General features: G+C 42.1%; 2 protein-coding genes, 3 long non-coding RNA genes and 1 pseudogene across 14 annotated transcripts; 5 read left to right on the top strand and 1 right to left on the bottom strand.

Annotated features, from left to right (window-relative positions):
* Nucleotides 1-20,645: 20,645 nt before the first annotated feature.
* On the bottom strand, nt 20,646-37,307 carry LOC122470574. Its single transcript, XR_006293939.1, has 3 exons — nt 37,165-37,307; nt 27,254-27,380; nt 20,646-21,222 (listed from the first exon to the last, which is right to left on the bottom strand). It is a non-coding gene; the product is annotated as an uncharacterized LOC122470574 (long non-coding RNA).
* A 10,924-nt stretch (nt 37,308-48,231) lies between these two features.
* On the top strand, nt 48,232-49,984 carry LRRC30 (leucine rich repeat containing 30). The gene has a single exon (XM_043558325.1). The coding sequence runs from the start codon at nt 48,409-48,411 to the stop codon at nt 49,312-49,314; it is 906 nt and encodes a 301-aa protein (XP_043414260.1). The 5' UTR covers nt 48,232-48,408; the 3' UTR covers nt 49,315-49,984.
* Nucleotides 49,985-64,967: 14,983 nt separating this feature from the next.
* LOC122470039 lies at nt 64,968-67,481 on the top strand (annotated as a pseudogene).
* A 216,120-nt stretch (nt 67,482-283,601) lies between these two features.
* On the top strand, nt 283,602-306,162 carry LOC122470038. The gene is made up of 3 exons (XR_006293802.1): nt 283,602-283,730; nt 299,694-299,755; nt 304,970-306,162. It is a non-coding gene; the product is annotated as an uncharacterized LOC122470038 (long non-coding RNA).
* A 10,245-nt stretch (nt 306,163-316,407) lies between these two features.
* LOC122470037 lies at nt 316,408-327,188 on the top strand. Its single transcript, XR_006293801.1, has 3 exons — nt 316,408-316,682; nt 317,098-317,238; nt 327,118-327,188. It is a non-coding gene; the product is annotated as an uncharacterized LOC122470037 (long non-coding RNA).
* An 11,698-nt stretch (nt 327,189-338,886) lies between these two features.
* On the top strand, nt 338,887-1,136,989 carry PTPRM (protein tyrosine phosphatase receptor type M). Of its 10 annotated transcripts, XM_043558314.1 has the most exons (35): nt 338,887-339,484; nt 536,038-536,160; nt 638,652-638,923; nt 667,052-667,130; nt 688,209-688,324; nt 713,305-713,479; nt 719,361-719,654; nt 822,267-822,575; nt 831,272-831,381; nt 840,481-840,682; nt 843,685-843,787; nt 868,128-868,401; nt 869,480-869,516; nt 876,068-876,142; nt 906,068-906,200; nt 988,084-988,235; nt 991,972-992,046; nt 992,277-992,303; nt 996,404-996,415; nt 997,132-997,319; nt 1,035,000-1,035,087; nt 1,051,626-1,051,702; nt 1,054,448-1,054,484; nt 1,077,988-1,078,085; nt 1,105,191-1,105,307; nt 1,106,028-1,106,078; nt 1,110,362-1,110,516; nt 1,110,836-1,110,971; nt 1,112,929-1,113,078; nt 1,113,805-1,113,978; nt 1,114,990-1,115,121; nt 1,118,518-1,118,643; nt 1,120,583-1,120,746; nt 1,127,457-1,127,592; nt 1,136,241-1,136,989. In XM_043558314.1, exons 1-35 carry the CDS (start codon nt 339,412-339,414, stop codon nt 1,136,292-1,136,294), a joined length of 4,524 nt encoding a protein of 1,507 aa, XP_043414249.1. In that variant the 5' UTR covers nt 338,887-339,411; the 3' UTR covers nt 1,136,295-1,136,989. The 10 variants fall into 10 exon arrangements, with proteins under 10 accessions (XP_043414249.1, XP_043414253.1, XP_043414250.1 ...); XM_043558318.1 differs by lacking the exon at nt 876,068-876,142; XM_043558315.1 differs by lacking the exon at nt 992,277-992,303.
* The last annotated feature ends 16,444 nt before the right edge of the window (nt 1,136,990-1,153,433 follow it).

Here is a 1,153,433-nt window from a genome sequence, read left to right as displayed (position 1 = left end):
AAATACACTGACTGGAATCGTGAATTATCGGATTTATTTGTGTAAGGCTTTGCATTCCCGGAGGCCCCAGCATTGTGCCTAATGGTGGTAGAAGGGAGATAAGTCAAGGACGGACAGAGCCAGGATCTCCACTCGAGGGATGTGGTGGACACCACGTCAACCAAAGAAGACAAAATGGATGGGAGGAGGAACAGATTTAAGAAGGAACTGCATTTGGTGTGGACATGTTGAGTATTAGGTGCCTGCAGGCCATCTAGGGGGAGATGAATGGTAGGCATCTGGAAATGTGGATTTGCAAGTAAGACAAGAGATCGGGGAGGAGATGTAGATATATGAGTTGTCAACAGAGACGTGACAGTCATGGGGCTTGAGGGGCAAGGACCGAGGTCAGTTCCCGAGGGGGTGCCTGTTGCCGAGGAGGGAAGAAGAGAAATGAGCCTGCCATTGAAATGACAAGGATTACGTCTGGATATCTCAAAATAAAAAGTATTAAAAAATGAGGAAGTTCCTCACCTATCAAGAAAACGGACTTTTGAGTGTTCTAGACAACTGGTATACAAGCTTCTCTCCCTCTCAAATTTCTTTAAATACCCATGTGTGAAACAGATTCCCTAAAACATGAGAGTGTGCACAAGTGACCATGAATGTCCCGTACTGCATCGCATGAGAGCAGGGTCGTGCCCATGCTGACCCCCACCGTGTGCCCAGGGCCCAGTACCTGGTAGGTACTCAGTAATATTTGTCAAATGATAAAATGTTGCTGGAGTTAAGATATTGTTTCCTCCTTTCACTCATTCCAAACGTTCTACATTAAGGGCTTTATAGTCATGCTGAAAGCATTGTCTCATTCAAATTTTATCCTAATCTGGAATAAACTGCATTGAACACATGCAGAATAGAGTTTTTGACACTAAAGAGGACCTGACTCTTGGTGTCCCAGACCACCAACACTTTGCTCAGAGGCCACTAGATGGCGCTGCTTATCCATCCAGCAGGAGAAACCAGCTCTCCGTGGAGCTAGTTTCCCAACATCACATTCAAACGTGACAAGTGTGAACTCCTGTATGGAATCATAGAGCGATTCTGCCATTTAACTTGTCTTTGTAAACACTGTATCACTAACGAAAAAAACCCACTATCTCCAGATCGTGTGTAGCACACTCAGAACGTGCCCAACCATCAAAGCCCATCCTCACCTTGGGATCTTCTAAGGATTCCAGGAAAACAGTAGGAGCAAAAGGGCTCCTCTTCCCCTCCTAGAACTTCCTTCTCTTCCTTCTTTCCCATGTACTTCCTTCTTCCTCGCAACCCTATAGCTTTAAAGTAGCCAGAACCGCTGACCTCTTACTCCAGGGACCTACACCTTTCATTGGCTGCCTGCCGGACCCCACCTGCTAACACTTGCCCTAACTCTGGAAGTCCTCATCAGACACCTGGAGCTGAAGTTCAGCTCCTTCTCTCTACCACGTGGGAGTGGGGGGAGATCCTACCACTTCAAATCTTCTTTCAGATAAACATTGTTTGGCCAGTTGCCAAATGCAGTGTTTTATTTCAACTAGGCCAGGGATTAAATGGGTTTTGAGGAGCTCATGGAGAACACAGCCACCGATCCTAACAATCCTATCATTTAAGGAGCCAAAAATCTATAGGGGATGATTAACAGAGCTACAAAGGGATCACAACTAGTTAAGGAGGATTACATGTTGAGTGCTGCAATGGAGCTCTGAAGAAAACAGTGGGGCACAGGTGGTTCATTCTTGCCCATGGCGGAGGGCTGGAGGAGTCCCTACAGAGGAAGTGATCTTGAGCTTGAAATGCAGAGTTCGCTCAGCTGAGGGGGTGGGGAGGTGACCATCATGTGCAGCCCACTGAAACGTTCACAAAGCTTGAGTGTAGAGTGAGCGAGACTGTCCGACCCTAAGACTGGAAGGGACGGCTAAGGATGCACCATGAGGGACAATGAATGTGCCGCTGATGTTTAGACTTGAAACATTAAGCTATGAGGAGCCAACAAAGGTTTTCCAGGTCTGTTATGGGTTGAACTGTGTCTCCCCAAAAAGCTAGGAGGTCTTAACTTCAGTGCCTGTGCAGTTGGCCTTATTTGGAAGGAAGGTCATTGCAGATGTAATTGGTTATGGTAAGATGAGGTCATACTGGGGCAGAGTGGCCCCTATGCCAACAAGCCTCATAAGAGAAGAGACAGGCACATGGGGAACACCATGGGACAACAGGGGCAGGCACTGGAGTTATGGGACACCCAAGGGACAAGTTATGAGCCAAGGGACACCCAAGATGGTTGACATTCACCAGAGCTGTAAGAGGCAAGGCCTCTTACACATAAACCTCCAACACCTTGACTTTGGACTTCCGGCCTCCACAACTGTGAGACAACACAGTCCAGTTGTTTTTAAGCCCCTCAATCTGTGATACTTTGTTACGGCTGCTCTAGGAAAGCAATTCAAGGTCCTTTCTCTGCCCCTGCTTGCCTGGCATCCAGCCACCTGAGCCTGGCTTGGAAGGCACACCCTGACCCTCACCTCACCTCACCACACCCACAGCCCTTCCTACCCCTGCTTCAAGGACGGACTCAAAGCCTACCTCGTCACTGCCCCCTCCAGAGATCAGCAGCGTCACACGTCCCCAGCTGGGCCTGGTGTACCTGAAGAGCCCACAAGAGCACCTCAAGAGCCACACGGTCCTCATGGGACCACTGCCGCATCGGGGAGGGTGTTGATACTCCACCAGCAGCACCTATCCCTTTCCATCCGCCTAACCTCCCGCACCTGCTGCAGGGCATTACCCGGCCTGCCTCAGGCCTGAGTTCTGGGAAATTCTGATTGGACAAGAGGGACGTACACTTTGAGTCGTGAGGGTCTGGCCTTCCCAAGGTCTGAAAGCCAGACCGTTGTAATCCTTGAAAGTAATAGGGAAGGACTAGGGCATCTTTCAGGCCTTGGTCTCTACAGGTGTAGAAACAGTGGGGGAGAAAAAGAAAGTTCCTTTTTTCTTGTTCCTCACAAGGTCAGGTCCTCCAATAAACCAGGTAGACATACAGAATGTTTTCTCCCTACTGACTTGATTATCTTCGGTTTTTGAAGAGTTGGCATTTTAAATGATCCTAATGACACTGAATCTATCTTCATTATAAACTTTCCTCTTGGGGGCACAGAGTTGTCTACGGAAGAATTTTCTAAATTTCTTAATTAACCTGCAGTGACTTTATTTGGCCAAAGATTGTGCTCTGAAACCATTAGGAGATACTCTCTGCGATGCAATCTCAGAATAGTTAAAAACAGCAACAACAACGACAGCAAAACTACACCATAAAACAAAACAAAACAAAGAAACCTTATAACACTAAACCACTCATCAATGAAAGGTCAGAAAGACTAAGAAAATAGGCAACAACTAGATGAAGAATTGAAGCTGTAAGGTTGCAGAGATTAATGTTGATGTTCTGCACACATCACTTCCAAGGGAATGTTTGAAGATGAATGGTATTTTTTTTAACCTGCTTCAAATCTAATTTCTGATGATGAGGGTTTTACAAGCGAGCTGTAATTCATGAATATGTGGCTTTTTGCTATCTGCCTTACCTTTAAGAGAAAGTGGTTAATCCTTCCTCTAGACAGAGACTGTATCTCGAGTCTGATAGAATTAGCTGAGATGCAATTGGGAGGAAATTCATTATTTCCCCAGCTTCCTTTTTATTTAGTCCCTCCCAACACAGGAGGACTGTCCCAGAGATGAAGGGAACTTCAGGCTTTTTGCTCAGGTCCCTTGTAAGGCCCAAGTGGGAGCCGACAATATCTCCACATGGCCATAAACGGCATATCCAGTGGGCAGAATTAAGATACAATGGGTCAAGAGCATCCTATCTTTTGGCTTCAACTTTCCCTTTCCAGAATTTTCTTTGGGTCAAGTGGTACTGGGGAGACTGTGTGCATTTTGGGACCCAACTAAGGCAGAGTTGGGCTGTTCTGGGCTCAGGAGATAGAAGTCTGAGGTATTGGAGGAACCTCTGTGTTAGGCTGGTTTTGTGTCAGGCACTGGCCCTGGGTTGCTGGGACCATAGGTCCTGGGGCTGCCTGAGGCCCACAGAGCCTGTCTTGCTGAGCTTGGGGGATGCCCCAGTGCCCTGGCATCATCAGCCCCCACCGCCTACACTCACACACACATACCTTGGGCCTGGGCCTCTCTCCACTGCATGGCTTCTAGGTGCCTCTCCTCCTGGCCCCCATGGGAGGCCTCCTTGCTCTGCACCAAGCCCATGGCAAGCCTCCTGGGCAGACCACCTGGATCCTTGTCTGGAACCTCCGCCATGCTCCTACAATCTGGAGATTACCATGGTTAATGCTTTCCTGTGTATGCTCTTCTGGAACTTGCCCTCAGAAGGTCAGGGGTGGGTGGGGGGTAGGGAGCAACAGTTCTTTGCTTTCTGAGCTTCCATGACAGGGGTTATTAGGAGATGCCTTTTTGTTTCTTTCTAGATGTCTCTCTACTAGCCTCCCTCGGGATAAAGTGTGGTTCTCCCCGCTAGCTCATGTAACGAGGGCTGACATTTATTAAGTGCTCACTGGACAATGTATATTAACTCATTTAACCTTCACAGGTATTTTATCAAGTGATTTAATATTATCCCCTTTCTATGGATGAAGAAGTCCAGTAGCTCAGCCACCTCCCACCGTCCTCCAGGCTCATAAACCCAGGGGACTGCTCTAAGTCGTGCAGGTTTCCTTTCCGGTTCCGTGCTAAGCAGAGCTGGAGGCATTTGGAAACTCCTCTCTCAAGACAATAGTCTGGCTTTCGAGCCACTAATTTTGCTGGAGAAGGAGAGCCGCCCTCTGGAGCCTTTTGTGGGTGGGAAGGGAAAGTGCGTGTAAGTTTTGGGGGGAAATTAAAGCATCAGTTTAATATTTCCCAGGTTCAGAAAGCTTTGGGGGGAAAGATAAGTCCAAGTTGCATGTGGGGATATTTCGTTATTTTAAACGATACGGTCTTCTGGAGCCCAGGTCAGTTTTGGGGGAATCCTGTTGGTGCAGTACTGTAGACAATCAGATGCTGACTTCTCTGATACTCTGGCTAAGGAGGGGACAGCTCTTGGAAATCATTCAGCTAACATGACATATTGAGATCGGCACTCCACCACTGGCCCCAAACAAGAGGGTGCCCGGGAGGCAGGATCCTGGGACCCTCCCTGACATCTACCTTCTCGGAACAACTGAGAGTGGATAGTGTATGTGTGTGTGTGTGTGTGTGTGTGTGTGTGTGTATGTGTGTGTGCATGTGTGTGTGTGTGTGTGTGTGTGTGTTATGGCTGAGTTTTTACCACCAAAGGTTCACCCGTTGGGTCAAAAAGAAAATAAAATGGTAACACAACAGGGGCTGGGGACTTATCAGACCATCTGCAGCCCAAGGCCTGGAGGCCCAGTCAGGTGACTTTGGATTTGGGGAATGCGTGCAGAGTGAATTGCTGCCATACAGGATCCTGGGAGGAGAGGGCAGGAGGGAGTGAGACTGGAAGGGGCCTGGGGTCCCCAAGGTCAGCATGCATGCATATGGGTGCAAGGGACTCCCTCTTTTTCCTGAGGGAAATTAGGGGTTTTTTAATGCTTATTTTTTTAAAATTTTTTTAATGTTTATTTATTTTTGACAGAGAGAGAGAGAGAGAGCGCGCGCGCGTGCGCGCATGAGTGGGGGAGGGGCAGAGAGAGGGAAACACGGAATCTGAAGCAGGCTCCAGGCTCTGAGCTGTCAGCACAGAGCCCGATGCAGGGCTCAAACCCACGGACGGCGAGAAGGTGACCTGAGCCGAAGTTGGATGCTCAACCGACTGAGCCACCCAGGCGCCCCAGTGCTTATTTATTTTTGAGGGGGCGGGGCAGAGAGAGAGGGAGACACAGAATCCAAAGCAGCTCCAGGCTCTGAGCTGTCAGCACAGAGCCTGCCTGACACAGGGGCTGAACCCATGAACCATGAGACCATGACCTGAACCAAAGTCAGATGCTTAACTGCCTGAGCCACCCAGGTGCCCCTGGGAATTATCTTTTTAAAGAAGATAGCCTTTTACTGTTACAAAGCATGTATATACACACATATGTATGTTACAAAGCATATATATACACATACATATAGTATGTATATATTAGAAACCTATACATGTATATGTTTATGTTATGTTCTAACATATGTTAGAAAGCACATGTAAGCAGAAATTAGTAAATAAAATGCCAAGTTTACACCAATCCAGATTTCTACTGTTAATGTTTTAGGGTGTATCGTTTCTACAGATAGACATTTTTTACCCAAATGAGCTGGTTCTATCCATGTCATTTTGTGACCTGCTTTTTTTCCACCTCTCCATGGATTTTCACCTCATCCACCACTCTTCAGTATTCCAATTTCCCAGGTAGTACCCCAATGTCCTTCATAAGCAGTTCATCCTGACCCAGCCCCAAAGCGAGCATGCTCAGTGCACCTGGTTCTTAGGTTCTAGGAAGAGGCCCTGCCAGGGGTCCTGTAGAGCATCCCCCTAGGATGTGTCTGGGGGTCACTCCATGGGGATACTTTGCTCTTCACCCCTGGCATTTCCAGCAACTGAGAGCATGATATAAAGGCTTGGGAAACTCGGGTGCCTGGGTGACTCAGTTGGTTGAGTTCAACTTTGGCTCAGGTCATGATCTCATAGTGAGTTGGAGCCCCGCATAGGGCTCTGTGCTGACAGCTCAGAGCCTGGAGCCTGCTTCAGATTCTGTGTCCCTCTCTTGCTCTGCTCCTCCCCTGCTCATGCCGTCTGTCTCTCTCTCAAGAATAAATAAAACATTAAAAAAATTTTGAAATCTGTTGCTAGATTTTAGCATTGAATCGATACATTCTTGGGTCTTCCCTGATGGTCTGTGTATCCAGGCACACCTAAATCAAGGAAGGTCCCGGATCAACCCAGTCCTGCTGAATATGGTGAAAACCCCTCTCCTGTGGGAGATGACTTCCAAGTTCATCACCAGGCAGACTGTTACAGAGACGAAGGAACAGAAAGACTCCCCGTGGCTACATCAGTTTTACAGCCAGGACGAAAAGCAGGGAGAAAACAGACAGGGGTAGGTAGCGCCCCGAGGACGGGTGTGACTTGGGTGGAGAGCCTGCCGCCCCACTCCCGTCCCCCTGCTCCCACCACCCCACCACTCGCCTTTCTGGAGGGCCATTGTGGGAGTCGTGTGGTCCTGGGGCCAGAGCAGAGTTGGGGAGCGAACGCGCACTTGCTGCTGGACAGAGACACAGGGACTGCGTGCCGGGCAAAGCTGCGTGGGCAGAGGGTCTGTGGGGACGGGGCTTGCAACGGGGGCACAGTAAACCTCCTGAGCCCCGAGCCTCCTGAGTGCAAGGAGCCTGGAGAACGTGAGTGCCTGCCTGGCCCGGCCGCCTCTCCCGACAGTGCTTAGCACACACAGGCTTGCACGCTTCATTCACACCTGTGCCTCCTAAGCTGCTTGCTGCCACATTCAGTTTCATGGCTATTTGCTTGTTTCTCTTATTTTCTGTAGCTGAACTGAGTATCTTTAAATCATACAGCAAAGATGCCCTACAACTCCTAGACTGCCCTTCGAGCACATCTCCCCTCCCCACCCCTCCCAGGTTCACATCTCCCCCTCCCCCCACCCATCCCAGATCCACTTCCTCACCCCCACCCCGATCCACATCTTCTCCTCACCCCTCCCAGGTCCACATCTCTGACCCCACCCCTTCCAGGTCCACACCTCCACTCCCGCCCCACACACCTCCCAGGTCCACATCTCCTTCTCCCACCTCCCAGGTCCTTATGTTCTTATGGTTCTTATGTTCTAGGTAGAGGGCCTGCCAGGGGTCCTATAGAACATCCCCCCAGGATGTGTCTGGGGATCACTCCATGGGGATACTTTGCTCTTCACCCCTGGCATTTCCAGCAACTGAGAGCATGATACAAAGGCTTGGGAAACTCAAGGGCGCCTGGGTGGCTCAGTTGGTTAGGCATTCGACTTTGGCTCAAGTCATGATCTCATGGTTTATAGGTTTAAGCCCCGCATCGGGCTCTGTGCTGACAGCTCCCAGGTCCACATCCTCCCCCTCTGGAGCCCACCTGGACCACAGGCCCTCCCACTAGGCCTCCTTTGGTCCTGTCTGCCGAAAGCTCTCTTTCCTTCCTCCTTTTATAGGGAGCGCTCACCGGTACCTCCGGTGGCTCATACCTGCTGCCTTTTAAAGAAGGATAAACTAGTCCAAAGGAAGGCTGCTCATAGGAAAGACAGAGGCTGTCTGAACTCTGCCCTCTTATGAGAGCTCCTCCTCATTCCGCACTGAACGGGGCCACCGGCTTTGCTGGCTGAGTTTAACCCAGGTGGGGAACTGAGCTTGGGAGGAAACTGATGCTACCAATCAATGGGGCTAACAATGTCGAACTGATGAATCTTCTCTCTGCTTCAGGCAATCCTTCCTTAAAATGTCATACTAGAGCACTTCCGGAAGATTATAAAAATCTACAAGGAAACATTTCTTACCTAGAAGAAACTGTTGAGGGCCAACCCAACAGCCCGTCTCCTCCTTCCTGGTAGCAGGAGGCTGATGTGGCCTAGGCCGAGGAGGGCAGGGAGGGGCCCGGCGCCCCAGGTCTAAGCCGGCCCTGCCAGGCTCCCCGCAGTGGGCGGGGCTCGGCCACCGTTCTGGCAAAGGCCTGCAGTGTGGGCAGGGCCGCGGTGGGTTTGCGTGGAAGTTCGGGGAGTGGCTGTGTTGCCCGGGAAAAGGGACTTGGAGAAGGCAGTCTACCCCACTCCCAGTGCCCACACCGCAACACACCTCAGACACCACACACGCCATTTACGACACATACCACAGACACAACGCACTGCCCATGCGACCCACATATACATAACACGTGCCACACACAACGCGTGCGCACACCTACACAAAGCACACAACGCGTATACGCGTCTATACACTAGCACAACATAGACCACACAGAGCCTCCATGTGCGTACGTCTAGGTACACATCACACACACACACACACACACACACACACACACATCGCACATACACAGACGCACATGCAAACTCCCCTTCTTCCTGCTCTTGGATGCTGTCAGGTGAGTCTGTGTCTGCAGGCTTGGCGACCCTGGTGCAACCATGAGGAAGCAGTCCACGAAAGCACAAAGAAGCCACCCCTGGGTCCGGAACCTATTGATCTTCTGAATTGGACAAATTCTGCACCCCCCTGTCTCCAGACTTCCTATTCTGTAAAAGAATACATCTCTGTTTCCTAAGCAATTTTTTCATCATGTATTCTGCTCTTTGCAGCTGAAATCAGCCTAACATATTAGCGGACCAGATTATAAATCTGTAGGACTGTGTCTTACACGTTATTCAATCCTCTGCAGCTCCTGGTGGATGGTCTTTTACAGATCGGATGCTAAGGGGATGTTGGAGGAGTAGGTAAGTGAGTGAAACGGGGGTCTTGACGCAGGGCAGGGGGAAGAGGGCACATCCTGTGCACCAGGCCCGGGGGGAAATATTCCTAGTGAGTATACAGTCGCTGGCATAAATGCTTTACATTTACTGATTTATTTGATCGTCACAAAAACGGGGTGAGACAGGTGCTATCATTGCCACCCCCATTTGATACAGGGGGAAACTGAGGTGTGGAGAGTGGAAGTGACTTTGCAGAGATCACACAGCAAAGGATGTGGTTGCAGGGCTGGGACCAGGGTGAGGCAAGGGAGGCTTTGCTCACCTTGGAGCAAAATGAAAGGAAACGTCCCAAACGCTTAGGAATCAGGACAGACCACGGTTAATGCCATATTTTCAAAATAAAAATGAATGTACAAAGTCAGGATGAACAAAATATTAAAATCGTAAATAAAGGTGGGGTTCAACCCTGCACTTGTACAACCTGGTCTCACTCTCCTCACCCTGATCTCGGCTCTGAAATAAAACATTATGTGCAGAACGAAGCGGCCCTCCTGGGGGCCATAGTTTGTTGATATGATTTTTAAATTAAAAAATTTCTAAGCTTTTAAATGTTTTTATTTATTTTAGGGAGAGTATGAGCGGAGGAGGGGTGGAGAGAGATGGGGACAGAAGATCTGAAGCCGGCAAGGCACTGACAGCACAGAGACCGATGTGGGGCTCAAACTCATGAACCGCGAGATCATGACCTGAGCCGAAGTCGGATGCTCCACTGACTGAGCCAGGTGCCCCGATATGATTTGTTTCAAATACTGCATGGAGATACTATCTATCTTCATTGCTGAGTTTTTTGATTACCCCTTAAATTTTGTGCCCAATTTGAGTGCCCCACTCTTCTCACCCCAGTGCTGGCCTCAAGGCCAGGATTTGAACACGAATAGCCTGGCCCTAACCTTGTGTTTTCAAGCACTGGTTTCACCTTTCTCTAAAGGAGTTGTGGGAAAGAGAGTCGGGTCATCCTCGAGGTGGTTCTTACTGTCCCAGAAGGTGGTTCTTACTGTCCCACAAGACTTTGGGAGGTGAGGGACACATACATTCATTTGCCCATGCTAATTGGAAAAAAATACCTCTACACCGCCTACACTATGTTCATTAAAAAACAAAAAACAAAAAACAACTTTTTAAACTAGGCTCATTTTTTTTTTTTCAACGTTTATTTATTTTTGGGACAGAGAGAGACAGAGCATGAACGGGGGAGGGGCAGAGAGAGAGGGAGACACAGAATTGGAAACAGGCTCCAGGCTCTGAGCCATCATCCCAGAGCCCGACGTGGGGCTCGAACTCACGGACCGCGAGATCGTGACCTGGCTGAAGTCGGACGCTTAACCGACTGCGCCACCCAGGCGCCCCAACTAGGCTCATTTTTAAGATGCGGAAACAGACCCGGTGACATGTGGAGTAATTCGCCTCAGTTTACACTGCTGGTAAGTGGATGGATGGGCCAGGGTTTGATCCCAGGATTCTGCTTCCAGAGCAAAGATCTTCCTATGGCCCCTTGGCGTTTCTGCATAGATGGTAAGCATATTTAGTATAGTCAACTGAAACTAGACAAATGTAGGCCTGGAACAAAGATTTCAGCCTGAAAAGAAGCCAGAGGTACATGAGGGGGTAAACTGAGGCACAGGTGGAGGCGGCGTGGGTATGGGAGTGGAGGAGTAAGGGGCTGGCAGAGGAAAAGAGAATGCATTTTTTAAATGCTTATTTATTTTATTTTAAGAGAGAGGGCGAGAGCTGGGGCGGGGCAGAGAGAGGGAACGAGGGAGAGAGAGAGAATCGCAAGCAGACTCCATGCTGTCAGCACAGAGCCCAATGTGGGGCTCGAACTCACTAATCGCGAGATCATGACCCGAGCTGAAACCAAGAGTGGGACACTGGCTGAGCCACCCAGGCGCCCCCAGAATGCGTTTTCCAGGGCACGCCTGAGGGATGTGGGGAGAGGAGAGGGCAAATTGCAGGGGAGGTCTTGGAAGAAAGCTCTCATTAGCACAGTGCTGTAGAGCTGACTGTAAAACGCCATGTCTCAAGAACCACCCTATGAAGTACCCAGAAGAGCTACCGTAGTCGGGAAACTGGAGACTGCATGTTAAAGGACTTGCTTGCCCAAGGTCACGTGCTCTCAGTTGGGATGCCAGGGCCTGCCGGGAGCGGGCCCCAGTGCTCTTCCGCCTGTGCTGCTCTTCCTATGGGCTCAGGTGACTGCACTGGGGAAGGAGCTCGGTTGGAAATAATGTGCCCATCACAAGCTCGGTCGGGGACCAACATGACAGGCCATTGAGGAAAGAAGGAATAGTGCCGCAGACAGTGATGAATCCCAAATCAGGTGAAGACACCCCCCACCATGTCCTGTGACTTCCTAGAGCAGCTAGAAACCTCTCCTATTTGATCTGTTACTCCCATTTGTGTGCGAATCTGGAATGTCTACAAATGCTGATGTTCTTGGAACGGCTGAGGAGAGACTGAGATAACGTGAATAGCAAGAGCTTTCTATCTCGCAGGCACTCGCCCCAAATCCCTTACAGCGCAGGCACAGAGCCAGGGCGCACGGGCAGAACCACACGCACGTGCCCGTACCGGGGTGCACGCCATACAGGCAGTCCTCAGATTGAGACGCGGAGTCACCCCCCACACACGGCAGCACGGCTCGCTGTCAGCATTAATGTGACAGCACTACTCCACTGTCTTCCTTGAGGTAAGTTTACTCTTCCAGAAAACTCTTGCCCAGAAAGTTGCAAATTACTTGGTCTTTCCAGAACCTTCCTGAAACACCCATCAGCCTTTCGATAGAAAGCATCACAGATAGTTTACACCCCTAAGACTCTGTCAACCCCTGCTTCAAAATCATTGCCTTGCTGTGCCCCCTAGTCCTACCCGTGGACGTTATTGTTCTTACCTCCTCCTAATCAAGGCCCCTGAAGTTGAAAATCAACCTTAGACCAGACCTCAGAATCTTGATGAAGATTCCTGGCATTGGCCTCCTCCCTGAGTCTCCTCCCTTTGCACAATAAGGGTAAACACAGCTTTGTTTGCTTATCAGCAGATTATTTGGGTGATATTTTCAGGGAGCTGGAATTTGACAACAAAGTAAAGAGAAAAAGAGGTGTAAGAGAAGAGGGACAGCGGGGACATTCGTTAGGGACAAGTAGGGACATTCCAGGGCTCAGCACCCATGTAGTACATGAGCCTTGCGTGGTGAGCCTTATGGTGTTCAGCTACATGGTATTCCGGGGTGAAATTCGCTACCCTCGTGCCCCCTGTGTCGGCAGCTTGCAAACTTGGTTCCCAACCCCCAAGTAGAAGGGAAGGGTACATTTGCTAAAGAATCTTTCATTGCCCTTTGAGGAAAAGCTTCAATGTGTCAGATTCCACAACCCATGTCTTTCCCTTCCCAAGATGGTGTCCCGGTTCGCCAAGCTCACTGAGCCCTTAGGGCTGCAGCCAGGGTCCCCACCGCCTCTCAGCAAGGGCCACTCCTCACTTACTGGCCACTTGAGCCAGGCCTGGGGCTGCCCCCTGCTGGCCTTGCCTCTGTCCAAGAGGCAAGAGGTCTGACTGTGACCCCCATGTGCTCCCCTGCAGGGGGTACACTCAGCCGGCTTACCTGCCACGTCCAGATTTCTCCCTCACAGCAGCCACTGTGCACCCAGGGGGTCCTCTGACATGTGAGCGACCTTCTGTGCCTTCCATGAGGCCCGCACACGTGTGAGTGACCTCCCAGTCACTTGTCCTTCCATGCCCAACTTTGCTACTTGTTGCATGCAAACTAGACACGTTGGATCAAGGACTCTGAGGTGTTTTCCGCCCAGAATCCTACACGGGCTGTAGCGCGGAAGACCTGCTCTCCATGTCCCTTCGACCTATTCGCAGTTCACCTTTGTCCGTAACATCAGCCAAGAGGAGGAAGTCAACTGCTGTAACCGAACAGCACGGGCTGGGGGACTTAGCCAACAGAAATATCTTGTCTCACAGTTCCGGAGGCTGGAAGTTGGAGACCAAGGTGTTAATAGGGTCGGTTTCTTTTGAGGCCTCTCTCCCTGGCTTGTACAGGACTGTCTTCTCCCTGTATCTTTACATGGTCTTTCCTCTGTGCCAGTCTGTGTCCTGAGGGGGACAGACGGAGCACGAGTGGGGGAGGGGCAGAGAGAAAGGGAGACACAAAATCCGAAGCAGGCTCCAGTCAGCCCAGAGCCCAACGTGGGGCTTGAACTCACGGACTGGGAAATCATGACCTGAGCTGAGGTCGGGCGCTTAACCAACTGAGCCACCCAGGTGCCTCCCCCCTCCTCGTCCTGAACTCTACTTCTTATAAAAACCCCACTCACACTGGATTAGAGCCCACCCACATGACCTCATTTTGCCTTAATTACCTCTTTAAAGGTCCTGTCTCCAAATACAGTCACGGTCCGAGGTACTGGGGGTTAGGATTTCCACATATGAAATTTGGGGCCATGGGGAGGTGAGGGAACACACAATTTAGTTCATCAGGGAGCCCTTCTTCTCTGTTTCCCACGTGCTCCATTCAGTTCCCTGCGCAATTCCCACGGGCCAGAAGCCCCAGTTATGTGCTTCCTTTTCCTTTCTAGGTGGGAGTTTTCTTATTTTTCCCTTTCTGATATACCTTCTCCCCTTCTAAAATGGCAAAATGCTACTATGGGACAGTTTCCAAGGGGAAGAAATGAGAAATCCGTTAGTTTAATATTTTCAAAGTATTATCTTCCTTACCTTTATGTGGAGGTTATGAATAAGCCTGGCAAACTGGGAAGGAGGTTGATAAAACTGACTTGCATCAATCCGGGCACCTGAGAGCCCACATGCCTCAAGAAAGGAAGGGTCTGCACAATGGGCTCACCAGCCTTTACACCCCGGGGAAGAAAGACCCCCGTACCATCTGAGAGAGTTTGCTCTCTGACTCTGTAACCATTTGGACCCCAGTAAAAGGCAAAACCATAAGAGAAGAAAGAAGTCTTTTACCCAACTGGAGAGGCTCCCTGGGGCTCTGAGATTCCAGAACAAAGGGAGGACTTCTAAATGGGGCCAAGATTCTGAGGGCAAAATGGGTTTAGCAAGCTAACAAACATTCAGATCTTGGTGATGATAGGATCTCTTTCGTACCCTCAAGCTATGAGGCGTAGGAATATCCAGATTCTTTGAATTTGATCGAGAAAGAAAAAAAAAGTTGAAAAGAAAAGAGGGCCTGGTTAATTGACAACATTTTCATGGCCGTTTGTTCTTCAATAAGCAGTTTTGAGACCACTTAGCAAGTAACTTTTTACCTCCAATCCTTTTCAACTTGAATGAAATGTGTTTCTTGTGTGGAATTTTTATAAGTTTACTTTCTGTATTAGAGGGGTTGTCAGTATTTGATGATGAGCCTGGAGCCAGCTGAACATTCTTTAGAAGTTTTCAAGGTATCTGATTGAGTTTATCAGCTTCTTTTTTCATAGCTTCTTTACTGCCTCTCCGAGTGATTAGAGAGTTCTTTCAAAATTGTGCCAAGCTTGAAGTGATAATGAAACACTGCTAATCAAAAAGTGGTTGTACAGTCATGGACGGTAGGATTGCTGGTTTACCAAGTAATGAAGGACCAACAGCGCCGCCTGGTGGAATAACACGGGTACTAAGTGTTTATGCCAGCTAAGAGGAACTCCATAAAATCAGCACAAATTCAGCGTTAAGCCTCGTTTTATTGCAGATTTTCACAAGGGCAATCAAAAACTGTAAGTGAAAATTCTAATAATCTGTTAAGAAGAAGTTAAAAAGTATATAGATTCCTATTTTTGTAACTCAAAGAATGTATAATATCATGCATTTGTTGAAATAGTCTTGAGCCTGAAAACACAGATAAACGCGACTCTAATGATACCAGAACAAGCCTTCATCTTAGCTTATCAAAACATAATCACAGTGATTTATCAAGAGCAGATATTGCTATTCTGTCGGTAAGACCAAAATATTTTGACTGCATTTTCATGAGAAGTTAATAAATATGGTTAAGTACTGCCACTAATACATTTGGGAAAAATTCTAAACTGCCAAGAAAGGAACACATATTTATTTATTTTTTTTTCAGAATTTTCTCCCAAGTGTGAACAATGCTTAGTAGAGATTGGTGATATTCATTATTGTCTTTCCTAGTTGCCTCATTCAGCTAAATGGAAAATTATTCTGCATGATTTTAAGTTAATGTACAATGAGAGAGAAGAGATTCCCAGAAGATTTGGAAAATTAAATGAAAGAGACCCACAGGCCAAAGTTACACAGACCCACAAATTGCATAGAGAAATCAAATCCATAAGATTTGATAATCTAATGGAAAAGGCTTGACAGAAGAGAAATCTTCTTGAAGAAATCACTTCATTCGGACTCTCCTGGTCATTGAATATGAGCCTGTATTCGTGATATTTGTTCACAGTCTAATTGCATTCACTTAACAGGTTAGAGGCAAGCTATTATCAAATGAGATTTTAAAATGTAAGCCATAAAGACTTGGTTAACATTTAATATAAACCCATCCCTTTTTTTTTTTTTTTTGCATTTAATAAAATGAACAAAGAGACAATCAAGCTTTGAGCCAGGAAGTGAAACGTTCAAAGTTGTTTGTACTTTCGGGCAGAAAGTCCAAATCTGTTGATTCATGATCAGCTACAGAGTTTTTTGATATCAACACCTAGAAAAATGAGTTTCAGGGAAACCAGTTTCCACGAACAGAACCTGATGGGTCAAAAACCAGTATCTCTATGTGTGTGTAATTTCTGGAATGGGATCTAAACTTGAAGTCCTGGTTTTGTCCAGCAGTGGTTATCTGGGCCCATCTATCCCATCCAGGCCTCTTCAAGCACACCTGTCCCAACCACGGAAGTGCCAGGACAGAAGCTGAGCTCACTCCTCCCTGCTCAGGATGTAGGAGATCCTATCTCCCAGTTGCCTGCTTTTAAAATGCTCTGTACCTCCTTAATGACCTTGGTTTTTCGATTCTGGTTTTTTTTCCCTCCCTATGTATATGCTCTCAAACACTTAGCTATGAGGACAAAAAGAAAAAAAAAGTGTATTTTCCAACAGTGGCATCTTTTCAATCACTGTCGATGAGACTATGTTGACACAATATGACAATTGTTAAGGATAAGGTGAAAAGACCTAGAGAGTCTGTGATTTTGTGATTCCAACAGTCAGGGAGCAGATACCCTGACCAACTGTTCTACTTAAATATGCTAAATATGCTAGGCTACGAAATCGGGAGGGCATATTGATATGCCTGCAAGCAGTTAAGGCAAACACACAGGCCAAAAGCAAAGTGAAGCTGGAACCTGAGATAGAAAGTAGACAGGAAGCAGGTTTTAGCCTCAAGGACATTTGCCAAACCTTGCGCCTTGGTCTTTGGTTTTCAAGGCTGGTCCAAGAAGAAAAATCTAACAGGGGACCCCCTTGTATATTTTTTTTGGTGCCACAAAAGTAGTGTTATATTTTTTAAAAGGAATATGTATAATTACACACATTCACACACACATATGTGACTTTAGGGAATGACTGATTTGATAATCTCAGACTACACGTATATTAAATCTTCTGCAGTTGAACATTGTGATTCCATTAGCTGTCAATTCCACAGAAACAGTCAAATTTGTTTTACAGTGATGAATAACCCTACTCATTATTATTGCTTGTTAATTTTATTTTTTTATTTTTTAAAATTTACATCCAAATTAGTTAGCAGGAGACCCCCTTGTATTGAGTTGGAACCTCAAACAGTTACCCACTTGGTGTTGGTGTGGCCTAAAGACACTGACCCCCTACCCCCAGGGCAAGGTCAACGGATCAATTTGAATCCTTGAGCTAGAGAGGGGGAGCAAATCTTCCCGAAAAATGCTCACCACCAGGTGGCCTTATGCAGGTTTGCACCTTGGTGCTCCGGAATTTCTGGAACCATGATTTGGTTTGCAGTCACCCAGGGTTGTCAGGGGCCTCAGATAACTGGGAAAAGCAGACCAAAGTGATCTCTGAAAACATTTACCTTCAAGTGACCTCTAAGAATTCCCTCAAAGAAAATTCCAGAAAATATGACGTCAACCTTAAAAATCACAAAACACACAAGGAGTCACGGCTCCACTATCGAGAGCTGGCAAAAACAAAGACGGCAGAACTAGATGGCAGGTATTGGAATTATCAGATACAGAACGTAACATAAAAATGTTTAATGTTTTAAAGAAAGAAACATGAGAGCTTAAAATAGTAATAAATAAAGCAGTTTTAAAAGTAACTGAATAATTTCTGGACAAGATCTGCATAATAATTGACATGAAAACAGTTGACTGGTTTAGCAGCAGTTGTTACCTAAAAGACAATCAGCAAAATGAAAGCTAATTCTGAAGATATTATCCAGAGTGTGGCACCTAAGACCAGCACCTAATGGCAAATCTGACAGGTTAAATAAAGACACAGTGGCTAGAGACAAAAGGTCCACTAAGTGAATGTGTCAAAGGTAATATTTGAAGAGAGAATAGCTGTGGATTTCTCAAAGCTGATAAAAAGAAATCTTCGGTTCACAGACTAAATCCAACAATTTCCAAATACAATTACAAGAAAAAGAAAAAGCCGTGCACGTTTCATTGTATCATCGTGAGACAAACAGACCTTTGAAAAACCTAGAGAGAAAACACGAAGTAACGACAATTGCATGACAGTTCTTCTGAGATCTGATTTTCCCATGGGCAACAGTGGGAGATTGAGGACACGCTATAGTATTTTTAGCGTGCTTAGAGAAAGTAGATGTCCACGTAGAATTGTATTCTTGGCAAAACCTCTCTTTCAGAAGTGAATGTAAAGAAAAATCATTTTCAGAGCAATATAAACCTTTGTTAAGGACATTCGGAAGGATGGATTTCATGAAAAGGAAAGTGACCCCAAATGTAGATCTGAGATACAATGAAGGGCTGCTGAGAAAAGGTAATGTATGCAAGCCCTGGCTGTCAAAACTGATAGCAATAGATCCTGTAGGATGACACAAAAACAAGGGGAAAATGCACTACCAAAGGAATCATCAAAATTACAGAGTTTCAAATTCCTCGTCTCATTTAAGAAAACCATAAAGATATCCACTGACTCTAAACTTGGTTAAGTTAAATAATATATCAAAATGTCTGGGGTGACTATTATGCCAACCATGTGTCAGAGGCTCCGATGTTTGTATTTTTCAGTCCAGACCTCTGCCCGGCACTCCAGATGCATATATCAGACTGCTTATGTGACATCTCCACTTGCATGTCTATTGGACAACCCAGATTTACCCTCATCTGCAACCCCCGCGAGCCCCCCAAACAAACCCTGTCCTGCTTGTAAGCTTTCCCATGTCGTGATTGCAACGGCATGCTTCCACTTGCTCGATACAAAAACATCTTTTTCGGTTTATCGGGATGACTGAGTGACTCTATCCTAAAACTATTTCCGGACCACCTCGTGTACTTCCTGCCGCTAACATCCTGCTCTGACCCAGCATCGCTTCTCACCTGGATTACTGCCATCGGCCTCTGTCTCCCCACCTCTGCCACTGGCGCTTTAGATTCTGTTTCTCTTATAACATCAGGGTAATCCTTTCAAAATAAGTCAGATCATAACAACTCTCTGCTCAAAAACCTGAAATGGCTTCTCATTTCAACCTAGAGTGAAAGCCAAAGGCTTCGTGACAGTCCTTACAAAAACCCACGTGTGACCTCCTACCCTGCTCCCCCAGCTCCTCTCTCCCCCCCCCCGCCTTTTTTAATGTTTATTTATTTTTGAGAGAGAACACAAGTGTGAGAGGGTCAGAGAGAGGGAGACACAGATTCTGAAACAGGCTCCAGGCTCTGAGCTGTCAGCACAGAGCCCGACGTGGGTCTCGAACCCACGAGCTGTGAGATCATGACCTGAGCCAAAGATGGACACTCAACAGACTGAGCCAGCCAGGTGCCCCTTGCTCCTCCCTTCCTTTGCTGCTCTGACTTCATCTTCTGTCTGCCCCACTGGCTCCCTACTCTTCCCGGAGTGCCAGGCACACTCCTGCCTTCTACAGTGCACTGGGAGTTTCCTCTGCCTTGAATGCTCCTTTCTCAGACATCTGCGGGACTAATCCCTCACTGTCTTCAATAGTTGCTCATGTGTTCCCTTCTCCATGAGACCCACCCTATTTGATATTGCAAATCCGTCCCCATTCCTGCCATCCTGCACTCCTGACCTTATTGCCCTGCTCCATTTTTTCCCTTTTCTCTAGTATTTATCACTTCTAACATACTATTTAATTTGATTATTTATTGTATCTACTGTTTATCGTTTCTCTTTTTGAGGGAAAGAGGAGGGGTCCCCTTGAACTCTAAGTCACTGCCACTGTAAGTGGCTGTAAGTCACTCTTTTTGAGAGAAGAGAGAGAGAGAGTGACTGGGGGAGAGACAGAGGGAAAGGGGGACAGAGAATCCCATGTGGGCTTTGTGCCGATGGCAGGGAGCCTGATGCAGGGCTCGAACTCACGAACTGTGAGATGATGACCTGAGCTGATACCGGATGCTGTACTGACTGAGCCACCCACACACCCCTATTGTTTTTCTTTTGATTTCTCTCTCACATGCCCTGAAATACAAGATTCATAAGAATAGGAACCTTCTCTCCTTCCTTGTGTACCAGTCTACCCAAGCATCTATGACCTGGCAAGTTACCCGGTGGTGTGAGCCCAACTGTGCTCCTGAGGAGACTGCACCCTTGGCAATCACCCCTTCTCAGTTAAAGAGTGCTGCACTCTCTATCCACAGTCCCGATGGCAAGACAGGACTTGAGGATCCCTCGAGTTCCACACGGTGTCCTTCCTGCCCCACTGGGTAAGAGCAGCTCTGGTTCCACTGGGTAATCAGGTGATTCCTCTGCCTGCCTGTGTGTCCCCCAGGACAAGGAGCCCAAAGGGGACCCCTGCTCTGTCTCTCAGAGCATGTGTTTACACAAGCACAACATGCGTCATCCACAAGGACACAATTTTGAACAAAAAAGGTCACAGCAAAATACATGTAGTATGATTCCAATTTTATGTGTTTAAAAACAGTTTATTATATATATGTACAATGTAATATATATGTAATATATATATTTATATATATAAATTTATGTAATATATATAATACATACAATAAAAAGGTATTTGGCAATGTGAACATATATAATAAAATTATGTAGAAAGCATGGGAATTATCAGTCGAAAATGAAAAATCACCGTTCCCTCTAAGTGAAGAGCGAAGACAATGGGACACACACCGGACTTCAAAGGTCATGGTAATGAGCCATTTCTTAATCTAACACTGTGGGCACATAGTTAGAACTATGTCCATATTCTTTTCCCTTACACGTCTTTGTGTCTGTTCATTTATTGTTGAGTTACCCAGGTGGGAAGTTTTATATGACATAGAAAGTTGTGTAAAATACAATAGTGCCCTCAAGGAACTTGCTGTCTAGTGAGGGAAATGGACATGCCCTTCGGTGATTATAGTACAAAGCAGAGATTGAAAAGGAAATAGGAATGTTGCAAATAACATGAGGCCAGAGAGCTAAATGGAGCACATTAAATGGCCAGAGAAGGTTCGTAAAAGGAGCGGCACTGGAGATGGAGCTTGGAGGAAGAGTTCATGGTGATTCCAGGTGAGTCCTGGCGACGAGACCCCTGCACAGCACAGCGCTGGAAGTCATGTGGAATGGGCAGAGGAGAGAGCAGACAGGATTCCAGCTGAAAACACATGGAAGGGATAGACATTTGTCTAGTTCTCAGATTTTGACTGTAACCGTTTAGGGTAGGAAATAGAAAATAAAAGCACCAATTGTGAATGGTAATTTATACACTTTTTTTTTATTTCTTAGCAAGATTCTATGGGAAAGACAACATTGTTCTATCCTTACACATCCCGTGGAGCAAGTAACCTGCCTTTAGATGCAACTTGAAAGCTGGTGCTCAGGTGAAGGTCTCTCACGTGGCTGGTGAGGCCATGGAAGGTTATGCTTTCTGTGTGCTTTCCAACCTTACAGTGCAGAGCTTCGCACCGCAGGAGCGACCCATGTCCTCCAACGGCTATCAGGTGTATTTTAGATAAAAGAAAAAGTCAAAGATATGTGTGGAAGGAAAACATATCCCAAGTAACAACGAGATTGTCACTAGGAATTTGGGAGTGTGTCATTTACAAAGAAAACTCTTTCATGGACTCCTGCTTTTCTTGGGAATTACATGTGCTCTGCGATGCAGTTCTCAGTCCGGAAGCTTCCACGGATCTGCAGTGATTACCCAGCATGATCGGGAAACTGGCCCATAACTCACTCGGGTTGGCTGGAGTGTGATGTGCTTTGCATTTTGTGATCGAGAATCCTTTCAAACGATCACTTGTAGCTTTGGTTTTATTCTAATTCTGGTAACACATTAAAGCGTCATGATTTGGGGGATTTACTGGTTGAATATGGGCCGATAGAAACCGAGTCTCTACTAGGCCAATTGCAGTGTTTCCCATGAGACTTGGCTACTACACAGAGCAGGTATTGTGATTCGTCCAATAATCGGAAAACCTGAATTGTAACTTTGGATCTATCGCTGCTTAGGCATGGGCACTCAAACAAAACACCTCGCCTCTCTGAGATCAGAATCGTTTTCTAAATAATGGAAAGAGCACCACTCAGCCTCCCAACTCCACAGGGTCCTTATGAAAAATCAGAAAATCAAAGTGGTATTTGTTTGAAAACTACAAGGTTCCGCACACACACAGAAAGATGAATAGTGTCTTTCCTAATAAAGCAATTTAGAAAATGAATTAACTTTTTCAGTTTTATTAATGTAAAGTGATATGAAATAAATGTTCATGTTTCAAAGACAACTTGATAAATTTTGGCATTATATGTATACATACACACACACCATATACATACATCCCCCAAACTTTCTTCATACCCCTTGGTAATCTTTCTTGTTCCTCTCTGCCACCACAGCACTAGGTAATCAATAGTGTACTTTCTGTCACAATAGATTGTATATTCAGGGATTGTGTATAAACGAGATCATAAAGTATGTACATTTATGTGTGTGTGGCTTCTTTCACTCAGCATCATTATTTTCAGACACTTCTATCTTGTTATGGATCCCTAGTTTGTTACTTTTTATTGCTGAGAATTATTTTTATTGCTATGCATTATTCCATTACATGCAGGTAGTACAATTAGCTTCTCTGTACACTTATTGGTGGACGTTCGGGTTCCCAGCTTTTGGCTGTTATGAATAAATCTCCCATGAATATTCAAGTATAAATCTCTGTGTAGACATACGTACTCACTTACCTACACACGAGTAGAATACCTAGGAGTAGAATGACTAGATTATGGGGTAAGTGTGTGTTTAAGTTTTTAAGAAACCGCCCAGGTGTTTTGCAAAATGTTTACACCATTTTACAGTTCCACCAACAGTATATGAGAGTTAAAGTTGTTCCTTGTGCATGCCAACAGTCAGCATGGTTAGTCTTCTGAAATTCAGCAATTCCAGTAGATGTACCGTGGTATCTTATTGTGGCTTGGATTTCCATTTCCCTGATGACTAACGATGTTGCACATATTTTCACGTGCTCATTTACTATGTGCATATCTTTTTGGTGAAATGCCCCAACATTTGCCCATATTTTCCTGGGTTGTTTGTTTTCTTATTACTGAATTCTAATTCAGTAATTATGTAATTCAGTATTATGTAATCTGAGTACAAGTCCTTTATTGGATATGTGATTTGCAAATATTTTCTCCCAGTTCATAGCTTGTCTTTTTATTCTTTTTTTAAAAAAAAGTTTATGTGTTTATTTTGAAAGAGAGAGAGAGAGTGTGTGTGTGTGTGTGTGTGTAATCAGGGGAGGGGAAGAAAGAGAGATGAGGAGAGAGAATCCCAAACAGGCTCTGTGCTCTCAGCGCAGAGCCCGGCACAGGGCTTGATCTCATGAACTGTGAGATCGTGACCTGAGCCGACAATGGATACTTAACCGACTGAGCCACTCAGTTGCCCCTTTCTATTCTTGTAATAGTGTCTTCCAAAGGGTAGATATTCTTCCTTTTTATGGAGATTATTTTATCAGTTTTTTTTTTAATTTTAGGAGTTGTGTTTTGGTGTTATCTAAGAAGTCTTTGCCTTACACAAGATCACGGAGATTTTCTCTTATGTTTTCTTCCACAAGTTTTATAGTTTTACATTTTACATTTGAGTCTATGATGCATTTTTATATATGATGTGAGGTTTGGATAGAGATTTTTTTTTCTCTTTTCTTTTCTTCTTCCTCCTCCTCTTCTTGTTCTTCTTTTGTGTTGTTCCAGCATCATTCGTTGAAAAGATTGTCCTTTCGCCATTAAATTGCACCTTCATAAAAAAATCAGTTGGATATATGTGTTTATATTTGAAATATTTCTGGACTCTCTGTCTTTTCGTGTGTCTGGTGGCCATCTGTATATCTTCTTTGGAGAAATGTCTGTTCATGTCTTCTACCCATTTTTTAAAGGAAATAATCAACAAAACTAAAAGACAGCCTACTGAACGGGCGAAGACATTTGCAAATGACATATCCAGTAAAGGGTCAGCATCCAAAATATGTAAAGAAATTGGGGCACCTGGGTGGCTCAGTCGGTTAAGTGTCTGACTCTTGATTTTGTGAGACTGAACTCCACATTGCACACTGTGCTGGGTGTGGAGCCTGCTTAAGATTCTCTTTCCCTCTCCCTCGGCCCCTCCCCTGCTTGTGCGCACTCTCTCTCTCTCTTTCTCAAAAAGAAGATAAAAATATATAAAGAACTTATACAACTCAACACCAAAACAAAACAAAACAAAACAAATAAGCAGGTCTCATTTTAAAGTGTTTTTCACCACTGAGGCAATACCTTATGAATACTCAATATGAGTATTCTATAATACCTCTATATGAGGTCATGTAAGCTACAAGGTTTTTCCACTCTGGAACACAAACTCTTGCTGGTCCTGTGTGATTTGATAACAGTTGTTCCTGAAAGGGCGGGCCTACCCCAGCCAACTCCATCTTGTTCTGTGTCCTTCACCTAGACCACGCCTCCTCCCCTTGAGTAACCTCCCGCTCACCAGTTCAAACTTCCTGAGCAAAAGACGCCCAGCGACCTGCGTAAGAGGACTCCAACCCTTCCCCAGCCAATCAGCTGAGGCCACAGCCATTACCTCACCAACTGCCCCTAGACCCCTATAAAACCCTTGTGCTTTTGAAACTCGCTCTCTCTCCCCGGTATCTCACCGCTGCGTCGGGGATTGAGCTCGAGCTAGCTCGAATAAAAGCTCTTTTGCTTTTGCATCGGACTCGGCTCCCTGGTGGTCTTTGGGGATCACGAATTCTGGGCATAACAGTTCCTGGTCTTGGGTCGATTTATCACGTGCATACACTGGTCAGTCTTCAGTTGCAGACTGGAGGGGGCCATTTCAGAACCCCAGAACTCTCGGTATATAGCTCCCACCTCTCTAGTTTTTTGCTTCGTAAACTCCAGCCCCTTTGGTCTCCCCGTACTCCCAGCATCATCTCCTGAACTCAGCAAGACTGCCCGGCTATTCCTGGTTGCCTGTCTCTCCAGCAAATGAGAAGGCAATGGTGTGGGTTACCGTGTTTGTTTCTCTTATCTCAGGACTCGTCATCCTGCCTCAATGTCCCACGCCTGAAAACCAGTGCTTACATATTTTGTCCCGTTTTTCAGACATCCCATTTTGACTAGAAGTGAAAATCTCAAATGTACTATTGATACTAACTTTGATTTCCATGATTCTGTCTTTCCTGCTTGCCTTTCAGCTTCCATGTTAGGATTTCATGAAGCCAAAGCCTTATTAAACAGGAATCCGGGGCTTGGAGGAAAGAAGGAACAGGGGGTTAATAAAGTTAAAGACAAAAATAATGCAACACACCTTCACTGGGCTCCTTCTATCTTTGAGGCACTGTGCCTGGAGGCACGCAGGTATTAGACGTTTGCATAAGCCACAGTCCCCCACAGGGACTTCTAGAAAGACTTCAGGATTTCTCTGTGAAATGGAGGATACGCCTACCCATTGCTTTTGTTCTTTGCTTCTCCCTCCATTCATGTCCCAAGCCTCCTATAAAAAATATTTCTTCAACCAGACAGCCTGTGTTTGCTGCTTGCACGTTGTGGGTATCTGTGATCTTTTCCTAGTTGCTATGGGTTTCCTAAGGCTGCCTGCTCAACCATTCAGCCTGATTTGAGAAGAAACGATAAAGCCATTAGTTGCATCCACTTAGGGATGATCTTACAAAACCTGACTCTTGTCCTCATCTCAGTTCAATTATGTGTTGTGTTTTCCTGAATTTGCTGATGCTTTATTTATGTTGGGCACGCGGGCAGCTGTGCTGGCCTTGTTAGAGCGGTCTGCGCCCTTGCAGGAGCATTCTGTTCTGCTACATTTGTGTCACACATTTGCTACACAATGAAAAGCTGAAGCGGGGAGGTTCAAGGAAATGTCAGCCTGGGATGGGTGTGAAGCTCCGGCTGTGCTCTTCCATCTTCTGGAGGAAACGTTACTTTAAATTGATTTGTCATTTGCAAAACCACAGTCCTAATAAATATTTCATTAGAAGGTACTACCAGCTTTTACAGGACACTGGCAATCTCTGCAGGCTCCAAAGCTGATATGAGTTACTTCTTAGACTTTTGCTCATTTTTTGAACTGCCAGTGGAATCGAATGGCACCTTCTTACTAGAAGTCTAGCCAAAGAAAGGGCTATATATTCCCCGTAGGCATAGGCATGATGCCACTCATGCCATCCCGTGTGAAAGGGAAACCCAGGAAGTTGCTTGGAAGGAGTAGAAGAACCTTCTAGAAGGAACCTTGTAGAACTCCTCTTAGAAAGGAGTGAGAACCTACTAAGTATATGGACCAAAGACACAGAGAAGAAAATTCCTTCCTTCCCCACCTGTTCACACTGGGCTACCATTCGGACTCGATCTTTAATTGCATTCCTTTTATTTGTGTACCTTGTCTGTCTCTTCCTTGAGGCTGAAACAAGAATATGTGGCATGGTGTGACTGGTGGGGTGCCGGAGCCGTGGCTCGCACACACAGCATTGCTCAAGGGCAACCCACGTGGCATCCTCTCATCTGTCTGCACATACCGTCTCCTCCCCTGAGCCAACCCAGACACCCATTTCAGCTCTTCTTCAAGTTCAGGTGCCAAGTGCTCTCTCAGCTATAGAGCTGCCTCAGAGTTGCCTCTCATCCTTCTACCAACCCATATCAGCCTCTCTGCCTTCTCTCCCCTCACTTCTTAGAGGGAGTTTCGAATTCCTTTCTCTTCTAATCTGGAAAGGTGGACAGGACTTCAGCACTATACCAGCAACTGCCTTCCAGATTTGCACACCCAAACTTATTACTGTTACTCCCCTAAACTATGAGCTGTCCAGGTAACAGATTCCAACTTCTTTGGAAGGGATTTTGATGGCCATTCTTTGTAACATATTCTTTCATTTTGCATCTCACTTCTAACCAGGAAGACTCTCAAAGTAGTATTTTCCAACACATACAGTGATTCCAACAGAATTCTGATGGGATAAATCTCCATCCCTTGACATCAGAGTACAAAGTATCGGGGCAGATCACTAAGAGATGGAACCATCAGACAAGGTTACAAAGAGAAGGTAGGAGTGGAGTTGGACCTTGACACAAGAGTAGACTTAGGGTGAAGATAAAAAGGGAGACCATTACAATCTATTTTCTAACTTCTAAGTTATTCTTACGTTAACTCTTCCTAAATAAAAGCACGTCAGAAAGAGCAGGATATTCTCATCACATTCTTCACCGAAGCTGGCTGTGATGATTTCTTAGTCATTTGGGAAGATGCCGAATCTTCACTCCAGAGGAGATCTGGAACAGAACATGGGGGAGAGGGCATGGAGACATGGGTGTGTGTCCTGTGATGGTGGCCATGTGGTAAAGGCAGTCATACTAACATGCATGTAACATAGGCAAAAGTGAATTAATATGACCTGGGGTTGTAAGGCATAAGAGTCCCAAGCTGAGATATATATGTCTTTATAAATCAGGTATCAATTTCCTGAAATAAAATTCACCAATTGTTAGTGAATTTGATAAATGTAATTTGTCATGTAACCACCACTATGATCATGATATAAAATATTGCCAGAACCCAAAATTATTCCTTTGTGTCTCCTAACAGTCCATCTTCCTGCACACTCTGGGCCCCAGCAATCACTGATCTGCTTTCTATCACTATGGCCTTGCCTTCTAGATAAATGGAATCACACAGTATGTAGTCTTCTGGGGAGATATGAGTCAGAAAGAAAGGGAAAATTCTTGAAGTAGCAGGCAGAGCTCTCTGCTTTGTATGATCAGGGTAGGCTCCAGGCATCATGTTTACAACTGGAGGGTCCAACCTTTGCCAAACACTTGTTCTACACAGGAGGAAATGCACAGAGACCGACAGTGACCTACCCATGGTCATAAAGAAATCTGTGGGGAAAACACAGAGCAAACAACCAAGTCACAATTTCTTTTAGAATTTGACAAAAGTATTCTTTAAAAAAAATGTCACATTTATTTTGAGAGAGAGAGAGAGAGAGAGAGAGAGAACGAGCAGGCAAGGGGCAGAGAGAGAAGGAGATGCAGAATCCAAAGCAGGCTGAGCTGTCAGCACAGAGCCTGACGCGGGACCTCAACCTACGGACTGTGAGATTGTGACCTGAGCCAAAGCCGGACAGTTAACCGACTGAGCCACCCATGCGCCCCCAAAATTATTCTTAATTTCACCTTAAAAAAGTAAATGCTCTACAGTAAATATCCAAGCCACCTAAGACAAGCTATTTGATTTCTCCGTCTTGGTCTCCTTGTTGGTCAAATAGAAGATAATTGTATTTAAACAAAGAGTTTGTGGGGATTAAAATAGGTAAAAATGCAAAGGTCCCGGCTCAGAGTAAACAAGTTGATGTGAGTTATTCTGTTATTAATCATTGTTACTATTCAAATATTGCAACCATCCCAGATCTTTCCAGTTTCTAGAACATGACATATTCTCTCATTTCAAGTTCGTCTCACATGACTTTGTCAGGAAAGCTCTGTCTCAGGCCCTCACCTGGCTTAATTCCTTAGATCAGCTTTACTGCCAACAGAACCCTCCCTTAACCTTGTCAAACCAAGTTAAATATGCCTGTTACTTCTCCTACCATATAGTAGAGTCACATTATATATGGGAACCAAATCGTATTTGCTTTTGCAAGGCAAAAATTACGTAAGTATAGCCAAATACCACGTACAACTACATACACACCCACACTCACACACATGCTTACACACTCACATACTTGCACTGGCTCACTCATACTCAGACATATACACACACACTTTAATAAGTTACCCTAAATATGTCCAACACGACTGAGTTTTCCTGCAGCATTGGTACGGCGATACAAGAACACAGGAATCAAACACACGAGTTCAAAGCATGGGGGCCAGCTAGTTACCAAGCAGTACCCTCCTTTCCCCCGGCACAAGTGTCCTGAAATTTATTCCAGGGCATTCAAGTCCAGCTGAGGCAAACAGCTCCCACCCCACTCCAACTTAGCACATTAACCAGGCACATGAGGTCATCTGAAATTTGTGTTTAATGGACTTCTCCCACAGGGAATGCCAAGAGATATAAAAAGCCCAGATCATTTTGAATCAGGAGGAAATTGTTTTCTGTTTATTAAATCGTACTGGGATAACCAGATAGCTATTTGGGGGAAAAAAAAATACCAACTTGGATTCTTACCTCCCACCTAACATAAAATAAATTTCAGTGGAATCCAAAATGTGAAGGTTTCAAAAGTTAAAACTGAAACCCAAATGCACTAATATTTTAGAAGGAAATAAGTGGAAAAATTCTGTGGGAGAAGGAGAAGGAAATCATACCAACAAAATAGGATCCAGGACATGGAACCCACAAAAGAAAAGACTGCTCTAACATGCTACCGATCTAGAGAGACATGTCATTTCTCATGAACTCTTGTACCGCTGCTTTGATCTTCTCCTTCCATTTCTTCTATCCCAAGTAGTTTCACACTAAAAGAATATTTGCTTCTTGGGGGTTCTCAAGGCACAAGAGGTCAAAGATGGAGAGCATCTTAGTAACCTAAGGTTACACAGGTCTCATGGTGCCCCTGATCTTGTAAACAATCAAACAGTACAAATTAGACCACTGTTCAAAGGATTTGTTTTATCAGTTTTATTGAGATATAATTGACATATAGCATGGCATAAGGTTATGGTGTGCGGTGTGTTGATTGGATACGCTTATATATTGAAAAATGATTACCACCGTAGCGTTAACTAAAACCTACATCACATCACGTAATTACCGTTTCTTTTTTGTGGTAAGAACATTTAAGGTCTACCGCCTTAGCAACTTTTGAGTCTATAATACAGTATTGTTGACTATAATCATCAGGCTTTATAATAGATCCCCAGAACTTATTCATCTTACAACTGGAAATTTGTACACTTCGACCACATCTTCCAATTTCCCCCACACCCAGCCCCTGCTGACCAATATTCTAGTCTCTGTTTCTATGAGTTTGGCTTTTTTAGATTTCACTATAAGTGCTATCACACAGGATTTGTCCTTCAGTGTCTGACTTATTTCACTTAGCATAATGGCCTCAAGGTCCTTCCATGTGGTTGCAAATGGCACGATTCCCTTCTTGGTCACGGCATATCTTCTTCATCCATTCATCTGTCAATGGACACCTAGGTTGTCTCCATATTTTGGCTATTGCGAATAATGCTTCAATGAACATGGGCGTGCAGATATCTCTTCAAGATCCTGTTCTCGGTTTCTTTGGATAAATACCCAGAAGTGGAATTACTGGATCCTATGGTGGTTCTATTTTAATTTCTGAGGGACCACCACCCTGTTTTCCATAGTAGCTGCACCAGTTTATCTTCCTACCAACAGCGCATGAGGGTTCCCTATTCTGCACGCCCTTGCCAACACTTGTTACCTCTTGTCTTTTTGGTACAAGCCATTCTGACAGGTGTGAGGTGATAGCTCATTGTGGTTTTGATTTGCATTTCCCTGATCGTTGGTGAGGTTTGTTTGAGGACATCTAGCCTCCATTGTTTAATTTATGACCTGTACTCCCGTGAAATTCATCTACTTAACATGCTGAAGTCCACACAGATGCTCTTTTCCTTGGTTAGCGCTGCTTTGCCCTCTTTGCCATCATTCTGATCTCCAGCCTTGTCCCATCAGCCACTATTTATTTATGCTCTTCCTTCCTCGTCTCCATTTCATAGATTTGTTGAAATACTGGCTTTGACTTCTGACCTCTGTTGCATACCCACAAAGCCCTTAACTGTTTCTTTTTAAAAGCTAGTGAGGAGTATTAAAAATAATATTACCAAATAATGACATAAAATAGAAAACAAATACCAAAAGCAGTCAGGTAAACCAAACCACAAAAACTTTCGATCCAAACCAAAACAGATCATGGCAGGTAATTTCTAAAACACAATAACAACCTTTACTTGACTGCTTGGGTCTTAATAAGACTACAAAGTTGGCAGGGGCGGGGAGGGGGGCAGGGAGAGGAGGGACATTAGGATGGGGATTGGGGGAACCGGAGGGGACCCAACTGAAAATGTGAACATTCCTGTTCAAGGGAAGATCTGTGGGTTTGGGGAGAGTAGCCTAAGAAGGGGCAGGGAGAGGAGAACCTTCCCGGTGGGGGTGGGGTTGGGAAGGGTGTGGTCACTGGAGGAACTAGATGGCGCCCTGGAGAGAGCCAGGGGAGAAGGAGGAGGGGCATGCAAGGTCCAGCCTGGGGAAGGACTTTTGTCTTTATTCTCAGGGCACAGTTGAGGTTTCGTGGCCTGAGTAGCCTTGTGATGAGCGCGTCTGAGCTGCAAATGCACGTTCACATTTCATTCCAGCTGCCACAACACACTGTGCCCATCACTCCCACACCCCTGCAGCAAAGTGCCAGCATCTTTTCTATATGAACAAAAGAGCATACGCATAGGTGAGCGCACACCCATATGCGCCCGGCCCAGAAAATTACAGGGCGCCAACTTGTAACATGTCTCAAGAAATTCCATACTTGCCCTGGTACCCAATATTCAGATGAAAATATCCATATTAGAAGCAAGGATTGACACGTCCATGTCTGTATCTCCATCTTTTCCCCTTTAGGACTGCAGTTACCTATAGAAAGTCACGGAGTAATGCTTCATCACTGCCACAATGTCCAGTCTAAGAAGATAAGGAGGTCTTTCCACTTAAACTAACCAGGTAATAAATCTCCAACTTGAAGAATGTACCCAATCAAATGATATGAATACAGCTTTATATTCCTAATTCCATTTTATGAATTCCCCAATTATACCGTACGGAGGTCCACTAGACCCTGCTGTGTGCTGAAAAGTGAGGTTGAGAGGGAAGACTCTAGAGCGGACGGTAGAGATGAGCCAGGCGGGTCTCTGATCCTACAACTTTCACAGCGTGGGCCAGAATGGCATCCGATGCTAGATGCCATGGAGTAACCCAGTGCATGGACCACGAGCGTCTCCAGACTCCCGTCTGCTTGGCCCCATGACCAGCTCAGCCTTGCATCTCCTTTGCCTTTTAATCCTCAGGACCAAATTCTGTTAGTTCCACGGGGAAGAGAAATCTTAATTTCTTTGGCTAATAAGCTTAGTTAACGTTTTGAGGGCAGTTAAGCATACGGCAGGCCTTGTACTAAGCATTGCGTGTGTGCTAACTCCCTTAACCGTCACACTGGCTTGACAGGTGGCTTTGCCATCTTCATTTCACACAGGGGGAAGCCAAGGCTGAGAAAGAGTAAATAAGTTGCCTAATGTGCTATTGGACAAAAAAATGGTAGAACCAGGATTAACATCCAGTTTTGTCAAGTGCCCAAGTCATTTCTCTTTACTAATGAATGTATACTAACCTGGTCAAATCCACCTAAGCATTTGTTAACTGGCTATATAGCAAGGATCAGAATGATGAATTTCTGAAAAAGTGCATTAATTAATGGTAATAATAAAAACTTAAATCTGTGTGGTGAAGTATGGTTTATAATGCGTGACCACACCTGTTATCCCACTGAACCATTTCCATAACCTTCTGATGTAGACGGCATATGTCTCTACTTGAGGTTCAGAAGCTGAGCGAGAAGGCGAGTTCCCTGGGCAATCAATGGAAAAGATGCTTCTGAAAGCCAAGTTTCCCCACTGCAAGTTGAGTTTTTTTAATCCAGCGCCCAATGTCATGAAAATATCCATATTTGACGTACCCAAATGTGTCAACATTTCCTCCAGCGCCTTCTGTGTGCAGTAGGGAGGTCACCAGGCTCCACACTGACACTCAGTGTTCTGCAGGCCACCCAAATTCTCCTCTTCCTCCCTCAGAGCTCATCCTAATTGTATGGAGAGTAGGCAGCTATTCTCTTCATGGGTCGATCTCAGAGGCACAAGGCAGGCCACACTGGTGACCAGAATAATTCTACCTACTGACTAAAGCCTAGAAGTCAATCATTTACAGTCTCAGTCCTGTTATTTTGAGGATTTGATTCTGGCTTAAAATATAACGTCCCCAAGAAAGGTAGTACTTCAACGTGTTTTCAGGAAAGGGCCATGTAGGAGAGCGGGTTGTTGTTGAGCCTGGAGTCAGGACACCGGGATTCAAGTTCAGCCTGTGCTTTGCCGTTGGCAGGGATCTGGGGGCATCCCTCGATGGAGCCAGATCTCTATCCAATTATCTACAGATTCAGAGGCAGTAAACCAGAGACCTGGGATTCCCCACAGCTTTAGCATGATAGATTTTTCAGCTTTGTTGTATGTCCTTTGTTGACGTTTAGACCTTTCAACTGTTTTGAATTATGAGATTCAAATCAACAGTGGAAGAGTACAGACTCCTGTTGATGACATACTTTAGGGAGTCTTTAGTGTCTACTGGTTAAAAATAATTTGCTTGGCTCTAAAAAGATAGTTGTGAAACTTTCTGGCAGGACTTTACATGGAAGGGCCTGACTATGGCTAGCCCATTTCAAGTGACACTTGTTGAAGTTGCTGAAAACAAAATCTTCCTTGAATACCCTTCCAGAAAAAGGTGATGCTGCGTCAACTCAATCCTGAGAGCTGTCACTCTCCTGCAATCATGTTCAAGAGGATCACCTTCCCAAACGCTTCCCAGCTCTTCACCTCAGCAGTCACTAAACCCCATGTTCTTTTCATAGTTTCTTTTTTTTTTAATTTTCTTTTAATGTTTATTTATTTTTGAAAGAGAGGGAGAGAGACAGAGTGTGAGCTGGGGTGGGGCAGAGAGAAGAGGGAGATACAGAATCCAAAGCAGGCTCCAGGCTCCTAGCTGTCAGCACAGAGCTGGATGTAGGGCTCGAACCCATGAACCGTGAGATCATGACCTGAGCTGAAGTTGGACACTTCTTCAGTGTCCCTGAGTCACCCAGGTGCCCCTCATATTTTCTCCATGTACTTTCTTTATTCTTTCCATTTTTTCCCCCTCTCTGTCCATCTATTTTCCATTCTATTCACTTTTGCTGTCTATTCTACTCTTTGGAAAAATGCCTAGAGCTCAATGTCTTACAGACTTTCGGTAAACAGAAGAGTTTTATTGTGTAATTGGGGCTAATCTAGCTCCTCGATAGATCTGCTGACTCTGTTAAACCTGCAAAATGTCATTCCTGGGATTATGGTGAATCCTGTAATTAGTTAATAAAAATTACTACACTGCAGAAAGTCTATTCAACCTTCCAGCTGCAAAAGCCCTCCCCCATCACCCCATCTTCCTCCTGGCTGTGGCTCAAGGGCAGTGTCCGTACCTCGGTGCCTCCCCCATAGCAGACGCCAAAGGGTTCATATGTAGCAGTAATGCTGGATTGAATAAGAGACTGACAGGCACATACTGGTACTTCATGTAAATACACAGAAACAGATTGGAAAGGGAAGAGGAAGGCAAGGTGAAGCAGATTCTCTTTCTTTCTTTCATCGAGTTTTTAATTTGTATTCCCGTTCGTTAACATAGTGTTATATTAGTTTCAGGTGTACAATATACTGATTCCACATTCACTTTCTTTGATGCTGACTGACTGATTTTCCTGATGTGCTTCCTGTTGTCCATTATACCCGCCCCGATTTCATTTAGATAAGCCCCCTCTGTGTTTTCATATGGGAACGGAGAAGCCAGACACTGAAAATGAGAGCAGCTGTCATTTATGGGCATGTCCTACGAGCCAGACTCTGAGCTGAGGCTCGCCCAGTCCTTACAGAAATTCTCTAATTTGCAGAGAGAACCTAAGGCCCCCAGTGCAGGACCATTCTGTCATTGGCAAAGCCGTTTCTCTTCTGCTTTTTTGGAAGGGAAGTAATTTTTTTTTGAATTGGGAATCAATTTATAGGGCGGTTATTCTCAATGGTGAGGAAGAAAACACAGGCATTTGTATGTATTTCAAAAGAATCAGGGTTTGGGAAAGAGCATAAAAGAAACAGAAATGTAATTCCCAAGCTACTGCAAGAAAAACACTAGACTCCCCAGACTGGAAAGAAAACGTTTCCAATGATATGTAGAGAACATCCCCCCATTCCCCCACTACCATCCCTAGAACCTCCCATTTCCACACACCCCCCCCCCCCTTTCTGACTAAAAGTCCATTCAACATTTTGAGGACAAACATGGCGGCAGGGTAGGAGGAGTGGGGGATGGGAGGGTAAACGAGAAAGGAGGGGCTCACACAGTGATGGCAAGTCACGGTTAATAGCAGGGTTGTTTCATAGCAGGACATGTGGGAATTTGTCTGGGACCTGAGTGAAGAAATGATGCAAGTTGTTGCCCTGGTGAACAACGTCCTTCACGTGACAATCTAAGGTGCAGCTTCCCTTGCTGTTGGGGCTCCGGCATCTTCCCACGGAGGTGGCGCTCTCTGGGTCTGCTGTTAAACCCTTCCCACCTTCCCGAGATGTTACCTGGAAGCTTTTCTACTTAGCGATACACTTTCCTTACTTAGCAAATTAATCCTTCCAGATTGCAGAGGAGAACTATGGCCCCAGTTCTGACTCTCGTACAACAGCTTCCTTCCCCCTCCCACACATCCTCCTCCTCCTCCTCCTCCTCCTCTGGGCTCTGTGGACTCACTTTTCAAATCTTTTCCCTTTTCAAATGGGCGCTTGTCTTGAAATGCGCTTGGAACAGCACAAGTGTCAGTCAGGTTGGCCCCGGGTCACCTCGTCCCTCACCCCGCACACTGCCTTTCAAGCTTCTCCCTCCGCTCATGGGGACAAAGTAGCTCTTGTGAGATCCTGGATATCATGTACTTGAGTGCAAAATGCACCAGATGAGGCACCGGGAGCCCCAAGGTTTTGACTCAGCTTTACCTCTACTGACCTGTTTGACCCTGAGGGAGTCACTCAGTGTCTCTAATCCCCAGGCTCCTCAGTTTAGACGGATGGTCCTCAGAGTTCTGCCAGCTCTAGAATCCTCCTCCTCTGGGGCGCCTGGGTGGCTCAGTCGGTTGAGCGTCTGACTGTTGGGTTGGGCTCAGGTCATGATCTCACAGTTCATGAGTTTTTACACAGTTGATTTTTTAAAAGCCGCAATGAGAACACATCACTAGTGCCTCTGAGGCACTCTGGGCAAGGGAGGGAAGTCTAAGCTGTGCCAGCCTCACAGTCAACTCACCTCTACCTGAGAGTTCACCAGTAAGAGAATGCCTCAGGTGAGAACAGAGATATGGCTCTTCTAAGATCACAGGTTCGGGGCGCCTGGGTGTCTCAGTTGGTTGGGCGGCTGACTTCGGCTCAGGTCATGATCTCGCGGTCCGTGAGTTCGAGCCCCGCGTCGGGCTCTGTGCTGACTAGCTCAGAGCCTGGAGCCTGTTTCGGATTCTGTGTCTCCCCCTCTCTCTGACCCTCCCCCGTTCATGCTCTGTCTCTCTCTGTCTCCAAAATAAATAAACGTTAACAAAAAAAATTTAAGATCACAGGTTCATGCACATGGAACCAGAAGCCTCTGAAATAAGATGTGGCTCTATATCTGAGGATTTCAAATGCTTACAAAACAGAAAGACATTTGGGAGGCATAGGAACCATCCTAGACTTACTCTTCTTTGCTTCTCGAAGGGCAAATACATTGACAGGGATGTGAACCTGACCGAAAAGCCAAAAAGCCAAGAAGCAAAACAAGACAAAAACCTGCTCCAATTTGCTGAACAGCAGAACAAATTGAATCCAAATACACACACTTTTATACAGCCACAACCCACGGCAAAGTTTGATTTCTTTCCCTTTCAAAAAAACAAGAAAAAACATGTTTTGCTTTCTTTCCCATAATGTTTTCATCAATTTCGTTTTGGAATTTTCAAAAGCTCTCTAGGTATAGTATGCATGATTTTCAGCCAAACTGAGCTGCAATAATAATAATAATAATAATAATAATTTTCTCATTTTCTTGTAACTAAACTTCAATCTGTCTCATGCCCTCATAGCTGCCCGGAAACTGAAAACTCACGCAAACTCATCCATATAAATGCAATTTAAGTCAGTGATTTTGTAGTAATTTTTGGTTTAAACTCAATCAAATTAAAAAAAAAATGTTTCCTCCCCACCCCTCAGTTGGTTCTGAACTGGATGTGGGACTTACCACCCATTGGAGAACAAGAAGCTGGAGGCACCATAAGAATGTTCTGAAGGAAAGGGACAGAGCAGCAAGAAAACTGAAAGCAGTTTCATTCCCAGGACGGAAGGCTGCCGGGACTGCTCGTTCTCTCCAGAAGGACATCACACGGGCTCCAGGCCTGGGATAAGAATGTTTTGTCTGGTGCCAGATGTACTCATGACCCAGTATGGAATATATTGCAGGTGCACGGCCTGTCAAGATGCCAAATACTATGTTGTACGTGCTCGCTGTTATCAGGTAATTTGCAAAAATAAAAGAGGCTTGAGCCAGGGGACCGATGCTTCGGCTCCTGGAGAGTCCTAGCCCCCTGGTTTCCAATTCTTTCGTCACCAAACCTTTAGGACCTGTCTCTCTGCAACCACCTAACTGCCTCTCAGGGCAATGAGACAGGCAGCTGGGGAACCTGCTGGCTACTCTTCCAGCATCTGGACTGGCTGGTGATCCCATCAATTCTCAGCACCCCTAGCAAGCCCCACCCTCAGGAACTCGTGGCAGGCTGCACAGGAATTTGCAAAGGCTCCAATCCGTGCAATGTGGGCCTTGATGTGGGGCCAGCCTGGTGAGCGTGAGAAAAAGGCCTACGTGCCTGAGTGGAGCTTGCAAGGGGGCAAGCACGGGAGACAAGACTATGCTACCACGGGAAACGTGTTAATGTAGACATAGAGTTTACTCTAGAGTTAGATGTGATGTATAACGGCAAAAATTATACAGCATTTGCAATATTTAAGACTTCTTTCTATTCTTTTAAATTATTTTATTTTATTAAAAAATTTTAATGTTTATTTTTGGGAGAGAGATAGAGACAGAATGCAAATGGGGGAGGGGCAGAGAGAGAAGGAGACACAGAATCCAAAGCAGGCTCCAGGCTCTGAGCTGTCAGCACAGATCCTGTCACGGGGCTCGAACTCACGAACCGTGAGATCATGACCGGAGCCGAAGTTGGACGCTCAACTGACTGAGCCACCCAGGGGCCCCCAGAGAGATATTTTTTTAATGTTTTGTTTATTTTTGAGACAGCGAAAAATAGAGCATGAGTGGGGGAGGGGCAGAGAGAGAGAGAGAGAGAGACACAGAATCTGCAACGGGCTCCAGGCTCTGAGCTGTCAGCACAGAGCCCAATGCCGGGGCTCAAACTCATGAACTGCAAGATCATGACCTGAGCCGAAGTTGAGCCACCCAGGCACCCCTATTCTTTTTAATTATTTTAAAGAGATATTTAGAATCTATTACGATATTAAGTCATTAAATCTTGCAAATACCTAGATGCATGCTCATTCGACCCTTGGGGACTGATAGCCAAAGCCACGTATTTATTTTTTGTTTTTAAGTATGACACCAGAGCAATGACGTCCTCTTCAAACTTACATTGAGCAGAATCATCATTATACAAAACAGGTCTTTAACTCTCAAGTCAAATAACTCTTTAAAGGTGATTTATTTTGAGAAAAGCGACACTCAGGGGTGCACTTCCCATTTCTTTTCTGTGATACTCAGTCTCCCTACCTTCTCTCTGCCCCACCTGCCGCTGCTCCTCCCACCTGATTGTATCCACACCTCTATTCCAAAGTGCTGGCAGGTTCTCCTGCTGGAGCCTCCTCTCGCCTGGCCCCACCATGGCCAAACCAGGCTCCTGCCTCCCCTGAACCTTTCTGCACCTTCCCATCCCTCACAGAGCTTCTTTGTCCTTCTGTCTCTTCCCAGCAAAACAGATTTCTGCTACAGCCCTCGTAACCATGCATAGAAATATTGTGTTACATTGAGAGTAGGAATTCAATAGGAACTGAGGGGACTTGGCTTTGATTTTGCTGTTCCCCCAGTGGCTTTCCCTTCTTTGTGTTCCTAGGACCTCACACCCAGCCTGGTACCCAGCAAGCACTTCATTAATGCTTGTCCAATGAATGAAGGGATTGCTGTGGCATGAACACACTTGGGCTTGACCCGGATTACTTTGAGCCAGCCAGAGTGAAGTTTTCAGTTGAGCCAGACCCTTTTTCCTCGCCTGCTTATTCCAGGACAATTTCACTGTCTCGTTCATGGTTTTTTTTTTTAATTTTTAAAAGTTTTTTTCTTTAAGTTTATTTATTTACTTATTTACTTATTTATTTGAGAGAGCAGGGGAGGGGAAGAGAGAGGGAGAGAGAGAGAGAGAGAGAGAGAGGAGAGAGAGAATCCCAAGCAGGCTCCATGCTGTCAGTGCAGAGCCTGATGCAGGACTCCATCCCACGAACTGTGAGATCATGACCTGGGCCGAAATCAAGAGTCAGACACTGAAGTGACTGAGCCACCCAGGAGCCCCTGTCTCATTCATTTATGAGAGTTATTACAATTGGCAACAGTGCTGACTTGAATTTTCCTTCATGACTAAAAAAGGTATTATTAATTGTTGAAAGGAGCTGATAGGTGTATGGGGATTTGTTGTGCTTTTATACAATAACAGATTTTTAAAGCATTATTATTACCCAGTTATAACATGAGTAGAATCAGAGAAAAAAAAAAAACCTTCATCCACATGCCTGACACTGTAACAAATCAGTTTCTACTCTTTCCTGCTTTCTTTCAATTCGCCCCATGTGCTTATGTAATTTGTATACAGTTGCCATCATTTATGTATATGTTTCTAAGCTAAGAGGCATCTTAACTCCCTTTCTTTCAGCTTCTGCTCACTTAAAAGGTGCCTATAAGACAACGATGTCCATGATGGCACTGGCGGTGATGGCTGTCCCTTAATGGAGTTCCAGCCCTGGGTCGTTACTGCTTATGTTCTATGTCTGATCCGAGAACAGACTCAGCAAAGCTGCAAACTTGTCTAGAGTCACAAAACCAGTGGAACAGTAATAATACTTGTCATCATGAATGCTCAGCAGTTACTTTACTCTATGCCCAGCCCTGGCTAAGCAGTTTACCTGCTTTATTCCATTGAATCCTCAAAGCAATGCCACATTATTATTATCCCCTTCCCCCAGAGGAGGAAACTGAAGTTTAGAGAGCCTAAGTCAACAGCCCAGATCACACCACTAGAAAATGGTAGAGCTGGGAATTGATCCTAAGCTCTCGGACTGCAAAGCCCGACTTGTAACCAAGGATTTGAAACTGGATGTGGACTCCCTCAGACTCAGGGCTTCCTCCCCTTAATATTCTACCTTATCATCTTGACAGGGAGGGAGGTTCCTTCCTGCTAACCATTTAAGCAAAATCTGAAGCGAGAACAGTAATAGGTAGTTGGGGGAGGGTATTTTTTTTTTAATGTTTATTCATTTATTTTGAGAGAGAGCGAGAAGGCGAATGCACAAGTGGGGGAGGGACAGAGAGGAGAGACAGAGCCCCAAACAGGCTCTGGACCACCAGCATAGAGCCCAGTGCGAGGCTTGAGCTCATGAACCATGAGATTGTGACCTGAACTGAAATCAAGAGTTGGATGCTTAACTGACTTTGCCACCCAGGCACCCCAGTAGTTTTTTTTTTTAATGTTTATTTATTTATTTTGAGAGAGACAGAGAGACAGAGAGAGAGAGAGAGAGAGAGAGAGAACACACACACATGCACGAGCAGGGGAGTAGAAGAAAGGGAGAGATAATTCCAAGCTTGGAATAGGTCAAGCCTGATGTAGGGCTTGATCTCAGGGAACCGTGAGATCATGACCTGAGTTGAAACCAAGAGTTGGACGCTTAACCGACCGAACCACTCAGGCTCCCTGAGTTGGAGGAGTTTTTAAATAAGATTTTAAGGGAATAATTTGTCAAACACATAAGTTAAATGCACATCACACATATTTTAAAATTCCTATTGGAGAAGCATGTATCTCAGATTGGACTGAATGGTTCACTTGACTGAATGTAGTCTCTCTGCTTCTCATTTTTTTAAGCCATTTTTCAATGTATTAATCTTAAAATGCCACAATAATTTGAAACTTCTTAAAAGGAGACTTGATCTTTAATGAGCTCTGCTACTCTGGTCTGAGGGTATTATATAGCATCTCACTGCTCTTAAATTCATGACCTTGCTTTCTGATACAAACTGAACGTGCAGAATGCTGATTTGGTGTTTGATTACTCCCTCGACTTTTAATCAAAACAGCTTTTTATTTCCTCTTTCCTTCAGTGCCGTTTAAGCATGAAGTGTGCTTTGATGATCAGGCACAAATGAGCAGGAGTATAAAAGCCTTCGCTGTCACTCAGCTTCCGGGAGGACAGACGACGGGAAGACTCTGGGAAGACTCAGCCAGGAGAACGGGGGGGTTAGCTCGGGGGAGGGGTTTCCTGAGAGGAAACGGTGTGCAATAACAAAATGCATCTCTTTGTGCAAACAGCCTTTTTGAAAACCCAATTTTCGTTTGTTGGGATGGTTTAATGAAATGCAGCTGGCCAGCGAAGGCAGACTCCGTGTTTTCTGAGAGTGGCACAGGGAGTGATTCCTGTGACAGGCTGGAGCTGTTGATGCTCGGGTTGCAGGGTGAAGTGGCCCTGCTGTGAGCTCTCTGTTCCTGCATGGATGATGTTAGCAATGGAATTCTGTAGAACTAGAAGTTGGACACCGGTTGATAACCAAGGCGGGTTTTATCTGCGTTTCTGGTCATGTGGGCCACATAGTAGGAGAGAGGCAGTAACCCTCTCAACATAGAGTGGGCTCAATTCATAAATGAGAAGCCTTAGTGGGGGAGGAGCCACGATTCACTGAATAGGTCAGTGGCCTCCATTGGCCAGTCTCCTGCACTCAAGGGGAGCAAACAATGGCGGATACGATTTACAAGCACAGTTATGGTCCAGGTGAGGAGACTGGCACAGAAGCTGATGATTCCCACAGGGGCAGGTTTCTCAGGCTCACAATTATTGAAATTTGGCGCCAAATAACTCTCTGCTGTGGGTGTCAGCAGCATCCCTGGCCTCTGCCCACGAGACGCCAGTGGCACCCCCACCAACCCCAGGGTTGACAACCGAGCCCATCCCCAGACATGGCCAAGTGTCCTCTGAGGGGCTAAACTGCCCCATGAGAACCGCAGCCGTAGGAGGTGGTGAGTACTGTGTGTGATAAGGGACAGTTCAGGACACTCTAGGAAGGGAGGAAGGATGTCCAGGCAGCCTTGGAGTTAAGGGGGGACACCATGAAAGCTCCCTCGAGGAGGTGACACTGTGCGTGGTGTGAAGCATGAGTGGTGTCAGCCTGTGAAATAATGGAGCAGCATAACAAAGGAACGGCATCCTGAAACGCAGAGGGTACGCGGGGCAGTTGCTACCTCAGTATTGCCGGCAAGTCAAGTGTGTGTGTTGGGGGTGGATGGTAGGACATGAGACTGTGATGGGGGCACGTGGGTGACTCTGGCCCACAAGAGAGTCTGTGGGCATGGGTGTGTCATTGGAAGGCCTGTAAGCAGTGGGTTGGTAGGAACTGACTTCTAGAACATTCTGGCCATGATGCCCAGGATGAGTTACGGTGGGCTCTTGAATGCACCAGGTGCTGTGCTGCTCATTTCACTTGCTCCATTCGGTCCTCACAACAGGCCAGGGAAGAGGAAGCACGATTATCCCATTTCTAGACAAGGACGTCGAAGGGCCGGGCCTCCCCACTCAATGCCGTGCATCTTGCGGGAGGGCAGGACCAGGACCTTCCCTGAGCAGGCATGGCGGCCTTCTCTGAAAGATGAAATGGGCCTGGCTTGTCTGACAGATTTTTGTTTGTCACGTGCTGTGATGGAGGTGACATCAGGGCTTCTGGGATCAGCCCATGCACACGGAAGGTGGGGGAAATCCTCCCAGAGACCCGTTAGGCAGACAAATGTCAAAATATAGTCACAGAGAAGCAACGAAAACCAAGCAGGACAACTAAGTGCCTTGTGCATTCTTTTTTTTTCTCACATCAAACTTCTGTCAGGCCTCAAATGTTTGTTCATTTCAGTGAGCATTTATTGGGCACCTACTGCGTCCTCAGAATTGTTTCAGGGCTCTAGGGGAGACAAGGAACTTGAAACCTGAAGACAAAGGCTTTTGCAACAGAAGCTTTACTTGGAGAGAAAAGCAGCTCAATTTGGATGCGCCTGAGAACCTCCCCTTGAATTTCTTGCTCTCTAGGAAAGCCTATTCTCTGGGAAGAGCCGATTGCTGAAAAGCTTGGTTATGGGAAGTCTCCAGGAGATGAAAGGGACCAGGCTCGCTCTGTCCTGAAGTTCCCCACACTTGAACCCCTGGAGAAAGTGGTGGAATTGGCCATCTTCCCCCAAGCTCCGTCAGGCCTCCATTCACGGGCTATGCATGGAGCCACGTACTATGCATCTTGTGTGTATCAAGGCATTTAATTCCCATAGCAACCTTGCAGGTACTAGGACTGTCTCCACTTCACATATGGAGACAGGGAAATACAGATAAGCTAAGTAGTCTGCCCAAGGTCACATGGCCTTCCAGTAATAAACTCAGGATTAAAACCCAAGGCGGTCAGCCACGGCAACCAGGGCTTATGACATTGACCGCAGGGCTGTGCTGCCTCCTACTGAGCTCGCTATGGGTTGGAAGGCTGGGGCATGTTCTAATCAGAATAATAACAGGCCACTTGACTAAGGAGAAAACTGTGCAGGGGCGAGCTGGATATGTGCATGGTAGAAAGAGAACAGAATTTAGATCAGACAACCCAGGTGTTGATGGTAACTGATACTAACTAGATTTGTTGAATGTGAGCTAACCCCACCAAAGCACAGCTGTCTCATATTGAACATGGGGTTAGCAATATCCACCTCTCTAGTCTTCTAAATATTGATAGACTATGTAACAGTGTCTAAAACAGCTCCTGACACTGTGGGAAATACCCTGGAAATATAAGGTGAGTGAAAGATAGAGGTATTTCTTGGATACAGGTTTGATTGGCCTTGAAAAGAGTGTGAAATTCATGAACAAGAGCATAATAAAAGTCAAGCACAGGGAGAATGTTCAGTAAATGGATCTAGAGGTGTGTGTGTGTGTGTGTGTGTGTGCGTGCATTGGGGGCAGTATATGCATATAATAGCTGCCATTTATACTGAGGTCTTACCATGCACCATCACTGTCCTGTGGGTCATAAACCATTAATAACCACGAATTAGGGTGTTGTGTTTTCTATGTAGGGTTTCCCCATTACGTGCATGTTGCAGAGGCTTCACCATGGACTGTTTGGAGACACGGTGGTTTAACACAGCCTCTCCGCGGATGTCCGCAAAACCTAGCAACAGGCTGTGCGGGATGAGGAAGTGTCGGGCTCAGGAAGCACTGCTCAAATTTGCTCTGCCTCCCTGTCCTACTTCGCAGGCTCTCCTGTACTTTTGCTCGCCTGGGTTGTACTCCTCAATAAATCATTAGCCCCATGGCTTTGGCCTCAAGCACTGCCTCTGAGGATACCTGATGAAGACAGCTGATTTCTCTCTCTCTCTCTCTTTTTGGTAAAAGAAAATAGATTGAGGTAGATATGCATGGGGAAAAGATCTACATTTACATATGCAAGATGTGAACCGGGATTGTCCACACTTTTTTACATTTTCTATTTTAAAATTTAAATGAGCAAAATGGTTATTTTAATACACTATTTAAACACACACATTACTTTCTTCCAAAATTAATGGACGTGATGTGTAGACATAAGCTTAAGAGCCACAGTGAGGATAAAAAGAATTGTTTTCAGTAGATATTCCATTAGTGTGAATTCAGAGGGAGCTTTGGATACTTTCATAACCTGCTATTTTATATTCTTATCACTTCAATTTTATTTTATTTAAAATTAAAGAAATAATAGGGGCGCCTGGGTGGCTCAGTCTGTTCAGCATCTGACTTCGGCTCAGGTCATGATCTCAAGGTTCGTGAGTTCGAGTTCTGCATTGGGCTCTGTGCTGACAGCTCAGAGCTTGGAGCCTGCTTCAGATTCTGTGTCTCCCTCTCTCTCTGCCCCTCCCTCAATCATGCTCTGTCTCTCTGTCTCTCTCTCCCTCAAAAATAAACATTAAAAAAACTTTTTAAATAAAAAAATTAAAGAAATAATAAACGTTGACTTTCATATGTCGGAAGAAGAATCAATAGGAATATACAAAAATGTAGTAAACACATTGGGCATACTAAACCATTTCAATTATTCTGTAACTTTCTTAGGTGCCAAAGATGATCACATGACTTACAATGATCTGGAATTTCAAAAATCTGTTCGACAAAGAAAGCTTCATTCTGAGATTTATCCCAAGGTGAAATTCATTCGGAGAGTCTTGGAATGCCTCTTTTGGCCAAAGTCGGATATGTGGGCTACATAGGGAGCCCTAAAGCCAACAGCGTGCCCCATTACTGGTTTTTCTCCAGGGACCATTATTAATGCAAGCAAAATAAAAGCTACCTTGGATTTGGCATGCTTTCACCAGAAAAGAGGTTAATGTCTTTCACTTCCCTAGGGTGGTCTGCTTTGCATGAGAATCCCACTCACATAGTGGGTTGGAGCTCTGGGAAATCCTTCCCCCCTGTCCCACCCCCGCAGTGGTCCATTTCATAGATGAGGACACTGCCCAGAGACAATGACCATCCTAGAGGTGAACCATTCTCTGACCGGATAACCACAGCTAACTAAGTGGGCAGTATCTACATTTCAAAAACTTAGAAGAAACAGCTATTCGCATAGCTCATTCATTTGATATATACAAACGTTGCTAGAGAATGACCAAACTATTTTTGGAAGGGATTAAATCCCTTATGCCAAAGTCTTCTGGAATGACATTTAACTTTGCTTTTCCTGCTTGTGCTAGTGGTAGAGTGATAAGGGTTAACACTTAACTATGTAGTTATTTCTATGCATGTAGAAATTTCTATGCATATAGTTATTTCTATGCATGCATCTCTTTACCCATGTTCCCTCCAGCCCTACTTTCTACTAATTTGAAAACAAAAATCCATATCCTGGCCATAGTTATTCCATCTTTCTACAGGGCTAAGCTGAGAGTCTTCTGACAGTTCCAGCCTGGGCTGTGGAGTTGGATTAACTGGGTGTGAATTCTGGTTCTGCCATTGACCAGATACTTGAATGTGGACAAGTGAGTTGATTGTGCATAAGTAAGTTGACCTCTTTCTATCCTCCTGTCCTCTCCTGTAAAATTGCCACGATTTTAACATTCAACCTCCTTGTACACTGCCTAGTTTCATGCCTTTCACATAGTGAATGTTTGATAAACGTTGGCTATTGATACATGCTCAAAAAGTATTTACTGGAAAAAGAACATGTTAAGAGGAAAGAGGGAGAATCACCGCAAAGAAGAAAGCTGTTGATTCTTGCCCCCTATTTGGGGGGATCTAACATAATTTCTCATGCTTTTGGAAGGAAAGAGGAAAAGAGGATGCATACCTAACTTTTTTTTTTTTAAATAGCAGAACCCAGTTGTCAGATAAAATTTACATATATAAAGCATATATACGTATGTTCCAAAAACTTAGGGTACAAATTTAGCCACATTGCTTTCCTCCCACTGCCCCAATTAATAGCTAGAACCTTCAAGTACTCCATCAAAAAAAGTCCAAAGTACCCACCTTTGCCCAAGAATCCCAGGGGTTTGTTTGGTCAGTGCCAAGTGGAGGGAGAAATGGCGTTGCATTGTTTCACATCTCCTGCTGTTCCTCCTGCCCAGACATTGGCCCCTGCGTGGATGGACCCACAGATTCCCCAGGTGGTGTCCAGCCAGGGCCCAGCTCCAGCTCCTGGCTTAGTGGTCACAGCTCTGAGAACATGGTCATGGGACCAGCATCGCTCTGCAGGACACACAACTGCTGTTGCCGAAGGCTGCCAGCAAAAGCCACACGCTTCCGGCCCAAGCCAGCCTTCGCTACAGACGGCCAGCCCTTTTCTCAGAACCTGGGTCCTCACCCTTGATATCGCTTCTCTCCATAATCACCACCTATTTTTAGGATTTTTCACGTATACAAATGTGTCTGCCTCCTCCTCCACCATTTGCCAGGGCTGCCGTAACTAAGCACAACAGATGGGGTGGCTTAGACAACAGAAGTTTATTTTCTCATCATTCTGGAGGCTACAAGTCTCAGGTCAAGATGTCAGCAGGATTGGTTGCTTTGGAGGCCTTTGTCCTTGGCTTGCAGATGGCTGTCTCTTTCTTGTGTCCTCACATGGCCCTGTCTCCAAATACAGGCACATCTGAGGTACGTGGGGTTAGGACTTCACTATTTGAAATTTGAGAGAACACAGTTCAGCCCACGATGCCAGTAATTAACTGTATACTCAGAGGTATAAGTTAACTTTTAATTCAGGAAAGTGTTGAGGGAGGGACGAAGGGAGAGAAAGAGGGGAGAGAGAGAGAGGGAGATATTGATTGATTGATTGATTCATTGATTCATTAGTTGACTGGCTTGCTCCAGGGAGACTCTCTACCCTGTTCAATAGGCACCCTGTCTAACCCCACTAAGACAGCCTCAGTGGCTGTTCAAACATGGAACGTGTACCCTACTAAACCCAGACGCCCATAGTGAAACAGATGACTGCAGAGCATCTCTGGTTGAAATGAGCATGGGGGGGGGTTCCTGGGCCCCTTCACTCTCTCCTCCCTGAGTCACCTCTGACAAGCACTGTGCAGAAACCCTTGGCCCGGAAGACTGCAGGTGCCCAGGTTCTTCCCTTTACTTTTTCACAACTGCACAATTCATCAAAGTTTGAAACGGGCGTGCATGATATTATCCAACGATCCTTCGCCTTGGAAACATAACTCCAGCCACTAGCATTCATGAAGCTCACTGTCACTCTGAAGGGGTCCGGACATGTTCCCGAGACCATGCACACAGTCTGGCACTTGCACGGCCTGCTTTATTTTTCCACTTTGCTTCTTTTTGGGGATGGGCTGCTTTATCGCCAGCTGAGGTTTGATACCCAAGAAAAGCTGTGAGGGAGAAGTTAGATGCAGCCTCCCTGTGACCTCTTTGCACACACCAGGCCAATAAAACTCGGGCCGAATGACAGTGACAGCTGCCTTGTGGCATTCAGAGGGAATCGAGCGGTTCAGTTCCGCAGTCTCAGGGACAAGTATATCATTACAGCCCGGGTGCTCAGAGAGAAGCCACCTAAACCCACCATCGGGGACAGGCCACGGCGGGGCGTCTCGGGCATCTGCGAGGCCCCAGCGAGACCCCTCTGTGGGCTCCCTGCCTGCGACAGCTCGGCTTTTGGCAGCTGGGGGACACAATCCCAGCCTTGGGGCATCAGAGGCCAGGGGGCAAAAAGGAGATGGGGGCCAAGCCGTCAAGTGCTCGCTGCAAGGACAAGGGCCCCAGGAGGATGGTGTTCCCACGCGGGAGGCAGCAATTCTCCCCGTGGGACGACACCCTCCTCTCGGGGAAGGACCCCCGGTCTCTGCTGAAGCGGGGCATGCGCCACGTCAGCTTCAGCCTGGTCACCAAGGGAATGACAGACATCCCTGACTTTCTGTGGGGTTTGTCTGAGGTGCAGAAACTCAATCTGTCTCACAACCAGCTCAGGGCTCTCCCGCCCGAGGTGGGGAAGCTGAGTCGCCTGGTGGTCCTGAACTTATGCGGGAACCGCCTGCGGAGCCTGCCTCGAGAAATCGGCCTCCTCAAGAGCCTGAAGGTCCTGTTCGTGAACATGAACTGCCTGACCGAGCTGCCGGCCGAGCTGAGCGCCTGCAGGAGCCTGGAGGTCCTGAGCCTGTCGCACAACTGCCTCTCCCAGCTCCCCGCCAGCTTCGCCGACCTCTCCAGGCTGAGGAAGCTGAACCTCAGCAACAACTATTTTGCTCACATCCCCCTCTGCGTGTTTGCGCTCAAGGAGCTGGATTTCCTGCACGTGGGCTCCAATCGCCTGGAAAACATCGCCGAGAGCATCCAGTGCCTGGTGGGCCTGCAGATCTTCATCGCGGAGAGCAACAACATCCACGCCTTCCCGCGCTCGCTCTGCCTGCTCACCAGCCTGGAGCTGCTGAACCTGAACAACAATGACATCCAGACCCTCCCGGACGAGCTCTACCTGCTGTGGAGGCTGGGGCGGATTGCCTGGAATCCCATGGACAAAGGGCTCCACATCTCGCACAACCCGCTATCCAAGCCTCTGCCGGATCTGGTGGAGGGGGGCCTGGAGATGCTCTTCAGTTACCTGAAGGACAAAAAGCACAGCTGACTGGGCCCCGGGGGCACAGCCGGCCGTCAGCGCGCGGACACCTGTCAGCTGGGTACTTCTCCGGGCTCAGCTTTCTCCTCTTACTGCTCACGTTGGTCGAAAGGCATTGCACAGCCGTTCTACGGAGGTGTGTGCTTTGCCCTGTGCATGTGCCTAAGGAGCCCCGTGATGGCGTGTTCATCCCATCCTGAACCTAAGTGGAAACAGGCCTTTGGTTTTCTCCAAGGAGAAACCACTCTGATTCTCCCGAGGAGCAGTGGCACTCAGTCCTTGGAATAGTAGACGGCAGGTCTGATTCAACGGAATTCAGAAGTCAGATATTTGCTAAGTATGTGCTGTGGGCCAAGTGTGGCATGAGACGTTGACACCATTTGGTTTCAACCCTTGAACTGGCGTCCTGCAGCCAGGGAACAGCAGCAAGGCACACTCGTGCGTCAGCCTTGATCAAGCATTACGGGGGACCAAAGAGGCAGCTGGAGCCCCGCTCTCCTGGCAATGACGGGGTCGGGCACAGCTTTCCCCGCACCTTCTAGGGGGAAACAGCATAAGAAATGTGTCTCTAAAATGATTGTAGAGTAACAATCAAGCTGCTCATGTTCACGTCTGCTGGTGAGTGACAGGAATAGCGCGATGGCTTTCAGATAATAAATACAAACCCAATTTTAACGTACAGTTTTAACCTTCTTTCCCAGTCCCCCGGCAGCCACTGTCGTATCCCTGAGCTTTTGTAGAGATGCCAGCCGATGGTTAACTTATCCAATTCTACTTTCTCTTCTCCTCCCTTATTGGATTTGCCCCCTCAGGGCTGAGCTAATGACTGGGGGGGGGGGGGAGGGGAATGCCCAGACGGCATCAAGGAGGGGGTAAAGCATAGGAAAAGTCACACACATAAGTCATTACCCTCTTCACATTCATAGGAGGGTAATATTGGCCACTTAGCTTTTACATACGACTTAAAAAATTGAGTTTGGCGATGCATAAAAGCTCTTTGGACAAAAAGCTCTTGTACAAATATTAAGTATGTTTTGCTTCCAATTCTAAGAGTACACAGCTGTTAGTTAAAGACAGACATTAGGATGAACAATTACAGAATTCCTGCCCCAAGGGTCATTGGATCTTACTGCTGTCACAGCACCCCAGAGCCCCCTGAGACATTACTGTTTATTCAGAGTTAAAGAAATTCTAATGAAAAGGTGGTAGTGAAGAAAGTATGGTCCCTTCCTATCGGTGGAGAGCCAATGGCTCAAGTTTCGGGCCGATTTGTCTACAGAACATCGCACACAATATCGAGACTTAGGATTTGGGGTTGCTGCCAAGACTTGTCTGACTTCTTAATACCCTTAGTTTAATTTAGTTAAAATTGTACATATTTTTTTAAACTTTTAATTGATTTATTTATTTTGAGAGACACGGAGACAGAGAGGGAAAGCATGCACGAGGAGGGGAGGGGCAGAGAGAGAGGGAGAGACAGAGAATCACAAGCAGGCTCCTTGCTGTCAGCACAGAGCTTGATGCGGGGCCCGAACTCCCAAACCGTGAGATCATGACCTGAGCCAAAACTAAGAGTTGGACGCTTGAGTGACTGAGCCACACAGGCGCCGCAGTTAAGCTTCTGTTTCTTAGCACTTTCTGTAGGCTGGACACTGGGCTGGGAGTTCGAGAGGACTTTTTCTACCAAGGAGCTCAGGGTCTGGTGAAACAGACAGACCCACGTGAGTTTCTACAACATGCGGCAGGTTGTGAGCCCTGCTGAACGGATATGAAAGCAAAGGCCACAGTAAGGTTGACATACTGGACGGTGTAGGCTAGACTGAGCGCCGAAGCCTCAGTAACCAAAGAACGGTGACCAAAGGACCTGACTGGGATGAGCCAGGCACACTCTCCGTTCACTGCAGTCATCTCGGCCCAATCCCGTCCCCCATCCCCCACCTGGGAAAGAGTGGCAAAGCGCTGGGGCAGCTGGTAGTACCCTCTCAGGTCCTGAGCTCAGGCAGGTTTAGTGTGGAGCTGCTCAAAGGGAGTCCACAGAATTTATTCATAGGAAAAGTGATTTTCCCAATAGACTCCAAAGTCAATTTTCCCATCCATAAAAAGGGAAGCCAGCTCCCACGGTTATCATCAGATACCGTAGTTCCATTAGCACATTTGTGCATGAGCTCCTCTGCTGAGCCACTGCAAACAGATCTTACCCGTGTCACTGGGAGGCAGCTGAAGAGGTCCTCTCTAAACTCCCCCTCCTGCAGCACCGAGATCTGAGTGTCCCTGCCAGGCGCACACAGGCGCACTCCGGTAGCCTCGCCCACGTTAGCTTGCCGAGCCAAGGCTATTTAAAGACTTCAGTGGAATTCTTCCTTGACCTCATGACTCAGTGGGACATTGTGGGGCGAGCCTTCCTCCGCAGGGCAGAGCTGGGCAGATCGCTCACTGAAGCTCTTTGGCTGGAGCATAGACAGCTGTCAGACAAACACCCGCAGGTGCCAGGATCACGGCCGTTGCTGTCGGCTGCTGCAGAACCACAGGCTCCCACTGAATCCGCACGACCTTGCGTTGGGAAGGGAGGCAGGCCGGGACAGTGGCTCTGCGCTTTTCCTGCTGAACCATCCTTTTATTTCCTTTCCTCGCTTTTTCGGTCACTTGATCCCACAGTAACTCTACTCCAGGGAAAGAACGGAACCCTATTTTGAAGGTGACCCAAGAGCTGATTACACCTTCTTATAAGAAAAACCTGGTATCGATTTGGTTGTCAGCTGCCATTGGTACCTTTCACAAGTATAGTAGCAAGGAGCTTTTGGGTTTTTGGTTTTTTGTTAACGCTCCGGAGGAGCATGAGGGGAGCATGAGGAAATCATGAAAGTCAGAGTAGTTGCCCAATATGCTTTAGGTATTGATTCTTTGTGAATGCTCCTTTTTATTGATAAAGGGGAGTGCTGAGCAGAAAAACCTGGTGAACGTGCTTAGTTATTCAAAGCACTAACGTGGAGGGAATTTCATACAACCTTCAGTGTCTTTGCTGTCAAATTCTGCAGTTTGCTGACTGACTGTGAAAACTTCTTGCTTATCTTTTGTAGTTCTAATATTGCCACATTCAAATAACTCCCAGGTATTTCTAAGGCTTTAGCAATCAAAGCACTGAGGACGGCTGTACCGGCTGCAAAGTGTATTTAGCCAAAGAATACGCACTAATTGGGTGCTTGATGTGGGGCGCTGGCGGCTCGCATTCCCGATGATATTGTGGTTTTCATGTCACTTGGCTCTCGGTACGGTGCGATCTCATTGGTGTGTTCAGAAACACCTTTTGAAGCTGGTACAGACGACAAGCATACAATTAAGAAAAAATCCTATGTTCACGCGAAAGTAAGACGACTTTGAAAAGACACATCTGTTGGAGGAATAATACTGCTAAATGCAGAAAACAGCTGCATATTCGAAGGAAAAATGAAGCCATTTCTCAGCTTGTTGACTTAATAAATGGTTAATAGAAGAAATGTGCTCCATTCTTGGGCTTTAGTTAATAGACTGCCTTTTCTGTAGTCACCTAAGATAGAGTGACTTTGGAACGGTGCACCTGTATTTCACAATGAAGTCGGGCTGGCCTTGGAAAGGGAAGGAGGGAATGCTGTTATTATTTGCAGGGACACATCAGCGTATACCCCTTTCTTGCGGTAATGGATTATTGCCTTTTAAGATTCCATTTCATATGCCTCAAAGCACATACTGAATATGCATTTTGGTAGCTATGCATTAAAAACAGAGGAAATTTAAAGGACTGTGGGCTGGGTCACTGGAAAACACAGGTGGGTATCAGCATCCTGAGATTACCAGGTGCATGAGGCTGGGCTGGGGTGTTTCTCTTCAGTAATATAAACGGGCTAGGGAGACTATGGACTGAGATTCTGTTACAAATGATGAGCAATAGTTCAGAAATGGTCTCAAAACTTAAAAAAGGCAGAAATTCAACCTACTAGATTTAACTAACATGAAGGTCCTACTCGATTGTTCCATCAGTATCTACTTAAGTATCTATGTGTGCTCTATCTTATTACATCACCAAAGAATTATTTTCAGATATACTTGAGAAACAACATACCGAGCCTACACGGAATGTGCAACTAAGTAGCAGTACCCAGTAATTGTGATTCAGCCAAGAACACCTAAATACAACACCTTCATATATTTTAAGAAAACAAAATAAAATTCAGAGAACATGAAAGCTTATTATAAACAATAATGGGAACAATCTTGACCTTGTTGAGAAAAGAACTTTTACAAGTGTTCCTTTTAAGTTACCTGTCAAGTTATGCGTTGAATCCAAAGCATTACTAATTAAAAAAAAAAAAAGGACAGCATAGTAATAAAAGGGAAGCAGAGAGGGCTCATAATGAATTTGTAAGAGCTTGGGCGTCATTAGGCAAACATCACTGAAAGCTATTAGCATGAAGCTTGCTATGCAGATTTTTAAAGTAGTGTCAAAGGAATCTACTTGCAAGGAGAGAGCTTATTTTCTGCGGCTTCTGGACTCACTCCTTATTTCAGCACAAGACAGAAAATTAAAAAAATGAACTGGAGTCCATCCCCAAAGTGTCAAAGTATTTCCTGACGTTCTAGAGAGAAACATACACTGTGAAAACCACAAGACTGTTGGCTTCCATCGTACAAGATGGGGCTGCCAACGGCACATTGTATCATCGTCCATGTTCTTTGATCTCTGGAGTGTCCCAGAAGCCAGTGTGCTGGGACATGCCACTTGGGAGAAGCCTGTGTCCCTCTGTCTCCTGAATGTTACGCCGATCACTCTTTCGCACGCACCCGGGGAGAGGTCCTGAAGGGGGATAGGCAAAACTCTGCACTGAAAGTTGGACGCGTCAATTGCACGGCATTTACTGAGCATCTCTGTGTCCTGAGACTGTGCAGGTGTTGGGGACGTGAGAAGGGAACAAGATCCCCACCCTCCAGGGACTCCCATGTCCAGGGGCTCAGAAGATGAGGCTGAGCTAAATAAACAGCTAAATCCTGAGAGGACCGTTTCCTTAATAGGTGCGTAAGTGAGTGCAAAGGCATGTGGGTGAGATTATAGGAGGGGCAGAGGTGTGATGTGATTGATCCAGTGTTTTGTTTTGCTTTTTCTTGATAGAAAATTTGTGAATCTCACAATCCCACAGAGGTCTGCTTTGTAACCCTTTTGTGGCATATTTTTCTCTACCCGAATCTAAGATGTGGGGCAGCCACATGGCAGGAGAGAGGGCAAATCATGAGAATGGCAGCACCATGTGCCATGGGTTCCAGAGATACTCCCAGGCCTCTCCCTGACTTCATTATGGGCAAAAGTCTTTCCTGAGGGTTCTGGAAGGACCCAGGTGGGCAGTGGTCCTCAACACGGATTACTCGTCAGAAGCCCCCATGGGACTTCAAAAAAGAAAGCCTCAATTTTAGAGATTCCGATATAGTTGGCTTAAGTGGGGCCTGAGTTTCTTATTCTTTTTAAAGCTCAGTAGATAATTCTGTCCCTGACTCTATGCTGAGAAATGCTGATATAGGCTCTTACCTACACAGTGTGATGTGGGCCTGTTAAGCCAATCGTGGAGCCTACCCACGGAAAGAGGCCAGTAAGAGGTGAGAGATCTCTGAACCTGGCGGGAAGCCATGCTGGTACACTGTGATGGGATTCATCTGGGCACTTGTTAAACATTTAGAATCCCAGGTCCCTTTGGTATGCCTTCAGATTCAGGGGGTCTAGGGCAGGGCCTGCTGGGTGTGGGTCTGACAAGCACTCTAGGTGGTTCCTCTCACATGGCAGACTGGAGAAAGCCTGGGCTAGCAGAACGTGCCCCACTGGAAAATGGGAAAAGTTCTGTGATTCCAGACTCAGCTAGGACTTGGGCACTGCTGATTTTCCTGACTGACTCTGCCACCAGACTTCGCACTCTTTGCTGACTTTTATCTTTGCATCCGGGATATAGAAGATACTCGATAATGGTGTATCGCATGAATGAATGAGTGAAAAAGAAAGTGAACCAGGTACACACAGACGATTTGACTTCTCTGGGCCTCAGTTTTCTATAGAGTGAAACAGTTAAATTTATTTTAAAGTGAATCACTTTAAGCTTCCTTCAGTTTTAAAATTCTGATTGTATTTTTTTTTTTTTTGCTTTGTCTTCCCTCATCTAATGCCTCAGTGAATAGATGGCCAAGCTTATTATCATTGTGCAGCACCATAGAAAATACCATTTAATTCTGATTCTAGTTTGCAGACCTCTGAACTGTCTGGATTCCATCTCTAATTTTTATTGGATTGGAGGCTCAGAACAAATAGTTCTGTTTGGCTTTGTTGTTTAGTTGATTTACAATTCCTCCTGTTTTTCTGGAAGACAAAACTATCTGTTTTCCATTAAAAAAAAAAAAAAAGGTCATCAGATCTGATTCAGTAACATGATTTGGGCACCTAGCTGAAATCTTTCCTCTTTGAAAAAAAAAGCGTATGTGTTCCAAAGTGTGAGTTGAACTCCTGTGACAAAATTCATGCTTCTTACAGCACTTCTCTGTCCACACGTGTAGATGAGTTGAACTTGAAATTTGGTATACATTTTCAAAAGCAACTTCTGCAAATGAACCCATATAAGGCTGCAAGATAGCTCTCCCCTAGGTTTCTCTGATTCTTGGTAATGGTCCTCTCTCTGCTTCTGCTGCTTTGGTCAAAGCAACAAATTGATAATATCTATATTGTGGAAATTGGAAATTAACAACCGGAATTTATTTTGGACTAACCTTGCTTGTAAGATGGTAAGTTACGATTACGTTTGATAAGAATTCTTAAATAATTTTGTTGCCATATGTACTTAGAGACTTCAAAGCATAGTTCTGGTATTATTCTCCTGGGCCAACATAGAGAAGACAAGGCTGGGGAATGTTTTCCTTCTGGAAATCACAGAAATACTCTAAACAAAGAATCTAGCCAAGAGGGATACAAGTCTTCATTATGTTTTCTTATTTTATACTTTCTTATTGTCATGATTTAAAATGTCTACTGTAAATAACTAGAAATCTGTTTAATCTCCCAGAAATGTATATAATATGTTTGTTATAGAAAACTTTCATTGTTCATCTGACCATGTAATATGCTGGCTCTAGAAAATTGAGTTTAATCACTTAGTTTGTAAATGACCTTTCCAGGCTGTTATTATTAATTCACTACTGCAAATAGCATTTTAGTTGACCCTCTCCTGTGGCTGAAAGAGGAAACTACGCTTCTGATTGGTCAGAATGAACAGATGCAGGAGAGCCTGGGTGGCTCAGTCAGTTGAGCATCTAACTTTGGCTCATGTCTCATGAGTTCAAGTCCCGCATCAGGCTCTCTGCTGTCAGCATAGAGCCCGCTTCAGATCCTCTGTCCCCCTCTCTCTCTGCCTCTCCCCTGCTTGTGCTCTCTCAAAAATAAATAAACAGTTAAAACAAATAATGAACAGATGCATTTTTTATGCCACATGAGGCCGGGTCCTTCATAGTCATCATCCATTGTGCAAAGACCAAGGATGAATTTGATGAAACCACAAGGCGTATGTGCAGTAAAGTGTTGACTCAGCAGGTGTCGGGTGTTCAAACTCTGCACATTTCAAAGAAAAGCCTGGCCTTTGACCAGGTCCTGGGAAATAACCTCTAAGCCCTTGCAGTCCCCTGTTCCGATGAGTGTCTTTGTGTGTATCTGGGCCACACCAGATAGTCTACGCTCACAGTATGATTTACGGTGCCGTCCTTGGTGACATGGTGTCAGTGTAACCTCTGGAGAGGCCAGAGACAGAGGAGCTAAGTCAGCCACAGGGGAGCTCCTCGCCTACATGACAACTCCCACTAAAAATCAAGCAGTCACCAAGGCTCAGGTGAGCTCTCCTGGTTGCAGATACTCTGTCCATGTCACACACCATTGCCAGGAGAATTAAAGCACTGTCAAACAACTCCATTGGAGAGGACAGCGGGGAGCTTGTGCCTGGTCTCTCCTGGACTCTGCCATATGCTTCCTTATCTTGGTTGATCACAAGTCAAAATCATAACCATGAGTGTGGCAGGTACATCTCTCTGGCAGAGAACTCACTTCTTTGATTGTTCTCCCTTTTTATGGGGAAATCTTGAGCACAATCATCAGACCGCTTTGGTGCCTGACACAAGCAGGAGTTGTCTAAGAAAGCCAGCCACAGAGCACCAAAAATCCTTGCCCATCATGGATTTTCCACAAGGATGAACCTCACCAGTCCCAGGGAAGGCAGCCTAGCATACCATTCCCTCCTCCAGAAAAAGGTCCCACTAACTCGTTGTCCGGGCCAGCCGGAGGGAGCTCCCACATAATTTTTAAACATTCTTGCTCCTCAAACAACTCTTTGTCGAGATATTAGGCATATCACAATATCCTCGCAAGTGGAATAATGCTACTGTGTTAGGAGGTCATTTGTAGGTCGATCTCAGTTATCCAGCATAGAGCTGAGATCCCAGAGTTAATATCAGACATTTTATTCATTTATTCATAGGCGAGAGCTTTAACCATCAGATAATGAATGAGTGCATGCACGTGCACATTCACACACACATGCTATGTTAGACAATGATAAATGTATGGAGAAAGACAAAGCAGTGAGAAGGAATAGGGCTGGAGAGGTGTTTGTTAGCACATTGTCAGGCAAGTTGCAGAGAAAATCATGTTGGAACAGAGACTGTAGACAGTAAGGCAGGTGGGTATTTCAGGAGAAAATATCCCAGACAGGAGAAAAAGCATGTGGAAAGGAGAGTGTGCCCAGCGTGTCCATGAATGAAGTGGGGGCCAGGAGAACCCTGAGGTCATACTGCTGGATGGACGGCTCATGGAAGGCTTTAGCCCATTGGAAGATCTTCGGCTTTTGCTCTGAGTGAGGTGGGAAGCCATTGAAGGTTTTAAGTGGAGAAACACATACTAACTTAACATTTTAGAGGCGTTACTTTGCTGGATTGAGAATACACCAAGGGGGAAGAGTACAGATTAATTTTAATTTTTTTAAACATGTGTTTATTGCTGAGAGACAGAGCATGAGCAGGGGAGGGGCAGAGAGAGAGGGAGTCACAAACTCTAGAGTCAGAACAAACAAAACTCAAAATTCATCTAATCTAAACTTCTTCCTCCGCACATCTTTTTTTTTAAAACATTTTTTATTTTTGAGAGAGAGAGAGAGAGAGAGAGAGAGAGACAGAATGAGCAGGGCAGGGGCAGAGAGAAAGGAGTCAAGGATCCAAGGTGGGTTCTGTGCTGACAGCAGAGAGCCTGATGCAGGGCTGGAACTCATGAACTGTGAAATCATGACCTGAGCTGACGTCAGACACTTAACTGAGCCACCTAGGCGCTCCTCCCCATGCATCTTGTAAGAAACATTTGTACTCAAACACACCCAGGACCTGGGGGCTCACCCATATGTATACAGTCCAGTCCATTGATTTCCTGATATTTTTCTCTTAAATATGATCCTTGCACCTTGTTCTCTATCTCAGTAAATGGCACCTCCATCCACGAGCAACCTGAGACTCATTCTACCCATGTGGCTCTCTTAATCCTCTTATCGAATCTACTACCCAGTGCTGAGATTCCACCCCCAATCCCTTTGTCCAATATCTGCTACTATCCTTCCGTCCACGCTATCGTCACGCCTCATTCTGACCTCCCTCTTTCCTTCCCTTGGCCCCCTTTTCATCCATCCACCACTCAAGCACTAAGAGGGATAACTGGATCATGGTAGGCCCCTGCTTAGTCTTTTAATATGCATTTTCAATACAATCCAAACCCTTAATATGATCTACAAGGTCCTGCAAACTTTAGCTCCAACTATTTCTTCAGACTCATTGCCTACCCCTCTATTCTCTCACGAATGGGCACCCATTCTGGCCTTCTTTAGCTCTGGAAGGTGCGAAACACTGCCCTATCTTAGGGCTTTCAAACACACTGTTCCCTCCCTGGGGAATGATCTTGCCTGTTTACTCACCCTTCAGACTTTAGCTCAAATACACTCAGAAAAGCTTTCTCTGCCCCTTTTCTTCATGATTTTTTCTTCATAGTGCTCACCACAATTGAAATTCTGTGCATGTGTGCGTGCGATCACATGCACATATAATGTGTATATGTAATTACGTGTATATACGCCCTGATGTATAATGTATATAATATCTGTATATAGTATCTCCCACCTCAGGACAATGGGAAGCATATTTGTCTCGTTTAATTGCTGCGTTACCCCACATACAACTTCCTTCCTGGCCCACACTAAGTACTTAGTACATTGTACAGAATGTATTCATGTGCAATTATTAGAAATCATTAATTTGGAAATTGTGTCTTAGTTGAAATTTGTTTTATCAACCAAATGGTGTATGTGTATCCCTGATTAGGAACTGCCTTTTCGTATAAAACAAAGTTACGCTCATTAAAAAATATCATACTTGAGAAGTAAAAAATAAACATATGAAGTGCTCATCACTTATTTAGGTTAACTTTAACATTAGCAGTGCATGCATAATTAAACTCACAGTCATGAGTTAAATAAATAAATGATTAGCTTGGGGACAGAACGGCCACCGTCGGCAGTATCATCTCTGTTACTGTTTGTTTGACAGAGGACATTATCCCGTTGCTGTAGTTTAGCTACATATGTTTTTTAGCTGGTGGTACGTGGAATAAATAATAATAAAGATTAAATACGATGATAACCCAGCATAAGTAACGTTCATTGAGTACTTACCACAAGTCAGGTCTATTTAATTCTGACAAGATCTCTATCTATTGGTAAGTACTCTTACTACACCATTTTACAGGATGGAGTCTTGGGAAGCAGAAATTACTTGTCAATCTAGTAATTAAAGGAGCCGGTCATTGACTCCAAGGGTGTCTGGTGCCAGTCACTTTGCTCACAACTATTGTACTATGTTGTGTCTCAGGTACCTTGACCTGATCTCCCATCAGGATGGCATCGGGTTTGTGACAGCAACGGACCCCCTTCCTTTGCACGTAAATATCTCCCCTTAACAGCACACACCAGGGTTCTTAATTCACAACTTTGTAAGGAAAGATTGGAGTGAAGAGAGCTATGTGGTTTACTGAAGGTTAAATTTAGCTTGTAACCTGCGTGTGTATTTAAGAAAGAGATCACTAATATTCGAGCATGTCCATGATAGTTTTTGGTATTGCTATGAATTTCCCTAATATGGCTGTGCTGAGTCCTCATTTAGGAACTGACCTACATTGAGTAACTACGGAGTGATGTATCTCTCCTGATTAATTCCTACAACAACCCTGTTAGTTGGTTACTTTCCATTAATGAGGGAAGTGGGGCACAGAGTGTGCCCACGGTCACGTGTCAGAAGCGGCAAGCCTGGAGGAAGCTGCCTCTCCTAGCCTAGGCTGTGACTCGGGGTGAATGCTACCATAGGGAAGTGTCAAGATCCACTTGAACAGGAGGTGTCACTTAAGGCCATCAAGGCCATTTCCGCCCTTGTGGAGAGAATTGGAAGTCAATGTGAGTCGAAGCCAGAGAAAGTAAGAGAAAGGAGGGTTGGGTGGGAGCAGAGGAAACCAGAGTCAGGCTGGACTTCACAAGCTTCCAGCACGGTGCCAGGGGTGGGTAAAGGTCTCTAAGGAGCTGGGACAGGCAGGCTGAACCCTGCCTGAACTCATTCCCCAGCCATCCAGCCAGGAGCCTTTGGGGGCAATCTCCATGTTGCTTCTGGGAAGTCACCCTCCTTTGACATCCTGTTTCCTCTTTTCTCACCTGCACTGTCCCTGCTGTCACTGTTAGAGAGGCCCCTTCTTGTAACAAAACCAGTGTGCTCCTCCAAGATAGCTGTTAACAGTTGTGCCCTCATGGCCAACCGTTAAATCCTCCAAGGACAGAATTTACACTTCAGCCGTATGGAGCACATCCCCCCAGTCACATTTCTCCCGGCAATGATCTTTGAGTTCTGGGGGTCGATGTCCAAACTCGTACCACCCAGGAGTCAGGGTGTCTTCCCTGATGTGTGTCTTCCTCCCTAGGCTCCGGCGTGTCCACGGCTCTTGTGACCACATTCCCAGACTTCCTCGGTATTTGCTGGGAAGTGAATTCTCATCTGGGGTGCATGCTGTCATTGTCCAGGCAGCCTGTCTCCTCTCCCCACAAGCATCTTCCATGTGAGTCTTTGGGCTGAGGCTGGAAGCTGTCTCCCCAGGCTGAATGCCGACAGGGACAACGCTTCCAGACCTCACTCCAGGCTGGACAGGACGGTTAACTGCATGAAGCCTGCTGCATCCCCGAGCCGCAGAGCTCCAAACACGCCGACCTATCCCGATACAAAGTCTGTCGTTTCCAATTCAAGCATTATGGAAGTATTTTACTGATTGCTTTTTCCAATAAATGAATACAAATATTTTTACACTCTGGTTTCAGTTGTAGCAAGTCTTACAATGTTTGGCTGTGAAAATCGAAGACAGTTTAAGGCATGTTTTAGACATCAACTCAGCCCTTCAATAATGCGTTCGATACCTCTAAAAGTGACAGCAAATCAAGGATGAAATGAAACAGTAAACAGAGCGAAGGCAGATTTCACATATGGTGGCAGCTCTGTCATTTCAAGCCTCAGACGGAACGCTGGATCAAAATGCCGAATGTGATGGATGATGCTCGCACGTCCCAGATGGGTTGCTTTGGCTGCTGACATAGAGCATGCTTTTTGCACTATGTGTTCTAAGTCAGAAGAAAAAAATATTAATGTAGGGCCAAGTTTAGTCTCATCCCATGGGGACTTCCGCGGCCCGGGATGTTCTCGCGAGAGGTGCAAATCCAGGCATGCTTTTCCGTGCTCTGCCCCTCTCTGGGGGAGAACAACAGAGAACAGGAAAGAGGTCACAGCTCCACCGGGGTGCAGGGGCACGGGGGCGCCTGCCGCAAGCATCTCATGTGCCAGCCCCAACTCTCAGAGGCTGATTCTGCCCCTTCCTGCCTCCTAACAGCTGCGCTCAGCCATCTCAACCCCAAGGCACTGTCCTCTAGGGCTCGCCTCCATCCTGTTTCCTTAAGGTCTCCATGAGTTAGAGGTTCACTTCTCTGTGCACTGCTGTCTCCCCCGGTTCCATATCTGCCTCTGGCTTCCATTCAGACTCCTCTGAAGTTATTTTGCTCTGCTGGGTGCTTTTTTTTCTTTTTAGTGTTTATTTACTTTTGAGAGAGAGAGAGAGATTGTGTGCATGCAAGCAGAGGACGGGCAGAGAGAGAGGGACAGAGGATCTGAAGCAGGCTCTGCCTTGACAGCAGTCAGCCTGTCGTGAGGCTCGAACTCACGAACCCTGAGATCATGACCTGAGCTGAAGTTAGATGGCCGGGTGCCCCTGCTGGGTGCTTTTGTTGTCGAGGTCCAAGTTAGCCACTGCCTTCTCTGATCCCAGGACTCTCCCGGGGATCCCATTTCCTCTTTTCTGAGATGTCCATAGTTCTGGGATAATATGTCCCCACAGGCTGCACCTTTGAAATGCTGTTCTGGGATTCCTTGTTACGTGGTTGAAGGGGATTAGTGTCACTCACTTCTTATTCTCTTGCTGTGCTTCTAATTTCAAGAGTCATGGGGTAGAACCACCTGTCTTCCACTATATTAATCAATATAGTTAGACACAGCTAATCCCTCTACTGTACTGGGATATCACCCAGGGGTATCCCAGCCCCTCCAGGACTGACATCACAGCATCGCCTTAGCACAGTTGTAGGTACGAGCCTGTGAGATACACTTGTCAAAAGATGGCACCTAGCTGAGTGGCCAGATCCTTCTATGCCTTGTCTTGGTGACAGTAACTCTGTGGCATTGTGAACGCCATATGGCAATGTGTGAATTACCTGGCAGAGCCCCCTACTGCCTAAAATAGTTCTAGCACGTGGTCACTAGGGTCAGTTGCCACAGAGACTGTATTATAGGAGGGACTTTCCAAGTCCGTCAAAAAGCTGGAATTCCTACTGTGAGATGAAGGAAAGCATCTCCTCTTAATTCCTTTTAAACTAAATCAGGGTCAGTAAATTATGGCCTATGCATCACATCTAGCTCACTGCCTACTTGTGTAAATAAAGTTTTATTGGAACACAGCCCCACTCGTTCCTTTGTATATTGTCTCTGGCTGCATTCACCTTACAACAGCAGAGTTGAGTCATTGCAATATAGACCCCTGGGCTGTGCCATTGAGGTTTGTTCCTTTGGGAACACTGGACTCCCTCCATGTTGTGAATACATTCACAGGATGTGATCTTTACTTCAGTAGAATTTGGTTGCTATGGTAGTTGTGAAGAAGATTAATCTGTCCCAAAGAGACAGACATCCATCTATCAACTATCCAGCGGTGGCTTGAGGAAAGAAGCTAATCAACTTCTGAGTTTTCCATTTGCCTGCACTTCTAAGGTTAATAACCACGGTGCTCCAGAACTGGTGCTCTGAATTCTATACAGAACTGAGATGATCTTTTTCCACTGTCTATTTGGTCCTACAGGTGTATTTTGTTTTATCGTGCTTCCCTTTACTGTGCCGCACAGATATTGCATATTTTTCTTTATAAACTAAAGGTTTGTGGCAACCCCACGTCGAGCAACTCTATCAACACCAGTTTTCCAACAGCCTTTGCTCACTTCATGTCTCTGTGTCACATTTTTGAAACTTGCACAATATTTCGAAATTGCCATCATTATTATATTTGTTACGGTGCTCTGTGATCAGCGATCTGTGATATTACTATTGTAATTGTTGTGGGTACCACGAACCACACCTATATAAGAACATGAACTTAAGGGTGCTTGGGTTGTTCAGTCAGTTGATTATCTGACTTCGGCTCAGGTCATGATCTCACGGTCTATGAGTTCGAGCCCCGTGTTGGGCTCCGTGCTGACAGCTCGGAGCCTAGAGCCTGCTTTGGATTCTGTGTTTCCCTCTCTCTCTCTGCCACTCCCCCACTCATGCTCTGTCTCTCTCTCTTTCTCTCTCTTTCAAAAATAAACATTTAGGGGCGCCTGGGTGGCGCAGTCGGTTAAGCATCCGACTTCAACCAGGTCACGATCTCGCGGTCCGTGAGTTCGAGCCCCGCGTCGGGCTCTGGGCTGATGGCTCAGAGCCTGGAGCCTGTTTCCCATTCTGTGTCTCCCTCTCTCTCTGCTCCTCCCCCGTTCATGCTCTGTCTCTCTCTGTCCCAAAAATAAATAAAAATGTTAAAAAAAAAATAAATAAAAAAAATAAACATTTAAAAAATAAAAATAGGGGCGCCTGGGTGGTGCAGTCGGTTAAGTGTCCGACTTCAGCCAGGTCACAATCTCGCGGTCCGTGAGTTCCAGCCTCGCGTCAGGCTCTGGGCTGATGGCTCAGAGCCTGGAGCCTGTTTCTGATTCTGTGTCTCCCTCTCTCTCTGCCCCTCCCCCATTCATGCTCTGTCTCTCTCTGTCCCAAAAATAAACATTGAAAAAAAAATTAAAAATAAAATAAAATGAAATAATAATAATAAGAAGAAGAAGAAGAACATGAACTTAATCAATAAATGTTATGTGTGCTCTGACTGCTCCACCGACCTGCTGGTTTCTGTTTCCCTCCCTCTCCTCAGGCCTCCCTATTCCCTAAGGCACAACAATATTGAAATTAGGCCAGTTAATAACCCTAAAATGGCCTCTAAGTGTTCAAATAAGAGGAAGAGTCACACGGTCTCTCATTGTAAGTCAAAATGAGCTTAGGTGAGGAAGTCATGTCAAAAACTGAGAATGGCTGAAAGTTGGCCACTTGTGCCAAACAGTTTAGTCAAGTTGTGAAGGCAAAGGAAAAGTTCTGGAAGGAAATTAAAAGTGCTACTCCAGTGAACACATGAGTGATAAGAACGTGAAACAGACTTACTACTGATATGGATAAAGTTTGAGTGGTCTGGATAGAAACTCAAACCAGCGACGACATTCCCTTGAGCCAAAGGCTAATCCGGAGCAGCCCCTGACTCTCTTCAAATCTGGGAAGGCTGAGAGAGGTGAGGAAACTGCAGAAGAAAAGTTGGAAGCTGACAGAGGTTGGTTTGTGAGGATTAAGGAAAGAGGCCATTCACGTAACATCAAAGTACACGGGGAAGCAGCCAGTGCCGATGTAGAAGCTGCAGCAAATCATCCAGAAGGTCTGGCTTAGATCATTCATAAAGGTGGCTACACTCAACAACACATTTTCAGTGAGGAAGAAACAATCTTCTATTGAAAGAAGATGCCATCTAGGACTTTCAGAGTTAGACAGGAGAGAGAAGTCAAAGCCTGGCTTCAAAGCTTCAAAGGACAGGCTGAATGTCTTGTTAGTTGCTAATTCAGCTGGTGACTTTAAGTTGAAGTCAGTGCTCATTACCATTCTGGAAATCCTAGGGCCCTTAAGTATTATGCTAAATCTACTCTGCCTGTGCTCTCCAAACAGAACAACAGTGCCTGGATGACAGCACATTTGTTTACAGGATGGTTTACTGAATATTTTAAGCCCACTCTTGAGACCTACTGCTCAGGAAAAAAGATTCCTTTAAAAATGTTACTGTTTATTGACAGTGTACCTGGTCACCCAAGAGCTCTGATGGAGATGTTTGAGATGAATGTTTTCATGCCTGCGAACACATCTATTCTGCAGCCCATGGATCATTTTGGCTTTCAAGTCTTGTTATTTAAGAAACACATTCTGGGGGCGCCTGGGTGGCTCAGTCGGTTGAGCGTCTGACTTCGGCTCAGGTCACGATCTCACGGTCCGTGAGTTTGAGCCCTGCGTCAGGCTCTGGGCTGATGGCTCAGAGCCCGGAGCCTGCTTCCGATTCTGTGTCTCCCTCTCTCTTTGCCCCTCCCCTGTTCATGCTCTGTCTCTCTCTGTCTCAAAAATAAATAAACATTTTAAAAAATTAAAAAAAAAAAAAGAAACACATTCTGCAAGGCTATAACTGCCATAGACGGATTGCCTCTGATAGATCTGGGCAAAGTCAATTGAAAACATTCTGGAAAGGGTTCACCATTCTAGACGCCATTAAGAAGATTTGTGGTTCATGGAAAGAGGTCAAAATATCAACATTGCCAGGAGTTTGGAAGAAGTTGATTCCAACTCTTATGGATGACCTTGAGGGCTTCAAGACTTCAGTAGAGGGGCGCCTGGGTGGCGCAGTCGGTTAAGTGTCCGACTTCAGCCAGGTCACGATCTCGCGGTCCGGGAGTTCGAGCCCCGCGTCAGGCTCTGGGCTGATGGCTCAGAGCCTGGAGCCTGTTTCCGATTCTGTGTCTCCCTCTCTCTCTGCCCCTCCCCCATTCATGCTCTGTCTCTCTCTGTCCCAAAAATAAATAAACGTTGGAAAAAAAAAATTAAAAAAAAAAAAAAGACTTCAGTAGAGGAAGTCACTGCAGATGTGGTAGAAATAGCAAGAGACCTAGCATTAGAAGTGGAGCCTGCAGATGGGACTCACTGCTGTGATCTCGTGATAATACCTTACAAATACATGAGGAGTTGCTTCTGATGGGTGAGCAAGGAAAGTTGTTTCTTGTGATGGAAGCTACTCCTAGTAAAGCTGCTGTGAAGATTGTTGAAATGACAACAAAGGACTTAGAATATTCCACAAACTTAGTTTTTAAAGCAGCAGCGTTTGAGAGGATCGACTCCAATCCTGAAAGAAATTCTACCCTGAGTAAAATGCTATCAAACAGCATTGCATGGTGCAGAGAAATTGCTCATCAGAAAAAGAGCCAATCAGTGTGGCAAGCTTCAGTGCTGTCTTATTTTAAGAAATTGCCACAGCCACGCCTGCCTTCATCAACCACCACCCTGATGAGTCAGCAGCCATCAGCGTGAAGGCAGGACCCTCCACCATCAAAAAGATTGCAACTCGCCGAAAGCCCAGATGATGGTTAGCCTTTCTTAGTAATGAAGTATTTTTTTAATTAAGGTATGTACATTGTTTTTTAGACATAATGTTATTGTACACTTAATAACTACAGTATAGTATAAAATAACTTTAATAGGCACTGGAGAACCTACGAATTCATTTGTCTCACTCTACTTTTATTTGCAGTAGCCTGGAACTGAACCCACAATATCTCTGAAGTGGGTTTCTACTTGTCCTGCCATCTACAAATTTCTTCTTTCCTTTCTTGCTTTCTTTCTATTTATTTATCCCCCCCCTCATTTCACTTTCCCCGCTACTAGTTGGGAAGTCCCGAAATACATTTTTTTCCTAATTAATATTTGTTGAAGTCTAAAGTAAATCTATGTCTCTACTGTCTTATACAAGGTCTTCAAAATAATTCTGATGACCTCTGTCCCCGCTTATTATGCACTGTTACTCACATTTTGTATTTTAGTACCCACGTGCATTTTGCATTTTAATCTCTTTTTAAAATAAATCACGTAAGACATTTAAATTATTTTTAATGCAGCCTATGGTTTAGTTTTGTCCCAATATTTAGCTTTTTTTTTTTTTTTCATCATTCTATTGTCTAGCTCAGATTTCCCATCTGGGAATCACATTTTTTCTTTAACTAATGTGCATCCTTTCAAATTTCCTTTGGTTAGAGTATGCTAATCATTATTGGAAAATGCTATTACTTTTTATTTATCTAAAGATATCTTTGGGACAATTGGGTGGATATTTTGGGGGGCATCTGGGTGGCTCAGTAGGTTAATAGTCGGACTCTTGATTTTGGCTCAGGTCATGATCCCAGGGTAATGGGATCAAGCCCTGCATCAGACTCCACACTCAGTTTGGAGCCTGCTTGGGATTTTCTCTCTCTCTCTCTCTCTCTCTCTCTCTGCTCCTCTCCCCTGCTTCTACTCTGTCAATCTCTCTCTCAAAAAACATTTTTTTTTAATCTTGGTTTTTTTCCTCATTATTGGATGACATTTTTTGCCAGGTCTATCTCTAGGCTGATTGTCATTTTCTCTTAGCATGGAGTCTATTTTCCACTGTGTCTTGTCTTCCATTGTTTTGTTTTGTTTTGTTCTGAAAAGTCAGATGTCGGTATAATTGCTGTTTCATTTTTTTTTTAAGGCAATTCATCTTTTATCTGTGACTGTTTTCATGAAATGCTTTTCTTTGCATCTGTTCTTGGACACTTTCATTATGATGAAAATTTAGAGTTTTTATTTCCTAGGCTTGGTTGGGATTCACTAGCTTCTTCAATCTGTGAATCGATGTTTTTCCTCAGTTCTAGGTAATTCTCAGCAGTTGTAAGATTGCCTCTCTCTATTCCAGCCACTCTTTCTGAAACTCCAGTTCAGAGTTTGTTAGATTTTTCACACTCCATCATAGTCTTAACCTTGTTTTCTTATTCTTCATCACTTTTTCTCACTAGGCTGAATTCTAGACAATTTCTTTAGATGTATCTCCTACTTAATGAGTTTTTCTTCAGCTAAGTCTCGGTTACTTAAACAACATTCAATGCTTTTTTAATTTCAATTGTTATATTTTTAATTTCTAGATATACTACTTGGTTCTTAGTCCAATCTCCTAGATCTTTCTTTCTAATATTTTCCTTATTACTATTTTTGATCCTTTTTCTTTCCATGTCACTTAACATATTAAACATACTTATTTAAAAAAATTTTTTTAACATTTATTCATTTTTGAAAGGCAGAGAGAGACAGAGCACGAATGGGGGAGGGGCAGAGAGAGGGGGAGACACAGAATCGGAAGCAGGCTCCAGGCTCGGAGCTGTCAGCCCAGAGCCTGACGCGGGGCTCGAACTCACGGACCGCGAGATCATGACCTGAGCCGAAGTCGGCCACTTAACTGACTGAGCCACCCAGGCTCCCCTAAACATACTTATTTCTATAATCTGATCATTTTAATATCTAAGGTCTTATTCCAGTTCTGCTAGCTTTTTGCCAAAGGCAACAGAAATGATCATCATTGTTGTGATTTTTGACTGTGAAGCTTTATCTGAAGGAACTGGAGGAATCCCTTGAAACCTAGGGTGAAGGTGGGGAAGAGATTCCTCCAGAAAGGATCTGCATTTGCTTTTGTTGGTTCTTGCTGGCCTTGCCTGCCTGAGATGGCTTTGTGCTAATGAATACAACTGAAGCTTCACTACCCAATTTGGGGCTGCATACCTGCTGGTAGGAGTATTTTTCAATACCCTACCCAAATCTGTAGGACAGGATATTTCTATAGCTATACCCTGGAGAAAGGATTATGGGTTGACTCCCAGTTCACCCTTATCTTGAGGGTTAGCCGTTTGGTTGGATTTGACATGTCTTGCAGGGCGGTGGGCAGACTTCTTTCTCCCTTTGGGCAGACCCCGGGCTTTGCCTCCTTTTCTCTTGCCCTAAAAACTATGGAGATTTAAGCTCAGGTTCATCTAGGTTTGGCAAATGCTTTGGTTTTAAATACCTGCCTCAGTGATTCCCTCCCATCTCTGAATTCCCACTTCCCAGGTCTCTGCGGCACATACAATTTTTTCTTGAGTATGACACCCAGAATTTGTATTTGTTTTACATGGGATCATCACTCAGGTTTGGCCGTGGATACTTGAGACAAAAGCCCGGAATTGAGGCCTTATGGAAATGTCAGCTGACATCTGCAGCTTTCAAGTGACTTCATGTGTGTATGACATACATTGTAAAGACAAATGTTTTTGGTAAATTTCATCAATTAAGCCTTAATAAAATGTTTATTGTATTTGTTCTGATTGTATTTTTAGGTGCTCATTACAGACACTAAATGCGCTGGAAAAGTATCAGTGAGAAACTTAGCATTACCCCCTTCATCTCACCATCTAGAAGTCACCACGGTTCATGTTTTGTTAAATCCATTTTTTAAAAATTTAATTTATTTATTTTTGAGAGAGAGAGAGCATGAGCAGGGGAGAGGCAGAGAGACAGAGACAGAGACAGAGAGACAGAGACAGAGAAACAGAGAATTCCAAGCAGGCTCCATGCCGTCAGAGTGGAGCCCAATGTGGTGCCCAAACCCATGAAACCGCGAGATCATGACCTGAGCCAAAATCAAGAGTCAGACACTTAACGGACTGAGCCACCCAGGTGCCCCTTAATCTACTTTTATCCAGCTTTTGGTATGCTATGCTGTCTTTAAATAGTTGAGAACACATTGTTTTAAATGCATTTGTTTAACTGGAAGGCGATCATTCTTTTTTGAGATATAAGTCACAGGACACCATTATTTCTCTCCTTGTCTATTCTGAGGTCATAGTGGATCAGTTAACTGCTTGTAAGATATACTACATTGTTTGGCGTAATCTATCCTGGCGGATCTAATCAAAAGAATCCACTCAGGAAACCATGAGGGAACAGTAATTGAAGAAACAGTGGAGGGAGGGGTGGTAAGGCATCCGGCTTTACCTTGCAGAAGGAATAAGACCATGCAGCAGGGGCAAGGCCATGTTTTACATGCTGTTGCAAGCTGTGTCTGAGCTCCATTTAGCAGAAAGGGTTGTATGATTGCACCTGGGACTGAAAGGATCCTTTGTACTTTACAAATAAAAATGCCTCAATATAACAATGCAGTCACAATTACAGAAGTTTCACATTAGCTCAGACCTCTGTGGGCCTGTCTCTGAGATACAGATAGAATTGTGTCCACGTCATGCCCCATGCAAAGACCTGAGCAAGCCCATCTTGACTCGCTGTAGTAGATAAGGGCTTTTTATCCAAGTTACTGAAAAAAGAAAAAAACTCTGAAAAGGACAAATATCCACAATTTATCTGAAATAATTTGATCTATAACCATGCCTTCCTCCTCACTGAAGTCTGGAAAAGGGCCTCCCAGAGTGAACATAGACCCAATTTCTTAATGGGTGGAGGTGTAAGGGGTACAGAAGACAGTGGAATTGGATTCCAACAGAAAATCCCAAGGTCATAGATGTGAGCAAGGCCACGGAAACCCTGAACACCTTCCTTAGACCTCAATGAGCACAAAAGATGGTGTCGTTTTGTAATTCCTTCAGCCAGAAGTCTTAGGTGAATATACACGGACTCTGTGGAGCCAAACGAAGGACGACAGTCATTACGCTTTACTGAGGGGGTGTAGGACCTCCTTCCATGACAAAAAAGCGCAGTCTCTGGTGTCACAAAGATCTGAGTCCAAATGTCAGGCCAGTGGCTTCCTGACTGGGTGAACTCACAAGAGGGATTTAACATCTCATCCGCAACGTAGTGATGGTAAGATCCATCATTGCAGGGTTGCTGGAAGGATTGAAAATGATCTCTCTAATGAACCTGGCACGAGATAAAAGGCAGAGATTTCACCTGGCTGTGTAATTCCATGAGTTCTGGGACCATTCCTTGATCATTATAGCTTCGAAAGTAGCTAACATGAGTAGGTGTTCTGTAAACAGTCATCAAATGAATGGGCAAAGCATTCAGGTGTAGAACTAATTGATCTTGGTCAAAGGTGTGTTACCACCTTATCAAGAAGCTTTCACTGGGACCAACCTTGTTGATGCTTTCTGACTGGGGTGTCCCGACAGCTGCAAGGATGAAAGTTGTCCGTTTTCTGCGCCCCGCAGCCTCAGACATCTGGACCTTATGGCCATGCTTATTGCCTGAGACCTGACTCTGTCCGAAGGAGACCAGATGTCTGGTCCATACCAGCTCTGATGTACCCTCCCCTCCCTTTGCCCCTTCCCATTGACTTCTCAACCCGTCCATCTGATCCATCACCTCCCACATACCGCTTGTGGGAAAGAAGAACCAGATGGAAGCAAAAGGGAAGAAACGTATTTGCAGGTATGGCAGAGGAGGACATTGAAAGTTGAGCCCCACTGCGAGAAACGATCAAATAGTTTTACCAGGAGGCAGATTTAATAAATTATAGCAGTGAGTCAGTAGCGTGATGTCAGACAAATGAAATATTTAACACGATGTAATAATCCCTCCAGTAATGTTAGAATGTTTGCATTTGTTAATCTAAAGCACTCCCTGATGAGACAGCTGGATGGTGAACATGCTGGAAGACTTCTGTCTAAATCATGGCATCCCCTAGAGTCAGAGGAGGGATGTCCTCTTTCCAGGCCTGCCAGGGTGGTGGGATTTATCCCTCAATGTGGCATACTGTCTTCTAATTAATGAATAATGAGTTGAAGGACACCTAGAAAATTACTCTCCTGCTCTCTCCCCTGTGAACAGAATTTGTACATGTCTCTTGCACACGCCCTTCTCAGGTGGGGAGGCTGGTCAAGGACCTCTGCTTACCTCTCACCCTGTAATTTGGTATCTGCTGTGAATGGAGGAGACATACAATAAGTATTCCCCAGCCTGGTGGTCAGTTTTCTTGTCCACAAAACGGACCTGCTGAGGCTTAGTCAACATTCAGGTTTCTACTTAATGGCATAAAAGAAAAAAAAAAAAAGAAAAAGAAGAAGAAAAAGAAAAAAAGAAGCCTTTATTTAGAATTCCCAGGCTCTAAATGTCCATCAACTGATGAATGGATAAAGAAATTGTGGTTTATATACACAATGGAGTACTACATGGCAATGAGAAAGAACGAAATATGGCCCTTTGTAGCAACGTGGATGGAACTGGAGAGCGTGATGCTAAGTGAAATAAGCCATACAGAGAAAGACAGATACCATATGTTTTCACTCTTCTGTGGATCCTGAGAAACTTAACAGAAACCCATGGGGGAGGGGAAGGAAAAAAAAAAAGAGGTTAGAGTGGGAGAGAGCCAAAGCATAAGAGACTCTTAAAAACTGAGAACAAACTGAGGGTTGATGGGGGGTGGGAGGGAGGGGAGGGTGGGTGATGGGTATTGAGGAGGGCACCTTTTGGGATGAGCACTGGGTGTTGTATGGAAATCAATTTGACAATAAATTTCATATATTGAAAAAAAAAAAAAGAATTCCCAGGCTCACATAAAATAGAGTTGTTATTTCAAGACCAAACTGCTTAGATAATCAACTCACGGCACTGTTATTAATTTACGTATTAAGTAGTTGGTATCCATTTCTGGATTACTTTCATTTGTTAATTAAACAGTACCTCTAAGGGAGACAAAGACAATTGAATTGTCACTATGTCCCGGCGGCCCCCTTCGCTGACTGAGAAGTCTTTCCACAACACAATTGCAAACTCACCAAGGGCCAGATTACTGCATGTGACAGGGACAGGTGTTGCTCCAGCCACCCGTCAGTCACTGTAGGATTCCTCTGCCCGGCCCTCCCCACCTCTGCTCTGAGAGCAACACTTACGTCTCCCACTTGCAAAGGAAAACCAGGGATGTGGCTTTTGGCACAAACGATACATTGATGACTTCTTTTAAGCCTCAGTTGGTCAATGCAGTTAGGTCATGAAAATTATCTAATTAGCCAGACCCAGGGAGCATATACCTCCCTGTGTGGTCGTTCAAGAGAGCTGTATCTGTGGTATTTCTGGTTGATAGAAGTAGAGGATGCCAATTATACAGTTTGGGGCAGTGGCCAAATATCCATCAAAGGCTGGACAATAATCGGCTCTATTATTTGCAAGCAAAGCGGGTTTGGTCACAGCTTCCAGAAGTCAAAGGCTACCAATTTTACTGGCTGCATCCCCGAAATGTTTCTATTTAGACAAAGAGCTGGCAAGGACCATATTCCCTTACTTTGCAGAAGTGGCTAAAACAGCTGTTTTAAGACGTTCTTCTGGAATGGCAGACAATGACAAACTCTCAGCTGCCCTGTGGCTTCTGGGACGCTCAAGGCATGCTGGAATTGGGAAGGCTGTAGAGCGAGCACATATATATGTAGTTATTCCCTGGGACACTTGCTTGTTTGTGTATCTGTTGGTTGATTGCAAGATCCCCGGAGAAGATAAAGAAGGCTTCTTGGTAACAGTGTATCTTAGGAAAATTCTGATAACGTTATGCACAGAATTCTGGAACATTTTTACTTCTGATGCACAATTTATCCCTGATTCAACTACCCAGAACCACTATTGTTCCTTTGGGAGTGAAGGGCAGTGTTTCCCTGTTTATTATGCTACAATTTCTCAAACTCTCCCTTCCTGTATAACAAGGTGCCCGGCTCCGTTTCTGAACCCTCAGCCCCGTGACCTTATTCTCCATCTTTTATTGGTTTCCCCTTTAGATCTCAAGTATTTGATCTCTTCCCAACTGCATCTCAACAATGGAAAACAATTAGGGAATGTTCTAAAAGGAAAAGTGAGAAGTTTGATATATTTCCAAGTAGTGACATACTACTGGTAACAGGGAGAGGAAAAGGTCAATCAATATTCATTTCTGGTTTGAGAAGGATGAAGCTTGATTGTTTGAGAGGATCGTGTCTCCCATAGGTACAGGATTCACTGGGTTCTTCTCCTTAACAGCTGGTGTATGGAAGTGAGCCCGAGGGGCAGGGAAGCAATGGGGCATCCCTGGTTTGCTCCAGTAAGCCAATCAGAAAGAACTGTTACCAGATCCAGAATCCTGGGATACCCCCAAAGCTCTTTATTAACAGAGTCATCCCCAAACGCCAGCAGAGGAGTGTTCCCCGAGCTCTTTGGGACCGCAGATCTCCCGAAGGCACATCATATCCCATCATCTCCCAAGCCTCCCTGCTCCCCAAAGATATTGGGGGAAGTCAAGGATCAGGGCGCTGTTACTGGAGGTCACGTTTGATAGGTTTCCTTCTGTTGGGAGATTTCTGGGACAAGGAGAGAATACGGTCATCATTCCTATCCTTTTGGTTGGCTGGACCCCAACGGAGAGGACACTCAGCAAAGCTGGCACTTCTACTCTGTACGAGGCTGTTAGGTGCTGTCAAGTGTTTCTCCGCCATGCCATCACGATTTGGCTGTGAATAAATGCCAGAGCTAAGAGTTTGCACTTAGGATCTGTTGCTCCCAAAGTCCCTGTCTTTCCAGTAATGGGCTGAGCCTGACATGTCAAGGATCCAGGTCCCGAGGACACAGCACATGGTGAAAGAGATATTGGCCACCATTTGGGGTTTCAAGTCAATTCCTCAGAAGGGTTTATGGCTGACTTGGGGGGGTTGTCTCACGCCCATGGACAGACCCAAAACCTCTTGAGGTGAGGTCCCCCCCACCTTCCACAGGGGCAGGCATGGGGTGGGGGTGGGGGCACAGGGAGCCCTGGCCTCAGCCAGGGAAGGAAGCAGCGTTCTAGGAGCTAAAGCCCACTGGACAGGCCACACATGTTATCTTTTTTTAAGTATCCAGAAAGTTCAGGGCACCTGGGTAGATCAGTCGGTTGAGCATCCGGCTCTTGATTCCGGCTCAGGTCGAGATCTCACGGTTTGTGAGATCCAGCCCCATGTCAGGCTCCACACTGTCAGCTTGGGATTCTCTCTCTCCCCCTCTCTCTCTGCCCCTATCTCGTTCACTCGCTCTTGTTCTTGTTCTCTCAAAATAAATAAATAAACATTAAAAAAAAGTATCCAGAAGTTTCAATAAGAACAGGCAGTAAAGCCCGGATTTCTGAGTAGTTCATTGTCACAATTAATTCTCTCACCAGGTGAAATAGTGTGAATGCTTTTTGCTACTTCATTTAATCCCCCTCCTCACCTAACACCCAGAAGGTTTGAATGACCCCCATTATGCAAGGGGATAAAAGGAATCTTGAAGTTGTTGCAGGTAGATGCTAGCCCTAGAACAATGAGTGTTCCAGACAGCCCAGGGCCCCCCAGGGTAGGCCTTTCGGTGGGGTCATGGGGTGGGTGTCAGGGACAGCATTTGATGAGGGTGCTGATAATGATGGGGTGGGGGGGATCTTCTCACTAACCAAGTATTCTGCTCGCTGAATGTCATCCTGGACTCCCTCGAGGGATCCGGAACAAGAGAAGCAGAGCACGAGGTTCCCCCTGGATTTTCTCTCCAAGGAGGTGCCCCAGCCACAGATAGACCAGGATGAAATACTCTGGGTTTTTTTTAAGTTTATTAAGTTTATTTATTTCTTTTGAGAGAGAGAGAGAGAGAGAGAGAGAGAGAGAGAGAGAGAGAGAATGAGAGCAGGCAAGGGGCAGAGAGAGAGAGAATCCCAAGCAGTCTCTGCACTGTCAGTCCAGAGCCCCACGTGGGGCTTGAACCCACCGACAGTGAGATCATCACCTGAGCCGAAACCAAGAGTCAGATGCTGAACCGACTAAGCCACCCAGGAGCCCTCCAGGATGAAATATTCTTATGGGGCAGTGAGCACTTTATGACATCCCTATCATTCATTCCTTTGGTCTGTTTATTGATCAGACACTTAAAACTTTCAATGTTTAGTCTTCTTGGAGCTGGTCAGTGATGCAGTAATTTTTATACTGGGGGAGGGAAATGCAAAGAAGGTTTTCTCATTGTAAAAGGTCATCTGATTCCATCTGCCTAAGGTCCCATTAAAATAATGATCAATTGATAAGAAAAGGATATATTCACAACCCCCTCTTGCCAGAATTTGGAAAGACTTTCCACAATCTGTAGCACTAATGTGATTCAGTGGAGAAGGTGGTAGCTGGCCCATCCCAGTGGGGCCCCCAGGAATGAGCCATCCTGCTGCCTGGGACAATGTAGCGTCCCTTTCATCCCTCCCACAGTCGGCCCTGGTTCAGACACTCTGCATCTGTACCAAACAGTTAAGTGTAATGCCTTGACCCTCTCGATGGTACTTTTTGACACAATCAAAAATCTGTCTTCCTCCTCCCCAAAGAAGTACTTCTGTTCTTAGATCGGGTCAGGAAATTCTGGGGCATCTGAGGGAGAAAGCCACATTCTGGAGAGAGAGAGAGAGCACAGATAAGGCGCAGTTTAACCACAAATTAAAGATGACAGAGTCGGGGCGATCCTTGTGGTAACGCATCCTGAGGGCTGTTGCTTTTTAGGTTCTCACATTTTACAAAAGGTCAGAACGTCAGGCAGTGAGGATAGGAAACATAGAGTAGATGCAAACCCCATAGACAGTGGAGAAGAATGTGCATGTCCCCTGCTCTTACGGGGTAAAGAGGGGACAGGGCACGCAGCATGTTCATTCTCCTTCTCTTGTGTTGGTGGGAGCTCTGTGTTCTTGGACAAGGAAACAGGAAAAGGAGAGAATGCCTTTGAAAAAACCTTGCGGACCAAAGGCAGTGAACCTCATGCCAAAATTTCACTGGAAGAAATGTCTTTCTAAGCCACTAAAACATTTTAAAGAAAAATTATCATCCTTCCTAGGATGAAAACCTACGTGGTCTTCTTGAAAGCAGAACAAAATGTCAAAGGGAGAGGAACCAATATGGACCCAAGACAGAATGTAAAGGAAAGGACGATAATGAAAGAAGGAAATATTACTATTACAGAGAACTAAAAATTCAAGGTTGTATTAATCCACTTGGATACAGTCAAGAGCAGAAGTGGCACCTTGGAAACAGGTCAGGAGTGAGGAAGACAAACCTGAGATGTTCTCCCAGAACCAAGAGAAAAGGGAATCATGCATAAAAACTGGGACCAATGCAGACTGGCAGGTAAAAAGGAAGGGCAGTGTGGGGGTCAAGAGCATGAGCCTCAGGGTCACAGACATGCCCTTGGAGCTCAGCCCCAGCGCTTACTGTGTGTGTGGACAGGGACTCATCTTTCATCTGCCAAACAGTGATGACAAGGGCTTCTACTCAGCACTGTGCTGGGGATACCACACCAATGTGTGTAAAAAATCAGCATGAAAACGGTACATGTGAGCACTCAGTGTGGTTAAAAGGAGAGAGAGGCAGGGGAGGAAAGTCATGGTTGTTTCCCACAGAAAAGACCAAGTGGGACACATGGAATAATCATCAAAGACATAGTGGGGGGAGTGGAGGATAATTCTACTGAGTCTGAGCTGAAAAGAGGTCCTGAGTGTGATTTAAAAGAGATCACCAAATGAAGGCATCAATAATATGAGATGTCATTATAACATTTCTGAATTGCTAGGCTTAGGGAACAAAATGCAACAAGCATTCAGGCAGAAAAAAATAGGTTACCCATGAAAGTTCAGAAATTAGGATGGCCTCAGACAATCATTAAATACCAGAATCTGATGATAGAAGGTCGGCCATTTTGAAGGTAGGCAATTGCAAACCCAATATATACATCCTGTGGAGTTACTTTTCATATGAAGACAACAGAAAGAGATTTCTGAATATTTAAAGTTTAGGAAATAGGCATTAATGAACTACTGCTTTATTTTTTTTATTTTTTTAACGATTATTCATTTTTGAGAGATGGAGAGAGACAGAGCATGGGTGGGGGAAGGGCAGAGAGAGAGGGAGACACAGAATCTGAAGCAGGTTCCAGGCTCTGAGCTGTCAGCACAGAGCCCGATGCGAGGCTCAAACCCATGGACCGTAAGATCATGACCTGAGCTGAAGTTGGACGCTTAACAGACTGAACCGCCCAGGCGCCCCAAAGATCTACTGCTTTAGATGTCCTCTGGCCAACCAAGAAATTAACTACTATATTGTGATATAAAAAAACTAATAATGAACCATGAAATCTGTTACATAGAGAATAGAATCTATACATTTGTTATAAATGTAGCTTGAAAGCATTCTGGAAATTTCTAATTTAATGTAGAATTATATTTGATAGAAAGGTAATAATTTAATAAGAGTGAACTGGTCTAAAATCCCAGATTTAATTAATAAACTCTGGGATATAGGAGGTGATACTGAATTAAAGCAATGCTAAATACATCATCTTATATGGGATATGGGGTTCAGAAAAGCTGCCATGTCACTGTTTTGCTCTGGAACTTAGGGAAGTACACATAAAGTAATACTTTGATAGCTTAAAAGAAAGCCCTTGTTAGATTTAAAATAGGGTATGACTTCCAGATCTTTGGAAATAATGTAAGCAGGCAAAACCCAGTGTATTAACAAAAAACTGAAAACACAAGACTAAGCAAAAAGCCATACAAAACAGTAAACTTTTAAACATGAGGGAAGATATGCAGAACTTAATCTATAGACACAGTGCAGTTCTAACCTTACTACGTGTGTGCACCTGTGTGGGTGGAGGTCAGGCTAACATTTGTTAGTTTCTAGAAGAACATACATTGTTTTTGCATTTAGAGAAAACCAATAATATAAGAAGAACAAAAACAACAAAAGAAAAAGTGGGCCAAGATGTAGACAGGCACCCAGGACGTGGCCAGGCCAAAGCCTTGGTCACCTGGAGGTGGCCGATGGGTGCAGGGTTTTTGCAAAGGGCTTCGTGAGTGGGCAGGTCTGTTACCACCAGCCTCTGCTCCCAGCTTCTCATTTCTTTGTCAGAGAGCTTGGACTCAGGTCTTTGCTCCTGTAGATTTAAATTGTATATAAGATGCTGACTTAACTTCTATTCTTCCAATGATATGTATGCCTTAATAGGTATACGATTTAAATGAATAACTTTCTAACGGTGGGCATCCAGGAAACAGAAAAAAACACTTGCGTGGAGCACCCTGCTTAACCCTCTGAACCCGGGCTCACCTACCCATTTGGTGCAGCAGGCACTGTGCTTGAGCCCACTAAAGCTTAGGGGCCCGTGGAAATGTTTAAATTGTGACTTCTTTTAAAAGCAGAAGCGAATCTGAATATAATAACAAACATATAATAACGGATCCAGCCAGTATGACTTTTGTCTTTTTACCAGCACAAACGTACAATATTATTTTAAATATTTTTTTATGGCGGAAGAGGCACTTGGAGGCAAAAATGTCCAGGGTTCCTGGAAGTCATCATGCAGGCCTGTCACGAAATCACAGCACCCTGAGTTCACTGCACCCCTGAACTCACAGCTCCCCTCGGCTCATAGATCACTAAACTCATGGCACCCTGAGCTCACGGCACTCAGCTCCTAGCATCTGTGAACCCACAGCACGCCTGAAATCACAGCACTCTTGGGCTGACTGCAGCTCTGGAGTCTATACACTTTAATTTGAAAGGCTACAGTTACTAGAAGGTAAGAAGCACTCGTCCAAAGGATGTGTTCAATAATGTGAGACACACAATTTGGCAGGAAGTGAAGAGTTAGGAAGGTGTATATGGCTTAACATGTTTCATTTTTTTTTTAATTTTTTTTTCAACGTTTATTTATTTTTGGGACAGAGAGAGACAGAGCATGAACGGGGGAGGGGCAGAGAGAGAGGGAGACACAGAATCGGAAACAGGCTCCAGGCTCCGAGCCATCAGCCCAAAGCCTGACGCGGGGCTCGAACTCACAGACCGCGAGATCGTGACCTGGCTGAAGTCGGACGCTTAACCGACTGCGCCACCCAGGCGCCCCTTAACATGTTTCATTTTTATAAATACACCATGCAGGGGCGCCTGGGTGGCTCAGTCGGTTGAGCGTCTGACTTCGCTCAGGTCACTATCTCACAGTCCATGAGTTCGAGCCCCGCATTGGGCTCTGTGCTGACGGCTCAGAGCCTGGAGCCTGCTTCAGATTCTGTGTCTCCCTCTCTCTCTGGCCCTCCCCCGTTCATGCTCTGTCTCTCTCTGTCTCAAAAATAAATAAATGTTAAAAAAATTTTTTTTTAAATAAATAAATAAATACACCATGCATAGCAGTTACGGCACCGACTAAATTAACACGCGTCATTTTGTATAAGCCAGAAACATCTGGGTTTACTTAAAATGGAAAAAGGAAGCCGGGATTAAAAAAAAAAACCCAACATATATATTGACATAGATCTGTTTGACCATTAGTCCTGGCTTGGCAAATAATTATTGAACAAGTAGGCTTCTAGTCACCGAGGATTCAGTAGCGAATGAGACCAAGTCTTCCCCTCACGGACCTCACCTCCTCCAGGGACAGAGACAGAGCCGACAAGAAAAGAAATGCCTAACAGTGGTGCGTTCATGGGAGTTCATTATGTTATTTTGCTGTATCTCCACTATATATTATTCCATATAGTATTAACAACTATGAAGAAAAATAAAGCCAGGTTAATGGTGTAGATAGTAATTCAGCGTGGAGGGGTTGCAGAAGGGGGCAATTTTCGACAAAGTATTCGGAGAAGACGAGGCCACATCTTTTTTGCTCTTTCTCTCCCACAGTGCTGAGGACCAAGTGGGAGGCACTATAGGCTCTGCAGATAATTTCACCAAGTCCGTGTTATCACTGTCATGAAACTATCTATTAGGACTGACACACTTTGATATTCCTTAATAATTATTTGAGAGTTACCTTAAGGTACATTTCTGTCACCCAGAAAGCCTCCAATTATCATGGTAATGAAAATGTTTTATCAGCGTAGACGCTAATTTGACTTTATTGGCTTCTATTGCAAATGAGGTAGACGCATACGTGGAAGGGGAATTCTGGTTAACGGTGAGTCAGCTCGTGTCGTGCGTAGCAATGCTGGTGTTCGATGTTAGGAAATTGGGTCATAAGAAAATATACTTGACCCTAAAATTTCACTGAACATTGTCCAGTCATGGACGATTCAGAAGCACCTTGTGGCGGGTCTCTGTGAATACGACTGGACTCCAGTCATGTGCCAGGGAGTAGAGCATCATGATGAATTACACGGTAGACAGCAGAGAGAGGACATGAACGCATGTGGACCATAAGGGGGAATTCTATTGGTGGTAGGACAGGGGATGAATCCCGTTATCTACCAAAGTTGCGAAATCAGTTCCCCGGGAAATAAAAATGAAGCGGTAAAAAAGTTGAAAAGAGAAAACACAAGGCCTACTTTCTTACCACGGTATCAAGTTATCCTGGGGGTTATATACATCATTGACTTTGTAAGCAGGATTGTGGCTACCATGGTCCCCTCCTTATGCCTTCCTGAGCCATGGCGCAGAGGGGCTGAGCTGGCAGGAAAACGAAGAGGCAGGGCCCCTTCTGACTGTGGATATCTGAGATCACCCGTCCTGATCACATGATAGTGAGGTGACCTTGTCCTGACGCCGCCCCAGTCTTCGGTGTTTCCTTCTGACCCCTTGACTTGATCGCTGTTGCCGATACTTTTTGTTATCTCTAGTTCACCCATGCCAGACGCATCCCCTCACACACATGCACCCTCCAAAACTGTTTCAGGAAAGAACTTGATTTAAAACCCTTTGCTCTTTGGAGTGACACAGGTGAGTCTGTGTTTTCTTGTTTTCTGGGGTATTTGCATTTCAATCCTCACCTTTCATTTTGTTTAGAAGAGCTATGGTCTCTTGTTAAAAAGTTTTTGGAAACTAATTGGGAAAGGTGGTCTTTTTTCCTCAACCTGGGAGGGGGTAACAAATAATATTCATCACCCATCCCCACTACACACTTTCAAAGCTCTTTCATAGGCACCGCCTACGAAATGGCCTAAGATGGCATCTACAAGGTGTCAACCACTTCCCCTACTTTGGAGGCTCTTGTAAAAACTATTCTGAGATCCCTCCTTGTTTCCAGCATCCTATGGGTCACTGATTCCATGGAACAGGTTCCCGTGACCGTATTCTATCTAATCCACAACTCAAACTACTTATTTGCATGCATGAACTGTTCAGTTTCAATTTCATCTGCCAAAGACCTGGATGCTGGAGAATAGGAAACCACCCCCCCCCCCCCCCCCCCCCCCCCCCCGCCACACACACACCCCAGCATCCCTCTGGACACGTGGTAAGTCCACCTGCTCTTAGCAGGGCCAAAAACTCTTGTGGAAACTATGACTTGGGCAGTCACGCAAATAAGCCTTCACATCACGTTGACATAGAATGTTTTGTCCACAATTGTACAACTTTGGGCATCTGTCCCCTTCAAAATACCCACGACGGCCAGGTCTGGCAATGGACAGCAGGTGGCGCTCTCGACTTAGGATTCCAGCTCCTAAGCAAGGCAGAAACAAGGGGAAATTTCAGGTGCGTTTGAAAATTTATTTATATATTTTTTTGTCTGCCAAGCCAGAAATGTACTCCATTTTCTTTAATCAGGTTTATTTGCTTCCTACTGTGTTACTTCAATTGGGTAATAGTCAACCTGACATTTCCCCTGGCTATGTTCTTTCCTAGAACAGAGTATGAGGTTTGAGATTTACCAGTTTGGGAGTTGTGAGTGCAGGTCTGGCATAGACAGAAATGCTGTATGCACGTGGAAAGCTGGTTGTCCCTGCTAATAGCTCCAAGTGGCTTTGTGCAGACACCTCCTTGGCCAGGGACATGTTTACCTTGGGGGTAGAGATTGCTGCTTGTCCCTGTCTGAGGCAAGGGAGCCCAGAGGAGGGAGCTGGGAAAAGAGTTTTCCCAGAAACCTGGTGGGGTTGGGGTGACTGACAGGCAAGAAAGCATCCTGGGAACATTTCCCAGGGGTACCCCCTTGGCTTTCCAGGGAAGCACTTTTGTTCACTCCCACCAAGCATGCATCAGCATAGCCTTTGGTCAATTACAGAACAGCACTTAGGAGCACTGGTTCATTCATTCATTCATTCATTCATTCACTCATTCAGCAAATGCAAGAACTCCTATATTCCAAAAGTGCTACTTGGTCATAGCATCAACCAGCGTCTAGTCAGGAGACAGAAACACCAGTTATTTTAAAAGAGAAAATGCACGGGGCGCCTGGGTGGCGCAGTCGGTTAAGCGTCCGACTTCAGCCAGGTCACGATCTCGCAGTCCGGGAGTTCGAGCCCCGCGTCAGGCTCTGGGCTGATGGCTCAGAGCCTGGAGCCTGTTTCCGATTCTGTGTCTCCCTCTCTCTCTGCCCCTCCCCCGTTCATGCTCTGTCTCTCTCTGTCCCGAAAATAAAAAATAAACGTTGAAAAAAAAAAAGAAAAAAAAATTAAAAGAGAAAATGTAATATAAAAAGTTGTAAACTATCCATAAGGGCGTTAACAAGATAACTAAACAGACAAAGGGAGAAGAGCAGACATCAGAGGTGGCGGCTGCTAGCCCGGTGGCTGCAGTATCCCCCCGAAGGCTCAGAGGCACCCCGTGAAGTGTCTAAGTCTTTGGGGAGAAAATTCTGCTCGGTTGATGCTGGTCTCTGAGCTGATGTGAGGAGGGTGGTTCTGCAAGTGTTATAAGAACCAAAAACTGGATTCAGCCACTGAGACAGAGAGGAATTGCCATCCTGGGAGGAAGTGTTGCTGGGGAACACTCAGAGGAAGGGGGAGCAGACAGGAGCCTCCACTACCTCTTTGCCAGCTCGCTGTCTCTCTAGCGCCTCCCACTGGCAGAGCCTGGTGGGAGCAGGGACACTTGCATTCCCAGAATCTGCCCGACTGGACAGGGTGTAGACACAACAGCTGAGCCACTGGCACACACATAGAACTTCATTCCCCCACCCCATGGACTCACCAGACGTGAGCAGGAAGTACCAAGGACCGAGGTATTGGTTCTCTGTCCTGGGGCTCCAGTCCAGTGGGGAGAATGTGGTCAGTTGACTCATTTCTTTTTACTGCTCCAATGTGACATAAAAGTTCACAAAAAGTAGCATAGCTTATGAACTTTTTTTTGTTTGGAGATTCAAGTAAAATTCCCTCCACCCCGCCCCCACCATTACCTCCTTGTGTTTTTTAGCATGGTTTCACTTTTCATGAAAATTGGATACAAGAGTCGGAAAAGTATGTCAAAATGTCATCGCCGGTCTTTTGTTAAACAGAAATGGAAATGCTGAATTGAATTAATGCACTTTTTAAAAAAATTTTTTTTCAATGTTTATTCATTTTTGAGAGAGAGAGAGAGAGTGAACAGGGGAGGAGCAGAGAGAGAGGGAGACAGAATCCGAAGCAGGCTCCAGGCTCTGAGCTGTCAGCACAGAGCCCGACACGGGGCTCGAACTCACAAGCTGTGACATCATGACCTGAGCTGAAGTCAGACGCTTAACCGACTGAACCACCCAGGCGCCCCTGAATTAATGCACTTTTAAACTAGACGGAGCTACTACATCTTCAAGGGCTTTCATTATGATGGTAACGTCTCTGTTGTCAGATCTAATAAATTTGACAAACATTGGCATTCCCATTCTTTGTTAGGATGTTGACTTATGCAATATATTTTTAATCAAGAAAAGTAGAGGAAAAAAAGGAAAAGAAAAGTAGAGGTGGAAGGGACTAGGGAGGTTTGGGTCCAAAGGAGAGAAAATAGAAGTGGGTGGAGAATCATTTTGAAGACTATTTGCTCACTGATGTTCATCTAGGAAATGCATTTATTTAGGACAATAAGCACTAATCAGAACTGTGCAGTGGCTGGAAGTTAGGAAGGCAGGTGGTTGGTGAAGGAAAGATACTAAACTAGAAATACTTAAGGTGGAGGTTGGACTGAGTAATATCTCTGAACAATACGTCTCCTCCTATGGTTTTTCTCAAGTTTCACAGGCCAGAAACTTGGAAACTACATTTCCCCTTCTCCCTTGCAAGAAGTATTCTCCATACGCTTTAAGTTCCACCAACGAGATGAGCTCACATGATATTTGGAAAGTGGAAGGGTGACAGGAGCCATTTCTTGTCTACCGTTGGAAGTCATGGTTGTGGTGTTGCCAGACATGAGTTATTAGCAGCTTCAGCCCGGACATCTTTTTGGCCTCCTACCTATGGAGGATCCTCTATGACACCAGCAGCAGTTGTCTGTGGGTTCTTTTTTTTTTCTTAATGTATATTTATTCTTTGAGAGAGAGAGAGAGTGGGGGAGGGGCAGAGAAAGAGAGGGAGACACAGAATCCGAAGCAGGCTCCAGGCTCAGAGCTGTCAGCACAGAGCCTGATGTGGGGCTCGAACCCACAAGCTGTGAGATCATGACCTGAGCCGAAGTCAGCCACCCAGGCGCCCCAAGTTGTCTGTGGGTTCTTGACTCGGGGCCACATCTGAGAGCAATGACTCTGACAGCAAACCCGATAGGTGTGGTGGCCCCGGATTTTCTCTCCCTTGGATTCCACTGGTTTTATAAGCACCAACTTCCCTCTATCTGATCCCTTCCTGCTTGACCTCCTAGAGGGGTCTCTGCTGCCTGAGCAAACACATACTGGTTCAGAGGTGTGGGGGGAGTACCGGCCCATCATTAGGCACATTCTACCATACAGTCATTTTCCCCCAATAAGTTCATCTTATTTCACCATGTTCACCAGCTGGGCAACTTTCAAGAGGCTCAAGAGATTATATTCTCTACATTTCTTCCTAACCAAAATTAGGTTCAGACAAATCTGATAGATTCAGAAACCTCTTGGCCCTGGTACAGAAATAAAATATCCTTCTGGTATCTTTAATACCCAGGGGACGGCTGAGGTGACTGGGAAGAAGAAATAAGTGCCTTTTTCTGCGGGTGTGAGCCAGGCAATCCACGTCAGAGGCAAGGAGAGGGTGTTTTTTGCCTGCAGATGACATTAACTGAGAGTCACTTTTTATGCAGTAGATCTGACTCAAGTCCTTTATGAAATGTGAAATTTAATATTCACCCTTGGAATGAAGATTCATCTCTTTAAAAGCTGTTCACTATCTCACTCGAGGTGTTAGTACTCACATGGGATGGATTGAGATGGTTACATCAATTCTGTCTTCCCAGGGGCTCTTGATCTGTAGGAAGAGAATTTAGTCTCGGAAACTTTAAATTGTTTTGAACAGTACTTGTCGCAAATGTATTTCTTCTCTTTTCTCTATTCCCACTCTTTATCTTTTAAAAAAGGTTTTAATCTGTCTTAAATATGCATCATTTTATGAGTTTAGAAGAATAACATTATTTTATAAACTGCAGACGGTTGTATGCGTGTTTTAGTATCATTTCCCATTCACAATTTCATGAACAAGTTCTTCCCTTGTAAATACTGAAAAGTAAAAGGGCCCGTGAGCATCATTCACAGTAACAGTCTGGATGGAGGCCACCTAGTCTATCCGGTCATGGCATTTCTGGAGCAAGGACCATACTGAACCATGCAGATCAAATCTTCAAGGCTATGGTCTTTTCATTTGGGTAATATAGTTGGTGTCAGAGCTGAGAGGTACTGACTGATAATACTTAGTGTCTGTTCTTCTTTCTTTCTTTTTGTTTTTGTTTAAGTGTTTTTATTTATCTGGGAGGAGGGGATAGGACAGAGAGAGAGGAGACACAGAATCAGAAACAGGCCCCAGGCTCTGAGCTGTCAGCACAGAGCCTAATGCGGGGCTCGAACCCATGAACCATGAGATCACGGCCTGAGCCGAAGTCAGTGCTTAGCCAACTGAGCCACTCAGGCAGCTTTCTGCTCTTCTTTTCTTGGGTGTTATCACCAGGTTATCTTATCAGTTGACCTCGATAATACTGTGAGGTAGTTAGAGCAGTTAGTAGCATGCCCCCATTTGACCACATGGGAGATGCACTTTTCCCTGTAGCTGTGAGAGCTCGGTGATTCAGCTTGGTGAAAAGTCAGAGTTAGTGCAGGGTCTGCTCTAGGGTGGGTGACATACTCACTGCCATGACCAATCACTGGGTGTGGCGCTGGTGCTGTGATTCTCCGGCCAGGCTATCTGGAACCATGATTGGTGTACCCGCCAGGAACAGGAACCGAGGCAAAGGAGTTTTCCAAAGGAAGGGGCTGCTGTTGACATCCACATCGAGCGTGGTTTTCCTGAAGCATCAACGCACTGGTGCAGCAGAATTCTTCCCGCTCATGAAGGAGATGACGAAGAGAAGGAATTATTTGACCCCACATGGATACACCCCTCTGCGCCGCTCCCTACTGGCAAAATTCTGCCAGGGTGAGTAGTGGAAGTCAGTTCAGAAGCCATCCTCTTTGACAGAAACACGTAGAGAGGCATCCAACGTGACCATTTCAGCCCTTGGTATTATGCCTGATTGAAGCCAACGCTATCTGTCACTCAGTTTCAGGAACATCTGACACACCTTTTCATGCTGAGAGCTAATTGCCCTATTTTCAAACCTGGAACTGTCCCTCTTGTGATATTTTTCCAATCTCAGTGATATATTTGTCTAGCCAGCAAGCACTGCCAAAGCCATAGCTATTCTGGAGAGGAGTCAGGGTAGGTAGCAGGGGAATTATTCCGCAACACAGTAAACAAAAGGCAATTCTCTCTGAATCAAAAGTTCCAAAGCAATAGCATACTTTCCTTAATAACACATATATACTAATAAAAATGGTTTGCTATCCATTTTTAATCTTCATGAAATGAATACACTCAATCTTGGAAGTTATACAGAAACTGCTTACTACAAATAATGCAACGAATACATTACAAAAGTAATTAAGTGAGAACCCCAGTGAAGTGAAGCGGTATTCTATACCAATGCTTCTTCAGAGCCAGATAGAAAAACAAAATATTCACAGGTGAGACACAAGAAATAGAGAAATAAAGAGCAAGACAATAGGTGCCTAAAAATGAATAAAATTCATTGTAGAACATGGAGCTAGATGCCACACTTCTCTACACCTCAAAATACCATTTTTATTACCAAGGAATGAGACACAATAGGTAATCATCTTAACCTGTACTTTGTTAATTTATTAGTAATAGTTACTGATTGCTTGCTATGTTTAAAACATCCTTTGGGCAAGAAGTATAAAGAATACAAAAAAAAAAAAGTATGAAGCATGAATCCCTGTCCTCAAGGAGAATAGAGTCTAGTCGAGAAGTAAGATTGTGTCAAGTGCACACGTAATTATAAAATTAAGTGAGGTGGGTTCTGTGTCCTATGAATAGACACCATTTCCCCCTGGAATTTAGGAGAAAAAGAAATGAAGGTATGCCTTTTTTGGAGGGGCCAATTGGCCCTGGCCTCTAAATGGGGATTCCATTAATGGAGATATGAAGGGACTGCAGAGGAGGGTATGCACAGGAAAAAGCACGGTGGTGTATGACAAACAACTGAGTATAAAGAAGGAGAAAATTCAGGTGGGAAGTTAAGGAAGAAGGAGGTAGAAAGGGAGATGGTAAAATTGTGGGAGCCTGAATGTTAGGATGATTTTCAAACTTACTCAAGAGGGAGAAGGGGTCCATTGGAATTGTTTGAGAAGGAAAGTGGTATCATCAGTGTAGTGATTTAGGAAAATTATTCTTGGTCATACAGAAGGACATTGTCATTGGAAGGGAAGAGTCTGGACCATGGGAAGTGGTTAGCAAACTGATTTGAACTTGGAGGTTGTGTTAGTTTGCTAGGACTGCCATAAAAAATTACCCACAGACTGGGGGGCTTAAACAACAGATATTTATTTTCTCTCAGTTTTGGAGACTGGAAGTCTGAGGTCATGGCATCAGCAGAGTTGGTTTCTTCTGAAGCCTTTCTTCTTGGCTTGTAGATGGTCGTCTTCTCCCTCTGTCTTCATGTGCTCTTTCCTCTGTGTGTCTGTGTCCTTATCTCTTCTTATGAGGAAGAGTCATATTGGGTTAGGGCCGTCCTAATGACCTCATTTTACCTTAATTATCCCTTTAGAGGCCCTTCTTCCAAAAAGTCACATTCTTCAGGAATGGAAGTATGGACTTCACCATATGAATTTGCGGAGGGAGTACTCAATTCAGCTCATAACATAGGCAACAGGGGCTAGAACTGGGATGGCTTCCTTTGGCACAGAGAAGGAGAAATAAATGTAGAGCCCAGAGGAAAGTAGAACTAATAACTCTGGATGAGAGGTTGGGTGTGTGCAGAAGGAAGAAGGATGCTTGGTAGAGATTGCTTTTTCTAAAAGATAAGGGCTGGAAGGAAAGGAAGAAAATGAATAAGGATAGTGACCACAGATAAAAACTTTGTTTTTTGTGTAGAGCAGAGTTCAGCACATTTGGAGACAAAGGGGGAGAAGAGGGGAGACAAAGAAGCCAAAGATGATGTAGGGAGACATAGCAGAGAGATTAACACAAGCAAAAGAGAATTAGCTCCAGACACTTTAGAGGTTATCTTTTCCTTTTAGTTACAAGAGAAAATGGAGACAGCACAGATCATTCCAGAGATCCATTAAATGTAGAGGATGGACAACAAGGGAACTCACAACTAGTGGTCTAACTTTTTTTGGTAAAGCTCAAGGCAAAATGTTCTGAAAACATCTGTATCAGTGAATAAACTCAGGTTTTATGTTTGACAGTCAGATATAAGCTGTTGGAGTACCAGCTCTGCTATGAGACCGTGAGATCTCCCTTACCTGTTTGCCTCTCTCTACAACAGAAATGCTACCTCTCCTGAGTACAACTAAGATACGTGTTTACAAACATCTTGCAAACTGGAGAATTCTCTAAAATCATTGGCTGTTATCATTATTTTATGTATTTATTATGTGAATGTGAAGACTACCCACAGATTCTTTAGAACCATCCTGGATCCAAGTGGATTTCAACCTTTGGATGTCCTGGGGCCCCCTCCTCGGGCCAGACTAGGCTGAAATAGACTCACTCTCCACATATGCTGGGCAGGCCCAGAACTGGGCTGGAGGCCACTTTTGACTATTGGACCTTGAACCTGATGCTTTCCTAACACGACGTACTGAAACGTCTCACCACAGCGTCCAAAGTAATTTAATGCCCATACGGTGAGATTTAACATGAAGCTAGCTGCTGGCACTTCATAAATTACTTCAGTGTCTTGCATTTTTATATACCAGTGTGTCATATTCCCTTTTAATCTAATATATCACTTCAGGATACAATGTCACTCTCAAATTTTTGAAATATTATAGAAAAGGTTCTTCACTTCTTTGGTTCATATCGATGACTTATTATTTAAAAATTGCCAGTATTACTCTAGAATTGATGAACAGGTTGGCTTCCAAAAGCTCTGTTTGAAGTCAGCTGTTTTTCCCAAGATGCAAGAATTCTTATTGTAGGAACAATATACATATTGGTTAGGTTTCTGGGTCAACCTGCAGAAATCTATTTAGCACGAGAAGAAATGGGATATCACAGCCTTACACCATCCTTTCCAAAGCAAGTAGAAGCTTCTTTCTCAGACACACACATCTCATTCTTCCCAGTTAGGTCATGTGTCCACTTTTAAACACTTTCTCTGGGATGGGATGTGCTCATTGACTTCAGCCGCTCAGGAGGCAGGTAGAGTAAGGTCTCCCTGGACCTAGCAGACTAGGCGCAAGGGCCGATAACTCAATTAAAAAGGAAAAGGAAGGGAGGATGGAGGCTGGATGGCTAAGAACAGCACTCCTATTCACCACTCAAGTTCTCGAGAAACAAGCAAGAAAATGCAATGTCTTCTCTCCATTTTCTTTAGAAGACCAGCCTCGAAACCTCTAACTTCCTCCTTCCTGTGTCCTGCTCTTCAGCACACTCAGGCTTTCACTGGGGCCACACTGAAACCCATGTTTTGAAGACTATTGCAGAATAAGCCATCCAGTTCCCCCGAGTTCTTCACACCATGCGTTCCTCTCTCCCATGATCCTCCACACTGGTGTTACTCTTGCCAGTTGACTGCAAGAAGGAGCTTGATAGATTAAGACATGCTGGACTGATAGGACAATGACTCAGATATTTGTGTTTTTAGAATACATGATTATTTCTACCCCCAATGCTCCAATTAATCACAGATTGGTGAAATTTCGGGCCCTGTAACCAGAAAGAAATAATCAAGGGAGGACTAACTGGAAGTAGAGATGACAAGCAGACCAGCAGGCCTGGGTGTCTTCCTCCACATACACCTGCCTTATTGTGCCTTCTATTTATGCGACCTTCACTTCCCCCAATTCTGGGTCCACTCACAGTGTCAAAGTTCTTAGGAGACATCTAAGAACCTGCATGACAGTGGCAGCAGGGTAAGGGTGTGTCACGTTTGATATAAGTTATGAACTCTGTCCGCATTCATTCATCAAGTAAAGGCCACTGCGTGGAGTTATAGATGAGTTACTGGATAGACACATGACAAATGATAGATACAATATACACTGTACTCCATTAGCTTTAAGTCATCATCCATTATAAGAAGCACTATTATTTCACATAACACCAAAAAAAAGGGAAAAATACTGCCAATCCCAGGAGCCATCAGTGTTAAAAAGGGGAAAAATGTGCATTCTAGAATTCATGGAATACAGTAGGCACATCCTTTCCAAAATTAGATTATTTTGTAACTAACTGCAGTTGGAAATAAGTAGGTAAGAGTCAGGCCAGGAAGGTGTCAAAAGAAGTTCTCATGGCAATTCAGGAGTAGCCCTGCAGATGAAGATTTGAGGAGTTAGTTTTCCTTTTTTATCAAAAGTCCAAGCAGATCTTCCCATTCCTGGGCCTTTTTGACTATCCATTCAAAAACCCATTAATAGCATCTGAGCACATGCTGCATAGAAGTCCTTGTGCTAGGGCCTGTGGGGGGCACAAAGAAATATAAAAGATAGTAAAAGCCCTTATAACTTAGCTGTTTGTAACTTAGCTGAGAAGAGAAATCACACAGGATAACAATAAAAACTTAAGAATCAGAACAGGTAGTCATATTGTATTCCAATATGGAGGGCCTGGCACCACAGCAGGGTCTTTGGACTTGAATTTGGCCTTGTGATAAGGCAGGATCTGGAGAATGGTGGTGGGTGTTCTGTGCTCCACCAGCAGAGGAAGAGCACAGCGCTCAGATACGGAAACTCATCAGAGACCCCCCCTCTGGAGTCAGTGGGCTGCTTTACCCACTCCCCCGCCCCCCCTCCATCAGGGAACCCACCTAGATGAACAAAGGAGTAGTTTGATTTAGTTTTCTCTGCCTACACCAAGCTTCTCTCTGCAATCATCTGGCTGAAGAATCTCAGTGTGGATCTTCTGATTCAATTCTTAGCCATGCATCCTGGCTGACTAAATTCTCTTTATGCTCTAATCATCCATATCATGGAACCTACTGGTAGAGCTGTTATGTGGTCAGATTGGAAGCTACCAAATGGTACTCTGAGAGCACTTGCTCAAGGGGCCAGGACTCTTAAAACGCCACCATTGATGACAACTCCCTCCTAAGACTCCGAGGATCAAGGACAAGGATTAGCAAATTGAGATCTGAGGAATATTTATGTTGCCTAGGTCTGTGGCCAAATCCCAGTGCAGAGCTCTAATAGGGCTGGGCTGGATCCTGGTAAACACTCATTTGTCCAGGACTGAGGTCTACGTAGCCAGTTTTCTCTCTAGCCTAAACCTCAATTTCAGATTTTACTGCTTCAAAAGACAGGGCAAATATATACATTTCTGACAGATAAGAACTGGAACAGAGAGTTTGCATTTCCTAATAAAAGCTTATTCCTATCTTCAAGCTCAACCCACCTTAAGAAGTGGCTTTATCCACTGGGCCAGCAGGTTTCCTTCTTGACAGTGAAGTCAAGGGCACAGAGATGCCTCTCCCCTAGAGAGTCCCGGGAGTGACCCTCATTTCTAACACCCAAATGAGAATACACGGACTGGCCAAGGAATAAAACTAAAATCACATAAGGTGCTCTTTCAAATGAATATCATTTATTGAAAAGAATAAATGATTTAAAAATCGAGGCACTACAAAGACCAGGGAAAGAGGTAAAATAGTTTGTAAATTTTCATATATGTAAGCAATCAGAATGTTTCAGGTTAAGATAAAATAGAAAACTCTTTTCTTCAGAAACAAATTGGGGAGGGGAAGAGCTGAGACCTCCCAAAATACCAGAATTACTACAATAGCTCAGTACTTGGCTTTGTCCTTTGGGCCATGCAAATATGGACAACTGGGTCAGCCCCTAGCTTGAAATGCCTCCTCTCTGCCCTTTGTGCTCTCCCTATCACGTACAGCCCTCATCCCCCACTATTATGACTCAGCATCTCTGCTTTGTCTACAATGTTAAATAGTGAAAGGTCCCAGAGAATTCCTGACTTACTCTTTGTTTTAAACCCATCAACCAATTCTAGAAAATAAGGCTACCCATCATGTCATTCTATGGTAACAACAAATTATGGGTTCTTAGTCCTTAAAAAAAAAAAAAGATTCTAGCCAAAATTTTATTTTCCTGCTACATTAAAAACAAACAAACAAACAAATAAAACAAACGAACAAAAACAGAACCAGCAAGACTTGCATTTTTCTGCACAAAGTTTCTGGATAGCTCCAAGCTCTGCCCACTAGAAAATGCACCAAATCCCCAGCTTAGGATGGGTATGTCTGATCAGCACTGCCCTCCTTGAGGGCTGAGTGCAGGAACTTAGCGGGAGCTAGATGCCTGAGTGGTTTTCTTCTTCTCTGAAGCCAAGTGCCAATCTCAAAGCCGCTGGACAAGGGAAGGGAAGAGTCATACTTTCTCTGAGCTTTCCACCTATGCCTTTATTTCCCAGCACGCGTTCTCTGACTTCCACCCGCCCGCCCATTTCCCACCATTGCTCAGCCCCTGCTTTCCCCACAGCCTTTCATCCTGATGCTTCTTGCTTTGGCTGACTGCATACCCACGTCCACCATAGTCAGGTCAGAGGGTCATGAAAAGACTACACGTAATGGTCTTACGACGCACGTGCACGTGCAGGCACACACACACAAACATACACATACACACAAAAATACGATTTAAAAAAACATCATTAGGGATGCTTCCTTTCAGAAGCAAATTCCTGGCTCTCCCCCGTGGCATTTCTGTTTGAGTTTACAGCGGATGGTGTTACAATCAAATGCTATAAATAAGAGTCTCCAACTAAATGACACCTGCTAGAAAGTTACTTCTTTATGGGTTTCAGAATGCAGGTTGGGGGGGGGGGGGGGTGGAAACGACGAAAGACAGATTCGAGCTCTTCAAACATCATTCTATTGATTTATGTATGAAAAAATATGGAATCTGTCAAGGCAAACAGCACTATGTTAAATGTAAAATGTAATACGAGCTGTGGTGGCCACTGCTGCCAATACATATATTTCAGGAAGTCAATTTACTTTTAAATGGAATTTTAACATTGGTGAAAGGAGTCACACTGAATCCCTTATTTATATGAAAACTGCCTTCAGCAGAGAAGAACAAAGCATGTGTTCCCGCAGTCCACCGGGACAGCAGAGTGAGCAAACTTCAGGAGACAGATTTGTTTTCTCAATTGTTTCTTTACATCTAGATGCAGTGGACAAAGAGAAGGGGGTGGGAAAGGGGGTGGGGGGACAGGGAAGGTCCGCCTCACAGGCCCGCCAGCGTCCCAGATCCGGGGGGTCTATGACGGGTGCTTTTGGCTGGAGCTTTTCTCCAGCACAGCGTGAGTGGCCCCCTCTGTGGGACTTGGGGAGCTGTTTTTCTCAGGGCATTTGGAAGAAGGTGATGGCTATAGAAGCCACATTGCCTTGCGGAAGGACATCAGTTCTCTAAATCAACTCTGCATGAGAGCTGTGTGATCACACGCCCATCGCTTCACCTCTCTGGGCTCAGTTTCCATTGAGTGGAGGCAGCATAACCCACGTTTTGGGGATTTGGGGAGAATTAAACGAGAAGACAAGAGGCACAGGTCCCAGTAGAACTGGTAGAAAAAAGGACTACTTCCCTTCTCTCTTCTTTCTTCCCCTGGGTGAAGTGAAGAGTTATGTCTTGCTCAAAGTCCCAGAGGAAGGTGGATGAGGCCCACCCATCTTTCTGATTCACAGGCCTCTCCCTTCCTCAGAGGCAGGAACCTAAGAGGGACTGAGACTGGTTAGCACCAATGACTCAGGTGAACTGGTTAAATCTACTCACTCAGTTAAGCGGGGGCACCCGTTTGTGCCGGCACAGGGAAATTTAAGAGCTTAAGTAAAAGTGTACGAATAGTAAGCCAGGAAATCTCTGTGCCCGGGCTGAAGATTACCTAAGTAAATAGCAATTCTGATGATTGCATATTTTCAGCATCACGAAAGGATCCTCTCCCTAGGCAGGAACAGCAAGTCCTGTCTCTCCTCTGCCTTGTGGAGCAGGGGGGTGTCCTGTGTGGAAGATTATAGAACAACCTCTTCAAGAACCATCATGGAGCAAGAAGGGAGTTTAAGCTTGCCTGTCTGGTTCCCATCTGATGCCTGGTCCCAGCATCCCATGGGCTGCGGTGAGGGTTCCTGAGCTGTGTTCACATGCACCGGTCTGTCCTGAGGCCCTAGGATCTCACAGGAGAAAGCCATTCTTTCTGGTAGCCAGCTTTGGCTCCCTGACTCCTTTGGAAATGACATGAAAATGGAGTTTTATTAATATTATAATGTACAAGATAATCCACGTGAGTTAACAAGAATCCACACAGCTCATTTTGGTCCTAATTAGAATCTGGAAATAAATTCTCCACTGTGAAATCCGTATCATTTAATCATCGAGTTATGTATCCAGTCCACATTAGTGCCCAAATTGTGGTGCCTTTAATATAAACATCAATATAGAACGGATTACATGCTTTTAGTTTGAGATCATGAACAGTGATACGTGCTTTCGGAAAGATTATAAAGAAATCACTTCAGCATCCCAGATGTCCCCCAGCCCTTGCTCCGTCACCCATGTAGGTTTTGGTGAGATAAACACAAGGAAAATGGGCCTCTGCCTCCCATCATCCCAAAGCAGCTTTGACACATATATGACTATGGTTCCTCTCTCTCTCTCTCTCTCTCTCTCTCTCTCTCTCTCTCTCTCGGCATAAAAGGCAAAAAGGCAAAACAGACCCCCAAATAATTCATTTCAGACAATACACATCTATCAGAATCACAGGGAATGTAGGATCCATTCTATCTGTCGGGGTTTTTTTTCCTTCCTTTGTAGATTGCATGTGCCTTGGTATATATTGTATTATAAGCTGATTAATTTTCTCCATTTTGGTTCTAAGACATTTAATTCAATGCGTTGTTTTGAATTTCAAAGCTCGGTCTTTGTGGACGGGCAAAAACTTTGAGTTTTCACAACAGACTTCTTCTGGGCTATTATTTTCTGTCTTAATCACGGTGAAAGAAACTTCATGCCATGCCCTCTCCAACCCCACTTTCTCTCTGCCCTTAGCAAATCTGAACTTGAGTCTGGAAAGACTGAAACTCAAAATCCAAACTAATGGAGATGCAGGAATGAGTGTGGTGCTGTCACTCTTCTTATATGTACTTCCCATAACCCAGCACTTATCCTGTCAAGAGAGGGACCCTCTGTTGCCGGCCCCTGAGAAGATTCCTTCCTTCGTGAGTGGTACTTGGTCTGTATCTCTCAGCTCTGTACCTACTAGTGGAGCCACTAGTCACTTAACCTTTCTCAGCCCCAATTCTCTCATCTCAAAAATGGTAATATAATTAATTGCACCTATCTTATAGGGTTGTTATAAGAATTAAATGAGGAATTCATGGAACATGCCTAACATCATGCCAGGTACATGGCAAACATTCTTACATTCTTGTCCCCTTGAAGGTCCCTCCTCCAACTGAGTCATTAGGATTCTTCTCTGCATCTTTTGCCCTCCTCCCCCACCACTGATTCCCACTCCAGTCTCAGGGTTGGGGTTTGAGAGTCTGGGCTGGCTGAGGGAGCAAGGGTCACTCCTTCCAAGAAAAAGATGATCTACCACAAGCAACAGCCAGTCATGAAACCAGAACAGAAGCCCCAGGTGACAGGCTAGGCAGAGAGAATGCCCAGAGATACAGCAGGTTGTGTGGCCTGGGGACCCGAGACCAAGAGGAGTGAGACAATCCCAGAGCAAGAAGGTTTGAGTGGAGGGCAGGAAGCAGAACCTGGAGAGATTTCCAGAGCAGCTGATGTCATCTGGGGGAGCCTGACATATGGGCTGGGAAGGGGGAAGAAGCCATGCTAAGTAGGTATGCAATGGTATCTCGCTGTGATTTTGATTTGCGTTTCCCTGATGATGTTTAGCATTTTTCATGTGCTTATTGGCCATTTTATATCTTCTTGAAATGTCTTTTCAAATCCTTTGCCCATTTTTAAATTGGGTCGTCTTTTTATGTTTATGAGTATTTTTATACTTACAAGTCCCTTATCAGATACATGATTTACAAGTATTTTCGCTCATCCTGTGAATTGTGTTTTCACTTTCTTGATGGTATGATTTGAAGCCAAAAGTTTTAAATTTTAATTTGTTTATATTTTCTTTTGCTGCTCATGCTTTTGGAGTCATGTCTAAGTAACTGTTGTCTAATGCAAGGACACAGTGATTTATGCCTATGTTTTCTTCCATGAGTTTCATAATTTGGGCTATTAAAATTAAGTCTATGATCCATTTAAAAAAATGTTTAATGCTTGTTTATTTTTGAGAGAGAGACAGAGTGCAAGCGGGGGAGGGGCAGAGAGAGAGGGAGACACAGAATCTGAAACAGGCTCCAGCCTCTGAGCTGTCAGCACAGAGCCCCACACAGGGGTCATTCATGTACCATGACATCATGACTTGAGCTGACGTGCACACTTAACCTACTGAGCCACCCAGGTGCCCCAAGTCTATGATCCATTTTGAATTCAACTTTGTAGTAGTGGTCCCCCCTTCATTCTTTGGTGTTCTTGTTGAACCTTGTTGAAAATCAATTGACCGTGAATAGGCAGGTTTATTTCTAGACTTTGAATTCTACTTCATTTACCTTCATGTCTGTCTATTGTTGTGCCAGTATCACACATCTTCGTTTCTGCAACTTTGTAGTAAGTTTGAAATTGGGCAATGTGAGTCTTCAACTTTGTTCTTCTTTTTCAAGATTGCTTTGGTAATTCTGGGTTCCTTGCATTTCCATATGAATTTTAGGAGCAGCTTATCAATTTCTGCAGGAAGGCAGTTGGAATTATGATTGAGATGGCTTGTATCCGTAGGTCATTTTGAGAAGTATTGCCATCTTCTCAAAATTAAGTCTTCCAATTCATAAACATGGGGCATCTTTCTATTTATTTAGCTATACTTGAATTTCTCTGAATAATGTAGTTTTCCATTTATGTATAAGTCCTGCACTTCTTTAAAGATGTATTCTTTTTGATGCAATGGTGAATGAGATTTTCTTAATTTTACTTTTGAATTGTTTATTGCTAGCATCTAGAAATAGTTGATTTTTTTGTATTGGTCTTATATCCTGCAATCTTGCTAAATATATTTATTAGCGTTAATAGATTTTTTGTGGATTCTTTAGGATTTTCTATACACAAGATCACGTCACCAGTGAATACAGATAGTTTTACTTCTTTTTTTCCAATCTTGATGTTTCTTTCTTGTTCTTACCTAATTTCCCTGGATAGAACCTCAAATATAATGCCAAATAGAAGGGGTGAGAGTGGACATTCATATCATGTTCCTAATCTTAGGGAGGAAGCATTTAGTATAATCATCATGGTTATGATTTCATAATTTTGTTAGCTATGGGTTTTATCAAGTTGAAGAGGTTCTCTTATGTTCTTAATTGGTTGATGTTTTTAATGGGAAAGGATATTGGATTTTGTAAAAATGTTTCCTCTGAATATATTGAGATAATAATGTATTTTATTGTCCTTTATTAATATGATGCATTACACTGATTGATTTTTGTATGGTGAACAAACTTGTATTCCTAGGATAAATTTCGCTTGGTCATAGTGTATAATCCTTTTTAATATGTTGCTAAATAAGATTTGCTAGTATTTTGTTGGGGATTTTGCATCTCTATTGTATGATATACTGGTTTATAGTTGTTTTTTTTTTCTTGTGATGTCTGTGTCTGGTTTGAGTTATACTGTGTCTGGTTTGAGTTAAGGGATGTATTGGGAAATGCCCCTCCTCTTCTATTTTTTGGAAGAGTTTGTGAAGGAGTGGTATCTGTTCTTTTTTAAATGTTTGGTAGAGTTCAACAGTAAAGCCATCTAGTATGCTATTTTCTTTATGGGAAAATTTTTGATTACCCATTCAGTCTTTTTACTTGTTATAGACCTATTCACATCTGTTTCTTCTTAAATCTCGTTTGGTAGTTTGTCCTCTTAGGAATTTTTATTTATTTATTTATTTATTTTTTATTTATTTATTTATTTTTTATTTACTTATTTTATTTATTTATTTTTTTATTTCAATCAAGTAATAAATTAATTAATGTTAAGTAGGCTTCATACCCAACACAGAGCCCCATGTGGGGCTTTAACTAGCAACTGTGAGATCAAGACCTGAGCTGAGAACAAGAGACAGACTCTTAACAGACCGAGCCACCCAGGCACCCCTCTAGGATTTTTTTAATTTAATGTAGGATACCTAATTTGTTGATTACTATTGCTCATAGGATTCCCTTATAACTGGTTTTATTTCCATAAGGTTGATGGTGATATCTCATTTTTCATTTCTGATTTTAACATTTTGAGTCTTCTCTCCTTTTTTGTCATTCTAACTGAAGTTGTGCCGATTTTGTTGATTGTTTTTCAAAGAACTAACTTTTAGTGTCAATGATTCATTCTACTGATTTTCTATTCTTCCTTTAATTTATTTTCAGTCTAATCTTTATTTCCTCCTGTCTGTTTGATTTGGATTTAGGTGACTCTTATTTTTATGTTTATTAAAGTATAAGGTTAGGTTAATGATCTGGTGATTCTTTGTTTTTAATATAGATATTTGCAGCTATAAATTTCCCTCTTAGCACTTCACTGAATTCAACAAATTTTCATATATTGTGTTTTCATTTTCATTCAACTTAAAGTATTTTCTAATTAATTTCTGCTGTGATTTCTTCTTTGACCCGTCCATTATTAAGGATCATGTTATTTAATTTCCACATATCCATGCATTCTCCAAATTTCCTTCTATGAATGACTTCTAATTTTATTCCATTGTTGGAGAACTCAATTTATGATTCCAATAGTTTTCAATTTATTGAGGCCTCTTTTTTAGCCTGTAATATGGTCTGTCCTAGGTAATGTTTTATGTGCACTTGGCAACAATGTGGAATTCTGCTTTTGTTGGGTGAAGTAGTAATATATTTGTTAGTCTAGTTGGTTTAGAGTGTTTTTCAAGTCTCCTATTTCTTTGTTGATCTTCTCCCAAGTTGTTCTGTCCACTATTGAAAATAGGGCATTGAAATCTCAAACTATTATTGCTGAATTGTTTATTTATCTCTTCAGCTCTGCTAGTTTTGTTTCATGTATTTTGGGGCTTGTTGTTAGTTGGATATGTGTTTATAATTGTTCTACCTTCCTGATGAATTGACATTTTTATTATTATAAAATGTCTTCCTTTTTCTCTATATCATAGTTTTTGTCTTAAAGTCTACTTTGCCTGACAGTAGCTCCAGCTCTCTTCTGTGTACTGTTTTATGGCATATTTTTCCAGCTTTTTACCTCTCAAATTCAGCATTTGTGGTTTCAAATTTAAAGTGTGTCTCTTGGAGATCATATACAGTTAGATGAGGTTTTTATTTCCATTTTGCCAATCTTTGCTATTTGATTGAAGTGTTTCTGCCATTTACATTTAATATAATTACTATAAAATAAGATTATGTCTGTCATTTTGATATTTGGCTTCTGTGTGTTTATGTCTTTTTAATCCTCCATTACTGCCTTCTTTTGTGTTAAATAGACATTTTCTAGTGGTATCATTTTGATTCCCTTGCTGTCTAGTTTACTAGATACTTTTGAATTATTTTGTTAGTGGTTGCACAGCATAGCTCAAACTAATACTAACTTAATTTCAATAGTACACAAAATATGCTCCGATATAGCTCCATTCCTTTCCCTCCTACTTGTTATTATTGTCAAACAAATTACATCTTTATACTACCTTATAAACCAATTCATGCATTTTTATAAATATTGACTTAAGTAGTTTTCTTTTACATCAGAAAGGAGAAAAAAGAGTTACAAACAAAAATACATTTATACTGTCTTTAAAATTTTTTTTAACGTTTATTTATTTTTAAGAGATACAGAGACAGAGTGAGAGTGGGAGAAGGGCAGAGAGAGAAGGAGACACAGAATCCGAAGCAGGCTCCAGGCTCCGAGCTGTCAACACAGAGCTCTACGTGGGCCTCAAACTCGGGAACGGCGAGATCATGACCTGAGCCAAAGTTGGATGCTTAACCGACTGAGCCACCCAGGTGCCCCTATACTGTCTTTTATATTTAACTATATTTTGAGGCTTACCAATGTTTTTTATTTCTTTGCATAGATTTGATTTTCTCTCTAGTGTTCTTTTATTTTAGTTTGTAAAATTCCTTTAGTATTTCTTGCAAAGGAGGTCAACTGGAGACAAATGTTCTGTTTTTGTTTTCTGAGAATGTCTTAACTTCTCGTTTGTTTTTAAATGATAGTTTTCCTGGACCTAGAATTCTTGGTTAACAGTTTTTTTCTCTTCAGTACCCGAGTATATCATTTCATTGACTTTTGGTCTCCATGGTTTCCAGAGAGAAGTCAGCTTTTAAACTTCTAAAAATCCCTTGTATGTGATGAATCATTTCTCTCCCACTGCATTCAAGATTCTCTCTCTTTTTTTTTTACAACTGTGGCAAAATATACATAACGTACGATTTATCATTTTAACCATTTTTTAAGTGTATAGTTCTGTGGCATTAAGTGCATTCACATTGCTGTGCAACCATCACCATCATACATCTACAGAACTTTTCATCTTCCTAAACTGAAATTCTGTACCCATTAAATAATAATTCCCAACTTCCCATCTCCTCAGCCCATGGAAACCTCCATTCTACTTTCTGTCTCTATAACATTGACTATTCCAGGTACCTCATGTAAATGGACATAATATTTGTCATTTTTTGTCTGGCTGGTTTCACTTAGCATAATGTTCTCAAGGCTTGCCCATGCTATTGCATGTGTCGGAATTTCATTCCTTTTAAAGCTAAAAAAATTTTCCATTGTTTATATATACATCTTGTTTATCCATTCATTCATCAATGGACATTTAGATTGCTTCCACCTTTTGGCTACTGTGAATAGTGCTGATATGAATATTGGTATCATGCCTTGGCTTGTGATAGTTAGACTATACTGTGACCAGGTGTGGATCTCTTTGTGTTCATTCTGCATGAAATTTATTAAAATTCTTGAATGTGTAGATTGTTGTTTTTTTATCAAGTTTGGGAAGTTTTCAGTCATTATTTCTGCAAATATTCTTTCTGCCCTTTTCTCTCCTATCCTTCTGGGGCTTCCATTATGCATGTGTTGGTACACTTGATGGTGTCTGACAGGTCTGTGAGGCTATTCATTTATCTTCATTCTTTTTTTCTTTCTGTTTCTCAGACTGAATAATCTCAATTCACTTGTCTTTTTTTTTTTTAATTTTTTTTTTCAACGTTTATTTATTTTTGGGACAGAGAGAGACAGAGCATGAACGGGGGAGGGGCAGAGAGAGGAGGAGACACAGAATCGGAAACAGGCTCCAGGCTCCGAGCCATCAGCCCAGAGCCTGACGCGGGGCTCGAACTCATGGACAGCGAGATCGTGACCTGGCTGAAGTCGGACGCTTAACCGACTGCGCCACCCAGGCGCCCCAGTTCACTTGTCTTTAAATTCATTGATTATTTCTCCTGTCAGTTCAAATCTACTATTGAATAAAATCATGGATTTTTCATTTAATTATTTTACTTTTTAATCCCAGAATTTCTATTGAGTTCTTTTTATCATTTTTTCTCTTTAGTGATAGTCTATATTTGGTGAGACATCAATGTCATAAATTCCTTTAATTCTTTAAACATGGGTTCCTTTAGTTTTTTGAACCTATTTATACTAACTGATTTAAAGTATTTTTCTAGTAAGTCTGTTGCCTGGACTTCCCCAAGTAAAATTTGTATTGGCTGCTTTTTTTCACCTCTGTGAGAGCCATACCTTTTAATTTATCTACCTGTCTCACTTATGTTGTAATTGGTGTTGTTGAAAATAAGACATTTAAAATAGTATAATGTGGCAACTCTAAAGATCAGACCCCTCTCTCTTTTCCAGGTGTTGTTGCTGCTGCTGTTGCTGTTTGTTTGCCTAGTGACTTTCCTGGATTAATTCTATAAAATTTGTATTCTCTGTTGTGTGTTGCCACTGAATTCTTTGCTTGGTTAACTTAGTTTTTTAGCTAATGATTGGATAGAGATTTTCTTGAACGTCTTGAACCAATATGTTTCCTCAGCTTTAACTGAAGGACTCTATGTACATGTTGAGACATGGCTTCAAAGATCCAGTGTTTACAACTGTGCTTTAGCCTTTACTTCCTGCTTGTCTAGAGCCTCAAGGTGAGTCAGAGGTGAGAGTTTAAAACCTTCTACTTTTTATGGGCAGGCACATAGCCCTCATATGTGTATCGTCTTTTAGACACCACAAAATTTGCTGGAACTTTTCAAAGCCCACCACAGACCTCCCATACTCAGTTCTTTTTAATTTTTTTTTTTTGTCAGCTTCTTGTTAACCCAGAGTGCTAACAATGCTACAGGAAGTTGCAATGTTAAACAGTTGCTTTTAATTGTTTTCAACAACTTACCTGAAGATAGTGCTGTTCATACACATGGAATTCTGAGTCAGATAAAATAAAGTCAAGCAATGAGAATGGGGTTTTTCAGTGACTGGCCAAATAGGTCAAATAGTAATAACTCTCTAAGGATGGGGCTTCGAGGGATCTCCACATCTGATCTGCCTCCTCTAGTGGCTGCTAGGGTGCTGATTTTGCAGCTATCATAGTTGTGAGGCTGTTGGTCTTTAATATTATCATGATGGTAGTGAGAGGGGGATAGGATGAAGGCAAGTAAAAACGCTACAAATCTTTATGTTCTCACTTAGATTTAGTTTTCTTGAATAAACTCTCTTCAGGCTGTCGTGAGCCTCTGGTTAATTTCCAGAATTCTTTTTTTTTTTAATGTTCTTATTTATTTTTGAGAGAGAGTGCATGCAGGGGGCAGAGAGAGACAGAGACTGAGGATCTGAAGCCAACTCCGCACTGTCAACACAGAGCCTGATGCGAGGCTTGAACTCACAGACGGAATTGTGAGATCATGACCTGAATCAAAGTCAGAGGCTTCACTGACTGAGCCACCCAGGTACCCCTTTTAAAAATTTTTTAAGTTCATTTGTTTGAAAGAGAGAAAGAGGGAGAGCATGAGTGGGGTAGGAGCAGAGAGAGAGAGGGAAGAGAGAGAATCCCAAGCAGGCTCTTCACTGCCAGCACAGAGCCCGATGTGAGACTCGAACTCATGAACATGACATCATGACCTGAGCCAAAATCAAGAGCTGGATGCTGGACGCCCAATCGACTGAGCCACCCAGGCACCCCTCCAGAATTCTGATAAAGTTGATTTTTGGCAGTTATTGCAAGTGTTCTCATTATTTTTTTGGAGGAGTGGATTTATAGGAGTCCTTATCCTACGGCCCTGAAGAATTGAATCCTGTGATGTTAGCAGAAGTCAAGCACGTAGAGAAGGCAATTAAGAGTGTTCCAGGAAGTAGGGCTGGCAGCACACAAGACTATGATCCATGAAGAGCCGTTTGGTATGGTTGAAAACAGGGGGTTTCCTTAGGAAAGCTTTGGGAAAATGAGAGTGAGAATTCAGGCAGTGGCCAAAATACAAGTGCTTTCTATCCAGATTATTTACCTCTGGTTTTTAAAATTTAGGATTTTTAGATCATAATAGGGAAAAGCTGCAGTTTCAGAATAATTATTCCTTTGTTAGCTATATATCTCCAGTTGCCTAACCGTTCCTCAGCCCTTGGGCTCTATACATTACAACCTGACACCTGCCTATGTTCTCTTCCTCAGGAACAAGGGAGCACTATGTAGACCTGGGCCCCACAGCCTTGGGCTGACCCCTGGGAGGAGTCTGATCCTCACGCCTTGCCTCAGAATGCCATTTCTGCCTGAAACCAGAGTGTGCTTTCTCTGGGCAAACATAAAGATGTTGTATTAGGTATACTGATGGAAGCAACAAGATTACAAACAGAAAAATAAGGAGCCATCGGTGTATGAGACCTGGAAGAAGCTACTTCTATATTAGGCCTTTCCCTTCCTGTTATTTTCTTCCCATGAGTTCTAAAAATTCTTAATTTGATAGCATGACCACTCCACGGTCTGGCCTTCACCCTCCAGCAACAAGCCACAGTCCAGATGAGCAGATTTTTGACAAGGGGCATTTCACCTGAGACATGTAAGCTGTGAAGAGAACCTTGTGTGGGGATCAAATCTGGCTCAAATCGGTCTGATCCACCCCTGTGAGCAAGTTACTCCCACCCTTCCCATCTGGTATTACAGCTCCCTCTCTTATCAGATAGCAATGATGACCCCGGCCCCTTTCTGACCTAATGCAGACTTTTAAAAAATGACTTGGGATCACAAAGCTTTCAGCTCTTTGACAAAATGTTCCCACTTAAAGACAAGGCTCTCGCCTCATCCCTGCAAGGATGGTTTCTGGCTTAACAAAGATTTATAAATATCATGAGTTCCGGCTCTGGACTCTGCAGCTCTGTCCTGACCTTCTGGAGGGGAAGGAATGCCCTGTTATTAAGACTTCAGTCCAGGGGGCGCCTGGGTGGTGCAGTGGGTTAAGCGTCCGACTTCAGCCAGGTCACGATCTCGCGGTCCGTGAGTTCGAGCCCCGCGTCAGGCTCTGGGCTGATGGCTCGGAGCCTAGAGCCTGTTTCCGATTCTGTGTCTCCCTCTCTCTCCGCCCCTCCCCCGTTCATGCTCTGTCTCTCTCTGTCCCAAAAATAAAAAACGTTGAAAAAAAAAAATTAAAAAAAAAAAAAAAAAAGACTTCAGTCCAGACGGGGGGAGGGGGCCGGCTGCGGCAGGTGGTAGGAAAGGACAGAGGTGGGGGAAGTGGCCCCAGCACTGCTGCCCTGGTGCTCCAACACTTACACCACACAGACCAGGCTTGTATTCTAGAACTAGATGCAGCCCTTTAGAACCACATGGGAGAAATGCAATCTCCTTTTATTTTTTCCATGAGAAAATAGCCCATGTCTAAAAAGAAAATTCCTGCTTAAATTTTGCTTAACCCTCAAGGAAGCTGTCTAGGAGGGCGGCTCATTAGCCCGGCCCCATGAGCTGCCAGCACCGCTAGGCAGAGTGCCATGAGCAGGTCTGCATTCTGTGTGGTGCACAGGTGGGGCGTGGGGGACGGCTTTGAGGGGGCTGTGCTCCAAGCCAAGGCGGGTCAACCGGGATGCTGCTGGATTGACCTGGGCTGTGAACACAGCACGGAGAGGAAGGAGCATGCCGCGTTTAGGAGGTTTACTTGACCGACTTCGTGATTTCTGGGTGTGGGGCACAGTGGGAGGAGGGAACCAAGGATGGCCCCTGGGCTCTGCTTTGACTAACCGGGTGTTGGTCCCATTTACTGAGACAGGGAACAAGCCCGAGGAGGAAGGTGATCTTGGTTTAGGCTATGCGGAAGCTGGTATTTCTTGCATATTCAAGTGCCTGGGTTCTACAAGCAGATAGATAGATATAGATATAGGTATAGATCTATAAAGAGAGAGGGAAAGAACAAAGGGTATTTGGTATTTGTATTGTTTTTCTTTTCTTTTTTTTTTTTAATTAAAAAAATTTAACGTTTATTTATTTTTGAGAGAGAGAGAGAGAGAGAGAGAGAGAGAGCACCCACAGGGGAAGGGCAAAGAGAGAGAGGGAGACACGGAATCTGAAGCAGGTTCCAGGCTCTGAGCTGTTGGCACAGAGCCTGATGCAGGACTTGAACTCACAAACAGAGATCATGACCTGAGCCGAAGCTTAACCAACTGAGCCCCCCAGGCTCCCCATCTTTTCTTTCTTTTCTTTTTGTTTTTGTCTGTTTTGTTTCATTTTGTTTTTTAGAATAATCATCATAACAGCTAAGCCTTGTAGAGCTATTTTCTACAGGTCAGTCACTATTTTAAGTACTTCATACATATATAAACGCACGTGGGCCTCACCATGTGATACAGTTCATACTAGCATCTTGAGAGGCTGTGGGAAGACAGCCAGGACAGAGGAAGAAGTTGAGAGCTTAGTGAGGCCAAGTGGACAAGGAGGTGGAATGTAAAAGCAGATAGAGAGGGTGGCAAGGAGAACTTATCTGCAGAGACTTAATAAAAGAAAAATGTCTGTGTGTTTACATATATGAAGACTTGCCTTATGGTTGGCATGTCCCTGTCAAAAAAGGGACAACAAGGGAGGTGGGGTTGGGTGAAGGGCTTGCAGAGAGTGCTGAGATATGGGACAGCCTCTGAGGACAGAGAGGGAGATGCTGAGCAGGAGACCATGTGTTTGCAGTGGCCCCCTCTGGAAGAGCCTGGGGGTGCAGAGGGAAGAGACCATGGGTTGTCAAGCCCAGATTCTATTTCTCACTCTCCTTACTAATAGAGCCCTGCTCTGCTTAGAGAGGCAATGTGACTAGCAAAAGCACTTAGATGAATCAGCCTCCCTTATCCAGGGGTGGCCTATGACTGACCAATGAGATTTAAGCTCAAATCCCTGGGTGGTCCTTTTAAGAAAGGGCTTTTTACAAATTTGTTTGTGAGCACACCCAACTTGCACATGCCCTTTGCCCTATATCCTTCTCCTTTTCCTGCCTGGGATGCAGTCACAGTGCTGGATGTAGAGCAGCCATGTTGTGACCAAGAGGCAACGAGCATGAGGGCAAAAGCCCCATGTTAACAATGACTGAATGAGGGAGAAAGAGCCTGTTGGGAGCACTGTTCATGTGCATATCAGTCCTGTAGATTTCTTCTATGGAGGAAAAAGTGAAACCTGTGTTTAATTAAGCCACTGATGTCAGATTCTATTACATACAACTAAAGGCAATCTCAGCTGGTATGATAGGGAAAGCAGGTGGTGGACTTGATGTAAGAATGGTTATATAATCAGCCATGGAGTCTAGGCTGGAGAAGGAAGGAATGAAGAGGAAAATGGCCAATGGCACACAGGGGTCCACATGTTTAGTATGAGAAGGCTGAGGCCCCATGGGAGGATGAGAATTTGGACCTGAGTGTTGATTTCTGATGTGAGTTGTGACAGGTATGACAAGACCCCAGACAGATGGAGAAGAGACACAGGTCACTGAGGAGCTGTGGAAGCCAGAACCCACTCCCAGCAGGGCTCACAATGGGTGACCTTCTCAGGGATGCCTGAGACATTCAATCAAGATCAAAGCCATCTTGTTCCTCCTTTCAAAACTTGCTGGGTTTGTAATAACCTCATCTTGGTCCCCGAGGACGTCATTTGGCTCTGTTCTTAGCCTTCCGTTACACTTCTTTCTTTCCCCCTTCAAAGATAATTCTGGTAGCAAAGGTGTTAATGGACACTTTCCAGAAACTGTTAAGGCTCTGTCAGTAATGTCTCCGGTAGGACTGCAAATACAAAACTACAGGCTCCAAAATACAGTAGCCTGGTAATAAATCATCATATCCTCTTTTCCAAAGAAAATGCCTCTTCCAGGAGACATAGCCACTTTTGGTTGTTCACAAAATGATGAATGGCCCCATGCTAAGACAGCCATTACATAAACCAAGACAGATCTTGATGCATAATCGAGGGAGAGATTAGTGAGTTACCAGCCCCTGGTTAGTGAATGCCAGCCCCTCCTCTCTGAGCTCTGCCCTGGAGACCTCAGCCCTCATGCCCCACTTGCACTGAACTGCCCCTTCCCTGCATGCCCTCCTTACCGTCAGCCCGCTCTTTGCTGTTCCCACAGCGTTATGAAGAGGCTAACTTGTAACCCAAACATTTATGTTCTGACAGCAGCTCCCTGTGTTTCTGTCTGCAGGGTCTCTATGGCAGTCTCGAGAATCTTCTGAAATCTCTCTTCAGACTCATTAGCTGGAAAGTGATAAAGCTCTAAGCCATAAGACTGGATGATTTGTTACCTCGGAAAACATTTCATTTTAATTCTCTAAGAAATTGCTCAGGGTGAATCTTGGAAGGGGGGGGGGTGGTTAGAGTGAAAACTGGTTGAATCTTTTCATACTCAAAACCACTTGCTGTTAAAATCATTGACTACATTTTTTTTTGGAATGCTTGACTGATTGCATGCACCCTTCTCTAGAAATATTGACGGATTCTCAGGCTGTGTTGGTTCCCCAAGCACACATAACACATAATCCTTGGCAAAATTACTAAAGGAATCATTTATATGGGCTGGAAGACTGCAGCTCTGCCTGGAGAATTGCATTATTTCTTATCTCAACGACACTGCTGTCACTTTCCAAGTGGGCCTGCTGCATGGCTCCCTAGAGACCTCCCCCTGCAAGGTTGTGAGGCCGACTGCAGCCACCTCCCCAGATGGGCTGTGCATCAAGGGCGAGATGCAGAACAGACGCCCCGGTGTTCCTTCCCCTCCAGAGAATGCTTGCTCTGCCCCAGGGGACACCGAGGCCACATGGACTCTGATACGACACTTAAGCAACAGAGAAATGGCTCACAGGGCAGGTTCAGGACTGGTGCAGGCCTGGCTTTGGTTGAATTAGTTAGCTTCTGTCTGAGCCTGACATCCACATCTAGAATACTGTTACCTACCTCATTTGATTCATAGGAGGATGAAATCCAATCAGGCAGCTGAAGAGCCAAAAACAGTGCCTAGCACGTCATAAGCGATCCATAAACAGTCACTGTCATCCTGGCACTTAATGACCAAGTTCTCTGCAAAGCTAAGACAGTCTTGCTCCTGCAGCAAACTGGAAAAACATTTGTTCCTAACGTGCACCCGAATCCTGGCTAGCTGGAAAACCAGTGATTCTCAACCACATTATGTATCTAAAGCAGGGAAAGGAAAGAGAGAAGGAGATCTCTCAGATTTATAACACAAACAAGCAGAAACGAACCTCAACTGATTGTTCTTGAGGTTGGGGGTTTCCTAAGAAGGAACCCCATCTCCAATGTGTGTGTTGTGGTGTGTGTGTGTGTGTGTGTGTGTGATGTGTCCCAGAGAGGGTACTGCTGGGAGATTTCTATGTTAATTAAAGAAAACATGGATTTAAAATTTGAGCAACATATATACAATGGAAACATTTTATAGCCCACTGCTCTGGATTTTTTTTTTTTTTCCAACAGGTATCTATTAAACATCCAATCAACCTTCCGAATACTTTCCAGAATAGGAAGGAAATACTTCCCCTGCTTGCTGTGTTCCTTTTTGGCCTGGCCTCCATGGGCACCGAGCAGAAGGCTCTGCTCACAGAAGAGTGTTGTTTGGAAAAGACCTATCAGATATTTACTGAGCACACACTGTGGGCACGGTATGACAGCAAACAGGAGACAGTGTCTACCCTGGTGGAGACAGATGTAGTGGAGAAGACAGATGCTAAGTAAACACTAAATAATGTAATTTAAGATGGTAATAGGTGTGCCTGATGAAGGGCATAAAGAGAAGTCACAGAGCAATTCCTGTATGAGGTAGGAGTGGTTGTTTTTAAATAAGACAGATGGTGATGGCCTGTCTGAAAAAGACAATTATAATCATGGTAATAGATGGGCAATGGGAAGATCCAAGGCAGAGAGAATAGCGTTGAACATTTAGGATAATTTTGGTTATAGGCAAAAATTTCTTCTCACCCATGCCCGGGTGGCTCAGTGGGTTGAGCATCTATCTGACTGTTGATTTCGGCTCCGGTCATGATCTCATGGTGATGAGATCAAGCCCTGCGTCTGGCTCCATGCTGAGTGTGGAGCTTGCTTAGGATTCTCTTCCTCCCTCCCTCTGCCCCGCACATGCTCGCTCTCTCTCTCTGGCTCTCTCTCTCTGTCTCTCTCTCAAAAAAAATCTCAGAAAAAAAATGTCTTCAGTAATAAGGAAATCTCTCACATAACAGCAAGTCTAGAGACATTCCCAACACTGGGGATGGTTGATTCAGCGGTTTAACAATATGATGAGATCCTTTCCCTCGTGTTCAGCATGGATTTCATCCCCAGCCTGCCATCCCATAGGACTGTAAAAACAGCTGCCAGCAGCCTTATCCATCTCTTCCATTGGCTCTCTTAGAAGTGAGGACCTTCTTCCCAGATGTCCCTCTGCTGAATTCCCCTCCCTTCTCATTAATCCAATTTGGTTTAGGCTTGTCTGATCTGATCCAATCCCTGACAAGGGGAATACAATTACCAAGAATGGTCTGGAATGATCCCCTGGAGAACCAATGTAGGAGAATTGAGGCAGTCTCTGCTCTAGGCAAAAGAACACTTAGCAAGTTTGTGTTTAAAGAAGCCCGGTGAGCTGAGGGGGAAGGGAGGAGAGGTGAATTTAGAGGGCAGATCCTTTAGGAATTTGTAGGGGAAGCTATCTCAGGGTTTATGCAGTGAGGTGATAAAATCTCATTTGCATTTAAAAACAAGAGGATGCTTAACACTCATTCCCCTGGCTGGGACAGAAGAAAAACAGCCTGGAGGGGGAGAGGAGGTAGGGGCCAGAATGTGCTGCTTGATATTTCCCTGTTAGGTGCAAGGAAAAAGGTGGGTTTAACACAGGCTGGAAAAGGAGAAAATCTTCCAACTTCTCCAAAGAGGGAAGAAGTACTGAGTTAAAGAATGACACCATCATCTCCTAAACTAGGTAACCTGTAACATCAACCTAAAGCCATAATGAAGAATAACAACCTCAAGTTTTGCCAAAGTCACGAAGCCACAATTGTTCTTGGTAGACAACTGGCCCAGGACATCCATCCACATCAAAAAGGCTGATAGTCAAACCAAAGAGTTCTGGAAAGTGATGTGAAGCACATGAAGCACGTACCAAATGCCCTCAGTTTGGACCAGGAAAAGATGCTAGAATATAACAGCCATCTGAGATGCCAGCCAGTCTTCCTGCTCTGAATCAATGAGGATCTGAGTATCCATTCCATTATCCTATGTGGACACAGTCCTTCCGTGTCCTAAGTAGGCATCATATGGTGGTTTATGCACCTGGTTGAGGATCAGAGACACCTGGGAAATTGTCCAAAATCCAACTTCCCAGGCTAGACCCCAGATGTAGAGAATCCAAATCTTCGCAGGTGAGCTCAGGGATCTTTAACAAGGATCCCAAGTGATTCTGATGGTTGGTTAGAAGTGGGAGCCCTTGCACCACCAGGGAACATTCTAGAGGAACTGTGGTCAAGAAGTCTGGCAGGGGAGGCTGTGAGACTGGAGGGCTAGAGAGATCAGGTACTGAACTGCACTGTCTACATTTAACTTAAACTCCTATTAGCCTGTTTCTGTTTTGCATCCTTTTCAGCTCTCAATTCTATGATAATGGGATTCCCTATGGAAGTAGAAATATTTGCATTACTCTATGCATGCTGGACTCCATGACAGAACACAAAAGCACCAAAAGAATTTTATAAGTCCAGTGGAAATAGGAGCGAATAAAGTCAGTGGGATAGTTTAAAACTGTGCCCCAAAGGGTTAATGAAGTTAAAACTAGCAGAAAGTTTAAAGCTGGTTTTTCAGAGGATGATTTCCCCCTCATCAGCTATCATGTCTTTTCAGACCGTACTAACAAATCTGCTAGTTGGCTCTGCAGAAGCCTGGGCTCAAGGTCAACTGATGTGGTTCCAGCCCATGAACAAGCAAAGCCCTGAGTTCCTTACTGGAGATTGATGGAGCCCAAGAAACCATCCAGTTTATACCAGTTCCCAGAGCATGCCCAGAGCCCGTTGCTTGACAGGTACCTCGGCCTCATAATAAGTGTTCTAATCTCCACCCAGGGAGGAACCCAAGCAGCATTCACATAACACAGGAGACGTGTATAGGCAAATTTTCTAAGTCTGTGTGCACAACCTTCTGGCAGCCTTTACCTGGGATGACAAAACTCCCCTTTCTGAAAATTCAGCCTAACCCTACATAACAGGAACCCACTCGCTCCTGCCCAGGGAGTCCTGGCTTTGAAAGTTATTCCTCGTAATCTTCGCTGCGGATAAAGTTCCTTTGGTGCAACAACTCCTGCTGGTGTCTGCCTGTAACTCACCAAGGAGAGGACTCACGTTCCTTTGGTTACAGTTTCAGGCACTCCTGATAAGGTGCTAGCTCTATAGTCAAGGTGTGAAGTGGATGCTCACAGGCATTATGCCCCAGAGGAAGGTGTCCCCTGCATCCTTGACATCATAAAAATGTCCAACACGTATTTGAAGGAGGACCCAGTTTTCGCCTTATCTACCTCCATTTTGATCTCACTCTGTACTTTATAACTGAGGAAGTTCCTCTTTCCAGCCTATTTTTCAACTCAGGCAAAAGACCCCGCCTCAAAACATCCCGGGAAGGAGACTGTGTGGTTCACCCCAAGACAATGATCGACCTGACCTTTACTGCCCAGTTGCACATGCCCACCGACCTGTGTCCCGCATTTTCCTGATACAAACCTGAAAGTATTTTCAGCACTTTGGAGACAGGCTTTACAACACTAGTCTGCTGTCTTCCCCGTGTGGGCCTCATTGAAATAAAATCTTGTTCCACAACCACTCATCATTCTGAGACCAAACCTGGTCCACTTGGGACCCCAGGGCCCAGGTGCCTTTGCACCTTGTGCCCTGGTTACATTTTTTCTGGGCAAGCAACTCTTCCCTTTAAACCTAATAATGACTGCAACACGGTGCTGTGCTAGGAGCTGGACTTGTGATCTAATCCCCTATAATAATCCCAGGAGATAGGGTTATCCCATTTCGTGGAGAAGAAAATGAGTCTCCTAAAGTTAATTGGCTTACCCAAAGTCACACAACAGAGGAGGATTCCAGCACAGCTGGTCTCAAGCCTCTAACCCTTGACCACGGACACCCCTACCCCTCCACCCACTGCCTCCTGGGTGGTGGAGCCAGGACAAGCCCAGACCCTTAATGCCAGCTCCAGGGTGATGGGGGTGATCAGTGTCCTGAGCTAGCTGCATATCTGAGGCCCTGAGAATTAGCTTGTAGTGGCATCAGGATGTCCATCTGATCTCGGGAACTGTAGGAGAGGCTCCCTTTCCTTGAAGCGCCCCCTGTGGTTTGGTGCTGGGTATTTCTCCCTTCTCCACTTTCGCCACCTGCTCAGAGCTCTGAGGGCTGACCTTCTGGGGGCTGTAGGTTTGGGCCAGTGGGCGGCAGAGGCAGGAGACTGGAGAGTGGGAGGAAAGTGAGCTCAAGGGGCCCTTCTTTTCTCGGTTCTTTTACCAAAGGCCCAGTTCCTGCGGGCCAGCCCATTCCTGCAGCTGCCAGTCCCTCTGCAGGCTGGGGCCCACTCCCTCCTGTGACCCTTAGGCCTGAGGGTGGCGCTCCTGTCTGCTGTTGCTGGTCCCAGGTGCCTCAGCACCTCTTCCTGGTTTCCTGAAATTGGGCTCTCTATTGTAAATCATCTGGTCAGGGAAGTCCCCTGAGTCCCCATTTAGAGTGTGATGCCTCTTTCCCGGCAAAATGCTGACAGATACGAACCTATATTCTGGATGCCTTCAGGAGGAGGCTGGCAACTCCCAGGGGACCATTTCCCTGTCCTGGCAACCTAGTGCAGTTGCAGTGCATTCTGGGAAGGGCTGGGCATGAGTGTGTACCAGTGTGAGCGTGTGAGCAGGGGTGTCGGCATGGGTGTGCAAGTGTGAGTGTGTGTGTGCATAAGCAAGCATGAGTACATGTGTGGGTATGAGTGTGCGAGTGTGTGGGACTGTGTGTACAAGTGTGTGGGAATGTATGTGAGCCAGCATGAGAGTGTGTGTGAGTGTGTGGGTGTGTCCACACACTCCCACAGCAGTAAGTTGGTAGGATTTCCAGGCAGTCCTGTCAAGCCCCATACCCCCTCATGGCCTGCCCAAGCCGTTGTGGGGCCACACCCTCCAGGGCTACTCCCACCAACTGGAAACCCTCTCCTCTGCCTCCCATGGCTCCCCAGTGGTGGTCCCTTGAGGCCTGTACCTGCTCCTTTAATAACCGTGACCAACCCTGGCTGATCACTCTGTTCCGGATAATCTGCTCGGGGACTCTCTGTACATGTCATTCTACCTCACTAGCAAGGTAATATGGTGGCTGTCATCTCTGCCAACCAAGCACGCCTTCTTCCTGCAGCCCCCTAACTCTGAATAGGGCACCCTGGCAGCATGTGGGATCATCAAATTATGTCACAGCCCTGATCCATGTTTGGTTCAGGGCTAACCTTGGGGCCCAAGCTAGCCTGATGACAGCCTCCCTCCAGGCACTTGTGACTGGTGCCGGCAGGACCCCTCTGTTCTGCCTCTCGGACCCACAGCTGGTAGGGGTGTGAGCTCTCTGTGCCTTGGCCCCGCCAGTGTGCAAGGTGCAGTAGGAGAGAACAGGGAGACATAAAGAGGGAGCAGGAAGGCCAGAGATTCAAGCCCTGGTTCATGTGTCCCCAGCTCTACCTCTGCCTTATAGCATGTGAGACAATGCCCCCATTTCTGCTTAAGCAAACTTGAACAGAGGAAGGGAACCCAACTAGTACATGGAGCTGTTATTATTTTGTCCATTTTGCAGATGAAACCACTCAAGCTCAGAGAGACCAAGTATTTGCCAAAGGCCCCACTCTGATGTGGGTCAGAGCCAGACTGGGACCTGGTGTTTGCTCACAGCCCCTGCTCTCAACACCATGGCCTTCTAACCCTCCTGGGGACAGCTCTCAGCTTCTGTCCCAGCAAATCATGTCTGCTCTGTAGGAAAATTATACCATCTTGGAAAACTGGTGAATAAAATAACAGAGGCATAGAAGTGGGGGCAGGGGTGATAGGGATCTATGGTAGGAAAGAGGAATCTGCCAGCACCCTGCATCTCAGATGACATGGCTTACAGGAGGCAAGATACACCGGGCTCCTTAAAATTTCCTGCAAAGCTTTTCTCTAAGCGGTGTGTGTTGGGGCTTCTATGGGCTTGAAAGGCAGCGAAGCACCATGCTGACCTCCCTTGATCATTTCTCTGTATGCTGAGCACTCTTCACCAGAGGAAGGAAGATGGGACCCAGCGCTCTGCCGTGGCCCCATTTGTATCATACCCTGTGAACACAAAGTGAGTGAAGAAGTAAAAGAAAAAAAGCTGGGTTTTAGACCCCAGAGCCCTTGAAAAGGCAACAAAAAGATTTAGATTATTTTCATTTTCTCAAAAATAAAAAAACTCACCACCAGTGTTTAAAATGCCATACAAAGGTGGTTTTAAATCCATCCATCAGCAGCTGTAAAAATCATGTTGGTTCACTCCAGAAAAACTGAAGGAGAATAAAATCTCCCCAAAGAAGGGATGATTTGCTTGCTCTCTATATAGACTGTTTGCTATGGCATTTAACACCTGCAAATATTTCTACTACTGAGCATTGCTGAGGTCAGATTGGATAAAACATGTTTAGATGCAATCGGGTCAATTTGTATTCAGAAGGCCTTCCAGGAGAAGCCCTGCTTGTTGTCCTGAGGCTGAAGCATTCCAGGGAAATGTGATGGGCCCAGGTTTGGATTTGTGGGTTTACTAGGCATTCATGCTGAGCAGAGGGGAATCTACTGTGTGTTTACGCCATCCTGACTTCCTGCGACGTGAAGAGAATCTAGGAAAATCTGCACAACGTCTGCTTAAGCGCATAGCAAAAATGGACTCATGCATAAGGGGGAATTTTTTGTGTCTTTTGTAGTTTTCTTAGCATACCCTGCCAAGCATTCTCTGTTCCCCACCATCATGGTGGCTTAGGAACCCATGGCTTAGGAACCCATTTGCTTGGCTTTTCCCCAACCTTAATTGCTACTTGACTTCATCCACCCAGATAGTAAAGTTGACAGGAGTGGCAGGGTCTGGGGCCTAGTATGGAAGAGTATAGTGCCCTTTATTAGTGTCTGAGTTCCTAATCTTTTTGTGCCTTCCTTTCCCCATCTATGAGGTAATGAAAGTTAACAAGGCTGCTATGAAGATTGATGGAACTAATCAAGATGAAGCAATTAGGTGCTTGGGTCATGATTAACAACCAGTAAAGGTAATTGATAATATTACTATTTTTCTCAAAGGCCATTTTTATTATTTCCCACTTTTGCTTCAAAAACTTGTCATCATTTCAAGGTCTTCATTCAGCTGTATCATATTCCAAGCTATACCACTATCTCTAAATGTCCTCGACCTAATTTTTCACTTCTGTCTTAATTTGCATCCTGGAGGCCTACTGACGTCTATATGCCCTCATTCAACGTTTACAGAAATCCCAGTTTGTGCCCAGCGCTGTGCTAGGTGAGGTGAAATAAAATGAGTCACAGTATCTTTTTCTCCCTGGAGATAACAAAGGTCTCCCCCACTGTTCTGCTTTATTAAAAGTCACTGGTGGTCTCTGTTTCTCATTTCTGATTGATACAGTGGTCTGGAGCTGCTCTCCAGTGTAGAAAGAGATGTGCTGTGGATTATAATGGTGAAAATAAGTGAATGGATAGAAGAATTGAAGGACTGTAGCTCAGTGGATACGTCATGCCCTGTGCACGTATTCATTTCTCAAGATGGCCAGAGAATGTGACATAGGAGTTTTGGTGTTGAAGTTTAATTTGGCATTCAACTGAAGTTTACAAAGAAGCCATGATCCATAGAGGTGCATTGACTGCGTATCAAGGTTGTGGCCTTGGGTCTCGACCAGTGATCCCGGGGAAGGATGGAGGTGGCAGACCTGTCCCCTCAGGGTACATAGCACTCAGCACATGGCACTAGCTACACCTTCATGTGTCCGTCTCCCGATTAGCCTCTGGGCCCCATAAGTACAGGGCCACTGTCCTATTGACTGTGATGCTTGCAGCACGGTAAAACTAACCTTATGGACACAGAAAAGGTTGAACACACCCATTCATCTCAGAGAAACACTGCCGGCTCCTATGAAGGACAAAGGAAGTATCATTTCCTCAAAAAGATTCCATGAGACAGCCAGGTCACGATCTCGCGGTCTGCGAGTTCGAGCCCCGCGTCAGGCTCTGGGCTGATGGCTCAGAGCTTGGAGCCTGTTTCCGATTCTGTGTCTCCCTCTCTCTCTGCCCCTCCCCCGTTCATGCTCTGTCTCTCTCTGTCCCAAAAATAAATAAACTTTGAAAAAAAAATTAAAAAAAAAAAAAGATTCCATGAGAAAATAGAGCCGCCATGTTTGTTTCTTCCATCTGCTCAAGGATGGAATATGGGATTTGCCACTCACGCAAGCAAGGAACACAAACTTACATCTAACCCAATGCCTCTACAATGGAATGGGAACACCTAAGACATACAACATGATCACTGGGTGAGAGAAGAAAGGATCAGGATTTTCTATTTAACTTAACATCAGCTGTTAAACATGTATATTTTATAATGTTCATAATCTTTTACCACAATGGGACATGTAAATAATATAGAATATATGTGTATCTATTGAGGATGCTTAACATTTATTATGGAGGCAGGTATGATACAAATGTTTGGGAAGTGTGGATCTGAATATTTATATTCAACATCTGAATTGTATGAAGGAGTATTAATAAGCATCTAAATACATGTATGATGTCAGTTGTGATTTGCCAATGGTTCTTTCCAGTCTCTGGGCAATTTCCTCTTCCTAAGATGGGTAAACATGAATTCTCTAGGTGAACAGGTAGGTGAGGAGGTGGAAGATGGACCTACAGGAGGTTCCTGCATGAGTGCCAGGGATTCTCAGAACCCTTTGAAACTACACAGAACAGGGGCGCCTGGGTGGCGCAGTCAGTTAAGCGTCCGACTTCAGCCAGGTCACGATCTCGCGGTCCGGGAGTTCGAGCCCCGCGTCGGGCTCTGGGCTGATGGCTCAGAGCCTGGAGCCTGTTTCCGATTCTGTGTCTCCCTCTCTCTCTGCCCCTCCCCCGTTCATGCTCTGTCTTTCTCTGTCCCAAAAATAAATAAACGTTGAAAAAAAAAAAAATTTAGAAACTACACAGAACATACCCCTAGAAGATTAAAAACCACTGGTGAAATAAATATTGGGGGAAACTTTTAGGGAAGTTTTTACCAGCTAATGTAATCAAATGTGCTTAAAGGCATTTTATTCTCCAGGTAATATTTATTGATTATGATGACCATTCATGTAGCAAGATTGTGCCATTGCAGGACAATTGGAACAGAAAAGCAGCCCCCTGAACTGGAGATTTTTATATGAGGGAGAAATAGGAACAACACGAAAACGATTGGGGAATTGTGTTTTCTCTTTGCCATAAATGCAATTCAATCCTAAATCACAGGTTGTAATGTTTAACACTGATCGGCATTTCTTTAGCATTTATTTCTGACATTATTTTACTTTAAGAACCTTGGCCAAAGATGATATGCTTTCAATTCATTTATTTATTCAGCATAGCAAATGGAGTCGAGGGCCTAGCAGGGTTTCTCACTCACAATGGGTTATCTTAAAATACCTGTCCCAGTGAATGCCTCCCGTCCCCTGGCTCAAGGAGCCTTATATGGAGGGCCTACTGCATGAACGTGATCCGTATTCCCGGATACCGGTGTGGGTCAAAGGGCTGGGGAATCTTCTACTCAGTCCCGAGTGCCTTGTCTCCCTCCCTGTTAAAATTTCAGCAGCAAAAAACCTCACACACCACGATAAAGCCATCACGATGATGAACAATGGTCTTAATTGGTATTAAAGGATATTTATGTTGGGATGACTAAGTTAAAACCCCTAACTGATTGGAGCACTTGAGTAATAGAATCCACGGAGTCCCATTAGTATTACATTGACATATTAGCTTATCTTTGTACTTGATGGCAAGAGGATACGGATGAGAGCCTTGTACTGTAGCACATCCAGGGTAAGATTTCTGACCTTAGATTTATGTTATCTAAAGCAACAAACCCAGCTGCCTACTTCACGGTCTGAATTACAGATTTTCCATTTAGCTGGACAACATGAATCTGCAGCCACGATTATGTCTACAATTACAACTCCCTTGAGTGCCCATAGCATTCTAATGCACTTGTTTATTTTAGCCTCTGGCTTTCCCTTCAAGTAAAAGCGCCTGCTTCCTCACCCCTGGAAGGTGCCGTACCTCATTTCTTGACACTCAGCAGAGCTGTGACTGGACAGATGCCTGTGGTACTCTTGGGAGTGACTTCCTCTGCTGTTGTGCTCATCGCTGCCTTTCTCTCTTGAAAGGAGACTTTCTTTCATCATAACTTTTCAGTCTTAGAAATAATGTGCTCAATACTCCCCCTCCGTTCAGGGAATGCACTTTCTCAGAGCAGAGCAGAGCAGAGAGGAGCTTTTTAAATTTAGTAAGTATTAGCTGAGCCCTGCATTGCTTTGGGCACTAATGACTCCTACTCAGTCTTTAGAATCATGGTGTGTATGACCAGCAATGTGTCTGCTCCAAGGTTTTCCTCCCAAACTTTCCCTCCAGTCCTGTAAGTTTGAGATATAATCTGCATCCTACATCCAGTCTCTAGTTCTGAGTCCTTTCTTTTTCCAAAATAAAAATATGACCCAGTTATGCATGTGGTTTTATGATCTTCTTTTTAAAAATGTAAAAATTAAAAAAGTTTTTAATGTTTATTTTTGAGGAAGAGAGAGCACACGAGTGAGGAAAGAGCAGAGAGAGAGAGGGAGACTCAGAATCTGAAGCAGAATCTGAATCTGAGCTGCCAGCACAGAGCCCGACATGGGGCTCGAACCCAGGAATTGTGAGATTATGACCTGAGCCAAAGTCAGACACTTAACTGACTGAGCCATGGAGGCTCCCCACAAAATGTAAAAATTCTAACTGCAGTGGTGCTACATCTTTATTTTGAAAGTTTATATATCGCCTAAATATATGAAGTTAAGTCTTCAAAGAGTATTTCCAGACTATTTGCAATGTAGATATAAACACAAGCATTAAAATATAAATACACTCTTCAAAAGTCAAAATGAAATTGTAATATACATCTTTTTCTGGAAATTGGTATTTATTTTCTTATTTAGCACACTGCGGATATTTTCCCCATCAGCAAATTACACCTACATCATTGTGGATGCACAGATCAGATATAGAATCATTTATTTAACACATCTTTCATTGTTTGATATTAGAATGTTTCCTATATTTTGCCATCATAAATAATAGTAGGATGAGCATCCTTTTAGTTGAATCTTTTATTCCTTTTTGCTATGGGAAATGTGAAACATACAAAACTAAGGATGATAGTATAACGAAACCTCACATATACATTTCCAAGTTTCAAAATTATCAATAGCTTGTCAGCCTTGTTTCATTTATCTTCCTTCTACCAACACACACACACACACACACACACACACACACACCCCTCTCTTTTTTTTCCTGGAGTACATAAAACAGATCTAACACTTCCTAAATTCTTTTGAAGAGATGTATAAGAAAAGACCACCAGATAAGACTGCCTTCCTTCCTCCCCTCTGTCTTGCCCACCTCTTTGAAGGGTGCTGGGCGGGGGGAAGCTGAGTGTGTATCCTTGCTTTTCTTATAAAATTAAAGCAGCAGGTGTGTTGTGCATTGACACAAACTGTGGAATCAGAAAGATGTATGTTCCACTCTTGGTTTCCTCACTCACTGGCTTCTTGAATTTAACCAAGTTACTTAGAATTCTGAGCCCAAAGATTGGAATTATAATAACTAGCTCACAAGATTGTATTGGGAAATGAATGTGATCATAAATGTGAGCAAAAAACCAAGTGCAGTGATAGGCTTGAACAAGAAAGTGTGCAATCAGTGTTAATCCCTTTCCCTTAGGAAAGCAGGTCAAGCAGAGGCTCTGGGCACCTGAGCCTTGACCAGAAGACCGTGACTCTGCAGCACCAGCATGTGTCCTCACTTGTCACCAAGCCATGAAAATATTGAGTGTCTGTATAGTAAAGCCATGCCACACCATCAGTGTGACTGTGATATCATCAGTCCATGCCAAATGGGGAAGTTAACTACGAATGACTCCAAAGGCAGTTCGTCTGACAAAACTATAGTTGGTTAAATTGCATCACCCATGATTGCAGTTCCTTGGTTGAGCACCACCCGGATATTAACTCCTGCTCTGCACCCTGTGAGTCTTGGCAAGTCGTGTCACATCTCTGGACCCAGTGTCCTCACCTGTGGAACGAGGGCACTGGATTCTGCCATCCTTGAGCGTAGCCCAGTGAGGAAAACACATCTAGAACCTGAAAATGCCTGATCTCCAAGCTGGCTTGAGCCTGATTATACAATGGAATAGTCACACACCTGTTTATGTATTTTGGGTTGTGTGGTTGAAAGCACAGTCTTTAGTCAGCCAACCTATGTTTAAGATTCGTTATTCACTAACTCAGTGACTCAGAGAAATTCTTCCTCTCACTAAGCTTCTGCTCCCTCAACTGGAATATAGACACAATAATGCCTGCATCACAGGGTTCTTCATTTATTTATTTGTGTACTCAGTTAATTCATTGAATGAACTAAATGCAACTGTCCTAGTTGCTGAAAGGACAGTAGTGAACAGAAGAACCAAAGTCCCTGCCTGTGTTCTTGTGGGGATGCAGAGATCAGATGTCACTTTTTTTTTAATTTTTAAACAATTATTTATTTATTTTGAGAGAGAGAGAGAGCAGAGGAGGGGGTGAAGAAGAGGGAGAGAGAATCCCAAGCAGGCAGGCTCCATGCTGTCAACATAGAGCCCAATGCAGGGCTCAGTCTTGCAAACATGAGATCATGACATGAGCTGAAATCAAGAGTCAGACGCTTACCCAACTGAGCTGCCTAGGTCACCCATGTCTTTTATATAACTTATCATTCATTTAGATGTTTTAAAAATCCTAAGCTATTATAGATGTGTTTGGGGGTAGAGAAGCAAACAAAAATCAATGGTAAAATAAGTAATAAGTTAGATGGAGATAAATACTAGGGAAAATATAAAGTGGGAGGGAGGAGATATGGAGTAACAAAGGAGCAGTGAGAGAGTGAGAGAAGAGACAGTGTTGCAGGTAGCCAGAGGTAGCCAGGTAAGACCTCACCAAAAAGTTGACATTTGAGTAAAATCCCAGAGGAGATGAGGGAGCAAGCCATTGGGATATCAGGAGGAAGAGAATTCTGGAATGAGCAAACAGTAAGTACAAAGGCAGGACCATGCCCAGAATGTTTTATGAATGAAAAGGAAACCAGCATGGCAGGAACAGAGTGAGTGAGGGGGCTACAGCTGGGCAGGTAATGGGGGGCAGTTGATGTGCGCCCTTTAATACCATTGTAAAGACTTTGCCTATTATTCTCCCTGTGTCTGGAAGGCTTTACCAGGTTCCAAGCAGAGGCATGATATGGTCTAACTTAGCATTTTTCAAAGTTTGGTATAAGGACTCTTGGGAGTTCCTGAGACCTTTCCAGAGACCCTCTCGAATTCAAAATATTTTCATAGTAATGCAAGAGATAATTTGTCCTTTTCATTCTCATCTTCTCATCAGTATACAGTGGACTTTTTTAGAGGCTACATGACAGAACCAAGTGAAAGTAGGAGCAGGTAGGAGAATCCATTTACTTTTATATTCCATTAAGATAGACATTAATGAGATTGGCAGAATATACTTTCAAAATGTATACTGTTACTTTTCTCACTTTATTTTAGGAAAGAGTTACTTTTCATAAAATTATTTTACTTATGGTAACATGCAACAGGTTTATTATTATTTTTAAATGAATTATTTTAAGTTTTCAGCGTTAGTTTATAAAACGGTAAATATATATAGCACACCCATCAAAAGGTTTTTGTTGGTTTTTGTCCATTGTTTCTAAGGACATAAAGTGTTTTGAGACCAAATGTATGAGAACCACTGGTCTAAAACATGTTTGAACAGTACACCACGTGTTGAGTGGAGATTGGTGGAGCAGTATTGAGAATAGTATGGTGGGTTGACTAGGATGGGGGGGCAGGTAGAGAAACGGAGAAGTGTTTAGATTCTGGATATATTTTGAAGGTGAAACTGACAAACTTCTGATGGACCTTATGCAGATTTGAAAGAAAGAGTCAACAAGTACTTCTTGGTTTTGATCTGATCAACCAAAAGGACAGAATTGTCACTCACTGCAGTGAAGAGGACAGAGGGAAGCAGGCTTCAGGGGGTAGGTTGGGAAGGAGTTGGGGGAGGTCAGGAACTCCATGTTGGACATGATTAATTTTAGATTTATGTAGATAGAGATTTCTTTTTTTTTTTAAGTTTTGTTTATTTATTTTGAGAGAGAGTGAGTGAGGGAGGGAGGAGCAGAGAGACAGAGAGAGAGAGAGAGAGAGAGAGAGAGAGAGAATCCCAAGCAGGCTCTATGCTGCCAGCACAGATCCCAATGTGGGGCTCAAACCCACAAGCCATGAGATCGACCTGAGCCAAAACCAAGAGTCAGATGCTTAATTGACTGAGCCACTCAGGTGCCCGAAATTTCAAGTAGGTAGATGTACATGTAAGTCTGAGGTTCCAGAGAGGGATCCAGCCTAGAGATATAAATTTGGGGTGTTACCAGCATACAGATTAATTTAAAGTCACACAACTGGCTAAGTGCTCTCTGGGATAGACACGGATCTATGTCTATAGTATGGATAGACAAAGGGAGGCATCCAAAGATGCTGCAACATACAGAGATAGGAGAGAAGAGAAAATAATTACAAAGGGGGCTGAGAAGGAATGGGAGAGAGAGAAGGGCTGTGGATTCCAGGTGTGTCAAGAAGGGAAAGTGGGCCATAACCTTGAGCAGTGAGTACTGACTTGGAAGTTCACAACTATGGATTATGGGTGCCTTTGATGAGAGCAGTTTCTGCAGGTGGGTTGGGTGACTGGAGTCAGAAGGTGGAAGAATGGGGGAGGTGAGGACGGACAATTCTGTGGAGTCTGCTGTTATGGGAAGGAGAGAAGTCAGGGGGTGGTGGAGGGAAAGCACAGACCAGAGAGGGCTTTTAATTTATTTTTTTGTTTGATATTGAAGGGCGAAAGGTATATTCACTTTCCTGATGAGGTAAAAGAAGTAGAAACACAGGTTTTGACGAGACCAGAAAGAGTCTGGAGGATGTTAATTTTAATTACAGGAGGGAATTCTTAGAAAGGGAGGGGATGGGGTGTGGTGAGAGGTGCAGTAGCTGACCTCGTCCAGAGCTCCAGGAGGGAGAGAGAGAACAGACACAGGTGCAGGGGAATGGACGGTGTACAAATTCCATTCTCTCCCTTCTATTTCCTCAGAGAAATCAGAAGCAAGTGCATCAATGAGAGTACAGATATGGTAGAGGGTGATTCTTAAAGAAAGAATATGTGAGATAGTTATCTTGGTAATTGTAAGACCACATGATATTCTTTTGTGCTGGGCAAATGTTTGATGCTATTTATTCTTAACTGGAGACGTGGGAAGGCAACGCTATTTTTCACTGTGTCTTATGCGTCCCCAGCATAAAGGGATTATTATTCTCTACAGGTCATATGCACACATTCAGCAGTATTTGTCTTCCTATTGACACCTTTCCAGATTTCCCATTGTACTCTTCAGGTCTATAGACGTGTTGAGAGACAGTGCTTTATAATGTGTGCGCTAATGTAATTTTGATGACAGATGATGAGAAATGGGTTTTCTAAGGTTCCATACCTCTGGCCCATAGTTACCCATCAAAGAGCCTGGTGGAATGAGATAAATTAAGTTGCTCTATGCAATGTCATTTGGTTTATGAAGGAAGTGACTGGAAAAGGCCACCTTGTGTGTACCTTCAGAGCTGTGGTACCTGTGGACGGAGGAGTGCCAAGAAAGGAGGGTAAGGAGGATATTAAGCCATGTGTTCTCTTTCCAGTCAATTTCTCTATTAAGTCCCAAGGGCCTTCCTCCAGCCCAGGCAGCTAGCAATAATTCATCACTGTCTTCGGAGGAAGTTGCCTTGCAGAATCAAACAAAGGCAGTAAATTCTTGGATTTTAAGTTCTAGAGACTTCTCTTTCCATGTCCCTCCTTCAAGCTTGGGAAGAGGGAAAGAGAGAGGCGAACACTGGCTGCTTCCCCCTCTGGCCCACATGGAAACGAGGACCCAGGGACAAATGGAGATCACACCAGCAGGAGATGGCAGCCATAGATCAGGAATGTGGCAAGATGGGTTCAGACCAGGAGAGTCCGTCTCGGGCTCAGAAAAGCCAGGGAGAGCTTTCACAAGTTTCCTGTGTCTTTACAGATGCCTATGGTCAGGACAAGAAAGATGCAGAGTGGAGACGGCCTGTTAGAGGGGATGATAGAACTCCAGTGGATGCCTGTAGGGATCACGCCATCAGAGTACCAGAGAGGACACTGCATGATATAGCGACTACCAGCAAAATGCAAGTCAAGTCCCAGCATCTACTACGGCTCCCTCCTAATGGATATCACAGTCCTGTGCAAATACCCCTCTACTGAGTGAGCAACCCTGAACTGAACTGACTGAATCCAAGCCTCCGGATGACCAAGTCTCTTCATTACAAAATTAATCAGGTTACAGAAAAGGAGAGAAATCAATACTTCTTCCCGCCTGCTTCACTTCTCTTTTGTTCTTCTTGCAAAGTGGAAATATTCTTTGAAGAAAGAACACATTAAGTCACTAACATCTTAGTATGAATCAGCCTGTGACAGTGGTTCTCACACATGGGAGACTTTGCTCCCGGGGGACATCTGGCAATGCCTGGAGACATTTTCGATTGTCACAGCTCGGGGACAGGGGTTGGTTCCTACTGATAGATATCTAGTGAGAAGAGACCAGGGCGGCTGCTGAACATGCTTCAGTGCACAGGCAAGATCTCTACCACAAAGAATGATCCTTCCCCAAATGTCAATAGTGCTGAGGCTTTGAAGCTCTTAATTTCTTTACTGAATCAAAAGATAGGTTCATCATAAAATGACTGAATTCCTCAGGGATGAAGGTAGTGCAGATGGACAAAGGATATAAACTCAGAAAGAGAGAGAGATAAATTTTAGTCCACTCCAGATTTTGGTGAGTGTGAGTTTCAGCACAGTAAGTTCTTATATCTAACCAAGAGAAGCAAGAAGTTCATGGCTAATTGCACCCTACTTTCAATAGTACACAAAACAAATACTCAAGCTACCGCCAGGCGCATGATACAATAGGCCTGCTAAAAATTTGTTTCATCCCCACCTGGCATGCACAACAAATACTTTGTCTGTTAAATTTGTCCAGAGTCAGGCTTTGTTAGACTTACAGATTAGTGAAATTCTATTCTTGGAGGTTAGGGAGTTCCTTCCAATAGTCAAAGGTGAGATACACTTTATGGCTCTTTCTCATTTACCTCTACATGCTGCTCAGATTCTGAGGGAGTTGATTGATTACTTTTCCTCTAAAAAGCCCGGTTTCATTGTAGCTCCAGGCAGAAAGAAATGACTCCTGCACACACATGGCCTTTCCCATGCCTTGCTTCAGCCCTCTGGTCTTCCAGAACCTGCAGCGGCCTCCAAATGGGCTTCCTGCACCCAAGAACACGAGGCTAGGAAGCAATCTCCACACCCACAGAGCTTGGTGTCTCTCCTTATGTAGTTGCAAAACAATCTGGTACAAGTGAAACCTTTTTGACAATGGAGAAATTTACATGGGTCAGAGGTCACCAATCTAACATTCTTTTCCATCCCCCCTTACAGCATTCTGCACTCATGAGCTGGTCATTCTTGTCCTGGTTTTCATGATTCTGTCATTTTGGTCTAACTGAATGCTCCCTTTTGGTCTTCCTGACCTCTTCCTCTTCCTCCTGCTATTCCCACTTTTGGTCCTGATCCTCATCCTTTCCTTCACTCTCTAGAACCCACCGGAACCTCTTGGCCTCCACCACCTCTTCCTGGCAGATAATTCCTGGATGATTGTCTGCATTCTGAATTCTCTCTTGAGGTCGAGGCCTGAATTTTCAGCTGTTTACTGGTCATATGACTCCCTCTGCCCAGTTTCATCAGATAAAATGAGGATAATAATAGTGCCTACCTCATAGGTTTATCATGAAGAATAAATGAGTTAATACTTGGCATAGAGTTAGCATTCAGAACATGTTGGCCATTATTATCACTCTTCTCTTTTCCCAGTAAGAAACCCTAACACTGCCTTAAACTTATATACACAACCAGACTTATGTTCTTCCAAAACCTTTTTATTTTTCTCTGTCCACCCTTCCAGGCACTCAACTCAACATAACCTTTAACTAGGGTGATCGCACCATTTATTGTCTAAACTGGTACACTTGTAAAGAGAGTGTTATTCATAATTATACCAGAGTGACAGGCTGAAGCCACAACTGTCCCTGGGAAACTATAGGGGTGTGTGGGTCTTCTGTCTCTAAACCTCTTCTCTCCCCACTAGTGGGGACTTAATCCAGATCACCACTCCCTCTAATTTGGATTAGTACACTATTCTCCTCACAGAGCTCCCTCTTTCCTACCTCTCCCCTTCCATTTTATCCTGTGTGTCCTTCCCTTTCAAAACTTTCAATGTTTTCTAATGTCTTAAAGAATAGGACATTGGGGGGCTCAGTCAGTTAAGCATCAAACTTTGGCTCAGGTCATGATCTCGTGGTTATGAGTTCGAGCCCCGCGACCAGCTCTGTGCTGACAGCTCAGAGCCTGGAGCCTGCTTCAGATTCTGTCTCCCTCTCTCTCTGCCCCTCCCCTACTCTCTCTCTCTCTCCCTCCCTCTAAAATATAAATAAGCATTAAAAAATTAAAAATAAGTTAAAAAAAGAATAGGGCATAAATTACTTAGCTTAGAGTTCAAGGCTTTCTGGGATCTCAGCCAACACTTATGACCTTGTTGCTTAGAACGAGGCCAATCAAATAGCACCATCCACTAGTGGCCCATAGATCCATCCTGAACTTCCCCTTCCCTTTCCATGCCTTTGCTCTGGAATGTTCCTCTCCTCCCCTTCCTGAAGCCATGCCTTATCCACCCTCAGAACTCATCTCCCCCAGGTTCTCCACAAAGCCCTCCTACAAGCATTTAGCATGTAAAGGGGTCTGATTTCCTAGCTACAGGTAACTGTCTCTTCTCGGAGCTGAAAGGATACTTAATTTATATCTCTTTTGTGGCACTTATCCCCTCCCAATTATGATTATCTAGATTCATGCATTTATCTCCCCTTAATAAGCCATAAATTCCTTCAGAACAAGGAGGTGAATTCCATTTATCCAAGGAACTTGGCGCTTGACAGATGCTCATCAGATAGTTGTTGACTATGTGATACTTCCATAGGTTTTTTTGAATATTTTGTATTGCCTGCTTGTAAAAGTACAGTTACTCAATTTCCTTAGTGGTTTTGTCATTAGGTAGTTCCCACAGACTGCAGTCCCCAGAAAAGCAATTAAAGGTCTCGTCCCCTTTTTTTACCTTAGGGGGCGGGGGTAAGGGAGCATGGCCTATGAGGTGCTTCGAGAACACTGGAAAGAGAATCTCACTGATATTTATTTAAGTAAATTGTCCTGAGGTAGTGACAGTTTTGTTGGCAGATAGGCAACTGAGGCTTGGGAAGTATAATATGGCTTTGCACAGCTGTGCCCACCACACCCGGGGAGCTATTGCTGAGGCTCTGAAAGGTTTTCTCATCCGCCCCCTCCCTTTTACCTCAGAGGAAAACTTGATGGCACCGAGAGGTGAGAGGACTCCCCCAGGGTCACAGAGAATGTGTGACAGCGAGAACCCCTGGCTCCTGCCCTAGATCGTTTGTATCTTTAAAGACCAACATTCAGGTAAAAGAGATGAGTCACTGCTTTGCATCGATGTGAAGCAGAAAGAAAACATTTGGAAACTATATAATCTCTGTAAATGAATGACTGTTCCTCAAGCACAGCTGTGACTGGCACGGTTGGTCTGAGAAGACAGGGGCCCGCTGGCACGTGCTGGACTGGCTGGCTGGTCACTTCCCGTGGGTCACAAACAGGAGTGGGGGGATTGCTTACCGCAGGCTAGGCACAGAGCAGAGTGTTTTTTCCTCACACAACTCACAAGCTCCCTGTTGGAAGAGATTAAGTACTTGCCCAAAGTCAGGCAGCTGGTAAGAGGGGATTTGGGGTATGAACCCAGGCAACCTAATTTTAATAGCCAGTATGCCATCTGCACTGAGAAGCTGGAGAGAAAGTTGCTGACCGTGCAGGCCCGGGCCCACGGCCCAAGAGGAGAGCCTGGCTAGGCCTAAGCAGCAAGCACACTCACCTCTCTGAAGTGCATTGAGGTATAGGCACACTCCCTCCAGAAGCTTCTTCCTTTTGTTCACAGTATGTCATTTCTGCACATACCCACAGATAAGCAGGGCCAGCCAGTTGTGAAACTGGGACACTCCTCAAATTGTTTCTAGCCTTGCTTTTCTCTCAGTACCATCTTCTTCTAACCTATACCAGGTGACCATTGTTCTTCTACATTTTAAAGTCTCTTCTGTCACAGCTATTAAGACCTGATATCATTTTATACTGCTTGCCTGAAATGTATTCACACTTTCGTGTAACCTCTCCCGGGGATTTTGCGTATTTGAGCTTTCTTGCTATCCCAGCAGAATGACTGGTGTAACTCCCCTGAAATGAGTCCTCGGCAACATTCAGGCCTGAGGGGAGATATTTGGGTGGTCATGGAGCCCTCCAGTTAGCCCTAAAATTATCCTCTGCCTAAGGCTTGCCCTGAAGGTAAACCCACTTTCCTTGCTGGCACACCTGGGGGCTAGGGCTGGGACCTGGGAGACGAGAGCCTGGACCGCCTCTCAGCACCATTAAAGCAGGGCAACCATGGATCCTTCCAGCACAGGGAGAAGGCACAGCACAAGCAAGTGTCCGTCTTCACTTCCCATGTTACATTTGTCTCCCTGAGCAGTGGTAGCAATGATCATAGACTAGTGATTCCGTTTATTAAGTACCTATTGTGTGTTGGGCACTATCCTCAGTCTGTGATGTACCTTATCTCCAAAGCTGTAACGCTTGAGTGTTTGTACTTGGGTATCAGTTATTATATAACTTAAATATTTGCTACGAGAATAAGTGAAAAAGTATGTGTATGTGTAAATACTTGGCACAGGGACTATTATATAAGAAGTGTTCTAGGGGCATCTGGGTGGCTCTGTCAGTTAAGCACCCGACTTTGGTTCAGATCATGATCTCACAGTTTGTGGGCTTGAATCCCGCATTGGGATCTGTGTTGACAGCTCACAGCCTGGAGCCTGCTTCGGATTCTGTCTCTCAATCTCTCTCTCTGCCCCTCCCTGACTCATGCTCTGTCTGTCTCAAAAGTAAATAAAACGTTAAAAAAAAAAAAAGGGGTTTGTAAGTATTAGCCTTTCCGAGTAGGTGTTGATATCTCCATTTTGTAAGTTTGGAACCCAGGGCAGAGAAGTCAAGTGTCCAAGATTATATAGCTAGAAAGTAGAGAAGTTAGGATTTGAACCCGTAAATATCTGATTTTCTCTACTACTGATATTGACCATGTCCATTTGGTATATTGTTAAGCGGTTCATTGGTTGGATCTCTTGTACCATCTCAGATGAGGAATTTTCCCTTCTATTCTGATAAGGCAATATGGTAGCTGTGTTGCCATAAAAAACACTTGTATTTTCACAATAGTAATTTCACCTTTCAAAATCTTGAGATCATATTTCGAAGACCATTCATGCAAAAAACTGAACCACAAGCCCTGTTCATTCCCAAGTCAGAGCTCTTGCACATGGTAGGAGTTAAAGGAATGGAAAGTGATGCATTTGAGGGGAGTCATCCTGGTGGTCTATATGTGCACAGAGAACAACCTATAAATTGCAAGGACAGGGTCACCTTGAAGCCCACCCAAGAAGCTACAAAAGCTATTATAGTCACTTTAGTACAAAAAAGGCTTTAGAAGGTGTTCTGATTACTGTAACCCAAGGACAACTGAGTCAGGCCCATTCCGTTTCAAGTAAGTGGTGGTACTTGCTCTATTTTTATTAGTAAAGTTTGCATAAGGCTATCTAACTACCTCTCTTCTAACCTGTTCATCAATATCACACTATCCCAGAGGAGGACTCTTACAGTCATATAGAGATATGAGTCCGCAGTCCCTGCCACTTTTGTTATGGGAGTTGCAGCCATTAATTCACTGTGGTATACTCTAATGCACAGCTGTGGCTGGTGATTGTAAAATAATATTACTTTTCACAGTTAACTCATGACCCTCTCAGTAGGCATATGCTCAAAATAAGTATCAGTGCAGCTATATTATTTACAGCTTACACGGCTTTGATATGTCTTTGTTCATCTTGTTTTCCAGATAGCATTGACTCTGCTGAGTACAGGAGTACCTCCAGAGACAAATGCGAGGCACTCAAATCCTGTTTTCCAACTCAGTTGCAAAGGGATATTACAGCTCATGTTATCTCCCTGAGAACATGTTCAGGCCAGACAGTATTTTGCAAGATTTGGGCTTAAGAATTTCTGGAATCATCCAAGGAAGTGCTTCTAGAATTATATGTGTTTATATATCAGTTTTTAAAATAACTTATAATCTATTGCATACCGATACTTATTTTAAATACAATAAAAATGACTTACTAGAAAAATTAAACGAAAAAGGACATAAAAGCATAAGCTCCAAATTTAAAATATTAGATTGAGCAGAAATAAAATAACTCTGTCAGATTGCTACAAATATTTCTGAATGCTTACTCTCAATTTCTGGACTGGCCTCCTCATGGATCAGAGACAAATTACCGACAGGTCCCTTCCTCACACTGCAATTGAGTATATTGGTATGTGTTGGGCAATGGACCATGATGCTTCCCAAGAACCACCCCCTACCCTGCTCCGATCTGACATCCAATTGTGCTGTGTCTATCTTAAGACCCAGCCCAAGTGTAGACTATCACTTCACATTGAGCAGAGCAGTGGAGGACAAGTTCTCCTTCTGTGGCTGAACAGCCTTCAGCTCTTAAATGATGACCCTGATTGTATCAGTATGTGGTTCAAGAGCACGGCTGACTGTATCTACTCTGTTCATGAACACACAAATCACGGCTTTCCTATCTGGTCCCATAAGAAGGAATGCCTTGCTGCTCTGATTAATTATGCATCAGTTAATTAATTTGTTGGCTTTAGTGAATTGAATCAATTATTTAAAATGGCTTTTAATTGTTAATATATGCATTTTAGCAAAAGACAAAAGCTGTTAATAGAATTCAACATGAAAACCTCCCAGGACAGGAGATGGCCTTGTAAAAATCATTAAAGTTTCCCGAACGTTTTCATGACTTCTGAAAAGCCAATGTGTCTGAGGCAAAATGGGATCCTATTCAAGGGTCCTTTTAGAAGTAGTTAGGGGCACCTGGATGGCTCAGTCATTTGAGCGACCGACTTCGGCTCAGGTCATGATCTCACGGCTCGTGAGTTCGAGCCCTGCGTCGGGCTCTGTGCTGACAACTTGGAGCCTGGAGCCTGCTTTGGATTCTGGGTCTCCCTCTCTATCTACCCCTAACCCACTTGCATTCTGTCTCTGTCTCTCTCAAAAATAAATAAATATTTTAAAAAATAAAAAAAAAAGAAGTAGTCAACAAGGTGTGAGAATTTATCGAAAGATCATTGTCGTCCACAGAACCATTGCTAAGCTCCTGCACTTAAGTGTCTCAGGAAAACCAAAAGGCTCCATGAGAGCAGAGTTACCTCTATTCGATGGTGTCAGTCCCATCTAGAGCCCAGTGTCGTGTAGCTGAGGTGTGCACTAAATGTCTGTTAATGACAAGAGTGGCCTGGAGGAGTCTGGATTCTCTCTGACTTCAGGGAAGAAGACAAGTGAGAGAGTGGAGTCTGGACAACACTGGGCTAAGGGTGGGGACAGAAGAGTTTCCTCCTGTGACATCAGGTCTTGTCATCTAGTTTAGAAGTCTGGAACCCGGAAACCAATGGCAGAAGACATCCGTATAGCTCTGCGGCTTCCTGGGGAGGGACATACATCCCTCTCCTACTTCTGCTCCTGGGTTTTCTCCATGGGAATGAGAGGAAGAGGTCATTAGGAAAGTCAAAGAAGGGGTTTGAAGCAGTTGGCAGTCCCCTTCCTGAAAGACCTCCAGCAGCAGCCGCAGGGAAACTCTTCAGTGATGAGCCAAAGTAGCTCCTTGACTAAACTTCGTAGACGGCAATAGTTTTTTACTGGAAATTCAGAGCTGATCCATAAATAAGTCTTATTTACTAGACTTATTCCTGCTTTTGAAAACCTCTGTTCCAGATGTCCAAAGAAGGTAATCAGGAGAATAAAATTGAGTAAGTGTATTTTCTAAACTATTTTATTTTATGAATTCATTTAACTGCCCAAACATTTGAAAGCCCCCACTCATGGGAGCGGGTCATATGCTAAGTGCTGGGTTAAAAACAGAGAACTGTCTGTGCTTTCAATGAGATGAGTCTCTGGTAACAGATATTTGGAGCAATAAATACTACAAAGAGGCAAATAGTGGGAACTGTACTAACGTATCAAAATTAAACCAGGCTAGCAGAGTCATGGAGTTTTCATAGAGGGGATGAGTTTGGAAGGACAGGGTAGGAGCAATTAGCTAAGCAAAAAATCAGGTCAGAGTAGGAAGGCGTTGGACAGAGAAAGAACGTGAAGATGTGTGAAATCCCGGCACCAAGTCTATGGAGTTTTTCGGGATCAGAGTACAGCTTGGGTGGATGTCCAGACTGGATCCCACAGGTGATGAGAAGCCCTTGAATGGTATTACGATGAAGAGTGGCATGGTTTATGTCTGTGTTTAGAAAGATCATTGCAGCAGCAGTGTGGAAATGGATTGGAGAGAGGTGAAGACAGCAGAGAGATAAACTAGGACCCAGCTGAAGCAATTCAGGAAAACAAGTAATAAGAACCTCAAATAACTGACTTGTGAGGCTTAGGATGGAGACTTGGGAGTGGTAGGCTGTGGGCGGATGCTGTCATATGCCACCCAAATGTTCTGTCAATGAAGGACTTGCTGCCCTGGTTACTGGAAATGCTGTGAGCAGATCGTCTCCAGCTGCCAATCCTTCAGAGATGGTGGAGGTTGCCCAGAGCCCCTTGCCTGAGGCCACTTCCCATCCAGGTCTATCCAATGACTGAGTGAAGCAAGGGCATAAGGGCTTGGCCAGCTTGGTCCAGTTTGGGGTCACTCTCAGGGCTGTTCTGTATCCAGGGCTCCCTGCGGAATCATCCAAGGTGGCGTGAAGCTTGACTTCTCCCTCTGTCTGCTCCTGCTTCATTCCCCTCCCTTCCACGGGGCTGTTCCCAGGAACCCAGCCGACACACTAAACTCCATCTGAGTCCGCTTTCTGCAGAACCCACACTGTGACTTGATTCATAGAAAAGGCAGAGAAAAAAGTCGAGGACAATTCCAAGACTTGTAGCCTAGTTCTCTCAGATAGGATATAAAGGAAGAAGAAGAATTTTGGAAGGGAAGTGATGTATCCAGCCCAAGTGACAGCTGTCTTAACTGGTGACACCACAATTTTTGGGTGTCCTTGGCTTGAAACCCTAGACTCTTAGCTCTTCCCTTTAAACCCAATTGTCAGTAAGTCCTAGCAATTATTTTCTTCATATGCACCTGTGATTCAAGTCTTCTACTTTATTGCTAATTCTTACTTCCAGCTATTCCAAGTGCCATTTTATGTCTGAACTGTCACATTAGCCTTTGAATAGAACTTCTTGACTGCTGTCCCTGAGCCCTTGATTCTAACCAGCTTTCCTAAAGCACCATTTTCAGTGTGCCACTTTCTAGCTTAACCTGCCTAACATTTAGGGCCATGTAATAGATATTGGTAAATTTATTGTTCCAGCTCACTCAATTTGATTCTACTCAAGAGACCATGCTTGAGCTCCTGCTACAACCCAGGGATGATACAAGGAGCTTGGGGGACCCAGTATGAATAAGACATAGTACCTGCCTTATACAAATTTTCAGTTTAGTAGAAGAGGCTAACAAATAATAGTGAAAATGTGATGAAAGACCAATTGAGACAGAGGTTTTTATAGAATACAAAGTAGAAAGGACTTATTTCTGTCAAAACTCTTTCTGATGTGCTATCATCTGGCTTTACCCTGCCTATCCAATCTAATTTTCCTACTCCCCCAAGTTGGTGGATCCCACTTCCTGTGGGTGGTGATCCTTGACTTCAGATATTCATGTCCTATGGCCTATCCTTGGCTCCCCTTCCCAGCATACACATGTTGGAGAGGGCAACTTTCTCAAACCAGCAGGTTACTGTGGATATGATGAAGTGTAATTTCTGGAACTAGGTGTTAAGACATCATACTTTTTGTGAATGAAATATATGATGCACTAGCTTTCAAGACACTGGGCATTAGCCATAAAGGAAAAGTCAACCTAAATTCTATACCTAATGAAAATATCTTTTAAAAATGAAGACAAAACAAAGAAACTTTTAGACACACAAAAGCTGAAAAAATCCATCACCCTGGGAGACCCAAACTATAAGAATTAAGGAAGTTCTTCAGACAGAGGGAAAATAATGCCAGATGGAAATCTGGATCTACTCAATGGAATGAGGAACACCAGAAATGGTAATGATGAAATGTGTGATCATTTTTCTTATTATTTAAACATGTTTAAAATATACTTGAATTTTAAGCAAATATCATAACAATGTGTTGTAGGTTTTATAACATGTAAAGGTAAAATAGTGAGAGCAACAGCACAAAGGCAGGCAGGGGTCATTGGAATACAAATCATGGCTCTTATAATACATGTATTATGGACTGAATATTTGTGTCCCCCTGAAATTCATATGTTGAGACCTTAAGCCCTCCTTCCTTTCCACCATGGGGGAGCACAACAAGAAGGCCATTGGCAAATCAGGAAGAGTGTCCTTACTAGACACCGGCTACACTAACATCTTGATCTTGGACTTCCCAGGCTCCATAATTGTGAGAAATAAGTGTTTGTTGCTTCAGCCCACCTCGTCTATAAGGAATCCTGGTTATAGAAGCCCAAATGATCTACAACAAAATGTGAAGTAGTGTAAAGTCACCTGAAGGCCAAGGAGGATAGGATAATGATGTATACTCTAAGCCCTAGAACAACCACCCAAATAACAAAATAAGGAGTTAGGGCTAATAATCCAACAAAGGAGATAAAATGGAATAATAAAAATATTTTTATTTTTATATATTTTAACCCAAAAGAAGTCATAAGAAACAGAAAAAGGGAAAAAAGGAAAAAAGGAAAAAACAAAAGACAAATAGAAAACAAACAGCAAGATGATGGACATAGACCTAAAGACATCCATATGCACAGTAAACATTCATGGTCTAAATGCCTCACTTGGAAGGCTACAATTGCCAGATTGGATTAAAAAAAGTGAGACACAACTATATGCTGGTTACAAGAAACACAATTTAAATATAAACAAGTAGATTAAAAATAAATAAAAGAAAAAATATTTCCCATGCTAGCATTAATCAAAAGAAATTTGTAGTACCTATATTAATTTCAGACGAAGTAGATTTCAGAACAAAGAATATTACCAAGGATAAAAAAGGTCATTTCATATTGATAAAGGGGTCAAACATCAATAAGACAATCTTCAATATGCACCTTATAATAGACCTTCAAAGTACATGAAGCAACAACTGTTAAAAGTACAAGGAGGGAAAAACAAATCCACAATTGCAGTCAAAGATTTCAGTATCCCTCTTTCAGTAATTGATAGAACAATTAAATAAAAAATCAGTAAGAACACAAAAGACTTGAATACAATCATGAACCAACTTTACCCACCTGACATTAATTGAAAATAGATGTATATCTAAAGATAAAACCTAAAGCTATAGAAATTCTAGAAGAGAGGAAAAAAACTAGACTTGAGTGAGACAAATATTCCCCATATATGACACCTAAAGCATGAACCATGAAAAAACAAATTGATTAATTAGCCTTTACTACAACTGAATTCTGCTCTTCGAATGACACAGTTTACAGAATGAAACACGAAGCCACAGATGGAGAGAAAATATTTGCAAAGCATGTCTGACAAAGGACTTGCATCCAGAAAATATAAGAAACCTTCCAAGCAATAATAAGAAAACTAACAACCCATAAAAAAATCAGCAAAAGATTTAAGGGAACATGTTATCATTAGTCATTGTAGAAATGCAAGTTAGAACTTCAGTGATATGCCACTACACAACCACTGAATGACAAAAATGAGAAGAGATTGAACATATTGAAGAAGATATGGAGAAACTAGAAATCTCATTCACTGCTTGTAAGAATGTAAAATGATACAAGCATTTTGGAAAGCAGTTTTGACTTCTTAAAAAGGTATCCATATACCTGGTGTAGGACCCAGCCATTCCACACCTAGATATTTACCCAAGAGAAAGAAAGCATACACCCTCCATAGAATTGTATACCAATGTTCATCTGTAGCTTTATTTATTAAATTTTTAAAAAAATTTTTAATGTTTATTTTTTAGAGAGAGAGACAAAGTGTGAGCAGGGGAGGAGCAGACAGAGAGGGAGACATAGAATCTTAAGCAGTGTCCAGGCTCTCAGCTTTCAGCACAGAGCCCACTCAGAGCCCAACACAGGGCTCGAACTCACAAACCACAAGATTCATGACCTGAGCCAAAATCAGACACTTAACTGACTGAGCCACCCAGGTGCCCCTGTTCTTTGTAGCTTTATATGCAAAAGCCCAAACCACTAAATGACCCTATGTGTCCATCAACTGGTGAATGGATAAACAAAACAACAGTATATTTCTACAATGTAATACTACTCAGCAACAAAAAAGGAAGGAACCATTGATATACCAACAATATGGACAAATCTCAAAGTAGTTATGTTGAATAAAAAAAACAGGCGAAAAAGCACATATTGTTTGATTCTACTTACATAAAATTATAAGAACTGCCAACTAATTTATAGTGAAAGAAAGCAGATCAGGGGCAACTGGGTGGCTCAGTTGGTTAAGCATCTGACTCCAGCTGAGGTCATGATCTCATGGCTCCTGAGTTTGAGCCCTGCGTTGGGCTCTGTGCTGACAGCTTGGAGCCTGGAGCCTGCTTAATGTTCATGTCTCCTTGCTCTCTGCCCCTCCCCCACTCATGCTGTCTGTCTCTGTCTCTCAAAAATAAATAAACATTTAAAAAATTTTTAAAAAAGACAGATCAATGGTTGGATGCAGGCAGTGGGGGGTGGGCAGGCTCAACGAGGCCCAAGGATACTCTAGGGAAGGAGGGATATGCTTACTGTCTTTATCATGGCATATGTTTCACTAACAGATACATATGTCAAAACATCAAATATTACACTTTAAATATGTATATTTTATTGTATATGAGTTATACCTGAATAAGGTGGTTTGAGAAGATAAATTGTGAAACTCACTAATGATATTATAATTTTAAAGAAATTTGACCTGACTATGTGAGCAGCCTCCCTAAGAAACACCTAAGCGACTATTCCAGTCTTTCTCTGCCAGAAAGTGTGGCAGCGCCGAGGGGCTGGCATCAGGACTTTTTGCCCCGTTAGATCACACACCTGCCAGACCCCAGTGCCCTGACTAGGACTGCAGTAGCAGAACTGGCCCTTGTTCACAACCTTTCAACCTTCAGCCCAGCATGCAGAGCCATCTTTCTCTGGATGTTGCAGGTTAGCACTGGTGACTGCGGAATTTCCCCAGAAAGCCCACATCGTTGTAACAGCTGGGCTGGGCTTCAACGGGTCCAGAGAGCCCCTTTTCTGCCCGCCCTGCAGACACACGGTTGTTCTCCTTTACTGCTATGTTCAACCCTCCTGGCATCCAGCCACCACTCTGTCATTCTAATGATGCCAAGCGCCATACTGGATCACTGCCAGATACCGACAAGCTCTTCAAGGAAGGGTTATGAGCTGTGTCCTACCCATCTTGTACTCCTAGCACCAAACGTAGTTCTTGGCTCAAGGTCGGCAGTGAATAAATGTTTATTTTATGAACGAATGAACAGATGAATGTTTACCATGAAGAAGACACATTTCAAGGTAATTCGAATGTAATAGTATCCACAGTATGAACAGGTTATGATCTAAATCTTAATTCTTCAGAAAGTTACTTAGGGGTGCCTGAGTGGCTCAGTTGGTTGAGTGTCTGACTCTCGTGTTCTCTTGGTCATGAGATCGAGCCCTGCATCAGGGTCCACGCAGGGCATGGAGCCTACTTGGGATTCTCTCTCTCCCTCTCTCTCTACTCCTCCCCCGCTCAAACTCCTATCCTCAAAAAAAAAAAAAAATAGTTATTTAGAATTAGTAACATATTTGCCTACATCATGATGAGAGCTAACATTTACCACATGTCCACTACGGTAGGCACCTTTCTAAGCACTTGCCTCATGCATTATCTCACAGAATCTTCAAAAGCACCTGTATTCATTTGCTAGGGCTGCTGTAACAAAGTACCACACGCTGGGTGGCTTAAACAACAGATACTTATTTGTGCACCACTCTGGAGGCTAGAAGTCCAAGATCAAGGTGTAGGCAGAGACCGTTTCTTCTGAGGCCTCTCTCCTTGGCCGGCAGATCGCAATCAGCTCCCTGTGTCTTCACATAGACTTCCCTCCGTGCGTGTCTCTGTTCTGATTTCCTCTTCTTATAAGGACACCAGTTATATGGAATTAGGGCCCACCCATAGGAGCTCATTTTACTCAACTACCCCATTAAAGGCCCTCTCTCCAAATACAGTCACATTCTGAGATCCTGGGAGTTATGACTTCAACATAAGAATTCTGAGAAGACATAATTCAGCCCATAATAGTCCCTATGAGTTCCATTACAATTATTGTTCTTATTTTACTGAAGAGAAAAACTGAGGCAAAGAGCAGTTGAATTGTTTAAGTTTACACCCTTAACAAATGTCAGAGCCAGGAAATTAACTGAGGTGGTCTGACTCCTCCAGAACCACATTCTTAATAATTATGCTGTACGGACTCACCATTGATCCCAATGTTCTCACTGGTGGACAGATTCACAGGCTAGCCTCAACAGCCTAATTTATCACAGTTGGAATGGACACAGTTGGACTACTACTCAGGGTATTCCAAAGACCTGAGTGCTGGGGGCCTTAAGGCATAAAAAGGAGAAGTGGAAATTGGCAGGCAGCCCTCGGGGCTCCTTAAGCATAGCTCTGGGGTGTTGGTAGGGTGAGAAGTAGCCAGGACCTTTGGTGGCCACAGCCCTGTGACAATGTCAGGGGCAGAGAATTAATGGCTGTTTCTATGCAAAGGCCTCTTATTAGCCAAGCGGTTTAATTCTGAGACTGCCTATATTTACAAAAGAGACAAAATGAATAGAGCAGAAGGCATAATTAATATGCCACTGGGATCTTGAAATAATATGTGGATTGTTTTAGGGCTTTTAATTTACTTTAACTTTCTTAATGTACTGTATGTAATATACTACATAGATATATGCAATATAATTTTAAATCACTGGAGGCTTTCTTTTCTGATAGGAATTAATTTCACAGCACAGCAATATTTCTTAGACTAAATCTCTCAGACAGCAGACAGCATGGATTCCTTTTCTCCTCCACTTAAAATGCACTCAGGAGGGGCGCCTGGGTGGCGCAGTCGGTTAAGCGTCCGACTTCAGCCAGGTCACGATCTCGCGGTCCGTGAGTTCGAGCCCCGCGTCGGGCTCTGGGCTGATGGCTCAGAGCCCGGAGCCTGTTTCCGATTCTGTGTCTCCCTCTCTCTCTGCCCCTCCCCCGTTCATGCTCTGTCTCTCTCTGTCCCAAAAATAAATAAAAAACGTTGAAAAAAAAAATGCACTCAGGAACCTGTCTATTTCTCAAAACCATTTTTTCCTGGCTAGTTTGAACCCTATGCAACATTTAGGTTTGCCAATCCCAACTTTTTTTTCATCTCTATCATGACGTAATGCATGTTCTGGAAGGTATTTATGAAAGAGCCAATACAAAAGCTAGGATGTCAAGGCATATCCCCCATCCATGCAGTTTCACTTAAATATTTGGGCATGATTCTAGGCATTGGAAATGTAGCCTTCACATGTAGCCACGAGCTTTCCTCTGGCTGAGGCTGACTTTCAGTGCTATACCGCAGCTAAAGACAGGCCTCTGACCTAACTCTCCAGCGTGCAGAGCTCTTGGCCACTGATGAATGTGTTCCCCAGGGGAAACGCCCAATGCAGGGTCCGCTGAGGAGAACATCTAGAATATGAGAAATTGTGAGTCACTGGGAAAGCTCTCTGGTCAGCGCTGGTCTAGCATCTGGCTTCTTCAAGCCCAAGGGTCCTAGGTTGGTGGATTTTAGCCTAGGTGCCCGGGCAGGCCACAACCAAGAGGCAGACAGATGAGCTGGTTTATTTCTCCACCAGAAGGAAGAGTTTCATTCCATGTAAACAACCCAAATAAAGTGGAACTTTCAAGTTCTCAGTACAGCGTTCATTCCAAAAGAACACTGATCACATAGCAAAAGAAGCAATTAAAAGCAATTTTAACATCCTAATACATTTTCAAAGAGGACCAAGAAGGGATTTCACTCATAAAATTTGAGCAAAGTTGTTACAAATCCTCTTCACCATGTATCCCCCCCAGTAGCCCCACTCTACAGCACAGCAGCTGCCTCACTTGACTTCTCAAGCTCCTGCCAGAGGAGGGGTGGAGGCAACGAGCTACATTTACGCTTCCAGTCTAGCCTGAAAGGTACCCTCAAATGCAGGCTGGCTTGATTCAGAGCAGAAGCCTCCAAATTCAGTGCCTTCCTCTTGTTCTGGGACATCTCTGCTGGGTTCCCAGCCTGGGTCCCCTGGAGGTGTGGGTCCCACCCATGCCCTGCACAGCCCCTCCTATGGAGCCCCACTCTTGCTGACCTTCTCTCCTTGTCAAGAGAGTGAAATCACCGGAGGCTTTATTTCCTGAAAGTAATTAATTTCACAGCACGGCAATGTTTCTTAGGCTCAATCTCTCAGGACGCAGACAGCATGGATTCCCACGTGGTCAGAAACTCTCCATGGGTCCCCTGACCACCACACCCCACATACCCCAGGATGGGTAAAGGCAACAGAACTCAATTCCCTTGTGCCCACATTTGCAATCACATCTCTTCAGGAGCACCTCCTTTCTCTGTTTTCTGAGAAATCTAGGGACAGCAGGATGGACTCCTCCCTCCCTGCCCTCCTTTCCCCTCCCTCCACCCTTTTCTGCCTCCCCTCCTTCCTTACACAGTAATGAAGTTTGCTTAATTGGAAGTTGGTTTCGACTTTCAATTACCACATCTCTAATGTCTAATTTCATCCCCGTGGGCCATGTCACATGTTGGGCATCTTCCTGGGATACTGGCATTGTCAACGTGAGAGTTTGGTCTTTGTTGCATTATTTATAGTGACCATTGCTGTGTGCATCTCACTGCTTCCTTCTAGATTTATTTCTCTTTTTGAAGATGTATATCCTTCATCTTTGTAGCTTAGAAGTTATCTTGCCCTTGTTCTTGAGTGATAATTTAGTTCTGTGTGGAATTCTAGGTTGACAGTGTCTTCCTTGAGCATATGGATGACATTGTCTCCATACAGTCCCTACTATATCTGATGGCAAAAGTATGCTCTCAATCTAGCTGTTATCCCTTTGTGGGTTTAGGTTTTTTCCCACCTCTCTGGTATCTTCTAATAATTTCTCTTTTTCTTGATGATCTGCAGTTATATTTTGATTATCCTTATATAGGATACTTATATCCTTATACAGGATACTGTACCTTATACAGTATTCTGTGTTCTTTTTGTTTGAAGAATTGTCTATCTCTTTATTCTGAAAATCCTCAGGCATTAGGTCTTTGAATATTGGCCCTCCACCACTCCCCTCTTCTTCCCCGATAAGTAATTCCCCCACTTCTGGAATTACTTATCGATATATGGTGGTGCTTCTCTCTCACACATCCCAACGTTTTTCCTTTTTATTTCATCTCTTAATCTCCTTGTGTTTATTCTGGGTGGATTCCTCAACATTTAATTCATTGTATTACATCTTCTTTTCTGTTGTGTCTTACGTAGACTTGATGGCATTTGTTGAGTTTTTCTTTTCCATTTTGGTAACTATGTGTTTCACTTCCTGGATCCTAATTGGTGCTTTTCCATATCTACTTACTGGTGACTACTATCTGTCAGCATTTGTATTTTTTTAAAAAAAGTTTCTCCTTTTTATACCGAAGATACTACCATACTTACTTTAAATTCTTTCAGATTTCTGGGGCACCTGGGTAGCTCAGTCAGTTGAGTATCTGACTCCTGTTTTGGGCTCAGGTCATGATCTCATGGTTTTTGAGTTCAGGTCCTGTGTCAGGCTCTATGCTGGCAGCACAGAACCTGCTGGGGTTTCTTTATCTCCCCCTCTCTCTGCCCCTCCCCAGCTCATGCTTTATCTCTCACTCTCAAAATAAATAAACATTAAAAAAATTCTTTCATGGGAATGCAAGCTGGTGCAACCACTCTGGAAAACAGTGTGGAGTTTCCTCAAAAAACTAAAAATAGAACTACCCTACGACCCAGAAGTTGCATTACTAGGTATTTATTCAAGGGATACAGGTGTGCTGTTTCGAAGGGACACATGCACCCCCATGTTTATAGCAGCACTATCAACAATAGCCAAAGTATGGAAAGAGCCCAAATGTCCACTGATGGATGAATGGATAAAGAAGATGTGGTATGTATGTATGTATGTATGTATGTATGTATGTATACACACACACACAAACACACACACACACACACAATGGAGTATTACTCGGCAATCAAAAAGAATGAAATCTTGCCAGTTGCAACTACGTGGATGGAACTGGAGGATATTATGCTAAGTGAAATTAGTCAGAGAAAGACAAGTATCATATGACTTCACTCATATGAGGACTTTAAGAGACAAAACAGATGAACATAAGGGAAGGGAAACAAAAATAATATAAAAACGGAGGGGGACAAAGCAGAAGAGATTCATAAATATGGAGAACAAACTGAGGGTTACTGGAAGGGTTGTGGGAGGGGGGATGGGCTAAATGGTAAGGGGCACTAAGGAATCTACTTCTGAAATCATTGTTGCACTATATGCTAACTAATTTGGATGTAAATTTTTAAAAATAAAAAATAAAATTTAAATTTAAAAAAAGTCTTTTAGATTTCTCTATTATTTTCATTTCTTCAGGAATGAATTCTCCAGTTGTTGAGATTTGGGGCTTCCTTTTGTAACTTTAATTTTACTCATCTGTTTTGGAATGTTGAGTATGAGTTCTCCTCTTGTATCCTCTCCTCATGTCTAACATTGAGGTTGCCACTTCCCAACACTGCCCACTGCCTAGTTATAATTAAGTCTTATGCTGACAGCTTGAGCCCTTACGTGCAAACCTAATCCCTTTGCCAATATGTAGTTGAATATTGGAGAGCTGTTGCTGTTTCTTTTCTTCTCCCTAAGCAAAAAGCTAGTTTCCACCACAGCTCCTCGCTGGAACTCATTTCAGCCTATGTTCTTCAACAGGGAGCCCTGGAGCATCCTTGCCTGTTTGTGAGGGGGAACCCCTTTCTCCCTTTGGGGATGAGCTCCTGACCACCTCTGCCTATTCTGCTCCTGGTTTCTAGCAGGCCTGAGACTTCGTCCCTGCCAATGGTTCTGTGTTCCCACTTTATTCCTAGGTTATGTAGATGATTATGCTGTTTCTTGAGGACTGAGGTTGTTGTTGATTTTTTTCAGTTGATCCTTTACCAAAGTAAGCAAATGTGCTCTTAAAATTACTTTATTTCTTTTACTGTTAATTTTTTTTAACATTTATTCATTTTTGAGAGGCAGAGTGTGAGTAGGGGAGGGGCAGAGAGAGAGAGAGGGAGACAGAACCTGAAGCAGGCTCCAGACTCTGAGCTGTCAGCACAGAGGCTTGAACTCACAGATCAGGAGATCATGACCCAGGCTGAAGTTGGACGCTTCAGCCACCCAGATGCCCCCAAATTATTTTATTTCTTATAGCTTTTGCATTTGAGGTGAAATGTTGGTTTCTGCAGGAACTTGCTCCGTCTTCTTGACCACCTCCCCACTGATTCAGGCCCTGTCCTCCTCTCTAACAAGACATTCCAATGAATGAATTGGAGCTCAATTCTGCATCATTCCCATAGAGAGTATATTCTTCCATTTATTTGAATTTTAATCCTCATCATTCGGCTCTGCCTGAAACTAAAGGAAAGCTGGCCCATGGGGAGAAGATGGGAGCAGGAGCAGTGTGGAGGCAACAGACTCAGGCTGTGGCATGCCCTGATGCCAAGTGACATCTAAGCTCAGGTTTGAGTGTAAATGTGTTGTAGGCTTTTTAGGTTGTCTTCCAGTGCTGAGTCGGCATCAATGGGAAGATATGTCTATGGGTCCATCTTCTTCCTTTTCTTGGCTTGTCCCTTCTATTCCTTCGTGTCTGTCAAAATACATCATTTTGGAGGATTCAGCCTCTCTTCTCCCTGTGGTCCTTCTCTTCCTCCATGCCACCAAGCCTTAATTAGATCTTCCCTCTCACCCCTAAACCTGCAATCTATAACTTTGTAAGCCAAGATTACTTTTGCATCAAGCTCTGCCACACCACGACACCTGGTAATGTTGAAAACCTGCTTCCAGACCTTGTCAAAAGCCAGGGAACTGGTAGGGTTAGGAAGCCTCATTGAAAACCTTTGTATCTTAATAAGAATGAATGACAGGGGCGCCTGGGTGGCACAGTCGGTTAAGCGTCTGACTTCAGCCAGGTCACGATCTCGCGGTCCGTGAGTTCGAGCCCCGCGTCGGGCTCTGGGCTGATGGCTCAGAGCCTGGAGCCTGTTTCCGATTCTGTGTCTCCCTCTCTCTCTGCCCCTCACCCGTTCATGCTCTGTCTCTCTCTGTCCCAAAAATAAATAAACGTTGAAAAAAAAATTAAAAAAAAAATAAATAAGAATGAATGACATTATGTGTATGAAGGTCAAAGATAAATATTCTTTGATTGATTGCATTAAAAATGTTAACTTGATACTAATTACAGATATTTGAAACTAACAAGGAAAGAAAGAAGAAGATTAAAGTTTTGATTCATTGGTTTGTTTTTGTTTTTTTTTATGGGCTTCCCACCAATTGCGCCTACCTACTGCATAACACAAAAATAACCATGTATTTCACTGAATGTGCCATATTAACTTTATCATAAGTTTCATTTCATTCCTAAAATTAAAGGAGTATTTATTATGATTTCTACTATGCTGCACTATATATGCATAATATAAATGTATAAACATTTATACATGTATAAATATATATATAATATATTTTACATGTATATATACATGTATGTATACATATATAAAATATATATACATACATGTTTGCTATAGTTTGTCATATATGTATCGGGTGTTCTGATAGTGCCGTTGTATTCTCTGCTCAAAACTATAAACATTTAGAAGAAAAAGAATTTTCCAGTGGCTCATTAACAGCTAATCTGATAAACTAATTTTAGCAATGGACCAAATAGTTCATGGTGGTTAAGGACTTGCCACACCCAGATAATAAACTGCATTTTAATAAAAACCCTCCAGCTGCTTATCTAAAGATTGAGCAGGAGAAGAAATTTAATTATCTATGTTAGGCTACCTTGAAGAAATTTTGTAGGATTTTTCAGTACACTTCAAGCCATGCTGCAAAGACAATTCAGACATATTTCCCTATTCATATGGATCTCGTGCTTGTCCTAAGGAAAGCAATGATTACAGCATGCCAGTGAAGGTTGCGATAAAAAAGTAGCCTTTTCAATTTTTATGTTTTGCAACTTGATAGGTGAAAAATGGAAATGAAGCCTCAATGCTTTTACCTTGCATATCTTTAATGCAATTCAACATTTTATTTTAAAAAAATTTTTTTTAATGTTTATTTATTTTTGAGGCAGAGAGAAACAGAGCATGAACAGGGGAGGGTCAGAGAGAGAGGGAGACACAGAATCCGAAACACGCTCCAGGCTCTGAGCGGTCAGCACAGAGCCTGACGCGGGGCTCGAACTCACAGACCGCGAGATCATGACCTGTGCTGAAGTCGGAGCCATAACCGACTGAGCCACCCAGGCGCCCTAGAATTCAACATTTTAATATGTCTTTGGCCATCTATGTTTCGTTTTATAAATTCTCATCTCATATTCCTTGTCTGTTGTTTTTACAGGCGTTTGCCTTTGGGGGCGCCTGGGTGGCTCAGTCGGTTAAGCATTCAACTCTTGGTTTTGGCTCAGGTCATGATCTCATGGTTGTGAGATGGAGCCCCAGGTAGGGGCTCCATGCTGGGTGTGGAGCCTGCCTGAGGTTCTCTCTCTCTCCTTCTCCCTGCCCCTCCCCCAGTTGTGCTCTCTCTATCTCTCTCTCGCTCTTTCTCTCATAATACATAGAATAAACTTTTTAAAAAGGGGTGCTTGTCTTCTTTTGGACTTATAAAAGCTCTTTGTATGGTAAAGGTTATTATGATATTTTAATCAATGGATAAAATCATATCATAGATGTGATATAGGTATAAATCAAATCATAGATATAAATAAAGAGGCTTCATTTTCTTATTTTATAATAACACAAGTTTCTACTTTTGTCGGTTTGCAAGGGTGGAAATTGGCTACAACTGAATGTAATACTCTCTTCATCCTGAACGTGGCCTTCCAGTGTTGAATGAGCTACCTCCCCCAAAGGACTGCACATGGCGTTGTTCTTCCTCCTCTTTGATATTTAAAATTTTTATAATTTGGCCAAGATAAAAAGACTAGAAAAGAAAACAGATCAGGTTGCCACAATGAATCACCCACAAGAGATTTTTCTGCTGCGTGACTGGCATTATATTTGCATCAAGTGAGAGGTTAGGGCATGTGAAGTGTTTGATTCATCAGCAAAAACAATTTCCAAATGTCGTATTTATGCTGTCTTTAACTGTTAGCCAAATATGTAACGCAGCAGGACCCCGCACTTTGAAGAAACCATTCTAAGGGAATCTTAGAATCCTTCCCCAGTCCCATGGACCCTTTGCCCTTTCCGTTCCTATGCTAAATTAGTCTTTGTCATCCATCTTTGTCTTATTTGTTGGGGAATACTTCACACATCAAAAGCCCACGGGGACAAATTCAGCAAATATCAATTTGTCCCTGTTCAACTGAACCGATGAATATCACAAATGCACTGGGAACTCCTTGTATTGTTCTTCATCCCAAATATCCTGTCCCCTCCCCACCCAGTGGTAACAGCAATCCTGGATTTGGCACCTAGTGATCCCATACTTGACCAGACTTTTGTTACGTGTGCACATACCTTTAAACGATATACAGAACTAACTGGTTTGCTTATTCTTTGAAGGGTATGTAAACAATACAATCGAATATGTCACTTTTATACTCAACATTATGTTGTTGAGATTTATCCGTATGGCTGCTTATAGCTCCAGTTCATTACCGTCGCTGCTGTATAGTATTCCATTACGACTTCCCACTCAACTCGCTGGCCTGGAAACTTGTCTCCCACATTAATTTTCCTTTATAAAGCCAGGAGATGTTCAGCGTCCCCCATTCATTTCCACCCTCATGATTTCAGACCATTTCAAGAGAGGAAACACCTCCTCCAATGTTAACCTTTCAAAAATACTGTTCAATGCCTACGGGTTTTGTTGCAATTATTTTACCCTTTTGCTTTATCTGCTTTTACCTCCTCCTTGTCCTCTATCGTGGAGGTAGCGATGAAATGGAAACTGTTTTTTCTGGAAGCCCAAAGTCTTATCACTGTTCCCTCATTCGTATACAGCTGAGTGTTTAGCTACCATCAGGGCTGTAGAGTTCCCAGGCTGATTCATACTTTACTCTGACTCCAGCAACTCTGGCATCTGGCCCTTGACCTCATGACTTGCTTCCATCAGACACAAAGTTATGAAGTGTCTACAGTTTGTCATCGGGAACACAAGCCTGAGTTTTGGACTCTTTCTCTCATTTAAAATTTAAAGGAGTTTTGCTTCTTATCACGAATGAAAGGCTTTGTTTAATGTTTTAGTTTCTGTCACAGAACTTCAGTCTTCTGCAAACAAGAGTCGGGGGCGGAGCGGTGGCGGTCGGGTCTTTGGCGGGGTATCATTGCTCCTTGAAAAGTGCAAGGGTGTTGGAATCAGAGAAAGCCAACTCCCATCCCACCTTGAGGCACGCTCGCTCTCAGTAGCAAGTTACTTACCCTCTCTCAGACTACATCTCATTTAAAAAGTAAACTTCCTTTCAGGATCTTACAGGATTAAGTATATTACATATGCAGAAAGCAGGCACCTAGAGCAGAATAAATAACTAAAGATTTGTTCATTTTCTCATTTCCTTTCTCCTGGGCTTATTCTCCTTGGAGTTCTGTTCACATACAGATAAGACCTGACTTCCTCTTCTCCCAAGTATCCAGAGGGGCTGGGAGCTAAATACGCTTGCGTCCTCATACCTCTCTTTAGAAAGGGCCTCTCTTGTTTCTTAAACTTTAACTAGAAAAATTATAATAAAAACTAAAGGAAAGATAATTCACTGTTTAGACTCAGTCCTGTATTATACCTCATGACAGAGACAACAGAAAACAATCACTCCAATGCCAAGCGTCTGAAGTCGTCTATAACGGCTCAGACTTGGACTTCAGGGTGCACCCGTCAGCCTCCTCTCCCTAAATGGCTTTAGGCTCTCTGGAAAACCATGGCGTCTGGTCCTCCTGCTTCTAACCCTGTCCCAGCTCTTAACCAAAGATCCAGACATGTGTCCATTTCCTTCATGTTGCGCCTTATCTGGGTCAATGCCCAGCTTATTATCGCTCATATTTACAACACTGCACCTGCTTGTTCCTCCAGTCAGGTTCCAGAGATGCAGTTCTCCCTAAGACTATTTAAGAAATTTTGTATATCTGAGAACATTAAGAGGATTTGTCGGTTTGTTTGTAAGTGAAGTCAACTTAAACCAGCCGAGGGGAAACCAGCATGGGCTGGGGCTTTACTGGGTCCTATAACTCTTAAGGCCAAAGGGTATGTGGAATCAGATGTGGCTGAATCCAGGGTCCCAACTATATACTTAGACCAGGCCCTCCACACCCTCTGTGTGTGAGTCTGTCTGTCTAACTTAGCTTTGCTTCCCATCGCCTGTTGTCCTCATTCTTCCCTGCCACCGACGGGTGTTGAGAAAGTGGCTGTTGTCAGCTCAAGCCTGTTCCTTTCAGTTCATAATCCTATAGAAACTGAAACCAGCCCTGATTGAATTAACATGAATTCAAGAACTCATCACAGACAATCCCACCAGAGCCATTAGGGGTTGAGATAAAGAGGGTCTAGAATAGAAAGAAGGTACTGGGTGGATGAAAAGCACCAGATAGCTTAGGGCCCAAGGCACTCAAGGTTCTATACTCTGAAAAAATAACGATAGCAATAAAAGGCAGCATAAGTGAGCATCTGAAATCGGGCCCAATGAACTTTCCTGAGCCCCTTTTCTCAGTACCTATCAGGATGGACGATGTTATTAGTGTTCAGTGAGGTTACTATTCTCCTTTCCTGGATGTCGGGGAAGAGCCCACTGCCCGCCTCCTTGAATGAACTATGGCCACTTGGTTTACTTGGAGTAAGGAAATAGGAAAAGTGCTGTGGGCCGCTCACGAGGGGGAGTACTCAGGATTCAGTGTGCAATTTCCCACATTTTCTTCCAGGGCAGCCACAATCAGGAAGGAATTCTTATGGTTAGAAGAAGGAATTAAAAGATCAAAACGGGCAGGGGGAGGAGCCATGATGGCAGAACAGCTTGGAAGGTGTCTTGTGTCCATGAAATACAGCCAGACCAACACTAAACCATCCTGCACACCTAGAAAACCGATCTGAGGATTAACGCAACAATCTGCACCACCTGAACCACAGAATTCAGCAGGTATGCGGCGCAGAGAAGTGAACTGGGGGAGAGAGAAGCCGCAAAGGGCAGGGAGCTGCTTTTTTGTGCAGAGAGAGGATGGAGATGGGGGGTGGGGGAATATGGGAAAAGCACCCCCCCCAAAAAAAAACAGCTGGAGAGAAAGTGGAAAAGTGGAAACAGCCACAGGGACTGAACTAAAAAGGGAGAAAGCAGAAAGGAGAGGGTTTAAATTCCATTAAGACCATAGACAGGGGGAGGGCAGAGTCTGAAACTCCGCAGCTCCATACCTGGTGGTGCTCTGGTAAGACGGGCGAATCCACAGGAGCAGAGTGGAGTCCGGGGTTCTTCAGGCCACACGGGGAGAGGCGGTTCCCCTGCTGGGAGGACACCTGGTGGAGGCTGTGTGGGTCCCCCAAAGGCAAGGCCCCAGTGGACCTGGGAGAACAACCACATTCGCTGGTGCTGGAACAAGGTCGTTAAGGGTGAAGCCTGGTGCCAGATGTGCCTTGTGATTTTCCATAGTCCCTGAAACGCTGCTGCTACGCTGTCTCACGAACTTTTTCCGGGGCGGGCTGGCACCCGGCCGCAGTCTCTGGGCGTCCGCAGCAGCACGGCCCGCGAACTTTCCTGGGAGCGGCGGGCACCCGGCCATTGCTCCGTGAGACCCTCCCGCAGATGGGCAGATTAGGTCAAAGCCGCAGTCTCTCTGAAGTAAGGGGCCGGGAAAAACAGCCATATTGGAGACAAAACTCAGGAGGGAGGTGTTGCCTGGGGCTTGGTCACGGACCGTGTAAAAGCAAGGAGTGGACGGAAGGCGAAGATAAAGGACGGGTGCACGACTGCTGGTCGGGGAGAACAGAGCTCCAATATTAGAGGCTGGAGAGCTGGGTGACGCATTTTCACCGCTCCCGCGCATGCGCATACGCACCTACACCCGCCACAGCAATCCACCCCAGTAGGCTAGTGGCGCCATCTAGTGGAGAACGGAGCCATTACGCTAAGTCCCACTTAACTGGGCCAGACTGGCTCTTCAGGAACACAAATCTCTCTGCCTGCTTAGTTTACAGACTATAAAGTGCTTCATAGTTTGACTTCTAGGGGAAAACGAAGTAATTTCAGTAGCATTTCAGTCTGTTCGCCGGTCCATCTATTCAATTTTCTTTCTTTCTTTTCTTTCTCTTTTCCTCTTTTTTGTTTCTTTTCTTTTTCTCGAATACAGAAGGAGAAAATTTTCATTTTTATTAAAAATATTTTTCTTTAATTTTTTTCTACTGTTTTCTTTTTTCTTTAATTAATTTTTCTTTAATTAATTTTCTACTTTTGTGTAAATTTTTTCAAATTCTATTTTACATCCATCATTTCATTTTAGTCTACTTCAGTGTATTCATTTTTTGAAATTCTCAAACGATTTCCTTTTTTTTCTTTTTTTCCTTTCCCCTTTTTTCTCTATCAAGCCCCTTTTAACACCCAGACCAAAACACACCTAGGATCTAGCATCATGTATTTGATTTTTTTGTGTGTGTATGTTTTTAATTTTTTAATTTGGATTTTTTTTAATTTTCATTTTTTTACTCATTAATTCCTTTTATCCCTTCAAAATGATGAAATGAAGGAATTCACCCCAAAATAAAGAGCAGGAAGAAAGGACAGCCAGAGATTTAACCAACACAGATACAAGCAAGATGTCTGAACCAGAATTTAGAATCACAATAATAAGAATACTAGCTGGGGTTGAAAATAGATTAGAATTCCTTTCTGTGGAGATAAAAGAAGTAAAACTAGTCAGGATGAAATAAAAATAACTGAGCTGCAATCTCAAGTGGATGCCACAGCAGCAAGGATGGTTGAGGCAGAACAGAGAATCAGTGATATAGAGAACAAACTTATGAAGAATAATGAAGCAGAAAAAAAGAGGGAGATTAAGGCAAAAGAGCACAATTTAAGAATTAGAGAAATTAGTCACTCATTAAAAAGGAACAACATCAGACTCATAGGGGTCCCAGAAGAGGAAGAGAGAGAAAACAGGGGTAGAAGGGTTATGTGAGCAAATCATAGTAAAAAACTTTCCTAACCTGGGGAAAGACACAGACATCAAAATTCAGGAACCACAGAGGACCCCCATTAGATTCAAAAATACCGACCATCAACAAGGCATACCATAGTCAAATTCACAAAATATTCACGCAAGGAGAGAATCATGAAAGCAGCAAGGGAAAAAAAGTCCTTAACCTACAAGGGAAGACAGATCAGGTTTACAGCAGACTTATCCACAGAAAGTGGTAGGCCAGAATGGAGTGGCAGGATATATTCAATGTGCTGAATCAGAAAAATATGCAGCCAAGAATTTTTTACACAACAAGGCTGTCATTCAAAATAGAAGGAAAGATAAAAAGTTTCCCAGACAAACAAAAATTAAAGGAGTTTGTGACCACTAAACCAGCCCTGCAAGAAATTTTAAGGGGGACTCTCTGAGGGGAGAAAAGATGAAAAAAACAAACAAATAAATAAATAAATACCAAAAGCAACAAAGACTAGAAAGGACCAGAGAACACCACCAGAAACTTCAAATCTACAAACAACATAATGGCAATAAATTCATATCTTTCAGTACTCACTCTAAACGTCAATGGACTCAATGCTCCAATCAAAAGACATAGGGTAACAGAATGGATAAGAAAACAAGATCCATCTATATGCTGTGTACAAGAGACCCACTTTAGACCTAAAGACACCTTCAGATTGAAAATAAGGGGATGGAGAACCATCTATCATGCTAATGGTCAACAAAAGAAAGCTGGGGTAGTCATGCTTATATCAGACAATCTAGACTTTAAAATAAAGACTGTATCAAGAGATGCAGAAGGGCATTATATCATAATCAAGGGGTCTATCCACCAAGAAGACCTAACAGTTGTAAACATTTATGCGCCAAATGTGAGAGCACCCAAATATATGAATCAATTAATCACAAACATAAAGAAACTCATTGATAGTAACACCATAATAGTAGGGGACTTCAACACCCCACTCACAGCAATGGACAGATCATCTAATCAAAAAATCAAGGAAACAATGGCTTTGAATGACACACTGGACCAGATGGACTTAACAGATATACTCAGAACATTTCATCCTAAAGCAGCAGAATATACATTCTTCTCCAGTGCACATGGAATGTTCTCCAGAATAGACCACATACTGGGACACAAATCAGCCCTCAACAAGTACAAAAAGATCAAGATCATACTGTGCATATTTTCAGACCACAACGCTATTGAAACTCGAAATCAACCACAAGAAAAAATTTGGAAAGGTAACAAATACTTGGAGACTAAAGAACATTCTACTAAAGGATGAATGGGCTAACCAAGAAGTTAAAGAGGAAATTAAAAAGTTCATGGAAACCAATGAAAATGATAAGACTACAACCCAAAACCTCTGGGACACAGGAAAGGCAGTCATAGGAAGAAAGTATATAGCAATCTAGGCCTTCCTTCAAAAGGAAGAAAGATCTCAGATCCACAACCTAACCTTATGCCTTAAGGAGCTGGAAAAAAAACAGCAAATAAAACCCAAAGCCAGCAGAAGACAGGAAATATAAAGATTAGAGCAGAAATTAATGCTATCAAAACAACAACAACAAAAACAACAAAAACAGTAGAACAGATCAATGAAACCAGAAGCTGGTTCTTTGAAAGAATTAACAAAATTGATAAACCACTAGCCAGTTTTATCAAGAAGAAAAAGGAAATGACCCAAATAAATAAAATAAAATCAAGAATGAAAGAGGAGAGATCACAACCAACACAGCAGAAATACAAACAATAATAAGAGAATATTATGAGCAATTATATGCCAATAAAATGGGCAATCTGGAAGAAATGGACAAATTCCTAGAAACATATACATTATCAAAACTGAAACAGGAAAAAAATAGAAAATTTGAACACACCCATAACCAGTAAATCGAATTAGTAACCAAAAATCTCCCAAAAAACAAGAGTCCAGGGCCAGATGGCTTTTCAGGGCAATTCTACCAAACATTTAAGGAAGAGTTAACACCTGTTCTCTTGAAGCTATTCCAAAGAATAGAAATGGAAGGAAATCTTCCAAACTCTTTCTATGAAGCCAGCATTACCTTGATTCCAAAACTAGACAGAGACCCCACTAAAAAGGAGAGCTATAGACCAATTTCCCTGATGAACATGGATGCAAAAATCCTCAACAAGATATTAGCCAACTGGATCCAACAATACATTAAAAAAATTATTCACCACGACCAAGTGGGATTTATACCTGGGACGTAGGGCTGGTTCAATATCCACAAAACAATCAATGTGATTCATCACATCAATAAAAGAAAGGACAAGAACCATATGATACTCTCAATAGATGCAGAGAAAGCATCTGACAAAATACAGCATCCTTTCTTGATAAAAACCCTCAGGAAAGTAGGGATAGAGGATCATACCTTGAGATCATAAAAGCCATATACAAAAGACCCAAGGCTAATATCATCCTCAATGGGGAAAAACTGAGAACTTTCCCCAAAGGTCAGGAACAAGACAGGGATGTCCACTCTTGCCACTGTTATTCAACATATATTGGAAGTCTTAGCCTCTGCAATCAGAGAACACAAAGAAATAAAAGGCATCCAGATCAGCCAGGAGGAGGTCAAACTTTCACTCTTTGCAGATGACATGATACTTTGTATGGAAAACCCAAAAGATTCCACCAAAAAACTGCAAGAACGGATTCATGAATTCAGCAAAGTTGCAGGATATAAAATCAATGCACAGAAATCGGTTGCATTCCTATATACCAACAATGAAGCAACATAAAGAGAAATCAAGGAGTCAATCCCATTCCCAATTGCACAAAAACCCATACAATACCTAAGAATAAATCTAACCAAAGAGGTAAAAAATCTATACACTGAAAACTATAGAAAGCTTATGAAAGAAATTGAAGAAGACACAAAAAAATGGAAAAAGATTCCATGCTCCTGAATAGGAAGAACAAATATGGTTAAAATTTCGATACTACCCAAAGCAATCTACATATTGAATACAATCCGTATCAAAATAACACCAGCATTCTTCACAGAGCTAGAACAAATAATCCTAAAATTTGTATGGAACCAGAAAAGACCCTGAATAGCCAAAGCAATCCTGAAAAAGAAAACCAAAGCAGGAGGCATCACAATCCCGGACTTCAAGCTATACTACAAAGCTATAATCATCAGGACAGTATGGTACTGGCACAAGAACAGACACTCAGATCAATGGAACAGAATACAGAACCCAGAAATTGACCCACAAACATATGGCCAACTAATCTTTGATAAACCAGGAAAGAATATCCAATGGAATAAAGATAGTCTCTTCAGCAAGTGGTGCTGGGAAAACTGGACTGTGACCTGCAGAAGAATGAACCTGGACCACTTTCTTACACCATTCACAAAAATAAACTCAAAATGAACGAACGATTTCAATGTAAGACAGGAAGCCATCAAAATCCTCAGGGAGAAAGCAGGCAAAAACCTCTTTGATCTTGGCCGCAGCAACTTCTTACTCAACACGTTTCCAGAGGCAAGGAAAACAAAGGCAAAAATGAACTATTGGGACCTCATCCAAATAAAAAGATTTTGCACAGCAAAGGAAACAATCAGCAAAAGTAAAAGGCAACCAACAGAATGGGAGAAGATATTTGCAAACGACATATCAGACAAAGGGTTAGTATCCAAAATCTATACAGAACTTATCAAACTCAACGCACAAAAAACAAAGAATCCAGTGAAGAAATGGGAAAAAGACATGCATAGACACTTCTCCAAAGAAGACATCCAGATGGCCAACCAACATATGAAAAAATGTTCAACATCACTCATCAGGGAAATATAAGTCAAAACCACAATGAGATACCACCTTACACCTGTCAGAATGGCTAACAGTAACAACTCAGGCAACAACAGATGTTGGCAAGGATGCGGAGAAAGAGGATCTCTTTTGCACTGCTGGTGGGAATGCAAGCTGGTGCAACCACTCTGGAACATAGTCTGGAGGTTTCTCAAAAAATTAAAAATAGAACTACCCTACGACCCAGCAATTGCACTACTAGGTATTTATCCAAGGGATACAGGTGTGCTGTTTTGAAGGGACACGTGCACCCCAATGTTTATATCAGCACTATCAACAACAGCCAAAGTATGGAAAGAGCCCAAGTGTCCATCAATGGATGAATGGATAAAGAAGATGTGGTATATACACATACATATATATATATATATATATACACACACACACACACACACACACACAATGGGGTATTATATTACTCGGCAATCCAAAAGAATGAAATCTTGCCATTTGCAATTACTTGGATAGAACTGGAGGGTATTATGCTAAGCAAAATTAGTCAGTCAGAGAAAGACGAATATCATATGACTTCACTCATATGAGGACCTTAAGACACAGACCAGATGAACATAAGGGAAGGGAAGCAAAAATAATATAAAAACAGAGAGGGGGGCAAAAGATAAGAGACTCTTAAATATGGAGAACAAACAGAGGGTTACTGGAGGGGTTGGGGGGGGGATGGGCTAAATGAGTAAGGGGCATTAAGGAATCTACTCCTGAAATCATTGTTGCACTATGTGCCAATTTGGATATAAATTTTAAAAATAAAATAAAATAAATAAATAAATAAATAAATAAATAAATAAAGTTATGTTTAAAGTACATGAAAAAAAAAGAGAGAGAGAGAGATCAAAATGGGCTGAAATTAGAGGTCACTGAAAGAAGAATGGTGCCCCAGATCGTTTTCCAGATCACAATGGGATCTGGAGTAAGAAAGAGACCTTTGTGTCTCAAGCCATTAAGACTTGGAGGCTGTTGCTGTAAACATTACCTATGTATCCTGAGTGTTGAAAAACTAGGTTCTACCTTTTAAAATAGTTCTGTGGACTTGAACCCTTCACTTGCTTCCTCTGAATATAAATGTAAATTTACAAACTAGTTAAGATCATTGCAGAGCGTTAGCTAACTCTTAGGGAGAGCGACCGTCTGAAATCATGTCCAGGGTGGCAGAGACTGGCTGGACACTCATCAGTACCATTTACTTGTCCTGGCGCTCAAGAAAACATTTCCTAGCCTGACTGGCAGGGGGGCTGGGAGTGTGTGACTGAGTTCTGGCTGATGGAATGTGGGCAGAACAGTATCCTTACCTTCCAGGCTAGTCAAAGAATATCATGAGTGTCCTTTCTTGCTTTCTTCTCTCTTTCCCATTCGTGAGGCCCAGATATAAGGACTTAGTAACCCAATCTGTGGATTATCATTTAAGGAGAAACTGGAAGGTGCTGTCCTTGAAAATCACCTAACCCACACGGTAAAACCTCACCTACCCTAAATAATGCTCCAAGTAAGAACTGTGTCAAAGCACTGGACCCCCAAGTGTGAGAAGGTAGGCCGGGAGTTTCCATGATTAAAGTGAGGAGCGTGCAGCCGCCATTGTAGTCTGAGGGCCTGAGAGAGGACCAATATTCCAAACCCCTGGCTTTGATTCAATGATGAATGAACTCAACGGAGTGGATACCAACTTTGAGCAAGGCCCTCCAAAATCAAAATGGAGCACACTCCCAAACTAGTACCTCCAAATTTGGTGTTGGCTTGCCTGTTTTGCTTGGGCTTCGAGGAGCACCTGTATTCATCTGGTCTGTGCTCAGAGGACTGTCCAGAGTGTTCTTTCTCCTGAGGGAGGTTCTTTCCATGATCCAGACTGAGCCACAGCCAGCAAAGAAGTGTGGGCCCTGCCCTCTCTGCTACCCGCCCATCCACTCTCATTCAATATACCCATTTCTCTTTCTCTCCCCTTCGTCGTGCCTGGATGCAGTAATCAACGATTATAATAGTATTAAACAATATTTTATTTTATTAATGTATTATTATGTTTTTAATGTTTATTTATTTTGGGAGGGGGAGAGGCAGAGATAGAGGGAGACACGGAATCCAAAGCAGGCTCCAGTCTCTGAGCACTCAGCACAGAACCTGATGCAGGTCTTGAACCCATGAACTGTGAGATCATGACCTGGGCCGAAGTCGGACGCTTAACTGACTGAGCCACCCAGGTGCCCCCAAAGTATTAAACGATATTTTAAAAGGCCTTTGATCAGGTTCTAGATTTACCCTTAAATACCCCTGGGGAGAACACACCTGTTACAAAGGAAAGTTTAAAAGCTTTAATTAGGGTTTTGAAGTTCAAACCTAAGACGTGCTATATATATCCACTGGGGATTTCACCCGCATGTGTCCAAATACAAAACGTCTGCGTGTTCCAATATACCATGTTACAGTTGAAACAGGACTTGCCTTTAGGTCAGTATGCATCAGATGTCGTGCTATGTGCTTCACATGATGGGCTGGCTGTTATTAACACCAGGGAAATTCCTTCCCAAGTGACACAATCAGTCCTTGATCTGTAGCCTGAGTTCAGAGTCACTTGTAACTGCCCTGTGCTACTATTTGCTTCTCTGCTGTCCAGATTTTGTTTCTCTCAGAGTTGATGAAAGCCACCAAGACCAGAAGGCTTTCCTCCTACAAACTGACCCCAGGTGCGGCAGGGTGGTCGGCTGGACAGGCAGTGCCAGTGTCGAGGGTAACACAAGATGTGATGGGGAAGCAGGGATGGAAAGCATGAATGAGACAGAAACAACCCAGAAGCGCTTGAATCCGCGATTATTCCACTTCTGCGAGGGTAGCATTCAAGAATAATGAAGCATGCCTCTCATCGGGTTTATTGCAGAATCAGTAATTTAGTAAACACAAAACAAAGCTGCTGAAAGATGACTTTAAAGCAGTTTGTTTCATGGGGCATAAAGGGTGATTTGGGGGCAGGCATGAAAACTGTTATCCTGAAGCAATGATAGACGTAAGTGACCTCAGAGAGGCTCAAGTTAGCAGCGGACTTTGCCCAAGAAGCTTGAGGTGTGGAGGGCACAGTCTATTCTTTTCGACCACAATGCTCCTTTGCCCTTTTCCGCACTGGAAGAGAAGGAAAAACATCTAGAGCTACTCCTTACGTCTGCATTCCTCTGCCTGCTGCGTTGGGGGTTATTATAAGGACAATAGAGCAACACCCCACAGCTGTGCTGTGGTTGAGCAAGCAGTGTTCAGACTTCCGGGACAAGAGAGACACTGAGTTAAAGATCTCATCACACGAACCGCTAACAAGTACTGACCTTGGTCTCCATGTGAGGCTTGCTGCAAAGTGCTTTCCAGCGTGATGTCACGTAAGCCCCGCCACCACCCTCAAGGGTGGGCGCTTTGATTGTCCGCATCCCACAGATAGGGAAATGGTAGGTCAGCTCCTAAGTGGCAAAGAGGGGGCCTGAGACATGTCGTTTGAGCCTAAACACAGAGCCACAGGCCCGGGCTGCAGGGACCGGGTGCCAGGTTGTCAGGCCAGAGGGCCCTGCCCTCCCTGTGCTGTGTTGGAGCAGGCCTCTCCATGGCCCAGCGTGGCCTCGGTCTTTCATCTGTGGGTCCTCTGGGGAGATTAGGTTAGCCCCCAGGTAGGAATGGCAGCGACCCAAGAAGGGCACGACCTAACAGGCTGTGGTGCTACTGGGCCACATGCCATGGCACTCAGCCCCCTCATTTCAGCTGCTGCTGTGGGTGATGGGTTTTGTTTTTTTCTTTTTCGATGCTGTTGGTGGGGCCATTGTATCGTTCCCCTCCTCCATGCTCAGGGTTTTCTCCAAAGAACAAGGCAGCCCAGAAGTGGGGGGCGGGTGGTGGGAGGTTGAGGCAGCCTTTACCCAACAAGATAGGAAATCAGTGAGCAGAAAGAAGGAAATAGAAGGAAGATTCTGTAGCATGTTCTGTATGTTCCTTAGTAGATCCCTGGGAGACCAACCCATTACCCGCAGGTTAGGCACCTCGACAGTGGTCACCGTGCAGCTTTCATTTGCCCCCACAGTACTCTCCCCACTTCTTAATCCTGTTCCTGACATCACCCAACAAACTCCCTGCACCCCAGCTAAGCCCAGAGGTACTAAGGATACAGCCGTTCCACGGTCACAAACACAGTGAAGAAATCACAAGAATGGGGTCCAACCTGCTCCCTGCACAGTCGCCTCCAGGACCCCACGCAACCCCTGCAGCCGCTCTGCAGGTGGGTCCCCTGAACATACATGCTAAGATGGAGTGTGGAGGACACGATGTGGATTGTGAATGGGCATCTGTGAAAGGAAGGGCAGAGCAGGACTGGGGACCAGTGTAATTCAGCCCCTCCAAAGCCTGGCTCCAGCCAGCAGGCTCTGCAGCAAACAATTGAGTCGTCCTGCATTGGACCTTTACCCCCCCAGGCTCTCTGAGTCATGGGAAGGGCATGACCTTGGATGTGGGGCTGTCTGCCACTGGGAAGCAAATTCTTCCCAGAGCGGGGACCTGGTGGCCATCTCCCCATCTGCCACACTGCAGGATGGTGTTGTTTACTCGTGGACTGGTCTGTACCCCGAAGTGCAGGGAGAGAATGAGGGCAGTGACTTAATGCTGTTTTGTCTTCAACAACCAGCACATTGCCTGAGCCAAGGGGACGGCCAATAGCTCTTAAAGGATTTAATATTAAATATCAATGAATGAAAAAGCTCCTAGTACATTCTTCATTTTGCAGGAAGAAAGAGCTTCAGCCCAGAATGATGAAGTGACCTGCCCAAGGTCACACAGCATGGGGGGGGGGGGCGGGGGTGCTGAACAGCCTCTAATGCACATATTTGATTCCAATTCCCTTGCTCCCTTTCACTGCTCCCAGACACCTGGACCAATAATATAATATGTTTTCTCATTTTGATTCTCTGCTGGACACAAACAGCCAGGCAGATTTACAGCCATATTAAAAATAATAATGAAGGGAAAATCCAGAACCACTAACTCCTATGAGCCCCAGGGCTGGAAGACACAATGATAAGGCTCCATACCCAGAAAGGAGGAGGAGGGGAGAGGGTGAGTTCAACGTCGCCATGTGTGTGTTGAATGGAGCCAATCGCCATATTTCTTGAAAGGTGATCTCAAGCTCTACTTTTAAAACAGGCTGCTCTAGATCAAGTCTACATACTTACATATGATCTTGCCTCTGGGCTGATGAAATGATGCACTTTCTCCGCCACCTTCCCAAGCCTGGGGAGGTATATTCAAAGGAGGGCAGGTCCTTTGGGACAAAGTTATAGCAGGGGTAGGGATCAAGAAGGCTGGTGTGTTCATCCACTGGAGTGCTCCAGTATGGGGCTCCATGCCGAGGCACAGGGATGTGCTTTCGCGGTGTCCCAACCATTTAGAGATGGAACCCATGCTGTTGTACGGACTCTGTCTCTCACAGACTCTGCTGGAGCCCAAACCCCAAACACTGCCTTATCAAGCCACCAGCTGCCATTCCAGGGGAATCTGGTGATTAGTTCCTAAGTTTGGCCATCTGCAGGATGTAAGAAGAATAGAAGGAAGCTGGGGTCTTGGCAGCCACATTTATAATTAGCAATGTGATGATTTTCAGGGTGCTCTCTGAATGGAACTTAAATATTCGTGCAGCACCACCGCATTGTGATCGGGCGCTTGATAATTACAGCGGTTTGTATAGAGCCAAGCACCTATTCCTACAAAATAGCTGCCCTGTATGACTTGCTCATCAAATTTAGCTACGTTACCATGACAGGCAGGCAGGAAAGCTCGTAAGTCAGTGGCATGAAAGGGCACTTGGCGTATTTTCCACGCTGACATCTTATGTCCCTTATATTTATGCACTTGTTCTTCTGTGTCACCGGTCAAACTCCATTTCCCTGAAATATTTCTGAATCTTGGAGGCAGGTTTGGGGGGGGGGGGAGGTGGGGGAAGAAGCTGGAGTAAAGCTGGATCCTTTTATCTCTCTGGGAAGCAACCCTCAGAGAAGTTTGCAAGCCTTAGACACCACGCTGCGTAGAGGCCATGGGCTACCTGTCGGGTCTCTTCACATACCAGTCCTAAAAAAGACGGCATTTGGAAACAAGTCCACCGGGGTCAAAAGGAGGCCTGTGAGGCCATTACAGTGTCTCTCATGGCCAGCCTTGTCCCTGGCTGTGCAGGACGCATCGACAGGTTCTCATTTTGTCCCTGTTAAGGCATTTTCAGACAGGCGTTGGGTGCGGCTTCCACTGAGGCCAGGGAGACGCAGGTAGGCTGTGAGAACACCTTTGTAGCGATGCGTTGATCTAGGTGTCCGGCGAGGCTGTGAAGATGACAGATAATCACACACAGGCACACAAATGCAGGCACACCTTCTCCTTTAATGAGGAGATGCAAGGAAGCATTAAGGTCAGTGAGAGCGTGGAGAATCTCAGGGTGTGGAGGGAGGAGGGGGACAAAAAGGGGAGGAGACTGGCTAGCAGAAACTCCATCCTCCTCCAGAGGGAGTGTCCAGCTCACTCCAGGGAAACCTGAGGGTCAAGTTCGCACCTGCCCTGGGCTGTGCTCCCAGCCCTTGTCTGTGCATCAGGAGACCCTCCTGTCTGCTTCCCCTTGGAGGGCTTTCCACCTGGGCTCCCTCATCCACCTCATTAATGTCACGTAAATATCACACTGACCACTTTCTCCACGTGATTTGTTCTGCAGCAAACACTGCAAAGGAGTCAATTAAAGCTGAACTGAGGTGGGAAAGGCCCGGGCAGACAGGCAGCTAAACAGCAAATTGTTGTCACGGGGGAGTTGGGGGAGGGGGAAGCAGCGTACCCCACGCTGTGCCACCCGGAAATGCTGGCCTTTGGGTGCCAGCGGGGCCTGGTAGCTGCTGCCAGGCCAGCCTCCATCAGGGCACAGCAACACCCCCCAGAAAAGTGACCCAGCGCCGACTCTGGTGGGAGTGCATCCCGACAACAGGGAAAAGTCATGGACTTTCGGGAAAAGACGTCATTTTCTCCCAGCAGCTGGGGTATGTGTGCGGGGTGGGGGGAGGGATTCAGATAGACAGGCACAGCCAGACATGGCCAGCGTTTAGAACAAACATCTTATGGGTTGTTTAAATTAGAGACAGTCACAGATAAAGACATATTTCATCCAGCTGTTTGCTCAGGACTTAGCCCTAATTCTATCTCAAACGCTGTTCATTGTTTAAAGTCTTTATATTCAGAAGTTGTTCCCAAGCTTATCTGCTGGGGAAGAAGCAGAATGCTGATAGCATTTGTGAGCTGTGTTGGCTGGGCTGGGTCTCAGGAAAAGAATGAGATCAATGCTGGAGTGGGAGGGCGCCACCCCCACCCCCCACCCCAACTCAGTGACCGGATTTAGTGCAGAGGCGAGACCTCGAGCGACCCTGCAACTCCAGGCTGCCCCCACGGTCCCGCTGAGCCAGGGGCCAGGGAAGCTGCGACCACCAAGGCCTTTTCCGGAGCCAGGTCCTGGCACTGAGGCCAGGTGGAGGAAGAGGAAGAGGAGTGGTTTCCCGTCTCTGCGTATCTCTCCCAAAGTAGGGCCTGCTGGCCCCGGGGGCAGGAAAAAGATGGCCTTCTCTGATAGGAATGCTGTTTAATTGTTTGGAACAATAGATTAGAGTCTTGGTAAAGGCATTATTTGAACTCAACTATTTTGTCGCGTTATGAGAAGGGTTATTATGTGATCCTGATCTGATTAGTGTGGAACTGAGCTAAGTGATAGATGAAGCAATTGCTTTTCTGCAACACCGAAATTACAACCAGCTTGGATTTAATCTTCGCAGGCATTTGCTGGGATTTCTGAAACAGTTGAGGTCAAAGTGCAAGATAATATATTAAGAAGAGAGGGATAAAATAAATTTGTGGACGAGAACCTCATCCCTCTATATCCGCAAAACAGCTCGCATAGGAAGGGCCCCAGCAGCCCACAGGTGTATGCAAGCAGAACACATTGCCTGCTGAGCCAGGCCAAAAAGCTGAACAGGAAGACAAATGTGGGAGTAAGAACGTAGCTGTAGAAGGGGCCCGGGAGTGAGAGCAGTCCTTCATTTTTCCAAATGAGGAAACAGAGGTGAAAGGTCTGGCCCCAAGGCCACCAAGCTTATCCAGGCCCAGCCAGGTCCCAGGCCCACTTCTCACTCACAGTACTGTGTTCAGGGAAAAGTCGAGGAACAGGGGTTCTTGAAGGCTGGTTCTGTTCCCAGGGTTGTGCCTCATTGGTGTGGGCGAGCTTGGTGAAAGAGAGGAGGTGGGGGGGGGGGGACTGAATCGGTGGTCCAATTGTGAAGGTTCATTGGAGGTGAAGACGAGGAGATCAACTGGAAGAGAGTGAGGATAAGGAACGAAGTCAGGAGAGGTCAGAGAGGGCACAGGGCTGGGAGGAGGGGGCTGGCAGCATGCTGGTTCATAGTGGGTCGCCTGAGGTTATCACCTGAGTGACAGGCCTAGATTCTATCCCGTCACGTATGGCCACGGTGAGGGCACTGTAGCCCATCATGAAACAGCATCATTTAACCTCTTTGTAAAAGACTGTTGGAGATGTGAAGCAAATCCAGTTGTTAAAGTAAAAAACAAATTACCTACTATTCCTATATAAATTGCATACCTGTCTGAAGGGGCACCTGAAGGGCCCAGGAGCTGATCTGTGAGGTGGAGAATGATTAGGGGATTATTCTTCTTCCCCTAGGAAAAAAACATTTGCTCAACAGAAGCCAGCTGAATATGTGTTTATGCCCCATGAATATTCATGATGGATAAATCCTAGCTGAGATAGGTATGTGAAATCAGTCTCCAACGATGACAGAACTCTAAAGTGGAAGGTCTCAAACTCCCATGCCTACCTGGAACTAGGCAGAAATAATAATAAGTAGAAAACAGGCTTATTTCATAAGGAGTCTATTTTGGTTATCAATTGCCGCATAGCAAACCACACCCAGGGCTTAAAGACTTAAAGTGATGGTTTATTATTATCTCTCCTATTTCCATGGGTTGACTTGACTCAAAGTCCCGGGATGTTACTTCCTTCCTTATTTTACTGGTCAAGCAAATCACTAAGTTCAGCCTCAGATTCAACGACACTATCTTTGTTTCTTACTCTCTGCATGCTTGCATCTGAACTTCTTTTCTTGATGTCCAATCTCTCTCTCTCTCTCTCTCTCTCTCTCTCTCTCTCTCTTCAAGCTTGCATTCACCAGCCAGGCACCACTCTATGAAGACAACTAGCTCCCAGGACCCCCTGTTCCTCAGCTTGCTTTTACTTTTCTGTGAGCATCGTACTGGGATCAGAAAAACTGAGTCTGTGGCCAGATTGGGCTGTAGATCATCGGGGTGGCCTCCCAGCAAGACATTTCACCTGGGTTTGCTCATCTGTAAACCCCAACCGTTGTCAAGGGTTGACAGGTCATGTGACAGAAAAGCCTTCGGGAAGACAATGCCACAGAGGCCATCTTTGGCGAAACAATCCACCGCGGGGTCTTAAATTGTATTCTTTCCAAGTGAATTCACCTTGCTTTGCACATCAACTGCATCGACGTATTTTGTACAAATAAGAACTGTACTCTTTTCTTGAGATACACAACCTCCGTGTCTAGTTTCTTCTTTTCCTTCTTTTGATAGAGAGGTAGTTCAATAAATATTCCACTTTTTTCTTCAACACATCTAGGATAAAAAAAATGACAGAGCAAACACAACGACAAACGGCAAATAAAACGATTACAGGGAGATTCTAGGGAGTAGTAGGGACTGTGGTGAAGTGACGTGTGCGTGTCCCCCCTACCAGAGCGGTGGGCACTCAGCTGTGGCTGATTATTATCGGGTGAGAAAGAGCGTTGATTATATTGCCTATAATTTACTCTGAAACACTTCAGCACATTCTGCGTGATACATATGTGTATACAATTTAATTTCAATCTATGCCTTAGGTGCAGTTAGTTAACATTTGAAGTGCCCTTCAAATTAGAAATCCGTACTCCAGGGCTGGTTAGTTACCATTTGAAAGACCCTAATCAGAGGTCTATATTCCAGACACAAACACTTCAAGTATTGCTATTCGAGTCCGCACCACATGGTTCACGAATAATCCTAAGGCGACTCTACCTCCTGGTGTCGCTGGTTTACAGCTGATGTTCGGGCATGATTGCACACGGTGCGTGTTCCCATCTTGGCCTCTGCAACTCCAGGATCCCATCAGCACCACTGATTCAGGGGCCCCGTTTGCATGACCATATCCCCTGTGGTCATACCTGGCCTGCAAATGAGAGCAACTCTAGAGCTTTCCGCAGATGCAGGCACTCCCTTCATACTTCTCAATGCCATGGTGAAGGGAGTGTCTTCCGACCCTCCTGCAGTAGCTGTGGGTATGGGCTGATGTGCAGCTCACATGTGGTAAATCCAGTTCCAAATTCCTCTCTCTCTAAATCCTTGGATTCCCTCTTCTACATTATGCCAGGGATACTCTGGCATCTCAACTTCATTAAATGTAGGCCACTGTTGAGTCCCAGCTTCAGTTCACCAAAGAAGTCCATTGTTAAAGCCACCTCCAAAGGCAGGAACCAACACATGAAATCCAAAAACCAGTAAATGTGCCGATAGCAATGGGTCTGTTTCTGTCTGCTGTTATATTCCTCCCTGCCTAGCCTATTGTCCTCGGAATGCACTCTCACATTTTTTCCTCAGGTTTCCATGGATATACATTAGAAGAGTATTGCAATCCTTTTGGCGTATAACCTATTTCTCCCTGGGCCATACTATGTGCCATACGGCTTACTAGCATTGCATCTCCCATTACTAAACACACAGTAATTTGTATAGGAAAAGTTTAATATAAAGAATCAGTCACAGGAGACTAGGACAACGGGAATTGGTGAGAGTTAAGGAAAATTCCAAAGAACTGCAGAATTGCAGGTATTTGGTGCAGCCCTGACCCTAAGGCTGAGATATAGCACCCAGGAAAGAGACATAGCCTCTCACGTCCCAGGCTTGAGTTCCAGGCCTCCTTGAAGGAAAGGATGTGGCAGTGGTTCACTGATGTCTGAGCAAGCAATCACTGTGGTGCCATGTCAATGGAACTTGCTGGAATTCTGCACATGCTGGGGGAAGCTGTCCATGAGGAGCTGTTTTGCCTCAGAACTTTGCTACATGCTGGGAGGGGATTCTTTAGGGCAGCCACGCACAGAGAGGTGACTCCCCGGTGACACTCAACTACACAGTTGCTCAAGGCAACTTGGGGGAAGTTGCTGGCCACTGGGCATTGCTGGCCACCATGTGCCACTGACCCAGCTTCTGGAGAAATTCCATGTGCAAAACCCTGGAGAGGACACGCCTTCCTCCCCCAGTGTCCCTCCAGCGTTATGTACTGACAAAGCATCACCACACCACAGCTGACTAAGGAGAAACATTCACAAGGTTCACCTGTATTCTAGAAAAGCAGGCAGGGAAGGATGGATTTGAAGACAAGTTTCAATAAACTGAGAAATGGAACAATCACTTTCACCCTTGCAAGAGTCCTAGTTTAGACAGTAAATTTTGTTATTACCCTGATCTTATTATTATTATTATTATTTCTTACAAATAATGTCTTATAAATGTAATGAGTAAATTGTATACATGCTCTCCCGTCCTTCCGTGAATGGGCTTACAGACTCTCACAAGCCCTATAGCCCAACATTTTAGGGGTAATACCTTCTGTCTGCATCTGTTTGATTCTTTGCCTCATAATTTATTGAGTTACAATCTTGCCTAAGCTCATCAGAAGGGGAGGTGAATCTACTATTAGAATACTGTGTCATTTTGGTCTCAGAGTGCCTCAGAGAAAAGAGTTGGAACCTCGTGCATGCTCACTAATCAATGTTTACATTTTACAGCTTAGTTTTGCTTACCATAGGGTCCAGGGTCATCAAATCTTCCAGATTTAAAAAAAAAAAATTTTAACGTTTATCTATTTTTGAGACAGAGAGAGACAGAGCATGAACAGGGGAGGGTCAGAGAGAGAGGGAGACACAGAATCCGAAACAGTCTCCAGGCTCTGAGCCATCAGCACAGAGCCCGACACGGGGCTCGAACTCACGGACCACGAGATCATGACCTGAGCCAAAGTCAGATGCTTAACCGACTGAGCCACCCAGGCACCCCAAATCTTCCAGATTTTAAAGAAACACCACAAAGCTGGATTTTTGTGCATATCTCCAAGTTGGTAAACATTGGCAAGTGAATTCAGCCCATGTTGTTAGCTGAATAAAATCCACATCGGTATAACCACATGTAGTTTACTTAACCTCTCTGTGGTTCCATTTCTTTATCCATCAGATGAGGCTAATAATAATACTACTTCATAGGGCTCTTATGACAAACATGAGTATATATTTAACATTCAACAGGGACTAGGCAATGATAAGCACTATGTGCGTTGACAATTAAAAAATAAATACTCAAATCTCCTCCAGTCGCATATCCAGGAGTTGCCCACTTTTGACCTGTCCTTCCCAGGTTTCCATGTTGCTCATTCACATCGTTCCATCAGCCTGACCTAGCTGATCTATGGAGGGGGCAGAAGAAAGACTTGCGATAAAAAATACAGTGAAGGAAGCGACTTTTCCAATGAGCTGGAAAAGTGTACACACGGGAAGGAATCTTCAGAACTCACTCTTCCCAATATGACTGCCTTCTCTTCCCTTCTGTTGTTCCTCTGTCACGAGGCTAAACGCAAATATGTGCACTGCCACGGCCAGACACTCAGAGTTGACTCAGTCCAGTTCTGGGCACAGGGTAGGTGCTCAATGAAAGTGTTGACTTATCTGGACATAGTAAACACATATGCTCATGCGAGCTCAAATGCCAGATGCTTCATCTGGAAACCGTCTTCCCCTGGTAGAAATGTCGGCCCAACCCTTTGGCATTAAAGCCCCAGAAATCAGTTTAGTATTTCTATTTGAGCCTGGCCCACTGGTTAAAACCTTGAAGCTCTAATCAAGGCTTTTAATCTTTCCTCCATAGCAGCCGGAGTGGTTACCTTAGGAACAGAAAGGTCGGAACCTTGAGCACAGGCAGAAGACTGTGGCTTCTTTAGAAGCCTTATTACTTCTCCCTTTTCTCATTCCTTTTGTCTCTGAGAACTGAAGAAAGGTAGGAAGAGGTAAGAGAGAGAAAAAGCAGATTTGCTACAAGGACGTTTGGTATTAGTGAAGAAAGCAATTATCAGAGGAGGCAGGACATCTCTGAGCAAGGCTTTTGGCTCTTCTTAAAAAAAGGTTTGTTTATTTATTGAGAGAGAGAGAGAGAGAGAGAGAGAGAGAGAGAACGTAGAAAAAGGGTAGAGGAAGAGGGAGAGAGAGAGAATCCCAAGCAGGCTCCCTGCTGTCAGAGCAGAGTCTGACATGGGGCTCGATCTCATGACCTGAGAGATCATGATCTGAGCTGAAATCAAGAGTGAGATGTTTAACCAATTGAGCCACTCAGGCGCCCCAAGGCTTTTGGCTCTTAACAAGATGGGTAGGCAGTAGGACTAGTCAACCTCTTGGGGGAAGCCATGCATGGAGTGGCTCCATCGTCTCAAAGCCTTTGTGTGCTCACACGGGTATAGCTGTGATATGGGCAGTGGTCACCAGAAGACTAGAATACCTGCTATGTCTTCTCCAGCTTCCCATGGGGTGACTCCACCCCCACCCCCCATGCCCCAGGATTGCAGGCAGTTTTCCTCCGGGCACGGTTTCAGGCCCCAAATTATGCATAACATTTTGAGCCAATGACTTTCTCCGCTAACATATTTGGTAGCAAACAGAAATACAGGTCTCACTTCTAATCTTCATACTCAATAGTCAATCCTTACATGCTTGCACAGCATTCCTGAACCAGAGGCAAAGTCAATCAAAAGGGGTTTTGGCTAGGGACAGGGAGGGATCTCTTATGAAAGGGAGGCCTTTTCCTAAAAACCTTCCTGCCACCACTGACCCCCAATCTTGAAAGGACCCAAGAAGCCTTTTATTCACAAGACACAACTGGCCTTCTAGTTCCAGATCCTCAGAGGAAAAGTGATCATTTCCCGGAAAGGAAAGGATCCCTGCAATTCAGTCCCTCCAGTGCGTTAATAATACAAATCCAGTGGGACCATTTCATTCACGTTGGAGAAAATTCCCAGGAGAAAGCATTCATAATATCAAATTTTAACTCAGTGTCAACTCTACAAAGCATGTTGATGCAAAGCCTGGATTTTAAGTCAGTCTGCCTGGAGTTGCATGATGGCTCTACCACGTTTTAATAGTGAATAAACTCCCCTCTTCTATACCTTGGTCCCGTATCTTTGGAATAAAGACATTAATAGTACCTCCAATATAAGATTCTGGCGATAATTACATGAAACAACAGACGTACAAACATAAGCTTAGGGCAGTGCCTGGCACACAGCAGGTGCTCCTTAAGTGTTGCCTATCGCTATTGTTGCTGCCACAGCTCCCATTTTCTATTTTTTATTTGAGTAAGGTGAACCGGTTTGCATAGGGCATAAAACTGTGGGTCTATATAGAGGTATTGGCTTGAGCAGCAAAATACGGAGTTTAAAGTAAAATAGAAAAGATAGAGGAAAGGGACCTATAATACCGTTGAAAACCCCTGAACTGGATTCAAAAGATGCATGCATGTTTTTAGAGAACAAATATGTTGACTGGGTGCTTAAAACTGGGAATTTCGAGCTATGCTGGGAATGAAAAGATGAACAAAATGCAGGGTCTGCTTCCCTCCAGAAGCTCATCACCTCATATGGAGATTCACGGGTAAATGGGCCATTAAAGCACAGCACAATATGCCATTGCTATTATGTGGTATAAAATGGGAGGTGCCAGCTTGTGAACAATGATATCTCAGCTCCTTTCAGGTTGGGGGCGGTGCTCAGCTGTAGGAGGGCATCAGGGAAAGTTCTCACTTGTAGGAAGTTCCTCCCTCTATCTCTAAGTCTATGATGGATTTTATCTCTGGTTCAGGAATGCTGTGTAAGCATTGTATGAGCAGTATCCTGGAAACGTATTTTGAACAATCTTTGAGCAGAAGGAGCTTCTTAAAGGAAATGGCATCTAAGCCACAAATCGAAGGTGAATTTGAATTAGGCGTAGAGTGGGGAAGATTTTTCTGAGCAGGGAAAGAAATCTATGCAGATGGCCAACAAGAGACAGGGTGGTTTAAGGAACTGTGAGTGGTTCAGTATGGTCAGGTGGTTGGAGCTACAAGGATTAATGAGAAGAATCAGACGACCAAGGGTTTCCTTTTTTTTTTTTTTAATTAAAAATTTTTCTTTTAATTTGAGAGAGAGAGAGAGAGAGAATGCATGAGCAGGAGAAAGGGGCAGAGGGAGACAGAGAACCTTAAGGAGACTCCACACTCAGCACAGAGCCTGACATGGGACTCTATCCCACGACCCTGGGATCATGAGCTGAGCCGAAATCGAGTGGTTACTCAGCAGACTGAGCCCTTGAGGCACCCTCCACCCAGGGTCTTCTAAGCCATGTCATATAGCTTGACTCTTGTTTGAAAGTGGTAGGGACCCAACGAAGGTGGTGTGACATTTAAATGTCACTTTATTGCTCTGGGAGAATGGATGTGAGGCGCCAGACGGAGGCCTCCTGCAGCAGTCCACGTTAGCGGAGAATGGTAGCCTGCCACATGGTGATGGAGTCAGAATGGAGAATGATGGAGTGATCTGAGAGGATGTTTATAAGGCAGAACCAAAAAGACCTGGCAACTTAATGGAGATGGACTGGGAGCAAAGGAAAACGAATGGCTAAGGCAGGCAGCCTTAGGTAGCCTTGGCAGATGAGCAGATGGCTTTCTCAAATAAGGAAAAAGAAAGAACAGACTTGGAGGGAAACAATATGGGTTTCGAGGATGTTCTACAAGCGCTTATGGACATCCAAGGAGAGATGAGCCATTGGATATATGACTCTGAAGTGCGAGAGTTCTGAGAAACACACACACACACACACACACACACACGCATCTTGGCTTTGTTCCCATGGCTCCATGAAATGTTGTCATCAAGGCCATTGGGAGAAATCAGTTGGGATTTCGATTGTTGGGTGAGTACCTCTTCCTTCCAAAACCACTTCTTCAAAGGGACTATGGTGGTCCAGAGGATGGATAGTCTTTCTCAGGGATCCGGTTTCTTATCCCCATACCCATCTGATGGACAGCCCCATAGTTCGTAAAGCTATCACCCCACAACTAGTCACTGTTCAAAGCAGAGAACTGCCCTTCTGGGACAGGATGGGGACACCACCAGTGCCCAGTGGTGACGCGTTTCGGCAGTAGGTGACCCCACGTGGGACAGACACCCCCCCTCAGTCCTGGCCGCTCCTTCTTTGTCTTTAAGGGATGAATCAGCTCCAGTAGAGCTTCCCCGTATGATCCCCCATAACTGCAGCCCGGGCTGATTAGCTTCCTCAGCCAGCATTAAAGCATGTTAAATGTTTGAGGGAATGATCTCTTTGCTGCTTAAAGCTCACTCCCACCAAGCACGCTCCAGGAGTCCAGGGGAAAAAGAAGTCCCTTGCCATCCACCAGATGTGTTTATTGCAGGAGGAAGAGAAGCCTAAGCAATTCTCCCCAAGTGGTCAGAATCTTAACAAGGGTGGTAATTCCCTTCACATTCGGATCCGGCATTAACCGCATCCATAAACTAAATCTAAAAGCAGCAGAAATATAATAAAAAGATATTTATGGAGGCAATGTATGAGAGGTAATAGTGAAGAGACTCCCTCCCCCTCGTCAGTCCAGGGCTCTGTGGTCCTGAATAACTGGCAACCCTCCATCCTCGTAAACTCCAAGCACTGCTGAGTTCCCAGCACATGGCCTGCTCCTCCGGGCCGTGGGTTCCTCACAGAAAGGCCCAGCATGCATTCATTGCATTGAAACAGAAAATGAAAGAGGTCTTTTGCTTTCGTCCTAAAGCAGAAAGCTGCCCCGAGTTTATGGGAAATTACCATTGTTGTGGGTGTTCTAAAGTTTTCATTTAATTAAAGAGCAAAAATTTCAGATCCGCTCATGGGGCGGTGGGGGGGGGGTGGCGGAGGGCATGCCCATGCCAAAAGGACGGCCACCCGCTGTGAGGCATGCGAAGCCAGAGGCTTGGAGGTGAGGGTGTTGTCTGGGGGGCAGCAACGGTTTCTGAACGAAATCCTGGAGAACAGTTGATGGTGAGGAAGAGCAGGGCGCTGGCAGAAGTGGGGGAGAAAGGAACACAATGCTTTACGTTCAAATTACACCTTTTGTTCCAGATTTCAAAGCTCTGCACGTTATCAATGAAACCTGGAGCATCATCCGAGGTCAGCATCCTCACCCCATTTCACAGATGGGCACGGAGGCCCTGTGAGTGACAAGAGCAGCCACACCAGCCGGAGAGCTCTGAATAGAACATCTCCTCCCCCTCCCCGGACGAAGACTGCTTCCCTCTCTTCTGAGTGAGTTGGAGCCAAAACCTCAGACTGGAACAGGAGCAAAGTCAACTCAGCCTTTCCTCCCTTTCCTGCTTCGGAGGGGGCTGGGGCTCACCCCAGGGCTCCTGCTTCTGCTGGGCTGAAGGGGTCCTTGGAACCAGACCTCGGAGAGTCAGGGCTCCCATCTGCTCTTTGTGGACATTTAATATCTCGGGGTGATTTCCGCAGAGAACAGTTTATTCCAGACCCAGGCTGGATGCTCCTTTCACAGATGTGCAGGGGCTGTGTGCTCTCTGTGTTCCTGGCCATTACTCTCCCACCCTCGAAGAGACTCGGATGAGAAGCAGATCAGGTGGCTTCTGTGGGTCGGTGGCTTAGAAATGATGAGGGGGTGGCAGAAACACAAAGTAGGATCCTCATCTTGAATCCCGCACCGGTGCCAGCTGGTAATTTGCTTCTGTGGAACTTTGGTTTCAGAGAGGACGATTCCATTTGAAAAGGACTTGGTGTTTTCCCATCGTGCTGATGAAATTGACTTCCCTGGATGGTGGGACGCCTGCAAATTTGAAAACAGGAAAGCATTTTGCTTTGCTGCAATTCACTTTTTGGTTAAATAGTATTCAAAGAGGTAGGGAGTTAAAACTCATTTTGTCATTTTCCAGTCCTGAGGGAAAAAAGAAAAGAAAGAAAGGGGTAGCAAAATATGTAAAATAATGCAATAGTAAGAGCCCAAATGCTGGTCTTGGCTACCTCCCATTTTCTAAGGAAACTTCAAGCAGCCACTTAATAAACCCAGAGTCTAAAATAGACTCTGATTTTGACACTGTCAATTTGTGTGGAAAGTGATGAGAAACAGAAATCATAGCAAAGCTATTAGGGCAGTAATTATAGAAACATTTGAAGTTCTGTAAGAATGATTCAGAAGCCCTGTAAGGAGTCTTGGGCGGCTGTCCACTGCCGTGCTGGAGGCTGTTGGATCATCAGTGTTTTTCCCTCTTTGTCTTTTGTTTTCCAAACATAGAGGTCAAATGCAGAGCAGCAAAGCAGGCAAAAAACACATGTTTCAGTTTGGGGGGGGGGGGATCCTATCCCCTGCTTGTCTCTCTCCTTCCTGCCCCCCCTTTGTCGATTTCCCTCTTACTCTCTGTAAATTTTACCTCCCCCTCCCACCTTTCAGTCATTCCTGTCTTCAGATATTTGCCTTTCTTCTTGATTTACTAACATAGTATATATCTCAGCTTTTCTCTGGACTGATGATGTTCTGGCTAAATAAAATATAGATGTAGATAGAGATATAGATATATAGATTGATATATCTATAACTATGTATAGATTGATATACTTGTAACTATAATATCTACTGATATAGATATTATATAGATATAGATAACTATATATACATTGATATATCTATAACTATATCTATATCAATAGATCTATATCTATAGATCTCTATATCTCTATAGATCTCTATATCTCTAGATCTCTATAGATCTCTATATCTATAGATCTCTATAGATCTCTATATCTATAGATCTATTGATATAGATATTATAGTTATAGATATATCAATCTATATATCCATATCTCTATCTATATCTCTATATAAATGTACACTGGGATGTTATGATGTCTCTCTAAAGCCAGCAGAATTTTTCTCCATCTTAGAAGATATAGAGACATATAGGGAGAAACGCATCTGCAGACTGCTGGCACATCAGGGAGCATCACTTCAAGATTTCAGCTGTGATAAAAATCGCAAAACAATAACACTGTGTGGACCTTGCCTCCCAAGCTGTTATAACCTGAAGAACAGAGGCACCGACAACAAAGCTGCTGGGCTCCTTCACAACCACCACACACTGGACTCTCCAAACGATGCGTCTGGAATGAAATGAATTAACAAGTAAATAGGAAGGCCGAGGATGGTGGGAGGGATTGAGAATGAAAGCTTCCAAAGGCATATCTACACTTGGTTGAGACTCTTGGTCTCGAGATAGGACATGATGCTTCTGCACGAAGATCTTTCACAGAATAGCAGTGTCTGTGATGCACATGTAGATGAGAAGGGCCTGATGGAAACAGTTCCAGGACCTTGTCAAGCCTCTAGGAGAGGAATTCGCAGACTGTGCCCTTACTTTGGGCATGCCACAAATAATCTCCGGGACAAAGATTCAAGTGCAATTAGCTTATCTGGGATGGTACCCAGGAAGCACCTATAGGACAGGAAGCAGGACAGAAAGGAAAGGTAGCAAACAGAGGGCAACGTAGTTCCCACAGTGGGTGCCTTGGACTCCACCTTGCTGTGGAAATGCAGGAACCAGGGTAGAAAATGCACTTCTATCTAGGGGCACCTAGGTGGCTCAGTCGGTTGAGCTCCGGCTTCGGCTCAGGTCATGATCTCACAGTTCGTGGGTTCAAGCCACACATCAGGCTCTGCGCTGATAGCTCAGAGCCTGGAGCCTGCTTCAGAGTCTGTGTCTCCCTCTGTCTCTCTGCCCCTCCCCTGCTTGTGCTCTGCCTCTGTCTCTCCAAAATAAACGTTAAAAAAAAATTTTTTTTAATAAAAAAAAGAAAGAAAGAAAATGCACTTGTGGATGCACCCAATAGGCTCCAAGGGCTCCAAGGACATATGTATCCCATGACACTTTGGCTTCTATTCTGGATGAACAAAGGTCACTCTGGAGGTCAGTGAATGCCTTTAGGACAAGATGTGTAGCTGCAGGCAGCTGGAAGCCCTGCCCACCCAAGTTTTGAGGGTGGTAGGTGTGGGCGGGGCACTGGCAGCCCTGCCACAGCCTGAGATTGTCCCTCGTAATTTCTAATTTCTTTGTTACAACAACGTATTAAATAAAATCTAGAGTCACGTGGCTCTTTGGTTGGCAATGATTGTAAATGGTGATCCCAAATTGTGGAGATGGGGAATACTCAGAATTTATAAGATTTAGTCACTGGGGCGCCTCGGTGGCTCAGTCAGCTAAACTTCCGACTTTGACTTAGGTCGCGATCTCACGGTAGGTGAGTTCAAGCCCCGAGTCAGGCTCTCTGCTGCCAGCACAGAGCCTGCTTCAGTTCCGCTGTCCACCTCTCTCTTTCTCTGTCCCTCCCCTACTTGCACTCTCACTCTCTCAATAAATAAATAAATTAATTAAAAAAAAAGAAGATTTAGTGGTTGAATGGTCCATGGAGGGAAGAGCCTCACCTGAGAGGGGCTTTGAGTATAAGTGTTCCTGTTCCTGTGCATTATTCCATAGGTCCTACAGAAAAAGAGCCACTGACCAATTGCATGTACATTCATTCTTGTGCATCCCTTTCTTCTCAACACACTTTGAACCGGTATTTGGCGAATAGTTAAGTGTATCCAATAAATGATTGGTAAGTGAATCAATGAATGAGTACTGAGTCATATCTCTCTAATGAAAAGCCTAGTCCTTGACAATTTGGCGGTGACTTACCTGGAGGTTTATGGTAATTTGGTATAACCAGGGTGACATAGGATAGCAACAACCATTAGCATTGGGCTATTATGTCCATCAGTCACGAGGACAAGCCTGTGAGGGTGGGGGTAATGTTGACCTTGCTCACCATTGACTTTCTAGGGTCTTGCAATCAGGTTTGTTGGATGAAATGAATGAATGAATGAATGAATGAACAACCGATGTGAAGTCACAGGATGGTTTGGGTGCCAAGAGTGCAGATGTGGGAGTTAGGTTGCCTGGGTTCAAATCCCACCTCTGTCCCTTCCTAGCTCCATGATTTTGAGCAGAGTATTTAAATTCTTGGCGCCTTACTTTCCCCTTCTATAAATGAAGTCAACTGTAGTATCTATCCCACAGGACTGTTGTAAGGATTAAATTATTTAATGCATTTAAAGCATTTAGAACAGTGTCTGGAGAATAGTAAGCCTCATAAGAAGTTGGCTGTTATTATGGAAGATCAGAGTCTCCTGAACACCAAGAATTATTTTCCCAAAAATGAAAGTATGACCAATGTGGCCATTGCCTTAATAAATTCTAAGTCCTACTTTTATCGTCTGCAGAACTTTGAGATTTCAGAGCAGAACCCTAGGCAAATGAGTTTCTGCAACTTCAAAACATTTGAAAAATGCAACCCTTATCAAAATCCCAATGGGTTTTTTTCGGAAATAGGAAAAATCCATTCCAAAAGTCATACAAATTTTAAGGGACCCTGAGTAGCCAAGACAATTTTGAAAAAGAACAAAGTTGGGGCCTCACATTTCCTGATTTTAAAACTTATTACAAGCTTACAGTAATCAAAGCTGTGTGGTGCTGGCATAAAGACAGACAGTCCAATGGAATAAAATGGAGAACCCAGAAATAAATCCTTTCGTATATGGTCAAATGATTTTTGAGGAAGGTGTCATTCAATGGGGGAAAGGATGGTCTTTTCAAGAAATGCTGTTGGCAAAACTAGATATCCACATGTAGAAGAACAAAGTTGGTCCCTTACCTTATGCCATATATAAAAATTAACTCAAAATGGATCAAACACGTAAACATGAGAGCTAAAGTTATAAAACTCTTAGAAGAAAATGTAGGAGAAAAGCTTCAAATATTGAATTTCACAGTCATTTCTTGGATATGACACCAAAAGCACAGTCAACAAAAGTAAAATGTAATACATTGGACTATATCTAAATTAAGAACATCTATGCCTCAAAGGTAGCAATCAACAGTGAAAAGGCAACCTGTGGAAAGGGAGGAAATATTTACAAATCATACATGTGATAAGAGACTAATATACAGAATATATAAAGAACTCCTACAACAAACAGCAACAACAAAAACTCAAATAACTTAATTTAAAAGTGGGCAAATAACTTGAACAGACATTTCTCCAAAAAAGATACACAGATGGTCAATAAATACCTGAAAAGATGCTTGACATTATTAGTAATTAGCAAGTGCAAACCCAAACCTCAATGAGATGCCACCTCATACCCATTAGGATGATTACCATCAAAAATTAAAAAAGACAGAAACTAACAAGGTTTGGGGAGAATGTAGAGAAAATGAAACCCTTATGCGCTGCTGGTGGGAATGTAAAATGGTATGGGAAACAATATGGCAGATCCTCAAAAAAACCCAAAAAAACCAAAAAAAACTAAACATAGAATTATCATATGATCCATAAATTCCAGTTCTGAGTAGATACCCCAAGTAATTGAAAACATTCTTGAAGAGATTATCTGTACAACTATGTTCATAGCATTATTCACAATACTGAAAAGGTAGAAGTAACCCAACTATCCATTGATTGGTGAATGGATAAACAAAATGTAGTCTACATGCACAACAGATTATTATTCAGCCTTAAAAAGGAAGGAAAGGGGGCGCCTGGGTGGCTCAGTCGGTTAAGCGTCCAACTTCAACTCAGGTCACAATCTCCGGGTCCGTGAGCTCGAGCGCCGCATTGGGCTCTGGGCTGCCGGCTCAGAGCCTGGAGCCTGCTTCCGATTCTGTGTCTCCCTCTCTCTCTGCCCCTCCCCCGTTCATGCTCTGTCTCTCTCTGTCTCAAAAATAAATAAACGTTAAAAAAAATTTTTTTTTTAAAAAAAGGAAGGAAAGTCTAACTCATGCTACAACATGGATGAGTCTGGAGGACACTGTACTAAGCGAAATAAGCCAGTCACAAAAAGATGAATACTTTATGATTCCATTTATATGAGGTACCTAGAGAGGTCAAATTCAGAGACAGAAGGTAGAAGGGCGGGTGCCAGGGGCCAAAGGCAGTGGGGAATTGGGAGTTGTTATTTAATGGGACTAGAGTTTAAGTTTGGGAAGATGAAGAAAGTTCTAGAGATTATTTGTACAGTGATACGTATATACTTAACCCTATGGAGCTGTTCAGTTAAAAATGGTTAAGGTGATAAGCTTTATGTTATGTGTTTTTTATTTAAAAACTTTAAAACACACACAAAACTGAAAAATACAGGGATAGAAAGCTGGACCAGGTATCAGGAGATTTGAGTCCCTATCCTGACTTTGCTTAGTGCATACCTTAGCTAAAACATGTGAGAAGCAGTATTAGAAAAGCATTTGGAACATTTTTTTAAAAGATGGTATTGTTATTAACGATCATCAGCATAATTACATTATTAAAACACTGTACTATCAAGACAAATGTTTTTTTTCCTTGACGGATTTTAGGCAAAAACAGATGATAGAGAAGCTATCCTGTTGGTTCAGATTAACACCCTAATAGAAGAAAGAGGGCAAACCTGAAAATGGCAGTAATTTACTTAAAAGGAATTTTAAAAGCAAAAAATAATAATAATAGCAGTAAATCTGTGACACAGACTTCATTTGCTATTAGGAGTGAATTTGGATGGGTCTTGGAACCTTCTACCATAAATCAAAACTAATTTGAGTTTGGATGGTTTTCTTTTTCATATGGTGTATTTAACTCTTATCAGATGGATATATGGCCAAATAAGTAATGACATGTGCACAGTAAATTAAGCTAAAGTCATTTTCTTCCTTTAGGGATTTAATGTGGGTAAAGCATCATACAGGGATGATTTCTTCAGACACTCACCCCTGTCAGAGACTGCGGGAGACCCGAGTTATTAACATAGCATAAAAGAAGGAATTTGGTCCTTTTACCCACGTGCTCCCCCTGAGCCCTGTTAAGTGGACTCCAGTGTGCCCCTATGTAATGGGCTTGTTGCTAGGTAACAGACACAGGGACCCCAGAAAGCATTTCCTCGGGGCTGTATATATTTTCTACTGAAGCCCCGGCTTCTGCAGTCTGTTTCCATTACTCATTGTCTCTGTCGCTCTTCTTCCCATTTGTTTTTGTTTACAGATCCCAATTTAACAAATGAGTTCATACATCTTAGGCCATTAAACAGCTGTGTAAAATAGAGACCCGACTTTAATGGTACTGGTTTACTCCAACAGGTAATTTAATAAAGAGCATTTGGCCACTGGTATTTGGCCCCGCTTTGTTCAAAGAAAAGTGTTAGGAAAAGCATGCAACCATATTAAAATGTTTCATTACAATGGAAGGCAATACAAACCAAATACGGGTTTGACTGACCAAATAAATAAATAAATAAATAAATAAATAAATAAATAAAATAGCTATTTCAGAGCACAAATGTTTGGGGGCAAGTGGAAATATTTGAAAATGTATCAGGCATTAAATAATATTCAGGAATATTGTTCATATGTTAGATGTGGAAATTGCATCGTGGTTATGTAGGAGAATGTCATTTTCTGGAAGATGGTGCTAACGGTACAAAATCCCATAATATCTGCAAACTGCTTTAAAATGATTCCGCAAAAAATATAGATGAAGCAAGTATGACAAAATATCAACAATTATTAGATCCGGATGGTGTGATACACGGATGTTCATTGCCCTAGTCTTTATATTTTTAGATGTTTGGAATGTTTTTTATATAAGCAATTCATAATAAAAACAAACAAACAGACCCCCAGCTACCACGGGTGGAAGATCGTGTGACGTGGAAGGTCCATTTTTTTTTCTGCTCCTGAAAAGAATGAGACGAATTGTAAAGGTGGTGGAGTAGCAATCTAGTAGGAAAGGGCTGGGGGAGGCTGGGAGAGAAAAGTTGCAGGCTAAGGACCGCATGAAGTGAAGGGGCCACTAAAAAATCCCCAGTGTTGAGCGAACAATGACTTTGGCATTGCATTTGAAAACGTTCATGTTTCTGAAATATAACTCCCTCCTCTATGAAACACAGCCATTCAGCAAGTTGTGCTCTACTCAAAATGACTTGTGAGGGTGAAAAATGAGTCCAGTGTCAACTTCTATGTTGTAGAGTCAATGGGGCTGCCCACAGACTTGCCCATTTCCATGGAAGCTGGAGCCAGGGGTGATCATGAGAATCAAGATCCTTGAGAATTCATGGAAACCTTTGGAAAGGGTTTGAACTTCTACGGAGAATGGAATCTGACTTGACGCAATCTCATCTAAATCTTAGGGGCTCAGCTTGCGTTGGGGCAATAAAACTGAATCTTTCCTGAAGTCTCAGAAAATTGAAATAAAGTGCTATATTGGGGCATCTGTGTGGTTCAGTCAGTTAAGCGTCTGACTCTTGAATTTGGCTCAAGTCACGATCCCAGGGTCATGGGATCAAGCCCTGCATTGGACTCCTTGCTAAGCGTGGAGCCTGCTTGAGATTCTCTCTCTCTCTCTCTCTCTCTCTCTCTCTCTCTCTCTCTCCCTCTCTCTCTCTCCCTCTCTCTTTCTCTCTGCCCTCCCCACCCCCACTTGGGTGCTCTTTCTCCCTCTTAAAAAATAAAAATAAATAACAAAGAATTATATTATCCCATTTGTAACAATGTAGAACGTACATTAATTTATCAATTCATCAGACCATAAAAATAAATATTTTTATTTATATATTTTTATAATATATAATATATGAAATATATAAATATTTATATTTAAATATAAATTATACACACACACACACACACACACACACACACACACACATATATATATGATGATGCCACCGGGGTGGGCCTGAGCAACAGGAGGACTGAGTTATTAACTAACATGGGGAAGACCATGGGAAGAACAGGACTGGGGAGAATAGAAGATCAGCATCTGGATGTATTAAGTGTGAGGTACTATTTGACATCTAGGGGCAATGTTCACAAGGTGGATGGACATATGAGTCAGGCATTTATGGGGGAAGTCTGGGGTAGAAACATAAATTTGGAGTGTGTGTGTGTCTGTGTGTGTGTGTGTGTGCGCGCGTGTGTTTGATTATAACTATTTTAAAGGTACCCAGGATTTGTTTAAATCAGGTATGGTGAGACATGCAGGTGTGGAAATGACTATCACGAAGGAAGAAATTTGTTATACTCACAACTCTCTAGAATCAGGAGGCACAGCACCATGGGGAAGAACCAAGCTGAGATGGAGGCACAGAGAGAGAGAGAGAGAGACAGAGAGAGAAATTGCAGGCAAGAACCTTTGTTGTGGGGGCGTCTGGGTGGCTCAGTCAGATAAATGTCCAACTTCAGCTCAGGTCACAATCTCACGGTATGTGGGTTGAAGCCCTGTGTAGGGCTCTGTGCTGACAGCTTGGAGCCGGGAGCCTGCTTCGGATTCTGTGTCTCCCTCTCTCTCTCTGCACTCTCTTGCTCCCTCTCAAAAATAGATACACACTAAAAAATTTTTTTTAAATAAAAAATAAATTTAAAAAAAAGAACACTTATTGTGATTTTCATGGAAAGGGATGGATAAGACAGGGTAAGCAGGGTAAGATAGCACCAGCTAGTTGGAATTATTTCAGCAGGCTCCGAGCATGGGAGCTGTAGCTGTAGGTCTGGGCACCTGCCCCTGGGATGATTAGGGTGGGTGGATAGTGGCTCTGGATTGGTTAGTTTGTATTAAAAGGCAAGCTCATGGGCAGGCGAATTGTTTACTATCTCTAGGACTTGGCTAGCCATGAGAGGAGCAGACCCTTCGGGGCCAGCAAGGTCCTAGATGTCAAAGCAGCAGCATGCAGAAAATAAAAACCATGATTATTATTAACAACATTTAAAGTCCTGAGAGTGGAAAAGATCACAAAGGGTTGGATCCCTGGGCACGCTGCACAAGAGGTCAGCAAGATGAAAAGGGTCTAGCTAAGAACACTGATAAAAGAGAAAAAAAGAAGCCAGCAGAGAGTTTGACGAGAAACCAGCAGAATGTGGTATCCAAAAGTCAAGTGAATAGTTTCTAGGAGGAGGGAGTGAGAAACTGTGCCAAACGCTTCTGATAGTCCAAGTAAACAGGGGGGGTCATTGACATTTGCAAGGGCAGTTCTGGTGTAGCAGTGAGGACAAAAGCTCAAATGAATCAGATTAAGAGAGAATAGGAGGGAGGGAGGGAGACAGAGTATCTGTCACTCTTTTGTGGTGTTTTTCTGTAAAGGAACACAGAAATGAAGTAGAGCCTGGAGTGGGGTCAATAGAAATTCCTTTCTTTCTTTCTTTTTTTAAAAAAAAATTTTTTTTTCAACGTTTATTTATTTTTGGGACAGAGAGAGACAGAGCATGAACGGGGGAGGGGCAGAGAGAGAGGGAGACACAGAATCGGAAACAGGCTCCAGGCTCTGAGCCATCAGCCCAGAGCCTGACGCGGGGCTCGAACTCACGGACCGTGAGATCGTGACCTGGCTGAAGTCGGATGCTTAACCGACTGCGCCACCCAGGCGCCCCCTTTCTCTTTCTTTCTTTCTTTCTTTCTTTCTTTCTTTCTTTCTTTCTTTCTTTCTTTTCTTCCTTTCTTCTTTTTTTTCTTTCTCTCTCTCTTTCTCTTTTTTTCTTTCATTCTGTTTCTTTTCTTTGTCTTTCTTTCTTTCTTTCTTTCTTTCTTTCTTTCTTTCTTTCTTTCTTTCATATGGGAAGGAAAACTGCATGTGATTAAAGGAACAGGAGAAGGAAGATCCTGGCGCTTTGCCCCCACATAGATAAGAGAGGCCCAAGAGGAGGGTCCAGCCTTGGATGGGAGCATGGACAGTTTAGCGGTAGGGACAGGGTAAGGAGGGGCACACAGGCCAGCTGGCGGCCACTATGAAGATGCGGTATGCTTCTTGTGGCTTCTGCTTTCTCAGTGTCACCATGATTAGCTGGAAGCTTGTTCTTTTCCCTGATGCTGATTTGATGGTCTTCCTTAACTGCATGGGATTCATTTGGAGTGAGACAGATATCCCATCTCCTTTCTTTATTGTTGGCATGGCATTGTAAAAGAAAGAAATTGAAAGGAAGAAATGCAGACCTAGAAATACAGCAACATAAACTAGACAAGTATAATCCTGATTAAACTGCTCATACATCTTGTGAACAAGTGTATGTGGGAAGAGAAAGATCTGGATGTGATAACCATAAACATTTTAATGCTTCTTGCCATAAGCCAAAAGTTAGTTACTTCCCAGAATATTCTAAAGGTAAAATGGGAGAAAAAAAAACCCAAAAAATAAAAAACTGTGGATTCAGCACTTGACTACATCAGGAAAAGCTTAACAGCCTCCCAGGGAGTTCCTAAGAAGTGGTTTAGGAGGAAGATACACATGCACACATACCCTCTGTACTTAACATGCTTAACCTCTCAAATCCCTGACAGATCACAGTCTTAGGAATTACGTTCCTGGGACGGGGATGACTTTATTCAGGCAGCTTATGCTTTTGACCTTGCAGTTGTTATGTGCCAGTCACAATGACATGTCCTCTGCTTTCCTCTTATAAATAAAGGCAATTTACTCATCAGCTGTCAAACAGTGCCCAAAGACACCTATTTTTTTTTTCTTTTTTCCCCGTGTTTGTAATGGGATCCTCTAAGTAGGTGGGGTAGAATTCATGGAGATGATGGGATTCAGAGCCTATGAGAAATCCTAATGTGCTCCCACTGCCTGTAAAGATAATCTTTGAGAGCTGCCTGTCCAGTGCTGCAGGTGCATCTGGCCACATGCCCTGGGCACCGTGGGCCATGGTGCTACCTGCTGATTTTCCCAGAGATCTTTGGGGGAAGGTGGGCCTCATCAGTGCTGTTCTCCATCCAACTCACCCAACCAAGGGTCTACGGGCAGTGACACGGGCGACAGCTTTCCTCATCCTTTGAATCCCCCACCACTTCCAAGAACTTACCTGCTTTTCAGATGCTCTGTGAGCATTTCTTCCCTTCCCTCGTGTGAATATTTGACATTCAAATTCTAATTGACTCACCTGGGTCTTACAAGTCATTTAACCTTTAATTAACCCATTTGCTGCCCAGGAGGCAGCCATTTTCAAGCCAAAGTTTCTCACCTGGATCATGCCTGTCTCGTGCAGAGACAAATCACAGTTAGCCCTATCACCAGCAGAGATCTAGCAGACACAGGTTTTATTTGTACAGAAGGCCCCTCTGTTCTCTTTCTGCTGGTCACAACTCTTCTTTTTCCAGGCGTCCTTCTCCATGACAAAAATGTATCAGAGTTTAGAAAAAGAAGGTTCCCGCATCTGGAGTCCTCTGAGGTCCTGATTTAAACCACGGGTAGACTTTACTGTCTCCCCTTTCTTCCCTTGGAAACAGAATCCACAGTGTGCAGCAGGGAAGGGAGTTGTTAGTATTTTCCAATGGGGATAGCCAACATTGTTTCCTGGTTCTCCTTTTCTGGGTGTGGATTACAGATCAATTTTTATTCAGGCACAGAAACTCTTGATTTATGTCACTAATAAGTATGTGCGTTGTGTTGCAGCCAGTGTGAACTGCTCAGAATACGTGATGTGCCGGTTGTAAATTGATGACCATATATTGTAGATCATGGGGAGCTTGGAAGGAGGAGACAACAGTGTGACTCAAATTCATGTTATATAGCCTGGCCTTGGTATGCAAATCCCAGTTTGAGTGGTCAGGGTTTCTTAGGGTAATCCAAGTTACTGGGCACATCATCTCCATCCATTTTTTGATTTCACTAAGAACACACAGACCCTTTTTCACTTTGTCATGAGTCTTGCTTATGAATCAAACTCCATATTAAGAACCCTGATCTCACAAATGAGGAATTGCTCCATTATCTGCCAGTCTTATGGGGAAACAAAGGTGCCAGGGCATTAAGAGGGAAACTTCAAACACCACATGAATAAACTTGGACTTCCTACAGGCGGGTACAATGCCTGTCCCCCAGCTCCAAAGAAAAACGTGTCATTTCCACATGAGAAATAACAAAGGCACCTGGAAATCCAGCAAAGCCCCAGCACATGGACGTTATTCTCTTCCTCCAGCCTTTTTTCGTAGTTCGCTTGCTTTCGCTAATCAAGATCTCACAGGAACGTGTTAATGGTTCAGTCTTGTTAATTGCTTCATCGGGCTGCTTTTCAGAAGAATTTGCAACAGTCCTTGAAATGGAACACAATTAATGGAAAGTCACAAGAAACATTAACGAGGTTGAGATGCCTTGGCATCCATACTGAAATTCTGAGACCCCCTGGAACTTCAGGTTTGTCCAGACAGCACAGTAATAGAGCTTTGCACGAAGAATGGCATGAGATGAGCGCTTGCGGGCTCCCATAAGCTGTAGGAGAGGTGGTCCTTGAAGTGCTTACAGGCTGGCCTTTGCATGATTGCTAGAGTTGTCTTGGAGTGATTTTTAAAGTTTATATCAATGACAGTTTTCCCCAGAAAACAGGCGGCATTGCAAGCCTGGTTGTCCTTTCACACTGTGCGCCCAATAGAGACGATCCCACCTTTTCTCAAGTTCTGAATCCTGAGGTTAAATAGCACAATAAAATACAAGCGTGGCACTCCACCAGGACTGTCAGCTGAGATAGAAAACCTGATTAGCAGCAAATTTGGCACCTGAGACTTCTGTAAATGGGATGAATTGCCAAAGGCGTGTCTCGCTGAGAGAACATTGCCTTTCCATTCGGTTACAGCAGAAGTATGTGTTGCTAGATATGGAGCATTAATTGTTTTCTTGGGAAGCTGCAGTCTAAATATAATTTTTAGTACGTGCCTTTGTAAGAGACATTTTATGTAGCTGGATCTATAGATCATAGTTCACTATTTTATTAAACGCTCAAACTTTTAAAGAAATTGTGCCATGTTTACAAATTATCTGTACTAGCAAAAACCATACAGGGCATGCTTAGGTTAATTACTACCAGAAAGATTCTGGAGGTCTTGACATATTTTCAATTTCAATAAGAAAAACTCCACATTGCTAGGAGTGTTATGCCAATAACTAATTTCTTTAGATGAAAATATATTGCTACGTAACACTCAGCTGTCAAGATGGATGGTTTGAGTCTGTAACGACACGGCTTACTTAGAAAAGTAGGAATTTTGCATGAAAAGTTCTGGAAGACACGAACAAGGTCAACTAACTCATTCCCCCGACTCTGTTTATCACCATAGCGACTATATCTCAAACGTTTATGTTTCTCGTTTCCTTATAAAGTGAAATACGAGGCCAAGGTGATTACCACATCTGGTAAAGGATAGCAATGGAGTTCACAATTAAAAGTGTAGCACTAAGTGTATCTGATACAGCATTTTTGTCACTGCTCTTAAAAAATGACACACTTTGTCACCTACCTTCCCTGAGACTTAAGGTCTGCTACAGATGTGTCAGGGGCCATTACAGGACGCAGCTGGGGAGAGCACACAAATTGTCCCTGGGTCTCCCGCTTGTCATTTTCAAAAGAGCAGCTCCACATTTATCTCCCCAGGATATCTCCCCCTCTTAATCCCAGAGTTTAAGAAAGACGTGTTGTGCTATTTAAAAGAGTTCGAAAACAACTGGGTTATTTTCATCTATTTAATACCAATTAGACATTAAAGGATATAACAGGAAAAATATTTTCAAACAAGGAAACCTATTCATGACATATTGTTAAATTCAAAACCAGTAAAAAAAAAGAAGTGTGATCATCATAAGTCCTTTTCGCAAATATGCTCACATTTACACACACACGCAGAAAGGTGATAAGGCAAAAAATCTAAGAGTGAGAGCTGAGTATTAGGGAGAAGAGAATTTGTATTTTATTATGTTTTCTGTTCAGTGTTTCTGTAGCTTTTTGTTTTGAAAGAATTCTAGATTCACAGGAAGTTGCAAAAATAGTACAGAGAGGTCCTTTACCCCAATGTTGACATCAATAGAAACATAGTGATAGCAACAATATCAAAGCCAGGAAATTAACATTGGTACAACCCACAGACCTTATTCAGATGTCTCCAATTTTGCATGTATGTGTGCACTCTCTGTCCCTTAAAGTTTTCTTTGCTCTAAAGTCTGTTTCATCTCATGTTAATTTCCTCTCCTGCCTAGGATACTTTAACATGTCCTCTATATATATTGAGAACAACATGAGACACTGTTATAATTTTTTGCTTCAGTCGTCTAACATAATTTAGAGAATTTGAGAGAAGTATAATTTGTAATATTTACCCTCCTGTTTATGTTTTCTACTCTTCTTTCTTCTTTCTTCTTGTTCCACGGTCCTGTCTTTTATCATTTCCTTTTTGTTCAAAGAAGCTTTGAAAGAAAAAAGTTTTGCCAGAGGTCTGCTCTCCCTTAGCCACAACCTCAGTGCTCTGCACAATTTTGTACTCTGTCCTCCTCTGCAACGTATCAGCTGCCATCTTGGAACAGTGATGGAAACTAGGGATAGCCAAGGTCTGCAGCGGGGATATGAAGACACCTCAAAGCACTCCACTGCTTCCTGACCTACATCAGATTAGGACCAAGAACAAAGGGCTTTCTCTTCAGGGTGGTGTCAGTATTAATGCCAAAGATAACCCTCTGTATAAAAATGACAGCTCCAAAAGCCACCAGCTGCTCTGTCCAGGGAGCAGTCAATAGTGATATGAGGAAATTAGGTATTTATTAGATCTCAGAAGATCCAAGTTCCAAGTCCTGTTCTGACACAGTGCGTGATCTTGTGTGACCTCATTGAGTCCGCATCTTCCCATCTTTAAAATGGAAACAATGAGTATCTATTTATGTGGTTGTTACGAGCTGAACTTGGTCAGTATTTCAAGACCCTAATTTCTCTATCTGTAAAATGGAGTTAATTATGCCCACCCATCCTAACCCGCTTTGGGTGAGTTCTCCAAAGGGAACACTTTGGATCATAGAACTCCGGACAAATGAGAAACAGCGTTATGGTCTTTAGTCCTCATGCCAACTTTTCCAGAGTCGGGGTCCTCAGGTGATCATTTTTAGGTAGGTTCATCAAACTGATCCAGTAAGGGGCCTGCAGTTAATATTTTGGGCTGGGTGGGTTACAACTATTCAACTCTGCTGTTGTAGCATGAAAGCAGTCATAGACAATACATAAATGAATGAGTATGGCTGTTTTCCAGTATAACTTTATTCATTCATACTCACTGAAATTTGAATTTCATACAGTGTTCACAGGTCATAAAATGTTATTTCTCATTTGATTTCTTTTTGAACATTCAAAAACTGCAACAACAAAAAAACTCCTAGGGGGAAAGTCATACGAAAGCAGGTGGAAGACTGGGTCGGCCCATGGGCCATAGTTTGCTAATCTCTGTTCTAAAGGAATTCCCCTGTTACTGATCAGATCTCTAGAATAGCAAAGTCTCTCTCAAGGGTCATTTAAAGATATGGACATGAAAATTGGGAATTCCAATGACTTCATGGGAAGAACAGTTTTAGAACTTGTACAAAGGGGTCATTTGGGGCAAAGGAATATTGAGCAATCGTTGATTACACATTTGAAGGTATTGATTAAATAGCATTCCTAGGGCCAAGCATAATGGATGAAAGAAGGATGTTCACTGAAATCCCATCTGTCAGAAAGTAGGAGAAATAGGATCTCAATTGCTTTTAGGAGAAAAATATCTTTGGGCAGGAACCTCAAGTAAGTCACTAGGAACATGCTTTTATGCATTGTTAAAAGAATACTGTCATTGAATCATTTGATATCAACCTGGATTATTTTGGCTGAAGACACTAGTCATTGACCAGAATCTTTTCTAAGCCTGCACACTTGAAATTTTTGTTTTGTTTTGTTTTCTATTTATTTTTGTTTGGTTGGTTGGCCAGTTGTTTTATAGCCACTACTGAATGCATTCTGCTGCAATTTTCAATAAGAGCCCTGGTTTTTTGAGGCCTCTTAATACCTTTGTTAGGAAAAAAAAAAAATAGCGTGTTAGTATAAAACCAAAATAAAAAGTAGATTAAAAAAACGCATATCTGCATTTGCATCTCCTCAGATTTCAATCATTGCAATGTGTTATTTTTTTATTCTTCATTTATTTTGCTTTGTTTCAAGAAGTCATTGTGAAATAAACCCCATCTGTTAGAAAACTACCTTAAGTCTCTCCGTCTGTACTCCATACCTGCTCTTCTCAGTGGCCCATGGAGCAATGAGTGCTTTTGTGCTTTGGGGTAAGCTGAAGGCCACAAAGCTTGCTGACATCCACAGTGAGCTCCGTGGTCATAAATCCACTGGATGTTTTCAGTCCTCATTTTTGCATGGCCTGTCTCCTGTATTTTCCAGTCTGGGCCACTCCCTCCTTTTCCGGCTTCCATGAGGCCATACCTTTTTCTCAATCCCTTTCGCCCACTCACTGCCCATCACCCAGCTATTAATGTAGGAGTTCCTCAAGGCTGGGCTTTCCCCTTCACTGTATATCCAGTCTCTACTCTGGGGCCATCTCATCAATAACTTTGACATTAGTAGCAGCTCTCCACCAATGACCCACAGCTCTATAGGTCTTCGGGCAAGACCTCTCTTCTTTGCCCCAGACCTAGCAATCTGATCTATTCTGTGTCTCTCTTTGGATTCTCAAAAGTGTCTCAAATTCATTCTAAGACTGAATGAATGACGAAATCTATCACCACTACTGCAACCTCTATCTTCTTGCGGTCACCTCTCGCAGTGAACAGCATGAGCACCCATCCTCCAGGGCAGGCCAGAAACGTAGGAGTTCTCTTTGAAGAGCTCCTTTTCTTATGTTCCTCCAAATCTAAGCTGTTATGGAGGACCATGGACCTTACATTCTAAATGCCACTCAATCCAGCATCTCCTCCCCATTTCCACGGCTACGAGGGAGTAGCACCCTACCATGCACCCCATGCTGGCCTCTCATGAGCATGCTTGTTCTTCCCTAGTCCATTCCCCAAATGCCGACAAAAACTATCTCTAAAAATGCACACCCGTTCCTTTCAATGCCCCCTGCAACATGCATACACACGCAGCAACCACCAGAAAGAACCATTCAGTAGTTTCTTGTTGCCCTCGCTCTGGACTAAATTCCTTCATTTGGTTTTAGCTCTGCACAATCTGGTCCTTGCCTACGTCACCAGGCTCTTCTCTGCTAATGTTGCTCCTACCTCTGTCCTTGACACATGCTGGGCTCTCAGGGTACACTTCCTTACTCCCTTCTTTACCCACTTACTTGCTTCTCCTCCTCGTTCTCATGGTCTTAGTTCAAACAGCAACATTGCAGTGGAATCTCTCCTGATTTCCCAGTTTAGGTCTTAGACAGCTCTCTCTCTCTCTCTATTTTTTTTTCTCGGCAGTTATTATGTTTGTGATTACACGCTGATTTGTGTAATCATTTGGTCAATTTCTATTCCTTCATCAGACTGTAAGCTCCAAGAGAACAGAGACACGGTAGCTTCGCTCACCATTGTATCCAAAGAGGCATGGTGCCTGGCATGCGGAAGGCTCTGGGGAAGCGTCCCATGAAAAGAAGGAGGGAGAAGGGGAAGAGGGGAGAGTAGGAGTGAAGGTAATGAGGGAGGGAAGGAGACAGAGAGGGAGCAGAGTAAAATAAAGAACAAATCATCCCTAGAAATGGTGTTCAGGGAACCACACCATCACCCAAACTCCATATAAAATCCCTTTTTTGGGGGCGCCTGGGTGGCTCAGTCAGTTGAGCGTCTGACTTCAGCTCAGGTCACGATCTCGCAGTCCATGAGTTCAAGCCCTGCGTCGGGCTCTGGGCTGATGGCTCAGAGCCTGAGGCCTGCTTCCGATTCTGTGTCTCCCTCTCTCTCTGCCCCTCCCCCGTTCATGCTTTGTCTCTCTCTGTCTCAAAAATAAATAAACGTTAAGAAAAATTTTTTTTTAATCCCTTTTTTGTACTACAAAGAGGAGCGGCACATGCCCGCATGTCCACTGTGGAAACCCTCCCCACCTGGGCCCCGCAGGCTTAGAGAGGTTTGTCCCTTTCACCGTGAAAAGCTCCATCTACTAGGACTATGCTCATGGCATTTCTCAGCCCTTTCATTGTGTCACTCTGGTGGAGACAGAAAGTACAAGACTTGTACCCCTTTACAGCAAACCTGGTGTCCCTGAGATTCTGGAAAGACAGAAGATGAATAGACGTGTCACGACTTCTCACCAGGAGAGTCATCTTGAGGCCTAAGGGAAGTTCTTATTAGAAAATGTCAGGCAGCAGAGAGATGGAATGATTTACTGTACGTGAAAAATGCTGAGGAAATCCTCCAACAAGAGCCTTTGCAAGAATTATTTAGAATTGGAAGATAAAAAATACATATTCTGGAGGGAAAATAATTTTTTTAGTACCTGGTAAACAAAATTTGCTATTGCACTTTGATAATAGTCTTGGTAGCCCCCTTTCTAGGAAGATTTGCTATAAACTGTGGACCTGAATATATGCATGAGGCCAGAGGCCTTGAGATAGCAGGTGCAACATCTCCTCTTTGTCTTGATCAGGGTTTAGGACTCAGGGTTGAAAAATTGAATTCATTTTCTGGCCTTATAAATATTAAAATGCAGTTTTTAATAGAACCTGAGATCTCCTTCATCCGCGTCCCTCTCCAATTGGTCTGTGTGTTTCTACATGAAGGATTGTCCCTGGTTTCTTCCATGAAGACTAGAGAGGCAGTCCCGAAGGCGGTACACAAGTTCACACAAAATAAGTGCTTCTGGGAAAAGGGAGGTTTAAAGTTAGAGAATCTTAGGAAAGCAGGATTAGGAATCTTAGGAAAGCTGCGTGTGTAGGTTTGAGACACTCAGGGAGACATCGGGGCCAAAAGAGGCTGAAAGTGAGACGAAGGAAGCCAGAACGTGACAGGCATGAAGGGAGATGCTCTCCTCACCAGCCTGCTTGTCGTGGTTTGTTTTATTAAGACAAAAACAAAACAAAACAAAACAAAACAAAACAAAAACAAAACCCCACGGTTTTAGGTTCAGAGCAAAATTGAGCAGAAGGTACAGCAATTTCTCGGGGCGCCTGGGTGGCTCAGTCGTTTAAGCTCCGACTTCAGCTCAGGTCATGATCTCACGGTTTGTGGGATCGAGGCCCGCATCGGGCTCTGTGGTGACAGCTCAGAGCCTGGAGCCTGCTTCGGATTTTGTGTCTCCCTCTCTCTCTGTCCCTCCCCTGCTCATGCTCTGTCTCTCTCTCTCTCTCAAAAATAAATAAACATTTTTTTTTAAAGTTAAAAAAAAAGGGGGCGCCTGGGTGGCGCAGTCGGTTAAGCGTCCGACTTCAGCCAGGTCACGATCTCGCGGTCCGTGAGTTCGAGCCCCGCGTCGGGCTCTGGGCTGATGGCTCAGAGCCTGGAGCCTGTTTCGGATTCTGTGTCTCCCTCTCTCTCTGCCCCTCCCTCATTCATGCTCTGTCTCTCTCTGTCCCAAAAATAAATAAACGTTGAAAAAAAAAATTAAAAAAAAAAAAAGTTAAAAAAAAGAAGGTGCAGCAATTTCTCATATAACTTCCCACCCCGTCCCCTCCCCACATACACAGCCTCTCTCATTATCAACATCCCCCACCAGAGTGGTGCACGTGTTACACACGATGAACATACATGGACCCATTATCACTTCACGTCAGGGTTCGCTCCCAGAGTCGCACATTCAGTCTATGGGTTTGGACAAACGTATGCCATGCATCCACCCTATAACGTTTACACTACCCTAACCATCTCTGTGCCCCACTATACACCCTTTTCCCAGACCTGGCCTTTTCTTCCTCTAATCAAAACTAGAGCCCCAACGTTGATCTAATTAACCACACATGAGAGAGAGAGTAAACTTGGTTTGTCCCCTACAAAAATAGGTCCTCTAGAGATTTTTTTTTTCTTCTTTTGAGGTTGAAGGATAAAGCAACTTAATGCCAAACAACTTACTAGTTCATGTGTTGAATTTTCCAGTTAATCATATCTCTTTGGGAAAGGAAGGCATGCCAAGCGGCTCCTGGTCGCTGGCCTTTTTCAATAGGAATCAAGGCTGGAACGTGCCTTTGCTTTCATCCTCTTAGCAGAAATTTAGTAATTATTTGTGACTACATCTAAAGCCCCGAATAGATTTCATCTCCTTTTTTAGTTGATGCCAGAAAGCTGAAATATGGAGCTCTTGCTGCCAATCGTGTCTTATGTTTTCAGAATTATCCAAAGATGTAAGTCCATGATATTATGAACTTCCGAACGCAGAGTTTTGTCTGTAGTTAGTTTTCATTATTAATTTAACAAATGGGAACCACTGGAAGCAAGACTGCAATCATGTGTTGTTGCCCTGATTTGCTAAGTGACTACTCTTTAAAGCATTAATTGAAAGATAATAATTGTATTTTAAAACTAACAATCAGCCAAATGGGGTTCATTCCTAAAGTGCCAAATGCAAAGGTGTTCAGTATAATAGAAACCATTAGTACAATTCATCATGTTAGAGACAAAAGACAGAAATGACCTGTTAACAGATGCCAAGAAGCCAGCTCCTAAATTCTTCCTTTTCTGAAACATTGTGGTTACACGTACACATATAAAAATTAGAAACAGCAAGCATAATGGTAAGAAAAAAACACCCTTTGAATTACAGTGAGAATCAATTTAGGATTTGCAGATTTCTTTTGACATTAACTTAAACATGCTGACAAAGGGGCACCTGGGTGGCTCAGTCGGTTGAGCGTCCGACTTCGGCTCAGGTCATGATCTCACGGTTTGTGGGTTCGAGCCCCACGTCGGGCTCTGTGCTGACAGCTCGGAGCCTGGAGCCTGCTTCAGATTCTGTGTGTCTCTCTCTCTGACCCTTCCCCGTTCATGCTCTGTCTCTCTCTGTCTCAAAAATAAATAAACATTAAAAAAAAAAACATGCTGACAAAAAAAATGAAATAAGAGGTATTAACAATGGAAAGAAGGAAGCAAAACTGTTGTTATTTTTTGATGACACACTTTTACATATTGAAAACCTGGGATCAACGTATGAACAAAAATTGGGAAGAATAAGAAACCTTGTAAGGTGCTGACTTACAAAAAAATATTGAAAAATAAGATATTAAAAGGAATGATGTCAATTCTCCCTAACTTAATCTCTAAATTCAATATGTATAATTCCCGTATACTTCCAAACAGGATGACATCATTGAACAAGATGTTTCCTTATTTTAGCCGAAAAAATAAACGCATGAAGTTAACCATAAAACGTCTGAAAATAAGAGGTAGTGGTTAGCCAGGATATGTGGGAATATAGTGTATTGCCTAGTTGACATCGGTATTAATGGGAGAATATTTGATTATACGGTAAAGAAAAACGATATATATCCAATAAACACATGAAAAAAGTTCAAAGTCAGTACTAACGAAGCGGATACAAATTAAAACAGTTGATGGGAGTGTAACGTGATACAATTTTCTAAAGGCACTTTAACAAGATAACCTCAAGGTGTTTCGATCACTATCATACTTCCCCAGAAGCCTCATGGAGGAAAAGTACTGTCACATCAGCTTGGTGTGGTCCCTGACTACTCCCTGTGCAACATGCAGCATCCAATCTGAAAGGAAGTCATGTTACTTCTACCTTCCAATTATACCCAGAATCGTCCCACGTCCCACCACTGCCTCCTCTTCCACACTGGTCCAGGTACTATGATATATCACCTGAATTATTGTGATACCCTTCTGGCGGATCACTGTGTTTTATGAAGTTACACACATGCTTCCATATTTATTTTCAGCACTATGACCAGGAGGATTCTTTTAAAGGACAAATCAGATCACACTGTTCCCTTTCTCTATACTCTGAAGCATCTTAGCTCACCAAGATGGAAAAAAAAAAAAAATTGAGTCCTTAAAATGGCCTATAAGGCCCTCAAGACCTGGTAACCAACCCCAGTTCATCCAGCTCAGCCTCTGTGACCTTACATCTCCTTACACTCACCTGCTTACTCATTTTGTTCCAGCCAAATTGGCCTGGTCACTGCTCCTCGAGCAGGCTGCGCAGGTGCTCACCTCAGGCCCTTTGCACTGGCTGTGCCTCTGCCTGGAAACTGTGTGGTTCCCCCTCAAGTCTTTCTAGTCTCTGCTTAAATGTCACCAGCTCAGTGAGGCTTATCCTGGTCACTCCCCACTTTCCCACACCTCTTCAACCTGTTCTGTATTTTTTTTTGACACCTATGTATCATTTTCTAACTGACGAATCCATTTTCAATCTGTGTTGATTATAGTCTGTCTCCACTGGATTATAAATTTCATAACGCCAGAGATTTTTGCTTTGTTCACATAGATCTGGCCCTAGCACACAAGCAGCTACTCAGGAATATTTGTTGCATGAATTGCTGAACAATGTTTGCCAGAAGCCTTCCTGCCTGGTAAGGTGTAAATAAAGCACTATAATAATCAGATGGAACTCCTAGAAGCATGGTGCTATCTGACAGGCTCCAGGAAAGCTGGGGAAGGCACGAAGGAAATGGTTGATGTTTTCCTCATCAGTTCTAGGTAGTTATCTGTCATGTCTTCCAAAAGATTCTCTGGCTGATTACACACTCACACCAACCTCCTACCTATAATAATAATAATAATAATAATAATAATAATAATACAATCAGAACTATAACATGCAATTAGTCCCTTACATTTATATCCCTTTTCACAACTCACTATGATTTTACACTATCTTACAGGATCCTAATGAGAATTTGTAAGTTATGTAGGCAAGGTAGAGGGCAACTATGTGATGGATTAAAAATACTACTTTATACCTTGAGTCTACTTCTAGTTTTTGATTACTATTATCATCTTTGTTTTGGATTCACTGGATAAGAGGTTAAATTATACTGAAAGGATATTATGTAAGGTAAAAATGGTTGATGATGCTTCAGAAATTCTCCAGAACAAATGGATAATGGTGGAGAGCTTTGTATTTGTCATTTTTGCCACAGATAATTTGTTCAAAGCTGAGAATTTATATTTGATTTCAAAGCTACTTAAAAACTCCAAAGAAGATTATTTTTTGACTTATTTTGAAAGCCCACTTTCTGAAAGCAGCCACAAACTCATGAAAGTTTTACAGAAACCTTAAAGATGATTAGAAGTCTGAGAAGGCTTGACTTGTAAGTGGCCCCATGGGTTTGGAGAGGCTACGTCAGGGGCCAGGCTGAAGGGGGAAGCAGAGAGGGAGAGTGGGGGGCTTTTTGTTCCATAGAGACCACCGCTGACAGACCTGCCAGCCCCCTGGAGTTCTGAGGCTGTCCTTACAAGCTTCAAAATAAGCATAAGTGTCGCCATTTTGTTTTATTCTCTAGATGTCCTACAACAGGGGAGGACGTCTCCTATTTGCTAAATTTGCTAAAATTTATGAGGCTATTTCTCAAAAAAGGCTTTCAGGTAGACTTTCTGAATTTTCCTCAGCATGGGAGATTAAAGTTAGAAGACCAATTTACTCATTTTTATTTCTGAGTCTAATGCATTAGCAAACTAATCTCAGGATTGTGAGTTTACGGTTGCGAGTTTATGGAACAGCAAAAGCAATTGGATTAAAATGGATCCTGGTATTTTAATCATTCAAACATTTGAACCCAGTTGGTGCCTCTAATCCCCTTGGTCACCAAGGAATGTGCACCTTGTAAGTAAAAGCTACTTTTGGCAAAGAACTATTTTCAGATCTATATGTATTTGATCTTTGATAAGAGGAGAGATGGGGAATTTGGAAATGGGGCACGGAGAAGGTAGAAATGAATTATGTTTTCAAGAAACATTTGAAGTGGCAAACTTGGGAGGAAATTATCCTGGTTCAGGCCAAAGATGTGAAATGTCAGTGTGTGCACATGAGGTGTGTGGATGTGTGTGTGTGTGTGCGTGTGCTGAGAGTATTATCAATGAAAAACTGGTGTTTTATTTGTTTAACCTTCAGAATCAACTGATTAATCACAAATGATCTGTTGAGAATCTCTGAGAAAAATATTTGCCATTAATTACCACATGCTTAACATTTAACAGAACTCACAACCTAACTGTATATAATGTTAGAAAAATAAAGGTAGCCAAATTCCAACTTGATGAATTGGATGATGTTCGAGTGTCTTCCTGTGGCCTACTGGACACTGGGCATGGCATGGCTGAACTGGAGCCACCCTCACAGTGAGCCATCGCAGTTGGAGATGTACCTATACCCACACATGCCCTGGTCATTTTCAGCTTAGATTCTAGTTCAGCCATGGAACTTTCACAAATGGAGTTCTAAAGGTTCTCCAAACCTCCAGAGTGTTTATCTAGCTGAGACCACCCTGCATAACACAAGAACATAAAGGGACCCTGCTGGAGAGGGCTAGGCAGAGGTTGAACAATACAGATGGGGGTAATAAGTTAAGGATATATTTTGTAGTGCATATCCAAGCCAAAACTTCAGATAAGTTCATTGGAATGTCAAGGAAATGCATAGGCATACATAGTCATGAGGGCTTTAAGACAAGAAGAGGCCATTCCCAACAGACAAGAAATAGTCTTTTCTGGAACCTGAGGTGCTGGTGGCACACAGAAGGATGGAAGAACTTATATGGGACCACAGCAATGACACTGAAGCCACAAAGACCCATGATCTCTGGGTTATGGGCACAGAACCAGGGTTCCAAGGAACCCAGTTTGAAATCCCTTTTTTTTTAGATAATCTCTGAAGTTCCTCTGGCTGTCTCTGCACTGTGAGACTTTAAATAGTACTTTCTGGTTATTAAACACAGTTCTTTTTTTTTTTTTTATTTTTTTTTTCAACGTTTTTTATTTATTTTTTGGGACAGAGAGAGACAGAGCATGAACGGGGGAGGGGCAGAGAGAGAGGGAGACACAGAATCGGAAACAGGCTCCAGGCTCCGAGCCATCAGCCCAGAGCCTGACGCGGGGCTCGAACTCACGGACCGCGAGATCGTGACCTGGCTGAAGTCGGACGCTTAACCGACTGTGCCACCCAGGCGCCCCTAAACACAGTTCTTAAATTTATGTTACAATTTACAAAGGAACAGCATCTAAATGAATGACTCGCCCTTTATATCTCTAATGTTTCCCCATAAAACATGGAACCCAGGCTCCACTGACGTACCTGCATATTTACTTAATGGCTATCAAAATTCAATCCAGATGACAAAAAACAAATACTTGTTAGCCTCTGCATCTTGGAGGCTATAAAACAAAGAGAGTTGAGGGGTTCATGGCTTTTGAAAAAACTTATTTTCACAGCCGTTGTAATAGTGCTTCCATACACAATAAATATCCCCATGATAAACCACGACTACATATGTTGCCTCCTTTAATCCCCAGACAGCTGGATAAGGTAGGTGATGATATGTTTCCCCTGTTACAGATGTTTAGTATGAGGCACCAAGGAGTGGAGTCACTTGCCAGAGGCCCACAGCTGGAAAGGACAAGAGCTTGATACTGAGCCCAGACCATGTGACCGCATATCGAGCGGCTGCCTTCCTGCATCGTTCACCCCCTTGCCTTACAGTCTGATTTCCCAAACTCAGAAATGTCTCCTGAGGCTTGAAATCTTTAACACAGACAAGTGTTAAAACAAGTTCCAAATGTCTTGTCAATGCTAATTTCCACCCAAAATGTATGTCCTCCTATACTTGTGTGTTTCAACAACCGAGAACATAACTTTCCAGTATACTTCAGAACATTTGGATAAATAAATTATGGATTCTCAAGAAGATTAGCAATGTGCCTTTTATGTGCCGTATGCTAGTCTAGAGGCTGGGCCTACAAGGGTAAATTGTTCCCTGATTTTGAAGAATATAGTTGTGGAGATGGAGGCTGAACATGCCATGTCAGCACCATGTGCCAGGTGCTGTGACAGCAGTTTGCACAAGGTGCAATGGTCTCACAGAAGGAGGTACCAAACCCAGGTGTTGAAAGGAGAGGCGGCATTAAAGTTGAGCATCAGAGTACGGTAGGAACAGGTCAGGATGAAGAAGGAAAACACTTGGAGGGGGCGGTGTGGCTGAATAAGGAGGTTCTTGAAGGAAACACCATAAAGAAAAGGTCCCAAGCAGGAAAAGCCAAGGTTTTGGCTGGAAATGATGAAGATGTGGACGTTGCTGGAGCTTAAAGGGTTTTCAGGTATCATCCTAAGTGTTAAATCCTCACAGGTGCCTTTCCAACCACCAAGCCATTTAAGTCAGTTTGTTACGGAAACTGGTCTGGATCACCCGGCAGAAGAACCAAGCGGCACTCGGAGATCTTGGAAGGCAGGAGGTTTATTTTACACCGGTGGGCTCAGAGGAGATCATTCTCCAGAGGGCTGAGACCAGAGCATAAACAGAAGGAACAATTTATAGTCTGTTACTCCCACATTCCTCATTTGTTTCGCGACAAGCAGGGTGGGAAGAAGAACCCAGAAGGGGAGTCTTCAGGCAGGGACTCAGTTTCCCTATCAGTACTGTTGGCCATCTTATAACAGATTTTTCCCTATCATGTTCCCCTCCTATTCCATGTCAGAACATCGTTTTCAGCTCTTTGTGATGTACAAATTTCCATGTGTTTGTGCATCAGCTTTATTTCCCTCCCTCTGGACTGTGAAATGTATGATGGCAGAGACCAGTTTGTTTTGGTGCCCTATGGGAAGCCCATGCCCACCTCGGCCCCTGTATGCAGCAGGTATCTGCTAAATACTGGGCCGTTCTGCAACCGGACAGGCAGTTGAAGAGGTTGGCAGGTAGAACTGCTTCCAGCCTGAGACATTAGCAAGAAGACAGAGAGAGGGGTCAATGCCATGACACATGGTAACCTGAACCTTGGGTATGGCCACTAGAGAACATGGCTGGAAACTCTGTCTCAATCTCAGTTTGTGAGATCCTCAACAGCTGCTGGGAGGATGGTTTTCTCTGAGATCGTGCAACATCTGAATGTGCATTCATCTGTGAAGTTGCACAAAGGTGAAATCCATACTCAGGTATGGCCCTGAATTAAGACCCAGCTGCACAGAATGCAGAGCACACTTGCAATCTCTGTCCTTGGTGAGCTGATGTCCACCAAGGATAAATCAATGTCATGTACCAAGTCATGATGCACTGAATGTCAAACTCCCCAACTCAAGAATCTCTTTACTTTGAGCCAAATATTAGTAAAATGGCTATCTTTATGAAAAGTAAGCCATGAACACACATAACTCTATTCAAAAATAAATGAATACCAGCATTCTTTGCAGAGCTAGATCAGACAAGCCTAAAATTGCTTTGGAACCACAAAAGACCCATAATAACCAGAACAAACTGGAAAAAGAAAAACAAAAGGGGAGGCGTCATGATTCTAGTGTTCAAGCTATATTACAAAACTGTAGTCATCAAGACAGTGTCTACTAGCAAAAAACAGACACATAGATCAGTGGAACAGAACTAAAAACCCAGAAATGGACCCACAGAAGTAACGGAAGTAACAGACTATATTGTCAACTCATATTTGACAAAGCAGGAAAGACTATCCAATGGAAAAAAGACAGACTCTTCAACAAATGGTGTTGGGAAAACTGGGTGGTGACATGCAGAAGAATGAACCTGGACCACTTTCTTACACCATCCACAAAAACAAATTCAAAATGGATGAAATACTTCAATGTGAGAAAGGAAACCATCAAAATCCTAGAGGAGGACACAGGCAGCAACCTCTTTGACCTCGGATGGAGCAACTTCTTATTAGACACATCACCAAAAGCAAGGGAGACAAAAGCAAACATGAACTATTGGGACTTCATCAAGATAAAAAGCACACCGAAGGAAGCAGTCTACGAAATTAAAATGCAGCCTACAGAATGAGAGAAGACATTTGCAAACAACATATCTGATAAAGGGATAGTATCCAATATCTATAAAGAACTTATCGAACTCAGCACCCCCCAAAAAAAACAACAAAGAACCCAGTTAAGAAATGGGCAGAAGACATGAACAGACACTTTTCCAAAGAAGACATCCAGATGGCTAACAAACACGAAAAGATGCTCAACATCACTCATCATCAGGGAAATACAAATCAAAACCATAATGAGACAGCACTTCACACCTGTCAGAATGGCTAAAATTAACCACACAAGAAACAACAGGTGTTAGGGTGTGGAGAAAGGGAAACCCTCTTGCACTGCTGGAGGGAATGCAAACTGGTGTAGCCGCTCTGGAGAATGGTATGAAAGTTCCTTAAAAAAACTAAAAATAGAACCACCCTATTATCTAGCAATTATACTATCAGGTATTTACCCAAAAGATATAAAATACAGAGTTTAAGGGGTACATGCACCCCAATGTTTATAGCAGCACTGTCAACAATGGCCAAACTATGGAGAGAGACCAAATGTCCATTAATGGATAATGAAGATATGGTGTGTATATGTATATATACAATGGAATATTCTCAGCCATCAAAATAATGAAATCTTGCCATTTGCAAGGACATGGATGGAGCTAGAATGTATTATGCTAAGTGAAATAAGTCAGAGAAAGACAAATATCACATGATTTCACTCATATATGGAATTTAAGACAATACAGATGAATATATAGGAAGGGATGGGAAAAGAGAAAAAAGGGAAATAAACCACAAGAGACTCTGAATGATAGAGAACTAAGGGGTTGATGGAGGGAGGTGGGTGGGGGATGGGCTAGATGGGTGATGGGTATTATGGAGGGCACTTGTTGTGATGAGCACTAGGCATTGTATGTAAGTGATGAATCACTGAATTCTACTCCTGAAACCAATGTCGCATTGTATATGCACAAACTAAAATGTAAAAAATAAATAAGCAAAATTATTTTTTAAGAAATGAATGACAATACTTTATCCGAAGACAGAATTTATGAAACTTCCAGGTGAGTGAAGAGTGGCCTGGAGCAAAGCCCCCTTGCCTGGAGGAGAAGCCCTGAAATCCTGGTTCCACCCTCTCTGTGACTCTGGACAAGTTGCGTCACCTGCTGGCCTCATTTTCTCATCCATAAATCAAGTGATGGGTTCAGCTGAACTTTCTGGCCTTTGTAGATGTAATCAACACCTTACGAGTACAAAGGCTTTTCTCACATTTTACTTCTGAGCTCGCAATAGTTTTGTAAAACGTCATAATCTGAGATCACGTCATTTGGTAATATCATATGAAATTTACTGTTTGCAATTCTGCCGAAGTACAGTGTGATCATATAGGCAGCACCCTTGTATTGGAGCTTGTCCGTCCTTTATGAAACACTAAATTCTACACCTTTGTGCTCTCAGCCATCTCTTAAAATCACTGGCAAAATGTAGTTAACGCTCAGACACACAAGTCTGAGCTTATAAAAGAACTCATAAAAAACATGCTGAAATAATTCCAAAATGAAATATAAAATTGCTCCTAACTCCTGAGAAAAGAGAGGCCCAAGGCCCGAGCTTTCGAAATGTCCCTACTCTCCCGTGCAAGTGTATTCCCACACACGTCTGCACACCCCATCGTACGTTTCCTAAGGATGGAGACTTTCCCCTGTGTCCTTGAGCCAGCTCCCTCCTGCCTCTGCAGAGACCTTGCTTTATTATTTATCCCACTCTCCCTCCTGATGTATCTTCATCTTTATCAACTGTCTGTCGAACAGTTCCCTCTACTCAATCTATAAACATCCCAGCTCTCACTTTCTGAATATGCTGTATTTCATCAATTCTAAGACATACATTTTTCACATTTAACATCTCTGAAATCAGAATGTTTCTTACAATGAAGGACTCTTACAGTTCTTAAGAAGGATTTTTTTTTTCTTTCTTGGAACATAAAATGGGGGTGCGCCTTACAACTGATGACATTTTAAATCGGATGCTCAAAGCCCTTCTTGGTCCCCTCATAACACCTGCCTTGGGTTAGGCTCTTTGAGACGGTCTTTTGGGTATCCTTTGGATATCTTAGTTAATGAGGATTTAGTATAAGGCGCCATAGACAGAGGAAATAATCCCAGCAGTGCGCCAGCCAGGAGCACTGGAAGGTTGTGGCTCATTGGCGAACAGCAGGTACTCTAATGATTCAAGACAGCGCAGATGGTCCAGAAGCAGCCCTGGTGCCAGCTCATGATTCAGCTGCCCTGTCTCTTCTTCTAGAAAGTCGGCCTCACATTCAAGATCCCTAAGAGTAAAGATAAAATTAGTTCGGCCAGTCACTACCTGTGCCGTCAGGAAGACCCTTTTGCCAGGCTAATGACAGCTTGTATAGATTAGACACCCACCCATTCCAGATTGAATTAGGTGTGGCCAGAAGAGAGACAAGAGGCGGCACCCTACAGATATGTAACTGCTCAGAAGAAGCTGTGGGTTAGGACATGTTCAGAAGCTAACAGGTTTATCTACACACGTCCCTCTAGTTTATACTCTGTTTTCAGATTCCCTTTTCATTCCCAGTTTTTAAAAAGAGTGGTCTAAACTTGCTGGTCCCAGCTCCAGTCTTCAACCTGATTCAATCAGGTTTCCCTCCCAATACCTCTGCACAAACTGCTCTGGTTGTGCTGGTCCTCAACCTGACCCTGTGTTTGATTTTCCCAAGGAAACTGGTCTCTATCGTACCAGTCACTGGGGCTGCCGCAGACGCCAAGGTAATCCTATTGATGGCCCCCTGGGACCCCCTTCCTCAGGCTATACACCCATCCACTATGGATTCCCCACACTGACTGCTAAGGGCTCAGAGCAAAGTTCGCTCCAGAGAACAGCCCTGAGCTGATGGGAACGCACAGGTGACCCCTGGCTGATGCTGTGGGGGCTGGTCATGCTCCAGAGTGTCATATGGGGTCAGGTTGAGGCCAGATGCTAACTAACCCCTCATCTACCCTTTGTTGCTTCCCCTGCTGGTCCTTTGCCCCTCACTTCTTATAGGTTTTCTCTAAAAACAATCCTTCAATAAATCACAAGCCCAAGAATCTCCACCTCAGGCTGTTGCGAGAGAATCAACTAAGACACCTCGTGCCTTGCAAATCTCTGCTGCATGGACTTCCTTGTTTCTGAGTTCCCCTCCTGCCCCATGTCCCTTAATCCTTAGTGTCTCTTATAGTGGCAGGCTCAACCCTCCCCTTCTCTCACACCACAGCAGTGGTCCCCAAACCAGCAGACCTGACCCCCTATAGCAACCATTTCATATCACTGCCTTTACTATCCTGAAGCAAAGTTCATAGATAACATCACTGCCTTCTACAAGTCCCATTTGCTGATAAGTGCAACTGTGTGTGTGTGTATGTGTGTGCATATAAGCATAAGTAAATGTCAAATGAGATCTGAATGTAAACATATGACTTGAATGTAAATGTAATTTTATCAGTTCCTTATCAAAATTCAGAAAATACTTTGGGGGCACCTGGGTGACTCAGTCAGTTAAGCCTCTGACTTCAGCTCAGGCCATGATCTCACTGAGTTCGAGCTCCGTATCGGGCTCTCCGCTGCCAGTGCAGAGCCTGCTTCTGATTTTCTATCTCCCTCTCTCTGCCCCTGCCCTGCTCTCTCTCTCTCCCAAAAATCAACAAACACTTAAAATTTTTTTTAGAGATTCAGAAAATATTTTTTTAGAAAATGCTTTGAAATATGAGAAACCAAAATGTAAATTAGAAGTTAAAAATAGTATGGTAGTGGGGCGCCTGGGTGGCTTAGTCGGTTAAGCATCCAACTTCAGCTCAGGTCGTGATCTCGCGGTCTGTGAGTTCCAGCCCCGCGTCGGGCTCTGTGCTGACAGCTCGGAGACTGAAGCCTGCTTCGGATTCTGTGTCTCCCTCTCTCTCTGCCCCTCCCCTGTTCATGGTCTGTCTTTCTCTGTCTCAAAAATAAAATAAGACATTAAAAAAAAAAATCAATAGTATAGTAGTGAAGAACAAGAGCTCTGGAACCAGACTGCCAGGGTTTGAATTCCATAAATTTTATTTTAATAGTTGTGTGGTCTTACGCAAGTTGCTTAACGTTTCTGCACCTCGATTTCCTGTTTACCTACTTGAAAGAGCTTTGTAAGAAGCAAATTAAAAAAAAAAACATTTATGGGGCGCCTCGGTGGATCAGTAGGTTAAGTGTCCAACTTTGGCTCAGGTTATGTTCTCACTATTCGTGAGTTCGAGCCCCACATTGGGCTCTGTGCTGTCAGCACAGAGCCTGCTTTGGATCCTCTGTTCCCCTCTCTTTTTGCCTCTCTCTCTCTCAAAAGTAAATAAACACTAAAAAACAAAAACAACATATTTACGTATGCCTGGCATAATGTGAGTTTCAATGTATGTTTTGACACCAAATCATATTTTCTTTTGTTTTAGCAATGTTGACAACCTCTTATTTTTTTTAAGATTTTATTTTACTTATTTATTTATTTTTTTTCAACGTTTATTTTTTTTTTTTTTTGGGACAGAGAGAGACAGAGCATGAACGGGGGAGGGGCAGAGAGAGAGGGAGACACAGAATCGGAAACAGGCTCCAGGCTCTGAGCCATCAGCCCAGAGCCCAACGCAGGGCTCGAACTCACGGACCGCGAGATCGTGACCTGGCTGAAGTCGGACGCTTAACCGACTGCGCCACCCAGGCGCCCCAAGATTTTATTTTTAAGTAATCTCTCCACCTAACATGGGGCTCAAACTCACAACCTGGAGATCAAGAGTCACATGCTCTACCAATGGAGCCAGCCAGGTGCCCCAATAACCTCCTCTTTTTCCACAACAAGGCCGGATGGTAAATAGTTCAGGCTTTGTGGACCATATACAATCTCTGTCATACGTTTTCTTTTTTTTTTTTTTTTTTTTTTTTTACTACTATCCTTTAGAAATGGAAAAGTTGGCTGTGAGCCTTAGCCTGGTGACTCTGTTTCAGTTAAAGACCACACATAGGTAACACGCAAAGAAAAGATTCCACGTGCACTGTGCACGCACCCTTTTCATTCTTGTCAAACCTGTACAAACAGTTAAATGTAAAGAAAAGTAAGGAGAGAAACATGATACTCATGTACTCTTCATCCAGTAATATAAATGTTAAGTTATGGATATTTACTTTGCTTTTCCTCTTTTCCTGACCACACGGAGCAATACTCACAAGTTACTGTGTACCCTCCCCATCTGTGGCAAGTCACCAAAATCGGTGACGTTTTCTTCTTGGACCTGAGGTTAAATACAGTCCCCAGACTTCCATGCAGTTAGGTGTGAGCACGTGACTGCATTCTGGACACTGGAACCTGGGTGTCGGTGATTATGTCACTTCGAGGCCCAGGTCGTGACTTGAAGATGTGCCTTGCACATGGTCCTTTTCCCTACCTGTCACCTGAAGATGAAGGGACCAAGAGCCACAAGATGGAAACGGCCAGTGTTCTTGAATGGCCGTGAGGAACTAGGAATAACAGCAGTAGATTGTGACATTAACTAGAATAAATAAACATTGATTGTGTTAAAGCCATCAAAATTTCAGGGCTTATCTGTTAGAGCAGCTGGCCTTCTGTGAATTTCAACATGATCCATGGTTTCATAATTTTACTAAATGTGCATTTATCCATATATATAATATATGGCACCATTTTATGTTTCAAACATTTAAACAAATGGCAAAAAAAATAGTATGTAGCATTCTACAGTTTGCTTTTTTTTTTTTTTCGCTCAACAGTATGTCTTTAACATCCATCCCCATGGGTAAACACTCATATTTTATCAAAGTCAGTTTATCAAACTCAGTTTAAATAAGCTCTCTTAAGTCTATAAAAAAGAATTGCAATGTTTTAATTAATACTAAAAACGATAATGTGTTCAAATCTCCAAAAGGCTTTATTTTTTTTTTAATGTTTCTATTTATTTTTGAGAGACAGAGCGCGAGTGGGGGAGGGGCAGAGAGAGGGAGACTCAAAATCTGAAGCAGACTCGAACTCACAAATCGTGAGATCATGACCTGAGCCAAAGCAGGACACTTAACCGACTGAGCCACCCAGGCGCCCCTCCGAAAGGTTTTAAATTGTTTTCAGCTAGCCTGGGATAAGCCCTCAGTCAGCTCTTGAAGTCCATTGGCAAGGTCACTTGTTTTATGTTGCATTCCCCCATATCTTCTTTTACATCCTTTCCCCCAAACCCTGCTGGTTAAAGAAGACAAGCAGAGCCGTGAGGAGCTGGGCAGAGAGACAGGAAGAGCCAGCGTTTGGAGGCAGAAGCATGGATTCAAACTCCAAGCACCAGCCAGTTCTGTGACCTGGGGTATGTTGCCTGACCACTCAGCCACTCAATATATATTCCTCTCTAAATTCAGGGCATACAGTGAACATTCACCAAATGGCACCACTCTAGCCCCCTTAGCAGAAAAATGTGATTCTATTACACGTAGTTAATATAAAACTACCACTCTGGGCACACAGGCTTACCGAAGGCAGCCACGCTGAGTACCCTGACAGACTGTTTCCTGGGTCTTTCCTCCATGTCTCTCCATCGTGCATTCATTTGGTGTCCCCTGGGATCCATTTGCAGCTACTGAATATTACGGGGTTTGGTTTTCAACTGGGAAGCAAAAATTAAAAATTTCAAACGCTTGGCCAGTTTGCGATTTTTTTCCGAGGGGATATTAAAAAATCATGTCTCCTGTTAGTGAATTTTCGGAGTGGTGCGTGGGACCCAGGTCCCTGGGCCTCACTGCTGCCCTGAATCAGTGACACACCTTAATTGTGCCTCTGAAGAATCCTTATTGACTTGAACCCAACCTCTTATTACAAATGCCTCGCGCATGGTTTTTCTTTCTCAGTGATGAGCGCTTTTTCTACTTTCCTTCTCCAGGTTAAATCTCTAAGTTCCTCCTATAACATTTTCATCCCTCTTTACACCTCCAGATGTGAGAGTCTGATTCCGATTTGTTGTCAACTGAGATGTCGCTGAAATGTTAGCACCTGTTCTTACTCTGTTCGGTATTAGTGGTCTCTTAAAACCAGATCTGTACATCAAAACTCTGTTGTTTTTTTGTTTTGTTTTGGTTTTCTGAGTTTTTTTTTTTCAGAGGGGGTTAGGAACACATAATTTTATTATTAAAAACAAAACAAAACATCATTTCACAGTCCTACCACTAATGGCACGGATTTTGGCCTTGACCAGGTCCTTCGAGTCCAAAGACATGCTATTTCCTCCAGGCTCCACTCCTTCCCTGAGCAATGCTCTACGGTTCCCAAAGGGGCATTTGCTCATGTCCACAGTGTGATATGTTTATTCCCATAATAAAAGAATAAGCTTTTATTCAAGCTAGCAGGATCATGGAATTTAAAAGTGGGTGGCGTCTCTAGAAGTCAAAGACCGAAATGTCAACCCAGCAAGTTTCCTATTAATGAGGCTTTTACATCATTCCTTATTGACTATGAGCTTTACATATATGGTATTGTCTTAATAACTTCACGAGGTAGGTAATATTCTCCCCTAAGGATGAGGAAACAGTTTGAGTAAAGGCAACATGTGTGCCCAAGGTCAGATAGGTAGCAGAGTTTGATGCGTATCCACGTGCGTCTGACTCCAGAGTTCTCAACCCCATTCTGCCTCTCTTAAACACCGGCACACACAACACAGTGCCGTGTTAGGACGTTTGCCACAGTCTGTAACATTTGTCCCCTTTCCGATCTCCATTCCACTCTCAGGCACATCCCTACTTACTTTCCTTCTTTATGTACACAGCTGAAATATACGTATGGGGGAATTACATACAATATTACCTTATATTATGGAAATATACAAGATCAAAGGGAAAACTAAACCACCGCACAAAGAATCAGTGATAATCCCAGAGGAAGGGCTTCAGAGAGAGAAAAATCTAGCTTGTTTGCCTAATTTCTGATCACTTAATTACTTACTGTCCTGGATTCTCATGTGTCATACTTATAAATAGGACAGCTTCTACAGAGAAAGACAACAGGTGAGCGAGGACAGAAGGAAAGACGTCTTGGGGGGGACAGAAGGGATGGGTGCCCTGGTCAGTATATGCCAGGTGAGTGAGACCCTCTTGCTGGCCCAGCCCATTCCAGCACTGTTTCGGCGTGTGGGCAGCATCTGTCCCAGAGGAAATTCTGTTATTTAAGGACCCAACAGACCGAGCAAAAGGCCTAATTGGTCTGACTTACTCTTCCCCATGTGCAAGTCCACCCATTCCATTTAATGTCTTAAACCTGTAATTCTTTCCTTTTGTATCACAGGAGCAGCACCATACAATTTCCATGGCATTTCAAGAGAAATATTTCAGTCTTTGCGCTGCTTTGACTCTGTGCCTTCCACGCCAGCCCAATCCAAGATTCAAGAGATAGTATCAGGTTTAGGAGCATCAGGTTGCATGAAAATAGGGCACTACATTTAGACGTTGTCCCCGGAGACGCTGGAGAGGGATGTGAAATGGCATGCCTAAAGATAGACGTTAATTGACGAACTTGAGATAGTTGACCAGGACTGTAGATTAATTATCTGGTGTGAGGGAGAAAGGGAGACTACTGGATAGCTGGGTATTTTTAGATATCAGGTCAAATGGAAAATAAGTAAAGGAAAGTAGTAAGCTCTTAAAAGTTATTTCTTTTTTGTTCCTATAGACTGGGGTGGACACTCTGGTCAGCAAAGAGGTAAAAAGATAGGGCTCCTTCCTTCTCACATCAATGGAGATAAGTTTCCAGTCCTTTCCAGGGTAGGAAAGGGAAGAGTCTTGAATTAAATTCACCTTTCTCACACCCGTCTTACAGTTTTCAATGTACTGATACTCAGAAATCATTCATTTCCCATGTCACGGAGATAGGTGGTTTTCCTCTCTTAAAACTACCTACGATAATCTTTTTTTAAAGTTCTTTTTATTTATTTTGAGAGAGGGAGGGAGAGAGAAAGAGAGAGTATGAGTGGAGGAGGGGCAGAGAGAGAGAGAGGGAGAGAGAGAATTCCAAGCAGGCTCTGCCATGTCAGTGCAAAGCCAGACTTGGGGCTCGATGCCACAAACCGAGAGATCATGACCTGAGCTGAAACCAAGACTCAGGCATTTAACCAACTGAGCTCCGTGGGTGCCCCCTACCTTAGGATAATCTTACAAACAGTAATAGAGTCTATTTTACTCATTACATAACAAGAGAAATAATAAGATGGAAGCTTTTCTCAGAGGATCCCTAGCACAGTTTTCTTAAACTTAACTTTATGAATAAAGTATACATGTACAAAAACGGAGTCTGTCTAAATGTGTAATTCCACGAGTTTTGGTGGTTATGTACACCTGAGAAGCCACCATCACAAGGAAGATACAGACCATTTCTGTCACCTCCAAAAGATTCTTCCTGCCCCTTTCTTGTTTCTCCCTCCCTCCCCCAACAGCCAAACACAGCCGCTTGTTTCCCCCACAATTATTTTTAAGCCAGGCATTGGTACCCACTTCCGGTGAGGAGTACAAAATGGACACAGGGCCATAAAGAACTTTGGGGATTATTGTGAAAGGCTTCTAGTGCCTACGTCGTTCACAAGTGCTGATTCAGTAAAGGTTGGGGAGAGCTCCAGATACTTTGTGTTTTCATAATGCCGGGTTGGACAGATAGGGCAGAAGTCAAGCAGTAGCTCTGGGCATCTGAGGAAAGAGCTACTGTGGGGAGACCAGACACACCCTCTTTTCTCTCTGATACACCAGTCAATGCAAATTTGATAGCTGCATGTGTTAGCATAAGTGTGTGTTCTAGGGGGTGGGGAAGAACGCTGGGCTACGTCAGGTGGTTTCTACCCGTGTGGTTTCAGATAAGTGATTCCACTTTCCCAGTCTCTTTCACTTTACCAGTAAAGTGAGGAGGTAAGGACCGAACGATCTCTAAACATTCCTGTGTCATTCTCTCCCTAGAAAGTCATATCCCAGCAATGGAACTTCTGCCCCGGTGTATACCACCTGTACATACATTGTATAGGCCTTCGATAAATATCCCAGAGAACAGATACTGTGTCTTTTTAATTTTCCTAATGCTAAGTCAGACAGACAGGGCCAGTTTGTAGACCCAGAGAACAATCACTACTCTTAAGCACCTTGAAACTATTTCTAGATAAATTGTTGTAAACCTTTTCAATGGTTGGGATGATGGTGATAGGATAAAGCAGCTTACTAAGAGGACATTCCCCCAGATTTTGTAAAATAATTTTGATCGACAAATCCATGTTCCATTGTCAACAAGGCCTTTAAAACACCAGTGACTGTGGATTGTTATAAGTCAATTTAAGCAATTGGAATGAACGCAGAGAATGGAAATTTTGCTTAAGAAATATTTGTTAGCATTCCTTATGTCTTGGAGAAATTCTCCCTTAACTGGGGCTGCCTGGGACAAGCATTAGTTCAATTGTCTTTCTTGGCTCTTTTTAACCTTTATTTTAATGATTCTATCACTATGACCTTGCTTTGAAAATTAAGAGGAAAATGCATAAAAAGTAAACAACATTAATGTCTCTGTATCTTGTTGAAAATCCTATTTTTTCCTGAAGGAAGTATTATGTTTACTTTTTCTGTAAGGCTGCAATATTTTAACTCTGCTGCTGGGTCACTGTTATTTCAAGAGGCTTTGAAACCAATTAATACCAAAAAAAATTACAATTCTCTAAGACTTATTTTAGCAACTAGAAGAAAAATATATAAAATAGATTTAAACCCTTTCAGAATATCCAACAGCAAACAGATGACCCATAGAAGCAATTGTAATACTGTTTCAAGAGAGTATATAACTAAAGGTACAACTAAAGTTATAGCACCTGTTTTCTCTTAATAAGAAAAAATATTCAGAGAAGGGGCGATTCAAACTTGAAAAGCACTTTTCTGCCTTTTCAGAGATATCCCTACATTATTTTTTAATTCTTGCAGTTTCTAACTTTGGAGACGTAAATCTTGCAAATGTACAACTCGACTGGGGGCTTCTGACCCAGTCTGTGAATTATATCACTTTTGTCTTCTCTTTATGGTTATCCTCTGCTATCTCACATGAAAACTCAAGGAAGTCCACTTTGCCACTCACTGTTATAAAATATTTAATGGAATGAAACTTGAATCTTTTAACTGTGATGAAATTCGTGGATTTTTGGCAGCAACTTTAATGGAGCCAAAAGAAGACACAGGAATTTTTCAGAGCCTCAGTCTAAATCAAATCTAAATGACATATATATTTTTAAATTTTAAATCATTCAGCAAACTGATGACAATGACAAAAATCTATTTTAATGGCAAAGTTAAATATTTTCTTTTAAATTTTTTTTAACATTTATTCATTTTTGAGAGACAGAGCATGAGCGGGGAAGGGGCAGAGAGAGGAGACACAGAATCTGAAGCAGGATCCAAGCTCTGAGCTGTCAGCACGGAGCCTGACATGGGGCTCGAACCCACGAACCATGAGATCATGACCTGAGCGAAGCTGGACACTTAACCAACTGAGCCACCCAGGCGCCCCAAAGTTGAATATTTTCTAACATCATTTTGGAACATGAAAATAATTTCTGAACCTCAACGAAAATGATACTCGTTTGATTTACACATCATTTATACAAATCTACAGATTTTATTTTGTTATTATCTCATTTAAAAGTTCATGGATATATCATCCTTTAAAGCTAACTCTATGGTTTTATTTTTAAAGAGTCATATTGGTGTAAATTATGCTCATGTCACAAAGTTGTATATTAATTCAGAGACTCAAACAGGTATGTGTAATGTATGTGTGTATATGGATATAATGTAATGTTGCTATATATATATATATATATATATATATATATACCCCCTACATAGAGCTTATAGAGTTTCATACAAAGACATTTTAATGGTGTATATACATTCTTTTGTGTGCTTTTTGAAATCTCTCCCTGGTGGTAGGCAGAACTATTTCTCCAGGACTGTGGAGTATATTGGAAATTTTTGGTTAAATTCTTACTTGTCCATCAATTCATTTTAGAGGAGCTCAATTTCTTTCAAATCCTGAGTTTATAAGCCTCTGCTAATTTGCATAGCTGTTCATGCAATCTTAAATGTGAAAAAGATTAACAGTAGTGAATTGGAACTTACTGGAAGAGGGGTCAGCAACTTTGGTTGGTTCATTACCCACGGGATGTGGGAAGGCGATGTCTCAGGTGTCGGGTCTCTAACTCACACCTCTTATCGCTGTGATTTGTTGGAGGCAGACAATGGGCTCAGCCCGCACCAGCCAGCATGCTCCAAGTCCGGGAGCAGAAACACCAACAATGCCTTTATTCACGGCTTCCACACACTAAGTAGGGGCAAAGACACACTAAAGGTCAAGAGGGGCTGTAGCTATCAAGACAGATGGGCTCGAGTGCCACACTGAAGCCAAAAACTTGTAGCCGCCACAACAGCAGTGATCAGGACGGATCATCTCACTGGCGGGGCCTTCCTGCCCTGCCGCGACAGTCTCTGTGCTGTGGGGCCACGGCGAGCGGCGTTGAAGACTGTAAGGTTCTAGACACAATCTCAGTCCATCAGGTCCTTGGCCATGGGGGATGAATATTTGAAGCGATATTATTTTAAGCTTGGGAGTCGCAGTTGGTTAAGCGTTGGACTCTTGATTTCGGCTGGGGTCATGATCTCACGGTTCGTGAGATCGAGCCCGAGTCAAGTTCTACACTGACAGTGAGGAGCCTGCTTGGGATTCTCTCTCTCTCCTCTCTCTGACGATCCTCTCTCCCTCTCCCTCTCTCTCTCTCTCTCTCTCTCTCTCGCTTTCTCAAAACAAATAAATAAATAAACTTTAGAATTAATGTCAAGAAAGAGCAGGGATTCATTACACATCAGGAAACTTATCCTGAGGTGGTCACCTCCTCTGAACAGTGTGCCTGGACAAACAGAATTTCAGCCTCCTGGAAACCATGTTCCATCCATGATGACGCAAATCGATTAGATTCTTTGTAGAACTGTTTATTGACTCTATGCTATAAAATGTGAATATTTATTGAGTACTCAGTATAAAGTGCGATCTCCATGAGCTTTTTTTTTTTTTTGCGGGGGGGGGGGCAGGGTGTATGATTTGCACAACACCTGGCCTGTCACTGGCGTTCAGTAAATTCGTGTTGAATGAGTGATCGTTTGAAACACTGTCTATGGTCTCTAATACTTTACATACATTATTTTGCTTAAATTTCAACAAGTCAAATTACACAGATATTACATACACCCCAGTTTACAGATGTGAAAACTCGTCACAGAGAAGTTAATTTGCCCAAGATCCTACAACCAGAGACGAGAGCCTTAGAATTCAAGCCCTAGAAGAGTGTTTGCGGAGTAGGGACTCACAAACATAGGTACATCGGCTCTCATCTTAGTAAGTCATATGTGATATTTATTTTATACCAAAACATAACCAACCTTATTCTGCCCCCGATATTTCATGACTAGACTGGTTTCTCTGTATCTGGAATGTTTACTATAAATGTTCTGACCCATCAGAAATATCGCCTTTCAGGTATGCCTTTCTTCTCTGCCTGCCCTTTTAACTGTCTTTGTCTGGGTCTCCAGTGAAGTTTGAATTGACCAATGTGAGGAAGTTAGCTTATAAAAGGCAAGTAATGACAGACTTCAGAGACGGCCAAATTTTCCACGCTGTGGGGAGTCCTTACTCTTACCTGGATCACAGACTTGTACTAATGACAGAAGATGAGTCACTTTTCTTTCAGAGTCTTTGAATGGGGCTGGCTCTGAAGGCGAATGCTAGATTGGAAGCCCTGGAGAAACAAGTTTCTTCCGTTTGTTCTCACATGGGGACCGTGTGGCCGGGGCCACAGTCTGTTACAACTAATGAGCCCAAACCCTACCCGGGAGTGCTCACTGGAAGAAAGGGCGAATGGCCGGGGCTCCCATGGCTGCTTCCTCCTGAGCCTGTGGTGGCGGACAATAGCTTTTGTATCACCAGGCACTTGAATTAGGAGCTGGACTGAGACCATACGGGCAGCAGAGTGGCTATAAAGCAATGTGATTACTTCTGGCTATGATAGGACTGGGCCATGTGAGCCACAAGTGATAAACTCTATAACCCATGAGTGCTTCTCAATTTTATCCATTTTCCATATGAGGGTATGATTAGCTTTTAAAAATTGTTTTCTTAAAGGATTACCTTCACATGAAGATTGTCTTCTTCAAAAGTTTTATAACAGTCTCATTTGCAGTAAACTTCATTTATGTTCTGGGAGTGAGGCTTGGATTTGCAAGCAAAATAACGCAGAGTACCAAAGAAGGAAAGGATTATAATCTACCTCCAGGGCTTTTTATTTATTTATTTTTTTAATATGAAATTTATCGTCAAATTGGTTTTCATACAACACCCAGTGCTCATCCCAACAGGTGCCGTCCTCAATGCCCATCACCCACCTTCCCCTCCCTCCCACCCCCTATCAACCCTCAGTTTGTTCTCAGTTTTTAAGAGTCTCTTATGCTTTGGCTCTCTCCCTCTCAGGGCTTTTTAAAGTAATAGTCAAGATATACAGAAAGAGGAACAGGTTATTTTCACCTACAGAATTCATGCCCCACTGGAAACAATATGAACCGGGCACTCACACCAGCAAGAGCTATTTGTATTTTGGACATGTCCAATGCATAGAGATTAGAGAAGAAAAATGTATTACAATTTACCAATCCATAACCATTAAAACAAAGTACTCTGTCTGAAAGTCAGCCTGAACTATTCTCCTCTATCTTATTTCACCCAACGGTCAAAAAATTCAGGAGAGTAATTTAGAAAGTTAAGCTAGAGAAGGGCTAAGGTTTATTCATGGCCTCATGAAATAAATATTACAGGATACAGGGACAAAGAATCATGTGTGAGCTCTAATCAAGATGTGATTGTTGGTGGACCCGAGAGGATAGGCTGTCTTGAAAAGGCAGTATTAGATGTGTGGGGGGCACCTGAGTGGTTTTCTGAGGAGAGGGTCCATAACTTCATCAGGCTTGCCTGGACGGTTATAATATATTAGCTTAGGAATCATTGCTCTAGTGACGTGTTGAATCTTTCATGCTATGACAACACTTACCTGTGAGGCATCTGGCTGGGATGTCTGAATGTGATGTTTAGATTCTAGCAGTGCCTCCAACTTCTTCCAGTAAGAGTCAGACCTGGAACCGGGGTGACCTACACCGTGGGAGTAAAATAATCCCAGACAAGGCAACGCAAGTAAACTTCTCAGGGCGTTGTTAAGCCCACAGAAGAAAAATGGTTGCGGCCCTAAAAAAAGTTGATTTCGCTCACTTGATGAGCAGGTCCCCCTCAGAGGTATCTCCAGGTGTCATTCTGACCCTGTCCTGCACACTAGAGCAAAGCAGAGGAGGGTGAGAATTAATTTTTTTCTCTCGGCACTACCCTCGCTCTTCCTGGTCCCCACTCCTGTGACCCCTCTGTCTATGGATGAATGGACACACCAAATGTGTATCTATACAACGAACTTTAAAAGGAAGGTACCTCTGAGACATGCTGCAACGTAGATGACCATGGCAGACATTATGCCAAAAGTAGTAAGTCAGACATAAAAAGACAGATGCTGTATGGTTCCACGTATATGAGGCATCTAAAATAGTCAAAATTATAGGGACAGCAAGGAGAAGGGTGGTTACCAGGGGGTGGAGGGAGAGGGGAATGGGGAATTACTGCTTAATAGGCACAGTTTCAGTTGCACAAGGCGAAAAGAGTTCTGGAAATGGATGGGAATTATGGCGGCACAACTCTGTGAACGGACTTCCTACCACTGAACTGCAGACTTAAAACAGTCAAGATGGCAAATTTTATTGTCTTGTGGATTTTATCACACATCCACACGGAATTGGAAAAACAAACAAAAAACGAAACCGTGGGGCCACCTGAAAACCATCACATCAGAACTCCAGAGGACAGGGCCTCTACATTTTGTTAAAGCTCCCCGACACGATCATGACATACAACTAAGGTTGCAAAGTACTGGTTGAGAGCAGGATTTCTCAGCGTGGCACTATTACCATGCTGGATCCAATAATTCTTTGTTGTGGAGGAAGCAGGCTGTCCTGTGCGTGGAGGATATTGAACAGCATCCCCGGTTTGTGCCCGCTTGATATTCGAAGAACCCTCCCTCTACCGCCACCGGGTTGTGACAATCAAAACTGTCAGGCAATGCTAAATGCCCACTCGGAGGGGCATGGGCTGAGGCATAAAATCCCGTGGCTGAGAAAGAGAAAAGTTAGTATTGCTAAAGGGGCAAGTAATTTCTCAGTTCTTGCCTGGACTCTGCACTTTGAGAGGGAAAATTTTTGTCCCCTGAGACTGGGTTCCTAGTGGACCAGTGGACCTTCTTTGGTTGTACAAGCACCCAAGTCTGCTCCCCTTCTGCAGTATAGTGTACAGGGAAGGTTCAGGGCAGGACTAAGAGATCTGACAGAACAAGTATTCTCACATTTTCCCGGGAGAATGAGGGTTGTTTTGTTTTGTTGCGATTTGCTTTGTCTGCGTTAAAAGCTGGGAATGTGACTTTTTCTTTTTTCTGGTTCAACTTTCACTTGGGATTAAAAGGCCTCAGGATTAGCAGATCATTAAAACATGGAGAAGGTAAAAGGCAATGTGTGTGTGTGTGTGTGTGTGTGTGTGTGTGTGAGGGAGGGGGAGAGAGAGAGAGAAAATTTGGGGGTACACATCAGTTAATTCTTCTGAAAATAATCTCACCATATATCGTAGCATTTATTTAATTTAAAAAAAATGTAATGTTTATTTTTTAGAGACGGAGAGAGATAGAGTGTTAGCAGGGAAGGGGCAGAGAGAGAGGGAGACACAGAATCTTGAAGCATCCATGCAGGCATATAATTCATGTCCATGCAGGCAATAATTTTGATTATTTTAGATGCCTCATGAAGCATCCACGAAGGATCCATGCTCCGAGCTGTCAGCACAGAGCCTGACCTAGGGCCCGAACCCACGAACGGCGAAATCATGACCTGAGCTGAAGTCAGATGCTTAACTGACTGAGCCACCCAGGCACCCCATATATATCATAGTATTTAATCCTCACTAAAACACCATAAGGAAAATACTTATAATTTGACAGAAGAGAAACGGAGGCTCACAGATACTAAATAGCATGTAAATATATCGCATCTAAACGATTGAAAGGTGCTAGATGGTGTATCTGGAGCTCAACCCAGATCTGTCAGATTCCAAAGCCTGCTGTTTCATTCATCATAGCACGCTGCAGTGGTTCCCTTTATCCAGGAACTTTTCATCCACGGTCTGGACAGTGTGTTGGCATCTCGTCTGCCTGTCCCACTACCATTTGCTTCACCAACGTGGAGATGTAACACCCATTAAAACAGATTCGCTACCGAGGCATGGCCAACAGGCAGCTTCCAGGGAAGGGCCTTGACTGCATGCACACAGAGGAGCAGTGGCCATTAGCTCTACAGGGATCGGATGGTATTTTCTGCTTAGAACCTATAGCCAATCTGATAGACAGATCTTGCAAGGGCACAGGCATCAGTGACCGTGACCGTGCATCCATTTTGTATCCCCCAAAGCGTCCCAGCATCTGATGGCACACACAGGACTCTAACGGAACCGAGCAGCCATCTATCATTTAATCCATCCATTTGGCAGTACTTTCTCCTCCAAGAGCAAAAAGACCATCTTAGGTGTGTGTGCGAGTTGCTGACACTGAGAGTAAACCGTCCCCGTGAGAGCTCTGGAGCACCCTGAGACCCACCCGTCTGGAGCAAAAGCACCACATTTGCAGACGCCTGTGGTTTGCCTAATTACATTTTCACAAACCCTCAGAAACCAGTGAGCGCTTCAGCTGCACCTCGTGCGTAGTCTAATGAGGTTTCTGAACCTGATGTTATGAAATTGTCACAGGTTATTTGTCAGGAAGCGGCTGCCTCATGAATCTAGCAGACTTAAAATTCGGGGTGCCCACATTTTAATAACAATTCTTTGCAATTGTAAAAATACCACAGGACTTCAATTACATGCAACAAGCAAGTATTCTCTGAGCGTTGATTTCAAACTCACCTGAGTTTCTCAGGTCTGTTTGTTCCCTTGAGCACCCTGGAGGGATTGAAAAGAGACAGCCACTGCTACCCACGTCCTTAAATTTGAGAAAGAAAGCATGGTTTCCTAATGAAAATAGAGATCTTAACTTGAAATGAATTGATCAATATTGATTTCCTTTCCTTGTAGATGGATTAACTACCCTATGCTCTGAGGTTTGCCCTTTCCACAAATTATTGTATTCTTATCATGGTCACTGCATTCATTCCTTTTAAAGTGTATTTAATGTAAGTATCATCAGCCCTTGGTTATTAAGGGATTGATGATCTGGTGGGTGGATTATTCTTGCCCTTGGCTGGCGGGTTATGTTTCCTCCTTTCTTTCTTTTTTGGGCTCCTTGCTTCGCAACCCCGCTGTTGCTAATTATGAGTTCTCTACACCAACTGGAGCGTTGCCACAGCATCACCTGTCTGCCCAGGCTCAATAACACCCCTGTGGCCAGGGGAGCCTCCCATCAGCGATGCCTCCAGACCTCATCTCAGAGCCAGGGACCGCAGTATTGGCACCTCTTCCCCACTAGCGGGTGGGGTTTGGAAATAAACTTGTGTCATGCTTTGTCCTAAGACCACACTGCCTGGGGTTTTTGAACATTCGCTGTTTACAAAGCCCTCAGTGCAGAACTTCTCCAGTCTTTGTGGGGGAAGGGTATCTCATTGTCCATACTCCTTCTACAGGAATCTCCTGGGTACTCAGTGCTTTGCTGTCCTGCTCTAGGGATAGCCCAGCCTGTATGCCAGAGGATAATTAAGTTAAATTAGTAATACATGTTCACTATACAGAATTTGGAAAATGCAGGAATAAACACACACACGAAATCAGTGTAATGGCATGACCCGGCGATAACCCCAGTTTTCAATCTCTGTATATATGCCTATGTCTATTTTATGAAAAGGGATTGTATCATAATACTGTTTTATTAACTGATTTTTAATTAACATATCTTATTATTATTTTCACATGACGTGAAACACGATGCCAGGTGACTGCTAAGTTGTGCATCATGTGACGGTATCCTTACATCCTTAACACATCTCCTACCGCAGCCTGCTTAGGCTGATTTCTTTTTTTATTACAAAGAGCGTGCAATATAAAAAAATTATCAAGGATGTTTGTGCACGTCTAGTTATTTCCCAACGATGTATTTCCAGAAGGGGAATTGCTGCATGAAAAAGTAAGTACATTTTAAATGAGGGCTCTCTTCTTGACCTGATTCAACCAGTCCTGCTTCCCAGGCCTGGGTGTTCCTCGTCCTGTGTTTGCAGCTCTGATGCTCAGACTCCCCTCAGCAGAATTACATGCAGATTCCTGGATGCCCCACCCCCATCACAGGCATTACACAGGAACAGGACGGCCGTGAGCCCACCACCCAGCCTCACACAGTCACCCTGTTGGGTTAAAAGTACTGGGGATTTGTTTCGATCAGGTAGAACTGGACATAAGACACAGAAATGATCTGTCATGAAGGAAAAGTTTCAACTCCCAGATGCCTGGAGCCAGCACACACACTGAGCCAGGCAGGGCCACATGAGAAGTACCAGGTCCATCAGGAGACAGAAATGAAGAGGGGAGAGAGTGACCTAGAGCCTGTGTGGGGTTTTCCAGGAAGGGAATGGGCAAGGCAGAGTAGGTAGACTGAGTCAACTTACAGTTGGAGAGTTTGAATAATTCCAACGGGCTCTGGGCTATGCAGGGGTGATTTCTAGTTTTCTGGTCCTGGAGTAACTCAGGGCAGGGGCGATATGATCACGACCTCCTTTGGAAATAGGGAAATAGTTGTTTACTAGAATTGAATGAGAATTTTGCCTACCTCTCCAGACCTGATTACACCCCCACGCCCCCAAATTTCCTAGCCACTGGCACCAGGGCTTGGCTTCTAGCAATGCCCACCAAGGTCTCCTGACACCCACAAGGGGCCCCAACGAAGCCTTCCTCTGGCAGAACAGCCATGACTCGGCTGGATTCACCTCTGTGTCAGTTCTCCCCCCCATTAGGTGCAAAAAAGCTAAACTAGCCAAGCCCAAAGCACGTTTGCTTCAGTCCTGTGCTCCATATAGAGAGGTCTCCTGGGGTAGGAGCTGAAATTCTTGGCAAGATAATATTTATGAATTAGCTGTGAATTTCAAATATCCCTGCATCCATATCACTTCATTAGTAGGGAATCAAAAATTCTAATTATGGAGTAAATGTTTTTTCAAAAGGGAGAGAAAAAGAATTTTCGCCATAATCTTTGTTATTTCTCTTGTATAGGAAAATCTAAAATTGGACCGAAAGGAAACGGGACTATGAGCTTTCAGCATTCTCCCTGTGACTGGATTATACTACATATTATTATTTCTATTCATAGTTTACATTGCTTTTGTAGAGCTGTTATTACTGGAAACAAAAACACAACAATAACCCTTTGAAATCTTTTCCAGCAAGTTCTCGAAATAGGTAGGCATCTTCCCATCTCATTTCAATTCTTTTCTGAGAGGTCAGCTAATTTTACCTATTAAAACCATTGATATTTAAATCCACTATTTTCTTTACTGTTTAGTTACTTGCCAGGAAATTGTCAAATCTCATCTTGAGCACTTAGGTGAAAATGTCCTTAATCTGTTGTCCAGGAGGCAACTGTTCTCTGTCATCCCACTGGGGAGATGGCGGCACCTTTGCCCTCATCGTGGGCAGCCCCTGTTCTTCCGGCCTCACCTGCGTCCCTCCAGGTGTGTGAGGGAACTGAAAATTTCCTGTGTAATTGGCCTGTGGCCTCTGTGCCCTTCCTCAGCGCGACAGCCCCAGGCCTGGGAGAGACATCAATAATAGCACAGCTGCAGGGAAGTTTGCTCCTCATTAGCCTTTGCAGAGCTGCGGGGCTCAAGCACCAGCCCTTTCCATGGACTGGCAACAGGTGAACTGACCTCACAGCCTGCAGCAACCTTGGCGCTTTGATAGAACTCCTCGAGCCCGTTCTCGGTGCTCACATACGTGCCAGGCCGTCCTGGCATTTCAGTGGCATAGACCACATAGGCATGGCTTTCCTCTCGAAGGCCCTAGACATCTACTTGCTCCGTTCCAGGCATGAGGGCTGGGTGCTGGGCTGGAGCCATCCCCGTGGCTCCCCTCCCACCCCCTGCATGTAAATCAGCGCCCCCACCCCCCACCCCGCCGGGAGCAGCGGCGCAGCAGACTCGTTTTTAAGCAGTCTCTTGAAGCTGGGTTTGATGTAGCAATGTCCTTGTCAGAGATGGGTTTCTCTTGTCCCTTTGTATATCAGTGAAAAAAATCCTCCAACAGTAGCCCCGAGAAAAGCTTTTCTTTCCCCTCGCCCCTGCCAATGTTCCTGCGGATCGCGGATATTTCTTCTGAGGCCTGCCGCAGCTCACGGGGGCCCTCGCAGCCAGCCGGCTCTCTCTGTTCCTTTGATGGCCACGTGAATGTAGATTCCTGTCTATTTCAGCTGCGCTTCCTCCCTCCCTCATTTAGACGGTTTCTAAAATGTTAACTGCTGAACTCCAGCCAGCATGAAGCCGTTTCATTCCGCTTCAGCCAGACCCCAAATACTAAAGCTCCTGCAAAGACATTCAAGCCGTGTTTTAGAAACAAGAGAAAGAAACACAAGTTTTAGAACACTTTGCGGGAGCGAAATTTCGAGCGTGGCAACGTCAGGTTTCACTCGCGTTTAGAACAGGCTGCGAGATAATACAAACTGGATTCAACTACAGAAAATGGTACAAAAAGTCGCAGACATGTCATTATTCAGTGTTTTTAAAACGGCATGGAGAGGGCTTTTAGCAGGATTTCCCCCTGCTTATAAAATGTGTACGCTCACGCCAAGAGGAAAAATGTAAGAGCAGATTACATCTTCTGTCTGATGTGACAGTCCCTTTCTTTACTGCCTTCGTGCTCTTTGGCTCCGCAAACACCAGCAACATCATGTCAACTGCTTGTTCTACAGTGAAGAATGCTCCGCACAGATCTCACTTGTAAACAGGTAATCAATCTCCCATGTGGGCAAAAAGGGGGTGACCTCCCAAATCTATACAAGCTTGTTTCTCTGTCTCCTTTGAAAGAATCTGTGTACTCAAATCTCCGGTGCTTGTCTGCAGCGTGCGTGGAAAGACATGCACATGGAAACGGAACATATATGATCCAAACATGTTGTGATAAAACCAAGTGATATTCGGGGGACTGAGCCCCGGCAGGAAGGAGGGAGAAAGCTCTTCCTGGGGAAGTGGTTTGAGGAAACATGTTGCTTCCTGTCCTGTGGTTTGGGAGCAAAACCTGGATTGCGGGAGGAAGCCTCCTTTTTTGGAGCTCGCTTGTCTGTCGGTCTTGCAGTGCAGAATAATTTCTGTTATTTGCTTTTTGGGGAACGGAGCATCAAAGGCTGGGACACGTGGCTTTTTGCAGGCGTCTCTGGAAGGGAGGGATTGGCCAGGGCTCTTTCCTTCTTTGTCATCTTTGCTACCCAGCCAGGATGGCGCACAAATCCTTTCTGATCTTAAATCCTTATTATTTTATATTTTGGTTGGACTCTGGCTAGTTTCTGTACTCCCAAGGAAACAGCTCTAAGGAAGTATGTATCCATGCCTCCAGGAAGTAAAGCAGGAACTTGCATTTTGGACAAAGGGTTTGAATATGAAAACAAAAAGAGAAACAAAACGCAAACATATATTTTCTAAAGCTACGTGGTTGTGATGATCTCCATTATTGTAGCATATTCCACTTGTTTTCTTTGTCTCTATACGGTACTAATAATAAGTGTGTTAGAGAATGGTGTCACTTTTTAAGATTGACTTAAAATTTTTCAAATTTAACAAATGATCAACATTTAAGTAATTGGATGAAACTAGTGGTACGAATGTTGTCAGATGGAAAGCATGTAGTTAAATAAACATGGTTTTTTCTAGGCAGTTTAGTAAAGGGCATTATTTCTAACCCAGGAAATTGTAGCCATTCACATTTCATGGCCATATCGCTGTGCACAGTTAGCTCTCTGGCCTAGTGCATATTATAGCGTGCCCAGTTAGTGAGTTGGACTCTTCAGAGCTTGGAAATGAACATTCTCAGGGTGCCTGGGTGGCTCAGTCGTTTGAGGATCCAGCTTGGTTTCAACTCAGGTCATGATCTCGTGGTGAGTTCAAGCCCGGCGTTGGGCTCTATGCTGACAGCGTGGAGCCTGCTTGGGATTCTCTCTCTCTCTCTCTCCCTCTCTCTCTCTGCCCCTCCCCTGCTCACATGCTTTCTGTCTCTCTCAAAATAAGTAAGCATTAAAAAGAAATGTTTAAATGCTGTTTTAAACGGCAGCTTTGCTTGGCTGAACATGGAGCCCCCATCAGGGCCTGGAGACAAGCTCAGAGGGCATCAAGGTACAATTTGCAGCAAGAGTTAAGAGCTTCAATTATGTACCAATTATACTTCAATAAGAAAAATGATAACAGAATGATAACAGAATAGAAATATGTAAAGGCTAAATGATGTTTGACTTACAAGAACGAACACCTGGAAGCTGGGATAATTTTAAGTTCTTAAGCTCACAGAAATCAAACTGAAATCATCCAGTTGTTTATTTGAAGGTGTAATCGTATCAGCGTAGTTTGTTACAGTTTTTAAAATTCAGCAAGTCTTCTTTTGTGTGTTGTCAAAACAACCGGAATAACAAACAGTACTACACAGTTAAGTGTCTTATGTCTTCTGTGTGTTTGTATCATTTTGTTGTGTTCTTACAGGTGTGGGCAGAGCACATACACCCAGAATACAGTTTGTTCTAATGATGTAATTTTCTAGCTTTTTTTTTTAATGTTTATTGATTTTTGAGAGAGAGAGAGAGAGAGGCAGGGGGTGGGGGGTGGGGGGGGTGGGAAAGAGACAGAGACACAGAATCCAAAGCAGACTCCAGGCTCTGAGCTGTCAGCACAGAGCCCGATGTGGGGTTCAGACTCACGAGCCATGAGATCAGGACCTGAGCCAAAGTCAGACGCTTAACCGACTGAGCCACCCAGGCGCCCCCTAATGATTTAATTTTAATTTTATTTTTTATAATTGTTTTTGATGTTTATTTACTTTTGGAGAAAGAGAGACAGAGCATGAGCGGGGAAGGGGCAGAGAGAGAGGGAGACACAGAATCTGAAACGGGCTCCAGGCTCTCAGCTGTCAGCACAGAGCCCGATGCGGGGCTCGAACTCACAGACCTTGAGATCACGACCTGAGCTGAAGTCGGTCGCTTAACCGACTGAGCCACCAAAGCGCCCCTAATGATTTAATTTTAAAAAGAAGAGTTTCAGAATGTTCGGCAACGGTAGGATAGACTTTCACTTACCAACTTCATGTCACCCGTCAGCCCCCTTTCTTGTTTCCTGACTTGGTCTAAATTTGGAATGGTATAAAGACAAAGGAGAGAAACAAAAGCAGTGTGTCTAATAATGGGATTGTATTTTGACAAGTTAATTCTCCATAGACATCTGGGCTGCCAGTCTACCTGCTACCTTGGCTTCATTTCACAATACACTCTTAAGAGCTACTTACCAGGAACATCCTTTTTGAAGACAAAACAGAGTGTCATCTTCCATCAGAAGAAGGAAATACCTGCCTCTCAAAGATGCTCTCTGTGTGGACAAAGTAGCTACATCCCGTGTTTGAAATATCAGACGGGATTAGGAAATTAATAACTTCTTAGCCACACAAGAGACAATGTGATTGGGAACGGCTTCACAATGCTTAATTTTCGGCGGCCTAAATGGAATTTAAACTGCATGCAATAAATCAGTGACACCTTTGATTCATTATAGATAATCAAGAGGAAGCTCCTCTGATTATCAGTGCTAACGGATTCATAGCTCCTCATTTTCTTCAAATGCCACGATCGGTCAAAAGACGGGACTGGCCAGTGGCGGAGCTGGGGACAAGCGTTAGCTGGTGGGTCACGGCTACCGTTAGTCAAGCGTCCAGTGGGATCCAGGTGCTTCAGATCGATTTGCTGCAGCTCAACGGGGTGGTGGTCATAACCCCCAAAGCGTGGACTGACTACGTTTGAGGCAGGATGACCTGGCCTGTTATTCACCTTCTCTGTGAAATGAGGGTGACGATGGTACCTACCTCCTAGGCTTTGATGAAACCTGTCCACTCAGCCTAGGGCCTCGCACAGTCTGCTCTCAGAATAAGTAATCTAGTCACCACAGAAGGGGAAACTGCAGTTCAGAGGGACTAAGGCACTTCCGAAAACTGCTCAGGCAGTAGTCAGCAGAGTTTAGACGGAATCCAATCCTTTCTGAGCCCAAAGCCAGAGCTCTGAACCCCTGGAGCCTTGCTCCCTGAGGGCTGCGGGCCCGTTCTCATCTTTTTCAGGTATTCACACCACTGCTTTCCAGACTCAGTGCGCCTTCTCCTTGAGAAAGAACTTGATGGAAACTCCTGCAGATAGAGGCCAGCGATTTTCATATTGGGGGCAGGCAGCCTCTTCTTTGGGGGTTAGGTTTTAGGTTGCTGGGGTTTTTTTCTCCCCGAAGAAGCTCTAAATTATTACACTTGGAGCTGGACTGTCTTTTCCACATAGAAACCTAGCTTTTGTGTTTGTCTGGTTCTGTTTGTTTTGACCAATGCGGGCATGAACTAAGCAGTGTGCCATCTCTCTCAAAAATAAATAAACATTAAAAAAAAAAAAAAAGCTAACAGACGGGCCAGGCCTCGGCCCTAAATGAGAACACACAGCCCCTGTATCAGAAAGACCATGGACAAGGTCACCTGCTAACAGGCTTTCCGAATATGAGACTTATCTCTGGAGAGAGTCAGCACAAACAGGGGGTCTGCAAGCTGGCAGTTCCCTGGGCGTGAGATTAGTACCCTGAATGGAACAGCCTCACCTTTCCCACGAATTCATTTCCTCTTCTTGGCCTTGACTGGAAGCATCAGGAGCTCCAATCATGGAGAAGGAAGATTTCCAAGGCCATGATTATAATGTCCTTGACATGGAGAGAGGTTTCTGGTTCTTTCCCTTTGAAGGTCAGTCCCGTTGGTTTATTTACTCATTGGACTCATAGATGGGTCAGCCTGATGGCAAGTCCTGTAAAGAAAGATATAGGAAGGTTGCAAAGAAAACATTAGTTCAACACACTAGACTCTTATTGAGCTCCTGCCCTGCGTAGAGCGAGAGCTAAGAACAGAGGTGCCCGAGTGAGGAAGCTCATGAGGGACTTACATCAATACATCCGGGGAGAGAAGGGGTCAGATGTCGTGAGAAATAAGCGAGAAAGAATTTTGCAAAGTGTTTTTCAAAAGTGTCTGAATTTATAAGGAGAGATGGCTTCTGACTGGAGCGGTCGTAGGGAGGAAGAACTGGAAACAGGTTCCTGGAGAGATGGCAGGTGATGAGACGGGCCACAGGGGCCCTAAGCCCAGCCTGAAGATCACTGCTCCCAGGAGCAGACCACCTGCTGCCATCTGATTGCAAGCTAGGGCCCAGACACCTCCCCACCCACCCTCGTGCAGGCCCATCCTCCACATCACAGAGAGACCCCGGTAGACACTGACCCTGGGGCCTTCCTAGGGCACATCCCTAGAAACCCCTTCATCCTACCTGTGGAGTCCTTTCTGCAGGCTCCTATAGACCTTTACTGAAAGGTAGCTTTTCCTGCAATGTTATTTTTGCCTTTAAAAGTTCAAGGCTCTGCTAAGCTTCCCGCTCATTTTCCTCCGGGAAGCTGCACAGAATAGCATAAATACTTTTCCTCATCTACTCTAAGATACTTCTCCACCTCCTCCCATGTTCATGTATTCACATCTCCAAAAGCAGGACGTGCCTAGGTTGATAGCAGTTTTACAATTCGAACTCGGCAACTTTTAAAATCAGTGGTACGTGTCGCTCCTCATCAGGGAAATACAAATCAAAACCACACTCAGATTATCACCTCACGCCGGTCAGAGTGGCTAAAGTGAACAAATCAGGAGACTATAGATGCTGGTGAGGATGTGGAGAAACGGGAACCCTCTTGCACTGTTGGGGGGAATGCAAACTGGTGCAGCCGCTCTGGAAAACAGTGTGGAGGTGCCTCAAAAAATTAAGAATAGATCTACCCTATGACCCAGCAGTAGCACTGCTAGGAATTTACCCAAGGGATACAGGAGTGCTGATGCAGAGGGGCACTTGTACCCCAATGTTTATAGCAGCACTTTCAACAACAGCCAAATTATGGAAAGAGCCTAAATGCCCATCAACTGATGAATGGATAAAGAAATTGTGGTTTATATACACAATGGAATACTACTTGGCAATGAGAAAGAATGAAATCTGGCCTTTTGTAGCAACGTGGATGGAACTGGAGAGTGTGATACTAAGTGAAATAAGCCATACAGAGAAAGACAGATACCATATGTTTTCATTCTTATGTGGATCCTGAGAAACTTAACAGAAGACCATGGGGGAGGGGAAGGGGAAAAAACAGTTAGAGAGGGAGAGAGCCAAACCATAAGAGACTCTTAAAAACTGAGAATAAACTGAGGGTTGATGGGGGGTGGGAGGGAGGGGAGGGTGGGTGATGGGCATTGAGGAGGGCACCTGTTGGGAGGAGCACTGGGCGTTGTATGGAAACCAACGTGACAATAAATTTCATATTAAAAAATAAATAAAATCAGTGGTACGTAGGATAATGGCACATTCTACAATTAGCGGCATCTTCGATTTAATCAAATACAGCCCATCTGTAGATGCAAAGTAGTGCCTGGGCACAGGGGCAGCACCCCGTATCCCTGGGACAGAGCATCCAGACCCGAACATAGCTGTGGAGTCAGGGAGCTGTGCTGCCTCCCCCACCCCCCACCCAAAGATACGAGAACCTCTGCATGGCAACCAATATTTCCTCTTGTTTCCAGAGCAATCGTGAGCATGCGAGTCAAAAGACTTTCGCAGCTCTCATCATACAAAGGGGGAAGGCTGCAGTCTAGACATAGACGATAATTACTATTATTATTTAAAGTCACTGAACCTCCTGACTTGCAGAAAAGAGCAAAGAGGCTCATATATGTCAAAAGCCCTATTATGGTCCCCAGTAAACACCCCCCTGCTTCATGTGACATCTATTCCACCCTTTGTGAGAGGTGCTGATAAAGAAGCTACCAGAATCTCATAGAAGTTTGTGGTTGATATAACCCGAAGACAGTATTTCTTTAGTAAGCTTTTTTTTTTTTTTAAGTGCTCTCAATTTAGTTTACTCTAAGGTCAATTGAAGTCTTGAAATGACCGTGCAAGGCAGCCCAGCATGCTGACACGAACAAAGAACTTGTCAGTATTTCATTACATTTGTGCAATTGTCAACAGATCCCACATAATGCCCCTGCTTTTGTAGTTTAAGAAATACAACATATGATTCCTACTTAGATCTACGTTGGTCAGGGCACAACGTTTGGAAAACAACCATAAGACTGTGGCAGCGTATATAAACATTGCAAACTGCTTTTGAAAACAATTCGGCTTCCAACATTTTCCATTTAGCTGCTTTTAAGCGTGTTGATCAATGTGTTTTCTCTTCTTGCTGACATCTGTCTCCTTCTGCTTCTCTCAACTGCAAACGTAGCTCCCTTCATGGGAGGACTGAGGATCCCGGGTGGAGGTCTGTGAGACCCCCGAGTGGAGCTGGTTCCCATCATACCATTTGGCTCATTTCTGCCATGGCATCTCTTCCCAGCCATGGCTGACCCCACTGGTCTCCCCCTGAAGGGAAGGCCACCCTCATCTCCCCAGGGCCATCCAAATCTACAATGACACATAAGTCCATCTTTGGGGACTACACAGTAGTCGTACTCCCGCCAGGGTGCTCTGGTTCTGATACTGAGGTTCGACTTGGCCCAAGTCCCAGGGCTCTTACCCCACCTCCCACTCTTATACGTGGATGCTGGGTTCCTGGTGAGCTGTCTCATTGCCTCTGACTCCTGAAAGGACCTTGTCTTTCCCACCTCCCCTTCCAAGGCCTGAATCTCTCTTTCCTGAGCCCCAGCTGGGTGGTGGAGACCGCTCCCTCATACAGACCTGCTCGATGCCGTTGACTTTGCTGCCTCACCTCCTTGAGGATGACGTGCCCTGCGTCCCGCTGTTACTGTTTTTCTCTGCTTCTTGGGGCCCTTTGTTGTGTTGTGTATGTCATCTCAAACCAGAGTCCTTTCGACTGGGCACTGCATTTCCTTCAGTTGCCACCAATATTACAGCAACTCTGTGGATGCATGCTAACCTGCTATATCTATGCTTTTTTTTTTTTTTTTTTTTGGTAGCACCTGGTGCTGGGTCTGTCCTTCGGCCCCTGTCCCCAGTCTTCTCATCAGCAGTGTGGGTCAGACCAAGGGTAGCCAGAATGCATTGATGGCAAAAGGAGGAAACTGAGGCAGGTGTGTGCGTGCTGTATGAGGGAGCTGACAGAAGATCAAGCTAGATGGGCAAGACCATCCCATGAAAGGAAGGCAAGATCAAAGTAGGCCCCATTCTAGAGGGTTGGAGCAACAGATACGCACCCAAGGGACGCAATTACTGAAAAGAAGGCTACGAGGTACCATTTTGTTGGACACTTAGCAAGAAACCTGTCATAGAAACCAAAATGTCAGATCAGAAAAGGATCAACCCCTCTGTTCAACACATTCTGAACCTCATGAGTTCTTTGACCAAGGCCTTCTTATGCTGTGCCATCAGTAAGAGGTGGCGTTTGCCCCAGGAGCTGAGAAAGCGACTATCTGAAACACCACACTGGTGTCCGCTTTTGCTCTGGTCTAGTAATTCCCAGCTTGCATTCCACAGAACAGTACCTTCATGAGATGATGTAGGTGCTCCAACTGAACTCATTTCTGTGCAGATGTCTGGGAAATGCTGTATGCCCATCAGTCGTGTGGTGTTTGTGTAGTCTCTCTGCCTGATTATGACATTGCCCGCCCATCACTTCAGGTGACCTCCAGGGGTGTGGTTCCTTATGGTCTATGATTTAAGGGTTTCTAGAATCTGGAATCCCGTTCACATTCACGTCTTATGAGTTTCTAATTTCAGGTATCAATTTGTGTCCCCACAATGTTACAGAAGTGTAACATTTTGATTTCTTTGATTTCCTATTTGAAATGGTAACTACGTCGTAGCCTGTTGATGAGCGTGTAAATGGGTAAACCACTCCGGAGAGCGATTTGGTGGTATTTAGTGAATTTGAAAATGCCTATAACATTTTGCCATGGACGGAATTGTGTCTCCAACCACTTCCAAATTCATATGTTGAGGCTCTAACCCCTAATGTGATTGTAGCTGGAGATAGGGTCTTCGGGAGGTGACTGACCATGGCCTTCTAAGAGAAAAACAGGGAGCCTGAGAGATCTCTCTCATGTGAAAACACAGCAAGAAGGTGGCTATCTGCAAGGCAGGAAAAGAGCTCTGAACGGAAAGTGACCATGCTGGCCTGATCTCCTAATTCCGGTCTCCAGAACTGCGAGAAAATAAATTTCCACTGTTTGGGCCTCTCCCAGTCTGCAGTATTTTATTATGACAGGCTGAGCAGACTAAGACACCTCTAATATAGAAACTCAGAAATTCAAGAAATCCAAGGAGTCGTGTCAAAATGGAAATTCAACTAATTATTCATAAATAAAGGAATAAAGGAATAAATTGTCTTACACTAATACAGTATCATCCCATAAAGCAGTAAGACATAGCTAATCTCCTAATCTGCAGGTATTCTGTGACTATATTATGGAGTGAAAAAGTCACGTTGCACATGAACATGTCAAATATGATAGCATTTGTAAAAACTTTGGAAACACAAAGCATTTTAAATATATAAATATGCTTATGTGGTGGAATACAAAACTGTGGTGGAAAGGATATTCACCAACTTTGAAACAGCGATTCACTCTGAGACGGGAGGGAAATGAGAAAGGTAAGGGTATCATGAAGGCCCTCAGGTGTATTTGTATTCTGTTTAGTTTTTAATACGTGGGTTAATCCATCCCTGTTTCCTCCCATCTACTCTTGAGCTCAATTCAATCCATATTTTGCCCTGACCACAACACTGAAACAGCTCTTGTGAAGATATCCGATCACTTCTGTGTTGACATTTCTGTTTGAATTTTACTTGGCTTCAGCAGGATTGACTCCTCCCTTCTTTTTACACATTTAAAAAAAATGTTTATTTATTTTTGAGCGAGAGAGACAGAGTGTGAGCAGGGGAGGGGCAGACAGAGAGGGAGACAACAGAATCCGAAGCAGGCTCCAGGCTCTGAGCTGTCAGCACAGAGCCCAATGCGGGGCTCAAACTCATGAAACACGAGATCATGACGTGAGCTCAAGTTGGATGCCTAACCGACTGAGTCACCTAGGCTCCCCAAACCCCTCCCTTCTTGATATCATTCTGTCACTTGACTTCTGATATTACTTGATTCTTTTTCAAGCTTCCGTCTTAGCCCCTCAGCCAACAGTAGAATGCCCATTCATCATTCCTGGCTTTCTTCTACTTTACCTAGCATGTATCTCCAAGTATTCTCATGCCATCTACATGTTAATGCCTCCCCAAGGCATACGTCTTTCCTGGAGCTCTTCACTCGTATCTGCTATCAACCTGACATTCTGACTTGGGTGTTTACTAAGTATCTCAAACTTAATGTATTTTGAACTGAACTTCAGGAAGAGCAGGCACCCCCAAACCTCTTTATCTCCTGGTGTTCTTGATCTCATACGTGCCCCTATGTCATTCCATTCTTCATGTCGAGGGGTCGTACTTGATTCCTCTCTTCAACTCACTCCACCAATGCATCACCAAGTCTGGTTGGCACCACCTTAACTTTTCCCCGTCTCCACCATTTCTTGCCTGGATTGCGTTAGTCAACCCTCCACTGGTTATCTCTGCTTTCCCTCTTGCTTGCTTGCCACTCTCCACAAGCAGATTAAGGAATAATTTTTGTTTATGACTGTCTGTGGATATTAAATATTTCGTAATAACATTCTGTAATGTAAAACCAACAGCAACCCCCAAACCCCCACATCTATACCCATATACCCACAGAGCAGCTTAAAAGATAGAATATTTCAAATGAGTGAAAGCCTTTGGATAGTCCTCCCTCATTTTTCTCCCTTTCCTCACCATCAAAGGTAAGCGTTCAGCTGAATTTTGTGTTTGTCATTCACATATAGTTCTATATATTGTCATCTTTGTCTTTGATTTTCTTTTCTTTTTCTTTTTTTTTAGAGAGAGAGAGAGAGAGAGAGAGAAAGCATGCAAGTGGGGGAGAGGGGCAGAGGGAGAGAGGGAGAATCTCAAGTAGGTTCCACACTGAGTGCTGTGGGGCTCAATCCCACAACCCCAGGATCATGACCTGAGCCTAAACCTACTGAGCCACCCAGGCTTCCTGTGTTTGATTTTCTTTTTTTTTCTTTTTTAAAAAATTTTTTTTTTCAACGTTTATTTATTTTTGGGACAGAGAGAGACAGAGCATGAATGGGGGAGGGGCAGAGAGAGAGGGAGACACAGAATCGGAAACAGGCTCCAGGCTCTGAGCCATCAGCCCAGAGCCTGACGCAGGGCTCGAACTCACGGACCGCGAGATCGTGACCTGGCTGAAGTCGGACGCTTAACCAACTGCGCCACCCAGGCGCCCCCTGTGTTTGATTTTCTAAACAACTTTTTTTTTTTTTGTATATTTTGGGACGCCTTGGTGGCTCAGTGGGTTAAGCGTCCGACTTCAGCTTAGGCCATGATCTCACGGTTTGTGAGTTCAAGCCCTGCATTGGGCTCTGTGCTGACAGCTCAGAGCCTGGAGCCTGCTTCGGAATGTGTGTCTCCCATTCTCTCTTCCCCTTCCCCCACTCATGCTCTGTCTCTCTCTCTCTCTCAGAAATAAAATAAACATTAAATAAAACTTTTTTAAAAATTGTATATATTTAAACTTTATTTATGAGTATCATATTAGCTATATTTTTCTACAGTTTCTTCTTTCCACAGTATGCTTATGAGATTAAGCCATTTTGACATTTTGATACTGATGACTCTTATTTATTCATTTTTTACCACTGTATAGCATTCCAAATATATAAGATAATTTATCCATTTTTCTGTGGATATTCGTTTCTTTTACATTATTTCAAACAATCCTATCTATTGCTATTGACTGAATGTCTCGCCCAATATCCATATGTGGAAAGCTAATCCCCAAGGTGATGCTATTTGGAGGTGGGGCCTTTGGTAGATGACTAGGTCTTAAGGGTGGAGTCATCATGAATGTGATTAATGTTCTTTTAAAAAAGACCCCAGGGAGCTCCCCGTCCCTTCTTCCATGTAAAGATACAGCAAGAAGTCAGTGTCTGCAACCAGAAAAGGTCTCACCAGAACCTGACCGGGCAGGCACCCTGTTCTCCAACTTCCGGCCTCCAGAACTGTGAAAAATAAGTACCTGTTTACAAGCCACAATGTCTAGGATGCTTTGTTACAGTGGCCCAAACATTCTCTCCTGCTTTCTTATGTCAGCCAAACCTGAGGCACCTGCTGTGAACATACTTAAGATTTTCCCTGCATCACATGCGAGAATTTATCCAAGGTACATCTTCTATGGTGGAATTTCTGGATTGAAGAGAATCAAAATCTTTAGCTTTTCTTGATCTTACCAAACAATTCTCCACAATACGTTTCCCCAATTTATTATCCCCCAGCAGCGTGTGAGTTCCTATTGCTCTATATCCTTTCCAACACTTTATATTGTAAGTCTAATAATTTTTAACAGTCGGATGGGTGTGAAGTAGTTTCTTGTACCTTTTTAAATCTAAGTACCAGTCACAGGGAAGCATCTTTTCCCTGCTTATTAACTTCTGTTTTCCTTTTCATATCTTCAACCCATTTTTCTATTGACTTTTTTCCTTCCTGTTGATTTTTAGGAAAAATATTTCTATATTCTACATACTCATCACCGGTTGGTTTTGTGGTTGTAGACTCATTTTTTAAATTGTTTTTTGATAATGGATTTTTTAAAAATTTTAATGCGGTGCGATTTATACATCTTCTCTGTTATGATTTGCTTTTCGTGTCTTGTTTAAGAAAGCCTGCCCTTCCCTGGCCTTTTGCCAAATGTAAATCATATCACATTGATGTCCTGCTCAAAATCCCCCACTGACCACCCTCACCATGAATATGAAGTCCAATTTCCCTCCTTGCCTACTTCTCTGACGTTGCCGCCCCACCGCTCCCTTGCTCCCTCCTTGCTGCCTTCTCTTTGCTCCTCAAACATGGCAAGCCCATTCCCGTTTCTCCCTTCTTTTTACTTCCGGTTGCCTCCATGGATCTCTGCCTGCCAAGGAACATGGCTGGTTTCTTGTTATCACTTGGGCCTCAGTTTGGAGATCACCTCAGGGAGACCCCCTTTGACCCAAGGGTCTAAAGCTCCTCTGCCATCTCCTTCTAGAACATTCCTCCCATTTTATGTTTTCTACAGCACTGTTGCAGTATGAAATCACCATGTGTATTTATCTCCGTGGTGAGTTGTCTGTCGGCTCCGCTGGTAGGTGAGCGTCTATACCACAGGGGCTTTGTCATCTGCTCCCCTCTGTACCTTCAATCACAGTGCAGTGACTAACATACTCAAATCTCTGGAGAACTACGTGTCAGTGAGTAAATAAACAGAGAAGACATGTGAGAAATCCTTACCAAAAAAATTGGGAAAGCAGGGGTCTGTAGAAGTGATAGATGATAGATATGAGGTACTGACCAAGAGACCCAAGATATGTGTAACTCTTACTTCTGAAGAACATGCCAGGATAAATTGAACAAAAGCAATGAAAGATATAATGAATTTTTAAAAAGTGTTTCTGAAGAAAAGGAGGAGATGAATCTTCCTGTATCCTAGTCTATTCTTAACACAGCTGCCGGAATGTTCCTTTTACAGCACAAGGCAGATCAGGTTCTTCTTTGACTCAAAATCCTGCAGTGGCTTTCATGTCACTCATGTCAAACTAACCCCAGGGTCCTGTGAGATAGAGCCTCCAGGACTCTCTAACATCCCCTCTCTCTCCTCCCCTCCCCTCTTTGCCACTGCCACCAGGAAGGCCTCCTTGATGCTTCCCCTCCACTCTCCCTCTCCCTCTGCTTGGCCTGTCATCCTCCAGGATAACAACATGGCTCTCACCTCCATCTCCTTCAAGTCTTAGCTCAAATGTGGCTTTCCAGTCAGGCCTACCTGAACCAACCTATTTAAAATTGCAGCCCACCTCTATCCTGCAGGCCCTTTACACTCTTCCAGAGCACTGATGCCCCTTCAAAACACTATTATACCCTCCTTATATTATGTTTACTGATCGGCTTTCTCCATGAGAATATCATCTCTGTAAGGATGTGCGTGTGTGTGTGTGTGTGTGTGTGTGTGTGTCTGTTTTGTTCACTGACATATCCACAGCACACAGTAGGTGCTTAATATCTACTTGCTGAATGAATGCATTCATTCATTCAACAAACCTGCATCCTGGGGGAAAAAATGATACAGAATAGACAACACTGAGACACATTTTGATAAGTTTACAGAACCCCAATTTCAAAAAGAATCCTATGGAGATCCAGGCAGGAGAAGAAAACACATTACGGGGGAGGAGGAGAGAAGAGGAACATCGGCTTTTTCCCCCACCATCAGTGCCAGCAGAGTGGGCAATGCCTACTGCATTCTGAAGCAGAGAGAGCACGGCACCCGTATTGTACAAGAAGCCATGTTGTTCTTTGTGTATAAAGGCAGTGCACTCTCTCAACCAGCCAAGAACCCACAGGAACTGGAACGGCCTGGCCATCACTTTCTTTTCTTTCTTTTTAAAAAACATATCTAATTGGCTTCATTAAACGATTCATGAATTGGGCAGCATCCCATCTAGCGAGTAGAGTGGTGCTCCAAGGACTTGTACAAAATGGAAGGTTTTTATAGAAGGAGGGTGGGGCAAGGAAGCTATTAGCAAAAGGAAAGGACTGTTTCGGACAAGGCTGCTTTCTCTTAAGGGAAAGGCAAGGGGTCTGATCATGCCGATGACCTCATCTTTCGTGGGGGGCAGATGGAGAGGACCCAAGTGGCAGAGTCATTGGCATTGGTTGAAAAATTCCTGACCGATCAATTAAGACCACATTTCTGAGGGAGGTCCAGACTGCAATTAGCTGATATATAAGCCCTGGCTTGAGAAGTCAGTCTCAGTGACACCGTTTTGGGCCTGTCAGCCACCACTGTCTGAACTAGTCTGTTGAGAATTGCACGTAGGAAGGAAAGACCACATTGTTTGCTCGGTGATGTCTCTGTTCCCTTAGAGTGGTTGTATGGTTGTATCACTCTAGCCTGGGACTCCAGGGCTATCATTTATTGAGTGAGTGATTGCTATGGGTCAGCACGTTTCACTGGGACTTCCTACCCAATGAAAACCTCACACTCTCATTTATGAGAAAGATAGCCCCATTTGATACATGAGAAACCCAAAGCAGAGAGGGGTGAAGCTATCCCCCCAGGGTATGCAGTAGCAGAGCCAGGATTCAGTGCTACATAGCATTATCAAAACTAACCTTGTACCCACCAAACTTTGGGGTGGACACTACCTTCTGGCCTCCTCATAAAGCTGAGACCCCCATCGTGCAAAAATAGATTCCAAATATCTACTTCTTCAATTTCAAACTGCTCAAGAAAATGTAAGAAAGCAGAATCCCTTCCCAGAAATAATACAGAGAGGATTAGGACTTTCCATCCAGAAAAGAAAATACGAACACAGGACCTCATGAACATAATTTTAAATTTTTTTTAACGTTTATTTATTTTTGAGACAGAGAGAGACAGAACATGAATGGGGGAGGGGCAGAGAGAGAGGGAGACACAGAATCGGAAGCAGGCTCCAGGCTCTGAGCCATCAGCCCAGAGCCCCGACGCAGGGCTCGAACTCACGGACCGCGAGATCGTGACGTGAGCTGAAGTCGGACGCTCAACCGACTGAGCCACCCAGGCGCCCCTCATGAACATAATTTTAAATGTTGTGAGTGTCGTAGATAAAGTTGATGCACGTTAAAACTTGAGAACAAATGAGATACAGTGATATAGTCAGTTATAGTCAAGAATACTATATTTTAAACTTCAAAGTACCTAAAAGACTAAATCTTAAGTATTCCTACCACACACACACACACACACACACACACACACACACACACACACAAAACAGCAAATAATTCTGTGACCTGATAAAGGTGCTACTAATGCTATGGTGGGAATCGTACCAAATCAACATGTTGTGCACTGTAAACTTACACACTGGTAAATGTCAATTCTATTTCAACGTAAAACAAGAAAGAGGGGCGGTACTCAACAGTTCATGATAAACCTGTATAACCCTTACCCCAAAAGTGAGAGTGGCAGGAAATATATATAGGGGCAAGCTCTTTGGACAAATTGAGGAAACTATTGCCCTAACTGACTATTTCCCAGATGCGTGTGAAATTCTCAGCAGGAGGACTTTGCAGTCAGAAAGACCTGTACTAAATATTCTTATTTAATACATCTTTTCCCTCACCCCACGTGCTTGCTGTTAAAAGAGAGCAATAATTTCTTTCACTCTCCTCTCATGACTGACTTCATTTAATTTATAAGGAATTATTTATTTACATCGTTTCTGTCGCTAGTTGATAAAGAAATATTGCATCTTTTAGGAAATGGTTGGGAGCCCAGACAACAAAACAATAAAGAAAACAGAAATATAGCAGAAATGAAATAGAAGTAATTAGACTTGAATCTGACATCCCTTTCTTTAGCTAACACAATACGTTAGTACAAAAGGGAGAGGAATGGTTTTTCATTCACTTTAATATTTACGATCATTATGAAAAATCACGTAATTATATTTAGGGAAATCCCTGGTTTCAGCCAGTGTATAAAAAAGGTTTTTACCTGAGCTGCATTACACTGGTCCATTTCTGAGCAAGTCATTTTTCTGCACGACAAAAAATATTTTTGAAAAAAAAAAAGGTTACAAGCATTTTAAATTTATATATTTTCAAATAATGATGCAATATTTGCCACTATTCCCAAATATTCTCTCATTACTTCTGCATCACCAAACAATATCCTTTTGGGAGTTAAGATTTCAGAAATTACTGGTACGTTCTGGAGCAACTTGTCATTTGTTGCCCTTTAAACACATTTTGTTGTTGAGTAAGACACTATGGAATTTGGTTTATTTTTACTTCCCTTAACTGGAACTGTATTATGAAATGAGGTTTGCTTATTACCTCTTACCATTATTTTTTGTTAACTTAAAATTTTGGAAACTATTATTTAAAATATTATTTTTAAATTTCTGAAAAATTGTAAGCTTATGAATTGTAGTGTAAGCAGCCTGACAAAAATGAAATAGGAGGTATTATTTCTCAGCTGAGGAACTCCACGTCTCATGCCTGAGAAGGACAAAGGGAAACAAGGAGGAAGCTGAGCCTGGAGCTCAGAGCCGCCATTGTGGACCCTAGCCGGCTCTTGTCAAGCTCCTCAATCCCAGATTGATCTCCTCATCTCCTCTCTCCAAGCATAGCCATCAGGATGGGTACAGCAGAAGCAGCCCTTTTTGAGGGCTTGAAGGGCTCTGAGGGCCCTATGACCCATGACCAGTGCAGATGTTTGGACCAATTAAGGCATCTCACTCATGTGCCCCAACATTTCTCATTCCCCATCATCCTTGCAACACAAGGGGCCTAGAGTCAGAGCAGGAATAAGCTAAGTTTTGTGGCCACCTCATGGTGCTCTAGAGCTGCACTCTCTGATAAAGTAGCCACTAGCCACTGTGGTTTTTCAAATTTAAAGTAATTAAATATAGATAAAACTCAGTTCCTCAGTCTTACTATTCCACATACTCTATGGTCATACGGGGCTAGTGGCTGCCATATTGAATAGTATCAAGTAGCTCCACGCAGAAGATCATAGAAGAGCAGGTCATCCCAGTCATTGCAGAAAGTCCTCCTCGTGGACAGAAAGTATTATATGTCCTACAGCTGATGATTTTGGGTAAGGAGTGCTGCTAGGTTGGTCTCAATGGAAGAAAGCCCTATCTGTTCTGACTCTGTCACCAATCTGGCTGTGGATTGGGCTGTGGATCTCCTTACTTAATGCTTTCTGGAACTAGATTTTGGTTCATGATAGAAAAAGGGCAGCCTCACATGGCACATGGGTCCTAGATCACTTGTTTCTGCATTGGCTTTGTATAGCATTAGTTTTATTGAACTGTGGTTTTGTATCATGTCTTCCACTTATGCAAGGACAATCATATAAAATTCAATACTGCATTCATTTCAGGGATATTTTTTAATATTTAAAAATTATATTACATAATTTTATCTTTATGAGACCCAATGGGGAAGTTTCTCTCCGGCCTCAGGACCAGGACAAAATGTGCTCCTCGTGAACAGCTAGTGGGCATTTAGGTTTTAAAACAATGTGAAGATTGTAACTAATGTCATTTTCCTTTTTGTTTCACTGCAAGGAGGCTCAAAGCAGTAACATTATAAGCAGTTAGGTTGCATTTGATGGTATTCATTCCTCTTTCCTAGTTGTATCTCTAATAAAAGCTCTTTTCAAACCATCAAAATATTTGGGGGAATGAATAGGAATTGGAATAAATTATTTTGTTAGGTGGGGGAAATAAATGTTTAGAACCTCCAAGCCCTCAAATACATAAGCATATGTATATGTATATTTGAAATATGTATATTTGAAATATGTATATTTGAAAGGCATAACCCAAAGTCCATGCTAAGAGAATCCATCTGTTGGGAAGATAGCCTTACAAAACTGTGTTGTAAGCAGACTTGACCTTAGATTTGGAAGTTTGATAGATACATATTTCTGGAATATAGCAAAAACCGAAAAGAAATTAGCGTGCCTGAATTTATAAACTCCAATGTTCTGAAGACTGAAAAGTGAAAATATATCACTTTGGTTTTAAGCAGAGGGTTTTGTTGTTCTTGTTAAAAAATGTTTTTGAATGCTTCTAAAACTGTTGCATTAAAAGAGTTCTCACCCTTCTTGCACTAAGCATGATCTAAGAATACACTACTTATTCCTAAATTAAGGCATAAAAAACAATACTGGATATTATTTTTATTAAACATCTGAGAGTCTTTTCGTATTTATAACAGAAATGAATGATCGCTAATATATCTGTGTCTTCTTAATCGTTGTGCCAAGTAACAGAGGATTAAATAATAATAAAGGATGTTTACTGAGAATTTAGTATGTGCCATGCGTTCTAGATTAGTGAAGTATGGGTAAGGTGCCACTTATGCTCTCATTATACAATAAATAGATGAAATGTGGGGGCTAACTTCCCCGGGGCCACAGCCCCTCAGTAATAGATGGGACTCCTGTCTGAGACTGACTGCTTAGCTATGACTCCATGTAGTCGGCAGCAGAGTGTAAATGACCTGACTACAAGTTAAAGGTGGAGTTGAGAAAATCTCAGAGAGAGAATCCCATTCTCACCAACCTTATACCCAGAAAACCCTTCTGAGGTCCTTCTCCACTGCCTAGAATGAATGAGAGTGAACCAAAGGCACGCACACAAAGACCCAGGACAGGGGAGCCTGGGTGGCTCAGTGGGTTGAGAGTCGGACTTCAGCTCAGGTCATTGTCTCTCAGTTCATGGGTTTGTGCCCTGGGTCGGGCTCTGTGCTGACAGCTCAGAGCCTGGAGCCTGCTTCGGATTCTGTGTCTCCCTCTCTCTGCCCCTCCCCCACTCATGCTCTGTTTGTCTGTCTGTCTCTCTCAAAACTAATAAACATTTTAAAAAACTAAAAAAAAAAAAAAAAAAAAAAAAGACCCAGGACAGATGGCTACCCAAATAACTAGAAGAAACATTTCTGACCTGGCTTCTTATCATCTACTGTTGAAAAGAGAACAAATGTGTTTTCCCTTACACGTGATTAATTTGTTTATCGCATATGTAATAATAATCATTCTGATTATCCAAGTATTCTGACACGAGATAGTTGCAACCCTGAGCAGGCTCAGTTCTCCTATCTCTCCACTTCCAATTCTATTTAACGTGGACGGATAAAAGGATTTCTTATCAAAGTACCTTAGTATTTGATGGTGAATGCAACAAACAAATGCTGAACCGCTTTTGTTTCCAGCTTAAAAGGCAAGAAATTTTCCAGGGAAACTTCTATCCACATGTAAAGGCCTAATCCAAGTGCAGCTTCTACAACATAATTAAGAAATCATTTTTGGGGGCAACTTTTTATCATTCAAAAATAATTAAATGCTAACAACTGCCTGGACATCTCTCTACCGATTGTGGTCCACTTCATCTTTGAAGATGCCTCAGTTATCCACTGAATAAACACAGGCATGTTCATTTTCAGGTGACCCATCTTCCTTTTCAAGTTGAGTAGAAGTGGTTGGGGTGTTAGTCAATTTTTCTATCTGTGTACCAGTATCATACGATCTTAATTACCATCGTTTTGTAAGACGTCCTTGCTAATCTAATGGAAAAGTCAATACCCCATTCCCACTCCAGTCTCTTTTAGTGTTCCTCTACTGTTCTTGGGACTTTACCCTTCCATACATATTTTATTTTCTTAAGGATAGCAAAATTGACTAACAGAACGAAAGTGCCTAGAAATAGCCTCAAATGTATAGAAACTGATATATGGCAGTATTGCAGATCACTGGAGAAAGAATGGGCAATTCAATAAATGGTTATCCATATGGGGGAAAAAAAGTGGATGGGGTAGGGGGAGGATGGGTCAGATCCTTTTTAATTCAGTGTTTGGGAACTAGAGCATCTCAGCCTGAAGGGGGATCTGTGGGCTGCTCCAAACTGCAATGCAGCCCGAGGGGATGGGACCACCTCTTCGAGAGGGAAGGATGCCAGGCTGGACTCGCCCAAGCCCTGAGTGCTGGCAGCTGCCTCTTACCGTATAAAGGTTCTTGCTGGCCTGCAGGACCGCCGGGTAAGCAGCCCCGGAGGAGCTATAATTCAAGCATGTTTATGATACTATCCAGCTCTCTTGGGATCTTCCCCCACCGTATTTAGACTTTGGCTTCTATAATTCATTCCAAGTGAAAGCCGAGCAATTGCCTGCATTTTGGTCTGAGATTACATTTGCTGTTATAAATCTCGGTGATCCATTATTGTCTGTAAATATATAGATAACTAGTTTAGATACATGTATTTGATTAACATCTGCTGGGCTCCCTTCACGTCTGTTACTTTAGCATTCCCTCGTGAAAGTGAAGGAAAATAGTGTTCCCTGGGCTCCCTTCTCTCTCTTGCTCTCCGGGGGGGGGGGGGAAGAACTTGTCTTTAGTTGACCAGCTACCAGCTACCAGCCGATGTAATTCCCAAACCCCTTATCAACCAACTACCTCCCACCTCACCCTACACCTCATTGCTCAAAGACAGGTGTGCTGAAGCATACCCTGAACTTCCCATGCATTCCAGCTTTGCAAAGTCTGGCAGTTTTGCCATAGAGCAAGGCATGATTGAGTGATGAGCCAACGTTAACAAGAAATACTTCCAGGGGGAACTCGTATGGGTCCTAAGAGGACCCTCTCAGAGAGTTTGCTATAGAAGGGCCCTCGGCAGACTTGGATGGCTCTTCCCATCCAAGCAGGCAGATCAAAAGCAAAATGATCAAACAGAGTCTTAACAAAGACATTGCGCCCGAGTGTGGTGAAGTGTGAATTTTGGAGCTCTGCTTATGTTCCAACTCCTTGGGGAGTCAGGTACAAAGGCAAATTTTATTGCAGTAATGAAAAAAGCCATTGATTTACATGATACTGGAAGTGCATCTAGCCAGATGAAAGAACTCAAACAAAACAAGAACTAACACGCTCTCCCCCCTATCTCCTCACTCCTCCTCCTTTCGGGAATGTGAGTTTGGGAGAAAACCCAAAATTATGATTTGCGCATAAGGCTGATAGCACCGGGCAAACATCAGATGCTGCCTGGTCCCACCCCTGGATTCATCCTGCTGGTCATCAGTAGGGACAGAGTGGCAGGAGGAAGGCCTCTTGCCAACTCTAGCTGTCCTGTCTCGCCCTGGTCCTATGTTCCATTTTTGACAATTACCTGGATAAAGATATAATAGGCATGGAGAGTGTAAATTTCCTGCTTTCCTTGCCTGGCATCTGAATCCCCTTCTTATGTTAGGGGAATTGCTTCCATAACAAGCCCTGATGGGAGGCAGAGCTCACCTCCAATACTAGGTCCTGAAAGTACCAGATACTAGCATTCCCATCTTGGGTGCAGGTAGGTAAGCTAGGCCGAGCCACTCAGGCTAATGCACCCCTAGTTTTGAGCCAGAGCATGGGAACTCAGAGAAGTGACAGAGGCAAATCCTTTCTGGTGGCAGGAGATGGGCCGTGGCAGCAGCCTCTGGGTTTCTGGGCAGCACTGGCACACCACGGGGCCTGTGTCCACGATCCAAGGCCACGGGCCAGGCAGGCTGGGCCATCCAGGCATAAGAACAGTGACATCCTCCATAGTCGGGTTTTGCCCCCTGGTTTGTGACGGCATCTTTCCTGGTGCTAAGACTACTCTTTCTCTGCCATGGCCCCAGGTTCTGTGGCCTTCCCAGTGAACCTGTGAGCCACCCTCCATCTTGGCAATCAACCATTTCTCTACTTACCTCAGCCAGAGTTGACTTTGTTGCTCGCAACATTGGCTGGTAGCATGCTTTTTAAATCTGCCAAAGGCATGAAGCTGGAAGGAGAGCAATCTATTGGATGACAGAATGAAGATTAAAAAGATCGTCGGGACTGAAACCTAAAAGGGTGATCTCAAACAGGAATAAATGCATGTGCCCTAACGTTGGACCCAAGAGCCAACTCTGAGATCAGATTTGAGCAGTACTTCTCTGGCCTGAGTTGGAAAATACACTTTCAGGAAACAAAGGGACCCCCTTCAGGGTTGATCTTAGTTGTTTTGTTTTGTTTTGTTTTGTTTTGTTTTGTTTTGTTTTGTTATTGCGTTGCTACTCAAATATAAAGAAACATAAAATTAGGTATGAAGTCCTTATGATCATGGCTCGTTTACAGTTATGAAACCAAAACAAATTTACAAATTAATTACAAGGAGAACTACAAAAGCAATAACATTCAAATTAACATCATTAATTTCATGCGAGAGATGATGATGTTTTGCTGAAACTGGATCATTGCTCACCACATGGCTCTGGTACCAACTGCTGTGGCACAGGGGGTTTCAAAATGGGGGAGGCCTGTCTGCAGGCTTCTAAGCCAGGAATCCACTGAGCCCAGGGCATCCTCATATTCATCACATTTCTTCGTCTTCCTAATTTTCGACAAGGGTGTTCTGTCCGTAGAGCTGGGCTTTTATCTTGCTGCTCTGACTTGCACTGAAATTCCTTCTTCCCTCAAATGAATCCCTCCTTAACTGAGTCTTAATGCCCTGGGATGGCACTCATTGGCCCATCATGAAGTCAATGTTGGCTCCTGATCAAACCAACCGAGGCCAGGAGACAAGATCCAGTGGTGCTAAGACGATGGCCGCCTCAGCATTCAGAAGGATGGGGAGGGGGGGTTGCAATACAGAGCTGGACACCAACTTCAGAGAGTAATATGCCACAGAGAAGTCCTACATTTTTACTCTAGAACTAATGCCACGGGAATTCTGATACGTGGCCATTAGGAGACATGCATGAGGATCTTCGCTGAAGCATTGTTTGTGGGGGCAGGGTGTTGGAGGTGACCTGGTTCCCGTTGCTGGGAAGGCAATTCACAGCAGACATGCACCATGGTCAGTTAGAATCAATGGAAGTCCACGCATCAATGGAAGTCCTGCTCACCAACAAATGAGACAAAAGCCATTTGAGGGCCAATGATAATGATGTCCCTGAACATTAATGCTTAATGAGTGTTTACATCACCAATCTGTGCCCAAGGTAAAAAAGAAGAAAAAAAAAAAAAAAACGAAGGGAAAGAAGAGAAGAAGAGGAAGAAGGAGGAGGTAAGAAGGAAGAAAGAGTTCTGGATACTCCAGGTATCTGCGACACATACAAATTACAGAGATTCTTTCTAAAATCTTATTTCACAGAACAAGAAAAAGTATTTTCAAAGTTTCCATTAGCAATTCTGGCTTTAAAAGGCAACAGGAATATTGTTTGAACCCTAACTAGGAACAGCTATTTAGTGTAAAAGATGTAGCCTGACTGCGAAGAAGTTACCATGGATGGATAGATAAAGATTGGGAGAGTGTCAAACTTTTCAGATTAAAACACTTTTTCTTGATTAATAAAAATTACATTTAAATCCCGCCCCCCCCATAAAAAGAACAGCTATTTGGACTTTAGCAGTGCCTATCAAAAGCCTGCCTAACTTCCCACAAATCTACATCTTAAAAAGTAACCCAGCTGTTACTCTTTGATGTGTCCAAATGCAAGTCTACCAACCCTGATTTGAACATAATGAACATGAAGCTATGGTTTATTGCATAATAAGTTCACACACAGCTTTATCTTTTCAAACCCGAATAGGCTGTGCTATTTCAGTTACATCTGAGAGAGACACTCTAGTCATGATTCATGAAAACATTTCATTAACTGATGGTAGATCTTGTCGCTTCGGGGGGGGGGGGGGGCGGGGGGGAGGGGGAGACTGAGACATGCACTCCTGACCTGAAAATCCTTCCGTCCAGATGGAGTGACATACCAAGTTGTCACAATGGGTGGCTAGTAAGAGATGCTAAAAAAGTGACATTTCTTTCTAACCAGACATCAAACACATATTCAATAAGGAAATGACGTCCACAGTCATCTTGGGATCGATGAAAATCCTTTAAGACTTTGCAGAGAAGTTTTAAAAATAATGGCTTTGTGTACACAAGAATCACCCCTGGTTGATACTTAATGCCAACGCATAAAAATAAGCTTGTTATGGTTTGGCACTGAATCGAGGTTTCATCTTAAATTAAATCATAGCGATAAGGTTCCTATTCTCAATATGCAAATAAATTGTAGGACATCTTTCAGCTGCATGCAACAGCTACTGTCTTAAAACTATCTTCTGTGAGGTCCCATACGAGGTAAAGTCCCCATTTATGTAACTATCTGTCATATTATTCACGATATAAATAGTTTGCTTCAATATCTATGTGCTGTTCCAATGTCCCAGTTCCTTGCAATTAGGCAGAACCAGTTTTTCTGGTCAAAAGGCTGTGAGTAGGAGTGATGAGAGTCACATCTGATCTAAGGAACTTAAGACCTGTTGTATGGAGCTCACCTGTGAGTCATTAGAGCATCTGTCAGCCTGGGTCTCTGAGAAACCATGACGGGCAAGCTCCTCACTGGGTAAGGAGGGTGGATGAGAAAGAAACCCCTGTTCTGTTAAGACACCGAGATATGAGGGATATTTGATTATTGCAGCATAACCTGGTCTATACTGACTAATATTCAAATTGAATGGCTTAATTAACAAATAACCTAATTTATCCCATCTTGGGAGAAACAAAACAAAATTTAAAAGATAACTGGCATTGGAAAGTTAAGCGACAATTTTTTAAAAAATACAGAAGAGGGGGCCCTGAGTGGCCCAGTTGGTTCAGCATCCAACTCTTGATTTCGACTCAGGTCATGATCTCACAGTTCGTGGGTTTGAGCCCTGCATGAGACTCCCCACTGACAGTAAGGAGCCTGCTTGGGATTCTCTCTCTCTCTCTCTCTCTCTCTCTCTCTCTCTCTGCCCCTCCTTTGCTCTCTCTCTCTCTCTCACTCTCAAAAATAAATAAATTTTAAATAATACAGAAGAAAAAATTCTTGAGGTGACTAAGTGAACAGTGAGTGAGTAAGGGCTCCAAGTTCAAAAGAGGTGTCACTGGGCTGCAGGGCTGGAGTAAGATTAATAAAATAAGGTGGGCTTTAAGGTAAGCCTTGTACTTTAGGCCAAATTTGGAGAGGCTGGAGCAAGAATGTGAGTAAGGATCTGCAGGTAAGCGTGGACCTTCAGGGGCCCCTCAGTGGCTCGGTAGGTTGAGCATCTGACTTCGGCTCAGGTCATGATATTATGGTTCATGAGCTCGAGCCCCACGTTGGGCTCTGTGCTGACAGCTCAGAGCCTGGAGCCTGCTTCAGATTCTGTGTTTCCCTCTCTCTGCCTCCCCCCACTCATACTCTGTCTCTCTCTCCCTCAAAACTAATTAAACATTTAAAAAATTAAAAAAAAACAAACGGACCTGCAGTAGTCCAAAGAGAGCTTCTGTTAGAAGAATAACTGGAAATAATGTTTGAAGAGATTTTAATATCATAATGTGAAGCCCACTGAAAACTGAGCTAAGGATTTTGTACTTATATTAAAGGCAACAGAGAATATTTGGCTTTTCGAATATTAAGCTGAAAACAGAGACAGAGTGAGAGAGAGAGAGAAGCTAGATACTTTTCCTATTTCAACGGTAAGTGAAAAATAGGAGCTTAAACTGACATTAACGTTCAGGGCAGATGTGAGGACTGGACTGGACTCCCACCTAGAAGTTGGGAGAAGGTTCCCTGGGGTTATGGTAATGAAAATAGAAGGCAAGACAGGACATGAAAGTCATCATGAAGAATCTATAGATATTAGTGACTTAGCAGATGCAAGAAGAAGGGTGACTATCAAGTCATTCATTCATTCATTCATTCATTCATTTATTCATCATCAAATACATAGTCAGTACCCCCCACAAGCCAGACACTATTCCTTGGAGGGAATGTGGGGTTTACAGGACAATTTAATGAGAAATATGATAGTATTCTTTTATACTGATAGGCGTGGTCTGCTAGAGGAGGAAATTTGACAGCACAAGAGTAAGAAGAAATAATTACAGCAGAAAACTCCTTGAATAGGTAGAAGGCAATAGGATCCAGAGAACTACTGGAGGTCGTGTTAAAGAAGACAATTTTATCTTATAATTTGAGGGATTATTTCAGTTTTATTTGTTTCCTGTGTCGAGTTAATAAAGGAGTCTCTGAATGTTATCTCTACTTTCTATTTTTGACTAAGCTGAATTTGTATCTATGCTTCTTGTTGGCAAGTATGATGAAAAAATTTAATGTTTTAAATGCTTTAGAATGCCTGTTTTAGAATAGTGGTGGGGAGATGATGTGGGAGAGTGAAGAACACTTTTCAGGGATATCAACGTCCTTTGATTGGTGATATACAGAAATTGGATGATTGATCTAGTTGTCTAGTGGAGTGCTTCCGAGGAAGCCAAAACATTGCTTTACACATACCACACCACCTTAAAAAACCTCAGTCGGGGAGGGTGGGTGATGGGTATTGAGGAGGGCACCTTTTGGGATGAGCACTGGGTGTTGTATGGAAACCAATTTGACAATAAAGTTCATATATTGAAAAAAAAAACACCTCAGTCACTGTCAGTATGTAATGGTTTTGTTTTAATTGTGAAACCCCTCAGTTTATCTACCAATGCCTCTTCCAGTCTTAGTTGTACAACTTGGGACATATTCCAATTTCCTCATTTGTAAGATGGGGGTAGTAATACTTCCCTGACCAAAGGTAGGTGCTCACCGAATGCAATATTAGGCCAGCTGTTATCGACTTATAGGACATTCATTCCAACTCTTTCCCATCGGGGAGAAACCATGTTGTTTTGATAGTACTAATTCTACTTCTATCTCTCTCTCTTTTAGGAAGAAAGCATCTGGAAGTCACCTTGAATCCATAAGGGGAGTCAATCTTAAGATAAAGCTGAGAAAGACCGAAGAGAGGTAGGAAGGAACCAGATCTATGATGACACGTTTGAGTTACTAGGATCAAGCCAACATTTAAGTCAGTTATAAGAATTAATTTTCATTGTTTCAGCCCATATGAGTTGGATTTTCTATTACCTATGTCTTGAGGGAAATAAAGAAACAAATACAGACTCAAAGTATACAGTAAGATTTTGTCATTTACCAACAGCTGAATGCCAGAGGGCAGGAGGAAGCCTTCTCCAGGCAGACCCAAGGAGACCATTACCCTCTATTTCCTCGACTGGATGTTAGATTAGAAGTCTATATTCACAAGTATGGCGGGAGGTGAGTAGTGGTGAAGGGCAATAGGTTTTTTCGGTCATAGTAACTCCTAAGAATAGCTCATTATGGCAAAGGGTCATAACATAGCAAAGTGTGTGATTTTGAATAGAAGGCAATCAACTTGGAGAGCTCGTTATACAATGCTGATGAACACCCTGGGCAAAGGAATCATAATTCTGTCCAAGAAGTTTAACACCCAAGGCTCTTCGTGTGTTCAGGCTTTAACCTTTTCTCAAACTACGTGATGCCTAACTCTGTCTGTTATTGGGATGATAATAACAATAAAAGGTTCTAATTGATACACAGAATAAAGTCCAAACTCATTCATCCATCTTCCCTGTGACAGTCACTGGGAAGGATGCTGGGGGAAAATAATGAGCAAGATGAGAATGTCTCTGTTCTCATGGAGCTTACGCTGCAGTGGAAGACACAGACATTTACATTCAAAGACTTACAAATCCAGGAATCATACACACAAACAAAATATCAGACCAGTGGGAGAGCTATAAAGGAAAGACATATGCTGTGATAGCACCTAAGTGGTGAGTGACAGCCCTAATGTTCCCTGACACGCTCTCCTATGAATGGTGGTAGTGGCTTGTTACCCATGCTTTGTCTCTTATCCTTCACCAACTATTTGAGTAACTTGTCACTGATGATTTCATTAACTGTTAACGTCGTTATTGGATTGTCAGTAGGAACCTTCAGGTAAATCATGAGTAAGTCAATTTAACTACCTGTGAGCAACTCTTTTTTTTCCCCCCTTGAGAGGGTTAATGTCTAATAGCACTTGGTTAATTTTTATTTATTCAGTGGTTAAAATATGGAAGTATTGGTAAGCGATGAAGAAACAGGCCTACTTCTGCAAAATCAGAGAAGACGTAAACTGATGCAACCAGTTTCAAGGACTATTTGGCAATAGCAAAATTATGTGTGTGTATAAACTTCAAATGTATATTTTGTAACACAAAATTTCCATTTCTAGGACACTCCCCTACACAAATATTGATGGGTGTACACAAAGGTTCTTGTATACAGGTGCCCATTGCATCATTGCCTTTAGCAGCTAGGTATTAAGCACAACTGAAATGCCCATCTATATAGAAACAGGTAATTTATAGAACATCTATATGGTAAAATACTGTGTAGTTTTTAAAAAGAATGACAATTTTTGTAGAGGGATATAGATCTCCATGGAATATTGGGTAAGAAGAGCAAATCATAGAACTATATCTTGTGAGTTTTCATCTTTGTAAAAAGTAACTAGAAGCATGTTTATCTGTGCATGTATATATGTAAGAAAGACCCGTGAAGATAACAGCTACCTCTAGGATGGGAGGATGTTAAGGGAACCTTAATTTTTCACTGCAACCTTCAGATGTTTTACACTACTACTAAAAGATTTCTTTAAACACTGGAAAACAATAGTTACTTGCTTAAGCATGTTCTGGGGGTTCTGGAGGCTCTAGCCAGCATAATAAAAAAAATTTAAAGCAATTAAATATACAAACATTAAAAAAGAAGGCAAAGACCTGTACATTTGTGATAAAATGAACATCAATTGGCAATTTTATTTTTATTTATTTAAAACATTTTATTTATTTTTGAGACGGAGAGAGACAGAGCATGAATGGGGGAGGGTCAGAGAGAGAGGGAGACACAGAATCTGAAACAGACTCCAGGTTCTGAGCTTTAGTACAGAGCCCGACAGGGGGCTCGAACTCACGGACCGCGAGATGGTGACCTGAGTTGAAGTCGGATGCTTAACCGACTGAGCCACCCAGGTGCCCCTCAATTGGCAATTTTAATGGAATCAATGGGAAAGTAGTTCAATGGTAGCCACTTACTAAACACCCACCCACACACACACACACACGTAAGTAAACCATGAGTATGCATATATGCACACATAATCACATTATGCATATAATCATATATGCACACATACTTTATATATGCATATATACTCATACATATAATCATATACGCACGCATACATGCATGATCACACACTAATGCAAAACTTTTAAAATCTATTGGCCAGAAGAGTAAGGAAGAGAGGTGGAACCAGGCTTGCAATCCTGCCCAATACACCCGAAACCACACTGAAAGTCAGTAAATCCCTGAAAAGTCTCACAAATGTCTCCAGATCTAGAGAGAAGGAAACAGTATCATAAATCTTTTTTTTTTTTTTTTGACTGAAGAATTACTAGAACACCTGCTGGGATGAAATTGGCAGATGTGGAGCAGACATGGGAGGACATGGGACAATGCTAATCCTCAGCCTGATACATAGTAGGGGAAAGTCCTAAATCTGAAACATGGTTTTTTAATAGCATAATGATGCTGAATGGTTAGCATCATTACTTTTCTGAATTCCAGAGAAAAATTTTCTAAAACAATGTATGTTGAGACAAGGACATATTTATAGAAAAGCTAACGATTCTTTGCGGGTTCACTGCAGTTCCTTTGTTCTATTATATTCAGGTAAAATTTGTTAGTGTCAGGCGTTGTGAGGGGTGAAGATAGGAGTTAGAGTCAAAAAGAATTTTTTCAGTTTAAGGCTTTATTGGGAACTAAGGTTCGGGGCGACGTTCCGTGACTCAAGGAGGGAGTCAGAGAAGTCGCGCCAGGGTATGGTGGGATAGGGTTTTTAAGCTGTAGCAGTTCCGGGTTTAGGCTCCGGGTGGGTCTTTCTCTCGTGCCACGTTGTGCTGTCACTCGGTAATTGGTTGACCTTCAGTTCGTTCTGGAGAGCCGCTCAGGGCTTTCCCTTGGATTGTGCTGGCGCTCCGTGATTGGTTTACCTTCAGTTTGTTCCGCGCGCTGGCGAGAGGGCCGCCCCCTTCCAGGGACATCCTAACATTCCAACCTCTTATTGGTGATAATGGGCGATGGATCTGATCTGGCTGCTTCCTGCGGTGTAAGGGCGAGGCCATAGTATGTGGGGTCTGAGGTTGGAATGCGGGAATAGGGCCGGACCACCATCTGATGAAATGCGACCTGGGAAACTTCATGAATTCGTTTCCGTAGGAAACGGAGAAAACAAGGTAAGAACATATTATACAGATAGCAACTAGTGGGGTGACTATGGGGAGGAGCCAAGTTAAGAGGGGTGATTGCCACCAGGAGGTTAGGGGGTCTGAGGATCCTGGGCAGGTGGATAGAGTTTTTTGGATTTCCTTTAGGTGTTCTATGTTGGTTTCAACTAAGCCTGATTCATTGAGGTAGTAGCAACATTCTTCCCTCAGGAACAGGCATGTTCCCCCTTTTTCTGCTGTTAGATCTCGGGCTCCTCGGTTTTGTAGAGTGACCTGTGATAGGGAGTTGATCTTCCTTTGTAAGGCAGATAGGGAGGTTGCTGAGGCTTCTATTGCGATTTGGAGCCTGTCTGACAGGTCCCTGGAGGAGGTAATGGAGTGTGCGAGGGAGCCGGTCCCAACCTCGGCAGCCAATAGGGACGTGGCTAGGGACAGTCCGACCATTAGTGGGAGGAAAACGGCTCGTTTTTGGAGACGGAATTCGAGGAGTTGATGGAGTTCTTCCTGTCCGTATAGGGTGAGTTGGGGGATAATGGTGACTAGGAGACAGGTAAAAGCATTTTGGGGCATTTGTTTATAAGCTGTGCCATTACACCAATAGAATCCCCCTGGGGGAGGGTGGTGGCTAGGCATAGGCAGGGGGGAGGGGCAAGTTGGGGAGGCATGAGAGGAGTAGCATATTGGGTGAGACGTGTCGCTTTGAGGGGTCTCAGTGAGGATGGGAATCTGTAGAGAGATTTGACTTCTGGGGTGGTTGATGGAGTTAGTGGTGTTGGGAAAGGGGGTGGGTAATGGGACGGCTATTACTGGATCCCGCTGAAGGGATGCACAAAGAAAGCAGTGTGACAGGTTGGTTAAGCCTGAGTGGTTAAGCAGGATCGCTCCTTGTCTGATTAATGTAAGCCATGAGAAGGGATGTTGTGCAGGGGGTGTCTGTAGTTGTGTGTTGAGCTGGTCTTCTTGGTCCGTGATTACTTGGGTAAGATCTTTAAGGTTGGAGAGGGAAGGAGACATAGAGGGCTCATAAGTTCGATAGATGGTTAAAGAGGAGATGGGGTTAGAGAAATGGCCGTTCTGATACAGTTTGCCCTTTATTCCGGTTTGCCAGCGGGTATCCCATGGATCAGGGACAGTAAGGGTAAAGTTGCCATTTTTTAAGCAGAAGCGGACTGTCCTTGGTCCTGTGAAGCAGTATAGGTTGAGCCAGTGTATGTTACAATAGTGATAGGGGCATCCTCCATATTGGTTGGGGGAGGTTTGGGAGCATATATTGTCGGTTCGGTCATATAAAAAGCAAATGGTGGGAGTAATCCGCGTAGAGGCTTGGAGGGTGTTGAAAGAGGGGAATTTAAAGGTGACTTGATTTAGGCACCCAACAATGGGGCAAGGGGTAGAGGATATGATAGAGGTGTGTCCATTAAAAGTTTCGGATAGGTAAAAAAAACCCACCTATAGGAGGGTTGTGAGGGCATAAGGGGGATGATATTAACAAGGAGTAACAAGAGAAGTATCATCATGATATATAAGTATGGTTAGTAAAAAGGTAAAGGAGATTTTGACGGGGGAGAAATTGGAGAGTTCCCTGAAGCCAACAGTCGGAGACCCAGGAGAGAAATAAGGGGAGGGTGATGGGGTCGGATGAGTGGGAGAGTTGTAGCTCGTGTAATATTGTGAGTGTGAAGGTGGAAAACCGAGGGGAAGAATCTGTCATGAAGGGGCCTGTCGGGTTAGAGGGTGAGGGGGCCGGTTGGTTGGGAGGTCCACGACTCTTCTGGTATAGAGGGTAAAGGGGGGGCCCGTTTGAGGTCGGAGGTGTGAACCCACGGGGTGTGGCCCAATAATTTAGCAGCCGTGGGGGTTGTGAGTATGACTGTGTAGGGACCCTCCCGCCAGGGGGGCAAGGGTTGGTTTTTGTCTTACTCGAAGGAGCACTGAGTCTCCTGGGTTTACAGGTAGTGAGGGAGAGGAGAGATCGATGGGAGCTGGTAGAGTGAGGTCAGCGTACTGGCGAATCAGGTGTCGGAGCAGGCTGAGGTAAGGGAGATAGGCAGCCAAAGGAGGAGGATCTTTTGGTAGGGGTTGGGGTAACAGGAAGGGTCACCCGTATAGGAGTTCAAATGGGCTGAGGCCTGTGGGTCCTCGGGGAGCGGCTCAGAGTCGGGTGAGTGCTATAGGTAGGAGTTGAGGCCAAGAAAGCCGAGTCTCTATGGGGAGTTTAGTGAGATGGTCTTTTATGAGGCCATTGGCCCTTTCAACCTTACCCGAGGACTGGGGGTGGTGTGGTAAGTGGAGTTTCCAAGTGATATCCAAAGCTTTGGAGACCTGTTGGGTGACTGCTGAGATGAAAGCGGGCCCGTTGTCAGACTGTATCCTTCTCGGTAGACCAAAGCAGGGAATGATGTCCTTGAGTAGAATCTCAGCCACTGTGGAGGCCCCTTCAGATGAGGTGGGGAAGGCTTCTATCCACCCTGTAAAGGTGTCAATTATAGTAAGGAGATAGCGTAATTTTTTGTTTTGGCATGTGAGTGAAATCTAGTTGCCAGTCTTCGCCCGGGAGATGGCCCCGCATCTGATGAGTGGGGCCTGGGCGCCTCATTCTCCCTTGGGGACTGACTGCGGCGCATGTGGTGCATTGTTGGTGTGTTTTGGCTATCAGCTGTCGTAGGTGGGGGTGGTACATAATGGGCTCAAGGAAGCAGAAGGTGGCCTCCGGCCCAATGTGTAGGGTTTTGTGGATTTTTGTTAGTAGGGAAGGGACTAGACTATTTGGGAGGGCCAGTCGGGGGCCCAGCATGATCCAGCCTGCGTTGGTGTGGGCATCGGGATGGGCCATGTATTGTTTTTGTTCATCTGGGGTGTAATCGGGAGTTGTAGCTTCGGTGAGGATGCCCATAGGAACTGGGTCGAGAGAGAGAGAGCTGTTTGTCTGGCAGTGTTGTCTGCCTTGTGAATTCCTATAGCTATCTCTGTGGTTAGGGGTTGATGGCCCTTGCAGTGGACAATGGCCACTTCCTGTGAGAGTTTGAGGGCCTCAAGGAGTTTCGCCATGAGTGGCCCGTTGATGACGGGGGTACCCTTCGTTGTGAGGAATCCTCTTTCTTCCCATAAGTGGGAGTGTGTGTGTGCAATAAGGAAAGCGTATTTTGAGTCTGTGTATATTGTGACCCTTTTGTTTCTGGACAATTGGGGAGCCCTAATGAGGGCTGTGAGTTCAGCCTTCTGGGATGTGGTTCCTGTGGGTAGTGTCTGGGTCTCTAGAGTTTGGTTTAATGTAACTACAGCATACGTTGCTCGTCGGTGGCCCTTGCAGTCAACTAGTGAGCTGCCGTCTACAAATAGAGTGAGATCAGGGGAAGTGAGGGGAAGGGCCTTTAAGTTAGATGAAGGTTTGGAGAGAATATCTATAAGTTCAGTGCAGGAGTGGAAGGGTGGCTGTGAAGTGTCTTTAGGGTTGATTTGTGGAAGCAGCGTGGCAGGATTGAGTCTGGGGGAGAGTTGGAGAGATATTTCAGGATTTTCAATAAAGAGCAGACGGAACAATTGTACACGTGATGGGGAGAGGTGTGCCAGGGCCTTATGTGTAAGGAGATCAGATAGACGGTGCGATGAAAGTACCATTAGGGGGCAGTGTAGGGTGAGTTTGAGTGCGTCTTGGGTTAGGGTGGCTGCTGCTGCAAGTGCTCTGAGGCAGGGTTGCCACCCCCTGATGGTAGGGTCCAGTTGTTTAGAAAGGTAGACGACAGCTTGTAACTTAGGGCCACACGGTTGGGTTAGGAGCCCTGTTGCAATTCCAGCCCTCTCATCTGTGTATAAGAGGAAAGGCTTTGAAACATTAGGGAGGGAAAGGACCGGTTGAGTGACTAGAGATGTGACCAGCCGTTGAAAGGCCCTTGGAACCGATCCCGGGCTGGAGAGTGGGCCTTGGGGGGTTTCTTTGGCTGCTTTGTATAGGGGAGCTGCGTGTATAGCAAAGTTAGGGATCCAGTGTCAGAAGAAGCCTACTAGACCCAGGAAGGAGAGGATTTCGTCTGCATTGGTAGGTGGGGACAGGGTCTGGAGGGCTTGGAGGCGATCTTGGGTTAGGGCCTTGGTAGTAGGTGTGAGTGAGACTCCCAGGAATGTGACTGCAGTAGTACAGATTTGGGCTTTGTGTGGGGAGACTTGATACCCCAGGTTAGCCAAGAAATTTAGGATTTGGACTGGATCTTGTTTGGTGTGGTAGAAAGAGGTTCCACATAATAGAAGGTCATCTACGTACTGTAGTGGAGTACAGTGACTGGAGAGTGGGGCTTTGAGGCGATCCCTGGCCAAAGCCTGCCCAAAGAGATGGGGACTATCATGAAATCCTTGGGGAAGTACCGTCCATGTGAGTTGGCAGGCCAGAGAAGTGACTGGATCTTGCCATGTGAAGGCGAAGAGGAATTGGGATTCAGGATGTAAGGGAATGGTGAAAAAGGCATCTTTGAGATCAAGCATTGTAAAATGGGTCGTGGATGGGGGGATTTGGGAGAGGAGGGTATATGGGTTTGGCACTACTGGATGGATGGGAATTACAGCTTCATTGCTTATTCGGAGGTCTCGAACTAGTCTATATGAGCCATTTGGCTTTTGTACAGGCAAGATTGGGGTGTTGCAGGGGGAATGACATGGGATTAGGAGGCCCTCCTTGAGTAGGGGATCGATGATGGGCTTCAGGCCTAGTCGGTGGGTGTGGGAGATTGAGTATTGGGGTCTAGACAGGAATTGTGATGGATTTTTGAGTCTAATGAGGACAGGTTGGTGATGGGTGGCGATTGTTGGGGTGGATGTATCCCATACGATTGGGTCTATTGGGAGGTCTGGGTGTGGGTTAAGGCTGTGGTCTGTGTCGTCCGTGATAACAGCCAGTAGGAGATGAGTGGGGGAGGGAGAGGAGCAAATAGCTGGTAAATGTATAGAGGCTCCTAATTTACGGAGGATGTCTCGGCCTAACAGGGGGATGGGGCAGGAGGGGATGACTAGGAAGGAGTGGGAGAAGTGGAGGCCATCCAGGCAGCAGGTGAGTACCGGTGTGCATGGGGGAATGGAGGGGGTGCCATTTATGCCCATGACCGAAATGGAGGATGGCGTGGTGGGGCTGGAATAGCTCGGCAGGACGGAATAGGTAGCCCCCGTGCCCAACAGAAAGGAGATGGACTTACCCGCTACCTGGAGTTTTACCCTGGGCTCAGCGTGGGTCACCAGAGTTACTGAGTCTGGGCCTCGTCAGTTGTCATCCTCCATCTCCAGCAGTTGGAAGGCAGAGTCCAATCCGGGTGAAGCCTCGTCACGTGGAGGCATTGCGAGTCTGTCGTCCCTTGGGTTAGGACAATCGGATTTCCAGTGGCCCATTTGTTGGCACAATGGGCATGGACTGGTAGGCTTTTTGGGATGGGGACACTGACGAGACCAATGGCCTTCTTGGCCACATTTAAAACAAGGCCCCAGGGGGGGCCGTGGTCCAGAGGGCTTTACTGCGGCTGGCCTCAGGGCAGCTACCAAGGCTTGGGTTTGTAATTGTACCTTTTGTTGGAGACGGGCCTGTCGCTGTTGTTCTTGAGCTTCCTCTCGGCCATTAAAAACTTTAAAAGCCATCTTTACCAGGTCGGCCATAGGGGTTTGAAGTCTGTCTTCGGTCCTTGTTAGTTTTCTTCGAATATCAGGGGCTGATTGGGAAATAAAATAGGTGGCCAATACTGTGGCCCCGGTGGGGGTGACAGGGTCTAGTCTGATATATTGGGTAAGTGCCTCTGTGAGCCGGCTAAGGAGGGCTGCGGGGCTTTCATGGGGGTCTTGTATTATTAAAGTTTGTTAAAATTTACTGATTTGTTTGAGGTTGCCCTCATGTCTGCTAGTAGGCATTGGATCATCTGGTCCCGGCGCCGGTGACCATTGCCTGCATGTTGGTGGTTCCAACTGGGATCGGCCGCCGGGACCGCATCGGCTCCTACGGGCATAGTGGGGTTGGTCATGTGGGTTTGGTCTGCATGCTCTCTGGCTGCGGCCTGGATGCGCTTCCTCTCCTCAGGGGTGAGGGTAGAGGTGAGGATCACATGAATGTCATGCCATGTGAGACTGTAGGCTTGGGCGGGGGATTGGAATTCCTTAATGTATTGGGTGGGGTCTGCTGAGAATGACCCTAGTCGCTTTTCAATGGCAGACAAGTCTTGGAGGGAGAAGGGGACGTCAACGCGGACCAGGCCTTCAGGTCCTGCCACCTCACGGAGAAGTAAGATGGCCGCTGGGGGTAAGATGGCCGCTGGGGGTAAGATGGCCGCTGGGGTCTGTTCGCTGGGAGGGGCCTGAGCACGAGTTCGGGATGATATGGGAGGCGAGGGCGGGACGGCTGGAAGTTTGGGGTATGGAGGGGGGCGAGGGCCGGTGGGTGGCGTGGCTAGATCCTCTAAGGGGTGGGAGATCGGGGAAGTTGGTGAGGTGGGGTTATCGGGAGTTTGTGGGCGGGCAAGGAGCACACATGCAGAGGGGCAGGAGGAACATAGGTGGGGGCGAGACCTGAGGTCCCAAAAGGCCATAACATAGGGTATTTCTCCCCATTTTCCCAGCCGATGGCAGAAATTGTCCAGATCGGTTAAGATTTCGTATTGTAAAGACCCCTCAGGTGGCCATTGAGAATCATTATCTAATTTGTACTGAGGCCAGACTACAGTGCAAAGGCGGACGAGTCGGTTACGACGAGGTTCGCCTTGTAAGCCTAGGAGCCGGAAGTTTTTTAGCAGACATTGGAGGGGGGTAAGAGATCGAGGCGGTTTAGACTCGTTACTCCCCATTGGTGTGGCAAGGCGAGGCGTCCCTCGCGTTGCGATAAGGGGCCTTGCGGTGTGCGGAGGAGAGGAGACTGACTTGCGAGATGTCTCTCGTGGGTGTCAGCCATAGCTGGATTGGGGGAAGGAGGGGTCTGTCCTACTTACCGGCTCCTGTAGGCTCTTGAGAGTAGGGTGGTTGGCATCTGGCTTGGTGAGGAGGGGGGAGTTCAGCCAAGGGAGGCGAGCTACCACCTCCTCCCGGGTTTCGGCACCAAATGTTAGTGTCAGGCGTTGTGCGGGGTAAAGACAGGAGTTAGAGTCAAAAAGAATTTTTGCAGTTTAAGGCTTTATTGGGTACTAAGTTTCCGGGTGAGGTTCCGTGACTCAAGGAGGGAGTCAGAGAAATCGTGCCCGGGTATGGTGGGGTAGGGTTTTTAAGCTGTAGCAGTTCCGGGTTTAGGCTCGGGTGGGTCTTTCTCGCGTGCCATGTTGTGCTGTTGCTCAGTAATTGGTTGACCTTCAGTTCTTCTGGAGGGCCGATGGGAGCTTTCCTTTGGATTGTGCTGGCGCTCAGTGATTGGTTGACCTTCAGTTTCTTCCGGCGCCCTGGCGATGTTTCTTCCTGCGCACTGGTGAGAGGGCCGTCCCCTTCCAGGGACATACTAACAAAATTAAGAGTACTATTTGTATTAAAAACATTTTTTTCCAACTGCCCACCATTCTGAGCACATGCATGGACAGGTGTCTACAACAATGTTCACTGAATGGCATTCAGCAGTACTTTTAGGACTTGAGATAGCATTTTACGTTTCACCTTCATACTTTTCCCACATTATTTGAGTTGTTTATAATGATCGTGTGTCACTTATACACAATTAGTGCAATCAGTAAAAGAAAAATTTCCTCTCTCTTTGAGCGCAGTACACTTTGGGTTTTCTCTCCTCTTACAAAAAATATATATATTGGTCTGGTCTATTTTACAAGCCCCCTATAATCATTTTGTAAAGTCACATTACGTTCTTTTTTTTTTTCTTCTTACATAATTTCAATTATCAATTACTATAGTACACTGCTGAGAGATAGTATACTTTCTAGATAAGATGAGTAGATAAGAGGACAGACTCTGGGGCCTGACTGCCTGTGTCCACTGGACTTACTCTGACCTTGGGCACGTACTTCGTTTCTTCGATTTCCTATTTGCTATGAACAATATCTACCTCACAAAATTAAGGAAGTCTCCCTGTGCAGAGGAAACGTTCACAACAGTTCTCTGTGTTTACCATTGTAATGCTTTCTCTATTTTATTTTTATTTTAATAATATAAGCAAAATACGTTCACTTTAGAAAAGAAGTAAATCTCAACTAAGCAAAAAGGACAAAAAAAAAAAGATTTCAATCCCTTTACCTAGAAATAATTATATCTCATTGTGGTACTTTATGTATTTACTTATACCTTTATCTTAGTTTCCTTGTGTTGTGATTCAGGAAAAAAGAAAAACTAGAAAGTACTTTTTCTTTCACATTTTCTTCAGGAAATTACCTTTTGACTAGGTATTAAAGGCACACAGTCGAAAAGTCAAAAGGTACAACAGGGTCTGTCTACACTGGAAGGTAAGTCTCCCTCCATCTCCAGCCACCACCCAGTTCTCCTCTCCAGAGGGAACAGATATGAATGAATGAATAAGTGAGTGAATGAATGAATACACTTTTTTGCTTCTAATACTTTCCTAATGGATTTTTTTAATGTTTATTTATTTATTTTGAAAGAGAGAAAGAGAGAGAGAGAGAGAATGAACAGGGGAGGGGCAGAGAAAGAGGGAGAGAGAGAATCCTAAGCAGGCTCCATGTATCAGCGCAAAGCCCTACGCACAGCTCAATCCCAGAAACCATGAGATTGTGACCCGATCTGAAATTAAGAGTTAGCTGTTCTACCAACTGAACCACCCAGGTGCCCCGTCCTAATGGATTTTTAAAATTGAAGTATAATTAACATACTTCAGGTTTCAGGTGCACATCATAGTGATTAGATATTTTCATACATTACAAAATGGTCTTCACAATAAGTCTAGTTACCATCTGTCACCATCTGTCACAAAATTACTACAATATTATTAACTACTTGCCCTGTGTTGTGAATTTCATCCCATGACTTACTTTATAACTGAAAATTTGTACCTCTCAAGCCCCTTCACCTATTTTGCCCAGCCCCACAACTCTTTCCCCCTTTCTGGTAACCACCAGTTTGTTCTCTGGGTCTATGAGTTTGTTTCTGTTTTGGTTGGTTTGTTTTGTTTTTTGTAAATTCCATATGTAAGTGAAATCATATGGTATTTGTCTTTCTCTGTCTGACTGATTTCACTTAGTGGAACACCCTCTAGGTCCATAAATGTTGTTGCAAATAGAAAGATTTCATTCTTTTTTATGGCTGAGTAATTTTCCTTTATATACATAGAATATATATCATGTATATATTGTAATATATAATATATATATGGCTTCCATGTCTTGGCGATTATAAATAATGCTGCAATAAACATAGAGGTACATCTATCTCTTCAAACTGGTGTTTTCATTTTCATTTGGCTAAATACCCAGAAGTGGAATTGTTGAATCATATGACATTTCTATTTTTAATTTTTTGAGGAACCTCCACACTATTTTCCAAAGTGTCTGCACTGACTTATATTCCCACCACCAGAGCACAAGTGTTCTTCTTTCTCTACATCCTTGTCAACCCTTGTTATTTCTTATCTTTTTGTTTCTAGCCATTCTGATGGGTGTAAGGTGATGTCTCAGTGGTTTTGATTTGCTTTTCCCTGATGATGAGTGATGTTGAGCAGCTTTCCATGTGTCTGTTAGCCATCTGGATGTCTTCTTTGACAAAATGTCTGTTCAAGTCTTCTGCACAATTTTAATCAGGTTGTTCATTTTTTTTATAGTAAGTTGTATAAATTCTTTATGTATTTTGAATATTAGTCTTTATTGGATGTATGATTTGCAAATATCTTCTCCCATTTGGTAGGCAGAAATTTGTTGTTGTTGATGGTTTCCTTCGCTGTGCCTAATGAATTTTTTTTTTTTTTTCAACGTTTATTTATTTTTGGGACAGAGAGAGACAGAGCATGAATGGGGGAGGGGCAGAGAGAGAGGGAGACACAGAATCGGAAACAGGCTCCAGGCTCTGAGCCATCAGCCCAGAGCCTGACGCGGGGCTCGAACTCACGGACCGCGAGATCGTGACCTGGCTGAAGTCGGACGCTTAACCGACTGCGCCACCCAGGCGCCCCAATTTTTTTTTTAATCACACTCATTTCTTCATGGAGAGGGCAGAGGAAGCAGTTTCATTTACCCACGGTCAACCACAGTCCAGAAGCAGAGGATCCTCCTTCTGACATATCACCAGGTCAATAGCAGCCTAACGCTGTGTCACACGCCCACATCATTCACCTCACTTCCTGTCATCATGAAGGCATGTTGTCATCTCACATCATCACAAGAAGAAGGATGAACACAGGACAATAAGTTATTTTGAAAGAGAGAGAGGACCACATTCACATATTATTGTTGTATATTGTTATAGTTGCTCTGTTTTACATTGTTGTGGTTAACCTCTTACTGCGCCTAATCTATAAATTAAACTTTATCATAGATATGTACAATTAACCCTTGAACAATGCCAGCTTGACCTATGTGGGTCCACTTATACACAGATTTTTTTTTCAGTAAATACAGTCCAGTACATATAAATGTATTTTCTCTTCCTTCTGAATGTCTTAATCCCATTTTCTTTTTTCTAGCTTACTTTGTTATAGGAATACAGTAAATAATATGTATAAAATAGACAACGTGTGTTAAGACCTTTATGTTGTTGGCAAGGCTTCCAGTCAAGAGTAGGCTATTCCTAGTTAAGTTTTTGGGGAGTCTAAAGTTATATGCAGATTTCCAACTGTGCAGGGGTCAGCCTTCCTGATCCCCCATGTTGGTGAAGGGTCAACTGAATGGGGTTTGGTACCATCTGCAGTTTCAGTCGTCTCCTGGAGGTCAAGGGATGGACCCCCTGCAGCTAAGCATGACTACTATATCTGACCAGTTCTTTTCCTTTGCCTTCTCATGAATCTTTGAGAAATTCAGGAGAGATCTTTGGCTTCCCCAGGCACAGTCTAAAAAGGAGTGGCTGCTCGCTCTAGCCTGGGGCCTTCCCAGATCATCCCTCCCTTATGATGTGGGGGAGATTGCTAGCCACAAATCTCCTCCACGTCCTCTCCAGACAGGATTTCAGGGTGGCACAGCCAGTGAACCCTCCTCCCCTCAAAGATACAAAGTTCTGAATCCATTGTTCTTTTATCAACCCTTAATGTGGAGTTTCTTTCTTATTGTAAGTGTAATAAATGCTCATTCATTTAAAAAACTGGCAGAAAACATATCACAATATGAAAAATAAAAATAAATGTTTGAATATGTGTAAATTCTACCATTTATAGAATTGGGGTTCATTTTTAAATATTAATACGGCTACTGAGCCACTAATTGAAGAGATACTAAAGCAAACAAAACAGGAGAGTTTACACCACATCTCAAAGTCACAATACAAAGAAGGGGGCGGTGAAAATGTCTTAAATGAGAATAGCCATTATTTTAGTCATTTTAATAAGCAAGATTCTAATGTGATATTTGGGCTAACTCAAGATTCCCTTACCCTGCGTCCTTTCTTGACCAGGATGGAAGTATTTGAGAGTGATAAATATACTCCTTGAGGGTTGAATTTTAAAGCACATCAGCTGTGCCAAATAATTATCATATGTGAAGCCTAGTCTCATTGCATTGTTGGCATGTGGTTTGCTGAGCTCCTTTGTAGAAGTTAGACAAGATGCTTGCCCCGCCTTTCTTTCTTTGACTCAGCCTCTTTCTATTAGACAAATCAGAAACTAAGATTGTCACTTCACAGAGAGAGGGAAGACAAGGAAGTCAAGCCGCCAGGGTAATTCAGATTCTGTGTGAGGACCGTGACTACGTGTGGCTAGGGCTGGTTTTCCAAACAACTCAGTCGTCTTTTACAGCTACTCTAACTTAATAGCTCAATCAAGATAAAATGTTGTGAACATTTATAATAACAAGCCGGCCTCACTTATTTTTTGGAGTCAGATAACTCTTATTTGTTCACTATAAACAACTATTTTTTAAATCCGTGTTTATGTTATGCATAATAATGACCTGAACGCTTTCACATCGTTTCAAATGAAATGTTCTGGGTTTTCTCCCAACCAGTCCAAAATAGTGAGATTTTTACTGCATCCAGTATTCCAGGAATTTGCCTTTTTTTTCCTTGTAGTTCTTATATACATTTTTAATTACACACGCTATGTGTCCATTGTAGGGGAAAAAATGGGAAAAATAGCTATGTTTTAAAATATTTATAAGATTTGGAGGTCTGAACTTGAGCCAGAGGTGAGAAATAAAGTGAAGATATCTAACAGAGATATTTTTTTTTTATTAAAATTTTTTTTTTCAACGTTTATTTATTTATTTTTTTGGAACAGAGAGAGACAGAGCATGAACGGGGGAGGGGCAGAGAGAGAGGGAGACACAGAATCGGAAACAGGCTCCAGGCTCTGAGCCATCAGCCCAGAGCCTGACGCGGGGCTCGAACTCACCGACTGCGAGAGACTGCGAGATCCGTGACCTGGCTGAAGTCGGACGCTTAACTGACTGCGCCACCCAGGCACCCCTCTAACAGAGATATTAAAATGAAATTTGAGTTAATTTACCAAGACTTAGGTATTTAGAATGCACAGATTTATCAGACACCTTTATTTTACTTTAAAATGATTTAATGTAGGGGCGGCTGGCTGGCTCCGTCAGTGGAGCCTATGACTCTTGATCTCGGGGTTGTGAGTTCAAGCCCCATGGGTGGCATGGAGTTACTTAAAATTTTTAAAAATATCAATAAATAATATGATTTCATGTTGACTGTTATCATCAAAGTTGCTACTATTTTTTTTCCTCTACTAACCAAATAAAGATGTTGACTAATTCATCCCATAGGCTGAACTATACCCAGTTAGTCAGAAGCAAGTGATTTTTAATTCCATTTATAAAATATGCAAGGGAAAACATTCCTACTTTGCCCAAATAATCTGTTACTGTATTTCCTTCCTGCCCTGAATAGCTCTACCATGAAGAAGCTTTTCATTACAGTTCATTTAAATCTCTTAAGCCACATCTTCACCCCATTTCTTGCGGGAATCAAATGTATTTGAATCTATTGCCTGTGACTTTCATTTCTGTCTGGGCATTTGTCTCAGTTTCTGGACTATTTTGGCTTTTCCTTGCCTGTAATCCACTTGTGTTTATTTGTTTGACAGAAACGACTGTTGGAGTCGTGTGCTTGTAAACACATAACCACAAATTCTACTTCCAAGCCCAATTTCTGAAATTGCTGGTAAAAATTTGTAAAACCTTGTAAAAATTCCACAAGAAATACACAAATACATTCTTACCATAGAAGATACACTTCCTCTCACCACATTGATTTCCTAAGCCATTTACTGTCTATACTTTCCACCCACTTCCTACACATTGTCAGCCTGTTTTGATTTTTTCCCCCCTAAGACTTAAGCAGGATTTATTTTCTCTGTCTGTATAACAGTAGAATACAGATCTATAGAATCAAAATACAGTTCATCATCAGTAGATAAAAGGTTTTTATGTCCTCCCATGGAGGCTGGATACACACATCTAGTAGCTGTTATTTGACCCAGCCATGCTGAGTCATACCAATGGTCCACTGTCTTCAGTGTCCAGTCTCTGATAATTGAACCAGGACTCAGACAGAAGAGGTTGGTAGATATCCTTAGCAAAACCCCACCTTAGCCCCCCACCCCTCAAAAAGCGTGATTTAGCTTCAATTACTCTTCACTTCATTTAAATAGTGTTTCTCTCCATTAACTAGCTGAGTGACTTTGGGAACATCACCTAACCTCAGGGGCCTCATTTTATTATGTACAAATAGGGACACTTGGGTGGCTCAGTCAGCTAAGCATCTGACTTTGGCTCAGGTCATGATCTCACAGTTTGTGAGTTTGAGCCCCGCATTGGGCTCAGAGCCTGGAGCCTGCTTCAGATTCTTTGTCTCCCCCTCTCTCTGCCCTTTCCCCACTCATGCTCTGTCTCTCTCAAAAAGTAAAGAAACATTAAAAAAAATTTTATTATGTATAAAAAAATCAGGTAGTCATAGGATGCCATTTCTAAATTTTCTCCCTGCTTCTAAAATTCTTTTATGTCCTTTACTTATCTCAAATGAGAGGCTAAAAATAAGATAATGATATTGGTAACAATAACTCATAAAAACATAGCATGTATTTTTCCCTAAGGAATTTTCACTTTGTTTCCCTATTGAAAATATTGATCAAGAGATCTTGACATCAACAATCTAGAAATGATTCCTATGCTGGGGTCGGAGTGAACCAAGGAGTCTGAGAGGACAAGTCACTGAGAGGACAACAACCAAGGGGCAGACTGGATTCCAGTTTGAGAAGAGAAGCAAAAGTTCGAAGTCAAGAAAAATTTGTCAAAAGTCAAATTCCGCAGAGGAGGCGAGGCCATAAAAGGGAGAGAAAGTCACGTTTCAAAAATGAGCAGAAATAGACTGGGTATCAGAGTGGGAATAAAGATAGTGTCATGGTGGACCATATGAGGCTTTTCACATTCTATACTGGTTATCTATTGCTATATAACAAATTACCCTAAAATTAGCTGCTTGAAACAACAAACATTTACCTTCTCATATGCCTTCTCAGGGTCAGGGAGCTGAAATGACTTAGCTGGATTTTGTGGCTCAGGGTCTCTCATGAGGTTGCAATCAAACTGTTGTCTAGGACTACAGTCTCTGAATTCTCTGAATTCTTGACCAGGGCCAGAGGATCCGCTTCCAGGCTCACTCACATGGCATTGGCGGGTGGCTTCCTCTCCACCTGGGCTTCTCCATGGGGTTTCTTACAACAGGATTCCCCCAAGCCAAGTGATCTGAGTCAATGCCCAGTCAGAGGGCAAGAAAGAGATCAAAATGAAACAGTAGTGTCTTAATAATGTAATGTCAGAAATGGCAGACAATCACTTCCGCCATATTGTTCTGGTCACAAACACCAACCCCAGTACAACAGAAAGAGAACCACATGGGGGTGTGAAGGCCAGGATCGCTGGGACCATCTTAAGGGTTGGCTGCCAGAAGTTCCATGCTGCAGCCTATCTGTTTGGGGATAGCTTTTTATGGTGTCAAGGGAGAAAAACTCAGAGTGGACTTAATATATGAACAAAAGCTTCACAGTGTTAGGAGCTAAGCTCAGGCTCAAAGGTAACCAATGCTAGGGGCTGCCAAATGAGGGGAGGTGGATAGGGCTATAGGCATGAAAAGAGCTAACAGAATACAGTAGAAGTTGTCAAACTTCTTGTGGAAAGGTCTGGATAGAAAAGATTCCAAGCTTCATGGGCCCTACAGTCTCTGGTGGCAATTACTCAACTTTGTGTTTGTAGTGTGAAAGCAGCCATAAACAACGTATAAAGGGATGAGTGCGGATGTGTTCCAATAAAACTTTCTTTGAGGACACTGAAATTTGAATTTCATTTAATTTTCATGTGTCACAAATATTATTATTTAGATTCTTTTTAATCATTTAAAACTGTAAAAGTCATTCTTAACCCATATGTCCTACCAAAAGAGACCGTGAGCCAGATTTGGCCAGTGGCCCTTGGTTTGTGGATCCAGAATGAATGTAGGCTAAGTAAGACCTGACTGAAACATGAGTAATATGGCAAAGTGCTATTTTTCGATAAAAGTTTTAATCCTAGTAATATGCTGAATACCTAATGTGCCGCCTCAAGTAGTTCAAACTCAAAATATGTAAGATCCCCTAAAAATGTTCATTAGCGCCCTTAAACTCCTGCGGTTTTAGTTAGTAATGTTGGAGGAAATGGAACCAAAACCGGACATGGAGGAGACCAAGGTTTAATTAAAAACTCATCTCATCTGTTTTGTTCATTTGTTTTCTTTCTGAAATTCCATACAAAACAAACAAAGACACAAACAAACAGAAAAAACAAAGACAAGCAAAAACCCAGACTCTTAAATACAGAGAACAAAGTGGTAGTTACCAGAGAGGGAGTGGGGCGATGGGGGATGGGTGAAGTAGGTAAAAGGAATTAAGAGTACACTTACCGTAATAAGCCCTGAGTAACGTATAGAATTGTTCGATCACTATATTGTACACCCAAAACTAACATAACACTGTATGTTAATTATACTTCAATAAAAAAGAAAAAAACATCACATCATCTTTTAAAAATGAAAATCCAGTAACTGCTATGTAAATATTTCATTTGATCACATTTATTTGTTGCAAATCTTTTCCCCATATTTTAATAAAATAATTAAAAATAATTTAAGAAATAATTAGAGTGATGTATGCAATTTAAGCCAAATTTATTTCCCTAGGATAAGCAAAGAGTCGTAGGAATTTGAGATCAAGAACTAATCTCTAAAGCACTGAATTTTTGAAACCAATGTGATTCCCAAACAATAGACACTTTGAATTCATGAACCAATGATAACAGGATAACAGGACCATTCACTGAACATTTCCAAGTGTGCTATGATGGCTTAGGAGAAAGTTAGTGCTAATGTCTGAACTCTTGCTCTTCTGAATTTTATTTTATCTTTTATAAATATGAGGAATACAATAGGAAAAGCTATCATGCATATTATTTGAATTTTCCAAATTGGAAGAAGAAATTGAATTGGTCTGTTTCCTTTGATGATTACTTAGATTTCATTTTGAAAACATGCTGAATGCAGGTCCCTTTAATACAATAATAGACAATTAACCATCTGCTGGGTAGTATCTTCCTAACGACCAATGGCCTCAGAGCACGGAGCCCTCTCGACCATTCCCAGGGCAACTCATCTGAGAAGAAAAGACCTTGAACTGGCTAAATTGCCACAAAACTATGCCATCCCATTTCTCAGTCTCCCTCATTCATTCTTCCCTCCTTGATCCATCCATTCAAACAACTACTGTTGCTTTCCCAGCCCTGGGCTCCACATAAGAGAGCTTCTCTCCAGTGCAAATCTGACCTAATCTCAGCAAGGCTACAGAGCCCTCATCTCTAATAAGACTTTTCTCACTTATGTAGTCAGAGAAACTCAATTCATCTGTTTGCTTTGATGTCACCTATAATAAAAGTCAGTGCCTTCTTCATTGACTTAATCTTTGTTGTTTTTAAATGTTCCTAGTCAAAACTAGGAAAAGCCCAATAGCACATTCTTATACTGATTCATAAATGAACCTAGTATTTATATGCCTAACCTGGTACATATCTGCCTACCAACTAATAAACTGTAGCATTAAATTAGGGGGAGAAACAGAAACAGGAAAAAAAAATCTTTTTAAAAAAAAAAGATTTTATTTTTAAGTAATCTCTCTACCCAATGTGGGGCTTAAACTGACAACCCCAAGATCAAGAGTCACATGCTCTACTGACTGAGCCTGCCAGGCGGCCCCAGAAACAGTACTTTAACAATTCTTTTACCCTAATCAGGGTGTCGCGTAATAAAAAAAAAAAAAAAAAAAAAAAAAAAATACGTCTCAGTTAGCTGGACAGCATTCTTAGTTCAGAGAATCTGTGCTTTTAAGTGGACAAAAGGACTGTCTGGGTATGCTGCCTGGTACTATTCTCACTTCTCACATCCAGCGAGCCAGCGTGATATGTCAAAGACGTGAGAAAACGTGCCGAGCTAGAATTGAGGACTCTGCTCTTAAAATTGTACAAGCATTGTCAGTTATCAGAAGGAGTTATTTTAGTTGGAGAGGCTATTGGAATGCCCTAAGGAAATCTTCTGATTCTTTGTTGATTTAATTTGGTCAGGAGATACACTGCTCTGTGAACCACTGACTCGACTTCATTCTTACGAGGTGGGGCAATTAGTTAGAAAGAAAAGAAATGTACTCTTTGAACGAAAGACCATGAAAAGGGGCACTCCCTTGCTCGAACTCCTAACAATCCATTAGAGATCAAATAAAAGTTGGCATCTTTTATGATATCGGAGCGGGGATGGGGTGTGAGAAGACAAACACCTCTGGGTCATCGCTGCCTACGAGGCCCTCCATTTTCCCACGCGAGCCTGTGCAGCCATTAGCCCAATGTCCTCCAGCTCATTCCTCTTTCTGCCACATTCTGACCTCTGGAAAATTAGGTCCGTTAATACTTTGGGACATTTGTCCTAATGATAGTTCTGAACTGATTTAGATAAGAAAGAATGCATATAATTTTAAACAATTTCTTTTATCATGCATGATGTATTTATCCATCGTCATAACTGAATGAGAGGAAGAAAGGGCGTTCGTCATCAAGTGAGGAAAGAAATATTTTCACCATTAGCAAAAAGCTGTATATTTGGTAAGCACCTAACTGCATATCAAAGAGACTTACACGTCTTGTTTCTTGTCTTTGAGGAGCTGCCCATTCTGAGAGGAAATCATGTAAATGAAACAGGAACTTTGGCATAAAGGTAATAAACCAATTCATGAATATGCAGTGCCTTATTTACATCAACTCCAAGTCAAAAATGATTTAAAGATAGGGATTATGAATAGCAGTCTATCTGGGGTAGGACTGGGGAGCTTGGGGGTACAATTTCAATTCTAGTCAAGAGGGAGAAGTTTTAAACTCTTTATAATCAATACAGAATTTTCCTTGACTGTGTACCTAAAACAGCAAACTATGATTCGAAATGATGACCTGAGAAAAGGGTCATCATAGTTTTCTTCTTCTTTTTTTTTTTTTTTCAACGTTTATTTATTTTTGGGACAGAGGGAGACAGAGCATGAACGGGGGAGGGGCAGAGAGAGAGGGAGACACAGAATCAGAAACAGGCTCCAGGCTCTGAGCCATCAGCCCAGAGCCCGACGCGGGGCTCGAACTCCCGGACCGTGAGATCATGACCTGGCTGAAGTCGGACGCTTAACCGACGGCGCCACCCAGGTGCCCCCATCATAGTTTCTTCTTAGAGTCAAAGAGAAGACAGAGTCCCCTTCTTTTGCTCAGAGAGGGCCTACTCTTGCACCTGGGGAACTCACCTGTGTGTACTCACAGACCCGAGGCTGAAAGTCTGAGGCTTTCAGTGTCTTAGACTGGATTTGGGCACAGTAGTTTACTCTGGGGGTGACCCTCAGAAGCAGAAGTGAGGGGAAAAAAGTGGTGAAGACAGGAGGAGCAAGCCACTATGGTGTGTGCTATTGATTGCTTCTCTGGACTTTTAAGGCTCAGCCTTATTGTAGGAAATGCCCTGAAGCCCCATGCGGAAAGTAACTCTAAGTCATAGCACCCAAAGATGGGAGGCTGGTCTATTCATTTACGACAAAGAAGCCAAGAATACACAATAGAAATGATAGTCTCTTCAATAAATGGTGTTGGGAGCACGGAGCCTGCCTTGGATCCTCTGTCCCCCTATCTACCTTCCCCTCCCCTGCTTATGCTCTCTTTCTCTCTCAAAACCAAATAAATGTCAAAAAAAAGTTAGGGCTGCCTGGGTGGCTCAGTTGGTTGAGCATCCAGCTTCCGCTCAGGTCATGATCTCGCAGTTCACGAGTTTGAGCCCCATGCTTCCATGCTTCATCTGGAGCCTGCTTCAGATTCCGTGTCTTCCTCTCTCTCTCTGCCCCTTCCCCACTTGTGCTCTGTCTCTCTGTCCCTCAAAAAATAAATAAGCATTAAAAAATGATGCTGGGAAAACTGAAGGGCCACATGCAAAAAGCCGAAACTGGACCATCTTACACCATACACAGAAATAAACTCAAAATGAATTACAGACTTGAACGTTAAGACCTGAAACCATGAAATTTCCAGAAGAAAACATAGGGGGTAAACTCCTTGACATGGATCTTGGAAATGATCTTAAGAATTTGACACCAGGGGCACCTGGGTGGCGCAGTCGGTTAAGCGTCCGACTTCAGCCAGGTCATGATCTCGCGGTCCGTGAGTTCGAGCCCCGCGTCAGGCTCTGGGCTGATGGCTCAGAGCCTGGAGCCTGTTTCGGATTCTGTGTCTCCCTCTCTCTCTGCCCCTCCCCCGTTCATGCTCTGTCTCTCTCTGTCCCAAAAATAAATAAACGTTGAAAAAAAAAATTTTTTTTAAAGAATTTGACACCAAAAGCCAAAACAACAACAACAACAACAAAAAAAGGATTACTTCAAACTAAAAAGCTTCTGCATAGCAAATTTACTTATCAACAAAATGAAAGGCAAACTACTGAATAGGAGAAAATATTTGCAAATCATATATCTGATAAGGGGTTACTATTCAAAATGCATATAGCACTCATACAACTCAATAGTCAAAAAGCAAAACAAAACAAAATAAAACCCAAATAATTCAACTGAGGAAGTGAATAGATGTTTTCCAAAGAAGACATACAGATGGCCAACAGACACAAGAAAAGATGCTCAACATCACTAATCACCGGGGAAATGCAAATCAAAATGACAGTATTACTTCATACCTGTTAGAATGGCTACAGCCAAAAACAAGAGATAATAAGAGTTGGAGAAAGTGGAGCCCAGGGGCACTGTTGGTGGGGATGTAAACTGAGGCAGTCACTATGGAAAACAGTATGAAGGTTTCTCAAAGAAATTAAAAATAGAACTATCAAATGATGCAGGAGTTCACTTCTGGGTATATACCTGAAGGAAATGAAAACAGAGCCTCAAAGAGATATCTGCACTCCTGTGTTCATTGCAGTGTTATTTACGATAGCCAAGATATGGAAATAACCTAAGAATCTATCAATGGAGGAATAATGAAGATGTCACACACACACACACACACACACACACACACACACATATACAGATAGTGGAATATTATGCAGCCATAAAAAGGAGGAAATTCATTTGCAACAACATGGATGGGCCTTGAGAGCATTATGCTAAATGAAATGTCAGAGAAAGATAAATATGGCATGATCTCACAAATACATGAACCTTAAAAAAATAAATATAGAAACAGATTGGTGGTGGCCGGAAATGGGCAGGGGTTTGGGGGGAAGGTGAGAGAAATGGATGAAAGTGGGAAAAAGGTACAAACTTCCAATTATAAGATAAATAAGTCCTGGGCATGTAACGTATAGCCTGGTGGCTATAGTTAACAATACTGTATTGCGTATTTGAAAGTTGCTAAGAGAATCAATCTTAAAAATTTTTTATCACAAGAAAAAAAAAGTGTATGTTCGGTGATGGATGTTAAACTTATTGTGGTAATCATTTCACTACCTGTGAAATCAAATCATTGTGCTGTATCTCAAATCATTATGTTGTAAATCTAAAACCACTATAATGTTACATGTCCTTTATATCTCAATAAAAGTTGAAGAAAAGCAAACATAGGAGGCTGGGCATTATCAATTAGGGTCTATCTGCTGTTACTCTGGGGTGGCTTCTGAAGGCATGAAATCCCTCGAGTTTTCCAGCTACGACGTCCCCACCCGAGTGAGCTCGCGCAGCTTCAGAGAGAGTTCTGAGGTAGAGAGAGTTCTAAAAGGTGCTTGAGACAGGACCCTGCAGCATAGATCGAACTGTCCACCGCTCCTGTGGCGAGAATCGGAGGCAAGAGGTGGGGTATGATAACGAGCACCACTCATGTCTGCTGGCCAATCTCTTGCAGCTGTCAGATCTCGTCATGTCCACAGTGGACCCACTGAGTCGGACGTGCCCATCCTGGAGCACTTACGTGATGCCCCCGTGAATTCCCTGAATTCCAGATATGCGTCTCCCTGTCACATTGCAGCAGCAACAAGGAGCTTTTCATGATAATCAGAACTGATTTCTCCTGCCGGTACGGGAACTCCTTCCTTGCCTGGTAGTCTCCCATCTTGAGACCAAAATGCCCAGGCCGCCGACTTGCTACAGTTTAGCTTCCGTGGAAGCTTTACTGTGTTCAGGTCAAAGCAATCATCTGGAACCAGAATTTTCAATCCATTAGAACTTAGAGTCACAGGACTGATGGGTGCTGATGGTGATGGTGAGAAGGGCAATCCTACTTTTTATCCCTTCGTCCCTGGACCCATGAAGTCTGGCTATTAGAGACACAGCTCTCTGCACCAGCCAGCAGTTCCATCCTGAAGGACAGAATCCCCAAGCTCATGCCTTTTTGAAACCTTGAATAAGCCATCCCAACATTCTTACTGCTTCCAGGTAATGGGAGAACCCACTGTATGGGTGGGACAATGGGTGCCCTTTGCCATACTTCCTTTGCCATAAAATGGGTCTTTCGGTGCAAGACAATGTTAATCTGGGGTCCCATGCCTATAAATGAAGCACTCTGTAAGCACTCAGACCACTGCACTCACAGATGTGCGGCAGGTGTGGAATGCAAACCCATATCCAGGATTGCTGTCAGTTCCGATAGGGACAGATCACTCCTCCTTCCAGAACGGACTGTGTCCAGTGTAATTTACTTGCCATCAAGTGGCTGGCCATTCAAACATATCAAAAATAGAGCTCCTGATATTCTCCCTCAAACCTGCTTTTCCTTGATGTTCCCGTCGTAATTTATGGCAACTCTATCCTTATGGTTGTTCAGGCTAAAAACTTTGGGAACACTCTGGACTCCTCTCTTTTTCTCACATTCTACTGCTGATGTGCTAGCAAATCATGTTGGCTCAGCTTTCAGAATATATCCAGAATATGGCTTCTCCTTCCCCATTTTTACCTCCCACTCCAAATTTACCTCTGTCAACTTTTATCTGGATTATTGGAATAGTCCTTAACTGGTCTTCCTGCTTCTGTTTCTAGCCCCACGAAGTCTATTCTCAACCTGTCATCTCAACCCAATCAACCCTGTTAAAACACAATCATATGTCATTCCTCAGTTCAAAACTTTCCAACGGCTCCCAGTCTCAATCAGAGAAAAAGTCAAAGTCCTTACAAGGGCCCATGTATCCCTTACGTGATCTGAGTCTCTGTGGCAGACAGACTCCCAGGGGTCCCCATGCCTTTGTGTGTCCATGCCTTTGTGTGATCCCCTCCCTTTGACTGTTGGTGGGAGCTGTGACTGGCTTCCCCCCAACAGAATACAGCAAAGGTGTCAGATGTCACTCCCGTGATTACATTTATGTAACTTTATGTAGCACTCCTCTGCTAGCAGACTCTCTCACTCTCCTGCTGGCCTTAAATAAGCAAGCTGCCATGTTGTGACCTGTCTATAGAGTAGGCCATCTGGTAGAGAATTCTATGCAGCTTCCAAAACTGAGAGTGGGCTCTGCTGAGGCCCAACAAGAAACCCCTACAGCTCTCAGTCTTACAGCTGCAAGGGAATGAATTCCAACAACCTGAGTGAGCTTGAAAGTGGATCCCTCCCTAGTTGAGTCTCCAGATGAGAACACGGCCCCACTGCCACCTTGACTAGAGCCTTGTGAGACCTCAGCAGAGGACGTTAGGCTGAGAATGGACTCCTGGCCCAAGAAAACTGTAAGCTAATAAATGGGTGTTGTTTTGAGCCTCAAAGTCTGTGGTCATTTGTTAGCAACAGGTAACAAACATAGTCCTGTTAACTTTTCTGAACACATCCCCTCCTACTGTCCCCATCATACACTCTGCTTGAGCTACTTAGGCTTCTTCGTTGTGTCTCTCATGAGCCAGGTACATGCCCATCACAAGACCTTTGCATGTGAAGTGTTCCTCAGCTTGGGATGTTCTTCCCTAAGATGTACACATAGCTCTTTGTCCTCACACCCTTCTTGTTTTCACATAAAAGCCATCTTCTCAGTAGGCCAGCTTATCTAAAACTTTACAACCTTCCCTCATCCCGTAACTCCCTTCCCTACTTTATGTTTTCTCCTTGGAATTCATCTGTAACTCCATGCTATACCTTACTCTATACTTTAATGCTTTATCCTACTTACTGTTTTTTCTCTCTCCCTAGAACGATAGCTCCACGAGGACTGGGATCTTTGTGGTTTTGCTGTATTCACCCCACAGCGAATCCAGTGTGTGTGGCGGTGTGATTCCTTTCTGCCACGCTAACTCGCTCTGCAGCAGGTACAGATTTAGAACATATCTGGGTTTAGCCAGGGTTGGCGTATGATGAGAAGACAGAAGGGCAGCAGGGCAGACAGGCCGGTGTGTTTTCTGAGGAGCGGTGACGAGCGACAAGGTCAAGCGTAGGAGGGAAGGAGGGACATTCAGGAAGTGGTGTGTAATTTGAGGTTTCATTAAAATCCGGGAATTCCTGGGCTGGGATTACTAGATATGCAGGAGACTAGGAGGTGATGTTTGGAGAGGTGGCGTTTGAAACTGAGATGGTGGAAATGCGCTGGGTAATAACAAGGTCTAGGACGTGGCTTCGTGATGGGGTGGCTGAGATGAGGTGGAATAAGAGATCAGTGGCTGCGAAAGAGTCAGGAACCGAGAGACCAGTGCGTTGGGTGGATGGTGTCTGAAATTCTGAAGTCTCCAAGAATGGTGAGAGGGGTGAGAGAGAAGTGACTTAAGTGCTCAAGCCACTGAAGAATAAGGCACATAACAGAGAGACTGGCAATTTACAGCTGTGATTTAGGACAACTGCAAGAGGGAGAAACCACCTTCGCCTGAAAGCTGAGGCAAACAGGAGTCCTGTGGGGGGTAGCCAGGTTTTTGTTAGATCAGGGATTGGAAAGCTACCACCCTTGGGCCAAGTCCGGCCTGCCCCTGGCTTTGTACATAAAGTTTTATTGGAACACTTTGTTGACGTATTTTCTCCGACTGCTTTTGCACTAGAATGGCAAAGTTAAGTAGTTGCAACAAAGACTGTATGGCCCGCAAAGCCTAAAATAGGTACTTCCTGGCCCTACACAGGAAATGTTTGAGTTAGAGCAAGAAGAGGAATGGAATGTTCTGGTACACTAGGACTTTGTTGATAATGGACTATGAATTTCAAAGGGAACTTTGGGAATGATTTAGGAGGAGGGAGAAAGGTGGAAGATGAGGTCAGATGAGGGCATTTTAGGGCAACCTGGCCAGTGATGGTGATCTTGAGGCTTAGGCTTCGGATGGTGACTGAGGCAGCCAGGGAGGTGAGAAGGTGCGATGAGCTGGGTCTCCAGCACACCCCAGGCTGGGGACCTCCCATGCATGGAGGTGCTGAAGCAGCTCTGGGAGCCTGCAGCCACTGAAGACCTTGGAAGCTTGATTTGCCTTCGGCTGATGCTTGGGAGCCCGCAGCAGTAAACATCTCTGGGATCTGGGCTTGCTAGCATCTGATCTGGGGTCATCCCGCACGGCACAGGCACTACCAAATTCCTGAACGTGTTCCTGGAACACAGAGGAAGGGGTGGAAGGAAGGAGAGAGGGAAAGAGAGAGAGAGAGAGAGAGCGTGCAAGCAAAGCAGGCAGGCAAACCAACAAGCCATATAAATAAAAGTTAAAATGACAACTCTGGGTTACATCTATTAGTTCTAGAAATTCATAAGCCAGATCAAATGCTAGCTGGCATGGATTTCATATTAAAAAGTCTCTTTATGACCTGAGACAATCAAAGTAAGGAATCTTATTATCATCAGTGCTAGGACCTCTTCCAGGACCTAAAAGATCCATGGCTCAGTGACAGCAAGATACAACGTGCATCTTACTCTCCTTTAATCTATTATCCCTCTAATCAACTACCTGGAGCCCTAGACAGTGATTAGGGTGCTCTTTTAAAACCTACCCAGACTCTTAACTGTGTCAGAACTCTTGCAGGATAAATGAGTAACACATGGCCGCTGGCTAGCCCTGGCAGAACTGCTTTCCCGCTGTTAACTACAACTTCTACCTGTCTCAGCCACAGGCAACCTTTCCCACCTTCCATCCGAATAATGAAGGGAGAAGGCATTGCTTCTGTGTCAGCCCCATTGCGCGGAGAAGACCACGCTCTACTGCTTTGAGTCCTCTTTTCTGGCTTCCCATGAGGATGCACGGTTTTGTTACACGCCCCCCCCCCCCCCCCCCGAGAAACTTAACCCAAATTCCCAGTAGGGAACCGCCAATTCTAGAAGATTCCACCAGTTAATGACTGCATTTTAAAACATTTCCGTCTTCATAAGAGTACAACGGCCCCCTCCCTTCCCTCACAGTCCCGGAGCTGTCTGCTGGATTCACACACTGTTAAATATTTCTCAGCTTTGCTGCCTTTAGCAAAGGTTTCTCCCCTACAAACTTGCTCAGAGCAAAGGGCCACTCAGCCAGGAAAAATAAAAACAAGATTCTGGAAAGATTTAATAGAAATTTTCAGCCGGGTTGATCGGGTTTCGTCATAGAATGCCTGACATTCCTCAGGGAAACCTAATTTAAAGGCAGAGAGTGAAGTCACTCTGAGAGCCGCAAGTTCTGAGAGCCAAAAATGACATCTAAAAATCATATTTGTAAATGTACCCAGAGGCTATGGCGTGATGGGCACCCATAGGAGCAGGGCCCTAGGCATCTGCCTGTGCCTCCGGCTGCTTATGTTGATTGACCAGAAATAGCAACAGCAAGTTTTCACCTAGGTTTCTACCATCATTCCCCCCAGCTACAAATGTTACTCCCAACCCAAGGATCAAAGTGATTTCTCTTACAGGGAACGTCTTCCATCCCCTTCATGGGCAAGTCCACATTTTGCTACAGTGCACGGTCTGTTCTCTTTGGAGCCAATGAATTTCTGTTATTCTTACAGCGGCCGTCTCCTGTGTTATTATATTTACTTTTCTTTGCTTCCTCATGTCTGTGTGCTTTCTCTATCTTTCCTGCCCATCCCTACCCGTTCCTTTGGGCCTGTTCCTACCTAGGAGAGGAGCAATTAATTCTAACAGAATGTGTAATATTCTAGGGAGAGGAAACGGGAAACAGGATAATATAGTCACTTGGTATGTTCTGAGACCTATGAGCAGTTTACTGTGGCTGAAGCAAAGGATATGTGCAACATGGGTCAGACTGTGAACCTTTATCCTACAGGCAGAGGTCAGTCATGACAGATTCCCTGCCAGTGACATAACTAGGTCGATACTGTAGAATAATCTCTGTATTAACGAGGTCTCTAATAGTTATTTGTGGTTGCATATTAACAAATCATTCCAAGATGTAGAGACTGAACATAACAAAAAATTTGCTATTTTATAGTTTCCGTGGGTGAGGAATCCAGCCCAGCCTGACTGAATGCCTCTCTTCAGAGTCTCTCCCAAGTCTGCAATCAAGGGGTCAGCCAGGATGGCAGCCTTCTCAAGGCTCAACGAGGGGAGGATCCAATTCCAAGGTAACTCAAGTGGTTGTTTGGAGGACTCAATTCCTCACTGGCTGGCTATTGCTTGGGGGCCTACCTTAGTTCCTTGACACTTCTATTTGGGTTTTTCTATGGGATACCCACTTTCTGTGGGTTTCTCCACAGAGTGCCTCAAAATATGGCAGCTGGCTCCATCAGCATGAGAAACTGAGAGAACAAGTAAGACTTGTTCTCTTTTTGCAACCTAATCTCAGAAGGGATGTCATGTTATTTTTGATGTGTTCTGTTCATCAGTAGGAAGTCACTAGGTCTAAACTCTCCTCAAAGGGAAAGGATTACACAAGGACATGAACACCAAGAGGTGGAAATCACTGGAACTCATAAAAAAAAAAAAAAGAAGGGAACCAGGAGACCATAGTGTCCAGAATCCAAGAAGAAGATTTCAAAAAGTAGGAAGTTATACATAGCATAGAGGTGTCAATGCTCTCTAGCCAAAGCCTGCCAGGAACCTACTTGTAGTCAAACAAATTGGGTGTATTACTTGTTGCAGGAGGGAAGGCACACACCCTGGGGAACCATTGGTTGTCTCAGCAAAATGTTGTTAGAAGCTATATTGGATCTGGACTTCGGATGAATGATTGGGGTGGGGGGAGTCTAAGGAAGCAGGGGCTCACTGTGGACTGATTGCTGTCAGAGAGTAGGGTCAATTCTATGATCGTATATCTCAACAAGTCTTATCTACAGGGAGGAAGAACTAGAAGGAGGATAAAGTTGTAATCGGTCAAGAAGCCATCACTCATTTTGGCTGAGAAAGGGGATGGTTGGCATTTTGTGGTGGCACAGTTACCTTGCTATTGTCTCTTCTGCAAATTATGACGTGGCCTTGTTGGGGCTCATTTTACCATGGTCTGAGGGTGGCCTTGTATGAGGTTACTGTTCTCTAAGACCATTTATGTCCAATAGGAGGATAACATGACCTGGCCATGAGTGCCCAGCCAGCTTCAGAATGTCAGGGGAAGACAAGCAGTGGTTAAGAACATGGCTCTGGAACCAGACTGCCCGGATTCAAGTCTGGACTTCACTGCTTACTAGCTCTGTGACCCGGGTCCATTGGTAAACCTCCTCCGTGTACTTTAATTTTCCCCCCTTAGAGTAGAAACTGTAATAGTGTCTATCTCATTAGCTTGTTACAAGGAGACATGAATTAATATACATGTAAAATATTTAGAACAAAACGGGCATGTGACAACTATCTCCATGCTGATTATCATTATCATCCATGACCCTTGAAGGAGCAATGTTGTTAGAATAGTAGAAGGCAGAAGCCAGACTGCCATGATCAAAGATAAATGGTAGTTGATGGAGTAAGGTCATCATGTGCCAGACAGCCCTTCAAGAGGAATCATGACAGGAAGATCTGGAAATCGTGCAGAAAGGGGAAGGAAATTGGTTTATCCAAGGTCAGTATAGAATAGTGCCTCTCAAAGAGTGTTAGAAATGCAAAATCTTGTGCCCTCCAGGGGATTCTTTTATTTCAATACCTTTGCGGAAGTATAACTGACATAAAGTAAATCGCACCCATTTAAAATCTAAAATTTGGTAAGTTTTGACATAGGCACGCGTCATCAAACCATTACCAGATCGATCAATAATGAACATCTTCATCACCCCTTGGTACTCCCTCCCTTCTGTCCCCCGGCCCCCCATCACTATCCCCCCGTGGTTCTGATGCTGACATGTGAGAACCACAGGGGATGTGAAACAAATTCCGTTATGAAAAGGACCTAGAGTTATGGCTCAAAAAATAGTAATAAAGATGAAATCCTAACAGTGAGGAAAGGAAGGAAATGGGAGACACGTGTTGAGATCAGAGTCTGGGAAAGGCAGAGGAGGCCTGCCAGCCCCAAGGCTGCGAACAGGGCGTTTGCTGAGCTCTTTCACTGGACCAGGAGCGCAGGGAGCAGTGAGGCCATTCAAGGAGCTTTTCAAAGGCCACCACTCATGCGCTTCTGCTAGGAGAGTGTTTCAACTCCAGGTCTCCGATCATGGCACACCCCTGCTTGAAACCATTCAGTGGATTCTCTTTTCAACAAGGTGCAGTAAAAACAAATAAACAAACAACAACAAAACTTCAGCCTGACTTTCAAGACTTCATGCAATCTGGCTCCCTGCCTTCCAATGCTGTGTTTCCCTTTTCCACTCCAGTTTGCTCCGATATTGTCCCATGAGTTTGCTTCCTGTTCTGCAATATGCTTCCTCCTTTTCTTCCTTCAGAGAGTGTGTCCTCCTCCTCCCGAGTGTCCACCACCCACCCATGTGAACCCGGCTGTGTCCCTAAGCCTCCTCTGATGGTGCACCTGGGATGAATCTCTCTTTGCTCTGAATGTTTCTAAGATGGTCTTGTTGAGAGTGGCAGATTCCAAAAGGCTAGGACTGTGTGCACCTTATCATTGTCCCCTAGCCCCTGGCCTGCTGCCTTGAACACACTCGCTGAATATTTGCTGATGAGTGAATGGATGAACCCATGAATTTGCCTGGAACTGTCTGTCTTTCGTGTATATGATGGTGTCAGTACACCAGGATTTTTCACCCTTGGCACATTTGACATCTTCGGTCAGATAATTCCCTGTGGTGAGGGCTGTTCTATATGTTGTTGGATGTTTAGCAACATCTCTGGCCTCTACTCACTAGGTGCCAGTGGCACTACCTTCCCAGTGTGACAACCAGAAATGTTTTCAGACATTGCCTCGGGGGGCTGGAGGGGGAAGGTAGAGCATGACCCTGGTTGAGATACTTGAACATTAACTTCCCAGGTTTTCGTGTAAAATATTTGTTATAAAAGGATAGTGGCAGTGACCTAATTGGGGTCAAGGAAAGAAGGAAAATGTTTGACACTTGGAACCCTTCCTAAGTCATAAGAAGTCCCCTACGCTTTTCTAAGTGGCTTTCTCCCCATTTCCCCATCCCCTCCCCACCCCCGTCCTTTCCTACTACCTGGCGCTTTATTCTACTGGACTGTCCATCACTTCCTGTGAACAGCAAAGGAAAATACATCACGAACCAGAGTAGTGCAGCTTTAAGAATGGAAAGGCTTCAAGTTGGTATTTTGAAATAGGGTACCCATTAGGTTTCTCAAACTGAACTATGCAGGTACCACTCACTTTATCTCCTCATGATGCCTGCTGTGCATGATCTACAACCATCTGTTCTCAGGAACTGAAGATGGTAAATCACTTCCCCACATTTGTTAGGAGACAAAACGTTCCCCATCTTGACTTCATGTGGACAAGTTCTGAAAGTGACAAAGTCAGGAAACACTGATTCATGCTCCGTCTCCCAGAGCTAATCTAGATCTCTACAATCTTAAGTATTTCCCCCTCCGTCTCGTAGACCCAGTCTTAGTTTTAATACAGTCATTTCCGTCCTTATTATAACCTGATACACGGTGTTCATTTTGCAAGTCTAAGTCAATGGACTAACTATTCGCTCAATGGGCTAGTAAAACGGAGGAATGGTCTGTTACCCCACGCCTCTGTCTGATTGCTCCAAGTCTAAATGTACCTCCGACTAGCAATACTCACTGCCCCCACTGTTTTGCCCTCCCCAGCTGCAGGCAGGCTGCTGCTGATCTCCTTTGGTGCCTCTTCTTCCCACTTCTCCCCTTTCTTCTTTACTCTCGATCTATTTCACGCTGACATTCTCCTTTGATCCATGTATGCTTTATAGACCCTTTGTCTCTGTTCTTGTACTCAACTTCTGTCTGTGTTATGTGCTTCAATTTCAAATCACCAGGAACATAAGCTGCATATCACTGTTTTCCTCCTTTAGTTACAAAAGCAAAGAGAAAATAACAAGGAACTCATCTTTCTCCCTGAGTGAAGCCTCATTCATGCAGTTAGTCAGTGGGTCTGTTGCTCAACACCAGCTGGAGTGAACACTGGACACGATCATCTTAATGAGGGAATTTCTGATGCAAATGAAAAGCATATGCTTGCGGGAAATAGCCTGGAAAAAACATGGCAAGATACCCATCAGTAGGAAAATCAAACTTAGTAACAGTATTCTCGTTGTTTTGATATCATGACAATACTCAGCTTTCCACAGAATCCTAGAATTTGTCCTTGAGACGATGACTTTGGAGTTCTCACTCCAAATGGGAAATATCTTTGATTTGGGTCATTCATAAGCAGTGAGAGATTCAGCTAGCTGAAGTCAGAACAGCTCTTCGGCAAGAATGCCCCTAGAAGGCAGCCTCATGGTGAAGGATTCTGCCGTTCTTTGCAGGTCACTGTGTCTGTATCTTTCTGTTTCTCCCATTGTTGTGAGGAGCATCCAGGGCTGTAGAAGGCATAAACTATCCGAAATGAAGAAATGAACACATAACCAGAAATGTGAGTGTACATATAAGAGCGCCTTAACAAATGTCACAGACCAGCTTGGAGAGCAATGATCCACTATTCGTTCCTAGAAAAGCATTAAGCTCTTTCCCACTAGCCCTATTCTCTTTTGAACTCTTTTATCAACTTGTCACTGTCCCTAATTACATATGCAGCCTGCAGAACCTAGAACGAATGATCGTCCAGGCTCTTACTTGTTCCAACGACCAGAAAAGTCTTTTCAAAACAAAAAACACTTATTTATCTCTTCAAACCCCAGGGAAAACTGAGAGTTTGACAGCCAAGCAAGCTTAAAAGGCAAATGTGCTTCGCCTAAGAGGGAAAGGTGATGGCACGTTTCGCACATGCGGAAACACAGACTGAAGCCTATCAGAGAACCGGAAGTAAAACTTGAAGACTTAATATTAATGCCTCCTGAGTAGATCTTCATAACATGACCTCAGTATTTCATTTGATATGAATTTCCTGAATAACAAATATATCCAGCTTCATATTGCAATTCAAAATTTATTTTCCAAACCCAAATAGAAATAATCTTTAATATCCATGCTATTATCTTTCAATAAAAATAAAGATATTTTTCCTTATGCATTTGTTGATCAGAACATTTTAAAACCTAGCTGATTTTTTAAAAATGTATAATTTCATGATATAATATAAAAGCAGTGTCGGTAAAAAATACCTCATCTTTATTATTACATTGACATTTTTCTTCATGAAGAGAAGTAAGATAAAGCCAATACTATTTTAGCCTTCCTCCCTTATGAACTCAATGAATTCATAAAGATAAATACCATAAACAAACATTAGTGATCATGCAGTATATATTACAAGGGATTTCATTTTGATCTGACAGGAGGTTTGGTTTTGCAATATTTTAAAAATTATTATAAAATTTCAGAGGTTTTTTGTTTTTAATTTTAGCTTTTCAGCTGATATAATATTTTCTTTCTCTATTATTCATGAGCTTCCTTCCTTTCTTCTTTTTTTATTCTCTGAACTACACTTGTTTTCTGAGACTGGATCTCTACCAACCATGTATAAATCTACTTTCTATGTTTCTCCCCATTCTCAATTGTAATGGATCCTTGAATTGTAGCCCTTTGGGAAATAAGATTCAACGGTCCATAATCTCAGGTAGTCTTCATGATATTCTGAAGTAAACACATGACAAATTGTCAAATCTGGAGGTGAGAAAGGGAATACTTGCAATAGCCCCATTTGAGCTGTTATAGACTTCAAAGTGTTTTGCAGGAATCCAAAGATACCCCCACCACGGAATGCCAGTGATGTGATTTTACATGAGCTGTACCATTGCTCAGAGCTATGGCTTCCTCACATAATAATGGGACCCCACGTTTATGCAGAAAGTGGATATGAGGACTAGAGCATGAGTAGAACTTGAAACCACCCAGCCAGAGTAGGAAAACTGTATCAGCAGTTCGAATACACCAAAGTACAAACTTTAGATGTTGGTATAACGTCAGCAGAAACCTGAACTGGTGGGAAAGAAGTGGCATTAATTGTACTGTTGGAAAAAAAGAATCTGGTGACACTGGAGTAAGCAAAAGGCACTTATGGAGTGTTATTATGGTTCACAAAGATTCTTGAGAATTTGCCATTATGAATAAATGACCAACCAGCATTGCTTTTGAGAGGACCCAGGAACTACAGTGAGTCATTATTTATTTAAAAATACCCCCAGGAGTTGGGTAAAATGAAAAGGATAAGAGGATCGTGAGGATTCTGGACCACAGGAAAAAGATAGTATTAAATCAGCTCTCCTCATCATCTGTTGCCGTGTTCTTGATTCTACCTGGTATAAAGGAGGAAGCTGATCCCTAGTGGCATCACAGGAAAATAAGGTATGATCAAAAAAGTCTTTATAAAGCAGTTAGTAATTACAAAACACTAAAATAAAAGTTGTTGGCTAGAAGAGGCTTCCAAGATCCTTTCTGTCTTTTGTGAGGAAACAGGGGTAAAGGGAAGGCTAACTATCATTTATTAAACACTTACCATGAAAAGACAACCATTTAAAGCCTCTGCAAATGGTCCTAAGGGCAAAGAGCAAATGAACAAAACATCGATGCAAGAAAATCTATGAAACTTTGCTAAGAAAGATGAGAGTCTGTGCTGTGTGAACCAAGAGTCTTCTCCCTTCCGTCTCCCTGCTTAGCAAGGCGACTTCACTCTAGTCTGCTGCAGCCAAGAGTGCAGGGCTGTCTCTCCCGGAAGCTCCCAGTAGGAGAGTTTTCTTACCAAGAGGAGCAGAACCTCAGTATTTCTCATTCCCCATCCTCTCACTGCCTGCTGCTGAGGCTAGATCCTAGACAAGTGTGGTCAGGAAGTAGGGATTCCCTTCCTGTTCACAGCTCTAACCCATGGGATGGAAGCTGTATCTTAGTCACAGCTCACTGAGAATTCTGAAGCCCTGATAGCTCTTGCTTCACCTTGTGGCTCCATGAAAGAAGAAACAAGCCAAGAGAAGTTCAGGCCGCTGCCCCTCTCTGCACACTTCTCAGTTCACCCAGCACTCAGCTCCTGGAGCAGCAGAATCAGAGAGAAGATTGTCGTAATCCCCACTTCAAGTTTCAGAACCCTATTTTAGAGATTTTACGTAGGGGGGAGAAAAGGAGGCTGTAAAACCCATATGTCTCAATCTCTTCCTAAATATATTGACTTCATTTGCAACAAAGATGGAAAAGTTTAAACCAAAACTGCTCCCAAGAACAGTGGAAGTTGTAGTAAAAGACACTGGAAAGAAGATTCAAACTACTAGCAAAATTGTTATGCCATAGGACATTGTTGAAAGCACGATAGCAATGAATCAGCAATTACTAAAGGTAAACAACTGGGTGTGGTCAGGGAAAGGGGTAATAGAGCCTTATCAAAACCACTGCAATTCTAGTGTCAGTTTATAAATTAAGATGTATATGGTAAACCCTGGAGCAACTCCTGAAACTCAAGAAATATAGTGACAAATGAAAGTGCTACACTACAAAATGAAAGGAAGCAGTAGAGGAGGGCTAGAGGAAGAAAAAGACACAAAACATAAAAACAAAAAAAAAAAATGGCAGACATGAATCCATTTATATCAATAATAATGTTAAATGTAAATGGATTAAAGAATCCAATCAGAAGTCAGAGATTGCCAGACTCAGTTTTAAAAAGTATGATCAGGAGCACCTGGGTGGCTCAGTCAGTTAAGTGCCTGACTCACGGTTCATGGGTTTGAACCCTGTATAGGGCTCTGTGCTGACAGCTCAGAGCCTGGAGCCTCCTTCGGATTCTGTACCTTCCTCTCTCTCTACCCCTCCCTTGCTCATGCTCTGTCTCTCTCTGTCTCTCAAAAATAAATGTTAAAACAAAATTTTAAAAAAAATTAAAAAGCATGATCAAACTATATGTTAACCATAAGATATAAATTTTAGTTTAGTTTAGTTTAGTTATTTTGAGAGAGAGAAAGAGTGAGCATGAGCAGGGGAGGGCAGAGAGAGGAAGAAAGAGACTCCAAAGCAGGATCTGCACTGTCAGCACAGAGGCTGACATGGAGCTTGATCTCACAAAGTGCAAGATCATGACCTGAGCCAAAATCAAGAGTTGGACTGACTAAGTCACCCGGGTGCCCCTAGGATGTACATTTTAGACTCAAAGATACAAATAAATTGAAGTAAAAGGATAGAAAAAGAAATACCATGCAAAAAACAATCACAAGAAAGATGGAGTGACAATACTGAGCAATTAACTTTAAAATAAGAACAATGTTGCTAGAGATAAACATGGACATTTTATAATGATATGTATGAATCAGGAAGAAATATAAATTATATATATATATATATACATATATATATATATATATACATATATATATATATATATGCACCTAAAACAGAGACCCAAAATATGTGAACCAACAATTGACATAATTGAAAAAACAGACAATTCAACAGCAATAGTTGGAGATTTTAATATCTTACTTTCAATAATGGATAGGAAATTAGACTGAAGATCAACAAGGAGATAGAAGACTTGAACATGTCTTGTTCATGTCAAGAAATCTTGAACAAGACTTCTTTATAGAATACTATAAACTAACTAGACCTAATGGACATTTTTCATAATCCCACCCAATAACAACAAAATATGCATTCTTCTCAAGTGCACATAAGATATTCTCTAAGATAAACTATATGCTAGGCTATAAAACAGGTATTGTAATCATTTGGGACATAAGATTCAACAGTTCACAATCTCAGATAGTATTCTGAAGTAAAAACAAGGCAAATTGAAGGATAGAAATAATACAAAGTATATAAATGTAATAAAATGCAAAGAATCACAATCCAATCACAATCCAATCACAATGAAATAATATTGAAAGTAATAGCAGGAAAATATTAGGGAAACTCACAAATATGTGGAAATTAAGCAACACACTTCTAAATAACCAATGGGCCAAAGAAGAAATCACAAGGAAAATCAGAAAACACTTTGAGATTAATGGAAATGGAGATACAACATATCAGAACTAACAGAATGCATCTAGAGCACAGTTTAAAGGGAAATTTATAGTTGTAAATGCTTATAGTAAAAAAGAAAACAGATTTCAAATCATAACCTTAACCTTCACCTTAAGACACTGGGAAAAAAAAGAGAAAACTAAAGCAAAGAGGAAATAATAGAAATTAAAACAGAAATTAACAAAATGGAGAGTAGAAAAACAAAGGGGAAAATCAATGAAAGCAAAAAGCTGGTTCTTTGAAAAGGTTAACAAAATTGTCAAACATTTAGGTAGATTAACCAAGAAAAAAAAAAGCAAGCACTCAAATTATTAGAATCAGAAATAAAAGAGAAGACACTACTATTGACCTTACAGAATTGTTTTAATGGATCATAAAGTAATACTATGAATGGTAGTATGGCAACAAATTAGATAAACCAACTAAATTTGGACAAATTTGGACAAATTCCTTGAAAGATACAAACTACTCAAACTGACTTTAAAAAAAGATAGACAATTTGAGTAAACCTATTGCAAGTGAAGGGATTTAATTGATAATTAAATACTACCCACAAAGAAAGGCTCATACCCAGCAGCAACCTCACGGCTGAATTCTACCAAACATTTAAAGAGTTATTATGAATTCTCAACAAACTCTTCTCAAAAGTAGAGAACACTTCCCAAATCATATTATGAGGCCAATATTACCTGATACCAAAACCAAGCTAAGGAATCACAGGAAAACAAAAAACCTATATGTCTTATGAATATGGACACAAAAAATCCTAGCAAACTGAATACAGCAGCACATAAAAAGAATTATACACCATGACCAAGTGGAATTTAACCCAAGGATGTGAGGTTGATTTAACATCTGAAAATCAGTTGACATGATCCATCGTATCAATAAAAATTAAAAACTCACATGATCATGTCAATAGTTGCAGAAAAAGCATTTGACAGAAATTCAACACCATTTTATAATAAAAATACTTGATAAACTAGGAATAGAAGGAAATTTTCTCAACATGATAAAGACCATATATGAAAAACCCACATCATACTTAATGGTGAAAGATTGGATCTTTTCTCCTATGTCAGTAATAGGATGAGATGTCTGCTCTCGCCACTTCTATTCAACATTATACCTGAAATTCTCATTAGGTAAGAGAAAGAAAGAAATAATCTAGATTGAAAAGGAAGACATAAACTGTCTTTACTTGGAGTCAACATAATCTTGTATACAAAAAACAAATCCTAAGAAATCCACTAAAAAACACAATAAAACAAAAAAACAGTGAAATGGTTCTGCAAGGTTTCAGGATTCAAGAGCAATATACAAACATTGATTGTATTTCTGTTCACTTAACCAATCTGAAATGAAACGAAGAAAACAATTCCACTTATAACAGCGTTATAAAAAAATATTTAGGGATAAATGTAACAAAAGAAAAGCAAGAGTTATATTCTGAAAACTATAAAATGTTGTTGAAAGAAATTAAAAATCTAAATACATGGACAAACACCCTGTGTTCATGGATTGGAAGACAATATTGTCAGATGACAACTCTCCTCAAACTGATCTGCAAATTCAGTGCAATCCCAATCAGAATCTCAGGTGACTTCTTAGTAGAAATTGACAAGATGATTCTAAAATTGATATGGAATTGCAAGAGACTCAGAATAGCAAAACAAACAAACAAACAAACAAAAACCTGGAAAAAGAAAAACAAATTAAGAAGGCTCACACTTTCCAATTTCAAAACTTACTACAAGGCAACGTTAATCAAGCTAGTATGGTACTAACACAGGAGTAAACACATAGATTAACGGGGTAAAAATGAGAGTCTAGAAGTAAACCCATACATTTGTTGTCAATTGATTTTCAACAAGGGTGCCAAGATAATCTGATGAGGAAAAAGATGTCTTTTTACAAATGATGCTAGGGACACTGGATACTCATATAAAAAGGATGAAATTGGACCTTTACATCACACCATATATAGGGATTAACTCAAAATGGATCAAAAGACTAATTGTAAGAGTTAAAACTATAAAACTCTCAGAAGAAAACATAGGGACAGATCTTCATGACCTTAGATTGGCAGACAATTCTTAGATATGACACCAAAAGCATGAGCAACAAACAAAAACATAAATCAATTGGGCTTCATCAAATACAAAAAGTTTCGTGCTTCAAAGGATTTTATCAAAACAGTGAAAAGAAAACCAACAAAATGGAAGAAAATATTTACAAAGTATATATCTGATAAAGAACTTATATCCAGGATATATGATTAATCCTTATAATTCAATAACAAAAAGACAAATAACCCTATTTAAAAATGGACAAAGTATCTGAATGGACATTTCTTCAAGGAAGAATGGCCAATAAGCACATAGAAAGATATTTGATGTATTGATCATCAGAGAAATGCAAATTAAGAGTACATACAATGAGAGACCCCTCTGAACCCACTAAAATGGCTGGAATCAAAAGTCAGATAACAAGTGGTGACAAGGATGTGAAGATATTGGAGCTGTGGGGGAGGAAAAATTTTTCTCTCCCCTTGTAGATTCTTTTGGCTGGCCTATTAATTAAATTGTCACAAGACCAATTAACAGAGGAGAAAAACAAATTGTAAGTATGGGAGCCTCACATAGACATTAGGGGTTCAAAGACAATGAGGCAATTAAGGCTTATAGGCCAATCTGAGCTAAGGAGAAGGGTAAAGAGGTCTGGGGCTTCAAAGGCAAGGAAGACAATTCACAGGAAGATGGGAAGGGCAAATGTTTGGCAAACAAATATTTGCCGTGCCCTGCAGAGACAATGGGACACAGAAAGGAATTTAACAAACAGGCCCTATGGAGCTCCTCCAGCTTAAGGTACCCTTTTTTTTTCTTTTTTAATGTTTATTTATTTTTTAGAAGGAGAGAGAGACAGAGCACGAGTGGGGGAGGAGCAGAGAGAAGGAGACACAGAATCTGAAACAGGCTCTAGGCTGCGAGCTATCAGTACAGAGCCTGAGGTGGGGCTCGAACCCACAAACCATGAGCTCATGACCTGAGCTGAAGTCAGATGCTTAATATACTAAGGCACCCCTAGCATATGCTCTTTGCAGTTACCTGTGGTGATAGCTCTCTTCCTGAACAAAGCCCTCTATCTAAATTCTCTTAGGCAATTAAAAGGGAGGTTAAAAGCTCTTCCTGAGCCCTTTGGGCCTTGATTGTCTTCTGCTCAAAATAATCCACATGCCAAAGTGGCACATTCTTGGGCGACTTCTTCCAAACCCCTTAAGAACGTTTGCATATTGCCAGTGAGAATGTGAAGGGGTGCGACCTTTTTGGAAAGTGGCTAGGCAGTTTTTTCAATTATTCAACGTAGAGTTCGTGTATGACCCAGTCATCCCACTCCTTAGGTATATATCTAAGAGAAATAAAGCATATGTCCACAAAAAAACTTTTACACAGTGTTTATGGTAGTGTTACTCATCACAGCCAAGAGGTAGAAACAGCCCAACATTTGAATGGATACATGGAGAACAGTTAAACAACATGTGGTATATCCATACAATGAAATATTCTTTTGCCTGATTAAAGTACCCATACGTGCTGTAATTTAGGTGCATCTTGATTAAAGTATGCTAAGTGGAAGAACACAGAGACACAAAAAAGACCACATATTACATGATTCCATTCTTTTTTTTTTTTTAATTTTTTTTTTCAACGTTTATTTATTTTTTGGGACAGAGAGAGACAGAGCATGAACGGGGGAGGGGCAGAGAGAGAGGGAGACACAGAATCGGAAACAGGCTCCAGGCTCTGAGCCATCAGCCCAGAGCCCGACGCGGGGCTCGAACTCACGGACCGCGAGATCGTGACCTGGCTGAAGTCGGACGCTTAACCGACTGCGCCACCCAGGCGCCCCTTACATGATTCCATTCTTAAGAAATGACCAGAACAGGAAGATCTGTAGGCACAGGCAGTAGATTAGGTATTGCTGAGGACAGAGCGTAAGGATAAGAGAATACATGAGCTGGGAAGGGGCAGAGAGAGAGGGAGACACAGAATCCGAAGCAGGCTCCAGGCTCCAAGCTGTCAGCATAGAGCCTGACACGGAGCTCGAACACACGAACTGTGAGATCGTGACCTGGGCCAAAGTCAGACTCTTAACCAACTGAGCCACCCAGGCGCCCCTACACTAACAATTTGTGCCTAACAGTATCTCATTTCTAGGTTCCCATTTCTCAGGTGAGGAAAGGGAGGCTTAATATGTTTAAGTCTGAAAGTCACACTGTGAGGAAGTAGAAGAGAGGCCAGTAAAACAGGAAAACTGACTCCCAGTTCACTGTTGGAATTGATATTTACTGGATTTGATTATGAAGTGAAGTTAACTGCTTTTGCCTGTATTATACCATTTAACTCTTGAAAAACCTGCTTTCCTCATTTTAGTAATAGGGAAACTGATATCCACAGAAAGTATGTAAACTGGCAAAATTTCAAAGCCGTTCTTTTTACTGAAATTGCCATGCTTTATTCCAGCTCATCAGAGCAAAACGTCACCTGCCTCCATGACAGTTAGCAGAAAGTGGCTGAGACCCAAATATACCAACCCTCTGAGCATAATGTTCATATTAAATGACAACTTTTAATTACCTGCAAAAGAAAGAATAGATCCAAGCCTAGAAAAAAAAAATACACCTTATACAGTTAAAGCGATGTCATCAGTGACATCATTTTATTTATTTAGTCAATTTACTTATTTATGAGTTTTGGTCTCAGCTTGATAGGCCACATAAGTGCAAAGGCCACGCTCCTAAAAGCCACAGTTTTCAAATGACTAATGTGATGCTAGAGTCACGTGTGTTAAGCCTGCTTTCTATCACCACTTATTTATTTAGCTGAATTACAGATCACTTCAAAAGTCCACTAAGGGTGAAATAATCCCGTATTGGGAATGAGGGAATTGTACAAAATCAGTACTTCTAAAGAGAATAAAATGCTTTCTAAGAAGATTTGTCTTCCGAGAGTTTTGAAATTCAGGCCTACCGAGCCAACACGCATCTGCCAGCAGGACCCACCAGGTCAGCATCCTTGCAGCTTTCTAGAGTTTTCCTAAGAAGGGCCCAAAGAACGATAAGCAGGGCCTAAGGCTTCGAAAATAAGTGGGTGATGGGCAACAGGAAACTACTTCTGGGATAGGAGGAAGGATATGCAGCAGGGGCTTCTTCATCAGATTATACTCCCTCCTCCCTCCCCAGCCTGAGAAATGAACAAAGAGGCTGACAGAGCTGAATCCTCTAGGAAGAGGACAGAAAATCTGCATGGAACAGCAGAGAAGCTGCAAACTCTACTTGGTTTTGCTTAAAGCAGGTCTTAGGCAAGAATTCTTATTGTCCCAGGGTTATGTTCAAGGTATAAAAGCATTGGTTTCTGTGTAAAGATAAAATATCCTCTGTTTCTATAGAAGAGTGTAAAAACTATATTTAAGGGCCACCAGTCAGGAAAATCTTTTTGTGACACCATGGGTGGCCTGCAAAAGTGGATTTCGTGGGAGCAGCCTTCCTCGTATGCAAAATATTTTTTTACATCATTGCCTCAACAAGGTACTTATTCTCTTTAAGATTCTTGGAATGCCAAATGCAATACAATCTTTTGAGAAGAGGCGAGAAAAACCTCAGGAGAGCTGATTAAATACCTGTGCAAGTATTGTCTGAGAGATATAGGGTCATTGGGCATTTTCCCAGAAAAGTCAGTCCTCCCACTGCTGGCTCGTCAGATTCCCAACCTTAGACTTTTAGAGAATTCCAACTAATGCAAGTGTAAAAAAATCTTTAAGACCCTAAAAGCTTTCAGAAAAAAGTGACAGCCTGTTAAAGTTAAGCAAAACTCAAATAAAGGCCTAGGTTATCTGTTCTCAGTGTGTTGGTAACAGAAGCAATCAGCTTTTCTAAAACAAAGAGATGCCTGCTTCATTAGAGCCCATACAAAATGCCTTTCCCGAGCATGTCTTCTCTTGGCTTCAGCTTCCAGCCGCAATCTTGAATAACTTTGAAGATGTGCAAGGGAGTGTTTCAGGTATCCATTACTCTTGGTGGGAAAGGAAGGCCTGAAAATAGACAAGGAAAGTCTGCTTGGCTTCTTCCCTCCCTCTCCCAGCTCTGTCGCTGTTTTCTGCAAATGCTTTACCATAGCTTATCTAGACAGGAGCTGACACGGGCCACTGATTCACTCTGGGTTGAAAAAGTGACCTCTTGAGGATAGTAATCTCTTTAGTCTGTGATTGTAGAATTGTGACTCACTCTTTCTGTAACACCAAAAAAAAAAAAAAAAAAAAGTCAACTTAGAAACAAACATATGTGAAAGTTGTCAGTAATAAACTTCAAAGGTGGTCAGTTTTGTTTTTGTTTTTCTTTTTTTTAAATTTATAGCATTAGATGGATGAACATAGTGTGATGTAACTTCCAGCTAATTGTCATTGTCCTCCCAACTCATCCTAGCTTCGGCTTTGGCTTCCTCTTTCTGGTTGGACAAAGATTAGAGTGAGGGTAGGATCATGTTCCCAGGTCGCTTGTCCACATTTCCTGACATTCTTTGGCCTTATGGACCCATGGAGGGACTTCCATCAGAGTTGGGCTCCTGGCCTCTCCCACCTTCACCTCCATGGGAAGACGTCACACCTCGCTGGATAGCTTGAGGGAAAGATTGACATGCTCAGGTCAGGCCCCTCTGGACGCCCTTCAGGGTCTGCCTGTCCACTGAATGGGTTAACCTGCACCTTCACATCCCAGGCTGCTCTGCTTCTTTGGGGGAGGCCAAGAGCATGGGAGGGACCTGTGGTTGGCGGGTGCTTGAGTGAGTTTAATTTTGGGGTTTAGAGTTAAGAAGCCTGTTGTAGGCACACATCTAAGTGGCATCCCCATAGCCCCTTAACCCCTCCAATCCAGTATTTATTTGTGATAATACTGATTTTTTTAAATCTCCTGCCACAGTCAGATCCATAGAGACAGGAAGTAGAATGGTGGCGGCTAAGGCCTGTGCCTGAGGGCGAATATGAAGTTATTGTTTAATGGATATGTGGTTTTGGGTTTGCAGGATGAAATGGATTCTAGAGATGGCTGATTGTAATGGCTACACAACAAAATGAATGCACTTAGGTAGGTAAATTTTATGTTATGTGTATTTTGTGTTATGTTATGTATTTTGTTATGTTTATGTTATGTTATATATTTTAACACAGTAAAATAAATGGAAAAAACAAGTTCCTTCCAGTTTCTTTGCCTATGTCCCCCAGGACTGGACACATGATACACTTAACTTTCAGTGACTTACAGGAACCAGAAGCTGGAAATGTTACAAAGGACACTTCATCCCCCTTTGATGAGGGGACTTCTATTCTTTTTTTAAGTTATTTTTATTCTATGAGGGGACTTCTCCCCACTTTCTCACCCACTCCTTTCCTTGAGAGGAAAGATGACTTTCCCTGCTAGGCGAGCTCTCACTCACCCTCAGATCCAGCTGGCCTGGAGAAGGCTCCTGTGGAAGTCTTTCCATCTCTACAGGAGATGTTTCAGGGTGTCCAGATTTTCCTTGAACTGGATGGGTTACTTGAATTCTAAAATGAAATATCAGGAAGCCAATTGCATTGTCTATTATGCTGCATTCTTCAACCTAGCTTTTTTTTTTCTTTTAATTTTTTTGTTACATTTATTTATTTTCGAGAGACAGAGCGTGAGCAGGGGAGGGGCAGAGAGAGAGGGAGACACAGAATCAGAAGCAGGCTTCAGACTCTGAGCTGTCAGCACAGGGCTCGACGCGGGGCTCAAACCCATGAACCCTGAGATCATGACCTGAGCCGAAGTCGGACACTTAACTGATTGAGCCACCCAGGCGTCCCTCTTCAACCTAGCTTTTACGAATTTGTTCATTAGCCAAATATTCATTGACTACTTAGGTGTCCCAACTCTTCTGAGCACTTGGGACAGAGTGATGAAGCTATTATTTTTATCTCTATCTGTCCAGTTCCTGGGTATTAATGCTTCATTAGGGAAGGAAAACAAAACTGGGGAAGGAAAGAAAAATGTTCAATGCATTATGTATTGAACCCCTTAAGCCTCTACAATTAACATATTCTTTGTTTAATGTAGAATTGATTAATATTTGTTTATTCAATATATATTGAGTCCCTGTGATAAGTAAGTCACTGAGATGAACAACAGTCTTTGTGAAGCTCCAAGTCTAGTAGGGAAAAAAGAAACACCAGCGAGTACATTCAATACATTGTAACTGATGGATAGTGTGGTATGAGCAGAAACAGGACTGTAATTAGCATATTCTTATTTTAAGTAGTTCAATATGGAATACATATCAAATTCTCAATATACCCTTAACTGAAAGCAGTAATCCCCACCACCTTCTTTTTAAAATTCTGGCAAATGCGAGAAATAAGAAATTTAGAAAGGAAGACTAAGGGTAACAGCAAAAACAACAACAAAACCCCAAAAGCTTTACCTAAAATTAGGACAGAATCAGATATTATCATGCTTAGAGGTTAGTGCAAACAGGAATCAACACAAAATGGGTACGATTAGCCATCTGCAGGAATCATGGCAGGAATAAGCCACCCAAGAGATGATTCACAAATGTATTGCTAGCAATTCAAGGGTGTTTTCTACATATCACCAGGGGTCTTAGCATGCTTCCCTAAAAGGGAAGCCATCAATTTAAAATGTAACTAGTAGAAGATTAGTAGTAATTTAAGAAATCGCAAACTGTCATAAGGAAATGATAGAGGATTTGGATGACAGATAAAAAGTATGAAAATGAATAGTACAGTAGAATTTGTCAGTGTGTCCTCACAATCTCTAGGGAAGGAATCTTGCTGATTCTAAAGGCTAGTAAGGGATATCTTAGCAATATTCCTAGGACCGAGGAGAGCAATTTGTCTCATTTGGTAGTTGGATAACCCCTAATTGCAGCTGAGTCTGTTCTTTATTCTATGTTCACTAATTAACTTGCTGATCCAACTGTTGGCCAAGCACAAACTCCCATTGAACTGGCCCAGTAGTCAGGCACAAATGACTACTAATGGTCATCCTGTTAGATATTATCCTCAAGGTAAATTAATGAATGGATATGCTCATGGCTAAACCACTTAGTGAGTTGGATTTAGGGGACTCACTAAGACTCTAGAGCCTGCTCATCTTAGATCACTAATAAAATTAATGTACCTTCTACATGTGTTGCTCTCATTCAGATTCAGGGATATTAGCCATGAGACATAAACAACTAGTATGTCTGTCTGTCTGTCATTCTTTTCCTAATCCCCTCAACTTTGTTCATTTTCCATCCACTCAGGCCTGAAATCATAAAAACTTTCTTTGAATTATCTCCATCATAGTCTAACAATAATCCCATCCAATTAATTTTTCCTTCTTATTCTTCCTTTCACCTAAGTCTGGGCCTTGAAGATATCACAATTATGTGGTGACAAAGTATTTCCAAGTACAAATTGATGTGATTACACACGCCCCACTCCTATTCCACCTAAGTCACTCATTTACTCCCTAAGAGCCCCCCCTCCAGATGAGCGTTAGACAGGCACCCATTGCCACTGTGGACTTAATGCAGAACCAGCAAAAGTGGAAAGTCATTATTCTTAATTTCAAAATCTTAGAGGTGATACTGATAGATTCAATCCACATGTGTGACTTTCCCACCTAGTCTAAAGAAAGATTCTCCAAGCTGGAAAAGAGGGCAATCAAGGGAGGGGCTGCCAGAAAAAAAGAAATAAATACAAGTATAAGAGTGGTGCCCTGCTTCTGCCCCCTCACGACGAGGCCTGAGAGAGGACACTGCCAATCCTCTTATTTATGTTTGGGGACCCATGCAAAGAAAGTTGTTCTGTTGGAGTAGGGCTGGGAGATAGCAGACAGTAAGAGTGGGGACAAATTCCCCTCTTCCTCCTCTCATGCTGCCATCATTAAGAAGAACCTGCCAAGTGATAATGGTAACATGGATGCATTTAGATGCTAGCCGGAGACAGTCTACCTAGTGTCATGAGCTGGAGTGGTGTGGATGGTATCGGAAATCTCCCATGGCCCTCTAGTTCTGAACACTGAGATCGTCTAAGACAGGGACCTGCAAAGGTCCTCACCATCTGAATAAGGGCACATCTCAGAAGGAAGATTCTGTGTGGACAGTCTCTGCTCCCAGTGTCTGTCCCATGCCTATGTAGAGGACCACAAGATGAGTGAAATCATGAACAGGCTTCACCATAGTGTGGAGAAAGTTAAATGGAACATCTCTTTTGTCTACCTTCCCACTCCTTTCACCCTATCTTGAAATGATGGAGTTAAACACCCTGAAAAAAAAAACACAGAATAAGACTTGTTTTACCTGGAAGTGACTCGAGTAAATTTTATCCAGCAAGAAAAATGGAGCTGAGCTCCAGAAATTAAAATGAATTATAGAAAATGAAGACAGTTATGGGTCTTGTTTTTGTTGTTGCACACTTGACTAAGACCTTTAGAATTTGTACCTGCTACTTTCATATTACTAAAATATCTTTTTAATAAGTTCCCTGCCTCTATCTTACATACCACTGTCAAATTAATCTTCCTAAATGCCTACTTTAACAGCGCACTTGATGACTTCCTATTGCTTTCAGGATGAAGTCCAAGCTCTTCATCCCTGAGGCATTGTGAAAGGCCCCACACCATCTGCTCCCCAACTACTTTTGAACATTTTACCTCCTGCCATTTTCAGTAGGAATCCTCTGTTCCCAGAAAGCCATCCCTCTGACTTCCAGCCTCAATGCCTTTGTTCAACATCTTCTCTTACCACCTTCATCACATCTAAAGTGTTCTCCCTGCTTCTTTTATAGAAATCTCAACTTACTTCATAATTTGCTTAAAAAATTGTTTTTACAGTCCATCCTTGCAGTTTTCTGAACACACCTATCCATTTGCATTCCACTACATGGTAAGAAAAGTAGTGATGAGTTGCCAGGGGAAATGAGAGGAATCCCTCAAGATGGGGTTGTCAGAGAATGCTTCCTAGAAAGTGTGCATATATGTTGGGTCATAAAGGCAGGTAAAATTTATATATATAGGGATGGCAAAGATGGGGGGAAAGCAGTCTGTAGGAAGAGATAAAATTATAGGCAAAGATATTTTCCATACATTTGGGGATTGTTGAGTGGTTGAATCAAGCACGAGCTTGATTTTCTTAACTCCTAAAAGTTAAGTTATTTTCTTAACTCCTAAAATATTTATTGTCCGTTCCACAAGTTTTGTATGTAACTGATATCTCTGTCTATACCATATCACTTCTATCTATATACCACATTTTGTAGGTTATGTATCAACCTACCTATTGGAATGTCCAGGTACACATACATGACTTGTCTCCAAGTAGGAAAACATTGCTTGGCATGTTTGGGATGTCTTATCACAGATAATTTCTGATGAGTATCACCACCTTAACCAATGATAATACATGAAAAGTAAAGGAAACTTAGAATCTGTGTCTGAGCACTGACCTCTCAGTAGCACTAATTGTCATTTATTTCTCATTTAGAATTTCTAGGAAATAAAATATCTAAGGTGTCAGCTGTATAGATAGTCAGAATTAACAATGATAATTACAGAATCTGGAGGTAATAAAAGCAACTAGAGAGAAGATAGTGGACATGGAAGAGAGAACAAGATGATCCAACATGAGGATAACTGGTTATGTAGATACAGAAAACTGAAACAAACAAAACAAAATAAGATGGTGCAAGCATATAGCAAAGATTTTTCTAAGTGAATTATTCGATAGAACTTGTGATGCACAATATCACTGCTGACAGAGTCAGTTCTTCTGGGAAGAATGTTGGGCTCCTAACATTACAAATTGAAGAATTGAAACTTTTTCCCCCCATGGAAAAAATAAATACTGGCTAAATTCTTTTAGGTTTAGTTCAAGTAACTTTTGAGTTGAATGAGCTTTTGTAGGCTGATTTAGGTGCAGAATCAATGTTTTTAGAATAGTTTCTATGTGGAAATATGTTCTGAGTGTCAAAGTCCTTAGAAATAGACTTCTAAAACATAAGTCACTTTTTCATTTGGAAGCTATCTATATTTCTTTTGTAATGGCTTCAGAGCCTAGCAGAAAATTATACTTAGAACAGGAATCTAGTAAATACCTGTTGGGGAAAAAAAAATGAATGTATGCAGGTGCTTAATTCTGAATTCACTGGGTGAGACTAGTAATGGTTTGTGTACTGGATGGGAAATGCTCACATTCTTCAAATGATAATTATGAGAAATCACAAGCACAAAATACCTACTACACACTAAAAATTATAATAAATCTTATCATAACAGGTCAGAAATAATTGTCTCCTCTTGGAAGCCACTGATGGGACAAAACTTTGACATGGATCTGCAGAGTGAAAGGAATGATTCAGAGGACTTTGGAAGTAAAATGCATCTGGGAATCCACAACCTTTGTTTCATTTATTTATTCATTCATTTGTATACATTTATGTATATTCTTTCATCTATTTATCCAGCCTATGTATTAGTTTTCTACCACGACAGTAACCAATATCACAAATTTAGTATTTTAATATAACACACATATAGTACCTTACAATTATGTAGGTTAGGAGTACAGGTGAAAATCAAAGTATCAGCTGGCTAGGATCTCCCAGCTCATGTGGAAACTCAGAAAAGAATCTTGTAAATTTATAAACCCATTCAGGTTGTTGCCAGAATCCAATTCCTTACAGATGTAGAGTGAGGTTTTCACTTTCTTTCTCACGGCCAGCTGGAGATTTCCCTTAGCTCCTAGATATCTGTCTCTGATCCTTGCTTATGGCCTTCTACATATAGGAACCAACAACTGGACTGTCATCCTTCTCATACTTGGAATCTCTCCGACTTCCTGTTACCAGGATAATTCAGGAAATGGTCCACACCATCTTAGGGTTCATAATCTGCATTATATCTGCAAAGTCCCTGTGAATGTAACACATTCACATCCAACTTCTCGGAGGACCATTCTGCTTACCAAAGCCAACAGTAATTATTGTTGCTATGGACCTTTTCCATTTTCAATAAATTCTATCTCAATGAATGGAGGAGGAGGGCTGCTCAGTAACCTTGTCGAAGCCCTGCCAAGAAGTGACCTCTTAGCCACAGGTTTCATGAACAACCTCACATTTTAGCCATTAAAAAAACAAAACAAAACAAAAAACAAAACTCATTTCCAACCCTGAACTATGTTAGTAGTTTTCTACTGGTTATTTAAAAAATTATCAAAGTGTGTTTTTTAGCTTATAGAATCATAAATAGCCGACAGAAATTGCACACAAATATATAATAAGGATATGACTTGTGTAACTAATTTATTGCTAAATCTTCTACCTTGTGGGGAAGTGGGGATTCTCATACACTGCTACTGAAAGGTAAATTTCTGGAGTGTGATTTGGCAACATATAGAAAAGCCCCCAAATATGTATAGTCTTTAACACATAAATTGTCATTCCAGGAATTTCTCTGAAAGAAATAACAATAGAGGGGCACCTGGCTGTCTCAGTCAGTAGAATGTGTGACTCTTGATCTCAGGGTCTTGAGTTCAAGCCCCATACTGGGTGTAGAGATTACTTAAAAGATAAAAAATCTTAAAAACATATATTTAAAAAAAAGAAATAACAGCAGCTATGGATAAAGCTTTCACTACAAATATAGTCAAATGAACATATATGAATGTAAAGTAAAAAAATAACGATATAAATATATATGAAAATGGTTACAAATTATGCTTCTTCCATACAATGAAATGATGTCTTATGACAAAACTCGTTGACAGGTTTGGAGATCTGACTTCACAGGGAACCTGTGTCCCCAAATCAGGCCAAACCTGGGAGAGCCCTAGATAGGGCCCAAATTTTTCCTTGCCCAATAAACAAAAGAAGAAATATCTACATGGTGAATCTGGGCCAAGTTCTAGTATAAATCAAGAAGCATAATTTCCCTTATCCCTGGTGGGACATAGTTGTGGTGAAAGACCTTGGACCGTAACAGGTCTTGAAAACTCCAGAACATCACAGGCAACCTGCCCAAGTTTCCTGAGGGAGAAGCCAGACCGGGAGAGACTTTGTCGTCATGATTCCTACAAGGACCAACAATTGAGAACCTGGCAGGTAGGAGTTTAATTCTATGCAAGCTCCCTGGAACTTTTAGATGCAATCCTAGGGCAGGGAAAAATCATGAATTGACTGAGATTAGTTTCTGCTGCCAGTAGAATGAGAAATAAAAATTAAGGTGAATTATGGAAAATAAATTGCATTTCTTGCATATCTGAGATTTCTACACACAATACATGAACAGACAAAGACTGGAAGTAGATATTCTATAACAGTGATAGTAGCTATCACTCTAGGTGTTATCATTATGAGTGATGTTGACTTTATTGTTTGGAATTTTCATTTGTTAAAATAATGGAATATGTGTGGGTCTCAAATGTGGAAGAAATAATATAATTCTTTATTTTCTCATATACTCTAATAGAAGCATCAGCCCTATCTAGCACGGGCTTTACCTCAAATAGTCTGGAGCAACCCCCATGTTGAATGAAGCTTCTGAGCCTTATGCTACATAAATGTGTATATGTGTGTGTGTGTAGAGGAGGGCCCCCCATCATCATGCAGTTTTCTGTCCACGCTGTTTCCATGTGTGTCATCCATTGTCACCCACCCCATAGTTACTAGAATTAAAAAAAAACACACAAAAAACTTCTTTTTCCCAAAAAATTAAAGTTTATTTATTTTGAGAGAGAGACAGAAAGCATGAGCGGGTGACAGGCAGAGACAGAGGGAGAGAGAGAATCCCAAGCAGGCTCTGCACTGTCAGTGTGGAGCCGAATGTAGGGCTTGAACTCACAAAATGTGAGATCATGACCTGAGTCGAAACCAAGAGCTGGATGCTTAACTAACTGAGCCACGCAGGCACCCCTTCTTATAACCCTTTTTATTTCTGTAAGGACAGCAATGATGTCCCTTTTTTCATTACTAATTTTGGTAGTTTAAGTCTTTCTTTCTTTCTTTCTTTCTTTCTTTCTTTCTTTCTTTCTTTCTTTTCTTCTTCCTTCCTTCCTTTTTTTTGTCAGTCTTGATAAAGGTTAGTCAATGTATTGATCTTTTCAAAAAAGTAACTATTGATTTGTTGATTTTCACAATTATTCTTCTACATTCTATTTCATTCATTTCTGTGCTAATCTTTATTATTTTCTTCCTTGTATTTGTTTTGGGTATAGTTTTTTCTTCTTTTTCCAGTTTCTTAAGGTGAAAACTTAGGTCATTGATTTGAAGTCTTTCTTTTGTTTCAAATATAGGTGTTTACAGCTATAAATTTCTCTTTAAGCACTGTTTTGACTATATGCCATAAGTTCGATGTTAACTTAAATCAAGTTACTTTTAACACTAACTCAGTTTCAATAAAATTGAGAGAAACTGGCTCAAATATATCTGTATTCCTTTTCCCTTCCTTTGTGCTATAATTGGCATATAAATTACATCTTTATGCATTATAAATCCAGCAACACAATTTTGTAAATATTGTTTATGGAGTTGTTTTTTGAATCAGATAGAAGAAAAGAGTTACAAAAAATACACTTATACTGCCTCTTATATTTACCTATACAATTACACTTACTCACGCTCTTTATTTCTTCATGTGGATTCAAATAAATGTTGAGTGCCTTTCCACTTCAGCCTGTATGGCATCCTTTATTATTTCTTGCAGGGCAGGAAGTTGTCTACTAGCAACAAATTTTCGGTTTTTGTTTGTCTGAAGATATGTTAATTTCACCTTCATTTTTGATGCATAGTGTTGCTGGATATAAGACTGCATTGACAATCTTTTTCTATCAGCACATAAATATATTTTCCAAGGGCTTTCTGGTTTCTATAGTTTCTGATGAGAAGACAGCCCTTAATCGCATTGAGGATCCGTCGTACATTATGAGTCATTTTTCTCTGGCTCTTTTTGAGATTCTCACGTTTGTCTTTGTCTTTCAACAATTTGACCAGGTATCTATGTATAGAGCTCCTTGAATTTACCAAGTCTGAATTTACTGAGCTTTATTGATGTGAAGGTTGGCTTTTAAATCAAACTTTGGAAATTTTCAGCGATTATTTCTTCAAATATTCTTTTTGCCCCCTTTCTCTTTCTTCTCTTTCTGAGATTCTTATTATGCATTGTAGTACATTTCTTGCTGTATCACAGGTCTCTGAAGTTCTGTTAACTTTTCTGCCTTCTATTTTTTCTCTGTCCCTCAGACTGTACAATATCAATAGACATATCTTCAGGTTCACTGATTTTTCTTCCAGTTCAAATTTGCTGTAGAAACCCTCTAATGAATTTTTGATTTTATTTGTTGTATTTTTAAACTCCAGGGTTTCTATTTGGTTCTTTTGATAATTTATTTGTATTGTTAGTCTCTATGTACTGACACATAGTTGTCATACATTACATTAATTCTTTAGATTTTGTTTCCTTTAGTTCTTTGAACATACTTACTGTAACTGATTTAAAGTCTTTGTCTAGTAAGGCCAACATCTAGGCCCTCTTAGGGGCAGTCCTGTTGACTGCTTTATTTTCTATGTACAGCCACACCTTCCTGTTTCTTTTCCTGTTTTATAATTTTTTATCAACACCTGCACATTTTATATACTATAATCTGGTAACTCTGGAAATAAGCTATCCCCCCCACTCCCAGCAGAATTTCATGTTGTTACAAAGTGTTTTTTGTTGTACTTGTCATTGTTGTTTTTTCTACTTGTTTGTTTAATGACTTTCCTGGACTAATTCTGTATTCCTTGTGGGGCACAGCCACTGAAATCTCTGCTCAATTAGTTTAGTGCTCAGGTGATGTTGGTCAGAGACTTTCTCAGCCAATTGGCTTGAAACAATTGGTTTGAACCAACAGATTTTCCACCCTTTCATGAGGGACTCTGTGTGTGTGTGTGTGTGTGTGTGTGTGTGTGTGTGTGTGTTGGGAACACCTCCACCAATCTGCCTTAGCCTTGTTCTTCTGCTTATGCAAAGCCTCAAGAACCACAGGCTAGAGACTACCATTCTCTCAGATGTTTGGTAGACATGCTCACAGCCCTACCCCTGTGTGTGGCCTTCAACATCCCCAAGGGCATGACAAAGTGTTTCAAAGCCCCTTTGGACATCTCATTCCCCAGAACGGTCTTTTCACTTTTTTGCCACCTCTTGTCTGCCCCAACTATGAAGTATCACAGCTTCAAGTAGAGGTGATATTAGACAATTACTGATGGTTATTTTTGAAAATTGCTCTTGGGGTTCTGTGTCAGGTAAAATAATGGCAACACCCTGTGAACAGGGCTTTTCCAGGAAGCTGAGAGACAAGTCAAAAAAGGAGAAAACTATGAGAATAGGGCTTTATGAGGGGCTTCAAATCCAGTGTGCTTCCCCTGGGGTCTATAAGGCAGCTCGTTTTTGAGGTTATTGTGGAGTTGGGGAGATGAAAGAACAACACAGTTCAGCTTTTGAATTTAAAGTCTGACCGTGTATACCCTGACACACACACACACACACACACACACACACCCCGTTTATGTTTCCAACATTGACATCAGAAAAATACAAAGACAGATAGTGACTTAAATATCCCTATCCATTTGTTAAGGCCTACCTCAAGTGACCCCTTTTGGTTTTCTCATCAATTCTGTCTTCCCTCTGCTAATTTAAATTCTCCTTCCTTTTGCTTGGTCATGCCCTTTTCATATCACTTTTCAACCTGTGTTACTCTTATTTGTATGTGTCTTCCCAGTATTTGCACATATTGTAGGAACGAAAAAGAAAGGAGCAAATGGACACAATCACCTCCAAAAAGTGATAACATTCAATAATAAGGCAAGAGGAAACCCTTCGGATTTTATTTATTTGTTTATTTCTTTATCTATTTATTTTGATGATAATGCTTTTACAGTTTTAAAAAGATAACAGCTCTGTCTCGATGAAGAAACCATATGGTAAGAAGACCGCTCAGTAGTAGAGGGTTGGTTATAAGCATTCCTGGAAATGAGGCCTAATTTAGGTATGCCTACTATGTAAAGACTCACTCCTAGCCAGTTGGACAAAGGGAGAAAAGAAAAGGAGGTAAAGAAGTGTGGACAGGGAAAAACGAAAAACCTGAAGCGTGATTAAGTAGATCTATAGGTGGTACATTGGTGGTCCTCCCTGTTACTCATCGGCAGAACAGGCCTTGACAGTGTGTGCATCCTAAAGGAGGCATCATTCTGCAGTCAAGGGCACCCATATGGGTTATAGACTCAGCTCCTGGGAAGAAACAAAGGCCCTCTGTAAGGCCAGTCTTAGAACTCCGAGCCTATTTCGGTAACAAAGAATTTCACCTAAAATTACAAAAGATGACTTAATATGGAAGTGTGTCTTTTATAGATGTGGTATATGTGGAAGCCAAGTTTAGTCTCTTTTGATATTTAAACTGAATAGAAGTTTCTCTTTGGAACCATGCCACACTTGGAGCTTTATCTCCATGCTGCAGTGAACTCTTATTTCACATTAGAGGTCTACTGGTTTGCAGCCCGATCGAATGGAAAGGAATAGATTCTGAGTCAGAATATAAAGGATGTAAGAACAATATAAAAAAATGGCCAAAGTGGGTTAAAAATTCTGTGCCGTTCTCTTCAAGTCTAAGTCTTTTAGTTTTGATTAAAAAGATCACAGAGAATGAATTACTTAGATCCCTTCCTAAGGGGCTTGCTAGCTTAGAGACCACACTGATAAAACCAGGAAGATTAACTACACTCCATTTCTGATATGTGGCCCAGATTCCCTTTGGGTGAATGATGGAGTCAGGCTTTGGTTACAAAGATCACTGATTAAGATTTTTCAGGTGTGGACAGGTAAGAATAAGCAAGAATAATGTACATGATGTATCTAATTGTGATCTTTCTTTATGTATGTAACTCTATGAAAATAATGATATAAATATGTATACTCATTTATATTAATTTATTGGAATAAAAGTGGGAAAACATTAAAAAATACTCACACCAAGGCAGAGTAAATTTTATAATCATCAAACTTTGATCAATACATTTAATAGAAATTTATTTTTCTCATCATGACTAAATAGAAAATAAACTTTCCAATCAGTTTGAGTTTCCATTTTTGCTCAGAACCTTTCAGGGCACCTGGGTGGCTTCTGACTGTTGATTTCAGCTCAGGTCATGATCATGGTTTGTGAGTTCAAGCCCCGAATTGGGCTCTGCCCTCATAGTGTGGAGCCTGCTTGGGATTCTGTCTCTGCCTTTCTCTCTGTCTCTGTCTCTGTCAAAAATAAATAAATTTAAAAATAAAAAAAAGTTTTCAATTCTGCTCAGTCATTACATACACTGGAAGACTTTAGAGCAATAGGATATAAACAGTTGTCACTTTGGGGGCACATGGGTGACTCAGTCAGTTAAGCATCTGACTTCAGCTCAGTTCATGATCTCACAGTTTGTGGGTTTGAGCCCCACATCGGGCTCCGTGCTGACGGCTCAGAGCCTGGAGCCTGCTTCAGATTCTGTGTCTCCCTCCCTCTCTGCCCCTCCCTTGCTCGGGCTCTGTCTCTCTGTCTCTCTCAAAAATGAATAAACTTAAAAAAAATTTTTTTAAATAAATAAAAAGAAAAAAAATTGTCATTTTGGTCCATTGTGCCTTCAAGTAACAAAGCCTATTTTATCTGCTAACTTTAATTACTGTGCATGGTTTCTTATCTGTGCTTGCCACTGGCTAATCTTGTCCTTCTTGTCATGGTCTCAGATGACACTGGCTGACATTCAGAAGACATTGGATATCTTCTCTTCTAGGGCTTGGAATTTTTCTACCCAGCTAAGAAGGCAACAACCCCAAGATCCCTCCATGGAAATGGTACTGTCCTTCTACTTGGCTTGCTTACTTGATAACCTATGAGTGTATCACTTATTCACTGGAAACGGACTTAACCATGGCAATTGCTTTGTTAAATCCTAAGTTCCCATATTTTACAATCATTCACAGTGCTTTACAGAATCCCTTTTTATCTAAGGGAGTTTTGCCCTGCCCTTTTCCCCTTTGAACCATATTTGTATTATTTAACCTTAGAGATAACATACTTATGAATATTCTACCCTCTCAAACTCACATTCACTTGTGAATTCCAGACACTTTGGGCTACGGTTGGAATGTCTCTATGTCCATGATATTAATTCCTCACCATTCAAAGGGCTCTTTCATCTCAGTCTCAACTGGGCTGTTAGCAGTAAAGTCAGACTCTTAGAAGAGCCAAGTGAAAATGTAAATTGGTGTTCTTTTAGTTAACATCATTCTTGCTTCCCATTGATGTAAGCCTTCCATCTGGGTACTAGAATACAACAGTTTTTGGTGAGGACTGGAAGTGAGTCAAAAAGATGGCCTGTTGGCCAAACGATGAAAAAAAAAAAAAAGATGATTGGGAAAATGGGTATAAATTTCTAAGGTAGTGTCTCCCCTCCCACCAAAAAAATAAATGCTGCAAATGTTAGTTAAGTAAGGGACAATTGCATTTATTGTATGAGTATAAAACTTTATAATACTTTATTGTTAAAAGTGCAAACCATAATCTGAGCTCTCAGTAAGCCATAATCACTGCTCACAGATCACCCACAACAAATATAATAATGATGAAAAAGTTTGAGGTATGAGAACTACCAAAACGTGACACAGACACACAAAGTGAGCAAATGCTATCCCGGCAAAAAAATGCTGCAAACAGACTTGCTGGAGGCAGGGTTCCCACAAGCCTTCAGTCTGTAACAAACACAATGTCTGCAAAGCATAGAAAGGCAAAGCACAAGAAATGAGGTATGCCTGTTTTTCATATTGTGAATATATTTGTTAAATATGAAAATGTTAGGGACTATGCTTAGGGAAAAAGAAGAAATTGAAAACTGCTCATAAAAGAAAATCGCTCACAATCCCGTCACTTGTAAAATTTGGGGTGCTGGCCTATTTATTTCCAGGATGCATGGTATTCACAGTTGAAACATCGTGATACTCAACAGGGTGCAAATTATAAATATTAGGTAGATAACATTTCTCATTAAGGAGTTTCTAGCTTCCATTATTTGAATTTTAGCAAACATTTAAATTATGTCTATAAAAGTCTTCTTTCTGTATTCCACCTCTGTGTCTCCCTAAGTCCCTAAAGCCCAGTAAAATGTAGTCATTTTAGATATGGTTTATGTTTGAAATGATGACGGCTCTGAATACAAACAGATATTCATCAGCTAACAGTGGTTGGCAATCAAATGCTTATGAGGGCCTGGCAATTAATTCCTAAAATTTCCTGGGCAAAGATGTAGTAATACGAACCCCCAAACTTGCCCAAGCTGGCCACAATTTCCCCAAATGGCCCAAGGGCAAATTCAGAGTTGCCATAGTATTGCCCACTAGGGGAGACACTGGCTCACAGGCAGAGGAACAAATGAACGCAGGGGCTAATCTGTGCCCTAAGTGAGGACATCTCTTCCCCATGGATCAAACAATGCCAGTTTTCCTCTGCCCTCCAGCAAAATTACACAAAAGGAAATTATGCCTGACTTATCCACAAGAGTTTTTGAGAGTAAATAATGAAAAGGCTAAGGGAAAATTAATAGATTCAGTTAATTTAAACCTTCAAAATAAAATCTGGCTGTTTCAAAAGAAAGGCAAATGAGCCATCTCGGGTTGGGGAGACTGATATTCCGTCCTAGCAAAGAAATTTCGTTAGCGTTGAAAACAGTTTGGGAATAAATAAGCTGGCAGAGCTCTGCATGGTTCAGCACTGAAACTGATCTTACTTTAAATTTTACAAAGTTTCAAAAAGGTGGAAATATGGTAAAATGTCTAAAGGCGCACTTGACATCAGGCTCTCCTATGAATCAACTTGCTAAGCCAAATGGAAATGAGAGGTAGATCTTTTGAAGCTGAAATGAGTCATTGGGAGAGCTTCAGTCTGGGTGAGGAAGGACAAATTATAGGAATAGTGACCTAAACTGTGCTGCTCAGGTTACAGATTTATCAGGGAGCTCTATTAGCATCTTATTTCGTGCTGTGCACCCTGTTAGATGTTTTCACACATTATTTTAAAAATAATTCTCAAAATAGATCCTGCACAATTATGTATTCTCATTTTACATATAAAGAAATTGGGATTAGGACAGTGTAAGTCATGTAGCCAAGGTCAGAGAGCTAATAAGAGGCCCAGCCATCCTTGAACTGTCTTCATAGGCCTGTCAGTTTTAATCCCCAAAGAGGTGTGGAAAGTATCATAGACTTCACACCACATACTCTGGAACAAGCTCCTACTCTAGCAAACACTGTTGATACAGTTTTTTAGACACAATCTGAGGGAATATTTGAAAGCAAATAAATCTTAATCTTAATATCATAGTATTTTTCTATATGGAGTATAATATGTGTGATCGTAATGTACATCTCTTCCAAAAAAGATACGTTGGAGCTGGAGAAGTTCTAGTGATTGGCAGGAAAAACAAATCTGCTCTTAGGAAGTGATGTCTGTTCAACTAAGTGTATCTGTGATTGTATGCTGCTTAACAACATAATCACAGCAACAAAACAAGTTCAAGGGCACTGTTATAATAGTCTTTCATATAAATATTAATTTGCACCTCTTTCTGTCTTCTCTTTTCAAACATGAAATGGATATCTGCTGTTTTTGGCCTCCTTTCCCCAACCAGTGTCTATTTGCAGATATGCTTTGCTTTTGAGCAGTCTTCCCCTCCTCCTGCACTTGGAGTTCATTTGCCCATGTTCTAAGAACAAAAGGGATGACCCGGACTGACTTGTCCATTCTCAGTGATTGGCTCCATTTGTCGTGTGACTCAGGATGGTCAAATCAAAGTGAACCTGTTGTATTAGTTTCCTGCATCCGCTCTAAAGGATTCCCACAAACCTGGTGAAAACAACAGAAAACTCACTCACAGTTCCTCTGAAATCTATCTCACTAAGGCCAAAATTAAGGTGTCAGCTGGGCAATGCTCTCTCTGGAGGCTCTAGGGGAGAATCTGCTCCTTGCCTCTTCCAGCTTCTGGCGGCTGCCGACATTCCTAGACGTGTGGTCACATCACTTCCATTTCTACCTCCATGGTCACATTACTTTTCCTCTTCTGTGTGTGCAAAGTCTCCCTCTACCTTCTTCTTATAAGGACACTTGCGATTGCATTTAAAGTGCACCTGGAAAATTCAGGGTAATTTCCCATGTCAAGATTCGTGGGACACCTGGGTGGCTCAGTTGGCTAAGTATCCATGTCTTGATTTCAGCTCAGGTCATGAATTCACAGTCATGGTATTGAGCCTGGCATCAGGCTCCACAATGAGCGTGGAGCCTTCTTGGGATGCTCTCTTTCCCTCTCTCTCTGCTCCTCCCCCACTTGCTTGTGTGTGTGTGTGTGTGTGTGTGTGTGTGCACTCTCTCAAAAAAAAAAAAAAGAAAGAAATTTTATTTATTAAAAAAAATTTTTTTTTTACATTTATTTATTTTTGAGAAAAAGAGTGAGACAGTGTGAGTGGGGAAGGGGCAGAGAAAGGAGGAGACACAGAATCTGAAGCAGGCTCCAGGCTCTGAGCAAGCGGTCAGCACAGAGCCTGATGCTGGGCTCGAACCCACGAACTGTGAGATCATGACCTGAGCCGAAGTCGGACGCTCAACTGACTGAGCCACCCAGGCACCCCAAGAAATTTTAACATAATCATATCTGCAAAGACTTTTTTCCCATTATAAAATAGTATTTCCTGGTCTCAGGAATTACGACCTTTTATCTTTGGGTGGCCATTGTTCAGCCTACTACAGCTGGGCAGAAGTAATGAAAGGAAACGTCATTTTTATTCTGGACTCAGGCGCTGAGTGTATGATCCTGCAGACATATTGCCACCAAAGGAATACCTGCCTGAGAAGGACCAGAAGGAGAAAGTGGAGCCCAATACAGAAGGAGTGGGGACCTAACGATATACTTTCAGGTGTCTCTCAGGGTCTCAGGTAGGCCAGCCTCTCGACATCAAGTTATTTGAGCTAGTAAATTCCCTTTTTGCTTAAGCCAGATTTTTTTAAATTTTGCCTAGAGAAGGACTAGCATAAATTACATCTCCACTATTAAAGTGTATCTTCCAGAAAAATACCTCGCATTAAGCCCATTTCGTAATCACAGGGGATTGGAAAATTTCTACTTAAACCCAATATTTTGGAATACATGTGCATGCCTTTTAGGAACACTGACTCTGAGTCGAAGGTAGAATCAGGTTGTTCCTGAGTGCTGTCGGGTTTTGTTTTTGTTTTTGTTTTTTTTTTACTTTTTCCATTGTTCAGAAATGCTTCTTATTCTCTCCTTTCATGCTGTTTTTCTTTCCACATCACCTGACTCCCACTCGATTTCTTTTCCTTTCTCACTTCAAAGGTTTCCTAATTGAAATGTGCGGAAGCAATTGAAATGTGGTACCTCAGTGAATTACTGTCAGACACCGTAACCTTTCGACCAGCTAGAATCTTGTCGTGAGAGGAGACCGTGTACGTTGGTGAAAGTTTAGAAGAAAGAATCGTAAGTAATTTCACACTGGTAAAGTTCTATAGGATAAGAAGATAATTTTTTTTTTTTAATTTTTTTTCAATGTTTTTTATTTATTTTTGGGACAGAGAGAGACAGAGCATGAACGGGGGAGGGGCAGAGAGAGAGGGAGACACAGAATCGGAAACAGGCTCCAGGCTCCGAGCCATCAGCCCAGAGCCCGACGCGGGGCTCGAACTCACGGACCGCGAGATCGTGACCTGGCTGAAGTCGGACGCCCAACCGACTGCGCCACCCAATCGCCCCAAGAAGATAATTTTTAAAAAATTAAAAAATTATCCATCAATGACTTAATTTACCTTTTGTATTTGTTCTACCTATTGACAATATTTGTGATATAAAATATTCTGAGCATATATGGTTAAATATATGATGCGGGGACAGAGATTTGGAATAATGTGAAGCAATATAGCTTTCAAGATTTAATTTTTAGAAGATGGCCTTTAAAAACTTACTTCCAGCATTTCTATTGACAAGATGGAGGAATCTGGGCTAGGCAGGTAGACGTGTGGCAGGTTTGTGACCAGGTGAAAACTAGATTAAGGGGGCTCACCACCAATGTTTATCCAGAGGGGGGTCGCTAGGCTGTTTTTCATTTGATGTGTTGATTAATAACTTAAATCAGGCTAGAATGGTATATTTGTCAAGTTCAAGTGTGACATGTGTTAGGGTCAGGCGTAAGGCAGGGTAAAGATAGGAGTCAGAGGCTAAAAAATTTTAGCAGTCAAAGGCTTTATTTGGGAACTAAGGTCTCGGGCGAGGTTCCGTGACTCAGGGAGAGAGAGAGAGAGAGGAGTCAGGGAAGTCGCCCCCAGGTATGGTGGGGTGGGGTTTTTAAGCTGCAGCAGTTCCGGGTTTAGGTCTGGGTGGGCCTTTTTCGTGTCAGGTCATGCTGTCCCTGGGTGATTGGTTGACCTCCAGTTCGTTCTGGCACGCTACTAGGGGCTTTTCATTGGTTTGCTCTGGCAAGATGGCCGTCCCCTCTACTGTGGTTCCAAGGACATCCTAACAACATGAACTGGGAGAAACAAAGATTATATATTGAATGACCGAATCCAAAATGAAACCGACAAGCTGGATCTTGAACTAAATCTAATGAAACCAATTTGAAGTGGCCTCTATTGTAGATTAACATTTAACTTCACAAACCCAAGATGAGGAAACTATGGACTAACAGCACTTTCTTAAAAAACAAACAAACAAACAACTTAATTTTGGTTAATTTCTTGATCGACATGAGCCAAAAATGTGAAAAAGTTACCACGAGAGTTAACTGAATCATGGTTCTTGGACAGATCAACAGAGTCCAGGCCTGCAGGAAGGACCTTGGACCTCATCTCTAGTGTGGTCACTGTACTTGCAGTGAGACTCAAGTAAATGATGTTTGGTCCAAAAAAACAGTGACCTGGTGATGAACGTCAGGAAACCATGCCATTTGAGGCAGTACTGAAAGAACAAGGATGTTTAGTGAGAAAAATTAGAATTCTCAAATCTTAAAGTGTGTTTTCAAAATTTTAAACTATACGGGTTTCCAGGCCCCGTTCTCAGAAATTTGGATTCAGTAGTGAGGTGAGAGCCTTCACGAATCTTTTCAAACCTCTCCCAGGCAACAATCAGACAGATTAATTATTAAAACTCAGATTCTAGGACTTCCAGAGTATCTTCCAACTTCCTTTATGCTCCTAAGAATTTTCGCTTCCTGAACTGTACATGTCCTTAAAAATATTCCTTACAATGGATTTCTCCTTAAATATACATAATGTGTTTACTTTTTGCCAAATACCAAGTTAGATTCCAGGGGATTGCTACAGTTTCTCACACCCTGCCCGTACCCCCAAGCCTCTACTCACTTGAGGAACTTTAGAAAATTCCACACCCAGCAAGCAGCCCTGGAGACTGAAAATACAAGGTGGGGCCTGAGAATCTTGTCATTTCCGGGAAGCTTCAATGATACATAGAATGTCACATTCAGTGAGCCCTTTCATTTGCTAAAGAACTTTGTCTTTTGTAAATGGACAGGTTTTATTTCAGGCCCTGCTTAGGTATGAACAAAGGCTAAAAGGTTAACCAACACCATTTGGTTAATGAGTTACAGTTCTTTTTTTTTTTTTTTTTCATTTTTTTAAATGTTTATTTTATTTTTGAGAGTGAGAGAGAGCTTGAGCGGGGGAGGGGCAGAGAGAGAGGGGGAGACACAGAATCCAAAGCAGGCTCCAGGCTCTGAGCTGTCAGCACAGAGCCCGAAGCGGGGCTGGAACTCACCAACTGCAAGATCATGACCTGAGCCCAAGCTCAACCAACTGAGCCACCCAGGCGGCCCAAATCAGTTCCACCTTTTCATATGTGGTGGGTGTCCACCGACCCTCTACACATCTGCATGTGGCACAGAAGGGTCTGGGGGATCAGATCTATTATTTGTGCCCTTTAGTTGGTCCTCAGGATTTCACATGTGTCAACCCCATTACTGCTGATGTGAGTTATGTGCACTCAGCTAGGGAAGAGATCCTTGATAATTGTGGGATTCTGTGTTTGAAAAGCAAAGTCACATTTACTGTTTCAGACTTTTGTGAAGCCTTCCTGGCAGCCTTATTAATTTGCTCTTATTTTGGTAATCACTGTTCTTTCGTCTGAGTGGTTATTTTAAAATGGGAAAGGAACCTAAATTAGTATTTTACATCTTAAGACATACATTTGCATCCGTCATAAACTTTAATTTATACTTTGGCCAAATAATTTTAACAGTTGCTATAAAATCAGTTATTTAATAATAGTTTTTACTACCATATTGAATGCAGCAGGAGACAAGCTTAATAGCCTCGTGTCCACAACAAATTTCTAGCTATTATTCGTACATCCCACATGCCTTTGACAACTCCACGGACTAGTCAAATTCCCACTGATTGCATTATTTGAATCTTGCTAAAAACCAGTTTACCATGTGCACACAGTTTTTTAGTGACTACATCTGTTTTCCAACCTCAATTTCTTTTGCTTTCTCAGAGTTACATCATTATAAAAACTACTGTTATTTTCAATAGAATAATTTTCCATAATCATATATGTGCCCCTTAATAGGACATCTGGAATTCAATTCTAAAGCACAAAGAGGATAATGTGCGTAAATGAAATACACTTAACATTTATATTTATATTAGTAAACATAAGAGAAGATTTCTTCCAGGGGGTTAAAATTAAAAAAGCACACTTTAGACACATGCCAGGACAGTTCAGTCGGAAATTTTACATTGGGCAATTTAAGAAAAAAAAAAAAAGTAAAATAAGAAAGTATAACAGTGTAAGACTAACCTGATCTCTGTTTTTGGCAACTGGCTCTTTAAAATTATGTTCATTTGCTCAAAAGCATAAATACAATTTAAAGTGACTTATCCAAACCTGAGATGACTTTATCTGAATTTAAGAAACTCGAAAATTACTAAATCCAATTAAGGGACATACTCAACTTATCTAATTCGTATCTTCCAGAACACATAACACACAGTGCAGTTCTTGACATGTGGAGACAGAGTACAATATATGAAGGAATAAATGTAAGAACTTGTCAAAAAGTTAAGACTTTTTGAACTTGGACTGTAGGTTTAGCTGACATTCTTTTTTTTTCATTGAGACAATGACCCTTTAGTTTTTAATTTATTTAATTCAATACGTACTGATTGAATACTCATTATAGGTGTTTAGGATACAGCAGAGACTTACTGTTTTTCCTAGGATTATTCATTAATTGGCTAATTAATATTGAAGTGTAGTTGACACACAATGCCACATTAGCTTCAAGTGCACAACACAGTGACCCAACAACACATGTCATTCCATGCCCACCACAAGTGTCACCATCATCCACCCTCAATTTATTATATTTCCTAGGCTGTACTTTTCATCTCCACAACTTACTTATTTTATTACTGGAAGTTTGTGTCTCTTAGTGCCCTTCCCCTGTTTTACGCATCCCCTCCCCAACCATGCCTGCCCCTCTGGCAACCACCAGTTTGTTCTCCCTATTTATGAGTCTGTTTCTCTTTGTTCATTTTTTAGATTCCACATATAAGTGAAATCATATGCTCTTTGTCCTTCTCTGTCTGACTTATTTCACTTAGCATAATACCCTCTAGGTTCTTCATGTTGTCCCAAATGACAAGCTCTCATTTTTTTTTATGGCTGAGTAATATTCTATAGTATATATATACAGCACATCTTCTTTATCTACTCTTCTGTCAGTGGATACTTGTGTTGCTTCCATATGTTGGCTATTTTAAAAAATGCTGCGGTAAATATAAGGGTGTATATATCTTTTTTTTAAAATGTTTTTATTTATTTTTGAGACAGAGAGAGACAGAGCATGAGCAGGGGAGGGGCAGAGAGAGAGGGAGACACAGAATCCAAAGCAGGCTCCAGGCTCTGAGCCGTCAGCACAGAGCCCGACGTGGGGCTCGAACTCACAGACTGTGAGATCATGACCTGAGCCGAAGTTGGACGCTTAACCGACTTAGCCACCCAGGCACCCCTATATCTTTTTGAGTTAGAGTTTTCATTTTCTTCGGATAAACACCCAATAGTGGAAATACTGGATTATATGGTATTTCTGTTTTTAATTTTTTGAGGAATCTCCATACTGTTTTTTCACAGTGGCTGTATTAATCTACATTCCCACCAATGGTGCCTGAGGGTTCCTTTTTCTCCACATCCTCTCCAACACTTGTTATTTCTTCTCTTTTTGATTCCAGCCATTCTGACAGGTGTAAGGTGATATCTCATTGTGGTTTCGATCTGCATTTCTCTGAGGACTAGTGATATTGAGCATCTTTTCATGTATCTTTTGGCATTTGTATATCTTCTTTGAAAAAAAAAAGTCTATTCAGATCCTCTACCCATTTTCACCCAGATTATTAGTGGGTTTTTTTGGTGTTATTTATATATTTTGGATACTAACCCCTTATCAGATACATCATTTACAAATATCTTCTCCCATTCAGTAGGTTACCTTTTTATTTTGTTAATGGTTTCCTTTGCTGTGCTTTTTATTTTGGTATAGTCCCACTAGTTTCTCTTTGTCTTTGTTTCCCTTGCCTGAAAAGACATATCAGAAACATGTTGCTAAGGCCAATGTCAAGCTGGCATCAATTCTTGACAAATGAAATGCTTTTCAGTCTTTGAAAATTTGCAATGCCTCAAAATAGTGCGTGGAAACAAATGAAGACCAACCAAATGAGAATCAAGGGTATTTATTAAGATCTTGCTGTAGCAAGAATGGCAGGTACCATCACTTGTGTTTGCCCAGGACGCAAAGGCGGGTAGAGGACAGGGAAAGCTTTATGGTGGGAAGAAGACATGGCTTCAGGTTTGCCCTGCTTGGAGAATCATGGCATGGGGGAGCCATAAGCAGACTAACTAGAAGAGAGGCATCCTTTGTGATTGGTTAGGAGTGCGAATTTGGCTTTCACTGGTTGGTCCTAGTTGGAAGCAGGAATAAAAACTAGAACAGCTGTCAGTTATTAACCAAGTTCTGGCCATTTGGAGCCAATTGTTATATGGGGTAACAGTCTGATTTTCTACAAGGCTGAATTATAGCAGGTTGGCTCCCTGGGCTGGTTACTGTAGGTCATGGGTTGGTTTCCTAGACTGGCTGCTGCAGGTTGTGGGTCAGAGTTCTGTTTTTATATTTGGTCTGGCCACTGCCCATTTGTAAATTCAGTGTCTCAAATGCTTAGAAATGGGGCAAATTGTATATTCCAATGAACAAGAACAAATTAGGGTTGAGAAACTATAATGTTTTCCCCTATAACAAAAATATAGTTCGGCAATTTAGCTTTTTAAGGAATTGAGTTTATAGTTGTGTTATAGTTCCATATGCACAAAATCTATAATGATGAGCACATTATGGCAACACACACACACACACACCCACGCACACTTCCTATTCTTAGGGGCAATTGCGTTCAACTCTTGGCCATTTCTTTTGATATTGATCTTCACATATCTAAATATCATGTTTTCATACTGCTAATTTAAGACTTTGCTATTGAGTGTCCACCTTGGAAGATAAACATTCAGCTCTCTGTCATCATTACCTCTCACAACCACCACCCCTTTACCCCTACACGGTGGAACCACTACACTTCTATGCTCCCATTCTCTCAACACATTTATGTCCTCATTTTGGTCAGATAAGTGTTCATTGTTCTGATCATCTAATTTCTATCGCTAGTTTATTCCAAACCCTATCTACCAATATCTAAATCTCCTCTCAGTATGTTTAAAGACATTATTCTATTAATTTCATCTTCTTGGAGACACCTCTTACGGACCTGCTGACTCCATCCAGTCTTCCTTGGTCTTCCTCACAGCTGTCATCCTGAGATCTCCCTACATTATAATCCTGAGAATTCTCTTTCTTGTGTTGAACCTCGTGTATCGCAAATGCTATGCCCTTTTGATGCTTGGTTTGCTGTCAGTAGTTTCCTTAGAAGGAGTTTATTGTTCTGAAACTTTGCATATTTGAACAAGTTTTAGTTTCACCCTCACACTTCATTGTGGTATGGCCAGGAACGCAATTCCAGACAGGAAATAATTCCCTTGCGGAATTTTGACAGCTTTGTTCTATTGTTTTCTAGCCTTTTGAGTGCTTTCTGAGAGGTTGAAGTCATTCTGTTTCACAATCCATTTCCTGAAGCCATTTTTTCCTTCTCTGGAAGCTTGTGGTATCTGTTCTTTGTCTCACTGTTCTGGAATTGCACCACCATGTGCCTTGGTCTAGGTCCATTTTCCTCCATTATGCTTGGCACTCAAAGGGCTCTTTGAATCTGGAGAGCTGTGTCCTTCATTTCTGAGAAACTTTCTGGCTTTATTTGCCGAGGATTTCTTTCCCACAGTTTTCTCTTTTCTTTCCCTTTGGAACTTCATTTTCTGGATGATAAATGTTCCTCACCTAATACATTTCCTTTATTTCATCTCTTTGTCTTTCTGTCGTTCTTCCATAGGAATTAAATCTGTTCTCCTTTCACAAGTGAGTTCATCAGCTTTATTTCCCATCCTTCTTATTGAATCTTTAATTTCGGCTATTGTAGTTTTAATTTCCAGGAATTCATTTTTGTCCTCTGGATATTCCTTTTATACGGTAGCATCCTGTTCTTATTTGAAAGAGGCTCTATCTCATTGCTCTAAGAATGTTCGCAGTCGCTTCTTTTTAAGTTTTCATGTCTTTCTCCGATAACTGGTGTTGGTGTTTTCTGTTTATTATTGTTTTCTGTTAATATCATGTTTCATATTAGAGATTTTCCTCAGCTTTCTGGTAGTCTCTGGTTCTCTGCTCATATTTAAAAGCGAGCATTCGATTCACTGCTTTGTGGGCCTTTAGTTGCAGTGGGGGTGGGGGGTGGGGGGGTAGTCTCAGCCTTGTAACAAATGTGCTCCTTTGTTGCGTGGTGGAAAGCTTTCCCCCTACCCCCTTTCATCACGAAACCTGAAAACGGCTCTGCAGCACCATCTGGATGACTTGGCCAAACTAAATCTCCCATCCAAGTACTAACCAGGCCCGACCCTGCTTAGCTTCCGAGATCAGACGAGATCGGGCGCGTTCAGGGTGGTATGGCCGTCGACTGGCCAAACTAAATCTCATGAATCTTCCTCACCTTTTTTTTTTTTTACCTTAATATTTAAATAAATTTTAGTTATTTTCAGCCAAAAAAAAAAAAATGGGGCATTTGATTCCCCCTTAGTGCCTCTGGGAAAGGATTTTTAACATCAGTACATGTGCTGTGGGTCCTGGGGTGGCCTCACAGCCCTCCGCTCAGCAACAGGGTCTTGCTAATTGGGTTGTCACTGGATGAAAGTGCTTGGGATTTAAAAGTTATTATCCCCTGGCTTTGCCCAACCTCAGTGACTTACTTGCAAGACTGACAGTGAAATGAACCGCATAAATCCTGGGGGGAAAATAAATAAATAAAAGTGGGGCATTATTTTATGATTGCAAACTGTACCTCAGTAGAGCTCTAAACTGGCAAAAGAAAAAGAAGGGGGGTTATGAAGCTGACAGGAAGTTCCAAGAACGCGGGTGAAGCTTGTCACCTTTAGTTAGCTACTGTATGGTTTCATTGTGGGAACCCCAAAGTCAGAATAACCCCAGGAATTATCTCTTGGTCTGGTCAGAGTCCTCAAAGAATCCTCCCACCTTCTATCTGGAGAGTAAAAGCCTGGTTGTCCATGTTCTGGAAGCTGAATGGGAAAAATGGGTTTCAAAATACATGCCCTACACTGCCGCATAAGCTCTGTCTTCAACATGGTAATTCCCACCCTCAGCTGTACCTGATGTCCCCAAGCAGTGCAGATGCTGACTGTCATGACTTTGCCAGAGCGTTAACCTCTAGCCTTTAGCCAGAGCAGATCAGCTGGCTACGTGAGGAAGGGATGACGAGGGTAGGTGGCTGTCAGCTCCATTTAAACCAATTTAACCAATCCTTCTGTTTGCCGCCCACTTTACCCCACTTCCTGAAGCCATTGGGTCTTTAGTGGTACAGATTGGGGTGCTTCTTGGGTTTCTCAAATGCCAGCTTACGATTTGTTTTCCCTTGTCCCGCTGGCTAAGTTGCCGGCCTTCTTCCTGCTTCCCCACTTTCAAAATTTACTTGCCATTGCTTGTTCTCCCATTTATTGTCTTTGTGGCTTCATCCCATTTTCTTTCCCTCTTGCCTATGTCTATTATGATTATCATTATTTGGGACTTTCGGGAAGAGGCAAAAGTAAAAGTGTGAGTTTGATCTAACAGCTTTGACCCAAAGCACTGATAAATTTGTTGGCCTTTCTGCTCTCAATATCTTTTCCTATAAAAAGGAAATGAGATATAGGCTCGTGATACCATTTATAAGATACAATAATTTTCATCTGTATACCACTTTACACCATATAAAGTTTTCACGTGAATCTCACTTCATTCGCCTGATACTTTCATGAGTCAGTTAAGGTGGATATTGTTGGTCCTCTTATCTAAATGGAAACCTAGGATTGGGGCTCCTGGGTGGCTCAGTCGGTTGATTCGGCTTGATTCCGGCTCAGGTCATGACATCGTGGTTTGTGGGATCGAACCCCACATTGGGCTCTGTGCTGACTGTGTGGAGACTGCTTGGGATTCTCTCTCTCTCTCTCTCTCTCTCTCTCTCCCCCTCTCCCCCCCCACCTCTCTGCCCCTCCCCTTACTCACACTCTCTCTGTTTCTCTCTCAAAATAAAAATAAACATTAAAAAAAAAAACCCAGAAACCTAGGATGGTGGAGGTGCACGTGCCCAGGGGTCACCCTGCCAGCAAGAGGTGGCATTAGATGCAGAGCTTCTGTGTGCCACAGGGCCTAATGGAGCTGTTTGAATGAACAGAGGACAAGGAGAGCAAGGGAGCACCAGAGTTATTCTGGAAGCTGAAAATGTCCACATAATTTGACAAAAATGACAGTATTTGACAAAAATAAGAGATCCCCAGCTTCTGTCAAGCCAACAGCTTAAAAAATTCCAGGTAAATCGATGGTTAGGGAAACAGAATGAAACCTGGAAATTTAATCAAGATTTCAAGACACCCAATTGGATTCCCTGGTGAGGATTGCATATGACATAAGCCGTTGTCTACGCACAAAGCCTTATTTCTTAAGGTTAAATACTGATTTCCTTATCTTAGTTGTCCTCTGGGAATCTTAGTACCTTCATGACCATTCTTCTATATTAAAGTAGCACCGAAACCTGAAGTGAACAGACAACATCAACTAGGATCTCTCTTTTCTGCTGAGGAAAAAATACAGGTAACTTTGGAATCTATCATCCTTTGTCGCTTTCTAATTCTGCTATTTTTTATCTTCAGCCCCTTATTCAATCAACTAGCAAAGACCCATGGAGTACCCCGGTGGGGGCCCCAAAGAAGATGCAAAGAAGGGGCACCTGGGTGGCGCAGTCGGTTAAGCCTCCGACTTCAGCCAGGTCACGATCTCGCGGTCCGTGAGTTCGAGCCCCGCGTCGGGCTCTGGGCTGACGGCTCAGAGCCTGGAGCCTGTTTCCGATTCTGTGTCTCCCTCCCTCTCTGCCCCTCCCCCGTTCATGCTCTGTCTCTCTCTGTCCCAAAAATAAAAAAAAAATAAACGTTGAAAAAAAAAAATTAAAAAAAAAAAAAAAAAGATGCAAAGAAGAAAAACACAATCTTTGCCCTGAAGGAGTCGTCATCTTTTGAGGAAACAAAACATCATGTCATAGTTCTACTGTAGTGAGCTCAAGCTCTCAAACCCAATAAAATATGGGATATTCACATCCTGTCAAAATTTGTTATTCAAAACCATTCATTCATTCATTCATTCATTCACTCACTCAACAAAATTGAAGTACTTTCCTGGGTAGCTACTCAGTGACTATGGCCGACCCACTTAGATTAGTGCCATGTTAAATTTGGGGCGTCTCTGCTCTCAGAGCAGAGCTGTGGCAGGAAGGGGTTGGCTCTCCACCTCCTGTTCTCTTTGACATGAATTTTCACAGTATATCTTCCTCCTCTCTGAGGTGACACCATTCTGCCCTCTTAGTAGGGTTTGTAGTGGTGTGGCAAGGAGAAAAGGCAAGGAGAAAACTCTGCTTATTGGGAGTATAAAGAATATCATCCCTCTAGCCTTGCCAAATGAATGAAGGATTTTGAAGGAAACAAACAACGTGCTACGTAAAAAGATAAGAGGAGAGACCTGTATTTATTGGGGTGGTTAGAGAATTGTTTTCCACAGAGAAGGCGGTAACTGGAACCTGAAGGCTCAGGTAAAACCAACCATATAAAAGTACGGTTCCCGGGCAGAAAGAACCATAAAATAATTCTGAAGGAATAGTATAAGTCATGTCCTTGAAGTTGTTAATTAGGATAGATGTGCAGGTGGGGCATGAGCTGGGACTTTTGGGTGGTATTAGGGGTCAGTCCACTCAACAACCATTCCCAAACATTCTACCCTGCCTTCCTCCACCAGAGAGCCTGGAAAACTCAAAGCTAAAATTCCCAGCCACCATGGAAGTGAGGGCTGGCCATATAACACCATTTTTACTGACAGGCTATAGGAGGAAGTCATTTAGGGGGCCCGCCCTTCCCAAATAAAATCCAAAAGTCCACAAGAAGAAGTCATCTGATCTGGCGCCTTTCCTTTCTTTCTGCCTGGAATGCAGAGGGGGCTACTTATGTTTTGCAAGGCTGAGAATGAGCAGTAAAGACAGGAGGAATCTGGGTCCTCGATGGCATGGTGATGTGGCTGTACCACCGGAGCTGTCTACCCCCATGTGAGAAACTATACAATGGCAACTTATTTTATTAGCATTTTCTAAGAGGTTGACTTGAATTTATAGTTAATCCTCTTAAGAGCTTAAAAAAGTGAGCACCATTGTTATTCCAGCTTTCAGATGAGCACACTGAACCACAGAAAGGTTGAAAAATGTACCCAAGATACTCAGTGAGTGCAGAAGTTGGACTTGACCTCAGGCAGTGTGCTACTCAAACCTCTACCTTTAGCCATTGTTCTATATGCCAGTGTTGGCTGGGTTCTCTGTTACCTACCGATGATTGCAATCCTGACTCTATTATCTTTGAGGAAGAGATGACACTTAGACGGAAGCTTTTAGATCATCGTATAAACAAAGATGGGTACAGCAGCCAAAGAATGGCAAGTTAGACAACAGTTTGATGATGAATTTATTTATTTATTTATTTATTTATTTATTTATTTATTTATTTTCGATAATGAATTTATGGTAGGAAAAGAGCCACAGATGAAGATGGAAATGCAACAGAGTGGTCAGGAAAAGGACCTCAGGAAATCAGAATATTTGCCTACAAATCGCAGCACTGCCAGTTAGTAGCTGAACAACCGTGGTCTACTCGTATTGTCTTATCTGCATGAGATCTAAGTCATTCTATGTTTAAAAAAATTTTTTTTAAACATTTTTTATTTATTTTTGAGAGACAGAGACCGAGTGCCAGCAGGGATGGGGTAGAGCTCGAGGGAGACACAGAATCTGAAGCAGCTTCAGGCTCTGAGCTATTTTTAGCACCGAGCCCAACGTGGGCTTGAACTCATAAACCTCGAGATCAGAAGTTGGATGGATGTTTAACAGACTGAGCCACTCAGGTGCCCCTAAGTCATTCTGTTAAAAAAAAAATTTTTTTTTTTAAATATTTATTTTTGAGAGAGAGACAGAGTGAGCAGGGGAGGAGCAGAGAGAGAGGGAGACAGAGAATCTGAAGCAGGCTCCAGGCTCTGAGCTGTCAGCACCAAGCCAGTCACGAACTCAAGAGCTCAAAGTCACGAACTCCAAGATCATGACCTGAGCTGAGGTTGGACGCTCAACTGACTGAGCCACCCAGGCACCCCTAATCATTCCATTTCTAATGCTCAGCTTCCTCATCTCCACAACAGGCATAACAAACATACATGTGTTTCAGAGTTTCGATGCCCTGGCAAAATACTTTTTCCATAGTAAGCCTCCAGTAAATGTTAGCCCCCAAATCACACTGAAATAAGTTTGAATGTTTTCCTCTAAGGCTTGTCTCAACTTGACAGTAATGACGGTCTAGAAATCTTCAATTCAAATGCAACATTTGGAAACTTTAAAATATCTAAGATGAAGAGAAAGAAAAGATGATCTTTTCTTTGATGTTCGCAGTGAAATGTTTTTTTCATATTCTACGGGAAACTCAGCCTTGTTACAGATCACAGGGCCTAGGACTCCATTGTTGCAATAATTTAATCTGAGGTAGGACTGACAACGTAGCGTAACATTTCTTAATAGTATTAGTCAAGCAGAGCTTTAAGGAACATACCTATTGACTTCAAAGGATTTGTTTTAAAGAAAGCGAAATAAAAAGGAAATAAGAATCCACGGGGACAGGACACAGGACCATGATTGCCACCCCAAGTTTTGGAAAATCTCACTAACCTCCAAACTGTGTTCTGAGAAAAACAGTTGTTTTATACAAAGGCACAAGAACTAATATAACACATTAGTTCAAAGCCTCTGGGGGAAAAAAAAAGAGGGACACAAAGTCACTCTCTCCTTTAACGAACCCCCACGTGGAAAGTAGCTGCTGCGGGTGAGCTGGTGCCTGTGCCTTTGAACTGACCATGATTCAGAGAGCAAAGTGTCATTTCACGCTCTCCGAGTGAGCTAGCAGACCTCTGAAACTTCTCAGCTCCGAGAAGAGATTACAGAAAGCATTTTCTTCCAGGACTTCTTGACTTACACATAAGAAGTAGAGTGACTGTCGAGTGACCACCAGGGGACTTCGATGAAATCTTTGCAGATCAGTTTCCTTCTTTCTTTGTCTGTTTCCATATCTAAGGAACCAGCCTGACAACCACCCCTGATGTGTGGGTGAGAGGGTGGTTACTGTGTTTGTAATGTTGTCTGTGCCGCCGGTCTGTAGAGCCCAGCTACCAGACAGGAAAAAGCCAGCGGCTGGCTCCCTTGTCCTGGAGGGAGGGGCAGGGCTGACAGGCTATTCTGGTCAGAGGAGTGCTTTGTGGGCAGACAGTTGTCTCCCCTCAAGCAGGATGCAGGACCTGAAGGAAAGGGTACCGCATGACCTGTTTCCCCAGAGTGTGCCTCAGGGTAAAGTAGCTCTAGTGTCCTGCCCGCACAGGGCAGGAAAGTCGCCCTGAGCTGTGTCCCACACCGTATACAAAACAACCCGCAGAGGCCACAGAGACCAGACTGTCCCAGGGATTCTCCAGCGGGCCCCTTCCTGTATCTGCTATTCCTGGGACCTCCAGGTTGGCCCTGGCTGTAAAAATGCTATCTTCTAGGGGCGCCTGGGTGGCTCAGTCGGTTGAGCGGCCGACTTCGGCTCAGGTCATGATCTCACGGTCCATGAGTTCAAGCCCCGCGTCGGGCTCTGTGCTGACAGCTCGGAGCCTGGAGCCTGTTTCGGATTCTGTGTCTCCCTCTCTCTGACCCTCCCCCGTTCATGCTCTGTCTCTCTCTGTCTCAAAAATAAATAAACGTTAAAAAAAAAATGCTATCTTCTAGAACATTGAGACGGCCATGGAGGGCCCACCTCTCTACGGACCCCATGACAAAGGAGGGAGGAGTTTGTCGAGAACATCAACCTGCCGACCTCTTGACATAAAATAGTGAAAAGGTAAACGTTCCAATCAGAAATAGGTTAAAAAAAAATATGACTTATTTGCAAATCGTGAACTTTTGGCTTCGGGTGGTAAAACAGAGTAGAAGGGCTACCAACGAGACTTGAAGCCCAGTCACGGAGGGCCCCGTTTATAAAGGATGTTTGTGCACACTGACATTCACTCCCTTACAGTGCAGTAGGGTAGTCAGGACAGAAACTGTTCTCATTTTGCGGATAAGCACACAGGAAGGGCCTGCCATGATACACGGAGTAGTTTTATTGCACATAGTCAGCTCTTGGATCTATCAGCTAGGAAGCTCAAAGAAGACTCTGAGAAGCAGGGACAGGAATATCTGTTGAAGGTCTTCCCAGCTAACTGGTCTCTGGGCCTGGTTAGATGCTTCTACCCTATCTCCACCTGCACAGAACCCCAGCATAGAACTCCCTGCCTACTAGACTCTCTTTAGTATTTGATCTTAAAAGTCAGTGGTTATTAACAACATCTTATACGTCACTAATAAGGCGGCAGGACTGTATTAAACACTTCACATTATTATACCATTGAATTCTTATAACTCTGCGAAATGGGCACAATTATTACCTTCATTTTACCGATAAGGAAGCGGAAACACAGAGAGGTTAAATGACTTGCTCAATGTCACACAGACTAACAGGGTGAGGGTTAAGATTTTTAAAAAGAATATGCAAATGTACTGCCCCAGTATCAACATTTCAGGAGGTTAATTTATATTCCGAGGGTATTGTGGGCAAAGCAAAGAATGAAAACCTATTACTTCTCCCCTTTTAATTAGGCCATGAGAAGGAATTCCTGGGGCATCTAAAAATTCATCCCAGTGATTTAAGCCTTTATACAAAAGTGGCTTTGAACTATGCTTGGATGAGCTTTGCCTTTTGTCAGTGACAGGTTCTGACCTCAGGTGGGATATAAACAGCTACAAAAAAGGGCACCTGCCCTTGTTCTTTTTTCTTCTGTTCAGGTGAGAACAGGGCTTCACTGGTGAAAGTTTAAATGACCTGGTTTCTTCTGACCCCTGCGAAAAACTAATGATTTTCATCCTATTCTCTCCAGTTTCGGGTACAGCAGCACCCCCCCCCCCCCGGCCCCTTATCTTCTGGGAATGGGAATACCTTCCAAGAACCCCCAGTGCATGCCTGAAGCCACAGTTGGTCCTGAACCCTACGTATGCCATGTTTTTTTTTTTTTTCCCTGTGTATACATACCTATGTTAAAAATTCCATTTATAGGGGTGCCTGGGTGGTTCAGCCAGTTGGGCTTCTGACTCTTGGTTTCAGCTCAGGTCATGATCTCACGGTTTTGTGGGTTCGAGCCCCACGTCAGGCTGTGTGCTGGCAGCATGGAGCCTTTGGATTCTCTCCTCTCTCTGCTCCTGCCTTGCTCATGCTGTCACTGTGTCTCTCAGAATAAGTAAATAGACTTCAAAAAATTTTAAAAATCCATTTATAAATTAGGCGTAGTGAGAGATCAACAACAAAACCCAATAATAGCAGGGAACAACTATAACAATATACTGTCATAAAAGTTATGTGAATGTGGTCTCTGTCTCAAAGTATCTTTTTAAAAAATATTTTTAATGTTTATTTATTTTTGAGAGAGAGAGAGAAAGAGAGAGTGCACAAGTGAGGGAGGGACAGAGGGAAAGGGAGACACAGAATCTGAAGCAGGCTCCAGGCTCTGAGCCGTCAGCATAGAGCCCGACATGGGGCTCCAACTCACAGACTGTGAAATCATGACCTAAGCCGAAGTGGGACGCTTAACCGACTGAGCCACCCAGGCGCCCCTCTCAAAATGCCTTATGGTGCCACCCTTCTTGTGATGCTGTGAGATGAGAAAATGCCTGCGTGACGGAATGAAGTGAGGAAAGGGCATGGGAATGTGGTGCAGTGTTAGGCTGCTACTGACCATCTGACCGTATGTCAGAAGAAGGATCATCTGCTTCTGCTGGGGCCGTGGGGTGGGGGTGGGGGGGTTTGACCGCGACAACTGGAATGATGGAGAGAAACCAGGGATAAGGGGGGACTTCTGTATATACATTCATAAGTGAGCACACCTGCGAAGTGAAGTCCCGGGTGAAAAGTTGTGTCTGCTCCTCTCCCGTCTGAAAAGAAGTAGAGTGTGTGCAGTACAGGGCTCTGCAATGTGATGCTCACTTCAAGCCTTGTTTAACCAGAGATCAATGCAATAAGTGATCAGGGTCAGTGCCTCCGAGTTCACACAGAGCTTTCACATGTAATACCATTTCTAGGAGCCAGGAGACAGAAAGTAATTTAAATTAAAATCACGCAGGTGGGCCTCCATGAAAGTGGACTCCAAATTCTGAGCTGCTTTCTCCTTCTCTGAGTCCCTCTCTTCCACCTTCCTTCCCTCCGTCCATTCTTCCTCCCTTCCTTCTTCCATCCCTCCCTCTTTCCTTCCTTTCATTTTTTTTTTTCAAGGACATGCTATCTTTGATCAATGAAAGAGAACACAGCACACCATTGTGGAAACCTATACAAGCATGCTTATTTACATTTCCTATTATTTCAAATACTTTCATAATCTAAATGCATCTCTAAAAATGGGAATTAATCATTGTAGTAAAGCCCACAAATGAGAATATGAGTAATAGAAACAATGTCAGTCTTCTCCTTTTCTGTGAGGTCTGATAGCCCCAATTAAGTGACCCTGGGGAGTATTTAAATGATTCTGTCCAGGATTTTTGGCCAGTGTGGCCACTTTGGATGGATTAGGAACTTTCTGCATGTGGTTGACCTCCAAATTCAGCATAACATTTCAGATAGGTAGGCATGAGTTGGGACCAGATAAGTTTTCTTTTTTTTAATATACATCTTGACTTTGGTGCGTTTGGACACGTCTCATGTTATCGCTGCTAAAGACATCATCTGTGTAAGGATGGTTGGCCGTTCTCCCTGCAGACCCGGCAAAGTGAGCTCCTGCCCCGAGATGTGTACCTCACAGGGCCCTGAGTATCACAACGTGTACGAATGAATTTATTAAGGGACACATGGTCACCTCGGTCACTAGGGATCTGGTGCTCAGTGCTGAGAGAGCATAAAACAAAACCCTAAACATCCAATCTCAAAATGAACTTCTGTTCAGATCCCAGAAAAACTTCACAACTGTGTCCCAGGCCTTGAAACAGCACTGTGAAGGTTTTTGGTGTGCCCTAACGTGGCAGATGGACATTCCTAGTGGTGGAGACATTTAGTTAAAAGTCAAATTAATTCCAAATCAAGTCCTTTCTTTCAGATAGCAAGTATATTCGTCTAAAATAATGAGTAGCATTTCCAGGGAGTGCCAACCATCAATTTTCTTGCTTCTTTTCATGTTCTAATCCACGGTTCTGGAAAGACTCACACATTAGCATAGTATTTGCAAATAGTTGAACATGGTGATTGAGGAACGTGTCGCAAAACTAAATAGTATCGCTATTAAAATGGTAGATATGTAGTTATAACATATGTGAAACATGATACTGATTCTTTACATTGACAAATGGGGGATGTTGAATGCTAGAATTGCCACAAGTTTTCCATTTTAGTAAGAAATTTAATAAGGTATAATTGCATTTTTTTTTTTAATTTTTTTTTTCAACGTTTATTTATTTTTGGGACAGAGAGAGACAGAGCATGAACGGGGGAGGGGCAGAGAGAGAGGGAGACACAGAATTGGAAACAGGCTCCAGGCTCCGAGCCATCAGCCCAGAGCCTGACGCGGGGCTCGAACTCCCAGACCGCGAGATCGTGACCTGGCTGAAGTCGGACGCTTAACCGACTGCGCCACCCAGGCGCCCCTATAATTGCATTTTTAAATATGAAGTAAAAATTTTAAGCTTTTCCTGATAAATTTTTATTTAAATATCAGCATTCTGATCGGCATCTGTAGTTTGTATTTTAATTCTCATAACTTTGAGCCATTTGGAAGAAAAGAACTTTCAACAATTACACGACAGTAATTTTATTTTTCTGATTTGGAAATTTTAATTTACACTTTTGATGAAAATATATACTCAAATTTTGTATAATTCAAATACACTAATCTTTTAGCATTGTTGTCTAATAGGCCTTTCTGTGAATGAAAATGTTCTATAGCGGTGCTATCCAATTCAGTGGCCACTAGCCATATGTGGCCACTGAGCACTTGTGTCACTGAAGAACAAAACCGAGATGTGGCTAGGTTCTACATACAGAACAGCATAGTATCAGATCATTGCTGACACTGGAACACAACTTATGTGACAATCCTTTTGTTTGTTTTTTAATGTTTATTTATTTTTTAAAGAGAGAGAGAGAGAGAGTACAAGTAGGGGAAAGTCAGAGAGAGAGGGGGAGACACAGAATTCGAAGCAGGCTCCAGGCTCCAAGCTGTCAGCACAGAGCCCGACACCGGGCTTGAACTCACGGGCTGCGAGATCATGACCTGAGCCTAAGTGGGACACTTATCCAACTGAGCCACCCAAGTGCCCCTGTCACAATCTTGATTATAGCAACATATTAGTGATTTTACTAAAATAAAGGGGAAAATCAATTTTATAAGGTAAATATATAATAATGTATGAATCACCTATGCTTTTACCACTTATCCAATCACCAGAAAATCTAGATATACACAATGACATATTTAGATGTCTTTGATAATCATTTTGCTGACTTTTGTCATATAAAAACTATAGATTTTCTTATCTTTCAATACTGTTGTTGAATTTGTCAGGATAGGAAGATACGACATATATATAATTACGTGCTAGCTAGATTAATAGCTTTACAATATTTAGTATGATGTGTCTCCATTTATACTTTTGCTCCAAGCCCAGGAATATTAGGGGCTGGCTTGAAAGCCCTAACTCTAGACCAGCCGTTCTGCAAATGTCACTACAGTCCCCAGAGAGCTGTGAGTATCCTGTGGCTTGACTAAAATAAAAAATCTCTCCTGCTGAAAAAAGTGAAAGCAAATGTCCCACTGGGAGGATTCCTACAGCATCCCTTCCTCGGGGAAAATCTAATCCATTCATTTCCAACAGAGGCCTTCTATTTGGGCTCAAAGTTGCTTTGGCGGGTTACCTATCCCTAAGAGGGAGCAAATAACCTGTTGTCAAGAATTGGAAAGGGAAGGAGCGGCTGGTGTAAAACCCCTGTCAGCTGTTTGCCATGTGGATTGCAGGCTAATAAGGATAGAATCAGAGTATCATTGTAATGTTTAGGAAACAGACATAATGGAACTTCACTGACCCTCCCACTAAGCTTTAAGGAACAGGAAGAAGGGACAGGGTGTCCTCAGGTTACCAGGGTAGAAGCAGCTGGAATCTCTGCAGGGTTTTCTCTCTTCTGGTACAAGGAAAAGTTGTAAGTGCAGCTGCCTTCCAATCCACCACCAAGCCATCTTCCACATTTCTTGCCCCTTGGGGGTGTTCCACTCTGAGGCTGTTCCACACTTTCCTCCTGAGGTCTCCAGGCGGTTGAGGCCCACTTGCCCACAGTAGTACCCTGCTCATTAATACACTGGCATTGGCTTATTTTACTTTATTTTTCCCTCTTGTCTCACTTTCCAATTCCTTTTGGACTGCTTCCTGGGATGAGTTTCCCAGTAGGTACCACTTGTACGTACATCCTTACCTCCAAGGTCTGTTTCTGGGGGAGCCCAGCCTAAGGAAGGACAACCTCCAGCATGCACCAGAGTGCCTGGCATACAGTATGGCCTTAATAGATATTTGCAGAAAGAATTAACATAGTTTGCAAATGAAATCCTACACGAATATTAACTTCACCCACTTTAAAGAAGTTACTCAGAAGGAAAGCAACTAGATCAGCTTTTACCTCCTTATTTGGAAGCTCCACGTATCTACTAGCAGAAAAGTTCCATTGGAAAGCACATTACCATTCAAAACCGGCAAATTTGGGCTCCCTCACATGCACACATGACCTCAATACACAGAAAGCCCAGGTTGCAGACTGGGCCATCCTCACTTGCTGATCCTCTGAGGTATGCGACTCCCTTCTTTGATACTTCACCGTTCATTTTGCAATAAAGATAAGGCTCAACAAGTGCCTATTCGTGAGAGGTAGCAAGATGATGTGAAGTCACATTAAGAAGTAAATGATTAACACAGAGCCTTTTAAAGAGCACTCCTGATAAGGATCCACTAAGTGGAGTTCCTGAAGAAAGGGGAGTTTTGGGTTGGGATACCAAAAGCAAAAGTCCTCTCCTCCCTAAATCTGCCCCGAAGAGGTCCTTGACTGTCGATGGGGTCCATGGGAGGTCAAGTGGACGTCTGCATGGGGTCGATGTACTTTTGGGGCCTTTATAAACACGCACCAGGTGGAAGCAGCGCAGGGGCGCTCCGAGGCGCACCTGCCTCATGGGTTTGCCTTTTTGCCAGTGTCATTGCCCTTGCTAGAACACCGCGTTACTTTCCTTAGTTACTTTGGTTTCTAATGCAACCTCGTCCCAAGCCCCTTTACTGCGTTTACTTAGCAAGGAGTGGCGTCTCCAGCTGCTTGGTGCTGCTGGCTCAGCGTGCTTGTTCTGAGGGAGATACAAGAACCACATTCCCCCCGCTCCCCTTGGTAATGTTACAAAGCGAACCTCTTGACTGAAAAACCGAAAGCTTTGGGATTGATAAAATAGTCATCCCAGGCACAAAATGGTGAGTGAAATATTCCAAGACATGGTGTGATTAATTTACCCACGCCTCCTCCTCACCCGTTCCCAAACACTCTGCACCTCCATCAGAAACCACGAGTTATGTCCAAAGCCTCGTTTCGGCGAGACCCCCGCCTTCGGTGCATCGCCCGCGGCTCGCTCCGGCCCACGCGGGGCTGCCTAGCGGCTGCGGGGGCTCCAGGGACGGGCGCGCGTGTCCCGCGAGGCGGGCCGGGCTGGCTGGCGCGCGGCAGGCTCGCGGCGCTCGCGGCTCCCGCTCCGCGCCCAGAGCCCGCCAACTTCCCTCCGTCCGCGGCCCTTCGGAGCCTCCCGGATCTGCCGGCTCGCTCATCTTCCCCCCCGCGGCGGCCGGGAGCGCGGGCCCTGCGACGCCGGGGCGCAGCCGGCCCCGTTCGGCAACACTGCTGCCGTCCGGCCCCGGGCGGCGGGGACGGAGCTTGCCTCGCCGCGCCCGCGGGGCCGCAGGCCGCTAGTCCCGCCCGCCGCTCGCACAAACTACTAGCGGCTCACGACCCGGGACAAACTTCTGGCTGAGGCGCAACCCTCGCACAGTCGGTCACCCTTCCGGAAGCCAGGCACAGAGCACAAGACGCGGCTGGGGAGAGGAGGGAGAGAGAGAGAGGGTGGAAACAGTGTCGTCGCTCCTCTCCGCGCGGGTGACGCTGCACCGGCGGCGGCGGCGGCCGCCCCCAGCCGAGCTCCCTCCCGGAGGCGCCGCGGCCGCCGAGCGCAGGGGCGCGGGCCGGCGGGGCTGGGCGCTCACGCCCTCTAGCGGGCCGCGGCGGCGCCGGGCGGCCGTGACGTGGGCGCTCCCTTCAGCCGGCCTGCGGGGCACCGCCAGTCAGTCGGGGAGCAAGAGCCCCGCGCGGAGCCGGCGCGGGCTCGGCCATCCGCGCACCGCCGCCCCCGGCGCTGGGCTCGTGGCTGGCGGCGGAGAGGGGGCGGGCAGGACGCACGCGCCCACCGCCACGGCCGCGGCCGGCGCCTCAGGTCCCGAGCAGGGGAAGCGGAGCGGCGGCGGGTGCAGGCGCCGGAACGGAGGGCGGATTTTGGCTCCGCGGGCGCGCCCTCCGCTCCCTCTCGCAGCCGCGCTGGACGCCGAGTGGGGCAGGCGGCGGCGGAGGAGGACCCAGGACCCCGACCCCCGGAGCCGCTAGAGTTCGGACTTCTGCAACTGTTGGCACTTCGGGGCTCCGGCTCTGTTTTTGGCTGTTTACCTTTCTCTTCTGGCTGCCTGGAAACCCAAGCTCCCGTCCGCCCTCCGCCCTCGCGCGCCCACCCAGCGCCGCCTGGGAGCGGCCCGGCGCACACTCGGCAACATGAGGAGACTTGGGACTTGCCTGGCGACTTTGGCCGGACTTTTGCTAACTGCGGCAGGGGAGACATTTTCAGGTAAGCGGGACCGTTTGTGCCGCCGCCGGGGACGCGCGGGCCGGAGCGGGGGCCCGGGACGCCGGCAGCTCCCGGCGGGGAGAGCCCGAGGCGGGCGGCGGGTCCGGGTTGGGGGCGCGGTGGGCAGACACAGCTGCTGCCCGTTAGCCGGCGCTGGGCGAGGGGCCGGCGGGGATCGCAGGCATCGGCGATTCGGACGGCCGGAGAGAGCGTGCCCCGAGCACTAGCCTCGAAGCGGGGACCCCCTTCTCGCCCTCACCCCTCCGGGGCCTGGGCTCGTGCTCTGGCGAACCGCTGCCACTGCGAGTCCCTGGCCGGCTCGTAAAAGAACAGCAGAAAACTTTGCTTGAAGTTCGGCGCTGCAGCCCGGGGCCGCCGGGCGTGGGCGCTGCGCGATCCCTACGACCCGGAGCAGCGGCCGGGCCTGATTGCCGGTCCCCGGCTGCGCCCGTGGCGATCGTCCAGACCCGGTAGCAGCTCCGGTGGTGGCGACCGCCCGGCGCCCTGCGGTCCCTGCTGCCGCCCCCCAAGCCCCTCTCGGCCGGTGACCCCTGGCTCATCCAGGCGGTTGCGCAGCAGCTCCGGAGAGCCTAGGCGGGCGTTCCTCGTCGGTCCCAGCGGGAGGACCCGGCAGCCCGGGAGGGAGAGGCCAGGATCCCAGGCCCCGGGCCAACGCGGCCTTGCGCCCTCAGGGCCCCATCTACCCGCCTCCGGCCCCCAGCGGAGCGCTGAGGCCAGTGGCAACTTGTTAACCCAGCCGCGCCGCCGAGGGTCCCAGGTGGGAAGGAAAGGGACTGTGCGTGCAAGTGTGTGTGTGAGTGTGCGCGCGCGTGGGTCTCCTAGCGCGGCCGGGGGCGTGCCGAGCCGGGAGGGGCCCCTCGCCGAGAGGACCTGTAGACTCCAGGCGTGTGTGTATGTGTGGGAGGGGGGGGGGGTGGTCAGGCGTGGGGCCCAACGCCGCGCAGTGTTAGGGGGTTTATCTCTAGGTTGCCATCAATACCTGGAGCACACACGTGGGTGGATGGGCCAGACTCGTGCACATTTGCACACTTTCTCATGTGTATTAGTTTCATTAAGGTCCACGTACAATGGTGGCGCTGGGCTTCTTGTTTTTAGTTAAATAAAAACCCCGCTATTTGAGCGTAAACTTGGGTTGCATAATAGGTTTGTATCATTATTAGGGAGGAATGAATAAGTTGGACCTTTTAAAAGAATTTTTGGTGAAGGAGCTTTTCACTGACAGTAAAACGCGTATTCTAACCATCGGAGAGGTTTGGCTGTCTAGTCTGTGGAAACGTACAGTTTTACTTTTTTTGGAGTCCTGGGTTCACAGAGGCACAGACGCCTGTGTCCCGTGTGTTGCTGAGCTACAGGACCCTTGACCACAGTTGGCCGGAGAGATGAGAATGAGATCGTGGTTGGCAGATTGCTCTGTGGTGTGAAATCCAAACTGTCAACTTCAATAAAGAAGTACCCTTTCCCTAAGTTTAATATTTCCTTAACTGTCTAGTAATTGCACGTGCTCCAGAGGGCTTAAAATGATACACTGCTGTCTGATATAAAATTGATGCAGATTTTGGCCTTATTAGCGAATTATGGAGTTAGACTCACCAGTTTTAGAGCCTTGTAACTCATTAGTGTTAGAAGCCAAATATGAGGGCCTTAGTGATGGTTTTCTCCTTATTAAGATTCATAAGTCCCTGCCTGGGATTTGTTAAAAGTTAAGCCTGTCGAATAGCGTTTGGGTGGATTTTTAAGTTGTGTGCAAGGGGATGGAAACAAATATTTATGTAGCTTATTTCAAGCCTCACTCATTCATCATTAAAAAAGGACTTCAGCATTAGATAGTACTGGCCTGTGTCCTTGTTAAGGCTGATTTAAACTGTCAAACCCCAAGAAACTTTGACTAAAATTTAGCCATATTTTTTTTTCAGAGGAAATAATATCATTCTGTTTGTGGGTGTGCTTACCTTTTGTTTGGAAAGCCAGAGTTATTCTAGTGTGTTAATGGCTAAAGGGGAAAGGAAGGGCAATATCCGAGAGACTGCTTGGAAATGTTGAAATTCTAAATATTTGAAGTTGGTAAATTTTGTGTGTGCGGCGATCAGGTATGTTGCCATGCATTATGGTTTTTTCTCTCCACTTTGCATATTAGGTAGTATAGGCATGAGGCACTTAATGCTTTGGAAAAGTGAGTTTCTTTGTGTATGCTGGGAAAGTTATGAGCGACAATGATTCTTATTTCTTTTTAGGATTCTTCTGGAAATTGTAATAATTGGCTGCTTTTTTCCCCTGACACACCTTATGTGATAATCGGTTTTAGAGGTAGAGGAGATAGATTGTAAGCTCCTTGAAGGCAAAGTCAGTATTTTTTTCCTTCTTGGTTCCCCATAAAACCCTTAACATGAAGCCTTAGATCTAATAGGCAATCACAATTTTTAGACTAGAACACTAATGTGAACGCTGACCATTTGCAAATAGTCGCTTTGTATCTGAATTAACTGACACAGAAGGGAGGGAGAGGAATGATTGTAGGAAGTTAGACTTGACTGACATTTCTCTGCCTTTGAAATGAGTATTTTCCAGAAGGGGTTCTCCTTAGCTCACCCAATGGCTTAAATGACGAGATTTTGTGTGAATGGTGGCGGGTTTTTTGTGTGACTAAGATTTATACACACGGGACGTTGCTCTTCCCTTTCTGCAGTGCTCATAATCTCGTGTCCTCTTCAGGAAGGACTGGAATTTATATATTTATTAATTAATCATTTCTAGAGGCGGACTATAGGAAATTTGGAGTCCAGAGATCAGAAATAGAATGCTAAACTTACTGGAAGAAAAAAAGAATTCAGTGTGTGGTTCATGTGGGCTTTATGTACTATAAACATGCCATTTAAAAAATGGTTTTCCATCTTTACAATTTCTAATTTGTTAATATTCTTGGAATTTCTAATGCCAGTATTCTTGTTGGAGGCTCACTTTCCTGCCCTCTAGGCTTTTAATGGTCATTAAAAATAACTTGTTGGGGCGCCTGGGTGGCTCAGTTGGTTAAGCGTCCGACTTCGGCCTGGGTCATTCGGCCTGGGTCATGATCTCACAGTTTGTGAGATCGAGCCCTGCATCAGGCTCTGTGCTGACAGCTTGGAGCCTGGAGCCTGCTTTGGATTCTGTGTCTCTCTCTCTCTCTCTGCACCTCCCAGCTCATGCTTGCACTGTCTCTGTCAAAAATAAATAAACTTAAAAAAAAAAAAACTATTGTAAAAAGGAACACAAGTCAGCCTCAAGAAAGTTAAGTCATTTTACTTTTGTTTGAAATTCTCCTTTTTCATGTGAGAAGCCAAATAGCTGGCAGGTCATTCTTCTTTGACCCAATTTCTTAAAAGCCGAATTGTAATATATTTAATACAACAGAGTATTTAGTTTTACATTATAATGGGACTGGTGTGTTAAGTTCTCTTAAAACTCTGGTTTGCAGAGATAGAAATACAAGCAGATCTGGCCCTTTGTTTCTACCACAGTGTTTGGAATAAATTAAACCTTACCATATCCTTGTGAATTTGGGACTCTTGTGGAAAAGTTTATTTTAAAAATACTCTTTAAAGGCTATTTGTGGGAAAAACAGCCGACATCTGAATAAAAAGTCTATAGTTTAGTCGGCAGTCCTGTACCAATGTTTCATTTCTTAGTTTTGGACTTCGGTGAGGGTTATGTCAGATGTAAACATTAGGAGAGGCAGGTGAAGCGTTGTACTTGGAAGCTGTACTATCTTTTGCAGCTTTCTTGTAAGTCTAAGCTTATTTTAAAATACAAAATATTAAGGTACACTTTATAAAGAGTGGGAGTAGATTTGTTGAGCATTGTGACTTATTTTTCTTTTTCAGGTAACTATAGTCATGACACTTTATATTTTTATGGTGCTTTAACTAGATTGATAATTCACGTGATGGAAATACTTCAAATTTAGATCAGTGAGCATGAAAGAAATATGCGTAGAAAATTACTATAACATTTTTAGTGTTACGTGTATGTAAAGAAGTATTTACTGCTTGAGCGTAATAAATTGTGCCGATCTGGAAAATTACAGGTTTTAGTCTTTCATGTTTCCAATGGGTTATTATACAGTTTTTCAGAAGTGAAGTTACTTACATATCATGATGTATGGGTAAGTATGTATATAGCTTGAGTAATAATGAAAGTTCTGAAAGAACTTTCCTTAATGGACAAATAATCCAATTTGTGTCTTCAGATTATATAAACACTGGATGAAAGAAGCAAAGCCTTTACTTTTGGCAAAAGTTGGTTTTAGAATTTAAATATTTCTGTGGCAATTCTGTAAAAGTTGATGGCTTATTCAAATTTTTCCATGATGGTTCCATAACAATTTTAGTAACATTCCAAGAACCGATAGGTTGTATGTGTCTGTTTTGGTAGAGGAATCGTGTTTTGGATTCAGTATTGTTTCCTTTCAGTTTTCATTTCAGGTTTTATCAAGTTTTCTAGAATGAGCATGTATTATCTGAATCTCCTAAGACTTAGCTTTCAGCGAGGGGTCAGGCACGTTGATAAGTAGTTACATATTTGTTCAGCAGTATAATATTTTTCTTGAGGGTGGTGTCTACAATCCCAGGCTTTTTACTTTAATTTTGAGCTTCTTGGCTTTGAAGACCAACTTTCCCACCAACTTTCTTACAGTTTCGTCTCTCAGTTGCTTATTATCTCCACGAACGTAACACATTAATAAGCTCATTTTGTAAGTGAGCAAAGGTTTCATTACTAATGGGTTTCAGACTCAGTAGTGAAACATTTAAAAAGATCCAAAATAATAGAAGCCTCCCATCATAAGAGGGTGCAGCTTCTCGGGTTCCTAAAATCTTGCTGTGGTTTCCAGTGTAGTGGCCAGAAAGCCCGAGCTTCTTCTGTGGCTCTGAAAAACCCAACAGAAAAGTAAGTAGGGGCTGGTGTTGGGCGGGGAGCAGGAAAGCGTTAGTCACCAACCTTGGGAGTCTGTAGTGCCCCCGCCATTGAGTAGAAGTGTGTAAGAGACAAATGAAAGAAGAAAACGGGCATGAGAAGAAAAGTGTTGTGTGCTCAGGCATCAGTGACATTAGTTCTGGAGGTCCTAGCAGAGGAGGGTCCCTGCCCTTACACCCTCCTTGCTCTTAAGGATGGAACTTGTGGAAAGGAAAGGAAAGGTAATCAAAAGAGTGACAGGTAGGTCGTTCTTACATCCTGCACCTCAGCAGCTTTAGGTGGCCTTGGGGAGGGCCTGGGGGTATTGAGCCAAGTGTTGATGGCAAGCCGAGTTTAAATCTGCACTTCTTAAAACTTGGTGTGCCCCAGGAGCACCTGCGGTGGCCCTTCTCAGTGTTAATTTCTAGGGCTGAGCTATGGCGATTGTAAGGTGGAAGGTTCATGGAAGGTCTCACAGCATCTCACCACGTAATCCTGGTTTGTGGCCACGTTTTGGGACATGTTGATCTAAAAAAGCAGTTCTTAAAGTGCTGTCCTTGGACCAGCAGCGTGAGAGCATCCCTTTGGAACTTGTGAAACATGCCCGACTCTTGGCCCCACCCAGACCTGCTGAATCTGAAACCGGAGGAGGGTTTCAGGCTGCTGTCTGTGTTGCAGGAAGCCTTTGAGAGCGTTCAGATGCTTGTAAGAACTACTTTTCCCGAAGAGCCAGGATCCTCCTTTTGCAACGTCAGCCTACCTTGACAAGAGTTGAAAGAGAACCATGGGTAAAAATAGAAGTCACGTTCATGCACTTATTGGCCTCCTGATGAACACAGCCAAAATTATGAACAGACTGACGTGACTGCGCTATGATTCTCAGCCTCTTAGGTGAAACCGCCAGTGTGACATTTCAAATGATAGTCTTATCAGGGGAAGATCTTGGAGCCAGCCGGTTGTTAAAACTTAAATGAAAAAGTTTTCTGTAATTTTACTTACCCCAACATAAAGTTTTAATTAAAACTTGTGGTAATGATTAGCCACTGGAAATTTTTCTGGGTGGATATTGTGTATAGAAGGTATTTGTTGGTTTGTTGTAATAAGTGCACAGCCCAGTGTGTCTGTAAAATAATGCCTTTCGTTCAAGTAAATATTGAGCACTTCCTGTTTGTAAAGCCCCTTGACAGGGGAGCATTGGGAGGGGTGGTAGTGGGCAAAGATAAGAAACATACAGTTATGATGCTTTGTCCATTTATGAGAAGTTTCCAAACCCACTGAAATAGAATAGAAACAGTTCTGTCTTTGGAGAGCACTGGAAATTAATGTACGTGAAATCTGGAGTTTCAATGTGGAAATCAAAGGAAACTGTGCCTTTGGAAATGAACTCAACTTCCAGATAGAAAAAGGGTTTTCATTACCCTTCTCTTCAGGGTACCGCCAGTGCACATCCGAAAATAGAGCTGATTTCTGTTTTCCGCAAAAGACAGACATCGCCGTCTCTGTCATTTAACACCCCAGGTAACTAAAAGCGCTCGGCACGTTACTTAACAGATTTATCTTGACAATGTTGTCACCAGACTTTCCGAGAATCAAGGTGCCGAGTGCTCCCCACAAGGCGGGCTGGCCTCCTGCTTCCTGCTCCTCCTGCTTGTGATCCGGAGCTGATCACTAGGTGTAGCTACATCCTTAGACCCACCTGCCTGAGCCGGGAGAGGCCCAGACTTACCCACCTGAGGCTTCCTGCTCTCATTTACTTACAGCTGAAGGAAGGATGCTGTTTAGTGCATCTTCCTCTGCCTGTCCGCGCGTCTTACTCTTTTCTGTAAGCTTAAACTCTTTCACGGAAGTTTTGGTTCCAGTAGTTGTAATCTTTAGTTTGTTGTGGTGCAGCCCTCACCCAAAGGCAACTTTAAACTGGTCTGTGATCTTCTTTCTCGTTTGTGTCTTTTGCTGTATCATATGTTGCTGCTATTCTATATATAGCAGCGGGGCTAGAAGAAGTAGTGTATGTCTGCCAAGTAAGAGTTCATCTTCACCTGTGGCTGTGCTCCATCAGGCCTTTGAGCAGTAGCCCAGAAAGAGGCAGTGGGGGGGGGGGGGGGTGTAGAGCCAGGGGCAGGTGTGTATCATCGGTGGGAAGTGGCTGTGGGCTGTTGCTTACTTAGCCTGCGAGAGATTACTTCTGTGGCATTGCGGTTTAGGTTTATAGTTGGGGAAGTCCTTACAGTTTGCACTGGAAATCTGATCCAGTTAATTTTCCTGCTTACCACGCGGAAGACTAATGAGTCATTAAACACTTTTTATATGAAGCGCAAGTGTTGGAAGCAAGAGGAAGGCGGAGGATAGGATGGAAGGCAGGGTCACTCACTTTATATCTGGGGCTGATGGGGGGGGCTGTGACCTCGAAGGCCAGAGAGCAGTGATTGCAGCATGTGAGGGAGAAGATGAATGAGAGCAGAGTTGTCAGGGACTTGTCAGAACAGATGAGTTTTTGGCATCTCCCTTGGAGGAAAAGGCCACCGTTTAACAGAGTGATTTATTTCAAAATGCAACAGCCTAAGCAGAAGCAAAGCATTTACTTTTTATGGGCGGCAAAGCATAAAAGCTTATAGAGCATCAGTTTGTTTTCAGATGGGTGAATATTCATTTTGATCTCTTTCCTAGTCAATATGCAGAAAGCAGATTTATTGCACTGAAGGAGGAGAATGTGTTTTAGTTTGCATCACCATGGAAGGCAGAGACCCCATTCCTTCTCCCCAGCTTCTAGCTGTGGAATCCAAGCAGGTTCACAGGAAGGCTGCTGACAGCAGGTGACAGGGAACTGGACCACACCCAATTGGCAGTCGGTGTTCCATGGATCCTGTTAGATCTCTTTTCTCAGTTGGAGTGTCTTGAGCTACTTTAAATCATGTCCCAACCACATGCTTGAGATGAACTCATTGTACATTCTCTGGATACAAAATTATAAAGTAGCCTAAAGCATTACCTTTAAAATAAATTATACTGATAATATATAAAATAAAAATCAAATCACTGAGCAATGTTTAGCATGTATTAATGTGTATCAATCACTTAATATATTTGTGGAATGAATATGGAAATGAATTAAATTCTCTTGGGGGAGAAAAATATAAAATGACTTATACTTACTACATGTTTTTTTTTTTTTTTCCCCTATCAAGTTTAGCTTTTTTGAGCATCTGGCATAACTTTAATAATAGGCCCAGGCTATGGATTTTGTGTTTGGTACCCTTAGCAATTTATAGGCATGTAGATAGTATTTAGTTACTAAGTTTAGAGGAGAAAGTGTTACTTTTTGTTACCTGAATATATGAAAGTTAAACTGTAATTTTATCATGTATAATATAAATGTATTAATCAGGTACTGTTCTACAGCAGAAGTTTGCTAAAAATGGAATTTATCATATGGTAGGTTTATCGTGACTCTAGGAGGATTTGATTTTAGTCACTGGTAAATTAAAAGAACCGTGGTCTCACCAGTAAGAAGGTTCCATAACAGGGTGTCATGTATATTATCTCTGCTGGTTTTATTTCTGGTACCGAATGAAATTAATTATACTTAGAGCCCACTTTTGCACATTAACATCCAGCTCATCCTCAGTAGAGCCGGCATGCTCTGGTTCCTTTTTCATTCGGTATGGTATACACTCAGGTGATGAAACTTCATAAAACGAGGTCACCTTGACAACAGTCTCATAAACTGTGTTCTCTGCTTCCTTGACTTTTGAAATCTAGACCACTGAATATGGTGTGAGATCTCCACAATTATCCACTGGCATTATGGCCTGTGTGTGTGTTATGGGAGTTCTTGCCCTATTTTCTCAGTCAGTTACCATTTTCGTCCTATTTGTCTGGGTTTTCAGGGAGCCCCTCCTTGTCTTCCAGCAGGGGGTCACTGTGCAAGCATGTCCTGTGTTGCTGACCCTCAGAAGGTTTGGAGTGGGGGGGGGTGTGGGGGGCCTGCCTGGCCGTGGAGGGCCTTTGACAGCTGGAGGATGTTGAGGCTTTGACGTCAGCTATGGGTTCCTTGGGATTTGGAAAGAAGGGCAGTTCTCCCTCCCCCCCGGCCCGACAGATCAGGTGTTCCTGATTTTGGAACAAGGCTTCTGAATTGCCTTGTGGCCTTGGGTATGCTGTTGAATTTTTCTGAGTCTTAGTTTTCTTTCTGGAAAAGTACCTTGCAGGATTATCATAAAGACTAACCAATGCCATGACATTAGGAGGGCTCTTGAGGTGACAGGGTTGTGTCTGTTTAGTCATGAGGAAGAGAGGAGATTGGTCAGTTTTGCAACGTCCATGTCCATTGTGGGTTTAACCATGTGAACCCACTGTTCTTGTAAGTCAGAAACGGTCGACTATTGACAGTTTCATATAGTTCAAACTAATAGGTTCCCTTTCTGGGCCCAAGGGGTTGATAGTGGTCATACCTGGAAGCTGTAAAAGTGACATGTATGTCAGTGTGGTTATACACATACATATGTTATAAATACTTGGCCAATATTGTGTTTTAAAAGGGAAAAAAAGCTGAAAGTAGCAAAGTGATCACCTCGAATTGGAACCATGCAAAGCCAACACTACTCAATAGCATGGAAGGTGGTACTCCACCTGTGTTCAAGTCACATGAGGCTCCTAGACTCATATTCCTGGCCCCACAGACCCACTGAGTCAGAATCTGTGGAACGGGGCCACAGAAACTGGTGGAGAAACATCTCAGATAATCTTGATGCTTGTAAAAGTCGAAAGACTACTAGTAAGAAAACAGCAGTGGCTCACAGACCATGCCCTTTGGAGAACTTTTCACATCTTCTCCAGTTAGTGTTAAGAAATCATCTAAAGATCATCACGTGGATTTTTAGACCAAATTATCAATTGACTGAAGAGTATTTCTTTTATGAAGCAGAGGCTTTCTGGTGTCAGAAGAAAACATGAATTATGAAACAAGGCATTTTATAGAAACTTGGCTGTTTTGTACCCTTCTTTCAACTTGGTGACCTCTAGTAAATGTGCTGTCAGTCTGGAATTTTTAGGATATAATAAAAGAATAAAGACATTTCAGGGTAATCAGAACACAGTGACTTTACATCTTCAGATTTGCAGCTCTGAGCCGCATTTTGAGATGACTCACTCATAGAAGAGAATGAGACAAGATGGCATTGGGAATAATATTTTCCAGCACTTATTCCTTTATATCATGTTCATTGAAACATGGACACTGTAGAATAATTGGTCTTAGGGGCCCCATAAGGGGGCCAAAAGCTTGGCATTTTGATTGTAGTAGTTCCTAAAAGACTCACAAACCTCAAAATGGGAATACCAGTCTGCTAAAGGCACTTGAAATTTCTACCAGCTCATCATTTTGACCAAGGAAGAAAGGTGCTTGTTGAAATGTCATGTCTGGGAGAGGTGGCTCATTAAGTCATCTTAATATGACATCCCCAACTAGCTGTCACCTTGATAAGTTGACATCCTTAGATGTCAGATTTCTTACTCGTTAAATGAAGACATTCGATTCAAGGATCTATAAGGTCTCTCCAATCACTTAGACTATGAGGATTGTCATCTTAGTTCACATTAATTTGTCAGATAGCATGGTGTTAAAAGAGTGAGACCTGGATCAATGGGGTATTTTTGGTAGATGAGGATGGGAGAAATGTCTAGAACATTGGGTCCAATCTAAAAGAGTATCTGATACAGCATGAAGTTGCTTGTTAGAAGGAAGTTGGAGGAATGTCTGAATGATTTTAGATGCTTCCCACATTTGCTGTAGCTGCCTCTGCACAAATGAAGCTCATTCTTTTCCTCCATGCAGAGAATGTATTTGCCATTCATAGGTGCCATCAAAGGCTTTGCTGCAAGCAGACTGAAGTCTGTGATTTTCTACTTAAATTGTGGCAACAGATATAAGCCTCATTTCGGGGGCTTGGAATTGATAGTAATAAGTGATAGTCGTGTATTGAGCACTAATTATGTGCTAGGTACCGTGTCGAGAGAATATGATATTTTCAAACCCATTGCTGCACAGTAGCTAATAAAAGCTTGGCTGAGAGCAGGGATGAGAGCTTTGGGAGGTAAAGCCGTCTCCGTTTCTAACAGAGCGGGTCATCTGGGCATAGAGTATGTGCACCATACATCCTCCCTCCCCATACACACAGGTGCAGAGTGGCCTTTTCCTGATTTACGCTTTGATTTGATGCTACCTATCTGTAGCGAGGTGTGCTCTATGCAAAAGTGTTTCTGATGGAATGTCGTTTCAACATGTTCTGATGTTTCAGGACATGCTGTGGAATCTTTATAATGGCCTTCTGGGGAGATTTCCTCCTGGGTCTTAGTTCCAGGAAAAGGTGTGACTCTTCTGTGCACTTAGTTTCTTCTTGTGGACATAGAATTGTATAACCCATCAAGTTTTCCTCTTTATGTTGGCTGTTAGAAAGCCAGATTCAAATGTGTGTTCTGTGATGGTAAGGACATTTTTGAATGGGAAAACCTCAGTTAAAGCTGGCCTTCTTCGGGGCGCCTGGGTGGCTCGGTCGGTTTGAGCGTCCGACTTCGGCTCGGGTCATGATCTCACGGTCCGTGGGTTCGAGCCCCGCGTCGGGCTCTGTGCTGACAGCTCGGGGCCTGGAGCCTGTTTCGGATTCTGTGTCTCCCTCTCTCTCTGCCCCTCCCCTGTTCATGCTCTGCCTCTCTCTGTCTCAAAAGTAAATAAACGTTAAAAAAAAAAAAAAGCCGGCCTTCATCAAACGGGGAATTTGTTGGCCCTCGTGACAGAGAAGGCTGTGTGAAGGCTCAACACAGCCATTGGGGTTCTGAGCCTTCTTCTGTAAACATCTTTCCTCTTTATATGGTGTTTCTAAGGGGTTATAGGCTGAATCCTCCAGCTCTAAGCCTAGTGGGAAGAGAGATTCTGTACCCCCAAAGTACAGACCACTTCTGCTAGTGGGCTCACTGAGTCAGCTCATATCACCTGTTTCCACTTTAACTTCATGCTCTGCTTGACCTGCCCACTGGACCAGGCATGTGGCCAACTCACATGGATCACACAGACCAAGAGTGAGGAAATGGAAGTTTCTCCATGGAGAAATGGGTTCTGTGACCAGTTGAAGAGAGTGGATGCTGGGTGGGCAAAAAGCAGTAAAATGCCCAGAGTGACATTCTGTGCAATAGAACCTTGTATCCGATTTCTTTTTCTGACCTGATACTTAATCTCCTGTTCACTTTTCTTACTTCATTCTAATGTATCTTGCTGTATTTTATGTGCCATTATAAATGCACTAAATCTTTGGAACTAAGTGATGGTAACAAAGTAAATGAGTTCCTAATCTTAACGTCAGGGTCAGTTCAAATGCAGCTTTGGTGTGTGTGCATTTCTTTTACTTCCTAGTGACACCATAGAACACATTCAAAGCTCACTCACTGAAGAACACAGGTAGGAAGATGGTAGGGGTGGTTATTATAGCCCAGTGTAGTACTTCTCCAACTTATTTTTTAAAGCATCAGAATATTCCCATTAAGCAAAATTTTACATAGGTGGAAAAGCATAACAATATTTTGGTTACACAAAATTTTATATGAGAAGATTAAAACAAAAGATTCCCCAACTTGGGAAGCAAGGTATAAAGGGTGGTTATTGCTGTGTAACAAAGCTCCCCAAAACTTGGTAGCTTAAAGCAACAAGTTTTCTGTTTGTTTTTTTTTTTTTCTGTTTTTTATGTTTTATGGGGGGAAAGTCTGGTGGGCTAAACTGGGATTGGTATACTTTATGTAAATGTCTTTACTTAGGTGACCTTGGCTGGGCTCTCTTGCTGTTTTGGGGTTGGTTGACTGTAGGTTGCTGTAGGGTAGCCTTGGCTGAAGCAACTGCCCTCTCCTCCTTTATTTTCCAGCATGCAGAGTTTCCAAAGAGAGTGGAAATGTGCCAAGGCCTTTTGGCTTATGCTTGGGAAGGGCACGTTGTCCGTTTTACCTTGTTCTTCTGGTCAAAGCCAGGCCAGCCTAGAGCAAGGGTCGGGAAATAGACCTCAATCGTTGGTGTATGGGGCTGCAGGACCACATTGTAAATAGGGTGGATACAAGGAGAGGTGGAGAATTAGGCCCCACATAGGGTCTGCCAGGCCCCAGTGCCTGTGCTTTGAGATGCCTCTGCTTTGTAGAGCATAGTTGGGAAATCACTGGCAGCATGAGAAAAAAGGAATTTAAGACTGAAAGATCTGTATTCAGGGTCCACCCTGACACTGTCATCTGAAAGGGAAGCTGTTTAATCCCAGTGAACTCAGTTCCTTGTCTGTAATTAGGGTCATTCAGTGGCATTCTGATTCATAGGTTTGCCTCTAAGATCAAATATGATAATGGGCTGTATAAAAAGAAACTTTTACAAACTGTTGTACCTCGGGGTATTCTGAAGGTGATCATAGACCGATTAAGCCTGAGTTCTCATCCTGGCTGTGTCATTTACCAGTTGTGAAAGTCACAGTGCCTCTCGGAGCCAGTTTCTTTATCTGTAAAGAGGGGATGACATCTGCCTCCTTGGTCAGCCTTTGGAAAACATAGTGCCTGGTCTGTAAAGAGCTGTTGTCATTGTCCTTAGAGCCCTAGGACCACAGAATAACCTTCAGGCATTGTCTTGTGTGTTTCCTTTCTGTCTGCAAACCCCAAAGGGTGTGGTTCCCCCAGCTCCAGGTTTTCTTCCATTTGTAATCCAACTCATAAAGCAGCTATTTCCTCTGGCTTCCCAAGGGCCAGGGCAAAGAAAATAGGAACATCGCATGCCACCTACGTGGGGGTCCTTTACATGTTGTTTGCTACCAAAGCAGTCCTCTAAGGTGCAAATGGTGGCACTGTCATACTGTGGTTTACGGAACTGCGGCCCTAACATGTGTTAAGGTGGATACAGCACTGTGGACCCCAAAGGGCTCCATTCCTCCAGTGCCTCTTAAGACCAAACCTTGTGCTCTTCTCCTCGCCTGCTGGGCCCAAAGCACGTGGCATAATTTCCAAGTGTGCTTAACCTGTTTGGTACAGTTTCTCATTTTGATCTTAAAAACAATTGTGAAGTTGGCTTAGCTTGCAGTGCACTGTGGCTATTTTTCAGCCCTCTGAAATAGTAAATTAGAAGAAAAAGTACTTGGCTCCTAAGTAACTGGAATGAAACCAATTGATTAGAGACACTATCCATATTTTTCACCAGCAGAGGAGGGCAGAATGTTGTCTTCTCTGGGGTTTCAAATCCTCTGAATTATGTTTTTATAATTTTTTTTGTGTTTTGTGGGGAGGAGTGTTAAATCCTTTGTAAATCTCTCATCTGTGTGTGTTAGCAGTCTCAGGGGCAAAGTGCCACTAAGGTCAGCGACAATTTATTTTTAGACCTTTCCCTGCAAGTGGAGGTGGGCCGGCCTTTGGAGATTGATGTTAATTACTTTCTGTGGAACAAATTGCATTTTCTTTTGAGGTTGGACAAAGACAAAAGAAGCAAGTAGATCCATATTTGAAGGACCTTTTTTTTTTAATCTGAGAGAGACAGAATGTGAGTGCGGCGGGGGCAGAGAGAGAGGGAGAGAGAGAGAGAATCCCAAGCAGGCTCTGCACTATCAGCACAGAGCCCGATGAGGGGCTCAAACTCAGGAACCATGAAATCATGACCTGAGCTGAAGTGAGATGCTTAATGGACTGAACCACCCAGGCACCCCAGTATTTGAAAGATGTAAAAGCATCTAATGAGTTGGGTCTTACTGTAGTCACCATGAGAAAGAACTCTTTGGTATATAATATTTTACAATGATATGTGCATTGCTTAAATCACTTTTTTTTTCAACATTGTTAGAGATAATTACACCAAAATAGAGTTACTAAGTATTAAAAGAATATTAGCATCCTTCACAGTGATTTAAAAAAGTTTTGGGGCGCCTGGGTGGCTCAGTCAGTTAAGCATCCAACTTGGGCTCACGGTTCATGGGTTTGAGTCCTGCGTCCAGCTCTTTGCCGACAACTCAGAGCCTGGAGCCTGCTTCAGGTTCTCTGTCTCCCTCTCTCTCTCTGCCCCTCCCCCACTCATGCTCTGGCCTTTTCTGATTCTCTCATAAATGAATAAACATTAAAAAAATTCTGAAAATATTAAACAATTCTGGATTTAGATTTTTCACCAAAATCATTTGTGAAATGATGATGACTGTAACAGATGCATATTTATTTCATTTTATTCTTACTTTGGGCAGCTCTCTGAGCAGCTGGAGGTGAAACGAGGTGGTGTGGTCATTGTCAAGGATGAGAGAGATCCTGGGAACGGACCTCGAGGCTCTAATGTTGGCTCCTGCTCTCGTGTGGCATGTGATTTGGGTCTGGTCTCCTAATTGTGACTCAAGTCACAGTAGAATAAAATGGATATTAAAATAACTGCTTAGGGGCGCCTGGGTGGCTCAGTCGGTTGAGCATCCGACTTCGGCTCAGGTCATGATCTCGCAGTTTGTGGGTTCGAGTCCCGCGTCGGGCTCTGTGCTGACAACTCAGAGCCTGGAGCCTGTTTCAGATTCTGTGTCTCCCTCTCTCTCTGACCCTCCCTCGTTCATGCCCTGTCTCTCTCTGTCTCAAAAATAATAAACAATAAAAAAAAAACTGCTTAAAGTGCCTACAGAGATTGCGAGGATCCAATGAAATAATTTAAAAACCTGCTTTCTCACCCGTGAAGTCCTGGCCACGGCCAGCTGCCTTTGCCAGACACACCCTTGTTTGGCTTTGTTTCCGAGTTTCCGCTGGAGTTGGGACGCTGTGTGGGGCTGACCTGTGTTCCTCCCCCTGCCCCTGTGGCCCTCCTGCTAGGCCTGCTTTTGGTGAAACAGAAAAGCTACCAGCCACCAGGTGATTGTTCTCTGTCTCTTTATAAATGGGAAATTGCTATTAAGTTGGCTTTTTGTTTTTTCCTCCTGGGATGCTTTCGGAATGCATATTGTTTTTTCTGTGCTGGACCCAAGGTTATTCTTTCATGCTTCAGTTCTATAGATTAAAATCAAGCACGGGGTGAAAAATCCTCAAAGACTGGAGGTATTTGCAGGGCACATTCTTTTCCAAAGAATAACTACGATATATAAATAATTACCTAGGACTAAGAGTGAGTATGAGGCAGGATGAAGTCTTCCTACCATAGCAAGTGGCTGTGCCTTCTGTGCCAGAGGACTGATGGGTGAGCTCCGTGTTGGGGCCCTGGGATATGCTAGGTACTGAGGATATGAGCATGTCCAAGATGAGGGTTGGCTCACAGGAACTTACGGGAAAGCTCGAGGGGCACACAGGCAAGTTGAAGGCAGGCCTGGCAAGGGAGCTCACAGCTGAGCGTGCAGAAAGAAGAAAGGACCTTGAGCAAGAGCTTTCCAGTGGTCAGCTCACACGGTCCAGGGTTGCAGGTTTCCAGTGGAAACCAGGCACTGCCCCAGAGGCCTGCGGGCACTATTCAGGGTACTGTTCAGAGGGATGGGAGAGGGGTGACCTCTAAGTATTGTCTTTAAAGGTTTTCAAGTTTTTTTTCTCTTAGGTGGGACACCTCCTAAGCAGGTGGTTTTTTTGTTTTTAATTGAAGTGTAATTGACATACAATATTTCATTAGTTTCAGGTATACAATGTTTAGCGATTTGACATTTATATACATTATGCAGTGATGACCATAATAAGTCTAGTTATCGCCTGCAGATGAGTTTTTGAGGTAGTGGAGATGCAGAAGGGGAGAGGCCTGGGAAATTGGAAAGAGGAACAGGCTTCATAGTTGTTGTTTTTTGTTTTTTCTTTGAATTAGAAGATCATGTTGTTGGTGACTTGGCATCTTTCCCTTCAGTCTCCATGCAGTAGATCTTATTTGCTGCTGTATTTAAGGATGAGCTTGTATAGGATGAGAATTTGGCCAGAAGTAGGAAAAGTGTGGGGTGTTGGGGGAAAATTTGGCTTGTTATTCCCATGCCTGATGTCATGGCCCCAGGCTTTCTCTTTTTCTTGTTCCCCGTCCTCCATATTCATCTCGTATAGTAGGTGGGTTTTAAGAGACAGTGGTGAACTAAACAGGTATCTATATCCCACTGCACCGTCACCACTCCTACTGTATTGGAATTATCAGAGGACAGGTACTTGGCATCCTACTTCTCCTCTGAAGGGTGTGGGCAGGACAGTGACTATTGACAGAAAGAAATGGTAAGTGAAAGTTTAACCACTACCATGTCTGTGTCAGGCATTGGTTGGTGCTCTATGTACTTCATTTCTACTCAGCACAGCAGTACTTAAGGGTAGAAGTATTAGAACAAAAGGAAAAGTAATGCTTATTGACTAAATGTCTAGGCATTATTTTATGTACTTTTTTTTATAAGTATTACCTAATTTAATACTGATAACCACCTAAATTACCCCCATTTTACAAACCAGGAAATAAACTCAGAGGCTAAGCAAAGTGCCCGAGCTCAGACAAACTGCAAGGGCAAAGCTGGAGCCTGAACCTGAAGCTGCTAAGCCACAGTGACCGCCAGTTCTTTGTATCAGACACAGTTAGAAGCACTCTGCACACACCATGAACTTGAAATGCTTCTTTTCATGACCCAGGGTTGAAGGATGGATGCTCCAGATGAACAGGGCATTAGGCCCTGAATTGCAGAGTGAACGGACAGAGGAAAATGCCAACTCTTGGGACACTTAGGCTGGCCCCAAGTGGGAGGATGACTCAAAACAGAGTCAACAGATGGGTTTACTCATTATGGAGACTATGTTAAAACATAGCCAACAGAACTGTTAGAGTCAGGAACAAAAGAAGGGATAGGTACTGCTTACTGAGATCTTGGTCTAGAGAAATGATTTCCTTGAGCGAGGAGCCGATGCTGGTAAGTTCCAAGATCTGTGGGCCACTGACCCTGGGTAGTCTTCTAACTTCACGCTTGTGTCTCCAGTCAAGTGACTTAAAGAAATTGGACAATTCCTTGAAAATTGATAAGTTCACATCTGAAATTTTTCATCATAAATTTATACAATTGAGAAGGAGGGAATTTAGGCTCTATGGTAAATATTGACATTTTAATATAAAACAACAATCTTTTAAAGCATCCTTCAGAAACAGCATCAGAATACCAAAGAGATTTGATTCTCTCCATTGTCCATTTAAAAATACATGAACAAGCTTGTATTTAATTGAGAGACATTTTACATGCTTAATTTTTCTTCTTTAACTGCTATTTACATTTTATTTCCCCACAGAATCTTATCCTATTACAACGTGTTTAAGCTTGAGAGTCTTTTAGTGATTGCTTATCAAACTTCTCTGCAACAAAAATGTGTATAAATTGAGATTTTAATTCTGTCTTTAATTTTATGGGACCATAAAGCAGTAAGTGCTAAATTTTATCTAGTTGAATTGTCACTCTCAAATTATTTGGATACAATTGAATCATGGTTGAAATTTATTGGAATAGTATTTTAGATACCAGCTGGGTTTTAAAAAACAGTTAATGTAGCTGTGGATAGACATTATTTACCATTAAATGGGGTTAAACCTAAATTCTATTTTCAGTTTTCATTTTTATAAATCTGTGTTGAGAATTCTTTCATATAAATAGGTAGAAAGGACTAGAGAATTGCTCTACCTGTTCCACTTTGAATTCTTTTCAAGTTATATGCCAAGATCCCCATTGAGTTATAGCATTAGAAATTATTTGTAATGACCAGTGTGATTACTTTCATTCTTGACCATATTCAAAGCAAAAAATTGGAAACCAACTATTCAGTAAGGGATTTTTTTTCCAGTTATGCACCTTCTCCTTTGCTGGTGAGTAATCCAAGCACACTGCCTAAACCAAGATTTATCACTACCTATTAATTACACCTGTTATTTTTATTTAAAAAAAATTTTTTTTTTAACTTTTTATTTATTTTTGAGACAGAGACAGAGCATGAACAGGGGAGGGTCAGAGAGAGGGAGACACAGAATCTGAAACAGGCTCCAGGCTCTGAGCTGTCAGCACAGAGCCCGACGCGGGGCTCGAACTCACGGACCGAGAGATCATGACCTGAGCTGAAGTCGGACGCTGAGCCGACTGAGCCACCCAGGTGCCCCATACCTGTTATTTTTAACCTAAAGCCACCTTGTTTAACCCAGAAATACAGAACTATCCAGAAATGTTTTGAAAATAAAAATTAATATAAATTTTAACGTATTTTAGCCAATGTATGCTTTAAATATACATATACATACACTTACATACCTTATGTACATAGACATATATATATATATATTTAAATACACATATACATATATACATATATACACACACATTTTTGTCAAACCTTAGAGGTGAAGATTTAGGCTAATCACTAAGTGAAAAATATATATTATATGATTTGGTTTGCACAGCGGTCCTCATCAAAGCTGTCAGTCACATCAGCTTTACTTTTTATGAGAAAAGGTCTTAGTTTTTAATTTCAAATAAGTGTTAATTTGCATTTTGAGGAAAAATTTAAAAAACAGTAAAAAGAAATATGACAGGTTATTAAAAGCAGTTTAGTCAAGTTTAAAATGATGCAGATTCAATGGAGTTAATTATATTTTATAGTAGGTATGTTGCTTGAACCATGGCAAATCTATTCTGTTTCACATTAACTTACAGGAATGTAATATCATGGGCACCTAAAATTATAAGGTATTACAGAGTGAGGATTATAATGAAGACACCTGCTGGTTTTCTGGTAAATATGTGTGAAGGTCTGTATTGAACTTCGTGTTTGACTTCTGGGAACAATTAAATAAGAATCACGGACATACTTCCAGAAATAACTATATCAGTTTCTAAAGAGCGCAGAATCCAACTTTTCTTATGTCTTTAATAAAAGAAATGCTACTCAAAGTAAATGGGCACAGCAGCAGATTGACCTAGGACATTTTTGTTAACGTGCGATAGAGAATATTAAATATTTTATAAGATGAAGGTTGATTTTCATTGGACACATTACCCATAAATGAATGTTTGATAAAGTGGATTTTAATTATATTACTGTAAAGTGCACACTGAATCTAAAGTAAGCCTCACGTATTTTTAGTTATGAATTTTGTCCTGTAGAATGTGAACATTTTGGAAAGCAGTGCCATTCTTTTTAAAAGAATCCGTGTCAGTACATCCGTATTTTCAGTTGTTGGATGCTTCTTTTATTTCCAGCTGATGTCATGTTTGAGTGTGAGTGTATATGCTAAAAAAAGAATCATTACATTTAGGTACATTTAAAAGTGATTTTGGGGCATTTAATATTTACCAATGTCATCCTTCTTATAATTTCACCAATTCTTCAGCTGTGAAATGAGTTCTTTACGGTCAAGGGAAGGAAGATGTGTGGTTGTTAACTTGTGTAATATATCTGATTTTATAACATTCCACAAGGGCTAAAATATTCTATCTCTAGTACATTGTTTCGCCCTTAAATGAAATATGGATATGACAGGGAAAGGCACGAAGCCCCACAGTGAGTGTCTGGTGTTTGATTAATCATTAAAGAATGCTTCCTTGAGAGCAATAGCTCACGTTGTATCTTTGATGCCATGGATGTTTTTTACACTCTCGGGGCACGCCTTCCTTTTGTAAGGTGTGAGGTCTGTTGGGAAAGGGCAGACAGGAAAAGAGAACCTATCTGAAGCTAGGATGGAAATTGGTGCCCTTTTCCCTTCCTGTGGCTCCTGTGTGGCTCTGTTGGGACTTTTACACTGACCTTGGAACTGAGTGGACCCCTATGGCCAGGGGTCTGTAGCCTTTTTCTTTCCAGATAGAGACCTACATTAAAAAAGAAAAAAAGTTAATTTTTTAGAGCAGTTTTAGGTTCCCGGCCAAATTATGAAGAGGAAGGTACCAGAGATTTCCCATACGCCCCTACCCCCACGCATGCATAGCCTCTCTCATAATCAACATCCCCCACCACTTGGTACATTTGTTACAATCGATGAACCTGTACTGACAGTTTATTATCACTCAAGGTCCATAGTGTATATTAGAGTTCCCTCTTAGTGTTGTACATTCTGTGGGTTGGACAAATGTATAATGACATCTATCCACCATTAGAGTGTCATGCAGAGTGTTTTTACTGCCCTAAAAATCCTCTGTGCCCAGCTTGTTTAACTCTCCCTTCTCCCCCAACACAAAAAGGCAGAAAGCAAGCTGGTAAACAATGCTTTATAATAACTCAGTTCTGGTTTTGAATCAGTCTGTGACTTTGACAAATATCTTATGTCTCTCTGCCTCAACTACCCCTTCTGAAGTCGAAACAGGTCATTAGGACTTAAAAATAATTTAGATGTTAGGAATCATTAATAATGATATGAAAACTGGGGTGCCTGGGTGGCTCAGTCGGTTAAGCATCCCACTTTGGCTCAGGTCATGTTCTCACAGTCCGTAGGTTTGAGCCCTGCATCCGGCTCTGACAGCTTAGAGCCTGGAGCCTGCTTCAGATTCTGTGTCTCCCTCTCTTTTTGCCCCTCTCCCGCTCACACTCTGTCTCTCGCACTCTCAAAAATAAATAAACAATAAAAAAAAAAAAATAATCCTATGAAAACCAGGCAATGGAATAAACTCCTCATTTGCCCTGAAGGAATCAATGGACCTGAAAGAATCTTGCAAAAAAACAAAAACAAAAAAAACCAAAACAACAACAACAAAAACAAAACACAAGAAAACAAGAAAATTTGTTTCCCGTTATGTAACTCAGTCTTCCAGACGATCGGTACTTTCCAGCTGAATTCTTACCTTGTTTCAGGAAGCAGAATCTGAGGAAACAAGCAGCACAGAGAGTTGTAGAGATGCTTAAAATGGTCTCCAAGGCACTTTATTATTTGAGATTTTCTGTACACTCGGTGTGGTCTTTCTGATGGTTTCTTTAATGGGAAGTGGGTGACAATTATCTTATTACATGGATCTTGAAGCACAGGTTAAATGGTTTCTTTAGGCCCCAGAGAAAGCCAGAGCTCAGGTTCCCCTGTGAGTTCTAAAGCGAGGCAATCTTTTGTAATGTACTACTTAGGAAAATGATGAAGCACATTATTATCCCTTTACTAATATTCAGTGACATTTCTCCTTTAAATTTCTTTCAGACAGTACAACACTAGCACCTTGTGAGCATTTGAGCAATTGTCATACATAAGGATATTTAGAATGTGCTTTGAGTGGGACTGAAAAAGATGGCAAGATGGTGGGTTGTTATCCAAGGTCAGCCCACTGGCCTGCAGTTGTGTCCAGAGTGACGGGTCATCTGTAGTAGAGCGTGCATACCTGGAGTGTGGAAAGATGATGCCTTGGGATGCAGAAAACATGGAGCCTTTTAAAAATATGATAAATCCATACTAAGGAAATAAAAGTGGGCATGCAGAGAATCCCCTGCATGCAGAGATATCTATATTATCTACGGTAGCGAAAAATGGGAAAAACCTGAGTATCCAACAAGAGAGAGTGAGTGGAGTAAGTCATGGTGTCTTCATGTCATAGAATGCCATACAGCCACCAAGAATGATGACAAAGAGTATTTAAGGACGTCAGATGATCACAATATGGTGACATGGGAGAAAAACGAGTGACAAAAATCATGTGTATAGGAGGATGCCAATTTAATGAATGTTTAATGAATGTTTATTAAAAAAATCTATGGAAATGTGTAAAATACAAGCCAAAATATTAATAGTAGTTATTTTTGGATAGCAGATTTATTGATATTTTTGCTTTATTTTAATTTTTCTACATTTGCCAGATTTCCTTCTGTGTGTTCGTATATCCAATCTTATGTATGATGAGAGAAAGTGACTTACAATAGTTGTTGTGTGAGAGTTGAATCCATGGGTATTTAACTCACTAAAGCACTGTGATGATTTTGTGAGAGTGATGATCATCCCCCACTTCTAGAAACTGAACAGGAAAAGAGGAAAGTTCTCAGGTTGGCACAATTTACCTCCATTCGTCTTTGCTCTGAGAGGTATAAAACACAAAACACATAAATGTAGATGTGAAAACGCTTGTGCCACAGTGTGATTTTTTAAAAACAGCTTGTACCCTTAGCCAGTTGTCTTCTAATCCTCATTTGGCTGGCTCTTCCTCTGGAATTGTTTCTTTGCTAGAGTGTTAATGGATTGGTTAATTTGTGAGCAACACTCCTAATTGTATTAAATCTCTACAACCTTATTAAGCATTTGTGCAGAATTAGATCAGAGAGCTTAGGGAAGCAGCGTGCCAGTGGTTGAGGGAAGGGAGGGAAGGAGGGAGGGCTGAGGGACGCTAACAAGTGTATCTGTGCTCTGAGCACCCCCCCCTAAAAAATAAAACAACACAGATTGAAAACCCCACTGCTGAAAGTTTGGAAGTATTCTAAAGCACATAAAACAGCTTTCTTGCTGTATGTTTAAACACCATTAATGACAGAGAGAGAGAAATAGACACTGAGAAAGGGAGAGCCAACTTGTTTTCATTTAGATCTGTTAGGATGTACTTTGGGGGAAAAGAAATGATCAAGAATTAACAAAAATCTCAAGGGAGCTAGATTTAAATTCTGGTGGCCTGTGTTTATATTTAGACACCAGGCCACAGGTATTTGTGCTTAGAGAGAGAAACAATGTCAGAAAATATAGTTGTACCATGTCTGTTTTGAAAACTAAAGATAATAGCCTGAAACGTACTGAGTTTTAAAAACCACTGCTGGCTGCTGCTTTCTTCTGCAAGTAGGGTGCATGAATTCAGCCCCGCCGCGCCCCCCGCGCCCCCCCGCCCCCCGCCCACGAGTGCTTACTGTACCTTCCAGCAGTGAGGATGGAGAGTGGATGAGGAAGCATTAACACTGACCTCTGGGGGCTCTGTGTATCCCATTGCTTATATGTACTTACGGGTGTTTCTTTCCCAGAAATGTTTACAGTTTATTACTCAGCATTATTGCAACCATAATGGAACTGGAAGTGAAGAATTTTAGCAGCCTGTTGTTTGATTTAAAGTTACTGATTCCTAGGGTGCCTGGGTGGCTCATTCGTTGAAGCATCTGACTTTGGCTCAGGTCATGATCTCGTGGTTCTTGACCGTCCAACTTCAGCTCAGGTCATGATCTCACCATTTGTGGGTTCGAGCCCTGCATCGGGGTCTGTGCTGACAGCTCAGAGCCTGGAGCCTGCTTCGGATTCTGTGTCTCCCTCTCTCTCTGCTCCTCCCCTGCTCACACTCTGTTTCTTTCTCTGTCAAAAATAAACATTAAAAAAAAAAATTAAAGTTACTGATTCCTTATATTGTGTATGTTAGCACTTTTGGAGTAAGAACTACTGATAGACCATTAAGGATAAAAAACTATTCAAGCCCTGAAGCACTCAGAATTTTTACTTTCTTAATAGTTCTGCTATACCTCGCTAAGATTGTCTTTTTTGTTGTCATTGTTTTAGATCATACAGTTCCATGGGTTTTAAGAGGCACCTGGGAAATAGAAAAATAAAGGCTGTAATTAATTTTTGAGCTTTTTACACAATTGTGTTTGTGCAAGCAACGTGGGCCTGAAGGGTCGGTAAGATAGGAGGGAAAGAGCGGAGTAGGTGATAATTGCCTTCTCTACTCTCGGAGAGCTTCACTTCATCATGGATTCCACATGCCGCATCGGGCAATTTGTGGAGGTATCCCAAGGTGTCCCCCAACTTTCCTGTCCTCTTCTGAGCAGGGTCTGCTGTTTTTGCTGCCTTGAATGCTGTGTGGGTGGCCCTGCCCCTTATTGCCACAGGCACAGACCAGTGTGGTAGCCTGGCCCTGCTTCTCTCCTCTTGTAATGTCCCACCTGTTGTGGTGTTTCCTGCTCCCAAGCTGGCAGGCTGCTGCCCCCCCTGAGGTGGGGAGCCCCACCCCCAGTTCCTGGCTCACAGGGGCCTTCACTGGGTCAGACACCTCACAGGCCCCTTCACTGGGGCTGTTGGTGAATTAGCCTGACCTTTATAGTCAATGGGGGCCTAGAATGGGGGAGTCTAAAGATTGGAGTACGTGGTATAAAACAGGGCTTCAGTTAATAAGTAAAAGGTGGTAAAATGTGTGTGTTTGTGGGGGGCAAAGGGAATTGAAGTGAGATAAAATTGCCCTTTGCTTTGGAACCTTCTAGATGGCTCTCCATATTTGTGAGAGGTGAGAGAGGAATATGGCTTCTATCATCACCCGGACTTGACCATTTTCTAGACAGATGCGGCAGGTTCCTTCTCCGTGCAGGTTTTCTAGGTCCTTGTAATGATGTAAACACATTTCATATAATTTTTCAGCCAGTTAAGTAGATAGGATGCTTCCTGGAATAAAATCTGTGGCAAGGAAAGTGGCAACTGACTGCTTAGTTAATAATTGCTGGCGTGGAGTGTTCTGTTACTTTGCTTTTCTCCCCTTAATTGGTTGAGTATTAATAAACTCATGGTTTGTTTCAAGGGCACAGCTAGTTTTTAATGGTCTTACAGAAATTTCGGGAAGAAAGCTAAGGAATTAACATAATAAATAATTATTGCTTCCAGAGTTTTTTGTTGTTAAGATAATAAAATGTTAAAAAGCAAGCCACTTGAGCAGAAACTAATTGCCCTGACAGGCACCACACAGGCGGCATTCACAGCGAAGCAGCCCTTCCCTCAATGTCAGCCAGATTTGCGTCCCACGTAAACGTTTCCTCACATTATAGAAATGTACTTTTCCTATCAACAGCGGAGAATGAAACTCCAGGCTTCTAATTGATCTTGGCTGACGTTAGATTTCGTGCCCAAGTTGAAGGCAAGAGGCAGAGGGTCTCCCCACCCCCCACCGCCATGTACATGACCACAGGCAAATCTCTCCATTAATGTCAAATTGCATCTGTGTGTCTCATTGTCGCTGCCACATGTCAGTCATTAATGCATTAGCAATCACTTAAGTCCACTTTCTACCCACTCGTTCCCTGCTGGAGGAAACCACATTGCAGGAATTTTACTTTGCAAGCCTTTCACCTTGAACCTTTGTATTAATGACATAAAGAGCTTACTCAGATACAGTGCTTTACACATAATAACTTGCTTGTGCCTGTTCTACTGGTTGTGAATCTTAACAGCTTGGCGAGGAAGGCCATATACTCACAAATCTTGGAGATCAAGATTCAGAAAACCTACCTAGGTACCTATGTAGCTTATCTAGGGATTCGTGGTAAGTGAGAGTGGAGCTGGGATTTGAACACAGACCTTCTTCAGTCGGGTGTACTAATCTTTTTCCTTTTTCCAGAGCTCTTTGAGGATAGCATTAAGTCTTAACTTTGTCTCTCTCTCTCTCTCTCTTTTTTTAGGGCAAGCCTTAAAGTTTTTTTTTAAACGTTTACTTATTTTTGAGAGACAGAGATAGAACATGAGTGGGAGGGCAGGGCAGAGAGAGAGGGAGACACAGAATCTGACAGGCTCGAGGTCATCAGCACAGTTCGACACGGGGCTCGAACTCTCAAACCGTGAGGTCATGACCTGAGCCAAAGTCAGCCCTTTAACCAGCTGAGCTACCCAGGTGCGTGCCCCATTAACTTCATCTCTCTGTAACACCCCTCCCACCTTTTCCTCAGTTTTTTACTTTAGGTGGATGTTAGGGAATCAGTAGACATTTTAATTTTTTAACTTTATTTTTGTAATTTACATCCAAGTTAGCATGTAGTGCCACAATGGTTTCAGGACTAGATTCCTTAATGCCCCTTACCCATTTAGCCTGTCCCCCCTCCCACAACCCCTCCAGTAACCCTCTGTTTGTTCTTCATATTTAAGAGTCTCTTATGTTTTGTCCCCCTCCCTGTTTTTATATCCTTTTTGTTTCCCTTCCCTTATGTTTATCTGTTTTGTCTCTTAAAGTCCTCCTATGAGTGAAGTCATATGATTTTTGTCTTTCTCTGACTAATTTCACTTAGCATGATACCCTCCAGTTCCATCCATGTATTTGCAAATGGCAAGATTTCATTCTTTTTGATTGCCGAGTAATACTCCATTTTGTGTGTGTGTGCGTGTGTGTGTGTGTGTGTGTGTGTGTGTGTGTGTGTATCACATTTTTATTCATTCATCCATCGATGAAAATTTGGCCTCTTTCCATACTTTGGCTATTGTTGATAGTGCTGCTGTAAACATTGGGGGGTGCATGTGCCCCTTCAAAACGGCACACCTGTATCCCTTGGATAAATACCTAGTAGTGCAATTGCTGGGTCATAGGGTAGTTCTATTTTTAATTTTTTGAGTATGGAGATACTGTTTTCCAGAGTGGCTGCACCAGTTTACATTCCCACCAGCAGTGCAAAAGAGATCCAGTAGACATTTTTGATTGGCAAAAGAAAAAAAAAATCAAATGTATAGAAGAAAGAGTAAACCCAGTTTCATTTAAATTACTTGAAGCGAGGCATAAAAGGGTAAGAGAAATACTAAAACAAGAGTATAAAAGAAAGGTGTATATACCATTAGATCCCGGTTTTAAGCTACCTGTCAGTTACGGGAAGAGGGAAAAAGAATTCCTATTTGCCACTCCTAGGTTTCCTCTGAAGGCTCTATGTCAGCAGGTTGAATGATGTGATGGGGGATGTTCTGCCCATGAACAGTTTTGGTGTCTTTGTAGCCGCAAAGTACATGCAGCTGTTTTGTTTTTTTTTTTTTCCATCTGACCTCCAAATTGAAAGAAAACCTCCAAACTGAAACAGCTCAGTGAAGGCAACTCTATGGGAGTGAAGATGCTATATAGCTACTTTGATTTAAGGACAGAAATCAGTGTCCACACCTAGCAGGGGGAAAAAAGTGCTTGTTTCTCACATTGTCATCCTTGAAGCCCACTTCTCTGAACCGAATTTTGACAGTCCCGGGCACAGCAGTCCTGTCACGGTGCCTTGGAGTTCTAGGGTCTTTCCACTGTCTGAATGGCTTGTTCAAGGACATCAGCCAGGCTGGACGTGGGCGGGAGCCAGGGTTCTCTTCAGGCGCAGCCAGGACTTGGTTGTGATCCCAGAGCTCCCCATGGGTGATGATGGCAGAGATGGTTTTTGCCTGGAGGATTTTGGAGCAGGTGGTGCCCTGGCAGTCACCATGGCTGTAGGAAAGCCTCAGGAAGATGCCCATCAAGTGTTGAAACCTAAGCAACGTTGGTGCCTTCCTGATGCGCCTCTGAGGAGGAAATTGGCTGCCAAGAGCCCCTTTAGGAGTGAAACAGATTGACCTGAGTATGGAATGGCATTTTTATTGGGTACTTAAGTGTCTGTCAAGCCGTGATTTCTGTTCTGGTCTAGTTAATGTTCATCCGCTTTTGGGGGGACAGTAATTAAGGGAAGGAACATCAGTTCATGATAGCCTCATCTTGGGAAAATGCGGCCTTGCAAGGGAGGCTTGGCACGTCAGATACATTTTATACAGTCTCAGGTGGTTACATTAATAGAAGAATGTGCTGGTAGCACAGACACTTAAGTAACAATGTGGCTCTGTCCCCCTTTTTAATATGTATACTGTCAGTAGCAGATGGAGATCTTTTCCTGGATTATTTTATGACTCCTTCTGGTCCGTATTCAGGTCTTTGTCTTGCTCTGCCGTTCATCTGTGAAAATTTGGATTTGGTGTACGTCTTCTGTCCCGAGGCCCCTTGAGGCTGAAGCACAGTATAGTCTTCACATCAATATAAGAATAAAACATTTCTGAAGTTTTGCAGTTTTTGTTTTTTCCTTTTCCCCCCAAATTAATTCTGTCCTAAAAAATTAATCCCACGAGATTGGTAATAGCACTCACATTTTAGAAATAGGGAAATATGGTTAGGCCTGGCGTGGCTAGTAACTAGCATATCCCAGGATGTGAACACTGGCTTTTAGGGTCCACATTCAGTCTTCTTCCCATGGCTCCACAGGGGCACCCATCTGGAATAGGAGTATGTGATTCATTTAAAAACAACAGCAACAAACCCAATTGTTTGTATTTTAGAGTGTGTGAGCTGGGGGAGAGGGGTAGGGAGGGAGGGAGAGAGAGGGAGAGAGAGAGAAAATGAATGAATGAATGAATGAATGAATGAGTGAATCTTAAGCAGGCTTCACTCTCGGCACAGAGCCCAAGGCGGGGCTCGATCCTACAACCCTGGGATCGTGACCTGAGCCGAAATCAAGAGCCGAACACTCAACCGACTCGGCCCTCAGGTGTCCTGGAATATGTGATTCTTCATGCCTGTTTTGGAGGTGGTCTGAGCAAGAGAGTAGTATGTTTCTTTGAATGAAGCTAATCTAACTCGTGAGAAAATTGAGACTTAATTATCCTTATGTTTTAATGAGCAATCTGTCTTCTCATACCCAGAACTCCATGGCTTTTACTTACCTTTCCTTTTAGTCCATGAATGCTAATACTTGCTAAGTATTGGGGATTAAAGGGTGAGCAGACAGGCCTGGCCAGTGGAGGGGGGCACACAAGTGTAGGTCAAATGCCATAGCAAGATGATTGCTACAGAGAACGTCACACAGGAAACTGGGAGCTTATAAAATGGGAAAGGCTTGAGCTAATCAGGGAAGGCTTCATTGAAAAAGTGACTTTTGCGATGATTATTCTTATTGCCATAATGAGAATGCATCAAAGAAAATATCACAGAAAAATTTCCCCCAGTTGTCTGTTTGATAGAGACTAGGAGAATAAATACATGGTAAAATGCCAAAATGAACTTTTTTTACTTTTAAAAGGATTAAAGATATTGAAATGGAGACCTAAAAGTGAACACGGCAAATTGAAATGTAATAAATTAGTTTTAGAGTTACTTAAAAAATATATATATATTATATGTTCTTTCTAGGTTTCTCGTTATTGAATGCATTTTCAGTGAATATTTAGCCCCAAATTGGGACTAAATATATAAACTTGATTAATGTGGGTGAGTTTGTTAAAAAAAAAAAACCAAAAAACTACTGGTAAATGTTGCTCGGTTAAAATCTCATTTGCCATTTTTAGACAATGACCTAATTTATTTTGGAGGTAACTGCTAGATTACTGTGTTTTTTTCTATCCATAAACTGTTTTCAAGGTGTTATGTCCTCTCGCCAATTAAGTAGGAGGGTGTTCCTTAATCAGTCCAGTGAAGGTTCTTGCCATTCAGGTGCCTAGTTTATAATTTAGTTGTTTAAGTTAAACTTGGTCATTCGGTGTCCCCAATGGATATGGGGCCTGTCAGACACTCATTTCTCTGATAAGTGAGTTTCATAAGTTACAGCATTGTGTAGCTTACTTTTTATCCCTAAAACCTCTTTAGCAGAAATGCCTTGTACAGATAACCTTTTAAATGAATTTGGGCATCTATTTTGAATTCAAATCTTCTAGGAAGATTTTAGTAGAAACACTTCTTTACAGTTTATTTTTTACTCTTTATTTATTGTATAGTTTCTTCCTTAAGCTCATTTTTTAAAAAAGTGTTATTTATTTTTTTTTCATGGAGACAGTTTGGAGAATAGTAACGATATAATTTTTTTTTCAACGTTTATTTATTTTTGGGACAGAGAGAGACAGAGCATGAACGGGGGAGGGGCAGAGAGAGAGGGAGACACAGAATCGGAAACAGGCTCCAGGCTCTGAGCCATCAGCCCAGAGCCTGACGCGGGCTCGAACTCCCGGACCGCGAGATCGTGACCTGGCTGAAGTCGGACGCTTAACCGACTGCGCCACCCAGGCGCCCCTAGAATAGTAACAATATAAAGAAGAAAAGTAAGTTTATCATGCTGCCACTCATCATTACTATACTTCAGTCTATTTCCTGTTTATTTGTAATTCATGCGTGTTTAAAAAACTGTAAGTCCTGTATATAGAATTCCATCTTTTTCTTTCTTAAACTTAGTCTTAAATTGTTACCTTAAATTAAATTAACCGTAAATAATCTTAAACTGTATTTTCCTTCATCCATAAAATGTAAGAAGACAATTGAGAGCATATTTCCTTGGCTGCCTAATCCTCCTTGCTAGAGAAGAACATGCTTGTGACACAGTTTTTTTGTGAGCTGAATATTGTTTCCAAGCTACAGATATTACGTATAATGGTAACTTGTGCTGTGGTTAACATTTTTGTACACATGTCTACTCTTTGCACGTGACTTATTTTTTACATGGGATAGTGACCATTAATGTATTCATAGATTTCTTGACACACTGTCCTCCAGAAAGGTTGTCTGCCCTTCTCTTTACAGCCCCAAAACACCCCAGAAGTATTTTAGTCTTTGCCAAATGTTTGCCAAAAGATGGTGTTCTTTGGAAATGTATTTGAAAAAAATATTGGTAAGTTTTATTGGCCACTTGTGTTTATTTATTGACTTGTCCTTTGGTTTTTTTTCTACTGGTGTCATCATCTTATTGTTTTGTTAAAATTCTTTCTGGAATGTCACTTACCTTTCTCTACAAAGTACATTTGGCCCTTGAACAACTTGGGTTCGAACTGTGTGGGGTTACTTATACACAGAGTTTTTGATGAATACCGTTCAGTACTGTAAATGTATTTTCTTTTGCTTATGATTTCCTTATTAACAATTTTTCTCTATCCTCCTTTGTTGTAAGAATATAGTATATAGTACATGTAATACACACAATATCTGTTACTCAACTTGTTTACGCTATTAGCAAGGCTTGTAGTTAAGTTGTTGGGATGTTGAAAGTTATACATGATTCTCGACTGCCTGGGAGGGGGTCAGCACCCCACGTCTCCTGTTGTTAGAGTCAACTGTATTTTCCCCTGTTTTTTTCATTTATCTTTTAATTCATAGCATTTTCTTTTCTTTCTTTTTTTAAGTTTTATTTGTTTTGAGAGAGAGAGAGACTTGAGAGTTGGGGAGGGGCAGAGGGGGAGGGAGAGAAAGAGAATCCCAAGCAGGCTCCAGCACGGAGCCCAACGTGGGGCTCAAACTCCTGAAACTGTGAGACGATGCCCTGAGCTAAAACCAAGAGTCGGATGCTTAACTGACTGAGCCACCCAGGTGCCCTGGATTCATAGCTTTTCTTAACACAGAGAAACTGAACTGTGTGCATGTGTGGTCAAGGGAGGGTGAAGAACTGCTTTGTGGTCAGTAGCAGAGGCCTGGGGTCACTGATGGAGAGGCGTGAAGTGGGCTGGCAGGAAGCTGTCTTTCCTTTCTTGGCCATTTCCTCCATCTCAGATGTGGATGCTAATCATTTCTTCATCCCTCCTATGATTATTGTAATTGGAGGTAATTTTTGTCCCAAATGGGCAGACTAATGAGTTACTCTAGTCGGTTGTTAGGCTTTTTTGGTAGGACAATGCAGGTAGGATGAAATTAGATGCAGGGCACTGGCTGCTGTCATAACCCAGAGGTCATCTGAAGTTTCTTAGAGGGTTAGTTATTTTTTTGTGCTCACGTTTCCGGCTTCCTCTCCCAGTCCTTTCTCTGCTACACTGCAGTGGCCAGACAGGAAGGGGAGGACCATCAGTGGATTACAGTGTGTCCGGTGGGCCTAGATGATGCATAATTCAAGTTTCTAGTATTAGCCTGTATTACAGATGTTTTATAAAATGCTGGTTTAGATATACATAAGCACTAGATTTTCTGGAAAGATTTCAGAAACCACACTATTTAAAAAAGAATGCAGATTTGCAAAGAATAAAAAGGTGTTGATGGGAGAAAAGTTTCTTACCTAAAACTGTCCAGATATGGCTACTTTAGGATTATGTGTCAAGAATATTTATAATAAACACATACCAGTATTAATACATACCGAAATGCTCAAAACCTGGAACCATGCATTGCATTTCTCAAAATGGGGTATTTTACATTTTGAAGATGGCCTTTATACAAGGAGTCCTTTTGAAATTAACAAGAAACTTTAGATATCATTAGATCAGACTCTTCAATGAGACAAAGGCTCCTCTTTTTAAAAATTCTACTTATATAAAACTAAAACAAAATTAAATCCTTTTGAACTTGATCAGAATATATAGATTGGTTGGCATTTCTTGTGTTTGAGCCCAGAATTACCCAGAAAAATCTTTGGTTTCCCAAAATTCAAAATGTTTATTATTGACAGCTAAGTAATATCTTCTGGTAAACAGTGTGGTTCCGAATTATGATCTTATGTTTAACTAACTGAAGTCTGTGTTAAGTGCTTGTGATTGTATTTGAACTTACACATACTCTCATAGGAATGAACACAAAGCATAATTCTGAAGTTAAGATAAATGTGTGTGGTATTCATTAGATTATCTCTACTGATCATGTCTACGTGTGTTTATGGATCATCCACTATATGCTCAATTCGGTTGCTTAGTTCTTTGGGGTGAGTCGGGAAGAAATTAGGTACTCAGAATTTTCCAGAATTAAGTAACATTATCTTTTAAGCGGATATAAAATAGTGCTAATCTTGTGTCCTTTTATAACAGGGTTCCCAGCCATTGTTGAGTTTTGCTGTATTAATAGCATTGTTGATGTCAGCACTTTCTTGGGAGAAGTGTTTTTTGCTTATTCAACCTTTGCCTCGTGTTAGATTTTTTTTCTGCTAAACATTGTGTTATCTTAGTGGTTTTGTTGTTGTTGTTGATGATGATGATGATGAATGGCTTTTTGGCCTGAAAATCCAATTTTGAATGTTTTCTTTCTTCTTTCTTTCTTTGGTTTTGTTTTCTTTTGTTTTGTTTTAAAGCAGCATAGAAGAGTAAATAAGCAACCATGTGTCCCTTGGCACAGTAGCTAATTTAATGTGATTTATACATACTTACTTAGCAGTAAAGTCTTATTCCTTAAGGATATAAACCTTATATTCCTTGTAGGGACACTTGATTTGTTGGAACTCTGTACATGTTAAAGTGTTCCCAAATTTTAGACTAAATAAAAATATTCTGCTCGTTCTAATTTTTGCCATTCCAAAATGCACTGGCCTTCCATACCTTGTGTAGTTTAATCAAGTGTTTAGAGTTTCTTGGTTGCAACCTGAGGAGTTTAACTCAGCTATTGTTGAGGGAGGTCATTCTGCTGCTGCTGTTAAGTTTTGTTAAGAGCTGTTGAGGAAAAAAGAACTTTGATGCCTTAATTAGCAAATTAGATGTACTCATTGTGTTTTGTTTTGAGATCTAGCTAAGATACATTTATTTATTTATTTATGTATGTATGTATGTATGTATGTATGTATTAACTTGTCTTATTTTTTATTTTTTTAAATTTACATCCAAATTAGTTAGCATATAGTGCAACAATGATTTCAGGAGTAGATTCCTTAGTGCCCCTTCCCCATTTAGCCCATCCACCCTTCCATACCCTCTCCAGCAACCCTGTGTTTGTTCTCCATATTTAAGAGTCTCTTATGTTTTGTCTCCCTCGATGTTTTTATATTATTTTATTTTTATTTTTTTAATTTTCCATTTTTTAAAATTTACATCTAAATTAGCACATAGTGCAACAATGATTTCAGAAGTAGATTCCTTGATGTCCTTTACCCATTTAGCACATCCCCCCTCCCACAGCTCCTCCAGTTTGGTCTCCATATTTATGAGTCTCTTCTGTTTTGTCCCCCTCCCCATTTTTATATTACTTTTTGTTTCCCTTCCCTTATGTTCATCTGTTTTGTCTCTTAAAGTCCTCGTATGAGTGAAGTCATATGATTTTTGTCTTTCTCTGACTAATTTCACTTAGCATAATACCCTCCAGTTTCATCCACGTAGTTGCAAATGCCAAGATTTCATTCTTTTTGATTGCCGAGTAATACTCCATTGTATATACATACCACATCTTCTTTAAAAAAAAATTTTTTTTTTTTCAACGTTTATTTATTTTTGGGACAGAGAGAGACAGAGCATGAACGGGGGAGGGGCAGAGAGAGGGGGAGACACAGAATCGGAAACAGGCTCCAGGCTCTGAGCCATCAGCCCAGAGCCTGATGCGGGGCTCGAACTCACGGACCGCGAGATCGTGACCTGGCTGAAGTCGGACGCTCAATCGACTGCGCCACCCAGGCGCCCCCACATCTTCTTTATCCATTCATCCATTGATGGACATTTGGGCTCTTTCCATGCTTTGGCTATTGTTGATAGTGCTGCTATAAACATTGGGGTGCATGTGTCCCTTTGAAACAGCACACCCATATCCCTTGGATAAATGCCTAGTAGTGTAGTTGCTGGGTCATAGGGTAGTTCTATTTTTAATTTTTTGAGGAACCTCCAGACTGTTTTCCAGAGTGGCTGCAACAGTTTGCATTCCCACTAGCAGTGCAAAAGAGATCCTCTTTGTCCGCATCCTCACCAACATCTGTTGTTGCCTGAGTTGTTAATGTTAGCCATTCTGACAGGTGTGAGGTGGTATCTCATTGTGGTTTTGATTTGTATTTCCCTGATGATGAGTGAAGTGGAGCATTTTTTCATGTGTCGGTTGGCCATCTGGATGTCGTCTTTGGGGAAGTGTCTATTCATGTCTTTTGCCCATTTCTTCACTGGATTATTTATTTTTTGGGTGTTGAGTTTGAGAAGTTCTTTATAGATTTTGGATACTAACCTCTTATCTGATATGTCGTTGGCAAATATCTTCTCCCAATCTGTCGGTTGCCTTTTAGTTTTGCTGATTGTTTCCTTTGCCGTGCAGAAGCTTTTTATTTTGATGAGGTCCCAGTAGTTCATTTTTGCTTTTGTTTCGCTTGCCTCCGGAGACATGTTGAGTAAGAAATTGCTGCGGGCAAGATCAAAGAGGTTTTTGCCTGATTTCTCCTTGAGGATTTTGATGGCTTCCTGTCTTACATTGAGGTCTTTCATCCACTTTGAGTTTATTTTTATGCATGGTGTAAGAAAGTGGTCCAGGTTCATTTTTATGCATGTCCCCATCCATTTTTTCCCAGCATCACTTGCTGAAGAGACTGTCTTTATTCCATTGGATATTCTTTCCTGCTTCATTAAAGATTAGTTGACCATATGTTTGTGGGCCCATTTCTGGGTTCTCTATTCTGTTCCATTGATCTGAGTGTCTGTTCTTGTGCCAGTACCAAGATACATATTTTTAATTGCCACAGGGCAGTGTTCAAACTTGAAATAAAAAAAAAATGGCTCTACTCCTAGGCAGATCGAATGTGTAATTAAGAGCTGACGTGTTATAGAGCGTAGATTGTACTAGGAGAATTAATGCAAGCCTACTTAGTCTCAAATGATTCTGCAGTTTGTACAACTGCAAGTTTAATAAGCAGTGCAATATGGAAATTCCACTGTTTAATAAGGGCCCTTCTATCCTGTGCCTGGACCATGGCTACAGTGGTCCCATTTGCCACAGTTGAGTTTCTCCAACCTTAGGGTTCACAGTATCCTCTGGTGGGGGTGGGGATAGCTGAAGCACGGAGAGCTGGGTCATGCTGAACAGTTTTGATTCAGGATGCTGGAATGGGACCTAGAAATCTGCAATTAAAAAGAAAAAGCATTTCAGGTGCTCTTAAAGCCCTCTTAAGAGAAAGCAAAGGCCTTTTTGTGATCCAAGGTTGGTTTGGCCTCCTTTCCCATCACCTTTGGTGAATTTCACAGGGCACTCCGAAAGATGGCTGTGCTGTTCCTGATGTGCCTTTGGCTTCCACCTCTCAGCCTGTTCTCTCACCCAAGTTCTGGTGTGAGGTCCACACCACCTCCCTCCTGGCCATCACCTCCCCGTCCACAGTCTAATTTCATGTCACTGCTTCTCTGTACTGTACTTTTCTCCCAAGATACACCATACCTGGGTGTGACATCAGCCACCCTCTCATCTGTGTTCACATTGTGCTTTAGTCACATCTCCTGTCCCCTTTGACATTTGTCGCAGTGGCTAAAAGCAGGACTTCGGGGCTTGAGTGCCTGGGTTTAAAACCTGGTTCCTCCCTTCTAGCTGTTTGATGAAGGGTAAGTCACTTAACCTCTCTGGCCCTTAGACTCCTCCCATGCATTGTGGGAGAATAGTGGCCACGTCACTGTCCATGGCGAGGATCAAATGAAATAATGAGTATGTAGGACTCAGGACATGGACTGTTAAGTAAGAAGCATGCAGCAAAGGTCACGCATTGTCTTCCTGATGGTCTCTAATGTTATTTCAAATGCAAATACCGTTCCTGGCTTGACCACGGTCAGACCTTAGCAGCCTGTGGCTGTAGAACACGTGTCTTCAGGACCCCCTTGGAGCCTCTCTAAAGGACATTAATTCCCTTGTTCCTAAAGCAGTCTCCGTGCCAAGCCCTGCCCTTCCTCTGGGCTCATAAGCTGCAGGGCTGAGCACCTGTGGCAGCTGCCGGCCAGGTACACTGTGTCTACACCCAGGACGCTCCTCCTGCTCCCCTGACATGTGCCTGCAGCTTCCACAAGCTGCACTTGACTCTCCTGGGGCCTCCTGGTGCTGCCTCAGAGAAAACTGTACCTCCATCTGCAGTGAGCACGGCTTGCCTAGGAATGAGCTCATCCCAGGAACCAGAGCCTAACTGCACATCTGGAAAAGGCAGTAGTTGTCCACAGGAGGGGAGCTGTGAAGAGCCCCTCTGCATCGACAGAGCCTCTACTCCTGAGTTACGTGGCTCTGCCTTGCAAGGGAACAGATGTCACATTCTTCCCTCTTCGAAAAAACTGCCCAAAGTGGCCAAATGATCATTTTCCAGGACTGTAGAGGTTGTACATGGTTTCACAGATCTTGGGCCCACACTGCAATCAGCTCTTCCTCCCCCTTGGCATTTTCTGCAAGAAGTATAATTCTCATTGTGGAAATTTCTCTTCCCCCCTTTTACTAATTGCTAAACAAATCACTGTGTATTCTTGGGTGTGTTAGTTTCCTGAGGCTCTTGTGACAAATTCCCACAAATTTGGTGATTTGAGACAACAGAAACTTATTCTCTTTGTTCTGGAGGCCAGAGGTCTGAGTTCGAGGTGGCTGCCTCAATTCAGCAGGGTCACGCTCCTTCCAGAGGCCCTGGAGGACGGGCTGTTTCATCCAGGCCTGTCCCCTCGCTCTGTGCTGTGACAGTCCTTGGCTTGGCATCGCTCCTGTCCCTGCCCCTGCCTCTTCACCCGGCCTCCTCTTCTGTGTTTCTTCTTTCCTGCAAATCGCTCTTAAGGACCTTCATTATTGGATATAGGGCCCACCAGAGCAATCTAGTTACGTTTCCATCTCAAGATCTTTAATTATATCAGAAAAGACCCTTTTTTTCAAGCAAGGCAATATTTACAAGGTCCAGGGTTTAGGATTTGCTATCTTTGGGTGGCCATTAATCAGCCTAGAACATACCGGGTGATAAGTGTTGACATGATCACGTGTTGTTGCATTATACCAGTTTCCTAAGCTATTTGTAATTTTGGTAATCTGGTTGCTGCCCTGAAATTTTCACAGTTGAGGGAGAGAGAATTATAACAGTTACAGAAACAGAAGAGTTTTTGAGCCCTTGCCGTGTTGTGCCAAGTACTGTGATATGCACCAGCTTACACTGCCCTGGGAGAAAGGTTTTACCAGTATCCCTGTTTTCCCTGATGAGGTGACAGACATGTGGGTTGGTTCAGTAACTTGCTAACGTCTGCTTTTCTAGTTGGTAGCAGAGACAGCAGTATACTCCTGGTGGCCACCGTCAGAGTTTGCTTTCAAAGACTGTCGGAGCTGCATAGAGGTGGCTGCACGTCAGGGCTGGGGAGAGGGGCTTCATGTCCTAGTTTCCACCATTAATATGGCGATATGACCACGAGCAAGTTACTCTACCTTTAGGAACTTGATTTTCAGTCTTCCCCAGTAAAAGGACTTTGAAGAGGGAACTAATAAAGGGGGAAAAAAATCAAAAGAAATCCAGTGAGAAGCTTTGGAGAAAGGCTTTATTGGCTCAGGTTGAGCTGAACATTAGATGTTTGGGTTATCTGGGAAATTTGTGACAAAGCTTCTGCAAAAAGCACTGTATAAACTATTAGGCACTGTATAAATGTTAAATGATACTATTATTCAGTTAGCCCCATTTCCCCTTGTGCCGTGACCTTGGCACCTTCAAATGAACTTGTTGGAATAAAAAAATGCTTGTTAATGCTTCAGTGGGTTTAAATATATACGTCAATATTTGACATTAAACACATGAGGAGAAAATGATAAGGTATTAGGAGAATATTTAAGAACGATTTCTTTGGAATGATTTTTATAATCTTTGTTGACTTTTAACTTTATGGTAAAGAAATAACTGGAGTTTCCCTTAACTGTAGAATTCGTTTAGTCTCAATCCACCACAAAACTCCGAAAATACCTTCTTGCTGCTCCAATATATAGGAGAATCGCTTGGCATCTTTCTGGATGTGTCTGGTTGACTATTGAGATAACTTTTGCTGGGGGCTCCTGCCTGTTAACATCTGCCAGGCCTTTGGCTGTCTGGCACTGGCTTTTCCTCCCAGCCTTGATGGGAATCAGTGAGCTCTGGAGAGTCTGCTGGACGGGCCCTGAGCAGGGCAGAGCCTCGGAGTTCCCTCTCCCTCCCTGCTTGGCTGTAGGATGGTCTGTATGAAATCTACCCATTCTCTCTGTTCCTCCGGCTCTATTTATTTCTACTGCCCGTTAGTAGCTTCGGCTTTAAAATGGACAAACCTCCTGCTCCCCTGGTTCAGAGTCAGTGGTTTTTATCCTTTAAGGGATCTTGCTGGGAAACACACAGTGGCCTGTTGAGTTTCTGCCGAGCCCGCGGGCTCACAATGAAGCATTGATCCCCGTGGCTGAGCGGCACGCACACTTGTGCAGCTCAGTGCGAGCTCCGGGCAGAAAGTACCGTCAGTGGGTGTTTAGATCTGACACGTTGGCTTTTGTTTCTGGCTAAACCAGGGGCTTGCTTCCCCTTCACCCCCACGCTTTATGATGTGGTGGCTAGCTGCCGTAGAGATTTTCGATGCCAATATAACCATTTATGAAATCATCATCCGATGCGCTGATTGTTTTTTTCCCTCATCCAATAAGTGATTTCCGGTTGATGTATTGATCAGTGTAGTTGCTGTGAATTGAGCCCGATCCATTTCTTCTCTTTTTTGAGATTACTAAAATTGCCTCTCTGTTGGGGAGGTGGGGCGGGGGGGGGGGGGGGAACCGAAAAATGATCCAGGTTGCCAATGAGTTGTTCCAATTCTTTTCATGCCGAGCAAGTCGCCATGCTAAATTTGGGACCTCAGGAGACAGATTTAGGATCCGGAGAGTTAAGAGTGAGACATGGTAGCTGCCTGGCCGCATGCCAGATACCAAGAGGTAAGGCTGGATGGAGGTTCCTGAAGGGGTCTGGGCATAGCTGCTGCTCTGTTAGAACAGAACGAACAAAACCACCCCAACTTGATTCAAGTGGCATGTGTGCTAAAATCTAGAAAACCAAGATTCTCTGGTGTGGGAAATCCCTCGGAGTGCCCGGCTTTAGAGGTAGCACCTGGAAATACTCGTTTCAATTCACATTATTCTGAAGTAGGCTCCTTAGGGGCCACAGGGGGAAATTTGCAAGTGGTGTTTGTTTAGGGAGATGTGAGGTGTTGATGGGGATGCCAAATGCATGAATATTGAAGGAATGTGTGCACTCGGGAGGAGGAAATAAAAGGATTTAAAAATTTTATTTTGACATCACCATCCTGTGAAATGCGTGGTCTGGCAGTAACTGTAAATGAAGATAGAGGCAGTAGAGGGTTTGGTTCCTGTAAGATGCCCAAGCGGCGGCTGGTTCACCTGTTGCCACATACATTTCCCTGGGAATATGGGGCGGGGGGATGGCAGCTTAGCAAGCAGGCACAGCTTCCTTCAGCTGTAGTTGGGAGACACATATTTCTTCCACGTTTGTTTTGGTTGGAATGATAAAACAGTCCTAATAGTCTCATACTTCTCGGTGGAAATACCCAGTAACACACACTACCCAGGAATGTAAATTTTCAGTGTTCAATTTACATTACATTAAAGCTTTCCTAGGCCCCTAACATAGAGTTTTGGCTTTTCTCTTTGGGTGCTGACACTTTGGTGCAATTTGGACTATTGAGAAAAACTTCCAGTGCAACACAGATTAATTTTTAATGTGATCAGCTAAGTCATTTTTTACTCACTACAATATTAATAAATATTATGTAGCCAAAAGGCTTGTGCTTATATAAAATTTCAGTGGTAATGTCTCAGAAATTAGCTATATTCATCACCTTCTCATTTATTTTTTATTTTTTGGAAATCAGCAAAAATGTCACATATACCACCCTCCCCCACACGCCTTATTTTCGTAGTGTGCTTCGTAGCAAAAAGTCTTAGAAAAAGAGGAGATGTTTTTCTTCGTCGCACATCAATGTTGTTTTCTCCAGTAGAATCCTAAGGGAGGCTGGGTGATGGTTTGTCTTTTCAAGACTTTGCCGTGGATCGAGCCAAATCTTAGTGGTTCTTCTAAGGATTAGTTCCTCGGTTACTCTGCAGAAGTCAGTTGTGTGGACTGTATTGAGGTTAACGTTGCATATATCTCATTCTGATGTCCTCTCTCCTGGACAGCTTCAGTTTTGCATAGGTTGTGACGTATGAGCCATCGTGTATCAGCTCTTTTGGGGAAGGGTCCACTGTGTTGCCAGCCCAGCTCCCCAGGGCTTACCTGGCTACAGACAGAGGGATCATGTGAGCTCAGTCGGTGTTTTGGGTCTGGTTCTCATCCTGGGACGAGCCTTTGCAGAACAGAATAGATAGGGTTTGGAACCAGGGGAGTGCTCCTGGGGATGAGCAAGGCCCGGGAAGTGAGGAAGGCAGGAAGTGCTTCTGGAGCCCCCGGAACAGTCATTCTCTTCACCTGTCCTCTGGATGGAGCAAGGCAGGGAGGGGGTGGGCCCTTAGTGCCTCCCATGACTGCAGGGTGGCCACCTTGCTACCTGCTACCTGCCCTTGCTACCTACCTTGCCACCTTCCTAGCCTTGTTGCTACCTAGCTACTTGCCCTCTCTCTGGACTGAGACTGAGACTGTCCCTAAAATTCTCAAGGATATAATGGCCTGCACTGGATGTTTCGGAGAAGGCTCTTCTGGGTAATGGTGTTGGGGCTGGAGAATTCAGTGGTTGCCATCCCTGGTTCCTGCACACAGTTGATTTAGGGGGCCTTTTGGGTCCACACAGCTTCAGAAAGAAGAGGCCCTTTCTCCGTGGTTGCCTCGGGGTCCATCACCCACCTTCCTTGAAGGACACAGATCAGCCCCACTCTTTTTTTCTTTTTCCCCTTTTTTGAATTGTTGAGTTCACCCAAGGGTTACAATTCCTATGCATCCTTCAGGCACACAGTCATGCATACCACACGCTAGCAGAGTGTGGTAATATTTTACAGTACCTACTTTGTGGACACGGGCAAGTTTGTATTGGTTTAGAGCATGAATTGGCTATTTGGATGCTCCTCCCCTTCCATATCTTTCTAGTTCCTAAGCTTTTTCTCTAGACCCAGACCCTGGCTTTAGTTGAGGGATGGGTGTTTTGTTTTTATTTTTTTAAAGCTTATGTATTTATTTTGAGAGAGAGAGAGGAGAGAGAGAGGAGACAGAGAATCCCAAGCAGGCTCTGCGTTGTCAACGCAGGGCCTGACGTGGGGCTCGAACTCACAAACCACAAGACCATGATCTGAGCTGAAGTGAAGAGTTGGGTGCTTAACCCACTGAGCCATCCAGGTGCCCCTGTTTTGTTTTTAAGATTTTCAGTCTGCCCCAGGGATGCTGGAGGAAGCTCCCTTGTTAGTTTCTGATCCCTGGATTCCCTCAGAAGCAGATTTTTCTGACCTTGGCCTTGGTGTCTCTGCATACTCCCTTCACCCCCTTTTGATTGAAACTTCTCTGCTGGAGGTCCCCTAACCTGCCAGCTCATCCAGTGACTCTCTGAGTTTAACTTCAACTCTGTCCCTCACCTCCCTTTCTGCTGCTCGCAGACACTCAGGTGGCTTCCCTTGGGGGTTCCTAACCCACACCTGGAGTTTTCCACTTGGACTTCACCAGGGGCCTCTGGCAGGTGGAGAGGGGGCTGAGTGTGTACCAGCCCTCGGTGCAGTGTTGCACAGGTGCCGTTGCATTCAGTGTTCACACCAACTCCTGAGGGGAGACGCTGCCATTCCCACCACTGTATGGCTGCAGAAACTGAGGTTTGGAGCTACAAGGAGTGCGGATCCCTTACTCGCATTTCCTACAGAAATTCTCGCTGCAACCAGTTGATGCTTCCTTTCTTTGCTCATTGCATGTGGAAGAGCCTGGGGATAAATTGTGGTGAGAGTGATGGGCTCCGGTGTGCTGAGCTGTCTCCTCTGGGTGCATCTTCCAGTTGGGGAAGGCAGCCTGTGGTGGGGCATAGGCCACAGCTTACTCTCTGGAGCCAGATTTCTGGTCCCCCGAATTGTTGTGTGGTGTCATGCAAATTGTCCAACCTCTCTGTGCCTCACAATTAGGGATAGTGGTTAAATAAATGAAGCATTTGAATACTATCCTAATAGTCTCCTACCAGAAAGTGAGCAAACATCCCTTCTGCATGTACCAGCTTGATCTGGTAGAGGATAGGGTTGTGGGGCCTTCTCTGTGATCGCCTCTGGGCTGTGAAGTTTCAAGTTGCTGACTGCCTGCTGAATGCTAAGAGGTCACTTTCCTAAAATAGGAATCCCAGATGCCATAGGTAAGCTGCCTGTTCCTCTCCCAGCAGTCCTCAGAGAACTGGTCATCCCCTCTACATATAGCAGAGTCCTGAAGATGCCACAGCAGCGCCCCCACCCACCCCCGCCACAACCTCAAACGTGATTTTCTTCTGCCCGCAGTCTGATATTTAATCCCGAATGGCCTGAGGGTAGAAGGGTGGAAAGCAGCTTAGTAACTGGCTTATTTCCCTGCTAGCCTTACCGGCTGCCCATATGCTGGCCTTTTAGGGACATGGGACCCTCTTGCTCTGCAGGATCTCTCTCCCACCTGTTCCAGTAATGAATGAAACCATCAAGCCTTGCACAGAGCTCCTGAGACAGGCATCACATCAGCTGATACTCACATCAAAGGAATGAGCCTCCCCTTTGCTTCTGAGTAGTATGTTTTAGAGACGGCAGGGTAGGAGGACCATGAGAATATTGAGATAAAATGGAAGTGAGAGGCAGGGATAGTCCGGAGAGACGAAGAATCATTTTTCCTGATTCAAGTTTTATTTCAGGCTGGCATGCTTCTGCACACTCCCGACATCATACCCATTTAAATACAGCTTGTTTCAGATAAGAAAGGTTTCTACTTTTTTTTTTTTTTTACATTCCATTTTTATGAAAGATTTTAGAGTTCTAGGCAAAAGGCGCCCTTGTTGATTTGTGAGATTACATTAAGAAACTGCTGTGCTGGTTATCTGATTTTTTTTCCCCCCCATTGAAGCTCCACAGTGATCTCTGGAATTAATGTCAATGAGCTTTTGAGGTTTCTAAAATGAGAGTGGGAAGGACCTGGCTCTTTGTCATCCCCGATTAGGTGACTGAAGTTGGTGTGTGGTTATCTGGAGTCCAAATTTCCTTTGGATTTTCCACGTAACCCCTTAAGCTTTGGGAACAAAGCACTAAATTTTCCCCTGTGGGGCTGTTCCCATTTTTGTGGCCCGTTCTTGAGCCAGTGCAGGTTTGGGGATGAACTGAAGCAGTTGCATTCAGCTGCTTTCAACTATCTTGGAGGAGGTGAAAAATTGCAGTAATGTTATCTGCTCTGAAACAGCTTTGAAAACTTTTAGATGAACTCCCTTGGGAACCAGGGTATAGGGGTGTGGGAGTGGGGGTGGTCTGATTAAAGAGGAGCCTCTCCCAGTTAGAACAGATGTAAGATGTAAAGAAAGAGAGCAACTCCAGTAACATCTGGAAAATGCTGAAGTGCAGACTCGTCCCCATGCACCCTGGAAAGTCGGCCTATCAGAAGCAGTGGAGACAGATGTCAAGGTTAGCTGTCTGGGATGCCCTTTGTCATTCCTGTTCTCTCCCCCAGGGTATGTTTATGCTATTATTAAATGATTACACACATACTTGTTCATTCCTTCTTAGCGTATATTTTCTGGCTAATGCCGTTGAAAGCTAAAAATAAGTCTGTGGTCCTTAGAGTTCCTGAGATTTTTCTGCCCCACTCTCTTCTAAGATTTTGGTCTTCCAGAAATGTAGTGAATGTTGACCTCACGTCCTTTTTTCCACTTGGTGTAAATGATGAGAGATTCTTGATGATGAAATGGACTTCTCAGCTCACGAAGAAGCCACAACCTGTGTGGGGACCGGTGCCCAAGTAGGTCCTGGGTGATGCGTTGCCTCCTACTGCTGCCATTGGCTGCCGGTTACCTTGGGCTACTGTCTCCCCTTGCGGAGACTCAGCATAGTCTGGTAGAATGATGGCGGAATAGCAGTGCAGGCCAAAAAACTGCCCCCCCCCCTTCAATAGTGGAGGATGTGCTATCTTCAGTTTTATGTGGAAGCTCAGGTTAGAAAAATGTGTGTACATGGAACTAGTAGTCATTCTGTGTCACCTTCCCTCCGTTCTTATCGTGGTCCCTCAGGCCCTACCTCCGGTTGAAGGAAAACCCAATTTTTGATCTTTTGGAATCAGAGGTCCCCCCTCCCTCCCGCCCCAACCCCGGGGGATTTCTGGGATTTCTAATTATCACCCAGATGTGGCCATTAGCCTTCAATTAGGGAAAATACTTCCTCACAAGTAGAAAAGTAGTTCAGGGGCATTTCTAGTGGTTTGGGGGGAAACTGGCCTCACCAGATGGTGAGAATTTTACTAAGAATGACTTAGCAGGATACTTCCCATGGTGCTTGTAGGAGAATGATGACGACTTTGTTTCCCTGGGGAGGCCCTACACAAATGGCTTACACTTCTTTGTTAGTATTGGGGGTTGGGAGACATTTTCATGCAAGTGATGATTACAGACATCAACAGGGAGACCCCTTAGAGGGACATAGGGGGACGTGGAAGGCGTGAGACACATTCTGTAGGACAGTTGGAAACCTTGATAAGGTAGATGGTCATTTTAGGGAGTGTCTCATAAAGACTCCTTGAACTGAAGAATTTCTTATACTAACCTAGAAATTAGGGCAAACTGACAAGTTTGATAGAAATTATGGGGCTTTGCACAGTCGTTCTAAATGGGGTTCCCAAGCTTGAGTTCCTGTGATAGGTCTCTGTGAAAGTTCAACATGATTTGTAAACTTTATATTGATGCTCTAAAAGTGTATTTTATCAGTGGTAAAGTCTTGAAGTCTTTCTAGTTTTTTAGGTCAGTGTTTCTCAAGCCAGGGTTCCCAAGAACCCTTTAGTAGGACATTTTTTGGGTCCTTGATATCTTCAGAAGGTTTCTAAACCTTCTTCAAATTTCAGAAGCACTGACTTTGAGGGATATTGAGGTAACTAATGCCACAGATTACGTGGATTTCTCTCATATCTGTTTGGAATTGCTTCTTTCTTTCTTTCTTTCTTTCTTTCTTTCTTTCTTTCTTTCTTTCTTTCTTTCTTTGTCTCTTTTTTTCAGGAGACAGAAAGTAAAGGGAACTAATGTGCACTGTGTGTGTGTGTGTGTGTATGTGTGTGTGTGTGTCTCAGTCACAGAATGATCTACTCTGTGCTACAATTTACTTTTGCTTTTTGTTCTGAGGAAATGTCCAAAACATATATGGAATCTATAGTTGAAGTGCTGGTCAGATTGCAGGGACCTTAAGGACAGGCGATCCTTATGCTGCTTGGAAAGTCCTCACTGACTCCCTTTGCACTGCATTGGATAATTTATGTCTGGGTTCTGGCCTTTAATCTTTCTGGTCCATTGCACTTTCCACTATTTCCCAGCTTCTCTAAACCGTGCCTGTCAGGCCTGTCCCACAAAACCACCTTGATTCTGTCTACCTTGGAACCTTGGTTTCTATCAAACCCCTCATTTAAAATGTCTCCTCTTCCATCCAAATCCCGACCATACCTTGACGTTTGTACCAACCCGTAGCTCTGTGATGAGTGGGAGAGAGGCTACGATGTAATCGTCACGTTCATGCCAGGTCCTGCAGAATTGGATACACGAGGAGGAGATGCTCATACGACCCTTCTTGTGGCCCTCACTCATTTCCATTGTCCCTTCCGTTGTGACCTCGGGTGTGTGGTATGGACGAGGCTGGACCACCTCAAAAATGCTTAATAAAATAACATGCAACTAGTTAATTGGGTTAACAAATTAGAATTTACTCAGCTCAACTGGGAGGTTCCCTTCAAGTGTGTTTGCCTCTCAGACTCCCGCCCTGCCGCCATATCTGTCCTCAAGAGAGCAGGCCCTGGATGGTGACAGACGTTGCTTTCCCATCTGGCTAAGGAAACCGGCGTCCTCTCTGTGACGTTACCTTTTTTGCTAGTGGTGGCCACTATAATATTTATGCTCTTTAGGGGAGCTGTCATCCCAAATACGTAAGAAAGTAACTTTACTTATGGCCTCAAGGGACAATTAAGGAGTCTCAAAGTTGGGTCTATAATATAATCTATATCTAATGTATATATTGGATCTCTATATAAAAATCTATAAATTAAATAATTAAGTGTATAAATATTGGGTCTATATGTAATCTATAAATTAAGATAAACTCTTAAGGGTTAGACACAGTTTAACCCTTAATTATATATTGTCCTACTCACTTCTGTTTCATTCAGGAGGCACTCAATAAACAATGCTTGCAGCTGATGCTGACCTAGCCACCTTGTGTCTTCCAGGAGGTTGAATCTCCCCCGAGAGCTGGGACCATGTTGCCCGTGCAGTTATTGATTAGGAAATAAATGCTTGGTTGCTTTCAGTGTAACAAAGAGGTGACCCTATTTGATTAATCTCCTGGGATGGACGATTACCATTGTCAGCTCCCACAGGGCTAACCCATAATTTTTTCACTTGAAGCAGGTAGATAAATTGTAGTGTTGCTTAGGTGGAACAGGCCCTGTGGAGTGGAAATCTGAATTTTCCCTGGTAACATTGATAGCTTTATTTGGATTGCTGCATGGTTGTTGGAAAAAAGAAGGCAACGCATGTGTGCTTTCGTGGGAGTCTGCTGGACCCAGCTCTCCAGCGGTGAAAGCAGCAGTGGAGAAAAACCTCTACCCGTCCTAGAAAAGTTTAGGGTAAGATGCAGAACCAGAGAATGTGTGTTCAGTAGATCCAAATCAAACCTCCTAATTGTGCAAATGATTTAAGGGTTATTGCGGAAATTTACGTAAACTGCCGACTCAGCGTAAAACAGCACAAACATGAGGCAAAACTGGCGTTGCCATAGTAATAAAGTACACACAGGGTAATGAGCCTGTGGGATATGCAAGGCGATAGTTAAAACACATCTGGAATGCTGGTTTCAGAAACAGAAAAAGATGCTGGAAGTTTGATTCTGTGTGATCAAAGATCATTTCAAAGCTAAGGAACTGAAGGAATATTAAAGAACCCGGGATGTTCGCGTTTGAGGTGATTAGGGCTTCTTGTAAGCTTAGAAGTAGGGAGCGCATGGTAAGTGATCCTAAAAAGAACAAAATAGCTTGTTGTTACTCTGAAGGGTTGTCTTCCTTCCTGTTTAGAGAAAATTGGATCACTTATCGGCAATTGATCCGGTTAATAATCTGAATTTTATCAGACCCAGCCAAATCATCCGGATGAATTTTTCCTGCCTTCCCCTGCCTAGTGTGAAAGACTAGTTCAGTATACCTCTCATTTTTCATTTAGAAATTGTCAGCTGCTGTTGACAAACAGATAATGAGCTTGACACAGGATCAATATTGCATCAGTCGCGTTTATCCCATAATGTGGCGTCTGCATGCATGGGAACACATAGATAAACTCATTTTAACAACTGTTTTTAGAAGTTCATTCAAATATTTAAGAGGGTTGATCAGTTTTTCACTGTTTTGCACTTTGTGATGAGGCGAGTTGAGGCTTTAACTCAAACACTACTTGTCCACCCGCCCTTGCCAACACACAGCATTATAATAAAATTAACACATTGCCTATTTCTCCATTTTAAAATTTCAGGTTGATGTTCCAGGAGGGTAACACTGAGTATTTTAGGGAATGTTATGTTCAAAATTCCTCGTTGCTTAACTCTAATAATTTTTCAGTGTGGGCAATTGGTTTGATGTCACTTTAAAGAAAAAAACAACCTCCTCATTTTAAATACACCTAATTATCATTTCATTGCAACAGTAGAAATAATTTGGGAACTCGAAGGGGGAAAGATTCACCCATGCTCTTATCACTAATAGAAGTGCAGCGATCGTGAGTTATTTTCGTTCTGGTTTTGTTTTTTGTTTTTGTTTTTTTTTTTTTTGGGAGCACAGTTTGTTTCGCATACTCCGTTCTTCCCTTTTATTTGTTCTTCATGTGCCTGTTCAACACTTACCGAGTGGAAGTCAAATGCAGAGAGGTGACCCTGGCCCTGCTGGTTGTCTGTGACTGTCCCTTCACATATAGACAGAGTGACTGTCTTGGCTTTGAGGGTCAGGAGCTGGTACAGGGGGAGAGAGGCCAGCCCTTCTAATGTGCAAGGGTGAGGGGCCAAAAATGTAAGACCGCTCGGGAACAGGTGGCCCTCCCCCAAGGCATCGTCACTGCTGAAGGGTGCTCTGAAGGATTCTGTTTCCTGTGGCGGTGCTCTTGGGAGATTTGTTTGCATCAAGTAATCTTGACTTGTAACCATTTCACTGTATGCCTAAAATGCCACCTGTGTATTGATATTTTCCATGTGTATGTTTTCTGTGAAAACCTTGCAGCTGTAAAACCTAATTGGCATAGCCAGGCCTCACCGTCAAACCAGGTCAGCCAAATATGACTTCGCTTTCTTCGGAGAAGTTCTGACTTTGTTTTTTTTCACATCACAGATGCCTCTGTCCACGCTCTCAGGTGTGCATTCTGATTCTGAAATAGAAAAGGAGCCTGGGGACTCTGTGAGCACATTCTGCCCCCTCCGTCTCTGATGTTCTCTTTCCTTTGAGCTCCAGTGACATCCCACAGGTGGCATGGGGGGGGGGGCGGTGATGAGGAGACAGGCACCGCTGTAAGTTGAGGGTGCAGGAGAGCCTGTTTTGGGGAGCAGTTGGGTTGCAGTGAGAGAAGGTACGAGCAGAGTGGGGGGAAGGGGGTGGGGGAGTGCAGACCATGGGCAGACGTGGCGGAGATAGGCCAGCATTAGGAAGGGCTCATCTGAAACGGATTCCCTTGTCCAGCTCAGAGTATCTTTCAGAAAGGCTTTGACTGCTCCCCTTCCTGCGAAGCAGAGGGACCTTCCTTTGAAGGATCTCTGCACTCCTCTGATAAACAAAACTCTCCACAGGTTGCTTATTTGAGGAGCAGGAAGTAGTTTGAGACGACCTGATCCTTTTAGAATCAGCCTTTATTCTTCAAGCCTCGTCCCTTTATTTCAGCTAGCATTGGAAAACTGCAGTTCATTGAAGACCTGCCGTTAAATGTACTAGAAAAGTCTCTTTCCTTAAGAAGCTTCTAGTCGGTGAAATTGCTTACAGCACAAATTAAAATCCACCAACAGCACCGCCACAGTAAAAAGTAAGAGGACACTCAGAATTTTCCAGGTGGGCATTTTATTTTTTTTATTTTAATGTTTTTTAAATTTATTTTTGAGACACAGAGAGACAGAGCATGAGCAGGGGAGGGGCAGAGAGAGAGGGAGACACAGAATCCGAAGCAGGCTCTAGGCTCTGAGCTGTCAGCACAGAGCCCGACGCAGGGCTCGAACCCACAGAGTGTGAGATCGTGACCTGAGCTGAAGTCGGACGCCCAATCGACTGAGCCACCCAGGTGCCCCTCCAGGTGGGCATTTTAAAGAGGAGTCTCTGATGTGTGTGGCTGCAGGAGGGACAGCAGTGTTCCCTGGGGGAAGGTGATGAAGGGGCAGGCCTGTGTCCAAAGCAGGAAGGAATTTTCTTGCAGCGCATTCCATCGGTGGAATGGGCCGGTTTCTCTCATACGTTATGTGGGATGTGGTAACAGGTTTTACATGAGAAAAAAGTTGATTGTTGTCATGAGAGACGTGTTTGAAACAGGCCTGAAAGGGTTGCTTTACTGAAGTCCTGGGTGCCGGATGTGCACCTTGACCCTCTAAGATTGTGATGGTTTACAGAATATCCCAAACACACTCCCCCATGGAGCCCTGGTGTCCCTTGGGACGCACTCCGGAGTGTGCCGGAGTGACAGATGGACAGGTGCCTGCTGCCAGTTGCCGTCCACGGGCAAGCCTTGTGGGCCCTCGTGTTGTGTGCATGGAGGGGGTGAGCCCGGGAGCCTTTTCTTTAAAAAAAAATTTTTTTTTGTTACTTATTTCTGATAGAGACAGAGCACAAGTGGGGGAGGGGCAGAGAGGAGACCCAGAATCCGAAGCGGGCTCTGGGCTCTGAGCCAGCAGCACAGAGCCCAACACCGGGCTCGAACTCAAGGACTGTGAGATCATGACCTGAGCCGAAGTCGGTCGGACGTTTGACCGACTGAGCCACACAGGCGCCCCCCTGGAGCCTTTTCTTAAAGCCAGGCGTGTGCTTTGATGAAACAGGCAGCCAAAGGAAGACTTTATGTAACAGAATGAAGCAGGGTTTTGGACCGAGGCCCAAACCGTGTCACCATTTGCATCTTGCCATCTCAATGCAGTGAGGCTTGGCGGAAGTAGAGCCTCCGTGCTGGACCCGAAGAGCCATGTCTCACATCCGAGGGGACGAGGAAGAGAGCAGAAGGCCCGCGCCTGCCGTCTTGTCCGGCGCAGCCAGAGGATGAAGGAGCGGGGCCAGTTCTCTCTTCTTTGCAGGAAGCTTTCCCTTACAAGTCCCTGGCAGGAAGGGACTTCGTGAAACCCTCCGGGGATTCCTGTGTAGGGCTGTGGCTTCTGCTACAGGCCTGCCTAGTAACACCCTTCCTCGCACGGTACATATCCACGGGCCTGACCCACGCTAACAGCCCCAGAGCCTCGGGGATTGTTTGCTGATGTCTTTTGGTTATCTAGACTCTGGCTGAGTTCAGCTGAAGAACCACCTTCGATTCTGGTTCTCAGGAAGGCCCCGTGAGGCTCTGCAGAGCTTCAGGTCCCCTCCCCGCATGCCAGCCTGAGCAGTGTGTGGGTGGCGGGTCCCTCCCACCTCGGGTCCCCTTTCCTCTTTTCTCCGGTCCCGGGGCTGGCCTCCTGGACGTGCTCTAGAGCCAGTGGCCAGTTTGTGCTTGGTCTCCTCCCGCTGTCCCCTCCTGCCTGCCGTCCCAGGACAGCAGAGCTGCTGGTGGCTTCTGGGGAGAGAGAGGACTTACGGGAGGCCCAAGGCGACCCGCCCGTTCTCACCACTCACATGGCCAAGTTGTTCCCCGTGTCTCTTGTTTGTCTGGCCTGCTTTCCTGGCCGGTGCCCAAGATGTGGATTTCTTAGTGTTTCCACATGTGAGTGGCTGGGCTGTCCTGGGCTGTCTGACTTTGTTCTCGCCATCGGCACCTTCTTGATCAAAAGAAGTGCAGAGAGGGAGGTTCGGTATTCACAAAAAGCAGATGGGAACTTAATGTATTTGAGTAGATGCTTTAGAAATAGTTCACAGCTGAATGGGGCCTCTCTCCAGTGTAAGTAGGACTCTGTCCCACATCAGGTGGGACTGGTTTGAAAGGCACCCAGCCGTGTCGGTGGGCGTGTGGAGGTTATGGTTCCTGGCACAGGTCTTCAAAGGGGGATGTTACAGTTTTCAGGTGAGTTTGGAAAAGGAAATGTGGGAACCTTGAAGTGATGGGACACATATTTTTATTTGTAGGTTGAAAAATTAGAATCCTCTACCTTCAAGTCCTTGCTTAAATGTCACCTTTTCCCTGAAGCCTCCCTGGATTCTTCCTGACTCGAACGAATATTGCTTTGCTCGATGATTTTCCAGTGCCCCAAAACATATGACCACTGCACACTGCAGAACTTACTGCTTTTGTTTAAATGACTTTCTGCTCCATGAGTCTGTAAGCTCTTCGAAGGCATAACTTCCCTTTTTCCGTTCTGTTTCCCTGGAGAAAAATTAGACACTCAACAAAGATTTATTGAATGGAATCAAAATCTATCAGATAGTATTTCTCTTTCTGTTTTGCGGAAAAAGATGTAGTTTTCCTGAGTAAATTTAGAAGTTGTTTGCTTACATGCAAAAAGAGAGGCCTTAATCAGAAAACTAATTTTAAAGAGGGTTTGCATCGAGCTTGAGCACTGGGAATAGACAGAAATACATAATATGTATTTCACTATAAGCCTTTCGTGAGAAGACAATAATCGTTAACCACATGAGTTAGTGTGGCGGAATGTCTGGGAAGTGGGAGGTTCAGGAATGCTGCCTCGTTGAATAAATTGTGAACATTTCTGGTTTCAATTTGGTTTACCTACTCTTGGTCTGCAAGATCTGGAACGCCGCCCTGGACTTTTGGTTCTGTGTGAATTGGCTCGGAGGAGGAGGAATGTTAGAAGTAGCTGCAGGAATTATGAGTTTCAGGGATCACGAGAAGTCAGTGGACTGGAATCTGTGTTCCAAGATGTTGCCTTGAGTCTGACTGGTTGCTGACAGCCCTGCACTGGAAATATTCTTCCACTGCTAATAAAAATGTTTTATTTTCACATGCAGCTTGCTAATAATGTAGCCCCAAATCCTAAAACAAATCACAACCTCTCCCTGCTCCCCCTCCTCCTGCCACAGAACAAAACAAAACAAAACAAAAACAACCCACAAGAGCTTTCTGGAAGTGATTACTTAATAGTTCACATTTCATAGACAGTTGAGCAAAACACTACGGTAAAGAAAATGTTATCTTTCTTTCCCTGAGGGAAGAGAGGCGGGCTAACAAGTTTAAATATAGAAGGGTATTGCCATCAAGTATGTTTTCATGCCTCTGTCTTTCCCTTCCCTTTTCCCATTACTGCCCCTTCTCTTTTCCTGATTTATTGACTATTCATGCTACTTGAATAATGCATGTTTAGGGTTTCCCCCCCACCTTCACTCTGATTTAACACATTTTTAGAACCTCTGTTTAACATATTAATAAAATTAGCTTTAGTAGGAGTCCTAAATCTGGGCTGTAACACCTAGATTGAGTGATCAGGTTGGCTAGGGAGTGTGCCTGGGGCATTGGTGTTTTTGCTTTTGATTATCCTTCTCAGGTTCTTTTACCTGAAAACACATCCTCTTTGCTGGCACCTGTCAAGTGCACTGTGCCCACGCACGGACCTTCACCCCTTCGCTTCTGTACAGCATGTTGGATAGCAAAGAGTCAACAGGAGAGGATCGGCTAGCTTGGAGAAGGCGTGTTTCCTAGCGGAAAGATCAATTCTCAGCGACAAGGATAATACAGTTTAAATAATGACAATCGTAGCTCTTTAACTTCAGAAGCTCATTTACCTTCTCAGTTAGTTTAGTTTGGCCTAATGTTCGAATTAGTTTGCCACATTAAAATAGATTAAGGGAGAAGAGTCCCCAAATGTGGTAAATCAGTAGGAAAAACCAGATTAGGATTAAAAATATATCTTGAATAATGAGGTGACCTTATCAAATAGGAAGTCTCTGTAGTTAGGATATTATTGACAAAGTCTCAGGTTTTTATTAGGGTGCTTCTGAATCTTTTGGTCAGGAATAATAAGCACTCACTTCATATTTTCATTGCCCTTAATAGCAAAGCTAGAAGGTGCCCTTCTGTAGTAAAATGCTAAACTGTTAGAAGCAAACCCAATATAAAAGGCTGTAAAAGAAAAACGAAGTTATGATGTGTATTTGATTGTTGACCTACAGAATACCTGGAAGTAAAAAACACAAAAGTACTTGCTCTAACATGATTTGAAAATGCTCTCTTTTTCACACTAATATGTATGGACTTCTGAAGGGTGCCTTCCAGTTGTTGCCTGGGCAACAGGTGTGTCCTAACATAAGCCATCTTTAAAGCACCAGTCAAGAATAGAGGATGGAGACACCTAAGTGGCTCAGCCAGTTGAGCGTCCGACTCTTGATTTTGGCTCAGGTCATGATCTCGCAGTTGCTGGGCTCGAGTTCAAGCCCCGCATTGGGCTCTGCACTGACGGTGTGGAGACTGCTTGGGGTTCTGTTTCCCTCTCTGCCCCTTCCCCACACACATGCGCACACTCTCGCGCGCGCTCTCTCTCTCTCTTTCTCTCAAAAATAGGCATTAAAATAAAAAGAATAACGGAAGTACGTTTAGAGAAAATAGTGTCCCGGTGTCATAAGAGGTATACGGAGGTTTGCACAGAAGGAACCATTATTAAATAGACAATGTGTCATTACTGTTTTTTTTTTTTTAAGTCAAGAGCCCAGGAGGTACCAATATGTTTTACTTCACAACAGAAGAAATATGGAAGCTATTCCTCCAAATGACTGACAAAAGAAACTGATTTTGTGGGGAGTGGTACCAAGGTAACGTCTCCAGTAGAGAAGAGCTTGGTTAGCGGGTCCCAAAATGTAGGAACATAACTTGGGAGATTCATCATTGGTGGTTCAGTTGATAATCTTGTTCCAAGGTTTTCCATGAAGGAACTGTTATCTTGATGCGTGCACACGTGTGTTGGTGGGTCATGATCATGGTGAAGGAAGCATTGGACATTACAGAGCAGATGTACCGGTTTTCCAAATAGCTCTCTACTGAAGCAGGTAGGTTGGTTCTGAGAAGTTTTACAAGCACATAAATTACCAAAGGCTGAAAACAAAACAACGTGAAAAAACCAATCCAAAAATCAATCCCAAACCTTTATACTCCACATCAATGATGTCTCAAAATCAGACAGTAAGGATGTCAGTTCTACAACATCTCTTTTCATTTTTCTTTTCATAGTTTAGTGTAACCTTTGATTTACATTCAAACTAAATGTTTGGTGCCAGCTAAAACAAACGGACCTGGAACTGTTCATTTTGAATCCCTTCAGAAAAGCTCGTGTAAGGCATCGTTGTGATCAGACGTCACCCCTGTGCCATTAAAATGGATGCTCCCCAAAATACGGTAGCTGGCTAACCAGCTCCATAGACCTTGTTAAGCCTTTTCCGTTCTGCAGAGGCAATGGCTCTGCAATACAGAAGTGATTGCATTAAATCCTTGGCTGGCAATTTTGTGTGGGATTGGGTATTGAAATGCAGCAAAGCAAATAATGAAGGCATATGTTTACCTATAATTCTTTTTACCTTGGGAGAAGGATTAAATAGGAACAGTTTGGTTGTTGTCAAATTCTTAACAGTTGCTTTCAAGCATGAAACAGTCCCTCGGCTCTCGGAGGATTTACTTAGCAGTTTGAATAGAGAGGTCTTTACCGCTAATGGAACTGAGATGGCAGGCTTAAGCAATGGGGTGCTTTATAGCGTCTTTAGCCACTTGAGAAGATGTAACATCAAATAGCGGCAACCATCCTGGTCTCCATTGGTGTTTAGGAAGTTGTGCAAAATTGGTGAATAAATAATTCAGGGTTGCATGAATGTCTGGATGCCAAAAGTGTTGAGAGTATCTAAAAGCTTGATTCACGGAAGGTTTAGTTCTGGGAGAAGCTCAGCGCCTGCTTGAGCTTGGCCCCAGGGAACATTTACAGACGATGACATTTTCTAAGGAAGAAAGAATTTTCACTTGGGATTGACTTAGCTTTGTAAAGAAACATTTCACTGGGGACTCCAATCCTGGAAAAGTGTTATTCATAAAAAAAGAATATTTTATTTTCAGTACAGATGGTTGGCAGTTACTGCTTGTGTTTGTATGCATGTGTGTGTGTGTTTAAAATACAAGATAGCGACGATTACTTGGAGTCTTAAGTAACTGTTTAAGCTCTGTGCTATTTAAGGGTTAGCTTTCAGAAAACAGTTGTTGAAGAGGTGGGAGAGAGTCACCGTTTGTCTAGTGGTAGCCAGTCAAAGCTTCTGCCTCGCACTCTCTAGTCATTCTGTTCCCCAGCCAGGGACCATGGTGGCGACGTTTCTCGAATATATTTTCTACTGAACAGGTGGAAAGCAGGTCTTGGGGACCTCCTGGAAGCATGGATGTTCACAGATATTCTGACGCGCTCTCTTGGCCTGGAAGACTGTATTTTCTGTCCATTTGACCATATGTGGCCATGTGACTGACTGGCCAATTCAATGTCAACTTCTGGGCAGAAGCACTAAGAGCCAGTGTGCGTTTCACCATTCCCTATGCCCGCTGCTATGGCATCTTACCCTACATTGGCTCTAGGGTGAGGGTGACTTGGAAAGAGCCCCCAGCCGACCTGCAGTGAGCATGGAGTATGGACGAGAAGTGACCCCTGGTATTTTGTGATTGTTACTGCACTGGAACTCAGCCTACCCTGACTAACATACACCACAAGGTACTAGATTCTTCTTGAGGACGAGACGGGGCTCAAGGGCCCGTTAGTATTTCAATGGCAGTGAGTAAAGCAAGGCCCGTGCTGACATGTTGAGTGGTAAGTGAGGAACAGACAAACCTTGCTTCCTGCACAAGAACAGCTTCCATGGGGGGAATTGGCCTTTCTCTTTAGTTTCTTTTTTTTTCCCCCTGTCATGGGTCACCTCCAACGATCTTGTTCTTCTTCTTCCCTCTACCAGTTGGAGGAGAAGACCCCCAGTGAACTCTCACGGGACTGTGCCTGAGCTTTGTCAGTCTGTGATGTGCTGTCCAGTGGAATCTGACGGGGCACAGATTGCCGAGATAGGCCTGGCTGACGTGTCCCCTGGGGGCTGCACTGCGGCTGTGCCCCAGATAAATAGGGTGGTTACAGAGAGGCAAGCCCAAGAGGGGCTGGCAGCCCACGAGCTGGGGGCATGAGAGAGAGCAGGCCCCCCACCTCAGTATTGAGTAGGAGGGCGCGCTCCCAGTGGTGGGTGAGGCCCTTAGCGAAAGCTGGACGCTTTGCCCTGAGCGAGTCAAGAGTTAAATGCTTGACGAGGCCTGGCTTTGTGTGTGTCTGTGTGTGTTGAGAGAGAGAAAAAGAGAGCAAAAAAAAAAAAAAAAGGGTTGTTGAAACAAGCCTAAGTTCGGCCAACTTCTTCTCTGAACCCCAAATCCCTCCAAGATATTTTTTCCAGGCATAAGAGGAAAAATCATTTTGTAAAACTTTCCATTTCTGATTTTTCTGTGATTCTGGGCAGTCACTTGTATAAAATTTTTATACCTTTAACATTTTTTTTTTAAATCCTCAGTATGTTAGGCTTGCTTATTTTTAATGCTATTTGAATTTCTGGAAATTATTGTTTTTCCATTTTTCTTTTTGATGTAAGGGGATCTTTTATTGGGGTGTTATTTTACAATTTAGGGACTTTAAAATGGTTTTGCTTTTAGTGTAAATCTTAACTTTTTTGGAAAAATGTATATTTCGTCAAAAGTCACTTTGTATTTTTAACCTTTTTCGTGACTGTATGAATCCTGTATTGTTGGTCTAGGAAAAACTAGAAGATGCCAGAAAGTATCAACAATAAAATAAAACATAATCGAATGACTCAAAGAAGCAGGATTAACAGTTTGTATTTTTTCTGGATTTGTGTGTGTGTGTGTGTGTGTGTGTGTGTGTGTGTCTATCCATGTGTGCTCCCGTGCACAATAGTGAATATGTTATGGATGCGATTTTTGCAGCTTATTTTTTTCAGAGGTGAAGTCATCACTACTTTTCCATGCTGAGAAATCATTCTGGAAAATATTATTAAATTTTTTTTAAGGTTTATTTATTTACATTAGAGAAAGAGGTAGGGGGAAGGTGGGGCAGAAGAGGGAGAGAGAGAATCCCAAGCAGGCTCTGTGCTGTCAGTGTTCTCAGTCTCACAAATCGTGAGATCGTGACCTGAGCTGAAATCAGGAGTCAGACGCTCAACAGACTGAGCCACCTGGGCGCCCTGAAAATACGATGTTTAATAACTGCATGTGACTTTAATAATATTCTGCAGCTTATGTATTCTCCCTTCTTTTAGTATTGGGCATTTGGGTTGTTAGCAGTATTTCACTATCAACAGTGCTACATCGAGGGTCTTTGTTTCCATGTTTTTGTGAGGCTTAAGAGTTTAGGTAAGAGACAATTAAGGCCTAGAGTAATAAAAATAGCTCCTATTTGTAAGTTCCTCACAGCCAACACGCACTAGACCCTTTATGGGCCTCAGGGACAACGATACGAAGTGAATGGCATTGTTTCTCCCAAAGACACAGTCAGACCAATCCAGTGCCCACAGATGGTAGGCCACAGACATGCACCCAGGACTTCCCAGGTGAGGCCCCAACTCTTCAGTGCTCCTCTGTCTCCGCTTGGGCATGCCTGGGGAACAGGGGGACCGAGAGGCGAGAGAAGAGTGATGAGGATTTTATGGGAAATGTCATGATTAAACAAAAACCTGCCAATGTTGGAAGATCTGAAACCAGCTCAGACATGAATGTACTGGAAAGTATCCTACCAACCCTCCTTCCCCAGCTTCTGGCATTTCAGATTAAAAAAACAAGGCCTTGTGATTTTTCTGAGACCACACAAGTATTTATAGGTGTGAGCAGGACCATACCCTCTCCCATTGGTCTCCCACATTCTTCCCTTGCACTGCCCGAGACTCTCTGGGCCCTAAAGAATGACGAGCTAGGAGTCCTAACTGTCTATTCATGAGGAGGTCAGATTGCATCTTGCAAGGGACTTTTGCCCATGTTCCCAGTTTGAAAGCAGCCAGTATCTATTGAAGTACAAGGGTAGCAGTACTGTTGACCTGCTAGGTTGGAATCCCAGCTCTGACATTTCCCAGCTGTGTGGCTTGGGCAAGTTACTGACTTCTCTGTGCCTCCATTTCCTCTTCTGTAAAGTGGAGACAAGAATAGTATCTACTACACAGGGTTATTTTGACGATGACACGAGAGAGCGTATGCAGGGCTCCTAGAACTGGCCAGTGCCCAGTGAGCACTGTGTGCAGGTGAACGGCTGCTGTCTGAGGAACCAGCCATGATGATGCCTGTGCCATAACCTCCTTTGGCTAAGATTTTCTTTTCTTTAAAAAAATTTTTTTTAATGTTTATTTATTTTCGAGAGAGTGAGAGCGAGAAGGAGGGTGAGCAGGAGTGGGGGAGGAGCAAAGAGAGAGGGAGATAAAACTCAAAGCAGGCTCCAGGCTCTGAGCTGTCAGCACAGAGCCTGATGCGGGGCTCGAACTCATAAACTGTGAGATTATGACCTGAGCTGAAGTCAGGCGCTTAACTGACTGAGCCACCCAGGTGCCCCATTCGGCTGAGATTTTCAAGGGTCTAGATGGAATCTTTTTTTTTTTGCCTCTAAAAAAATTTATAGAAACTTTATAGGAGCTTGCAATATACCTATAGCTGCCATTAAGAGTATATATTTAAGGGGAGTAATGAGGTAAAAGTGTGTGAAAAAAGCTTTAGAAGGCTAAGAAAACTCCCAAGTTCAAATATCTTTTTAAGCAGGCAGTAGAATGTAATCTCAACTATGTTTCCTTTGTTTCCTTATTTGCAAGTTATTGGGAAAAAAATTAAAAACAACCTAATAGCATGTCCAGAAGTCAGAGAATTTCAGATTTCCTGATTTGTTTTCACCTACTATTTTCCAGCTCTTATCACAGTGAATGCAAATAGATGTTTTTATTTATTTTTTTTAATGTTTATTCTTAGAGAGAGAGAGAGCTAGAGCGCATGAGTCAGGAAGGGGCAGAGAGAGAGGGAGACACAGATTCTGAAGCAGGCTCCAGGCTCTGAGCTGTTATGACAGCACAGAGCCCGACGCGGGGCTCAAAGTCACAGACCGGGAGATGATGACCTGAGCCAAAGTTGGACGCTTAACCGACTGAGCCACCCAGGTGCCCCCAAATAGATGTTTTTAAAAGTCCCACACTACTTAAATTGGTTTTGCTATTTTTGTCTTAACAATGAAGAAGGAATAGGGCCTAATACTTGCCCTGTGGTGAAAGTATATTGTGAGGTAAGAGAATAGAAAATCCAGCTTCCATTATTACTTTTTGTGCCTTCTTGAATGAAAACATTGGGAAGTAGCAGAGGTTCCACAATCATCAAGATGCACTTAGTCTGTCCTTGTCAGTCACCGGAGAGGTTATGGTGAGGCCACAATGGTCAGTGTGAAGGTCACTGGCAGTCACAGGCCTGGGTTTGAAACCCATATCCACAAGTGTGCAGCTGAGGGACCTGGGACAGGTCACCTCCATGCCTCTCAGCTTCATCTTGTCTTTCTTTTCTTTTCTTCTCTCATTTTTTTTTCCCCCGTAACGTAGAGAAAATACTTCGTACTGCAAAGATTGAACGGGTTAATATTTGTGAGATAGCTTAACGCAGAGGCTCCCCTGATTTCACACCCTTTTTACTCTGATAATGTTCACTAGGGGTAGCCAAAGGAAAGGCTGCACATAGATCAAGCTTAATTCTTATCAGGACTGTGTCCTAGATTTGTTTTTAAAAATAGATTATTTTCTGATACTGGCTGATCAGCTGCTATTACATAGGAAATGGCATGCCCTCTGTGGGACAAGCACTCCTCTTTGGGAAAGATCTTTGTTCCCTCCTCCATTTAAAAGGTTTAATCTTTGGACTCTGGCAGGGTCCATACAGGCCTGACATGCAGACTTCAGGTGGAGAGAAAAGTATGTTTCACTGTCTTGTACATAGCGACCTAAAAACCGCTATCAGAATTGTCTTCGGGGAGTTCACCTGTCGATCTGTGGGTGGATGGCCAGAAGCACATGTTGGGGCCAGAATTTGCTCAGAGAATGGGAGCAAGCACAGAGGTAACTACTACTAGCACAACCCCCACAGGACCCCCATCCCTGTAATGAAGCTGGTGACTTCATGAACAGAAGAGGCCCGCTAGTCATGAAGTTGTGGCATGCTCGCTCAGGGTCTAAGCCTGACCTTTACTTGTTACGTGTTACTGCAGCTTTCACACGTGGGTTATACTTGTGAGGTTTTGGACAAGCTCTTGTCTCAGTCTGATTATATCTCCCATTAGGAAGGCTGCCCCTTACTTGGGGTAGGCCTCATAACTCTGTGTTGGTGGCTTAGTGTCCTTCTTGTCTACAGAGGAAATTCCCTGGTCTCCTCCTATTCTGGTGGCTCCAAGATGATGCACAATAAAATGGTGGTGGAATTAGGATTCCTTTTGGAAGCTGTTGTCTCCATCTGATGCTGTTTGTGCCCACCTCCTGACCCCACTCACTGATTGGTGAGTCACTCCGTCCTCACTTTGGGCAGGATGTGTTCTCTTTTCAGGTTTTGAACACCAAACATCACGGTGCTCTTGGGCCTCAGACATTGGCCTCTCCCTCGTCAGCGTCATGGCTCCCTCCCTGGAAGACTTGGTTAAGCCAAGAAGCTGAGCAGGATAGTCGCTTACATTTCACTAATGTGGGCCGGGTGTCCTGTCCTAGGCCATCCTGTCTTTGGCCTCCTAGCCCCTGGAGGGAGATTCTGTCTGCCTAGAGCACTGGCCTCTTCCACTGCACAGCCATCTGTTGGATGATGGTCTTTGTCTTAGTGTTTTAGGGCTGTACTGTGGGCTTTGGGGTATCATGCTTCTGTGGACATCTTCAGGAGACAGATAACCCAAGGGGCCTGTGGTGATGTTCAGTCCACTCCAGCAAGTATCTAGGAAGTACCCGCTCCCTGCCCAGCCCCATGCTAGATCCTAAGGTAATATGAAGATGGGGCCTCTGGTGTGTACCAGGGGCACCAGAGTCCAGGTACTTGGGCCATGCTTACCTTAAATGCTATTCTAAATAGTTCAGGTGGGAAGTTTTTGTGGTATGGAGTAGAACTGAACGTGAGCCCAGTTATTTTCCCTCTGAAAGGACCAGCAAGGTGACCAACAGAACAGATTAGTTAGGAAGCAGGTTGTTTGTGGCCATGCTTGAGCAGAGTTCTGTTTATTCCTAATAAGGGGCCCTATGGAAACGGAAATCCTAGTCTGGGTAGCTCTCCTTTTGAAAACAAAAAAGCCATCTTATTTTTCCTAAAATAGTTTGGAGAATTTTCAAATGGCCATATGATAAATGTACTAAATATACTTAGTATATATTTCGGTAGTGATATAAAAAAATATATATGTTGGGATACATATTCTATGAGCCACTATTAGGTTTCTGTATACCAGATTGGATTTTCTTAAGTGTCTGAGGCAGTTGCTGTTTTTCACCTTAGTATTAAAACATGAAGATAATTCAGAAACAAAAAATGTTAAGTAGTTTAATGATTCGATTTAAAATTAATGCAACCGATTTAATGTATTTCCGCTATTCCCTAGTGTCCCGTTGCTGCATGGTGGATACTGTCTTGGAAATGAGATTTGAAAAAGATAATATAGCTTTCTGAGCATTGCAAATAAGGTACAGAATCTTGATTCTAAATCATATATTTCTTATTCTATTTTATTTAAACGCATGAGACATTTGAATCACTGTACGATACGTCAAAACCATTAGTTGCCATTTTAAGCGTCACTTAAACAATATAATTTAAACTAAAAGGACACTACATTAGAATTCTTTTCCATCTTCCGTCTATTGTTTTTTTCAGCTATCTTCAAAATTACATATTTCTTCTTTTAAATTCTGCTTTTGCCCACGACTGTTAATGGTTCAGTCATTCAAGAAACAATTGAATGCCCACTCTGTGTCAGGTGCAGTTCTGAAAGCTAGCAGTGCTAAACAAAATTGACGTAAGCCCTGTCTTCAGGGAGCTCACATTCTATTTATGTACGTTTCTGTGTGACAGGCAGCAGGCTCAGTGCTTTCCTTGCATGAGCTATTTTAATCTTTATATTGACCCAAAGAGGAAGGCACTGCTGCCATTTCAATTTAACGTATGAGGAAGCTGAGACTTGGTGCGGTTTGCAATCTTGAGCCTCATAAGTGACGGGCTAGGTTTCTAGCATGTGTCTGTTTTCCCCACTGCTGGTTTCATGACCAATGTGTGGTTGAGAGAGACCTTTTGAACCTCTGAGTTAGCTTCCATGGGAAGATGACCTGGAACCATTTTAATTTGGCTTTAGGAACTATACTTAAAAATGGGGGTAGGGACACCTGGGTGGCTCAGTCAGTTAAGTGTCCAACGTCGGCTCAGGCCATGATCTCACGGTTCTGTGGGTTCGAGCCCCGCATCAGGCTTTGTGCTGACAGTTCAGAGCCTGGAGCCTGCTTCTGATTCTGTGTCTCCCTCTCTCTCTGCCCCTCCCCCGCTCGCACTCTGCGTCTCTCTCTAACAAAAATGAATAGACGTTAAAAAAATAAATAAAAATGGGAGTAGACTACGGACTCTGGGCTGTAATGTGCCAGTGAGTTCATCAGTTGGATCAAGTGTACCACTCTGGTGGGGGATGTTGATATGGGAGAGGTTATCTATGTATGGAGGCAGAGGGGATACATGGGAAATCTCTGAAACTTCCCTGCAATTTTGCTATGAAACTAAAAGTGCTCTAACAATTTAAAGTCTTTAAAAAAAATAGTAGCTGCATGGAAGCAGCTTCACAAGGAAACCATCAAGATGGTGGAGTGCTAGCATGTCCTAGGAGGAGATTTTAAGGAATTATTGAACTAGACCAATGGGTAGAAGGTTCAAGGAGGCAGGTTTCAGGCCAACATAAGGAAGAGCTGTCTAACCTGTCCATAGGAGGAGTGGCTTGCCTCATTAATGGTGATCTTGGCCCCCTGGATGTGGTCAGGAGGAGTCAAGTGTTTCCAGGGATAATTGTTCATATCAGGTCCCTGTACCTGCTCAATAGAATCACATGGCTGTTGTTGAAAACTTGTATTCTGGCTACTCTGAGATGTTTGGGTTCCTTAGGTTTAGGGTAGGGCCCGATCATCTGAAATTTTTTTTTAATGTTTATTTATTTTGATGGGCGGGAGGAGAGTGCAGAAACAGGGGAAGGGCAGTGAGAGAAGGAGGGAGAGAGAGAATCCCAAGCAGGCTCTACAATGTCAGTACAAAGCCTGATGCGGGGCTTGAACCCATGAACTGTGAGATCGTGACCTGAGCCGAAATCAAGAGTTGGACGCTTAACCAGCTGAGCCGCCCAGGTGCCCCCTGATCATCCGTATTCTTAATCAGCATAACAGATGATCCATTTGTGGGGTAAGGAGTGGTGGTGGTGGTGGTGCTGTAGCAAAGGGCACTGATGTATGAGAGCCCTTTTTTGGGGAGAGTGTATGGAATATTTTAGAAACTAAAAGGCCAGCCTGTCTGTAACACAGAGAGAATAGGGTGAGCTGTATCAGAAATTGTGGTGATGTAGGGGGGAGCCCAGAAGTGGGGGAGTCTGCTGAGCCATGTGAAATATCTCAGGCATAATTGGAAACGACTTGCGCCAAGAGCAACATAGGCTAACAAGATTATACGTGTGTGTGTGTGTGTGTGTGTGTGTGTGTGTGTGTGTGTGAATGTGAACATTCACACACACAAATACACAATGTTTTTAAAGATCACTCAGGCTGTGAAGAGAATGGATTTAGAAGTGTGGTGGAGAGGGCAACGGTGGACTGTGGTAGATAGGTTCATGGGCGATGTCAGTATTCTAGGTGAGTGACAATGGAGCTAAAATCAGCAGGGTTTGGTGATAGATTGGATAACATCGGTGAGGGAAAGGGGAGAATTCAGGGTGGAGGGAGATGCCATGTACTCACTGAGGGAACACCAGAGGAAGACCAGCGCCGTGGGAATGTTTTGAATGCATGGAAGTCGAGGTGTGGGAGACAGCCAATCTGAGATGGCCACTGGGAACTCAGGAGGGGAGCCCAGGTGACTGAAGCCAGGGGTGGATGAAATGTCTAAGGAGCAAGAAGAGTGGTAGAAGAGGATCCAGGGAGAGGTATAGACCCTCCTGACGTTGGACACCTGGTGGAGGAAGAGGAAATACAGGAAGTCCAGGGAAGAGAGGACGTTCCAAGATGGCGAGGTGGTCCAGTCAGGAGGGAAGACGGGGCTTGAGAAGAACAGCCTTTGGCCACTGGCCTGGAGCGGCCAGGAATTTTGCGGTGCTGGAGGCTGTAGTCAGCTGCAGGGGCGAGGGACCCACAGCAATGGCAGATGATTCTCCTGAGAGGTGGGGTTGCAAGGAGCAGCGGAGAAGTAGGACAGTTGCTCGGAGGAAATGTGGAAGGGAGTTTTGAGACATTTAAAAAAGTGGAACAGACTTGTAACTTGTTGGCTGATTTATTTTAGAATTGCATGTGAGGGGATGAGAGAAAAAAATTTGGAGTGATGCTTTTCAAGTTTCGTCTTTGTTATTTTAAAACTGTTTTCTATCGTGAACTCTGGAGAAATCCTTGAGAGGATGATGGATTTCCATGGCCAGTCTCTTAACACAAGTGACCCTTGTGGAGGGACTTTTTCGAGACTGAGGCTTTGTTTTTCTCTCCTTGAGATAAGATAAAAACACTGTTAATGCCACATTTTGTTTTATCTAGGAAGGGGAGGATGGTTCCAGATGTATGCTGCAGCACTAATATGAGCCAGTGGTTTTGTGGCGGGGCCCGAGGTCAGCCCACTTTACGTGCTGCGTGGAGGTGGGAGCCCACATCCAGGACCTGATTTTCCTCTTTAATTGGGTATCACATTAAATTTGGGAGCCTCAGGGACCACCATTCAGAACCATTTTCCCTCATACCGATTTGCATTTCTGGTCTACAAGTCCATGTCCCATTTCATTTAAAACAAATGTAAGTCTTTAATTAAGAAGGTTTTAAAGTCATGAGATTACAAAGTAATCTTGAATCCAATCCTCTGGAATTTTAACCAAATCACCCCATATCTTTAAGCTCAGAGGCCTTTCAGCTTTAAATTGAAACTGAATCCCACCGAGAAAATATAACCCAGTCTCATCAGAACCTGTGCTAATTTCCTTCTTTGTTTTTACCCTTCCTTTCTTAAATAATCAATAAACTTGATTTTCTACAGCAGTGATTCTCAACTTTAGTAACTGTGATTCGATATATCTCTTCCTACTAACTTGGCTGTAATTGCACATTTGTATTCAAATGGACAGGGAATTAACTAACACAAAGCTGACTTTGAAATTTCATAATACACCAGGGGATTCGTTGGGGTGCTTTGGAGGATTATCGAGTCCAGTTTGGGAGTTAGATAATGGTCCAGAGATATGGAACCATTTCCTAAGCCGATGGGTGATTTCCCTGACACCTTTCCCTGGACTTTTCCTGGGGATTGTTCTGGTTCCGCATACCCATCAGGGGTGAGGTAGTAATAGTAGCTGTGGATCTTAATGACATTTTCCCCAATTTTATTAAGGTGTAATTGACAAATAAGCATTGCGTATACTTAGAGCATACATATATATGCGCATTCTATATACATGTTCATCGTGAAATGATTACCACAATCAAGCTAATTATAATACATCTATCACCTCACATAGTTCCTATTTATTTTTTTGTGTGGTGAGAATGTTTAAAATCTATTCTCAATGAAGTCCAAGTGTGCCATGCAGTATTATGAATTATAGTCATCATGCTGTGCGTTAGATGTCTGTAACTTACGCATCTTTCCTAACTGAAATTTTGTACCCTTTGACTCATACATCTCCATTTCCACCCCCCCCCCCCCCTCCAGCTTTTGGCAACCACCATTGTCCTCTCTGCCTCTGTGAGTTTGCCTTTTTCAGATTCCACATATAAGTGAGATCATGCAGTCTTTTGTCTTTCCGTGCCTGGCTTATTTCACTTAGGATAATGTCCTCCAGGTTCTGGATGTTAATGAAATTTGATTGTTAATATATCCTGTGCTGATTGTGCTCACTCCAGTTACACAAAGTCACAAGGTGCATTTGGTAAAAACCCAAATGTCAAATGCGAATCTATCAGCTTACGATGAGAATGCGGTATATAGCATTCTCTGAAAGGCACATCGTACCCAGATCTAAACAACCTAAGGGGAAGCCAAGTCAGAAGGTTGGTTGTGTATAACATGGAGGCATAATGTCAATGGCCAGTTGTCATCAAACTATCTGACTAGCGTATCCATTTCCACTGTAGTGACGCACTTATGGAAGGAACCAGACCATGGTGTTTTCTGCATCCGTGGCTGTTCTGTTTTTCTAGCAGTGCTCCACTAGACATCTTATATGCAAAGGCGTGAAGTGATAGCCTTATTTTATAGAAGAGCCAAGTGAAGCTCAGGGAGGTTGTCTAATTGGCTTAAAAGTTGCACTGATGGAGCACCTGGGTGGCTTAGTCCGTTATGTGTCTGACTCTTGATTTCGGCTCAGGTCATGATCTCATGGTCATGAGATCGAGCCCCACGTTGGGCTGTGCACTGCGCATGGAATCTGCTTAAGATCCTCTCTCTGTCTCTGCCTCACTCACACACTCTGTCTCTCTCAAAAAAAAATTTTTTTTGACGATAACAGTGGTTATAATTATAACTGGATCTCATGTTTAATTCCAGTGGCTGTGTTTCTACTCACTGTGCTCATACCGTTAACATTTGGGTGGCCCTTAGGTCTTAAGTGGCACAAATCTAAGAAACACCCATGTGTCAGCGCTGGATGGCCTTTTCGTGACCAAAGCATCTGGTTCACTTTGCTGAGGCATTTCTAAGACGGGGTGGCCACATCTGTTCTAATTAGGGACGTGTGAAATCTAGCCATCAACTCTGTCTGAAGTCTGGATGGGGTGAATACAGCAGATAAATGGTCTTGGGCAAATTATCCGGATTTAAGGATGGTATTTGGGAAGGAGTTGTAGAGATGAAAGAGAGTTTTAATGGTCTCTCACCACAGCTATGTGCTGTTTACTGTTGGAATTAGCGTGACTGATTAGTACAGTGCTCTGAAAAGCTGTGAAAGCATCTAAAAAAATTCAGCAATTGCCTTGGTGCCCTAAATAGTCTTATGTCAGCAATTAGCATTAACAGTCTTTCATTAATCCATCAGATTTCTGATGCTGCACATCCCAAAGCAGGAGATAATAGAGAATCCTCAGGATTAGCCATCGATGCATCACACTACAGTGTGTCATTACAGCGGTGGTGTTGAGACAGCACTTGGAAGCAGAAAAATGGGGGAGGCAGTCATTCTCTGAAAGCAGCAGCGCGTTCCTTTTCTTCATTCAGTTCCGAGTGCGACATAACATGGCGATGACTAAGCAGTAGTCTGTATGGTGAACTCTTACACTCTGTGCAGGTGAGTGGGCTTCTTGTTGTCTTCATGAGACATTCTTGTAAAAACAAGACATTCCAAGTGCCTCCTGGAAAGAGCAGTATTGCTGCTAAATGCAGAGCGGCTCAGATGGTGCCACTATTACTTGCTGACACGGGCTTTCTGTCACGTATTTCACGAACATGTTCTATTTTAGCGGCATCGTCCACGTTCTCGTTCTTACTTTCATCCCCTTTTGGTGGACTGTGTATGAGAATAACTCGGCAAGTATTCTACCTCTTTTCTGGTTTCTTGAGTCCCCACCCTTGTTCCTGGCATGGCGCTTTACCTTCTACTTGACTTTCCTTTTCTTGTCAACTCTCCCCCGCCTCCCTTCGCTCTGCTCAGAACTGCTCGTATCGTGCCCTGTTTGTTCCTGCGTCTCAGCCTCCATCAAAGCTGAGTAGAGCGTGTGGGCATTGGAGTTTGACAAATCCGACCTGCTGTATATCGTGCTGGCAGAGTGAGCAGACGCCACGCACGTGGAACTCTGGATTCTCCCATCTTTCTTTCTAGATGGTTGTCCTGCTTCTCTCTCATCTCGGTAAATGACGATGCCCTTCGTCTGGTTCGCAGGCTAAATAAGCAGGTTGCAGTCATCCTTGTTTCCTTTGTTTCTCTCATACCCACCTTCAACCTGTTAGCAAATCCAGTTGACTGTACCTTTGGAATGTTCCCAACCACCTCCCCTGCCGTTAGGTGGGTCTTCTTGGTGTGATTCTTCTTCTGGATTATTACATTACTCACTGACCTTCTGGTTTCCATGTTGCCCCCATGATGGTCTTAGATACTTTCGAAACGTGAATCCATTTATGGAACCTTCGATGACTTCCCATTTCACTTGGCAAATTACAGAATCCTTGTCAAGGCTCCATAGGAGCCATATGACCTGCTCCCAGCACTTCCCTGATTTCATCTCTGAGGCTTAGCCCTCAATCCCTTCTCTGTCACATGGCCCTACTACCTTGCACACCCTCACACACTCGTCCTTCGAGCCTGTTCTTGCTGTTCCCTGCCTGGAATCCACATCCTCCACTTTCCCCAATTCCTTCTGGCCAAATGTCAACCCATATTAAAATACTACCCTCATACATCAAATTACTGTGTTGTTATTTATTTTTTAGGTGTCTGTCCTCCATGAGAATGTTTGTTCCATAAAGAACAGCATTTTATTCCCATTTTGTTTGCTGCTACATCTGTCTCTACTGTCCCCCTCCCCGTGTGTCCCCTCTCCAGTTTGAGAGATGCAGACCAGTAAAACAGAGTTCCAACTCCTTATGGTGGCATTCAGTCTTCTCCACAGGGCCTGGTTCCCTATTTAATTCAGGCCATTACTGTTAGGACATCCACAGGAACCCTCATTATACCTGAAGGTTCACCTGCCCCCAGGTTTGCTCGTCTGCCTTTGCCTTGAGTGAGGACAGCAGATGCAGGAAAGTTCTCTCCTCATTTTTACCTGTGAATGGCTTATCCCTTATCTTTAAGGCTGAACTCACTTGCCACCCATTGAAAAATGTCTTAGATTCTTCCCGATAAAAATGTCTCTCTCTCGTTCCTCTGAATTTGGCTGCCACTTACATAGCATAGATCACATTGGGCCTTGCATAAGCTGTTTTGAACCTTTCTTCTCATTATCCTTGAAAACTCCTTGATGATGGATTTATTTTCATTTCCTTTTTGATTGTTGTATTCCTGCTTATCACCTTATACGCTGTGTTTATCCAGCTTACTTACTGAAACAGCTCCAAGTTCATATTTCAAATGATCTCAATTAGTGTGGGAATTGTATGAATTATTTACTTGAACAAGAAATAACATGCATATAATAAATTGGAATGTGTTATTTTCATACTAAATGCCTCTAAGATAATAAACAATGAATTATTAATGTGCACACAGGCATATGTCTTATTCTATTTTTTTGTTTTTAAAATGTAAAAAAAAAAGCTAAATTGGTCTTAATAGGGTCCTATTAGGGTGTTTTTAGGATTTCAGGGAAAATGAGTATTTTTAATTAAAACAGAATCAGTAATTAAAAAGAAAAAAATTTTACATTGCATTGAGCCCTCTAAAATTTTGCCATGTATGTATTTGAAACGTATGCTCCTAACGAATATTGGAGTGGGGCCCCTGGCTGGCTCAGTCGGTTAAGCGTCCAACTTCATCTCAGGTCAGGATCTCACAGTTTGTGGGTCAAGCCCCACATTGGGCTCTGTGCTGACAGCTCGGAGCCTGGAGCCTGTTTCAGATTCTGTGTCTCCCTCCCTCTCTGCCCCTCCCGCAATTGCCCTCTGTCTCTGTCTCTCTCTCTCTCTGTCTCAAAGGTAAATAAAACATTAAAAAATTTTTAAGAAAGAATATTGGAGTGAATGTTGTATACATGTTAGAGTTTTAAATATGTTTTACAAATTGTAGAAATATAAAATGGACTTCTGTTTATCTTAAGATCAACATTTATTTATGTTCCAATAGTTAACGTTATTCTGACTTTAATGTCTAAGGCAATTTGACAGTGCAGGGCTCAAATCTTATTTTCTTCCTGTCTGTTGTTTCCCCCCACACCCCTTGCTCCAGATAAGTAGTACTTCATGATTTAATGCACTAATATTTTGTGTAAAGGGCTTAGCATGGTACTCTATGCTTAATACATAGTAAACACTTAAGAAAAGTTAGCTTTTATTATTCATAAAGAACTGACCTTCCCTTTTCGGACACCTTCTTGACTTGTCATTCATCATACATTGCCTTATGTCATACTTATTTTTATATGTCTTTTCTAGCTAACTATATTTTAAGATTGTAGAGAATTTTGTACATTGTAAGGGATTGATAAATTATTTATCCACTGAATAAATAATGAACTTGTGAACATTCTTTTAAAATGTAAGTAGCTTTGATTGTTTGATGTTCCATAACATTGAGCCCAAACATGGTGGAAATGCTACAGCACAGACAAGTTAATTCCTAAATGATCCCAGAAAAGCCACTGGAGACAGAAGGAGCCCCTGGGGACTAACCAGAAGTCACATTTGCCTGTCTATGGCTTCCTTGCTGAGGCAGTTCTACTAAATTAACAGGGGATATATTACAGTGTTCAGAGACCTCTAAGGCACCGTAAAACCCATAGAATGCCCACTTCAACTAAATTTGATAGAGTTACCCATTTGGTTAAGATTAGTTACTCAGTTTATTTATGGTTAATGACTCATTTGGTTTCCATTTGTTAGAGAGAGGTAGGAAAGGCAATGGAGAGAATGTTGGGGACTGTGCACAGCAGACAAGTGCTTCTATTTTCTGACTGTGTAGTCACACGAGAAAGAGGGCCTTTCAAAAGCTTTTGCCTGGTGCCTCGCATTTAGGATGAGAGCAGTTGGTCTTTAAGAGCTGGGACCTTGCTTGTGACAGGTTCTGCTTTGTGGTAAAGTCTGCAGGACTTGGAATATAGTAGGACTTGGAATAGAGTAGGCATTCAAGGAATATTTGGATGGCTGGGTGACAGGTGGAGGAAGTTGTCCCACACTTTGGAGATGGCTCAATTTTAAGCCTCATTTGGATCTCCCAAGGCCCTGTGTTTTGCCGGAAGGTTAAATCATTTTCAGATCAATGAATGGAATTGATCATTACATCATCATTGTATGATACCATTTACTTTCAAACAAAACAAGTCTTCCTTGTCATGATTATATTCATTTTATTTATTCCCTCAATGATGCTAAAACTGTGTGTGTCTCAGAGAGTTGGAGGTCATTCTTCTGGGCAATGGTGGGACTAACCTACATGAGATGCATTTTCTTGAGATGCTTACAGCCTCGGAGGAGACGAGGGCTGCTCACATCGGCGTCCCGATGGGACAGAAGGCCTGCTACCTGCTGAGGGCCTTAGGAGGAGGGAGGCATGATGTACAGCTGGAGAAATCCGAAGAACTTCAGAGAACTTGCTTTTTGAACAAGGCTTTGAAGGAGACTTTGGATGTAAAGAAATGGATGAGGTCGGAGATTTATGGAAAGGGCATTGCGGTGAGAGATAGTCGCAGGCATAGTAGTTAGTAACTGTGTGATCATGTCTATGAAGTTATGGGATTAAAGGTTTCATGTATTTGCTTATGTGTATGTATGGAAGGAAACGATGTGCTTTGTCAAATTGAAGATAAATTTGATTCTCCCCCTTTTATTTTCTTTTGATATAGGACATATTTCAGAATGAAAATTTTGTTTAGTTTTTTTTTTGTACTTTTACTATTTTATTTTTTTTAAGTATTGGGGTTGTTGGTAATCAAAATAAAAAAGGAAACATAATCTCCTGTTGTGCTATGTTGGACAAATGTTATGTTGGGCAATGTCCCTGATAGAGGTGAGGAAGTTGAAATTTACTGTTTATGAGTACGCACCACCTCTTGTCCTCATTCACTTACTCATTCATTCATCAAATATTTATTAAGCACCTGCTGTGTGTCAGGCACTATCTAGAGCTTGCCTGCCTTATAGTACGTTTTATATTCTTTTTCTTTATTCTACTCCATTAACCTTTCCTTCGGGAGTATAGTAGATTCTTAATAATCATCAAATAAGTGCATATTGAGAAGTCTCAGAAGGGAATTAGGACATTGATGAACCAGATGGACTTGTTGAAAATGCCATTACAGTTTTGGGACTGGAGTGCAAATATTAAGTACTGTGTTTCATAGAGCTTTGCTAGAAGGGAATGCATTCACTGCTTTTGCTTTGCATTAATTTAGCACGAGTCCATAAGTGAAGCAGAGCAGTGTTCAAAAATATAGTTTTGTGTTTTGACCCAGCCTCACCATCGAATGGGGTTTTGGTAGTTATTTAACCATGAAGGACTTTTTTGTTGTTGGTGGTGTTTTTTTTGTTTTTAACCAGGAGAACAGATATTTAAAGTTCTTTACATATTTCTTAATGCTAAAATGTCTTTACCCCATTTTAGCTCTTCTCTGATTTGAAGATAAGTGGAAAACAAGTCAGTCAACCAAACAGAAAACTAAATATTGATTAGTTAAAACCTCACAGGATATGTGTTCCTTCTACTCTACCCCTAAACACCCAGTTAATCACATTCATTGCAGAGACCCAGCAAAGCCGGATTAGTCAAACAAGGTCCAGAGTAAAATGTCTCGTGAAGAGCATTATATCTATAAGCGGAAACTCTTTTGGAAGACAGAAGTTGCAGGTTAATAATTTTGGCTTTATGTGATTAATCTAATCGCTTCATTTAAAAATTTATGCTTAATAGTTTGGGCTAGGGCTTGAGCTTCTTGGAATTGGAGAAAGACTGTGTGTGCGTACAATTAACAGTTTCAAAGTCTGTTAAAGAGAACTATATATGTTTCTGCCTGCCCTGTGTTATATAAAGTTCTCAGAGGCGTTATGATTTCCTAAACATTGTCCCAATGATATGTGTTTGCCAGCATCCACCTTTTGTGTCTATTCCAGTCTTTTAATGATTTTAAGTTCATTTTTATTGGTTGACAATGTTATGTAGATTGTCCTTGGAGGCAACATCACGAAGTGCTACATTACAGTATTAAGTTATTTAAATTAGAATTGTAGTTTTAATCCATTTGTTATGTGAGTATTATTAGGTTGATTCTTATGTTAATTTTAGATTTATTAACAGATATGCTTGTGTCTGCCAATTATTAATTTTTTTCTTGATTCAGCAATAATTTGTGTAGTCCAAAATGCATATGCATTTCTCATAGTCTTTTAGAAAATGATTTTCTTTAGATTTAATCACTTGGTACAAGACATATTTCATTAATAACACTTCTATAGTTAATTAAATATGAAACTCTTCTATAGGCAATGATCGTTATAAACTCTTTTCTCACAGCAGAAAAGTTGATCTTCTTAAATAAAGTTAACCATGTTTGTTTCTCTAAAACTGTAGTATTTTACCTTGTATTAAGTTTTCTTGGTTTCCAGGTGATGCATTTAAACTAGGTATCTCATTTCCACTTTTTAATACCTTTTTTTTTTTTTTAGCATTTATTTTTTTTTTTTTGAGAGACCCAGAGGGGCAGAGCATGAGCAGAGGATGGGGAGGGAGGGAGGGAGGGGGGGAGAGAGAGAGAGAGAGAGAGAGAGAGAGAGAGAGAGAGAGAGAGACACACACACACACACACACACACACACACACACACACACACACACACACAGAATTTGAAGCAGGCTCCAGGCTCTGAGCTGTTTGTTAGCACAGAGCCAGATGCAGGGCTCGACTCACGAACTGCGAGACCGTGGCCTGAGCTGAAGTCAGACGCACAACCGACTTAGCCATCCAGGTGCCCCTTATTTCCACTTTTAAAGCATTTTTTTCTGATTTGATCGACTTTTACTGTTCTAAATGCTTTTTGTTCTTACGTATGTTGAGCAAGCAGATATACTGTCCTTATGTTTTGAAACATGCTGTTTCTTGCTATTTCCATCGACTCATTTCCTGTGAACAAATAGAATGGCTTTACATAAGTTTTCTTGTCCAGCAAGAATATATCTGTGCTTGCCAACTTACCCTGAGAAGGCTGCTACACCTTAACAGGCAGAGTAGGGAAACAGCCTTGTTACTCTGCTTTATTTTACTTGTAACCAAATACAAGCTACTAAGTCGTTCAAAGGAAGTGAATAACTAGTCTTTTCCGGGTAATTTATTTGGTGTGAATAGTGGTGACAGAGGTGGTCTGTAGTGAAGCATGGATGATAGAATGGAGTAATAGTTGGCCGGGACAGATATTGCCCTAAGAAAAGGAGAATGATACTTAAAAGAAGTTTACTCTATTTTAGAAGGTCAAAAAAAATGTCATACGCTTTATTGTATCGACAAGTAGCACTTGGGGTCTATCTTCTGCGTCAGCACAGGCAGGCAGTTTGAAAACCAGAACTTGCTACAGAAAGCAACTTTTCCCCCTGTCCACCTGAAGGACTAATTAATTACAAATATCTATACTAGTCCAAAGTATCAGATAATTACATAATTTGAAACACATAATTACCTGAAAGGAGCTTTAGAGATGATCTCATTGGGAGGAGTTTTGGGAGAATGAAGAAAAGTAGAGGTTCAAGAAAGCTTAATTACACAGATTGTCATGTATTAGGATGCTTTCAGTTGCAAGGACAGAATCTCCAGTTGAAACTAGCTTAAGCAAACTTTAAAATAAAAAGGAGGCATTGATTTATGTGACTGAGAAGCCGAGAAGTGGGTTTGGGGCCTAAGCAGCATTGCCAGGATGCATGCTTCCATTCATGCAGGTGTTTGCTCAATCCCCTCAATGACAAAAGGACATTACAAACTAGTACACAATTGTGCATCTTCTTTGTGTTTCCTACACCAGGTCCCTGAGCCAGTTGTGAATTTTGTTAAGAGTGGCAATGGAGCCTGTTCAGATTAGCCATCCCAATAAGAAAGGAGTGCAGTTTTCTCCTAATATTGTGGCTGTATTTAAAATAGCAGGAAACAACCTGATTTTCCTGCCTTGGGTCATGTGCAGCTCTCCTAGCCCATTGCTGTGGCTGGGTGTTCAGTATCACACTTTAAGGTCATGGCCCCATGCCTGAGGATGTGATGGGGAGGGGGGGGACATGTGGTGACAGCTCCACTGGAACCACATGGAAGGGGACAAGCAGGTCTCTGGAAAAGGAATCAAGTGACCTAGAATAATCGTACAGTTGCTGGTGGAGTCTGGCCTTTGGACTTCCAAGGTAGCGTCATTTCCATCAAAACCTTAATACATTGATCTAGGGTGGATGGATGGATTAGAAGGATACCTAACCCTTAGTTGAGAAGATTGTCTACTTTTTCTCACCCAGAAGCGTGGGTTCCGAAGCCTTGACTTTAAGCCAATAGAAGTGTATAGCTACAGACTTTTGGAGGTCAGGGCATTTATAAAACAAATTTGTTGTCGGGGTGCCTGGGTGGCTCAGTCGGGTAAGCGTCCAACTTCAGCTCAGGTCATGATCTCATGGGTCGTGGGTTCGAGCCCCGCGTCGGGCTCTGTGCTGACAGCTCAGAGCCTGGAGCCCGTTTCCGATTCTGTGTCTCCCTCTCTCTCTGCCCCTCCCCTGCTTGTGCGCGCTCTCTCTCTCTCTCAAAAATAAACATTAAAAAATTAAAAAAAATTCATTGTCAATAATGGGATAAGTGTAGACCAGATTAAAGCATAAATCTATTGAAACGGTTAGAAGTTATATGTGTGTGTGTGTTTTAACGAGAATGAAATAACTTCTGAGAGCATGTAAATCATGATCTGTTCCACATGAAGTTTTCTTTAGCCTCTCCCTCCTCGTCTCAGAGCAAACCTGACCATGGCTCTGTGTGTCCCACCTGGGGCTGTGGTCCTGGCCCTTTCACGGAACACATCCTTACTTGCTCCGGCCAATGCATGCCTTCCTTTTCTGGGGGCCTGTTGTCATCGTCTGGACCACTTTCTGTTCATTTCAGTAGATGCTCTTTTTTCCCTTGCCAGATTTTAAGTGCCTTGAGAGCAGGGCCCATCTTGAGGTTTTCTGTGTTCCTGTTTTCCCAAGGATAGTGCTGAGTATGAAGTAGGAGGTTCGTGAATATTTGTTGCATTTTTTATTTGATTTGCTGTTGGAAGCATCTTTACATTCAAGGGCCTATGCTAGGCTTAATTATATTTAACTAGTTCTTCATTTCCTTAGTCATATAAAAGTTCCTATGCTATTAACCCACAGAGAAATATGAATTGCATGGGAGAGAGGTTGCCTAAGTATAATAGATAGGTAAGTTTCCTCTCAGCCAGTAGATTTTGTCTTTTTATATTAAATAGTAAGTAGGTACGTGCTTATTATGTGTATGTATTGAAGTTTTACATTTGATTTTTCCTAATTATCCTTGGTGAGTTTTTATAAATACGATCATAAATGTTCCATAGTATCAGGAAAGAAAGGAAGAGACCAGAAAAGGTTTATTTCATTCAAAATTGCATAAGATATCAAGATATGATTGCTGTCACATAACAGAATGTTTCTCTCACTTGATACTATGTTCATATCTTCCAGATATTAATGCCAAAAAATGTATATCCTTTAATTATACCCCATATGTAAAACCAGAGGGATAGCATGAATCCTAAGAAGAAGGTAATTACCCAACCCTGTATTTCTGTATTAGATGGATAACTGTAATCACTACTCTTTCTTACAGGATTTGTTATGATACTGAGAACATAATGATTAATCAAAGGTAACTATAGAATGGAAGACTTTTACTTATAGGCTTTGATTAGAATCTGAGAACAGGGCAGTAAAAAATAGGTGAAAATTTTATTGAATACTGACTGTGGGTCCAGTACTGTGCCTTATATAGATTCTGATTCATCTTCCCTTCTGTCCATGAAGTGAGTACTATTACAGATAATACTCCACTTTAGAGATGAGGAAACTAGGGCTTTGGTAGGTCAGTAAATCATCTAAGGCGGGTCCAGGTCTGACCACATGCCGTTGGGTACCATGGGGTGTGGAGGATACACGCTGGAGCACTGTCTACATGAGATGCATATGGAAGGGCAGACGTCTGACTTCCCAGCCACCCGTTCGTTCTTCTGCCTGCAGAAGAATGTCCATGGCAGACATTTCCCCAAATATCCTAGAACTTAAAAGCAAGTAGCTGTATGAGGCTTATTGACTTATGGTTCTGCGAAAAAAAGAAAATTGGACATTTGTTTCGGAGAAAAATTGTACCAAAGTAGAGAGTGCCTTTAAATTGTATCGACTTTCAAGAAGTGTTTTAGGCAGGGAGAGGTACCCGTTTTTTTGTTTTTGTTTTTCCCCGAGAAATGCTCCACAGTGTTGTGCCCTGGGAGGAATGGAATATACATTAACCTCCTTCCAGAGAACTTATTTGTTCCCTTTTAGAGACAAGATCAGGTCTTAAAAGTTGGGCAGACTTCACATCTAATTATTCTACTGTTGTTACAATTCCCTATCCTAGTCCTAAACCCCTTAGAGCTTTTATTACAGTGGTTGGTGGCATTAGCCTGTCAACAGCTGGATGAGACAGAAGTTGGAAAATGGACTTTTCGAGGTCAGGAAGCTAAGCAACCAGAAGAACCAATTTGTCAACTTAAATCATCTTGGGAATGGAAAAAGTTATTCCACAGAGTGGGAAATAAAAGACAGCAATGAGCTTCTGTTTTGGTTTTTTTTTTTCCTTCTTTTTCCAGTTTGTACATTTTTGTTCATAGCAGCATCAAGTCTGGATAACAGAGTGTTTAAATGTTGACTTTATTTGTGAGAGTCCCTGGTATGTGGTCATTGTATGTGCTAATGTGAACATTTATTATGAAAACTGGGTGATTTTTGCCCTTCTGGCTTAATTACCTGTGGCCACATCATCTTGCCAACATTTGAAAGCAAAAGGGACTTGAGACTTCAGGCATAGCCTCTCATTCCACTGTTTTATTTCTTAACAATAACAACAACAAACCTTCCTTCTTTGTATTATCTATCTTCTGTTATTGAGATACTGATTTTTTTCCATATCTGGGATGACAACATGTGGGGAATGAACTTCACTTGCTGATTTGATAAAACTTACTCTTTCACAATATTTTGGAATATATTTAATATAGTATCCTATAAAATTTAAATAGAGGCTTCTCTTAAAATAGATATTCTTTAGGCTTTGTTGTAAGAGCAAAGTCAGATTCCTTTTTGAAACCATGAGATGGGGGTGATCATGACACGAAAACTCATGTCCTCTCACGGGGTATTGGCAGGGTGTTCCCTTTCCATTACTCGTGCTTTTTTTCCCCTTTAGTATAATACTTTGTAAAATGAAACTTTATATATTGGCATGGCACGAGGTAAAAGGCATTATTGGAAAACCTCTGTTTCTTTACATGATTCAAAGCTACATTTCTTTATTTTTAGTGTGAATCCATATTTTTCAGGTTATTTCAACGAACTGAAATCCAAATTACAGTTTCTTTAAATAGTAAAGCAAATATGCAATTTTAAAATAATCTGAGCATTTTTTTTGGCAGCTCAAAGAAAAGTTTTACATTTTCGTCAGATTATCTCTTTGTCTGCCATTGCATCTGTATATCTAAGCAAAATTCATGAATGGATAATCTATGGATTAGTTTCAAAATATCATTCTATTATGAAAACAATTTAATATTGATAAGATCAAGTTAAAAAAAAGTTAAAAGCCAAGAAAGCTTGTAGTAACCATAAATATGCAGCACCAATTTAAATGTAATAATTGCACAGGAATTTGTTTTTAGACAAATTTCCTGCACACAAGTATAACTTATTGTAATAATAATGTTTTTCTCTTATAAGTTTCATATAATTGAAATGCCATAAATAGAATATTTTGTGACACTTTGGGGTTTTTACTAAAGATGCTCTGAGATCACTTCTTTTGCAAAGTAATGAATGAGCTTTAAAAATAAATAACCCTGTTACTTGTGTTTATAGATTTCGATAGTTATATACTAGATTATCCTTTCTTAGAGTGAAGTACCCTTGTATTCATTTTATTTCCAAATCAGAAAATCTTTATTTACTATGAAAACATTTAAAAATAACACAGTTGACCAACTAATACTCTCTCTTACTTCAGTAAAACTTCCTAAATAATGTCCACTCTGGGCCATGTACATAGCATTGTATATCTAGAAGAATCAGCTGTATATGTTCTCAATCCTGTTTATGCCAATTGTGTTTGCAATTTAATTAATTGGCAAAATTACCCTGTCAAGGAAGTTGATGAAAGTTGAGTCGGGGATGGAGAGAGAGTTGACCTACAAACATTTAGATGGATTTTTTTGGGAAACACTAAAGGCAAGCTGCTTTAGAAAAAGAAAAAAAAATGCTATTGCACTAAGGTAAGCAAGTCAGCTGAAAAAAATTAGAAAAAGGATTGGCGGGAATCTAAACTGGAAATCTGAGAAGGAGCATTCATGGTTGAGGTCAGTGCAAGAGAGAGGAGTGGGGAACTCTGATCAGCAGATCCATACTCCGAGAAAAGACTGGCCATACATGAGATTAGAGAATTATATGCATTTATAGCGTTCAAGTTTGAAATACATTGTTTAATTAATTTATAATTTTTTTAAATCTCGTTTTGAAACTGCTTTCCAATTAACTAAAAGAACTAATCATTCCTTTGGGTTGAACAAGAGGCTTTCCACACTAATGATTGTCTATTAAATATCCAGTATACGTTTGCTTTCTTTCAGTTAATGTGTCCACGTAAAACTTTTGTCAACTCTTTTAAACTGGTGTGTATCTTCTGTCACATTACGGTGGTTAAGTAGAAAAAAGATTTTGTTACTCCCTAAAACTCTTCAAATACTTACATGATTAAACTTTGGAGTAGTTTTGCAGAAAGGTTCTGTTTTCAAGTGAAACCCAGAAAGTATTTAATTAAAATGAAAGCCAGTTTTTTAATCTAATTCTGTAAAATCTAATGTTAAGTCAGCAGCCTCATTTGCCACTATTTGTTAGGGAGTAGTTCAGTGTCACGTGCACTTGCATGCCTATGATTCAATTGTGTTTCAGTTCTAATTGTGTAACCATGTCCACAATTCAAGGAGAATCCTTAGTGTTGAGAAATGAAATTGACCTGTGACCCACCTATTTTATCAAAGTGGTTAAGCTTTGCTTTTCGTTTGATTGGATCATGTCTAGTCATTAAAAAATAAAAGATACTTTGAGAGGGCCTATGAAGTAAAAGTTAAAGCCATGTTAGTGGTAGAATGCTGAAATACATCTTGGTTGTTATAAAGCTTTAAAAGCACAAATGCTAATACCAGCTGTATAGTCTCAAAGGCAATAAATGCATGAGATTTCTTCTGTGCCGCTAAGGAATCCTGCTCATTTTGGCTGTCAGTACAATAATAATTCAATATACAACATAGATAAAGACCATCCCACAGTGCTGTTCTGTTCTGGATTTATAACGCCTGCGGAAATTAAAAGAAAAAGTCCATTTAGTGAGCGACATTGTAGAGGAATAGACTGTTTAGCTGCCCAGATAAGCCGGAGAGGGCAGTGTCTCTTTTGTGAATTTGCTAAGATCCAGAGCCTGGCCTTTGGTCTTTGGAGAAGCAGATGCCAGGTTTTCTCATTTCACCAGGATTGAGTCTTACCCAAACTAGAGTCATACTGGTATTTCATTATTTATACAGAACTGGGCACTCACAGCCTTTAACCAGGACAGCCTTTCTTTGTTGGTGAGCTCTGTGGGGAACCCTTTTTAAATCACACTGTTCTCGGTGGGCCTGGAAGCAGGGAATGGAACGTACTGGAAGGCTTAGGTTTCTTTTGTAAACATACGCCCAGCTTTTAAACTGGGGTCAAATTAACGTTGACAGTAATGCATTCTTGTCCCCTCCTGCATCCTACACTTGCTGATAAGCTGTGCAGGCCCGAGTCCTTTCCTTACAGAGCTTGCCGTCTGGGGGAAGCCATCTTGAATACATCCCGAGACAGTGAGCGTGTGAGATGCAGGGATCAAACCATGTCTGGGGGCCTTGAGGACCTGACAGCCATCTGAGACCAGAAAGAAATGAGGGCTTACTCGCATGGAATGAAGGGCAAAGAGCATAGGAGGGAGAGAAACCCTGTGTACAGAGGCCGTGAGTTGGGGAGAGAGGGAGCTCCAAGGGGGAGCCAGGGGGCTTCAGAGCCAGCATCCACTGTCCACCTGGGTGACCCTGGCCCTGCCTCACTGCCTGCTGGGTTACCCCACTTCCTCCATGGCTGTCCCCTGTGCCCGAGTGAGGACTGCCATCTTCCTTCTGCTGTCACTTTCACTAGAGGGGATCCCATTCAGCGATGTTGGTGGCCACAGTCGTCAGTGACACGGTCATTGTTTTTTCACACCCGGATCTCCTCTGCATAGAACTTGGCTGTGAGTGGGAATCTGAAGCGGGAGGCAGGTTTCAGCAGCTCTATCGTGGTTCTGAGAAGTGTCTCCCTGTTCTGATGAGGGAGGTGGCACTGCTGTCTTCAGCCTCCCTGTAAGATCCTTATTTTTTGTTTCTTTTTAACGTTTATTTGTTTTTGAGACAGAGAAAGACAGAGCATGAACGGGGGAGGGTCAGAGAGAGGGAGACACAGAATCTAAAACAGGCTCCAGGCTCCGAGCTATCAGCACAGAGCCCGACGCGGGGCTTGAACTCACAGACCACGAGATCGTGACCTGAGCCTAAGTCGGCCGCTCAACCGACTGAGCCACCCAGGCGCCCCTGTTTCTTTTTTTTTTAATTTTATGTTTTTCATAGTAATAAGTTTACTTGTTAATCCTCATCCCCTATTCCCGCCCCCCCCCCCCCCCCCCATTTCTGGGAACCATCAGTTCTCTATAGTTAAGAGTCTGTTTTCTGGTTTACCTGTCTGATTGTTTTGTTTTGTTTTGTTTTGTTTTTTCCTTCTATGTTCATCTCTTTTGTTTCTTAAATTCCACATATGAGTGAAGTCATATGGTATTTGTCCTTTTCTGACTGACTTATTTCGTTTAGCATTATACTCTGTAGCAAGATTGCAAATGGCAAGATTTCATTCTTTTTTATGGCTGAATAATATCCCATTCTTTTTTATGGCACATCTTCTTTATCCATTCATTAGTCGATAGACACTTGGGATGCTCCCATAGTTTGGCTATTTTAAATAATGAGGTAGTGTTTTTATACTTTTTGGGTAAATAATAATGCAGTTACTAGACTGTAGGGTAGTTCCAACGTTCATTTCTTGAGGAAGCCTCTTGGAGCCTGTCTCTTATTACATTGGAATCTGGCAAGTGGTGATTAAGGACACTGGCTTCTTTGACTTTGAAGTCAAAGTGTGGTGATAGAGGTGGTCATATAGAATAGACCAGGTGTTTTCAAACTTCAGAGTGCACCACAATTACTAGGAGGACTTGTTAAAACACAGATTCCTGGGCCTACCCCTAAACCCCCATTAGGGGGCCACAGATTCCTGGGCTTACCCCCTATTAGGGTAGGACTTAATAATTTACATTTCTAACAGGTTCTTAGGTGGTGGTGGTTGTCTCTGGCCCACACTTAGAGAACCATTGGCATAGATAGGTATGTCCGAATGTTTTGTAAGCTAATTCGATGATACTCTTGGAATAAAAGGTGGAGTTCAATCTCCTTAAATTAGCCCTATACATTTTTTTCTATAAATAAAGGGATAAAAATGTTTAAAACATATCATTCACTGTGTCTGAAGGCAGTAAGTGTTTTGTTTGCTGAAATTCTTAATGAAAAAAAAAAAAAAAACAAACAACATCTTGATTGTGTATTTAGTCCCTTGCTGAAATGGCATAGACATTACAGATTTTCCCCAAACTGTAATTTATTGTGGTTTTTGGCAGGAAAACTTAAAAATTAATAGGAAGCTTAGAGGTCTTAGTTTAAAAATCTTTAATTTTTGGATTAAAGATCTTTAACAGTTTATCTGAAATGGGCAATGATATTTTTCTTTACCCTTGTCTGTGACTGACCCATATATGCTCATTACCAAACAGAAGCTCTTTGTGTATAGTACTACAGTGATAAAGAGATCCATGATCCAGACAAGACTAAAACACCTGACAACATCCCATTTATTCATTCAACATTTGAACCATAAAAAGTTGAAGGAACTTTATAAACAACACTTGGGTCTTTTCAGTAAGTGGTACTGAAAAAATCAGACATCCACATGCCAAAAAACGAATCTAGACACTGACTTTATACCTTTCATAGTAATGAACTCACTGTGGGTCATAGACCTAAATGTAAAATGCAAAACTGTAAAACTCCTAGAAGATCCCAGTGGAGAAAATGTAGGTGACCTTGGATTTGGTGATACCTTTTTAGATACAATAACAGAAGAACGATCCATGAAATGAAAGGTTGATAAGTTGGTCTTCTTTTCAAATTAAAAACTTCTGTTCTGCAGAACAACATTCTTTTAAGAGAATGAAAAGACAAGCTACAGGCTAGGGGCAGGTATTTGCAAAACACGTATCTGATAAAGGACTAGCATCCAAAGTATACAAAGAACTCTAAAAACTCAACCATAAGAAAACAAACAATCCAGTGGAAATTGACACCTGACCATGGAAGATACTAAGATGGAAAATGAGTATTTGAAAAGATGCTTGGACCATATAATATGTCACTAGGGGATTGCAAATTAAAACAGCAGAGGTACCATCACACGCCTATCGGAATGGCTCAGGTACAAAATAATGCCAAAGGCTATCAGGGTTGTGGAACAACAGGAAATCTCCTACGTTGCTGGCAGGAATGCAAAATGGTGCAACCACTGTGGAAGCCAGTCTGGCAGTTCCTTACAAAGCTGAACAGTCGTATCAAATGACTCCACCGTTGTGCCCCTCGGCGTGAGTTGGCAACTTACGGCCGTACAAACTCATGCATGACTGTTCATACCAGCTTTATTATTCATAATTGCTGAATTATGGAAATTGGAAACAACCAAGGTATCCTTCAGTAGATGAATGGATAAAGAAGCTGTTGTGATTTATATAACATAATACTATTCAGCAATAAATGCATGTTCCTTAAGTGCATATTACTCTACGTTCCATATAATTCCAATTATTTGACATTCTGGAAGAGGCAACCTTATAGAGGCAGTAAAACAATTAATATTACCTTATGTCCATTAAGACAATGACTATCCAAAAAAATAAAAACAAATCAAAATAAAATAGCAAGTGTTGGTAAGGATGTGAAGAAATTGGAGCCCTTGTGCACTATTATTGGTGTGGATATAAAATGGTGTGACTACTATGAAAAACAGTATGGAGGTTCCTCAAAAAGCTAAAAGTAGAATTACTATATGATGCAGGAATCCCACTTCTGGGTATATACCTAAAAGAGTTGATTAGGGTGTTGAAGAGATATTTGTACACTATTGTTCATAGCAGCATTATTCAAAATACATAAAAAGGTAGAAGCAACTCAAGTGACCATTGATAGATGAATGGGTAAACAGATTGGTATATACATAAGATGAAATATTCAGTTTTAAAAAAGGAAGGAAATTCTAACACATGCTGCAACATGGATAGACCTTGAAAACATTATACTAGGTGAAATAAACCAGACACAAAAAGAAAAATACTGTATAATTCCACCTATATGAGAGACGTAGAGTAGTCAGATTCATAGAGAAAAAAGGTAGAATAGTGAGGCTCCTGAGTGGCTTGGTTAAGCATCTGACTTTGATTTCAGCTCAGGTCATGATCCCAGGGTCATGAGGTCAAGCCTTTCATGAGGTCACGCCAATTATGTATATTTGATCATAATTTAAACAAAGACAAAAAAAGATCAGTGGTTACTAGGGGTTGGGAATGGGGGGAGAAATGACTGGGGATTTTTAGGGCAGTGAGACTGTCCTAATGGTGGATGTATGACATTATGCATGTGACAAAACCCACAGACCTGTGTAACACAAAGTGAATGCTAGGGTTAACTATGGACTCAGTTAATAATAGTGTATCAGTATGAGTTCCTCAGTTGTAACAAATGTACCACACCAGTGCAAGGTGTAATAATGGGGGGAAACTCAGGGTGGAGGACTGGAGAGGAAACAGATACATATTCTCTGTATTTTCTGCTCAATCTGTAACCCTAAACCTGCTGTAAAAAGTAAAGTCTATTAATTAAAACAGCAATAAACACACTGAAAAAAAATCATGTGGGCCTAAAGAACAAAATAGTACAATTAGGCTAGTTTTTGAAATAACTCACATACTGGAAGTAATCTGAGTAAAACCAGCTACCTGAGATAATTGAATCATTAATATGGGGTATTATTAAATACACTCCCTTCTCGTTTCCCTTCCCCACCAGCCCCATTACCACATTGAAGAATTCAGTGCTACAGTGGAAAGAGAACAAATTCTTTGTTTTGTTAGCAGAAGTGCTAATCAGGAACATGATTGATGAAAATACCTTAACATACATTAAGAACCTTTTTGGAGGTGTACTCATTCTGTTCTCTGGCCATTTGGTCATCTGCCTTCTCCCTGCCCACCCCCCACCCCCAGATGATTGGGTTCTTCTGTATTCCTTTGTCTCTGAGAGAAGGAGGAAAAGGTTTTGGTTTTTTCCTGTTTCCTTAGTCAGGGAGGGGATTCCCTTGTGAAAGAAGTTTTCTCTTCTGTCCAACACTTTTTCTCCTTGTGAGGGGAGTAGTCTGATTGTGGTAGCAACAGCTTTATCTTGTGGGGCATCTTGTGGTCTTGCCCCGGGCTTTGACTACTCCCCAGAGAATGTGGACTGTCCTAACTCCGTGTTCCTTCCATTTCCATTGGGAATCTTTCTGCTTCTTACTGGCCCGACTTTTTCTGTCACAGGGTGGCCTGTCCGTCCGTCCTTCCTTCCTTCCTTCCTTCCTTCCTTCCTTCCTTCCTTCTTTTCTTTTCTTTTCTTTTCTTTTCTTTTCTTTTCTTTTCTTTTCTTTTCTTTAATGTTTATTTTTGAGAGAGAGAGAGAGAGAGAGAGAGAGAGAGAGAGAGAGAGGGAGGGAGAGAATATGAGCAGGAAGGACAGGGGCAGACAGAGAGGGAGACACAGAACGTGAAGCAGGCTCCAGGCCCTGAGCTGTCAACACAGAGCCCGATGCGGGGCTTGAACCCACGAACCGTGAGATCATGACCTGAGCCGAAGTAGGATGCTTAACTGACTGAGTTACCCAGACGCCCCTACGGGGTGGCCCTTTCTGCCAAAAGTTTGATTTTTAACCTTTTTTTAAAAACTACCTTATTGTTGTAAATTTTGTTTATTTTTGAAACATAGATTTTATGGATGATTCTGGAAGCCTTCAATTTCCATTCCTCTTGTTTCATATAAATCATATAACAGAGAGGTTCTTGTTGTTGTTTTAAAACAAGAGCTGACTAGTTAATTGATGAATTCTTAACATTAGGATTCTTAATCGAACAAAAGATTTCTAGGAGATAGTTGCGTCCCTGTCCATTTACCGTTCCATTAAAAGATGCTGAAAATTACCCTTCTTACCCTCTGAGCGTCTCCCAAATTGTCGGCTCGGTTTGAAGGCCAGGGTCCTTGTGCGCTATTTCTGGATCTCCCATTGACAGCATCCAGATGATAGTGAAACCCACAAACTGACAGTTTAGGGCAGGCATGCTGTTGCCGTAGGCAGTCAGAGAAGGCAGCCCTCTCCATCCTTCCGACTTAGGACATTCATTCCTCCTGAGGTGGCTTGTCCTTTCTGGTGATGGATTGAGGGAGACAGGCAGCACATGGGCAGACAAACACCCCGCCTGGGCATTTGGTGCCATTTAACAGTTTCTTCCTGCTCTTGACATTTTCATTTCCCTCTTTCACCCCGCTCATCACTAACTGTTTGCATCTTCTTTTCTTTACACAGCAGTAATACAGAATGACAGAATACACATATGAGCTCCGTTACTCATTTCATATGCTAGGTTCTGGTCAGATTACATAGTGGGTTTTACATGAGCTTGGCCATGACAGGAGCATTACAGTTTTAATTATATGCTGGCCTTGTGCAGGGTATCCTTCACGATGGACTGAAATTTTCATGAAGCAATCCTGCTCAAAAAAGCAGCCATGAAACAAAAAGGTGTTGCATTTGTGTTTTGTTCACGCCAGCTTGGGCTTGCGTGTTTATCAGGAAGCCTCTTTTCCCAGGAAAGAACAATGACGATTTTTAGTCGTATTCCTTTGGGAAGAGGACCCTGATGGCTGCTGTTTATCCTTGAATGCTGTACTGAGCTGCGGGGTGACTCAAATGTAGCTACACAGGATTTGCCTCTTTATCTCCAGAACGATTCCTAGGAGGCCTGAGTGTCTATTTAAAACTTTGAGACCTTCTGAAAAAGGTAGCTTTCTTTCTTAAACATATACACTTAAAAAGTACATCAGCTTAGTGCAGAGGATGGCAGAAATGCTCAGTGATTTAGGCAGATGTTTTTCAGGGATTTATGTTTCAGACTTGGATTGAATCAATGGGCCTCTCGACTTCCCTATTTCTTTAAAAATTTTTTTAATGTTTATTTATTTTGAGAGAGAGAGGAATAGAGAGCCAACAGGGAAGGGGCAGAGAGAGAGGGAGGGAGAGAATCCCAGGCAGGCTCCAGGATGTCAGCATGGAGCCCGACTGGGGCTCAAATCCACGAACTGTGAGATCATGACCGGAGCCGAGATCAAGAGTCAGACGCTTAACCAACTGAGCCACCCAGGCACCCCAATCTACTTCCTTATTTCTGACATCCCCATCACCAGTTTTAGTAGGATTGCACACTTACTGTTGTCTTGAGTGCTTGTTTTCTCCTCCTTGTAAAGACTTTGTATTGGTAGGATGGGAGGTTGGACCTGAAGTATGAGAAGACTTACAGGGAAAGTGGAGCACATAGTGTCTTACTCATTGTGGGTCCTCAGTTTCTTATTTGATTCACTTAACAAAGAGCTGAAGGCATGAGAATGTGCTGTTTATCTCATGTGAAGTTTTCCTCTAAATAGATGGAACAGTGAGTATCCACAGAAGCTGTATCTTCTCTCTCTTTTGGCTACCTTGCTTTGGTTTCCAGAAGTTTTTGCATTGGTTACCTCTCTGGCTTTGTCTCCTTCCCTTCTTATTCTCTGTGCTTCGGTTACCATGATGACATTTCTAGTCTTTAACCCTCTAATTTTGTGTCTGCCTCAGGGCCTTTGTATTTCCTGTGTTTCTGCTTGGAGCTTTGCCTATAGCTCTTCAGATGGCCAGTGTTTCTATACACAAATCTCCATTCAAATGGCACTTGGTTGCTAATGAGGTGACCTTATTTAAAGGTGACCTTATTTAAAATTGCAAGTACACACATACATACTTCCTATCCCCTCCTTTGCTTTACTTTTTCCACAGCCTCTTTTCCATCTTACGTATTAAATATTTTCTTTATTTTGTTTGTCTCTTGGTAGAATGTGAGTCCACGAATTCAGGTATCTCTGCTCTTTCCCTTCTCCAAACTGACTTCTGAATTCTCAGGGTCTAGAACAATGCTTGGCACTGAGGAAACTAATAAATATTTATTGACTGAGTGAATACATGGTGGCCCTCCCTGACCGCCCTGTCTACAGCATCATTTCCCTTACCTCCATGTGTTTTCTGCCTATGACCTGAAGTTTCTTGTTTATTTGTTTCCTTACCTGTCACCTGTCTCTCCTTCCTCTAAGTGGAGAGAAATTTCCAAGTGAGGAAGGGCCTTGGTTACTTAGCTGACATTCCAGAACCTACAGTAGTGCTTGGCAGTCAGTAGCTACTCAGTAAATGGCAGGCAGGTCACCGATCGGTTATTCTTCCTGTTCTCCCATCTTCCTCGTGTGGCACTTTCACGTCCGTTCTTCACAGAGCAGCCTTGTGGAATAATCTTTTTCACATTTGGGACGCGTGGATTTTTTTCTGACCTTGTAGTACTCTGTGGACAGTGAAAACCCAGGTGTGGATAGGCGAGTGGAGACGCCCTGTACCAAAGAAAATGACTCAGTCTTTGCAGACTGGCTTATTCTCAGGAAGAAGCCTTAGATTGTTCCAGAAGGTCAATGATTTTGACTCTTTTGCCTCATTTAAAAAAAATTTTTTTTTCAACGTTTATTTATTTTTGGGACAGAGAGAGACAGAGCATGAATGGGGGAGGGGCAGAGAGAGAGGGAGACACAGAATCGGAAACAGGCTCCAGGCTCTGAGCCATCAGCCCAGAGCCCTACGCGGGGCTCAAACCCACGGACTGCGAGATCGTGACCTGAGCTGAAGTCGGACGCTTAACCGACTGCGCCACCCAGGCGCCCCTCTTTTGCCTCATTTTAAAGTTGTCTGTCATGTTTCCTCATTTTGTGGGGTTCAGAGGGGTCTTTAGACAGCGTGGCTGGAAGAGTTTTTTCTCCATCCAGCTTTCTAAAGGGTGCCAGTAGACCCCAGAAGGTGCTGCACTTGGATGCAAGAGAGCAGATAACAGAGAGCCCATAGAAGGGAGGCTTATAAGGAGAAGCCCCAGAGCTTTCGCAGGGATGTCCAGGGACAGGCAGAATTCTTTTTTTTTTTTTTTTCTTTCTTTTTACTGTTTATTTTTGAGGGAGAGAGAGACAGTGTGAGTAGGGGAGGGGCAGAGAGAGAGGTAGACAGAGAATCTGAAGCAGGCTCCAGGCTCTGGGATGTCAGCACAGAGCCGAATGCAGGGCTTGAACTCATGAACTGCAAGATCATGACCTGAGCTGAAGTCAGATGCTTAACTGACTCAGCCACCCAGGTGCCCCAGTTCAGGCAGAATTCTTAAGCACAATGTTAGATTTATCCAAACACCTGGAAACCTAACCTTTCCAGGTACACAGCTCAAGGAGAGCCTGAGTTCTGTCCTACCCTTGAGGAGAGCCTGCTGGCTTTGCTGAGACCACAGAAGAGTCATTTTCTAACATGCCCAAGTCAGCTTCATGGTGGGATGAATCACTGGGGGGGGCAACAGGAGAAAATCTGTACAGGAAAACAGACGGTCTTTGCACAGGGCAGAGGCACGAGGAGGCAAAGGGAGAGATCTGTTCCAGAAACGATTGATGCTTTTGCAATGGTTTTATTTTTAAAAAGCTGTTTTTCTTTTCATGAGAAATGAAAAGATGTGGCACCAATGTGGCTTTTCGAAGCTCTCATTACAGATGTGGTTCAGTTTCTGAATTCCTCCAAGAGAAAAGAAGACCCGAGATTGGCAGTTGGTTCTGTCTCTTGCATCAGCTTCATCTGTGGGCCATTCATGACGCTCATGTGGGATTCTTGCCAACGAGTTTGCTGCTCTAAAGATCTTGGCCTGGACTGAGTTCTCAGTAGGGAAAGGTCGGGAAGAGTCCTTGGAAAGGCAGTGACAACGAATGTGCCAAGAAGAGGGAGAAATGTGTCTCTCGCCAGTTTCCAGGCTAGTAAATGGAAACATAACCCATACTTGGTCAGAAGAATGTCTTTCACCCAACCATTCATGAGAATGAAGTCATGGATAGAATTGAGCTGGGTGGTCCAGAAAGATCCCATAATCCTGTGGAAAGGTGAGCGTGTTCCTACTGCAGATTTGTAGCTCCTGCTACATGGAAAACCACTTACACTGCCACCATCTGGTACTCCTGGTAGACTCCTGCTGTCCACCTTCTTTGTTCTAGTTGGATAAATACTGAGTGGCGTCTGAGGATGAGGGGCAATGTGGCGTCATGGAAAACGCGTGAATAATGCTCATTACTGTCGTTAATGGTTTTGTTATCAAGTGGCAATATATACTTTGCCAAGCATGTTAACGTATATAATCTTAATAAAAGGTTAATGCTAAGGACCATGTCTTATTCATGTTTTCACTTCCTTTAATGGCCAGGAATACTTTGCATTTGGTAGACGTGTTTGCAAAATAAATGCATTATGTCCTCTGCTCCTCCCTGCGAGACTGTGCAACGGGCAGGGTGATCACAGGCCAGGACGCTGTATTCTGGGGGGTAAGTGAATGGTGAGCGTGAGGAAAGGCAGTGTGGTCTGCGGGGTGCTGACCTGGTGCCCTCTTCCCAGAACCACCACGCCACTAATGGCCATGGGGAAGGACCACAGCCTTCCCAGGCACACTGGCCATCAGTAGGCATGCACTGCACACCTTCCAACTACTCCTCCCTCAGTGTTTTAAGCTAGTAAAGTTTTCCTGTACTGGTCACCTGCTTATGCATGGCCCCATCTAAAGATAAAATTTGCTCAGAATGGGATCTCAGTTCATTGAGCAAGCAAGTATTTACCGGGCAACTGCTAGGTGTGAGGCACTGCTCTAGGTACTGGGGACACAGCCGTGAGGAATACACTCTCAAAATCACTTCCTTCACAGAGCATGTGTGTGCATACCTGTGGCAGGGGCAGGAGTCAGGAGGTAGACAGCCAAACGAGAGTGTTCCAGTTAGCTTTTGCTGCACAACTGTCACCCTCAGACTCAGTAACTAAAAAGCGTAACAGCCATTTCTCTTGCTCTGGAATCTGCAGTTTGGGCGGGGGCCCTTGGGGAAGGCTCGTCTCGGCTTCAGGGGGCATCTGTTGGGGCAGTTCACATGAAGGCTGCAGCAGGCCCAAGGCATAATGAAAACCAGGAGCCCCTTGTTGGAAGAACAGAAAAAAAGGGCTGTTAAAGGTATTAAAATACAGAACATTTTTTCCTCCTTTCTCTGGACTCTTTCTGAACATGTCATGGTGTTCTCTATTTGCTTTGTGATGATGAGTTTCCTCGGACTTGGGAATACTTGCTGAGCAGTGCAAACCCTCACCAGCAGCTGGGGGCCTTGCCTTGTCACTCAGCACATGCAGCCCACCAGCTTCCAGCTCTGGGATGGGTGCCTCATGTCCCAGCCCAGGGTGGGGAAGTCAAGGCAGGCTTTCCCCCTTCTCTTGGGCCCACCGATCGCAACCTGTGGTGCACTGGTGGTGCTCAGGGGAGTTTAGCCTCCATGCAGGATATGCTTGGTCCCTGGATTGAGGGTGGAAGAGGGCTTGTCCGCATCAAGTCACTTGTCATAGCCACCACGGCCGCCAGCTCAGGATGGGGATGGCTTCTGCCGTGCTGTACCTTGAAACATCACAGGATGCCCTCCCTGTGTTTGCACCCAGACCCCTGCCTGGGGCACAGGAGGCAGCGGTCACTGGGTGGGAGTGGGCAGGGGAGCCAGTGGTTGGGGAAATGGGCAACCGTGAACCTGTCCCACAGATGAAGGACCCCAAAGGGGTCAAGGCTCCAGGTCCCCAGCTCATGTTCCATTGTCCCATCAGGTTTCACATGCAGAATACAGATTCAAAAGTAAAATTGTTAGGAAGTTCAAGACTGAGCCCAGAGCGTTAAACCCCAAGTGCAAGCCCTGGTGAGCGCAGGTCCCTGTGTGACTGTGTGGGCACCACATCCACAGGCTTGGGCCCCAGTAGGTGCTTTCAGGTGACTCACTCCTGGTGGATGAGTTGGTGCTGGCTCTCAGCTGGACTTTCTCCATATGAGCCTTCTTCATGTGGCTTGGCCTTCTTTGCAGCATGGTGGCTGGAATCCAAGAACAAGTATCCCAAGAGAGCCGGGCGGAAGCTACATTGCATTTTATGGTCTAGTTTTGGAAATCACAGAGAGCCGCTTCTACCACACTGTGTTAGTGGAGGCCATCGCAAAGGCCCACCCAGGTTCAAGGGAGAGCATATAGACTCCACCTCTTGATAGGGGAATGCCAGGGTTCTACAGGAACATGTGGGTCTGGATGTATTGTTGGAGCTGTATTTTTAGAAGACAACCTGCCACAGTAAGATTGTATGTGAGATGGGGAGAAATGCTGTGGAAAAAAAATAGTAAGGCAGAGAAAGGCAGCAAAGGAGCATTGGTGGGGGTGGGTGGTTTGTACCAGTAAATAGTGTGGTCAGGTAAGGCCTCCCTGACCTTTGAACAAAGTTAGAGATGGATCCATGTAGATTGTCTGGGGAAAGAATATGCCAGACAGAAGAGAGAGCCTGGCTAGGGTGAATTATGAAAGCAGAGAGGCAGAATCAAAGTGAGGGTGGAGGAGAGTAGCAGGAGGGGGGTTCAGAAATGGAACAGGGACAAATCATTTCCAGTCTTGTAGGACATTGTATGGCTTTTACTTGCACATGGGAAGCCATTGAAGAGTTTTGAGCCATGGTGTCATATGGTCTGACTTACTTTTTAAAAGAACCACTCTGTCAGTCTGGCTGCTTTTTATAGACTAGACTGTACCGGGACAAAGGTGGAAACAGAGTGACCCATTAGGAAACTATTGAAATGTTCAATGCAAGAGTTGATAGTTGCTTGAATTAGCTGGTAACAATGGAGGTAAAAAGGAGTGATCCATCTCTGGATATATATTTAAAGGTAGAAACAGTAGAACTTGGTGACAAATGGCTGATTTCACTTAGGAGTAGACGAGGTCAAGAGTGACTCCATTGTCTGGCGTGAGCAGGTAGATTGATGTTGTTGCCATTAACTGAGCTGTGGAAGACCATGGGAAGAACAGGTTTGGGAGATGATGTGTGATGGGGAATATTAAGAGTTTGGCTTGGGCATTTCAAATTTGACAGGTCAAACAGGTATTTAAGTGGAGACACTGAGTATGCAATTAGACCTATAGGCTGGTGTCTGTGAGAGAGGTCTAAGTTGGAGATAAAAATTTTGTAGCTTCACCAAGATAGCAATAAGAGAGTGAATGTATTTCCTGGGAGGAGTCCCCTCATGCATGTAGCTACTTTGCCATTGAAGGTGGATTTTCTTTTTACCTTTAAATTTTTTTTTAATGTTTATTTTTGAGAGAGAGAGTGAGACAGAATGTGAGAGGGGAAGGGCCAGAGAGAGGGAGACACAGAATCCGAAGCAGGCTCCAGGCTCTGAGCTGTCAGCACAGAGCCTGACGCGGGGCTTGAACTCGTGGACCTCAAACTCATGGACCGCGAGATCATGACCTGAGCTGAAGTCGGACTCCCAACCGACTGAGCCACCCAGGGTTCCCTCTTTTTACCTTTAGACTGATGAGTAAGTAGGTGCTATTATCACCTTTCCTCAACCTCTATGTTTGGATAGAAAAGACTTTCAGTCAGCCAGCTAATTTTCCCAACTAATTTTCCAACTAATTGTTGGTGTTCCCATGTATGTATGTATATGTATTACATTCTCAGAATCTCAACCAATGAGCTTTCCTTTGAGATATTGGACATTTATGAATTTATTTTAGCTGATCTAGATTTTTAAGATGTTTAGAGTTTCATTTTAATAGTTATTTGTTTGCATTTTATTTACTAACTTGTACATTTGATCAGACATACTATGTAGAACTTGGCTTCTGCCTTAATAGTGTTTCAAAGTCGGGAGACCAAATTATCCCTCCTGCTGTCTTCCAGCAATCTGCTTCTTTTTGAAGGTATCATAATTTAAAAGTGCATTGAAATTAGGATCGTTGTAGTTTTTCCTTGGATGTGTATGCTTAGCCTTCCCATACTCGAATCAGGGTTTTATAGAGCAGATATATTTAACTTTTGCTAATAATCTGTGAACATAGGTGGCAAATATTCTATTAGATTCAAACAATGAGGTTAATTGATGGAAATGGTGTGTTTTGATCTTAGGAGAAAGACATGCCATAAGATATTTCAAATATATATCATTAAGATACATTTCATTAAATCAAGAGTGTTTTGATTTAAAACACCTGAAGAGGCAAAGCTACTAATGAAAGTTTGCTTAAAAAATGCCTATTCCTGGATTCAACTTTCCTTTTGTCTCTCTTTCACCCTTTGCCCCTGAGTATATATATTCCCTTCCTCCCCTTTGATTTCTTGTTTCTTTTCCCTTTCTTTACCTTCTGGTCCCTTCCCTTCCCAGAACAAAAACTGGATTCTTGCTTGCACGGGGGAAATGGAAAAGTAGATGGGAGGGAAAACCCAAGCGAGACCAATAATACTGCTCCTATCTGTATTGCCTGTGCCTTCCCCTGTAACTACCCGAACAGGCTAGGGTTACCAGGGTGTGTTCTTGCTAGGATAAACACTGGGGCAGCCTTGCGCTTTGGTCAATAATTCTATTTTAGTTTAATTAAGGGAGAGGCTCCTGTGCCCACATAATCTTCAGAACACTTTGTCCTAGCTCTCAGGATTGTCATACAGATTTAATTCCATCATCTGTAGTTCTAGGCTGAATCTTCTGGATACCCAGCAGATGGTTTTTCTCTGGTCCTACACTCATCCATCTTATATCTTGGGAATGTGGTCTTCAGACCAGGGCCCTGGTGTTTTGGACTAAGCCTTCTTGTTTTTATTTATCTTCCTCAACCAACTCCCCCCCCCCCCCCCCCCCCCCACCAGTATAACCAATATAAACAATTTGCATGGCGGTTTTCTAAAGGCTGCTAAACCTTATTGTATTTGGAGATTCCAAGGCAATTGGTAGACTTTTTGAGGGAGTGGGTGGGTGTTGGGGGGGGGGGGGTAGGTGAGAAGTATTCAGAGCAAGTCAAAAGCCAGGGACTAATTATTTTATTTTAGGGGTGGCCTGAGAGACTCCTAGGGGAAATGAGTCCGCCGTTCCAGGCCACAGTTCAGGTACACACTAATTGTTTTGTTATTGAAGCACATTTTAGTAAACAATACCAGGGGCCAACTCTATTAATATGCTCAGCTGAGAGGGAATTTAGCAGCCACTTGACTGATAATGATGCCGAGCATTTTCAGGTGTTAGAATTTCATTAAGACTCTGTGTTGTCTCTCACCGTACCATTTACATTTGGTGTCAGGTATTTCAAATTAATCACGAGCATAATTAATAGTTGTCGTAATTAGATTACCATTTTGTGATGCTCTGTAACGTAACAGAGTATGTGAAGGAGAAAAGAGAAAGACCACTCAGTATTCTTCTCTATGGGAAACTTATCTAAAAACAGGTCACCTCTGAGGATTAATGTATTGGTGTTTCATTCCACCTGGGCTTATTGTCACAGCTAAAAATGGAGACAATTTTAATGGGAAGTGGAACTCTCTGAGGTCCTTTCATCCCAAGCCGCCAAGACTGAATTGTTTTAGGAGGACATTATTATAACAATGGTTTTAGTAGGTTACTTTTGATAGCTGTAGAGAAACCAGGAAGCACATATATGGTTTCACCTTCCTGATAAGCTTAATTGAGCTAAGGATTAGTGTGCATAATCTAACCAAAAGGAGGAAATTTGGTATTTTAGAACTTTAATGAATTCTCGAACATATTTCAGACAATTTTAAATAGCTTTTCGAATATCTCTTGTTAACCTAAAGAGACACTTAGTTAACTATCCCTAGACTAATAGGAAAAGGACATTTGCATGGAAGTCACTTTTCAGCCATAGTTTACCCTAGAATGATTTCGAATGATTGTATAATGAGGGCAAAAAGTTGCAGGGCTACAGATAAACTGCATGCTACTTAATAAATTATTCATGTTAGCCCAAAGGTATAATTATTCAGTGAAATGAGAACTAAGAAAATTAGTTCTGTATTAATGTTTATTTATACAGATAATTTTTTTTTTCTTTACATGGTCACATTTTCCTGCTAGAGGTAATCTAAAGGCAATCCACACAAAATGTTTAATCTGGTTGGAATTCCCAGGGTCATTTGTGTTCATCTTTTTCTAATTCTATTGTTGTTATCATTTGTTTGCCTTTAGAGAAAATTTTTGTTTCCTAAAAAAGGGAAAATAAAACTGTCCTTAAAGCATCCTTTTTTTTTTTTTTTTTTTAATGTTTGTGTATTGTTAAGAGAGAGGGAGAAAGAGAGAGAGAGCATGACTTGGGGAGGGCTAGAGAGAGAGAGGGAGACACGGAATCCAAAGCAGGCTCCCAGCCCTGAGCTGTCAGCACAGAGCCTGACGCGGGGCTCGAATTCACCAACTGTGAGTCAGAACGACACCATTTTCTGTCCTGGGCAAGATGAGCTTTCCGCCACGTCTCCCACTCTATGGCTCTCCTCCCTCAGACCAGATCAGAAAGCATGATTCTTATTTTTCGTTGTCTTAGTTGCTGGTATTTGGCTTCTAATTGCCACAGTACTTAACACATTTTAGTTGAATAGTCTGCTTCTACTACCCTTGACCCCTCCAACATCCAGAATAATAGACAGGGTGGTTGGTTCAGAGAGGACTCAGAGCAAATCATTCTTTTGCTTAGACTCTTCCGGCAGATTCGCATCTCAGAATGAAAACTGAAGTCCTCCCAGTGGCTCCCAAATCCTGCCTGGTCTGTCCCTGTTCCCTCTGTGCCCTGTCACTCAGCCTCCCACCCAGCTGACAGCTGCCACACTGGCCTCCTTTCCATATGTGGACATGTCAGCCGCACTTCCCCACATGGCTGTCTCTAACTAACCCCCCCCCCCACCCCCACGTATGCGCCCTCCACTCGCTTCCTTATGTTTAGAGGGCTTTGTGTAAACCCCACCTTCTGAGCCCCTCAGTATAGCTACTGCACCCTCAGTCCTAAGCCTTCCTGATCTTTAACCCACTCTGCGTCTTTTCTGCTTACCATTCATTAGCTTCTAGAAGTCTACATAATTAACTCTTGTTACATTCCTTGTTCATTACCTGTCTACCTGCTTAAACAGAGGATCTCCGTCTCTCTCGTTTGATCGTTTTTGCCAGATGTCTTAGAACAATGCCTGGCACACATTAGGAGCTCTGCTCTTTAAGTATTTGTTGGATTAATGAATGTATGTGTATCCTGAAACTCTTCCATGAAAATGCCACGTCTGCTGCCCCCAACGTATTTTGGAGAGTGCCCAAGCACCATGTCGTGAGTGCCCTATGACCTACAGGAGTTTCTAGTTGTAGAAATCTCGGGAAGCCAGGGCAGGAAGATGGGAAGCAATGGAAGCAGTGGACAGCTTGAGTAGGCTTAGTGCTAGAATTTAGCATAGCCCATTTCCCCACCCCTTTGTGGTGACTAATCCCATGGAAAGAAGGCCTCTGGCCGCAGTCCCGTAGGATGAGAACCACACGTGTAGCTTGGGTGTTGCGTGGGTGGCCTGATTTGTGCCAGTGTCCTGTTTGCATTCAACCTGAGAGAATTTCATGAATTCCTCAGGTGTCTGCCATTCCCATACCTGTTTGGATCCCAGCGTTTGTAGAGCAGTGATGATTGCCATAGCTCCCCTGATCTATGAAGTCTGTGCTTGCTTCCCAGAACACTGGATCACTGTTTGCCTAGAAAGTTTCCCAGCAGGAAGCAGCAAAGTGGAGGACATTTTTGCAAGAGTTAAATGTCAGAAATGAGGCTGAAGGAGAGGAGCTGAATCTTTTGTTCCAGTAAAACCTTCCTGATGGACAGCTGTGCTGTTTCTTCCCGCTGCAACACCTACAGGAGAGTTAGGGAGACCATGCACGTTATCTTATACCTTCTTTGAATCTAATAGATGGTTGAATTGTCTCATTGACTACTTCAACATTAGTCTATAAAACCCACACTGTCCAGTAGAAATATAATGTGAACCACAATTAAAAGGTAACATTTTCTAGTAGTCACATTTAAAAAAGTTAAAAGCTTTACTATAGTTTAATCATATATTTTAATGTTTTATTTAACCTGAATGTCCAAAATATGATAATTTGAAACTGTCATCATTATAAAATTAATTAATGTTAACTAAGCTTTCAAAATGTGGTGTGTATTTTATATTTGTATCTCAGTGTGGACTAGCCACCCTTCAGGTATCAAGAGACATGTGTGGCTGGAGGCTATTATATTGGATGGTGTACCTGTAAAGAGTTTGTGATAAGGGGCGCCTGGATGGCTCAGTCACTTGGGCGTCTGACTTCGGCTCAGGTCATAATCTCATGGCTTGTGGGTTCCAGCCCCGTGTCGGGCTCTGTGCCAACGGCTTGGAGCCTGGAGCCTGCTTCAGATTCTTTGTCTCCCTCTCTCTCTGCCCCTCTCCTACTCATGCTCTGTCTCTGTCTCTCTCAAAAATAAATAAACATTAAAAAATAATTTAAAAAAAAGTTTGCGATAAGATAAATAGCTTGCTATGTATAGATTTTTCTCTCACTCTCCCACTTTCTCTCTTTAAAAACTTCGCTCAAACTATATTTTCAGCCTCTGAAAAGAATTATGTTGTAGCATGCTTGATGTTATGAAGTCAAACTGTGGAACAGAGAAGATGTGTATTTCTCTGTAGCTGATCATGAACATAGTTATTAGCAATTGTCTTTCACCTTAATCGATTGGTGAATCAAGCAGCAAAGATATATCCAGTAGAAGCAGAGAAAGCAAGAACTGTGATCTATAAAAGCATTCGTGTAACATTCATGTAGCAGTCTGGTCTGTGTTTCTGTTTGGGTACATGAGACTTTAAAGAGGTCTGGCTGAAGAAATCATGTGCTATTCTTTGCATATGGCAATATCGTTATCATTTCAAGACTGAGCTGAAGCTTGTATAGAATAGTTCTATCTTGGACCTCTTCCAAGGAATTTTAGCTATTAAGCACCCTAAATGAATTCTGAAGATTGTATTCTAAGGATGCGTCGTGGTATGAGGAGTAACTTGATTGGTTATTGTAATACACACTGCGAATCCTACGGTGATCTTGAGAAAGACGATGAAGAAGGGAAATCTTCCATCAGGAATAAGGACATTACATATTTGCTCTCAATCTTCTGAGAAAACCAAAGGGGATGCCCTTTAGATTTAAAACAAAACATCTGTTGCTCGAAGATGTTAAAATGCAATAGAAAATCTTCAGTGTTGGAGTGGATCTCTGGGTCTTAGCTCCCTATTACATCAGGTCCTCTAGTTGGTTCTCTTCTGTAATCACTTTGCCCCTACTTGTGCTGTTTGCCTCTCCCCACCCCCGATTCAGAGAGACAGGTAATTATATACACACTAGCTAAATGTCTGGTAGAATCTCCGGGAAAAACTGAGTTGACTTGCGTGGAACTGAATTTAAAACCACTTGATGGAATATTGCTTCAGTCTCTGAACACTTGTCAGGTTGCATTTCCTGCCTTGCCTCCATTAGCAGGACATGTGCTTTGGTCCTGAGAGAGCTGCTTTGCCCAGACCTCCCCGCCCCCCCCCCCCAACCTCGCCCCTTCCTTCTGACTATGTAACTCTGGCTTCTGAGGGGTCATAATTTAGCAGCTCTTCATTTTGTCGCTCTCAATTAGAAAAAAATATATGATAGCCTATCTGAATCTTTTTATACCTAGACAACTGTCTTTGTACAAAATAAATGTTTACATTATGAAATAGAGGAATGTTTCACTGTTGTGTAAATGAGGTATATCATAATATGGAATATATAGCAATTATTTCTAAAGTATTCTCCCAAAAGAAAGTAATGGGTTTAGAGAAACTCAGTGACCATTTCTAAGTGAATGCTATGTGGTTGGCCGTTGTGCTAGATCATGGTTTTACATTTGAGGTTGTACTAGCTGAGTGGAAGATAAAGCTAGACATTTGAAAGTCCTTATGATTGCTGTAGTTTAATTTTGTTCTGATTTTAAAAAAAGGAACAAATAAATATAAAACTTACAACATAAATGGAGACAGGCTTAGAATTTTATATTGGCTGGTATTCCAAAATACACAAATAGGGGAGATTGTAAAAGCTTCATTCGTACCTGGCAAGGTGAAGAGAGGAAGGTCGTCATCTGTAATCATCACTGTTAAGTTTTAGATGTAATTTCTCAGGGAAGAACCTACCCTCCTTAAAGCACTCAGCCTGAATTTATTCAGGATTAAGTTAAATGAAAGTTAATCCATGGCATTGGTAAGGATCATAATTTTCCAAGCATATCTTTCAAGAATCCATTTTTTAAAATGAAGTTCAGGTTCAATAAGTATTGGAATCTGTGGTCACTGAAATGGGGGGAGCCTTTTCTCATGGGGAGTGTTATTAAGTAGAAAGCAAAATGTATATTTATGACTTGCGTATAAGGTAACATAGTAAAATATAGCAAAAATAATTTGTCTTTTAGAAATGAGTTCAGGCTTTGGAAATATTCTGGATATTCAGAATTGAAGGCTAAGCATTTTTTTTTTTCATGATTTGATCAACTTAATAAGACTTTTGGGATAGTTAGGATTTGGTTGGCTTTACTAAAAAATGCTTATTTGGCCTTAGTTTAAACTGTTTAAAAATTAAACAAAGACTTAGTTAAAGATGGTGGAGCAGAGGCATTTTTATTCCATTTTTCTGTGTGAAGCTCCCAAAAGGAACAAAGAGAATAGAAAAACAAATAAGAAAATACTGTCTCCTGCTAAATAGCTACAACCCCCAGTCACAACCTATAAGGAATATCTGCCAAATGTGGCAAAATTTGGACCAAAGAAGAGAAGCTGGTGTGAGCTTACATAATCCTCAAATTTTGGGCAGGATACAGATTTCTCAAAGACTCGGGCCTATACAATTAAATGGCTTCACTAAAATGATAAGATAGGAGAGGTGGGACTCTTGAGGTAGCAGCTTTGTTGAAGCTGATTGAGGAGAAGAGCCAATAGGTAGCATTAGGCACGTTGTACACTGAACAATTCTAGGGACTCCATTAACATCAAAGTCTAGGTGAAGCGAGTCTGTTGGGGTGAGTGCCCAAACTGCGTGCCTACTTTGGTCACCATGGTGCCCATGTGTCACCTTAATGTGTAGTATCCTAAAAGTGGGGGGCTGCTCAGTGTGAGGCTGGAAGAGGGGTCAGGTAGTGGTGGTCATGAGATCACCACACAGAGAGCCTGTGACGTGAGGGGCTTCTCTCTAATTTACAATGACTCTTGCCTAAGCTGAAGAGAGTCCTGTCGAAAGCTTGAGTATGAAGTACTCCCAGGGTACAAAGATGTTGTTAGCAGAGGGGGAGAGATTGTTGGAAGTCCATTCTGGATTTGAATCTTGCTCCTCTTTTCTGTTACTGTTTGGCAAGCTGGTTGTCTTCATCTCAGCACAGATGCTTTCTGGTTAGTACCACACGTTGGCAAGAGAGTACAAACTTGTAGAAGAAAGGACCACAGACAAAGGCAGAGGAGGAGTATATATCAGAAGGCAAATTATCTCGCAAACAGAAGACACTAGTCCTAGTGTCTGACTCCTAGTCCTTCTTGGTCTCAAGGAAGAATAATAACTGGGTTTTCTACAAAACAAACAAAACATTTAAGGAAAAGATACCTAGAATGAAAGAAAGGAGACAGACACTGAGCTGATCAGCCTTGGTAAAGAAATGAGAGAGAAAAATTAAACCATTTGAAAGATGAAAGTCACATTAGAAACCACAAAACATAATAAACACCAGTAAAATCAAGGGATATACTGGTCAGACTTGAGAGCCTCCCACCAAAAAACAAAACAAAAAAAACAAAACACAAAAAGTAAAGGAAAAAGCTGAGATAAAAATGATTTCCCTGAAGATAAAACACTGAAAGACAAAAGATCACATATTCACATATTTGCTTATTTTTCAAAGGTGAATAAAAATGGGAACAAAAAATATCCAAAGGCACAATAAGAGAAGATGTCACTGGTAAAAAAGAAGGATTGTATGTGGAAGCCAGAAGGGCACGCTGTTTCCCAGGAAAAAACCTAGGAAACATGGGTGAGAACAAACGTACCTCTGAGTGGTCAAGGACATTATGGGGAGCAGGACTGGGGAGACTGCTGGCATTGGCATCACTGAGGGCTGTGGTGAAAGCGGTACCAGGTACCAGGAGGACAGTTTGGCAGAAGCTGGAATAAGCTGGGGGGAGTAGGGAGCTGAAGGTGAGGAAGCAGAGAAGAACATAGGCCCATCTTTTAAGAAATTCATCATGAAGGAAAAGCGAATATGAATGTACCTACAAGGGACGTGGGATTGAGGGAGGGTGTTTTAAGATGGGAGAGGCTTGCAAATATTTAAATACTCTTAGAGGACAGAGGAAAGCGGTTTTCAGCTTTGCACACGGGAGGCATGTGGAATCTTCCAAAAAATACTGATGTTGGGTCACACCCACAGAGGTTCCCCTGTGATTGGTATGGGGCATGGCTGACCTTGGGGTTAAAAAAAAATGTTTATTTATTTTTGACAGAAAGAGAGCCAGCGAGCAAGAGCCAGGGAAGGGCAAAGAGAAAGGGAGACCGAAGATCTGAGGCAGGCTCTGAGCTGGCCGTGCAGAGCCCGACATGGGGCTCAAACTCATGATCATGACGTGAGCAGAAAGAAGTCTGACACTTAACCAGCTGAGCCACCCAGGCGTCCCTGATGTTGAGATCTTTAAAAGCTGCCCAGGTGATTCTAAGGAGTAGCTGAATTTGAAAACTATTCTCATGAAAGTTGAAACAGCGTCCCAAGAAGATGGGAGGGAAATTGATCCTAAGCTTGGTAGAGGAATTATCCCCAAATAAGAGTCGAATTTCCTCTTCTATTGTGGCTGCAGGAAATGGTGGAAGCCCTTTCAGTCAGATGGGAGCTAATGGGATTTCAGCTCTGGCTTCTGTTTTCTCTGTGAAGGGGCGGAAGGTGGGGAAGCATGCTGGGAGGAAGATGGGAAGGTTCTGAGGGGAGGAACAAATGTGCAGCAGTGGTATGGAGAACAGGAGAGAACACGGGGGGGGGGGGGGGGGGGGGGGGCGGGGCACCCAAACCCTTGGCCAACAGTGTTGAGAGGCTGAAGTTCGAGGTCATAGACTTACACAGGCACTTCCTTCTCTTTCCTAGGCACACGTAAGGCAGAACACAGATGATGGAGCAGTAAGTTTTCTAGCAAAGAGTAGAGAAGTTAGTTACTCGGGAGGTTTTATAATTTTCTGCATAACATAGAGCATCAGACACCGGTGGAAGTAAAATAAATAAAGAAAAACAATGCATTAGATTAAATTCCGTCTAAATGCCCTTCAGGAGGCTTTTCATTCTGTTTCTGTGGATACCACAGAAATGAAGGAAAACATCATTTTGATCACTTAAATGGAAAGAAATGACTTTTCGTTCTAGTGGTTCAGAAACACAAGTAGGAAGTGCTGAAGGTCCTTACCTTCTCCCTAGAGTGACGCTTTCGTTCTAGAACCTAGTGTGTAGTTTGCAGTAGAGAGCGTGTTGGAACTATAGTAATTAAGTGTTGAAACAATGTGCACACTCAAGCTGTAGCTAGAAATTCGCTTTTAGTGAACTTGGCAGAAGACATAAACTAAATCAGTTTTAATAAAACCATCTTGCTTTGTAAATACCACAAATTGAAATGTGTTCTTGTTAGGTGTTGCTGGCGGGGTCCTTAGAGTACAGATTTTTATTTTACCTTAAGGCCTTCATTCTTTTAGTGTTTCAAAACACTATTTCAGTTGTGCAGGTAGTTTGCATTTTAAATCATCTCACATAACTTGCTAGAAGTTGTCCTCGATGCTGAGGACATTGTGACATTTTAAAGGAAAACCGAAAAACACTGGATGTGTGAGTGCCCTCATCCACAGACCATACTGAAAGAACACTGGGGCTGACGTTCATGAAGAGCCCATGGAGAGCCCCATGCATTATGAAGAAAATAAAAGTGTACATAAAAATTAAATCCGGAGCATACAGTCTGAAACATCTCTGGAAGTTTACTGATGTCACAGCTTCTTTTCATTCCACTGTTGAGGACAGAATGAACATTGACTGCTTGGACATGTTTGCAGAACAGTTTCCTGATCCTCTTATCACTTGGTGAAGAATATAGATACTGTTTACCCTGTGTCTGACCCTTCTCCACATGCTAACTTTTGCAGATACCCAGGATTACACGAAACTCGGCGGGTGATGGAAAAAAACTTTTGTTTACTCTTACATTCACTAGATTTTTTTAAATTGTGAAATTGCTATCGACGTGAGGCATCAAGGGAGGAAGACATAATTCAGACTTGGCTCATGTTCTCAAGAAGTGTAGTGTAAGCTTCTAGAAGCCCAGGGAAGCAGGGACATTTTCTTTGGCTTACTTTTTCAGTGTTTCCATAGCATTCTTGGCTGTTAGAAAACCGAAATCATTTATTGCTGGGATTGTTGGAAAAATTCTCGTGTCTCCTGATTATCTTCTTTAGTGACAGGTTAGTAGACAGATAACCTCTTAGTTACCTCAGAACCTGGCATTAAGAAAATAAAAGTTTGGGGGCTCCTGGATGGCTCAGTTTGTTGAATGTCCTACTTTGGCTCAGGTCATGATCTTGCGGTCTGTTGAGTTTGAGCCTCATGTTGGGCTCCCTACTGTCAACACAGAGCCTGCTTCAGATTCTCTGTCTCCCTCTCTCTCCCTCTCTCTCTGCTCCTCCCCTGCTTATGCTCTCTCTCTCTCTCTCTCTCAAAAATAAATAAAAAATTAAAAAGAGAAAGAAAATAGAAGTTTGGTGCCTGCTCACAGTTCCATCTGTGGGGCCATAGTCTTCCCTGTGTTCTGTGTTTTGGTGAATTTGAAATTCATATCTCATCCTTGTGCCTTAGCCCAGACTTACACTGTATCTAGTTTGCAAAGGTCAGCTATAAAGGATTAATATGTAGCCGAAATCAGCATTACTGGCTTTCATATCTAGAGTGTCATCTTCCCACCCCTCATGAAAATTTTATGTCTCAAAATAGTTGATGTCCCATCTGGGCAAGTTTTCCATCAGCTGGAGGGTGATTCTAGCCTTGTGTGTGTGTGTGTGTGTGTGTGTGTGTGTGTGTGTATATATGTATGTGTGTGTAGGGTTAGAATGTTAGGAGGATCCCCCCAAATCTAAAGATTTAACTGCGTAATTCTTACTGACAAGTGTTTTACAGACTTGAATGTGGCCAATTATTTAAAACAATATGAATGAGATGATTTTTGTTAAGTCCTGAGAATATGAAAATATTTTTTAAAAAGTGCTTTTTTAGTTCTTTGACAGACACTTAAAGGTCCTTGAACTGATTATTATTATTATTATTATTATTTTTGGGCTTTGCACAGTTTTGCCTGTGAATTCACTGATAAGTCAAGTGTAGGGACAGCTGTAGAAATGATTCAGGAATTTAATTTGGAATTTAATGACTGGCATTTTCTCTTTACTTAAAAAGCTGATACTTTTCTAGACAGACTACATTTAATATCCTATTCATCCCAAATACTGTCCTCTTTTACTATGATCTTTCTCTTTCCAGTTTGATAAACCAGTTGTGTAAAACCCGCATGTTGTTTCTAGAATTGCCCCAAGGCAGCCAATGATTACACATTCCTTACAGTTTGTAAAACCCCACCGGATTCTTCCCCCAAGACAGGCTTTTGGAATTGTTTGGAAGCTAATAAGTTCCCTTGTGCAAGGGAACTACTTTACTTTTTCAGCAGGAATGTTGGACGCTTGCAACCAAAAATGACTAGTGGTTACTGGCTTAAGAGTTGTGTGTTTAGGCAGGTATAGCAAAACAGTAAGTTTTAAGATCTACGTGTAGGGATGGGACCCACCAGAACTTACCTTGAGCAAGACAAGCAGGGTCCACCCCAGTTGAAAAGGGAGTTGATGAGAGGCGTGCCTTTTTTAGAAGGCCTTTCTCTCTGGTTGATTAATATCTCTCTCCACCCCCCCCCCCCCCACCCGACACTAATTCCATTAAGACAGAGGCTGCTCTGTTTCTGATCACCATGTGGCAGAGTTCCTGGGACATGTGACTTGGCTCATTTCTTGGAGTAAAACGCAAAGTCCTCTGCTGCATGAGCAGGCCCACTGCCTGCCTCATGCCTACTCTTTGAGCACCATGGTCTTCTTTGGGAGTCCTCTGCTGCCATTTCTCCTGCCTGAAATGCTCTGCTCCCTCTTCTGCTCAAATGCAGAGAGGACAGCCCCACCTCCCATATAAAACAAAACAGCTCCTTCTCCCATCAATCGACATTCCCTGTGCCCTACTCTGACTTATTTTTCTCTGAGGGGGCTTATCACTCAACCTATTACGTATCTGTCTCTTTACTGTGCGTCCAGCCCAAGCAGAACGTGACCTCCAAACAGATAGGGTCCATGTGTACTTGGTTATTAGCTGAAGGAGAGAATGAGGGAGTCGAGGTTCTCAGTGTGGATTTGGGGAATGGACAACTGAGTGAGGAGGAAGTGGTACTTATGGCACATGAGTGGGGAAGGACTTCAGACATTGTCCCTTAGAAAGCAGGTGGTGATTGTGCTGGGTGGAGGAAGATTCCCATCCCTGAAGAGGGGTCCTCTTGAGGAAAAGGGGTGGTTAGCCAGTCATGGTTCAATGGTCATGGGCAAGGTGACTGTACATCTTTTTTCTTGGGAGAATCTTGGCCTACACCTATTTTTCTAGCAATATTTCATAGCACCCTTTTTCATCCTCAGAAGTTTTCCTTGTTGGATTATAAGATACACAGATGTTCCCTGACTTATGATGGTTCCACTTATGATTTTTTTTTTTACTTTATGATGGTGTGAAAGTGATACATATTCAGTAGAAACTGTACCTTGAATTTGGAACTTTGATCTTTCCCCAGGCTATCTGTATGCAGGATGACATTTTCGTGTGCTGGGCAGTGGCAGGGAACCTCGGCTCCCAGTTAGCCATGCTATCGTGAGGATAAACAACCGATACACCTACCACTCTTCTGTACCCATACATCCATTCTGTTTGTCACTTTCAGTTCAGTGTTCAGTTAATTACAGCGGATGTTCAATGCTTTATTATAAAATAGACTTTGTGCCAGATGATTGTGCCCAACTAAAGGCTAATGTAGGTGTTCTGAGCACATTTAAGGTGGGCTAGGCTGATCTGTGATGTTCAGTAGGTTATGTGTTTTACATGCATTTTTTTTTTTTTTTAACCTATGCTATTAACAACTTAAGATGGGTTTATTGGGATGTTAGCACATCGTAAATCAAGGAAGATCTATATGGGTCATCTTACTTGAGAGATTTGATTGCATTCAGGGATGCGGTTCTGTAGATGAGAACACAAAAGTGGGAAGCAGTAAGAGAAGCAACACTGGGGACACAAGCAGGTTTCATCCTTGACTGAAGAAGGCCCTGGGGGAGTGACAAGGTTTTCCTTCAAAGAACCACTGAGCCTGTGCAGTTCTGGACCAGCAAATACTATCACGTTGTCTGTGAGGTCCTGTAGAAGTCGAGTCAGCAGTGACTCAAGAACAGTAGTGATCTGAGTTGATTCTAGCTGTCCACGTGGTCCATGCAAGCCAACCACCCCCAACCCCCCAACCCTCTCACTCCCCCGCCCCCTGCCATCCTGAAAGCCCCCACCCTGGCCAGCTTTTACCTCTAGGAGACTGGAATAATTTGGTGGTGGTGGTAGCCTGCTGATAGGAAGACTGTGCCATTAAATGAAGAAACTAACAGTATGATTAGGGGTACATCCTGAATTTGGTGAACAGTCGATACCAGGAAGTTATTTAAAAAGAATATCACAGGGGCGCCTGGGTGGTACAGTCGGTTAAGCGTCCGACTTCAGCCAGGTCACCATCTCGCGGTCCGTGAGTTCGAGCCCCGCGTCAGGCTCTGGGCTGATGGCTCAGAGCCTGGAGCCTGCTTCCGATTCTGTGTCTCCCTCTCTCTCTGCCCCTCCCCCATTCATGCTCTGTCTGTCTCTGTCTCAAAAATAAATAAACGTTGAAAAAAAAAATTAAAAAAAAAAAAAGAATATCACATGGGCAACATTTTTGTAGGTAGCAGTTAATATTTAACTAAAACATTATATTGTATATGTCCCCATATAGTGTATGCAGTGTATCAATCTAAACTTTATCCTAAACCTTTCAACTCTTCTGATTTTTATTACAAAATAATTTAGACTTGCTATTAAAACAGTTAAGTCATCTTTCTCTTTAAAACTCAGTTTTTTGAGGTTTTCAGTGTGAACACTTGGGCTTATATCTCTTTACATATTTTCTGTGCTTAGGCAAAAGTATATAAAAATGTACATATATAAAGAACACTTCTCTGTTTTATTTCAAAGATATGGAATTATGTCACACCCAATACTTATCAAAGTCTTTTTCACTTAACATTTCAGAACATCTTTGCAGGTCAATACATATCGATCTCCTCCATTCTTTTTTAATTGTAGCTTAATATTCTATATATGGATATATCATCATTGATTCAATCATGTCCCTGTGATGTACTTTCAAGCTATTTCTTTGCTGCTATGAATACTTTTTAAACAAAAGATACCTATCTGTATCTGCCCTTAAATGCTGATGCTTTTATTTCTATGGACTAGACTCCTGAGAGCAGGATTGCTGAGTCAGAGAGTATGTGCATTTTAAATTTTAACTGCCATCACCAGGTACTTCCCCAAAGGATGTATAATTCATCCTCCCAGTAGCAATAGGGGTCATACCTGTTTTTTCCTACTTTTGCCAGCAGTAGATGCTCACATTTTTTTATTTTTTCTAATCCTTCAGGTAAAAACTAAGATTATCTTTACTTTTGCTCTTTATTTTTGAGTATGTATTTTATCATATAGTCAAGTGTTGCTTTCTGTATCTCCAAGATGACTGCATTAGACTTTATCAGCCGGAAATGATATGGTCACATATCATAACAGACATTTCACCAAAGAAGATACACAGATGGGAAATAAACATATGAAAAGATGCTTAACATCATATGTCATCAGGGAAATGTAAATGAAAATAACAGTGAGATGCCACTGTATACCTATTAAAATGGTCAAAATCCAAAAGTCTAACAGCATCAAATGCTGATGAGAATGTAGAGTAACAGGAACTCCCATTCAGTGCACATGGGAAAGCAAAATGGTACTGGTACTTTGGAAGACAATTTGGTGGTTTCTTACAAAACTAAATATACTCTTACTGTACCATCTAGCAATCACACCCCTTGTGAAAGGATTTGAAAACTTAGGTCCACATAAAAACCTGTGCTTGGATGTTTATAGCAGCTTTATTCATAATTGCCAAAACTTAGAAGTAACCAAGATGTCCTTCAGTAGATGAGTGCATAAATAAACTATGGTGCATCCAGACAGTGGATTATTATTCAGAGCTAAAAAGAAATGAACTATCAAGCCATGAAGTGACAGGTGGGAAACTTAAATATATATTACTAAATGAAAGAAGCCAATCTAAAAACGCTATATTACTATATGGTTCCAACTATATGACATTCTGCTAAAGGCAAAACTATGGAGGGATCATAGTATTTCCCAGAGTTGGAGGGTGGAGGGAGGGATGGATAGGCAGAACACAGAGGATTTTTAGGTCAGTGAAAATATTCTTCATGATATTACAATGATGGATACATATTATTATACTTTGCCCAAACCCATAGAATTTACAACACCCGAGAGTGAATTGTAATGTAACCTATAGACTTTGGGTGATTATGATTTGTCAGTGTGGGTTCATCCTGGAGAAAATATGTAGCACTCTGGCAGGGTATGTTAATAATATGCATATGTGTGGCATCAGGAAATATATGGGAGATTTTTGTACCTTCCTCTCAATTTTGCTGTAAACCTAAAATTGCTCTAAAAAAATAAAATCTTTGATTAAAAACACATGGAGAACTGTGATCCATTAATTTGTCATGTAATTTTTAACTTAATAGTTAACTCTGACAATGGGCTTTATTTACCCATTATTGACGTGTAATTTAGTGGAAGCTATGCATTCTAAATATTTCAAATGTAAAGGAATCAAATGTGATGAAGAGGAAGAGGTTAATGAGCCATGCTATGGTGGAATTTCTATCCTTTAAACCAAAGGCAACTATGTGAATAGCAGCTTGCTTACAGCAGCGTGCTATATTCAAGGTGGCGGGTTTCTGTCTCCAAGGGCCTTGTTGTATTGTGAAAACTTCATCGATTGACGCTTGAATTGTTGCCGCACAACAAATATAATATATTGTTGTCTGGTAGTGATGAAGGGAATTGTGTTACTGCACATCATGCTTGTGAGGGATGACATTTTCGAGGAGACATAGGAAAAATATTCCTACATGTTAGAACTGTTGTATACTTCCTCTGTCCAAATGCAGATAGACAAGGGACTAATACATTGGGAAATGCTTCTTTACGGTGTTACCTGGGAAACTGGGCATTTTTTGCTCGCGTAGAGAAAAATGAACAAATATCTATGGTCTTACAGCTTTATGGTATAAGTACTCCTTGAAAATAATGGATTGTATCCTTCTTTTTGGTCCTCATAACTTGTGCCAGCCATGACCTCACCTGACTATGTGCCGTGCAAGGTGTCACTCTTTCTTCTTTTACCCCCGCAGAATTCCATGTCTGCTCTGGGTGGCTGGTTCAGCATTTGGCTCAAACCATAGTGAACCCTCCCAGCCCCTGGGAGGTAATCATTTCCCCTGTTCTTAAGTGGTTGCAGACATACTTGAATCTTGGATTCCAACATGGAATGTTTGGGTCAAGGGGAAATACGAGTGAACTGAATGCAGAGGTCATCTTTCAGCTCAGAGGAAAGAGGACACTGTGCTTAGGAAATCTTTAACTTTATTAAGGTTAACATGCATAGAAAAGCAGTAATTTGTCTTGAGGTTTTTCCCCCTTTTTGTAATGTAGTTCTTCTTAAAATGTGCATCTCAGAATTGGCTCAATAATGATGGATAACCTTAATGAGTCCTTCTTATCAACTGTTATGCATTATCTCATTTAATCCTCAGATAATTCTGAGAAGGTTCTCAGGTTATCCTTTTTGTTGTTGAAGAAATTGAGATTTAGTGGTGTTTAAAGTATCTCACCAATAGGGCAGTCCAAGATGGTGGCATGGGGAGACTCTGAACTCACTTCTTCCCCTAGACACAGAATCTACATCTACATATACAGCAGCTCCTCCTGAAGAAGAACCAAGGGCTAATTGAATAGCTTCTGCATAACAAATGACAGAGGGACCACATAGAGAAGAGTAGGAAAGATGGTGAAATGTTAATAATGATAATGATGGGAACCCTACCCCTGACACGGCAACCTTTGGTAAGGAGGAATATCACTGAAGGGCTTACTGCAGACTTGCCCAGCCTGGGGCATAGAGAAAAAACAGTGGCGTAAAGGGCAACTAGAATTTAAGTGAAGGAAATCCAGTAACTCTTCAGTATTTGCCAAATTGGAGAGTAACTGCTGGAACTGTCTCTGGGGTTAAAGGCTCTGGTGAGTGCCATTTTTTATGTTCCCTCTCCACCTTGATAGCGCCAATGGGAACAGGGTCCAGGTGTTCTAGCTAGCCTGTTAGGACAACCCCAGTGCACCCAAGGCCCCCAGGCTCTGTCTGCTCCAGTTCCAGCCATCCTGAGGCAGCCTCAGGCAGCAGGTTCTGAGACCTTACCCCTCACTGTCACCTGCATGGCTTGTGTCCAATACCATTCCAGTTGGACTGCCAAAACCACCAGGAACATGCAGTGTATACAGGGGATGCTCCTGTATAAGGCCCCAACTTCAAGACTGGGAGAGGTAGCTTATTCATAGCAACAAACACAGAAAGTCAAACAAAGTGAAGAAACAGGAATATATTTCAAATGAAAGAACAAGAAAAAAACCCCAGGCCAAAAAACCCCTAATGAAATGGAGATAAGTAATCTATCTGATAAAGAGTTCAAAGCCATGGTCATAAAGATGCTCACCAAACTTGGGAGAAAAATGGAGGAAAATGAAAAAAAACACAGTGAGAACTTAAAGAGAAAATATAAGAGCGAGACTTAAGAGATGAAGTATACAATAACTAGAATGAAAAATACACTAGAGGGAATCAGCAGTAGGTTAGATAATACAGAAGAATGGATCAGCAACCTTCATGACAGAATAACAGAAATGATCCAATCCAGAACAGCAAAAATAAAAAAGAAATTAAAAACATGAGGGTAGTTTAAGGTACCTCTAGAACAACATCAGGTGTACTAACATTCACATTATTGGGATCCCAGAAAGAGAAGAGAGAAAGGGGGCAGAACATTTATTTGAAGAAATAATGGCTGAAAACTTCCCTAACCTGGGGAAGGAATTGCAGAGAGCCCCAAACAAGATTAACCCTAAGAAATCCACACCAAGACATATTATAATTAAAATGACATAAATTAAAGAGAAAGAGAGAACCTTAAAAGCAGCAAGAGAAAAATAGTCACATACATGGGAAACACTGTAAGACTATCAGCTGATTTTTAAGAAGAAACTTTCCAGGCCAGAAGGGAGTGGCAGGATATTTATAGCACTGAAAAGGAAAAACTTAGAACCAAGAATACTCTACCCAACAAGATTATCATTCACATTTGGAGGAGAGATAAAGAGTTTGCCAGACAAACAAAACTAGAAGGAATTCATCACCACTAGATTAGCCTTACAGAAAACACAAAATAAACAAAAATGTTAAATTGTCTTCTTTAAGCAGAAAAACAAGGGCCATTACTAGAAATAAGAAAATATATGAAAGAAGAAAATCTCAGTGGTAAAGGAAAATATATAGTAAGGCAGGGATTAGCCACTTAAAAAGCTAATACGAAGGTTAAAAGACAAAAATAGTGAAATCAACTATAACTTACCTAAAAGTAGGTAAGGGGTACACAAAATAAAAAGATATAGGGTGCCTGCATAGCTCAGTTGGTTAAGTGTCCTACTGTTGGTGTTGGCTCAGGTCATGATCTCATGGTTGCGAGTTCAAGCCCCACATCAGGCTCTGCACTGACAATGTGGAGCCTGCTTGGGCTTCTGTCTCTCTCTTTCTCTCTCTCTGTCTCTCTTTCTCTTCCTCTCTCTTTGGCCCTCCCCCACTCATGCTCTGTTTCTCTCTCAAAAGGAGGTGTAATGTATGACATCACAAACAAAACAAGACAATGGAGTAGAAATGTAATGTTTTTAGAATATATTTGAAGTTAGGTGACTTATCAGCTTAAAATAGACTGCTGTCTGTCTATCTATCTAGATAGACAGTAACTTCAGGGTAACCACAAACCAAAATCCTATAATACTTACACAACTGCTTTACACCATAAAAAGAAATAAATTCAAAATGGATAAAGAACTTATAGGCAGTGAGCTCTTTGACATCAGTGGCGTATTTATATTTATGTGTGTGTGGGTATGTGTGTGTATATACATATACAAATATATGTATATATATATTTTATTCTTTGGACCAGTTTCCTCAGGCTCAGCCATGGGCAACAGAAGCTAAAATAAACAAATGGGTTTACATCAAACTAAAAAGCTTTTGCACAGTAAAGGAAACTATCAACAAAACAAAAAGGCAACCTACTGAATAGGAGAAGATATTTGCAAATTGGATATCTGATAGGGATTAATACCCAAAGTATTTTAATAACCTGTACAACTTAACATAAAAAACCCCAAACAACTCAATTAAAACATCAGCACCGGACTTGGATTATTTCCATAGAAAACATACAGATGGCTTTGGAGGGGTAGGGGTTGGTATAATTGGTGGAAGGGATTAAGAGGTATGAACTTCCAGTTATAAAATAAATAAGTCATGAGGATGTAGTATAGCATAGGGAATGCAGTCAATAATATTGTAATAATTTTGTATAGTGACAGATGGCAACCACACTTATGGGGATCATTTTGTAATGGGTAAAAATATCAAATCACTATGATATACACCTAAAACTAATAGGATATTGTATATCAATTATACTTCAATAAAAAATGAAAGTAGCTTGCCACAGTTAATCACCACTAGAAAGTAGAGGGTCTGTCTGCCTACAAAGCCCCCATTTTATAGGACTTTGCGGAAAGCATTTTTTCTTAATGAGCAAGTTTGCAATTATTGGTTAATGGGCAAGTGGAGCCTATTGGCATGTGCCATCACGTTTTCTCCTTATAATTTTGTTTTTAGCATCAATTTGATGCCTCTCTCTCTGCTCAGTAACTCTCTCACCTACTGTGTTTGGAAATTAAAATAGTGTTATATTCTTAAAAAGAAATCTTATTCACATCCAGAAGTGCTCCCAAACGCACTACTGGTTTACCTACTAAATATTGTTAATTTTCATTGCCTTCCAGATGTCTGGAACCACTTCACTAGCCACGTTACCTGCTTGATTGTTGGTAACTTTTCTTTTAATAACAACTCTGAAGTTTTTACATTCATTTAACAGTAATTTTACATTTTTAATTAGGTACTAAAAACGTGGTCCTCTCATACGTATGGCTGGAGGTGAGTATATTTCTGGTTTACGTGGGCATATGTACAGATGGAGGACCCTAGAAGAGAAGACCCTAGAAGTCTCTTCTTGTTGTTCATCATGCACTGGCAATGGCCGTAGAGGGGAGTGCGTAAAAATAACAGAGCAAAACGTTAATCAGAACTGGTATTTGTAATTGTGCCTGACACCTAGTGAGCGCTATGTAAGTGCTTTGTGAGTGTTAATTTATTTCACCTCTACCATCTTATGAGTGGTACTGTGATCCCCATTTTCCAGAAATTATATACCATTCTCAAGACCACTCAACTAGGAAGGGCTGGGATTCCAATGCAGTTGGTCAGATTCATGAGTTCCAGTTCATAACTCATAGGTTGGATTTTAGCCTTATCCTGGTTCACATGTATTTAAATATTCTGGCTGGAGAGTATCTCCGGTAGAGCTATATCAAGGGAATACCTAAGAAGATACATGAAATACCTTTATAAAGTGGCATTAAAAGCATACTAACTGGCAGTTTTTTAAAAAGTTTATTTAATTATTTTGAGAGAAAGAGCGCAAGAGTGCATAAGAGAGTGAGGGAGATAGAGAATCCCAAGCAGGCTCTGCATTGTCAGCACAGAGCCCGATGTGGGGCTTGAACTCAAAAGCTGTGAGATCATGATCTGAGCTGAAGTCAGATGTTTAACCAACTGAGCCACCTAGGTGCCCCTAAGTGGCAATTTCATTTAGAATCATTGAGCTGTGGGGGTGTATGTCATCAGCATTACAAAGTTTCCTGAAAAAACAGGAATAAAGAAAAGCTTGTAGCATCTTAAATTTTACTCAGTTTTGTTCCCTGACTTTTATTAGGCTGGACTTGATTTATCCCAGCTTTCTCAGGATATGGGACAATTGTTATATGACTAGTACACTGTCTTTTTGGCTTGCATGTGACAGTAGAAAGTATTTAACCAGCTCTGTTTGTAAGGTGCCAAAAGACAAAACCATAAAACACCCATGGTGGTGTAATTGTAGGGTTGATGAGCTCTATGACCTCTTCAAGTCACTTCTCAAATGCATCTTACAAATCAAACATTATTTTTAAGAAATCACAAATACTTTTTTCACAAATAATTTGCTCAGGGGATTAGTTGGGCGATTGTTTAGGAGTTTTAATTTTAAGTAGTACCTTTGTGAAGATATCTTTTCCTTCTGTCTCAGGGTTTGTGAGGTGTGAGTGTTGTTGGCCAGGGGGCCTTGGGACTGAAGCCTCCTCTTGGGTTTCTTTAGTGTCCTTGTGATTTAGTTTCCTGCAGTAGTTTTTGGGTGAGCATAATTTGGGATGCATTTAACCTTCAAAATCCAGTTTGGAGAACACTTTGTTTCTTGTGTGCTTTCACCTCCTGTTCTGTAGCTTTGAACTTCTATGCAACCTAATATTTGTGGGGCCAACTTTCTTTTTCTGTGAAATGAGGATGCACCCTCTGCCGTTAGGACTATCCTGCAAATTCATTGAAGACCGCTTGTGACATCCCCTGCACTGAATTGTCACTCGTTAATTGTGGCTGTCCTTTCCCTTCCATCTTCCCCTTTGGTGACTTATTGGGCATGGGAGGTTGGTAGAGGATCTTATTGGGCATGGGAGGTTGGCAAAGGAAGTTGGAGGATAATTGCCCAAAGACACGTCCTTTTCTCTGGGAAAACACCAGAGGCCCTGGTACGAGAAGTAATTTCAGCTGACCAAGAGTTTCCTGATTGAGAGATCTATTCACTTTCTATTGTTGCATGACAAGTGGCCATAGATGTAGCAGATTAAGACAACATGTACTGACTGAGTAGCTCACATTTCTAGAAGTCAGAAGGCTGGGCTGGCTTTGTATGCTTGGGGCACCACAAGGCCAAAATCAAGGTGTCCCTGGCTGAGTGCTTATCTGGAGGCTGTGGGGAAGAATTCACTTCTATGTTCATTGCTGGTAGAGCCCAGTTGCTTGTGGCTATGGTCTGAGGACCCCATATCCTTGCTGGTGTTCAGCAGGAGGTTGTTCTCAGCTTGTCTAAAGCTATCTGCATCCTTCTCATGGCCCCTCCATCTTTAGGGCCAGCAAGGGTGCATCCAGTCAAATCTTTCTGAGTTCCCCCTTTGGCTACCAGCCTGAGACAGCTCCCACTTTTGAGAGCTCAAGATTAGATCAGCCCTGGAGGTGAGAATGTCTCACTCTTAAGGTACACTATGCCATATAATAATACGGCATAAACACGTCACCATAATTATAAGTATGCACATAATGATAAGCATAATAATGAAGAAATCACAGGAGTGGTATGCCATTTTCACAAGTCTACAAGGTATGGAATCTAGGGGTGCATTTTTAGAAATCCACCCACCATAAGGGGTATCTCAGAATGCCTCCAAGTGCTCCTAGCTCTGTCTGAACCCTGCTGGAACAAGCCTGTGTGGCCCAGCAAGCATCTTCTATCAGTAGGACTGGCTAATTTCATTTGACTTTAAGGGGTTTGTGGGCAGAATTTTCAGCTAAAGTATGATCGTTATCTTGATGCCTCCAAGGGCATTAGAGATCCCTAACAATGATTGTGACGGTATTAGAAGAAGAGAGAGTATTGTTCAAGTCTTTCCAAACTGTTTATATCCAGACTCTTAATGTGTTTTATAGGTGAGACAGAGATATATTATAGGTCAGTTCACTGCTCGCTTTATTGTGCGAATGAGTCTGCGGAACTAGGTCACTTGTGGTTTTTACCAATATAATTGAGATAATAATAGGTCATAAGTTGGAAGGCCCATTATATAAACAGGCAAATGTAGCATTACTGTGTTGATCAGTTACCAAGTCCTGAGGCAACTTGGCAACAGCAAAGCCCTTAGAAGCAGTTCTCCTAAGGCTATTGATTTTTTTTAATTTACCTCCTAAGACCTCCTCAGGGCCACCGAGCAAGGTCAGGCAATAATTCATCTCTTGGAGGGGCACCTGATGGCTAAAATCGAGTCAGCATCCATTACTTTATCATAGAGATAATCTCACAAAAGAGCACCTGTATTAGAATTCTTTGGTTGCAAGCAATAAACTTGGACCACAGTTAATTTAAAGCAGAAAAGGAATTTATTGTAAGGACATCGGGAAGCTCACAGAATCCAGTGGCAGGCCAAAAAGCTGGGCTCAAGATGATGGCTGTCAGGAGCAATCCAGAGTAGTTTTAGGGAGCAAGATTTATTACCTAACTACTGCCCTGTCTTTTCAGGGCATTGCTGCAGACAACAAGATGGAGTCCTTTTCTCTCTCTAGGCACCACACTAATCAAGACTCAAAGCACTGAAGAGAATGTTCCATGGACCTTTCTCCAGAAAGGCAGGGACTCCAAGTCTGCTCCCACTGATGGAGGGAGGCATACCTTAAAGGGACTCAGGGTGCAGTTACGAGGCATGAAGGGAGGAGATGCTGGGGAGAAATCCTAAAACAAAAAGTAGACCTTTTACTCAAATCTTTTTTCTTAAAATGCCTTCTCAAAAACTATTCTAAAAAAATTTTTGAGTAGTGATTAAAAAACACACACTTCTGCCTTAAACAAGACAGCCTTTTATTGCTACACAATTGCTGTCTTAAATCATAAAAACCCAAAAGCCCCCAAAAGCTAATGTTAAATTAGAATATTTCAGGCAAATTCCTTTATTTGCATAATATCAATGAAATCCTTTGACTAGGTGGATAAGAAAGGACCATTTAGCATATGACAATGAAAACCTGTGGCAAAAAACCCCACAAAATCTGCAAGCAAATAACACAGAAGCAAAAAATCAGTGTTTGTTGTCCTGGAGTCATGTTAACTGATTATTTATTTGTAAAATGAATACAAACTACAAAAATAATCCCCGTTCTATTTGTTGCCTGATAATAGCTTTTAAAATGAACAACATTTGTGTCTAACATAAAAAACCCTCTGTGTCTGACAATTTATGGGTAAGTGATCATGTTGTAATAGCATTGTATCAAAAGCTGCTTTTCTTTATAAACCCTTATATTTAATCCCTCCAACCAGCCAACAAGCTACATGCTTCCTAGGGAATTAATTTAAGATTGAAGATAAAAAAAAGAGGCCAAAGTTAATGACATCAAAGAGAAAGCTCCTGAAAGAAGTAATAGTTTCAAAGATTTTGACTGTTTTATGAAACAAATATAAGCTGCTATAGGCAGAAATGGTGTAAAAATAAGGTTATTGCTTCTGACTTATTCAAAATGATTTTTTCTAGTTTATAGCCTCAACTAATCTTGTGATAAATGTTTTAAAGTAAAATTTTAATGTGTGCATTGGGAATGCACAAACTGACCAGTTTTGCTATTATATTGCAAAAACTTTTAAATATTGATAATGTAATTTTGACAAGAGCAAATCATTACTTTTGATAGCATAAAATTTTTATACTTGAAGTATGAAATTTCTAAATGGATAAATAGCCAAGAGAGGGTTCATTGGTGAGTTAGATAAAACCCAAGATTTAATTGTGTTCTGACGAGGAAATAAAATAATGGCAAAAAACTACCAATGTAAATTAAAAAAAAATCACTTTGGTGAATGTTCTGTATTTTAAATAAAAGCCTTTCCATGTAATGACTTATACCTATCGTGTAATTGAAGCCGCACATTATTTACACATTTAATTTTATTTTGATTTACTCTAATTTATCTGATATCAGCAGCCTGTTAGATGATAATTTAAAAATCCGCTGCTACCGTAATTGCTTTAGGAAACCTTCCTAATGATAATTTTATTCCCTAGAATAATTTAACTTTCCATTTAAAATGCACATCTAAACACGATAAAGTATGTATTGGCAACAGAAGATGTTTATGTTCATGTAGAATGATAATTTCCATTAAGGACAACAAGCAATACTATGCTTCATATTTTATGGGAATGGAGGTGGACTAAAACTACTTTTTATTACATGTACGTTCTATGTTTGTATGTAGCATAACAAAGGAACTATAAGATTTTAAAACATTAAAAGAAATTCCCTAGAAGGGTGTTCGTGGAGGCACTCTCATATTATGACATCATATTTTATCAGCCCTTGCATATACTCCAGCTAAAGCTACTTCCCCAGCCTGGTAGCACTTTTGAAGACCTGTGTCTGGTTCTTTCCTGAAAAGATGGACAGAACTGGTTCTTTCTCAGAAGCCATGATGCCACGTTTCCAAATCTGTGCCCCACACCTGAGAGACGCTACCCTCTCTGGCCCATAACAATGGCTCCCCCGCAGGGTGCTTTATTCCACAGAGAGGAAATGCTAGAGAAATCCTTGAATGTACCATCACTAGAAAGAAGGTGAGGGAATGATGGAGACTCTCCAAAGGAAAAATGGTGATGGAAATACAGAGATACCCCTTCCAGAAGATCTCTGGGGATGCTTTCCCTCAAGCTTCTGAGGCTGCTGAGTGTCTTCTGCCAATCATTGAAGGCTTGACACTTCTAGCTTAGTTCCTGCAAATGTTGATTGCAGGGTGTTGGGGAAAAATAAATCCCAGATGATGGCATTCAGGAGAATCCCAGTGTTCATGTGTGATGAAGCAATGTGAGTTGTAGAGGAAGGTTGAGAAGACTTTATGCCTGAGGTATCAACTGAAGCAGATGCTTCCAGACTTAAGGGAAGACAGCAGTCCAAACACTTTCAAGCCATGAGGATTTGTTGTAGGGTGATAACAGTTGCCCCTTGGGCATCTTTCCCTGTGCTTTTTACTTGTATTGGAGCACCAGGGCAGGCAATAATCATTGGAGGGAATTGCTCACAAGAACTGTGACTTTCATACATGTATTCAAGTGGTGCCAACTCATGTTGATGGAACCCAACCAAAGGCAGAGCCCACGTAGGTTGCCCCCTGAGCATGGTAGAAGGGTAGAGAAGGTGGGGGGTAGGTTTAGTAGACAGTGGAGAATATGGAGCACAGACTGTATGCAAAAGTGGGAAGTGTGCAAATTTACCTACTATTCCATGTTATGATGAATAGTTTAAAGCATGATGAATTATACATGAAGTTTACAGATAATATTTAGTTTATAAAACCTCAATCTTGTTTCTCATTCTTCTGCATGTGGGTGGGTAAACAGAGGAATTCATTGTATGGTATTTTTCTTGACACTCCAAAGCACTTCCAGAGGTGTAAGGATACTGAAAACACAGAATCTAAACACAGGGGTGGAAGTCTGTCGATACTCCTCTCTGTAGAGAAGAGGAGTGGTTACTTACCTAACCATGGAGACACTGAACCATGATAACTTTTCATCTTCCTTTTCTGGCATCATATATATATATACATATATATATATATATATATATATATATATATATATACACACACACACACACACACACACACATATACGTATGTATACATATATATTCATATACATGCATATACATATATATATGTGTACATATATATATATTTTTTAAATAATTTATTTTCAAGTTAGCTAACATACAGTGTATGCAGTGTGCTCTTGGCTTCGGGAGTAGATTCCCGCGATTCATCACTTACGTACAATACCCAGTGCTCATCCCAACAAGGGCCTTCCTCAATGACCATCACCCACTTTCCCACCCCCTTCCACCCTCATTTTGTTCTCTGTATTTAAGATCTCTTATGGGCATTATATTTTTAAAAGATAGGAAGTTACTAGAATTTGTGCCATCAGAGGCTTTATAAATGAAAAGGAATTTTGTAAACAAACTAGGACCATAACATGAAGTTTTGAGTGGAGAACTGAAGCCTTTGAGGGGGAGATAGATATAAACCCCATATCTGGGGCTCAAGATGATGCTACCTACCTCTCCTCTTTTTGTGTGGTGACCCTGATTGTTTGCTTTGTATCTTGTTCATCTGTAGAGTATTTCTTGCCTCTAGTATTCCTGGGCATATTGCTAACTCAGCATTTTCACATATTGCTCAGAATATTCTGGATTACTTCAAATTTCACAGGTGCTCTAGAGAAGCATTTTTAATTTGAGAAACAAGATAGCAAGTGTGCCCAACATAGCGCAAGGGAGAAACGTTCTTAGGAAAATTATTTAGCTATTATAAGAAAACAACTCAGGACATGATAGAATGGTATTAAAGTTCTAGAAGAACATTTTTGTCATGCAGAATAACTCCTGAATAATAAAATTTTATATGTGTCTTTTAAATATGCGATAATAAAAATATGACCCTTAGAATATGTTACAAAGGTAACAAAGCTAGTGAGGAATTATGCAGGAAAGTCTTGTACTGCATGTGGAGTGAATCAAAAATACTAATACCATATGCTAATAAATATAGTTACTGTTTTAGGAGTAAAGACTATTACAGAAGATGGGGACCATATGTTATCTTTATCCTAAAAAGAAAATGTTATAAAATATGTTTTTAATTTAACTCAAATATAATTTGTGTGCTAAATCTGATATTGAAGCTAAGTAGAGAAATTTTAAAGGAAAATGCTTATGCTGTTCAGCTTCTTAAATCGTGGTAATCTGAAGATGAATTCTTGCATTGCATTAATTTGGGTAATTGTAGGTAAAAGTAGAGTGTGTTCAACATCTGAGATCTAGGAGTTCTCTTCCTTTGCTGCAGAGAGATGTAAAATATATTAAAGGGCACAAACTTGTGCCATACATGTTGGATAAGTTGTTAAATAATTGTTTAAAAAAAGGTGTGTGTGTGTGTGTGTGTTTGAGTGTGTGTGTTTTATCAAAGCGAGGCTGATGTGGTTTCCTTGGAGGCTATTTTGACTTTCATCTTCAGTCAAAGCAAGTGCAGTAATAGTGTTTGTACTTTTAATACTTTCCTTACAGTCCACTTGTATCAGAATTTTCTTGATAATTGTAAACACACAGTGAGGGAGTCATATATTATCTTGATCTCATTTTACTTCCCTTGGGAGGTCCAGGTGAGTAGAGGTCACATATTAAGTGCACTGAGGGTCATAATCATCTAATTCATATATTGCAGATGGTGAATGGGGGAAAAAGTTTCTGGAGAAAAATATAAAACACTGAAACTCCCTTTCTAAATTGTTCATGCCGTTGTATTTTTTTGAAATATAATTGACATCAATATCCTGTTAGTTTCAGGTGTATATCATAGTGATTTAATGTTTTATACACTGTGAAATGATCCCCACTGTAAGTCTTGTTACCATCTATCACCATACAAGATTATTGTAATGTTATTGACTATATTTCCCATGCTGTAAATTACATTCCTGTGACTTATTTATTTCGTGACTGGAATTTTGTACCTCTTAATCCCTTTCACCTATTTTGCCCATCTCCAAACTCCCTACCCACCTTGGTAACAAATAGTTTGTGTCCTGCATCTATGAGCCTGCATCTATGAGCCTGTCTCTATGAGCCTGCATCTATGAGCCTGTATAGTTTAATTAATTTATTTTTGTCTTGTTTTTTAGATTGCTCATATAAAGTAAAGTCATGTGAACCTGTTTTTTTCTTATTTATTTCACTTAGCACGATACCCTCTATGTCCATCCTAGAGGCAAGATGGCAAGATTTCATTATTTTCTTATGACTAATATTCCACTATGTATATATTTATATACATTACATCTTCTTTATCCATTTATCACACTTAGGTTGCTTCCATGTCTTAGCTATTGTAAATAATGCTTCAATTAACAGAGGCACATAATATTTCTTCAAATTGATGTTTTTATCTTCTTTAGATAAATACCCAGAATTGGAGTTGCTGGATCATATGGTAGTTATATTTTAAATTTTTTTTGAGGAAACTGCATACTACTTTTCATAGTGACTGTATCAGTTGACATTCACCAACAGTATACGAAGGTTCTATTTTTTCCACATCCTTACTAACACTTGTTTTTTTCATGTTGTTTTGATAATAGCCAATCTAATAGGTGTGAGGTGGTGATTTCTCATTGTAGTTTTGATTTGCATTTTCCTGATAACGAGTGATATTGAGCATCTTTTCATGTGTCTTTTGGCCACCTGTATGTCTTCTTTGGAAAAATGTCTATTCAAGTCTTTGGCCCATTTTTAAATCTAATTGCTTGTTTCTTTGATATTTAATTATGTATGTTTTTTTTATATACCTTGATATTAACCCCTTATCTGATGCATGATTTACAGATATCTTCTTCTATTCATCAGGTTGCCTTTTTGTTTTGTTGGTAGTTTCCATCACTGTACAAAAGCTGTGATAGAAAAAAAGCTGTTTGATATAATCCCATTTGTTTATTTTAGTGTTTGTTGCCCTTGCATGAGGAAACTGGTCCAAAAAGATATTGCTAAGATTGATGTCAAAGAATTTACTGCTTGTGTTTTCTTCTAATATTATGGTTTCAAGTCTTATATTCAGGTCTTTAATCCATTTTGAATATTTACATTTGTATATGCTATAAGATAGGGGTCCAGTTCTTTTGCATGTAGCTGTTCAGTTTTCTCAACATTATTTATTAAAGAGACTATCTCCCCCATCATATATTCTTGCCTCCTTTGTCAAAGATTAATTGACCAAATATGTATGGGTTTACTTCTGGGCGCTCTGTTCTATTCCATTGATCTATGTGTCTGTTTTTGTGCCGTTGCCATACTGTTTTGATTACTATAGATTTATAGTGTAGATTGAAATCAGGGAGCATGATGTCTTCAACTTTGTTATTTTTTCCTCAAGATTGCTTTGGTTATTTGGGGTCTTTTGTGGTCCCATACATTTTAGGATTCTTTGTTTTCTTTCTCTGAAAAATGCCATTGGTATTTTGATGGGGATTGCAATGAATATATAGGTTGCTTTGGGAAGTATGGAGATTTTGACAGCATTAATTCTTCCAGTCCATGATCATGGAATATCTTTCCACTTACTTGTGTTGTCTCCAGTTTCTTTCAAGAATATTGTATAGTTTTCAGAGTACAGGTCTTTTACCTCCTTGGTTGAATTTATTCCTGGGTATTTTATTCCCTTTGATGCAGGTAGAATGGGAGTTTGAAAATTTCTGTAGCTGATAGCTCATTATTATGGTATGGAAACATGAGCAATTTCTCTATGTTAATGTTGTATCCTGTGACTTTAGTCAATTTATTTATTAGTTTTAATAGCTGTTTGGTAGAGTATTTAGGATTTTCTATATGTAGTATGTCATATGCAAATAGAGTTTTACTTCTTCCTTTCCAATCTGGGTGCCTCTTATTTATTTTTCTTGCTTAATTGCTGTGGCTAGGACTTACAGTACTATATTTAATAAAAATGGTAAAAGTGGGCATCCTTATCTTGTTCCTGATCTTAGAGAAAAGGCTTTGAGTTTTACCGTGGAGTATGATGTGAACTATCATGCTGTCCTCTTCTTTAAGTATAAAACACTGGTTTATAATTCTCAGATAGTATGAATAAAATATCACGATAATAGTAACTTTCCTAATCATAGGTAAGTAATAAATGTGGTGTAGATTTTCACCTAAGTATGTTTGCTAGAATCAGGCTTCAATGAGCCAATATGTTATTAAATTAACGTGTGTGTGTGTGTGTGTGTGTGTGTGTGTGTGTGTGTGTGTATGGTAAACTTCTGGGAGAACTAATCATTGAAAAATAATAGATTTTTAAAAGAGAATGGCAGAATGAAAGAGAATCGGTATAATTTTTAGAGGGAGAAAAATCGTTTCTCCAATTCATTCCAGTGATGGACCCAGCATGGCTGAGTTCACTCAGACTTTCAGTGGGAATCAGAAAGTGCTTACATTCAGCTCTCTCTGTTCTTGCTCATCAGAGACTGACCAGTTTCCACTTTTTATTCTTATTATAGTCTTACTTGAATAATTCATAAGCACCAGTTATGAAATGACATAACCCTAAAACGACACAATCGAAGGTATAAGTTGATAATATCCTGAGATATTTTGCAACTGAAACCACAAATTAATAATATCCTGCGATTTTTTTTTTAGGTTTACTTGCTAACAAGTGAATGTTTTCTTTAGTGTTGAATGTTCATTCTATTCTATTTTTAGATTTAAAATACACATTTTCAAAAATTACAAATGCTGTATAACTTAAATTGATTTTAAATCTTTGAAGATAATTTTGTTTTTCTGTTATACTTTGATATAAATTTAATAAGCATATAATATTCAATAAATTACCACTGTAAGAGGTTTGATCTAAAGTAACCAAACTTTTTGTGTATGAAGCTGAAATTAGTTTCTCAGTCTAGTCCGCATTCAACACTGACTAAACAGCTATTTCCTCAGTGCTTATAATTGGCAGCCTATTTTGTTAGGTACCATGAGGGATAAAGAATGAATTGGACTGATATTCTGTTCTTTTGTAGCTTACACCTAGCATGTGAGATAGATTAAGTAGTAAGATTTTATAATTTAAAGTAATAAATTCCAGAAAAGAGTTAAAGATGCATTCACTCACTGAACACACCTAATGAGAATTTATTAGGTGTAAGCACTGTACTAGACATACAGTAATCATATAAAAGGCTATATAAAAGGTTTTGAGAAAATGAGACATGATGGGTGACCTTAGGCGAGCTCATCCCTCAGCGCCTGCGTAGGGAGTGTAGGAAAGGAAAGGTGCCAAATTCCACGGTGCACGGATTGCAGTAGCCAATTACATGGGCAAGATAGCTGGGATGGGAGGAACGCAGAGGACAAGGAAGTTGTTAAGTATGCTTGGGGTAGGAAATGCCTAAAGAAGGCCTGGACAGGTATTCAGAAAAGTTGCTTAGGGTCACGTTTTGGAAGAAAGAAGGGGGAAATAACCATAGTAAGGAATTCAGACTTTAAAGGCAATGAGGAGCTACTGGAAGCTTTTAAGCAGTGACTCAATCTGAGTAAGATCAATCTGAAAACAGGTTGGACCATGGAATTGGTGCATTGAGGAGAAGTTAAACAAGAGGGAGCTGAGTGGTACGTGTACCTGAGCTCTGGGCAGAATGACCTCTGACCATGAAAGATTAGAGTCCCGCTGCTGGAAAGAGGTCTCACGCCCAACCATATGCCCCGCTCTCCCCCCCCCCCCTCCCCGCTGCTGCAGTGCCACAGATCCACCTGGCCCTTCGACCTACGGCAGCAACCTTCTCCCACTCCGCTTATCCTTCTCTTTGAGGCAGCTTTTTGGACTTTTTTCCCCACCCAGGAAAACTGCTAGTCTCCTCCTACAGGGGAAATGCTCCACAAACACTTATAAAATCCAAATCCTCCCTCCTCTGGCTCTCCTTACCACCTCCCACACCCTTTTTCATTGACTTGATCTTAGATCTGAAAATAACCAGGCAGATCTGTTCATTTTGTGGATTATTTCTCTGGGCAGGTCTTCTGGAGTTATTGGTCAGTCCCTTGGGACTTTGTGATTTCCTGGTTTGTAACTATGTGTCACCCGGCTGGACGGCGTGGAGAACATTTATGTTAACTTATGTTTGGGCTACCTGACAGCACAGGGATGCTGTGCTGGGATGCCACCACCAGCGGTATGACTGTCCTTTGCAGACTGCAAAGCCTTTTCTCATAAATTATCCCCTTTGATTCTTCCAACAACCTACCTCTGGGGCAGGTGATGCTACTGAGCTTAGTTGAGAGTTGACACAGCTACTGTGAGAGATCGTGACATGCCAGAGGGTTGACGGTAAGTGATGAGGTGGCAGTTTTTTGTACAGAGTGAAGAACCTGAGAGGTCATGACACAGAACTTACGGAGCAGGAGCACTGAAATACAAGCACACTTTCATTGCATTTCTAAGCACCAGACTTTGTGCTAAGCAAATGACTTATGTGCTCACCTAAGCTTCACAACAGTCCATATTGTAGAGATAAGGAAACAATTTGTCCTGGGTTAAAAGGTGTCAGCGCCTCACCTAGCCCTCCCACAGTGCAGCCAACAATTCCAGTGCAGCGTGGCGCTTCACCCCATGCTCCGTGACCACACACTGCTGTGTGTTGTTTCCGTGTAGTGGCGAGGAGCGAAGGGGACTGGCACAGACCAGCAGCCGTGTTGTGTGGTGTCCGTACCTGAGCGAGTTGAGTGAGCAATACACACGTGAACTTGACATTTAACAATGATCTGCTGAAAACTTCATAGGCAAATGTCAGAAAAGAAGCAAGCAGTGAGACCTGCTGCATGAATTTACTTTCTTTGTCAGTTGACGTTCCTGGCTTTATTCTTTTTTTTAAAAAATTTTTTAATGTTTATTTAGTTTTAAGAGAGAGAGCGACAGACAGAATGCGAGCAGGGGAGGGGCAGAGAGAGAGGGAGACACAGAATCCGAAGCAGGCTCCCAGGCTCTGAGCTGTCAGCACAGAGCCCGAAGCGGGGCTCGAACTCACGAACCGTGAGATCATGACTTGAGCCAAAGTCAGACACTCAACCGACTGAGCCACCCAGGCACCCCCTGGCTTGATTCTTATGTATTTCACTCATTAAAGTTGTAATTAGTAGTAAATCTATTTTAATTTTTTTAAAAATAATTTTCATAGTTCATATCAGTGCTTTATACTCAGTGCATTTACTGAATAATGTACATTCCTAAAAAGGGCTTATTAAAAAAAGGGGGCTTATTTACCTTGAAGCTGATAAATGTATTATCTTTTATCATTGCAGCACAGCGAGCCCAATTAAATCATTGTCAAATAGCTCTACTTAGCTATCTTTCACATTCAGGTATCTTAACTTAGGCATATGTACCGTATGAAGAGATGATTGTATTGATACTTCGTTTGATGGTCATGGATGAGCAGAAATCAGAGAAGGATCCATATGCCACTTGGGTACAATCAAGATCTCTTTTATTAATAGCTTTAGAAATTAATGTCATTCAGTAGCAAATCCTGAACTGTGATAGGTGAACTCTCTATGACATAAGCTCCCAGAGGTCAGACATCTCTGTTATGATTCCTATCCAGAAAGCACATGGAAGTAGATACAGATTCACAGTGGCCTTCAGGTCACAGGTGGCTCCCAGCATGGAGCAGAAGGCTGCATTTCTATAATTAACTTGTTGTTTGGAGTGGTTTCTGTAGAAAAATTGTACTTAAAAAAATTTTTTTAACGTTTATTTATTATTGAGAGACAGAGAGAGAGCATGAGCAGGGGAGGGGCCTAGAGATAGGGAGACACACAGAATGTGAAGCAGGCTCCAGGCTCCCAGCTGTCAGCACAGAGCCTGACGCGGGGCTCGAACTCACAGACCGTGAGATCATGACCTGAGCTGAAGTTGGACACTCAACTGACTGAGCCACCCAGGTGCCCCGAAAAATTTTACTTTAAACCATGGTTGGGTTCCGAGGGCAGCTCCAGAGCTCATATTTAACGACTGTGTATTCTTCCATATTAGTATTATTTATATATTATATAATATTATATATTATTTATATTATGACATTTGGTGCATTATTTTATACCTGCTTTTCTTTGTATTGGTTACTGGGCTCAGAGTTCCCTATGAGCAGGGACAGTTTGTCTCAGAAAGTGCTCAGGCCTATTCCTGACACATATGATTCATTATGATTTTTTTTTTTTTTGAACTGATTGCAAGTCTGGCATTTTATAAGTTCCAGTGCACTACATGTATAAATGTTTTCAAGAGAGAAATCTATTCAGAATTCAAGTCTGGAAGCCACACAGTACTCCTGGAATAGGTGAATTGAGATTATCTCCAAGAAATATAGTTCAGTATTTTAAAATTACCGTTGTTACCTAAGCTTCATTAATTCTGACTACCTTGATAAACCCTTCAGGAGAGGCCTAACATTTCTTCAGCTGCACTGTGATCAGAAATGAAGGGTTAGTACTGAGCTTTAGGACAGGCTTTGTTTAAATCTGTATTTCTTTTCTAATCCAAAGGGAAATTAAGTTATGATTATATGTTGGGTTCTTTGTTTTCTGGAATTTTAATGGAATGTGAATAATGCTATTTACGATAGATCTCAAAAGCCTGGCCCTATGACCCAGAAAAATACTTACCTTTTTTTCACTTTGGGATGGGTATTTCCTAGATGCCATCTGAATTAAGTAATTTTAAAAGGTAATTGTTTAGTATAGATGTTTTGATTGTACATTTTTGTATTTTAAGACCTTTAATTACTTTGGCCGTATTTGGGAAAATATGAAAATCAGGGTGCTTTTATATTTGGAAATATTGGAAGCAAAAATTTAAACAAATTTTGTGTTGAACATATGGGAACAATATGGAAGTTTTTGAACAGTGCCTTAAATAAGAACTTGAATTGGGTTATATGCTTATATTTTGAAATTTAAGTCTCTATTGGACTGGACCCCTTTCTGACTGCAAGCCCCTGGAAGAGAGATCCTGTCTTAAGTTTCCTTTTTATCCAAAATGACTTTCACAGAGCCAGGCACATAATAGGATGTTTGTAATAACATAATTTGATGTTTGTAGAATGAACAAATTATGAAAAACTGACTCAGGCTTGTTAAACTCTACATTAAGTATTATTTTGCCTTCTCTCTCTGGGAAACTATACTTCATGCAGTTCCAACGTTATATCAAAATCTCTGATACTACCTTTGATTAAGCCTAAGAAGTATTAAATAGCTTTAAAAAGTCAGAGTGTAGATAGCAGAATGTTTTAATCGGAGCAGAAAATGTATTTCTATAATGGCATTATTAAGGACCACCAGCATATTCATTTTGAATCATTATGTGGAAACAATTGGGTAATTAGAAACTTTTAAGTGATTGGGAAGCCAGCCATGATTATCCTTGGATTTCATGGATGAGTGCCACTAGTCATAAAGTCCTAGCTTTCTCTAGTATTGCTGGTGAAAACCAAATTATCTTCGGTTTTCTAATCATGCTGGGAGCATGCTATCCTTGTGTCCACCTGAAGACATGAATTACCTGGTAATTGAGGAAAAATGCCATGATCCTCTAGAAGTGACATTATTGCATAGTATATATGCATGAGAGAATGGGGTGAGAGAAGGTAGATTTTTCCTTCCTCCGTTAACTTTTCAGCAAGAAAGAGAGTTGGAGAACAAAATCATGAACGTTACAGAGGAATATGAAGAATAATGATTTCCTGGAATTGGTTTGCTTACACTTGGGGAGTAGTTTTTCTGGGGCCTTGAGTTCACACCAGTGTTTTATCAAGTATGCATTGCCCAGAACGAGTACAAATACTGTCGGGGCTCACTCTGAAGATGACTGTGTGGTGGGCTGACATGGGCTGCAGACCAGCTTGCCTTGACCTTGCTTCTTGTATTCTGCTGTGAGGGAAACTTACATGAATTTACACGTGACTTACATGAATGCGGGGTTTTTGTTGTTGTTTTATGAATGTGTTTCCATTACTGTTTTAATAGCTAACACTGGAGGGGTTACTACTTGCTGAGCACCCCATCTGCACGATCTGTTCCAATTCCTGCCCATCCTTTGAAGGCAGGAGCTTCATCTTCCACTTTGACATACACCTCAGTTGTTGGGAGTATCTCGTCTACAGTCCCACAGCCAATATGTGGCAGAACTAAGATTGGAAACTAGGCAGTCAGATCCCAGAGACTAAACCGTCCTACTGTTTTCTCATGACCTCCTGTTTTAGGACTGTTAAAAGGCTAATGAACAGAAATAAACAGAAACACACACGGCACATTGGTAGCCAGCACTATATCTGTAACATTTAACTTAATCCACTCCTTCTCCCAAAAAAACATTGACTCTCCACCATGTGTGATGTTGTGTGGAAAACATGAAGACGAATCCCCCACAGGCTCTTTGTTCAGGGAAGGAGTAGGGTATAATAGAGGCAATCTAGAAAATCACTAAAGAACTCTAATTCAAAGTGGAAAATACATGCTTTTTAAAGGCTATAATGAGAGAGTAATTGTGCTTATGGACAATCCAGAAAGGTGTTGTGGAGGAAGTGGAATTTGCACTGGATTCTGGAAGGCCAGGTGGGCTGTCACAGATGCAGCCTAGGGCTGTGGGGTGCAGGGTGGGCCTACAGAAGGTGGGACAAGTATGAATAAATACAGGGAAGGGAGAGATGGGACTGGTATTTTCAGAAGTGGGAAGTGTAGCTTGAAGTGTAGTGCATTGTAGAGAGAGATTTGGTAGTACCGGTCTTAGAAAGCCACAGGACCCCAGGTTGGCGTTCAGAGGCAGCGCAGTATCACAGAAAGCCTTGGCGTTGATTTGTTTTAGGCGTGGCTGGTCCCCGCTGTGCCAGTCTCGTGATTGAGACTCGTGATCGAGATCGAGAGTAGCCCAAGTGATCCCGGAAGCCTGATAGCTTGCTTCTGGGGGGTCCAGTATTCCCGGGGCTTGTAATGACCCCTCTGTTTATATCATTTTCCCTTTCTGTTGTCAACTTCCCTTAAATTTGAGGACTCCCCAGCCCCAGAACATAGGAAGGATGTGTGTTCTAGTCTTAATAATTCCATGTGTCGCATGTTTCTGTAGTCACTTTCCATTCTGTGAAATACGAGAAAAGGATGGTCGTTAATGACAGTTGTTCCTCATGATGGAGACTGCTTTGGGAGACACTTAACTTTGATTTTGATTAGGTGTGAACAGTTAATAGTGGCAAGCATGGGAAACTCCTTTCCATAACAGTATTAAATATAAGGAGAAGGAACAGGATATAAGAATGTGTTCATGAAATGTTACATGGATGTGGTAAGTTTTAAAGGTCAGAATGTATACGTTTAAGACAGTATTTTAAAAACTGAGGTTAAAGAACAGCTTTAGAGAGGGGTGCCTGGGTGGCTCAAGTAGTTGAGCGACTGATTCTCGATCTCGGCTTGGGTCATGATCTCACGGTTCTTGGGTTCAAGCCCCGCATCTGGCTCTGCGCTGATGATGTGGAGCCTGCTTGGGATTCTGTCTCTCCTTCTCTCTGACCCTCAGCCGCTTCTGGTCTCTCTGTCTCTCTCAAAGTACATACATACATATATGCATACATACATAACTTTAAAAAATAGCTTAAAGAAAAAGAAATCGCTGCAAAGCTTTATTGAAGGCCTATGGAGAGTAGCCCTGTGCTGAGTTTTTCTCAGGCTTTGTCTCATGCAATTCTGACAGTAGCCCTGAGCTGGAAGGGCTGTCGTTAGCCCCATTTTGCAGATGGGAAAACAGAAGCTTAGAGTTTGGTTGACTTGACCAATGTGCTGGAAGTGCTAACATGTGGCAGAGATGGGGCTTGAACCCAAGGTAACCTTCCTCCAGAAGCTGCTGTTCTCTAGCTAACCTTCCCTATAGATGGACAGTCAGAGCTGCTCATCACAGCAGTAAAATCCTCTAGCAAAGCATACAAACCAAAAATGAGTCCCAGGTCCTTGAGTTATTCCTGGTATAAAAAGGTAATTTTTAGGGGTGCCTGGATGGCTCAGTTGGTTAAGTGTCTGACTCTTGGTTTCGGCTCAGGTCATGATCTCACGGTTCGTGAGTTCGAGCCCCACATTGGGTTCCGTGTTGTCAGTGCAAAGCCTGCTTGGGATTCTCTCTCTCCCTGTCTCTCTCTGCACCTCTCTCACTTGTTCTCTTTGTCTCTCTCAAAATGAATAAATAAACTGAAAGACAAAGGTAATATTTTTAAATGTTTATGTATTTTGGAGAGAGAGAGAGAGAGAGAGACAGACAGACAGACAGACAGACCATGAGTGTGGGAGGGGCAGAGAGAGAGGGAGACCCAGAATCAGAAGCAGGCTCCAGGCTCTGAGCTGTCATCACAGAGCCCAGTGTGGCGCTCCAGCTCGCAAACGGCGAGATCATGACCTGAAGTCAGATGCTTCCCCTTAAGTCTGAGCCACCCGGGCACCACCCCCCAAAAAAGCTAATTTTTAAATGTCAGATTGATTTTGATAACACTTTGCCCCTTACTGTCGTTGGCCATGTTTACATAAGTGCAGTGATGCATTGGGCATGGTTCCCGATAGGCTGCCACACAGTCTTTTGTGCTACGCCACCATGCACCAGTCGATGGCACTTAATGCTTAGAGGGGCCGTGCGAGGGCTGGTGGGTGGGTACCCTGCCTTGCGGTCGCCTCTGAAAGTTTTGAGTGCAATCAGCAGTCCATGCTACTCAGGAGGTTTAGGACAGTTTACTTGAGGTTTCTGCACATCATTGTGTAAGTTTTAAGCTTTAAAAATGTCCTTGTCTGTCTTTGACATACCTAGACAGAGGTGTCTGATGCCATGCTGCTTAGTAAGGTAGTTCAGGTGGTGTGGCTCACAATTTGTGGCCAACCTCCCATCTGAATGCAGTTTTCTCTTTATACTATCTTCAGTGAAGCTAATGGGCTTTGACAGGAGTATTGACACTCCCCCCATGATGGTTTGAGGATAAGTAGATAAAATTTTTGCTTAAACTCCTTAATGTAAAATTAGTTCATTATAAAAGTTCCTTTCTCTGTGCCTCAGTGACACTGACAGCCTTATTAATACTTTTCAATATTCTAATGTCAGCAGCCATTTAATATCAATTTAATCATTTTAATGGTTAATGTTGGCTTTTTAGCATGATCATTTAAATGTCCCAAAAGATTGGGTTTATTATTCCTCACCAAGTAGATTCATTTTAAAGTCAAGAAAATCACATTACTTACAACATCAGACATACCTTTTCAGGGATTTTTCTTTAAATCATTCTAATTTATTGTTCTGACACTGAGTTATAGATCTATTTTGACTTACTTCATTTCTTAATAGGATCACAAAAAGGCTTTTTTTGCAAATTAAGCCATCAGAAAATGAAAACAATCTCATGTTCCCCCCCCGCCCCGATTCTAGCAATACTCTTAAAAGTTTAGCACACAGTATCTCAATTTAAGTTTTCCTAGGAACAGGTTTGCAAAGTAGATATCTTTTCATGTACAATAGCCTGTTTTACCTGTGCCACAGATAATTGTTGGAATCACGTTTATCACTTTACTGACATATTTTGATGCACTAATTCATAGGAATGTGTAAATGTTTCATTATTATAGATGTTCAAGTGTGCTATGTAAGAATCATCAAGGGGTGCCTGGGTGGCTCAGTCGGTTGGGCGACCGACTTCGGCTCAGGTCATGATCTCGCAGTCGTGAGTTCGAGCCCTGCATCGGGCTCTGTGCTGACACCTCAGAGCCTGGAACCTGTTTCAGATTCTGTGTCTCCCTCTCTCTCTGCCCCTCCCCTGTTCATGCTCTGTCTCTGTCTCAAAAATAAATAAACGTTAAAAAAAAAATTAAAAAAAAAAAGAATCATCAAAAACTTCTAATGGCATGTGTGTTTTCATAGTTACCAGTTCACACTGGTCATCCTATCGCTGGGTCTTTGTTTATGCACGTTTCTATGCAGAACCCATTCATGGGGCTGTCTTTACTGTGCAGGCTTTATACTTGCAGATGATCCATAGAAACACAAACAAGGAATTGTAACAGCGGTATTTCATTCCTAAAGCTGAATGATGGCAGGCATAATGACTGTGACTAACATCTGGAGTGGTTTATTAAAGGGAAACCTGCCAAGATTGTTAGCATATACCAAACAGCACTATCCATATGTGCCATTTCATCACTATTGAACGTTGGGGTGTGTTAGTATGAAGGGAAAATGAATTCAATCTAGCAAAGTATCACTACTAACACATTATCTTTCCAGAGCCGATTTTGGTTTAGCTCGTCGGAGCAGTTTGCCAGAGATTTTTAAGATCCTGACCATCACTCATCTGGAGGGTTTCTAAACATACAGGTACTTGGTTACTTGATCTTGCCAGAATTAAAATGTACCCCTTCATTGAACTCCTGCTGAGTTCTTGTTCTATAAATGTCCTCCAAATTCTAAAAAGAATGAAAGATTATCATTTACAAATACATAAAATTAGCAGATATTGAGGACCTACTACATGTTCAGTCTTATTGGAAGCTTGGTACACACACTGAAGGAGTTTAATAGGGACCTTGTCCAGGGGGGTCAAGGAAGAGCACTGTGGTGCCATTGCCAAATTTCTTGGAGTCATACTGACTTCCTCTTCGCTTTTTTCATTATCGCGTAGCTCTGTAGCTGAATAGAGGGTATTAAGTCAGTGGGTTGGTCCTTATCAAACTATAAAAGGTTCAGTTCTTATGAATACTATACTTCTAATAATCTGGCGAGTCAGTTTTATTTAAATAATAATCTAGGGAGGCTACCCTAATCTGGCGTGGTAATATCCTCATTAGGCCTAGTAGAGGGTATTAAGGCCATCTACATTCTGTCCGTGGGAATGGAGGGAGACGACGCAGATCTTCAAGAATCGTATTTGGATAGTTTTTCTTAGAATGGAGAAAACATTGTTCCCCAGAAAGGGTTTCCCCTTTGTTCCAATCACTGCTGGGTGCTGCCGAAGCCCGGAAGAGAAGGGAGCGAGAACATCACCATCTTTTGGTTCCATCGTAATCGGGGTGATTGTGTTAGTAAATAAGATGTGCAGATAGTTCATGAGTTGTATGGTGGAGGTGCTCGCAAGTATGGAGGGAGCACTGTGGGAGAGACGAGTGGTTTAATGTGCTCGTTGGACAAACTTAGTCTCTCGCAAAATCTCATCACCTCTCCTTGAAACGAGCACAGCAAACGCCCTCCCAAACCACCCATGTGGTCTGTCATTCCCTCACCCTGTGCAGCTACTCTTTACAGTTTGCATTGAATAGGAGTTCCTCTCCCCACAGAAGTCCTGCTGCTGCTCTCACCTCCCCACCCTCCCCCCCGTCTGGCTCTCTTCTCTAGAACCCTACGGCTGCAGCCCCAGGGCAGCCCCTTTCCTAGCTGGGACTTTGAAGTCGGCTCTAACTGGTCTTTTGCTATCGGTCTCCCTTTGCCCCATGCCATCTGCCATCTTGCTGTCATTCATGCAGTGCGTATGTCATCCCTTCCATAAACACCAGACTTCTTGGGAAGACCCCATGGCCTTCTTCCATTCTTCCCACATTCTCACAGCAGGCTGTGATGTTCACTCTTCTGAGGCTTTCACTCTGCCTTTTATTCTACGCAAAGGGCTCTTCCCCCTTTGTCCTGTGGATTCCTTGTCAGCCTTCAAAAGGAAGGTCAGGCCTTCACATTTTCGCTTCTAAGTGATGGAGCTTCCTCCTTCAGGGTCTCGTGCCCCTTCGATACCCCAGGGATGCACATCTCCCATAGCATTTCAACTTTCTGTCTCCTCCGTATTCTGTGAGCTGCTCGAGGGTAGGGATTTGTCTTAGTCAGCTGTGCATTCCCAGGGCCTCACACACTGTAGGTGTACAACCGGTGTTTTGGAGTAAACCTGACTGAGGTGCTAGTTGAACGTGCCCTTGAAGGAGTAAAATTTGTCAGTGAGGAATACAGATTAATATGCATTCACCATTAGACAAATTCAGGCGGATACCTCACTTTTAAAAATGTGTCTTAGCAGCATAGACATCCTGGAGGGATATTGAAAGGCCTGCATGAAGCCTGCAGGGAGAGATGGGGCATTTGCCACTGTTGTGTTTCTGTGACATTACAAGTCTATGTCTTAAATGTGTGCGGTTTTAAATAATCAGTTACATAGCAGTGTTGATTTGAAGCTTTTAACCCATTTCTTAGATATTTGGCTTATTTGATTTCCAGTCATTCTTATTTCTGAATTGCGATTTTGCAGCTTTAGAAGGTACCAATCACCAGTGCCTTAGTGGCTCCCATGTGTGTGCACATGTGCACGCCCACATGCACAACACACATATGCACAACATACATCTGTAGCTGGAGAAGGTTGCTAAGGTCCTCTGATCCCATATGTCTCCCTGAAGACAGGTACACCATTGGTAAATATGCACAATTGAAGAGGTACCAACTTGGGAATTACAGCCTCTGGTAATGTGAGTGTCTGCAGTTGTTGTGGGCATTTCGCCATTCCTAATACTGGCCATCTTTTCTGTCTTCTTTTCTTGCTTTCTGCTGCTTCCTTTCCCACCTTTTCTCTTCCTCTGCTCTTGCCTTTGCTTGTCCTTGCTAGTGACTTCCCCCACCCCCTCTAACACGCACATACTGTTTATTGCTTCCTGGTGAGCTCCTAGTTGAGAAGACTCCTGGTAAGCCGACAAGTCAGGCCAGAAATGATGCTATGACACAATCTTATATGCAGGAGGACTTTAGGAGGCTCACTTATTGAGGCTCAAAATTGTGGAATGTACAAATGTGTCCAGAGGACTGACTCAAGACCGTGTCTACCACTGAATTTTTGTTCTTGAGGTAGGTGGGTGGAAGGGAGTTTATTTGCAAGCTGAACATTTATTGTTCATTTGTATTCCTTCTTTTTTTTTCTTTTTTTAAAAAAAAAATTTTTTTTTTCAACGTTTATTTATTTTTGGGACAGAGAGAGACAGAGCATGAACGGGGGAGGGGCAGAGAGAGAGGGAGACACAGAATCGGAAACAGGCTCCAGCCTCTGAGCCATTAGCCCAGAGCCCGACGCGGGGCTCGAACTCACGGACCGCGAGATCGTGACCTGGCTGAAGTCGGACGCTTAACCGACTGCGCCATCCAGGCGCCCCTGTATTCCTTCTTTTTAATATCATTTGCCCATTTTCTGTGTGTCTGCTTTTGTTTTACTAACAGAAAAAGCATTAGGATTCCTGACAAACAACTATTTACTTGGCGTATCCCTTGTATCTGTAAGTAGCTAGGTACATGAGATGGCTGGAGCAAGGTGTTGCTGGGGAGAGTTGAGAATAAAATAGGGATCTTTGAATTTCTGAGCATCCTGCTTTGTTGATGTTTAGAAGTCAACTTCAGAGCTGAGGTGGAAAATATCTCTATATTGTTTTTCCTGTTTCTACTGAATATTAATAGCATGAGTCCACCCTTCCTCTTAAATGGCCCTGGAGGTAACATTTTGTTTACTTGGTGTTTTATTTTGTTTTGTGTTGGTTTGGTTTTGCATTGCTTTTTTCTGTAATCGCTTTCCAGAGACATACATTCTGGATCAAATTACTCATTATCCTAATCCCAGGATTTTCCTGTTTTACCTAGTTCTATGCAGTAAATCTTATAATTCATACAAATACCTTATCCATCCAGCATGATGGTAGAAGGAAAGATATTATAACGTCAGTAAAATTTTCTTGGATGATTGAAACTTATTAAATACAAAATTTTACATTTTAACTATTTTATGATAATATTGCTGAAAATATATTACCTATATCAGACTACTAACATCTTAGTACCATCATTATTTTCTGGTAGGTTTATATCCAGGAGTAGGATTAATGAGTCATACAGTATGCATGTGCTAAGCTTCAGTAGACACAATAAAATAGTTTTCCAATGTTAATGTGTCAATGTCCAGTCCTTCAAGAGTGTTAGAGTGTTTTGGTTTTTCCACATGCTCACCAATACTTGGTCTGTCATTTTTATTTTATACATTCTGGTGACTGTGGGGTATTGTCATGTTGTGATGCTGGCTTACAATTTCTTGATGACTGAGGAAGTTTATCACCTTTTAATGTATAATTAGCCATTTTAACCATTTGAGTATCTTTGTATGAAGGGTCTGTTCAAGTCTTTTGCCCATATTTCCTTTGGATATCCTGTCTTCTAAATACTACTTTGTAGTAGTTTTTCTAAATTCTCTAAGTGCTGTATTGGATATATTTAATGAAAATATATTTTTTCATTTGCTGTGTTTCATCCTTACTCTCTTAATGATGTCTTTTGATAACCAGAAGCTTTTGATTTTTAAAGTCTAATTATTAAAGTTGTTTCTTTAATAGTTAACATTTTCAGTGGCCTCTTTAAAATTTTTCTTGCCTGTACAAAAGTCACTAAGATATTCTCCTATGTTTTCCTTTAAATATGTTATTATCTTTCACATTTATATTTTAGTTCTTATAGAATTGATTTTTGTGAATTGAGTGAGGGAAAGTCAATCTACCTTTCTTCCATATCCAGTTGACACAGCACCATTTATTGAAACAAGACAATCCTTTTCCCCATTACACTGAAGTGTCATTGTGATAAATCACTCTATTGTGTTGCTTTCATTGTGGAATACTATAAGGACTTGTAGAATTTTGTACCTTTCACAAGTTTGTTTATGAAAATCTGTATGTTACGATATGCCATCAGAGGGAGTTGATGTGGAAGGTCCCTTATATTTCCTTGCTAATAGAAAAAAATAAAAATATTTTATAAAGATAAATATTTGTCTGAGATTGAAAATAAGGAAAGAAGGAATCTTGATGGTGAAAATAATCTACATGACTGATAAAGATAACTAGACCAGATAAACCCTTTATATGCTGGAGGCTTTTTTGTTTTTAACTGTTTGTTTATTTTTGAGAGAGAGAGAGAGCGCGAGCGCACAAGTGGGGGAGGAGCAGAGAGAGAGAGGGAGACCCAGAGTCTGAAGCAGGCTCCAGGCTCCGAGCTGTCAGCACAGAACCTAATGTGGGACTTGAACCCAAGAACTATGATATCACGACCTGATCTGAAGGTGGACGCTGAACCGACTGAGCCACCCAGGCACCCCTATGTGTTCGAGTTTCAATGTCTGACAGAACCAAGTGAATATGAGCAAGAATTAGGCTTCCTGCATAAACTGAACAGCCTGGAAAGGGTGGCAAAATTCTACCTGCTGGCTAAAGGATGAAGCATAGAAACTGAAGTCTTAAGACAACAGATGTAAACAAGACAAGTTATGGGGATTAGATATTCTAGATTGTGCAATACATGCATTTGAAATGGAATTCTTCTTCTAATGACTCTGGGGAAGCCCTGAACTAAGAAACCCATATGAAATCTAACTAAGTACTCTTTTGTGACATTGAGCTGAGGTAAAAGTGACCATGGGATCATTCCATAGGAATGCTTCTCAGGACTGTAAGAGAAAATAATTTGTAATTAAGATGGTAAAACTATACAAAGCTTTTCAGGTAGAAATGGAGAATGTTAAGGGCTTTCAAAGAGAATGGGCAGATTATTGGCAAAGGAATAGAAGAGTGACTATAGATTGAATAATAATAGATTATACCAGACACTGGAATTGAAAGTGCTAAGAGAAAATGTGTTAACCTATAATTTTATACCCAGCTAAATTATCACTCAGACTTAAGGATGAAATTAATACATTTTTGACTTGAACAGGAATACAAGATAATTAAAAAAATACAAATAGGGAATGAAAACAAATAATTAATGTTACTCATAATTACAGAGATAAATATTAAAATAACAATTTTTTACCTACTCAGTCCATCAAACTGAGATAGAGAAGAATCATGTTGACAAGGCTCTAGAGACATTTAACTGCCTCACACTTCACTGATAAGTTTACATTGCTACATTTTTTAGAGAACAAGACAGCAAAGACCTTAAATTGTACAAGATCTTTTAACCTGCAGTTTTACTTTAGGAATATATTCTAAGGAAGTCATTTAAATCATATTTATTTAGCTACATAGTTTTCATACCAGTGTTCTTAAGAGTTCAGGGTTGAAAATAAATGTCCAACATGGGATGATTATTAAATCTGTAATAACAGAATACTGTATAATCACTAAAACCAACATTTCAGTGATATGGCAACTGATATAAAAATACATTAAAATAAATACACTAAATGAAAAAACTATAAAATGTTAATAGCATGATCTCTTTTTAAAAATGCATATAATTTACACCTAAAATATTTGAAGATACATCAATATGTCAACATGTATATTTACTTCTATATGTAGCTCAAAAGTTTTTTTTTAACATTTATTTTTTATTTTTGAGAGAGAGAGAGAGAGAGAGAGAGAGAGAGAGAGAGAGAAAGCATGAGTGGGGGAGGGGTAGAGGGAGAGGGAGACACAGAATCCAAAGTGGGCTCCAGGCTCTGAGCTGTCAGCATAGAGCCTGACGTGGGACACAAACTCACCAACCTGTGACATCATGACCTGAGTTGACATCGGACACTTAACCGACTGAGCCACCCAGGTGCCTTATCACTCAAAGTTTTAACAGTGGTTGTACTTTGGTTTTTAGTATTGTGTAGTTTTAAAACAGTCTTCATTTGTCTCTGTTTTAATAATTTTTCAGAGTTAGATAATTTTGTAGAAGGAAAAGAAGAAAGAAATTTCACTTTGGAGGAAACACACAGAAAACATCGTGAGCATTATAATGTAATACTTAACATACACAGCAGCTTCATAGAACTGGTGATCATCAGAGTCCAATGAGCTGTGGCCAGTTCATAGTTTTTTCATTGATTATAAGGATTAAGATGAAGTTATTTCTGCATTTTAAATTCCAGTAAATAATTTTAATTTTTTAAATTAAAATTTCTTTGGGGTGCCTGGGTGGCTCAGTCAGTTGAATTGTCTGACTTCAGCTCAGGTCATGATCTCATGGTTCGTGGGTTCGAGCCCTGTGTCGGGCTCTGTGCTGACAGCTCAGAGCCTGAAACCTGCTTCAGCTTCTGTGTCTCCCTCTCTCTCTGCTCCTCCCCTGTTCACACTCTGTCTCTCTCTCAAAGATAAATAAAGATTGAATAATTTTTTACATTAAAATTTCTTTAAAAACTCAAAGGATAAAGGGACACCGTATTATTTAACATACAGAGAATGTATGAATATTATTTTTCTTATTTTGTTCAGTAGTTCTCTTCACGATTCTCTACTCCTGTAATTGTTTTTATACATTTTATTTTTCTGTCTAGATAGCCAAGGGACATTACTTTGGGCTCAGATCATCTGCGAATGACACATAGTGATCATCTGTTACAGGCAAGAGGGTGTGAGAGATGTCAAGAATAAGGCAATAATGAGGGTTTGTGTGTGCCAAAACTTTTTCATTGAGATTTAAAAATAGCTTAAGAGAGGTGCCTTTTCAAATAGAAGATAACTTTAAAAGGATTGGAAGCCAAGATTCTGATACGGAAGAACAGACTGTCCCAGTGGAACACAATGCAAACTATACCCTTGTTCTTGCCAAAAGGAAAGTTGCTTCCACCTATGTAAAAGAGATTATCCTGAAAATAGATACTGCACATACTGAGAATTTTGAGAGTACCGGGGATGAGACATGAGTGGAAACAGAAAAAAATTGTATGAATTATTAGCCATCTAGCTTTTAAACTTTTCCTAGGAAATTTTTGAGGCTAGCCATGTAAAAATCCTTCAAGATTTGGGAGTGGGGGAGGAAGGAAGTTGAACAAAGACAAAAAATTTGACCTTTACAGCAGCGAGTTTTAAATCATTGATATTTGGTGACTCTAGATGCCTGAATTCCTTTTGGAGATAATTGTGGAATCAGTTTTAAAAACGTACCTCATATCTGAGACAGCATTTGTAAGCTCATTATAGAAGAATATAAAGCATTATTAGTTACTTGAGGCCCTTTCCTTTTAACTTTGTATTATGCAACTTAAAATCATGAAGGAAAGAAAAAAATATTAATCACCTGCAGGCTCTTTTTAAATGACTTAAGGGAACTTTTCCCCTGGGTCTTTAAGCAAAATGTAAATGAACATCCAGTGGCAGTTACCTAAAAATGTATTGTGTAATTCTTTACAAGATGTGTCCCACATTCTCTTGTGTTAGCTGTGGTTTAGAGAGAGAACAGAACAGGTGGAGTTCATACTTTAAAAAAAAATTTTTTTTAACGTTTATTTATTTTTGAGAGAGAGAGAGACAGAGCATGAGTGGGACACCCAGAATCCGAAGCAGGCTCTAGGCTCTGAGCTGACAACACAGAGCCTGACACGGGGTGCGAACCCACGAACCGTGAGATCATGGCCTGAGCCGAAGTCTGACGCTTAACCCACTGAGCCACCCAGGTGCCCCAGGTGGAGTTCAAACTTGATTGGGAAAGCCAAAACTATTTCTGGCTCTACCAATAACTGGATGTGTGGCTTAGAAAATCATTTAATCTCCTTGAGTTCAATTTTTCTGTCTATTATATGAGTGGGTTGAATGTATTAGCAGGTGATCTTCAAAGTCCTTGCTACTACAGTATTCTATTTGTGTGTTCAGACACAATGATTCCAAAAGTTGATACTCTATCTGTTGACTTTTCCAGCATTCTAGCAAGAATTACTTTAGCACTAGAATATTGCAGAATCTGCTATTTAAAAGTGTTTTCGATTATTTATACTCAACTGCTTTATTCAGCTCGTGATTTGGCTTTCAGAAAGCATACAGAAAGGTTTTTAAAGAAAATGAATATCGGACTACAGAAATATACATTAAACAGGGGATTAAGAATATATATTTTTGGTAGTATATCTGACTTTTACAATATCATATTGAAAGCCTTAATTGTAACCAAATAATGTTTTCCAGTCTGTGTTTAACTATACATCAACTCAGTGGACGATTCATAAAGAGTATAATTGACAGCTGGTAAAACCCTTGCAAAAATGAATCAGCTTTTAACTCATATTAAATTATCCTTTTCTAAAAGACTGAAAACTATAATCAAGTTCTTTCTGTGTAATTTGCTATAGATTACTACTTTAAGAAAATAACATCCTTTGTTAAGAAGGCTTTTCTATTATTGGCTTATGGTGTCCCCTACTCCCACTGAATTAAAGCTTTCAACCTGCTGCTAGATGCCCTGAGCTTCTCACCTGAACATTTTTACAATGAGAGCATAATGAATGTTGAAACTGGCATAGATTATTTAAAATAGCCTTAGATTAGCTCTCTATTGCTGCTCTTGACCTACCCAGAAAGAAAAGAAACAAGTCCTTTAGTACAGAGATGGAATTGTTGTCAAATGCTTTAAAGCTTAAATTGTACAGATGAAGCCTGTAGCTTCCCATTGTTGCTTTCTGTTTATTTCTTGGGTTCACTTATTAGATGAGCAAATATGAATACTCTGACAATTATAATTTACTCATTGTGTATTATAAACAGCAGAAAACAATGTAATAATTGGTATATGGAAGGAGCAGGAGCTTAAAATTGCTCATTTATGCATTTATCAAAAATAATACTAAACTTTATGGGTGAACATCCTGTAGATAGAGTGTTAAAAATGCAGCCAAGGTTTCTGCCTTCACAGAGACTTTGGGATTTTGGTCAAGACGTTTATTTATTTTATTTTATTTTTTTATTTTTTATTAAAAAAATTTTTTTTTTCAATGTTTTTTATTTTATTTTTGGGACAGAGAGAGACAGAGCATGAACGGGGGAGGGGCAGAGAGAGAGGGAGACACAGAATCGGAAACAGGCTCCAGGCTCTGAGCCATCAGCCCAGAGCCCGACGCGGGGCTCGAACTCACGGACCGCGAGATCGTGACCTGGCTGAAGTCGGACGCTTAACCGACTGCGCCACCCAGGCGCCCCAAGACGTTTATTTTTATTCTCTTTATAGATGCTGAGGGCTTTTAACAAAATTCAGCACCTGTTCCTGACTTTACAAAAACATTAAGAAAAAAAAACACCCACAACTCAATAAAATAGGAAGTGGTAGACCATTCTGTGTTAGTTAAACATTAGCTAAAATATTTAGATCAACATCTTTATTAAAATTGAAATGTGAGAATCATTCCCAGTAGCCCCCAAACAAGACGAGGATTACAGCATCGTTCACTCTGTTTAACTTTATATTGGGGGGATTAGTCAATGAAATCAGACAGGAAAGATAATTAGAGGCGTAAGAATTGTACAAGAAGGAATGAAGACTATTTCTTTGCAGGTGATACCCGGAAAATCCAAAAGAATCAATGAGGAAACTAACACAAACAATAAAGAATTCAGGAAGGTACCAGGATATAAGATTAGCTTACGAAAATCAAACATTAACTGACCAGAAGGTAAAATGATAGAGAATATCCTATTTATGACAGCAACAACAATAACAAGGAAATAAAATACTTGGTAGAAAAATTAGGTGTGTGTGTGTGTGTGTGTGTGTGTGTGTGTACACACACACACAAATCTATATAAGGAAAACTGCAAAACTGTCTTGGAAGGTTTAAAGTGGACTTGAGCAACAAATAGGTAGTCATAACTGTGTTCTTGGATTTGATTAGTCAACGTGATAAAGATGTCATTTATCTTTAGGTTAATCCATTTAATGCAATCAGTAAAAGTGATGGATTTTTACTTTGAGCTTAACAATTTGATTCTCATGTTCATACAGAAAGTAAACATGCGAGAATATTTAGAAAAACATGAAAGAAGAATCACGGGGGAGGGGTTGCTTTTTCTTGCTATTCGCATATCCTCAGGAAGGAAATAGTGCCATGCTAATGCATCAGGTGGCCCTTAGGGGGAAAAAATCCAGAAATAGACCCAAGGGCATACAGAAATCCAGTACAATGAAAGTAGCTTCTCCAACCAGTGGGAAAAGATAGAGTATAAAAAAATAGATTTTATTTACTGTTTTCATTTTTAATAGTGGTAAAATATACATACAATTTACCATCTTAGCCATTTTTATATATACAATTCAGTAATGTAAAGTATATTCACATTGTTGTGCAACCAATCTCTAGAACTCCTGTCATCTTGCAAAATTGAAACTCTATACCTATTAAGCAACATCTCCTCATCCCCCCAACCCCAGCCCCTGTAACCACCATTTTTCTTTTTTATCTCTATGAATTTGACTACTCTGGGTACATTATATAAGTGGAATCATTGAGTATTTGTCCTTTCATAACTGGCTTACTTCACTTAGCATAATGGCCTCAAGGTTCATCCATGTTATAGCATGTATGAGAATTTCCTTTCCTTTTAAAGACGAATGGTATTTTATTGTATGTATAGACCACATTTTGTTTATACATCCATCTTTGGACCCTTGGGTTGCTTCTACCTTTTGGCTATTGTGAATAATGCTGCAATGAACATGGGTGCAAAACATTTATTTGAGACCCTGATTTCAGTTTTTTGGGGGTGTATACCTAGAAGTGGAATTGAAGGATCATATAGTAATTCTATTTTTATTTTTTTGAGGACCCATCATATTGTTTTAAGCAACAGTCACTCTTGTCCCTCTTGTCAAAAATCATTTGATTCTATATGTGAAAGTTGATTTCTGGGCTGTTTATTCTATTCCATTGTTGTATAGACCTTATTTTTTTGTGTAGTTTAGGTTTATAGAAATAATTGAACAAAAAGTACAGAGAGTGCCCATATATCCTCTCTCCCCCTAGTTTCCCGTTTTTCACATTTTATATCAGTGTGGTACATTTGTTGTAATTGGTGAGCCAATATGATAGATTACTATTAACTTAAGTCCATTGTTCACATTAAGATCCACACTTTGTGTTGTACATTTTATAGGTTGTGACAAATGTACAATGACGTGGGTCCTGCATAGTAGTAGCCTATAGAATAATGGTTTATCTGCCCTAAAAATCTCCTGTGCTGTACCTATTAATCCCTCCCTTGCTTGCCTCCCCACTGGCAATCACTCATTTTTGTCATCTCCATGGTGTTTCCATTTTTAGAATGTCGTGTAGTTGGAATCATCTAGCATATAGCCTCTTCAAATTGGCTTGTTTCATTTAGCAGTATATGCATTTGAAGTTCTTCCACATCTTTTGGTGGTTTGATAGTTCATTTCTTTTTATTGGAAAAGATAGAGTTTTAATAAGTGGTGTTGTGACAAATGGATAATCATCTAGAATACATAGAATAGGGTTCATATTACACAGCATACAGCAGAATACATTTCAGTTGGATCAGGGATCTAATTGTAGGGAAAATTTAAAAAAGGAAAAAGAAAGAAAAATCAAGGGGAAAAAATGAAGCCGGACAAATACTAAGATGAAACATGGGTGAATTCATTTACAAATTGTATATAAGGAAAGCCTTTCTATGACTCAGAAGCCAGATGGAGTAAAAGAAAAGATTGATAAATTTATAACAACATAAAAAAATTAAAAATTTGCATGATAAAAACCACTATAAGCAAAATCAAAAGAGAAATGACACACTGGGAAAGAAATACTTGCAACATGTCAGAAATAAAGGAACAGTCTCCATCATATTAAAGAATTTTTTTTAAAAGTCAAAGAAGAGACCAAAACTCAGGAGATAAATGGATAAAAGACATGAACAAGACAGTTCATGTAAATGGTTATGGAAATGGCTTGTGCCTATGTGAAGATGTTCAAGTTCACTCAGAAAAAGAGAAATGCAAATTAAAGCAACATTTACACTGAAATACCATTTCTTATCCAATAGACTGGCAAAAATTCAAAATCTTGAACAAATTCTATCAGTGGAGCTGAGCTAAAACAGGCTCTGGTGTGAGTGCAAGATGGTGCCCACTTTGCGGAGAGAAATTTGCTAAAGTCTAAGAGAATCGCATTCCTGGCTCTGTCCTTGCTCCTTCCCTCCTGCCCACTTATGTTATAATATACTGTGGAATTCCCCCTCCCCTCACCCTTGGACTTTGTTGGTTTCCTCTACCTACTGTCATGGCAGGCTGGATGGAAATGCCTGGGAATTAATATTCTCTGGGACAGGCTGTCAACCGGTGTGTCCCGAGCACTGATGTAATTCCTCAGGTGAGATTATTTTGCAGCCTGTTCTATGCACCATTTCCCAGCATTTCCCTTCAGGATTAAGCACCTGTCTCTGCTAGGACAGCAGGCTCAACAGAGCATCCCTGCTTGCCTGCATTTGTTTCCTGGTCACAAGGTCTGCTTCTGAAGAACCCAAAGAAAGACTGTATTACGTACGTGCAGCTGCCCTTGGACCCAGCAATCCCAGGCCTTAGAGTTCACCCTGAAAATGAATCTCCTCAAAGTGAAACAACATACACTCAAGATTACTCACTATGGCATTATTTGTATTAACAAATTAAATGTCCAACCCTGGAAGTCTGACTGAATGAACCACGGTACATATATGAAATGGAATATTCTGGAGTCATTAGAAGTAAAGCTGAAGGTCTCTCTGGACTGCTATGGAGTGGTTTTCAGGAAATATAGATGAGGGAAAAGAAAAAGTAAAGAGAATATGTAGATTATGCTACCTTTTATGCAAGAAAGATGTGTATTTGCTGACTTTTGTAGAAAAAGTACAAATAAAAAAAAGTGGAACAATGTTTCTCAAGACATGGGCATGAGGCAACAAAGGACAGTGATCCCTGACAGGACTGAACACTGGAGGCAAGCCTTCTCATGGTCTCTCCTGACTTATGGGGAGAATTTCCAGACCACAGTGCAGGGAAGGGCAGTCTGGAACCCGGTGGAGTCCTTGAGGAGACAGGGATAGGAGTCTGCAGAGACCAAGGTGGCTGGTGTTCATAGCACAGAGCATTGGACAGGAGAGAGGCCACCCAGAGAGGGCACCCTGAAGATACACAGTGTGCCCTTCCACTCTGCATCAGCCCAGTGCGTGCAGGTGAGGAAACTTGTCAAGTCTGGTAAAGGAACCATCAGGAAGGATTGGTAGGAACAGTGCCTAGGTGCCCACACAGCGCCGGGAGCAGTGCTTGTCCTCCTCAACCAGACAGAGAAACCTTCTGGACTTAGAAGTGGGGAAACATTAAACCTAGACTGAGGTCCATTTTATTTTTATTTTATTTTATTTTTAAAAATTTTTTTTCAACGTTTATTTATTTTTTGGGACAGAGAGAGACAGAGCATGAACGGGGGAGGGGCAGAGAGAGAGGGAGACACAGAATCGGAAACAGGCTCCAGGCTCTGAGCCATCAGCCCAGAGCCTGACGCGGGGCTCGAACTCACGGACCGCGAGATCGTGACCTGGCTGAAGTCGGACGCTTAACCGACTGCGCCACCCAGGCGCCCCATTTTTTTTAAATTTTTTTTTTCAACGTTTATTTATTTTTTGGGACAGAGAGAGACAGAGCATGAACGGGGGAGGGGCAGAGAGAGAGGGAGACACAGAATCGGAAACAACTGAGGTCCATTTTAGACACATTTAACACAAATCATTAATGCAAGAAACTCTTTCCAGAACAAATTATGGAAGGGTATAGGAGTGTTTATGTAGTTTTGATTTTGGAAAGATGTAATGTTTTAAATATTCAAATTCAAAGTTAAGTTCAAAGGAATAATAAGAGTGAACCAGAAAATTAAGATCAGACAAATGAACCTGATGATGACATAAACACACAAAAGGTGAATTTGAAAGTGAAAATTATTTAACTTTGGGATCCAAATGCTATATTTCTCTACAGGAAAAACCACCTAACTGCAAAGAGATCTTGAACGCTCCTTAGTGGTATTGATGTACTCTAGTAATGTCCTCTTTTAAAAAATATGCATTTTTTTGTACATATGTGTACAAAATATATATATTTTTTTATAAACTCCTGGAGTTTATGAAAAGTGTGACTCTTCAGAGTCAGGTATTGTTCCTTGCACATAGCTGTTACTCAGTACCTATCTGTTGAATGGATATATCCATGTGTGTGTGTGTGTGTGTGTGTGTATGTATGTATGTATGTGTATGTGTATATATACATGTACATATATACATATACACATACGTGTGTATATATTTGTTGTTGTTAAGGAGCTATTATGTTAGGAATTACAGATAAAATGACAATCATGATAGTTTCTATTGTTGGAGAAGTGTGGCTTTAACTTTTTTTCCCACTTAAATTTAAAAAAAAAAAATAGTGGAAATACTGACCCAGTAAAGCAGAATTTAAATTAGACCAAGCCGACAAGAAACCTGCCCCTCTGCATGTCGTGACTGTTGTAAAAGGGACTTGGATTCACTTACGTCATCATTACACCTGTTGATGCTGGTACATTGCATTATCCCTGTCACAGGTTTTTTTGATAATGATTTTGATCAATGACTTGATCTTGACTGTAACAATTTTTCAGAATCCAGCTGTGCACTTTTATTATATTTGAACTCCATTATGGGTACACAGTATTTATTCAATCCCCCATGGCCAGAGCACATACACTGAGGTCAAGTTAACAGTAAGAGTGAAGGCAGCTGTTTAATGTGAAGACAGAGAGACTAGCAAAAATAAAGAAAGTGGTATTAAATGTTTGTTGGCTGTTCCTGGTATATACATATATTTGAAGTAAACTTAAAAATTTTTAGGGTAATGGGACTCTAGCTCTTATTTTAAACTACTTACTGCTATTGTAGTGTTATTGAAGAGTAAGTGTTGAATTAAAATATTCGGTTCTTATTCATTACATTGACTGGTAGTATTTTAGAGTTGCCTTTCACTCTAGATTTAAACAGATCCAGATGATTTTTCTCAGTTGTGGGCATTCTCTGGTAGCTACTTCGGAAGTTTACTCAGCTCCTCTCTGAACTTGCTGTCTTTAGCAGTGAGATAGACCGTTCTGATTATTGACTACATCTAAATGATGGACTGTCATACTTCATTCTGTCTCATTCTTCTGAGCATTGATATTTAGGTCTGCTTTCTGAAATGATACAGACTGTCATTTCTTTCTTTTCTTTCTTTTTTTTAAAAACAGCTTTATTGACATATAATTCACACACCATACAATTTACTGATTTTAAAGTATACAATTCATTGGTTTTTGTATATAGAAAGACTTGTAAAACCATCACTATGATCTTATTTTAGAGCATTTTCATCACCCATTAGCAGTGAAACCCCATTTCCACCCCTCAACCTCAGTCCTCGGCAATTACTAATGTACTTTGCTTATTTCGGACATTTCATGTAAATGGAATCCTATAATACACAGTCTTTTGTGACTCCTTTCTTTTACTTAGTATAATGTTTTCTAGTTTCATCCATATTGTAGTATATATCAGTATTTTATTCCTTTTTATGGCTTAAAAATTCCTTGTGTGGATATGCCACATTTTATATATCCATTTATCAATTGATAGACTTCTGGGTTATTCTCTCTTTTTGGCTCTTCATGAATAATATTGCTATGAATACTGGCATATAAGATTTTGTATGCATGTATGTTTTCATTTCTCTCAGTTATTTGCCTAGAAGCAGAATTTCTTGGTCCTGTGATAACTCTGTGTTTATATTTTTAAAAAAATGCCCAACTTTTCCAAAGAAACTGCACCATTTTCACTCCCACCTTCAGGGCATGAGGGCTCCATTTTCTCCACATCTTCTCCAGTGCTTGTTATTGTCCATCTTTTTGATTTTTGCTATCCTAATGGGTGAGAAGTGGTACTCACTGTGCATTTGAGTTGCATTTCCCACAGCTAATAATGTTGAGTGTCTTTTCATGTACTTGTTAGCCATTTGTATATCTTTTTTTAAAACATGCATTTATTTTGCGAAAGAACGGGAAAGTGTGCTCACAAGCAGGGGAGGGACATAGAGAGAGGGAGACAGAGGACATGAAGTGGGCTATGCACTGACAGCAAAGAGCCCAATGTGGGGCTTGAACTCAGGAACTGTGAGATCATGACCTGAGCTGAAGTTGAACGCTTAACTGACTGAGCCACCCAGGCACCCCTGTATATCCTTTGAGAATTGTCTCTTCAGATCTTTTGCCCATTTTTACTTGGGTTGTTTATTTCTTCTTGAGTTTTAAGAGTTCTTTATGTATTCTGGATATCAGTCTCTTATTAGATACGTGATTTGAAAATATTTTCTCCCATTCTGTGGGCTGTTGAGAGTACCATTTTGTTTTTAATTTTTTAGCCCTCATAGCCCTTCAAATACTTAAAGATTACTAATCTGTGACTTGCACAGTGCTGACACCTAAAAGGTTTCAGCTGAGGCTTATGAGTAAATCATGTATCTTCACTTCCCTTGTCAGCCCTCTCACCACACTAAATGTACTTCATTTCCTCAGTTGAGTCTCAGAATCCTGCCATCTCTCACGAAGCATGGGGATAGTAGCCATTCTCTGGAAGTCTGCTAATTTGTCCTTGTCCCTGACTGAAGAGTGATGCTCTGAGCCAGATTTCTAATTTTTTTATTGTTTTTTTTAATTGTTCTTTTATTTTTTGAGAGAGAGACAGAGAGCAAGCTGGGGAGGGACAGAGAGAGAGAGAGAGAGAGAGAGAGAGAGAGAGAGAGGGAGAGAGAATCTGAAGCGGGTTCCAGGCTCTAAGCTGTTAGCGCAGAGCCTCATGTGGGGCTTGAACTCCTGAACTGTGAGATCATGACCTTGGCGAAGTCAGATGCTTAACTGACTGAGCCACCCAGGTGTCCTAGCTGAACCAGATTTCTAATGCAGCATCACTGGTGAAGGTACACTGGGACCATGACCTCCTTTGAAGCTGACACCACTTTTCTATTTCTGTTTTCTATTTTCTACTTTTTAATGCAACTCTGTTATTATTATTATTATTATTATTATTATTATTATTATTGCAAATAAATGAGCTGTAATAGTCTACCTTGAAATAGCAGATCTACAGGATGCAAAGCTATGCCTTTAGGTTAAGAAGAATCAGTATATGAGTAACGAACAGAGGGCATCAGCCTTGGTTGCATTTCATATGACAAGACCTGGGTTTTTCAGTTAACCCATTAGCTATAATCTATTGGTAGGACAAAGCTTTGCTTTGGTTTTATTTTGTTTTGTTGTTGGTGGTTTTATTTTTAATGAAGAGCTTCATATCAGCTAGAGCTATCAAAAATGGAATGAGTTATTTGAAAAATACAGAGTTCGCTGTTGTTGACAGTATGTGAGCAGAGGCTGGATACACATTGACCAGGGATATGATAGAATGGACTCTTGAACAGAAGGGACTATGAACTGAGTAACTTTTAAGACAAGCCTCTTTCTCCTCTAATTCTGTTACATATCAAAGATACTTATGAGAAAGTTCAATTCGTTTTGTGTTTGTGTGAATTCTGAGATTGTATTTTCAATTTATTTTTTCATCGGACACTTTTAGCCTCAAAAAATTGCTTTTATTTTCCTTCTAAAATCTTTAGGCTTATAAGGAAGATATTCTGTCTTTGGTACTAATCCTTAATGAATTTACGTGTATACTCAGATAAATTTTGCTTAGTTGGGTATTCTTACTTTTTTTTTGTTAAGTTTCACAGCTGTATTTAGTATAGTCTTTTGAGAGACAGCCAAGTAGCTGATTTTTTTTGTAGCAAGCCAATAGCATGTCAAATTTGAATTTATGTTGGAAAGCTGTTTTGCAGGCACAGAAGTCCAAATAAACAGCCAAATTACCATTTCTCCCCAATTTGGATGTGGGAAAGTGAGTATGTGTTTGGCTTTTATTTCTAGAATAACTTGAGAATGGATAAATAGGTTTTCCTGTGTGCTGTTAAACATTTGCAATTCTGCAGCAAACCCAAATGTGAGAAATTTAACCCCAAAGAATTATGTTAAGTGGTTGAAAAATACCTATTACTTAAGTTCGTCTACTGTGTGCCAAGTGTTTTACAAATGCTGTCTTTTACAAATGTAATCCTTGAAATAGCACTGTAGGCATTAGAATCATTTCGGTTATGGGCGCTTAAATCAAGGGCATCAGGTTAGGGTAGTTTGGTCAAGGTCACAGTATCAGTAAGCATGAGTGACTATTGGGGATTAGAATCCAAAGACCGGTGTCTTTTGTTTTGAGACTTCTCCACATTCTTCCAGTTTCAGTTCATAATAGGAGGTGATCTTTAACATTCAGTATTTTGATATTTAAAAATATTACTTCTGAATTATATTACAGTATTTCAGTGGGTTTAATTATTCTGGTTTTTTTTTCATGACTATTTAGCATCCAGAATAGCAGCATTTCTCTATTTCAGTTGATGGAAACAGGAATAATTTTTCTGTACCCTGAACTGCTTCTGAATGCCACCTCAATTTAAATGTATATTCATAGGTAAAAAAAAAACCAAAGGATCATCAAGAAACTACCTATTGATTGTTTTTGAAAGATAATTTCCCTTCAGGTTTCTATATGGGGTATTCTTGAATGGGATGCCTTAACCTTTGTTGTACAGCAGAGAAATGGAGGAACTTAATATGGCTTAACTTTTCCTCAGAGGACTTTGCAAGGATGCTTGTGTGTCCCTGATTCTAAGAAGTAGATGATCAACACAGGGTAGGTTACAGAATTATGCTCGAGGCTAGGCCCTGGGTGTACTGTTATCTGTAATTAAGTTCATTATCTGAATAATTACAATTATTCTTTAATTTTCTGCTATAAGCAGAACTTCTATTGTACTTGAAAAGAAGTACAATAGTAAGTAAGTCTGAAGGAAAAGCAAACAGTAAAAAAGTTTCAAAAGAATATGGTCAAGGTGCAGTTCCCGCCAGAAGCAAGTTGTACCATACATTGAAGTAAAGCAATTAAAAATGACCTTGGGACTCTTAGTTTTACTTTCCCTACTGTTTGTTCTAAAACTGTTCTAGGTGTTTTCTCCTTATTGTCCCAAAGCACACATTTGAATTTGTTATTTAAATTATTATCCCAAGCAGCTGCTTTGATTTTTTTTAGATAACCTGTAACTTTGCAGGTTTTTAAAACCTCTAATCATAAAGAGTCATATAAAGCTCATCTTATTTTATATCCTAGTCTCTTTTTTATCTTAATGATAAAATAGTGAACTAAAATCAAGCTTTGGACCTTGAAGTTATCTCTTGTGTACTTAGTGAAAAATAGATACTCTAAACATACTTTAATGCTTATATGAAATGCCTGTCAAGTGTCAAATATTTATGGAAGAATATTCTGCTTTGACTGTAAATCTTTACTATGCCTACAGCCTCACTATAACATTAGGTTAAAGTTTGTGTGTGTGTGTGTGTGTGTGTATACATACATACATACATACATACATACATAGCTGTGGAGGGTCCCATTATTATAAATATTTGGCATTTATGTAGTAAGATCTGTTTTGTAAGGACCAAAAAAGTCGACTCAGTATTATGCTGAAACACGTAACTTTAAGGATTATTCCCAGGTTTTTGAGAGTATGTCACCACGGGATGATCGATGCTAGAAATTAACCATGTCATGGTCACATTTCTTCTGTTGAGCATTTATTTAAAAATTTTTTAATGTTTATTTATTTTGAGATTGAGAGAGTGGAGGGAAGGGCAGAGAGAGAGGGAGGGAGAGAGAGAATCCTAAGCAGACTCCATTGTGTCAGCACAGAGCCCAGTGTGGGGCTCGATCTCACAAACTGTAAGATCATGACCTGAACAGAAACCAAGAATCGGATGCTTAACTGACTGAGTCACCTAGGTGCCCCCTCTGTTGAGCACTGAAAACAATTTTTTTTTAGAAATTTGGTACATAAATTATTTTCTTGAGCTGTTTGAGTATTAAACTGCCAGTCATTTCTATGTTAGTTCCTACATTACCTTCCCACATTATAAATTCATGTTTTTATATGGCAGAGAAGTGTCTGTATTCCCTTACACCATGCAAATTTGAAATGTAAATGTGCTTAGTACCTACCAACTAAATAAACACCTGTATTGTTACTGAAAGTCCAAATGATTATTTTTTGGATTATATACTATTTAGTTCTATAGTCCCCTTCCTTTAAATTTAGACCAGGTAATTACAAGTCACTTATCTGTTATTGTTGTATTACTCAGGAAACATAAAGTGCAAAATTTCTGTACCCGTACCTCATAGTAAATTCTTTCCCTAAAGGTGAATAATCATGGAATGAGAAACATTTTTTTTTTTTTTTTGCCCTTGGGGGCAGGGCTAGGGTTGCTTGGAAAGCTTACTTAGAAGTTCAAAATCCTGCCAATGTGTTGAGACAGTTTCGCTTCACTGACATCTTGATTGCACTTCACATCACACAAAATACCGAGGGACTGATTCTGTAAGGTTTCTGGCCTTCCCCTTTATCATAATTGTGTTGTGTCACATTGGTCTGATGGAGATAGATTCAGAACAGTTGTTGATTGGAAGCTCTTGATGAAGACAGGGAGTTCAAACATAGGCTCTGCCTGGAGATTCAGCTGCGAACATCACTCATCTATCATAATTTAACAAATGGAAAAGATCAAGACAACCTGCCATCCATCATATCTATTTAACTGTACTCCAGAGTGGATTAAATTGTATTTAACAACTTTTATCTTACAGGATTTACACACTCCGAAAGGGACTAACACTTCTTCATCATGGTTTTGCTTTCTGTTTTATCACTGGGAGAGTTTGAAATTTGTTCCAAAACATTCAAAATCTAGTAAATTCTTTTCAAAGTCTTTATGGCCCTCAATTTTTCCCCCAATTCTGTTTTCAACAGAGTATCAATTTAGTAGAACAGCGATCAAAATGCATTCTTAGGCTACAATGGTATAAAAATAGTCACTTATTCTTAAATAGCATTGCTCTGAATTGGAATAAGCTTGGTTGGTATTGCAAGTATTAATTTGGAGCCCTTAAAGAAACTTGAAGAGGTATCATTTCAGGACCACAGAGAGCTAGAGTTTAAAGAGCACCTAATGATCTCATCCAGTGCCTTTAGTTCACAGTTAAGAAGACTGGGAGGTAAATAGTGTCACAGGCTTGTCTAGATCATCTGCAGTAGTGCTGGGATATGGATGCAGATTTTCCAGTTTCCAGGGATAGATTTTCTTTTCATCCCCCACCCCCCATACATCTTCATTTATTGAGTCTACATGGATTCTGTGAACCTCAAGTCTTATCGGTATCCTTGGGGATTTAAGGGTGAGCAGAAGGAGGATCGTGGTGAGAAGTAGTATAACTGACTAAAAACTTGGTGCCATGAACGTTGAGTTAAAGAGGAAAGATGTGGGGTAAAGAAAGGGAAGGGAGAAAACTCCTTGTTCTTGATTCTGTCCAGCTTATCTAATTAACACTTGTGAGCCGATGAAAAATTTATAGACTTTGCTAATGGAATTGTTGTGTGTTGGCCTCTTGGAGGATTTCTACATTTGCAGAGGCAAAGACCAAATACTTAAGTGTTCCTTTTAAAGAACAAGCAAATCCAATAAGAAAACGTTTTCTAACATCTTGATGGAAATTATTGGTAGAAAACATTGTTTTAGTTAGGATTGGATCTAACTCAAGGTGATGGAAAACACAAAATAAGCATGATGTGAGCAAATACAACTATATTTTATCTTTTAAGTGAAAGGAATGCAGAAATAAGTAGACCGTGCCTGGTATGGCAGCCTCCTCCGTTCTCTTCCCTCTACGAGCCTAACATGGCAACTCAGGGCTCAAGATGACTGCTCAGGCTCCAGTCATCACATGCAAATTTTAGGTAGCATGAAGGAGTAGGTCATGAGGAAGAGAAGCAGGGAGAGCGGGAAAGGGCCAATGTGAGGCAGGTTATAAGTTGATTTCTGGGAGCAGCCACATAATACTTCCACTTATATTCATTTTCATTAGTCAGAACCAATATAAGAATACGTTCTCCTGCGAGGAGGACCGGAAAATTTAGACTGGTTTTGGAAAATTCTAGGTGACCAGAAGTCCGGCTCCATCAGGATTGCGTTACTGTACTCGGTTTTGGTAAATTATAATATTTGAATTTGGCAGTTCGGTCTGCCATTTTTTTTTTTTTTATTGGCTTAAGTTTAGAGTGCCATGTGGAGACTTTGCCATTGGTGTCCAGTGGTGCCATTTAAAGTTCTCCATCTCACATTCTGTCTATAGAGTCCATGTTCAGAGGCAATTCATTCTCCCTTGGCCAGTCCATCTTTGTTTCATGAGCCTAAAAAATGAAAAGTACTTTGTAAATGCCCAAGAACCTTCTATCAAGGCTTTTTGGGGAACACATGTATTTATTTTTCAGTTGTCTTTGATTGTCTCTTACTTGAAATGAGTGGTACAACTCAATGAAAAGTCAGACCCTGGGAAGGATTTCTATGTCCATGCCCTCCCAGTAGTAACAGCCCATCACTAATAGACCTATATGCATACAAGGTACAGGGCTATCGACATAGAGGAAGAGTCTCTTTGAAGCTTTGATTTGTTGTAAAGTATATTTGCAGACTTCTTTTCTCCCCAGCTAGACCCTTGGTTCTTCTTCCTCTGGCCTCATGCACCACCTTCTGAATGCCTTCTTCAGCCTCCCCCATAGGCTTCACCTTGCTATATCCTTGAGAGAGGAGGTTCAGAGCAGCTCAAACCAGTAGGGGACAATTGCTTCTTTAATCTGCCTCATCTACAGAAACTCGTGGGGAACATATACACAGTGTGTACTCTTGGGTCCCATATCTGAACCACTGAATTAGAATCTCCGGGTATAAAGCTTGTAGGTTAGTTTCCAAAGCTTTTCCAGGGCTCCTTAGGCAGCCAGCTTCCTGCTGTGTGTTTAGGGACCTTTGCGCTACAACAAAGGCATTAGACATAAACCTCCTCCCCCAAAAGAAAAATGCTATCCACAGTAAACATTGATACCTATGAAAGGCTTGAAATTCCCAATCCTGTGTTCCACACTTCTATCCAAACCCAAATGAAGCACAGTCCAGCTGATGGGCTCAGAGGAGAAATGATTAGTATTGATGTCAGGCACCATGGACAAGGACACAACGTGGGTGCCCCAAATTGGCATGTGTGGGGGCAGCATGGTTTGGGGAGGTATTGGGAAAGGAGTTAATAGGAAAAGAAGAAACAAGGTAGTACATTGTTTCTGTACAAATTTATTGAGTTTGCAGTAGAAATACATCCCATTCACCCATTCGCTTTAAATTAGGCTTTGGCTTATCTCATAAATCTGGAATATGTTTATATAATTGTGATTTTATGTATACTTAAGAGTTTAATTTTATAGTTAAGTTGCTAATAGCATTCTACTAAATCAGGAGTATTGTGTATTTCTGTAAACAGATAAAAATTTGGGGGGCAAGGGCACACAAACCTGGATTCTAGTAGAGTTGATCCTTGAAATTTATCAGAGTTGTACTTTTTTTCTTAAGAATTAAAACAGACTCCAGATGCACTGTATCTGTGAATTAGAAAAGGGAAGAAAATGGGATGGCATTCTCCTACTGCTTGAAAAAGCCTTGCTGGTATCAGTGTTTTAGGAGGTATTGTGACATTGCTCAAGTTCAATTAAAAATAGTCTATGGTCGCCCCATTGGCATACTGGGGAAAAAAAAAACACCTTAATTCTCTGAAGACTGATGGTTCCAAACTCATTAGAACATAAGATTACCTGTCTTCCTCTGGGTATTTATTTTTGCTTCAGCTTGAGCTCCTGTCTTAGCTGCATTGCCACTTTATAGCACGGACAGCTCATGTTCCATGGCAAGGGCCACAAACCCAGAGGACTCCTCAGGCAAGAGACAAGTGACATTAGTGAGTGAAGCACGCCAGATGTAAGAGGGGCCACCCCTGCTCAGTATATAGGTCTAGGTTTGCCAGATCTTCTGAGTTTTCATAAAAGCCCCACATGTGGCATTTTTAAACTGAAATTTCCTGATCTCTCTGTGCTGACAAGTAATTCAAATGAAATGTAATAAAGAGCACTGGGTATTCAACACGTTGTGAGCAAAGTCAGACCTGAATGTGGCCTTTAGGCCACCCCTTTACTTTTTCTCTGTCCTGTGGTGGAAAGTTTAATTTGACCCCCCAGATTAGATAAGACTCCAGAACTCATATTCAGCCAATATACAGCTAATGTCTAAAATGGTACCATATCTGTGGATTTGTTGATAAGGAGCTGCAACCTGTTGCTCCTGGGGAGCTTTGTATGTGATTGACATGGGGTCCTGTACCAGCCCCTTGTGGGTCCAGCCTGTCCCGGATAATTTCTCTTCCCTCACCCCCATCCAGTGTACCCTTTAGGCCAATGTAGACCCAGGTGGGGGGATGTGGCATTTCCAGTGGGTTGATGATTAGATGCACTGAAAAGCAGATACTTGGTGCCCAATAGGCCCTTTGCTTCCCCAGCCCCAGGTGATGGCTGTTGGCATACCCCAGTGTAGCCCTTTGTGGCCTGTTGTGGGCGCTGTGGCTTCCCCAGTGACCATGCTCATCAACAATTCAGAGTTCTCATAAAAAGCTTTCTCAGTGTATTTTGCCTTTCATTTAGAATAATCTTTTCCCTTGGATACATATTTCTGGTTTTCATCCCTTTATATTAATGATGCTTTTCTCTTGATTTGTAGACCATTTTCCTTTTGCTGTCTCCTCAACCTTATGATAATGTGGGGAATGCACACTTCTGCTTAGAATGTTCTTCTTGCTTCTACCACCTATGCTGGTGTAGTCAGTTCTGCTTTGATTTTCTACAACTATGAAGTAATGTCTTCTTCCTTGAATTTTTTTTTTTTTTAATTTATTTTTGGGACAGAGAGAGACAGAGCATGAACCGGGGAGGGGCAGAGAGAGAGGGAGACACAGAATCGGAAACAGGCTCCAGGCTCTGAGCCATCAGCCCAGAGCCCGACGCGGGGCTCGAACTCTCGGACCGCGAGATCGTGACCTGGCTGAAGTCGGACGCTTAACCGACTGTGCCACCCAGGCGCCCCATTCTTCCTTGAATTTTTAAAGGAAGAGGGTTCATCTGAATGTCTCAGAGAATTTATTACTCTATATTGCCTGTCCTGTATTGACACTTAGGAGAAAGTCTTTGGTCTTTCCTAAATTCTAAGGCTGTCCTGTCGAATATGTTAGCTGCTACATTTGGTATTCAACTTTAAATGAATAAAAAGTAAAATTAAAAATTCACTTCCTCAGTGACACTAGCCACATTTCAAGTGCTCCCTAGCCACATGTGGCTGGTGAATCCAGTGTTGGGACAGTTTGGAACACTATCATCTTCAGAGAAGTTTCGATAGAAACAAGGCCGCTCTCAACTCTTTGAGAGCTTTGTCTGGTTTTCTCCACCCCACCCTCAGCTCCAGCCATGAAGTATCATGTCTGCGGCCATCCCTCTTTTTACTGGGGTTGCAGGGGAAGCAGTGTGGGGTGTTGCTAAGTGTGTAGACTGGTGTTGAACTACCTGGCTTTGTGAACTGAAGCGAGGTGCTAACCTCTCGTAGCCTCACTTTCTTCATTGGGAAATGGAAATACTCATAATACATAGAATGCGTTGTGTTGTCTTGAATACAAAATGAGATGCTTCATGAAAAGCTCTTAGCCTAGCGGTGGCCATATAGTAGGTGTTCTGTGACTGTTTTTTGCATACAGGACGTGTTCAGTGGGCATGACTCCCAAGAGCTCATACCTCCCCATTTTGGCCATGCTCAAGCAGCAGCAAGGTGGGCAGCCATCTGCTCTGCAGCCGAGGGGTGGCATCAGTTTTACTGAAGAGGGGGAGACCCCGTTCTACCTGCTGCCGTGCCTGCCTTACTCCAAAGCGAACGTTTGTCACTGCCACAGAACCAGGTCTCCCAGACCAGAGCATTTTAAAACACTGACAACAAGAAATTAATTCTGCCGTGCACCATTTCCTTTGTGCTTTTTAATAAAACATCGTATTTGTCGGTCACTAATACTTTCAGTTAATGAAAACACACAAAAATGGCCCTGTGTTTCCTGTATGGCTTCTGTGAAGCGCTCAAGGTGGTCATTTTTGACCAGAATGTTATAACTCTTAATAAGTGGCTTGACCTTTGAGGCCTGGGAAACTAAATCTTAAGGGGTTTTCATCTCACCAAGGTGCCTGTGCCTCTGATGAGATTGGTTTCATCTTTCAGGGCTCTACTTTGAAAGAAACCGTGAATTCCTTTAGTATAAATGAAACCTTATCCCTGGCTTCCCCTGAACAGATGCAGGGGAAATCAGCCTCTCAGTCCTGTAATTGCTTTCATCAGTTCTCAAAGGCAACAGCCAAATTACAGATCCCAGGGGAGGAAGTTTTCCTGCAGGGAAGTTCCTGTTTACTGGAATGGCTGTGCCCCCATTTGTCAAGAGCTATTGTTATTCTGATGTGCCACATTCTATTCTTCCCTGCTCTATAAAAAAAAAACATGACATCCTTTACAGCCTGATGACTTATGTCATTAACACATTATTCCCCTCTGTAGCTTCCTAGAGTTTGAAGGAAGACCAGATATGGGCGTGTAGGAAGCGATGGAAGGATGTTTTCCAATACCTAAAACTAAAGGTGATCAACTTGGAAGTTTCTGGAAGAAGGTGATACGTGATAGCACATGTGAATCCTACATACAGTTTTCATCTGTCCATTTTTAAAGCATTATGTACATTTAAAATGGCAGAATGTAAGTTGCAGTGAGTGAGAAATAAGTTGGATATTTCTAACAACTTCAAAAAATAATCAGAATTGTGGGTAAATGGATGTAAAAATGGGCTTTGAGGGGCGCCTGGGTGGCGCAGTCGGTTAAGCGTCCGACGTCAGCCAGGTCACGATCTCGCGGTCTGGGAGTTCGAGCCCCGCGTCGGGCTCTGGGCTGATGGCTCAGAGCCTGGAGCCTGTTTCCGATCCTGTGTCTCCCTCTCTCTCTGCCCCTCCCCCATTCATGCTCTGTCTCTCTCTGTCCCAAAAATAAATAAACGTTGAAAAAAAATTAAAAAAAAAAAATGGGCTTTGAATTTATGTTCTTATGTGGTGCCTAAGGTCCTGGGATTTTCCCACTGATTGTGTAAAATGGTTGAGTGCCTGGATTTTTCCTGTCCAGCGATGAGTCTTTCCATTCATCGGTCATCTGTAGCCGGGGCACAGGGGTGCAAGAGCACCTGACTGTGGGGTTCCAAACAGACCAAGTTCAGCTACTCGCTGCTGACAAAATCCACAGGCAGAGAAATGAGTGGTGGTAGAACAAGAAAGGAATTTATTTCCGTGAGGCCAACATCAGGAAGGCAGCAGACTAGCGTCTCAAAGGCTGTCTCCAAAGTGCCGAAAGTACTTCCAGATTTATATAAGTGAAATGTGGACAGAGGTGGGTGGGCACAGGCAGGTAGGGAGTGAAGGTCTGTCAAATCGGTCATTGTCTTAAGATCAATTACACATGGTCTGCTGGCTCAGCAGCCCCTATTACAGGAGGGGTTAGTATAGGTTCCCTTCAGGGGATGTTTGCCCACAGGGTCTTTTGCTGAGTTAAGAGATAATCTGGACAGAAGAATTTTATCAGTTAGAAAGTACAGACTGAGGTCCAGATGGAGGTACTGGAAGACCTCTTTCACATCCATTCACCCAACTCTCTGCTTATCATTTGTGTTTAAGATACTGTATTAGGAGATTAGATGTATAAAAAGATGCATATTTGGGAAACAAAGTTTGATCTTTTTTAAAGAACTGCTTTGGAAAACAGACTCAAATATAGAGAACAAACAGATGGTTACCAGAGGGGAGGAGGTAGGATGGGGATTAAGAAGAATACGTGTGTCGGGGCGCCTGGGTGGCTCAGTCTGTTGAGCATTTGACTTCGGCTCAGGTCATGATCTCACGGTTCCTGAGTTCGAGCCCTTCATAGGGCTCTGTGCTAACAGCTCAAGGGCCTGGAGCCTGCTTTGGATTCTGTGTCTCCCTCTCTCTGCCCCTCCCCTGCTCACACTCTGTCTTTCTCTCAAAAATAAATAAAGATTAAAAAAAAAAAGAGTACATGTATCATGATGAGCACCGAGTGATGTATAGAATTGTTGAATCATTTTATTGTACACCTGAAACTAATATAACACTGTATGTTAATTATACTTGAATTAAAAAACAACTATTAAAAAAATAAAGAGCTGCTTTGGTTTGAAGGAGACCCTGGGATTCTGTGTAGCAGATCTGAGTTTAAGCACTGAACAAGACTCTGAGGCATAATTGAATTTTTTTAAAATATAATTTATTGTCAAATTGGCCTATATACAACACGCAGTGCTCATCCCAACAGGTGCCCTCCTCAATGCCCATCACCCACTTTCCCCTCTCCCCCACCCCCATCAACCCTCAGTTTGTTCTCTGTATTTAAGAGTCTCTTGTGGTTTGCCTCCCTCCCTCTCCATTTGTAACTATTTTTTTTTCCTTTCGCTTCCCCCACGGTCTTCTGTTAAGTTTCTCAAGATCCACATATGAGTGAAAACATATGATATCTTTCTCTGACTGACTTATTTCACTTAGCACAATACCCTCCAGTTCCATCCATGTTGCTGCAAATGGCATGATTTTATTCTTTCTCATTGCCAAGTAGAATTCTATCAGATGGGAGTGTAAAAAATAGATAGAGATAGATTATGGTAAGCTTAAAATTATAAAACTGTTAATAATTTGTGCTGAAAGTACAAATTTAACCAGAAAATTAGAAATTAATTTGTATATGGGGTGCCTGGGTGACTCAAGTCAGTTAGGTGTCTGACTCGGCTCAGGTCATGATCTCACGGTTCGTGAGTTCAAGCCCTGCGTCGGGCTCTGTGCTGACAGCTCAGAGCCTGGAGCCTGCTTCAGGTTCGGTGTCTCTCCCTCTCTTTGCCCCTCCCATGCTCATGTTCTATCTCTGTCTCTCTCAATAATAAATTAAAAAAAAACATTAAAAAATATTGAATTATTACCTACTACATACTAGGCAATGTTCTAGGCCTTTGGGATATATTTTAATAGGGGAAACAAAGTAGAAACATAAACATTACAAATAAGCCAACTATGTAGATCTAAGTTCTATGGGAGGAAACAGACCTGTGTGAAAGGACTGAGGGAACAGGACGAGAAATAGGGAGCAGACTACAGGACTTCACTTTTACATAAGACTATCCAAAGTACAGTTGATAATTACTCCACCTCACTCCCCCTCTATTCATCATAAGGACATGCTTTACAGACTAATTGAGCCTTTTTTTCACCCGCAAATTCAGTTTCCTGACACCTTTAAATGCTTCAAACAAAAACCTCAGCACTCAGGATTACAATGTACAGGAAAACAAATAGACTAATTATTCCTTTGCAACAGAATCTGGTATCCTCCACACTGTGGCCTTTATGAGCCCAAAAGCTGCAGAGAAATATGGTTCGATTTTTCAAACCTGATTTAACTTATTTTTTTAAACAAAGCCTTTTAAAGAAGCTCTACTGAGTAATTCTTGAAAATATATAGTCTAGCTTAGGCTTTAAAAAGGATTTCCCCAGTCAGTCTAAATAACATAAATCCAAGTGTGATGCTTTCTCCCTAATTGCAGAAAAATCTAAGTCAGAAGCCTGATTTCATGGTAATCATTGCCATTTGTTTGATGAATTTTACAGTTATTTCAGAATACCCACGAAGCCTCTCAGATAAGAACACACTAAGCCCAGAATAAGAGCTATTGAATAATGTATTCCTGCTTTTATGTAAACAAAAGTATATTAATTTTGATAGCTTCTATGGATATTCTTAATCTACAACTTAAAAGAGGAACCTACATTTCTATATAAACGAGTTTACAAACCAGAACGTATGTAATAATTTATAGTACGTATAAATTCCCTTTTTGTTTGATGTCCAAAATATTTAAGGGAAAATTCACTGACATTAGCCAGCTGCACATTTAATCCTATAGAGGGAAAGCCCTGTCCACCTCCTAAATAAGGCAGGAGTTCTGTTTGTCTAGTTCGTTTAAATACTGGATTTTAGCCAGCCTTTCCCTTTTTATTTTATGAATATAATATTATTCAAAATTCATCATGTAATTGTCTCTATTTCTACCACTCTGGTACTCACAGCAATCACTCAGTAAATATTTAGGAACAAATTGACAACTCAATGACATTAGTTAGGACAGAAGAATTTCTTAGACTGATGTCAAAGATTCCATTTAAAAATGCAGTGGAGGGGCACCTAGGTGGCTCAGTCAGTTGAGCTTCTGACTCTTGATTTTGGCTCAGGTCATGATCCCAGGGTCGTGGGACTGAGTCCTGTGTCATCCTCACTCTTGCTCTCTTCCTGCCCCTCTCCCCCAACTTGCTCGCTCTCTCTAAAATAAAATAATAAAAAATAGATAAATAAAAATGCAATGGAGCTAAATATAAGAATATTTACAGTCATTTATGTAGTATGATGCATTGCACCAAACCATTTTTTACATGCATTATTCCATGATATCTTCACAATGGGGTAGTATGTTTGATAAGACAGGTATTACAATTCCCATTGTTGTCGGTGATAAAAATTAGGCAAGGAATACTTAAGTGACAATTCGTGGTCACACAGGAGGTAATACTGAATTGGATATTTGTACTCTTTTCCTTTCTCCTCTGAACCACTTAAGAACTAAGCACTGGACTCTAATCATTCCAACCTAGATTTTAATGATTACAGTTAAGGAACATGTTGGTTAACATTTTTGCCCCTCTCTTTGCTCATCAGTCAAATGGGAATATGATCACTGGTTTCACCGCATTGTCATCAGAATTATATCAGAAAAATCACATATAGCATTGTGACTGGTATCCAGGTAGTAAGCACATCTTCTATATAAATCTGTGCAACTTAATTTCTAATTTTTTTAATCTTTATTCATTTTTGAGAGAGAGAGAGAGAGAGTAAGTGGGGGACAGGCAGAGAGAGAAGGAGACACAGAATCCGAAGCAGGCTCCAGGCTCTGAGCTGTCAGCACAGAGCCCAGTGCAGGGCTCGAACTCACGGAGCATTAGATCAGGACCTGAGCTGAAGTCGGCTGCTTAACAGACTGAGCCACCCAGGTGCCCCTAATTCAATATTTTTTGAATGAATAAATGAACCAATCGCTAGGGTCTTTATCTTCACAGTCCTCAGTTTATCTGTCAAAAAAATGAGGACAATATTGGCCACCTCCAGACATTTTCCCAGAGAAACTATGAGGATAGCTCTGATCGTAGACAGTACCTTAGTTTCAACTGAAATGTGATGGTATCTCAAAATGTCATTTGTTTGAAGTTCGAATTTACTTTGCCATAGGAAAAAAACAAAACCCAATGTATTTAGATTCTGAACTCCAGTAGAAAGAGCATCAGGAGGGTGGGATTTTGAAGTCAGAAGACTAGCTCAGAACCCCACGATGCCATTTTCTGAGTTTCTTTATTGCTTAAGTCATATTAAGGATCAAATCAGAGAAAGTACAATAAGTAAGTAGTGGTTAAGAGACTCAGCTCTATGGGGCAGCTGGGTGGCTCAGTCAGTTGAGCATCCAGCTTCGGCTCTGGTTCTGATCTCACAGTTGGTGGGTTCAATCCTGGTGTCAGGCTCTGTGCTGAAAGCTCAGAGTCTGGAGCCTGCTTCAGATTCTGTGTCTTTCTTTCTGCCCCTCCCTTGTTCGTGCGCGGTCTCTGTTTATTTATAAGTTTATAAATAAACTCATAAAAAAAAGAGAGAGAGACTCAGCTCTGAAGTTCTACTAAACTGTTCTCAAATCCTGACTTAGTCTTTTGGTAGCTGATGAGCCTGGGTAAATTATCAGAACTGTTTAAACATTCATCTTCTCTGATAGAAAATGTCAGTAATAAGTAGTACTTTCTATAATTGTTGTAAGGATGGAAATAAAAGTTTATCACCCCATAAGTTAGTGGCAATAGAACTAAATTGTTTTAGGCCAACCCTTTTGCTAAGAACAATTAGAGAACTGGACTATATATATATATATATATATATATATATATATATATATATACAGCTATCTTTTTGGCATTAACAAAGGTCTGCTAAAGAGTAGTTGTATGATTCAGGAGGCCTAGATCTGTGAGCCCAGCATTTAGGGCCACTTTTCTCCTCAAGACTGAGTGTCACAGACTCTCAGACTATGCTTTCGTAATTGACAATAGATATTAAAGAGTATAGCTTACAGGAGACTGACAGTTGGGATAGGGCAACTAGATTGAAACTCAGGGCCTGCCAAAGAAAAGGTAAATACACCAGGCTTTGAGATCCCAAAAGCTACATCCTAGGTGTTAGGGTGAGTAGGAAGTAGACCAGCTCAAAATCTTTTTGTTTTAAATGTTTTTTAATGCTTATTTATTTTTGAGAAAGAGTGCGAGCTGAGGACGGGCAGAGAGAGAGGGAGACCCAGAATCTGAAGTGGGCTCCAGGCTCTGAGCTGTCAGCACAGTGCCGGATGCAGGGCTCGAACTCACAAACCACAAGATCATGACCTGAGCTAAAGTCAGACACTTAACGGACTGAGCCACCCAGGCGCCCCAGCTCAAGTCCTCTTAATCTTAATCCAGGTGGTCTGGAATGGCTAGTACCCCAAACCTATCTTCCGTCAGAAGCCCATCAGAAATAAGCAGGCATATGAAGAGATGGCAAACCGATGACCGAAAACCAAGAGCAAATAAAGACAGTAGAAACAGATCTACAGGGTATCTCAAATCAAAATAGGAGTTGAGGTATATGTGTTTTAAAAGAATTATGATTTTATATGTTAGAAGAATTAAAAGACAAGTTTCAGAACTGACATCAGTTACACAAGATTCTAAAGTTGAAAAGGGTAATAGCTAAAATTAAAAACCCAGTAGATTAAATACATGAATGAAAAAGTAGTTAAAAGACAGAATAAAATAGCCAGACTGATGAAAAGAGAGACAAAAGATAAAAGATACAGAAAAGAACCTAAGAGATATATGGACGTGGTGGATACATATGACTTAGATGGAACTAGAGGCCCAGAAAAAGCGGAAAGAAGAATGGAATAGAAGCAACGTCTGAAGAGATGATGCTTGGGAATTTCCCAAATTGGTAAAAGATATCTCATAAAGATTGGGGGAAATTACCTCAACAAGGTAAACACAAGGGACACTATATCTAGGGGCATCAAGGTCAAATTGCTGAAAATCAAAGACAAAGAGACAATGCTAGAAGCAGCCAGAGGAAGAAAGACATAAGATCTTCAAAGAAGCAACAATAAGAATTTGAGTTGATTTCTCAACAGAAACAGTGGCATCCAGAAGACGGTGACATGATATTTTTGAAATCCTGAAATAATTCTGCCAATCTAGAGTTCTGTATTCAGTGATGACAGGCTTCAAAAGCGAGGGCATAATTCAGATATTTTCAGACATAAATTTTTATCAGCTCACTACATTCTTTAGACCCTAAAATGGGTCCACAGAGCAGTATTTTAAATCGTAGAATCTCACCACCACATACTGTGGTCTTTGCGTAAAACAGTGTGCCGAGTTCCAACTTGGGATACCTAGAACACTTCTTCCCTCTGCCTTTTCACCCCATTATAGCCTTGACAGTAGGGCAAGGCTCCCTCCCCACATTTCTGGTGAATGTCTAATGGCTATTTCCATGGAGAGCTTGTTCTAGCAAGGGAGTGAGAAGGGGGGTGGAAAGGCATTAGGGGCTGTATATGCGTCTTCAAGGGACAGAGAGAAGATCATGAAAACCTCTGTGACTCCAGGGTCTCTTACAGGCATGAACCCTCAATTGAAATAGTCACATGTGGCTAGTAGTTCTGAATTGAATGGCCCCACTCCACACAGTGGCTATGTGTGGAAATGCTGTGCACAAATTCCACTTAGTTGTCTTTAGGGGAGGGAAGTGCCCTTATCTCCCCTCCATCCTCCTTCATGGACTGTGAATGTGCTGGGTGGGGCCCCGTCCCAACAGTGCAGATCTAGACTATCCCTTCAGACTGTGAAATCACAGGCTGGAGGGAATTCAGCGTCTCTGGGGACATTATAGAGCACAGTTCCCATATCAACCCTAGGCTACTCACACAGACTTCATCTGTTTGGGAAGGAAATATTCTGGGGTCTTGTTTAACCCACTGCCATTTGGATTTCCTGCCCTTTTTGATGAATCAAATCCTAATTGATACAAGGAGGCAAAAGCCAAGTATAGCTTCCCAGCCTCATTAGTGATGGTGATAGCTTAATATTTTATGCCACCCGAAATCCTTGCTGTCACCATTAAAATGAACCCCCTTCCAAACAGGAGGCAGAGTTCTTGACCTCAAGACCCCTAGCCTTCTGTTCCCATGATTGGAGAGGGTGCCATTAAGGATGTCCCTTTCTTCCCCCCCCGTCAGAATTAACCTCCAACTTTGATGAGACATCTTGGAAACTTCTGTTCAGTGAAAAGTTTAAAGCAATTTGCCTGTGTTTCACTCTAGGATAGTTTTAGAATTCCTCCGTTGATATTTCCTGATTATAGCCTAAGTGGTCTATGTTTGCTCAGGGTGAGACCGCTTGCATCTGAGGAGCAATCTTACTTTGTGTGACATGCTTTGAAGGTCTACTAGCTGCTGTAAGGTTTGCCTTTGGGGTTACCTTGCCCAGATGGCCTTGTTAAGAACCAGGGAGCTCTTCAGGAACAGGACTGGGATATGGCCAAGTGAACCACTGTTTGAAGGGGGTCCACGGGAGGGGGCAGAACAGTTCTTTTCTCCCTTACCCCCATTAAAGCACCATTTTAGCTGGCAGGATCACCACCCACTGTTTTTGTTGACAGCACTACTCAAGCTGTGTGTGCTAAAAACCACCATTTTTTTTGTCAAGCTGTTTTGACAGGGATTCGGTCTTTAAATAGTAATTGCTCATTAATTGCATTTCCCCCTACAATCCACAACCTGCCTGGTCTCCTTGTATACTTTGGCATATCCAGAGATGTAAGCCAATAATAATTTTATTTTAACTGAGATTCTGGGTGTGTTTGAAGAAAATTCCTTGGGACCACGTGGGAAATGCATGTCTTGCCTGCGGTAGGACTTGGAGCCCTATTTAAGTGTAATTACAGTCTGACCCCATTTGCTCCTAATAGCCTGAGCTGTCGTAATGGGCTGGCATATGGTTTGTGCTTACAGGGTCACAGGCAGGAAGATGGGGCTTGCTGGGAGAGTCACTTACTTTAACGATGATTTACCTGAAGCTCGTGCTTTGTGGTTTATAAAGCATAGATATATAGTCTCAGTCTCCATGTTAGGGATATTAACAACAGTGATGACGACGATAACAACCACCACCACCACCACCACCACCATGAAAACCTTTGCAGAAATCCCTAAGGTTAAACGATCCTGTTTTTAAGTGAAGCTGTTTGTCTGGTGAGGCCAGATCTGTCTGTGCTTGGTCAAGCACTGAAAAATTTCATTTAAAGCAAGTCGGATAAGAGCCTCTGTTTGCAGATGGCTTAAGAAGGCTGGTATCTAGTGTTTTAATGTCAATTAATGTCGGTTAACTGCTGCTTTTTTGACTTCTTAAGCAAGGTTCGTGTTCCCTTTAGCTTTTAAGACCTGGTATTCGACTTGATAAGGGTTTCCACATAAATCCCCCAATACATAATCTCTTTCAAGGTTTTGCCAAGAAAATTGGAATTACAGGATAGTTTTGTGACCAAAGGATATTTTTTCTCTGTTATCATTTTAATAACTGTAAAAGGAAATACCATGGGGATGCATTTAGTTCTGATAGGCTAAATTTAAATTTATATCTTTTGTTTGCTTTTAAATTCTGTTGTTTTATTTTTTTAATTTTTTAAAAATGTTTATTTTTTATTTTGAGAGAGACTGAGAGAGAGAGAGAATCCCAAGCAGGCTCTGGACCGATGCAGGGCTCGAACTCAGGAGCCGTGAGATCATGACCTGACCTGAAATCCAGAGTTGGACCCTTAACTGACTGAACCACCCAGGTGCCCCTGTTGTTTTGCCCCCCCAACTTTTTAAAAAAAAAATTCAAATGATTTCTAAGCCTCTTAGTGAAATGAGCTTGTTACAGTCTATTTTTTAACAGACCATCTTTTACATGCCAAATCTAACTCCAAAACATTTGGTGGATTTAAGCATTTCTTCATTTTGAAGCTGCCCGTGTGCTCATTGGTGATGGCTCCTCTCTCTTTTGTTCTGGTTCATACTGTGCAGCTCCTGATGGAGTACTATTTGTCACATCAGTCTCTGCTCAGGTGTCCAAAATGGCTTGTCCCTGGCCATTACAGTAAATACAACTTTTCTGTTTGACATGTAGGACCCCCCCCCTAGTACCCTAACACCTGACATTCTTACCTCAACTGTGCCACACCCTCATTTTATCCTACCCACCTCTTGGTCACTTCTGGAACAGTTCTTTTCTCCACAAATCCGGATAAAATGTGTGCCATGACCAGTTTATCTCAATCCGATTTCTTCATTTTTGGACAAGTACATGTCCACCTAGAATTACCTCCTTCACAGTCTCTGCTCGCAATAAAGCTGAACTCCAGCTGAACTCCCAGCATAACTGAACCTTTTGGTGTCCAGGGTTGAGCATGCACAGCCAGAAGTGATCAAGATAGAAGCAAGTCCCTTTGGGATAGAAACAAAGATAGTTTTTTCTTGGTTCTTAGGGTGGAGCAGAGTTTGCCAGCCTGTGTACCCCAAAGGGTTCGGGGTGTAACTTTCCCTGCAGAAGGACAGAGAGTGAGATGTATATATATTTGTTTTCTGTATGTGCTGTGACGTGAGGAAGACAGGGTGCCCTACGGTCAAGACCAATATCAGTCTGTCCCCAGCTAACCTACTGAGCCTGTATGTATGTATCCTATTGGTTCTGTTTCTCTGGAGAACTCTGACTATATGGCAATTTATTATATGGAATTGGCTCACATGATTATGGAGGCTGACACATCCCATGATTTGTCACCAATAAGCTGGAGACACAGGAGAATTGGTGGTGTAGTCCTGAGTACCAGAGGCTAATGATGTAAGTCTCAGTCCAAGGGCAGGAGAAGGCTCATATTTCAGCTCATGCAGGGAGCCAGAGAGAGCAAGTTTTCCATTCTTCCACCTTCTTGTTCTATTCAGGCCCTCAATGGATTGGATGATGCCCATCCATTCTGGGGAAAGCCGTCTGCATTACTCAGTCAACTGATTCAAATGCTAGTTTCTACTGGAAACGCCATCACAGATGTACCCAGATGGAATGTGTAGCCAAATATCTGGGTGACTCGTGATCCAGACAAGTTGACACAAGATAAACCATCATAGCCACTATGGCTGCCTCCAGAGGGGAACAATCAGGAGGGAGGTGGTGTTCTCTCCCTTCTTTGAACTCCTTTGGTGTGGATTATCCTTTGCCCAGAGCATCACCTCTGTTTTATTTTGTTTCTTCACAGGATCATGAATCTCTCAAACAGAGACCTTTAAAGAAAAGGCAAGTCTAGTTCACTAGGCGGTAGGTTCTCGCTATTAACCATTGAGCTCCATGAGGGCAGATACTGCTTCCATTGTGTTTACCACCATATCGCAGAGTACACAGCCCAGCACATACCAGGGGCCTGTGCATATTTGTAGAATGAATGACTTTTCCATCTGGTATTTACCAAGCCTAATAGCATCTTTTTTTGGATTGTTTTCCTCCCTCCAGTTCCCCCTCCAACACACACACACACACACACACACACACACACACACACTCACACACACTCAAATGAATTCAATGTTTTTGGTGTCGACTCCTATTGAAAATCTCATCTTGTAAGGATTAGCCAAGTTTCCTGCCTTAGTTAGTAAACGCAGTTGAATTCTGCTGAATGCATTTTTGTATTTTCTGAATCTTGTAAGATTTGTGGTGTGACTTTGACGCCACTTATGCTTGGACTATGAGACATTCTAGGAAAGTACATATGATAGGCCATGAATACTTCTTTAGAAAAAATATTTCTGTGATTTCTACAAGTGGGAAACATGAAGGTAATGGTTGATTTTAGGATTTATTAATGTTGGACGTGAACTTATGAGCCATGGAAACAGCACTCTAGAAAACTACCTTCTCAGCTCAGATTTCTTTTGGTTTCTTAGTTGTGGCCACTTGGCAAAGAATGTGTTTTCTCAGTTCATTAGTTACTTTGATGGATGCTCTTGGCTTAAAATCTATTTTGCTTATTATTTTTTTGTTGGGGGGGAGTAAATAGTCTTAAATTTCTAACTGCTATTTAAAGGAAAAAGCCATGGGGCACTTGGGTGGCTCAGACAGTTGAGCATCTGACTCTTGATTTTGGCTCCGGTCATGATCCCAGGGACTGGGATCGAGCCCCACGTTGGGCTCCACACTAAGCGTGGAGCCTGCTTGGGTCTCTCTCTCTCTCGCTCTCGCTCTCGCTCTCCCTATACCCTCTGCCCTGCTTGTGTTCTCTCTCTCTCTCTCTCTCCATAAATAAGTAAATGACCAAGACATAGAAGAATAGATTACAAATCTTTGGGTGAGTAGAGTACCTAAGCCAGTTTGGAAGGGGATACAGATATTTTTCTAGACATATAAATTTGATTGAAGCCGTTTGGAAAAATCAGTAATTTTGTAAAACATCTCTTGAGAGGTAACCAGTGATCTCTGTATCCCATCCTGTATTTGTGAGGGGAAAAATTTTTGAGGTGGTTAAGTTTTGAAGGCAGGCACATCTTGTTTTGATGCTAGTTACTGTTAACTTGCTTATCTAATCTCAAGAAGCTTATCTCTGCGAGCTGTAGTTTGCTCATCAGTTACATGAGCACAATAATTCCTGGTAAGGTTGTTGAGTGTGAATACTAAGTATGGTATGATAAGTAAGGGCTACATAGTAGGTGATCAGTTAAGTATCAGATTTTCTTGTCATTCCGTATATGTAATGTATCCAGGGTTTGAATCAACAAAATGAGCCATTTCATAAACGACTGCAGAGTAGCTTTGCCATACTACCTTTGAGAAGTTTCAAATGGTTAAATTTGCTTCTTTTTAAAAATGCCATTTTTTATTCTTGTTCCTATCATTTGGTTTTGGCCCTCTTTGCTAATGTTTTTGGTGGAATCATACCATTTTCTGTTGGCTTAATTTATAACTCTATTTTCTTTTTGGCTGTATGCATACTATTTCATTTCGGGACCCATTACACTGTTGGATTTTTGGCTTCACTCACCTTTTTCCCCCTTTCTCCTCTTTGGCCCATCTCCTCCTATTTCATTTTGGCATCGCTGACATAACCGTTCACGCGTATGCTGTCATTCTGCCCAACACATCTTTAATGGTGCAGTATTCCTTTTTATTCTTTTTTTATTTTTCAAAATGACAAGCTTGTATTTCAAGTGTGTGAAAATGCTCTAGAACTTCTTGTTGAATATAGATTAGTTGACATTTTAAATGTTAACCACTGTTGTAGAGTTGGGTTTTAGTTTTCTGTTTCTTCTCTGCCCTTTTCGTCATGTACCTCCTAGTTTCTGTCATCAACAAAGGATTATTGAGAATCCTTGAGTTTGTAGCCCTGTGCTGGATCTTGCATGGAGCAAGTGTAAAGAGACCCTGTACAGTCACCCTCCATTCCGTGTGTTCTTATTTTATGAAGAATTTCAGAGAATACGAATTGTCATCTTCGAGGTGCTTGAATCTAAAACAAACATGGACGCGTAGTCCAAGCAAATATTTGAATGAAGGTATGTGTTAACAGTAAACAAGTAGATACGAGCATCATTTACTGTAGACCAGACTTCTGGCTCCCAAGACGTTACCTGCCTTCAGTGTCTTCATTTTCTCTCACTGTTGAGGTGTCAGGCTCCCTTCCACATCACCTCGAATAATTGCTAGGCAGTTGTGCCACTTGGAAATGAGGTAACAGGTCCTTTAATTGGACTGGCAGTTGCACTGCTTGTGATGGCATCTTTCTAGCACTGCTGCTTTATTCTCTTCATGATCTGTTCTCTTGAGAGATAAGCAGCAGGGGGTAGATAGCAAGGGTTGGGGGGATCTCCGGACAAGTCGGATACAGGACCCACCTCCCTGTGAAGGGGCCAAAGGGAGATGGGGAGTCCCTCTGTCTTCTCTCTAGTAGCTGGAATGTGGTTCAGTGACCACATGCAGCCAACGAGGAGCTTAAATGCAGGAAATGTGAACTTTAAGGCAATGACCAGTGGGACCAGTGAGTGATGATTCACTGTGTGGCTTTTGCAGAGCAGAGTAACATGAGAGTCCAGTATTCCTGAGCAGACTGACTCTCTCTCTGTCTCTCTCTCTCTGTCTCTCTCTCTGTCTCTCTCTCCTCCCTAGATCCCTGCAAAGCATGTTTCTCCAATCTACCATTTATTATTTACCCTTCTGATGAATTGCTCTTCTATTTAGATTACCCAGGCTTCATGATATTTGGAGCCAAGAATCTGAACATAATCATCAGACAAATCAAACAACTAGTGTAGTAGAGGGACATGTCCCCACTACAGGAAGGGGTAGAATGAACAGGGGCATCTGGGTGGCTCAGTCCATTGAGCGTCTGACTTCGGCTGAGGTGGTGATCTTACGGTTCGTCAATTTGAGCCCTGCGTCGGGCTCTGCGCTGACAGCTCAAAGCCTGGAGCCTGCTTCAGATTCTGTGTCTCCTTCTCTCTCTGCCCCTGTCTGCCCCTGCTTGTGTTCCCTCTCTCTCTCTCTCAAAACTAACTAACTAAGCAAACAAACATTAAAAACAACAAAAGAAGAATGATCAGTGAAAATTGGACTGACAATAAAAGGACCAGCCAGAAGGAGCCAAGGTGGATCTATTAGTGGTGAGAATGGAAAGTTGTGGCTGAACATCAGAGAACTTAGCAAAGAAACAAACAAGTATGGTTTTCATCTCCTAGGTCCTTCGAGGAGCTGGATGTTGTAGTCTGTTCCGTCCACATGGTTCTTTTCATAGTGAGAAGAAGGACCAGAAATGAGAGGAATAAAGAAATGGCAACACACCCTTTTAGGGCACGGACAAGGATCGTCTGCCCCCTGCAGCAAGGGGAACGTGTCTGGTCCACACGGGGGAGTAATTGGAATGCTTAGTAGCTGATTGAATTTGGGTCCAAAGCAAAAATAGGATGTGAAGACAGTGCAAGAGTTTTGTGCCCTGTATGTCACTTGGCTTTTAAACTGAGGCGAAATAAAATGAGATGAGAACAGTCTGCCCTCATTTCTTCGTTTTCTTTAATACTGTTGGTCCAGCGTGTGACCGGACCTTTTATATAGAAAGTCCTGCCTTCAAAAAGTGATGCGATACAATTAATTATGTTTGCGCTCTTCTACATATTTCTTTTTTTTATTTTGTGGTCCCTTTTCAATTGTCTGCTGCTCTCTATGTGGGAGGCAAGAGTAAGAGGCAAGGTAGGAGTTTCAAGAACATGCAGTTTTGCTCTGATCGTAGCCTTTTCAACACAAGCCTTGCCCTCCCTCTGGACTTTCATTTGGGCAACTTTGTTCCAGTTTGGATTCTTCGTAAGGTCCATCTTCATTTCCTCTGTTCCTATCAGATCCCTATGCTTCCTTGAACTTCTTGACCAAACACCATTGTTTTCTTCCTGCTGGGTGGAACAGTAGATGCTGTTCCAGTTTCAGTATTAATTTCCTTTCTGGTATGGTACTTCTGAGCTGGAGTGCATTAGCATTTCTTTTCAATTTTGAAGGGAGATTTGATCTCTCAGCACCCTGCTTCAGTGTCTACGCTTTAGTGATGGTTCACTGTGGCTGCTTTACTTGTAAGGGCAGGTTTCTGATGTAAATGGGAAAGCAAACAAGCAGTTAATTTTGCATGCCCCTGTATTTTGCCGTAAACATGCCTACCTCAGTGTATTGCTTCTCTAAGCGCTCCTGCTTAACATGCTTCAGTTTGTAAAGGATCGATTTGTTCGGCAGAATTATTGGTAGTTGATGGTGGGAGTGAATTTTCTCTGGTATCTACTTGAAATAAATCTCACTTCTCTTTTGCCTTCCCTTCATTAACTCCATATTGTTGCCATCAAGTCTTTATTTAATAGGTATGTAAAGGATCTTCGGTGGTGTTAAGATGTCAACGCTGTTTGGGGATAAAATTCAAGGATGACATCCAACGTGTCCGTTGTAGTAAAGATGCAATTTACTTATGTAGTAAATGCGGAAGGAGCATCCATGGAATAGTCACTTTACTGTAATTGTGTACAACAATTTTACTGTAAGGAAAGCCTGCGTCTTGCCATTATCCACTTCTTCACTGTAAGCAAGTCAGATCAGTATTCTGACCTCTTCCCTCCTCTGTAACATGGGATGCCTTTTTTGCCCTCCTTCGTCACCAGGCTGCTGTGGGTGACCATATGGGAGCGTGAATGTCGCGATGTGATAATCTCATTCCCGGCACTATCCTGCTCTGGTTTGCCTTTGCAGCCTAATTCAGCCCTTCTTCATATTATTCATGCTGAAATGAGCTTTGATTCCATGCCTTCTTATGGTGTATGTTTCTCCCCTTCTCCCCTTTGTGTTGATGCTCTCTCAAATCTCTGTCTGTCTGCCCCCTCAAAACTTGACCAGTCCTCCCAGCCACACCTGAAATGCCTTCTCCCCTGTGAATTCACCCTTTTTCTTCCTAATCTGAAATAGTCTCTTAGTAATCTCTGATACCACGTGTCCTCATCACAGGGCTGAACTAGAGTTGGTTACATATGTGTTGCTAAGTATACTAAAATTGAGGATTGGGACCCTCTGTTCCTTTTTCTTTTTTCTTTCCTTTTCTTTCTTTCTTTCTTTCTTTCTTTCTTTCTTTCTTTCTTTCTTTCTTTCTTTCTTTCTTTCTTTCTTTCTTTCTTTCTTTCTTTCTTTCTCTTTTCTTTCAAACATCTTTTACTACACTGAACAGTGTATGGGTCCTGACTTACTGGGTGGTGACCGGAGTGCTTTTGATAAATCAGGCAGCCCCCACCATTGTCTGCCTCATTCTCCTCATTGCATAACGCTTTGGAGGATTTCCAGTTTCTTTTCGGCATTGCCCTTGGACATGGCTCAGGTATAGCAGTGTAAGTCGCATACTACAAGTAGCTAAGGAGCAGCCACCCTGGATGGCCAGGCATCGCTTCTGCATTAAGCCCAGGGTGCTCACCATGTAGTCTGTGAGACCACTGAACCCCATACTGAGTGAGAAGAGGGACGATCTCATTCATGGGAGAATTATGAGCTGATAACACAGGAACAGAGAGGACACCTAGTCCATTCTGCGGCAATGGGTCTTATGGACAGGTGAACAAGAGTTTTCTGGGCAGTTGGCCAGGAAGTGGATTGCAGATGTACACAAGAGCCCAGGAGCCTGGTGTGCATGGAAGTGGGGGTGGCTGTGAGCGGAGCGTGCAGAGCAGGTGTGGATGCTGGTGGAGATGCCCTTTGGTCAGGGGGAGATGACAGAGGCTGGGCTCCTCAGGAGATAGGTAAGCGAGTGCTGGGGAGGATCTGTTTCAGAACCAGTTGATAACATGAGAGGAGAGGAAAGTGACCAGAGTAGAGGACGGGACTTGTCTTCAACCAGCAACAGAATCACCAGGAAGCACCTAAATAGAGCCCCAGCCTCTCCCTCAGCAATCGCTTCCATAGGTCTAGGGCAGGGCTCAAGACCTGTGTTTTAAGAAATAATCTGGTGATTCTGATATAGGTAGTCATCGAACTGCCTTTCGAGTAAATGAATTGTTCTTAAGAACTTTGTAAACTCAAGGAATTATAAAATTTGCGTGCGCGCGCACACACACACACACACACACACACACACACACACACACACACACGTTCTGGAGGACAGATCATGAATAGCTTTGTTCAGATTCTCAAAAGGATCCATAAACTCCCAAACGTTTAAGAATCACCGAGCTAGGAGGAAAGCTTATGTGCTTTTCTTAACCTGGTACAAAATGAGAACAATGCTATGGCAGAGATACTAGAGATCAGTACCCCTTAAAAAAATGTTTTGTGATACAGGTATAGTTGGTATTTTCAGGAGCCCTACCGTAAACACATGGGGAAAAGTGCAGACTTGCCCAATTTGCAAATTGGGACTTATGTTTGGATTAATATCTCAGTGTCTCAAGAAGATAGTGTTTGGTCGATCCAGAGATTTAACAGTTTATCTGTAATAAGGTTTTTTTTCAAAAGACTTTTTTTTTCTGACCTAATTAAATCTTCTGGTTTCCCCTGGGTTTTATTTTTTAATTTTGAAGTTAGCAGTATATAAAGTTCAGTATAATGAAGGTCTTTATTGAGAATTATTAGTAATGGTGCCAACTTTGCTCTCCTGTGGTTAAAGTCCTATCTGCATTTCTAAGATAAACATCTTTTTGAAATTTATGGAGCATATGAGAAAAAATGGATACTGATGCACTTGGATTTTACTGTTCGCCCAAGCTTTGTGTCAGTAAGGCGTGCTGCTAAAAATGTTGCCCTCTCCCTCATTTCCTCCTAAACCAGTGGTGAGTTGGGAATATTGTTTATCCTGCCAAGATCAGTACTGCAAAGGGGCGCAATGACTCTGGCGGGGGGCTCTGATCAGAGATATGCTTCCCAGCGAGGGCTGAGGCTGGGCAAGGCACTGGTAACTACAGCTTATTCTTAGCAGTGTGGTTTGGGTCCCAGAGCCCACATTTGATCATTGGCTTAAATATTACAGAGATAAAGTTGGAAGAGATAAACTGTGAACTTTCCTCTAGGCAAATTTCTGCCGCTATGAAGGGTTACTAATTCTTAAGCCTAGTCAATATTATATTGATCCACAAAGTTTTTTCTCAATTTACGGGGTACCCAGTGTTAGGTTAGATGTTGTTAAACGTATGTGTCCAATATGGCCAAAGGCCAACAACAATAAGCTTACTGAAGGAGAGTCCCCTAAGAAAGATCCAGGCTAGGTTTAACCAAGTGTAAAATTAGACACTCAGATGCTTAAAACCAACTATATACTGACACTTTGATTAATCCCAGCAACCATGGCTTCTTATAACAAGCGTCTTATAAAAAATAATAATAAATTAAAAAAGACCTTCCTGAGGGGCACCGGGGTGGCTCAGTTGGTTGAGCGACTTCAGCTCTGGTCATGATCTCACGGTCTGTGAGTTCAAGCCCTGCATCGGGCTCTGTGCTGACAGCTCAGAGCCTGGAGCCTGCTTGATATTCTGTGTCCTGCCTTCTCTCTGTTCCTTTCCCCGCTTGTGCTCTGTCTCAAAAATAAATAAACCCCCCCAAAAATTAAAAAAAATCTTCCTGAGAAGCAGAGTTTTCTAGTGTCTTGGCTTTATATTACAGTTAGGCCAATGAATAGTTTCTCCATATTATGGAGTCACTGAATTTGATATTAGCTTTTTTTGAACCTGTTCCCCTTTGACTTTTCCTGTGTTTAATGCCCTTAAGTGATCTCTACCAAATTGGAATATTTAACATCTAGTTATTTGTATGTGTGGATTGTTTGCATGGGCCCGAACATGGTCTAAATAAATATTTTTATTGGAGTAGATGTGGTTACAGGGCTGGTGGTGTGAATCCATTCCCGTATAGCTTTTGTTTGAGTTTTAGATTTTGAGCCTCTTTCTTATAGACTTTGAAAAAAACATAAACTGATTCAGATACTTTAAAAAATATTTTTTAATGTTTATTTATTCTTGAGGGAGAGAGACAGAGTGTGAGTGGGGGAGGGGCAGAGAGAGAGGGAGACACAGAATCCGAAGCAGGCTCTAGGCTCTGAGCTGTCAGCACAGAGCCTTACGTGGGGCTCGAACTCACGAGCCGCGAGATCATTACCTGAGCCACCTAGGTGTTCCTTGATTCAGATACTTTTAGACATGAGTAAGCAGCTGCTGAGGAGTGGGGCAGGTTGAGAAGAACTTCTGTTAGATATTCTAATATCCTCCTGACAGATGGGATGTAGATCTTTTTGGGGTTGATTCGGTTGTCAGTGATCCCCCCCCCCCCCACATCAGTTCCAGCTCACACAGATTTGAGAAGAGCAGGTGCCTGGTCCTGTGAATTTGTGTTCTCTGCTTTTCCTAGGCCGGGAACCTGGCCAGTCATCATGTAGATGTTCATACCTTTTTACTTCTTCACCACCTCTACCTTGAACCTTCTCTTCTCTCTTTAAAGTTGAGCTCTGCTATCCTTTTTGCCTATATTGTGTAACATTATTTTTCTTAGGTTTTATATTATAATCAGACCCCTTCCCAACCACATACCTAGATACACACCAACAGATTTTAACCTCCATCATGTTCCTGATAAAGAAGTATTAGATTTAGGAGAAGGGAGAAAAAAAATAATAGAATGTATAATCTTAGAATTTGAAAATCTTACCTTAGAGATCATTTAAATCTGAAGTTGTCAAATACTGTTAAATATTAACTTTTTATGGTACAGTTCTCTTATTGCCCATGGAACACCAACATTTAAAGTAAAGGAATGTTGAATATATCAGGTTGAAGCAGGGTTTTAGGAAGGCCGGCTGTGGACTCACCTTTGCAATCTAAGGGAGTCTAAGGGTTCTGAGAGGCACACTGAAGAACCAATGATCTGGTTTATCTGTGCTATTTTATATAGATCAGAAGTGAGGACCAGAAAGGAAAGAGAGCCAATATTTACTGATTTACTGGACAGATAATAAGGAGGATACGTAACTGGATAGGTTGGTAGGTAGGCAAATAGATGGTATAGATGTGTATATGTATAAACACGCACATATATACAAAGCTTAATTCTTATAATATTCCAGAAAGTAGATGGTGTTACATATGAACCGAGGAGGAAAGCTTCTAAATGGATAGGGTTGTTACTTACCTCAGGTCTTTTTGGTGGTTAATCTACATTCTGCCCATTGTATCTCCACATTGCCGGCTGGTTGCCTTGCTCAAAACCACACACAGGCCAGGGCAGGACTGGGACCCAGACATTCTGCTTCCTGGTCCAGGGTTATTTCCTCAGACCACTTGTTGTCTTTGGTCAGTGGCAAAATAATACCTGCTAAAAAGGGAAATAGAATATTGAGTAAATAAAAAATGTTAGAAAGGCGCTTCAATTGTTTTGTCCTTCAGAAGGGTTAATATTCTTAGTTCCCTATATTTTAGCAACTAATTGGTCACATAAAATGACTGGAAGGAAAGCTGATTCATAGCCATTTTTGCATTACGTAAGTGTTGCTCTTAGCTTAGAGAATGCAGCTTCCTAGTTTAAAAACTGATACAATGAACTATTCTTCAAAGTTTACTTTCATCATGGCCTGCGAATTGAAGTTTGATATTGAGTCCTTATTCACTACTGTTACATTTCATAAGTGTGAAAGATATATGGCATGTAATCATTAGCATTCTTTTTATGTTTGAAACATAAAATCAAAAACAACCGACTGAGGCATTAAACCAGAGTTCCAGTATGATACACAGAAAATCCGTATGCTTTTTGTTGACTTATGCTGAGGTCTGCCAAATAACAGCCTTATTATGCAGATTCTCAGAATAACAGGCCATGGATATTTTAGATTCTCACATCTAGTTGCTGACTCTCTGGTTTTCTTTTTATCTGGACCATTTAGGGACAGGAGGCCTTCAGGATGAGTTTTTGGTCTTTCTCTTGGCTCCTGTAGCATTTTTCATATTTCTCCTTTTTAACAACTTCCTGTCCCCCAAGTTGCCTTCCCTGAGGACAAGAGCTTCTTTTTCATCCGCTTTGTACTTGTTTTTAACACCCTCTCCCTTCCTCTCTTCCTCTGCCTGGCACATGAGTCGTCTGTTGAGAGGAATTGGGCTGACAGGGAGGGAGGGAGTGGGGAGAGAAGGAGATGCCATGAGTAAGATCAAAAAGTCAAGAAAGAGCTCTAGAATCAGAATTTCTTCTTCCCCTGGTGTAGTGAGAATGTTGAGTGAATAGAATCCATTAGTATTTTTTTTCTTCAGTGTTCCTTTCCAATAAAAATACAGCGGTAAATGGTTTTTGTGCTTACCTTTGTTATAGAAAACTCCACAAAAATTCCGTTAAATCCAGCAGGTATTTAATGAGTATCAGGCATCTCTCTAGGACTGAGGATACAGAGGTGAAGAGAACATTGCCCAGACCCACGGAGCTCAGAACACAGCAGAGACAACAAACTTGCCCACAGTCGTGTTGCCATGTGGGGTAATGAAGATACCTAGAAGACTTACATATTTTGCAGTCATGGTACATTGGAAGGAGTGCTTGATTTTATCTGTGAAAAGGAATCCGAAACAGGTACCCGGGAGAGGTAGCATCTGAGCTGGCATTTGAAAAGCGAAGAGGAGTGTGCCAGCCAGACTCTGGAATGGGTGCAGAGATGGTGTCCCAGACATGCGACATGTGGGCAACACGGTCCTTAGAGTGAATCTACAGATGGTCAGAAATTACTGGAGCATACTATTACAGGGAAATGGTGGCAAAAAATGAAGATAAAGAAGTACACACACACACACACACACACACACACACTTCAAATCCAGGAAATCTCATATGTCACCTGATAACATTTGAATAGTATCCCATGGGCAGTCAGGGGCCCATGAATAATTTTAAGTAGGGAGAGACCATTTTTTGGCTGTGTGTTTTATACAAGGTCAGCTTGCTGGTCATGTGTGGGATATACCGGGACAGGTTAGAGTCTAAATGTGAGGGGATGAGTCAAGGTCAGTGAGGACATGAGCTGAAACTAAGGTTGCAGTATGATGGGAGTAGCGGAATTGGCAAGAAAGAGATCTGAGAAGGTGTTTGGGGTGGGGGGGTAAGGTATTGGGCAGAGAGGTGGTTGAGTCACATTCTTGGCTTGAACCTCTGATTTGTGGTGACATCAGCCCCCATAGGCGGTATCCACAAAAAGATGTCTGGCACCTTAATTTCCTGTTTCAGCCAGCACATACCAAACTTGGCCATGGCTTTCTTTGAGGTACATCATCTTGTTAACAGTGACTATGCTTTCAAGTGCCCCACCGAGTTCAACCTGCACCGTTTCCCTAGGAGATAAGTAATAAATTGTTCAGAAGAGTCATATCTTCTGTAGGACATAAATCCTCAGGGAGTTGCCTAAGGTCAGAATTTACCCTCGAAAATCCTATAGGGAACTTCTGAGTTGAAGACTGTTGTACTCTTTCTCAGTAAGCCTAACAGAGCCAGTCTCCAACCTTTGCCACGGGAATAGATGCTGTTTCCTCACTTGAGCACCAAATTGGAGGAGACTTGGAATTTGGACTCCTGTTGTATCAAAAAATGCAAATCTTTGGACAGGAGAATTATGCCAAACCCATTGTGATGTGCCCTCTAAGAAAGACATGAGGAATGAAGGAACAGTGGCTGGCAGGTGGGGTCGGGGGTGCCAGTTCCTAGTTCTTTCTTCACACTCATTGGCATATGAGTGTTAGGCCCTTGAACTAAATAGAAAACTTCTCTATTTAAATACCCCCATTTTCATCATTGACACCATACACATTAATTGCTCCCACGATGTGAGATTTGCATCTCCCTTTTTCATACATAGAGTATGACACACAGTCTGTGACTTGTCTGAAGCTAGAACAAGTAGTTGACAGATCCAGGGCTTAATGTATCCTGGGTCTCAGATTCCAATTAAATAGAGTCAGTCTTACAAGTTACCAATTTTGTTTTAGAATAATTACTCCTAATGATAGGAAATTGGAATGCATGTTTTGCCAAGAGGATATAGGAAATTATATTTACTTTTTCCTTATAATTTGATTCTACCCAATGAGCGTGATATGTAGAAAAAAATGTTCATTGAGGGAAATGTTTAGTTGAGTTTAGGTTAATCAGCATCCAGTGAAAATAAACAATTGGTTGCCTGTTTTAAGCTGAATAACATGGCTTGGCTATAGTGCATTTGGGTGAATTCAGGAATTTATTTTATCGGCTTTCCCAGATAATGATTTTGTGCTAATAAAATCATCAAGAGATGGATTTATAAATCATACTAAACTGGCAGGAACGCTACTGGGCATAAAATGAAACGCTGTTTTTTTATTAATTTCCTGGGTTTCTCTGACCAACAACCAGGATCATTTTCTACTTAGGATATCTGCTTCTGTTGAGCAGTTACACTTAGGAGAAAAAATTACAGATCGGGGGTTTCTTAGCATGAAATTAGAGCATGGAATTCAGCACTTTGATCAAGCAGTGTTACTCTGTTGCCCTTATTCACCTGAGAGATATTTATGACTAAAAGGAGTTATTTAGAGCAGTGATCTCCAAAAGGCTTTCTCTCCACCCTTTGAGGTGTATAGTACAATCCCTTGGTGCATGGAAGAAAATATTTGAACTTCAATTTATATTTACTTTGTAGTTTGCACTTGAAAAGGTCAGTTATGTGTGTGTCCATAATAATCTACATTATATAATTTATAAATAGGAAAACATAGGATGGTTGTGCCTTTTTAAAAAACTGATAATACCTTCTTAAAAATGTTTGAAGCCACTGATCTGAATCAGTTTTCTAAAAATGGGCCAATGATTAGATTATTCTGGGAATTTTTTTAAAAGTGCCGATTCCCAGGGCTGCTCCCAGAAGAGTCTGGTTAAATAGGTCGGTCTGGAACAGTGGTTATCAGACATTAGTAGGCACCAGAATCACCTGGAGGTCTGGCTTGTTAAAACACAAGACTCCAGGGGCACCTGGGTGGCTCATTTGGTTAAGCATCAGACTCTTGGTTTCAGCTCAGGTCAGGAACTCATGGTTTCATGGGTTCAAGCCCCAGAGCTCTGTGCTGGCAGTGTGGAGCCTGCTTGGGATTCTCTGTCTGTCTCTCTCCCTCTCTCCCTCCCTCTCCTTCTTCCTCTCCCTCTCCTTCTCCTTCTTCCTCTCCCTCTCCTTCTCCTTCTTCCTCTCCCTCTCCTTCCTCTCCCTCTCTCTCCCTCCCTCTCTCTCTTCCCCTCCCACACTCATGCTGTCTCTTTCGAAATAAATAAATACACTTAAAAACAAAAAATCACAGGACTCCACCCCAAAGTTTCTCATTTAGTAGGTTGGGGGCAGGGCCTAAGAATCTGCATTTCTAACAGGATCCCGGGTGGTACTGCTGGTCCAGGGGCCACTCTGAGAACCATTGCTCCAGTGTGGGACTCAGGACCCATGCAACTCCAAAGATGAAGTGATAAATACTGGTCTAGATTTGACCGTCTTCTCCCCTAGATGGTTCCTGCAGATACCCTATCATTTTGTTCTTTCTTTCTTTCTTTCTTTCTTTCTTTCTTTCTTTCTTTCTTTCTTTCTTTCTTCTTTCTTTCTCTTTCCTCTTACTGCTGTTGCTATGATAGAGGCAGACAGCTGTTTTTCACACTATAGTTTTCAATATTGGTGTGGACAGTAAGAGGACCAGTGTTAGATTCAGGTAAACTTGGATTCATAGGGAGTGGTTTAATTAAATCCTGTAGCAACTCTATAAAGTTATTCATTGATAAGTGGGAAACTGAGACAGATCCCTAATGATTTGGATGCGTCTATACAATATTTGGGAATAGAAATGATACTGGTACCCATTGGGGTAAAAAAAAAGATTTTAAGATCAATAAGAAAAATGCTTGGTTGTTTGTTGTGATCAGGCCTTTTTAAAAATTAGGAATCAATAGATGGATATGAAATGAAGTATACAGTAAGTATAATAAGCCATAGACACTTTAAGAACAAGACAGCTCATTTCCTTTGAATTATATAAAATATATCCATTGGCAAATAGCACTTTTTACAATAGAGCTTAGCATTAGCCATTTAAATGCCTGTGCAACGTGTAAAAACTACTTGCTGGATTAAATTATGTAGAAGAGCATTTCTATAATGCTTAGTGTCTGATTCACTAACCGTCACCGGGGCACTCAAAGTTTAAGAGGCTTTATATACTTGTATTGTTTGGCAGGCAATTAAATGTAGATGTCACTGGGATTGATTTATAAGAAGAAAGCAGTGGCTTCACTATGTTGCTGCAGGTTTGTTTCTTTAACTCTTAAAACAATTATGTATATTACAGCTCACTTTCTGTTTATCGTTTGAAGTGTATTAATTTCTAGCCATTTACCTGACAGTTTTAAATTTGAAATAAGTGGATAGGACCACCTGAGACTACACGTATTTTAGGAAAATAGAACATATAACATTAATTTTCTTTGTGGGGTGCATTAGCACTAGTTTTTGATTCGCCCGCTCTGTAGAGAGACCCATTTAATACTTTATGCATTTGGTAAAGGCTGCCTTAAATGGGGTCATTCTGTATTTAGAACAAATGAGAAAAATGTTCCAGAAATCTCCTCAAGGAGTATTGCCGTCTTTCACAAAATAACTTTAAATGGACTGTAATTATACAAGAACTTGATTGCTAGACTATATGAGTCAATTTAACCTGTTAAAGGCAGAACAATTCAAAATGTGTGTATATCTTAGAAGTAAGTTTATGAAATTAACATTTGATTGTCCTCTACTGGCTTCTTAGAGGAGCTTATTTGCAATGCAGTTCATGCAACAATCATTATATAAATATTACACATTGTTTACTTATTGAGGTGCATTCAGAGTAAAAATGTGCAGATTGGAAAGAATATGACCTTTGGACTCAGACATTGGGTGAACTGCTGGCCTTACATTGAACTCTGTGTGACTTTGGGCAAGATAATTGACCACTCCAAACTCCCATTTGTAAAAACTGGGATGTATCAATGAATTTCCAGGCAGGAGACAGAAACCACACAGTAATTTGAACAGGAAGAGTCTCATATAAAGAATAATTAAGTAGGGGCACCTGGGTGGCTCAGTTGGTTGAGTGCCAGACTCTTGATTTCCGTTCAGGTCATGATCTCACGGTTCATGAGATCCAGCCCTGAATCGGGCTCTGAGTGGACAGTATGGAGCCTGCTTGGGATTCTTTCTCTCTCCTCCTCTCTCTCTGCTTCTCTCCTGCCTATGCTCTCTCTCTCTCTCTCAAAAAATAAATAAGTTTTTTAAAAAAAGAATAGTTAACTATAACAGTGGATTGGAATATAGGAGATTGGCTAGTACGAAGTAAAGTGAGCCTTAAGAATAAAGGAATAGTAGATACGAGAGGCAGGCACTGGTCCAGGGAAGTAAGAGAGGAGTCAAGGAGGAGATCCTTCTAGAGCTGATATCCAGGGCTCAGTGGATGGTAGGGAAGTTGCTGTGGGGCCACACGGATGAAACCTGGAAAAAATGGGTCCTCTAGAGTAGCAGGGGAAGCTGTTCATGGGGGCATTCTTCTGGGGGGGCACTCCCCTCAGAACTGCAGCAGGGTGCTGGGGTAAGTTCCTATCTGCAGGGTACTGCCCACCACCGTACACCAGTCGAGCTGGACACTGGGAAACCTCCTGCATCGTGGGCCTGGTGCTGGAGAAACCTTGTGTGCTGAGGGGCCTTCCCTGGAGCCCTGCAAGCACCCCCCCCCCCCCGCTGCCCCGCCTTCCTCTCAGAGTGCCTCTTCAGAACCCTCTACTGTTAAAGCTCTCTGTCTTACCCACAGGGATAGGAATGTAGTTAGAGAGCTTGGATATAGTTCTGCAGAGCAAGAGATGAGAAGTGAATTTAGAACTGAGAGGTATTAGATTGATAGCTGGCATAAAGGATATCAATGCTTGCCTTTAGGGGTTTTAAGATTAAGTAATACATGTAAACATATGCATGGTTTTGTTACGTAACAGTTTCTTTGAATTGAGACAAATGTCTCCTAGTGATTGTGCAGAGCAAATGAGATAATGACTTCAAGCAAAATAAATAGTCCTAGGTAATGGTTCTCCTTCCCAAACTTTAAGGACGCCAGGTAGCAACCTTTGAAGACCTTGAAGTCAGGTTAGTAGATCTGGACCAGCCTTTTACAAAACCAGATAGAACAGAGATGATATGTATCAATGTACCTCAGAGATAAATTTGGTTTGCAAAATGTACATGTATGTGTGCTGGGTCAACATGTCACGACCCATGTGGGTCACTGTGTATAGAATTGTGGAATCATTATATTGTACATGTGAAACTAATATAATACTGTATGCTAACTATACTTCAATTATAAAATACTGCTCTAAACGATGGGCACTAACTCTTGTCAATTCGTTTTCTTTTGTCTGCTCTCCAGGCCTGGCACTTTTGTAGGACATAGGTGGTCATATGAGAGATCTTTTGAGGTTTCCTTTGGGGAAAAAGTGGACCATCCTCTCCTTTATAGCTTATGTCTTAATGATATCATACTATTCTTGGATCTACTGAGTAATTCTTTATTACTCCAAAGGAAAGAAGAAAGATAAATTCCCTTCAATATGTAAACACAGTATTTTATTTTCATAGATCAAGAATGACCTTTATAGACAACTAGTCTTGCTATCTAATTATTGCCCCCCAAAGAGTTCGACTTTTCTAAAGCAAAAACCATAATTTGTGGAGACTTAATTAACATTTAACCAACTTACAGTTTTCAGCCATAATAAAAAACGAACATGTTCACTGATTTAGTCATATTTGTAGCTTATTCATCTTGGAATACACCAGGATGGGGCTGGATGCTTTGTGGGGGCTATACTGAGATTGTTTTCATTGATTAAGTGGATATTACCTTGTGCTTCTTTTAAATGTGTCCAGCCAAAATTGTTGCAACCAAATTCTGCATAGAATTTTGGGGAATTCATTACCCATTTGTCTAAAAAGCATTTATTGGGTGCCTACCATGTGCCAGTTCTAGAGATTACCAAGATGACTAAGAGTTACAACCAAAATTACTTTTCAGCAGAATTCCTACTGCCTATAGGCTTTCATGGACCTTTCTTTTAGAGAGAGAGAGAGAGAGAGAGAGAGAGAGAGAGAGAAGGAGGGAAAGATCTGGGAGAGCTCGAGAAGAAGAGGAAGGAACAGAGAGGGGGGAAGGGACAGAGAGGGGAAGGGAGAGGGAGAGAGGAAGAGGGAGATGGAGAGAGAGACAGAGTGTGAATGATGACAACCGACACCCCACCTGGCTTGCATCACCTTTCCTCCATCTTGTACATGACTTTTGGTTTAGTACTGATTTCCCTCTGCAAAAGGAAAATGATTTAATTTGATCTGATAGAGGAATATGGTCCAGCCATGAGCTTTTGGGCATTAGTCCAAGTAAAGACAGTTCCCGGGAGACCTTGGCAAGTCCCTTGCTGGCCACATCCTCCTACATTCCTGTACAGAAACCGTGTTTCTCTGAAAATCGAGGATATTTATTTTTGGAAGAGCTTCATTTCATTGCATTTTGGGAGACGTTGCTTCCTTATCACATTCTTCATTGGCCCCAGAGCATTTACTTGAAAAATCTATCAGCTCTCTCTTCTTTGCTCTTACATGGCTCCACGGAGGAGCCCACAGGAATGTGCCTGCGTGAATGCTCACGGCTCTTCACCTTCCAAGGACACACACTTCTTAATTTCCAATTAAATATTCCAGTTATTTGCAATGAAATGAATCCATGAGGGTCATTGTTATAAGAAGGACTTCAGAACTAATGATAAACAGGTACTGGTTGAACATGCCTGACCGCATGATACACATTTGCTCTCTTATTGAATCACCAGAAATGCCATGTGAAAGATGTGTCATCTGCATTTTATAGGTGGAGAAACCAGGATTCAGAGATTTCTCTAAGTGATTTGTCTACAGTCACAAATCTAGTAGTGTAAGAAGAGGGATGGGCCAGATGTTTGACCCCGTTTGCTTCCCCACTGCACAGAGCTGCCTTGAAAACCAAGATTTAATTGTTGTCTCCTTAATTGATTAGTTTAATTCAGATGTAAACACCTTAATCTCATCTCATTTTAGCTCAATAAACTACCTTTGCTATTTTTAGGGTCTCAAATCTGTTGGATGAGGCCAGTGGTGGCTCTGAAAATTGGTGTGTGGGGGGATATATCTTGGGGCAATAGGAAATTCATACTGTATCCCATTTTCCAATGGTTTGATAATCGTACATGGGTCCAGAAAGAACCATATCATACATTTTATGTTTCCTTTCAAGTGATAAAAACAGCTTTATGTAATGGGAAAGTATATCTGTGCACCAGGTTTTTGTATCAGCCTTTGGGGTTTGCTATCAGCCATGCATGCTTTTGCCTTTATATTTGGTTATATCTTCAGTGCCAATGGTGGTTTTGTAAACCAGGTCTTTAACCAGCTTCGAGTTGTTTTGTGGATGCCGATAGCTATGTTTCACTGTTCAAGATTGCACTGCAGGACTTTCATCAAAGTGCTATCTGTGTTTCCATGGGGGGGACCCGTTTCTGTCAAAATTCATGGTGGTTTCTTTCTGTCTGAATATTATTAGTGTTACTGCTGTGTGAGCTTATTCCTACGGTACCGAAGCTATTTTCTACATCAGAATTAGGGTTTGCTACCAAGGGAAAATATTTCTCCTAGATGTTTGCATAGTCTTCTAACATTTCTTACCCCAAATTGGAAAGTTGTTAGTATTATGTGCTTTTAACCAAATCCACTTTGTTTCTGAACTTGTTAAAGCTGAGTAGGAGGGAAGTATAAATTACCAGTTGTTGTCAAGGTGAAATATTAAGTTAGTGCTGTATCTTTGTAATGAGTTTCTGTTTTCAGTGGAATGTTTAATTGACCAGTTCTGTGAAAGTTTCACAGAAGACAGTTTCCAGGGTCACTAATTTCACTGTCATGCCTGAAGCTAACAACTAAGACAAAGCTAGAAAGCTGGGAGAGACCTAAAGCAGTCTGAGGTCCCTTGACTCTGCCCTGTTTAACATTTTTTGATCAGTGATTTGGAGGCAGACATAGAACGTGTGCTTATCAAGTTTGCAGATAATCCCAGTCTAGGTAGGATGACTAATACCTGAATGGTAAAATCAGGATTCTAAAAGCTCTTAACAGGCTGGAGTGAGGCATGGAAAACAATGAGATGGGATTTAGTAAGGATCCATGTACAGCCCTGAGTTCAAATTCGGGAAGTCTTATTGCAAGAGAGGGGAAATAGCTCAACAGCAGTGGTATGAAAAAAACATATGGGACTTTAGGCTTGCAGAAGCTCGGAATGGACCGCCACTCTGCCTTGACTGTTGAAAGAGCATGAGGTCCAGGGAAGCAGCCAGTTGAATTCTGGCTCCAGTACTGGGAGTCATTGTTCTGGATGAGTGCTGATAACCCTGGGACTAGCCAGAGAACACCGGCCAGGGCAGTGAAAATCTGAAAGCCTTCTGGTAGGAGGAACTGAGGGGAGCAAAACATGTTTTGCCTGGAGAAGTGAAGACTTAGAACATGACAGCTCTTTTCAAATAATCAGCTTTCCTGTGTGAGAGCGGAGACCTTTTTTCCTATTTCTTCACAGGGTACAGCTAAGATCAATGAGTATACATTTGAAGAAGCAGAGTTTGGGCCTTTTTAAAGGGGGGGGGGTTGTCTACAAGGTAGGGATGCTTTTCTAAATTTCCTGAGTGCCTCACCGGTTCAAAGCTGTCGATCTGTCTAGAAGCCTGTAGACTTGACATAAGCATTTGGATGGAAGTTGGCCCCAGGTGACCTCTAACATGTGTCTTTACCTCTGAGTTTGTACAATTGCTATTTTATTTATCGTCTTGCTGCCAGACATAGTATTATTGCACTGCAGACATAGTGCAATAATGTTCTTATTTTTGTGTTGTCTTGACCAGAGCCCTAATTCTCCTCATTGGCAAGTAATTGTAAGTAATACTTTTAATGAATATAACTAATAACGTTATATAATGGACATTAGAATTTTTATAGTAATTAATATGACCAGTAAAATCACTCCCTTTTGCAACGTGAAACATTGGTGAAAAGATTTGATACCGTACCAATTCAAAGTAACAGGAGACATTGAAGAGGATGTGGGTGGGACTGAAAATCATCAGTGTGCCCCACGATGCTGAAAGAGCTGAACTGCTTTGTAAAATTGCATTTGCTTTTATTCTTTCTTTCTTTAAGTAGCTTCATTTCTAGCACCAGAAGTAAGCAGATGTTTACCGCATGGTTAGTTTTGAACTTATTCTTGCCGTTAAAAAGCGTGTGGACTGTAAGCAAATTTATAATCTGTTTTACTTTTGAGGCCTCAAATCTCCAAAGTGTTAAAGTGAAACCTCTTTTTACCTTAGGTTTAGAATAATCCTTAGAGAGTATGTTTTGCAAGCTATGTTCATGGTCTCTACTGTATTTTTTCCCCCTGACATTGTGCCAGTATTGCGGTGAAAGCCTTTCTCTTTTCATTTTTTTTGGACACATCATGATGTGTTTTTATTGAAAACACATTGAAATGCCTAGGGCAACCCTATTAAAGTTTTGAACATAAGATCAATTATTCCAAATTCCTGCAAATCTGGAAAACATGAATTATAAATTTGCTCAGGTCTAAACTTTCAATTGGATTATATGAACACTGGATTTTTTGGAGGGGGAACAGTACAGTGTAGCAGTACTGGCAAGGCATGGTTAATATTCTCGATTAACAGTCAGCACTTAGGGCACAGTAGGGTCAAGTTCCATTGTACCTGAGCACAAAGGTCAAATCAAATTTGGTTCAGTATCAAGTAGGTTTACAGTGACCTGCAATCATCATAGCTTGTTCCGGAGGTCCGTTTGGTGCTCACATCGCTTTTCATTCTTTTACATTTTAGGTGGTTGCCTCTTTGATGAGCCACATAGTGCATGTGGATATAGTCAGGCCGAAGATGATGACTTCAACTGGGAGCAGGTGAACACCTTGACCAAACCAACTTCTGATCCGTGGATGCCCTCAGGTTTGCATGTAGTTTTAAATTTTCTTTTTTAAAACTGAGAAATTAAATTTTCTTTTTAAAATCAAAGCTTCACAGGAGTCTTAATCACAGTAAATATTCCTTGGGTGTTGGTGGAATGAGTGGGGATGTTGGTCTTTGAGTGTGGCACTTCAAGGTGATTAACTGGTACATTCCCATTGTACCATAGTCCAATTAAGAGGACCAGTGATGATGTACAAAGAGTTTACCTTTGTATCTCTTCCTTTCAAATTTAATTAAAGTTTATTTCCTTTATCTTTGGGTGCACCTGAGCTAGATTAATGGGAATTCCCCAGTTGATCCTTTTCCAAGAAGTAGATATGGGAAATAGATGGATGCCTCTTCTGGCAAATGTATCTAGTGGATGGAACTCTAGCTGGGAAATCCAAACAACAAAGTCTCCTTCACAAATGGGAGACCTTGGGGAATAACTTAAATCTTGTCGCCTCAGGGGCTCACTTGGCACCAAAGATAAAATGGTGATGCACACATGTGGATACTTTTTCTCTAGAAGAAGTGCTTAATAAATTTTCCCATGAGTGAAAGACATTTGTTCCATGGAACACTAACAAGAATTCAACTTCCTGTTTTGAAGGAAGAGTAGCGAGTTGGTGATGAGTGAATGTTAATCACATTGAACTTGATCATTTTAATGACCACCCTTTTCAGGTGGTGTGTTGGACATCCTTCTAAAAGGTTAGATTTGCTGATTTATGTTACAAAGGGGTGATGAGTATGCTGGATTCAGGATTCAAAATGCAAAACATTGTTCTGATTTGGATTTTAGATAAAACACATTTTTGAACTCTTGGTAACTGTAAAGTTCTTCAGTAATACACCCCGATGTAGCAATAATTGCATTGAGTAGGTCATCTTATAAAGGTAGATTTTCAACAGGAAGTAGAGTTTCATGTTGTTCTTCATTACGCAGTAACAGGATGCCCACCATGTTCTTGCCCTCTCCTTTGCACGTTTAACTTCTTATAACTTCAAAGAACGGGACACTGAGCTCCTCAGCTCTACGGCTTTGCTGGACTTCAAATGATTCTAGCTCTTGGTTATGTCCCCTCCGCTGACATTCTCCTTTCCTGTGTCTCTTTTTCTCTTGTACGTGTGTATGCTTTTGAATATGACTTGTGTTTGAAACAGTGGTACTTGATTTGTTTTTACAAATTTCAGCTTTTGCTCTCATGCTGGCCAGTGAGTGGGGAGACAGCACTTCTTGTGCAGGGATGGCCTTCCCTAAACAGGCTTTTCACCCCAGAAGGCCTTTTGGGCATTGCCTGTTCTCTCTTGAGGATCTGGCCTGTGTCCAGAGAGTTGGGGGATGGCTGAGGCCATGAGAGGGTGCTCAGATTTAGTCCTGGGAGAGTTCTCCACAAGAGTGACTCGGGCTTTTCTCATTATCTTCTAATATGGTTTTAAAAAAAGTTGTAATTTTTCACATTAGGCAGTAGAGGTAATTATTGTGGTCCTTTAGTTTGAAGATGGTCTTGGAAAAATTGACTTTTACAAAGGAACCCCAATATTGCAGTATCTCTTTCAGCCTTCACTGGTTCTGTTTTTGTTACATGATGACCTACACCTTTCTATAAAGGGAGGGAGAGGTATCATTTCTTGCCATCATCTTGTCCTTCAGTTCTTTCTGATTTCCCACAGTAGAATCTCAGGCCAAGATGTCCAAGTTCTAAATGTAGAAAAGATGGGTTTCTAGCCTAGGCCATTATAAAAATGGTAATAAAGATCAAAGACCAGTTGTATCCTGGAACAATTGGTTGGATAAATGAAAGAACAAAGAGGAAGCAACTTTGCAAACTTCTGGCTTTTGAAAGCTCTTCTGCCTTTGGAAGAATGAAATGGGGGCATTTATACATTCTGCTTGAATTTATTCTGCTTCCACTGACTAATGGAATACTTAGTCCTTTGTCACTTGGGATCTCTGAAGGTTATGCCTTCCAACTTGTTTGTCAGTTCCATCTGATTTTTGATAGTTACAAATGTGTGCCCTCAACGGCCATCCCCAAACAGAGTGCAGGTCACTGTGGCGATACTTGGGTGGTTGGGTGTCTGCGGGCCTCTGACAATGTCAGTGGGCATGGGTCCAGATGAGATTTTTGAACATTGGTAGTTGTTCCATCAGGCTAACTAAATTTTTGCTATAACATAGGATGGTATTTTTTCCCTCCTGTTCATTAAATGAACTTTAGCCATTAAAAAAAAAATTCCTTTGAGCACTTTGAGTATATGCTAATCATGATGCTGATTACTGTGGGGGATGAGAGATTATAAGAAATGAGTCTTTCTCTCTAGGAACCTAGGTGGTTGGGAAAGAGAGTTACAAAAATACAATTAGGGAACAATCTAATTGTATTTTTATATAATTGAGTGTTGTATAGACTCGCAGCGTTTTAAGAGCAGCAAGCCCTTATGGACTGGTGCTCCGCTGACCTATCTGCCTAAGGTGAGAAGTTAAATTCTTAATGAAATTTTATCGTTAGAAATTAGGAAACATCATCTTACAAACTTTGCATATAGTGTCCTAAGGTATGGATTTTAAAACAGAGTTTCCCATGTGTTTAGACGTTACAGCCATGACCTGCTTTAAATGCTATTTAAGTTGCAAGGGTTTTCTTCTCCTCCTTTTGCTTTAGTGTGTATAACATGACTTATCTATTTCAAAAACAAATTCCAAGGCTGGCTCTCTTACACTAAAACAAAATTAGTTTTATGAATTTGTCAGTGTAAATGGGTGGCAAAATCAGATACAATCAAAGCTTCCTGAGGGTTAATTTCTTTAAACCTTTGACTCAAAATATTATTGGGCTGGGGGCACCTGGGTGGCTCGGTCGGTTAAGCATCTGACTTGCTTTCGGCCCAGGTCACGATCTCATGGTTCCTGAGTTCAAGCTCCATGTCACGCTCTGCACTGACAGTGCGGAGCCTGCTTGAGATTCTCTCTCCCTCTCTCTCTGCCTTTACCCCCTCCTACTTGCTCTCTATTTCTGTCTCAAAACAAATAACAATAAACTTTCAAAAAAAAAAAGATTAAAAAAATATTATTGGGTTTTTTCTCACATGTGTATCTGCGTGTGTTCCCTCGTGCATAGCCTGGTTCTGCGATGCCTTAGATCGGAGGTTGGCCATACTATGTCCCACAGGCCAGATCCAGCCTCCTGCCAATTTTTGCATGGCTCGAAGGCTGAGAATGGTTTTTATTTTTTTCAATAGCTGAAAAAAAGATCAAGATAATAATAATATTTTGTGACATGTGAAATTCAAATTTCCGCATCCATAAACAAAGTTTTACTGGCACACAGCCTTGCCTACTTGTTACATATAGCGTGTGACTGGTTTCAAGCGACAATGGCAGAGCCCAGAACGGACACTGTGACAGACACTGACTGTAGGGCTCACGAAGCCTAGATGTTTACTGTCTGTCTGGTCCATTATGGAAGAATTTTGCTGACCCCTGTCTCAGACCATTTTGACATCAGCCTCTAATTGTTGCTTTGGACTCAGTTTATATTGTTACTGTTTTCTGTGTTCCTGTTATAATTATTCACAACCAAGTACTATTTCACATTTTCTTTTACTTTCAGATGATATAGTTTCCAAATATTGGGCCATTAGAATCAGTCAGAAAAAAACCTAACATGATGAGGGGTTTTCTCTATCTTTCTTGTAGATTTGCTTTCTGTTTAAAACCGTTGAGATTTTCTTTATTGTTTAATCTCATCATCCTTGTGGGCCTATTGTGATTCTAATAAGCAAATAATCCATCAAGCTGATTTTTAAAATTATGACCACAAAAGGCTACAATTTGTACTTTACATTTGCTCTAGTTAAAATTTTACTTTTTCTGGGTCTTTTTTTGACATTGATACTCCAGTGTATGTAGGGTTTGTTTCTCTGTATCTTCACATGTGAGGTTATTTTTAGCCATATTAAAAAAAAAATTTAAATACAGTCTGGAGCTTTATATAAGCTGACTTGATAACTACTCTAAGGCTGTGCCATTGGTCCTGGAAATACATATTTAGGGCAAATAAATACCAAATGCCATTTAACATTTTTATATTTGAAGCTAATGTTTACGTTACAGATTATACTTTTGCAGCTAGCTCTGAGCCAATTTGTTTGATGGTGAAACTATGCCACTCATAGGTTCTCTTTACTGGTGAGTGTGAGGTTCATTTCCTATGGATTGGTCTCCACTGGCAATGGGCAACTTTCTTCAACTTTATCATAAGGATTACTGCTTTGAGTGCAAGAACCTTTGATTCAGTAACCAAATAATAACCTGGTACATTTTGTTAGCCCTGTTGTATTCTGTCACTCTCTGTACTGTGGCACATTGTATTATCAGAATAGATTAAGACGTATTGATTAAGAAGTGTTTTTTTCATATAAAAATGCCTGCACAGTTTGACAGTATTTGATGCATTTATATTTTATTAAAGGATAATAGTTGCACCTTCATGCTCCAGTTCTATAAAATGGATATTTAACAAGTTCTATATCTGATGTCTAAGAAAATGCAACTTTATTTCATATAAAGCATTAAAACAACCAATCTATCCGTAATATTAAAAATGTAATCGTAGCTTGTAAACATGGCCATTTGATACTAATAATATTGATGTTTATTTATACCTGACTTGGTCCCTTTAAGAAATCATAACTCTAGGGGCACCTGGGTGGCTAATTCGGTTAAGTATCTGACTCTTGGTTTCTGCTCAGGTCATGATGTCCTGGCTTTGCGGGTTCAAGCCCTGAATCGGGCTCTGTGCTGATGGTGTGTAGCCTGCTTGGGATTCTCTCTCTCTCCCTCTCTCTCTCCCTCTCCCTCTCCTTCTCTCTCTCTTTCTCTTTCTCTGCCCCTCCCCTGCTCTCACTGTCTCCGTCTCTATCAAAATAAATAAATAAACTTAAGAAAAACCATAACTCTACCAGGGCTGTAATTAAGTGAATTTGGTTTCCAGTGCCAGGAAAACTTGACACATTTTCCAGGTGGTGTAGCACGTGACCAGGGGAAGCTCATATAGCCTTCCACACTTAGTTTATATATTGCACACTGGGAATGGTGGTGTTTCTGATCTTCGTGGAGATGCTGTGACTAAGGATTGCATCATTCCTGCGGGTGCCCCTGTGAAAGGCAGAGAGACGGAAGTGCCGGACGGAGGGGCAGTATGCACTTCTAGTGTGATGACCCAGAAAATAGAAAAAATGACTACATCTGTTTATGTGGAGTCAGTTTCACATTTGGGAAAGATGACGGATTAACAGACAAAGGAAGTGAAGTTTCCTCTTTGGGTGCATTCGTCAGGCATATTTACCTCTTGCTAGGGAAGACTTCCGCACGTATCCATACTTCAGGGCTTATGCAAGGTTTAGTGAGTGATGAAGAGGAGACTGTGGGGTTGAAAAGGCATTTTTCCTCCTTAAATTTCAGTGTGTATCTAGTGAGTGGTATTTTTGGCACAGAATATTCAGACAGTTGTCTAATTATCTCATTCATTCTTTGAGTCTGTCAACATTCAACAAATATTTACTTAACACCTGCGATGTGCTAGGCATTGTTATTCACCACGTCGGGATTCATCACTCAGCAAGCCAAGTAAAGACCCCTCCCTGGTGTCCCTTTCAGCCTCAGTCTGGTAAGATCCTTCTTGGATTGCTCAAAGATTATATCCTATAAGACCACGTTTTCCCTCATTTATCAATGACTTTCTGGAATTGAATACTTAAAAGGTAATACAAAATTCAGTTCATCAGACTCGGCACACTATATAGCATCAAATTTAGCTTTCTTGTATACTTTGTCCCTTAGGAAAAAAAAACAAAAGCAAAAAAAAAAAAAATCTGTATTGGAGGCAAGGGGCAGGCAGTACCCTCTGATCATTCTCCTTTATCAAACAAAGAAATCACATACCTGTGAATGACTCAGCAGTTGACAAAGTTTGTTTCCTTGCTGTCTGTCTTTGATCCTCATGATGACCTTGGAAGATCCAGAAGCATTTATCTCTATTTTATACCTTAGGAGACTGCAGTTCAGAGAAGGCATTTTTGCTTATTTGTTTTTATTTTTTTAAAGTTTATTTATTTTTGAGAGAGAGAAAGCCCAAGTTGAGAGAGAGAGGGGGAGAGAGAATCTCAAGCAGTCTCCACACTGTCAACACAGCCCGTTGCGGGGCTCGGACCCACAAACTGTGGGATCATGACCCGAGCTGAATTCGGACACTTAACATACTGAGCCCTCCGGGCGCCCCTGAAGTTCAGGGAAGTTAAACCTGCTGCAGGCTTACAGATCAGAGAGCCAGCCCCCAGTTTTGCTCTCCCACGCACTGTGGAGCAGTCTTCCCACATGAGCACATGCATCTAGTGAGGGGATAGATGGTCTTCATCCCAGATGGAAACTTTCTGGATCTTCTGAAAATGGACATGAAGGCCTATCCAGTGTGAGGGCTGCCAGCCACACCGGGTCAGATGTCACTTCCGTCACTTTGTAGTTCCTGACCTTGGACACGTTCTTAAGCTCTCAATTTCCCAGCCTCCTCATTTGTAAACTCGTAGTAATATGTGTTTGTAGAGTGACTGCCACGGGCCTGGCTGTCTGAGCTGGAGCTGCAGGACAGCTGTCCCCTTACTGATTGCATCCTGTGGAGGACGAAGGCAGGAGCTAATAAATAGAGACACACAATGATGTGGGTATGTGCTAAGGGCTGGAGAGAAAAGCTACTCCAGGATCAGGGTCTTCCAATTGATGGGAGCAGCTGACAGGACCAGCCTCTCTGCGGGGGCTGATCTGGAAGCAGAGACTGGGATCCTTTTGAGGACAAGGAGAACATGGAGGCTGAGCGATCTGGGCAGAGAGAAGAGCAGGAGCCATGACTGGGGGCAGAGGTGAGCTCTGCTGGATGGAGCGGGGTGGTCAGTCTTACAGGATCCGGAAGGCCGTGGAAAGGTGTTTAGAACCTGCTTCGTAGGGTTGTTGACCAGGTGAGACAAGATGACCCACTTTACGAACTTAGTCTCATATCTGGCCTAGCACGACATGTAAGAAATTTCCTTGTTTTATGATAAGTAATTCTTCAGGAGCAATTTGGTATGAATTCATCCCATAGCTTAATTTGGATTTCTGAGCAAAGTGGGCAATCAGACCAAGTTTTTATTTTCTTTTCTAAATGGTATCGAATAAGAAGCAGTAGATACACACCTTCATATAATCTTTTTTTTTTTTTTTTTTGAGAGAGAGAGAGAGAGAGAGAGAGAGAGAGAGAGAGAGAGAGAGAGAGAAAATCTTAAGCAGGCTCCACAGCCGGCACAGAGCCTGACACCGGGCTTGATCTCATAACCGTGAGATCATGACCTGAGCTGAAATCAAGAGTCAGATGCTTAAGCAACTGAGCCCCCCTGCCCCCTGCCCCCATATAATTTTTGACTGAATTAAAAAAGCAAGCTGAAAGAAATCCATTAAAATATTGTCAGTATTTATTTCAGGATGGGCGGATGGGGGTAATTGCCTTACGTTTCTAATTTTTTTTAGGGGTGGTCATTGAAGTGGCATCCTTTGAGTTGATTCTGAATATTTCCAGTCACAGAACTCAGAAAATAAAAACAGTTTTGCTGTCCTTGGGAACCTGATTCAAATGCCCCATAGAGAGGTGCCTGCCTGCCATCCAGATGTAAGATAGTCAATGATGGACACTCCTTCCTACATTTTACTCAGATTGCCTTGGTGAAGCTTGGGGTGGGTTTCCGGTGAGCTTTTTTTTTTTTTTTTTAAGTTTTTTTAATGTTTGTTTATTTTTGAGAGACAGAGAGAAACAGAACATGAGTGGGGGAGGGGCAGAGAGAGGGGGAGACACACAAGCTGAAGCAGGCTCCAGGCTCAGAGCCGTCAGCACAGAGACCAATACGGCGCTCGAACTCACGGACTACAAAGTCATGACCTGGGCTGAAGTCAGACACTTCAACCGAGTGAGCCACCCAAGGCACCCAGTTAGCTTTTAAACAGTAAATGATGAGACACAGTGAGAGAAATTGGACCGGACTTGTATTCTCGCAGTAGTTTCTAAATTATAAAATTTAGAAAAAATGACTTTAGAATGTAATAAAAAAATACCCCTTTCAGATCAGTGATCTGAATGGAGGGTTCTTAGTTAAATAGGATGGGGTTCTGGGTAGCCTCACCTTAACATGGGTGCAAACAACATAAAATTTACCATGTCAACCATTTTTAAGGGTTCCTTGGCATTAAGTACACTCACCTTGTTGTACAACTATCTCCTCCCTCCATTGCCAGAACCTTTTTTTTTTTTTCTTCATCTTTCCAAACCAAGACTCTGCACCCATTAAACACTCCCTCCCCATTCCCTCCTCTGCCCAGGCCCTGGCTACCACTATACTTCCTGTCTCTGAATTTGACTACTTCGGGTCCCTCATATAATTGGAATCATATAGTATTTGTCCTTTTGTGTCTTGGCTTACGTTGCTTGAGGTACTGTTTTCAGTGATTCTGTTTTTATACTCATAGACTTTCAAGTTCAGAGCGGTCTTTTTTTTTTTTCTAAGTGTCTTGATTTTTTTTTTTATTTTTTTTTTTACGTTTATTTATTTTTGAGACAGAGAGAGACAGAGCATGAACAGGGGAGGGTCAGAGAGAGAGGGAGACACAGAATCCAAAACAGGCTCCAGGCTCTGAGCACAGAGCCCGATGCGGGGCTCGAACCCATGGACTGCGAGATCATGACCTGAGCCGAAGTCAGACGCCCAACCGACTGAGCCACCCAGGCGCCCCTAAGTGTCTTGATCTTTAATGAGCGTTTCATGAGGGCCAGGGGCCATTGCATTATGTATGATCGCTAATTTCAATCATTTATATTCAGTGTTCAACAAATGTCCTCTTTTAAATTTGTTCTAAATTCTTGTCTTGGCTGATTGGAAACTGCTACAAAACCAAGAACAGTGGCTAGCTATTTTTTTTTTTTTAATATTTGCTGAAAAAGATACAAAGGAACCTGTATTTATAAATATGTGTTTTCAAAATACCTTTACTTCTTGCTTGATTTCCCATAAAATTGTACAAGACGACATCCTAAGAGTTATGTGAAGCTGAGTAATGGAATGAATAGGCAGGCCAGTCATGAGAGGTATTGTAAATCTCTCAGAATCTGGGGGCGTCTGGGCGGCTCATTCGGTTAAGTGACTTGACTTTGGCTCAGGTCATGGTCTCGTGGTGAGTTCCAGCCCCACCTCGGGCTCCGTGCTGACAGCTCGGAGCCTGGAGCCTGCTTCCGATTCTGTGTCTCCCTCTCTCTCTGCCCCTCCCCTGCTCATGCTCTGTCTCTCAAAAGTAAATAAACATTTACAAAAAAATGCAAAAACAATCTCTCAGAATCTGAGTAGAGGAGGGATTCAAGAAGTGAGGTTCACATGGGGCAGCAGTGCGATGGGGCAGTTACTACAGCCAGCCTGAGAAAGTCATAGCGAGGAGGTGGTCATCTGTCACGCATCGTGTGTTCTGTGTGCAAGGCCCCCTGGAGCTGGGCACAGCCGAATTGTTGGAAAAGAGCTCCGCTCTGGCAGAAGAGCCAAAAGGCGGGCCAGGGGGCTTTGATGTGAGACTCTGGGACCCTGTAGGTCTTTGGAGCACACATTCCTCACTGGCCTGCAGGGGGTGGTGGGGTAGGGCTGGGCTGATTTGCAAAGGGTTTCTCTAGAGACCTGAGAGCCTGAGGCCTGAGGGAGACTGGCCACTGGGTCTGGGGCTGCCAAGCAGCCGCTCTGCTTTACGGAGGGCGGGAACTTTGGGTCATATGGGTTGGGTGTGGGCCCCTGATATACTAGCTTGCATAGCCACTGGTAGGTTAAGGTTGCCCTTGTGCAGCACAGTGTGTGGGGGGGGGGAGCGAGAGGCTTGGAAATTCTGTGTGGCCCAACCACCCTGGTTCCCCCCAGTCTCCTCTTGCTTATGGAGTCACAGACACAGGCTCCCGTGAAGTGCCTCCGAGACCTTCCATGATCGAAGGAATCAAATAGAGGAATAAATTCTCATTTTTTTAAAAAGTGTATTTATGTATTTTGAGAGAGAGGCGGGAAGGGGAAGAGAGAAAGGGGGAGAGAGAATCCCAAGCAATCTCCGCTCTGTCAACACAGGGCCCAATGCGGCTCACAGTTCGTGAGATCGTGACCTGAGCCGAAACCAAGAGTCAGAAGCTTAACAGACTGAGCCAGCCAGGTGCCCCGAAGAGATGAATACACTTAAATAAGAAATGGTTGAGCCTGAATTATTCCTTTTACCTGAAGACCAGGAAGAAATGGAAGGCCTCTTTTGGAGCCACAGCTGTGTCTGAGGCCCTGAGCTGTATGTTCTGGGCCCTGAGGGTACAGCTGTGAACAATGCCCAGTGCTCCAGGAGGCGTCGAAGTGGCGTGGCCAGTGCTCTGGTGGGGCCGGGCCGCTGCCCAGACAGAGCCTGGTGGGTGAGGGCGAGCAGAAGGCCCCCAGGAGGAGGTGCTCCGAGAGGGGCCATGAGAGCATGAGGAGTGAGGCCAGAGCAGGTGGGCATGCTAGGCGGAAGGAACATCCTGTGCTGAGGCAGTGAGTGGAGTTTGGGCAGCAAATGCACTCAGGAGGCTGCTCAGGAAGCTTCAGAGCATCAGGGAACAACCAACATCATAGCCTGGAGGGAGAAAGGCACTCAAAGGCTGTCCCGAGCTGGTGAAGATGCGAAGCAGAGAGGCAGTTTGTTGATTGTTGAATGTGCGTGTGCACACGTGTGTGTGTTGGTAGAGTGTGCAAATGTGGGAACATGTTAACAGTCGTTAAGTCTGTGTCCTGTGTATGTAAGTATTTACTGTACTACTTTTTCAACCGTTCTGCAGTTTTCTAAGGGAAGATTGCTGTATATGTGGAGACACAAGGGGCATCGGCGTGAAGTACCCCAACTCGGTGCCATGCCAAAGCCATCATTGTACAGATGCAATTTAGGCAGAATGCTGTCCTGTCAAATCACATTGAAGATATTTATATTTGTATTTTAGAAAACTAAGTTGACCCATGTCTTCCCTTTCGGAGCTTATCAGGATGATTCCTTGGTCTCTATTGGAGAGGTTTAGAGGAGCCGATGCACTGATTGAGAGTGACTAACTTCAGGGATGTAATTTTAGGACTCTCTAAAATAGGACACACGCTCTATGCTGTGGTCTTATGCCTCAGTGAGTGTACTAAGTATAAAGATCTTTATCCTATTGGTAGATATTTTGGTGGCTAGCTGAAACTTTGCAAGAAGATGCACAAGGAATTATTAATTTTATTTTTGGACACATGCCTGCATTCATTTGTATCCTGTCCATAATATAGGGCTGAATACAGAAAAAAATCATACAGCATTTTCTTGGCAAATTCCATGAAATGATTGTGCAGATCATTATTTTAAATAAGTGGCCTTTAATGCTTAGTTGGCTGATACTTTATTCTGGAGATTGTGATAAATTGTATCTTAAAGTGATATTTAAAAGCTTAATGGTTGACAGAGAAATAAATATGGCTATTTAATTCATTGTCTGCTGGACAATCATGATACCTCTCTCTGGTGGGTGGACAGATTGAGACAACTGATAATGTCTGAATCGGCTGTGTGGGGTAGCACACGACTATAGCAGTAGTCTTAAATAGGACATCACTGGAAATGAGTCTTTCAAATGGCCCGTCCTTATTCATATGCTTTAGGTTGTCTGATATGGGTTTGTTTCTTAATTTTATTTTCCCTCGCTCCTTTTAGGGAACTTGAAAGAGACATCTTTTGTATTTACTCCATTACCCATAGACAACTTACAAAATACTGGAATCCTTGGCATCAGACTTGGAGACATAGACGGGGTTCGATTCAGTGCATTTTAAAGCAGACACCAGTGACGTTTCTGGTAGTCATTCTGGGAAATTATGAAATACCTCTTATAGCCATTCCTTTTCATGCTGTTTTCTCCTTCCATCTCTGTTGACTGTGATGCTCATCCTGTTAAACACACATCTTGTGGAAATGGAAATGGAGTCACCTCCCCAGTTGTGCTTTATAAACACAACGTGCCTTAGTTCCTCCTGATGGTCCTGGCTCACTGTGGAGTGACAGGCTGCAATTTGCCAGCAGGTCAGCGACTGAGCTGATGACAAGTGACCTTTCTAACACTGCAATCAATGCTTGTTATTTGGAAAACAAAATGATACAGTTTGTATTTTTCAGGAGATGGGTCATTGGGTCAGCCCACCATTGACATGTGGATTTGTTACTTGGGCTGGGTGAGTCAGTTCAGACAGGAATGTTAATTTATTTGAATTGATCTTGGTCTTGCTCTTATGAAACAGTGTTGGGCATTTGTTAGTGGCACGGATTCTTAAAAATAATTGGTTTTACACATCAGTCAAAGACTTTTGGAAAGCCTGTTTTACACAATGGCATCGTATACCAGCTCAGGCAAGTATACCATAATATGTTTTGTTTGGATTTGATGTTTCTTGGTTGTCTTGAAAGAAAATCTTAAATATGTGAACTCATATGTGTCATATTTAAATACTCTTTCTCCATGTGTTTCCTGAAACGTGTTTCATGAGGCCCCATCAGTACACAGTCGTGAGGCTGAATAATTTCGGGAAAAGATGCTGGGAAGGTATTAGCTGCCCGAAGAGATAGCCTTGTGGTAGTGTTGTTGAATAACTGCTTTCGGCTTTCACCCTCTAGATACATGGGAGGGTTGTGTGTTTCTGTCCCCTTTGATTTAGATGTGGCTACACCTGATTTGGCTGGTGAAATGTGAGTAGAAGTGACATGTGTCACTTTCAGGCAGAGCTTCAGCAGCCAGTATGAGACTCCCCATGTTCTCTTTGCTTTATCCTGCCTTGCTAATTGTGGAAGCATTGGGATGCTTTTAGCCTGGGTGCCTGAGGGAGGAAATGTAGCAGTGACTTCTCCTCCCCACATATACGTGCACGCACACACTCACTCAGCTGACTCCAGGGGGCATGTGCCTGAGGGAGACAGAAACTTCTTTGTGTTCTGCCACTGAGATTTTGGAGTTGTGTGTTGAGTGGTTCTCAACCTCTCTGGTCTTAGGGACCCTTGACATTCTTACATAATATATTTTTTTTAATTTTTTTTTTCAACGTTTATTTATTTTTGGGACAGAGAGAGACAGAGCATGAATGGGGGAGGGGCAGAGAGAGAGGGAGACACAGAATCGGAAACAGGCTCCAGGCTCCGAGCCATCAGCCCAGAGCCTGACGCGGGGCTCGAACTCACGGAGCGCGAGACCATGACCTGGCTGAAGTCGGACGCTTAACCGACTGCGCCACCCAGGTGCCCCCTTACATAATATTTTTTTGAAGTATTTAAAGAGCTTTTGTTCATGTGGGTATTTTCTGTTTATATTTTTTGGATTAGAGATTAAAGCTGGATTAGAAATTTTGACAGCAGTGCATAAGCATACATTCCGTTAGCCATCGGAGCAGTGATGGACATGTGTTAGTAATTGAGAACGAAATGAGGATAATGAAGTCAAATAATGTCATATTATTATTGTGAAAGCTGCTTTGACCTTGTGGATTCCTTGGGAGGATCTCAGGGATTTCAGGGTCCCTGGAAGACACTTTGAGAATCATTGGCCTAGACCATCTTAAGTGAAATGCCTACCTTGGCAATTTAGAATTAAAGGCTCAGAGGACTCTGGGAGGAAAACAAGAAGGGAAAATGATTGTGGAAATATTGCCAAAAAGATATCTCTGAGTGTTAAAACTCACTTTTTCTTTTTGAATAAAGACAGTATAAATACTTCATCCTTATTACTGCAAGGCATTTATTCGTTATACCAAAAAATACCCATTTAAAATAAAATACTCCCCCCGCCCCCAAATCACATTGTACAAAGCCACGTAACTGTGAGTCTTACAAGTTCTCTGAAGGTCTAGTTTCTGAAATGTCATGCTCTAGAAAAATTTGAAAGTAGGATTAATATTCATATATTTGAAATTGTTTGGGTGGAGGCATTCTGGACCACAGAAGGTTGGATAAAGTGAATTATTTAAACTTAATTGTATGTAGGGAAGTTATATAAAATCATTGGTAATGCTACTTCTGAGATTTGTAACTGTGGAACTGTCATATTTATTGTCATGATAAAATAATTTCAACTCCTTTTATTATGAAATGTGCAGTGACAAAGTGATATCAAGATGGCTGAACATTATTCAGGGATACTTGGAAATTGTGCTTGATAGAAACTACATATGAACTGATAACAAATCCTGCAGGTGAACCTACCAGTCATATATCTCCCTGATATCAGTACCCACATTTATGTAAGATAACACATTTATTTCCAAAGATATGAGTTCTCACAGCATTTGCTAATATTTAAAAGGCATGATAGATAAACATTTTCTGAGTTGAGTGTTAACATAGCCACGGGAATAGTTATCAGGGGAGTTCGGTGATCTTTATAGATTTGTTCATCTATTATAGATAGTTAATACTTAAGCTTTAGGAAGAAGACAGAAACAGATGACCTTACTGGCTCTTTCTAGCCCTAGGACCTTTTCTTGTTCGAGTAAATACTCGTGAAGCACCTGCTGTGGGCAGGCACTGTTTTTGTATCCTAGAAGATCAAGACCATCATGGATGACCTAAGAGCAAGGAGGCGATGTTCTTTTTTATTTTTTATTTTTTATTTTTTTAAATTTACATCCAAGTTAGTTAGCATATAGTGCAACAATGATTTCAGGGTAGATTCCTTAATGCCCCTTACCCATTTAGCCCATTCCCCCTCCCACAACCCCTCCAGTAACCCTCTGTTTGTTCTCCATATTTAAGAGTCTCGTATGTTTTGTCCCCCTCCCTGTTTTTATATTCTTTTTGCTTCCCTTCCCTTGTGTTCCTATGTTCTGTCCCTTAAAGTCCTCATATGAGTGAAGTCATATGCTATTTGTCTTTCTCTGACTGACTACTTTCGCTTAGCATAATACCCTCTAGTTCCATCCACATAGTTGCAAATGGCAAGATTTCATTCTTTTTGATTGCCGAGTAATAGTCCATTGCATATATATACCACATCTTCTTTATCCATTCATCCATCGATGGACATTTGGGCTCTTTCCATACTTTGGCTATTGTTGATAGTGCTGCTATAAACATGGGGGTGCATGTGCCCCTTTGAAAAAGCATACCTGTATCCCTTGGATAAATGCTTAGTAGTGCAATTGCTGGGTCGTAGGGTAGTTCTATTTTTAATTTTTTGAGGAACCTCCATACTGTTTTCCAGAGTGGCTGCACCAGTTTGCATTCCCACCAGCAGTGCAAAAGAGATCAAGGAGGCGATGGTTTACTTGAAAGACCAAGTATTAAAATAGAATAAAGCACTGACCAGAAGAAAAGAAAATTAAATTTCTGAAGTGGCAAAGACTCACTAAGGATTAATTTCATCTACTAATTGCCTACCCGTTATCGTGCCTTCTGAAGCCTGGGACTCTAGAAAGTCCCTATTCTTTGGAGTCCCCCACAGGCTGGGAACACTTCAACAAGGCTTCCTGAGAAGATTTGATAGATGTAATCAAGAGCCGGAAGTGGCCATCTGCCCACTTGTTGTAGCTGGCATCCATAGCCGCCCCCATTAGGTTGAAGATGCAGGCTTCTTCCTTCAGTAGAATTGTATGAAGGGAGGGGCTGCCTTCACTGAGCCCTTCACAGAGAGGATGTCTTTATTAAATGCCTGCATTTGGCTCATGCCTTGTTTTCCCTGCCACTGAAAAGAGAAATGGCATGTTGTTTCAATTCAACCTTTAAGTAACAGAAGTATATAGTTGTGATTGGTGTGACCAGTCACACTTTCTTGCGCCTGCCACAGGATGTATTTTCTTTTCTTATTTAATTTGTCTGATAAGATTTTCAGTAAGCATTTTCAAGTCAAGTCACACATCTAATTTGGGTAATTCCTTATGTCCTCCAGCAGATGGAGACGTGTAATTCGTTGCTTTTTTAATTGGATGGGCTGCTCTTGCCCCAGGTGACATTGCTCCACTTCTCTACTTAAGTATGCAGGGTCAGATTTTGCAAATGAGCTAATGAATACGCCCTCTGCACTTCTCTTCCTCCCCTCCTTTGGCCCGGTTAAGAGTTCTTATTTATTTTTGCATTTCATAAGATCTTTATCATTACTGACCTTCCCCAGTGGCCTTTAATGACATGTCCATGGCAAAGCAAAGAGCAGAGAGCCCCCAGAGCTTCCGGGGAGCAGATTTAAATCCTCTGTGATCCTTTCACACCACAGCCTACCCCGTGTTTTGATTCAGAGTAAATCCCAGAGGTCAGATCTTTTTTCAGGCAGCAGGGTAAACTTTGGTTCCAGATTTTCTGAGGGCAGCGTAGAGGGTAGAGAGAGGCTGTCCTCATTTGCCTCTACATACCCACTCGCCCAAAGAGAGGAATTTTGAAACAGTGTTAGTTTCAAGGGATCTTCTGATTTAAGTGATTTTTTTTCCTCTTTCTTCCTTAATTAACTTACCCGTTTAGTTCAGGTGGGTCAAAGAAGAGATCTCTAAGACTTCATTCTTGACAAATTCAGCAAAACCTTTCAAAAATATATTAATTATCTTGAAGCCCTTTAGAGTCTCCATTTGTTGCATTTCCTGCCTTTCTTGCTATTTCTACTAATAATGGGGGAAATTACTGTTTTTCAAGTTCTAAGACCGGTACTTTCTAACTTGATGAACATTCTTCCAATTCATTAACAAAAAAGAAAGGTAACACCCTGAGGGAATTCATAGGATAGCTGCTCACCCTTAAGAAATGGCAATGAAAATTGGTTCCCAAAAAATAAACACAGAAAACAACTCACCAACCAACCGAACGATAATTAAAAAAACCCCAACAAAACCCAATTGTGACCAAAAAGCATTGTTCTTTAAGGAGCTAGTACTTTATCATATTTTTGTGATATTAGGCTTTCTCTGTAATTTGAAGATGCAGTTTATAAATAGGTTGTTTTCCAAGCTAAGTAATTAATTACATTCATGGGAGACATTTTCACTTACTTTGTAAGTCTTTGTAAGAGCAAATGAAATGATTATTCCACAAATGTCTATTGACTTATTGAATGAATTCTGAGAATAGGATACATCCAAACTCAATAGGTCCTGTGATCTAGATCCTTATTTTGAGATTAAAGAGCTTTCTAAAGAAAATGAAGCTCTTTGTTTTTTGCTAAGAATTCATTGAGGACAAAAAATGTACTAGACATTGGGACAAATACATCCCCAAATTTCAGTGCCTTAACACTGTAGACCCCGATTTTCCATTCGTGTAGCAGTCTAGGGTGGTTCCAGGTCGGAAGTCTCCAGGCTGGGAATGCCCCTCCTCACAGACGTCCCTGTTGCAAAGGACACTGCCATCTTTAGCATGTGTTCTCCAGGATTACCCTCAAGTGCACATCTTGGTGGCAAAGGAGAAAGTCCGTGGAGGATTGATGTGGGAGGCTGCTGTGGACCAGATTCAGAAGTAGAGAGAACAAAGTCATGTGCAGGTTGCAGGGAGTAGAATTTGGTTGGATGCCCCGGAGGAAGAAGAAAAGAACATTTAGTGACTGGCTCGCGGCCTCTGCCATTCTTGTCCTTAGAGGATTTTATTTAACAAAAGCCCAAAGTCCTGGTGAATTATTACAAGAGAAAATTACTTGAAATTGAAAATAATGATGATTTTTTTCTTTAACATGAAAGCCATCTTTAAAAATCCAGTTAATTGACCAAAATAAGTTTTGAGAATTCACTTTAATTTGTGGTGTGCTGATATAAAAGCCAAGGAAGAATTAATCTGTAACTCGTAGATATTGTACACCTAGAGCCTTTCCTAAGCTTTCTGTCACTAAACCATGCCCTAATATTTCTATAAAACAGATATTCTTTTACCTTAACTCTGAGAAAATAATTTTCCAGATATAGCCAAGATATATGAGCATATATTGCTACTTAATTCAGTAAAGTAAATATCATTGAATAAATGTCAGCTTTTCCAGGGAAATCACTGCATATAACCTCTCTGGATAATATATTTATCAAAAAATCAATACTAAGGGTAAACAGATTTTTAATACATCTTAAGGAGCTTCCTAATAAACCAGAATGCCAACCCATAATTTAAAGCTATTGATACCAATAGGTATTTACAGATGACATCATCATAATTTGTATAGATTATTCTTCATGGTGGTCTGATGCAATATATTAAACTCAGTTTTAACCTTGGGCCTGGGAGAAGTGGTTTATTGTAGAGGCATGTGAAGACCACTCTGGCTTCTCTTTCTAGGTAGGAAAACTCTAGAGGGTGAAGAGCACACAGCACTTATACTGTCTTCCATTCTGTTTTGTTCTGTTCAGTGCTGTGTGGTTTGGCTTCTCCTACTGTCCCTCTGACATCCGTGCTCATCTTTCTGGGGCTCATACCTCTCATTATATGAAACATGTATTTCTCAAACTTCTGGTGCCTACTGATTATATGGCTGACACGTAATACATATTTTTAAAGAAAGATAAATTGCAAATTTTAAAATAAATTTTGAAAGGTCGTATTTTAAATTGAGAAAAATAAAAACAGTTTCTTTCCCAAGAGAGAATTTTTTAACATTATTTTCAAGATATCTACATTGCTGGACCTTGAGATTTCACCCTGCAGGCTATACAAGGACGACGTTAAAGGAACATCCACAACTAAAAGATGGAAATTTGGATATTTTAACTTGGAGATGATAATAAATAGGCTCCCACACCACAATTTGGCTGTATTAAGCTTTAGAAAATATTTGTTTTATTCTACTGAAATATTAGGCTTGAGTTTCCATTCTGTTCCATTCTGTTATTTGCCCAATAGGAAAATTACTGTTAGCTTATTACTTCAAGCTTTCTGACTTTAGCACCTTCTAACTGTGTGACCTTGTTGAAATTACTTGGCCTCTGTGAACCTCAGTTTTTTCATCTGTAAAATGTAGAAATGAAAACTCATGTCATAATGTTGTTGTAAGAATTAAACATGAGAGGGGTGCATGGGTGGCTCTGTCAGTTGAGCACCCGATTTCGGCTCAGGTCATGATCTCACGTTCATGGGTTCAAGACCCATGTTGGGCCCTGTGCTGACAGCTCAGAGCCTGGAGCTGCTTTGGATTCTGTGTCTCCCTCTCTGTCTCTGTCCCTCCCCTGCTCATTTTCTTGTCTCTCAAAAAATAAAAATAAAACATTAAAAAAATTAAAAAAAGAAACGTGAGAGAATATGTACAGAGCTTAGAACAATGTCTAGTGCAGAGTTCAGTTACTCATTTTCTTCTTTCATGGAGGATGCTTTTGTTGTTGTGCCTCAAGATCAGGCAGATTTCCTTTTATGTTTTCTTTTAAAAGTTTTAGACTTACTTTCCTCCTAAATATCTTACACTTAAGTTTAGTATGTATGAAGGGTAATAATGGTGTGAGGTAAGGGTCTATGTGGATTATGATTATGATTATTTGCACATGTAAATCCAAGAGTCCCAGTCCCATTTGTTGAAAAGACCATCTGTTATAAATTTAGTTTTTCCCCCAAATCCATGCGTTGAAGGCCTAACCCCCAGATGTAACTGTACTTGGAGATTAGGTCTTTAAAGAGGTGATTAGGTTAATATGAGGCCCGTTAGGGTGAGCTTTAGTCCAATGTGACTGGTGGTCTGGAAAGAAGAGGAAAATATACCGGCGATGTGAGTACACAGAGGAAAGGCCATATGAAGATATGTGAGAAGATACAGTGAGAAGAGAGCTATTTGCAAGCCAGGGAGAGGACTCAGAATAAAGCACCCTGCTGCACCTTCATGTTAGACATCCAAATCCTGGAACAATGAGAAAGTACATTTTTGCTGTGGTATTTTTTTGTGGAAGCTATGTGTGTTGTTGTTGTTGTTGTTTTTGTTTGTTGTTTTTTTTTTTATGGCAGCATTAGCAAACTAATATACCATTCTTTCTCCGTCGAATTATCTTGGTACCTATGTGGGTTTATTTTTATCTCCCAGTTGTAGAGTGAGGAGCTGTTCAAAATATTGAATGTGTTGCTGAAATACACAACTTGAGTTGGCCATATGAACTCACAGACCACCTTTCTTGACATTGTCTGTGACCATCTCAGACATTTCATTGCAGCAAGCGATTCTCTTTCTCTTTCTCCACGCATAGTGTGCTGGAAATTTAGCTAAAGTGCGGTCATTTCTCCATTTGTTTCTTTTATTCAATAGTGAATATCAGGAGGCTTATGATTTGAGTCCACCTGAGTGTGGGAAGTGTCATGGCGTGAGGGTGGAGGGACAGGCAGGACAGGAGGGCCATCGGCCCAAGCCTCACACTTAGACTCTCAACACTATCCTCAAAAAAGGATAAGCGTTCAGACACAGAGACACAAGGTGGAAAGTAGAATGTGTTGATCATATGGCCAAGTCTGTGTCTCACTGCTGGATCACACTGCGTATGATGTACCAGAAGTTAGTATTTTTGATCTATTTTATTGTATGATGAATAGTGTAACTCTATTGCATTATAATATTTTGAGTCTTTAAAGTGTTCCTATGTTAAATATTTAAAACAACACCCTTTAAAGTTGTATGTTGGCATCTCTGCATTTTTAATGTGCCAGCGATTTCAAAAATAGCATTGGCATGAGACTCCTTGACCCCCAGTTGCCCTGTGCCAACTGTTGCCCAGGAATAAATCAGGGTGTGGGGTGGTAGCCAGGTGCGGCTCTGAGCTCCTCTGTTGGAAGCCTGGCTAGAGCTCCAGTAGGGTGACCTCAGAGCACTTTTCCAAGTCTCCATCATGCCTTTCAAACATGAAGCGAAATGCTCTACTCCTGTCAAAACACCAAAAATGTAGGGCAGTTCTCCCTTCTACCCCACGTGTTCTAAGAGCTGATTCACAGACTACATTCAGTGGTTCTCTCCTGGGAGATGCTGTGGAAAGCAATTGTCATTTTCTATTGTATGACTTTGATTTTCTGTTGCCATTGTATTTTGTTATTAGATTGGTGGCCAGCAGTGTCATTTGATGCAGGAATTCTGCCAGGAGACTCTTCTGCTTTCTCTCTGCACATAATATGGTTCATCAACCTTGCAGCTGGCTTCAGGAGGCTCTCAAAGTGTGATTTGTACATGTATTTTTTGTTCCCTTTGAGAACAGTTTTGAATGGTGCCTCTGTAATTGAGAGTCTTCCCTTTCTTTCATGACAACATTCTTTAGGTTTGTAGAGGGAATTAATGTGCTTGTTTTTGGAAAATCCCTACTGGATTACCCAGAGTTGCCACTTTGAAAATGTTGCCAACTTTTTGTTGAGCCACTGTTTGTGAAAGTTTTGGGACGGTCTGTTTACTGAGAACTGGGGCAAATGCATTGCACACAGGACCAGTTGAGTCTACGTTGACATACTTCCCATCTTTCCCCCTATTTGCACTTGATCTATATTGGCAAACTGTATGATACCATCACTCTTTTAGGTGCTCTGGTACCAGTACATACTAACTTGTGTTGTATATTTGCATTGTGGGTTTTTATTTTTATTTTTTTAATGTTTAATTATTTTTAAGAGAGAGTGAGACAGACAGACAGAATCTGAAGTAGGTTCCAGCACAGAGCCTGATGTATATTTGCATTGTGGGTTTTTATTTTTATTTTTTTAATGTTTAATTATTTTTAAGAGAGAGTGAGACAAACAGACAGACAGACAGAATCTGAAGTAGGTTCCAGCACAGAGCCTGATGTGGGGCTCAAACTCACAAACTGTAAGATCATGACTTGAGCTGAAGTCGGATGCTTAACCGACTGAGCCACCCAGGCGCCCCGCATTGTGTTTTCTTTTTCCACCAAGATATTATTATTTTGAACTGTCAAATTTGCTACTACTTTTGTCATTACTTTTCATTTTAATCAACCACTTCTGAAAACTGAATTTGTGATTACAAATTCGAGCTAAAGCGCCACCCAGTAGTAAGAAAGATGTTAGACTTAACAGGTGCAATTAGTAGCAAGACAATGGTATAAATGCACATCAACCACCGTGACCTGCGAACCTCGCTGAACGTGGCAGAGATGAGCCAGCTTAGTGCTTGTGGGTGACAGGTGCATGTGATCATCATTCAAGTCACAGGCTGTGTGTGGATCAGGTCCCTCTGAGTTGAGAGGGAAGAGGAACATACGCATGCATAACCTTTTAGATTTAGCAAAAAGGCTTCCATGCCTGCGTGTACCTTGACTACATGGCTCAGGAAGGGCAGATGGGAGCTGACTAATCTAGGTGAAGGGAAGTCAGAGCTCACTTCACTTACCCCTGGAGGTCTCAGCAAGGACAGTGGGTAGGGTCACCGGCCAAATGGAGTGTTTCTGATACACTGGATCATTCCTAGGAGAGAGGGTCAGACCAAAGGCCATTGCCTCTCATGGGGCTAATGGGTGTAGTTAGTTACTCTTATTTCAGCAGAGCCTAGGCGTCTCTGGTGCTGTCGTCAACCTCCTGTCAAGTCAAAGTATCCAAAGCTAAACTTCTATTATCACCATAACCTGTGATCACAGGTTTCCACCTGGTGACCATCTCCAGGGGTCTTTGTTACAGAGCCTGAGGATGCCACCCTCAAGGGGAATGTTCTTGTGCTCCCCTGCTGGGTACACCTGTATAGCGTGTATATAACTTTTAGGAGCCAGACAGTGATTAGTATCCTAACAGGATGACTGTGAACAACATCCTTATTCTTCTATTTCAAATCTGTGGAATGTGTGTAAATAAAATGGCTTCAGCCCCCTTTCCTCTGCAATTGCCATATTGCCCGGGGACCCCTTTGGTGGACCACCCACTGGAGATCACCAGATAGAGTTAAATGTTTTATGAGGCTGACTGTGAAGGAGACAGTTGCCACCACTCATCTCTGTTTCTTTTCCGCGGAGTCACTAGGCTTCTAGGTCTCTAAAAAGAAGATGGAAATGCCTTCTATTCTAGTAGAGTGTTGGGTGTGGGCTTGAAAATCAGTGCAGGTGGCCTCCGCCCTCTTTGCTGTCCTGAACCACTTGCCGGTGCCTGGCCTTGCTTGTCTCCAGTACCTTTGCTGCTCAAGACACGCTCCTCCCCTGATGTCCCTCTGGTGTTTGCTCCCCGTGCTGTGTGCTTCTGCTGCTTCCTGCTGAAATTTCTGGGGTACTGCTCTTCTTTCGCTCGTGTGTAGTGCTCTCTCCCTAAGACCCAGGGTGTGCCCCCACTCAGAGCAGTCCCATCTTTGGCCTTTAGGTTTGTTTGTTTAACATGCAGTGGCCCTCTGTAATTGAAGATGACAGCTTTGAGAAGAATTAATTATGCAGATTGTGCGCTGTGGCTTAACAGCTACTTAGATGCATGTGAACTATTGTAGGTTTTTAGGCTATTGTCTGGTGCCTTGGAAAGTACTTAATTGAGCATAACCCTCACTTTTCTCTGGTCTTCCCATCTGTGGGAACACCATCAAGGAGAGCGCATGTGATCCCAGGAGCAGCAGAAACCCTGGGAACTAAGCCCCCAGAAGCAAGCTTTTTCCTGGCCCCAGAAGCCTGTCTTTTTCCTGGCAAGGGCCTGGTGGCTTCAGCGGTGGTCTGGGCAGTCCAGAGGGTTCTTTAGCCACAGTCTTGGAAGGCGCTAATCTCAAGTTCAAGGTGTATTGCTGCTGTCACTGTAGCTGCCCCTGCCGCTGACCCTTCCTTCACACTGAGGAATCTTAGCTCTGCCTCTGGGATTTGATTTTGGTCTTGATTTGCCTTCAGATGTCCTATGCGCCTTTTATTAAAGCAGAGGAGGATCTCCCATTCAATTTAAGACTCAAATTAGACTCGTCCTATTGTCTGCTGGTTATAGTTAGCCTAGGCTTAGAACTCCCTTGAGTGACAGAAGTGCGTGAGTTTGTGATGTGCTGTCTTAGCATAAGAGGGCAAATAAAATACCCACGAAGATTGATAGTTTAAAAAAAATCAGAGATTGATTGCACAACAATGTGGATGTATTTAACACCACTGAACTGTATACTTAAAAATGGCTAAGATGGTAAATTTCATGTATGTATAATTTATCACAATTAAAAATCTTAATTATGTAAAAAAATCATCTCAAAGTCTTTTCCAGGCTTTCAGTGATTAGGGATGAATTAGAATCCAGAAACATACTTATTAATCTTCTCAGTAGGCTAAAATCTGCTTCTCTAAGCCCAGGCAACCAATATGCATTTTAACAGTTCAATTTTTCTACCATTTGCTCATAATAATTTTGATATTTTTTGTTAGTAAGAATTTATGAAATAATACAGTATTTCATAAATATTGTTCTTTTATCATCAGTAAGCTTTTGGCCTCTAGTTATAAATATTTAGGATATATTTTTCTTTGCAATCAGACGTCTATTTTTAGTAGCCTACTAGACAGATACTTCAGACTCGGGATGTTCAATATTGCATTTATGTTTATGGCTTGATTTTGCCAATCTCTAGTAAATTTACCAAAAACGCCTCCTGCTCAAGAAAACAAAGTGTTAAAAGTGAATATTTCAAGTACCCATTTTGGAGTTGGATTTATAAAATTAGTGGAATGTGAGTGAACCATAGAGCATTTGGCAATATTTTGTTTTAATAGGCATGTTTAAAGAACTTCCTTGCTTTTGCTTAAGTTCTAGTATTTTTTAAAAAATTTTTACTGTGTTAAAATATATTCACAGTGTTGCACAACCATCACAACTTTATAGTTCCAGAACATTCTCAATACCCCAGATGGAAACACTGTTTATTGTCACTTTGCATCCTCCTCCCCAAACCCCCACCTACCCCTGCCCCTGGAAACCACTTATTTCCTTTCTGTCACTAACGATTCGCCTATTCTGGCCATTTCACACAAATAGATAATATTACTTTTGAAACAAAATTTAAATTAGTCTTAACATAGTTAAACCTGTTCTCTATTGTGTGTGTGTGTGTGTGTGTGTGTGTGTTATGTGATTGTGATATTTAAAAAAAAATCTTTTTTTTTGTTAAGTTTATTTATTTTGAGAGAGACAGAGATAGCACAAATGGGGGAGGGGCAGAGAGAGAGGGAGACAGAGAATCCCGGACAGGCTCTTCACTGTCAGCATGGCTCCTGATGCGGGGCTCAAACCTATGAAACCGTGAGATCATGACCTGAGCCGAAACCAAGAGTCGATGTTTAACTGACGGAGCCCCAATGATATTTTTAAAAAATCTTAATGTCTAGCAGCCTTGGGTTGGCTATACTCTTTAGGAGGCATTCCTATGTTAGAAGACTCTAAAGCCATTAAAGGAGGCTGTAGATATCTACTTACTGACATTAAAACTGCATATAATATGAACTAAGGGAAAAATCAGATTACAAAATTATGTGGTGTGATTGCATTCTATAAAATGACAGGACCAAAGACAGCATCTAGAAGGATATAACCAGGGTATTGACAATGATAGCTGAAGTAGATAGTTTGAGTTTTCTTTATGACCTTTCCATAGGTCCTTATTTTTTGATTTGTGTGAACATTGACTTAAATGAGAAATAATGGCTTATCTGTTACCTTAATCAGCACTAAAATGATGAGTGTAAGACTTCTTAGTATTTTAAAAATCTAACCAAAGCATGTTAATGTTCTTTTAATCAATTACACTAGACACAAATTCATTGCCCATACAATTTTGAAAATGAAAATATTGCAAGTGCATTAGTATTGGATCCTTTAGCCTATCATCACAGAATGCAGTTGTGGCAAAATCAGTGTTTGAATTTTTAAAAATGTTTTTAAGAGAGCTCTATAGATTAGCTCAACTAATGTAATTCCCAGAAAAGGGCAGACAACTCAACCAAGCGGTAAAATAAAGGAGTTAGACGAGATATTTCAAAGCCCTTTCATCCTGCAGTTAAGTGGTATAGTGATTTTAGTGCTCATGTTACCCGTTCTTGTAGCTGTAAAAAAAGAGCATCTAAATATATGCCTTGTGCAGTAGTCATAAACCTGGCAAAATGATTGAATTAAAAGAAAGACTAGCCTATTAAATGATCCCTTTATGTTATTGTGATGGAGAATGCAACATCTTTTCAGAGACATATTTAAGATGAAATCATCAGTTTTAGTCTAGAACTGCTCATGTCCATTATTTGTCTTTAAGCTTATGATAGATGTTCTCAGACCCTCTACACATCAGGGTATAAAAGAAATTATAACCGTGTCTTAGACTAGTTTAAATTGCCATGTTCTAATGTGAATCGTTTTCATTATATAATACTTGGCAATCATTAGTAAGATCGGACATATTTCAGGCTTTTCATAGCTTCACATTCTGTGCCTCTGGTTTGCCTTTCTAAACACCTGCACTTCAGACAGTTTTTGACCATGTGTTTCCCATGATACATGATGATCATTCATGGTTATTTTATGTGTATTTTAACCACTTCCAATTTCTAAGGAAATTCAAGGAAAACTACACAGTATTTGATATGACTGGGTGTAGGATCTTCCATATTTATGTGCTTCGTTGAAGTTTTGGTTTTTGTAAAGCATTTCTATCGTGAACTATAACACACATACCAGAAAGTGAGTAAAATATGAGTGTACAATTAAATAGTTTTGATGCTGACATCTGCTTAATCATTACCCAGGTCAAGAAGCAGAACACTGTCCATATCAAAGAAGCCCCCAGGGTTCAATCAAATGACATCCTGAAGCAGGGAGACCCATTGGGGTCGGGGGCGCGGGACTGGGATGTTTCCGCAGAAGCTGAGTCAGGTGCCGGGTGAGGGGGCGCGGCCGGCAGACCCCAGACTCAGGTTCACGCCAGGGCTCAGAAGGCGGCGGTCTTGCCTCAAGGAGGAGCTTATGAAGCGGGGGTGAGTGTGGCTATAGCCCTGAAGGCCCTCGCTCCGCATTACCACCACCGTTCCGTTTAAGGGGCTGCACAGCATGTTTGGGAAGGACCGGGGACTCTAGTCTGATGTGGCTTCTCTCTACCCCACCAGCTTCTTGAGCAGTTGCAGGCCGGGCACCTAAACTGTTTCCTTGTTTGGGAAATAGAATTAACTGTCTTCCGGATTGCGTGGTGTTGTAGTGGGGATTCAGGGACGGGATCAGAAAAAACAGCCCTGTGTTGGGTGGTCCCTGAACCTAGTTGTTTGCTAGGTCTGGCACGTTGCAAGTACTGGGCGCTTAGGGCGCGCCTTACAAAGTCGAAATTGAAGGTAGAGAAGGATGTACTTCAGTGTTGGTTGAGCACCTGCCACGCGTTTATATATTCTGTGAGGACCATTCTCATCACCACTTCAGGGCGGCATGGGGTGGGGAAATGGTGCATCAGCATTTGTGGGGTGGCCCCTGCAGGAATTCGTATTCGTGCTTCCTCAGTTCAGATCTGCTGGTCTTTCTGGGCTTCTCCAGGCAGAACTTAAAGCTTTTCCTGGGAGCACCCTTGGCACCTTCCTTACAATTCTTACTCCATTGGATGTAATTTGAGCGTAGGAACAGTTACCTTTGTACATCCAAGGCCTACACTTGTGCTTTCTGTGGTCACTCCCCAGACTTTGTTATAAGAAGGGCACTGGGGAGATCCAGGAACGCAAGAGACATGGACTTTCTCAGGTCTGGAATCGTGGTCCTTCATGGAATAAAAGCATCTTGTCACAGGGTAGAGAGTGCTGGAGTGGGAGGCAGGGCACTGATTTTTAAGTTTGGTTTTGCCACTGTCTTTACAAACCTGGGCAAGGCCAGATTTGTCTTCACCTGGAAGGGTCATCTGAGCCCTTCAGATTTCTAGTGTCTTCTGGAAGTGTTAGGAAATTGTTCTGATTCTTGGGTCTTGGGAGGTGCTTTGGGCAGGAAGTAGTCCTTTCCTCGCTTTCCACTTATCCTTACTTGCTTTTCCTCCTTTGATGGAATATTTGCACTTCTATTACACGCTATGTCAGATTGGAGTTACTTGGTTTCACTCACATTGAGTCTCTGGGATGGAGCTTTACCATTAGCCTTCCAAAAGGATGTTTTATTGCCTTTAATGCTCGATTCTGGTAAAAGTTTAAGAATTTGGTCCTGAGCGCTTGGGTGACTCAGTCGGTTAAGCATCCAACTTTGGATCAGGTCGTGATCTTGGGGTTCGTGAGTTTGAGCCCCACCTCGGGCTCTGTGCTGACAGCTCAGAGCCTGGCACCTGCTTGGGATTCTGTGTCTCCCTCTCTCTGCCCTTCCCGTACTCATACTTTGTCTCTGTCTCTTAATAATAAGCGTTTAGAAATTAAAAAGGAAATTAAACAGAAGCCCCCAATTACCCCTTCCCCACTATAGTGCTTTCCTCCCCCCCAGATGTAACCAATACCTTTTGTTTTATATTAATAACTTCATTGCTTTTATAAAAATAATTTTCACACTTACTCATATGCCATACCCAATTTTAGTTTCACCGGCTTTTGAACTTGGTCAAAATGGAATCATACTCTCTGTATTAGCTTGCATCTTCATTCTTTTTCTCAGTATTGTTCAAACTTCATGATTGTTGTGTGTAACTGCGTTAATTCCCTTACATTGCATAGTGTGTGACTGTACCTCATTCTGCTTGTCTGTTTTACTCCTCCTGGACCTTTGGGCTTTTTTTCTGTTTTCAGGCTGCCATGAAACAGTGCTGCCATGAATATTCTCATGTATATGTGCTAATGAACAAAAGAACACGGATACTGAAATTAAGTATACAGGATGTGTGACTTTTTCTTAATTTCATGACTGACACACTTTTTTTCAGCATGACTGTATGAATACACCCTCTCAGTAACAACCTATGAGAGTTCCTCTTGGGCCACATCTTTCTAATGGTGGATATTGTCCATTTAAATCGTCAGCTTTAATGACCAAGATGATAGGTATGCAACAGAATTTTACTGTGGTTAAAATTTGTATTTCCCTTATTACCGGTCACATTCACAATTTTGTACTTGCAGCCATTTGGCGTTCCTCTTTTGTGAATCTCTTTTCTCACTGGTTTATACTATTTTCCTAAATATTCTGTGTAAATCCTCTGTTAGTTGTGTGTTAGCCATCTCCTCTCATTCTATGGCTTTTCACTCTCTTCATGGTGTCCTTTAGTGAATAGAAGTCTTTCCTTAGTCAAACTTACTCATTCTTTCTTTCATAAGGAAAAAGACGTTTTGTGTACTATTTAAGAAATCCTTCGGTATAACAAGGTCTATAGGATATTCTTCTATATTATGTTTAAAAACATGTATTTATTTTGTTCTTTTGTTGTTTAATCTACATAGACTTTATTTTTGTGCATGATTTGAGGTAAGGGTCAAATTCTATTGTTTCCTCCCTTCCTCTCTCTTTCTCTTCTTTCCTTCCTGCTGGCTTCCAATATCGAAACCCACTTTCTCCAACACCATTATTTAAAAGACCATTCTTTCTTCTCTGTTCTGCACTGCTACCTTTGTCATAAATTAACATCAGAGTGTAACTATCCACATATCTGTAGTTGTGTATCCAGGCTTTCTATTCTGTTCCACTGGTCAGCTTGTCCATTCCTGTACCAATGACTATAGGCTTGACTCCTATGATTGTGTGCTGTGTTTTCATATCTGCTGGACCAAGTCCTACTTTGTCTTTTTTCAAGTACTTTAAGGATATTTTAGATACCACTGGCATTTCCATTCATATTTTAATACCAGCTTGTCAAGTTCTACAAAAATACTTGTTGAGATTTTGATTGGAGTTGTGTGAAATCTATAGATCAGTTTGGGAGAGATTTATTGTCTCAAATAAATAATTTCTTTTAATCAAAAAGCATGATGTGATATCTTCACTTAATTAGGTCTTCTTATTTTTGCTCAGTGGAGTTTTATAATAACCTTGGAGAGACCTTGAACAGTTTTGGCTAGAGTTGTTCTTGGTACCTGATATTTTTTTTTGATGTTGTTATAAATGTTATATTTAAAACTTTTACTTTTTAACTGTTGCTGGCACATAGAAATATATTTCTTTTCCATATGTTGACCTGGTGTCTATCTCCTTTGTTAAATTCACTTATTAATTCTAGAAGTTTTTCTGTATATTCTTTTGGATTTTCTATATACATAGCATCCTTATCTCATTCCTGATCTTAAAAAGGAAGGATTGCAATGTATCTTTATTAATCCATGATTAAATCAGTGGTGTTTGTGAAGACTCCCCTAGTGCTGTCCTCATCTGTGATTGGGGAACATTCCATGGAAGTAGCTGTGAATGTGGGATGATGCTACCCTGCCCCAAATCTCTTAAGGAGTATGGGATATTTGGACTTGTGCTTTTTACAAATCTGAGTCTAACCTAATCCCAAACTGATAAATTCACCCCAGTTATCCCAAATCCTTAAAATTAATTGTGCATCCTATTACTATGACGATAAGCTATTTAAATCCCAAATTGAAAGCATTAAATATCCCTCCCCCCGCAAATTCCAGCAGTTACTTTCTGTAAGCAGGTGAACCCAAGATCATAAACCACATTTATATGGCATTGTCCAGTAGAACTTTCTGTGATGGTGGAATTGTTTTATGTCTAGCCACTAGCCACATATGGCTGCTGAGCACTTGAAACTTGGCTAGTGCAACTGGAGAACTGATTGTTTTTTTCATTAATTAAAATTTAAATTTAGATAGCCAGATGTAGCTAATGGTAACTATGGGACTGTGCAGAAGAGAACACACATTTAGAAATACTGTTTTTCTTCTCTTAAATTTGGCAGCTTTTGGCCAGAAAAAACTTCTTATTTCTCCCGCTCTCATCTTTCTGAGACTTTCTTTTACCTTCTCCAGCTTTAGGCAGCTTTTAAGCCTCCTTTTTTGGCCTTGTTTCCTGAGGATCCTTGCAGTGGGTAGCATGTCCTGGCCACGCATTTCTTTTTCTTACTCGGCTTATTTGGGATCCTGCTGCTTCCTCATGGTATTACCTGCAAAAGGGATTAAGTGTGCTGTCTCTGTCCTTAGGGCCACTGGATTAGGGAATTGTGTTATTCACCCAGTAAAGTATTTCAGAATTTTCAAAGGGCATGGGGACGGTGGAGATGAGCTCACATCACCTGGGTGAATCATTGAAGCTACAAAGGTTGGACATAGCATTGGCCACTGAGGATTACCACTGAGATGATAGGGACGAAGGGGCAAACTCAGTGCAAGAGAGACCCCGTATATTCTTTAGCAGCAGCATCAGAGTTCATCATTTCTGCCTGGTTTTCTGACATTTGTATATAACAGCCCACTGCTATTATCACAGATGTACAGCATTTAATATATATCGCAATTTGAAAAGATTCGTGGACTAATCTGAGCACTTGGTGACCACTGATGTCACTTTTGAAACCAACCTCCCAGTACATTGCATTTGTCAGTAATCAGAAAGCTGGTCTGTTTGAATTCTAGAGAAAATACTACATCTCTTCATTGATTCATTCCTTGATTACATCATTTGCTCAAATAATTATTGAAAAGCTATCATGTATCAGGCACTCTACTAGGCAGTGTATATTCAAGAGTAAACAAATGCTCAAGGGAATTACAATTTATTGAGGGATATAGACAAGTACGGGGGTAATTCCAGTTGTTTACTGGCAGTTAGAATTATGGAAAACCAGTGACGGGAATACCAGGTGTTACGGAGGCACAGAAGAAGGATACCTAATAGCGGGTTGTTTAGACAGTGCTTCAGAAAGGAAGGGGTGTCTAATTTGAGACTGGAAGGGTGGTAAAGATTTACAGTGAGAGAGTGTGGGGAAGCAGAATGTTCTAGACAGATAAATTAGTTTCCCGTTGTTGCTATAACAAATTACTGCAAATTCTGTAAATTAAAAAAGGAAAAATTATCTTCTAGTTCTGGAGGCTGGAAGTCCAGGAATGGATCTCACTGGGATAAAATCAAGGGTCAGCAGCCCTGCATTCCTTCTTGGAGGTTCTAGAGGAGAATCTGTTTCCTCGCTTTTTCTAGCTTCTCAAGGCTGCCTGCTTTTTTTGGGGGGGGGAGGGGTGTGGGGGGGCTTGTGGGTCTTCTTCTGTCTTCAAAGTTAGCAGCCTAGCATTTTTGCATACCTAACTCTGACTTCCTGTCTGCCCTGCCACTTGTAAGAAAGGACTCCTGTGATTACCTTGGGCCTTTCCGATCATCCAGGATCACCTCCCTATGTCTTGGCCAGTTGATTAGCAACCTTAATTCCATCTGCAACCTCAATTCCCATTTTCCATGTAATTTAAATATTCCCACAGTCTGGGGGTTAGGGGACTAGGGGATCTGGGGATTAGGGCATGGACATTATTGGAGGTGAGGGGAAGGTGTTATTCTATTATAGGAAAGAAAAGAACATGGCATATTTGAAGAGCCAAAAGAAAGTCAGAATGACTAAAAGCTTACTTACCTCTGTGAGGGAGCAAATAACAAGAGAAAGGACTGGAGAAGAAAGTCATGAAACATGATTGAATTTCACCCTAAGGAAAATGAGGAACCATTAAAGAGTGACATAATCAGACTTGAGTGGTTGAAAACTTTATCTGTCTACACGCGGAGCCTCTTAACTCATACATAACACATGCCTACTTCATGGACTATAAATTGAAACTAATTAATTTAAAATTATCAAAGCTTAATCTGAAATCTGAAATAGTAGAAAAAATGTGTATTATCAGAACACTGAAACCACAGTTCTGAAAAGGCAAGATGACAGTCTCTTCAAAACACTGATCAGTATTCGGATCAGGACTTTTTCATCTAGTGAATATTCAACACAGGTGGACCCAAAGTACACAGGAAGATTACTGAGTTAAGTAAGTGAAATTTCCAAGGATACTTCTTCAGGCATAGCTGGGTCCAGGAGCTCAAATAACACCATTCCTGCTCCCCTCTGTGTTGGCTTCCTCATCCATCAGAGTAGGCTCTTGCCTTGTGGAGACAAGAAGTCTAATGAGAGCTCCAGGCTGTAACGCCACTGGATCAGTCACCACAACACTAAGGGTTGGCCAAGGATTCAGGTGAAAGTTCTAGAATTGAGTCTCATTGGAGCACTTCGAGTTCTGTGCTCATTCCTGAACTAATCACTCTGGCCTGGAAGATGTGAAATATGAACTGAGCAGACCAGGTAAACAGTTGTCTTCTCTGATATTTAGGCAATGGTATTTAGAAAGTTTGCTTCTGAAAGTAACAGTATGTTTTGAGAGTTGTGCTGAGCTTTGTAACCAAATTTCGATTAAAACTGCTCAGATGGGCGCCTCGTCTAAATGTCTCTGTCACATGTTATCATCAGTATGGCTCCGAAATCTATTATATTTTTGCTAGTGTCTGATTGCTCTGTATAGCTGGACATGGATTTGAGATCTTAAGAAAGATGTACATGTCTGTGTTCTGCAGAATTATGATTTAAAATCAGCACAAAGGCGTTTGGTAATTGACATCATTTGCCTGACTTTGAAAATGGAAATATTTAATTAAACTTCATACAAAAATGAAATAAAATCATGCTTTTATTTTAGATCACTTTCTTCCCTTAAGCAACTGACTGTCTCTTTCAGTCTCTGTCAGCAGATTTAATCTCACTTCCAGTAAATCCTTTTCAGTCACATTATCTTCATTTAAATACAGATGTGCTTTAGGATGATTCCCATGTTCTTTATACGTCGAGCATGTAATGACATCCAGCTCCCAGCATTTCTGTCATTTGTGCTTTAACATTTGTAAATGGGCTATCTCTACTTTGTTAAGGGCGCAATTTTATATTGAGCAAATGGGAAATATATTAGAGTGTGGTTATTTCTCTGATTGGTTTTCTTTATGTTAAAAGTGACAGAAACGCTTGAAATCGCTCTCCGTCTTTATTATCTTCTGTTCTCAGGCACTGCCATTCCCGACTCAGTCTTCACCAACGTTTCTATGAAGATGACTTAGAAAAACATATCTCCAAATCTGACACCATCCTCCACATCCAGCTTTGTTCTTAACATTTATCTGTGGGTACCACTTTTGTATAAACCTAACATCTCTAAAACTGACCTCCTTCTCTCCGATTTTGCTGTCGAACTCGCTCTGTCGAAATCCCCGAGGCTCGCCGTTTTTTCCTTCAGTTTCTGTTCATTTCTTTCCAGAATGAATGTTACCGACCTATTCAGTTTCTCATAAGATTTCTGAACCTCCTCAGTAATGTGAACTACTTCCGTCTCTGTTTCTTTCACTTCAATCTTGGTACGATTGAGATAAAAACTTTCTTAAAAACTGTTAAAGTTCAAGGAGTTTTGAGAATTGAAAGGCGCTTTTGCCAGCAGGTTTAGAAGCAATTTTTCTTACTTTTCTAACCCTTGGGGATTGAGTTGTTTGTTTGATACTTATTTGTTCTATGTGCGGCTGGCTGTCTTATCTTTCAGTGTGGACTGTAAGTTCTCAGAGGGCAGAAAGCATAGTTAATGCTTTGTGGTGTAACGTATGTACAGAACCAAGTACTGATCTTTGTAAAAGGTTGATGCTCAGTAAATTTCATAATAATATTATAAAAGAGAGTTTTGATGGGGTGCCTGGGTGGCTCAGTTGGTTAAGTGTCCGACTTCGGCTCAGGTCATGATCTCACGACTCGTGAGTTTGAGCCCCATGTAGGGCTCTGTGCTGACAGTGTGGAACCTGAAGCCTGCTTCAGATTCTGTCTCTCTCTCTCTCTGCCCCTCCCCTGTGTCTGTCTGTCTGTCTTCTCTCTCTCAAAACTAAATAAACACCAAAAAATAAAAATAAAAAAAATAAAAGAGAGTTTTGAGGTTAGTTGAGAGACTTGTCTTTCTTCAAGATGGCAGAACCAGTTGATGGGAGTAGCCTTCTCCACTCCTAAAGCAAAGGAAGTTCTAGAAATACATGAAATTTTTCATATTCAGAAGATTTTAAAAATACATTCTCAAGGTTAGTCTTGGAAAAGTGGTATCTTAGGTGCTGTGAATGAAGAGAAGAGCCACAGCATTGAACTGCAAGGGAGGACTTGAGCAGATGTGTGCTTTAGGGTCTAGAATTTTCGGTGGAAGCTTCAGATTTAGGAAATGGACTTAGACATGGGCAGGGAAGTCCCAGTGGAAAAACCCTTAACTCAATCCATGCTGGAAATTGGACCCCCACATTGTCCTTTCATGTTTGGTGAGCAAAGTTTTCATGATATGGAAGCTCCAAGCTCAGGAATGAACATGAAATTTGGTCTGCAAATCAGTGAACCTGTAGAACCCCAGCAGGGATACCTCTATAACCTAAGAACTCCATGGGACCTCCATGGGGAAAACAAATTCTTAATTATTGCAAGCTCACAGGTGAATATCATAAACATATCTGAAAATCCACTGTCATGAGGTATAGCCAGCAGGTACAACAAATAAGATCAAACTAATCAATTATATAAAGAGCTCACCAAACTCCATACCCGAAACACAAATAATCCAGTAAGAAATGGGCAGACAACATGAATAGGCACTTCTCTAAAGAAGACATCCAGATAGCCAACAGGCACATGAAAAGATGGTCAACGTTGCTCCTCATCAGGGAAACACAAATCAAAACCACACTCAGATATCACCTCATGCCAGCCAGAGTGGCTAAAATGAACAAAACAGGAGACTGTAGATGCTGGAGAGGATGTGGAGAAACAGGAACCCTCTTGCACTGTTGGGGGGAATGCAAACTGGTGCAGCTGCTCTGGAAAACAGTGTGGAGGCTCCTCAGAAAATTAAAAATAGATCTACCATATGACCCAGCAGTAGCACTGCTAGGAATTTACCCAAGGGATACAGGAGTACTGATGCATAGGGGCACTTGTACCCCAATGTTTATAGCAGCACTCTCAACAATAGCTAAATTATGGAAAGAGCCTAAATGTCCATCAACTGATGAATGGATAAAGAAATTGTGGTTTATATACACAATGGAAAACTATGTGGCAATGAGAAAGAATGAAATGTGGCCTTTTGTAGCAACATGGATGGAACTGGAGAGTGTTATGCTAAGTGAAATAAGTCATACAAGAAGGACAGAGTGCATAGGTTTTCACTCCTGTGTAGATCCTGAGAAACTTAACAGAAGACCATGGGGGAGGGTAAGAAAAAAAAAATGGTTAGAGAGGGAGGGAGCCAAAACATAAGAGACTCCTAGAAACTGAGAACAAACTGAGGGTTGATGGGGGGTGGGAGGGAGGGGTGGGTAGGTGATGGGTATTGAGGGCACCTGTTGGGATGAGCACTGGGTGTTGTATGGAAACCAATTTGACAATAAATTTCATAATAAAAAAAAACTAATCAATTACAGATAATAAACACTAAAGGAATACAATCTGTGAGGCACAATGAAAGTGTTTAAACAGAAATCACAGGCTACTTTGGGGAAGGATAATCTAGAAATAAAGATAGAGCCATTTAGTTTTTAAGAATCCTCAATATATTGGTTCAAGAATGGGCCAAACACAGCAAGGAGAAGATTAGCATACAGGAGATGGGTCTGAGGCCCCATCACTGTTGATTTGTGTAGAGCTGGGCTGTGACCAGACACTGTGGCTGCTCAATCCATAGATGGCGCTGCTCAGGGTTAATCATTCTTCACTCGTTTGCCCCCTTTTCGGTGGGCATGGGTCACAGGTCCGGAACTCCATGCTTCATTGCTTTTTTTTTTTGCCCCCTTTCCTTTAAGTTAAGGAGATCTTATGTTTGTTTACTTGTGTCTGTGGAGGTGCAAGTGGTAACCCTTGTTCACGAGGAATGGGGCTACCACGTTGGTAAGACGATATGGTACGTAAAATTGTTCCAGTGATTGAGGGGAGAGCACCTACGTGAACAGGGTTGCCTTCTGGAGGATGGAACACTTCTTTCTTCTTCTTTTCTCCTTTTCCCCAGCTGCAGTGTTCTCTGCCAGGTATTTATTGTCCTCACGACCCCCCTCCCTCCCCCTCCCACCCCGCTTGAGATAGCTGCAAGTGGAATGTAACCCACCGTGGATACCTGGGCAGTGCTCCTTCTTCTGGGAGGTCTTGCTTTGGGAGGCATGCGCATCACGAGATAAGCAATTTTCTTTCTGTATTCCCAGCTTTTTCTCCTTTGATAAACCTGCTTCCAAGTATTCATATTTTTTCCCACAGATTCCAGTTTTCAGAGTCAAAATTGTGAGTGGTGTCATTATTTTTCTTGTGGTGCTGACATAGAGTAGATTTTTTTTAAAAACCTGCTGAAATGTCTTCTTTAGGAAAGATGATTTCCTTTTATCCTGACTATGGAATGTTGGTAGCAGAAATGGGAAACAGAACACTTGGAGCGCCTGGAGAGCTCCGTCGGTTGGGCGTCCGACTTCAGCTCAGGTCATGATCTCATGGTTCGTGGGTTCAAGCTCCGCGTTGGGCTCCGTGCTCACAGCTCAGAGCCTGGAGCCTGTTTCAGATTCTGTGTGTGTCTCTTTCTCTACTCCTCCCCCTTCCCTGCTCATGCTTCGTCTCTATGTCTCTCTCAAAAATAAACATTAAAAAAATTTTACAAAAAGAAATGGGAAACAGAAAAATTAAACTTTTTATAAGTTTACTTGACTAAAGTTAACCTAACGTTAATACATGGTATTAGGCGGTCATATGACTCTTTCATTGGCACCTTAAAAGCATCAACAACACCACATGATAACTATAGGTTTTTAAAAAGCTTGTTTGCTACCCATCCACATATCCATGTGTCTGTTCTCCCCTCCTGTGTTATGTATTGCACCATCAAGGATTTTTTGATGTCTAATTAAATTATGACTCAAACATCAGAAAGGCACCTGAAAAATAAAAAGTTAATCTGTGCCTGCAAAGTGGTTGCTTGCATTTCTTCTTTGCCATTGTAATCTTATTTTTGTCATATTTAAAACCCAAGAAGCTTCTTGTACAAATGAGTGCACCACCATGTTGATAAATGAAAAAATAAATATAGCGTAATCTGCTAGGACCGATCATTGATTTTTGGTGGTTTTATGTGTTTGAGGAAATAGGCATATATGAATATATGTAATGTTTTACTTTATTTTTATACTTGATTCTGTGGGTAGAGTCTATGCAGTTTTACCATTTATTACATGGGTGTAGGGTATGCCTCACATGATTACTCTGGAGGCACAGACGTAGCCTTTTATTTACTTATTTTTGCTCTCAGATTCTTAACATTATTTTCCAAGCTTGAAAATAAAGTAGTAAATCTTTGCAGTTATCCCAGGAAAAGACACGTTTTCCTGTGTCCCATTGTCTTAGGCATGTTAATAAAATTCTGCCGTCTGTCTGTCATTGCGGGTTGGGAGGAGCTTCTGTGAACATACTGAAGGCATTTCCCAAACCTCACATGTGACAGTATTTCTTTCTTTCTCTCTGTTTCATCAAATCTGTGATCTAGAAACAAAATTGACAGAGTAGAATTTAATTTCCCCTTCTTATGACTTCACACACTCTTTTGAAGAAACAGAGAAGTGTGATAAAGTGGCTGAAAAGCTGTCAGCCGAAGGCAGAGAGGGGCAGTGGGGGTGGGGGTGCCGGCCTTGGTGGACCCCTGTCCTTGACCGCAGAGACGCAGTTGCGTGACGGGGTTGGTGGGGTGGGGGACAGATTTTACTCCTCAGGAGACTCTGGGCGATGGTTCTCTGGGCGATGGTTCTCTGGGCGATGGTTCCTGGACAAAGTCTGTGTCTTACTTCGTTGAAATGGATGAAGCAAACCACATACAAAAGCTTAGTCTGCATCTTTTAAGGCAGTTCTACCTTTATGAGGTTTACAGCAAAGAGTTGTGCTAAGTTTTAAATTCTTCACTGGAGTCAGGTAGAAAGTGAACCTGAATTTGGTGACGTCCTTTAGACTTTTTCCTGCTGTGCTCAGTCTTACTGTTTGAGGAAGGACCAAGGTTGAATTGTTGAAATTGCATGGGCAGTATTGGAAGATTTCAGCTACCCTTGAAGAAAGTTTTTGGATGTACAATTAAGCTCTGAATATGAGAAATGAAGAATTTTTTGAATAACTAACATTTGGTTAGCTTTTTCTAGTATTCCATTATAACTGTCTCCTGAATTTCCTCCAAAATGTAAATCTCTAATGTACTATAAATTAAAAGGGAATAGACTGAGAAGGAAGATATTCACCTCTAATTTGTAGTATTTTTCCTGATTGGAAGGAATAGAAGCAATACAGAGAATCCCAGACTTAAATAATAAATGTATGTATATAATATAATTATAATAGTGACCAATTAGAGTCCCCTGATCTAAGTCTGCTGTGGTGCTAAGTTTTCATGTGCAGTAGACTCTTAGTAATCATTGCCCATGTTGGACAGTTAGGGACCCTAGACTTAAGAAGAGGCGCGAAAGCTGGTGTCAGCCCGCGGAACTGGCAGGTGTTCTGTGGGCACTGATGAAGCACTCAGCAAGTTTGCCCTTTCTCTTCCTTCCCACTCCCTTCTGTGGACAGCTGCTGGCCCTGCTCTGTGCACACCTGCTCTCAGCCTCATTGTTGCCCTTCCTGGGTTGGGGCAGGGTGCACAGAGAGGGGTAACCCTGTACCTGCAGCTCCTCTGTCTTTATTGTGGCCACTGCTCTCCCATGGTTACTAGGCCCTGTCTTCTTTATATATATATATAATGTTTATTTATTTTTGAGAGAGAGAGACAGACAGATGGAGCGCGAGCCGAGGAGGTACAGAGAGAGAGAGGGAGACAGAATCCAAAGCAGAATCCTGTGCATTGGCTTTGCACAGGATGCTGGGAAGACTCAAAAATCAATGTCTGCATGATGGTTGCAACCAGGTTGGGGCTGCAGTGTATGAGCGGGGCACCGAAGGGAGGGGCCCAGGGTCTGGCTTCTCTACAATGATGTTATACCAGCCAGACAGGCATCTGGGAGCTTCATGTGGAAGGTACAGTGGGTCAGTCAGGATCTGTATCCTGAACACTTGAAAGAGTTTATGTAAGCAGGGTGATTTTGCACATCTGTGGTAGAGAGGTCCCAGATAGCTTCATCTCATGGATTCCTTTTTGCAAAATTTATATCCAGCTTATGTCTTTGGGCTGAATGTGAACCCTGGTTCTGTAACCTTTTGTATGATAGTTCATGTCCGTCAAGGCCCTTGCCCCACTGATTCCTAATCAAGAAAAAGTAAATCGAATCCAGTTTCAGTTTAATGTATTTTCATTACTAAACCTAGCTCTGTGATGCCATTATTAGAAAAATGAGATATTGTTGAGTGACTGTCACTTACTCCTCCAGTCCCCAGCTCCTCTGTGGCCAACTCACTTTCTTTAAGGCTTGCTTTTTCCCTTATTTGAGCTTTTCAGGTGACTTTGAACAGTTTTTAAATTATGTCAATAAGGCTGTAGGTTCTATTGGGTCTATTTTGTGCTGTTATTGGCCCCCGCTTTTTTTTTTTTTTTTATCTTTCCCCTTCCATAAGCAGGAGTATTTCTTATAAGCTGCTTTTCTTTTTCCAGCCCAGGTACCTAGAAACAGCCCCATTAGTGTATGTGGGACTGAAAGAGAAGAACGCTCATTCACAGTGGGAAGTGAGACTCTTAAATCTTAAGCTCCATGGGTTTAGTTCAGGAGGGGCATAATCTGTCCCAGGCATCTCCTGCAACTATTTATAAAAAGGTGTACTCTTTCCTTAGGGGATGGAATATGATGGACTGTCACAGCACTGTATGAAAATAAGACTCTACAAAGTAGTATTGGAGAGCTGTGTATGCAGTCCAGAATTTAAAAGTTCCAGCTGCCAACTTTACCCCTGAATGTAGAAAACCAGGACTTGGAAAAGATTTTTTTTTTTTTCATTTACAGTGATACTTATTCAAAGTACATCTGCTTACGAAGGAGGAGTTGGGTGTCGATGGTCTAGCCCTTTGGAGAGTGAGCCCTAAGTACCACTACATGGTGTGTAAAGGGGGTGTGAAATGATAAGGAGTGGCAGGAGCACAGGGATGTGTAGTAAAACTTGTCAGTCTGAGGTGGGACTAGAGCAGAGAGAAGGGCATTGCTCTGTTGTTGCTTGTTTACAGTGTTTCTGTAGAGTGCAACTAACACTGCTTTAGCCACCTCTCCTGTTAGACATTGTGCTGATGAATTAACCCCTGTGACTTATATATGACTGCAGATTATGTTCATTTTGGTGAGGTTTCCCTTCAAGAGGGCCTTTTAGAGAATTTCCTGTTAAGATAAACATATGCCAAGACTCCATTCCTATAGTCTTGCTTGAGAATGAAAGTAGGAGAGAATAAGGACCAGTGAGGATGAGGCAACAGAGAGAGAAGGAGAGAGAGAAAAAGAGAGGAATGTGAATTAGAATACAGTAGAAACACATTAGCATGTGATGACTTCAAAGTGGAATATTGCAGCAGAAACTTTACAGAGATTGACAAAGGTAAAAAGCTTGGATTCAGTAGCCAGTAAGACCATTTCTCAAAGATAGAATCAGTCGTTCATTTCTGGGCTCTCCTTCCATGCTGTAGTTTAAATACAACATTTTTGGTAGCCACACATCAAATATTCAGGTGTTTAAGACAGAGGACCTGGCTCCAGGGAGCTTCTTATCCAGATATGAGCCATTGTTCCCTTAATCCTGTTTGGAATTTCATGAGCCCTCTTGACTGAGGACATGTGCCTTCAACTCTGCACGTTTTTCTTCTATTATTTCGTTGGTCTTTTCTGTTACTTTCTCTGTTTTCTTTCAAAATTCATACTGGATGTTATCACTAATGCTGACAAGTATAGAACAGAGTGCCAAGTGAATGATATGTATAGTTTCCTTTTTGATTTCTTCTTTAACCATGGGTTATTTTTTAAAAAAATTTTTAATGTTTATTTTTGAGACAGAGACAGAGCATGAATGGGGGAGGGTCAGAGAGAGAGGGAGACAGAATCCAAAGCAGGCTCCAGGCTCTGAGCTGTCAGCACAGACCCCGATGTGGGGCTCGAAATCACGGACCGTGAGATCATGACTTGAGCCAAAGTCGGACGCTTAACCGACTGAGCCACCCAAGCGCCCCGAACCATGGGTTATTTTTGAAGTGTGTTAGTGTGATAGAAACATACAAATATTTGGAGATTTTCCTTATATTTTTATGTTATTAGTTAAAAATTTAACTCCACCGTGGTCAGAAAAAATTGTCAGTATTATTTGAGTCCTTTTTACATGTATTGAAGTTTATTTCTAGTCCAGAATATGTACTGCCTTGGAAAATGCATTTGGAAAGAATATGTATTTTGCTGTTTGGATATAATGTTCTATAAATGAAAATTAGGTCAAGTTGCTTAATAATGGTTTTCAAATCTTATCTTTACTGATTTTCTGTCTACCTGTTCTGTTAATTACTGAGCAAGAGATATTGAAATCCCTGATTATAATTGTGGATTTGTTTATTTCTTCTTGTAGTTCTGTCATTTTTTTCTTTATATATGTGGAAGCTCTATTATGGTGTGCACAAATGTTTCAAATTTTTATATTCTCTCGGTGAGTTGGTCATTTTATAATTGTGAAATGACTTTCTTTATCCTTAGTAATATTTCATATTTTGAAATCTATCTTGTAGCCATCCCATAGGTGCATGTTTTTTCCACCATTTTACTTTTAGCCTACCTGTATCTTTGTATTCGAAGTGCCTTTCTTGTAGGCACCATAGGGTTGGCACCATATAGTATACAGTCTTTTAATCGGCATATTTAGACCATTTACATGTAATGTAATTATTGATATGGCTAGGCTTAAATCTGTGATCTTGTTATTTGTATTATGTTTATCATATCTGTTTTTGTTGATTTTCCTGTCTTGTTCTGCCTTCTTTTATATTATTTTTTTACAATTCTATTTTATCTTCTTTGAAGCTTCTTAGCCATAACTATAATAGTACTCATATAGTATATGAATTTAACATCACAGGCTGCCTTCAAGTGACCTTATACCACCTTAAGTACAGTGTAAGAGCCTTCAATAGTGAATTTCCATTTCTTGACACCGAGTCTTTATACTGTCATCATCGTACATTTTCTTTTACATATTTTATAAACCCCACAAATACCTTGTTTTACCTGTAACTTTATACAGTTTCTTACTTTATATAATCTTTTATTTTGAAGAGATTTAAAATGATAAGTAAAAAATGTTATGTATTCTGGTGTTCTTCATTCCTGTGTATAGAACCATATTCCCATCTGGTATCTTTTTTTTTCTGCCTAGAGTACTGTATTCACTTATTACAGTGTGTATTCATGGGTAATGAGTTATTTCAGCTTTCATATGTCTGAAAATGTCTTTATTTTACCTTCATTATTTTTTAAAGATGTTTTTGCTGGATATAGAATTCTAGTTTGACAGTTTTACTCTCAATATTTTAAAGATGCTGTTGCACTTTCTCTTGTGCCATGTTTGATGGGAAATCAGCTTTCATCTTGACCTTTGGTTCTCTACTGTAAATATTATATATTTTTTTCTCCTCTGGCTGCTTTTAAGATTTTTATGTTTATCACTATTTTGTTACAATTTGTTGATGATGTACCTTGACATAGTTGATGATTATTTTTGTCAGATTTCTTGTGCTTGAGCTTCATGAGCTTGTTGGATCTGTGCGTTTACAGTTTTCATCAGACTTGGAAACTTTTTCTATTATTCCTTGAAATAGTTTTTCTCTCTGCTCTTCTTTCTCTTTTTCCTTGGGAATACCAATTATATATTTATTATGCCTTTTGTGTTCTGTTGCCATGTCTTCAAGTTCACTCATCTTCTATTCTGAAATGTCTAATTCATAGTTATTCCAACCCAGTGTAGTGTCCATCTCATACATTGTGAGTTTCATCTCTAGAATTTCTTCTTTTTTTTAATGTCTTCCATGTCTCTACTTAACTTTTTAAACACATAGAATATAGTTATAATAAGTATTTTAATGTCCTTGTCTACTAGTTCTAGTATCTAAGTTTTGGGTTCATATGAGTTGAGTAATTTATCACCTCATGATGGGTCCTATTTTCCTGTTCTTTGGATACTTGATAACTTGATTGAATGCCAGACACCGTGAACCTTACATTGTTAGGTACTAGATATATTTGTACTCCTATAAATATTGCTGTGCTTTGTTATGGGATATGTTAAGTTATTTGGCAACAATTTGATTTTTTAAATGATGTTTTTAATGTTTATTTTTGAGAAAGAGAGAGAGAGACAAAGCACGAGTTGAGGGGGGGGCAGAGAGAGAGGGAGGGAGACACAGAATCTGGAGCAGGCTCCAGGCTTTGAGCTGTTAGCACAGAGCCCGACATGTTACTTGAACTCATGAACCATGAGATCGTGACCTGAGCTGAAGTTGGATCCTTAACCGACTGAGCCACCCAGGTGCCCCAGCAATTTGATTTTTTAAAATCTTGCCCTTAAGACTTGTTAGGCAGAACTGGAGCAGTGTGCTGTCTAGGGTTAATTATTCTACATTAGTAAGGCAAGAACCTCCTGAGTCTGGACAATGCTCTGTGAATTAAGAGGTTTTTCAGAATGGCCAGGGGGAACATGCACTATTCTGGGACCAGTATGGACGTCGTCAGCTCTAATCCTTTTGGATAATTCATTTTCCATACTTGGGTTGTTTCCTTATGGGTTTGTGTTGACAAGTGTTCAACTAAAATACTCGAAGAGAATGTGGATCCCCAGAGCTTACTCTCTTTCTGTGCAGCTCTCTTTTCTCTGATACTTTGTCTTACGAACTCTAGCCACCTTGACCTCTCTGAACTCTCTCTGCTCAGTCCCTTCAGTCCAGGGAATCTGCTAGGCTCTGCCTGAATTCCTTCTACCTGCGTACATACTGGAGTCTCTCTCAAGGGAATAAATTGGGGTAATTTTAGACTTCATCTCATTTGCTTCCCATCTTTCAACCATAGTTGTCCTTGATTCCCTGGAGTCTTATGTCTTATAAGCTGTTGTTTTGTATATTTTGTATACATTTTATTTGTTTCACATGAGATGGTTAATTTGGACCCCATTACTTCATCTCTGTGGCAAGTGGAGTTCCTTCCGTTTGTAGTGTTTTTCAGATTTTGAACATGGAACCCTTTTTCCAAAGAGTCTTTAATTGGACTAGCATTGCCATTAGAAAATGCCACTGTAGTAAGAGAGAAGGTTATTTCCTGTTAAGTAAGCAATATTTCTCTGGAGTGGTAATCCTTAGAAGCTGGAGTCTCAGTGTTAGCATAAAGAGTTGACATAAAGATTCTCCAGTCTAGTTGTCTTCAAACTAGAGAAAGGTTTTTAAACAATAATGTACTTCCTTTGTGCATTTATAAATTGGCATGCAAAGTTTTTCATCATAAGTTGCAATACGGGTAATGGATGTAATTCCAATAAATTATAAAATTGATGTCAGATAAAATGTTATAATTATTCTTTTAGATATATCACCTGGAATCTAAATACCATAGTAATTTTAAACCCATTATTTTCATTTTAAATCATGAAGTTCTCTTTTAACACCGAAAATTTTACATCATTCTTCTTTCTTGTTGCCATCATATTTTTATTCCACTTTCCCCACCGAATTTGTTTTAAATTATGTGTGTTTGCTTCTGTAACACATTTATAGATCATCCTCCTTTATTTGTATCTAAAATAAACATAAAAATTAAATTAACGTTGTAAAATAATTTCTCATGACATTCAAGTTCTATGTTTTAAAACCCAATTCTTCCGGATTCAGTTGTCATTACAATGATCTGTAGCACACAATTGATCCAAACAACATAAATATATAAAGGACTGATAAATAACATTTCAGCATAATGACTGAAATTTTATTTGATATGCATCATCTCTTTGAGAAGAGAGGGTCTTTTATTTTTTCTAGTTAGTCTTTTTACCTGGACAATAATTGCTTATTGATGGAATACAACCAGGCCAATAGATCGTATTGATAATCCAAGGTAAATTTAACATTACAGACACATGCAGTGGTAACTCCTGAAATATTCACATATTGTATGAAATAAGTGGGTATAAATATAATGACATATCACTTCCATACATCATGCATTTGAAGTTTTGTAAATTTCGGAGGCAACTGTAATTTTTGCATGGGGGGTGGGTATACAGTGGCAGTTGGTACCATGTTGGGCTACTTTTGTATTGCTCTTTGGTAGTAATTGACAGTTTGACCACTATATGCACCTAAAACTCACACAATAGCTAAAATGTAAGCTACGGCTTTTATTGCAACAAAAGGATTCCTAGCTTTGTGAAGGATTTTAAATGACTCAATTTACAAAATGATTTCTCTGCTGTTTTTCATATCTACTCTGTGATATAATGCATACCTCTGTAGGGATGCACTTTGGCTGTTCTGTTGTCCTGTAACAGTATGATGGATAGAACCATCTCTGGTAGGATGATTGGGGTCACACTGTAAAATTGGACTTGTCTTTGCACCATGTGATTCTTAGAAGTCATGGAATTCGAGCACAGGTCCAGGGCAACCTGTCACGCGCTTCTCTGAGCGGCGTTAATCTCCCTGCTGGTGTTCACTTGGAATGAGTTGCAGGGAAGCCGGCAGGGACTGAGGCTACTGACCTCTCTATCTGAACGCTTAAGGATGAAAAAGGCTTCAAGCTGGAAAGGAATGGTCTACCGAGCAGATGTTACAGGTGGAAAATGGTGTCTGTTCTTAACCTCATACTGGCAGGTCAGATTGGCCTAGGAATTTTACAAGTTCTTTCCCCCTTCCTGCAGGATGAAATTAGTTTACTTTTATCTTGGCCAACGCCCTCTTGGGAGGAAGTTTTCATCTAATGTTGTCAGGGAAAGATGTAACTTAATTTCTGGGGGCATAGGATTCTGTACAACAGCACTGTTTCTCCTAAACTAACTTGGGTTTTTTTTTTTTTTTGAGAGACTCGGGGTGAAAAGTAGTTTAGATATTGCTTCTCAATGAGAGCTTTAAAGTTTATCTAACCGCGTTCACTTTCTTCATTCCGTCCTTGGAGAGCGATTTTGACTCCTTCCTAAGGTAAAATTCATCCCTCCCTTCTTTGTGCCTCATCTTCCCAGGCACAGACTGACATTTTAGTGCCTAGGACACTTAATTGAACTGTAATGTATCTTGGGGACTCTGGGGTTTTATTTATCTTTGCATCTACCATAGAGCTTGGCACATAGTGGATTCTGGGAGCGAATAAATGAAGAGGCCCTAAGCACCTCTGAATCCTTGCTTGCACTTTGTAGGTGTGATACCTTGGGGGCAGTTACCTACCTCTCTGGAGCAGGTTTCTCCACCTCACAATGGAAATAATAATCATAAACTCTGCACACAAGAGTTGTGGTCAAAATGAAATGTCCAAGAAGCACTTACTCCGTGTGTGTGCCTGTGAATGCCCTTAACATGAACTGCCATCCTTAGTGTTAGGGATGGTGTTGAGGGTGGGAATGCACGCGACTATGGTCCTGACTTCTGTGCCAGGTACGCAGAGAGTGAGTCGGCTCCTGCCACGGGGAATTCACAGTCCAGGAGAGTGACACATGGTACTCGTGGGGGAATCACAGCTGGTGGAAGGGTTTTATTAGGAGCCCAGGAAGACTGAGGAGCAAAAGGCTTATTTCTTTTTAAGGTTAGGGTTAAGAAAGTTTCTCTGGAGAGATCAGGCCTGGGCAGTGATCTGAGGAAAGAATATCAAAGTTTTCTAGACGGTCAGTGAGGCAGAGCAGAGATCATAAGCTTGAGGGATTTCAAGTGGTTTAGCGATTTAGGGGGTGACATTGGAAAGGGGAGATGGGGCGCACCTGGGTGGCTCAGTCAGTTAAGCGTCCTGACTTCAGCTCAGGTCACAGTTCGTGAGCTCGAGCCATGTGTCGGGTTCTGCACTGACAGTGTGGAGCCTACTTGGCATTCTCTCTCTCCCACCTCTCTCTCTGCCCCATCCCGACTCATCCTTTCTCTCTCTGTGTCCCACAAAATAAATAAATAAACTTAAAAAAAAAAGGAAAGGGGAGAAGGGAGGAAAGAGGGAAGCAAGCCCCTCCACAAAAGGCAGCCAGGAGCCGCAGAAGAGTTTTATGAAGTGTGGTAGTTCATGGTCAGATATTAATTTATGAAAAATTAATACCAGATGAGCCCCCAACTCTGTTGGTGAAATATATTGCTGATTTATACTTGCTGTTGCACCTTAAACTAGCATGAGGCAGTACAGGATCTTCCTGGAGAAAAAGTGGGTGGATCTCCTTTGGTATGTCCACTACCTTTTCCCCCCACATTAGCCACATCCACCCGGATGAGCTCCCTGCTGTGTTTCCTGAGCCCTGACTATGCAGGATCCGCTCCAGGAAAAAATGAAATGTGTCTGGATTCTAGCTACTTCAGTTCACTCCTGTCAGTTGGTGTCACCAGCCAAACCCAAAGTAGTTATGTTAAAATGCGGCCTTAGAATTGAGACAGGAAGCCCCAAAGCTGCTCACTATACAGTTAAACGTGCTTCGCTTTTATTTTTGTGCGATTCCTGGGGGAAGAATACTTAGAGTCTGTCTGCAACAGATACTGATCTTGAATGTAGAGGAAATTATGATGACAGAGCCCCAGGTCTCCTGCTAGAAACTGGCCCCTGTAAGGCATCCCCCAGAACTCTTGCCCTGGGAAGCCCCACTGAGCAGAAACCTTCCCCTCAAAGACTCCAGTCTTCTCATGCTGCCAGGCTGCTGATCCGCTGTGCATAGCCTCTTCCATCTGTGGTTCTTGCTGCAGGTTCCCTGTGGCCTGGGGGGAAGGGCAAATGCTTTCCCCTTGGCTCCTCTGTCTTGGGTATTGGTTTGCCCTTCCTGTTGTTTCTTGGTGGCACGGAGACCAGGCTGCCATTTACAACGTGACTTTGCCGGAGGTTCTGCTTCAGTGGAGGGATGTGCAGCATGGGGGGCATGTAGCAGGTCAAGACCTACTCGTGGCGGGCTCCTGCTGGCTCTAGCCTGCCTTTAGTGACAGTGGCCAGCTTCCCTCCCACAACCACGAGCCCTCCAGGAATCAGCTTACCTCCTCCCGATCCCGACTGAGGGGATTATTGACTCTAGAAAAGAGAAGGTCTTCTATCTCTACATTTCCTGCTAGGACTGATCTCAGTCTATGCGATGGGCAGAAAACCCATGCAGTAGTAACCGCCTTCTCCCCTGGGACCGTGGTCTGACTTTGTGGCCCCAGCAGGGCAATTCCATGATAACTCAGCTATGGACAAACTACCTACAGTCTAGATTCTTTGGAGTTCAACAACACAGTATTGAATGCAGTATTCACAGTCTATGTGAAATATACAACAGTCTAGCTACAAGTTGGACTTTTCTTTTTCATACTGTATCACTTAGAATTTAGGAAAAATGCCATATGACATACAAAGAAGGCCTTCTTGTTATTCAGTGGGTTAATGTGTTAAAGCAGCCTATGTGAGGTGGCTGTGTAAAGCAGTCCTTTCCTTATTTATGGGACAGATGGATAGAGATGAGATGGAGTGTTAGCATTTCATAAATGTATCTGTTTGAGATGGGATTCTACTTGTATTTCCTTTCTTCATCAAGTAATTTGTTTCACTTATATTTAATGGTAACACCCTATCCATATGATCATATTTAAACTATATTTTCTCTATGGATTTTAATATAATTTTTTTTATCCCCATCCAGTTTCATTGTAGGCATATATATCTAGAGCTATTGAGGCAAACAGACAAACAAACAAAAAAGAGTGCTTCAGAATGCCTGTCCTGGGCTATAATACGGAAGTATTCTCTTCTTTCATTGAGATGGGTTTGAGTCATAATAATCTCTAGCTATAACATTTTGACTTCTAGGTACGCTTGGGTGGCTCAGTCAGTTAAGCATCTGACTTTGGCTCAGGTCGTGATCTCATGGTTCATGGGTTCGATACCCACATTGAACTCTGTGCTGACAGCTCGGAGCCTGGAGCCTGCTTCAGATTCTGTGTCTCCCTCTCTCTCTTCCCCTCCCCCGCTCATGCTCTGTCTCTCAAAAATAAAGAATAAAAATTAGAAAAATTAAAAAAAAAAAAAAGAAACCCTAACACTTTGATTTATAGTGACCAAAAAAAGCAATGTTAGTAATTGTGTTTGACTTAACAGTTTCCGTTCTGAATGCTACTTTATATGCTATGTACTTACAGAACTATATCTATAATTTTGCCAATAGATAGGTTAGCCGAAGAATGTTGCCTGTGACATAAAGGCATACACAAGTAAGTATTTCTAGGTGAGGGTAAGTAGCTGAAGCTGATGATTTTTTTTTTTTAATTTTTTTTTTTCAACATTTATTTATTTTTGGGACAGAGCGAGACAGAGCATGAACGGGGGAGGGGCAGAGAGAGAGGGAGACACAGAATCGGAAACAGGCTCCAGGCTCCGAGCCATCAGCCCAGAGCCTGATGCGGGGCTCGAACTCACGGACCGCGAGATCGTGACCTGGCTGAAGTCGGACGCTTAACCGACTGCGCCACCCAGGCGCCCCTGAAGCTGATGATTTGATGTGGTCTATGGGCGAGATAGAATCGTCACCTCCAGCTTATCTTTTATTGTCATGTTTTAAAAAAATGAACAAAGTCTTCATGGGATGCCTTTTGTCATTACCCTTACATCTAAGTCTCTCAAGGCTATGAACCTCAAACTGTCAATTGTAACGGCCTCAAATCCCTTTTGCACTGAAGAAGGATGTAAATAAATAAAATGGCCAAATCCAACTCCATCTCTTAATTTTCAGGCCCCGCCTGCTGAAATGCTCGGCCTCCTGAGGCTTCCCTGACATTGCACTCTTGAGCTTGTGTTTTGGCATCCTTCTCAAGTCTCTTCAGGCTCCTTTTCCCTCACCTGCCCTCAGCACATAGAAGTTTCCAGAACTCGTGGGGGCTCCTGGGTGGCTCAGTCGGTTAAGCGTCCAGTTTAGGCTCAGGTCATGATCTCGCGGTTTGTGAGTTCGAGCCCTGCATCAGGCTCTGTTCTGACAGTTTGGAGCCTGGAGCCTGCTTCTGATTCTGTGTCTCCCTATCGCTCTGCTCCTCTGTATCTCTCTCTCTTTCTCTCTCTCTCTCAAAAATAAACAAACATTAAAAAAAATAAAAATAAATAAAAAAGAATTTTCCAGAACTTGTATCCTAGGTTGTTTTCACACCACCTCTCACACTCTTTCCTGCAGCAGTTCTGTGCTGTGGTCCAGACTTGACTTGACAGAGACAGTTGTGTGTGTGTGTCTCTGGGCCGTCCTGTTGCAACGTAGATTGTCTAGCTGCATCTCTGGCTTTAAGCCACCAGATGCATGCAGATGCATAACCCCCAAGGTAATCAAGAAATTCTGTAGACTTTGTCCAATGTCCACTGGGTGATAAAACGGCCCCTGGCTAAGGACCACTGTCCTCTGTCCCTCACATTTGTAGTATCCATTCCATTTTTGATACCTTATTCAGGCTTTGATATTTTGACGGGAGCACCCAAAGCTCCCCTGCACAGAACCACGCTTGCCTCCCTTCTCTGCAAAGACATAGAATGGAGGAAGATTACAGGGTAGTGTTTACCCACTTGAAGACAGTATGGAAACTTCATGAATACAGACTAAGAAAACAGAAGGATCTCCTGTAGGAGCAGAAGAAGGGTAATGACTGTGTTTCACATACATTCAGTTCCATGGACAGAAGGGTGCTGCTATGGAAAGTCTGTGTCCCTCCTACCCCCAGACTCATATGCTGCTACTATAATCCACAGTGATGGTATTTGGAGATGGGGCTTTGGGAGGTAATTAGGTTTAGATGAGGTCATGAAGGTAGAGCCCCCGTGATGGGATTAGTGCACTTATAAGGAGATGAAGGGAGCAGAACTCACCACACCCCCCTACTGCCATGTGAGAATATAGGAGGAAAGTGTCCCTCTGCAAACTAGGAAGAAGACCTCCCCAGGAACTAAATTGGCCAGCATCTTGATCTTGGACTTCCCAGCCTTCAGAACTGTAAGAAATAAATGCCTGTTGTTTAAGTCACCCAGTCTATGGTATTTGTGTGACAGCAGCCTGAGCTGACTAAGACAGATGTCCATGGGGGTGGCCCCCAGCAGGCTATTGTAAATTCAGGCTTGGAGCAAAGGGGCCCTGAGCCCAGACCCCCCAGTCAGGCCTGCTGGCTGATCATTTTGTATTGGCTTCACCCACTGGTCTGCAGGAGAGTCTCAGCAGTAAATGTCCCCGAGCCCTCCCTCTATGACATCTGCCATCCACACTCGTGACCACTTCCATGTCACCCATCAGACAAATTCCTGTCTTCGTGTACGTGTCACAGTGGTTCCCCATTCTGCTTCCCTGAGGTCAGGCCATAGCTATTCTCCTATGAGCATGACCTAGACCCTGCTGTGGGTTGGCCCCACTTTCCTGTGCAGCACTTACGTGCACAATGTCAGTTTACAGAATAAGCTCTCTAGAGGAAGTATGATTTCTCACTGATGTGTAAGGCATTGCCAGTCTGGAGGACTGCTCACCAGTCACGGTGGAAACATATGAACAACCATGGTGGTCTGATGGTCCTTCCTAACCAGTCCAACAGCAGTTGGAAGCTGTTGCAGTTTTTTGGTGGTGATTATTTTGTTTTGATTTTTGCCCAATAGCATTCTCTTTATTTCAGAGAAGAGATTCTTTAGTACTTTTTAAAAAAAAGTTTACTTTATCGTTTGTTTTTTCTGCATAATTCTCAGGGTTTCTTCTCATTTCCTTTTTTCCCCTTTCCTTTCAGTAACTAGTAAGACCAGTCCTGTTAGCAAGGTACAGGTTTTTTTGTTTTTTTTAATCTTATTTTTGAGAGAGACCGAGACACAGACAGAGACAGGGTACGAGCGGAGGAGGAACAGAGAGAGAGGGAGACATAGAATCCGAAGCAGGCTTCAGGCTCCGAGCTGTCAGCACAGAGCCCAACGCAGGGCTCGAACTCACAAACCGCACGGTCATGACCTGAGCTGAAGTCGGATGCGTATCCGACTGAGCCACCCAGGCGCCCCTCAAGGTACATTTTAAAATTCACTTGTACGTTATATTTTCCTTAACTAAAGTTAACAGCTTTGCCTTGCTATTTATTATAAAACAAAACACAACCTCAGATGTGGATCTCCCTGTCTCTTGGGAGGTGGTGAAAGGAGAAAGACCTCATTCTATCAGCATGTTTTGCCCAAACTGGCTGAGAACATGTTAGGTACCTGCTTTCAGGTGAACGGACCCCGGCCCAGGAGCTTTTGGGGAGGACTATGCTACTGAAGCAGGCTCTGGTTGCCTGCTGGGGCTCCTGGGTGAAACAGATCGCTACTGTGCTTTCCAGACTTGAGTTTTTCTTCATGGAGTATTGCCAAATGCTTAAACGTGTCTGTCTGTCTGTTTGAAAGATACAGAGATATTGATCTTCTCTTGCTTCAGTTGATATAAGGCTTAGTGCCATTTCACATGCAGTGGTTAGCAGTACTGCTGGGAGCAGGGGTCTCTGCCCAGCTATTAAAAGAGGAAATTGGCTAGGAGGGGGTGGCAAAGAGACAGATACTGAAATAAATGGCTTTTCTTTTCTAATTTCGTTGTGGTTTATCCCGAACAGAATAGGAACCGATTGCTAAAGCCCTGGTTCCCAAACTGTGTGCCAAGGCATCGTGGAGCACTGCAACAAATATAAAGGGGTATGGTGGGATGTTTACATTGTCACGAGAAACACAATAAGATCAGTTGGACACCATGCAAACAAGGTAGTTCTTTTGGCCAAAGGGTACCATGAAAAGGAAATCATGGAAATACCAAGAGCACCACAAACTGAGAAATCTTGGGAACCATGGAGGCCCCGAGGCCCTTTAGAGCCAGGTGTTGAGAGGGATGGCAGAGTGATCGGAAGGAGGATGAGGGAAGAGGAGAAAATGCAGATATGGAAGTTGAGTAATTGGGTCAAAATGACTCTAATTTAAAAGGCTTTCTGGTTGGCTGGTGACCACTGATAGGTATAGTGGTCTGGACTGGAGCCTCTTTACGCTCTGTCTGCTGTGTCTGAAACCTGATACTTCTGTCCCTGCTGGTCACTGCTACCCTAAACCCCTCAGACCAAGCACTTCACCTCTTTATTCTTAGCCCAACATTTGTTCACTCACTAAGTATTTATTAGCTACTACCTATGTGGGGCGATAACAGTAAGCGCGGAACAGATGGGAATCCCTGATGTCTTGAAGCTTCCATTTTTCTGGGATAATATTTAATAGGATGTTATTGGTGCTTACCATGAGCCAGGCATTGTTCTAAAAGATTTGCATACACTAACTCATTTAATCCTCACAAAACTCGTTTCAAAAGTATAATTACTGTTGCCATTTACACGTGGGTGACGTAAGGGTGACTCTCAGACCGCTTTGCCCCTCTTACTCATTGGACTCCATCGTCACTAACTTGGTGGCAGCCAGGCTAAACAACAGCATCGAGAACCAGAATGAAACCTGGTCCATCAACCTGTTCACATGTATCACCGTGGGATGCTCGGTATTGCCTTACAGCAAACTATACACTTTACACTGGCCCGAAAACGTTCTGAGTGTATCCTCCTCTGCATGTGTGACACTTACAGTTCACACTTAATGGAAGCTGCATTATTAAAATATTAAGCCTCTTCGTGGGCACGTCCCCTGTTCATGTGCCTTTCTAGGGCTTACTCTAAACACAGCATTCTGGGGTGGACGTAAAACCCACATCCAAGCTTCTACCCAAGCTTCTACTTCTGATCAGAACGATGAGTGTCTTACTTGTCAGTTGTTACCTGGTGAAGTCCAGCGCCGTGACTCCAGAAACATAAACTGGACGTTCTACAATGGTTTCTTTCCATATGTTGCTGCGCTCAGTCAGTTATTCCCTTGAAAAGCAGAAGTCAGCAGAAACTAAGAATTTAAGGAGGTTGGAGAGTTGATGGTGACATCAAATGAGATTTCCATGAAACAAACAAAGCTCAGGCTGTTGTTCTCTTTCCCATAATGAAAATGTGACTTGCTCCTCTTTGAAAATACAGAAAGTTTTATGGCAAAATAGGAGTAACTCCAACCATGTCATCCAAAGAAAACATCCAAACATTACTTTTGGCATATTTTCTTTTACTTTTTTTTTTTTTTTCTCAGCCATGATATGCTTCCTTTAATAAAAGCTTATTGCGCATTGACTGTATGCAGGGCATCATGGTTGCATTTGGGTGCATAAGCATGTGTTCCCCATTAATATAGATATAAAGAAATGCAAATTATTAAAACAAACAGACCCAATCTTAAAAACAAACAAACCCAATACTTCTCCTCAACCACACACCCCCCTCCTTTTTTCCTCACAGCCATGAATGTGATTTCATTAAAGATAGCTATGGCTTATAGCCCTTCTCAAATTTTCATTGAAATTCACCTAATGCCAGAGGCAAAAGGAAACGTGTCGTGTCTTTACCCCTTTGCTATAATACTTCCTATAGCTGTGCTCTGGCTACCAAATCTCTGTCCTCTAGAGCGAATTATTTGAGTTTAGGGACTATGGCTTATCCATCTCTTTACCCTTGGAAAGTGGTAAGTGTTGAACAATAAATATATGCATCTCCTTTCTGCTAGAGCCTTGCCCTAGGGCATCAGTGGTCTTGGTTGGGCACAATCAGTGAATACGAAGGAGCACGTAAACTGTTATGACAGAAACCAAAGGGGGAACCAACCCCTCACTGAGCCTCCAGGGAATCTGCATGCCTTCTTATCAGGGCCCATCTGCATGGTTGTACATGTGCCCATGGCAGCGCATGCTTATCCATAACAGACACATGTGTCCTGAGATTATCAGGAAATGTGGTTTCCTTCTGATTGTGGATACTGATTGCGGATCAGTCACCTGCCAACAGATCAATAGACATAATCCACTTGTGTTATACAGGGTGCTTTTCCAGATGCGTCAGGGTTATAGAGAGGAGCCTGATAGATTCTATGACCACAGGCCATTTATAATCCAGAGCAGTGTGACAATGGCTGGCACATCCTGGCAGATGATCTGAATCATTTGGGAAGTCTTAAGAAAATTGTGCTTGTGGAAGTATGTGTATGTGTCTATAACATTTACACTTGATCCCACTTCATGCTTACTTAAATCAAATAGGTGCAGGGATCTGGAATTTTAAAGCTTCTCTCGTGGTTGTAATGAGCAACAAGGTTTAGGGACTACTGAGTTAGAATCCTTAACACCAAGAAAATTTTGTGACAGGGGAAATTGAAACCTGAAACAAACCTGCAACAAAACTGTAAAGCCCTTAGAGCAGGGCCGTGTCAGATGTTTACTCATATGTGTAGCATCTGGCCTGGATCCCCTCCTGTAGCTGGCAAGGCACTTCATTCATGAGTTCTTTGGAGCTGGGTTGAGGGTGATAGAAGTGTATCGTGCCATACATGTGGTGGGGAAGATGCTATGTTGTTGTAGGCTGAAATAAGAAATAAGCAGGATGATGGGAGTGAAAAGATTATTCCAGCGCAATGGAGAAATAGTGCTGTGGAAGCCATCTAGGAACCGGCCGTTCTGGTACTATAGTTGATCTAATACGTGCTCCTTGCGGTTCGTGTTTTGAAAAGATAAATGAAGTAACAGGCACGAAGAATATTTGTAAAAGGAACAACAATTACGTAAATGAATGATGGAATTCTAGGAGTACTGCAATAAGGAAGCACTTTTCTTCTCTTTTCTGTCTGGCTCCAGTAAATTCCAGCAATCCTCATTCAGTGCTGCGCAGTCCCACGATACCAAAGACGTGCGTGGACTGTCAAGGCCAAACTGTATTTTGAAATCAAACTGAAATAACTTTCATATTATCTGCATTTGGATTATCTGTACCATTTTTATTATAAATAATGAAAACCTGAATATAGGTGATGATAATAATAGCGATATCTTTGCAATGATGTGTATGGTTCAAAGCTCTTCTGTGTGGAGAGGAACAAACAAAATAATATATATAAATGTTAGACAGCTTTGTGAATAATATTTTCAGGACATCTGAAAACATGAGTACATAATAATTATATATTTGCCTGCCTTAGAATTCAAGATGACACTCTCTTCACATTCAAGATAACAATAGATGCATATTTTATTTCGAGGAAAATGCTAGTATATTCCACCTTAGCTAATGAAGGTATTTGTATTCCAGAGGTGGGTGGCCAAAACTAGATTTCTAATGTAAAGTGGCATTTTTATAGTGTAGGTGTGTAGATACATAGAATATCAATTGAAAAATTATATGTATAAGTAGCCAAAACACATGTTTGTATTATGTTATTGAAATGTTAAAATGTTGGCTGTGAGATCACTCTTAAAGACATGTCAGTGTGACACGTAAATCTCAAACTCATAAAGGATCTACGAGAGCATTTGCAAGACCCTTGAGTATATGTAATTGCGGGTCTTATGACACGGACGTCTTTCAGTGGGTCATAGAGAGGAAGAGTAGAGACTTCCATGTGGTACTTATAAATTCTTTTTTTAAAAATTTTTAGTGGAACTAGATTGCTCCTTCTTGGGAGAGAACTACCCAGCCATCATTCTTTCCCCCTTGAGAATTCATATTGATCTTCTTTCTGTTTATTTATCTTTGTATTTATCTCTTCTGTCTTCATTTTGGTGTGGGACATTTTGAGTATTGATTATCTTTATTATTTACGTTCAGGTGGTAATTAAATAATCATTTAACAAATACTGTCTCGTACCTTGTAGAATGGATGTTCTGGTTATTCTGGACCTAAATGGGATGCCTCCATTTTTTTCAAATGTTGTGAGTTAAATCTCGTAACATAGTTTGATCTGCTTTATGGATCTGATAAGTGTAATGGTACAGAATGTAGCAAATGATGTGTTTTGCTTCCCTGTATCCATTTCCCTTCTTTTCGGTAACGCAACCCACATGTCCTTTGGCCCCCAACTGTCTTACTGCTGACCGTGTACTTCTAGTGGGGCTCCGCTCCAGCTGCAGTAGTGGGACATGTCACACAGGGCTGGCCACAGCCTCAGTTTCCCCCAGCCATAAAGGTCGCTTGAGACGTGGGAATCCAACTTCAGTATTGCAAGTCAGTGTAACCGTATCTCGACAACTACCACTTATTTAGAGACAGAGTTCATTCGGTTAGAGTGAATCATGAGGCTTATGTCATAGTTGTTGGAAGACAGGCTGTTTCCCACATAGTTGTGGGAGAACTGGAAGTGGAACCAGTGGAATCCTTGAGTAGGTAAGATATAGGCCCATTGTGCTTGCCAGTTGTTCTGACTGAGACTAGAACAGAGATTTCAGCCGGAGGCGTCATTTGAAGTGTTTGAGTCCTTTTCACCCAGCATCTGGGAGCATTTTTATCCTTGCATCTGTTCGTTACATGAACCTATGTATTGATTTGGGTTCTGTCACTCCTGAGCAGAGTAGACACTGCATTTTGTTTGTTTTTCAGGTAAGGTGTGGAGTATATCCTGAATCTTTCAGCTCTCTACTTAAAAATTTCAACGACAGCGATAGGATTTGTAAGGGATTGACTTGATTGTTCCAGAATAGTGTTTAGGCAAAATTGTGGGATGAGGTGGGGGAGAGTTTAAGTTTCTTGAAGGTTCTAGAAAATAACAATCTTCAATCTTACTGCACTTACTTTTGAGGAAAATACATATCCCTTTCATTTTCAACAAGGGCTGGATTGCAGTGGTCAACTATTGATTATCTGTTCTAGGAAGTGGGGCTGTGGTCTTAAATATTGCCAAAGGTTATTTATATTTTACTTTATAATAAAACCCTTGGGGAGCAACTCTGCCCTCCTTCTCGTGCCGGTCTTATACCAACACAAAAGTGTATTTATTTTTTGAACATACCAATTAACATTCCAGGCAGGATTGCTGATTGGCAGAAGAAGGCTTCCTGAGTTTTGAATTTTGTCCTGTACAATTTACAAGGAAAAAAGAAATTTACATGTGATTAGTCAAGAAATAAGTTATATTACTTGTTAGAGGGCATGTGCATATATAGTCATCAAGCAAATCCTTCCTTTGAAGGTGTATCTTGAAGCTTTTGGGAAAGACATTTGGGGTCTAGGAGAATCACTTCGTAGGTCTACCTCCAAAAGTCAACAGGGAAAATAATCTGCATTTTTCACTGTTCTGGCAGAGTCTAGGCTGGAAAAGCCATTGGCAATGTGTCCATTCTTTCCAGGCATGATTCAGCTTTCCGTTCAGACTTCAGAGCTTGCTGCAGCAAGAAATTGACAAATGGTCAGAAATATGCCTTCAGTGACGAGCCTCTGTGATGTGTTTTGTTCAAACGATGAATTGGCTTTATGTAGAGTAAAAGCCATTAGAAACATATGGTACAACAGTTGGCTGCAGAATTTGTTTGTTTTGTTGTAATTCCAGAAGCTGCTACTGTTTGGCTTTGACATGCCCTTGAAAATTCAAGATGCTTTGGTCAATGTGTTCGTTGCATTAAACTTCATATAAATTTTATTGGAACTTCTGCTGTGTAAGACAGGCTTCACTTCTTTGTTTTTAATTTCATGTTGATCTGAGGTGAAAGGACAAGATCCAGTTTGTAAAGTACAAGGAAAGTAATTGGAGAAGCTACATGCAGAAATCAGGCTTGTTATTTTATAGTCACATGGCATTAGTTTAAGTTTCTTGAGTGAAAAAGCCGATCATATAGAAGGGATTTCTATCAGTGCTGAAGCTCAGGTTGAATTGTAAGTGATCATAATATAACTCAGACTGTGTAATTCAGAAAGACCTAGGGATTATTCTGGAGCCTCTCTTCTGCTTAATGCTTCTTTACAAGAACAGAATAGTTGTATTTTTAACTTTAGGTCAGTCAGATTAGGATACTTGGGCTGAAGTCATTGCTTAACGAGAGGCCTGGTCAGCACTCGATTATTCAGAGAGCAATTTGCAGATTATCTGGCACCAGAGTTGGTTGAAATACTCTGACAGGAATATAATCATGAAAAGAAAGTGACTTAATGCTCTTGATGCCGTGAATGGCCTTTGCTGGGTGATTTGAGAATTCTAAGGATGCCAAATTGAACCTTAGATTCAGAAAGTTTGAAAAATGAGCCCCTTGGCTTGGGAGTGAGAGATGGGGTTAGAAAAATAAAACTATTTTAAAGTGTAAGTTATACACTTTGAAATTCCTATCCTGTGAGCATAGAAGGATATTTGCACTGCATTGTTTTTGTTTTTTTCTCTCTTTACTACCCTAGGTCAATTTAAACTATTTCTGATGTTACCGGAGTATGTACTATTTAATCTTTGTAGAACCCGAGGAAGAGTCACCGTAATAAGTATTTGACACATTTAAGTGCCGACACTTTGGGCTTACCTTTAAGACCCCCCCACTTTTCCCTCAAATGAATGGTGTCCTCTCCTAATGTTCAAAATGGAGTTATGATAAACATAAATTGGCTTTTCTTGCTGAGTCCTAATTCAGAGAGTGAGTTGCTGTGACAAGCGTGAATGTAGGGTCTAGTTTCCGAGCAGATGAGGGCACCCAGGGCTGAAGAGGATGATGATCTGGTCCTGCTTCCTCAGAGACGTCCAGCAGAAATGTCCCTTTCTTTTTTCCTTTAGAGGCACTTTCACATAAAGATGGGGTGAAGCATGAGGCTACTGATCCCCTGGTTTGCGAGAGTAATTTGTAAGTAATAACCAAGGGACACAGGGGTGCTCTTTATAATTATGTTAAGAACAATGGGTATAAACCAGGGCTGACCAGGCCATGCCATGGTTATCCCAGTACTAATTAGCATGCATTGAGCCTTTGTGATCTGCCCAGCATTGTGCTAGGGACCTATGGGTATTATCTCACTGAACCCCAGTGACAAACCCAATCAGGTAGGTACTATATTTTATCTCTGTGATGGTTAATGTGGTATGCCAACTTGGCTAGACCCGGGTACCCAGTTGTTTGGTTGAACTCAGGCCTAGATGTTGCTCTGAAGGTATTTTTAGATGTGATTCACGTTTAAATCAGAGGACTTCCAATAAGGATTAGCAGTTAAATCAGTGGAATTTGAGTAAAGCAGATAACCTTTCATAAGATGGGTGGGCGTCATCCCATCAATTGAAGGTTTTAAAAGACTGAGTTTTAGGGCCCCGTGTGGCTTAGTCCAGTGAGCTTATGACTTCAGCTCAGGTCATGATCTCTGGGTTCATGAGGTTGAGCCTAGCTTCGGGCTGTCTGCTGTCAGTACAGAGCCTGCTTCGGATCCTCTCTCTCCCTCTCTCTCTGCCTCTCCCCCGCTCATACTCGGGCGCACGTGCGTGCTCACTCACTCTCTCTCTCTCTCAAAAATAAACAAACATTAAAATTAAATAGTAGTAAAAGACTGGAGTTTCTTGAAGAAGGAATTTACTTCAAGACTGTAACCTAGAAACCTTGCCTGAGTTTCCAGCCTGCTGCCATGTGGAATTTGGACTTGCTGTCCTTAGCAATTGCCTGAGACAATTCCTTAAAATCTCTGTCTCTCTGACATACTCTATCATATAACTGATATGTAGTATTGGTTTCGCTTCTCTAGAGAACCCTGACTCCTGCAATCCTGATTTACAGGTGAAACAAAGGCACAGGGAGGTTAATTAACTTATCGAGAGGCAAGTCGCACAGCTCATAAATGGAAAAGATGAGATTTTGAATCTAGGTTTTTGGATTCCAGGGCTCAAGCTCTTTACCCTTAAGCCCTGTTGCCTCTTAAAAACATAAACGAAACAACAAAAACCCGAATGTGGTTTTTGTTTCACTTGGCCTTCCCTCCTTCTGATATTCTTCATTGTTACTGACAGTTTTTTCCTGCTAAGTAAAGAGCATCAATCCAAGCCTTGGTGATAGTTTTGTATTGGTATGACCCTTGGGCATTGGTACTTCTGGTCTAGACTATGCCTTCTTCAGTTGCTGTCCTGCAAAGTTTGGTCTGGGCCTATGAAAGAATATCCCTGTGCGTTTTTTGAATTTATGATAAGTGTTTGAGCAGAAGACTTCCTCCACACCCATCAATAGATTGTCCCTGTCATCATTAATTTGTGCTAATTCAGACATAGGCTGGCATTTTTTAAGCCTGTGAGAATGAGGAGCTCTCTGAAATTAATACCATGCTAGGCATAAAAAATACTGAAACTTTTATTTTTATATTACATTGAGAGGTACATTTTCATATGCAATTTACAATCAACATTCATAGTTTGAGTCACAGGAATATGCGTGGCTCAAAACAACAATCGTTATTATCTTTCAGAGGTTCTGTGTGTCAGGAATTCAGGCAGGGCACAGTAGGAATGGCTGATCTCTGCTCCGCAATGTCTGGGGCTTCAGTGGGGGGTCTCAAAGGCCAGGGCCTGGAATCAGCTGTAGGTTTGCTCACTCACGTGACTAGCAGTCGATGGTGGTCAGCTGGGGACCTTGCTGTGGCTGCTGGCTAGGGCACCCACGTATGGCCTCCTTACATGACCTGGGATTCCTCACCACATGGTGACGAGGTTGGACAGGCGAGCATCTTTTGGGGGGAAAGGTGGGGACTGCACTGTGCTTTATCACGTCACACAGAATCACTTCCACCACAGCTGCAAAGGCCTTCCAAATTGAAATGGAGGGAACATAGACCCCACCTTTCAGCAGAGGTGTGTCAACATCACCTTTTAGGAAGAGTGCGTGAAACAGGATATAAACTGGTGTAGCCGTCGTTGGAAAATGCAGTCTGCCCAGCATCCTCTGACCATAACCATCCCTATCACGTCCCTCCCACATGCAAAGTACACTCACCTCCACTGCCAGGAACTAAAATCTCATTTCATAAAAGCATAGGCTCCAAGTCCAAGATCTCACCCTCTAAATCAGGCTCAGGTGCAGAGGAACCGCCTCTGGTGAGGTTTCGTATAGCTCCTCAAATCCAGATCTCTTCAGACTGAAGATCTGTGAACTAAGAAGACAAGTTATCTGCATCCCCTCCCACCCTCAACATGCAACAGTGGGCAGCCATGGGGGAACTGCCATAGAGGGCCTTCTGTTGAAAAAGGGCTGGAAGGAAAAACACACAGGAGTTGCCAATTCACAGAAATTCAGAAACACAGCCTGGCGTGCCATGCAGCTCCTTGATTAGGACTCAGTCCTACCATCTAGAAATGATTCTCCGTGACTTTTGGCTTCTGTCTCAGTCATTCTTCCTCTTCCATAAGAAGTGGCCAACTTTTTGGAGTATGTTTCCCAACCTGATATCTGCTTGGAGTAGATGGAGTATTCAGTGGTCTCTTTTTCATTAGAACTGTCTCTATTTTAATCTGAGCTGTCAGCGTTTCTATCAGTCCTATTTTCTTAAAAAAAAACCTGGTGGGTTTCCACTGAATTTAATTAAGGTCCACTTATTTGGAGGAAAAAACACACCCATCACTTTGAGATAAGCCCTCGAGCTTCTGATGAGGAATGTCACCCTCCGGACATTTAGAGACGGGTGGCACTCTGAAATGGACAGGATCCGTGAGGCATGCCATTAAGAGCCTTAGCCTCTTGTAGAATGGCACAGTTCTCTGCGGCCCTGGATTACTCTCTCTGAGCTTCTATTTAAGGACAGGTGCACCCTTGGCTTCATTACTGAAAGTTGTTTGCTGGGTGGAATTCATTATCGTCCATCCTAGAAGAGCATTATCCTAGAAAAGTGTGAGCTTCGGAAATTGCTCTTTCTTGAAACCGCAATTAGAATGTGACCAGCCATGTTCAGAATTGTTGTAGGACCTTGCACTGTGTACGTCTCAGATGAATGTGCAGTACTTCTGTGAACTTTATGAAAACATGACAAATGCCCAGACCTGGATGCTTTCACCTACGTTAGGTGGTATATTCCATCATTTTTTTATGAAATGATGGACTTTGGCTTGTATTCTCACTCATGTGTAAAGCATCTCATCTTCTCATGACCACACGGGTCCTGCGGGATTTTCTTATCAACGCTTTTCTTTGGTGAAAAATTTTCAGTACCCTATAACCTAAATATCTATGGGATAAATGAAATAGCCTGATTAGCAATATCTTTCTATTGCTCTTGATTTCTCTTTTTTACAGTTGTAAGCAAAACTCTCTTTTCCTGGAAATTTGGCTGGACCTTTTTATTTTTTTTTTAATTTTTTTTTCAATGTTTATTTATTTTTGGGGGGACAGAGAGAGACAGAGCATGAACGGGGGAGGGGCAGAGAGAGAAGGGACACAGAATCAGAAACAGGCTCCAGGCTCTGAGCCATCAGCCCAGAGCCCGACGCGGGGCTCGAACTCACGGACCGTGAGATCGTGACCTGGCTGAAGTCGGACGCTTAACCGACTGCGCCACCCAGGCGCCCCTGGCTGGACCTTTTTATATCTGCCCCTCATCTTTCAATAGTGGAAATTTAGAAACAAAAGTTTCTTTTCCTTCTTTCTAGAATCCCTGTGGTGTTCCCAGTGTCTGTAGACACGGCCTACTGTTGCAGACTGGGCTCCTTGGGATCCATATTAGCGTGCCGCATATCCCTTAAGAGGTGCTGTTGGGATCAGAGTCTGGGGAAGGGAAAGGAAAAAGCAGCTTTACTTCTCTCCCTGCCCAGTCCTGCAATGCATTCTCAGCAGAGGTCTCAGCGGACCCCGTCTGAAGCTCTGAAGCCTCAGCCAAACCCATCTTTAACCGCTGAAGCTCTCATGGCCTTTCAGAGTGGTCCTGAATTGGGGGCAAGGAGGCTGAATCTTTATACCCTAGTGTTGACCAGTCATTGGATGTGGGTCACCTTGGACAAGGTAACTCTTCTCCATCCAAGACAGTATTAGAGGCCAACAGCTAATGGCCAGCAGTGTTCAGTATTCAGTCCTAGGGGTGAGGAGGGATCTGGGCAGCCTATCCGTGCCTACTATACACACTTGAAACAGAATGAGGTGGGGGAAGGCCAGATGAATTATTTGTATTTGGTAGTCGTAGATCTCTCATGAGATAGAACACATGATCTGTTCAATGTTGATTTGTTTGGTTTTAGTACTAAATCAAGAATTATTCTTACATCATTGTGCAGCAAAGAAAACAATGACTTACTTTCCACAGGAATTATAGGTAATGGGAAGCACCTTTGATGGTCTCCCATCATTCCTACAACTAGTAAAAACTGTTTTCTCTAGGATGTTAGGGTATCATTATAGCAACAAACAGTCTATGCTGTGCCCTCTTCCTTATCTGGGACCACGGGACCCCCACCCCCCACCCCACGCGTCTACATACATAGCAATAACTGGTGTGTAACGTGATTATAATGCTTAGTTACAGTGTTGCTATTACTGGTTTCTGTGTCCTTGTCCCACAGTGGATTGGAAGGCTTGGGCCATGTTTTATTAACCTTGTCTCATCTGCCTAGCCAGGTGCCCAGCACTCGAAGGCACTCACAAATGCTTCCTGACTGAATCCTGCATGCTGTAGCTGCCATAAGGCATTGTCTTACTTTCCATCTTGCCTTTGAAACTCCACTCAGCCATTCTGAGTAGTTGCTGTCTGCTCCTAATTCTAATCCCTAATCTTACAGGGGTTTCTGGGCCTGTAGCTGATGTTGGTTCCTCTTCTGAACACTTGCCTTTTCCCTTATTTCAACTCTATTTCCGCTGCTCTCTAATATATCTGGAATTAATCTGCCTTCTCTGTGCAATCTCTCTACCAATTTCAGAGTCTCACTTTATTTTCATGGACAGAACACCAAGCAGGTCGATGAGTCTCAGAAGGATTTAATTTGTAGCTATTTATCTAGTTGTTGCTTCTTGACTGGCAGAGTGGTATTTAGTGTTGGATGTAGAAGGGTGTTCCAGTCTCCTTGCTTGATTGTAGTTTCCCAATCTCAAATCTAGCTTAATCCTAAAGGGGAATTTATTGGCTTATATAGTTGAGAGTGGGGGAGGTAGAGAATGGCCTCAGGCACAGTTGGATTCAGAAGCTCAAACAATGCCAGCCAGGCTCTCTCTCCTTTTCTGTAGCTCAGTTCAACTCCCCCGATGCTGTGGCTTTATTCTCTGGCAGAGTTTCTCTCTGTGGTATGAGAGACGACTAATGATGACCTCAAGCTTATCTCTGTAAAACTCAAGATTGAAAAACGAAAGGGGCCACCTTTCTTCCTCTTGGCGTTCATATGACACATTTCATGGAGAGGATCACATACCCAAATCGAAACAATGCCCTCAGTGTTACTAGGCAATGGAGAATTCTTATTTGCCAGCCTGAGGCATCTGGTCATCTTGATGGACAGACTGACACAGACCATGTGCATTTGGAGAGTCTTCTCCAAGGAGGGCATGATGGGCAAACACACGTGTCGTCTGTCACCAAAGAGGGAGAGTGGCTAGTCACATAGAGAGAGTTCTTTCATGCAAGAAATGGACAAAGTGAAAATAGACAAGCGTTTCATATCACAAGTCCCTCACGTTGATGACTTAATGAATCAGGATTTCAAATACATTACTTTTCAAAAATTGTAGCCATGGGTTTCCCTCGCTTGTATTTTTACATTTACCTCTTTTTACAGGAGTTTGTCTACTCCTTGCACCCCCTCCCCACTTGGCACCGTGCCCCGCCTATACGAGGTACCACATAGTCATCTGCTGGATACACTGGACTGGGGATCAAGTTTTAATTTGCATCCGTACTTAAATAAGTAGACTCTTTCAGAGTCAGACTGGCCTGGCAGCTCTGAGAGATTGTATGTTTCTGTGGTCAGATGAACCATTGAGAAAAATGCTTGATGTAGTTTCATCATGCGGGTTGTCATGATGCTGATCACCTTTTCTTCTTCAGTCACGGCAAACCTCCATATTTTGCATGGAAAAAAGATGCAGTTTACTGTTATTGAATGCCTTTGTTTTCACTAAGTTCTGAATTCCAAGGAGTTGCTTAAAAACAAAAAATAAAGAGGATAAACCCACTGCTTCTGAAATGAAATATTTTCGTTTTCGTTTAAAACGGTGATAATTTGTTATATGAAGTAGCACAATACCTTCTGGAAGTTATATCGCTTTCATTGTAAATGTGGCAAATTTCCTTACAGATAAACTCTCAAGTATATTTCAGCCTCAGTTCTGGTTTAGGAATTTGAAAGTTCTCAGTTCTTTTCCTCTCCAGTGTCACAGGGGAGCATATGGCTGATTTGGCTGGTTCTTAGGTGGCATCTGCCTCATTAATATGTATATATACATTCTTTGTAGAATATATTGCACCCAGAATGATTCTGACTTTCCCTCTTACTGGGAAATAGATTTTCCTCCAGTGGCCGACTGTGATGTTTTGCTCATTTCACTTTGGGTGAAATCCATATGTCTGTGATTGTGGGCAGAAAGTCTCGTCGATTTCAGTGGGGATCCAAAGTGTTTCAGGTTATCAAAAAAGTGCTCCTCTCATAAAAAGTCTGATGTGTGTTTTAATGATGTTCTCCCTGTGCCTCCCTCATGCACCCCATGCTCGTTCCTGCCCTTGCCATCTTTATTAAGCAAAGAGAAGGAATCCTAGATTTGTCTGTTTTAGAGCTGTAGACATGAAAAGCACAGTTGAAACTATTCAGATCTGGTAAATCTCTAAAAATGTAAAAATCTAGCTCCAATTCTTGAGTAGGAAATGAGGGAAGATGCTGACTGATGCATTCCTCTGGGCCGCCTGTCACCAACGACAAGGTGGGTTTCGAGCTTTTAGTCTGTATCTCAGTTTAAATGAAATGAATGGAATTGGGCTGTTAATGTGTTCCTTTGTGGCTAAGAAATGTAGACTTTTTGAAAACACCTTAAAATAGTGAAGTACAGGTGGAAACTGTGGGGGAATAACTTAAAAGAACAGAGAGGCCAGGCTGCAGAAATCGCAATGCAATGTGACTTTACTCAGCAAAAGGGAGCCATCAGAAGTAGCCAACTTAAGAGAGAAACTTCCAGTAAAAACCAAGGAACTGCCTTTACAAATGCATCGTATGAAAGAAAGATGCTACTTATGTTAATATTTGTTTTAATAATAATAATTGTAAGTTTGCTGATGTCTCTTCAGTTTTTACTACATATGATGGAATGTACTTTCTTAAATATTTCCAAGTGCTTTCTTTATATCCTCACAGCTACCTGTGTTCCAGGGAGTAAAATCATCCCTATTTGGCAAATAGTGAAATGGATATACACTTTCAGTAACTTCTCCAGGGCCTGAGGTTTGATCCCAGGCAATCTGCATGTGTGTGAGTAGTTCACATACCCTTGCATCATCTGGAATAAGGTCTTGCATTATATATGCCTGTTTACAACAGTTTGTCGCAAGGTGTATTTTAAAAGATACGCAGTTTGGGAGAAAATGAAGTGAGAACTTAAGATTCTGGCCTTTGTTCTTGAGCTTTTAAGTGACAGTGTAGGAATTCTATTTCCAACAGTGGCAGTCAGCTTGTTTGGCCCGTTCTTCATCTAGAACAGCTGGACACTCTGGAAGGATTGAAGGATATTCATTTGAAAGCATTGATATTTGTAAAAAAAAAAAAAAATTTTTTTTTAAAACATTTATTCATTTTTGAAAGGCAGAGAGAGACAGAGCGCCAGTGGGGGAGGGGCATAGAGAGAGGGAGACACAGAAACAGAAACAGAAGCCGGCTCCAGGCTCCGAGCTGTCAGCACAGGGCCCGACGCGGGGCTCGAACTCACAGAGCGTGAGATCATGGCCTGAGCCAAAGTTGGCCGCTTAACCGACTGAGCCACCCAGGCGCCACGAAAGCGTTGAGATTTGTAAGACCGCAAGGATTTGTGGGGCTGACATTCCAGGGAAGGTGCCCCCAAAAGGTGAGCCTAGTATTTGGTGCCACTTTCCTCATTCAGGCATTTGTGGAATTAAAAATGTCATCTGGAGGCTGAGGAGTAGATTGGAGCCTGTGGAAAACTAAGAAGCTTTGGAATTCAGGTCCTGCCTGATAAACAGCCCGGCTTTGAGCCTGATAAACAGCAAAATAGGTTTCGCTGAGAGAATAGGGATGAACCTGAAGAAGGCTAGTTTTCAGGGTGACTGCAGTCTTGGAATGATATAATCTGTTCCTAAACCATCCATCTGCCAGAAGCAAAAGTAAATGCTCTCTGGAGAAAGGGACCATCCACTGGACTCTCAAATTTTCTCTGTAATCTGTCGTTTACAGTGCTATTCAATTAAAAATAGGTACCCCAAAACGTAGGATTCAACTAGAAATCAATATGGCAGGAATCATAGAGGTAGAAACCATTGGGTAACCTAGATATTAGGGTTATTTAACTTAAATATGGCATTAATCAAAGGACTTTAATACTGATTAAATTATTGAGGGACTTGAATGGCAGTATGGAAAAATGTCAGAGAACTGATTCTATAAAAAGCCCATCACATGGGGATTCTACCCTGAAAATTTATAAATAATTTTATAATACATTTTATAAATTTATAAATAATTGTATAAATTTTATAGATAAAATTTAATCTTATAAATTTATAAATAATTTTATAAATTTTATAAATAAAGTTTAATTTTATAAATAAATTTATAAAATTCATAATAAAAACCCAGTGGGCTGATTTAACAGAAGATCGTTCATAGCCGAAAGAACCAATGACCCAAAATTTGGACAGAGAAAATATTTAGCCTGGAGTTCAGAGAAGAAAAAAGGGAAGGAAACACAAGACATGGCAAATAGAAGGTCTAGTATGCATCATTGGATCCCAGAAAGGACGGACACAAACAGGGGCAAAAATAATATTTAAGTAGGTAACAACAGAAGTTTTTCCAAGACTGACAAACAACATCAAGCCACAAATGTAGAATTACAAACCTAGCATGAGAAATGCTAAGAAAATTTAAGCACATGTTAGTCAAACTGCTAAAAACCAAAGACAAGAAAAGGTCTTTAAAGCAGCCAGAGAAGAAAGATGCGTCCGTTTCAAAAGAGCAGTAGTAGAACTGACAGCTGCCTCCCAACAGAAATGAGAAGAGCTAAAAGTCCGTGAAATGGCACCTGTAAGGTACTGAGAGAAAATGTCTACAAACATGAAATTCTCCTTCTAAGGAAGGTGAAACCAAGTTATTTTTATGCAAAGCATAGAATGCAAAGCAAGGAAATTAGTTAGCAGCACAATGGCACTAAAGGTATGCTAAGGGAGAGGAGGGTTCTTTAGGCAAAAGAAAAATGATCCTAGGTGAAGCAGGAAGGTGCACAAAGCAATGAGGAATCATGGCAAGGGTAAATGTGAGCTTAAATCTGAGTAAAAACGGATGTGAAAAACAAAATAATTGTACCTTTCTGGGTCTCACCTAGAGATTTAAAATGCATGGCGGCTACAGCATATAAGTCAGGAAAAATACAATGGAATTAGAAGTATTTTAAACTTCTGGCATTTTTGGGAAGTGGTGTCAGTACAAATTGATGTTGAGCCTCAGTAGTTCAGGGCGCCATATTGTAATCTCTGGGGTAATCATGAAAAGCATAGAGAAAAAAATATGTAAATAAAAGCTACCAGACTGGACACTCCAATAATAAAAACCCTAAATCCAGAAAGGGGAAATGAAAGGGAGAAAAAGGAACAAAGAACACATGGCTCAATGAAAGTTCAAGCCCCCAAACAGTTCAAATCATATTAATCTGCACAAAGTAGTTCTCTGCCAAGGCAAAGTTTGTCAGCTTGGATAAAAAGGACAGGGGTAAGAAGAAGCCTATTTGCCACTTACAAATGCTATATGTTACATAAAAAGGTAAAGAAAGGGTGAAAATAAATGTGCATCCTCTAAACCAAAGAAAAGCTGACGTACTAACCTGAAATCAGAAAACAAGTTGACTTAAGGCAAGAGGCATTAGTAGCAATAGGAAATTCCACGGTGATGGAAGATTGAACGTAACCAGGAAATAGAACCCTTTTAAATGTTATCTACCTAGTAGCTCAACTTCAAAATTTATGAAAGCGTATTACCTAGTCTTCTGGCAGCTTGACTGTAAAGAATAGGATTTGTCCAAGGCAGAGCAGATAGCTGGCTGGGCATTGGGAGATACTGACACTGACTCCATCTTTATGAAGCTTTAAGTCCGTGTCATTGGACTTGGGACACCTAGGGCTAGTTGTCTGTCACCTCGGGTGTGTAGCTGAGGAAATGGGACATAGGGCTTGATGTAAGGTGAGAGAACAGACTTGGCCCGCTTCTCCCAGGGGTCGAACTTGGTGCTCCACGGGCCACACCCGGGATTGCCAGGTAACGTCCAGAATTGGTAGTCTGACTGTTTGCTTTTGTGCGTTAGTGGAAATGTTACTAGACGTACATTGGCTCCAGAAGTAGCTGGATAAAATGAAAGAATCCAGGAGGAGTGAGAAGCCCACCTTCCCTATTATTTGGTGTTTCGCAGTGCATCAGAAATGTGAATGTAAAGAAAATCACAGTAGGTTTTTGAATCTCTTCTTCATTTTGTTTCCCATGTTCCTGTTAATCATTGCCTAAAGAAAGCATCCTCATTGACTAGAAATGATGGAGGCATGTGTGTGCCTTTGGAAGGGAAATATAGAAATTGAAAAAAAAAAGTATTCTTGAAAGAGCTTAAAATAATATTCTTTACCAAGCTGATTCTCATTAGAACTGCTGTTGTCCACCAAGATAAACAGCTTCAATCAGGGAGCAGTTTTTTCTAATCAGGTTTACAGCTTTGAACTTCAATGAAAACTGATTTTCTAAATTGTCAGTCAGTGGGATTACGTTTTCAGTCTGGTTGTCTCTTCGTTCAAAGAAGCCTGGCTAATGAGAGCAGGTGTTGGAGAGAAAATGAGCCATAAAATTATCTTTCTCTATCTGTTGGACCTAGACTGCTGAATTGGCTATTTGTTGAGATGCATTTCAGGATTTCCCCCTGAAGTTCTACAGAACAGAAATTTGAAGCAATATTAGTTTTTATATACCATAAGAGAATGAAAGAAAATAATTCCTTTAGCTAAAGGAGATGATAGATGTAGTTGCTTTTTAAAGAAATCGTCTACCATTTTCCAGTAAATGTCATTCTTTTTTTTACCATGTGACCTCTGGTATTCTTATTACTGAAATATAGGAGAAATAAGAGCATATTAGGGAAAGAATTCTATGAACTTCCAGTTCTGGTCTCGTACCTCTTTTTATCCAATCTCGGCTAAAGCAGAAATAATGAGGATCCGGTATGTTACTCCTTTACATTTCTGCAAAGGTCCCTCTTAACTTTTGTAGGAATCAAGTGAATTTTCTATGTAAAATCTTGACAGGTCTTGTCCAAAAAATGTAGTGTGGAAAATGTAATGGAGCCTAATTTCATTTTACTTGAAACTCCATCACGGAAGGAAAATTTGTGGTATGAGACACTGGCCACTACTTGAAAATTCAGGTACCACACCAGAACTGTTCTTTTGCTTGCCTCCCAAACTTAAAATACTACTTAAAGATGAATCTAATATCTAGGAGTACACATAACGAGTTTCTTAGCATTTGGTCATGTCTGAGGCATGGAGTTAAAGGTTTAAGAGAGTGAAAGACTTTTTAGTTTTACTTTTACACTTTAGAAGTGTTAGAATTTTGTACCCTGATGTGTTATTTTTAAGAAGGGGTTTTTGGGGCTCTTGGGTGGCTCAGTTGGTTAAGCAACTGACTCTTTTTTTTTTAAAATTTAATTTACATCCCAAGTGAGTTAGCTTATAGTCCAACAATGATTTCAGGGGTAAATTCTTTAATGCCCCTTACCCAGTTAGCTCACCCCCACTCCCACAACCCCTCCAGTAACTCTCTGTTCTCCATATTTAAGAGTCTCTTAGGTTTTGTCCCCTTCCCTGTTTTTATATTATTTTTGCTTCCCTTCCCTTGTGTTTGTCTGTTCTGTAAGCATCTGACTCTTGGTTTCAGCTCAGGTCATGGTCACCCTGTTCGTGGGTTTGAGCCCCATGTTGAGCTCCATGGTGGCAGTGCGGAGCCTGCTTGGGATTCTGTCTCTCCCTCTCTCTCTGCCCCTCCTGTGTGTGCACTGTCTCTCTCAAAATAAATAAATTAAAAAAAAAAAGATTGGATTCTTAATGACTGAGACATTTTTGGTATAAACATTATATAAGGAGTGTGGAAGAGAAGCTTCATTTTCTTTTACTTTGTTCAGAAGACCAGATTTTGATCTTTATTGGACAGATTTGTTTCCTGGGAAATAAGTTTCACCAGGGAACCATTTTACATACATATACCTGGAGGGTAGGTAGTAATATAATATCCCCTGTCTTCAGGCATTAGCCCACCCCCCAACCTTGTAGACAGATGACGACTTTATGTTGAAAAGTTGCCGGGGGGAAAATTTATGGCTTTATTTGCTGTGAGGATATTCTTACATATATATATACATATATATCATATATATGTATATATATATATGTAAGATATATATGTATATCTTACATATATATACATTTAATGTATATGTATATATATGTATACACACACACACACACACACACACACACATACATATATTTTAACAGACTCATGCTACAATGTTCATTTCCTTTCTCTCTCCCCAGTGGAGAAAATTATTAGCCTCTATGTACATGGCCTCTTAAGTTGTTAAAATGCCGTATATCAGGGTCTTCGCTTAAAGTTCAGCTGTACTGCCTCTTCTCTCCTGAAATCTCTGATTGCAATTAAAATATAAGCATAAGGAGTGATGTCACCAAGAAGGCAAAATACCTCATTCCTGACTTCCCCCCTCCCCCCCCCATAAGAAGAGCAACTAACAACTGTTCAAGGACAAGGCACCAATGAGAGAATCTGAGAACACAGGGGTGAGACTGGAGCACCTTGCACCACAGAGACCAAGACAGGCTGCATTAGAAGAATAAGAGCGGCAGCTACACATTCATCATATTGCTCCTTCCCCAGGACAATGAGCACCACGCACAGAAGTCTCCCCTGAGCCTGAGGCTTCTCTAGTGAGAAGAAAGAACTCAGCGAGACAATCAGCCCCCTGCCAGCATTGTAGAAGCATCTACTCTGATCTGGCCCCACAGGAATTGCAGGGGAACCTGGGGGGCTCAACCACTGGTATCTGACTGTGATAAAGAAGTGGGGGGGTGCTGTGCTACCACCAGCATACAGATCATGGCACACCAAGTTCATACCTGTAGGGCCCCAGTGGTAGTTCTAACCAACAAATTTGTTCACCTAGCAGAAGCAAATCAGGAGTGCGTTGCGACCAGGGAACTTATTGGGGTATAGATCTGTCTTATTTGGATCTCCAGTGATGAGTTTTGCTGGCCCTAGAGCTTGGTTGCCCATGCGCATGCCAAGGGCTGAATCATAGCCCCACCCCCTGTGAAGGGGCTGGTGACAACTTCTAGAAACTGTGTGGCCTGGCCCAGTGGTGCTTGAGCCAATAGGCAGGAAGGCAGAGCTGATCTCCAGAACAAAGATTGTGCTGGGTGCAGAGGCTTACCCTACAATGCAAAGGAAGGGGTAGCCAAGGCTTAGGGTAGCTCCTAGTCCTTCCCAACAGGAAATTGAGAATTGGGAAATTGAGAGTGGTTCAGGGCAGACCCCTCTCCTTCTGGCCCAGTCAGGGGGGGGCTGAGACAGAGCACCACCTGCTGTGGGTCCCAGGCCCACCTGACCAGAAGGGCTATTGAAAACCCTATGCAGCCTGTGGCATTTGGGCAGGGAGAAGCTCGGGCACAGCCAGTAGTTCGTGGGGCAAAGCTGTGGCCCTGTTTGGTCGGAGAACTTAGGCTGGTGGTCTGTTTGACTTAAGACAGACACAAAGAGCTTCAGTAGCTTTAGAGTTGCTTTTCCTGCTGCACTTGGGCAGGGAATCTAATTTGTATACCTGTTCCTCTCTGAATATACCCAGTCTCACCAGGAAGCCTAACCAGAGTACAGGAGAAGCTGTGTAGCCCGTTCAAGAGCCCTACTACAATGTGTACTGACACTTGAACAGGCAGCATAGTTTGTGGCTTGCCCCATCCACAGAGCAAAACCAGTGGCCTCACCTGGCCAGCAAATTCATATACTCTGGTCTGATTCAGGTCCCCACTGAACTATACAGCCCCTGGGGCCTGGTCTGCCACTCTGCCAGGGCAGGGAAGCTAATTCCTGGCTCCATGTATTACTAAATGGAGTAGCCAGTCCCAACCAACTAGTAAGCCTGACCAGAAACTCCGGGCATTGTAGCCTCACTTGGGAAGGGCACTAAGCCAACCGTCCTGTCCAGCTGTTCTCAGCCTGCAGCACATCCCCCTATTCCCATCCTTAGAGCTCAGACAGTTGCCTCACCCAAAACTAGACCATAAAATAGCAGGTCCCACCTGCCCAGGGACTTTACCAGCAGACACACTCAGAAACCCAGGCTGAGCTGACTGGTGAAGAACTGTCTCTGCCAAAGAAAAACTATAAAGTCTGGAAGATGAACCTGATTACCCAAAGCACAGATACCAATGTAAAGAATCAAAGATCACAAAAAAATTAGGTAAAAACGGTATCACTAAAGGAAACTAATAAAGCTCCAATAACTGACCTTAAAGAAATGGAGATCTATGAACTGTCAGACAAAGACTTCAGAATAATCCCCTGGAGGAAGTTTAGTGAACTACAAGAAAACAGACATAGACAATGAAATTAAATTAGGGGAAAGACACATGAAGAAAATAAGAAGTTTGGTCAGCAGATAGCAACCATGAAAAGCAAACAAAAATCTTACAGTTAAAAAGGAAAACAATAACTGAACTGGGGAATTCAATGGAGAATTTCAAAAGTAGACTTCACCTTGCAGAAGAGAGAACCAGTGACTGGAGGACACGACATTTTAAATTACAAATATGAGGAGCAAAAAGAAAAAAGAAACAAAAAGAATGAAGAAAGCCTATAGGAATTTCAGGACACAATGCAGAGGAATAATATTTGCAATACTAGAATTCCAGATGGAAACAAAAACATGAACTTGAAAAGGTATATGCAGTCCCATGTTCATAGCAGCATTATCTACAATAGCCAAGATATGAAAGTGACCTAAGTGTCCATCACCATCAATGGATGAATGGATAAAGAGGTTGTGGTACAATGGAATATTACTCAGCAATAAGAAAAAAAACAGGGAAATTATACCATTTGCAACAGCATGGGTGGAACTTGAAGGCATTTTGCTAAGTGAAAAAAGTCAGATGCAGACAAATACTGTATGATCTCACTTCTGTGTGGAATCTGAAAAAAAAACCACTAAAAACAAACTCAAGAAAAAGAGATCAAACTTGTGGTTACCTGAGGCAGAGGGTAGGGGGAAGAGGAAATGGAGAAAGGTGGTTGAAAGATACAAACTTGGGGTGTGAGACAAATACTAGGGATGAAATACACAGAATGATGACTGTAGCTAACACTGTTGTGTGATGTATGGGAAAGTTGGTAAGAGTGAATATTAAAGTTCTCATCACAAGGGAAAAAATAGTTCAGCTGTACTGAGCAGTGTCCCAGACATTATGTGATGTGTGTAGCAAACAGTGATTAATGAGACATGGTGTCATACAGTGTTGTTGGCATGGGACTGAGGTTTTTGTGGCTTCGGAAACATTGCCTGATCCACATCTGTACTTAGCACGCCCCTGTCTTAGGGGATTCCTTCCCACCTACCAAGCTTCTCCCTGCCCCTTTTCTTTCATCCCTTCCATGCTTAGGGCATGGGACCCACATAAAGATGGAAGGTGACCAGCCATGATACAATAGACACAAAGACTCAAAAACCAACTTGCCCTTGGATCCCATCTCTATCCCTTTGTGGCTGAATAATTTGGGGCAATGTTCTTCTCACTAAATCTTACAATATCATTTGTGAGATAGAAATAATACCAAAACTCACCTTGCAGCGTCTTCTGACTATGTGAGTTTTTTTGGTCTGTAAACAAGAATGGATCAGCTTCTTAGTAACTGAGCTCCCAAAAGACTTGTATCAAGTTGAATTCCAATTTATTATTTTGCAATGAAAAAAAAGATAACCATCCTCTGGCTAGCACATTAACTACCTGGAGGGACATTTGGGTAATCTAGCAAACACAGAATCAGAGTAAGAATTAATGGCATAATTCAGATGTTTAACGTTGCCTGGGAATGTGGCTGAAAGCGTCATCCTCACAGTGAGTAGGGCACAATGGAACAGTCACAGACTTGGGAATCCGATATACCTGGATGTGGGTACTCCTGGCCTTGGTGAACCAGAGTAAGTTATTCATCAGTTCTCAGCTTCTGCAAAAGGGGTGTAATACCGCCCATTGGCTTGGTTTAATTATTAAATCGTTCAATGTGTATAAAGCCCTACAGGTGCTACACATCCTCATCCCCCTTTCAAATATTGAGTCATAGTGGATACATGATTAGCGAAGTTAATATAATCCAATATTCTGGATTCCCTTTTACTTTCCACAGGAATGGAAAAGTTTCCTGGTCCCTGCTCTGTTCTTATTTGTGTCTGTTTATATCATGCTGGTCTTGAAAACAATATGTTTGTCCTGATAACAAAGGTTTACCAAGAAAACATCATCATATGTTATACATACACACTCAGAGGTATGTGATACAGCAGTAGTAATGAGTCTAAAAGTGGAAATTAATAAGTCTGTTAAGTAATGCCCATTAAGTATTGGACCAATTTAGAAAGTCATTCAAGTGTCATTTATCTGTCCAAACTGCAGCCAGCTGTTACATTTTCAGGGGAGCAAGGGCAATATCTATTCCTGCATAGGCAACACTTATCTCAAACAAGTCTGACATGTAAGTAACTCACACAGAGGAGCATTATCTCCAGCAGACCTCCCCTTCCTTGCCTTTGCTCCTAAGGCCACTTTTTGGAAAACCTGTGGGTCCAGATACTTTCACAGTTCTCTCCTCTTTCTTTCCTTTTCACTTTTCAAGCTCAGATGCCCTCTCTTTTAAGAAACCCTTCTTCTGTAGAGAGAACGAGTTTATGGCTTCTCTGTGCTCTGAGAGAACCATGGGAGGCCTCCGTGGTGAGTGAGTGGAGGCACATGGCAGGCAGGTTGACAGATGGCAGTTCTTAACAGGTAGGCTGGGCCCCGTTTGAAGGGTCCTTTGTGCCACGATAAAGATGTTGGGCTTTATCTCACAAGCAGCTGGGAGACCAGGTTTTTAAGCCTTGCAATAAAGTAACCAGATGCAGTGTTTAAAAATTGTGTTAAAATAAGCAGCCCAGGAGACATTGGCACTGTGATCTAATAGGTGTGCTAATAGGTAGTCTTGCTGTACAGCTGGGACAGCAACTTCAGGGAATCTGCATGTAGGAAAATGTTCATGCAAGGGCTGAAAATTATAGGAAAGAATTATTACAGGGGGCACCCGGGTGGCTCAGTTGGTAAAGTGTCCGACTCTTGATTTTGGCTCAGGTCATGGTCTCATAGTTTGTGGGCTCGAGGCCCACGTCAGACTCTGCTGACAGCGTGGAGCCTGCTTGGGATTCTCTCTCTCTCCCTCTCTCTCTCCCCCTCTCCCCGCTTGCACACTGTCCCTCAAAATAAATAAACATTATATAAAAAAAAGAAGTATTGCAACAAATGCACAATTAATTTGCTGAAAGAGGAATGAGGTTCTATGTGTGTTTGCATTTCACTTTGGGGTACCTGTGGCTGGAAACATGGGCCTTTGGCAGGAAAGCTCCGTCTCCCCCATTTGGTCTTCAGGCAGGTGACCTCACTGCCCGCTCTCCTCTGGGCTGTTCATCCTCCTCCTGGGACTCCGTCACATTACCTTTCAAATAGTAGGCCTACTCTTTGGCTTGCATATAGCTGCTTCCACAGTCGACTTGTGTGCGTCAATATAGCACTAAAACAATGCCCTTGAACACAGACATTGGGGGTGTGGGCAGGAGTCGAGCTAAGATTACATCATACTGTGCATTCTTTAAAGCTGCAGACAGAAATAGAGAAGCAGATGACAGGATCCTCACAAACGTGGAGCAGAGAGAAGGGGCTTACTTATTTTAATCTCTCTCTCTCTCTGTCTTTTGTAAAACTGCTTCTAGAAGAGAAAGAGAGGGTGAATCTTCCATTTGACTCTTTCTGACTTTTCACGTTATAGGGCTTCTTCTCCTTGGTTCTTAGTACTCCAAATATTAAATCAAATCCCATTAGGCTTAGTTCATCTTAGAGTTTATTATGAATTTGATGTCGGCTTTACTTTTCTTATCAAATATGGTAAATAAAGATGAGGTACAAGAGAAGGTCACAGTACAGATTATGTCACCAATGCCAGTTTGACCTGTGACACTTAGCAACTGCAAAATTAAGACCTTGTGGTGGCCTGTTTTTATTATGGTGATGGGAGTTACCAATATAACATGATCTTATCTATTTATTTATAATTTTTTTTAACTTTATTTATTTTTGAGGTGGGGGGGTAGGGTGCAGACACACACGCGCGCGCGCACACACACACACACACACACACACACACACACACACACACAGAGAATCCAAAGCAGGTTCTAGGCTCTGAGCTGTCAGCACAGAGCCTGACGGAGGGCTCGAACTCATGGACCTCAAGATCATGACCTGAGCCAAAGTCGGGTGCTTAACCGACTGAACCACCCAGGTACCCCTGATCTAGTTTATTTTAATAAAAGTGTTGATACATGTAAAATACTTAGCACAATGCCTAGAAATGTTTTAGAGGGAAATCGTGGTGTAAGAAAAGGAACTATAGTTATTATAATGGGGAATCACGCGATCCTTGTAGGCTAGCTTCATGCATTCCACACACTAGATAAAGCTTGTGACATGGTTAGCTAGGCACCTGCGAGGTGCTAGATGGTGTGTTGAGATGCGGAGGATACCTCTGAACAAGTCCTCCTGGAGCTGACATTCCAGTGGACAAGTGGCCAATCAATCTTCAATCAAGAGAGGAACAATTTGGGATTTAATTTACTTGTGCTAATCATGTGACTACTTTAAAATACTGCATCATTTGATTAGAGAAGGGAGTCCCTGGGGTATATAATTGCTGAAGCCCTCTCCAAAGTGCAGGAAATGTGAAATCCGGGCTTCCAGGTGAGATTTGAACAGTTTCACCTAACTCACAACTGGAATAGCACTAATCAAGGGAGAACACCTCCACTGAGGTTCCATGTCCTGTGTAAGCCTCTGCAGTGCGAATTCTAAATGGTTCATGTGTGGGTATTTAATAAAAACTGAAGCTGAAGCCAAATGTTTATTTTTTTATGTTTTATTTATTTATATTTGAGAGAGAGAGAGAGAGAGAGCAAGCATACACATGAGTGGGGGAGGGAGGGAGGGAGGGAGGGAGGGAGAGAGAGAGAGAGAGAGAGAGAGAGAGAGAGAATCTGAAGCAGCCTTCAGGCTCTGAGCTATCAGCACAGAGCCCGACATGGGGCTCGAACCCACAAACATGAGATGATGACCTGAGCCGAAGTCAGATGCTTAACTGACTGAGCCACCCAGGCGCCCCTGAAGCCAAATGTTTAATGTCTACATTAGATATGCATCTATGTACAGGTATTTGATATGTATGTTAATGTACACGTTGTGCTGGACCCGGGCTTTGCCATCTTCCAGGCACCTCCTGGTCCCACTTTTCTGATACACTTCACTGATATCCCTCCAGGGAGATTGCCTGGTATCTGCTGCATTCTCTAGACACAGAGGACAGATTCTACCTGATGCTTCATAGTGGCAGCCATGCCATCATGGTGACTCCCTGGGCCAGCCTGGCCTGCTACCATGCCTGTCCGATGTCACTCGTGATCATGAGCCACCACTTTTACCTCACGCATCTGGGCTTGCCCGTGCCTCTAAGGTTCAATGTTCCCTGTGACCCACTGATGCTCCCTGCACCCCTGAGTCTCATAGTAGATGCCACTTCTGCAGTGGGCGTCAGCCACAAGAGGAGCAGGGGACCAATTCGAAATATGGGGGCTTGGTGCCCATCAGGCAGATGTTGACCATTGGAGGAGACCAGAGCTAGGGAGGAAATTCTCTCCCCATGACAGGCTGTCTTCTGCAGATTCAGGGGTTTTTACAGCTATTGAGCCTGTGGAGCGCGTGCAAACTGTCTAGGCCCGTGACCAGCCAGCTCCCTTCTCTTGCTCTCCCCCCTGCCTTTCCCTCTCACTCCTGCCTTCCTCACTGCCTTCCCATACAAGCCAGCAAGCCTTCTAAGGCCCTGTGTTTGGGGACCTCAGGCTGAAGTAGAGGTGGAGGACCAGTGGGTTGGGGGGTTCATATTTGAGAAAGCTTGTGGAGAATTTTCTCATCTTTGTTGAACTGTATTTCTACCAGATTTCTTCATTTTTCCTCTTTTAATTTGGGAGGGATAAAACAGATTCAGATAAACAGACGGGTTTATGTGGTCAGGTCTGTCTCCTTCAGCCATGGATTCTAGGCAGAGACCCGGTACATACGATTTGGGAAACCCTGCCGCTAAAATCAGAGAATGCCTGGCTTTGCCACATGAGAATCACCAGCTCAGCCTCTCCCCTCACTGTTTTGGCTTGTCCGTGTTGTCCTTCTAGAATACTCGTGTGTAGCAGAAACAAGGTTTACTTACCTTGCAGGGAAATTATTTGAGATATATATTAAAGAGGAATAATTTTATTTCACACGTAAGGATTTGCACCAAATTTACCCCAGGATTGTGATGCCCTTCAGCACAGTAAGCCTACTGTTGACTGGATCTCAACTTGTCAGTCTTTATTTTATAGGCCATCACCTGCCCTCTGGTTCCTGCCCTTTGGTTACTGCCCCTGCCATTTCCAAGGAGGTATACCAATCAGTGCTCTCAGTTGCCTCCCACTGGATTCCTTATTCTTGTGATTCTCTAGGTCAGATGGCAAACACAACTTTTAAACAGAGATGGAGGCAAACTAAAATACAGAGAACAAACTGAGGGTTGATAGGGGTGGGGAGTTGTGGGGCAGAGAAAATGGGAGATGGGCATTGAGGAGGGCACTTGTTGGGATGAGCACTGGGTGTGGTAGGTAAGTGATGAATCACAGGAATCTATTCTTGAAGCCAAGACTACATGGTATACATTGTATGTTAGGTAATGTGACAATAAATTATTTAAAAAAAAAGTCTTCCTCTGAGAGGTGCCTGGTGGCTCAGTCAGTTAAGCATCCAACTCCTGATTTCGGCTTGGATCATGATCTCACATGGGTTTGAGCCCTGTGTGGGGTTTCTGTGCTTACAGTGTGGAGCCTGCTTGGGATTCATATTCTCTCTCTCTCTCTCTCTCTCTCTCTCTCTCTCTCTCTCTGTCTCTCTCTGTCTCTCTCTCAAAATGAATAAAATAAACTTAAAAAAAAGTCCTCCTCTGAGAAAGAAGCCATTTCTGATCTGACCTCCTACCTACCCCATCCCTCCTACTAACCCTGTATATTTGTCCTACCCCTTTGTGCTTACCCTGAACATCCTACATGCATGCCATATTCCTAGTATGCCTCAAACACATCTGCATTTTGCTACAGGATGACACAGGGCTCCCTGAGACCCAGGGTCTCATCCCAGTCTGCAGTGAATCTGGCTCCTCGCTCAATGTCTAGACCATTAGTAAATGCATTCAGAGTGACTGAATATATGATTTCTCGGCCTCTCAGCCTTCCCTGCAAGGTTTTCTTTTTTTAACTGGAAGTTGGAAGTTCAGTAAGTGCCCTAAAATTTTTTCTGCTTTGTGCTTTTAAGTTTCTAAGTAAACAGAATCATGATTAAAACGAAACACACTCAGTATTTATAGTAATGTGAAAACTAAGTGAGGCTAACCATTTTTCACTGAGGATTTTCATGTCTTTAATATTTGAATGCAGTCTGGCTTATTGCAGCAGGCTTTCGCAAGTGACAGTGTAATATTTTAAAATATTTATACTTGCACCTAATAAGCATTTTCCACAGCTTATTTTGGAAAAATTGAAATGAGCTTCAAACTACAAAATATACGCAGAGCGACTCTAAAAATCGTCACACGTTGAAGGCTTCTGTTTAACTCCTGTGTGGAGGGAATAGTGGATTCTCCTTCTGAGGATGTGGTCTGTTTTGGGAGGTCAAGACTCAGCTGGGCATACAGATCTAGTTTGTGTGTGTGTGTGTGTGTGTGTGTGTGTGTGTGTGTGTGTATCTGTATCCGTGTTAGTGAGAGAGAGAGAACCTTCATATATCCAGGAAGCTCAAGTGTTGTTGGAGACAGCAGTACCTACCAGGAAAAAACAAACCAAAAAACAAAGCAGACAGGAATTTGTAGGCTGTATGTCTGATTGAATACTGGGGAGAAAAAACTCTCCTCCAGGTTTATATTATGTTTAGGGGCCTGAAATGCTATCTTTTTGGAAAACATCTTTAAAGTGCAGATGGTCTTGAGGGAAGGGGAATCACAAAGAGGTGAACGCTTAGAACATGAGTTTATAATTGCTTCTATGCTGTGGACAGCCTCAGCAGCTGGTGAGCCCCTTCTCACAGTTCCGAATGCATCAAATAAATCTGTATGGTTACAATGGAACCAATTAAATTGGAATGAACGAATCCAAATCCTTAAAAACATCCTGTGGTATAATAAGAATGGCTTTATATATCATTGCACTGATCTGAATACACCTATCAACTCTGGTAATTTCAAAGTAGTATAACTACTTTGGTCCTATGATAGGAGAAATCTCCATGCTTTTCTATCTGATGATAAAGTCACAGTGCTGCTAATATGATTATGGTTTATTGCCTATACTATGTTTAAAGGAAATGCCAAAATCAGAAGGTATTTAATATTAAAATGTAATTTTGTTCTCATGCAAGTGCAAGGACCCTCTGAATTTTAGCCACAGGCTCCTCCCAAGGATGACTCTGATTTTAGTTGAAGAAATTTTTTTAAGTTTATTTATTTTGAGAGAGAGAGAGAGAGAGAGAGAGAGAGAGAGAGAGAGAGAGAGAACGAACATGGGGGAGGGGCAGAGAGAAAGGAGAGAGAGAGAGAGTCCCAAGCAGGCTCCACACTGTCAGCTCAGAGCCCAATGAAGGGTTCGAATTCACAAATAGTGAGATCTTGACCTGAGCCAAAGTCGGGCACTTAACCGACTGAGTCGCCCAGGTGCCCCTAGTTGAAGAAATTCTTAAGTAAATGAATGGAGGGACATGGAGGTGGAGGGTAGGAGATGTAAAATGGGGTGAGGAAGGTGAACTTGACACTTCTGTTGGGCTTCGTTGTGTTAAGACTATCAATGCTATCCCTGTGCTCTTGAAGAAGCTAAGTGCAGTTCCTCAGTAATGGGACCAAGTCTCTGGATCATTGCACCTTCATTTGCATTTAAGAGGAAATCACCCCCCTTTCATTGATACAGAATCATGTTATCCCCATCAGCAGGTCTCCCTATGCAGCCTGCTGGGGTAAATTACCTGGGGATTAGAGAGGCAGACCCTATGACCTCTCTTAAGTCGATTAGGTTTCAGAAATCACCGGAGAAACTTTGGCCAGAAAAAAATGCAACATGTACATACCTGTTCATTTCTATGGAGGAGGGAGGGAAATTTCTATAGAAACTCTGTAGAGCTTCCCATAGTCATACTTACCTTTCCGCCATTAGGTTTGGATGGGAAAAATTTGGCGATAGCATTAGTCATCAGAATCTCACCACCCTTTCACTTCAGTGCTTGCCTTTTTTTTTTTTTTAAGGTATAAAAAGGTAATATAAATTACAGGTTTGATTTAATTGACCTCAGTTTGGTGGCTTCATGTGGGTAGATAAATGATGAGGATTTACATGTTTTAGATTTTAAGCTTCCTTAGGAAAGAAATGATCTTGTTGGTCCTAAAGTAGCCCATAAGTGGCAGGGATTAAACCAAAGGCTTTTTTAGGAGTGCTGATTTCTCTGAGCATGTTCTAATGCAAACATTTATTGGATGCTTTCTGTGGTTTAAGTGCAGCCAACAGTTTGGTTATCCTACCACGGGTAACATTTCATGGTTACAGATCTAGAATCTCTTTTAGTTCAAATCTCACAGATACCTGATAGAATCAGTGAGTGGCCTGGAGGGCATCTGTTTATCCGTTCAGGGTTTCTGTTTTGGTATCCTCCCTAGGACTTAATTTTTCGCGTTGCTGATAAATAACTTGGTGCTTTTCATTTCACTGCCTGTGAATGACTATAAAGTCAGATAGATCATTTTAAATATAAAACCAACAGAGTGATTTTTATTTGAATGTATTATAAAACCATTTAAGTTGGGTTTTTTTTTTTTTTTTTTTTTTCTGAAGCATTTTTAAGTATTCTTTCCTTTAGTTCAGTTTTCTCCTCTGGGTGTGGGAAGTCATTCTGCCTAATGAAAAGGTTTAAAGATGCTCTCTAAAATGCTCTCCGAAAGAACTGCCTCTCTGGCAGTTAACTCTCACGGGGGTAAAGTACCTTTCAAACCCCTCACAGTGATGTTTAGTTTGAAAGTATCTGACCTGTTTGTGTGCCAGGTGGGAGTTCAACTCCCTGGAAGACCACTTAAGGCAGCAATGCAGCTCTTGAAAGAAGTTTTATAAAAGCAAAGCACCAAGGTGTAAAGAACAAAGCGTTTAATGTGAGCCACTACTACTTCTGGAAGAGCTCAGTTGCTGTCCTGGAAAGACACACTGTGATTTCTAAAACCACTGCAGAAATGCTGCTCCTCGTGGGGTCAAAAATCGCATCTTGATTTCAGTTGTTGAATGCTGGTTAATCCTTGCACAGTCTGCACAGCCAAGAAAGTGAATTGCAAGGATCCTTCCATCTTTCAAGATAAGGAAGACTGTTATTTCTGTTTTTGTGGTGCTTTAAAATTTCCCGGTGACGGTCCAGTTTAGTTCTTAAACGACCCTGACCATAATGCTCAAGTTACATTAGCCATTCTTTTCTGTAGCGGCTTCTCTACTGCTTAGTACTTGGAGTGTATCTCTGACATACACTTGTGACTTGGCATTCGGATTATTTGCTTATGTGGCTGCCTACTCTTTTAGACTTGACGCTTCCAAAGGGCCATGGACATGTCTTCCTCATACTCAGTATCAGTGCCAGTTATCTGTAGGGGCCTCACAAATGTTTGTTGAATGAACTAACGCAGAGCCCCTATACCATTTTCTTTCCTCCAGTGCTCTGGCTAACTGTACATCCAGGGAGACTCAGCTCGCTCGTGAGAGCCATCAGTAACACCCACCTCTCTGAGTTCACTTTACACCCCTTTTCTCTGTGCCCCGAATGATTGTTGGAATAGCTCCATCACTCCTGACACCATTGCCAGACCTAATTCTTGGCCCACCCTGCTGGACTTAAGAATGGGGCTTCAGTCATTACTCAACTTTGAATTCCATGATGCCTACTACAGTGCCTTGCACGTAGTAGTTACTCAGGACATGTTTATAGATTTCAGAAGTGAAAGAAGATAAGCTTGTAATTATAGACTGGTAAGACCTTGAACGCCTTCCTCAGAAATTCAGAAGAGAATTGAGGTACTTGCAAAATGCCGAAAGTGTGGTGTTTCTTCTTAGCATGTTAATTATATACATGACAAACAGGAAAAATTAAAGAAAAAAATATTCCTACTGGAATTCCTACTGGATTGATTTTAAAATACATCCATTTCAGGGCACTTGGGTGGCTCAGTTGGTTAAGCGTCTGACTTCAGCTCAGGTCATGATCTCACGGTTCGTGGGTTCGAGGCCCGCTGTGCTGACCGCTGACAGCCCGGATCCTGCTTCGGATTCTGTGTCGCCCGCTTTCTCTGCCCCTCCCCCACTCACACTCTGTCTCTTTCTCAATAATAAATAAAACATTAAACAAGAAATTAAAATAAATCCATTGAATTTTTGTTTCTAATGTATTCCAGAAGTTAATTCAGCAGCTAACAGAGTGCGTTCCTTATACCAGGTAATACGCAAGGTTGGGGATATAGAAGTATAAAATGTGCTATTTTCCTTTTTGTCAGGTAGAATTCAGTTGTCAGCATAATATGGAATCTGTTCATCTACCTCATTTGGGCTGAGAATCATACTGGAAACCCTCAGCTTCTTAGCCTCTCGGTATCCACTCACACATAAAAAATCTTTGGTTGTAACTTTTTTTTTTTTTTTAAATTTTTTTTTTTCAATGTTTATTTATTTTTGGGACAGAGAGAGACAGAGCACGAATGGGGGAGGGGCAGAGAGAGAGGGAGACACAGAATCGGAAACAGGCTCCAGGCTCTGAGCCATCAGCCCAGAGCCCGACGCGGGGCTCAAACTCACGGACCGCGAGATCGTGACCTGGCTGAAGTCGGACGCTTAACCGACTGCGCCACCCAGGCGCCCCTTTGGTTGTAACTTTTATCCTTCCCCTTCTCCAATATCATTGGTCTACTACTCCTAATATTTCACCTATATGTTAACATAAAAAAGTTATAGTATTGTGCACTTACACTCATTTCACTTTGTAATTCTATTCAGTGTGTCTATGTCTGCGTGGTCTGTTTCTTCATCTGGATTAAGAGCAATGCCTGTGTGAGTTATTCACAAAAATATTGGTTAAGTGAAAGAGACCTTGGTCTTGAATACAAATACCTAAGATAATCATCATTTCTTTCCATGTCATTAGCAGCACCCCGTGAATGTGTGACTTGTACAGTGATAAATGCTGGGGATGATTCTCATGGTGACTTTTGACATAACACGTGAATGGGGGACTCTTTGTTGAAGAAGACGATGGAGTGTACTTAGGACCATCAAGTACCTCTAGGATTCTGACCCCCCCAGACTCTTTCCGCACTTAGCAGATGATGTTTGCCTTCTCTAGGGTTGTGTAAAAGAAGGAAAGTGGACATCTGTTTCGAATGATTTGACCTTAAATCACACTTTTAAGTAAAGCCACGTGAGTGTTATTGTATCCTTTTATTGCATTAGGAAGCAACAAGAATAAACAGTACCCTCTGGGTTTCTGAAGAGCTCCAGGGGTTGATCTCATTGTTTATACTATATTAAATGTCTTATTTAAAATTCATATTTTCCAGTAAACCTTGGTAGTTTTCAAAGAAATAGATTTTATTCTTATATCCTTATTTTGCATTTGGTGCTTACCTCTTTGGTTACTTGAGAAAAAAATAACAGAACTAGTTTTGGCTCCAAACTGTCACCTTAAGCATGGTGGGTTTTAATTTCTGTTCTTAAGTAAGAGAATAGCTCCTGTGGTTTGAGAGTCAACTCATTTTATGTTTTAAAAGTTACAATTCGAAGCTGAAGCTAACCCTAGTAGCTTCTAGTGTATTTTGAAGTTGTTGTTCCTCTATTTGTAATTTTCTCCAGAGAGCAGGCACCACAGATATTTGGTTACCTGACTTTGCTACGTGCTATGAAATCTTGCATACATGTTGGGTTAAAAACATCAGCCCTAGAATCAGACTGATTGGATTAAAATCCTGATTTTTCTGTGCGGCCTGGGGAAGATTTTAGCCCTTCTGAATGTAAAATAATGATAATACTCTCCTCAATGCATTGTTGAGGGAATCAAATAAAAGAACAGGTATGGAGAACTCAGTAGAGTGAGTGACACATAGCACACATGCGGTAGAGATTCAGAGACAACAGCGGTTCTAGTGGGAAGACGAAGTCAGGATCGCTGTCTCACTTAGAACAGAGAAGGCCAGGAAACCGCTTCCTCTGGGCTCAAACCCTCTGTGCCATTAGCCAGTCTACTGTTAGTCTGAAGTAACAGGGCCACTTTATGTAAACCACTGACCATTATTATTAATAAATAAAACATTCCTATTGTCACGTCTGGAACAATTGTTTAGTATTTATATCCAATAAATCAAAACATTGGAAAATTAGGGGTGCCTGGGTGGCCTAGTCGGTTAAGTGTCCAATTTTGGCTCAGGTCATGATCTCGTGGTTCGTGGGTTCGAGTCCTGCATTGGGCTCCACGCTGACAGCTCAGAGCCTGGAGACTGCTCAGGATTCTGTGTCTCTGTCTCTTTCTGCCCCTTCCCCACACACGCTCTTTCTCTCTCAAAAATAAATAAATATTTAAAAATTTTTAAAAAAATTTTAAAAAGTATAATTCCATTTGGCCAGCAGCTTGGGCCAGCAGGATCCTATTCTACAGAAATTAATTCATATGGATGACTATTGGAGTATACTTTGTAGCAGTGGTTACTAAAAACATGGAGCAGGGTCCATATGTCCATATTGGCCTAAAGAGCGGCCCGTGTTATATTATTGACTAAAGGACAAAGCCAACTGCAGGGGAACATGTCAGGTTACTATCTTTGAAAAACATAGGAAAAGGCTAAAGAAAATACTCGCCTCCGGTATGTAAATATACGTTTGTATGTATAAAATAGAGTTTTGAAGGAAATACACCATTGCCTTAGTGGGATAAGTGTGTGGCCATTTAAGATACTGTGAGCTTTTCCTTTTAAACTTTTTTTTTATCGTTTAAAACTTTCAAGATGAAAATGTTCATAATACACAGGGCAGAAATCATATTTCTGTGTAGTCCTTACCTAGATTCAACCAGCTTTGTTAGCTTTTGCTGCATAATACACTGTCTCCAAACTTGGTATCTTAAAATAATACCCGTACCTGACGATTCTGTGGGTCAACAATTTGGGCTTGGCGCGGTTGAGTGGTTCTGCTGATCTGGGGGCTGTGCGTGGCTGTTCTTGGCTGGGCTCCTTTATGCATCAGCAGTAAGCTGTAAGGTTAACTGGGACCTGGGTGGGAAAACGTATGTCTGCTTCCAGGGTCCCTCTCCTCCAGCAGGCTTGCCGGGACTTTGTTCACCTGGTAGTGAGCAAGTTTTCCTTTTCCCTTAGATCCTTAAGTTTCTCAGAATTGGACTTTACTTCTTTATACACACACACACACGTATATACACACACAATGTATATGCACATACTATATATATACTACATATGATATATAGATGCATTGACTCAAGGGGATATAATGTTCTTCCTAAAATTATCTAACTTAAAATAAAAAAAGATAAAAAAAAAAAAAAACTAAGGTACTGATTCATAAACTGAGAGGCAACATGGTACCATGCTCAAGAGCACAGAGTTTGAATCACTTTGCTTTGGGTCACATCTCACATCTACCATTTGACTACTGCATGACCTTGAACAAGTTACTTAACCTCTGTACACCTCAGCTATCTTATCTTCAGAGTTAATGTATGTACAGCACTTAGAAGAATGCCTGGTACATAGTAAATAGTATATGTATGTTAGCTCTTATTACTCCTATTAATAGCCAATATATATACCCACGTAACTATTTGAAAGTTAATAATTAATTTCGTAAATGCGATCGACCGCTTCTGCAATCACCATTAATTATTGTAGGTAGCATTTTACTCTTGTAATAAAAAAATGTACATTTATAACTCAGTGGACTTGGTAAAACGTTAACATTTAATCACATTAGATTTTTCACCTTGAAATGTTAACATTTAATCACATTAGATTTTTCACCTTGAGTTAAATCTGGAATGACTATGTATATTTGAAAATTAATGTTTAGATATTGAAAATAAATCCGAATGCCATAGCGGGTTTGTATTGCTGACCTTGTTATGTTGAACAGATATGGATGGTGGGGGACTGAGGAATCACGCGGTTGTTGATACGTGTAACTACAGGGGTGCCAGCAATTACCTTGAAGTAGGCCTTCAGCTGTCTCATCTTCCTAAGCTAAGGCCAGATACATTGGGATGAAAACTGGAAGCAAGGCCAGATTTTGGCACATGCCTGCTATGCGCCAGGCGCTCTGCTCAGAAGGATTCTATGTGAATTATCTCATTGAATCACTGAACAGCTTCTTTGAAATGGGTACAGTTTTATCCTTACTTCCTAGACTACGAAACTGAGGCATAGTGGAGTTAGCTAACTTGCTCAGTGGCATCGAGGACATGGCTGAGTCAAGATCCAAGTGTAGGCTCTGTGGCTGCAGAGCTCAGTTCTTCCCACCGAGCTCAGGGAGCCCCTGTGTGCTGTCCTGCACGATATGAGCACTTCACCCACACTGGCCCACCTGGCCCTCAGAACATCTTCCTTTTTTACATCATACATGAGTCATCTCAGGTTTAGAGTACTTTCCATAAGGTCACGTAAGGCTAAGTAAGATGTGTAGGTGAGATTTCTCTTCTAGCCTGATCTTAGAGGGGCAAAGAGCACGACTCTCTTTGCAGTCTTTCCTGTTGGAATTTTATAATAAATGACAGTGTTTCCTTTCTGAACACCTGCAGGGGCTTCACCCGAACCTTACAAACGTTTGGTTTTGAAAGTTTTATATGTCCAAGACGCCTACGTTTAAAATTATGTCTGACATTTGCTTTAATTTAAGTTTCTTGATTTAATCGTGAGGATGACTGTTTTCCCAAGACATCTCTTCACTAATTATATTTTTGCTAATGCAAGTTGCCTTTTCATATCGTTTGCTATTTATTTATTGGTATCTTGATGTTGTGTCTGATTAATTGATCCCACAGATTCCTTAAATTCCAGGCTTCTATTTAGATCATTTATAAATTCGATATTCTATCAGCCGTTTAATGTGGAGGTCAATTTCATTTCCTCTACTGACTAACCTTGTCCAGTTTTGATAACTCCTTCTCTCTGCCCTCTGATCAGGCAGTGCGTGTCACTGCTTGGCTCTGGCTTCTGACCAGAAACATCTTGAGCAAAATCTTTGGTTTCTTCTTCCGGATGATGGGGAATTCTCAATCATCAATGCTAACAGAACCCTTGGAGTGTTTTGCAGAAATATTTTCTACGGCAAACAATGGTTTAGCTAACTTCTTCTGAGCACCCCTAGCAGGTTTCTGTTAAATCAAAAATGTCAAAGGTGATGAATTTTTAAAACAGTTAAGTTTGGTTCATATTTAATAGAGAAGCTAACTGTAGCATTTCTTCTTAAAGCAAGACCGTTTAGCTGCTAGCCTGTCACCAGATACACATGTGAAGAAAAAGTTGTCTCAAAATCAACAGTAATTTAGGGGCAAAAAACAAGCAGAAGCTTACATTGTGATGATTTGTGTCATTCTGAGATTTAGAACAAAAATGAACTGGTTTCTAAAGATGTCAATCAATAAAAAACATGACGAATGGGGAATTCAGCAGTCTCTTAAGAAAGTTCTCAACGGTAAGTATACCTGTCACTTCTCCATTGTACTTGTGGCTCATTTTCTAAGATACAGTCATTAGCGTCGGCAGCTAGTAAAAAGGTTGTGTTTGCTTTACTCTGTGTTTGTTTTTTACTTACAAATTATAAAGCACTCACATAGTATTTTCCAGCTAAGTCGCTGAAGCCGTTTGGATGACATACTGTAACATGAATTAGTTCTCAATAAAACTTCACTCTTCTTACGAAAAGAGACCACATTCCTCCTCTGGATGGAACCCCCAGGGTTTCTTCCATTTCCCATGAGCCTCTTCCTCCCTGCTTTGCCTCGTATGGTAACTGTGTCTCAAAACTCTTGTTTGACAGTTCTAAGTCCACCTATCTTAGAGACCCTTGGGGTTATGGTTATGTAGATATTGGTAAGTTTAATGGATCAGATTTGTTAATTCTGTGGGATTTTGTTTGTCTGTGCTAACTACAGAATATCTAAAATATTTTAGATTACAGCTAAGCTGTGAGGTTCTTGCTGGAGGAATTGTTATTGTTATTGTTCATAGTCCTCAAAATGCCCAGTCTATAGTGGGCGCTCATGTGTATCCCACTATGGCTGAAAGTGACCAGGTCAGACCAGATCAGTATTTTTATGAATAATCAATCATAATAATACCCATTCATTATGCTGTGAATCACTTAACTGACAATTGTATATCTTTTGGGTATTTAAAATAAATATCTTGAAGGGGGGCCTGGGCGGCTCAGTCGGTTAAGCGTCCGACTTCAGCTCAGGTCATGGTCTTGTGGTTCGTGAGTTCAAGCCCATGTTGGGCTCTGTGCTGACAGCTGGGAGCCTGCAGCCCACTTCGGATTTTGCATCTCCCTCCCTCTCTGCCCCTCCCCCACTCACACTCTATCTCTCTCAAAACTAAAATAAAACATTAAAAGAATAATTAAAAAAATAAAATAAATATCTTGAAGCAAGTGTTCTATGCACATTTTCACTATATGCTATGCTTGTAATTCAAGAGCATGCTATGCTTTAGCTATGCTTATTGTTAACTTTATAGCACCTAGATTGATGTGGGATTCCCTTGGGGCGGGGGGGGGGGCGATAGAGAGGGCCATGTGCTAGCCGGTCTGACTCGTAAGAAGGCCCCTGCCACACGAGCCTGTCACCTCCTCTCCCAGCGAGAGCACTGCTGGACTCCAGGGAGGGGAAGAAGTAGGGCAGTCGGTCCGCCGGTTTGCTGGGACTTCCCTGTCGTCGGATGTTACTTCCTTACCATCTTTCCGTATTTTCACCAGCCCATGCGGTCCGTGGCAAAAATTCGTGCGGCTAACAAATGGTTTGCCATTTGTAATACTTGAGAATCCAAGAGAAAGGCAAGGCGAGAGAGGGCAAAATAGAAAGGCGGCTATGACATTTGGTGAAAAGACAATTATTTTTCAATTAAAAGCTTATTCTCCAGTAGTTGCGAGATAAGTATTTCACGTTTGTACCAGGATGGAGTCTTTGAAAGGGACACAGAAGAGGCAGGAGCTGAAGAACGCTGCTTGGCATCCGGTCCATAGACTATGGATGTGGCTGCGGCTGTGGTTTCTTCAGGCCGAAATGGGTGCTAATAAGTATTTTTCAAGTGACGGTGGCACCTCCCCACAGAGGCTTTGTTCCCTTTGAGCTTTGCTCCCTGAGTTCATTTACTTCTCCACAGGCTTTCAACTTCCTTATTTCACGAGGTTTCTCACCGGAAAAGACATATTCTTTACAACCATTGTTAGTACTGGGTGAGGGAGCAGGAGGGGGATGTCAGCTGGTATTTTGATATTTGAAGGACGAGGTCAAATTAAAAACCGCAAATGAAAACTGAAAAGCTGCCTTACGAAGGAGGCGGAGCTTTGAGATCTTGTTGAGATCTTGTTGGTTTTGGTTATTGGGAGAAGAGTTGTGTGCGGTGTGACCTTGAAGCGTCCGCACGCCTTGAAATCAGCTGTGGGCTGCACCCAGCATTCATTTACTCATGTACATTGCAGAGTGAAGCAGAGGAGGACAGGAAAGATGAGTATAATACACACACACGATAAGAAAGACAGTGACACACATTTCTTCGTGGAAGTTTTGTGTGTGTGTGTGTGTGTGTGTGTGTGTGTGTAGGTAAACGTATGTAGGCACACGTAGCATCAGATGCAGTGTATTTGGTACTATGATGAGTCAATATGCTTGAAGAATATTGGCTTTAGAGCATTGCATTTAGCGCTTGAATGTAAAAAATTCAGATGCCCTTTAGCTCAATCAGATGCTGTTGGCGGACCCTTTGGCAAGTTCACTGTTCTCTGTGTTGCTGCGGGTGTTTACTGTTGTGAGGATTTAATGTGGTGGAATACACGTAGCACCTGGCCTAGGCACTGGGTGGCACATTTTATGTCCCTGCATTCTCCCGTTCTCCTTAAGAACCGCCAAAATATGTTCTTGGAGGCGTTCTCTTCCTCTCCTCCTTGCCTCAAAGCTGGCTCTTTTCTCAATTCAGCCTTAGGGTGTCTTTCCATTTCCCATGATCCTGTTTGTCTGTTCGCTTCTCCACTTGCTTCTCCTTCTCCCTTTGTGTTTTCTTCTACCAATGTCTTTCATAGCCAAAGGGCTGGGCTTGATCGCCTTTATCTTTGAGTTAAGAGACCAGAAAATTTTCTTTTTCTTCCATTCTCTCAGGTTGTCTGTTCTCAGTCTTTTTCTTCCCTGTTGAGAATAAAATGTACACTTTGGTACTTGGGTACCCAGAATGTTATACCGTTCAAACTTTAAGCCTATGCCACTTGATGGGTCTACACATCAGAGCTAGGCCATGTAGTGTTCCTGCCCATGACCAATATGGAAATTGAGAGTAAGTCTTTAGAAAATTTTATAGGAATTTGACAGAGTGATTTCACATTTATTTAACCCAGCAACAAATTTGGGTTTGCATTTTGCATGTTTTTTATTTCTTCTTTTTTAGAAAACCATATTTATTGCATTTTAGATACATTTGATCTGAGGTGCATCAGGTATTTTTAAAAAAATGACCCTTCGTCATGGGTTATTTGAGAAGCACTGCTCTAGATAACTGAATTGTTACAACTGGTATGTATACTAGGTCGGAAGAAGATAATGAGATAATGGTCTTGTAAACTAGAGTCAGTATGTGTACTAGCAAAGGTGGAACTTGTAAACTTCCTATTTAGCTTTTGGATTTTAAGCCTATAAATTTGAAGATATCCTAGAGAAAAAAAAAAAATGAAGACAAAACAGCCAGAGGAAGAGAGAGGCCAATGGTCTGTGTCCTTTTACTAAAATTAAGAGGTTTAAGAAGTGAATCTTATAATGGCTTTTAAGTTTGCAAGAGCGGACAGTTTTTCTTTCTTGCCTTCATTGGGGAAGAAAGATTTTTCTCCTGCCCTTCAAGTGTTTTTTTGGCTGGCCTAAGAACTAAATTGACATGAGACAGATTAGCAGGAGAAAATAAAACTTAATTACATGTGCACGGGGGGTTCCATATGAATTTGAGGGTCACAGGCAGTCAGGAAACTGAGGCTTATATGCTCTCCAGAGCTGAGGAGACAGGGGTAGGCATGTGAGAAGTCAAAGGGAAGAAAGACAATTCACAGGAAGATGAATGTTTGCGGGGTCATGCAGAAACAATGAGACATAGTGAGGAATTTTAAGAAATGGACTTTTCTAAGGGCTTCCCTTTCTACCATACCTACTTCATATTATAGTATAACCATCTGTGGTGATGGCTCCCTTACTGGAGAAGCTCATCTATCTAAATTCTTTTAGGCAATTAGAGGGAAGTTCAGAGTCTCTTCCTGAGCCTTCCATTTCTTAAAAATAATCAGCCAAAAATAATCCATATGTCATAGGGACACACTTTGTGGTGGCAAGTTTTGCTCCTCCACAGAACCATCTAGGTTCTTTGGCTGGTCTAATAATTAGATTAATATAAAACAGATTAACAGGAGAAAACCAACAGAACTTTAATATCGTGTATACTTCCTTTGTACATGGGAGAGACCCTTGAAAGGAAATGGCTGAAGCCATCGTCTTAAATACTATCTTCAGCTAAAGTCCGAGGATGTTGGAGGTGGCAAGTCTGGGAAGGAAAAGCATAGTCAACAAGGGTAAGGTTGTTATGTAAAATGTTAAGTCTTTGCCTTCTTCATTGACAAGAGTTTCTAGAAATTTTGTCATCCCCTTCTTCTTGATACAGAAAGGGACACACTGTTACAAATGGACCTTCCCCTTGTAAGTGTCTTTTGCACCAGGGTAACTCCTACTCAGTTTTGAGAGCTTCCCCCTGTGTGCTGTTTCTTAAGAAGAACCAGCTCAAAATAATTCCCATGCCAAAGAGACACATTTTAAGGGGGAAAATCTGCTCCCTATCAGGTTCATAAAACACTGCTTCTCTGCCAGCCAAAGTATTTAATAACACACGTAATTCTCTTCCTGCTGGACGACGGAAACCGCTCCCTTTTTGTTGACGCACAAAGTTTCTGAAACGTAAGAGAATTCACAGGGCTTCCTCAGCCTTTAAAACTCTAGAGCCTCTACTACACCAATGCAAATTTTAATGATGGGGTAGAAAGGAATAACTAATTATATGTAGCTTTTGCTGCTGTCACAAACAATGATGGAAGATAGTCCAATCAAAAGCATTTGCCGGTGGTTGTGATTAAGCTAAATTTAATTCACCCAAGGATTCAAGAATATTGTATGTTCTCATAACAGAGTTTTCCTTTTCAGAGAAACCAAAATCCTTACTCTTAAAGACTTTCAAAGCGTGCTTTAAAAACTGCCCCTTTTGAAGCTGGCTCCCTTATGTGGAACTCTTTCCATTTGCAGGCGATGTTATATTCTCTGCTTCCACACTTGTGACTTAAGGGTGTTTTGTTATTCGAACACAAACAGAACTCCTATGCTAATTTGAATTCTGATTTCTTTTATTTATTTGCCCAGTTGGAGTGTTTTTTGTAGGGGAAAAAATGAGGTAAGAAAGTACCTACAGAGGGAGACCCAATTAGTCTTTGAAAATGCATTTCCTCACAGTCAAAACATTGAAGCAGGAGGTGAAAATTAAACATTCAGCCATAGAGGGATATTTTTCGAAACAGGCTTAATAGCCTAAAATTGAATATAAATGCTCTGGATCCTTTAAACGTGGGCGAGTTGACTTGACTTTCATATATGATAGGTGATAAATTCCAACACTTAAAAGGCATCTCATCCCTCCCGCCTGCCATTTTCTGTATGTACAAGTGTGAAATTACCCCTAGGATTCTGGGTTTTCCAGATTGTGCTAAACCTGAGTGTTGGTACTTTCTTCAGTAGATTCAGAAGACAATAGGGCAGCACTGTCAGGAAATGCTTGTGTTGCTAAAATGTTATCTTCTCTACTTCATTCTTTTTGATCACCGAGTAATATTCTATTGTACAATTACACCACATCTTTTTTATCTACTCATCAGTCTGTGGACATTTGAGCTCTTTCCATAATTGAGCTATTGTTGATAACGCTGCTATAAACATCGGGGTACATGTGTCCCTTTGCATCAACAATTTTGTGTTCTTTGGATAGATACCTAGTAGTGCAATTGCTGGGTCGTAGGGTATTTTTAATTTTTTGAGAAACTTCCATACTGTTTTCCAGAGTGGCTACACCAGTTTGCATTCCCACCAACAGTGCAAAAGTGTTCCCCTTTCTCTGCATCCTCGCTGGCATCTGTTGTTTCCTGAGTTGTTGATTTTAGCCATTCTGACAGGTATGAGATAGTATCTTACTGTGGTTTTGATTGGTATTTCCCTGATGATGAGTGATGTTGAGCATCCTTTCGTGTGTCTGTTAGCCATCTGTATGTCTTCTTCGGAAAAGTATCTATTCATGTCTTTTACCCATTTCTTCAGTGGATTATGTTTTATGGGTATTGAGCTTGATAAGTTCTTTATAGATTTTGGATGCTGACCCTTTATCTGATACATCATTTGCAAATATCTTCTCCCATTCCGTTGGTTGCCTTTTAGTTTTGCTGATTGTTTCCTTTCCTGTGCAGAAGAAGCTTTTTATCTTGATGAGGTCCCATTAGTTCATTTTTGCTTTTGTTTCCCTTGCCTCTGGAGACCTGTCCAGTAAGAAGTTGCTGTGGCCAAGGTCAAAGAGGTTGCTGCCTGTGTTCTCCTCTGGGATTTTGATGGTTTTGGGTCTCATATTTAGGTGTTTCATCCATTTTGAGTTTATTTTTGTATATGGTGTAAGAAAGTGGTCCAGTTTCACTCTTCTGCATGTCGCTGTCCAGTTTTCCCAGTAACATTTGCTGAAGAGACTTTTTTCCATTGGATACTCTTTCCTGCTTTGTCGAAGATTAGTTTGCCATACATTTGTGGGTCCATTTTGGGGTTCTGTATTCTGTTCCATTGGTCTGTGTGTCTGTTCTTGTGCCAGTACTATACTGCTTGATGATTACAGCTTTGTAATACAGCTTGAAGTCTGGAACTGTGGTGCCTCCAGCTTTGGTTTTCTTTTCCAACTTCACTTTGGCTATTTGGGGTCTTTTGTGGGTCCACACAAATTTCAGGATTGTTTGTTCTAGCTCTGTGAAGAATGCTGGTGTTATTTTGATAGGGATTGCAGAGAATGTGTAATTTGCTTTGGGTGGTATAGACATTTTAACAATATTTGTTCTTTCCATCCGTGAGCATGGAATGTTTCGCCATTTCTTTGTGTCTTCTTTAATTTCTTGCATAAGATTTCTAATCTTACCTCTTCGATTAGGTTTATTCCTAGGAATCTGATGGTTTTTGGTGCAGTTGTAAATGGGATTGATTTTGCTTTATGCTGTTTCATTATTGGTGTATAGAAATGCAACCAATTTCTGTATGTTGATTTTATGTCCTGAGATTTCGGTGTATTTATGTATCAGTTCTAGCAGTTTTTTGGTGGAGTCTTCCGGGTTTCCCGCATAGAGCATCATGTCATCTTTGAAGAGTGAAAGTTGACTTCTTCTTTGCTGATTTGGATACCTCTTATTTCTTTTTGTGGTCCGATTGTCTTCTTCATCAGTCAGTGTTATTTCCTTTTCAAACTCAAGATGGGAGCAGAAGCTTCACAGTTTCTTCTTTTGCTCTTTGCAGATTTATCAAAAGCTTCACAGAGTGGAGAATGGCTCTTGAAACCACTGAACTTCTTGCCATTTCTTCCCCTGAGTGAAGGCACTTGTGTGGGGTTGTAGCTCTGTTTAAAGGTCATCATGGAGGCCTTTATTTAGATCCCTCTAAAACCTTAATATCCTGCAGAAAGTCACACAGGAATCCAAAGGACTTCTGTGTTACATGGATGTCATTCCTCTATTTGCTAATCCTGTTTGAGCTCATCTGCACTACAGAAGTACACTGTGTAACAAAACACACTATTTTCTGGCTCAGAAAGATTAAAAAGAAGAAAGGGATATGAAAGTTAGGATCATTTGAGTATTTGTAACTTAAAACACCTGAATTTCACCTTGACCTCAAGTTAAAAAGTTCTATATACATTAGACAGCTCCAAAAGCTGACTGAACATTTTGTGCTGGAATGGAGTATGATGGGAGATGGGCTGCACAGCGAGGAAGATAGTAATTTGGGGGATTCCAGGTGAGTCCCTGAACGCTAATGGTAGAAAATTATCCAGTTTATACCAACATGTAAAAAGAGAGACTTCTCTGTTTCAGCTTCATCCAGGCATACAAACTAGATGTTGCAGGATACGGAGGCACACACACTTTTGCCATTCTTTGCCTGTTGCCATGTTTACCACCCATGGCCACCCAAATTTCACTGATGGTAACTCTGCAAGCAACAATTTTCTTGGCGGTGTGGCAGTACTAAAGGTTTGAGTGATTCAGCATTGGCCTTAAGGCCAGGTCACGGTCAGCCCTGTCAGTAGAAATATACACAGCAACTGTGTTGCAGGCAACAGAGCCCGGCGTGATAAAATATGGAATCAATCTGCTTCTATTTATTAGAGGAGAAAAGTACGATTTTTAACTTATGTTATAAACCCCAACAGCCAGCTTTAGATTTGTGATGGGGTTGGTCAGCCCTGCGTATTTTGAAGATATTTTTTTGTACATTTTGTAGAATATAGCTAACCCAGATCATTTCAATGATATTCTCTTGCCACTTGTTCCTTTTCTGCGCCCCCAACTCATTCTTAAATCACATTTGCAGCTCTTCCTTAATACTGGAATGTATGTTCCATAGATAACCCTTCCCTTGTGGCCTGGCTTTCATATTTCCAGGTGCGTAACATTCATCTCCTGAAAAATTGCTCTGTTTTCAAAGAGCGACTATAATTTTCCTTCACTGTCGTGAAGGGGTTTGTTTTCTTCATATATGCTCAAACGGCACATGAAGAAACATGGGCTTATTGGAGAGTAACAGGGTGAATAATGGGTTGGAAACTCAGAGGCTCAAAGTTTTGGTTTGGCCACTAACTCATCCTGAAACCTGGATAAAACTACTTCCTAATCTCTCTGTCACTCAGTTTCTGTTTATCATTAATACCATTAACCCTACCTAACTCCCTTTATGGGGTGGCGAGGTTAGGGTAACAGCCATCAGCAACCATTGTCCAATATTGATCCCTTAACTAGCCTATTAATTTATAAAAGATATATCTACATGTATGTTTTTTATTCAGTCCTTAAAATAATTCTCTTGGAAAGGTGGTCTTCTCCATTTGCTGTTTAGGAAATCACAGCTTGTAGACAAGATAAAAATTTCACACTTTCTCTAGTAGTGGATGTATGTTTATAGATATCTGCTGGGTATATATTAAAGTAAACCCACACAAACATACAAACACACATCTTCTTGAAAATTATGATTCACAGGGAAGTTTTTAAAAGGTATACTCAATGGGGGAGTGGGGGTGGGGAGGGTGGGAATAGTCTCCTTACTCAGTAGAAATCATGAGTCCAGTCACACGTGACTAGTATTTCTTTTTTCATCCTTATGCTCCAGATTTAGGTGTTCTTTCCCCTCAGAGTTTCAATACAGTTTTCCTCTCTGCCTAAAAGCCTTTATAATGCCCTGTTTTCCCTTTTATCTTGGAACATTTTGCTTTTATTTTTCTTTATGTACTATAAAATATTCATATAATTATTTTAATTGCCATTTCTGTTGACCTTAGACATGGGGAGGGCCAAGTGACACAGTTGATGCCAGGGTATCTGAATAGCTTGAATCCATGCGGAAACTCTTCAGCAGTCATGGGCAGGCTAGTGCTGTATATATAAAGGTATGAATTGCTCATGGAGATGTCTGAGAATGACCATCCTCCGATTGCAATGATGATTACATCTGTATGCTCAGTCATACCAGTCATGAAAACACCGCCCCCATCAAGGAGTCAGCTGTTACAGCAACGGGGCAGGGGTGGTGGTGTTGAACTGGAAGAGAGTTACATTGATGGCAAGGAGTGTCACAGGGCCAGTAAAGTTTTCTAAGATTCCGCAAATCGGACCAATCTGCTTCTGTAGGTTGCACTAGAATATTAAAGTGGCTGCAATCACCAAATGGTGGCACCATTCTAGAATAGCATTGTCCTGTAGCACCTTCTGAGATGGTGGAAAAGCTCAGTATCTATGCTTCCCAACGTGGTAGCAACCAGCCAGATGTGCAGGTTCAGCACTTGAAACGTGGCTAGTGTGGCCAAGGATCTAAGCTTTTAATATTATGGAATTTAAGTTAATTTTAATGTAAATAGCCATCTGTGGCTAGTGACTACCAGATGATCAGTGCAGGTCAGCGAATTAATGCCTAGTTTTGTTACTTAGAAGGCTAACTGCAGTAACTTCAAGGAAACTTCCCATTCACTCATCATTTTTTTGTTGTTGTTTGTTTTAAATGTTTATTTTTGAGAGGGAGAGACAGGGAGAGACAGAGCGCGAGCAGGGGAGGGGCTGAGAGAGAGGGAGACACAGAATCTGAAGCAGGCTCCAGGCTCGGAGCTGTTAGCATGAAGCCTGATGTGGGGCTTGAACTCACAAATTATGTGATCATGACCTGAGCTGAAGTCTGCTGCTTAACCTACTGAGCCACCCAGGTGCCCCACCCACCGCCATTCATGGATCTTGAGACTGCTTTAGGGTGAAAGATATGAAAGGGATGGGACTCTCAAAGCGTAAGTAACACACATGGCATCGCAGTGTCAACCCATGTAAATGACAGTGGCTTGGAGAAATGGCCAGAAAGTAGTATTTCAGGTTGTAACTCTCCTTTGATTTTCTTTTTGCAGGTTCTTTCATGTTGGTGAACACATCTGGGAGACCTGAGGGGCAGAGGGCCCACCTTCTCTTACCTCAGCTCAAAGAAAATGACACCCACTGTATTGATTTTCACTATTTTGTATCCAGCAAGAGTAATGCTGCTCCTGGGTTACTCAATGTCTACGTGAAGGTCAACAACGGAGCTTTGGGGAATCCTATCTGGAATATATCTGGAGACCCTACCCGCACATGGAACAGGGCAGAACTGGCCATTAGTACTTTCTGGCCGAATTTTTATCAGGTATGCTCTTTGTTTGCATTTCCTGTTTTGATGCATCTTCTGAAATAGTTTTTTTTTTTTTTTTTATATTCATATAAACAAAGAATGTATAAGAAGTGTAGGTATTTTTTACACCAATGTTAGGAAAGCTTGTGCTATTTGATAAGGGAGTGTATTCAGTCTTTGTACATGACCTTGAAAAATGAGTAAAAAAACACCTTTCAACTTTGTTTATGCAGATATTTTAAGAAACTAAAAGTAAAATCAAGGCAAAAAAGTGGTTTTTAGTAGCCTGCAGCAGGGCAGGAAGCACTATCTGCAAGCACTATATTAAGCTAGCCATATCTGACCCATGGAGACGTAGCACTTGATTCTAGAAGAGGAAGCCCTATTGCTCATGAGTTACTGGCAGGAGCAAATGAGTCATTGAGAAGTGAGCCTCATGGGCCAGCTAGCAAGGGGCAGCTTCCTGTTCCCATCCCTGTAAGCAACAGGAAGAAGATAACGTGTGTAGGCTCAGTCCTGTCATGGAGCAGCTGCTGTCCTGTTATTTGGGATGTTCTGTTAAGACCCACATTACCCACTTGGAATTCTCAGTTAAAGTAAGTACATGGTGGAGGCAGAGACAGTTAAAAAGTGGTACCAAAGTGGACCTGATGTCATGTCCCTGCTGTCAGAGAGTGACTTGTGTCACAAGAGCATCCTGACTCAGGATTAAAGGTGGGAAATTAGTGACAAGGACATTGGTGCTCCTTTTTTTTCCCCCCTTTTGTCCATAGCACCTTCAAAAAATAACTTGGGGTTCCTGGGCAGCTCAATCAGTTGAGCATCCGAATTGGGCTCAGGTCATGATCTTGCAGTTCTTGAGTTTGAGCTCCGCGAGCCTAGAGCCTGCTTCAGATTCTGTGTCTCCCTCTCTCTCTCTGCCCCTCCCTTGCTTGCACTCTGTCTCTCAAAAGTGAATAAACATTAACAAATTTTTTAAAAATAACTTGATATTGAGAACGCTCAATTTCACGCTAAGAAGATTCATTAAGAGGATTGAGATATTTTGCTTTTCTCTTTCTTAATTCCTTTGGCTTGCTCAAGAGCCAGCTGGAACATGTATCCAAGGTCCTCTCTCATATTTAATTGAGGTGCTTGGCTAGACTCAGGGAAGGGAAAACTGAGTCCTCTCCAGGTCTGCTTGTCTTCCGAATGGCTTTCAATGTTGTGCCTAATGTGTCTCTGTACCCTTTACCTACAATAATTTCTAGAATTTAATGAATGATAAATAAATGTGTTTTGAGTAGTATGCATGTAAATTGTTAAATAGTACACAGGTAAATTGTTAAAAATCTTTTAAAAGGACACTTAAGCAATACATTATAAAAGTTAAAAATTTAGATAGATCTGGGGCACCTGGGTAGCTCAATCAGTTAAACATCTGACTTGGCTCAGGTCGTGATCTCATGGTTCGTGAGTTCGAACCCCGTGTCGGGCTCTGCGCTGACAGTTCAGAGCCTGGAATCTGCTTCAGATTCTATGTCTCCCTCTCTCTCTGCCCCTCCCCCACTCACACTCTGTCTCTCTCTCTTTCTTGCTCTCAAAAATAAACATTAAAGAAAAAAATTAAAACACAATTTAGAAAGATCTAAATTTGGCAATCTACTGTTAGGAATTCATCCGAAGGAAATAACAGAGAATGGTTGCAAATTATTAATTACAAGAATACTCATGGAAGTTTATTTATAATAATGAAAAATCAGAAACAGTATTATTTCCAACATTAGATGGTTAGTTAATTTATGTTGCCTCAATACTAAAATGCATTTTGCAACAATTAAGAATAATGTTATGGAAAACCATATAGTGACCTATTTAAGCCTATGTTGTTAAGTGGGAAAAGTAGTATAAAACAGTAAGTTTCACAGTTTAAATTTTATATATTATATATTTTTTAATTTTAAAAATACATAATAAAATATATATATTTATATGTTATATACTTATTTATATATTCTATATAATACTTATATATATGTTTATATAAATACATATATATAATTATACATATATAAAATAAAGACTAAAGTATATGCTGAAATAAATATATTAAAAAGTGGTATCTCCTTGGCTAGTAGGGTAACAGGTGATTTGAACTTTTTTTCTTTCTACCATCTGTCATATTCTAAATTTTCTTCAATGTATATTTTACTGCCTTTATTTATAAAACCCCAAAGAATAAAATATACTTTTTCTTCCATAGGGAAAATATCCTATTTAACAAATAAAATTTAGTTTATAAATATATTAGCAATCAGTCATATAATTAACAAAATATGGCCTCTGGGACAAAGTTTCTTCTTGCATAGTATTAAAATCGAAACAGAGTGGGGGGCTCAGTCCGTTAAGCATCCAAGTTTGTCTCAGGTCATAATCTCATAGTTCATGAGTTCAAGCCCCATGTTGGGCTCTGCACTGACAGCTTAGGGTCTAGAGCTTGCTTCAGATTCTGTCTCCCTCTTTCTCTGTCCCTCCCCTACTTGTGCTCTCTCTTTCTCTCTCAAAGATGAATACATAAACATTTAAAAAATTATTAACAAATAAATACATAAAATGGAAGCAGAGGAAGTGGGTTTGGCTAAGCTAGGCTTCAAAAGACTTTTTATATAATGGACTAGGCTAAGAGGCTACATGTGGTTAGAAATTTCTTTTGTAGGAGACCTTCCCAAAGTAGAGAAGGTATAGGTCTGTGATGTTCCCACTGCCTCCCTGGAACCTGCACTAGTTTCTGACTTAGTCTCCAGGCATCTGCTGGACTGGGGCCAGAAGACAATCTTCCAGGCAAGACCAGAAGGTATTCTGCTCATCTGTGCTCTGGTCTTCTTCTCTTTCATGTCAGCACTGCCACCCAGAATCTCTAGGAGTGAACTCTCTTAGGCCCCTGACAGCCTCCAGAATCTAATGCATTGCTATAGTTTTGATATGGGCTGCAATGCATATATTAAAGTTTTATTTTGTCTTTATCTAAGCTTGGGCAGCTATGACAAATATAGACTGGGTGCCGCCAATGATAGACATTCTTTTCTCAGAGTTGCGGGGCCTGGAAGTCCTGTAGGATTCTCATGGATTCAGTTCCTGGAGAGGGCCCTTTTCCTGCCTTATAGATGGTGCCTTCTTGTCTTCTCATGGTGTGCTCAGTGGCCTTTCCTCTGTGTGTGCATCTGGAGAGAAAGAGCTCTTGTCTCCCTTATTCTTATTAGGACACTAATTATTGGGGCTCCACCTTCATGACCTCATCTAAACCTAATTACCTCTCTAAGGCTCCATGTCCAAATGCCATCATGTTGGGATCAGGGCTTCAACATATGAAATGGTGGGACGGGGGTAGACACAACATTCAGTCCATAACAGCCTTGGTGTACCTAGCTCAGACAGTTGGAATTAAAGGAATTATTGAGTGTAATGGTCTTAGAAGATCAGCCTTTAAAAAAGGATTATGGAACTATAGTGAAAGTGAGGTGGTCCTATATATATCAGGCCACTGTGATTTTCAATGGATTCTTCCTTTCTTGAGTTCTTTTAAGTAAAATACGTCACCTCCCCAATTGTGAACCTCTGACCCCACCCCCCAAGTCTATCTACTTTCCACTGTCACCTCTCTTACATTACTGAGCAGTACCTAACATAGCAAATCCAATCAGAACCTAATTCTCACTCTAGCTCTTTGGTTCACTGGTTGATTCATCAGGAATAGCTTTCTGCTTTGGATTTAAAAGTGGACTGGTAGTGGTGCCCAGGTGGCTCCATCAGTTGAGCATCTGACTCTTGATTTTGACTTAGGTCATGATCCCAGAGCCATGGGATCAAGCCCTGCATCAGGCTCTGCACTGAGCATGGAGCTTGCTTAAGATTTTCTCTTCCTCTCCATCTGCCCCTCTCCCCTGCTTGCTCTCTAAAATTAAAAAAAATAAAATACATTTAAAAGTGGATTTGTAAAGATTTTTTTTAATGTTTATTTTTGAGAGACAGAGACAGAGAGAGAGAGACAGAGAACTAGTGGGGGAGGGGCAGAGAGAGAGGGAGACACAGAATCCAAAGCAGGCTCCAGTCTCTGAGCTGTCAACACAGAGCCTGATGCAGGGCTCCAACTCATGAACCAGGAGATCATGACCTGAGCTGAAGTCAGATGCTCAACCGACTGAGCCACCCAGGTGCCCCTGTAAAGGTTCTTTAATACGGCATTGCTAACTTTTTAAGAATCAGCTGATCAACATCTGTAAAGGGTTTAGAGCCACTGAAAGTACACTTGTTGATTTAATTTCTAAGCACTCCAACCAAGCATCAGTTTTTAAAGTTTTAAAGGCATAGTGAAAGTAGTACTTCCTTCATATTTCTCCTTTATCTGCTGGGCAGTAAACACACTGGAATCATTACTCTGATAGCAACACAAGCTATCCGGTAAGTGGTACTCTGTAGGTGATCCAAGAGAGATATCAGCAGGAAACTTCCCAAACACAGAGCATTAGGCCTTACAATCACCCTGTGAGACCTGAATGATGTTTCCCAGTTGAGACGAGAAAGACAAACTGTGTAACAAAGGTGAATAAGAAGGAAAACACCTACCAAATCCTTTTTCCACCCCTGGTGGCCCAAGGTGTCAGCTTAACTGGAGACGATCAGAAAAAAACTAGAGAAAGAAGCTGTCCGTGCTGGCAGCATTGCCCAGAGGAGGAGCTTCCTGGCACATTATGGCCCCAGTCCACTGGACAGCACACATTCATTAAGGAGATGGCTGTCATACCCTGATGCTCTTAAAAATGGGAATCATGCATCAGCCCATCTGCTTTTGGACTAATTTCCCAGATATATTTATCTATAAGAAGTTCTGTGCTGGTCTGAGGTTGTGAGTATGCTCTGTGGGACTATAGTTGACCCTTGAATGACATGGAGGTTAGGGACGCCAACCTCCCATGCACTGGAAAATTCATGTATAACTTTTGACTCCTTCAAAACTTCTCTAATAACCAGTTCTTGATCAGAAGCCTTACCAATAATGTAAACAGTTGATTGGCATGTATTTGGCATGTTATATGTATTATAAGCTCTATTCTTACAATACAATAAGCTAGAGAAAATGTTATTAAGAAAATAATAAAGGTTTCAGGTCTCACATTTAGGTCTTTAATCCATTTTGAGGGGTTTTTTGTATATGGTATTAGAAAGTGGACCAGTTTTACTTACTTATTTTTGCATGTAGCTTTCCAGCTTTCCTGGCACCGTTGGTTAAAAAGACTTTCACCATTATATATTCTTCCCTACTTTGTTGTAGATTAATTGACCATATAGGCATGGTTTATTTCTGGACTTTCTATCCCATTCCATTCATCTCTGTCTCTGTTTCTGTGCCAGTACCATACTGTTTTCGTTACTATAGCTTTGTAATACAGCTTGAAATCTGGGATTGTGGTACCTCCAGCTTTGATCTTTCTCAAGATTGCTTTGTGGGGTCTTTTGTGGTCCCATATGAATTTTAGTATTATTTGTATTAGTTTTGTGAAAAATGCTGCTGGTACTTTGGTAAGGACTGCATAAGTCCTTTGATAAGGACTGCATTGATCTGTAGACTGCTTTGGGTAATAAGGACATTTTAACAATATTAATTCCAACAATCCATGAGCATGGGATATCTTTCCATTTGTTTGGGGCATCTTCAGTTTTTTTCATCAGTGTCTTCTAGTTTTCAGAGTGCATGATTTCACTTTAGAAAGGAAGTATGTTGGTAGTGCTGTTTCATAGTTATTGAAAAAAATGCAGGTGTAAGCAGACTCACACAGGTCATACCTGTGTTGTTCAGGGGTCAACTGTATTATGTTTTTAATCGCAAAGTATGAGAAATATTTTTCTGATGTCATGTACATGCATGTGTCTGACAGTTTGCTTATGTACATGGTTTGTAAGAGTCAGTATCCAAATAATGCATTCTTAGGGTACAGATAGGCCATTTCTGGGCCCAAAAGGTGAGGACAAGATAGTACCCTATCTTTTCTGAAGAAAGGGGTACCCCCTGAGAGACCCTCTCTCAGTGCACAGGGACTCAGCTTTCCCCAGACATCATTTCCATGTTAGAGAATTTAGGCTGCAGGAATACGTTACAGAGATCTAAAACGTTAGTATAAAGTGAACAGATACTTGAAATGTTAGCATATTAAAATATTTTATATTCCTACAGCACTTTATTTCTAAAAGTTGCTTTTTTCCCACTGTATTAAGCAGTTTTGATATAATGAGTTAAGATCGATGAATTAACTTTTAAAGGAATTTCATAGTGCTTAGGAATGGGCAGCATCATGGAGTGTAGTAAAAGAACGTATGCTTTGGGTCAAACAGAACTGCATTTGAGTATCAGCCCTGTTTACTTGTAAGTTTGGGCAAGTGACTTAAACTTTTAGAACCTCACTAATGATGAGACTCAATATAAAGACTGTGCAGGGAGTGAAGATGAATGGAAGAGCACATTGAGGATGTGCTAGCCTTTCCATAAATGGTGGTAGTTTGTTGAGATTAAGAATTGTGGTAGACAGAAAAACGGAAACAGCTAATATGTGAGTGCTTTCTCCCTGCTAAGTCACTCCTTACATGTGTTAAGTGGAATGGCAGAAGGTACTCAAAGAAGAAGGGTTACAGGAACAAATCCTTCCATGAAACTAGGTGAAATAAAATGAACCAGGTTTCTTTCCCCCAGAACATTCCAGAACTTGCTGTCATACAAAAATGCAAGGTGAGGCTTCCTGAGTGTTCCTGGTATCAGCCTGCTCTGGAATCTGTCCCATGCTCCAGATGACCATCTTGGGGACTGCTCCACTGGGCTCCTTCCCTCTGTCCCGTCCTTTACTCTCCTTGTTGTCAAGAATGCCCGTTTCTCACGGGGCTTTGGCCACACCCTACTAGTCATTTCTCACCTTGGTCAGAGTCTGAGTTTCGGGGAGGTTTTCGCTAAAACTAGACACAGCTGCCCTTTTTCCTTTTGCTAAACAGGATATTTCCGTGGGCATCCCTTGCTTTCCTAGTCTTTCCCCTAACATTATCTTTACTAGGTGTGTACAGAGTTTCAAAATGTTTCCTAGCAAAGTGTTCTCACCATAGTGCTCATTCCATGTGCCTTTTCCTATTTATAGGAGAGTAGCATTCTACAGGTACAGATCACAATGGTAAGCTGCATGGAATACAGCTAATTGTAGGTTAATTGCTGTTCATGAAAACATGAATTGTCAAGTATTTGGTGATTAACACATATTTAATTTCTTAATTACTGTTTGTCCTCATTGCTGCTACTTGCAACGTGCTCCTGTGTTGGGTGGCAGCAGGTAAGGACTGCCGGCTACCTGCTTTCATGAGGGCACCTGGGCTGGAGGACCACTTCCTTTGATTTAGACATTGACTTCCTGCCATGTTAAGAATAGTATTGTCCTCTCACAAGCACCCTCTTGCTTTATTGTGCTAATGAAAAAAACAGAGAGAGAGAGAGAGAGAGAAGGGGGTGGGGAAGGATTTCCCTTTGATTCTGTATCTTTCTCTTCTGTCTTCTCTTTCCCACCCTTCAAATTTCTGGAGGCTATGTATTGATTTCTCGGGGTTCCTAACCCCTGCCTGCACCCAGAGATGCCTGGGGAATCACCTACTCACCACCTTCTCCCTACTTTTAGAATACAGTGATAATGAATCCAGTCAGAGGCAACGAAAGCAGTGATCTTTAAGACAAATGGTTGCTTTGAAGAGAGAAAAAAAAAAGCATAAATGGCTTTGAAGTCCCCTTCCCCATGCCTCTCAATAAAGGGGTTGGGGTGGGGGCAGGTGGGTGGTGACAAGAGGTAATGTGGTGACCAAGTCAGAATGATGACAGTCCTACTGTTTGTCTAGAGCCTCCCAGTTAAAACAAATTCTGAGATATACTGAAGGGTCCTGGGAGAAGATGATGCATGGATTCCATCTAAGACCAGCTCTAAATTCTCTGTGCAGTGAGGACACAAAGTATCTTGCACTTTGGGAGAGGCTAATCCAAGATTGGCCCTTTACCAGTCAGACATCTTTCCTGGTAAATGAGGAGCTGAGGGAGTAGGAATGACTGGATCATTTCATCTTTTTCACACTGAACTCCAACCTCTGTTTCCTACCCAGCTGCCTTGGATTACTTGCTGTGTTTGCCTTCAGCCCGCTTATTTTGCTAGAAAGTCGCAGAAAGCGACTCTGAGTAGCATCGGCTCTATCTACGTTTATTGCACATGTTACTCATCGATCTGTCACAGACACTAACTCAGGAAATGGGTGAGCGCTGGAGCACTGCTGTGGCCAGCTGCTCTATCCCAGGAAACCCCGAAGGGGCTGGACAAATTGAGAGCATAGTCCCTGGCTGGGTTTGCCAGCGCTGTTGCCCGACAAACTTGGATAAACTACTTATGAGAGAAGCCAATAACTCAAGAGACAAAGACTTGGAAAAGAGAAAGGGAGAAATTTAGTTCTGGGGAAGTGGCAGGCTCAAACCTTAACAACGCACCTATCTGCTCACAAGACGGACACCTAGAGTTTTACAGGGAGGAAATCTGGGGCTACATGCAAGAGAGCAGGGAAAGAGCATGTGATCACGGGTGGGGGTCGGTATGTGTTCAGTGTGTGATCGTGGCGGCCAAGGAAGGGGACAGGTGGGAGGTGGTTTTCTAGCATTCTGCTACTATCAAGGTTTTTCTGGTCTGGCAGTTGGAATATTCCAGTCATTGCAAAATGTTTTCGTCAGTGCCTCAAAAAAGTTTGATAAGAAATAAGAAGAGTAGGGTAGACCAAAAGAAGTCGATTCTGGGGAAGATGGTGGAGTAGGAGGATTCTAAGCTCACCATGTCGTATGGGTACAGCTAAATAAAACCTAAATTAGTGGAAATAACCCAGAAAATGACTTGACAACTGGCAGAACAGGCTCTCCATAGCTAACTGTGGAGAACACATCAAAAACAGAGTTCTCCAAATTGGCTCCGGTCTCCCATAAGCACCCTTGCACAAACCTTGCTAGCACCGTTTGCCCCACCCTTGCATTCTCCTGTGGGCTCTTGCATTCTCCCTCTAACCTGCCCTTGGCAGGAGTCCATCCTAAGCAATGCTGTAAGCATGGCATTGTGCAGGTAGCCCTGGCAGGGGCTCATGCCACTCCAAAGTGATTCCTGACCTGGGGAGAGGGGAAGATAACCAGACACACACCAATTCAACCGTGGCCCCAGCAGTGGGCCAAGGGCAGACGTGGTTTGACTGCAGGTCCTGCCCACCAATGAAATCCTTTCAGGGGACAGTGCAGGGGAGAACACCTTGGCATTTGGTACAACTGTAGCTCTGGCAAACATCTGGTCTGACCCGACTCAAGTCCGAGGAGGCCCCAGACTGGCCCCTTAACAAAGCAGACACCAAACCCTGCCCACAGCAGGCAAAGAAAGCCATTGCAGATGACTGGACTGAAAACAAACGCAGCTCAGTCACAACAGTAGGGCACACGCAACACAAATAGGAGACGTTCCTAATGTGCCAAGTTCTGGTGAACAGGGGATATTGCACTGAAGAGCACTACAGGGCTTCTTTTTTATAAAGCCACTATTTTCAAGAACAGGAGACATAGCTGACTTTCTGAAAACAGACACAGAGTTGGACAAAATGAGGAGTCAGAGAAACATCTCCCAAATGAAAGAATAGGACAAAATTGCAAGACAGCTAAATGAAATGGAGATAAGTGGTATGCCTGATAGAGAAAATTTCAAGTAATGATCTTAAAGATAATCACTGGGTATACTCTCTCTTTGAGAAAGGAGTGGTGACATTTAGTAAGACCCTCAACAAGGGGATAGAAAATATAAAAAAGAACCAATCAGAGATGAAGAAATCAATAACTGAAATTAAAAATATGCTAGAAGGAATAAATGGCAGACTAGAGGAAGCAGAAGAACACATCAGTGAGCTGGAATGGAAGGCAATCAAACTGAACAGGAGAAAGAAAATAGATAAAAAATGAGACTAGGATTCTGTGCTCTTGGATTGGAAGAATTAATATTGTTAAAATGTCCATATTGCCCTCAGCAATCTACAGATTTAATGCAGTCCCTATCAAAATGGCAACAGCATTTTTCAGAACTAGAACAAACAATCATAAAATTTGTGTGGAACTACAAAAGACCCCAAACAGCCAAAGCAATCTTGAAAAAGAAAACCAAAGCTGGAGTTATCATAATCCCAGATTTCAAGTTATGCTACAAAGCTGTAGTAATCAAAACAGTATGGTACTGGCACAAAAATAGACACATCGATCAATAGAAAAGAATAGAAATCCCAGAAAAAAAAAAAACAACCCATGATTATATGGTCAGTTAATCTTTGACAAAGGAGGCAAGAATATGCAATAGGAAAAAAGTCTCTTCAGCAAATGGTGTTGGGAAAACTGGACAGCTACATGCAAAAAAATGAAACTGGACCACTTTCTTAATTTTTTTTTCAACGTTTTTTATTTATTTTTGGGACAGAGAGAGACAGAGCATGAATGGGGGAGGGGCAGAGAGAGAGGGAGACACAGCATAGGAAACAGGCTCCAGGCTCCGAGCCATCAGCCCAGAACCTGACGCGGGGCTCGAACTCACAGACCGCGAGATCGTGACCTGGCTGAAGTCGGACGCTTAACCGACTGCGCCACCCAGGCGCCCCTGGACCACTTTCTTACACCAGTCACAAAAATAAATTCAAAATGGATTAAGGACCTAAATGTGAGACCTAAAACCATAAAAGTCGTAGAAGAGAGCACAATGATTTCTCTTCCATTGGCCATAAAAACATTTTTTTAGATCTGTCTCCCCAGGCAAAGGAAACAAAAGCAAAAATAAACTAAATAAAATCTTGCACAGCAAAGGAAAGAAACAACAACAACAAAAATAAACCCAAAGACAATCTACTGAATAGGGAGAAGATAATTGCAAGTGATATATCCAATAAGAGGTTAATATCAGAAATATATTAAAAACTTACACAACTCTCTCTCTCTCTCTCTCTCTCTCTCTCTCTCTCTCTCTCTCTCTCACACACACACACACACACACACACACACACACCAAATAATCTAATTAAAAAATAAACAAGGGGCACCTGGGTGGCTCAGTCAGTTAAGCATCTGACTCTTGGTTTCAGCTCAGGTCACGATCTCACTCATGGGTTTGAGCCCCACATTAGGCTCTGTGGTAAGTGTGGAGTCTGCTTGGGATTCTCTCTCTGTCCTTCCCCTACCCTGCTCCCTTTTTCTCTCTCTCTCTCTCAAAATAAATAAACTTTTTAAAAAAATGAGCAGGAGACATGAAGAGACGTTCCTCCAAAGAAGATATTCAGATAGCCAACAGACATATGAAAAGATGCTCAACATCACCACCATCCATCAGGGAAATGCAAATCAGACCCACCTGTCAGAATGGCTAAGATCAAAAACACAAGAAACAACGAGTGTTGGCGATGATGTGGAAAAAAAGGAACCCTCGTGCACTGTTGGTGGAAATATAGATTGATATAGTCACTGTAGAGAACAGTATGTAGTTTCCTTAAAAAATTAAAAATAGAATGACCATACAGTCCAGTAATTCCACTGCCAGGTATTTACACAAAAGAAACAAAAAACTAATTCATAAAGATATATGCACCTCTATGTTTATTGCAGCATTATTTACAATAGCCAAGATACAGAAGCAACCCAAGTGTCCATCCATTGATGAATGGATAAAGAAGATGTGGCATGCATATGTAAATATATATATATATATATATATATATATATATCTCCAATAAGAGGTTAATATCCAAAACCTATTTAAAAAAAAAAGTATACAACCCAACACACACAAAAAACAAATAATCTAATTAAAAAATAAACAGATGGGGCACTTGGGTGACTCAGTTAAGCATCTGATTCTTGGTTTCAGCTCAGGTCATGATCTCACTTGTGGGTTTGAGCCCTGCATTAGGCTCTGCGCTAAGTGTGGGAAGTATATGTATATGTATATGTATATGTATATGTATATGTATATGTATATGTGTATATATATACACACACACACACACATACATACTGGAATATTACTTATCCTTCAAAAAATGAAATCTTGCTATTTGCAACAACATGGGTGAATCAAGAGGGTATAACGCTAAGCAAAGTAAAGTAAGTCAGAGAAAGACAAATACCATATGATTTCATTAATATGTCGAATTGGTATTCATTTAATTAAAAAAGCAGACTCTTAACTATAGAGAACAAACTGGTGGTTGCCAAAGGAGGAGTCAGTGTAGGGATGGGTGCAATAGGTGAGGAGAATGAAGAGGTACACTTAACATGAGTAATATATCAGATCTTTGAATCACTCACTATAATGTACACCTGAAACTAATATAACAATGTATGTTAATTATACTGGAATCAAAAAATAATATAAATTAAAAAAAATAAGAACAGTGGGATTCAGTTAGAGCATGAGTCAGGAGGTCTGTTTCTGGGTTTAACTGTTGGGATCTAAAGTTAAGCAAGAGGGCTTGCTCACAGATCTCCACTGTCAATATTTCCTTCCATTTTTATGGGAGTATGACCGCCATTCTCCAACTGGCTACTTCCTGCCGGATAGGGGAGATGAAGTGTTTTTGGTTTTGGTTTTGTTTTTGTTTCAGTGGAAGAAATGTACCTGTTTCTGTGTTAATTGTTTCTGACTCATTAAAGAGTGTGAATTGAAAGAATGTAGCAATAGGTACACATCACAGGAAGTCTGAATCCCAAATAGAACCCTGCTATTTGAGAGTACAGTGGTCAAGCCCATTTTGATTATTTCTTTGAGGACAGATTCTACACCTGTCGGTATCCATGAAAATCAACGTGAAAAACAATCTCTGATTCTTTCGCCTATTCCATCCAAGGAAAGGGTGTGCTGGCCCATGGTTATTGTAACCATGTACCTTGCTGTCTAATTTTCTTGATGCTTGTTTCCACCTCTGATGAAGCATTAATATAGGCACAGCAAGATGGATGAACAATGACATAAATTCCCCCTTGCTCAGCTAGGATATACAGTTATCCAGGATGACTTTAGTACGGGAATCTGATGATTTATGATCATTAGCCATGGTGGTTAGAATCTGAGACAAGTCGTAAAGCACATGATGATGCACAGCAACCTTCCCCCCACCTGCCACCATGGCAACAATGTATAGCCAAGGAAGTATTCATCTCCATCAGGGATGTTGCCTGGGAGGTCATGATCTAGTCTGGTAAATACCTGTGGGGAACTGGCCCAATGCTTAAGTTTCTTGAGCAGGATGAAAGGAGAAGGCAGTCACCAAAGTGGCCAGAAGATAATGTATAGTGGTAGAAGAATTTGTAACACAGTCCATGGCCCAGGGGACTCCATTTAATTTTCAAATAAAAACAAATCCAGCCAGAGCACGATGACAAAAGGTGGGAGAATCGGCTCACCCAAAGGGCAACTTGTCCCATCCAGCCTCTGCCCAGCCGACCCTGGCTGTGAATGTCATCCATAGCTGGAAAAGAAACACAGCGTTGTTTACACATAGGGAGTTGGTCCTTCATGTGGTATCTAATTGGGAAGTGTACTCCCGGTTTTGTCCTTTGAAAATTACTCCCTTTAGTACATTAATTAGAGGGACTGTAAGACATGGGGGTACCTTATGATCATCTTGGGAAAAATCTAACTATTCTAACCCTATACATTATTGTCCAGGCCTTAACGATTGGAAACCAGTTGCCTTCATGGACTCCTGAGGTATTGTAAACAGGGGGGACCAACGGGTCTCTATGGTCCAATACTGATTGGGCTTTTAGATGCATCCAACAATTGACAGCACATGTAGTTGAGGCCAAAGCCTGGGTTACCCCAACTAGTCCATTATCTTTCCAACCTAGGGAGAAAGAAGACATGGTTCATACAGAGCACAGAAGAAACAGGTTGTTATGGGTTCTTTTCTCTAAAGAGATATTTTAAGTCTTGAATAGGGTGACTTTCCCAGTAGGACAGCTTGGTGATCTCTTCTGTCTTCTCCTTTTCTTTTTTTTTCCTAATGTTTATTTTTGAGAGAGAGAGAGAGAGAGAGAGAGAGAGAGAGAGAGAGAGAGAACGAACGAACTTGAGCAGGGGAGTGGCAGAGAGAGAGGGAGACACAGAATCTGAAGCAGGTTCCAGGCTCTGAACTGTCAGCCCAGAGCCTGATGCGGGGCTTGAACTCATGAACCGTGATGTCATGACCTGAGCCGAAGCTGGACGCTTAACCGACTGAGCCACCCAGGTCCCTCTTCTTATCATTGTACGGGCACCATTTAACTCTAGTGTGATGTATCCATAGCTTCACTTTGTCCCATTTCAAGGGGAATGGGGGACTAGTAGGACATCATAAGGTCCAGTCCATTTTTCAGTTAATTCTTGGTCAGGTCCATGTTCATTCCAAGTCTTTAATAAGATCTTATCCTCAGGTTGAGACGGGTGCAGTGGTTCTTGCAGCAAGAAGGCCGTCCTAGTGGAAGGAAACTAATGAATCATGGTTAATATTTGGTTCAAGCGTTAAATTTTGTTTAATTTTTCTTTGGCCCCCTTCTGGGTAGAAGGGTCGAAACTCAAGAGGCCAGGAATGGTCTCCCGTATCCAATTTCATAGGCGCTCAATCCAAGCCCACTTTGAGCTGCCCTCATGCAGAGAAGGCAAGCGGCAGTACCCTAGCTCATGTTAAATGAGTTTCTTGACACAGCTTTGTGATGGTCCTTTTCAAAGTATGGTTCATTTTCTCCATTTTTTCCCATTGACTATGGGCTGTGAGAAATGGACTTCCTTGTTTCATATGCTTTTCCTCCCTAAAGCTAAACACCTTAAAAGCAATGTGCACCAGCTAAGAAGAGTTCACACCTACCGCTCCCTCGACCTTTTGCAGCTTCTTTCCTATATTAGGGGCACTTCGTCCCATAAAGGTCAAATTAACCATTTTCAGATTTTCAAAAGCCCCAGGATCCTCACTGGGAATATTTTTGATAGGCTTGATAAATCCTCTCCAGAAACTCAGATGGATCAGCATTTAATTTCTGTTGAATTTCCTTGACTTTATTAAGACATTTTTGCTTTGGGACCCTTCACTTTAGTTCCGTAAACATATGTCTTAGCAGTGGTTCAGAAGAACCATTCCTTCAGCAACATTCGGGTCCCAGCCAGGTTTGGCCACCAGGATTGCCCCTGCTGGTAAGGGGGTAATACCTGGATTTTCATCAGTCAGATGCTGAGCCTCCTCATGGGCTTTATTAATCAGTCACTGTGGGTTGCTCATTGTCTATAGAATACTTAAGAGTCTGCGTATCTGGGTACCTGGGTGGCTCAGTCGGTTAAGGGTCCAAGTCTTGATGTCAGCTCAGGTCATGATCTCACGGCCGTGAGTTCGAGCCCCGCGTTGGGCTCTGCACTGATAATGCGGAGCCTGCTTGGAGATTCTGTGTCTCCCTCTCTCTCTGCCCCTCCCAACTCATGCTCACTCACTCTCTCTCTCTCTCTCTCAAAATAAATAAATTTTTAAAAAAGGGTCTGCATATCTGCCTAAGGAGGCTTATCAATGACAAAAATAGTGGCAAACGATTTCAGACGTTTTCTGAGGATCCTCTCTACAAGTATGGTTTGAATTTTTCCAATTTAAAAGGTCTGAAGTAGAGAAAGGACTGTATGTCCAATAATATCTGGCAGACTGTCTCTGGGGATTCATCCTTACAGGATAAGGCTGCAAAGGAAACGTCCTGTTCCACATTGGGGGGTCTCCTGACCACATTTGGTGTCTTCGCAGGTCTTAAAAGGGAGGGCCATTCTTGCCCCTTGAGGGCATAAGTAGGAGGAGGAGAAACTAGGACAGAGGAGAAACTAGGGGCTCCATCCACATTTGGGGTAGGTAGAATTCCAGGGCAGGGGTCCAAAGATTGTAACAAGGTGTGTTCCTCATTCTCTTTTTCCTCATTTGACCTGCTGTCCTCACACACTTTAACCTGTCTTTCTTTGCATCATGAGCTTTATGTGCTGAATCTCTGTTACCTACCAGCATAAAAGCCTGAACATATAAGAATGTCATTTCATTTCCCAGATCTTTGACAAAATCATTCTAATTGGAGGATAGTATGGTAATTTTCAGACCCACTCAAAGGCCGATCTTTTTTCTGATTCTAGTATGTACGTACGTGAGCCATGCAGTGATGCAGTAAGAAAATCATCTTCCTACTCATTGGCTTATAGCCATATGTGGACCGTGCCGCCAAAGCGCACCACAAGGGACTGTCAGGGGGGATGGAAGTAGCATATCCCACCCCCAAAAGAGAAGAAAGGAAGGAATGGGAAGTGAAAGAAACCGAACCAAACAGAGTACTCTTCCGTATTCCTGCATAAGGGACCCAAATTTCTTGATGAGATGAAGTTGGGACTCCTAGACTTATAACCATGTTTTTGCACCACTGGGTACCAAGTGTTAGACAGTTTCGCTCCCAAATAGAAATGGGAAACTGATCAGTACTGCTTCAACTTACCCAGAATACCGAAGCTCGGTGCTTCCCAAACTTACTTCTCTTTTCAAACCGCACATGAAGCAGAATACAGGTCAGCAAGGGTAGGATAGGGACCTTTCCCTGCAAGTGGCCCCAACAGCTGCTGGGACTTTACCTTTTCTACCCCTCCAAGGCAGTCTAAGCAGTGGCAGGGGCCGAGGCACCTGCCTGGTCAGGAGTCTGTGAAGGCAATCACGCACTGAAGCTGCATGCCCTTCCTGGCTGGCTTGCCAAAAACCGTTATCCACCTGTCACAGCCCCTAACTCAGGAAAGAATGGGTGAGCCCTCGTGGCCGCCCTGGCCAGCTCCTCCCACCCCACCGGAGGAATCCCCAGGAAATTGAACGGCTCGAAGCACAGCTCCTAGCTGGGTGCGCCCACATTGTTCCCGCACAAACTCAGGTAAACTGGCCACAAGAGGAGCAGATAGTTCAGGAGAGAAGAGTTTGGAAAACCCTAGGGTGCTGGCAGCTGGGGTGGTAGCAGGCTCAGGCATTAACAATCCACTTCTCCCCAGCAAGGCGGATATGGAGGGTTTTACAGGGGTGGATACATTGCACCTTGCACGTAGAGAGCATGATGATGGTGTGTTTAGCAACACCCCCCTCCATCCTTCCTACCTCTTGTATGTCCTCTTTTTTATATGTAGCTGTGGAATGTCTGTTCTGCCAGTCTTCTGTTGTTTTCTGGGATATTTATACTGATGAGGGTGTTATCTAGTAGTATCTGTGGGACCAAGTGACCTTATGGTCCTCCTCCTCTGCTGCCTTTATTGGAGGTCCCTGTCCTCTGCATTTTTTGCTTAAAGATGAACAGTGTGTTACAAGAAATCAGTGGGAGCACACTTGGCTGTCACTTTAGTAGGGACCTAGAGCTGCATTTGGGAAGTGTAGCAATTCACGTGTGTTCAAAACTTACCATATCTCTGTTTCATTCTCAGCTTGTACTTATGATTTGATGATCAAGGATAGGTACTTGTTCTGGGTCCCCATCTCAAACTTCTTTGTGGTCTGTTGCTTCTTGTTCATCTTGCCCTTTTCCTTATAACTTTCGTATTTTTCCCCCTCAACCTTAGTTTTCTTCCACATCTTGTTTTATAGAATGAGTACTTGAGCTATGATTAGAAAAGATTTGAAAAGAACACTAGTTCTTTTCAATGTGAAAGGGAAAACAAAAAGTGAGGAAAGCCATGTTTATTGGTTGAAAAGCAGATGAAGTCATGTAAGAATGACTTAAATTAGCATGACAAAGCCCCCAATAATTCACTCCAGTGAGACCCCTGCTGTCCTTTGAATACCGTTAACTTTGGGAAAGTGGGCTTTTACTTTACTCTGATAATATGTCCATATAAACAAGTATTTCACCATTTTGTTCCTGATTTTTTAAGGTCACATACGTTGCAGTTTGGCTTTGGCTCTTTGTCGTTATGGAGAGTTTTATTATGTATGTTTTAGTGAATGAGTATGGTCCACCTTTGCTTTTTATTTAAATCGAAGACAGAAAGGATCTCCCAGGTTTTGGGTGGGAGGACAGACGTACAGTGTTTCATCCCGTTTGTCCTGGGGAATTGACAAATGGCTTCCACCAACACATTTTCAGTGGTGAGTGTTTGTGTTGGTAAGCAAACCCCTTTTCTTTGCTCACACATAGCAAGGAAAAGTGGCAGCATGGAAATCTAATTTTGCCCTTCACTGAAGCAGGGAGGATAGGGGAGGCTGCGGTGTTAAACTGCTTTCGTCTCTTGTTTGGAAGGCATCTGAAGGATAGCCTCATGTCAAGCCCCTCGCAGGCCACCCTCCAGGATGGCTTTTCATGAGCCAGTCAAAGAGCCTTAGTTAGTGGTTTAACTGACAGTTTCCTACCTGAGAGCAAATGCCTTTTCCCAAAGGCTCCAAAAACAATGGGGATCCAACACCATGTCTCCTGAGAGGTTATTTGTTGAGGTATTGAACGGATATCGATTCCCTTTATTCTACATTTCTTTACATCCCATTTCTTACATCTACATTTCTTTACCATTTGGGAAGCATCGGTAAAAATGAGCATTTTGTCCTTCCTGTGCCCGAGTACCTTAATAGAACTGAGGGCACAATGTGAATCCAGGCACGCTAATGCAGTTGATTTCCATTCATGGTTGTTATGTTCTGTGAAGTCACAGTGAGTGAATACTGAATTAGTGAACACTGAACTCTTGGTTGCTTCCATGGGAAATAAGGGATTAGTCCTGAGACCCTCTGGTCACAGCATTTGCATCAACTGATCAACACATAACCTTGTTTTAGGAGTCTTTCTGTTAAAGACTCCTTACTTAATGTACATTGTTGGGTTTAAAAAAAATTTTTTTTTAATGTTTTATTTATTTTTGAGACAGAGAGAGGCAGAGCATGAGCAGGGGAGGGGCAGAGAGAGAGGGAGACACAGAATCCAAAGCAAGCTCCGGGCTCTGACCTGTCAGCACAGAGCCTGATGTGGGGCTCAAACTCACAAACCGTGAGATCATGACCTGAGCCGAAGTCGGACGCTTAACCAACTGAGCCACCCAGGTGCCCCTCATTGTTGGTTTTTAACACTGAACAGCCAAAATGATGACTTATGCCCAGATGAAAGTTCCCTAACACATGTATTTTCACGGTAAGTCAGCTTAAGCCTTGTGTGCATAGGAATGCTAGACAACCCCTCAGCACTGCGCTTGGGCACCGTTATAAATAGCAACATCACCAATAAAAGGCACAAAAATATGAAAAAAGTGGCACTAAGTAGGTTGGGACAAGGACACTTGTTTATGGTGTGAGAACCGAATCAAAAAGCAGAGCATTGCCTTGACTGACCTCAGCTGGGATGTGGGGCTTGAGCCATTCAAATTTTTGTCACTGTGTGCATATCCACAAATGACCAAGAAAGCTTTGCAAGTATTGATTTGGGGGTTTCAAATAAATTCGTGAGTAGGCAAATTCACAAGTACGGAATCTGCAAATAAGGGGGATTAATTATATTTTTTGTCCAACCAAATCCAGAAAAGAGGAGGACAGAGATATAAGATTAAATACTGTGTGTTGGTAAAATTCTTCCAGAATAAGCTAGGATGACTTTGTGATCAACCACTTTAGCTTTCAGCTTTTCAAATAATCACAGTTTAGATGGAAAAGACAGTTTTCCTAAAATTGTATGTATCTCAGTAAATACAAAGACATTTCACCAAAATATAGCTCATGCCAAAGAACATTGTATAGAATGCTGAGGGTCAGGTTTTAATATGAAAGTGTTCTACATTCTCAGTAGTTCAGTTGCTTTGTAGGAGATTTGACTGCTAAAATAGTTGGGTTTTATTTTATTTTTAATTTGATTTAATTTTTTATTCAGTGTCTTGAGGTCTATAAAGTAATCAATTTTTAAAAATTTGTTTAATGTTTTTTTTTTAAATTTTTTTCTTAATGTTTATGTATTTTTGAGAGACAGAGACAGAATGCGAGTGGGTTAGGGGCAGAGAGAGAGGGAGACACAGAATCCGAAGCAGGCTCCAGGCTCTGAGCTGTCAGCACAGAGCCCGACATGGGGCTCGAACTCACAAACTATGAGATTGTGACCTGAGCCGAAGTTGGACACTCAACCGACTGAGCCACCCAGGCGCCCCATTAATGTTTATTCTTGAGAGAGAGAGAGAGAGAGAGAGAGAGCACGCGCGCGCGCAAGAGAGCACATGTGCATGACCAGGGGAGGGACAGAGAGAGAGAGGGACACAGAATCTGAAGCAGACTCCAGGCTCTGAGCTGTCAGCAAAGGGCCTGACACGGGGCTCGAACTCATGAGCCGTGGGATCATGACCTGAGCCAAAGTCGGATGCCCAACCACCTGAGCCACCCAGGTGCCCCTTAATCAGTGTCTATGGTCTTGTTTTGGTATATTGCAATTACGCTTTTTAAAAAAAAATTGGTAATGAGTACGCCTGGGTGGCTCAGTCAGTTGAACGTCCAGCTCTTGGTTTCAGCTCACATCATGATCCCAGGATCTTGGGATTGAGCCCCGGGTCAGGCTCTGTGCTGAGAGGGGAGACTGCTTAAGATTCTCTCTCCCTCTCTCACTCTCTTTATCCCGCTCTCCCTCTCTCTCCCTCTGCCTCTCTCCCCCACTCGTGTTCCCAGCCCCTGTTAAAAATAAATAGATAAATGATGAACAAATAAATAATTGAAATGGTACTATCAACTTGAGTCGGCATTGAAATCAATACCCATGTAATACAGTTGAAGCGAGTCAAGCCAGGAGAGGGTTTCTCCCTTGCCACACAGCTGGAATGCATTGCTCCCACACAAAGTGCAGGGCATGTTGTGTTGGGCTGTGACCAGCTATGCATTGTGTTGCAGTCCATGACAAGCATGCATTGATGCATGTTTTCTTGTTATCCAGGGTAATGGCAGTTGTTGGGGAGCCAAGCGGGAAAGTTTTCTCTTAAATCCGGAAGTTGGGCAGTTGTAAATATTTCAGGCAGTGTGGGCCAGATGGTCTCTGTGGCATCTACTCAACTCTGCTGTTTTTGTGTGAGGTTGCCATAGACGATACACAATTGAATGAGCATGACTGTGTTACGGTAAAACTTTATTTGTGGACACAGAAATTTCTATTTCACATAATTCTCATGTATTGCTAAATATTATTCTTCTTTTGACTTTCACCCGCAGTTGAAGACTATAAAAACCATCCTTACTAGGTTGGGGCCGATTTGGCCTGTTGACTATAGTTTGCTGACCTCTGTCTTAAGATTTATGTTGTTAAAGCTATGTCTTATAACCATTCCTTGCATCTACATTTCTAGGTCAAATAGATGATTACAAGATTCCTTACTTAAATCTGGAAGTAAAAATTTTAGAACATACACACACACACACATTAAAGATGTATATATTTATGTGTGTGTGAATGCATGATTATGTAGTATGTGTGTGTGTGTGTGCGTGTGTGTGTGTGTGTAGAGAGAGGCATGTATGTATGTATGTATGTATAGGTTAGGCATATGTATATGTGTGTATATTCTACATATATGTAGTCTCCCATGCCTGCTAGTTAAGGCATTCAGTAACAGGAAGTGTCCAGACTGCAAAGTAAAATAGACCTAGAATTACACCCTGACTCTGCAATATACTAATTTTGTAACCTCAGAAAAATTACTTAATTACTTTCTGAGTCAGCCTCCCCGTCTCTAAAAGGGAATGTACTTACTTACCTTGTATGGGTGACTGGGGAAAATTATATAATATGCACAGAAGATACTTGGGACATAGACATGCACAGTATATAAAGTTTGTTTTTAAATTTTTTCGAAAAGAAAAGGCTTTGTGTGTTTCTTAAAGAGACCCAAACCTCACTTATAATAGAGATTGCCAAGGTAGTTTGTTGTGTTTGATAAAAGTAAGCGTGGGCACAGCTGTACCCGCCTCTCTTACTTCCTTTTCCAGTGGCGCCATTGGCCTTCTCATGTCGCTTCCTTCCTCGGACCTCAATCTTTTTGGCCCAGTGTGCTGGCGTCTTCAGACATCCCAGGGACTCCTTCTGGGTTCTGCCTACACTTGTTATACTTCACTAGAGCTATACCTGTACTTTCAATAGCATGCTTCCTCATTTAACAAAAACAGACAAAAATATTTTTGCTTTTGAAGGTTTCTTGGTAAGGGCACTGGTTAGAAAAAAAGTACAAAATGGAAAACTTGCCCGGTAGCAAGACTTCAAGACAAGGAAACCTTTTCATGAGATTCTAAAGTCTGTTTTTAAGAAACCTATTTAAAAGAGGCCTTGGGTGTTTAGCTGTGTGTTTGAACCCTCTTGTTTGTTAGAAACCACAGAGTGAATCTGTTTTTTTTTTTCCTTTTTTAATTTTTTTAATGTTTATTTTTGAGAGAGAGAGAGAGAGAGAGAGACAGAGTGCGAGCAGGGAGGGCAGAGACAGAGGGAGACACAGAATCCAAAGCAGGCTCCAGGCTCTGAGCTGTCAGCACACGGCCCAAAGTGGGGCTCAAACTTGGGAATGGTGTTCTGGCGATCATCACCTGAGCCGAAGTCAGAGTCTTAACCAACTGAGCCACCCAGGCGCCCCCTATGAAGGTTATTTTTAGAGACACTATTAAGTCAGTGTGGGAACCTGCCAAGTTTTAGAAGTTTACCTTCCAGAATTTCTAATTAACTGAAAGGAGAAGTCCATTGTTCTCTTGGTATATTTGCACTTGGATGCTTTGTGGTACTCCAGCTAGAAGACCAAGGGGGGCAAATAAACTTTCAGAAATAAGCGGAAGATTCTTTTGTTGTGGCCTCCCCTGGCAAGTCGTCTTGCCGGGAATCTCGCTTGCTGCTGAACACTCACTCACCGCCTCGGGTCTAGCAGAGACACTTGTAAGTCCTTTCTGGGGCAGCTGTGAGTTTAACGAGCAGGCTGAAAAGTTGGGTGGAAGGTTGCCTTGGCTGGATCCGAGGCATCCTGGTTGGTTTGGTAATGAGGAAGTGACAGTTCTATGGTGGAGAAAGATCACAGTCCTAATAGTCCCTTATTGTTCCCACCTGTTACTTGGCTCCTGTCTTGTTCTTGTCTGTGTTCCTTATTTTTTGTGGAACTAAAGCTTGAATTCCATAAAATTGTCTAGTTTGGTTCTTTTTTTTGGATCCCTCTCAGAGCTTACAGTAAATATCCTATTAATAGTTGGACAATAAGACTCCGAATCATTGAGTGTAAAACTTTTGAGGGTCATCATAAATTCTATTGAAGTGATGGGTGAGAAACCAGATTCAGAGGTTTTAGGGTGACTTATCGAGATGTCTAATTTCTTCTCCTTCCTTTCTTGGGGCCATGGTGCTGTATTGGTTTAAATGAAATATTGTGCATTAAATTTTAGCACATAAACTTCAAAAATAGATCCACATGAGCATGTTTTACATGTACAGTCTATTCTGAGAGTTAACATATCCCTTTAAAAATACAGATCATTCTCTTTTTACAAGAAGCTTCAACTCTTATAGTTGATAATGTGAAAATACAGTTTTTGGTAAGAAGGACAATTTTGTATCTGTTCTGTTCATGGTGCTTATCACAGTACTTATGCCAGTGCCTGGAGTAAAAAGGACACTCAGTGGAGACTTGAATGAGTGAGTGAATGAATGAGTGAGAGGGAGGGAGGGAAGGGGGATTAGCTGGGAGAAGGGAAGGCTGGATGAACAGTTCTTTTTTTTTAATTTTTAAAAATTTTTTATTTGTTTTTGAGGGAAAGACACAGAGTGTGAGCCGGGGAGGGGCAGAGAGAGAGGGAGACACGGAATCGGAAGCAGGCTCCAGGCTCCGAGCTGTCAGCACAGAGCCCTGTGTGGGTCTTGAACCCATGAGCTGTGGGTTCATGACCTGAGCCAAAGTCAGTCAGTCAACCAAATGAGCCACCCAGGTGCCCCTGGATGAACATTTCTGGTTTGGGCTTTCAAAATACCCTTTTCGTGACCAGAGCCATGGAGTTCTTGGGTAGCTGATGGTCAGGGACATTGGTCTGTGCAGTGGCCGTTCTGAGCAGAGCAGCTGGCTGCTTCAGTACTGCCTGCTGTTGCTGCCTCCTGCCAGGCAGGATAGGACCATTTCGCAGGGGCCCAGGGCGTCCGGAGGGCTTTCTCCCCTACTTGCTCTCAGTGTTCATCTGCTTTTTGTTCCCTCGACTGTCGTCTAGACTTTAGCACAGAGAGAAGTAGGCCAGATCCCACTGTAATAATGTGCATCCATCTCTGCCTCTCTCCGGGTCATCAGTGGAAAAAAGATACACTTACGAACAGGAAAACGTTTTATTTCATGTCTGTTCTACTTTGGGCCTCTCCTCTCCCGTGTGTTTTGTATTTCAGTGCGTTGGCATCGTAGCCCAGTGTTGTCTAGTCTCGCGGGTGTTTCTGGGATGACTTCTTGTCTAGGGAGCCCCTCGAGCCTTTCCATTTTGGGCTCTGCTGATGGCTTTCTCCATTTTCACATCCATCACACACAAATAATGCAGTCGTAGGGTGGAAGTGTTTGTTTAGGCAATGTGGAGTAGCAAAAACAGCATGATACATGATGTCTGGAATCAGAAAGACTGAGTTTTTAACAATTATCTTTTATCTGAATCTCTTAGTTCTTCCTTAAAGAATTTTCACACGAACTAACAAATAAGAGAACAGAGTGGTAGCTATTCAGTGTATGTAACGCATCCTGTGTAATTTACAGTTACTTTTTTTAAGTTGAAATTTTTGTGGAGATCATTGTGGAATCAGATGCGATAACAAGAAATAATACATGGGGCTCCTGGATGGCTCAGTCAGTTAGTTAAGCGTCCGACTTCAGCACGGATCGTGATCTTGTGGTCCGTGAGTTTGAGCCCCGTGCTGGGCTCGGTGCTGACAGTTCGGAGCGTGGATCCTGCTTCGGATTCTGTGTCTCCCTCTCTCTCTGCCCCTCCCCTGCTCATGCTGTGTCTGTCTCTCTCTCTCAAAAATAAATAATAAACATTACAAATTTTTATGGAAAAAAAAAACAAGAAATGATACAGATTCCTGTATACGTAGTACCCAGTTTCCTCCAATGGTAACATTTTGCAAACCAAAAAGTATGATATCACAACCAGGATGGTGACATTGTTGAAATCTACAGAGCTTTTCCAGATTTCTTCTTTTACATGGACTTGGACATGCATGTGTGTGTAGTTCTGTACATGTTTTCACTGTTTTAGTAAAATGCAAGTAACAAAATTTATCATTTTAATCATGTTGAAGTGTATAGGTCAGGGGTATTAAATACCTTCTCGATGTTGGGCAGCCAACACCACCATCCATCTCCAGAACTCTTTTCCGCTTGTGCACCCACGAAACAGTCACTTCCCATCCCTCTCTCCCAGCCCTGACAACTACCATTCTACTTCCTGTCTACTTCCAGGTAACTCGTACGTGGGATCTTACGGTATCTGTCCTTCTGCGGCCGACTCATTTCACCTCCATAATGTTCTCCAGGTTTCTCCGTGTCATAACATGTACAGGAATTTCCTTCATTTGTAGGATTGAGTAATACTCCATCGTATGTATTTACCCCGTTTTGCTTATCCATTCATCTGTCAATGGATACTTGGTGGCTTCCATGTTTTAGCTATTGGAAATAAAGCTGCTATGAGCTGTACGGTTATTTATAATGTTTATTTTTGAGAGAGAAAGAGCACACGTTTGAGTGGGGGAGGGGCAGAGAGGGAGCTTGTGGGGGAGAGAGAGAGAGAGAGAGAGAGAGAGGCAGGGAGGGAGGGAGACAAAGGATCCGAAGCAGGCTCTGCACTGACAGCACAGAGCCTGATGTAGGGCTCAAACTCATGAGCTGTGAGATCATGACCCGAGCTGAAGTTGGACACAGGCGCCCCTGAACTATATACAGTTTTATTGCCTAAGTAGGTTTCTGCATCTGCCACCACAGTGAAGACCTTAAAGGTCACAACATCACAGGGATTACTCACATTGTCCTTTTGTAATGACTCTCCCATCCCTTCTCCCACCATCCCTCAGCCCTGGCAACCACTAATCTGCCCTCCCTTCAAAAACTTTTACCTTACACAATGTCACATACATGGACTCATCAGCATTATTAGATTCCTCCAAGTTTTGGGTGCATCAGTAGTTATTTCCTTGTTATTGTTGAGTAGTATTCCATGCTGTGGATGTACCACTGTCTGTTTTATCATGTACCATTTGACTGCATCTGGGCTGTGTCCAGTTTTTGGTTACTATGAATAAAGCTTCTCATTTTGTATTGGTTTCTATGAGAATGAAAATTTTAATTTTTCCAAGAAGTGCAGTTACTGGGATGTTTTAAGACTTAGCATATGTACCTTTCATGAGCCATGGTTTCTTTGCTGATGCAGGTATGTGTAAATGGAGGTTTAAGTGATGTCATGTGGACCTTTTTAATCAGAGGCTGACAACAGACAACTTTAAACAATCGTAGTAAGAACATCGATAGCTTCTTACCAGTTCTTTCTTTCTCCTTGAGCCTCAATTTCTCTGAAGTGGTTCTACCATCTCAAAAATGTCATTCGTTCTGAAAACTTAACAGCATGTTGCCCTTCTGTTCTTGCCTCACCTTTCCCACAATCAAAAAGTTGCCAAAGACCTCTTGGTTTGACTACTATAGACATTTTTATATCATTGTCCTCTTAATTCATACCTCTGCCATCTGAATTTCAGTGGGTGTAACCTCTTAATGGTGTTATTTTTGATGCTTATTTATTTATTTTTGAGAGGGGGGAGGGAGGAGGACAGAGAGAGAGGGGAAAAGAATCCCAAGCAGGTTCTGTGCTGTCAGTGCAGAGCCTGATGAGGGGCCCGATCCCACGGACTGTGAGATCATCACCTGAGCCGAAATGGATGCTTAACTGACTGAGCCACCCAGGGGCCCAAGCATCTCTATATTATTAATATAGTGTCTTCTTTTGAATCTGTGCTCTGTGAGTGGAGCTTCTGTAACCCAGTCACAGCTCATCTTTATAGCTATAGGTCCCAATGCTCCTCTTCATGGTTCTGGTCATGTCCAGCTCAGGGCCTTTGCACATACCCTGGAAGAAAACTTACTGTCTTTCTTCACTCATATTCAGATCTTAGCTGAAGTGCTACCTCCTCATGGGAGGTCCTCTTGGTACATGTTACTCTAATACCCTGTACTTTTTTTTTTCACAGCACTTACAGTGTTTTTTTTCATTTTAGATGTATAAAACCTAGGGCCCCACACGGTTCAGTGTAGTCATAGAATCCCCTCAAAGGAGTTGACCAGAAAATGTGTTATCTTAAAGCAATTTAAATCTTTAAAAAAATTTTTTTTAATGTTTATTTTTGAGACAGAGAGAGAGCATGAACGGGGGAGGGTCAGACAGAAAGGGAGACACAGAATCCGAAACAGGCTCCAGTCTCTGAGCTGTCAGCCCAGAGCCCGACGTGGGGCTTGAACTCACAGACCGCGAGATCATGACCTGAGCCGAAGTCGGACGCTCAACGGACTGAGCCACCCAGGCGCCCCAAAGCAATTTAAATCTTAACATTGTCTCTGGTAAATGATTTTAAGCCTCTGTCTTCTAAACATCGGCTCTTAACCGTGGTATTACCTCCCTTACGAGGTGAATCCTTGATGTGGGATGCTGTCTGTCCCATCCCTTCTCAATAACCCCCCTGAAAACTGGTTTGTGTCTTATTTATCTTTGTCATCTTAGAACCTGAAATGTTGACTGGCAGATATTAGGTGCTTCACTAATATTTGTTGGAAGCATGGGTGGATGGATAGATGAATGGATGGATGGATGGATGGATGGAAGGAAGGAAGGAAGGAAGGAAGGAAGGAAGGAAGGAAGGAAGGAAGGAAAAGAAAGAAAATAAAGAAAGAGAGAAAGAATGGAAGAAGGAAGGAAGGAAAGAAAGAAAGAAAGAAAGAAAGAAAGAAAGAAAGAAAGAAAGACAGACAGACTACGTGTCTTATGTGTCAGCACACTTGGTAAAACTCTGACCAAATGTGTGAATAATATATATCTTGCTTAATTTTCCAGGTGATTTTTGAAGTGATAACTTCTGGACATCAAGGCTACCTCGCTATTGATGAAGTGAAGGTGTTAGGACATCCATGTAGTAAGTTGCCTCAACTCTTGCACATTTGGGTTCAACGTTGGGGACACTTTTATGCTCCAGATTAAGAGAAGACATTAAAACCTGAGGAGACATGATGCGAAATGAGTTCCCCGACAAGTCTTTAGGCATTGCTTTGCCAGCCCAGAAGTCCAAAAACATCCATTTTGTGTGTCATTCATTGTATCTAAGCGCCTCTGAAATGACGATCAGGACTGGAGGCTAATGGGCCACTTTGGTCGACTCAGACATCCTTGCAAAGATTTTTAGATTTCCCTTTTAAACGGTAGCACAAGGTTAAACATTGAGAATCTGTGCATTTTGTTTCTATGTCTAGTGCATTACTCGTATACTTTTAAACAATATGGCTCCAAAAAGGCCTGGGACCCGTCAAATGCAAGAAATCTACCTAAACCATTTGGGGACCCCAGAAATAGTCTGGTCCTCATCTTTTAAAAATTAATACTTTAAAAAAGTCCCATGGGTGACAAACCCACACTTTTCCTTTTACCGCTCAGTATGAACAGCTATTAACAGGCTGTCATATTTATGTCTGAACTGTTGTCCTTAAATCAATAAAATATGGCACATAGCCAGTCCTGTTTCTCCCTTGTCTCTCCTTGGGGGGAGGGGGGTGTCACAGGGACGAGCTGCTGCCCCCTCCATCTCTAAGGTTCATATTCCACCAGCAGGAGAAACAGATGTAGCTGATTGAAGCAGAAAAGCTTTGCAAAGAAAGGGAATTGGTGGCAAATAGAATCACGGGGAACATGGATCTAGGCTCCAGGAGTGGGTAGAGATTCAAAGGGAGGCTCTGTAGCCAGAGCCATGCTGGCACCTATGTCTGAGGAGCCATCCATGGGGGTAAGGGTGCTGCAACCTGCTCTCTGACCGTTGCCACCTGCCTCAACATTTGTCACTGTCTCTACGCCTTTCTCCCCTCAGCCTTGGTCTCAAAACCATGAGTGGGACTGTCAAAGTTGGCCAGCTAGATCATGTGCTCATTCCCTTGCTGGAAATCAGGGTCATCTAGGAAAGCACACTGTGGCTTTTTCACCTTCTATCCTGGGGGTCAGGCCAAGACTCCTACGAAGAAACCTACAATGGAGACTTTTCCACCCCCAGATGAGTGGTTTCAGAGCTGAGGATCCAAAATGCTGAAAACCTCTGTGTGTGTGCATGCATGTGGGTGTGCTTTTTCCCACAGTCAGTGTGTAGTTTATAAAAAGTAAGAAAGTAATGTTTGCCCTTTTGTAAATTCTAATGAATAGTATCCAACCATATACTGTATTTTTCCCCCACTTAGCATTATGTTCTTTAGGTGAACCTGTGATACTCTATCAGATGAATATACTGCGCTCTGTTTTTCTGTTTTTCCATGAACATTTAGTTTCTTTGCTCCCGTTTTTTTTCTCCGACAAACATGGCTGCAGTGAAGATCCACGTATGTGCCTCTGGGTACAATGTGCAAGAGCCTTGGTAGGATACATTCTTAGAAGCAGAATTCCTGGAATGTAGAATAGAAACACTTTTAGTTTTACTCGATGCTGCCAAATTGCTATGAAAAGTCTGCACCAGTTTATATTCCCACCAGCAGTGCATGGGAGTTTTATTTTCCCTCTGTCCTTGCCCAAAATTGATCTTGTCAGACTTTAAATCTTTTGGCTATGTGAGGGATGGCAGCCTGCTTTATTTTTAGGGTCTCCCCAGCATTAAAGAGAGACTGGCTGGTTCATACATTCCTGGATTTCTGCCGATGGTCCTTACCCAAACTCATGAGAAAATGGTTATATCTACAATGACATTAAAGATATAAACACTTGCAGGAGTGTCTCTGCTTTTATTGCGTGGATTGAAGAGATCATGAGATCATTCCCTGTAGTAGTTACAGAGAGCCCTTCATGGTTGTTATCTGATGAGGGTATCGGAACACAGTCATCTGATTTCATCCAGAGGGATTTGCTCTCTCTGAGATCTTTATCCTGGTGCTCAGAGCGTGCCACAACACCAGAGTTCAAACACTGCAGTCACGTCGTTCCTTACTGAAGCAGACATTACTTTTGTGACACACTGCATTTGCCTTTCTTCCGTCAGCAAGATTGGTGAGTTCAAGAAGAATTTCCCCACCCCCCCATTTTTTTTTTCTGAAAAAGCAGGAAAACGAATGATGCTGTACCTGATTGGAACAGCAGGGAAAATTTAGGAAGTGGAATATAATTACCTGAGTTGGAACTTAGCCAGATCCATGGAGTAATAGCCTTGGGCTTAGAAAAATGCCATGGGATCTTCGATCCTGTCTCAGATTCACCTCTTACCAGGAGGTTAAAGAAAATACAGTAATGCTGCACACCTACTACGTGCTGAGCACTCCCTGTCACTCAGGGCAAACTTCACCCCAAGGCAGATGTTATTGCTGCCCTGTTGTAGGTGCAGTGGATGAGGTCAAGTTTGCAGGGGTCTGTCTTGTTCTGTCTTGGGGTTTGTTCTACATCTGGCCACTGGCCAGCAAAAAGCTCCCATTCTGCAGAAAACGAATCACTCACTGTCTTCAGTAAGATAGAAAGTCTCAATGCTTGTCCTCCTATCAGAACCTTCCCCAAATGTGTTTCCTGCAGTTTTGTTCATTCCTTCCGAGCCCAGGTGCCTGTAGTCGTAGAAATGGTGTTTATGGTCTCGCCTTTGGAGAATACTGGTGCTAATACCTAATTGGCTTTGCAAACTGCTCTTAAGAGACACAGAACTGCAAAACGGGCTCTGTACCAAGGTGATGTATGGTACAACAGCATTTTGAACTGTAAGTTTAAATGGTTTTGATGATGGCCCTTCTGTAGTTATTTTTTCCTGAATCTCTAGGTTTATGGGGAAAACATGCAAATAAAGATTTTAAAGAAGGCAATAGTTTGGTCTTAAAATGTAAAGCTTTGCAGATAATATTTTAAGGGCTTTCCTATCAAGATTTCTAAATAATAATCAATTTTTTGAAATCGTGGTGGTCATTAGATTTAAATCACAAAGGAGCATAAATATTTCATATCCAAAATTATGCTTTCCAAAGAGATGCAAAACTGCTGAACTTTATTTATTTACTTCACTCTAAAGGCTCCTGTTTGGATTCATATAGGTTTATGAGTAGGCATTTCAACATTTTTTAAAAGTACTTGTTCTGTTAAGAGTATACAGTTGCTCATAAAATTGATTTTAATGTAGTGACAATAAAATGCAGGCTCAGCATGAAATGTGGATATGGCTGTGCAGAATCAGCAGCTCGATGGCTTAAGACCACTTCTAATGAACACAGATAATTTTTGTATTTGGTATTCACGCTAAAAATATATTTCGAATTTGGTTCAATAATCCTGGTAGGAGCACCTATCAGCTTCATAATGTTGTCTCCTGTTTTTAAGTAAGCTATAAGCTCTGCATGTCTGGGTATTTCTGTTATTACCTTGTAGTGCCCGTATATATTTTTATGCCTTTACGAGCCATGCTGCATTTAGCAGGTTTATTGAGATATATTTCACCTGTCCTACAATTCATCTGCTTAAAGTGTATGTTCAGTGTTTTTAGTAAATCCACAGAGTTGTGTAACCATCACCACAATCAATTTTAGGGTATTTTCATCACCCAGAAAGAAACCCTGCACCCACTGTTAAGTCAGTCTCCATTTTCCTTGGCCTCTACCCCCAGCCCTAGGCAGTTACTAATCTACTTTCTGTCTCTATAGATTTGCTTGCTTTCCCGTATTTCATTTAAGTGGAATCATACAATGCATGGTCTTTTTTGTCTGGCTTCTTTCACTTAGCACAACATTTCATGGTGCCTGTGTGTTACAGAACATTTCAGTACTTCTCCTTGTTAAAGCTGAGAAACTTTCCATTGTATGACATACCGTATGTTCTGTACCTATTCCCCAACGGAGGCACATTCGACTTTCTAATTTTGGGCTATTGGGAATAATACCGTGGCAAACATTTCTGTTACAGGCTTTTCAATTCTTTTGGCTATATATTTAAGACGAGGACTACTGGGTCATGTAATAACTCTATGGTTAGCATTGTGGATAACAGTGAAATTGTTTATCAAATTGGCTGCACCATTTTACAGTCCGAGGAGCAGTGAATTCTTGCCAATATCTGTTATTTGTGTTTTATTTTTCACCCTGGTGACTTTGGGGTGATAATTCTTTATGGTTTTGATTCTTTAATGGCTAATCTTGTTAAGCATCTTTTTGGGTGTTTATTGGCCACTTACATACCTTTTTAAAGAAATGACAACTTAGATTCTTTGCCATGTCTAATTGACTTATGTATCTTTTTTCTTATTGAGAAATAATGGAGACACATTACTATAAAAGTTTAAGGAATCAGCATGGTGGTTTGGTTTACATATATCATCACATGATTACCATAATAAGTTTGGTTAACATCCATCATTTCATATAAATACAAAAAGAAGAAAGAAAAAAAACCCCAATATTTCCTCCTTGTGATGAGAACTCTCAGGATCTACTCTTTTAACAACTTTGCTGTCTCACACAGTGTGTATTCCTGTTGTCCATTACATTCCAAGTACTTACCTGTAACTGGAAGTCTGTGCCTTTTGAACACCTTGCTCCATTTCCCTCTGATCTCCTTTCCCATGAGTTTGTTTTCTTGTTTGTTTTGTTTTAGATTCCGCTTGTAAGTGAAATCACAAGGTATTTGTCTTTCTCTGTCTGACCTATTTCACTTAGCATAATGCCCTTGGGGTCCATCTGTGTTGTTGCAAATGAGGAATTTCCTTGTTTTTTTGTTTTTTTTTTTTTAATGGCTGAATAGCACTCTATTGTACATATATTCTACACCTTCAATTGATAAATACTCAAGTTGTTTCCATGTCATGGCTGTTGTAAAGAAAACTGCTCTGAACGTGGAGGTGCAGATGCCTTTTCCATTAGTGTTTTCAGTACCTTTGGATAAACTGGTAGAAGTGAGATTCTGGATCATGTGAGAGTTCTATTTTTAATTTTTTGAGGATCTTCCATACTGTTTTCCACAGTGGCTGCTCCAGTTCACAGTCCCATCAGCAGTGCACAAGGGTTTCCTTTTCCCCAGATCCTCCCCAGTATTTGTTATCTTTTACCTTTTTGATGATGGTCATTCTAACAGGTGTGAGGTGATACCTCATTGTGGTTTTAATTTGCATTTCCCCAATGGCTAATGATGATGAGCATCTTTTCATGTACCTGTTGACCTTCAATATGTCTTTTTTGGAGAAATGTCTATTCAGGTCCTTAGCCCATTTTTTAATTAGGTGGTTTTTTTTTTTGGTTTTTTTGGTTTTGGTTTTTTTTTTTTTGCTCTTAAGTTATATGAAGTTTTTATATATTTAGGATATTAAACCCTTGTCAGATAGATGGTTTACACACATATTTCCCATTCTACAAGTTTCTCATTTCACTTTGTTGATAGTTTATTTTGCTGTGCGGAAGATTTTAGTTTGATATAGACCCACTTGTTAACTTTTTATTCTTTTACCTGTACTTTGGGAGTCATATTTGAGAAATTATTACCAAGACCCATGCCGAGGAGCTGCATTCCTTTGTTTCCTTCCAGGAGTTTCATGGTTTCATCTCACATTTCAGTCTTTAACCCATTTCAAGTTAATTTTTGTGAGTGGTGTAAGATATGGGTCCAATTTCATTCTTTTACATATGAATATCCACTTATCCCAGCTCCATTTGTTGAAAAGACTGTCTTTTCTTCATTGAGTTGAAAAGACTGTCTTTTTTTCCATTGAGTATGCTTGACTTCCTTTGTAAAAATTAGTTGATTGTGTATGCTGGGGTATTTTTCTGGGCTCTTGATTCTGTTCCATTGGTCTGTTTGTCCATTTCTATGCCAGTATCATGCTGTTTTGATGACTGTGGTTCATAGTTTAGCTTGAAATCAGGAAATGTGGTGCCTCTTGCTTTGTTCTTCTTTCTCAGGATTTCTTTGGATATTCAGGGTCCTTTGTGATTCCATAAACGTTTTAGGAGTGTTTTTTCTACTCCTGTAAAAGATGCCATTGGAATCTCAGTAGGGATTGCGTTGAATCTATAGATGACTGTTGGTAGTATTGGCATTTTAAAAATATTAATTCTTTCAGTCCATGTACATGAAATTTCCATTTGTTTGTGTCTTTTTTTTAATGTTTCTTTATTTTTGAGAGAGACAGAGACAGAATGAGAATGGGTTAGGGGCAGAGACAGAGGGAGACACAGAATCTGAAGCAGGCTCCAGGCTCTGAGCTGTCAGCACAGATCTCGACGCGGGGCTCGAACTCATGAGCTGTGAGATCATGACCTGAGCCGAAGTCAGACTGAGCTACCCAGGCACCTCTATTTGTGTCTTTTAAGTTTTTTTTAATCAATGTTTTGTTTTCAGCACATAGATCTTTTACCTCCCTAGCTAAATTTATTCCCAAGTATTGATGCTATCATAAATGAGATTGATCGCTTTATTTATTTTTTAGAAATTTGCTGTCAGTACATGGAAGTTCTGCTCATCTTTATATGTTTATTTTGTAATCTGGGACTTTACAGAATTCTTTGATTAGATATAATAGTTTTCTGGTTGAGTTTTTAGATTTTTTTCTATATAAGATTATGTTACCTGCAAACAGAGGTAATTTTGTTTCTTTCTTTCCAATTCTGATAACTTCTATTTATTTTTCTTGTCTGACTGCCCTAGCTAGGACTTCTAGAACAATGTTGAATAGGAGTGGCAAAAGTGACAACCTTGTCTTGTTCTGATTTTAGAGGAAAAGCTTTCAACATTTTACTATTCAGTATGGTAGTATATGTGGATTTGTCATTTGTGACTTTTACTGTGCTATGTTCCTTCTGTGTATAATTTGTTCATAGTTTTTATCATGGATGGATACTGGATTTTGTGCAGTGCTTTATCTGCATCTCTTGAGATGGTTATATGATTCTTTCTTTTCATTCTATTAATGTGATACATTAATGTGGTACAATCATTGGTTTGCCTATGTTGAACCATCCTTGCATCCCAGGAATAAATTCTGCTTGATCGTGACGCCTGATCCTTTTAATGTGCTGCTGAATTGGTTTGCTAGTATTTTATTGAGGATTTTTACATCTATATTCATCAGGAATATGGGCCTACTTTGTTTTGTTTGTTTGTTTGTTTGTTTGTTTGTTACTAGTGTTATTTTCTAGTTTCAGTATCAGAATAATGCTGGACTCATAAAATGAGTTTGGGAGTATTTCTTCCTCTTCAATTTTGTGGAAGAGTTTGAGAAGGATTGATGCTAATTCTTCTTTAAATGTTTGGCAAAATTCACTGGTGAAGTCATCTGGTCCTGTTACTGGGTTGGGGGATTTTTTTGATTACTGATTCATCTCCTTACTCATAATTGGTCTATTCAGATTTTCTATTTCTTCCTGACTTTCTCTCGATAAGCTGTCTAAGAATTTTTCAGTTTCTTAAAAGTTATTTGGTTTGTTGGCAGGTAGTTGCTCTTACTAGCCTCCTAAGACCCTTTGAATTTCTACCATATCAGTTATAAGGTCTCCTATTTCATTTATAATTTGTTGATTTGGGTCTTCCTCCCGCCCCCCCGCCCCACCTTGGTTAGTCTACCTAAGGGTTTGTCAATTTTATATTTTGAAAGAAGCTGCTCTTAGTTTAGCTAATCTTTTCTAATGTTTTCTGTCCTTTACTTCTACTCTAATCTTTGTTATTTCCGTTTTTCTCCTAACTTTGGGCTCAGTTTGTTCTTTTTTAGTTCTTTAAGATGTAGAGTTAGGTTGTATATTTAGGATCTTTATTGCATCTTAATGTAGGTATTTATTGCTGTGAACTTTCCTCTTAGAATGACTTTTGCCGCATCCCACAAGTTCTGGTATTTTGTGTTTACCTTTTTGTCTAAAGAAACTTTTTTTTTCTTCTTTAATGTCTTCTTTGGTCCATTTGTTATTTAGGAGAGAGTCGTTTAATTTCCACGTGTTCATAAATTTTCCAGTTTTCCTCTTGTTATTGATCTCGAATTTCATGTTTTTGTGGTCAGAAAGATTTTTGGCACCATTTCAGTCTTCTTAAATTTGCTAAGACTTGTTTTGTGGCCAACTATATGGTCTCTCCTAGAAAGTATTCCGTGTGTGCTTGGGAAGAATGTGCATTCTGCTGTTGTTGGCTAGAGTTTTTTATATGTGTTCGTTAGGTCCATTTGGTCTAGAGTGTCGTTCAAGTCTGCCGTTGGGTGCTTCACCACTATGTATGTAAATTGTATCTTCTTGATGTGTTAGACCCCTTTGTCATTACATAATGACTTTCTTTGTCTCTTTTTACCATTTTTAGTTTAAAGTCTATTTTGTCTAAGTATAGCCACCTCTGCTGCATTTTTGTTTTGTTTTTGTTTTTGTTTTTGTTTTTGTGGTTGCCATTTCGTTGAAATGTCTTTTTCCATCCCCTCACTCTCAGCCTATGTGTGTCTTTAAGGCTAAGGTGCATCTCTTGGAGGCAGCACATTGTTGGTTCTTTCTTTCTTTCTTTCTTTCTTTCTTTCTTTCTTTCTTTCTTTCTTCGGATGTTCTGTGTCTTTTGAGCCATTTACATATAAAGTAACTATGGATAGGAAAGGACTCACTATTTCCTTTTTGTTAATGTCTTTCTGGTTGTAGATCCATTGTTCTTTTTTTCTGATTTTGGTGTCTTGTGTGTGTGTGTGTGTGTGTTGATGTTTTTGGTTTCAGTATATTTTGACTTCTTTATCTTGTTCTTTCATGAAACTGCTAACATTTTTTTCTATATAATTCCCATGAGGCTTACATAAACTATCTTAAACTTATAACACCCTATTTTATATTGATAACAACTTAACTTTAATGGAATTTTGAAACTTTACACTTTTACTTCTCCTCCCCCTCACATTTTAGGTTATTGTTGTTACAATTTATATATTTTTATATCGTGTAACTAATAAAAGATCATTCTATTTACAGTTGTTTTTACTATGTTCATTTTTTCATAACTTTTAGAGTTGTAAGTGAATTATGTACTACTATTACCATATTGCAGAATCTAACAATGAGTATAAATTTACCATTATCAGTGAGATTTACTCTACCATTTATGTTTTTATGATATTAATTAGCCTTTTTTCACTTCCATTCAAAGAACACCCTTTCGCATTTCTTTTTCTTTTCTTTTCTTTTTTTTATTACAGTATAGTTGACATACAATGGTGTGTTAGTTTCAGGTGTACAACATAGTGATTTGATAATTCTGTACATTATGTAGTGCTCACAGTAAGGCGTAGTTACCATCTGTAGCCATACAAAATTATTTAAAAATATTATTGATGATATTCCTAATGCTGTACTTTTCATTCCTATGAGTTTATTTTTTCATTGCTATGATTTTATTTTTTAACTGCAAGTTTGTACCTCTTAATCTATTTCACCCATCCCCCCACTCTCCTTTAGCAACCACCAGTTTGTTTTCTGTATTTATGAGTCTGTTTCTATTTTGTATGTTTATTTATTTATTTGTTTTGGTTTTTTTTGATTCCACATAATATGTGAAATCATATGGAATTTGTCTTTTTTTTTTTTGTCTGACTTATTTCACTTAGCATAATACTCTATGTACCAATGTGTATTGTCACAGATGGCAATATTTCATTTTTTTATGGCTGAGTAATATTCTGTTCCATTATGGAATAGAACATTTTCTTTATCCATTCATCTACCTATAGACACTTACTTTGCTTCCATATCTTGGCTATTGTAAATAATGGTACAGTAAACATAAGGTGCCTCTATCTTTACAGATTTATGTTTTTGTTTTCTTTAGGTCAATACCCAACAGTGACATTACTGGATTTTATGGTATTTCTGTTTTAATTTTTGAGGAAACTCCATACTTCTTCCCATAATGTCTCCACCAATTAACATTCCCAACAATAATGCACAAGGGTTGCCTTTCCTCCACATCCTTGCCAACCCTTGTTATTTTTTGTCTTATTGATACTAGCCATTCTGACTGATGTGAGATAGTATCTCACTGTGGTTTTGATTTGTGTTTCCCTGATGATGAGTTACGTTGAACATATTTTCATGTGTTTGTTGGCCATCTGTATGTCTTCTATGAAAAATGCTTATTCAGGTCCTCTGCCTATTTTTAAATCAGATTATTAGTTTTGTTTTGTTTTGTTTTGTTTTGTTTTGTTTTGTTTTGGTGTTGAGTTGTATGACTTTCTTACATATTTTGAATACAACCCTTATTCGATATAATGTTTTCAAATATCTTCTTTCATTTAGTAGGTTAACTTTTAGTTCTTTTGGTGGTCTCCTTTGCTGTACAAAAGTCTTTTAGTTTGATGTGGTCCATTTGGTATTATTGTGAGGTAGTTCTGGTGATAACGAACTCTCCCAGCTTTTTGTTGTTCAGGGAAGTCTTTTATCCCTCCTTCATTTCTGAAGGACAGCTTCACCAGGCATAGAATTCTGGATTGGCGGTTATTTTCTTTCAATATTTTGAGTATATCAACCGTGCTCTTTTGGCCTCAAAAGTTCACGTTGAGAAATCATCCACTAGTCTTATGGGGGTTCCCTTGTATGTGACTTCTGACTTTTCTCTCGCTGTTCTTAATGTTTTTAATTGTTTTTTAATCTTTACAGTAAGTTTTAATAGGTCTTGGTGTAGCCTATTTGAGTTCAACCTATTTGGTATCTCTTGGACTTCATGCATCTAAATGTTTCTTTTCTTATCCCGGGTTTGGGAAGTTGACAGCCATTACTGCTTTCAATACACTTTCTGGGGGCGCCTGGGTGGCGCAGTCGGTTAAGCGTCCGACTTCAGCCAGGTCACGATCTCCCGGTCCAGGAGTTCGAGCCCCGCATCAGGCTCTGGGCTGATGGCTCAGAGCCTGGAGCCTGTTTCCGATTCTGTGTCTCCCTCTCTCTCTCTCTGCCCCTCCCCCGTTCATGCTCTGTCTCTCTCTGTCCGAAAAAAAATAAATAAAAAAACGTTGAAAAAAAAATAAAAAAATAAATAAATACACTTTCTGTCTCTTTCTCCTTTCTTTCCCTTCTAAAATTCCCATGATGTGAATATTGTTTTTTTCATTGTGCCCTATAAGCCCTGTAGCTTTCTTCACTTTTTTTCCCCCTCTAATTGTGTAATTTCAATGTCCTACTCTATAGGTCACTTATTTCTAATGTATGGTAGAATCTACTTTATAAGGAAGCTCCTGTCCTCTGGTATAGGGAGGGTACCTATCACAGTAGAATTTTATGGCCTATTTCAGGGGCAAAGGGTGTGGGAAGATCAGAGTGATCTCTTTACTACTGCCATTTTCATATACTCTTTCATCTTAAAATATCAATATGCCATTTCATGAACTCTGTCATCCATTAGATTATCATGTGGTTTTGTCTTTTATTTGGTTGGTAGGGTGCCTTATACTGATTGATTTTTGGATGTTATATCAACCTAGAATTCCTAGGATAAATCTCACTTGGTTATGGTGTATGGTCTTTTTTATATGTTGTCATATAACACATTAAGTGCAAAGTGATTTGCATATATGATACCTTGAATTCTAAATTCTAAAAATTACACAGAATCGTGCTCCATTATTTTTCTTCCAATTCAAAAACATAATAATATAATGAAAAAGATTGAAAACAAAAACCCACCTGCCATGTATTACATGAAGTGAATATAATGAACCTAGGACAGTGCTGCACATTCTAAGAGACCAATGAAAGTTAGCTGTTATTATCGTTCCTGTTTTTAGGCACTGCATCCTGATGGGCCCACTAGAATACGTTAGCTGCAGATTAAATGTTAAAATCATTGATTTCTTACAATTTATCAATGTCTGTCTTAAAACTAAAAGAAGAAAAATGTTTGCAGAACGTACTGTTTTTCAGTGTGGGCAGTACCATTCTGTTCTTAGCACTAGCTTCCTTGTTTGAGGACAAGTACACAGAGAAAGGAGCTGACTACTTTGGCATTTTGGGAATGCCTCCAGTTCATTTCAACCTATGTCATTACATTAAAATGCAAATGAAAATAAAAAAGGGTTAGGACCCAGTCCTCTTTTGCCCCACTTCAGTTTGCACTTTGATCTCGCAAATTACCGTTCTTTGATTTTGTTGTTAGCATTTTGGTGCAGACTTTGAAGGATCAATAATATGAAACATCTACAAAAAGAGTTGCATCTTGGTCAATAATTTCTGGCTTTGAGATCAAAGGCTGATTTGAGGTCAATTAATACATGAAAACCTCTGTTCTTTTAAAAACTGCTTTCTTAATAATAAGCAACAGAATATGGCAGAGATGAGAAAATAGGAGAGTTGTAGTAAAACTCCTGTTTGATATTCATGGAAGATATTTCGTTTCTAGAAATCCTGCAGATTTTAGAAGAAAGCTGGCATAGCATTTTGAAAGGGTATCCGGGAGACGAATGGGCCTATAAATTTGGAGAGAGAGAGAATTTTTCTTTTTGAATATGGGATGCATTGAAAATTTCTACTCTAATGGTGCTATACCTGGTGTTACAATTAAGATAGTTTGGCAGGATTCAGAGCATACAGCTCAGCATGGGAGCAAAACTTTTCTGGCTGCAGAGACTTTTTTTCTTGGGATCTTTTCCAGTTTCCAGTGGTAGATTAGTTATTTTAAACAGTAATGAACATTTTTGAGGGTACCAGGCACACAGAATACCTTCCTGGCATCATCTTGTTTAATCTTTTCCCCATCCTTATGTAATAGGTACTTTTTAAAAATAAAATCCCTGTTTTAAAAATTATATATATATATATATATATATATATATATATGTATATACACACATATGTGTGTGTGTGTGTGTGTGTGTGTGTGTGTGTCCATTAAGGCTTGGGTTGAGGAACTTTTGCTTCTGTTCAGAGGTAATAAGGGGCTAAAATAATGATGCTTGAATGCTTGAACACACATGGCATAAATCCAAATCTTAAGAAAGATTGGCCTTCCCAATCGAAAACAGTTCTAGAATTCCTATCACTGGACAGGGAGAATCCAGACATCTTAAAACTTTGGAAATAATATATAGGCCTTTAACATTTATTGAAAAAATTAAAAATGCCATTATTAGAAATTTTGACTTTCATGTTCTTGGAAGAACTGATCTGGAAAATAGAATTCCACAGTTCCTTTGTCTTGTGCACCCTGTTGGATGAGTTACTATCTTCCACTTAGGTCAATTAATTATGTTTAATCTGAGAAGGATAAGTTTCTTATAAAAGTGTTTATGCTTAATGAGTTTGCATGTGTTCATCTGGTTTCCATTTGAGTTGTGGCTTTTATTATCTTAGCCAGATTATTTTTTCTGGCAGTCCTTTTCTCAACCAAGCAATGCTCTTTCCCAAACTAAGGACAGTCAACCCATTCCAGAGAAGGGCCCTCCCAAAATACAGTTTGGACAGAGGCATAAATTCCTTGGACTTTTAACCTTACCATGTGAGTAATACGCACTGGCAGTCTTTCAGAAAGCTGTTTTTGAAGACCAAAACAATTCTAAAGGAAAAGTGATAACCTTTGATCCAAAGATCATATCTTTGGCCCCCAAATTAAAAATGTAAGTTATACCCTAACAAACAGCCCACTGGAGGCAGTAAGTATTAGCAGATTGTATTGATAAATGAGTTTTTCTGTGTTTTTTGTTTTTGGTGCAGTTAGCCATTGCTGGAAACAGGGCCCTTAGGAAAGTAGGTTTCCAAGTGTGGACTTCCAGTGGATGAACAGATCAATGGCAGAACTAGTGACAATTGTGATGTTCAGATTATTGTTATGAAGTTAACTGATAGAGCTCATAAGTTTCATAAGTTCATAAGTTTCTCAAGACAGATTACAGAAACTAACACTTAGTATTTTTGAGGGGGCGGCGAAAAGAGCACTTTTGTGTACCCTCCTGGTAGAGATGCAAATTGTTATATGCTTTAAGGAAAGCGGTTTGGCAATTTGTGTCAAAAGCCTTTTTAAACTGCATTTCTTTTGTCTTATTAAATTCAGTTTCTAAAAATTTATGCGAAGGGAGAAACAGAAAGTATATATGAGGATTTAATTATGAAAAGTTTTATCTTGGCATTATGTATAGGAAACCAAAATGTTCAACAGTACAGGATGATCCAGTAAGCTTTTGTCTGTCTGGGCCGTATGTATCAGGACTTCTCAGCCTTGACCATATTGACCTTGTGGTCAATATTGACCTTTTTTGTGGGGGTTGTTTTGTGCATCACAGGATGTTCAACACCATCCATGGCCTCTTTTCACTAGATACCTGTAGTACCCCTACCATCTTGATCTCTGTTGTGACAAACAGAATGTCTCTGGACATTATCAGATGTTCCCTGGCGGGTGGGGGGTGGGGATTGCCCCAGTTGAGAATGATTGATGTATATCAGGCAGAATTTCAAATAGTTTTAGATGAATATTTAACAAGGGAAAATGCTGATGACATTTTGTTAATTTTTTAAGTGTATGGTTACTTCAAAAGGGGAGAAAGAGACCAATAGACCATATTAGATGGAGTTCAGTTTTCATAATGGCAAGGGGTTGTTCTGATAGTGAAATGCAAAGCCAAAGTTCCCACCAGAGACCTCAGAGCAACCCATGAATAACATAGCTGCTCATAATATGCTCCCAGGATTCTATCAGGTGCTAGAAGCTTCCTTTTTGGTTCCAATGGAATTTTTTTTTTTAACTTTCATTTAACCCCCTCACCACTCCTACCCCATTTTTAAAAATTTTTTTTAAACTTTTTTTTTTAACGTTTATTTATTTTTGAAACAGAGAGAGACAGAGCATGAATGGGGGAGGGTCAGAGAGAGAGGGAGACACAGAATCTGAAACAGGCTCCAGGCTCTGAGCGGTCAGCACAGAGCCCGATACGGGGCTCGAACTCACGGACCATAAGATCATGACCTGAGCCGAAGTCGGCCGCTTAACCGACTGAGCCACCCAGGCGCCCCACTCCTACCCCATTTTTAACCGTTCTCATGATTTGGCTTTTAATTTGTCTTTTTCCCCAGTGCAATAAATAATCTTTATGAGCCTTCCTGAATTCACTCTTAGCCTGGGTCAATCAGTTTCCAGCCTTCCTCAGATTGCCCAGGCTTTGGGTCAACATGCTATATGTCTCCTCAACAAGTTACTGGACACGTTACATTAAAAAAACAAAAACAAAAATAAAACACTAGTGTGCAGAAATGTATGCATATTTTAAAAGTTGCTTCTTAGAGATAAATTTATGTATGATTAAAAAATTAAATACTTCTCTATTTTTAATATTTATTGTCCAAAATATTTCCTAAAAGTGAAAAATAAGTTATTTAAATCACACATCGTAGGAAGAAATTGAATTGATTGCCAATATATTGGACATTCTTTAAATATATTAGCTGTATTAGGAGGCAGAATATGTAAATTAAGTTGGTCCAGGTTAGGTGTTTTTGGAGGCCATTCAGATTTGGGGAAGAATGAGTTATATTATTTCTCAGGCAGTTTGGAAACATATTATGTGTTTAAAAAAGGAAAAAGAAAACTGTATGATATCCCACCCTTGGTGTTCCAAAAGAACTCTCCTGCCATGCTAAATAAGGAATAAAATTCAAAATTTCAAGATTTGAAATTCATTCGCTGAAAATTATTTTAGTTCATGGGAAACCTACTCTTCAAACTAAATGTATATTCAAACTGAGTGTATTTTATCTTTCCCCTTGCACCGCTCAGAAGGTATAGAAGCCTTTGAAGGGCTGAAAATCTGTAATGATTATAGCAGGAAGAGAAACGTTACTATGTGAAAGAGACTCTTCCTTGCATTTCTGCATCTGTAGGAGGGAAGGTGGGTGGTGGTGGGTGCCTGGGTAGCTCAATCGGTTAAGCGTCTGACTTCAGCTTAGATCATAATCTCACGGCTTGTTAGTTCGAGCCCCGCATCAGGTTCTGTGCAGATGGCTCAGAGCCTGGAGCCTGCTTCAGATTCCATCTCCCTCTCTTTCTGCCTCTCCCCTGCTTGCTGTCTATCTCTCTTTCTCTCTCAAAAATAAATAAAACAAGAAAAAAATTTTTTTAAAAAGTGGGCCGTGGGCTCTGTTGGTCCCACACACCTTGACTGGCCCTTCTGGTTGAGAAATTGCAGTGCACTCACTTGTAGTGCATAAGAAAAACCAGAGAGATTTGGAGAAATTTGGAGGCATTGGGGAGTGGGGAGGGACAAAAAGGAGAGAGGAAGGAGTCGTAGGTAGGGCGCAGGGTAAGAATCCAAGGTCTAGGACATATATGAGTAACACGTGGAGATTTTGCAATGGACATTTTAAATGTTTACTTTTTAGTAGCTTACCCATGCAAGGATATACCAGCGATGGTACTCAAAATGCTTCGCAGACTTTCAGGACAGGCTTGAAACTGATCCTAGGCTTAACCAAGGGGGTGGGAGGTAAAACTACAGAAGAGCAGTTCAGGTGTAGTATCCCTTTAATGCAAGTTATCGTGAAAGATGGCGACACACTCAAAAACCTTGTCTTAGGGACCCAACTTACCACAGTGGCCTGCAGCAAAAGGTGAGCAGAGTAGGAGACCATGAGAGGGACAGGAGAGGGCACTATTAGTGAGACGTCCTGCTATCTGAATGTGCAACCTAATCTGTCTTTAACAATCCACAGGAATATGAAAGTGGGGGTGCTCAGTGTATGTGGGAGCCAGCTTAGATTTTCTCAAAGGAGCCATCACAGTTCTAAATTATCCTTCGTAAAGGCATGCCCACAAGAAAGGAAGCAGACAGAGTGAGCCCCACACTGGTGGGGCATGTAGGCATCAGAGATTTGAAAAGGGGCATGTCAGCTGACTGAACAATTCCAGTGAGAGGAGGGATCAAATAGGAAGAGGAGAGAGGCCAAAACCAAAACTGGACAGAAGAACTTCCAGCCCAAGAGGCACCTTCCAAACAAGGAAGCCTGGGATTCTAACCCAGGTTCAGGGAGTATACTCATTCTAAATATGATTCAAACCATAAGCCTTTTTACAGTTTATCCATGGACGCAAGAGTTGTTGTCTCCAAAGAGGGCGCAGCAGATGCAGCCCTCATACCCAAAATATCCAAGGACAAAGAAAGCAAGGTCCCCGTTGCTGCAGGTGAAGCGCTACTAGGGCAATGGGGGAAGAGGTTACCATGGCGGCTCTAAGACGCCAGTCGCAAATGGGGTGCCCAGTCTACCTCCCTCTCTGCCCAGCCAACTGCAAACTCTGTCTCCACATATGGCTCCCACACTAGCCAGCTCATACCATGTTCTGTCAGTCTCAGTGTTAGAAAACTCTTCTTTACTCTTAGGGAGCATGGCTGTCCGGAGTTTCTGCATACTGGGTCCATCTCATAAAATCGGAAGTCAGCTATCATTCTCAATTGCCCCTACTTCTCCTGTGACCCAGTTTTTCAGTCACTGGACTGAAGGTTCTGATTTAAAACACACACACACACACACACACACACACACACACACACACACACAATCTGTTCCTAGGACAATAGTTCCCTGTAGTATTTCTTAGCCTCTGTGTACACGTGGCTTGTGAGTTTTCATGTTGGTGTGACCCCATCAGTGGATCTGGCTCCAACACTCAGCTGACCGAGGAGGAGTACATGGCTGTTGTTGTTTTCCTTGGTGTGGATGCCCTCTGTCTGGGGTGTGGTCAGGTTTGACTCTGGAGGGGCCTGCCTGCCCTTGTGGGGGCACCCAATTAACTGGAGTGGCTCCCAGGCTCCCCAAAATGGAGAACTTTTCTTTGTGGCTAACAGGAGTGTAGCTCAGGGATCTGGTCACAGGTTCCTCATTTTGAAAAGCCTCACGTTAACTCCATCGGAGCAGGGGGCACCTACCAGTACCTATGCTCGGAAAAGGGGAGTGAGCAGAGTTCTAAATCTGAGACAAATCGACATTTAGAGTAGAGCCCAAAGAAGAATGAACAAAGGAAAAAGCTCAAGGAAAGGGTTTTGAAAGTAGAATTTTGAAAGTTTTTTGAGGAAGTTTTGAAAAAAAATCACTGTGGCCGAAAGCATTTTCCCTTGGGAGACGAGTCAGGAAGAGGAAGGAAAGAAGGCTGTTGGGCCTCTTAGGGGCCTGCTGATAAACTGAGGAGAGCAGTTTCTATAGACAGGCCGAGGCTGTGTGACTGGCAGACCCCTTGAACAAAGGGCTCCACCAACGTCCTAGGAAGGTTGACAGGAAATGGATCTAACAGCTCCCTCAGGAGCCAGCAGGGCAGGGCAGTTGTGTGTGTGTGTGTGTGTGTGTGTGTGTGTGTGTGTGTCATTAAAGGCTGCAAAGCATAACCCTTTCCGATGAGCTACCTTCGAAACCCTGTGAAGTAGCTACAATCTGCTCTACACATACCAGCGAAGAGAAGAGTTACTACTTCCATATTTTTCTTCTTTTTTTCGAATGCTTTGTATGTGGTGTAGTTTGATGTCCATGTAGCTAGGGGCAATGTGCTTAGCATTATTTTACAGGCGAAAAACAGTTCAAAAAGTTTCCAGGTGAGGACAGATGTACCATAATGGATGTGTTGTGTTGGCTTCGAAGTAGAATATTACATTTGCTTATATGATTTCTTGACAAGCAAAGAGCTTTCTGGCTTTCAATGTAGTCCTATTAATTTAGGCAGATCTCAAATTCTTAATGATCCCTGTTAATATTGGGAACCGCTAATGTAGGTAAATCGAAAATAATTGTTACAATTTTGTGTAGCAAAGTTTGTTCGTTTGTGTCAGAGGTGAGGTTGGGAGAGAATTCTACAGAAGTTGAAATTGCAAGTAAATAATTTTATTTTATGTTTGTATGTTTTAAAGTTTATTTATTTTGAGAGAAAGAGAGAAAATAGGGGAGGGGCAGAGAGGAAGGGAGAGAGAACCCCTAACAGGTTCCATGCTGTCAGCGCCGTGCCTGACACGGGGCTCAAACTCATGAACTGGGAGATCGTGACTGAGCTGATCGTGACAGAGTTGCACGCTTAACTGACTGAGCCACCCTGGCGCCCCACACGTAAACAATTTTAAAGAATGTAAATTCATGGGGCGCCTGGGTGGCGCAGTCGGTTAAGCGTCCGACTTCAGCCAGGTCACGATCTCGCGGTCTGTGAGTTCGAGCCCCGCGTCAGGCTCTGGGCTGATGGCTCGGAGCCTGGAGCCTGTTTCTGATTCTGTGTCTCCCTCTCTCTCTGCCCCTCCCCCGTTCATGCTCTGTCTCTCTCTGTCCCAAAAATAAATAAACGTTGAAAAAGAATGTAAATTCAGTTTCACTGAATAATACAAACTCAATTTAAATAATATGAAAGAAGCCAACGTGTCAACAGTGAGGCAGGGAGGCACTCTCAGTGGGAGAGCATGGGGGACGCAGACGCAGGTGGGAGGCTCGCAGAGGCAGTGCCATAGTGGGCTGTGCATGGGCTTTGGAACTGTTCGCTCTCTGGTTCTGACACTCGGTAGGCAAGTACCCATGAGATCTCCCATCTGCAAGATGGAAAAGAATACCTACCTCACAGAACGCTTGTGCATATTCCGTGGGAAATGTTCTGGTCCGTGATGCTCAAAACATGTTACCTTTTTCCATTTGCTAAAACCAAAGTTCTTTCAGCTTTTTGGGAACAGAGACTAGAAGAGAAATTTGTCTTAGGGACTTTTTACAGAGGTCTTTAAAAACCATGGCATCGTGTTATTCTTGGCCAAGGATAATTTAAGGTAGTGAAAAATAGGTCAGAGGACGTTCAATTAATGTATTTGTATTAGAAACAATGACCCATGGTTATACTGCTCTTTTAGAAGTTATTTAGGACATTTTGCATGCTAAGCAGCATGAATGCGGTTTTCGAATTACTGGTGGCCTCCACATTAGTAAAATGGGCCTTTTCCTTGTGCGTTATTGATATTAAAATGCATTTCTCTTTGTTCTTGAGTAGTAACCCACTTCCATTCTTAATTTTGTTCTGCACAGGCTAATATTAGTGCTAGTTTGTCACGTTTGGGCTCTCAGTAGTGGGGCACGACTCTTTGAATGTGTCTAGACATGGCCTAAAGACACATTGACCGTGGGGAAAAGCTGGCATAATAAGTTTATTCTGGTTATTGTCCAGAATATTTATCCATCCCTCCCAGAAATACCAGCATCCTGTTCTCTTCCTTTTCTACCCCCTAACCTCCCCCTTCCCAGACCCTTGCTTTTATACTGTCATTGCTGTGATAAGAGACTTTTTCCTAACAAAAATAGAAGATACCATAAAATGCAATTCCTGGCCTGTCATTGCAGTTCCTTAACACATGCGTTCAGCGTGTTGCAGAAATTTGGTCTGGGCTTCTCAGATCAAATAGAATTATCCTTTATTCAGAGGCTGTCCCCCATGGACACTGTATGAGACTTGACGTTGTTTAGCATTTGGAATCATTCTTTTCTCTTGAATTGGGAGTAAGAATCAGCAGAAACTGCTGTGCTGTGGCAGTCCCAACCTAATTCCACAGAGTCCGTCTATGGGGATAGTATTTTTGGTAGTTGGGAAGTATTACATAGGGAATACTGCATACCAATTAGTTGTATTAAAATATATATTACGCACAGCTTTGTACTCGGCTCAAAAAGTTTCCTTGACAACATCATTTAACTTCTTACTGTTCTTTTCATGTGGCTAGTATAAATATCTAATATGTTTTTGTTCAAAACATCAACTAGGCTTCAGTGTAATCTTTATTAATACAGATTTGTTATTACAAGAAGACTGCTGAGTTATGATAATTTGCACAGCAGGAACAATAAAATATCCTCTGTCTTCTTGGTTCTATCCCAGAATGCTTGGCTTCTCTGTTCTTTCAGAGCACACCAAAACCTTCCATGATACCCTTTACAATCATAATGAAATCTCAAAAGCATTCTTATAAGCAAAAGCCGTATTTTTTCAAGGGTAAACAAAATGGGAAGGCCCAAAATTGCAAATAGATTCAAAAAGTCACAGATAAGTTACAAATGTCCTCTTTTAATGCCTTTAATTCTCTCTGTTCATGTAGCCCGAACTCCCCACTTCCTGCGGATTCAGAACGTGGAAGTCAATGCCGGCCAGTTTGCCACCTTCCAGTGCAGTGCCATCGGCCGGACTGTGGCGGGCGACAGGCTCTGGTTGCAGGTATGGTAACTCTCTGTCTCCTCCAGAGGCAGGAGTACACGCCCCCTGGGAAGGGGCCCGGGGGTCTGGGTCAGTGTCACGTTGCTGATAGAAGGTTGATGCCCTGAGTTGTCTCTGTTCCTTTCCTTCTTTATTAATAAGTTATCAGATTACTAAGAATTCTAGATAACCGAACTGTTCTTCGCAGACCTTTAAAACATTTTTCTGTTTTTTTTTCCCTTCGCTTCTGCTTAGCCATCTTGCTTTGAAGATCTGGTTGTCAAAGTACTTTCAGAGCAGGATATTAAAGTACCAGATATAGAGCTCTTCCCTACCCTTCCTCTGGAGAAATACCCAGAGCATCACTTACATGTGCGAGTGCACACACACGCTTGTAGGCCTTTTTATAATTTGAATTTCCACAAGGGGAAAAGCCTCAGCTTAGAAATTAACAACATATCTTCTACTTTTAAGTGTTTAAGCATATGTTTTTAGCGTAGTCATAACTTGTGTGTCTTGTTTTCCAGTCCTTCAAATTCCCCCATACATACTTTGCGTGGCAGATAGTTTCATGGATTTGTCCACGGTCGTGGGAATTCTGAGAGAATGCGTGGGATTAAGTGACTTGTCCCCTCTAACCAGAATGCCACCCGCTTCTTTAGGCTCTGAGTTTGATTCCCTTAACCTGTGGCATTCTCCAATTTCATTCTTGTTTCTTCCTTTTATGCACTGATCTGCAGGATGCTCACTCTTTACCGGGACTAGTGTTGATTCCCGCCCACCCCTCTTTCCTTATGGATCCTGTAGTTGACTTTGTTTTGGTTTGATTAATTATATACTTATTTTAGTTTGCTGCTGAGCTAACTTCATGATTTAACCCCTTTGTGTATCTGTTCCATTCCATCATGGCTTCCACTTCATGCATGCCGACCTTTCCTCTGTGCGTATGACCTCTCCTCCTCTCTTCCCTCTTCTTCAGTGTCACAGTGACTGTGCCATGTCACGTTTGCATGACACTCTATAACTTTGAAATCCCTCTTACCTTTTTGTCATCACAAGTGGAATAAATGGTCGTTTTTATTCCTCCACTTCTGGGGAAAATGGAAGATGGCCAAATGTCCTCTCCCCGTATTCAACAACATGGTGACAACTGGGGAATACGTTCTGGAGGATTCTTCAATAGTCTTGGACCCTCTGCATGATTCCTCACCCTTCTACCGTGATGTCATTGTTTTCTCATCTGCTACTCTCCCTGCGAGAACATCCCTGGCCAGGAAGTAGGAATGTAAGCAGAGGACTGAGATTGCATGCACCAAATTCATCTTTACCATTTTCTTCTCTCTAAAAGTTTGTACTCGCTACTGTAAGAGATGTTGCAGCCCATGAGAACTGTGCTCAACCCTGATCATCAATCAGTATTTGACTTTGCTTCTTCCTTTATATCCCACTTCCCAGTTCTTTTAGAATCTTGATGTGAGAGACTGAAAATTATTTTTCTTAGTTAGCGGTTGTTTGGTATTTAACTCCATCAAGATGGTCTGTGTATGGTAATTGATGAGACAGACATTTTTAATTGGCATTTTCCACAATGCATTAGCTGGCTCCTAAAAACGACACTATCCTGTCATCTTTGATTAATCTCTAGAAATCTTAATTTTTCATGGAAAATAGTTTGGGGCTCCTGATATTTGTGTTAATGTTACTTCAGAGAACACAATATAAAATCTAAGCTCTGGCCTCAACAGAGTCTTAGATATTCCTAAGAATTTACAGGTACATTGAGGATACAATTTACTTTTTTTGTTTTTGCAAATGTCCTGGGTTTGGGATGCCCTTGGTTCAACTTCAGCATTGCCTTGGGCATTGGGGATCTGTAACTACTTTCTTCTACAGAGTGGGAGACTTTTTAAAAGAGAATCTGTCACATAATAGGGAGAGAGCTAGCTGTTGTTTTGAAAAACAGGTCTAAATGCAGCGTCTGAGCCCTCACTCCATGAGAGTCACATGGGGAGTTTTTAAAAACTTCCTGATCTACATCAGGATTCTGATTTAATTGGTCTGCGGTAGGGCCCTGCATTTGGGGCTCCCCAGGTGATTCCAGTGTGTGCCCGCGGTTGACGATCACCAGTCTGAAGCAAAGCGCAACACATGTTCCAAATTAGGAAAGAAAAAGCCAAAACCTAATGTTGTATAACTGGTATCTGTGTTCAGTCGCCTCGAGCTGACTGTCATGTTGAATTTCCCATGTCCCCAGACTCTTGTTTTTGTTCTATTAAATTTGATCATTAGTGTTGATAAATTGTTTTTACAATCCATCCACTAATGCCTTCCATCATCTGTTACCCAGTCTTTCCTTGCCCTTCTTGGCATCGGTGACCACCTGTTGCCCTGCGGCTTTCCACATGGTCATGCCCTAAAGGGCATGATACACACAGAGGTGTTGTGACTTTGAAATTTCTCAGTGAATCTTAGTCTCTCCTGGACACGGCATGCTATTTGGTTTGTGAATCTTTGTGATGTGAGAATAATTTTACTGCTGAATGATTTATTTCCTCTGGTTGCATAGGCATCTTGTAGGGAGGTGTTTACTTTATTAATAACTGAGGAAATAAGACCAGTGTCCTTCACTTGCAAGAATGGTTTCTGTTAAACTGTATTTGTGTAGAGTGGCTTCCAGCGGTAAGGAGGATTTACAGCACGTGACGGTTTCACGGAGCCCTCCTGCCCTCCTCTTGCCCATGCCCTGGCCTTTGCCTCAGGTCATTCAGTAGAAGTTGTGGGGAGAAGCAAACCTGGAATCATGGACCAGGTCTTTCTAGTCTAGAGGTACGAATATGGGCATGTCTTCATTACCCCATTGCTATAACAGTTTCAAAAATGCTTGTCTGCATACAAAGTCACTCACATCCTCAAAGAAACGCTGAGATCCAGGCAGAAAAATGAATGAGAAAAATATTTTTAGCTCTTTTCTCCTGTAATTTGAATCTTCTCAATGGTAAGTCAAGGTTTTGAACTGAATAATACATTTTTCACTGGGGAACATTGATATTTTGGAGTATAATCATTTGTAATAATTTGGTTTACTTGTATTACCATATTTTGAGTTCTACCACAGGCATTTGCATAGAATTTCATCCCTGTATCCCATGGTCTTCGACTTCTTTTATAGATGGGTTTGGGGTACAGGATTGTGCAGGGTCACCAAAGTAAGTGGCATGGCTGGGGCCAGTACCTCTGTTTCTTTTACCTCACCGATGCTTGATTCCACCATGCTATGCCATCTTCCCATATCCCAGTGCTAGGTGAATAGGTAATATGTACTTAGCACCCTGTTGGAAGATTTTGGATGTGACTGACCTTGCACGATTAACATCAGGGAGCCACCGTGACCTCCCCCCCGCCCAAAATGCATATGTATTACACGTCCATATCGATCCACCTCTATGAAAAATGGCCAGTGGCTTGATTGTTTAAAATACAGATTAAATATGATCACTGTCAGAGCCTTTCACAAAAACACGGTACACATAAATCTGATGATGACACTAATGAAGAAATGTTTATGGTTAACAGATGTGTCCCATCTGCTTACATTTTCTCCCATCTCAACTGTGGGCTACAGGTTATTGTCATCATAGAATTGGGTGTTCTAGAATACAGAATAGCAAAGTAAAGCACAGTTCACACGCATCAATTAGTATAGAAACAAAAGACTTCCTACTTTCCAGACAATGAACAGTAGGAAGACCGCATCTACAAAACTGTTTTTTTTTTTTTGTACTTCAAAAGTGATGTGCAGTGCATTTGTCGAAGATGCTTGCTATATGCTATCAGATACAGCAATCTATGCATACAGTAGGGACTGTAACTGTGGGAGATACTCAGATGAAATGTATGTGTAAAATCATTCAAGCACCCAAACACGACAGTATTGCCCGTTACTATCAACATTCTGATCACCGCAGAGCCTACCGTTTGAACATATCGTGGAGTATATGTAGATATAGAATACAGAGAAGAGAAAATGGGATTTTATATGTTCTTTTTTTAAGTTTATTTATTTATTTAGAGAGAGCGAGAGCACGCGTGCACAAGCAGGGGAGGGGCAGAGAAAGAGGGGGACAGAGAATAGCAAGCAGGGTCTGACAGCAGGGAGCCCAACGTGAGCCGTGAGATCATGACCTGAGCTGAAATCAAGAGCTTGCTGCTCAATCAAATGAGCCACCCAGGTGCCCCTAGATGTTCTTCTGTTTTACTTACATGTTATGCTGACAGGCAATTTCTGACATACGTGTTTTTTATGTAGTCCTAAAAAAACCCTTATGATTGTATGATTGTATTAAGATTACTGTTGTTCTTTCTTAAGTATTTTATTTTAATTGATTTTTCTTTATTTTATGTATTTATTTTGAGAGAGAAAAGAGAATGGCATGGGGGAGGGACAGAGTGAGAGAGAGAGAGAGAGAGAGAGAGAGAGAGAGAGAGAGAGAGAGAATCCCAAGCAGGCTCTGCTCTGTCAGCACGAGCCCAGCATGGGTCTCAGTCTCAGGAACTGTGAGATCATAACCTGAGCCGAAATCAGGGGTCTGATTAACCGACTGAGCCACCCAGGTGCCCCTTAGATATTTAAATTTTTATTTTCCTACATAATACTGTTTCTCCTGAGATTAGTGTTTATAACCTTTTTTAAATTGTCAATAAATAGATAAAGATGATCACCAAGGCTAATATTGATGGTCACAAATGTGAAGATGGCTTGTGCACCTTCTTTTCTAGGGAACACAGACCACCTTGCCCTCTTCCCCTGAATCTCTGTAGTTTGGGCATTTTTGTAATTTTTGTTATTTAATTCATTTTTGATACATTATGGAGGCTCCTCCAAATTCCTTCCCCTTCTTACTCAGTGTCTTCGTTGGTTTGGGCTGTTGTAACAAACTACCACCGGCTGGGTGGTTTAACCAACAAACATTTCTCCCACGTCTAGAGACAAGAAGTCCAAGATTAGGGGACCATCATGGTAAAGTTTCAGTGAGGGCTGGCTCCCTGGTTTACAGACATCCTTCTTACTACATCCTCACCTGTGGAGAGAAAGCTCTCAGCATCCCCTTTTCTGGACACCACTTCCATCATGGAGACTTCACTCTGATGACCTCATCCAAACCTAATCACTTCCCCGAGACCCCACCTCAATAGCATCACATTGGTGATTAGGTTTCAGCCTATGAATTTTGGAGAGACACAAACGTTTGGTCTGTAGCCTTTGGCTCCCACATCATACTCAGAAGTGGGTGGGAAATGAAAGCAGTTCAGCGTCTAGGACAAATGGCAGAAATCAGGGAGGCAGTGTAGATGTCTTCTTAACAGTAGATAATATGGCAGCTCTGATCAAGCCAGGAACTGACATGTACACGTTAGGTGAATAGTCCCTGGCAAAGGAAACCTGGAAAATAATAATTCTCTGTCAACAGATCTTAGGGGCCCCTATCCTTTTTCAGGAGCTTACTTTTTAGAATCACAGAATTACGTTAACATCAGAATGTGGAACAGTCTTCAAATTAAATTCCTTATTTTATAAATGAGAAAATGAAAACTCAGAAAAGGTAGGAAACTTTACCACTATCATATATTAGGTATTTATTATGAAGTGTATTAAATACAATCTCACTTGCTGGTAAAGGTCAATTATAAACCTAAAAATATTTACAAATTAGTAAGTTTCATCATGTGGACATTTTTCTTCATTGAGTACTTGTCTTTCTAATAATAGTGTTTTGTTTTGTTTTGCTTTAACCAAATATGTTCAGGTTAACTGTGAAAATATCTGTGTTAACTTTGGGACCATCATAGTGCAACATAATTGAGTTTTACTTTTTTAGCACATAGAACTTCGTGTTTGTTAGAGGTAAGGCACCAGAATAACATTTTTAAATGATTTCATAAAATAACATCTGTTCAGGGGTGCATAGGTGGGGTCAGTTGGTTAAGCATCCAACCCTTGATGTTGGCTCAGGTCATGATGTCGCAGTTTGTGGGATCAAGCCCTGCGTCAGGCTCTGTGCTGACAATGCGGACCCTGCTTGGGACTCTCTGTCTCCCCCTCTCTCTCTGCCCCTTCCACTTCTCCCTCTCTCTCTCTCTCAAAATAAGTAAACATTTAAAAAAACACAAAAATACGAGTTTTAAAAAAACACACATCTGTTCGTAGAAATATAAAAGGAAATTGGATGGTGTTACTATGATGTACTATATTAAAAACATCGGTTGCAAGGTAGCACCTAGAATTGTACCTATCATATAACAAATGCTCAGTAGAAACCTGCTCATGGCACTTGGCTTACTGACTGCCTGAACAAATCATGTGTCTCCTCCAGGTGAATCTAAGAGATCCATCGTTGGACCAGCAAAACAGGCACAAAAAACAGGCGCAAAATCGTTCTTTCTGAGATGCTTGTTATATGGGAATGATTCGTCTCCAAGGGATGGTTTTGAAAAGAGAAGGGACATCTAGAACCTAGTGGTGTCCCTTTTGCTGATTTTTCAGAGTATGCTTCAATTATCATGCAGCGTTAGGGTAATTTTGGAAACAAATGTGGTTAATATATCATCTTTCCTAAACCTTCATTTCTTAAATTTTTTTTTTCAACGTTTATTTATTTTTGGGACAGAGAGAGACAGAGCATGAACGGGGGAGGGGCAGAGAGAGAGGGAGACACAGAATCGGAAACAGGCTCCAGGCTCTGAGCCATCAGCCCAGAGCCCGACGTGGGGCTCGAACTCACGGACCGCGAGATCGTGACCTGGCTGAAGTCGGACGCTTAACCGACTGCGCCACCCAGGCGCCCCCTAAACCTTCATTTCTTATACGTTTCCCCTAGGTGTTTTTTTATTCTGTTGTAAAATTTTGTTTTCTGATTCACCCCTTAGGAAAAAAAATCCTTGTCCCAAGACCTTAGTTAAAGGTAATAGAAATATACCTCTCAAGGATAATGTGTTTGAGCCCTCACTATGACAATAGAGCTGTGTCATAGAAATTGATGGATGAACCCACCGCCCTCTTTTCTTTCTTTGTTTCCTTCTTTTTTCTTTTTTTGGTGTGGAATGTAATTCAGTGTGAGCTCTAAATTTGGGAAGACTGAATTTCTAAAAATAATGTTCATTTAGGATTAAAACTTTTTTAGTTGTTGGCCTAGAGATTTTTTTTTTTCTTTTGAGAGTTTGATACATAATTCCACTTAACTGGGTATGAGTTACCCAATTGTGAAAATAGTATTTTTCACCAGCTTAATAAATTTGTCACATTTTGCTCAGCTAGATTGTTAGACCTTTGGGTTTTTGTTTGTTTTTGTTATTTGTTTTGAGAGAAAAGAGAAAATCTAAATTTTTGTAACTTAAAATGGTTTTCAAGAGGATACGTCTTCTGACCTACTACAGAATTTGATTTGATAATGAATAAATTATAAACTATATTACTAGCATTTATATTACTGACTTCAACAGATGTGTTTGATTTTTTTTTAATGTTTATTTATTTTTGAGAGAGAAAGAGAGAGAGAGACTGCAAGCAGGGAAGGGGCAGAGAGAGAGGGAGACACAGAATCCGAAGCAGGCTCCAGGCTCTGAGCTGTCAGCACAGAGCCTGACACAGGGATTGAACTCACAGACTGCAAGATCATGACCTGAGCCAAAGTCAGACACTTAACTGCATGAGCCACCCAGAGCCCCTCAATGGATGTGTTTGAAATAAAGGAATTACAGCTCCATTTACTGAGTTGAAATAAAGGAATTACAACTCCATTTACTGAGTGAACATTGCTGTGTGCAAGTACTCTGCTAGGCTATGTACATGTACTTTTTTTCTCTGAACTGTTCCCTGGGAGCGCTCTCTTATATGCTCATAGAAGAAGAAACAGGCTTGGGAAGTTTTAGTAATTTTTCCAGTAGCACATTGGTAGTAACAAGAGCTAGGATTTGAAACAGACAATCTAATTCCAGAATGTACGTCTTTAACTATAATGTCTCTTGCATAGTACAAAGACCCAAACATTTCCTTGTGGATTCATAAACATCATGTGGTAATTCAAGTGATGGCTTTTATCAGAATTTACAATTAAAATTGTATTCATGTGTGTGGATGTTACCTTCAATTTTGTGTTAGGGAATGTGTATGTTTGGTCAACCTTTCTTGGTGGCTTTTAGTTTCCTTTATAAATTGTGAGGGAAAAAATCGGAACTGTGTATCAGACCGATTTTGCTGTTATATATAAAAGCCATAAAATGATTTGAAAAGAAGTAAAATTATGGTTCCCTTGGCAAGCTTAACTTGGCTATTTTATACCATATATATTAAAGCATAAATTTCACATCACTTACCATCATAGAAAATAACAGGAATGCACAAAGATGACTATCTTCAGTTGCTATAGGAACCATTTGCTCCTTAAAACTTTGAGTGGTTGAAATTATATCCATTATTGTTTTAGTCAGTTGAATATCCATATATATATATATATATATATATATATATATATATATATATATAGTACAATACGGAACATTCAGCCTGAGACCACCAAAAACCTTCAAAGCATATGCCCTATGTTTTAATTTAGTGTGATTTGGGATTAGCTGAATTTAAAGGTAAAGGCTTATTTTACATTAAAACAGTATGACTTACCTAGAGCGATTCCAGGAGGCATTAATGAATACATTTTATTTTGTGATATTACCCAACTCAATGAAAAGAGATGTAAACTGCTGTTGCCTCGAGAAGGATGCCCCAGAAAAAGGAGTTGGAGAGCTTTGTCTTCCACTGCAATCCAAAGGTCTCCGGGCCAGGATGGGAAGTTGTGCTTTGAAAACTGCAGGTCAGGGGCGCCTGGGTGGCGCAGTCAGTTGAGCGTCCGACTTCAGCCAGGTCACGATCTCGCGGTCCGTGAGTTCGAGCCCCGCGTCAGGCTCTGGGCTGATGGCTCAGAGCCTGGAGCCTGTTTCTGATTCTGTGTCTCCCTCTCTCTCTGCCCCTCCCCCGTTCATGCTCTGTCTCTCTCTGTCCCAAAAGTAAATAAACGTTGAAAAAAAATTTAAAAAAAAAACCTGCAGGTCAGGATGGTTCAGTTTGGAGGGCAGAAGAGAAAGGCATCAGCTGGTCCCCTTAAGGATTGCTTACTTTGGACTCAAGAGCCATAAATCCCATGAAAGCAATTTTCTGTTGCTTTTCTCATATTCATCAAATGGGTCATTTGTTTCTCTTGCTTCTAAGAATCCACAGCTCTGTCATGAGAAGAGAAGACAGGAATGGCTGTGCTCCGGAATTTCTGTGATTGAGGGCTGAGAATACTAATGTCCTGCCTTTCTATCTCGTTTTTACTGATCCAGGCCTTGGACTGAGGGTCCTGGAGAGTTTGGACACTATTAGGATCTCTAGTTTTTTCCTATTCTGTCTCTTTTGGAAGGAGTGGGAAACATGGAAATGTTTTACGTAGGAGGTTTATACATCTGCCTTAGGTGGCCTTCTGGAAAGTCCTAGAAGATTCCAGTCTTGTAATCTGGAATCATGTACAGAGGAAAGAAAGAGAGAAGTTTCCTTAACTCCTTCCTTGAGATGGAAAGAAAATTTGGCAACTTTGGGTGGGCTTTGATTTGAAAAACTTCTTTTGGACTGTAGAAGGGAAACAGAACAGAGCATGCTGCATTTAGTCTAGTGACTAAGTGACTAAGTCTAGCGACTCAGTGTGAGACAAGACCACGACATCTCTGACCGGCACAGTGGCAGCCAGGCAGTTCCTACAGAGGGTGAACTTTGAAATCATAGCGCAGGTTGTTACTCTCTTCTGTCTCTCTCCTACTTATAAAACTGCCATCCTTCCTTCCCTTCATTCAAAAGAAAAGAGATTGGCTATTGTCCAAGCGTAATAAAATTGTTTGTCTCTGTTATAAGAAGTGGTGTCCACTAAACACAAAGGACAAGTGACTAATGGAGTTTCTGTTTATTCTTAAGATTTGGAAACCCATGATTACTTTCCCTCAAGAAATGTATATTACACACTTTCCATAATATTACACACTTTCCATGTGCTGGGCATATGCTCATTAGTTATGCAAATAGGCCAGCCTGACCTGGGTTGGCTGACAAATGGCTCCCCTTTGTCAAAGTGCATTTTCTCTTCTACTGTTGGTGGTACCTTGATCATATAAATGGCTTGATGCATTTGCAGGAGGTGGATGGCATCTAGACAAAATAGTTCTACATCACTGGAATATTTATAAGCCGGCAGCAAAATCATCTGTTTTCCTGGGGAAATAATCATGGTTAAACTAGTCGTTCAGAAATACAGAAATGAGAGATTATTTTCTAATTGCTTCTTTGAAGAAAAGTTTATTTTTACTTTTATTGTAGATATTGTGAATATGTATAGAGGTCGAGAGATAATGTAGCAAACTTAATACACTCAGCGTCCAGCTTCACCACCTAACAATAGGTGGCCAATTGCTGACTTTCTGTTTCCACCTGCTCCCCTTCTGATTGTTTTGAAGCAATCCCAGTCATTGTATCATTTAACTTGTAAATGTTTCTCTAAAACAGGGGCTGGCAAACATTTTCTGTAAAGGGCCAGATAGCAAATTTTGCCAGCCAGCCAGCCAGTCTTTGGTACAGCTGCTCAGCTCTGCTCTTGTAGCAGGAAGGCAACCACAGACAACACGTCCATGAACGAGGGTGGCTGTTTTCAGTGCAGCTCTCTGTACAGACATTGGAATTTGCATTTCGTGTGATTTTCATTGTCAGAAAATATTATTCTTGCTTTTGTGTTTTTAATCATTAAAAAATGTACAAACCATTCTTAGCTTTTAAGCTGTACAAAACAGGTAACAGGATGGATTTAGCCTCAGACCCCTGATCTTAAAGATAAGAGCCCTTAAAATAATAATGATAGACACCGAGTGTGCCCTGGAAAAACAGCCAGTGTTCAGATTTCCTTGACTGTCTTATAACCTTATTTCTTTTAGCGATCTGTTTGCATCGTGATAGCAGTATAGTTGACACTTTGCAACGGCATGATGAGTCTCTTAAGTCCATTTTATCTTTAGGTTCTCCATCCATTTCCCTGTTTGTGATGGTAGTGGTTGTTGCTGAAACTGTGTTTGTCCTACACAGTTTCCCATATTTTGGGTTTTGCTGGCTGCCCTCTGGGAGTGACAGCTAATGTGTTCTTCAGTTGCGTTTCTTGCAAATTAGGTCCCTTTTTGTGATGTTATCAGCCAATGATGACCATTTCTACATTCATTAGTTCATCAAGGGTTGCAGACTGGTTCTGTGATATCCTCCCTTCTTGGTTCAGTAGCTAGAACACTTCTAAAAAGAAAAGCTCTCCCATATCAAATATTTGGTTACCCTACTATGTAAATGATAAAGGGAAGATGGTATAAACGCTTGATATTTTGTCTTTTTCCAGCAAGCTTTCAAAAATAATGATGCAGTTCACTGGCATCACCAAAAAGTGACCAAGGGGGTTATTAGTAATATTGTTGCTGTCACCAACATCATGGGCATTGTCATCACCACCATTGTCGTCGCTGTCATTGTCCTGAACTTACGGATTTAAACATATTCGATGTGTTCTGATCTATGTTACGTATTATCTTTCTTGCTGCTCAAAGAAGTAGGGCTTACTCAGGGTAGGTGACCCCTGTTGTGGGCCATGTCAGATGGCTTTCTTACTTTCTGACAATATATTCCAGGCCTATATTTTACATTTTCCACCTTGATGACCTAGAATTAGCTATTTCTCCAGGGATCCTTGGTTCTTGTTTACTGGGAACTGATCATTAGAAATTACAACCTGAGCATAAGAGGTACTCATTATCACACTCTTGTTTCTGGATCTTCGCATTGGACTCAGCTTGGGTATATACATATGCACACATACATACACTTAAGAACATGTCCTGAGATCGTATTGACAATTTCAATTGAAATTCCAAACCATGAGGCTTTTAGCCTCCTTTATCTTGCATCTTTAGCTTCTTTCAGCTATGTTTGCAGAAAGAGTTGTGTACTGTACGGCATATTGATTGGGAAAAGTAATGTTCTTAGCCATCCATATTGAGGACTAGCCCCGTCTTTTAGATCATGAATGATGATGCAGGCCCTGCCGTCTTTCTCATATTACAGAGCCATTATTACAACTTTAGAATTAAAAGTCAATCCCATGCCTTGCAAACCCAAACCTTGAAACTAACAGGAAATGTCAGTCAGTGTCACGCCTCTTAGTTTCCCGTGGCTGGGTTAATCCAGGCAACAGCTGGATATTTGACTTTAAGACTTGTAATTTCATTGGTTTCTAACTACTGCAGTTACTGTGTATATCCTATATTATTTGGATGAACTTCTCTATAAAATTTAAGTAACATTATTGAAATATTACAAATATATAATGAAATGGACCACATCTATCAGAATGAGATTATAAATTGCCGTAATCAAATTTTTACTTGAAAATGACTATAAGACTATCACATGTTCGAAGAATATGCAGCTTTGGATATCTCCATGTTACTTTGGCTATCCGTATATTTGGCTATTTTTTTAGCCAATTTAAGTATACTTGTCGATGTATATTCATAGTATATGGTAATAAAAGTAAGAACTTATGGTTCTCCTATTCCAAATTGGTAAATACCAAATGGGTTAGCTTGGTTATGGCCTAGAAATCAAAGGTCAACAGTATCTTAGTTATTAAAATTTAAAAAAAATGGGCTCCAGAAGGTAGAATTTTTGAGTTACTCAATTATTATTGGATTTAGATTACATAAAATGTTTTCAACACAATTATCCCGGGCCCTGCTGATAGTATTATGAACCCAGTGGTAGGAATTTCAGTCAGTATCATACAAAGGAGCACATTTGCAAGTGGGATAATACAATTTTCCCTGTTGGATAAATGAAGGTGCATTTCATCCCCACATGTATGGCAAGGAAGGGTGACTGGCCAGTATCTCCTCCAGGCTTGTGCGCTCAGAATGCCTTCAGAATGCCTGGGATTGAATAATCTGATCCAAATGCTGCTAACGTCCCAGACCTCAATTTCTTTCAATCATTGCTCTGATTATGGCAAAACTATTTCCAAGAGACTTAATATGTATCTTTTTGATGGTAAATTACTGCTCATTTAGAAGTCCTACAGTGAGTCCCTTGCATAAAGAAGGTTGTAAGCCTAATTTAAAGGACTGTCAGTACTTTTTTTTCTGTAGCATGCTCAAATTGAAATACACGCAAGTTTAAAGATACTCTTGCTTTTATACAAAGCTGGATTTAACCCCCTAAGATCATTTCCTCTCAGACATGGCCATTATGGTTGTTTCATTAAGGTAATAAAAGATGGGTCGGCTATTTCCTTAATAACCCTGGACGTGTAGGTGCCAGGCTGTGCATTAGGTATGGGCCTTTGTTCCTGACAATCATGTCCAAGGTGCTCTTTCGCTACGAGCTCTAATATTCTACAGAACAATCTGGATTCCCATCTTGGTGATGCCACATTGTCCTGCTGTAATGCTTTTGAGAACATGGAGGGCCAGTCCTTGGTAGGGCAGCCTCTTCCTAACTCGGGGAGAATTCAGAGAAAACTTCTGGCAAATTTTCTGTCTCTACCTAGTGTACATTTTCATCATTTCAGTCTGCCAGAATAGCAGAAAGTTTCCCATAGGCTCTGAGATGCTTAGGATTACCGGAGGTTGTGAACACATTGTCCTATCTGGCCATTCCTGTCACGGAGAAAGACACATGGGAAAAGGAATCCCATGCCTTTTTCTGTCACTCTATATCAGAGAAAAGAGGGCCGTTATTCCCCATTCTTCCCTGTTTATTTCTGACCTGAGGAAGTGTATCTGTGGATCAAAAAGCATCTTAAAAATCAACTTTTTCAGTCACCCATTCAATGCCTAAGTCCCTTTGATATATCCATCAACCTTCCCTTGGATGCACCAGGCATGGTTTTTGTGCTAGAGATATTATAGAATTAAGATCTCTGCCTCTATGGGGCTTGTATTGTAGTAGGGGCTGAAAACAATGATCTCTGCCTCTGTGGGACTTGTATTCTAGTGGGGGATGAAGATAGTGATCTCTGCCTCTGTAGGACTTGTATTCTGGTGGGGGTAGGGGGAGATAATGATCCCTGCCACCATGGGACTTGTATTCTTGTAGGGAGAGATAGACAATGACGGTGATAAGTAAAATATGTAGTATGTAAGAAAGTGCTCAGTAGTTGGGGCGCCTGGGTGGCTCAGTCGGTTGAGCGTCCGACTTCAGCTCAGGACACGATCTCGCGGTCCGTGAGTTCGAGCCCCGCGTCGGGATCTGGGCTGATAGCTCAGAGCCTGGAGCCTGCTTCCGATTCTGTGTCTCCCTCTCTCTCTCTGCCCCTCCCCCATTCATGCTCTGTGTCTCTCTGTCTCAAAAATAAATAAATGTTAAAAAAAAAAAAAAGTGCTCAGCATTAATAGACACAGCTAGGCAGGACACAGGGCATCAGCCGTGCCATGCAGGAGAGGTTTCAGTTTTAAATCTGGGGCCCAGGTAGGCCTCCTTGGAAATGTACTTGAGCAGGACTAGAAGGAGATGAAGGTGTGGGCTATGGGGATAAGTTGGGGAGGGCCTTCAGGAGGACCAAGGCAGAGAGACCTCAGGGGAGGTCTTGTGGGGAGTCACAGACTTGTGGGGAGTCACAGCAGAGTGGTATCAGAGTGTGTGTACTGGTTGTGTACATTCTTGGAGGTCACTGTTATTCCAAAATCTAAAATGGAAAGTTCTCCATATCTAATTTAGTAGCAAAACTTGCCCAGTTTTGTAATTTGCTTGCTGATAAAACCTGACCTGAAACTTAAAAAAAATTTTTTTTAACGTTTATTTATTTTTGAGACGGAGAGAGACAGAGCATGAATGGGGGAGGGTCAGAGAGAGAGGGAGACACAGAATCCGAAACAGGCTCCAGGCTCTGAGCGGTCAGCACAGAGCCTGACGCGGGGCTCGAACTCACGGACCACGAGATCATGACCTGAACTGAAGTCGGACGCTTAACCGACTGAGCCACCCAGGTGCCCCTGACCTGAAATTTTTTAATGGTTTGTTTTTGGTCCTTACAGTCACATGTTTTGATGAAGAAATATCAATGTCCCTGCAGCATCACATACGACTCTTCTGGGCATCCCATAATATACAGTATAGAAACCTTTTTAAAATTAAAAATAAATATGGGGTGCCTGGGTGGCTCAGTCAGTTAAGCTCCAGACTTCAGCTCAGGTCATGATCTCACAGTTTATGGGTTCAAGATCTGCATCGGGCTCTGTGCTGACAGCTCAGAGCCTGGAGTCTGCTTTGGATTCTGTGTCTCCTCCTCTCTCTGCCCTCCCCCACTCGCCCTCTGTCTCTCTCAAAAAGAAATAAACATTAAAAAATGAAACAAATGAAAAATCTGAATTCTGGACCACATTTTACCCAAAGAGTTTCAGATAGGTCATAGAGCCCCATGGCCATGACATTCCAAGGCAGTGCCTGCGTTGCACGTCCGGGCTTTCAATTTTGGAAGGCGGCTGTCCTCTTCCTCTTGGGTCCTCTGTTTCCAGGTGCTCACCAGCTCCTTACCTGTGGAGGTAAGTGCTGTACCTTCCTCTGCGTAAGCCTACTTCTCTTATGCTCCAGAAAACGGGATGCCCAGAATGCTGTCTCCTGGGGGTGTCTCCTGGCACCGCCTCTCCAGACGCTTTATTTCTATTAATACGACTGAGAGCGGAATTAAGTTTGACAAAAATCTACTTCACAGTCTTCATATACATCCTATAGTGATGAAGGTGGTCCAAAATCACGTCTCTAATTACCCACTTGTAGAGTCAAGGATGTGCAAGATTGGCTTACATTTATTTTGATTGATATTTATCTTGTTAATTAAATTCATTGCTAGGCTTTGTAGATATCTTTTTCCTTTATCCCATTTTATTCATTCACGCGCTGGTTAGTTGTCACCTGTGCATGTGACAAAGATACCTGTGACTCTGTCAACGACATTAATAGACGTGTTGGAGGAGGAGTCAAAGATGTAACCTGTGCCAAGGCTCCAGAATCACGCTTCAGCACCCATGCTGACAAGCAGCCAAAGACTCCGGCCATTCACAGGCTTCTAGTCCATCCAGCCCTCTTGGCATCTGTCCCACATCGCTCTCCTCTTGTCTACAGAGATGTCACAGGCGATGCCGCCTGGTGCCTTGCCAACAGCTGTAAACACTCTGTCTTCCTCCTTTCTAACAACCCAAGAAATAGGATTTGACACTAACAAAGTGAAGGGTGAGCACTGTCTCCTCCTGCCCCCATCCCCGATATCTCAGGACATTCTCTCATGTCTCCTCCATCAACCCAGCTGTGAATTGCTTCTTCATGCATGTTATCAATCATTGAGCTAATATAGAACCTAAAGTTACGGTGGGACCTGACAGAGTTTTTTCAGCTTCAGGAAACAAGGAGACTGTTATTAAAATGTAAGTGTCAGAATTTCAAAGGAGACAAATAAATATAGTCCAAGAAGTGGGTCTTTCCTTCCTGTGTGAGTTACAACTCTTTCTCCAGTGTGGGCATTTGGTCTGCTCTCATTGCTGTGCCTCTGCTGCCTCTGTCCCCGCCATCTTTGATCCTTTCTTCTGCTATGTGCCCTCTTTCTTCTGTCACCTCGCCCAGCTTCTCTCCACTCCTTTATTTTTATTTTTATTTATTTTTAATTTTTTTAAACGTTTTTATTTATTTTTGAGACAAAGAGAGACAGATCATGAGCAGGGGAGGGGCAGAGAGAGAGGGAGACATAGAATCCGAAGCGGGCTCCAGGCTCTGAGCGGTCAGCACAGAGCCCGACGCGGGGCTCGAACTCACGGACTGTGAGATCATGACCTGAGCTGAAGCTGGACAGTTAACCGACTGAGCCACCCAGGTGCCCCAACACTCCTTTATTTTTAAATGTTTATTTATTTTGAGAGAGAGAGAGAGAGAGAGAGCAGGGGAGGGGCAGAGAGAGAGGGAGAGAGAGAATCTCAAGCGGGCTCTGGGCCGTCAATGTAGAGCCTGCCGTGGGGCCCGATCTCATGAGCTGTGACCCAGATCTCATGACCTGAGCCGAAATCCAGAGTTGGACACTTAACCGTCTGAGCTACCCAGGCACCCCTCTCTACTCTTTTTGACTGTGTTTACACTACAGCACCCCCCACCTCCCTTATTCATAGTTTCAGTTACCTGTAGTCAACTGTGGTCCAGAAACAGATGCTCCTCCTCCTGACATACACTGAGGTCAGTAGCAGCCTAATGCTGTGTCACATGCCCCTGTCATTCCCCTCCCCTCATCCCATCACGTGGGCATTTTGTCACCTCACAACCTCACAAGAAGCGTGAGTACGGCACAACATTAGACCGTATTCACGTTTTTACTCCAGTATATTGCTATAATTGTTCTGTTATTAGTCATTGTTGTTAATCTCGTACTGTGCCTAATTTATAAGCCAGACTTTATTAGGGGTGTGTATGTATGTGTAGGGGAAAGGTAGTGTTTACAGGGTTCAGCACCTACCCGGGTTTCCGGCCTGTGCTGGGTTCTTGGAACACACCCCCTGGAGATGAGGGGGGATGACTGAATGCCCCCCCCTTCTCTCCCTTGTACATCTCACTTTTCCTTCTTTTTTACTTGTATTGTTTCCATCTTCACACCTTTGTTCTCCTATTGCTCCCCTGTCTCATTTAGGCTTTTGTGGTCTGTTTTCTGCTCATTTGGTTCACGTTACGTGATGCCTGAATATTTGCCAGACTTCAGGCAGCTGTTCCAGACATTTTCGCAGTGGAATTTTCTGCTTGTGTGAAATTACTGATGATGCCACAAATTTAAATGAGATGCATCAATCTGAGTGATTAATCCTAAAGATATTTAAATATTGCCATGCATCCCTAATTCTAAGTATACATTTTAGTAGTTCTACATGCTCTTCAGTTAAATTATCTTAAGCACACTTAATCTTATTTAGTCTGGTTTATTTGTTCCATTTTTAGAAATATCCACTTGTGGATATTGAAGATGTGAATTTCAAGGAATATCGTTGCCTTGTGGAAAGAGGTCAGTATACACTGCACCTCAGAATATTACAGAGAATTTATCATTCTTGAAAATATTAAAAATGGGATTCATTTTAATTTTACAATGCTATCTAGGAAGAGAGTAACTGAATTTGTACTGTGGAAGGCCTGCAGTACCACAAAAATAAATGTGATTTTTTTCTGAATATTTGATCTTTTACCCACGATAAGCGGAGAGGTTTTTTTCCCCCCTACTTTATACTGTTTTGGAAATATTGTAAGAAAAGATCAGGGATTCAGGCCAGTTTTCTGTCCTGTTTGATCTGTTTGTAATATCTGAAAGGAGATAGAAAATAACTTGATTTTAGGAACCATTTGAACTCACTCTCATTAAAAAACAATTCTTGTAAATAGATATTAACTCTCTGTAAAGGCTTTCGTGTTATTTATAAAAAAAAAAAGCTTTAAATTTTTCATTCTCTTTAAACCTACAGTTTTGGGAATAGAGATTGCCTAAACATCATTTATAATAGTGAAATATGTGAATAATTTAAATGTATAGTGATAAAGAAATATATAAATAAATAATAGCTATACCCATAAAGTGGGAAACATTAAAAGGCATGTTTTTGAAGCCGTCTAAGGGTGTAAAAAATTCTGTAGATATCACAGAGATAAACCACACACATATGACCACCATTTTGTATTTTATTTAAATTAAAATAATGTGTCAGAAAAAGTAAACTAAAATACCCTGAAATATGTACAATATTTATCTTTAAGTGATTAGATTATCTATAGTTTTTAAATGTCTGTTTTTTTTATTTTTTGTATTTAAAAAAGTTTCTGTAGTAAGCATTAGGTTTTATTTTTATTTTTTAAAGCTATCTTTAATTTTTTTTTAATATTTATTGTCAAAGTGGCTTACATACCACACCCAAAAAGTGCCCTCCACACTGCCCATCACCCATTATCCCCTCTCCCCCCAAAATAGTTACAAATATTAGATTTTAAAAATTCATTTCTCTTTTTATCATCTTTAAGAATATAATTTTTAGAGGGGCGCCTGGGTGGCGCAGTCGGTTAACCGACTTAAGCGTCCGACTTCAGCCAGGTCACGATCTCGCGGTCCGTGAGTTCAAGCCCCGCGTCGGGCTCTGGGCTGATGGCTCGGAGCCTGGAGCCTGTTTCCGATTCTGTGTCTCCCTCTCTCTCTGCCCCTCCCCTGTTCATGCTCTGTCTCTCTCGGTCCCAAAAATAAATAAACGTTGAAAAAAAATTTAAAAAAAAATATAATTTTTAGATCCCACACATGAGTGAAATCATATGATATTTGTCTTTCTCTATCTGACTTATTTCACTTAGCATAATACCCTCTAGGTCTGTCCATGCTATTGCAAATGCCTTGCCCTTTTTTAATCGGATTGTTTGTTTCTTGTTGTTGCTGTTGAGTTAAACCACTTCTTTACATATTCAAGATCTTAATCCCTATCTTATGTATGATTTGTAAATATTTTCTCCCATTCCATATTGTTTTAATCTCTTAATAGTGTCCTTTGACGTACAAAAGTTTTTTGTTTTTAATTTTGATACAGTCTAGTTCATTTTTCCTTTTGTTGCCTGTGATTTCGGTATTATATTTAAGAAATCTATTCTGAATCTAACATCATGAAGCTCCCCCCCCCCATGTTTTCTAATAAGATACTTACAGTTTTAGATCTTAATTTTAAGTATTTGATCTATTTAATTTTTTTATGCAGGGAAAGATACCAGTCCAGCCTTAGTCTTTTGTCTTGTGGATACCCACTTTTCCTAACACCAATTATTAAGAAAACTATTGTTTCCCCTTTGAGTGGTCTTGGCACCCTTGTCGAAAATCCACTGACTGTATGTGTACGGGTTTGTTTCTGGGCTCTCTATTTCATTGGTCTGTGTCTGTCCTTATGCCAGCGCCACACTATGCTTTTGATTATTGTAGCTTTGTCCTAAGTTTTGAAGTTGAGAAGTGTGAGTCTTTTAACTTATTTTGTTTTGTCTACGGTAATGACTTGTGAATGGAGCTTTTGCTAGCCCCTAAGACCTAAACCTATCTAAAGGATTTGCTTATAGCTCTGAGAAATCAGGATGCATGACTACTGTACATCTTCGAAAAGCCACAGGTTTTTTTTTTTATTATCCTGATGGTCACTGTATTCATGCCCTATTGCTTCTCTAACAAATTACCACAGATGTAATGGCTGTATTTATCTGACGGTTCTGGAGGTCAAAAGTCCTAATATAAAGTGACGGCAAGACTGGTTTCTCCTGGAGGGTGGAGAATCTGTTCCCTTTCTTGTGTAGCTTCAGGTTTTGGCTCATCCCTTCCTCCATCTTCAAAGCCCATCACTCCAGCCTTTGTTTCTGTGGTCACATTTCCTTCTTCTGCATTCGGCCCTACCTTCATCCTGCCTTGTAATTCCATTGGGCCCATCTGGATAATTTAGTATAATAGTCCCATCTCCAGATTCTTATTTTAATTACATCTGCAAACTTCCTTTTGTGATGTGTAGAGAGCATATTCACACATTCTGAGAACTAGGCAGTAGACCTCTTTGGGGACAATTACTCTGCCTACCACAGTCATGATGAATGGTCAGTGTTGCTGACTGAGGGACACACAGAATCTCTAAAATATCTTTATTTTCCGTATTGGTCTCCCTTGTAAATAAAGACTAGTTGTCCAGTTTTAGGATCTGGGATATAAATCTGTTAGTTTAGCAACCTCATATTTCTATTCTGCCTATGGAACATTTTTTTCCACTGGGGTTATGATTTTTAGAGTCAGAAAATATTTATTGAGTTGTATTTCTCGTGCGCTCATGTACACCAAATGAATGAGATCTGTTTCTTGACCTTGAGGACATTATATTCTGCTAGAAGAGGAAGATGTTACTAAAGTATAATAACACACTGTTTGTCGATTTGATTTCCTAAATGTCTTTAGAATCCTTCCTTCCTCTCTCTCATCCCTCTTTTTGTCATTTGTTACTGTGCTTTCTAAACAAAATTACCAATTTCCCTTGACATCAGTTGGGGTCCCACATTCTTTCCTTCAGTCTGTTACTGTACCCATAGATGTGTTCATGTCACCCCTTTACCTAAAATCTTTCCATTTCTGACATCAGGATGAACTATAGTCCTCAATTCTTTGGTATGGCCTGTGTTGTGCTCATCTTTCTGGCTTCATTACCTGTCATTCCAGCTGCATTTTTTCTAGCTGCATGGGATCAGTTGTACTTCCTCTGTTGTGCCCTGCTCTCTTGGCTGTTGACTTTTGCAAAGCTCTTCTCACTCACTGGGTTCCATTTCTCCTCCTTTCCTTCCTGAGAAACTCCTGTGCATACTCTAGCCTGGCCTCTGGTAGTGCTTTCTAGAATGCTGACCCAACCTTCACAGCCTTCACCAGTGTGGTTCCCTTTTTCTGAGTTTGCTGTGTTTTGCTGTTCATTGCTCTTTACTAGAATCATTGCCTTGCTTGTCTGTTTTTCTAGCCAGACTGTAAATTCAGATAGGTAAAGGACTCTTCTTTTAACTCCATGCTCCCCCTATACAATACAGTGCCTGCCTCATAAAAGAGTTTTACTAAGTGTTGGTTGAATGGGTGCTTGGATCCATATACATTTGAAGTATTTAATACAAGATGACCTGCAGATTTGAGCAAGAGAGATGATTTGATATGGATCCTAAGCTAAAATGGTTACTAGTTAGCACTTGGTTTCTCCTTGCTATGTACTATTTCTCTTGAAGAAACTAAATCTGTTTCTGTATGATTTCAGGATGTGGGATTCAAAAAGAAAGCCCCCGTCCTGAGAATTCATGTATTAGAGTTGTAAGGTTGTTCGTTTGAAGCTGTTTATATTAAAGAATAAATCTGTGGCGTGAAGACAACTAGGAAGTAAAACTCTTCTCGACATATGTATAAATCCAAAAAGGAGGTTTTCCTAAACTTGAGCGCTCTCAGTATAGCCTTGAATAGCTGTGAGTGATCAATAAGTATATACTTTAAAATTCTTTTGAATGAACCTTCTTTTGAAAGAGGCTTATTCTAGTAGGAAAAGTACTCCAGGATTACCGTCGAAGTGTATTCTGACAAGATTCATGCCACAAACGAGGAAATAAATAAGTAGATATCCCTTTTTGTTGCTGTTATTAATAAATACAGATAGGAACTCTGCCTTTCTTTAGGGCTTAATTTTTTTTTTCAAAACTGGAGATTAGATTTTGTTTGGTTTGGGTTTTGGTTTGGAAAAAGACAAACTGAATTTTATAGAGTTAGTAGATCTAAGGGTAATCCTAGTGGTAGAATATGATTATTTCTTTGCGAGGAAGGATGGGAGGCTGTATAGAATACAGAGAGGAATGCCTTCCCCCATTATATTAATTAATAATGCTAGATCGATTTTATTGTGTTTTGTTTTCCTAACTTCTTGGTGCCCTCCATCAGACCAAATTCAGGGGATTAGTAAAAACCAGGACATACATAAGACATGTAACATATATATGGAACTTCATATTCTGATTTATAACTTTTTAAGCTATTAACAAAGCTGTTTTGACAGGTAATATGAAAGGTGAGGTTGGTGGAACTCTTCTTCCCCACTCCTGATGTTTCCTTCCCAATGGCAGGAACTGTACCAGTGCAGCACTCTGATGCCTTTTCCCTGCCCAAGCAAGAGCTGCCTGGGAAGGAAGCTGTGAGCATGCAGAGCCCAGCCCCTTCTTTGGGAGCTAACCCCCTGTAGGAGCCCTGTTCTTCCATCCTGTGAGTTTTACAGCAGCACCCAACATACGGGAGGCCTTGTGGTTTTCTAAGGTGGCCTGTGGCTGGGTGAGTGAGTCTGTTTAATTCTGTGCTTCACTATTAGCAAGCCCATTGTTAACTGCACATCAGCCATATTCTGCAATACCAGGTTCACTAGTAATAAAAGTGGTATTTTGACAGCCTGTCCACCTTCCTCCTTGAACTCATCACTCAATTAGTCCAGAATTCGGGTGGGGATGTGTGATGCCAGTCATGAAGCCAGTGTCCTTGTATATATCTTTGGATTCTCACAACTGCCCTGCAAGTGAGTTGTATCATCTTGTTGCAGATGAGGGAAGGGAAGCTCTGAGAAGGTAAATCACTTTAAAGGTAGCCAGGGCACCCTGGTCAGTCTGACTTCCAAATTCATATCCATTAGGGCATACTGCCAAAGAAAAAAATCATAGCTAAAAGCCTTTAAAAGACTTTGCATAATATAAATCACAGAGTAATATAGATGAGTTTTATTATGTGTAGCCTAGCATTTTCATACTCCTACATAAAAACACTTTAATATAGCCTGCAAGTCCCTGAATGCACGGGGGTTTCCTTCCCTCCCCTGTTCCACTGGCTGCCTTAACCTCATCCAAAGCTTTCATTTCTTTCTAACCATCTCGGGCTTCCTGCATAGTTTCCTCTGACTAGAATGCTTTCTCTCTCCCACCATCCCCCTTTGCCTGGTTAGTTCCTCCTTTCCCTTCACATCTCAGCTCACTTCTTCAGACTGGCCTCCCACAACCACCATATCTAAAGATGGTGATTTCTGCCAGTCATCTGATCTGTCCCTTACCCACCACTGGCCATCATTCGTGATTCTGTGTTCATTTCCAGTCTCTTCTACTTCCCTCTAACTAAACTGCTGTGGGCATCACCAGCCACTCTTCTGTCACTTACCACTGTGAGCCCAGTGTCTTCACACAGTTGATAGCACCTGGTTGGCACCCAAAATGAATTCTGGGTAAACAGATGGACAGAGTGCTTGGCATCATGCTTTAGCTGTGACGTCTGTGCCCACTGTTTTTTACTCAATCTTTGCAAATAACATATTCGAGATAGCCTCTTTCCTGATAATTGTAACTCACTGTTATAGAACTGAAATGCTTGGGGTGCCTGGGTGGCTCAGTCAGTTACACATCCGACTTCAGCTCAGTTCATGATCTCATGGTTCATGAGTTCAGGCCCCACATTGGGCTATCAGCTGTTAGAACCTGCTTCGGATCTTCTGTCTCTTCCTCTGAACCTCCCTAACTCGTGCTCTCAGTCTCTTTCAAAAATAAATAAAAACATTTAAAAAAAAAGAACTGAAATACTGTAGCCTTCTTTTGAAGCTTTAAACCGTAGGAAGCATAGAATGGATTTCCAAAGGTGCGTAACTAAAGATGTGCTTAATGTGCTGGGGATGGTGTAAGACAAGGTTGGTGCACTAAGGAAACATGCTTTATGTGGTTTTAAGACTATGGGATAAAGGGAGAAGCTTGTCTTGTAGCACTCAGGTAATATTAAGCATGTATTTGGTTTTTGTATGTCCTTGAAGAACATAATAAAGCTTAGAATAGTCCATCAGACCTGTTCGGTGAGCAATATGCTAATACCTACTTATGTTTTTAATGTCCTTCTTAATAAGTTGTTTATTTGTTCGTGTATAAAATGAGGTCAGCAATAGGGTGGTGTGTGAATTAATTTCATTTTCTAGCCAAGCATAAAAACATAGGATAAAGTGTTATGCAAAGTCCAAGTGGTGATCGTTTGGGAGTGAAACAAAGAATTTTTCCATATGCATTTGTTTTCTCCTCCTGGTGACTTCATTCAACATAATTAATATCTTGAAGGGGCAAATGTAAGACATCTCTGCACACTTCATTTTGCATCCCTCAATCTCAAAAGTGTTGACCATGGCAGAATTTCAGTTTCCTGGCCAGCTGTTTTCCTGGAACTAGGGCCCATGGGTAATAAACAACTAAACCAAGATCCACATGGAAATAACATGGATAATATGCTATCAGGTGTCTTCGTGTTTCCATATGACAGCTGATATTGTTTCTTTTTGTCCCTCCTCCCCCAATTATACAGGGCATCGATGTACGAGATGCTCCTCTCAAGGAAATAAAGGTGACTAGTTCCCGGCGATTCATAGCTTCATTTAATGTCGTGAATACAACAAAACGGGACGCTGGAAAGTATCGCTGCATGATTCGCACCGAAGGAGGTGTTGGAATATCAAACTACGCAGAATTGGTAGTTAAAGGTATTTAACGTCTTTTTATACCCCTGAATAGTCTATTAAAATAGACATGTCAGATGGTTGTGAGTTCATTATTTGTTTAAAGCTCAAACTTCTCCTTGTCTGTTTCCAAACAGTAGCTTGGTGACAGGTTACATTGATGGATTGCATTTTAAGTACAAATTTTGCACGTGCACAATATTTTTGAAAAATGCATTTTATTTATGTTGGTTTAGTTGCATACAAAGCAGCGACTGTGCTCTTGGCAAGTTCTTCTGCCGACTCTGTATACAGAGATTACAACCTATAAATTTTTTTTTTAAGGAATGAAATTTTTTTTACTGATAGAAAATCACTTAAAATGCAAATATTCAACAGCCAGCGTGTTTATGATAGCAGGGTGGTTAATAAAATGAAGCAATGCCAGTATAAAAATGCTCAGTCATATCACACAAGCCATATTGATAATACTGAGTTAACATTCATAATGTTTCAGTTACGTTCCATTACTATATTTTGCGTGACTGAAAAATTGAGTCATTATATTCAGGAAAGGGCAGTCTGAGGGGGGGGAAAAGAGGGGAAGTAAGTTTCTTCTGCTGGTCTAATGCTTTTTTCGTGGGCTGGGGAGTTTATGATATTAAAGTTGCTGGGGCTGTTCTTGGTCTCAGACAGAATAATTTGGAGTTCTAGAGGTACTACAAGGCATTTTTAGATAATTTCTGGCTGGCCATTGCTGTTTTGTCCTAGGAGAACAGAATGATGCCCGCTTTTGACATTTTTTCCCTTGCATTTGTTAAATATGAAACATAAAACTGATCTCTTTTGGATGGGTTAGTACTTTTTATCAGCAAATTTCTCTGTGCAACAGGTTTTAAAGACTATAGGGTTCAAACCCCAGAACTAGCTATGCGGGCATGGGCCAGTGGCTTACCCTCTCTGTGTTTCTGTTGCCTCATGTATAAAATAGACATCAGTAATGTCACCTGCATCATATGGCGATTAGGAAGGTCAAGTGCAAAAAGCATATGAATGGCACTTAGAACAGGTACATAGTAAGAAGCCAGCACCTGTTAGGGCCTTGACGGGGAGGAGGAGGAGTACAAGGTGATTCTTACCCTCTGCTCCTGTATGTCAGTGATGCATGTTTAGAGATGCTTGTCATTACCACCTTTCTGAATTTTAAAACATATAAATGTCTGCCCAGCTATTCTCCACCCCCCCCCCACACCCATATTGAATGAAAATCTCTGGGGACATAGCCTCTGTTATAAAATCTGTGCGTGATTTTGGCATATGCTTCCGTTGTAAAATCACTGCTGCCAATATTAGTCACTCCTGGCTTATGAGAGAAATGTTTATTGGCGAGGCTCCCCCCAGGCAGTATTAATCTGCAGCAACGACTAATGTTCTGCACATCGAAATATCTACTCCACTAATATATTTTGCCATGTCAGATTCTTACGAATTTTGGTTTATGGTGAAACTTTGGCTGATCTGGCTAGTATTTGAGTTTAAGTTTATTTTATTTATTTGTTTGTATGTTTATTTATTTATTTGAATGTCTATTTATTTTGGGGAGAGAAAGAGAGAGAGAGAGAGAGACAGCACGAGTGGGGGAAGGGCAGAGAGAGAGGAAGACCGGACTCAAAGCAGGCTCCAGGCTCTGCTCTGACAACAGAGAGCCCGATGCGGGGCTTGAAATCACAAACCATGAGATCGTGACCTGAGCCAAAGTCAGACATTTAACCAACCGAGTCACCCAGGCGACCCTGAGTTTAGGCTTAATAGCTGTAAGAAAACAAATTCTTCAGAGTAATGCACACCCTACTTTGTAGAAGGCTCTTTGAGAAGCAAGGAGTCACAATGTAGAAATGGACACCATTTACCAACAAATCCAGTAAAGCAGCAGCCTCAGTGTTCCATGGCTGAGCTCTTTATCATCATTATTATTACTTAATGTTCATCTGGGCTTAGCTCTTCATGACTATGTTCCGTTTTCTTATTGACAGTTGCTGCAGCGTTTCACTATGACCAGCCATGTTCTTGAGGCATCTGCTTTATCAACAGTATAACATAAATCTAGTGACCTCGCTAAAAATTGCCCCTGTGGAAAAGTTCATTTGTTTGGTGGCATAAGTAAATCATAAATTTCTAGTCTTCCATAGCAAACATGAACACAAAAAATGAATGGGTTCTTATTCATATTGATGCAGCACATTTTCCTGTCAGGACGAGGAGCGGTAGCTTGGCTCATTGTGATAAAAATGTCCAGGCACCTCTTTCTATCTCTGCACACAGTCAAAGCCAGGGATTATTGGCTTGCAGTTGTGGCTCAAATCTGAAATTGACTTTTCCTCCATTTGTAATTTTTTTAAATGTTTATTTTTCTATTTTGAGAGAGAGAGAGAGAGCGAGCACATGAGTGGGGTAGGGGCAGAGAGAGAGGGAGAGAGAGAATCCTAGGCAGCCTCTGCACTGTCAGGACAGAGCCCAACACAGGGCTCAGTCCCATGAACCATGAGATCATGACCTGAGCTGAAATCAAGACTAATCAAGAGCTGGACGCTTACCCAATTGAGCCACCTAGTTGCCCCTCCATTTATAATTTTACAGCCATATTTTTCATATATTTTATTTTTTAATGAGATAACATGCTGAATTTTACTAGCATGTTACACTTAATAAAGTATTCACTTGAGATAATTACTTTGAAATAATGCAATGACATTTTTAGGCCACCAGTATATAATTTAACTTTTTTATATGCCTGTAATATTTGGAGTAGTGATTTCCTAAAAATGGGAAAAACTAAAGTCCATAGAGTTCGTAACTTTCTTTCTTTCTTTCTTTCTTTTCCTCTCTCTCTCTCTCTCTCTCTCTCACTCTCTCTGTCTCTCTTTCTCTCTCTTAATTTTTTTTGAGTTTGTAACTTTCTTGAGATCATGCGCTGATTTGGCACCAACCCCCCACATGAAACCCAAGTCATTTTTTATCTTCTTTCCTATCTTATTCATGCCTGCCACTGCTTTTGAAATCTGGAACATGAAAAAGAAATATTTAATAGAGTCTCCATAATTTGTGTGTATACATCTATATCAATATTATTTAATTATGTGAGGGATATATTAGGGATTCACATGCGTATCTATTAGCTGTATGTTTACGTATCTGTGTGTACATAAATTCTTTCATTGCTGGCTTGGTTCGGAATTACAGTTGACCCTTGAACAATCAAGAGTTAGAGGCACGGACCCCTGCATAGTTGAAAATCTACATGTAACTTTTGACTTCCCAGAAACTTAACCAATAGCCTGTTGTTGACTGGAAGCCTTACCTATAACATAAACAGTCAATTAACACACATTTCGTATATGTATTATATCTGTATTCTTACAATAAAGTAACCTAGAGAAAAGAAAATGTTATTAAGAAAATCACAAGGAAGGGAAAATACATTTACAGGACTGGAAAAAATCCGCATATAAGTGGGCTTATGCAGTTCACACTGTGTTCGTCAAGGCTCAACTCTTTTGATCATAATTTTCACTGTCAATTGGTCACATATTTTAAATTGCTTTTTATCACTTGGTATAGATTGAATTCCTTCCTCCCTCCCTCCCTTTCTCCTTTCCTTCCTTCCTTCCTTCCTTCCTTCCTTCCTTCCTTCCTTCCTTCCTTCCTTCCCTTTGGGAAAATGTGTTCAAAATTTATATATTGACTTATTCTGGGACTGATTCTTCCAGCAAACCCACAAGTATTTTGGGATGTCTGTTGCAATTGTTTGCAGGTTCTAGTTGAATCTTTCATTTGATTTCACATATTTGGTACTTTTCTTCATGAGGAATTAATAGATAAAATATTCTCAGGTCAAACAAGCACTAAAGTTTTGTCTATTTTAGGACACTAGTAACAATATCCTAAATGAATGGGTGTGCTCAACTAACCTTCGTGGCCTTGCCCCTGAGTTGTAGTTTGAATGGCAGCTCAGCAACCCTTGCTAGCATTTGTGACTGCAAAGTAATTAACTGCTCTTTCAGCCTGGCTACATCACTGCCTTAGGATATACTATAAAAGGCCCATTTCATGTCTCGGTTCAAGGAATCGCCTAATGATATAAATTGATGTTAAATCACGATGAGTTGAGTAAGAACTGTTTAAAGAAATGAAGAGCTAGCACAAAGTTGTAGTTTATGAACAATAGGAACATAGTTTAGTAAGTTTACATGAATTTTATAGTCCTCCAAATACGATTCATCCTTTAGTGTCTATTTTGACTCGGTGTAATGAGATTTCCCAGGTATTTTAGAAAGCCGATATGACTCATCACACTCCATCCACCAAAGAGAACTGATGTTGCTGTTTATATTAGATTAGTTTAGGCATCTACCAGGTGTCATCTCAAGGGCCAAGGTCAGGTGGTCCTGGCTGCCCTGAGATCCCTTTCAGCAGGAAATACGATCATGGTCAATTGGCTGTGTCTGCTGTTGGAGATGACAGAATTTGCATCATGCAAGCTAGCATAAGCCAGTAGTGGAATATAGCAGACTTTATTTTTTGTGCACTCATGAGCTAAATGAGGAGTTGAAATACACACACACACACACACACACACACACACACACACACGCACAAACCACCTGTGGAAACATTCTTGAAAACAAAATTAGATCTTACATTTCTTCTTGGATAGAGATTCATTAAGATAGAAATACATTATTTTGTACATTACCTCCTTTCTCAGTATCATGTGTGGCACCACTTCTAGTGACATTGGGCACACAGGATGCCTTCATTTGGTGCCTGGCAAGCCACTCAACCACCACCTCACTAATAAACTTGGAATGCTATTTAAAAAAAAAATTACCTACTCCCTTTTCAGACAATGATCTAGAAAGAGTCCATCTCAGATTTTAAAGAATGAACAAGATTTTTTTTTGGCTTTAAAGAGTATTAACTATTGATTGCCTAGAATTTTACCAAATTGAGCACAGCTTGCACTTTGCCTTAGAGCTTTTCTTTCTACTCTCTGCTTGAATCAGACTCATTCCTGAAGGTTCCTTGAACAGCAGCAGTGGCAGGCAGGCTTTACTGCCCAGACTTCTTACTCCTCCCGTGGCTGAATGAGTCCATTGTGGTGGATTTTTGGGAAACAGGTCACCCTGGAAATGCATTTATGCCGAGATAAACTATAATTTCGGCCGTGTTTTCAAACTGATGATATCTTTGGGATATAAATATAGGGAAACTGAATTTAATATTCTAGATAACTGGCACCTTTGATGATTTCAAAGACATTCTCAGTAAGGAAGTTGGCAGTAGAGTGCCTCATGGAGTTTAAGTACTACCACTGAGAGAGCTTTTTAGCAAGTTACTTTTAGTGGGGAAAAAAATCCTTTGACACCTTTGTAGGTGTATGAGAAAAATGAGTTGTGTCCTAAAACAACCTGGGGTATACCTCCTTGAGCGATCTTAGGTTTTAAAGATGGTTTACTTCACAAATTTGAACATTATGAAAAGCTGCACCAGTACCCTTCTTAAAAATAACCTAAACCAAACTGTTCTCATCAGTTCACTCCCGAAGTATTCATGGCTTCTGTATGTTAATACTTGATGCACGTTTAGCTATTTAAAGTTTTTTTAAGCTTATTTATTTTGAGTGAGAGAGAGAGCAAGCGGGGGAGGGACAGAGGACAGGGAGAGAGAGAATCCCAAGCAGGTTCCACGCTGTCAGCGCAGAGCTCGACGGGGGGCTGCATCTTACAAAGGGTGAGGTCACGATCTGAGCCGAAAACCAAGAGTCACGGGCTCAAGCGACTGAGCCGGCCAGGCGCCGCACACATTTAGCTCTTTTAAAACTGAAGAGCCAAGTGTCTGAAAGATATCTCTGTGGTTTGCCTTTCAGAACCACCTGTTCCCATCGCTCCTCCCCAGCTCGCCTCCGTGGGGGCAACCTACCTGTGGATCCAACTCAATGCCAACTCCATCAATGGGGACGGGCCCATTGTTGCCCGAGAGGTGGAATACTGCACGGCAAGCGGGAGCTGGAACGACCGGCAGCCAGTGGATTCCACGAGTTACAAAATCGGGCACCTGGACCCGGATACCGAGTATGAGATCAGCGTGCTGCTCACCAGACCCGGGGAGGGCGGCACTGGGTCTCCTGGGCCAGCTCTCCGGACAAGAACAAAGTGTGCCGGTGAGTAAGGGAGACCTGGGACTCCTTGTTACTGCCTTTCTGGCGTTGACCTACAGCATGGTGTTTATCAGGTATTAACCTGCTCCCCAGCTCTGTCAGCATCCTCCGCAGGAACAAATAATTCCCTTCTCCCGGGAACAGTAACCCAACAGGACTTTGGGACCTCAAGGCTTGGTATTTCCAGGCAGCCTTCACCTCCTTTCTTTCCTTTTCCCTATTTTTTTTTTATTTACACCTTCCTGTGAGTATCATCTAGTTTGTATAGGCATTCTCCCTAAGGTTGACGTAAACTGTCTGCTTTGATGATGTCTGCTCATAGGTCACATCCTCTCACCCTGGCCCCCTTGTTTTATGTTTACAATTAATGCGCTTTTAGCCTGGAGGGGCACCGGAATAATAGATTCCATCTTAGTGATAGCTTTAAAGCTGTGTTTTTATTGATGGATATTTAATGGAGGGGCTGCTTGCCAATGACGTGGGGCCCATTTGTAAAATAAGCAAGGGTGATTTGTGGGCTGCGTGCACTCTTCAAGTTTAGATTATAAAGTTCTAATTGACTGTGCCGAGCCCATTCTGCAGCTTAACTAAAGTGGGGTTGATGGAGGGAGAGATGTAGAGTCTTAGAAAAATCAAAACCTGAAGAAAGCTCCCGTGAGAAGGTGTAGTGCTTTCTGTGTGGCTACTTTCTGCCAGGGAAGGGGAGAGAAATAATACATGGGGATACTCAAGTGTTCTTTCCTCATTTAGATGAAGAACCCCTATATTGAACTGTGGGCTGTGGTGAGGAAATGCAATAAATTTTTATGGAATTAATTGAGTCCTCAGATAACATTCTTTAAGTAGACACATCAGTATGTTTCGTTTCTTTTTTTAACTTTTGAAGGTACTCAGAGCACAGTCTGACCCTGTCTGGTGGGAGAAATGATTAAATCTGAACAGGTGTAGATGTTTCAGTATTTTTTCTTTATACTGTGGAGTGGGTACTGTTTCCACAAGTTCAAAACTTTATGGAAGAATTCTGTATTTGTGTTGTTGTTGTGGTTTTTTAAAATTTCATTAGAAAAGGGAACAGCTACTTCCCCCCACCCCCCTCCCCGGGGATACATGATGGGCCTGTTCTAGCCAAATGGGTGTCCCCCATCGGGTGCTCAAAGTTACCTGCCATGCAGGGTCTCTGGAGTAAACAGCAGTTCTGGACGGGCCCTTCACACAGCCCTGGCTGATGGCTCCAAGGAGAAAGGAGTTTGAAAACCCATTCTCTTCCTCACTTCTCCAAATGATGGCGTCTCCTCTTTTTAGTTGAATAAAACTGCCCTTCTTTTTTTTGTGAAACAATTTCTTGTATTGTCTTATCATCTGTCGCAGGGCAACCAGTGGCCATGTATAACACTGTCTATATCATTTCGCAGTAGAGGCATTGCTCTCAAATCTGTTATTGATTTGATAACTGCCTTGTGAAGTCTCCAGGGCAGATACTGTCACCCCCTTTTACGGGTGGGGAAATGGGAGCCCACAAGGACCCGCTCCCCTCCAAGCATGCTCCGTTCGCAGTACGTTTAGTATGATTTCACCTCAGTGTGATTTTAAGGAATCCTATTTTGAGCATGGCAATATATAGTCTCCCTCTCTGTCCAAAATAAAGGGTAGAATTCCATTGTCTAGACCGGAGAGATGATACCATCTGTTCCATTCTCGTCACTGACAACCCCGCCTACGTAATGTTTCCAGTCCTGTTCTTCCTTCCAGATTTTGTCTTTTCTCTTGGTTTTCTGCCTGTTTCAGCTATTGACACAATTGTTCTGTACATTTCCCCTGAATATAATGCTTGTATTTTTTTTTTTTTACTGCTGCCCGATGTGTACATGTATAACTCTCAAAGAGACGGCGTGCCTTTTAGAACACCTTGTCAGTCCTTTTGAAGAGATTAAAACCAGTTTTGAATTGATATGTGCACGCCAACACTCTGCCTTAAAAGGTTTTAAACCGCACTTAAGCAAGGAACCCTGATGATAAAGCACGCTTTTTCATCTTACTGTTTGCAACCTCAGGTTGAACTACTCTGTCAATGTCATGGGCTGGTGTTGAACATGGTTGAAAGACCTGCAGTTGGACAAGTCGGTCTTGGGAAATAGAAGTATGTTAGGTCAGAGAGTCAAAGCTAGAAATGAGAGGGGGAGGCATGATAGGTGGGCGAGGAAAGTGAAGTCCAATTTCTCTTTACTGTATGAAGAAATACAGGTTCACCCTTTCTTGACCTGAGGCTTTTGAGAAAATGGGAAGAAAAGGCTGGTGGCCGTGGCTGATAAGCAGTGGGACGTCGTGGAAGGCAGGACTGAGTTACAAGGCAGGATACAGGTGCTGCAGACTGTAGACTGAAAAGTGTGGTACGGTCCCAGACTGTCACTCAGATGGTTTGTGGGCATTTGGGGCTCCCAAGGAGCGAGTCATGGAGCTTATAAGCAGGGGTGGGGTGGGGAGGCTTTAAGCGTGCCGCCAAGTAGATGGAAAATGTCCGTGGCCGGGCTTGAACATGAACACCGAATGCATCTGATAGGGTGACGTGTGGTAGGAATAGTTGCACATTTCATCCTGTATGGTTTAAATCCCAACAGTACTACTGTAGAATTAGAGTAATAAAATTTAGCAGCAGAATATACAAAAAAGAGATTGAGGATTTGGCTTAAATGTGTGGGAATCCATAATATGACCCATACCACTCTATAATGCTATTTCCTCAGCCCTATCCCCCACCAAAAACAAAACAAAACAAAACAAAACAAAACAAAACAAAACAAAACAAAACCTACTATAATTTTAGGTTGCATTAAGAAAGCCAAACACCCATGTTGAAGGAGGTGATAATCTTAACGTACCGGTGCTAGGTTGCCTCACTGTAATTATCGCACTTATTTCTGATCCCTGAGTTTTAAGCAAGAGAGCACGAAATGGACTGTACTCCAGGGATAGCACCCAGGTTAGGAAAGTTTCTGGAACCTTGCTCTACCAATGAGGAATGATGGAAAGAATTTAGAAAGGTGGTGGAGAAGAACAGAGGGCCTGTGCAAATTTGAGAAGAACTGAATCATGAATGGTGAGTTTGCAACGGCTGATCCCTTCAAGCAGAACCTGACATTGTAGAAGGTGATTTCTGTATTCAGAAAAGGATTGAACTGGTTGACCCTGCAGATCTCTTCAACATGAAGATTCTGTGATTCTTGCATTGTTCTCTTTCTAATGAGATGGTCCATCGTATGTTTTTACCCTGAAAGTCTTTGACTTTCACTTTTATTTTATCTGTGTCCAGATATTCCCTTCTCGTGCTTGTCAAGTCCTGTTCTGCAGACTAGTGGAGGTCTGTGATGACATTTACAAAAATCTAAGCTCAAAGGGGGAAAATACTGCATTTTTAGCGCTGCTAAGTAAATTAAATTTGAAGAGATGACTCTTATTTTGAGATACGGCACCTGGTTTTTGTGTTAAAATATCCTTTTTATGAAATGATAATGCTGAAAGTTACTCAAGCCATAGTTAGTAGTCGAAAATGGAGGCTCTGGGACCAGGCTGCCAGGGTTTGAGTTCTGGCTCTGCCCGGAGCTATACATGTGACCATGGGAAAACTGCTTACCTTCTGTGGACTTTCACTGCCTTATCCATCAAATGGGGATGATAATAAAAATATATATCTTGGGGGTGCCTGGGTGGCTCAGTCGGTTAAGCGTCCAACTTCAGCTCAGGTCATGATCTCACAGCCTGTAAGTTCGAGCCCCGCATCAAGCTCTGTGCTGACAGCTTCTGATTCTGTGTATCCCTGTCTCTCTGCCCCTCCCCTGCTCACGCTCAGTCTCTCTCTCTCAAAAAATACATAAACATTAAAAAAAAATTTTAAATATATATCTTGTAGTATGGCCATGAAGCCTTCACAAGCTAATGTGTCTAAGGTACCTAGAGTAGAAGTTTACATATAGCAAATGGTCAATAAAAGTCAACTGCCATTTAAAATAAAAGTCTTTAAACATTTCCAATCAAAATAATTAGATGTTAACAACCTTATTTTGTTGCCCTGGATGTTTTACAAATAATTACTTACCTGGTAAATTGAAAATCTGAGGACCCGTTTTATATAACAGCTCATAGAATTTTCAGCCTTAGAGCACTGCGTTCATGACAAACGTCATTTCTCTCATTTCTTCTATGAGATCTGTTTCTTTTGGACAAGTTTTCGGTTTTCATTTCTGTGCCACACCACTGAGACCTGTCCTGTCGTGTTTTGGTGACACCCATGAAAATGTATTTGACTTCTTGCATTAAAACGGCAAGATCAGTATTTATTGTCCTTCTCTGGGCAATGGAATTGATTTTCATGTGCGGCTAGTAGACACAATCTCATTACCTGGTCAGATTTCTTTCAAGAATTGTAGCACACTTCTAGAGCTCTTGCTCCTTGTGTTTCTCAGAATTATTTTCAAACATATGCACAGGCTCTGTGCGTGTGACCTCGATCAAATCACTTAGCTTCTCTGGTTCTGTCTCCTTATCTTTAAATAAGGGCCATGATACCTGCTCTGACTGTATCAGAGGTGTTTATGAAAATCAGGTTAGATCTTATCTGTAAAGGTATTTTACAAATGATAAATATATTCTGCTTATGCAGTGTAGGGTATTTTTTAAAAAATGATTACGATAAGGAGCAAGTTTCAAGATTTATACACATACCCACGTATCTTCCAATTTTGCTGTTCAGCTATAGTTGGGTAACCTCGGAGAATTGAAATTACTTCAGTATATCCAGTTAAGCAAAATATAATTTAGTTTGTGTTTTCTCCTATATCTTGTAATCTTATAATTATGTACAGCTAGATCCCACAAGCCATTAATTGGTAGCTCCTTGAAAAAGAGAAATGGGAGATGCTGTTAGATTAATTTTCACAGTGGACTTTTTATGTTTTATTTTGGGATCTTGATTTTATGTATCCTGGTTATTGTTTAACTGTGGCTGAGTGACTTGCTAATAGCTGGCCCCAGGAGTTAAAGAAGGATGGTGGTAAACTAATGACCTAACAATTAAGATCGGTAAGAGTGGGAAAAAAGCAAAAGTAAAAACAAGCTGAACCGAAATATGTTCTTTAGAATTAACGTAACGAAGCATCTGGAAAAAAGAATGATTGCGCCTTAAAAAAAATGTGTTCATGAAATATTTATTGAACACCCAGATTTACAAGGCTCTGAGGGTAGAGCAACTGGACACGGTCTACCCTCCGAGCTGATCTCTTTGGGGTATGTGAGGGAGGAAATGTGCAGTCAATAAACAAATATATATACATACATATATACTATCGTAAATGCTGCACAGAAAGACAGAGGAGCTAGAGAATGGAGGGAAGCAGGAGATTTTTTTATCAGAGTATCTTTTATTTTTAATTGTGGTAAAATCACATTCCATAAAATTTGCCATCTTAACCATCTCTAAGTGTATGGTTCAATAATGCTGAGTACATTCAATCTCTAGAACTGATTCCTTTTGCAAAACTGGAACTCTGTAACCATACAAATTCCCCAACCCCCCTCGCCAGGCCCCACCAACTACCACTCTACTTCCTACCTCCATGAATGTAACTACTAGGTACCTCACGTAAGTGGAATCATGTAAAATTTGCCCTTTTGTTACTGGCTTATTCCACTGGCGTTATGTCCTTAAGGTTCATTCATATTATAGCATGTGTGATTGGACCTTTTTAATTAATCTGATAATTGTATTGTTTATACTTAGTTTATGTGACTTTTTGTAAACTATTTTGAGACTTTAAGCACTAACTTGGGCTTTTAATGAAATTCGTAATGCTCAATGTATTAATTTTTTAATGTTTATTTTTTTGAGAGCGAGACCAAGCATGAGTGGGGGAAGGACAGAGAGAGAGAGAGGGAGAGACACACATGAAGCAGGCTCCAGGCTCTGAGCTGTCAGCACAGAGCCCATCGTGGGGCTCGAACCCATGAACCGCAAGATCATGACCTGAGTGCTCAATGTATTAAAAAACACTTTATCTTTATGACTCATGGAAGCCTTGCCTACTAAAGCAGGTAGTACTGTTGTGCTTCCAGAGAGTCAAAGTACAAATAAGTACTCTAGAAGTACTCTCGCAGATGGTACAGCCGTCCTGTCAGCCGTTGACCTTCTGTTTGTCAAGAATAGGGTGATACAAGAAATTTTAGATTGTTTTTTACAACGTACCATTCTTTTAAACTAGTAAAGGTGGGTACGTTTTATGCCTATTTGCATAGAGGTGTATATTTGTTCTGTGTATACCTCATTGGAACCTTTACATCATTGTAATAGAAACTTCAGAGCACCTGGGTGGCTCAGTCTGTTGAGTGTCCCACTTCGGTTCAGGTAATGATCTCACAGTTCGTGAGTTCGAGCCCTGAATTGGGCTCTCCGCTGTCAGCATGGAGCCCACTTGGGATCTTCTGTCTTCCTCTCTCTCTCTCTCTGCCTCTCCCCCGCTTGCTTGCTCTCTCTCTCTCTCAAAAATAAATAAACATTGGAGCGCCTGGGTGGCTTGGTCAGTTAAGCGTCCGACTTCGGCTCAGGTCATGATCTCACAGTCCGTGAGTTCGAGCCCCGCGTCAGGCTCTGTGCTGACAGCTCAGAGCCTGGAGCCTGTTTCAGATTCTGTGCCTCCCTCTCTCTCTGCGCCTCCCCTGTTCATGCTCTGTCTCTCTGTCTCAAAAATAAATAAACGTTAAAAAAAAATTAAAAAAAAAATAAACATTAAAAAAAAAAAGAAACTCCAAACATATGTTACATTAAAATTTCTTTTTGGTCTGCTCAGTTACTTCCATAACATGTAATTAAAGCCCTCTTATCTTCAGTGACACGAGACGTGGGCCATGTTTCCCATGTGCTTTTGGGTCCCTACCCCTTCAGATACTCTATGGTCTGGGACAGATTGAGTTTGTGCCCAACCCATTGTGGAATATTTTCATGTATCTCCTGTTCTTTGTGACAGCAGTTGTTCTGTTGCACGAGAACAAATATATTTGTGTATATTTGTTCTCGTGTGTCCTTGCCATGGGCTTTGATGAACACATGTATACGTGAGCAAGGGCTCAGAGGCCCTGACCGTGGAAATGCTCTGTGGAACTACAGGGCTGGAGTCTCATGTGGTTTTTCAACACACACCCTGAGGACATCTCTTAGTGTACTTTTATAGTAGTACCTTCTGTCCTACCTGCTCTTGTCTAAATCTCACGAGATTTTGGTTAATATTGGTTTTGAAATGTTAATCCCCGGGTTTGCTAAATGTGACACTGGAGAGAGTGGTTTTATTTTTATTCATTTTTAATTTTTTCAAAGTTTATTTATTTTGAGAGCAGGGGAGGGTCAGAGAGAGAGGGAGAGAGAGAGTATCTCAAGCAGGCTCCATACTGTCAGTGCAGAGCCCAACGCAGGGCTCGAACTCATAAACCATGAGATGACCTGAACCAAAATCAAGAGTCAGACGCTTAACTGAGCCACCAGGCACCCCAAGACTGGTTTTAAATACACCTGAATGAGATTCACATATGGGAAAAGAGGAGTGATAGCTTCTCAGCAAGTGGGCCTTACATGATGCCCAGACTGTGTGATACTTGCATTCCACTGAAGGCCAGCATCTCTGTGTCTTAGTTCTACTTGTGGGAGAAAAAGAATCATTGTGGTTGCAGTGGGACTGATCTGAAATTATACCCTGCCAGGGGTTGCCTGGGTGGCTCAGTTGGTTAAGCGTTGACACTTGATTTCAGCTCAGGTCCTGATCTCACCTCACGGCTCATGAGTTCGAGCTCCACAGTGGGCTAGTGTGGAGCCTGCTTGAGATTTTCTCTCTGCCCCTCCTCTGCGTGTGCTGTCTCTCTCTCAATAATAATAATAATAATACCCCTGCCAAAACCTGATTTGTTTTCTTCCTGTATCAAGGATAGCCTAATTTGTCTTTTCCGTACAAAACTGTCACAAATATGAATTTGGACTTACACGGTTGACCCATGGGCCCTCATGAGCAGGAGGGAGCCTCTCTAAGATCTAACAATGGCTGCTATTCATGGGAAATACAGGCCAGAGACCTCACTGAATGGAACATAATTTATTTTTAATTTAAATTTATTTACTAGGGGAAAAAGTTGTGTTCTAGTTCTACTTCTGAAACAGCTCTGCCGAAGGGCATCATGTTTTTAATGCATTTCCAACACATGAAACCATTAAGAACCTTTTTTAATTATAAACATTAAAAGGGCATATGAAGTAGCTTCCCTATGAGGCTCTAGATGTAAATACGTTGCATTAAGTAGCATCCTTGCATTTGGGCAGAGGACAGACTCATCGTGGCAATGCTGCATCTTCTTTTTTTTTTTTTTTATTATTATTATATAATCAGCAGGTGTGTACAGGTCTTTATGCCCAGAGGCTGCATAGTAACCTCCACCTCAGATCCTGCTGCCTTTAAAGACTGGGTCAGCACTTTCCCTGCGTGTGAACCCACGGGCATGTGGCATCGCCACCCAGGCACCCCTCTTTCACCTTAAAGTCTGACTGACTCGGGTAGTTCTGATACTAATAGCTAAAAACAGCTCAACAAATTACTTCTCTGTTCTGGACCTAACCTTCCAGGTAATTCTAGTCCCTGGCACCTTCTTCTTCATAGCACTGCCAGGAGAACGAAATGGGCTAATGCATGAAAAACGACTAGCCGAATACTTTGGTCACATGGCACGCCCTGAATTCGAAGTAGGCTTGCTAGCGGATTCTGATCAGTTTATAAAATTCATAAACTTGTCACCACCTGAGGATAGTACTACCATGGCAGAACCCTCAAGTAGGACTGTTAAGCCGAGCAGGTTGGGGTTTATTTGGCACACCTACATCAAGTTGCAGTTTGCTGTAAGTAACACAAAACATGCATGTATGTCCTCAAGCTAATGTCAAAAAATGATTACATGTTCACTGGAATCTGGGAGAATGTTGCATTTGGACTCTTTCAAGTGTCTTCAGGGTAGAAAACCACGTACGGCCCAGAGTCACTGGAGGGTAGCAAAGAAAATAGGGTAACTTTGAACTTCACGTGCGAGACATCGTTATTCTGTGATAGTCGGTGTGTTGCTATTATTAGTCGTGACTTGAGGAATGTTCTGACACTTTAAACCTTTGAAGAGTACTGCCCCCGACCCTGTCACCTCTAAGTTGGCCCAGAACACGCCAAGCTTGAAAACCACAGTTTGATTAGAGCAACAAAGCAGCCTGTGGAGTATGAGTGTTTTGGGGGGACGTCTTTCCTTTTGCCCTTGAGCCACAGACCTCAGGTAGTTTGGGGATCCTTATTGAATGAGATCGGAGATGAGGGTTCTGATGCTCTGGATGGAAGGAACTCAGGTACACAGGAAAAATCTTCCACTGTGAAGACTTTCTGAAACAGGCTAACCTGTGTTCTATGCCCCTGACCCAAGAGCAGAAAAATCTAGTCTCAGAATGGCTTTTATCTTCAGAACATCCTAGGAAAAGTTCACTCATTCTTAACTTCCCAGGTATACCACATGTTTGTACCTGAGCCTTCAGATGCAGCATGTCCAAAACCAAGGTCAGGCGTTGGGAAATACAGTAGACAGATTTCATCTTTGACCTCATACTCCTGTGTGCCTCTACCCATCCTTCCCTAGGCATGCCCAGATTCATTCCTCTCTTATCGAACCAGCTGTCAGCATATTTGTCCCCGTTGATGTGGACAGATAACTCATCAGAGTACATTCTATGGCATTTGGCCTCCAATTAGAACTTGCCTGCTCTGTTCTGTAAGGATAAGGCTGTTCGTGTGGTTAAAAACTAAGTTAATAAGTAAAATACGTGAGAACTAAGACCTGCACAGTCATAACAACAATTATGAAACCTTGATGATATGTCAAGATTTTAGTTTACGAGGGTCAACCATGCTCCTTTGCTTGTTTTTTTTTATAAATATTTTTTATAAATTTTAAGAATATAAAGAACTGGTAATTAAATCACATATTAGAATAAATTGCGAGGGAATAGATAACTTTAAAAATGAATAATGCATATCAACTAGATTAAAACCACAAATATAAGAAATTTTATTAGGAAGTATGGTTATACCTTTTCTTTTTTTTTTTTTTAATTTTTTTTTTTCAACGTTTATTTTTGGGACAGAGAGAGACAGAGCATGAACGGGGGAGGGGCAGAGAGAGAGGGAGACACAGAATCGGAAACAGGCTCCAGGCTCTGAGCCATCAGCCCAGAGCCCGACGCGGGGCTCGAACTCACGGACTGCGAGATCGTGACCTGGCTGAAGTCAGACGCTTAACCGACTGCGCCATCCAGGCGCCCCTGGTTATACCTTTTCTTAAAATAAGAATGATAATAGAACTGTTTGATATCAAAATTGCTGATCTTCCAACCATGTTATTACACTTGTAGAAGGAATAATATAAGTAATAGAACTATTCAGATAAAATATTTCTATTGACCAAGTAGCAGCTCTTCTTCTATATAGATCTAGAAAAGTGACTGTAGACACAGATTTCCAGTGGGCATTGAAAACCCTCTCTAGCTTAAATTAGCAATAGAAAAGATACAGATGTTAATATATATTTCTGCTAAATATATATATTGCTATTTCACTATTCGTGAGATACACTATATTGCTTTTAAGTTGGATCATGAATCATCAAAAATAACATTTTATTTGTTAATGTCTGTATCTTTTTGTCTATTTTAATTACTGAAGTAATAAGTGCCATATAAGGCGGCAAACAATACAGAAGTTAATAGATGCTCACATCTTTCTTTCAGTTTCTTTCCTGGGGATAATACTTAAGTGTTTTCTTTGCACATCTCTCTTTATGCCCGTATAGGCATATAAATATCAGTATATGTCCCAGATCTGTTCCTTACTGCTCATTCTATCAGAATGAGATCATATTGTACATGGTATTCTGCAATTTTATTTCACATTTGTCAATAGTTACTAAACATCTCTCCAGTTGCTAGAGTCTAGTACTATATATATATATAATTTAATTCTGAGGAGTAGCTATTTATTTTTCTGGAATATGGGTACTTTAATTACTCAGCTCTCCTCCCTTTTCTTTTTTTATGTGAGCTCTACGCCTACTTGAACTCACGATCACGAGATCAAGAATTGCATGCTCTACCCACTGATCCAGCCAGACACCCCTCAGCTCTCCTTTTTTTGATGGGTAGGGAGGTCATTGTTTTCATTAAAATGAATATGTCAATAAATATTTGTACATATATTTCCTTATATCAAAATATTTTTATTTCTGTAGGTTACAGTTTTAAGGTAGGACTGGTGGGACAAAGATAGATGCATTGAAGATTTTAGGAGATGTTGTCAGATTACTCTCCGGAAGGTTCTAGCATCAGCAATGTGTGACAGTTGATTTCTGAATGTACTTTTGAGCAGTGAATATTAATCTCTTAAATTTTGTTTTTATTAGCTCAGATATGGCACATCACTATTTTAATTTGCATTTCACTTTTTCTCGTGTTTCTAATTGACTTTTTATATTACTTCATTATGAACTTACCTATTTCTATCCTTAGGATACTTTTCCAATTGTTCCCTTTTCATTTGGTAGGAGCGTTTTATATAGTAGGATTGTTAACCATTTGTCCTGCATTTTTTGAATATTTTCCCTCATTCTACTATTTGCCTTTTGACTTTATTCATGGTATATTTTATTAAAGAGAAATGTTTAAATTTATGTAGTTAAATCTATCAGTCTTACCCTCCAGGGCTATCCATATACTTTAATATATGATAAAACTGTCATTAGAATTTAAATCAATCCAAATGGAAGTGAATTTATTATCAGTAGATAGCCAGATATGAAGTAACATTTGCTAATTAAACTCTTATTTTTCCCTGTGGCTACTCACTTTCCAGTCTTGTTTTAGAAGTTATTTTCCCACATTGTCTTTGAATATTTTAAAGAGTTTTTACACTTAGATCTTCAGTCTGTGAAATTCTGGTCAGAAAGTCTTGCGGGGAAGACTACAGGACTGGGGAGTCTTCTGGGAAGGGTTCCTTTGCTCTTTAATTATGTACAAGGAAAAATGATCTTTTCTCACCTTTGCTATGGGATGCTATATGATGTGGTATCCAGGAATGCAGCAGGTATCAATTGACCACCAGGAAATAAGCTGAAAGGATACTGAGTAGGAAAGCTGAGTAGACATAATCAAAATACTCTCCATCCCTCATTTTAGTTTGTTTCATTTATGTATTCATTTATTAATTTATTTGACAAATACTTATTAAGACTCCATGATTTGACAGGTATCCTCTAGGCTTTGGGAGAAGCCCAAAATGGTGAGAAAAACAAATGAATACATTGCCCTCATGGATGTAACTTTCTAATTCAGAAGGTCTTCCATTGGTTTTTTGGGGTGCCTGGGTGGCTCAGTCAGTTGAGCGTCCAACTTCAGCTCAGGTCATGATCTCATGGTTCTTGAGTTTGAGACCCTGGTTGGGATCTGTGCTGACAGCTCAGAGCCTGGAGTCTGCTTTGGATTCTGTGTCTCCGTCTCTCTCTGTCCCTTCCCTGCTCATGCTCTCTCTCTCTCTCTCTCTTTCTCAGAAGTAAATAAACATTTAAAAATAAAAATAAAATCTGCCATTGGTTTTCAATGCATACACATATTTAAGTGAAGCAAGGCTTGCATAGATTACCCCAACAGTGTAGGGAGGAGGTTCTGACAGTAACCATAAACATTAGGGCAGACTTTACAAATAAATCATTTTTATCGGGGTGCTTTGTGCTGCAAGTAACATAAAGCCAGTTCATATAAATTAATAAGGAAACTTATGAACTTGTAGTAACAGGAAATCCATAGATAAATCAGTCACACTTTACAGGTTGTTGATTTTATTTCTCAGTAGTATTACCCGGGACATGAGTTCTTTCCAAATCTCCCTTGCATTGGTTTCACCCCAAGGCTGGTCTTCCTCATGGTCATAAGAAGGCCTTTAGAAGCAACTAGGAAAATATGCTTTATTCAAATCTGTCAGAAGGGGAAGAGAAACATTTCCCCAAATTTAGAATATCATTCCTTTCTTTCAATCTATTAGGCCAGTAAGGACTAATAATAATTGCCAGGAGATTTTTGTGAAATAGTTGGCTTAGTGTCCTTATTCTCAAACTTTAATGTAGGTTAGTGATGTTAATGTATATCAGAATCACCTGGAAGCCTTGTTAAAAGGCAGATCTCCAGGTCCCATCCCAGAGTTTATGATTCAATAGGTTTGGGGTCAGGCTCAGCAATGTATATTTCTAACAGATTCCCAGAGGGTGCTAATGTTGCCGGTTGAGAATTGCTGGTTTGGAGGAATGCAGCTATACCCTTGTATCACACACCTGTTAAAACTCAGGACACTGACAAAACCTCTCGCTGGTGCGGATGTAGAGCAAGAGAAACTCTCAGTCGTTGCCAGTGGGAATGCAGAACAGTACAGCCACTTTGCAAGACAGCTTGGCAACTTCTTACAAAATGAAATACACTCCTGTCGTGCAATCCAGCAATAGGTCTTCTTGGTATTTACTCAGAGGAGTTGAAAACTTATAACCGCCCCCAAACCCTCACCTGGATGTTTACAGTAGCTTTGTTTATAATTGCCAAAACTTGGAGGCTACCAAGATGTTCTTCAGGAAGACACTAAACAAACTGGCACATCAAGACAATGGAATATTATTCGTTGCTAAAAAGAAATGAGCTATCAAGCCATGAAAAGACATGGAGGAAATGTAAACGCATATTACTAAGTGAAAAGTCCAATTGTAAAGGCTACGTGTGTATACTTCCAAGTATATGACATTCTGGAAAAGGCAAAATTGTGGAGATGGCGAAAAGTTCAGTGGTTGCCAAGGTTTAAAGGGGAGGGACGGATGAATCGGTGGGGCGCAGAGGATTTTTAGGGCAGTGAAAATACTCTGCATGATTCTGTAATGGTGACTACATGTTACTATACGTTTTTCCAAACCCAGAGAATGTACCACACAGAGAGTGAACCCTGATGTATACTATGGACTCTGGCTGATAATGATGTGTCAACGTAGGATCACCAGTTGTGACAAACATACCACTGTGGTGGGGGAAGGAGATATTGGGGGAAAATGCACATGTGTGGGGAGGCAGGCGTATATGGGAAATCTGCCCAGTTTTGGCTATAAACCTAAAACTGGTTTAAAAATAAAAAAGGTATATTCTTGGGTCTGGAGATGGGACGAGCTATCCCTGAGCCACAGGGCATGGAGAACAAAAGCTGAATGAAATTAGAGATTTGGGGAGCTAGTGGGAAGGATGAAGGAGAATAAATGCTGGATAAGAACCAACAGGGTACTTTATGCAAGTTGATGAATTGAATGCGGTATTTATAGTCAAATTACTATTGAGAAATTCGGCAAGGTTTATTTCTTATCTTGAATAAATATTAAGTACGATCTGTGAATCAGAATTGATATCTGCAGAGAACCTTGCTTTTAATTTAAAAAAAAAAACACCTTGATTTTACTAGGGATGCTAGAAAAGTTTACTATAGGGATTAATTGGAAATCCATTCTTTATACTCAGTGTGGATCTAACCTTGAGGTCAGTTATAATGGGAGAAATTTATATTACCTGAATTGTTTAGAAGATGTTGGGATGCAATTTGCCCTGGGCCTCTCATGCTTCTACATATCTTCCCAGCAGAGGCACCAGTGCCCTTTGTCCTGGGCTGTATTTTCAAGGATGTTTGGACAGGGAACAGCCTTGAAGGACAGAATTAGTGCCTCCCGCTGGAGCAGAGAACACGCTATATTACTGTTCAGTATAATAAAGATAATATCTCTCTCTGGAGCAAAGGGCAGACACGTTTCCTTACACACGTAATAAAAGATTTGGATTCCCTACACCATGGTTCTTCAGATGTAACAAAAACCTATTGCAAGTGTAGCATGACTTGGACCCTGGGACTTTGGGGGCATGGGGAGCCCACAGGAGCCAGAAGCTCATGTCACTTCCTGTGCCATTCGTAATAAAGTCCTTTGTCTCTGACCTAGGAATCTCACATCGTCTGTCTATAGAACTGGGACAGGTAACTTGTTAATTTGGAAGTTGGGTAAAATCTCAGCCCCTTTGCAGTTCCTGACAGAATGTACCTAAGAAGAAAAAAAGATTGAATTCTTAGTAACTCATTTGACTCCTACATTTTGTTGAGTGGGAAGTTGAAACCTGGATATCTGAAGCAACTTGCACACGTGCACCACGAGTCTGTTTGCACAAGTGCACATGGATTCTGTTCACAAAAGTGCACAGCGAGCCTGTTTGCACAAGTGAAGCGAGTCTGTTTGCACAGGTACACATCAGTCTATTTGCACAAGTGCACAGTGAGTCTGTTTCACAACTGCAATGAGTCTGTTTACATAAGTGCACACTGATTCTATTTACAAAAGTACACAGAGAGCCTGTTTGCACAAGTGCAGTGAGTCTCCTTGCACACGTGCGAGTCTTTTTGCACAAGCGCACAGTGGGTCTGTTTGCTCAAGTGCAAAGCAAGTCTATTTAATAAGTGCACAGCAAGTCTATTTACACAAGTGCACAGCGAGCCCGTTTGTGCAAGTGCACAGCAAATCTGTGGCTGCAGAAGCAAGCTTGTGGCTTGAGGTGCACTCTGCCTTTTGCCTCACTACAAAACCCGGCTCCAGAGTCAAGCCTACAGCCCTGGTTCAGAGTTGATTTAAAGATGTGATAGGACATAAAAATCTCTCATTTCAAGATAGAAGCAGATGAAATTGACATAAACTGTGTGGGGTAGTTAGTTGTATATAGCATACAGATAGAAACTGACAGAATTATTCAGCACTAAGAGCTACTTGAAGGAATAAAAGATAATTATCTGCCAGGGTCATTGAGCTGTAAATCTAAGAACTACAATGCAAGATTAGGCGACCTTCTCTATTACTTCTCAATTTGTGTGTTTGCTTGTTGCTGCAGTTCTGAGGCCGGGTGTCAGTTTGTTTTAATTTATAAAGTGGAACTCTGACCATCAGGTATTACACATGTCTTCTAGCCTAAAGGATCTATAGGTGATCACATTAAATGTCTCATCCTCACATTAGCAAACTTGACCTGCTCATTTATTAGGTGTACATTGGTAATACTTCTTTTTTTGGGGGGGGGGATTGTTTTGAAATATCAGTATGTATCTTTTGTGCTTTAAAAAGAATTTCTTTGTAGCACTATGAAATCATAACTCTTGTTCTATATCTCATCAATATTATATCTTACCTGTAGAGCATCCTGATCAAATCTCAGCTTTAATTATTTAAAAGGTTTATATCATAAGGGTAAGGTTGAGATATTAACTATCATGAAGGGTCTGTAAGCAGGGGACAGAGGAATCTTTCATATCAATTCCAATACTGCTTCATAATTTTGTAAAAACAAAGGCACATCCTTCTCTCCAAATGGGCTATAGCACCTTTTAAAAAGCAATGCTTCACTCTGTGAGGCTGACAGAACATGGCTGTAGGTACTACCCCTGTGTTTTCACTGAGCCATAGGCCTGTGGCAAAGAAAATTGAATGTTACCTGGGTGACCTATCTGTAAGCTCGGTCTTTAATTTCATTGTGACTATCGAAGCTCTCAATGTAGCCAAGGTGAAAACAGAAGTGAGGGCAGAGCAGTGATTTCTGCAGATGATCTGTGTCCAGCCATCAGAAGAAATCATTGACCCTCTGTTGTAGTTTTCTTTCCTGACCACCTTTGTCTAACCCGCCTAAGCATATAAAACATACATACGTTCTATTCTAGGATAGCCTCCTGCAGTTTCTCAGAATGACTTTAAAATAAATCAGCAACATAGATTACTCTGTATACAAAATTATTGGAGATTGGGAAGCAGAAATATCCAGCAGTTAGCAATTTATAATTCCTTCTGATAAGGTCATCAGTTGGGCACCTTGGAAGCATTTTAATGATAGTTCTGGAAAAGTATACCTGAGTTACTCTTTTGGAAAGATTATGAATCGAGGTGTTCCATTTGAGATGAATAGTTAACATGTTACATAAAGTATTTATTAGTCCAAATGAAAAACGTTTAGGTGAAACCTTCTTCTCCCAAAGAGAACATAGAGCCCTTAATACATGTGCGTTACTTCTCTTTTTTCCAGCAGTTTATGCTCAGAAAGTGGTATCGCTTTGAATAATTAATAGCAGAAATGAAGTATGAAGTAAAAAATGAGGATGGGAAGGCACAGGCTCCGGCGTCTTGGTGCTGTGACTCCTGGTCCCTTGTCATGGCGAAGTCGGCCGGCAGCGCACAGAGAGGGTACACAGGGGAGGCCGGGAGGGGGTCTCAGGAGGTTGTGGGATGGGTTGCGCTGGCCTGTCAGTTGAAGCGGCTTTGGACCCATTTCCTCTTCCCGCCTGAGAGGGACTTCAGGGCAGGGCCAGCTCATCCACATGTGGGTTCGGTCAGTCCCAGGGTGCGTGCAGGTCCCCTGCCCTGTCCTCAGCCCAGCCCGGAGGGGCTCCAGAAGCTGCCTGCTGGACACGCTGCTGCCTCCACGGGTGCTGGACACCCCGCTTGCATTACCTGCGTATCTGCAACTCCTCATCCCCGAAGTGCAACCAAGCATCTCCCTCTTGCCCGGCAGGCTTCTCCTCCCAGGCAAATATTTTACTGCCAGTGTCTCTCGGCTCAGTAGTAATCCTGCATACCCACTCGTTCTGGCCAGAAAAGTATGACTCACCCTTGACTCTTTCCACTGCTCTGCCTCCTATGTGGAATCAATCGCCAAATCTAAAAATTAAAGCATTTAATTTTTTCCTAAAAATGTGGGTGTTCGCACAGTTTATCTGCAATGCCACTGCGCGGCCACAGCCACACCCCTGGCTCACAGTGTTTCCCTCCACTTCAGCATCACAAGCTCCTTTTGTTCCCCTCCGGAGTTTCTCTCTCCTGTAATCAGAGCTCTTTAAAACTGCAAATGTAGGGGCGCCTGGGTGGCTCAGTCGGTTAAGTGTCCGACTCTTGGTTTCCGCTCAGGTCATGATCTCACGGTTTGTGGGTTCAAGCCCTGCGTGGGGCTCTGCGCTGACAGTGCGGAGCCTGGTTGGGATTCTCTGTCTCTCCCTTTCTCTCTGCCCCCTCCCCCATTTATCTCAAAATAAATAAGTCAACTTTAAAAATAAAAATAAAGCTGCAAATGTAACGATACCAGGTCTACACAGAAAGACAGGGAAGTAAGTACAGGCTCCTCACCATGCTGCGGCCCTGAGCGCTCCTGTCCCCTCCAGTGCTTTAGTCTCCATTCCTGTCCTCACAGGCCAACACACCGGGTGCTGGCTTCATGTGTTGGTCTGTCTCCGTCCACCAGAGTGTAAGCGTGGGGAGGCCAGGGCTTTTTTTTTTTTTTTTTTTTTTTTTTTTTTTTTATCATCTTGCAGTGCTTGGGGCATCGAAGGCACGTGAGGAACGGGAGTGAACAGCTGGCCTAGGTCCCCCCGCCATCCGGCTCTGGCCTTCCCTGGCCCTCAGCCCTCCCTAGTGGCCCCTCTGCGGTCTCCCCTTCCCATTTATAGTACTTCCTTCTCTCCATTCAAGCTGCTCTTTCCTGCCTGAGAAACGCCGTGAAGGTGGTGCCCCCACCACCAGGCTCCCCCACTGTTGCCCCTGTGTATCTGCCCGTCAGACCTCTGTTCACGGATCCCTTCCTCAGGGGGGCTTTCCCTAAGCTCTCTCTGGGCGAGGGAGACATGCATTCCCCCACAGCCAGTTTTCAAACCTCCAATCTCTCTGCTACACGAGAAGCCTCCAGGTTTCAAGAACAGTATCTGTCGTATTCACTGATGTACACGCAGCACCTGCCCAGTGTGCACGTTCAGCAAATACTTAGTGAATGAATCCGTGTCATTTAGAGTCTGGATTAGCATCTAACGAGTGGTGAGTGATGAGTTTTTTTCCTCGAAGGAGCCACTTACACCCGTCAAAGTGGAGGGCAGGCGGGCCAATACCCAGGTCCCCACCAACCTTTCTCTGCCTGAACTGATCTCCCAGCTGATGCCTGTGACCCCTTTGCTTGCCGAACACTTAGCATATCCTTTGTATAAAGAGACTATGAGGCCTTGTCATTTCTACCACACAAACCAGCACCCTGCCCCTGTCCTGTGTCATACTTTGAACCTATCTTTATTAGGGCGCTTGAGTCTCCTGTACTCCAGATATGTTTCCTGTCCCTGGCTCCTTCATTAGTCTGTAGGATGAAGAAGACAAAAACATAGGCTTACGTGTCTCCGTCTCGTGTCTCCATATCGTCTCAGTTCCCCGGCACACACAAGGTGCTCAAGAACGTGCGGGACATTTAGTTCTGTCTAGGTCAGGCCACTTTCTCCTTTTCACACATTTTCCTGTCTTCCTTGCCACCAGCCTTTTTGGAGAAAATAATCTGTGGAAGGTCATTATCAAGTTCTATCAGCACGTATTTAATGTGTGTTTAGCTGCTTTACTGTCACATAAAAACGTGTGGTAGTAAAATAAAGTAATAAAGCTGTCAATAAAAGCTCCACTTCCACTCAATATTTAATGCTAAAGAGCAAGAGACATTTGAGATATCCACCCATAATAGTAAATCGGCATTATCAAGGTTGGTAGGTGATCAATTTGCCTTGAAATACTGTTAACTTGACGAATAAAAATGTAAATTGTTATAGCGTGGCCTAGCAAGCAGTGTGTTTCAGCAGTCCTTATGGAATAGTCTCCAAATAAAGCCAGGTATGAAGTAGCTCCATGCCATGAGGCCACGTCGTGGTTTTAAAGGGCAGTGAGGACTGCAATCACAGTCATGGAAGAATCAAGAAAAATGCCACCCCCTCAGTACCCGTCACTAGTGCATTATAATTTATAAGGCACGGTACATCCATTTTTTTGCCTGATCCCCCAAATGACTGTGAGGTAGTAACAGTGTCCTTATTTTTCAAATCAGGAAGCTGATGTCTCAAGAGGTTAAGTGATATTCAGAGGCCACATAAAACTTGGATACAGTTCCCTATGTGTCTGGCTCCAAAGAGGGTTCTTATCTGTTAGGGCATAGCTACTTCACTGCTAGGGAACTAAAATTTTCAGATTGAAACAAATTTAATTTTTTTTAATGTTTTTTTTTCTTTGAGAGAGAGACACACACACACACAGAGCGTGAGCAGTGGAGGGGCAGAGAGAGAGAGAGAGAGGGAGACACAGAATCAGAAGCTGGCTCCAGGCTCCGATCTGTCAGCACAGAGCCTGACGCGGGGGCTTGAACTCACGCTGAGATCATGGCCTGAGCTGAAGTCAGATACTTAACCGACTGAGCCACCCAGGCGCCCCCAGATTGAAACAAATTTAGAAAATATGTAGAAAATCTACCATCGCGAAGAATAACTTGACATAGTGTTCGGACTAGGTGAACTCTGGAATAGTTGTTGTCCTAACCACCATGCAGGGAAAAGGAATTGGAATACAGATGTGAGTTCTTTCAGAGTCGGGGATACATTTCTAGAAACGTCATTCCATTGTCCCTGATGGTCTGAAACTTTCAGAATTCACAGGAAAGTAAACCTTTATTTCAAAATTATTCTTTGAAGTTGGAAGATAAAAGGAGAGCTGTCTGAGGCCCAATGCTCAAATAGAGGGGCTACAAACATTTTAAAAAATTCTGGAGAGCTTATCAGAATTTGAAATGAAGGTGATAACAGATCCCCTATAGTTCAAGTCCTCAGTACTGTGTAACAGGGTTTAAAGCAGCTTAGCTCAGTCTGACACACACAGAATCAAAGCCTTTTGTAGGGTTTTTGAAATGCGTTTCATTCTCTCTGGAAAGAGAAAAGCAGATTCCTGACTTTTTTGCACCTGGTTGCCTAGGAATATTTTCTATTCAGTGGTTCTGGCCCATTCTTAGAGCAACAGAGAAACACAATGGCACTTATTCAAATCTGTCATTGCCAGCCATCACCTGGCAGTGTTTCCCGATTCTTCTGTGTGCCAGAAAGAGCCAGTATTGTCTCAGTGCAGATTGGAAGCTCAAACCCACCACTGGGAGCAGGGGACGCACATCTCCAGCCAAGGCCCCCTGCGTGAAGGAGCTGTGGTTTGTTAGAGATTCAGCAACCGGGCGGGGGTTAGCGTTAACCCTGCATCAGTAAGCAAAGGGGGTTAAGTGTGGAGTGGGACGGTCAAGATTGAGCAAACGTTTCTGAACTTGGATAATACCTTCATACACAGTAATTACTAGTGTTGTTCTGAATAGGTGTTTGGGGCTGAATCGCCATCCCCCCACATTCATATATTGAAGTCCTAACTTCCCGTTTTCAGAATGCGACTGTTTTGGGAGATGGGGATTTTAAAGAAGTAATTAAGTTAAAGTGAGGTCATTAGGTTGGGTCCTAATCCAATATGACTGGTGTCCTTATAAGAAGAGGCCATTAGGACACAAACATGCGGGGTGTGGGAGACGGCCGTCTGCAAGCCAGAGACAGAGCCTTCAGAAGAAACCAATTCTGTTGATACCCTGATCTTAGCGGGCATTTCTGGTTTCCAGGCTCCAGGACTGTGAGAAAATCAATTCCTGTTGTTCAGACCACCCAGTCTGGGGGAATTGGCTATGATAGCCCTAGGAAACTGATATGGTAGATAACTCCAACGTTCAGACACTCAGTTAAACACAACTTTCAAGCTGTAACTACACCCCCAAATCTATATTTCCCTACTTGCCACAGTGTGCCTCTGGAGAAACGTGTGTAAAAGTTTACGTAAGCCCTTGTTAGGTTGTGTTTGAAGACGGGTTTATAAGGATTATTCTTACATTATAATTAGAAGAAGGGTGACTCCCTTGTGATTATGTGAGCCGGGTGAAGCTGTCTAAGCCACTGGTAAAGAAACAAGGCGAGAAATATTTACTATGTCTAATTGTTCTTAAATTTTTAATAGCATAAGCTGTCACTTCAAAATACTTACTACGTAACAGACGTGAAAATCAGTGACGGGGAACAACAGTCCTGAGTGTTTCTTGGCAGTGTTCTTGTCATTCCACTGTGTAACCAATTTGCAGTGAGCAGAGGGCAGACCTGCAGCCAGCGGCTGTCCGTGATTCTGGACACACGGGCAGGGAGTGGGGACTCCCGGTCTCCAGGACAGAGTGAGGGCTGATGCCGAAATGGACCTGGGTGATGTTTTGATTTCTATTGTACCTGGTCTAGAAAAACCCACAAAGGGGCACCTGGGTGGCTTAGTAGGTTAAGTGTCCAACTCTTGATTTCAGCTCAGCTAGTGATCTTATGGTTTGTGGGTTCAAGCCCCACATCGGGCTCTGCGCTGATGGTGCGGAGCCTGCTTGGGATTCTCTGTCTCCCTGTCTCTCTGCCCCTCCCCTGCTTGCATTCTGTGTCTCTCTCAAGATAAGTAAGTAAACATTTAAGAAGAAAAAAAGAAAAACCCATGAAAAGCGGTTGCATTTAATGCTCTTGTTAATATCATGCTAATTTTTAAAACATATCATTAAAGATTAAAGTGTTTTATTATGATTCATTTATTTTCATTCACAATGCTTATTATTTTTGAAGTTTTAAGTAAAAAAAAAAAAAACCTGTTACTCTCCTTTGATGTCCTCAAAAGCAAATACATATTTGAAAGTAAAATTATTTAGAGATCCTTCCAATAACCTAAAAATTTTAGTGAAATAGATGTAATCCTTTTATAAGTTTGTAGTTTGAATAGACTGAATAAAATTTTTCTAGATTTGATTAAAAGTCCTAGGAATCCCTAGTAAGGGCTATTAATTTTTTTTATTGTGGTAATATACACATAACATAATATTTACCATTTTAACTATCCTCAAGTTTACAACTCAGTGGCATTAAGTACATTCACAATACTGCCTAATTGTCACCACTGTCTATACCTACAATACTGCTATCATCCCCAACACATTTTCATCATCCCCAAAACATTTTCATCATCCCCAGCTAATTTCTACTTCTCTCTTCTCACAGCCACTGGTAACCTCCATTCTATTTTCTGACCCTTTGATTGTGCCTGTTCGATCCTTCGTATGAGTAGGATCATACAGTACTTATTCCTTCATGTCTGACTTATTTCAGCATAGTGTTTGAAAGGTCCGTCTGTGTTGTGACATATATCAAAATTTTACTCATTTTATGGTTAAATAATATTCCGTTGTATTCATAGTTCATTGTATTCATAATTCATTGTATTCCGTTGTATTCAATATTCCGTTGTTAATCTGTTCACCTGTTGATGGGCATTTGGGTTCTTTGCAACACTGCCCTGAACATTCATGTACAAGAGTCTGTTCAGATTCTAAGGAGTTTTGAGACGAGTTGGCTTTAGGCCCCATGAAATTTTAGGCTCAGTTCAGTGGAGGCATGGGGAAGTTCAACCACAGAGTAAATAACTACTGCGAACACGTGAAGGTTAGAGAACATGGTACCTTTTCTAGATGTTTATATATGCCTTGCCTACTGCATTCATATATATCCAATTGATATTTATTGGGTTTGCATAAGTTGAAATTATGTGTGTGGTTGTGTGTGGGCTAAGTATGTACCGTGTTTGGTTGTCTAGGTGTTTCATTGCAGCCAGTTTATCTGAGATTATAGTCTAACATAGGAGGCTCACGTGTGGGCAGTCTACAGTGATCATCTAGACAGAGGGGTACCTTTCTCCTACACACACTTTTTTATAAGTTGTCTTTTTCCTCTCAAGAATATGCTCTTATGTTCATGTCAGCCCATTTCCATGTGTATAAATAAATGATGGGGGGGCCTTGGGGCAGGGGTACGGGTGGACTGCAGGAAGCTTGTCTCGGTGTGCCAGGTTTTACAGGTGACGGTGTTTTTAATGGTTTCTTACATGAATGATTGTTGCAGCTAATGGAGACCTCACGGAAATGATTCAGATAAAGCTCATAGTCTGCTTGAAGCTTACTGACCCAGTATAATTGAGTGTACTTCAGTGGAATCGGTGAATTTATATTCTTAGAGTTAATATAAATGTACTGAAATTGAGAATGAAAAAACCATGAATGGTGTTCCTAATTTGCTTTTCTACATATGCCCTGACTTCTAGGGAAGTATTATGAAAGAGTTGGGGATAGTGAAAAAAATTCTCTTTACAAACCCTTCTCACCCTGCCCTCTTTATTTTTTTTTTATGTTTATTTATTTTTGAGAGAGACGGAGACAGAATGCAAGTGGGTTAGGGGCAGAGAGAGAGGGCGACGCAGGATCTGAAGCAGTCTCCAGGCTCTGAGCTGTCAGCACAGAGCCCGACGCGGGGCTCAAACTCACGAGCTGTGAGATCATGACCTGAGCTGAAGTCGGACGCTGAACCGACTGAGCCACCCAGGCGAACCTCACCCTACCCTCTTTGAAAGTCTGTTCGTCACCATTCTTTAATTGACAAGTAAAGCACATAGAGGCTGTAGACTTTATTCCAGCGATGCTGTGCTTTTAAAGTGCTTGAGGACTGTGTGGTGACTTTGGCGGTAATGTTAATGCAATTGCTGTTGTTTGTGACTGGAAAATAGCTCATGATTGAGGAGGGAAGAAAAGAAAGGAAGGACCGAAGGAAGAATGGAAGGGAGGGAGGGAGGGGCCAAAAACAAATCTAAGGCAGTCTTCAGAAGTAACTGTAAAGTGAAACAAATACTTATTTGCAAGGCAGTAGCGCATAATCGGACCCAGGGTCTTGCTTTCATTAACATCCTTGTGGCAAAGACTTTTCCTTAAGGAAAGGAACTAGCTGCCCCACGTGGATTTCTATTTCTCAGTAGCAACCAGTTCTAGCAACTTCACATAGACTGTCTTTGGTTTGGTTCTGCTGTAAACTAATGAGATGTTAGATGCCTAACTCAGGAGATCTTGTTTCCATTAATAACTATTTGACACTTATGGTTTTTGCTGATGATCCACGTGGTTCCTGACTCCCAGGAAAACATGAGCAGTGAATATTATAAAGGCTCGTGTGTAGGAAGCCCATAACTTAACAGAAATTATGTAGGAAACATAACCCACCAGATATATAGGTGATGTTTCAGGTTCTCAAGATGAACAAACTCTTTAGAAGTATGTTTGGCCAAATGTCTGGGCATCCTGCGGTCCGGTCAAGTTTGACATGTGAAATTACCATCACAATCATGAATGCCAGAAACACACATTCAATTTGTAAATAGTTGAAAATTGTGCAGATTTTAGGCAAAAATCTATATGAGTAAATATATTTATTAAAGTGACATATGTATGTTATTAATCAAATCCATTTGTTTGTGCCACTCTCTCTGATTTGTTATAGCCTTACTATGCATCGATTAAAAAATGTGTTTGGATTTTTACAAGTATATTTGAATAACAGGATTCCTATTTCTTATGAGAGCCCCAATTCACATTTTTATGCAATAATAATCATCAGTCTGGGACAGAGCCTTAGTTAGGCAAAGATATAATCACCCTCTATAACTCAGCTGGAAATAGGATGCTTACAAATAAATGTTTATGTTTATGGGCATTCGTCTAAGGATCTTTGACCTGCCTTTTAAGACCAAGTTTGACAGAAACATAGAGTTGTACCTTACAAAGGCTGTCTCACTCACTGCAAACTGTACATCATGGAGCCATAGGAAGAGAGAAGAAAACAATCCATTCTGGATGGCAGCATACGCTACATGTTCCAGTATATGAAGTCAACAGAGCAGTCGGCTTTCACGACAGCTAACATTTCGCGTTGCTTTTCCGAAGTCTTACCCACCTTCTTCAGGGGTGGCAGGCACTTGAATCAACGTCTCGAATCAGGACGCAGCAAATGGCTTCAAGACACCTGAAGAATGGTGGCTGGAATACATTGGAGAGCCACGTGGTGGGCCCCACAGAAACGGGACACCTTTTCCAAGCTCTTCAGTGAAAACTGACATTTCAAAGCAAGCTGAAAGTGTCCGATCTGAGGCAGAAGAGTGAGCGACGGAAGCTTCAGAGAGCCGCGTGGTATGCTTGATTCAGCACGTGCCCTGAGCTCAACAGCCCTATAGCTGCATCCGTCCTGACTTCTCGTGACGGCGTTGGCGCCGGAATGAGCCATCACAACTGTCTGCTGAGTAGGGCTGGCGATTTTCATTCCCACGTCCTCTCTGAGGGGACAAAGTTGTAAGCCTCCCAGGAACTCCAGGCTGGAGCTCTGGTTCCGCCTGGGGGTGCCGGTTGCATTGCTGCCAAACCACCTCCTCGACTTTGAATGACCAGAACCATAGCGATAGCGGAGTGTGTGTGAGCGTGTGTGTGCCTGACCTGAACGGTTTTCTGGAAGTTCTACTGGAAATGAACAATAATCACCTGAGAGACTCAACTCAGGCAATACTTCCTGTGCTGACAGAAGTCTGGATGAAAGATGTGGTTTTTGATTTGCCTCTCTACCAGTCTTCACACACACTGACTTGTGACTTCAGAGGGCTATCCTCAGATATATATTCCAGAATTAGAAATCATTAAGACACTATTCCAAGAATCCCATAGTCAAGTCTGCATTGCTCAAGAGCCACACACCCCTTTCTCCACACGGACTTTTTCTCAGTGAAAAGCCAGGCAGGGTCCCTGCCTGAACCCCAGCGGCAAGTTGGCCTGATGAGGTCGCTGATGTCAGGTGACTGTCAGACATGTGGAAAACCTGTAGGCAGAAGGCTTTAAGGATGGCCTTCCTGAACAAATAGTATCTACTAATGTTAACACATACATTTCCGTCTCTAGTTCAGAGGTCACTGTCAGTGCCTGTTGTGCATTATAATTGACGTTTTCCTTTCCTCGAACACTGCTGTCTCAGCTAATGTCAAGGTTCAGAATTTAAAAAGAGTTACTGTTAAATGTTGAAAACTACTCTTGATTACTTTGGCCATCAATGGACCACATGGGATGGATAATAGGAAAATTTCAGGTCATCTGTCCACTCAGATTCAAGCTCTATTTAGATTTATGAGGCCCTACCCCAAGGCAATAAAACCACACACCTAGGATGTGTGGCTAATAGATACTTAGGTGTCTGAGTGCTGGGTACACATATACACATATAGTTTCTGTCTTCTTTTCTTTTAAAAATTTTTTTTAATGTTTATTTATTTTTGAGACAGAGAGAGACAGAGCATGAACGGGGGAGGGTCACAGAGAGAGGGAGACACAGAATCTGAAACAGGCTCCAGGCTCTGAGCTGTCAGCACAGAGCCCGACGCGGGGCTCGAACCCACGGACCGTGAGATCATGACCTGAGCCGAAGTCGGACACTTAACCGACCAAACCACCCAGGCGCCCCCCTGTCTTCTTTTCTTATGTGAGCTTGGTTTCTAAAAACCTTGGGAACACTGAAAAGCAAGCATTGAGAAGGGAATGAATATCCTGCCTTCAGAGTGATACATTCAGGGAGCAGAGCAGGCAGTTCCTTAGCAGGTGTGACCTTGACCTAAACATAGACTGCCTCCTTAGCACCCACCAGCACCTGCTGTTGATTGGTAGGAATTGGAGCCAGTGGCAGAAATGACACGACATTAGGTCATCAGACGCCTGATGTGGGATAAAAAGTGCTGGTAAGAAAGAGATGTGGCTGGGAGGCGCTGGGTGTAGCTTTCTCTGTTCTTGTGAGGACCAGCACTAGAATACTATGTAGGGGTTCTCAAAGTGTGGTCCCGTGACCAGCAGCTGTAGCATAATGTGAGAACTTACTAGAAATGCATATTCTCAGGCCCCTGGCACAGAGGCATTGACTCAGAAACTCTGGGCGATCGGGCCCACCAGTCTTGTACTAGCAAGTCCTTACCGTGATTGAGATGTTCTAACGTTTGAGACCCAGTAAGTAAGCACTTCCCGAAATAGGTGAGATGAAGTGAATTTCATCTTTCCATGATCGCAATCCTCAGGCTTTTGTGAGGGGTAAAAAATGTTCATGCCTCCCTGCTCGCCAACACTACCAGCAACTCCGGAGACTGTTGGGTTTGGGGAGTGTGTTTTAATTCCAAATTTTCCTCTTCTATTAAAAACCAAAATACGAAGGACTATCCTCTAAAAGTTTTCTACTGGGATCAAAAAGTAAAATGAAATTGGGGCACCGGGGTGGCTCAGTCGGTGGAGCATCCGACTTCGGCTCAGGTCATGATCTCACGGTGCATGAGTTCGAGCCCCGCATCGGGCTCTCTGCTGACAGCTGGGAGCCTGGAGCCTGATTCAGATTTTGTGCCTCCCTCTCTCTCTGCCCCTCCCCCACTCACACTCTGCCACTCTCTCAAAAATAAACATTAAATTAAAAAAAATTTTTTTAATGTTTCTTTTTGAGACGGAGACAGAGCACGAGTGGAGGAGGGGCAGAGAGAGAGGGAGACACAGAATCTGAAATAGGCTCCAGGCTCTGAACTGCCAGCACAGAGCCCAACGCGGGGCTCGAACCCATGAACCATGAGATCATGACCCGAACCAAAGTCGGACGCTTAACCGACTGAGCCACCCAGGCACCCCTAAAATTTTCTTTCAAACCTAAAAAAAAAATATACAAAATAGTCTGACATTTGCTTTGGAGCATTGATTATTCAGAGTGCTTCTCACTTTGCCATGGCTGAGAAAGTGAGCAGGCAGAGTGGGCCTCCCATTTCTAGACAACAGAACCAGCGTTCTCCAGGTTATAGAGAGAGGAACACTCCCAGGTTGAAGCACGTGGTTTCTACACTTGCAGAAGGTCTCCTCTGAGCTTCTTACATCTGCTCAATGAGGGACAGACCAGACCCTTCCCTCCTGCCATCTTGAAGATTACAGAGGCGAAGCGAGAGGTAAACTTCCGCTAAACTGTCAGAGCTGTGGCTCAGAGCTCTAAACTAAATCTCTGGGAGTTAGTTCCACAGCTTTATTCAGTACACATTTGAGGACCTATGACATACAAGGTGACCTTGATTATGTTCTCCTTGTGCTGCCTCTTGGCCTTTTGCCTGTGACCATTCTATTTAAGGAAACTTATGGAAAAAGAAATATTCACTTTCCTTTTCTTCCCCATGGGAACACCAAGTTCAGCCACTCATTTCCTGCCAGAAGCTCCGAGGCTACAATAATAGTTCTTGGCAAATGGGAGCTGAGTGAATTCTTCCAGACTTGAAAAGCACTTCCTTTAACTTTTCTGATGGCCAGGTGTTGCCTGGCCATCAGAAGTTGCATACCTCTGGAAAAATGGAAATTCTTTCTTCAGGGACTGACCTGTTAACCTCCGTGAGCCCCATGTTGCCTGAAGAGCGAGTGACAGTGGGGGAGTCTCAGCTGTGCATTGAATTTCTCTAATCCAAATCAGTTTCTCTGATTTGACGGTGAATTGAGAATTGTTTTGAAGGCTAAAAGTGATTTGAGCTTTAAATTGGAAACAGCCTGTCATTTAGAGTGAGGGTTGAGAGGTTGCATGTTATATAAGCCCCTTGTTTTAAAATAATGAAGGAGATGCATAGAATCACTGTAATTTTGTAGTTCGTGGATTTTCCCTGTTCTTATGTAAATTGTGTGTGTGTGTGTGTGTGTGTGTGTGTGTGTGTGTGTGTGTGTCTGCATGGGAGTAGTGTCTATCTTATAGGGAATTGGATAGAAAAATTGCTCAGGCAATTCATATTGATAACATTTGGCACTAGTTAGCATATTTTGACTGGCTGTTTGCCTGCGTAGCTAGTGGACTTAAAAAACACAGTAAGTCAGTAAAAGATGTCTTCACAGGCTTGGAACTGAGTACTACAAAGATGGGGTGGGTGTGAGTCTGAGTTAGTATCCTTTCCAACCCCCAGTAATTCAGTTTAGAAGATGGCTGACTTCCAACATGACAGAAGAAAGTCAGAATGGGGGGAAGAGAAACTTATAGCACCAGGGCAAGACAAGACACCTTAACCACTAATTGCCATAGATTTCACAAATCCAGAAGGAACAGTGAGGAAAGGTCATGACTCATGGCATAAGTCAGAATAAACCCAGAATCATATGAAAAAACCCAGCCTACTTTTACAGGAAGCATGAATTTGTTTTTGTTTACTCAAGGATTGTACGCGTTGATGATGCTTTTCCCTTAACTGGTTCCCCCTTAGCCTTGCTTTTCAGTGAAGAATATTTTCGCGGTGCATTTAAATAATGGCAAAATTTGCATTTCGGTAGACTCCAGCTGTCTGGTTATGTAAATGATGAGCATACACTGTATTGTATTTTCCGAAATCATGTTTGCGACTTGTATAGCTGAATGTTAAATTTATTCCAGAGCTTCTTAAAAGGATGGTCTATTGGGTATGGCTGGTGAGTTGCGGGACAATATACCTAAAGGCAGGGTAACAAAGCTGTGGAACAGGAACACCTCAATTAAGGAATCCCCTTTGATAGCCGTATCAACTATGTTACAAATAAACAAAATCCTCTCAGGAGGAGCTACCAATTTAATAGCTGCATAACTAAAAGAGCTTCCTGTACTGAATCTTTATCTTGTTAAAGCAAACAGGCTCACTTTGGACAAAGTCATATCTGGGAGGTTTTTCCTCTCTGGCTCTAGCCTCCTCACGCACAAATACTGCTTTACCTTGATACATGGCTGTATACATTTCAGATGCTTTTACAGAAGTCATTCCATCCAGTTCCCGGAGAAATGGTCATGGTTGGTATAATTCCCATTGTATAGATGGATCAAGTGTGGTTCCGCAAATTGAAGACTACCCCCGAATTTTACTAATGAATGGGGGACATAGATTTGCATCCAGAATTCCTGCCACCACTGTCAATGGTATTTGTCATCGTAGAAAAGTGACTTTTTGTTACATCAGGTCTAGCCTCGCCTGTTTTAGAAGCCTAGTAGTTCCCGGGGTGCCTGCTTTTTTGCACCCCCTGATTACAGTTATCAAGTTGTATTGACATTATTGTATTATAATTATTGTGCAGCTGGAACTCATTTATACTTAAGCACTGCCCCAATCCATCTTTTATATTATAAGCCTTTTTAATTTCTCTTTTTAATTTTTTAATGTTTATTTTAGAGAGAGAGGGAGTGGGAGAGAGGATCCAGAGCAGGCTTCAGGCTCTGTGCTGACAGCAGAGAGCCTGATACAGAGCTCAAACTCATGAACCACGAGATTATGACCTGAGCCGAAGTCAGACGCTTAACCGACTGAGCCACCCAGGTGCCCCAGCCTTTTTAATTTTTTTTTTTTACATGTATTTATTTTTGAGAGACAGAGGAAGACAGAGCACAAGTGGGGGAGGGGCAGAGAGAGAGAATAAGACACAGAATCTGAAGCAGGCTCCAGGCTCCAAGCTGTCCGCACAGAGCCCTATGTGGGGCTCGAACTCACAAACCTTGAGATCATGATCCGAGCCAAAGTCAGACGCCCAACCGACTGAGCCACCCAGGCACCCCTTTAATTTCTAATTTTGAGACAAGTGGCTTTTTTTCCTTACCAAAGTGATTTCAGGAGCTCCAACGGGCAAACCTCTACTGGAGATGCAGATATCTTTCTGAGTGTCCCTCCCTCCACTGGATCTGTGGAGCTCTACCTGTAAGTGGGAACTGAGTTTACTTGGTTTTAAGGTGACTTAAGTGTGCAAAATACACGAAGGATTGTGATCTCTTCCTCTTCTGATGCTTGCCTGTGGCCGTTGAAGGCCCGAATGAGAGTTTGTTGGAAGGATGAACTTGAGACCTTGCGAACCAGCTCCTGCTGGCCTGCTGCCAACTGGCACAGGTTTACGTGTGGTTTGATTATCAATTAGAAAACTCTGTTTTTGCGAGGCTAATCACTACCACTGTGTGAATTCCTAGCCCATGCCCTCTGTGCCGTGTAAACAGTTATAAACACTTTGAAGAGATGCCAGAGAAATTTCAACTTCTTTACGAAACTTTATTTTACAAAGAATATAAACTCTATAATAACTGTGCGTGTTGTGTGGGGAGAGCTCATAGCCCTGATCGGTGTTTTTGTGAGTGAGGCCCTCGTGAGTTGCCGTGGTCCTGTCGGCACAATGAATGTTTAGCAGAAAACATTGGCATATTACATTATGAGGCTCCCTGTCTGGCCTTCCTATTCTTGATTAATCACAAATATATTAGAAAGTCCTTGCACCAAAAAGATCGTGGTAGGGAGGGCAAAAGTACATGTGGTGAAGGCAAGTTCCTGTCCTGCTTCTCTTATCTGTTGGTTTTTCTGATAGTGGAAACTGGTATGTTCCTGGCCCTGTTTTCAAAAGATGAGAGCTAAATCTAGTAAGAACTTGTATTCCTTTAAATTACTTTTAAAAATGTTTTTAATGTTTATTTAACTTTGAGAGAGAGAGAGAGAGAGACAGACAGACAGACTGTGAGCAGAGGAGGGCACAGAGAGAGGGAGACACAGAATCTGAAGCAGGCTCCAGGTTCTGAGCTGTCAGCACAGAGCCCAATGCGGGGCTCGAACCCATGAACCATGAGATCACGACCTGCGCCAATGTCAGGTGCTTAACCCACTGAGCCACCCAGGTGCTCCTGGACTCTCTTCTCCAGTCCAGAGGGTCTGAAGCCTTATTTCAGGAAACTCATCCCAGTTAGTTAACTTACATTATTTTGTTCTCGAAACACTTTATGAGTTTAATTTCAGTTCTTTGCAGGGTATTTGTGAACTTTACCCCAATGGAAAAACTGGATCCCAACCCTTCCCTCCAAAAATTGAATAATGTCACTCTAACCAGATGACTGTGTATTAAATTCCATAAGAACCAGGACACTGAACAAAAATGTATTTGCCCTTCTGTCCTCTGCACGATTACCCTTGACCACAACCAATGTGCTGACTCCAAATCTCAGGTGCAGGACCTAGGATTCTGCATTTTCACGAGAGAGTAATTCTTATGACCGGGCAAGTTTGGACCGTGGGACTAATTTCATGGACAAATACTTATTACACAAATACTACCTTTCATTTTCCCTACTAACTTATGCTGAAAAGCACTTGATGCAGAATTCTGTCTCTATTACCGGAACATCCTTGAGTGAGTCAGGTAAATAGCTGATCTCTTTTTCAGGCAAAATGAAAACACAGCAAAGTCAAGTGACTTACCTCAGGGTCCCCTGGAAGCCATCAGGTGAGAATGGAACCAGGGCCTTTGTGACCTATGCTCATTCTGATTTAATAGATAAGGAAAAACTGGAATTAGTCAAATGTTTGAGACGCCGTGGTTGAGGTCCTGTATTGTGGAGCATGAAGAGAGCTAACAGTATAGAATAGTGGTGTGGGCCCCAGTGTTTGAGATTCAACGTGAAATTGTCATTGACCACCAGGAATCTTAGTTGTAACCATTGAAAGTTACCACTGAGTGGAAAACTGTAGATAACGTGATTTCATACAGTGTGATTGTTTCTGGTATTAGATTGTTAGGGATTTGTTAGAAGAGGAATCGATCCTGGTTCTTTTTATTAATTTGAATCCCCCTCAGTAATAGCCTTCTGATGCCTAAGCTGCTGGGTGCCTTCCCCCATGTGTGGATGTCCTCACTTTTAAAGTGACAGCACATCTTTGCTTCTTTATTAGAGTCTATGTAATATCTAAGAAACATGTCTGTGGGAATTATCGCTGCACTACATATGAGGGATTAGCAGGTGGCTTTGTCTGAAGAATGGAAAATCAACTGAAGTGGCTTTGTATTAGAGACAGTGCCTGCTTAATCACATGATAATGTGGTTACTCTGCTTCTAGGCAATCTCAGGCCCTCCTCCTCCTCCTCGCCCTGAAATTGCAGAGTACGTGTGCAGTGGGAGGTCGGCAGTTCAGTGCTCTGCTATACAGAATAAATTTCGGCAAAATCGATAAACAGCCGCTGACAGGACTAACTATGGAAAAATTACAGGCTGACGAAGAAGGTTGGTGAAAGGTTAGATCTTTCAGCTTAAAAATCTTAAGAGAAAAGCCCCCTTTTTGATTTAGAATTTTAACTAAAATGTCTTTACTTATTGTTTTTAGGGATAGATAATTAGAGAATAAGAGAAGAAAGGGTTGCCTATCCTAGCACTCGAATGACTTGGTTCAAAACTTAAATAACTGCTAATGTTATTTCTTTGTATTGGGGGTGATTTAGGGTTTAATAAGTTTAATAATGTGGTTGGTTGACAGAAAAAAAAAATAACAGATTGTTCTCTTTGATTTCATGTAGCTTTGGACGTGATTTTTTTTTTTTTTTTTTGCTTTCCCCTGAAGTTTTGGAGGCTTGCTAAAACAAAAGCATTGTTGCCAAATGCCCCGACTTGTTCATGCTCAACTCCATGGAAACCAGCAAGTGCTTAGAGATCCATGCTGCTGTCACTCCCTTCTTCTGCCTTAGTTTTTGTGTATGTTATTCAGCAGGCACTGGGAATACAAAAAGGTAGCAGAGTTAAATCCTACCCACTCAGAGTTTAAAGTCTGGAGGGTGGGCGCCTGGGTGGCGCAGTCGGTTAAGCGTCCAACTTCAGCCAGGTCACGATCTCGCGGTCCGTGAGTTTGAGCCCCGCGTCAGGCTCTGGGCTGATGGCTCAGAGCCTGAGCCTGTTTCCGATTCTGTGTCTCCCTCTCTCTCTGCCCCTCCCCCGTTCATGCTCTGTCTCTCTCTGTCCGAAAAATAAATAAAAACGTTGAAAAAAAAAAGTCTGGAGGGAAAAGCAAAGGCTAAAAATTAAATGCTTAATAAGAATGTCAGGAGGCTTCAAGCCAGGGATGAATGGCAGTGTACCACCCATAGGTCCCACAGGTTTGCACTCTAGCCCCGCAGAGGCGATGTTTGGGTTAGCAGTGGTCCCAGGAGAAGGCTTTGAGCTTGGAAAGGCAGGCGATATGTGGAGAGGTATCCGATAAGTGGGGGGGTGGGGAGAGCAAGGACCTTTCCACACAAGGCAACATCTACAACAGCCTTCCTCATTTATAAATGGATCTTGTGTCCTAGGTGGGTTTTCATGGCAAAGTATGTAAAGCATAGAGAATGATATCTGGCACGTAAGGTGCTCAGTGAGTGTTAACTGTCATTTTGAAAGATTCTGGTTAAAAGATGAGGCATCATGAGACCATAAATGAAGCAGCTATATTTCTTCGGCTTCTGTAGCTTTTATTGTTTATCATCATCATCACCATCATCATCATCCCTGGAACCTAGGGTCACTAAGTAGTAGGGTCCCTTACCTGCTCTAGTTAGAATCCCGGTTTGCCACCAAATAGCTAAGAAACCAAATCAACCCCCTGGCTTTAAGCTTTACTTTTCTGCTACGGAAAGCATGTCATTTGGACTGAATGACATCACTGCACCTTCCACTTTGAAACAGAGCAATTCACTTTGCTGTAACAAATGAGGGAAACTGGGACTGGGGACAGGAGAGTTAAACTATGTGGCCAGTTTCCTGACTTCTATCTTTCACTTAAACTGTAATACCTATTTGAATGTAAACTCACTTTGCACTCCTGCTAATAGTAAAGCACTAAATTATTTGGGAATGAAATTTCAAGAACAGGTATACGGATGAGTGTTTGTTGGGCATTTCTTACACATAAATATCTGTTGTATCCTGAAACCCACAAAAGTGGAAAATCAGAGGCTGTCTATTCTGAGGAATGTTTTATGGCAGATGTGATGCCCGTAATTGCATGTAATGCAGAGACTAGAGGACATTCTAGACTAAGTGACTTTATAGGGTTTTATTGTTCTTAAGATGATTCCTGTTCTCTTCCCTTTTTTTGATGCTATTACCAAATTTGTTTTCCTAAAATCTCTTTGGTCAAGTCAGTTCTCTGCTTGAAAGTCTTCACTAACTTTTGTGTCACAGGTTAAGTACAAAGTAATGGGCTTTCTTATCTGGGTTCACCTTCTTTTAAGTGTTATCTCTTACTATTTTCCTTTATGGAATTTCTGTTCCTACCGGCATCATTAACACACAGACCTCAAATATGTTCTGACTTTTTCATACCATTCTGGCTTTGTTGGCAGCAGGCTCCCAGCCTAGCCAGACTCTTTGCATCACAAAAGACTCAGCTCCAGAAAGAGGATGCGCCATGTTGAAAAGAGCAGGAGTGGAGAAGGAAATATTGAAATGTTCATATTCTGCTTCTCCCTAGGGTATATGACAGTAGGCAGAAGGGGCAGGCAAACACTGAGGGTCAAAGAAATTGTAGACTCATTGGAGATGGAGAGAGGTTGGGATTGGGGAGGATAGGATCTAAACTAAAGATGTTGGATTATTTGTGTTTTGGGTGTGGAGTTTGGTGAAAGAATGAAATCTGGCCATTTGCAGCAACATGGATGGAACTGGAGGGTGTTATGCTAAGTGAAATAAGTCAGGCAGAGAAAGATACCATATGTTTTCACTCATATGTGGATCTTGAGAAACTTAACAGAAGACCATGGGGGAAGGGAAGGAGGAAAAACAAGTTACAGAGAGGGAGGGAGGCAAACCATAAGAGACTCTTAAATACCGAGAACAAACTGAGGGTTGATGGAGGGGTAGGGGAGAGGGGAAAGTGGGTGATGGGCATTGAGGAGGGCACTTGTTGGGATGAGCACTGGGTGTTGTATGGAAACCAATTTGACAATAAAATCTATTGAAAAAATAAATGAAAAAAATAAACTAAAGATGTTGGGTGGAGCATAATTTGAGGCTAAAGATGTCTCTGGAATCAAAGATCAAAAAATAGAGAGAGGGAGGGGATTGGGGATCTCTGAGCCAGATTAACCTTTCATGTGGCTCATACGCATACAGAGATTATAGGCTGGAGGAGATGAAGGGCAGGGGAAAGCTGTGAGCTGGAGGTGAGACTCCACTGGGAAGATGTTTGATGCCATGGGAGTAATTTGTCAACATTATCTTCAATGTGAGAAAACTGGTATTAAAAAAAGAAAAATCCAGAAGAGAGAGGCCCTATAGTGCCCAACCTAGGATCCTTTCCCATAATGCAGGATACTTAGGAAGAGGAAAGTATTTTGATTTAGGAAAATCCAAATTAGAATAAAGGGAGTGCCTGCTTCCAAAGAAACAGGTTTTCCAGAAAGGACTAGAATATTGAGCAAAATAGGGGAATATTGGGGCTTGCAGAGCAGTGTAGGGCTTCATCGGGTTGAAGCTATACGAGGAAAGATGGAAAAGAGCAGATCATGTCCACTTCAGGCTGGAAGGGAGATAGACAAATGTTGGCAGCAGAAAACCACAGCAGGAACATCGATGATCCAAACCCCTGGACTTGGGCTTGCCTGGTGGCAGGCCACTGGGAAGCAGGCAAGTCTTTCCTTATACGGGAGAGACTGTCTGGGACACATTTTCTGATGATCAGTTCTTCACGGCCAACCATCTGCAGCTTTTAGCCCCAGTAAAAAAACAAAACAAAACAAAACAAAAAACAACTCTTGCATTGTTTCACTTTATACCAGTAAGTTTCTTTTAACCCATTTTTAGACTCAATGAAAGATCCAATAATTTCCAGTGAGTTGTGCTTCTTTTTTTTTTTTCCCAACGTTTTTTATTTATTTTTGGGACAGAGAGAGACAGAGCATGAACGGGGGAGGGGCAGAGAGAGAGGGAGACACAGAATCGGAAACAGGCTCCAGGCTCCGAGCTATCAGCCCAGAGCCCGACGCGGGGCTCGAACTCACGGACCGCGAGATCATGACCTGGCTGAAGTTGGACGCTTAACCGACTGCGCCACCCAGGCGCCCCAGTGAGTTGTGCTTCTAATGCTTTGGTCTGAGTCACTCTTTGCCCAGAGCCAACTATTGTAACCTGGAGGGACTTTTGCAGAATTATGAAACCTGTTTCAACAATCCCCTTAAATGCTCCTTCCACCTTAACTTTCAAATGCGAAGGCCTGCTTAACCATTAGTAAATAATTGCTTCAGGAAATTGTTTCAGGTAATATGCAGGACTCGTGGTGGCTGATGAACCAAACGGTAATACCAAGAACAAAGTTTAAACTATTACGTTTATGGGGCCACTGGGTAGCTCAATCGGTTAAGCATCTGACTCTTGATTTCGGGTCATGATCTCACAGTTTGTGAGTTTGAACCTTACGTTGGGCTCCATGCTGACAGTGTGGAGCTTGCTTGGGATTCTTTCTCCCCCTCTCTCTGACTCTCCCCAACTGGTGCCCTCTCTCTCTCCAAAACAAATAAACTTTAAAAAAATAATTAAAAAAATGAAAATGAAGTATTACGTTTGTAACACAACTAACAACAATTTAATGTTTAACTCTTGGTCTTTGCAGACATACCTCCTTCACCATTAAAAGCAGAAATTTACATTTATGAGTAACTCATCTTAAAATCATTTCTAGTAAAATGACCAAATTATAGTTACAAGAATAAGTATGAAATGAAAGATACTCTTGTACATTTTTTTTCTTTCTCATATTTCACCTTCCCTCTCTTAGAGAAGAAAATCAGTATTTGTTGTTGCTGTATTTTCTTTTCTGTATTTCTGGCTACTCTCTAGTGGATCAGTCTGTGGGATCACAGTTGCCTTGAGTGAAGAGATATGACCGTAAGGTAACGTTAATCTGTGAAACTCGCAGCACGATAGCAAGTTCTCATCTCTTTCAAAATGGTAATTAGACCTCTGGTAGTTTATTGTTTTAGACACAAAGTTTTCTTTATTGATTCCATACAACTCTGGGAAATAGTACATCTGTTTTTATTTCAAACTTAAGGGTTATTATAGAAATCTTTTTGTTTGTTTCTTGAAGCTCTAAAGGATATGTTTCTGTGATAAATTGACGAGTTGTGGAGAATTTCTTGAGAATGGTTACTTTGCTTCTACCAAGATGTCCTCTGGCATTCCACAGCCTTCCAATGATATCATTTGTGTTCTTTGCATGAACACCTCTGTTGTATTTGGAAATACTCTCTGTTGACAAAGGGAATCACAATTCATTGAATATTGTGGCTCTCAAATAGGAAGTATGTTTTTGTTTCACCCAGAGTATGGATGAGTGGGAAATGCAGGGAAAGAGCTAGACCACTCAAGGGCGATTGGTGGAAGGCTCCAGCCTGCTCTTTGGGGGTGGGGCGGGTGAAGGACTAAGAGTGGAAGCATTCACCAGTCATAGCCCTTCCCTGCAGGGCATACCTTGATGCATACCTTGATATAAGCACTATTCTTAGTACATTCCTGTTTAGAAGGACTGGTTCAGTTTTCAACAGCATGAAAACTTTCAGAAAGCAGTATGAAAATAATATTAAATAACAGCTGGTGTTTTTTTTTTAATTTGTAGCAACCAAAATTCTAGATTTTAGTCTCCTTAGTTTAGAAAATACCTGCCCCTGGGTGGCTCAGTCCATTAAGCATCTGATTGCAGCTCAGGTCATGATCTCGCGGTTCATTGGTTTGAGCCCCGTGTTGGGCTCTGTGCTGACAGCTCGGAGCCTGGAGCCTGTTTCAGATTCTGTGTCTCCCCCTTTTTCTGCCCCTCCCCCACTCATGCTAGGTCTCTCTCTCTCTCTCTCAAAAATGAATAAACATTAAAAAAATAATAAAAAAAGAAAGAAAGAAAGAAAACACCCGCCCCTTATGTACCTCCCTTTGTTTATGTCCCTGACAGAGGAATGCCATTTGTTCCAGCCACTAGTTCAATGCCCACAAGTCCTTTTAGGGAAGAAAATCTACTTGGGCTTCTGCAAGGTTTTTCTACAGTTTCAAAAATATCAAACTGTAGGAGTTATATCACTTTGCTTATAGAGATAATACTTCTTAGCATTAAGAATGTCGGTCTTTTTAGGGAAAGGTACAAATATGTTACAGGCACAGAGTTCTTTTACATCCATTAGTGAAAATTATGTTTACACATGCCATCTCAAAATTCAAGGTTTTGTCATAAACAACAAATTCAATTTAAGATGAAAAAGAAAAAACAAAGGTTTTAGTATCAGTTCTAGTTTTCCTCTTCTTTAACATAGGCAATGTAAGCAGGATGATATTTTATTTTGGTGTAGATTATTTAATTGGATTTTGAGGACATTCAGTAACTTTTTACCTGTTAGAATATAAGAAATTAACAAGGGACCATGTACATATATGTATATATGTATATGTAATATATATATATATTATATATGTGTATGTATATATAATATATATTATATATATACTATTACATGATATTTTTAAAGCTTGATTATGTAAATTCCTGGTGATAGATAAATTATATATGTATATAATTTTTAATTAAGAAAGCCAAGGATTCACTTATTTTAATAATTAAGCTATCTCTTGACTGGAAATTTTATTTTTTATTATTTGTGATTCCAAAGATTTTTTGTTTTGTTTTGAAAAATTGACATTATCCTGAATGAGTGAATTCTTTAAAAACATATTTTCTGTCTACATTTTCTTTAGCTGGTTTCTTGAAGAAAGCAAACATTTGTATACACACACACTTAAGGAAAAAAGAGCAAGTGTTACAACATAATTAGAACTGTTAGGATAATTGCCTTTTATGGACACATTATGCTTCAGTTGTTTACTGCTAAATGAAATGTTAAAGTGGGTACTAGACTAAAGAATAATGCACAGAATACATCTAAATACAAAAGACATTGTGTTTTGTTTGAAAATTTGTAGACAGGTCTAAATTAAGAATTAAGAACATATATATTATATTAATATATATTAAGAATATATATAAGAATATGTATAACAGAATATATATATATACATATATATATATGTATGCACTTATATGCATTCAGCAAATACACTGAAACAAGTCTATACTTAGTGTCAAAACTTAGTGGTAGAAGACAAAATAACAAATGTGTTACTTTGTTAAGTAACAAAACTTCAATTGAGTATATTTTAAAGATCTGATTGGCATTATTGAATGGCTCCTGAATCAGGCAACATCCGGAGACTCTAGCAGATAGAGAGGAGCTCCAAAGGGTTACAGAAAGGGAAAGGTTTTCAAAGGCTGAGAGGGAAGAGAAACAGAGACACGTCGTTTTGGGCAAAGTCCCCCTTCTGAGGGGAAAGGTGATTATCAGCTGGTAACCCTTAGTGCTGACCAGGAAACTCCACATTCCCGTGTTAAAGGTCACATTTCTGGGAGAAGCTGAAGTCATAGCCAGGGCAGGTCAGGTATTAAGTTTTTGGTGGGATTTAGCACAAGGGGGGAAGGGGTAGAGTGAAGGAGAGGGAGAATCCCAAGCAGGCTCCACTTGTTGTCATAGCTGAGACCGACGTGGGGCTCGATCTCATGAACTGTAACATCATGACCTGAGCAGAAATCCAGAGTCAGACGCCTAACTGACTCAGCCACCCGGGTGCTGGCCGCTGTCTCCTTTTTAACAACTCTCCCATTGTGATCAGATTCTCACCCTGAGAAGTGTGATCAAAACGTAAGACCTTAGCGTCGCTCTCAGCTACTGCTCTGCAGTACCTGTAACTTTTTGTGAAATGTTGTTGATCCTTTGTGTGGTATTCCTAGGTCATGTCTTTTTTTTTTTCTTTAATCCCTGTGAGCTTCACAGACCACGACTTCAGGTTCACACTCTCCAGGTCATTCATTCTCTTTGTTCCTTTTCTGATGTTCTTCTCTAAAGAGGGAGATTATTCGCGTGGTGGATTGCATGCTTGGTGGTAAAGACGCCAGTGGAGGAGTCTCCTTTTTAAGCCAAGAGGCAAGCTCAGTGATCTTATGGAACTGAGTTTCATACTCCCCGGAAGTGTTGATCCAAGTACGGCAGGTGGTGTTGGCCACAGCACAGACACCTTGCTCAGCTAAAAGGTAATCAAGGGCTAGTCAGTCATCAACAACAACTTTGGCAAGAGTCTAAGAATCTTTGTAGGGCAGCTACTGTCTTACCTGTGGAATTTGCAGTATCTTGGAAGTATGGCCCTGCCAAAGAAAGCAAACCCTGAGTCATGTGACCGTGTCCTGTAAATCCAGGGGAGCCACCCAGTGAGATGTCTGATTTTGCTTGTGCAATATCAGGGGCACAGGTGGGTAACCTCAGCATTGCCCAGCGGGGCAACAACTCTCCAGGCATGTATAGGCCCCAGGAGAGTGAAACCCATCAGACAGACAAGCCCTGTGAAGGCACAGACCTCTTCCTATTAAGGTGGCCCTGTGGGTGGATTCATTCTCAGGAATTGTTGCATTTTCCCACTCAAGCCAGGGATCAGTTAGGTTTACTCTGAGCCTGAAATAAAAAGTTGTTTTAAAGTCCAGAGGTTATCCCCATTAGTAATGGCCTGTAATATATGAATAATGATGTTACATTTGCAAGCCAGTGCCAGAACAAAGGTAGGAAAAGGAAGAAGAAAAGGTTTCATGCTGGAGTGTGGAATGTTAATCCAGCTTAAGAGCAAGCAGTCTATCTTGATATCAGCTACTTCTCTCCCTTGCCAATTTGATATGGAAGTGTCTAGCAATTGTGTAAGACCAGATGTCAGGTGGGACCTCTTTTAGCTGTGAGATATACATCCAAGGTTCAAGTCCTTGAAGTTTGGCTGCTATCTGGGTCATGAAGATGATGACCTGGGACAGTCCCTTTTAAGGCGATTCAATTGTAGCCTTTGTTCTTAGTGATTCCAAATCAGAAGGGTAGGAGAAAATTGGAAATGTTAGTTGGGAGAGTTGTAGTTGCATACTTGAGGAAACAAGAAGAATTCAGGACTCAGTCCAGTTTACAGGTATAAAACCTCACTTATAGTGATTGACCATATAAACTCTTTTCAAGACTTGTAAACAAATTACCAGGCTAGTTTTTTCTAAGCAGTTTTAAAGCTGTGTGATCATATCTGAGTCTATGTACGTCTCGCTCAGCTATGACAATCCAGCTAAAACATTGGTAATATAACTTGTATCTCCAATTGTGTCCTGTTACAAGGAGAACAGATTCTCTCTAAACTTATGCAAATAGCTAAGCGTGTTGCCATGAAAAGAATACACAAGAGTTTCCAAATTTTGGAGGGATCAGGTAGGGAAAAAAAGTAAATGTTTCATCTTTGTTTACAATGGTGTATTTTACCAAATTGCCGTAAGTTATAGATAGCTTAAGAAAAAAGGCCTCCTTAAATCTGGAAAAGCAGACGTCAGAAAACCAGCAGAGTTCAAACAAGAAGTCATAAAAATTATAATTGTCCTCCTCAGTTTATTCAGTCCCATGTTACTTGTGTTCTGCTTGAGTCCACTTTTTCCACTGGCTCCAGAAATTCTCACCCAGTTCACTTTCATTATCTTAAGGTAACCAGAAACCTGCATTTGTCAAAAGTCTTGTCCATGAATCTCCCTGAAGATGAAGTAATTTTTGCAGACACTTTTGTAAACAATGTTTATCATTAGAGTTCTGATAAGAGTTCATTATAATAGAATTGACAAGGAAATTTGGTTATTTCCATAACATACAGCATTGTAAGATAGTAACTGGAATCTTAACTGATTTAACATTATACCAGGACATATCAGATTTCCAGGAATTTCGCATAATTTCTGGAACACTTAGAACACACACCTGTACAACATAAAGAAAGCCTAGCATTACTTTTCAACAGTGTCTGTCATGTAATTTAACATACCTAATGCCCCTGATCAGTTTCACATCTCCCTTTTTTTTTTTTTAAATTTTTTTTTTCAACGTTTATTTTATTTTTGGGACAGAGAGAGACAGAGCATGAACGGGGGAGGGGCAGAGAGAGAGGGAGACACAGAATCGGAAACAGGCTCCAGGCTCCGAGCCGTCAGCCCAGAGCCCGACGCGGGGCTTGAACTCCCGGACCGCGAGATCGTGACCTGGCTGAAGTCGGACGCTTAACCGACTGCGCCACCCAGGCGCCCCACACATCTCCCTTTTTATAAAGAGAGAGAACAAATCCTTTGAGATATTACAGGGTCCTTTCAGGAAATTTCAATGTTAGTTCAAGGTCAAAAAGACTTCATTTAGAATTTGATTTGGGGGAAGTTTGTCAAAAATATCAAAAGGTGTGGACACTTGATCAGATTGGATCACAGGTCATTGTGAAAAAAATGCTTAGTTTTCCATTTAACCGAAGTGACATTAAGACTTTGCAGCAAATACAGAAAGTGAAATAGTTGTAAAAACCCTTAGCTTTTTTTAACATTGAAAAGACTGTGTTTTTTTCTTTAAAGTAATCAAAGCCTAATAAAGACAAAACATAGAATTTTTGTGTTTCTAGGCAGATAACATTAAAGGTAAGGAAAAACCCTTTCTTACAGTTTCTTATTAAGAGCAGACCAGTAATCCAATAAAACTTTGTACTTTTAAGAAAGAAAAAAAAATTCTAGTTTTGCACCAGTATAAATCTCATTCTTAAATAAATTCATTTTAATCTTAGCCAGTTTAACCACACATCAGAAATCCTTTTCAATGATTCCTTTTTCACAAACCAAACCTTCTACAAAGGTTTCTTTTTTTACATTCTTTTGTTTTTACATTTTTTTTTTACATTCAGATTTTGTTTTATGCTTTCCCTCAAAATAATCATCCTTGCATTTCATTTCTCCTACCTTTCTTTTTTTCTTTTTTTTTTACATTCAGATTTTGTTTTATGCTTTCCCTCAAAATAATCATCCTCGCATTTCATTTCTCCTGCCTTCTACCAAAAACACTGGGGCACCTGCGTGGCTCAGTTGGTTGAATGTCTGACTTTGGCTCAGGTCGTGATCAAATGGTTTGTGAGTTCGAGCCCCACACTGGGTTCTGTGCTGTCAGTGCAGAGTCAGCTTCGGATCCTCTGTCCCCACCTCTCTCTGCCCCTTTCCCATTCACACTTTCTCTCTCTCAAAAACAAATGAACATTAAAAAATTTTTTTTTTAAAGAAGCACACACCTCTTCTTGCATATGGAGATGTTTTCCTTATTATGTCTAGTAGCTTTAATCACGTATGTTGATTAGAATTCATAGCCCTTAGAAACTAACAAGTAAACAATTGAGAACTGCCCTTTATAGTACCGCTGTGTGAATTGGCAGACTTATAAATAGGACCTAAAAATGTGTTCATAGAAAATTTCTCAGTGTGACATAAAACTTGTTTACTGATAGACTTACATGTCTTTAGTTCCTCTGTAAAAGGAAGCCAAAGATGCATAAATCCATGTTCAGTAATTAATGTTTCAGTATTTTATCATATTTGGAAATTAGCTAATGTTCAGTAAATTTAACGTAACTCATCACTTAGCAAAACTTTTCAGTTCCAGGTTACCAAAAAGATTTGGGAAAACTATTTAAAAAGTTTGCCTAAAAATTTTTATCCTGCTTACATCTATTCAGTGTATTTGTTCTTTTTTCTTTTTTTCTTTGTTCATTTTGTTTGTTCTTAATTATTTTTAGATTACCCACAAAAGCTTCATGAGATGAAATCAGCCAAATAATCCCAAGCTATTATTTTGTTGACCTTTTGTAACAGAGATAGCATGAATTTATTTGATTAGTAAGCCCAGGTAGGGGGAAACTGTAAAGATATACCTGTTTTTACTAAATCAACAAGCCTAATTTAGCTGTAATACTGAATATCCTCCCAGATCATCTGAATCTGAATAGCATTTTGGTTAATGTCTGTTATATTTCTGAGATTGAGAAATGCTTAATTTATCATGTGCTTATTTTTTAAGTAAATTAAATGGTGCTCATAACAAATTAATTTTAGCAATACCATTCAGAGGTAGAAAATGCCACACATTTATAATCGATATATACATGCATAAACATAGAAATACAGACCTTATAGCTTTTGTTTTAAAATTTTTAGCCATAAGATGGATATGATAATATAAAATTCACCCATTTATTAAGGAACAGTTAGGTCCATACTGTTTTTCTGGCAGATGGAACAAGTTAAGGTTACCTGCTCGGATGACTATTTTCTACTAATGTGCGTGGAGAAGACACATGATTTTTCATTTGTGTAATTTCAAATAAACTTTCACCCTATAGTTCTATTTTAGATAACAGTTACCTCCCTGAGGTTTGTACTTCTAATATTTTCATCTCAAAGGCACTGGGAAAGAAAGCAAGTTCCCCCCAAGAAGGATTTTGGTTTCTTAAGGCCAGTAATTAACAAGGGATTAGAGATAAAGAGGGGAGGTTTTGGGGTTGGTAGAATGAATTCGTGAACTTTGAATTACCTCTAGAACTGCATCTCTGGTTTTGCCATGATTTGTAAGATAAGGGCAGTTGCTTTTAATTTCTCAAAGCATTAGGATATAGCGTGGGTATCTAAGGACTTACTATATTGGAATGTTTTTCTTTTCCTCAGGTGCATTTAACTTAGCAGAGAAGGCCTTTAATTGGCCTTTCTTTTGGCTTCCATCAGTTTTTTTCAGGACCCCATTGGAAGGTCCTGAGGAGGGTTTGAAGGGGAGACCATACCTCTGATATTTACTAGGATTTGGCAAAGTTTTTATTTGTTTGTTTTTTAAACTTTAGTCTTCCCCCTGGCTGTTTAAGAGACTAACATAGCAGTTTACCAGAAAGTTCCTTAGAATCTCATCATATCTGAGAGGGGCTCAAACATCCTCCTTTGAAGGCAGATATGGGGGTGTCTGTGAGGCCATTACCTTGGCTGACTTCTGTGCACAGTTACATAAAGATTCAACTGAAGATAACTAGAATGAGTGCTCAGATAAAGGCCGGAGGAAGTGGTTGGAACAGCTTCAGTCTTAGAGTCTCTTGTTATGGAGTCCTCTTGTCTTTAATTTGTCATTAGCCCTTTATGACAAATCTTCCAATGAAGCTATTTTGGAAATTTGAAACCCTTTTAGAAGTTTCTGCATACCAATGAAAACAGGTATCCCATTCTGTTTAATTTGGGAACCCTGACTTTTTAAGCGCACTTTTTAAATGATCTCATGTAATTGGAACATTCCTCATAACGGCCGTTGTCATTTCCCTGAGGGTTGGCAGCAGTTTAGTAGGACCCTTAGCTGGAGTTAGCCCATATTTTGTTCTGCCGTGTGTGGGGGCCCGCAACCTGATGGTTCCCAAGCCAGGCTTTCAGGACACTGTAAGATTTTACCATTTTTATAGATATTTACGGCTTCCTGGACTGTAGTTCTTAGACATAAAATAAGCAGATGTGCCAGAAGGTGGTGTGCTTGACTCTTTAGAAATTAAAGATCTATTTTATTTTATTTTATTTTATTTTATTTTATTTTATTTTATTTTATTTTATTTTACTTTATTTTATTTATTTATTCATGGTGTACCTCACTGTATAGAAATTTTTTTTTAAGGTTGGTGGCTGACCTTGTGTCCATCTAACCGATCCCATGACCAACTTATCCTAACACCGGACAGAGTCTTAGGTTAGGTGGCAAGTACTCCAGCAGCTCTTAAACACTCAGCCCGTGCCCATCGATTTCTGTGGCAAAGCCTCTGAGGTTTCCATTAGCAATCAGCCTAGAGCCATGTGCATGATGATTACAACCAGCAGTAACGGAGGAAAGAAAACTGGGGACACCAGCTAAGGGCTGGGGAAGGGATTGAACCAGCAGACATCACAGCACATGGACTTATTCCACATACATGGAGAACTGCAGCTGCCAGCAGCAGTTCAAAGCCTGGAATCTGAGGACAGAACCAAGGCGTGGGATTTAGGAGTTAACTGCAGAATGGCCAGTGGTCGGCTGTGTACTCACCACCAGCGATCCCCACGGAATCTTGGACTGTGGAAAGGGTTGAGCCAGCAGACCTGAACAAACAGGGACTACAGCTAGAGCGGGGGGGTGAGGGGGTGGGGAGTGGTCACATGGATGGGGAACTGCACACTGCCACTAACGGTCTCCCCGTGGATCTTGGGACAGAATTAAGGACTGAGGATTTCCACCCAAAAAGCCGGGAGTTGCAGACTGAAAAGCCAGTTAGATCAGGAGCTCAACTCAAAGGGAGCAGAGCTCAGAACCTAGAGGGAACTTACCAGGACCCTAGAGAACAGTGAGGAAGACAGTGAACTCCCCACACCAGTGTTTCTCGTTGTCTTTAAAGCTGTTGGAAGTCTCCTTTGGTCCCATCACTGCCACCAAATCTGTTAAATATCAACAATTTAGCTGAGTATATTTTAAAGATCTGATTGGCACTATTGAATGATTCATTAATCCGACAGCAGCCACCCCCTCTAGCAAATAGGAAGGAGCTCCAGAGGGCTACAGAAAGAAAGAGATTTTTAAAGACAAAGAAAGAATAGAAACAAGGAAATTATTAGCAAAAGATGAATTGTTTGGGGCAAGGCCATCTTCCTAAGGGAAACAAAAGGGGGTCTAACCAGGAAACTCCAGGTAGGCAGGTTAAAGGTCACATTTCTGGGAGAAACTAAAGCTGCAGTTAGGTTAAGTCTTGGTGGAGTTTAGTGTAAGTGACTCCATTTTGGGCCCACCATCTCCTTTTTAGCAATCCTTTGTAATGGGTCATAGTAAGTTCCCTGTAGGTTCTGAGCTCTCCTCCCTTTGAGTTGAGTTCCTGATCTGATTGGCTTTTCAGTCTGCAATTCCCAGCCTTTTGGGTGGAAATCCTCAGTCCTTAATTCTGTCCCAAGATCCCCGGGGGGACTTTTAGTGCCAGTGTGCAGTGTCCTTTCCACTGCTTTCCAATAATGCATTGCTCTGAATCCAGAGGAGTTTGTCAATTACAGAATTTATTTTTCAAGCTCCACTACTTAACTGGTGCCTCAGAGAAAAGGGCTCTGCTCATCTCAGCCCCTCACTTTCGATGTCTGGGAGTGTTGTCTGTGTTCATCAGCAGAACTTATTCTTAACAAGCTCACTGAATTTCAGAAATTAGTGAATCCACACTTGTGCATGTAGTTCAGTGAGCCTACTGCTGACTCAGCCAAAGTAAGAAAGGGCACGACACTTCTACATGACGACAAATACAGGGGCGGGTACCTATCACTCAACATTGACCCCAATTTCTTGCCTAACACAAAGGTCCTCTCCAAAGAACAGGTATAAGACAAAATGAAAAATTGCTGCTCACAGTATTTCTGTAATTTATTTTATTTTATTTTAAAGCTGACAGAATAAATATGCTTTCCAAGCCCTGGTTGTTTTTGTTTTTTGCTTTTTGTTTTTTGTTTTTTGTTTTTGTATTAAATGGGATTTTCTCATTTTTTTAATGTTTAATACTTAATTCAAAGTGTGAAACATAGCTTCAAATTCAACAAAGAAAAATGTCCCTAATGCTTTGAATAACTCATTAGGACTTGAATCTCTGGCAACCTAATCACTGTAATTGACAACCTAGCTTACTTTGATCGAGTTCATGGTAGCCCCCTTTATCCACAGGGAATGTGTTCCAAGTCCTCCAGTGAATGTCTGAAACCCAGTGTATGCTGTTTTTTTTTCTATACATACATATTTATGAGTAAGTTTAATTTATAAATTAAGCACACTAAGAAGGTAATAATAGTAATAGAACAATTACAATAGAACAGTAATAGAACAATTACAACAATACACTGTCATAAAAAGTTATGTCATATGGTTTCTCTTTCTAAATAACTCACTGTATTGTACTCATCCTTCTTATGATGTTGTTGTGAGATGATTAAATGCCTACGTTATTGTGATAAAGTGAGGCAAATGACATAAGCATGTAACACAGCATTAGGCTAACACTGACCTTCTGGCAATACGTCAAAAGGAGGATCATCTTCTGGACCTCGGCTGACCACGGGGAACTGAAACCACAAAAAGCAAAATCATGGAAAAGGGGATCTGTACTTGACTTAGTATGATAGTTCTAAAAGTGATTTAGAGCAAATCCCTTCCATGGGATTTGTGACAAGAATGTTTAAATACTTAAGTGGCAGAAAAGGAAATGATCTTTATGTAGATGCTCCTAAGCTTTGAAAGAAGATTATTACTAATTATTTTCAAGATAATATATACTTGACCATGCATCATTTTAAAGCCTTTTAAATTGGAATTATAGTTGAAAATGCCACCCCCATTTTTCCAAAATCCCCATAACTTTTTAGGTGCCTCGAGATAGGAAGAATTTGAATTTACCACAACTAACCTTGCAATGAATACTAAAGCTAGTTGTAAAATCTCCTAAGGTAGATAAGTATAATCAATTAACAAAAGATAGTGCGTAAAATATCTTCTAAGATGTGTAGTCTGGGGTTGCCTGGATGGCTCAGTCGGTTGAAAGTCCAAAAAGACTCTTGATTTCGGCTCAGGTCATGATTCCAGGGATCGAGCCCCACATTGGGCTCTGCACTGAGTGTGGAGCCTGCTTAAGATTCTCCCTCTCTCTCCCTCAACCCCCTTTTGCTCACATATGCACATGCTCTCCCTTTCTCTTTCCCTATAATTAGAAAAAAAAAAAAAGAATAGCCTATTAACTAGGATCCTTTGTGCGTGTGTGTGTGTGTGTGTGTGTGTGAACTCTGAAATGAGATATCAGAGCAAATCTGAGGTGGTCCTGAAGTACTGTTACTATGAGAAGAACTCATCGGTGGAGGGGCTAGATGGTTGGACAGGGAAAGAGGAGAGAACTAGAATTCTGCTGATTGATTGAAGTAGAGAGACGGTTGGGTTTTTGCCCTTGAGTGTTTGATGTAAACACCCTAATTTTCCTCAATTAAAAAAAAACACTTTAAGGAAAGTGTTAGAGCATTATCAGTTCCCTCTATAAGCAGATTCTTTCTGGTGCATTCAAAAGGTAATGATTTCTGACGAGAGGAGAGTTGACAACAGCATATAATTAATGCAGCTGTTGATACCATTTCATCACTAGAAAGGGACACTTATTTTTTTTTTTATTTTATTTTTGGGACAGAGAGAGACAGAGCATGAACGGGGGAGGGGCAGAGAGAGAGGGAGACACAGAATCGGAAACAGGCTCCAGGCTCCGAGCCATCAGCCCAGAGCCCGACGCGGGGCTCGAACTCACGGACCGCGAGATCGTGACCTGGCTGAAGTCGGACGCTTAACCGACTGCGCCACCCAGGCGCCCCGGGACACTTATTTTTAAAACAACATTTCTGGGGCTCCTGGGAGTTAAGTATCTGTTCAACTCTTGATTTCAACTCAGGTCATTATCTCACAGTTTGTGAGTTCGAGCCCCGTATTGGGCTCCACACTCACAACACAGAGCCTGCTTGGGATCCTCTCTTCTCTCTCTCTGTCTCTCTTTCTTTCTGTCAACATAAAGAAACTTTAAAAATAAATAAAATTAAAATAAAACAACATCTTTGTCCATATAAATAATCTGAAAACAATGACACATTTCTTTTGTTTGTTTGTTTCTTTTTTTTTTTTTTTTTTTTTTTGGAGAGAGTGGGGCTGGAGAGGCAGAGGGAGAGGGAGAGAGAGAATCTTAAAGCAGGCTCCATGCTCCACATGGAGGCTAATGCGGAGATGCTGAGATGTGGAGCTTACCATGGGGCTGGATCTTAGGACCCTGAGATCATGACCTGAGCCTAAATCACGTGTTAGATATTTAACGACTGAGCCACCCAGGTGCCCCAATCACACATTTACTTTTTTTTTTTTAAGTTTTATTTATTTTGAGAGACAGCAGTCAGGAGAGGGGCAGAGAGAGAGGGAGACAGAATCCCAAGGAGGCTCTGTGCTGTCAGCACAGAGCCAGATGTGGGACTCGAACACAGTGAGTAGTGAGATCATGACCTGAGCCGAAACCAAGAGTCAGGCTTAACCAACTGTGAGCCACCCAGGTGCCCCGCCAATCACACATTTTAAACCAAGAGTGCAAGTGAGGGTTTTAGGTTAGGATCCTGCTTCTCTTAACTTTCCTCCATCTATGTCGCTGGCCAGTATTCATGCATAAGTAGATATGGTTACTTCCCTGCTACTCATGGTTACACGGTCACTACCATAGTCACGGTGAAGATTTTGTATGTTACTTTTGTGAATGGATCCATTCATCTCTAATGAATTTTTTCCCTACTCTGTTCATCTATAAATTAGACACCAGTTGGGTACATTCTGTTTCCTGCTGAGTATTATTATTTTTTTAATTAAAAAAAATTTTTTTTGGAATGCTTATTTTTGAGAGAGAGAGAGAGAGAGAGAAAGAGAGAGAGAGAGAGAGAAAGACAGAGTATGAGTGGGGAAGCGGCAGAGAGAGAGGGAGACACAGAACTGGAAGAAGGCCCCAAACTCTGAGCCATCAGCACAGAGCCTGACTCGGGGCTTAAACTCATGACCTGTGAGATCATGACCTGAGCTGAAGTTGGACGCTTAACCGACCGAGCCACCCAGGCGCCCCTGTTTCCTGCTGATTTCTGAGAGTATTCTCTTCAAACATGTTTGTAATTAAAGTGGAGCAAATAAGTGATTATACAGACCATGTACTTATCATTTCCAGTGTCTCACACAGTATACAACATTTCATCTTCCAAAACACACACACACACACACACACACACACACACACACAAACACACACGTAGGATTCTTTATACTAATATAGCAAAACATAATTTTCAAAGTGTATTTTCAGTTATGCTCTGGCGTCAGGAAAACAGTTTACCAGAAACCAGTATCACTGGCCCATTTTACGGTGACATGCCTGAGGTGCGTATAACACCTTTACATGGCCACTGGAGCCCTGACTAGACCCAAGAATCTTGCAGCTCAAGGGGTCACTGTACTGCATTTGCCATGCATCCATAGCTAACCTATCTGAGAAACAAAGAGGGAAGTGTGCTGGGGGAGGGGGTGTGTGTACCGAGATAAAATATGCCTGGTCCCACCTCTCAAGGGGTATACAACCTTAGGAAGGATAGACATATAAATTAGCAGGGAGCAAATGAAAAATGCTTGCTCAATAGAGGAACTACTAGGGGCGCCTGGGTGGCTCAGTCGGTTGGGTGGCCGACTTCAGCTCAGGTCATGATCTCACGGTCCGTGAGTTCGAGCCCCGTGTCTGGCTCTGTGCTGGCAGCTCGGAGCCTGGAGCCTGTTTCGGGTTCTGTGTCTCCCTCTCTCTGACCCTCCCCCATTCATGCTCTGTCTCTCTCTGTCTCAAAAATAAATAAACGTTAAAAAAAATTAAAAAAAAAATAGAGGAACTACTAAAACATGGCATGACCCAAGCGGAGCCAATGCCCAAACCCCTAGTGTGGCAGCAAAGACTGACCTGAGGAGAAGGATGTCTTTCTGCCAAGCCTTAAAGCATGATTAAGATTGTGTTCTTGATAAATAAGAAAAGTGGGTGCGTATTCCAGCCTGAAGAAATGACCTTCACAGAGGCATAGAGGGTTAACGTACATTTTATTTTTGTTTTGAAGTATCGAGGTGAATCCATTAAGCGAAATGGATGTGTATATTGAGAGCTTACAGCCTGACCTTGATGTGTGTGTTTTTCTTAAATGATTGTTATTTTTACTAAGGGGCCACCTAAAAGATTGGTTTCTTGATCAAAATCCAACTAAAATAGGAGCCTGATTGTCACTAATGCTAGGAGTCATTGGGGAATCTATAGGAACTTTTCCAAATGGCAGTTTTTTTTGTTTTCCATGCATTCGTAAAAAGAGGAAACGATATCGTGAACCCAGTTTGAGCAGAGACACAGGTTGTTCTGTGGTCATTTGCTGTGCCTCTCTCACTGTCACAGAGCATTAGACTTATCCTCCAGGGAGACACAGACATCTGCTCCTGATAAACAGGAAAGGAGACATTTATCAAAATAACTTCATTCTTCGTAAGAATTCTTTAAGGAAAGGAAAAATAATTAACTACCATATCAGGGGATCGACTCCTTAAAGAGGGACAGAATATTTGAGGGTCAATTGCTGGATAAATTTATTTTCCTTTCTCATGTAAAATTGTTGTGACATGTTAAAAATAATTTATGTAATTATAGGAGGAAATTGGATTTTCTTTCAGCTGTAATGTATGAGTGTGTGGTCATCAGATTGAATATATACTGAATATTATGCTGGAAACTGATGATTCAGAATGGTATAGTTGACATTTGGTTTCATTAAAGATTAATAGTCGCTTGGCCTTGTATGCGTATCACAAAAAGCCAGATTTAGTGGCTAGGGCTCTGGATTATGTATTAGGTGGCAAGACTTCCCATCCAAACCGCCACTCACATGCTGACATTCTGCTCACCACTGCTCATTTTAATTTTCTCGCTCGTAATAACAATGGTTACAACATCCAAACCTAGCGTACCCAGATAAATGGTGAAGATTAATAAGGTAACGTCCGTGACAGGCTTTAAACTTCGTAGAAAAGTACTGAGTAAAAACACAACAGAAAAAAGCCTTCCGGAGAGCATATCATCAGTCCTCTTCATTCTTTATAGGAGAAGCACATTTACTCTTGACTGTACAGTATAAATTCCCTCTGTGAAAATGAATGAGGGAAGGAAGTGCGGTAGAAGGCAAAGGTTTGCCTTTGGAGTGAATTTGTGACTCGTTCTTTGCATGACTTGGGACAAGTGACTTAATTTGGTGGCGCCTGTTTTCGTCCTCTATGACTAGAGATAACATGCATCACTCAGACTTAGAAGAAGTAAATGAGGTTAATTAATTTGTTATATTTAGTATCATTCCCAATCAGAAAACTCTACCTAAATTTCTCTCTTCAGTTTGGATCCATATGGGAAAACACATAAAAGATATTATCCTTCACAGTTAACAAAATGGTAGACCATAGTGTGGTTTGGTTGTACTTGAATTTGGCCCTTTTTGTCTGTGGTTTCTCCATTCCTCTGTACCTTATTCAATATTTTTAAGCTATGCAGCAGTGGAAAAGAAAACACATTTTATCCCCCCTGCTTTTTCTTATCCCTTGTTGACTGTCGTGGAATTAAATAAGGAGGATTAGAGATCATGTTTTACTTTCGGAAGGCCGACTTGAAGTTTATTATATATCTAAACATTGAGCTGTTGAGATTGTTCTTGTGACTTAAATCCCTGTGACTCAAAGTCACTGAAGAAAAGATTCTCTCAAGAGACTTGATTATTATTTAATAAGGGAACACTATTACTTTTTTCCAATAATCTAGGGTAATGAGAATTAATGCTATAAAAATCTTACCAAGGAGAAGCCTTAAAGATGAGTTTTAATATATAGGAATAATTTATAATTAACTGTTGATACTAACCCTCGTTAGTTTTTAAAAAAATTTTTTAACATTCATTTTTGAGAGGCAGAGAGAGAGGCTAAGCAGGGGGAGGGGCAGAGAGAGAGGGAGAATAGAATCAGAAGCAGGCTCCAGGCTCTGAGCTCTCAGGACAGAGCCTGACGCGGGGCTCGAACCCACGAACTGTGAGATCATGACCTGAGCTGAAATCGGATGCTTAACAGACTGAGCCACCCAGGCGCACCGTTAGCTTTTTTCATTGAAGTCTTTCTGGAAAAAAATGTCTGAAGTATCTGTGTTCATTACTCTGCACATCACTAAGCCACATCCTACCCATCTTTTTTATGTGCCTGTGCCAAAGTCGTCCCAGTCCTCTGTCCAAGTAACCGTTCATTTAATTTGAATCACATTAGTAGGATTCTCATTGTGTGTGGGTTCACGTGGCTTTGTGGCTTGAGGGAAGAGAGAAAGAGAGAGCCAAGGCACAGTCTTTTTAGCATTACTATGAACTATGTCTGAAGGATAATGCATGTGATCAAAAAGAATTTTTCTGGTCCTGTGAATATTCAAACTTTGAGGGGGGGGGAAAAACTGGACGAGTTAAGCAATGCTCCATATTATTGGTTGTTTTTTTTTTTTTAATGACATTTAAGCAAGGTGAAAATACTTTTGAAAATATTTCTAGATCCCCTGAGAATTTTAAGGACCATTATGGAACACGAAGCATTCTCTGTGCTACATAGGATTGTGGGTATCTTTGCTTAATCAGCTGAACCACTTCTTGGCCTCTTAGTGCATTTCCAGCCCAATTATGGTATATTTATATTGTGCTGCAAGCTATTCTTCCAGAATTTTTTCTTCCACTTTTGTTGGACAGATTTGTTCATTGGTGGTATTAAAAGAAAAAGATGACAATCATCCAACGCGGTAAACACCGATTTTGCATATTGTTTCTGTGTAGCAGATGAGCACAGAATCCGAATGTGCTCGGCAAAGTATTATTTGGACTAGTTCTGTACAGGACTATGATTTTTTTTAAAGCTCTGGTACTTGTGATCACCGAAGCTTCCTGGGCATCATTCCAGTGGTGTTCTCTGAGCTTTCATTTCCATTGCAGTAATGGGACTTGGTAGTAACTAAGTAAATTCTGCTAATAAATATGTGGCTATCCTGGCCAGAAACACCTGTCAGGAGGGCTTAGAGAAAAGTTGTTATGTTATGGCAGTCTTCTAAGAAGCAATACCTCATGTCCATCCTGCTCCATGCCGTGTTGGAAAACTGCACTGGGCAATAAGAAATATTTATTTTCTGGGGCCCCTGGGTGGCTCAGTCAGTTAAGCGTCCGACTTCAGCTCCGGTCATGATGTCACAGTTCGTGGGTTTGAGCCCCGCGTCAGGCTCTGTGCTGACAGCTCAGGGCCTGGAGCCTGCTTCGGATTCTGTGTCTCCCTCTCTGCCCCTCTCCTGCTCAAGCTCTGTCTCTTAAAAGTAAATAAATGTTAAAAAAAAAATTAAAAAAAAAAAAAAACTTCCTGTCCATGGTGACAGTCCTTGATCTAGGCCTTGGTTCATTTGAGGTGGCTGCTTCACACAGTCTTACAGGAGCTGTGGAATACTAGTTAAGCTACTTTGGCTCTGAGTTACAAAACCCAAGTGATAAGTGCTTAAGCAGAGAAGAGACATAGATGGTAAGAATACAGACATGCCCCACAGGGAAGACTGATCCAGGACCTGTAACCTGTGTGGAATGTAAATTAATACTCTCTCCCTCTGTCATGCATCTCTGCTTCCTGTCTTCATTTTTCTTCTCTCTGAGGGCCATTGTCTCCTTTCCTGGAGGTCTTATAGAAGATTAAGAGACTGTCCATAGCTCCCAAATTGTGCCCCCAGGGACAAGGGTGCTTTCAATAAAGTTAAGTCTGCGACTTACCTCTGTGGTAGAGAGGACCCGTTAGAAAGACTAATCGTGAACTTGGCAAAAACCCCTAAAGCCATCCGCATATGCTGACATGTTGTTCCTAGCATTTCTCTTTCTATCACTATACATTGGCAAGAGTGTGGTACTGAGCTGTCTGGGGTATGCCATGCAAAGGAAAAAAAAAGAACCTTGGGAAGCATTTTTAAAAAAAATTTCTGTGAGGCCTGAGTTTTGCTCATTATACTCCGCACGTAGTTCCTCTCATTTTACGGCTCATGGCACATCTCTCTTGAATCTGAATCTTGGAGGGATTTTTAGACATCCTCCTCTCACCTCAGCCACAGCCTTCTGTACAGAAACCACGACGGAGTCCATCCACCGTTACTAAAGTACACAAATGGGTGAGACGTTTGCACCTTATGTTAGTAACAGGTGGCTCTGAGCTGCCCTCCTCTCGATCCCAAGTCTGTCTCTCTATAGCTTCCTCCCAAGGTTCACATTCTCCATGTGGAACAATGTAAAATCAGTTGTATCCTTCAGCCATAGGAATGATCTCCCAATTCCTTAATATGTAAGAAATCCCGCTGCCGTTCATCTAAAGATGTTTAAGTGCCTAGCCTTTCCTGGGCATCGTGTAAGTGCTGTGGATATGAAATGCTTGGCGAACGTTTAACTTAGAAACTGGGCAAGCTCCTGAGGGAATGGGAGAAGATAGAAGAGAAGTAGAAGCTTCTGAATGCGGTCTCAGCCCCAGGATGATAGGGTATCATCATTATTTAGAGCTACCCAGCAGTTTACAAAGTCTGCAACACAGGAATGAGAAGTCAGAAGATGGGAGGCTGACACAGGAACCAGGGCCTGCCGTCTGAAGGTAATGAGAAGACAAGGGTCAAGGGGTCGTGAGTTAACAGTGACAGTCATTCATGGGATGAACAGACCCCCACCCCACCCCACCCCCATCTAGAAGGGAAAGAAGAAAAAGGAAGGAAGGAAAGGGGCGAAGAGCCTGAGAGAAATGGACAAACAGAAGAAACTGAAGATTCTATCCAGGTCAAATTTGGAGGATATGTTAATTCCAGGTAATAAAAATGTACTTATGTGTTCCTAGGAACATGGATTGCTGAAATCATATACTAATGTAAAAGATCTGTAGTATCACCTGATCGATTTTAAAACAGACCACACTTATCATATTATCTATATTTAACTTAAGATAATAATAGGTATAGTTTTTATTTTAAGTACGGTTGGTATATGTGAGTTTGCATTCACAATTTGACACAAAGGATTTTATTCTAAGAACCCACTAAATTTGTTTTTATAGTTCATTGCAGTAAATTGATATATAAACGAACAGTTTTAGAGCTGTCTGCTGTTTTTCCTTAGAATTAAACTAAATGATGTGAAGAGTCTTAGAAAATTAGAAAATTAAATGAAAAACTTCAGCAGTGTGACATCATCAAGATGGGGACATAGGCCATTCATGACTTCAGTCCCCCTCATGAGAAGACCAGCTATCAACTATTCATAGACAAGATACCATTTTGAAAATCTTAGAACCTGGGTGTGAAACTGAAGCACCCCCCGCCCCATACCACAATACTGAGAAGGATCACATGGAAGAAAGATGATAGTCTGACCAAATGCCCCTGCCCCAGGCCAGCACAGACCCTCACCAAGAGGGCCTCCCTGGGCATACGGTTTCTCCAGTGGAAAAAAAGAGAACCAAGATGGACATGTAGCTTTCCCAGCATTATGAGATGCTCCCTGGTAGGCCAATTTGGATATCAGGGATCACTGAGTGTATCTGCAGAGCTCATCTGCTGGGGATCAGATGGAGCTTACAGCAACCAGCACTCAGTTCTTGGCGGACCACATCCCTGCTTGCAGCAGCACCCATGCAGAAATCCCAGCCAGTGCCTACAGCCATCTATAGAATTGAGCTGGTGGCCCTATCTGGCCAAGGGACCCACTTGGAAGTGCTGCCTGGTTTGGATCCCCAGCCAATGGGCCATACTGGCTGTGGAGCCCATCCTATGTTCCAAGGTAGAGAAGTAAACTTACAGTTGAGCTTGGTATTGTCTCTGGGAAGCATGGCCACAGGAAATGTGGACCACAGCCTACAGTAGGATAGTATAGGCACAGCCTATGGCCCTGCCTTCTTACTGACTGCAATACAGTAGTACTATAGTACTAGCCTAGCCTATAGTGCTACCCAGCCATGGAGCACAGCCCACAACACCACCCAGTACCAGAGCCCATCCTGGGGCTCCCCCCGATTGCTGAATATAGCCTGGAACCTCACACAGGCAGGATCCCAGCCAGTGACCCCACACAAACATGGAGCATAACCTGTGGCCCAGCCCAACCAGACAACCTGGACAGGGACCCCAACTGACTGCAGACCACAGTCTCCAGACTCACCCAACTACAGGGAATACAAAAGGCCACTCTTGAAAAGAGAGCACAGCTAGTGACCTCACCCAACAACGGAGCACAGCCAGTGGCCTACCCAATCACAAAGTCCAGCCTGCAACCCCACCCGACCTCAGCATGGCCTTATTATAGACTACAGCCTGAGTTACTGTCTGACTTCAAAACCTGGCTTGCAGTTCTACATGAACACAAATTCTAGCCACTGGCACCATTTGGTTGGAAATCACAGCCTGAGGCCCCATATGCCCACAAGCAATTATGAAGTACGGCCCACAGTCCTGCCCCATCATGGAGTCCATCTAGAGGCATTGTCCCGCCAGGGAACACAGCCTGTAAACCTGCCCAAACAGAAGTGATTTCAGAGTCCAGCTAGCAGCCCCACCTGACCCATGGGAGCCCCATCCACAGCAGGAGGCAACTCAGTAGTCCCACTTGAATGTGGAGCAGAACCAGCAGACCCACCCAACCACAGAGCCCTGCCAGTGACACCATCACCCCATGACCTTGGAGCATGGACAATGGCCTCATTCAACTAAAGATATCAATCACAAGCCTTCCTACTTATGGATGATACCAGCTGGTCCTTCTAGTACCCCAAGCTCAGCTGACCTATGAAGGTCTTTCTTTGTTGACATGAACCTGCGAAGTCTAGAAAAGAAAACCACTCCCAAAAATGGGCAGATACCAAAGCAAGGAAACAAGGATCGCCGTCAGGTAAATATGATGTCTCCAAAAGAAACTAATAATGCTGCGATAACGGACTCTAAAGAAATGGACATCTGTGAGCAGTATAACAGATTATGAATAAGGAGTCAAAGCACAATGTCATAAAAGTCCTCAAATCACAGAGGAAGACAAAGACAGGAAGTGAGGAGCCAAAGATCTACAAAATATTCAGAAAACAGTTAATAAAATGGTAATAGCAAGTACTTTCCTGTCAATAATCACTTTAAACATAAATGAATTAAATTCTTGGAACACAAGACAGAATGGCTAAATGGATTAAAAAAAACAAGATCCAAAGACATATTGCCTACACAAGTTAGGCTTTAAGGAATATATAGACTGAGAAAGAAGTGATGGACAAAGACATTCCAAACAAATGGTAACCAAAAGAAAGCAAAAATAGCTATATTTAGACTTTATACTAAAAATGAACACAAGTTGGGGCGCCTGGGTGGCGCAGTCGGTTAAGCGTCCGACTTCAGCCAGGTCACGATCTCATGGTCCGTGAGTTCGAGCCCCGCGTCAGGCTCTGGGCTGATGGCTCGGAGCCTGGAGCCTGGAGCCTGTTTCCGATTCTGTGTCTCCCTCTCTCTCTGCCCCTCCCCGTTCATGCTCTGTCTCTCTCTGTCCCAAAAATAAATAAACGTTGAAAAAAGAAAAAATAAAAATAAAATAAAAATGATCACAAGAGACAATATCATTATATAATGATAAAGTAATTAATATATCAAGAAGATATTTATGGTAAGTATCAACACACCCAGCATTGGAAAACCTAAATATGTAAAGCAAATACTAACAGAATTAATAGGAAAAATGAATGCCAATACAATAATAGTTGAAATTGTCAGTACCCTACTCTCAATAATGAGTGGATCATATAGAGATTCAATAAGGAAAAAACAGATTTGCACAACACTATAAACAATGGACCCAACAGACATATACAGAACCTTCCATCTAAAAGCATAATACCCTTTCTTCTCAAGTGCACACAGAACTCTTTCTCCAATTCATATTTTAGCCCAGAAAACAAGAGTCAACAAATGCAAGAAGATAGAAATTATATAAAGTATCTTTTCCAGCCACAGTGGTATGATACTGGAAATCAATAATTGAAGGAATGATAGAAAATTCACCAGTATGTAGAAATTCAACAACACATTCCAGAACAACCAGTGGATGAAAGAGGAAGAAATCAAAGGTAAGAAAATAATATTTTGAGACAAAAACACAACATGGCAAAACTTATGGGACAGCAAAAGCAGTTCTAAGAGGAAAGTCTATAGTTAAAAACTCATACATCAAGAAAAAAGAAAGATCTCAAATGAATAACCTAACATTATGCCCCAAGGGACTAGAAAAAGAAGAACAAACTGAGCCCAAAATTATGAGAAGGAAGGAAAAAAATAGATGAGAGCAGGAATAAATGAAACAGAGAATAGTAAAAAAAATAGAAAAGATTAACAAAATTGAGGTTTGATTTTTTTGAAAAGATAAGCAAAACTGACAAACCTTTAGCTTGATTAAACAAGAAAAAATAAAGAGTCAAATAAGTGAATTCAGAAATGAAAGAGTAGACATAACAAACAATATGACGGAAATACAAAGGTTCACCAGAGACCACTGTGAACAATAATATGCCAACATATTGGACAGTCTAGAAGTAATGGATAAATTTGTGAAAACATACAAAGTTTTGTGGGGGTTTTTTTTGGGGGGGGTGGGGGAGAGAGAAACAGAGCGTGTGTGCAACAGGGGAGGAGCAGAGGGAGAGGGACAGAATCTTGAAGAGCAGGCTGCATACCCAGCACAAAGCCTGATGCAGGACTCCATCTCACGAGTGTGAGATCATGACCGGAGCTAAAGTCAAGAGTTGGGCACTTAACCAATTGAGCCACCCAGGTGTTCCCAAAACTATACAATATTAATGGAAGAACTTGAAGAAGACATAAGTAAATAGAAATATATACTGTTTTTGTGAATTAGAAGAAACAATATTGATATGATATCCATACTATACCCAGAGCCATCTGTAGATTCAGTTCAACTGCTGTCAATGGCATCTTTTACAGACATAGGAAAAGCAATCCTAAAATTCATATAGAACTACAAACGACTGTGAGCAGCCAAAGCAATCTTGAGAAAGAAGAACAAAACTGAAGGCCTCACATTTCCTGATTTCATACTATGTTTAAAAAACTACAGTAATCAAAACAGCATGGTACTGGCATAAAAATAGACACGTAGACCAATAGAGCAGAATCAAGAGCCCAGAAATAAACCACCACAAATGTGGTCAGTTAATGTTTGACAAGAGAGCCAAGAGTACTCAATGGATTAAAGGTTGTGTCTTTTAATAAATGGTGTTGGAAGAGCTAGAGTTCACATGCAAAAGAATGAAATTGGGCTCCTTTCTTATGCCACTAACAAAAATTAACTAGAAATGGATTAAAGACTTAAGTAACACCGGAACCATAAAATTCCTAGGAAAAAGCATATTGCAAAAGCTCCTTGACTTTGGTTTCAAAAATGTTTTTGTTTTGTTTTGTTTTATTTTTTGGAATGACACCAAAGGCAAAAGCAATGAAAACAAGTAAGTAGAACTACATCAAACTAAAAAGCTTCTGCACAGAAAAAAGAGCCATCGATAAAATGAAAAGACAACCCTATGGAATACGAGCAAATATTTGCAAGTATCTGATAAGGGATTAATATCCAAAAAATATAAGGAACTCACCACGTAATAGCAAAAATACAAATAATATTATCTAAAAATGGGCAGGGGTGCCTGGGGGGCTCAGTTGGTAAAAGGTCTGATTCTTGATTTTGCTCAGGTCATGATCTCACAGTTTGCTGGGATGGAGCCCCACATGGGACTTCATGCTGGCAGCGTGGAGCCTGCTTGGGATTCTCTCTCTGCCTCTCTGTCTGTTCCTTCCCTGCCAGTATGTGCTCTCTCTCTCTCCCAAAATGGATAAGGAAACGTTAAAAAAAAAATAGAAAAAAAAACCCAAAATAAAAAATGGGCAAAAGACCTGAATAGACATTTTTCCAAAGAAGATATACAAATGGTCAACACGTACAGGAAAAGATGATCCACAACACTAGTCATCAGGGAAATATAAGTCAAAACCATCATGAAATATCATTTCTTACCTGTTCGAATGGCTGTTATCAAAAAGACAAGAGCTATCACTTGCTGGCAGCACAGTGGAGAAAAGGGAACTCTCGTGCACTGTTGGTGGGGTTGTAAATTGGTACAGCCACTGTGGAAAACAGTAGAAAGGTTCCACCAAATTTTTAAAAAGAACAACCATATGATCCAGCAGTCCCACTGCTGGGTATATATTTGAAGGAAATTAAATCAGGATCTCGAAGAGATATCTACATTCTTGTGTGCATCGCAGCATAATTTGCACTAACCAAGACCCAGATACAACCTAAGTGTCCACCTGTGGATGAATAGATAAAGAAGCCATGGCATATGTGTGTGTGTGTGTGTGTGTGTGTGTGTGTGTGTGTGTATGTATATGTATGTATATATATATGTATATATATGTACATATATATGATGGAATATTATTCTCCCATTAAAATGAAGGAAATCCTGTTATTTGCAACAACATGGATGAACCCTGAGGCCGTTAAGCTAAGTGAAATAGGTCAGACTGAGAAAGAAAGACAAACAATGCATCATGTTACTTATATGTGAAATCTAAAAAAAAAAGAAAAACAACTCATAGAAATAGATTGTCGGTTACTAGGTGCAGGGGAAGTTTGGAGGTGGGGGATAGTTGAAGGTGGTCAAAGCGTACAAACTTCTGATTCAAACATGACTTAGTTCTGGAGATTTAGTGTACAGCATGGTGACTGTAGTTAACAGTGCTGTCCTGTGTACTGGAAAGTTGCTAAGAGAGTAAATGCAAAAGTTCTCACCACACACCCTAAAGTAGTAACCGCGTGAGGTGATGGATGTGTTGACTAATTTATTAATCACTGAGCAATATATATTTCTATCACATCATCACACAGTAGTCCTTCAGTTTACACAGCGTTATATGTCAATTGTATCAACAATAAAGGTGGAAAAAAGTTCAGTGTTAGGCAAGTTTTGTTATCCTCAAAGAAGAAGGCTTTAAGTTTATTAAGAACGGCTGGAATTGAACATTTTTTAATGTTTATTTTTGAGAGAAAGAGAGAGAGAGAAGGTGAGTGCCCATGCAAGTAGGGGAGAGGCAGAGAGAGAGAGGGAGGGAGAGAATTCCAAGCAGGCTCCACACTGTCAGCGCAGAGCCCCACGCAGGGCTCGATTTCACAAAGCATGAGATTGTGACCTGAGCCTAAATCAAGAGTCGGATGCTTAACCGACTGAGCCACCCCGGAGCCCCTGGAGTTGGACATTTTAAAAATTGTAGTGGATAATGTGCAAAGTGAAAAATGGGTAATTATTTACCAGTTTATAATGGTAAATTATCAGCATACACACATGCATACATACATATGCACACAGGTGTGAATCTGCTACAAGTGAAGTTTTCTGACTTTGGGTTTATCCTCTTTGGTGAAGGCATTTTTCTATTATTTTAATCAATAGAATGAGAGCAAAGTCAGTAATCAATATGACTGCTTCAACTTATCATGTGTTTATTGATCAGTGGCCTAGATGCATGCCTTTATATTGGCCCTATGGGTTCATATAAAAAAAAATAGTAGAAGCTGCTGTATGTGCATTAGGAAGTCTCATCTGTGGATTATGAGGGCAGAAGTGATTTTACATATCTGCTATGAGATAAGCTCTGTTTTTATCTTTATTTCCTCATTGTTAATTTCCAGCTTTTTTTAGTATTAGTGACCCTATCCATTGATTTGAACTTTATTAGTTGATTTTCCCTTTCATTTTAGGTGACTATTTCAATTAAATATTCAGATGTCAAATTCCTGACAGCCTTACTGTCATTCTTGGCTGTCATTCTCGTTGTCCCATGGCGTATGGTCATTCTGCCAAAGACAGCTATCAGACTAGAATATGGTGGCAGTTTCCTCACTGATAGACAAGGTAACCATTGACTTTGTAATCCAGACTCAGATATGTGTGGCTACTAATAATTATTCCAGAATAACAGGCTCAAACTTGGGACCATCCATTGTAAACCAGGACATATGGGCGCTCTACTTAACAGGTAACTATGTTTCAGCAAATCACTTTTGTACTTAAGACTGCACTGGACAAACTTGGAGACCTGTGTCCTACTTCACATGCAAAACTATGGGGTACAAGTGGCACCTTGCTAACATAGTGATTTTAACCAATGATAAGTAATAATTCTATCTTATATTCAAAATACTTTTATGGAGGGGAGACGGTGTGGCTCAGTTAGGCATCTGACTCTTGATTTCGGCTCAGCTCATGATCTCACGGGGTTTCGTGAGTTCGAGCCCTGTGTCCAGCTCTGTGCTGGGAGTGCACCGCCTGCTTGGGGTTGTCTCTCTCTCCCTCTCTCTCTGCCCCTCCTCCACTTGTGCTGTTTCTGTCTGTATCCAAATAAATAAACTTTAAATATATTTTTTTTATGGAATAGAATCCCAAGTCTGCATATTTTTAAGATAAAATTTTGAGTCCAGGGAAGCACCGTGTTTGCGACAAGTTGGTTCTTCCAGCCTCCTCAGATCTCTCTGTTCTTTCTTCCTTTGTGAGCAGTACTTTTGTCTAAATGTTTGAAAAGAACTGACTTAAGTGATCTCAAATTTCGAAGATGAGAAAAACTGTTCTGAAAACATCTGGACACTTCTGGATCTCCTTTAACCTCTACTAGGGCCATAAAGGTTGTAACTGGAGGGATGGGAAGACCACCTCCTTTAACCTCTACTAGGATCTCCTGGATCTCCTTTAACCTCTATTAGGGACATAAAGGTTGTAACTGGAGGATGGGAAGACCACCTCTTGAAACTCTCTCTTGAAACTCTGCCTAATACGCAACAAGAAGTTTCCTCTTTTGAGTTAATCATTGCCATTTTCTTTAAGTTTCTGCAAAAGGAAACACTCAGAGAAGGTATTCGTTGATTCTTTCAACAAATACTTTTGTGTATGTATTTGCTGTGTCTGGGTATCATATGATAGGGAGTATTTTACAACTGTATAAACATAAGAAATTAATTATTCCAACAGCTGGCCCCAGACTAGGGAAGGGACTTCATTGGGGAAAACACTTTGGTAAACTGCCTGGTTGGGCATGGAACCCAAGGCCGTGGGTTTTCAAGTGCCAAGGAAATGATAGCTAACCCATTCCAAGTAAAAACAGGGATTTGAGATGGGAGGAGGGAGGAGAGACAGGGATGAGCTTCAGGATAATAAAGAACCAAAGGATGTATCCTTATTAATATTTATTTCTCTACTACATGGGTCTTTTATAAAATCGTTCCTTTTTATTCCCCTGAGAACTTCCACAAGACCTGTTATCCATGTAAATGCCTGTGTGAAAAAGATTTTCAGCAGAGAGCACAGGAGAAAAGGTGTTTGTTTAGTGAGTATCTGTCAGCACCAGTGCCCTTGGAAACAATCACAAGATTCATTGACAGAAGGAATTTACCAAGAGCTCAGAGCCAAAACGAAGAGAAAATATATTCCTACCTACTCAAGAATCTTCAGAGAAATTGCTAACAACAGACACAGGGCCCCCTTAGACTAGAGTACTGTGTTGAAGAACATTTCTTTGGTATTGCAGAGGCAGGGTCTCTCAGCACACCTCCGGGTTACAAGTTTGTAACATTATTTTTGCTTCCTTGTACAGTAGGTACATTCTGGGAATGGTATAGCCAAGAGATGGGGAGATTTAGGGAAGAGAAACCAGATGGTATCAAACATCAGCTTCTTTTTCCATTTGCTTAGACATAGCCAAGTCTTTGAGTCTTTTCCCAATACCTGATGTGTGTTAGAACTCTAAGTTGTATGGTATAGAGGAATTAAAACAATATTGGGAGTACTGCGTAGTGAAATAAGAATATGCTAAGTACAAAAAACTTAGGATTCAAGATCACACACATTATTAAGAGTCTCAAGAAAAGTAAAATGAACAATAACAGTAGTTATGTTTACTTAATTTCATTCTAGCTTCTTAGTGTATTATTTTAGTTCTAATATTTGCAAATTTTGGTATGCTTAAAATAAATGAAAGTATGTCATTTAAAATATGACTTATGTGGTCTTTGCCGAATAAAGAGCTTGTATTACAAGCTACCTGGTGATATATTTAGAAACAAACTATTTCCCCATCAAATAATCTTTTAAGGGGCACCTGGGTGGCTCGGCTGGTTAAGCATCCGACTTCAGCTCAGGTCATGATCTCACAGTCTGTGGGTTCAAGCCCCACATCAGGCTTTGTGCTAACAGCTCAGAGCCTGGAGCCTGCTTCAGATTCTGTGCCTCCCTCTCTCTGCGCCTTCCCTACTTGTGCTCTCTCTCTCTCTCTGTCTCAAGAATAAATAATAAATATTTTTAAAATAATAATCTTCTAAAAATATGGATGCCAAATCCCCCAAATTATTGATATTTAATGGTACACAAATTTTCATTGGTACTAACTTCCCATCTTTTGTATTATGATTATGAAATAGAAGGCCTTTGTCTGAGTTTGATAATACTCAATTTCTTCATCAAAAAACAAAATTCTCTTCTAACAAAACGTTGTACAATATTGTTAAAGTTGATCAAGTCTTGATCTATCCATTTATGGATTAGTCTTTTAGAATTTGAGTGACATAGAATTTAATCTGTTTTATGATCTTAATATAAATACATTGGACGGACTTATTTTATGTTCCTGGTTATATTCAGTTTTTATGTAGAGAGGTGGCTTGATAATTATCTTAGAATCTAAAATAAGAAATTTATCCCTTCAGAAAATGGAGGTCGCTAGATCTTTGGCATATGAGTTATTAGGATTTTATATTCCTCTGGAATATATTTTGTATGGAAATGTGTACATTTGTGAGGTAATAACCTTTGTGAGTCATTCTGTGAGTCAAATAAATTTCTATTTATTCAGATTCTGCTCATTTCTGCTAACATATTTCATAGCCAAATATATACATGTATAAAAATATCTGTTTATTAGACGTTAAAGAGACTTGCCACAGAGCAAAATAAATAATAATATCAAAATAGAAAAACAAAAACACAAATCAACGTAAAACTGGAAGGAGATTGGGGCGCCTGGCTGGCTCAGTCAGTGGAGCGTGAGACTCTTGATTTGGGGGTTGTAAATTTGAAGCCCACGTCGGGTGTGGACATTACTTTAAAATTGAATCTTTAAAAAAAAAATGGAAGGAGCTTAAGTTTTAAAAATTTGGATTTAAAAGAGGAATTAATTTCTGAATTGGTATGGAAAACTTGACAAATGGAACCAAGGGTAAAGTGATAGGTTTACTATAGTTTTAGGAAGACAGTTGATTAGACACAAAGAAAGTTCTTCTATTTGGAAACATTGTTAATAAAAAAATCTTCGGGCTTTCGAGCACCTAGGTGGCTCATTTGGTTGAGTGCCCAACTCTGGATTTCAGCTCAAGTTATGTTCCCAGGGTTATGGGATCATACATGATCCCATCCTGCAAGCCCTACATCCTACTCTGTGCTGAGCATGGAGCCTGCTTAAGATTCTCTCTCTCTCTCTCTCTCTCTCTCTCTCTCTCTCTCTCTCTCTGTTCCTCTTCCCCCCCTTGTGCTCTTTCTCTCTTAAAAAAAATCTTAGGAAATATTAGGGTTTCTTTCCATCTGTCCACCACTTGCTCTTCTTCCAGTCCCATCTGTCCCCTCTCTCTCTTTCCCAACTCCCATTCCTTCCTCTTCCTTCTCTGTTTTGTTTTTTTTTTTTAATTTTTTAAATATTTATTTATTTTTGAGAGAGAGAGAGAGAAAGAGAGGGGGGTAAGGGACAGAGAGGGAGACACAGTATCTGAAGCAGGCTCTAGGCTCTGAGCTGTCAGCACAGAGCCCGATGCAGAGCTCGAACTCACGAACCATGAGATCATGACCTGAGTCGCAGTTGGATAGTTAACTGACGGAGCCCCCAGGCGACCCCCTCATCCTTCTATGTTACCTTGTACCACTGCCCACTGCTTGGTTGTCTTCATCCTGCTTGATAAGGCCATTTTTTCTTTCTTTCTAAACAGATTCCAATCTGATTATCTCTTCTGATTATCATTCTTAGATGGAGAAATCCCTAATCTGATAATCTTGTCTTTTTGTTTTGTTTTGGTTTGGTTTTTGGAGAGCACCCAGTAGATCCTAGCATAATATTTGGCACTTAGTATCACTATAGAAAAATGTATTCATAAATATAGATACAACATGTGCATTTTTATATTTATAGATAGTTCCTTCAACGTGTTTTTAATTTATGGGCATGATCAACTTGTCCATTAAAACCACATATACACTATTATCTGTGCTGCCTCCTAGACCCCTAGACCCCTACTTAGCAGTTCCTTTATTCAATAAATTATTCAGTAATTAAACTAGTATTTATATAGTACCTACTATATCAGACACTGGAGTTATTCATTGTAATAGTCTAGGTAAAAGATAGTAGCTTTGTGATGTTGGAATAGACGTCCATCCATGGAATGAACATTTCTTTCTTAGGAAAGAAAACACAGAACTTGAATTGCATACATGGGGAAGGGAGAGGGAATAAGTGAGGTATGAAAGTTGACTTCTTTATTTCTAGCATATTCAACTAACTGAATGCCAATAGTTTTTACCAAGAGTATATAATGGAGGGAGACAAAGTGTGCAAAGATTATGAGTTCAGTCTTGAAAATGAGCCCCCTTCATTAGGCCTTTCAATAATTTGGCAGTAACATCTCCAGTGGTGAAACATTTCAATTCAGGCCCGTTGACTTTTAGTTCTAGAACATTGTGATCCACCTCAACGCTCCAGAAAAATGAAATTGCAGATTCTGTATTCTCTTTTCCTCCAAAGCTCTGGGCTGGGCTTCCTTATACAAAGGATTGCGCATGTGTTTCCTAAATGGAGTCTGCAGTACCTTCCTCTCTGATTTCAGTTTTTTAGTTTCCTTCACCTCAAGTCCACCTTGACCTCCTTGATGATTTTGTTAGGCTCGGAGTATCCCTCCCAGCTTTGCTTGCTTGGCCACCATCTGTCTATTGTTCTACTCTTGGCTCCCATGTGACCTTCTTTGGGAAGCCTTCCTTGCATTGACCCCCTACCACTCTTCCCTCATGTCCCATTTCAGAATTCATTCTTCCTTCTCTGCACTCTTTCGTACCTTGAATATACTTGTCATTGCCCTCATATGTTGTTTTGTAACTCCTACAGGTTTAAATGTCCCTTTCCACCACAGAATGTGAGCTCCTTGAAAGTAGGGATTATGTCTTCCTCCATTTTGTGTCTCGAGCATCCACATAGTGCCTGACACACAGTAAAGCCTCAGTAAATAGTTCTTGAATTAAATGTTTTCCTCCCATGGGTTCCTGATATCCAAGGGATGAAGTTCAAGTTTGAGTGCAGCCCTGGGTAATCTGATCTTCCCCGTGATTGAGGCAGTCTGTATACCTGGTCCTGGTCCTTGACCCAGACACGCTAATCTCACATCAAGCTTTTGCCAGTGATGTTGTCCTTACCTAGAATACCTTCTTTCTTCGAATAACCAGTTCAGACCATCTCTTCCTTTAAGTGAGAGCCAAGATACCAATCATCTTTGTAAGCTGTAAAGCCAGTTCCAGCCTGTATTATGTCTGTCTTCTTAGAATAGTACAATGTGCCAGGTCACGATCTCACGGTCCGTGAGGTCGAGCCCCACATCAGGCTCTGGGCTGATGGCTCAGAGCCTGGAGCCTGTTTCCGATTCTGTGTCTCCCTCTCTCTCTGCCCCTCCCCCGTTCATGCTCTGTCTCTCTCTCTCTCTCAAAAATAAATAAAAACGTTGAAAAAAAAATTTAAAAAAAAAAAAAAAAAAAAAAAAAAGAATAGTACAATGTGGACATTATGTACCATCTTCAGCCACGTGTTTCATGTATATTAGATTCATACCGACCACAAAAACACACAAAGTTTTATATTCCTAGCAGCACTGAACACAGTGGTGGGTCTAATGATTAGGTATTCAGTAATTATTGCTGTATGTAGAATAGAATGGAAAGTCATTTGCGGGCCTAGAACCTGATCCATTGACTACCCAAAGTCACTTCTAAGTAACTGTTTAATAATTCTCCCCTTGCCACGTTTCCTTAAAGTGAGAATTTACTCAAAACCTCATGTACAGAATCCTGTATATGAGTGTCCATGGTGTTTCTGTACCACACATACCTATAGTAATAGGTTAGCATGCTGACCCTGGGGTTCTCTTAAAGGTCATATGTCTATTTTAAAATAATAAATTTTGAAAAAGTAGGTCCCTTGAATGTGAGACAGGAAACCATCCAAACCCTAGAGGGAGAAAGCAGGAAAAGACCTCTCTGACCTCAGGCGTAGCAATCTCTTGCTTGACACATCCCCAAAGGCAAGGGAATTAAAAGCAAAAATGAATTACTGGGACCTTATGAAGATTAAAAGCTTCTGCACAGCAAAGGAAACAACCAACAAAACTAAAAAGCAACCAACGGAATGGGAAAAGATATTTGCAAATGACATATCGGACAAAGGGTTAGTATCCAAAATCTATAAAGAGCTCACCAAACTCCACACCCGAAAAACAAATAACCCAGTGAAGAAATGGGCAGAAAACATGAATAGACACTTCTTTAAAGAAGACATCTGGATGGCCAACAGGCACATGAAAAGATGCTCAACGTCGCTCCTTATCAGGGAAATACAAATCAAAACATACTCAGATATCACGTCACGCCAGTCAGAGTGGCCAAAATGAACAAATCAGGAGACTATAGATGCTGGCGAGGATGTGGAGAAACGGGAACCCTCTTGCACTGTTGGTGGGAATGCAAATTGGTGCAGCCACTCTGGAAAACAGTGTGGAGGTTCCTCAGAAAATTAAAAATAGACCTACCCTATGACCCAGCAATAGCACTGCTAGGAATTTACCCAAGGGATACAGGAGTGCTGATGCATAGGGGCACTTGTACCCCAATGTTTATAGCAGCACTCTCAACAATAGCCAAATTATGGAAAGATCCTAAATGTCCATCAACTGATGAATGGATAAAGAAATTGTGGTTTATATACACAATGGAGTACTACATGGCAATGAGAAAGAATGAAATATGGCCCTTTGTAGCAACGTGGATGGAACTGGAGAGTATGATGCTAAGTGAAATAAGCCATACAGAGAAAGACAGATACTGTATGTTTTCACTCTTATGTGGATCCTGAGAAACTTAACAGAAACCCATGGGGGAGGGGAAGGAAAAAAAAAGAGGTTAAAGTGGGAGAGAGCCAAAGCATAAGAGACTCTTAAAAACTGAGAACAAACTGAGGGTTGATGGGGGTGGGAGGGAGGGGAGGGTGGGTGATGGGTATTGAGGAGGGCACCTTTTGGGATGAGCACTGGGTGTTGTATGGAAACCAATTTGACAATAAATTTCATATATTGAAAAAAAAAAAAAGAAAAGTAGGTCCTTTTAATTCCATTATTGAAAACCTCTTCTGTCTCCTATCGATAGAACACAGAGGGAATTCCTAAGTGAGGTGTCCCTTCCCCAAAAGTATGAAAAATAGTTTCAGCCTTATGAATAAGATGAGGACAAGATGAAGTGATTCAGAGAAAATTCTTAATCTAATAACAACACATAGTAGGTCCTCAACATAATTGTTGAATGGTGAATGAAATGATTAAATCTTGGTAAATCTGTGTATGTTTTATATACAACGTAATAAATTCTGTGTCACCCTTTTTCAAAACACAGACTTTCTACTTCTAACGTTGGAATAGGTTACCTGCAAACTACCCAGTCTTTCATTCCTATATTGCAATAAGGAAACTTGCATTTCCTATCTTTGGGTTCTTTTCCTTTCTTTTCTTTTGAAAGAGTTTATGCTTTGTATGTATTTTCATTCTTTCCTTGGATAACAGCGGCCATTTCATCAGATCTTTGAGGAACTTAAACAATTGCTTAGCATGTATTTCTGTCTTCCCAATTTTTTGGTAAGTTTCAAGCAGTGTAGGCTGTTCAGTAGTCAACATTCTAGTTAGCACATGCTGACCACACTCTTAAATCCTCACCCACTTGGAGATAACTGATATAACCTACTGGAAATTAAGGCTGTAAATTTTCAGGTAGGGATTTCAGTGTTGCTGCAATCAATACTTTGCAGATAGTGCTAACAGTTTTTCCTATGAAATATGTTGGCTAGTGGGTAGAAAATCAATGCCTGGGAATGAAAAACAGGTGTCAAGTTTGATAGGAACATCATGCCTTTGATGTTTGGAGGCCAGAGGGTCCTGTCAACAAACACAGCAGTAATTCTGTCAGATACAATATGCATGGGATTAATGAAAATGCCAGAAACAAAGCAGTCTGGACAGCAAGCCAGTTCTGCAAAAAGTCAGGGCAAAAAAAAAAGTCTTCCTCTTGCATCCGTAGTGAGCACGTTCTAGAAAGACGATGTAGGAGAGTTACAGGGGAGGCACATTTGCGGTGCTGCAGGCTTTGATACAAAGAGGAAAATTAGGCAGAGGAGGAAGAGGTGGGCCTTACCATCAAAGGGACTGTAACAAGCATCTGGCAGGTGTGTGGAGATGTGGACAGTGAAGTTAACAGAGTGCCGTGGTTGAATTCAGGAGTTGCAGGTCTTTTTCTTTTCTAGTCTTTTCTAGGCTAACCAGTCTTGGTCTCATTCTGGAAATGATGAGGGCCTGAGTTAGCCAAGAAGGTAGAAGGAGCAAGAGAGAAATGACTGATGACACGTTTATTACGTACGAAACACACCAGCTACATAATCATTGATGTCCTGCAGTAAAAAGAAAAAAAAAAAGAAAAAAACAAAAGATTCAGCTCTTCAGTTTTAGGGAACTGTTTATCAATTTGATAAATGAAGGGGAAATTTTTAATATTTTTAAAAGAATAAAATTGTCTGTTACTTTTCTTCATAGTATTCTCTTATTGGAAAATGTAGAAGCAGCCCTTGAAAAATAATTAAAACTGGGACACCTGGTGGCTCAGTCGGTTAAGTGTCCGATGTGGCTCAGGTCATGATCTCATGGTCCGAGAGTTTGAGACCATGTCCGGCTCAGTGTTAACAGCTCAGAGCCTGGAGCCTGCCTCGGATTCTATGTCTCCTTCTCTCCCTCTGCCCCTCCCCCACTTGTGCGCTCGCTCTCTCTCCCTCTGAAAAATAAACATTAAAAAATATTAAAAATAATAAATAACTAAAATTAATGAAAATTATTATGAGAGACCAGTACAATACATAGTTACAAAATAAAATCTATAAAAATCACAAACTCTGGAGCTACATTGCCTGAATTCAAATCGTGGCTCTGATGTTTATCTGTTGGTTATATAATCTTGGACAAGTCACTTAATATTCACACTTCAGTTTCCTCATCTGTGAATACATTATTATATTTAAAGCCTTGGAACAGTGCCTGCCACATGGTTAGTACAATATAAATGTTTGCTTTTACTGTCGTTTTCACTGCGATTCCCAGCTTTCCCATAATCTTGGAATAAACTGTAATAAAGAAGATGCCATTTACAGCCCTACTAAAAAGTATGCAATGCCTAGGACAAAAGCTAACAAGAAATGCTGTAATAAATGGAGGAAATCTTCATATTTTAAAGATGTCAGTTCTCCCAAAAGTAACTTTTAAATTTAATATAATTTCAGCTAAAATCCCAATAGCTTGTAGGGACTTGCAAAATACTTTTAAAGTTTATCTGGAGGATTATAGACATAGGAAACACATCCAAAAAATTTTGAAACAGAAGCATTCATGAGAGAGTGATATGACCCACACATATTAAAACATGTTATATAGGTATTGTAATAAAAATAATTACATTTCAGTGGGACAAAAACTAGGAAGTACAAACATATTAAATTTATGAAAGTAGCATTTCAAACCTAAATAAATTTCTTAAATCTTTACTAATTTTGCAGGCTCTCAGAACGTACTTATGAGGAAAAATCTTTTGTGCCTCAGATAATGGCTTCTTCAAGATGTTTGAGGATTTCTTCTTTTCAGATACAATTTTGGTGTTTATTACTGAGGCAGCATCCCATCATTTTTCTGTTGCTGATTGAACATCTCAAGTGTGAGACTATGTTTAGTCAACCGAAGTTATTAAAAAATACCCATTTCAGGGGCATCTGGGTGGCTCAGTCAGTTAAGCATCTGACTTCGGCTCAGGTCATGATCTCACAGTTCGTTGAGTTCGAGCCCCGCATCAGGCTCTGTGCTGACAGTTCAGAGCTGGAGCCTGCTTCGGATTCTGTGTCTCCATCTATCTCTGCCCCTCCCCCACTTGTGCTCTGTCTCTCAAAAATAAATAGATGTAAAAAATTTAAAAAAATACCCATTTCACTTGATTTACTACATTTCTCATTTTGAGAAATGAGTTAAGTGTATATGTAAATAAAGCAGTCTGAATTCTCCACTCTTATAGACATAGATCTTCCTCAACTTACAATGGGAGTCATGTCCAGATAAACCTGTCATAGTTTGAAAATACCATAAATAGAAAATGCATTTAATACGCCTAAGCTACTGAATATCACAGTTTAGCCTCGCCTACCTTAAACGTGCTCAGAATGCTTACACTAGCCTACAGCTGGGCAAAGTCCTCTGACACAAAGCCTATTTTTACAATCAAGTGTTGAATAGCTCATGTAATTGATTGAATACTGCACTGAAAGTGACAAACAGAAGGGCCGTAAGTCTATCAGTGTTTAACCTTGGTGATCTCATGGCTGACTGGGAGCTGACGCCACTGCCCAACATCACGGGAGAGTATCTACTGCATATCCCGAGCTTAGGAAGAAATTAAAATTCCAAGTTCAAAGTAAGGTTTTTACTGAATGTGTATAGCTTTCCCACATGGTAAAGTTGAAACATCTTAGGTCAAACCATCATTAAGTCAGGGATGGTCAGTGTGCCTCCTATAATAGTATTGCAGATCTTTCTAGGTTCTAATTCTCTGATGACTTTTTTCTCAATCCAATTCAGAGTGGCAAAACTTTTAAATGAACGATATTTTCTTTGGTTAAGTCTGTGGTGCTTTTTATTCTTTTTTAATTTTTTTTAATGTTTTTATTTATTTTTGAGACAGAGAGACAGAGCATAAGCAGGGGAGGGGCAGAGAGGGCGGGAGACACAGAATCCGAAGCAGGCTCCAGGCTCTGAGCTGCCAGCACAGAGCCCGACACGGAGCTTGAACTCACAGACTGTGAGATCATGACCTGAGCCGAAGATGGATGCTCAACTGACTGAGCCCTTCAGGCGCCCCCTGCAGTGCTTTTTAAAAGCTGAGTGTGAACTACTGTAGCAGTGCACTTCCAATCTAAGCGAGAGGAGGTCTGGAAGAGCGACCACCTGCTAGAAAAGCCCACATACCCAAAAGGTTATCTGGAACAGTCCTGAGTTAGAGCTGCATTGTTTTATGTTAGCTCTGGGTCACTGATGTTTACTCTTAATACTTTTGCACTTTTCTTCCCCCTCTCATGTGTTGCCATTGAAAGAACACGAAAAGAATTTGTACTTTTGAGATTCTTACTCTGTACTGAAACTATTTATGTATGACTGATGTAATGGACTCTGAGCTCCTTATGATTCATGACACATATGCTCCTATGCCGTTCGTTGAATGACTGAAGATTTCCCCCCAAATGCTGCTTGTGAATCTTCAGATAGAATGAGAGGTGTAGCTACCTCTGCCTTCCCCCTGACTCTAATAACATCTCTGTAATTTAGAATGAGGTTTGTTGTCACGTTAATCAAATTTTCATTGGTTTGAGGAGGAGGGAAACAGCTGCATGGGTTGATGAATGCGGGAAGCCTACAGTTTTAAAAATATATACTGGCTTTCTGGGATTTTCCCCCTTCTGCAGTTAGCTTCTCGAATTTTTAGCAGGTAACCATATTTCTAATCATAATATTGTCACAGTATTAGTAGGTTTTCCAGTGTTCATTTACTCAACCAAGTGTTTTTTTTTTTTATCAGGAGAGTCTCCCTGTTTCCCCCCTTTTAATTCTGTGAAACTCGAAAATGATTACAGTTATACACATAGCCAGAATTAGGGTTATTTGCTAGAGTTAGTTCTAACAATGTAATCGGTGGTAAAACACGTCCTTGTAACACCTTGAAAAGGTCTATTAATAAAGAGCTGCAACTACCTTCGTTTATTTTTTTACCAGAATTATGTTAGAGAAAACCGGATACATTTTATAATTTCATGCAACTCAGAAGTAATTACCAAATTCATAATTCTGTGAGTAGCAGATTTTTAATACCTGTATTATTAGAACATACTGGATTTATTGTCTAGAAGCCAACCTTTGAAGTTAATAAAATGCAGTTGTCAGTGTTGCAAATACCCGTTAAATCTTGTATATTATTTTGTGTGCATATAAACCATTCATGAGGAAATGAAGCTTCATCAGAAATTCCGGGAACTTTTAAAGATTACTGTATTTCTCTCCTCAACAATTTGATACTTGTCCAATTCTGCTTCCTTATTTACATTAAAGGAGGGTTGATCTTAATCTTTTATTTCCACAAAGTTTCAAGTACAATTTTAGAATTACTCCTTTAATATTTAATTAATAGTTTTGCTTAAATATATATATATATATATATGTATAACTGCTTGGAATACTGCTTAGAACATAAATATTCAAAAAAGGTTGATATTCTCTTTAACACTGTCATTTAAACTGTGGTACTTGGCACATATTTAAACATGGTTAGATCTATATTGTTTTCCACGGTAGATATTCAGAAGTAGTGTGCAGTTTAGAAAAAGCTAGAAGAGCTGAGCCTGGGTGGCTCAGTTGGTTAAGCATCTGACTCTTGATTTCAGCTCAGGTTATGACGTCAAGGTTCATGAGTTTAAGCTCCGCAAGGGACTCTGCACTGACAGTGCAGAGCCTGCTTGGGATTTTCTCTTTCTCCCTCTCTCTCTGCCCCTCCCACACTTGCACTATCTCTCTCTCTCTCTCTCTCTCTCTCTCTCTCTCTCTTTCTCTCTCTCTCAAAATAAATAAATAAACTTAAGAAATAAAAGAAGGGGTGCCTGGGTGGCTCCGTTGGTTGAGAGTCCCAACTCTTGATCTTGGCTCAGGTCATAATCTCAAGGTTCATGAGTTTGAGCCCCACATCGGGCTCCATACTGACAACACGGAGCTTGCTCAAGATTCCCTCTCTTTCTTTCTCTCTCTGCTTCTCCCTTTCTCCCAAAGTAAGTAAATTAATTTTTAAGAAAAAATAAATAAAATCTAGAAGAGGTCTTGAGATTTCCTAGAGTTGTGGATACCCATACTCTGGTCAAAAAATAAAAAAAAACCAGGGGCACCTGGGTGACTCAGTCACTTAAGCGTCTGACTTCAACTCGGGTCACGATCTCACAGCTTGTGAGTTCTAGCCCCGCGTGGGGCTGTGTGCTGACAGCTCAGAGCCTGGAGTCTGCTTCAGATTGTCTGTCTCCCTCTCTCTCTGCCCCTCCCCTACTCACACTCTGTCTCTCTCTCTCCTTCAAAAAAAATAAATGAACATTTAAAAAAAACAAACAAAACAAAATGAAGGCCCCAATAAAAGAAGAAAAATATTTTGGATATATTGTCAACTGGACATAATTACAAGGGGATAGAAGAAGTTTGGGTTAATAATTGAATCTTTTTTCATTCATAGCTTTACCGAAGAAGTAAGAATTTTCATGAGATGGCAAAAATTGAAAGCTTTAGTGGATAATTTCCGCATAAGTTGAGGGTTGGGTGCATAGAGTGTGGGTGCCTCTCCCTCACTGACCATTTCTTTCCCATGTACAGCTTCCCTGGGCTCTGACGTGCCTCCCACCTCTCCAACTCAGGGCAACTTCCTCTTGTCCTTAGCACCCTAGGGAGCAAGGTGGTAGTATCATTCCTACCCACTGCAATCCCTTCTTTTAGCTTTGGCCTCATGGGTAACCCATCCCAAGCTTCAGGACTGCAGCAGGATCTCTGGGAGGGTGCATATTCGCCCATGAGAAGTATGCTGTCTGGCATGCTTTCTCTGAATCTGTACCATGTGTTTGGATGTGTGGCAGCCAGGCATGAACTTGCTCGCCTCATTTTCGGCCAGATAGTGTTTGCATTCGTAATTATTTTTTGGTACTTGGGTGATTCCCCAAAGGGAGAGCCAGCCACTCCTACTTCCTGTACTATGATTGGGTACAAATAGGTATAAGGTTGCCTCGGGCTAGCAGTCTGTGCTACCATTAAAATGATTTAGGAAGTCAACGAGAGCTGACTTGGAGTTGACAGGATATACATCATGGTCATTGGTAGTGATAGAATTTAAAAGAAAAGAACCACAGGTCTTTTTTTTTTTTCTTTTAAGTTTTTATTTAAATTCCAGTTAACATACAGTGTAGTTTTAATTTCAGGTGTACAATATAGTGATTCCACACACAGACAACACCCAGTGCTCATCACAAGTGCCCTCCTTAATCCCCATTCCCTTTTTCACCCATCCCCCCACCGGGAAAGAACCACAGGTTGTTTTGAGTGATACAGGTTTTCATAGGGGGAGGCAGGAAAAGAGTTAAGAGTCAGTCAAAAAGTAAAAGCGAATTTCTTTTCACGTGTTACCTTTTAATCTTAAGTTTTTCAGTTTTCATCGCTGTGCTCTGCTCTGCCCTGTTGCCAGATGTTTAAAACAGTGAGCCACAATTGTGTGGCGAGAGAGCTATTTCTGTTCATTCTGGGCCTGAATGCAATGAGCAGTTCAAAGTTTCTTTCACCAGTTGATCTGACGAATATCGTTCATTTATCAATTCCCGCATCTGAGAGTTAATTTGCCATTGCTGATTTCATTCTACATCCCTTGGCTCAGCTTGATTCCACATATCAGAATATATCCATTTAGAAAAACATTAACTCTGCTAGGCGGCCATGAACCATTAATCGATAACATTTCTTTAGCATAGATTTATATGGCCTTGTAGTCTTGTCACTTTGGTTCAGTGCAATCTTGTCTTCTCGACTTAGCTAACATTGCTGGGGATAATGACTTTGAATTAATGCAGTTGTGTTAGCGGCTGGAAACTGACTGTCCTGCTACATCTTCTTCAGACTGATGTATGAAATAGCATATCCCATTTATTTGTGTACAACATTATAAACCACATCTGTGCCTCTGCTCTCCTGGCAAGGCTGGAGCAGCTGAAACCTGAGAAGATTTATACGGTGGTTTATCATCTTACCAGGTGATTTTCATGGCAACCTTCAAAGCTTAAGCTAGGAGCTTAAAGTATTGCTCAGGTGTGGCTCATGGATTGGCTTAACTAATGCCTTGGCAATCAGTTTACTCTTTCAGCCATTTGGGGCGATACGAACACACATACGACACTAGATGGGTCTTTGAATTTAGGGACATCTTAGGGTATGACCCTAAGTTAAATAGCCTACATTGAAATGCCTTTGTTGTGACCAACTTAAAAGTGGCCCGGCATATATATCATTTTTAATACAGTGTGGTTATGTTTTTTGCCTTCTAAAATGTGTAGGTTGAAGTTCTTCATTATGTTTATGCACCTCTTAAGCCCAGGACCTCTTTTTTTTTAATGTTTATTTTTGAGAGACAGAGTGTGAGCAGGGGAGGGGCAGAGAGAGAGGGAGACACCCAACGAAAGCAGGCTCCAGGCTCCGAGCTGTCAGTGCAGAGCCTGACATGGAGCTTGAACCCACGAACGTGAGATCATGACCTGAGTCGAGGTCAGACACTTAACTGACTGAGCCACCCAGGTGCCCCTTAAGCCCAGGACCTCTTGTGAAGACCCTGTCATTGTGCCATTATTAAGTTCAGTTTTGGCTGGTATTCTGCACCCCTGCAAGTCTCTGGCTTGAGTCGAAAGGTAATTGTCAGCCTCGTTACTTTTTGTTGACTGAGATATGTACCACAGTACCTGGGGTATAATTGAGGCAAATTGTCTCTGACATAAGGGTGAAGTGAAAAGTATATGTCTGTAGTCTTTTATCTTTCGTTTAGCAGCTAGACACATGTTTCCTTCATGCAAAGGAAAGAAAATCACAAGAACCCATGCTTGTCTCTCTTTAGAACTCTCTAGAATTAGCTTGTCATGAAATGTAAAACTAATGTGCAGTTGTAAAAACTGCTGCCAGCTTTTCGCTCACTACTGCCTGATGGCTAAGTAGATTTGGAAATGAAAGGGGTTATTATAAAGTGATTACTGAATAGCTAGGTATGTCATTTTAAACAAGCAGCTAAAATCCCTCTGTTAGACATTCAGGCTGTATGTAGTCTTGTTTTGTATCATTCATATTTAAGACATGATTCTGATTGTGGAGGAGTAATCAAGCACTAGGGGTAATTTAAGAAAAAAAAATATACTGGGTGATATATCCTTTCATTCCTTATTAAAATACATTAGAATTTAAATGAGGCATTCTCTAAAATGTGTAACTATTAAGTATGTACCAAATATAAAAATCCAAATACCAGTTGACTCTAGTTCAGAGCTGAAAATTCTTCGCTCGATTAAAAACTTACCTTCTTTTAAAACTCAAGTAAAACCTATTGTAAACTAATATATTGAAAAGGACATGTATCAAAGAATGAATGGTTTAAAAATTATAACTCTTAATATCTTATTACTGTGGGTTTCATATGGGAGTATAAATGCCTTGAGGTATCTTCAAAGGAAAACCTAAAATCAAAACAAAATGAAGTTCAGCTAATGGGGTCTTTTCCTTTATTTCTCTCGTCCTTGTAAATGCTTTTCCTTGGAACCGCCATCTATGTTACTGGCTTGAACAGTCACATAACCTCCTGCCCTTTAACCTTGACCTTGAACTTCAGGTTTACCCTAAGTGCCATGCTGTGGACACTGTGGACTTCTGTGGACACTGTACAGGCAGAAAACAGATGCATCACCACCCAAGCCCTTCCCCCTTTGTCACTGTCCTGGAAAGACTGCCTTCGGTTTGCATGATTTTCTTATTTGTGTATTTCTTGTCTCTTGTCCCATCCTTCTTTCCCATCCCTGACCATCTAATCAACTACATTTCATGGTTTGTGTTTCCAAGACGTGTTTCTCAGGTGGCCATTCTCCTGGTACGGGCTGAGCTTACCATTGCCAATAAAGTCCGCCTGTGGGACCTCTGACCTTGCACCCTTCCCCCTCCAGTCCATCCTCCGCTGGCCACAGGCTGGTCACCCATGTCTGCTTCACAGACTCATCAGAGCTCCACTCCCTGTGGCAGGGCCCCTTATTCTTCACAGTCTCCAGGACCTTGACTGACCTCATGGCTAGGACATGCAGCTCATCACCTCGTCACTTTGTTCAGGCTGCTTTATCAACTTGCTCTACCCTAGTGATAAGTGAGCAGATCAGATCTCAACTTATACTACATGTCAAACAACTGGATGCCTGTCTTACTGCAGTGCCTGACCCTGTCTCTTATTAATATGCCTCATATTTTCCTGGATCCCATTCTGTACCTAGGACTTTGCTAGTCAATGATAGAATTTCCTAATGTTAACTTGACACTTCTGTTTTAGTCTGCAATATAGACATGGCATGTGATCACCTGACATTGTGTCTTCATTTATCTGTGGTCCACTCTACCTGGATTATCTCTGCTTTCTATTATTTGGTCCTATACTAATGTCTTGATAAAATATGCTTGCTATTGTGTTTTACATTAGAAATAAGCTCTGTGTATAGCATGTTGATTTTCTTTTTTCCTTTTTTTTTTTAGTTATGTTATATATTTAGTTTGTTTGTTTGTTTATTTATTTATTTATTTTACATTATCTATGTTTGGGGAATGGCTATTCTCTACTCCTGATGCTTTCATAGAGGGGAAAGGACTTGGTCCCTGGCCCTTGTCTGTCCTTCCTTTTAGCAAAGATAAATCCAGACACTAAAGTAGTAAAGACAGATTTTAATCATACGTGTACTATTGCAATAGGGAAAAGAATCCAGCATGAATTAAACTCAACTTGGATTTGCTTCGAGATAATTGGGCCTTTAAAAGGAGAATGGAAGGGGTTGAGCAGGGGTTTAGTTGAGTCAGGGAAGCAAACATTTACAAAAATCTGGAAGGGTATGTTGGTCCATATGACACCCATACGGTTTGCCAACTGGTACTTATCCAGGTTAGGTTGGTCCCCTCCCCCAGAGGCTGGGACACAGGAGTCCTGTCTTCAGGTGTCACTGGAACAACCATCAGTTCTTTGGGAAGCCTTGAGTCTTCTCAGGCAGGCACTTTAAGGGAGACAGGTCACCTAGGGATGCAGCCTTGAGTGTTCAAGTCTTTACGGGCCAAGGTGAGGCCTAGGGGAGGAAGAGCTCAGGGGAGCCTGGCTGGAGTTTGGTCACAAAATCTTTGTCCCTCTCACTCCTTCCCATGTGAGAAGAGGTGACTCAGAATGAGGACTTTTGAAAAAGGAAGTGAGAATATTTGGTCAACTTCTTCTGGATGTGGTCCTGAGGACACAGATATTCTTTTCTACAACCACCGATGAACTGACCTCCCCTAGGTTGGGGTTAAGAGTGTTTGGATCTCCCAGGGATGGAAGGGGGATGTGTGAATTTAATTCACAAAGCAGACTCCTAACTACAGAGAACAAACTGGTGGTTTCCAGAGGGGAGACGGTTGGTGGGATGGATGAAATAGATAAAGGGGATCAAGAGTACATTTATCTTGATGAACACTGAGAATTGTATAGAATTGTTGAATCATTATAATGCACATCTGAAACTAATATCACACTCTGTTAATTGTACTTCAATGAAAAATAAAAGAATGGGTTCGGTACACAACTGCAGTAATCAAGACAGTGTGGCATTGGCATAAGGAAAGACAGATCATTGTGATGGAATTGAGAGTTTAGATAAACCGTTGTTACATTTATAGTCAGTTTATTTTCCTTTTTTTAATACTTCATTTTTTTAGGTCTATTTATTTATTATTGAGAGAGAGAGAGAGCAAGCACATGAGCAGGGGAGGGACAGAGAGAGAGAGAGGGAGAGAGAGAATCCCAAGTAGGGTCCATGTTGTCAGTGAGGTTTTTTTGATACGACAGTGAAAGCACAAGTGATGAAAGAAAAAATGTACTGGACATCATGAAATTTAAAATGCTTGTGTTTTAAAGGGCACCATCAAGAAAATGAAAAGACAATGTGCAGAAAGGGCGAAACTTTTTGTAAATCATGTCTGATAAAAGACTGGCATCTAGAATATATAAGGAACTCTTAGAACTCAATAAGAAGACAAGCCACTTAAAAATGGCCCAAAGATTTGCACAGACATTTCTCTAAAGAGGATATACAGATGGCCAGTAAGCACAAGAAAAAGTGCTTAACATCATTAGCCAATAGAAAAATGAGAACCAAAACTATATGAGATACTACTTCATTGCTGTAAGAAAAAGGTAAAATAAAAAGGTGTATAAACATGTATACACACACACACACACACAACACATCTTTTATTCTTATTTATTTAAATTCCAGTTAACATATAGCCACTCTGGAAAACAGTATGGAGGTTCCTCAAAAAGTTAAAAATAGAACTACCCTATGATGCAGAAATTACATGACTAGATATTTACTCAAGGAATACAAAACATACTAATTCAAAGGGATACATGCATCCCTATGTTTATAGCAGCATTATCTATAATAGCCAAACTACCCAAGTGCCCATTGACTGATGAATGGATAAAGAAGATGTGGGGTGTGTGTGTGTGTGTGTGTGTGTGTGTGTGTGTGTGTGTTATGGAATAGTACTCAGCCATAAAAAAGAATGAAACCTTGCCATTTGCAATGACATGGATGATGCCTTTCCATTTTTTAAATCAGAAAATTGAGCTTTCTCATATTCCCTGATCCTTACTATGTGAAAAGTTTAGAAAAATAGCATTGCAAAGTCATAAAGGTGGGAAAATGGCATAACCCCACACAAAAACTTCTAGGGTAGCTAAAGTGGTGCTAATAAGAGAGAAAAATCTGGAGAGATTTCAGCAGAAAAGTAAACTACATTTTATAAAAAGAACACTTTTTTTAAGTTTTTTGTTGTTTAAGGGAACAGAAATCATTTCCAACTAGGTTATTTGGTTTCTTTCTTCTTACCTCTTTAAAATAAAAGAAACTGGTTCGTTTCTTTTCATGGTAGTTCCTCTGCCTGCCCTGCATTTATAATCCTGAGTAGGATGTTGGCAACCTGCAGTCCTTCTAGAACTGTGTGTTCTACCTTCTCGTTATTCCAGGTGTCCGTAGAAGATTAGAAGGATGGAAAACAGATATTTAATTACAACCTTATCAATCATATGTGACTCTAAATTGGAGAAAGTTTTTTTTTCCCCCCCAAACGTTTTTGGTAAAAGCTAAGACGAATCCTAGGATAGTGATCAATCTAGCATGGTGGAGTGGTCTTTTGTGGAACCATTTGCCCAGACTCATAAACAACCTCAAACAGAAAACTATGCAATCGTAAACAATCAGAAACACCAAATAGGAGTCTCAGAACAGGTAAAAATGTTGTAAATAATATGTATCTGCTTAGTAGTAACTAGAGAGGATGGTTCCTGTTGGCGGAACTAAAATTGTATATGATTGACTTTTTTCCAACACGAGTCACATTATTTCTGTAACCAAGAGTGAATGGTTGGGGTACTCTTTTGCTCTGGGTAAAACAGCACATCTAAACTCCCAGAGCTTTTTGTGGGTCTCACAGATTGATAAGGGTCAGAAGAGGTCAAAACCCATTCCAAACCAATTTTTGACAGTTCTGTAAAACTCTGTGGAAATAATTTTGCTTCCTCCTATTTTATGTAGTCTGAAATAAATACCAAGGAAGTCTTTTAGTGCAGATTCATTTTTATTTCATACAAGAGTGTTCTTGTAAAGTTCATCTATAGGATGAATTGTAGTTTGTTCATTCCAGCTGCATCAAAACAATTGAAGATTCTAATTTTGCTGTAGAGCGATAATGTTCCTTCTATCGGGATGAACTTGACACTTTGGAAATCTCACCAGGGAGCTCAGGCCAAAATATTGACAAGGTCAGGGATTAGTGGAAGCCATATTTATGGCATGACTTCTTTAAAGCAATAAAGTGAAACAGAGATGCAAGTCAACACACAAAACTTGGAAGGGCTTTTTTGTAGAACATCAGTAAATACTTAAGGGAGGGAGCTGTTCCCTGGATTGACTTAGGAAAACAAAGTAACTGAGCTGGATGCCTGTCATTTACAATTCTGTGTTAGTATCCTTTTATCAAATGTGTTGATTAGCAAATAGGCGTCTTATAAGGATAAAGCATTCTTACTAGATGTGAGAGCAGTATCGAACAAACTTGGCTGTTATGGAACACAATAAAACATAATCAACATATGAATGGTAGAATTTTGACCGTGTGGGTCTATGAATGTCTGTGAGTTTTTATTTTAACTAAGAAGAAATAGTCGTAAAAGGGTAAAAGGGATTGATTTTCAACACGTTTGAAAAGAATTAAGTTTGGAAGGATACTTTTTGGCAGATAAAAAGGTGACTATTACTGAGGACAGAGATATTTAATTTTGGAGGGAGAACCTATTTGGATTACAGCATATAGATTTGCCTGAATGGTGCATAAAGCAAGAATGATTCTTTTAAGTTTATTTGTTTGTTTTTTTACAGAAAGGCAGACAGGGAGAGAGAGAATCCCAAGCAGGCTCTGCACTGTCAGTATGGAGCCTGATGTGGGGCTTGAACTCGTGAACCATGAGATCATGACCTGAGCCAAAATCAAGAGTTGAATGCTTGACTGTCTGAGCCACCTAGGTGCCCCAGAAAGTGGGAATCTGATAGTTGTGAGTGACTAATGAAAACATTTTGATTTTGGCTCATATGAGAAGAGAGCAGCAATTAGAAGTCCTCTGATTGATTCAGATGAACTGTCACATATGAAAGGCATCCTGGCAGTGCATGAGGAGCAGATAAGATTAGGGAGAAATAACTAGAATCGTACCTTTGTGAAAATGCAATTGTAGTACTTTACGTGTATATATGAATATTGATATGCCTTTATCACTGATAAAGGCATCAGTGGTATTAATTGGCTGAAAAAAAATCCACATACCTCTGTCAATATGCTACCTCACAGCACATTTATTTCTGTAGACCTGGTGTACCATAAGTTTTGAAATTTTTCACTAAAATGTCTTCTCTAAGAACTTTTAATATGTGTAGCATCTGATATGTATACGTATATAGATAAATATCAGGTAGAAAGCATATCTTTTTGATCACGTAACTTGCACATTTTGACTACCACGCGCGCACACACACACACACACACACACGCTGATTCAAACAAGGCCACAGCATACAGTTGTGCAAGTCCTGAATTGTGTAAACACACAGTGCCAATTCATAGCATAAGCTGCATAAATGTGCGTATTTTTCTGTGGCAGCTTTCCGGCTGATGACAAAAAGTGCTTTGAGGAAGAGGTGCTCTCTCTAATTTTCACAAAGATACCATATGGGCTAGCTATGGCCTTGGGCAGTTACCTTCCCCGGTACTCTCCCTTACTGTGGCAGTCCCAAATCCAGTTTTAAACCTCCCTGTGAGTATCCGAGAATGAAAGAGAGTGAGGTTCAGAAGTTTGGGCAGGGGGAATGAATGTAACACCTGAACCATGAGTGTCAGAGCGCGGTGAGCACAGGATTGAGACACAGCTTGCAGGACCCAAAGGTCAGGTTTCAGGGATGAAGGCCTTCTGCTGTGAAGCTGATGACACTTTGTGGGAAAAAGGCTTTGTGATGCTTCTCAAGTCAGAGGTCCCCATCCAGGGTGCCAGGGTGTCTATCCAGGATGGTTAAATATTTTTTCAGGTTTATTTAGTAATTTTGAGGGAGAGAGAGACAGAGAGAGAGAGAGAGAGAGAGAGAGAGAGAGAGAGAGAGAGTGAGAGAGAGGCAGAGAAGGGGCTCGAACTTACCAACTATGAGACCATGACCTGAGCCAACATCAAGAGTCAGATGCTCAACCAAATGAGCTACCCATGCACCCCTAGAATGGCTAAACCTTTAATGAGATATTATCTTGCCTCTCTCAAGTCTGCTTGGTAATAACCATAGTCTTCCTCCCATGAGAACCAAAGATCCACTATTCTCCAGAAAGGAAATTTCAGAGAGCCAACAACGTTTCCAGAATATTCATGGCTTCTCTATAGTAATCTTTTTTGAAGTTATAATATAATATTTGATAGAAACCAAAGAATATATGCAACCTGCATAAATTGTGTGGCATAAGAACAATGGACACCTCAGCTTAAAAGCAGAACATCCCTAGAAACTGCATCTAATCTAACTGCATGCTTCTTCCCATTGCATCCATCTGCCTCCAAGTCAGAGGTGACTGGTGTCCTGAGTTTTCACGTCAAGTCTTCCTTTGCTCCTGTCTTACTTGGTTGTTTTATCACATCTGTATGTATGCTTAAACAATTGTATTTTTCTTTTTTTTCAGTTTTATAAAACTATATCCCAGTGGTCTTCTGTGACTTGAGTTTTGTACCAGTTCTGTACTTCTAAAGTTCATTTTTGCTTTTTTCATTTTCTCTACCATGTAACTTTCTTTTTTTCTTTTTAATTGTTTTAACTTTTTTTAAAATTTATTTTTGAGACAGAGAGAGACAGAGCATGAGCAGGGGAGAGGCAGAGAGAGAGGGAGACACAGAATCCGAAGCAGCCTCCAGGCTCTGAGCTGTCAGCACAGAGTCTGACGCGGGGCTCAAACTCACGAACCGTGAGATCATGACCTGGGCTGAAAGTCTGACGCTTAACCGACTGAGCCACCGAGGTGCCCCACCATGTAATTTTCCATTGTATGAGTATTTGACTGTTTTCTGGTCAGTAGATAATTGGGTTTCCACACTTTCCTTTCTTCTTCCTTTGTCAACAGTGCTGCTAAAAAACCCTTTTCTGTAGGCGTTTCCTGGTGCCCATAGGGAACAATGACTCCAGGGATGTGTCTTTCAAACTCTTTTGCTACAATGTCAAATGGATTTTACATTGTATTGCAGTTACACAGACTCCTGTGAATTTGCAACAAAAAATTTGCACAATACAGCCCTCACCTTTGGACCTGAAATTCGTTCTTTGGTTTTCTTCCCTATTCTCTTTCTTTAAAACAAATGTGAGTTTGAGTATAAGACCTACAGACCCAGCCTTCACTCTGAAAAATAATCTAAATAAGAGCTTCTTAAACTGTTTCATGCAAAGGCAGATTCCACTCTGGGAGGTGAGAGGTGGGCCTGGACATCTGCGTTTCTAATGAGCCTCCATGTTGTGGCCCTGTTTGCTGGTGTGAGAACCATACTTTAGGTAGCAGGGTTCTAGGCCTGTTTCCCAGACTTCTCTGGGGATAAGACTCACCTGGGCTGCTTCATCAAGATGCGGATTGTGTAGGTTCAATACAAGATCACCAAATCAGAATCTCTGAGGAAAGACCTAAGAAGCCTGATATTTTAAAAGTGTTCCAGAATGTTCTTATTATCAGAGAAGTTTTAAAGTGTTACTCTGGGACGTATACCTGAATCTGTAACTGCTAGGTTGAATGCAGGGTATTCAAATATCTATCTTATGAGATGATACCAGGCATTCTGTAGCTGTCCCGTGTCATATTCTCATTAGTGGTATGTGTGTAAACCTATATCTTGCCAACAGTTAGTATGACTAGACTTCTCAATTTCTGCTAATCTGCTTGGTATAAAATGGAACCTTGCTACAACCTTCAATAATTTGCTTTTCTCAGGTTAATATGAAGCTTGAACATATTTTAAACATTTTATTTCAAGTTTGTTTATTTATTTTGAGAGAGACAGAACACAGCACGAGTCAGGGGAGGGCAGAGAGAGAAAGGGAGACATAGGATCCCCAGCAGGGTTCATGCTGTCAGCCCAGAGACCTGCGTGGGGCTCGAACTCGTGAAACTGTGAGATCATGACCTGAGCTGAAACCAAGAGTCCGATGCTTAACCCACTGAGCCACCCAGGCGCCCCTGAAGCTTGAACATATTTTTATGCTAATGGTCTATTTTTTCCTCTTCTGTGAAACTCGTGTTCTTAGTTTCCACCCATTTTTCTTTTGAGTTACCACCTTTTCTTGTGATCTCTGGACATTCTGTCTGTATCCTGGATATATGTCCTTTGTTAAATGGTTGCCAAGATCTTCTGCCCAGTGGCGTACCTTTTCACTTTTCTATGAAATGCCTATTTATATCTTTTGTCCTTGGTCTATTTGGTTGGTTTTCTTTCTTTCTTTCTTTTTTTTTTTTTTTTTTACAAGAATAAGATGATGTCTTAGCTTTTTTATGGTACAGCTTAATAAACATACGTTCTTGATTTTAATGTGGTATAAACAATTAAGCTTTTCATTGACACTTGGTGCTTTCTTGTTTCTTATTTTAAAAACATCTCCTCACCCTGAGATCAGAAGGATAACCACCCACATACTTTAGCATACATTTTACATTCGGTTTTTCATCTTTAAGCTTTTAATTTCAGGAAGAATTGATTTTTGTGTGGCGTGGGGTGAAGAATAGGAATCTCCTTTCATTATTTTTTTCTGATGTGGATACACAGGTTCCCCAGTACTAACTGTCCTTATTCCAGGGGTCAGAATAAGGATTTCCGCCTCTATCGAAGCACCTGGGTGGCTAAGCCAGTTGAGCTTCCAACTCTTGATTTCAGCACAATCTCATGGTTTGTGGGTTCGAGCCCCATGTCAGGATCTGCGCTGACAACACAGAGCCTGCTTGGGATCCCCCCCACCTGCCCTGCCCCTATCCCACTCTCTCTCTCTCTCCCTCCTCTCTTTCAGAATAGGCAAACAAACAAACAAACAAACAAACATTAAACAACTTTTTCTACCTCTGTCCTATCAGCTGCCTTCTAGGCAGAATGCAGAATATTGCCTGTTCTTTCGGCAATACCACTCTGCTTAAATAACTCTTGCCATCTAATTGGACAAGTTTCTCTACTCCGTTCTTGGTCAGGAGTGTTATGGCTCTTTGGGGGCCTTGGCTGTGTATTTGGTTTTGAATCAACTCATCAAGTTTCTCAAAACCCTAATTAGGTTTTGATTGGAATTGCACGGATTCCAGTGAGTACGTCAGGGAGAGCTGATACTTTTACAATGTTGAGTCTGCCTGTTCATGAACATGATCTAGCTCTGCGGTTATTTTGAGTCCCGTGAATGCTTTTCAACAGAATTTTGGATTTTTATTATTGTTCTTTTGCAAGATTTGTTCCTGAGTCACCTATATATTTTGGTCCTTTTGTGAATATTGTCTTTTGTAAAATTGGTGATTCAGTTTGTTATTAATATGTAGAAATACAAAGGATTTTTTAATATTTACTTATTTTGGGGGAAAGCACAAGTGGGGAAGGAACAGAGAGAGGGAGACAGAGGATCTGAGGTGGACTCTGCCCTGAGAGGTTGCCAGCAGCGAGCCCAGTGTGGGGCTCGAACTCATGAACCTCCAGATCATGACCTGAGCCAAAGTTGCACACTCAAGCAACTGAGCCACCCAGGTGCCCCTATGAAGGATTTTAACTCTAATTGTATATTTAGACACCTTGCTAAATATTTGCTGCTTCTTATAATTTGTAGATCTTATGTGTGTGCTGACATTTACGTTGTGTATAACTTGAGTTTTGTTTTCTTCCTTTTCAAATTTTCTATTTTAAAAATTCTATTTAAATTCTATTTAAAATTTCTATTTTATTTTTATTATTAAAAGAGAGAGAGAATCTTAAGCAGGCTCCACGCTGTGCAGAGCGCAGGGTTTGATGCTGTTGATGCAGGGCTCAATCCCACGACCCCCGAATCATGACCTGAGCCGAAATCAGGAGCCAGACATTCAACTGACTGAACTACCCAGGCACGCTCCCTTTCAAATTTTATACCTTTTATTTCTTTAAAAAAAATTTTTTTTTACATTTATTTTTGAGAGACAGAGTGAGACAAAGTGAGAGTGGGGGAGGGGCAGAGACAGAGGGAAACACAGGATCGGAAGCAGGCTCCAGGCTCTGAGCTGTCAGCACAGAGCCCAACACGGGGCTTGAACCCACAGACCATGAGATCATGACCTGAGCTGAAGTTGGACACTCAACTGACTGAGCCACCCAGACGCTTATTTCTTACTACATTGGCTAGAACCTTTAGGAAAATATTCAGGAGACTCAGCGATAGCTTGCATCTTTGTGTGGTTCCTTTGTGTGTTACCATTCAGAACAATACTTGCTGATGCAGGCATGTGAAATTTCATTCTGTTCTTAATTTGCTAATTTTCCTTCTAGTGAGTGGACATTTTGACAAATACACTTCTCTGCATTTGTTAAAACTATCGTATGGTCTTTCTTCCTTAATTTGTTAATGTGATGAATTACATTTATAGACATTTTATGTTAAACCATCCTAATTAATCTAACTTGGTCATGCAGTATTATCATTTTTACGTATACGGTGGATTTGAATATTTTGTCCATAATTTACTCATCGATGCATGAATGAAATATGTTGCTCATACACATTATCCTTGTTTGGTTTTGTATTAAGATATCAAATGCTTCATACACTCTAAGGCTATCTATCTTATGGGTGCGTAAGAATTTATAGTTCTTTTATCTTTTTTTAAAAAAAATATTTTTTTCAACGTTTATTTATTTTTGGGACAGAGACAGAGCACGAACGGGGGAGGGGCAGAGAGAGAGGGAGACACAGAATCGGAAACAGGCTCCAGGCTCTGAGCCATCAGCCCAGAGCCCGATGCGGGGCTCGAACTCACAGACCGCGAGATCGTGACCTGGCTGAAGTCCGACGCTTAACCGACTGCGCCACCCAGGCACCCCATAGTTCTTTTATCTTTTTGATGAATGTTTTCTTCTTTTGATGAATTAAAACTTTTGTCATTATGTAATGATTCTCTGTGTCCCTTACTGCACCTATTCTGTGATTCTTATGGTCAGTATTTGCCAATCACCTTTTTTTTAATAGGATTTTACTTTCAGATTTCCATGTACAAGTGTCTTCGATTTATTCCTTCTAAACAACATATAGCGAGGTATTGATTTTACATTGTGTGTAACTCTTTGGATGTTTTAATTGACAAGTTTCCATTTACATTTACTGTGATTTGTGATGTATCTGGACATGTTTCTACCAACAAGTAGAATTGCTCATATAGGTATTTGACTTATTTGTTTTTCCTATGAATGTATGAGGTTTTTAAAAATTGTTATTCTTTATAGTTGCAAAAGGTCACCTACTGCTATTTTTGTTGTGGTTGACTGTAGAAAATTTATCCTGCATACTTTAAAAAAGCCTATAATTAATAACTTAAACCCCCACGTTCCCAGTGATGTAAGGATCTTGTACTATTCCGACGCTGAGCATTGCCTTCTCTGTCTACACTACTCTTATTGTTAGTAGTTTAATTCCATGATATTTTTAAAACCTCTCACATTAGACATTATTATTAGTTTACGAATACAAATTTAGATATTTTTCCTCATCTCATTTCTCCTAGCATCTCAGACTTTCCTTCAAACATCATTTTTTTTCTTCCTGAAGTTTGTCCTTGAATGTAGGTTATTTGTAGTAAACTTACTCAGTTTTGATTCTTTGAAATCATCCTTTGACCTTTACTTATTGAAAGACAATTTTGCTAGACATACAGTTGTAAGTTGGCATGTTTTCTCTCAGCACTTTGGAGATACTGTTCCCATTTCTGCCTTCCATGGATGTGTTGAGAAACCTCCTGTCAACCTAACTGCTGTTACTTTGTAAGTGATACGTCTTTTCTCTCCAGATATCTTTAAGATCTTCTCTTTGATTTTGGTGTCTGTAGTTAAACTACATGATGTCTAAGTGTGTACTTAATTTGTGCCTGTTATACTTTCTTTATATTTTCATTGATGTCTTCTGTCAGTTCTGGAAATTTCTGACATTATATCTTCAGGGAGTGTGCCTCTCCTTCTATTCTCTCTGTTCTCCTCTCGGCGAGATTAGAAATGAGTCAGCCTCTCATATTCTGTTCTGCATCTCTCTTTCCTATTTTCTCCTGCTTTCCTGTTTCTGGTTCTCTGTGCTGCACTCTGGATATTCTTCTCTGATATATCTTCTAGTTCATTAACTTTCTCTTAAGCTGTGTCCAATCTTGTTGTTTTATTCATCCTTTGAGTTTCTGTTGTATTTTAATCTTTTATTTCTAAAAGTTATATTTAGTTGTTTTCACAATCCAGCTGGTTGCTTTTCATGGTGGCATGCTTATTTTTGTGATTACATTTTTAAATTTGGAAGTGGTACTCCCATTTTATACTCTTCGTCTACATCGACATCTGTTGTTTCCTGTTTCTGCTGACTCACTGTGGCAGTTTTCTGGGGAATTTTGGTGATCTCCACTAATGAGCTCATATTTGGCTGGTCTTTATCTTTGAAAACCGTATTGAGGAATGATTTTGTTCCGAGAACATTTGTGTTTTTGTCTCCTGGAATCCAAGTGGTAGTACTGACTATTGACTACTACTGTTGACTTGAGCTACTTCCAAGTATCTGAGATTAACCTGGAGCCCTCAGGTTTAGCTTCCCTATGCTGCCCCTGGCCCAAGGGTTATTCTTTAGATTGCATAGAGGAGGTAGGCAGCTATCATGTTATTTTATTGTTGACAGGGAACACGGTGTGAGGTGCCACTGGCGATACATTACATTCTTTGCAATTAAAAAAATATATATGCTGGATCTAGTTGTGTGGAAGTGAAAGAGTCCTTCATAGTAAATGATGTGCCATTTTGTTGTCATCAGAAAAATTAACAATTATTTTATGGATATATTATCCATCAGTTCATTAATTTATCTAGTTCTCTATGTGGTGAGTTTGAATTTTTTATTTTGCTTTGGGCAGATCCACATAATATGATGTGATGAATGGTTATTGGGAGAGACTCTTAACATAAACACGTGCCATGCAGAGTTGCTATCGCTGAAGGAAGATAGTTCTGTACATAATACATTTCCATTTCAAAGATTATATCATATAAATGAGACAGCTCCTAAAATGGTCCCATAGTAGACTTTGCTTATTTACATTTTACTGGAACCAATACCGATAATTCAAGATCTCGCCTCAGGAAGGGGCTTTAGCTTTTTAGCCTTGAAATAGAATCTCACTGAGGGGAAAGGAACGTCTGAATGTTGTTTTCCTTTTGGAGAGCAATTCGGCATTATCTAGTACACTTGAAGATGTACAAACTCTACAGGCCAAGAGTCCCACATTTTATGTTTACTCAAGGGAAATGGTGGCTAAGGAACATGTGTGCGAGGATGTTCCTTGTACGGTGCTTGTAACAGAGAAAAAGTAGACTCACCCTATCTGTTCTCAATGGAGGGACCTATAAGTAAGCTATGGCTTGTTTAATAGAATTCTATACACCAGTTAAAATTATAACTAGATTTATATTTTTTAACTTGGCTAACATTGAATGAATTTTCAAGTTGCAAAGAATGGTAGCATTTATGTAAAATTGTAATCATCTCAGATATATGTAAGGAAAGTATAAAAACATGTCTGGGAATGAACCATAATAACCTTGGGATTGCTTGCAGGAAAGTGGCAAGAATTTATATCAGTAGTATTTTCTTTCTTTCGTCAGAACTGATCTGAGGCAAAACACAAAAACACATTTGATGTTAGTAGGTGCACAGGTGATTGTTTTACTTAGGACTTTTCAATGCTTTTCCAAGGTTTTATTACTTAAAATTTCAATGACCTTAAATTATCGCCAATGAAAAGAGTACTCATGCTTAACAGAATAACGTCTTTCAAGCATTGTGGGACTTCTGGCCTTATTCTGTGCAGTTAATCAATGCAGGCAGAATAAAATATGACAAAGGCTATTGCTATTGAGTGCCTTGTCAATGCATAAATTTCTTTTCTTCAGAAGTTGTCAACAGTAAATTGTTCACTGCCTCTTTTTTCCACCTGCCTTTCAACAAACTTTGCTTAAGAACGTTACACTAAAAAAAAAATTGTTTAAAAAATATTACCCTGAAAGATTTGGTGAAATTATCCTAAAAGCATGCACGCTGGGTGATTAACCAAACACCTGAGATAGATAGATGATAGGTAGATAGATTTTTTTTTTTTTTTTTAGTGTGCAAACCAAACACTAAACAAAGCATCTTCCCACTCTGCTCTTTCAAGTATTGCCTGGCACCACTAGAGAATTCTCCCCCAGGCTGTAAGTGGTTTCTCCTAGTTAGAGTGTGTGTATGCAGCCTCGGGCTCCTTCCTGAGGGTCTCACCTTAGAGTAGTCACTTTGTCATGCAAGAATCCTTCACATTTTCCTTACAATGTGAATAGGAATTTCAGCTTTCTCCTGGGAGGGAAATGAAAACTATCAATAAAAGTGGTAGGTGGATAGTACATTTTCCAGCAACATGGGCCAGTCGATTACATACCTTTATCATTTAGGCCAAGTTCAAACCCACACTTGGAAAGCACATGGGATACTGTGAAGAATATGTCCATCCTAGACCAAGGAAGGAAGGAGAATGTTTGATTATGTGCGAGCCTTAGCACTGCTATACTTCCATTCATTTGTTCAGTGAGCCTGTTTTTTCATCTCTTAAATCAGTATGATGTTTGAAATTTAGGGTTTTTTGTGTTTGGCGAGAAACTACTCTTTCTATGTAGCATTGTGTGAAATATTTCAGAAAAATAGACAATTTTCAAGTACATTTCTTGATTTTAATTATGGTACAATCCAAAAGCAATTCACATGATACCTGTGAAAAGTTTTATGGGGGAAAAGAGTATTCATATGGTGACTTTTAACTTCTACAATTACATCCCAGATATATGGATGCCTGTAAGGTAGCATAAATTAAATTTAATAAATTTTGTGAATTAAATTTTCAACTTCACTGACAAGGGATACTTTTTAAACCCTGGAAAACATTGACTGACTCAAAGACTATATTTATGTCACTTGAAAACAGTGCCGTGTGCCTGGAATCTTTGCTTCTGAGGAATATTGAGTGCTTGGGTAAGCCAATATAATATTAATTAAACAGGTATTTGCTCTGATTTAACTGGCTAGTAAAGAAAGCTGTTGCATTATTATTTTGTCTCCCTTTGTGTGACTGACAAGGCAGAAACACAGTAGCTGCAGGTGCCAAAGGGGACCTACCATGCCATTCCGGTTGTTACCGCTTTTATTGTAATAGACCTCTGGATAGTTCATGAAGAGGAAGAAAAGAGAAACCTGTTCGCGGGAGCATTGGTTGTAATCTATGTATTTGATTGTCAATGACAGGATCCTAAAATTACACCCAAATATCTCTCACAGGTTCTGAAATTGAGTTTCTGAAAAAGCACCGTAGTTGTAATAGAAGTAAAGAGCAGAGTTCCAGAGAAATGAGCTGTGAATTGAACCTGCAGTGGAAATTGATCCTCCCAGTCAGTTTCTGCCCTTATTCGTAGGAAAACAGGACTGAGCGTAGAACGAGCCAGGATCACTGATTAAATAGGATGCTGAAGTGCCGGAGGCTAGTGCTGGGCTTGCTGGTCCCCCAGGTCAGGACTGTGACTGTCAGACTTCTCTGCATGAAACCTGGCTGGAACTGGCAGAAAGAGAACAGAATGAAAAATGCTGCCGCCAGCCTGGGAAGCCGTAAGAACTCCCTGACTAAGCTTCAGGCATGACAGCCATTGCTCTCCTCAGGGAGGCTGTTCTAGTCTCTTATCATGAGTCACTGGGCCCAGGTTGGGCCGCCTGGCCTCGTGATTCACGCCAGTGGGGCCTGTCATGAGACCCATTCCAGTGTGGGCCAAGGGTGTGAGTGTGAAGAAGAACGGCCTTGGAAGCAACTCGCATCCCCAGTAGCACCTCCAGGATCATGAGGAAACAGAAGCAAATATCTGCCTAGTGGTCCTGTGAATATAATTAATTACCCTGGTATCTAACCCTAAGAGATTTATTTTGTGCACATATAATGGTAGTAATATATTCCAAGTGTTTTTGGCAGTGCTCACATTCTGCTCCTAGAAATGCAGTATGAGTTGTAATTAGCCGACTGAAATTGCACATTTCTGGTTATGAAGTTGCCATTTACTGCCTACGGTGTGATATATTTCTACAACAATGCCCTTCAAAGTCTGCAGCGATCTTCAGTATAACTCACTGGAGTAAATGTCCCCATGGAATGCCTCATTCACACTTAGCAGCGCGCTAATCGAAATGGTTCCAGCAGACGCATTGAAGAAAAAGGTTCTATAAAACACTAACTTAAGATGTAACCACTATACACCATTTCTGGATCAGAGCTTGATTTTCAGAATGGCAGAAGAAACGAAAAAAAGCAATAAAATCAGGCCATTTGCTTAGCATGACTTGAAAGGATTGTCAGATTCCCTTAGTCCTTGTACTTATCCTGTCAACGTTACCCTCAAAAAAGAATGTCATCACAGGTAGTTGGCAACTCACAGCGTTCAGTTTATGTTACCAGCTCCCATTTTCCCATCTCACTTAACTAATTCTTACCTTCTGGCCCTGGTGAGACAAATGACAGCTCTCCATCTAAGGTGGACCTCGTTGCCTGCGTTGTGGTATTTTTTTCTAAGTTTACTTATTTATTTTGAGAGAGAGAGAGAGTGTGTGTGAGCAGGGTGGGAAGGAGGCAGAGAGAGAGAGAGGGGACGTCCCAGTCAGGCTCCACACCATCAGTGCAGGAGATTTTGATCCCACAAACCACGAGATCATGACCTGAGCCAAGATCAAGAGCTGGGCACTCAACTGACTGAGCTACCCAGGAGCCTCTGCATCATGGTATTGATTCAATTTCTCTCTTAAGTTTTCCACTAATGGAGAAGTCAGGGGATGGCTGGAATGGAGCGATAAAGTGACATTCATCCCTGCCCCCCCGTTGATATGATGTGCCCCTGCCATTTTGGCGTGGACATATTAGGAGACACAACAGCATTATACTCGAGGCAAAGGCCCAAGAGAACATAAATGGTGATATCTTGTTTGTAACAGCTTCTGTAAGATAGTGTTCTGGTGGTGAACCAGAATCTTGAAGATTCAAGCCAATGAGCACACGCCTCTTTGCATCTAAGGTTTAGACCTCAAACAGCCTCTGTCTCTAGTCTGCTAGTTACCCCTTTTGACAGTAGCAACTCGGAACCTTGGCCACAGATGTGGTTGTTTTGTGCTAGGCTTAGCTGTTTTCTTTGACAAATTTGTGGGAAGTTTGAGACATGATTTTACCATGATGGAATTTTTAGAGGTATTAACAGAGGGGAAGCCAGCATGCATTTCAAGAAAACTTGACCAGTAAATAGACTGAACCCTTGGCTTTTTTATTCCTGGAACTTAGTCCATGCCTGTATTTTCTTGACTAAGAACTTGGTCCATGTGTGTATTTTCTTGACTAAGAAATGATGCAGGCCTGTTTATGTAATAGAAAGTAGTTTTTTTTATAGAAATTAAGTTAGAACTGCATTGTTTAAACTAATATCTGAAACATTTAGTCATTTTATTAGTAAGTAGAATTGATGAAAACCTTGGGAAAATGCTTTAGAACAGTTCTCTTGGATACCTGTGATTAATAAGGAAAGGGGCAAAGAGATGTTTGTTAATCTGTTTATATATAAGGGATCTGGAGCATATTAAAAGTTTTGTAAACATTCAACTAACGAAGCATTATATAAAATTAGACATTTCCTTTACATTGCAAAACATCATGAGACTGGAAAAAACTGTCAATGTTATTTACAAATAACTTATTTATGATATTTCCCCTAATACTAACAATTTAAATATAAGACATTGATTTAGTAATAAGGTGCATTCCATGAGGATGCCACTCAGGATTCTCTGGGGGAGTTTTTGTCTCACTCGTCCTTGGTTCCTAGAATTACTATAGGACAGAGTAGCATGATGATCATTATTAACCTCATTTTATGGTTTGAGCAGATATCTGGCTGATAAATCCCATCTTGCACATATAAAACCAAGGTATCATTTCTGTTGAAGTGTTTTCATTTGTTGGAGGTCACAGGAAAGGAAGTAGTTAGTAGTTCTAGGTTCTCCCTACGTCCTAAGTGATGGAGAAAACCAGGAATTTATGCACAAACGGAAATCAAGAAACGAACTTTAATGTTAGTCCAGACAAATCTCCAGTAGCCACAAAGTATAGATAGAGTTTTCTGAAAAAGCTGAAATGGGGAACATGGCATAGACCCCTCTTCTATGGAATTAGAAAGAGAAGAGGAAAGAATCTTCACAAGCACTTTTGTTCAAAGATTAAATACGTGTGATCTTTATTATATTTTACAGTCTGTGGTCATGTTTTAGGTGGGTTTGGGGATATCTTGAACATTCTAATTTAAATCTAACAATTTCTTTATTTTGGTAGATACTCTGCAGTAGAGAGTTAAAGCAACACGGTTCGTTGTCAGACATATATGAATTCAAGAGCCATAGTGAAACCTTGAACCAAGTTCTTGGACCCACCTTGGCTGCAATTTTTTTCATCTGTATATTGGGAAGAATAGCACTTGATTCACAGGATTGCTTTGAGGAATAGAGACTGTATAGAAAGCAAATCACACAGAATAAGTGGACATACAGTAAATAGCTATTATTTCTCAAGTTTTCATGCTGATTTTCCCTTACAAATCATGGATCTCTTTACATTCATGTGTGATGACCACAATTCAGGAAAACAAAAAGTCAGAATATATGGAGTAAGTATATTTATGGATAGTCCAAAACAGAGCATTTTAGATGAGCAAATCCACGAAAGGTAAACTTAGAAAAGTGTATAGCAAATAGTAAGTGCTCAATAAATGTTATGTATCTTTTTTACATGTATTCATTTTATTGAGAGGCAGAGGGAGAACACAAGCAGGGGAGGGAGGGGCAGAGAGAGAGAGGGGGAGACACAGAATCTGAAGCAGGCTCCAGGTTCTGAGCTGCCAGCACAGAGCCCAACACAGGGCTTGAACCTACAAACCATGAGATCATGACCTGAGCCGAAGTCGGATGCTTAATGGAATGAGCCACCCAGGGACCCCATGTTTATTTTTTAAAGTTTGTTTTTTCAGAGAGAGAGAGAGAGAGAGAGAGAGAGAGAGAGCGAGCGCACGCACATGAGCAGGGGAGGGGCAGAGAGAGAGGGAGAGAGAGAATCCCAAGCTAACAGCAAGGAGTCTGACACGGGGCTTGATCTCTTGAACCATAAGAAATCAAGAGTTAGATGTTTAACCATCTGAGCCACCCAGGCACCCCAAATATTATGTATTTAGTACTGTGGTTTTCATCACCATCTCATAAACAAGTTAAAGCTTTCTCTGTATATATTCTTTCTTTTAAAACTTTAAAAATACTTATGTAGTCCCTGCAAATCGTTTAGATTTCTAAGTTTGAAACCATGTATCTGGAGCTTGGGCTCAAGCAGTAATATGAAGACATTGTCAGGGATAGGAAAGAACTACTTGTAGAGTAATTGCATGAAATTCTATGCAAATCAAAACGCAAAAAAGGCCTGGAGTCCTGCTCAGAGGTTTATGCTCTCTAATCGTTAGGTTATTTCATGCTGAATTCTCAAGCTTTTTCTCTTATGTTTTCCAATTACATAATTGTAAATTAATTTTAAAAGATAAAACATATTTGTCAATTCACATCGAGATTGGTTTCATGTGTCAGAGCCTCAGAGGAGAAGAGCCTTAAAGAAAAGCACTGTATTTCCCTCTAATGAAAGTTTTGGAAGTTGTCAGTTCAGGGATAGAATGGTAACTCAGTGATTAGTAGAAACTCTGGGTCCTTCATCATTGCTTCGAATGGTTAATGTTTATATGCCTCATGGCCCATCCTTTTGGCATGAGCGAAAAACATCATATCCTCAATCCAGCAAACAGGAAGGAAGAAGGAGAAAAGATGGTGAGCTCCTTTTAAGGACGCCTCCCAGAAACCGTTCTTGATCTCATCTTGTATGCCAATCACCAGAATTTAGACACAGAGCCACACCTCGCTGCAGAAGCCACTGAAGATTCTGCTCTTTATTCTGGGTGGCTTTATGCCCAGTTACGATTTAGGGATTTCATTATCATGGAAGAGAGCAGATATTCGGGACAACTAAGACTATGTGTGACATCTGGGCTTCACCGACCTCTTACAATTCATTTCTCTTCTGTTTTCTTGTTCCTCCTTTTCTTTTCTGTATTAGATCCCATGCGTGGCCCAAGAAAACTGGAAGTGGTGGAAGTCAAGTCTCGACAAATCACCATCCGCTGGGAGCCATTCGGATATAATGTAACTCGCTGCCATAGCTATAATCTCACGGTCCACTACTGTTACCAAGTGGGAGGGCAGGAGCAAGTGCGAGAAGAAGTAAGCTGGGACACGGATAATTCACACCCTCAACATACGATCACTAACCTCTCACCATACACCAACGTCAGCGTGAAACTCATCCTCATGAATCCCGAGGGACGGAAAGAAAGTCAAGAACTCATAGTACAGACAGATGAAGACTGTAAGTACTTTTAAATGATATGTTTACATGAAATACATATTCTTTCAAAGAAACAGCCCGTTACTTCTTTTAGGTTGAGATCTCTGTAATGAAAGTGAAGGAATGAGTTACTGTGTTGAAAAATATAAATGTGTATCTGTGCCTCTGAATTTAAGCACCGATGTAAAAGGGTAAAGGAGTAAAGATACAGAAGTTTATTTTAATTCTTTATGCATCGTACAGTTGCCTTTCTATGTGTAATTATCCTACATTGCTCTAAATAGTTCTTCATTCAAATTTTATTATCATGCTAGACTTAAGAGTTGTTGTTTGGGTAGGAGATTATATGAAATGCTTATTTAAATATATTTACATGGCATTCTGAAACATATTTCACAGTTCAGATAAAAATTCACAAAATAGAGGCTGCCCTTGCTTTTCAGCACAGTGCTGAGAAATTACCTCATTAGGTTGCTGGCCATGGAATAGATGATACTTTCCCATAGGACCAATATTATAAATGGATATTACCTCAATAAACAAGGATTTAACAAATAGGCAGTGCATGTCGCTAGCAACTCATCAAAGAAAGCAAATACAGAGTTGCAGTAAACCTCTAAAATAATTTAACATAGTAAAATTATCCATTGAATCCCAGAGCATGGACACAAATGAGCTTTTACATTGATTATACAGGGGACCCTCGCGCACAATAACATGTACATATGGCACATAAAATATGGTGGTAGCATATCATATATTTGGCCTAAAATTTCTTTGCCAGCCATCAGAATAAGATGGCAAGGAACTTGAGAAGCCCATTAAGTGAATACACTTACTTATTCCTGGGCAAAAGATATTTCACTTTTTTCCTTTTTCTTCATGCAACTGATTATGCAGTGATCCTTGATCACCGATTATGGGAACCGGCCAGAGTGAATGATGAGCTCATCCCTCAGATTTCTCTTTTCTTTTCTGTAGCCCCATCAAGCCCTGCCTGTGCTGGTTGCTTTCAAATAGTTGTCTCACTGCAGTTATTTTTGTCAGGAATATTAGCTTCCTTCATGTCACCCAATCAGGGCTGAGACTTGGGGCCCCGTCTCTGTTTCTCCGAGTTCTTGGCCATCTTCCAGAAAAGTGGAATAAGATGTCAACATTATCAGTTGGCCACCTCTGACCCCCACCTCCATATTTCTATGCTTAATTTGGTTCTAACTCCTGTTGTTTCTACTTCCAAAATACTAACTTGTTCTTTTCTCTCAATTTCCACTACCTATATCCGGATCCTCGTTATTGCATGCTGAAATTTCTTTTCTTTTTTAATTTTTTTTAATGTTTTTGTTTTATTTTTGAGACGGAGAGAGACAGAGCATGATCAGGGGAGGGGCAGAGAGAGAGGGAGACCCAGATTCCGAAGCAGGCTCCAGGCTCTCAGCTGTCAGCACAGAACCCAATACGGGGCTCGAACCCACGAGCTGTGAGATCATGACCTGAGCAGAAGTCAGACACTTAACTGACTGAGCCACCCAGGGGCCCCTAATTTTTTTTTTAATGTTTATTTATTATTGAGAGACAGAGAGAGACAGAGCGTGAGCAGGGGAGGGGCAGAGAGAGAGGGAGGCACAGAATCTAAAGCAGGTTCCAGGCTCTGAGCTGTCAGCACAGAGCCCGACATGGGGCTTGAACTCATGGACTGTGAGATCATGACCTGAGCTGAAGTCGGAGGCTTAACCGACTGAGCCACCCAGGCGCCACTACATGCTGAAATTTCTAACCTTCCTTGGTGGTTCCAGCTTTTGCCCATTCTAATGTTGCCTACTCAGCCACAAAACATGTTTAAAATACTCCTGCATCTCTGTTATTTCTCCTCCTTCGTTTCTGATTTTATTTAGTTGAGTCCTCTCTCTTTGACATCAGCTGTGGAGACATTTTTCTAGGTATGTCTCCTCTGGCAAGGTAAAAGAAAAGGAAAATTGAACTGTTGGGACTGCATCAAAATAAACAGCTTTTGCGTAGCAAAGGAAATAATCAAAACATCAAAAAGGCAACCTACTGAATGGGAGAAGATATTTGCAGATGATATAGCTGACAGAGGTTAATATCAAACATATACAAAGAACATATACAATTCAGTGCCAAGAAAACAAATAATTCAATATAAAAACAGGCAAAAGACCTGAAGAGACATTTTTCCAAAGAAGACACACAGATGGCCAATAGACACATGAAGAGATGCTCAACATCACTCATCATCAGAGAAATGCAAGTTAAAACCACAATGAGATGTCACCTTATACCTGTCAAAATGACTAAAATCAAAAACACAAGAAATAACAAGTGTTGGTAAGCATGTGGAGAAAAAGGAACTCTGTGCGCTGTTGGTGGGAACATATACTGGTACAGCCACTGTGGAAAACATTATGGGGTTTCCTCAAGAAATTAAAAATAGAATTAACATATAATCCAGTAAATCTACTACTGAGTATTAATCCAAAAAATTGAAAACACTAATTAAAAGTATGTGCACCCCTATTTTTATTGCGACATTGTTTACAATAATCAAGATATAGAAGCAACCCAGGTGTCCACATATAGATGGACAATATATGGAACATTACTCAGCTGTAAAAAAGAATGAAATCTTGCCACATGGCATGGATGGACCCTAGAGAGTATAATGCAAAGTGAAGTAAGTTAGAGAAAGACAAACACCATATCAAATCACTCATATGTGGAATTTAAGAAACAAAACAAATGAACAAAGGGGGAAAAAAAGAGAGAAACCAAAAAACAGGCTTAAATACAGAGGACAAACTGGTACTTGCCAGAGGAGAGGTGGGGGGGGGGGATGGGTGGAATAGATAAAAGGGATTAGAAGTACACTTACGCTGATGGGCACTGAGAAATGTAAAGAATCATGGAATCATATGGTACACCTAACACTAATATAACACTGTATGCTAATTATACTTGAAATAAAAAAGTTTTAATCACAATATAAAAATACATTTGTATCGTGTCACTCTCTCCACAGAGCTGTCATTGACTTTGTTTAAATCTTGGCTTCCAAGGTCTTCTGCTTTCCTGGCTTATACTCTAGAACTAGTGACTTTTCCTCCAGTGCAGATCATTCTGCCCAGAATGTCACCCAAGCAGCAGGTCTGGTAGGCGATGTCCTTTCCATTCCACGCTCTTCCTCCAGGTCTGCTCTCCAGCACCGCCTGCCGTCCACCTGGCTGCATCTTGCTTCCGTTTCCTCTGCTGCCCTCCACAGGGCTCCTCAGGCTTCAGGTCCTTCACAAAGCTGCCTCCAACTCCTCCAGCCTGTAGCACTCTCACCCCTCTGACCTCCTTTGCACCTGATAAGAATCTTTTAATCTATGGGCTTTAATTCCCTCATCTGAAAAGTGAGAATAATAAGAGTTGTCAAGCATATTAGAGTTAGAGGAAATTTACATAGAGAGCCATTTGTAGCTGACAGAGAGAGGCCTTTAATGAGCGATCATTATTGTTGTTGCAGTGATTCAAAGCAACTCTTTGTGACCTTTCCTTCCTCTTTTTGTTATATTTAATCTTTTCGCCTCTTAACTACAAACTGGAGAGAAGAAGCCTTCTATTCTTCTTCTGTAACAATAGGCACGATACAGATTGCAAAATAAAACACTCAGAAGTGTTCTATTCGTCTTTAGATAAAACAGTAAAGTTTGCTGATCATCACCTCATTGAGGTTTTCATCAACAGTAATGTTTTAACCAAGGAGAGGGAAGATGATATGTAGTCCTTTCTAGAGACGAGCAGGTGTGTCTTACTCAAAACCACGTGAGCGAACCCAGTCACTACTTTTGGGTTTCGAATTGAGAAAGGACAGGAGATGGGAGTTCTGTTAAGTTCCATCAGAACATGAGGTAAGAATAACTTACCTTTTTGTGTAAATTATCTTGCTAGTCCCAGAAGTTGGGGCATGCATGACTTCCAAAAAAAATTCTACTGTGTCCGTAGCACACGGGCATGCAGTTAATTAGAAAAGCTTTTATTTCAAATTTATTTCCTAACAACAAAGACTTCGAAAACAGAGAAAGAGAAAAAAGACAAAAATAGAATAATTGTCATTCCTGAGTTTGAAAAAATGGGGTGGTCACTTTGTGTGTCTACCATTATAAAAGGCTACACAGTTCATTGAACATTATGAATTTTACTCTGGTAAAATATTTTTATTGAGTATTTATTTCATGAGAAAGTACATGGAAAAAATTACCTCTTTATCACTGTTAAAGGTATCACAAGAATAGAGCTCAGTTCCACAAACTTAGAAACTAAAGCTTATTTATCCCAAATCCTGAATTTCTAAGAACTTCTGAAAACAGGTAGTAGACCTAAGTTCCTGGGAGACACTGTTATTCCTAATTTATTCAACTCTTCTGGTATTTTATTTTAGTTTACTTTGTCTGCTCCTGATCTTAAAAATATATATGTATATTATGTATATACATTCATTTATATATTATTTTATTATTTAATCATTTATATATATTCATTTATATATTATATATGCATGTATATGTACATATATATAATTATCTATAAATATAGTGTACATGTATATTTATATAATATCCATATATATGATATATATACGAATCGCAGTTAGGTTTTCTTGTTAACATGTCCACAGTGCCATCAAGTACAGGATCTCCAGTACATTTTAATAAGTTTACCCCTTTAAGTTGTCCTCTCTTCAGCATAATTTTGACTTTCCCATTTTATTTTACTATGATTTAAACTAACTGAATGAAACCAAAGATATATTTTTTTCTAAGTCTTCACCTCTTTACATCTGCACATACATAGATTAGTAAGTATTCTCAATTAGGAAATATCATCTCAGAATAATAGAACCACTCATATTTGCCTTGATACCACGAGAAGACTGATGATGATGTCATAATAAACACTTTCAAGGTCAAGAGGAAGAGACTAAGTAGAGTTTTCTCTGGCATGGCCCATTTTACTTCAGTTTCTGATTGATGAATATTACCATCTTAAATTCTGGACTCTGAATTTTCTTAGAACCTATCAGTGTTATAACTTCTTAAATGTGTTGGTTTTCTTTATTTCTGCATAGTTTCACATCAGTTCCTTCAACCTGAGATAAACAATTATTTTCATATTTATGTATTATTTAGAGTTTGGATGGTAGAGGTGAACTTAGTCCAACTTCCTCATTTTAGACATGAGGAAACTGAGACCCAAAGAGGTTCAGTGAATTGTCCAAAATTATACACTTTAATTACTGAAAAGTCTTGGGGTGCCTGGGTGGCTCAGTCGGTTAAGTGTCTGACTTTTGATTTTGGCTCAGGTCGGGATCCCAGAGTTATGAGATTGAGTCCCACATTGGGCTCTGTGCTGGATGTGGAATCTGCTTGAGATTCTCTCTCTCCCTCTTCCTCTGCCCCTCCCCCCCTCAAAAATAATACATAAATAAATAATTACTGAAAAGTCTTAAATCATTACCCAGTCCTCACGTCTGAATCTGAATCTGTATCTTTTTTTTTTTTCTGCCAAGCTATACTTAGCTGTGTTTAAAATAACTATAAAATCTTACATCTACCTCAGTAGCCCCTCAACTAAAAAAATGTGTACTACCTATGAGTCCTTTTGAAATTCTAGGCAGCCTTTCCAACCTCGGACATCTTACCAACCCTTAAAGGTCTATTCATATCCTCCCACAATCTAAAACATTCTCTACTACCCTTTTTAAACTGTATTGAGATGTGTTTATCCATTCATGAGTTGATGAACATTTGGGTTGTTTCCACTTGAGCTATTATGAAAATGCTATTAATATTTATATATTAATATTCATGATTTTATTTTAATATTTCATGTATAATTTTTTGAGTAATATATGTTTTCAGTTCTCTTGAGTATGTACCTAGGAGTGGAGTTCACACGGTACATTTATCTGTGTGTATCTGTTTGAAGAGCTGCTAGGTTGTTTTCAAAGGAGCTGTATGATTTTATATTCCCTTCAACATGAGGGTTTCAGTTTCTTCACATTCTCAGCAATGTCTATTATTTGCCTTTGGATTATCCCATTTTAATGGTGTGAAATACTATGTCATTGTGGTTTTGATTTGCATTTTCTGGCTGGCTACTGATGTTGAGCATCTTTTCATGTGCTTATTGGCCAGTTGTGTATCTTTTTTGGCAGTGTTTATACAGACCCTTTGCCCATTTTTAATTGGATTATTTGTTTTCTTACTGGGTTTTAATAGTTCTTTATGTATTTAAGATACAAGTCTCTTGCCAGATAAATGATTTGCAAAAATTTTCTCCTATTCTGTGTGTTGCCTTTTCACTTTCTTGATAATGCCACTTGAAGCACAAAGGCTTTCATTCTGATGATGTACTTTATCTACTTTTTTTGTGTATGTGTGCTTTTGGTGTCATGTCCAAGAAACTATGGCCTAATTCAAGGTCATGAATATTGACACCTGTGTTTCATTCTAAGAGAATTTTAGTTTTAGCTCATACATTTAGCTCTTTAATCTATTTTGATGTAAACTTTATATATGGTGTGAGGTAAGAATCCAAATTCATTTTTTTGCATACGGATATCCAGTTGTCCCAGCACCATTTGTTGAAAAGGTTATTATCTCCCAATTAAATTTTCCTGGCACCCTTAATGAATACCACTTGACTACAAATGTAGAGATTTGTTGTTGTATTCTCAATTCTTTTCCACTAATCTGTATGCTTTATGTCAATACCACACTGTCATGATATAATAGCTTTGTAATAAGTTTTGATAAGTGTGAGGCCTCTCCAACCACTCTTTGATTATTCACACTGTCACCAAAAAATTTGACCGTGCACCTTCAAATATATGTAGAAATACTACAGGTATACTAGTTTTTAAACAGGATAGACACACCAATACACTAAATTATATATAATACAAAGCATATGTGCAAAAAAGGAATTTAAATGAAGAGGAGATAAATAATATTTTTAAGCAATATTAAATGTTATTTTATAGAAAATTGGCAGGTAAATTTCCACCTTCCCTTATGCCCATTAGATTTTTTTTTTTGAAAACTAGTTAGTTCAGGTTTTTAAAAAAGTCACATCAAAGGGGCACCTGGATGGCTTAGTTGGTTAAGTGTCCTGCTCTTGATTTCAACTCGGTCATCATTTCACAGTTTGTGATATTGAACCTCATGTTGGGCTCTGTGCTGACAGTGTGGAGCCTGCTTGGGATTCTCCCCCTCTCTCTCTGTCCCTTCTCCTCTCTCTCTCTCTCTCTCTCTCTCTCTCTCTCTCTCTCTCTCAAAATAAATAAACATTTTTTACAATGGCATCAAAATTCCCAGTTTTTGTAATCATTAATACATAAAATATTTTTTAAAAATATTTATTACATATTATTTCATCTATATCACATCGTTTTAAAACATGTATTTTGTGCATATGTAATACATTAAAGATCAGTACAGCAGTTCATATCTATTTTTCTTTCACATGCTTTTGTTACTCAATAATATAAATATAAAATATATAAAAATATAAAATTATAAATATAAAATCCATCCATGATAGTGTACATAGCTGCCATTTACTTTCAGTCTTTTTTTGTATCATATTGTATGACTAAAACTTTCTTTCCTACCATTTGGTTTGTCTCCAATTTATTATTTTTATTAAAAAATGCTCTGTTGGGCACCAGGGTGGCTCAGTCGGTTAAGCTCCTGACTCTTGATTTTGGCTCAGCTCATGATCTCAGGATTCGTGAGATTGAGCCCTGAGTTGGACTCTGCTGACAAGGCGGAGCCTGCTTGGGATTCTATCTCTCCTCTCTCTGCCTTCTTTCCTGCTCTGCATGCATGAGCACTCTCGCTCTTGCTCTCTTTCTCTTTCTCTCTCTCCTTCTCTCCCCTTCTCTCTCAAAAGAAATAAAATAAACATTTAAAATTGCTGTATTGACAATAAGTGTATGTCTCCTGGTGTATATGTGCAAGAATATTACTCGGAAATATACCTAGAAGTGGGTCACATGATACATGCCTCTTTAACTTTACTAAGTACTACCATTACCAAATTGTTTTCCAAAGTGGCTGTACCAATTTCCACTCTCACAAGCAGTGTGTGGGAATTATTATTGCTCTGTATTTTTCCTTATTTCTGAAGAATACAAAAGTTCATTTCAAAGGTAATTACTGATCTTTGTGTAATTGATTCATGTTTTAAAGAAAAAAAAATGATGGAATTATTTTCTTTATAAAGACAGTGCTAAAACCATTTAAATGGTTTTAAATTTCGTATTTTTATTTTTTTATTTTTATTTTTAAAAATTTTTTTTTTCAACATTTTTTATTTATTTTTGGGACAGAGAGAGACAGAGCATGAACGGGGGAGGGGCAGAGAGAGAGGGAGACACAGAATCGGAAACAGGCTCCAGGCTCTGAGCCATCAGCCCAGAGCCTGACGCGGGGCTCGAACTCACGCACCGCGAGATCGTGACCTGGCTGAAGTCGGACGCTTAACCGACTGCGCCACCCAGGCGCCCCTAAATTTCGTATTTTTAAAAGAAAACTGAATGTATCTGTGGCCTATTAAATCTTATGTCTCAATTGAGAGTTAAAAATCTAATATATCTAGAAAAATCTAATTTTGAGGGGGGTCACTCAAACTTTTATTGATTTCCCCCCCCCTTCTAGTGCCAGGCGCTGTTCCCACTGAATCCATCCAAGGAAGTACTTTTGAAGAGAAGATATTTCTTCAGTGGCGGGAACCGATTCAAACATATGGTGTCATCACATTATATGAGGTAGTATACACATTCATTAGTAATTTAATTTTTATTATAATTTCCATGTAGCTAGACTGTCTAGTATTTTTAAAAATGCATAATGGCATCATGTCTTTTAAGAAGTTTATTGTCTTTGATAGTTATAATGGTTACTGCATAGAAGCAAAAAAAAAAAAACACTGATTTTTTTCAAATAATGTATCATTTCAGGGTGTATATTTATAATGCTTTGGATGTTTCTGGACTATATGCTATTATATGTAAAGACACAACGTAATATTTTTAAAAAATAACCTGTATTAAAAACAATAAGTATTTTGTAACGAGCATTGATTAGGAGGCAACCCCATCTTGCTAGCTATAAAATATTTTACTACTGAATTATAGAAGAACGGTGATTATCCAATTAGCAAAGTCAATAGACATTGTCTCAGGGATAACAATTGAATAATGTCTTTTGGTTCTTAGTATTAGCAAAACATCCTTTCGGCTTCCGTGGCATAGTTTTGTCTACTGAGGCATATCAAATGGTTGAATGGTAGAGAGCAGAGAAGAATTTGATGAATTGTTCAAGAAAAAAATAACAGCAGTGACGGGGTGACAGTCATCATCACATCTGTACGAGCATCATTTCGCTGTGCCTATTGTCATAGAAACAAGCAGGTGCATTTTTTTTAAGCTAGCATGTATTTGAATGCAAATGTAACAAAATTATATGTTGTTAGGTTTCTAAAAATCGCGACTGTTCCTCTGGTGGAGCCTCTGCTTGAATACCTATCAGAACTCCTGACAAAAGCCTGAGCAGATTAGCTGTCAGACAGTAATCACTGGTAAACCCCTCCCTGACCCAACGAGCCTCACATTTATGTTGCCTTCTACCTTTTGAAAATTGGTATTGAAATGCAAAAATTAATAACAATAATAATGTTTTTAATTGAAAGCTAAACGAAGTAAGAGAAAAGGAAAAGTTGATTTTCATGTTAAGTTATTGATGCTGTTCATTGGTTGCTTCGTTGTGAAAGAATTCAGCGTTAGGAACATCGATGGCTCAGCCTTTTGAGAGCTAAGTTTTATAATCAAATCAAATAAGTTCATATTTTTTTTCTCAATGATCAGAATCTTTCAGTTAATATTTTTTGGCCCCAGGACCGTTTTCTGGCCTCAGTTTTGGAAATTCCTACCTAAGAGTAACAGAATATTTTATGAGAAAAGATAACAGCCTTTGAATCAATGTTACGTTCCAAGAAATAAGTCTATCTGTCCCAGAAGCCACATGTTCCTATCTAGACAAACAGAAAATAATAGCCAGATCCTTTCTTTCTGATCCCACTGAGCATACATCTTTGTGTAAAAAGTAACTTTAACATGAAAACAATAGGAAAAATAATTCAAAAGAAGAAGCTATTAATATCTCTGAATTCAGCAGCCAGGGTCTCCCAGCTGAACACAGATCTAAATGCTGTTATAATGGGGATACGTGAATGTGTCATAAATCAGGGTTTTAAACATCAGATATAGTTAAGTAGCACAGGCTGGTTCATTTTTCTAGGTACCAAAGGGAAAATGTCAAATGTGTACGTTTTCTGACCACCAAATCTTTCTCTGTCTTTCCCCCATGCTTTCCACAAGTAGGAAAGGGGGTTTCTGTTCTCAAAATAGGGCTTACATGGTGTCTCATGAGGAAGCTCTTCTTTAGTCAAGATGCACTGCCTGTGCCAGAGTCAGTGATAGGCACGGCTTCCTCCTGGAGCTAAGGACTGTTGTTGAATGTTCCTCGGAGGACCAGAGGCTCTGGGGACTGACATCATGCTAAGGAAATGGAACAGTTGTCCAGAAAAACAAAAACAAAAACAAACAAAAAAACCCAGCAATCTTAGGAACAGTACGTTCTGTCATAGAAACACATTTGACTATAGGTAAAAACCAGAGGGCAAGGTAAATTATCCTCATTGGAAAAAACTTAGTAACAAATGATACAGATGTTTCCTTAGGGCAGGGAGTATGCTTGGATCCTTTTTGCAGAAAAGAAGAGAAAACAGGTTGAATGCAGTAGATGTTGTACATGAATATGCTGTGGGTTCAGGTTATTTTCAGGTTCTCTCCTTACCTCTTATGAAAGATACACCAAACCATTAATGATCAGAAAATGTCAACATCATCATTTTCTGCCAGATGTTTTGGCAATTGACAGCATGAAAACACTCTTCTGATCTTACTCTTTGCCTCTCTGTTTTATTCCCCTAAGGTCCATCTTCAGTGTTCTTGAACTAGCCTTTCCTCTCTCTTCTCCCCACCTTTGTTTAGGCTTTAGCCCTTCACATCCCTTACTTTTTGATCAGCCCTTTATTTTTATCAGTCATCTGCCTGAGACCTAGACTGACATTTACAGCCTTCCTCAACAGCAATCAAAATTTTTATTTTATTAAATTAGAAATGTAATATCACTCTCTGAAGGAATATTTTAAGTACAGAAGTATTCAAAATAGTATCCTTGCTTCTTGCTTGCACTTTACAGAGGTAACAACTGTTAACTAGGTCATGTCCTTCCAAAATGTTATGAGGTAGAAATTATAGTGGAAATTCACTTATGAATAGAGATCAATAAAATTTAATAAATATTCACAAATCCAGCATTTTTTACAAGAATAATATGCCATATAAGACATCTACCTCACACCATACAAAAAAAACTCCTACCAAATGGAGTCATGTTCTAAACACAAAAGTTAAACTACCAGAACATGTTAGGAAAAATAAGGACGATATTTCTATAATATATCTTACTGTGCTTGACAATAAAACCAGAAAGTTCTATTTTAAAAGATTGACAGATTTACCTATATAAATATTTAAACTTGTAAATGACAAAAGATACCACTTGGAAAGTCTAAATACAGACAGAAGACTTGAGGAAATTATTTTCAACATTTATAACAGTCGATGAGCTGTTGGCTGCAATGTATAGACTTGATACAGATTGATAAGAAATAGACAAAGCATTCCATTAGAAAAACTGGACAAAGAATAAGAGGAGACAACTCATGGGAAAAAAAAAATCCAAGTAGCATGTAAGCATGTGAAAAGGTACCTACCCAATCTTATTAATGATTCAGAAATGAAATAAGTGCTACAAAAAGTTTAAGTCTGTATAATATCAAGGGTTAAACAGTGATGCGGGGAAATGCATATGTGTTTAGACTGTTGGCGGGAACATGCATCTCTTACGTAGATAATTTGGGAGAACCTTTCAAAATGTAAACATTGCATATCAAGTCTATTTCTAGAACTTTCAGCCAGTAATACTCCCAAGTACACAGTACTCGGGGATATATACATGTCCAAGCATTTTCTTTAAATGGCTCTCAATTGCCTAGTGAGTAAACTCCGGACTCCTGGTCATGAGAGTAACGCATCTACAAACTTTGAAATATATATATATATATATATATATATATATATATATATATACACACACACACACACACACACACACATACAAACACACTCACACATACATATCTTTCTATCTCTCTGGAGATACACAGCTCATATATATATATATATATATATATATATATATCAAAAAATGTATGTATCATTGACATACTGTACTTGTCCTGGATATTTTCTTTTTCACACACACACACACACACACACACACACACACACACACACATTTCTCTCTCTTTCTCCCTCTCTTTCCATAGAGAGAGGTGAACCAAGAAAAGGACTCTTAACTGTAGAGAACAAGCAGATGGTTACCACAGGGGACATGGGAAGGGGGATGGGTGAAATAGCTGATGGGGATTAAGGAAGACCCTTGTGATGAGCACAGGGTGATGTATGGAATTATGAATCACTAAATTCTACACCTGAAAGTAATATTCCACTGTTTAGTAACTAACTAGAATTAAGATAAAAACTTAATTCCAATACACACGCACACGCGTGTGTGTATGTGTATTTAGAACCTGATGCCATAAACCAATCTAATGTGTGAAGAGTATAAAGTGCAGTGTTGTATGGGTATGTACCAAACAAAGTAGAATGGTCTGGGCTTGTCAAATGATTGAAGTATTGATGAATCAAGAGTTGAAGACATGTCCAGATCCCGAGCCTGGATAACTGGGCTCAACTAATCCCTACTGACTAAGATAGGTAATAGAATAGAAAGAAGTAGAATTTAAGGGCCCTGTTAATAAGTTTGGTTTTAATATTCAAGGCCTTCCATGATCTAATTCCAATTTACATTTACTACCGTATCTCCCATTATTTTTTTCCTGGAATTTCTGGAATTTAATGAGCTATGTATATGGAATTTTAATCCATCACACCTTCTTTCTATCATTTCCTTCTTTCTTCCTGATACTGTCCCCTCTTCTCTCCTCCTCTGGGACTTCTGCTTATATTTCAGTTTTTCATTCAAATATTATACTTTTCCCTGAAATATTCTAGGTTCTTTCCTCCCCACCCCCCCCCCCCAATCAGATTTAATTATTCCTTCCTCCGATTGCTTGTCTCTCCATTAAAAGACTGTATTTAACCCTGGCTGAAATTCCAATCAAGTCACCCTTCCTAGAAGATTTTGAATCCCCTCCTGGTCAAAGATGGCATGTTATTCCATTTTGGTTTTCTATGAATCTTGTAGTTTAGGACCTGAGACCACAAGTAGAGGAAGGGAAGACAATTTGGGAATATTTCAGGCACCTACATACAAATTGGAAATCATCCAATACAAGCTGCCGTTGACCCCCATCTCACCTAACTCTAACCCCCCACCTGTGTTGTTTGCATTCCCTTTTGACTTGGGGGAATTGTATAAAATTGCCTAGACCCAACATGGAACATCAGTGTTTTTCATAGAGGCTGCACGAAAATTGCCTTATCCCTCAGCCACAGTGCAAGTGTGGAAGCAATCCCAGGCATTCCTTCTGGGAGTTTCCTGCTGCTTTACTACAGCCTGCTACTTAATAGAACTTCATAAACATGAGTTGAATAAACAATAAACAAATGAAAAAAAAAACCACATGCCAAAAGGACATGGTATGATACGTTTGGGTGTGAGTGTAGAGATGTTTTTTTGGCATCCGTTAAAATAATTGCTTAGATAAATGTATATGGAGCATCCACTCTACGATAGGAGTGGATTCTAGAGTTGACTGCTCCTGTTCCTGAAGAGCCGGTTTTTTATTCCTGGTATTCAAACTCCCAGAGCTCTGGATGGCTTTGAGGGGGATCGATGACCTTTCTGACATTTTGTGTCCTCATATATACAACATACTTGCTTGTTAGGGAGAGGATCCATAATTTTTAGGAGTGCATGAGTTAGTGTGCATGGGTGGGGGAGAGAGGATCTATGAGTCTTAGCAATTTCTCAAACGGCTGTGCCTGAAAGACTGTTACTAAGCCCCATCTAGCTTATCCTGTTGACCATGGCCATAGGTGAGTACGGTGGAACGATGGGTCCTTTGATAAAGCATTTACTTTCTGCGCTGTAGTCAGTGTGGGGGTGGCCACATCCTACTCGCGGTCGTGTGAGCATTTATGTGAGTGCATGCACACACCTCTTCTCCCCAGGAGTCTTCTTAGGAAAATATCTACTGAGTGCCAAATATTTACTCATCACCGTGGGCTCAGAAAGAAGAAGAAGACATCAATCACTCCTCAGAAAGAAGATACAATTACATGAAAAGTTCCAATTCCGTTGGCATATTTAAATCATGATTTAATACTACAGAAGAGCTGTGACAGTGCTCCATGATGTATGGCCAAATGAACTTATGAATGCAGTGACAACATCAGGCATTCAGCTGGTCCAATGATTGTTAGGCCAGATTTTGGAAGGCTTTCCAGAGAAGTAAAATGGGAACTTTAACTTTAACCATGGGCGGGCAGACATGTTTTGCTCCAATCTCTCCTGAACTCCCAGTGTCTTTGAAAGCATTTCTTTCTTAAGACCCTTCCCCCCCCCCTTTTTTTTTCCTTTTGATTTCAGTAACAGCTCTCTCTGTTGGCCTTTCTGGCTCATTTGTTGGTTTCTCCTCCTCCACCATTGATTACATTAAATATCAGTGTTCTCCCTAAAATCCTTTCCCCAACGACCTCATCCCTTCCTAAATAATACTATTTCAATGCTGATCACCCCCACATCTCTATTTCCAGGCCAAACGTCTCAAATCCCAGCTTATACAATGCATGGTATGGCCACAAGCCAGCAGTTCGTTTCCCCTCATTCATTCCATCCCATTTCAGTAAAGGCGGGGCCATCTTTTGCTTAAGCCCAAACTGTGGACCCTGTCCTTGACACTATCCTTCATAGTGTCCTCATCCAGTCTGTCACGGAGTTCTGCCCATTTTCACTCTCCAGTATGCCAGTTCTCTTCATTCACTGCGCTCTTCACGGTGCTCACCTTAGTCCCAGCCACTGCACTAGCACAGGAACTAGAGGTTTCCCTCGCGGTCTCTGCGGAAGCTCCCAGTGGCCTCCCTACTACCATTACTGCTTCCTTCCAGCAAACCACTTCTCCCCTTGGCCGCTAACACGGTCTTCTCCTAAGGGCAGTCAGATCATTTTGTTTGCACTCTTAAAAATGTTCAAAGGCTCCCCCGTGTGTGCATCCATCCTTCTTATCTTAGGGTACAGAGCGCTGCATGTTATGGCACCTGCCCACTCCTCCAGCCACTGATTGAGGGACCACGCTCACCTCACCTGCTGGGCCACAGCCACACGGACCTTCTTTCTGTCCATTGACTGTGCACGGAATGCTCCTGCTTCACGGCCTTAGTTCATGCTATTCTTTCCCGAACTCTTGGCACAGCTGGCTCTCTCACAAGTCCAAGTCTCCTCAGATTAACTGTCATCCCCTCAGTGGCCCCTTCCCCAGTGGTTCTTGGTGGCTGTGCATGTATCCCTCCCTGCCCCCAATATTCTTTATCTTAGCACCGTGTTTGTCTCATCTACTGAATTGCAGGGTTTTTTTAATTATTAATTTACATACTGCATCTCTCCCAGCTCCACCCACTGAAGTCCAGTTTCTTAACCACCTGAGGGCAGGACCTGTGTCCACCTGCCGACCGTGGTGCTCGCGATGTCAGTGCTATTCCATCAATATTGGAATGGAATGAGTGAATCAGAGTAGGTAGAGAAAACGGGTCACAGATAGCCCTGTCACATTCCAGGCAGGTGAAAGTTTATGAGGAAAAACAGCGTCAGAAAAGCCCAGTGTTTGTGGTACAGTAAATCTTTATCCCCCAACCAGGACAGAAGGTAATATAATATCATGGTGTCGAGTATGCAGAAATAAGTTTGAAGAAGAAGATGTCGGTGGGTCTTAAACCCAAAGGTAGGGAGTTTGGACTTTGTCCCATATATGATTGTGTACCACTAAACTTTTTGGTAAGGCAATGAAATGAACAAGGAGATGTACCTAGCCCTGACGGGTGGTGCTAGTCCTCGTTTTAATTATACTGTATCTTAATTGTTAAATTGCTTCTCTACTTGTCTACCAGACTGTTACCTCCCCCGGGTCAGGTACCGTGTCCCAATCACCAAGTGAGATCCCAGCTCAGAGCACAGGGCTTGGTGCACCAGAGACGTACAATGAATAGGTTTTGAATGGGTGAATGAATGAATGAACTTTGGGGAGTGAATATGCCGTCAGAGCTTAGAGCTGCCCTCTCTGAACTACCTTTTTCTCGAGAAGTGTCAGAAGGAGGACCAAGTAAGCAACTAAGCACACAGGGGTGACAGCGCTAAAGTCCCTCCCACAACAGCTGGTGGTAGACAGGGTCTTGTCTCTTATAAGGGAAGTCTGCTAAAGGGTTAACAACAGATATGCCACCTGACTCTGAGACTGGCATGCACCGCGGTGATTAATATATACAGCAAACATTTTCTTGCCAAAGCTGAGATGATTCAATCTAAATATTCTTCCAGAGAGGTCTCCTTAATTATAATGACATGGTATAAATATAAGAAGAAAGAATGTCAATTATCACTTCGTATAATAACAGTGTTAGTGTTCATGCACATAAATTATAAGTAAGTTTACCTATTTAAAAGCAAGGAAAAGTGCTCGGTTTTGCAATTTAAAACTTTTGAGTATGCCACATTTAAAAATTATGTCATTATAACCAGTAGAAGTTAGTAATCACCACTAAAATGCGTGTTCGTGAATAGGTGATGAACTACTTATAGTGAAATTCTTTTAAAAATCACTTGAAAGGACAGATTTAAAGACACCTATGTTATATTTATTTTCATGCATTCCAGACTCATCCAATGTGCTTTGAACAGCTGTTAGTTACGTGGCAAAGATATGAAAGCTTTTAGAGTGGCTCAGCCTGAAATGGCAGCTCCTAGTCGTGCATGGTGATTTAAATTTAAATTTTAGTTAATTAAGATTAAGTAAGATCAAATTTTCAGGTCCTCAGTCTCACTAGCCACATTTCAAGCCACCTGTGACCAGTGGCTACTGTCCTGAATAGTGCAGAGTAGAACTTCCCTATCATGCGGAAAGTTCTCTTGGACAGGGTTGCTCTAAAGAAAAGAAGTAAATAGGACCCGTCACGAGCACCACAGTCATACCATCAAGAGCTGCTGACATGTGTCTGGGATTTATTTTGAGAGCAGATATCTTTGCCCATATTGATGAACACATTTAAAAGTGCCCTTAGTTTCCAGTAGACAATAATCCTATTCAGTGCTAAATCAAACTGGCCACTGGCTGAGAGATGAGGCCTTCCCCTTGTAAGGTCCTTATCTGTTTGAGCTAGTTGTACATTTTGTGATGTTGTTTGAAGCCAACTGTAATGTAGTTTTCCAGAGTGACATTTTGAAAGCAAACAACTTCAAGGTATTAGCTTAAACCTGAACTCATCCTTTATGTTCTAATCTACTGGCGTTCAGTTCCTCTGTCTATAAAAGTAATAACTCATAACAGTTTTGGCTGAATTCCTGCGCCCCTTCACCAGATCCAGGATTTGAAGAGTCTGAGTGAGTAGAAGAGCTTATCATAAAGCATCTGACAGTGCATACATCACAAGGGTTTACTGGATAAAGATGTGATCCCGGTCCACCTGCTCCAGATATGTTATCACATTCTTATTCTCTTGCAGATCACCTACAAAGCTGTCAGTTCCTTTGACCCAGAAATAGACTTATCCAATCAAAGTGGAAGAGTTTCAAAACTGGGAAATGAAACCCATTTTCTATTCTTTGGACTGTATCCGGGGACCACGTACTCCTTTACTATCCGAGCTAGCACAGCTAAGGGATTTGGACCTCCAGCAACAAATCAGTTTACCACCAAAATATCAGGTATTAAAAATACATTCATGAGTTATGTCTTTTATCAGAAGTAGCATTTTTGTACCTTTTCATTCCCATTGTCAAGGACACAAAGCTCATACCATCTTACACATTGTATTCAGATTCCCACTTTGGTACGTATGAAAATCAGATTCCTGGAATTGAATGAAATACTGCAAATACTTATAATTTGGGAGCTTAAGATCCTCCTGCATTAGGAAGCAGCCATGTTTTATCAGTTTGCATCGGAGAACGGGAGCATGGGCGATGGTTCTGGTCTGTATGCTCCTACCCCCTTCACAGTACAAGTTACCAGAGCAGCAGTGGTGGAAAGATCTCTGCAATGAGCTGTGAACGACTGAGTGCTCAGCAGATAGACAGCATTATATGGAGTCTGCTTCCAGAAGGGACGGACCTTCCTTGGGACCTTCACCATTAGTAGTTGCCCATCCTTTGCAACGACAGAGGGGTGGCACCAGGCACTTACAGCCTCCAGCTTTTTGCTGGTAGAGACTCAATTACGCCATCCAACCAAAGACATAATTTGAGAAGAATTTCTGGGCATGTGCAACTGTGCAGAAAATGTCTTTGTGCTTCAGACTAGAGGAAATGGAGTTGCCATCTGCTCTGGGATTTGTAACAGCAATAAACACAATTCCACGGACATTCCCTTTTTCCATTCTTTTCCCCTTTGGGTAGGAGTGGGGGAGGTATTTGAGTTTTGGCTTTGCCTGTTTTGGTTGGGGTAGATGAGCAGGGGGCAGGTGAGGGAAGTAACTCTTTCAGTCACTCAGTGTTAGCTAAATAATATTTAGCCTGATTTTCACATATACTGTCCCTCATTTCTAGTTCTTGGAAAGTTTTTTGCTTAGAATCGGAGACAGGGAATTGCTTACAGCTCGAGTACTATAAGCATTATTAGGTTTGGACATTGGTTTTAAGCAGCTATAACTTATGGGGAAATTTTTGATCGTGTAAGATTTTATTTCTAAGCACAAACTTGACTTGAAGTTTAATATATGTTGATAGTTCATAGAAAGCATCAGGTGATAACAATATGGGGAGTTGGAAGAAGAGGAAGAAGTCTTTGGGAGGTTAGGAAAATGGCATAGTGTAGAGAGAGCTGAGCAAGTAGAGAAACCACTAGATTTGGAATCAGAAAATATGGTTTCTGGTTGTAATTTTCCGTGTGCTCCTTCTCTGATCTTGATTAAGTGCATTGATACTTGGATGTAATTAAGATGATATCACTGCTGCTTGAATTTATGATGGAGAATAAGGTGGGAATGTGTGCAAATATATGTATCTCCAGGCCCCTGCCCCCCCCCCTTTTTGGTAATTTTCCCCTATGGAAACTGTATTTCAAAGATTATTAACTTTTTTTAATGTTTATTTTTTGAGAGAGAGAGAGAGAGAGACAGAGTGTGAGGAGGGGAGAGGCAGAGAGGGAGACACAGAATCTGAAGCAGGCTCCAGGCTCCGAGCTGTCAGTACAGAGCCTGACGTGGGGCTCGAACCCAAAAACTGTGACATCATGACCTGAGCCAAAGTTGGACACTTAACCAACTGAGTCACCCAGGCACCCCTTAAAGATCATTATCTTAGAGAGGATATTCTTTTAGAAAAAATAATTCATTTTTTGCTACTTTTGTTATATAAAAATTCTGGTTGATACGAGTCTGACTGCTGTTAGCCCAGCAAGTTCATACAGTTCTATCCGGAAACAAAGACAGTTGACATTTTAGTTAGCCTGCAGACTCATCAAGAATAACTATTTGATTTTTATAGTTCAAAGAAAATTACAGTTTATGGGCCCCAATTTTCTACTTTCGTGGACCTCAAATAGAGAACTATTCTCTATACAAAATGTAATTCTGTGTTATGAATCGGAGTTAATTTTTAATAGAATTGGAGTTAATTTTTAATGCTGAGAAAATCCAATAAATGGAAATGAGATATAACCCATGTCTTTTACATAAAAGCTTTTTATATGTAAGAGACTTTTAAAACTGTATTTAAAAAAAATTGATCTCTAGCGTTCTCATCAGGTACCTACACCTACACCTGTGGGTCTTAAAAAGACTGTGTGCCCTCCCACATCACAGGCTTCATGAAATGATTTCTCTTGTCCATGGCGATGACAAAATTACTGAAGAGCTCTGTCGTTATCTTCTCATAATAAGACTGAACAATCTAGAAACAAAGAATGCCAGGAAATGGAAATAGGATTCACGTGGAGTGGAGAAAAAGAACTAACATTTGTAGAATTATATTTGCCTGGCTCTCTTTATTATCTCTTTGAATTCCCATGATAACCCTAGAGGGTAATTTCTCCTGTTTTGAAAGAAGAGTAAACTGAAGCTCCAGAGATAATTGACGTGCCTCAGCTCTTGTGCTGATTAAAACAAAACAGCAAAAAGTCCAACCGAGGCCTCTCTTACTTCAGTTCCCGTGTCTTCTCCGCCTGCTGCTCTCCCTGAGAGCCCACTAGTGGTCACTGATTTCAGCAAGCCTCCGTGGCCCCTGTAGTCCTCTGCAGATCCCTAGATGGATCTCTGGCCCACACAGCCTTCCACCTTGACTCAGATGGGAGGGCTATAATGTTCAGTCTTATGATCCTAGTGCTTGTTTCTTAAATTTGCATTTAAAGTCATTTTTAAAGAAAAGCATTCCTACCAACAAGTACACAGGTTCTAAGCCCACAGCTCGCTGACTACATCCATTCAGCGAGAATGCAAATCAAGACATAATATTAACTAACACCGCCCGAGCCCCCTCACACTCCCACCCAACTTAAACTCAAGATGAAAGAAGTCAACATATATTGGTTCTAGAAGTGCTTCCTCGTATTCTGTGTAGGGCATGTATGTAAAGGCTGCCCGTCGTTGGTTCGTAGCTGCAATTTAAGTGCACTGTGCACTTCATGTTCTTTGGAAATGGAACTAGGAAGGAAACTGAAAAGATCAACCAGAAATATAATGAGTCTCCCATCTCACACATTCTTCCCCCAGCACCCTCTATGCCGGCTTATGAACTGGAGACCCCTTTGAATCAAACGGACAACACAGTGACAGTCATGCTGAAACCTGCACACAGCCGGGGCGCACCTGTCAGGTACTGAGCAGAGGAGGGGTGGGCTGGCTCTAGAGAGATAGGAACTAAAATCAAATTGATTAATTCCTTGAACGTGTTTTCTGGGGTTTTGCTACAAACATCAGTCAGCTTGTAAAGCCAGTATCTTTATTAGCTCTAATTAGATTAGAAAGGGAAAGTGCTTTGAACCAGGGTGACCAAGTATTGTGTATGGAGTTTGATTCAGATGCAAGTGCATTGTTCTTTGAAGATAAGGAACAAAAGCCTTAGTCTGTGGAGAGGTGGCTGTACTTCTAAAAAGTAATTGCTTGCTGAAATTTAGTTACCCAAGGGCCGATGACATTTTTATCCTGAGCTCTACTCCTTAAATGGACGTTTGTGGGTTTTCTGCTTGTTTGTTTGTTTACTTGGGGTTTTAAGTCACTTAACTTATGGTAAATGGGCTAATTTGTCCATTGGATAAGTGGTATATAGTTGTTTTTTAAAAGAATCAGATGATTGGAAAGAGCATTGTGAAGTCTTTATTTGAACATATTTATTACCAACAGGTAGGCCCCATTTCTCATTCCATGATGATTTATACAGCTGAGATATTACCAAGTGTAACTTGTACAGTGAATGAATAAAATAAATTTATTCTTCCTAGGAGGGAGCAAAGGAATGCCTGAATAACTCTTGAGTATGAACTTGTCATAAGCTCATTAATCTATATAAAAGAAATTTCTACTTGTTTCGGAGGGATTTAGATATTCTGTACTATCAGAATAGATCCCCTTCAAAATAACCTATTATTTTGAAGAACATACTCCAAGGAAACATTTACATTCCCATTTAAGGCTATGTAGGGATTATTTGCCATAGTCTTTTTGTAGAGTTTTAGTCCATTACCCTTTTGAAACCCAGCTCTTTTGGATCACGTTTTCACTATAATATCAGAGGACAATCAGTTGGACTTCTTTCTACCTGATCAGATATGTGCAAGTTTCAATTCACGGAGTCAAGAGTAAAAACAGAATAGCGTTAATTGATGGTAAAGTCAGATTAGGGTAGAACCACAGAAATTTGCATTTGAAAAATCTACATAATTTTAGTGTATTCTATTGTTGAGTTACTCAACATAGTAGTAGTTCACATAAGGGATTTAGGACTACCATTCCTAAATGCAGTTTGTGAGAACACCTTGAAGTAAGTGAATGCTTTCTTACGAATTTAAGATACTATTACTGCTAGAAAAGTATAGCCACCAACACTACCTTGGCCCTTTGGGTTGACTTGAGTGCAGTGTTGTTGCGTGCCCTATTCTGAATGACCCAAACCACACGCTCATTAGATGGTTGGCTGAGATCCAGGTGTACCTATGGCTGTGAGTCAGACTTGGTTTCACTCCGGAAAGCTGAAGTGTTATTAAATGATAAATTGATGCTCTGGCCATGGCCTTGAGAGCGTCATTTTCTTGTGACCAATTTAACAGGGGCCCAGACTCAGCACTGTGGGCTTTTAGGACAGGGGTCAATGTTCTCCAGAAACATCATGATAAAATGAAAGGGTAGAGGCCACTCACTTTCAATGCCTCCAAATGGAAGGAATCTGAAATCCTAACCATTTCTCCAAAACAGCTAGTTATTTCCGATTCTACTTTATTCTCACATAAACTCCTTTTCATTTTCTATTCTTCTCGCCTCTTTCCTTCAAACCCTTTCAGTCAGATTTTCATCCACGTCTCTGTGTTGATCTTTCTGAGTTTTCAAATAATATTCCTTTGGGCAATCTATATCAGCCCCCTCCCCAATTCTCCTTTCCTTATTTTTTTTTAAAGTGCTTCTTGCATTCCAAACTACTATTCATGTTTTCTATCATATGCCTTGTTGTTTTCATTCACACCTTTCTAGTTGTTTTTGGAGACTCTGGAGCCCTAAATAGTTAATTGGAGATATCCTCAGGCTCTTTTTTATTATGTTATAAAAATGCACATTCAAATGCTTATCCAAGTGTCCCAAATATCTGGCTTCACCACAGTTTTATATCATTTCATGAGGGCCAGTCTCTGACTCGGCTGAGATTTCAGTTTATATTAGCACACCCTCCTCCACAGCTGTCTTGATGCTCTATTTCCAAGCTCATCATTGATTAGACATCATCTTGTTATTGGCTAAACATTCCTTGAATTTGCCAGGGTCACTTTTCTTTCTGTCTCTATTATATCTTCTTCCACAACGTTAGCATCTTGAAATTAATAAACGTACTGTCTATGTTCATCATCTAAATCTATGCTAGATTCAGAATCAGTTCTTATGGGATACTATTAAGTAAACATTACAGGCAAACCCACTACAGATACGACCTTAAGTGAAAGGATGCTTCTCTTATCTTAAATGGGTAAATCTGATTGGCACAAATTTGAGAAGGGAAATTATCTCGACCTCACCTGTCAAAAAGTTGTTTGTTTTGTTTTGTTTTGTTTTGTTGCAGAAAAGTGAATATTCTCTCCAAGGGATTTGGTATTATAGTACAACATAATGGGACTGATTATCTATTGAGTCGATGCAAGACCAATATCTAGAAAGACTAGTTTGGAAAAAATATCCATAATACTCTCAAACTAAATGGGGTATATGAAAATTTTCAATTTCATTTAATGCTTAGAGAAATAAGAACTCTGATTAGGGAATCATAGGGACCTAAAATATAAAGCCATAATGTAGATTAAAACATTTGAACACATCTGGAAATTTGCAAAATGCACATGTAATCAAACTGCAATACAAGAAAGCTTTTCCCAAATGATAAGATAAATACTAGAAGAAGGAGGGAAATGAAAGTGAACATCTGTTTGCTTTCCTGGATTTTGCACGGTATTATGTGCTCAAAAATACTGTCATTGTGCGATTTCCAAAACCAATTCTTTCAATTGATTTGAGTTTTCTTTAATCCATAATCATTGGTGTTAAAAATTCAGTCCTACTTCATTTATGCACTTCACTAAGTAAGATGGTTCTGCATTAATTCCACTACAAGCACGCGTTTTGCTTAATGCAGATGCTTAAAATTGCACTAAACTCTCCATGTAAACGATTGTTGTCTTTTTATTGATCAACACATCAGCTCTGTCACGTAAAATTATTTAAATCCCGAGATGGCCAGGAAGAGCACAAATTCCATCATTCCAACTAGTAAACTAGCACCTGGGACAGAATTTTAATGTCTGTTCGTGGCTTCAATTTTTTTTTCTTTAATAAGACAAGGAAAAGCTTAATTTTCTTTGACTCATTTAGAATCACCTCATTTCTCTCTCTTCTCTCTACTGTTCATTACATGCAGACACAATCCAACAGAGAAAATCCTCGTAATTTGCCAGCAAAATAGCAGCCCTAAATAAAGGATGAGTTTTACACAAACTGTGTGCTTTTCTTGCACTAGCAAATATGCTCTCTGTGATTTTACTCTTGTGATATATATCTGCTATGTGCAATATCCCTCATTAATGATGTTTTATACGTTCTAATGGTCTACAGCATGAGACTCCATCACATGGTTGAGCCTTGGGTGATGGTGTTTTCAAATGACTCTCATTTTTGTTCTTTAGGCATTGTTGCTTCAATTTATTCATAAATGTGTGGGAGCTATATGTCTTCTTAATTAAAACTCAGCGCTTGAATATGTTAATTAAACGTTCGGATATTCATTTCAGTAAAATGTTAGAAAATTGCCATTTTAAGTACTCATTCTTTGATTCATTCATTCAGGAGAAACTACCAACTGGGGAAAACATCTATTACAGTTGTCTGTCCATGGGGATGGGAGGTGGGCAGTCATCGCAGCAACAACCAAAACATTAAAACTGATGGCTGAAACATGCGAATACACACCTTGTTCTTCTAACATAGCTAGTCCTAATTATTTTAATGCTGTAATTTTCTTGTCATTGGTAATTTCTTATACTATGGTGGTCTTTGCAATGAACGCTTCCTCGACAGTTATAGCTAAAAAGCAATTTGTAAAAAAAAAAAATAGTAACAAATAATAAATAAAAATAAATAAGAACAAAAAGCAATTTGTGACGAGTTCCCATTGCTGAGAATCAGGGCCACAATCTTAAAGCAAATAGGAACTTCACTGCATTATGAATGGGGAAGAGAAGAGGGCATAAGGAAGGAATGAAAGAAATATTTTGCCTTATTTTTTTAAAGCATGGGTCCTGGCAAGTAAGATTCAAATGAGATAGGAAGTAGTTTCTGCTAGTAGAAGACAGGCATACATGTTTTATTCATCCACAATACTTGCGATTTTTTTTTGAAAAAAAAAAAAAAACCGTACCATATGAAAACTTCAGCTTCATATATAAATCGAGAATTTATTTACTTTTATATAATGTGGCCAGATTTTCATTAACTAGATTTCACCTTGAATTCATTACCCTGGGAGACTTTACCAATATGTGATGTTTTCATTTATCTCCTGTCATTTTTTCCTGATGCTGCTTTGTCTTAGGTAGTTAGCCAGCAAAACGTGCACGGATCTTAGTGCTTCATTGGTAACTTCTAGTATTGCTTGATTTACCCAAACTATTCATCAGATATTCTTTTGAAACAAATCAGACAGATAATTAAAAATGTATTAAAGGATGCTATTTTTTCTCATAACTGAGCTTTTTTTCCTTGAAAACTCTGTGCTGTGTTCTTAGAACAAGGTGAAGGACAGGTTTTCATTCCATTGAGGATAAATAGTCAGTAAAGCAATTGTATGGGTTTTAAGAAAATTTGTTACACTTCCTAGAAATGTCTGATTTGATCCTCGAGCTGTATGGAAAATGAGATTTATTCTTCTTTGTGGCCATCAGCTTGCACTCATGTTCCCAGCTGGTTGTCACATAGAAGTTTTTCTTAAAGGGATTCGGCAAGAGAGTGTCAGGGAGTCTGTGAAAACTGCCACCTCAGATGGACAGAGACACGGATCTTTTGACAGTAAAAGCAGGGAAAGAGATCATTATGACTAATGAATGATAGGAGATAATCATGCATTTTGTTTTAAGAAGTTTCTTATGTTAGAGCGGCACCTGGGTGGCTTAGTCAGTTAAGTGTGGAGCTCTTGATTGCGGCTCCGGTCATGAGCACACGGCTCGTGAGTTTGAGCCCCGTGTCAGGCTCCCTGCTGACAGAACAGATCCTGCTTGGGATTTTCTCTCTGTCTGCCCTCCCCAGCTCTCATGCACTTTCTCTCTCTCTCTCACTCAAAATAAATAAATAAACTTTAAAAAAAAAAAAGATGTTTCCTCTATTAGGAATTATACTTGTTGGCATACAATTAATTATACTTTAGAAAGTTTTATATTAGGATTTAAAGACCAAAGACCAATTAAAAAAAAAGACTTTTTTTTAAGACAGCAACAATCCATTTGATTGTCTGCCATCAGTAAGTCCAAGGAAAGACATGTTTACTCTGACCACCACCTGCTTGGGCATCTCGTTTTCTTCTGCTTCATACAAGGAGCCTTTGAGCAAATCAACATGATGATGTTCTTGTGAGGATTAATGGAAGTAGTGTTTAAAAAAAACAACAACACTCCAAACTGTATTTCACACATACTAATGCCATACAAGTGTTTTTTTACTGCAATACTTCCAAACTGTGTCAGTAGATGGTTTGTGGTGTGTCCCCCGCCCCTCCCCCCCCCACACACATACCCACATAGGACAAACTCTGGTTCGCTAGCTTTTCCTTTGTTTGTGTCATTTTTTTTTCAAATCTAATATCTTAATTTTACATGAAAAATAAGTTAAGGATTTAACAATTGTCTCTATCAATAAAGTCATAAATAATAGCATTACAATAAATCCTGGTATCTCTACTACATGTTAAATTTTGGTTATATCTGGCTACCTATTTATGTATGCATTTGCAAGTCTTTGGGAATTGATATTATAAATAGGTAATGAACTCTTCCCTGCTCCAGTTCTGTCATACAAGTCTTTAAAAAGGTTATATGTTTCCCTGTTGGCCCCTGAATCATTACCTAATTATGGTTATGGCCAGCTCTACTGAATAAAGTTAACTATAGAACAAAAGGAAATGGGTCTTCTATTTATAACCATCCTGAAAGTGAAATTCACAATATGGCACCAATGGAGAGTCATTGAGACATGGAACTTGCTTGGCCCAATGGTGTCTAATGTTCTGTTCACCTTTGAAGAATCTGATTCTTCTTCCCCTCCCTTAAAAAAAGAAAAAAATACTTGTGATTCAAGTACCATTTTATGGTACAATCATTAGGATTATGTTAGAATATGTTAGAATTTATTCCCTAGATTCTAAAACTTATCTTTTTATTCAGAATAGAGTTGTCCAAGAATTTGATCTTGGGTCAGAGGAACCAGTTAAATAGTGATTTGCAGATACATTTTTTTAATTATTTATTCCCCCAAATTGTATCCCTTTTCTTGTTGGAATGACTATTATTTTGAGAAAGGAAAAACTATAATGTAAAACCTCACAATGCAGTTTACCTTAAGTTCCAAAGCTTCTGTAATATAAATTTAAAAGTAGCTTCATATTAAATTAGCCTATTATAAATCCATGTATAATTTCCATATCTAAACAACGCTTTGCCCTACATTAATTAGAAACTACTGAATCTATCAATAATTGATCAAGATCATTGTGGACGAAAACATAAGATACTTTCAGGTGTCATGCCTGTTAGGCAGGCAGAATCACTCTTTCCTCCTCTGGCATATTCTAAAAAAGAAAGAGTAATATTCAAGTAATTACTCTGTTTTATGTGTCACATAAATCGTGGACCTAACTTTTAAAATGAGCCGCAGGATATAGGGAAAGGACATACTCTGAAGTTAAATAAACGTAATTTCAAATCCCAGCTCTCTTAACAACTACCTGTGTGACTATGTGACTACGTGACTATGACTACGTGACTACATTTCTTAACATCTGTGAGCCTCGGGTCTCTCATCATTGCAGAGCAAAGTAATATCACCTTATCTCAGGGAGTTGTTAGGATTATAGTTATTAAGCGCTCACTAGGTTCCAGGCACTTTACTGAGTACTGGCAACACAGAGGAGCCTGCTAGGGGCTCTTTTCTTCAGGAGTTAGCAATCTAGATGCGACCAGTGTGTCCTCTCTCCCCCTATTGCAGGGATAAGTACTGGCACAGTGAGCCCAAGGGGAGGGGTTGTACACAGGAGGGTCAGGTAAGGCTTCAGAGGAGCAAGCTCTGGAGCCCAGCAGCTGAATCTTGCAGCTGGATATTGCCCAAGGTTGGTCATGTATGTATGTCATGGGGAGGTATTTGCAGGGCGGGGTAAGTGTATGGCAGGGAATAAATAAGGGGCAAGACAGATGAATTCCACAAGGCCAGGGAGGACTGAGCAAGTTGGCCTCATCTGGGGATGGGAAGGGTGTTACAGCTACAGTGGAGGATGGGGAGGTTGGGGAGCCACAAGGGAGATCGGGGCTAGATTGGGCACCCTTATGCTCCACGCCCAGGAGTAGAGATGTAGCCTTCAGGCAGTGAGTGGCAAGGGAGAAAAATGTAAGGAAGATCAGCCCTGCAATGGGGGATGGGATTAGCCAGGGAAGGAACATAGGAGAGCTTCCCAGCAAGTGCAGCTGGTGGATGTGCTGAGCCCTCCCGCTGTTCCTTTGACTGGGCCCAGTTAAGACATAGCTCACCTTTCGGCATGAAGGGAAGGGGTCTGGTAAGTGCCACATGCCAATTTTTATTAGAGACAGGATTTAAAGGAATCAAAAACATTTAGTCCTTTTTAGAGGAAAAAGCGTTATTAACTAGCCAAAGCAATTGGTGATATGAACTGTTTAGAGTATTGTTAAAGTAGACACTAGAATACTAGAAATTTAAAGCCAATCTTGGCAGTGACTATCTAGTAACTTCCTGGAAATTGCTAATTGTATGAATATTTTTAAATATCGATTTTCATAAGCAGTAGAATGTGGCATTATTAATCCCAGTTGCTGAGAAGCTTCTGGATCTTTCTTAGTGGGTGGCCATGGCTAGTTCTCGGCTGGGAACAGGGAAGACCCGAATGTTTGATCATGTGATAACTCGTTTCTGCTATGCCCAAAGGAACCCATGCTTGTCTCTCAAAAGATAGGTGCCTGAGATCGGAACTACAGATTACATGAAAGCCTTTGAATGTCACGTACAGTAGTGGCCAAAAGCTATTCATGCTGTCTCCCAAAGGTGAGAGGAAGTAGTTGAGCACATTCCCCGCTCCAGACTGACCACCCGCCCGGAAACCATCCATCAGGGTGACAGAGGCAGGCATACAGGTTGATCTCATCTTCCACTGACTGTTGAGAAAGGGACATGATGTGTCTTTCCCCCATCTATCTGGTCCATCTAAATGTTAACAGTGAAATCATTGACAAGTAGTCTTAGTTGCATACGCAGAACACCAAAAGGTTGCAAATGTCGAACGGAACACTGCATCCCCTTAGTTATGAATCACAAAGCTGCCATGCCATTTGCTCTCAGGAGCTGCTGGTCTTCCTAATCACAGTTATTGATTCCAGGGAATTTAAGGGATGAATTTCTACAGGTGTTGCGAGCTAAGACTGATAGCCTTGGGGAGTGAGGATCTTGGAAACTCTGACAAAGACTAATTGATTTGAATATAGATGCCTCCCTTTTGCTTTTTGAAGGTGCTAAAATCACATATAGTTGAGAGAGAAGATCCCAGGTTCTCGAAGAGGCTGATCGAGTCACGTATGGGGCAGAGAGAGAAAGCCAACCGGGAGTGCTGCTTATAGCCACTTGCTTTCAGAGCTGAGGAGGGACCCAGAGACGATCTGACCACTTTCCTCATGTGACGGCACTTCCTATTTTAGGAGCATAGCCATATAAGGAACAATGTCTTGCACCATCCTCTTCAGAAACATTTCATCAACCAGCACTTACAAATACCTTCACTATAACTGTGTATGATGAGAACATCAAAGCACACAAAAATATTGACATGCCTTCTGTTGCATCAAAAATGATTTTATTAAGTGTATTATTATATGGTGCCTGAAGGTCACCTGTATTTGGTTTTCAGCTACTTAATTACCACTCAGTTCCTCAACCTGTTTGGTAGCAGAATGATAGGGAGCAATGTGAGTTTTCCCGTATCACCACATCCCTTTTGTGTTCTGTGTCCCAGGTATTCAGCTTCTCTGCTTTGCCCTGAAAGTGTTTTCCTGACCAGTGTCAATGCTGTGCTTTCTGCTCAATGAGAAGTGATAAGCGTTCTCTGCAATTAGTCGTCTCAAGTTAAAATTCTTGCCAGTTTTAGCCTTGCAGAGTGTTACGGGAAATCTCACAGTTGACCTTTGGCCATTATTTGTTCATTCTTCCTTCTTTCACCGAATATCTACTGATCAAGCCGGATAGAAAAGTCCAGAGTACTCAAAGAGCATCAAACAGAGGACAAAATCTCAACAGGGGATCAAGATATGCTCTTTAAGGTGAAACGCAAAAGAGAAGTAGGAGGTGGCCAGTGGGGGGGTTAGATACAGGTGTAGGTCCACCCAGAAGAGGAACAACCTGTAGAAAAGCCTGGAACATGAGAAAGTAAAGAGATGTAAACAGTGGTCATCTTAGTAAACACCATTAAAAACACACACATATAGAAGAATGAGGTTTGACCAGCACTCAGGAGTATTAATTAGATTTATGCATTTAATGCTGAAAGTGAGCATTTTCCTAGGGTAATCATTATGTAAAATATATGTAAATGTAATAGAAAATGCAAAATGATCACAAAATGATTTTCATAATTTAGTTCCTGAATATCATTCAGTACCTCAAACCTAATTAAGTGTGCAATAAATGTTTATTGAATTGAACCTCATCTTCTTCTTGTTGAGCAAAAGTAATTATCACTGAAACTTTCATAGATAAGAAGCCAAAGGACTGAAATCTCCTTTTAACTGGTTGGACGTATCAGGAAGGAGAAGGATTTTAAATTTATATTTTCATCCCTAAATAAAAGTTAAATTCCATGTCCCATCCGTATAGCACAGAAGCATGAAAGAATACCCTATCTTTACCCTTGAATCAATTCGTTGTTGGTTTTTTTTTTTTAACTAGAAGAGAAATTCAGAAAAGCCACTTTCAAATAAGCCATTACTCCAAATTCACATTCCATCAGGACGGTCCCTATAATCTTGCACATCTGCACTGACTCCTTTGGACGCTATCCTGCTTCTCACTTCTCAAGGTCACTGACACCCCCTTTTCTCTTTTACTCATCACTGCCTCAGCTCATACTTTTGCCTTTCTCGGCTCTCCAGTTCTACTGCACAGTGTGGCTGCAGGGGTCTTTGGCTCTTTGGCTTCAAAATCCATCAGGGTTTCGCCACTGCCCTCAGGATAGTTCCAGACTTTGTTTAATGTGGAAGGTGTCTATCATCCAGTCCCTTCCTGGGTCAGCCTCCCCTTCAGGCCATCCTCCGGCTGAAAAGATGTAAATATACTCTCAGCACTGAGAATATGCCAGGTAGCTTTGATGTATTTTTAGCGTAGAATCTTCTTCCTTCTTCCCTCTTCTGCCCGCCTGCCACCCTCAACACACATAAATCATGGGACTGTAGGATTTTTAATGGGGCAGAGATATGATTGCATTTGCACATTTGGCCACAGAGGAAGGAAAATTGGCCCATGAGGCATCCTGGCAGAAAGTTACCAGGTCACCCGGGTGGGTGTTTCGGTGCCATGACTCCCACCAAACACAGAGGTTATTGGGTGAAAGGAGGCTGGCAGGTGCCTACATGCGCAGTTTTCTCCAAATGACCGAAGTTTTACTTAGAGTGAGTGGAATCTGGTATTTCTAAATGTAAATCATTCATAGGACTTCATCTAATTAAAAGAACACTCAGGGGCACCCGGGTGGCTCTGTTGGTTAAGCGTCCAACCTCGGCTCAGTCGTGATTTCGCGGTTTGTGGGTTCGAGCCCTGCATCGGGCTCTGCGCTGACAGCTCGGAGCCTGGAGCCTGCTTCCGATTCTGTGTCTCCCTCTCTTTCTCTGCCCCTCCCCTGCTTGCACTATGTCTTTCTCTCAAAAATAAACGTTAAAAAATGTTTTCTTTTTTAATTAAAAGAACACTCAGCATGGACCAGAAGCCTTGGGTTTGTGAGATTGGGGCATCCTGTGAACTTTCGAATCTTTCTTCGGTTCTAACATTGGAGTCCATCACATGCTCCGCCTGTCTCACAGCATTGTCATGAAGACTGATACAGGCAACAGCTCTTTGTTAAGTGCTCAAAAAGTGTTAAGTGCTCAAAAAGGGTAAAACTATGGGGGCACCTTGGTGGCTCATTCGGTTAAGTACCTGACTTCAGCTCAGGTGATGACCTCTCAGTTTGTGAGTTTGGGCCCCACATGGGGCTGTCTGCTGTCAGTGCAAAGCCCACTTCATAGCCTCTGTTTCCCTCTCTCTGCCCCTCCCCTACTGGTGTATGTGTGCTTGCTCTCTCTCTCTCTCTCTCTCTCTCTCAAAACTAACATCAAAAAAATTTTGTTTTAAAGGGGTAAAGCTGGAGTGCCTGGGTGGCTCAGTCAGTAAAGTGTCCGACTTTGGCTCAGGTCATGATGTCACGGCTTGTGCGTTCGAGCCCCACGTCAGACTCTGCTGACAGCTCAGAGCCTGGAACCTGCTTCCAATTCTGTGTCCCTCTCTCCCTCTGCCCCTCCCCCGCTCATGGTCTGTCTGTCTCTCTCTCTCAAGAATAAATTTAAAGAAATAAAATAAAGGGGTAAAAACTATGATATCAGTATTTGCTTAACAAAGCATGTTGGCTAGATTGCTATTTAGTCTTGTTTCCTTTATATCATGCTTTTAGTAATAAAACTTCAAATCTATGTATGTATGTGCTTATATTTTTGAGAGAGCATGCACACAAGTGCGGGAGAGGGCCAGAGGGACAGAAAGGGAGAATCTTAAGCAGGCTCCATTCTCAGCTCAGAGCCCAACATGGGGCTCGATCCCATGACCCTGGGATTATGACCTGAGTTGAAATCAACAGTCAGACGCTCAACTGACTGAGGCACCCAGGCGCCCCGTAAACTTCAAATTTCTAAGCATCACTTCCCTTTAACTTTTATGCCCATATACTGTGATTATCACTTGAATAGGATCTATGTTCTAAAGGTAACCCATTTTCTGACAGTAATTTTAGGGAAGCTGTAAGAACTGTGTGTGTGGTATTAATAACACACATTCATTCTGTAAAAGCATCGAAGTTTCAGAAGACCCTTGGTTCCATCAACCACTATTGGTTAGAGTAGTTACAAATAATAGCTCTTTCCTGGGAAGGAGGGCACAAAGGTGTTCAGAATCGTAAACAATGCCGCCAACCACAGTGTGCAGTTTGACGGTCCTGGGTTTACATCCCGGTGCTTATTTGTGCCGTAACCTTAGACAAGTTGATGTAACTTTTTTGAGTCTCATGCTCCTTCCTCATCAATTAGATGTGAGTAAGAACCTACCTCAGAGGACATGAGAGAATTAATGACAGTCAGCAAAAGCACTCAGGGTGGTATCAGCACAGATGTTATCTGCTCAACATAGGAAAGCTTTACTTATTTATTATTGATGTGATTCTGGCCTCTACTGATGGCGATAACAATAACTAGATAACCTGGTGGCCCCTTTTCTTCTGCCCACATCTTGGGAAATTTGCCAGGTCCTACTGTGATATTCCTGAACCTCAGTTATGATCTGAGCAGTATGTCCTACAGGAAAAATAATTATGATAATAAAAAACGAATAATCATTGAGACTTGGAATGGTAGCTCTAATGCATCAGGCCGATGCTTGGTCCTTTATGAGGTGATTCCTAATCGTCAAGAGCAGACTTTTTGTCAGATGCCGGTATCCTTGTGCACGGGAAGAAGTGAGGTCTGTGGAGGTGAACAGCCAGCACTCTCCCCTGCACAGCATCACATGACCAGCGAAGCCATGTGAACTTCAGGCACCTGCTTCCTCCCAGGAGTCCCTCCCCCCCCCCCCCCCCCGCCCCCTGTCCCCTCGTCAGCCCTCAGACATCTTCCCTGCAGATTCTTTCTGGAACCAGACTGGTTACACCTTCCTTTGCATGGATGAACCACTCCACAAATTAATATCCTGTCTTCATTGTCTCTTCTAGCGTTAAGAAACATTAATTACACCTTTAACTTTAAATTATGATCATCAGAATCTTTGGGGTTTATCCCTGTTACTTAATTTTAGGAGGGTTTTTTTTTTTTTTCTTATTGTTTTCTTCTTCTTCTTCTTTTTTTTTTTTTTTTTTTTTTGGTGAAGCCCAACTCCATTACAATTTACTCAGTGTTTAATTTTTTTTTAATGTTTATTTATTCTTGAGAGAGAGACAGAGACAGAGCATGAGTGAGGGAGGGGCAGCGAGTAAGAGGGAGACACAGAATCTGAAGCAGGCTCCAGGCCTCTGAGCCGTCAGCAAAGAGCCCCATGCGGGGCTCGAACTCACAAGTTGTGAGATTGTGACTTGAGCTGAAGTCGGAGGCTTAACCAGCTGAGCCACCCAGGCGCCCTTGATCTACTCAGTGTTTAACAGTACAGTTTCAAACACTTGAAGGACATGGATTAAACAAATTTGCTTTAGTGTATTGGATCATTGTAATCAAATTAATCAGTCTTTTTTTGTTGATGTGCATGTTCTCCTTCAGTTCCCCATTCTTAATAGTCTCCAGAGAATCAAGAAAAAATATACCATTTCTTTTAAAATGCTTATTAGTGGCTTTTTAATTGTTCCCTTTTATTTATTGAAGAAATGAGAACTGCAGGACCATCATAAACCCTCTGGGCTAAATGTTCTTTTGCCAGTGTTTGAACTTTTTGAAAGACTCTATCTGGTGCTAAAATTGTTTTAGAAAAAGAGTTCTAAATATCTGACTTCCTACCTAATTTGTTTTTTCTTTTTTCATCGGGATACCCATAGTCACAAAGACCAAAATGTCATTCACTGGTAAAACTTCAATTTTTTATTACTGTATTGGCTTTGGTTTTTTTTTTATTACTTATGATAGCTGAGTTGCAACAGTGTGTGTTAACAAAAGGTGCTAAATCTCTTATTACCACCACTACCATCCTTCCCCCACATGATTTTAGGTGAATTTTATTGTATTAAAAAATAATACTCTGGATTCCTTTACTGCCGGGAAACAAAGATCATTTTTATTAATGTTGCTTCTAGGATGACAATGTCAGTCATCTCTTTGAAAATTCATTTTGGAAACTAAGTTTGTTCTTCAAGAACCCTTGAAAAGAAGCTTTTAAAATGGCAGGGGAAGATAATAATAATAGAGTAGATGAATTTGAGCGTTTATACAATGAAACTTAATTTAACTTTCCCTCAAACTCCATTTCAAACTTGCTTTTGTGCATGAAAATATAGTGCGTAGCTTTCCTCCCCCTATTTTTCAAATGTTCTTTTCTTCAGCATAATCTCCTCTGAAGGATTCTGTGTATTAGATCAGAGCGCCAGTCTTATTACCGGGGCCTCCAGGGCAGGTGCACCAGCGAGCCCCGCCCCCATGCTCAGCTAGGCCTTCTGCGGAGAGAGGCAGCCTGTGGACAGGGACAGCCGGAGAGGGTTCTCAGGCCCAAACTCTGCAGCCACGCCCCCCGCCAAAGCACAGCAATGCCCACCTGGAGTTACTTTGATTTGACCTGCGTGATGAAAATGGATATCAATTGCAGTCCTAAATTTAAGACATTGTGCATCTTGTGACCTGAGGAGTGATTATACAGGGCAGGAAGAGTACTTGCAAATTTGCCTGACAGTGATTTGGAGAGAGGTAGAATGGAACAGAGCGTAGGACTGTGTGCCCATGGGCGTCTTCACCCTCCCGCCCCCAGAGAGCAGAGACCGCTAGGTGCTTGGCCCTCACCTCAGGCATCACTGGAGGCTGTGGGAGTCAAGACGAGGAACGCTGCTCGTCGTCACACCCCGAGGTGCACTTTTGCCAGGAGCTGGGCAGTACTGAAATTGTAAGGAAAGCCCTGTCACTCTGGGGGTTGCTCTTGAAGTAACTTGGGGAACCCTTGGGGCACACCGGCCAGGACTTCAGGAGGTATCGGGGCTGGGCATAGCCCACTCCCTGCAGTCTTCTGTACTCTGGATGTAGAGTCCTTGTGGGCTCTTGGAAGCTGTTGCAGGCAGTCATTAGTGAGTGTGCTGGGAAAGCTTGTTGGAACTTTGTTTGCACAAGTGATTGGAGAGAATGGGGACTGTGTAGGGAATCTAAAGACATTAGCTTTTCTGTTCTCATCCCTTTATGTTTAATTTGGGAGACAGCTGGTGGCCCTAGGCAGTACCGCCGTATTTGGGTGTTAGCGGTGGGAGTGTTTGGGCGCTAGGTCCAGCCCAGGTGTCCTCCATGAAGCAGATGCTCTAAGAGCTGGGCATAAACATTGTCATTCCTTCCCTGTGTCCCGTTACGCTAAGGTTTGTGTACGTGCTATATGTGTGTGTGTGTTACGTACAAACCCATGTCAGGTGCTTGTCACAGCAGTTCTTTGTTGGAGTGACCTATTTCTGACGCCCTTAGGCTGGTCTTCAAGGACAAGGGCAGTGAGTGACCAATTCCTCCTTTTCTTCTTCCCCTGTGCCTGGCACAGTGCTTGACACATGATAAATATTGTGAAAATGGAGGGTGGAGGGCGTGGAAATGAAATAATTTTCTTCTCATGTATTGATGTGGAAAGTCGCCTGATCTTGTGTCAGGGGTCATAAGATGTCAGAACTTGAAAGGACCTTCCTGGTCAGTCGGTGATTTAGTGGCAAAGCTGGACCCAGTTGCCTGTGGTATGGAGACTCTCAGTTCATTGTTCTCTCAAGGGTACCCCCTTTGGTTCACCTGCCTCGTTGATGGTGGCATTTCTGTTCCAGCTTACCTAGCCTGCAGTCTTAGAACTTCGAGGGACTGAAAGATTCCGAATTGAGTATAATACAAACATGCAGTAATGAAAAACATTTAGTGTGGCTTTGGTGGCATTCAGTTTCCATTTTTATTCAAATCACTAGTGCTCTTTAAGAAAACACACCTTAATAGTAGTAGCTGACCTTGAATTATAATTTTTATAATCATATGTTTGTTATGAAATTGCAATGATTCGATTATGATTAGCTTAGGGGAAATAAAATCTGCAAAGGAAAACGGCTTCATTTGTTAAAACGGGGAGAATTCTGTCTTAAAGAGGTTCCATCTAGGACTCATTTACTTGAAATGTGGTGCCTGTTGTGAAGATTAATAATAGGTGGCCTTTTACAGAGCTGCTCAGCCTGAGTCTAATGTTTTAGTTTTTACTTTATTATCCCAAACCTCCATAACTAAACGATTTTTTCTTCCTGTCCTTTGTGCACGATATGGAACTGTAATCGACTTCATATTTCTCACCCAACCTTTCAGCTGTAATTAATATTTTATTGTATCAGATTTTATCACTGACTGGCAGAGCAGCAGGGTCCTGGACGCATGCTCGGGCACACTTGCACATGCACGATACACGCATGCACACACGCGCACACGCACCCACAGAACGGCGGTAACTTGCGGATGCGAGGCTCGCTCCTTATGATGAATCTTGGCTGAGAGAACATAAAATATATTTGTGGTGCCCGCAAATATTCCAAAGCAATTTATGGCCAATCTTACCTAGAAGAGAGCAGGACAAAGAGAAATTAAAGTCGCTAACGTAGAATATTCAACCCCCAGATCTATTGAGGCTGCGAGGCATGTTGCACAGTGCCCACCGTCTGTGCACAACTAGGTGCCAGTCGGCATTTCTGATTTAGTGACCAGCACCGTGTTAGGTCAGCTACTTGCATTACGAGTGTTATGTGAAGATCTCTGAAGAATCCTAGTCATGATGATCAACACATGGGACATAGTGAACTGACCTTTTTTCCCCCTAACTTTTAACTGATGACAGTATTTTTAAAACTTAGTTTAGTTGTACTAGGCTGTTTGAATGATTAGGGTGTCATTCCAGTTAAGTGCTGACAGGTTTACGAAAAGAGAAGGACCAAACCAAGAACGGGGAGAAAATAAATTCTGTGTTCTTGCGTGGCAATAAACTTTAATCACACATTTATATTACGTGCTTTGCATAGAATTTATACTTTCCTTTTCCATCGCCCTCCCACCCTCAAAAAAAATAATCTTCAGGAAGATAGTACTGCTAGTCTGTATTCTTTTTTTGTACATACAGAAGAGATGGTTTTACCAAAAATTGCAAATTAAACTAAAAGGCACTATGAGGTACCATGAAATGAACAATATTCGAAGTCTAAGTCTGAAATGATCAGAAGTGCAGACTTTAAAAGATTAGCAAAAGCAACAATGAAATGGATCGTTAACTTCTCTCCCTCTCTCCCCTTTCCCTCACCCTCTGTTCTGTTATCCAGTTGTATAACCCTCCAATATTTTATGCTGATAAGAAATAGAATAAGTGGATAAGAAAAATGGACTTACAGCTAGGGGTTTAATCTTGAAATGCATTAAGACCCAAATTTTAAAGTCAATTTCAACTCTACAGCAGGCTTCTTCTCCTCAACGTCTTCAAAGTTAGAAAACACCAAACGTATCTCATCACATTTGAACTTTCAGGTTTAACAGAATACACGAAAGATGTTCTGATGTTCTTTTCTAGGTTATACGTCGTCGTGTGCCAGTCTATATAAATGCAGATTCCTTATTCTCCTTATAAAAGTCTTAGAGTGTTGTTGTAGAAAAGCCTCGCATAAATGAAACTTTAAATTACATTTCATTCCAGAAGAAAGTTATCATCTAGTGATGCCACATTTTTGGCAGAATCATCTTCACTGTGGATCATGCCTTCAGATTGCAAAAGCGATAGGAAGATTTTATGTAACTTTAAATTCCAGAAGAGTGGGATAAGGATAGGCATGGTGTGACTTTAATAAACAAAAGGAGCATGAGTAATACATTAAAAGGATAATAGAATTTTAAGTCAGCCTACTAAGCTAGAAACTTCTGCTTGGTTTTCGATCCTTGAGAACTTGCTTTGTTAAATCTTTTTAGAAAAACCATTCAAAGAGTAAGATTTTCAAAGCTACTCTTTGAGATTACAATTGGGGTTGCACAGATTTTATGAAATTCACTAGTGAAATGATGGTATTGGCACCGATGAAAAGCCTATCAGCCAGAGAGTTCTGTTGAGGTGCCATTGACCTAGGTGCCAATAATGTGTTAATTTCCATCAGCGAGACAGCAATGTGTGGCAGTTGGGCAGCAGATAGGATTTAGCTATTTTTCATTAGCGCTTGGACGTTGATAAAGGGGAATAGAAAAGAGCTGCTTGACCTTTCAGTGCTTAAATTATTAAAGAGCAAATAGATTTGAGGTCTGGATGCTTGCAAATCTAATTTCTCTTGTGGAGCCAGGATGAAAAGACATTTTGGGTTTGAAATTGCTCTAGTCAACTTAGTTCTTCCTTTAATATATCTGAAGATGACTAGATGGTAACCATTTAAAAAGTAATATGAGTGGAGTGGAGTATATAACATAACAGATCCATTGGCTATTGGCTAAAATGGGGGTCCACTAACTGAAGAGTGTGATGCTAAGTGAAATAAGCCATACAGAGAAAGACAGATACCATATGGTTTCACTCTTATGTGGATCCTGAGAAACTTAACAGAAACCCATGGGGGAGGGGAAGGAAAAAAAAAAAGAGGTTTGAGTGGGAGAGAGCCAAAGCATAAGAGACTGTTAAAAACTGAGAACAAACTGAGGGTTGATGGGGGGTGGGAGGGAGGGGAGGGTGGGTGATGGGTACTGAGGAGGGCACCTTTTGGGATGAGCACTGGGTGTTGTATGGAAACCAATTTGACAATAAATTTCATATATTGAAAAAAATGGGGGTCCACTAAATAATCATTTAATTCTCAAGTTTTCATCTAACCCTCATAAAATTCCTGCTTGGAAAAATCAAATTTTTTTTTTTTGCCCGTATTCACTTAGATGGTATTTAAATTACAAAACAAAATTTTCTCTCCTTAGGGAACATGAAACATTGAATTGTTCAAGTTAAAGTACTGCCAGGCACATAGTAGGTGCTCAAGAACATTCCTTGAGTTAATAAATGAGTAAATGCACACACAACACTCACAACACAACACACGCACAGCAGAGTTGGGGAAAAGATGGATGGGAAGTGAGAGGTGAAGGTTTGAGAAGAGGGTAGGAAAACAGAGAGGCAGCTTTTGATTCTCTCAGGGCTCATTATTCAATTCTGAGTTGTCCTGAATAAACTTACAATCTACCCCGCATTCTCTCATCGTAAAACCTGTTTCTTGATCATTTCTTCTTCTGTTAGCTCTTGGATATTCAAGAAATGAATGCAAAATAAACTTAGTATTAAATTTTAGTAAAACAGAGCATATTTGTGATTACCGGTGTATTTCTTCCCTACTACTATATATAATGCATATAAACTAGAAATTACTTCTGGATTATATTATGCTCCAAAAATATCTATCTCATGGCCCACTTCATTCCAAGTGTGCTGAGACACAGAGATGACTAAACTGTAGACCTTTTCCTCCAGGAACTTGAGGTTTTTGGAAGTGTTGATAAATAGATACAAATGATTATTAGTCTTTACAAGAAGTATGTTTTTGTGAGTGTGGAGCAGAGCAAGAGTACATCACAATGGGGGAGCAGATCATGAGCCCCCGACAGAGGGTTATGAGAGGGACTCACTCTTTTTATGAGGTAGGGTCAGTCCTTTTATGAATTAGGGTCATCTGCTGAGAGCAGCAGAGTATTTCAGGGTGTTGGGGAGAACACCATTTCAGTAACAAACTTGGGTCCAGGCCAGGGCAAAGGAATAGAGGACAAGGTGTTTGTGATAGAATTCAACATGGTGGGACTCGGACAGTCTGGAAGCGACGGTGCTAGTCTTTCAGAGGAGTTAGACATGAAAAATGAGTGATCACTGTCACCGATGGCACCGAGGTTCCTGGTTGGGATCGAGAGCTGAACAGGACACGAGTCAGGTGCTGGCCTCCCTGCAAAGTCCAGGGATGTTCTCCCTGGAAGTTATTAATGACTCGGAGAGGGATGGGAGAATGAATTGAGGTCAAAGGTGTAATTTCCATCTGTAGCCCCATTGATGTGATAAAAGAGAAAGAATCTCTCTAACAGTACTGAAATTGATGATGGGAAGTAGGTGGGAACCAGTTTGTATGTCGGTTGTAACCGCAAAAGCGGGGCAAGACGCCTGTGGCATAGACGGTTCAAATGAGCACCTTAACCAGGACTTGTAACAGGTCGTGCTACTACTACTGCCTTGTCTGATGGTCATGAGACCACGTCCGCTACCTCATCAGCTGTGAGCCCCGGATGGAATGGGCGCTTCACCTCCGAACCTCAGTTCTTGCATCATCAAAAGGGGAAAACAAAGCCTGCGTGTGCCAGACTCCCCGCCTAGCACTTCCTGTATGGAATAGTTTCTGCAACTTTTTTTCCTTCACGTGTATCTTCGCATTTCCACTTTGTCTGGTATACAGGTTTTCCAGAGTTGTTTGTAAGGTGAAATTTTGAAAATAGTGTCATGTAGCAAACAATTCGGAAAAGCTGATAAAAGGGAGCCAGTGTTAAACATCATTTTATTTAATGGAGAGTCCCTTTGGAAAGCAGTTAATTATTCCTTTGCTTTATCCATTTTTTTGAGAGTAGCTCTTGCATGCTGACTAAAATGCTGAATAAAAGTATAAAATGCACCTTATAGATCCATCCAACTCTTTCATTTCATTGGGAAAAAAAAACAAATTAAGACCCAAAGGAGTTAATTTAAAACCCCAGTTGTTAGCAGAATTCAGATAAGAGCATAGATCAATGCACATGCCACTCTCTCCCCAGCCCTACAAAAGGCGTTTCAAGAGAACAGTCACATTTTCTCAGTGCTGTATGTATTTAGTGGCAGACTAGGTTACACTTCTTCATGAATCAACTGTTGTCTGCATTGTGCTGTCTTTTGCTTTGACCTTGACCCCTTACTCTTGCTATTGTATGACCTGATACTCTGCTTTAGTATTTGCTACATATCCAACTACTCCAAAACTCAGCAGCTTAGAAGAACATTTCTATTTTGCGGCGATTGTGTGGGCCAGCAGAGGGTTGGCTGGGCAGTTCCTGCTTGGCGTCTCAGGATGACCATCATCTGAAGGCTCCGCCTTCAGAGCCTTCCAAGATGGTCCACGCACATGGCTGTCAGTGATGCCAGTTGTTGCCTGGGAGTTCTTCGGGACTGCAGGGCAGAGTGCCTGCAGGTGGCCTCTCCGGTGTGGCAGGTTCAGGGTCATTGCACCATTTACGTGGTGGCTGGCTTCTTCTCCCAGAAAGCTAGCTCTCCTGGGGAACCTGGCTGAAGATGCATAGCCTTCTCTGACCAGCACCTTGAGAGTTACCGATGACCCCTTTGTTACATTCTTTTCGTTGTATGTAGTCATTAAGGTTGGCCAAGCCCATTCTTTTGTTGTTGTTGTCGTTGGACACCTAAGCACTTTTTTTTTTATTTTTTAATATAATTTATTGTCCAATTGGCTAACATACAATGTGTAAAGTATGCTCATGGATTCTGGGGTAGTTTCCCATGGTTCATCACTTACATACAACACCCAGTGCTCATCCCAGCAAATGCTCTCCTCAATGCCCATCACCCATTTTCCCCTCCCCCCCCGCCCCCCATCCACCCTCAGTTTGTTCTCTGTATTTAAGAGTCTCTTACAGTTTGTCTCCCTCCCTCTCTGTAACTATTTTTTTCCCTTCCCTTCCCCCATGGTCTTCTGTTAAGTTTCTCAAGTTCCACATGTGTGTGAAAACATGATATCTGTCCTTCTCTGACTGACTTATTTCACTCGGAATAATACCTTCCAGTTCCATCCATGTTGCTGCAAATGGCATGATTTCATTCTAGATGGGAGAAGTGTCAGAATTTGCAGATATATTTTAAATTCGCCACATCTAACTATACACGTAAGAAGTCAGGGAGAAGGGGGCAAGAAATCCGAGTCCACTTTATCTCCATATGTGTTCTTGTCTTCCCTAGAGGAAGATGCTTCCTACGTGCGTCCTTTCATGTCAGACCCATCATGCACTGAGAATTACATCAGATTTGGTGGAGCAACTTAACATAACCAGTAGAAAGTCTCTGATGTTAGGAGGTTAGGAAGCAAGAGTCATATTTCTTGGTTTTTTTTATTTATGTTTACACCACACTCAGAATTCGCATTATCATTACACTGTGAACCTACTGTACCACCTGTCTACTGAGCAATCATTCTGATGTTCTACAACAATTGATTTTTCTTTGGGCAAGATTACAAACCGAACAGCAGCTGCTGGATTGCATTCCTGTAGTAGAACGTGCTAAGTGGTTGTACTCCCAGAAATAGGTGATTTCACTGAATGCACATTCAGAGGACACAAGGGCGAGACCCAAAGAGGGGCCTCCCCAGGCCGCTGGGGATGGTAGGCTCCTCTCACCGGTTCTTCTTCAGCATTAAGGAGTCCCAGTGTGAGCAACTCTAGGATTGCAACATCGTTCCAGAGAGAGTCCCGGTGCTTTTCTGATACAGTGAGAAAAAGATGCATTTCCTTGCCAATCTATTCTGGATTCAGTTCTTTTTAAAAATTTTTTTTTCAACGTTTATTTATTTTTGGGACAGAGAGAGACAGAGCATGAATGGGGGAGGGGCAGAGAGAGAGGGAGACACAGAATCGGAAACAAGCTCCAGGCTCTGAGCCATCAGCCCAGAGCCCGACGCGGGGCTCGAACTCACGGACCGCGAGATCGTGACCTGGCTGAAGTCGGACGCTTAACCGACTGCGCCACCCAGGCGCCCCTGGATTCAGTTCTTGAAAGCTGCTGGCAAGAGTTAGTTTTTCTCAGTATCAGAAACTCTTTTTCCCCACCCAAACTACACAAATGTTCATCATGCCCTTAAAATATATATCTTCACAGAAACACCCGTCTCTTCAAAGTTGGTCTCATTCTCCTGTGGTTACTTCGAAATTCAGGCATTGGTAGGGGGCAGGGAGGAAGGTGGGTAGGTGCTGGAACTCCTGTCCATACAGGCATCTACAGAGGATGCCATCCCCATCTAATCTTTATATGTAATTCAAATAACCCAGTTCAGGATCCAAGGCCTTGGCATCTAAAATTCCAGTCTGTTTTCTCAGATCTTCTTATGTCCTGTCTTTCCACTGATCTGATATGGTGAGGGGCAAAAGAATGTAGGAGAATATGGGTCATTAAACCTTGCTCAACGTGAATCGCTATATGCTGTGTTTTGTGACTTGTTAAAATGTCACATGCATTCCTTCAGATGTCATTGAAGAAAATAATACGTTGCCTTTTTAATTTTTTTTTAATTTTTTAATGTTTACTTGGTTTTGAGAGAGAGAGAGAGAGAGAGAGAGCGCAAAAACGAGCTAGAGCAGGGGAGGGGCAGAGGGAGAGGGAGACACAGAATCCGAAGCAGGCTCTGAGCTATCAGCACAGAGCCCTGCATGTGGCTCGAACTCACGAAGCATGAGATCATAACCTGAGCTGAAGTCAGATGCTCAACCGACTGAGCCACCCAGCCGCCCCTACATTGCCTTTTTAAAAATAAACTTACAGTTAATATAATTTCATTTGTTAGGTAAACTGAGTTAATTTTCTATAAATTCATCTTCAGTTACATGTGAGAAAAACATTATTTTAGTGTCTGCCTCACATAAATAGCAGAGATTGTTATACATGTGTATAAATTGTAGTTTTGGTGAATTTTGTTTCCCCTCAACCACATTGTATTATTGGGGGTGAGAGAGCTATTTTTTTTAAGATTTTTAACTTTTTTATTTTTGAGAGAGAAAGCATGCTCACAAGCAGGGGAGGGGTAGAGGGCGAGAGACAGAGAGAGAGAGAGAGAGAGACAGAGAGAGAGAGAGAGAGAGAGAGAGAGAGAGAGAATCTTAAGCAGGCTCTACACCCAGCGCGGAGCCCGATGTGGGGCTCAATCCCACCACCCTGGGATCTTGACCTGAGCCGAAATCAAGAGTCAGACGCTCAACTGACTGAGCCATCCAGGCGCCCCTGGGGTGAGAGAGTTCTGTGGGAGAATATTAAGCCCCTTCCTTCTCTTTCATTGAGCAAGTGTTAAGGGAGGATCTGTTATGTACTTAGTACTCCTTACTGACTAAATCCAGTGCATTCTTTATTTTGGATATCCTGCAGGTCCATGCAGTTGAAATCAAAGGGAATCAGCTCAATCATCATAAAATATCACTGACAATACTTTTTTTCCTCCCTAGTGTCTATCAAGTAGTTGTTGAGGAAGAACGACCTCGAAGAACTAAAAAGACAACCGAAATCTTAAAGTGTTACCCCGTGCCAATTCACTTCCAGAATGCATCAATTCTGAACTCACAGTATTACTTTGCTGCAGAATTCCCAGCAAACAGTCTCCAAGCTGCTCAGCCTTTTACTATTGGTGATAATAAGACATACAACGGATACTGGAACACTCCCCTTCTCCCCCATAAAAGCTACAGAATTTATTTCCAAGCTGCTAGTAGAGCCAATGGGGTAAGTTTTATAGCTGGCTGTTTACCTAGGCTATTTAGGGTTCTTAATGTGAACATAGATTAAGGACGATGGTGGTAAGAAATAAAGTCATGCTTTTGCGTGTGTGTTTACTTGGAACAAATGTACGTGGTGTTTTTTTTTCTTTGTAAACTTATTTCCACCTAGAGAAATTTATGGAAAGAAATGAATAAATTGGTATTCGTTTTGGTAGGGAGAATATGTTGTCAGCGTGATGGTTTTTATTTTCAGTTTTTACTTGGTACCAAAAGTTGGCTAGCAATTCTGCTTTGCTTACTATTTTACAGAGAAGTAGTATAGCTACAACACATACATTCAGCTCATTTAAAATTTTGTGAGATATACAACATCTGTCTTTCTAGCATATTCTGTCCCATTTCTTTGGTTTCAGAAGAGTTTATGCTTCCTATAGCTGTAACTAAATTAGGTATCTTTTTTTTTTTTTTGAGACAGAGAGAGAGAGAGAGAGAGAGAGAGAGAGAGAGAGAGAGAAAGCAGCTTTAGAAAGATTAGATGAAAGCAAAATAAAAACTATGGAGTCGTTCCTGAATTCTTTCCCCCTTTCTGTTCAGACCGACCCAGAACTCTGGTAAGATATTAAAATCTCCTTAGAAAGAAATGGGAGTTTTCTGGACACCATGCTGGTTTCCCTCCTTCACAGCATGGGTCTAAGTATCATTGACTTGACTTTTGCCAGTGAAAAGGGGGGAAATCCAGGACCAGAGTTCTTCTTCAGTAGTATCTGCACAGAGTGAGCAAGGGTCTGGAGAAGACAGGGCCCCCAGGCAGAGACATTGTGTGTGTAGCTCCTCATTTGTCACCCGCTCCAGAAATGCCCATGGCCACCAGCTCCAGAGCCAGAAAATGTATCTGAGCATGGTACAAGGAGTGATCATCGTGTGAGCATGTATCTAAGTGCAATTCATCATTGTGTGATTAACACCACACTCGGAACAATGAGCTCTTTTCTTATCAGCATTTAAATAGAACTACAGATATTTTTATTTGTTTTAAATAAAGCACGAATAGTGACTTTTTCCCCCCTCTTTATTTGACACAGGAAACCAAAATAGACTGTGTCCGAGTGGCCACAAAAGGTAGGTTGAAATTGTGGGATGCTCTCCCAGTTTATGTCCTTTAAATTTTTAGATGGTATTTCGGAACTTCTTGTAAGGTTAACTTCGTTGAAATAGGCGTGTCTATCTGTGGGTGCATGTATTAGAGTCTTAGCAGTTAATACTATTTCATGCCAATACTTTTTTTAAATAAGGAGTCGTGTTACTGCGTTCCAAGGAGTTTTCAGTGGTTAGCCTTTTCGAAATTCTTTAAAATAAAATTAATGTTTATGTGCTTTCGGTACATGTTTTTTAAACCATAGTAGCATATGCAGTAGTCCTGTGACTAATGAATCTTCATATGCAAAGTAGGAAAATACTGCCTGCTGTTTTTAAGCAAGCACCTAGTGATAAGAGCTCTCCCAAATGGAGTCTGCATGGGCTTTTTTCACGGAACACGGGGCAATTAAACCCAGTAACTGGGTGATTTTAGTGGAATTTCTGTTTCCCAGACCTGGTTAAAATCCTGGGAAAATGTGATCAAGGACAAGATGTAGAAGTGGCTGGGGTTGAACCGTCATAAGCTCACCACACACAGCCTCCTAAAGAACCAAGTACGGTTGTATGTGCACACACGAGCTGTGATGTCATCTTGTTCACCTTGGAGTGTGATCTTAACCAGGGCATGGGAAATGTATGAGACAATGCTTTGAGACATATAAAATCCCACATTAAAATGAGGCATTATAAATTAACACCTGTAGTTAAGTATACCCTCTCAGACCATCACAAGTGACCCATGACCATGAACTTATCATGTATGACTCAATTTAGAAATGATGGCACGAAGGCATCCTTGGGTCTGTCACACTAGATGTAGTCAGGCCAGAGACAGTCACCTGAGTTCTGTTGGGTAGAAATACCTTGTTATTTCATTGTTTCCCTTGCAGGGAGTATAGTTTGATATATCATGGACGTCCATCTGCATGTTCAAAATTCACATTGAATTCTAATTTCATGAAGATCCAGGACCTTTTTATTCCGTTAGCTCCACAAATATTTCTTGGTTTCATGGTCTGTGCCAAACACTGCCAGGTGCTCATGGGCTCATGTTCTAGTTCTAAGAATCTGTTTGTATTGATTTTGAAACATTTGGTTTTGTAGTATCATATTTTTCTTGATTAAGTGCCTTTATTTCTAGGGATAAATTAACAATAAATGAAATTACAGAGATTGGTGTATTTCATAAACTGTAATACGATCTTAGCTATTAATTACTCAGGATTATGAAGCCCTTGAATGAGGTATCAATGCTCTTAGGCCTCCATCCAGACCACCACCCGTGCTCCAGTTGTTGTACTGAATTCGCCTTACCCTCAAGGTCTGAAAGAGTAAATCCGCTTCCGCAGTGCCTAATTTATAATGCCTTCCACTGAAATCGCAGCTAAAATGTTTGAAAGCACTTTCATACCTGTCTCACCTAGTTCTTCAACATTACTGTGAGAAAGGAGGCAGGTATTTCTGTTTTTATTTTCTAAATGAAGAAAATGCATATTTTTAGAGGTGAATTGACTTACCAGGGTCACTCAGCTGATAATCTGTGGGTCAAGGCTTAATCCTGAACCTTTGAACTCCTACCCACAGTGTTTCCTCTGTATTTCACGGCTTTTCACCCAGCAGATCCTCAGACCAACTATAGTATTGCATTGTATAAGTATCTGCTCTCGCCTTTATTAAAATTGAGTCCCTGCCTAATTCACTCTGAAAGCAATGAAATTTGTCATCACGTTCATTTACATAGCTAAATAATTATATAAATAACACCCTCGTAGATATGGAAATCTGACGTTGGCTGTTTTCACAATAGATTGAATTAGATGGTGATTTGGATCATTTTCTTCCATCAGCTAGATTTAATCAATATTGTAATTTGTTTTTCAATTCACCAAAGGATGATTAGGCAATCGGATGACCTGATTGACTGAATATTCCCCACTCATATTTTCTAAGTCATTTGCAAACGTTTATTTAGCCACAAACTCTATCCAAATAAACTCTATTGGGGAAAGAGGGAAACCAGTGTTAATAGTCACTATGTAACATTGTCCTTCCATTCGTAAAAGCTTAGTATAGGAGGTAACCTTGGGAGATATTCTCCTTGCAGGTTAAATCTGCACTCTCTGGTCTTATTTTATTCTATTATGTCCTACGTGTACAGATTCAGTGAACTTCCTTTATAGCGCAGTCTAATGTTTCACCACTGCTACAGTCAGATAATTTTTCTTTATTCATGCTAAAAGCTCTTTCAGTGGTGCAGGAAGCCATTCCATCTTGACTACGTAGTCAAAACAGAGAAATAGGCAGTTCTAATAACTTTATTGGTTCCCTGCAGGAAGGATGCTTGCAATTGAAAAAAGTTCAAACTTTCTGTGTTTTGGCCACATATTGCTGACAGTGTGGTGGCTTAATTGCATTTGCAGGCATGAAGCCACACTCCTAAGCAGCGTTTTGAATTTACAGAGATGTTGATGTTCTAATGAAACAACTGTTGACAAGTATCTTTATAGAGAAAGTATGGAGGTGGATTTGTTTTCACAGGAAGCTAGTTTGTAATTTCAAGTATGGGTATGTCTCTTAAAGATATATTTCATACTCTTTATAAATTTAATGTTGTGATTATTTTAATCCTATTCCAAGGGTATATTTTGACACTAATATAAAGCCTTATAAAAATTAGACATGGGGGAAAAACCTAAGGTATGTTCTTACCTATCTCCCAATGTGTGGGGGATTGCCTGTATTTTCCTGTATCCTTTCATTTATATATCTAGATTCCTCATAGGTATATGTGACTGTATTTTGATTGTTGGCTATAGGCAAACTCATCACAGAATATTCTGTCTCTTCAGTTAAAAGATAAAGACACCATACAGCTATAGGATATGCATAATGTTTGGATGTTACCCTCAACCTGTATGGTGGAGTTAACAGAATAGCTTTTAGCTGTTTTTAGATCCTCTTAGTTTTATTTTGATTTTTAATCACATTCACATTTTTATAGTTGGATTCTTTTCAAGACCACCTGGTCCGACTGTGTCTTAGCAGTTAGTATATGGGTTTTCTTTGACTTTTGCATACCTAACGGCTGCCTCGCGGTCAGTAGAAGGGCTAAAACTCCTTTTATGCTAGTTCTGGAAGGCCTTGTTGATTATCAATTCTAAATGGACAGGATACACTTAAATATCAAAACCTTTCTTGTTAGTAAATTAGATTTCTCATATTAAATGAGGCACATTCTTTCTAATTGATACAGTAATCAATTTAAACGGCATATTTTGCATCGATCTTCCATACAATAATATTTTCCATAACACGATGCCAGTAATCTTTCTCCTAGACAGTGTAGTCATTTGGCATCTTCCTTGTTACACATTCATTTTAAAACATTTGTGAGCGCCTACTAAAAGTTAGGCATAGTATAATCTGTGAGACTTCTTAGGTACATAAATATATCACTTTTAAGTTTTTGAGGATTTTGAGTTCGTAAACGTTTGGGGGTTTTTTTTGTTGTTGTTGTTTGTTTGTTTTTAGTGCATGGGGGCTGGAGTCAGATGTGTGTACTTATTCCTTTGTTTGCTATGATTTGGCTGACGGTAGGGTAACTAGAAATCAAAACAAAAACCTCATGAAAACACATGCTAGATTCTTTCCAAAAGCATTATAGGAGTTACACTGTAAGTCTTAAACAGAAAGAATACAAACTATTATTCTAGTGTCATATTTTAAGGTGAATTTTTTGTGCAAAATACGCTTCACTGTTTTTAAGCTCAGTAATTTATTTAACTTACATTTGTACTCCAATGCGCATGTACTTTGCTGGAAGACCTTCAGAAAACTTTGAAGGACTTCCATTGTCCCAATACAGTTTCTAACTAGACTCAGAAATTTGAATGTTTCTTTTTTTAATCACTAGGCTCTTTGAGAAGTTTCTCTACACTGTTTTCCTGTTCACGGTTTTGTTCAAAGAAATACCATCGTTTCTAGGCCACAATGCTCACAGAACGAAAGCACACCGATAAAAGAGCTGAAAAGAATGTTGACATGCACAGCTAATTAAGATTCCTTTTAATTGTTCATATTCAATACACGAGAAAACAAATTATATAGTTAAGACCACTCATCTATGCAAATCTGCTACCATTTAGCTATGGATTTAGAAATAGAAATATAGATATGATCTACATTTGTCATTCAACATTTTAGAGAGAAAGTATTTTTCTTTGCTTGATCTGAAATGGTCTTCCTAATATACATCATGAATATAGCCAGGCCCCTGAGAAGTTACCAAGGAAAAGAAACCTGTTTAACTTTGTTCAACGCTACGTTTCCCAAATATTTGACCCAAACTCAATTTTCCAAGGAACACGAAAGTCACGCAAGAGAGTTTGGTAAATACTGGTTCATCAGATTCCACAAGACCCCACTGCATGCAACTGAAATGGTACTTTGTAAGTCTGATATACTTTTTACTCTTCCATACATACTTTTGGACCCAAAAGAGACCCTGAATTTATCAACTATTAGATACTGTCTTCATAGCATAGGATTGGAATATCTGGCTTTATTTTACCAAATTTCGCAATATTCTCTTTCGTAATACAATGTAATTGACCTTTTAAGACAGAGGGTAGCAAATTTTTATGTAAAGGGAAGATGGTAAATATGTTAGGCTCTGTGAGCCATGTGATTTCTGCCACAGCTACTCAGCTCTACCATTGCTGTGCAAGAGCAGCCGTGGGTGATGTGTGCACAGTTAAGTCTGACTGTGTTCCAATAAAACTTTATTTGCAAAAGTAGGCGATGGCCTGGCTGACTCCTATTTTAAGGAAATTTGTAGCAGACTCAAGTTTTGTCCTTGTAACTAAAAATAATAGTCACAAATGGACACTTTACCATGCAGAACCTAGAGATCATATAAAAATCCCTCCTGATACCTATCATGTACTTTTTCTATGGGGGCTTTGAGCCTCTGACCGCAATTTGCCCTTCATTTAGTTGTGAAGACATGGCTGCCCAACCTCGCCATTTTCAAGTAACTTTGCGTCCATGTTGTTTACCTTTTTCAGTATTGGATAGGTGCTCTGTTTCTGATAAGACAATATAGTTTTTTCTCAAAAAGCAGAGTAGGTCACATTCTCCTGTGAGTAACAGGACACCACACAGGAACTTTGGTTGGACAACAGTCTGTGACCCAGCAAATGTTTTATGTATAAACTTGGTACCGACCCTGTAACAAGGCTTAGAAATAACATTTTACTGTTTACAGTGTGCCATCTCAGTATGCAAAACTGCATACTCTATCCTATCGAGAAAATTATCTCCGTAGTACCCTGGGGTTTCTCCACTTTCTGACCCAACTGGTAGTTTATTCATCTCACTTAGCAAGACTAGAAAGTTTTCATTAATAACGTGTGAAAGACGATTATCCCACTCTTGAACCCAGTTGCTACAATTGTCTAGTTACAAGAAGCAGCACCGTTTGAATGGTGCAGAGGGATATTTCAAAATATTATGCAGCAGCAGTTTTGGGTTTAATTGTCTGCAGATGGTAGATGATCTATTTTCCTTACTCGCTGCCACATTTCTAATAGCACCCAGGCTGTTCCATGTAAATTAGTAATCTTTCATGTAAGCCTGTCCTTAATTTTCCAATATTTTTTCTTTGCATCATTTTCCAGCTGTATCATGTTAGAACTGACGTTTTAATTTTCTATTTTTTTCCCCGATATCTGTGTGTCATGAATGTTAACCATTTAAACACAACTGCTGAGCTGTGCAGCCACACCAAGAAGCTTGACTGGTCTGCCTCCAGAATCTTAATCGTGTCTGTGGTCACATGTTAACCATGATGACTACGGCAAAGGCAGTTATTAGTTTTTGTTTTTTGAACCGACCGATGCTTTGAGGTGCATTTTTCCCCAGTCCCTTAATGTGACAAAATAGGGTTGCTAAATGGAAACATTCTCCGTGAAATTTAGTTATCAGAGAAATCCCTCTGTAGAAAAGTGTCTTTAATGAAAGAAGATCATGTTCTCCACAAAGGTGATTTTAGCAAGAAGAGAAAATATTGTGACTTCAGCAGCAGAATTTCAAGTAACCTAATAAATTTTAAAAGCCTAAAGTTTGGATCATCAGAATTAGCAGCGAATCACTTATACACCACACTCAACAGCACTTGGAAACACTGTTCAGTCTAGAGCCTTATTTAGAGCGTATGTTTTGTTTTTACTACCCGCCCCCGCCCCCCCCCCCCATCTTCGGTTGACCTACCCAAAATATCAGCCAAAGCTTGCAACTGTGTCATAGTTAGAAATCTAACTGCCTGACAAAAACTTGTTTAAGGGAAAAGAATCCAGAAAATTCAACACTTTGCTATGTTTTTTTTTCTTTTTTCTTTTCTTCTTTTTTTGTTGTTGTTGGAACAAAGTTGAGACAATGTGATATACTGATCGAGATTCTCCTTGCTAGCCTAGCTTCAGTCTGGCTTTTTCTTCCCTCATGCATGCTGACCTGGGAATCTTCCTTTGCCATAGCTGCGATAATCGTGACTCAGCTTACAACACCTTACATTCGCATCGCCCCTGCCGCAGGCGACGACCAGCTGACAGGTCAGATGTTCAAGTATAGATGAGTCATCTTGCCCATTTCCTGCTCATTTTTCTCAGCTTTGTTTCCCCTCTACATTTCCTCCTCTGCTTAAGGCTTGTTTACAATGTGTCAGGCTCTTGGTACAGACCTGTGCCCGCATTAAATGAAGTGATGTGCTTGGCCTCTTCTGTGTGTGCACATTGATACCCATGCATTAAGCACAACGCCACTGCATGTTCTCATTGTGTGTTTGTCTGTCGGTGTGTTCCTTTCCAGCCTAATGTTGTACAGAATGAAATTTGCTGGACTTGCGATAGCAATGCCATCAAACAGGATTTCCATCAGAGTACATAAAGATGTCTGCCCAGTTATGCAGATTCACCTAGAAAGGCCCTGTGGTGTCAGGGTGAGCGAGCTTTACTTCCCACCTCGTAGGGTCTCGTGTGCACACGCACGGAGCCATACACAGTCCTGAGATGCAGCCACCCAGAGCCGTTTGGGGTGACGCTGTTCAGACAGCTTTGCGTGTACGTACAACTGGAGCAGAGCTGTCTACATTCCTTATAGAGCCTTGTTTCGAAGTGTTTATATAGAGCAGTGGTACATCTGCCAGTCAAATGCATTGAATAATTTAGGGAAGTTTTTAGAAAATCGAATGGCTTAGAGTCATGGAGTTAAACTGCGTGCTTCTATATAGAAGAAGCAGCACACAGAAAGAGAACGTAGCCAAGAGAAATTAGCTTGTCCGTTCCGTACTCTCTCTAAAGGTGTATGGACATCAGCATAAACTCCTATAGGAAAAGAGTCCAGTAAATGACTCCAGATGGAAGGTGAGTGGTCAGAGAACCCCAGGAGACAAATTTTTGTCCTGCAGTAAAAGCAAGCCATTGTCAAGATTTGTAACATAATTGCGTGGGCAGGATTCAAATTCTGGTTTCAGAGACATCATCAACATTGTAGTTTATGGCATGTAGTATAGGCATGGTTAAAACTCAGCTGTTTTCCATAGAATTTCCACTCCAGCAATTGTTTTGAGTGTATGAAACAAGGGAATATACTCTAACATTTAAGAAAATAAAAAAGTATAGCTTAACTCATGGTAAGAATTCACAAATGTTTACGTTGTCCTGTGAGCTTGTTATTTTGGAAAAATAAAAGCAACTGAGACTCAGCAAATTTACAGACTGATTTTTGGAAGGTAACGGAATGGAGGCTAATTCTACTTCTTTCCCTACTGGAATTCCACACATATTTTCAGTCCTCTGTTTCGGGGCCTAAAAGCTATAAGGTTATTGTTGATAGTTCTGCTTCTCTTTGTTTTCAAGGTTCTTGTAAGCATATTGCTTTTACGGGTTGAAGTTCTGCTTGTTACAGACCCTTTCTTATCCTGAACTTCTGAAGTTCTCTTCCCAACAGTAGAAGTACTTACGGAGTAGTGTAGCATCTTTCTTAAGTCCTCTGTTTTAAAACCTTCGTATTTAAGGACTGGCCCATGGCCCATGGTCGGGTTAGGTGTCCATCTTGAAAGTAACCTTCAAGTCTGACTACCAGCTGAGTCTGAACTGGCCCTATGGTTGTAGCAAACCAATAAAAATGGCCCCACTATCCGAAAACAAGTGCTTATGGGCAATGTAGTTCAATAGCCCCCTTCTAAGGCTTTAGCTGTATCTACAACCTTCATATTAAGCATGCTGTTTACTAGGCAGTGAAGTAAGTGAAACTTCTGAACATAGATTTCTCTCCAAAACTTGCATAAGTAAGAAGATAGCTCATAAATCAGCCTCCTTCACGGTGCTTTCAGATCCCGGGTATCTTGTTATTTGGGAACTAGTCTGTGAAGGACACATACATTGCTCGAGTGTATGGCCGCCATTCTTTTAAGGGCTGCAGGCGATCTCCATCATTTACTTTGGTTTATTAGGGATTAAAATGATGGAGTGTTAGAATAAGCCTCAAAAAAAAAAAAAAAGTAAAAAAAAAAAAAACCCAAAAAACTACTCCTGATCTTTTTTTAGTATTTACTGCTTGTTTTAATGATGGGTAATCTTACCCAGATAAATTCAAAATCAAGTAATATTTCTTTTGCATTTTCCATTTGCATCAGCCATCAACTGTGATAGCAGTAACACTGTCTTTTTTAATAGATTTATTCATGAGTCATACTGCAAGCTTGAGACTTAATGCATTCAATCACTTAGCTGACATTTATTGAGCACCCTCTGTGTGCCAAGATATAGATCTACTAAGTCTTATAAAGAGTTTTACTTTGTGTGGTTGCCCAGGCTCTTGGCATCAGGCATTTTGCATCAGTCACATCAAAACCTACGTACCCACATGTTCTTAGGAATGGAAAATCACTATCATGCTGGTCATTTAGCAGTTAGGAAAGGACAATAGTTTGGTAACTAATGGGCAGACAGGACACGTATTTCAAAACCTTTCTCATCGTGTGCAGCAGCTTAGGAAATGGTCAGTGGGACGATTCTGAACATTGCACATCTGTGACCGATTGGCCAGTTGTGGTTTTGTTTATTAGATCAATATGGTGCCTTCCAGAAGCCAACAGGAGATGCATGAGGGATACATTGTGAAGTGCCCTCAGCAGTGTTTTTGTTCATTTTGTTTTAATTGTGCTGACCTCCTACTCCTACAAGGGCTGTTCAAGGCTGTACTTACACTAGGAAGCTCTGATGAGATTGTCCTCCACAGCATAGTTCCTTTGTCCCAGAAGGTGGCACATGCCGCTTGGGCTTTCCTTGGCCCAGATGGGACCTCACTCGCTCGTCTAACACCAAAGTAAACAAGCATCCTGGTGACCTGGTGTCCATGCCAGGACTTCCGGACACAGCAAAATGCTCGTGAATACTAGCTGATCTGATTCACTGAACGAAGGCAGATCAGGCTGCAGAATGCTGGGGTGTCTGATGAGCAGGCCTGTCATTGCACTGGGGAGTGTTTCTGAAATTTTTTGTCTTCAATCAACAGTGAACTACATCATTATCCAATATACACACATACACATACACAGAAGTTTAACTGAAGAGAAAGCATTGGAAACCTCACTGCCAAGACTACATGCTGAATAAGACGCTCTCTGATTCGTTCCATTCTGTTCCATTTCATTCTTTAAAAAATTCCAGTCACTACCTACTAAACTGATTTCATGTCCCACTATTGGGTTGCAACCCACAGATTTTAAAAAATGCTTTATTAAACCACTGGATATTAGAGATTATGAAAGGAAACGATATATAACTGGAATAAAGGTCCCATCTACCTCAAAAGCACTCTAAAGAGTGCACATAGAAAAAGTTCTAGAAATTGGAAATGGTTCTGGTTTCTACTTTGTTCCCTTTACTATGTGATTAATTGTCTGTAATAATAGAAGTGCTTTAGGAAGAAAATTAAAAGCTGTACATGCTAGAAATTTCTCTTTAAGATTTTTTAGTTAATTTTATAAATATCTCTAGGCTGTTTATTTTATATTAAGATATTTCTGTTTATGATTTAATAACCCAGCTAGCTCTGAAATGCTGTGGAGAATGTTTTCCTTAAACAAATTTTTTATCATCCCATTTGGTTAACCCATACATCTAATATGATAAGATCTGTATCCTAGAATATTTATAAACAAAGTGGCTTCTGGGATTCAAGTACAAATCAGATATATCAGAGCATGTAGAATTACTTGCTAGATATAATTAGTACTAAAAAAAAATAGAGAACTAGCCAAAGACTATTCCCACAAAGTTCCAAGTTTTAAAAAAGATATATGTAGCATATCTGTATTGTCAAAGATAAATACAGCTGGACATTAAAGCTATAAAAACAAATTTTATTCAGTAACTCCTGACTATAGGGGATAGAGGTGGGCTCCATTTTGATTTGTGCAGAGTGGACTGACTTTTTTTTTTTAAGTTTATTTATTTTGAGAGAGAGAGAGAGAGAGAGAGTCGAGGGGGGAGCAAGCAGAAGAGAGGCAGAGAGAGAGAGAGAGGGAGAGAGAATGCCAAACAGGCTCCGTTCTGTCAGTGCAGAGCTGAAGTGGGGCTCAAACTTATGAACCATGAGATCATGACCTGAGTGGAAATCAAGAGTCGGACGCTTAACCAACTGAGCCACCCAGGCTCCCTGAGGGGCTGGCATTTTAAAGGGAGAATGAAGGGGGGATGTGAGCAGGGGCTCAGTAGAGTCAGTGTAGTGAAAAATTATAAAAAGCAGGAAGGGTGTATTGGTCCAGGAGGCACCCATCTGGTTGGCCAACTGGCACTTATCAATGTCAAGCTGCTTCCCTCTCCTCCACCCCCGCAGCTGGGACACAGGAGCCCTGTGTTCAGGTGTCACTGGAACAAACCATCATTTCTTCGGGCAGCCTTCAGTTTTCTCAGGCAGGCACTTTAAGGGACATGGGTCACCTAGGTATGCAGCCTTGAGCAGTTAGAAAACCATCAGTGTTTGCTCAAGTCTTACAGGCCAAGGCGAGGCCTAGGGGAGGAAGGGCTCAGAGGAGCCTGGCTGGCATTTGGTCAGAGAGAGAATCTTTGCCAATGTCATCTTTGCCAATTTGGTCACAGAGAGAATCTTTGCAAAGCGATCATGAAATAAATCCCAAGGAATTTCTTTTTCTCCCTAATGTGGCTCTTAAAGCAAGAGTTTTAGGGGTGCCTGGGTGGCTCAGTCAGTTAAGCGGCCAACTTCGGCTCAGCTCATGATCTCACAGTTTGTGGGTTCGAACCCTGCGTTGGGCTCTGTGCTGACAGCTTGCTCAGAGCCTGGAGCCTGCTTTGGATTCTGTGTCTCCCTTTCTCTTGGACCTTTCCCTGCTCATGCTTTGTCTCTTTCTGTCTCAAAAATATATACAACATAAAAAAAATTAAAGCAAATAGAGGTTTTTTTTTAATGTAAAATATAAAACATGGAAGTCACTGAACTAGATCCCCGCTGAGGAAGTCAAGCAACTGAGCATATTCAGAGAAGCTCCTGTGGTTTGGACCCTGTGCTAGAAACCTCCACAGGCATTATTTCACTAAGTCCTCACAATGGCCACCTGAGAGAACATCATCACACTTTTCAGTTGAGAAAAGGAAGCTCAAAGGCATTAGATTCAAGTACACAGGCCTCAGAGCACTGATATGCAGGGAAGTCAGGGACAGAACTCTGATCCCAGCCTTTGTGACTTGAGCCCTGGGCTCCTTTGACCTCAGTATCTGTTTGAACTTCTCCCTTTTTGCCCCTTGTTCTCGTCTCTCCCCTCCTGAGCCCTTCAGGCCTCACCTGCTCCCCCACCCCCAGCCCTGACACCCCATGCAGCCCTTTAAGTTGGGTTCTCACTGACACCTGGGCCCTCCTGGCCCCTTGCTCCCTTGTCCCCACCACACATCACACTAACCCCAGCCTGAGAAAATCTCATTGCCTGCTTTCTTGGCTCCTGGTTTCATACTTCCGGGTGTTATTTGACAACCAGCAGAGGTTAATTCAACTAGAGGTATGTTGAATCCCGCCTTGATATGTTCTGCTGATCAGTGAATGTCCCCTGCACATTCAATGGTAGCGCTCCCACCCAGCGGTTCCCTCAGCCTGAGCCCTAAGCTGGCTTGGTCAGGCCTCCCCTCCCATCGCTGTGCCCACTCTCCTGGGCGGGCAGCTCTTTGCCAACCATGGCACTTTAGGCCTGCCCTTTACCCCTGGGGGTCCTAGCCATTGGGTCACAGAGAAGGACACCTTTTCCTTAGGAACAGAAACCAAAAGTGAGGTTCACCAGCAACAGCCCAAGGAAATTTCTCAGACTCTCGCTGAGGAGCGGGCCTATGGCAAATACCATCTTTGCAGAACACAAGTGTGTCCCTCCATCTTTACAAAGAATGAAGGAGGGTGCTAAATTCTGTATGTCTCAGCCTATGGGTTTTGAGCTCGAGTCAAGGGCTGACTCAGATGGAAGCCTAAGTGAGGACCTAAGTTTGGTGGTGGCTCTGTGGGGGGAGGTACAATGGAAAAAAAAGGTGACGATCTCAAATCCCCTGTTCCACAAATGCTCATTAATTGGTTGCCAGAGACCATCAGGGGTGGAAACCTTATAAATTATCTGGTCAAGTGGTTCTCACACAGTGCTCTGTGGGGTTCCACGGGAAAGCCTCAGGGAGCTACTTCACATGCAGGCCTCTGGGCTGGGCAGCAACTTATTTAAAAACCGTTATGCATAGGGGCGCCTGGGTGGCTCAGTCAGTTAAGCGTCCGACTTCGGCTCGGGTCATGATCTCACAGTTTGTGAGTTCGAGCCCTGCATCGGGCTCTGTGCTGACAGCTCAGAGCCTGGAGCCTCCTTTGGATTCTGCGTCTCATTCTCTCTCTGCCCCTCCCCAACGTGTGCTCTGTCTCTCAAAAATAAATAAAAATGTAAAAAAAAAATTTTTTTTCTTAAACCATTATGGGTAGCATAACTGTTGGGCAGGTGAAGAATTAAACTGCTCGGGTTCACATCTCAGCTGTGTTGCCTACCAGCAGATTGACCTTAGGCAAGTTACTTTGAATCTCTGTACCTCAGTTTGCTCATCTGTAAAGTGGGAGCCACAGCTTTACCCACAGTAAAGTTGTCAGAATTACGTCCACAAGTACTTAGTACACAGTCCGTAAATGTTAGCTATTATCGTTTCTCTACCTTAACACGTTGTTTTAAAGTATGGGAATGATGTACACCCTTTTATTCCTTCACTGATGCACTGAGCATGTGTTTCCTGGGTAACTGCTATATGTCAGGCACTGAGTGAGGCTCTTGAGATATGTCAGTGAACAAAGCATATAAAAACTCAGATGTACTGAAAACGTTTACTCTAAGTCTAGACTGACCTCATCCCCAGCTTCTATGATAGCCGTCTTTCTCTCTATGTAAATATATACAAATATATACAGATTTTTTTTCCCACTACCGTGTATTTACTTAACTCTGTCACTTGCATTTTGCACTTACTAAGTAAAGTACACTTATTAGGCTTCTCCTTCAGGCCAATATATATCAATCTAGGACATTCTGTTACCTAGTTGTTCCTCTGTAGGGATAGGTGAAGATCTGTTCACCCAGTCCCTTGTTAATGGGCATTCAGATTTTCACCACTTTTAGATTTTTTCCTACTCACAGCAACAACCACCAGAAACTGGAATACATAACCTTCTGTACATGTTCTTTCCATTGTCACTTTATTGCTTTTTTTAATGTGTATTTATTTATTTTGAGAGAGAGAGAGAGCTGAGGAGGGGCAGAGACAGAGAGAGGGAGAGAGAATCCCAAGCAAGCTCCACGCTGTCAGCGCGGAGCCCGACGCGGGGCTCACACTCACAAACCGTGAGATCGCCACCTGAGCCGAAATCAGACACTTAACTGGCTGAGCCACCCGGGGGGCCCCTGTAACTTTATTTCATAATGACTCTCAAATACGGGTCAAAGGGCAAGTTTGTTTTATATGTAGGGCCATATTCCTTTCCTTGCCAATTGTAGCAATTCATTCCCCCATTCTCCCGCTAAGTGCCTGCTAAGTGCTCCCCCTGCACTGGATGTCTACCACGCCATGTTTCCTGTATGGTGCGCTAACGTCTCCTGACATTTCCTGAAGCTGGTTATCTTCGCCTATGTTTACTGGCCACGTGCACTTCTTCTTCTGCATCTGTTCATACTTATTCCTGTCAATCACCGTTCTTTTTTTTTTAATATTTTTAATGTTTATTTATTTTTGAGAGGGAGAGAGACAGAGTGCAAGCAGGGGAGTTGGGTGGAGAGAAAGGGAGACACAGACTCTGAAGCAGGCTCCAGGCTCTGAGCTGTCCGCACAGAGCCTGACGCGGGGCTCGAACTCACAAATCGTGAGGTTATGGCCTGAGCTGAAGTCAGACGCTTAACCGACGCTTCGCCTGGGCAGAGCCACCCAGGCGCCCTGCAATCACTGTTCTTTTGACTTTACTGTGTCTTTTGGCATAAAGAAATTCTCATTTTCAGATAATGAATATGTTCCCATTTTCCTCTATTTCTCCAAGGTTTTTGTTTTGCTGGAGAGGGTATTCACATCTCTGATTATTCAGCCATTCACCTGAATTTTAGCTCTTGAATCCGTCTAGAAACTACCACCGATATGGTGTGGTGTATTGCCAATGGAGAGGGCTAGCTTTTCCAGATAGACAACAGCTAGACCGTCTCTTATTATTAAATAAACAATTATTTTCTCACAGCAGTGAAATGCCGTATTGTCATATATTACGATACGTGTATATGCACTATGTTATGGTCCTCTTTGGGTCTTCCTACATTATTAGCATAACTTTTTTTTATTATACTGGTTTTTTAGGATATTTTCTTATGTGATAAAACTGGAATTCTCTCCATCTTCTTTGTCAAGAATCCCTCACATCCCTCCTTGTCTGCTTATCAGTCCTTCCAATGGCCTGGAGTCCTTACAGCCTTAAATGATGGCCCCACTCCTCTGATTCACTCTCTACCTTCTTTCCTCTGCCTTATTCCACACCAGCTACCCTGACCTCCCTGTGGTTCTTTGGCCACATCAGCCATGCTCCTCTCCTTGACCTTTTGCTCCCAGTTTCCCCTTGCTTGGGAATATTCTTCCCCACATATCCACTTGACTCTACCTCCTGTAGTCCTGGCTCAAATCTACCTTCTCCACGAGGTCTGCCATGAATACTTAACCCGTCTTCATGCTGCAGCCTTCCATGAGACCTTACCCCATCCTTTCCATGCAATCTTTCCCCCCTTAGGCTGCTGCTTTCTTCCTTTTTCCAGCACTTCTCACTTTACATGCTCTGTCTTCCTCCCCCTCCTACAATATAAGCCCCCTAAGGGCAGACATCTTCATCTGCCGTGTTCTGATTTATATTCCAGTGCACCCCAGGCAGTTGGGTTCCAAAAATGCCACTGAACTTCTCATTGGAATCTTATCAAATCTATGTGTTACCACAACTTTAGGAATATGATCGATTTCTTCATCAATTTCAAATCTTGTTATAAGACTGGTAATACAAATTTGGAGTTTTCTGTAAGGGCCAGCCTTGTCAGGTCTCCCTCTAAAATGTATTCTAGGTTCGATGATGTCTCACCTTCTCATGGCCACCGCACCAGCCGGGGCCAGTGCAAACGTGTCTTAACTACTCTCATGGCTCCCTGTTGACTCATTTGCCACATGGCAGCCGGACTGACTTTTGGAAATTGAAGTCCCTTTCCATCACTTCTCTTCTTAATGCCCTTGGATAGCTTCCTACTGCACTAGCATCAACTTCAGAAGTTGTCGCCCAGCAAAGGGTCCCGCACGGTCTGGCCCCTCTCAAACCTGGCCCTCATCTTCTGTCGCTTCCCACGCTCAGTGCTGGTCTCCTTTCTCTTCAAAGCAGCATGCCAGATCCTGCTCTGGTAGTTTGCATTCCCTTCACCCTCTGCTGAAACTCTTCCCCTAGTCTTAGTATTTTCAGCTTCTTCGCAACATTCAGGATTCAGTGTAGACATATTTTCCCCCCAAAAGTCTCCCTAGACCAGCATCTTGAAGTCAGTGCCTTGTTGGCCCCCAGACCACTGTCCCACTCATCACTCTGCTTTATTTTTAATTTTTTAATGTTTATTTTTGAGAGAGAGGCAGACAGAGTGTGAGCAGGGGACGGGCAGAGAGAGAGGGAGACACAGAATCCGAAGCAGGCTCCAGGTTCTGAGCTGTCAGCACAGAGCCTGATGTGGGGCTCGAACCCGCAGACGGCAAGATCATGACCTGAGCCGAAGTCGGAGGCCCAATCGACTGAGCCACTCAGGCGCCCCTCTGCTTCTTTTTGAAGTGCCCTGATGACTGTGTGTCTCCTCCTGGAGCCCAGGCAGGCACGGCTTCGTCTCTCTGTCTTGTTCCCGATGTAGCCGCACGGGCACCTAGCGGGTGGTCCACTGTATTTACCAGATGACTGAACAGTTGGTGACCTTTCTTGTTAAACTTATTCCCAGGCGTTCTGTAGCTTTCATTATATCATCAGTAAATTTTGAAAAATTTTGATGAGGATACGAATTTTTAGAATCTTTTTATTTTGCCTACTCTTGACTGATTTTATGTTAGTTGCAAAATTCATGTCTTCTTTAGAATATATACATATATATGTGTATATATTTGAGTCAGTAGACCATTATACTGCAAATAAAACAAACCCATGGTTTTTCAACCCATTTTTTTTTCGTGTTTATTTATTTTGAGAGAGAGAGAGAGAGAGCAAGGCCATGTGTGTGTATGGGGAAGGAGCAGAGAGAGAGGGAGGGAGAGAGAGAGAGAGAGAGAGAGAGAGAGAGAATCCCAAGCAGGCTCTCCGCTAACACCACAGAGCTTGAACCCACAAACATCAAATCATGACTTGAGCTGAAGTCCAGAGATGCTTAACTTACTGAGCCACGCAGGTGCCCCTCAACCCATTTTGAAAAAGCACAATTTTAACCAACCATTTATTTTAGCAAGAACCATAAGAAAGTTTTAATGTTCATTTTATTGTTTTCGAGAGTGGCCTACTCACTCGCACCAGCATCATCTGTTTCTTCCAGCTCCCCAGACCTCATCTGACCACTTTTCTACCTCCGCCTGTCAGACCCAGCCAGTAGGTCTTGGGTAATCTTTAGGAGCAATAAGCTGGGACAGGCCTCAGTGCAAGTAGACATCATCTGCCCTTCTGTGGACCCAGGTTCTCTATTTATAAAATGAAGACATAACTAAAATCACATTTCAGCCGCAATGAGTAGCACAGAGGACCAGATGCAGCTTGAAGATGGTGTGTTTGTTTACTGAACTTGAGCTTAATCTGGGGCAGAAACAGCGAGTGCAAAGGTCCTGTGGTGAGAGGTAGCATGACCAAAATTGAAACATTGCCAAAAAGGCCATCATGGCGGGAGAGCAGAGAGTGAGACGAATGTGTGGTGAGCGGTCAGGTCGTACAGACATTCAGAGGCCACGCTCCTCTGGCTAGGCACACTAGAAACGTTGGAGGGCAGATGAAATTAGGCCAAAAGACTGGAGTAAAACTCTAAGAAATGGAGGAACGTCTGCCAACCTAGAGAAAAAAGGATAGTGAGTAGAAATGGATTGAGCATGCATAGAAGAGCTAAATGCCAGAAAATTGGTGCAGCCTAAGTGCCAGCTCTGGGGTCCTGATGATCCTCGATCAGCATCGAAGAGTGCACGATAGGGAATTTAAGGGACAGGTTCAAACATATCAGAGGAACACTTTAAGTACCTTAGAGATAGAATGCTTTCATTCAGCCTCTTGCCTGAGTGATCCACTTTATTCATTTTGAGAGCTATTTACCAGGGTATTCGTATGAATTAAAACTGACAAAGAACATAAAGGGTAATAAAACTCAGCAATGCTGTTTGAATATATGGTCACTCGGATAAAATCTCACCACTGTTAGCTGCAGACAGTTATATTTTGCCCTTTTAAGAGTTCAGTCATTAGATTCATAAAGTGTTGTCTTGGAGAGAGTTCATTTTGTCTACTAGGAAATATGTGCAGAAATGTTTTTATCTACTACTACAGGGGCTGTATTTCATTTATCTTGATATCTTCCACAACCTGCCACTCAGTGCTGGGCACCTGAAAGACCCTCAGAGACCAGCTATAAATGCCAGATGGAATGAATTCATTTGTAGAAGATAAAATTCCCTTAAAGGCGTGAACTGATTTCCACATCCCTTTTTTTAAGAAAAATAGTATCTGCATCACAGAGGAGCTCCCACCTGTGACTCAGGGAGGTGTGGGCTAGACCGGTCGCATGGACGTCCCATGGTCACATAGACGTTCGTGGTCATAGACCAGGGTCACATAGACATTCATGGTCATAGACCAGGGTCACATAGACATTCTGTGTTCAGACATGCAGGTCCATCCCAATGGAACTGTTACAGCTTTGCCATCACTGAAATATTCAGCTTTAGGGACATAGGCTCTGCACTGCTCCAAACATGTTCACTGTCCATACTTTAGGAGAGAAGTGTCACCCATTCATCCCTTACATGAAGATCTCCTTTGCCCCTCGGGAAGCTTGCTGTGTAATTACCTCTGTGTTAAGAGATGCAGAGAATTCAGAGAAGTGTTATGTGTACTCTTTGCTCTCAAGAAAGGATCTTTGTTAAAACCAACATCAACAGTTGACTAAATATTCTGCGTCAACAAAATCCATCAATTTCTTGAACCATTTGTAACGATGATAAATGCGTAATGAAGTAAGTTAGCATATATTCAGTTGTGCTCTAAAACATACTATCTATATGATACCAGAGTCCTTCTCAGTGTCAGGAGCTTTGAATAAATATCTTGAGAGAATTTGGGGTAAAAATAAAGGGAAGATAATGCCTCCATTAGGCTTCCTCGTAAATAAAAATAGCCAACCTCCTCATTTAAGCTGATAATCTATTTATAGGAAACAGTGGCTGAATTAGAACAAACATTTTCCAATTAATTACATATCCTGATTTTTCAGGCGCATTATCATATCAATATGGGTGATTAGTAATTCACAGGCTGCCTCATGTTAGGCAATTTTTCTTAAACAATGAAGAACACATCAGCGCTATATGTTTTGGCCATGGAGGCCAACAGAGAAAGTTAGCGAGAGGAGAATTTGGTTGGAATTTCGGCATCTCTTAAAAGGGTTGCTTGAGGATTCTAAAAATTTCCCTTTCAGCTACAAAGGATGTAAAGTGAGGGGAAATTTTTATTCTCTCTGCAACACCAGCTGAATGCATTTTAATGGGCTGTAGTGTCACTGGTGATTTATTACCCCTTTTTGTTCTTTTATGTGTTATATTTGTCATTTTGCTATGGCAGTTTCATCTATAAAACAGTATAGTTACAAGAAAATGGTGAGGGGATACAGGACTGCCATGGGACAGTCTGTTCCTTTTTCCTTGTCATTTGGGGAAGGAAATACTGAGTCAAATGTCAAGCATTTAATTTCAGAAATAATACATTTTAAAAGATGTATATTGCACCAAAACAGTATTGTTTTCCATTTTTGCTACATAAACTTAAGAATTTCTGTGTAACGGTTTTCAATATAAAAGAACTTCAGTTTTAAATATCCTTTTGCATTTTCCCTTCTATCAGCAGGATGATAAAGGAAAATAAAACAATGTATTTAACTTTTATTTGCTTAAGGCATAGAGCTTTCTGGCCTGAAAAGCACAAATTGAAAAATGTTATATTTTAGGAAATCTACCTTTTAATTTCACTACTAATCTGGTTCATTGTACATGGCCAATATGGATGCTACAAGTAAAGTTTCAAGCTCAAAAGAAACCAAGTTTTTGGGAAAAGACTCAGCATAGTGGGAGAAAAATAAGATTTTTGCGTGAAAGATATTATGTTTATCCGTTAAATTATTCTTACCTTTTTAAGTATGGGAAGATGTTATTTAAATTTTATAGTAAAATTAAGTTAGCTCATCCTTGATAGTAGTAAATGTGGAAAGGACCTGGATATTTTTAAAATATTTATCAAAATTGAATGGCACTTATCTGTTTCTCTAGGTCATTCTCTTCACCCTAGTGCCCAGCATGGAACTGGATACATAGTAGCTATTCAGAGGTAGCTACTTGTTGGTAGATACCTTCCTTCATGGCATCCTTCCTTTCATCCCTTGCTTTAAAAAAAAAAATGTCACTACAGGGGCACCTGGGTGACTCAATCGGTTAAGCACCAGCTTCAGCTCCGGTCATAATCTCATGGTTCATGAGTTCGAGACCCACGTCAGGCTCTGCTGACAGCTCAGAGCCTGGAGCCTGTTTCAGATTTTGTGTCGTCCTCTCTCTCTGCCCCTCCCCCCCCCAAAATAAATGAAAAACATTTTTAAAAATTAAAAAAAAAAGAAAAAAAGTCACTACAATTTAGAATATAAGGCATCAAGATTAATTGTGACAGTTTTATGTCTAAGAAATCCTTCAATTTCATTCAAAAATTTGTAGGCAAAGGGCCATGCTCTGCTGTTTTGGTTGGCTTTAGACTAGTCTCCTTCATAAATGAGTATTTTTAGAATCCTGTGAAATACTTAGTATTTGTGAGAGACTTTCTTTTCTTTTTTTTTTTTTTTAAGTATTTATGGGTATGATCCCATATACGTAATCGGGATGGGAAGGAGTCAGAAATTCCTTCATGACTGTGACCCAGCAGGATGTAGAAGAATCAACAGACCAAGAAAATTTCAAGGATAGATCTAGAATAAACAAATTTCCCCTTTTAGAGAAAGAATTCTTATTTCACTTGCTTTACTGACCTTGTAAATGAGTCAGGGGACAGTCAGGATGGGCAAGGGAAAAGAGAAAAAGCACAGTCCCTTCAACAAGATTGCCTCATTTCATCTGCCGTCTTGACAGTATCAGTCAATGCCAGACAGGGTCCTCAGCGACTTTAGTGGACTGAGAGGGAGGCCTCTTTTTATTTTTATTTTTTTCATTTTTTTAAATGTTTATTTATTTTTGAGAGACAGAGCACGAGCAGGGGAAGGGCAGAGAGGGAGGGAGATACAGAATCCAAAGCAGGCTCCGGGCTCTGAGCTGTCAGCACAGACCCCAACGTGGGGCTCGAACCCACGAACCCCGAGATCATGACCTGAACCAAGATCATGACCTGAGACGAAATCGGAGGCCTAATCAACTGAGCTATGCAGGCACCCCTGAGAGGGAGGCTTCTTAAAATTCCAACATGTTAAAATCCGCCCCCCCACCTCACCCCAACACTCACGCTACTTTTAGAATTGTCATCTTCATTACCAAGGTGAAAGGATCTTGGGTAATAATCTGATTCGTACTCAAACCATGGCATTTCTAGCTTAGCCACCATATATTCTTTTTTCTTTTCTTTTACTTTTTTTTTTTTTTAAACACAGAACACATTTACTTTTTATTTGGAAATAATGTCAACCTTTAAGTTGCAAAAATAAAAATATCACAGAGAACACTGGTATATCCTTTATCAGATTTCCCTCTTATAAACATTTTACCCTATTGGCTGTATCATTTGCTCTCTCTGCATGCGTGCGTGCCTGCACACACGCGCATACATCAATTTTTTTTTTTCTGAAGGATTCAAGGACAACTGACATATGTCATGACCCTTCACCTCCTAAATATCTCAGTGCGTATTTCCTAAGGATAGGCATATTCTGTTATGTAATCATAGTACAGTGATCAACTTGATGAATTCACATTAATTCAGTACTTTACTGTTCTTATTCCCATTTGTCAGTTAACCTGACATGCCCTTTGTACATTTCCCTCCTCCACTATAGGATCTAGTCTAGGTAGGTCAGTTATGTCATTTGGTTTTCATGCCTGGTCAGCCTCCTTTAGTGTAACCATCATATATTCTTAACCATGTGGCCATTCTCTCTCCAGGAAAGCTGTCCTAAGGACAGGGGGAAGAGAGGTTGCTCTCCTTTACAGAATTGTATTTGTCTGGCCGCTTTCCCATCTCATGTGCTAGTCGAATGTGAATCTATGACATCATGAAGATATAGGGCCAAGGGAGTCTCACTTTACTTGATAAATCATTCAAAACAATATTTTTGTTAAAAATCAACATGTCATGAAGTAAAATGCAACATTTGCATGCTTTTTTATCTTTATTTTTTGAAAAGATTGAACAACAGACTTCAAAGAAATTTCATGCCAGTAGTAGGGCTGCTTAGGATAAACCTCCGGTTTGCAATGGTCCTTGTCCTCTCTCGTCTGCCCAGTGAGTACAAGTGAGAGAAAGGTGTAAGAATTACGCGTCCCTTTGACCAGCTCATGGGGAACAGTGAGTTGAGGGCCCTCAGGTTTAGATTCCAAGATCATTTTCAAAATCCCACGATTTCCTAGGGCAGTTTTCAAACATATCCGACAGGAATCTGGGCCTAACGAGTCTCTGTATCGGATTTTAGTAGAGTGGTTCACCCAGGAACTCTGGATCTCAATGCACATAATTTAGAAAGAATTTGTTTTATTTTCCTCTTGTTTGTCTGTTATGCTTACTTTAGATAGAAGTTAATGAATCCAAAGTTCAGGTTTCCTGGACAAATCTCTTAAAGTCTAAATCTCAGCTTCCCTATCTGCATAACAGAGAGATTACTTTTCTTAGCTTCTTGGTAGGTTTTGGGAGAATGAATACAATGACAGATAGAAAGGACCTGCACAAAGCTGGCTCAGGGTAAAGAGGAGGAATTGGCCATTGCTAGCACTTCTTTGGTAGCTTTGCTCTTATCCCAATAGAAGATTGTTTTATGGCTCTCTGATCTTTCAAGAGAACTAGGTCATTAACCTGGGCCACTGCCACTCCCAAATTTGAGGGCTGCAGCCCTTCTGAAAGGTGCAAATGTGAACTTATGGGAAAATGAATGGATTTCTTGATGCTGCGGAGGGTGTTATTTACATGAGCACCATGCACATACTGTGGTCTCCAGGAGCACTGGAGCGTGAGAGGAACGTTATTATTCTATCATATGTCAAGGCTTGTAATGAGTCCCCCACAGATGATATTCTCCATTTGCCTATCTTTGGGATGTAAACTGCATCAGCATGACCCAGGCTATTATCTTGCTACTGGCAATAATGGTGATGATGATAATGATGAAAACGTTACCACATTTTCAAAGACAACTACTTTATTTGAAGCAGGAATAGCCCAAAGCAGTGTATAACCTATTCTGCTCTTCCCTGTGCCATAGAATAAAATGCCAGGTTCCCTTTGTCATCCTGGCCATTTGGAGTTCCTTTGTTCCTCACTGTCCTTGGTGTATATGTGGACACCTTTCTCTGATTTGCCCTTCAGTTACATCAGTTCTCAAGGGAGCACGAGAGGATGCACTTTAATAGCACTCCATTAAGAAGGCTTCTAGATTATCTCATTGAATAACTTTTTTAGACATTGAATATGAAGTTGGAAAAATACACAGTAGTTCATAAGGGAATGAGAAGCAATGCGAGTTTTCTTCCACATGTTGTTTTCCTTTAGGAGAGTAAATAACTATCCCTGAGAAACAATCTTTGTAAGTAAGCCTGGCACTTGTCTCGGAGTTAATAAATGGCACCTGTTCAGCACATCTATCAGTATCTCTGATGAGTTTTTCCATTTACTCCTAGTAAATATTCAAGCGGTACATCACTTCAGCAATGTAATTGATGTTCAGTCTAATTTACTTATTGGTGTTGCTAATGATGCAATTATTAATTGTGGTTTATTATTAATTATAACAGCTTCCTCAGTTGGTGCTCTTGGTCAGAACATATACTGGCATATCAGTTATTACTTGGGATTTCGCCTGTCTTTGCAGGGTTTAATTTTACCTTTCTACCCAAGATTATATATGACTTCACAGTAAACATGATAAACAAAATTACCTTTGATATTGCCAATCTAGTGGATTCTCCTTTTATGTCTTTGAATAATTTATTTAGATACTGGTGTATATTTATGTACAAATACGTGCATGCACACACGTATAGAGACCTCGTCAAAGTGGGTTACATGTGTCTTTTAGACAGTTTAGGGGATTAATAAAGAGAATTTTCAGATTTCTACCTTGTTTCTTCCTTGTTTTTTTTTAACAAGGAAGTTAAAAAATACTCCCAGAGCATGGTCATAGAAATGACGTAACCATTTTATTAAGTCAAATTATTCTTAACAGTTTAAATCATGTTAGCATGATCTTATTATAAGCTTCTCTTTTTTTTTCTTTCTAAAAAGGCCCAGACCATGTCATTATTCTCCAGCAGAAATTTTGGACAGTTGAAAGACTTCTAAAACAAATTCCATATATGATGGTGAAAAATGGTCTATAGCTACTTAATCATTACGAATATTGAGTTCATAACACTTTATTCTTGACAGATACTCATTTCCTGTCTCTCTGATACGTACCCAGTTAACTTTCTCGTCATTGATGGATATATATTTCACTGCTTTGGCGCTGAAAATATAACATTTTGTCACTAGTATTTATTTCCATGCTCTTTTTATTCTATTAATCGCATTTTATCATTGATGATAGTTTGGCCAGTAAATTTACTGGCTTCTTCTGTGTACTGGCTGTTTCTTGGTGTGCTCAGCGGAACCAGCATTCAGACATGTTCCTTCTTTCTCTGGATATTGTCTGGATGCCCGTGTAAGGTTATCTAAAGATCGCTACAGATGCGTTTTATCTTCCTAATCGCCCTGCTACATGCTGGAGATCAGTAGAGGAAAGACCATAAAATTAGGCCTGTTGTCATCTTTACTTAATTATACTTCCATTTTTGTCTCTTGTTTCTTTCTTTTTATATCCATCGTGCTACCTAAGAACATAAATGGGAAAAGAATAGGTAGATTATGAAAAGAGCACAATTTCACAATGCGATTAATCACGACAGGTCTTCCATTCAGCACATGTATTCTCACATGTACTGTGGATACATAATAAGATATTGGGCCAGGTCAGATGAGGGCCAAAAAGCCAAAACAGCTTTGTCTCAAGGCCCTGATGTTAGCAGATGATAGAAGGAATTTGCCAAAATGACTGAACTGAGGGTAAAAATAAGTTCCATGCAAGAAGGGTAAAGCAAGGTTCTATAGCGGTACCGCGGGATGGGGAGTACTTCCTACAAAGCAGTCGAGAACAATATTTGGGCTGGGTGGCCTTTGAAAAATGGGCACAGTTGGAACCTATCAAAAGTGAATAGGGGGATGTTTCCATGGAGAAGGAGCAGCAGGAGCCCTGAGAAGGGGAAATGTTGGATGTATGGAGAAAACTGAACATGTCCATTGGGTTGGAACATAGATAAAGGAAAGTGAAAAGAAGAAGGGTATATAGTTAGGAAAGGGGGTTGGAGCTAGCTCATGGAAGGCCTTGATTGCCTTTTGAAAGAAGCATTAGGAAACTCTTGGGTTTCTTGTTGTGTTTTTAAATGAAAGAGTGACCTGATTAGAGCAGTTCTTTGGGAAGACCAATATAGCTGCAGTGTGTAAAAGAGACTGGAAGGGATGTCTACCTGGGAGTCAAGTACAAAAGTCCAGAAGGGAAATAAGCCAGGTTCATGGTGACAGGAATGAAGAAGAGATAAAGAGAGTATAACTTTTTTTTTCTTTTTTTTTTTACTTTTTATAGATTGGGTTGGGGGGTGAGAATTGACCTATCTCATGTCAGGTAACTATTCTTCAACCCAAGGATAGGAATGAATAAACACTCCTTTGTAATACATTTCATTTTTATGTGCCGAGGCTCCAGATGCCCTTTTATGGACAACCAAAAGTCATTTAACTGGCTCTGACTTTTATTGAGTACATGCTACATTCTGGGCACTAAGAATATAGAGAAGAAAAGACACAGCTTTTCTCTGTAAAAACGAGAGCTCCCATGCTTGTTTAAACCTACGTGTTCAAAAATATCCTGCATACAGACATAGGTCCCGTGTGGTCACTACTCTCTTTATAAATACCGGCTGGTTTTAAGACATTCATTCAGTAAAGACTTACTAAGTGACTACTGTGTTAAAAGCATTGTGCTAATCGCTAGAAGTCAAAGGTGGGTAAGAAATACTCCTTTACTCTTGAAAAGCTCCAGTGGAAGACTGCATCAGGGCACCTGCTGGTCTCCTCCTTGGTTAGATAAATGATCTTAATTCCCTGTCTCTTTTTGCATGGTCCTTCTTTTCTACCCTGTTGATCACTGGTGCTTCTTTTCTTCGATTCCTTTTTAGTGTCTCTACCTTGACCAGTGCATTGTGTTCTGGCAGGGTCATGTGCTTGCCACTTCTCTGGGGCATTTTCTTTTTTTTTTTTTTCTTTTTTTTTTCTTTTTAAATTTTTTTAACGTTTATTTATTTTTGGGACAGAGAGAGACAGAGCATGAACGGGGGAGGGGCAGAGAGAGAGGGAGACACAGAATCGGAAGCAGGCTCCAGGTTCTGAGCTGTCAGCACGGAGCCTGACGCAGGGCTCGAACTCCCGGACCGCGAGATCGTGACCTGGCTGAAGTCGGACGCTTAACCGACTGCGCCACCCAGGCGCCCCTCTGGGGCATTTTCAAAATCACATGGACTGTATTACCATGCCTTTCTTTTCTGCATTTAGGCCCAGGACGCCCATGTCCTCATATATTTATCTTCCTCTTCTTGCAGGATTTTAATTTCCTTATTGCATTGTTCTGCACTTCGGTAGTATGTTTTCATTCTTTTCTGAGGTTCTCCTCTTTACAGCTGATCAAGATAATTTTCAACTTGAGTGTTATCATTCAGAGTGTTAGCAGGAGTCGCCCAAGTTTTCCATGTTACTGGGAAAAGTTGCGATGCAGTGAAGCAGGCATAGTCTCACAGACCTGCCTGGACCCAGTGCCCCTCACTTCTCACTGTCTGAGGACAAGCTACTTCTCCTGATCGCTCCTGCTGCCTTAGTTTCTTCATGTTTAAAATGGTATTGATTACACCTCATGATATAATATTAAATAAAGTTATATAAGATACCTGGTATATCTTATATAAAGTAGGGCTTCAAAAAGGTCAGCCATAGCACTTGGGCAATCAGTTGGCATACCTTAAATTCCTTTACAATTAACAATATCGTTCAATCTCTACTTCCTATGGCTACTCCTAAGACTAGTGTTTGATTCCATGAGTTTGTCTTTTTTTTTTTTAATGCTTATTTATTTTGAGAAAGAGAGAGAGAGAGAGAGAGAGACAGAATCCCAAGCAGGCTCCATGCTGTCAGCACAAGGCCCAACATGGGGCCTGATCTCACGAATCATGAGATCATGATCTGAGCCAATATCAAGAGTCAGACCCTTAACCGACTGAGCCACCCAGATGCCTCCATAAGTTTGCCTTTTAATTGTGCCAAAGGATCATTTAAAATAGTGCACTGGGGCACCTGGTGGCTCAGGTGGTTAAGATTCTGACTTTGGCTCAGGTCATGATCTCATGGCTCAGGGTGAGTTCGAGCCCCACATTGGGCTCTGTGCTGACAGCTCAGCCTGGAGCCCGCTTCAGATTCTGTGTCTTCCTCTCTTTGCCCCTCCCTCACCTCAAGAATAAATAAACATTAAAAATTTAAAAAAAAATAAAATAGTGCACTGAAAGTTGCTGACAAAGCGAGACATGAATATTTTGGGAGGTGTTTTTAAAATCAAAACCCAATTAAATATTTTTCCCTTTTTGCCATTGTCTGTGAATACCTTCCTCACCAAATATTTAGGACCGATGAGGCTCTCAAGTGGAATTTTTCTTCATGTTGTATAGGGAATCACCTAAGGTGGTACATATAGGTTCCTAGGTCCTACCCCAGACCTTTGATCCTGAGTCCCTGGAGAATCCAGCCATCTGCATGTTTCAGAAACACTTCCAAATGTTCTTAAACTCTCTATACATGGAGAACTTCTGTTCTAGAAAATATTGAACAGAATGGCACAATTAATAGAAGCCTCCTTTATTAAAGAACTTCATTGTTTAAGGAAAAGTTGTATGCTTACTAAATGAGTATATGGGGGGGGGTGGATTATGTGACCCGAATCTCTCCTAAGAGCCCAAGGATCCTCATTATGTTTCTGAGGGTCACCTTTGGTGCAGGTAGCTTACTGGCCATGTGCAAAGCCCCTCACGTTTCTGCGTGCAGTGCGCTAGACCCTGTACATTTTTTGAATCTCAGAAATAATGATTTCTTCTAGCAACCACGTAGGATTTATTAAGTATACTTATTTTTTTGAGAAAATAGTGAATGACCAGTTTTAGGCAGCAGCAAAAGCTACAAAGCGTTTGGGTAAACAGCTACTACTTTGTGCAGGAAGCTATGAGGATTCTTTCTCCCACAGGAATGATTTTTAAGAGCTAAAAACATAAGCTAGATCATGACCCTAGACACATCGTCTGGAGGAAAATTTGAGGGACAGCACATTTTTATTTTAATGCCTTTAAAGTTTGGTTTCAACCAAAGCGGGCTCTTAACAGGTGCATCCTCAAAAACACCCGCTCATGTTCCCTTTATGGATTATCCACTTTGTCTGAAAAGTGAACACAGTTGATACCTTATAATTGACAAGTTGTGTCCTCATTTTATTACTTGACCATGGTTTGAGAAATGCAAATGGAAAAAATAAAGCTATTTCATCAGAATAGGAACAGCACTAATAATTCTCTTGAAACTTTTAGTGCCCAGATAGTAAGTGATAAGGCTTTGATAGATCATCTTACCCACAGGGTGTTGGCCACATCAATAAATGAAAGCAGTAACTGTCATGAAATTAGAACAAAAATAAAAAAGTAGATTAATTTTTTAGAGACAATATATATCAAACAATCCCGTAGCTCAGTTTTATATGAGAAATTATATTTCTGAGTATTACTCGTAAGCCATGCATGTTCTGCATGCCCTACGGTGGAAATTAGGGACAAAGGAAGAGTTATAAATTCAAAAGCATAATCAGGTTACAAATAATACATAAAGTGTGAAGGGAGATTATTCCAGAGTAGTGATTGACTCTGTATTCCCAGGAAGAAAAACAACGATATGTAATTTAAATGAAAAATCTTGGAGATGCTTCGCGATTATGGATAACATTAAGGTACAGCTGAGAAAAATGAAAAACAGACTGCAAGGAATTCTAATTCTCTGAGCAACAAGACGTGAATGAACTGCCTCGCAGTCATGTTTAAAGCCGGGATGTTGCTATTTTTAAGAAAAAGAAAAGAAATCTACCTCCACAAAAGGTGAAAACCAAACCCCTACGAAAAGTAACTAAAATAGCTTCCAAAGTCTGTGAAGTCATAGAAGTGCCAGCACAGAGTGGCTGTGGCTTCCTCAGTTGACATTTTAGAGTATCTTTGGGGACCCGAGTGCTCTCATCTCCCATGTTTCCACAGCTGCCATTTTATTTTCTACTTTTGTTTTGCCTCCTGTCTCCTCTTGAAAGGCGGCCCCACCTCCTCAGTTTCTCTTGCCAACGGTTCCTATAGTTGCTGCCCCCAACTTTTTTCTCTTCTTTCCCTCCAAATACCAAGAGTGGTAATTTGGTATTTGGTTTGCCACCGAAACCATTCACATGTGGTGGGAATGGAGCATTTGGTGGCTTAGATTCCATTTAAACATTGAACCCACACACACGTTTTCCCTGGCAGGAAGCCGACCGCATATTTTCCATAAATGGCACCAGCATCCACCCCGTGCTGGGCGTCTGAGACCTGAGCGCACCAGTGTGCGGCCAGCAGGGTGCCCTCTGTGAGTCCCTTGTGCCCTGTCAGTTCCACTCGCCCCTTTACCTCAGACGTGTGAGGCAGTAGCCTTTCCAATGGTCCCTGAAAGCCCGACCTTTCCTTTCTTCCATGAGCCTGCGTAGAACTGCCCACTTCCTCTTCTCAAGGCACAGCTCTGTTATGTTCTGCGGCTTCTTGTTTCTTAAATTCGGTACAGGCTGTTCTAGACAGTAAGCAAAGCCAGTAAGCAAACCATAAAGCCTCAGTTTCTCAAGCCTGTCCTCCACTACTCCCCAGCCTGCACCCGGGCTTCAGCCCAGCCAAGTGCGTATCTGATCACAGAGATATCTTTGTGCCCTCCACCTCTCTGTCTTGGCTTATGAGGCCTCTTTCTTTGGAATCCAACCCGTCCTTTGAGCCCATTCATGTTACAACCTCTGGCAAGGAGCCTTTCCAAGCCTTCCTATCCACTCTCCCCCCCGTTGGGTTCTGTAGCTCACTCATGGCACTTCACGAGGCTTCTGGTATTGTGTGCTGAAGAATGAGGTACCAGCCTTCTTACTCACCTTGAATTCCCCTGCAGATCCTAGTCATGGTACTTTGAGCATAAAAGGTAGTCAGGAAGGAGTTGTTAATTTGCAGATTATGAAAACCAAGTTTAGCTTTATCACAGGAGTTGGAATGCTCCAGCAAGTGTCCATTCCAGGAATGTTTCCACCATGAATTTCTGACCACTTGTCCTGCCCCTCCCCACCTTTGGGATATAATTCCGAGTAGTGTCATCCTCTGCGTTTTTCTCTTCCTCTTCCTCTTCTTCATTCTAGTTATGAGGAGTGAGGAGGGAGCCCTAGAGCTCTGTGCTCCTGGATAAACCCACAGCCTCTACCCCAAACCTTACATCTCCCCCTCACCCTCTGCCTTGAGACCCTCAGGATTCATCTCATGATGCCTCTTTCTCAGCAAGCCCAGGTATCTAGCTCTCCCTTCTTCCCCTAGACCTTCACCCCCATACCACTCAGTGCATCCCTGCCTCTTTCCTCTCTCTGTTTTCAGAACCCTTCAGTGTGCTCTGGGACTCAAGGTTAGTCACCGGCCAGTCCCATATATCTGTAGCCTCATCCGTTCTCCTTACCACTGCTATCGGCAACTATTTCAAAACGTATGCTCTCTCCCCACTTTACCTACACCTCCTCCCTCATCCGCAGCCACACCTGACCATCTTGCTTCTGCTGCTGGGGAAACAAAGCAATCAGAAGAGGCCATTCAAATGTCCTGCCCCTGGACCACCCACATCCGCTCACCCCCAGACCTCTGTGCCCGTGCTTGCCATTCTTCCTGTTTGTCTGGGTGAAGCGTCTGCCCGGTGGCTGAAGCCAGTCCCTCCCTTGGGCACTGAGGCCCATCCCTTCCTGCCCCTTCAAGCTCTGGTGGTCTTCCTTTCTCCCCTGCCTCGTCAAAATTTCCCTGTTGGGTCATAAGCATTCAAAAATGCTGTACATTTTCCCATCTTGAAAAACAAACAGGGGTGCCTGGGTGGCTCAGTCGGTTAGGCGTCTGACTTCGGCTCAGGTCATGATCTCACAGTTTGTGGGTTCGAGCCCCCCTTTGCGCTCTGTGCTGATAGCTCAGGGCCTGGAGCCTGCTTCAGATTCTGTGTCTTCCTCTCTTTCTGCCCCTCTCCTGCTCATTCTCTCTCTCCCTCTCTCTCTCTCTCTCAAAAATAAACATTAAAAATTAAAAAAAAAAACACTACATTCTTCTCTGGCTTGTCCACACTGGTGCTCCCTCTGTGTGAATCCTCACTGACCTTTTCCTTGCTGGTTTCCATCCCTCGCCAATTGGCTGCTCCTTGTCGTCTCCATTACTGGTTCCTGCTTGTGACCTGTCCCCCCAATTCCCCTCCTAAGGGCCCTCATTCAACCTTACGGCCTTACATGCCATCTTTTTGTTGACAACTCCAACATTTATGCCCTTATCTGCCTGGATCTCTCTCTCCCCTTTGTTGCCAGCTGACTACGTGATGTCTCTTTTGGATGGCTGATGCCTCAAAACTAGCCCCAAACCAAATCCCTCATTTCCCCACCTACCTCTCCAAACTGCTCCTCTCAGGCTCCCACATTTCAGTCAAGGGCAACTCCATCTTACTCGGGTCAGAAACCTGGATGTCTTACCAGCACAGTCTACTTCGCGTTCATGGGCAAACACTGAAGGCTCCACTGCCAACATACACCTCAAGGTTGACCGTGTCTTACCACCTCCACTGCTACAGTCTTATTCCAAATCATCCTAATCTCTTGCGTGGATCATTGCAATAGCCTCGTAACTGATCTTCCTGTGCCCACCATTGACCCCTGTGCTCTATTCTAAACCCCTCTCCCAGCATGATCCTGTTGAAACAAGCCAGGTCACATCACCCCAGCACTCACAACCCTCCCATAGCTCCTATCTCATGCGGAGAAAAAGCCAAGTCCCCTCGGGGATCTGTGGAGGTGCCCCCAACTCTGCCAGTGTGTCCACTGCAGACCCACCTCGGTATTCCACAGTCTCGTCTTGTACCTTTTAACTTTTTCTTCCTGCCTAGAATGCTCCTCCTCCCTGCTTGTCAGTAGAGCTCACTCCCTTCCCTCTTTCAAGTCTCTGCTCAAATGTTGTTTTCTCAGTCGTTCTTGCTCCGATTTCCTGTCTCGGTCGGAGCCGAGTAGCACCTGCCCGACCCTCACAGTCCCCACCCCGAAGAGCATGCTTCTCTGGAGGCTGGCCCCGATTAACATCCTGCAGACAGTATTTGTTTCCATCCGGGTCTGCCCTTCCCCTCAAGAGTATAACTTCCATGAGGACAGAGGCTTTTATTATACCCATTTGTTCACTGTTACATCCCTAAAACAGCGCATGGCACCGTTGAGGTACTCAATAAATACTTAGTGAATCAATGAAGGATATTCTCCCACATTGAAGGACTGCCTAGCACTAGTCCCCATGATGCAGATATTGCGGGGAGCTAAGCTGGCCCTGGGCTATTCCTATTCTTCACTCTTGCTATGAGGAAGGCTTCCTGTTTTCTCAAGGTGAGGCAGTCCCAGTGCTGTGGGCCACGCGATCAGTAACTCCAGGCAGCAGTGGTGGCTTTCATGGCCTTCTGGGCTGGCATCCTTGGGTCTTCTGGAAAAATTTCTGCAGCCAGTTCGGTAGTCCAAATTGGGCCCAAACCTCAAACCAGTGGCTGAGTACATCGTGTTCTCAGCCTGGCGTGCTGCTGTTATTTAACATCGGACACTGGGCCAAGACTCACTGTTTTCGGCTAAGTTGAAAACCAACCAAATACTGCATGGGATAAAATAATCCCTTTTCTTATAAGATTTCTCCCATTAAGTGTTTTATCTGAAACCTTAAATAATGCACGTCTACTGGAATACCACCCTTTATCATTTTCTTGGCCATTAAACGAAACACAGAAAACCCAGATCTATCACGAGGAGTCAGTAGAGTGGGCATCTGTGAAGATTATGCTCTACGATTTTAGCAGCCTGTCACCTTCAATCTCTGAAATATTTAGCTTATTCATCATTTTAATGAATACGTTCAAGCCTAGATAATGCCCCCCGTTAAATGCATACATTAGAATTTATTCCCTTCAAAAGGATCTAAACATGCAGTAAACTAACTCTAAAGGGAACACACAGTGGAAGAGAAAAAAATGCTTTTCCACGAAGAATTAGAATTGATACTGAAAAAAAAAAAAAGAATGAAAGTTCATACCATTAGAATCTTGGCAAGAAAATAACAAGACAGAGGGGAAAATATTATGAAAACAACTCTTTTGCCAAGCAGTTTGTAAATTATACTGTTAAATTCATAGATTTGGGTGGGGGGGGGTGGGAAGAAGCTATCCGTTGCAACCACATTCTGTCACAAATTATTCTCTGTCCCAGGCTGACAGCTCACAACCACATGGTTCCAAAAAAACAAAAGTGGAGAAAAGAGCGTCCTGTGGAAAGGGATCGTAAAGATCTCCATTTCAGGAAAGACCGAAAGGGCAGGGCAGGCAGCCAAAGGCAGGAATGGCAGACACCCAGCGTGAACTTGAGATTCACGATGCACACCTCTGTGAGATTACCTCAGCCTGGCGACTTATGTCATCCCAACTTGTATGCACGTTGATGCTTCCCGGATCAGTCCCCAACCCAGACATTCCAATCATCCCCTTCACTCTGGCACTGTCACAATGATCTGGTGGCCGTGCCCTGTTGCGGGCAAAGGGAGGGTCGCTCCCAGACAGCTCGGGGCAGCCCGCCTCTCCTTTTCTGAGTTGCTCTCCCATTTTGCGTGATTGCCGCCATAATCTCATTGCAACTGTGTCCTGCGGAGATGGAACATTTCATTTTCTTGACCTGCAATGTGAAATGAGTTAAAAGTAGGTGCTAAAGAATGATAATATGGAGCTTATGCTAGCTGCATAGCAATGGGCTTGTCTGCTTTCCAAAGGGAATGAAAGGCAGCGAGGGAGACTCTTTTCCTGTCCTAAAGATGTGTAGAGTATTCACCAGTTCTCATGGAGCAGGCCAAAGTGTTGGCTCAAGTCAAACACAACCAGTTGTTTAATTAACAGAAACAAACATGACCGTTGACAAGACAAACTCTTCCCTTACTGTTTACAATGTATGGGTTGTATCCGTGTTGTTTTTTAGACTTCAGTATTTTAGGCTAAATAAAGTTTTTCTAAATCTCTTTCCCAAGTGCTGTATTTACTGGCATAATTTAGTTACAAAGAAACTCAGCCAGTCAGTTATTTAGAAAATATATTTGGAGCGTTTGAAATCTATTAACTACTGAGATAAATAGAATGACTCCCAATATGCCAATATGCCAACATTTGGTAGAATAAGCCAATTTCATTTTATTGTTTTAAAGTTAAGTTTTTTTAATTGAACAAAAAAGCCAAAATTCAAAAGCATGGCACCCTTTTTCCCTCTTGTGAATTTTGTGTGTTATTTATTTTTACACGGATTTTTAAAAATTTTCATCTTTTTATAACGTACATATTTTATCTTTAAATCTTTCCTGGCAATTTATTTAATATTACAATATCCTGCAAACCCACTGCTTGGCTGTATGTTCCAGTGACATATTGGAGGGGTATACTTAAGATGTAATTACACTAAAAAGTAGTAAGCATTATTAGTTTTAAGGTTTATCTGGATAACTAGTTTGAGGGATATCCATTCAAACAAGAGAGCAGGACATCCCCCTGAAGTTGTCAGAAAGAAAAATGACCTGAAACAGGCTATGCAGAAGGGTTTGTATCTGATAAGGAGTGATTTTTACATCACGCCTGCTCTCATTACAATTGTCACTTTGATCGCAAAGCATGCGTGGATGGAAACTTATCTTCTGCCTTGTGTCTGTCCCCAGTCTTGACTAGCTTCATCTGTCTGATGGCCACAGCTGGGTTCAAGATGCAGAATCTCTTATAAAATCTTAATATGAATACCTTTTGAAAGAAACATAGTTTATATGTTTCCAATGGAAACAGATGGAAAGCTCTAGCTAGACACTCCCTGTTTCCCTGTGTCGACTCATCTTAGAATAAGCCCAGCCTGCAATGCACCAGACACAGGGACGGCTAAGTTTTTCCAAGAATCAGGTGAAGCGTGAACGGGAAACCCAGTGAAAGGGTAGAGAGGGGCGATATCAATATTCAGTTTCAATTACATGGTTTTTTTTTTTCTACCAAGGAACACCAGAAGAAAATTCTAAGGTGAGAGACTTGGCCATAAAATTCCTGCTTTCAGAATGATCTGTCCTGACCACGTGGTGAGGACAGTGGCTTGATGTCTAAGATGCTCAGCGCTGTCACATTCTGATTAAGAGAGTAGAAGCCCTTAAAAAAAAAATGGATTCTGCGTAGTGAGTTGAACATTACATTCCTAGTATTTTCTCGTCCTGAACTCGTTTAGCAGAGGAAATGGATATTTCATCAGACGTGGATTTGACATTCCATCGCATTATGCCATAAACAGGACAAACGTTTGGGAAATGGGAAAGCAGGCGAGCTAAGACAGTAGTCACTGGAAGGCTCTGGTTATCTCATTTAAACAGATATTAAATGTGAGTGCCAGTAGTGTGATCATCAGCTGCTTCCCACTTTGTGCATAAATTGCTTAGAAGGAGTCTTTTGCCTACCAGATGTGACCTAGATTTAGAATTCCAAAGGCAGGGGAAAAATCTCTATTGTGTTAAAAAAAAAACAATTGCTGGTAAAATGCATGGAAAATGAGCTTATCTCACTTTTCCAGGTGTTTGGGCTAATATGTTATAGAATTACTGCTTCACTTATGAAAAATAATTGAGGAAAATGTTCCAGCAAATCAAATTTGGATAAAGGCTTAGGATAGCTATTGTGTTGTTAGCAAGTTTTAAAACGGCAGAAAGGGCAGGGAGCCAATAGAGATAATAAAAACATAAAAAACTGTTTGAGAAGAGTCTCTTCTAAAAGGGTCAGAGCTGGGGGTGCTACCCAACTTCTGTTATGGCTTAGTAAAATATTGAAGAACAATATGAACAATTACCCTCCTTTCAGTGCATATGAAAGCTGTTGAAAAAAAATCAAAAGCTTGTCTGTCTGCTGGCTCTGATAAGTCGTATTACCCTGTTAAATGCAGTGATTTTTTTTTTGTTTTGTTTTTAAAACATAACATCTTTATTCTCTTACCCACCGTCTGTCCTTTTTCATTTCCTTTTCATCTTTAGGAGCTGCCACCCCGAAGCCAGTTCCAGAACCCGAGAAGGAAACAGACCACACGGTCAAAATTGCTGGAGTCATTGCCGGCATCTTGCTGTTCGTCATTATCTTCCTTGGAGTTGTGTTGGTAATGAAGAAAAGGTGAGCTCCCAGCTGTTGCCAGAGATGTGGTTCTACCCCGTCGTCTGCCAGTTTGCTTTGCGTGTGTGGGTGGTTTTCATGGCTAAGACACATCTGTGACTCTGTTGGTATTTTTCATCATATAGCGTTGAAGGTTACGAGGCAAAATTTAGAGTAATGGCTGTGGTGTTGTATGAATATGCAAAGTATATCATGCCAAGGTCACCTAAGACCGTGTCTTCCCACACGTTGGTACGTAAAGCTCTACAAAATCTTTAAAAACATCTATCCGCCAGGGAATTTTTATTACCGATTACTGACGTACTAATGTAGTAGATGGTCTCAAGGACATGAGAAAGAAGAGATTTCCTTCTCATTATAATGAAGATAATGGTGAATTTATCAAGCCCATGTTTCGTGTAGGCACCATGGTAGGGGCTTAATCGGCACAACACCCCATGACAAAGGGACTCTTAGAAAACAGCCTGATAGGAGCCCAGGCCATGGTGTGACTGAAAACAAGAGCTAAAACTCATTAAATGTTGTCGAATGGCTCTGTCTAGCTGAGGGGTCGTGTGGGGGAGGAGAAAATGTGGCTATAGCCGTTGTGGCTATAATAAGCAATCCTCACCTCCCACACTTAAAAAATATACTGTGTCTATGTATATAGAAATGAGTAAAAACTTAATGATACAATGTTCAACTTATGCAAAAATTATCAACATAAAAATACGTGGTAAGCAGTAGCATGAATTTTCCCCTCCACAGATACTACTAGGTCTTAATCCTTTTCTCTGTAGTTTAAAAACAATTATAGACTGGAAGTAAGTCATGGATAGTAGGAGGTGAGGATGGAGAGGTCAGCAAAGCAAGGTCTTGAAAATCTTGTCTGTCATCTAAGGAGGCTGGTCTTGGTCCTGAGATCCACTGGTGGCCTTTAAGCAGGCAGTAATGTGATGTAATTTTTGTCTTAGAAAGATCACTCTGATGTTAGGGTTGAGCACCATGAGGAAGGAAAAGAGCTCAAGTCAGGAAGACCAGTTGGATGAGGAGGGGGCAGCCTTAGAATTACTAGGTGGTAAGTTGTAGAATTATTAGGTGGTAAGTTGTAGTTTGAAGGCAGAAGCCCAGAGAAAAGGAGCAATTATACAAAGAGCCTCGTTACTGACTTAGACAACTTAGGGAAGATGTTCCCAACTCAGAAAATGCGGAGTATGGGAAGTAGACATAGGCAGGGCACGAAGTTTGGAGAGGTAGGCATGTCACTATTTCAGTTCACTGTTCCTATTAAGGTTAGTGGAAATGTCCGCGGGACAGTTGGTTGTGCTGGTGTGGACTCGGAATAACAATTTCCATAGTCAGGTCAGTACCCTATGCCGGGCTGAAGCCCTGGATTTGGATGAGATCACTCAGTGTCATTGTAGAGTGAGAAGGAAGTTAAGGATGAAGGGTAAACCTTGGGTAACCCAATATCTAAGGGGTGAGTTCTTATCTATCTGTCTATCTATTTTTTAAAAATTTTGTATTACATTTATTTTTGAGAGCCAGAGTGAGGCAGAGCATGAGTGGGGGAGGGGCAGAGAGAGAAGGAGACACAAACTCCGAAGCAGGCTCCAGGCTCTGAGCAAGTGTTCAGCACAGAACCCGATGCGGGACTAGAACCCACGAACCGTGAGATCATGGCCTGAGCCGAAGTCGGACACTTAACCGACTGAGCCACCCAGGCGCCCCTCTATCTATCTATCTGTACATACACACACATATGCATCTTTTCTTGCTCTGTCCTTTGTCTTATGTTTACTGTTCTACATAGGCCTCAGGACAAACCATCACTCTGTCTCAGCTGCACATGTTACTAATGAGTCCCCATAGTTTGCCACTTCTTTCCCACTTGCTTTACATCCTCAATTTCTTTCTCTCTTTTTCCACCCGTCATTTAATTTCTCCTCTTATTTTTCTTCCCATTTTTTGTCTTGTGATGAGAACTTTTAAGAGCTACTCTCTTAGGAACTTTAAACTATGCAACCTGGGATTATTAACTATGGCCGCCATGTTGTACATTATGTCCCATGACTTATTGGTTTTATAATGGAAGTCTCCTCATTTTTAATTCTTTCTTTTTTCTTTTCATTTCACTTCCCGGTAACTTCCTTCTCTTTATCCTTCTTCTTCTCTAGCTATTTATCTCTTTATTTCTTTCTCCTGTCCATTTTCTCTGTTTTTATTTCTTCTTCTCTTACTTCTCCATCACCTCTTATGCATTTTTCTCCCAGATGTTTTGCATCGCCCCCCCACCTCAGTGTTCATTCAGAAGACTTCTCTTTCCTACCAGCGGTTAATCCTGTTTTTTTAAAAATATTATTCACTATAAAATCAAAGTAATACTAGGCCTTTCCATGCCTGGATATTCAAACTAAACATTCTGAAGGGATTTATTTTTAGTTGAGGGAATATGTTGCATTTCTGTGTCATCTGGCAAGCTCTCTATGAGGAATAGCCTGAAACTACTAATCCAGTTGCCCTTGTGACCTTAGCTAAATGTCATTTCATCCTCCAAGGATCTATTTCCGCTGGATTAATTCATTATTCTACCTAGGTCTCTCAGGTAGTCATGGAGGTTATGTTATAAATTATGCATTTGAAGAGATTGCCTCTGGTAACATATGGTCTTGATACAACATTAGACTAAATACCAATAACTCATATCAAATTTACATGATTATTTACTAGGTAATGATCTTAAAAAGGTTGTTTTCATATCATGTGCCACTTTTGTATTTGTTTTTTCTGAAATACAGAATATGCTCTCTGTGGGGTAAATTTACCAATATATCATTCCTATAAATATAAAACTTACAAGATTTAGACCTGAATGGTCATGTCATATTTAATAGGAATTCTGACAAATTCTAAGTGTTCAGGGTTTTTCTCCAAAATTTTAGTCTAAATTTTAAGTTGTATTTTTAAATAGTTAAAACATGGTATTTTATCTATCTATCTAGGGAGAGAGAGCACACATGTGAGCAGGGGAGGGACAGAGAGAGAGAATCCCAAGCAGGCTCTACTCTATCAGCATGAGCCCAATGCGTGGCTTGATCTCATAAACTGCAACAAGATCATGGCTTGAGCCGAAATCAAACGTCAGACATTTAACCAACTGAGCCACCCAGGCGCCCCTAAAACAACATGTTAACGATGGATAGGTTGCAGATGTATCATTGATAGGGAATAAGCCACACTCTTTGGTTAGAAGAACACTGAATTGTTTGTTTGTTTGTTTGTTTTTATAGAGGTCTGCCATATGACATTGTATTGGTTTCAGGTGTATAACATCATGATTCAACATTTGTATATACTGTGAACTGATCAGCACAATGAATTTAGTTAATGTCCCTCTCACATTGTTACACAATTTCTTTTCTTGTGGTAAAGACTTTCAAGATCTCCTCTCAGCAACTTTGAAATATATGCTACAGTATTATTAACTAGGCCTGGACATTACTTCCCCCGACTTACTTATTCTATAGCTGGAAATGCGTACCTTTTGACCCCCTTCACCCGCTCTGCTCACCTCCCACTACACCCAGAAGAACACCGAATTTAAAATATATTTTTTTTTAACGTTTTTATTTATTTTTGGGACAGAGAGAGACAGAGCATGAACGGGGGAGGGGCAGAGAGAGAGGGAGACACAGAATCGGAAACAGGCTCCAGGCTCTGAGCCATCAGCCCAGAGCCTGACGCGGGGCTCGAATTCACGGACCGCGAGATCGTGACCTGGCTGAAGTCGGACGCTTAACCGACTGCGCCACCCAGGCGCCCCCAGGAACACCGAATTTAGACTTGCAATCCCTAGGTCTTTATTTTAAGTTTGTGATTCTGAGCTTCTCTGGGCCTTGGAGTCCTCATTTGTGAATTGAGAGCATAACAGGGGATGATCTCTGTAGTTCCTCCCACTTCCAGTCAATTGGTCAGGTGTTCCATATGTAGTGGCCTATGGTGACACTGTACGTTTGCTATTCTGGAAATACAGTGGGTGGCTTATTGCCATATTTCATTATTTAAACATACTCCATAGTTCTTCCAAAGACTGTCTTTGTTCAGTTGGCTCAAGTCTAGAAGTGTTACTTGGTGAAGAGCTTATCTCTTAGCCCCGTGTCCTGCTGTCACACAGCAGGCACTCAATTAAAAGGAAGGAGCAGGGAGGGGAATGAAAATGGGGAAGGAGAGAGAGGGAAGGAAAAAAACTGCCTCAGGTGCAGTTAAAGCCTGATGCTAATCGGAGTCGGAGTCCTTCCTGCATGGGCGAGTTAGTCCACGTTGCTTCTGCCCTCAGCGCTCGGCCACAGCCCGTGCAAATGTGTGCCATTGGTCATAAAGACAGACGGGGCCCAGGAGAAAGGGTGCTGAAACAAACTCATCAATATTTCTGGAAATACAATTGGAAGTCTGTCCTGCTGAGGAAAAGTCAGTAGTTACCGTCTGTGTTTATCAGCACGCCAGGCCAGATGGGCCTGAGCCCCTGGGAGGTGGGGGACAGCAAATTTAATTAGGAGGCATTGCCAATTATTAGCTTAGCTTAGATCATATTGCTTTCTGAAGGGTAGGCCTTTTGTAAAAAGTGGTTGCTGGGGCACCGGGGTGGCTCAGTTGGTTAAGCCTCCAACTCTTGGTTTCAGCCCAGGTCATGATCTCACAGTTTCTGAGTTTGAACCCCGCCTCCAGCTCTGCGCTAACAGCACAGAGCCTGCTTGCAATTCTCTCTCTCTCTCTCTCTCTCTCTCTCTCTCTCTCTCTCTCTCCCCCTCTCTTTCAAAATAAATAAACAAACTTTAAAAAAAGTAGTTGCTGAAGGTAGGCCCTAATACATAAAATCCATTCGATTCATGCTAACTCATGGAATTCTTAAACATCGAGGCAATAATGACTAAAAACTGAGATAACCATCAGTTTTATTTGGCTATAATGTTTTACAAACTTACCACAAATGAATGACTAATTGTTAACTTGTTTATGAATATTAATTTATTGGAACCTTACCTGGACTAATGTACTATGAAACCACCTTTGCCTTGAAAACTGTTAGCAAAACCTTTACGTTTATTTTTTATTTTATCCTATAAGCAAAGCAATTTCTTATTTTCTCTTTTGCAAAAATATGTGTTCTTCAGAGGGTGCAGTGTTTTGATGCAGCAAATGTTGATAAAGGGTAGAAGATGGATATGAAATTAAAGTTTCATACAGAGTCATATGACAATGTAGAGGTGACCCTTGAGCAACACTGGGGTTTGGGGCACTGACCACCCCTCCCCCCTCCCCCCCACCCTCCGCTGTCAAAAACTCATATAACTTTGGGCTCCCTCAAAACTTAACTACTGCTAGCCTACTGTCAGTTGACAACATAGTCAATCAACACATTTTTTTATGTCCTATGTTCTATATACTGTATTCTTACAATAAAGTAAGCTCGAGAAAAGAATGTTATTTGGTAAATCATGAGGAAGAGAATATACATTTACACGACAGTACTGAAAAAAACAATCCGTGTGGACCCACACAACTCAACCCTGTGTTGTTCTAAGGTCAATTGTATTTTCGAAATTAATATGAAATAAGTTGAGTAGGAGATACTTAGTATTTATCATTTTTCATCCATGTATAATTAAATATATTTCTATAAATGAAAATACCTGCATTTTCAACATTTTTCATAGGGAATAATTTATCTCAATAACATGTTTGACAGAATTTAGCATACAAACACCATCCATTTTTACCCTGCTTAATTATATTTACTATTGTTTCTAAAGTTGATATAGATCTTTTAGAAATTTGAGAACATTTATATTAATTACAGTAATATTCCTGTCTCAGCTATTGAGGTAAGTAGAAATTACAGAAGTTGTGGCTCTATGAAAATAATTAAGGAAATATGCACTCTTAGTCAGGGTAGCAAATGTTAGCTATTCAACTACAACAACACCTGTTTTAGGTAAATGTAACTGTTTTAATCCTGAAGCACTCTACCTCTGTCTCTTTCCAGAACATATTTTAACAAGTGTGCATTTTGCAAATGCAGCACATGCCATTAAATATTTAGAGCCCATTATATTATATTTAAACAATACTGATACTGAGAAAGAAATCTCAATAAAAAATAGGAAGTATTTCTGAAGACACCATGAAACAAAAAAGATAAGAGAGAAAATTTGATGAAAGCTCTGTTTTCAAAGGGATGCCTGCAGCATGAGGCTGGAGGCAAGTTGACATTATCTATAGCTCTTCTGCTATACTTGTTTACATATGAGATAGGAATTCTTTCCCTCTATAGCTCAGTGTGAGTCGTATGTGGAAAATGTCTTAAGTCTGGATGCTCTATTGTTTCAAAATCACACTTTCTGAAACTACATTGAGAAAGTTTCTTTGTGATTATTATTTAGAATATGTGTACTTGATATGCAGCTGTATAAATAACCAGATGCTGGGACTTTCTGCTCCAGCACCAGCTTTGGCACGCATGAGACAGGATATCTGGGTACACAAAGAAGGGTGCGTATGTCATCCTAATCTGTCAATCAGCTAATGTCCTTCAGTTTTCTAGATGATGACTGGATGGGCTTGTGGTACAGAGGTAAGTTAAACAAACTGACCTTTCTCAAGGCCTCCTCTAACCTGGACTTTATGTGATTATTCTAATAGCTCCTATATTAGACACTATTTCTGGACTCAACTAAATGGTTTGACTATGTTCTATTACCTTCCATTAAGGGTTCTTTGGGAGCTCTTTATACGGAAGATTTTATTTTAAACAGGAGGGTGGGGAATATAGGCACTCATTTTTTATTTTATTTTTATTTTATAGGAGAAAAGTGTCAGAGAATGGTAAGGGGCAGCCACTGGGCTTTCGAACCTTAACAGATCTGGTTTGAATCCCAGCTCCTGCTTGGTTAGCAGTGTAAATGCGGATGAGTTACTTACCATCTCTGAACTTTTGCAAGGGAAATGTGGTGATGAGGCTACTGTGTACTTCACAGGGGAGCATGAAGATTAAATAAGATAACTCATATACATAGCTGGTGCTGGATAAATAATAGCATAGGGGCCCAGAAGGTTGGGAGATTGTTCAAGGTGATGCAGGTAGTACAGGGCAGAGCCTGGCATAAATCAAATGTATCTGGTTGTTAACCACCCTGCTCCACTGCTTACGGCCACAGCATTAAACTCAGAGATGCCTCCTGCTCTATTCAAACTCAGGTACTGTCCGGATCCATTAGTTGGAAACACAGTGTAGTCATCAGCTTACCACAGTTAACCATCACTCTAAGTCTGCAAAGATTTGAAATCTGCCAGCATGCTTTGGAAAACAGCTAACTAAAAGCTTTTTCCACTTCCTCCTTTATAGAAGTGTTTTTTAAATCCTTTCAAGTGTGTGTATTTTGTGTCCTTTTTGGAACAGTAGGTTTCCTTCGGGTAACTCACAATAGTTGAGGGTGCTGTATCCTCGTCTGGTTTAGTGACTGAGAGAACTTTGTTAAGTTTTATAGTAAGCCGTGAAGGAAGGGAGTGTTTCACTCCAGGCCTTCCTCATCAGAGACCAACTCTAGAGTCTGGGAGCAGAGTGGAGTTACCAGCCATCCCTAGGCACAGCCACCTACCTATATCACACCTTGACCCTGTGGCTTCCAAGCTGTGTGACCGTGGGCAAGCCGCTTGGCTTTGTGTCCCTCGGTCTCCCCCAGGTATACCAAGGGCAAAATAAGAGTACTTACTTCGTAGGAGTGTTAGGAGAAGAAAATGAGTTTCTACTGTCAAAGTGCTGGCCCCAATAAATATTACCTACGTTGACAATATACATAATCTGCTACCTCAGTATATGAGCCGTAGCTGACCCTAGGTTCAATGTGCATTGCACGCATGCCTCAAAGTTTTTGTTTCCATACTCAAGAGACGAGGCAGGACAAAAGGCTGTCTCTCCTGTAGAGGGAGTCCACCTCTCCTTTGCCCATGGAGAACATGGGTCTTTAACTGTGAGGATAGCAAGGAACACAGCTACTACAAGGAAGGCAGCTCACGGTTCCTGTAGTTGGAGGCCAGGCCTTGGGGCAGGTGCTACAGCTGTGAGCACGAGGGAAAACCACTCTTGGGCCAAACTCACCCAGCAGTGTGCTTTCTGCACAGGCCACTGCTCACTCAAGGGGAGGGATGAACTATGGCTTACAGGGAAGGAAGTAAGCCAGAGTCCTGGGGCATCGATACGACTGCTCTTGGGGAGTTCCCTCTAAGCCCCAAATTCTCCAGAGCGGTCATGGTCTTGGCAGTCAGCACAAATACTTTGTGTATCCAGACCTATGAGATCCAGATCCAATAAGGGGCCGAGCAGTCCTCCTCCGGGGTCAGAACAAAAGGGCAGCATTTCTCTCTCTGGTGTGCTCAGCAATGTCACACATCTATTTGGAGTCCCTGCGCCTGCCTTAGATCCTGCTCAGCCAACTACCTCAACCCCCACAGGTCAGGATCAACCTCTGGAACTATCTGGAGTGTGGACCCTCATGCCTTGTTACTCGGCACCAGCTCCCCACCTGCACACATTGAGCGGGGTTCTTAGCAGCCGTCTCAGGGTACAGTTGTCCTGCTGATTTGTGTTGTTAGTGCCTGTAACTTTCTAACACAGCTCATTTTTATCCTATACTCATTAGCATAGCTTCTTAAAACTTGTTCTTTTGGTCTGTCTTACCTCTAAAGCTTAAGTCTAACAGTACCTAAGAGGGTGTTAAGAGGGAGGTGATATTTACCACCAAAATTGACCATTCTCCACAGGCGATCTCCCCAGATGATGTGCGTTGTATGCATTGATATTTCCAGCTCAGTCCCACCCAGGCTCTCCCTGTTTTGTAAAGAGTGTATGTCTCCATTTATGTGGACATGACTTCACTTTCCAGTTTGTAGAGTGGGAAGTGCCCAGGGTGTGAAAGCTGAGGATGACTTTAAGTCTGTCATCTTGGTTAGTGAATCCAAGACTTCAAACTTGATATGATCATTTCTTCAGGGCGCCTGGGTAGCTCAGTCGGTTGAGCGTCCAACTCTTGATTTCAGTTCAGGTCATGATCCCAGGATCGTGGGATCAAGCCCCGCATTGGTCTCCCCACTGAGTGTGGAGCCTGCTTAAGGTTCTAGATTCTCTCTCTCACTCCCTCTGCCCCTCTTCCTCTCTCTCTCTCTCTCTCTCTCTCTCTCTCTCTCTCTCTTATAAATAAATAAATAAATAGATAGATAGATAGATAGATAGATAAATAAATAATCAATTCTTTCTGTTTTTGTTTTATATTGGTGACTGAAACAGTAATGAAAAAGAGTATAGGAGAAATATGTATATACATGTAAATATATACATATATATGTTTAAAATTGGCCGTTGTCTAACCTGCTTCTTTAGGCAACATTTGTGATCCCTCTTCTTCTAACATAGATTTAAATTTCTTTTTAACAAGGAAAGGAGTTATATCTGAAATCTTTGACTTATGTTCATTTATAGAAAATTACATATAGTTAAATTTTAAAGAGGATAGAGAGGGACCACTATGCTAATGAGGAGAAGAATGCTTTCTCCCTCCCTCCGTCCTTCCCTCCCTCCCTCCATCCTTCTCTCTCTCTCTCACTCTCTCTCACTCTCTCTCTCTTAGCAGATCTCAGCATTCCAGATGCAATAGTCTATTAAACAGTGTATTGAGGTGAATAGGAAAGGCATGGTTTTGCCCAATGCCCTTGCCTTTAAGGTGCCCAGGGCTTCACTAGATCCATTGGAAGTAGTTGTTGTTGTTTTTTTTCATATATGCTGTTTCCCCATCGACACTGCTGTGGTAGAACTGAAGTGAAGCTATTTTTATGGCTTTTACTGCAACAAGCAAAACTTGACTTATTTATTAAATTCAACATACTTCTATTTGTTTGTGAAAACAACACAAAGCATAAAATTGGCAAAAATGTAGCCCTGGTTATCGTGTCTAAGAATGGCCCATTTTATCACTCAGGCGTAAGAGCAGGCATGAACACAACTCCCGGACGTTAATTATGTTCCCCAGGCGACTTGAAGCAGCACCTGCCTGAACACCAGAATTCCAATTTGGACGCTAGGATTTGGTGCTCTCGTTACTCACCCCCTCATTACAGCACTCACATACATTTCCTTGCATGCAGACTCTTGAGTTACCTGGGTCTCCTCTCTCTTTTCTGTTAGATTACAGCACATTAAAAGCTGTGATGTGATTTTTTTTTCTAACCATTTCTGGCACTCTGCTCTCATGCCCTTCAGGGTGTTTTGCAGGTAGTAGGCATGTAGGTTATTTAGCAATTACAGACAAAAACTCTTCTTTAATGCAAGCCCTTCACTGCAACACTGGACTTTGAATTGCTTTGGCTTCTTATTTATTTGGGAGATGTTTTATAATAGCATAAGATATTTTGCGGGGCACCTGAGTAGCTCAGTTGGTTAAGACCAGGCTCAGGTCATGGTCTCACAGTTCATGGGATCAAGCCCTGCATCCTTGGGCTTCAATGCTAACAGCTGAGAGCCTGCCTGGGATCCTCTCTCTTTGCCCCTCCCTGTCTGTCTGTCTGTCTGTCTGTGTGTCTGTCTCTCTTTCTCTCTCAAAATAAATAAAGAAAACATTCTTTTAAAAAGATTATTTTTGGGGCGCCTGGGTGGCGCAGTTGGTTAAGTGTCCGACTTCAGCCAGGTCACGATCTCGCGGTCCGTGAGTTCGAGCCCCGCGTCAGGCTCTGGGCTGATGGCTCAGAGCCTGGAGCCTGTTTCCGATTCTGTGTCTCCCTCTCTCTCTGCCCCTCCCCCATTCATGCTCTGTCTCTCTCTGTCCCAAAAATAAAATAAAAACGTTGAAAAAAAAAATTAAAAAGACTATTTTTTAAGTTTTCTGGTGGACAGATTCCCTATTTTGAATAGCGTGATTTTTTAAAGTTTGTGTAACAATTACAGTAAAACCTTGGATTATGAGTCCCTTGTTCTGCGAGTGTTCTGCAAGGTGAGCAAATATTTCTAATAAATTTTAACTTGATAAATGAGTGATGTCTTGCAATACAAGTAGTACATGATGCGAAACATCACATGATCACAACTAAGCCAATAGTTCTTGAAATTCGCTTTGATATAGGAACACCTTGGATTACAAACGTGTTTCTAGAACGAATTACACTCGCAAACCAAGGTTTTACTGTATTTACATTGTTAATTTAATATATTGAAACAGTTTCAATGAATAGGAATAGATTTAAATTGAGAGACAGCTCAATTAAAAGAAAAATGGGTTCATAACTATGATTTACTTAAATTATTATTTATGTTGAAACCACCTCTGAAATATTTCTTATAAAGTGTGTACTCCTTTGGATAGTTTTCACAACCAACGTCAATTTAGATAAAAATCATCATATTCAAAAAATGAATAAACAGCCTCAGGATGAGTTTTTTTTTTTTTTTTTACACGTGAGCATAGGCCCTAAATAAATTAAAACATCCAGTTTGTCAGGTCTTCCTTTCAGTGGGTTTACGATGGAAATGTTCAGACTCGTGTCTTCAGTAGCTACGCCTGGGCTTTCTGAAATTCATTCGGGTTTTCTCATTTCCAGCCCTTTGGCCACTAATAGCTCTTTCCACCAAAGGAAATTGTTCCTTTGAGTGTGTGCTGATTGGAGTGTATGATAAACATTGGTTCACTGTCCTCATGTCAGAAAGAAAACATTAACAGAAACAAAATCAGGAAAAAGCCATTTACCCAGCAGCTCAGTGTAAGGATATAGTTACTGGGAACTATCAAAATGGCCTGTATTTTTTTCCCCCGATTTGCCTAAAAGCCTGGGTCATGGATCCAGAGTCTGAGTTCAGTCATTGAAGAAATCAGCCACTCCTAAGAGAATAGGTCAGTTATCAGTGCCTAATTCTTGGGTACAGCCCTAACCTTTACTTAAAAGGAAGAGAGAGCAATCTCAGAAATATTTAAGATGTGTTTTTAAATGTTTATTTATTTTTGAGAGAGAGAGAGAGAGAGAGAGGATCCAAAGTCGGCTCTGCGCTGACAGCAGTGAGCCCAGTGTGGGGCTTCAACTCTCAAACCGTGAGATCATGACCTCAGCTGAAGTTAAACCCTTCATCGACTGAGCCACCCAGGTGACCCATAAATATATTAAGATTTTGAAAATGAAGTGCTGACATAGTATTAACTGAAATTCTTTGCTCAGTGACTATCATGTGGGAGTAGTATTACTCCCTTAGGGGACACTTGGAAATTCATGAGGGTGTCTTTGTTGAGAATTGCTTAATTGAACTTGCGTCTGTTGGTTGTATAGTTTTGCAGATAGAATACTTGAGATTTTTCTTTTTTGATTTGTCAAGCTAGAGTTGACTCAGAATTCTCATCTTAAAAGTGGCAGTAGGTACAGTTTAAGGGTCAAATCACAACTGCCTGTGGGGCCTGTAAAGGTGACCCAGGTGAGGGGCGCCTGGATGGCTCACTGGATTGAGTGTCTGACTTCGGCTCAGGTCATGATCTCAGGGTTCATGAGATTAAGCCCCGCGTCTGGCTCCATGCTGGTAGTGCAGAGTCTGCATGGGATTCTCTCTCTCTCCTCTTGCTCTGCCCCTCCCCAACTCGTGCTTTCTCTTTCTCTCAAAATAGGTAAATAAACTTTAAAAAAAAAAAAAAAGACCCAGGTGAGTAAAGGTGAGGCCCCGGTGGAGAGCATATCTCAAGAAGGCCTCTGCCATTCAGTTTCGGTCAGGTACACTATGCTGTCACAGATCTTCCTGTCCCCTCCACTCAGGGAAGCAAGAAATCTCAATTGGTTTTATTAAATCTTGTAATGTTTTTTATTATTGGCCATCAGTCAATTTTTAAATTTAAATTTTGGCCAAATAAAATGGGTCTCTAGTCACCAATCTGTGATTCCTAATTCTATTTTAAGATAAACCAAGCAAGACACAGTTACAGGACCACATTTTACAATTTTCCATCACCTATGTTTCTGGCTATAGGTTTTGTCTTATACCAGACAAGGACAATAGACTCCTCACCCATGCCTCTTCTCTGCGCAGCTTCTCATTAATACCTGTGATGCCCTCATATAGCAAAACTGGCCTGCAAAGCATTTTGTAAATTGGTGGTTCATACTCGGAAACACACAACAACTTGAGCTTCACTTAGCTTGTGGGTGATGTTGCCAGGTGGCTTGGATTAAGTGTGCCTCCAGTTTATAACTGGGGCATGTCCCCACTTTCTTCACTTAGAGATACTGTTGACTCCTGTCTCTCTTTCTAGTCCAGGTTTGAGATCTTTGGACTGTAGATGAACTTCCGGTAGTAATCTCTATTCTAGTGTTTTCACTGATAAGATGTCACCTTAATCATCTTTCTGCTCCTTTAAAACAATTCCCGCAGGGGTGTCTGGGTGGCTCAGTCAGTTGAGTGTCTGACTTCAGCTCAGGGCATGATCTCACAGTCCGTGGGTTCAAGCCCCGCATCGGGCTCTGTGCTGACAGCTCAGATCCTGGGGCCTGCTTTGGATTCTGTGTCTCCCTTTCTCTCTGCCCTGTCCAGCTCATGCTCTGTCTCTGTCTCTCTCTCTCAAAAATAAATAAACATTAAAAAAAATTCCCCCAGTGTAGAAGAGGGGACTAGGCTATGCTCAGCAATGCTCATCTTTGTGGATGGGCTCTTGGGAGGGAAGCCAGCCCACACCAGCAAGGCCTTCCTTCCTAAGGTGACTTCCTGATGGACTGTGCCCTGGGTGCTTGGGTTCTTCTGCTGCTTAGTCTAGCCTGGGTGACAAAGCCAGCAAAAATTGGAGATCACGTGAGAACAGGGGCTCTGTGGCCCTATAACACTATGGCTATTGATTTCCTTATGCTGAGCTTGAGGAGTAATATTTACCAATCTGTAGTAATCTGAGAATAGAGAGAGTATATCTCTCTATATTTCCTTTCTCCCCACCCCAGCACGCGTGCGCACGCGCGTGCGCGCGCACACACACACACACACACACACATACACCTTTATAACCTGTCTTTAAGAAAGAGAATCCAAATTTAAACAGTTTCCAGTGCCCTGCAGCTTTGAGCTGCCCGCGTGTCCAATCCACAGCATGGTGACCCCGCTTCGTCTTGACAGCAGGCTACAGTTATGAAAATGGTCTGCTGCTTTTATCTGTGGCAAATTCCAGAGCCCTCGGGGCACATCTAACAGACGTGCCCCACAGCCCTGCCACCCCATCCTCAGCCAGCAGCTAGCACCTCCTGAAGAGCCCACAGCAGCCTACGAGTCAAGTCACAACCATGATGCGGCTCATTCGTCAGGCCGGACCAACCCACTTTCATTCCTTGGCAGGAAATTGCTCAGGTACCTGAACTCCACCGGCTTCGCTTCAAGAACAATTTAATTTTCTACACCCTAATTGCTGTGCTGGTTCATGGACTCAGATGATACATCCCTTTGGGTCTCCAGACAGTTTCTAACTCTTGTCCCCAAACTTCTCCCTTAATTCTGAAACTGATTTTTTTTTAACGTGGAACTTCGGCAAGTCTAGCTTATTGAGTGTCCCCTCAAGTCGCGACATAGTTACCAGTATTGCAGTGGTGAGGTCGAGGCTCTGTCACTCCACCGTCAGTCTGAAGCGCCCCTCTGCTATCCACAGCTGATACCAGATTGTTAGCGATTACTCCCAAGGGAAATGTGCCCAGCACAGAGGCCCGGACAACGTTTTAACAAAGAAATGCAACCTAAATGATTCGTTCTTATTCTGTGCACCCTTTTACTTTTTTGATCACCACTGCTGGGAAGAACAACAGGGAAACAAAATTTAACTGAAGTTGTAAGTTGCTAAGTGAAATGATAAATCATTATGTGAAGGGAGAAGCCGATTAGAGGAAGAATGTGACTGATTAATGAACATCATTAACAAGTTCAGTTTCAAAGGTCAAAATTATAGATCTGATTATGTGCAATGTGACACTCTTTATTGATGTTCAGGTCCTTTTGCTAACAGAGCTAAAGGACGTTACCAACAATTACTTTAATACCATGTGTTCTATGACTTACGAAGTTTTGAATTCTCAAATATCTTTTAATTAGTGTCCTGACCAGAGCATTAGCTCTAGCATTTTCAGTTTAAATTGAGGGCACTCAGCAATCATTTCTCTTTCAGAACTTACGTTGCTAATGTTACCGATAATATGTAAAGAACCCACAACAATGAAATTGGAGTTCTGAACAAGTAACAAATCAAGTTAAACTAAGGTAAATGAAATAGCCATAATGAAAACCCATAAAGTAAGAGAGAAACTAAGAAGGGGTCCCTGGGTGGCTCAGTCGATTGAGCCTCCCGATTCTTGATTTTGGCTCGGGTCATGATTCCAGGGTGTGGGATCAAGCCTCGCGTCCAGCTCCACACTGAGTGTGGAGCCTGCTTGGGATTCTCTCTCTCTCTCCCTCTGCCCTTCCCCTATGTGCTCTCTCTCTCTCTCAAATAAAAGTATTTTTAAAATATTTTTTTAAAAAAGAGAGAGAAATTAAGAATTTAGAAAACAAAATTTGTGGATTCTGAAATGTTTTTTACTATGATAACTTGAGCCCACTCGAAGAAGTCTCTTCCTGAGGTAATTTTGTGACTTGGCAAACACAATCTGTTGAACTGATTTCTCTAGCAACCTGCAATCCCTTTTTGAGCTGTGCATGAAATGGAAAATGTACTACACTGGGATCCAGAAATGCAGCAGCACTTTTATTTATTGTATTTATTTATAAAAACATCTTCCTAGTATATACTCAAAAGAATTGAAAGAATTGAAATCGAACAGATATTTTTATACCCATATGGTTCATAGCAGCATTATTCACAATACCCAAATAGGTGGAAACAACCCAAATGTCCACCAGTGGATAAATGGATAAACAAACAGTGGTATATACATACAGTGGGATATTATTCAGCCTTAAAAAGGAAGGAAATTCTGATCCAGGCTAAAACAGGGATGAACCTTGACGCCATCCCTGTTCTGGGATGCCATTTTGCTAAGTGAAATTCACCAGTCACAGAAGGACAAATACTGTCTGATTCCAGTTATATGAGGTATCTAGGGTGGTCACATTCCTAGAGACAGAAAGTACAGTGGTTGCCAGGGGCTGAGGGGAGGAGGAAAGGGGGTCACTGTTTAAAGGGTGCAAAGTTAAGTTTGGGACGATGAAAAAGTCCTGGAGATGGGTGGGGCTGATGGTTCCGCAGTGATACAAGGGCACGTGACACCGCTGCACTGTGCACTTGAAAATAGTTAAGTTAGAAAATTTTGTGTTATAGATGTTTGACCACAGTACAAGATGTTTTACTGTTCAGTGGTGGACAGAATGATGTTTAGGCAGGTCTTGCACTCAGCTCTGCCCTCATCAATCAACGCTCAGCCTCAGAGCACTAGCCCAGCCTACAGTATTGCAGACGGGGCTTGTAATGGACTGTCGGCCTTGTGGGCTGTCAGGCCTGGGCTGTCCAGGACCGTTTCTTTGTGCAGCTCATGCCCAGCGAATACTGATGCTGCTGGTGCATGGCTATCTGAGTCTAGGAGGACCGCAGGAAGACATCAAGCCATATTCAAAGAGTGTAGCCTGAAGTATCCCAGAAGTTTTACTAACAGTGGTGACAGTGAGAAAACCATAGGTGCCTCTGAAAACCACCTCCTGAATTGGTACCAGCATACCCGTGAAGCAAGGCAGGCTGGCCATCAACCTGGAACCAGCCAGGACACGTGTGCCCAGATCACTGCTGATGCACTGAATATAGTCCCAAGTGAAGAAAACAGTCTGTCCCTCTGTATTATCTTTAGACACCAAAGAATGAAATACAGGTAGTGCTAGGTCGGTGGCTTACACGACTGGCAGTTGTTTCCTTTTCTTTATGGGTGACGGTGGCTATGGCAGAAATCGTCTACAAACAGAATGTGACTGTGTCCAGCATTCTAGAAGCTAGCAGTGCTTCAAATGAAACCCACATTGCACCCCACATGCAGGCCTCAGACTTTGTATAATTTCAGTCTCATGGATTGGTTTAAAAAAATAAAACAAAATCAATTCAGTATATGCTGCCTAAAACTTACGACTAGGGTTCCTCTCGGTTGAATGAAGCCTCAATTCGTAGATCCTGTGTTATCCTCTGGTTTGACTATTTGTAAGAGCCTTTTTATATGGAGCAGACTGGTGGCCCTGAGTTGACTGGAGATTCTCTGAGGGCAGGAACTATGGTTTAATTATCTCCTGTAACCCAGCCTACAGAACTGTTTGTGGGTCATTGAAAAAGTGAGTAACAGCAGGTCCTATCATACGTGAGCCCCCTTGTCCTCTTCCCACCCGTATGACCCATCCACACAGCTTCTAAAAGAGCCATGGCGGACTCTACACTCACTTCCTGCCATTGCTCAGGGAAGGAGCAAAGCCTATTCTTGCTTTCCACTCTCTTCTTCCTGCAAAACTCCTTAGCCCGAACCCCTTTTAGTAACTGGAGTCACCATGAAGAAGACAGAGCCCTACCCATGGGATTTTTCTCAACCATCTTATTTTGAGACACTATATGTTTGTATATATGATACGTGACATCTGTGAGAAACTTTGTACACAGCCCATCTTCCCTGGAAACAAGTTTATTAACCAAAAGAGATGATAATGACCCCAAGAAAGATAAAAGCAATTTACCTTCAAATACGTAAATTACTAGTAACACACCCATGAGTGAACGTAGCTTAATCCTTCTAAATAGTTATTCCATCCATATTGTTACTTACATAATAATAATGACAACAATGGTGATGATAGCAATGATTATTAACCAACGTGTGATAAGTTATTTATGAGTATTGGCACCGTTAGGCCTGTAACAGCTCTGTGACATATGGACCGGGACCCTGTTTTTACAGTCCAGGAAGCTGACACAGAGAAAAGTAAGTTGTTTAAAGTAGCAAGGTCAGTAAGCCACAGAACCAAGAGGCAAAGTCAGGCCACCTGTCTCCAGAGCTGTCATTCTGAACCATGATGGCTCTTTCATCGAAATGGAATAGAGATAGGAAAAGATGGACCCTGTACCTACCCATAGAGCTGGAAAGAAGCCACAAGAGAATCCCATGACCTATATTGGCCAGTATTCCCGTGTTTCTCACCTCACACATTTTGCAACAGAAGAAAATCGCACCGCATGTGAAAGAGGAACCCTGCAGAGCCAGGTGGACAGTCTTGAAGCTGCCCCTGGACGTGAGCTCCTGTCAGGAAGCAGAGAGGGCACCCGTACCCCTGGGGCTCCTTCAGAAGCCTTCGATGCATCAGGCATCTCCGCAGCCTTGAAATGCACAGCCAATGAATGGCCCTCTTCATGCATAACTAATTTCCAAGCCCCATGGTACGCACGTTGTGAAAATGCAAGGTGATTTGGCAGTCTGTCTCACCCAAATGCAGGGACCACTTGGTATGGAAATCCTGACAATTCACCCACCTCCAGCCCATACATACGACATTAAGTCCATGACTCATGACGAACAAGGCTTGTTTTTTGCCGTGTATACACCACATTGCTCCAGAGAGCCAGGCTCGCTGCTTCTCAGCATTGCCCTGATCAGCTGGCTCACCATTAGGACTCTGAAGTCCATAATTGTACCATTTCCAACCCACAGAAAAGCCTGGAACTTGAAACTTCCAGCAGTCCCCTTGCCTTTTCTCACATGTGGACTTGTTAGATTTTGAGAGGAGAAGGCAAGGCTGCCGGGCTGTGGACGGAACATACTCTGGCTTCTTTGTTTCGTCTCTGCTGGGCCTCCTCTTGAGGACGACTCACTTGCTTGAGGTAGCAGAGGCATCTGTGACCTCAAGTTCAGTGTTAGCGGAGGCACCTGTGACCTTTAGGTTCAGTGTTCGCAGAGGCACCCGTGACCTCAAGTTCAGTGGTAGCGGAGGCACCTGTGACCTCAAGTTCAGTGTTAGCGGAGGCACCCGTGACCTCAAGTTCAGTGGTAGGGGAGGCACCCGTGACCTCAAGTTCAGTGGTAGCGGAGGCACCCGTGACCTCAAGTTCAGTGTCCTGGCCGAAAAGGTGCCATGCGGCGTGAGGTTTGAACTATAGCAAGACAGATACAGGCTCTCAGCGCAGGCCGGCGGACGCTTCCTTCAGAAACAGGCGCTCCAGCAGCTCTTTATTTTTATTTATTTTTTTGTCTTTGCTGACCTAATGTGGCATCTGACGCCGAGATAAACGTTACCTTCCAATGATGTAGGGAAATGGGACGTTAAGCCTTTGAAGTGACTTACACCTTGCCCCTTGGGCGGCACTGGGCTCTAACCTGATTTTCCTACCAGCCCTCCTGCCCTTCCTTGCTGGTTCCCAGCTGTAACTATTCCCATCTGCATTCTCTTCTGCTGGGCAGGAAACGGTCTCAGGTTCCCAGCGCCAGACAGCGCAGGGTATGTTTCTAGCACTCAGTTAAAAATATTTACTGGCATCTCTACGCTGTTGTTTTTTTTTTTTTCTCATCTATTTCAACATTGCATTATAGTATTTATCTTCGTCTGAAAGGTATTTCCTGAGCGCTATTAACTATTTTTAAATGAATTTGATGAGGGTATATTTTCATCTTTGATCACGTCTAAATCTCCATTTTATGCCAAACTGTTTTTTTTTTTAATGTTTGTTTATTTTGAGAGAGAGACAGAGCATGAGCAGGGGAGGGGCAGAGGGGGAGAGAGGGAGACACAGAATCCGAAGCAGGCTCCAGGATCTGAGCCGTCAGTACAGAGCCCGACGCAGGGCTCGAACTCATGAACCATGAGATCATGACCTGAGTTGAAGTTGGATGCTTAACCGACTGAGCCACCCAGGCGCCCCTAAACTGTTTGGTTTTCACATTAAACCTGGCAGCCCCAGACTGCCTTATGGCCAAGACTAAGTAATAGGAAACTATGGTAAGGTCTTCATAACATGTTTTGTAATCCTTACAAAATGTACTTTGAAATATCATAACTCTTTTAAATTAAACCTAGCAAAAACAAATGTGTAGGCTACGTTTAGTGCATGCTGTACTCTTAGTTTTAATTTTTTTTCCCTCTCACTTGCAAATTCGCTGAATTCAGTAATTTGCAGACTGTTTCTTCTTCATTAGTGAGAAAAATAAGTTAGCTCCATAGTCATTTTTCTTAAAATAACTATTTTCTAAAGTCCCCTTTACAAGTAGAATCAACACTCAATTATTTGTGTTAATGGAGGAGGGAAAAGATCCAGATAAAACAATAGATAATCATAAATTGTTTATATAAGGGGAAAGTGCTGAATTGGACAGAACAAAGCTGATTTGTGGGCCACTTACCCCTCTCATAGTAACACTGATCTACATAATGACAAATCTCATCGTGTTGGAACCTCCCCCCCAAGTAGAGCTTGATGTTGTACCTCCCACCTCACTGTCATACAGATCCCCTGTCACCACAGGTAGTTTATAGACAGGGACATTTGCTTACCCATAATCCAGATTCACTTCAATATCATACATGTAAGCTCTGCCTAGTCTCCATGGAAGAAGTTAAATAAAATATATTGCATTCCTGTTTGACTATGGAATTAAATTTCTCTATAAATATCGCATCAACCCCCTTAGAGATAGTTTCCTTTAAGAAATATTGTCAGCATGTGGAAGGAAAATGAAGCCTAAGAAGGATAAATGTCATTGACCTATCACAGTGAGAAACACAGGAGACAAGTGTCCCATTTTCCCCTACCATTTTCTGTTCATTATTTTTTCTCCCTTCCCCAGAAAAATTAATTTAGAAAGTCCTGCTGTGGTATATGACAGACACATGTTAGCAGTGGCCGCCCCAAAAGTCACATCTGCAAAAATACCATGTTGAAGGCCATGGTTGAAGAATGGTTGAAATTCTTCAATGGTTGAAAAATACCAGGTTGAAGGCCATTATCGCTTATCAAATTAATAAGACAAAAACTTTTCGTGTGTTGAGGGGGTGAGGGAAGGGTAAACATAATGGATTTATTTAGAACTACCTCCCTGCTGCTGAGTGCATTCTCTGAACACTTTATAAAGTGTATCTCCATGTAATTTTCCCACATAGCAGAAATGTAGACCTAGAAACAACATTAGCAACAACGAAGAAGAAACATAACTGCCTAACCTGTAGCTATCATGAGATTCCATATAATTTACAGGATTGGTACGAATTTCACCCAGGGCAGGAATTTAGTGTGGCACATGCATGTACTTTTATTTAGTCTTGCAGAATGATATGGATTGATTGCGAATGTGCCTTTTTTTTCCTGCAAAACTTATATATTCACATAGGCTGAATGGATACTAATTCCCTGAAATGTGAATTTTTTGTTGTTGAATCCATTCTTTGTTTTCTGTAAGTGCTTATTCCTGAAACAACAGTGTAAGTAATTTGGAAACATGATTTAGTATGCAAGTATTCGCTTTACATTACTATCAGTTGGAATGCATTTAATACACAAGATTGTTCCGACTAAATGATGCATAGAATTTCCAGAGCCACAAGGAGCCTTGGAGCTCATCCCTTCCTAACCTCTCATTTTATAGATGAAAAAACAGAAGCTCAGATAAGTTAAATGGTTTGGTGGGTAGGGGGGAAGGGAAATCCACAGCTGTGAATCCCAATTTGCAATTTCTGCAGATTGCTTTAATGTGGCTTTTCTGGGGACTGCTTCACTGAATGATGTCAGCTATGCTAATTTCATGACATGTCACTGACAATGCAGGGGCCACAAGATTAATTTGAAAACGTCTGTATTTTTCTAGTGCAGCTAGGTGAGCTCCACTAAGCAGGAAGTCTTAATCTGTGACAGGCCCCAGATGCCTGGAGAAAGTGCTCAGCCCAGAAAAGCTCAAGCGGTGATTGATGGCTGTGCCAGCCACACAATTACAGTCAGTTACAGTGTCGGCTCCCTCAAACTACCACGCAGTAAATTCGTATGCGGGCTGAGCATCCGTTGTTCTCAAAGCTTCGGTTGACCGTTTCCTCTGTGCGACAGACATTTAACATTAAACTCACGAAAAAAGTAGCCACCCTCAAAAGTACCTACTGGCCGTCTTGGGGCTAACGCTAGTTTGTTTGGGGCCCTTAAAAGTGATACACAATGATTTGCCTACCTTTTCATTCATGATCACAAATCAAAGTTGAGACTCGTGGCCCAGGGTAAGGGGGAGAAGCTCATGGAAGCAGACGATTACAGGAAGATTCCTGACAAATTAATCTCTGGGCCGGTCTGGGCACTTCAATTGTGTCCATCCTGGCATTTCTATTATAACTGGGGTAGAAAGCCTTTCCATCCCTCCCAACAGCCATCAAAGGCATCCACACTTCTAGACTTTTCAAGGGCCAACTACAATTGAAGGTGGTGTGGACAGGCCGCTGATTGCCAAAACTGGTCCAGAATGAACCTGCTCATCTATTCTGACTTCTGAGTCACTCAGGCACTTTGCTCAGGGCTAAGAAAGAAGTGGAAGGTCCGGGGGCTACAGTAGGGCCAAAACACTCACCTTCCCAAGAAAAGTTTCGACATGAAATTCCTGGACAATTAAGGCGAAACAAAAACTGTTCATTCCAGACCTAAATAACCTTTTCTTGCTAAAAACTTTTTTTTTTTTTTAAGTTTCAGTGTTTACTGTCTGAGAGAGGCTTATGAAGGCTATGCTTCCTGCATCTAGAATGTGCAGAAAGTCTACAGCTATAAATGTCTCTGCAGCAAACGGGCTGTGCGGTGTGCTGCAAACCCAGCCTGCTAGGTAATTTATGTTGCTTAGGGACTGTAGTTTTCTAATAGATTGAACTGTTAGTTTTCAGGAGGATTTAATGAAATATTGAACCAGATGCCACTGGTCTGCCATGGATGTGAGACTATGAGAAATGAGGAAATGTTGCTTGGTAAACAGCTCAGTCCTCTGTGAGCGGGGGAATATGTTGGGGCCTCAGTGAAAGCGAATCGCAGGCAAGAGAAGACATGGCAGGTTTCGTATAAATGTGTCTGCACCCATGTCCTGTGCTCGTTTAGAATAATAGGAGGCTGTGTCTAGCCCAGGGCCCTTTGGATTTTCCAAAAAAATTGTCTGAATCTGGAGGTGGGGAATAGGGGCTGAAGTTTTTCTGGGTCATTATTGTGGTCCAGTGTTAATCCTCTGAATAGCCCTATAATTCCGCTGGATGTGTTTTTGCTGGATTCCTATTTTCAATAGTATTATCAGATAATGGACATCAGGATTGAACTAGCAGAGTGTTGCAAAGGAAACAGTCTCCTCAGAATGAAATTCTTATGTGTCATTTTGAGGGCCCTGACAATTAGATTCCTTCTTAATGCTTTAGGACTCCTACCTTTTTTTTCTTTTTTTTAACCAATGTCAGAGCAAGAGATTGTTTCTCAAAGAAAAACAAAATCTTTGGGGTGCCGGGGTGGCTTGGCCATTTAAGCGTCCCATTTCAGCTCAGGTCATGATCTCACAGTTCGTGGGTTCAAGCCCCGCGTTGGGCTCTGTGCTCACAGCTCAGAGCCTGGAGTCTCCTTCAGATTCTGTATCTCCCTCTCTCTCTGCCCCTCCCCCCTTGTCAAAAAGTAAATGAACGTTAAAAAAAATTAAAAGAAGAAAAAGAAATCTTCAACTTGTGAGTTCAAATGTTTATTTTTCTCTTTAGAAAAGACAATTATTAGAGAGATTTTTTCTCTATAAGTAATTACTTCAACTTTAAACACTTTTTTGAGCATCATCCAGTTTTTTTCACTGAAGAAGTGGTCCTATTTTATTTTTTCATTTCTTTTCCTTTTCTAGAAAAAAATATGTTTCAGGTGTACAGCATAATGATTCGACATTTATATACATTACAAAATGCTCACCATGGTAAATTTAGTTACCATCTGTCACCAAAGTTATTACGATGTTATTGACTATGTTCCCTGTGCTGTGCTTTTTATCCCCTTGGCTTGTTTATTTTACAACTGAAGGTCTGGACCTCTGTATCCCTTTTCCTAATAAGACAACCTTCTAGTTGTCCTTTTTTACAGAGCTTTTCTGTTTCTGCGTTGCCTATCCTAACCAGCGCCTAAGAGCACTCCGCAGAGAGCCACACGCGATAAGAAGGGTCCTAGAATAGTTCTGTGTTAAGTTTGCAAATGTACGTGCCAATTAAAACAAAATTTGTGTGTGTAAAGATGGATAGTCAAGCCCACAAAGATTCATGTCCATGGGGACATTCTCTGTCTAAATAACTAAAGGTTCCGTGTAACCTAGATTAACTTTTAACAAAATGAAATTAAAAGTCATCAGCTTCCTCTAAATACTTTTTTAGGATAGGAGTTGACGACGTCATGGGGAAATCTCGTTTATGTAATCCTTTCTAGTCCCGGGACAATCCTTAGTAGTTGATCCTAGAAAAGAGGTTGAAAGCTAAGGGAAAGAAGGTATTTCTTGTCATGTTAAAACCACAGACTGCATAGATTTATTTGTACCCGTTATAGGACAGGAGTTGTCTTTCCGGATCATTCAAGGGAATCCTACTGGATAAAAAATGTTAAGGTGCTTCTGAAAATGATTAAGCTCACCCTGGTTTGGACGAACAGGCATTCATGTGTGTCCAGGGGACTGGATTTTAGTCTCAGCAGGGCCACTAAGTCACCGTGACCTCTGGCAAATTGTAGGACCTCTTTTGCTCTCTGTTGGATCTGGTCAAGAACTGCAGATAATGCTTCTCGTTCCTTAGCACGACTGATAACTGATTGGAGAACATTAGCAGCTCTGATCTTCACAACAAAGAGATTAAACAAACTAAGACACAAATAGCTCCTATGAGAACTCTAGTCCAATTGTGTTCATTTCCATGACTCTCACTCCAGTCTGTCAGATCTGTAGCCACAAATGAACAGGGAAACTTGTTTCCTGTTCTATAGAGTCCCCATTTTGGCTACAAATAAAGTTTGGAACTTCTTGAATATACTCCCCATGCACCAGCTCTTGCCCTCAGCTACTCCTTTTAGAGAAATAAGGACTCATCAGTGTTCTAGCTTCATGCACGTCATGTCATTGGCTTAAGGGAAAACATAAAATAATAAACAAAGATTGACAAATACATTTTCAGATATTTTCCCTCACGCCACTCATTTACATGATGAATAATGGCAAGTAGTGTAAACAAACCCAACTACTCCTGCATAACATTTCAAGTTTAGACCCGTTCTTACCTCGGGTTAACCCATTTCCTGCAACACATGGAAGATATAGATCATCCAGTCTGTTTTATGGTCTTACTGCCATTCACAGCCAAGTGGTAGCTGGCTCTTTGGCGCATTGGGAAACTCGGCATTATACAGATCAGAGCTGTTTCAGGGCACAGAACTGTGTTCCTTAATGTGTGGCCGGAGGACACCTTTGCCTCAGACTCACCTTGGAGATTATGAGAGTGAGTACTTCTGGTCATAACCTCTGACATACTGGATCAGAATAGAGGGTGGAGGGAAAGTGTATGACATGTTTTCAGGTGATACGGAAATCCTTACTGCCCTAGAGGGTTGAGCCAGCTTCCAATATTCCTTCTGTGTGAAGGAATTATGGGGAAAGTTCTGTCAGAGTGTTGGTTTAAACCCCACAAGAACAAGGTGCTTAGCCTCAGGATAGCCAATGGGAGCAGAAGGCAAATCTCAAGGGAACCTTATTCTGTGGCTCTGATTTTCCTGGTACTGTGTGACAGTCCTCTGCTGGTCTTGAATGGGGCCCGGATGGACTCACCAGACACTATCATTAATTGTATCTGAGTGTGATGGTACAGAAAACAAAGCTATGTGTGTATGTGGACACACAAGCACGCAGACTGTTTTCTCAGTTTATGATATACTTGTTTTATCATTCTTACTAAGGAATTGTGCTCAGTTCAGGGTTTAAGAGAGGTCAGGTGACACACGGATTCATTCAGTGAATACTTGAGTATGTGCTTATTCAAGGCACTAAGCTAGGGGTCGTGGGAACAACACATATCAGACTAACCCAAGAATCTCAAGAACGTTATATCTGATAGGAAACAGAAGCCACATACATAAAGATAATATTAGACTGAAAATGTTAAAACACCATAGGATATATAGATAAAGTCTCTGCAAGTTCAGAAGGAGAATTTCCTTTCAGGTGCAGGAATTATGAAAACTTTAGGAGGAAGTGGCAATTAGGTTGAAATTTTCAGATTTACAAAATGTAAAACAGTATGTGTTGGAGTATTATCATTATTAATAATTATCATTTTCGGGGCGCCTGGGTGGCTCAGTCAGTTAAGCATCCGACTCTTGATTTCTGCTCAGATCATGATCTCAGGGTCATGAGTCCAAGCCCCGCGTTGGGCTCGGTGCTGACAGTGCGGAACCTGCTTGGATTTCTCTTTCCCTCTGTCTCTGCCCCTCCCCCGTTCATGCTTGCTCACTCATGCTCTCTCGCTCTCTCTCTTTCTCTCTCTCTCTCTTTCTCTCTCTCTCTTGCAAATGATAATAATAATTATCATTTTCATAATGTTTCTTAGCACTTGCTGTAACAGAGTGCCTAGTTTGCTCCTTCAGGTTGTATGTGTGCAGAGTGATCGAAACAAGTCAGGTCATAAGAGAATTGCTTTCCATCAGGGGACGTCAATCCATTTACCAAGCAAGCAAAATGAGTGTGATTTGGGAAGTGAACTTAAAGATCAAAGCAAAGCCAAGTGGGTTTGGGATTGTGCAACATAAGAATGGGTAATACAGTTAACTTGATAGAAGAAGCTATCGACCTATCAGAAGTGTGATCCCAACAGAGTGTAGAGAACTCTTTTAGTTCAGAAATAGTAAGGCGGTAAGAAGAGGGGAAAAATACCTAAGGAGAAAGTACAATTTGCCGTCCCTCTTTAAAATAAAAAAAAAAAAAATGAATTGCTACATGAGTAAGAATGAGCGTGCTTTCTTATTAAAAATAGGTTTGTCCTTATGATTGCCTGTTACTGTTTGAATCATAACTTCCAACTGCTGCTTTCATTCAAAAGAAGCCATTAAACTCACATACTTCTTGAATGTGCCCAGTGTGTGAAAGCTTTAATTAAATCTACAAGGAGAGCCTTAAAAGAACAAGAATCAAATTAATTGCAACATGGGCCACGCATTTGTTTCTCTGACAGGCCCTGTGCTTTGGAGAGAACGCAATCTGGGTGCCTTTATCTGAATTAGTAAACTCAATATCACTTTCCATTAGCATGGCCGCTCTGCGCCATGCATCTTGTCCCTGACACTGTTTACATGTTAATGCCCTCCCAAATAGAGTCTGTTCCAACTGGTTTGCAGTAGGGTTCCAAAGCAGTAAATCCATGAGGTGGAATAAGCAGTCTTCGGCTCTCTGCATCACTGGCTTCTGGCTTTTGTGCGTTCCTCTCTGGATTGAGCTTCATAATTAGACTGCAGAGTAATTAAGGCAAATTCAGCACATGCAAATAGGGCAAAAGGATTTGCTGCTAATTACGGTTGTTACACCATCGTCAAGAAAAATTAATTTGTAATATTATTCTCTGGCTTTTCAGTGACCTAAAATCTGAAGTAATGAAGTGATGTTTTGTGCTCAAGCAGGATTTCTACAACTGGAGTTAATAAATATTTGTCCCATGAGAAATTAGAAATAAAAGTTATATATTTGAAATTTTACCCCCCCCCTAAAAAAAGCCTCCAGAATTCCTATAAAAACTTCAATGTATAATCACTCTGTCTTTATTTTTGTGTTGCTTTTGGAAGATGCTGTTTTTTACTATGCCAATATAATAGTATAATCACACTAGCAATCTGTAAATACCCACATGCCACACCAACTTGTGACATTTGCAATTGGGAGTTTAATTAGTGTATAATTTTCTTGTTTTAAGGTCTTGACCTATTAATACATTGGGCCAAATGTTGAAAGCCAGCGAACTGTGACTGGTTATATTCAGCTTCCGTGAAGGAACTAATAGCCTTAAGCAAGGTGGCCTGGTTTAGCATGCTGAATGAAACAGGTATCTGAAGGTAATTTTTTTTTTGGCTGCATATAGTTTAGAATTAGAATTGCAGGGATTTCTACTTTGAAACGTTGCATATTTTAGTGTGGATTGTTTCACAGGCAGAGAATTACATTTTCTCACTGAAAATGTAAAGCAGATTTATTTGTGAGCTGTCTGCCCTTGCTGCTACGTGTTTTCTTACTTGCTTCTCGTTTCTGTAATGCCAAAGACCAAAAAGACAAGCATGTGTTATTTCTATGACTGAGAAAGGGGGAAGCAGCATTTTTAAGAGTTTGGAGCTCTGCATGTTAATTAAGAGAGGCAATATTCACAGCGTTTTAAAAATTAAAGATTTAGTCCATCCAGGGTCAAATTGGGAAATTTAAAAATTTATGAGCTTATATTGTTAATAGTTTCCTAAGGGCAAATTCATCCCGTATTTTGAGCAATTAATGAATTGCTTCTTGTATGGCAGTATAATAGAGAGAAAGAGTACAGTTAGACATAATCTAGAAGTTCTTTTTGGAAACAAGCTAACAAGGGAGGCTGTGTAATCTCTGTCCAGTGCAGTCTCTAAAAATAGGTTGGATAACCATCTATCTTGAGAGATTTCAGAGTGATGTGCCTGGAGGCAGGGAGTTAGATCTGGAGACTTCTTAAGGCCCTTCCATTTTGTAATTCCCATAATTCTTCTTGCAAATATAAATACAGACAACATGATTTTCTTTGTTCTGGCTGTCACGGTGTGAAAAAAAAAATCTCAAAATGAGTACTCCCATTATAGAATGTTGCTGTCAATTATTAAGCTTAACACCAATAATAATAAAGGGAACCAAAGTGCACATCATCACCAACAGGATGGTAATTTGTGATGTCTTTTGAACTTCCAAATGACTATTGCATGAAGGGCTGAGAGAAAGGTCATGCGAAGATTAGCTTCAGACATACCCCATTGTTACTCAAGAAGGATTTTGCTCTGATTAGCAAAATACCAATGGCCAGTCAGGGGAAAAAAGATCAAGGCCAGTAACCTTCCGAAAAGGAAGTCAGCCCCAGTAGGGAACAAGAGCTGCTGTCATCTCTAAGGACTGCAAACCCACACAGAATTGATTCAGAATATCCTGCACTATGGCTGGAAAGCCTTGTTGACGGCTTTAGTTCTAATTATTTGTGGATCAGATTGAACAGAAATACATCTGTTTCTTTCCCATCTTTTCTTCTTACCCCTTCTCCTGTCTGTCCTTTCTTTGTACATATGGTGATTTCTTCATTATTTTTTTTACTTCTTTTTGTGTTTTTTCTTCCAACTCCGTATTCTCCCACCTTTCTGAGGGGTTGTGTTTTCTTTTTACTCATTCAAGTACCTATAGGCTTTGGGAACAAGCAAAATTATTATAAGTTTTGGGGTTTTTTTTTACCTTTTTAATTTTTTTTCAACGTTTATTTACTTTTGGGACAGAGAGAGACAGAGCATGAACGGGGGAGGGGCAGAGAGAGAGGCAGACACAGAATCGGAAACAGGCTCCAGGCTCTGAGCCATCAGCCCAGAGCCCGACGCGGGGCTCGAACTCACGGACCGCGAGATCGTGACCTGGCTGAAGTCGGACGCTCAACCGACTGCGCCATCCAGGCGCCCCTCACCTTTTTAAAAGTATGAAAAGCAGAGTGCCTGGGTGGCTCAGTCAATTAAGCATCTGACTCTTGATCTCCGCTCGGGTCTTGATCTCAAGGTCGTGAGTTCAAGCTCCATATTGGGGTTTCACACTGGGCATGGAGCCTACTTAAAAAAGATAAAAATAAATAAATGCATGAAAAGCTTTCTCAGACAGTATTTGCCTTCTCAGCCCATCACTCAACAAAATAAGCGGTTTCTTTAGCATTTCTTTACAAAGTTTTCCATGCCTCTTGATTTATGTATTCATTCAACAAATTGAGAGTCCACTGCATGCCGGACACTGTTCTAGACATTGGGAATATAGCAGTGAGCAAAATAAATGGAAATCTTGACCTCTCTGGCGATTCAAAAATTGCATCAGGAATTTTGCAATGATGAGCAAGTTATTGGGGGAGGAAAGCGTAAGAGTTAAGAGTGCTTTTGTCTTTCTCCATCTGTACCCTAATCTTCTTCATTTTGGATGCTGTTGGTTAAGTGATCACAGTCTGCTAAGACCAACCCATGGCAGTGACCAAGACGAAGACGCATTAGAGTTTCTTGAGGACTGGGAAGGAACACAGGGACCAAGAGGGGGAACAGGAGGAGCAGGCGTCCTCTGGCAGGGCTGCTCCCTGCTGAGCCTGTCACAAGAAGGCAGAGACCTCTGTGAAAGGGATGTAGGTAAGAGCAGCACGACCGACCAGAGCGGAGCCGTGCCTCACGAGAAGATGTGGGGGCCTCGCAGAGCATCAGAGCGAGCGCTTTGTCCTTCCCAAGTGCACGAAAGCCGGGGCTGATGCACTGAAAGGCAATGAGGCTGAACCGGACTAAGTGGAGAAGGCAAATGACCTAGTGCAAGAAAGGTGACTGCCTTGGGCAGCTGCGATTCTGCCTGAGTCCGTTATTTTCTGCTGCTCGTGCATCTTAGAAAAGTAAAATCGCATTAGGAAATATCTCCATTGGCTACTCCCCATGACCTTTGGCTGACTCAGACAAACCCAGGGCCCCTGAGGGAAGGTGAACCCGCCTCGGCTTTTCCCCAGGTTACTAGTTCAGGACCCACTTCTTCGTCAGAGCCGCCAACGTTGCAAACGTAGCTCTTGTTGCCGGGCATCCTAAAAGTAGTTCAGCGTGTTAATACTTCTTAAAAAAGAAAAAAACTGCAAATCAAAGGGAGCTTGTTCTTTTAAAATGTTTTGATTCGGTTTTAGAATGAAAAGGAGCAGCACTAGTTTGGGGGCTTTAATTATAATGGGTCTCTGGCTCACCTTACCAGCTGCCTTTGATATTTTCAGTTCTTATTCTAATTTAATTATGTTTCCTGTGCCGTGATTACATCATGAAAGGAAGTCCCTCAGATTGTTCACTGCAGAACAGAATTGAATGGGGGTGTGGATGTATTTATAGTTGCTGAATATATTAAAGAATCACATTTATCACTTTTTTTTCATTTTTTTAATGTTTATTTTTGAGAGAGAGAGAGAGAGAGACAGCTTGAGCAGGGGAGGAGCAGAGAGAGAGGGAGACACAGAATCCAAAGCAGGCTTCAGGCTCTGAGCTGTCAGCACAGAGCCCGACACGGGACTCGAACTCACAAACCATGAGATCATGACCTGAGCCAAAGTCAGACACCCAACCAACTGAGCCACCCAGGAGCCCCAATCTCATTTACTTGAAAGAAGTTTTCACCTCCAAGGCAGGGCTAAGGCTCTAAGATACTGTTTTAGCTAAGCTTTAGTGTATTTTAAATATTTTAGAGGTAAAGAGATCTGTTGGGAACACTGGACAGTTACAGTTAGAGTACCCTTTTCTCTTGAACTCCCTTGTTGCTAAATTTACTTCCAAATGAGAACCATCTGAGGAAACTTTTAGATACACAGATGTCTAGCCCCTACCTTATGCTGCCCCAAATAGAGAATAAGCAGAGAACTTTATTTTTTAAAAAGCATCACAGGTAATCCTATTTGGAAACTGCTATACTCTACTCAAAAGGACATGCTAGAGGAATAAAATAATGAATCAAATGATAGCATTGATAGCTTTCTTGTCTTTGGAAAGCTAATCCATGTCTATTATAAAATACTCAATCACAGCAGAAAAGCACCAAGAAAACAGGAAAATAACTTCCTATCTTCCCCCCCATCATCATTCTGATGATCATCTTTTCATACATTTCCGTGTGTGTGTGTGTAGCTCATTATTTTCATGGTGGGTCACAAACATCTTGCCACACCAACAGTTGGTTGTATTTAACAGTTTCATCTTTCATCTATTTATTAAATTTTTGAATTTGTTTATTTATTTTGAGAGGCAGAGAGAGAGAGAGAGAGCGCGAGCACAAGGCGGGGAGGGGCATAGTGAGAGGGAGAGAGCCCGACGTGTGTCTCAAACTCACAAACTACGAGATCATGACATGAGCCAAAATCAAGAGTTGGCCTGAGCCACTCAGGTGCCCCTGTTTTGTAGTTTGATATTTAATAGTTTGATCTTAGTCGATGACCACTCTCATGTGTGGCCTTTAGAATTCCCTCGAAAATCGCTCACTCAGTATTTTTGGTGCCTTTAATGATAACAACAACAGTAAGGGAAGTCGCAGTGGGGCAGTAATAGCAAATGCTTCCGTAAAACTGTATGCTGGGCACCATTCTTTTTTTTTTTTTTAATGTTTATTTATTTTTGAGACAGAGAGAGACAGAGCATAAACGGGGGAGGGGCAGAGAGAGGGAGACACAGAATCTGAAACAGGCTCCAGGCTCTGAGCTGTCAGCACAGAGCCTGACGCCGGGCTCGAACTCATGGACCGCGAGATCATGACCTGAGCCAAAGTCGGCTGCTTAACCGACTGAGCCATCCAGGCGCCCCTGCTGGGCACCATTCTAAGGTGGTTATGTAATTAACATGTTTAGTCCCCTCAAACTCTGTCTTTACCCCATTTTATAGCTGAGGAAACGTAGGTACATGTGCAAAGTCATACAGTTGACCAATGATGGCCATAGCATTTGAACTGAAGCCAGCCAACTCCAGAATGTTTGTTTCACCACCATATTGCACTCAGTGGGCCAGGCACAATGCAAGGTGAAGTACGGTGGTAACCTAAGGCAGCCTCAAGCCTACCTTCCTGGGCCTCACGCTGTAGTTGAAAAGACCAGGTATTAATAAAATATTCATGGAGTGAATGTGAAAATGCTCTATGACTGGTATACCAGAAGGTGAGGCACAGGGTATTCTCTCTATATAACCTCTTAACAGGGGCAGTGACTTAGCATGGTCAGAGAAGGCTTCTCTCAGGAAGAGACACCCGTGGAATCTACAGGTTGAAAGGAGTTAATTAGATGAAGTTAAAGGTAGAGCATTCTAAGCGGTGGGAACATCTGCCATGGACCCTGGGTCAAGAGGGAATATGCCAAGTCCGAGTAACCAGGAAGAGGTCAGGGAGAGAAGGCTTCTCAGGGAGGGAGGCAGAGCTTGTCAGGCAAGGAGGCTGGGGAGGCACGCTGGAACTAGACCACAGGATGTCTTCTAGGTCAGGGGGTAGAGTTTGGGAGGAACAGAAGGAACAGAAGCTGCTGTTGTGTTTGAAGTCAGAGCATGATGTGAACAGGTTTGTATTTTCAAAGCTCTCTGGTGACAGTGTGGAGAGCAGACTGGAGTGGGGCCAGGCTGGCTTCAAGAGACGTGTAGGGAAGCAGTTGCAAAAGAAAACGGAAGCCTAGACCAGTTGGCAATGAGGAGAGGGAGAAGAGTGGACAGATTTAAGAGGTGAAATTAACAGGAGTTGGATAGAAGGCAGCTAGGGGGAGGCATTCGCAGAAAGAAGGCAGTGCTGTGCACCAAGCTGGCCAGAATACGGCAGCTTGAACTTGAAGCCAAACACCAGGTGTGGCATCTGCACCCACCTGGAGAGCATGTGGACTTCGGGTCGGTTGTCATGAGAATCACACACATTTCTTTATGAGCTGTTTTACCCTTGAAGAGCAGCTCTCCTGTGGGCATTGAACAGTACATCATGCTTCATTCCATTTGCCTCTTGGAGATTTGTATGCAGATGGCAATTTCAGATGCTTATATCTAATATTATATTTCTTTCTGTGTCTTTCCAGCCATTCTTGAAAGTATACAAGCTTTCCATCCCATGAGCCTAAAAATAGATTTCATTCCGTAAACAGAAGAAACAGTGTCAGAAAGTGTAGGTTCCTAAATCCAAAAATAAATTAAACTTGCTAACATTAATTATTTCTCAGATATTGACGGAGAGGTGGAAAGGAAATGTTCAGCACAGTGTCTCATTTTTAAAAAGGTAGAACAAAACAAATCCAGAAGGCACACAGTTACAGCATAAAGCTAGCCATGGTTGTGCATAAAATTTGAATACTGTGTAGTCAGAGGATGGCTCCTTCTGCGCTTTATACAAAGGATGCACACAGCTGGAATTTTTACAGTCCTTTATTATAACAGGAGCCAACATTTTCCTGCCCGCTATAACACTGAACCAACTCATAATTTTGAAGCAAACTCTGTAGGAGATATTTAAGTGAATAATGCTGTTCTATAATAAAGAGGGTGCCTAATGCTTCCTGTGTATAACAGCGCATTACCATAATGTTAAAGAAAATGTCCGTCTTCAGGATCTGTCCCAGGTCGTCACGGTTTGCATATATAGTGTTTGCGTTGAGCTCTTGAAAGACAGTGACCGAGGAATGCTCTATTTGTTGAAATTTGGCAAGCACAAATGATTTCACAGGAAAGACCATTAAGTGGATGGTCTTTACTGCGCAATTTCTCTTGGTTACACTACAGCCAGTTTAATGGACAACATGTAATTTTCTTAAAAATGAGGGAGTGTGGGACGCCTGGGTGGCTCAGTCGGTTAAGCGGCCGACTTCGGCTCAGGTCATGATCTCACAGTCCGTGAGTTCGAGCCCCACGCCAGGCTCTGTGCTGACAGCTCAGAGCCTGGAACCTGTTTCAGATGCTGTGTCTCCCTCTCTCTGACCCTCCCCCATTCATGCTCTGTCTCTCTCTCTGTCTCAAAAATAAATAAACGTTAAAAAAAAAATTTTTTTTTAAATGAGGGAGTGTGCATCAGAGACACCCAGAGAACTTCTTGTCTTCGATCCAAAGATTCAGACTCCACCCCAGACCTACTAAGAATCTTCCGGGGTGATGCACAAACGTGTTTGAACGTTTATAACATAAAAAAAAAAGTGACACCTCTCCCAGTTAAAAGCCATTGGATTAATAAAAGTAGTCATGGCCACAGTCAACTAATTTTTCAGAAAACGCCTTTCTAAAGATTACTGGGTCTATATCATTTTGGTTTTATTCATTCAAAGACCTAGGGATTCAAAGGGAAATGGAGAAAGCATCTCTTGTTTTTTAGAGCGATCAGCTCGTATCAGGGGTGGTTCCTGGTATTTCTAAATGGTAAAGACAAGGACATACTAACTCTGCAGCACATCAGTGTGGACAGTATCTTGAAAAGCTAAACTATTTCTGCTAAGTCAGCCAGTTTTCTTATTGGACCTTCAGCCCAAAGTGAGACAATGACAAAGAAATTTTTGAGAACTATGTATCTGTGCCTGGGATTGGCATTCTTCAGAGCCGGTATGTGAAACCTTCGTTTTATTCCTTCCTTGAAGTGGAGTAGAGGGAATGTAACCCACTGCATGAGACGTGCAGAGGTGGTCACTGCCCATGGGTCACCTCTTTAGCTGCCCTGACCCCAGAGAGATCACAGGGTGGCTCATCACCCAGACACTTTAACTTTTCGTAATCTTTATTTATTTATTTTGAGAGAGGGAGAGAGTGGAGGGAGTGGCAGAGAGGGAGGGAGAAAGAACCCCAAGCAGGCTCCATGCTGTCAACACAGACCCTGATGCAGCATTCAAAGGTAAGAGCCGTGAGATCCTGACCTGAGCCGAAATCAAAAGTCAGATGCTTAACCAACTGAGCCACCCGGGCGCCCCACCAAGACAGTGTAAAGAATCATCTTTTAAGACACAATGAGATACTACTTTTTAAAATTTCTTAGTGTTTTTATTTTTGAGAGAGCACAAGCAGGGGAGGGGCAGAGAGAGAGGGAGACACAGAGTCCGAAGCAGGCTCCAGGTTCTGAGCTGTCTGCACAGAGACCAGCACGGGGCTCGAACTCCCAAACTGTGAGATCATGACCTGAGCCAGAGTCGGACACTTAACCAACGCTTAACTGTCACCCAGGTGCCCCACAATGAGATATTATTAGTAAACTTAATTGATTGGCATATAAGTTGGCTGTATTATAAATTGTTATGAGTATGTCCCTCTTTTATAGCTGCTTTTTTACTTTTAATTATTTACTTAAAAATTAAAATTAATAATACCACATTTGAAACACATAATACCGTGTTAGACTAGGTTTGCCTTATCTCTGTTTTTTTCAAGTGATAGCACAGTTCCAGCCACTAACATGCTTTTTCTAATCTTTGCTCTAGACTTCTTTGCATTTCAAAAACACAAAGATAATACAGTATATTTAAGAATCAGTAACTAAGGGGCGCCTGGGTGGCTCAGTCAATTGAACCAGTCGGTTGAGCCACCAACTCTTGATTTCAGCTCAGGTCATGATTTCACAAAGCATGAGATCAAGCCCGGTGTTGGGCTCTGTGCTGGAAGCTTGGAGCCTGCTTAAGATTCTCTCTGTCTCTCAAAATAAATAAACAAACATTAAAAGAAAGAATCAGTAACTAAAATATATTTGAATGTCTTATATTTTAGTCTGTTTGGAAATAATAAATCCAAGTTCTGCTTATAGGTAGTAATTTCATATAAAATGCAGTTAGTGTACAGGTAAATTAGATTTCAAATATGTAGATATCAAAGGTAACATACAAAATGATGGCTTTATTGAGGGCAGATAGTTTTACTTCCAGTGAATATATATGGAAAAATGTGGAAAACGACTTAGTCATGGCAGATTTTTTTTCCTAACAACCAGACTTAATTTCCTTTTCATGAAAAAAATTGTGTACGGTTGTGAAAATGTCACATGGAATAAGTCGTACCTTAACTGCTGTAGGCTGGCATAGAAAAGACTAATGCCTTCTTTTTTTTTTTAATTTTTTAAATGTTTATTTATTTTTGACAGAGAAAGAGAGACAGAGTATGAGCAGGGGAGGGGCAGAGAGAGAGGGAAACACAGAATCTGAAGCAGGATCCAGGCTCTGAGCTGTCAGCACACAGCCCGATGCGGGGCTCGAACTCACAGACCGTGAGATCATGACCTGAGCTGAAGTCGGATGCTCAACTGATGGAGCCACCCAGGCGCCCCTATTTTTTTTCTACTTTTTTTTTATTTAAATTTTTTTAAAGACTAATGTCTTCTTAAGTGGACACCTACTAAAAACAGGATTAGGAAAGCAAGCTGGCCTCTGGAGAGGTGTGCATTTGCCATGGAAGGACTTACCAGGGAGGCTGCAGTGAGACTGAGACTGTTTCCAGCTCTGCCAGCCAGCTACGGTGGCCACCGAGTTCACCTGCCTCCCTGGCTTTGGTAGGATGCTCTTTGGGTTGATAGCTCTTAGAGTAGGCTGTGCCACTTGATACTGAACCAGTGTGCCTGGAGGTTGGGTTTAAGGTTAAGGTGGGTAGAACACAGGAGGATGTCCGAATGCATATCCGGTGTTTTCACCGTAAACATCTTTGCTGCAAGCATTTTTGCTGCCAGGATTTTCGTCACATAAGTGATTGGCCATCAGACATTTTTGCTGTAAAAGATAATATCGGGGCGCCTGGTGGTTCAGACAGTTGAAGCATCCGACTTTGACTCAGGTCATGATCTCGCTGTTCTTAAGTTCAGGCTCTGCATCAGGCTGTGTGCTATCAGCAGAGAGCCCCTTCAGATCCTCTGGCCCCTCCCCAGCTCATGCTCGCTCTCTCTCTCTCTCTCTCTCTCTCTGAAAAATGAAAATCTAATAAATAAATAAATAAATAAATAAATGTAAGATAAAATCATGAAAAATAAAAGAGGGACATTTCATTAAATGAAATTAGAAAAATGAACGACAAAACTAAAAAGACTGTGGCAAAATACACAACATTTGAATACTGTTTGTGTTTGAAATGTATACAGATTCATGGCAATCCTGTGCAAATACCTGATTTTATTTTGTGGATTGTACCTTAGCACTTGTCCTCAAAGTCTTTCCTTCATGGTGTTATACAGTTTGTTTGGTTTTTTTGGTTTGCTGGTCCATCTCCTCATTCATCATTGCACTTCTGTTTTCACTGAAATTTCTTCCTTTGTTACACGAGATACCAGTTTCCAGATGCTAGGATGCATATTTGTAACTGGGCTTTGCACTGCACTGCGAAAGCTTTCTTCGCTATTGTTTGTTCTTGGCGTATTGTCACATGTCCGTTGATAGACATTCCCCAAGCTCTGTGGAAAACGTGGGTTCAGACGTCTGCGCCGCTGTGTAGACCATTACGATAGCTGTTTATGTAATGGAAAAATGGGAGTGCTGCCTCAACAGTGAAATAAAAGCAAATGGTCAACCGGCTGATGAAACCAACAGTCAAGGCAAACTGCCAGCCAGTTATGTTTTTTTATCTTTTATGGCAAAATTGCTTTAAGGCCAATTAGTTATGCAGCAAAAACTGCTTACAGCAAAGACGCTCATGGCGAAACTCCCTAGAACCATCTGAATGGCCCATCTTATTGAAAAGCTTTGAGAAACTATGGAACCACCCACTACAGCAGTACACATCTGTAAAAGCAATGGAGAAACACTGCTCCGAACAGAAGTACCATGGGGTGACAGCCAGAGAAGGAGACAAAGGAAAATCTATAGAAGGATTCCAGCTAATAAGTGAAGAAGGGATGATAGGATTAGAATGCCACCTTTTTGAAAAGGTCAGTGAAATATGAGGCTCAAGTGATTGTGTTTGGAGTGATACATTCTGAGTAAGAAAGAAAGGGGAGTAAGTAAATATGTGTGTGTGTTTGTATTAGCACAGCGCACAGCACACACACACACACACACACACACACACCATGTGTACATGCACATGCACGCACACATCATTGTTACATAATATAAGCCCAAAACACCTGAAAATGGTTACCTGTGTGGATAGGTGAATTGGAATGCCGCAAAGGGTATAAAAGGTAATGAGCAAGAAACTTTTCTGAGTATAATTTTTATATAGTCTTTACTTTTGACTCATGTAACTGTTTTGCATAGTCCAAAAAACTTAATTAATTAAAAATATGAAACAAACTAGTCCTGAGATTGAATGTAGATGGAAACAGATGAGCTAAGCATATATCAAATCAATAATTCTACCATCCAGAGAAAAAAATGAATTCAAGTAACTTTGAAGGCAACTGTGGCTGTATATTCTTAGATATATTCTGAGGACAAAAAGATCTGAAATGAAATCTTACACTTTTTTAGTAGATTTATTTTTCATAGTAATACTGCTATTGTTATTTTACAGATTTCTATATATAGGAGGATAAAGCAAAGAAGCCAGTGTATGAATATGATTAGGAACAAAGTTTTCCCTGCAAGACAAAAGAAGCAAATACTTAAAAAAAAAACAGGAAAATCTCTGTGAATTTGAGTTGGAAATATTAGTATGATGTCATATTAGTATGATGTCATAATTTAAATATATACGATCTATAATGCATACAACATATCACGCGTTCCATTTGCTCAAGTGAGCTAGTCACCATGAAACTCCAGTTGCAATGGCCATCCATAACACCGAGATCTTAATTTCTAACTTCTGTTCCCCCCCCAAAAAACTAGGGCTTCTCAGAGAAGTGACTATTTCCAGGTCTAGGTCAAGGAAAAACCAGGTGAGCCTGTAGCATCTTCTGCCAGGAAGCAAGGTTCTATTCAACAAGTAATGGGATAATGTCAGAAGGACACAGGCGCCAGTTTGAAAGGCCTGGCATAGGCCAAGTTCGGGACAGTCTGAACATCTGAAAGAATAATGGCAGTAATTGATGATAACACGTCACAGTTTTTATTTATTTTTAATGTTTTATTTACTTTTAAGACAGAGAGAGACAGAGCATGAGTGGGGATGGGGCAGAGAGAGACGGAGACACAGAATATGAAGCAGGCTCTAGGCTCTGAGCTGTGAGCACAGAGCCCGATGCGGGGCTCGAACTCACAAACCGCGAGGTCATGACCTGAGCCGAAGTCGGATGCTCAGCCGACTGAGCCACCCAGGCGCCTCTATGTCACAGTTTTTAAAATTCATGTATCTTTAGTACACTTTTAAAAATTAAATTACAAAGGAGTAGAGAGAAAGGGACAAGGGAAGTTTTTCTTTACAGAGTAATACCTGTGAGTAAATGTGGATGTGAGAGGAGTTACAAGATCACCATTCTACAAAACCCAATGTGATAATTGAGTGAGATGAGAGTCATCAGTGCTTGTTAAAAAGAGTGGAGGAGAGAGACTCTGGGAGTCAGAATAGCCACACGATCTTAAATTGTCACCCTGTAGATTATCTTATGAGGGGGAACTGAGCCTCTACAATGGAAAGATCTGATGAGTGGTCAATGTCCCACTCATCAGATTTAGCAAAGACAGTAGTGGCACCATTTAACATTACGTGCTTCCTAACGTGATGCGATTAGAAGGGCTCAGAATCAACTGTGTAGCAGTTATGGTATAAACGTTTAATCCGGAAACAATCAGAAATATCTCTCTAGAAGGAGAGACATGGCGCAATACAACTAGCCTGGACGCTTCAAAAACTGTGTTTTTGTAAAAGGGGAAATAAAAAAACATCAGGTAGACTGTTCCAGATTAAAGGAGGCTAAAGCGATAAGACCAAAAGCAGTGTTTGAGCCTGGATACAGAGTTTTCCTAAAAAGGCATTTGGGGGACAGTTGGGGATATTGAAATGATACAGACTGCGTATTAAATGACATTATAGAATCAGTATTTTTCTCAGTTGTGATAGTGGGATTGTGGTAATTAATATAGGCGATGCATGCTGGAGTGGTACTTAGGGATTTAAGTAATATCCAAAACTAACTATCAAATGCTTCTGGGAAGAAAAAAAAACCATATAAGATATATAGATGATCACAGATATTGAAAAAGAGAAAGCAAATGTTCAGAACTATTGAATCTGGGTGAAGGATATTCAGATGTATATTGTACTATTCTTTTGCCTTTACTGTAGACTTGAGAATTTTCAAGGTAAAAAGTTGCGGGGGAAGAAGGCCATAAGTAGTACATTCATACAGCTGCATTTTTCCTTCCCGTTGCTTAGAAGTTGATCTTGTATTATTTGTATTCTTTCCGGTTTTATGCTTTTCCGGTCTAAAAGTCAAGTCAACAAAAGGTGTGTACCTCCCAAACCCCTTTAAAAAATATGACCAGATGACAGGACAAGGGTTTCCTTCTCCAGGTGAATTATGGGGAGCTGCAATGAGCATAAGCAGCACCCCACCCCCACGCCCACCCCCGCCCTGGGGCCCGTGGCCAGCTGCCCTCCCCAGTGTGTCCTCTTGTGCAGACTCGGGTGCTTTTGTCATGGGGCCCGGCGTGTGGGGAGCAGGGAATGGAGACCAGCAGTGTGCAGCCTTCTGCTTTGATTAAGATGCAGGATGGCAGGGACGGACAGAGGGCTTCCTGGGTTAGAAACCAGGGCTGCGTGCCAAGGTGTAGAGGGAGGCTCCTGCACTGACTCCATTCCAAGCTCGTTGGCTGTGGGGGCAGGGCCCTCAGCCCGTGGCCACTCTCTGCGTCTTGGCCTGTCTTACAAAAGTGCTGGTTTTTAAATTGTTTCAGACATACCACGTCTTAAATTTTGAATTCTCGTGGGTGCCATGTTAAGAAAAGGCACCAGGCCATACTGATCTGGTACATCTGGTTTGCACCGATGCCGAATAATCTTCTCTTTGGGACACTCTGTAATGTCACAGCCCTACAAAGGTCCTCTTTGTTACACAAGGACATTTGTGAAACCAAGCAACAACTTTTATTTCCAGCTATTCCACCTCCTAACCTCTCCCCCTTATTTTACACGTCGAAACACCACAGTTGAAAATAGGTTTAGAATATTCGATTCAGGGGCGCCTGGGTGGCGCAGTCGGTTAAGCGTCCGACTTCAGCCAGGTCACGATCTCGCGGTCCGTGAGTTCGAGCCCCGCGTCGGGCTCTGGGCTGATGGCTCGGAGCCTGGAGCCTGTTTCCGATTCTGTGTCTCCCTCTCTCTCTGCCCCTCCCCCGTTCATGCTGTGTCTCTCTCTGTCCCAAAAATAAATTAAAAAACGTTGAAAAAAAATTAAAAAAAAAAAAAGAAGAATATTCGATTCAGCACTAAAACTCCTGTGTCCTCTCCTTTCCCTCATCTTTCTGGCCTTGTCCCCAAACCTCCTCTGGCACTTTCTGTCTGTTTTCGAGGCAGCGTGCATCCGTAACCGTCAGACAGCCAACGTAATAAGCGATGGTGACCAACGTGATAGACTTACCCTGTTTGCCAACAGTGTTTTGTCATCGGTGGAGGAAGTGTGAGAAGATTGTTCAGAACAAAGAGATAACATGCGGAAAACAAGAAAAATTTAAATAGCAACGTTCTATCTGTCTCCAGAAAGTTCGGTCTGTGGAAGTTCATTCGTAAAGAAACCAGGGCCCTATATGAGCAACAGCGGAGCATGATGGCTCCAGCGTGGAAACAGACCAGCCCTTTACCAGTAGGAACGTCCTGATCGGTCTGTGGTAGCAATGGGTGTTCCTTCATTAGGCCGTATTTATTGTTGTGATTGCAGGAGTAGCGGCATGATTTATGATGTAGGCCTCTGGAAATGATGCGAGCAGGAAATAGTACAGCCACGGCTGCCTTCATCTGACATATCCTGTCTGTTCAAAGCAAATGTAGAAATCCACTGCTCAATGACGTTTTTGTGCTGCTTTTTTATTTTTCTTGCTTTTGAAATACCGTGTTGTTCAATGCAGTCCTGTCTGGAAATGCCACGTGCTCAGGATGAAATAGTGTCGGTCAAACCAAGACTTGGGCTGTGTTTCTCGGTTTCATCCGATCTGAGCTGCAAGGGCCCTTTTTTATCACAGGGAGGGTCAGGCATACAAATCCTTCTTCTCAGGAGACAGAGATCTCCTGGGAGGACCGCCTTTCCGGCACCTGAGATTCCGGCTGCCCCGGGACAGGACTCTGGTCTCTGGCACAAGTGTCTATTTTGCTTCGTGACTCCCTCACACGTGAAATCGGTGTAAAGTTAGTGAGGGATGACTGCCCTGGAGCAGGGCTCAGCAGCTGTTGTGCCACAGAGAGGCTCTACCAGCACCTCACCAGCTATCTGTTCTGAATGGGCCGTGCGATGGTAGGGGAAAAATGTAAAATCCGTCTTGACATCGCAGGAGAAAAAGTGAAAAGGGCACATTTGAGTCTTTACCTAAGCTTGAGCGATTTCGTGTTACTTGCTCGTGTTCCTTTCCAGTTAAGTACTTTGTCCGTGGCAGACGAGGGGGAAAGACTTCGGGACGTAGAATTGCAAACTCCTCTGTTTGCATCGAGTTAGCTGTCCTCCAGAGTCCGCTCTGTTGTTCGGGTGGATGGCCCTGGAGGTCGGGGAGGCTTGTGGGATCACCTTGCACCAGCACCTCCTAAGAACTCTGGGATGAGGCCTTCCATGTGAGTCCTTCCCACGGTGTGTAGGGAAGCCTGCCTTCGGGCACTCGGCTCAGTCAAAGGTCTTTACCACAAACGTAGCCAAAGCCGTCAGGTCCCATCTCTTTTTTCAGGTAAAGCTTCACCCCTCTGTTCTGGAATGCTCTGACTGTGCCCAGGTGCCGGTAGGAGGAAGTGAAATGAACAGTGCTTATCTCCTGGGAGAAAAGTGCTCGGTCGATACAAGGGAATGTCAGTCACACGGGGGGACGACACCTCAGCACGCTGGTTTCTGCAGTGCTCAGAAAGAGTCCAGTTTGCACGTGACGTTTGCCTAGAATGTTCAGCTGTCTAGGACGCGTGCCCCGAATGAGGGTTGACAGGAAAATCCTCACTGTAGTTGGCTTTCATACTGTTTTTCATCTTTGACAGCAATTATGGTGAGAAAGACCATGAGGTTATGTCAGAAAGCAGTTTGGGGGAACTTGTCCGTTGGAGGGACTCCAGCACTGATATTTGTAAATGGTGTGTGATCTTGCCGTGTTTCCAGGAACTCGGGTTAGAAGCCACTGTCCTTCTGAATCATGACATCACTCAGAGAACACTCAGGGACCGCCACGGGCCCTCAGAGATTCAGAATTGCATGAGGCACGTGGTGGGACAAAACCTGTCTCACACCTTGGACAACAATCTGACCTGAGTGTATGCAAACAGGCAGACGGGAGGGCCATTAATAACTCTAAATTTCGATTGCCTTTAAGTAGTTGATTGGAAGCATGGTAGGTAGAGAGGCAAATAAATACCCATGCCCATGCCAAGTGCTTTGAGGTAAGGACAGTATTTGATTCCGGTTTGTTTTGAGAGATTAGAATAGTTTGTACCCACAGCAAGCGCTCAAAACTATTGGATGACTGGGGCACCGGGATGGCTCAGTCAGTTAAGCATCTGACTTCGGCCCAGGTCACGATATCGCAGTTTGTGAGTTCGAGCCCTGCGTCGAACTCGCTGCTGTCAGCACAGAGCCCGCTTCAGATCCTCTCTCTCCCTCTCTCTGTCTGCCCCTCCCCTCTGTCTCAAAAATAAATAAACATTAAAAAAAAAACCCTCTGTGTTGAATCTTCGAGTGAATATCAAGGCAGTAGATGACATTGCGTTCATGGTCTTTGTTAGCTCAGGCCAGTATTCCATCTAACAAGGCAAATCCTTCAAGGTTCTTATGTATTGTTTTAATAATAATACTCCTACCTACCCAGCGTATGTTTCAATGGAAGATAGGGTGTTCCACAGGTGCTGTGTCATTAAGCTAGGCATCTATGGAGTATAACTGATAATCACTCAGCTGACTGTTCATATAACTCGTAATGTGGTCAGCAACACTTAAATTGCTGGAAGGAGGTATTTACAATGAAAGGATGGGAGAACTAAAAAAAAAAAACTGTTGCTTTCTATCACTTTGTGGAATTTCATGAGCCCCTACTCTGGCACTTTAGTGTTGTTCATAGGACAAGGTGAAGAGAAGCAGAATTAGGAAGTTGCTTAGGAGTAAGCTTTTCTGTTTGTTGGGAGCTGGTACTGAACATTCATAAATTTATAATCTGCATTATGTTCCAGCAATATGTTAATGCTGAGTTCATAAGATTAATCAGGCCACATGCTGTCCTGTGGTTTCACTAATATAGTTCTGAGTTATATCAGCATTTTCTCTTTCACACCACACACAAAAAGCCTTACGGAGCAGTATGTAAGCAGTCCTAACAGGCAAATGTTCAGACATAATTAAAGATGAAGTTTAGCTTTTCTGTTATGGTTGGTGAACAAGATAATGTTCTCTAACTGTAGGACAGGAAAATAGGGCCAAGGTGGTTGGCTGCCAAACACATTCTCATTGAAACTTCACGCAGGACTTTACCAGTTGCTGGGAGCTCATTCCAGCAATTCCAGCCTCTAAGGGATTCCCTAAGAAGCCTGGTAGAACGAGAACGTTCCAGGTCCGTTGGGTGGAAACAGGTCAGCCCTGCTCTTTGCCCCCATTTTTCTACGTGTACTCTGCTTCTGGAATTTTCAGTCACTGGATATCCACTGGAAGATCAGGTCCTTTGGTTAGACTGCAAATTAGGGAGATATGAGCTTTCGTTCCATTAACGGAAAATTTTGCCACCGATGGTTAGAAATTGGATCTTAATTTTAAACTGAAGTTGTGTCTTCTTAATTAAAGACATTCCCCCAATTAATAACAAAATAAACCAGCTGCAATAATCATTCATTCAGCAGGTGTTTCCTGAGCACCTACTTGGGCTTGGAACTGTGTTAGTGCTGGTTCACCAGTGGTGAGACCAACAGTCTATACATTAAGTAGCCGGAGGGGTTATGTCTTCTGGATAAGGAAGCAAGTGCTTTCTGCCTTGGCTTTGCGGCTGTCACCACCTTGACAGCCTGCTTCCTCATCATCTCTGTTGAATACAACACTGCCTGCCCAGTTATTTGGGCTGAAATACTGACAGCCTCTGAAAATGCCAGATTCCAGAATCAATTATAAACACAGCATTAAGTTGATGTATTTACCCAGGGTGGCTGGACTGACTTGTCCAAACTTACCAATTGTTATTGGGTTGTGTAGGGATGATAAGCAAAAGAGGATCTGAGGTGCCTGTGTCAGAACCTGCCTGGAGGAACAGGAAGCTAGCCCTACCTCTGCCCCCAGAGGTCAGGCAGCATTGGAAAGAGAGGTTTGATCGGACCTGCCCCAGTTCTAGCCATCTTACCCTCTCCCTCCCCCAGCTGCATACTCTCTTGGTTATTTTCTATATAATAATGATGATAATCCCACTTTTCCAACCCTCCCATGCAGTGCCTACTGGTCACAATTTTAAATATTATACAAGTGTGTTTTACAATAAATATTTTGAAGCCGTGTTCAAAAGAGGAGATGCCTCTCTGTGCTGTGTTATGTTTACCATATTCTGTTTATTCTGGATCCAATATGAGCCCAAAGAAGACTGAATAATGTCCATTCAGTAATTAAGCACGTCTACTCTTTTGCCTACCTTTTAGCTCATATCCAGGAATCTGTATGCAAACACACACACACACACACACACACACACACACACACACACACACCATAAACCACAGGCGTGTCTATTTCTTGAATAGCCCTGCCCTTTAAAATGCTTGTTTCATTTCAGTCAAACTTGGAATTCTTCCCTCACGCCTTCATTTATTCTCCTCTTATTGTTTTCGGAAATGATAAGAATCGGCAGTTCTTCCTGAACTCGCGACGTTTAGCAAGCTGCTGGTAATTTATGTCACCTGTCCACCGTATCAGATCCCTGTCTCCTAACAGCCTTTTATTTCTTCAGGGATTCAAGAGCATCATCCTATTATTTTAAGTATTTTTCTCCTTTACACTGTCTCTGCTTGCTGTTGTTCCCCTTCTCCTAGGCAATCACCTTATCTTAATAAAATAGAACTAAAGCTGCCCCTAATTCCAGGAGGCCTTCCTATTTATACCTGAAAAACCTCCCCGTCTCGCTCGCCACTTGTCTCCCTTCCTGTACACCGGTCCCCACACGCGCTCCTCCGCCTGCCTGAGGGACCCGCTCACCTCTGTCCGCACGCAGCTGTGATTACTTTCCCATTCATCACCCCCCAAAATGAGTTTGCACTTACTTCATTTGCAACTACGAAATATAGGTATTTGTTTACAGTGAACTAAACTGAATGCATATCTGTGCAATTACCGTGAGTTTAGATTATTTTAGGGAAAGGCAGAGAGGGACTCCCATCCGATGCAGTTATGTGGTGCAGTGCCTAGTATAACACTGTTCTTAGATCTTGAAGGCCACATGATGTAACTGGTACTGTATATATTCAATTCGTAATGTTCCTTTGCTCTTTACAGTAACTGGAACTAAGAAAAGTGTGGTACAAACTTCTATGGAGTGAATTCCTCAATATATGTCATGTTCCAAAAAAAAAACAGATTCCAGGAAGTTTTTATTTATTTTTTTTTTTATTTTTTTTTTAAATTTTTTTTTCTTGACGTTTTATTTATTTTTGAGACAGAGAGAGACAGAGCATGAACGGGGGCGGGCAGAGAGAGAGGGAGACACAGAATCGGAAACAGGCTCCAGGCTCCGAGCCATCAGCCCAGAGCCCGACGCGGGGCTCGAACTCACGGACCGCGAGATCGTGACCTGGCTGAAGTCGGACGCTTAACCGACTGCGCCACCCAGGCGCCCCCAGGAAGTTTTTATAAAACAAACTGATTTGGGGGCATCTGGGTGGCTCGGTCGGGTATGCGTCCGACTTCGGCTCAGGTCATGATCTCACGGTTCAACGGTTCGAGCCCCGCATTGGGCTCTGTGCTGACAGCTCAGAGCCTGGAGCCTGCTTCGGATTCTGTGTCACCCTCTCTCTGCCCCTCTGCCGCTTACACTCTTTCTCTCTCCCTCTCAAAAAATAAATAAACATGAAAAAAAGTGTTCTAAAGAAAAAAATATTTGTGTTCTTCAAAAAGGTCAGCGTGGTGAAAGGAAAAAATTCAAGGGACTGTTCTAGATTAAAGAGACTAAAGAACCATGACAGTAAATGTGGTGCGTGATTCTTGATTGATTCTAAGCAAAAAAACAAAAACAAAAAAATACAACCATAAAGTACGTCGGTGGGATGATTTGGAAGATTTGAATATGCATATGTATTAGATAATATTTTTGTATCATTGTTAGATCTCTTCAGAGTGATGATACTATAGTGTTGTAAAATTCCTTGTTCCTAGGTGATACATGCTGAAGTATTAGGGTATGTTGTCCTAATGTCTTCAACCAATTTACAAATGGTTCAGCAAAATAAATGTATATATGTACCTACATGTGTACATATGTGCTTATACATATGTTCTTACACAGACATTTTTGTCATTCTTCATTTTTTTTAAATGAAGGAAAGATAGGTTTCTAAGTGAACTTTCCTGATGATAAATACGAGAATTTTTTTTTGTATGGAATAAAGGGTATGGGCAGTGGAGGCGAGCATATCTGGAGTGGGTGGGAAACCCATCCTATTGGCCTTCTCCTGCATCCTCCATACTGTGGATCATTCCACCCCTGCAGACTTTTTTTTTTAAGTTTATTTACTTATTTTTGAGAGAGAGCACGCACGCAAGAGAGCATGAGTGGGGGAGAGGCAGAGAGAGGGAGAGAGAATCCCAAGTGGGCTCTGTGCTGTCAGCGCAGTGCCCGATGTGGGGCTCAAACCCACAAACCTTGAGATCATGACCTGAGCTGAAATCAACAGTTGGGGACTTAACCCACTGAGCCACCCAGGCGCCCCTGTGTGCGTGCAGACTTAAACCAAACTGCCAGCTAACTGTAAGAGGTTCTTCTCTATTTCTTAACAAAATGAACCCAAGAAATTGAAATCACTTGATGCCAAATCCTCCAAAAAGAGTTGCCAACTTTTGCCGTGTCGTGCTCTTGCTTTAAGTGGAAAGGAGGGGGGATGGGTGAGCTGCACTATTGTTCGCCCCTTTCTCGGACTTTCAGAAGAGCAGCCCCCCAAACGGGACACTCTTTGTCATCACTTTTCATACTTTGGGGTGTAGCCTGCCCCTCTCCGTGTGTGTTATACTGTGTGGGAAGGTGAATGGGCTCTTCACATTTTGAAATTAAACTGGCTTGTTTTCTTTGTAAATCCCCCTAATTGTTTAGTAAAGTAATTCGGTGGGATTTTTTTCACTGGTATATAAACAAAAGGAAGATTCGTTTGGGAAGCATAATGCCATCTTAGAAAACACCAAAAGAAAAAAAAAGGGAGAGAAGAAAACTGAAGCTTATGTCTTGGTGTCAGTTACAGCTTTAGGGAGGAAATTCGGGGAAATGGCCCACAGCCTGCTAACTGCCTCCGTGCAGGGCAGCACTAATGGGCCAGGGTGAAGGGCATGTGGCAGGAGGGCCATTTGCCTGTACTCTGCTTCACTTAAGAGTTGTCCAAAGCTGCATTTGGACTTCATACAGAAAATGACTAGATTGAGAGCTCTTCTTCATAAGTAATCCTTATGTGGTAACTTTAAAAAAAGTAACACTTTCCATCATGAAACTAGAATTTTTTTTTTTTTTTTTTTTAGATTTTACGTCCTCTTGTTTTCTCTCTCATGTGTCCGGTTTTGTGACTCTTCTGCCCAGAGTGTGGAAAGAATTTGGGCTATCGGCATGTGCCACCTTCTGTCCGCATTCTATTTGTCTCATAGGCATTTGCGAACATAAAGTGATACTCTACTGCGTACGTTGCGGTTAAGTGTTTAGATTTTTTTGTTTTTTTGTAGAGCTGCTCTTACATTGTTATCAGCCAAAATATTGTATGGCTAAATGATTGGAGTTCATTGAATTTGCTTGATAGTTAGACAACATTCTAGCCTTGGGAACAAGCTGTATGTTCATCATAAAAAAAATTAAGAATGCGATCAAAAGTTCAAAGCTGAAATATTAAACGACTTAGTGGAAAGCTTTAAGAACTATGCACTTAGTCTGCAAGGAAACCATCATTTCTCAATGCTACCAATTCGATTCTTGTCCATGAAGGAAAATATATCAAGCTTGGCTATTTGATACTAAATACAAATTCCATTAGGTCACCTTTTTTTTTCTCTAAACATCCTGTTTTTCCTACATGCATGAATGGCCTTAGGTTATGTTTATATTTCAGTTTTAGAAATGTTTACCAAACACGCATATGGTTTCCATTATTAGGAATAAACTAAGTTCTTTGGATTTGATTTCTTTATTATATGTTTAATTAGTTATGTACTTTATAACTTGAAATATTTTGGCATTTTAGAATACAGCAATATGCTATATTTCTGTGATCCGTACATAGTTCTATTTGGAATGATATGTTATGCCTGAGTTATAAAAATAATTTGACACATCCACTCTGTTCAGTGGATATCATGTCTGCCAAAAATATTGCCATTTACACATTGCTAGCTTTCATACATAATTACTTACTTGTTCATCTCAGGACATAATGTCAGCTTGTACTGTGTAACATAAAATAATCTCATCTAGATGCATAACAAATTTCTATTATCCAAGAGTCGTTTCTATTTGATGATATTTTCCTTCTTCGGGAAAATATATTTCAGTGAGAGGAAAATTACAACATTTTTTAAATCAGTGCTATTTTTTTTTTTTTTGGCATGACATTATGTTTGAGTGTCCAGAGATTAGGCTCACTGTTGTTGAGTGTGTCAATGTGCTGAAATCAGTGCAGTGTAAGAAATGGTGTTTTACCTCATGGATCTCAGAAGACATCCTATATATTGAAAGGTAATTAATTAAATGAGATAGGATGAGGCGAGGATGCTGGTCGCTTTGGAGGTCAGAGATAAATGAGGTCACCAGGGACCAAAAGATTAGATGTGTCGGGCAGGGCGCTGAGCCTTGAAGGATGGGAGAGATTAGGTGTTATGGGGGTAGAGTGCAAATGCTCCAAGAGATGAATGGAGGAAGGGCAGTAGAGGCCACAAAGACTCCTTTCCAAGCTGAATATTTTGTGAGCAACAAATGGCTGGTATTCTTACTGCAATCCATTCACATCCATGAGTGACACACTTAGACTTCAATAGGAAACTGATGTGTAGAAAGGAAATGCAAGTGATTATACTAAAAGCTGTTCAACTTCATTAATAAGCAAGGATATACAAATGTAGAAAGTAACATACTCTATTTTTTTTTAGTATTTTTATGTTTATTCACTTTTAAGAGACAGAGAGAGACAGAGTGTGAATAGGGGAGGGCAGAGAGAAAGGGAGACACAGAATCCGAAGCAGGATACAGGCTCTGAGCTGTCAGCACAGAGCCTGACACAGGACTCGAACCCACGAACCATGAGATCATGACCTGAGCCGAAGTCGGACGCTCAACCGACTGAGCCACCCAGGCGCCCCTCTGTATTTTTCATATAAAATTGACAACTGCTTGAAATTTTTTTTTTACTGTTTATTCATTTATTTTGAGAGAGGGAGAGGGCAGGAGCATAGGTGTGCAAGAGGGGGAGGGACAGAGAGAGAGAGAGAGAGGGAATCCCAAGCATGTTCCACACCATCAGCACAGAGCCCGACGTGAGGCTCCACCTCACGAATCACGAGATCATGACCTGAGCCAATATCAGGAGTTGGACACTCAGCCAACTGAGCCAGCCAAGAGCCCCAACAGCTACTTTTAAAATCCAATAGGGTATAATGCAAAGAGCATCCTCATTCATTTTCTGGCAAGAGTAGAAATTGGTACAAAAGTCTTTTAAAGTAATTTATAGTTTGCATCAGTACTATTTTAAATGGGAATTCCGATTAATCCAATGCTGCTTGGAATTTCTTCCAAGGGAATTTTTAGAGTTAGAGATAAAGATGCTCATCACAGGATTACATATGACCGTGAACAATTTGGAAGCTACTTAAATTTCTAATCACAGCATGAATGAATGTTATTTTATTAAATATCATTAAGTCATTAAAACCTATGCTTTCAAAATAATTTTAGTGACATGTGGAAGTCATAGAAATAACTGGAACAGTAATATGCAACTTTTGTTTTAAAAAGGGGTGCCTGGCTGGCTCAGTTGGCTAAACATCCAACTTCAGCTCAGATCATGATCTCGTAGTCCGTGGGTTCAAGTCCTGCATCAGGCTCTGTGTTGATAGTGAGAAGCCTGGAGCCTGCTTCGAGTTCTGTGTGTGTGTGTCTCTCTCTCTGCCCCTCCCCTATTCATGCTGGGTCTCTCTCTTCTCTCTTTCTCTCTCTCTTTCTCACTCACTCCTCTCACTTTCTCTCTCCCTTCCTCCCTCCCTCCCTCTCTCTCTTCCCCTCTCTCTCAAAAATGAATAAACATTAAAAAAACACATTTTTTAATAAATATGCTAAGGGGCGCCTGGGTGGCTCAGTCAGTTAAGTGTCCAACTTCAGCTCAGCTCATGATCTCACAGTTCTTGAGTTTGAGCCCCACATCAGGCTCTCTGTTATCTGCACAGAGCCTGCTTTGGATCCTCTAAACCCATCTCTCTTTCTGCCCCTCCCCCACTTGTTCCCTTTTTCTCTCTCTCTCAGAATAAGTAAATAACTTAAAAAAATAACATAAGATATGTTAAAAAATACTGAATTAAAATATCACAAACTGTTAGCAGTTATTATACTGAGTGGTAAAATTATGAGTGGTTTGTATTTTCTTTAATCTACTTTCTGTATCCGGTTTAGTGAAAATTATCTTTAGAAAAAGTATAGTAAGCTTTCATCTATTTTAACAATTTATTGAAACAGAACAAATAATATAGTTAGGGCAAAGTCCCAAAGAGATGACTTTATAAATCAGTAAATGCCAGTGTTTATCCCTGGACCAGCTAATGAAATGAAGTTGCTGAATAAAAAGTGTGTGTGTGTGTGGGTGTGTGTGGGTGTGTGTGTGTGTGCGCTGATGTGAAGAACAGTGTTCAGATGGAGCCTGTGTTGAGGAAGGTCTGGGTATTGTCCACAGTCTGGGGGCTAAAGAGGCACTTAGAAGGGAGTTGACATACCCAGGGCCAAAAATGTGAATGGGGGTTGGAATAGCATAAGAATCAATGCACACAATTATCAAGAAACAGCATTGTTTAAAATAATGAAAACTTTATAGAGAACAGAAAGCTATAATGGCACCCATCTTGTATAGTAAGGGGAGAAATTATTCTAAGAAACTTGCAGTCATGTATTTATACACAATTACTTTCAAATGACTTTGTAACTCCCAAGAACTAAATGCCCTTTTCAGAGTCATTTTTTGCCCCCCCCCACACACACTTGGCCTGAGCTGCCAATATGTCAACATGTCACCATCATATCTCATCAGTTTGACAGCATCGGTGACTGGTGAAGTGATTCAGGCCTATATTTCAGATACAATGGTTGCTTCTAAATACTTACCATCAAATATCAGCAAAATCCTAGATGACACATAAGTGAAAATCCCTTTGGGGGCTCTTTTGGTTGAAATTCTAGCACTTACTGCAGCCACTCTGGAAAACAGTATGGAGGTCCCTCAAAAAAATTAAAAATAGAACTACCCTACGACAGTTGCACTCCTGGGTATTTATCCAAATGATACAAAAATGCTAATTCAAAGGGGAGCATTCCTCCCCCAGTGTTTATAGCAGCACTATCAACAATAGCTAAATTATGGAAAGAGCCCCAGTGTCCATCACCTGGCAAATGGATTAAAAAATGTGGTATGCAATGGAATACTACTCAGCAATCAAAAAGAATGAAATCTTGCCATTTGCAACAATGTGGATGGAACTAGAATATACCAAGCTAAGCAAAGTAAGTCAGAGAAGGACAGATATCATGATTTCACTCATATGTGGAATTTTTGTAAAAAAAAAAACAAAAAACAAAAAAAAAGTTTAGCAATTTGAAAGGTATGCATTTGGTCAACAAATATTTTTAAGTTAGATATTATGTCTAAAGTCTTTAAGCGTCCGTGGGAGGAAAAACAGGAAATGCCAGGTTCAGAGGAAGTGAGCAAGGAGTTAGAAACCAAAGGTACAACAAATGTTAGACACTATCAGCAATCACAATCACAGACCCGGGGTCTTTTCAAACTCATGCCCTTCCCGACCTCATGCATGCCCATGTACATGTGCAGCTACGCCATTCAGTATACAATACATTTGGGGTGCAAGTGAGTCATTTTAATCCTACAGTAAACACACTCACGTTGGCAAGTACATGTGTAGATGCTGAATTATGTGTTCTTTATTTATTTAACAAATAGCAAGTGAGCAGCTAGAACGAGCCAGGAAGTGTTCTAAGCTCTGCAGAACAGAACTAGCCAATTCCTTCTCTTGTAGAGCTTGCTTTCTGATGAGAGACAATAGACCATAAAGAAAATAAGTAACTTACCTGTATTCTCAAGAACATAAAGCTGGGAAGGTAGATGGGGAGGGGAGAGGAGATAAGTTGGAAGAGATTAGACATAGATAGAGAGTGGCCAGAGAAGGCCTCCATTTTGAGCACATGACTGAAGAGGGAGAGTACGTGAGCCCAGATGTCAGGGGAAAGAGAGTTCAGGCAGAGGAAGGAACTGGAAGGCCAGTGAGGCTGCAACAGAAGGGGCAAGAGGAAGAATTTTTGGGGACAAGATCTGAGAGCCAATGCACAAGCTGATGGAATCATGAAGGGCATAGCAGGTGTTTTAAAGACCTTAGCTTTTATTAATTTTGAAAAAAGGAGTGATACTCCATTTTTGTTTGAAAACAGAAGCACTTTCTAGATATGTCTTCAGTTTCTTTTAAAAAGCTAAATGTGGCTGCTATGTTATGAATAGACCATGACCGTGTGGACATTTTAACAATGTTAATTCTTCCAGTCTATGAACATGGAATGTCTTTCCATTTATTTGTCTCTGCTTTCCTTTCTTTCATCAGTGTTTTGTAGTTCCCAGTATAAAAGTCTTTCACTGTCTTTGTTAGGTTTACTCCTAAGTATTTACTCCCCATACCTCAGAATGTGACCTTACATGGAAATAGGATCCTTGTGTAGGTGATCAAATTAAAATGAGGCCATTGGGGTGGGCCCTAGTCTAGTATGACTGGCGTCTGTATAAAAAGGGGAACTATGGGCACAGACACATATAGTGGAAAGACAAGGTGGACAGACACAGGGAGGAGGCCCTGGGAAAACAGAGGCAGAGACCGGAGTGGTGTGGCAATCCAGTACTGAGTTTTTTGATGTGATGGACGAGGTGGGGGGCCTAGTGGCTGAGTGCATGAGGGAGCCATTGTCATGACTGCCCGTGGGATATGACCTGGGTCAGAAGAGAAGTGAGGACATGAGAAGATAGGAAGACCTTGTTGAATGAACGGGTAGAGAATTTTTTTAAAGAAAAAAAGAAACTGTCATTTCAAACAAATCACAGTCCAGTAAAGAAAAGAGTCTTAAGAACAAAACAATTGGTGCTATGAAAGAGGACCATGGAAGAGGCAATGGGAACATTCCCAGCGGAGGAAAGGTCACCTCTGCCAAGGGGAGGGAGACCAGGAACAACTTCAGAAAGGAAACTATAAACAAGGAATGGAAATGTGACAGATGGATGGGTGAGGAACGAGCAGGTACAAGGAGAGAACGTCATGTGCAAATGTGATCCCCAGGATGACAATGATTGTGTGGACTGCAGGTAATGCATTCATTAACACACCTAGGAACGACTTTCTTTGCTCTCCAGGATTACGAATAATAGCTACTGTATTTCTTAATTATAAACGTAATGCTTCCTGTCACTCCCTAGTATGTGTGTGTTTATGTGTATAGTTTCTTATATGTAATTTATAGATAAAAACTTATTGTATGAATTCTATATAAGATTTTTAATTGGCATGCACATCTTATAAATACAAAGGAAAAATACATTGCTTCCCTTTCCCCCTCTGTCCAACCGCTGTCTTCATTCCAGCTTCCTTTCTCTGACCTCCTGAATGTTCTTGCTAGCCACTTTCAGGCCAATCTCTCGTCTTCTGGCCTTCAGGCTATTCTGTCTGCCAATATTCCAGAAGGCCAACTTGAAGATACAACACGCAAACTCTACTACGTTTAGTTTGGGTTTCAAATGGCAGCAAGCAAGAATCTCCTGTCCCTTTCCAGGTCCCTCTAGCCAGACTAAGAATCACATTGACAAGAGACAGCATAACAGGAGAAAATCAAATTTAGTTTCATACGTATGGAGAGTCCACAGACATGGACATTCCAAAGACAGTTAGGCAAAATAAGGTTTTTTTGAAACATAGATGTTTTCTTAAATGCTTGAGACATGACCTAATGCGGTAAGGCCTCAGTATAGTAAAGCTCAACAGGCCGCAGTGGGTAACCTTAACATGAGCGAGTCCTCTGGGATCTATAGCGTCCTGATCACAGTGTTCTGAAACCTCACACCCAAGATGGTAAAGGATGCTGTACCCAGTCATCACTACTCCTGACTAATTACAAACCTAAAGAAACCCCACCTATCAAAACCCTTATGGGCAAGGTAAGTTTTATTGGAAAGGGGGGCTCAACACAACTCCTGGGGTGGAACCATGTTTGGGTTTGGGGAAACAAAGAGAGCAGGTGCTCTATGACTGGAGCACGTTCACCCAAAGTGGCATGTTTGCAGCAGTTGTTTATAGGACCCTGTTGATAAGATGATAAATAGGTTATAGAAACACAGAGGGAGACGGTTGTCAGAGTTCCACCTTTTTCATTCATTCATTTTCTCAGCTAATGTTTGTTGGACATCTATATTGTCATAGGGGCTGGGACTGCGGTAGTGAACAAGTTAGAGAAACTTGCATTCTAGTGGCGGCAACATAAAACAAATGAGTGTGTAAAAGAAATACGTAGCATGCAGAAAACTGAAAGGTGATTAACAGGATTAAAAAAAAAAATGACTGATGATTACTCTTGGCCTCATATGAGCTTTAATGCCAAGGAGGCTGTGTTCAACATGAAATATTCAGCATGGTCGGATTCACACTCACCTAGCATTCTGTGGCCAGGACTTTGACAAGAGATTTCATAAAATGGATTCCTGGTCAGCATGCTTTTGATAGTTCACAAATGGCAGGTCATCAACAAGAGTCCTGGGATTCAGCTATTTGTACTACCCTTGACCGGGTTAAACTTTGAAATGGAGAGTAGTCATGTAACACTCTAAATCCAGGCCCAGACGATGGTGGAGACCGAAAGAATTCCCAAAGCCACTGGGATTCTCCCCCATTTAAAATACCAGCCCCTCCCCAGAGAGTGTTTGTGGTGGTGGCACTTTCTCCGTCAGGAGCCAGGATCCTATAAGCCCAGCCTTTCATGAAAGGCATACAGAAACCCTTAGTAATTCAGAAAGTTGGTCTTCCTGTGACCACTGAATGATATTACAACCCCTGAAGTCCTATAAGAAAGGGTCTGCTTTTTTTTATGTTTATTTATTTTTGAGAGAGACAGAGACAGAGACAGAGCGTCAACAGGGGTGGAGCAGAGAGATAGGGAGACAGAATCAGAAGCAGGCTCCAGGCTCCGAGCTGTCAACACAGAGCCCAACGCGGGGCTCGAACTCACAAACCACAAGATCATGACCTGAGCCGAAGCTGGACTCTTAACCGACTAAGCCACCCACGTGCCCCAGAAGGGGTCTACTTCTGTTTGGTGGTGCATTTGTAAGGATACAGTGACACCATGAATCAGCAATAACATTAGGTAGCAGAACCACAGCTTTGAAAGTTGGAGTGATAGTTGTTTCCAATTTTGTTTATTAAACTGTGGTTAAAACATTTGGTTATTACCCAAACTTTATGACACAAAAGTACAGGATTGCCTTAAAGAACTTACCAAACTCAACACCCAAAAAACAAATAATCCAATGAAGAAATGGGCAAGAGACATGAATAGATACTTCTCCAAAGAAGACATCCATATGGCCAACTGATACATGAAAAAATACTCATCACTCATCATCAGGGAAATACAAATCAAAACCACAATGAGATACCACCTTACACCTGTCACAATGGCTAACATTAACAACTCAGGCAACAACAGATGTTGGTGAGGATGCGGAGAAAGGATCTCTTTTGCATTGTTGGTGGCAGTGGAAGCTGGTGCAGCCACTCTGGAAAACAGTATGGAGGTTTCTCAAAAAACTAAAAATAGAACTACCCTATGACCCAGCAATTGCATTACTAGGTGTTTATCCAAGGATATACGTGTGCTGTTTCGAGGAGACATATGCACCCCAATGTTTATAGCAGCACTACCAACAATATCCAACGTATGGAAAGAGCCCAAATGTCCATCGCTGAATAAATGGATAAAGAAGATGTGGTATATATATATATATATACAACAGAGTATCACTCGGCTATCAAAAAGAATGAAATCTTCTCATTTGCAACTATGTGGATGGAACTGGAGGGTATTATGCTAAGGGAAATTAGAGAAAGACAAATATCCTATGACTTCATTCATATGAGGACTTTAAGAGACAAAACAGATGAACGTAAGGGAAGGAAGCAAAAATAATATAAAAACAGGGAGGGGGACAGAAGATAAGAGACTCTTAAATCTGGAGAACAAACAGAGGGTTGCTGGACGGGTTGTGGGAGGGGGGACAGGCTAAATGGGTAAGGGGCATTAAGGAATCTACTCCTGAAATCACTGTTGCACCATATGCTAACTAATTTGGATATAAATTTAAAAAAATACAGACTGCATTAAGTGATAATTTTGTATTTTTTAGCACTCTGTGTTTTCTTTTTCTTTCAGTTGATCCTTTTTTTAAATCTTCAGTGACTCTGTATTTTTGATCTTTTAAATCCAGACTCCAATTGAGTCTTCAATGGTTTATTTGTACTTTTCCTACAAAATTCAGACCATCTTTGTTAATGACTTAAATAGATACATGTGTAGGATCAAACTTGATGTTCTTTGACTAGTACCATTTGACCACTTCATTAACCCTAGCAACTAGAATGAAATTTGAAACTTAATGCTCTTTAAAAGTATACCTTTATGGTTAAGGAACAAGATTGAGAAGCAGTAGGAACAGGTGACCCATGATCCTTAAGAGTTATATCTCTATTCTGTAACACAATAGAAGCCCCACACAAACAGGCCATGAATTGCATAAATATTTTTAAATAGTAATAACCAGTATTAGGCAATATTTGTCATTTACCATGTCTTTCTTGGCAGGAACTTTTCAGGATCTGCCACTCCCAAAATTTCATGAAGATGCTTGTAAAAGTATTTTCCCTAATTCCTGAGAATATGCATAGTAAGAGCCATTGTCCCATTGTTGGGCATTACACACAATTGTTCAAAGCCCTTCTGATTTTAAGACTCAATTATTCCCTCCTTATTTTAATTCTTTCCTCTATCCTTACCTCCCACTTGTTATCTGGTTCCCTGAGATGCAGGGTAACTTGGCTGCTTTGAATGAAAAAAGCTTGGAATAACCTTTATGTAACCGACAACGTAGTTCCCATGACCTCCTCCCCACCAGTGATAACCATGGTTACTTAGCCTCTGCTAAAACACATGCCAGGGTGCCCCCTCACAGAGAGCACAGTTCTGTGGCCCTGCTTTCTTCCTCATTTTTCTTCATGTTGATTGGTTTTATTGCAAAAACCTCTACTTCTGCTCCATTTTTACCTTACCTTGGTTTTCTATTTCTGACCCTAAATCTCTCTCTCTCTCTCTCTCTCTCTCTCTCTCTCTCTCTCTCTCTCTTTTTTTAAAACTTATCCCAATAGGATTGTCTGGCTCTTCATATCCACTGTATCGTACATTCTCCCAATGACCTCAGGTATTTGGAGATAGACATTTTAGGTGAACTAAAATTTTGTATAAAGAGAATTTGTGGTTGAAAGGCGATCACTTAATTCATTTCAATAAATAAATAAGTTATTTCTAGAACCACAGGTCATATCTACACATAACAGCAATAACAGTTCAGATCTATAAAACCTCACAATATCCTGTACAGTGAAGAAAACACATCCTGCTGATTCCTTTTTCTCTGCTACTCTTTCTCTGATTCAATGTGATTGTGTTGATAGTCTACCTGTTTTAGTTTGTTTTCACTCATTTTTCATGGTTTTTTTGTGTGTGAGGGAGGTTGTTTTGTGTTGTATTTTTTCCTGAAAGACCAAATCTCTCATTTGGTTTCTCTCTTTCAAAATTTTGTTTTTAGATACAAAGCATGTTTTAATTTTTTGCCCAACTGGTTTACAAACTGTGCCTGAGTCATAAGGTGACATGTTATTTCCATAGGCATGCCTAAGCACTTTGAAAGAAATTACAGGCACTTCATAGAAATGGCTGCTCTCTCTCTCTCTCTCTCTCTCTCTCTCTCTCTCTCTCTCTCTCTCTCTTTTTTACAAAGAGCTGGCAAAGATTTTTATTTTAAATGCATAAACCAATATGCTGTTGATATTCATCAGGAGTTATCAAGTAACTCTTTCAATACAGCGAAGATGGGATGCTTTGGAGAATAACCGACTTCTCTCTGGAAAATCGATTAGAAGGGCCCTTGCGTACGTACACCCTGGGAGAAAGGAAATGGAAGTGCTTCACTCTAGAGCTGAGTTGTTTATGGAAACGGCCTTGTGTGGACTGTTTGACTCTTAGGCCATTTGGAAACCTTCTTCCTTGGCAATATATGTATCTCTTTCATTTAATACTTTGGCAAGGTTAATAATATTTACACATACTTTTTACTCTGTGTTGTGAGATGTTAGTATAAGTTGGGACATGCTGGCTTGTCGTTTTCTAAAGTGAATCAGTTTATCTTTGGTTTAGCCTGAAATTGCACCAGAGAGTACGCTTCCTCCTGGGATCTGAATGTAAAATAACTGAAGCAGATTGAAGTTGGCAGTGACTAATGAAGTCTTGTGCAGAAGTTGGCAAGCCAGTGGGTTTCCGCATATCAGGGAGGAAGAGCGGGAGAAGCCCGAGCCTCTTGGAGATCCAGGCATTTCTTCCTTTTCCTCTGAGCTGGGCTATGATGGGGGGAGGGGGGCTTAAATATTCCTCCTACATTCTTTCTAAAGACATCAAATTCATAGTATACAAATTTGTTACATTACTGATAATTCCCAGCTAGCTTCCTTGCTTAATGAGCCATTTTAGCTGCCTGAAGGTATTCTACATACAATAATTTTAATCAGTCACATAAAATTTATGAAGCTGAGATCCCAGGGAAAATTAGCATGAATTAGAATAGTGTTTCTCCGAGAACTCCTTCGGCAGGCTGGCCACCTTGTTCTACCTTTGGTGTTCTGGAAAGGGCTCTGTGGCGGTGAGGGACATCATAGCAACCACCTTGCTCATTCCCGAGTCTCCTGAAGCACAAGGGTGGCCTTGTTATTTGGTTTCGTATGTGGTCAGTATCTGCATATATTTCCATATATCCTTTACACATACACACCTTTACTTTAGAAAATATCAGAGTAATTTCTCTGTTTCTCTCTTGAAATGCTTTATTTTTGTGGCTCTTTTCTTAAAGCTACCAAACGGTTTCAGGAATCCATAGTATCACGTTGCATTTACTAGATTACACATACACAATTTGCTTGGTGCTTTTAGAAATATGCTTTGAAAGAAATTGGTGTGCCTTCGGTTCATCTCTCACAGCCCATGCCCACACGGAGAGCAAGATTTGTGTTTTCCAGCTCATTAAACTGACAGCAGAAATTAGTTTGTGGTATTAAAAACTAAAAAGTTAAATTACAGCTACACGTGTCCTTTATGCAATGGGGCGTGTGGAAGATGTTTGATTTTAATGTTTGCTATAATGGAGAATTTAAATTACAATGTTTGTCAAATCTCTAATCTTTGTTACAGAGTGGAATATTAATTACGCTTTTAACTATGAGAGGTAAATAAAATGAGCATCCACTGCACGCCCAGGGGTAAATTGCAGATTACCGACAACGTGACATAATGCACTAAATGTCAGTTTTGTCAAACAAATTTAGAGGAACAGTTAAACTATTAGCTTCCTGTTGTTCCAGGGCTTTTCTTGCAGCAAGCGACTGTTTTGAGCAGCAGGGACACTGTGCCTTATGGAAGACTAAGGGAGTTAAATTGAATAAGCAAGATGAATGAGGAGACAGCACCACAGACGCACTCAATTAGTTCATAACTGTCTATTAAACTTCTCTGGGTGGTTGCGAATAAACAGATTAACCGCTGCACTTTTACGGGGGACTTGGGGAGCCATGGCAAAGGGGCAGTATGGTGCTCAACGCAAAGAAAAATGTTCCGATTCTTCTTTTTCTCCGTCTTCCGTGTTCGTGATTTTGTACGTGAAGCGGCAGTAGTGGCTGTCAGAGCCTTCTGTGGGCTTAAAGGAAAAGGGTTGAGGAGCAGAACAGGAGCAATCAAGGAGCAACACACACCCCGGTACTTCTCTTGGCTGTTCTCGCGTGCAACAGTGGCATAATGCCCTCCAAAGAATATATAGAAATTCAGGCCGCTGTGAACCTGTCCTTGGGAAAAGGGGAATGACTCATGGCTCTTAGAATGCAGGAAGAGGAAAAACTGTCCATAAATGATCAAAGCCAGGGTTTCCTTTCTCGTGCTGAGAAGTGTGGAAGGGGTGCTGAGCAGTGGGGCTCCTTCCCTCATCACAGCAATATGGAGCCTCACAGGATGTTTGAAGTCAACCTTGCTCCCAGTGAAGGCACGCATTCTCATTTCAGTTTTACGCACACTCCAATTTTCCGATGCTCAGCTTGTGAGCATTACCAGCTCACAATGCTTGTGGAAGCGGTACACGGTACGCTCATTAGATTGCTATCAAGAAGAACTGCGAAACTTAACATGAAATTATTAAAGAAACAGTGTGGATTAAAGGCAGAGGGAAGGAAGAACAAGACGAAGAAAGCGTGGGAAAGTAATGAATTCAGAAACTTTAAAGTGGTTCTGCTGTTTCTGAACCCATGTCCTTCAAATATGCATACCAACTTCCTTTTTTGGCCATTCAGACATTACATAATGCAAGCCATTTATCGGAATCCTTTTATCTAGCACAGGGCAGTCATAAAATACTCCTGTTTTCATTACACACACACACACACACATGCATGCACACACGCGCACTCATGCACACACACAAAGGGATCCATTTTTCACTTTCTCTTGAAAAAGCTAAGAAATTTACACCAAATGTTCCCCTTGGCCACGTTGCAACATTCACCATGGAGACCTGTCCCATTAGAAGTAACTGTCAACAGAGAATCAGGGAAAAAAACACAAAGTATAGTAAATGGGTCCACTAAATCCACATCATTTTTTTGAGTTAGGAAAGCTATAGTTTCTCCTGAATAAGACGCATTTGGGGAAAAGAGCTAAGACTTAATCTAGCTCTTGGATATCTCTTTTGACACCTGTGACCATAATTACTGGTTCACTTTATAATAGGAGTGTTTTCTTGATCATCCCTTGAGTTACCTATCCAAAGATCATTAATATTTGTAATACCTGATTTTATTTTGGATCAAATTTAAGCATTTATGTGCTGATGGATGTTATTAAACACTACATCACCTTTATAGTCATTAAAGAGAACCATCAGAATGAAAGTTTACTCATCAAATACTGCACCAAACCCTTAGGATAGTACAAAGTGAGAATAATCAGGTGAAGTAATAGTCAAGTGATGGCCCTTGGAAAATTGAGGCATTTTGCTTACCATGAACTTGAACTCTTTTTCCTCTGTTTTTTTTCTCCCCTTAGCTATTGCTGATTTGAGAGGGTGTTTATTGTGTAAACTGCTATCAGGAGAATTTGTCATAGCAGAGTAGGATAGGAATAGACACAAAGAAAAGCTTTATCCAAATGATAATCCAGAGTGTATTCCCTCATTTTCCTGTGTGCCCTGATACTTTTTGGAGGCTATATTAAACACGCTTTATTGGCTGTTGCCTCGGCTTTTCCCACATGCCCATCTATCCTAGCAGCTGCGAGTTTCTCCAAAGCAAGGACTGTCATCTTCTCCCCGTACATACCCTAAACTGCTAGCACCTCTCACAAAGGTTGCCCATAAAATGCTGAATGAATGAATACTGGGAAAGAGAGAAAGACATCTCTTATGGATACCCAGATACCTGAGAAGAAAGAGCAGTGTTGTATAAATAGCATTCAGCTGTTAGAAAAGGATGTGGTCTCATTTCCCTTCCTATCTATCGAGTTTTTAGCAAGTATTACTGAGGGTGCTTTACGTGTGTTCTCACTTAACCCCCCTAATCACCCTGGAAAGTAGGTGGTATGCTCTTCCCATTGGATATGGGGAGACCCAGACAAAATCTCTATGTCTTTCATACAGAAAGCCTCCGGCCAAGTATGTGCAGGAGGGGAGGAGGGGGCTCTCCTCAGGTTGCTGCTCTTTGCTCAGTGAAATAAGAAGTATTCATCTGGGGGCACCTGGGTAGCTCAGTTGGCTAAGCATCCGACTTCGGCTCAGGTCATGATCTCACGGTTTGTGGGTTCAAGCCCCACGTTGGGCTCTGTTCTGACCATTCAGAGCCTGGACCTGCTTCTGATTCTGTGTCTCTCTTTCTCTCTGCCTCTCCCCTGCTTGCACTCTGTCTCTCCCTGTCTCTCAAAAATAAATAAATGCTTAAGAAAAGTCTTTTTAAAAAGAAGTATTCATCTGACAGGAGAGGGAGAGGTAATGGAGGTATGAGGTGATAAGAGAAAATGGAAAGTTCATTTTCCTAAAATATAATCCCTAATATATTATTTCCTGCTCAGCATAACTCTTCTTGTCTCAGAATTATTTGTCAACTTCTCAGCTTCACCTCCAAAGCCTTCCACAGAGTGACACCAGGACTGCACCACAGGCAGCTCACACCTTGTGTATCTTTTTTCTGAAAGTCGTTTGGCTAATTATGAATAAGCTCTGACATGCATAGCCAGATGCAGCAATTGTGAGAATTGATTATTTTATCTTGTCAGAATGAAATGTCAACAGGGCTTCATATCAGTGGCCTAGAGTTGATGGATAGAAATTCAACCAATCTTTCCAGTGGATAGTTTAGCAAAAGGTTTTTAACCCTATTAATCTTAATATGTGAGTGTCAAATACTACAGATCCTTTCTGCACACATTTTGTAGTTCTAAACATCATTGGCAAGTGACATAGTGAGGATCCTCCTTGCCTCAGTGAGGAGACCCGTCACAGAAGAACACGGCCTGGCACAACTCCCAAGCAATCCAAACTTACGTGACTAAAAAAGAAATCTGCATGTGACGGGCCCCATCTTTGCTGTTTCCCCCACCCCCAGGAGCCTTAATGATCAAACTGCTCAAGACAACGCCTCATACGATTGGGAATTATGTCAAACGTCAATGCACGTCTGCTGTCATGCCATTTAATATGGAGGGGAACAAACAGTTGTTTTAGAAATGAAACAAAGTCACCAATCTCTTCTCTGTATATATAGTATGTGCAAGAGAAGTTTTCAAATACCTTCTACCCAGTGTCTGTACCCCTTTAACTCTTTTGATGTGAGTGAAGACCACCATCGCATGACACAGACAAGTCATTATGTTTGAATTAGTTGGGGGTTCAGAGGGGGATGGTAGAGTTTTTCTCTTTGCATCAGAAATCAAAAGAAAATGCAGTACCTGCTGGGTACATATCCCCTGAAAGTTGCCAACACTGTCCATGAGACAGCTCCCAGATAAACAGATGTCTTCTTTAATGATTAAACCCAATTTTTCTAAAATGCTAATTAGTTAGAGAAAGATAATTTGAAAGTCTGTTACACATTGCAGGAAATGTCTTTCATGTCTGTGTTATTTGCTCCAAAGAATCACACAGCTTTCACCTGATAAGGGTTCAGTTTCTCTCTTTTTACTTAAGTCCTGTGACATTTCAATCACTGGAAAAGGGGAAAGATAGTCAGTGAGAAGGAGAACCCCCTTTCAAGACAAAATGCTCAATTAAAAGGAAATTTAGTTTTCTTATTTCAAAAATCAGGCTTATGTTACTTTTTGAACTCTGCGTTGGGAACAGTCCATTCACCGACTTCATATGGCATGTGCATCTCAGTTCTTATTTCTATGAATTTCCATTAAAACATGGAAAAATCAAAACGCCTGTATGAAAGTTCATTCTGATTATGAGCTTGTCAAGCTAGAGGTCTTGGTCAAAATGTGTTAGAAACAATGAAGTAAAGTAATGGAGGCCTGGATTTTGTCCTGGTCACTTAACTCCTCATACATGATTCTTCATTCAGAACATAGAATAATATTTTGTACTCTACCTTATTTGTTTGTTGAGTAAACCATTCATCCTATAGAATTTCTCACATTGTGAACTTGGCTGATGCATTCTTGTAGTGTCATTTAACATGTCCTTTTATTATCTGTATTTTCTATTAACTGGGGCAAGAGCTAGACTCTTCATTAGATTCAGATTTCTTATTTTGGTAAGAGTTGTTCATAGGTGATGCTTTGTACTTCCTAGTACCTTGCATCAGGAAGTGCATAATACTCAGATTGATTAGTGGGTAGTGGTTTTGTCAACCGGATCCATCCATTATAAAGTTCCACATCAGCCTGTCACTTAATGGTTTTTTAAGCTACTGATGATGATTGCCTAGATCTATTATTTTATTAGGGATTTCAAAATGGTGACACCCTAATTCTTTCATTCCATCTGTATTCATTAAGTACCATTCTCTACTTAACTATTTGCTTACCTTAAAATACAGTTCATACAGGAACTTGAGATAAATGTTTTGTTTCTTCCCTTTATTTTCCAATTTCAGAATGAATTGGTGCCATAACAACTTTATACATTGGCCAACAATATCATGATGGGCTCGGAGATGTTAACATGTTTGATATTTGGGAATAGTTTACAGTAATGCATGTTTGGGTGTTCAAAGTATCTAATCTTTGGTCAGTAGGAGCCCCTTCAGGTTGTCCTTGTGTTCTTTTGACATTACTCCAGAAATCTTTGAGAGCTTCCCTATTTCCTGGCACGACTGAAGGTTCTCAGTGCTTCTTGTGCATTGTCTTCCCCATGACTGGAACCAGCCATTGCTTCCAGAAACTCTGGTTTCTTTTAGTACGAAATGGCAGTTAGAGACCACAATCTGGCTGCAAAGGGTGATCACTGAAGCAAGACAGCCATGCTTGTGGACCTACAGCAACTACTTTCACCAGCATCTTTTACCCTGTTGTCAGCTTATCTTTCTGCCATATGCGACAAGCCAGCATCTAACCCATCCCCTTTGTCTTTGTCACTAGGAAGAAAAAGGTCCTTAGTATGTAATAAAATATAGATATTCTCCTCTATGACCTCAGGTAGGGAACACTTCAAAACTGTAATAGACATAATTGATACACTTGAATATATCAGAATTATAAACTGTTGTAAACCAAAAACACCATAAATAAAATTGAAAAATAAGCTATAGATTTGGAAAAAATGTTAATATTTATATATCAAAGTATGTACTAGTGGCCTAAATATAAAAAAACATCTGGACATCAATAAGAAAAGACAACCCAAATAGAAAAATGGATATAAAATACACATAGGCATTTTATAGATAGCAATGTATAGCTAAGTAATATTTGAAAGATAATCAGCCTCCCACACAATCAAGTATATGGAAATCAACACAATATGAGATACCATTTTTATACCCATCAGATTAGCAAACACTTTTGTAAGTATGTTGGAAAACACAATTTGTTAAAAATACTAACTCAGAACAACTTTGGTGATACTTTGAAGATTTCATTTTAATTTTGAAAAAAATTCCTTTTGTTTCCCATTATCCCCCCTACACACACACACACACACACACACACACACACACACACACACACTCCACATATACACACACAGCATGTGAAGGCCAGATTATTTGCTTTTCACATTTTTATTAACGAGTGAGAACTTTGCACTACCAGCATACCAAAATACTATAAGAAATCTATTTTGTTTTGCCTTTATCTGTAAGAAAGAGAAACTTACAAATTCAGAATCACAGGTAAAAATTTTTAAGTGTGATTTTTATATTTTTTTCATGAAGGAAGGAATGTTTTTGACCAAAAAGTGATCATTTCGGATATGTTCATGAGAAACTGTAGGCGTGGGTTGGGAAGAATGATTGATAAATATGTTTTAGAAAAGCCAAACGGTCAGTCAAATGTCCACATAAATGCCTGTAATATTAAATATTGAATATTTAATAATTTAATAATATTTATAATATTAAAATTCTGAGCACCGATTAACTGCAGCTATATTAGCCTCCTATTGGTGCTATAACACATTGCTATGAGCTTGGTGACTAAAACAACACAATTTATTATCTCTAGTTCTATAAGTTAGAAGTCTGACAGATTTCCTTGGCCTCAAATCAAGGTGTTAGCATGACTGCATTCCCTCTGGAGACTCTAAGGGAGGATCTCTTTCTTTGCTTTTTTCAACTTCTAGAAACCACTCAATTATTTGGCTTGTGATGCCTTCCTTCAAAGCCAGCAAAGGTGGGTTGAGTCTTTTTCATACCACATCTTTGACCTATTATTCTGCCACTTAAGAAGCCCCATGATTACATCAGGCCACCTAGATAATTTAGGATAATATCTTTATCTTACAATTAGCTGATTAGCAACCTCAATTTCATCTGCAACCTTAATTCTCTTTTGCCGTGTAGTGTAACACATATTCATAGGTCTCGAGATTAAGAAATTAATCTTCAAGGGGCCATATTCTGCCTAGTGAATGACCTCTGGATCCAAGCACAAGGGGACATCCCTTTGTGGGTGAAAGCTAGTGCTTCTAGAATAATCTCTTTTAGTTGCTCTGTTCCATGATGATTGCTAGAGCCCCTAAAGAAAGAGGTTGTATTTGTTCCAAGATAAATTAACCAGCAGCTATATTTTAAACTTGAAATAGAATGATTTTGTTCAGAACTTTCATCCTATTTGTTTATGAGCTTCTTGGATACTTAGTTCTGCATATCCAAGGGGTCATCTGGATTTTATGGTATTATCACTGCTTAAATTAGAATACAGAACATGCAGTTTTCTTTTTCATTGGTCTCCAGTCTCCCTATGTGCGGACAGCAACAACTTGCTCTGTTTTTGTTACACACAGGCACTCCAATTTCTTAGTGAGCTTAACAAATTTCATCAAGAAGAAACTGGAGGTATCATTCCAATGTGACATGCATTAAAAATTCCTTTCTCACTTGTACTTACAGTCTGATAGAGGATCAACAGGACACCAATTTAGTCTCGCTGCAGAGTGACATTTTTGAAACCATTGAATTTCAAGTTAATGTGCACACATGGAATTTGGCAACATAAGCTGCCTCGGAGTAGGGACCCGCCATCACTAATGTCACTTTATTCCCATTTTGCTCTATTGTGGATTGTGCCCGTCTCATATTTTCTGTGCCGTGGCTGGTTCCAGTCCCTCTGGATCCATATTGCCTTGATATGAGGAATAAAACTAAACAAAATATTACTAAGGATGACAGATACTGCATCCATTATTTTTACTACTGACTTTTTTTAGTGTTTAAAAATCTTGGGCTGGTTTGGGAAATTACCTTAGGTGCTCATATGAGCTGTGAGTTACTCCCAAGAGGAGGATATGTTTGTCAAGAGGGCACTGTCTGCAGGTGGATTTTGGAGAGAAGAATGTGTGTGTGTGTGTGTGTGTGTGTGTGTGTGTGTGTGCGCGCGCGCACGCGCGCACTGGTCCTTGCTACAGCATGTGGTCAGAACAATTCAGCTTAAATCATGAGTCAAATGATTACAAGACAGGAGCTCTCACTGTCCAGGCACAAGAGCCAAATATAGAATGAGGGGCACATGGGGGCCTGAGAGGCTCCCAAGGAATTTCTCTTTGGTGGGAAAGAAAACCTAGGGAAGGGGGAAAGGTGCCTGAGCACATAGATGAAAATGGAGGAGAGTGATAATAAAGTGCATTTCAGGATTGACCCTTTTCCTCCCAGGTGGGTATAGGAATAATGTTAAATTCAAATTATTTTTGGAACGTTGTGTTTTTTTAATTCCTTGTCACCACTTAGAAAAAGGTAAAAAACATCTACACCCACAAACTGGCTGTGTATTTCTTATTTTTTTTAATATAATTTATTGTCAGATTGGCTAACATACAGTGTGTAAAGTGTGCTCTAGGTTTTTGGAGTAGATTCCCATGGTTTATCGCTTACATATAATACCCAATGCTCATCCCAACAATTGCGCTCAATGCCCATCACCCATTTTTCCCTTTCTCCTACCCCCCCCCCATCAACCCTCAGTTTGTTCTTTGTATTTAAGAGTCTCTTATGGTTTGCCTCCTTCCCTTTCTGTTTGTAACTATTTTTTCCCATTCGCTTGCCCCATGGTCTTCTGTTAAGTTTCTCAAGATCTACATATGAGTGAAAACATGATATCTGTCTTTCTCTGACTGCCTGACTTCACTGAGCATAACACCTTCTAGTTGTTTATAGCAGCACTTTACTGCTGCTGTTAACTGCTGATAAACCCAATCTGGATGAATCTCAAAATTACGTGGAGTATAAGTCAGACACTATAGAGTACAATCTGCATGGTTCCATTTATATCAAATGTAACCTACTGGTTGGTGACCATGTAAGCAATTACCAATATAGAGCAGTGGTTGCCTGGGGCTATGGACAAAGGATACTAGGCATCTTCTGGGAGTGATGGCTTCAAGGGCAAATATGCTGCCAAACCTCACTGAATCATACACTTTAAATGGATGCAGTTTAGTGCATGTAAGTTAATTCTTAATAAAGCTGATAAGAGAGGGGAAAGAAGAGATGTGGTTTATATATACAATGGAATACTACTTGGCAATGAGAAAGAATGAAATCATGCCATTTGCAGCAACATGAACTGGCTGTGTATTTAAAGCCATGAGAAATACATGTCATCTGCAAGCTCTAACCGAGGTACCTTCAAAGTCTTACGTGTGTGTCAGAGTTTCTCTCTCTCTCTCTATCATTCTCACACACACACACACACACACACACACACACACACACACACACATTTATGGTCTTCCTGTATTTTGTATGATCAGGAAATAAGGTATCATGATTAATCAGATACTCAGAATTTTAGGAACAAGTAGAAATATTTGTTGAGTGCCTACCCCATGTCAGAGACAGTTCTAGGACAGGAAATACAGAGTAAAGCCCTGTTCTCATGCAGCTGACACTAACATTGGCCAAGTAACATAGTAAAATACCTGTTGGCTGAGTTATGAAAACAGTGGCTCCCAAACCATATATGGGTGATGCTTTCTCATCAGATGTTCCTTTGAAATTCAAGGGTGGGGGAAACTTTACTTTTCATCAGCTGAACCTCTACTGTTCAGAAGCTTTAGGTACTCAGGCCCAATTCAGAAAATAGCAGCTTCTTCTATTCATAACTTTGTTAATCCCCAAAATAGTGTTGAATATGTGAGAATATTGAAATTGGTTTTGTTCCCACATGTTTTAATGCCTTTCATTGTAATAAATAACATTAGAATTCCAATTCCTTTATTTGTTATAACTCACGCTAATGACTGTCATCACAGTCATACAAAAGATGTATGTCATGATTTTGAAGTGATCCGAGATTGTAATTCATGTAATTTCAAGTTAGTTTAGAGGAAAGTCATTTTTTTCCGAATACTTCCTATTCAATGTCTAAATTTGGAAGAGAAAGACTAATTTTTTTTATTAAATTTGTATACTAGAACTCTGTTCTTTGAGCCTCTTCAACATGAAATACACAGGGTTATGCATGTGTGTGTGTGTGTGTGTGTGTGTGTACAAAGAGAGATTCTGGCAGCTACTTGCCTACAAGATTGCCATTGTTTTTCACTTCTCTTGCTGGTGCGTGTTCCTTTGCAGATGCCCTGACTTGCCAGTGAGGCATTCCAGGACATCTTCGTCACTAGGTCACCTGAAATAAAGCTGTGGCCTAAAGGGATGTGTTAGTACAATTTCTCCCCACTTCTCAGTTGCAGGGTAGGAAGACAAGCATCTCAGCCCTCCTCTGTCTTCCTTTTGCCACATCAGCCTATCATTTCATCTCAGCACACAGTCAAGCGGTAAACTCTGAAAGAGACCCAACGAAATCTTGACTTGTCTTACCATGAGACTGTATTCTTTGTGATAAACACACACCATGTTTACTAGTCAGTATTTACTGGTCAGTGAAAACTAGGAGGCAGCCGGGCAGATAGTGTGTTTTACGGTAATGTGCCTGTAAGAGACAGAACGAGTGCATTTCTAAAATGATGATACAGTTAGCAGTGAGGATAAAAGAACACTCTTACCTCAGTCAATAACTATTAAAGTCCCAACCGGCAGGGTCAATAGCCATTGTTTTTGGCATCCAGATTTAAGCATCTGATAAATTTTCGTCAGTGATGCCAATGACACTCTCATGGAGATGCTTTTATCTCAACATGGGAAAACAATGACAGGTGTCTGGAGTTCTCTAGCCATGTGACCTTGGGAAACTTCATCCCACTGTGCCTCAGTTTCCGTGTCTCTGAGATAGGAGTGATAATAGTAATTTCCTCACTGGGCTGTTGTAGGCACAAACAGAAGTTAATGAACGTAAAGTTCCTGGTGTATCTGAAGTTCTACATGAGTTTTTATAATTATTGTCGTTGCTTTTCTATTAGTCTTTGTAGTGCTAGTTCTTTTGAATTGAAATAATTAAATGTCAGACCACTGTTGTTTTTTCCCCTAAAATTTTACCTTTAAAAACAACATTATCTGGTGATTCTCTCAGATCCATCTTTAAGGAGACAGCCCCTTTTTCACTTAGGTTTATTCAGCTGAATCTTAGCAATTTGGTATAATGTATGCATTCTTTGACTCAGCCAATATCTATTTCAACCCTACTGTGAGAAAAATTAAATACTTCTTCTCGGTTCCAGCCTCCGCCCCAGTCCTTAATTAAGTCAGAGCACACAGTTAATTGTAGAAGCCAGGACCAGAAAGCCATTTGCCTCTTCATTCTTATGTCTATATACAGTTTGAAAATCCTCAAGTTTTGCCATCGCAGAAGACTTCTAACTGACAAATAATTTTAAAGTGAAGACACCTTTTCTATAGCCAACCACTGATCTTCAGGTCAGTGCTACTAAGTCATTTCTCAATCACTATCTTTGTTGATATAACCCAACGTGGCAGGGTCCTTAACAGGGGTGAGGAGGCAGCAGCCATGCTCTTTGGTGAACCATGTCCTATCACCCTGAGTCTTGATAAACAGGATGACTAGAATCCCTATGGAGGCTGAGCCTTGGATTCCTTTCCCTTGAATTTGCTTGGTACTCATGACAATATGTCCTTCTAACCTGATCCTCTCACAATTTCCACTCTGTTCAGTTTCAGAGAGGAGAGGGGAGGAAGAGTTCTTTCCGCTTCCTTTCGTTTGTTTTTTAAATTTTTTTAACATTTATTTATTTTTGAGAGACAGAGCACAAGTAAGGGAGGGGCAGAGAGAGAGGCAGACATAGAATCTGAAGCAGTCTCCAGGCTCTTAACTGTTAGCCCAGTGTGGGGCTCGAACCCAGGAACCCTGAGATCGTGGCCTGAACGGAAATCAGACACTTAACCCACTGAGCCACCCAGGCGCCCCTGCTTCCTTTCCCACCATCCTGCACTTGGGTCCTGATTGGCAGCCATTGTGTAAGACACCAACGCTAAAGAGTTCATTCTTCACCATGCTTCTTTACCAGTTCTGATTCATAACCATCACAAAGTTAATAACTTGCCAAGAAGTTTTCTCCCATTTCTTTCACCCCATCCCATGTTTTTTTTACACCAAGAAATATAAGAGAAATCATGGAATGTAATGAACATGAAGTACCACACATTTAATATGAGTTCATCTCAGCACTTCTTTCCTTCCCCACCTTTATTCAAGTTTGGAAATTTAGGGCTATAACTTTTCCCCCCCTCTGATTTTATTGTAGGCATTATTGCAATTTTTTATTTTTAGTGCACTTCTAGGTTTACAGCAAAACTGAACAGTAAGTGCAGAGTTCTTTTATGCCCTCTGCCCCATATACACAACCCTTCCTCACTCCCAACACCCTGCACTATGTTGGCACCCTTCAGACAACTGATAAACCTACACTGTCAAAGGCCAATATGTGGCCTTTCCAGATTGACAATTCTTTCACTTCATAACGTTCATTTGTTTCCTCCGTGTCTTTTTATAGCTCGACAGCTCATGTCTTTTTGGTGCCGAATAACATTCCATTGTCTGGATGTGGCACAGCATGTATTTATCCATTCGCGTACTGAGAGTCATTGTGGTCGCTGCCAAGTTTTGGCATTTATGAGTAAAGCTGCTATAAACATCTGTGTGCAGATTTTTGTGTGTACGTAAGTTTTCAACTCTTTTGGGTGTGATTGCTGGCTCATATGATAAAAGTATGTTCAGTTTTGTTAGAAACTGCCAAACTACCTTCCAAAGTGGCTGTACCAATTTGCACTCCCACCAGCCATGTGTGAGAGTTCCTGTGGCTCCACATCCCTGTCAGTGTTTGGTGTTGTCAGCGTTCTGGGTTTTGACCATTCAAATAGGTTCGTAATCATATCTTGTTACTTTAATTTGCAACTCCCTGATGACGTATGATGTGGAGCATCTTTTCTTTTTCTTTTAATGTTTTTTACTTATTTTTGAGACAGAGCACACGAGTGGGGGAGGGACGGGGTGGGCAGAAGATTTGATGTGGGCTCTTTGCTGTCAGCTCCGGGCCCAGTGTGGGACTTGAACTCATGGGCCCTGAGATCATGACCTGAGCTGAAAGCTCAACCCCACCCAGCCACCCCTAGAGCATCTTTCCATATGCTTATTTGCCGTCTGTTAGTCTTCTTTGGTGAGGCGGCTGTTAAGGTCTTTTAAGGATTTTTTAATCAGATTGTTTTCTTGTTGTTGCCTTCTAAGGGTTCTTTGTATATTTAGATTTAGATCTTTATTCCTTTCTAATATTTGCATTCAATGCCAGAAATTTCCCTCTAATCACTGCTTTTGCTACATCCAACAAATTTTGATAAGGTTGTGTTTACATTTTCATGTAGTTTAAAATATTTTTTATTTTTTATTTTTATTTATTTATTTATTTTTAATATGAAATTTATTGCCAAATTGGTTTCCATACAACACCCAGTGCTCATCCCAACAGGTGCCCTCCTCAAAACCCATCACCCACCCTCCCCTCCCTCCCACCCCCCATCAACCCTCAGTTTGCTCTGTTTTCAAGAGTCTATTATGGTTTGACTCCCTCCCTCTCTAACTTTTTTTTTTCCTTCCCCTCCCCCATGGTCTTCTGTTAAGTTTCTCAGGATCCACATAAGAGTGAAAACATATGGTATCTGTATTTCTCTGTATGACTTATTTCACTTACCATAACACTCTCCAGTTCCATCCACGATGCTACAAAAGGCCATATTTCATTCTTTCTCATTGCCACGTAGTATTCCATTGTGTATATAAACCACAATTTCTTTATCCATTCATCAGTTGATGGACATTTAGGCTCTTTCCATAATTTGGCTATTGTTGAGAGTACTGCTATAAACATTGGGGTACAAGTGCCCCTATGCATCAGCACTCCTGTATCCCTTGGGTAAATATTTTTTTTTAATGTCTCCTGAGATTTCTTCTTTGAGCCATGTGTTGAAAACAGTGTTGCTTCATTTCTATTCATTGTGGGACTGTCCAGCTAACTTCTCTTACTGATGCTTAATTTAGGTCCACTGTGGTCTCAGAGTAAACACTGCATAATTTCTATTCTTTTGAATTTATCATGGTGTGTTTTATGACCCAGAATATGTTCTATCTTTGTGAATGTTCTCTGTGAACTTGAGAAGAGTGTGTATTCTAACATTGTCAACTGAAGTATTCAATAGCTGTCAGTTATATCAAGTTGATTGATGATGCTATTGAGTTCAACCATGTCCTTACTGATTTTCTGCCTTCTGGATCTGTCCATTTCTGATAGAGGGGTGTTGAAGTCTCCAACTGTGATAGTGGATTCATCTATTTCTCTTTGCCAGTCTGTCAGTTTTTGCATCACGTGGGTTGACGCTCTGTTGTTAGGCACATTAAGGATTAGGTCTCCTTGGATGAGTGACTTCTTTATCATTGTGTAATGCCCTTCTTTACTTCCGATAACTTTCTTTGCTCTGACGTTGCTCTGTCTGAAATTAATGTAGCTATCCCTGCTTTCTTTTGATTGATATTAATATTGTATATTTTTCTCCATCCGTTTACTTTTAATTTGTATGTATCTTTATTTTTCAAGTGAGTTTCTTGTAGACAACGTATTATTTTGGTCTTGTTTTGTGACCATTCTGATGGTTTCTGTCTTTTAATTGGTGTTGGGACCATTAATACATAAAACGATCATTGATATTGTTGAATTATTTTCTACCATGTTTGTTATGCTTTCTATCCATTGCCCTTCTTCCTATTTTTGTTTTTCAGTCTTTTTTCTGACTTCGTGGTTTTAATTGAGCATTTTATATTGTTCCATTTTCTTTCCTTTCTGTGTTTTTTTTTTTACTTTTTTAGTGTTACCCTATACTTAGCAATATACCTTTACTACTAATCCAACTCTACCTTCACATGACATTATTCTGCATCACAGATAGCGTAATTTTAGATCGTTCATTTTACTTAAACTATCATCAATTATATTGTTGCCATTATTATGTTGAAGAAACTGTTATTTACTGGATCAATTAAGAATAAGAAAATAACAGTTTTTATTTTACTTTCATTCATTCTTTCTCTAGGCCTCTTCCTTTTTCATGTTGATCTGAATTTCTGATCTATACCATTTTCCTTCTTTCTGAAGAACTCCATTTAAGAATTCTTGCAAGGCAGATCTACTGACAACAAATTCCCTCAATTTTTGTCTGAGAAAAATCTTTGTTTTTCCTTCACTTTGAAAGGATAATTTTACAGGGTACAGACAGAATTCTAGGTTGTTGGGGTTTTTTTTCTCTCACTATTTTAAATATGTCACTTTTCTATCTTCTTGGCTCATGGTTTCTGAGGAGAATTCAGATACAATTCTCATTTTTGCTCCTGTGTAAGTAAGCTGTTTTCTCCTCTGTGTCTTCTTTCAAGATTTTTTTCTCTATCTTTGAAGTATTTTCAGTTTGAATAGGATATGCCTCGGTGTAGATTTGTTGGTATTTATCCTTTTTGGTATACTCTGAGCTTCTCTGATTTATTCCAGTGTCTGACATAATTTGGGGGAATTCTCCATCACTGTTGCTTCAAATATTGTTTCCATTCCTTTCTTCTTATTATGGTTTCTCACTACATGTATATTACACCTTTTGTAGTTGTTCCATAGTTTGGGGGTATCCTATCTTTTTTCAGTCTTTTTTTCCTTTACTGTTCAGTTTTAGGAATTTCTAGTGTCATATCTTTCATCTCAGAGATTCTTTCCTCAGCCATGTCTACTCTCCTAATGATCCCATCAAATGCATTGTTTGCACTTGTTACAGATTTTTTTTATCTCTAGCATTTATTTTTATATTTTTACTTAGAATTCCCATCTCTGCTTATGTTATCCATCTGTTCTGGCATGTTGTCTACTTTTTCCATTAGAGCCCTTGGCATATTAATCGTAGTTACTGTAAATACCTTATCTGATCATTCCAACATCCCTGCCATCTGAGTCTTAGTCCAATGCTTGGTCTGTCTCTTCTGTGTTTTTTGCCTTTTAATATGCCTTGTAATTTTTTACTGACATCCAGACTTGATGTACTGGATAAAAGGAACTGCTGTAAATAGATCTTTAGTAATGTAATAGTGGGTACTGGGGGAGGGAAGGCATTCTATAGATCTATGATTAGGTCTTAGTCTTTTAGTGAATTTGTGCTTCTAGGCTGTGACCTTCTCTAGTGCTTCTCAGTAACCCACCACTGGGTGGGACAGGATGGCTGTAGGGAGCTGGAGTTGGAGATTTCTTTTCCCCCAGATAGGTTAGGCTTTGATAAAACCCCAACAGGTTAGCCTCTAGTAATTCTTCCTCTTGAGGGCGATCTTTTTCAAGAAGCACAGAAATGCTCTGCTCTGGGTGTATTTCAAAGTGGCTGCTTTCCGTCTCCTTCTGCTGGAAGCTTAGGGGTTTTTTCCTCCAATCTTTACCTTGACGATCTGGTAGGGCTCTTAGGGATACAACTCACAAAAGTGTGGGTACCTAAGACTAGACACCCCTCTAGAGTTTTTAAGTCTCAGACTTGTCCACCTGAGCCTCATTAATTCATTAATTATGGCTTAAGCTTTCCTACTCTGGTGCTGGTTCTCACAGAGCTCTCTGCTCATCAGTTTCTGTTCTGGTGGGTTAGGTTTCTTTGTATTCACCTGTTTGTCTCTGTGGTTTTGGGAGCCGCAGTTTGTCCTGTAACCTCAATTATCTGACAAAAAGCTAAGAAGAGTTGTTGATTTTCAGTTTGTTCAGCTTTTTACTTGTTAGAACAGACTGATGACTTCCAAGCTGTTTACATGTTGGACTGTAAACAAGTCTTCTGTCTAATTTTTTATGATCCATTGTTAGATGTTGTTGGAAATTTGTTATTATTATGGGCCTTTGAGATTAATGGAACTACATTTGGAGATTGGAGATTAAAAATATTTTAGGCAACAATCTGTTAAAAATCAAAATGGGAAATAAATTTCCTTGTGTCTTTAAATAAGATTGCAGAGAAAAGTCCTTTCACTTTAGGGGTTTCCCTGCACAAAACACTTTATTTCATTATGTTCACAAAGTTTTTCTGACAGTTTTAGAAGTTTTCACTTAAAAAAAAATCCAGATCTGAAACACAAAGCTTAAAAGGGAAATAGAAAAAAGAGAAAAAAAACTTCCATTTATCCACAGTCATTTCCAAGCCTCAGTTCTAAATCCAACCTTCCTCAGCAATCTGTAATTATGGACCACAGCATTTAGCTGTCTATGTATAAGAAAAAATGAAAATTCCAAGCAATAACTCAAAACCTCCATAACCAAGCAAGCTACTTTTGATACGTAGGTTGTAGAAAATAATACTGTGGTACGAAAATGATTAATTCCATTAACAAGCATATTGAACACCATCTCTTTGTGTAACTGGCTAGGTGCCGGTAAGTTAAGCTTACTTTTGCAAAGCATTATACTTATGAGAAGATAGAGTATTCATGCAAGTTGGTATTAATTTTAATGTAACTTGTAAGAAAATGTAATGAAATCCTTCACTAGAAATAACATATTGTTCTGGAATGGGTGTCTTTGGGGTCAAGGGATCTGGGGTGCCATCTGTGACATTTGGATAAGTCACCTTACTTCTCTGAGGCCCCTCTCCTTCATGTGTAAATTAGGAAGTAAGAGCTCTTACAGGATTACTAGGATCAGATGAGGTAACACTTGTAAAGTACTGTCACACACTTTCTATTGGGCATTATATGTTAGTTCCACTCCCTTCCATTCTAATACGTATATAAGTGCTCCTACATTAATGGAGAGCAGAAGTATTCTTTTGTTGGGGCCACATTGTGCTTTAATTTTCGAATTTGAATGATTTGACAACATTTAAAAAATTAAAGGAGTCCACATAAAATCTGGATTTCTGTTTTTTTCCCAAAATTTACAGTGTCTGGGACCTCCACGGAGGATCCCTCTGCTAGAGCTTAAGGGCATTGTGAGCCGGGTTTTGAAAAAGGTTCATGAACAGAGTATGTGCTTAATATAAACTTAAAGCTGTGGGTCTCTGACAGGACCTCTGATTCGAGCTGGCTCTCATGGGTCCTTACTGGGTTTCTTTTGTGCTTAAAGATGATCAGCAATGAAGTATGTAGCTTGACGTCACTGACATTCATCCACACAGATGGAGGATTAGCAAGGAGATAGATCTTTTCCAGTCCAAAGCTTAGCTTTTATTGGTGCACACATCCCCCAACCCCCTTCACCACCAGAAGCACATTCGCTGTCATTTCTAACCTGTAAGGATTAAGTTAGAACACAAACAAGAAAAGACAAAGAGGGAAGGTTGGTGAACTTGGCAATGCCCTTCTTCATAGGCAGAACGAAACAGACTATTGAGGCAGGTACCTGCATAAATCAGTCCAAAACAAATCAAAGACATTCCGGCATAAAGGGGATGTTTTGTAAAGGGGATGTTTTGCCTGAATTATGGAGCTAATTATCTCAGTCCTCCACTTCAGTGTTCCTGGGGGGACCTGGCTTAAGGATGCTTTCCCAATGAGCTGCCAGATTCAGAAGTGCAGAGAAAATGTGTTATTGTACCCGCAGCTGCGGAACCTGAGCCCGGTTGCTGCCTCTGTCCAGAACACCTGTTGGGAACAACCAAGCTCAGACTAGCATGGCAGGCTAGAAAATAAGGCGGGAGGTGGGGGGTAGGGTGGGCTTCAGAGAAGGCCATCACGGTCTGCACGCTGGCAAGAGAAGAATGCCAGCTCCCAGAGAAGCCACTCCGGGTTGCTTTTTAAAATCTTTACAACTTTAACGCTGTCATAGAAGTTATAGATGATTTTCATTTTTCTGTTTAAAATGGATCTTTTTCTCCCACAACTTTTAGTCATAAAAAGGGCAACTTATTAATGCAACCCTTCTGCCTTCAAAGTATGAAATTAAAAGATTATTATAACTACAGGCAAGAAAGCATTTGGATTATGTGGCATTTGGAAATGACAATAAAGATTATCCATATGGTCTAATGTTGTCAATGTCTTACATTGCATTAGCAATCACCTAATATGGGCGTGATTTTGATTATGTGACTCATTTTAAATTCTGCTGTGTCCTAGGTCAATCAGAGTCAAGATGATTTACTAGAAATAGCTGCCATTTTCTTTTGTAAATGCTGCTGAGCGCTTTGGCGGAATTAGAATATTTTAGGACGTAATATCTTTGGCATTATGGTGCGATAGTCTTAAACCTTCTCACTTTATACCTTTCTCTTAAGCATCTCTCATTCTATTCTTGGCTGTCCCAGGTACATAAAACAACCTCCGGTAGTAAGAACTGTAAAAATTTGCTTCATCTTTTTATTTGTGTGTCACTTCCCTTACGTTTTTATGGCTTTGTCCAGGTATCTGTAACTTGAGATTATGAGTTTTTGACGGTCACTGAGCAGGATGCAGAGGCCAGAATTAAACCGTGTCTCTAAAATAATGGGAAATCTCTCTAACTTCCTTGACCTTTTTGTATTCTCTTCCATGGAGGGAGGGGACATAGGGACTTACTCCTTTGCTAAACTCTCCACGGGACACCAACACCCTGAAATTTCATTACCCTTTGCTCTGTTGACCTGCCTGGGTGAGGAACTAGTCTGGAGTCATGGGGAATTTAGTCATGTCACAGCCATCTGAGAAGTCAGGATATGCCATCCGATGCACCCGAGGCCTGAGCTCCCCTGCCCTGGGTAGGCTGTGTGTCATGCCTTCTCCCTGTCTGCACATCACCCAGTTGCACTCCTCTCTTCATTCCTTGCCTACTTTTGTTTTTTAGTTCTACAGTACGCCTCCTAGATCCATCCCTGGATTATTTCAGTTTTGTTTGGCAGATATTTACTAGGAGATCTACTCTTTGACGCTGAATGTAGAAAAAAAATACAGTAAAAAGTAACTCTAGAAGCTTCTCAGTAAAATGGATTATGATTGTATTGTGCTACGGCCATTGTTCATTTTAATTTAGCGTATAGCAGGAACACAGAAAGTAATATTTTAGGCTGTATATTCCTGATGTCGCTGTGGGTTTTTTGAGGACGGGCAGAGGATGTTTTTCATCTCTGTGTCCGTGCAGTTGGCAGAGACCCTGACATCTAAAAGCCACCATAAATAGATGTTTTGAATGAATACCAATAACTCCATAGAAGTTATTCCTGCACTCAATACACATGTCAAGGCCCCATCTTCCATTCACATTGCATGTCTATATAATGAACTCTTTGTCCTAAGGAAACTAGCCAAGAAGCGGAAGGAGACAATGAGCAGCACCCGGCAGGAGATGACCGTGATGGTGAACTCAATGGACAAGAGCTATGCCGAGCAAGGCACCAACTGCGACGAGGCGTTCTCGTTCATGGACACACACAATCTGAACGGGAGATGTAAGTACCTCCATTTCTTAGCTTCTAATACATTTCTGTGGTTCTTCAGGATGCTGGATAGTCCTGGGCAATTAAAAAAACTAACAAAAAAATAAAACTCCCTGAAGAATCCTTATGCCCTGTTGGTTTCACCATCCCCTTCAGTGATTCCGAAAACTTCTCTGGGAGCGCTGGATTGCCTAGGAACGGACGATACTGCGAAGATGGTAGGACCAGAGCAGGGAGCACAGGTAGCCACAATTAAGTTTCTATAAAGCCTTAGAGATCATTAATGAGAAGGCTTTTTTTTTTTCTTGAAGGAGAAGGCACCTGCTTCTCATCAACCTTTTTGTTGTTGAGTTCCTGTTCGTAAGCTAGCCAGGTGTGGAATTGCCCAGTGAAGCCTGTTCTAAAACAGGTCGCTAAATTGAGTAACAAGTTAGTTGTTTATTTGTTTAGCTGACAGGTTCTGCCTTTATTATAGGGCTATTAGCGGCAATTAATAAGTTAAACTGTATTTGCACTTCACAAGTCTTCCATCTCACACCAGGTGGGTAAACCGAGTTTCAGCTAATACCTTCCCATACTGTGATCCAGGTACAAGGCATTATTTTAGAAAGCTACCAATCAGATTGAGTATATGAAGAACAAAAAGGAGCAGTTGTTGTGTCCCTGGTGATCTTCTCAGAGACCAGAAGTAAGTCCCACGTTGGATGCCTGATTCTGTGGTGCATGGCCATGCTGGGTTCAAGGTCAGAGGTTTCTTTCCTGTGTGAAATCCATGCCCACCGACTGCTGCTGATGCTGGCTGCAAAATTCAGCAAGAGGATGGAACAAAAATGCAGCTATCACCATGCAGAAAGGCTGGAACCGTGACTGGGAAGCACAGAATTGAGGTCTCAGGGGCTGGGGAGCAGGGAGAGGCCTTATACCAGCGTGGACAATGTATGCCGCGCCCTGACCACCCACTTGGCCTGTTCTTTTTCTGCAGCTCCCAAGCGCCTCCCCCCATCTCCCAGCCCCTTCTCCAGTCACTGTGCGGTCAATGTCCACCTCTCCCACACTTTGCCTTTCTCCTACATTCAGTGAGGCTCCAGAGAGTTCTGCCGCTGACTGCTTTCTGTTTATGGTGGCTGTAGTTGCCTACCTCTTCCTACTTAGAGGCACTACATTTATTCTTCTACATGCACACCTTGCCCGGTGGAGCAAGGGTTCAGCAGGCATGTCTGTCAGCTGTCACCCCAGTGGGGAGGGTGGCTCTCCTCACCCTCGGTCATTGCTCTTTGCCCTTTGGTGTCATTTTCAGTTGACTGAAATGTGTCAGTTGCCCTTTGGTGTCATTTTCAGTTGACTGAAATTGTGTGGCTGCCCAGAGTGGAAACCTACATGAGTAGTTTCTAGGCTTTTGAAGTTTGAACAACAGGGGATATTTGCCTCTGGACAGGAAATTTAATTTGGCAGTTACTTTTCAAAAAGTGAGAGTATCTGTAGAAATCCAAAAATGCTCAGGCAAAGAGGTTGCTGCAGAAACCAGCATCAGCTTCCATGGCTCAGCTGCCATGAGCCATTATTTTGTGCCTCCTGTCAATAAAGCCAGTGGAGGAGGAAACAAAGCAGTAGGCATTCCATTTGTCCCCCACTCTTTGAGCAATGACAAGGTGCCATCGAATCCCCAACCATCAGGAGTGACCCTGACAGCAGACTTTATCGTAGTGCTGTCTTAGTGCCTTCAAAATAAAAGGCGAGCTGCTGAGGGAGGAAATGTGCAGGAGAGGGGTTCATTAGACCCCTAGGTGTCCAGCCCCAAACCAATTGCAAGTCTGGGTATGTCTGACATCTTTTAGGGTCATGAGGCAAGTAGCTGTTAGAAATGAGACACTGAAAAAAAAATGAAATTGGAAAATTTAAAAATAAGCACAAGAATATTTATGAGAACGAGGGATCTGTCCACCAAAGCAAATGGGAGTTGTACCATCTTCTTTTAAATTTGTTTTTAGTGTTTATTTATTTTTGAGAGACAGGTACAGTGTGAGTGGGGGAGGGGCAGAGAGCGAGGGAAACAGAGTATGAGCAGGGGAGGGGTAGAGAGAGAGAGGGAGACAGAATCCGAACCCGGCCCCAGGCTCTGAGCTGTCAGCACAGAGCCCCACACCAGGCTTGAACTCACAAACCGTGAGATCATGACCTGAGCTGAAGTTGAACACTCAACCAACTGAGTCACCCAGGTGCCCCTGTACCATCTTCTTTTAATATGTTATGCCAGGGGGAAAATAAATGTGTATGGTGGGATTGGGCTTAATTTTTACAAAAGACAAGAGTATTTAAAATACATTTTTTTAAAAAGTGAAAATAAACATGGCTATTTTGTATCTGCTTTGTGCATGTTTACCAATGACATAAACATGTCTGCAGGTAATAGGCGTTCTTCTCGCTGACCCTAGCACATTTTATAAGTACTCAGGTTTTTTGTTCTTATTTTCATCAGTTGCTCTCTTTTTTCCTGGCAGTTTACCATAAACATGCATTATAAATATGATACCTCTTTAATTTAGAAAAATATCTTATAAATGACAGGCAGTCTGGATTCTGGTTCTTGGTCTGTCATTTATTAATTCTACATTTTAAAAATATAAACAGAAGTTTAAAAACACCGTCATGAAGGAACTGCTTTAGGAGAGCTAAAATATATTAACGTGTCAGCAGAATAAAGATAACATACAGGTTTTTAGTACTGTATTTAGTACTGTGTTTAGTACTGTATTTAGTACTGTGTTTAGTACCTAAACACAGGTTTTTAGTACTTCTTCCCATAATTAAATGATGTAATTGGGTATCAGTGTCCTGATCCAAAACTTTAGCATCAAATAAATCATATAACTACATCAGAAAGTTAAGATTTAGATTTACCTTTAACCAGCTTAAACACTTGAGCACAGTCAAATCATTTATCTTTACACTTGAATGAAATTAATGTGATTGTAAAGCACTAATCAATTAAGATGTTGAAGAGAGTTCACAAACTACATTTAGAAAAGGAAATATCCACTTTAAATGAAATCAGATAAATTGGATGGGATTGGCTTCCCCTCTCCATAACAGGGAGAGAGAAGAGGTCTAAGAGTTAAATCCTCAATCTTTCGGAGGAAAGTTTCAAAGAAAAATAAGCATTTTTTATAAAGATTTAAAAGACTAATAGAGCGATACACAGGCATGCAGCTTTCGTCTTAAATATAGTACACATGAAGCATCACCTTTATTTTTCATAAACCAGGTCATAACTTTGTGGAAAGTTCTCAGAATATCCAAAATAGGAGGAAGGAGAGGAGTTAGCAAACTGCAAAAATTGACATTAAAATTCTTCAAAAGCCACGTGTAGACACCTTCTCATACCCTTAGTTTAAAAAAAGAAAAAAAAAACTTGGTGTGATGCTAGAATTCTACAAGCAAAGGCTAGAAGTCAAAATAAAAGTCTAATGAATTTCTCAATTCAAAATGGCGGCAGAGGTTATGGGGGTTTTTCCTCATTTGTGGGGTAAGAAAACCTTTTAAGCGATAAAAGGGTACCTGCCTCTAAAATGCAAGTGATTCCCTGGAGACAGCAGGGAATGATAAGATTGACCACATAGGCTTCAGTAGATGTCTGGAGTTTCTTCAGTCAAGTCTCTACCAGTATGGTGTCCTTCTGAGTGACCTTGGAGGGCTGTGTTTTCAGGCTTTGCCTCCTGCAACTGCTGACTAGTTCTTCTCTCCTTTACAGCTGTGTCTTCACCATCATCCTTCACAATGAAAACGAATACACTGAGCACATCGGTGCCCAATTCCTACTACCCAGGTAACAGATTCTTCCACTGTTGCATCCGTGCATAAGCCCTTAGCAATCAGTATCAGTCCACGCTCTCACTTTGCTGTCCATGATGCTTTAGGAGCTTAATATGTGTGATGTGTTGTAACCCGATGCTTTCTATGGCTTTCTGCGGGAAAAGTGGGGGGCCTTTCATCAGTCATTTACTGTTCTCTCTCTTTTTACTTTCTCTGCATTGACCTGCTTATGATGTATGACAGACCCATTTGTGCCAACTGCAATTTTAGGTGAGAACATTTCCCTTTATCACAGTTTATTGCAGGAGTAATTTACAAAGTCAGTGGCCACTCTGTAGGAGCCTGGAGATCTAGTCTATATGATGCAGTGATTGTAAGCAGGACAAGGGGGTGGCGGGTGGCCTGGGGGGAGGGCAGAGATAATAAAAAGACTTTCTCCAAACAGTCTCCATTGATAAGAAGGGTTAGCCTCATGTTATGTTGGAAATGATACCAAAAGACTCAAATGAACGATCCCAGCTCTAGTATTTTCCCTTTCTGTGTTCAGAACTTCAAGTCAGATTTGATCCCAAGGAAAAACAAGTATGTCATCACTCAGCTGTGTATTTCTAAGAGCTGAATTCTGTAATATGAGGTCGTAAAAGTAAAAATCACTTCTTATTTTCACTTATCACTAAGCACTAAAAACTTCAATTTCAAAAATAGCATTTTTTTCTGATTATGCCAAATGTTATGCAGAAAAATGATCACAGTCGAGTTTTGGCCCCCTACCCCTCCTCCACGCCACTCACGGCCCCCGCCTCAGCATTCCAAAGTGTCTGTCACATGCTGGAATTTCAAAGGAGCTGATGTTCTCAGCAGCAAAGTGACAAGATGGCACTTTATAATCACATGGTGTATTATGTGTCAGATGTCACGAGAAATGAAATAAAATGTTAGCCCAGTGGGGCAGAATGCAGTGAAAATATGAGCTGTTCCCAGCCAGGAGCTGCAAAAAAAAAAAAAAAAAATCCCGTTTGTCCCATGTAAGAGGGTTTTGGAGAAATGGCATTACCTGGCTATAACCAAACCAACATGAGCTGCTATTGCATTTGAGATGCATAAATAACCCAAGTGTATCACAGCTGTGTTCTCTTTCTACTACTAACCTTACCGAAAAGGAGCACAACACAAACGACTTCAAGGTATATACCAATTCACCGTAGCAAGACTTTCATCCAGCTGTTCGACTTTCTGCTTCCTAATTCTCTTTACAAGGGTTGATATCTTTGCAACACAGTTTTTCCCCCTGTGCTTCTCTTTTCTCTGAGTTGTTACGATTTTCGCATAGAGGGTCATTTGTTTTCCTTACGGTGTTTTCTGGGCTTAAGCAAGTTTGTGGCCTGAGTTCCATAGGAACTCAGACAGAAGTTTAAGAATGGACATAAACCCAAATTTTTGAATTTGCATCATTTTGAGGGCTAACAAACAGAGCTCACCAACCCCCCTTCCCCCCTTAGAGTGCCAGCTATATGGGGAGAAGGCTGCATTTTTATTCTTTTCATACGTAAGGGGCACAGGCTAATTTTAGGCACCCGAACAATGTAATCTACATGCAGATGACATTTGCAGAATCTTTCGAGAAGCGAAGATTTGCGATTTCTTTGTGTGCCGTGGCATTCATCCTGCAGCTCCTCCAGTAGACGTTCTGACCTTGGGGGAGCTGGAGTAGGGAGGGCTGAGCTGTGCACCGTCAGAGGGAAGAAAACGTTCAGATTGCACAGCAGGATTAAGATAAGCTTATTAAACAAATATCATTTTTTAAAGTCGCTGCTTTGTTATTACAAACACTAATGACATCTTTTAAACTTGGTTAGGCTTCTCTACCAAAAGGGAATCACTCGAACAGACAATTCAAGTAGCAAACATGATGTACGTTTGTGAAAAGTAAGTCAGCCAGATTGACAAGTAAGTGTGATCACGTCTGGCTTACGTATGTACCAACGCAGCACACGGCAGTGCTTGCGAACTGCTCCCCCCACGAGTTTGGTGCAAATGTGAGTCTGTACATCCCATAGTAAGCATTAATGAGGTTATCCCTTGACACCATGGGAAGAAGATAAGCTGTACATCTCCTCTGGCACATTTGAGGAACAACGCTATTGCAATATACAATTAAGACGAGCAAATGCTCACAAAATTTTTGTGACTTGGAGCTTGGCACCCTAAGATCCTCTGTTATCTCCACCTTTTATTCTTATGTGCTGAGGTGCCCAGCTTAACGCACAGAGTTTTAGTACGCCTTTACATCATTGTCTTGCCAAGACAAAAAGAGAGACAGAGAGAGAGTAAGGGAGAGAGAGGGAGAGAGATTGATAGGTAGGTAGATAGATAGATAGATACCGATTGATAGATATAGATCTTTCTCGGTAAATAAATGCTAATAGATACTGATATCAGGATAAGTAGGTATAATAGCACTCAGAAACATAGCACTCATTTCAATTCTAGTTCTTTCAGCTGGTTTGTTGAGAATTCAAGATAATCTATTAAAGGATATAGGTAGAATTAATTCCCAGTTCTTCAAAAACCATCAGAACTGTCAGTGAGAAGCTGTGTTCCTGATTTCCTCTTAGGCAAAGTTTGTAACTGAAAAACATTGTTAGTGGATAATTTTTAGGCAAACACAGGAAATCAGTGACAAATGGTATATATGTTATCAGTGATCATTCTTTTTAAAAATCACTAATTAAATCGCTAATTTTAATCACGAATCACTAATTTTGGTGGAATCAAAAATTTCTAATAGGGTAGGTGACCCAGTTTCGTAACACATATGGCACGAGAAACCTTCTATTCCCCCCTCGATATCTATGTACTCGATAACAGCACTCATTTCTTAGATGGCCTCGGTAGCGTTTAAATGCATAAAGATGGGTCCGCACGCTAGTTATGAGGCCGAGATCATAATGCAGCGGGGGTGGGGGCGGGGTGGTGACGAGCATAATGGTAACAGTGGTTGTCGCTCTGGGAATTAAACCTTCCAAGAATGCCTGGCCCTAGGACCAGAGTTGTGTGGGAAGTTTAGAAGGTCAGTCCACAATGGAGGCCATTTAATTATGTTCCTCCCAAAAGGTACAGAACTGAGAGAAGGAGAGATGCACAGGGGGGAAACTAATTAATGTTCCATTTATTTTAGTATAAAGAACAGGACTTCCTGCTGGAGTGGCTAAAAGCTCCACGGGCTCAGTACTTCAGCAGGGACCCTGCACCCCCTTGATGAGCTTGGCAGTCGCCAGCAAGCAAATGTGATGTGAAAACATCCCGGCTTACTCGCGGCTGTCCTAATAAAATGGGAACATCCGAGTGGCTACATTTCAAAGCAAATCCAAATGAGAGACCAACTCATAAAATCAACTTACCACCCTTTTTTATTTTGTCTTTGTGTCTTTAGCCACCTTGTAGTGACCCAGGTGCCATTTCAGCAACAGCAACATAACTACACTTGTGTCCCACCTTTCATACCATGCATCCCCAGGTGCTTTGCGATGCAGATAGTACTGAGGTTTGAAAACCAGGCCCAGCTAACCGAGTGTCCTTGAGCTAAATTTCCTTTGGAGCTGAATCTCTCAGTTAAAAAAAATAAAAAAGGAAAGAAAGAAAGAAAGAATACCCATGGCTGAATTCCCTATATGGATAAACAATCTGGTAATTTTTTAAAAAAATGAACATACCCGTTTTTTATGGATGTTTTAATTCTTTATACCTGAACTCAATTTTGATTTAACATTCTCGTTTTAAGTGAAGGGAGCATTGTATTTTGTGAGACACATCCTCAGTCACAAAACGGCTAAAGGGATTCAGCACTATAATGAGCTAACCTGTAGCACGTCCAACTCTTAATCTAATAGCACCTTCCTGCGTAAGACGTTTTTTTTTTTTTTCCAAAGCTACAATTTCTGCAGTTCATTAATCTAATTTGCTAGGAGTCTTCCGTTAAAATATAGCCTCTTTAGGCTTATTTGACCAAATTTTGACATTAGTTTTGTCGTACCATTTGGTTTGACCTGTTCGAGGAATTTAAATGAGAAAATGTGTCAAGTACAAATAAGACTTTTATCTAGTCGTTACTTAGTTCACGGGGGATAAAAAAGTGATTATGATACTATTTTAGCCTCCTTTTTGTTATTGAGTGTTTAAATAAGACACCCCCATCCTAACGTGATGGGAGACTTGAGGCTTTGACCTCTGATCACCTACGAAGAGAAAACTTAACTATAAAAGTAAAGCACAGAATTAAAACGACCTGTAATTATTCACACAGTACTATTGCTTATGCCCTGTTTCCTTTTTCTCCTCCTCTTTTCTCCTGATATGTACCTTCTTAAAAGTGCCAATAAATGGTAAGTTCCCCCATTCGCCCACGGAAAAGGTGTGGAGGGATCGGGAGTGTGTGTCTTATCTGTAGATTCGGACAAAGCCAGCTGGTTCTGCTGCGTGCCGGCCTGCATGTTAGCTCTTGTAGAACATTTCCATGTGTGATGTGCTGGTCCACAGTCTTCTGTCAAGCTTTCCGTCACTGGCGCATGCAAGGGACCCATCAGACCCAGTTCCGTTTTCGATTTCCGCTTTCCTTGGATTTCATGTGTCAAGTTCATGTTTTCATCGCTAGCTTTATAAGCCAACCCATTCTGTGCACTTTTATTTTGCTCACGGAACATTTGTACGGAGTTTGTTTATTACTTCATCATACAAACTGGTCAACGGATCTTTGGAAGAATAAATACAAGGCTGGCTTCGCGCCAGGCCTTGGTGAAGTTTCAGGCTGAAACTTCCATAAACCTCAGCACCCAAAGGCTGAAGGGTTCCTCCCAACTAGCTTTGTGAAAGCGATATATCGTTTGGACTGCTTTGTAAAAACGGAGATCTCTGCCTCATGCCTATCAGTATCGCCAATCCCATTCAGGTTTCTAAACAAATTTAACTTTCCTCTTTGGCTGGGCCACCACCGTAGGGACTGTGGTGGCCGTAGGTGGAAGGGATGGCGCCGGCAGCTTCTTCGCATTCTCGGGGGCCCCGCTGGGCCTCTCTCACGCCCTTCATGGCCTTCTCTTCCCAGACGAAAGCCACACGATGGCCAGCGACACCAGCAGCCTGGTGCAGTCCCATACTTACAAGAAGCGTGAGCCGGCCGACGTGCCCTACCAGACCGGGCAGCTTCACCCCGCCATCCGCGTGGCAGACCTGCTCCAACACATCACGCAGATGAAGTGTGCCGAGGGTTACGGCTTCAAGGAGGAATACGAGGTGAGAGCCAGCTCCGCACGCGGGGCTCCTTCTTGGCCCCCCGGCCCTGCTGCCAGGCACTGTGCTCCCCACTGCTGCAGCGGGGCGACGGGACCCTGTATTTCATCCAGACACCCGTTTCGACCTGGCGATGAGACTTACTGCTGGGAAGGTAACGTACGTAAAATGCAGAGAGGAGGGAGGATCCCTTTCCCTTATTCCCCAGAAGCGCAGCAAGAACAGAGGCCTGCCAGGGTCTCTCCCCCCCATTCGTGATTATCCTTCTTGGCTTTTTGTGTGATTAAGAATGATGTGAAGTCCTAATGCTGTTGCGCTGGCTGTCCGGGAAGAAACTGTCCCCTTAACACAATTACAGGCCAACCAGTGATGTCATGTGCTGGAGACGAGACCACAGTGAAGGGACTGGCTCATGTCACGGCTGTGACAGCTGTTGTCCCTCCAGCCCAGAGAGCATGTGGCTGTAGCGGGATCTAGGGCAGGCAGCTTTCGGGAGCATCTCCAGGCATGGTGACGTGAAACGCAGGGCTCTCTTTACCACCTCTGTCGTTAGCTAATTCCTTCCGTTGGCAAGTCATTCAGGAACCGGAGACAATTAACTGATCTGAAGAAATCTGTTTCAAAGAGGCGTACCATCACTGGAGTGTGTGTTGGGCAGGGCGGGGGGGGGGGCCTGGTGAGGGGGAGGACTTCACTGTGTACCTTAGTGAGTAAAATTAGTTCACACTCATTGGTGAAGAAAAAGTAGCAGCATACATACAATAAAAACAAGGTTATATATACATCACAGCTTTTTACGTTTTAGAATGTGTTTCCGGTACTGCCTTTACCTAACCACCTCAAAGCTGCGAAACATTTTGTCTGGAATTAAGAGTATTTTAGGGGGGCGCCTGGGTGGCGCAGTCGGTTAAGCGTCCGACTTCAGCCAGGTCACGATCTCGAGGTCCGTGAGTTCGAGCCCCGCGTCGGGCTCTGGGCTGATGGCTAAGAGCCTGGAGCCTGTTTCCGATTCTGTGTCTCCCTCTCTCTCTGCCCCTCCCCCATTCATGCTCTGTCTCTCTCTGTCCCAAAAATAAATTAAAAAGTTGAAAAAAAATTTAAAAAAAAAAGAGTATTTTAGGGGTGCCTGGGTGGCTCAGTGGGTTGAGCGTCTGTCTCTTGATTTTGGCTCGGGTCGTGATCCCAGAGTCCTGTTTCAGCACAGAGCCTGCTTAAGATGCTTTCTTTCCCCCTCTGCCCCTCTCCCTCACTCTCCCACTCTCTCTCTCTAAAATAAAAATAAAAAGAGTATTTTAAAAATCACTTCCTCCCGCCTCTTACCCTACGAGTTTCAAACTCTGCTTCTTTCTCCTCTCAGGGACCTCATGATACTTCCTTTCATGCCCCAGATGCTGCGTTGTCTTGAGTTTAGCTCCGTTTCTCAGCTGAGTTGCCAAAGATTTCATTACAGCTGCCAGAGCTGCCCCACTGCTCTGCTTCTTTAAGACTGGCTCTTTAGGCCAATGCGGACAAATGGACAGACACACACGCTCTGCTCTACTGACAAGGGCATCCTCGTGTGTTCCCAGTGACCTCGGCTCAGAAGGCTGCTGAGCCACAGAGACTAATGCAAACCAGGCCTTGAGGGTTGGATTTAAGTCCAGGCAGTAGTTTCAGATAAAGTTTGGCATTTTAGCAACCCTGAAATTCTTACATCTACCTTTAACAATTTAACTTCTAACTCGGTGAAACTGACTGCCTTTGCATATTTCCTCATGCACTTTTAAAGGCTAGCTTAGGAATTAATAGGATTAAGAATAAGGCTTCCAAAAGCATTAATATCTTATGAAAGACAAAATTAGGTTAGGGAGAAAATAGAAGCCTAACAAACAGAGATAATGTCTCAGTTCTCTCCAATATTCTGAATGCATACGTTGCTCAAATGTTTATTAAAGATGTTAATGTCAAAGAGATTAGTTATAGGCTCAAATAACAATTCATAAAATAACCTGAGTCCAGTTTTTCATGAACTGTATCAAAATACCTTGAGACTTCCTGTAACACACTATAGATGATGCCTATTTGAAAGTGCACAAAAAAATCATTTCCCATTCATATTTCCTGAAGAAATATGATTTATAAGTGCAAACTAAAACAGCAGATACTCATTTTAAACCTATTATAATTGATGATTTATTAAGGATTGCTACACTCTGAAATAAAATGTTGTATTAATTAATTACATTTCAAAGAACTTTTTTTTTCCTCTACATTCAGTGGATCAGAGAAGACTGCTGAAAAGTAACGTATATGTATACCAGATCATCCCACTGCACACCTTAAACTTACACAATGTTACATGTCAACTATATCTCAATAAACTGGGGGTAGAGATGCCTTTCAAATACTTTTAAACACCCAAACCATTACCAGTTGGTTGGGTTCTTTTAAAGAAGGAAAGAAGAAGAAAGGGAAGAAAATTTAAAAGAACCTACACTAGCGAGGGAAGCAGGAACAAACAGGAAGGTATTATGGGGAGAGTTGCAAAATGGAGAGTTCTCTTGGGGATAATCCTAGCACTCTGTAACTTTCAGGTTAAGTCTCCCCACCTCCCGCTGCCACCATGGGACGACGCGGGGTGGGGGTGGGGCGCTGACATAGGAGAGGGGGCCGTGGCAGGACACGCACAAGGCATGTGACACTTGTGCAGGGGTACCCATATGCGGGGTGCTGCAGGGACGAGGGTCACCCCCCGGGCATCCCACCTGAAGTCCTGCCCTGGCCACCCTTCCTGGTGCATCGCTGAATCCCATGCCCTCATGTTTTTAGAGGCACAACTGAACAGACAGGAATCAACAGGGCAGGGCAAGGCCCCGGTTACAGTTACCTTGCTTTACTTTCTCAATCCTCAGGGGACATTTACTCTAGTGTGAATCTGGAAAACCCTTAAGCGTGTATTTTTCTGAGTTTATTTGGCTTTTAGAACTCTAATGCAACACACCTCTGTGAACCACGTGGTCAAGTATGCATTCTTTCGTTTTATCGACTCTGAAAGTCAGGAGTGCCCTGTGTGCCTGGTGTGGTGTCAACTCTCACAGATCGAGTCCTGAGAGGCTATGGTTTGGGACACAGGCTCTGGTGCCGGACTGCCTGTATTCCAGCCCAGCTCTGCTTCTTTTTGGCTGTGTGACCTCGGGCAAGCTACGTAAGCTCTCTGGGGCTTTAGTTTCCTCATCCATAAAATGGAGTAACTGTTGTGTCAACCCCATAAGCTTGTTGTGGGGATTAACTCATTTAGCATCATAAGTACTAGAATTGAATCGGGCACTTAGTTGAAGGGTTAACTAGTAAAAGAGAAACATACTAACTTATAGTAAGATCCAAGAGAAGACTTCACACAATGGGCTTTACAGGGAGACTGTGTCATTTTTGTGGCTTCGGTCCATCTCTGTCATTTCTTGTGGTCAGCATTCTGAGGATAGAATGAGCCAATCACTTTATGGCACAGTACATTTTCGCTTCATCTATAGCACTAGGTGGATTCCTTATCATGTTTGAGGTATCAAAAGTTCCCATTAAATGGGGGCACTTGTTTGAGGTATCAAAAGTTCCCATTAAATGGGGGCACTTGGATGGCTCAGTCAGTTAAGTGTCCGACTCCTGCTTTCGGCTCAGATCATGATCTCACGGTTTCTTGAGTTCAATCCCCACAATGGGCTCTGTGCTGACAGCGCAGAGCCTGCTTGGGATTCTCTCTTTCCCTCTCTCTCTGCCCCTCCCCTGCTCACACTGTCTCTGTCTCTCTCAAATAAATAAACTTTACTCTTGATCTTAGCCAAAAGGCCGAGAAGCGATCAAATAAATAAACTTTAAAAAAAGTTCCCATTAAAAAGTAACTTAAGGAAGTAGGTAGGTTTGATTCTATGGACAAAGACTTGGAGAAAATAAGTATTTCAAAATATATGCTGTCACCTTTTGTTGCTTAAAGAGTATTTTCATATCAAAATTAGGAAAGTCCTAGGGAATGGTGTGACTACAGACCACAAAATGCTCTTTATTTTAAAAAAAAAGTTTCTGGTGGTGTCTTTGGCAGCCAAAGATGGAGGAGGGGCGGTTAATTCAACAAGTTGCTGCACTCATTAATTCACCAGCGTGTACTAAGCCAGTGCTGTGAATCTGCTGTTGCTGGGTGCTGGGGATGTGGAAAACTTTCTGCCCTGCCAATGGGAAGCTCACTGCGCTGGAGGAAGCAGCCGGGCAGGGACCATGGCACGGCCATCAGGTTAAACCCCACAAAATAGATTTGCAACAGTTCTTTCATTGACACTGGGGGCACGCTGCTGAGCCTAGGGGTACCAGGCTGGGCTAGAATGACTCTTTCTTCAAAAAGTAAGTGGGAGTTCAATGTTTATAGCAGCACTCTCAACAATAGTAAAATTATGGAAAGAGCCCAAATGTCCATCAACTGATGAATGGATAAAGAAGATGTGTATATACATACACAATGGAATACTACTTGGTGATGAAAAACCATGAAATCTTACCATCTGCAACAACATGGGTGGAACTAGAGAGTATTATGCTAAGTAAAATAAGTCAGAGAAAGACAGATATCATGATTTCATCCATATGTGGAATTTGAGAAACTTAATAGAAGACCATAGGGGAAGGGAAGGAAAAATAAGATACAAACAGAGATGGAGGCAAACCATAAGGGAATCTTAAATACAGAGAACACACTGAGGGTTGATGGAGGAGAGGGGTTGGGGGGAGGGAGAAATGGGTGATGGGCACTGAGGAGGGCATTTGTTGGGATGAACATTGGGTGTTGTATATAAGTGATACATCACGGGAATCTACCCCTGAAGTCAAGGTTACACTGTGTGTGAGCTAACTTGACAGTAAATAAATTTAAAAGGAAGGAAGGGAGGGAGGGAGGGAGGAAGGAAGGAAGGAAGGAAGGAAGGAAGGAAGGAAGGAAGGAAGGAGGGAAGGAAGGAAGGAAGGAAGAAGGGAGAGTTAACTAAGAAAAAGTGGAAGAGGGAGACTCCAGGTGGACACAAAAGCAAAACAAAGTAGCATACTCAGAAATGGCAATTAGTGCCGTGAACCCGAATCCCAGGAAGGGCTAGGGGTCTGATCACAAAGCGTCCCACCAAGAAGCTTGAACGTCACTCTGAAAGCCGTGAGAAGCGAAGAAACACTCGGGTAACATGAGTCTCTCCGGTGTTTGGATGGAGACTCGTTTCTGCACTATTTAGCACAACCTAGTTTGTAAACCTTATTTGTACGAGGCACACAGGAGTTGCTTGAAAGATAATAATCAGTACCAGGAAAAGTAAAGGAGAGAGGGAAACTATTTACAGAAAATGTAACGTGAACTACAACGCCTCGTTCCCATTCAAAAAGATGCTATGGAATGCTTGGCTTCAGGACTCACTGAAGCAATGAATGACGATACCTCTCTGGGGATAAAATGTCAAGAAAGTGTTCCGTTGCGGCTTTGACTCAACAAAATGAATCCGTTTGTCTTTCTGGTTTTCTTCAACCCATGTATATTGGGGAAGACCAGCGATGTACATTGTAAAATAGTTTTGAAATAGTGACCTGCTCTCTGTTGACACTGTTTCAACCAATTCGCCTTTATCTTTTCCAAGACGGCAATCTCTGAAAATCGTCCTAAACATGAGGAGGATTCATTACTGTTCAAGTAGCTGACAGAAGTGTGTCCAAACAACAGGGAAAACATGTGGTGGGGGATGAGACCGAGCAGCACTGAGCACAAATTTTATATTTGATTTTGTTCTAACAAGATCGTCATATGGTGTATCTCACCAGGGAAATGCAGTAATTTGATTCAAAAGAAACTCAGACATGAATCCCAATAAAAAAGTAAACATGCTGAATTGGACAGAAAATGGCAGGTTGTCATCACAGAGCGGATCAGGGATCTCGGGAGAAAGACCGAGCAGAAAGGGCAAGTTTGTTTACATTGCTGCCGAAGAGGAACTGTTCTTTTTCCCAGCAAGCAAAGAGCCGTCTGCGCTCACCCCTCGGGGGAAAATCTGTGGGTTTTCTGTGCCAAAAACAGGAGAAAGGAGATAGCCGTGCACAAGGATCGCGAGGTAGGACTGAGCCATCCTGCCCCTGCAGACGTGGGGCTTTAGCAGCTGGAGTCAAGGTGACTCTGCTGTTCCTCCCTGAACCTACAGGCCCCATCCTAGACATGGCTTTCCTGGGCCCTGTCACTTACTGAGCTAGCAGCATGCTCCTTACTGCCACAGAGAGCCTCCCTGGGGACCCCGTGGGGTTGGAGAGCGAATTTCTATCCCTTTGGGGATCCAAGCAGGAAGGACATTAACCTTATGGAGGACCACAGTCATTTAATTCTGAAAGAGCACATTTTGCTATCATTATAAAATTAAGATAAAGGAAGGACAGCAATTTAAAACTACTCCCAGATAGGGCGTCCTGAAAAACACAGATGGTACTGTTTCGTTAGCTAATAATCAATATTGCTCTGGGGCACCAAAATTTATTTTCCAATTACTGGAGCTAAAACTTATAAACCTAAGTAACTCTTTGCAGCCTGCTCTGGAAATGAAAATCAGTGTGTACATATATATCTAAATCTGTTTAGGAAACTATTATTCTCACCCCCACCTACCTCTCTCCTATGTATTTCTCAAGTGTACGAGCACTGGTTTTTAATTTTATAATTGAACATGGAAAATGTTTTTCAGCTCAATTGAAACTGGGAAATTGAAGATGTTGTGCTAAAATCTACAGGCTGAAGTACAGCCTATGCATTTATCTCCTTATAACGCTTAAAAACGAAATGTATGGATTGGATATTTTCCCCTCGCATCCTTCCCCCACCCCCTTTTTTCTAACTAGAATAGCTGATTTTGTTACATGGAAGCACAACGTTAACATTTGATGCTTTTGTTCCAAGTTGTGGCCAAGTTCAGAAGGAAGTCTCATTAAACATCTCAGTTGCCCTTCCAAGTCCGTTTTTTGCTAACTTGCCTCCCACCTCAGGGAAGCCAAAGAAACCTAAAAGAAAACCACCCCGTGAAAACCACCCACAGCCTGCGGACATTGCGATTATAATTCCTTGATCAGGTTTAGATGTCCCTTAGATTGGAGGCGCCCTTGGCTGGGAAGACAGACGTGGATCCTTTGAGGGGACAACCAAAGAGTGGGGGAGAACAGCCCTCCCTGGTGGTGCCTGTCTCTCCCCTGCTGGAGGTTGGTTGGCATAGGGAGAATCGTACATACTTCTAGAAAAGTGTTAAGACCAGTGCGCATCAGCGTCTTTGTTGGGTTTTGAAAACAGAGGCAGGAGCAGGTGGAATAAAAGCTGCTGTGTGTTACTTAGCTGATAGAACCATTGCCTGGCACGGCTGGTCCGTGCTTCTGTGCGCAGTCCAGGGTGGAGGCACCCCCTCCCCGCTCACCTCCAGCCCACGCACTTTTCAGATATGCTTTTCAGTTCCCATTTCATATTCGGAGGCACCAGCTGAGTCAATCAATTGCCACAATCAGTGCAGGTTATTTTCTGTTCCACAGGATACAAAACAAACAAAGCAAAACCATTGAAAGCTTAAGGATGGGGAGTCGGGGGAAGCATTGGCAAGCACTGTAAATGCATTAAGAATCACAACAGCTGTGCCTCCGATGGCTGTAGCAGCCAAGTGAGTTTTGACATGTTTTTTGCTTTAATTATTACGGTGATGTTCAGCCGGTCCACAAGAAAATGATAAAAAAACTTCTATCTGAAATTCTGAAGCTGCTTCAAGCTATTTGGGACAAGAGGACTGCATGTGTTTATAGATCCTGTCTTAATAGATAAAAGTTTCTGCGTACTTTTAAATAATGCAATAGGGAGGGTTGATTTTAGTGGGAGTACTTGGTTTATTTTCTTCTAAACCGTGACTCGAAAAGGGTCTGTTCTATTTGTCACGTGCTTCATGTTGCCACACTTGCTTTCAGGACCTCGTATGTGTAAGCTGGTTTCTTTAATTCAGTTGCCTTTTTCCCGTACCCCTGATAATATCATGTACAAGCTCAAACATCAGAAAATTTGACTAAAAATTGTTATTTCCTGTGATTCTGCCTCACCGCTCCCCCATGAATGTTGATGGTGGTAGACATTTGCCAGTTTTGTTAGAAGCGCCTCTGGTCAACTGTCTCGTTTCCCATTTGGAAGCTCGTTGTTAGAATTTTCTTTTCTACCCTGGGAGAAGTTGAGTACCTTTCCCACTTGTTAACATGCTTTTAGTGTCAGATGCCATTAGGTACAGGACCCGTCCCAGAAGGGGCTCTAAATGTGCATGTGTCCTAGCTCTCACTGACCTCATGGGTGTCAGAATCAGTTGGACGGAGTCCCCACCCACTAACTCGGTCTAGCTCGGTCGTCATTGCCCACTCCCTCACCCTCACGTCCACATCAGCAGGTTACAAGTCCTGAATGCTTACCCTCCCCACCATTCTGACATCCAACCCTTCTTCTCCAACCCCACTGCCTGGTCCTCATGTCTTGTGTGAGCCATCAAAAGAGTCCCCTAACTTGCCTCTCTTCTTTTCTCCTCTGCGGTCAATCTTCTTTGTAAAACACACGTGTTACCACATTTGATGCTCACAACTGTGCTGTGGGTTCCTTCCATAAATTAGAAACTCCTCAGGGTACTAGTAGGACCTCCCCAACATGACGTCAGCCTGCATTTCAGGCTTTAATTTTACCTGCAGGCACTTTCCACCATGTGCCTTACGATCATTTCTCACACTCCCAAGTACTTTCATGTCTCTGGGTGGTGCTTCACCTTGTGGCCCCTGCTTAGAGTGACTTCCAGCTCCTTCTTCATGTACCTGATGCCCTCAGACCCAATTCAGATATTACCTCCTCCTGGCAGTTTCCTGGATCTCCTAATCAGAAACAACCAGACCCTCCATAGTCTCCTATCTCTGAGCTCAAGTAACATAGTAGGTAACATACTAATTGATAATACAGTGGGCAATATATTAACTGATAATGTGGCAGGCTATATATTAATTGACTTATTCAACAGATAGTTGACGAATACTGCTAAGTGGAAGTTACATTATATTTGCTAAATTGATTTCTGTGTGTTTAAACACATACACCCTTAGAAGGGAAGGTTAAATTAAGGGTGGATAAAATTATGACAAAATAGGGGCGTCTGGGTGTCTCAGTCGGTTAAACATCCGACTCAGGTCATGATCTCATGGTTTGTGAGTTCAAGCCCCATGTCAGGCTCTGTGCTGACAGTACGGAGCTTGCTTGGGATTCTCTCTCTCTCCCTGCCCCTCTCCCACTCATGCTCTCTCTCTCTCCCTCCCTCTTCCTCTCTCTCTCCAAATAAACAAACTCAAAAAAAAAAAAAGAATGATGACAACATATATGCTCACAGTGATTTAAATCATCATATAGGATTGAGCGAATTAGCAACAGCCAACCAGAAAAAAAATTGTGCTGACCAAGTAGAACTGTACCAGTAACCAATTATTTAAAACTAGTACCAATGGACATGGTTCCAGCTGTTCATTTCACTCACTGAATGTCAACCATGTGTTTAAAAATTTTAGAATGAATATTTGTGACCCTTGTTTGCTTTAAATTTCTTATTTAATTTAAATAGAAATAATGTTGGGGTGCCTGGGTGGCTCAATCGATTACGCGTCCGACTTCAGCTCAAGTCATGATCTCACAGTTCGCGGATTCAAGCCCCGCGTCGGGCTCTGTGCTGACAGCTCAGAGCCTGGAGCCGGCTTCCGATTCTGTGTCTCCCTCTCTCTGTTCCTTCTCCGCTCGCACTCTGTCTCTCTCTCTCTCAAAAATAAATAAAGATTAAAAAATAATTAAAAATAAATAAATAGAAACAATGTAGGATTATTTAGGTGAGACTTTAACATTACTATTCCAGGAGAGATGCTGTATATCATCATACAAAGTTTCAGAGCTCATAAAAGCAATTTGTGTTTCCATGGACATATTTCATCTGGGAGCAAGGTTCTGAGGGGTAGACTTTTCATAAAGTCTTACTTGCTCTTAGCGTTTTGATGATGATGATGTTGATGGTACCTCCCTCTAATACCTAATGTGTTCAGTACCATACAGAGATTCACGTGCGCACACACACACACACACACACACACACACACATGCACGCACGTGCACAGGGATATTTCTAACCACAAAGCTATTACATTATTATACCCATTGTACAGATGAGGAAATGATGTCAAAAGGCCATGCTGCTATTGAATGATAGAATTTATCCCATGTCTGTTGACTTTAAAGCCTGTGTTCTTTCCATTGTGCCAATCCCTTCCTCCTGCAACACCACAGAGCTACAAACCTATGGAAATTAACCTTGTGTTTTATTGCTATGACTTGTGATTTCATGGCAGGAGTGTTATTTTTCCTCTCTGTGGTTTTGTTTGCTTTGAAGTGTTCTGTCCTTTGGCAGAGGACCCATCCAGCCCTGGGGTCCCTTTGTCAGTGCCAACGCTGATACGTTTCAGCATTTCGGCAGCAGCAGATGCTACCCATTAATCTCGCTCAGTGCCCAGATCTGAGAGTGAGGTCACTCCAACATTGCTCTTCTCCTGCTCTAGTTTTTTGTTGTTGGGAAAATACAGGAGACTCATCCTGTAGATACCAGCCAGCCTGGCTCATTGGAAATTCACCAGGACCAGTTATAAGCTAAAATCAAGCTACAGCCTTGGAGAGCATGGATTCTATATGCTGCTTCCCTCGATTATTACTGCCAACCAACCCAGTAGAGGGAAGAAGGGAGGGAGAAAATGAATGTGTGAACTTGAGCTGTGTGTGAAAGCCCAAGGTCTTCTAAAAGATCCCTTCTGAAAGGTGTTAAATTTCTTTTCAATGAGATGATACAACACAAGGATGACAGTGTTGTTAACTGGATTTCTGACCTTCAGGCGGAACCAACACCTTTAAGCTTTGACTGAATGATACAAAAAATAACTAGCTGGAATATCAATCATTTTTTCCAAACAGTACTGCTGTGTAGTAGAAAGGACAATAGATTGGCAAGCAGAAGACTTGGGTCCCCAGTCTTCAACCTGTCATGTCGCTGAAGAGTCTACTGAGACAGACCCTAATGCTGGACCCTTGAGCAAATCACTCAACTTCCCTGAAGCAGTCCAGTCAGTTGTGAACACCAAGTGCTCACTAATGTGATATTAGTGATCCCCTCAGGGATGCCAGACTTCCCGCTTGGTTGACATGTTTCCACGGATGGGATTTTTTCCAGCGGGCACACTGAGAGCCACAGCCTGGCGGTCACTGCTGTGTAGAGTGCCAGCACTCAGGATCCACAGGTCGTTCTCTGGCTCTCCCTTGCCAACGGTGAATTTATTCAGTATTTCCGAATGGGGTGGTTTCCTTCCCGATACGAACTTTCTATCTTTTCCTCCCCTCCATTCCTCCTCCAACTCAACCCCTTCCCAGTCTCACTTCTAAACCCCATCCCATCTCCAAAACACTAAGAACTCTGACATGAGAGGGTATGCTAATAATATCAGTACACTATTTTTGTATGAAGCCGTCACAATGTCTGAAATGTGTTTACAGTCGTAATTCCAATCTATCTTTAATCCCCACTGTCCCAGTGTTTAAGGATCATGAATAATAAGGAAATCTACAGAGTAAATGTTTTGAATTACTTAATTTATTCCACATTTCATGTGGTATAAACTCACATTATTGTTACATGTATTATTCAGACCAAAATATAATGTTGAATGAGAGCCCATAATCTTTTTGACCTGCCGTATCACTAAAAAGAAAGTAAAAGTGCTAACTTCTCTGGTTTCTTCTTTTGAATCTTTTGAAATAAAAGAAGTTCTACATCCATATTGAAATTCGCCCATATTACTCAGTGTCTTATGCATTTAAAAAACTTCTCACTCCTTTTATCTTTTATTGTTTCCCTTTAGGGATACATGGAAAACCTTTTATCTGTTTACTTTTGGGAAATTATACAAGAGATACTGAACAATTATAATGTAGTCAGTGTTAATTATAAATATGCAGTATATGTTTTTATATGTATTGTATTTATGTGCTTTGGGTAATGATGTGTTTTCCAGTTCTAAGGCCAAAGTATTTCACTTGGCTGATCACTACATGTATTTTAAGCTTACTTCTTGAAACATGAAGAGAATAGACTATAAATCCAATTAACATAATTTATCTGCCTAAAGAGTACACTTGCTTTTATTTTTTTCTCCATTTTAATGATGAAAAACATTTGGAGGAGACACACGAACAAAATATACTTTTAAAGGTTTCCAGGTCCCGATTTTATTGTTATTGTTGGTTTCCTTTAAAAGCAACACATAATTTTTGAAAGAAATTTGGAAATGTAAAAAAAAAATAATAAAAATCACCCATAAACCCACTATTAATTTTCAGTACATTTTCATCCAATATTTTAATGCATTAAAATCATTATATAGTTTCATACCATGTTTTCCCACTTAATATTGTATTACAAATGTTTCCTATGTCTTTGTCTTGAACACTGCTCTGAGTTATTCTATGCATTTACTGCCATTATTTTCTATAGATAGATTCCCATAAATGGAATTACTGGTTCAAAGTGTATAAGGTGCCGGGCACCTAGGTGGCTCCCTTGGTTAAGCATCTGAATCTTGATTTTGGCTCAGGTCATGATCTCACAGTTCATGAGATCAAGCTCTGCACCAGGCTCCTTGCTGGGTATGAAAGAGCCTACTCTTTCGGGATTTTCTTTCTCTTTCTCTCTCTGCCCCTCCCCCAAGTACGCATGCACCCTCTCTCTGTCTCTCTGTCTCTCACTCTGTCTCTGTCTCTGTCTCTCTCTCAAAATAAACTTAAAAAAAAAGTGTATAAGGTGTGGGGCACCTGGGTGGCTCAGTTGGTTGAGTTTCTGACTTTAGCTTAGGTCATGATCTCACGGTTTGTTAGTTCGAGCCCTGCATCGGTCTGTGTGCTGACAGCTCAGAGCCTGGAGCCTGCTTCACTTTCTGTGTGTGTGTGTGTGTGTCTCTCTGTCCCTCCCCCACTCACACTCTGTCTCTCTCTCTCAAAAATAAATAAACATTAAATTTTTTTTAAACATGTATAAGGTGCTTAAGGTTCTTAATACATATTGACAACTTGCTTTCCAGAAAGGTTTGTACCAAATCACATTAATCATCAATAGTCTCCTTCAAGAATGCTTGAAGAATGCTTACTTCAGCCTACCTGCACTACAATGAGCAATAGTCAGTTTCATTTTATTTTATTTTTATCTTATCGAGCCTGACGTGGGGGGCTCAAACTCACAAACCATGAGATCATGACCTGAGCTGAAATCCAGAGTCAGACGCTTAACCGACTAAGCCACCCAGGCATCCCAATCAGTTTTTATTTAAAACAAAAATTTTTTAATATTTATTCATTATTGAGAGACAGAGACAGAGCATGAGCAGGGGAGGGGCAGAGAGAGAGAGACAGACAGACAGAATCTGAAGCAGTCTCCAGGCTCTGAGCTGTCAGGGAGGCTTGACGCAGGGCTCGAACCCATGAACCATGAGATCATGACCTGAGCCGAAGGCAGACACCTAACTGACTGAGCCACCCAGGCACCCCAGTCAGTTTTTATTTTTAATCCTTGCCAGTTTGACAAGTGAAAAAAGAGTATCTCATTATTGTTCCATTTGAAACTAAATATGTTTTCATATGTTTACTGGCCATTTGAGAATTTTCTTTTGTGAATTGTTCATATCCTTTTGCCTCTTTTTTTCACCACCGTGTTCAAGTCTTAGTTACTGACTTATAGGAGCTCTACTATGGCCTACCTTGTTCTTCTTTACAAATGTGTTGGCAATCCTTAGGCTTTGTGCTTCCATAATCTGCAAATCACCTTGTCCATGAAAAATGTGGACGTTTATATGGTTGGCTTCATGAAGAACTCTGTGTAATTTTGTTTGGAATTGCATGGGATCTATTTGTCGATCTTGGGAGAATTGAACTCTTGGCAATACTAGATTTTCCTATTTGTTAATATGGTTTGTATCTCTGTTTATTTGGGTCTTTTATATTTTTTAGTAAAGTTTCAAAAAGTTCTCCATAAAATCTTTTACATCTATTAGTTGTCTGTACTTTTTTGTTATGGCAGTAGTATAATATCTTTTAAAGTTACATTTCTTTTAATTGCAAGTATATAGAGTATATGCATAAATATATAGAGGTGTATGTGGGTGTGTATATATGTTTATGTATACAAACACACACACACAAACACACACCCAAACACACACACACGCGCACGCTATTGCCTTTTGTATATTGCTTCTGTGATTTTTCAACTATCTTTATTTCAATCATTTGTCTATAGATTATTCCAGAATTTTCTGTGCGGAAATCATGCCAACTCTCATTAATAACCATGTTTCTTTTTAGTCCTTATACATCTTATCTATTTTTTTTCTTGTTTATAAAGCTGACTAGCATATTCAGTACAACATTGAATAAAGCTTAGGTTGGTAATCATCATTGTCTCAGTCCTGATTTTAAGAGGAAATTCTTGTGATGATTAATAATTAGTTGTGATTAGGTTAAGGATATTGCCTTCCATCCCTGATTCGTTATTATTTACCATAGATAAATATTGAATTTGATAGAATGTCTTTCAGCATTTATTGAGATCTAAAATAATTACTTGATTTCTTTAATATGTTAGTGTGATGAGTTCGTTAATATAATTAATATCCTAATATTGAACCAATTCTTCATTCATGGAATAAATCTAACTTGGCCGTGATACGTATGAAACATTGCTAAACACTGTTCGCTAGAGATTTTTGCGTCTGTGTTCACAAATAAGACTAACCCCTTATTTATCCTTCAATTTCCGTTTTTACATTTTAGAATGAAGAGTATAGCTACTTTTTTAAATGAATGGGCTAGCACTCCGTATTTTTTTTTGAAAGATTCAAATTATCTTTAAAATATTTTTTTAAGTTTATTTATTTATTTTGAGAGAGAATGTGAACAGGGGAGGGGCAGAGAGACAGGGAGAGAGAGAATCCCAAGCATGCTCTACACTGTCCGCGCGGAGCCCAACATAGGGCTCAAACACATACACCGGGAGATCGTGACCTGAGCCAAAATCATGAGTTGGATGCTTAATCGACTGAGCCACCTAGGCGTCCCCAAATTATCTTTAGAAGTAGCCTGTAGTAATGACTAGATTTGGCACTTTCCTCTTGGTAAAATTTTAATTAACTTTTCAATAGTTATAGTTAATACATTCATAGGAATTTGTGCATTTTGTCTAACTTTGTTATGTAGAGGCATGTATCTGTTAATATTTTATGATCTTTTTAATTTGTACTCTTGTTCCTTTTTTCCTTTTTTCATTATTAATGTTTATTTGCACCTTCTGTTTTTCTGGTTTCTTGAATATTCTTGCCAGAGATTTGTTAGTTTTATTATTAGCCTTTTCAAAGAACTAACTTTTGGCTTTGTTGATTTTGGATATTGCATTTTTAAGGATTTCCTCTGTTCCTGCTCTTTATTAATTTCCTTCTACTTTCTTTGAGTTTATTTTGCTTTTATTCTTAAACAGAGTGTGAAACACATAAATTTTCTATCTTTTTTCTAATGTAAGCATTTATTTAAGGCTATCATTTTTTCCTGAAGAGTTGAGTACTGTGATCATCGAGTATTATCCCATTAATTTTTTTTAATTTTCATTACCATTTTTTCTTTGACCCATAAGTTATTTAGAGCATGTGGGTGCATGAGTATGTGTTTTATTTATCAGTGCACAGGAAATCTTTTTTGTTGTCTTTTTATTAATGATTCATAACTTAATTGCGCTATGGTCGGAGGAAATTCATCGAAATTTGTGGATGCTATTTCGAACGTTACACGTGGTTGATTTTCTTAACTATTTTATGTATTTTAACAACAGCATTGAGTGCAGTGCTCCATACTGTCTTCAGGTCAAGCCTTTTTAGAAATTTTGTTCACATTTTCTGTATACTTACTAGCTTTTCGCCTGTGCAATCTATTAGCTACTGAAAGAGGCATGGTAAAAGAAGGCATGTATTTTGCAGCTAAGCTCTCTCATAAATACAAGTTTAGAACTGTAGTCTCTTCCAAGTGAATTGAACGTTTCCTCATTAGTCTGTGATGTTACTGTCTTTCATAATACATTTGTCCTTACAGTTTATTTTGTCTGATTTCAATAGAAGTATGCCAGCTTCCTTCTAATTAGCATTTTCCTGTATATATCTTCAACCTTTCTATTTAAATAGCATAGAGCTGTATTTTATTATGTCAACCCAGCCTTACGCTTTTACCTTTACACTCAACCAGTTTACCACTTAGTACAGCTTTAATTTGGTGTGCACCCTGATCCATATGCAAATTCCTTTCCATCACCTTGTTTTGTGAGTTACGTTTGTTGTACTTCGTCTTACACATCTTCCTCCCCATCAGCTTTCTTTGCCTAGCTTTAATTCACTGCAATTCTATTTGTCTCATTCTGTTTTTACTCTACTAGTTTGAAAATTACATACTGTCTTCTCGTTTTATTAGTCACTATAGAAATTTGAGCATGCATATTTAAGTTTCAAAATCTAGGTTGCATGTAATCGTTTAACCTTATCCTCATCGATCTCTTTCTAAATATCTCATGGTAAGGAAATTCCTGGCAACCAAGATTACCTGGGATTTGGAGCATCTCCAGGTAGTATTTCTTTAATTTGTGCATTCATGCCCCCAGCAGGTGTTTACTAAGGACCCTCAAAGTTAGCCCCGAGGGTGAAAGAGATGAATAGATCTGGGTTTCTGTACTTAAGACAGTCCCTTTTTGTTTTTCCCTCTAGGAGTACCCAGGCACCTACCCTGGACTGCATATCTTCCTTATATCCTACAACCATGTTTTCAGCCTGGTTGTCACATAGTCCCAATGGCTGCAGGTTGCAAGGTGGCACGAGACAATTGCACATAGCAATATTGGCCGTGCCTCCCTTACGTCCTAGGCCTCTGCTAGCCTTTGCTGTTAGGTACTGATGACAACTGTCACACTTGGCCGCCATCATATATTTTTTTCCATTATCAGAGGTGCTTTCTGCCGGGGCCTCATACGGCATTTCTCTCATCCGAGAGCAGACTCCTGACCTCTGTGCCCGCTGGTTTTGTTCCTCGCCTTTCCACGTAGGACATGCGTGTGAAACGAAGCGAACGGTCCTCATTTTCCTTTATCGCATGGATCGCTCCTGTCTTCATCATTTGTGTGAGCACCTTGCCAGCACAGTTTCCCTCTGTGGTTGCAAGGGTTTTGAAAAAAGGGATTATATGTTCCACCCCATGTGCTCAGTTACCCTTTCCCTTAGGCCTCCCTGAGGCGCACCATTCATCTTCCTCTCTCGTCACTGCCCCCAGCCAGGACCGCAGCCTGGGCCACAGTCCCCCACTGCAACTGCCATCCCTCCACCTCTTCCTTCCACTGCTCAGATCCTTGTCTACAAGCTCTCATTTTCTAACAAAATCGTCCTAGTGGGAACATCTTTATGGTCAGAGGCTGGAGGGAATCAGCAGCTGCAATAGTAATAGCAGGTGTATGTGGGTCTGTCACTCTTCGTGTTTGCGACTCGTGACTGCCTGTGTTTAAACAAAGCTGCGCTCACGGTTCTTTCTTTTTTTTTTAATTTCTTTTTTCTTTTTGAGCGAGAGAGAGAAATAGAGCATGAGTGGGGGGCGGCCAGAGAGAGAGGTAGACACAGAATCTGAAGCAAGCTCCAGGCTCTGAGCTGGACGCGGGACTCAAACTCACAAACCATGAGATCATGACCCAAGCCGAAGTCGGCACTTAACCGACTGAGCCCCCCAGGCGCCCCATGGCTGCCTGTATTTAAACGGAATGCAGCTTGCACCCTAAGTCTGATGAGCAGCTGGGAGGAAAAAATGGAGCTGGATAAACTATTTAAACTGAATGGAAAAGTACTTTGCTGAAGAGCCCCGTATAGTTTGCCCATTTTCCTTCACCCTTCGGAAATTCCTCCGGACGTTAGTTTTGACTGCTGGCATTAGGTCCGGTAATGTTTCATTTCATCACCCAGCACTTGCACGGCAGGGCGACTGACCCACTCCCAGTGTGCCTGTAACCAATGTCACTGTGCTCCGAGCACCGGTGTCACTGGCAGGTGGAGCTGGCTGCCATTGCTCACTGTCAGGCAGCTCCGTGCTTCGTTGGGGAGTAAATCTTTCATGGAGCCTTCCATGGTTTATGCTTTGTTCAGCGTCTCGATGTCCGATTGCTTGTCCAAATTTTTGTTTATAGCTTGGCACAGATCTTATTAATATTATTGACCTCTTCAACATTTTTAGAGAGCATAGGGTGGGTTGGAGAACATGGAGTTTGATCTATTTTGCACTAAATAAAAATTTTAAATTTATGTATTTGAGTTCAGCCATGATGACTGCATTGGTCAGATAATTTTAATGCTTTTTTTTTAAATGCCAATATTTGACATCAGTCTTCCCATAAAATAAACAAATGATTCTCTATAATTGCTTTTCCAGTGCTTTCCCCATTTGATTCTTTCCAATAGGTTTCCCTCCAAAATTGTTTGAGTAGTGGCTGTCATGATTCTTGTGAACTGGCAATTATGTCAAAACAATCTAATCAGTGCTTGAGCTGTGCTGGCATTGCTCTCGGAAGGCCATTTTTCACTGTGACATTCCTCTATGCATTTGGTAAATAATTAGACCTATAAACACTTTTCCCACAAGGACCCTCACAAATACCATTAGACATTCAGAACCTTGGGGACAGAACTTATGCACCATTATAAGTGCCAGAACACCCTGTTAAGCAAAGTTAGAAAACTTAAGGCAAGGGTAAGTAATGGTCTACAAGTTCTCTGTCGTCAGGAAATACTCTTGCAAGAGCTTGCATACATTATTAATCAAGGAAGAATTCGTTGGGATTTTGATTGACATCAGATGCCATTCCAGCATCACGTGTTGAAGGCTCACTTGCAGGGTCTCCCCTTAATTTATGGGACATAACGTGATTATCCTTCAGCCCACAGTCATTGTGGAAAGCATGTTTCTTCTGCAATCTGCAACCAGTAGACGCTGGAAGAAAGTGACTGCTTAAAAAATTAGTAGCAGATTTTAAAACTGTGATTAAGTGGCTAATAAAAATCAAAGCATCCTCTTTCAGATACGTCCACTTGATTTATGAGGAGGTTAATAATAAGACTCTAATGGTTCCAAGAGTTTCTCATGTGTTCAGACCTTTGCAGGAAAGCAAATACGAAAGCAGGTAAGTAGAGAAATGGTTCTGATGTTTAGGTGAGGCTTAAATGAGGGCAGAATGTCTTAAGACCTCTCATCTCCTGGCATCCTCCAGTGCTGCCTTTTGCATGAGGGCGCTGCGATGTTTGTCCTTCTGGCACACCCCTCAAACCCTCCAACTCCTCATTTACAAAGGGAATTGATGTCTCCATCATAGAGCTGTCATGAGAATGGTGCTTGGTATACACATTTCTGTGAAAGCATAAATAGATTTTTTTTTTTACTGTGTTCCAAAACTGGGTCCTTCCATTCTTGGGTCACCGCCAGAACCACCTGGTCGCCATCCCTAATTGAGTTAGTTGACAAGTCTTCGCTGTCTTGAATAATATGTCACCCGCTGAGATATTATTCACTCCCTCATGCTTAGCAACCTCCAGTGTCTGAGGCGCTAGGTGGTTCCGACCCCCCGTCAGTGAGCTTTGCCCCACCTCTCCTAGTAGCCTTTGTTCTGTAGTAAAAATCTTCCAGTCAGGTCAGATCACCTCCTCCCTTTCCCACATTGCCGCAGCTCTGTCTTCGTAGCTGGCATCACTTGCCTCTGCATAAAGCCCACTTCTGTCTCCTCTGTCCCTTCCCAGATTCTTCTGGTTGGTTCTCTGAGGACCAGCTGGAGTCCCATCTCTGTGACGCCTTCCCCCACCCACCCATCAAGACCTCACAGATCTCTCCTTTCTCCAAACCTTTACCACAAGTGAGAGTCTGGGCCCTGTAACTTAGCCTCTGTTTTCTGCTCTGCCCTGTTCGTTCTGTTTCATGAGTGTTAACACCTGAGCTGTATCTTCCCCAAGGATGAGGCCCTCTCCTTTTTGGTGTGTGTCTGCAGTGTCCAGCACTCTGCATAGCACTTGGTAGCCACAGTGGTTGACTGTTCAGGGTAAGGAACTCTTCACGATCATACGATCGTCTTTTGTCAACACAGGCCCGTGATGCTGAAGTTTAGCGACCTAATCAATATAATTTCATGGTTTTAGAAATCATTAGAACCAGGTAGTGGGCATCTTCATGGTGGTGGTAAAACTAATCAACACTTTTATCATAATAGCAACTAAAGTTAGTTGAGCATCAGCCATGGGCCAGGCAATGGACCAGGCATTCCCATGTATTATCTTACTTAGAGCTGCCCACACCCTCCTCACTATGGACATGGGGAACCCAAGGCCTAGAGAGTTCCATCTCTTACCCGTGTTGCAGCACTCACGAGAAGTGTGGAATTTGAAGCCAGCACAGCTCGCCCTAGGGCCCATGCCAGCTTCTGACTACAGGAAGGAAGTAGAATCTCCTTCACCGTCTCCCACATACTCTGGGCCTGTAAAACCTGAAGGGGTGGAGAAAAGGAGATAGTTAGAAAAGGGATTCTGTGTGCAGCAGATACCCAGAATACTTGGCAACCTTCTTTTATTTTTTTAAAATATGTTTTAAATGTGTCTTTATTTTTGAGAGACCACAGGGGAGCGGAGAGTGAGAGAGGGGGACAGAGGATCTGAAGTGGGCTCTGTGCTGACAGCAGAGAGCCCACTGGGGGCTTAAACTCACAAATTGTGAGCTCACAACCTGAGCCAAAATCGAAAATCAGACGCTTAACTGACTGGGCCATCCGAGCACCGCTTGGCAACCTTCTTTCAATTGTGAGTGGCAGGTCGTGATTTCCTAAAATATAAGCAAAAGGCAAGAAATGTTAGAAATTAAGTTTACACGACTGCATGACTGTAGGGTATTGATTTAAGAATTTTTATCTTGCAAACTGATCTTGTTTTATTTGTTATGTGTAGACACTTTGCACTTTATTTGAAAGTGTTGCAAGTCAGACTTGAGTGTAGACTTGGCCCAGTCAACACCGAAGAGGCAATGTAGGAAAAGGCTAAAGACAGGGAAGCGGGTTCATCCTTTGATGCTGGCCGCTGGTGGACGCATGTCCCACTCAAAATGCTGTAATGCTTTTTCCAGTAAAGACGGTATGTGTGATCAAGTAAAGGAATGGTGGAAAGAAGACATGGAAATTATTTGTCAATGTTCAGTATAGAAACACATTTCAAAGCCCATCTCCCAATTATACAAACTTTCAGACTCTAACTAGTTAAAATTCTCCAGGGTAAATGCAAAGCTTTCATTGATCAAGATTTTTAACAGCTTGCTGTTTTACCTGTGTGTGTGTGTGTATGTGTGTGCGTGCACACACATATGTGTTTTTGTATTTTTAAAGTTCTCTTGGCATGGTGACCTGAAAAGTGTTCCACTGATTATCACAGGTATGCTACTAGAAGAACTACAGCTTTTAAAATCTTTTCTGTTTCTAGCACCGTAATTGCTTTTAAAGTATTCATATAACAATGATTCAAGTGGAAACGCCAATATATTTTGTGTGCCTGTAATTTCACATGAGTAGGAAGAAAAGTAGGATATGAAAAGAAAAAACTGGGGCGCCCGGGTGGCTTAGTTGGTTAAGTGTCTGACTCTCGATTTCAGCTCAGGTCATGATCTCATGGTTCCTGAGATCGAGCCCCTCGAGACTGAGGTTCGAGACCGAGCCTGCTTGGGATTCCCTCCTCTTCTCTTTCTGTCCCTCCCCCAAACATGCTCTCCCTCTCTCTCAAAATAAATAAACTTTAAAAACAAATTAAAAACTATGGAAAAACGTGAAGATGTCTGCACAGTGGGATTTTGGTTTCTTAATATAAAATACTTGGTTTTGGCATTCTGAATAGGTCGGACCCCATTATCTCTTTTTTGGCCATCCTCCTATATATGCTTAATACACACTCCATCTGCAGTCTGAGAAACCACCTCAATCAATGTCCAGTGGACCTAATGTTAGAAAGGCCTGGCGTCTTTGTAAAGATAATATTTATATAGCAGCCAAAGCTTCCTAAAAATTTTTATTTGGGGAGCAATGCAAAACCAAAAACACCTGCTATCTCCTGGGCTGAACTTTTGTCATATTTTACAGCAGCTAATTTCACTTGACTGCACAGTTCTAATGAAGGACGTTGTAGGATAAAAAGGAAGAGCTGAAATGCGTATCTTCAATGCCCTTGCAGATCTGATAAACTGCCATATTTCCCTCAGCTTATGCAAAACAGAAAGTGAAGAGGCATATTGCAGAAAACTAAATTATACATAAAGTCATTAAACCTCCACCTTCACTTCTGATCGAGGGATTGCTGCTGTCGTGAGAGCAGAGGCAAAATGAAAAAATAAATAAATGAAAGACCTGATCACGTTGTACGTTTCAGTGGAAATGTAATTGCTTAGAAGTTCGTTTGAAGTTCTCGGGTACGTGCAGAAAAGCCGCTGAAAATAAGAAAAGGGCCATGCCGCACCACATCCTGCCGAACTCTGAATACAACCCTCACACACGAGTACGGGACGTAAGGCACAGGCTTACTGTTGACGCACCTGCTCAAAGCTGTCTATCTTGATCTGTCCCAAACTCTATCTGTTGAGATGTTCACTCCTTTTCTTGACCTGGTTTTCCACCCGGAGACGAATTTATGCAGATGACATACACTGCGTACTCCTCTTTTCAAACGGTTTTGCAGCTGCCTCGTTTGAAAACGTGTCTACATAGGCACACTCTTTAGGAAGGTTGTGAAATCGCCTTTTTCAAAGAAGATATATCCTGGAAAATGTTCTCATCTGTCAAGGATGATCTAAATGTGAGCATTTTGTAAGGATGGCCATGCAGTAATGACCTCTCGGGGGTCATCTTCTGCCACTAGGAATACGAAATGGAAAAGTTGGCACACGCAAGACTTCATAGCTTTGAGACCCGACGTAACAGGCAGATCTGGAGAAAGCAAGAAGACCATTTTCTGACTCGCTTAATTAACTGCCAGGACCCTTTGGCATCCCCGTATAGTTCTTAATTAAGTCTAGCTGCCGGAGTTGCCCATCGTGACAAAATAAGCCTCACCTGACGAGTGGGCTAAGAGCCATGATAAGCGGACCACATTGCCTTTCACTCGATGCTGTGTTTTGAAGGTTGTGGCAGTGGGGTGTGTCTGCCTCTGTGAGTAGGTCTGTTTTAATCAACACATCGCAGGATTGTGGTATTGGGAACAGGACGTCTCCCTGCTTGCGTGCCCTATGGCTTGACTGAGAAATCAGGGACAACAGACCTCCAAAAAATTAAGACGACGCATGCTCACTCCGGGAAAGATGTTCAGAGAAGCGGAAATTGCATGGGCGCGTCCAGCACTCAGCATCAGCCCACAGAAGGAGAACTGTCTGCCAGAACCAGATTTTCTCAGTTTCCTACGCTGAGGTGACTTATCTTCCCAAAGCATTCCACTTGCTTTACTCCAACCCGGTGTCCACCGAGCTAGCCTGAGCGTAACAAGTGGTTTTCCAGGCAGTGTCGTTACACATGGCACCGTGGCTGGAACCGACACGTGGAAAGAGAATATCCCCATCTTAAACTAGTACACTGGAATTCTGGGTTACACATCAGAATCACTTCATTTTGATATCTTTGCCTCCATAACTGGCAACAATCCATATCGAAGCGTGCCAGCTGTTTTAGAATGCTAAGGCTGCCACCACAAAGTACCACTGGCTTAAACAACAGGTATTTATTTTCTCGCAGCTCTGGAGGCTGGAAGTCCAAAGTCAAGGTGCCAGAAGACTTGTTTTCCTCTGAGGCCTCCCTTCTTGGCTTGCAAATAGCCACCCTCTTGATGCCTCTTCATATGGTCATCCCTCTGTAAAAATGCCCTCTTCTTATAAGGACACCAGTCATCTTGAATTATGGCCCGCCCGTATGACCTCATTTTAAAGTAACTGCTCCTTTAATGGCCCTGCCTCCAAATATAGTCACATTCTGAAGTGCTGGGGATTAGAGCTTCAAGATGTGAATTGCTTGGGGGTGAGGGGTGCACAGTTCAGCTCATGACACTGATAGGATCACATGTCTTATTCAGGAAGTCTGAGAGATCTTGAAATGTGAGACCCAACCAAGGGGATTCCCTTGAGAGTTTCCTCCAAGGAATCCTCCAGCAACTCCTGCCCATCAGCCCCATTGGCTTGTCCCTATAAATCCTAACTTGAGCTCTCCAATATGGTGGCTACTATCCACACGTGGCTATTTAAATCTAAATTGTTTTAAATTAAAATACAAAATTCAATTCCTCAGTCACCCTGACCTTGTTGCAAGTGCTCAATAACCACAAGTGGCTGGTGACCATTGTATTGGATAGCACGGATGTAGACTATTTCCATCATTGTGGGACCACCATGATCTTCTACATCTGGTAGCGCCTTGCTCACTAGCTTTGGTAGTCATTAAGGAAACCCTGCAGCCTACAGCCACCTGCTCTGTACCCAGCTCTGTGCTAAGTAGGTTAAAAGTGGAGACACGGACCCTCTCTTCAGGCAACACATAATCTGATTGTGGTGATAAAACAATAAAAGATTATCTATCAGATCAGTAAAGAAAAGTTCAGTAGCACATACTCATAACTACAATAGAATTTTGGAAGGGAAAAAAAAAATCATTGGGAACCAGAGAAGAAAACTCATGGAAGAGGTGGGTGTGAGCTGAGTTACAACAGATCAACTTTTCAAGGCAAGACAAGGAAAGGAAGGACCCCCTCCTAGAGCAGCATCATATCCCACAGAATTGGGACATGGGAAGACACTGACGACAGCTGTTACGGTGCCCTCTTCTTGGACCTGCATTAACGTTGCTTTGGTTTCCTCCTTTTTAGCTTAGCTTCTTAGCTTCTCTTGTTTCTCTCTCAGCCTTTCCTGTCATTCATTAGTACAAACGTGGGCTCTGGCACATCCTGGCAGGTCCACAATGATATCCTCCATTCTGCTGTCTGTCCCCGGAACCGCTCTGTCTGCCTCACCCACAGTAGAATGCATGCTGCAGAGATTACCTTCATGACTGCCAAATCGATTGAGCGTGACACTTTCTGTAAGCAATCTGAACTATCCAGTACCATGGCCACTAGTCATTTGTGCCATTGAGCACTCTTGGTGTGGTTAGGGTGACTGGGAACTGGGCAGTAGGTTTGGAATCCCTTTGGGTTGTTCAGGGAGCTTGGCTGAGCCATAAACCGAGAATCAACAATGTCTTAAAGAACATCGGTATTCTTGTGGACAACAGTACGTCTGAGATGTTATGGGTAAAGAACCTACAATAGTGTTTGGAACATAGCAAGTGTGCTGCACTATCTTGTGCTACTATTAATGTCATCTATTATGTTCTTACCATTATCCGTTGTTCTTATTAATACTACTGAATGGATAGTTTATTGTGATTTCACTAGAAGAATACGTATGTAATCAAAATCTTCTAAGCCAAAGTTTCTTCCTTGTCACACGTCTTGGCAAATATTCAGATTCCCTTTCAGGAATTTTCTTTGCTGCAACAACAGTCTCTGAATATTGTGTGAAAGTTCATTCTGTTTTATGATGGGGATGGTAACAGGTCTTCTGAGGGCATTAGATCTTTGTTGTTTGCATTTTGAAACTGACCCTCAAATTTACTTTAATTTGCTTTCAAGTCTCTTGCCTTCTCTAAAATACTTTAAGGCAGTACTTCTAATGACATGAAACATCTTATTTTTAGTTCAATCCCAAACCTTGTAGGCTTAAATAAAAAAAAAAAATTGAACCATGTGCCCCCAAGGTTTTAATCTAATATCTGGTTCCCTGAATATGGGCCAAGACTTCATTTTTTAAAGCATCAGCAGATTCTAAATACAACTTTTGGCAACTTCCTTTTAGCATCTGACCTTGATTCACTTAAACTAATTGTTGTCCTTTCAGCAGATTGTAATTCTAAAAAACAACAACAACAAAAGCTATATATACTATAGGACTTTAGAGGGATTTTGAAAATTCGTACAGTGCCCTCCATCTGAACTGTGCCTTTTCAGTATTGCTTTCTCAGTCATGATGGTAATTTATTTAAAACTAGATAGGAGCATATAATTTTGTAAACGTTTTTAAGAAGCAGGCCTCAAAAATATTAAGTTCAAATTTATGACGTAGGAATCTTCTGATTTGTAATTGTCACCTCTTGATTCATTAGTGCTTATGTAGCTGCTCCTATGTGGGAGGGACATGCTCAGTGCTGAAGATATGCAGAGGCTCAGTCCTCCCCTGTGAGGCTCATGGTCAGGTTAGAGACCTGTGCTCTGTGCTTTTCTGTTAAAGCTCTACATGTTACATACTATTATACTGGCAACGTGACAGTTGTGTGGCACTTCATGTGTACAAGCTCCTTACATGTTCTTTTTCTTGAAATTCATTGGTTTTAATATTAAAAGCCATCCTGTTAAGTAATTTAAATTGTTATAGTATTCCTACTATATAAACTGAAAATCACATTCAGTACCTGACCTGTGATCACATTAGGAATCAGTCAGAGCTGGGACTTCAACCCAAGTCTTCTAGTCTTGGATCCTATACTCTTTCCTCTTCTACACCCTGTGTTGTGAGCCAAGATCGACGGTGAGTTCAGATTTCTCCCCAGGCATGAGATGCAAGCAACGAATGGTGTACAAGGTGCCTTTCTAGGAGGTCTACTCACAGCACTGAATTACAGGGTGAGAAAATGATTTCCTGTCCAGGTAGTTCTTCAGTCCTGAATTATCAGTGAGCTTTGATTTGGAGCTAGAGTGTCTGCTCCATCTCTCTTAACCCAACAAAGAATCAGAAGACATCCAAGCAGTATTGCCAGGCTGAAATTAACCCCACTGTTTGGTTTTTATTCTATTTCCTTTTTCTATTATCTTTACCTGCAGTGAGTATCTTGGCTTTCCATTTACTGTAATGATATGAAATTTCATTTCCAAATAAGTGTACTGTCTTTACATATATGGGTTAAATTTAAATCCCTAAATAAATTAGAGGAAAGTGGTCGGGGCGAGGGAAATCGTGAAGGTGGTACACAGTGACTCAAATTCCTAAGAACTTGTGGATTGCAGCTAGCCAGCATCCCTTGCCTTCCAGATTCTTGTTTCTTTTTTTTTTTTTTAATAAATGTTTATTTATTTTTGAGAGAGAGCATGAGTGAGTGGGGGAGGGGCAGGGCAAGAGGGAGAGAGAGAGAATCCTAAGCCGGCTCCCCGCTGTCAGTGTGGAGCCCGACATGGGGCTCGAACTCACGAGCCGTGAGATCATGACCTGAGCCGAGATTAAGAGCCAGATGCTTAACCGACTGAGCCACCCAGGCAGCCCCAAGATTCTTGTTTCATCTTTGTGTTCACCTACTTGCAACTTCCCAATCCCAAAGTATCTTGATGAAATGACAACAGTTTGTAAGGAGTACAGTCAGATGAACAAAGAATTCCACCCAAGGTCTATGGTAGGATGATTGTAACCAATAACGTTTGATCTGTTCTGAAAGATAAAGTAGCTATTTGAGGATTCCCCATGGAGGCTGTGAGTGGCTCCGTCTCTCAGGGCAGGAGAGTGAGGGGTGGTGGTCAGCAACTCCTGGAAATGTCTACCATGCCAGGATCTCTGTTCTGTGCCTGGTGCAGGCTCATTGTTTTGACTCTGTTTGGAATCTCCTCCTCACGCCCATCGACTAGGGCTGGAAGCTAAGACTTTCCTCACCAGCAGTAGTCTGCGGACCTCTAAAGTGATAGTGTCCCCAATCTTCGATAAGAAATGATGTTTGATAAAACATCAGCCCGTAAAGGAAAACAGCTAGGACTCTAATTTCATCATGGGTTATAATTTTCAATAAAAATGTTTGCTTTTAAGAGTAGAAATTGAACTTTTGACAGCGTAAATTAAAATGCAATTATTCTCCACTAAACTACTTGAAAAGGTATTTCTAATCTTGATTTCCAAATTTCTAAAGTAATTCTCCCTTCTAAATTTTTTCTCTTTAATCGCCTATGACTTAGGTACTGCAGGAAGAGCCTGGGAATTGTTCTGATAGATTTTGTAAATTAATAGATGTCAAAAAGAGCCACAAACCTCTCATTAAAGTTTCTTTTCCTGCTACGCTTATTCATTTCCAAATCTGTCATATCTAAAAATGTATCCTTAGACTTTCAGTCACATTTGATGGAGTTTACGTGCCGTGATTTCTGAGGTGAGGACGTTTTCAAACTTACAGCTCTCCAAGAAACACCATGGAAAGGACGTTCAATTTTTTTTTTTAAGAGGGGGCAAGAACGAAACAGTAATCCCCCCACTTCTGCGTATTTCGTAGAATCCATGGAGGAAAAATACAGACCCCCTGGAGGGAAAAAAAATGGGAAGGATTATTGTCAGAGAGACAGTAACAAAAATAGCAGCAGAGTCAGTTTAAGGATTTGTTGCCATCAAAGCCTGAAGCTTTCATATGAGAACATGAGCGGTAATTGCCAGCACCCTGATTGAGCGTTCACTGTGCATTAAGCGTGTTGCACATGTGGAGTCTGTCAGTCCTTATGACTGCCATGTTGTCAGTAGGGAGACATGGCTGGGGTTTCAAACAAGAAAGTGCCACGTGCCCAAGTGTGTTTTAAAAACTCACTCTGGAGGAAGTGTATAAACTCGTGGGCCGCAAAAGCAGCCAGGCAAGAAGCTCCTTCTGTAATCATGCAGGCAAGAGATAAGTCGAACTCAACTTTTCTGACTGTCTCAGAAGGAAAGGAGCCAGCTAGACTTCTCCAGAAGCAACTATTGGTTCTCTCAGTGTCTTAGATATTCCTTTTTCCCAAAAGGGGCTCTTACTCACCTCTGAAGATCTGGGTACCTTTAGCCCAGGCTTCCTGACAAATCACTCTTTCTGACACTCTTTCTGATTTCCTGACAAACCACAAAGGCAGGTGCGGAGGTAGAGGAAATTACAGTTCTGGAGAGGTATTAACACCTCAAACCCTGGCAAGATCTGCATCTGAGAGGAAATGAAAATTGCTCTCTCTCTGAACTGTGGGTGGCAATCCTGGAGGAAGGACTCCGGCCCAGATTGATTTAGAAAAACTACAAAACAGTTGAACCCGGGGCGCCTGGGTGGCACAGTCAGTTAAGCGTCCGACTTCGGCTCAGGTCACGATCTCACGGTCCGTGAGTTCGAGCCCCGCGTCGGGCTCTGGGCTGATGGCTCAGAGCCTGGAGCCTGTTTCTGATTCTGTGTCTCCCTCTCTCTCTGCCCCTCCCCCGTTCATGCTCTGTCTCTCTCTGTCTCAAAAATAAATAAACGTTTAAAAAAATTTTTTTTAAAAAAACAGTTGAACCCGGTGCTTTCACCGGCTTTTAAAATAAAGCAGTCCTCTTGTTGGTGCTGCTGTGACAGGGCACTCACTGGCATCACTGTTTTGACACTCCATCCAATTACCGTGGCGTCCTTGGACTTGCGTGGGTAATACAGTGAGGACAGGGCCAGGTCCCAGTTCCAGAATCTTTGCAAAATTGATTGATCTTATGATGTCCCCCATGACCAAGATAGGCAATGCCGAACTCAAAGACGTAGACTTTGGCCAACTTGTATATACTGAATTAAACAGTGCTATAAAATCCGTGTGCCATGCCTGTTCTCCCTGCGTGTAAGCAGCAGAGCACCCATCAGGACCATCTAGAAAAATCTACGTGCAAAAGCAGCCCTGGAGTTTTCAAACTGAGAAAGGTCATCCTCGTGGTTGACCCTTGAGAGCCGTTTTGAGGGCAAGTGCCCGGGAATCAGGGACTCCCCAAAACTCTTAAGTGGCCTCTGCATCATCAGTGGGTTCGAGTTTTGTCATGTGTGTGGGAGGACAGGCGTCCATCCCAGAGAAGGCATCCCACACCGGAGGGGTCGCTGGGCACTGCTGAGAACGTAGAACTTCATCATTAAGCGCTCTTCCAGAGTTCAAAGAGAAGGATGCGGGACACAAAAGGGCTGAGCATCCCCAAACAGCTACACTCTGCCTCTTAAAATTAATGCTCAACAGCAACTCACTCTAGATACATCAAAGTAGCCCCCCTTTTAAAGCCACGATGGGGCGCCTAGGTGGCTCAGTCAGTTAAGCATCACACTTCATCTCAGGTCATGATCTCATGGCTTCATGGGTTTGGGCCCCTCATCGGGCTCTGTGCTGACAGCTCAGAGCCTGGAGCCTGCTTCAGATTCTGTGTCTCCCTCTCTCTCTGCCCCCACCCCTGGCTCACTCTCTCTCTCTCTCTCTCTCTCTCTCTCTCTCTCTCTGTCTCTCTCTGTCTCTGTCTCTCTCTCTCTCTGTCTCTCTCTGTCTTTCTCTGTCTCTGTCTCTCTCTGTCTCAAAAATAAATAAACATTCAAAAAGAAATTTTTAACCTGTGTTACCTGCCTCAGTCTCTGTAATTCCATGGGCTGTTGGCCCCGCCCACTGAAGGTTCAGCAAGAGCCACTGCTGTGCGGCTAACATTGTCCCCGCTTTTCCTCCGTCACTCAATTCAAGAGTGGTACTTCTCTCTGATCAGTGGTGTTCAGGTTGTTTTCTGCTTCCATACACTTGAGGGATATGTCACATCATTAGCAGGAGCTTCCTACCGCAGTGATTCTGAAGGTGGAAAGAAAGGAGACTTTGGCATTAGGCCCATTTCAAGAAAAGCAGGTAGACTGAGGATCCTTCCAGAGTGCACATGGCTTCACATCCCCTGAGGAAATTGCTGCGCGGATGGCGCAGAGCTGTGTGTAATCGAAGAGGCTTATTCCACAAAGAACGGAAACTAGAAATGCTTGGTGGCTTGTGACCCACGACCAGAGTGACTTCAGACTGCTGCGTGCACAGTGCAATGCAGTGGGCACAAAGCCACGTGTTCTTGCCAGCTTTGTGGCCAGCGAGGGGCATCACAGGGTTCAAAGCTGGGGTCCAGGTCCTAGCTTCTGCTTGCTGACTGTTTCTGGGCATGGAAACATCATATAATATTTTCAGGCTGCAAACCTCAATTCCGTTGTCAAAAGAGAAAGAGACGTTAGGTAAAGAAAGGCAGTATGACTATTGCCAAGATCATCGCATGCCTGGATCCTCTTGCAAAATAGAAAAATTCTGCAAAATTGGGAATTGGACTCTGTTTCAGTGAAACATGGCCATTTGAAGCGCCGAGAGTGATTAGCCGCTTCCTTAAAAATGCCAAGCGGTGTTCACGTTTAGATTTCAGGTGGTTTAGCCATAACGCAGTTTGTGTGTCTAGATTTGGGCTTTTACCCTGCCCCAACCTCATTTGCCCATAATGCATCACATGCTCCCTCTGGCTGCCTCTGTCCAGGACACAGGAGAATGGCTGTGACTGCAGACCACACGGGAGCACATCTTGGGGCCACCTTCCCATCACCACTCCACTCTGAGCCATCAGGCAATTTTAGGTGTCTTCAGCTGCTTTCGTGTAATAGCAATAAATGGTTTACATGGCCCTAATCAAATGCAGTGCCTGGAAGAAGCAGAAGAAGTATGTGCAGAAAACAAAGAAAGTTCAGAGACTTTGCATGCCCCAGCAAGTCCATCTTCCTTCTTTCAGGGTGACGGCTTTAGTCATTTTATGTGCCCGGTCTTATTCATATGAGAAAGGGAGGAAAAATTCCATTTCAGAAGCTTTCTGAAAAAATCTTGACCCCGCACTGCCTGAAAACATACTGTACATTATGCACAGCCTTGACCTGCATCCCTTTCTTCCTGGCAGCTTTTCAGTTGAATAGGATTTTTTTTTCTCCTTTTTTAATATCTGGGAGCTGTGGCGTTTGTAACAGACTGCATCATTTTGGAGTAACGTTCTCTTGAGGTGGGCAACTGAGATGTATAATTATATCTCATGGAAAATGATAGTGGTATGTGGGGTGGGGGAGGAGGTTATTGAATCACAAAGACATGTTCCCCATTCAGAAAAAAATGACTGTATGCGGGATGTTCAATTTCCTTCTGCTCTCTGCCCATGGAGAGCACAGCATCTTAGAGTGGAGAAGTCATTGGTATTCACTGGAGCTTGCCTGGTTTCATTTTTATTGTTTCTGAGACTTATTACTCTTTCAGAGTGGTTCCCAGGTTTGCTGCCTTTTTCTCAGTATATATGAGCTAAGGTAGTCAGAGGAAACACTTTAATTACATTTTAAGTAGAGCCAAAGCATAAGTATATTTATGAAAATTCTAACAGAAGGTGCAGTGAGACCATTAACTTAAATCCCCAAAATACATAAAATGTTTTTTCGTAATAAAAAGTCCATTGTTGGCGTGTTAAATTGTATGTGCATATTAAAAATCTGTGCTAAACACTAAATATTGCCTAAATGTCCATACTGTATTTTACATTCCTCCTGTAAAAAAGTGTCCTGGGAATGTGGACCGTCATCGTCGGTCTCCCAAGCTTGTCCTTATGTGGCTGTCCCACTGTCTCTCACCGGACCGCTTTTTCAAAAGCACACCTGCGCCTTGGTTAAATTTGATTTTAATGAACCTGCTCGTAACCGTCAAGCAAATAGTATGAGACGAGAGATCAAGGAGTTGGAGTTTGTACTTGAACTTGAACATAACAGTTGGTCTCGGATACAGGGAAACATAAGGGGCGGTAAGCAGAGAACCCCCTCCCCCGCCCCCAAACAGACGCCAGACATTGGCATGTGCTCAGGAATCCTCTGATTCCTTCAAGGAACAGAGTTCTATTTTCTCAGCACCAGGAGGGTTCAAAACCTTGTTGGCTTTACTTTCAACAAATCTGATAGGAGCAGCCCTTAGTGGATACCACATAAAATACATGGTGACTATACTCACCTCCCGAAAGATACTTGGTTCAGAGTAGGGGTCTTCTCAAAGCAGTCAATTTATGTAATTCTAAAGGGACACATAACTTTTGACCTTCCTGAAGATAAGAAAAAAAGAAAAAGGATAGCTGAAGAACCTTGCCAGATTAAAAAAAAATCCACAGAAGAAAATCATATGAAATGTGGGTTGATTTGCTTAATTTATTAGAAGATATTTAAGTACCTCTCTGAGTTCATGGACGCTAACTAAACTTACAGCAGGAATCACTTCACAAGATTTGTACCTCACACCATTACGCTGTACTCCTTAAACTTACACAGTGCTGTATGTCAAGTGCATCTCAGTAAAACTGGAGAAAATGTATTTAAAAGTCAAAAGTTAAGTGAAATAGGACTTGATAGAATGATTGCATCGCAAAATTACTTCATTTTCCTCAGGTGTATTTCACTGGTAGGTTTATTGGGGACTATTGGTCCATCTCATGGTCTGAAAAAAAAAGGGGTGCGTCTCAGTGGTCAAAAAGGCTCGGGCTCTTGGGAGAGTGAGGAGTCTGTGTCAGGCCTCACTATGGACCAGATGAGATGCAATATTCTAGAGCCTTGATGAACTGCATTCCTGCTTTGATTATGATTCTTGCTTAGAATTCCCAAACCAGGACAGCAGGGGCTCACAGTGTGGAAGACCTATATATCATGTCACAGTTTCTTGGAACGCCCAGTGGCCCTAGAGCTATAGATAAAGTTTTATTTTCTAACTAGAAATTGAAACAGGTGATGTATGCTAACAAAAAGCCATAGCATTTAAAACTGGGTCCATCTTAGGAAATAAAAAAATCATCATCACCATTGACAAAAGGAAACAGAAGCCAAGTTAGTCAATCCAGAAAGCCCTTTTTTCCTCCCTCTGTACTCCCCATAGGTATATTTCTTACTTTCTAAGCCAAAGACAAGGACCTGTGGTTCTAATAATTGCAGATGTATTCATGGGGAGATTGGCTATATAAATGGAATCAGAACTCTTCCAGAAAACGCAAGACTGGTCACAATGTCCATAAGGAGTCAGGACGCAGTGGATAACACTAGTCACCTCATCTTTTTCATGGAGCAGCACTTTTTGTTGTGTTTTGTTTCACCTTCAAGAAAATAATACACTTGTCTGCTTAAAAGTAATTCACATAATTCCTGGATAGGAAAGTGAAGAGGCTTATTGCAAGAATGCCCTCCCATTTCTGCTCGCCTGCTGCTGCTTCCCTGCCATGATCACATTATCCTACAGGATCAGAAAATTTCTGTTTTTGTAAGAGTGAATGAAGTTTACTTGACATCTCTTCTATTCTCTTGTTGTAAACCTTCATTTAGAGACAAGGAGATGTGATCAAGATGTAGAAAGCAATCATTGGCCACAGATATTGAAAGAGGGTTTCAAGTCCTTGTCAGGGGAGGTGTGGAACAGAAAAATCCGTGGATTAAGAGTCAAAAACCATTGAGGCCTGACCCAGGCCTGTGTGCTATGAGCTGGTTGTGTTCTTTCTACATCTCACGTCCCTCAACTTGAGAGCAGGGAAACATCCCTCCGTGCCTGACCGCTCTCCTGAGCTTTAGTTGAGACAGTGGGCTCGTTCATTCTGCAAGCACTTAATAAGTACACAATAGTAAGTGCTTGGAAGTGGGCCCCAAGTGGGCTTGGACTTGGGCCCCACCTTAGGAAAACATGCCGTGAGCTACATGCCATGATCAAATGTAAGGGGATCGGTTATCGTTTCATTGTTTGTTTCTGTCTGCTTCCTGGCCACCAGTTACCTGACAACATGAGGTTAAAATACCTGTTTTTATTTTTTTTTTAATTTTTTTTTCAACGTTTATTTATTTTTGGGACAGAGAGAGACAGAGCATGAACGGGGGAGGGGCAGAGAGAGAGGGAGACACAGAATCGGAAACAGGCTCCAGGCTCCGAGCCATCAGCCCAGAGCTCGACGCGGGGCTGGAACTCACGGACCGCGAGATCGTGACCTGGCTGAAGTCGGATGCTTAACCGACTGCGCCACCCAGGCACCCCATAAAATACCTGTTTTTAAAAGCAAGGGCTATCGGAAGGCCTGTGATTGTCACAAATGCTAAAGAAATAGCTGTGATGTGCCCGCCTTCCCCACAGGAGAACATCTTCTTGTTGGAAAGGGAAGGGATTCATGTGGCTTTGCCTCAGGTGACCTAGGAGCATTATTTTTACTAGTTGTACAAGTACCTGTCCCCCTCGTACACTGCTGATACTCCTCTCTCTCTCTCTCTTTCTGACTCTCTCTCTCTTTGTGTGTGTGTGTGTGTGTGTGCACGCGGGTGTGCCCAACACACGCACACACACACATGCACACATGCCCTAGGATAGTGTTCACCAGAGGCCATGGACTCTCCTGGAAGACTTTTCCCTTCTTCATCTTCCTACAAAAAAAACAAAACCTGAAAACTTTTAGATGGGCGGAAAAGGCAAAGGGGATTGAAATTGGCAATTACATCATGACAAACTCAAAGTAGAATTAAACTGTTATGAGGGCAGTCAGATAATAGTTATTACTCAACTGTAAAATAATTGTCATTCATAGGGTAACAAAGACACTATTCAGAAAAAGAGTCTGACTCTAAAGGCCCTGAAGCTATTTTTAAATGCGTATTTCATAGCAGAATAGAAGTTACATGTCTGAATAAATCCTTTATCATATGATAGCCTTGTTCCTGAGGGAATTAACTAGTGATTTTCATTGCTAGTATTTCTATTGACTTAATTTATTAATAACCTGAAAATGTTTTTCCTTGTAACTTGTCCTACATCATGTGGTATTCACCCTTCAATTAACAATGTATGCTGTGACTCTGTTAATAGAACTATAGGTAATAGGACGTCTGATCCTCGTCTGCCGCCATGTTGTTTCAAAATGATAAATAGAATGTAAGAACTATTACGGTAATAAGGTGTCAAGGATGATCGTGACTAAGGTACCTTAAATTAAGACAGGCAGTTTAAAACTGTAATGCTTATGTTCGCAGTGTTATTTTTTCACTGTTGCGTGTTACAAAATGGAGTGTCCCTGCTTCTTTGTTGTATGGAGGGACTGATACCAGTGGTTCAGTGCTGGGATAGGGCTCTTTTCCAGCCAGTCTCCGGTGGTCAATGAGCTATTTGGTTAACAGCAGGATCAATACACATCAGGAAAAGGCGTGGACTTCACACACGGTACATAAGCAGGTTTCTCAGGTATTTGAGCCCCTCGCACACTTAAGCGACACAAGTAAAGCTTCATCCATCACCAAACACTGTGATCGCTCATTCACTTAATAGCCAATTATTGGATTCCTGCCATGAGACAGAGGTTGTGCACAGACAACAATGAAACCACGCAGTCCTGCCCTCAGGGAGTTTATAGTCTGGCGACAGATACAGTAGGATGAGCTGCACACCATCTACTTCGTGGTCAAGTCTGTGCAACACGCCAGGAGGTGAGGCTCCCTCATGGGGCCTCTGAGCAGGTGGGTCTTACCCCCTGCAGCAATACTAATGCAGTTTTACTAATGAGCCAGAACTGGACCCATAGAAAGTGATACTAAGTAGGTCCCATTGAACCACAGACTGATCACTAAATATTGGTAATGGTCGGAAATGGACAAGATGGCCAAACACTGTAAGGAGGACAGATGAGGAGTTTCAGTTCTAAAGAGAGAACTTGAAAAGCCACCCTGGGCATGTTTGAGGGTGTGAGTTCCTGAAACCACATCCTCTGGCCCTGAAGCATCTCAGAATGGTGCTCTCATCCATCCGCTCTACCTTTCTATCTTCTCCCTCCTCCTCTCCTCTTCTTTCCCAGTCGGTACCAAGAAGGAAGTGGAAGAGTAGCTGTGGCAAAGAGAAGAAATCAGTTTGACTAACCGCTTCTTACTTCCGTCCTTCTTCCCCTTCCCTCTCTATACACTTGGCTACACAAGGATAAAAGGGAAGGTGAACTGAAGTGGAAATACAAGTCTCGGACTTTTTTTCACTTTGTCAACTGATACCAAAGGATATATTCGTTATCATTTGAACAGGAAAAATATATATCTGACTAATAACATGAAGATTAAAGACCCTGGGCATAAGAATGCCAAATCCTTAAATAAATGGACATCTAAGCTCCATTAGAAAGGAAGAGAAAACTCTGGCAGGATTTATTACGGGATTTTAGCCTTGAAGGCATGAAGTCATAGCTTACCCACCTTGACAGTTTTAACCAAAAATCACCTTCTTTCAGTTAGCGATTGGGAAGAAAAACGACATCTTTGCATCTCTGAAGACAATAATGAGAAATGGTAATATAATTAAGACATTGAGGGACATGTTCATTCTTTTTCTGTATTCAATTGATTAAAGTCGGATAGGGTGAACTCGACCATTTTAATGGCTTGTGCGATAAACTCTGAATTCACACTTCAGCCCCCATCCATGTATGTAATATAGCAAGTAAAGGAAAACAAAAAGTTAACGTATTTAATCCATTCTCTCTTTCCTGTGAACATCCTTTTCCCTTCTTGACCCTTGCTGTACATTTTTAAAGAACATCCTCCATCATTAAGATCCTGTGTTTACTGCACCAAATTGTAATTCTCCGTGTCACTTTTCTCTTTCTTCCAGAGCTTCTTTGAAGGGCAGTCTGCACCATGGGACTCCGCTAAGAAAGATGAGAACAGAATGAAGAACAGATATGGGAATATCATTGCATGTAAGTGTTGACAGCGTGATTGTGCTGTGGTATAACTTTCTTTTCGCATCTGCTAAGATTGACCACCAGCCTCACGCAGTGAGAATTTACAGTGCAATTACCGCCTTCATCCTTCTGGAAAAGCCGGTGTAATGCTTGTATTCAAGAAAGGGAAAACTACCTAAATACCCCCACTCCGTCAATGTGTCTTGCTGTGGGGCTAGTTTTACTTTCAGATTTAAGGTTTGGGTGATGTAGGTAATGTGAAAATGCTGAGGAAGAAAATGCATTTTAGGAGTAAGCATAATAGTCTAATGTTTCCCAGCTGCTACATGAGGATGAATGGAAATAATGATGTGCAACAAGCCTTAATGCACGGGGCTCAGAGTTCTCAGCAAGCATTAACTCATTAATCCTCCAGACACTTGGGTCAGGTAGGTCAGTAATAGCCCCGTTTTAAGGACAGGAAACCGAAACTCACAAGTTAAATGATAGTCCCCATATCGCAACACTCATTAGCAAAAGAGTGAGGATTCTATCTCAGAAATTCCCAGTTCCTGTGAAGCCGAATGTTGCCAATCCATAATGCCTCGGACGGTGTTTAAATGGAGCCCAGCCTCATTAATGTGCCGTAACGATGCTGAGACGCGTGGTGGATTGATGAGTTTCCTTCTCCCAGGGCTGGAGCCATCCATCCCCTGCATTATACTGCTCCAAGTCACACAGGACCGCCTCAACGTACTGACAAGTACTAACAGAATTAACGCTATTTCTGAAGATACGTAAATTCAAACAAACAAACGATGTGAAAATAGAACTGGAGAGTGTGTAGCGCGTGCCTTGCTGCTGCCGAAAGGACCAACTGGAAACGTTTGCACAGTCCAGGGAACAATGCATTAGCTTTATTGATTGTGAAAGTACAGCGACGTTGTATGCGTCTAAGTTAACGTTTCTTGGAAGGACAGGAGAGACCGCCCAGTAGAAGTTTCTGTGACTGTAGAAGTCTTCTGTGTCTACGCTCTATGAACCAGTAGCCACACGCCACATGAGCACTTGAAGTGTGGCTGGGGCCACTGAGGAACTGAGACTTAAATTGTATTTAACTTTAATCATCTTGAGTTTAAATGGTACACGAGACTGGCGGCTCCCATATTGGACAGTGCAGAGCAACGGTGTGTGTGTTTTATTGTGAGAAAGGAGGGGGTGGGGTTTACACATAATAGGAACGAAGCATCCTGAGTGCGCATGAGCTGGCTCTGTTCTCCCTCTGGCCACTCATAAGTCCCAACCACCAGTTTTGCGGGTGACACGTGCTAGCTTTGAGCGTTCTGTCTGTTCATTTGCTCCGTGCTTCCAGTGGTCCTGTCAGAGTCCTTTTTAGGGAGAAGATGTTTCCGATAGACCCAAGGCTTCATTGCCCTTCAGGGGATTCAGTCAACACTTAGGGAGCACCAGACACCGGACCCACAGTGAGGCTTCCCAGGTGACAGGGATGATGTCCCCGCCCACAGGACAGGGTAGACCAGGCAGGTAACAAGAGCCCTGTGACACCAGTACCCTGCAGTGACACGGCAATGTGCCGGAGCCGTGGGTGTGGTGATGTCAAGGCTCAGGGAAGAAAAACATTATTTCTTGCCATGGGAAGAATCGCTTGACCATTATAGATCCTTCCAAGTTCCTTCATATTCTCAGGGAGCCGCTAAAGCTTTGTACTGTTCAAAGAATGCAGATTTCTCATAGTGGCTCTCGGGGTTCTCTCCAGGAATTCCTTCAGCTCTACAACAAGCTCCAAGGAGGAGTCACAAGATCACATAGGGAGTTCATAGCATGCTCTGGGCCTCCCTCCATGCCAGGTGGAAGGGGGTGTCAGTGAGCCTATGTCCTGCCGTCCCCACAATATCCCAGATGTGGGCCTCCCGCTGTGCATCCAGAAGGCTGTGTCAGTGAGTGTGAGTATAGGGGTGCTCAGCTGGCCGCTGTCCAGTATAACTTTGAACCTGCTCCCTCCTGAGGCAGAGCTTAATACCTGCACTTGGTGGGCATTCGAGGAATAGTTTTGAATGATCAATGAAAAAAAAGAATAAACGCGAACACTTATTGAGCACTTCCTACGTGCTAGACACGGCTCTAAGCACTTCCCACGTGTTAACTCATGTGAACTCACTTCCTGTGACGATACCATGAAACGGGTAACGTGACTGTATCCGTTTTACAGATGAGGCAGTTGAGTGAAAGGTTAGGTTAATAACACGTGGAGGCAGGATTCCAATCCAGGAGCATCTCTTATAACTACTGTCCGGTGCATGGTTAGATGGTTGGTCCCCTCTGGCTTCCTACCGTTTTGAAGTTTTCTCCATTAGCGTCATGGTCTGCAAGGGGCCAGTGTGGGTGACAAGAGGCCGCTTCAGGAGGCTTTAGGCCCTCTCCCCGGTCTCCCCAGGCCACCCCAAATAAATATACCAACTAAGTAAAAGCTGGGTACCTGCCGTCCAAAGGTAGTTTCAAGCTGTTCCTCCAGCCCCCAGGCTGACCCCTGCAGACCCCGTAGAGAAATTCCAGAACTGCCACTGTTGAGGGTCTTCTGAGAAGCTCTTTTTTGATGCTTTCATGTCTGTTATCTAAGAAGGATAGTGGGGACAGGGTCTAATGGGTGTATCCATTGTCCGTCTATTCTCATTAGTTGTCACCTAGCTCTGAATGAGCTCTGAGGGGAACAGGATGTCAGAGAACATTTAATAACAGGCCAAGTGTGAGGAAGGCAGTAGCTGGCATGGCTGTCCGCATCCTGCCTGGTCTAGGGGACCGCTCGCTGGAGGGCACTGGCCAGCACATTGGAATATGGGGTGGGAAGGGAAACAGAACAAAGGATAAGCATGGCCTAACCTGCCTCCCAACATTATTGAAAGAAAAATGTATAGTCTCCTATAAAATAAGTACTTACCCAAATCCTGCTTACATAGGCACTCATATCAGTAGTTTCTCTATAGGCTTGGGGAAGAGTATTACCACCCACCCTGCACTAAGGAATGATATAATTGTTGAAAAGTTGGTTTTACGGATAAAGAAGTCTGCTTCCTAGCACCCAGGCCCTGGGAATGACCGCTGACTATGATGAGGAACTGAGGGTTCCGTCGACATATCTTGGAAATTCTCGTTAGTGCTTTTCAGAGAACCTAAGAAATGTTCTTAATGATCACATTCATTGTTTTGTAACATCGTTTGCATATAAAATGGTTTTAATGGTGCTTAAAAACTGTTGATTGGCTTTTGCTCTTACGTTAAACTTTTTCCTTATTTACACTGTAAATTTGCTGGGCTAGTCCTTTTCAAATATAAACAAATACCCCTTTCACCATACCACAAAAGCAGCCGTGGCAATTTTCTCCGCGGTTCCTACTTATAATTAACTCTGAGCTGAAGATACACACCAAATCTCCAGGCTAAGGGGGCCCCTTGGAGCCTGGGGTCCTCTTTTCTGGGGACTGGCAGTTGAAGATAAGGAGCCAGAATCTGCAGGCCCTTCCGAGGCTCCCTCCTCCCTTTCTGTGGTCCTTTCAACAAAGACATATTGGTCTGCCATGGGCCAGGCTCTGTGCCAAGCTAAAGGAACTCTTTCAACAGATATTATTGAGTGCTTGTTACATGCCAGGCACTATCCTAGGTGTCAGAGACAGAGCAGGGAACGGAACAAAATTCCTTGCTTGTCCAGCACCTGGCATTCTTATGGGGGCAACAGAAAAAGTCGCTAAGTAAACTGTGTAATATGAATAATAGAAAGCGACGTGTGTAACAGAGGAAGTAGGGCAGGGGAAGGAGACGCGTTAGGGCGGAGGTTGTAGTTTTTGCCTTGTGGTCAAGAAAGACCTCTCTGAGAGGATAAGATGGAAGCCAGGGCCTGAGACAGGTAAGGAGGGGAGCCAGGGGCAGGCAGAGGCCCTGAAGGGGCAGGCCTGCCTCAGGGCGGTGCGGTGCGGTGCTGGGAATGGCAAGGAGGCCAGTGTCACTGGAGCAGGGGCAGGGGGGGCCAGGGGAAAGGTAGAAATGTGAAGAACTGGCATTTTCCAGGGAAGGCAGGGGAGGAGAGACTTAAGTGATGATACAAAGGAATTAAACGATTATACAAATTAATGAAATAAAGTTAAGGGCCACGAAGGAGAGGGACAAGGTACCATGAGACTCTGTCGTGTGAGGTGTGAGGATTGACTTGTTGAGGCAGTGGGGAAATGCTTCCCGGAGGATGTGAAATGGAGAACCACTGAATAAAGGGTTAGAGCAAGGGGATGTTGCAGACAGGGGGTGCATCACATGAACAGATCCTCCACACGAGGGGACCCCTTGAGTCTGAGGCCCTGAAGGAAGGGCAGGTGGCCGGAGGTGGGCAGGGTGAGAGTGGGGGGCAGGCCAGTGAGGGGTAGAGGGAGATGGAAGCCAGACCTGCAGGGCCTTCTAGGGAAGATTCAGGATTTTAATGTTTGTTATAAAAGCAAAGGGAAACCTCATCAAAGGGTGTTTTGAGGAGAGGGGTGAGGATTGTTCATCAAATTTGCATTTGAGAAATTTAATCTGACTGCAAAGTAAAAAATGAATTTGAAGGGGACCCTGGTGAAGAGATTTTCTCAGTAGCCCAAGTGAGAAGCAATGATAATGTGGACTAGAAAGAAGAGAAATCGAGGGACTCCAGAGAAGTAATTGATCAAATGGAATGGACAGGATGTGGGGTGAGGGAGACAGAGGAGTCAGAGATGTTTCTGTTTCTGACTCACAGGAGGATGGATGGATGGTTGGATGGACAGATGGATGGATGGATGGATGGATGGATGGATGGATGGATGGTTGGATGGATGGACGGACGGACAGACAGATGGACAAGTGGAAAGATGGGCCATTTACTCCAGTGGGTTACACTGAAAGGGAAGCACATTTGGCGGGGAGCTCAGGGATAGGCATGATGTTGGCAGTAGCAAGGAAAGTGTATGAATTGAATCTGGGGATCTGGGGATACACTGAGATGCCTGCAAAACATTCAAATGAGATGTCCAGTAGCCAGTTGTATGGACTGCTCTGGAATCCAAAGGACATGGGTCTGGGCCCAAATATAAACTAGTGAATCTTGGAGCATAGAATGGTGGCTGAAACCACTGGCATGATAAATAAGATTATTTGTGGAGCAAGCAGGGAGGACATGGAGAGCCTAGGACCCAGCCTGGAGGAGCTTCAATAATGGGAAATAGTGAGGCTGAAGCAAGGCTGCCTAACGTGTAGAAAGGAGCACTGTCTCCTTTAGAGACAATGAGGGTATCAGGAGCGTCCTGTTGAAGACTCCAGTGCAGTGAAGACTGATGTAGCAACATGAGAATTACTCATGAAATTAGCAAACGGTGCTTTGAATGGAGTGGGCAGGGGGTGAGGAGGCAATGAGTTGAGGACATGACAGGAGGGGCAACAACTCCATGAAGGGGGTCCCTTCTGAGCTTTGGTTCTCATCCTCACTGTGTTCCCCGTGCCCTCTTGCCCCATTTTCCCGGCTCATAGTGGGGTATCTGAGAGAAGAGTGAAACGTGTGACCCCATCTATTCCACCCAGTTCTTTCAACAAGTAACCCAATCTTGATGCTCATGCTGAAGACCACTCTTCCGGGGTTTTGTTCCACAGTAATGTGCTTCTTTTTGCCAGATGAGCCTCTCCCACAGTCGCTTCTGATGAATCCACTCCTGTCATGATCCAGTTTAGGAATAAAGGCAGGTGAAGGGAGGATGGTGGGAACAAGGGGTTAGTTGGATAAGATGGGCCGGCATGGAGAGCCTTTGACATTAACATTTAGATGGATGAGAATCAGGGTGAAACAAATTGACACACCGTGTTTAGGAAAGCAGAGAGAAAAATCTAGAAGAATTGGGCAAAAGAAGAGTCAGGGGGGTCCTACCAGGATGCTGAAGATTAAAGACTGAGCGTGTCTGATAGAGGGTCTAGGTGAAAAAAGGACATGGGCAAGACTAAGTAACACATAAAACCAACAGCAAGAGCAAAGATGCACATTGAGTCACCTACCACTAAACTCGAAAGTTCCTTATTTGTTTGGTGCTCAGAGCTGGCGTGGCCTGAGCGTCCAGGTGGTGGGCACAAGTAGGGACACCAGACTGGCGTACAGGTCACACAGGGGTAGGGCGCTGAGCCCTTCCCATCCGTCACTGGTCCCTCCTGCATCTTGCACCTTGAAACCAATGCAGCAGCGGTCCTTGGCAAGAGTGTAACCACAGGAGGAGCAAAGCCATTATTTGCAGCCATCAGTTGTAATTGAAATTAATTTTGAGTCTCCTCTCAGAGGGCAAATGTTACTTAAATCATTGTGATTCTGATTTACCTTAAATATGTCATCAAGATTTAGCAGAAAGAGAGAAGTGGTTGGAGGTGAAATATTATCAATGACACACTCCACTTCCGCTGCTATAGTGATATCTCATTACATACAAGTTACAACTGCAAGGCTATTACCCATATCCATTGTGTTTAAAATGAAAATGTTAAAATATTTGAAGCTACTTAGAAGTGTTTTAAATATAATGCGATGTGACAAAAGGGCATAATTAACCGCTTTTAGGGGCTTAGAATACAGCATGGAGACCTGCTTTAAATGTCAATTACCCCACCTCTAATGTATGAATGCACACATACATAAATGCATGCGTACACACATCCGTAAACACACACATGTATACATAAGCATATGTACATGGGGAAAAGCACCAGCAGATTATAATTTTTCAGTAATGAGCAGTGGTTTGATATGTTTTATACCAGGTCTTTATGTGCCTATTTCTTACCCAAAAAAAATTATTTTTGCCCTATTTCTTACGGTAAAGGCTTTTTTGAAAGGAATGAGAGGAATTAATAGGGCCTTTATGCAGACTTTCTCAGAATGTCAGTTTGTTCCCTTTTGTGATGGGCTAACATTGAGTTGTGATTATAATATAAACATTAGTTGGGTTTTGATCATATTCCAGTCATCCATGGCTAAATAGGTACTTTTTTTCCCCAATTAGAAAGGCAATTCATACACATTGAAGAAAAATTACACAGTAACAAAAAGTTGGGAAAATTGCTCAGAACCTCACCCACTAAGTTCAAACCCTACTAATATTTTTATTTTGTTTCCTTCATCTCTTTCTATTCTCTGCCTTGAATTCGTTGGCTTTATTTTTTAAATAAAAATAAGTTTATTGTTTCATTGCTGATTATAAAGACAGTATAGGGGCGCCTGGGTGGCTCAGTCAGTTAAGCGTCCAACTTCTGCTCAGGTCATGATCCCACCCTTGTGGGTTCGAGCCCCACGTCAGTCTCTGTGCTGACAGCTCAGAGCCTGGAGCCTGCTTCATATTCTGTGTCTCCCTCTCTCTCTGCTCCTCCCCTGGTCGCACACACACACACTCTCTCTGTCTCTCTCTCTCAAAAATAAATAAACATAAAAAAACTAATAAAAAGACAGTATAAACTGTGTACACAAAGGGGTACACAAAATCATCAAGATGAAAATAAATATCACTCCAAATTTTCCCACCCTGCCGAAATCCCACCCACCCTTCACTTATCCCACCAAGCGTTTCTGCACACATATGCAATTATTTCATATAAACAGACTCTTACAAGACACGTTGCTTTGTAACCCACTCTACTTCACCCCGCAGTCTGTCACAGAGATCTTTCCAGGTAAGGAAATTAAAGCTATAGTAATACTTTTTAATGATTGTATCACATTCCATTGTTTTAGAAGACTGTTGCTTCACAACCCTTTGGGAGCTTCCTGGGTTAATCTGAAACCACTCCCATACACAGAGGGCAGGGAGCGACCACAGAAGAGGAAAGACACTCTAGTATGGTAGCTGGGAGTTTTAACAAGTAAAGGGAACTTACCTCCAAGGCTCGTCTTGGACGGCAGCAAGGCAAGTGGATCCTTGCATCCCTCTGCCAAATCTGAAAGGTTTATGAAGAGGCCTTACTAGTCATATTAACTGAGCAAATGTTCTCAGCACCATATCACTGTCTCAAAGCTATGTCCTTGGAGTAGCCTCTGGGAGCAGGAAAGACAAGCAGAACCCACATTCCGAGGGGGAGATGGGTGAGGAACTTCAAGTGCCCAGGTCCAACTCATGGGTCATCCACTGATCACATCTTTTCAGTGATCTTTCCCAACAGAGACCACTGTTGATCAGTTCCCTGTTGATATCCCTGAATGGTTTCAACGAGGTGAGGACAGAATGAATTGTGTTTTAGAAAAGCAGCTCACAGCATGAATTCACTAGAGAAGGAAAGTCTGGAGGCAAAAGTGAAATATTGCAGGTAAAATATTATCCAGTCTTGAATTAAATTATCGGCAATAATGATACAAGTGACAGCTCGCTTTTACTTAGTTCTTACTATGTGCCAAACACTTATCAATGCATTACTGATATTAACTCAGTTCTCACAAAAACTCTACATGGTAGGCACTATTTTTATTTCCATCTTACAATTAAAGGAACTAAGACACAGAGAGGTTAAATAACTTGTCCGAAGTCACACAACTAGAAAGTGCCAGAATTGGGATTCAAACCCAGGGATTCCGACTCCAAAGCCTGTGATCCTAACCCCCATGCTACACTGCGCAGAAACAAGGATGGAAAAGAAAAGTTACTATCCCTGATGAACTTAGATGCGAAAATCCTCAAAAAATATTAACAAATCAAAGTCAGCAATGTAGTAAAAGGATAAATACATCATACTCAAGTGAGGTTTATTCCAAGGATGCAAAGATGGCTCCGTATCTACAAATCAATCAGTGTGGCACCCGCCATTAACAAAATGAAGGATGAAAATCATGTAATCATCTCAAAACATACAGAAAAAGCATTTGACAATATTCAGTGTCCTTTTATGATAAAAACTCTCAACAAAGTGGGTATAGAGGGAACATGCCACAACATAATAAAGTCCGGATATGACAAGCCCACAGCTAACATAATGGTGAAAAGCCCACTCCGTGGTGAAAAACTGGAAAGTTTTCTTCTAAGATCAGGAACAAGACAAAGATGCCCACCCACTCTTGCCACTTTTATTCAACAAAATATTAACAGTTTAAGCCACAGCAGTTAACAAGAAAAAGAAATAAAAATAAAAGGCATCCGAATTGGAAAGGAAAGACTAAAATTCTCACTGTTTGTGGATAACATGATTTCATGTATAGAAAACCCTAAAGATTCCACCAAAAAACACATTAGAATAAATGAATACAATTTTCAGGGTACAAAATCAAAATACAAAAATCTTTAGCACTTCTTTTTTTTTAATGTTTATTTATTTTGAGAGAGAAAATGAACAAGTGAGGGGGGTTGCAAAGACAGAGGGAGACACAGAATCTGAAACAGACTCCAGGCTCTGAGCTGTCAGCACAGAGCTGAACCTAGAGCTCAAACCCATAAGCTGTGAGATCGTGACCTGAGCCAAAGTCGGATGCCTAACCAATTGAGCCACCCACCTGCCCCTTGCGTTTCTATACACTAACAACAAACTCTCAGAAAGAGAAATTAAGAGAACAGTCACACTTATAATTGCATTAAAAAGATTAAAATATCTATGAATAAATGTAACCAAGGAGGAAAAAGACCTATACTCTAAGACATTGATGAAAGAAATTGAAGACACAAATAAATGGAAAGATAGTCCATGCTCATGGATTAGAAGAATTATTATTGTTAAAATGCCCATGCTACCCAAAGCAACGTATAGATTCAGTGCAATTCCTATCAAAACTCCAATGGCAGGGGCGCCTGGGTGGCGCAGTCGGTTAAGCGTCCGACTTCAGCCAGGTCACGATCTCGCAGTCTGGGAGTTCGAGCCCCACGTCGGGCTCTGGGCTGATGGCTCAGAGTCTGGAGCCTGTTTCCGATTCTGTGTCTCCCTCTCTCTCTGCCCCTCCCCCGTTCATGCTCTGTCTCTCTCTGTCCCAAAAATAAATAAGCGTTGAAAAAAAAATTTTTTTTAAAAATGGGCAGCAGATGTGAATAAATATTTCTTCTAAAGAAGACATACAGATGGCCAGCAAGCACATGAAAAATGTTCAACATCACTAGTCATCAGAGAAATGCAAATCAAAACCACAATAAGATATCACCCCACACCTGTGAGAATGGCTGTTATCAAAAAGACAGGAAATAGCAAGTGTTGGCAAGCTATGAGAAAGGGGGCCCCTTGTGTCCTGTTGGTAGGAATGTAAGTTAGCAGCCACTATGGAAACATTATGGAGCCTGCCTCCTCAAGAAAGTAAAAGTAGAACTACCATATGATCTAGCAATCCCATTGCTGGATATTTATCTAAAGAAAAAAAAAAAAAAACACTAGGGGCACGTGGGTGGCTCAGTCGGTTAAGTGTACAACTTTGGCTCAGGTCATGATCTCAGTCCATGAGTTCGAGCCCCGCATCGGGCTCTGTGCTGACAGCTCAGAGCCCGGAACCTGCTTCAGATTCTGTGCCTCCCTCTCTCTCTGCCCCTCCCCTGCTCACGCTCTGTCTCTCTCTGTCTCTCAATAATAAATAAACATTACAAAAAAATTAGGGGCGCCTAGGTGGCTCAGTCAGTTGAGCATCTGACTTCTGCTCAAGTCATGATCTCACAGTTCATGGGTTCAAGCCCCACATTGGGCTCTGTGCTGACAGCTCAGAGCCTGGAGCCTGCTTTGGATTCTGTGTCTCCCTCTCTCTGCCCCTCCCCTGCTCATGCTCTTTATCTCTCTCTCTCAAAAATAAATAAACATTAAAAAAAAAGAAAACAAAAATGCTAATTTGAAGACATATGCCCTCCTATTGTCCTTGCAGCATTATTTACAATGGCTAAGATATGAAAACAACCTAAGTGTCCATCGTGGATGAATAGATAATGATGATGTGAGATAGATTAGATAGAGGATAGATAGATAGATAGTGGAATACTATTCAGTCCTAAAAAAGAATGAAATCTTGCCATTTGTGACAACATGGGTGGAATTAAAGGATATTATTCCAAGTGAAATAAGTTATACAGAGAAAGACAGATGATGATTTCACTTATATCTGGAATCCAGAAAACAACCAAACAAAGCAAAACAAAGCAAAAATTGACCCATACAGAGAACAAACTCTGAATCACCAGAGGGGAGGAGGTGGGGGGAAAGACAAAATAGGTGAAGGAGATTAATGAGGCATATAGTCTTCAAGTTATAAAATAAATTAAGACTTGGGAATAAAAGGTACAGCCTAAGGACTATAAGCAATAATATTATGATGAGAGATGGTAGCTCGAGTTACTATGACGAGAATGTTGTATATAAATATCGAATCACTGTATTGTACACCTGAAGCTAATACAATATTGGGGTTGCTAGAAGGAGGGGGGTTGGAGGTAGGTGAAATGGAGGAAGAAGGTCAAGTGATACAAACTTCCAACTATTAAGTAAGCAAGGCCTGGGGATGTAATAATGTAAGCACGATGATTACAGTCAGCAATATTGTCGTATATACATGATAGTTGCCAAAAGAGTAAATCCTAAAGTCTTCATCACGATAAAAAAAAAAAAATGTTTAACTTTGTATCGTGCCAGATGTTAAGTGGACTTATTGTGGTGGTTGTCTTACAACATATACAAATATCAAATCATTCTGTTGTACACCTGAAACTAGTATGTTATAAGTCAGTCATACCTTGATTTAGGAAAATATTTTTTTTTCAACGTTTATTTATTTTTGGGACAGAGACAGAGCATGAACGGGGGAGGGGCAGAGAGAGAGGGAGCACAGAATCGGAAACAGGCTCCAGGCTCTGAGCCATCAGCCCAGAGCCCGACACGGGGCTCGAACTCATGGACCGCGAGATCGTGACCTGGCTGAAGTCGGACGCTTAACCGACTGCGCCACCCAGGCGCCCCTAGGAAAATATTTTTTAAATAAAAAGATAAGTTGCTGAATAGATGCCAGGGGACTAAGTTGTAGGAGCTGTTTAGGCATATCTGTCCTGTTTCCAAACCTTTTTTCCTATTTCCTCTACTAGTTCAAGCTCATCTTTCCCAAAGATTGGCTGCTTTCAGTGCGCAGTTCTCCCCTGCTCTGCTGACCTCCAAACAAGCATCCTGGGCTCTTTGTGGTTCGAATTGCTAAGCAATAACAATGTCACTTTTATTCACATGAGAGGGATAATTCCTTTTTGATGGGAACTGTCCTATGGTCCATGCACTTGGACACGTACTTCTCACTTGGTCTTCCTAACAATCCTGTGAAGGTAGCCCATCGTCAACCTCTTCTTACAGATGAAGCATGGCGAGGTTCAGAATTTATCTAAGTTCATGCTTCAGGGGAGTAGTACATCCAGTATTCAAATCAAGGTCTCTGGGCCACCTAAGCTAAACACTACACAATGTCAACATGAAATGGCTTTGGAATAACCAAGGAAAAAACACCCATACCAGGAGAGAAACAAGGATGGTAATGTATAACTCTAAAGCTCAGGTCTTTTCTACCTTACTAGACTCTGTCTCCTGAAATACCAAGTCCTTATAGTCTTGACTCCTTGGCCTTCATGAATAGTTGACCTTTTGTCGGCCACAAATCCCATTGGATTTTTCGAACTTTTATACCCAAACAGGTGAATTCTCCAAACGTCTTCCTTTCAACCCAAATGGTAGTTTCTGGTACTGAGAAAGGCCCTCTCCCAGCTGGTCAGCCTCCACAACAAAGTAGGGATAGGGGCTCAACCATTGGGCAGTGGTTATCTCTGTGGATCCCTTGTCTAAGAGCCTCCCATATTTGTCACATGCTGGAAATGTCCTATAGGCATTTCCTCATTGTCATTTGATACTGTTTCACCTCAGGAGTGCCCTAGGAGAAGGAATTGAGTTTTCCTAAAAGAATGTTTGCTATATGATAGCCTTCTTAATTGGCTTGTGATTTAAGGTGAATGCGATTTCAAGAAAAGATGGCAGTGAACCTCCATGTACTGACTTGTTTGCCCCTCAACAGTCTATATTTATTGTTTTCCTAGCCAACTGAGAGCTTGATCTAAAAGAGGATACCTGAGAATCACCGTCTCTTTCACAGAGGCATTTTCAGATATCCAGCAGGAGCTTAGGGAAGGCTCTCCTGACTGGAGGGACGTATCAACTTTCTTCTTTTGCCTTCACTTTCACTGACTCAGTATGAGTGATAGTGAGACCTTACTTCTCATTTTATTGCTGCTGTTGAGGGAAGGTGATTTTCTCATTGGCATGCCAGAAGGCAAAGGATTACTTTGATAAGGGCTGACCCAGTATAGCCAAGAGGGTAATCATGCCATGCCCAGCCTAATCTGGCTGGGCAGAATTCATGTTCTTTTGTTCTTCTCCACAGCCAACTCCTTCATCTGAGATATTAAGCCCATTCCCACTGCTAAAACATCTCTCTCCCTGCCTTAAGATACACTGACTTATCCATACTTGCACATTTTATCCCTGAAAGAAAAAATACCTCCTAAACCTCATTTCAGTAATTCTTAAACCATCTCCTGAGTACACATTAATAATGTCGGACAGTTGTCCTCTAGCGGCAGGCTCTCAAGGCACGGCCACCACCGCCTTTATTTCATCAGGGAAAAGGAAGAAGCAGGGGAACTCCCAAGGGCTCAAGACTATAAGTCCCACCTTGGGAGGTGCTGTTTCTCAGGACATCCGGGCTTAGAGTGGAACTTGGAGACATATTCTACAAGGGAGGGGTGGAGAAGGTGGACTCCCCCTTTTTTAAAAAATATGGTAAAATACACATGACATGAAATTTACCATATTAACCATTTGTAAGTGTCCAGTTCAGTGGCATTGAGTTCATTCACATTGTTATGCAACCGTCACCACCCATTGCCAGAACTTTTTCATCTTCCCAAACTGCAAGTCTATACCTACTCAACACTAACTCCCTACTCCCCACCTCCTTGCACCCCCTGGCAATCACCGTTATTTCTTTCTCTATGAATTTGACTATGTTAAATATCTAATATAAGTGAAATCATGTAGTATTTACCCTTTTGTGTTGGGCGTATTTCACATAGCATAATACCCTCAAGGTGGACTCTTTTATTTTATTTTATTTTATTTTATTTTATTTTTAATTTTTATTTATTTTTGAGAGAGAGACAGACAGAATGCAAGCAGGGGAGGGGCAGAGAGAGAGGGAGACACAGAATCCGAAGCAGGCTCCAGGCTCTGAGCTGTCAGCACAGAGCCCGATGCGGGGCTCGAACTCACAAATTGTGAGACCATGACCTGAGCCGAAGTCGGACACGTAACCGACTGAGCCACCCAGGTGCCCCTGGACTCTTTTAGTTTTAAATAGTGAAATATAGGTACAGAACAGGGCATACAGCATCCAAATACAGTTTAATAGGTGGTTGTAAAGCAAACATTCAGGACCATTCTAGTACTCCAGACGGCCCCCGTGACCCTTGCCTGACCACAACTTGCCCCTTCTTCCATTGAGACCGTGACCATCAAGACACTGTGTTCATTAGTTAGGTGAAGAGTTCCATGCGTTATGCTCACCTGCTTTGTGTTAGGGCCACTGCATGTGGTTGTGCATTGCAGACAGTGCTGTGAAGAGAGGCCCCGGGGCTCGGCACTGTGGCCTCGGGGAAAGGTGCTCATAGGGTTATTCGGAATGAATACCATGAGGTCTCTGACCCCAAAAGGTCATAACCTAGTAGAACCAACTTTCGAATGAAGAAAGGATACTACCATGCACATAAAGAGAAATAGAAACAATCTCAGTCTGCCTAGGAAATACGCTGTACAAATGTCTTGTGGGTTTCCCCATCAGGAGGAGAGTAAAGCGATTAAATCTAGAGAAATAGCTGCCAAGTTAAAAATAAAATAAAATAAAATAAAAAAGAGGGAGGGAGGGAGGGAGGGAGGTAACCAACCGAACAGTAGGAGATGATGGGGAAACTCTTTATTTCAAAGGCTCTGTTTATGGGAGATGAGAGTGCAGTCTTATCAGAGATTGAAGTCCCCATGTAGAACATTCCAGAACAATTTGAGAGGCCCAGGGGTGATAAATCACAGGGAATGGGCGGCATTCATCCTGAGATTCTAAGAGAAATAAAGTGTGAAAGAGGGGCGATTCTGACAAGGAGATACAATAGATCCTAAGACAGTGCTGCTTCTGAAGATTGGGAGGCTCTAATGTGATGCCTGCCTTTTTAAAAAAACTGCCCAGGGAAAGTCAAGCAGTACGGGGAGGCAGACCTAATCTCCCTTCAGAGGAGCTGACTTAAAGCCTGATGTGTGTAGAACAGCCATGATTCAGGTCTATTGGAGCATCTTTCATTCGGGAGGCTCAAATGGCTTTACTGCCTGAATTACTTACAGCCCTGCTGTAGCTGTGTGTGAGCACTGGCTCTCCTAATGCAAAAGCCGGGACAATCCACACATACCCAGCACCCCAGTGACTCGCCTCCCCCATTGCCACCTGCAGAAATATGGATGGGGACCTCTGGTTTAAGCAAAATGTACTCTGAGAAGTTGGATCTTAGAGCAGGTCACCATGAGGGAAACTTGGCCTGCATGTGGGTCCATTTCTGGGTTGTTACCGTCTGTGTGGGCATCAGCAGTACAGATCGTGAGAACCGTCTGCATGTCTGTTCCACAGCACATGACGAGGGCAACAACTGACATTTATCCATCACTTACTATATACCAGGTGGTTTTCTAATCTTCTTTTCTATTTTGTTTTAATGGTCACAATGATCCCGTGAGGCAGGCACTGTTAATTCCCATTCTACAGATGAGAAAACTAAACCACAGGGAGAGCTAGTAACTTGTCCCAAATCACAAGTGTGGAGATTCTGACCCACATGCCTGACTCTGGACCTCACACACATGGTGCAGAGAGCGGTGTAGGGAATTCAGGGACAACAACTGAGGTTAGGTCCATGTTCGCACCTCCAGAGGGCTGGGCCGTGGTTTATAGCCATCATTTGTCAAGGCGGGTGCCATAGGAAGCCTTCAAAATCTCAGGGTTAGTATGTGATTTAGTGAACTTGCTCTACGTTCAGTCCAAGAAATAATTCTGTTGTGATTCATAGGACTCCATGTAGATGTTTCAAACCTCTACCAATGCAGCGCGTCTGTAAATGATCAAAGAATAACTTCATGATATTTGCTGCAAAATGCAAATAATTCTAAATCCTTCCCAGCTTCAAGAGCAAAATAGGAAGTGTAGTAGGTGTGTAGTGTTTAATTCTTTATCGGTAAAGCAGCATGGATGTGAATGATCTCTATGTAATGTGCTTGCATTCTGGGGCTCTAAGCATCCCAACAGATTGCTTTTAATTCATTGTTTTCTTGGGGCATCTGGGTGACTCAGTCGGTTAAGCATCCAACTTTGGCTCAGGTCATGATCTCACAGTTCGTGCGTTCGAGCCTGCCGGCTAAGGATCCTGTGTCTCCCTCTCTGTCTGCCCCTCCCCTGCTCATGCAGGGAGGTTTTTTTCCGTTAAAACATTTTAAAAAATCATCGTTTTATTTTCCCTTTGCAGATGATCATTCGCGGGTGAGACTACAGACCATAGAAGGAGATACCAACTCCGACTACATCAATGGAAATTATATCGATGTATGTATTTTGAAACCGTCAGTAAACCCAACTGTTCTGCCACATTCCACATCGTGTGTCTGCCATGGTACTGGTGGGCACTCACTGCTCCAAATCCAGAAGCAAACACATTAACGTTACTTCACAGCCTGCAGAACTTTACGGTGGAGACATGGCCACTCCTGTTCTCAAGTCGGCCTACTGGCTGCTGAACTCCTCTGTGACATTCCGTGTCTTCCGTGCTGCTGTGGACCAAGGATAGCGTTTCCATGTTTTTGTCAACAACTTAGATTATTTGACACTTTAAAAGAAATCTGTTTACATATTAATAAGATAAAACTCTCTTAATTCCTAATTCGATGATTTGCGATCTCTCGTCATTACTGCACTTTTAAGTTGCCTTCAAAGTAGTCTGCAGCTGTTTAACCAGGACATCGAATGCACACAAGACATGTCATTAAATATGTAGGCTGTTTAATTATTGAAGACTGCTTCTTTGTTCATCCTGCATCATGTTAACTTAATGTCTTACATTAGAATAAATTCCTGAGGAGACAGCATGTTTTCAGTTGAAAGAATGAATGAACTCAAAAGTAGCCTGAAAATGAAGGGAAAGTCACTGTTGCCTTCAAGGCTCAGGTTCACGTGAAACAGACCTTTGCTGCCTTGCAGTTCCCAGGGCACGCTGTGCTTGCCTTGGCCATCACACGGCCTTCTAGTCCATTAGTACTTCCACGGACAGGCTTTACCCATACACGTGAGTTCTTTCATCTTCTTACTTGAGTATAATTCAGATGCTACTAAAAGTACTAGCATCACAATCTCTAAGAGTTACCTAAAAAATAAACATAAGGAGGTTATTTATAGTACTGCTTGGAAAGGTTGTGACACTTCGGTGATGGATCTGAGGGTAGGGCCTACAGGAGGACTGTCTGAAGAGTAATTCGTATCCCATTCCTCGAATGAAGCCCCCTACACTGCTACATTGGATGATGGTCCAGAACACACACGGCCCAAGTTAGATATCTTCTTCTGTTAAAGCCAAGTTCCTTCCTAAAATACATTGCACTTATTCCTTTATCCGGTAGATGTTTAGTGAGTTCCCTTGTGGGAGAATTCAGAGGTGGCCAAGACCTGTTGCCTTCTGCCCAAGACCTCAGAGTTTAGAAGCTGACGTAAGAAATGGCTTCTCTATAACACTCCTTCCCTTGGGAGATTCCAAGGGAATCCTGTTCATGCTCCAGTCCCAGCTCCTAGAGCCCCTGGGGGCTCTTGAGCACAGGGGCTATATCCTATGCATCTTGTGCCCCCTGCGCCTGGCACAGCCCTGAAACTCTGTAAGCACTTAATAAGTGTTTGAAGAATCACTGCCTGAAGGAGTAAATGTAATCAGATTAGGTTTTGTGGCAGAAGTGATTTTAACTTAGCTTTAAAGAATGGGCAGGTAGAGCCACAGAGGAGGGAAGACATAAAAGTAATGAGAATACCAGATTAATTAGTTTTAATTTTAACAGAGAAAAGAGTCAATATTCAGGGCCCTTTTATTCACTTAGTCAATAAGATTTTAACGAGCCACCTGTTGTATTATATGTCAGTTGCTGTTGTACGTATTAGAGTGTTAACTGTGTGTGATTCAGACCACAAACAAAAACAATGGACTGAGAAATGACCACTGCGTTTAGCAACATAGGTCATTCGTGGACTGTGTGGATTATTTCCGTTTCATAGATGAGCTCCTCCTATCTCCTAGCGCCTTGCTAGAACTGACATATGGAGCCACACATCAGACAGGGTCTTGCTTTGTGAAACTTATCAGCTGGCAAGACATGAGTGATTATCCTCATAATCCTATTTAATATCTGTCAAGAGTCTATACCCACAGCAGGTCAGTTGTATAAAAGAATGTGTTTGCTTTTGCTGTTCATTATCAATGACTTGTTTTAAAAGCAAAAAAAAAAAAAAAAAATCTACCAGATACACATTGAAATGGTCTGAGAAGTCTGTATTTCCTCTCCAAGTTTCTCCTGTTTCCCATCTGGCTTCAGGCACACTATATTAGGTAATCTCAGGGAACAGAAATGGAAAATATTAAGGTCCGTGGCGATATTATGTTACCTGTGTGTAATTTTCTCTAAATTGGTTTTATCTTCCCCAGATATTGATCCTGTGACGTTCTTTGTTCCCTTCTGTATTTGGTCTCAATTTTCATCTTTTCCCCTCCTCACAGGGTCACGATAAAAGGAAGGGGCCTTGCAGAATTTCTGCCTCATTGCATTTCTGGCCCTTGCCACGGCAGCGTGTCATGGCATTAGCAGTGTTTAAGAATGATGTTCAGTATGACTATTGATGTAGCTGCCTATACCGGTAGAACAGGATGTGCGTTAAAGCCTTGGCACGTTGCCAATAGCATCCCGAACACACATGAAATCCTAGTGCACATTCCCAGCCTGTTTGCAATCTAATAAGAGTCGTGGTCGTGTTATTTCAGAGAATCCATAAGTTGTTAGTGTTGATTGCTCACCCATCGTCTCATAGCCGGCGTATGATTAAGTTACTCCCACCCCATGTGTGAGCCACAGAACTGTTAGCTTTGATCCCCCTTTGCTTTTTACGAGTCACTAAGCGGTACTGGGTCTGGCCATTTCACTTTCAACCGGTGCGGTTGTTGGTATTTGTATGTGCATTCATTTTGGCAAACTTAGTGGGTGACTTCTGTGCTGCTTACCATTTTAAGGTTGTCAAATATTCTTTCTCATTTATTTTTAGGGTTATCATCGACCCAATCATTATATCGCTACCCAAGGTAAGTCTGCTAGAGCCTTGATGCCTTTCTTTGGTTGTTTGTCTACTCTCTGTCATTTCGTCCCTATGTCATGCCCCAGAATGATATTCCCCACTGCTCTAGCCCCATTTATTGCAGTTCTAGTCATCAACACATACACCCTTGTTTTCCCATCAGAATGTGATCATTTAGTTAGAACCTGATGTTGTGATCTTTAGAAGTGTATTCATCAGTTCATTATTGGATTAATTCTGTCTGCCTTCAGAGCGAATCTGACATCTTCATAACTAGGCATATAGATAATCACTAAATAAATCTGTGCTGAGTACAGTCTATACAAAGACCTGTGCCAATTGCTGCCGGGAGTGCAAGCTGAATTCATCAATTACTGTCTCTCACATCGGTTGTGGTTTGATGGGGAAGGTACGGGGTGACCTGTACATTGTGACAAGCAACACCAGTTAGAAATTTATGCGAGAGGTGCAGAGAAAATGTTAGGGAAACTTGGAGAAGAAAGAAGTTACTTTCAGATGGGATGATCCATAAACTGCTTTGTGGTAAAGGTGAGTTTGGGAGGAAAACTTCTAAATGGCCGAGACATCATGAGCAAAGATCTGAAAGTAGGAAATCAGTATTCCCAGGTGAAAAGTACTGGGTGGATCACTTTGGCTAAAGGAAACAAGAAGAAACCTAGAGGAAAATGTTGGAGAAGCTCATGGCAAGAGCTTTTGTGATGTCTTTCCAGGACACTGACTATGGAGAATGAGGATTGTGAGAGGGCTGAGGTTGTTGGGAACGAGGCATCGTAAGGGATGAGTTATTGCATCTGTTGAATGAACTGAAGAAATGCCGAGAATCAGGAAGGACCCAGTTAGGGTTGAGAGCATGCATTCTCTTCATTTTGTTATTTTTATCATTGTTTCCAGTATTGCATCATATCCCAGAAACAGGAGCCGGGAAATCACAAGGATATGACTTGCCAATGGTCAGGGATTGGCAGGTGGTGCCCAACAGAATATCAAGGATCAAGAGAATAAAGGATGGCAAGAACATTGTGGAAAGTCTAGGTTTGGAGGCAGGAGAGTTGGAGGTGTCTGATGGACCATGAGGAGAGAGAAGTAGCTAAAGACTGAGGTCAGGTTCAGTTAATGAGTCATAGGTTGTAGCCAGTGAGCAGAATTCCAACACTTAGGGCAACACTATCCAGTATAGCTTTCTGTAATGGTGGAAACCTTCTGTATCTGTGCCGGTCTATATGGTAGCAACTAATAGACACTCAGAAATTATCTACTGGTGGAAATCTTCTGTATCTTCACTGGTCAAATTCGTAGCGACACGTAAACACTCTAAAATTATCTACTGCTGGAAATCTGTATCTGCGCTGGTCAATATGGTAGCCACTAATACATACTCAAAAAGTACTATGAATGAAGAACCAAATTTTAGATTTTAATATGGATTTAAATGGCTTCATTTGGCTATTCCCTACTGGCTGCTTTGGACAGCAGGGCTCTGGTTTAGAAAAGCTCCAAGTATGGCTGAAATGGAGCCACTGTGGGACCTTGTCCTAATCCCGACAGCCTTGGCCAGTACCTGGGTGGCACCATACATAGAGTCCGCAGTCTCATGTCACCATTTTCGATTCTATGCCTGGGTCTAGGTGACCTACTTAACCTTCAATATGTTTCCTTCCCTGAAATGAAGTCAGTAATGGCTCCTTCCAAGGTCACTTGGCTAGTCAGAAGAAAGGTCACATGGGGAGTGGCCAGCTTGAACTGGCAAGAGACAGACCTTTACATGGGAATTGCTAAGGAGTTGCAATACCTAGCACAAACTCCCACCTGATGGGACAGAACAAGAACGTGTGTCCAGGGGCTCTGAGTCCAGTCCTGGTTGCCTTCTCCTATACCCTGCTGCTTTTTTTTTTTAATTTTTTTTTCAACATTTATTTATTTTTGGGACAGAGAGAGACAGAGCATGAACGGGGGAGGGGCAGAGAGAGAGGGAGACACAGAATCGGAAACAGGCTCCAGGCTCTGAGCCATCAGCCCAGAGCCTGACGCAGGGCTCGAATTCACGGACCGCAAGATCATGACCTGGCTGAAGTCGGACGCTTAACCGACTGCGCCACCCAGGCACCCCTACCCTGCTGCTTTTAAGCTGAGTCCATTGATGCTTTTAGAGGAACCCTTTGTTAGTTCCTTAAATCCCTACTAATGGATTCCAGAATATTCCAAAGTAAGGATCGTAACAGATCTGATCTAGTCAACGTGCTGATAATTTGGAACTAACAGTGTTTATAAATATATGCAAAAATTTGGTCATAAAATATACAAAATACTACTGAGTTCTTGATTCTCAGCCCACGTTTCTATAAATAACGTGAATGTAAAGTTAAATCTTATTTGAATTTTCAAAGTCAAGGACCTCAACATTAATGTTACTCAACAGCTAGCCAAAGTAGAGATTGAAACCCCCAAAGTCCTACATGTGGCCCCTCACCTGGCATTCCTTTGCTCTTTCTCTCTGCCCCCCTCTCTCTCTGAGGGAGATCATTCTTGCAGAAAACTACCATTAGAGAAGCCACTTTCTGGTACCTTCGGAATTAGTTGGAATCATACTTAATTGCTTAGTAGCCCTCTTCAGGAGCGTTCAACCCATCAAGCGTTAATGAGTAAATATATTTGCTGGCGGCTAAGAAATGGCAAATGTAATCGCTTTGCAGTAGACCACCCAAGTGCCCTTAATGGAGAAGGATGCTATATGATGCCCTGTTTACCAGAGCACACCTTTGCCAGTGCGGGGTGATCTACAGATTGCACTTTGAAAACTGGCAATACTTAATCACTGCTGTTGGCTCAGGGCGAGGGGCAGAAATGAGCAAATGTTTTTAGTCTAACATTGAATCAAGACAGTAAGCATCATATTAAGAGTAATGTATTCAGACCATGATGTTTAGGTTAGAAAGTTAGAGGCTTTCTTCTAGTATATTACACAAACATAATGTAACTGATAGCCAGTAATAAAGATTTCTGATCCTCTGATCCTCTGCAGTAATTGGCAAGGACAGTTAGAACATGCCTATGGATCGCCTTCAGAAAGAAAGAAAGAAAGAAAGAAAGAAAGAAAGAAAGAAAGAAAGAAAGAAAGAAAGAAAGAAAGAAAGAAAGAGAGAGAGAGAGAAAGTAAGAAAAAGAAAGAAAGACCCAAAAGCGTTTGATTCTAAGAATCCAACAAAATGGATGATAAAGTCTAACAAGCAGATGCAATTTTAAAAACTGGCCTTGTTCTTTTTTTCCTATTGTGTGCTGATATAATTCTTTAAAACCTGTTCATAGCAGGAACCCATGAAACTACATGAATGTTCCAGTTTAGCGACAACCAGTTTTATTCCCATGAGTTTAAAATATGTAGATTTTCACCAAGTCCCTTCAATCTAGAAGACATGTCATGAATTTATCTCTTCGATCTCTTCCTCCCCTGCTTCCACTTTATTCATTTTTGTACCAGTAACTGACTTTGACCTTTGATGATAACGGTATTGTTTCTGCAAAGTGAAGGGACCACAAAAAAGCCAGAGCTGTGGCTTTTTTCAGTATGTTCTTCCTGTCCCCACTCCGTTTAATTGTTTTCCATCTGTGACTACTATATTAATGACCCAGTATTGACTTCATCAGATCTGCCTGACAATCCATTAATATAATTGTAACATTCAGGATCTATGGTTTGGCATACCAGGAATCAGAAGAGTAAGTCATGTCTGTTACTGTATGTCTGTACTCAAGGCCAAGGCAGAGTTGGGATTTGAAAAGCAGGGTTGTCAGTGAGGGGCAGATGAGCACACGGGTGGGTAGGATTACCCAGAACTGATCATATTTTACTATCAAAGGATACCCCATGGAGACCACAGTGTGGGCCATGAGCTGGAGGAAGCTTTACACATTTAGAATTGCTCCTGCAAAATGATTCAGGAGAACACCTGCCAGCTATGTGGTATGCAAATGAGGGAGGCCTGGAGAAGTATCTTTTTATTATTGTTTGGGTTTTTTTTTTTAATTTTTTTTCATGTTTATTTATTTTTGTGAGAGAGAGAGAGTGTGCGCAATCAAGGGAGGGGCAGAAAGAGACGCAGACACGGAATCTGAAGCAGGCTTCAGGCTCTGGGCTGTCAGCACAGAGCCTGACACGGGGCTCGAACTCACAAACCATGAGATCATGACCTGAGCCGAAGTCAGACGCTTAACCAGTTGAGCCACCCAGGCACCCCTGGTTTTATTTTTAAAACTGACTTCAAGACTCTTGCTTTAGAAACTCAGGAAAGATGGTGTCAGGTAGTTGGGGAAGGAAATGCTGGCAGTCTGTGGTGGATATGGCCTGTCCCTCTTCCTCACTACCCGGCTCTTCTGTGGGCTGGAGGTGTACCCAAATATCAGAGGATCCTGCCAGAAGAACCTGCCTGTAATTCTTCAGGGGAGCCGACAGGCATCATGAAATCTGGGGAGCACCTCCTAGTCATGTGGTGGTGCACTAGCACTTGGCTGGGATTTCTGGGAGCCAGAGAAAGGAGAAAGGGCATCAGTGGGGTGAGTGGGGGAGGCAGGTCTTCAGTCATACTTGAAGTTTCCTTTGTCAGAGGAAGAGGACAGGATGAACAGGTAGGCTACCAAGGTCAGGGAGGAGCATGGAGCCCTGGCAGAGGGCACGAGGGAGACCTGACCGTGGATAGAAAGGGTCTTCACCTCCATGACATCTTGGGTCTCCTTGGTCGCTTCTTGAAATGGATCTTCTCTCAGGAAGAACTCCCACATACACACAATTTTACACAGACATGCAGGTGTTCACAAACCATTAAATCCAGCCTGAAAAAAATCCGTACGCCCGAGATAAAAAAAAAAGCCCTGAGTTACAAGCGTAAGAAAGAATGACAAGTAAGGTGAGGACATTGGTTAAAAGGCTGTGAATGAGGAGTATTATGTAATGAAATGAAGGGCAGAGAAAGGAAAGGAAGGATGTTTCTGAGCCACGTGGGGGTGAAAGCAGTGCTTTAAGATTAGTTAGTATGGAATTAGCCTGCAGAGAAAACTGGAAACGAAGGGAACAGTTAGGGGTAGAAACAAATGACTCAGACCACAATAAGGGCCGTGTTGCAATTGTAGCTTTTATTTTAGTCAACAATCTAAGTTGCATACAACTAAAACATCTTTTCTAATATCGAATATATTGTAGTGTCAAAACTGTTGACTTTTAAGTGTGTTCCTTCTCATTTAATAAAAAGTGACAAATACATATCAGTAGATTTGCTTCATATAATACAGTTAGAAACTCAGCATTTTCATTTGTCCTTTCATTCGATAAATATTAAGTGCCTATTAAGTATAGGCTTTGTGGTATAACTAATTCTCTATCCTCTAATTTAGGTATTACTCGTCTCATTTCACAAATAGAGGAAAGAGGGCCCTGGGGAGAAGCAGGGGTTGAAAACAGAACTCACGTGTAGTTGAGTGCCTGCAGTGAGCCCACAAGGGTCCTGGCTGTTTTTCCTCCTTTTCGAGCTGCATAATACCGTGTGATTCTTGCCCTCAAGAAGAGGCTCAGGGCTTGTGCTCTTTCTCACGTACTGAAGCTCACCCCTCATAATCGAGAACCTTCCTTCTAAGTTATGATGCTCCCCCTCCCCCAAAAAAGTAAATTTCCTATGATACAGTCATATCTGAAAATATCTCTTCATTAAAACTCTCTTCTTAGATGTCCTGAAATAGGACACTGAGAGTCCAGAGTCTCCCTGTTCCCCAGCAGGCCTCTGGGCACCTGTTTGAAGACCCACTAGCCCAGGAGCTAACACTGATGGTGAGAGAAAGAGACTCTACGTGGCAGCAAGATCAAGGCTGAGATCAGAGCTCCAGTGGGATAGCCAAGCCTGTCAAATTAGCACAATCCCGGACAAAATAAATGATAAACTGGGGGGTCAAGGCACCTATACTCAAGAAGAGTAGAATGCATGGATTTTAACAACCTGAAGTTAGCACATCTTTTGTTCACAGAGACTCTGGATGCTCAGTGTCATATTTCAGGATGCCAGTCACACTGGCATAGACCACAAGAACTGATACAGAAAACCAGTTACCGGATAGTTATTTACCATGAGAGATACCACTGTCCATCAGACAGAACTGTGTCGCAGGCCAGCTAAAGAGGAAGATGCCTTGGCAGAAGGTTACCTCGTGTCCTGGCATCAGAAGAAGGGCCACAGAGTTCATTTGTTGATTCAACAGGCACATACCCACTGCCTGGAGAGCTGGCACCAAGCAGATGCCCAGTGAGAATACAAGAATGAGTGAGTGAGGGAAGGAATGAATGAATGAATGAATGAATGAATGAATGAATGAATTGGGAGTCACTGGGCCAGACACCAGTTAGGCAGTAGAACATTCCAACCAGGCAAGAAGGACATCTCATGTCAGCCTGACACAGCTTGGACTGACCTGGGTGGATTTGGGGACCATGATCTCCAACGTCCGCGGCTCTTTCTTTCCAGAGTTACAGCTGGTCAACTCCAGTTCTCATGAACACTTTTTCTTCCGATGTGCCAGCCAATCAAGGCAGTGTTTCTGGAGATAGTCCAATTCTGTTAAACAACTTAGCTTCTCTCTGCCCTGACCCTACTTCTGCATATCCCACCTTCCATAAGCACTTTATATAATCAATTTTATCTGTCCATGATTATTATTTACTGATAATTTGAAAAAGAGAAGCCTAAAAATAATGTCCTTCAGAGACTGAGCGAGGAGCAGACTTCTACATGAAAATAACCAAAATGTGGAGAACGAAGGCTTATAGCAGAAACAGCACCCAATCTTCAACTACCGCACTACAATTGAAGCTTTGCTCTAGTGACTTCCTTCTGTTTGCCGTTGATCTGTTTTTCTTCTACGTTTCCGCCACATACTCCATGTGGTCTGAACATTTTAAGTAAGGATTCTCAGAAAGATAAATATGGTTTCTGTTTTCCCAATTCCAAATTCTCCCTCCAGCCTCTGAAGCAGTCAATAATGGTGCTTAGAGTAGGTATACTTAACTCTCCTTGGCAACCCATACGTGGGGCAGAGACTTCCCAGTGTTGATGCAAGTTCTAGACACTCTATGAATAAGCTCTCGTCTCCTGCATTCTGGCCTCCAGATGGAGATGAACCCTTGAAATGATTTCGCAGTACCATTGAAAGAGGGGGAAAAAATGTTTTAATCAAAAGCTAAGCCTTCAGTAAGCAACTTTGGTTTTTATTCTTTCAGATACCAGTGTGTACATTACCCGACATTGTTCTGCCCAGCTAAGCTGTTCCCATATTGCCAATGAGTTGTAGACTTACTATATCCTCTTTGAGGTTGATTTAAAAGTATTACCTGGTAAAATGGAGGATTCTCTAGTTGTCAACTTGAAATAGGGAGGCTTTGAGGATGTGTCATTTATACCTGGGCAAACAGTGACCCCTCATGAGGTCTACATATTCCATATTCCCAGTGCCAAATTCTCCATGCAGGGTCCACTGCATGTTACTCTCCATGCATAGTTTTCCAAGGGAAAATGAACAATTGCAATTAACAGCCTATCTACAAACTTCCTTTGAAACTATAATTTTTCTTCACCAGATTAATTTCAACAGAGACTGGCCAATTAGCCAAAAGGTCAGACCATAGACATTTCTCACCCTATGCTCTTAATAAACTCGCTCATTAGTAGTGAGAACGTTTAAAGACAGGTTGCACATTAAAAGATAAAACCAAAAATAGATTGCAGTAGGTGACATCCACCCTATTGTTATAGATGCCTTAGTGCAAACAGGTCCCTCGAGTAATGGAACATAAATTAACACAGAATAATTTGAAGAAAAATGATGCTGCTGTCAAGCAAGCCCTCAGTTTTGGATTGTTTCAAATGCCTTTTAAATCTGTAAGAATAATTTACAGGTGCTCATTTGAGGTAGAAAATTCTAGAATCTTATCAAGCTGATAGAAATTCTAAAAGTCTTGAAACCCAGCTCCCCTGTTTTGTCATTGAAACAGACCTTAAAGCAAAACTTGATGTAAGTCACTTTCATCCATATTGTCCCAATGAGTCATGTATACAAAAGTATTTGCAAACTGTGTGGACTGACGTTCATATTTACATAGATTTACATGCGGATTTACATGCAGATGACATACATTTACATGCAGTGTCCAACATGGGAGAAACCTAATGTGTTTCTGATCTCCTGAGGGCCTTTTTGTTCAATAGCGAAGAAACAATAGGAGGTCACATCTCTCTTCCAGGATCAGCCCTTTGAAAATCTAGAGCTCTGGCTGAATACCCAGGGCTCCAGGCCCTGGTGCTGCCTTCCTGGGCCTGCAACATCATGGACCCTTTCAAAGCAAAGACATTGCTCTCAGACCTAATTTTTTTTTTTTAATTTTTTTTTCAACATTTATTTATTTTTGGGACAGAGAGAGACAGAGCATGAACGGGGGAAGGGCAGAGAGAGAGAGGGAGACACAGAATCGGAAACAGGCTCCAGGCTCCGAGCCATCAGCCCAGAGCCTGACGCGGGGCTCGAACTCCTGGACCGCGAGATCGTGACCTGGCAGAAGTCGGACGCTTAACTGACTGCGCCACCCAGGCGCCCCGCTCTCAGACCTAATTTATCCAAAATTGTACAAATATTTCTGTGAACCTACCAAGTGTCTGCCTCACAACCGTGCTGGGAATACAGCAGTGACCTCAGGAATTACATCGTGCTGGTGTATAAATAAACAACCGTCGCTACTCTGATTTTGTAAGAACACCAGGTTTGCGAATGACTTTAGGCTATTTCTCTCCCTCACCCATCCTCCATAGCAGGTGAAAAAGTGAGACCCAGTGCAGAACTGGAACCACTTTCCTGTCACGATCAGGTTCCTGTATCACACAGCGACACAGTTTTGAAGAAGTGTGCAGCAGACAATTTAGGAAGTTTCTGGCCATCGCAAGTTGCTTTTGTTTCTTGCCTTCTTACTCAAAAGGATGCTTCTGGAAATTTCTTCATGCAGTGCCCCGTGCTGCCATTGAAAATTTGAGATTGCCTACACTGAGCTATGTCTAGGGAATCAACTTCTCTCTATTTTATTCATTTATTAGAGTTACTCTCTTTTTTCTTAAATAAAAGCAGATCCCACTTGTATACTGAGAAAAGCTTAATTAAAGGATTTAGAGACTAATGAAAGCTTTTATTTCTCTGCCAGTGGCCCCTGAAGCATATGAATATAGGTTTTTCCCTTTGCTTTATGTCTCCTTGACAGAAGGCAGCCAGATCCTGTGGGTCACCAAACCCCTCCATTCTGAGGGCCGCCATTCTTCTTTTTTCTCCTTGATTGCCTTCTCTCTGTTCCCCTCTTCACAGAATGAACAAGTACTCAAGATGAGTTTATGAGGGTTCTCTTTGGAGACAGGCCTGATGAATGCTCTGTGACTCAGCCAGCAAGAGGCTCTTGTGGTGTGAACATCTGTCACGTTCCTCCCTTCTGAGGCTACAAACACTTTCTCATGCGCCTCTTCCCAGCTCTTCAGGCAATATTGCCATACAAGCCCTCCCAGGGATCAAGGACCGAAGGTCCCTCCGGTAGTGGGGCCTCTATCTCTGCAGTGTAGAGCGCATTATTGCCACACGCTGCCTACCAACCCTTTCATTCTTTTCTATATAAGAGTTTCTCTTTGGAGGCCTAATCTTTACCCCTGTCACTCAGATCTGATTTGTCTGCCTTTAGCGTTCAGCTTTCCCTGTCAGGAATGATAGCAGCCTTTGCCTTCCCATTCACAGTGGTACCACCGGGAGCCGAAAATGTTTATGCACCTGCTAGGAAGGCATGGTTCTTAGAGGAGGGCTGGCTGTCATCCCAAAAGAACAAAATCCACATAATGGTTCCATCTAGGTAAATGGAGTTTCCAGAGATGCTTTGGAACATTTTAGTTTTAGGTACAAGTCACGCTAAGAGTCACCCCCTTGCTGGTTTTATTCACACATATTCCTTTGCTTATGCAGTATGGCCACAATCAGATCTTTGAAACTGGGGTCCTAAAATTCCTTCCATATACTAACAAACACTTTTTATGTCAGTAACTAGGACAAGACTTCTCCCGTCCAAGAGGCAGTGGAAAAGAGAGGCTAACGAGCGTGGATACCAGAGTTAGACTGGCTAGGCTCAGATGCCAGCTTTGCGAGCAACCATTCAATAAATATGAGCTATGATTCTTATCTTATCATTATCAGTACATGAATTCCAAGAGACACATTTTCAGTAACACATAGGCAGTTCGGGTTTAACCCAGGAATAGTGTGTACCCGTATAGTTTTCGTAAAAATGAATAATTCTACGTGAATTAGTGCTTCCTTCCAGAAGGATGTCTCAAAGGGAACCACTTATATTTTCACCAATATCCTGCATCCTCCCCAAAGTGCAAAGAGTATCATCATCTTTAAACAAAAGACAGACATGGGTTGGAAAGACAATAAGCTGTATCACAAGCTTGGAGAAATCTATTCTCCTTCCATTGTTGAAGTCTTGCAGAAGTTGAGCAGCTCCAATAGCAGCAAAGGACACCAGCCTTGGTGTTCTGAAGGCTTCCCTGAAGCACACAGAGGGTCAGATTGTAATCAGTGAAAACAGCCATATTGCAAAGGCCAGACAGGTTTCTTCGCAACAGGCTTTGTCCAGACCACTTTCTGAGATAAGAATACATAAGGATATTTTAGAGAGGAGTTTTGTAAGGCCGAGAAACTCCTGGAGAACAATGGGGCTGAGAAATGATCTCATGGAAGAGAGAATAACAATGACAGAGGAGCAGAGGGGGGAAATAAAGGGAACGATGGGTGCTCTTGGCCTCCTTCAACCTGTGCGTTGGGTGGGGCTGGTTAGACGGGTACCACCTCCTGCTTGGCTAGGGGTTAACCGGATGCCTAAAAGTGGTCAGTTACAATCTGCACCGAAGAGCCAGGAGCAGTGTGGAGCTGAAGCAAAAGGAATTCCTGCAGACCACTTCTGAGATCCATTTCACACAGCAAATTCCCAGGAAATGCAGGTGTCCCCAAGCACTGCGTGTCAGCTTAGGAAAAGGACTGAGAAGTCCATAGTTAATGGGTGTACGATGAGTTTAAAGAATTACTGTTCTTTTTAAATTACATAACAGTATCACTGTTATGCTCTTTAATATTTTTTAAGTTTATTTATTTGTGAGAGAGACAGAGACCACGTAAGCAGGGGAGGGGCAGAGAGAGAGGGAGAGAGAGAATACCAAGCAACGTACAACCTGTCAGCACAGAGCCTGATGGGGGCCTCGAACTCATGAAACTGTGAGATCATGAGCTGAGCCAAAACCAAGAGTCAGGACGCTTAACCGACTGAGCCTCAGGCACCCCATGGTTATGTTCTTTAAAATATATGGAGATACCCAGTGAAATATTTATATGCAGACAAGAAACCATAAACACTACACTCGCAAATAATCCTTCCCATGGCTTCAGGTAAAGGTGACTTCTACCCTGACCCACACCCAAAGCCTCACTACTTACCCAGGGGAAAGCAAACAGGATATTAAATATTTTCACCAATAATTTATTAACACGTTTCCAAAACAAAATTCCTAGCAACACAGTTAGACCCACCTTATTCCACTTAGGTTTGACATATAGACAGATTTTTTTTCTACGCTTGCTTCACATTTAGAACACTTCGATCACTTTCGAAACCTTTTTAGTTTTGAGTTTGTGTGCCAGCGTTTTCATAGAGAAAAATATGTTGGTATTTTTTTCTTTAGCAAAACCCAAGGTTGTAATTTAAGTCATCATATGGCGTATGTGGTATGAGAGAAGCCAAAGTTATTCTTTAAACTTGATTTGGGATTTTAGCATTCCACAAATTTATCTAAATGGTTAAAAGTGTGTACATGCTTGTGTGTCGAAAATAACTTATTTGAAGACTCCCAAGGGTGATCGTATAGATTTTTTTTTCGAAATGCTTTATTTAGGTTAATTTTAACACGTGTGGCTCTTATTAAGGAAAGAAAACTTCTAAAAATATTATGACAAACTTAGGTGACGAAGCCACTATTTTCATTTATTTCCTTATTTCCAGGTCTTTAAATTCCTGGTAGGGGAAAAGGAAGAAAGCACTCAGAATACCTGACTCATTTTGCTTTCAGTTTCCTTTTTTTGAACAAAACGTGCTGCTTTATTTTTGCTGTGACTTGTGACATAATTAAGACTGGCGTGGAAATGCAGGAATTGTATCCTAGCAGGGATAAATTAAGGAAAACCACAATAAAAACTGTGAAGGTATGTAAAAATTTACGACGGAAAAGAAGGGAACTGTAATAATGACCAAAGAAGGTAGGATGGACTCATACGGGAACTGAGATACTAGACAATACGAATATGAAAAATGGGAAGGTAGAGATTAGAATTTCAAAATACCAAGTGCCTTGTATTTCTTAGGAAGAAAATTGGGACCGATTAAATGTATCTCTTTGTTAAGACATAGCAAAGAGTATATCTACTGTATCATTCGTTATACTTTTTGTCGTTAAATATTTCGTAACTCTTTAAACCGAGTAAGACAAAAGACACATTACTAACCAAAAATAAAGAGATGATGGTGGAAGGCTTATGACCCACAGACAGAGGCTTCCCGGGCTGTTTTAGAATCTGCGTGCGGCCTGTCCATTAGGGTTTGGTTTGTACCAATTTTCTCTTAGTTAAACCCGACGTGACCTTTTGGGGTCCAGTCAGGATGGCATATGTTCTAGTAATGCACCTACCTGGAAGCCCACATTCCACGACGCTTATCGTCTAGGGAAAGCCCCGAATATTTGCACAGTTAATGTTGGCACACTCTCTGATTTCAGCCTGAAAGGCCAATTTTAGGGAATGGGATGGTTGCTCATGGATATGGCAGGAAGCGTGTGCCTCATTTTAGGTTGCAAGAGGAGCACGCACCTGTGAGCCAATCTAGAAGAAACAGGGTAATTGGCAAGCAGCTGCTAACCTGAGTGGGCCAGGCAAAGGGGAAAGACCCACAGTGGGGAAGCCTCCTCCAGGGTAAGAAGGGATCTATCTTTGTGCGAGAACCACCGAAATCAGGAGCCGTGCACGCTATTTAACAGCGTGATTTAAGTCATCGCTTTTGACACTACTTCTAAAAAGGTGTACTTTATGCCAATTTTCTCTTTTGCTGTCACTGAGTGAAAATTCCAGTAGGCTGGTGAACATTCCGAACCCTGTAATTCTGGGCGTAGAGAATGCTTCCCGTAAGAGCTATCCTTGGAAACCCTATTTTGTCATTGCTACCAGTTATATTTTTGAACTTAGTTAAAGAAAGTATTCCCAAGTTGTCCCCATCACACAACAGTCCCCAGTGTTTGCTCCTAATTTCTTCATTGATTTCTGTTGTTGCTTTAAAACGGTAATATCTGGGAGGGGGCGATATTCTTAGCAATTCAGGAAAATGAGCAGATCACATCTCATGCACCCAGCCGTCTCAACTTCGGTTTCCACTTTCTGCAGCTGAAACCAAAAATTATTCATAAAAATTCCATGATTTTAACATAAGTAGCCTCAGGGGAGAGCAAATGCACCTATCAAGTAAGTATTGTTAAGGATTATTAATGCAGAAGCTGACTGTTTTCTGTGTCACCATTATCGTTTTTGTGATACACGAGGCAGATTCAGTCCGTAAGACATGGTGGCATATTTTACCTTTTACATTTCACTACGGCTACAAATGAAAAGCTACTCAATGTAAAATTATAGATGTATTACAGAACTATCATACTGAAAAATCACATAAAGTTTTCTAATAAAAACTTATTCAGAAACCACTGAAGGGACATCTAATGCTCTGAATGTTGAATAACTGACTCCATAATACTTATTCTAGATTATTGCCAGCAGCAACAATAACAATAATGGATCAAAAATTTAGGCCCACTTTTATTTATGAGCAAGAGCTTTAAAATAAATGCATAAATCCTAGGCTTGTCTTTTTCCACATTCGTATTCCACCTTCAGTGGCCGTCTGTCCTAATGGAATGAACTGGATGCTGAAGGACTTGACCGAACCCAAGCCAGGCCCGTGCCCAAAGCAAGGGCTTCTCGGTTTTCTGCAGCCACTTTGCCCTTAGGTTCCCTGCCCTCTCCCTCTGTACTTCCACCATTCGGTGTGTACCCCACACCAGACACAGCCCCCCTCCCACGCCCAGGACCAGTCATGTCACATAGGTGGAGAACTGATGTTCACAAACGAGCCTTCCACCCCGGTCTGTTGAGGTCATTCTGAAATTTAAAAAGTGTAGGGCGCCTGGGTGGCTCAGTCAGTTAAGCATCCAGTACTTGATTTTAGCTCAGGTCATGGTCTCACGGTTCATGGGATGGAGCCTCACATTGGGCTCTGTGCTGACAGTGTGGAGCATGCTTGGGGTTCTCTCTCTCCCCCTCTCTGTCTGTCTCTCTCTCTCTGTCCCTCCCCCACTCATGCCCTGTCTCCCTCTCTGCCAAAAATAAAGTTGTTTTTTTTTAAGTGCAATTGTATTGACCTGAGTTGGAATCCCAGCTTCAAAGGCGCCCAGGTGGCTCAGTCGGTTAGCATCCGACTTCTGCTCAGGTCATGATCTTGTGGTTCGTGAGTTCAAGCCTCATGTCATGCTTTGTGCTGACAGCTCAGAACCTGGAGCCTGCTTCCAATTCTGTGTCTCCCTCTCTCCCTCTCTCCGCGACCCCCCTATCATTCTGTCTCTCTCTCTCTCTCTCTCTCTCTCTCTCAAAAATACCTAAAAACAAACAAATAGGCACTTATTCTCCTAAGCCTGGTTCTCATCTTAAAATAGAAAAGTACACAGTTGCAGAGATGCGTAAACGAGACAGTACACATAAGACACACCTGGCCCGAGGGGCTCATCACTGCCCCTCATTTAATTGTTCACTATCTTTTTCATCCTGCTTCCCAAGTCCCCTTTACTTTCCAGCCCAAGGCCCTCAGCTCCTTTGCACCAGGGACAGCAGCTCAGTGTTGTCCACAACCGCCCTCCAAGGGCAGCCCGTTTCCCCGGTCTGATTCAGATGGGATCCCCATCTCTGCACTAGGTCACCTTGAGTGTGCCAGCTGTGCAAGGCCATCCAGAGGCCGGTCACCCTGCCCACCACTGTTCTGACCTCCCTACCCCCATACGCCACACGCTGCGGAGGAATCACCATGTGGAGCCATGCCACCACTGTCTTTGGGATTCCAGACATTTCCACACTGCCTGGACATTTCCACTGCTGGTCTCTGCCAGCCACCTACATGTCCAGGGAGCCATCCTTGGAACAGTTCAACATTTTTTGATACACCTAGACTAAGATATTTAAAATCTGCCTTTCTCATTACTCATTGCGTTATCTATTTACTCTTTGTTTGCTGTTCAGATTCGACATAGTCGTGTTTCTTGAGAGTTTTTGTTCAGTAAATAAAACAGGTCCCTCCACAGTGGGCACACATCTGTCTGCCTGCTGCAGGAGAGCTGAGTGGCTCCCTCTGGACTTGACCTTCTGGTAGCTGGACTCCCTACTTGTTAAAAGGAGATAGTATTAAATGTTTTCTAAGATGAAATGAGGATTGATGTAATTAGAATAAACATTTTATGATATGTGATAAATATATTTTGACTGCTTTATAGACTTAAGCATATCTAACCTGAAAGAAAACACATGAAACCTCCAACCATGGGTTTCATCCAGAAAAATATGGCACTCAAGCCAGACATTCCACTTCCATTTATTTGTTTTTAATTTTTTTTAACGTTTATTCATTTTTGAGACAGAGAGAGACAGAGCATGAACGGGGGAGGGGCAGAGAGAGGGAGACACAGAATCCGAAACAGGCTGCAGGCTCCAAGCTGTCAGCACAGAGCCCAATGCGGGGGCTCGAACTCACAGACCGCGAGATCGTGACCTGAGCCGAAGTCGGCCGCTCAACCGACTGAGCCACCCAGGCGCCCCATTCCACTTCCGTTTAAAAGAATAAGTGTTACCAGCCTCTACTGCTTTCAAGTGTTCTGAATTCAGAGTATCCCAACATGTACCAAATTACTCTGATTTCTTTTTTTTTAATTTTTTAAATATTTATTTTTGAGAGAGAGAGAGAGCGCGAGCGAGAGTGGGGGAGGGGCAGAGGGAGAGAGGGAGGCACAGAATCTGAAGCAGGCTCCAGGCTCTGAACTGTCAGCAGAGAGCCTAGCATGTGGCTCAGACTCACGAGTCATGAGATCACAACCTGAGCTGAAGTCAGACGCTTAACCGACTAGGCCACCCAGGCGCCCCACCCCGACTTCTACTATGATCAAATACAGGTTTCAATGACATTGTTTAACAAATAAAGTTTTCTCTTTATTTAAAAAAAATACTCCATTTCTAACATCAAGTTTTACCCATAATAGAAATTTGTTTCAGACAAAGGAGGCAGGAAGCCCTGTGATTTTTCAGAGTCAGTATTTAAGTCAGTTGCTTTGTTTCAGACCTGAGCAGTGCCCCACAGTAGTCTTTGAGATGGGTGAGAGTTTTGTCAAGTGCAAGAAAGCCCATTGTGCATGGGGGCTCCTTCTCGGGGAGATCAGTGTTGATGGCGTCTGTATAGACTTAAGTATCTAGAAATGAATCCTTTTAAAACTAATCATGTACCCCATGGAAAATCTCCATGTGTCTCCAGAAGTGTGCATAGCTCAGTTTGAAATGCAAGTATCTTAGGATTCTTACTTTACTTCCCTTTAAATGAGAATGTAATATGTCCTTGACTTTTCTCTACCTTCTACAACTGCAAGCTCCTTGAAAGTAGGGGCTATTCTTCTGTAATTCACCTTGGCACCCTTCTACACCTCAAAGGGTGCCTGGCACAGAGCAGGCTGGGTGCTCACCTATAGATACAGGCTGCACGCTCACATTCCCACCAGGGGCCAGCAAGGGGGTGCGAATGAGGGAAGCAAGCTAGGTATGAGACCATTGGGCACAGAGAAACTGTGACCCGAATGGGCAGGTCCGCGTTCACAGACCTCCAAGGAAGACGTACATTAAGAACAGACTGGCATCGCAACTGACTGTAAATGTATGAAGAAACAAGGAGCCATGGTTTGGGTCTCGGAACACTTGCCTGACGAGGTGACCTTCAGTGGGCCAAGCCGAGACGGAGAGCAATCGGAGGAGGGCTTCTGCCCTGCAAATGCTCCCGACTGCTGGCAGCTCAGGACCTAGGAGAAGTAGGGGCAGTGGAGAAGGGGACTGCGGCTGGCCATACTCAAGAAGTTGGATTTGATTCTGTGGCAGGGGGACCCATGGGAGGCTGGAAGGCAGGAATCACCCTGATTACAATTATGCGCGTTTGAAGAGGTGTTTTCAGGTGGTCGACGTGGGTTTTCTTCTGTGATCCTCCTGCCGGGATCGTGATGACTGCGTGCACGCCCCTGTCGGTTAGAACCCTTCTGAGTCGCTTTTGACATTGCCACGGAGGCAGCGTCACACAGTGGGGTAAGGCCTCACATGTCAGCTCTGCAACCCACGAGCCATGTGCCCTCAGACAATCTGCCTGACTTCCCCGGGGCTCCTCTCCTTCCAGTAACATGCACCTGTTACACTGGAATGCAGTCTTTTTAATGAGTTACTTTTTAATGAGATGCTACACGTTAAACTACTTCAAACGGGACCTGAGAAACAGCAGGTGCCCAAAAGAGGTTAGGTATTAGTCTGTTCATGACGGGATCACATTTTGAATTTGTACTATCGTTCTTCCCTTCAAAACACTCCAATATGCCACTGTGAGCTTAAGGACCTTGATTTCTTGGCGGTTCTGGTTAACACAGAAAACACACCATATAGAAATTAGAACATGAAGAAGAGGGATACAAGTCTTCTCTCAAGATTTGAAATTACGATTTTTTTAATATCGCTCACTTTCCATGAACTGAAGAACTCACCTTACTCAATAGAGCCCATCCTTGAATGTCTTTCATTGATGCTTGTCATTGCTTTTAATTTTTTTTTTTATTGTGCTCTAGTCCCTCCTGACCTTTTTATTGTTGTTGTTGTTGTTGTTGTTGTTCCTTCCGGGCTCGGTGGTGGTAGGAATGGCCCCTGCACACATTTTCTTCTCGGCAGAGGTCCACATGAGTCCAGCATTGTGAGGGAAACAATGTATTATCGGCCTGATATTCGTGAAATTTTGAGACCTTCCCTTGCACTTGCTTGAGTCCCTAGGGGGACAACTGGTGGGAAGACCTTTCTCGCCTGTTGTGCAAACATCAGTAAAATGCAGCCACAGCAATCTCAGAGGCTCCCACCCAGACACACACTGCGGAAATCAGATCCTGGGACTGTCGGTCACAGCCGTTCGTCCCTCGAGCGAAGGAGGTTTTCCGGAGTCCTTTGTCTACCTCTGTAGATTCCTTGTCTTGGGAATTTAGTTGTTTGTCCACCCTGGAAGCAATCCCCAGTGACCTCTCTATATTTGTCCTCGTGGTAAGGGCATGTGCCACACCAGCTTCTGGGAGACAGACAACAAAGGCAGAGGAATACTGACTCTCCCCTGGTGTTCTGCCCTAAATCTCAGCTCTGCCAGGGCACAGGTGCCAGGGATAACCGCCTTGTATCCCGGGCATTTATCTGGAGGCTCATGGTGACCAAGGTCACTCAGACCCCACCAGGAGCTACCAAAATCAAAGGGAGTGGATCTTGGTATCGGTAAAGCCTGTCCTGTGCTGGCCTCTGGCATGCTTTTTGATTTTTGTTAGAAGACATGTATCTCTGAGTCATAATTTATTTGTGTCTTGGGAAATAATTTGAAATACATTATTCAGTGTAATTGGAATAATTTCAAAAAGAAAAGAAAAACAGGACTGATCAGTTTTGCATTAAAAACCTTAAATTCCGGGGCGCCTGGGTGGCTCAGTCGGTTAAGCATCCAATTTAGGCCCAGGTCATGATCTCACGGTCCGTGAGTTCGAGCCCCTCATCAGGCTGTGCTGACAGCTCAGAGCCTGGAGCCTGCTTCAGATTCTGTGTCTCCCTCTCTCTCTCTCTCTCTCTCTGACCCTCCCCCATTCATGCTCTGTCTCTGTCTCAAAAATAAATAAACGTTAAAAAAAATTTTTTTTAAAAACCTTAAACTCAGGTGCCTTCCTTCTTCCTTTAGTCCCCTTCCCCTCCAAAAAAAGCATGAAAACACAAACCAAGATTTGAATGAACATTCACGAAAATATCTTGCATCATTAGTCAAGAGGACAAAACTCTCCGGTGCCCACCCCCGAACAGTTTTGTTGGTGAACCGCCATGGTCACCAGATCAGGGAGGTCATGTGGTGTGTCAGAAAGGGGGCTGCTCTCAAATGACAGCACAGTGGCACACACGTGAAGGGGAGAAGAGACCAGGAAACCAAGCCAAAACTACACCGGGGGAGATGGGGACCCTCTCCTTGCATGTTTTTTTCTTCCTGGGATCAACTCAGAATAATCTTTGTGTTCAAATTCATTGTCAGATACTAGCCCAAACTGTTACAGTTCCTCTGGATACTGATTGTAATTTTAGCATTGAAAAGAACATCACCTATTTCATTTTTCTAGCCCAGTCTTTTTTTTAGTCTAATTTTTCTATCATCCTAATTGTTTTTTTTTTAGTCTATCCCAATCTTTTTTTTAAGGCAGCAAGTAAGAAAATCATCAAGAATACCATTTATATAATCACCCAAGCGAACCACTAATGCTTATAAATGCCCTTAATTTTAAAGTTAACCCATGTGTAGTTATGTAAACATTAAAAACCCCTATCACCTTCATAGCCTCTGAGCCCCCTTGGTGAAGTGATACAGCCATGTTTCTAGACGACATTTTATGTACGAAGTTCCTTCTAAATCAGAGAGAAATGGGATTCCTCCATTCAAATTGCTGGTACACAGAGTTAGACTAATTAGTAGATTCAAAACAAATCTTCGGTGTTCCGCAATTCACCTCCTCCATATGAGACCACCTGATAGGTCAAAAGGTAGAGCCGAATGTTCCTGATGCTCTGGATCCGTGGTTCTCCACCAGGAGAGATTTGAAAATACACCCAGACCTAACCTCACCCCAGACCAATTAAATCAGTCTTTTGGGTTAGGCTCTCAGAATTTTTTTTGAATTTTTTTTAATGTTTATTTATTTTTGAGCTAGAGGGAGACAGAGAATGAGTGGGGGAGAGGCAAAGAGAGAGGGAGACACAGAATTGAATCAGGCTCCAGGCTCTGAGCTGTCAGCACAGAGCCCGACGCGGGGCTTGAACTCACGAGCTGTGAGATCATGACCTGAGCTGAAGTCAGACGTTTACCCACTGAGCCACCCAAGCTTCCCAGAGCTCAGAAATTTTTAAACATTTCTTAAACATTTTTAAACATTAAAAAAATTTTTTAACATTAAACAATGTTTTTTAACATATTTTTTAAACATGTTTTTTTAACATAAAAACAGATTTTTAAACATTAAATTTAAACATTTAAATATTTTGGGAGAGAGCACAGGGGAGGGGCAGAGAGAGAGGAAGTGAGAGAGAATCCCAAGCAGGTTCCACGCTGTCAGTGCAGAGGGGACACAGGACTCAAACTTACAAACCATGAGATTATGACCTGAGCCGATAACCAAGAGTCAGACGCCCAGCCGACTGAGTCACCCAGGCACCTTGGATCTCAGAATTTTTTTTTTCAACGTTTATTTATTTTTGGGACAGAGAGAGACAGAGCATGAATGGGGGAGGGGCAGAGAGAGAGGGAGACACAGAATCGGAAACAGGCTCCAGGCTCTGAGCCATCAGCACAGAGCCTGACGCGGGGCTCGAACTCACGGACCGCGAGATCGTGACCTGGCTGAAGTCGGACACTTAACTGACTGCGCCACCCAGGCGCCCCAAGGATCTCAGAATTTTTTAAAAGCTACACAATAATCGTAACCTGCAGCTAGAGTTGAGAACCACTGCCCTCGGTAGGGAACAGTTACTGGAGGCCAGGACGGCACTCTGGTTACCTAGGGAAATGGACTGAGTTGAGAGGCAAAGCCTTGAGTCTGGGAAACAGAGGAGGGACTTGGTTGGTGGTTGGGAGCAGTAGTCCAGTCACAGCACTCTGAGGCCTGCCTGAGCACTGCTCTCACACATTCCGAAGAGCCCCTTGCAGAAGATGCCCCCTTTCAATGAACTGGAAAGGAGTGAAGCCGATGTGCTTTCCAGCTTCTATAGATAGTCTCCAAAATAGAAGTCGAGGAAGGAAATCATGTAAATATGATCTATTAATATTCCTTAATCCTGAGATATGTTTTAGTATGTTTAATAGTAAATAATACAATTTATACATAAGCATATAGGCTCACTTCTTTTTCACTTATTCACTGAGCTCCTGCTATGTCCCAGGTGTTCCATAAGGCACTAAGGAAATTGTAGTAAAACCACAGCCACAGCCATGTTTCCCTCCAGGGGGATCTTAAATAATCACAAGGGAGTCTAAAGCTCAGAAAGGGGAAGTGAGCTGCACTTGGGAACTGGCCCGCAGCCTGGAATAGCTCTGGAGTGACTCCTGTTGGGCACGGAAGGGAGACGTGGCTTTTCTTCTGCAGGCACATGCCATCCACAATGCTGGAACATCTGACTCATCCACCACAGCCATGGTCATCAGAACTCTTTCTGCAACTTGCAGACTAGGTGGCTCAGGCCCGTGTATCTAGTGAAGGAAGCAGAAAGTGCCTGGGCCGCCTCTTTGCGGAGGGGGAGGGGAGTCATGTTGGGAAGGCTATCTGTGTATACAAAGATAGACTCAGGGTATATTTGTTCTTGTGAATAAGCGACAAGCGGTTCAGGACACAATGAATGCTCCTGTCCACAGGCTACAAACGTAGTGATGGATGGGATCCAGTGTTTACGTGTCCCCTCTGTAACCTTAGATTGAAGTCGTTGAAATCCTCAGCCCATACCTCAGGAGAATGGCACGTGCGTGGGCTGAAATGGCGGGGCACAGCTTCATGAGAGGTGGCGGGCCTGGACCCATCAGGGGACAAGACACAGAGACATCAGGAGGTGGAGTCAGTTTTCCCGGGAAGGGTGAGCGTGTAGTCAGAGCAGCAAGGAGGAATGATAGAAGCTTGTGTTGTAGACAGAAGGCAGGGAGGTTTTGATGGTGAAACTGGAGAAGAAAAATTACCCAAGAACCAGCTGATAATTGGTCAAGATGAATGGGAGGTACCTGAAGGGGGGGCCCCGGCTGTGCCACCATTACTCAGTGTCCAAGCCTTAGCCAAGGAAGGACCACTTATAAATATCTTTGAACACACCTTGTCTTCGTGTTCATGCTTTGCTATTTATAAAATGCCTAGGTATGCATTAACTCCACGACTCCTCAAAATAACCCTGAGATGTGTCATTGAAATCAGCATGTAGACCAAGAAAGATGAAAACGCTGAAGCTTACAGTGGCTAACTCGTCCAAAATCACACAGCCAGTGAAAAGGTAGAGGCAGATCTCAAAGTCAGATATTTGAGTTCCAGATCCAGTAATCTGCACTGTCAAGATCCTATAGTACAACCGGGTCCTGGTCCCGGCATGTGCCTGACCATTTGTACGATTCCCCACGTATCATGTGGCTCTTGTGCCTTTGAGGTTGTGCTCCTCTCGTTTCCTTGCATTGCTCCTTGTTCTTTAAAGATTTGTACTGTTACCCTCAGACATGCACGAGCATCAAGTAGAGATTAGGGTTTTTGCAAATCTGGTTTCGAAGAAATGTTATATTCCAACTTCCTGTACCTGCTTCGATAGAACTGGCATTTTGTAATGCCCGCCTCCCCCCTCCCCTTTTTCCCGGGTCCATAAGAAAGAGCTTTGGAATACTCAGATCCCGGGAGTTGAGCAAGGAGGTACTGATCACGTTCAGTGACAGGAAGTACATCTGCTTAAAAGTCGAATTTCTCTCTCACTTTTGGAAGTCAGGTGGAAAAAAAAAAGGATTAATTTGACAGATGGCACAGAATAAGAAAAATATTAGAAACAAGAAGAGGCCATTTTTCCTACAGAGGCTCATTTCATTCTATATCCCATTTCCCTGGGATATCTGCCAATTGTTAGCAGGAAGAGTGATGTTATCCATTTTTTAAAATTTCACTCTTGAGTATTATGGAGATAAATAGCTAAATGATGGAGAAATAACTTTCTTTCACAGCAGTCGTTTAAGAGAGGTAAAAAGAGCTCAAATGCAGAGACGTTTGATGACATGCGAAAATTCAACCATGCATGAAAAATTCAGTATCTCTGGAGGTGCTGTTTGAGCAAGGGCACCCATCAACACTAGCATCGGTACTAGAAAGGAGAGCTAAGTCCATCTATAAAAGTGAGGGGACTGCATGCGAGCCTTGATAGGTTTATTTGCAAGCCCCAGAAATTGGCCAGTTGCAAACTTACAAAGAGAAAAAAAAAAAAGTCTGTGTTCTGTTTTGCTGCAGGACCAATGCAGGAGACCATCTATGACTTCTGGAGGATGGTGTGGCACGAAAACACCGCAAGCATCATAATGGTGACCAACCTCGTGGAAGTGGGAAGGGTAAGTCGGCCGTCCGCCTCCACGGCCACATGTTCCTGGCTCAGTTGGTAACGTGGAGTAAGGCCAGAATAGGCTTTTGAAGTATTGTGTGTACTTTAGCAAACGTTAACTACGACACCTCCTCCTGTCGCTTGCTGCACTTGCTTATAAATTATCAGTAAACATAGACTGAATTGCTTTCATTTGTTGCGATAGCAACAGACAGGCAAGGCACTCAGGATTTAAAAGCAGTTGTTATCTGGCTATATTGAGCACATGAAAACACCTCTAAGCGCGAGAACACTTGTTGCTGGGTGTCAAAACACAATGGGTGCTGCATTAGACGCGACTGCATTCCCTAGCTCTAGAACATTGACTCTGAAAAACATAAGCCACTGGATGCAGTCCTGAGCTTGGCATTCCACCATCTCCTCCTGCTTAGATTTTACTTTCCTGCCTCTCTGTTTCTGAACCTGCCAAATAGAGATCGTCGTCTTCCCCCTGAAGTCTTGTATGACTTTATCTGTAGGAACTGGTCACGAGAGCTGTTTTTATTAACGCGGGAAATACTTAAGCAGTTATAACCTAGGTAGTGGTACGCTATAGGATTATTTCCAAAGTGAAATTTATAAAGGAGAAATACACAGGGTGCAATTGCTTTGTTTTATAAGAGGGTCAACTCCATGGCTCTGCTCAACTCAAGAATCTGTTAGTTCTTTTTTTTTTTTTTTTCAAAGTTTATTTATTTTTGGGACAGAGGGAGGCAGAGCATGAACGGGGGAGGGGCAGAGAGAGAGGGAGACACAGAATCAGAAACAGGCTCCAGGCTCCGAGCCATCAGCCCAGAGCCTGATGCGGGGCTCGAACTCACAGACCGCGAGATCGTGACCTGGCTGAAGTCGGACGCTCAACCGACTGCGCCACCCAGGCGCCCCTTTTTTTTTTTTAAGTAAAAGTTTATAATTTATTATGTACTTTGATTTGCATGTGTCATCTCATTAATTGTCACTTTAACCTTATGAAGTAAGTTGGTATAACTTCCTAGTTTTTTTAAATTTATTTATTTAAATTCAAGTTAGTTAACATACAGTATAGTATTGGTTTCAGTAGAACCCAGTGATTTGTCACTTACATGTAACACCCAGAGCTCATCCCAAGTGTTCTCCTTAATGCCCATCACCCATTTAGCCCATCCCCCCACCCACCTCCCCTCCAGCAACCCTCAGTTTGTTCTCTGTACTCAAGAGTGTCTTATGGTTTGCCACCCTCTCTGTTTTTATCTTAGTTTTCCTTCCCTTCCCCTATGTTCATCTGTTGTGTTTCTCAAATTCCACATAAGTGAAATCATATTATATTTGTCTTCCTCTGACTTATTTCGCTTAGCATAATACACTCTAGTTCCATCCACATTGTTGCAAATGGCAAGGTTTCATTCTTTTTGATCCCTGAGTAGTATTCCCTTGTATATATAAACCACATCTTCTTTATCCATTCATCAGTGGGTGGACATTTAGGCTCTCTCCATAACTTGGCTGTTGTTGCTAGTGCTGCTATAAACATCGTGGTGCATGTGTCCCTTCAATTTATTTTGAGAGAGGGGGTAGGGAGGGGCAGAAAGAGAGGGAGAGAGAGAATCCCAAGCAGGTTCCACACTACCAGCACAGAGCCTGACACAGGGCTCGATCCCATGACCCTGGAATCACAACCCAAGGTGAAAGAGACAGATGCTTAATCCACTCAGCTAACCCATTACTTCATAGAAAAGGTTGACATTGTGAGATTGACCCTCAGCAGCAAAGGTAGCCTGGAGATTAGCCTAGAAGTGAAATACTGGGGCAGAAACCATAAAGGGGTTGTTGCTTAAGATTCTTGGTCAGCCTTAAAAAAGAAGGAAACCCTGCCATTTACAACATGGATGAACCTGGAGAACATCATATAAGCCAGTCACAGAATCCATGATTCTACTTCTATGAATTATCCAAAATAGTCAAATTCATATAAGCAGAGAAATGCCATAGTGGTTGCCAAGGGCTGGGAAGAGGGAGAAATGGGGAGTTGATGTTCAATGGGTACAAAGTTTTGGTTACGCTAGATAAATAAGTTCTGGAGGTCTGCTATGCAAAATAGTGCTTATACAGTTAACAATACAGTTTTGTGCACTTAATTTGTTCAGATGGTAGATCTTACATTAAGTGTTCTTACTACAAAAACAAAGAAAAAGGGACACAGGAAACTTGGAGAGGCATTGGATATGTCTGTTATCTTGGAAATAGTGATGATACCACGTGTATGCGTATGTTGAAACTCATCAAGTTGTGCACATAAACATTGTATATTGGGGGCACCTGGGTGGCTCAGTAGGTTGACCATTCCACTCTTGATTTCAGATGAGGTCATGATCCCTGGGTTGTGGGATCAAGCCTCGTGTCATCAGGCTCCACACTGCGTGAGATTCTCTCTCTCTTTCTCTCTCTCTCTCTTCCCTGCTCATACTCTTTCTCAAAAAAATAAATACATTTTAAAAAATAAAAATAATTATTTTTTTTAATGTTTTTATTTATTTCTGAGAGAGAGAGAGAGCGAGCGAGTGGGAGAGGGGCAGAGAGAGACACAGAATCCGAAGCAGGCTCCAGGCTCTGAACTGTCAGCACAGAGCCCGTCGCAGGGCTCGAACTCATGAGCTGTGAGATCATGACCTGAGCTGAAGTCGGAGGCTCAGCCGACTGCACCACCCAGGTGCCCAAAAATAAAAATAATTTTTAAAAAATAAACATTGTATATTATAATCATGTATCAATTATATTTCAGTAAAGCTGTTTCCAAAAAAAAAAAAAAAAGGATTTTCAAAAGTATCAGGAGGTGCAAATCAAGAAGAGAGACATTCAGAAGTGGGAGGTACTTTCAATTTTAGCAAAAATGGCAAACTAAATAACCTGAAAACCCTCCTCCTACAAACATCTAGAAATTCTAGATAAAATATAAATATATATTTTAATAACTTTGTACATTATATGTAAATCATATGTAAATATGTATGTTAAAAATATTTGGCTTAGCTTTCGAGAAAGGAAACTACTAGAAACCAGAAGAGTGAGAGCTAGAGGCCAGACGGAGAGCGGACACTGCCACTGTTCTTTGGAGGCTGGGCAGGTGGGGTGCATCAGTCTTGGAGGGAGGGTGGGGGACCTCAGACTTCATGATTTCAGATCTTGGGTTTTACACCCACCCAAAAACAGGAGATAACGTGTTAGGCCTGTGCAATACGAGGAATTTGAACTCGAGATTGCCACCTGACACCTAAGCTCACAAAAGGTAGGCACTCAGAGAAGGGACAGTGGAGGGGGACGCAGAGAGGTGGCAGAGGGAAGCCAGCTGGGCACCGGAACAGGGAAGGGAGAAAGAGACAAATCAGTCTTCACTGAGGATCTAGATGAGAAAGCATTCCCCCCAACTCATGGGTCAAAGCAAAATGCCCTGATATGAATCAGAACTTACTGAGAACTGTGAATCATAGTATCATAGAGTAAACTTGTAGGATGCAGATAAAATGGTACCTAAAAGGGTGTATATGTTTTTAAGTGTCATTAGAAAAGAAGAAAGACCAAGCATCTAAATCAAAAAGATATGTGTTGGGGCGCCTGGGTGGCTCATTCGGTTAAGCATCCGGCTTCGGCCCACGATCTCATGGTTCATGAGTTCGAGCCCCACGTCAGGCTCTGTGCTGATGGCTTGGAGCCTGGAGCCTGCTTTGGATTCTGTGTCTCCTTCTCTCTCTGCCCCTTCCCCGCTCACGCTTTGTCTCACTCTGTTTCTCAAAAATAAATATAAATGTAAAAAAAAATTAATAAAAAAGATATGTGAAGAACAGAATACAACTAAAGAAAAAAGGAAATAATAGAACAGAAAATTATTAAATTAAAAGCAAAGAAACAATCATGAAAATCAACAGAATCAAAAGGGTTTTGTGAAAAGATTCACAAAATAGACAAACATCTGGCAATCTGAAGTACAAGAAAAAAAGCCAAAAACTCTCAATATTTGAAATAGGAAAAAGATTCTTTTATCATAATAGATAATATGAATAGCTAACAAACTTGAAAAATTAGAGAAGTTGGGTAATTTTCTTAACAAGTATGATTTTCCAAAACTGATTCAAAATGGGACAAAAATTACGGGGCACCTGGGTGGCTCAGTCAGTCAAGCGTCCAACTTCGGCTCAGGTCATCATCTCATGGCTTGTGAGTTCAAGCCCTGTGTCGGGCTCCAAGGTAACAGCTCCAAGCCTGGAGCCTGTTTACAATTCTGTGTCTCCCTCTCTCTCTCTGCCCCTCCCCCATTCATCTCTGTCTCTCTGTCTCTCTGAAAAATAAATGAACGTTAAAAATTTTTTCTTAAAAAGTCTGAGTAGACATTAATTAAAAAGTAAACAATGGTTAAAAATTGACTCAGGGAAAAGCACCAGTCCCCAAAGTATTAACAGGTGTGTTCTACTAAATATTCAAGGAATAGATAATTCAAATCTTACGAAAATTATTCGAAGGGAAGAGAAAAGGAAGACTTCTCCCCCACTTTAAGAGACTTGTATAACCTTGATATCAAAACCAGCCGAGGACATTGGAAAATAGAAAATTATAGGTGCCACAGATTGGGAAGAGAGAAATAGACCAACAGATCAAAATAGCCCAGATGTTGACTATAGCCATATGTAGGAGAATGTGTAAATAATGGGGAAAGCACGAGCTTTTCAATACACTGAGCTAGGAAATTTGCTGATCGGTGTGGACAAAAGAAAAAAATCATAAAACACCAAAAACAAATGCCAAATAAAAAACAAAATATAGGGGCACCTGGGTGGCTCAGTCGGTTGAGCGTCTGACTTCATCTCAGGTCATGATCTCGCAGTCTGTGAGTTCGAGCCCCGCGTCGGGCTCTGTGCTGACAGCTCGGAGCCTGGAGCCTGCTTCGGATTCTGTGTGCGTCTCTCTCTCTCTCTCTCTGCCCGTCCCCGCTCATGCTCCGTCTCTGTCTCTCTCTCTCAAAAATAAATAACATTAAAAAAATTTTTTTAACCCAAAATGTAGCTTTAAATTAAGCTTTAAACCTTGTAGAAGAAAATATGAAAGAAAACATTTATGACCTTTTTTTAAAAGAATGTTTCAACGATACCTAAAGCTCAACGTGTTAAGAAGAGAATGGGGAAATTTGACCGTATAAAAATGTAAAACTTTCTCTACGTAAAGGATATAAAGTGACAAGACACTGGGTAGATGCTCTGAGACCACTATGTAAAGTATAAAAACATACAAAGCAGTATTTTAGGTGCTGAAAATACAAAAACTGTTTATTGTTTCTCAGTTCCCTCTGCTGGGAGACAGAGCAGGGGAGCTGGCTTAGAGACTGCTCCCAGGTACCTGGGCTCACCATGTACCTGGCCTAAAAGGGGCCACCCCATGTCTCTGCCACCCACCTTTCACCTGGGCAGTGGGGATATCACAGCACCTGCTTCCTAGGGTTCTTGTAAAGATTAAGTGAGTTTCGACATGTCAGGTGGTTAGAGAACTTCCCACCCCATTCTAAGGACTTCATAAACATAGGTATTCGTGACACCGTCACCTTTCCACCAACAAACCTAAGACCTACAGTGATGTCTATATTTACCTTTTTTGTCTCATTCTTTTGCTATGAAAGCAGTAATGACTAAAAAAAAAAAAAAAAAAAAAGTTCAACGCCACCAGAATTTTTGGTCTCTGCCTTCTGGCACTCAGTAACTGCCCAAAGAAATGAATGAGGGAGGTTTCTTCTACCTTAGTGTCAGAGAGCAGTTAGCCTACGCTAGGTTAATGTGAAACAGCCAAGCTACAGATTTCCTGTTTTCATGTACTGGGGTTTCTTTCCCTGAAATGTATGATGGATTCGGAATCCTTCATTTCACAAATATTTGCTGACTGCCTGTGCCTGATAAGAAGAGATCTGCAGACTGCTGTCACAGCCTTGAAAGTTATTCACCACCTCAGATTCTACATATTTGCATCAGAGCCCACTGAAAATAATCCCAAGGTAAATTAGTCTGAAAAGTAGATCATTTTAAAATAACAAGTACTACGGGTTTTAAGAAAATGATAAATAAAGGCATACATGGTCTTTTCTCGCCTAATTGAAATTCCCAAGGTTACTCTCCTCTGGACACAGTGACTGAAGAAGTGAGCTAGTTTCATATAACCCTTTTACTTTAAGGAGGGATGAGGACAGTATAGTTCTTCGGCGGAAGGGTCAAAAGAAGACCGTGCCGTGGAATTACTACAATGACAAAAGGCAAAACAAAACCGCTCACACACTAAAGCCTACTGTCTCGTGGACATGGCCCATGTTGCAGGGAGCTAGTTTTCATTCTGAGTTACCTGGCTTTGGAGCCCTGAGGTGATGGTCTGTTCCTTCCATCAGGCACTTGGACCCATCCCATTCAGGGCAGTCACTGTTGGTTTTCTTGCTGGAAACAATTCCTTCGGACAAGTAACCATGGAAATTCCAGCGAAAAGTATGCAGCTAAAAGGGGGGAGGGTGACTGGGTTTCAGATTAACCCAGAAATGGAAGCCCACAGGAGTAAAGAAACCCATCATTTTAGGTCTGGTAAGCTTATTTAAAAAAAAAAAAATCCTTCCACATCCCTACCAGGTTTGTAGGGATGCGGTTATAGCCCTGAAGAATCCTCACCTTGTTACCATCAGCCCGGTGGATCGGTCTGTCTTCAGTTAGTAATGAATTTAATGGCATCTGTCCTTGAAATGTCAGGTGTGGTTTGGGGGGGTTTTGACAAGAGGTCACATTCCCTCCGGGAAAAGGCACTGCCCTTTATTCCAAGCCACTTCCCGTTGTCAATCCTGCACATTTGTTTAGAGATTACTTCCCCATTCTCCATGCTTAAAAACAGCAACAGCAAACCACCGAAGAAATCAAAATGACACGGTTTTTAAGGGCCACCACTACCTACTTAACATGTTTACCGCACATGGTGTGTCCTTCATGAATTAGGCATGAGCTAAGCGGATGCCTGTTTGTTTACACAGACTTGCTGCTGATTCATTAAGTCAGAGCTGGGAACCCGCTTTCCCCTGATTTTTGCCCTGAAGCGCTCTGCATTAGGCGGCTGTAATTGCCGGTGCTGGAGCCTCTGGGAAGCCCTCCCGGTTGCCACACCTGGTGCAGAAGACACTTACGCTGCATTTCCCTCCAGCGGGGTCCCCGGTACATCTGCCAGGACCTGTCATTATCTGAGACTTCCTTGTCACCGCCATGCATCCCCTTTCAGCCGGTGTGTTCTGGGGAGGGACCCTTGTCAGTTTGCCTGGCACCTGCCGACGGCTGCACACCTGGCATTTCAATTGCTCTGGAATGTGCTGTGATTGTTTTCCCTCTTTAATGAACCCACCTGAGGGACATTTCGCTTTTTATCCAGTCGCCTGTTTCCCAGGCATTCCCATTTACATCGTTTGTGTGGAGATTCGGAAACTCTGTTGTGCTGTTGGGCTAATCCATCTGCCAAAAGTCTTATAACCAAATCTGCGGGACTCCCAAAGGAGATTTTTGCGCTGGTAATTTAAGCTAATGATTTCTAAACATATTTAGTCAGTTTTATGAAGACCTCATTAGAATGTGACTGTTTATTAAAAATCCAAATGAGGTCTGATAGTCATATAGGAAAATTATTTTTGAGTTGCTCTGAATAGTTCTGATAACAGGTGATAAAGGGTCTTGGGACTAAGGGAAGTGAAGGCCAGAGGTGTTAGCCTCTCTCAATATAGAGGATGCACAGAACCACCTAAATGGATGCTTTAAAGGTTGTTATCAAACCAAAGAGGCTGACCTCTGATTTCTTTCGTAACATTTGTCACTAAAAGAATAACAAAAGAAAGAAATGTAAGATGAGCGCTTCATGTCAGAATTAACTTTCTAAATCACATGCAAGGAAGGTATATTAAGATTCCAAGTGCCCCCGGTCATGTACGACAAAGAACATCTGCTTCTCTCCAAAAGTCACCAGATTTAGGATCAACGAACGAAGCAAGAGAGAGGCAAGGTTGCCCCTTTATAAAATGTGGAAATATTGGTTAATAGTAAGAATAACATAGGTAATGCCTAAAGGTACAAAATACCAACAATATTTGTATAAAATCTCTGGAGTTCTTCCAAGACATCAAACTCATACCTGAAAGGGAAGAGACAAGTTCTTTTTATAGACATAACTAAAATTTTTCTGTCTTGAACTCTCACCATTGCCTTTTATAGATCTTTTTAATGAACTGGATATTTAAGATGATATTTTATGACCTGGATAATTATAGTACTAGCCTTTGATTAATTTATACTCGTTCAACAAACCTTCCTCTCCATTTCGATTTACCATCAACCATGTCAAAGATCGTATTAATGTAGCTGATTCAAGCCTTACCTCCCTCTGTAACTTTAACAAAAACTAGGGGGAAAAGAGGTAGTTGGCACTACAGTATGTGATGATTCCCACCCAGGCACTGCCACACTTCACATCACCTACCCCCAGCGTATCACCCAGGAGGCAAAGGACTGAGCTATCAGCAGGAGGAGAGGGACCCTCTATAGACCCCTCCATGCCAGCCAGCTCCTCCAGGAAGGATGCTTCCCTAGCTGCCCCACTGAGCCTTTGAGGTTTTCTCTGCCCAAAGATTTTCTCAGTTCCCCTCTTTAAAAGTTAGAAAATTCATGAAAGAGCCCAGTTTGTCTTGTTCACAAATTAAACCCAAAGGTTGGCTTTCTACTCCCTTTTCAGCCCAGCATCTCCAACATTTAATGATATATTTACCATATCTATGGCTTTAAGAAATGCAAAGATGTTTATGATGCACTTGTCCTCAAGGAACAGGCAACCACTGTAGAGAAAACACAGAGGGGCACCTGGGTGGCTCAGTCAGTTAAGTGTTCGACTTCGGCTCAGGTCATGATCTCGCGGTCTGTGAGTTCCGGCCCTATGTCGGGATCTGTGCTGACAACTCGGAGCCTGGAGCCTGCTTTGGATTCTGTGTCTCCCTCTCTCTCTGCCCCTCCCCTGCATGCACTCTGTCTCTCAAAAATAAATAAACATTTAAAAAGAATTTTTTAAAAAGGAAAACACAGAGAAAGGGAGTAGATGGTGAGATGGGAAGGAGCGAGTGGTCTGACACAGCTGTGAGATCTGATGGGGAAGTACAGCTGAGTCTGGAGGGCTAGTTGTGGCCTTCCAAGGCAGAGGCAAAGGTAGACGCAGGAAGTGAGTGCTGTGTTTGTTGTAACAGAAGGCACTGAGCTGGTGAATCGTGTGTTCTAATTAGTGCTTTTGAAAGGTAGTTCTAGCAGCCACTGCAGAAAGGTGACCGAAGGCATGGAGACAAAGTCAGGTTGGAGCAAGACTTTCAGACTCTCAGTGAGAGATGATGTGCACTTGAGTTGTGGCCATGGCATTGGGAATTTATGGGAGACACACAATTTGGGTGTTATTTGGGGATGCTAATAAGGGAAAAGAACTGAATTATGCAACAAGGTTTCTACCATTGTGACTTGGAATGCTATAAAGAATATTGACCAAGAATGAGTATGTATCCCTTCTCTCTGCCTCAGCCCCCCAAAAAGAAAAGCAAGTTTAGGAAGAAACTAGCATGATTCATATTGGACATGCTGACTTTGAGCTGCTGAATGAACAATGTGGGGCTTTCCAGAAAGTTCTGGAGGGATACATGTGCTGAAGACATAGAGACTATTAAATGTGTGATTCTCTCTTCGTTTACGGAGTATCTACTGTGTGCTAGGCTTTGGACTAGACAAAGGATAACAAGATGGAAAGACATGACATGATCTAAGAGCTAGAAAGACTGGCAAACAAAAAGTTATAATGCAAAGTGATAACCACTGTAACAGAAGCATGGCATTCGTGGGCAAAAAAACAGGGAGAAGAGAAGGACTAAAGACAGAGTACCAGTGAATATCTGTATCTCAGGGAAGACAGGGAAAGAGGGACTCAGAATGGAGACTGAAAATGACGTATGAGAGAAATAAGGTAAGAACCAAGAGACTCCACAATCGTGACTAAGAGATGATACAGTTTCAACGAGAAGGAGAAGGTAAGCAGTGTTGACAAAAGCTGCAGAGAGGCCAGGTACCTCTAGGGAAAGGTAGGTCAGCAAAATATATTGAGCACCTATTCTGTGCCAAGCATTCTGCTAAGTGACTGAACAAGCCTTATTTCTTTGAATTATCATGGCCACCCTATGAGATACATAGAAAGATTTCTATTTTCAAAGTTAGCAAACTAAGGCTCAGTGAGGTTAAATAATTTGGCTAAGGCCACAGAGCTGGAATGTCTAGAATGTCTCACTCCAAAGGCCATGCTCTCTCCACAATTCCACAAGGCCCCCGCTCCCTGTCTTTGGTACGTAGCTTGTTCCTGGAGACGTAAATCAAAGAAAGGAGATGGAACAGCACCTAGAGGTGAGAAAGGGTCAGGATGTGACTATAATGGGGAGAGCACCCATGTGGGCAGGCAGTGGTGGTGGTGATGCGGTGGACACGAGCAGAGTTGGAAGTCTGAAAAGAAGATGTAATTGGAAGCAAAGATGAAAGGTACAGGTAAAGAAAGGGGCAAGGGGACAGAGGGAAATCACTGACAAGGTGGAGGGGGGAGGGTTCCTTCAGGGAACAAGCCAGTGCAGGATACCTGTCAATGTATGTAGACACAAGAGGCCAGAGCTACAAAGATACGTTAAGCATGTCCACAGGAATGAGGAGGCAAACATGGGGACCCAATTCTATGACAGAGGTTTCAGAATGCTCGGGTAGTTCATACAAGAGTCACCTCCCATCACACTGGAAGGTGACGTTGGAGGGGTTTGCTAATAAATGCTTCCCGGAGGAATGTGGTGTATGGAGCTCAGTGCGGGGCAGCAACTAGGGTTTAATCAGCAAGGGAAGAAAGGAAGGGAAGAAAGGGTGCTCTAGGCAGAGACATAGTTTCCCTTAGTTTCCCCAGGGGAGACTGCGGAGATGTGTTCAAAATGAACATGGCAAGAATGGACGCTTTATCACAGAGAGCTGGGTGTGCACTTGAGGAGTGGGAAGCAGAGAGCCAGCCCCTGAAGGACTGAGTGACAGAATGACATGGAAAAGGGGACATAGTGGAGGTTCTGCAGAAGGAGAGTATGGAAGGCAGAAAAAAATAGCCATTGAATGTAACAAGGAAAAGTCTTTGGTAACCTTCTGCCTGAGTAGCTTCAGAGGGAAGACCCATCAGAGCCCTTCAATTATATGCAACAGAAATCAACTCAGGCTCATTTAAGCCAAAGGGAAATTTACTGGAAGAACATTAGGAGCTCAGCACGTTGATGTGAAGAATATGGCTTGCAAACAGACAGGAAACAAGGCACCAACTCCAGAGGGCCAGTGAGTGGAGGGGCCTCATGGCCAGTCTGGTCAGGTGCCGGCACGGAGAGGACGCGTGCCGACAACTTGCGGCCCGTTTTCACTGTGCTCAGGATTCACATTACAGGGACCAGAGCATCTGACTCCTCCAGGTTGGTTCATATGCTCATCCCTCGCTGGCCAGGGCCCCTAAATGGCAAGCCACCCCGTAGGGAGGAAGAAGTTCCCCAGAAGGAAGTCAAGAACACATTAGAGAGCATGAGTGGGTGAAACGGAGGTTGAGTGACCTAATGACCTGTAGGCACAACAGACAGGGAGGACGGAAGGCAGTCTGCAGAGTCAAGGCCACAGCAGAAAACGAGAACACACAGACGGAGTGGGAGCTCGTCAGAGGCTTAGCTGAGAAGGGGAGCGAGAGAAATATGGCAGCACACAGAGGACCATTGAACAATCAAAGGCTATTTTAAAGGTGGAAGGCCTTTGAAAGTATTATGGGTTGAGGAAAGAATCGGGAGAGGGAGAGAAACTGAACATCAGCATGTGGACAGCCAAGGGAGTTTTCTCCCCGAAGGGGCAGGAAGCAGGGCCTCCAGAGCGCTGGTCTTCAGTTCATCCTTATGAGAGGTGACAGCGTTTCCCCTGAGCCAGGAGAACAGAGACAGACGAGGGTGCATTTAGATAAACGGAACCAAAACATAAAGAGAAAACTTGAACCAGCACCCTCTCCTGATGGTGTCCGTTTTCCCCGGTGACGATAGGAGCAAGGCCCTGGGCTGAGAGACTTAAGGAAGTTGGACAAATCGCTATTTTAGGGAGGCCCAGGAACGCCGGGGAAGGGGGTCAGCCTGGAGTAGGAGCTGGCATGCTCCTGTCTTAGGAAGAAGGTATGAATCGGGGAGGGTGTCAGCAAGATGAGGTCGGTGGCAGCAGGACCAAGCTGCACAGGAATCTGGGGCGGCCGGGAGCCAGAGGCCTCGCAGAACTGACAGAGGGGAACACTAGGGCCTTGGGGGCATCTCTCAGGGACTAAACCAAGCGGGTTCTCACCACCCGGCCTTAGTTTACGCATCCTCGCAATGAACAGAAATGGGCCCAGTGACCTCTAAAATTCCGTGTTTATATGAGGAACGTTTGTATGTTTCTTGTTTACGTTCTGGCTGGAGACCCATTTGAATAACAGATGGCATCTGCAGCTCAGATCTGTTTTAATGCCCGTGGCCTCCGGACCTCCCTGGCGCTCACTGCCTCCTCTCTGAACACCAGCAGCGGGGAGGAAAGTGTGGAGTCTGGATTCTCAAAAGGGAATGAATTCAGTAGAAGGACAGGAGGGTCGCTTCCTCAGGACAGAGCTGTCCACTCCTATTTATTCCGCACTAGTATACATGAATTTTGTAGGTCTGGAGCAGAATACTGCAGTGGGTGATTAAGTACCAACGGGACGAATTCTGTCGGTGTTCTATGTATATTTAATTTGTGCAGACCGTAAAGATGCTCGGTTTATAATTTATAAACTTTCTTTTCAAAATGATCTAATCTGACTACAGTAAATTAGGATTTTGAGAGAAGGTACTCTTTTCGAAAGGTCTCAAAAATGTCTATAACGATGCCTTGGGTTAGCAACTGGCACAATCAAGCAGTCTCCCCTTCCGCACACATTTCTGACCAGCAGCACCACATCTGTCTCCTTGCATGCCGCAGGAAGGGGGTTTGGGGAGAATGTGGCTCCTTTGGAGAACTCTTGCAGTCATCTAATAGAGATATCTATGTACACCCCATCATGTTCTGTGTAGCTGCAAGTATGACTTTTGCATCTGGAAAACTATCTCCTTATGCATGCAAATAGTTATCTTACTCTCCCCAGATCCGTTAGAGAACCCTGATTGTTACTTAAGGCCCATCAACCCAGTTTGGATAGCCAATTTATTTAATTGAAAGGTAAACTGTGGTATAAAGGACATGCAAAAATGGATACAGTTGTAAAATAAATTCATTTCACTAGGAGACACTTCATTGACTACTAAATTGAGTGACAATTTTGAAAAATGTGAGACTAAAGGAAACAGATACTCTCAGAATAAAGCAAGGAGAAAACCACGTAACTTTATTCTTCAATCTTAGTGAAGGTTTATTATGTCCTTTTTAAAATTTTTTTTAATGTTAATTTATTTTTGAGAGCAAGAGAAAGAGGACGCATGAGTGGCAGAGGGGGAGAGAGAGGGAGACACAGAATCTGAAGCAGGCTCTGGGCTCTGAACTGTCAGCACAGAGACCAATGCAGGGCTCGAAGTCACAAACTGTTGAGATCATGACCTGAGCCAAAGTCGGCCACTTAACCAACTGAGCCACCCAGGCACCCCATGTTTTAAATTAAATTCTAAGTACTGCATTTTAGGGCTTAAAGTAATGAAGTTTCTTATGTAAAATATGATACCTCTAATGCTAACCCCAACTTCCAGAAAATTTCTAATAGTGTGCCTGTAAATAAATATGCGTGTTTATATGAGTGTGTGTGTGTGTGTGTGTGTGTGTGTGTGTGTGTGTAATACCTACTTTTTTTTTTTAAGACTGGCTATTGCCCTCCTCCACATTTGCTCACTTACTTGGGTAACTAGACTAGACCTCTTTCAGAACTGCCGCAATCCCTGTACCTGATCCAAGTTTCTTCCCAAATATATTCATATCTCTCTCTTTCCTTCTACCTTCCTCTCTCTCTCTCTCTCTCTCTCTCTCTCTCTCTCTCTCTCTCTCTCTGCCTCCCTCCTTCCCTTACTTGCACATCCTTACCTCAGTTTCAGAAATGCTCTCTGCCTTATTGGGAACACCCAGCTGTCATTCGTTCTAAGTGCCGACCATTGTGTCTTCTGGATTCTGTATGCATTGTCGCAGCGAATTAATGAATTTCCTGTGGGGAAGACAGGATCAGGCTCCTATCTTTTTCACACACCTCCTGTTTCTCTGATGGTATCCACGGCAGAAATCTTAACCCCTTGGAGTCTTTGTCCATCTCTCCTGCGGCTCTTCTGGGACAATTCCTTAACGTGCAGGTATCAGATGACCTCTCAACCTGCTGTAGGTGAGGGCCAGAAAAACAGAAGGGAAGATCCCCGCCTTTAAGACATTTACAATCCAGGGGCGGCTGGGTGGCTCAGCTGGTTAAGTGTCCAACTTTAGCTCAGGTCATGATCTCACGGTTTGTGAGTTCAAGCCCTGCATGGGCGGCCCTGGGCTGAGCGCCCAGAGCCTGGATCCTGCTTTGGATTCTGTGTCTCCTCTTTCTGTCCCTTCCCCGCTAGCACTCTCTCTTTCTCTCTCTTTCTTAAAAATAAAAATAAAATAAATTTTTAAAAGGTTTAAAAAAAAGACATTTACAATCCAATATTAAAGGCAAATCACACAGTTGCACACAAGAGAGAACAGCACACCTTTGGGTACCATTTTGCCCTCCCCCACCAGACCCCAGGCCTCTGTGAGCAAAGACTAGCCTATCTCATCTGTGAGTCCCAAAAGGCCAGACACATAGAAAGTACTAGAAAATAGGGGCGCCTGGGTGGTGCAGTCGGTTAAGCGTCCGACTTCAGCCAGGTCACGATCTCGCGGCCCGTGGGTTCGAGCCCCGCGTCAGGCTCTGGGCTGATGGCTCAGAGCCTGGAGCCTGTTTCCGATTCTGTGTCTCCCTCTCTCTCTGCCCCTCCCCTGTTCATGCTGTGTCTCTCTCTGTCCCAAAAATAAATAAACGTTGAAAAAAAATTAAAAAGAAAAAAGAAAATAGTCAGTAAATGTTTTTGAAGAAGTGGAAGAATAGTTACAAAAGAATATAAGCTAATGCAAAATAACCTATTTGGTACAAGGGAGATTTCTCTTTATTGATCTCCTTCCCTTGATTTCTTCCATGTTGGGAGAACAGGCTGAAATCTTAAGTCACACGTGCGTACAACACACTCATTATGGACGTGAATGAAGTTCACTGCAGCTCTGTTGGTTAAGACAGAAGTAAATCTACATTCAGCCCACCTAATGAACCCTTTTGCATTAAGTTCTTAACAGTTCGTCCTAATCCATTATGTCCCTTTCAATAAAAAAAAAAAAAAAGGCGAAGTGATTTTTTTTATCCAGCTGATGATGAGTTATAAATCAGGCTTTGGAACCAATGCTTTACCCGCTCTAAGTTATCTGATGCGTTCCTATCAGCCATCTCCAATATTGCCACAGCGGCAGGATATTATAGGATGAAAGCAACTTTGCAGGTCTGAATAACAAGTGTTTCTCCAAATACACTCTCCTGGCTCCCTGGGTAACTGCCAGCTGCGTGCAGTTCAGCTCTTTCAGTGTGTCCAAACCCATGGAGATGACTTTGCCGGAGTGCTGGCTTTTATGGTCATTACTGTCAAGCCCTGTCGCTTGCTGAACTGGCAGGTCCTGGAAAATCCTCGTGTTCGTCTGTGTCGGTCCTTCCACCATATTCCCTGTTTTACCGGGCTGGCCTTAGACCCTCTCTCGTCTCACTCTGTTACGAACTTTATCTGCAGTTGCCTCCGGGGTGCATGGAGGTGGTCACCTGCCGTAGCGTCTATAAAATGCTTAAGAGTGTGGAGGCCCCGAGTATTTAGCAGATGGGCAGTGCACCTGGGACAAGAGCATCCTAGTTTGAGGCTTTTATAGCGCAGCCCCGGTCACATTTGTACCAGCACAGGCAGCATACAGCTGTAGTTTGTTGGCAGTGTAATTGCATGAAATATGGGATGATCTCAAGGCTGCAATAGGCCTCCACCTTTGTTCTGCTCACATGAGCACTCGGAAATTGGTTTTTCCCCTACTTTGCACACTGCAGGTATATCCTATTCTTGAATAATTTGTTGAAACCCACAGTAAATGGTGTCCTATCTGGAATGCAAAAAGTTTTTCCCACGTCTACTTTTTGGACCTGCTAACTTCATCTTCTGAGGCCTTGCTCTGCCTTTTAAGGCTTGGGGTTATCTGGCCAAGTAAATATGTGAGTAAATGTTGGGGGCCTCCCAGAGAAGAGGGCCAAAGACGCAAAATAGTTCAGTGAATGGTTTTGTGACTATGCACAACTTCATTCTTTGGGGGTTTACCTCTCTTAGCTTCAGACTCTCTACCTTGAAATAGAAACAGAACCCTTATCACTTAAAATTATAGAAGGACAGAGAATTTTTCTTCTAGAAAAGCATGGTACGTTCATGATCTCACCGATGATAGATTCATTTCTGATGTTACAGGGTAGAGAGTCCAAAAACAAGAGTGAGTTTGTAGACGTTTCAATCCTTTCAACTGGTTGAATCACCTTTTTCCCAAACTTAGGATACACTTATATAATGTACAGTCAAGAATTAGGCAGGTGCCTAAATTCTTCAAAGTCTCTTGCTCTGTTTAGACATTCCTGTGATGACCTAAGAAAGAGTGCAAAGGAACAGATGAAGATATTGAGGCCCCCAGGGAGGCCGGTGACTCATAGAAGATCCTCTTTTGTTCTTCCTTCACCCTTAGAGCTATTTACCTTCCCAAAGAGATTCATTGGAACAAGAGTATATCCCAGAGTATCTCAGAGGAATTTACCCCAGATCCATGCTTCTGAAATTAAAACTCATTGTCTTCCTTATCCTGGCATAGACTAGAGAGTGCGAGCTGTTGTTATCAATAGAGCACCCGGTGTGTTAGACTATGAGCTATTCCCTTTTTAGTAATAGAGGTGTTGACACAATGGTAAGAGGGCACAATGCCAACCCCCACTAAGAGCTAGTGGAAATTCCTCACAGGCTAACCAATGTGGTGGGTCTCTAGACCCTCACCATGGCTCTGTGATACAGGCATTGTGCTGTCCCCATTTCCCAGATAATAAACTAAAGACTTCAGATGTTAAGAAACTGGCCCAAAGTTCCACAGCTGGTAACTGTCAGTTCACGACTGGAACTCCAGAACCACACTCTTGACCACTAATGCAATGTGGCTTCCAAAGAAATTCATTCTAGAGTCATGTAATTGGATCATTCTCAAACTTGAGATCATTTTAACAGTCGTGTAATCTACTTACCTTCTTCTGCAAATAAGGAAACCGAGGACCAGGATGTTCCTGTGACTTTCACAGGGTCACACAGCTAGATTGTAATACAGCTAGAATTAGCCCCAAGCCCTCCTGCATGCCAACTGGGCCTCTTGCCATTACACTATGCTGTGTCATCATTAAATATATTTTTCAAGAGAGGTTAGAAAAGCCTTTTTTATCAATGGTCCTTAAAAACAAAATGTTAGATACCTCTGCCTAACAGAATGTGTGTATGGGTGTGTTTTCAAGAACATTTCTGGTCTATAACTAATCCCAAGAGGTCACATCCTGGAAGCCTAGGAGAGGCATCTGGCCAAGTCCCTGAGCTCACCTGCTCTAGGAACCCTGAGGTGCCTCCGTTACGGTGATCACCCCATCTGGCTTCTGCAGGCCGCTGTCCGCTGTCTACCCAGCGGCTGGTGACAGAGATGCCTGACACGTGAACCTGGGCAATCACCTGTCCCTAGCTCCCCTGTACCCAGCCCACTCATACATACATCCCAACGTCCGGCTTGCACTCTGCACTTAGCAGTCCACCCTGCACGGCAGCTGGCTCGGCTGCACAGAGCCCCGAGGTGGTTCCAGTGATTATGCACGCTCACACAAAGGGACTAAGTACCCTTTAAAAATGTGGGTCCTGCAGAAATCCATTTTCTGCATTCTCCTCCGCTGCTCGAATACACACCTTCTATCCCTACACCATTTCTGTTATTTTAAATCATCGCACCAAAGTTAGCCAGGACAGTGTCAGAACAACTGGAGACCATGAAACAGGAACTGTCCTTACTGCTGTTGGGAGAATCCCATCCTTCCGGGCACCACCACCCCCTCCCGCCAGCCCGACAGGGACTCCAGACCACTCAGGCTTCCTGGAGATGCCTCTGCCAACTTTCACCATTTAGAACGCCTTCCCTAGTCCGTCCACCCATGGAAACTGAACTTCATCTTTCTGTTCTCATCTGTGATGTAGACTCCCTTGTACAGGTTTGAATCTCTTCCTTTAGAATTAATATTCTTTCCTCTGACTTCCAATAGCAGGTTTTATTTGTTAGTTTTCACAAACACTCACTTGTGCCAAGCATGTTCTCAGAGCTTTACAAACAAGAATCTAGTTAATCTTGATAAAACTTTATTATTATCCCCATTTTACAAAGGGAGAAACGGAGCCACAGAGAGGTTTGGTAACATGCCAACGGTCACACAGCCGAAAAAAGAGGCCAAGCTTTGAACCCAAACAGTTGGCTCTGGGGAATGTATCCATGACTACTAAGCTTACCTCTCATTCTGCTGTGAGTCAGAGTCAGATTTGTAATTTACATACCTGTCTCTTCACAAGCATTAGAACCGTAGCTCATTCCTCTCTTTACCCCAGCGATGCCTGGTTTGGGTTCTGCTCATCATGGGCTTTTGAGGCTGTCTGGATGATTGGCAGGACAGCCTAGATGCCACTGTTGTGAGCTCAGACACAGGCTTGGCTACATCGAAGTCACAGTGTCGACCACCTAAATTTTTAAGTCCATCTTTTCATATCTCCAAGCTTCAGATTATGCATTCATAAAATAGAGATAATGCTGTGGCCCCACAAAATTAGTGCAAGGTGGCATGCAATCAGATCATTCTAGAACTTAGAATGATGGTAACCTCCATATGGTCTAGCCAGAGCTCTTTTTGCGACTTGCACCAAGTCAACAGTTAGAAAACTTTATGAACTGAGAAGTCCCGTGTAGATCTAAATTGTTACCCTGGTACAAATGAAGACTCCCAAGAGAGACAAAAATATGGATTCTTTTTCTCAAAAAATATATCAGATTTCACTCTAAGAAATATCGCCTGGGGAGATACATAGATATAAATATAGATGCAGATGTAGATATAGATACGCACATGATGTTATCATTGCTTAAAAGGTTTCTGAAACTCATCTTTCAGAATGATCTTTAGAGTATGTGACCCGCTGTTTCTGTTGTCCTTAGCAGTGGGGAATGTCCCTCCTATGGCGGGAGGACTTACATTCGGGGAATAGCTAAAAGTCAAAGCCAGATCTACTGAATAAGATGAGGACAAGCCGTCTGGATATATGTAGAGCTGTTGCTTACTGATCTAGCCGGACTCTAGGTCTAGGATGCTATTCATCCACATGAAGTAGAGAGAAAAGGGACAAGACAGATTCCTCAGGTGGTCTACAAGTGGACATTTAAATTTTTTTTTCAATGTTTATTTATTTTCTTTGGGACAGAGAGAGACAGAGCATGAACGGGGGAGGGGCAGAGAGAGAGGGAGACACAGAATCGGAAACAGGCTCCAGGCTCTGAGCCATCAGCCCAGAGCCTGACGCGGGGCTCGAACTCCCGGACTGCGAGATCGTGACCTGGCTGAAGTCGGACGCTTAACCGACTGCACCACCCAGGCGCCCCTACAAGTGGACATTTAAAATGCCACAAGAGGGGCGCCTGGGTGGCGCAGTCGGTTGAGCGTCCGACTTCAGCCAGGTCACGATCTCGCGGTCCGTGAGTTCGAGCCCCGCGTCAGGCTCTGGGCTGATGGCTCAGAGCCTGGAGCCTGTTTCCGATTCTGTGTCTCCCTCTCTCTCTGCCCTTCCCCCGTTCATGCTCTGTCTCTCTCTGTCCCAAAAATAAATAAACATTGAAAAAAAAAAATTTAAAAAAAAAAAATAAAATAAAATAAAATAAAATAAAATGCCACAAGAGTCACATCAGCCCATGCGTTTCTTTGCAGTTGGTGAAAACAAACGTTACGGACATGGGTGTGGCCTTGTGCGTCATTATAGGCAGTGTATGCAACATTAATTAATCGGTGTGGTTGGCAAGCCAGATAGAAAGCCAGAAGCTTTGCGGGTGGGGAGGGGAGTTCAACAGGAGCTTGAAGGCGTGAAAGGGGGATTTACTCAGGCTGTGAAGTGCTTTTCTCAAATTCAAACTTTCCCGACCTCCAGAAGTTCAGGATCTAGTGCCAGTTTCCAAACAGTTTTCAAGGATGTTGCCCAAGGGAAGCCCTAGGGCCATAGGAAATAGGTCTGGAACTAGAAACTAGGAACTAGGGACCCTCTTATGAACCAGGTACTTGTGCAAAGTATTGATATGTATTATCTCAGGTGATCTTCCCAACCTCCCTAAGAAATCAGTGCTATTGTCTTCTTTTCCACTGGAGACAACTGGGGCTCCCAGAGCGTAAGTCACTGGCTATGACACCACAAGCTCACTGGCAAGAAAAATAAAGCTTGTCTATATGTCTATATGACTCCATCACACTGAGACCTAAGCAATCTGTATTTTCAGGGTATTCAAATGAATGAATGTTTTTATTGCTGCGAGAGCACTATAAAAAATTGGGGGAGGGGTCATAATAAATCTGTTCTCTTGGGATCTTGGCTGCCAGCTCTTCTTGGCTAGGGCTCTTTTTGGTAACTGTGCTTGTAGCAGTGTTCTAGCTCTTGCTATCCCAGATCTCTATCAGAGCTGTACTCAGCTGGCCCTGAACATAGGACTGTGGTCGTTCTGTCTTTGGATGGCTCTTGTGTTGTTTTTTGTTTTTTGTTTTTTGTTTTTTTTAAAAAGGCTGTTGAAAATCTCTTGACAAATGAAAACTGTAAACAGTAGCTTTTTCTTTTTCTTTTTCTTCTCTTCTACCCCTTTACAGATGTGTTTATTAGATCACACTATGGTGCCCCCAGTTTAAGAGCTCACATTCAATTCCGTAAGCCTTCTTACTCCTGAGTTTCTTAGCAAAACGAGTCCTGGGACCCATGCACAGTGCACGTAAATAGACCTTCCCATTCTGCTCCAGGCTCCTTCCTGCCAGCTGCTAGGGTTGGTGATATAGAAGGCACCAGCAGAAACACAGCAGTTTGTGATCCTGGATAAAAATGAGCAATGGTTTCTGTTCTTCCCTCCAGCCCCCAGCACCCGCCCAGAATACCCTCTCTTGCTCCTGATGAGGCAAAGTAGCTAAAATTATTGCTTTCCACTTGGTATCGGTACCTGAAGCCAGACCTGGCAGAAATTATAATCCGCTTTGAGTTCCCTCCGCGCAGAGAGCCTTGAACCTGGGGCCAGCGCCTGGGTCTGCAGCCTCTCCCTCGCCCGCCACCCATCTAGCTCATTTCCTGGAGCAAGTCCCTAGCCCTCCCTGTGCCTGCCTTTCTTCTGTTTCTTTATTTTCGGACAGGAGAAATGGAAGGAATGAAGAGGACAGGAGGAAGGCCGGCCCTGACCCGTGCTGGCTCTCTCTCTCTCTGGCCAGTCGCTTGCCCTCCCTGAGCCACTCTGTGCAGCCGCAGTCAGGAGAACGCAGTGATTTCCAGTGCTGAAATCCAAGCATGAAAGCCTTCTGTGCGGCAGCTGTAATGGTCTTGAAAATGAGTGTTTGGAAGCTGGCTCTCTCTGGGACTCCTCCCAGCTCTATTGGATAGGAATCTCCTCCCTGCAAATCACAGACACCATTTCCTAAATTCTGTTGAGAGTTCATCAAACCACCCTCGTGGAAGACTGGACTGCTCCCCAATCCTCCTGGTCCCCAGAATATTGTTTGCAGGGAAAGAACAGTAAAGGAAGCACTGGAATCTCTACTGGTTTTGTTTTCCCCTCAGAAACCAGGCACACATGTCAAAGCGTTTTCCTTCTTCCTTCTCTGGAGAACCCACTTCACCTCTCTAGACTTTTTGTGGACTTTTTGCCCTCTGAAGTCCCGTGATCACCTGTAGTCCAGATCACAAAATTATCACTTAATAATGAAAAGGGCTGCCTGGGTGGCTCAGTCAGTTGAGTGTCCGACTCTTGATTTCGGCTCACGGTTCGTGAGTTCAAGCCCTACGTTGGGCTCTGTGCTGACCGTGCAGAGCCTGCTTGGGATCCTCTGTCTCTCCTCTCTCTCCGCCTCTCTCTCTCTCTCTCTCTCTCTCTCTCTCTCTCTCTTTCTCTCTCTCTCCAAAATAAATAAATAAACTTTAAAAGAAGAAGAAGAAGAAAAGAAGAATATCCATTATTTGAATGAAACATCACTGGAACAGATGTTTTAACTACATTATATCCCTTAATACAGTGGTTGCCAAACTTCTCTGCACTTGGGAGTCGCCTGGGAAGCTACAAGGAACTAATGCCTCTGTCTCACCCCAGAAATAATGATTTAATTGGCACAGAGCACGGCCTGGGCTCTGGAATTTAATAACCACCCTCTAAAGTGATTCTAATGTGCAGACAAATTTGGCAATCCCTCCCTTAATCTTCGAATGACTGACATAGGAACTGAAATCATCCCCTCTTTACAGACGAAGAGCCAAAGGTGGAGCAAACTTGAGTCCTTCCCCAGCCCCATATCAGCCTTAATGAGAGCCAGACTCGGCAGTCAACTTGCCTGTTGTCCGAATCGGGCTACTCGGTGTGTGGTCCACAGGCCGGCAGCACCACCTGGGAGCTGGTCTGAAATGCAAATTCTGGGGCCCCACACTGAATCAGAAACTGGGGTGGCGCCCTGCTTGTTTTAACAAGCCCTCCAGGGCATTCCATTGCCTGCTGAAGTTTGAGAACCTGCTCAAGAGATGTCAGGATGCCCCGTCGGTAATGGTAATGCGCTGCCAGCCTAAGGAGCATAAAACCCCTAGGGGTCCTTTGACTTGACTGTATATGGGATCATCTGGGCTGCTGGTTGAAAATGATCAGCTTCGAAGATTTTTTTTCTTTATTTTAGGCAGTTAGAAATGCCGGAACTATTCTGCTTTCTGTCCTGTTTCATGTTTGTGAATTTTAAAGCCAAAAAAGACACGCCCACATCATCTTGGAGGCAGAGATTTCCTCCTGCACCCCCGCAGCTCTCCCTGGTGATGGGCGGGCAGCAGCGCCCAGAGGCTGATGCCTGGTTGATAACCCGGTGGAACCAGCCCTGGGGCGCCCAGGTAATTAGACGAGTCCAATCAGAGCCTTGCTTTCCACGATGGAGACTGTTGCCTTCCATAATCGGAGTGCATGGGAGGCACAGCCTGTCCTAGAAGCTGGGCAGGTAGCGCCCGCTGCAAAAGGCAGCCAAGCCTGGCGAGAGATCAGAGGAAAGAAGCATCTGGTTCTGCGGTCCCTGGGCTCCAACAGGTGCCCCTCAAACCATTGGGCCTAACATCTCTGTATGCAGACCCTAGAGGCCAGGAGGTGACTCAGGCCCCAGATTTCCCCAGGCATGGAAAGGCTGCATCTGGAAAAGCATACCTTCCTCTTACCTTTTTTTTTTTTTTTTTTTGGTAGCAAAATAATAACTTGACACCAGTCCAAGCAGTGAAAAAGACACTAAAAGGAACCCAATTTAGAAAGGTTTTTAGTAGGCTAAAAACAGATGTGGCGAGCCATTTCAGGATATTGCGGGAGATGAGATGGAGAGGGCGGGATTCGAAATGGCTCGTGGGCCTCTTCTGGGCCCGCCCAGCCAGGTGGCTCCGCACAGGACAAAGCTCTGCCCGTAATGCCTTCTGGAAGGAAGCAACCCCAAGGCTTCCTTTCTGCTAGTCACGGGTGGTGTGATGCATGTGGCGCGGAGTTAGCGTGGGGAGCACTCAGAGCTGCCGGGGTCTCTCACGGGTCACCTGGAAGGCAGCGGCACTTGTCCCTGGGGGGCGCCGCTGTAGCCAGAGCCCCAGGGCCACCTCCTGGCCCCCAGGACCGCTTCCTGCCGCAGACACGGGGCGCCCCGGCTGCATCTGACCGGTGGGGGCGGGGGGAGAGGGGGATGGGAGGCACAGGGGATGTGGAGGGGAGAGCAGGCAGAGCCCGCCACGGAGGGCGCATAGGGGTGACATTCCCTGTGGAACCCCAGCTCGCCCGAGGGAATTGGAAGAACAGTCCCAAAAAGAAACGCTAAGCCTTCAGTACATTGCAGGGGCTTTTGGTGTCCCCGCCTCCGAGGTGTTGAAGCCCCTGGCACCGGTATCTGTTGAAAATCTTTAGATGGGGAGGATAAGGGACTAAAATGCAAGATGACCTTGCGATATGTCCTACATCGATTGCATTCAAACAAGGCGTCTTTATTAGATAAGATACACCCAGTACACATAGGATGCAGGTGTGAGTGTTTTTATTCTCTTGTAATTTTCGGAGAAATACGTAGGTGGTTTTTTTTTAATTGTATGTTCATAACATCGAAAACTTTAATTTTAGAAGTGCACATATATACTCCATTTGTATCTATCCACTGCCTTCGGCTTGCGTAACTGGAATCACAAAAGGGTAAAGCAAGTCTCCCAATATAGAAGGGACCCCCCCCCCCCGTACGTACCTTATAAGTGTCTTTGTTCATTAGCCCTGTGAAGCACTGTGAAGTAATTGTGTGTTCTGTGTGCGAAATTAGGGTTGCCGTCAAATTAGACACCACCGCAAATATGCATGGTCTGCCCAGATTCACTTTACGTGTAGGAGAGGAACTGGAGAAATTATCCCTGTTATTCTGGAGTATTTTAAATGCAGCAAAGGTATCATAATGTAAATCTTTGACATATTATATATAAGCCATAATACTTATATCTATAGTTTATAAAGTCACAGATAATGTTTCCAGGAGGAAAAAAAAAAGACTCCCAAAGAAGACTAAAAATTTAATGAGGACAGGGACTGTCTTTGCCTTAACACTCCACTGTGTCCCCAGCCCCAAACACGTCTGGCTTACATCTTGCCAAGTAAAGCTAATAAAGCTTACGTAGAACTGAACTGAATCAGCTGCCAGAAAGTTTCCTGAGGAAGCAGCTAAGATAATGACCACTCCTGTCCCGCACTTGAAACATGAGTATACCAAGGTGCTTGGCATTCTGGAAAAGGCCATCTCAGCCCACACTTCTGTTTGTAAACTCTCCCAATCTGGGATTTTCCTTCCTACACTGATCCTATGATTTGCTCCATGAGATCAATTCTACATGGATCTAGTTTAGCACGTAGGGGATACAATGGCAGATTTTGCAGGACTTGCAAAAATAAGCAATTGAACACCCTTTGCATGCTGACCAGTAATAAGCAGGACCAGGCAGTGTAAGAAGGGGGTCCTACTAACAGAACAGGCACGCTTTATCAGAGGATCAAGAAGAGAGAGAGGTCCGGGAGCTCACATCTTTAGAGGAAACACTTTGAAGGGGTGTGGCATTTGAGATGTACTCTGAAGAATGGATAGAATCTTCAGCTGGGAGGGTACGAATGGGAGAATAGTCCAAGCAGAAGGAATGGGATGAGTAGCTGGGATCTGGGCAAACCATTTGTCTTTAGACATCAAACATATGGTGGTAAAAAGGACAGTAGTAAAAGATATAGCAGAAAATGTTCATTGTGGCCAAATAAATAAATGGTCCTTACATACCGGGCTAAATTTCATTTCTGTTTAATTTCACGGGCAGTCATTGGAAATAGAAGCTTCTTGAGCAGAGCGAGTGAATGCCACTGGGATTACACTTTGGAAAGGTTCTTCTGGGTTGGTATGGGGAGAGTGTCCACGCAGGAAGTACCAGAGCCTGAACTAAGATTGTGACAGAGGGAACAAAAAGTCAGAAAACATATAGGAGAGAGAATTCAAAAATCCTCTTAGACTTGGCCGTTGGTTTTGGAGAAGGAATAGGCAGGTTTTGTGCCTGGGTAACTACAGAAATCATAGTGTCGTTGACCTGGGAAGTCAGTGGAGGACAGCTGATGGGGGACCAGGGATCCTCTTTTGGACACATTGCCTTTGTGGCGGTGCTGGCAGGACCTCCATGGGTAATGCCCACAAAACAAGTTTGAAATTGAATTCAGTACTTGGAGAAACAGGGTCAGAGGTACAGAAGTCATCCACAAAGGAACAGCGACAGGAATGGATAAAAGCTGTCAGGAATTCAGGACAGAATTGCAAAAGGCTAAGGACAGAGCTCCAGGGACAGCCCCCTTGGCCTGGCCCAGCCTCCTGCTCTTCTTCCAGGCTTCCATGAGCTCTGGGAGAGCTACAGGATGAAAAATCAATTTCTAGAAGGGGCCAAGTCCAACAAATTTCTTCCACCTGAAATATCTTTAGATTACAGGCTTCTGGTAATATGGAAAGACGGCTCATATTTTACCAAGTTTTGTATATAGAATTTACTTAGATTAAAATGAATGTGTAATTTTAACTTGGGAAAACCACATAGTGACTTTCTTCTTCAGGAAAAAGAAAAATCTCTAATCTTTACAGTCGGCTCCTTCCTGCGCACGCCTCCTCAAAAATGTTCAGGCAACTTCTGACCTAGAAGGAATTTTAAATTCAGAGGAGCTAAAAAATGTTGTAAACTACCTTTTACCGTTTATTTTTCCAGGCGCTTCCCTGAATAGAGATAAACAGGAAATGAATGGTCACGGTACCTGGGATATTTGCAGTATAAATATAACTTGTTAACTTTAGATGATCTTCCTAGGCTTTACTACTCTTAGAACTCAAACTTCGTTTTCTTCTGGGGTAAGAAAAGAAGCATAGGTGATCTAAAAAAAATAAACCTTCTTCTTAGGTGGACAACTTAACTTTTGTTTTCCTGTGCAAATTTTATCCCGTACGTCATACTGTGGCCCATCATTTGGGGAACTCCAAAAAAGAAAACAGAACAGAAAAAAAAAAAAAAAAAAGGAAGACAACCCTAAAGCCTTCATTTCCTTTGTGTTTTCGACAGGTCAAATGCTGCAAATACTGGCCAGATGACACAGAGATATATAAAGACATTAAAGTGACCCTAATAGAAACAGAACTACTGGCAGAATATGTGATAAGAACGTTTGCTGTTGAAAAGGTAAGTTTTCACACTACTTTGAAAAGCTATGGTCAGATGTTAGTGGTGCTAGCCTCATTAACTTCTCTAGGATAATTTATACCTGGTCACTCCTGAATGCAGGTAGGCTCTATCTAGTGATTTCTCAAGATTGCATCTTGCCTTTGGATTCTATAATAGCTCAGTTCCATCTTTGAAGCGAATCATGCCCATTTCATAAGAATCTATGTTTTGCTACCAAATCAAAAGATAACGCCGATCTATCTCCCTCTTCCATTTAACCTGGTTGATATTGTTCGGCCCATCGCTCTTTCTTTGTTCACAGTTTGATAAATGTCCTTCATGTCGTACGTCCATATGGGTTTCCCAGTAGTGAGTTAGTATCAGTGCTGAGACACAGGTCCTAACCCCTCCTGGAACCACCCCCCCTGCTGCCCCGCCCCCCTGCTTCCTTGAGGCTTTTCAAGCCTACAGTTCCGTGTGGACTGTTGGATCTTCCAAGCGGAAGTGACCTACCTGGAAACAGAAGTAGACGTGGGACGTGTTGCATGAACCAGCCCCTTCATTCATCCTCACTGTCATACTGGTTTTAGCCTTTGTACTTGCTGGTGTTGGGTCGTGAATGCTGTGCTATGGCTCTACTCTGCCTCATCCCATGTGCATGGATGGGGCCTCTTCTCTGGGAAGCACTGTAGGGCATAACAGGGAATTTCCTTATTCCCCCTCTTTCTGCTGACATAGGGAGGGGCCGGAAGTGAAGCAAACTGCAGTCCATCCACAGAAGTGGCACAGGTAGGCTGTGGGGAGAGTGGAGGTGATGTGGCTGAGAAACATTCTGCCTTCCAGTCCTCAGCTTGCCTTTGGTGAAGGGGACACACAGTTTTGTCTCGGAGGTCCGCAGACTTCTCCATCAAGAGCTGGTTGTCCCTAACCGAGCCCTGCGCCGGAAGTAACAGTTTTGTCGCGGATTTGTTCAGTGAAAGTTTGTTCTGATTTAATAACTGCAGGTGGCCTTGGAGGACCTGGGCTAAAAGTACACCGCTGGGCAGTTGGCCCTTGGCCTTCCTCCTTACTCTAATTTTCGTCGCATCTAAGTGCACTTTTTAGATTAACGAGACCCTTTTTGGAAAATCAAGGAAATTGCCACATCTGCTTTCCGGCTAATTTACCCTGATGTTTTGAACTACCCATCCCGGTTTTCAAATCCGTATTTGTCATAGAATCACAAGGCTGAAAAGACTTTAGTTTATTTTAATCTGTTTCTCATACTATTTAGCATTTTCTTTTCCTTAGCCTGTCTTTTTTAATAAGCAGGCAGGAGGCTTGGAGACTTCAAAGAATGTGGAGTTCTGGTTGACTCAGTTCTTCAAGTTCTGAACCTCACGCTTTGATGTCGGGTTTTTTTTTTTTTTTTTTCCTTCTTGGGCAGGATCGGAAAAAAAAACATGGAGGATTTTTGTATGGCTCTTGGCAAGAGCACTCATGAATAACTGCATTAAAACAGATAGTGATAAAAGACCCTCGATATTTTTTTCTTTAAAAAAAAATCATCCAAAGCCTTCACTTAAACATGGAGCTCTTTGAACAATAGTGGGCTCTCTAATAAGCTGAAAATGCATCTCTGTTGCTAAAGGAAGGGTTTGTTTGTTTCTTTGCTCTTTTTTTAACCTCTTATTGTACTCCCCTACATTCCCAGCTGCACAGAAATGTTTCTGAAATACCCAGTTATTTTCGTCATCAGACAACCAGCAGAGAATCAGTGGAAGGAAGGGAAGGATGAGGAGCTTATTAAGGATTTGGGAGAAATCAAAATGACATGTTAGTGATTTTCTAACTGGGCAATTGAAATCGTTAAGGAAAACAAATCATTAGTACTTCTGTGGATCATTTCTTGTAGATTTTAAACTTTCTCATTAGAAGAGAAAGAAGAAGAAGAAGAAGGAAAAAAAAAAAAACAGTCAAGTATGTACTCTGAGAGGCCTGCAGTTCTGATTCTATTTTGAGAGTATTTTGCATCAAGGGACCCAAGGTGAAAAATGGATCTGGGCTCTACTCTGCAAAACTAGCAGACAATTGCAATTTGAAACTGAAGAGTTCTCGTTATGCATGGGATTGTCATCTTTCCTTTCTCCTGCAGCTGATGACTCAAAGCTAAATAGATTTTAAATAACAAAGTTGCCATTCTGTCAGGAGGAAGACAGCTCAAAAGTCTCGTGGATCTAGGCTGCCGGGTGAATCTATGCCTTGCCCTGCCCTGACCATCCTGGCAGAAAGGAGGTTGACAATGGCCACCAAAGTCTCTCTACCCGGGAGATGCCTGGAACTCAGAGAAGGCAGTAGGAAACTGCCCTGCTGTTTGACCTGCTACACGCAGAATATGTACTTGGTGATTCATTCATTCCACAAATATTTCTTAAGCACCCCCTTTGGGCTAGGCACTATTACGTCTTGGGTTCTTCCTTCCTATTGTATTTACGTGGAAAAGGAAGTAAATATCATTTATATTTTACGTAACATTAATCCTTGTTATAACAAAAAGTAAACAAAAAATATAACTGATACAAAGTTGGGATATTGAGGCTGCCATCAGTGATCACCTTTGGTAATTTTTCCCCCCAAAATATATTACAAAGCAGCAAAATGGAGAAATTGCCACGTCGATCAACAAGAATGAGAGCTGGCTCAGAAGCAATCACCTTTGCTAATCTCGTCAATAGTAAACATATTAGAGGGTAGAGGTTTATTTAAGGAAAATGTTTTCTGTATCCAAGAAACTGGCATTTGCCTGGCTCAGAAAATGAGTCATAGATCAGTGGGGGGCCCATCTCCTGATGGCTGGGGTTCCAGACTTGGAGGATGCTGGAGCTGAAATTTAGCAAAGTTAGGAAGAGAAGATCTCAAAAACTAAAAATAAACTGTGTATGGGAGAAATAAAGGCCCTCTTGTCCTCTTTGGAATAAATACATGTATATTATAGGCTTTCCCATTTCATGGGATCACCCCTGCCCCAGTCGTCACATGTAAAGCCCAAGGGGCTTTCTAAGGGGTTTGGTGGGTGATACAGGCTCAACCATTTGTCTTCTGGTAGAGATGTAGGGACTGGTGCAGATTACATGGTTTCAGTAACAAGAGATGTAGGCTCCCAACCACCGAGTGATACTACTCTGGAGCCACAGGGCATATTTAGGTTTTTTTTTTTAACGTTTATTCATTTTTGAGAGACAGAGACAGAACATGAGCGGGGAAGGGGCAGAGAGAGGGAGACACAGAATCTGCAGCAGGATCCAGGCTCTGACAGCACAGAGCCCGACGCAAGGCTCGAACTCACGAACCGCGAGATCACGACCTGAGCCGAAGTCGGACACTCAACCGACTGAGCCACCCAGGCACTCCAAGTCACAGGGCATATTCAGTAGATGACATTGTTGATTTTCATTTCTGAATCCCTGATGGTTTAATTAATTCCTTAATGCTTAAACTCCATTAAAGAATAGCATAATTTTCAAAGAGAAGTAAAGCTTCAGCATTTGTGGGTTATTAAACTGAGACATGTGAACACGTTGATGGCATCCAAGTCTTCTTTTAAAACCTGTAATTGCTTGCCTCTTCTAGTCTTTCCGAACACATTAGAAATTCTGAATTTCTTCTCTGCTTGCTAAGTATGTGTGAACAATGACCGATGGTGAATGTGACAAGGTTAGTGGGTATTTAACGTTAAGATACAAGGAAACGAAACTCAGGGCCCAACACAGAGATGGTATTCAGTAAGTGGTCATCAACTAAGAGACGAGGTCATCAAGAGACCTCGTCTCTTATTTGATCCCGGATTTACAATCCAGCCTTGATTCTGGAAGCAATTTTTGTTTTCAAAACAGATTTTTGTGGGGGCGCCTGGGTGGCTCCGTAGGTTGAGCGTCCGACTTCTGCTCAGGTCATGATCTCGCGGCTCGTGAGTTCGAGCCCCGCGTCGGGTTCTGTCCTGACAGCTCAGAGCCTGGAGCCTGTTTCAGATTCTGTGTCTCCCTCTCTCTCTGCCCCTAACCCACTCGCATTCTGTCTCTGTCTGTCTCAAAAATAAATAAACATTAAAAAAAAACCACAAAAAACAGATTTTTGTTTTACAACAGAACCTTAATACGTAGGTTCATAGTTAGAAAAAAATTGATGCATCTAAATCAACTTTATTATTTTCAAAACAAGAGTAAATTAAAAAAAAAAAAGACACTTAGAGTCTTTTTCTTTCTGTCTCCCTTCAGTTCACTTGGAGTCAACCCACCTTTTTCAGTTTACTGATCTAACATAGAATTGCAGCCAAAATGCCTCTTGATTTCCAGACACCCTCCCTGTTTCCCACAAGCCAACTGTCATGGCCACTCGAAGGCAGGAGGCGCTGTCTTCACATCTCTGTGACCCCAGCATCTTGAGTCATGCCTGAAGCATTTCATTCACTCAGACTGTTGGTGATTGGATGCGTGGATTAAATGTTTGCCCCAGTCAGAAACCTCACAAACTTGAGGTGCAAGTGGAAATGAGTTCTCTGGCCTAGCCAGTTGGAAAGTGGTCCTCGCTCATTCTTCCAGTGACGTTCTCTGTGCACCCACAGCGGCGGGCACCCGGTACAAAGACATACCAGCACACGGAAGAGCTAAACAAACCTCCTGCATTCAGGAGCTGGTCTTGAGCGCACAAGTACCTCTGGTGTCCTTCAGGTCCCTGCTCTGTGCCTCTCTATCCCTGTGGACTTGCACTGCACACCGTAGTGACACAAACTGTGAACAGAGCCTACTTTGTAGAAAGGAATTTCAAGGAACCAGAGATGCAGCCATCTGCTGCGGTTGCACCTGTAAATTAGCGCCTTCCCCAAACATCACCTCCCTTTCGCCCCCGCGAGCATCCCCCTGCCTACAATAAGGCTTTCCAGGTGTGTGTTACAGCTAAGAATGACCTTCTTCCCCACAAGGCACAGCTTCCTGGCCCTAGGCCCACTGACTGTTTAAGAGTACCGGACGCTCCCAGTCGCTCACCATTTGTTTTCCTTTGTTCTCTTCCTTGCTGTGCCGACCGACTGACGGCAGAGAGGTGTTCATGAAATCCGAGAGATCAGACAGTTTCACTTCACTGGCTGGCCAGATCACGGGGTCCCCTATCATGCCACAGGGCTTCTGGGGTTCGTCCGGCAGGTCAAATCCAAGAGCCCGCCCAACGCAGGCCCGTTGGTGGTGCACTGCAGGTAAGCCGAGCGCCCGGAGCCTCTCCGGGGGAGTGCGGTGGGCAGCCCGTGGGCTCTCCTTGGGGGTGATGACAGCGTTTTTGGAACTCGATGGAGGTGGTGGTCGGAACTACCCTTGATCTTCTTAGCCAAAAGGCCGAGAAGCGATGGTCGGAACTGAATAGAGGTGATACGTTGTGAGGGTGCTAAATGCCACGGATCTGTACTCCTTCCCGTGGGTCATTTCACGTTGTGTGACTTCCACCATAGTAAAGATGTAAAAGAAGGAGAAGCACAGGCATCCCTTTTCCTCAGCTGACAGAGCCCTCTTTGCACTCAGCGCTGGTGCGGGGAGGACCGGCTGCTTCATCGTCATCGATATCATGTTGGACATGGCGGAAAGGGAAGGCGTGGTAGACATCTATAACTGCGTCCGGGAGCTGCGGTCACGGAGAGTGAACATGGTACAGACAGAGGTACGGCTGCGCCCCGCCCATCCTCGGGGTCTGCTCCCCCGTGCCTCCTGCACCCCACCTCCCAGAGCCGAGGGGGGACGAAACTCCGGCAATTCTGTCTCCAAAAGTCCCCGTAAGAAAAAGTCATACACCTGGCGCTGTCTTTCCTCCCTCCCTTCCTTCTTTTTCTTCTCCTTTCATAAACAAAAAAGGCCAGGGCTTCTCCCGGGGAACAGAATCTGCAGCCAGAAGCCTAAGTTAGCCCCTACTTCTGTATCAAGGGCCCCAGTAGAGTCTCTACATTAAGCTTCAGGGATTCAGTACTATTTCTTTTTATTATGTCTTTTAAACTAGCTGGTAACCAGAGCAAGACCACTCCTGAGAATAGCCAGGCATTTGCCAAATGGTTGAAGGGTAATCTCTGTACATTTCATTCCTCTCCTACTGTCCCTAAAAATTCTGCCCAGTGGCTTGGCATCATGGGAGTTTGCGTGTTTTGTAGAAATACTCTATACTGACTGAGACTTCAGTAAGTTAGAATCCAAGGTGTGTCAGGAATTTAAGTGTTTGAGAGAAAGAATTCGTAGTCTTAGTTGATATTTGCTTGTTTTAAGTAGGCATTACACCCACAGTAGACCAGCAGAATGAAGAATAAATAAGATTCCCTTCCATTTAGATATTGCATTAAAGTTTACAAAAGCCACCCGTTTAAAGTTTACAAAAACCTAATTCCTTTTTCAAATAGCCTAAATAAAAATAGGAAAAACTCTAAATGCTTTCATGGTCTTTTTTTTCTTTAGTAGAGGGATTCCTAGCTTTAGAGATAATAATGTATTTTTTAATGGATTTTACAACTGATTAAATGTTGCCACATCCCCTGTCTCTCTTGATCCGTTTCTGAGGTGTTGTTTTTGAGAATTAAGAGTCCTAGTTATTGGGGCGCCTAGGTGGCTCAGTCAGTTGAATGTCAGACTTCAGCTCAGGTCATGATCTCATGGTTCATGGGTTCGAGCCCCACATTGGGCTCTGTACTGACAGCTCAGAGTCTGGAGCCTGCTTCAGATTCTGTGTCTCCCTCTCTCTCTGCCCCTTCCCAGCTTGTGTGCTTGCTCTCTCTCTCTCTCTCTCTCTCCCCTCTCTCTCTCTCTCTCTCTCTCTCTCTCTCTCAGAAATAAATAAATAAACATAAAAAAGAGTCCTAGTTCTTGATAGAAATTAAAGTAAAAAATAAACTCTTTTCACATCTCACATAATTAAAGGTGAATAATAAATATTGTAAAACTTTGCTGATTTATTATAGGGAAAGTCAGTGCCCATTCAGAATTAGAGTTTGTAAGCTGTGGACTTGTACATACATCAAAAACTCTTCTCGGGACACACAAAGACTTTTGTCATTATCACATTAATGTTTCAAAACAAGTAGTTTTAAGTGCTCAGAACTATTTATTTTTCAATAGTGCTACCAAGTCGTCCTGGACCTTCTTTGCACTGTTGATTTGGTTAGCAAATTCCTCCTTTCATTATATACAGGTAAGATTCTGCTCATTTGCTCACCTGAAATACTGAGTTCTAAACTCGTGGAATCAGAATTACAGAGGTAGTTAAGCCACAGCTACTCTGGCATGATCGTGCTTACTCTGGTATTTATCAGTGTCTGAGCCGCTCTGATTAGTCTGTTTCATGCTTCTGTGTTGAGCCCTTGTGTCTCTTCTTCCTGTGACGCTCCACACATGGCCAGTCAGTAACATGTTGGCCATCCCACGTGGGCATCAGCACTGCTGGTCCCGGGACCCCCCCCCCCCCCCGGTCACGGAGCAGTCAGGTCCTTACATCTGGTGTCCCTGTGCCAGGAATGCATTGTCCATGATGGACCGCTGTCACATTATCTTGTCCGTGGGGGGCTATCCTCCCTTCCTCTCTAGTTCTCCTGACCTACCTTGGTTTCTCCATTCCTAACTAATCCCCTTTGCTTCTCCAGGAGCAGTATGTGTTTATCCATGATGCCATCCTGGAAGCCTGTCTTTGTGGAGACACCTCCGTCCCTGCTTCCCAAGTTAGGTCTCTGTATTATGACATGAACAAATTGGATCCACAGACTAACTCCAGCCAGATTAAAGAGGAGTTCCGGGTAAGTCATGCGAAAGGGAGAGGCAGATGCCTATGACTTTGCTCCTTCAGAAGTATCTCAAAGTCAAGTCTGGGACCCTTGAGCCAACACAGAGCTTCTCACCCTCAGCATTATGGACATTTGGGGCCGGGTAATTCCTTGTTGCAGGTGCTGTCCTATAGGATGTTTAGCAGAACCGGTGGCTTCTACCCACTGGATGCCAGGAGACCTCCACCACACCAGTCGTGACAACCAGAAACGTGTGCAGACATTGCTAGTGGCCCCTGGGAGCAAAGTGAGCCGGTTGAGAACCCCTGGTCTAGCGATCTCTCCCCTTTGCCAGGCGGTCCTACAGGGTAACGTGGGTGCAGCCAAACCAGGCAAGATGTGCTCGCGGCACTTGCTGGGCAAGAGTTCTTTGTGGCCGTCCTCATATCCACGTCCAGTCCAAGTGTACCTGACTCTAAGTCAAACCGTATCCAACCTCTTACTCCCAAGCACCCAGATGTCCGACCCTAGTCAGACCAGACGGCAGTATTCCAGCAGATCCATGGTGGCCCTTCTATCTGATGGGTGCTGTCTGTGGACCAGATCCAAGGGGAGAGAAGAGAAGTAAACACCGAGCTGTCTGAATAGGGGGCAGGGAGCGTCTGTGTGGTAGTCAGCTGCAGGAAACTTGAAGTCTGAAGGTGAGACAGTGTGCCGTCCAGCGTTCGCCTCCCCATGTGCCTGTGTGCTGTCGTGTAGACCCTGAACATGGTGACGCCCACACTGCGGGTGGAAGACTGCAGCATCGCGCTTCTGCCCCGGAACCATGAGAAGAACCGCTGCATGGACATCCTGCCCCCGGACCGCTGCCTGCCTTTCCTCATCACCATCGACGGGGAGAGTAGCAACTACATCAACGCGGCCCTCATGGACGTAAGCCTGCCTGCCCTGCCCCGAAGGAAACGGGAAGCCGTTCCTCAAGGGGAGCATGGCCGAGCGGGGCCTGGGTCTTCTCCTTCGACTCGTTGGCCCTCGTTTGCTTGCTTATAAGACACACGCTGTTTTCCCAACAGCACATTTCAGATTCCACGTACGTTTCTGCGTCGGGGGCGACATTCTCGGTCTCTCGGAGACCACCAGCCGGGAAGTACTGACAAATGAAACATGCCCCAGGTACTCTCTGAGCACTTAAATTTTTAACCCCCTGGCCGGAGAGCAAGAGACAGCTATTAAGTCTCTAAGGCAGTGAAGTGGGATAATACGGTTTGCAGCATTATTTTCATTCCCTTTCCTCCTAATTTAGGCAGTAATTAACATGGGGAAAAAATGGTCTGTCGGGATAGATAGCACACAACTCATTACTTCCTGTCAGTCTGTTTACTTCTAACTGAATGAACATTTGCGATTCAACTGATGGGAAAAGTAAATGGATATTTGCGGGGCTAATATGGAAACTCTAATTCCACGGGTGCGATAGCAGTAAAAAGGTGCTTAAACTCACTTGAAGCTCTCCAGAGCTGTAAAAGCCATGTGGACCCTTCTGTGGCAGGAATAAGGAACACCGTCACATGTATAAATGACACTCGAACAGATTTTAGGAAAAGTAGAAGTATTTTAATTGTGCATATTTTGTAAAGTAAACGTTCTGCATTAAAATAATCACGGATAGGGCCGATATTGCCTTTCTAGCAGATATAGCAAAAAATTTATAAGAGATACTTATTATGTTTTCTGGGTATCAAAGTGAGAATATGTTGTCATTATCATTCCGCAGATAAGTTTATATTTAGTCTGTTTTGGTGTTGACAGTGATGCTAGGATTCAGCAGCTGTTAAATGTGTCCGGTGTCCTGTGTCACAAGCCTCCACGTGCACAAGATAACGGAAGCTTCCTCCCTTCACACTTTCCTGGGTATATCTGGATCTTTCTTGTTTGCGTTTGCAGAGCTATAAACAGCCTTCGGCTTTTATAGTCACCCAGCATCCTTTGCCAAACACGGTGAAAGACTTCTGGAGACTGGTCCTGGATTATCACTGCACGTCTGTGGTTATGCTAAATGATGTGGATCCTGCCCAGGTGAGACTCAAGCCCAGGGTCAAATTTCTGTTCGTTCTGCTTGCACACTGCCAAGCACAGGCCCCCGTGCCAGCTCGCAAACGCCAGGTGAGGGTTGGGAGCGGGAGCTGAAACAGAAACGTCAAAAGCAGACGGAATTAGGGACGGGGCCAAAAGTTGTCAGAAACTGAAAAACCAGACAGAGATCATAGATGGTGGAAGTGACAGGGAAAGACAGGGTCAGAAATTCGCTGTTCCCCGAGGATGGAAATTCCAAGTAGAGAGAGATACAGGTAATGGGCGGAGTCAGAGCTGCTGGGGGTGGGGATATCGTAACACCTGCAACCAAGTGGAGGCAGCAAAGCAGGGAGCACAGCACAGCAGCACGAGCCCAGCTCTTAGCCCCGGGAGGATCCGTGTACTTCCTGGCAAGGCTCACCTGGAGCCTGCAGGTAGAGATCGTCATGGTAGGGTGACGGTGATTTTAAGGGACGAAAATGACTTTTGTCAACACTTGGGTAAAGATATTAAAAAGAAACAAAACCGGAACTCGAACGTAAGAGAAGCTCAGAATGATACATGGGGCTTTCCCATAGCTGTTTCCTTACACACCAAAAGAGAAAGAACAGGACAGTAACGACTGGGTACTAGTAATGGGGTCAGAAACATTCCCTTAAAGGGACTTGTCAGGCGAGCATTGGCACAGTGTCCCTTTAGGAGCTGAATTTATCCTGTTCGGGTACAGCAACACCAGTCTCCCACTTAACCACCGTGACAGAGGGCATTATGGGACCTGTGGACTTCTCGTGTTTTAAGAATAAACGTGTTCTGAAACGGAATTAATTTTCTATCTGGTAGAGACCAGCTTAAAAAAGAAAAAAAAGAGGTCAGAAGTATTTTGGCATCCAAACTGGACAAGAATTTTCCTTCCTAAAATCCATTTTATTGTCATCAATCGGCCATAAATTCCACGGACACTCATTTCGATTCTGTAACGTTTTTAATTGTGTGTGAGGCCCTACACTATATTGTTAGGGTTCTCGCCTGAGAGCTAGTGGATGAAATAATAACGATCATCCTTGTCCTTATCTAGTCCTTTTTGCTTAAGAAGCTTAAATATTTCAGAAGTCTTCCACAGTGATCCCCTCCCAAAGAGAGAATGCAGCCACTTTTTAAAGACAAGCAGACCACAGTTCAGGGAACTTCAAAGACCCAACTCAAAATAGCACCAGGGATCCTGATCTTCTAACTCACAATGCCACGGCTTAAATTTCACTAATTCAAGATTCAGTGAAAGAGTGTTACAGGACAAGGGACTATTCCCTCTTCAGAATCATTCTTTTCCCCCTAATGTGAATCCTGACATGTGGTGATAAACTGGGGGGTTTTTTTCCTATTAGTGAACCAGACATGAGTGATTTCCTCAAGTTCTTCTTGAACGACTGTATTGGAATTCTGAAGCTGCATGCTAAGCTCGAACTGTCTGGATTCAAACCAAGCCTCGGCCGACCCTGGTAGGGGAGACAAAGAGTCCAGTTCCGCTCGGCAGACAGAGCTGATTTTCAGAGTGAGAAGAAGGGGCTCCTGGGACATAGTCATTTAGAGAACACTAAACTGAGCATTTGAACTTAAAGTCTTTGCAGTCGTACGAGAATAGCACTCAACTATTTTAAGTATTTATAGGTCCGGTTCATGGACGTGTTATGCACCATTTAAGCCATTTTCTACACGGTTTACTTGGGCTGAGTGCAGAATGTATTGTGCCAAGAACCACGCGCTGGCCCGGGCCATTCATGTTTCTCTGGTGTGAGTGATGAGCTCTGATCAGGGCTTGAACCGAGAGAGCAAGCAGAAAGTAAAGCTAACTCGGTCCGGAGGAAAAAAATGGGCAGAACAGTTCAAATGTGCATGTTAGGACTTTTACTACCATCTCGGCTTCCCATCACGATACTCGTTAATTTTCGCAGTGGTTACCCTTGGGTACAAAGAGAAACTAAGCATCAGCATGCTATCATTTGACACGGCAGTTTTAGAATTTGTCACCAGCAAGTGCTGGGGAGGAAGGGAGCATTTTACAGAAGCCTTAGTTTAAAATAAATAAATGTGATTTTTAAAATACTGCAGACGCAGCTAAGGTAGGAAGTACGCTTAGGTAACCGACGCTCACTCTCGATCGTAAAGTTCAAGCCTTCACCTTATTTGTAATAGAGACTGCGCTGCCATTGCCCCACTGTGAACTGAAAACTGTCTTGCGGTCTTGGGCGTTCATCAGCCTTCGCAACCTTTGACGATGAGCTTTTAGATACTTTGGAAAATAAAAGTCATCCAAACAAGGAAATTCGATGAGTGGATTCTCCTTTTGTGGCACATCATTCTGCTTAAAATGAGATACGTTTTTCATCTGCGCTTGGCCCAGTAGAAACCAGTTGTAAAATATTGAAGTAATTGCCTCTGGGCTCCCCACAAGCCATTTGTCCTTCATGTAAATCCGAAAGATAAAAGTTTAACTCTGCTCCCCGAAACATCACTGGATACCAAGTCCCAAAAGAAGTTTAATTCCAGACTTTAAAGACCTAGTAGTGTCTCAGGGCTTTAGGAAAGGTCTGTGAGAGAGAAATGTCACGGGAGGTGGTCTCCCCACCTATCTGCAAGCTTAATACTTCTGTGGGGTCGTAGCAAACGAAGGTGCCTCTTTCATAAGCTCCCCTTCCCAGCATCCCTCCTTCCATGCTAACTACACAAAGTTCTAGTTACCTGGTGTCACCAATACCTGGCCCTTGAGACTCTAGGAAATTTGTGATTTTAACTAAAACCACCTCTAGATAAAACAGCAAAGCATTGACTCTTCTTATATCAGGTTTTCTAGATCTGAGCTGGGAGGGGTTGGACCAGAGCATGAAAATGCAACCCAACACTGTTATCAGTATCTTGTCACTGAATGGCCCTATTCCCAAAAGTGGTTACAAGTTACAAAGCAAGCCCACATGGGGGAGGTTGGAGATATGGGTGTTAACAGGTGTGTGCGCCTTCTCAAGTATCTTAGCTCTTATAATGGCAGCCAGTGGCATCTCCCCAGGGCCTGACAAAAGTTCCTTTACGAATGCAGAAGAGATCTTACAATGGGATGCGTTGAACAGCATCCATGTGGCCTCCTTGGAAAGCAGAATGGTTCATGGCTTAAAGATGCTTTCTGAGAAAATGAAGAAGGAAGTACTAGGAGGACAGGTGGAGCTGAGGAATCAGCCAACAAGAAAGTCCTCAAGTCTACTTCCTGGGAGGAAAAGAGAGAAAGGAAAGAAAATAAAGTGCATCAAAGAAGTGTTAAGAATTAGCGAATGTCAGTAGTGACTTCATCCGAACTGTTAGGAGTCAGTTTATTCCTATAATTAACCTCGTGTTTCTGTGTTTTGAATTCAGTTGTGTCCGCAGTACTGGCCAGAGAATGGAGTTCACAGACATGGCCCCATCCAAGTGGAATTTGTTTCTGCTGACTTAGAAGAAGACATCATCAGCAGGATATTCCGTATTTATAATGCAGCCAGAGTAAGAATCGCAGCCAACCTCACTTATGTTCTGGTTTCATTATTTTCTCATTCACCAAACATTTAGAGTACCCACTTGGTCAGTCACCATTTAGGAGTTTGGAATACATTCTAGGTGTTTGTGAACAAAACAAAGTTCCCTGACGTTATGGAGCTTACATTCTAATGAGAGAAAACAGACAATAAATAATAGATACAACAGATATTATAATACAGTATGTTAGAAGCAATAAGTGCTATAGGGAAAAAATGGAGAGGTAGAAAGCACTTGGGCCAGGAGGGAGAACAAGTCTCTGTCTTTAAATAGAGGTGCTGTGTGAGCAAAGACCCAACCAAAGTGAGGGAGCAGCCATGCGGATCTCTTTGGAGACTGCTTTACAGGCAGAAGCGATGGTCAGTGCAAAGGCCCTGAGGTAGGGCCTTGTCTGGTGAGGTCCAGCAACAGTGAGGAGGCTGGTATGGCTGAAGCACAGTAGGCCAAGGTGAGACTAGCTGATGGAGTTATCCACCTTGAAGGAAAGTGGCCCAGTGTTTGGGGGGGGGGGGGGCGGCGGGAGACAGAGACTGCGTAGGGCCTCACAGGCCACTTCTAGGATTTGGGCTTTTGCTCTAAAGAAAATAAGGAGCCGTTACAGGGTTTTGAGTAGAGAAGAATCCCATGATATAATTTACCTTTAAAAAGAGCACTGTACCTTCTGTGTTGAGAACAGACCCATCAGGAAGCCATTATCATAATCCAAGTAAGAAGTGACAACAAGATGAAGGCAGTCACTGGAGGTACCCGAGACAGAGAGATGCCGATATATCCCGACAGCAGAGCCAACAGGATTTGGGAATAGGCTGAATCCCAGGGAATAAGGAGTGGATCTCAAGATTTGGGTCCTGAGAAATGGACCACTGGAGCTGACATTAACCAAGCTGGGGAAGGCTGTGGGGATAATGGGACTGTTTCGGGTAGGGGGACACGCATTAGAGAGAAGGTCAGGAAACATGCCAGGTTTGAGATGACTATCAGGTACCTAAGAGGAAGTGTCAAATAGGCCCAGATCTATGAGGGGGGGACATTTAGAAGAGGCCCAACCCAGAGATGTTGGTGACTTTGATGACGTTGACTTTGTTGATGACTTTGACAACTCACTGGAGTTTTGAAAGACTGCATAAACTCATCAGGTTTATGATGAGGGAGAGAAGACAGGGGGCCCAAGGACTGAGCCTGGGGTTTCCATAAGCAAGAGGTCTGGGAGGAAGGGAGACAGAGGGCAGAGAGTGGAGAAAGGCCAGCTGGGTGAAGAAAGTGTCAGCGAGCAAGACCAGTCACCCGTGTCAGAGGTGCTAAAGGCTGCAGGAGATGTGATCCAAGTGATTTAACCGCAGCCAGATTAAAACCGCTGCCACTTCTCTAACACTTTCTTTGAATACTCCAGTTCCATTTAATTATGACTAAAGATTAATTGCCTATTGATATCTTAGCGAGACTCACACCAATACACAAAACCATGTTGTGTTTGCAAGAAACGCCATGTAACCTCTATCACCCTGAGCTCACACACACCTCCAGATTATAAATTATTCTCTCCCCTCCAATTACCTGCAATCAAAGTAAACCCATGTTACCCCTTACTGCCCAGTGAGGTCAGTGTTCACATTGTACGTTATTTGTCATTTGGCTTTTGCAAAACTGTAAGCATTCTGCTTCGCTTTCGTTTGTCTGGCCTGTCATTTAAAACACCTGTTTTTTTTTTTTATAACGGCTCGGGGTTACAACGCCTAACGCTTCAGGCCAGTGGAAGCTTCCTTCGTTATTTATAGGCCGGCCTCTCCCTTAGTAATGGCCTGCTTTGCTGAGAAGTCCAAGCAGGCGGACTCAGCCTGCTGGAATCCCACCAGTAAATGATGCCTGTGTCCTTTCACCTCCTTGACTGTTGCCTGATTCCCCGCAGCCCCAAGATGGATACCGGATGGTGCAGCAATTCCAGTTCCTGGGCTGGCCCATGTACAGGGACACGCCGGTGTCCAAGCGCTCCTTCTTGAAGCTCATTCGCCAGGTGGACAAGTGGCAGGAGGAATACAACGGGGGCGAAGGCCGCACGGTCGTGCACTGCTTGTAAGTGCTAAGGAGGGCTCTGCACCTAAGAAGGGCCAGGCCGGCGTTCCGCTGTCCCCCCCATGGTTCACCATCCCTTGCCTCTCTATAAACGGAGAAGAAATAAGTAGGTCTGGATGAATGGAGATGATCTGCCTCCTCGTTAAGAATTCAGTTTGCTTTCCAGAAAACAAAATATGCACATTTTGCATTGGGATAGGGTGTCACTGCTATAAAAATAAGCCCTGACCTTGTGGTCATCCGCCCCCTCCCCCCCACTTAAAAAGAAACACCTGGGTGGATTCACTGGGCTCCTACCAGCTCCTGAGAGTCCATTGGTAAGTTTAGGGAGTTTTCTGAGCTGGTAGTTAAACTGTCGGTAACTTGCAATCAACCCCAGTGGAAGTATCTACGACACTGACGTCAGCAGATGTTACAGATCCGGCCCTCCCACACCCCGCCCTGATTCGGCAAAACTGGTGGTGGCAAACAGCAGGTGTATCAGCACACTAGCTGGTAATTCTATAGGAAATCATGCCAGAGGCTTCGAAGGAACGGTCTTTCAAAGGAATTGTCTTTGAAGAGAATTTTGTTTATGTCTTGATTTTTGCCTGAGAATATAAATGTGTGTGTGTGTGTGTGTGTGTGTGTGTGTGTGTGTATATATAGGGAAGATTTGGCTAGAGCCCGTATCTCCAAAGTGTGGTCTCTAGACCAGCAGTTCTAGGGGGTGCTCAAATGGGAAGACCTCTGCTACAGAGCATTGAATCCCATTTGTGACTGCACATTGAGGATCATTTGGGGAGATTTTTATAAAACAAAAACAGGGACGCCTGGGTGGCTCAGTCGGTTAAGCATCTGACTCTGGCTTAGGTCATGATCTCAGGGTTCATGAATTCAAGCCCCGCATCGGTCTCTGTGCTGACAGCTCAGAGCCTGGAGCCTGCTTTGAATTCTGTGTGTCCCTCTCTCTCTGCCCCTTCCCCACTCGTGCTCTCTCTGTCAAAAATAAATAAATGTAAAAAAAAATTTTAATCAATGAAAAACAAAAACAAGCAAAAAACCATGCCCAGGCCATACCCAAAGCAATCACATCAAAATCCCTAAGGATGGGCCCCAGACATCTGTGTTTTTTCAGACTTCCAGATTATTTCAGTGTGTGGCCAAGGTTGAGAGCCACTGAAAAGAGACTGCCTTGCTTTTCAGAGCACCATCACCTGCATTTTCTCATTGGTGATGATATGTAGCTAATCAGCCAGCTGGGATTGGCTTAATGGAGCAGGCAATTAGAAAGTCATGGCAGTTAGGGAAGGTATTTAGAGAATTTGTGGAAACTTATAAGCTTATGTCTCTTTTCAAGGGAGTATCGTTACAAGCCCACAGTATGATCTCTCCCAAACGGAAGGGGAAACAAGGTTTAACTCTGGGAAGACCAACCCTAGTTAAAATGACAAGCTTGCCTAAGGACCCCGGTTACTCTCCTCTCAAGGCCTGTATCTCATGCCGTGCCCCTCCCCCCAGGGGCCCAGGAGGGTCCATGACACCCCAGAACTCTGCCCTGCTTCCCAGGAGTCAAAAAGTGGCAGAGTTTCATCCTACAGAAACTGATATGCCCTTGGAAAGAGTCTTATGAGCCTGTTCACACTTACCCTCGACCAGAGCCTCCAATCCTTTGTCCTGCCCGCTTACTTTTCCCTTCCTTCTCCTGGATCCAGCTCATTAAAAAACATCTCTACCAAGAAAATGCCAAGGAGGATTGAGTCACAGCTCACATCCCCCAATTTATTTCTTCTAAATGCAGATAGAGCTTCTGATCAGAATATGATCAGAGGGTCACCAGTGTGAGTTGATACAGTCCCAGCAGGGAAAACTGACATTTTAGTCAGGGTTTGTATTATTTCCATTAGGTTTTTCGAAAAACTCAAAACAGTCTGCAGACACCCATTTCTGTGTCTGGAGTCGGCCAGTATCTGGAACTAGGAGTATAATGCATACATGGCACCCGCTTTGATTAGTAGCTTTCTAACGGGCCAGTGCCGTAACCCAAAGGGCTAAGTCACACCAGGGGAAGTTGAGGCACCAGGACAGGCCTGAGGGGAAGATAAAAAGACCCCTTAAATCACTGCACCTCATAGACAGCCACCCACTATACTCTCCCAAGGCCCAGCTGTGACCCCAAAACTAAGCAATTGCATTGCCCTTCTCCATGATGTCTACAGCGGGCTGTTCCTTATAGTGCATGGCAGCAGGCATCCCATTGTTTCTGCCCTCTTGCCAGCCCAAAGAACCTTGATCTTTCCTTGGGAAACATTCTTCCCAGTCCTGAAGTCCCCTTGGTTCTCATGGGGCTGCCTCTGGCTCTCTTGGCATCCGGGTGGGCATGAGACCCATGCCTGGTAAGAATGTGTATTGTTTCGATTTATAAATCTAAATGAAGATTGTTTTAGTTGTGAGAAACAAAGTTCAGTTGAATTCGTATCTTCCAACATAGCCCAGGAAAGAATGCTTTGAACCACAAAAGCTCTCTGCTGTTCATTTCTGAGGTAAGAATATTGTATTCAGCATAATGTAGTGCTTCCTAATGGCTGTGGGCAGAGCAGTCCCTGCCCGAAACAGACCTCCACATGCTACAAGTGGAATGGTTCCTTGAGCCACGCATATACTCACAGTGAGCAAACAGCATTGTTGTTTTTTCTTCATACGTCTTCCAGCTCATAAAGCCAGAAGAAATGGATAGAATTAAGATATCACCATTTTGTAACCCTTCATGAAAATACGGGTGTAGACAATGGTCATCAAGAACTATTGAAAGCATCAGGTGAAAAGCTGGTGGGGGAAAAGCAGTGTGGCTAACAGTGCGAAGACAGAAAGTAGGCTAATGGAGCAGAAGAGAAAATCCAGGAATGGAGCCACACCTCAGGGTCACCTGATTTACAACTAAGACCCCACAGTACTACGGGAGGTGGGGGGGAACAGCCTGCATACCTGGTCTCCCTCCTCATGCTACATACAGAAATCATTTCCAGATGGATCATGGACCAACATGTGAAAAGGAAAACAAGCTTCCAGGAGAAAATCTTCATGACCATGAGGTTACCAAAGATGATGATACCCAAGACAGAACACAAGCCATAAAAGAGAATATTGAAAAATTGGACTTCATTAAAGTTAAGCACTTCGGTTCATCAAAAGACACCAAGGAGACTGAAAAAGCAAGACAGCATGCGCAAAGAGTTTTGTGATACATGCATCTGACAAAGGAGTCAGAGCCAGAATGCCTAAGAACTACTGCAAGCAAAGAAGCAAAGATAGACCCAGTTGTTTGAGCAAAAGACTTGACAAGAGCTTCATTTTTTTAAACAAAGAATATGCACATAGCCAATACACAGAGAAAAGGTACTCGGCATCATTCATTTCCAGGATAATACATATTAAAACCAGGACCAGACGCCCCCTGCACACTCAGCGGAATGGGTGACATTTAAAAGACAAACAAGGGCACCTGGGTGGCTCAGTCGGTTGAGCGTCCGACTTGGGCTCAGGTCATGATCTCATGGTTTGTGGGTTCGAGCCCCGCGTTGGGCTCTGTGCTAACAGCTCAGAGCCTGGAGCCTGCTTCCGATTCTGGGTCTCCCTCTCTCTTTCTGTCTCTGCCCTCTCCCCTGCTCATGCTATCTCTCTCTCTCAAAAATAAACATTAAGAAAAATTGAAAAAATAATAAAATAAAAAATAAAAGACAAGTAAATGATAATACCAAGTGTTGGTGACGATGCAGAGCAAATGGAACACCCCCTACACCGCTGGCAGGAAGGACAGATGGCATGGAGATTGGGATCTGTTTGACGGCAATACCAAATGCCGAAGATAAATCCATTCTCTGAGCTCTTCCCCTCCCAAGTACACGACTACAGAAATGAGTCATTTATGCACCATGAGACATTTTTAGAGCAGATGGACTCATAATGTTGAAAATTAGAAACAGCCCAAATATTCCTCAGCTGTTAGGTGATTAAAATTATACAGTAGTAGATCCATTCAGCGGAATTGTTCTCAGCAATATAAAAGAAGAAGCCAGTGGTGCAACATGGATGATTCTCACAGAGATAGTATTAAGTGAAATAAGCCAGACTCAAAAGAGTATATACTGTATATTCCCTTTATACAAAATTTGAAAACAGACCGAAGACGTTTACAATACCAGGAGTGAGAACAGAGATCATCTTTGGGGAATTGATGGTATTGATGACGAGGGAGTCTGAAGGAGGTCTGGGGGGGAGGGGGGTGGCGCTGATCCCGGTCTGTGTCTTGATCTGAGTGGTGGTTACATGGAATATGAATTTGGAAATTAACTAAGATATGTACTACCATGTGTGGTACATATCATTAACTACTGTTAATTGTAGGTCTGTTATACTTAATTTAAAAAAAAAACTGCTTTTGAACTTAATGTACCAAACTGACATTCTAACACAACGATCCATCTTAAAATCACAAAACAAAGAACAACGTGATATCTTGTGCCTGCTTCCTTTAAAAGTATGCTTATAAGGTATCCTGTCTTAAAAAAAATTAATTCTTAGGAAGCTGTGGACCTAACTCCTAGTTTATAGAATATAAGGATTAGAAAGAAACATGTTAAATGATTCACAGAGATGCAATGAATGAGAACAACTGGGAATATGGGGCTCTTTACAGGAAAGATGACCCATTTCCTCCACAAATAAATTCCCCAGAAAAAAAAAGAGAGAACAAAGAGGGACCTATAGATTAAAATGAACTCTCAAGCTATATCAACCAATTACTTTGCTTGGATGTGTATTTGAAGAAATCAACTGGAAGAAAATTTGTGAAACAATCTGGGAAATTGGAACAATAATTAGAAATTCAATTATCTATTGACACAGTAATATTATCTTAGGTGTAATAATGATACTGTGTTTATTTTTCTTTCAATCCATTAGCTCCTTGGAGAAGTGGTTGATCTCAGAGCTGGTGCAGGGAAGATGTAAGATGAGTTTGGAACACCTTGTGGTCCCAGAGAGTAAGAAAGTACTCAAAAAATAATGGAGGCTTGGTGGAGCTCCTAATGGCCAAAACCAGAACAATTTCAGCAACAAAAATAAATATTGATACTATTGGATTTTAGCTCATTGAACAAAATTAACATGTGTAAGTCTAAAGTGACGTAAATAGGGGCACTTGGGTGACTCAGTCAGTTAAGCATCCGACTTTGGCTCAGGTCATGATCTTACAGTTCATGAGTTCAAGCCCGGTGTTGGGCTCTGTGCTGACAGCTCAGTGTCTGGAGACTGCTTCAGATTCTATGTCTCCCTCTCTCTGCCTTCCTCCACTTGCTCTCTCTCTCTCTCTCTCAAAAGTAAATAAACATTTAAAAAAATTAAGGAAAAAATAAAGTGACATAGATAAAAAGATAAAAGATATAAGCAAATAAATTAGTCAAATAGTGGAGAAGAGACAGCACTCTCACAGTAGAATGTTGAAGGAGACAGGGAAGTAGAAAATCAAAACCACAATGATCGTTGTTGCAGACAGGATCCACCAATGGATCCTCAACCAGTGGGTGAAACTTTGAGGAGAACTGAGATATTTGCAGAATCCCAAAGTATCTCCCAAGATATTAACTACAAAGAAAGGTAACGACTACATAGGAAAACATTTCTCAGGCACCGTCTTAAAAAGTGATGAAGGTCAACATCACGAGCAAAATAAGCCAGTTCAGCATCCTGAATCCCTGGAAGGATGAACAGCCCCTCTGTGGTTCTCTGGCCAAAATGCATAACTTCATTCCCAATCATGAGAAGGGGACATAGTTCTACATTTCCACATTCTACAATTTGTATTTTGTAATGACTTCTCAAATTGTAGCTGGGCACCACGGCCACTTTCTACATCTACATTCTAATTTTTTGTTATTCTACAAAAAAACTGACCAGTACTCTTCAAAAGTGACGAGGTCAAGAAAAAAAAGGAATGGTTGAGAACCTGATGGACAGGTAGCAGAGACTAAGGAGCCAGGACAAGTCAATGCAAGGTGGGGTCTGGGATTGGACCCTGGACTAGAAAAAGGTCATTGATGACATTTGACTAAGGCCTGTAGTTGAGGTCATAGTATTGCACCAGTGGTAACTTCCTGGTTCGGATCCCATACTATGATTTTGTAAGATGTTCGCATCAGGGGAGGTGGGTATGCCAGGGAACCCTCCGTGCTGTTTTTACAATGATTCTGCACATTTAAAATTAGTTCAAAATGAAAAGTTTCATTCAGAAAGAGCTCCTGCGTTTTATAGATTAATAATGAAATAATAGTGGACTTCTGTAAGGCCAAGTCCATCTTTGAACACTCATCACCAGCTTTCCTGGCAGATAGCAGATAAGGTGTTTGTTGGCTGGAAATTTCCTGCAGTGGGCCCTTTCAGTAAAAACTGGTAAATTTTTATGAGATTGTATAACTGAGATCTGAGGTGAAGCTAGGAGAGCAGAATGTGCCAGTTTCTCATCACCTCCAGTGAGGTGACCCATGGGCCCAGTGCTAAGACTCATTAACTCCATTTGCTTTAATTAAAATAATTGGCCCTGGTGGAGTGATCGCCTGGCCTCTGAGGCTTTCACCATTGCCTGCTCTCCAGGGTTCGGGAGGCACGTGAGGATGCAGTGTGAGAGCAAATGCTCTCAGACCTTCTCTTGGACCACCTGATTTCTCTTCCGGCAGGAACGGGGGAGGCCGCAGCGGGACGTTCTGCGCCATCAGCATCGTCTGTGAGATGCTCCGGCACCAGAGGACGGTCGACGTCTTCCACGCCGTGAAGACGCTGAGGAACAACAAGCCCAACATGGTGGACCTCCTGGTAGGACCCTTCCTCTGTCCCGCGGAATGGGGCATTTTCCTGGTTGGCTAGCGCAAGACAGCTTGCCCCCTACGAGTTTGCGCTGACACCGATTCACGGGGGGGAGGATGCTCGTTTTCAGAAACATAATGTGATCTCTGGGCTGGCGAGGGCTTTTCTCCCCTCTTCCTCTCTCCCTGGGCTTTTCACGGGGAGGCTTCATCTCCACACACTGGAAATGGGGAAGTCGTTGAAACTCACAAGCGAACATCCTTATTAGTTCCCGTTCCTGGCAGTGCCTTCCACGTGCCTAAGCACTTCATCTTCATGGAGAAGAATCCTACTACACGAAATGCCAGATTTTCAAATTATATATTTTATAAATAGCTTCATCACCTAACATTGGTCAAAGCTGTGAATTTCAGTTTGGCACCCAGAATGTTGCAGTTAATTTTGGTGGCCATATCTGAGAAGAGGATTAAGGAGCTGAGAAACAAAGGACTATGTGCAGCTATTTTCTTAGAGTATTTCAGGAAATCTCTTTCTTGTGTGCAGCTATTGAAATGCCAACCACCGAGACTGGAGAACAGTAGACTAACGTCAAGGAAGAAGCTTTTAGATTAGTCATTTGTACCTCTGTCAGTGGAAGGAGGAGCTGAACGAAACAGTAGGACTGATCCCAGAGTTGGAGAATGGCCTGGGGTGTGGAGAGGGAGGAAGGGATGGCTGGTGCCGCCATGCCTGGGAAGCCCGCGTTTCCCGGCCCACAGTACTGCAGCAGTGGGCTTCAACTTTAAAATATAATAAAGGCACCGAAGAGCTAGTCGAGATTCAGGGTAAAGTTGAAGAAGTAGGGGCACCTGGGTGGCCCAGTCGGTTAAGCGTCCGACTTTGGCTCAGGTCATGATCCCGCAGTTTGTAGGTTCGAGCCCCGCGTTGGGTTCTGTGCTGACAGCTCGGAGCCTGGAGCCTGCTTCAGATTCTGGGTCTCCCTCTCTCACTGCTCCTCCCCTGCTCACACTCTGTCTCACTCTATATCAAAAAACGAACACTAAAAACTAGATAGATAGATCGGTGGCGTTGAGGAAGTAGCCATGGTTCCTGGTCATCACAGCAGTGCCCCAGGCTGGGTAATGATAGAGACTGATGCTGACTGACTCCTAGGACACATCTGACTCCCACAGGTCACTCTGCAGAGGCGTCTGCTTCCTGCAGGTACGTGTGTCCTGCTTGATGGGCTGTTCCGCGTCCAAGAAGCACTTGCTGCCTGAGGAATTTGGTAGAGGGGCGCCTGTTTGGCCAAGTGCAGACTCCCAAACCATCAGCAGTTAGCACCTTGGCTTCTGTGGAGAAAGGACTGCGTCCCGCAAACTGCTGCCCTCTCCTCTCCTCCCTACTGGAGACCCATGAACACCCAAATTCGAATCTCAGCTCTGCTACTAATTCAAGTCAAGGGACCTCAGACAAATTAACTTGGCAATTTAGGTCCCCTCGGGCAGGTCACTTAACTTCCCTGAGCCCAAGTTATGGAAACCAGGGATAAGGTTGGCTTATGGAGGTGATCCTGTGAGCCAACATGTATGAAAGTGTTTTTGGAAAACTGCAAAAACCGCAAAGGTGAGAGAGTGGTTCTCAAGAGTGCAGGTGTCCACAGGGCATCCCGCAGCCAGCAGGCATGTATTAGCGTTGGGAGAGGAGGGGAGGGGGCAGTGAGCAGCTGGCATTCACATGGTGCTTAATATGTGTCAGACCCCATGCTCAGTGCCTTATACGGAGGCACAGATTTCATGTGGATGGGCTGACAGACTGGCTGGCCTGTCCCCTGTGCAGGCTTCACTAGAAACAGCCCCTCCCAGAGGCAGAGAACTATCTCACTCCCTGGCACCACCCATGGGAATTTTAAAGAGTTGTACCACCATGGAATTCTCAATCTTCTGGGCTGGGGGCCACTGAGATAGGGCAGTTGGGCAGTCAGAGGAGGCCTGAGTTTGGGATGGATAAGAAGGTTGGCAGAAAATGGAAGCCAACGCCTAAATTAAAATAGTGCGACCTCATTGGCACTTAACCGCCCAGACTGAGGGACAGACTTGTAGCTTCTAGACTTTTGTTGGAACTTGGGCAAAGATGACCTTGATGAAAAAAATATATATCATTTCCCTCTCACTACAGCCTGAATTAAGCAGGTCATTAGTAATAGACCCTTCCAGGCCTTTCCGCTAATGGTCCTGGCTGCAGCTTTCATCACTCACGAATTTTTATGTGCAGAAACAATGTGGCTTTTTCCAAATCAGTGGTGCAGACTAAACGATGGAGGTGATTCTCTGTGAACTGAATGGACATCTAGGTGGTTGGACCAGCAGGGAGCCCTCTCTTCTATAATAATTTAGGCGTCTCTGTGATGATGTGTTACTCTAATAGAGAAAATAGGATCTTCAGATGCCCAAACTTCTGAGGGTCAGTCACAGTTTGAGGATAAGGTCAGTGGCTGAGAAATATAAGGAGAGTTTTCAATTTCCTGGAAGAATGTCTGATAAATTTGTCACAGTGACTGTTAGCAAAATAATAGATACTATCTGGTGACCGGAGAAAAAAATGTCACCGTGCTCTTTTCAGTAGGCTTGAAGTTTCCTGAATTAAAGGACTCCTGTCACTTGCTTGTTTTTGCTTATAAGTACAATTTCTATTAGTTTGTTACTCATATGTGTATGTTGGCTAATTAATTCAGGTCAGAGAGATTAAACCCAATATAATTTCATTGGGCATAAAAGACCATCTGAGACCTGAGTTTCTCCTAAACACAAAATGTTATACCAGCAGCTGAAAATCCCAAGAGTACTGAGTCTTCCTGGCTGCCTTTTCTTAGAATGATGAAGTGGGTTCCAAAACTCCTGGGGTGCACTTCTGTCCTGGCTGGGGAGGCAGAGGGGATAGGGTTGCGGAGGGCCCTGGTCTGGGCCCCACTGGATGTGCTCAGTTGGTGAGGTGGGGGGATGGGGGAAAGGGCTTCCTCCTACCTTCTACTTGCCTGGTTAGATTCAGATGGAATCCCCAACCCCTGAGCTCCTTTGAAATTTCAGGAAAATTCAGGCTGCTTCAACAAACATCTCCTCTCTCACCTGTGTCCTCACTCAGCTTTGGAAGTTTCCAGGGCTCTGTTTTAACAGAGAAACAGCCTTTAGGGAACAGATCTTTCCTAAAGAAACATATTCTCCCCTAGGAGGTGGTGGGAACTTTGGCCAATGTGATAAGATCTGACATACATATGCATTGTAGAATGGTTACCAAGATCAAGGTAATTAACACATCCATCGCTCCACTAAGGTAACATACTTGACTTGTGTGTGTCTTTAGTGAGAATCCTTAACATTATTCTCAGCAACTTCCAAATATACAATACCGTATCATTAAGTATAGTCATGGTGCTACACACTAGATTCTCAGAACTTATAACTGAAAATTTGTACCCCTGGCCAACATCACCTCATTCCCCCACCCCCAGCTCCTGGCAGTCACCGTTCTATTCTGTTTCTATGAATTGACTTTTTTTTTTTAATTTTTATTTTTTAATTGACATCTAAGTTAGCATATAGTGCAACAATGATTTCAGGAGTAGATTACTTAATGCCCCTTACCCATTTAGCCCATTCCCCCCTCCCCTAACCCCCTCCAGTAACCCTCTGTTTGTTCTCCATATTTAAGAGTCTCTTATGATTTTGTTCCCCTCCCTGTTTTTTACATTATTTTTGCTTCCTTTCCCTTATGTTCATCTGTTTTGATTCTTAAAACCCTCATATGAGTGAAATTTGACTTTCTTTAATGAGAGCTTTAAAGAATTCTGAGCCCTGGGCCCACCCCAGAGACCATGATTCAGTTGATCTGGGGTCTGGCTGTGGCAGCAGGATGTTAAAAGCGTCCCAGGTAATTTTAATGTGTAGTAAGGTTAAGAAACTTAGTGCCCAGTCTAGGATGGCTCTCGGCCAGGACTGCACATTGGAATCGCCTGAGGTGCTGTCACAAATGCCAAGGCCCAGGCCATGCCCCAGACCAATTATGGCAGATGGAGCCCAAGGCGAGTGAGCTCCATGGGCTGCAGGGGAGACCAGGGCTCAGCAGGGTGAACAGGCCATCCCTTTCCTCATGCCGGCTGCTGGGCAGCTCCAAACCTACCTCCAGCCCTCCGGCCCTCCTGCTCAGACCCAGTCCTCTGCCAGCATCTCCCAACATCTGTAATTTAGAGCTGGCTACCAGACTCAGCCCCACCTGCCCCTTCTGTGTGCTAAAATAATATTCGGTATAAGGCACTCCCTGCAAGATGGCATGCGGTTAGGGCCTACAGCTCTCCCTCTCATGCAGAGGACACAATGAGTCTAATAACTTCTGCATATACACTGCCTCCAGAGGTCTACCTGTGAACTGTGAAACATACAGGCTATTTGAAGGGGTGGGGGGAGGATGTGTGGGGAGTGGGGGAGAGGGGTATGTGTATAGGTATATGTGTGTGTGTGAGTGGGGGGGGGGTATCGCAGGTACAGGTGTGTGGGTGGCTATGTATCTGTGGGTGTATGTATATGTGAGTGCGTGTGCATGTATAGGGGTGTGTGTGCATGTAGGGGGTGTAGGCGTGGATGTATGCACATGTGTAGAGGTGTGTGGGGTGTGTGCATGTGCATATGCATGTGTAGGGTGGATGTGTGTGTATGTGTAAGGGAGTGTATGTATGGGTGGGTAGATATATTTATGTATATGTGGGTGGGTGTGCATGTGTGGAGGTGTGGGTGTGCATGTGTAGAGGTGAATGTGGGGGGTGTGGAGGTGTGGATCTGTATGCATGTGTAGGGGTGTGAGGGGGTAGATATTTGTGCATATGTAAGAGGATGGTGGTATATACATGTGGGTATATGTATATGTGGGGGGGGCGTGGGTGTGTGTGTAGGTGTAGGTGTATATGCACGTATAGGGGTGTGGGGGTGAGTATATGTCAGTATATGTGTCTGTGTGTGTGACTGGGGGTGTCAGTGTCAGAGTGGAGGATGTAGGCCCCAGATGGGGAGTCAGAGAGGCACAAGGCCCGTCTCTGGAGACACTGGGAGGCATTCCACTTTCCCTGGCCCAGCCACACAGCCCCTGGAGAAGCAGCCACTCTGCCTGAGTCCTCCCATGACAAGTCTTCCTGCAGTCTCAAGGAAGTAATCTCCGTGTCCCCACCCCTGCCCTAGACTCTGACCTCCTTGAGTCAGGGGCTGGCTGCCCCCTCAGTACCAGCAGAACTCCTGGAGGGGCCCAGGACAGAGCTGAGTGACAGCACGTTTCTTCCCTGCACCTGGACGCTCCCCACTCCTGAGTTCCCCTCGCTGCTCTTAGAACCTGGGGAGGCCATGGCTACCCACTGATAAGTCTCAACAGCAAACCAGGCACAAACCACCATGCGTGGGAAGAACATTCTTTGAGGGAAGAACGTTCTCCCTACATTTTTAAAGGCATAAATGAGAGGAATGACCCATTCTGCCTGTTGTCAGACACACCCGTCTCCTCAAGGGGTCTCCTTGGCTGGGAACCTCCCGGAAACATTGAAGCAGACGGCTCCACCCATGACTGTTGGCACCCTGGGGACCAACTGACCCTCCAAGCGGGAACATGGGTAAAAGGGTTTTTCCAGACCGTAGGACCTATTAGCACGGGACCAAGATGAAACGGTGAAATTTGTTTTAGGTTCAAAAAGCAAGTGTATCAGAGGGGGAAGGGTTACCCCAGGTGAGCCTGCATGCAGACTGCTCTCTGAATCTTCTCAGGCAGGCAGCGTGGGGTACTGGAGGTTCCCGGAGGGACCACAGGGCCCCTAGTTCCTCAGACACAACACAGGGCAGCATGCCCTGACGCGGCTACAGCTCGAGCCCTTCAGGGAGCCCCCCCTCCCCCCACCAAAGCCACTTGGCAGGCCTCATGGTCTCATAACGCCCTCAGTGAATGAGCAGAGTGGGGACATGGGGGGCTTTTAAAACATAACCTCACTCTTAGGTGCTCCTTTAGATTTCACTTTCTCCCTCTGCATGAGAACAGGACGGTAGGTCTGCAACAAAAGTGGGGTCAAGGGCTTTGGAAGGGAATAGCTGGCCGCCCAGGTTACGGTCCTGCACGAGGATAACCCCTGCTCCTGTCACTTCCTCATGCCCAAAGCCAGTTAATGTCACTCAAATCAGGAGAACTTGGGACCAAGGCAGAAATGTTCTTTTTTTTCCCCCCTGAGGCACAGGGGTAGCTCGTGCGGCTTAATTATACCGTTCAGAAGCAAGTGAGCTGAGAGAAGAAACGGCAGAAGACAGGCCTGTACCTGGCGATCAAGGGTAATCAGTTTCCAACACAGGCGGATTTCAGGCATTTCCTGAGGTGTTTGGGGGAGGGCATGCAACAATTTATGGTCTTTCTTCTCAGCCCCCCTTATTTTTCTGATTCAGAAACCAGTCATCACAGAATCTCTTGGGATTGACAGTGTGCTTAGGAGGGACAAGATAGATGATAGCAAATTCATTTTGAAAATTATAGTCATGCCTAGGACAGGGCTTCCAACAAAGCAGCCCCTTAGTGATGAAGCCCAAAACCCGAAAGGTAAGGCCGGGAGCTACCTTACCCTCTAAATGCATGTTTGTATGTTAAAAGGATGGTTTCTAGTGGGCACTAAAATTGCACAACCAGGTTTATGCAAAACCATGTTTATGCAATAAGTAATTGGATCTCTCAGATTTCCATGAAAAACATGGTCTCTGAAGGAGACAGGAGAACAGGACTGAGCACTCACGTCGGCTCAGTGATCTGACCACCTGGCCTTTTAGAGTTTTGAAACGCGAATGATTTCTTTCAACTCTTTTGAAAATAAAAGTGTCAGATCCTGGAATATGAATCAGCTTTGGTGCAGCCATATTTCCAGCTCTCTTGGGCATCTACCTAGGAGTGGAACTGCCGGGTCAGAGGGGAACTCTTCTGTTGAACCTTTTGATGACCTACCGGACGGTTTTCCAAAGGGGCTGCACCACCTCACATTCCCACCAGCATGCCAGTGTCTCCATCCTAACCGACGCTTGTTCTTGTCCGTCTCTTTTAATCGTAGCCATCCGGGTGGGTGTTACTGCAATTGACGTATTAAGCTTGGGGCACCATCAGTATATTGACATGGTCTGTTTGCTTCCTGTTTTCCCCTTCAGACTGTAAACTCCTGAAGGACGGAAGCTGCATCTTAAAATCCCTAGTCTCTAGCCTTCGGGGTGCACTGTGCTGCTAAAGCCCATATTGTGTCGTCATTTACACATACAGCCAACATTTGACACCCCCAGCTGTGTGTCAGGTTCTGTGCTAAGGACTCGTGTGTTACACACAAGGGGACAAAGTATGGCTCTGGTCTTCAGATAGGTTGGACGAGTGGGGCCTTTAGAGAACAAAATGCAGGTGAAAACAAAGCTTCCATGACTAATTAATTAGACATATATCCAAAAAATGGAGACTTAGTTTGAATTAATTTGGCAAACCCAAAAATAAGAGATCCATTTCTTTGGTTGTGGCCATTGTGTCAGGCAGTGAGACAGTGGTGTGCCCTCTTACAACTTGTGAAAGTGAATCTCCTTACTGAGGTGGGAAGAGAGCCTTCTAGTTGCTGAGCCTCTCTGTCCCAGACACTGCACTGCTGCGGGATGGCAGGTGGAAGCATGCTCAACCCCTGTGTCCCTCTGCTTGGCTCAGAGGCCACACCCGGGTGAGCGTCCATCATACAACCACAGGTGCAGAATGCCGCGTCCTCCGCCTGAGACCCTCCCTGGGCCAGGACCTCACGCGGGCCTTCCTCAGGCCAAGGTCCATGATGTGAGAAAGCTGTGCTCCAGAAAAAGGACTTCACTGCCTGATTAACAACCACTATGTGGTTCCCAGAGAGTATCAAACTCTTGCCTCCTGGGTCTTTCCTTATCCTGTTCTTCTACCTGGTATGCCTGTTTTAACCCCCCATTGGGAATTAGCAGTTTGTTACCTGCTACCTCTTGGAAGATCTCCCCTGGGAAGTTCTGCTCCCTCCTCCACTGCACCCATGTTGGGGTACCATTCACAGGCCCTGCTCAGCTCCATGCCATGTGTTGTCCTTGGGTACCAGTCTCAACCTCTTCATTGGACCATAGACTTCTCAAACTCAGGGACCAGGTCAAGGTGCTTGGGACTTAAGAGGTGCTTGATAAATTCTCTATGGAAGACATCCTGCTGACTGAAAGTTGAAGGTATAGTTGGGCCAGGAGTGAAGACACATTTATTTGTTGAGACCCCTGGTATGAGCAAATCACAAAGATGTTTCTTCCCCCAGACCTCATTTGTTTTTCCTTCTACCTCTTGATTTTCCCATACTTTGTAAACATTTATATGGGAACAAACCTATATGTGTGTTCCAGTTGCCTAGAACTTTCCAGGAATTCTAGTGAACGCAGATGTCAAAATACCTTGGCATCAGGGCTTGTGCAGAACATCTCCAGACAATGGATATGTTTGCAGCTCACAGCCGTGACTTTCTGATTCATGTCTGATTCAAATCCTTCCCAGTTTGCTTTCTTTCCATTAAAACCCTAATCTGGCATAATTGCTTTAATGGACCCAGCATTTGGGAATCGTGGAGCTGACATCTTCTCACTTCTGCTTTCCAGGATCAGTACAAGTTCTGCTACGAGGTGGCCCTGGAATACTTGAATTCTGGCTGATGGCATAAACAGTTCTGCAAACCAACCCTTTCATCCCACAAAGCCAAGACGTTCCATGGTATTTGTGTAGATGAGATGAAGACTTCTCACTATGCTTATTTTGCTTTGCATAATTGGCTCTTTTTAAGAGCCCAAGAAAGCGTTTATAAAACTGCTTTGCACTGCCCAATTCCCAGCAATGCTGCTGCCTGACAGAAACACACACACACAGCAGAGTCGTCAAATACTGTCTTAGGCATCGGCTTGTTAGAGCAGCGTAGACATCTGGTAAATCGAAGAGCACAATTATATTCTTATGAAGGAAATTTGTACCTTTGGGGTATTATTTTGTGGCCCGTGAACCCTTTGTTATTGTTACAGCTGAGTGTACATTTTTGTTTTGTGGAGAATGCTACCTGGCATTATGATAATATATTATTTTAGTTAATATTTGTATTTTAACATGTTGCATAATATAAGCTTATGTACCTTTCCAAGACTAACAGATAAACGTATAATGAACAAAGATATGTTGTATGAGTTGTTGTTTCTATCAGATTTGTATTGTTTCCAAGGGAAAAGCTTGGGAGGAAGTCAATTCAAAAATGCAAAGCTCGACGATCAGATTCATGGATCCAAAGCTTTTCCCTTTGTTTATATTGTAAATATTTTTGATTTCATCAAATTATTTATTCATTAAAAGAAATTTTTGTGAAGCACAGTGAGTGACAATCATTTTTATGAAGCGCAGGAATGGATTGACTGTATGATGTGACCTTGTGTGAATTCTTTCTCAATAAATAAAGACCCGTGACCAGTCTTGCTGTATTCCTGGTGTCCCAGCGCCCCAGTGGTGGGGGCAGCTCCCGTCACCCCAGACCCCTGGCACAGAGATGGGGTCTGCTGGCCTGGAGCAGGTAGAGTTGGGATTTTTGAGAGAGAAATTCTGGCAATGAGATATCCTAGCCCATCCTGGGGTCCTCCCTGGGGCTTAGGAAACACAAGCCACAGGGCAGCCCGACCCCTAACCTGCTGGGCATATTGTTGAAGAGTGTGCTGGGTGGATGCTAGGGCTGTGACTTGATGACCAGGGCAACCTCTTCCTTTTTCTGTTTCACCTTAGCAGGGGCAACTTCTGCCCTCTCCAGGCCTCATTTAAACCTGAAACTTGCTGAGAGAACACTTTTTGAAGGCTGAAGGGATCAGAGCGCAGTTAAGCAGGATACAAAGCTCAACAAGACAGTTCCCGCCAGAGGGAAAGATCACACAGGACAGCCTGCTCCTCGCTCCTCGAGGGCGCTGCCTGACCTCTGAAGGAGGAGGCTATGCTGTGCACTTACAATAGGAGTTCCAACCGAGTTGCAGGCCATGTTAAATGATTTCCAACAGATGATGAGGATGAACTTTTACCAAACACCCAATTACACATCTGAAAACTGTGCAGGGCACCTTCCCAAGAGCAGCAGGTATTCCCCGAGAGAGTAATGGAGCCATCTTATAGCTGGAGAGACTAAGGTCGGAACAGATTAAATAATTTGTCCACGGTCACCCCAGGTGGCCAGTGCCAGGTGCCTCCAGGGCCTGGGGGAGGCAGAGGGCAGCAGCAGGAGCACAGATACCCTTGTTGCAGTGCACAGTGTAGGAAATGCCCCTCCTGCTGAGACCAGGAGATGGGAGCCATCGCCCACTCCAGAAAGTGGGGAGACTTGAGGGTGGTAATTCCTGCCCGCTCGGGGGACCATCGTGACTAAGGACAAGAGCAGAGGTTGTCCACCAAGAGGACTGAGTTTGACACCTGCACTGCTTTGCTGTGTTGCAAGTACACGATCCATACTGTCCCGACGGGAGGGATTTCCCAGCGCCCCTGAAGGGGGTGGACCCCACACATGTGCAGGAAGAGCAGGTCCGCGCGGAGCTAGGGATCCAGACCAAACGCCTCACTGCTGGGCTTCTCCCAGACCATGTGCTCTCAGCATCCCTGTGCACTTCTGTCTGATATGCTCCCAAAATGTTAAAAACTGCTCTTTGTGTACCTCTTCAACATGTCTTCTCCAGGATACAAGACTAGGGATGAATACATATGAAAAGGTGTCCCCGTTGTGTGCCAGCTGGCCTGTGACAGGAGGGGAAGCGTGGCACCCTCAGTTCTCTTCTACAAAGTCATGGCTTGGGTCTTCATCCGCTTAGGTGGGGTGAGAAGAGATGTTCAACATGGCACTGAACTGGCCTGAGATTTTTGAGTCTCACAACGCAAAACCCATTTCCTTGTCGATCCCTATATCATCAAACTTGATCTCCTATTGAAGCCAATAGTTTCCTCTAGACTTCTGAATCTCTTGGATTTTATCTTTCCCTTGGTTTCACCTCTTAGCAGAAATAGTGATAGAAGAAAAGGGACATTTTGTGGCTTTTTCTGATTTCCCATGAGACCTTGCAGCATGGCTGAGAGTCGTTTCTTTCAGTACACAGAGTTAATTCTCTGCCCCTGGCCAACAAAAGAAGCTAACCCCCCGGCCAAGCATCCCTTCTCTTTCTTCTCTCAGTATTCTGGGTCCTCCCCCACAGAGTCATCCTCAGCCTCTCAGACCCGTCAATGCTTGTGACAGCTGGGACTTCTGACATGGTCCCGTTCAGGGACTACATCTTAACAGCCTTCCATGTGCATGTTATGGTGGCTTTGCACTATGTTCACTTGGCTTCACTGTGCTGTGTTTCCCGGATTGCCATTCTCTGTGCACTCTCAGTTAGCCGAGCCTCGGGGGTCATTTTGTGCAGGAGGCAGAAGGCAGAAATGAGGCAGCAGCTGTATGGCTTTTACACTCAGAAGCAGCTGCTGCCATGTGCCAAGAAGGTGAAGCAGCAGGTAAGTGACAGTGTGGATGAGCTGCCCACCAGCACTCCCCCTGCTGTCCTTCTAGCTTTCGCTCATGGTTTGGATCCAAACTCATACCTATATTTAGGTTTTGTGAAGACATCCCAGTTCCAGGTGCCAAAATCAACATTAGTTATCTACTGCTGAACAAACACATTGCTAGAAATACCAATAGCTACTTACTATCTCATGCAGTTTCTATGGGGCAGAAATTCAGGAGTGGCTTAGCTGGATGATTCTGGCTCTAAGGTCAATCATGAAGTGACTGTCCAAATGTTGAGTCAGGGCCGCAGATACTTCCCAGATACAAGGGGAAGTATCCTTCCCTATCCTTGCCATCCCTAGTCTTGTATCCTGGAAGCAGGGGGAGTAGAGGACCCACTTCCAAGATGGCTCACTCATGCACCTGGCAAGTTGGTGCTGGTTGCTGGCAGAAGCCTCAGGAAGGGGATATACAAGGGCATAAATCCCAGGATGTGAGAATCCTTGGGGGCCATCTGAGAGGTTGGCCACCACCTGCCAGCCTGCTTCAGACCTCCCACATCCTCTGGCACCTCTACTTATGCAGGCTGGTTAGCTGCAACATAGAAAATCTTATCCCTGGAATGCCTAGCCTGCCAACCAAGCTCACTACTCTCCTATGCTGTCCTCTCCATGCAGCTATACATTTTTGTCCCACCAGCTTCTACTATTGATATAACCTCTAGTCATTTTCACTGCTCTAAGGAACCTTTATTCAAGGGTCAGTAAACACCCCCCATGGCCTGGATTAACATAAGGCTCTCTTTCCTCCACTCCCAAGGAAATGGCCCCATCTGAAACTCTCCCAAGAAGAGGTAAGTCATTCTTCCACATTTCAAATACGTGGTCAGTTTCTCTAACTGCCCTTCAAACTTGACTTGAGCCAAATGATAACCACATCCTGTGGTTTATCACTTTGAACTACCCCTCTGAAATCTTAAATAAACGTGCCAAATTCTGATCCCAACATCTTCAACTGCTAGGTTCTCTTTGCCTTATTCCTACCATCCTTGTGCTTTGAATTTTTGAAGCCCTCCAGTCCATTTTCTGAGTATGACCTGTCCCCTTCTTACCTTCTTTCCCAATACAACTTAAGCCTCATCCAGTTTTGCCAACACCCTCAATACTCTTGACTCCTTATAGTTCCATCATTTCTATCCTACAAAAGGTCGGTTTTAGAGAAACTCATCCAGGACCTTCAATCCCAGACAAGCTAAAGTAACAAAGATTACTGCACTGCCCTCCCTAAACAACTAATACTGGGGAAAATATACTTATTTTTATTGTTTTTTGGGGAACCTGGGTGGCTTAGTCAGTTAAGCGTCTGACTTCAGGTCATGATCTCATGGTTCATGGGTCTGAGCCCCGCAAAAGGCTCTATGCTGACAGCTCAGAACCCAGATCCTGCTTCAGATCCTGTGTCTCCCTTTCTCTCTGCCCCTCCCCTGCTTGCTCTCTCTCTCTCTCAAAAATAGGATGGTGGCGTAGGAGGACGCTGGGCTCACCGCGTCCTGCTGATCACTTAGATTCCACCTACACCTGCCTAAATAACCCAGAAAACCGCCAGAAGACTAGCAGAACGGAGTCTCTGGAGCCAAGCGCAGACGAGAGGCCCACAGAAGAGGGTAGGAAGGGCGGAGAGGCGGTGCGCGCTCCACGGACTGGCGGGAGGGAGCCGGGGCGGAGGGGCAGCCTGCCTGCCAAGCAGAGCCCCCGAGTCTGGTTTGCAAAAGCAGAGGGGCCTGACAGAGTTTGGTCCGACAGCAAGCGGGACTTAGCATCTGGGAGGCCGTAAGTTAACAGCTCTGCTCGGAAAGCGGGAAGGCTGGAGGACAAAGGGAGGCAGAGTTGCTGAGCCCCGGGACCACAGAGCTCAGTTTGGCGGGGAACAAAGGCACTCGCCAGTGCCATCTCCCTCGCCCATCCCCCAGCCAAAATCCCAAAGGGAACCAGTTCCTGCCAGGGAACTTGCTTGCATCACGCAAACACCCAAGCTGTGCTTCTGCGGATCCATCTCTCCGGCGGGTCTGACTCCCGCCCAGTGCCACAGGGCCCCTCCTGAAGCGGATCTCAGAAGGAAAAGCGAGCTGAGCCTGCCCCTCCCGCCCCTGTACACCTTGCCGATCCGCCCCAGCTAATTACGCCAGATCCCCAGCACCACAAGCCTGGCAGTGTGCAAGTAGCCCAGACGGGCCACACCACCCCACAGTGAATCCCGCTCCTAGGAGAGGGGAAGAGAAGGCACACACCAGTCCAACTGTGGCCCCAGCGGTGGGCTGGGGGCAGACATCAGGTCTGACTGCGGCCCTGCCCACCAACGCAAGTTATTCAAGACAGCACAGGGGAAGTGCCCCGCAGTCCCGCACCACTCCAGGGACTATCCAAAATGACCAAACGGAAGAATTCCCCTCAGAAGAATGTCCAGGAAATAACAACAGCTAACGAACTGATCAAAAATGATTTAAAGAATATAACAGAAAGTGAATTTAGAATAACTGTCATAAAATTAATCGCTGGGCTTGAAAACAGTATAAAGAACAGCAGAGAATCTGTTGCTACAGAGATCAAGGGACTAAGGAACAGCCAGGAGGAGCTAAAAAATGCTAAAAATGAACTGCAAAATAAAATGGAGACAACTACGGCTCGGATTGAAGGGGCAGAGGAGAGAATAGGTGAACTAGAAGATAAAATTATGGAAAAAGAAGAAGCTGAGAAAAAGAGAGATAAAAAAAATCCAGGAGTATGAGGGGAAAATTAGAGAACTAAGTGATGCACTAAAGAGAAATAATATACGCATAATTAGTATTCCAGAGGAGGAAGCGAGAGGGAAAGGTGCTGAAGGTGTACTTGAAGAAATCATAGCTGAAAACTTCCCGGATCTGGGGAAGGAAAAAGGCATTGAAATCCAACAGGTACAGAGAACTCCCTTCAGACGAAACTTGAATCAATCTTCTGCACGACATATCATAGTGAAACTGGCAAAATACAAGGATAAAGAGAAAATTCTGAAAGCAGCTAGAGATAAACGTGCTGTAACATATAAAGGGAGACCTATAAGACTCGTGACTGATCTCTCCACTGAAACTTGGCAGGCCAGAAAGGAATGGCAGGAGATCTTCCATGTGATGAACAGAAAAAATATGCAGCCGAGAATCCTTCATCCAGCAAGTCTGTCATTTAGAATAGAAGGAGAGATAAAGGTCTTCCCAAACAAACAAAAACTGAAGGAATTCATCACCACTAAACCAGCCCTACAAGAGATCCTAAGGGGGATCCTGTGAGACAAAGTACCAGAGACATCGCTACAAGCATGAAACCTATGGACATCACAATGACGCTAAACCCGTATCTTTCTATAATAACACTGAATGTAAATGGACTAAATGCGCCAACCAAAAGACATAGGGTATCAGAATGGATAAAAAAACAAGACCCATCTATTTGCTGTCTACAAGAGACTCATTTTAGACCTGAGGACACCTTCAGATTGAGAGTGAGGGGATGGAGAACTATTTATCATGCCACTGGAAGTCAAAAGAAAGCTGGAGTAGCCATACTTATATCAGACAAACTAGACTTTAAAGGCTGTAACAAGAGATGAAGAAGCGCATTATATAATAATCACAGGGTCTATCCATCAGGAAGAGCTAACAATTATAAATGTCTATGCGCCGAATACAGGAGCCCCCAAATATATAAAACAATTACTCACAAACATAAGCAACCTTATTGATAAGAATGTGGTAATTGCAGGGGACTTTAACACTCCCCTTACAGAAATGGATAGATCATCTAGACACACAGTCAATAAAGAAACCAGGGCCCTGAATGATACATTGGATCAGATGGACTTGACAGATATATTTAGAACTCTGCATCCCAAAGCAACAGAATATACTTTCTTCTCGAGTGCACATGGAACATTCTCCAAGATAGATCACATACTGGGTCACAAAACAGCCCTTCATAAGTATACAAGAATTGAAATCATACCATGCATACTTTCAGACCACAATGCTATGAAGCTTGAAATCAACCACAGGAAAAAGTCTGGAAAACCTCCAAAAGCATGGAGGTTAAAGAACACCCTACTAAAGAATGAGAGGGTCAACCAGGCAATTAGAGAAGAAATTTAAAAATATATGGAAACAAAGATGAAAATACAACAATCCAAATGCTTTTGGATGCAGCGAAGGCAGTCCTGAGAGGAAAATACATTGCAATCCAGGCCTATCTCAAGAAACAAGAAAAATCCCCAATACAAAATCTAACAGCACACCTAAAGGAAATAGAAGCAGAACAGCAAAGACAGCCTAACTCCAGCAGAAGAGAAATAATAAAGATCAGAGCAGAAATAAACAATATAGAATCTAAAAAAAACTGTAGAGCAGATCAACGAAACCAAGAGTTGGTTTTTTGAAAAAATAAACAAAATTGATAAACCTCTAGCCAGGCTTCTCAAAAAGAAAAGGGAGATGACCCAAATAGATAAAATCATGAATGAAAATGGAATTATTACAACCAATCCCTCAGAGATACAAGCAATTATCAGGGAATACTATGAAAAATTATATGCCAACAAACTGGACAACCTGGAAGAAATGGACAAATTCCTAAACACCCACACGCTTCCAAAACTCAATCAGGAGGAAATAGAAAGCTTGAACAGACCCATAACAAGCGAAGAAATTGAATCAGTCATCAAAAATTTCCCAACAAATAAGAGTCCAGGACCAGATGGCTTCCCAGGGGAGTTCTACCAGACGTTTAAAGCAGAGATAATACTTATCCTTCTCAAGCTGTTCCAAAAAATAGAAAGGGAAGGAAAACTTCCAGACTCATTCTATGAAGCCAGCATTACTTTGATTCCTAAACCAGACAGAGACCCAGTAAAAAAAGAGAACTACAGGCCAATATCCCTGATGAATATGGATGCAAAAATTCTCAATAAGATACTAGCAAATCGAATTCAACAGCATATAAAAAGAATTATTTACCATGATAAAGTGGGATTCATTCCTGGGATGCAGGGCTGGTTCAACATTCGCAAATCAATCAACGTGATACATCACATTAATAAAAGAAAAGATAAGAACCATATGATCCTGTCAATCGATGCAGAAAAGGCCTTTGACAAAATTCAGCAACATATCTTAATAAAAACCCTCGAGAAAGTCGGGATAGAAGGAACATACTTAAAGATCATAAAAGCCATTTATGAAAAGCCCACAGCTAACATCATCCTCAATGGGGAAAAACTGAGAGTTTTTTTCCCTGAGATCAGGAACATGACATGGATGTCCACTCTCACCACTGTTGTTTAACATAGTGTTGGAAGTTCTAGCACCAGCAATCAGACAACAAAAGGAAATCAAAGGCATCAAAATTGGCAAAGATGAAGTTAAGCTTTCACTTTTTGCAGATGACATGATATTATACATGGAAAATCCGATAGACTCCAGCAGAAGTCTGCTAGAACTGATACATGAATTTAGCAAAGTTGCAGGATACAAAATCAATGCACAGAAATCAGTTGCATTCTTATACACTAACAATGAAGCAACAGAAAGACAAATAAAGAAACTGATCCCATTCACAATTGCACCAAGAAGCATAAAATACCTAGGAATAAATCTAACCAAAGATGTAAAAGATCTGTATGCTGAAAACTATAGAAAGCTTATGAAGGAATTGAAGAAGATATAAATAAATGGAAAAACATTCCCTGCTCATGGATTGGAAGAATAAACATTGTCAAAATGTCAATACTACCCAAAGCTATCTACACATTCAATGCAATCCCAATCAAAATTGCACCAGCATTCTTCTCGAAACTAGAACAAGCAATCCTAAAATTCATATGGAACCACCAAAGGCCCCGAATAGCCAAAGTAATTTTGAAGAAGAAGACCAAAGCAGGAGGCATCACAATCCCAGAAGTTAGCCTCTACTACAAAGCTGTAATCATCAAAACAGCATGGTATTGGCACAAAAACAGACACATACACCAACGGGATAGAATAGAAACCCCAGAACTAGACCCACAAACGTATGGCCAACTAATCTTTGACACAGCAGGAAAGAATATCCAATTTAAAAAAGACAGTCTTTTTAACAAGTGGTGCTGGGAGAACTGGACAGCAACATGCAGAAGGATGAAACTAGACCACTTTCTCACACCATTCACAAAAATAAACTCAAAATGGATAAAGGACCTGAATGTGAGACAGGAAACCATCAAAACCCTAGAGGAGAAAGCAGGAAAAGACCTCTCTGACCTCAGCCGTAGCAATCTCTTACTTGACACATCCCCAAAGGCAAGGGAATTAAAAGCAAAAATGAACTACTGGGACCTTATGAAGATAAAAAGCTTCTGCACAGCAAAGGAAACAACCAACAAAACTAAAAGGCGACCAACAGAATGGGAAAAGATATTTGCAAATGACATATCAGACAAAGGGCTAGTATCCAAAATCTATAAAGAGCTCACCAAACTCCACACCCAAAAAACAAATAACCCAGTGAAGAAATGGGCAGAAAACATGAATAGACACTTCTCTAAAGAAGACATCCAGACAGCCAACAGGCACATGAAAAGATGCTCAACGTCGCTCTTCATCAGGGAAATAAATACAAATCAAAACCACACTCAGATATCACCTCATGCCAGTCAGAGTGGCCAAAATGAACAAATCAGGAGACTATAGATGCTGGCGAGGATGTGGAGAAATGGGAACCCTCTTGCACTGTTAGTGGGAATGCAAATTGGTGCAGCCACTCTGGAAAACAGTGTGGAGGTTCCTCAAAAAATTAAAAATAGACCTACCCTATGACCCAGCAATAGCACTGATAGGAATTTACCCAAGGGATATAGGAGTACTGATGTATAGGGGCACTTGTACCCCAATGTTTATAGCAGCACTCTCAACAATAGCCAAATTATGGAAAGAGCCTACATGTCCATCAACTGATGAATGGATAAAGAAATTGTGGTTTATATACACAATGGAGTACTACGTGGCAATGAGAAAGAATGAAATATGGCCCTTGGTAGCAACATGGATGGAACTGGAGAGTATGATGCTAAGTGAAATAAGCCATACAGAGAAAGACAGATCCCATATGTTTTCACTCTTATGTGGATCCTGAGAAACTTAACAGAAACCCATGGTGGAGGGGAAGGAAAAAAAAAAAAAAGAGGTTAGAGTGGGAGAGAGCCAAAGCATAAGAGACTCTTAAAAACAGAACAAACTGAGGGTTGAGTGGGGGTGGGAGGGAGGGGAGGGTGGGTGATGGGTATCGAGGAGGGCACCTTTTGGGATGAGCACTGGGTGTTGTATGGAAACCAATTTGACAATAAACTTCACATATTGAAAAATAAATAAATAAACAAACAAACAAACATTTAAAAAATTTAATGTTTCTCAAGACACTGGACATCAAGTAGTAAAGGAAACAGAATATAAATTAAGTGAACCCTAGAATTGTACCAATTTACACTCTGAAGAGAATTTCGAGACAATGGTGCAGGGCAGGGGAATCCAGTGTAGTCCAGTGGTTTTCCTTTGAAAAAGAGTTCTCTAATTTGAGCTGAGAGTTTGAAAAAAAATCAAAGGTGGTTAGAGTTGGCAGGGCAGGGCAGCAGAGATGAGAGAGCTGTATAGAGTTCTGAACATCTGCAGATTTCCCTCATCAAGTCTTCACTAAGTACTAATCAGAAGCATGTAAGAAAATTATCTGAGGCCAAAGAAAGAACTACCATAATCATTAGAGGTAACAATAGAGTTCACATAAGGCCAGATTAGCTCCTGTTCCCGCTGGATAGAGAACCCAGAAAGATTTTGCCTCAGTAAATGGGGCAAAATTATCTCTAGACTAAACACAGCTGTAATCCTGCCTAGCAAAGAAAAAACTGAAAGGATCAAACTTTTTCTAAGTAACTTAACTGCATCACAGAACAAAGCTCGACAATAGTTACTAGAATACGAAAATATCCAGCACCCAAGGAAATAGAATTAACAGTATCTGGCATGCAATCCAAAATTACTAGGAAGACAGAGAAGGAAAACATGACACACACACACACAAAAAGAGGGAAAAATCAATCAGTGTTTGAAACTGACCCAAAAATAACAGATGATGGAATTAGTAGACCAGTACATTAAAGCCATTATTTTATATTATTCCAGGTTATCACAAAGCTAGAGAAAATATTTAGCATATTTAAGCAAAAACATGAAAGATGTAAAAAAGACTCAAACAGAACTTCAAGAGATGAAAACTACAAAGCCTGGGATAAAAAAAAAATAGATTAGTGGGATTAATATCAGATTAGAATGTAGAAGAAGAAATTAGTGAACTTGAAGACATCAATAGAAACCGTTCAAAATAAAATAAGAAAGAAAAAATTGAACAAAAATGAACAGTGCATCAATGAACTATTGGAGTCTCCCCAGAGTGGGGGAAAAGAGGGACATAAAAAATATTTGAAGAAATAAGGACCAAAATTTTCCAAATTTGATGGCAATTATAAAGGCACAGATTCTAGCAGTAGAATAAACTTCAATAAACTTCAAGCAGTAGAAACATAAAAAAACTATACCACAGTACATCAAAATCAAATTGCTAAAAACTAATGACAGAGAGAAAATCTTAAAAGTAACCAGAGACAAAATACACTGCAAGCAGAGAAAGTTATGAATTTCAGCAGACTTCTTTTTGGACACAACAAACGCCAGAAAATAGTAGAGCAATAATTTAAAGTACTGAATGGATTTAAAAACTGTCAACCTAGAATTCTATACCCAGCAAGACTATTTACCAAAACAAAGGTAAAATAAAGACACTTTTTGACATACAAAAGCTGAAAACATTCATATCAGAAGACTCATGAATATAAGAAATGAAGCAAATGTCTCAGGTGGAAATCTGCATCTATGGAAAGAAATGAAGAACATTGGAAAGAATAATGGCTAAACGTAAAAGGCTCTTTTTGTTATTATTTAAATATCTTTAAAAGATAGTGGACTATTTACATTTGTTTAATAATAACAAGGTAATGTGTGATTTATAACGGGTAGAAAATAAAGGTATGACAACAATCACATAAAGGCAGAGAGGGGAGAAATGGAGGTATACTGCTGTAAGATTCTTCTAGAATACCCAAAGTGGTAGAACATCTACCTTCAAGAATCTTAAAGGTAAACAGTGATAAGTAAGTTAAAGATGCTTTAGTAAAGTTACTATAAACCCTGCAGCAACCACTAACATCACACAACAAGAGTTATGGCTACTAAACCAACGAAGGAGATAAAAAATGAATCATAAAAAAGACTCAATTAATCCAAAAGAAGGCAGAACAAGACCAAAAAAACTGAAACAAAGAACAGATGGGACAAATAGAAAACAAAGATCAAGATGGTAGATTTAAACTACACTATATCAATAATCACATTAAAATGTAAATGGGCTAAATGCCCCAATTAAAAGTCAGAGATTGTCACAGACTGGATAAGAAAGCAAGACCCAACTATATGCCGCCTACAAGAAACCCACTTTGAACATAAACAAAGAAACCTATCCATCTGCTTTCTGTAATACACCCAAGCTGCTAAAGCTGCAGAAAAAAAAATTACACAAATGGGCATATTATTGCTGTTGTAAATTCTCAGGATCCGTCTTTTCCTTCTAACTCTCCATGGCAGATAGTTTGAGACTTTGTGCACTCAAGCCACCTGTGGGGCAACAATGCCTTTATAATCTAATTCACAGGAAAAATAAATGGGCCGCCTCACAGCCATAAGTGTATTTATCTCTACATCCATCCTTGCTTCCTTTTTACCAAATTCATAGAAATAATCCTTCAAGAGATAGGTTCTGAGGGCTCAGGACAGCAGATGGATGGTGGGTTTGCTTCCTCTCCGTTCCTGGGAGCTCCTTCTCATTGCCTCCATGTCTGACATCCTGTTCTCCCAGGTGCTTCATTAGGAAACATGAGCTTGTCAGACTATCTCCTAAGTAGCTCTCATATCCATCATCCCCCTGCCCACCACCACCAAAATGAACAGAACACTCTTCTAAGCACCTCTTGTCTGGCCTCTATGATGGCCTACAAATTCCTCTCTGGTGTTTGATCATGGCCCTTCCAATCCATTCCCTAAGCTTCATCCAGAGCATCTTCTAGAAAGCCAAAGTGATCCTATCACCCCCACCACCTCTGCTTAACTTCCCTGCCCACCCACTGCATTGTATTCGAGGTAAAGCTGTGGCTCTTCAATCCACCTCACGAGACCTCGCCACCTCATCCCCTGCAGCCTTTCTGGTCCTCTGGGCCACCGTCTTCTTTCACAACCTCCTACATCTCAGGTCAAAACGCTCGCACATGCTCTTCCCTCAGCCTTGAAAGCCACTCCCTCCTGTGACTCCTCTCCTGGGCCCAAACTTCAGCTTCAGCTTTGTTTTAAATGTTTCTCCCTCCATGGAGCTGGAGAGCTCAGACTACAAATTCGAGGGATTCAAGAAGCTTCATCCTAGTTTTCAAATCAACTTATATCTGACTCCAGCCCCCATCATGCCAGACCAGATAGAAATTAGATCTCAATCTTTCTTGTGGCTTTTATTCTACCCACCCCCCAAATTTTACAGAATCCCCAGTCTTAGTAGTCAAGATCCCCCCACCATTTGCCCAGATGACAACCAGGAAGACCTCATCCAATCCATGTGATCATCAGGCCATGTCCACCTCTCTGAACCATAGGACACAGCGGGCAGCCAGACGTCAAGGGTCACATCTCCAGGAGTATCACACAGCCAGCCCTTCTGGGGTCTTGCCACCACCTTGGTTTGCAACCACGGATGGCTGCATAGCCTTCTGCACCGAATCTCCAAGAATCTGCAGCTCTCTCTCCCCACCCAGTCTTGAGACATCGTTCCTCTGGGTGCTGGTTCTCCCAGTTCCTCTGCACCCCCCATCCCACCCCCAGGACACCCAGAACAAATCCCTTCAATTGGGAGGGTCTCACAGGCAAATTTTACTCTACTCCCACCCACAAGGATACCCCGTGGCCAGGGTTGGAGCACCTCAGTCCCTGCTTCCATGGGGAAAGAGAAAGAAACCGGAACTCCAACAGGAAGGAAACCCCAATTCAAAAGATATCCTGCCTCATTCCAGAAAGCCCTGCCCTGGCCCTGCAGACTAGATTGCTCCATCTCTCAGGACTCTGCCATCTCCTTCGTAACCCTCTGTGACCCTCTCTACCCATTCGATGTGTGCATTGCACACCAGACAGGAGCTCCAGGGCAAGCCACGTCATGCTTGACGAGACTGGTAGATCAGTAGTAGATAAAGGAGTCGCTCCGCCCTTTGGAATACACAGGCAGGTCCTGTATACTTGGAGACAGTGTTTTGGGACTTGACAAACTCTGAAACATTAAAAAAAAAAAAAAAAAAAAAAAAAAAAAACCCAAAACCAAAACCAAAAACAAAACCCCACAAATATTTGCCCTTACTGGAGAAACTGCTAGAAAGCCCGGCTTGCCTGCGCTAGAAGGAAAGGCATTGGTATTGATCTTGGTCCTGACAGAAGGGGAAAAAGGGAAAGCAGAGAGAAGTGTGCATGTTCTGAAGTAGAGAAGTTAAAACTCAGGCAATTAGCAGACAATGTGTCTGTTTTCACTCTGTTTCAGTTCCAGCTAATGGCATGTAAATGACGATGGTGATTCAGCATGTTTCAGCCCCGTGTCACACGCCCTGTGAGGAAATCTGAGCGTGCGGGGCCATCTGCACAGGCTGTCGTGTTCCACGTCCAAGATAACAACCTTAGCTTCGTCCTCCGCTGTCGTGATGAGAGGGCCCTGTGGTGGCTTTACAAATAGGTAAATATCAGATTCTCTGATAGCCTCCCCGCAAAAGGTGGCATCGAATTCCCCTCATCTTGAGACTGTTTCTTACGAACGGGAGAAAGTGGAAGGGAAAGTGTGACTTCTGAAGTGAGGTCCTGAAAAGGCACTACAAGGTCCTCACCCTCTCCCTGACCACTCATCTTGGGGGAAGCCAGCTGCCCCAAGGAACACCTATTTGGAGAGCCCAGCAGGTAAGGAGCAGAGGCCTCCAACCAACAGCAGTGAGGGACTGCGTCCTCAGCCAACAATTTCCAGATTAAGTGGAAAAAGGATTTTCCAGCCCCAAATAAGGCTTCAGATGACTGCACCCCAGCCTACACCTCATGGGAGACACTGAGCTGGAAACAGTCACCTAAGCCTCCCCCAGATCCCTGACCCTCAGAAACTGTGTAAGATAATAAGTATTTGTTATTTTTAGCTTAGGTTTTTAAGGATAATTCAGTACCTCTGATGTAGGTTCCAATTTGGGTACCTAATAGAAGCTTCCAGAAAAATGTCTAACCTAGAAATGTAGGTTAGACCTATACCTAGGTCAATGCTCTTAATTATCCTCTGGGTTCTGGAACCTTCTACCCAGGTGTTGTATCCCAAAGTGTGGCACAGAAACCATAGCTGGTTCATGAGGTGATTGTAGCTGGTGTAAAGATACACATTTATTTTTATAATGTTTCTGAATTTACTATGTATTAGTAAAGTACTGATTTTCCATTTTCATTGCTGATGGATTTCTTAGTGTCTGAGGGGCATCATGCACAGAAAGGAATACCCACTACTAATTGTAACTTAGGCAGTGGCCCAACTATTAATCTTAGGAATTTATTAGACAATTAGCATTCTTTTAAATATTAAACAACCAACATTGCCCTAAATATTTACAATTACTTACTACTAACAAATAAAAAATTATGGATTTAACAAAATGAATGTTCCTAATCAATTAAAAACCTAGATTACAAACTTAACCCAGCACTTTTAGACAGTTAATTAAAATCTTGAATCTAACATATTAATTCCCTTTAATATTCGAAGACTTTTTTTTTTAATTTTTTAACGTTGATTTATTTTTGAGAGAGAGAGAGAGAGAGAGAGAGCATGGGCTGGGGAAGGAAAGAGAGGGAGGGAAACACAGAATCAAAAGCAGGCTCCAGGCTCCAAGCTATCAGCACAGAGCCCAACGTGGACCTCAAACTCACAAACTGAGAGATCATGACCTGAGCCGAAGTCGGTCGCTTAACCAACTGAGCCACCCAGGGGCCCCTCAAAGATTCTTTAAATGCAAATCGTCACACAAGAAATGTAAAACTACACAACTGACAAATGCCCTTACAGCAAATGAGGTTATTACAATGATATTGATACTGTGGCTTTAATTTGTTTTCTTTGTTGATGCTTACTCTTATCCTTACACATTCCCAGCGTCACATGCTTTACGTTGTCCTAGGATTCTGATAACTCTATCAGTTCAATAACTGGTATTTTACACCTTTCTAGGATTCTAAAATGTGCCAGACCCCACAGTAAGAGAATATGGCTTTGATGCCACTGGGAGATGGCAGACATTGTGCTGGCAACCCATTGATTGTTGGTCAATGCACGGTCATACGGGCCAAATTCATTCAAACCTGAGCCACTGGTCATCAGAGTGAGTTTCTTTTTATTGCAAAGTAGCTGTACATGTTCTATCATGGAACGTTTCGCTTCCTATCTTTCCTGACGATGTTGACTCTGAGACTCAAAGTCTTTTCCAGTGATGAACTGGTCTGTAGGTTTTGTATGTGGCATCTACTTATTGTGCAATAATTAAGATTTGTTAGTCTGTGCTCACCCCTAATTGGAAGCTCAGGGACATATGTCTTATTAGTATCTCGTTATAATTAACAGAGTTATCCAGAGGCTTCATTCCTTGAGAAAAAAGGGAGTAAGTCTGGGGTTCGCTTTTTCTTCTTTTAAGGACATTTGGCTAATTTGTTATCTGGGAATGCATGTTTGGATATTCTTTAATTGGTTGCTACATGGGATCACTAAAGCTGGCCTATGGCTACTTCACCTTCCACTTGCTCTCTTGTCCATGGCACGATTCCTTTTTACACTGGGCTTATTGTAGTGACTCGCCAGTTTCAAGTCACTCCTTCCTGCTGGTCCACATCTATATCTGACAAATAAACACAGGCTCCCCAACAAAACAGGATATCCACAGAGACCACAGGTAACACTTTCCCTATTAAACACACCCTTTCTTGGAATAACTCCATTTTTTCACACTGTATATTACCTATCCTAATGCTTTTTATCCTTGCTCCAAAACATGCATGCCACCCTCAATTTAATCATTTTATTTTCACTGGAGAAAGGTGTTAGAAACCAAA

Source organism: Prionailurus bengalensis, chromosome D3 (genome assembly GCF_016509475.1).
Source record: "Prionailurus bengalensis isolate Pbe53 chromosome D3, Fcat_Pben_1.1_paternal_pri, whole genome shotgun sequence".
Classification (NCBI taxonomy): Eukaryota; Metazoa; Chordata; class Mammalia; order Carnivora; family Felidae; genus Prionailurus; species Prionailurus bengalensis.
This window is presented reverse-complemented; position numbering and strand designations above follow the sequence as displayed.

Excerpts from the sequence above, each read along its gene's own strand:
- LRRC30 (XM_043558325.1), top strand. The coding sequence starts at position 48,409 with ATGGGGGCCAAGCCGTCAAGTGCTCGCTGCAAGGACAAGGGCCCCAGG.
- PTPRM (XM_043558314.1), top strand. The coding sequence starts at position 339,412 with ATGAGGAGACTTGGGACTTGCCTGGCGACTTTGGCCGGACTTTTGCTA. Across the intron at positions 719,655-822,266 it reads GACAAGAACAAAGTGTGCCG|ATCCCATGCGTGGCCCAAGA; the intron begins GTGAGTAAGGGA and ends TTTCTGTATTAG. Across the intron at positions 988,236-991,971 it reads ACACAATCTGAACGGGAGAT|CTGTGTCTTCACCATCATCC; the intron begins GTAAGTACCTCC and ends TCTCCTTTACAG.